This window comes from Dama dama, chromosome 24, assembly GCF_033118175.1.
Source record: "Dama dama isolate Ldn47 chromosome 24, ASM3311817v1, whole genome shotgun sequence".
In the NCBI taxonomy this organism is placed as follows: domain Eukaryota; kingdom Metazoa; phylum Chordata; class Mammalia; order Artiodactyla; family Cervidae; genus Dama; species Dama dama.
Window position 1 is genome coordinate 43,443,134 of NC_083704.1, and position 1,153,433 is coordinate 44,596,566.

At 41.2% G+C, this 1,153,433-nt stretch overlaps 4 protein-coding genes and 1 non-coding gene across 27 annotated transcripts in view; 3 read left to right on the plus strand and 2 right to left on the minus strand.

Moving 5' to 3' along the window:
- Nucleotides 1–1,252, plus strand: part of FEZF2 (FEZ family zinc finger 2) — a 2,830-nt gene extending 1,578 nt beyond the window's left edge. The window contains exons 3-4 of the mRNA XM_061129199.1: nt 1–101; nt 993–1,252. The exon at nt 1–101 is cut by the window's left edge and continues 32 nt beyond it. Coding sequence (XP_060985182.1) covers nt 1–101; nt 993–1,252 — 361 coding nt within the window. The remainder of the gene's footprint in view (nt 102–992) is intronic.
- Nucleotides 1,253–44,346: 43,094 nt separating this feature from the next.
- On the minus strand, nt 44,347–61,265 carry CEP15 (centrosomal protein 15). 7 transcript variants are annotated; one of them, XM_061128167.1, is made up of 6 exons: nt 61,170–61,252; nt 60,421–60,530; nt 59,715–59,795; nt 58,244–58,367; nt 49,042–49,116; nt 44,347–46,989 (listed from the first exon to the last, which is right to left on the minus strand). In XM_061128167.1, the coding sequence occupies exons 3-6, from the start codon at nt 59,765–59,767 to the stop codon at nt 46,855–46,857; spliced, it is 387 nt and encodes a 128-aa protein (XP_060984150.1). In that variant the 5' UTR covers nt 59,768–59,795; nt 60,421–60,530; nt 61,170–61,252; the 3' UTR covers nt 44,347–46,854. The 7 variants fall into 7 exon arrangements, with proteins under 7 accessions (XP_060984150.1, XP_060984149.1, XP_060984148.1 ...); XM_061128166.1 differs by having other exon boundaries at nt 59,715–59,798; nt 61,170–61,251; XM_061128165.1 differs by having other exon boundaries at nt 59,715–59,798; nt 60,889–61,251.
- Nucleotides 61,266–102,497: 41,232 nt separating this feature from the next.
- PTPRG (protein tyrosine phosphatase receptor type G) lies at nt 102,498–862,287 on the minus strand. Of its 5 annotated transcripts, none has more exons than XM_061128173.1 (31): nt 861,488–862,287; nt 819,309–819,402; nt 662,126–662,236; nt 437,864–438,043; nt 423,230–423,378; nt 338,152–338,247; nt 277,662–277,728; nt 256,023–256,180; nt 243,106–243,298; nt 216,243–216,427; nt 213,143–213,251; nt 208,188–208,237; nt 205,601–206,363; nt 192,192–192,321; nt 181,289–181,375; nt 165,487–165,578; nt 149,555–149,646; nt 140,649–140,745; nt 134,714–134,796; nt 134,389–134,523; nt 133,050–133,184; nt 130,706–130,878; nt 128,420–128,555; nt 127,801–127,947; nt 125,854–125,947; nt 124,876–124,952; nt 124,256–124,384; nt 120,199–120,345; nt 119,092–119,234; nt 107,713–107,848; nt 102,498–107,131 (listed from the first exon to the last, which is right to left on the minus strand). In XM_061128173.1, exons 1-31 carry the CDS (start codon nt 861,503–861,505, stop codon nt 106,985–106,987), a joined length of 4,353 nt encoding a protein of 1,450 aa, XP_060984156.1. In that variant the 5' UTR covers nt 861,506–862,287; the 3' UTR covers nt 102,498–106,984. The 5 variants fall into 5 exon arrangements, with proteins under 5 accessions (XP_060984156.1, XP_060984155.1, XP_060984157.1 ...); XM_061128172.1 differs by having other exon boundaries at nt 192,192–192,324; XM_061128174.1 differs by lacking the exon at nt 819,309–819,402 and having other exon boundaries at nt 192,192–192,324.
- TRNAE-UUC (transfer RNA glutamic acid (anticodon UUC)) lies at nt 560,373–560,445 on the plus strand. The gene has a single exon. It is a non-coding gene; the product is annotated as a tRNA-Glu (tRNA).
- Nucleotides 862,288–1,136,239: 273,952 nt separating the features above from the next.
- The window catches only part of FHIT (fragile histidine triad diadenosine triphosphatase), a 1,512,191-nt gene continuing 1,494,997 nt past the window's right edge, over nt 1,136,240–1,153,433 (plus strand). For 6 of the 13 annotated variants that reach the window (XM_061128183.1, XM_061128180.1, XM_061128177.1 and 3 more), the window contains exon 1: nt 1,136,256–1,137,170. The gene's annotated coding sequence lies outside the window, so the exon portion shown is untranslated. Of the gene's footprint in view, nt 1,137,171–1,138,418; nt 1,138,445–1,153,433 lie in introns of those variants that run through there. The other 7 variants (XM_061128190.1, XM_061128195.1, XM_061128193.1 and 4 more) reach the window with 5 other exon arrangements.

Genomic DNA, 1,153,433 nt, shown 5'->3' on the forward strand with positions numbered 1-1,153,433 from the left:
AGCCTTCAACCGCAGCTCCACGCTCAACACACACATTCGCATCCACGCGGGCTACAAGCCCTTCGTCTGTGAATTTTGCGGCAAAGGCTTTCACCAAAAAGGTAACGTGCGGGCGAGGCCCTCTCCTCACCTCCCCTTGGGACTCGGCAGGTCATCGCTAGCGGGAAGGCAAAGAAGGATCTGGAGAGAGAGCGCGCGAGGGCCGCGGGCTCGGGCGCAGCATTTCTTTGGAATCGGGTTGTACGGGGTTTCGGTGGAAGCTCTCCGGGTTGGATTAGTAGAGCTCGCTGGACTCAAGCTGATTGCATGGGGAGACTGTGAATTTGGGAGATGGGAAGAAGGAAAGGGGTAGAGGGAAAGGAAGTTGGAGAAAGACAAGGTATCGCCCTATGGAGGAAGCGTCCCTTTGTACCCGGGATTCTTTTGAAAATGGGAAAAAAAAAAAAAAAAAAATTCGAGGCGTAACCCACCTCCTGGGAACAGTTTAGACTGGGGGAAACCGCTACTGTCTCCAGCACTCTGCTTGGATTTTTCCAGGCACGTTTGGATCTCCAAGTGGTAGTTAGGGGACCACAGGGAGTAACTTTAAAAATAAGAAGAAGAAAATAATAATAATAGGGGACGAAGCCGGGGTTCATGCGAATTTCTTCGAGCGAGGCGGCGGCCCGGACAAGGGCCCCATGCGTCTCTCTGGGCAGCACAAAAGTTTCCGGGCCGGCGGAGCTCAGCGGGAGGGATGCTGTTCGGGCCTCAGGCCCCGGTGGGGCTGGGACGCGGGGCGGCTACGCGGGACTCGGCCCTCCATCCTGTAGTGAGAGCCCGGGGCTTGACGCGTACGAAGTTTGACAACTTCTTCACTCGGAGAGGTCGCGCCTGCCTAGCCAAGCGTCGCCTTCTTTACGCGGGCACCTGAGCCAACCCCGGGACACCCGGCCCCTCCCCGTCCCACTTTATTTCCCCCCCCCCCCCTTTTTGTTTTTGGTCTCCTGTAGGGAACTACAAGAATCACAAGCTGACCCACAGCGGCGAGAAGCAGTACAAATGTACCATTTGCAACAAGGCCTTCCACCAGGTCTACAACCTGACCTTCCACATGCACACCCACAACGACAAGAAGCCTTTCACGTGCGCCACTTGCGGCAAAGGGTTTTGCAGAAACTTTGACTTAAAGAAACACGTGCGCAAACTCCACGACAGCGTGGGCCCCGCCGCCCCCTCCACAAAGGACCTGACTCGGACAGTGCAGAGCTGAGAGCTCCTGCCTCACCCTCCCTTCCAGTCCTATCCAACCCCCAAACAGATCACACGTATAAACTTATTTCTAAAATTAAGAGAAAGGAGAGAGAGAGAGAGAGAGAAAAAAAAAAAAAAAAAAAGCTATAGCAGAAAGGCTAAAATCTATTTATCGAAACCAGCATATTTTTGGAAAGCTAAACGTTTCCTCGATGACTGGCAGCAAACGCCTGGCTCCCCACCTTTGTATATTCGGGAAACTTATTTAAACCCAGCGCGCCGAAACGTATTTAATTCCAGGCCTCGGCTTCTGGCTTCTCCTCCGGCGGCGGTGGGTTTTAACCCCAGCCTGTCACGTGAACGTCCCGGAAGAGCGCGGCGCCCCCAGCCATCTTTATACAGCCATGTAAATTCTCCTGTACACACGAACACGGAATATATACATATATAACTCAATAAACAGAATCCTTAGTGCGTCTTTTCTTTCCCCCCTCTCCCCTCGCCGCAAGTCAGCTCAGCAACCCTAAAGAATGAAAAAGAAATAGGCATTTTTAGCATTTCTCGGCCGCCCACATGCGACGTCTTCTGGGCGCACTGGGACCAGGGTGAGGCCAGATCGGTCCTCCTGCCACGCTAACTTGTTCAGATCCCCCCCAGGAACCAAGGATGCAACGGCCCTCACGTTGTACCAAGTTTTTATTTGCTAACTGTTCTGACCAAGGGATTCTGGGTGTTGCCATATTTGGGTGCGTTTTTAAAAAAGAAGGGATTAAAAAGTGGCTAGGTGTTGGAGAGCAGGTTTGAGGTGCGTGTCCTAGAGCAAAGAGCCGCACCACAGTGGGGTAAATGGCAGGGGCACTACCCGCGCCGGGGCGCTTCTGGGCACACCGTCTTGTCTGGGTGATGTAAGGGGAGCCACTCTCCCATTCAATCACTCCTGGTGGCGAGAACTGGGGGCCAAGTGTCCCAGCCCATCCGGAGCTTTGGGGCTCCGCGGCCCGCGCTGTGGTCTGGCGCCGGCCTCCGGGTGCTGTGCGCCCTGCCGCGGGAGGGCGCACCCGGGCTCCCGCAGCCGCCGCCGCCGCCCCGAGTTCTGATTACCGCGCAGTTAGCCCATTTCCTGAATAGCTATCTCCGCCGCCGAGCACGCTGATGAAATGATCTCACGCTTGCTTTCTAAGTAATGACCCAAATTAAGAGAGAAAACAGAGACCCTTCAAACAGCATTACATTAATCATCTAATCATTCCCAGGAGGGGGCCGGCCGCCGCCGCCCCGTTTGATCCGAATCTGGATAATCAAGAGCTCGGATTACTGGCTCGGCGCTCCGGGCCTTCTCCTCCCGCCCCTAATATTCGCGCCGCGATTCAGCCCACGTTTTCTGGAACAATGTTCCCCAGCGCCAGAAGGAAATGTGGCGCGGGGCCGGGGAGTGGGCTTCCAGGCAGCCTCGCCACTGCAAGGGCTAGGGCGGCGGCGTCTGGGCGCTGATCCCACGCGGATTCCCACTGCAGGTAGAAGGTATTTGGAGGGAAAGATGGTTGATGCAAAAGGAAACCCCCAAGTAAGTCCGAAAGTGACATGAGTGGGGATTATGCCAGAGCCCGGTATACAGTAGGCGCTTAGCGCTGCTTGCGCCAGGGGCTCCCACAATCAAAGAAGCTCACATTGCCGGAGCGCTTGCTCCACGCCACTCAAACCATATTCTTTCAAACGTTCACAACCCGCAAGCTGGGGGGTGATTACTCTCACCCTGTGGAAGGATGGAGAAATTGAGGCAGAGATCAAAACCAAATGACCTGGGACCCAGGACTAGGTAGGGTCAGGAATCGGAGTCAAGGCTTTTAGAAAATCACAACTGCCTTCAGTCCTCGTTGGTGGGGGAGGAATGTCCCAGTTGAGACTCGGGAGAAGACGTTCGGCTGCTGGGTGCAAGCTCCGTACAGGTCACAGCCAAAGGTTGGGTCCTCACCCCAACCCCCGCCGGATTCGCAGACCCATTGCGCGGGGAAGGAGAATTGTCGATTTTGTTTGCACAGAGGACAGCGACAGCTTCCTCAGGCTGTCGCAGGGGTATTTTTAGTACCTCCGATTCAGAAATAGGAACGTGTACATTAGAATTCCATTTCCTGAAAGGAGAGCGTCCTCGTTTTTTTTTTGTATTCCTCTCCCCCTCCCAAGTCTGGGAAGACGCAGCCAGGGGAGGGGGGCGAGGAAGCGAGGAGGAATTTAAATGTTAGCTCGTTCTGGCTGCATTTCGCTGAGGGGAGATTGGGACCCAGAGGGATATGCAGATTTAACTCCGAAATCTCGGTGGATGCCACAAACCCCAGGAAACCCCACATTGGGCGAGGAGGACTTGGCGGCTAAAGATACGGAAATAGCGCCTTGCTCTTCCCAGACATCTATCCCCAGGGGGCTTGCGGGCTGCTTTGAGGAGTCCGATCCTATCCCAGTTTTATTTCCCTAGGTTTTATTAGCCCCGCCTCACAGATACACACCCCTCCCCCATTTCTGGGAGCTCTTGGGTGCCCTCCGACTGTCTCAATCAAAAATCCTTTGCTTCTTGCATCTCTGGAAGGATCCTTGGCAGAGGGGCTTCTTGGAGACCAGACAGGCCCACCTTCTTCCTAAATAGTTCCAGAACTTTGGGCAAGGGGCAGACACCACAAAATTTAGTGCAGAAGCCTCCTCTTAGAGAATTCTTAGAGAATTGGGTTTAAAAAGTTGGCCTGCGTTCAGGAAAGGTGATTCGGTTCTCCTCTTTCTCCTTAAGAAGAAAAGATAAATAAAAAATAGATGGGGCACTCCCATCCAGGGAGATAACTTTCTAACCATCAAATGAGAGAATGGTTCTCTGAAGAAATTCTTCTGTAATGTTTTCATAGGAGAAGGACTAAAAGGGTTGCCCATCTCATAAACTGGAGACATTTATTTCCAGGTGACGGTTCTGAAGAAGGTTGAAGATGCCCCATGTTTGCAAAGGACTGCAAATGAGATAATACTAATGCGTGGAACAGGAGGCATTTCTCTCTTGGACCGCTCATCTCTCTCTGCCGTCGGGGAGAGGTAAGGAATCAGAGCTCTGAGTGGAACCTGAGCAGAGTTACTTGACTACTCCAACCTCCTTGAGGTTTTTCCCTCATAACCTGATTGTTACTTAACCTTCACACCAGCGCCTGTCAATCGCTCTCTCCTGAGAAGGTGTTATTTCACATCTGGTGGTAATTGTAGATAAACAGAGTTCTTCCATATCTATAGGGCTTAGCGCTGCTTTGCCTGAAGTCCCTCCTCCTCAGTTTAAGATACCTGCTTCCTTCAGTTGGGGGGGATTCAAAAAAGGATTTCTTCACCTGGAAAGTAATGTGAGGAGAAAAGGAACCTTCTCTATGTATGACTAAACACCTTTCACAGCCAGTGCAGGTTCTGACGCCAACGCTAAGCTGGTGTAAGTAACTGTCCTCACTGAGATCCTTCTAGGTTATTCCCCATGCATCGGAATTGATGGGTGAAAGGTTCTATTTTCTGGGGGTTTTGGTTTTTTTGTTTTTTTTTTTGCCTCTTAATATTAAGCTGTTTGCATGACTTGTAGTTTGCATTATTAACAAATGACTTAAACAAGGTAGTCATCAGCCACATATTAATATTCTAACCTTGATTAAATTGAAGAGGCCGCCCTTAAAAAATATTTTAAAAAAATCAAATTGCGGGGGAGGGGAATCCTGTCACAGACACAAAAAAGACTCCAATTATCTTTTCCCCTACAAGATGTTTGTTCTGTCCATGACTGCTCACACTTCAGCAATCTTGCCAGCAAGACTCAAAAAAAAAAAAAAAAAAAAAAAACCCTCCTTCTTCCAAAGCCACAGCCTTGTACATAACAGATTGTACAGTCCTATTGCCTTAGGCGGGTAAGAGGTTCCTCTCTGCAAAGAGCGACACAGAGAAGTTGCCAGCATCCAGACGCATTTTGGGGGGCACTTGTGCTCACTCTTGCCTCGGCTGCAGAAGTGTGTCTGTAAGGTCCCCATTTTGCTGTTTGGCTCACAAGAGGATAGGGAGTCGCCTGTGCCAGGCCCGAGAATCACAGCAACAAGGCATCCAGGTGTGCTGGTGGTGAATGAGCTGGGGAGTGAATAACAGTGAGGGGTGGGGTGGGGGGGTTGCTGCCAGAGAGAGGACTGGAGTCTTGAGAAAACGCTGGGAAATAAACAACCTCAAGGCAGCTGCGTTGCCCTTTTCCCTGCACTTCCCTCTCAAACGTCTGAGCAACCAGTTTGCTCCTAGAAACATGTTAATTGCCAACGGAGCTCATTAAGGCATGCACATGCAAAACACAGCAAGAAAGATTAATGGACAAAAGCGCAATAATGAACTGTCAACAATCGGGCCCATCTACGCGACCAGGATCACTCAAGAATGAGGCATTTAGAGGCAACAAAGGATTGTCTGGGACAGGAAGAAAAGACGACCTAGACTTTTGTTTAGTCAACACAATTGATTACAAATGAGAGATTAACAGGATAGCTTCAGATTTTTTTAAAAAGAGGCAGAAAAGAAAAGTCCAATTAAGTCCACCGAATGTTAACTACATTGCGTTCCATGCCTAGCCCCAAAGAAATTCTCATTAAACCATCCCTGGCGATCCCTTTTGGAAAGTAATTTGTCTCCCTGATGGAGCAGAGAAAGAGAATCGTGTAAAAGAAAGCGTTAGTTCTTGGCACAATGAGCTTAGGAGACACACTAGAAAGAGCCAAAGGGGGAGTTAATGAGCATCTGACAAACTGCTTGGATTCAGGCCTAGAGAACAGCGATGAAAAGATGAAATTGGCCAACAACTATTCTTTATATCAAACATAAAAAGGCCAATCTGAAATGGGGCTGCTCGAAACTGGTTGAAAGTACAGAGCCCAAGAAAAGGGAGCCGCCGCCAGGCCCCTTGGTGGACACTGGACAGACTGAGGCAGGACTCAACCAGCCAAGAGCGAAGAGCTAGGCAGAAAGGTGGGCTTGCCAGCACAGAGCAAACTCCACCACGAGCCGCACACCTTTGGTGGCGCTGATCTGAAGCTCTTGGTGCCCACCACCCACCCTCTGGATGTCTCTTTCATAAGTAAAAAATGTAGCAGGCTAGCCTTTGAGGACTCCCTACAAGTTCTGGTAATCTGGTTATTAGCTCCCAGCATTCTTCGAACTATACCTCTCTCTCTTCTAGAGCTATAGACCACCCCCACCCCACTCCCACCCACCGGGATACCAGATGTCACTAATTCACATTCAGTTGTTCTACCCTCCCTCCTAGTGACCATTCAAAACTGTCACCCCCCAGGTGACTGCCTTCCTAATTCTACTCAGGGCACAGAAGTGGAGAGAAAGACACTCATCACCCACGGCTTTGTGGACCAGGTGATCAAGTATTTAAATTATTTCTCCTAGCTCATCTGGCATTAAGAGGCTGCGTCACTTTAATGTTTCCACTTCTTAACAAAGTAGGTCAACATATCTGTCTATTTCAGATGCATATTACATCCCAATTAAACATAAATGTCCAGACATTCCCAACAGCGGAAGTGTTTGGGGTTCTTTTACACTCAGTGTTCAGTAAAGCCAGGTAAAGAGAACCTAATGGTGTGTGACGGGGTTTTCCACTTCCGAGTGTGTTAAATGTCCAACTCTTTGCAACCCCATAGACTGTAGCCCGCCAGGCTCCTTTGTCCATGGAATTCTCCAGGCAAGAATACTGCAGGGGGCAGCTATTTCCTTCTCCAGGGGATCGTCTCTACTCAGGAATTGAACCCAGGTCTCCCGCATTGCAGGCAGATTCTTTAGTGTCTGCGCCACCAGGGAAGCCCAACTTCCAGCTAAGGAACCCAGAACAAATTGTGCGGTTGCTTAATGCCTTATTTATTCCATATTTGACGTGGGACCCGTGCCACCTCAGATACTAGAGTGCAGCATTGAAATCTTGATTCTAGGTTTTGTATTCTTACTCTCAAATCCTTGGTAACAGCGATCACATTTCTGAGGTCTTGGCTTGCACTTCAGGCTTTGCTCACACTTCATGAAAAAAATGTATTGGTGCCTAGAAGTAAAGAATGGGGAAGAAAAAGTATACCAATTCAAAATAAAAAGAGTCATCTAGGATGAAAGACTAGTTCTGGTTTTCAAAGCACAGAGGTGTTATACAATCTAGAAAGGTAGATTTCAGGAAACAGAGGAGAAAGTGAGACTTTTCTATTGTAGATCAATCAGAATCTGATATAATTTGTTTTTTATCAGGGCATCCTGTGAAGGCCATGTGACCTGACACATGATCTTTGTGGTTTCTCTCCTTTAGTGTTTTTCAGTCCTGGGTCATTTTTGGAGTTCTTTTTTTCCTCAAGGAGTTTCACTGTCCTCATTTTGCCCCGCCCCCACAAGGTGGGTGTTGATGAATTGCCTTGGAAGAGAGAACTTCTTATTTATAAGGAGAAAATCCAGTGAGTGGTTAGGAGCCTGGGGTCTGGCATCAAAACAGCTGAGTTCAAATCCTAGCTCAGATACTCCTCAGGGAAGACTACCTTGTCTGTTTCTTCATTTGCAACATAGGAATAGTTTCTATCGTGCCTGAAACTAATATAACGTTCTGTGTCAATTGTACCTTAAAAAGAAAAAAAAATTTTTTTTCTCACAGGGCTGTTGTGAGGCTTAAATGAGTTAACACATATAATTAGAACTTAGAATAGCACCTGGCATGTACACAGGAAGAATTCCAGAAGTTATCAGTAATTATTAGAAAAACTCAAGTAGCAAAACATGAAGGCAGAGCTTTCTAAAGAAATTTTACCTGTGTTATCTTGTTGACTCCTCATTACATATTCATTACGTAAGTTTTCTCAGCCCCATTTTAAAGAGAGGCAAACCTAGTTGCTGAGAAGGTATGATTTCTGTTAGTTCACATGACTGGAAAGCAATGGACTGGGGACTCATATTAAGATGATTCTGTCTAAACATGGGTCATGGTTTTAAAAGGAAGGTATATAAGAACCAAATAACATTTTTGTTTAAAATGCATCTGATGGGAACATAAATTGATGCAGTCACTGCAGAGAACAGTACAGAGGTTCCTTAAAAACTAAACACAGGGGACTTCCTTGGTGGTCCTGTGGTTAGGAGTGTGCTTTGGGATAGTGGGGCACAAGTTCGATCCCTGGTCGGAGAACTATGATCCCACATGCTGCAGGGCAACTAAGCATGCATGCCACTATGAAAGAGCCCATGTGATGCAATGAAGAGCCCATGTGCTGCAACTAAGACCAGATGGAGCCAAAAAAAAAAAAAAGACTAAACATAGAACTACCATATGATCCAGTAATCCCACTACTGGGCACATACTCTGAAAAAGCCATAATCCAAAAGGACACATGTACCCCAGTGCTCATTTCAGCACCATTTATGATAGCCAGGACATGGGAACAACCTGAAAGTCAATTAAGAGATGAATGGATAAGGAATATGTGGTACATACACACGATGGAATATTACTCGACCACCAACAGGAATGAAATAGGGTCATTTGTGGACATGTGGATGAACCTAGAGTCCGTCATACAGAGTGAAGTAAGTCAGAAAGAGAGCAATAAATACCGTGATTAACACACATACATGAAATCTAGAAAAATGGTACAGATGAACCTATTTCCAAGGCATGAATAAAGATGCAGATGTAGAGAATGGACATGTGGACACAGAGTGGGAAAGGAGGGTAGGACGAATTGGGAGATTAGGGTTGACATATGTACACTACCATGTATTAATATAAAATAGATAGCTAGTAGGAACCTGCAATAAGGCACAGAAGCTGAGTTCATGCTCTGTGATGACCCAGATGGGTGGGATGGGGGGCACAGGTGGGAGGGAGGTCCAAGAGGGAGGATATATATGTATGCATAAGGCTGATTCACTTCATCACACAGCAGAAACTAACACAACATTGTAAAGCAATTGCATTCCAATAAAAGAAACTTTTAAAAAAGAAAAAGGCACCTGAATTCAATTTACTGAGATGCTGGGTGGACAGTTCTGTTCTATAGCCCAGGAATCTGCATTGTAACCTGAAGCAGTTGGTTCCTGACTACCCTTAAGAAACACTGATTTAGCACCTGTGTTCTTTCCACCTCACAATGATGCTGCCTTTAGAAGATAAAAGGACTGTGGCCCACTAGGCTCCTCTGTCCGTTGAATTTTCCGGTGGGTTGCCATTTCCTATTCCAGGGGATCTTCCCAACCCAGCGATCAAACCCGTGACTCCTGCATTGGCAGATGGATTCTTTACCACTGTGCCACCTGGGAAGCCCCAATAACACCATTTGCTGCTGCTGCTAAGTCGCTTCAGTCGTGTCCGACTCCGTGCGACCCCATAGACGGCAGCCGACCAGGCTCCCCCGTCCCTGGGATTCTCCAGGCAAGAACACTGGAGTGGGTTGCCATTGCCTTCTCCACTGCATGAAAATGAAAAGTGAAAGTGAAGTCGCTCAGTCATGTCCGACTCTTAGCGACCCCATGGGCTGCAGCCTACCAGGCTCCTCTGTCCATGGGATTTTCCAGGCAAGAGTACTGGAGTGGGCTGCCATTGCCTTCTCCGGAGGGCTTCATAAATTAATACACTCATTCATCCAACAAATATGATCAGAACACCTCCAATGTGTCAGACACAATGCTGGGTGCTGGAATTACAAGGAAGAGAAGAACATAGCCTCTGCCTCAGAGTTTATAATAGAAAAGTGTGAAAGTTAAGTCGCTCAGTCGTGTCCGACTCTTTGCGACCCTGTGGACTGTAGCCCATCAGGCTCCTCCGTCCATGGGATTCTCCAGGCAAGAATACTGGAGTGGGTTTCCATTTCCTTCTCCAGGGGATCTTCCCGACCCAGGGATTGAACCCTGGTCTACCTCATTGCAGGCAGACGCTTTAACCTCTGAGCCACCAGGGAAGCCCTTTATAATAGAGTAGGGGTGGAAATCACATACAACAAAAATCCCCATATGATACCTGGTCATGAAGATGAAATTCGGCATTCAGTCCTGTCTGGGGTGGGGTGTGTAGTGGACATCTGTTACTTTTGCCTGCTGAGCATCATTCTCCCCTCTGGTAACAACATTCAACATTTCCTTCTGAGACACCACCTCCCCTCCACTCTGCCTCTGTATGGTTAAGGTGGGTCCCGCCCCACAGTGGGCATGTGACCCAGGTCTGACCAATCAGAGTTCGGCGTCTCCCTGGCCACGGTGACTGGCTCAGGGCCGGTCACGTGACCCAATCAGAGCCTTGCAAGTTGCGCCCTGGTGTGGGTCAAGGCGGAAGCCTTTCTCCTGGGGTTCACGAGGGGACTCGGCCCAAGTCTGGGGACCTGTGTACACGTGTTTGTTACAGTGTTGTGGTTTATGCATGTTTGTTACGATATTCAGACCTTCCAGTACTGAAAGTATTAGAGGTGGAGTGGGAGAAGACTCGAAAGGCAGCCCGGAAAGACCCCGTTGGACTCTGGTATGATTGAAGTCCGAGGCACACAGGGACTTCATGGCTATTTGCTCTAAAATGGAGTCTCCCAGCTCTCACTTCTGCGACTCCTGATGGACATTGGGCAGAAAAAAGGGAAGTGTGAGATGCTTGGTTAGAGAAAGTCGTCCCTGCGTTGAGTCGTCGGCAGGCAGGAGGCATTACCAATGGAGAAATGGAAGAAGAGCCATCTCATGCAGCCCACGTGAAAGCCCACAGGTGAAAGGACGGTGAGTTGATGCGTCTAGATGTGGTTGGGTGTGGCTGGGTTTAATATGGAGAAGTGTGACTTTGAAATTTAGTTGTGCGTCTGAGCAACTGTAAAACTGCGCTACAGTCTTACCTTCTCTGAACCTGAGATTTCTTCTCTGCAAAATGGGTGCAATAACGTGGGCCATAAGGATTCAATGCAGTGGGGCCAATCAAACACCTGATCCGTTACAGGTGTTTAGGTAAATGACTGTGATGATTATCATCGGAATGTGATTATCACCTTAACTCGTTATTGACCAGGTGATTCTTGCTGAAACTACTGCTTGTGGCTGGCAATTTTTATTTTGACAAACCAAAAATTAATCATTATTTAATTAACACTTTGTGGAGTATTACACCCAATAAATTACACCCGACACACCTGTAAAGTCTTCTCATGTACCATGAGTTTCCTTTTCACTTCCCGTAACAGTCAATCATTAAGGTTTTTGTCTTTCTCTTGGTCTAATATTGAGGTCACCTGATTAGAACTATATTCTGAAGAACTGTCCTCTTCAGAGAGACTAGTGTATGTGTCACTTGAACAATCAGAGAAAGTATGTCATGAAATTCACCGAAAAATTCTTCACTCAAAATTTCACCATGTGCCATTTTTGAAAAATTTTCAGTAATAAACTTGAGTTTATAATATACATGAGTTGGAAACAAACCTAACGGAGCAAAATGTGATAGTGATAGTAAGTTGTATAATGAACCTTTGATGAATTTAAGCTCTAACAAACATCACAGCTCTAGTGATGTTAATTGTATCACTGTCTAAAATAAATTGATATATCCCTGGTCAATAATGTTCAGATAACAAAAGACAAACCACATATCAATGATGTGGTTTAAGAGGGAGGGACTGTTGGCGTTCTAATTTCCCACGTGGTCCAATGCAGTGTTCTGCTGGAGTTTGAGGTGTCTTAGGGCAAAGATTGGTACCTTAGCACCCTATCAGCATCTGCCTGGCTGCTGAAGCCTGCCTATTTCTGAGTAAAGCAGGGAATATAGATCAACTATCATTGACTTTGTGGAGTACCCTAGACTAAGCTGCGTGACTAAGCTCCTAACATTGAGACCCAATTGCCTCATCTTTAAATTCTTTGCCAATAGCAACGTTGTTAGAAGGACTTAAGTGAGATAATATGTGTAAAGTGGCTGGCACATAGTTGACATGCAATAAATTATAGCTTTCTACTCTGACTACTACTTGCTAATACTACAGTTGTTACCCTTCAAATTTTGAGATACGTGATGCAATGTTTTGTTTTTTTGGTAACCTGATTTATTTTGGGCTGGGCTGGGTCTTTCGTTGCTGCAGGGGCTGCTGTCTAGTTGCATTGCCCGGGCTTTTCATTGCGGCGGCTTCGCTTGTTGCGGAGCACAGGCACTAGGGCACATGGGCTTCAGCAGCTTCAGCACGTGGGCTCGGTAGTTGTGGCCCACGGGCATGTGGGGTTCTTTACCACTGAGCCCTGCAAGCCCCGGGAAGGCCCTGCAAGGTCTTTAGCAAAGTAAGCACTACAAGGGCAAGGCTGTCTGCCTTGTTCACTGCTGTGTGCCCAATGCTTGGCACATAGTAGGTACACGAAAATGAGCTGGCTAAGAACTTCCACAGAGGTTACCTGCTTCGTCTTCTGGGCAGCCACTGGCACCCTCATCTTGTAACAGTTCAGTCCTAAAACATTTACTTAAGGCTTACTATGTGCCAGCCATCGTGGTGAGGATACAGCCGTGAACATGGCAGACTCTGACCTTGTGGATCTTAACATCCTAATGGTGGGACACAGGTGATGAAGAAGCCAGGAAACAGGAGACAAATTCAGATGCTGGTAAACACCAGGAAGGAAATCAAAGAGGGTGACTTGATAGAACATGTTTGTGGGAGAAGGCTACTTGAAATAAGTCGTCAGTACCAGTCATGATACCATTCAAGACTCTGTTGTATCCAGGCACCAGCTAAGAGAAGCATCAACACAACTCAAGTTGGCCCCTGGAGTTAATCCACTTGGACTTAATCTCAACGCCTCTCCTCCCCCACAACTCCTAATTATCCACTGGTTGGTACTGCTAAAATCTGTTTGGGACCTGGTAAAAGGGTTTTCCATGGTATGATACACAAAAGAAAAAGCACCCCTGGGCAGTGAGTGCTATAGGCCATTGACCCACATATCATTTTCCCACTGAATGACACGGTAATTGATCAAAGTTAAAAAAAAAATTTATAGAAAGAGATACTGCTGCCATGTTTTTAAAGCGCGCGTTTCTCAGCCAAGTCTCCAGATGGAATCACCGAAGCAACACATCCTTGACTTAAATGTGACTGTTTAACAGTTATATTGGGTAGGCCATATTTTTCCACAAGGAGGTGGTTGCTTGTCTTAGGAACTTGAGACTCTTAACAGACTTTTGGGTGAGAGCTTTCCAGGATACCAGTCTTTTTCTCTCACTTCCTGAAGTCACAGAAGTCAGAGACCTGGCCGTCGTGTCAGGAGAGGGGAGTGACAGAGCGAATTGTCACCCAGCTCACGGAATGATGAGGTTCGTAGGGTGTCCTCATGCCCGTGACTGCCGCTAATGATGCTTCATAAGCATAAGCACGGTTGCATTGTTTGTTTTCGCCTGAGCATTGTCTGCTTTCCCTCCTGGTTATCAGCCTTCTGGTTTTGTTTTGAGGGAGCTGCTGTTCTCTGCTGAGCACAGATCCTTGGTATTGTGAAGAAATTCCCCCGGGACATGTCCACCAGCCAGGGGACAGGTGTGGAGCTTAAGTTGAATTATGCAGATGATTTATTTGGAATTCAACTCTTGAGCAGAGGGACAAGACTACAGATAACTGGACCTCATTCATTTCAAGGAGACCCGAGGGTCAGCCTGTTACATATCCTGAGTTGCCCTAATTCCTGCCCTTCCAAACCTTCTATTACAACCTTCCCTTCTGTTCTGCTAGCTCCATCATAACCTTCCAGTGAATTAATTTTCCACATAAATTGGCCAGAATTCTCTTCTGTAGTTTATAACCAAAAATATTGACTAGTACAGTAATCTCACCCATGACTCACCTTCTCCTTGTAATCCTTAGAAAACAGAACATTTGAAGTTCAAGATCGCTTTTCCATGTGCTTCATTTTTATAGTCTGCCTAAATCCCTTCTTCTGGTTGTGAGAATCTTTCAAGTAGACATGTCCTACTTTGCGACGTGAAAGAAGTTTGGAGGAAGAAAACTCTATAACCCTATCCACACATCATATTTATATACAGAATAAAAATGTCTTCAGAGGTGGGGCTGAGGCTCAGCCAAGGAACTCAGGGAAAAGTTAAAAATACAGCACCACCATGATGAGCTTTAGGAAAATTTCCCAGGGAGGGAAATGGGGAAATACTGATCAAAGGGTATAAACTTCCAGTTAGAAGTTTCATACGTTTTGGGGATCTGATAGCACTGTAAGTCTAGTTAACAATACTGCATTTTATACTTGAAAGTTGCTAAGAGAACAAATCTTCAATGTTCTCACCATAGAATATAAATGGTAATTGTGTGACGTGATGGAGGTGTTAGCTAACACTGTAGCGGTAATCGTTTCACAATATACGTGTATCAGATCAGCATGTCATGCATCTTATAATTGATATAACGTTGTGTCAGTTTATCTCAATAGAACTTTAGGAGAAACAATAAGATACCCCTCTTCCCCACCAAAACAATAAAGAAGAATGAGCTCTTAGGATATAATCTAGCTATTTTTTGCAGTACTCCCATGATGTAGGAACAACTTAAGTGTGGTTGACTGAAAAAGAGGACATCTCAACGTAGACTTTAGGAAGATACTGACTGAGGTCAAGCGGTACCATGGAAGAAGGCTGGATTCCCTTCCTGGGGTCTGAACCTAGAAGTCTGTGCCTTGTTTGTTGAAGGACATGGACCCTAAAACCTGGTGGACCTAAGAGCCAGAAACCATCATTTATCCCTTTCCAGAAGTAAATCAATCTAATTTCACTCAAAACCACTTTTTAATAAGGTAGTCAATAAAAATATTAAGTCAGGGTAACATATGGGAGGAAAATAGATGGGCTACTAGGTTACTGAGAGAAAGGGTTCCTGACAGAAAGAGTTACTGATGGTGACAGACACTAGGCTTCCTGGTAACCATAAGGAAGGACAGTGGGTTATATTCTGACATTGTCCAGGAGACTCCAGAAAACAGAACAGCTTCCTTGATCAGATTTGTCTTAATAGGTTTCAAGTTAGTGCTTCGGTCTTGAATATTGTGAAGTGTGCACCCAGAAACCCGCGTACAGGTTAACACCAGCTGGGTTGTATAGTAATAAGTAGAAGGTGCCAGCCGACTTCTGTCATGTCCAGAGCTCACAGAGGGAAAAAAATTTGGAAAGTCAAAATGCTCTGACTTGTGGCTAATTCATGAAAATGCATGACTTTTAGATAAATTGTCCTCTTGGCCTGAATTTTCTATCACATAAATTTCTCACATACTACACGTCTGTGATAACATGTGCAGGTTCTCTCTGGGGAGGAGAGCAGAGCGGAGTTGGATGTCTTGAGTGAGTCAGAGTAAACGTGGGATTTAAAACTGTAGGCCGAAGATTAATTTGAAGAAGATGCGCGGTCTCGATGGCTTTCTCTCAAATCTTTAAAATTGACATAAGACCACTGACGATCTACTGCAAAAGGAATATTGTGTTGGAAGAAGAATGCACTGCTGTTTGCAGTTGCGTCCCTCGAGGGCTGCTCCGCGGAACTCACAAGTGGAGGCTCTGTGCGTAAAGTACTCCTCACATCACTTCTGCTTAGATCATGGGAAATCAATAGCTTCAGAAGTCAGTGTTAGGTATTCCGTCCTCTGGGAAAATAGATGCCAGAGTGCCTGCAAGAGAGAAGAGATTTTCTTTTCCCCGTGAGTTTTTTTTTTTTTTTTTTTTTAAATTGTGGCTGGTTTTGTTTGATTGGAGTCTTCGCCACATCTGATAGTTTGCACCTGTGCTTCTTGTTCTCAGCTATGAAGTGGCCTCCTCCTCTCCCTCACTGTTCTTGTGGCTGGCTCCTGCTCATCCTTTGAGCATAGCCTGCATCACAAAGGTCTTTCTTGGAAAGGAAGGACGTACATAGTATAAACTTGATAGTGACATTGGGGGTGGGTCTGGTCTTTGTGAGGCTTATCCTTGAAAAGAGCCCTGGCTCCCCTCACTCCACCTCCTCAATCCTAGGTGGGCTTGTATTAAGTCATGGTTAATTTTTCCTTTCTTGTTTTCACTGGGAGGACCACAGTGTGGGGTTGTCAGCCATGTATGTCCCGTGCCCAGTTCCACGCTCATCAAATCTAGGTCTTAATGAAGCTAGGTACTTCCTCCTTAAAAAAAAAAAAAAAAAATCGAGTGTTGAAAAGGATATACAAAGTTCGGAAGATAACTGTTGCTGGTTCCCTCGTCTCTAATTAGGGGACGAGAACTTAAATCAGCAGCATTTATTTTCTATCATGCGAACTCATAGGCTTCCCTGGTGGCTCAGATGATAAAGAATCTGCCTGCCAGTGCAGGAGACTTGGGTTCAGTTCCTCGGTTGGGAAGATCCCCTGGAGAAGGGGGTGGGGGGGGGGTGTGGCTACCCACTCCAATATTCTTGCCTGGACAATCCCATGGACAGAGGAACCTGGCAGGCTATAGTTCATGGGGTAGCCAAGAGTTGGACATGGCTGAATGACTAACACATGAGAATGAGTATTTGTTTGGCATTTACTATGCTCAGGAATTTTGTGAATAGTAGTTTTTATTTCTCTCAAAGCTTCCGGGCACATGCCCTTTTATTTAGGGGAAAAGGGAGTTCCCAAAGACTGCAGTGGGGCCCAGCTGTTTTGGGGCGAGTGCTGATGACAGGGTTCACTCCTTCTGTGCCCTTCCCGTCTTCACAGGGTCCTCTCCCCTCCTCACGTGCCTCAATTCTCTGCCCCCTCAAAGCTCAGTTCAACATAACTTCCTTCCTCCAAGTGCCTCATTGAAAACTCACAGCTTTTTGTCTGTAGCTCTTGTATGATGTCTGACATTTTTCTTCCTTGGATCACCAATGTCATCTTCAGATCACATCCCCAGGGCTCAAGCACTTTCCCGTCTGCCTGCAGCCTGAGGCTACAATCCCATCCTGTGTCTGCTGTCCTTCATGCTTTGCGGACTAGCTGTCCTGGTGTCTTTCTGTCCTTGAAACAAGCCACACCTGTTCATATCTCGGGCTCTAGAATATACAGTCCCCTCTGCCTGATGTTGGGAAGATCTCCTGGAGGAGGACATGGCAACCCCCTCCAGTATTCTTGCATGGAGAATCCCATGGACAGAGGAGCCTGGCAGGCTACCGTCCATGGGGTCGCAAATAGTCGGACACGACTGAAGTGACTTAGCATGGACTGCCTGATGTACTCTGTTCCCCATCATTATATTTAGCTCCTCTGTCTGATTGAAGACTCGCCTACCTCCAGTATCACCTCCTTGAAGATGTCTTCCTCAACGCCTAGACCCATTCTCTAACCTCATCTAGCATTATGCGATGATGCAAGGACCTGGATTTTGTTTTCAGAATGATCACAGCTAGCCATTTTTGTCAGCTGGTTTTCTTGCTTGTGTTTATGTCCTTCTCCAGTCTAAGCTTCACGAGGGCAGGGACCACGTCTTCCATGATGGTGGCACATTCCCTGCACCCACATGTCTGGACTAGCACAGCACCTGGCCCACAGGAGATGCCCAGTAACTGTTTGCTGCAAGATATCAGATCACATCACTCCTCTGCTTAAAGCCCTTGAATGGGTAAATATTATTTACCACTCAGAGTAAAAGCCTAATTCTGACTTTCAAGGTCCTGCACCCATCCCCTTAAATTGGCGTCTGAGCTTGTCAGCCTGTTCCCCCTCACTCGCTCCAGGCCTGCTTGATATTGCTCACACATGCTGGGCAAGCCCCTGCCTCAGGACCTTGGCACTTGCCATGCCTTCCTCTGGAACTTTTTTTTCCCCATGGATTATCTCTCTCTTTAGGTCTTTACTCACTTCTTGCTCTCCAAGGAAGGCCTTCCCTGCCAGTCAGTTTGAAATGTAAAACTTTCCTTTCTATGTCCACAGCGTCACACTCACTCCCACTTTTTCCTTCTTCCCTTTCCTTCTTTATTAGGGCAGGGATTTTTATGTATTTTCTTCATTGCTGTATTCCTTGGATCCCAGAATAGCACATAACACATAAGAGGTGTTTAGTAAATTTGGAATGAATGATTATCTTGGCCTTTCTTATCTGCCCCATTGTTCTTCATGGCCCTCAGGATTCCAGCAAACATTCATTGAATATCACATCGAAGAATGAATTAATCGGTCCCTGGATAGTAAATGCCGTCCTTTCAAAGAGTGTGCCAGACATTTGAATAAACTACAGGCTTCCCAGGTGGCGCTAGTGGTAAAGAACCCACCTGCCAACGCAGGAGATGTAAGAGATGTGATTCTGATCCCTGGGTTGAGAAAATTCCCCTAGAGGAGAGCATAGCAACCCATTCCAGTATTCTTGTGAGGAGAATCCCATGGACAGAGGAGGTCTGGTGGGTTACAGTCCATAGGGTTGAAAGAGTCAAACATGACAGAAGTGACTTGGTGCGTGGCGTGCACACACACACACACACACACACACAGATCTTCAGCAAACACTTCATAGTCTTTGAGAGAAATAATATTGCAGTAATACTGCAAAGCCTTAACTTTCAGTTATCATTGGTGAGTCTGGCTAATCATGAATGAAACAAAATGTCTTGCTGTCTTTTCTCCTCTCCTTGACATCTCTCCTGGCTTCCCCTCTGCAGACTCACAGTTTCTTTTCATTGAAGACCATCTCTGGGCTGAGAAGTTGGCTTCTGAGGATGGAGCAGTTCTATCAATGAATTGGGGTGTATAAACTTTTGGTTTAGCTTTATTCTTCAGAGAGAACCAAAAAATCAGAAATTGTTGAAAAGGGTGAATTTATGAAGCATTTTTCAACCTTATTTCTCCAAAACTAAAAGCTGTAATTCAAGAGTGACCTTAATTAGTATGGCTTTCTAGTCCCTGCAGGTCCCAAGGTGTGGACTGGCAGGTGCTTCTGTAGCAGCTGGGCTGTGTGGGTCACATGAACCATGTGAAGGGAAGTTGTCTGAGTTTGTTTTTGTTTATTTGCAGAAGTAGACCTTCCTTTCAGGGTATAAAACATTTTCCTTTCGTAGAGCTCTTGGGACGTGTTCCTGCTCACCTCGTTTTCTCCCGGGGTTCACTTTTGTCCTTGGGTTTGCTCTTTCTTCTCCGCCAGCATCTTGAGCTGCTCTCCACCCTAACACTTGGCAACCTCTGCTGCTTTCACCGCCTTCCTCGCCCCTGCCCATCCTCATTTATAAGCTTCTTGAGCAGAGGGAGAGTAGGGGTTCCAAAAGAAAAAGAAAGCTCATGGAAAACATTAATAAAAAGAGTAGGGACTCCCTGGAGGTCCAGTGGTTAAGGCTCTGCGCTCCCACTGCAGGGGGTGCAGGTTGCATCCGTGGCTAGGGGAACTAAGTTCCCACACGCTGTGGGTATGGCCAAAAAAGGAATTGAGGAGACATAGGCGTGACAGAAGCAAGGAGCTAACCAGAAAGGATGAAAGTTGCCATGCATCAATTCTCCCGCCTGCAAAATAAATAAGGATTTTAAAAAGAATATAATTCATTCTCCTCTTTTCATTAGTCATTTGGGTTGCTAATTTACATTGCTAAATGTGAGTCAGATTCTAACTACCCTTCTCAGATGAGGAATGAAGGAAAGAAAAGTCCCATTTTAACCTTTTAAGAAATTTAGGCAAAAATATTTGCAGAATCCTTATCTCATGACCTTGATTTAAAAAACAAAACAAAATAATTACATCTTAGCACAGTTTAAATGCTTCTGAGAGAGGCCTGTTAGAAATCCCTTCTTTAGAGTATTTTTACAAAGTATGAACATTCATGAAAAAATTGTAAGGGTTAAAAAGCCATGAATTTTCATAAAAACTCATCTTCTGTTAATAAAAAAATGCCCCTTAAGCCAAATTATTTCTAAATCTTACTTCAGAATTGCTTCTGTTCTGTAGCACTTAGACTGATCAATTTTCAGAAGTTGTAGGAGAGAAAATAAATTCTGTCTCCAAACGATGTTTATAATCTCAAATCTAAATTAAAACATGTCGATTCCACAGCAATAGTCACTATGGAAATAGAAACATATAGGCCTCGATTCTAAATCAAGAGAGTGTTTAGCTGGGTGGTATATATTTTCCATCATGTTTTTGAAAAATCTGTTACAGTGTATGCATTTTCAAAGGCTTGGATTTGATAAGCTTCTAAGAAATTGTACATGTGTGGGTCAGATTAGATTTAAATGTGCTTTGTACACTTTGCAAATGTGGTTTATAAAGTCTTGTCCCTATTAATGAAAATCCCTGTTGAACCATTAGATTTATTTTATGGGATTTTAAATAATAAACATATTTGAAATCCATGATAGCTTCTGTCACAGGCAGATATAGCTATACATTATCTCCATTCAAATTCTACTAAAAATCAAATGTTGTATTAATACTAACAAGTGTAGAATGGATTTTACAGAGTTTAAATAGGATTGCCACTCACATCTCTATTTACACCTAATTATCAAGCTTTCTTTAGATTTAGAAACTGTTTAAAAATATATTTGCTAGTTTAAAAACTGTCAGCTTAAAAAAAAAAAGCCAGAAGTAATAATAGCAATAATTTATTCTAAAAGGTGTATTTTGCACACACAAAAAAAGGAAAAGATTTAAAATTTATTTAGAAGTTTTATATGTTAAGAAAGCTTTTGCCCCTATGTTTGGCTGAATAAATGTTCCACCTTTTCAACTTTTTCTAGTAAATACTCAAGAAATATTTCTTCAACCAGAATCTGCATGCCTACTATGTGTTGGGTGATGTTCTAACATTGAAAGTCACTTAAGTAACAAAAAACAAAACATATGCTGTGATCATTTTGCTTTAAATAGCATAAGCCAAGCATATAACTCCTTTACATAAAATACATAATTCCCATTTAGAAATGACATCATTCCTTTCTTTCAAGGAGCTCAAGATGTTTTTTGAATCAAAACAGTTATCTTCACATTATCCTCCTGAACTTAATGAAAACCAAGTGCTACCTACTTTTTCCTGCACCTGGCATGCCTTTCTAAAAATTATGAAGAGTCCTTGGTGAAGACAGAGTGATACAGCACTTCTGCCCATTCTTTGCCTAGCTAATCGTTTCTCATCAGTTGCGAAATGAGGGTGGCCTAGCATCCCCTTTCCCACAAAAAGATCTCTTGTCAAAATTCAGTCATTTTCCTTCTCTCTCTCTCCAGCCCTTAGATTAGATCAGCATTTCTCCCTCTGTTGATACTTAACTTCAGAAGTCACCTGCTTTGATACACCACACAGTACCATGTAGTCTGAGATCATTAGCTGAGATCTTTCTCACTTGCAGCTGACACCTCATAGTCATGCCTCCAGACATTTTGAGATCCATGATATATGAAATTCAGACGTTTGAGTTTTTGCCCCCTTGTTCTAATAGAGTTAACCTAGGCACCAATTTTTTTGTTGTTGATCTTTTCTTCTCTCTACTCAGCCTCACCCTGTTGGCTAGAGTACTCCTAAATTTCTCAGAGACTGGTACATTAGTGTTTTTCTTTGATCCCATCCCAACTTGTGTTTCGAGCTAAAATGATCAACTGTTCTGGAGTCACACAGATCCACTCAGTTTAAGCTCACAGTTTACTTAATAAGTAATAGATAGGAAGTTTAGTTTAAAATACTAAAAAAGCTTATGTATCATTTAAGAACTCTTAGCTGCAAGTAACATGCAAGAGGCTTAAAGGGTAAGGAAACTGACCATTTCACATTGTAAGAAGGTCAGAAGTAGGAGCCTCAAGTCTTTTTATGTGTGGTTGTCTTAGATTGGTTCTCCTCTATGTGATGAAGTTCTCTTTGAGGCTGGTAGAAAGATGCTGCAGGGGATGCAGCCTCATGTGCAGCTCTGACAGTGTCCAAGTGAATGATATTTTACCTCTTAGAGAAGCAGGAGAAACTTTCCCAGAACCGCGCCCCCCCCCCCCCCAAACTGGCTTATTCTCCCATTTCATTGGCCAGAATTTTATCACATGTTCATTCCTAAACCAATCAATGGCAGGGAGAAGGGGGTTGCCATAACTGGTTTAGATAAAAGGGTTTATGTAACCCAGCTTCCCTAAAGTGCTTGAGGTTTGGGAAAAGGTGATATTTGAATAAAATAAAGTTGCAGTTAAGCAGGTGGAGGAAGCAGTGTTATAAATGTTAGATAGCCAGTCACATTCACAAAGTCACAGTGGCATTTTGGAACAGATGGGTGATTTCCCCCGGGTGATCAAAAGGAAGGCCAGATGTAATATATTTATCTTTGGGATCATGAGCATTTTTTTCAATCCATATCTCAGTACAATAAAAACATTTGGTATATATGAATTTAATGTTGGAAATTCCCACATAAAAATATAAAATTCCCACATAAATAATAATTTGTCTTACATTTTAGCAGCATATACAATCACTGTGTTGTGTAAGTTAGCAATTATAACTAACAACAGAAATGATGCATTTGATAACCTATGCATCCAAAGTTCAAAATATTATCAATGGAGATAATTAATTAGCTGAAGTCATCCGAATACATTTTGTAATTTGTTTTCCTCTGAGTTGATTTGACATTTATATTAAACCCAGCTTTTGAAAAAAAAATGTTTTTGATGCTACTTGGCATATCCTTGTACTACATTATGTGTTGCTGTAGAATTTACAAGATCAACATTTAGATGTCACCAGAGAGACATGCATCCTTGTACTGTGATAGACATTATCAGGCACTCCCAAAGTAGCAGCAGCTATTTACATTGAACTTAAATAGACAACTATGGAAATGTCAGGAAGCATTACATTTTTGGAAGTTGGAAACATTGAATAGAATTAGGCTTTTTGTTTTTGATTTAGATTCAAGTGACCAAGATGTCTCTTTTGTGATAGAATGATTCCATATGTGCAGAGCAAAGACCAGGTAGCTAGAAATCTCAAACCATGTACCACAAACCTTTAGAGCATCATTAACTTAGAGGGTCACCACCACCATTCTTTTCCCCTTCTATTATTTAGTTAAAAAAAAACCCAGAAATATGAAAGAGCATTATACATAGCTAGGGTAAGAGTAGATTCGTTTCCTTTGAACTTAATTTTTTTATTATGAAAAAGTTCAAGCATATACAAAAGTAGAGAGAATAATATAATAAACTCACATATGTTCATCACCCAGATCCAACAGTTGTCAAGATTTGTGCCATACCAGTTTTATCTCTTTTTTGGCCAATTATATTTTAAAGTAAATCCCAGACATTACTTCATTTTACTCTCATATATTTCAGGATGTATATATATTTTTAAGTGTGTGCATTTTCTTACAAAACCACAATGTAATTGTTACCAAACCTAATAAAATTAACAGTTAATATGTAATAGCCAATCTCTAAAATACCCAAATATTCTAATTTCCCCAGTGAACTCTTTTTTAAAAACAATTAATTGGAGTATAATTAATTTATAATATTTATTAAAATAATGTTATTTAATACATTTGAGACATCATCCATACAAAGCTTTATTTTTAAAACTTTATTTATTTTTGACCACGTTATATGGCATGTGGGAATCTTAGTTCCCCAACCAGGGATCAAACCCCTGCTTCCTTCAGTGGAAGCACAGAATCTTAACCACTGGACCACCAGGGAAGTCCCTCATTTACAATTTGTGTTAGTTTCAGGTGTAGAGTGAATGAGTTCTACATTTGCATGTGTCTCCTCTTTTTCAGATTCTTTTCCCATGTGGGTCGTTACTGAGTATTGAACTCCCTCTGCCCAGTAGGTCCTTGTGTGCACTCGGTCATGTCTGAATCTTTGTGGCTCAGTAGACAGTAGCCTGCCACGCTCCTCTGCCCATGAAATTTTCCACGCTTCCAGGATGCCATTTCCTGCTCAGGGGAATCTTCCTGACCCAGGGATTGAACCCACGCCTCTTGCATCTCCTGTGTTGCCAGGTGGATTCTTTAGCACTTGTGCCACCTGGGCAGCCCTCAGTAGGTCCTTATTGGTTGGTTGTTTTATATAGAGGTGTGTGTGTGTATGTCCATCCCTACCTCCCAAGTTACCCGCCCCGCTTTCTCCCAGGGAACAGGAAGTTAGTTTTCTGCATCTGTGAGACTATTTCTGTTTTGTCAGTTCACTTGTACCATTTTGTTCCCCTAGATTCCACATATAAGCAATCATCATGATACTTGTCTTTCTCTGACTGACTGCACTCAGTATGATAGTGTCTAGGTCCATCCATGTTGCTGCAAAAGGCATTATTTTGTTGTTTGAATGTTCATAGCATTCCTTTGTGTATATGTACCACATCTTATTCATCTGTTCCTCTGTCAGTGGACATTTATGTTGCTTCCACGTCCTGGCTATTGTAAATAGTGCTGCAGTGAACACTGGGGTGCATGTGTCTTTTCAAGTTACGGTTTTCTCCAAACATACGCCCAAGAGTGGGATTGCTGAATCATATGGTAGCTCTGCTTTTAGCGTTTAAAGTCACCTCTGTACTGTTCTCCATAATGGCTGCACCAATTTACATTCCCACCAATAGAATAGGAGGGTTCCCTTTTCACCACACCCTCTCCAACACTTATTGTTTGTATATATTTTTTAAAAATATTCTTAACATGTACACAGGCTACCACATTTATTTTTTATTTATTTTATTTATTTTTGGCTGCTCTGGGTCTTCACTGCTGCATGCAGACTTTCTCTAGTTGTGGTGCACCGGCTTCTCATTGAGGTGGCCTCTGTTGTGTGGAGCTTGGACTCAAGGGTGCACAGACTCCAGTAGTGGTGGCACATGGCTCAGCTGCTCCAAGGCACGTGGAATCTTTCCCCATCAGGGGTGGAACCCATGTCCCCTACATTGGCAGGCAGATTCTTATGCACTGTGCTACCAGGGAACTCCTGCTTGTAGATTCTTTTTTTTTTTTTGATGATGCCCATTGTGATCAGTTTGTAGTGACTCCTCATTATAGTTTTGATTTGCATTCTCTTATAATTAGTGTTGATTAGATATTGAACATCATTTCATGTACTTTTTGGTTATCTATATGTCATCTTTGGAGAAATATCTATTTAGATCCTCCACCCATTTTTGATTGGATTGTTTGTTTTATTGATACTGAGTTGCTCTTTGTTTATTTTGGATGTTAATCCCTTGTCAGTTGCTTGGTTTGCAAATATGTTCTTGCATTCTGTAGGTTCTCTTCTGTTTGTTTTTGTCTTTCTTTTTATTACTCTCGGAGGTGGATCCAGAAAGATCTGGCTGTGATTTATGTCAGAGAGTCTTCTTCCTATATTTTCCTCTAAAATTTTATAGTATCCAGCCTTGTGTTTAGGTCTCTAATCCATTTCAAGTTTATTTTCGTGTGTGGTATTAGAGAGTATGCTAATTTCATTCTTTTACATCTGGCTGTCCAGTTTTCCCAGCACCACTTACCTTTTTAAAATTTATTTTTAATGGAAGAATAATCACGATATTGTGTAGGTTTCTGGCATGCATCAACATGGATCAGCCGTGAGCATATGTATGTCACCTCCTACCTCATCCCACCCCTCTAGGTTGTCACAGAGCCCTGGTTTGAGTTCTCTGAGTCATACAACAAATTCCCACTGGCTATCTGTTTTACATATGTTAGTGTATATATTTCCATGCTACTCTCTCCATTCATCCCACACGCTCCTTCCTACCCCTCCACGCCTGCTGTGTCCATAAGTCTGTTCCCTATCTGCATCTCCATCCAGCATCACTTATTGAAGAGATTGTCTTCACTGCACTGTATATTCCTGCCTCCTTTGTCATAGATCAGTTGACCATAGGCCCAAATGAACTCTTTTTTAAAAAATCTTTTTGCAGTTGGCTTATTTGAAACATAAAACTTTTATTTATGTGTCTATATATCTGTGGGAAGTCTCAATGAGAAATAGCTTTCTTAATATGGGTTGTAGTCAAGAACATTCTGGAAAGTTATTCTTGAGGGCATTGACTGATGCTTGTTGGGAACTCAAGAACAAACTTTTCTTCTTGTAGACAGTCAGTTTCTGTAAATGCCAGGAGGTAGCCCAGAGTTAAAATTTCAGCCATCAATTGCTTGTGTCTTTTATATGGAGCTATAGAAATGCTTTGGCTCTCCACCCACCCGCCCCCGCCATGAGGTATAAGATTTTTTCCTATATTATGAATATACAGGCTACTCATTCTAAGAGGTTATTGATTTGACTATTTGTGGAGCTTGATTAAGTAACTCAGACCAGAGAAGATGAAGCAGCCTCAGATTTGTAGTCTCATTCTGAAGCAGTGGATTTAAAGCCTTGTTTGGCACTTAAAAAAAAACAAAACAAAACATGATTCAGAGCAAGATAATAAGCTCAAGTATTTAGTTACATGATATATCAATTTTATATTCTCGTCATTTTTCTCCAGGTAAAGAAATTAGGAAACAGCAAAAATCAAACAAGCAAAACCATTTTTTTTCAGCTATTGTGTCCTCAAAGCCCTTTGAAATCTTAGCATTTTGCGTATGGGGCCACAGGATGTTTACATATGCTGTTCCGTTTATCAAGAGGAATCAACTGCCTTATCCACTGCTGCAGAACATAGTTTTTTTTTTTCTTTTCTTCTTTTAAATCGCAGTCTCTACTTCTCCAGAAAAACTTTGTGACCTTCTTAAGTCATATTCTCCCATTATGTGCTTAAAACACCACGGGTCATTCTTTTGTAGAACTTATTTATTGTTTTTGTTGTTCAGTCGCTTAATTCTGTCCAACTCTTTGGGACCCCATGAACTGCAGCACACCAGGCTTCCCTGTCCTTCATCATCTCCCAGAGTTTGCTCAAACTCATGTTCATTGAATCGGTGGTGCCATCCAACCATCTCATCCTCTGTTGTCCCCTTCTTCTCCTGCCTTCAGTCTTTCCCAGCATCAGGGTCTTTTCCAGTGAGTTGGCTCTTTGCATCAGGTGGCCAAAGTCTTGGAACTTCAGCATCTGTCCTTAAATGAATATTCAGGGTTGATTTCCTTTAGGATTGACTGGTTTGATCTCCTTGCAGTCCAGGGGACTCTCAAGAGTCTTCTGAGGCACCACAGTTCTAAAGCATCAATTCTTCGGCGCTCAGCCTTATTTATGGTCCAACTTTCACATCCGTACATGACTACTGGAAAGACCATAGCTATAACCATGCAGACCTTTGTTAGAAAGTGATGTCTCTGCTTTTTTGATATGCTGTCTAGATTTGTCATAGCTTTTCTTCCAAGGAGCAAGTGAGTTTTAATTTCACGGCTGCTGTCATGGTCCGCAGTATCTTTGGAGCACAAGAAAATAAAGTCTGTTACTGTTTCCAGTCTTTCCCCATCTATTTGCCATGAAGTGAGAGGACTAGATGCCATTATCTTCATTTTTTGAATGTTGAGTTTTAACACAGCTTTTTCACTCTCCTCTTTCACCTTTATCAAGAGGCTCTTTAGTTCCTCATGGTTTTTTGCCAGAAGAGTGGGGTCATCTGCATATCTGAAGTTATTGATATTTCTCCCAGCAGTCTTGATTCCAGCTTGTGCTTCATCCAGTCTGGCATTTCCCATGATGTATTCTGCATATATGTTAAATGAGCAGGGTGACAATATGGAACCTTGACATACTCTTTTCCCAGTTTGAAGCCAGTCCATTGTTCCATATTCAGTTCTAACTGTTGCTTTTTGACTTGCATACAAGTTTCTGAAGAGGCAGGTACAGTGGTCTGGTATTCCCATCTCTTTAAGAATTTTCTACAGTTTGTTGTGATCCACACAGTCAAAGGCTTTGGCATAGTCAATAAAGCAGAAGTAGATGTTTTTCTGGAATTCCCTTGCTTTTTCTGTGATCTAACACATGTTGGCAATTTGATCTCTGGTTCCTCTGCCTTTTCTCAGTCCAGCTTGTACATCAGGAAGTTCTCCATTCACGTTACTAAGCCCACTTGACTTCACACTCCAGGATGTCTGACTCTAGGTAGAGTGATCACACCATCATGGTTATCTGGGTCATGAAGACCTTTTTTGTATAGTTCTTCTGTATATTCTTGCCATCTCTTCTTAATATCTTCTGTTTCTGTTAGGTCCATACCATTTCCGTCCTTTATTGTGCCCATCTTTGCATGAAATATTCCCTTGGTAGCTCCAGTTTTCTTGAAGAGATCTCTAGTCTTTCCCATTCTGTTGTTTTCCTCTATTTCTTTGCATTGATCACTAAGGAAGGCTTTCTTATCTCTCCTTGCTATTCTTTGGAACTCTGTATTCAGATGGGTATATCTTTCCTTTTCTCCTTTGCCTTTTGCTCCTCTTCTTTTCTTAGCTATTTGGAAGGCCTGCTCAGACAGCCGTTTTCCCTTCTTGCATCTCTTTTTCTTGTGATGGTTTTGATCACCACCTCCTCCTGTACAGTGTTATGAACCTCCATCCGTAGTTCTTCAGGCACTCTCTCAGATCTAATCCCTTGAATCTGTTTGTCCCTTCCACTGTATAATCATAATGGATTTGATTTAGGTCATACCTGAATGGCCTAGTGGTTTGAATTTCAGCCTGAATTTTGCAATAAGGAGTTCATTATCCGAGCCACAGTCAGCTCGTGTTGCAGTTTTACATTCTTTGTTGCAGTAATATATCTAATACCTTTCCCTTCCTAGTCTGTAAATTCCATGAGAGTGGGGATTGTCCTTGCTCATCAGTGTAGTCTGAATACCTAATGCCATTGAGCTCAGCACAAGTTTGGGTGAATGACATGCTGACTAATAGACTGAATGCTGTCACTATAAAGCAGTTAATTATGCAGGCTGAAAACATCTTTATAATTAAGCATCCTCGTTTTTCTTTCAACTTCAAGTTTTTTCCTGGAATTTCAAAGAGATAGGGCAGGGTAATTTAATAGGTGCCATATTCAGCCTCTGGTTTTTTTTTTTTTTTTTTTTAAATGACGTCTAAAAGAATATAATGCTTTTAGCAGGGCAACTTTTGTACATTATAAAAGGGGCTTATAGGCGTGATGGTTGTAGAAGGCTGCAAGACAATGTAATCATTTCAAATACATTTTAAAAATGTGTAGGGTCAGTCCTAATTATCGAGAAATTTCTCTTGGTTCTCAAAGCTACAAATTAAACTGGAGAAATGGATGAATGGTGTAGAATCATTGAATGAAGTCTGCAAGACTAAGCCTGGTACACTAGCCTGTTCACTGCTTGCCCCAGGTAGCTGCCCTCGTCTCAATTACTGCTACTACTTGCCTCAATCTTCCTGCTCCAGGAATATATACCTATGTATTCTTCTGTGTTTAGCTGCTCAGTCGTGTCTGATTCTTTGTGACCCCACTGACTGTAGCCCACCAGGCTGCTCTGTCCATGGGGATTGTCCAGGCAAGAATACTGGAGTGGGTTGCCATGCCCTCCTCCAGAGGATCTTCCCAGCCCAGGGATCAAACCCAGGTCTTCCGCATTGCATGAAGATTCTTGAGCCACCAGGGAAGCCCATATGTGTTCTTAAAATAATAAAATGTATATGTGGGCTTTCCTAGTAGCTCAGTGGTAAAGAATCTGCTGCCACTGCAGGAGACATAAGAGACGCAGGTTCAATCCCTGGGTCAGGAAGATTCCCTGCAGAAGAAAATGGCAACCCACTCTATGGATAGAGAAGCCTGGGGGGGCTACAGTCCATGGGGTCGCAAAAGACTCAGACACATCTTAGCGACTAAACAACAACAACAGTTCTCTCTGTAAATTACCTGTAAGATATTAAGGTGTTACCTATAAAGATGAGCTCCCCTTGGACAATTTACTTGATTTTGTGTCCTCCAGCATACAAAAAACATTATATCCTTGTGAGATGTGTAGTAATCTTATGTGCCCACATTTTTTTTAATGTGCCTCTTAAATCCATTATTTTGTATTTCATTTCTAAAATGTTAAACAATATGGTGTGTAGATAGGATTTGAAATTCTGTTTTTATCATTTACTATTATATTACAAGCGTGTCTCATAGAGTGTATTTACAAACATTACAAATATTTTAACTTTTGATTCTTATCTGCAAGTCTTTTTTATTTGCTTATTTTTAATTGAGGGATACTAACTTTACAGTATTATGCTGGTTTCTACCAAATATCAGCATGAATCAACTGTAGGTTTAGCTGTCCCCTTGCACTTGAACATCCCTCCCACTGCCCTCCTCACCCCACCCCTCTAGGTTGTCACTGAGCTCCAGTTTGAATTCCCTGAGTCATATAGCAAATTCCCATTGGCTGTCTGTTTGACATAGGGTAATGTGCGTTTCCATGTTACTCTCTCTATACATCCCACCTCTCCTTCCTCCCCCAGAGCTGTGTCCATAGGTCTGTTCTCTACGTCTGTCTCTCCATTGCTGCTCTACAAATATGTTCATCAGTTGTATGTACACATTTTTAGTAGAAATGATATAGTGAATAATGGCTGCATATTCCCTTTTCCACTTAGAAATGTGTCTCAGAGTGGTGTCCGTGTTGTTATACGTAGATCGAGCTTGTGCCTTTTAACGACTGTATAATACCCCATTATATGAGTAGATAGCGTGCTTGTCTCCATTCTTCTACCGAGGATGTCCAAGTTGGTCCTAACCTGTTAGATACTACAAACCAAGCTCCAGGCAGATTCCTGTGTATGCCTCACTGTCGAGCTGTGTGAACAGCTCTAGCCTATAAATGAAAATATCGGATGATAGGCTGTATGAATTTGGGGATTTTATAGATACCGAAAAACTGCCCCGCAAAGTGGCTGTACTGCCCCTCTTTACATTCATACCAGCAGCGTCCGAGAGGATGTTTTCCCCATGTTGTTACCACTTACTGATACCATTCTGTGTTACTTGCTCCCCTCTGATGAGTGAGAAATGGTATCTTGGTGTAGCTTATGTGTCCAGGATTATTCTCAAGACTTGGCATCATTTCCTGCCTTGGGTGGCAGTTGCACTTTTCTCTCTGCACCTCTTTTGCCTCTGGCTCTCCGTGCTGGCTGCTGCTTGTTTGGACCCTGGTTCTCTGCTGTAGCTTCTCTGCTCTAGCTTCTCTGCTCTGTCTCTGTTTCTGGCTATTTGCCGATTTTTTTCCTCCAGAGGTATACTCTGCTCAAGTATAACTTGAAGCAGAAGGAAGGTATTAACTTCTTTCTCCTTAAAGTCATTTAAAATAATATCCCTCAAGTGCCTGCTAGGTGCCAGGCCCTACAGCAGACAGCGCGGTGACAGAACAAGGGCCTCTGCCTCCCTGGGGTTTGCATTTCAGTGGGAGAGAGAGACAGGGTATTAATGGTATGCGACGCAGTGTCACGTCCTGTGGAGACAAGGTGAACGAAGTGATGAAGGTTGTGGGCAGAAGGCAGGGAGAAGGTGGCCAACAAAGCCTTTACTAAGAGGGGAGATGTGAGCAAAGACCTGAGTGCAGTGAGGGAAAGAAGAGCCGTCCCAGGAGATGCATCAGCAAGTGTCGAAGCGCTGAGGTGAAAGTGAGGGCTCCAAGGGATGTTGGTGTGGCTGGAGCCCAGAGGCCAAGGGGCAGACTGCAGGAAATGATGTCACGGAGGTAGCCAGGATCCAAACCATGAAGGACATTGAGGTCCACGATCAGGGTGCTTTTATTTCCAGGGTACGGAGGTTTGCGGCTGGGACAGTGGTTTTTAGGTGACTCTGGTGGTGGGAAGAGGGCCGAGTGTGGCAGCATGGAGAACAGCCGAGTGCGTATTGCAGGAAGCATTGCAGACGCCCAGGCAAGCGTGTCTGGGGTCACAGCATTGGAGGTCGTGAGGAGGAGTGAGAAACAGGATGCATTTTGTAGGTGGAGCTGGCATGAGTGGCTGATGGATGATGGTGGATGATACATGTGTATGTATGGTACGAGGGGGAAAAGGCAGAGATGAGGGTGACTCCAAGAGTGATGTGAGCTACTCGAGGATACTGATGACACTTAGAATGTAGGGAAGACTTGTGAGGGGAGCAGGCTTGAGGGGACAAATCTAGAGCTCTAGGAAATATTACATTTGACATGCCTACTATTAGGTTGGTACAAATGTAATTGCAGTTTTGGACCATGAATTTTAAATCATTATAATTAGGCTCAAACACATCTTCATTAATCAAAATAGGAACCATTACAGTCAACACATACTTGCCAACAAGAAATAACTTTATTACTGTAGTGTAAAAATCTGTGCTTGGGGATTTGATGAACTCTTGGAAAGCATTTTCTGCACCCTGTTGATTTAGAACCATTTTTCCCTGCAAAAAAATTGTCCAGATGCTTAAAGAAGTGGTGGTCAGTTGGCGAGAGGTCACGTGAATATGGCAGATGAGGCAAAACTTTGTAGCCCAATTTGTTCAACTTCTGCAGTGTTGGTTGTGTGATGATGTGTGGTCAGGCCTTGTCATGGAAAAAAATTGGGCTGTTTCTGTTGACCAGTGTTGGGTGCAGGTGTTGCAGTTTTCAATGCGTCTCATCAATTTGCTGAGCATACTTTTCAGATGTAATGGCTTTCCCAGGACTCAGAAAGCTGTAGTGGATCAGACAGGCAGGAAACCACCAAACAGTGACCATGAACCTTTTTTGGTGCAAGTTCAGCTTTGGGAACTGCTTTGGAGCTGCTCCTTAGTCCAACCACTGAGCTGGTCATTGCGGGTTGCTGTATAAAATCCACTTTTCATCACATGACACAGTTTGGTAGATAAATGGTTCATTGTTGTTGCATAGAATAAGAGAGGATGACACTTCAAAGCAGTGATATTTTTTGATTTTCAGTGAGCTCATGAGGCACCCACTTACTGAGCTTTTTCACCTTTCCAGTTTGCTTTGAATGCTGAGTGAGCGTAGAATGGTCGATGTTGAATTCTTTGGCAAGTTTCATGTAGTTGTAAGAGGATCAGCTTCAATGGTGGCTCTCAGTTGGTTATTGTCAATTTCCACTACGCTCCTCATCTTCAAGGGTCTCATCTCCTTTGCAAAACTTCTTCAACTACCATTGCACTGTATGTTCGTTAGCAGTTCCTGGGCCAAATGCATTGTCTCTGCTGCTTTGCAACCCATTTTGAACTCAAGAAAATTGCTAGAATTTGCTTTTTGTCTAACATCATTTCCATAGTCGAAAATAAATATAAAATAAACAGCAAGTAATAAGTTTTCAGCCAAAAAAAAAAACCATAAAGCAAGAAATGTGCATTAAATGATGTGTAACATAACCACATTTATTTAAGAATGTATTCCAGTCTCAAAGGCAAATTTCAACAGTGCAAAAGCTGCAGTTACTTTTACAACAACCTAATAGCTGTAGGTGTTGAGTTGGTATTAAACTAAAAAAAAAAACTGGGAATATATATTTGAGAGTAGTCCCCTTAATGGGCTTTCCTGGTGGCTCAGATGGTAAAGAATCTGCCTGTGATGTAGGAGATCTGGTTTAATTCCTGGATTGGGAAGATGCCCTGGAGAAGGAATTGGCTACCCAGTCCAGTTTTCTTGCCTGGAGAATTCCATGAACAAAGGAGCCCATGGGCTATAGTCCATGGTATTGCAAAGAGGCAGACACGACTGAGTGACTAACACTGGCTCTAGCCTTAAGGGAGCATGCTTAATCCCACAGACTGGGTGTTATCACTGGAGGAATAGAGAGAATAGGGTCAGAGAAAGAGCTGAGGGCTCCTCCACTATCTGGAGGCAGAGACTAGGAAGGAGAAGACAGTAGACAGGATTGCCAGGGCTCTGGAAACCAGGAGAAGGAGTTCAGGAATGAGAGAGGAAATGTATCGTATGCTGTTAAAAGATTGAGGAAGATGCATACTTAGGACACACGTTGGACTTGGTGAGACAGAGGACAGTGATGACTTTACTTGTCTCAGTGGAGAGAGCTGGGGAAAAAAATCACGTGATGAAGTGGAGATCCCCACGGTGATAAAGGTTGGGTACAGTGAGAGAGCTGTGGCCTTTGCTTCTCTGCTCTCTGAAGGCTGGAAGGGCCTTGGCTGATTTCTGCTCTTCTGCTCAGAGCTGCTTAGAATGTAGCCCTGGCTTCCTCTCTGTCCCAGCTTCCAGCTCCCCACGCCTGTCATCCCCCCACCCCTGCCATTCCTCAGACTGCATTGGCAGTCCCACCTTGGTCTTGTTAGCACTCTCCGCTTTCTCTCTCTCCCCAGGTGACCCCCTAAAGACAAGAGGCTCCGGGGCAGCCATGTTGTCGGTCTCCATCCGTAATCCTTAGGCTATTCTGGGTCTCAGTAATAATTATTTCTTGAACTGAATTTCACTCCGAATTCCATTTTAAAAGGGGGATGAGATAAAGGAGGCTTTGTTCTGGTGAGAGGAGAGTCTGAATTGGATGAGCATTGTAGGGGCGTGGTGAGGAAAATATGTTCCATTGGATGAGCGGGCAGGTACAGTTGATACAAAAACAGCACCATACCTCCTGACGTTGGTCTTGCCATACCAGCGGAGTAAGACACTTCAAGAACCTGGTGTATCTGCTTGTTTTAAACAAAGAGAATTTCAAATAAAGGTTAACACAAAGGGCTTTGCTCAGAGCCTTTCACTAGTGAGTGACAATGATGCTAATCCCATTTTGGACTCAGACTGTTTATTAGTTTATGAAGTTGAAACATGTGTTTTGTGAAAACAGTGTTTCCTTTCCACCTAATTTTAACTGGTAATTGCTTCTCTATGGTTCCTCTGGAGAACCTGTAGGTGTGGGAATGGGAATATGGGAAAGGGAAACTAACAGTGCTGAGTACCCAGGTATAATAAGAGAACCCTTGACGTGACTTAGACTGTCACTTAATGTCACAGTCCTTCCATTTCACCATCTGCAAGGTGATGATTAATAGTAGTCAGTAATGTACTTTTCCTATAAAAGATGCTGTTATCACCAAGTATTAATATTGCTTCCAATGATTACTAAGTTGTTCTGAGGAAAAATAGAGCTTTGATTTCAGTAGCCAACTTCTTTTTACCGTGAACCATAGGAAAACCAATGCAAAATTATTTTATCTGGGTTGAGGCTTCGTGCCATTTGATCTTTAATAATAATAATCTCATCAAATGTACCTTAATTAGGAGTCTGGTCAAAATGCAAGTCCTCGTTTTAATTTGATGCAACATATTTATTGAACATCTAGTATCTCTTAGCATTGTACTTGGACTTAAGATTCTAAAAATGAATGTGTCTAAATACAACTCTGAGGATAAAATAGTATTCTCCTCTGCTGTTAAAAAACTTTCACTTGTGAAATGTTGGAAGTATGAAATGTCCACTAACTATTTTAAATCCCCCCCCAATTCAGTAATTATTGTCTTTGTTCTTAAATATTAGAGTGGACTTTAGCAAATGTTTATAAAGCTCCTGATTCAGGGAATTGCTGTGGCTCTGAGAAATTGTCTAGTTTCATACTCTTCAGTAAAATATATTGTAAGACCCATATGGAACTTTGAACTTTCTAGCAGTTACTTTAGACAAAATAAAAAGAAATAAGTGAAATTAATTTTAGTAATACATTTAACCCACTATATTGAAAGTATCTCAATATGTCATCAATACAAAATTTATTAACAAGATAAAAACAATGCTTTGTTAATACTGTCTTTGAAATCCAGTGTATATTTTACACTGATAGCACATCTGCACTTGGATATGAAATTTTCATTGGAAATACCTGATTTCTATTTAGATTTCATAAAACAGTTAAAAGTTATTACAGACATATTTAAAGATTTATTTCTACAAATTTAAACTTAAATACAAATTTAGCTTCTCAGGGGCATTAGCTCCATTTTAAATACTCAGTAGCCACGTGTGGTTAGTGGCTGTCACTTGGAACAGCACAGACACAGGACATTTGAACCATCGCGGAAAGCTCTGATTCAAACCCCGGAGGGAACGGAGTGGCAGCTAGTGGCAGGCTTGGGGCGAGAATGTTGTTTATAAGGAGTCTCATAGACACAAAACCACTGCTGGGAGCCACTCAGTTCGTCTCTGTGACTTTGGTTACTCTAGGTATCTTATGTAAGTGGAATCATACAACATGTGTCCTTTTCGGTCTGGCTTATGTCAACTAATGTCTTCAGGGTTCCTCCATGTTGTGGAATGTGTCAGAATTTCTTTCCCAAATAATATCTTATTTTATGGATAAGCCACATTTCAAAGTTAAGATATAATTGACCTGTAACATTGTATAAATTTAAGATGTACATGTTGAATTGATACATTTATTTATTGTCTTATGAGGGCCACTGTAGCTTTAACTAACAACTTTAGTTCCTGTTATGTAACTATTGCTTCTTTTTGTGTGTGATGAGAACATTTGAGATCTAGACTCTCACTAGTTTTGAAGTATTAGGTACTGTATTACAAACTGTAATCAATATGCTGCTGTGCATTAGATCTCTAGAACTCATTCATCTTCCACATCTTTCCAATTCCCCCAAGCCCCAGCCACCGTATTTTGCTGTCTGTTTCTCTCAGTTTGGCTTTTTAAAGATTCTGAATAGGAATGATATCATACAATATTTGTCTTTGTCTGTCTGACTTATCTCCCTTGGAATAACACTCTCAAGGTCCATTCATGTTGTCAAAAATGACAGGATTTCCTTCCTTCTTAAGACCAAATAATATTCCAGTGTATACCAAATTTTCTTTTTTTAAAATTTTTATTGTATATTGGAATATAGTTGGTTAACAGTGTTGTGTTAGCTTCAGATGTACAGCAAAATGAATCAGTTATACATATACATGTATTTATTCTTTTTCAGATTCTTTTCCAACTTACGTTATTACAAAGTATTGAGTAGAGTTGCTTATGCTACACAGTAGGTCCCTGTTGGTATCTATTTTTTTTATTGGTATATAGTTGATTTACAGTGTTGCACCAGTTTCAGGTATACAGAAAAGTGAATCAGTTATACATATAAATGTTTCTTATGCCATGTTTTCTTTATCTGTTCGTCTCTTGATGGGCACTTAGGCTGTTTCCTATCTAGATTACTGTAAATAATGCTTCAGTGAATAATGTAGATATCTTTTTGATATTCTGTTTTCACTTCCTTTGGTTGTGTACCTGAAGTGGGATTTCTGGATCCTGTGGTAATTGTATTTTTAATTTGAGGAACCTCCAAACTATTTTTCATAGGGGCTGAACCAATTTACATTCCTGCCATTGGTCTACAAGGGTTCCTTTTTCTCCATAGTCTCCCTAACATTTGTGGTTTTTTTGTGTGTGTGTTTTCTTGATAGTAGCCCTTTTAACAGATACCTCATTTTTGGTTTTGATTCTCTGATGACTAGTGATGTTGAGTACTTTTTCATGTACTTCTTGTCCATTTAGATACTTTCTTTGGAAAAATGTCATAAGTTCCTCTTTGTTTTTAAATAGCATTACTTATTTTTGGTGGTGTTACTATTGAGTTGTGTGAGTTCTTTATATATTTTGGATATTAACCCCTTATTCATTATATGGTCTGAAAATATTTTCTCCCGCAGTTGGCCTCATCATTTTGCCTCTTATTTGTTTTTTTTTGTGAAGAAGTATTTTTTAGTTTGATGTAGTCATGCTTGTTTATTTGTTTTGCTTTTACTGCTTCTGCTTTTGGTGTTGTATCCAAAAAATCATTGCCAAGACCAATGTCAAGGAGTTTTGTTTTATCAGGTCTTATGTTTAGGTCTTTAACCCATTTTGAGTTAATTTTTGTGAGTGGTGTTAAAGTCCAATTTCATTTTTCCTCATGTGGTTATGTAGTTTTCTTACCATATGTTGAAAAGACTATCCTTTCCCATGAGTGTTCGTGGCTCCTCTATGAAATATTAGTTGACTGTATATGTGAGGGTTTACTTCCAAACTCTTGATTCTGTTCCTTTGGTCCATGTATCTGTTATTATTTTCATTTTTTTTTTTTTTAACTATACTGTCTTAATTACTATAGAACTCCAAAATGCAGTACTTGGATGTAATCTCAAAAAAGACACAATAATCCCTGTTCGTTTCCAAGGCAAACCATTCAATATCAAGTAATCCAAGCCTATGCCCCAACCAGTAATGCTGAAGAAGCTGAAGTTGAACGGTTCTATGAAGACCTACAAGACCTTCTAGAACTAACACCCAAAAAAGATGTCCTTTCCATTATAGGGGACTCGAACACAGAAGTAGGAAGTCAGGAAATACCTGGAGTAATAGGCAAATTTGGCCTTGGAGTACAGAATGAAGCAGGGAAAAGGCTAATAGATTTTTGCCAAGAGAATGCACTGGTCATAGCAAACAGCCTCTTCCAACAACACAAGAGAAGAGTCCACACGTGGACATCACCAGATGGTCAATACTGAAATCAGATTGATTATATTCTTTGCAGCCAAAGATGGAGAAGCTCTATACAGTCAGCAGAAACAAGACTGGGAGCTGACTGTGGCTCAGATCATCAACTCCTTATTGCCAAATTCAGATTAGATCTGATAGAGTGCCTGAAGAACTATGGACGGAGGTTCATGATGACATTGTGTGGGAAACAGAGATCAAGACCATCCCCAAGAAAAAGAAATGCAAAAAGGCAAAATGGTTGTTTAAGGAGGCCTTACAAATAGCTGTGAAAGGAAGAGAAGTGAAAAGCAAAAGAGAAAAGGAAAGATATACCCATTTGAATGCAGAGTTCCAAAGAATAACAAGGAGAGATAAGAAAGCCTTCCTCAGCGATCAATGTAAAGAAATAGAGGAAAACAATAGAATGGGAAAGACTAGAGATCTCTTCAAGAAAATTAGAGATATCAAGGGAACATTTCATGCAAAGATGGGCATAATAAAGAACAGAAATGGTAGGGACCTAACAGAAGCAGAAGATATTAAGAAGAGGTGGCAAGAAGACCCAGAAGAACTGTACAAAAAAGATCTTCACAACTCAGATAATCACAATAGTTTGATCACTGACCTAGAGCCAGACATCCTGGAATGTGAAGTCAAGTGGGCCTTAGGAAGCATCACTACAAACAAAACTAGTGGAGGTGATGGAATTCCAGTTGAGCTATTTCAAATCCTAAAAGATGATGCTGTGAAAGTGCTGCACTCAATATGCCAGCAAATTTGGAAAACTCAGCAGTGGCCACAGGACTGGAAAAGGTCAGTTTACATGTCAGTCTCAAAGAAGGGCAATGCCAAAGAATGCTCAAACTACCACACAATTGCACTCATCTCACACGCTAGAAAAGTAATGCTCAAAATTCTCCAAGCCATGCTTCAACAGTCTGTGAACCATGAACTTCCAGATGTTCATGCTGGATTTAGAAAAGGCAGAGGAACCAGAGATCAAATTTCCAACATCTGTTGGATTATCAAAAAAGCAAGAGAGTTCCAAAAAAGCATCTACTTCTGCTTTATTGACTATGCCAAAGCCTTTGACTGTGTGGATCACAATAAACTGTGGAAAATTCTGGAAGAGACAGGAATACCAGACCACCTGACCTGCCTCCTGAGAAATGTGTATGCAGGTCAAGAAGCAACAGTTAGAACTGGACATGGAACCACAGACTGGTTCCAAATCGGGAAAGGAGTTCCTCAAGGCTGTATATTGTCACCCTGTTTATTTAACTTATATGCAGAGTACATCATGAAAAATGCTGGGCTGGATGAAGCACAAGCTGGAATCAAGATTGCTGTGAGAAATATCAGTAACTTCAGATATGCAGAAGTACCACCCTTATGGCAGAAAGCGAAGAACTTAAGAGCCTCTTGATGAAAGTGAAAGAGGAGAGTGAAATAGTTGGCTTAAAACTCAACATTCAGAAAACTAAGATCATGGCATCTAGTCCCATTACTTCATGGCAAATAGATGGGGACACAATGGAAACAGTGAGAGACTTTATTTTGGGGGGCTCCAAAATCACTGCAGATGGTGACTGCAGCCATGAAATTAAAAGATGCTTGCTCCTTGGGAAAAAAGTTATGACCAACCTGGACAGTATATTAAAAAGCAGAGACATTGCTTTGCCAACAAATGTCCGTCTAGTCAAGGCCATGGTTTTCCCAGTAGTCATGTATAGTTGTGAGAGTTGGACTATAAAGAGAGCTGAGTGCCAAAGAGTTGATGGTTTTGAACTGTTGTGTTGGAGAAGATTCTTGAGAGTCCCTTGGTCAGCAGGGAGATCCAACCAGTCCATCCTAAAGGAAATCAGTTCTGGGTGTTCATTGGAAGGACTGATACTGATGCTGAAACTCCAGTACTTTGGCCACCTGATACGGAGAACTGACTCGTTGGAAAAGACCGTGGTGCTGGGAAAGATTGAAGGCAGGAGGAGAAGGGGATGACAGAGGAGGAGATGGTTGGATGGCATGAGTTTGAGTAAACTCCGGGAGTTGGTGATGGACAGGGAGGCCTGGCATGCTGCAGTCCATGGGGTCGCGAAGAGTTGGACACAACTGAGCAACTGAACTGAACTGTGGGTCCATAAAAACTTTAGGGTTGTTTTCTCTATTTCTGTGAAAAATGCCATTTGAATTTTGATAGAGATTGCATCAAATTTATAGATGCCTTTGGGTGGTATGGACATTTTAAATAATTTTTCTGATGCATGAACATAGGATAACTCTCCATTTATTTCTGTTTTCTTAAGGTTCTTTCAGCAAAATCTTATAGTTTTCATTGTTCAATCTTTTATTGGTTAAATTTATTTCTGAGTATTTTATTATTTTTGATGCTGTTGCAAATTGGATAATTTTTATTTATTTTTCAGATCTTATGCTGTTCATGTGTAGAAATGCAATTAATTTCTGTATATTTGTATATCCTGCATTTACTGATTAATGAATTCATCAACTAATTCTAAGACTTTTTTAGTTGAGTCTTTAGAAATTGTGTGTGTGTGTATATATATATATAGGCCATATCATATACTTATCATGTGCTTACTGCACAGTTTTACTTAATCCTTTCTGATTTGGATGCCTTTTTTTCTTTTGTCTTGCCTCATTGCTCTAGCTAGGAGTTTCAGTACTATGTTTAAATAGAGTGGTGAGAGTGAGCTTTCTTTTCTTGTTCCTGATCTTAGATGAAAAGCATTCAATCTTTCACCATTGAGTATGATGTTAGCTGTCAGTTTATCATATATGGCCTTTATTATGTTGAGGTTTCTACCCAGTTTGTTGAGGATTTTTAATTATGAAAGGATTTTGTAAAATACTTTTGCTGCATCTATTGTGATGATCATATATATGTGTGTGTGTGTTTGTGTGTGTGTGTATATTTATCTTTCAGTCCGTTAATGTGATGTATTACATTTATTGGGGGCTTCCCAGGTGGGGCAGTGGTAAAGAATCTGCCTGCCAATGCAGGAAATGCAAGAGACGCAGGTTCAATTCCTGATTCAGGAGGATCCCCTGGAGTAGGAAATGGCAACCTACTCCAGCATTCTTGCCTGGAAAATTACATGGGCAGAGGAGTCTGATGGGCTACAGTCCACAGGGTTGCACAGAGTTGGGAAAGACTGACTGACTGAGCTTGAATACAAGATCACAGTTTTGATGTTTTTGTTGAACCATCCCTGTGTCACAGGGATAAATCCCACTTGGTCAGGGTGTATGATCCCTTTAATGTGTTGGTAAATTCAGTTTGCTAATATTTCATTGAAAATGTTTGTCTCTTGTGTTCATCAGGGATATTGGTCTAAGTTTTTTTTTTTTTTTTTTTTTCTTGTGGTGTCCTTATCTGGCTTTGATGTCAGGGTAATGCTGAGCTTGTAAAATGAGTTTTGGAATGTTTCGTCCTCTGATTTTTTTTTTTTTTTTGAAGAGTTTGAGAGGGAGTCACCTTAATTCTTATTTAAATACATGGTGGAATTCACCAGTGGAGCCATCTGGTCCTGGGCTTTTTTCTTTTTTGGGAGGTTTTGATTACTGATCAGTTTCCTTATCATTGGTTTGTTCAGGTTTTCTATTCATGATTCTGTCCTGGTAGATTGTATGTTTCAACAACTACTTCCCTATCCATTAAGATTACATCGCTTCCAAATTAGTAGCAGTGGAAATGTTGCTTCACTGGACAACCCTAACTCAAGATCTATGAATGGGAATGGGGGCAGTCTCTATTCCAGTCATATTTCCTGTGAAACTATGATATTTGCTTTCTTTTTTCCCATAGAGAAGATATTTTAGAAGTTCATACATTATTAGACATTATCATCATCTATAAGATCATGTATTCTTTTTTGTTTCACTATCTTCAACTCCTTCCACCCATTGCCCATTCCAGAATGTAAATTCCATGACAGGTTTGTTGTTTTTTGGCTGTATTGTATATTGCTATATTCCTGGTGCTTAGAACTGTGCCTACTACACAGTAGGCATTCAGTAAGGTCTAGGGAATGCATGAATGATGCTCAAGCATTGTGTTTACTGGATATCATTTTAAAAGGCTCTAGATTTGGCTTCTTTTGAATAACTCAGTATTTGTTTTCCTGGAGTAAAACATTCTAGTACAAAAATATGCTTGTAAGTATTATAGACCTTGTAATTGTAAAAAGAGACAAGGTATAAAAAATACTTATTGGGAGATGAAAGAAGCCAGAGATAGACTAGACAAAATAAGTGTAAGTTTGCTTCCTTCTAATTTAATAGGATTGTCTCCAAAGTGGTATTATGTAAAACATCAGAAATTTTTCAACATTGATAGCTTAGACTTATCAAAGAGTAATTAAAAAAAAAAAACCTTTAACTATAAAGTTGGAGGTTAAATGATTCAGTTGGATCATAGTTGTCAAGATGAGAGCAACTATCATTCCTGCTTTCTAAAATAAGAACCCTTCATTGTTTCCTCTCTGCAACTTTTTATTGATTTGCACTGTGATGAGGCTAATACTTCAACAGTCTCAGACTCTGCCTGAGACACAAATTAAGAGTTTTTAAAATAGCAAGAACTTTAAAACATTATTACAATGTTGGAAACCCAGTCCTTTCTCTTGTAAGCAAGGAAACTTGATTCTGAGAGGTAAGATGATGTCCGGAAGCATTTTTTTTAGCCTCTTTTTCGTTGGACTGGTTTTCCTTGTCTTGGATTTTACTAAGGATATAATCTCAGCTCCAGTTAGAAAGGGAGATCACAATGCCAGGTGTCAAATTCGCAAATCAGTCCTCTCCATAATGGCTGAAGTTTGACATGTCTCCATGTTTGTCCCAGGAAACTCTTAACTGTTTTCTTATTAGCAGTAGGGAATTAAATTTCCTATGTAGACAAATTGACTTCTAAATTAGAAACAAAACCACCACCAAACGGAGAGGCACAGACACACTTTCTCGTTTCAATTTGAAGCTTTCTCAAAGTAATTTCTCTCCTCTTCCCGTTCTCCATATTTTCCACAGACTTTCTTTTACTGTTTGAGTTCACCATCTAGTTACTACCTTCTCTGAAGAGGAGATTTTGGTCAGCAATTCTTAAAAATAAACTTAATATCCTAATTAAAGTGGAAGAGTCAAAATAGACTACTGAAATGAAGAATGTTTTAAGTCGTATAGGTATTATGTTTGGGCAATTCTTAAAAAGCAGGGGAAAACTCTTCAGGGAGATTTAGAACTTTTTGTTCTAAACAAGAGGATTTCTTTAAAAAAAAAATAAAAATAAAAGGATGTGAATTGGCTTAGAGTAAAAAGACAATAGACTTAGGAAGGAAAAGAATGTGTTTTGTAGATAAGACAAATTCATGGCCTTGTGCATTAAATTTTACACAATATAACCCACCGTACTGTGGGTTTAATGCTAGTATCTTCCTCCTGTCTAAAATTAATGACTGTGTACCCTGGTTTTTCACATAAATGTTCCCTCACTCTACCCTTAATCTGTCTCCAGTTGCCTCAAAAGTGATAAAATAATCTCCAAATAAATTTAATTTTGAATCAAAAAATAAATATACCCACACACCTTTTTTCTTAATAGAAAAAGGAGAATGAAGCAGAGAATACAAAATGGTAAAGACTGTTAAAGATTATTTTAATTCTCATCTAAATCTTAAGCTAGCAAGTTAAAACACCTTGTATAGAAGGCAGAGAAAAACTGTCCTTTGACATCACTTTCATTCACACTGCTCCCTACGCATGGGAAAGAGCAGCTGTCTGGTTTCCAGAGTATTAGGCTTTTCCCTGAGTACTTTAGTAAAATTAATATTTCAGAGAAAAACTACAGCTCCTTCTGATCTTTAGCATTTTGTAGCTTAATAATATCATACACTAGAAGTGTTTCAGCTTTGAATGAGCTTTGAATATTTATGCATTTGCAGTAACCCAAGAAAGGCTATGAAAAATTCTTGGAACAAGCTTTATTTAGAAAACCCTATTATTCTGAAGATAAAAAAAAAGAAACTCATAGTTTTCATAAAGGCTAGTGGATATACAATATAGTATATGTAAGGGCACTGACTAGAGAGGAAAAAGACTCAATGGATGACATTTCCTTTTCCTTGTCTTTTTCCTACTAATTATGTACAAAATCTGTATTAGATGTGGTATTTCTCCCCTCCTTACAGAAAAAATATATTTGGAAATTCCTATCTAAAGCTAATTTGACATGAAGACTATAACGCCCTTTAATGGGGGTATCCAGGTCCCTTTGGGGATTTTTTTTTTTTTTTTTTTAACATACACCATGTGGTGCAATCTGTTCCAGGCTACAAAGAGGGGCCTGGGGAAAAGCTCTATGGGGGCCAGGAATAAAGTCCTCTCTGGGAGTTGTTGAGGTACTAACTAGAAATGGGGGAAATGGAACAGTCAAAGCCCAGAAATCCCTTCCCCTCTGCCCTAAATCATAACCTGGGGAACATTAAACTTAGGTTTATTGAAAACACAATTTAGCAAGTTAATCAATTTGGGGGAGAAAAAACCTGAACCTTTTCTGAGATGGTTATATTGCTATTCATTTTGTATTTTAATCTAACCTACTGGTGATTTAATTTACAGAACTCAAAGGAAGCGTAATGCTCAAATATTTGAGGACGTTCACGTATCAACCACTGTTTAATTTTGGAATGTGCCTACTTGCTTGACACAATATTTTACCATCTCAACAAATGTTTAGCCTTTTTTTTTTCACTTGACTGAAGAGAAATAAGTTTCACATTGCTTCGTTCACCTTCTTATGTGCATATGCTGGGAAAGATTGGATGTTAAGAAAAAAAAAACTTCCTCATGTTCTCCCTACTACATCTAAATCTGTTTACCAATTCGAAGCTGCTAAAAAGCCCTGCATTCTCCTGCTAAATCAACTGGATGGCTAGAAACCAAACTGTAATGTAACAGGAAAAAAAATATATATCAATTTATTTTCGTGACAGAACATTCTTGAGAAGGTATAAAATTGTTCTGGTCTCTATGCCAGTTTTCTTTTTTCTTCCTTTCTCTGTCTTGCTTTTTAAAGGGCTTTCGGCTTTTAAGCCGATCCTTTTTATAGTTATGTAACAATTCTAATATTCTGTGACATTTTGTATTGTGACACTATAGATGAAATTGTCATCGGACTGACACTCTGTGCTGTTTATTCCTTAATTACAACTGTTAGCACTGGAGAGAAGTGTGCTCATCTGCCAGCACGTATTATGAAAACAACATTATTGTTACCCACACCAACACCCACTCAGCAGGATATTTCCAAGATGGTAGTTTAGAGGACCTATCAGCACAATGGATTTTTTTTTTTCCAGCTTGTCCTATTGTCATCTTATAAAACTACAAACCAGTTTGAAATGGAAAGTCTTTCATTGTGATGTGGACTCCCTTTACTAAGCAGGAGCTGCTTTTATAATTAGAAAAATTAGAATTTTTTTTTTTTTTTTTTTTTTGAGCTCTCCAGCAGTGGTGGATTGAACAGTCTCAGGGTTGTTCAGGGTTGTGACCCAAAGCTTTCTGACTGACAGTTGTTTGAGAAATAACAAAAATAGAAGGGAGAGGGAAGGGCAGATTTAAAGATGAAAAGATAAGAGAGGAGTTTACTTGTATTCACAGGTTGGTGCTCTTTAAATAACTCAAAATCCAGTGACCATTCTCAGCTCTACTAGTTCTTTTTCAGAACCCAGTCTGAGCCCTGCTGAAACTAGCTGCTTATTGAACACTTAACAGTTTACTTCTTTCTTCCAGAATTTTTACAGGATCAGTTATCTATGAGGGACAAAATCCTATGACTCATTTCCTAATCAGTGTTACTATACTAAAGCAGTTGTCATTGTCTTTTCACCTGTTAAAAAACTAAAATGTAAGCAAACCTCTTGGATCTTGTGCCTTACCCTCTTAATAAAACAACTGAAAAGTAAGATTCTAGAAAATGTATAATCTGGTATTCACTCTTTAGATGAGAATCATGGAAATGATTAGGAAAAAAACAAAACAGCACACAACACTCAGTTAGCAACTTACTTAATCAACAGCCCATTTTCCAATATCAGCTTTTAACACTTACATCAGTTTGGTAGAAGACAAGTTTATGACACTGAAATGGCAGTAGATCTTCCAGTGATTACCTGGAAGTTGCCGGTAGATTCTCAAACCTTCATTGTCGCAGAGGACGTAATGAGGCAATCTCTCTTACTCCTAAAGTCCCCACAGTGACCTGAATACTCTTTAATATACAGCTTTACTAGATAGGTTTCTGAAATACTATGTGGAGAAGCTATTGCTGCGCCCTCTTTTGAATGGTATCTTCTGCTTCATTTCCATTTTCACTACTAGCAGGATACGGTGCTCTTCCTAAAAGAAACTGTTCCCATTTGGGAATATATTCTTCTACTGATGCCCAGTAAAGAGTCTGGGGGAGAAAAAAAAAAACATCCAAAAGTGAAAAAGCATATCAAGCAATTGAACTTGGCTCTTCATAATAGTCTAAATGTTTATTCCCTTAAGTGTGCGTGTGTGCATGTACACACACACTCACACACACTCACACACATACGTAGAATGCACTTCCTCTGCAGAATATTTTATGTTAATTTTAGAAAAAAAAATCTGGCTACTTACTAGTGTTAATTTTCAAATTTCTCAGTAAAACCAGAGCCTGGCAGTATTACAGGTTTTACAATTTTATTGTGATTTTACACGCCCTCTTGTGGCCAATCATGTGATTATTCCCAGTAGTATCATTTATGGCCACAAAAATCATTAAAAGTTCTTGTTTAATGTTTCTAATCCTGTACCAAATGACTCTTCATACTATAATTATCACAATGAAATGATTCACCGTGAACAACTGCCTTAGAATTAACAGAAAAAGAAGTGACCTGGGATGAGATCAGGAACTGAAATATAAAGAGGATGCTAACAGGATTCGGGTGAATTAACCCCTTAACTGTATGAGGGAGAAACATTAAAAATACGTATCCACTCTATCTTTTAGAACAGCACTTGATGTGGCAAATTGTAGCTTCTTCCCACACTGTTTTGGATAATGACAAAATAATACCAACATCACCTAGCTATTTTTAATTCAAGTAACTTGGAAATTGAGGTGCTGTGTTTCTGCCTTGGTTGGAGCAGTCCTTAAGCTACAGAAGCTCCAACTGCATCACTGGATAGCTGTCCATGAGCTGGGTGGTCTCTTGGTTGACTGTCCTAAGTAAGCTGCCAAAAACTCTGTGTCATAGGAGGGCATTTTATATGAGATCATCACTATCAGTCTCATCTTGGGAAATTCAAAGAGTTAGATAGCACTGGGGACACACTCTGAGCAATAAAAAGGCATGGGGTGGGAGGAATTTCCTTGTGGTCCAGTGGTTAGGATGTGGCGCTTCCACAGTAGGGGGCTTGGGTTCGACCTGTGGTCAGAGAACTAAGATTCCATGTGCTGCATGACCAAAAAAATAAAATATTGTCATTTGAAAAAAAAAAAAGATAATGGGAGTTCTGCAAACTGAAGATGGTATGGGCCTCCATTTATCTAGGCGTCTATGCATGTGGTCTGAGAAGTAGCCTGACTTACTTAAAACAGGGGCCATCCTGCTGTGCGAGACTCGCTAAGAAAAATACCAGCCGAGGCCTGTGGTTGGGTGTTTCTCCGCCATTCACGGCTGGATTAACCCCTATTGTTTGGCCCTGTGCAGGCCAGGGTAAGGTATTGGAAAATTCAACAAAGAAAAAGACATGCCCAGGGCACAACTTTGAACAGGAGTTTTTTCTGTCCTTGATCACTGCCTTTTCTTATTGCCCTAGATGACACAGAAGATTGCGGGGCAAATTCTCAGCCTTTCATTTTTGAGTCTGTTCACCTTCTTGGTTAGGCAGCAAGCAAAACTGCACTTAGAAAAAGGTCATTAAGAATATAGTGAAACTATTTTATATGTAGCAAATTCCCTTTCGGCACACATACATGCATATACCAACTATGGTTTATTTTTGCCAGCCATCTTCTCAATCTGTTCTTGAACAGAGCAAAATCAAACAGACAAAAGCCACGCTGTGCTGCATGATAATATGCATTTAAATAGCGCTGGTTGCATTTTTCGGTGAAGAGACTGAGCTGCTACTTGTAACATCAGCCAACAGGAAAAGCATTTTGGTGAGGCTGTCATCTTAAGATTTAGTGCATATTGTCTGTTAGGATTTAACAAGAAAATAGTTTCTAAGTGACTTGGTGAAAAGACACAAGGTCTTGATAAAATTTTCACTTGACGTAAAAATTTTTTAAAACCAAAATACTTACAGACTACATCGTACAAGGTATGGCACTGTGGACAGAGAGATCAATCAGGTACATTTTGTGTATTTTATTGGATGCAGAAAGCTGGGAAATACACAGAGCCACTTAAAATGCACTACGGACAGAATAGGAGTCTCTTGTTGGACATTTGTTCCTTAAGATTCTCACCTCAAGAGCAGCCACCTCAGCTGGTAGAACTGGATGAATCCGGGTCTGTAGAGACTTTTCTGCTGCTTCTATATCCTGAAACAGATAGAAGCATTTTTCAAAACATTCACAGACACACACAGCACCTCTAATAGCAATAGCTATATATTTCTAATCTCTTGCTTCGACTCTTCTCTGCATACACAGTTTAAACTCATGGAGATGATGCTGACAGAGAACTGATCACTGCTTAATTAACCAGTGGCAAATAGAGAAGCAAGTGTTTCTTATTTTAAAATAAAAGGCAGGGGATGGGGGTGGTACATCTAAGTTCTGCTTTTTTCATTTTAAGTAGTTAGTAAATGCCAATAATTCTTGGAAAAAGAACTTCCTCTAAAACTGCTCAGAGGACTAACTTAGCTTTAAAATCCTTTAAAAACAGCCAGATGGATAAAATAGTCAAATATTCTGATACTAAAAACAATCAGATCCTCAGACCCACACTAGGCTAACCTTCAAAGTGGAGAGTTCTAGTCTGTCTAGATCATGCACATGGTATATTAATGACACACCTTTCATTTATGCAGGACTTCATATTTGAATTATATACATAGGCAAATAGTCCCTAAATTTAAAAGGTCCATGAGGTACCTGAGTACTCTGCAATAAGAACCTTTCGCTACGCTGTTTAGACTTTTAGTACCAGATTTCTAAGCTAATCTCAAAGGCAAATTTTATTGCGAGGTAGTATATCCTTCAGCTCATGGCATTCAAGCACTGTGTGTTACTAAGTACTTAAACATGTAGATACTTATGTTTTCTCTTATGGATGTAGAAACACAAGAGTATTTAAGCTTGATTCATACTTCAGGAACGATTTTATCTAGATCTGTACATAAAGTTCATGCCCAGAAATGTAAGACTTTACAAGTTGTTAGAGAGATACTCAAGCCCCGTGTAGTAAATTCTCCCCAAATCAGCACCTCTGTTGTCTCATGCTTGCTCAGGTTTGTCCAGTTCACAGGGCCACTGGTGGGAAGGCTGTGTAAATTCTGTCTCTCAGCTTAATAAGTTGATAGAAAAGAAAAAGTTCTCTGCTCTATGTAGAAGCACAGGAGCGATCTGAGTACAGGGCTGTTGGACAGAAGGAGAGCGATGGAAAAGGGCGTGGGAGTGGGGTGTGAAGAAGCCAACGCTGAACAGGAGAAAAGAGATAGCAGATGGCAGCGGCGGGAGCAAGGGATGGGTGTGAAATGGAAAAGGGAAAAACAGGAAATTCCCTAAAGGGACTCCCCAAAGTTGCACAGCCATTAGTGCACCTGCTGTCTGGAGGAAGGTGATTTGAAGGGGAAAGAAAATGATTTAGGGATAAAAAGCTCATCTATTAGCATCTCTATCCCATACCAGCAGTTCACGACCAACATGCAGGCTTAGAGGGCTTTTGATGTCAATGATACAACAGACACGGGATACCAACTCTTCTGTTTACACTGAGATTCAACAGGGTTCTGGAAAAACCGCTTTATACATCTAGGAATCAAACAAAACTCACAATCCCAATGTTACCATTATTCTAAGAACAGTTACAAAGTTACCTGAACTGGGAGATCTAGGTGCTACTAGCACCTGTCAGTTCAGTTCAGTTCAGTCGCTCAGTCGTGTCCGACTCTTTGCGACCTATAGGCAAGATTAAACATTTTTCTTAAAGATCAGAAAATAAGAATACTGAGTATCTTGTAGAGAAGAGCAGATTTGCAGTGGAAAGAGCAGACAGGAGGAGAGGGACGCATGGCCTGGAAAAGCAGGCCCAAGTCCGCCAAACCCGGCTGTCATCGCTGCAGCATTTGGACAAGGGATTATCACCCCTCGAGAGAACTTCTTCCTTAGCTCAAGTCATATTTCACTTCTTTCAATGTTTCGCTTACCTCTCGGACTCCTCCTCCCCCTCTGCTCCTTGGCTGGCTCTTTTTTTCTCTCATTAATCCTCAGTGTGGGCTTTCTTAAGATTTGAGACATCTGGCCCCAGCTTTTCACTTTTTCTGCCTCCAAGATTGTCTCTGATTCAGTATCAATTATTATTATAGAAGGATGGCTAGTTTCTCTTCCTGGCCCTTAATTCTAAACCTGATAAAACTAAACTCATCTTTTTCCACTGAATGTATTAAACGTGTACTAGTGGGAATTCTATCCACTCAGATACCTATGCTGTATCGTGTAATTCCAAATCTTATTCCTGCCATTTAAAAATTCAGCGCTCCCTATATTGTTCTTTCAGGATGTCTCCTCTGGCCTTTTCATGTGATTGTTAATGCTGTGGCCTTCTGATTACACTTATTCATTCAACAAATACTTAATGCTTACTTGTACTCATGCCTAGACCATATCGTACTTTAATACATACTTAACTTGGAATTGATTAGTTCTGCTAAAAGCTACTTTACATATGTCCTCCCCTAGATTTAAAAAAAGGTAAATTGGTACCCACAACACAGAGGATCAAGCAGGCATTCCTTAGCCTGACTCAGAATCTCAGCAATTTGACAGCATCCTTCTGTAGCAAGTTGTATCTTAATCCTTCGACATAAGAACCTTCTTTTTCACTATATGCTGCCTAAAGGAAAGGACTATGTCTTATATAACCTTTAAGCATCTGAGAATCTAATAAGTGCAGGGTATGTACTAGGTACTGAAATATTCATTAAGTAAATACAGGCTGAAGGGTCAAAGAATCCTGAGTATAAATCAGAAACTTTAAAGAAAAAGAAAAAGTACCCAAGGGGGTAGGGGAAGAAAAGGAAGAAAGAGGAAAACAGGGGCTTGCTGGCCAGCTTTACCTGACTCCCTTGTTGTCTTGTTGTATAGACTTGTCACTAGATCATTTAAAATTGTTAGAAAACAGCTGACAAAGCAGTCCCTACAGTTTGAAAATAAACAGATCTAACTGCTATCTAGTAGGTGGCATAGCTACACAGAGAATAAATATATCAAGTGACCTTAGAACACAATATTTTGAGTGAGCACCCCTAGTGAGATACACCCTAAGGACAAAAAGAATCTTAGTAAAAGCATCTTACTGAAAACGATTCTTTATAATCACATGGACAGTGACAGTGCTGTCTGGATCATAGAATATAAGGTACAGAAGTAGATGTGCTGGTGTTGGAAACTTCTTTGGGAACAGATTTTGGATTTCAGAAAAAGAAGTTAGAGGTATAAAATCTATCATTTTAAGTTAAAAGCCTTGCAAACTGGAATCCTGGAATTTCTGATAGGAGCTCTTATCTTTAAAAAAAAAAAAAAAAAGGTCAAAATAAACACCACCATTGCCCAGAGAGAGGGCTCCAAACATATTTCCTACCAAAAGGATCCAGGGCTCCTTGGAACAGTGGCTGTTCCAGGTCTCAGCAACAAATGCACATGATGAGCCTGGAATGTTTCATCAGAACAGAAAGGAAACTGTCATGCTGCTGAGATCTCAGCAGAGGCATTCAGGAGCTAATCTGAAGAGGTTCCCACTTGTTTAAAATGGGACAAGTTGACAATAAACGGGAATAAATACTGAAATGGATTGAAACATTTCCAACCCAGGACACCTCAAAAAACAACAGCAACAAAACACAAAACAATATAAAAAACCAACAACACCTAATTGGTCACTTTTGCAGGACAGTAGAGAGCCAACCTATTATTCTGAAAACTAAATAGAATCAAGCATTCGTCATGCTTATTCCTCTATGAAATATACCTCAGTGTAATCAAATAATTGATGAGGACAAGTGTCTCTTAATATAACTAATCAGCAGTTGAATGAGAAGGAATAAAAGAATTTGAATATTGCTTTTCATAACCCCTAATGAGTATACTTAGGCAGTGATCATCAATGCCTAACATTCCAAAAAAAGAGAGACAGCTGGCATTATGGAAGTGTTCTTCTCAAAAACAGAATCTGAATCTGCTCAGGCCTCTCTATAATCTGTACTGCTAATGGAGTATTTCTTAGCCTCAAGTAGCTGCTGAGCACTTGAAATATACAAGTCTGAATTAAGATGTGTTGTGATGTACAATACACACTGAATTTTGAGGGTCTAGTAAGAAAATAGAATATAAAATATTTACTAACTTTTTAGAGCAATTACATTTGAAAGATGTTTGAAGTCTTAACATTTTACTTAGTCTGTTCAGGTTGACATTATTAAAATTAGTTCCTTGGAAATTTAAAATTACATATGTGGCTTGCACCACATTTCTGTTACACAACACAATTTAGATCTGTCAATTATATTAAAAGGAATGAGGGGAAACAGAGCAACATGTTAAATGAGTACCTCAGTGATGGAAGTAGTGATACCCAGAAACTCAACGGGACAAATGACCCAATTCCTTTAACAAATATATTAAAAGCGGGGATAAAAGAGCAGGGAGAACTGTGAGAAATTTAGGAAACCTCTATCAATTACAAGTTGAATTTTATTTGGAACCTGATTAGCTATTTGAGGGTTTATTGTTAATTTCTTAGGTTGATACTGACATTTTGATTTTGGTTAAAACAGTCCTTATCTTTTAGTGACAGATACTGAAATAAAGGGATGTACAGAAATATTTACAGGTGAAACAATGCAGTGTCTGAAGGTTAGCTTCAAAGTGATGTGAGGGGGTAGAGGTGAAGAGTATAGACAAAACAAGCTGGCTGTGTTCTGACAATGATTGAATGTGGGTGATAAGTGCATGGAAATATTCTTCTATCCCTTCTTTTGCATAGTTGTGAGATTTTTCATAGCAATTAAAAAACAAGCTTCCAGTGGGTGACAGTATAACTGTTACTCTGTGGCATGACTCGGGAGCCTGTATAAACAAATTGACTCCTGAAAAGGAAAAGGAAGGAGCACAAAGCATCATGTACCAAGATCTGTCTTTGCTCCTCCCTGCCTACATCCCTCCCTCCCCATCGAGCTGCGGCTGGGCTGGGTTTAATCTTTTAAGCTGCTGGAGTGGCAATTTCTGGGATACAAAAAATAAGATATTAAAGACATGAAGTGTAAGGGTCATTGGTACAAAGAACGCAGAGACATGTGTTAAACATACGCATTAGGGAAAGTGAGAAATGTGAGAGGAAAGAGCAGAGACCTGGGCCGCCAAGTACTGGCCATCCTGGGTGGCAGTTGTGACTGCCAGCTGCCCCGTGGAGGCTTCCAGGATGTCCCTGAAGGAGAGCACCGGCTGTGTGTCTGACCTGCTGGAGGACACACTCGTTCTTCCTCACTCTGTCCTATTGGTCCATCTCACAAGACATGGACCTGTTGCCAAAAAAGCATCTTTTGGGGTTTAAACTAAATTTTGTGGAGGGAAAGGTGGGAGAGAGGGCAGTTTTTATCATGGAAATATTTGTAGAATAAAATATTTTCAGGCTTCTAAGTCCATTTATGTTTGATTTTAAAAGGCAGATTTCATTGTATTAACGGTAACAGAAAAAAAAAAACCACTGAGCCAGTTTTCAAAATCCACTGTCTTCCATGACATTTACTGACTAAACCCTCACTATGAATTTTCTTCACTACTTACATTCATATACATTTTTTACTAAGTTTGAATCTTTGATGGGATTACTCTCATTCCCCTTTTAAAATCAGTCTTTGATATTTGTGCTAATTTATTTATCCAAATGCAATTAAAGACACTTTTTGTTGGGATTTTACTAAATCTAAAAATAATTTTGTGACAGATGACTTAGAAAAAATAGTAGTTTCCCCAGTCAGGATTAAGGCTTATGTCTTCATTTAAGTTTTTCCTTAAAACTGCCACTGAAGTGTAATAATTATCTTCATAGCAGTCATACAGATCCTTTGTTAAGAGCATTCCCAAGTATGTATTTTATAATTTTATTGCTAACGTGAATGTGATCTCTATTTTCCACCTGTATACATAGGATTGCTATTGATTTTTATATGTTTATGTTTTACCCATTAATTTTACTCAACTCATACTAGTTTTGAAACAACCTTGGCTTCTCTTAAGTATAAAGACATGTCATTGAAAGATGCTAGTGTTACATCTTTCTTTCTTAAAGTTAAAGCTCATGCCCTTTTAGTGTTCATGATACTGTTCAGAACATGGGAATAAGGTCAGATAATGGACAGTATACAGTCATCCTTACTTTGTTTACTATATTATAGGAGTGGTACCAGGTTTTAAGGGCACCATTTTCAATTGCACTTGGTACTTAAGTACCTATCCTGCTCTAACTTAATCTGTGTGTGTGTGTGCGTGTGTGTGTGTGTGTGTGTGTGTGTGTTCAGGAGAATCTTATTCCTTGATTGTGGATCAAATCTGTGCCCCCTGCACTGGGAGCACAGAGTCTTAACCACTGAACTGCCCAGGAAATCCTATTTAATCTGTTCTTGCAAAGGGATGTTAGGAGTGATACATTATTGTTTTCTCATCTCTATAAATTAAGGGATTCGCCCAGATCAGTGGTTTTCTCAGTTCTCTAGAGACCCAGCAGTACAGTCAAGGAGGGGACTGTAGGACTTTGGGCCAAAGCAGGACCACTTTTCTCTACTGTGTGTGCTCAGTCACGTCTGAATCTTTGTGAGCCTATGGACTGTTGCCCGCCAGGCTCCTCTGTCCATAGCATTTCCCAGGCAAGAACACCGGAGTAGATGGCCACTCCCTCCTTCAGGGGATCTTCCCGACCCAGGGGTTGGACTCGCATCTCCTGTGTTGGCAAGTGGGTTGTTTACCACTAAGCATTGGGGAGGACCTTTATTTTACATCTGTGGGAAAAGTTTTTATGCTAAAAAACAAAACAAAGCAAAACAAAAAAGACTTTAGATAAGAATCTAAAGCTATATGCTTTTTACAGTCTTTCCCAGCTCAAATTCTGTAATCAAGTCCTATTTATCTTAACAGTAACTTCTGTGGGAGAGTCACTAAAATTATATCCCTCGTATATAAAAATTATATATGAGGGAAAGAAGGACAAAAAAAGGTTGCATATCCAATTATTCAAAGTGACTAAGCACACATGTAAAAAACTAGGGGGAAACTGCATCTGTAACTTTACCTGGGATGTAAGAGAGTTAAAAAAATGTTTATAAAAAGCTGAAAGGAAATATAGAAAAATATACTAATTTCTGGACAGGCAGATGATACAGAAGGTTTTCGATCTTGGCTCTTTCAAGTTTTTTTATAATAAGAGTATATTATTTTGATAATTAAGGGAAAAAACACCATACCAAACTGGTTTCTCAAGACTATGAAACTAGGTTCGTTACCTTCCTTTTAGATATGACAGTGATTTCTTAGCTACCTCCTCAAATCTCTCCATTTTTGAAATTACTTTGCTAAATAGCAAATGAATCTTTCTTAAAAACTCTTTCATATGTTTAAGTCTTGCTTTTTTTTTTCCTTTTTTTTTTTTTTTTTTGCTCACAACACTGTATTATCTCTACATACCAAGTCTCAACTTCATTTCATCTCACAATATACATTCATCCTGTTTCCTGGGGCCTTCCAAGCCAGTTAGCTTAGGATCCCGTGAACATTAATAGGCCATTCATTCTTCTTCTGATCTTGGCTCGTCCTTGAGAACTCAATGGAATGTCTTCCCGCTTAGCTTAGCTTCTTCTCTGAGACCTCATAGAATATTCTAGCTCTCCAAGAGTTTTTAACACTTTTAAAGTGCTAAGTACTTTAACACTCCTAAAGTGCTGAGTACTCTGGAGGAGGGCGTGGCAACCCACTCCAGTATTCTTGCCTGGAAAATCTCCATGGACAGAGGGCCTGGCGGGCTACAGTCCACGGGGTCACAAAGAGTAGGACACTACTGAGCGACTGAGCACACAGCAAAGTGCTGAGTATTCCACAGCGTGTAATTAATGTTTGATGATACAGGGTCTCTGTTTTGCATATATTTTAGGTCATGAACAGAGCCTGTAAGCTACTTGATGTAAAGGACCTAACTTGTAGTTACTTTGTTACCCTCACTTTCTGCTCAAAACTAGCTCAAGAGTAAAGAGCTGGGCATTCGTCAAATACTTGGGCATTAAAAGGAAGACAGTATCACCTGCACTCGCCGATATTACCTGCACTCACCGTAACAAGTAGCAAGCAAGCCGTGAAGACTTCCAATTTGGATTTTCTGACTTTTCAGAGCAACTTCTAGATTACCCTATATATTTCCATTTAAAAATAAATATTGCAAATACCATTGGGCAAGTAAGACATATGGCAATATAGAATGCTTTGGTAGCACTATGGCTGTGACTTAAATTACTGTGGATCAAACTGCCAGAAGCTGAGAAGATAACTGAATTTTCCTCTTCCTTTATCCTCTAGTGAGGACAGAAGAGAACTACATCATGCCTATCGATGAAAATATTTAACAATAAAAAACTGAAAACACTGCTTTATAACTTAAATAATATAGCCTTACTACCAAATGTTTTAGTCATAGGATCTCTTGGAAGCTCGAATGGAAGCAAACTTTAGGGTTTTAATTATGGATGAAGCCATACAATTCTGGAAGCAAAGTACAGCAAGCAGCCAAAAATGTTACACATATGATTTTACTCCAAATGGGCACACTGGCCAAATGGTGAGGCCCTGCGCAGTCACATACTTTGACCACCTCCTCCATCACCATCAAAGAAGATCCTGGGAAATCTGTTACCTCAGATACGAAATCTGTATATTGACTGTGGCCCCAGGAGGGCAAAATCAAATTGTTTCGAGCATATGATAGGTACTTTATCGTGTTTCAGAATCTCCCTACAAATAAAAGAAGATGGAAGATAGAAGCTATGTCTTTTTTTTTTCTTTTTTTGGTTGCATTAGGTCTTAGTTGCGATATGGGCATGAGGAATCTTAGTTCCCTGACCAGGGATCCAACTCATGTCCCCTGCATCAGAAGACGGATTGTTAACCACTGGGCTGCCAGGGAAGTCCCCAGAAGCTATGTCTTGTATTCGTTACTTCTTGTACAAAGATAGCTTTAAAGTTCTTTTTATAGTTATTGATTTTTCATTAGCCTGAGCAAACGTCAAGGCTCTCATTTTAATAAGTGAAAATCCATGCTTCTTGTCCAGTTAACATGAATTTAAATAGTAGTGTATCATTAATTCTATTTGTTACTCAAAGGAATTACATAAATCAAAGTAATGAAATTGAATTAAAACCTTTTTGCAAAAGTGGGGAAAATAGGTTTCATTCATTCAGAGAATCTTACCTTTAAAAGACTAACATTCCTTTGTAAAGCGGCGTTAGCTGCTTGTGTCTGTGAGGCCTTTCCCTTGTTTTGATCTTCAGGTTTATTCTCCATTCTTTGAAGTAACATTAATCTTTGTGATACTCTACAAAAAAATGAAGATTATGTAACAATTTTAAAAAGAAACATTTTATTGCTTGGCCAATATAAATCATTTCTTAATTGCACCTCACTTCCAGTTCAACCTACTTTTAAATCCAGTTACTATATGCCAGTTAATAAGACAGTGAAAAACTTAGGTAGTTCAGGAAGTCTTCAGTCTCAGTGAAATTATTTGTATTTTCATATTTACACTGTAAGTACACACTTGTGTTTTTTTAACCTCTCTAGTCTTGAAAGTATTTTAAAGTGTTGGAAAATATTTAGTGCAAATGCAAACTGTAATCCATACCCCTTTGTACACACACTTAAATATACCTCCCCACACAGACATTGGTATGACTTGCTATACAAAACCTTCTGCTTAACACTTCAGTACCCCTGAATCTTATGTTACACATTTAGAATTGTGCTAAACTTCCATATGTTTGAAGCAGCAATAAAAATATTTTTTTCCTCTTTTTCCAAGAGAAAGATGATAGTTCCATATATGAGTGAGAGGCTGTGTGTACACATGCATACTCACAACATGGTAAAACTAATTGAAGATGTAGAAAGTTATAAATAAATTATCAAACCACTTGGTTATATATAACGGACTTCAAAAGTTTCTCCATGGTTAAATGCTCCTTTTGTAAGTGTTGAGTCTTATTAAGTGATCAAATGAGAAAACATACACAAATGGTACAGTAGCAGTCTAACTGTTTCTCAAAGAGTTGAGGAGATTCTCAGGAAACAGTATGTTGCACAGGGTTGTTCTTGAGAGTAGAAATAAAAAGCCAGGTCTTTGAAAAGTCATTTTCATAAGAAAAATACCTTAGAAGGCCAAGGCAGAGAGGCTGGTAATTATTTAAAGAAAAGCAAAACATGAGTGCCCACAAACAGCGGTTAGAGAAGGGTTAATACTAAATAACAGTGCCGGACTGGCCATAGAATTTGCAGAGCCCAGTGCAAAATGAAAATGTTGCTCCTAGGCTAAATCTAGTGCAGGGCCTGTGACTATACAGGTCACATACTCATGAAAGCTGGTCTTGGTAAAAGGCTTAGAGAAGTTCACTGAACTGCAGTGTAGAGCATAGAGCGGCTAAGAGGGAGAGTGAATTTATCTAGATACTAGTAACAAGAAATTAAAGACATAAAACATAATCAGACCTTTTAATCTTTGTTGTTCTTGAGGGATAATGACACTCCTTAAAACCAAAATCTCTCAAGTGTCACAAAAATTGACAAACTTACAGATTTTTAAGTTTTCCTGTGCACACAGTGTCACTAATAAAGCCAGTACAGTGCATACATTGAGATTAGCCTTTTTAAAACAACAACAACAACTTACATTTCTTCATGTCTTTTAGAAAGGCGAATTTCTTGAGTGAGCAGAGACGTCATCTTTAATCAAAGCTGCCTTGATAGCTTTCTGCTAAATAGTAAGGACATTTAAAGTTATTTCTACCCCATGGCCTTAGCTTTGCAACATTTTGATCATTCAGCATCTCAATCTATTGGTTCTGTCTCAGAAGGGAAAAATACAGCTTGGGCTGTGACGATGTTTTTAAATGCATTCTTTCATTTTACATATGTTTACTCACAATGCATAGTTTTCCAGATGCCATATGCATCCCAGAACACTGACACAGGTAAACACAGCATACTTCCCCTGTCCCCCACCCCCAACCACACACACACTTTAACCTTAATCAGAATTCAAAACAAGCAGCTGGTACCAAGACTAGTAAACATTTTACTGAATAAACAAAACAGAAAAAAAAAAATCCACTGTGTATAATTCAGAGAAATACCATCCCTCAGACACACAGACAAACAAGTATGAAAACCAACTGGAAACTCATGGTTTTTCCTTTATTGGAAGACTGCCCAGTTCTACTATCTCTCTTCCAGATGGGGAAGTATTTTTCATGCCTAACTGTGGAGAAAAGTATCTTAAAGTGGTTTCACCTTACCCTGGCTGCTCTGGACTCTTCATTAGTGGAGTTTGGGAAAACCCATTTTCACAAAACACTGTATACCATTAGCAAGCTCACCTTGGTAGAAGTGCCTGGGCCAATACAGACAGAGGTCTAGTGAACTACTTGGATGGCTGTGAGTCTGAAGGCAAATCATCTGGTTGGGTGCAAGGACCGAAGTTTCCTGACTGCACAAAGGGAGAATGCAGCTAAGCCAAAATAATATAATTAAAAAAAAAAAAAAAAGAATGAAAATTCAGTCTTAGAATGAAGCACTGGCTTTCCTAAATTTTATGAAACTAATACTGGTTGTCTGCTCGTTGCCTGCGTTTCCAGCACTGATTTAAAAAAAAAAAAAAATGAGCTCTTCCTTTAGCACACACACAGAGCGTAGGTCTGTGAGCAAAGTCGAGGAAAATGGAAATACACTGCCCTGCCCTCAACGGGTTTCTTCCTGAAGATACCGCTGTTTTCAGCACCGCGGACAGCAATTGCGCGCAGACTAGCCAGGAAGGGGTCGAATTACAGATACTCCGACGAAATCACCTCAGGCCTTTCTCCCAGTTTTGAATGCAGTGTCAAGGAAATCGCTGGAAGTGAGTCCATGGTAACTTCTTTTCTGTGGCGACCAGCAGCAGCACTTCAGAAAAAGTCTGCCTTCTGAGCCGAAGATCCGCAGCTTTTCGGAGTCATCAGCTCACCAACCACTGCAACTCTCGCTTACTCTGGAAGGGCTCGGGAACTTTCCTCGTCACCCTACCTCTTCCCCTTTAACAGCATCCTAGCCACCAGCGCACAGCTGTCCTTCGGACACTCGGGGAACTCACCCGCCGGCCGTCCTACTGTTGGACCTCACTCACCGAGCCCCGTACTGACTTCTTCCGGGAAGGCGCGCCACAGACTGTGCCGACGTTAGGTCTCCGCGCAGGCGTGGGCGTGGCCACGCCACCAAGCTGCGCAAGCGCGACGTGAAGTGATGTCATCACGTACTTATAAAAGGAGCGCGTCTAGCACCAAACGCTAGTGAAGTAAGGCGGCTCCGAAGAAGGGCTGTGAAGACGTCACAAACGGTGGAAAATCACTTTGGTGGTAGCTAATTTCAAGCCTCATTTAAGCGTACCTGCATGTGTTGAAAAGACTTTAGAGAATGAAAGTGGTTTCTTACAAGCCAGAACATCACAGTAGAATGTGGAGGAGAGAAACACAGTGAGTCCTGCAAAGTGTTTAAACAGACTTTACAATCAGGGCTTCCCAGGTGGCGCTAGTGGTAAGAACTCGCCTGCCAAAGCAGGAGACTAGGGGAGGCGCTTTGATCCGTGGGTTGGGAAGATCCCCTGGAGGTGGAAATGGTGGCCCACTCCAGTATTCTTGCCTGGAGAATCCCATGGACAGAGGAGCCTGGTGGGCTACAGTCCATGGGATCGCAGAGTGTCAGACACGACTGAAGTGACTAACCACGTAAGCCCAATCAGGTCCACACTTGCCCAAGGAATAGCTTCAGAACGCTTCACCCTGGGCGTCTGATGCTGAGCCGGACAGCAGAGCTCTTCCTGCTTGTAGGGCAGCCCCCATAGAGATAATAATGCTGATCTTTGACTTGTTGAGAAATATGAGTCTCAGTTCCTGTATTTCTGTGGATGATCTCATTAACTCAGTCCCCACAAGGCCTGGTGAGATAGATGCCATTCTCTGCATTTGACAAACAAGGAAGCAAACTTGATCATTGATTTAAGTTGTAGCTGGAAGCTATCAGAGCCTCCATTAGATTTCCCACAGCCCTCGGGACAAAAACATTTGGTAATAATCCTTTGGTGTTGTAAAGTACATTCTTAAATATTCCCATTGAAAGAACTTTGTATGTTACATGGTAGTATCCTTAATTACAGAGTAAAATATTGAGATTTAGGAGGGGTAATGTTTTCTTTCTGAAGGTTACTGAGTTGGTAAAGGGCAAAGAGCTAGGACTCCATTCTAGGTGTTTAAATTTTGTTTTTTCTTCCAGAATACCTACGTTAAATTTATCTCCTGCTTGAGGACTACAGTACTTGTGTGTTTTCTTTGTTTGGAAAGCCCTTTCCCCAGATACTGACATAGACTCACTTCTCATCTTTCAGTGCTGCTTCCTCAGTGAAGAAGTCCCTGAACCTCCAGTGGAGGATCACAAGTCTGTCTCTTCACCCTTCATGCTCCTTCTCCTGCTTTACTTCTCTCCAGAACATAGTATCATTCCACGTATTTTCTAATCACTTGTTCGTTTGTTTACTAGGCACCTCCAACTAGAATTTGAACTTCCTTTTAATTGTCTCTTTTTATTTACTGAGCTGTTGAAACTACCTGACTATAGGTGCTCAGTAAATATTTTTGAATGAATGGATTAAATAACTCCCCCTGTTGAAATTTCATCATAATGTAAGATAGCTGTATCTTCAGTTGCTAGGACTTTAGCTTTACTTCAGTTCAGTTGCTCAGTCATGTCTGACTCTTTGGGACTCCATGGACTGCAGCATGCCAGGCTTTCCTGTCCATCACCAACTCCCAGAGCTTGCTCAAATTCATGTCCATCAAGTCAGTGATGCCATCCAACCATCTCATCTTCTGTCGTCCCCTTCTCTTCCTGCCTTCCATCTTTCCCAGCATCAGGGTCTTTTCCAATGAGTCAGCTCTTCACATCAGGTGGCCAAAGTATTGGAGCTTCAGCATCAGTCCTTCCAATGAATATTCAGGATTGATTTCCTTTAGGATTGACTGGTTTGATCTCCTTGCAGTCCAAGGGACTCTCGAGAGTCTTCTCCAACACCACAGTTTGTAAGTATCAATTCTTTGGTGCTCACCTTCTTTATGGTCCAACTCTCACATTCATACATGACTACTGGAAAAACCATAGCTTTGACTAGATGGACCTTTGTTGGTAAGGTAATGCCTCTGCTTTTTAATATGCTGTCTAGATTGGTCATAGCTTTTTTTCCAAGGAGGAAGCTTCTTTTAATTTCATGGCTGCAGTTGCCATCTGCAGTGATTTTGGAGCCCAAGAAAATAGTCTGTCTCTGCTTCCATTATTTCCCCATCTATTCGCCTTGAAGTGATGGGACCAGATACCATGATCTTAGTTTTCTGAATGTTGAGTTTTAAGCTAGCTTTTTCACTCTTCTCTTTAACTTTCATCAAGAGGCTCTTTAGTTCTTCACTTTCTACCATAAGGGTGGTGTTATCTGCATATCTGAGGTTATTGATTTTTCTCCCAGAAGTCTTGATTCCAGCTTGTGCTTCATCCAGCCTGGCATTTCACATGATGCACTCTGCATATAACTTAAATAAGCAGGATGACAGTATATACCTTTAGCTTTACTTAGTAAAGATTAAAAAATAGACCTCTAAATGGTCTTGTGTTGTAGAAATAGAATGGAGTTATTGCATGGTTACAAGGCATTCTTGTTTATCTTTTATTGAAGTTAAAAAAATAAGGATTTTTCTTAAATTGGTAATACGTTGCGTGAAGTAGGGAGCTGAGAGACAGCACATTAAAGCTTTGGTATATTGCTGAAAACAAACTTCTCACCTCTCTCCTTTATGTAAACTTGCATAGTGCTTGCGTAGTGTTACAACTGGGTCAAATCCAGGTCTTTGACCTTTGAATCCAGTTTCTTTCAGTCATATCCTGCCTTGTCATTGAACTATGGAATGCTTTAGAAATTTTCTTGCAATTTTTAGGAGAATATAAGTAGGGCTACCTCACAGACACTTAGAGAGAATTTATTTTCCAGTATTTACTCTCTGCCTAAAGATCTGCTATGATAGGTCCCCTCCTCCTGATATAATCCATGGTTGATCCTGTGAGATGCCTGGCTGGGGAGAAGAATCTCTGGCAATTCACAGGCTAGCTGTTAACATACAGCTTCTGTGTTTGCTGTGTAAGTTTAGGTACTTTCTGGAGTGAGGTATTCATGGCATGCCATGAAAATTATCATAACCTACTAAGTATAACTTGGTCCATAATGAGGCCTTCTCTAAATATGTGGTGGTTATTGCTTCCTAGCCGTAGACTAGTTCTGTGCATTAGTATGCCATGATTATCCCCTTAGCCTTTCATGTCCATGGGGAATTCCATGGAGCAAGCAGCCAGGCGGGTTTACAGTCAATGGGGTCGGAAAGAGTTGCACGCAGCTGAGTGACTAACACATGTGATTTAGTTATAAAGATGCATTTGTTAAGCAAGTGTAAAATGCAGTCTCTGCCCTCAAGGGCCTAGAGTCTGGCTGGACTGTTAAGGCATATGCGAAGCTAGAGGATGATGATTGACAGCATAAAAATGGCTAATACCTATTGACTGCATGTTCTGTAGTAGGCTCTTTGCATGAATTACTCTTCCAATCCTCATAACTACACCATCAGCAACAGTGCCAAACTCTTACTATCCCCAAGTTCATAGTTGAGAAAACCGAGACTTAGTTTTGACTAACTTAAATGACTTTAGAGCCCACTGCTAGTAAATGGATTCCAGCTTGTTTGATGTTAGTATTCGAAGTAGTTATGTATATTGTCTTGAGAATGTGTAATTAAAATATATCATTCAGATATTGAGAGAGCTAGAAAAGGCAGGAGAGATGAGTTTGACTTGGGATAGTCTCGATGGCATTTTGGGAGACTGTGGTGGAGTTTGAAAAGTGGGTGGGATTTGGAGACTTTGCAAATGGACGGAGTTTGGAGGTCTGTCTTTGTGATTGGGTGTATGGAGTGTGAAGTGTTCTGTATGAAGGATTCAGTGGGCACAGGAGTGTGTGCTTGAGAACACACCTGGAATGAGGGCCAATAGAAAGAAAGCATTGAGAAGAGTGTTTTCCCCTCTCTCCCCCCTATTTTAAAGGTTTCATTTCTGGTACCAGAGAATATGAAAATAGAGGATTGACAGTAATAAAGAGAGGGAGTGTTTTTGTAGATGAGACTGATGAGTGGAGAACAGAAATGACGACAAAAGAGGAAGGCTTGATGATGAAAAGGGCAGGACATGCTGTTTAGTAAGAAATAATTGGAAGAATTTCAGAATCCTTGACAACTTGAAAGACTCCAAGTTACTAACAGTAAATCCTGTTACGCGTTGTACAAAGGCCGTCATTTTAGACTTCATTTGGGCCTATTCTGTGCGTCAGTGTTAGTCGCTCAGCCGTGTCCAACTCTTTTCACCCCAGGGACTGCAGCCTGCCAGGCTCCTCTGTCCATGGGATTCTCTAGTCAAGAATACTGGAGTGGGTGGCCATTCCCTTCTCCAGGGTGTGTTTCTCACCTGGGGATTGAATCCGAGTCTCCCACATCGCAGGCAGGTTCTTTACCTTTTGAGCCATGAGGGAAGCCAAATATTAAAAAAAAAATAGAGACCTCATGCCTGAATTGGAGTCGGTTTTTCTTCCTATTTCATGAAGTCCCAGGTGAAATTTGAAAAGTGGGTCTGCTTACCTGTATTTCTGCTTTTGTTCACTTTGAATGAGAATCATAAGAATCTTTTTCCATAAATGCAGACTGTCCATTTTACTATGGAAAAATTTTATACAGTCCAAGTACATCTGAAATGCTTCAAATTGTTTCCTGGTGGGTTTTGTCCAGAGAGAATTTACAACTAGATATCTCTTTGGGATCTTTGGTCAATGAGTAAGCTGTCAGTCTTTGTCCAATCAGATAAAACTATCAGTTAGCTATCAGATAGGTCCAGTCTGTCCATCGCAGGAAAAGAGTTTTGCAGTGAGAAACCATTATCGCAGTTGGTGCCAACATTGTAGATGGGAGGACAAGGCCATGCTGACAGAGCTCTGCTCAGTCCTAGAGAGTTCCACTGAATATTTGCATATGCCTTTTCCTTGGGTTCATTTCAGTTCAGTTCAGTTCAGTTGCTCAGTTGTGTCCGACTCTTTGCGACCCCATGATTCGCAGCACGCCAGGCCTCCCTGTCCATCACCAACTCCCTGAGTCTACTCAGACTCATGTCCATCAAGTCGGTGATGCCATCCAGCCATCTTACCCTCTGTCATCCCCTTCCCCTCCTGCCCCCAATCCCTCCCAGCATCAGGGTCTTTTCCAGTGAGTCAACTCTTCGCATCAGATGGCCAAAGTATTGGAGTTTCAGCTTCAGCATCAGTCCTTCCAATGAACACCCAGGACTGATCTCCTTTAGGATGGACTGGTTGAATCTCCTTGCAGTCCAAGGGACTCTCAAGAGTCTTCTCCAACACCACAGTTCAAAAGCATCAATTCTTCAGCACTCAGCTTTCTTCACAGTCCAACTCTCACATCCATACATGACCACTGGAAAAACCATAGCCTTGATTAAACGGACTTTTGTTGGCAAAGTAATGTCTCTGCTTTTTAATATGCTGTCTCGGTTGGTCATAACTTTCCTTCCAAGGAGTAAGTGTCTTTTAATTTCATGGCTGCAGTCACCATCTGCAGTGATTTTGGAGCCCCAAAAAATAAAGTCTGACACTGTTTCCACCATTTCCCCATCTATTTGCCATGAAGTGATGGGACCAGATGCCATGATCTTAGTTTTCTGAATGTTGAGCTTTAAGCCAACTTTTTCACTCTCCTCTTTCACTTTCATCAAGAGGCTTTTTAGTTCCTCTTCACTTTCTGTCATAAGGGTGGTGTCACCTGCATATCTGAGGTTATTGATATTTCTCCTGGCAATCTTGATTCCAGCTTGTGCTTCTTCCAGCCCAGTGTTTCTCATGATGTACTCTGCATATAAAAGGGAACATTTCATGCAAAGATGAGTTCGGTAAAGGACAGAAATGGTATGGACCTAACAGAAGCCAAAGATATTAAGAAGAGGTGGCAAGAGCACACAGAAGAACTGTATAAAAAAGATCTTCACGACCCAGATAATCACAATGGTGTGATCATTCACCTAGAGCTAGACACCCTGGAATGTGAAGTCAAGTGGGCCTTAGAAAGCATCACTATGAACAAAGCTAGTGGAGGTGATGGAATTCCAGTTGAGCTATTTCAAATCCTGAAAGATGATGCTGTGAAAGTGCTGCACTCAATATGCCAGCAAATTTGGAAAACTCAGCAGTGGTCACAGGACTGGAAAAGGTCGTTTTCATTCCAATCCCAAAGAAAGGCAATGCCAAAGAATGCTCAAACTACTGCACAGTTGGACTCATCTCACACGCTAGTAAAGTAATGCTCAAAATTCTCCAAGCCAGGCTTAAGCAATACGTGAACCAAGAACTTCCAGATGTTCAAGCTGGTTTTAGAAAAGGCAGAAGAACCAGAGATCAAATTGCCAACATCTGCTGGATCATCAAAAAAGCAAGAGAGTTCCAGAAAAATATCTATTTCTGCTTTATTGACTATGCCAAAGCCTTTGACTGTGTAGATCACAATAAACTGTGGGAAATTCTGAAAGAGGTGGGCTTACCAGACCACCTGACCTGCCTCTTGAGAAACCTGCATGCAGGTCAGGAAGCAACAGTTAGAACTGGACATGGAACAACAGACTGGTTCCAAATAGGAAAAGGAGTATGTCAAGGCTGTATATTATCACCCTGCTTATTCCTTGGGTTGGGGGGTATCAAATAAAAAAACCTCACTAGTTCAAAAATTCACTTGAAGCAGTATTAGAATTTTAAAGTTGACAGCATACATGATAATTTGCAGCAAATTATTTGTATATTGTATACCTAGAAATGTATACTTGTTACTTCCCAAGTTTTAGTGATTCAAAGCTCATGTGATTCTTCTGCCTCAAAGCAACGTGCTCATAGCTGTGAATAATTTGTAAAGGCCTTTTTAATCCCCTCGCTTCAGTCCTGTCTCCTTGATTTCACAGTGGCTTTTAATTCATTCACAAGTTTCACTATAACTGTTTAACTCGGATTTTTGTTGAAGTAAGAATTTTCTCTTTCAGAGCCTTCCTGCCTGTTATTTTCTCCATCTCCACCTCCCCCCACCCCCACCATTTTGCCCTTTTAAGTTCTGTAACAGCTTTATAAATAGTCCAGTATTGATTAAGCAGTTGAAAACTTTCTTAAATGCGTGCTTGACTACTTGGTGAGGTAGTCCACCTTTTTGTAATGCAGTGCCATTGTGTTAATCCAGACCTTTCAAGGTTATTTGCTCCAGCCAGTTTTTCATCATTATTGTTTGGTATATGTATCTGTTTGAAAACTTTATGTACTTTCCTTTTGAAAGAACAAAGCTGGCATTTTTACTTCATTGGAACTTCTTAGTTTCAGGACCTAATGATTTGTAAAAATATTGTCAAAGAAGTTATTGTGGTTTAATGTGTTTGGTACAGATTGAAAAAAAGAAAACACCCATATCACATTGATTTGCATATTTGAAGAATCCTTACATCCCTGGGATAAATCCCACTTGATCATGGTGTTTGATCCTTTTAATATATTGTTGTGTTTGGTTTGCTAGTGTTTTGTTGAGGATTTTGCATCTATATTCATCAGTGATATTGGCCTGTAATTTTCTTGTTTTGTGTGTGGTATCTTTGTGTGGTTTTGGTATCAGGGTGATGGTGTCCTCATAGAATGAGCTTGGGAGTGTTCCTTCCTCTGGAAAGTTTTAGAAGACTTTCAGAAGGATAGGTGTTAACTCTTCCTTAAATGTTCAGTAGGATTCTTCTGTGATACCCTCTGGCCCTAGACTTCTGTTGGTTGGAAGTTTTTAAACTAGTTTCAACTTGAGTACTTGTGATTGATCTGTTCACAGTTTCTATTTCTTCCTAGTTCAGTTTTGGAAGATTGTACCTTTCTAAGAATCTGTTCATTTCTTCCATGTTGTCCATTTTATTGGCATATGGTTGCTTGAAGTGGTCTCTTATGATCCTTTGTATTTCTGTGGCATCACTTGCAACTTCTTTTTCATTTCTAATTTTATTGATTTGAGCCCCTCTCCTGGTTTTTTTTTCCTGCTGAGTTCGGCTAAAGGTTTATCAATTCTTATCTTTTCAGAGAACCAGCTTTTAGTTTTATTGGTCTTTTCCATTTTTTCCTTCATTCCTCTTTCATTGATTTCTACTCTGATTTTTATGGTCTCTTTCATTCTACTAACTTTGGGTTTTGTTTGTTCTTCTTTATCTACTTGCTTAGCTGTCAGGTTAGGTGGTACTGCTTTTCAATCATGTTTTTCTTAAGCTGAAAGCTGAGCAATTTACTGACAATTTATTCTTGCAAACCTTCTCCTCAGATTTAAATACAAACCCCACTTTTAATTTTTTTTTTTTCTGTGTTATGCAGCCTGTGAGATCTTAGTTCCCTGACCAGGGGTCAAATCTGCACCCCTGCCTTGGAAGCGAGAAGTCTTAACCACTGGACCACCAGGGAAGTCCCTGGATGCCACTTTTAACATAAGAATATAAAAAATGTTAATTAGATAAACATACACTTGGAATTTGGCTGATTTTCATAATCAAAATTTTCAGATATAAAAATGGAATAATTCTATAATATCTTTATATATGAGTGCTTTTTTCAGACTGAAAAAAATGCAAATCAGCTATGTATATAGAAATAGAAAGTTAAAGTTTTTATTGTATTTCCCCAAGTCTAAATGTGTATTAGTTGCTCATTGATGTGTTTATACATTCAGAAATAATGTTTTAATTAGATTAAATATGAGCCTCACTTTTTACTTAAAATATTTACAGCCAGTAGAAATTTAATAGTGCTTCGAAAAGTTGAATAGTTATCCTTTTACAGTTTTGTTGTTTGAAGAATATTTGTTAGGATTAAGGGGTTAAACATGTTGGCTCATATGCCTAAAATTTTGAAGAGTAGTAGAGGGGAAAGGAAATGGATTCATTTTAACTCTAGATGGCAGTTAAACACAACTAACATAGACCAACTTGTTTGAAATACAGAAATACAAAAACAGTAAAACACACACACTTTCTGTTCTACCGTCCAGTTAATTATATTTCTCAAAATGATGTCTTGGATCGATATTACTAAACAAACATGTATAAAATGTAATTGCACACAAATAAAATAAATAGTGGAAGCCTGTAATTGCAAGATTTTTTCAGCTGGTAATATGGCATACACCTGTGCAGTAGTATAGAGCCTGTATTTTATTTTGCCATTTTTGCTAACATTTAATTCAGTGTAGTTTTATTTTATGTACAGTTATTTACCAATATCAATTCAAGCCATCTGCCACTGGGAAAACTGTTACATATTTAACGTCTTGGAAATTTTTAATACAAGCAAAGCTTATTTTCATAAACAAGGTATTCCATAAAAGTCCACTCCAAAACCTGGCACAGATATCCCAGCGTATTCATTTGGGATCATTTTTGCTTTGCTTTGTCTTTGAAAATAGGCTTTTTTACATAACAGAGCAGGCCAGCCAGCCAGGAGATCCGTGCCCATGGCAGGTTGATCCCAGGCAGGGGCGGCCCCTTCCCAAGTTCCCAGCAGCTGCCAGAGTTCATTTTGCTCCAGGGAACCAGGAAGGACTCTCCCTGACAGGCGCCGGGCCACCCCAAGGCAGGAGGCTGTTTGGAGCTGAGAAAGGTCCAGAGCTGTGGTCCACGTTTGGTGTCAATCAGGCTTGTGAGGGCTAGGAATTTCGTCAACTCCATTTGGGCTGCTTCCCTTGCAGGAAGTGAGTCCCTTCTGTTCTGAGAGCTGGGCCTCTCTGCTTGGAGGCCTCTGTCGAGGAGGGAAGTGGGGTTTAGACTCCTCCTCCTGTGATTTCCTGTCTCTGTGACTGTAGGTTATGTGGTGTTGGTGTTTGTGTGTGGGTCGCTTTGGGGTGAGCCCTCCAGTTTGTCCTTCTGTGTGTGGGACCATGTGTGTTGTTTGTCTGTTGTATGTGTGTGAATCAGTATTTGTGCTGGCTGACTGAGATGTCTTTGAATGATGGAGCTTGCATGTGACAACACCACGTATCCTTCCCTCCTGCTTTGGGTTTTGCCTATGGTGGATCATTGATTGGCATTTTCCCTTGACAGTGTGTGGGTATCTCCCTTTCTGGTTCTAGGGAACTCTGATCCTGAGAGACTGTTTTGGTGAAAGTTGCTCAGTCATGTCTGACTCTTTGCAAGCCCATGGACTACACAGTCCATGGAATTCTCTAGGCCAGAATACTGGCATGGGTAGCCTGTCCCTTCTCCAGCGGATCTTCCCAACCCAGGAATCAAACCCGGGTCTCCTGCATTGCAGGTGGATTCTTTATCAACGGAGCTATCAAGGAGACCATTTTGCCTTGCATTTGTTGTTGTTGTTGTTATTTGATAACACCTGCTGTGATAATCAGGGCTCTATTTCATCTTATAGTTCCCTTAGGGTATAAGAAAAAAGATTTCTTTACACTGTGTGGCCACTCTTTAGACTCTGGAGGAGGGGAGATGGACTTTGGTTAAGATGAAACTTCTGAAATTCCAAAACTGGTTCTTTTTGCATATGCAGTTTGAGAAAGCTGGCTTGATGAAATACTTTTTTCAGAATTCTGATACTGAGAAAATAAAAATATTTCTAGAAGAAAGCATGAAGTCAACTCAGTAAATTTAACTTATTCCAGCTGTTATTTCTGGTTTTGTTTTTGTCAGGTGAATTGCCAAGACACATGTGGTCATGATTTCCTGTCTTTCCATTTGCACGTTGTTTATTATTACTAAGAGGAATCTTTGAAAAAATTGAGGAAGTTGTTGATCTTCACCCTTTTGTTTTTGTCCTGCAGGAATTAGATTTTGTTCTTTGTGTGTTTGTATTTGTTTTGTGTGTTAGTGTGCATGCTATGGAAACTCAAATTTGTTTCCTGGATGCAGTCCATTGAGGTACATTCTCCAGAAATGGATCATTTTTGGTTATAATACTTCTGAGTTAATTTGCAAATGAGCTCTATTAACTGACTCAAAAGTAAGCACTTGCAAATTAAATACTTGATAATATTTAGAAAATAGGCCAAAATGAATTTCCAGTCCTCATGATGTGAGGAATATTGAGTATTGAATTGATATCTCATATTGAAGCTAGCTTGAGTTTGTTGTTTTGCTAAATGTAGTGATACTGTTGTACCTAGGTTTGTTAGAGATCAAGTAAGACCTTATATCTGTTGCAAACTTGTCAGCAAGAAAATATCAGTAACTTGATATAATGAAACATTAAGTCTGTCAAAAAGAGCCTCTCCAGATTTTGGTAAATTGAAACTGAATTAAGTTAAATGGCAAGAATTCATTGACTATCTGGGTCATTTCAAATAGGATAAAATATTCGAACATTGGTTACTGGGCAAATCTAAGTGTACTAACTTTTGCCTTCTTAGGAGAGGAAATCTAAAGCATAAGTTTACAATCAGAAAATACTGGTATGACAGACAATTCGCAATCACTTGCTTCTTGGTTTTCACTAAAAATTAAGATGTTTTAGAGTTGAGGATTCTAAGGTAAATATGTAGTTAAAGCTACTGAAAAGAAAGGGGAAAGTTTTCAGTATATAGTAGGATTGTAGGATATACGTTTTGAGTAAAAAGGAGTTTTATGTAGATCAGGCAGAGTTTAGATTAAAATTAGATAAATTGATTTTGTTAATATATGTGGACGATCTGCAGAAAATATGAAGAAATGCTCTATCATCATGTTAAATTGGAAAATATCAGAATGTAAAATCTTCCAGGTAATACACAAACATATTTATGCTAAAATACACATAGAAAAATGACAGGTGAGAAATACTCCAGATTTTAATGCTGACTTTCTTTGAATGGTGAGTGATTTTGTTTTCTTCTTTCAAGTTTTCTGCATTTATAAAGTTTATAATAGAAAAAAAAAGGCAAACATTGGATTAGGAATCAATCTTGTAGTGACTCATAGCATGGGATGCTGGGATTGCAAACTATGTCAGATGTTGGTCTTTTTACTTCACTTTTTACTTTTTGCTTTTGATCTTTTTACTTTTTTACTAAAAGGGCAGTCGTTCCTAAGGCTGAGACCAGTTTCCTAAGGAGATCACCATCAGCTTTAGCGTTGCAGTTCAGTAATATCCTCCTGACATACAGGTTTGAAATGTTCCTCCTTGTCAGAAAATAGTTGTCTGTGTTCTATCAATTAAGGATTTCTCCTTTGTTGCTAGCATAAGAACTGCTTCAGAAACTTTAACTTCTGGGAAGTTTCCATGCAGTCAGCACTGCATTAAAATGCTGTAACTTGAAGGAGGTTTTGTTTCCCAAGAGGAGATAATATCAATATGTATTTTCAGAGGAGGTTCCTTTGAACCTACAGTTATGAGCATTTCAGGTTTCCTCCAAAATCTTCAACCACTAAACAAAGATCCACATTGGGAGGAGCAAGTTGGCGAAATTTGGGCTCCATTATTTTTACAAGAGTCCCTTGGACAGCACGGAGATCAAACCAGTCAATCCTAAAGGAAATCAGTGCTGAAAATTCATTGAAAGGATTGGTGCTGAAGCTGAAGCTCCAATACTTGGACCACCTGATGCAAAGAGCTGACTCTGATGCTGGGAAAGATTGAGGGCAAGAGGAGAAGGGGGCAACAGAGGATGAGATGGTTGGATGGCATCACTGACTCAATGGATATGAGTTTGAGCAAACTTTGCGAGATAGTGAAGGACAGGGAAGCTTGGTGTGCTGCTGTCCATGGGGTTGCAAAGAGTCAGACCTGACTTAGTGACAGAACAGCAGCATCAAATTTTACAAAATTGCTAATGAAGACATAGGCGATAGCAGTATTAACCAATCTCACCACATTTATTTACCCTTTAGTCATCCATTTATTAAGTATTAATTGAGTACTAGATCTTGTGCCATAGTGTACATTAACTTTAGACTATATTGTCTTACAGACACCAGTGATCTTATTTGACCAAGTATTTTGAAACTTTTGACAAACTTCCCAAATATCAAATTTTAATTAAATTTCTTTTGACTTCCAGCTAACTTGGAGGTTCATTAGGGAGCCCTTAAGGCATCTCAAGGAGGAATATATAATTAATTTTATTCAGTATGTTGAGTTACATGGGAAGTGTTTTCTAAGGAATGATAAGCCTTCTAAGATTATACTCTATGGGTAAATGTTACTATATGTCCTGGTATAATCTGTCAGCCATAATTCTGGTTGTATCACAGCAACTTGATTGAACTTCTTTGTTAACATGTGATGAGATCATTAATTTTGTGTTTTAAGTCTTTAATAGGCAGTTAAGCTGATGGTTTGCAAAAGTGCTTAATCTTCAAAAAGATTCATAGAAAGGACTTCTAAACAAACATAGGTCAGGTATATCGCTGAATTTGGTATGAAATTTCTATCAAACTGGTGGAAAGCGAATCTTCCCTTTTGCTGGCAGCCCCAGTGGGCCCTAAGGCTCTCTGCAGCAGAGTGAGTTAGCAGTGACAAGACAGTCTTACAGTGACACTCACCCTTGAAGGGAAAGGGGTTTTGACTGTGCTGTATGCTAGTATTCAGCAATAAACACCGAAAGAGGAATTGTCAGCTGCTTAATTAAGAGAGTTATGACATACTAGCTTTGAAAAAAATCCAGTTTTCTTAAAACATAAGGAAAGTGTAAGCTGAGGATTGCTTCCTTTGCCCCCTGAAACAGCACAGCTCTATTGAGACAACCCTTAGCAGCACAAAGATCAAGGGAGAAAAAGCAACTAACTCAGGGCGAACCGTGACTCCTTTAGAGCAAAACAGGAGCAGCCCTCTGCGTGTCTCTTATGTCTCCTGCGTTGGCAGGAGGAAACTTCACTACCAGCACCACCTGAAAAGCCCCGAACACGAAGATTCAGAGGTTCAAAGTAGCCTCGAACAGCTCAGGTCCCGGAATTAGCACTTTGCCTAGAGAATCCCATGGACAGAGGATCCTGCAGGGCTACAGTCCACAGGGTCACAAAGAGTCAGACACGACTGAGGCGCCTGAGCGTGAACGTGAGCACCTGAGTTGGTAGGATACACGTGAAGCCGACTTTGCAATAAGAGCTGTGATTCCACTGTAGAGTCCCCAGTGCTGTTGGAGTTATTTCCCCAGACTGCACACTCCTAATAACAGGTGTTGGTTTATAATAGTTTCTTGATGAATGCTTGTTGAATATAACTTGGCAGCATGATAAATGCTTTGTTTCTTTTCCTCTTTTTAAGCAACATAAAAACAGTCTTATGTTACCCCCAAAACTTTATCCATTTATTATACAGAAGTTTCTGTTAGAATTTTATAATGATTGATGCAGTTGCTGCTCATGTTTCCTTGCTTGAATATAAATTAGTGGAGCTTCTAATTTTTTTTTTAAGTGAAGACAGAAATTTGAATTTTAATGTGAAATTTTCCAATATTTCAGCGTTAGCAACAAATTCGAATAAAAAACAAAACACACACACACATGCACCCACATACCAGTGGTCTGATGGCTCAGTATGTACCACTCTCACTTTGTAAGCCCATTTTTCAAATAACATGTTGGATCTTTTAGTTATGGTTGTCATCTAACCATACTTTCTTGAGATTGCTCTTCAGTTCTCTTAAAATTAGGTTTGGGGAGCTTTCTAAAAGTCTTCAATTTCATCTTCACTATCATTCTCTTGAGTAATAGCTACAGATATCTGCCCCATCATTTGCAGTTTGATTCTTCCTAACTTCACTTTCAGAGAACAACCTTAAATTAGGTTTTGGAAGTAATTTGTTGCGGGTAGCACATGCTACCTACATTGGGTCCAAATACGCAAGTACTAAAGCCTAGTGCATGAAAACCTCCTCGTTAGTTTTTCTTTCTACTTTTTTTCCTTTCTTCAATCTTCTCTCCAGTCACGGTGGGATTTTTTTTTTTTTTTTTCTTTTTCAAAACATGAATCAGAACTTGTATCTCTCATCCTCAAACCCTGAGGTGATCTTTCGTTGCCCTTCAGGGACGATCCATGCTCCTTCCCCCGGCCCTGCTCGGTCAGGCCTGGTTACCTGTGTTCTGATCTTTGACCAGATCGCCCCTCATTTACTGTGATCTTGCTGATGCCGGCCAACCCAGTCCTACCTCAAGAACCTTTGCACTCAGAGTTCTCACTGCCAGGAACATCTTCCACAGTTTTTCACGGTCTTCATGTGTCACTCCCTGAGAGGGTCCCTTCTTGCCCACCTTGTTAAAAATAATCCCTTCACCATCATCTTCTATTCTATTGTTTTTATAGCACTTACCTCTCCCTGATGTATATTTGCGGACATGTGTGTGTGAACATATAGACATAAACACACAAAGCTGCTATATTGACTGACTTGTTTGTTGTCTGTCTTGTCCACTAGAATATAAATTTGATGAGAGCAGGAAGTTTGTCTTGCTGACTGCTGATTCCTCAGTACCTAGAACAGCCGCTAGCCCTACGCCACATAACAGTATTGTCAAATAAATGAATAAAGAAGATCTAGGCAGCCACTTTGATATTGAGTGCTAGAAGAGACGCCTCAAGTTTGGAAAAGGGTGCAGAAGCGAAGTTCTGACTCAAGTGCCTAAGTGCTGTGCATTCGATGTAGTTGCCCATCATTGTAGCCACTGACCCCAGTGGTTTCTTTTTTTTTTAATTTGTATTATATGCTAGTATTTAAAAATGATATGTTAAACATGCTTTGCACAACTACACTCACCTAAGTGACTTACTAAATTCATGGTGTGATTTTATATGTGGAATAGTTATGATATAAAATCTATTAGAAAGTCATCTTTCTGAAATTACACTCTCGTGTTAATATTTGATGTTCATGATAAAATCCTGGAGATGTTTCATAGTAATACTTTGCATTGATGTCAAATAATTAAGGATTTAGAGAAATAAGAGTAAATAATTACTTATATAATTTTTTTGTTTCACATATCAGTATCTAAGTTCTTGGTAGAGAAATAATTCTCAGTAGACATACCACAGAAGATATGTTAAATTGTTAAAGTATTTCAGCATTGTTGAAATCAAGATATTCCCTTGTAGTTTTTGTTGTAATCTAGTTTTGCATTTGAACTTTTTATCGGTTTGTGTAAGACAAGTTTTTTCCTGACATCTGGGAATGTTTTTCAGTTTTTTTAAGCCCATTTTCTTCTCATTGATGGTTTAAACATAATCTATTGATAGCACTTATGAGATTTTACAGAAAATCCTGTGAAGAAAAAAATGTAATTTATATTAATTTATGTCAGTGCCAACTTTGCTATACATAACTATATCCTTATAAAATTTCTACCTTGACTCACAGTAGGTCAACCTTAAACATGACACATATAGAAGAAGTTTAAAAATAGCTCATTTTCCTACCACAGACCTTATACAAATGTTAACCCAGTTTATGTTGTGAATAAAACTAAAGAGTTTGACCTTTACAACAGAAATATTGAGGAACGGGGCACTGATATTTCCCAGAGAGGCAGTGTGGTAAAACAGCCAGGTCGCCAAATCAGAAAACATGGCTTCTAGCTCCAGATTTCCTGCTTCAGAACTGTTTCTTCATTGACCAGACAGAGAAAACATTACCATCTCTCTCAACTTCAGCGGATACTTGTGAGGGCCCAAGTATGGAAAAAAGGCATATGAACGCGCTTTCAGAATTGAGAGACACTGCGGCATGCAAGATTTTCTTTTTTGAGTGGGTGTCATGGTAAAGCAGATCTATTTTATTACACTGTCTCCCACATAGTCTTGTTCCATGTGGTAAAAAAAATAAACAGAAATTGTGTAATTTAGAACACAGTTGGATCTCATGGACTAAAGTTTCCTTCACAGCAAGGCTGTGGTATATTTTAATTACCACATATAAGGCTCAGGTATATTTTAGTTCTGATTTATTCTTTGAATTTCTGATTCATGTCTTTTCAAAGATAGTATTTTCTCTCATCTCTGAATAACGACCTGAAAGGATGGATAAACTAGTATGTGGGGGAAAAATATATATATATATTTATTAAGCATGCAAATAAAGATACAGTTTTGACAATAAATCTTTAAATAGTATCCTGAGCTTTTTATTAGGCTTTGTGAACTAATTTTCTCATGCTTTATAGACTCAAAAGAACTGAGTATCCACTTTTCATTTTGAAATTTACAAAATTTAATTCTCAAAAGTGACTGATAAAGTGAATAATCTAAACTTAATTTTGAAAAGTTTTTTAATGCACATTGTAAGGATTTCCAAGAGAGTAAACAAGTCTGGTGGAGTTTGAGGTATCGCTTGGAAGCACAAAAGTGTAACACTTTTTAATCCCTAGATGGGTGAAAAGAAATTCACTTATTTCTGGCGTAATTGTTTAAAAGAGGGAGATAGTGAAGGACAGGAAAGCCTGGCATGTTGCAGTCCACGGGGTTGCAAAGAGTCAGACATGACCTAGTGACCAAACAACAAGTATTTGTATTTAGATTTTGAAGTCATTCCTAGGGACAGTTTTAAGTAGAGTGAGCCTTATCCAAAGATGTTCAGGAAAATCCTGTCTTTCAAAGGGGAATGTTTTCATGAAAAAAAAAAAAAAAATGGAGAAAACTGACTTGACTGAGAAAAATACTCTCTTTCAGGACTTCCCTGGTGGCCCAGCGCTTCAGACTTGGTGCTTCCATTACAGGGGTGATCCGTTCCACCCCACCCTGAGACCTCTCACACCCCCTGGCACTGCAAAAAAACAAACAAACAGGAAAACGGTGGTTTCATGGTCTTTCTTGGCATCATTTTTGTTTTCTTTTTATTACTTAAGAAAATACTGAAGTATAGTTGATTTACGACGTTGTGTTTCTTCCAAGTGAACAGTGCAGTGATTCAGTTATACACATATAGATCCCCATCTTTCTGATAACCCTATGCTTATAGGTTATTGAAGAATATTGAGTAGATCTCCTGCTGCTGCAGAAGTAGGTCCTTGGTGATTATCTAGCCCATATTGACTAGTGAGAGGATCTTGATTCCAAGCTCTTAATTTATCCCCACACCCACCCACACTGTGCCTCTAAAACCATTTCCCCTTTGGAACCAGAAGTTTGTTTTCCATATGTGTGAACCCGTCTGTTTTGTACATTAGTTCATTTGTATCATTTTTAAACTTAGAAATCACATATGACTGATGTCATAAGATATTTGCCATTCTCTGACTTACATCAGTTAGTGCGATAATCTCCGGGTCCAGCTATGTTACTGGGAGAGGCATTCTGTCATTTTTTTCATGACTGAGTCACATCTCAAGCTATATGTGTGTGTGCATATAAATATATATTTATATATAGAAAGGTATACGCATACACACAGAGATGATAGTTTACTGTGAACAATGTCGGATTCTTGATCTCCAAAGAAGATTTAGCTTTGGTACCAGGGTCCAGGAAGTACAGAGACAAAAAGTTGGGGTGTGTTAAAGTTTACTCCTTGAGACGGCCTCTTAGAGCTAGCCCTGTTTTCAGTTGCTTTTTTGTTACAAGCCTGGGACTTTGCCTGAGGGCAGGTGTCCTTTCCAGCCCCCCAGGCCTTATGAATTTGAATTGCCCAGAGGGTGAGATGGTTGGATGGCATCATCGACTCAGTGGACATGAGTGTGGGCAAACTCTGGGAGACAGTGAAGGACAGGGAAGCCTGGCATGCTGCAGTCCGTGGGGTTGCAGAGAGTCAGACATGACTTAAGTGACTGAACAACAACCTGGTATTTAAGTTGTAGTTATGGAAACTGCCCATAAGCCTGCAGCACTTCTTCATGCCCCGCCTTGGGTTCCTCAGGCAACGGGAGCCCTAGAGAGAAACTCCCCTACAGGGCTGTAGATTAGATGGAATGTCACAGGCCTCATGTCTCATGACTTCTTCCCCTTCCCCTGCAACCCCTAGAGAAATCCCAAGGTCTGTCTACACTGCTCCCGAGGGTGCTGTGAGCTTAGGTGGGGTGACTCAGTGGAAGGAAGCTGCTGGTGGGAACCCCACCACTGGGAGATTTGGAGACCAGGTACCTTTTCACAGCTCTTCATGCCCAGAAGGTCCACCATTTTTTAGGTGCTCGTAGGCCTACCTGGATCTGGAGATTGGGGTCCCATCCACAGAGGACCAGTCACTCCAGGCCCAAGGGGCACTCCATGGTTGGCACATCCTGCCCAGCTCCCTCAGGCCAGCACACTCCCGCCTTGGGACCCGAGGCTGCTCAGGCTCCAGGGATGGGACTGGATCCCAGGTCACCCAGAATGAGGGAAATAACTGTTGACACTTTTAACATTTTGCATGTTAGTTTTTATTGTATAGGGGAATCCAGTGGATTCACAGTGTCTTTTAAAACCCCTGATTCAGTCATAAATATGTATATATATATTCTTCCCTGGTTTCCTTTTCATGTAGGTGATTACAAAGTGTGAGTTCCGTGTGCTGTACAGGAGACCTCAGTGATTATGTTCTAACGTACGCCACTGTGCGTACGGCCATCTTCACCCCCTAAGCTGTGCCTCCCTCCACCACATCATTCCTTTTAGGTAACCAGAGGTTTGTTTTCTATGACTCTGAGGCTGTTTCTGGTCCATAAAAAGGTTGTTGGTGCCGATTTTTAGATTCTACCCAGAAGTGATATCATAGGCTACCCGGCCTCTGCTCTCTATCTTCCTTCACCTAGTATGGTCATCACCTGGTGTATCCCTGTTGCTGCAAAAGGCATTATTTCATTCTTTTCTGTGGATTACATGTTATATATATTATATCTGTGTGCCACATCTTCTGTATCCATCAGTCTGTCGGTGGACATTCTGGTTGCTTATCTATCTCATCTAGTGTAAATACTTCTACTTGAACCTTGTGGAGCATGTGTGGATTCATATCATGTTTATGTTTACTATCCAAGTGGAGGCCGAGGAGTGAGAATGCCAGGTCCTGTGGTAGCCCAATTTAAAGTATTTTAAGGAACCTCCATCATATCCTTTATCTGGGCTGTTACCAGTTTACATTCCTCCAAAACAGGGTAGGAGCCTTCCCTCTTCTTCAAGCCCTCTCCCCGTGATTGTCCTGGTTGTTTTGAGGGTGACTATTTGCAGATGACACCACCCTTATGGAAGAAAGTGAAGAGGAACTAAAAAGCCTCTTGATGAAAGTGAAAGAGGAGAGTGAAAAAGTTGGCTTAAAGCTCAACATTCGGAAAACTAAGATCATGGCATCTGGTCCCATCACTTCATGGCAAATAGATGGGGAAACAGTGGAAACAGTGTCAGACTTTATTTTTTTGGGCTCCAAAATCACTGCAGATGGTGATTGCAGCCATGAAATTAATAGACACTTACTCCTTGGAAGGAAAGTTATGACCAACCTAGACAGCATATCACAAAGCAGAGATATTACTTTGCCAACAAAGGTCCGTCTGGTCAAGGCTATGGTTTTTCCAGTGGTCATGTATGGATGTGAGAGTTGGACTGTGAAGAAAGCTGAGCACCGAAGAATTGATGCTTTTGAACTGTGGTGTTGGATAAGACTCTTGAGAGTCCCTTGAACTGCAAGGAGATCCAACCAGTCCATCCTAAAGGAGATGAGTCCTGGTGTTCATTTGAAGGACTGATGCTGAAGCTGAAACTCCAGTACTTTGGCCACCTCATGCGAAGAACTGACTCATTGGAAAAGACCCTGATGCTGGGAGGGATTGGGGGCAGGAGGAGAAGGGGATGACAGAGGATGAGATGGCTCGATGGCATTACCGACTCGATGGACATGGGTTTGGGTAAACTCCGGGAGTTGGTGATGGACAGGGAGGCCTGGCGTGCTGCGATTCATGGGGTCACAAAGAGTTGGACACGACTGAGCAACTGAACTGATTCTGACCAGTGAGAGATGGTACTTCGTGATAGTTTTGATTTGCCATTCTCTAATAATGAGGAATTTAGAGCATCCTTTGCTTCGTTGATTTGGTTTTTTTCTTCTTTTAAAAGAGAGAGAAAGAGGGCAGTGGGGACAGAGGCAAAGATCAATGTGTGTTAAAGTTGACCCCTTGAGATTGATCTCTTAAGGTTACCCTGATTTGAATTGCCTTTTTTTTTTTTTTTTTTTTAAGCAAACCCAGGACATTGCCTGAGAGCAGTGACCTTTCCAGCCCCAAAGGCCTTGTGAGTTTGTATTTCTCACAGGCACCTATGTTCAAGTTGTAGTTACAGGACATGTCCAAAAGGCGGCAGCACTTCTTGATACCCCACTTGAATTCCTCCTGCAACTGGAGCCCAAGAGAAAGTCCCCTTGCTAAATTGTAGATTAGAGTGGAAAGGGCCAGGGCTGAGGAGACTTGGAGACCAGGTGACATTTCAGAGCTCTTCCTTCCCAGTGGATGCATCTTTTTTCAGTGCCCTCCACATGACTGTGCTGCTGGAAGTCCCACCTGAATCTGAAGATTGGGGTCCCATCCACAGGGGACCAGTCACTCCAGGTCCAAGAGGAGTCTCTTTGCTGGCACATCCTCCTCAGCTCCCTCAGGCCAACCTGGTCTTGGGGTCCTTGGGACTCAAGGCCGCTCAGGTTCCAGGGATGTGAAAAAGTCCAGGTCACCAAGGCCTGAGAGGAATGCTGGTGGCATTTTTAAAAAATGTGCATGTTAGTTTTTTATTGAATAGTGAATTCAAGCCCCTGGTTCAGGTATACAAGTGCATATATGTATTCCTCTTCCGTTTCTTTTTGCATATAGGTCATCACAGAGTGTTGAGGAGAGTTCTCTGTGCTCCACAGTGGGTCCTGTTGATTGTGTCCTGTATGTATGTTACTGTGTCTGTGTCCATCTGCACCCCGTAAGGTATGCCTCCCTCTGCCCCGCCTTTCCCCTTTGGTGACCAGAGGTTTGTTTTCTAAGACTGTGAGGCTGTTTCTGGTCCATAAGTGACTTTTAGATCCTACTTGTTAGTGATGTCATAGGCTACCCGGACTTTTTTTCTGTCTTCCTTCATTCAGTATGATCATCACCCGGTGTATTCATGTTACTGCAGAAGACATTCTTGCATTCTGTTCTATGGCATATTCCATGTTACATAGATTATTTGTATGTGCCACATTTTCTGTTTCCCTCAGTCTCTTGGTGAACAGTTTGATTGTTCCATGTCTCATGCAGGGTAAATAGTGCTACAGTGAACCACAGGGAACATGTGTGGATTCATATGATGGTATCTCATCACGTGGGGGCCCACCAGTGAGAATGCCAGGTCGTGAGGTAGCCCAGTATAAAGTACTTTAAGGAATGTCCATAGTGTCCTTTTTCCTGGCTCTTACCAATTTATATTCTTAGAAGCAGGGTAGGAGGGTTCTCCTTGGAAAAGACCCTGATGCTGGGCAATTGAAGGTGGAAGGAGAAGGGGATGACAGAGGATGTGATAGTTGGATGGCATCATGGACTCAATGGACATGAGCTTGAGTAAACTCCGGGAGTTGGTGATGGACAGGGAAGCCTAGCGTGCTGCAGTCTGTGGGGTCGCGAAGAGTCGGACACGACCGAGCGACTGAACTGAACTGAGGAGGGTTCTCTTTTCCGTGCCTTCTCCCACCTTGGCTGCCTGCAGGCATTTTGAGGATGCCCATTCTGAGCAGTGGCAAGTGATAACTCATGGTAGTTTTGATTTGCCGTTCTCTAATAATGATCTGGAGCATCCTTTCCTGTGTCAATTTATTTAACCTATTTTTATTTTTTAGAGAAAAAGAGAGGGCAAGGGAAATGGAGGCAAAAGACAGTGTGCATTAAAGTTTTCTCCTGGAGATTGGTCTCTTAAGGCTCTCCCTGTTTTGAGTTGCCTTTTTGTTAGTGTCTGCCTGCAATTTGGGAGACCTGGGTTCGATCCCTGGGTTGAGAAGATCCCCTGGAGAAGGAAATGGCAACCCACTCCAGTATTCTTGCCTGGAGAATCCCATGGATGGAGGAGCCTGGTAGGCTGCAGTCCATGGGGTCGCAAAGAGTTGGACATGACTGAGTGACCTCACTTTGTTAGCACACCCAGGGCTCTGCCTGAGGGCCCACCGTGTGAATTTGAATTGCCTGCAGCCTCTGTTATTTAAGTTGTACTTACAGGAAACGACCACACGGCGGCAGCACCTTTTCCTGTCCGACTAGGGTAACCAGCTGACCCTAGAGAATGTCCCCGTTGCAGGGTTGTACGTGGGAGTGGGATGTGCTGAGGCTTGGGCTTCCCTGGTAGCTTAACTGGTAAAGAATCTGTGCCACGGCTGGTGACTCATGACTTCTTCCCCCTCCTGCTACCCCCAGAGAAATCGCAAGGTCTCCCTGAACTGCACTCAGAGGGTGCTGTGATACTTAGATGGGGCAACTCCAAGGAAGGAAGCTGCTGGTGGGAACCCACTGCTGGGAGGCTTGGAGACCAGGTGCCATTTGAAAGTTCTTTCTGCCCAGTGGATCCACCATTTTGGGGGTGCCCTAGGCATGGATGAACTCTAGGAGGGACCGCCTAGATCTGGAGATTGGGGTCTCATCCACAGGCCACAAGGGGCTCCTCCTCCAAAGGGCAGTCCTTTGCTGATCTGTCCTCCCTAACACCCTCTGATTCAGTGCCGTCCAGCCTAGGGACCCGCCGCTGCTCGGGGTCCAGGGATGTGGAAGGGGTCAGGTCATCGAGGCTTCAGGGGTATACCATTGGCAGTTTGCAGTAATTCATCATTTTTTAGGTTTTCCAGGTGTGGATGAGCTCTAGGAGGGCCCGACTGGATCGGGAGATTGGGGTCCCATCCACAGGGACCAGTCAGTCAAGGTCCGAGGAGGGGCTCCTTTCCTGGTGATCCTCCTGAGCTACCTCAGGCCAACCCACTCCCATCTGGAGACCTGAGGCTGCTCAGGCTCCAGGGATGTGCAAGCAGCCCAGGTCACTCAGGCCTGAGAGGGATACCATTGCCAATTCTTTAAATTTTGCATGTTAATTTGTATTTTATAATGGAGTCCGGTGGATTTAGAGTATCTTGTGAAAGCCCTGGTCAGTTACGTGTGTTCATATACGTATTATTCTTCGGTCTCGTGTCCCATACAGGTGGTCACAGCGTGTAGAGTTCCCTGTGCCCTAGAGTAAGTCTTGTCGATTGTGTTCTTTATGTATATTAATGTGTATATGCCTACCTCTGGCCCACCTTTCCACCTTTGGTAATCAGAGGATTGTTTTTTAGGACTATGAGCCTGTTTCTGGTCCATAAGTGAGTTGTTGGCATTGATTTTTTAGATTCTCCCCAGAAGTGATATCATCGGCTACCCAGCCTTTTCTCTCTGGCTTCCTTCACACTTTGTGGTCATCACCCGGTGAATCCATGTTGCTGCAAAAGGCATTCTTTCGTTCTTTTCAACAGCCGAGTCATAGTCCATGGTATATACAGTGTATGTATGTGCCATATCTTCTGTATCCATCAGTCTGTCAGTGGATGTTTTGGTTGCTCGCCTGTCTCATTCATTGGAAATCCCCCTACTTGAACCTTGTGGCGCGTGTGTCAGTTCATGTGTTTACTGTCCAAGGGGTGGCCGCGGGGTGAGGGTGCCAGGTCCTGTGGTAGGCCAGTGTAAAGTGTTCTCAGGAACCTCCAGTTAGAGACCCCAGGGGAACATTTCATGCAGAGATGGGTACACTAAAGGACAGAAACAGTGTGAACCTAAAATAAACAGAAGATATTAAGAAGAGGTGGCAAGAATACACAGAAGAACTATACAAAAAAGATCTTCATGACCCAGATAACCACGATGGTGTGATCACTCACCTAGAGCCAGACATCCTGGAATGCAAAGTCAAGTGGGCCTTAGGAAGCATCACTATGAACAAAGCTAGTGGAGGTGATAGAATTCCAGTTGAGCTACTTCTGATCCCAGAAGATAATGCTGTGAAAGTGCTGCACTCAATATGCCAGCAAACTTGGAAAACTCAGCAGTGGCCACAGGCCTGGAAAAGGTCAGTTTTCATTCCAGTCCCAACAAAGGGCAGTGCAAAGAGTGTTCAAACTACTGCACTGTTGCACTCATTTCACACACTAGCAAAGTAATGCTTAAAGTTCTCCAAGCCAGGCTTCAACAGTACATGAACCGAGAACTTCCAGATTTTCAGGCTGGATTCAGAAAAAACAGAGAATCCAGAGATCAACTTGCCAACATGTGTTGGATCACAGAAAAAGCAAGGGAATTCTAGAAAAACATATCTAATGCTTCATTGACTATGCTAAAGCCCTTGACTGTGTGGATCACAACAAACTGGAAAATTCTGAAAGAGATGAGAATACCAGACCACTTTACCTGCCTCCTGTGAAACCTTTATGCAAGTCAAGAAGCTACAGTTAGAATCGGACATGGAACAACCTACTAGGTCAGAATTGGAAAATGAGTACATCAAGGCTGTATATTGCCACCCTGCTTATTTAGCTTGTATGCAGAGTACATCATGTGAGATGCCAGGCTGAATGAAGCACAAGCTGAAATCTGTTGCAGGGAGAATTATCAATAACCTCAGATATGCAGTGATACCACCCTTATGGCAGAAAGCAAATTGGAACTAAACAGCCTCTTGATGAAGGTGCAAGAGGAGAGTGAAAAAGCTGTCTTAAAACTCAACATTCAGAAAACTAAGATCATGACATCTGGTCCCATCACTTCATGGCAAGTAGATGGGGAAACAAGTGAAATAGTGAGAGACTATTTTTTTGGGCTCCAAAATCATTGCAGATGGTGACTGAAGCCAAGAATTTGAAAGATGCTCGCTCCTTGGGGGAAAAGCTATGACCAACCTAGACAGCATATTAAAAAGCAGAGACATTACTTTGCCAACAAAGGTCCATCTAGTCAAAGCTATGGTTTTCCCAGTAGTTACATACGAATGTGAAAGTTGGATCATAAAGAAGGCTGAGTGCCGAAGAACTGATGCTTTTGAACTGTGGTGTTGGAGAAGACTCTTGAGAGTCCCTTGAACTGCAAGGAGATCCAACCAGTCCATCCTGAAGGAGATCAGTCCTGGGTGTTCATTGGAAGGACTGATGTTGAAGCTGAAGCTCCAGTACTTTGGCCACCTGATGTGAAGAGCTGACTCATTGGAGAAGTCCCTATACTTGGAGAGACTGAAGGCAGGAGGAGAAGGGGACGACAGAGGATGAGATGGTTGGATGGCATCACCGACTCAATGGACATGAGTTTGAGCCAGCTCTGGGAGATGGTGAAGGACAGGGAAGCCTGGTATGCTGCAGTCCACGGGGTCTCAAAGAGTCAGACACGACTGAGGGACTGAACAGCAACAAGTGTTCTTTATCCTGGCTTTTAACAATTTACAATCCCCAAAACAGTGTAGGAGCCTTCCATCTTCCTCAAGCCTTCTCCACTCTTCCTGTCCAAAGTCATTTTGAGAATGGCCATCTGAACAGTGAGAGGTAACACCTCGTGATAATTTTGATTTGCCATTCTCTAATAGTGAGTGATGTAGAACATTCTTATGCTGATTTCTTTTTTTTTTTTTTTTAAGAGAGGGCAGTAAGAACTGAGACAAAAGTCAGTGTATGTTAAAGTTGACCACTTCTGATCAGTCTCTTAAGGTTGCCCTGGTTTGATGTGGTTTTTTATTAGTAATGCCAGGACATTGCCTGAGGGAAAGTGTCCTTTCCAGTCCCTCACGCCTTGTGAATTTGAACTGCCTGTTGTTCAGTCCCTCAGTCGTGTCTGACTGTTTGCAACCCCGTGGACTGCAGCACTCCAGGCTTCCCTGTCCTTCACCATCTCCCAGAGCTGGCTCAAGCTCATGTCCATTGAGTCAGTGATGCCATCCAACCATCTTGTCCTCTGTCGTCCCCTTCCCCTCCTGCCCTCAAGTTTTCCCAGAGTCAGGGTCTTTTCTAGTGAGTCCGCTCTTTGTATCAGGTGCCAAAGTACTGGAGCCTCAGCATCAGTCCTTCCTATGACTATTCAGGGTTATTTCCTTTAGGATGGACTGGTTGGATCTCCTTGCAGTCTAAGGGACTCTCAAGAGTCTGCTCCAACACCACAGTTCAAAAGCGTCAATTCTTCGGCACTCAGCTTTCTTTATGATCCAACTCTCACATCTGTACATGACTACTGGGAAAACCATAGCTTTGACTAGATGGACCTTTGTTGGCAAAGTAACACCTCTGCTTTTTAATACACTCTCTAGGTTTGTCATAGCTTTTCTTGCAAGGGGCAACGTCTTTTAGTTTCACGGCTGCACCATTAAATTTAATTTCAGTGGCTGCACTGTCCACAGTTATTTTGGAGTCCACTAAAATAGTCTGTCACTGTTTCCCCATGTATTTGCCCTGAAGTGATGGGACTGGATGCCATGATCATAGCTTTTTGAATGTTGAGTTTTAAGCCAGTTTTTTCACTCTCCTTTTTCACTGTCATCAAGAGCCTCTTCAGTTCCTCTTGCTTTCTGCTATAAGGGTGATGTCATCTGTGTATCTGAGGTTATTGATATTTCTCCCAGCAGTCTTGATTCCAGCTTGAGCTTCATCCGCCCAGCATTTCACATGATATACTATGCTTATAAGTTAAATAAGCAGGTGACAATATACAGCCTTGACATACTCCTTTCCCAATTTGAAACCACTCCATTGTTCCATGTCTGAGTCTAACTGTTGCTTCTTGAGCTGCATACAGATTTCTCAGAAGGCAGTTAAGGTGGTCTGGTATTGCCATCTCTTTAAGAATTTTCCAGTTTGTTTTCATCCACACAGTTAAAGATTTAGCATAGTCAATGAAGCAGAAGTAGCTGTTTTTCTGGAATTTGTTTACTTTTTCCGTGATCCAATGGATGTTGGCAATTTGATCTCTGGTTCCTCTGCCTTTTCTATATCCAGCTTCAACCTCTGGAAGTTCTTAGTTCATGTACTGTTGAAGACTGGCGTGGAGGATTTTGAGCATTACCTTGCTAGTGTGTGAAATGAGTAAAATTGTGTGGTAGTTTGAACATTCTTTGGCACTGCCCTTTTTTGGGATTGGAATGAAAGCTTACGTTTTCCAGTTCTGTGGCCTCTGCTGAGTTTTCAAAATTCACTGGCATATTGAATTGCCCTTCAGTTCAGTTCAGTCGCTCAGTCGTGTCCAACTCCTTGGGACCCCATGAATCGCAGCACGCCAGGCCTCCCTGTCCGTCACCAACTCCTGGAGTCCACCCAAACCCATGTTCATCGAGTCAGTGATGCCATCCAGCCATCTCATCCTCTCTCGTCCCCTTCTCCTCCTGCCCCCAATCCCTCCCAGCATCAGGGTCTTTTCCAATGATTCAATTCTTCGCATGAGGTGGCCAAAGTATTGGAGTTTCAACTTCAGCATGAGTCCTTCCAATGAACACCCAGGACTGATCTCCTTAGGCTCTGTATTCAAGTTGCAGTTACAGGACATTTCCACAAGGAGATAGCACTTCTTGCCCCACTTGCATTCCTCCTTCAATGAGAGCCCTAGAGAAAGTCCCATGGCAAGGTTGTAGATGAGTGTGCAGTTTGCCAGGGCTCCCATCTCATGACTTCATCCCTTTTCCCTGCGCTGCTCAGAGAAATCCCAAGCAGTCCCCACACTGCCCTGCTGAAGGTGCTGTGGTACTTTTGTGGGGTGACTCTGGGGAAGGAGGCTACTGGTGGGAGCCCTACCACCAGGGGGCTTGGAGACCAGATGGCATTTCAAAGCTGTTCCTGCCCAGCGGGACCACCGTTTGTTGGCCTGGGAGTGGTTGGGGCTCCGCTGGTGGATCAGACAGTAAAGAATTTGCCTGCAACGCGGGAGACCCGGGTTTAACCCCTGGTCAGGAAGATCCCCTGAGGAACGGAATGGCAGTGTATTCCATTATTCTTGTCTGGAGAATCCCATGGACAGAGGAGCCTGGCAGGCTACAGTCCATGGAGTCGCAAGCCATAGATGAGCTCTTGGAGGGCCTGCCTGGATCTGGAGATTGGGGGTCCCATCCACAAGGGATCAATCACTCCAGGTCCAAGCGTGGGCTCCTTTGCTGGCACATCCTCCCAGCTCCCCAAGTCCAACCCAGTCTTGCCTTGAGACCCAAGGCTGCTCAGGCTCCTGGGATCTCAGCACATCACCCAGGCCTGAGGGGAATACCACTGGTACTTTAAAATTCTTGCATGTTATTTTTTATTTTATAATGGAATCCAGTGGTTTTCCAGTAGCCTGGAAAACATGCTGACATAAGCATGCATGTATTCTCCTTCATTTTCCCACCCCATGTAGATTATCACAGAGTGCTGAGCAGAGTCGCCTGTGCTCTATAATCGGTCTTGCTGATTATGTTCTCTATGCATGTTACTGTGCGTATGTTCCTCTTCACCCCCAAGATGTGCCTCCCTCTCACCTCACTTTTCTCCTTTGGTGGCCAGAGGTGTGTGTGTCTTCGATGACTGTGAGGCTGTGTCTGTTTTGTAAATGAGTTTTTGTCATCGGTTTTTAGATTGTACCAAAAGTGATATCATAGGCTACCCGGACTTTTCTCTCTGGCTTCCTTCTTTAGGATGATCGTCACCAGCTGTATCCCTGTTGCTGCAAAAGGCGTTCTTTCATACGTCCCTGTGGCTGAGGCATGCGCTTGGCTGAGTCATTCGTTTGCCTCTGACTCTGTGACCTTACGGACTGTAGCCCGCCAGGCTCCTCTGTCCGTGGGATTCTCCGCGCGAGAATACTGGAGAGGGTTGCCATGCCTTCCTCCAGGGGATCTTCCCAACCCAGGGTTCAAGCTCTTATGTTTTCTGCACCAGCAGGTGGGTTCTTTCCCACCAGCGGCACCTGGGAAGTCCCGGTGTGTGTGTACCATGTCTGCTGTGGCCAGCGGTCTGTCAGTGGACATTTGGGTTGCTTACCGTCTTGCACAGTGTACACAGTTCTGCTTGAACCTCGGGGAGCATGTGTCGATTCATATTATTGTGTTCACTGTCTGAGTGGCGGCCCAGGAGGGAGAATGCAAGATCCTGGGCTGCAGTCCATGGCATCAGAGAGTCAGACATGACCGAGCGCCTAAACGATAAGTATGGCCCAATTTAAAGTAGTATAAGGAACCTCCATAGTGTCCTTTATCCGGGACATGTAAATTACCAATTTACATTCCCCCAAACAGGGTAGGAGCCTTCTGTCTCCTTCAAGCCCTCTCCCACGGTTACTGTCTATAGTCTTTCGAGGATGACCATTCTGACCAGTGAGAGGGGATACCTCGTGATAGTTTTGATTTCCCATTCTCTAATAATGAGCAGTGTAGAGCTCCTTTCTTCTGTTGATTTGGTATTTTTTCTTCTTTTAAAGAGAAAGAGAGGACAGGAGGGAAGGAGGCAAAAATCAGTGTGTGTTAAAGTTGATCCCTTGAGATTGATCTCTTAAGGTTGTCCAGGTTTCTCGTTTGAATTGCTTTATTTATTTATTTTTTCCTTCTTTTTTTGTGCAATAAAGTTTTATTAAAGTATAAAGGAGATAGAGAAAGCTTCTGACATAGACATCAGAAGGGGCTAGAAAGAGTACCCCCTTGCTAGTGTTAGCAATGGAGTTATATACTCCCCAATGAATCCAAAGAATATCTGGAGGTAGTAAAGACCTCACCAGACCTACTCCCATAATTTACATTTTAAGATAACAGAGTTGGCCAGAAAGTTTAATCCAAAGACTGTCCTCAGGCAGGATACATCCTTGTAAAGACCAGACCTACTTCCATAATTTATGTTTTAAGATAACAGAATTAGCCAGAGGGTTTAATCCAAAGACTGTCCTCAGGCAGGATACATTATTGTTATATAATCCTAAGGAATGTAGAGGAAAAATAAGTAAAAAATTTGTCCTTTCTTCCTCCTTGAATGTTCCAGACCTCTGTCTCCTTGGGGACCCCTTGACTTCTTATCAACCTGCCTAGGAAATGACTCTCTCATTCCCCTCTTTTCTTTTAGGAGAATTATGTTGCCAAGGGAAAGGGGCGTTGTTTTCATCCCATAACTACTTCCTGCTCTTTAGGGGCGTAGTCTCTAAATTGCTGGGGCAACACATTCTCCTAGGACATTGCCTGAAGGCTGCTGTCCTTTCCAGCCCCACAGGCCTTCTGAGTTTGTTACCCACGGGCACCTGTATTCAACTTGTAGTTACAGGACATGTCCACAAGGCGGCAGCACTTCTTCATGCCCCGCTTGAATTCCTCCCGCAACTGGAGCCCTACAGAAAGTACCCTTGCAAGGTCGTGGATTAGAGTGGAAAGTGCCAGGGCTGGGGAGACTTAGAGACCAGGTGACATTTCAGAGCTCTTCTTTTCCAGTGGATACATCTTTTTTTCAGTGCCCTATGCATGAATGTGCTCCTGGAAGGCCCACCTGAATCTGAAGATTGGGATCGCATCCACCGGGGACCAATCACTCCAGGTCCAAGAGGACCTGGCACATCCTCCCCAGCTGGCCTCCTTTGCTGGCGCATCCTCCCCAGCTCGCTCAGGCTAACCCAGACCCACCTCGGGATCGGAGGCTGCTTAGGCTTCCAGGGATGTGTGTGCAGCCCACGTCACCCAGGCGCGAGAATACTGCTGGCAATTTAAAAATTTTGCATGTTAATTTTTGTTGTATAATGGAACCATTGGATTTACAGTATCCTGGAAAACCCCTGATTCAGTCATGCACATGCATATATGTCTTCTTCTTTGGTTTCCATATCAGTGCAGGTGATCACAGAGTCTTGAGTAGAGCTCCCCGTGCTCTATAGTAGGTCTTGTTGATTGTGTTCTATATGTATATTTCTGTGCATATGGTCATCTTCACCCCATAAGATGTCTCCCTCTACACCAGCTTTCACCTTTGGAAACCAGAGGTTTGTTTTCTGACTCTGAGACTGTTTCTGGTCTGTAAATGCATTGTTTGGTATCAATTTTTAGATTCTACCTAGAAGTGACATCATAGGCTACCTGGCATTTTCTTTCTGGCTTTTTTCGCTAAGTGTGATCATCCCATGGTATATCTGTGTTGCTGCAAAAGGCATTCTTTCATTCTTTTCTGTGGCTGCGGCATATTCCATGGTGTACACATCCATGTGCCACATCTTCTGTATCTATCAGTCTGTTGGTGAACAGTTTGATTCTTCCGTGTCTCATGCAGGATAAATAGTGCTACAATGAACCGTGGGCAGCATGTGTCCATACATATTACAGTTTCTTATCATGTGGAGGCCCAAGAGTGAGAATGCCAGGTCCTGAGATAGCCCAATTTAAAGTATTTTAAGGAACCTCCATAGTGTTGTTTTTCCTGGCTTTTACCAATTTACATTCCTAAAAATAGGTTAGGAGGGTTCAGTTTTCTCCATTCCTTCTCCCACTTTTACTGCCTGTAGACATTCCAAGGATGCCCATTCAGAGCAGTGGGAGGTGATAACCTCATGTTAGTTCTGATTTGCCCTTCTTTAATAAGTAGCGATTAGGGCATCCTCTCCTATGGGTTTTTTGTTTGTTTCTTTTTTAGAGAGAGGGACACAGGGGTAATGGAGGCAAAGACAGGGTGTGTTACAGTTGACCGCTTGAGATTGGTCTCTTAAGTCTCGCCCTGTTTTGAGTTGCTTTTTGGGTAGCAAACCCAGGCCATTGCCTGAGGGAGGTGTCCTTTCCAGTCAGCCCCACAGGCCTTGTGCGTTTGGACTGCCCACAGGCTGCTGTATTCAAGTTGTAGTTACAGGAAATGTCCACAAGGCGGCAGCACTTCATGCCCCACTTGGGTTCCTCGTGCACCTGGAGCCCTTGAGAAAGTCCCCTTGCGGGGCTGTGGATGCGAGTGCAATGTGCCAGGCCCGGGGAGGCTTGGAGACCAGGTGACATTTCAGAGCTCTTCCTGCCTGTGGGGTCCATCATTTTTTAAAGTGCCCTAGGCATGGATTTGCTCCCGGAGGGCTTACCTGAATCTAAAGATGGGGGTCCCATCACAGGAACCCATCACTCCAGATCCAAGGGGGCTCCTTTGCTGGCACGTCCTCTGCAGCCCCCTCGGGCCAACCCAGTACCACCTTGAGGCCCGAGGCTGCTCAGGTTCCTGGGATGTGCAGGCAGTCCAGGTCACCCAGGCCTGAGGAGAATACTGCTGGCCTTTTAAATTTTTACATGTTACTTTTTCATTGTATGATGGAATCCAGTGGATTGGCAGTGTCCTCTAAAACCCCTGGTTCAGTCATACCTATGCATATATGTATTCTTCTTTAGTTTCCTTTTCAAGGTAGGTTATCACAGTGTTAAGTAGAGTTCCCTGTGCTTTACCGTAGGTCTTGTTCCACATGTATATTATTGTGCATATATATGGTCATCTTCACCCCCTAAGGTATGCCTCCATCCACCCCACCTTTCCCCTTTCTTTTCTGCGACTCTGAAGCTGTTTCAGGATGTAAATGAGTTGTTTGGTGTCAGTATTTAGATTCTACCTGGCAGTTATATCATAGGCTACCCAGCCTTTTCTCTCTGGCTTCCTTCAGTTAGTACAGTCCTCACCTGGTGTATCTGTGTTGCTGCAAAAGGCATTCTTTCATTCTTTCTGTGGCAGGCTTGTACTCCATGGTGTGTGTGTGTGTGTGTGTGTGTGTGTACGCCACATCTTCTGTACCCTTCAGTCTGTTGATGGACATTTTGGTTTTGATTGGTTATCTATGTCGTCCAGTTTAAATAGGTTTACTGGAAACTTGGGGAGCCTGTATGGATTCATGCTATGTTTGCTATTCAAGTGTAGGCTGAGGAGTGAGAAGGCCAGGTCCCGTGGTAGCCCAATGTAAAGTATTTAATGCACCTGTATAGTGTCATTTATCCTGGGTGTTACCAATTACATTCCCCAAAACAGGGTAGGAGCCTTCCATCTTCTTCAGGCTGTCTCCCTCTTTCACTGTCTGTAGTCCTTTGAGGATGACCATTCTGACCAGGGAGAGATGATGCCTCATGGTAATTTTGATTTGCTGTTTTCTAATAATTAGCAATGTAGAGCATCCTTCCATTTTTTTTTCTTTTTTTGGGGGGCAGGGTAGGGATGGAGACAAAAATCACAGGGGGTTAATGTTGATCCCCGTGATTGGTCTCTTAAGGCTGGCCTTATTTTGAGTTGCTTTTTTGTTTGCAACCCCAGGGAAGGTGTCCTTTCCAGCCCTGCAGGCCTTGTGAATTTGAATCGCTGCAGGCACCAGTATTCAGGTTGTAATGACTGAAAATATCCACAAGGCGGCAGCACTTCTCCCTGCCCCACTCGGGTTCCTCTGGTGATGGGAGTGTTGGAGAAAGTCAGGATGCAGGGTTAGTTGAGAGTGGAACGTGCCAGGGCTCCTGTCTCATGACTTGTTTCCCTTCCCCTGCAGCATTCAGAGAAATCCCAAGCCCTCCCCAAACTGTGCCGTTGAGGGTGCTATGGTACTTAGGTATGGAGACTTCGTGGATGGAGGCTATTGGTCAGAACACCACCACCAGACTTGGAGACCAAGTGACGTTGCAGAGCTCTTCCTGCCCACTGGGTCCATCGGTTTTTGGCAAAAGTGAGCTCTAGGTCAGCCTGGATCTGGAGACTGAGGTCCCATCCACAGGGGATCAATCACTCCAGGTCCAAGGGGGCCTCCTCTGCTGGCACATCCTCCCCAGCTCCCTCAGGACAACCCAGTCCCACCTGGGACTCAAGGCTGCTCAGGCTTCAGGGATGAGCAAGAGGCAGGTCCACCTTCTTCTGGGTGCCCTCGGCCTGGGTGAGCTCTAGGAGGGCCCGCCTGGATCTGGAGATTGGGGTCCCAACCACAGGGGAGCAGGTATGCCAGGTCCGAGGGGAGCTCCTTTCCTGGCACCTCCTCCCCAGCTCCCTCAGGCCAACCCGGTCCCACCTGGGACTCAAGGCTGCTCATACTCCAGGGATGAGCAGGAGGCAGGTCACTCAGGCCTGAGGGGTATCCTGCTGGCATTTGTAAAAATTTTGCATGTTAATTTTTTATTTTATAATGGAGTCCAGTGGATTTATTCGGGTGTCTTTTAAATCCCCTGATGGAGTTATCCATACGCATCTATGTAATTTTCAGTTTCATGTCGCATGTAGGTGATCACAGAGCAGTGAGTAGCGTTCACTGCGCTCTACAGTTGCTGGTGATGAGGTCATTCAGTTGGTAGGTCATGTCCGACTCTTTGCAACACTGTGGACTGCAGTGTGCCAGACTCTGCTGTCCTTCAGTATCTCCAGGAATTTGCTGGCATTTATGTCCATTGAGTCGGTGATGCCATCCAACCATCTCATCCTCCGCCACCCCCTTCTCCTCCTATCCTCAATCTTTCCCAGCATCAGAGTCTTTCCAATGAATCAGGTCTTAGCATCACGTGGCCAAAGTGTTGGAGCTTCAGCTTCAGTCCTTCCAGTGAACATTCAGGGTTGATGTTCTTTAAGATTGACTAGTTTGATCCCCTTCCTTTCCAAGGGACACTGAAGAGTCTTCTCGAGCAGACAGTAGGTCTTGTTGATGGTGTTCTGTATACATGTTACTGTGCGTATATTCATCTTTACCTCCTAATGTATGCCTCCCTCCGTCCCACCTTTCCCTTTGGTAACCAGAGGTTTGTTTTCTAGGACTGTGAGACTGTTTCTGGATTGTAAATGAGTTGTTGATACCGATTTTTAGATTCTACCCGGAAGTGATAGCATAGGCTACCCGGCCTTTTCTCTCTGGCTTCCTTCACTTAGCGTGATCATCTCTGTGTATCCGTGTGGCCTTCCTTTTGTGTGAACAAAAGAAAGGCGTTCTTCCGTTCTTCTCTATGGCTGAGGCGTATTCCATGGTATGTGTATTATATGCATGTGCCACGTCTTCTGTACCCATCAGTCTGTTGATGGACGTTTCGGCTCTTCTGTGTCTTGTCCAGTGTAAATAGTGCTCCAGTGACCACGGGGAGGCTGTGTCGATTCATGTTATGGTTTCTCATCAAGTGGAGGCTGAGGAGTGAGAATTCCAGGTCCTGTGGTAGCCCAACTTAACGTATTTAACGAACCTCCATACTGTCCTTTATCCTGGCTGTTACCAATTTCTGTTCCCCAAATCAGGGCAGGATGGTTCTCTTTTCCCCATGCCATCTCCCACTTTTACTGTCTGTAATTTTCTTGAGGATTGCCGTTCTGACCAGTGCAAGGTGATACCTCTGGTAGTTTTGATTTGCAGTTTCGTAATAGATAATGATGTCGGTCAAAATTTCTTGTGTGTTTTTTCTTTCTCATCTTTAGAGTGACACGGAGGGAGGGAGGGAAAAGACAGTTTTCATTCATGTTCACCCCTTGAGGTTGGTCTCTTGAAGGTTTGCCCTGTACTGAGTGATTTTGGGTTACCTACCACAGGACATTTCTTGATTTATATCTGCGGCATGTTCTGCTGTATATATGTACCACCTCTTTATGCATTCTTTTGTTGGTGCTTTGTTTTGCTTCAACATCCTGGCTATTGTGAACAGTGCTGCAAGGAAAATTGGTGGTGTGTGTATGTTTTTTGTGGGTTTCCCAAGTGGTGCTAGTGGTAAAGAACCTGCCTGCCAATGCAGGAGACATAAGAGATGTGGGTGCAGTTCCTGGGTTTGGAAGATCCCCTGGAGGAGGGCATGGCAGTCCACTCCAGTACCTTGCCTGGAGGACCCCATGGACAGAGGATCCTGGCGGGCTACAGTCCATGGGGTCACAACGAGTCTGACATGACCGCAGAGACTAGTAGGCAGCATGTATTTTTTGTGTTTTCTTTGAATATCTGCCCCCAGGTGGTATGATAGAGTCAAGTGATAGGTCAGTTTTCAATTTTTTAAGGAATATCCATAGTGTTCTGTGTTTTGGCTGTTCCCAGTTTATGTTCCCAGAACTTTGTAGGGTCTGTTTCTTTCTCCAGACGTTCTATAGCATTTATTGTTCATAGAATTTCTGATGATGGCCATTCTGATCCTTGTTAGGCGAATACATCAGTGCAGTTTCATGTGTGTTTTTGTAGTAATTAGTGATACTAGCATTTTTTCATATGCTTCTTGGCCATTATGTCTTCTTTGGACGAATATGTTTGAGTCTTCTGCCTATATTTTTTTAGGATTTTTTTTTTTTGGTGTTGAGCTGTATGATCACTTCGTGAATTTTCAAGATTAACCCCACTTTCATTGCTCATTTGCAAATATTTTCTCTTATTCTGAGGCTTGTCTTTTTGTCCTGACGATGGTTTCCTTTGCTGTGCCGCAGGTTTTAAGTCTCATTAGGTCCCATTTGTTTATGTTTGTTTTTATTTTCTTTACTGTGGGAGGTGTTAAAAAAAAAAATCTTTTGTCAATTAAAATTCCTGGGATAATTCTTGAAAGTCAGGGGATGGTTTTGGAAAAACATGGCATGGGTGATCTCATGTCTGCACCCACAGAAAGTATTGAAAAAGTGAAACCGCTAATAGCACATGCTTTTTCTAGTAGGGAACAGTTGATTATTGGTTTGGTTAAAACTTAGAAGTAAAGAATCCTATGCAACTTGTTGCAATAGCCCAACAAAAAATACAGTTCAAATATTCCCTTTAAAAAAAAAACAGTTCAAATATTCTTAGGCAATGTTGAGAGTTATGTCCCACCAAAAGGTGTCTTGAGAAATAATCAATCCTACTACTAAGTTCATTTAATTTTACATCGTTATTATGCATCTTTCTATGAAAAATGGTGTTTCATACCTAATATCCTATTGTAACAGCTCATCTCATATTATTTTTAGAAGATAAATTTTGAGACATTTATAGGATTCGTGAGTCATGAAAATATTAAGTATTAGGATATGTGTTTTTAATTCTATTTTTCATGGAATTAAAGTGTATTTAATACTGAAATAAGATTTTAAATGTTATGAATAAAATTATAAACTCTCAAGACTTTTAAAATTAAAGCATGAGGCATCAATATTTTTTTAATTTCTTAGAATTATTTCCCAGGCTGTCTTCCCTCCAGGAGGTTATATTCATATAAGAGAACTTAGGTTGAACAGTATGAGATGTTCTGTTCAGTGAGATAGGAAGTAATATTTTTTTCCCTGGTAACCTTTTCGTGAAGTTCTAAAGTTGCAGAAAAATACAGAGATTAAAATACCTTCTCTGAATTATCAGATAGTAATAATTCCAGTTTCTATTCATATATGTGTGTTTGTGCATATATATATATATATATAAACATGTGAACAGAAAGAGGTAAAGGTGTACATTTAAAACAATTACAGTGAAATATAGTAAGAGTTCAAATATAAACACTCATTATGTATTCTAATTATTTATTCCTATTTATTCAATAAAGCCTTGGCAGAGGGACAGATTATCTTGCATATATAATCAGATACTCTGAAATAATGTGATTTATAGGCTTTAAGAATCTGGTAAAGAAAAAGGCAAGGTCTCTAATTTATGGTCACTTCTTCACAGTAGGATCTTCAGAGGCTGCATAGGTCTGGGGTGAGGAAACACGATGGTTGATGATGACAGTGATAAATTGAAAGCAGTGGGAAGTATAGAAGATAAAAGTCAATGAGAAAAAAGGAATTATCACTAGTATACTAGTGTGTAGGCCTTGAGGGTTGAGGTAGGGTACTGTCACCAGAGAGGGAAACAGCATTCATTTTTTAAATAGGGCCACACAACATTCTGCCCTTGGTGTTGGATGTTAACAAATATGAAGCTTTTGGCTTCACTCTTCTGAAATTATGAAGCTTGTTCTTAAGAAAACAATAAACTTCCTTGGAATGGAGATTTCAGCCATCAGAAGCTTAGACACTCAGGCTCGGGCACCGTGACCATCTGTTCTGCCACTCCCGTTTCTGGACAGGAAGCTGCCTGGGTCACACTCACCATCCAGTTCTGTCCCCATCATCCCTTGATCCGGTTTGAAGTGCTCAGCTTCCTTACCAGTGAAGGAAATTCCTCACCACTGCTGTTAGTTGAGTAAGCGAAGGTAGTTGACTTTGTATTTCGTGGTTGAAGAAAGGTCTGCTAAGCAATTTTTTAAAACTAAAGCAAACTATAGATTAGGTATGTAAGTTAGTATTCACTGACTTTCTCAAGAACTTCTCATTCACTCCTTGCAGCAGTCCTGCAAGGAAAACATCCGTTTCTCTTTTTCAGTTCAGTTCAGTGGCTCAGTCGTGTCTGACTCTTTGCAACCCCATGGACTGCAGCACGCCAGGCCTCCCTGTCCATCATCAGCTCCCGGAGTTTACTCAAACTCATGTCCATTGAATCAGTGATGCCATCCAACCATCTCATCCTCTGTCGTCCCCTTTTCCTCCTGCCTTAATCTTTCCCAGCATCAGGGTCTTTTCAAATAAGTCAGTTCTTCGCATCAGATGGCCAAAGTATTGGAGTTTCAGCTTCAGCATCAGTCCTTCCAATGAATATTCAGGACTGATCTCCTTTAGGATGGACTCGTTGGCTCTCCTTGCAGTCCAAGGGACTCTCAAGAGTCTTCTCCAACACCACAGTTCAAATACAGTTGTTAGATCCTAATAAACTGTGGGCCTGTCCTTGTGGCCAAACTTCATGATCACAGAAGTCAGTTTTACCTTGTTGGTCCTTGATTTCTAGTTCCTGTCATTTTCTAGTACCTTTGTGTTATTTCATCAAAACAGGCAGAAATATAAAAACAGTGCTTTCAGTTCTGTCTCTGAATCCAGGCTTGGTTAGTAGTGACTTGTTTCTAAATATTCATGTGCTCAACAGTCTAATGTAACTGTTTGAAAATGGGGTTTTGGACCAATGGCTTTTGGCCCTCGTTTCTTTGCCCCATTCTTTGTAACAAAAATGAAGTTTTCTTGTCTTGGTTTATTTCCTTTAAAAGCCGTGGAGTAGAGAATAGATTTGTTAATTATTTTGAGCAGTCATACCTCCTGCCTCTTAAAACACCTCTTTGCCCCTTGCTGGCTTCCTATTATTTTAATGATGGAAGACCAGTATAAATCCTTCGCTGCAAAAAAAAAAAAATCCTTCGCTGCTCCTTTTGGTTGACGATTTACCAGCCTGAGGCAGATGATGGTCTGAAAATTCATGTGCAGCTGCTCGGAGGATCCAGGCAAGGTAGACTGGTGGTGGGCAGATTGATGTAGTGGGACAGGCATAGACGCTGGTGAGCTGGAGAGAACACGCATCACCCAAAAGGGGCCACAGCGCCGCCTCTACGGCTCATGACGCCCCAGTGAGAACAGGGGCCTGGGGCTGTAACACCACGCGCGTTTTCGAAAAGAGCTTGAAATCTGAATCTTACTGTAAAAAGTCTTCACTTTTTAGATGTTGGACACTAATAACTGTGATAAAGATGATGGCCTCAATATATCTGTAGAGTGAATATGAGCTACAGGTCAACAATGTGTGACCACTGGTATCCTCTGTGACAGAGAGGATTGAGTCCCTGTGGGTGTTTGAGGAAGACCCGGCTTCCCAGGTGGCGCTAGTGGTAAAGAATCCACCTGCCAGTGTGGCGATGCAGGAGATGGGGGTTCGATCCCTTGGCCGGGAAGAGCCCCTGGGGAAGGAAGTGGCGACCCACTTTGGTATTCTTGCCTGGAGAATCCCACGGACTGGCAGGCTACGGTCCATAGGGTCACGAAGAGTCAGACACAGTGGGGCAACTGAGCGCGCACACAAAGGGTTACATCAGTAGAGAGTGTCATTCTTCTGTGCAGATTGTTGTAGGTACCACAAGAGGGATTAATATGCTGCTTGTTAAATTCCCAGTTACTTTTGGAGAGTGAACCATCAGTTCTTTATCTTGCTGGAAAGGAAAATTGGAGCCACAGTGAGGAGCTGAATTCCTGATGTAGTGCTGCTCAAAGTTCAGACAGTGGTGGACCCAAGCTGCCCAGCTGGGGACTCGTGTTTGGAGATGGCAAAATTTCTGCTCAGTAGGAGTTACAGGATCTTATGTATGTATTTCATAGATCCTCCTGCAGTCTTGCCGACAAATGTCTCTCATTCTACCAAGTAAATGTTTAGAGGGAGGAGTTGCTTCAAATCTAGTTGATACCTTGGATAAGACAATAATTCTACTTATAATTTAGCAGCAGGTTCATAAAGTGAGCAAAGTTTCATTTGACATGCAGGTAAAATATTACTGTTTACTCTTTAAAGGAGGAAGAACTCAGAAAAGACATTTCTGTGGTTTTCTGTCTGTGTGAAGATGACTTCTAATAATGATTTACTACCATGAAAACTAAGACCAAGGGTCTGTGGGTATAAATGTGACCTATTAAAAGAAACGAGTAATCTGATATTATTGGATGTAGGTATTTTCTTAGAAATGCTCAGCACTAATGAATACATCAAAAACCATACTTTATTTTATGTATAGCAATACAATTTACATATTAAATAACACTATAATAGAATGATTTGATATACTTTTAAACAGAAGAAAAAAGGGAAAAATTTCAGGTTACAAAACCCCTCCCCCCGAACAAATTAAAAAAAAAAAAAACAAAAACAGCACTTTATCCGAATGGGTCAATGCAACAAATGTATTCAGTGTGACTAATTATGTCTAATTCCTATTGCACAAATGGTCAATGAAATTAAAAAAGAAAACCCAACTGTCACAATCACTGCCTCAAAGAAATAACACATGTTGGATTCTTTTGGAATGCAAAGATGGTTCTTGCTACTTCAATACACAGAAAGTTGAATTCACATATCCACCACAAAGGAAAAAAAAAAACTATGACAGAATTGAAACTAGAAAAAAATTAGCTTTATATGAAAATATAAAATTCTATGATTATATACCATAGATACAAAGTTCCCAGAAGATGCTTATCCAAGCAACAAAATATTTACAGTTTTAATGATTTTCGCTATTTCAAAATGAAGTGAAAGAAACATGAATCCACACAAAGGCTGAATTTTTTTTTTTCTTTTTTTAAGAAACAATGGCTACTTGCTAGTTTCAAATGTCCTAACAAAAAAGGAGTCACCACCCCAAATGTTGGAGAGTTGCGACATTTTATAAAATCGTTTGTCTCCTTTTCTGGAGATGTTTTATTTCTTAAAACTCAAGATTATTTTTCTTGAAATTAATTATCCTCTGTAGAAAATGCTTCCCTTTGCAAATATTTAACAAAAATACTAAAAACAGTTTAACAGCTAAGACAAAGTAGAGGCCAAATACCATTCTTACAACTCCTTCTGGTTTGTTGCATGCCTTCTTTCTAGAGATAAGTGAAGCCAGTATTGTATGTTAGATGGCAGCTATGGGCAAGCGCAAAGGGGTAAGTGAGATTACAGCTGTTTTTTTAAAAAAAAAAAAAGCAGGCATTTTCCCTTCATATAAAAATTCACTGGCACCATTTGAACATAAACTTTAGGACTTAGGAGTTGGAAATGCATTTTCCAATATAACTTGGTAGATTCTTAAGACAAACTACGTTTTGATTATTATTTCCTAAATTATGATGAGTTTGGGCTTCTTTCTTAAAATTTTTTGCTTACAATTAGTATGTGTCTTTGGTAAATTGGTTATCTATATTTTAAGTTTTAAATACAGTATATATGTGTTTAAGAAAATTCATAACAAGGCAGTTGTGCTGTGTCATTATAAAATAATTAAGGTTATCTGTTGATTTCAGTACGTCACTCCGGGCTAAAACCACTAGCCACCAGACCCTAAATGCCATAAACATCTCTGACCTTGCTGGACTTTCCAGCTTGAAATTGACTCTGAAAGCTCCAAGGCATAAAAATTAGGAAAAGCAATTCACCTCACCTTAATCATCCTGAATTTCAGAAGGAAACCTTTTTTTAAATATGAAAGACGGAGGTGTAACTTTTAGATGCAGGTAAGGTTCTTGGTGGTGATAAGGTGTGTTTTCTCTGATGTCCAGCATGGCCGCTTGTCTTGATCTTTAATTCATTTTGAATGTGTGCCTTCTGCTTACCTAGAACTCATACACTCTAAAGGCTTATTTTTCTAACATGGCACACAGTAATTTGCGATAGCTATTTCCTTGCCTCCTGAGTGCATGGGCTAATAACCTTGTTATTTAGTTAAGCCATGTGCTTCTGTCTCAAAGAAAACACCATCTCTGAAACTCTTTGCCTCTGGAAAGATACAAGCATATATTTGCCAATGCCATATGAAGAATAACAGGATACACTCTATAGTCAAAAGTGAGGAACTGTTGACTATAATCATCCTCCGCAAAGTGTGTTTGGGCCATTTTGGCAAGATGGGCAAACAGCAGTTGCTTGTGGTTCAGTGGGTTAGGGTTTGTAGACTTTGATTCAGGCCCACTACAGACGCTTGAATGCTCACAGAGAAATTCTCAGCCATCCTTGTGATGTTTCTGCTTTATCTCCGACCTCTCTCTTTTACCATGATCCTGATACCCATGGAAGAGATGGTCACAGAATTGGAGGGTGGGAATTTCCATGAATTGGACCCTCTGTAATAGCACAGATGGTGAAGGACAGGGAAGCCTGGCGGGCTGCAGTCCGTGGGGTTGCGAAGGGGCAGACACAAGTGAGTGACTGAAAACAAAAATAGCCCAGAAGGGAATACTTGCCATGTGTCTGAAAAAATTACAGAGGGACCACAAACCCCAACTTGAATGTTACTTCTGAAAGTCAGGTCCCCCCCCGTGCCATCTACTGAGAAGAGTCTGCTCACGTCAGCGCTCCGTACAGCGGAAGCGACCTCCGTAATGGACGGCGGTGGCCTAGCTCTTGCGGTGCTGAGGTGAAACCAGGCTGAAACCTTCCCCTTCCTCATCTCCCTCAGCCAGCCGGTCGTGGTGGCATTCAGGAGGTCAGGGTTTTTCCGTCAAGTGTTAGGCAGAGGTTCGGCACTTCACCTCTAACGGGAGCGGAGGGACGTGAGTGTGTCTGTGTCCTCCGCCACATAACAGCTGAGGAGACTGGGCTCACCTGTTCACACTCTCTCAAGCAAGCCCTCACAGTTCGTGAATGGTGAACTACCCCGTGTGGCTGAGTCTGCGCGATGGGAAGATGAGAGGAATCCTGGCAAGTTATGTCGTTTAGGAAAACGTGGTTGACCTGGCCCGTGTGTTAGAAATCCCGGGCCAGGAGGTCTCAGCAGCTTTGGTCCTTTCAGCTCCGCTCTGACAAACTTCATAGAAAACCAACTCAGGATAAACAGAGTCTCAGTGCTGCTTATCACAGATGTTTTAATGCCTAGCCAGACAGTATGGTCATAGCCAGTGTGACCTGTTGGTTGATATTTGACATAAAAAAATGAAAATAACCAAAACCCTTTTCCTCTTCACAGGCTCAGTCCTGGTGATGGCTTAACTTCTGACAGAAGTCACCCCTCAAAAGCAAATATGCAGCAGAAGAAAATGGATCTCAGTAAGTAGCTTATCTTTCTAACTTGCTGAACTGAAATTTCTTGTGCGTGCTCCTGATTTTCCCATGATAGACAGCAGGGTGAATGTGGCTCTGGGAGATTACCACCTTGGGCTCTGTGTCCCTATGAGCAGTCTCTTTTACTTAAGTGAACCTGTTTTTGAGGCTAGAATACATAAAAGCATACAAGGCTGTCTCCTACTGCCAAGAACTCTTTGAAAATGTCACTGTTACCTTTCACCTAAAATTCTAATTGTCTCTCTTCAAGTCAGATTTCTCCATGTGGAGGAACCTAGATAGTCCCAAGACTTTTTGCTAATTAATACAAAATTTTCAGTTTAAATAGAAGAATGCATGTAATTAATGAACTTTATCATGAAATATTTGGCAAAAAAAAAAGGAAAGAAAAGAATGTAAGAATATTAACTCTATAGGTAGTTTTTTTATTAGATTGCTATATGAGTAATAGGAATATTTTCTATGACTACTTTCAAAATTACACACCTGCCAAGATTTGCATTATTCCACCTGCCAAGAGGTATGAAATTATAAACCATGAGGCATTAATGAAGACTCACTGAAGGGCTTCATACCTGGAGTTACGTAAAATATTGCCATCTCTTGTAAAAGATGGCCCTGATTTGGGGGGCAGTGATGTAACTATTTGAGAGAATCAAAATGGAAATAACACACACTGTCCACATAGCTACTGTGAAAACTGTAATACAGAGATATCCTTTATTTTGACACAGTTGGGCATTTTTTAAAGCTAGGAATATAACTTTGAAACTAGGAAGTGATGTTCACATCAGATGACTCTTAAGCCTTCTTATTTCTTAATGGACACCTTCACCATCACAGATGGGACTCTCTCAAGGCCATGACATTGACAGACCTTCAGAGTAGCCCCCCAACCCCACTCTTCTTTAAAAGAAAACAGTGCTCATCCACTCCATTAAAACACAGAAGGCATACAGAAGTATTGAACAGTGCCTTAAAAAAATAGGAGAGGACTGAGGAAAAGGACAGCATTGCCTGCTAGGAGGATGCAGCTGCTTTAGCAAGAGTAATAATAATTAAAAAAAAAAAAAAGAGTCACTGTCCTAACAAAGACCTTCACTATACTGAATTAAAAAGTAGCATGTATGGTGTCGTGGAATGTCACGTCAGGGTTTGCTTTAGTATCAGATTATAGGCAGTAACACTGATCAGATAGTGCAAACTAGGTAAAACCGCGTTTCACTGTGGGAAATGAACAGAGGTGCATATGCTCAGTAGGATACCATTAAGACATAAAATGGCAAAAAATAAATATCAAAACTTTTATCAGTGTAAAAAAGTAACTGGGTTATCATATAACCTAGACCTAGAGTCTGGCAAAAAAAAGGCCTCAAAAAAGTTCTGAGTCTTCAGAAGGTTTACAAATGAAGCACTCTTTCAGGATCCCAGTCACACCAGCGACTCCATGCTCTCGGCAGGGTCCGGCTCGTCCGCGGTGAGGGCGGCGCCGTTCCTGTCCACCGTCACGGGGCCGTTCCCATTCTCTTTCGTGCTGACCAAGCTGAGCATCGCTTTGTAGACAAACTGGTACTGTTCCTGGAAAACGAGAGGAAGATGGTTTTGGAGCCGAAGAACAGCTTCGTCTCATTTCGCTGCAGGTAAAAATACTGATTAAAAATGTAACTGTGAAAAATACACTAGAGACACGGGAATATGTCTACGCTCTTTAAGAAACTTACCGAATCATCTGTGGAATCCTTTACGATCAAAACCTACAGCTGCTTCGTGTCCTTTTCATCTCTCTTACCTTGGAATGAGTTCTCAGTGTTGATGGTCCACTAAGATAATATGAAATCTGTACTTTATCGTCAGAAAACACTATATACTCTAGAAAGCAGAGTTTGTCAAGCTCAGCACTTTTGACATGTGGGCCAGAGAATCCTTTACTGTAGAGGGCCATCTAAGGTGTTGTGGTATGTTTAGCAGTGTCCCTGGGCTCCACTCACTTAACTCCATCCCCAGTGGTGACCATTAAAAAAGGGTCTCCAACATTGCCCAACATCCCCTGGGGGCAAAATTACTCCACCCCCACCCCCACTGAGAACTACTGTTTGTACAGGGTGAGGCTGAGTTTCAACTGATGTTGTACAGGTTTTGCAAATAAACACAGTACTTACAATGTCTGTAAATACTCCAGGCCTCATCAGATTGATCATTTTTGCAACCTGGAAAACATCCACGGCATTTTCATTCTCCAGTTGCTGGGACAAGGTGGTAAGAGCACACAGCATTCCTGCTGAAACTGCGCCATACCTTGGGGAGGCAAAAAAAAAGAAAAAGCTGTTTCAGAATCGCTAAAAGACTAAATATATTGGAATGAAGTCACCAGCACGTATTTCTATAGAAGCTAGGGAGACTGCATTGATACCTATTCAGAAATGAATGAAATGCTGACAAGAGGAGAGATTTTAAGGTTAGCATAAAGGTGACACTTGTTTATAAATGTGGCCTCTTTTGAGACTGGTTTATCAGATATTTAACTTGATGTCTAATTTAAAAAGTTCAAAATTATACTTACGAGGGCAGTAAGAAGATTTGAAGTGAGGGAGGAGTTGAGTGATGGGATAGGAAAAATAATATGAGGATTTCAACTGAAGGCTATAAGATAAGTAGAAAGAGGCAAAAAGCTCTGGAAAAAAAATTTTTTTAAATTCCAAATGGCTAAACTGAACTTCCAGAATCTGAATAAAAATGGAAACCTATGGCTCAAAAGGCAATCAGAAAATTTTCAGTGAGTTTCATATTTAGTAATTATTTCTGGCATGGAAGTGGAACATTCCAAGTATGACCACCTTCTATAAAATTCTTGGAAAAATATGTTTCTGTTTGCCTCACACACAGGCACAAAAAAGGCTTAGAGAGGGTAGCAGGTATTTTCATGAGGCCATTTCAAAATGCTTTCTTGACCCCAGTATTTAAAAAATACTCTCCTACAATTTTCTACTTCATTACATTTAATTGTTTAATCCATTGGAATCTTATTCTTGTTTTGATGTAAGGTAGGGGTCTGATTTTAGTGATTTTTCCAATAGATAACCACTTGTGCCAGCATATTACAGTGAATAGTCTCCTCTTGCCTCGTGGATTTAAGCTGCCTTTTTAATAATTTGCCAAATTCTCATATACACAGGCCTATTTCTGAACTCTCTAGTTTGGCCCTTTAATCTGCTTCTCTGTTTTTTGATCCTGTATTTCCCCACAGTTGTTTAAATTACCATAGGGTTTTAGTTAGTCTTGATAGTTGATGAAGCAGGTTTATAGAATAGTCTTGGCTGCTAGAGGTACAGTTACTGTTTCACTTTTAGGGCTTCGGACATGAGTGTACCTTGTACACTCATTTCCATACACCTCTACCCTCCTACCTCATCCCATTCTACCTTATATTAACTGATATTGGACTGTCAAGGAATATAAAAAGTTGTTGGGATTTTGGTTAGGCTGCATTGAATATCTGAAGTAGATCTGTGGAAATCTCTTTTTGAGTTTTTCTGTTCATGAACGTATCTTTCTTTCCATTTACTCAGGTCTTTTGTAGTTTTCAATTAGATTTTATAGTTTTCTGCGTGTTGTTGTTCAGTTGGTGAGTCGTGTCTGACTCTTTTGGGACCCCGTGGATTATAGCCCACCACGCTGTTCCGTCCATGGGATTCTCCCGACCAGAATACTGCCATTTCCTTCTCCAGGGGATCTTCCTGACCCAGCGATCAACCCTCCTACATTGGCAGGCAGGTTCGTTACCACTGAGCCACCAGGAAAGCCCAGTTTTCTGTATAGTTTTTGCCAATGTCATTTTAGGGTGATTCCTAGATAGGTTCTGTTACTCCAAAGAATGGCCTCTCTTTAGGACATCAGTGTTTGGTTTCAGTGGATATATAGGGAAGTTACTGATTTCACATGGTGCAGTTGTATTCAGCCATGTAGAACTTTTTTTAAGTTCTAATAATCTGTGGCTTCTCTAGCTTAGTTGGCTGCACCATCATCTGCCAATAATGCCAATTATGTCTTTCTTTTATACCTCTTACATCTTTTGCTTTTACTGCATTGGATAGGATATCAATATCTTCCATTCTGACACTGTAAAGAGGTACCATGTTGTGTTAATGGTAAAACTTCTACTTTCTTAATATTAAGTAAAAGTATTTCTATAGGCATCTGAGAAGTGACATTTAACAAGTTAAAGAGAATGCTTTTGACTTTCAGTTTGCTAAGAGCGTTTTCTTTTGGGGATGGGGATTATGAATGGGTGTCATTTTATTGTATGTTTTCAAACATCTATAAGTTTAAAAAAGTTCCTAAAATCCTGAATTCACTGAGAGCAGTTTTTGGTACCAAATTTAACTAGCTCTGTATTTCTGGGAGGAATCTTTTTAAATGATGTATGTAATTCTTTCAATATAACACACTGGGTTTTATTTGACAGCATTTTCTTCAGATCTTTGTACCCATATTCAAGTAAGTAACAATGGCTTATACTGTTCCATTCCGGTGTTAGCTTTGTCTGTTTTCTTAATCAAGGTTACATTAACATGTTTTCTCCGTATGCTCCTGTTCAGGCGTAGCCTGGTCAAAACGTAGCGGGCCTTGACAGGTTGAAAACTCTGTGTACCAGGCTTTTAAGTACTTTATATGTGCCAATGATTTTAATCCTCAGAAAAATCCAGGTACTATTAATAGCCCCATTTTGAGGTTGAATAAACAATGCACATCCAGGTAAAGTAATTGGGGTCATAGCTTGGGAGACGAGGGTTTTTTTTTTTAACTGGAGCTGATACACATCAGGGGCTCAGAACAGAGACTGGTAAGTGCCATATGTTCACTAAGTATCGTTTATTATGATTAGGTAGGCTTAACAATTTATTGGTATAGTATTATAAATAGTTTAAAATGTTAAAAAATGTTTATTTCATTTCCTTTAAAACATTTGTATTTTACTAATAGGTTAAAAATCATATAAAGTACAGTAACCCTCATGGCTCTGTCACTAAACTAAAACAATCACCAGCTTGCAGCTGGTCTTGTTTCATGTCTATTTCTGCCATATGTGTTTTGAAGCAAACCCCAGATTTCTTATTCGTTAATAAAATCAGTATAAAATTTCAAAAGATAAGGACTTTAAAAATAAACATCATCTTTATCACACTTAAATAACAATTTTTAAAACATTTGAGGACTACAGTTACGTGGTAGATTTTTTTTTCTTCCCCAATGATAAATTATGCCTTTTCTGCTTTTTTCACCATTTTCCAAAGTTGTATCTCTTGTTAACAAAATTCAAGCAATGAAGCTGATCTCATCCTTACTTCCATTTCATTACTATTTGCTTTTCTTAGTACATTTTGTGGATATATTTGGTTCTTTTTCTGGCTTCTCCAATTGAAAGCTTAGTTTTTTTGTTTTTTCTAAAATATTTTCTCCAATATATGCAACCTAGGCTATACATTTTTTTCCCCCTCTGAGCATGTGTCCTGTTAGGTTTTTAAATGTAGTGCCTTCAGCATCATTTAGTTCTAGGAATCCGTAATTTCTATTTTCACTACCTCTTTAACCTATGAGTTATCTCTAATAGCAGATGTAAGGACTTCAGGGTCTGGGTGTAACAATTCGGGGTCTCATTTCTTTGTTGGTTTCTAAATAATGCATTATAATCAATGAATGTTGCCTTGTGTAATTTACCAGTTTTTTTTAAACAATATAGTCAAGTTCCATTTATGGTGAGTAATTATAAATAAACCATCTGTGTCTGAAGAAACTCTTGTAATGATCAAAGCCTTCATATTAAAAATTGGTCACCAGTTTGACTCCATGATCAAAGTGAGGCAGTACTGATTCTGAGTAATGGACTGTAGCCTGGATCCTTATTCCAGCTTAAATTAACAACTATTCTAAGTTCAAAATCCAGTAACATTTAAATATGAATCATCATCTTAAGAGAATCTCAGTGATGGTCAAGGTGTTGAAGCAGTCTTTACTGCCCCCATTTGAACTACTAGTAGTTCCTTCACTATACACTGTGTTTCTTCCACTGTCCCTGCTTTTGTCTTTCTCGCCCCTGTACTTGGAATGTCCTTCCTTCTCTTGGGTACAGACTTTAACATTTATGTATTTAATTTAGAAATGTTTAAATTAAAAAGGAGAACTTTAGAAACAAAGTATAGTTGACTTATAATGTTGTGCCAACCTCTGCGGCATAGCAGAGTGACTCAGTTAAACACATGTATACATTCTTTTTTTTTTTTTTTAACGCTTTTCCATGAGAGTTTATGCCAGAAAGTTCCCTGTGGTATATACGATCTGACCTTGTTGTTTATCTGTCCTCTGTAAACAGGTTGCCTCTACAGACCCCAAACTCCCCACCTACCCCTCCCACTCCCCTTCTCCTGCTTTGCAAGCACAAGTCTGACCTCTGTATGTGTGAGTCTTTTTCTGGTTTGCAGGTAGGTGCATCTCTGCCATATTTTAAATTGCACAAATAAGCGAAACCACATGGCATTTGTCTCTCTCTCTCTGACTTACTTCCCTTACTATGATACTCTCTAGGTCCATCCATGCTGCTGCAGATGGCATTGTTTCATTCTCTTTAATGCAAGTGTAGTGTTCCAGTGTGTGTGTGTGTGTGTACCCCTTCTTTATCCATTCCTCTGCTGATGGGGTACATGCTGTTGCAGGTCACTACTGGATCAGCCTTGTTAATTATGGTTTTCAGATCTTTCCTCTGAATGTTACTATTCATTGTATCCTGATAATGCATTTTAATATCTCATCCCTTTATTCAGTTGTTAGAGAATCTTCAGCCATGATTTTTTATCAGTGTTTTCCCTTCCTCTTTCATCTGTCTCTCCATAGATCATCCCTTAGCCTGATGTCAGAACTTCTGTATCTAACTTCCACATCTGAGTCTAATTGCAGCTTTGTCCATTCTACTATAGCCCATCTCTTAACCTTTCCATTTATTAGCCTCTAATTTGTTCCAATTTCATAATAAGTGTTTTTGATTCATTTCATTAACTCTTTAGATCTCTGTGTATATTATTTTAAAACAATTACGACTGCTCTTTTAACTCGGATTCAGTGTATTTTTTCTTCTTGTTCATCATGTTGTCTTTCTTCAGATTCTAAAATGAACTGGGTTTACCTTCTCATCGTAGCATAGCTGGGATTCCCCACCTCCTCCACCCCAATCATTTGTATTAATTTTTTTCAATATTTAACCTTTTAATCTCTGCTTCATCTATTCTAGTGAACTGTAAGGATCTTTCTTCCTTCTCCCCTTCAAGCTAACCACAGCCATTAGTTAGGAAAGTCAGGTATTATGTGTTTTATTATGCAGTGCGCACTCCATGTGGGATTATTCTGCCCTTTGCCTGGGTTGTCTTTCCTTAATACTTAGCCACTCTTAAATAAGTACCTAAATAAAAGGAAATTCCTACAAAATGAGACTTTAAACATGACTAGAAACTAGGTCAAATCAATCAAATGCACAGATACTTTAAAGTTTCAGTCTTGAAAGACTGAAAAAGGCCATCCTTTTTCAGAAGTTAGGGAATTCAGTAGGATTAAAGGGTGTTTGTCAAGTCTCACGCATTTGCACTTCACTTTACAAAGACTTGGTGAGAAAGTGACACAGGTGATTTATAACTTAGCTAATATAAGAATAGTATATAAATTCACTGGTTTGGTAGTTTACCACTTTCTTAAAGGGCCCCTTGAGAGCAACAGTTCTTTAACTCTTAGCTGTTAAAATGTATTCTCATCTTCCTCTGTCAATGCCTTAAAGAAATGAAAGCAAGGTCCCAATGTAGAGGAATGTTTTCAAGTGGCTCTGTCTATGTTCATTTGAAGAGACACTGGGGTTCCTTGTATCATCAGGGTGTATAATACCTATGGCCTCTTGCCATTTAATCACACTGTTTACTACTTCATATAATTATTGTTGAAAGCAACTACTTCGTATAATTACAATTATTGTTGTTTTGCTTATACGATGTTTTTAAAAATCATAACCAAGATGGCAATACAGGGGTAAAAACCCTGTCACTATGAAGGAAGTGAGGCTTCCTTTCAAAATCATTACGGCAGGAAGGAAAACAGAGTTAAAGCTTGAATATAAATTAATCTTGGAATAATGGCAATGCAAGCTTGTAAGACTTTTGGAAGTAGATAAGAAAATAAAGGCAAGTTACTCTGACTGGTGTGAGACCTACCTAACTGTAACTTTGATTTGCGTTTCTCTAATAATGAGCAGTGCTGAGCATCTTCTCATGTGCCTGTTGGTCATCCGTATGTCTCCTTTGAGAAATGTCTACCTAGGTCCTCTGCCCACTTTTTGTTTGTTTGGTTTAGGATATTGAGCTGCATGAGCTGTTTGTATATTTTGGAGACTAATCCGTAGTTGGTTACAGAGTTTGCAAGTATTTTCTCCCATTCTGGGGGCTGTCTTTTTGTTGTCTGTGGTTTCCTTTATTCGTGCAAAAGCTTTTGAGTTTAATTAGGTCTCATGTTGTTTCTTATTTCCATTATACAGGACATGGATCAAAACAGATACTGCTGTGACTTACGTCAAAGAATGTTCTATGTTTTCTTCTAAGAACTTTATAGTGTCTGGTCTTGCCTGTAGGTTTTTAATTCGTTTAGAATTATTTTTTGTATGGTGTTAGCTGTTGTGTTTCAGTTGCTCAGTCGTGTCCGCCACTTTGTGACCCCATGGACTGGAGCAGCCAGGCTGCCCTGTCCCATCACCATCTCCCAGAGTGTGTTCAGACTCATATCCATTGAGTCAGTGATGCCGTCCAATGATCTCGTCCTCTTCTTCTCCTGCCTTCAATCTTTCCCAGCATCAGAATCTTTTCCAATGAGTTGGCTCTTCACATCAGGTGGCCAAAGTATGGGAGCTTCAGCATCAGTCCTTATAAAGAATATTCAGGGTTGATTTCCTCTAGGACGGACTGGTTGGATCTGCTTGCAGTCCAAGGGACTCTCAAGAGTCTTCTCCAACACCACAGTTCAAAAGCATCAATTCTTTGGTGCTCAGCCTTCTTTATGGTCCAGCTGTCACATTCATACGTGATTACTGGAAAAACCATAGTTTTGACTAGACGGACCATTGTCGGCAAAGTAATGTTTCTGCCGTTTAATGTGCTGTGCAGGTTTGTCACAGCTTTTCTTTCAAGGAGCAAGCATCTTTTAATTTCATGGCTGCAGTCACCATCTGCAGTGATTTTGGAGCCCCCAAAAATAAAGTCTGTCACTGTTTCCATTGTTTCCCCATCTATTTGCCATGAAGTGATGGGACCAGATGCCATGATACTAGTTTTTTGAATGTTGTGTATTAAGCTAGCTCTTTCACTCTCCTCTTCCACTTTATCAAGAGGCTCTTTAGTTCTTCACTTTCTGCCATAGAAGAGTGGTGTCATCTGCATATCTGAGGTTACTGACAATCTTGATTCTAGCTTGTGCTTCTTCAAGCCCAGCGTTTCTCGTGATGTACTCTGCATGTAAGTTAAATGAGCAGGGTGACAATATACAGCTTTGACATACTCCTTTCCCAATTTGGAACCAGTCTGTTGTTCCATGTCTGGTTCTAACTGTTGCTTCTTGACCTGCATACAGATTTCTCAGGAGGCAGGTACCATGGTCTGGTAGTCCCATCTCTTTAAGAATTTTCCACAGTGTGTTGTGATCCACACAGTCAGTCTTTTGCATAGTCATTGAAGCAGAAGTAGATGTTTTTCTGGAATTCTCTTGCTTTTTCCGTGATCCAGTGCATGTTGGCAATTTAATCTCAGGTTCCTCTGCCTTTTCTAAATCCAGCTTGTACATCTGGAAGTTCTCGGTTCATGTACTATTGAAACCTAGCTTGGAGCATTTTGAGCATTATATACCTTACTATCATGTGAAATGAGTGCAATTGTGCAGTACTTTATTCCTAGGTATTTTATTCTTGTTGATGTGATGGTAAATAGAATTGTTTCTTTAACTGGAAATTCTTTACTGGTAATAATTTTTGAGCAAGGGTGTCCTATGTTTTCACTTTACTCTGGACCTTACACATTAGTAGCTGGTGCTGGCTCTGACCCTTACTAACCAGATACCTTTGCAGCCTTCATTTCCTCACACAGGAAGAGTGGATCCTAAAATTACTCTCCTCGTGGGGTGATTTTGAGGATTAAAAGAAGGACTCAATTAGTTCTAACTTGAGAGGGGGTGTCTTTACAGCAGCTGGTACAGAAAGTAGTCCATATATTTCAGCATTTGCTACAGACCGTCTCGGGTCAAAATTAACAATTATTGAAAACCCCCTAAAAGAGCTTTTGCTTATTTGGGCTTTAGCTGTCAGCCTTTGTTGTATCAGACATCAGAGCTGAGAAAACATTGAAACACACAACCATGCAAGCACACATTCCCTTCGCTGTCAGAGTGGGGATGTCATCTGGGTCAGGTTGCTCTGAAAAACTCCACTGTACACTCAAGACAGAATAAGAGTGAAGAAGGCAACCAGTACCCTTGTATTGTTCTGAAAACTGTTGTGTCTGCTTAGATCACCTGGAAGGGTCTTAAGAGACCACCCCACCACCCTTCCCAATCAGGGACCCTCAGATCCCACTCTGAGAACTGCTGAATGAAATCAGCCCACTCTAGCATCCAACAGGGTGGGTAGTATTCACACAAGAAACTAGCTTTTCGTTATGTAAGTGAAGGTCTAATCTACCACTGTCTCATAAAACAGTGTTTCTTACACCATGACTGTGTTCCACACTCTTCTTAGGAAAATAGGCTCCATGTTTAACATTTGACAGTAATGATACAGATCAGTCTCTGGATAGAACTGTCTTGAGCAGATGAACATAGGAAGCTGAGAACAAAGGAGTTTGCCTTTAACCTGTGCTCAAACAGAATGAGCTTACTTTTCGTTGAGGAAGTTTTACCCTTAGAGATAGTTTTATCTAGAAACTCCATTCACCTGGCACACAGCTGTGAGGACCAGGCAGATATCACAGAGTTTGTGTGCTAAAAATTTAACTCTGTCAGTGGAAGCACCCAGGCCTTCTTTCCAAGCCTGCCCCCATCTGTTTTTTGACAGAGGTTTAAAAACTTTGTAAATTAGCTTTATAGTCCACAGATGAATGTAGGCAGGTAAAATAACAATAACCAAAACAAAAACAAGGCTCTCCGGGGAAAGTTCATATATAAGCACATATCCTGAATAATGGGTAAGTCATCCTAACTTCAAGCACAGTACCAACTCATACCAGTATTTATCTACTACCTACTGTGCGTCAGGCATGGGACTTCACTCTGTGCAGAATGGGACAAACGAGTTAGCACTGCTGGCCTCTGCAGTGTGAGGCTGACAGTCATGTAAACAAGCAGTGAGAAGCGCATATGATGAACAGGAATGGCACTGGTAAAGATGTGTTGTCTGTGAAGGATCACCTCTGGGATGAATGAGAGACAGTTTCAAAGAGAGTGCCTTTTGAGGTGTATGTTGAATGAGAGGACAGGAGGACTGGGATGATAGCTGGGAATAAACTTCAACCAGATTGCAGAAGGATGTGGAAAGTGTCCTGGGGGCTAATGGTATGTGGAGGTGAGGGGCACAAGGAAGAACTTTGATCTGTTTCTGGTTTGTACAACCAAGTGGATGGGAGCAGGCTGGGAGGGTGAGTTTGGACTTACAGATACTAGACTTGAGGTGTCTGTAGGCTAGCAGGAAGGGATATTTAGGGGTGCAAAAGGCAAGTAAGATGGAAACTGAAAGGTAACTGGCATTCAGAGTGGTGTACTAGAGCTAGCAACTACTTAAAAACTTCAAATTTGCTCAAGTCATGTAGAAAAATATTTTTAGTGGACTCACTTCTGTCTTAAAGATGGTGGATAAATGAATGAACACTTGATCTTCAGGGGCTTTTCATCCAGTTCACCTATATAACATGTGAAGATGCACTAGTACAGGATTAACTTGCTGTTTTCTTATTTAGACCTAAGAGCAAGCTATATCTGATTTAAGTCCAGAGGGAACATATGCAGCATGTAGTGTAAAATGAAAATCACTGCATAAGACAATCCACCCCAAAGCTGTATATAGATAAATGAATCAAACAGTTTTGTTAAAGTTGTACTTTTTTCCCCCTTTCTCCGTTCTCTAATATAAGATCAGCTGCATTCCTGACTTAAGGGCAGATCCTTGGAGTACTATTAGTACCACAAAATCCATCACAAAACTGGGCAGCAACATTAGAATTCGGTCTGAATTGCTAAAAGCTGGTAAAATCCAGAAGGTATTTGAAAAGCTAACCCAGATTGGGGGGGTGGGGGGCACTCTAGAAGCAGTCCTCACGTTCTGCTATATCCTACAGCTGCATAGACTAGGAGCAAGTACCTAGTTATTTTGAGGCTGTCTGTGTCATTTAAACAGTACTGCTGGTTGTCACATTTCCAGGGATCTTTCTTACTGGTGGTGGTTTAGTTGCTAACTTGTGTCCAACTCTTGGGACACCATAGACTGTAGCCTCTTAATTCTTCTTAATCTAATTAAGAGGCAGGCTAACATTTTGAAATAGTCACTATTTTAAAAAGACCATCAGACTCCTTGGAAGGAGCCAATCATGTGGCTTGCTTCAAACTGGTGACAGTACTGACCTCAGCCAGAAGTCTCTGTTCACTTCCTGTGACAGCATCAGGTCAAGGCAAAGGCTTATTTTATAAGCTTTACTGTGAAATATATTAATATCGACACTAGCAGAGAGGGTGGTAATTTAATTTACATAGTAAATGCTTAACAACTTGCTGACTAAGGAAGCTACCTACCTTGGAACTTGGGCTAGAGGCTTGTGAGATTTGAAACCATCTGCCACTGTCTTGCAAGTCAAGTCCCATCTATGAAGTTTGACTGCAGATATTCATACACCATTAGGTATATCTAGGACCCTGTCCCTCTCATTAAAGTGAGAGTGCGCTGGGTTTGAACTCCATTCAGACACTTAGCAGCTTTGAGCTAGAAGCAAATCATGCTTTGCCTTTAAACCTCCAGAGACAGTAAACTTCAAAACACATTGTAAGCTATAAATATTATTATTAATAAGAGTTAACTTTTTGATTGCTAAACATATTTTAAAAGGTTTTCTACCTAGTGTTTGTTGAAAATCAGTGTAAGGATTTAAAGATAATATAAACTATGACATGTAAATTAATATAAATGTAAGCATGTAAATTATTGTCTAGTTTGCATTTCTGAAACAGAAAACCTAGGAAAGCATGCAGATGTATTGTGGTAGGCTAATAAACAGTCCTATCTAGAAAGATGAACCCATACTCTAGGAGAACCTGAAGCCTTTGACAAACTAAAATGAATAACATTTTCCACAGGTGCACTAGAAACCACAACGTGCACGTTAGAAATACCCTGGAATTGTCACACACAGAGAGAGGGTTTGTAAAGTCTCTCTTTCCTCCCTCCTCCTATCACAGTGCAACAGGAAAATGAAAAAACTGGTACATACTCATCATGCACAATGGTGGGGCCATCCCTTGTCAAGGCCTCTTCCTTGATGACGTTGATAAGCTCAAAAGTACTGCTGATGGGGGCATCCGGGTTGGGCCATTTGGGACACTGGAAATGTCGAACTTCGAGGACATAGTCATCCTGCAACCAGTATGACACGAGTCACAGGTCATCCTTCACCTCATCCTATCTATAGTCTTTTAACAGAAACTTGCTCCTGGGAAGTACATGGTCTAGATAACTGAAGAATGCCATCATTGCCAGGAGACCCAAACTGCTCTGAGGAGGAAAGACTAGGGAGGTCTGCCTGACAGTTAGCGAATGAGGCTGGTGGTGTGGAAGTTTAGTTGCTACAGTTGTGTCCGAATCCTTTCTGATGCCATGAACTCTGGTCGTGCTCCCTGTCCATGAGATTTCCCAGGCAAGAATACTGGAGAGGGTTGCCATTTCCTTCTCCAGGGGAGCTTCCTGTCCCAGTGACGGAACCTGTGTCTCCTGGACTGCAGGCAGATTCTTTACTGCTGGGCCACCAGGGAAGCAACAAATGAGGTTATCATAGTGAAATAGAATCCTGTTCGGGCAAACATTTTAAGGGACAACAAACTATAAAAGACTTTATATCCTATTCTATCTTATCTATAAAAATAAAAACAAGGAAGGGGTAAGGACATCAGTATTTAATTTACTGAATAAGATAGCTCCCCTCTTAACCACTCCATAGGAAGGTAGTTAATTACTCATCAAAATGTTGTGTATTTTCTTTTTTTAATGTATAGTCTTAATACTGTCCCCTCTGCAACATATTGTAAGGCTTACATTTCTGATGGCAAAGTAACTACAGAGCTCTAGTATCTTGTTTTTATAATTAGGTCAACAAGCCCATTTGTATGCACGCTCAATCAGAGGAACTGCTACATTTCATCCTTCCACCTGGAAAAAGAAAATACTTGAAGGAAGCAAAAAAGGAAGTGTGCACATTTAAAATTGGGTCATACTCAAGACGCCTGCCTGGGCCTGTAATCAGGGTCATAGATTACTTCATTGTGACTTAGAATCACCCAGGATCCAGGTACAGCTGTTACCAAGGACCTGAGGTTGAGGTTACCTGTGTAGCTTCAAGGATAAAGTCATGGATGATAATTTGCTCTTCATTGGAGAGGCATAGTCTGTCTTTGCTGATAAGGGTGACGGTAAAGGCCTCACAGTTCATGGATTCTTCTCGACTGGGCCAGTACACAAACTCATCTTCAGCCTACAGGCACCGAAGAAAAAAATTAATTGCAGGGCTGTCAACAATTTGTTCTTGAATCTTCTTACCAATTTCTTAATGTTTGCAATTTTCCATAATTCCCAGATCATCTTGTAAGTTGGGTTCATAGAATTATTGATATACCCATATTGCTTCATGCTGCAGTCAGCGGTTATTGTATTTTATTGTAAAACACAATCACTATTTTTTGACACCTCTCATCTATGTTACTCTAACAACCAAAAAGGCTCCTTCTGTAGGGGATGTCTAACCCCTAGCTAAGAAATGCTGTGTAATGCTAAGTGTGAAAATAAAAAAGGAGATATGATCTCCTATCCTATCAATTTTATTATTTCACAGTGGCTTAATGCAACTAAGATACACTAATTGTTGTTCTATGGATTATGTTACTAAGAGTTGTACAGTTGACTAGCATTTTCCAAAAGACTTTTTGTAAACATTATCTTATGTACTTTTCTTAATATACTAGTGAGGGAAGGCAGTTTTTATCTTCTGTCTTTATAGATGAAAACACCAAGGCTTGGGTCCATAAATAAGCATGCTGGCTCTAAGTATAAGGTGCTTTGTAAAAGGGAAGTTAAGCTGTCAGTGTTAAGACTTCAAGTCTTTCAGTCTTGAATCAGGCAACCTTTAAATGTTTATCTATTTTAAGAGCAAACATAAATATTCAGTAACAGAAACTATAGTACATAAAATAGATAAGCAATAATAATTTACAGCTCAGAGAGCAATATTCAAGTATCTTGTAATAACCTGTAATGGAAAAGAATCAGAAAAAAATAACTGAATCACTTAGCTATACATCTGAAACTAATACAATATTCAGGCTTGATACTTGAATTCTCTCCCTGAAAACTATGAATGCCTAAGAAAAAGATAACCGTTGCCTAGGTTGGAGACTGAGAAATACAATCATTATGATGAGGCTTGTCTCCTTTTTCTCATCAGTTCAAATGGCAAATTACAGTTTGCTTGTAATATATAGATTTATTTCTATGGGCATTTTCCTGAAAAAGCCTAGACACTATACTAGTGAAGTCAGAAATAATTCTGAATAATGTTCAAAGCAAGGTTTTGTTTAATCTTACATTGTTGCATTAGAAATGAGCCAACAGTCCAATAAGACTTATCACCCTTTCAAGTTTCAATATAGCTTATTGCCAAGTACATTTTTATTTTTAAAGCTCAGCATAAGGGGAAACAGATTAGCAATCGGGTTTAGTCTATACAAAAGAAGTCTGTAACTGTCTTGGATTTTAATACACTGTGCCCTAGGATGTGGAATTAGGACCCTTTTACCAGATATTCTGGTGGATCAGCAGTAAAGAATACACTTGCAATGCAGGAGACGTGGGTTTGATCCCTGAGTCGGGAAGGTCCCCTGGAGGAGGGCATAGGAACCCACTCCGGTATTCTTGCCTGGGAAATCCCATGGACAGAGGAGCCTGGCTGGCTACATAGGGTTACAAAGTCAAATACCACTTAGCAACTAAAACAACAACAAAGACATAATGATGAACAAGGCCTCTAAATTTGACCAAATACACAGATTAAGCATAGGACTGGATATGATCCTGAATAATCTAACTAAGCCTTAATTTCCATATTGGAAAAGTGGGAATAATAAAACTATATACCTCAAATAACTATTATGATGATATATGAATTAGAAATTCTCTAATTGGCTTAACAACTGCCAAAAGGAGTTAGTAATGGTGGAGGAAATGGCAACCCAGTCGAGTCTTCTTGCCTGAAGAACCCCTTGGACAGAGGAGCCTGGTGGGCTACAGTCATGAGGTCACAAACCCCACAACCAAGCAACTGACAAAAAGGTGAAAGAAAGGCAGAAAAACAGTTTTGAACACCTGGCGGTAAACTGTGGAATAATGGCTCCACTTGACAGACTATTGCAAAGAAACAATGCCACTGACTTCAGCATTTTGCTTATGGATAAGGCAAAGATGCCTTGGCCACAGTGACTTTTGGACCATCCACAGAATCATGGTCTTGTAAAGTTACAGTAGTGATAAATAACAAAGCACACAAAAAATGCAGAGCCATCATCATGTCTGACTCTTTGCGACCCCATGGGCTATAGTCCGCCAGGCTCCTCTGTCCATGGGATTCTCCAGGCAAGAATACTGGAGTGGGTTGCCATTTCCTCCTCCAGGGGATCTTCCTGACCGAGTGATCAAACCCAGGTCTTATACGCTGCAGGCAGATTCTTTATCGACTCAGCCAGCAGGAAAGCCCTTAGAAAACGCTACGCGGTACTGAATCTGACTCTCCACCTCTGAGCTATGAGCGCGGACGTGCCGGACTCCAGCATCGCCTCCCTGGGCCAGAGAGAGACCCGGCAGTGACAGGCCGGGCCCTGCAGCCTCCTGCCCGCACAGCAGACTCACCGGACCCAGGCTCCCACTCGCCTGCCCATGCAAATGAGCCTGTGGGTAGCGATGCTCTCAGTGACTGTCCTCTGTTCCGTGAGGATAACAAAAAACACTGACTCATCCAACAAATGCACGTTTTAACAACCCTAAATGCCTCCAATTTCCATATGCCAAACAGAATAGACCCCTATTGCCAGCTAATTTGAAAATTTACACTCCAGTTTTTAGCTTAAGATTCTCAACTCTGTTGCCATTCTATCACACAGAAGCAGTCTTGGTATTCTGAAGCTGGAGCAGAAAGCGACGAAGTGAAGTTCCTACTGACTGGGCACATAGTCAAACGCATGTCATCAAGACTAGGGGTTCAGTCACATGCTGTTCTTTCTGATTAAAAAACTCACTACTCCTGACACTCAAGGAAGCAGATCATTTTTGTTTTTGTTTTTACTCTGTGTGCTTCCATGTCCTCGTAGTAACTTCTGAAGACCCAACTGATTGAAAACTTGAGGCAATGAGAGTGCAGTGGTATCACTTAAAACTTATTTTCATAAACGTGCTCACCCTTCTCCTCTAGGGTCTTAGAGACCTCAATTGTTGTTTAGTTGCTAAGTCGTGACTCTTTGTGACTCTCTGGACTGTAGCCTGCCAGGCTCCTCTGTGCATGGGATTTCCCAGGCAAGACTGCTGGAGTGGGTTGCCATTGCCTTCTCCAGGGGATCTTCCCAACCCAGGGATCGAACCCAGGTCTCCTGCATTGGCAGGTGGATTCTTTACCTCTGATCCACCTGGAAAGTCTGGAGACCTTGATAGGGATGGACTAAATGGAGGAGAAAGAATTAGTAGCTTAGTTGAGGTCTTTAAAAAGCACTGTTAATTTCCAACAAAAAAAAGTCTCTCCTTTTCTCCTTCCCTGTAACAGATCTGGCTTGCCTGTGGAGTGGGGGGAAATGATGATACATTATTAGTACTTTTGATACTGATTTTTTTTGGTGGGGGGCGCTGGGAAACATTTCTATGATGTGGGGTTGGACATATACAATAACAAAATAAGACAAGTGACTCAAATCATGGCTGTAATTATTTGTATATGCCCCTGGGCAAACTAGTTCCCTCAGTTTTCTGAGCTCCTAAAGGAGGTGAAGACAGTACCGATGTCATCAAGTTGTAGAAATGATTCAGTGAGTTAATACATGTAAAAACAAGGTCATATATAATCAATACATGTTGACTACTATTACTCGTTCGTTGAAACGAAGAGATCAGTGTCAGTTCATACACTAGTGAGGTTGGAAAAAGAACTTTTTTTCAAAGCCTTCTGTCACCTACTGTTTACAGTAGAGTTGAGGGGTTCTACCACTAGGAATCAGGAATCAAGGATTGGAGCAGACCTATGAAATGAGCAGTCTACATTCCCTCCCCAGCTCATGCAGACACTACCGCCCTATAGTAAGGTCATGAATGCTCGCGGCCTCACAAATGCAGAGCAGGTGTGCCTCACTTACCAAGCTCTGGTTGTCTGGCAGCATGACGATGATCTGCGCGTTGTGATCCCAAATCATCCTCCAGAAATCCTTGGTGGTGTGCGGCAGAGGGTGCTGGGTTATAATAAACTCATTGCTCCTGTAATAGCCCTTTAGTTAGGAAGATGAAAAACCAGTGATTATGAGTGTCTTATTCTAACTCCCCGGTAGTAAAACACATTCATGAAATAAGACCAGCATGGTGCTAACCTCACTGAAACAATCCAAAGAGGCTTTCAGTGCACTTGGCTAATTTTTAGACATACTTCTGCTAACACGTAGAGACAGTTTTCTCTCTGTGTCCTATTCACTTCTCATTCCCCCTGCTGTTTTTACTTAACAGTAATTTCAACATTTACTCCAAGACTAGATGGGTGAAATCAGTAAGACGATCACTTCCTAACAAGCTTGTTTCGTAAGCATTTTTGTGTCCTCATGGATTAGGTATCCTTTGTTAAAGGTTTCCAGATGCAGAAATCTCTCCAATTTTGATATTACACACCAAGAAAGTATTTGAAAAATCAAAGCTGCATAGGTGGTGTCTGCTCTTTAGCACCATTCAATGTAAGCAGCTTTACTTATAACCAACTGTTGACTCTCACCATGATATAAGAAGCATTAATGTAGTCAGTTCCTTTCATTCCAGGCAACGGTGCAAGACCGACTCGAGCACGTTCAGCTATGACAGAAAAAACAAAAACACATTTGCCTTGGTTACCCACACACCATCCACAGCACCTTCTCAGTTACCTGATGAGCCATAGAGTCCGTTGGCTCCTATTTCTTTTTGGGTCCTGTTTCTTTTTAAGACTAAACCTATGTTGTTAACCAAGCTAAGGCATTATCAGCTAAGACTGAATGTAAAAGAAAAGTTTACACATCCATCTGCATGTGCCCAGAAGGATGCAGGCATTATGGGAATAACATGCAACTGTGGGAGACGCTTTCTCAGCAGGTCAAAAAGAAGCTAGAGACGAAAGAGGAGTTGAGGTCACTGCTGACCCTGGTTTGATGTTCCTACAATTAGACCAACATATTGCACTCTGCCCTTCTGCATCCCCTTACCTTTATCTTTCTGTTCAGGAAGTACTTAGAAAATCTTGGCCTTTTTCAATCAAGAGAATCTCTCCACCGATTCCCTATGTCTGTTTCCATAGCATACGTACAGTATCCTCTGCTGAGTCCCAAGTTACTTACACAGTGGTCACCACCTATCAAGTGTCTTGGTCTCAGCTGACAGGATAATTTAATAATTGTAGTTCCAGTTGGACAGATTAAAACAGGACTCTATTTTAAGAGAGCATTCATGCCACGGTGATAATGACTTTACCTTTCTTTTTAGGGTTTTAAGCTAAGACATGGTAGAAATAGCCTAACTCTTCAGTCTCAAGGTGAACTTGAAGCTAGATTTCTTGTCCCATAGACACAGCAACTTCCTGGTGCTGACAGCTACCCCTCCCATCTGTTCAATTTGTCCTAAGCATAACTTTTCCCCATGGTGGTGGTTGCCTCTTTACCTAACACATAAAATCTCAAGAAAACACAAACACAGTCAAGTTGAACCGATGTTAAGATCTTACATGGCACGACTGAAGAGTTCCGGTTCTTTTCTTTGTTGCACTCTTTCTGAGCACTGAAGCATTCCACATATTTTGCATTGCATTGTGTGACCAGCTGAAAGAAAAGCAACATTTTCGTCCTCATTCAAAGGACTATATTTGTGCATGTGTTAACTTACTGTGGCAAACATTTTTCAGTATGTACATAAACGTCAAATCATACCTGTGTCCCCTAAACTTAGAATTCTATCTCAGTAAAGCTGGGAAAGACAACAGAACAAAAACAAAGCTATAGTTGATAGCATCTGCTTGATGATCTGGCAGAAACGCCAATAATCAGATAACTAATGACTTTTAAACATTTTTGCACTCTAAGAACACTTCGTGTCTCACTAGTAGTACTTCCCTCAGCTGGCTTGGTGGATTGCATCTTGTTTTTACTCACTTTTAGGCCTTAGGCTTCTTGATGGCAGGCTCTATGTAAGGAGTATTTATTGAATTAATGTGGATTTACTGAATTCATGTGGACTTTCCCCATACGCTCTCTACTAGAGTGTATGGGAATGGTCTCCTGCTCTACACTGTCCAGGGCCCTGGAGGCAGCCTGAGTTTCTGTTTCTTGTGTTTTCTTTCTAGGTAAGTTCTATACCTGTAAAAGAATAAACAACCCCGTCTCCTTTGATGAATTTTTTAAAACAAGGTATAAACAAATGTTTCAGAAACAAAAGGCAGAATTTAAAAAATATTGGTACTCAGCACTGCTATATTTAAAATGGACAACCAACAAGGAGCTACCGTACAGCCCAGGGAACGCTGCTCAATGTTATGTGGCAGCCCCGATGGGAGGGGGCTTGGGGGAGCGTGGATAGGCGTCTGGAGACGGCTGAGTCCCTTTGCTGTCCCCCTTAAACTATCACAACATTGTTAACTGGCTCTGCCCCAATAAAAAATGATTTTTTTAAAGAAAGAAATATTAATTTTTTAAGAATGCATTTTCAACATTCGAAATAAGACACTATGTCCTCACTATTAATTAACTTAATGGTTTTTAGAGTGGGTAGGACATTATAAAAGGAGACCTGGAAATGTAAAGTTGTTATGACTGAACCTGGTGAAATTAATCTATTTTTCATTTCATGTCACTTGTTATCATTTGCTTGACAGTCTCATTTCTTCAGAGCTGAGATTCAAAGGAAGGTTTCAGTGTCTATGGAAAGTTTTACCATGAAAATGAAAACTGCAGCGATTCATCTCCTTCTTTTTATCTTGACACAAAATGAGAAATAGAACAATGTACAAAAAAGACAGTAGTCTCTCATTAGACTTTAAAAATCTAAGTAGGAGGCATTCAGTACTTTTGAGATGGCTGAGCTGCTCTGAACTTAATTACTTTAATAGTTCTTACAGTCTCTCTCTTCACCTTATTTCACTCAATTCCGTATAACCCTAACTGCCTCCCCTCCTTGTGCCCCTATCAAAGATATAAAACCCCATTTAGGAAAAATTAACCTTTTTTCTAGTATTGCTTAGTAAGTCTTTTTTAGTTTCTAAATCACCTACTGGGATAGTCTTTCAAAGAGCTCAGCTTTTAAGATAATGTCAACAAATAGCCGTTCTTCATAAGGGTGAGATAAATTAGGTCAGAAAAAATACAGGGGATTTTTTTTTTTTTTTTTTTAATTGGAACAACTAACAACATATTATGTCACTGTGGCCAGGGGCAAGTGTTTATGTTCAAGTAAGTTGTAAACTTCACAGAAGAAAATGCAGCGCAGCACACTGTACTCAGACAGCTACAAACAAGCCGCAGCTTGATTTTCCCTGATTTTCCCGTGTATTACATCTCAGGAGGACACCAAATCATCCATCTCAGTCTAAACATTCATGCCGAAAAGACACGACCCCTCAACTCAAGGCATTTCTTTGCCTCCTTGCTTTTTGCCCAGAGAAATGCCTTCAAAGCACTACCTTGAACTGTTTCTCCAGCCGTGTCTTGCCCCCGACTCCTGGGATGAGGATGCTGTTAACGTAACTATGCAGCTGACTGGAAGACACTTCAGTCTCCTTCCCGAGAATGGCTTCCAACAAGGCATCGTGGATGAAGATGTACTGCTCCTGAGAGGCAGAGGGCGAGACGGTCACCGAGGTGAGCTATACCACCTGTTTCCTGCAGGAACTCTGCCTTCGAGGAGCTCTTCCCGGGCAGGGACCTCTCCGTGAATTCCCTCAGTGCTCACTTCCTAATCCGCCAGAGGCGACTTGAGGGCAGGGACCGCAGTGGCTTCGGTTCTGTACTCCACACCATGCCCCAAACACGCAGCAGGGAAACGTGTGTTCACTGGAGGGCTTTAGAACCATCCTCTGGGGCCAGAGAGTTTAACTCCCAGAGCAGCGAACACACAGCACTAGGTACTGTGTCGCGGCTTCATTTCACATCCGCACAGAAGTGGGGAACGACCAGATATCCTCGTCAGGACAGCTTCCCATCCCAACCCCTGTGGGTTCCTCCCGGCCCTGTCTGCTGATGCTCCCTCACCCTTCCGCTCCAGCTCACGGGAAGCCCGCGGGGGCAGCCGCCTCTCCTCACCTCAGTCTGGACGAGGTAGTTGCGCTGAGTCCTGATATGCTTCAGGAATCCCAGGACGTTGACTGTGCTTTTGTCTTTTATCTGTTGCAGCATGCTGTCAATGACGATGTAGGTACCTGTCCTGCCCACACCAGCGCTGGAAGAGAGGCAGATGCTCAGCTAGCTCCCCTGCTGCTCGGGCCCGGCACACACCGCGGACTGCAGAGACAGCCTCCGGGCCTCTGAGGCCCTGAGAAGTAACCCCATTGTTTGGGGGACCTGGCGCAGGTTACGATGTATGGAGGGTATCCACAAACCACAAGAGGGTCCTTCCTGCCTCTTGAGTCTTGATGTGGAGGGAAGACTACCTTCATACCTTGTATGAAAATAGAGACTATGTATACTTAAAAAAAATATATATATATATATATATATAAGCTACATATGAGCTTTCTTGGCCTTCCTTGTAGCTCAAGCAAAAGGATCTAAGTCCATGATGCCAGGGAGCCCAAGGCATCCCTCCTGGCAGCTGCATGCCCACACCAGAACCACTCCCACGGAGGCATCACTTGGGTCTCCCGCTCCCCCAGCGATCCTGGGGGAACCCATCGTCCTTTCAACACACCCGCTTTCTGCTCTCCAGACTCCCCAGTGGGCTCAGTATTGGAAAGTTCCTGCTGAAAAGGATACTTTCCTTTCATAATCCAGAGGTGGACTAGGAGAGACCCCCCCCCAGGGAGACCCAAGTCCTGCCATATTGAACAACAAACTTCTTTTTGGCAGAATCTCTGCCCCTATCCCCCTAGCAGGTTCCCCGTCTGACACAACTCTGCTGATACACAAGCTCTCTGGTAGACTCTCTTCTATTTTAGCGATTGTAAATGGATTAGCAAAAATGGAGCGTTCTCGTGGCACTCTAAACAGAAGACAGGTTCCAACCCCTGCTGCTCTGTGGGCACCTGTTAGGGGAGCCGCCTCAAAGACGTGCCAGGGAAGCTGTGCGGCCTTGTAACATACATCACAGAAGCAGCAACATCTGTCTGAACGCCAGAGCCAAGCCAGCCAGCACGGCTCAGGAAACTGAAACAGGGGCTCTGTATGAACCTAGAGGGGTGGGATGGGGAGGGAGACGGGAGGGAGGCTCAGAAGGGAGGGGATGTATGTCTACCTGTGGCTGATTCATGTTGAGGTTTGACAGAAAACAACAAGATTCTGTAAAGCAATTATCCTTCAATAAAAAAAATTTTAAAAATACAATAAAAGCATTTTAAACAACCAGCTGAGGTTGATTTCCAGATGGCTCAGCGTAAAGAATCCACCTGCCAATGCAGGAGACACAAGAGACATGGGTTCAATCCCTGGGTCGGGGAGATTCCCCTGGAGAAGGAAATGGCAACCCACTCCAGTATTCTTGCTTGAGAAACACCACGGGCAGAGGAGCCTGGAGGGTATGGGGTCGCAGAGTCGGACACAACAGAGCATTAATGTTACTATTTACTAAGGTTGTTTAAGGTAGTTTAGAAGGGAAAACAGGCTTTATATGTGCTTTACAAAGGTATTTTATATAGTACCTATAAGCTCAAAGCCTTTTACCCAGAAAATAAATACTATTCTTTGAAGGAACCCTACAGAAAAGCCACATTCAAAAACTCAAAAGCTCTTCAATGCTCTGTGGTGACCTAAATGGAAAGGAAATGCAAAAAGCAGGGGATATATGTATACATACAGCTGATTCACTTTGCTGTTACAGCAGAAACTAACAAACACTCTAAAGCAACTATACTTCAATAAAAATTAAAAACCAAACAACAACAACAAAAAGCCTCAAAGTTTCTAGTGTGGGGAGTTCTAATCTTGTGTTTATGGTTTTTATATATTAGTAAGTTAGTTAAGTCGCTCAGTCGTGTCCAACTCTTGGCGACCCCGTGGACTGTAGCCCACCAGGCTCCTCCGTCCATGGGATTCTCCAGGCAAGAGTACTGGAGTGGGTTGCCATTTCCTTATATATTGGGAGCTACCAACAACTGCCTTATAAAATAACACTGGATTTTACCAATAATGAGATGGTGTTATAAAAACTGGAGACTTACCCTCTACGAGTTCATTCTGTTTTACCCTCACAAACAGCAGCTGCTTTCTTACTGTGAGAGGACTAGAGTGACCTCCTTTAACCCTGACAAGTCTCGCCGGTCCCAGTTTTGGGTGGAAGACTCTATTTCTGTGTCAAACAAAGCAGCAGCAGGCCCACAGTGGCTCCGGTTCCCAAGGCCCACAGCCCCTGCTCTTCCCAGTCCGCTGGCTCCTCACCTGCAATGCACCAGCGCAGGGCCCATCTCCGGCGTGCGGGCGGCCGAGGACCTCCGCACGAAGGTCAGGACCGGGAGGGCGTACTCCGGAACCCCCATGTCCGGCCACTGCGTGTAGTGGTACTGGATCACTGTGCGTTCATTCTGCCGCCCCTTGGGATTTCCCTTCTGACCCTGAGAGAAAGGCAAGAAAGGATGTCTTTAAGCCGAGAGCGGGCATTCTAGATGAAGATGCTGTAAGGACGGCAGGAATCGCCACCTCTGTTCCCATTCGCCCTAATGGTGACATCCTCTCTGTGGTCCTCTCAGGCCGCAGATGAGGACACGACCCAGCGGGATGAGAAGGCTCAGATACCTCATAGAAGAGAATATGGTTTCAGTCTGCACCAAGAATGAATGCTTTGTATTTCGTTTTTCTGGATCTGCACCTATCCAAAGAGTTCAGTAATTTGCCTACAAGATTTCTATTTGCTAGGTGCTTCCCTGATGGCTCAGCGGTACCACCTGCCAGTGCAGGAGACACGGGGTTCTGTCTCTGGGTCAGGAAGATCCCCTGGAGAAGGGAATGGCAACCCACTCCAGTCTTCTTGCCTAGAAAATTCCATGGACAGAGGAGGCTGGCGGGCTGCAGTCCATGGGGTCGCAGAGAGTCTGACACGACTCAGCAACTAAACAACTTCCATCTCCTGACTTCCTGCCCCAGCTCCTCTGACAGTGTGCCAGGACTACCATTCCTTCTCGGCTGTCTAGGCTGATCCTTTAGGAGCCTCAGGGCGGGTGCTGTGCAACCTCCGGGAAGTGTGGGGAAGATCCTTCTTAACCTCGAGTCCAAGGCAACAGTCAATTTATCTGTCCCTTTCAAGATGAATTTTTTAGAGTTGTTTTCCTTTAAGTGGCTAAACGTTTTACATTTCAACCACTTTGTTGACCATCTTCCTCAAACTGATCAGTTGCTGTGATGTGTTTTATTATTATTATCAATACCTGTAAAATTTAAAAATGTTTTTGATGATTCAGGGACATTAACCCATCGACATTGAACATTGTAGAGTGCTTGGCCCCGTGCTACAGGGCTTGAATGTCCTTGATTATTAAGTCGCCTTATTATGTCCTTGATTATTAAGTTGGCCACCCTCCAGTCGCCTCTCCTTTTTCTTTTTCTTCCTCATTTTCAGTTACTACTGTCAGTGTGCAAAACACCTGACATTCCTATTTGATATCCTCCTCTGACCTAAGCTATTTCTAAAATAAGAGCAAGTGGGCCATATTTAAATACCTGAGGTGTTTGCATGAGTAATGGATGTTATACTTCATGAGTATAAACTGGTTATTGGTTAGCTTGAACCAACTCACAACTCTGGTAGAGAGAACACAGATAAAGACAGTGCTACTGATCTTTATAATACTTCTGCCATTCTTGGGAAGAAAACTATACATGCAAAGGACTGTTAACCTTGGACCATGAATGGGCTTCAGAGCCACTGAAATTGTATATAAAAACCTGAGTAAATGTGAATTCTTCTGGGGCAGACAGTTTTATCACATTCCCAAAGATGCCCAAGCCTAGAAAAATAAATGAGCCATTGCTACCAACAGCTGCCTACCGAAGCCTCCACAGAGTGTGTGACACTCCACATTGTCCTAATGAGCATCTGTCCTGAGTTCCTAGTACTGCTACAGTGATCTATGAGTCTCAATGGGACAGTGGATTTTCAACAAGAGAAACTGAGAAAACTTGAAAGTGGCATTTCCATAAGTGTGATTCTCAGGATGGTAATGGTACTGTTATTGTTAAATCACATTAGGAAACACGACAAAGTTACATCGATTTCCTTACTCTGGCACTCTGGGTACTTGTTTTCCTTGTAAATTTTTAAGGGAGAATTCAGGCTCATGTAGTACTCATTTTCCACACTTACTGAATCACAGAATTTGAGTTTTGCAAGCATATTGCAGGGCCAGTATTCCTTGGGATACACTTTGGGAAACAATGATTTAAAGCTGTCAGAAAATTATATTTAAAAAGCTAAATTACCAAACAGATGCTGTCATATTTGCTGGTTACCAAAACCTCAGAGGACCTTTGGTCCCTCCCCCACCCCAAATGAAGCCTCCTTCATGAAGAGATTAAAGAACTCAATCAGGCCAGTTAAATTCTATTATGTGCTTTGCCAATATCTTTCACACCATACACTGATGTCAATCAAGAGAGTTGTGAGAAAACGTTTCAAAAATACTTTTTTAAAAAAACCAAGTTGGTTATGAGAGTTGGCCTTGGTCGCACCGTGATTTTCATACTAGTTTAAAAAGAGACGCCCTGGCAGCCCACCCAACCCCTTCAGTACCTTTTTCACTTTTGTGTTTCTGACTGAGAAACGACGAATAGTATAGCAGGCGTGTACTTTTGTGCTCTTCAGGGTGACAATAATGTTTCCATACTCCTCACTGTTCTCTGTGGGCCAATACTGATCACATTTTCGCTGCAAAAAAAGATTAATAAAGTTGTAAATTATAACTGCAATCGATACCACAATTCCACTGTTGGTAATGTGATTTCAAATGGCAGTGTTGAAACACAGGTACTATCACTATGTGGCTGACTAAATCAGGAATGAATGGGCTTAAGTCCTGGGAGGCAGCTGCGACCCCTGCAGAGGTTAATCTTGGGACACATGTGGGCTAGATCATTTGAGGAATGCAGGAATACCATCCTGCATCTCATGATGTACCTTAAAGAGGGTCTAAGAAAAGTCCTATATATTCGACCCATACAAAATGTAGGTATGATATGTTGCCAAGGAAGTTTAAGTGTCATTTGGGAGGTTGGCCTGCATTTACAGGTAAAAGAAAGTCTCTTGTGGGACTTCTGGTGGCCCAGTGGTTAACATTCTGCACTTGCAATGCAGGGGGTGCAGGCAGGATCCCTCATTGGGGAACTAAGATCCGATATGCCATACCATATGTGGCTAAATACACTAAGGGGGGAATAAAGGAAATCTCTTATAACTGTGACAGCCTTTGTGTTAAAAACTGGTCACCAATTTTGACTCCACGAAGTGAGGCAGTAGTTATTCTGAGTAAGGGACTAGAGCCTGGAACCTTATTCTATTCCATTCCATTAATTAATTAATATCTAATGTAAGTTCAAAATCCGATAAGTTAAAATATGACTCATCATCTTAAAAAAAGATTCTCTTAGTGATGGTCGAGGTGTTGAAGCAGTCTTTACTCCCCTGGATTTGAACTACTAGTAGTTCCTTGACTATATACTGTTTCTTCCACCGTCCCTACTTTTTCCTTTCTATCCGCTGTACTTAGAATGTCCTGCCTTCTTTTTCATTGCTTAAATCTCACCTCAAACATTAGCTCTTTAGAAAAATATCTGTACTATAGAATACATCCATGCATTTTGCAGCATCCTCCTAATTAATACCTTATTCATCTTTTTTTTTAAAGCCTTTTATAAATGTATTGTTAATCTATTTCAGAAAGACAGATTAACACCTAAAGATACCCTTTTCACCTTGATCATCATGTTTAATCCACTCTGGTAAGTGCCCACTTTCCTGGCATGGAGGACACTTCTCATTTCTCTAACTCTTTTGGCCTTATCAAGTTTCTGCCCCACAGCAGACGCTCCACAAGTAATTTTTTGAATGAAGGTACATGAGTAAAAGTTCTTACTCTTCCTTTCTCCACAAGGTTTGTAATCATGACAATGATTCCAGTGTTTTGTTCCCAAATCATCCTCCAGAAATCTTCAAACGTGGACTTTAACGGTCCCTGGGTGGCGATGTAGGCTTTCGCTTTGTTGTAACCCTTCAAAGAAGACACAGCGCACAGTAAGATGAAAGCAGCACGACAGACCGGGTAAACAATTCAAGTGCCTTCCACACTGAATAGGCTGCGTTTTTCATGAACGCTCTGTGCAGTACGAAAACACATTCAACCGTCTCAGCAGCACTCTTCATTTATCAGAAACAGGTTTAGGAAAACATTTCTGACTTACATCGACATAGTTTGCATTAATGTAGTCGCTGTGCTTAGAGTCTTTTCCTGGTAAAGGTCTTAACTTCACCCTACTGTGATCATCTATAGAGGGTAAGAAAGAAAAAAAAAGCGAAAACAAAATGTATGATTCAGAAACTAGCAGCATTCTAAAGCACACAACAAAGCAAAGAGGCAACGTGGCATCTCCCAGGGCGCCCCGAGAAACCTTTGGGCAGAAGAACAACTAAAACGTCAAAGCTACAGCATTCGAACCCATCTCCATATCATGGGGACACTCCCACCGCATGCTCTGACCTGTGAGGGCTGATATGCAAGAAATGAAATGTTGGTCCTTATTAATTCATGTAAAATGATTTAAGATGCAACCCTGTGAAACTCCCATATCCTACATTTTAAAAGAAATTTCCAAGATTTTTGAATACCTATGTTCCATCCCCTCTGTCCATTGATACAGATATAAAAAGGTGCTTCTTATATCAAATCCAGAACATCAATTTTTGGGTGATGCCACTCAGCTGGACTCCCCAGCACCCTGAGTAACTGAGGGAACTGGAGCTTGCTTCTCAGAGTAATCTCATCACGGGCATCTGAAGTCCATGATCAGATTCAAGACCCACTTAACCTTTGCCTGTGAACAAAAGGTGAGTGCTGATACGTGCCTCTGGTTGTCCAACAGAAGGAGCTTGTATTTATAAGGTAACAAACAGAAGAAAGCTGAGGTCATACTTTTTTTTTCCCCCCTAGCTAGAAAGAGAATGGGCAAAAGCTGATTTACATTCCTGTTTATAATCATGATCATAAAAGGCTAGTTTGAAAAGAAGTCCAATGAGTGGATTAGCGTGGACATTACTGACCTCAGACTACATCATGCACTTCTGGGAAGCCCTCCACATTCTTGAACTGTGAACTGCTTTTGTGCTGAGAAATGCACAGACTGCAGTGAATCTAAACAGGGGCCCCACATGAAGATATTCTCCTAAGGCATCTGGATTCAAACTCTTTGTAGCCTTATATTGTTGTTTCACAGAAAGACAAATAAGAACACATACTCAAGGTGCATCCTTCATAGTCAATCAAAAAGGTAAAAGACTGGCTAAAAACGATAAAGACTGGAGGTGGCATACACGTCTGCTTTGAAAGGTGTGATGGTTCCATGAGAAAAGGCTCTTCCTATATTGTGTATCCAGCACATTCATGGCCTAATTCTACTTGTTCCATGACATTTCCATGCTATTCTCTGCTATATGAAAGCATTAGTATAGGGGAAGACCAAAGTGATGGGTGATGTGCCCAGAATCTGACCAAGTAGCCAAGATAGTACCAAAATCTAACTCTCTGAACTTGTGAAAATAAAACATCTAATTTGAATTTGTGAAAATTATACCTCAAGTAAACTTGTAAAGAACAAACACATCTAACCAGAAATGGTGGTTTTCTGGCAAAATATGATGACCCTTGAGCACATCACGCAGAGTTGCTCTGACTTCCTCCCTCTTTGCCACATACTTTTAGCTAAGGCAGTGAGGTCACTAGAAGTAGAGGTTGCCATGGTAGAGAGAGTGATGTGGACATATGTGAGGCATATATATGTGTATATCTCTGCCTGACTTCTATGGTCAGATATGAGGTCTGTAGATGCACAATTCCTCACAATCTCAGGGAGGTGAGCCTTGACTGAGTTGGTCAACAAACGCTTCCCGAGTCAATCCATCCAAAGACTGATGAGAAAAGTAGTTTGACTCTTCTTCCTTGTTCTCTTTTTCTCCTCCTCATTCTCTCAGATAACTGAAACAAATACTCTTATTAAAAGATGACTTTCAGTTCTCTTAAACCTTTTTCTAGAAGTAGAACTACACTCACAGATGACATAAGGTTATACATAGAAACCCTAAGGTCATATAAGACAAGTCCACAGATAACATCATACTCAACGATGAAAAGCTGAAAGTTTTCCCTCTAAGAATGGGAACAAGACAAGGATGTCCATTCTTGCCATTTTTATTTGTCATGGTGTTGGAAGTTCTAGCCAGAGCATTTAGGCAAGAAAAAGAAATGAAAAACATCCAAACTGAAAGGAAGGAGTAAAACTGTCACCATTTGCGGATGACATGACATTATATATAGAAGACTATGAAAGACTCCATGAAAAAAACTGTTAGAACTAATAAAGGAATTTGGTAAAGTTGCAACATACAAAATCAACACACAGAAATCTACTGAATTTCTATACACTAAGAATGAATTATCAGAAAGATAAATTGAGAAAAAAATCCCATTCATTATTGTCTCAAAAAGAAGAAAATACTTAGGAATAAACTTATCTAATGAGGTGAAAGACCTGTATGTTGAAAACTCTAAAACACTAAAAGGAAACTGAAGACACAAATAAATGGAAAGATATGCTGTGCTCATGGATGGACTAGAAGAACTAGTATTGTTAACATGTCCATATTACCCAAATCAATCTACAGATTTAGAGCGAAATTCCTATCAAAATTCCAATGCCACTTTCCACAGAAACAGAACAAACAATCCTAAAATGTGTATGGAACCATAAAAGAACTCAAACAGCCAAAGCAATCTTGAGAAAGAAGGCTGGAGGCATCACACCCCTGGTTTCAAATTATATTACAAAGCTATAATAATTTGAAAAGTACTTGCATAAAGACAGACACATATATCAATGAAATAGATTAGAGAGTCCAGAAATAAACCCACATATACACAATCAATCTATTTGTGACAAAGAAGCCAAGAACACACAATGGGGAAAGGACAGTCTCTTCAATAAGTGGGGCTGGGAAAAATGGGCAGTCATATGCAAAAGAATCAAACTGGATTACTATATTACAACATACATAAAAACTAAGTCAAAATGGATTGAAACTGAATTTAAGGCCTGAAGTCATAAAACTCCTAGGGGACAACAGAAGAGAAAGCTCCTTGACACAGGTCTTGGCAGTGATTTTTTTTAGTCTGACACCAAAAGCAACAAAAGCAAAAATAAGCAGGTGGCACCACATCAAACTAAAAGCTTCTGTACAGCAAAAGGAAGCATCAACAAAAGAAAAAGCAGCCTTACTAAATGGGGGGGAGTATTTGTAAATCACATGTCTGACAAGGGGTTGATAACCAAAATATAAAAAGAACTCATACAAATCAATAGCTGGCAAAACCAGCAATCGATGAAAACATAGACAGAGAACCTAAATATATACGTTCCCAAAGAAGATATATAGATGGCAAATGGGCACATGAAAAGAAGCTCAACCATCACCAATCTTCAGGGAAATGCGCATCTCACACCTGTTAGAATGGCTATGACCAAAAAGATAAGAAATAAGTGTTAAACAACTTTTAGAACTAATAAATAAGCTCAGTCAAGTTGGTAAGATACAAAGGTCAACATACAGAAATCACATTTCTATCCACAGTCTGAAAACACCAAGGAAACAACTCCATGCAAAAAAAAATAATATACTTAGAAATAGATTCAATGAAAGCTTAATACTTGTAACATACAGATTATAAGGCATTGCTGAAAGAAATAAAAGATGACTTACATAAATGGAGAGATGCCCTATCTTCATAAATTGGCAGAGCTAATTCTATTAATATGGCAGTGTTCCCCATATCAGTCTACAGAATGAACATAATCTGTATTAAAATCCCAGCTACACTTTCTGCAGTAACAGGGAGATCCTGAAATTCATATGAAAAACAAAGGATCCAAAATAGCCAAAAGAATCTTGACAAAGAAGACTAAAGTTGAAGGATTCAGTTTCCAATTTCAAAACTTATTACAAAGCCATGGTCAGTAAGTAATCAAGACAGTGTGACACTGACATAAAGATCAGTGGAAAAGAAATGTAAGTATGGTAATAAACCCTCACACTTATGGTCAATTGATTTTCTGTGGAGTGCTTAAGACAATTCAATGGGGAGAAAGAAGAAACTTTTTAAAAAATGGTGCTCAGACAAATGGATATTAACATACAGAAGAATGAAGCTGGACCCCTACCTCACACTGTATACAAAAATTAACTCAAACGGGTCAAAGACCTAAATGTAAGAGCTAAGACCAGAAGATGCTGACGAAAAAAACCCAGGTATATATTTACGATCTTGGATTAGGCACTGGTTCATTACATATGACAACAAGAGCATAGGAAACAAAAGAAAAAAACAAAACAAAACTGGGTTTCACCAAGGTTTTAAAAGTTGGTACTTTAAAGGACATTTATCAAGGGAAGTGAAAAGAGGACACACAGAATGTAAGAAAATATTTCCAAATTATATATATAAGATAGTTGTATCTAGAATTTATCAAGAATTCAACAATAGAAAGATGAGTAAACATATATAAAAATGAGCAAAGGATCTAAATAGACATTTCTCTGAAAAAAGACAGAAAGGTGGCCAATAGACACATGAAAAAATGTTCAACATCACTAATCATTGGGAAATGCCAAGCAAAACTAAAACTACAGTGAGATACCACTTCACGCTCATTAGGATGGCTATTATCGGGGAAAAAAACAAAGTAACAAGTGTGGGCAAGGATGTGGAAACACTAGAACCTGCATATACTGCTGCTGAGAATGTAAAATGGTGCAGCCACTTTGGTAAACAGCTGGGCAGTTCCTCAAAATATTAAACATAAAGTTACCACATGACCTAGGTATTCTAATCCTAAGTATATACCCCAGAGAACTGAAAACAGATGTCTATATAAAACCTTATACACAAATGTTCATCACAGCATTATTAATGACAGAAAGCAGCAACAACTCGAATGTTGAATGAGAAATGAGAAATGAATAAACACAACATGGTGTATCTACACTATGAAGCATTATTCAGGCATAAAAGCAACTCCATGTGTATATTTTAACAACATCATGCTGAGGAGAAGCAGCCAGACACAGGGGCACGTATAGTACGATTCCATTCATATGAAATACTCAGAATAGGCAAATACACCGAGAGAGAAAGTAGGTGTGGGTTCCAGGGACTTGGGAGCAGGAGGAGTTAGGAGTGACTGCTCACGGATAAGGGGTTTCACGTTGGGGCGATTAAAATATTCTAAAATTAGAAAGTGGTAATGACTGTACAACTCTTCATACTAAAAACCACTGAAATTGAATTTAAAATCAAATTATCTTTAAAATGGATGAATTTTGTATGTTATATAAATTATATCTCACTAAGTAGTATTAAAAATCCATCTACAGTAATCTGTAACTATAAATGCACTAGTACATGAAATTGTATGTACTGTGTTCCTTATCATAGTATACGTTAACCATAAACATCTGTGCTCCTGCCCTTAATATCGAAGTGTGTATTTTCGACCAGTGAGTCAAGCTTTGGTGTCTGTGAAAAGTGGCCTTCCAGTCAGAGAAGTGGCCTGTCCTCCTAGCATCCTTGAGGCTCTGTAAGAACAACTCTTATTTATTTGCTCCTGAACTTCCAGGGTACTCATGGCCCTGGAAATGTTTTAGACAGGACTAAACACATAGGCCACAAGGACTGGAATAAACCAGTTACCTAATCTTCTGAAAGACTGCTCTGAAATTCAACTTCCTCGATTCAGCTGTCAGTATTTCCATTTGCATTAAAAGGCTTGGCTCTCACTGGTTAAAAACAATGCTAGGATAACTACATGACATTAAAGTTTGGTTCCCAACCCTGGATATGAAATCACTTCATGTAAAAACAGTAAAGCTCAGAACATTTTCTTCGATCGCCTGATTATGGCAGCAGAGATCGGACAGCTTCATGAAACACTAAGGGGGCAGAGGATGTCCCCACTTCTTCTTATACATTGTTGAAGAAGACAGGCCAATGAGGGGTAAACTTGCAAGTGTAGTGTGCCAGCAGGAAGATTTCATTTCCTTGCAGTTGAAGATAGTTTAAAGTTTATTACTCACATGCTAAAATATTGATGTATCTGTTTTTGTGCTTGTTATCTGGATGGTTGGAATGTTCTGCAGTGATATTCATATCAGCCGTGCAGCGCTGGACTTCCTAGAGAAGGAAATAAACAGGGAGATTACCAAGATTTTTAGACATGCTTTTAGATGCTGAACAACAGCTGAAAGAAAGAATCTATAGACACCCAAAGGCCCAGAGCCTTTACTCACTCCCCAGTCACTGGCCACCATCACCTCCCCAAATTCAACTTCAGAAATGAATACTAACATATTCATAACAGATGTATGAAGGATGAAAACAAAATAAGAGGATTTCATTCTTTACTAATTCATCAACCATTCATTTTGCTCCAGATCTGACATAGGCATGGGGATTACAGAAATAGTGTCTCTTTTTGAATATGTTGCAGTCAAATGGGTGAGAAAAACATAAAAATATGATGATAGTCAAATGTGATTAGAAGAAGAGAGGCCTGAAGAAATGGATAGGAACACAGAAGGTTTAGGTGGGACATAATTCACCTGGGTCTTAAAAAGATGAACAGGAATATTCCAGACAGAAGAATAATCTCTACCATGATTTGCAATATGCTTATATTATGGTCAGCACAGCCCTGTTTTATAACAAAGTGACTATCCTCAGCCCTGAAAAGACAGTGTGTGTGTGCGCGCGCTAAGTTGCCTCAGTCGTATCTGACTCTTTGTGACCCCGTGGATTGTAGCCTACCAGGCTCCTCTGTCTGTGGGATTCTCCACGCCAAGAATACTGGAAAGCGTTGCCATGCTCTCCTCCAGGGAATCTTTCTGACCCATGGATTGAACCCGCGTCTCTTATGTCTCCTGCACTGGCAAGCAGGTTCTTTATCACCAGTGATACCCGGGAAGCCCTAAAATGACACTAATAGAACCTAAAAACTGTCATATCTGACTTAACCACATATGGCTCTGATGCACTAATTTTATTTTCATTTAGTTTTATTAGTTGGAGGCTAATTACTTTACAATATTGTAGTGGTTTTTGCCATACACTGACATGAATCAGCCATGGATTTACATGTGTTCCCCATCCCGATCCCCCCCTCCCACCTCCCTCTCCATCCCATCCCTCTGGGTCTTCCCAGTGCACCAGCCCCGAGCACTTGTCTCAAGCATCCAACCTGGGCTGGTGATCTGTTTCACCCTTGATAGTATACTTGTTTCAATGCTATTCTCTCAGAACATCCCACCCTCGCCTTCTCCCACAGAGTCCAAAAGTCTGTTCTGTACATCTGTGTCTCTTTCTGTTTTCTGATGCACTGATTTTTAACTCTAATTTTATTTACATGATCCTTCTTTAGAAAAACAGTCATGGGAGAAGCAACTCTCTTCTTCTATTACCTTTGCCATGGATAGAAACATTATCCATTAGCCTAATAAAAGGTTGCTAAAAAAGCCAAATTTTTCTACACCATATGCTTCAAATCCCAAGAAGCCACTGGCACTAACTAATAAAGGAAGTCATCTGCAGCGCACAGCTGCGACAAAGAGCAGGGCAGAGCGACACGAGGGGACCGGGGAAACCTTTGACATGTGACAGATGCAACGGAGTTCACGAGTGTGCAGACTTCTCTTCACAAAGGAGCTGCACGGCAGGTAGGGATGATGCCCAGAGCACGTTCACCACGCAAGGGAAACCGATAAGGGACCGGCTGTCTTTTATATTCACAAAGTACGTACGAGGGGCTCACCATGATCAAAGAACGGAGGCAGAAAACAACAGGTCACTACGTATTCAACACCATATTCACAGACACCTGATTCCTGGAGGATGTACACTCAGTTTTTCAGAATCGGAGGCACTCCCAGTGGAAGGAAGAATGAGAAAGAACGAAAGGAAGAAAAAGAGGGGGCTTCCCAGGTGGCTCTGCGGTAAAGAATCTGCCTGCAAATGCAGGAGATGTGGCTTTGATCCCTGGTCTGGGAGGACCCCACATGCCACGGAGCAACTAAGCCCGTGCACACAGTTCCCAGGCTCTAGAGCCCAGGAACCACACCAGGAAAGCCAGAGCACTGCAACGAAGGGCAGCCCTGGCTCCCCCCAACCACAGAAAAGGCCGTGCAGCAGCGAAGACCCAGCACAGCCAAAAATAAATACACAAAATTATGTATTAAAAAAAAAAAAAAAGGAAGAGAAGGAAGGAAGGAAAGAGAGAGAGAGAAAGAAAGAAAAGCCACATCCATTAATTCAATACATCTCTCTGGAGAAAGTGTATATTTCATGACAGTGCGTTATCTTTTTTTACTTTGACTAAATGTGATAAACTCTGATACCTGCTATTCTATCTAAAATGGTTTATAACCTACAGTTTGGCGAATGCTGGTTTAAAAGGCCTGCAGGCTGCCTTTGGCTGTTTTCTCTAAAATAGACATAAAATGTGAGCGTAATTTAATGAGTCTGCTGTTTTAACATCTCCAGGAACAGGAGCAATGCTAGCCGCACTCAGAATATCTGCCATTCAGGATTGCCTTGAAAGCCCCAGGCGTACTCTTCTGAATAGTTTCGGGGGCAGAAAACCTTTGAAAATGGATTTGTATTCCGGAAGACATTAATTCAGCCTGTACACAAATCTCTGAAATAAGCTGACATGCTTTGGTTCCTGGGTTCTGAAGGTCATACCTTTGGCATGTACCTCTTCTGGGCTGAGCTGTTCAGATATCTTGTGCTGAGATTTCAGCTTTGAGTACTTTAGTTGGAGATTCGCCTTATTGATATATATATTTTTTCCCATTGTGTGACTCTGACCACACTCACTGGACTGAGGTGGGGCCTCTGTTACTGTCTAATGCAATTGGCCGAGCCTGTGTGTGAGCAGCTGTCTGCACTGTTTAAAGCGGCCATTCAATATGGCCAATCGAAGTCTGTGCTATCTAAAACCCTTGGTCTGATCTGTCGCCTCTATTTCACTTTTCCAATTATGTGAATGACAGAAAACAAAGAATGGTCATAAATAATGCTAAATCTGATTTTACGAGAACCCAAGGGGTTGGCCTACGGCCTTCTGATTTTGTCTTGTGGATAATAATGTCATCTGTAATTCCTTCCAGTACCGCCTGGTTCATTTAGACGCTGATAATATCATCCGATCCTGGAGTGCTTTTTCTCCAGCTGAACTGGCATTTCCAAGTTAATGTGATTTTAATAGGTGTTAAGACCCTTTGAAGAGACACTGGCCAATAGAATGTGTATAGTACAGTTACTTAGTCAGTACCCAGATAAAAAGTTTAAGATTTAAGTTTGTTTGCACTTTACTGTCTCTATAACAGAGCTGGAATTCTCAAAATGAAGACTCTGCGAAATCACCAGGACACACCACCACCAAGAACAGCCAACTGAAAAGATGTGCAACAAAGCATAACTTAAAAAAATGAACCAAAAGGGAAAAAAGGAAACTCCAAGTTGACAGATACAGAGTTCTTCGGAGGTGATACGGGCTACATCACCTCCTGCTTGGAGTTGTAGACGCAGGAGGCTGTCCAAAGGCACGTGCTGACCTCCTGTCCTCCCATTCAGAAGCTTAATTTAAACAACAACAACAAAAATAGCCGAAACAGATCTAGACATCTTTCAGGTTACTCAGCTTCACAGTGAAGCAAGCTGAGAAGGAAATATTTTGGACCTGGTGACCAAGTGTTGGGCCGAGTGTGTATACCAACCGTAGTGTCTGAGCTCAGGCAGGCTCGGCTATGTTCAGGGGCCTGTCCTGCCCGAGCATAAGTCAGGCCCGCAGCGAGGTGTGTGCCGAGTGTCGGACGTGGAGCTGGCCCTCACCAGGTACTGGTCACACCATCTTCCGGCCTCTCCTCCCCTCTGCTCAGGGGACCACTACTGCCATACTGATTTTCTTCAAAGGCTGCTTACCTGTGTTTTTCTCTTGCTCAGACACCCCTTAGAGAGATTCCAAACCCCCGAGTCAGGGTTTCAGGGCCCCCAGCTATGTAGCTCCTCGTTCCCAACGCTGGACAGTTTTAACTCGGTGCCCTTTGAACAGCCTGTACGACCTCCTGCTCTCTGCTTCATTGCAATTTTCCTTACTCAGGAAAGCCTGTGCTCCTCTTCATCCCCCTCTAAATCCATATGTCTTTATCTCAAGTGTCTGCCTTACCCTCCAGAATATCAACCCATCTCTGAAGCAACTAGCCCAGGGTCTATTATCCTACAGCTGGTCTATAAAACAGAATTATTTTTCCCTGTACAACTTGACTAACACGCGTTTTTCCTCACTCTTCGTAAGAGCCTCAACTTAAAAACCTCAACTTCATCACCTATGATTTCTCTCATGGTAAGGGTTTACAAAGTGTTCCTTTGGGTCATATAAGACCCACACTGGCATTTTGTCACTGAAGCTCAGGAAACTGCCAGCCTGCAGGCAGCCTTCTTTCTGCAGTTTTCCACCTCTGTCAGGAACTCCCTAGTATGTGTCATCAGCATCAAGGGAACTCTGCATCTTACATAAGGCGATTGTGGCCACTGGCCCCTTGGTGCCTGGGCTCGGGTGGACAAAGCTTTGTTCTCTTGATTTAAGAGGAGCAACTGGCCCAAATTCAGCTGAGCTGGAGTTAATTTTAACAGACTCGATTCCCCAAAGGGTCTTGTCAAGGAGGTATTGGACCTCTGGCCTCATCTCTGCACTCCACCTTTAAGCCTGTGATACTCTTGACCCCTGCCTATTAACTCTGCTGACCCACAGGGCCTTACAGCTCCCCTGATTGTGAAAGATTATATGCTAGCACCGAGCCTCTGGAAGCCTCCTTGATTATGACCTGGGAGGCGGGGGAAGAGTGAGGCTGAAGTCAGCTGAGGTAGCCAAGGGAATAGTCATTGAACACTATCCTGACACCAGGATTGATGCTATTTCCAGGGACTGCAAAATCTGCTAGACCTATAATGTCCCCAGCTTTTTAACAGCCTCCAAAATTTATCTGACAAGGACAAAGAGCTTGCATTCAGCATCACCTCTAGACAAAGACTCAAAATTAACAGCGAATCATTTCTCATTCTCCTGTAAGCAGCAAAATTCTGAACATATGACAGGTATTCACCAATTTTTTTTTTTTTTTTTCATTTCCCTCCACGATCTGAAAACAAGATGGGGCAAATAATAGAACTTTTGCCGAAAAACCCAATCAAAATTCCTAGTAGCTTTTCTCCTCTGCTTTCCTGGCAGAACTTCATTCCTGGATTGGCACTTCTTTTGCTTTGCCCTTGTTCTGCATTAGCTGTGTTCACTTTGGTTTCCCCCAACCAGAATGAACTCTCTGAGGGCAAGTTCTCAGTCCAGTCCATCTTTGTGCCTTATACCATATCCAAAGAATAGCAGGGACTCAGTAACTCTAGAATGACTGCCTTCAACGCCTTTTCATGGGCAAACTGGAAAAGACCCTGATGCTGGGAAAGATTGTGGACAAGAGGAGAAGGGGACGACAGAGAATGAGATGGTTGGCTGGCATCATGGACTCAACAGACATGAGTCTGAGCAATCTCTGGGAGATAATGAAGGACAGGGAAGCCTGGCATGCTGCAGTTCATGGGGGCACAGAGTCGGACATGACTGAGCAACTGAATAAAAACCTGGGCAGATATTAACTGTTAAGTGGTTTTTTTCTATAATCTTAAGATTCATTCTTGGACTAATTTCAGGCCTCTATTCAGAAGTTATGTAAGATTTTTGTAAGTCAGATTCTCAGCCCTTTGGGAAGGCTCTAGACAATAAAGATCATGTACTGGGCTCCCAGTCCTCTTAGCTGTGGGATGGGGTGGGGGGTGGGGTAGCTCCTTTATTCTAACCTCCCTCTTCTACTTTTCTTGCCAAGGAATTTACTGGTCCGTCAGCTGCATGATCAGTTTTAGACAGCCACTGATCATCTTGGTTAATTCTGCCCACTACAGGATACTACTTACTTAAATGAAGAGTCTGGACGGCCTTAGGCTTAAACATGTGGGTTTGAATCAGAAAGCTTTGGTCTTACTGATCAGAAAATGGTCCTGCTGCTGCCACTTCATTACTGAACTAACAAATGCCTCAGTCTTCCTCATCTGAAAAATGGGGACAAAACAGCTCACAGCTCACGGGGGTTATTTCTGAGGAATGAGTGAAATAATCTGAGCAATGGTGCCAAGCAGACACCGGCTGTAATTACTCCACATAAAAGGACCTGGAAATCTGGAGTTGAGGTTTCTACTCTCTTAACACGATGAGGGTTTTGTTTTATTCTTGTTGAATTACGCAACATCTCTTGTCCTGACCTTATTATTAGTTTTTTACAGTCTATGACTATCTCTTGTCTATAAAATAGCCTTGGTAGGGGAATCTCCTCGTGGTCCAGTGTTGACTGCTGAGCACTTGGGTTCAGTCCCTGGGCAGGGAACAGAGATCAAGCTGCATGGTGCAGCCAAAAAAAAAAAAAAAAACAGCCCTGATAGTTTGTTAAAGATGCTATTACCGTTTTCCTTTTTAGCAGAGCTATGCAAAAGGAGCACTACTATGGTTTTAAAATACTTCAAATTTCTCCTAAATCAGGAGACCGACAGTATAGTAGTAGGCTTTTCTACTGTCTCATTTCCTTCTCTGCATGACTGTCTTACTATTTTTTTTGGAAGAAAGGATGTTCTTGCTAGGGTGAAGAGCCCCGATTCGAAACCTTTCAAACCAGCACAGCCTGTGAAATAACAATGCTAGAACAAAGCCACCCTTCTCCCTGCCCTCCCGTTCCAGTCCCAAACATACCAGGTGATAAGCTACAGACTTCAATATAGGTGACAAAAGCTACAGCTGCAGTAAATTTTTTTTTAGGGTAGAAATAGGGTGCAGATGCCCAGGATTTGTTAAGACGCGTGATTTTGATGCAGTGAAGCCCATTTTAAGTCAGAGCCAGTTTACAGAGGTGTAGCTGATTATTTTGAATAATTAAATGGTGTCAAAACCAGCTGTGATGAATAGCACTGGGGTCTCAAATCATAAATAATTGAGAAACTGGAGCTGCATTTGATCATCCTGATCAAATTCTCATCTCGAGAGGATGAATGTTTGTCCGGAATACCATCAACATTGTTAAATGCCTCAATATTCTTGCTCAGTCATCCAGCCAACAGTCAATTGAACTAAATCACTCGAACACCCCACACATGTGCTGTCCTCATGAATGCAAAATGTCTGACTTCACACCATGTGCTCCGTACTTGGACAGGCACCTTTTTTTGGGTCAGCATCTAATAGCCGCATTAAGCACTTGACATGTTTTTTTTTTTTTGCTTTTTCCAGGAAACATATGACTCTGCAGAATACATCAGAGGGGTCCTTCTCTCTACCACCTTTGCTCTGCTTCTGCTCCAGAAATAAACAAAGAACCAAAAAGCTAGGAGAGGGATTTCATTTAAAACAAGTTGTCAATATAATTGCCTTTAGGATGGCCTTCAGGGACTCCCAAATTTGCATAGAAACAGGGCTTCTGGTCTTCTTTTTTCTCGCTCCTTCTCTGTGCGAAAATAATTGAGCCTCCCAGCCGTATGGCTCCTAGGTGATCTCCAAGGGCTTCCCTTCCATTATTGCAAGTGAGCCCCTGGACCAATTTTGTGAAAAGAGGTGGGCAGGTTAGCACCCTCGGCGTCATTTCCATTTTAAAGGAGAAATGAGACAGAAAGGAACTGACTTACCCACAAAGCTAGAAGACAGCTGAGCTGCCACGAAAACTTGGCCCCCTCAGCACCACTCATGCTGCCAGAGATGTGGCTCAGTGAAGCGCCTCAGTGAAGAAAAGGGCAGTCTGTTTAATAGCTCCCCATTGACACCCTGTCACTGCCGAGCTGGCACGGGACCCAGAGCTGGCAGGGGGGTGCGTGCTGCTCTCTACCTTGCTTCCTACACACCAGCTCTCAAAATCAGGAGGCTGTGTTCCCGTGTCTCCTCTCCACGGCTTAACAATCGCAAAAACAAGAACAATCCACTTTTGCACGGGCTTAACTGTTAACCTAGCACTCTCCGGGATGTTCATCATTCGTTTCTGCCAACAGGTTGGGTAAGAGGTGATTGCCATTTTCAGGTCACTGCCATTTTCAAAAATGAAGGCCGGGGGGTTGGGGGGGCTTCTGTGGTGGCTCGGTGGCGAAGAACCCGCCTGCCGGTGCAGGAGACACGGGTTCGATGCCTGGTCCGGGAAGATCCCATGTGCCGTGAAATAGCTAAAGCCCGTGTGCCCCAACTACTGAGCCTGTGCTTTAGAGGCTGGGAGACGCGACTACTGAAGCCTGCACGCCCTAGAGCCCGTGCTCTGCAATGAGAGAAGTTGTCACAATGAGCAGCTGGTGTATCTCAACTAGAAAGTGACCCCTGCTCTCCATAGCTAGGGAAAGCCTGTGACGCTACAAAGACCCAGCACAGCCAAATAAATAAAAAAAATCATAAAGAAATGAGGAAACAGGGTCAGAGGTGAAATGACTGACTCCAGAACGATAAAGATGACTACTGGTGGAGCCGGCCTCTGACTCCTCAGACTGACAACCTGCGCTCTCCCCTACACCGCGTGCCCCCAGAACGGATGTGGAGTTAGGAGCCTGTCCTCTGCACGACGACGACCGCTGTCCCAGTGAGAATGCAGAGGACAGAATCCGAGTCTGCCTCTTTCCTGCCACTGAGCCCGTTTTCTCACAGAAGTGCACGTTCAGGAAGTGTGCAACCAGCTCTCCTTCACCTCACTTGCACTGGGAAAGGAAGGCCCATGAGAACGCTCAGTGTAAGGGAAAGAGAGCCAGTTCCCACTTTCCTCGGTGACTGCTTTTGTGACACTCGAGATACATTCATTTTAAGTTTACACACAAATCCCCGTAAAAGAAGAGTTTGCTTTCTGGAAAGTCCCGTTTTGAAGCATACCTCAAAATCCTCGGAGAAGCCGTGCTGGTTATTAGAATAGAGCTCACCGATGTGTTTAACAAACTGTTTGACAGGAATGGCTTCCATGTCATCTGTGGGAATAAAATAATATTCAGAGTCACACAGAGTCCTTTCAGAAACAAATGACACTGATAAGGGAATTCCTGAAGACAGGTATTTGATTTCTGCAAAGAGTGATATAATTGTATCACCTGAAATAGACGTCTTCCAGAAAAATGCCTTCTCTGGATTTACTTGCATTGGGGTCTCATTATGATTTTTGAATGCCTAAAAGCTAAGTATGGTTTTAAAAATGGTCTGTAAAGAATTACCTTTAGTTTTCATATTCAAGGCAATTTACGTACTTAAATCACCACATCATACTTTTAACTAAAACTGAATTTACCAAGGGTACTTGTTTGTTAAGAAATGTTATCACGACCTAGGTTTTTGAAGAATTTGCTATTCAGTGGGGTCCAGACTGAAGTTGGAACAACTCAGTTCTGTTTCTGATCTTTGAAGTCTATGCAATCTTTATACACAATCACAGTCACAGACAGGTGCCATTGTACCAGCTGGCTTTGGGTACACTGCCATCTACGTTTACGTGTTCACAATTTTCGTGCGAGACAGCTGTGTCCACACAATGCCAAACAACCAGTTTGATGGAATTAACTGGATTTTCTTTTGGTGTTGACAGAACTAGGTACAAATTCGGGAAGACTCAACATTCTAATTTATTTGTAATGCTGTCACTTCAAAAAGATGTTTTCAGTTTGTGAGCCTCATGAGTGTTTTACACCGATTTACCCAGCTCCACTCTGCACCTTGAGGACGGCCGGAAAACAACCACACCCCACTCATTGGAGCTGCCTGACAATCCCCCTCCTCTCCTTCCCTTGCCCCTCCCCCGCAAATATTTCCTTTTAAAAATACTCTGCTGAATTTGAGATAAACAACAGACATGACATTTACTTTATTCAGAGTGAAAGATCTTTGGCAAACGCACAAACATCTAAACTGCCACAGATGCTTTTCTTAGCAAAGGGTATGAAGATCTGTATGTGTAAATGAGGTCCTACTTTGGCAAGAATGTTATAGATCCAGGCTTGACAATCTGATTTCTCTTCATCTGGTGACAGTTAACATTGACTATGTCATTCCTTCTCGACTTTCTTTCGAGAGAGCAAAGCTCTAAGGGTGGCTTTTTGCATCTATTGACATTTTCAAACTTGAATCATTCCTAAGAGGAAAAGAAGCGTCTCTCATATACTTTGTTTAAGGAAGGTGACTTATAAACGTTCATAATCCAAACTGCTTAGTGCAGAAATGTGACATCAAAATAGGGGGTGCCTTGTAAGTACCAATTCTTTCTGCATGAACCATTAAAGACCTAATCATTTTAACAGGCCTCCTTATGAAAAAAAAATTGCCAAGTTATTTACAAATATTTCAGGATTGAAGATGTTCATGAATATGCAATCATTTTGCACGCCCAAGAAATCTATAGCGCCCATAATGATGTAACCGGCATTAACAAAGTGAGCTGAGCCAAAATGCTTCCCCGGAATATTTAGCAGAATGCACAGTTCAAGAAAAATTTCCCAAATTATCTGATCACTTCACTTAAAATGTTTAGAAGTAAGCAAATTCTATAATAAAGATCAAGTGGCAAAGAAAAGATCTTAAGTTGAGAAAAGGACTAATGTGTACAAAACTGGAGTGTGTCTAAGAGGTTAACCCAAGAATAAACTCATCTTTGAACAAGAGGCGACATAAATAAGATGGGACACAACCTGGCCCCACAAACACTCCAGCCTACAGACTACAAGCAACACTTTTCTCCTATTTATTTTGAAATGAAAGACATTGCATGAAAGACACTTTTTCCTAAACTGGAGTGACATGGTAAATAGTTTAATAGGTTGCATGCCTGAGTCCCTTTGGGCCGACCTGAAACTATCACAAAACTGTTAATCGGCTATGTGCACTTGTGCTCAAGTCACTTCAGTCGGGTCTGACTCTTTGGGACCCCATGGACTGTAACCCAGCAGGCTCCTCCATCCACGGGATTTTCCAGGCAAGAATACTGGAGTGGGTTGCCATTTCCTCCTCCAGGGCATCTTCCCATCCAGGGATGGAACTTGCGTCTCCTGCACTGCAGGTGAATTCTTTACCTATACCCCAGTACAAAATAAGTTTTAAAAAAAAAAACAGTGTAATATGTTGAAGGCTACATTTATTCTGTAATGATAGTTTAGAACTGGAAATCCCCAATAAACTTCAGGTGCCATGATTAAGTACATGGACTTCCAGGTAGCGTTAATGGTAAAGAACCCTCCTGCCAATGAAGATATCGAGAGATGTGGGTTCCAAATCTGGGTCAGAAAGATTCCCTGGAGGAGGGCATGGCAGTCCACTCCAGTATTCTTGCCTGGAGAATCCCATGGACAGATAAGCCTGGCAGGCTACAGTCCACGGGGTCACAAAGAATCAGACACAATTGAAGCGACTTAGCAGGCATGCATGCCATGATTAAGTACACGGACTCTAGTTCAAAATAAGACTCTAGTTCAGCTTCAGAGTTATTTTACTCCAAGGTACATACCACAGTGTTTTAAAGGGCAGAGTCCTGCTCAAGTCACTAAAAAAAAAAATCACTTTAAGGTTAACAATTTATTATTTTTTCCTAAAAATGCTCAACTATACTATCTAAGCTAACACTATACATGCCTATAAATCAGTCGGTCCACTCCTCCCATGGTTAGAGGCAGCAAAACCTAGCAGAGCTCAGTTCGAGAACTGCATATGGAAATACACGACTCATTAGTCTCTCACATTTGGTTCTTTATCCAAAGAAGTCTCATCACAATCCTCTAGGTTTCCAAGCACCACCAGTAACATCACAAAACTACCAAACAACCAAACAGAAAGATACATACACACACACAAACACGTGTGGTACAGTGACCACCCAGATAACACATTTTTGTCTTTCAATCAAGATAAATGAAACTGAAGGGTTGTAAATCTTTTTTCCTTCGATATTAAGATAAATATAAGGCTGAAGCTAATTAGAAGTCCTAATAGTTTTCCTCTTACACTGGTCTTCTATTAAATTTCTCTCAACATGAGCCAGATAATTATAAAATTACTCTAACTAGCCAGAAGGCCAAGCAATTAGGACAGCATCGTAGACCTGATCTGCTCAGTTTAGATCTGCAGAGAGCCTGTTACAAGAAGGTACCCATCTGTGAGATGTTATTTCCACCTATACAGCCGAGTTCCATTAACAAATGTCCCAACTATCAGCAGCACTAACTCTGGACCAGGCACCTTCTGTGCCCTTTATGTGCATAACATGTACTCATTCCTCCCAGCAGCCCTAAGAGATAGACACTGTTTTCATACTCATCTTAAGAGTTGAAAACACAAGCTTGGAAAGATGAACTGAAGCCTGGCGTGTGGCGGTGGCAGCTGGGTGCGGAGCCAAGGCAAAGAGTGCTTCTGGTGGGAGAGAGCGGCTGTCGTCTAGGTCACAATGAAGGGGAAGCCACTGGAAGAGGTGTTTACTGGGCCCTAGGACTCAGCCAGATATTAGCGAGATGGTGTCTGCTCAAGGGCAACATGTGTTCTAGTGAACAGAAGAAAGTGAGAGCAAGAACCATGGGAAATGACAAGGTGAAGACTGCCAGTGTCTGAAAACGGGTGGGTTTGATAACTTGGTGACTGGGGAGAAACATAAAGAACAGGAAAAGAGCTGGAATCAAAATGAAGATGTCTTGGGACTTCCTTGGTGGTCCAGCGGCTAAGACTCGGTGTCCCCCAATGCAGGGGGTCCAGGTTCCATCCCTGGGCTACTCAGGGAACTAGATCCCATATGCCACAGCTAAGAGTTTTTGCATGCCACGATTGAAGATCTTATGTGCTGTAATTAAGACCTGGCACAGACAAATAAATAAAATGATTTAAACAAAAACAAAGATGGTTTCACTGACTACAGGTTAGACGTTGGGTTACTATGATACAGTGAAATGTCTAATGACAGAGTTGAAAGAAATGTGAAGGAAGCCCTTACTGATTGCCAGGGATTATGCTCAGCCTTTTGCATACACGTATCTTCTTCACCAGGACCAGGCACAGAGGATGCCATCATCTTCAACTTACACATAAGGAACCTGAGGCAACTTGTCCAAAGCGACACCACTGCTAAGCGGCAGAGCTGACATTCGAATCCTGGTATATTAAGCCCAAAGCCTGTGCTCCCATGTGATGGGACACATCGCCTTCATTCTCAGACCACGGGTGCAAGGAAAAGCAAGAAATTAGGCAGAGTGTCAGTTAATCTGATAAAATGTTACCACACAGTATAATTTTGTGCCAATATTTTTAAGTATAGACCTTTCAGAAACCAAAGGTTTAAATAAGGCAAAAATGGGATAACTACTATCACCACTACATTACCCTGTTACAAAATACTTGATATAGTCAGTTGAGGATAAGGAAAAGTGGGCTTGCTGGTCTTAAATAATATTATTTATACTTTTTCCCAAGATTTTAGCCTTTTGTGGTTGGAATTAAATCGAGCACATTAGAGGTCCTTCATTTTGGTCAGTCCACAACAAAACATCCTTATGTACCACTTCTGATGAAGCCTAAAAATAGTTTCTGGTTTGTACACATCAAAAGCAGAGCATTGTAAGAGCCTGAACCTCTACTGAAAACAAAGTATGAAGGTGAGAGATTCCAAGAGGGATAAGAGAGCTGGTTAATGTTTACCTCAAATGCAAATCTGCAAAAAAGAGAGAGAAATGCATAAAGAAAAGCTGCTTTTACAAACTAAATGTCCATTGACAGATGAATGAAGAAGATAACGGTATATACACACACACACATATACACACAAGGGAATACTGCTTAGCCATAACAAAGAATAAAATTTTGTCATTTGCAGCAACATAGATGGACACAGAGATTGTCACACTGAGTGAAGTCAGAAAGAAAAAGACAAATACCATATATTACTTACACATAGAATCTAAAATGTGATACAAATGAATTTATTTGTAAAATGGACACAAAGTCACAAGACATAGAAAACAAACATGCAGTTACCTAAGGGGTAAGAGAATGGAGGAGGGGGATAAATTAGAAGTTTGGGACTGACATATACACTACTATATATAGAAGGGATAAACAATAAGGTCCTACTATATAGCACAGGGAACTATATGCAATATCTTGTAATAAACTATAATGGAAAAGAACATGAAAATGAATACATATACATGGGTGTGTATATATAACTGCATCACTTTGTGAATCAACTATACTTCAATAAGCAAGAAAAAAAAAAGTTGCTTCTAAAATCTGTGGTTATATCTCTCTTGTGCTTGTGTGCTCAGACCCATTCCATTAGAGAGAACTCACCCATGCTAAATTTGCAGGCTGTTAGTATTAAGGAACAACAGATAAACCAAAAGGAAAAACTCAGCAATTTTTCCTTTGAAATTCCAAAGAAAAAAAGTCAGCACTGAGGTGGTCCCTGGACGCCCACCACAGGGGGGCGCTGCAGAGGGCCTTGCCTAGCACCCTGCAGGGCGGGAGGGTCTTTAGCCTGCAACTCCCTGTAACTCTGTGGCTCTTGTTCTCACCACCGCCGGAATGCCTCCTGAGCATCAGGTACGGCCGGAATGCTTCCTGTGCATCAGGTACCCAGAGCTAGTGTGTAAGTGGAAAAAGCCAGAATCAGCAGGCCTGGTAATACAGGACCTTACCTCTCTGTGACTGCTGTTCCTCATCTAATTGGAAATCAGAACCAGCTAATTCAGAGTGCTACGCAGAACAAACTGGAAAACATAAGTACTTAGCAGAGAGCTTGGCATTTAGTAAGTGCATAAAGCTATGATTTACTATGAGGTGAGAATCGCTATGCATACGAGATCCTATGATCTAGGGGATAGGAGAAACAAAGAACCTGGCCAAGGTCCACTGTCATCAACTGGCTGGGCCAGGCTGAGCCCAAAGCTGGCTTCTTGGGCCTTAATGTGACCTCTCTAGGTCTTAAATTGAACATATACAGTGAGAGGGCAAAAAACCTTACAATACGTGTTAAAGAAGTTCTCCAACAAAAATGGGCTGAAATGAATCACTTTGGCTTCAAAGGTAAACTCTGGTTTACCTGTAAAATTCACACTGATATTCTGGTCACCCTGAAGATACCAGGTAAATAAAATACCATGGTATTTACCTTCCTGCCTTCCAAGATGCTTAGCTGTGGGGCTGACTGGCCTCTGGTCTGTTTCAGAAAATTATCGCTGCATGTTTACTCTGGCAGGCTGTGGGCATACATATAAATTTACCATGAACATTCCAGAAGGCCTTCAGTCACTTACTGAGGCCAACCTATGCGAACTTCATTCAACCGTATTCCAACCAAATCTACATGAGGGCAGGAGAGCTCAGTACTTGGGTCCAGTTCAATCACACGCAGGCATCCCCCTGACCCCAAGCCCCATGACTGGGCTGTTTTCAGGGACTGCTAAGCACCCCTGTAAGTGGACAGACCTTACTATTGAGAACTCAGTCTCCATCCTGGCTGAGGAGGGATCAGCCTCTCATCCCAGAAGCCAAGTTCAGGCCTCTCTCTCTGCTTGGTAATACCTGTGTCAACTTAAGCAGATAAAGCAAACAGTAAATACGATTATCGAGATTTCTAGCTCCTGATTTAGGACACAATAGATTTTTGTCTAAATCAGACTCTTAGGATGCAAGGAGTGCTGTGGAGATGAGGACATTTTATTTCCTGCCATAAAAAAGAAATCTCTTTTCATTTATGACACAATGAAGTCAATAAAGAAAGGGCTTCATTATAGTCAAAAGACCAATGAATCTCCTTTGGAGATAATCTCTGTATAAATAAAATATGCCAACAAGGTTGGTTTAATCCCAAGGGTTTAAATTGCATGTTTAAAACCCCTTTATGTGTTGGCACCCTGCTGAAGCCAGTGACCTTCAAATTATTAAGATGTGTTTTAACTGCGGGAAAGGCACGAATCATTTCTGGATTTCTAAACTAATGGTTAGCAGCAACATTTTGTTTTGTAATGTTCTTGTTAGAAAGTTAGATTTTCTATTTTCCAGAGAAAAACATGTATAAGGACATTTGTGTTTGACAATAGGCACATTTGTAAAAGCCCTTTCAACATGCTCTATAAATGGGCTAATTCAACAAGCTGAGTTCTGATTTTAAAAAGCTACATATGATGAAAGTCTAAAAGAATAAGTAGCATAATACACTGAATATAATTTGTAGATGACATATTATATATAATGCTTCACTGATAACTAGAGTGAAAATGTAATTCCTTAATTAATAACTGCAGTGAAAATATAATGCAAGCTTGCTGTTTCAAAAGATTACCCCAAAGGTGGAAACAGATTTTTAAAAATACTTGCAGATATTAATAATAATATCAGTTTAATAATAATATGGATCCAACTGCCATGGCCTGGGTTCAATCCCTGGTTGGGGAACTGAAATCCTGCAAACTGCACAGCGTGATCAAAATAAAAAAGATGATGATGATTATCTTCCCAGAGCAAAAATGGGAGATCAGTAAGCATGGAACAACTGATTTTGAAAAGCCATTAGTGGGATGTAAGAAGAGTCAAAGCCCCTTTAATTCTCCTGAAGAAGTCACAATTTAACTTATCTGGAAGAAGACTGCATACTTTTCTCAAGCGTTATACACAGAGCAGATTTCGCAATTTAAAAAATTTCATGACAGGGACTATCCTGGTGGTCCAGTGGCTAAGACTCTTTGCTCCCAATGCAGGGGACCTGGGTTCAGTCCTTGGTTAGGGAACTAGAGTCTGCATGCCACAACTAAAGATCCTGCATTTTGTAACTCAAGATCCCACATGCTGCAACTAAGACCCAGCACAGCCAAAGAAATGAATGAATTTTTTAAAAAAATTTCCTAATAAAAGAATTGATGTCACTTCTCTAGTGATTGGAACTGTCTGGTAAAATGTTTGCATAAGGAGTTCTCTCTCATATGCTTGGCCAACCAACCTTTGCTGCCACATTGGGTTTATAATTTCCACACTGTACAGGATTTAGGTGAAAAAAAGTCTTCATTCTTACAGCACTATCTTTGCCAATTAAATCAGGACACTATGAAGAGACTAAATTCCTAAATTCCAGTTAGAGCTAGTAAACCTGATAACTCAAATTTCCTCAAAGGTTCCTATAAACATCTGTCTCCAAGAGATGAGTATCAAAAGGTTATTTAGCAAAGCTTTCCTTAACCTTTCGTCTATTTTATAATATTTTTTTAAGAGCCAGCATAACTTGCTGGTTCTACTTATGCGTTGGGATTTCAGGATCAGAGCTGTTTATCCGTGAATTTGCACCACAGCAGAATCATCCAAAAGTCGGTGATTTAGAGTCTAAATTTATTCAATATTCAACATGTTTCTGAGCTGTTCTCCAAGTCATTTTAATCACACAGCCCTGGGACTTCCCTGGCAGCGTAGTGTTTAAGACTCTGCGTTCCCAATGCAGGGGGCCCAGGTTCAATCCCTGGTCAGGGAGCTAGACTCTTAGACTCCACATGCTGAAACTAAGAGCTTGCATGCCACAATCAGAAGAGTCAGTATGTCCCAACAAAGAGCGAAGACCCCATGTGTAGCAACTAAGACCTGGAGCATAAAAAGTAAATAAATAAATAAATCACAAATTCCTACTTGGCACAGGGAATGGAGATATTGGGGGGCGGGAGTCATTTTCTTAGGAAAGAAAAGAATAAAGATGACTAGGAAACAGGAAATTTTTTTTTTTTTTAATTTTGGATATGGAGGAAACTTTAGCAGAAGAATGATGAAATGCTCTCATGGAGGATGAAGGAGAATTTAGTGGAAAAGCAAGTGGTCAGTGCTACTGAAAGAAGAAAATCCAGAAAAAATTTTAAGAGAACAGTCACATGTATTTGAAGATGCCTTGATTTAAGGAAGCAAAATCCAAATGAGGCTGAAGTCCTCAGGTATCAGAACTGTCAGAGGAACATGCCAAGAGGTGACAGAGCCATTTCTAAGCATCTGTGCTTTGAAGTCACACAGAGAATTCCAATGCTAGCCCACCATTTATCCATGCAACCTCGGGCAAATTAAAGGATATCTCTGAGCCTTGGTTTCTTCATCTGAGAAATGGGGGTATGGATTGCACCACTTTCCCTAAAATTGATGTTAAAAATAATAAACCACATAGTTTTGATCAATAAATAGTCAATAAATATTAGATGATGATGATATTTTCTGAGGAAGGCTAAATGCAAAGTAAGTTCTAGGATCAGAGTATGTTACACATTTTATAATGATGACTTAGGGACTCTACAACAGTTCGGTAGCTGAATTTTCAGTCTCTGTTGCCCACACTTCAAAACTGTGTAATGGTTCAGTTTACTAGTCATTGTCTGGAAATATCTTTTTTGAAAAATCAGTGATAGAAAGGGAGGGGTTCAAATGATGAAATAACTTAAGTTGATACATCTAGGACCTAGAAGTCTTCCTGTTAGGTTTTGAATATGGACAAATAAGTGAGATCCAGTGGGCAGGGTAAGTATTCCATATTAGTTCTATAAATATCCTACTATTTTTAGACATAAAAACAATTAGAGGAACTTCCCTGGCAGTCCAGTGGTTAAGATTTCGTCTTCCCACGTGCACCCCAATGTTCATCGCAGCACTGTTTATAATAGCCAGGACATGGAAGCAACCTAGATGTCCATCAGCAGATGAATGGATAAGGAAGCTGTGGTACATATACACCATGGAATATTACTCAGCCATTAAAAAGAATTCATTTGAACCAGTCCTAATGAGATGGATGAAGCTGGAGCCCCTCATACAGAGTGAAGTAAGCCAGAAAGATAAAGAACATTACAGCATACTAACACATATATATGGAATCTAGAAAGATGGTAACGATAACCCTATATGCAAAACAGAAAAAGAGACACAGAAGTACAGAACAGACTTTTGAACTCTGTGGGAGAATGTGAGGGTGGGATGTTTCAAAAGAACAGCATGTATACTATCTGTGGTGAAACAGATCACCAGCCCAGGTGGGATGCATGAGACAAGTGCTCCAGCCTGGTGCACTGGGAAGACCCAGAGGAATTGGATGGAGAGGGAGGTGGGAGGGGGGATTGGGATGGGGAAGACGTGTAAATCCATGGCTGATTCATATCAATGTATGACAAAACCCACTGAAATGTTGTGAAGTGATTGGCCTCCAACTAATTAAAAAAAAAAAAAAGATTTTGTCTTCCGATCCATGTTCATGGATCAGAAGGCGAAATCTTAACCAAGTATACTACCTAAAATAATCTATAGATTCAAGGCAATCCCTATCAAACTACCAATGGTATTTTTCAGAGAACTACAACAAATAATTTCACAATTTGTATGGAAATAAAAAAACCTCGAATAGCCAAAGCAATCTTGAGAAAGAAGAATGGAACTGGAGGAATCAACCTGCCTGACTTCAGTCTCTACTACAAAGCCACAGTCATCAAGACAGTATGGTACTGGCACAAAGACAAAAATATAGATCAATGGAACAAAATAGAAAAATCCACACACCTATGGACACTTTATCTTTGACAAAGGAGGCAAGAATATACAATTGAGAAAAGACAATCTCTTTAACAAGTCGTGCTGGGAAAACTGGTCAACCACTCCTAAAAGAATGAAACTAGAACACTTTCTAACACCATACACAAAAATAAACTCAAAATGGATTAAAGATCTAAATGTAAGACCAGAAACTATAAAACTCCTAGAGGAGAACATAGGCAAAACACTCTCCGACATAAACCACAGCAGGATCCTCTATGACCCACCTCCCAGAATATTGGAAATAAAAGCAAAACTAAACAAATGGGACCTAATTAAAATTAAAAGCTTCTGCACAACAAAGGAAACTATAAGCAAAGTGAAAAGACAGCCTTCAGAATGGGAGAAAATAATAGCAAACAAAGCAACAGACAAAGAATTAATCTCAAAAATATACAAGCAACTCCTGCAGCTCAATTCCAGAAAAATAAATGACCCAGTCAAAAAGTGGGCCAAAGAACTAAACAGACATTTCTCCAAAGAAGACATACAGATGGCTAACAAACACATGAAAAGATGCTCAACATCACTCATTATCAGAGAAATGCAAATCAAAACCACAATGAGGTACCATTTCACGCCAGTCAGAACAACTGCTATCCAAAAGTCTACAAGCAATAAATGCTGGAGAGGGTGTGGAGAAAAGGGAACCCTCTTACACTGTTGGTGGGAATGTAAACTAGCATAGCCACTGTGGAGAACAGTATGGAGATTCCTTAAAAAACTGGGAATAGAACTGCCATATGACCCAGCAGTCCCACTTCTGGGCATACACACTGAGGAAACCAGAGTTGAAAGAGACACGTGTACCCAAATGTTCATCGCAGCACTGTTTACAATAACCAGGACATGGAAGCAACCTAGATGTCCATCAGCAGATGAATGGATAAGGAAGCTGTGGTACATATACACCATGGAATATTACTCAGCCATTAAAAAGAATACATTTGAATCAGTTCTAATGAGGTGGATGAAACTGGAGCCTACTATACAGAGTGAAGTAAGCCAGAAAGAAAAACACCAATACAGTATACAAATGCATATATATGGAATTTAGAAAGATGGTAACGATAACCCCATATGCGAGACAGCAAAAGAGACACAGATGTACAGAACAGTCTTTTAGACTCTGTGGGAGAGCGCGAGGGCAGGATGATTTGGGAGAATAGCATTGAAACATGTGTATTATCATATGTGAAACGGATCACCAGTCCAGGTTCGATGCATGAGACAGGGTGCTCAGGGCTGGTGCACTGGGATGACCCGAAGGGATGGGATGGGGAGGGAGGTGGGAGGGGCGTTCAGGATGGGGAACACATGTACACCCACGGAGGATTCAAGTCAATGTATGGCAAAAACCGCCACAATATTGTAAAGTAAAATAAATAAAAAAATAAAAATAAGGGGTTAAAATCCAAAAAAAAAAAAGAAGATTTCGCCTTCCAATGCAGGAGGTACAGGTTTGATCCCTGTTTGGGGAACTAAGATTCCATATGCCTCATGGCCAAAAAAACCAAGACACAAAACAGAAGCAGTGCTGTAACAAATTCAATAAAGACTGTAAAACTGGTCCACATAAAAAAAATTATAAAAATCAGATAATTCCTAAGGTAAATCATTTAAAAGGATACTAAGGAGGTCTCAATTAAAGAAAAACTGTGCTGAAACTTAATGAAATTACAAACTATGTTACAAATTTACTAAATAGGACTGTGTAGTTTTAAGAAAAATAAGGGATTGTGATCTGGTTGAAAAATTTTTAAAGAAAGGTCATATAAGGTAACTTCTTCTTGGTGAAGGGTGAAATAAGTTCTCGGTCTAGGCACATCCCCACGGAAGGCTACTGCTATCTATAAAAACCTGAGGAAACCCTAGAAGAGCCATCTCACGTTTGGTTTCTCCAGGTTAAGTCCTCTAACACTACAGCATTTAAAGTCATCCATTCTCACAAATGTGTCACAGCTCATCAAGGGGATGTGTCTACTAGGATTTCCCTAGCAGTCCAATGGTTAGGACACTTCACTTGCAACGCACAGGGCAAGGGTTTGATCCCTGGTTGGGGAACTAAGACCCCACATGCCTTGTGGCGTGGCCGAAACATTAATAAACTAGGTAAGCAACAAGGATTTACTATATAGCACAGGGACCTATATTAAATATCTTATTTCAAAAAAAGGATGCATCTACTACGCCAAGGGAGGTTCAACTGGATTCCGTGGATTTCTCAGCTAGTGGAGAATCTTACGCCGTGGAATTGTTCCTTTCACGTATTTCTACCATCAGTGAGTGAGACTCTCACATTTAAATAGATATGCTGTTGGATTGTAAGGTTTTTTTTTACTTGCTGCTGGGAAATGAAGCAGAGAACATTCAAAGAGCATTTCTGGTCTAAGACACCTACTCAGAGGTGTGGCAAAGTGGCCATGACTGATGACATTTTCTGAGGATTCCAGGGAACTAAAAGTCCTAAAGTTCAAGCCCAAGAACACAGTGAAGCCGGCTGTACCCAGTGGATGTGGATCAGTGTTTGGGACAGTCTTAACCTGGGGACTGTGCAAATGCTTGCTGTCCACAAGTGCTGGGAGGAATGATACCACGATTTGGGAAGGAGAGCATCCACAGCTGACAACTCCGGCTTCCATGAATGTTTCCAAACTGCCCTGACGTGTACCACCTCATGCGATCTTCAATATCCTGCTCACTTTGCAGATTCTGGAAACTAGGCTCAGAGAGGTCAAGTCATTGACCTAGGTTTCATGGTGGAGGGAGGGTGAGATCCTTGGTGTTCTGATTCCCTATCCAGGGGGAAAGAAACTGAAAATGCAAAGACAGTGCAAAGAAGTATCTCACCACTTAACCTTTTAAAATGGATTTCAATCGCTTAGCTATGAAACAGCTGTGTTTGTTGGCTGAATCAATTCAGAGGGGAGAGGCCTCGGGCATTTTCCAGAGGTCAACACATATTCTAGGTGATGCGAGAGGAAAATGATTATACACGCACTGCTGCACAAATGCGGTAGAGTCAACAAAACTTATTCCATGGGGATGGGGGGCTGGTTCCTGTCTGCCTCCTCTCAAACGCAAAGAATGTAATAAAGGGTGAGGGTTAGTGGAGAAGAACAAACCTAACACAAAACCTACCCATCTGTATGGGAATTGTTTAGCAGCCACAGAACGATCCAGTGGGGGACTTACCCAGAGACTTTTCTGCTACCCTCTCACTGCTCTGTGACAAGCTTTAGTGAGAGAAGCTCACAGAATGGTGAGAACACAGCCAATTCCAGCAATATCTAATGTCTTAACCTACAGAGACATACAGGGCCAAACTGGTCCCCAACCATAGCTAGAGAAGACGTGCAAACAACAGCAGCGTTCCTTCTGGGGACTCAGAAAAGTACTGCATCTCCGAGCCTCATGGCAAAGGTCTTGAAAGAACTGTAAGGAAGCTTTGCTCATATTCATCATTCATCCAGAAAGTTCGAGAATGCCTACCACGTGCCAGGTATTTATTCTTGCACTAAGAAGACATCCATTTGCCTTCGGGAAGCTCTCATTGTAGTTGGGGGAGACCACAAACCAAGTAAAAAGTATGGTGTACTAGATGATGAAAAAAACCATTCTAGAGAATGAGGCAGACAGCTGGGATCCAGGGTCTGCAGGGGAGTGGGAGACGGCACCTCTGCTTACAAAAGAATGATGTCAAGAGGATCCGTGTACACACCGCTATATGTAAAATGGATAACTGGGACTTCCCTGGTGGTCCAGTGGTTAAGACTGTGCCCCCAATGCAGGGGGCCCGGGTTCAACTCCTGGTCAGGGAACTAGATCCCAGGTGTCAACTAAAGATCCGACAACTGAAACCCGGTGCAGACAAATGAGTAAAATAAATATTTAAATAAAATGGATAACTGACAAGGACCTACCGTACAGCACAGGAAACTCGGCTCAGTGTTACCTGGCAGCCTAGATGGGAGGGGAGTTTAGGGGAGCATGGATACGGGTATTATGTATGGCTGAGTGGCTTTATTGTATACCTGAAACCGTGACAACATTGTTAATAGGCTGTACTACTCCATTGTAAAACGCAAAAGGATGAATGTATACAATTAAAATACGTGTTTCCAAGTACAGAATGCAACCCAGAGGAAGAACGCTCGATTCTGGCACAACAGGAAGAGGACTGCAAATAAAAACGATGGAGAAGTGAAGAAGTGAGTGTTAGCTGCTCAGTCGTGTCTGACCCTTTGTGACCCCATGGACTGTAGCCCACCAGGTTCCTCTGTCCTGGTGGAATGGAATTCTCCAGGCAAGAATACTGGAGTGGGTAGCCATTCCCTTCTCCAGGGATCTTCCTGACCCAGGGATCGAACTTGGGTCTCCTGCGTTGCAGGCAGATTCTTTACCATCTGAGCCCCCAGAGAAACCCAAAAAACACTGGGGGCCACCTTCAAATCACTCACACCATCTGTCAGAGTTAAGCCACTGACGAACTTCTCCCCTCTGTGGCATCAGCTAAGATTCACTAGTGTCCTGCCTGCAATGCAGGAGACCTGGGTTTGATCCCTGGGTCGGGAAGATCCCTGGAGAAGCGAATGGCTACCCACTCCAGTATTCTTGCCTGGAGAATTCCAAGGACAGAGGAGCCTGGTGGGCTGTGGGCCATGAGGTCATAAAGAGTCGGACATGACTGAGTGACTAACACTTTTCACCAATCCCTACCTCAACAGCACCTGAGCATTCCCTATTTGTACCAAGGACAAATGAAACAGATACCAGACCAAGAACATCTCTCTAGACCCCCATACAGAGGCCTAAGTACGAAAACTTTCAACCATCATGTAATTATTTTCAGAGTAAGGAAGCTTAGGATAAAACTTTAAAATATATATGTAACAGTATTTCAATTTTTTTTAAAGCAAGCACACATTGCCTGTCATAACAAAACTGAGTCCAAGTAGACTGCAAATACATAAGTATATTTTCCCCTTTTTTCTACTCTTTCTTCCCTTTCTTCATGAGACTCTACATCATGTGAACTCATAGTCATCTGTTCTCTGAAAGATGATTTCATTACATGGAAGATATGTAAAGGAGCAAAGATTTCATTAAATTACCCTTAGTTAAGGCTCTCTTAGACTGGGCGAGCTTGAAAAGACTATAAAAATAATATTTTGTCATGGCTGTCACAAAACACTGAGAACAAAAAAGATAAACAATTAGCCCACTGGAAACAGGAGTTGTGTCTTACTTACCCGGAATAGGAATGATTGGAATACTTTCATTGGGGACCACCCGAGGTGAACTGCTATCTTCCACATAGAAATGAGCTGTCTGAAAACATTTTCTGTGCAGGAAAGAGAGAAACAAACAGTGAGAGAAGAGAAATTCACTTTGTCTGAGTTCACCATCTTTCAATTCTTTCAGACTCTCCCGGCTTTCTGCTTCACCCAGCACTGAGTACACACCCATGGGAAAGGAACAAGATACAGGAGGACGATGTCCAGCAGATTGGAAGGACCCCGCACCCCCCCGCCCCACCCACAGCTGAAGAATATCCACTTTTTATTACACTGTACCCATCCTGAGAGTTAAAACGGACAGAAGTTAGTCATGAGCCACTCAGACACATGAAAAGTTGGCATGAACTGAGGAAACTTGCTGTGTGAACTGCAAGGATTAGCTCACAATTTTCCCCAATTCACCCTGTTCCAGAGGAAGAATTATTCGCTATTCTAACCTCTCAGCACCCAAGTTCACACCATACCTCGAACCCTCCCAAATGCAGTCATCGAATGGCCCAAGCACACAATAGCACCTCATTGTTAGCGTTCAGTGGAGGCCCCCACCCCGAGCCCCAGACAGCTCTCCACGGGGGTCAGAGGGCTTCCAGAGGCAAGCACCCTGGCCAGACGACATCAGAGACCCGCACCCAACGCTGTCGAGTGTCGTCTGCATGTCAGGGGTTCTGTCTGATTTTTACCTGGACTTGAGACAGAGCAGGGAGCAGACACTGGTCATCACTGGACAGGCAGGGAGCAGAAAAGCCATCGGCGGCTCGCTCAGCCTCTGCCTGCTGCCGCCGGCCGGCCCTCGGTGTTCCCGCGGCCACGTCACCGCTCACTGCGGCCCTAATGAGCTGCCGGAAGCACCGGCTGAATATTTAATGAGGCTGCTCAGCGTGAATGGCTATTGTGACCAGAGACGGGTCCCTGTTCATCTGGCAGAGGGGCTTCACAATAGCTGGCCCCACTGCTGGGTCTTTGAGACAAGCAGGCGGCAGCCTTCTGGTGCTTGGGGTCCCGGGGACCCAGGCCACTCCTCTGGCGTCTCCCAAGGGCCCCGTGTACATCCAACTAGAGCTTCACTTTTTCGGGGGTAGGCGATGGGTATCCCTACCACTGGAGTAAGTCAACTTTTCTTTGGAGTTGTCTTGGCTCACCTGATCGCAAGTACTCTTGCGATGATTCTCTTGGGTGTCTCATGTTTCTACGAAGCCAAAGCAGAGGGGTTTGGGGGGAAGAGGAAATACCAGGGAACCTCAGAGAGTACAGGAGATCTGGTGGGAGTGAGGAAGGCTCTGAGTTCTGCAGATTATTGGAACTGTAGGTTTGCATGGAGCTGTTACAGCTACGCACAATTAAGAAGGATCACAAGTCTCAGTGGGAAATGTTTTCCTTTAAGCAGCGCCTATGTTCAGACAGGAAGTAGTTCTAACCAACTGCACGCCCAGGCACAGCTATGGAAGCAGTCTGGAGGGCTGCTCCCTGCCATGAGAGGCTCCGGAACATAAATCACTCCCTCTCCTGGCACACATCTCATGGGACTGCTCTCACAGAGCACTGAACAATGGTTTTTTCCTATGAACTGCTTGGCATTTGTAGTATAAATAATAGAACACATTTTCACCGCTCACCGTCTAGCTGTCTACCCCTAAATTTGGAAGGAACAGTCAGTCTGACTTAAGCTATAAGGACATGAAACGTACAAAGTATTTTAGGGCTACGGTAGTGACGGGATCTTCTATTGAATGTGAAATGAAGCAGATTCATGTGAAAAAAAAAAAAACCCATGATTTTGTGATTTTACGTAATAGTTTCTTTCTGTTTAAGCTCTTCATCAAACTTTCTATTTCTCCATCCCTGCCACCTCCATGTCCCTGTCCCCAATTAACACAGATTTCCAGAATGTAACCTTAGAGTTAAAACACAGAGGATGGAGGCTTTGCCAACCAGCTACAACCATAACCATCCAGCGTCATAGCTGAGGAGTATCTATTTTTCTTAAGATATTGGACCACTGAAGTATTTAGTAGTCCAAAAAAGTACTGTATGATAGTGAAATGAATGGCCCAGGTTACCAGCTCAGATTTGAACTATGCACAAAAAGGGGGGAAAAAAAAGTGCAAAAAAGATACCACACAACAAAGAATTAACTATTCTAAGACCATAATTACGCTACCTGATAGATTTCTAAAATACAAAGCATTAGTCAAAACAATCCGCATTGGCCAAGTGACTGTTAACATCAAACAACTTGGAAAGCATGAATTGACATGGCAGGTTCTTTTCCTGGAAGAAAACAGGCAGACGGTTCACTCAGACCCTCAGTTACACGTGAGGCCAGAGGCTCCAGGTCCTCTTTGAAAAAAGCAGCATGGACTGAAGCACATCACATGCTCCAAGTGTGGCTGTTCATAAAGGATTTTCCCTGGGGCAAAGGACTCTGGGATTGCCAGAGAAGAGCACACTCTGCGGATGAAGGTCAGAAGCTCCGGGACCGAGGCCCCTAAACCCGCACCCCGAGGCAGGTCACCGTGCTCTCCTCCCTCACACGGACTCAGGTGGGCACCCAGCTACAGAACTCGGTGGCAAACGTCTTCCCTTGGAAAAGAGGTTTCTGTGGACCCAGTGAACATTTATTCGGCACCCACTGCTTAGCATGGTACATTCAGAGAACACATTCTCTTTCTGGGAGCTTTAAAAACACCTCCTTTGAGCCTGGCTAAGCATTTGAGTAATTTAGCGAATTATGTTGTGCACACAACTTTTCTGCAGAAAAATTAGGAACTATTGATACAAATGAAAAAAGGAGAAAAAAAATCCAAGTTACTTTCGTCCTTCTCTTAGTAATCTTTACTACTGCTATTTGTGGGGTGTATCATTCCACACTTTTCCTCATCTAGTGACTGTTCTTTGATCATTGACAATGACAAACTGGGAGCAGAACGATAAACAAAAGATAGACAAGGTCTCGCCCCCGTGGTGCTTATGTTCTTTCGGGGAAATCAACCACAAATAAGTAAACAGACAGTTTCAAAGCATCAAGAGCTATGAACAAAATACAACAGGATGAGGTGGTGATAACTGACGGGGGAGGTGAGGGAGGGGTCCTCCCTAACGAGGTGGCCTCAGAGCTGAGATGCGATTAAGGAGGAAGGGTCATGGGAAGGTGCAGGGAAGACCATGCCAGGCAAATCAGGAGTTGGTTAAAGAGCCTGAGCGAGCTTATCCACTGCAGGAACTGAAAGGAAGGCAGACTTAAGAGCAGGGACAGAAGTAGACCCAGAGAGGTGGGCAAGAGGCAGGTCATGCCAGATCCAAGGCCATAAACTTTGTTAGCATCTGTGAGCGATGGAAAGCCAACAGAGGGCTTTAATGCACAGACTGGAACGTTCTCACTCACCCCCTTCAAAGCGCACGCTCTGGCTGCTACATGATGAACGCAGTACAGAGCAGAAAGAGCGGAGCGAGGAGAGCCAGCAAGGGCCACTGCTGGAATCTCATCCACATGCCGCCAGGCAGACAGGTCTTCTAGCAAAATGAGATCATGTTATACAATCTCCTTGCTAACAAATATGAACTGACTTCCTCAGCCTGCTTACATCTCCACTTTATGGACACACTACGCTGTTAGATGTTTAACTTCCTATTTCTTGAATAAGTGTTGGTGGGGGGGTCTACTGTGGTCAAGAGACTGATAATTTTGCTGGGTTCTGGCCCCCTTACTACCACTGACCACGTGGAGATGAATCTTCTGTGGGTACAAATTCTACACTGTGGGTTTAACACCTAAGAAAAGTGGCTGGTTCAGAGTCACTACCACACAACATTTTATTTGACCTGCTCATCTCAGAGAAGTCTCAGGAGATGTTTTTGGGGGGTTTTTGCCTCTTCTTTTTTTTTTTTTTAAACCGTCAGTAGTAACCAGGAATTAAAAAAGTGAAGGGAAGTGATTTTGGAGAAAGATGAAAAGAAAGTGTGAGTTTTAATGCCTCTAAATATCTAAATTGTGATGGGTTCCAAGAAGCTGTATTGTCTCTAATTCTGAGTTCAGGGAAATGGAGATAAAATTTCTGAAAATGCCTCAGTATGTCACCAAGCATGCAATTTCAAAGTTCTATTTAGGTTCAGTTCTCCTTCAAGTTACTGACTCTAACATCTCTCCTTGAAGGAAACAGATTCTTCGGATCAAGAGCCATCCTATAACATTATTTCTTCACACTGAGCATTTGTTTTATGCCAGTACCTCGAACAGGGAAATAAACTCAATCGTGTTTGGAATAGAAAAAACAAAAAACATTTTTAACTACAAATTATAGTCCCCTGGATACTCACCATAAATTTTGTATTCGCCTCTTCTCCCTTTTCTTTCTTTCCTTTTTCTCTGCCCCTACCACCATGACTGCTTTAAGAACCTGAAAACAGATATTTTCTTTTTTTTTTCCCACTGACCCTGACTCGCTCAGTAATGATCTAAATTAGTTATCTTTTACTTCCCCTCATCTACCTTTCAGCAAGTATTTCTCTGATACTCTGTGCTTCCTAATTTGGGAATCTGTTTTTTCCCTAATAATCTCTTTATTTCCTTTAAGATTACAAATATAGTATTTACTCCCATGCTGAACTAGCTAAGTCATTTTCAGATGTGGAAACCAGCTAAGCAAAAGAGGAGAAAAGGCTTACTTCACAACTCATATTACTAAGAGCGAAAACAAACAAAAAAGGCAAATAAAATTACTTGGTTTAACCTTACTTTCTACTATTTTTTTTCTTTTGTATTTTTTTTTTGTAATTTATTTTTTTATTGAAGGATAATTGCTTTATAGAATTTTGCTGTTTTCTGTCAAACCTCAACCTGAATCAGCCATAGGAATACATATATCCCCTCCGATTTGAACTTCCCTCCCATTTCCCGCCCATCCCACCTATCTAGGTTGATACAGAGCCCCTGTTTGAGTGTCCTGAGCCATACAACAAATTCCCGTTGGCTATCTATTTTACATTCAATTTAGGAATTTTTAAAGTTCACCTTAGTTTTGGAGGGTCCTGAAGTCAGTCAGCCCCTCTCTCTCTCTCACACACACAAGAACACTCCCCACTGAAGTTTCAATCAAGTAGTGGTTATCACTCAACAGCACGGAGCTCTTTGCCTTGGGCAGCTTTTAAAATCCCATGTTGGGGAGCCCCATTCCTGGTGATTCTAGCTGGGCAGGCCCAGGGTGGGGACACGGATCTGTGTCTTCTGCAAAAATTGTCCCCGAATTCGGGAGTGATTGTCTCTCGCGAAGGACCACCGCGAGAGAAAAAACGGTTCCCGAGAGTCTCCAGGACTAAGAAAGCCCTAAAGAAATAAAACAATCCTGGGTGGCGGGCACCTTTAAAATGCCCAGTGAAGACTCTAGAATTTAAAGGGTCCTATATGAGAAAATGAAATAGGATTAAGAATTCAAGGATGTTAACACAAGCTCATCTCAAACACAGAAAGAAAAACTGTATTGCACATAACTTGAACAAAACCACGGAAAGTCTTCCTGCTTTGCTTCTGTGAGAACCTAAGTTCTCAGACATAGCATGGAATTCTCTAAGAGAGACCAAGTGTGCTGCCACTGTATGGAAAACAAGTCTCAGAGCACAGAAAAAAGTTAGATTTCTTAAATGAAAGCTGTTCCTCCTACAGCTACCTTTTAAGCCACCTTTGTGGCTTTATGGCTCTGCTTGTCTGCCAGCAAAATAAATTTTAGTTTCCAGGAAGGAATTCCAGTTATAGATAGGAACTTGACAGTCAAGTAGTTCATGATGTTGTGATGTCCTCAACTGCAAGCGTCCTGCCACTTGAACAATGAAAACCAATCGAGTTAGAGGGCTTTCTAAAACCCACCCCTAGGAAGCAAGTACCACAATAAAGAGTTCCACCACACGTTCACTGAATGCTCCCAGATGGATGTAAGGAAGAGGCATTCCAAGTTGGCAGGAGAGACTTTTCCTCAGTTCAACTCAAGTGGGAGCTGGATCAGAATGAAAATGAAACGGGAGATGTGAGTCTGTGGGTCCCACTTTCCTTGAGCCTCTCACAGAGTAAGCATTTCTCACCTTGGAGAGTCTGACACTCAAACGTATGCACATCTCATACAACATAGCACCTGAATACAAGCCAACTGCCTCTATTTTTTGACCAAAGGTGGTCCATCTTACAGGAAGCTCTAAGTAGCTAAGTGGAAACAGGCTTTCTATACTACTCTCCATTCATTCATCCTTTCTGAGAAAACCAACATGGGCTCATGGGTTTTAAGATGTATAAGCAAGCTTTGACTAGAAGTCAAGAGGATGGTGCCCTACATTTCTCTCCATGTGATCAGATGCACATGGATCCTGGCTAGAAACTCCTTGGTTTCAAGACCACACCCCACTACCTGGGGCCCAGAACCCATCCAGGGTCTGAAGGCCTCGTGGTAGGACTGGGTATGTATTTATGGATCAGCCGGGCTTTTAAAAACCCATAGATGTTTTCAGTTTACAGTCACAAACAATGGGTGTCAGATTGAAATTTCTAAAAACAATTTTCCAGCCTTTCAAGTCAGGCAGATACTTTGCAGAGAGAGTTTTTCAGAAATCAAAAATCCTACTCTTGAGACAGCACAGCCTACGTACCAAGGACATCTTCCAGTCAAGATGCAGCAGATATGGACTGAGATGCGAAAGCCATCAACGCCAGTCCCCAGAGCTCCCCAAGGGAACACGCATGCTGCTAGCACAGGACAGACTGGGGTGTTTAATTGGCCCTCTTGACAAATGAACCTCCCCCCACAACCCCACACACACACCCAGCTGCTCTGGTGGTGCCCACTGTTAATAAACAGACTCAAGTTACAGAGGCTTCCTATTCAAACAAAACTACGGAGATAAGCAGGAACCCTCCAGGTTCTCCCTCCTGGCCTCGCATTTCTTTGCAAAAATCACCCAGAAGGACCAGTCTTCTGCAGAAAGGCTTTCCTTTCTGCTCCTCCTGGTTTCCTGGGTACCTGCCCCGATAAGCCTCTGACACGTCCTCACAATTTCCTTACTCAGATCTCTTTCTGCCCCTCTAACAGGAAGCTCGGGATACTTTAGACACAAGATACTTTTCAAAAGCTAAGTGCTGACCTCCAGTCCAGGAAGACTATCTCGTAGCTGTCTGGAACTCCACTGCTGCTGATGGCAGACATCTGGATCTGCTTATACGAGACTTTCTGAAGCCTCTAGACACCTGGGCCAAACTGGACATCTCTTTGGTGAGCTTGAGACCCTGTTCTCATTCAGGGTCCTCAGCTTATGGTAACACTTCCCTCAGCGTCACTATAACTGATGGGGCATGGGTGACCACAGGACAATATGCAGACTCCTATGAAAACCTGGGATTATGGAAGTGAAAGTGAAAGACACTCAGTCGTGTCTGACTCTTTGCAATCCCATGGACTATATAGTCCATGGAATTCTCTAGGCCAGAATACTGGAGTGGGTAGCTATCCCTTCTCCAGGGGATCTTCCCCACCCAGAAATTGAACCAGGGTCTCCTGCATTGCAGGCAGATTCTTTACCAATTGAACTATCAGGGAAGCCCGGGATTATGAAACTACCAAACACTGATACACAGGGATTAGGAACCAAGTCACTGTCTTCAAATTCACTTCAATGGCTCTGTAATCACATCGGACTGACAAGGAGTTTGTCCATGGTGTGCAGCTCAAAATGCTAATTGGAGGCTAGAACAGGCGGGTGGCTGAGCTGCTGCTGAATATTAATTAAGTAATCTTAACTGATCTGTATACTGCCCTCACCTAACGTCACGGTGGCATGCTTGCTAATAATCTCATTCATTCTCATGCCGTCAAGCACAGAAATCATGTTAATATTTACTTTTGTAAATGGAGCTACTGGAGTAAACCGTGTGTGAATAAGAGCCACTTATAAATAGAAAGTGGGAGCACATTCATGTGCCTTCGAGGAAGATGATTGAGGGCTATGTGAAAAAGACACGGATTGATTTATTATGGCAAAACATCTCAAGAAATCAAACTGACAAAGACAACAATAGAAGGGAAAGGCTGTGGGAGTTGATGGGCTTTTTCCTCAAAGAGGAGGGTCTGCTAGAAATAATGCAGGGGTCCCGCCTTGGAAAGCAGGCCCGTGTCAGTTCTCAGCTGAGACGCTTTCATGTGCAACCACTCACTCGCGTTAAGTTCCCTTTATTGCATCTGAAATCACTCTGTTAAACTCAGTTTATACTCAGAGTATCTCTTCAGGAAGGCATCTTCTAGAAAAAAGGAATTCAGACCTGGGCTTCTTATTTGCATATTCTTTAAACCTTCAAAGGGACGTTGAGATCTGACAAATACTAATATCCTTGTGGGCAGAATCTAATGGCATAATTCACATGAGGGCGCTCCCAGGCATCCTAGGACAGATGACTGTCATACCCTGGATCAGTGGGGCTTGCCTGGTGTGAGGAGGAGATGATGGGAGAAAGGAAGAGAAAAGCGAACAAAATTGTTTTGGAAATGGTGGGGGGGTGGGGGGGTGTGTGACAAAGCAAACACATTAAATAAGGAGAAAATGTTTGGAAATAGTTTGGATGTCACGTGGATAGGAGAGATGTCCCATCCAACTCTGGTTACGGCTGGAAGGGACAAGACTCTGACTTCTGCAATGAGAATTTTATTGGAGGATACAAACTGCCTGCAATTAACATCTTAGGAAGGTGGGAGAAAATTAACAAATAATACGCAGAGAAGCAGCAGCAAACTTCCAGGCTAGACATTAAGTTTGCCTGGAGACCCTTGCAGACACCCTCAAGTACTAGTAATGCTTTCCGGGAGATACGAGAGGAAAAGGCAATTTCATGAATCATATTTTGACAAGACCAGAACTTGAACAGGGCAATGTATACATTCCAGCTGGTTTTAAGAAAGTGAGCACTCGACAGTCCTCACCATACTCCCGGCTGATACCCAGAAAGAGCGCCTCAAGTCCACTCCTGTTCGGTTAGTGCGCTGACCTGGATGTTCTCCATTTCTGAACTGAGGCTTCAGGAATTCTTCACCTTATCTTTCCCACTGTTGCAAGAGACTGACAGAACACCCGCTGACTGGCAGGGTTAACAGGGACAGGACAGTCCAGCTTATTTCAGGCAGGAGCCAGTAAATGCAAATTCACATTTCATTTATTGCACGTATGACTGAGTATCTGTATCATAAAGTGGCCTGGTAAAAACCTTTGCCAAGTACTTATTTCATGAACATAGTGACTGAACTAAGTCCGTCAGGTTTTTGCTGTGAGAGCTATTTTAAGGATCGACTGAGGTGTTATGTGCGTCTCCACTAAACAGCCCCAGATTGTAGTACTTTTAAAATATTTGGGACCATCTGGGGGAAAAAAATGATTCAGACATCACACTATCAGTCAGGTTTCATTCCAAGTGATTTAAGAATTTCACATTAACATTTGAAGCCATAAAAGTACCTTAAAAAAAAAAAAAAGTAACCTCGGTTGGGGGAAAGACTTTCTAATGAGAATTCAAAACTCAGAAAGCAAAAGAAGACTTTATGGATAAATCTGATTATATCAACATCAAAGAAGCAGCATGAACACAGTTAAAAGGCAATGTACAGTTTAGGAAAATACATTTGCAACCTGTACTGCTGACAAGAGATCTCTCTCTTAATTAGAAAAAGACCAGCAATGCAAAGAAAGAATGAGCAAAAGATCGACAATTTACAGTAAAAGAAATACAAGTGGCAGAACCATAGGAAAGATATATAACCTCACTGATAAAATACATTAAGACACATTTTTCCTTTTCACCTGTGAAGTTAGCAAAAATACCAAAATTTGACAACATGCTGTGCTGGAGAAGCTGTGGGTAAACAGGCAGGCTCACACGTTGCTGGCAGAAGCCCGCCTTGCCCTGGGCAGGGCAAACGGGCACTATCAAAGTCATGAAAGCATGTGGCTCAGAATACAAACAGTATCTTGAATTTACACTAGAAATAGACCTATCAACTTGCAAAAGAACATATCAAGTTATTCACCACACTACTGTCAGTCATAATAAGATTTGGAAGCAACCAAAATGACCGCCACAGGGGAATGGTGCAATAAATCACAACACAACTATACAAAAAAAAATTGTGCTTCTGTGAAAAAATAATGAGAACTACATGTGCATAGAGAAAAAAAATCATGTGATGTGAAACAAAGGTTTCTGATAGCATATGTAGTATTCTGCTCTGTAAAAGGAGATAAGGGAATATACTGAGTAAATTCATATATATCCACACACACACACACACACACACACCCATCTCTGAGAGCAGACAATTAACTAGTACTAATGGTAACCATGAACAGTGTGAAAAGGTGAAAAGATAGGACACTGAAAGATGAACTCACCAGGTCAGTAGGTGTCCAATATGATACTGGAGAAGAATGGAGAAATAACTCCAGAAAGAATGAAGAGACGGAGCCAAAACAAAACCAACACCCAGTCGTGGATGTGACAGGTGATGGAAGCAAAGTCCAATGCTGTAAAGAACAATGTGCATGGGAACCTGGAATGTCAGGTCCATGAATCAAGGTAAATTGGAAGTGGTCAAACAGAAGAGGGCAAGAGTGAACACTGACATTATAAGAATCAACGAACTAAAATGGACTGGAATGGGAGAGTTTAATTCAGATGACCTAGTTTAATTCTTGACCACAGATACTACTGCGGGCAAGAATCCCTTAGAAGAAACAGAGTCGCCCTCAAAGTCAGCAAGAGTCCGAAATGCAGTACTTGGATGCAATCTCAAAAACGACAGAATGATTTCTGTTCGTTTCCAAGGCCAACCATTCAATATCGCAGTAATCAAGTCTATGCCCCAATTAATAATGCCGAAGAAGCTGAACGGTTACATGATGACCTACAAGACCTTCTAGAACTAACACCCAAAAAAGATGTCCTTTTCATCATAGGGGACTGGAATGCAAAAGTAGGAAGTCAAGAGGTACCTGGGATAATAGTCAAGTTTGGCCTTGGAGTACAAAATGAAGCAGGGCAAAGGCTAACAGAGTTTTGCCAAGAAAATGCACTAGTCACAGCAAACACACTCTTCCAAAAACACAAGAGAAGACTCTATACGTGGTTATCACCAGATGGTCAATACCCAAATCAGATTGATTATATTCTTTGTAGCCGAAGACAGAGAAGCTCTATACAGGCAGCAAGAACAAGCTGACTGTGGCTCAGATCATGAACTCCCTATTGACAAATTCAGACTTAAATTGAAGAAAGTAGGCAAAACCAGTACACCATTCAGGTATGACCTAAATCAAATTCCTTACGATTATACAGTGGAAGTGACAAATAGATTCAAGGGATTAGATCTGATAGACAGAGTACCTGAAGAACTATGGATGGAGCTTCGTGACATTATACAGGAGGCATTGATCAAGACCACCCCCAGGAAAAAGAAATGCAAAAAGGCAAAGTGATTGTCTGAGGTGGCCTTACAAATAGCTGAGAAAAGAGAAGCTAAAGGCAAAGGAGAAAATGAAAGATATACCCATATGAAAGCAGTGTTCCAAAGAATAGCAAGGAGAGATAAGAAAGCCTTCTTCAGTGATCAACGCAAAGAACAGAGGAAAGCAACAGAATGGGAAAGACTAGAGCTCTCTTCAAGAAAATTAGAGATACCAAGGGAACATTTCATGCAAAGATGGGCACAATAAAGGACACAAATGGTATGACCTAACAGAAGCAGACAATGTTAAAAAGAGGTGGCAAGAATACACAGAAGAACTATACAAAAAAGATCTTAATGACTCAGATAACCACGATGGTGTGATCACTCACCTAGAGCCAGACATCCTGGAATGCGAAGTCAAGTGTGCCTTAGGAAGCACCATAACGAACAAAGCTAGTAGAGGTGACAGAATTCCAGTTGAGATATTTCAAACCCTAAGAGATGATGCTGTTAAAGTGCTACACTCAATATGCCAGCAAATTTGGAAAACTCAGTTGTGGCCACAGGACTGGAAAAGGTCAGTTTTCACTCCAATCCCAAAGAAAGGCAATGCCAAACTACTGCACAAACTACACAAACTAATGTTCAAACTACTGCACAACTGCACTCATCTCACATGCTAGCAAAGCAATGCTCAAAATTCCCCAAACCAGGCTTCAACACCGAGAACTTCCAGATGTTCAATCTGGATTTAGAAAAGGCAGAGGAACCAGAGGTCAAATTGCCAACATCCATTGGATCATAGAAGAAGCAAGAGTTCCAAAATAAACATCTACTTCTGCTTTATTGAGTACGCCAAAGCCTTTGACTGTGTGGATCACAACAAACTGTGGGAAATTCTTCAAGAGAGGTGGGAATACCGGACCACCTCACCTGCCTCCTGAGAAATCTGTATTCAGGTCAAGAAGCAACAGTTAGAACCAGACATACTACAATGGACTCATTCTAAACTGGGAAAGGAATATGTCAAAGCTGTACATTGTCACCCTGCTTATTTAACTTATACGCAGGGTACATCATGCGAAACGCTGGGCTGGATGAAGCACAAGCTGGAATCAAGATTGCCAGGAGAAATATCAATAACCTCAGATATGCAGATGACACCACCCTTATAGCAGGAAGTGAAGAGGATCTAAAGAGCCTCTTGATGAAAGTGAAAAAGGAGATGAAAAAGCTGAAACTAAGGTCATGGCATCCAGTCCCATCACTTCATGGCAAATAGAAGGGGAAACAATGGAAACAGCAAGAGACTATTTTCTTGGGTTCAAAAATGTCTGCAGATGGTGACTACAGCCATGAAATCAAAAGACACTTATTCCTTGGAAGAAAATCTATGACCAATCCAGACAGCACATTAGAAAGCAGAGATGTTACTTTGCCGACAAAGGTTTGTGTAGTCAAAGCTATGGCTTTCCCAGTAGTCATGTATGGATGTGAGAGTTGGACCATAAAGAAAGCTGAGTGTCGAAGAATTGATGCTTTTGAACTGTGGTGTTGGAGAAGACTCTTGAGAGTCCCTTGTACTGCAAGGAGATCCAGCCAGTCAATCCTAAAGGAAATCAGTCTTGAATACTCATTGGAAGGACTGATGTTGAAGTTGAAGCACCAATACTTTGACCACCTGATGTGAAGAACTGACTCATTGGAAAAGACCCTGATGCTGGCAAAGATTGAAAGCAGGAGGAGAGGACGACAGAGGATGGCATCACTGACTCGATGGACATGAGTTCAAGCAAGCTCCGGGAGTTGGTGATGGACAGGGAAGCCTGGCGTGCTGCAGTCCACTGGGTCGCAAAGATTCGGACACGACTGAGTGATTAAACTGAATTGAACTGAATGGTTACTTGTCTACAATGGGGCAGGAAGCAGGTGGGTGTTTGGGTGAAGAGATAGTGATCTCAGGGTAAAGATAATTTCATACGTTTCGCTTTCTGAACCATGTCAATTATTACCTATTCCAAATTTAAACGTACAACTTGTTTGAGAAAGTAAATATTTGGATCTGATTTTTACTGCTTTTTCTTCTCCTTTCTGGAGGGTATCATCAACAACGACTTCTTACAGCCTTGGTCCTGCATTGGCGATCGTGTCCACTCCGGGACTGCCCAGGGCCCTCTCACCCACAAAGGAGGAGGAGGAGTGTTAAGGCCAGTGAGGTTAGACAAAGGAGACAAGGTGGGAGCCAGAGGGGCCGATGGAAGGGCAGCTTCTTGCAGCAGCCTGGGAGAGAGAGAGTATGGTGGGGTAGCCAGGAGGAGGTAGAGCAGGGACTTGCAGATCAGGTCAGCATGGGGCCCAGGTCTTCACCAGGGAGTGGTTAGCACAGCACGTGGGTGTGTGAGAAGGGTCATCGCTCAGGACTCAGACCACAGAGGGGGCTGTCCCCACTGGGTCGCCTGAGCAGCGTGGCCCTAACAAATAACTTCTCAGAGCCTCGATCTCCTTGTCTTCTGATGGTGTAATAGATCTCACACAGTCAGCATTTTATATATATTACACTTACTCCTCACAACAACTCCACGACAAGGAACCATCACAGACCCACTTTCTGGAGGAGTCCATTGAGGCTCAGAGAGCTTAGGTAAATAACTCAAGGTCATAGAGTCACAAAAGAGGCAGAGCTGCAGTTGGAAACTACTACTCCCTGAACCAAGGTCTGTCTTAGCTGCTACACTATTAAAAAAAAAAAAGTAAAGTCAAAACTATGATTCACAAGTAGGTGAATTCTATAAATACTTGCAGTTTCCCAAGATAGTCCTCGGGAAACTTCTAGACCTACATAAAACTGTTCTTCCCCCAAGCTTCTGGCACTCAGAGGTAGAGAAGATACCAGAGGGACTGAGTGCTTTATAACAAAACATAGCCTCTCTAACGAGCCCACTCGCTCATTCGGGGCCAAGTACAAAAACTAGAGCTAGTAACAGTCCACCTCGCTGTGGCATGGTGTCTGGAAAGGACTTAGAAACTGGATGGGCATTTATCTTTGTGCCATTCACAAGGTGATGACGGCTTTTTAAAGTGTTAAGAGTCAAAACTACATTATATTTATAATGAGCTGGGCATGAAAGTTGGTCACTTAAGTGAGGTCCAAGGTCTTTCTCTTAAGACTAGATCTTTGAATCTAAAACTTATACAGAGGGGTTTCTATTTCAATTTTTACTCCTGAAGTGTTGAAAATGGGATTCAAAATTAAAGACTTCAATAAGGAAAAAGAGATGATAGAAAGAATAATTGCATTACCAGTTAGCAGTTACTCCCTTTCTCTAAACGCCCAAAATTGCACCATTCAGGTTAAAAGAAGATAGATCATAGAATTTCTTATTAATCTTCCACAATTATTATACTATACCTTCTTAGATCTCACAGCTATCCCCGATTATAGTGGGTACATAGCTACAATTTAATCTTATCATCTGTTTTACCCACACCAATGGAGACAAATAAGTTCATGCAAAAAGTCAAATATAAATTCAATAAACTGGTTCACTGAAAAGGAACAAGGGTCTACTCACAACAAAACATTGATTAGTGAATTATTCTAAGTGGCCATTTAATATTAAAGTATTAATTATCATCTTAAGTAGAGTTTGCCTAGATAAGCCTTACAGAAAGTATCAAGGGCTTACGTGTGGTGATTAAGATTACATAACCCTGACTTCTAAAGGTTTATTATAAATCTCTCCAGGACAATAATTTTTTCAAGTACTCAAGTCATCAAAAACTGTTCTATTTATTTGAATTTTAGCCTTCTTATGGAAAAAAACATGCTGTAACCCCATTTATTTCTCTTTTTCTTCCGGCCCTTCTTCTTTAACTCTTTGACAAATTTAGGTTTCTACAAGATACCTTTCACTCATAAGGCTAAATGCATGCATAAAGTGGTTTTAAAGCTCTCAAACATGCAAACATCTGAAATTTCAGAAAGAAAAGGGATGCAACAGACATACAAACACATAAACATAGAATATCCCCATCCTAGAAATAAAAAACATCCCCCTCCAATGGCAAAATCAGGCAAAGCAAGCACACACGGGACATACTGGCATCGCTACCCGCTGCCCACCAGCCGCACTGGTGTTTGCAAGCCATCCTTTTGGGAGCTGGGGTAGAACAGGTGAGTTTCAGCGCTGCGCTGTCTGGAAGGCTTGACTCCCCATGGCAACAGAACAAAAATCCGGCAAGCCAGTCCCGGCCAAAGAGACCCCCTCCCCACCTTCAGCTTGACTGCCCCTCACCTGCTCCCCTTCTCTCCTCTCTCCCCAGAAGAAGGCACTTCACGGAAACGTCTGGGAAAGCCCTTGGACTTTATTTTGTTACACCCTCTAAATGGACAAAAAACAGAAGAGAACAGGTGTAGAAGACAGTACTTTCAATCGGCCACCCCTCCCTCCCATTTCACAGACCAACCCCACCACTGGACCTCTCTGGGGGCATGCTCCAAAGAGAAGGGTTTACCCACAAAGATAACTGGGCTTCTTAAGGTTTTTCACAACTGAGGTAAGAAATGCAAACAGGGAAATTCTGCTCTTAAAAAGCTGTCTTTAAGATACTAGCAATCTGTTATCACCCCCACTGTGATCAGAAGGTAAGGATACCACCGACCCAATAATGGCTTCTGATGAGCCTCCCACCTTTGACAAGCTCCTCTGGCATATAGGATGGCTTAAAACACCACTGGGATAAACACAACTTGGCAGGAACAGGTTGGGCACCGTTTGAATGAACCTCAGTTCTGCCACAAATTTCTCTGAAACTGGTGTTGTGAGACTGGTCTTGGGCTTGGTCTTTCCCCCCATGCATCTCTCTCATCTCTGGAAGGACACTTTGATTCACAATACAGGGGGTGGAATCACACGAGGGCACCTCAGATACAGGGGTGGGGTAGCAGTGGGCAAGTGACTGCAGTACACTAGGTCTGACATTTAATTTCCTCTTATTACTTAAATAAGCAGAGCACTGGAGGCTTGGCTCTAGTATTTGAAAAGATGCACTGTGGTCACCCTGAGAAATGTCGCTTTAATTATATGTAACCCCCAAACCACCTGGGCTGCAGGATTTCACATCAAAAGGATTTTCTATTCTTTCTCAACTCCATTACTAGAACAGTAAAGACTAACAAGGATATGGAAACATTCTCCTTTTTGGAAGTTCTTCTTAATCTCATGCAGAACTCTGCATTCAGGACGTGATTTCAAAGAACATTTGTGAACTTCTGATTGTCTTGGTGGCTTCCAGCTTCTCGGAATGGACTTTCGCTAATGCATAACTGTTAGTTTTTTCCTCCCCATCAATACAAGGTTTCCTTTATGTTGATAATTAATAGCCTCGATGGTGGGTAAAAGAGCTTGGTGCCGAAACCAAATGAGGGATAAGTCAAAACTTGGGAAAATGATTAAAAAGCAGTGGAGGGGGGAGGGTGCTATACTTCAGAACTCCTTGTCTCCCTCTATTGAGCACACTGTGGAACTGCAACAACTGTCCTCAAAACCTCTCACACACACAGCGCGGCTACCAACATTAATCCCGGGGAATCACGAGTGTGTTGGGAGTGTTTTTGCAAATTTTCATAAGAACTTGAAATTTGCAGCTTCCTAAAATATTTAGACTTCTTCTCAACCCTTAGCCCTACTCTGAATTCTGCCAGACTCACTCTTTCAGGAATTTTGGAGCTGAGCCGGCTATCTCCGCAGTTTCTCCTCACACACAATCGCAGGCGCTTCAAACTCCCACCCTGTAAACTGACAACACTCCGCTGAGAAGCAAATGCTACAAAACTAATATCCCGAATAATCGAGGGGGCTACCTGAGAAACCCAACAAGACAGACCTCATCAACCCTGGGAGGGAGGACTCTTCATTCTGAGAAATCCAAAGAAAGGCACCGGTGATGTACCCGACACTGAATATGTCTAGGAGCTTCCCTTTCCTGCAAAGCCAGTGTGGTTGAAAAATGTATCCATTCACTTCTTCACAGACTCAGTCCTGTCTCTTAAGTATCACAGTGCATAAATGGCAGTCTTTAGTGGTGAGTTTCTCCCTGCTTTTGTCTAAGTGACTACGTGTTCCCTGGTTCCAAGAGCTTTGGCTGGCATCTCAGGGCCGACTCGACAGCAGGGGGGCTGGTTACTATAACAACGGATGGGTCTCCTGAATTCTGAAAGGGCCCTGAGTAGCCACTTGGGAAACAGTTATTGAGCAAAAAGTTGCCTGGGATCTGCCACGTGACCCAGATTCCCCTGCACACAGCTGTCCAGAGAAAAGAAAAAAAAAAAAGCAGGTGACCATCTTCAGGAACAGCTGGGGTCTCTAAAGGCTCCCCACCCCCATGGCCTTTTAGCATCTCAGAGCAAGACACAACCGAATCTTTAGGAAATAATCCTCAGAGGCAAGCCACGTTTCAGCATCAGGAAATGCACTTTTCCCCACTGGCTCCACACACTGTCAGGCTTTGAAGAACTGGATTGCAACAATTATTCCTAATGATTACATTAAGACCTTCTTGAACTATGGCTACAGGTACATGTTTTGGACAGAGGTAAGTGACATGAGCAGTTATCAGATTATAAAAGAAAAAAAATGATGCTTGGAATACAGGTGGCCCTGAGGGCAGTTTGTTTCCAAAATGATAAAGGTGATCACACAAAGCCACCAAAAATTATGACTTGGAAACTTGGCTTTTTCCAGACTTGAGAAAAGTTGCACACAAACCTATCTTTTGATCCTCATTCCCTCCCTCACATGAGATGCAGAAGAGCAGCTCAGACGGACCCAGTGCCTTTGTACATGCCCCAGATTCCCTTATAAAGAATCTGAGGCTGCCCATGATAGTGGACTTTATTTTGCAGAGAGGAAGGGCAGTCCCAGTGTTTTTCCCCAAGGAGTACCAATCACAAGAACACATGCCACTCTATCAGCTCACACAGTTTCCTCCACTCTGAACACTTGTCCTTCTTCTCAGTTCTATGACCATCAGAGCCAAACATCTCCTCCAAGAAGCCGTCCCTGACTCCGTTCTGTCCAGCTCTGGTGATGGTCAAGTACTTCCCAGAGCACAGTTTCCCTTCATCACCACTGACCTTGGGAATGCACATACGAGGGCAGGGCAGAGATGGGCAGACCCGTGAGCAGGGGACCACGGTCAGGTCTGTGCAGCCCACTAGTGCCATGAGAGAGCGTGAGAACAGTGACCTCACACCTCAGTGTTTCTCATGAGAATCCAGAGAGTGGGAGTTTTCAACAAAATCTCCCCATTTTCAAAGTAATTCTCATTTCTAAAAAGAAGAGGTCAGCTACACCAAACCAGTAAAACAGGCCACCAGTTTGTAACCTCTACTTGGGACAACCTTTTTCTACCTGTTCATCTATCCTGTTAATCTACACACTTTTTAAAAATGTAACTTCATTTATTTATTTATTTTTGGCTGTGCTGGGTCTTTGTTGCTACGTGGGCTTTTTCTTTAGTTGCAGCAAGCTGGAGCTATGTGCTGGCTGTGGCGTGCAGGCTTCTTATTGCAGTGGCTTCTCTTGCTTCAGAGCAAGGGCCCTAGGGCATGTGGGCCTCAGTAGCTGCAAGACATGGGGTTGGGGTTCCCACCCCCAACCCACTCAATAGTTGGGGTTCCTGGGCTCTAGAGCACAGGCTCAATAACTGGCGCATGGGCTTAGCTGCTCCAAGGCATGTGGGATCTTCTTCGACTAGGGATCAAACCTGTGTCTCCTGTATTGGCAGGCGGATTCCTTACCACAGAGCCACCAGGAAGACCGCCTACACACTCCTTGAGACAGGACCTCTGTCTTCTCGCCATATCTCCAGTGCCTGACACAAACTAGCTGCTTAAGATATGTGTTCAAATAAACGAAGGAAGGAAGGAATATATGAGCCACCTGTAAAGGGTCTTTTCGGTCAATAAAACAAAACAAAGGCCTAGGTTTGAGTACAGCCGACCCTTAAACATGGAGATAAGGGTGCCAGCATTTTGCACAGTCAAAAATCTGCATACAATGTACTTGGCCCTCTGTATCCACAGTTCCTCGACATTTGTGATTCCATGGATTCAACCCAACAGCAGACTGCATAGTCCTGAAGTGTTGACTACTAGAAAAAACTCAAAGTATAAGTCGATCCTTGCAGTTCAAACCTGCATTGTTCAAAGTCAACTGTAGGGGTTTCCCTCGTGGTCCAATAGTTAAGACTCCATCCACACTTCCCCTGCAGGGAGCATGGGTTCAATCCCTGGTCAGGGAACTAAGAATTCACATGCTGCATGGCACAGCCAAAAAAAACAAGGTCAATTGCACTTCTCAAAGGTACTAGCTTGTGATCCTGGGCAAGTCCATTCCCCTTCTGGACACCGTTGCCTCCAATGGGAAGGAAGGAACAGTCCCTAACACCGTGGCCAACACCCGTGGCTGCTGTGAGGATTAAGTCATGTCACGTTTGCTTTACGCTAATTCACCACTATTGGCTGCTGTGACTTAACATTATTGTGATTATTATTTAATAATAATATTATTATTATTGTGACTTATTATTATCATGCTTCCTCCTTGCTAGCTTGTTCATAGTCACGCACAGGAGGAATCATTGCTACTGCACCAGCTCCTTTGTGACCTTCCTGGGATGGGGGTGGGAGACAAATGTTTAAACCAAATCCAGTGATTGGAGAGCAGGCTTGGAAGCACCCGCCGCTAGAGCAGATGGGCAGAGAGCTTGCACCCGGCTCACAGTGCTGAGTGTTGCTGCTGCTACTGTGGACCCCAGGAGGGACCCGAGCTCTGCTGGGCACACGTGGTCAACCATTCCTCCAGCAAGAAGGATGTCGGCACATGCCCACACTTGACCTCACGTGCATTTGTCTGTTTGCCGGAGCCTCTGTCATGCCAACTCAAACCCTGCGCACATTTGCAGTGTATGTTCCTTCCTATTTATTACACTGTCTCCCCCAGAAATCTAGGAGAGAGAAAAATTGCCGTGTCAACAAAACACACTTGCTTTCACGAACAGCATTCTAAATGAGGAGGCATTGACAGAGGGCAAAATTTCTGGGAGTCTAAAGATGAGAGTAAAAAGAGAGACCTTTTTCCACCTGTCTATGAAGCTAAACTTGGTATGGACTGATGTACCATGGGATTTACAGATGCCTCAGTCGTGTGCTCAAGAAGGATGCGGATTTCTCAGACCAGAAAGTGAAATCCTTTTACTACCAAACTTCAACCAACGGAGGTTACTTTTTATAGTTCGCACTTAAGACTTTCCAGTTTGCTCTTCTGGAGTCTCTGTACTTAGCTCAGCTCGCTCTGAACCTGAGAAGTAAAGCTGTTTTACACTTCTGGAAAGTTCTCTCCCAAGCTACAATTGGTCAATGAGATGGTCAATGGTCTATGGTCAATGAGATGCTCAATGTGTCATCAAGGTAAGATAGCACTGATGAGCTGGGACGAAGAATAGGACAGGTAGGTGGTACTACTCAGCATCAAAATCTATTCTGCTTCTTAAACACCTGAAAATAGAGCTGGTCCTCAAGTTTTCTCCTTTGCGACTTTGGCAAGTCCAAACCTAAGATCTTTTCAACAAGCAAATGAGCTATAAAAACAGACAGTGGAAGGAAGTGAATGCCTCCAGACAAGCTATTCCTCATCTAGGCCAAATAATGCAACGAAGTCACCCCGTGCTGTGCGCCCAGTCACTCAGTTGTGTCTGACTCTGCGACCCCATGGACTGGAGCCCTCCAGGCGCCTCTGTCTGTGGGGTTCTCCAGGCAAGAATACTGGAGTGGGTTGCCATTTCCTACTCCAGGGATCTTCCAGACTAGGGATTGAACCTGTATCTCTTGCATCTCCTGCACTGGCAGGCAGATTCTTTACCCCTGTGCCACCTGAAGTCACATTGGCTGGGTTCAAATCCAGTAGCCACTAGAGATGAATGCTCTCGCTTGTGATTTTACCAAACTTTAGTTTTCTGATCTGCAAAATGGATGTAATAATTCCTAGGATTTGAATGTTTAATTACACGGCAATGAAATCCCCATAGCACATGTGTGATATGCTGAATACTCAGTAAAAGACTCTTGGCTGTTTAGACCTTAAGATATATGAAGCCATTTCAGGGGTAAGACTTTTCTTTGCTCATCAGAGAGAGAAGAGCTACCTTCAAAGCAATTTTCTTCAAGGTTACAGGAAAAAAAAAATTAAAAAATATCCTCCCAATCCTGAAAATTCTAAGTGGACACTAATGCCTTACTTACACGGTGTCAAGCTATCCCAAGATAATAAACAAACAAGGTGCGTGCCCTAGCATATAGCCTGGACTTCCTATATACAGCTCTTTCCCCAGCATCAGCCTTAAGTGATGCAAATCACAAAGAAACCTTCTCCAAAATTTCCTCTTGTTTCTGAGTGGCAGCAGCTGGGCTGCTCCCAATCTTTTCAGGAATGCCAGCACATTAGTGCCATATAAACAGCTTGTCTTGGGGAGACGGGGGCTGGGGCTCTCAGAATGTACTTTGTGACTGTAGTCATTCAAAAGGTGCATTTTGTTACTGTCTGGAGGAACAGGGCCAAAATGGCACACTTTAGAAAGTACGGAATTGATTTCTCCTCCCTCATTTCAACAGCAATGAGTACAGCTCTGCACTGTCGCATGCTGACATGGGCTGCACTATTTAAAAGGTACACACACGGCACCCCTTGTAAAAGGAGGCAAGATTTTCCTGGAGTTAATCCTTATTAACCGCCCCACCACTCTGTCCCTTGTCCCCAAATGCTCTGCATGTTGATTTCTAGCTTTGCAGCAACTTTTGCATTGTTAGGGATTTGACTACATCTCTTCAAGGCAGACCCTGGCAAGGAGAATTTGAGAGGGAACTACTAGTAACATCTCAGCCAACCATGTTTCAAAACAAATTTCTCCCATAAACCCGTTGATACCTGTGAAAATACTGCTCAGATAGTCCCCAGTGGACCTCTGTACATCTTCCAGTGGAACAAAAATATCTGAGGTCTCCACCTGTACTTTTTGCGGGTTGAGTCACTAAGTTGTGGTCCGACTCTTTGAGACCCCATGGCCACCAGGCTCCCCTGTCCACGGGATTTCCCAGGCAAGAATACTAGAGTGGGGAGCCATTTCCTTCTCCAGGGGATCTTCCCAACCCCAGGGATGGAACTGCCGTCTCCCGTGTCTCCTGCATTGCACGCGGGTTCTTTGCCGCGGAGCCACCTGGGCCTCCAAAGGTGTCCTTTTCAAGAAACCCAATAATACCCAACCCAATAATGCCAACATTTGAGGACACTTCTGGTGGTGCTCCAAGAATACCAGCGAACTCTCCCACTTCCCCGGTGTTCTTGGGGCTGTGCAACCATGTCTGGCCAATGGGAGTGAAGGGTTACACTTCTGGGCCGTGGAGTCCAGCCTCAGTGAACATGCAGAAACCACAACAATAGCTGCGAAGACTCAGTCCTCGTTTATGGAAACTGCCACCATGGCGAGTTGGTTTGAAACCTCAGCGTCAGGCCTGCCACCTGAGGAAACACTCCAGGAGGTCCTCATCTGCCTCTGTGTTCTACTTATGTCAAGTCTGCTTGCCAGCCATCTGCTCTCACGGTGCCTCAAAGGCAGGAGAGGAGCCCTGTTGTTTCAGCCTCAAAACCGCATCGCTAGAGGGGAACACCCATCCCTTTAGCATGTATGCATTTTCTCTGTGTACTCTCCCAACACATCTCTCTTTCACGTTAATAATAAAGAAAAAAAAATATTTGAAAAAGAAAAAAAAAAGATCCTTGTTCCCTCTAGGCTGTTCTCATGTTTGGCCAGCTCATCTGTCCTGATGCTAATTCAGTTTCACTTTGCTTGTCCTGAAAGAAGTTTCTCCTTTGCACTCATTCCTGTGTACTGGCATGTGAGGAGTCTGGTAAAAACTCACAGGCAGGGCTTCCCTGGTGGCTCAGTGGTAAAGAATCCGCCTGTCAACGCAGGACAATGGGTCTGATTCCTGATCTGGGAAGACCCCACGTGCTGCAGAGCAACCACGCCCGTGCACCACAGCGATTGAGCCTGTTCTCTAGAGCCTGGGAACCACAACTACTGGGTCCATGCGCTGCAGCTACTGAAGCCTGTGCACCCTAGAGTTTGTGCTCCACAGTAGGAGAAACCACAGCAAGGAGAAGCCTCCAAACTGCAGCTAGAAAGTAACCCCAGTTGCTGCAACAAAAGAAATGCCCGCATAGCAACAAAGACCCAGCACAGCCAAAAGTAAATAAATAAAATTGTTAAAAAAAAGAAAATCACACATTCAAAAAGAACTCCCCCTTCCAAAACAACAACAACAGCAAAACACCTCAACTCATAGGCAGTATCTACTGAAGGAGGTTTAAACCTCTTGTTACTTTCAACCAAGCTTTGAATATACACATGTAATATGAATATCAGCTTCTCTAGTGGCTCAGATGATAAAGAATCTGCCTGCAATGCAGGAGACCTGGGTTTGATCCCTGGGTCAGGAAGATCCCCTGAAGAAGGGAATGACAACCTACTTCAGTATTCTTGCCTGGAGAATCCCATGGATAGAGGACACTGGCAGGCTATAGTCCATGGGGTCGCAAAGAGTTGGACGTGACTGAGCAACTAATAGTAACTAACTAACCTGTAAATAACATGTACAAAACATTATAAACATTTTAACCATGAAATAATCTATTATTCAACACATATGTGCAATTCAGACTCACTGAGTTTTTCAAAAGTATACACAGTATGAATTTCTCATGGGGAAATACATCTTGAAGGGAAGGGCCTTAAAAGCTCTCTTTACGACATTGCACAGCCCCTTCCGGTAAGCAGCTTGCCATCAACACGTCTGTCTGGTCAGCCTGGTATCCACATCTGCTTGGCCAAACAGCCATGGTCCTCAGTGGCCAGCATGATCCTTATCAGGTAGGCAGAGAACCAAGGTGGGCCAAGCAGAAATAACACTGAGGTTTGTGCTAGAACTACTGGGAACAGCAACTTTTTCACACTGGAGCTGCTAGGGTTACCCAGCCTGGGGCAGCAGTGGGCCCTCTCTGCTCCTTCTTGGGGAGAATCTGCGACTAAAACCACACAGCGCTAAGCAGAGACAAGGGGAGGGCGTGCAGACCTTTCGTTACCTCTAGGCGCTCAGTTTAACCCTAGGCAGATCATGTTAGGCAGCCTCCGATGTACCAATCAGCAGGCTCCAGACAATATCTGCTTGTAAGCCATCATGTCCCGGAGAAAGGGTGACAGGGATGTGAGTCTAGTGTTCCTAGGCTCACCCTGAAACACAGCGTCAGCTATCACCTAGCTGGTCTATAGCGCGAACAGCATCACGGTTACCCTTAGACGCCAGGGGAAGGCCTCAGATGAACCCTTCCTTGTTCTCTTGACCTTTCCGACTGAGAACAGACCCAGGGACACCATCTGTTCACAGATTCTGTTGACCCCACCTTCAGGATATATCTACAGTCCATCAGTTCACAACCTGCATGGCTGCCCTCATCCAAGCCACCGTCACTCCTTCTTGGACAAGTCCATGGTCTCCTAGCTGGTCTCTCTGCCTCTGCCCCTGCTCCTTTTCAGGCGTCTTTGCAACACAGCCAAGGAATCCTGAATCACAACACTTCTCTACCAAACAGTTCTTCTGTCATGGTAAAAGGCAATGTGTTCCAGCGATCTGAAGTGTTCACAAAGCTGTACATGACCCAACTCCCCTTTATCCCGCTTTTTCCTGATACTCTTTCCTACACTCTCTTCCCACACTCATCTGCTCCAGCCACAGCTCTTGGCTCTTCCTGGAACATAGTAGGCACATTCCTGCCTCAGGGCCTTTACACATGCTGTTTCCTCTGCGTGGAACCTGTCCCAGATGGAGCCCATTTGACTCCTTTGGACAAATACCCCTTACCAGGGATAAGGCCTTCTTTAACCACTCTGAGGGCTTCCCAGGTGGCTCAGTGGTAAAGAACCTGCCTGCCAAGAGGAGACGAAGGTTTGATCCCTGGGTTGGGAAGATCTCCTGGAGAAGGAAATGGCAACCCACTCCAGTATTCTTGACTGGCAAATCCCACGGACAGAGGAGCCTGGAGGGTTCCAGTCATGGGGTTGCAAAGAGTCGGAGATGACCTAGCAACCAAGCAACAACCACCACCACTCTGACCATTCACCCTAAAGCCTCAGTATCCCCATCCACCTTCCAGACTGACTTTTCTCATTGTACACTTAACATCATCTTGTTTGCTTTACTTATTCCCTGTCTCCTCTACTAAAATGTGAGTTCCATGAGAGAAGAGTGTCTGGCACACAACAGGGGCTCAAAATTCATTGAATGAATGGACAGAAGTGGGGGGAACATGACCCCTGTTCATTACTGATGAAGCTTGTTAAAGGGCAGAAGCTTCCCACATCAGTCTGAGAGGTGAAGCCTGCCTGGGCAGCCAAGTGGGCCAGCCTATCTCACTCAGTTAAACTGGCTGACAGTGTGGAGCTGAAAAAACACACAACTTTTAAATAGAAGCTTCAAATAGGTTTCCCTCGGGAAGCAGTGAGAACCAGTTCAAGGATGATGCTAGTATAAGGATGACTTACCATCAGCCATCTTTATGTGTATTACACATCTTTATGTGTATTAAATGCCACAGAATATGATAAATGTTCTATCACTGAATTTTCAATAAAAGGCTATGAAAAAAATTTTAAGGTCAAGAGGCACTATTATGTGGTTATGACAAAGTGGAGCACGGTCTCAGAGAAACTGGGAAAGCTCAAAAACTTATTAACTCATTTTGCGGGTTCAGAAACTAAAGCTCAAAGTGGGAAATGGGATTTGTAGCCAGCAAGTAGCAGGGCTGGTATCTGAACTCGCATCTCCCTGATTTTTGAGCAAAAGCCTCTTTGGCACTAAATTCTAGGAGCTCATCATGGGTGCCTTAATCTCAACAGTGGCTCTGTATCGCCAGCTTCTTGCAGATAAAGCGGGTCTCCCAGGTGGTAACACAAGAAGCACCGCAGCCGCCTTACCTTTCTGAGTGAAGAGGCCATGGGCGTCCCCTCCCCTTGGTTAAGCCCCCCTCACTGGGCACGTGCTGACAGTGGAACCCGAGCCCACGCCAGGGCGGCCTGGCGACTCACCTCCAGTAAACAAGCACAGCAATGAGAAGGATGAGGCACACGAAGGTCAAGGCTGATACCACAATCAGAGGGATGATCCACTCCATCCTCCCCGGGGAAGGCCGGCTTATCATCCCAGAGGTGTTCTTCTCTGCTGCAAAGAGAAACCGTGCCAGTTAGAGGGCAGAGGCGAGCCGAGCGTGGGAGCCAGGGGAGCCTGAGTGTGCTGGAGAACTCTGCTCCACTTTTGGGTGGTTCCTGGAACGGGGCTGCCCGGTGATGAAGGGCAAACCACTGTCCTCGCCGTCTCCTGGGGAGTCCCAAGCAGGCGGGGCCTGTTCTGCAGGCTGCACCCCGCAGTCGCCAGTGGGATGGGTTTGAAGATAAGAGGTCCAGATGTTTGTGAAAAGACTTGAGCCGATGCCAGAGACCCAGCCTCGCTCTGAGAACGCTACTGACCCTGAGTGGCCTCTGGATATACTGAAGAAATGTGCTCGGGTCTGAACGAAGCACTGAACCCGCTTCTGGAAAATGGACAGGGGAGCCGGGCAGGTTTGCCAGGGCAGGAGGGAGGGAGGGAAAGATGGGCTTTGCTGAGATAACCGTCTGTGACTGATCGGGTGTGTATTTCTTTGCTTAGCATCCACTACCCCCTCCTCTAGTCCTGCTGTGGGAAACCACCCTCCCTAACAGTCCTGGTGGGACAACTGTCCAAGAGTGGATCCCCCAGTCTCCCGGCCAAGGGGAAGGAGCAGGACTCAAGTTGGAGCAATGGTGCTCTCACCCTAGAATCTCAACCAGCCTCTCAAAGTCTGAACAATAGCACACCCAAGCAAGAGCACCCAGATTGCTCCGCCCATCAGCTCCCACCACCCAGATCCCCAGAGACCCCGTTTTTCCCTCAAATCTGGTTCAAAAGCTTTTCCTTTGATCCCATTTCCCACCTGCCCCCTCACCCCATCCTTCTAAAGGCTCTCAGACAGGCAGCCCCGTCTCTCTCTGCTCCCAGCACACATCAGCCCCTCAAACAGTAGCCAGTCTGGGGGTTAAGAGGGGAAGCTTGCGGAATAGTCGAAGATTCTCTCGGGTCGGCTAGCACCTCTTACCCCAGCAGCTCCTCCTCCTCTCTCTCAGGTCCCAAGGATCTTCACAAGTTCCCAGCAGACTCAGGTGAGAACCTAATCTGTGAACAGTGGGGTCGATGCCTGGAAATCTCCAGGTGGTCCGCAGGAAGCTCAGAGGGCAGCGTGGGGTTGGGAAGAGCCCAGGGGCACAGAGACGGTCAGAAGCATGTGGGGAGAAAGCAAAGGTTCCCTGTGATCGCGGGGAGAAGCCCGCAGACACCTCCACTGCTGGCTGCAGGGCTCAGCGAGGATTCCTCCTGCTCTGCAAAAATGAGGCCAGCATTCAGCCAGCCCCAAGCACCCCTGTGCTAGATGGACTACGTGAAGGGCTAATCAGGCTAAATTTCCAGGAGAGAGGGGGTGGGCTGAGCAGGAAAGAGATAATTGGCCCCAGGAGCAGATGATTAAAGAGGCAAGACCTGGAGTGAGGAAGAAATGGGTTACAGACTTTTTTCCTGGGTTTCCTCAAAAGTAGTTGACCTTGATCCCCTCCTTTGTTTCATGCAAAGGCGGGGCCAGACGTATGCCCAGCTCACAGGTGACAAGACAGAGGCAGGCACACTCTGATGAAAAACCTCAGCAGGGCAATCGGAGATTTATAAAGAGCCTTCCTAACTGTGCTAGCCCATTTCTCACAATAGCATGCCACAGAAGTTTCCATTAGGCATCTATCTGACAAGTCTCGACTGCATGCCCGGCATGGTGAGACGGGCTGTGGAGGCAAGAAAACATCAGACGGGAACAACTCTGCGTCTGTGGGGTGGGAATTTAAAGGAAGAGGAGCAGACGCATGAACAAGCAACTGGAATAAATGAAAGTGATGCCAGGGGCAGCACATGGGGTCCAGGGGAACAGTGGTCTCAGCCCAGGGATTCTGGTGGGGCTTCCTGATGTTCAGATGGCAGTTGAAGGATGAAGGTGAGTTAGCCAGGTCAAGGGCAAGCACGGATGTGTTCTGGAGAGACAGCGCTGAAGTAGAGGGGGTATGAGAATGAAGAGGGGGGATCCAAAATGGAGAGTTGGAGGCCCCATCAGCCAGGGTTTTTAGGCTGGATGAAGGGAACTGATTTTAGGCCAGAGGACATGTCCTGCAAGATTGTAAGCTGAGGCGGACAAGTGTCAGATGTACAATCTCTCTCTATGTATCATGCTTTCATTGCGAACCTCTGGTCACCGGCCACAGAATCAGAGTTGCAAATAAGAATTTTGCAGGGCTCCAGCAGGAGGCAGCCCAGCCAGGTAATCATGTGGCTGGTGGTGGGGAATCTCAAAGCGGGGATGGTGCCGTTCATGGAAAATATGGCAGGAGGGCTGACGGAAACGCCTTACGACCAGGGAACTCACTTCCCACCACAAGAAGCCCTGGTATACCCAGTGTCTTATTTCTCTCCGCTCCTTCTCACAGAAGAGGCTTCCTGTCTGGGCTACTGCATGGTTAGGCAGGGGTGGGGAGGAGGCAGAAGGCAAAGTCCCTGTCCTGCTCATCCTCAAGTCACTGAAAATGACCCTCGCCCAAAACTCCCTCAGATTTCAGAACGGAGCTGTTTCTAACATTTCATCATGCCTGTGTGAGCACTTTTTTTTTTTTTTTTTGAGAGGTTGAAGGAGTAAACATATCTGAAGTCCCTCTCAAGAGAGCCCCTTGAATGGTGGCATTTGTGGAGGAGAACTCAGACCAGGAGCAGCTGGCAGTGAGAGAGAAAAAGCTAAGGATTATTTTGACAGCAGTTTGTTCTCCACCTTGCCTAACGACGGGCAGCGGGATCTGCCGAGGTTGTTTACCTAAAAGCCAGGCAAAAATAGGAGTGCCTCTGGATTTCCACCTGGGCACAACAAAGCTGACTGCACGTTAACACTCAGAGTCCTGCTTCGTCTTCACGGTACCAGGAGCCTGGAGCTTCACTCCATGACCACAGAGTCAAGTGCATCTTCTCCTGAGGAATCCCGCACTGCCCCTGGGGACAGCAAGGTCCTCCATGAGTGAGCGGCCCCCACCCCATCATCTCCTGCTACCCCACCTCCGCTGCAATGGGTTCCAGCCACATCCACCCATCCAGTGCCCAGCTGGGCCATGATCCCTCCTGTCGACCTCTGACCCTGCTGAGCTCACCGCCCGGGAACACTGCTCCATCCTGTCCCCAGAAGCTCCTGCGGATCCCTCCGTCCTGGCTCAGGTGTAGGGATCAGCTCCTCTGTGAAGTCTCCCCAAACCCTTGGTCTGTGCTCTCTGGAAGGCGCAGTTAAGATTACAGGCTTGAACCCTGGCTCTGCCACTTTCTACATGACCTCTAACTGATAACTTGCATTACCCGGGGCCTGGAGTTCTTCATCTATAAAAGGGGGAGAAAAGAACCTATTTTCCTGATGTGGTGGGAAAACTCAAGACACAAGCAGAATGCTTAGACGTGTGCCCGGCACTGAGCAAATACTAAGTAAATCCTCTAATCCTCGCCATGGTGGTTGTCATCATGCACTTTTCTTATGGCACATGTAATGCCAAGCGCTCTCTTATTACTTACTCTAAGGTCCCCCAGAGCAGCCATCAAACAGTCAACTACTAGAAATTAACTAGGAACACATAACCTGCCACCTGAACTGGGTCTACACTCTTCCCCCCAAGCCCTCGGTCTCCCAACAATCTTCCCCACACCAAGGCCCCAAACACTAGAACATACTCCTGACTTTTCAGAGAAACCAAGATCCTGCCCTCCAGGATTGCAAATTCCGACTACAAATCCTGCCTCAGGCCTTTTCCACTCTGTGACTTTGGGTAAGTGACTGTCTCTGAGCCTCTGGTCACTCCTCTATCAAAGGGAAACAGAGGACAATGCTCACCTCTCGAGGGACTTAGGGGAATTAAATAAGATAACCTATGCAAAGCAGACTATGCGAGATGCAAAAGGAAATCATGGGGCCACTTTTTCAAAAATTATTGAAGAGTTTCAACAGGTGACAGCAGAACATAAATGTAAACACAGGGCCTTCTGGGCACGGGGCTGTGACCACATGGGCTGCATCCTCAGAAAGCCGGCCCTGAGCAGTCAAGCATTCAGCCCAGTACCCGCGTCCAGAGAACATTCGTTCTTTTCTTCCTTTCAACCAGGTAACACTGCTGACTGTGATAAAATGAGATGTTCCAAACTGTTAGGAGTAGAAAATACCCCAATGCTGGGGAAGATCAAAGGCGGGAGGAGAAGGGGACAACAGAAGATGAGATGGTTGGATGGCATCACCAACTCAATGGACATGAATTTGAGCAAACTCTGGGAGACAGTGAAGGACAGGGAGGTCTGGCATGCTGTAGTCTATGAAGTTGCAGAGTCAGACATGACTGAGCGACTGAACAACAGAACAGTTAGGAGCAGCTCACTCATACTCAGAGCTTCACTTACAAGCCAGTTACCTCCTGAATGGTACAGCAGAGCTGGGGTGTCCAGCTCCAGGAGAGTCTGCCTCTCTTTGTGATGCCCAAACTCTGACACCAGGACAAGTGCAGGACCGCTGGGTTAACACAGCACCTTCTTGCCTCCGTCTCTGATCTGTCCAGTTGGTCTGGTTTTACCAGCAGAACCAGCCCAGCCATTCCTGCCAGCCATGGGCAGTGTGAACTGGCAGCCCACAGATGTGTGGGTTGGCACCTTCCCCTGGGAATTATTAAATTGTGAGGTACGTGCCAAGATTTCACAAACAAGAGAGTTCAGCAAAAAATCAGAATAAAAAAAAATTAAAAAAAAAAACAAACAACTACCCCAAATCTTCTCCCATATCACAGATCTGAATTCCCAGATGGCAAACATCAGCTGGAAGCAAGGAGCATACTCTCTAAGACAAGCTATGGCTCACTGGTTTGCCACAGTCCTCACTGCTCCCTAATGCGACAGAAGACCTGCTTTCTTTGCCCCTGACTCCCGCGGCCAGCTCCCTCTGGCCAGTCGAATTTCAGTCTGCAGTATGGCACTCTGACCCAAGGAAGCAGCAGGAAGACACACGCACGCGCATACACCTGGGGCTTTTACAAAAGCCTTATCATCAAAAGCAAAAATCACGGTTTAATCCAACTCCTGACCAGGATTCTGAAGACACGAACTTGGCTCACGAGAGAGGCTGTACCAGGCAGCTTTCCCAACCCAGCTTTTATCCTGAAAATGATTTGAGTTTTCAACCAATGAGAAGTGAGTCAGATTGCTGCTCCATCTTTACAGTGTGGGCCATTCCTCTTTGTGAACCTAGAACCTTTTCATACTCTTTCCAGGCTGCATCTTGCTGTTCTGTCTAAGAGGATAAAAATGGGAAGGGGATATCAACTTATGCCCCCTTCTCCTCCCATGGATGTGATGTGCAGATGAAGGGCTGCTAGGAGGGTCAAAAGATGTCAGGCCAGGCAGGCCTAGGACTCAGAGAATGATCCAGTTTCAGAAATATCTTCCAGTGGAAATGTAGAGCAAAATGCTAATATATAATCTTCTTTGAGCATTTGTGTGTAGAGCGGGGGGAGGGTGAATGACCTCCCCACAGATCATCTTCCTCTTTTATTTAAGCATCCACAAGAATCTGAGTAAACTGCCTCCATTCTGCTTTCTCAAAAAAAAAAAAAAAGAAAAGAAAAACAGTTTTCAGTGGCATATGTCATCACTGAATTAATGCTGTTTGCCTTTTACTGGCTTGGCTCTCATCCCAGTAGAAGCAAATAAAAACGGAGTACAATGTACTATAAATGCTACAGGCAGGGAAATATCAGATGGACCCATAGGAGATGCTTCCTACCCTGCAGGAAGGGCTCAACTTCTGCTTCGGTACAAGAACCTCTACGTGGTCAAGACTGAAAGGGGCTTGGATCCTGACAGGCCGCTCTCAGGGGCTGGGGAAAGGTGGATTCAGTCACCAAGGGAGTCAAGTCATTCAAGTTATTCAAGGGAGATTGAGAGCAGGACAACCTGCCCACTCAAAATCTGTAGCTGGGTTTAAGTCACGAAAAACTAGATGGTGTTTGGATAATGCCGCTCCTTCAAAACCAGCTGCAGCTATGAATTAAGGTGCTACTTAAAAAAAAAATAGTGGTAAAACACACATAAAAGTTAGCATCTTTACCATCTCCAGGAGTACAGTTCAGTAGGGTTAAGCATATCACAGTGCTGCTCAACTGATTTCAAAGAAATCTGTTTTTCATCTGCAAAACTGCAACTCCGTACCGATGAAACGACAATTCCCATCAGCCCCAGCCCCTGGCAACCACCATTCAACTTTCTGTATGACCTGACTACTCTACTGTAGGTAACTCATGTAAGTGGATTCGTGTGTGTGTGTGTGTGTGTTGTGACTGGCCCAAGGTCCATCTATGTTGTAGCTCTGTGACAGGGTTCCCTTCCTTCTTAAAGCTGAACGGCATTCCACTCTATGTATATACCACATTTTGTTTATCAGTCATCGGACACGTGGGTTGTCTCCATTCCTTGGAAACTTGGCCACTATAAATAACACTGCTATGAACATGATAGTTCAAATATCTCCTCAAGACCCAACTTTCAATCCTTTTGGGTAAATACCCAGGAAGAGGATTCCTGGATCATACGGCAATTCTATTTTTAGTTTTATTAAGAACTTCCATACCGTTTCCCAAGTGGCTGCACCATTTGACATTCCCCTCAACAGGGCACGACAATCTTCATTTTGCCACATCCTCAACAACACTTGTTGTTTTCTGTTTTGTTTTTTGAGTTTTGTGCCAGCACCCCTGACAGTTGTGAAGTGAAAGGAAAGCTGCTTTTTTTATAGGGCCACAAAACTTGTCTTTATTTTCTGAGGCGCTGGCATTAGATAAACCGCTGTTGCAGAGACATGACTGTGAGGACAAATACATATATTCTCCTGCAACGGGACATGGGTTTCATGTTCCCATGACCATGTCTGAGCTCAACTTAGAGCATCCATGTCTTTCCATTTACATCACCACTAGGAGTTGTCATTAATAAGCCCCCTTACCACTTCTCCCAGAGCTCGGACTCAAAACAAGGTAAGTGTCACCTGTGTTTCAATAAGGCATTGGAACACTGAAGGAACTTGATAAATCCCAATTTAATTCAAGTTCCATAAACACGGCAGGTCCTGGGTCCCGACCTACCGGAAATCACCACCATAGACACTTCATCGAAACATCATGTGTCTCTGCCATTAATCAGGACTCCTGTCAGACACACAGCCCCTTAGAACCGGAATCCTTTGCTCCAGCCTCTCTGGAAACTTGCTTGTTCTTGGTGAGGTCTGCTTTCCAACATCAAGAGATATACAATCTGTCCTAGTTCCGAGATCACTCAGTGAGGAACAGAAACTTTCAAGGACCCAGACACTTTCTAGGAGGAAACTAAACCACACTGGAGCCTTCAGGGCACCCAAGCTAGTTCTTTCCAACACTTGCAGGAAAATCACAGTCAGGAGCTGGGGCAAGCCATATGATGTAGGAAAGTTCTCCTCACAAAAGAAGCCTGAGCAACAGAACCAGCCAGGCTGAAAACTGCGAAGACAGTCCATGCAAGTGCTGGGTCTAATTTACTTTAAGTAAAGCATGCAGGGACTTCCCTGCTGGGCCAGGGCTAGGACTCTGTGAGACCAGTGCAGGGGGCCCAGGCTCGATCCCTGGTCAGGGAACTAGGCCCCACGTGCCACAACTAAGAGTTTGCATGCCATAACTAAACATTCTGCACGCCACAATGAAGGCTGAAGATCCCACGGACGACAACTAAGACCCAGCAGAGCCAAAAAACCAACCAATCAAACCAAGCATGAAGCATCTCCCCCCTCCACAAAGCCCAGCTAAATTTCACAGTCGTGACGTCTGCTCTGTCTTCACGAGCCTGTATTGCTTCTTACTTCTGACATTAAATTACCTCCTATTTTTTCCCTCCCAAGTAAACCTCTTTGAAAAGGAATTTTATGTCAACCTATAAATCTGAGTTTCTCCACCATGGCACGACGGACATTTTGGACCAAGAAATTCTTTGTTGTGGGGCTGGTCTGCGCCCTGCAGAATGTCCAGTAGCATCCATGTAATGCTAGGAGCAGGCCCAGCCTCAGTCGTGATAACTGAAAATGTTTCCAGATATCGCCAAATATCCCTGTGAGGAAAGGGAACAAGCTCATCTCTAGGTGATCTTGAGAGTCTGTGCCAAAAGGGAAAAAAGGATTTCTTTTTACAAGGACACATTCAAATACTCACTTAATACCTAATAATTCATCTGAAACCATCCCAGTTTGCCCACTTGGCGAATAAGCCCCAAGTGCAGGAGGTCAGCAGCACCAGGTGGGCTCAGGGCCTGTGTCTGACCCCCTGTCTCGCCACGTCTTGCTCAGGCAAATTCCTTAAGCCCTGAGCCTTGGTCTCCTGAGGCTTCCCAGGTGGCGCCAATGCAGGAGACATAAGAGGCTCTAGTTCAATCCCTGGGTGGGGAAGATCCCCTAGGGGAGGGAATGGCAACCCACTCCAGTCTTCTTGCCTGGAGAATGGACAGAGGAGCCTAGTGGGCTACAATCCCTAGGGCTTCAAAGAGCTGGATATGACTGAAGAGACTTAGCATGCACGCCTTGGTTTCCTCACTGGTCTAAGGGCCACAAGGACAGCAGAGGCCGCCTGGGGTTGTGCAGGATAAGTGACATCACATTTTGGCTTTTAGCACCCACATCACCAGCATGGAACAAATATTAAGCAGTGATGCAACTGTTTCTAGAAGTAAAGGTTTTCAAGCTGGCCTTCTTTAGAGCCTAAGTGTTCCCAAGAGGTACTCAATGTTTTCCCAAAGGAGAGAGGAGGCTGGAGGTTAGCACCCTCGACTCTGAGTCAGAGCAGAAGAGCAGCTCCAAGTCTCTGACCAACTCAGTCTTTTTCTGACTTATGCGCATGCTCAGCTGCTTCAGTTGTATCCTTTTGACTCTTTGTGACCCCGTGGACTGGAGCCTCCCAGGTCCCTGTCCACGGAATTCTCCAAGCAAGAATACTGGAGTCAGTTGCCATGTCCTCCTCCAGGGAATCTTCCCAATCCACGGATCGAACCTCAGTCTCCTGCATTAAAGGGGGATTCTTTATCACTGGGCCACCAGGGAAGCCCATTCCTAGCTCAGGGTTAGGACCAAAGTCAGTCAAGGGCCAGATCTGGTCTGGAGACTGTACTCTCCCAACCCCTGAACTAGAGGAGGCACTCAGCCAGCTTTTGGTGAATGAGCGTTTACATAATGGGGTTCTGAGCAAGACGCAGTCTGAAAAAGGAGTTTCCCAGATATAAGGAAAGAAAAAGGGAAAACCCCAGCATTAAATGATGAGTTTGTAGACTGTGCCCACTCTGAGGTGCTACCGCCAGGGCATGTTGCGTTCCACCCTGAGAACACTGTATTGCCTTTGGGGTTGTCTTCACCACATCTGGGCTGTGGCTGCTGAGGGAGGGACCCTGGCTGTTGTTACCTGCCTGATTTCTGCATGTGCCTGAACTGGCCCCTTTCTTCTAGAGAATCGTTCTCTCTTCTTCCCTGCAAGTTAATATTGAAGATACTATTCATAGGATTTTTTGAAAAGATGTTATCAAACATCAAGGGGATTTAAATAAGCCTTTTGGAGAGGCTGGTAAAAAAAATAACACAATTTGTTTAACGTTAACGCTTTTTTTTGAAGAGACTAAATATCGACTGGGAGAATTGTTTTTAACATGAAGAAAAAATAAATGTGGAACAGATTTACGCAAATGTACATCCAGAGTCTTTAAAAGAAGTCGCCACTAACATTAAAATGATGGGGATTTCGTTTAAAAAAATAAACACCAAGCTGGAGGAGGCAGATGGAGAAAAGGGCAAGATGGATCGAGGCAAAGTGAGACCTTGGGGGTCATGCACAATGTGGGGTTTTACCCTCAAGTTACTTATATCTTTTATTAACCAACAGGCCACATATGGTTAACATATATATTAACCAACCAACATATATATTTGCCTTCAATCTTGCCTAGCATCAGGCTCTTTTCCAATGAGTCAGCTGGCCATCAGGTGGCCAAAGTATCTGAAGGCACAAGGAGAAGAGAGTGGAAGAGGATGAGATGACTGGATAGCATCACCAATTCAACGGACGTGATGGGCAAATGGGCAATGGGCTAATGCTGGGAGACAGTGAGAGACAGGGAGGCCTGGTGTGCTGCAGTCCATGGGGTCCCAAAGAGTCAGACATGACTGAGCAACACACACACTTCTGTGTAAAGCCACAGGGGTCAGCAAATGATAGCATGCTGATCAAATCAGGCCCACTGCCTGTTTTGGAAAGCTGAGTTTTACCAGAACTCAAACCACATCCGCCCATTTGTGGGGTGTTTCAGTCTGCTTACATGACACCTTGCAAAGAGGTATAGTTGCAACAAAGACTTACAATCCACAAATCTGGAAATGTCCACTCTCTGGCTGTTTGCAGAAAAAGTTTGCTCATGTCTGGCTTAACCAAGCCCCAGCCCCACCACCACTCTCAAATTGAAACTGCCTGAAATTCTAAAGGAAGACCCTTCTGACTTTGGGAAGAAGTGGACTTCCCCATCGAGATAAAGGTCGAAAGGTAGATGCTCTGCTTTACCAGCGCTGGGGACAGACTGGAGTTTCTGGAGATTGTTTCTAGCGCCAGCTCACTGGGGACCACAATCTCCACCTGCTCTTTAAAGTCCCAGGAAGACTGCAGGAGACCTGCAAAGGGCTGCCTCATAGTCGCCACTGCCGTCGTGTGAACCTTGGGCTGCATAAAGCTCCTCTTCTCGTGTCACTGACAAGACGGGTGACTCCGTTTATCTGCACCGCCTTCAGCACTAAGGGCTCTAGTTACGTCCACCTACAGATGAGGATGCTGAGCCCAAGACTGGCCTGCAGACCCTGTGAGAATAAAGGGCAGAGCCTCCTGGGAGGATCTGACTCCACAAGGTACTCTGCCAAGACCGTGGACACTCAGATGTGTGCAGGGCTGAAGCTGGAGACGCACAGTTCCTGTACCTGAAGGCAGAAACCTCCGCAGGATTTACCAATTGTTTCTGCTCCCCTCTCCCTGGCATCAGGAACTTGACTGCCACTCCAAGGACTCATTTCCGCGCACCTGGACTGAATCCCAGGCCCCCACCCTCACCACTCTCTCAAACTGCCAAAGCTTCAAGCTCATCACTTGGAGAGCTTTTCAGGAGTGTGGACAAAGGAACGTTTTAGAGGAGCCAGCTGAGAAGGCTACTTTGCCAGAGCCCCTAGTCTGCAGGCGAAACTGTTCAAGCCTGAAAATCAACTCCAGGTCCACTACTGTCTGTGGAGAAACCACACTGGTCCAAACTGCCTCAGTCATCACCTCCTAACTCAGCTTCCTGTGTCCATTCCTGCCTCCCTAAATGTCCACAGAGAGGCTGAAATGACCTTCTGAAAAAGTTCATCAGATGAGTAACTCTGCTGGGGAAATCCACCACTGGTTTTCCACATTGCTTAGAACCCAAGCCTCAGCATGGCTGACAAACCCCTTCCTGAACTAAGCTCTGCTCGAACTCATCCTGCATCCCTGATCTCAGGGGTCCCGACACACTGGCCCTCTGATGGCTCCCTGACTGATCCAAATTAGCCCCCACTTTAGGGTCTCTGCACCTGCTGCTCCTATAGCCCAGAATGTTCTTCCATGAGTCACTGCCTAGCTAGCTCCTTCTCACCACCAGGGTCTCCACTCAGATGCCCTTCCTCGACCACTGGATGAAAACTGTCCCTGACCCCAACTCCAGCACTTGATGTTAACGTGTTTATTTACTGGAACACTCTCAAGCTTTTCCATTAGAAAATAAACCTCAGGAGGACACAAGCCTGACTAGATCTAGAGTCTATTCCCAATGCCTAGTCCAGCGCCTGGGATTCAGTAGGTACTCCACAAATATCTCTTTAAGTATCTCCAAACGCAAGAAATCCAACTTTTCCACATCAGTTCCTGGAGGGAATGTCACTGCTCCTGCAGGAAGAGCTGCAAACAGCTCCCCAAGTGGCTTGATATTTCCTTTACTTGATCCTTAGAGGACTACTCTGCACCTTCCCCTAAAACTGGGACAAAGTGAGCAGCACCCACAGCAGACCCACACTTCAAAACATGAGTCCATACCAGCTTTAAGGAGGAACGTAATTCAAAACATGAAAATTTATTCTAAGTTGTATCTTAACATACGAGGTCTCAGCTTTAGATGAATTTTAATGTTTACAAGTGCAAAAGCAAATAAATATTTACCAGTTGCTTTTTTTTTGCACTCTTATAACTCCACAACAGCTTAGATGCAAAAAAAAAAAAAAAAAAGAAAAAGAAAAAAAAATTGTTGCTAAACATCTTGTAGTCTGGCAAAAGAGAGACTTTCTTATTAAGAAAACCCTCACAACAATAACAACCCCTCATGTTCAGGACTCCCTTGTAAAAACTCAGGGGATGTTTCAATAACATGTGAGCCTAGGACAGAGCCACAAAATCACCCCTGGCCAGGAAGATGGGGATCATGTCCTTCCCGCGGAGGGCAGGCCAGCCGTGCCCTGGGGTCACCATCCATAAAATGTACAATTCACAGAGCAAATAGGGTACTATTTCTTAGGCTGGGATGAACTAATCTCAGTTCTCCCCACGCTGGAGCTTCTCACCCTTTTAGGTTCAACATAAAGTCACTTCCCCCGAGTGGCCCTTGGTGGTTAAAATAGCTCCCTGCCCTCTTCCTGATTATTTTCTTTGACATCACCCCGTTTCTTGGCTTTACTGTGACCGTTCACAGTTTCCAACAACAGTTAGCTAGGCTTCTGGCTTGCCCATGGATTTGCTTGCTTGCTTCCCAACCTTTCTGTCTCCTAACTTCCCTGCGTTGGGGCTCCTCTTTTACCCTCTGAGCGTCAAGCTGCAGGTATCATGCTCACCTAGGTCAGGACCCCGGCCAGCGACTGGCACCGCTCAGACAGCCCAGAAACACAGGGGCTGGATAAAAGCCTAAGGAAAGAAATCTGAAAGAATACATTTCTTAAGATGGATGTTTTTTTCCATCATTCACCTCATGGTGTGGCTGAAGTGCCTGGAGTTACTCTGAGGCAAGTCGACTTTACCAGCAAGCAAGTATAGGGCAAGACTTAGTCCAGCCACTTTAATAGAAGAGGTAATTTTTACCAGAAGAAAATAAAAAGACACACACACAGGCACACAATTCCAGGAATACTAAGCACTCTCTGGATCTTCACTCTCTACCTTCACTTATTTCTCCAAGGGTAAGACTGTGCACACCAGCGTGAAGGCTCAGGGGAGGGGCGGCCGCTTACCTGGGTTAACAGTGATGAACCTGCTATCCTCGGGAAACCGGTCCCCGGGGGGCACAGGCTTCCTGGATGGCACCTCGGGCCTCGCGGGGTCACTGTCTTCGTCCTGCTCCTCTGTGACTGTGGGGGGCACTTGGGTGGGGGTGGCCGAGCGGGGGTCCAGGGCGTCCTGGGGCTGGGCGGTGGGGCTGGCAGTGCGGGCCCGCTCGCGCCCGGGTGTAGTCTGATGCGCGCCCTCCTGGGCAGCGGTGCCGGGGGCCGAGGGCGCGGCGGTGGGCTGGGTGTGGCTGCGCGCCCGCGGGGCGTGGGTCACCCCGCTCCGCTCCTTCTTCTCGGAGTCCTTCTCGCCTTCCTCCTCGTGCTCTCGCTCGCCGTCCTCGCTCTCGCTCTTCTCGTCCTTTTCGCCCTCCTCCGCGCCCTCGCCGTCCTTGCTGGGCGCCGAATCGCTGTCGGCGCCGGGGCTGGCCAAGGCCTCGGTCGTGGCCAGGACGGGTCTGCCGGCCTGCTTGCTGGCCGAGGCGGCTGTGGGCAGGCGCGTGGGCCACACGGTGCTGGGGAAGGAGGAGATGCCGCCGCCGCTGAAGCCCAGGCCGGCCAGGAGCGTGCTGGTGACCACCGAGGCCACGGTCGCCTGGCTGCCGCTGGACGATGGGCCCATCCCGGTCGCCATGGAGACAAAGGAGAAGGGGATGCCGGAGGATGTCCAGGTGGAGGAGCCTGAGCTGATGGGGGCCATGTCGGCTGAAGAGGCCGGCGACGCTGTGGGCTTGAAGGGGTTGCCCAGGGAGGTGGGGGGAAGGGAGGGAGGAAGAGAAAGCTGTGTCAGTCACTGGGATTGGGAACAAGGCCCTGGACACGACCCTCCAAGGGCTTCCACTCATCTTCACCTTTATTCTCAGGGTCTCCCAAAGCCTGGCGCCAAAGCTGACAACAGGCCATCCGTGGCCGACCACCATCACTCTTTATGTTTTTATAATTACTTAAAATTTGTAATCTACATATCAAACCCAACTTCAACTTTTCACTGATATTGCTCAGGAGGAGGAGGCTAAGTGGCAAAAGAGTAAGCTGCGTTCATGCTGCTGGGAAACCCTGTCTGAAAGACAAACATCAAATAAGCAATACGCAGGCAACACCGGACAGTCATGTGTTGCTGGGGTGACCCTGGAGGAGGCAGGAGCTTCTGCATACATTGTGGCACTTGCGGACAACTCGCAGCCCTGAGGTCTACAGAAGCTCTCCAGGACCCGGCTGCACATCTTAAAGTGAAGAAGTGGGTGGACAGAGGACAGTGTCTGCAGGTACGTGTCTGCAGAGGACAGGTACGTGTCTGCAGTAGCCAGGTCAGAAGTCAGGCCACGCTCTACACTGCAGGCCTCGGGAGCCGGTTTACACCCGCATCCCTGTGTCGGGCACTGTATCTGATTTCAGACTCTCCATATTTAATCATAGCGAAATACATGCTTGTATAGATGACAGTAAGAGTTCCATTTAAAAAGCTCCAACTATGTGCCTGGGCATCCCAGGCTCTCCCGGGGACACACGTGAACATCACCCCACTTTACAGGTGAGGAAAATGGGGCACAGAGAGATTAAGGGATTAAGGGGCAGAGGTGCAGCTGACTAGGTACAAGTCTCAGCTCTTTCTTCCCATCCTACTGAATCAGGCTTCATGGAGGGACTGTATTTGAACACGGTATCTTACAAATATAAGTGCTGCTCTGACTTACTCGTTTAATTTTAGTTTTTGAAACCTCATATGCGGAATCCAGAATTCCATCCCATCACTTTTGTAGTTCAAAGTAATACAGCTAGAACCACTTATCTTTCACCACTGTCTCAAGTTTCAGTTTGAAAAGTTTGCAGTTTAAGGATGATCAAGCTAGCAAATGATGAGTTTTGAAGTTGGTCAATGAAACGCCAGGTGCCACCCATGATAAGGCACTGGAGACAGAGCAGTCAGACAGTCTGGCTTGAGCATGATACCTTACTTGCTCTCTGGGAGATGCTGGGCACATTAACTCACTGAGCCTCAGCTTTCTCATCCATAAAATGGGAGTCATAGTAATACCAAACTTGTGGGACGCCGTGAGGGGTAAATAAACTAATACTCTGTGCCTGAAACCCAGGAAAAACTTAATATATTGTAGGATTTGTTATTACCAACATTGCAATTATTATTACAATTATTAGTCGTACTAGAAAGGAGAAAATTTAGATACTGAGGCTCCAGACATGTGCAAATTCATATAACTTTGGTCAAATAACAACCTTTGAATCTGAGCCTGTCCTTACTCCTTTGCATTCTTACATCCTATGATCTCACAAATTATAAACCATTAAAAAATTTTATCTTGACAAAAACAATACAGTATAACACTGCTGGCTTAACTCTGTTGCACAGCTTTTTAAAATAACGTATTGCACTGAATTATACAGAGTGTATAGTTAATTTATTCAGTATTTTAACCACTTCTCATTGAGCAGTTTGACAACATCATACTGCCACCTTGTGGTGACAGTTATTTAGAACATTTAGGCATGAAAATTACCAACCACCCATGACAAAGCAATTACATTCTCTACTTACCACTCCTGTTTTGACAATTCTGGTCCCTTGGAATATTCGAGTGGTATTAGCTGAGAAGCAAAGAAATTATACTGTAAACAGCAGAACTTTCTTGTTGTTGTTCCAACAAAACTGTACTTACCTACACAAATCTGAAAAACATAATTTTTACATGTTATAAATACTCCTCTTTATTTTTTTTGCCCAACTATCAAAAAATGTGAAACTCTTCTCAGTTTGTGAGTCATCAGAAAACATGCAGATGGCCGTATCTGGCCATATCTGTGGGCCACAGTTTCTGATTCTTGTCTTAAGCTCTTAGTTTAAAACTTTACAAAATTGTAATCATTTTTTAAATTGAGATAAAACTTATATACAGCAAAATGCACAAATCTTCAGTGTAGAGTCAAATTAATTTTTACTGCTGTATAACTCGCCCTCATATTAAAATATAGACATTCTCCATGCCTCCATGGAGGTATTCTCACCACCGCTCTGACCTTTGTCAACATTTTGTCTGTTTTTAAACTTCGTATTACTCCATTGTTACTCTCTATTGTCTTTTTTTGGTGATAATGTCTTATAGTATCCTTTCAGGGGCTATAATATGCATCCTAAACTTATTACAATTTACCTGAAACTGGTACTTTTTATGTCTTCCTTAAAAAATGTAAGAACTGTAATCTAACTATTTGTCAGACTCCCTTTTTGTGCTGATCTCAAAAACAATAGTCCTATACAAAATAAACATTTGCTTCCCACACATACATGGCATTGAAAAAGGTGCAAAAACCCACTAAATTCCCAAATAAATAACATTTGTATCTGCTGGAGTTTTTACCTAAATTAGAAGTGGGGCAAGTACTTGAACTATTTTTTATCTGCCCTGAAAGCTTTTTGAAAAAGAAAAAAAACAACAACAACAATGAATTCACTGTCAACATTTTAAACAGCAGCTTTAACCTGAAAATCCCAATTTTTTGCTCATCCTAAAAAAAAAAAATCACAATTTTTGGCAAAACCGAGTTCACCTCCCTGGAGGACAACATTTGGTAGGGGCTAAGCATCCATCACCCCCTTTCAAAGGGCACCTCTCCAGTTTTCCATGATGGTCCCCCCTCATTTGTATGTGGTTCCCTGCTGGGCCACAGGGCGTCTACATTTCCAACCCCCAACTTAACAATATAGTCACTTTGCTCAGCTGGAAAGTGAAACGTGTAAAGAGACAACTGTGGGGAATAGACTGATCTACACGTCAATACAACCAGGTCAGATGAGGCAGCCCAGGAAGCAAACAGTCCTTGCCTGGCACTAAATATAACCTCCCACCATCAGTGAGCTGCTTCGGGATCAATACTGTGCTGCCTCAGACAGGTATACACACCTCCCTTTGTTAACATAGGAAGAAAGCTTCCTAAGAGATCTGCTTTTCCTGCCCTTTACAAAGGCCTTAATTTAAGGCCAACAAACTCAGTGGCCACTCCATCACTGTGCCTGCTTTTCATTGATCTTGAACAATTCCCATTGGGGTCAGTTCTAGTCGTGATGACTAGGAAGCTTCTACAGGGCCTTTCAGATCACCAGTCCATCGACCTGGTGGAATTCAGGGATGGGGGGAAAAGGAGACACGTGTCTCCACTGAGCTGTCAGGGAGACGTCGCTTCTTCTTGCAAGAGGAACGGAAGCTAGGAATCTCGGCTCTATTTAGCAGGATGCTCTGTCTGTGATTGAAATGGGATATTTTCCCGCTGCCTTACAGTTGCTGGAGCTATTTTGAAGTATCATTTATGTTCATTGCTACTCAGAAATCACCATCGCTAACAGACCCACCACTTGTCATTTAATACTTTCATAAAAGAAGTGCAGCAATGACTGTGTTGCCGATTTGCGTGTTTAAAATATTTTGACAACTGTATCTAAGTGCAATTGGTTTCCTTTCCTATATATTTTAATTATTTATTTTAAACCATTCTGAGAGAGCATCTGATGGCTTGGCCAGGATGCCTGATGGGTCTGTGGCTCAAAGAGCAGGCTTACAAGCCCTTATTTTCCACGACAGTTGAGACCTGCAAAAAACCTTTTGAACACTTGGCAATCAATCTTTTGAGCCATTTGTTGAGGACAATGGCTTAATATTTATGCTTTAACAGCATAATATTTATGCTTTAGGGGTTGTCTGTCGTGTATAAATGACTGGGCTTTGGAATAAGAAATTGGACTCTGCTTAGTAGTCAAATGATTTATTTTTTGGGGGGGGGGGCAAGTTACTCGATTGCTCAGAACATCATTTCCCCCTCTAGAAAATAAAATCTGCATTACAAGCTGCCATGAGGTCAGATGAGATGACTTAGGGCCAAACGCTCTGTAACTGGGAGCCACTCCACAGACAATGATCACCATTATTATTATCATACTTACTACAGTAAAGTAAGCATAACTTATTTATTATGCTATATAGGACATAAATATTGTGTTATTTACTATGTGCTGTGCTGTGTCACTTTAGTTGTGTCCGACTCTTTGTGACCCCATGGACCACAGCCCGCCAAGCTTCTGTGTCCATGGGATGTTCCAGGCAAGAATACTGGAGTGGGTTGCCATTTCCTCTTTCAGGGGATATTCCCAACCCAGGGATGAAACCTACGTATCCTACATCTCCTGCACTGCAGGCAGATTCTTTACCACTGAGCCACCGGGGAAACCCGTGCTATTTACTATAATAATGAAAATATTCCACATGGCTTTCTCATGCCGCCAAATCAGAGGCAAACTTTATCAAGGGGAAACCTAATTATTCTTAACAAAGTGTCCATGAAATTCCCTAAGTTTATTTCTTCCCCTTTTAACACTGAACTCTTATAAGTTGATCTGTTTTGAACTCTGGCCTCTACTGCTTACAAGCTCCTAGCTGGCTCACCAGAAAAGGTGTGCTAGCTAACCGGCAGATTTCGTTTTTCCACTGCCCACTGGAAGGTGCAGGGAAGATCCCAAAGCCACTGTGTGTCCCTTTGTCAACATGCAGGGACAAACGCTGATACGGAAAATGAGTGAATGTATGTCTACCCCTGCGCAAGGGAAGTCTTCAGGCAAAGGAGGCACTGCCATCTTTAAGGAGTCACCGTGATCAGACATTTTAACTATTCCGTGCTCGGAATTTACAGCTGACGAGGCTTTTGGGAACTGCATTGTATTACAAACATTTCATTTTTCAAAGTCTGTGCAGAAGCCAGTGAGCTCAGGGGCCTATTAATCAGGAAAGGCGGTTTTGCAGATTCCGGGCTCCTAGTTAGAGCGCATGAGCGGCCTAATCATGATTTATGTGCCCAAAGTTGCCAGGCCCCGGCCTCAGCGAGCTCACACTCTGGCTTCACCTGCTGGCTCCCGTGGGCTGGCCCAGACAGACCTGGCCTTGGCCTGTGGCCTCTGCTCAACACAAGCAGATGGGCCCGTACATTCAGGTAGACAAACGCTGAGTGCGATTTACTCGTGAAAAAAATACATCCGTGCTAATTTCAAGTCATTTAAATGGAAGAACGAGCTGATGTGAATGTCAGCAAAGGCTCTTTCAATACTAGATGCAAACCTGCAAAGCTAGAAGGGATCCGTGGAGGGAATCTCAGCTGAGGGGGTTCCTACTCTGGGTTCATCACATATTATTTTTTATATAATTAAGCCTCACACTAAGGTGATATTGAGCATTGGTTCTAGGCCTGTGCTAATTACGTAACATGCATCACCCTGTCACTGACAAGGACCCCATGGGGGCAGTACTCCCCTAACTACCACTTTCAGACTATGAAATTGCAGCTTAGAGACATTAGTCAACATTTTCAGAGTCACAAAAAGACTAAGTGGCAGCCAGGACTCAACTTGGGGCCCTCAAGTCAGGGCCCTGGCTCTGAGTCAGCAACTTCTCCATCTCTCATGTGCATGCTTGGTACCTGAGCCATCTGCTTCAAATTCAGATTCCTGGGCCTCATCCTCTGAGATTCCGAGATGATTAGTCTGGGAGGGGCCCGTGAATGTGTATTGCTCACAGGATTCCAGACAGTGAAGCCGGATCTACGATCTACAGGGTTTCTGAGACCCCGGAAGCTGTGACATGCAAACTTCTGGCATTTTCTAGGAAAAATGTCCAAAGCCTTCATCCCAGATACATAACTCACAAATGTTAAGAAGCACTGGCCTGGTTTGTGTCTCTGAAACCAAGGATCTAGGAAGTAAGTAACCTTCCCAAGGGGGACATCAGACAGGCAGAGCAAAGGCTGATGCCCTGGTAGCTCCCTCCACCCTGGTCTTTCTGCCCTGCACAAAACCAGATCTGCCAACTACAGCCCACAGGCCAGCTGCCAATTTTTGTTAATCAAGTTTTATTGGAACCAGGACTAAGATGATTGTGGGGCAAGTAAGATAGAGAATATCCTGTCTTCATGCAAAGTTTTGATTTTTCGTTGCTGTTCATGGGTATTTTATATTTATTTTGGCTTAAAAAATATTCCATTTAAAGATGACATCTGTAACGACATCTTGATGACAAAGTTTTTAAGAGTTCCTTTAAGTTCTTCACCAAAGTGAATTCTCCTCTTGCCATGCCCCAAAGCTGACCTGAAACATTCCACTAGACCCTAAATCAGCTAACTGAATTATGCTGGAAATCCAAAGACAGTACTCCTCCACGTGACTAGAAGATGATTCTATGATCTGACACAGTAGTAGATACATGCTTGGATCTCCACGATTGGAAAATCACAGTAATTTTTAAAAATAATCACTTCACCCTTCTTCCCCTCCTCTGGCCTGTGAAACCCCCTACCTAAAACACAGGTCTAAATGACCCAGGCTTTTCTGGTGTGACCGCAAAGCCCACGCTGATGTTTAGGCCAGGTTCGTAGTCTCACGTGCAAGTACCCGAACAGGAAGAAAGACAAAGCCCAAAGGAGAAGGGCCCAGGGCAGACGAGAAGGCCATCTCCTCACCTTGGAAGAGCATGGTCTGGCTGAAGTCACTCCTCATGTCGTTGCGACACACAGCCTGGACCCGGAACAGATAAAGGCTGTCAGGTGAGACGTGGCTGATGGTGGCTTTCTGCAGGGTGAGGAAAGGACAGGCGTGAGCTGTGCTAAAGGCCAGAGCACACCGTACATCCAAAAGCCGAACATCAAAGATTGTTAAGCATCACGTGTAGGTTTCTGGGTACCATGGCAAAGCCCAACGAACATCATGCTTCCTCACTGACCAAAGGCTCGCTCTGAAAGGAACAAGCATTCAGAAGTAACCTCACCTGGGAATATGTTTTCAACACAAAAATACGTAGAGTAAGAGAAGGGAACACCAGTCTCGACACAGATGCTTGACCCTGTCTTGGAGCGTGCCTTCAGCCTTGTTTGTACCCATGAGGCTGGGACTTCTATCAAAACTGCTCTACCTTGTAAACGATAATGATTTACCATCTAGAATCATCAAGTGTCCTGAATTTCCAGGGCCACGCAGAGTTGAGAGCAGCCACAACCAAGTCTCCGCGTTACTGTTTCTTTGCAGTTTAAAGGCACTGTTGTACCTTGACCTTGGATAACACAAGGCACGAAGCTGGAAGAATACTTGACGGGAAGTCAGAGGACAAGGGATGTACCTGTGCCATGCCACTCACCAGCTGTGAGATTCTGAGTCAGCTGCTCAGGGTCTTTTGGTCTCTGCTCCCTCCAGCTGTTAAGTGGAGAGAGTAAGATTTCCCTCGCAGGGTTCTCGGGACTTCTGTACAACAGAGGTCAAGCGAGCCTTGTACATTGGTAGTCCTCACCGCACAATAGAAACTACAGCCCTGGTCTAACACAGGGGTTCACAAGTGACAGCCTACAGCCCCAATCCGGCCCGCTGTTTGTTTCTCCTAAATAAAGTTTTATTGGCACACGGCCACACCCATTCATTTCCCTGTTGCTGTGGCAGCTTTCACCCTTCAGTGGCAGAGTTGAGTAGTTGCCCACAGAGGCCTTTAAAACCTAAAATCTTAACTCTATGACTCTTTCAAGAGAAAAGCTTCCCAATCCCTGGTCCCAAGTCAGGAGCCAAATCCAGATCCCCATCCCGCAAAGCTTTACTCCAAGAGACTTTTAAAAATCAGAAAATGGAAAATGCCTAAAAAGTTGGCAGGGCTTGCTTGCCGAAAGAAACAAATAAGCAAAAGCAACTGATTTTTAAAGACTCCCTGATGATGAAATGTCTCGTCACCGAATTCTGGGCCAGATCCAGAAATCAGCTCTGGGAGCTTAACCACTGAGTGAGTTTTCCCCAAGGTAGCTATTGAAAACCTCTGAAGAGGCATTAACAAGTTACTGTGGCTGTGCCTGCTGCCTGTTGCCTAGCAAATGTATTCCTGGGGAGAGCGGGAGGTTGGGGTCCAGTTATTTCACTTTCAGCCTACTTTTCGGAAAAGGCAGGCAATAACACCTGTTCCCCCAGGTTGGCAGTGAGGGTGTGTGTGTCGGGAGGATGCTGGCAAAAGCCAGGAAAATGTTTGGGAAATGTTTCTGGCCACAAGAATTCTAAATTGGAGAAAAACTTGGCTGCCACTAAGTCAGCACTCTCGACTTCTTGAGGAATCAAGAAAATTAATTTTGTGTGTCCCAAAAGAAAAGAACCACCCCTAGAAATCCTTATAAAAAAAGAACTTGCTGTCAAAGCATGTTTTTCTCTACATCTCTCTCTTTCTCTGAAACTCATTTATGCCTCAGTCTCTAAACCTGTGACCTCGTCTTCTGTGCAGAGCAAAAATCTTCGCTTCCTCTAAGCAGGGATTTATTAGAATTCACTCTGAGCCGGTATCTATTCATCTTTGCATGTTTAATTATCTCCCACTTAGTATAAGAAACCAAATAAGCGCCTAGCTAGTTTCTGCTGATTAATGCAAGCCCCTCTTAGCTCAGAAAGAGAAACCTCCCTCCCGGACTTCTGGTCCTGACAAGAGAAAAGGTTAAAACACATCACAACCTTGGGTGCCTTTCAACAGATTCCTCTCCGATTTCACGAAGCTCATCATTCCCTAATGTGACCCAGATAACAACGTCTAGTGGGGAAATTGAAAATATAAATGGAAATGAAGTAAAAGAATCGTCATCTGAAGCAATACGAAAAGTATTATTCTGTAAGTGATTGAACGGGCCCTGGGGACTCTGTATTGGAAGGAAAAAAAGCAGTAACAGTCATTAAGAATCCCACTCGGTGCTATTACATTTTTCATGTACATATACAATGATGGGCTTCATTATCCCAAAGACTTCTTTTGATTAACGATAAACGCCAGACTTTCACACCCAAACGTGTCGCTTTGAGTTTCTGGGCAAAGATGTGAAGACCAGCGCTTGTTGGAGTGATTGCTTTTCTAGGGGAAGAAGACTTGGCTTCTGCAAACATCTGTTCTCAAGGGCCTTGTTGGGGGCTGGCCACTAAATATTTATGCACATCTAAGATGAGACACGGAACTGGGCATGTGTTGCTCAAAAGTGAAGTCAGGTATTACAGGGTCTAAGAGCCTGAGAACAGTGGTTAAAAATGGCGTGGTCGCTGGGGTCTTGCAGGTAGAAAGGTGTGAGGCAGATGAAATGTGACAGGAGGGAGCACTGGGGACTGCAGAGGGTTGCCTGGTGGGGCTGACAAGAGTAGGAGTGGGGAGGACGGAGGCAGAGGGGGAATAACTGCAGTGAGGATAACAGCTAGTACTGACAGCGCTCACGCCGTGCCCAGCCCCACTGTACAATTGTGTAACCCACGTAACATTTACGATAATGCTATCAGATGGTGAGGGCTTCGTGGAGGCGTTCTGCCTTCTTTATTTTTTAGTAACAAAAGAAAAAGTAGTCAGTTTTGAAGGGCCTAACTGCAAACAGATTAACTCTTTTTTCTGGTGGTGTGGCCGGCAAGTTTAAGGGCGGGGGAGCCGTGGCATCACAGTGCTGCCCGCGGTGGTACCCGCCTTCACCAGGACGGCGGCAGGGGGCTGGAACGTCACAGAGGAAGCACCCCAGGAGACACACGGGGCCCCCCTCGCCGCGGACGCCCTGACTCAGAACACGGAGGTCTCACCAAGTCCTTGTCGCTGTCCTTGGTGAACGTCTTCTCCTTCTCGTCCTCGTTCTTGGTCCAGCTGTAGGACACCATGTAGTTCATGATGGGCGGGTGGTAGACGGTCTCCGGCTGGCTCCAGGACACCTGCAGCGTGGTCTGGTTCAGCGGCTGCACCTTCATGTGGACGGGCGGGGAGCTGCAGACTGGACACACGCGGCCGGGCTCAGCGCGGGCTCCGCGCCCCGCGCCACCCCGCGCCCCGAGCTCCCGACGGCCACTTAGAGCCCCCGCTGCTAACACTGCCCCACACCTGTCTTCCCTCTCCCCTCCTCTCTCTGTACACACACAACACACAGACACACACACAACACAGACACACAACAGACACACAACAGACACACAACACACACATACACACAACACAGACACACACACAACACACACACAAACAACACAAAGAGACACACACAGACATACACAACACAGACACACACATACAGACACACAACACAGACACACAACAGACACACACACAGACACACAACACACACACAACACACACATACACACAACACACACACACAACACACACACAAACACACAGACACACACAACACAGACACACACATACAGACACACAACACACACACAGACACACACACACAACAGACACACAACAGACACACAACAGACACACACACAGACACACAACACACACACACAACACACACATACACACAACACACACACAAACACACAGACACACACATACACAGACACACACAACACAGACACACACATACAGACACACAACACACACACACAACACACACACAAACACACAGACATACACATACACAGACACACACAACACAGACACACACATACAGACACACAACACACACACACAGACACACACACACAACAGACACACAACAGACACACACACAGACACACAACACACGCATACACACAACACAGACACACACACAAACAACACACAGAGACACACACACAGACACACAACAGACACACACAGACACACAACACAGACACACAACACACACATACACACAACACAGACACACACACAACACAGAGACACACACACACAGACATACACAACACAGACACACACAACACAGACACACAACACAGACACACAACAGACACACACACAGACACACAACACACATACACACAACACAGACACACACAACACACAGACACACACATACAGACACACAACACACAGACACACACATACACAACACACAGACACACACAACACACAGACACACACACAACACACACAAACAACACACAGAGACACACATACAGACACACAGGCACAGACACACAACACATACATACAGACACACACAACACACACATACACACAACACACACATACAGACATACAACACACAGACACACACAACACAGACACACACACACAACACACAGACACACACAACACACGGACACACAGACACACACACACACAACACACAGACACACATACAGACACACAGGCACAGACACACAACACATACATACATACACACACACACAACACACACACAACACACACATACACACACACAACACACACATACAGACATACAACACACAGACACACACAACACACAGACACACACACACAACACACACAGACACACACACACACAACACAGACATGCACAGACACACACACAGACACACAACACACAGACATGCACAGACACACACACACACACGGACACACAACACACAGACACACAACACAGACACACACAACACAGACACACAATAGACACAACACAGACACACACAACACAGACACACAATAGACACAACACAGACACACACAACACAGACACACAATAGACACACAAGACACACACACAGACACACAACACACAGACACACACAACACACAGACACACACACAAACAACACACAGACACGCACACACAGACACACACACAACACAGACACACACACACACAACAGACACACACAGACACACAACACACAGACACACACACAACACACAGACACACACACAACACACACACAAACAACACACAGACACACACAGACACACATGCACACACAACACATACACACAGACACACACAGACACACACAACACACACACAACACACAGACACACACAACACACACATACAGACATACAACACACAGACACACACAACACACAGACATGCACACAACACACAGACACACACACAACACACAGACACACACAGACACACACACAACACACAGACACACACAACACAGACACGCACACAGACACACAACACACAGACACGCACACAGACACACAATAAACACACAGAGACACAGACACACAGCACACAGACACACACACAACACACACGTTTTCCTGCTCTATCCCTGAGAACAAGGTATATACATTCTGAACTTCACTCCTTAATACTTGGGTCTGTATCTCCCAAGAATAAGGACATTCTCTTCTGTAATGACGAGGATCTGAGTATCTGTGTGCCCCTAAATCCATGTGCTGAAACCTAATGTCCAACGAGATGGTAATAGGAAGTCGAGCGTGGGGAGGCAAGTAGGTCGTGATGGGGGAGCCTCCGAGAGTGGGATCAATATCCCGATAAGACCCCAGGGAGCTCCCTCACCCCTTCCCCACATGACGACACAGCGAGAAATCCGCCACCTGTGCATCAGGAAGCAAGTCCTCACCGGAGAGCGAGTCCGGCACCTTGATGTCAGACCCCCTGGCCCTCAGAATTGTGAGAAATAACCTTCTGTTGTTTTCAGACACCCAGTCTATGGTGTGTGATATAGCAGCCCACGCTGACCACTCTCGTACCTAAGAAAACAAACACTAACTTGGTATTATCTGATACACCGTGCACATTCCAATTTCCCCACTTGTCTCCAAAAGGTTGTCTACAACCCTTTCCCCCCACATCACAGGTTAGATTCAGCTGTTCTAATGCGTTAACCTCTTTTAATCTTGCCTAGTCATCTGGCCTTTGCTTCCACAACAAAATTTTTGTTAGAAACCAAGGCAGTTTGACTTGTGGAAGGTCTCGACTAAAACTAGTAGATCAAATTTTACTGTAAATAGACCAGAGTGTAAACAAAATTAAAAACGGGACTTCAAATCATTTTTAAAGCAAAGGCACAAAAGGTCAGGATGACTCTCTTGGGAGCAGCAGGACTCTGAAGGTAACGCACAAGGAAAAGTCAGGCTAATCCTCCCACTTATTCCTTGTGGCCGGCAGTTCTGAAGGGATGCGGTGGTTCTGTACTTGTCTATGGATAAGCCCATTTAAGGGCAAAGAGTGCTGAGTCAGCCTTTCAATGGCATTTTGGCTCTCCAGACATCCTCCTTCACAGTGGCCATGGTTCCTGCCTCCAGGGGGCTTCCACTCAGAGACAGGGTTTTTCTTTTTCTCAAAAGACATTTTTGAATTTATTACTTTTTAATTGGAAGAAAGTTACAATGTTGTGATGGCTTTTACCATACATCGGTTTGAACAGGCCTTAGGCACACATGCGTCCCCTCCATCCCGAGGCCCTCTCCCGCTCCCTCCCCACCCCACTCCCCCAGGTTGTCACGGAGCACTGGCCCTGGGTGCCCTGCGTCACACGTCACACTCGCACTGGTAATCTGGTTTACACACGGCAACGTGCGGGCGCTGTGGTGTTTAGTTGCTCACTTGTGTCCGACTCTTTTGATCCCATGGGCTGTAGCCCACCAGGCTCCTCTGTCCATGGGATTCTCCAGGCAAGAATACTGGAGGGGGTTTCCATGCCCTCCTCCAGGGGATCTTTCCAACCCAGGGATCAAATCCAGGTCTCTGGCATTGCAGTCAGATTCTTTATCATCTCAGCCACCAAGGAAGCACATGTTTTTAATGCTATTCTCTCAAATCATCCCACCCTCTCCTTCTCCCACTGAGTCCCAAAGTCCGTCTTTTACATCTGTGTCTGCTTTGCTCTCCTACACACAGGATCGTCGTTCCATCTTTCTAGATTCCATATGTATGTGTTAATAATCAATATATTTCTTTCTGACCTACTTCACTCTGTATAATAGGCCCTAGGTTCATCCACCTCATTAGAACTGACTCAAATGCCTTCCTTTTTATAGCTGAGCAATCCAGTGGCCTCTCAGGCCAGACGAAAGAGTCTCTGCTCCTGGGGGCTGCCGTGTGCCCTGTATGATGATTAGCAGCATCCCAGCGCCTACCTACTTGATGCCTGTGCTCTCCTCCCAAGTTAAAGCAACCACAAAGGTCCCCAGGGGGCCAACCTCCCCTGGCTGAGAACTGCTGGTCTAAAGGGGGGAAGACAGCGATTCAGCAGAGAATGACACGTGTGGAGTTACTGTTACACCAGGATAGCGCGGGCAAGGGGAGGAGAGCCGATCTGCATGTTCCAAGCACTTTTTTAGGAGATTTGACTCATGCAACGCGGTCTGGGGAAGGGGCCTTTGAAGAAGACACACCCACTGAGGGCTGAGTGGACACTCACTATGTGGGAGTCGGGGGAGGTAGGGAGGGCGGGCCAAGGGACCTCAGGAGGCAGAAGTCCTGGGGGAGCCAAAGACAGGCAGTGGGGCTGAATCGGGGCGCAGGGAGCAAGGTGGGAGGCCTCGCACGCCCAGAGGGAAATTCCAGCCTTTACCCTACAGCACTCAGAAGCCACGGGCAAGATCTGAACCACAGAACCACACAGGCAAGGTGGGCACTTCACAAAGTTCCCTGGAGCTTCAGCTGAGCAAAGAAGAACCCCGAGGGGCTAAGAGAGGAGGAGAGAGGCCTGGGAGGAGGTGCTGCAGACAGTGGGGGTGCTCATCGAGCTGGGAGAGAAAAGGCATACAGGACCGGGTTCTAGAGCAAACAGGCAAAGCCGATGATGCGCAGGACAAGGAAGGGCATGGGGGCGAGGGAATCAGGCAGGACGACATCACGCAGTGGCAAGCAGGAGGGAGGCAGCCCTGGAGGACTGGAGCTTGGTGTTGGCTTCTCCCAGGAGCCCAACTACAAGCCAAGCAGCCCACACGAGCCAGAGTCCCCTATTTGCTACACGAGAGCCCCAAGCCCAAGGCAGCCCTGGGGAGGATGGCTTTCCTGCCAGAAAAGCAGGGACAGGCTTTAAGGAGCTAGCTGCTGGAGAAAAGCGGAGACTGGTTTTGACAGGGAGGCATCCCTTTTTTTCCTCTTCAACTGCCAAACCCCGCTTCAGTCGGACAGATTCGCTTTGTGCAACTGAGACAGGAAGGAAGGGATAAATTAATGAGGCATCCCCACTGCCCTGCAGAACCCCGGGAGGCATTTCGCTGCCTGCTGCGCAAATGCCACCAGAGCAGGGACATCAAACAAAGAATGTGATGGTCGGCTCCTCCGGAGACAGGGGTGAGATGACAGGGTGCTGACACTAGGTGGCGCCAACACATCATTAAAAAAAAAAAAAAACCCAACGTGGCTTAGTTTCTCTAGAATGTAAAGGTTGGGGGGCAGGCGGGGGCGAACCAGGAAAAGATCTACATTCCCATCTATCTAAATACCAATAATGAACCAAGGAGATACATATTGGAAAGACTGTGTCCCCTCCAATAATGACCATGTCTGATTTTCTGACTTCTAGATCTTTTCCCACTTTCTCCCATGTTCTTACTTATCTCCTTTATTCTGAAGATCCAATTAGGGATGAGCCGTATGGGAATGCATGTGTCTCTACCAGTTACATCACAACCACATAAATAATTCTATCACCCACAGGCGGATGCAACCATTCTTCTTATTTGTTCTTTGAAATTAAAATAGCTGGCTTTTTCTTTACTGATTAAGATGATTCATGTTAATGTTTTAAAAAGCAACCAAAGTCATCCAAAAAAGTAAGAAGAAAGTTTTAAAAATATCACCCATAATCTCAGTATCCAGAGATAACTACTGTTAACCTTCTGGGGATCCAACATCTTTGTACATTTGCAAAAACATATACATACAATTTGACATAAATGGGATATAAAGCATTGTGGCTCTATGAGTGAGTTTCTTGTCATTTTATTTTACTCAGTAAGTCATAGAAATATTGTCTTATCAAGAAGAATGTGGGGGACTTCCCTGGTGACCCAGTGGCTAAGATGGCCTGGGTTTGATACCTGCTCAGGGAACTAGATCCCACGTGCCACAACTAAGAATTTGAATGTTGTAACTAAGATTCAGCATAGGCAAATAAACAAATAAATATATATATTAAAAAAAGAATTTGGTATTGCTGTTTTGATGACAGTATAGAATTCCACTGTCTTAAAGGGCTAGAAAATATTGGTTTAAGTTCACAAAACAGGCAGGTCTGGCCTCACTCTAATGGGACCACCTGCCATGGAGAGAATTCAGTAACTGAAAAAAATGTTAGGTGCTCACTCGTGTCTGACTCTCTGTGATCCCATGGACTACAGCTCTCTAGGCTCCTCTATTGAGTTTTCCAGCCAAGAATACTGGAGTGGGTTGCCATTCCCTTCTACAGGGGATCTCCCTGACCCCTGGATTGGTTTCCTGCTTTGCAGATGGATTCTTTACCATCTGAGCCATAACTGAAGGGGCCTCTAAAGACGCAAGCTTGTCAAAGGATATACATGGAAGCAGAGGTCAGGGGCCTGCAGGCTGAGGACCCCCAGCTAAGCCTATGGGAAGAGCAGGTGGGGCAGAAATTGCCCTTCTGCTCTCCTCCTCCCTGAGACGGTGGATGTTCTGGGCCAGACTGGGAGGAAGCACTTGCAGATCACGAGGAGGACTTAGGACAGGGGTGAGCACGCTTGCCCTGTGAAGGGCAGGACAGCAGTAGGCCTGACCTTTCCAGCCAGGTAGCGTCTGTCACCACTACGTGGCTCTGCCTTCGAAGCACAGAAGCAGCCCAGCTCATCTGTACGTGACGAGTGTGTATGTGCTCCAATGAAACTGGTTATGGATCCTGCATTTCCATTTCGTACCATTTTCACGTGCCATGATATCTTCCTCTTTCTTGATTTTCTTCAACTGTTTAACCTATGAACAGCACTCTCAACTCCTGGGTGCACAAAAGGTGCTGGTGGGGAGAGTTTTGGCCTGTGGATCAATGGTTTGTTGATGCCATACACAGAAACTAAAGGGAGGCTAAATCTTTGTTTGAAACACATTTTGTGATTCCGTGGCTAAGTCGTGTCCGACTCTTTGCAACCCCATGGGACTGCAGCACGCGAGGCTTCCACGTCCTTCACTATCTCCTGGAGTGTGCTCATGTCCATTGAGTTGGTGATGCCATCCAACCATACTGACCGCATGTGTGTTCTCTGCACTGTATTCTGCCCCCTTCCCAGCCTGAGGCGCCCTTCCCACAGAGTGCTTCCTACCACGGACCTCAGGGACTGCCTGCAGTGAGTAATGACACTTCACTGCTAGAATGTGAACTCCATGAGGAGGTTGCACATTTCTGTTTACTGCACTCTCCCTGGCACCCAATCAGAGCCTGGCAACCAGTGGGCTCCCTGTAAATGTGGGCTGAATGAATGGCGTGGATGGAACTGACTCCTTGGTCTCGCCCCGGCCCACAGGTCCCCTGTGACGTGGCCGCTCCGATGTCTCCAGCCTCACGGCCTTCCCCATCCTCCTCACGGACTCCTCTCGGGCCAGCTCCACCCGGTCTCCCTGACGCTCTGGCTGTGTGCCTCCACACTTCGCCGGCCTTTTCAGGGACGCACATCCTTCCTTCCTACAAAACCTCCATCAAAATTCCAACTATCTGTCAGATACAAGTGGCACTGAGGTACATCACAGAAGGGACAGCTTAGAAGAGCTGGGATAGTGAATAAAGAGTGGACTTTGGAGCCAGACTTATAAAGACCCCTGTGTTCTCATCTGTGAAATGGGTGGCTGGTACCTGGCAATACCCTCCTCACAGGGTTGGGGTAAAGATCACAGGGGCCACTGTGGCTCCGCCAGAAGCTGAGGGCCCAAGGCCCAGCGGAACATGCAAGGACAAACCGCCGGGCCCACATGGGGATTACTGACCAGGGGATTTTTGCAGAAACTAACACCTGTGGCTGGTGATTTGTTATGTAAGCAAATATCGAAACACTTCGGCCAATAACATTTGGGAAACAAGAGACGTACTAATACATCTCTGGTCCGTAAGTTGTTAAAAACCTGTATATTTTACATGTAGAACCAGCTTTTCAATTGGGCCTGCATCCACACGCAGCAGTGGTTTCCCAGAGCCCCACCTTCAGATGGGGCTGTGCCCTCGTACTTGCTGCAGTTCCCACCGCCCTCCTTTGCCTTCACTCACAGCTGCCTGGCCCTAGGCAGGAAGCAGATGCCCAATGCCCTTGGCGATGACCATCACGACTGCACCTACCACAGGGCGTCGGCCAATCCTGATTCATCCTTTTGCGCAAAATCAAAGCCTTTTAACCAGGCAGGATGCACCACACCCGGCTCTCTGAACAACCATCCCCTGTGAGGTGCTCCCGACATCAGCCTCCCCTTCTGGGGGCCTGATTACCTTCCCACTGGAGTCTGATTGCATTTCACAGGCATCTTGGCTGATGCTGGGCGCCAGCTCCGAGAATCTCTACCTTCCTTCTAAACCACCTTTAATTATGATCCCAGCCCTCGTTACATAATGAAGAGGCTTCTAGCCGAGCACCCAAGGTCCTCTGATTCTCAATCAACGTCAGGGATATTTTCTCGGCGGTTTCACAAATATATGAGAGATTCTCCCTTCCACCCCCAATCCTCTTCATTTGGGGCCTTAGAGATAAACTAATGGGAGACTTTCTCTGTGAAAGCCAGTGTAAGTTCCAAGTGCCTTACATGATTTGGATTTGAAATCCTCCCTGGAGGTCTCCTCCCGCCACCAGACCCTTCGAGTTTTGCACCTGAGGCAACGGGGAATTATTGATCAGGCGTCAAATGAACAGCACAGCTCTAACACAGGGATTTGGGCCATCCGCTCTCTCACAGAGCTTGTCAATGGACAAGACACTGCTGCCTCCTGTGAAGTGGGGACTGGGTGGGGACCGGATGGGGGTGACATCACACAGATCCAGCGGAGGACCACAGGGGAGGCAGGGGAGGGAGAGCAGGAGTACCATATCCTCATGAGCAGGTGGGAACTTCTCAGCCACCAGCCTAGCCTCAGACCACCTAATGCCTGTCACTGCTTTCTCGCCTGGCCTAACTCAAGAACCCTTGAATATGGAGCGCTTTAGGGAAAATTTCCAAAGAAATGGCCTCGGGGAAGGATTTCTGTTTCTGAAGGGCTGTATCAAAAAGGTCTGGGTAAACACAAAGTCCCCCAAAGCTGATCGTGTAGGACTTCAAACCTGGCATCGTGGTACTCTGCGGGGGAGGTCACCTCCCCCAAAACTGCCCAAGAGCTCCTGAAAGTGAGGAAACCACATGGGCGAAGTGCCAGAACCAGGTCAAAGCAGGGTCCCAGCCCTGGCACTGACAACACCGGGACTCTTACCTAGATGGAGGTGCCACGCGCCCGCCAGGGGTCAAGCTCCGTGCCTTCCTCCCAGATGGTCCACAGGGCCACCCTCTCCCCGAAAGATGAATGAAGACACTGGCATTCAGAGAGATCAAGCCACTGGGCTGGGCTGTGCACCCCGAGTGGGAGGGGGGTCTCAGAACTGGCCCCAGCCTGCCGTATTCCATACCAAGGAGATAGGGGCAGTGATCACACATACTCTCTCCATCAACACCTCCCAGGTCTGTTCTCCCATCTGCAAGACAGTGCTGAAGAGGTCAGAAGGGCACTGAAGAGGTCAGGAGGGTTATTCAAAGGGCTTGAAAGGTGGAAAATGTCCCATACAGACACAGTACATCCCCGCCCCAGCCTCCTCCCTGGTTAATGTTGTTGTTTAGTCGCTAAGTCGTGTCTGACTCCATGGACTGGAGCCTGCCAGGCTCCTCTGTCCCTGGGATTTCCCAGGCAGAAATACTGGAGTGGACTGCCATTTCCTTCTCCAGAGGATCTTCCCGACCTAGGGACTGAACTTGTGTCTCCTGCATTGGCAGATTCTTTACCACACAGCCAAGTGGAAAGCCCCCTGGTTAACAATACTCTGCAAAAAAGCTTTCTTCCCACCCCTTCTTTCTGGTTTTCTTTGTTCTCAATGACAGATAAGAGTGTGCATATCTTGACAATTTTCAGTGTAGCCTCCAACTCCTTTGGAGAAGGAAATGGCAACCCACTCCAGTATTCTTGCCTGGAAAATCCCATGGGCGGAGAAGCCTGGTGGGCTACAGTCCGTGGGGTCGCAAAGAGTCGGACACGACTGAGTGACTTCACTTTCACTCTCAAGACTGGGCGCAGCCCAAGTACAGCTCCCCTCCATCAGAAATACAAACTAAGCTTGTGGTCCCCTCAAGCCATCACATGGAGGCTGGACACAGGAGCGGTAGTGCAGGGTGCCCGCCCCAGGGCCTCTGACTGTGTTGTTCTCCGACAACATTGCAACAGTCACGAGTCCTCTCTGAGGAGCCTGGTTCTGGGCCGAGTTTGTGCGTTTCACAAATTACATCATCACATCCTCAGGTCATTCTGCGGGGCTGCTGGTTCCATCATTACCTCTGCTTTAGAGTCTGAGATTCAGGAGGGTCATTCACTCACTCTGTCACTCTGGAGTCAGACTCTTTCGGCTCTGGACACAGCAAGTGCAGTGGTTTGGGATAAAGCTTGGGTGGAAGCATCAGGAATAAATCTACGAGACGTGCAAGCACACACTGGCTGCTATGTTGCCAGGATGCTATAAGAAGTAGCAACTGTTAAATATTTATTAAGCACCTACTATACGGCAGGAACTAGGAATAAATGTGAACACAAGATGACACAGCCTCTGATCGTCTGGAGATTACAGCCCAGAGGGGAGACAGACATTAACTGCTTTACCCCAGCTAAAACTGGCTTCTGAATTCGGGGCTCCTCAGGGGCTCTGGATAGAATCCACAGGAATGTGTTAATTTGGATGGGAAAAAAATACATTTTTATTTTTGCTAATCTCTAACTACAATTTAGCGTTTCCTTATATTTCAAATGTTGGAAACTGCTGTAGTGTCAGCAGAAACTGTGTGACATCACCAAGAGAAATCAGATACATTCCTATTTGATTGCAGTTATTGCTAATACTTCAAATTTTCCTTCATGTTCATTATTATTTTGAAATTATAATGGTTATTAGATCTGCTGCAAGGTTTTATAATTGAATGTCTTCATCAAGAAACAGATCAATTATTATGTTACAATTAAAAATTACTTTCATATTATCTGAGGATAATTGGCTTCTTCAGTAATCGATAGAAAACCATCAGTATGAGAAGTCTAGAAGTCTATGGGATTCACCCGATGGCTAAAAGAGTCCATGGCATCAAAAAGGTTAAATACTCCCAGCAGTAAGGAGTATGTGATTACATGCTTTTAAGGAAAATGTCATAGTCACTCTGTAAAACGGTTTAATAAAGAACTATGACCTAGATTTGAGAGACTGGTTAGGAAAAGCTGACCAAGCACAGTGATACTTGAACTGAAATCTGAACAATGATTAGGTGTTTATAATATGAGCAGGAAGGAAGGAAATTTACATATGGAAGACAGAAAAAGAGCTTGTGCAAAGTCTCTGAGGTGGGAAAATTGGGAAGAATACTACCATGACTTGGCAAGCAGAGAATGAGGAGGAGGATGGTGGAGACCCAGGTCTCAAAGGAAGTAAGTGTGTGGAGCTGAGTCCATCCCTGCCAGCTCTGACTCGAGGACCACTTTCTCAAGATGTGGCAGACCCCAAGTTCCCCCAAGCATGAGGACAACTGTTTTCAAGTTTTAAATCTATGCTGTCTTAAATCATGCAAACTCTAACCTGTTACAATGGAAAATATATATATATTGGTCTTTGCCACGGATTCCTGGCACACAGCTCCTAAAACCCTGTAATTTCCCAAGTGATACTAGAAACATCTCTTACTCTTTTCAAAAATTTCCTTTCAAAATCGTTCAATTTATTTAAACCAAAAAACAAAACAAACAAAAACTAGCTCACTTCTTTTTCCCACCCCCAAACCTCACCCCTGTCAGTTCCCTGTATCTCTGTCCTTGGTTTTTGTTTTCACATATAAATGAGATCATATGGTATTTATCTTTCTCTGTCTGACTTATTTCTCTTAGCATAATGCCTTCCAAGTCCACCCCCGTGTGCGTGCTTAAGTCGCTTTAGTCGTGTCGGACTCTTTGTGACCCTATGGACCAAAGCCTGCTATGCTCCTCTGTCCATGGGATTCTCCAGGCAAGAATACTGGAGTGGGTTGCCATGCCCTCCTCCAGGGGAACTTCCAGACCCAGGGATCGAACCCAGCTAACTTATGTCTCCTGCATTGGCAGGTGGGTTGTTTTTTTTTTTTTAAGGTGTAATTAACATCTGCATAAAAATGATTTATTTATTTATTTTGTTTTCCATTTATTTTTATTAGTTGGAGGCTAATTACTTTACAATATTGTAGTGGTTTTTGCCATACATTGACATGAATCAGCCATGGATTTACATGTGTTCCCCATCCTGATCCCCCCTCCCTGCAGGTGGGTTTTTTTTAACCACTAGCGCCATCTGGGAAGCCCTTGAACGTTCACCCATGCTGTTTCAACTGGCAAGATTTCATTCTTCTCTACAGCAGAATACTATTCCATTACAAATAAATAAATATATATTAAATATATATATGTGTATACACACACACACATACACATTTTCTTTATCCATTCATCTTGAATTCGGGTGCTAGAGAAGACTCTTCCAAGTCCCTTGGACAGCAAGGAGATCAAACCAGTCCATCCTAAAGGAAATCAACCCTGAATATTCACGGAAAGGACTGATGCTGAAGCTGAAGCTACAATACTTTTGCTACCTGATGTGAAGAGCCAACTCATTGGAAAAAACCCTGATGCTGGGAAAAAGTGAAGATGGAGGAGAAGGGGAGAAAAGAGGACAAGATGGTTGGATGGCATCACCGACTCAAGGGATATGAGTTTGAGCAAGCTCTGGGAGATGGTGGAGGAAAGCAGAGTCTAGCATGCTGCAATCCATAAAGTCGCAAAGAGATGGACATGACATTTTGTTGCTGAACAACAACAATCAATAGTCACTTAGGTTGTTTCCATATCTTGGGTATTTGTAAATAATCCAATGAACACGAGGGTGGACTTACCTTTTTCAAGTTAGTGGTTTTCTTTTCTTCAAACAGAGAGGAAAACACACCCATACCCTGGGAGGGTGAACGCACCCAAAAGCAGTGACAGAAGGTCCTGTGCTGGGACCTGCTCAGACCTCACCCCATGTCTCCCGTCACCTCTGTTCATCTGCCACCTTGGTCACACCTGTCAAAAAACTGGCAAACATGTCTCCCTCGGTTCTGTAAGCCTCTCTAGCAAATTAATCAAAGCAGAGGAGAAAACAATGTGAATCCCCAGTTTGTAACCAAATCAGACAGTAGTTACGGGTAATCTGGGAATCCGCTCCTTGGTGGCTGGGCGTCTGAAGTGGGGTGGGAGCAGTCTTGTGGGCCAGAGGCCAGGCAGTGTGAGAGCTGGGTTACATGGTGGGACACTCAGCTGGTGCTGCAGAGAATTACTTGTTGTGGGGAAACCCCTGCCCCTACATTCGGTGACCAGGAATGAAGGATTCTGCCTAAAGGGAAAGGAGAAACACCCAGGAGGTGGAGAACCTACCCAGGAGGGAGAACGCAGTTTTCCTAACACACCCTTAGGGTTCTTTCCTTCGTCACCCAATGGCATCCTCCCTATTCCCTCGAACAAGCTTTGATGCATTAACACAATTCAGTTTTTCAGTCAACAATTGAGTACCAGAAGCTGTGTGGCAACTACCATGGGAGACAGCAAGCCAGAAAACTTCCTCATCCCATCGGTTGTCTGCACGGTACATATGATGGAGTCACAGGCTCAAAACACGTCAGGGGACTTCCCTGTGGTCCAGTGGCTAAGACTCCACACGACCAATGGAGGGGGCCCAGGTTTGATTCCTTGTCAGGGAACGAGATTCCGCATGCCTCAACTAAAACTTCCACATGCCACAAATAAAAAAAGATCCTGCATGCCACAATCAAGATTGAAGATTCCGTGCACTGCAGCTAAGACCTGGCACAGCGAAGTAAATGAGTAAACAAATATGAAAACAACAACAAAAAAAAACCCAGCAGCAGCAGCCAGAGTCCTCCAAACACGCAGGTTTGACTTTCCCACATTCTGCTCGTCCGGACCTCTCCCTCTTCCTTGGAGTCTTTGTGTCTGCATGATATCCGTCTTCCTCTGAGAGCTAAAGGCCAGGGGAGGTACCTCTGTCCTGTGCAGGAAATAGCATTGTTCAGCTTGGTGCTGAGGGAGGTGGCCAAGTTCAGAGTGATGCATCATCCCAGTCCTGCCTAAGAAAAGCTGCCTCTCAGACCCTGGGTGCAAGGCTGGATTCCATGTGCCCGAGAGCCCTTCCTTCCGTCCCAACAATAATGTGCTGTGCTTGCCGGCCAAAAGGGCACAGCGGACCTTTAACTGAACACGGCATCCTTTCTCCGTGGTATCTCTTAACTTCACCTGCAGTCTTGCTCTAGTCATGGGCTGCAACGGAGGCTCAGTACCAGAAAGCAGGCTGCAGGCCTGAGGTGGGCAAATGCCCAGTGCCCTGAGACTGAAGCTGGGCCTTCTCTTGACTAGCCTCCTAGTTTCCACGGCTGACATGATGTTACGGTCTCATTTATCATGAAGAAACATCCGACTCATTGGAAAAGATGTGGATGCTGGGAAAAACTGAGGGCAAGAGGAGAAGAGGGCAACAGAGGATGAGATGGTTGGATGGCATCACCATCTCAATGAACAGGAGTTTGCGCAATCTCTGGGAGATGGTGAAGAACAGGAAAGCCTGGAGTGCTGCAGTTCGTGGGGTCACAAAGAGGCAGACAGAACTTAGCGACTGAACAGCAAACGCTGTCCTCAGTACTGGGAGACTTTTCTAAACACCACCCAAGATCTAAGACCCCATGAGCTATCTTTTTAAGTGATCCCAGTGGCCATGTCAACAGAACAACTAGTGAACCACACTGACGTGTTTAGCCAGGCTTTTATTTACATCTTTGATTCTAGATGACTATGACTCTATAAGTCACAGTGCTTTACTCCTTTGCTTGAATTTGGTCCTTAAAGTAGCTTTCCTCTTAGAATTAGGTATCACTCAGGTACCGACTCTATCTAAAAGGAGTGTTCTGGCTCTCACCTTACCAGCTCTGAATCTGATTCCTGGCACCTGCGTTTCTTACTTGTTTTGGCTCAAGGAAGCCACTGGATGTGCTCCACTGGTTGAATTCCAACCTAGTTTCAATCCCTAGATGTGGCACCTGTACCAACAGGTCATTTGGTAAGGATGGCCCTCTCTGGTCTGGTCCAGGGTCTTCCACACCTGATGACTGGCCTCAAGCAACCCCACCTGGCCTTGGGTAAGAGGACCCAAGAGATCAGAAATGCCACTTACATTGGAGAGACCAGGATGCAATCAAGCAGTACTCCTAGTGGGCCCCAGGGGGGAAATCACCTGCGCAGCATTTGGGAGCAACAGGCCCACTTCTGCCTCCTAGCTACCTCATCCCCACCCCTGGGCACACAGATCCATATGCTCCGAGGAGCTGGGCTTCTAGCTGAAAGGTGAAAACCAACAGTTTGAGATGCTCAGTACACTCCTCATGGAGAAGGCTCCTCTCTTCTCGGAAGCCAGTTTTGCATGGAAACCACGGGGCTCCGTCCACTTCATAGACAATACCTGTTAGCACTGTGTCGATGGGCAGACAGCACCTTCTCTCCCACAGACGTACATGTGACATGGGCCACGACGCTCATGGGGGTCCAAGCCAGTGCTTTGGGATCACAAAACCAGTCCCGAGAGGACCCAGGAGTGAAGCCAGGAACTGCGACGACCCCTGGCTGTGCTTAGAAAGAAAGAGGAAAAGATGGGGACTTCCCTGGCGGCCTGGTGACTAAGACTCCATATTCCCAATGCAGGGGGCCCAGGCTGGGTCCCTGGTCAGGGGACTAGATGCCACATGCTAAAACTAAAGACTTCACATGCCACAACTAAAACCCCCACGGGCTGCACCTAAGACCTAGTGCAGCCAAATAAATAGATAAGTCTTTTTTCTTTTTAAGCGAGAGAAAACAATGATTCCAGAGGCCTCACCGTGGGCTCCCGCCCAGTGTCTTTACACACAGTCTCAGGCGCTGGGGAGTGACTGCACTGCTTACGCCCTAAAAAAGCCAAGGGTTCAGGCCATGTTCCTTATACCTAGAGAAAAATCAGCTTCAAGGAGCCTGTGTTTGCTCATGGAAGAATGAACGGAAGAACAGAGCAGACAAATCATCTGTCTCCCAGCTACCTTCCTCGCATGACTCCGTGGGGACGCACGCAAGCATCTCGGCGCCTCCTGCTTCTCGGGCTGTGAGCCGCTAGTTAGTGACAGAAAAGGGAAGTGTGTTGCTCTGGGAGGAAGGATGCTGGTGGCCTTTATTAACTTCCAGGTTGCGGTACACAAGCACCACAGCACCCACACAAACAAACCCAATGTCAGAGAAGGTTTTTTTCTAGAGGGCAGAGAAAAGCTGAAGCTGTGGGAGGGTGGTTATGTCGGCCCTGAAGGTGAAACTCTGCCTACCTGCCTGGAGACAGAAGATTCAGTAATTAGGGGATATCTATAACGTGTGAAAATGATAGACGGCCACTAGCATCTGGTACCAGTACCAGCTCAACAGCTTCCAAACCATAAGACGGATCTGCCTGGGCACATCCTGACACCAGCGTCTGATTCATTCGGTGCCTCCTTCCTCTGCTTTTGGCAGCGGTGGAGGAGCTGGGTAGCGTGGTTGTTCCTTGGGACTGAGAGGAAAGCCTTCTTTGCATGGTGGAGTCATGCCTTTCCAAATCCTAGAGGCTTTTCTGAGTTCAGGTCCTGGGAAAGGTGAAGTGCTCAGTGGCTAAGTTGTGTCCGACTCTACGCCACCCAGTGGACCGTAGCCCGCCAGGTTCCTCTGTCCGTGGGATTCTCCAGGCAAGAATACTGGAGTGGGTTATCATTTCCTCCTCCAGGGGATCTTCCTGACCCAGGGATCTGCACATGCGTCTTCTGAATCTCCTGCACTGCAGGCGGATTCTTTATAGTGGAACTACTGGGGAAGCCTGGGAGAGGTGTGGAACCCTACTCCAAGTGCCTGGCCATGCTCCCCCCATTACAGCACCTGGTCTGGGCTAAATTATAAATGCCTCAACTGTGCCACCTCTTGTAGCAAGAATTCTTTTACTCCTGGCCACTTGGCATGTATAGATTAGCTCCACCCATCCATCCATTCCAACATTTCCTGTGGAGCTAACAGTGAGCACTGCACCCTCTCTGTAACAAAGAAAAACCAACACAAAACAAAAGAACAATTTTACCACTTATGGAGCTTATAAGGTAGTGGGAGAGGTAGGTATTAGGGGGAAAAAAATACAAAGTGAATGTAAAATTTCGATGTTGAGAAGTGCTACAAAAGAAACATACCAATGCCTTGACAGTGTCTGGGCTGAGGTACACTGTCTCACTTAAAAGTCAGGGAAGGAAATGTGATTATTAGCTCCATGCTACAGAAAGGAAATGGAGGCTTAGATATTTACTAGAGCAAAGACATGTAGGAGTAAACGACTGGCCTGGAATTTGAGTCCAGATGTGCTTGACTTCAAAATCTACATTTGGACCCACCGGCCTTATATCATCTCCCCATTCATTCATTCAACGAACAGTAACTGTTTGCTCATGGCTTAGGAACTGTGTCAGGTCCTGTTGATTCAAGGATGCACAAAATCCTCAGTCTAGAAGGCTCTACCATCCCCATCAGGTGCGTTCCCTGACCCTCCCTGGGAGCAACCCAGTGATCAAGGCCTCAGTAGCCCCTGCCTTGAAGACTCAAGATAACCTGTCAAAAGTAAGCCAAGCGGATAAAGAGAGTCCAGTTATTCCTTTCAGGAGGATAAGCCTGATCCTTAGGAAGGGTATCTGATTGCCGCAAGGACGTTTAGTTTTAAAGCTCCTTCATTCAGAGAAAGAGTAATAAACTGTGCTGCTCAAGCCACCTGGTGACATTTAAAACCAGAGGCCACTGCTTGTGGATCCATATGGGAGCTGGCAGTCCCTCGCGAAATAGAAAGAACAGTATATCTGAACACAAAGGGATCTGGGTTCACGTCTCAGCTCTACGTCCTTGCTGGGAGGCTCTGGATGACCACCTGTTCTTTCGGAATCTTAGATACCTCATCTGTTAAACAGTAACACTGCATTTCTCTCTTCGCTTGCCCCCAGCAGCCCTCCATCCAAAGTGTTAGTAAATATTAAAGACTCTATGACAAAATGCAACCCTAACAGATGACTTTTACCTTCACTCGGATCGCCCTCATCCAACCAATATCATTCTGCCAGGAGTATTTCTATCAGCCTCCTGCTGTCCTGCCAATTTCTCCCGACGTCCACTGCAAACATTCCTCACCTAACAGTCAGCAGTGGGTTTAAAAACCTGGTCAGATGGTCCCGCAGCCCTGCTTAGCACCCTTCAAAGGCATCGCACTGTTATAAGAACATCGTCTTAAGTCTTCCCTTACCAAGGAAGGTCTTTCGAGATTTCACCCTCACTGGTTCCTATGCCTCAGGCAGGGCCTTTGCAAAGGACTTTTCCCTCTCAGAACTTCGTAGACTAGCCCACCAGCTGGACCACAGAGAAGGCTGAGTGCTGAAAAATTGATGCTTTCAAACTGTGGTGCTAGAGAAGACTCTTGAGAGTCCCTTGGACTGCAAGGAGATCAAATCAGTCAATTCTAAAGAAAATCGACCCTGAATATTCATTGCAAGGACGCTGAAGGTGAAGCTCCAATACTTTGGCCACCTGATGTGAAGAGCCAACTCGTTGGAAAAGACCCTGATGCTGGGGAAGGTTGAAGGGCAGGAGGAGAAGGGGATGACAGAGGATGAGATGGTTGGATGCCATCACCGACTCAATGGACGTGCAAATTCCGGGAGACAGTGAAGGACCGGAAAGCCTGGAGTGCTGCAGTCCATGGGATCACAGAGTTAGACAAAACTGAGCAATAGAATAGTCACTCTATCCAGGGAAGCTTGCTTCCCCATGGCCTCACTACACTCTGCCACTCCCAGCAAACCACCGGATCTGATCTGCAGAATACTGGAGCTTTATCATTGGCTGACCTGTTTGTTTCTTTCTTCGCCTTAAAACTTAAGCTCCATGAGAGACTCTTCTCCCTTGTTCAGCCTTATGTCTACTGCCTAATACCTGTTCATAGTAGATGCTCAACAAATATTTGATAAATGAATGTGAATCCTAACAGAGGCTGTTTTGAGGATTAAATAAAACATGTATGAATGGAAAAGGCCAGTATAGCATCTGGTCCTTGAAAACCCCTATGTAGCCTTTTAAATCATAGGTGCAGCAGGCATAGCTCCTAGAGAAAGCTCTGCATTGTAGATGAAGTTGCCTGAGACATGAAAAGAAATTCACTGCCTACAAACATGAGCCTAAAGTAGTTAAAGCTATGTTAGATGTCAACTATCAACTTCATGCCAACCAATCAAAGGAAACTTATACCAACTTTCTACCTATTCACATAAAATTAATCATCATGGGATATCTGAGCATGTAAAAGTGTTTGATAGAACATGGCATGACCTTCAACAGTATGAGAACCCAGAATTTGAGAGAACAGCATTGAAACATATATATTACCATATGTAAAGTAGATATCCAGTGGGGGTTTGATCTATGACACAGGGAACCAAAGCCAGTGCTCCGTGACAACCTAGAGGGATGGCGTGGGCAGGGTGGTGGGAGGGGAGATCAAGAGGGAGGGGACACGTGTATATCTATGGCTGATGCATGTTGATGTATGGCAAAAACCATAATATTGTAAAGTAATTACCCTCCAATTAAAAAAAAAAAAGTATGAGAAGCCAGGATGTTGGAGATTCTTAAAAAACCAGCCGCCTTTTTTTTTTTTTTACGTCTTTCTTAATCACTTTCAAGATGGGCATGGCAACCCACTCTAGCATTCTTGCCTGGAGAATCCCCATGGACAGAAAAGCCTGGTGGGCTACAGTCCATGGGGTCACAAAGAGTCAGATACAACTGAGCCACTAAGAACAAGAGAACAGCAATTACCCTCCAATTAAAAAAAAAGAAAAAAAAAAAAAAGTATGAGAACCCAGGATGCTGGAGAGTCTTAACAAACCAGCCTTATTTTTTTTCTTTTTACTTCTTTCTTAATCACTTCCAAGAATAAAAAGTAATAGCCAGTAATACTTTTTAAAAAAAAGTAAAAGTGAAAGTCACTCAGTCATGTCCAATTCTTTGTGACACCATGGACTATATACATCCATGGAATTCTCCACGGCAGAATACTGAAGTGTGTAGCTGTTCCCTTCTCCAGGGGATCTTCCCAACCCAGGGGTTGAACCCCGGTTTCCCACACTGTGGGCAGATTCTTTACCCGCTGAGCCACCAAGGAAGCTCAAGAATGCTGGAGTGGATAGCCTGTCCCTTCTCCAGGGGATCTTCCTGACCCAGGAATCGAACTGGGGTCTCCTGCATTACCAGGAGAGGCATTACCACCTGAGTTACCAGGGAAGCCACTTTTAAAAGAAGACAGGTAACAATCCTCTAAGGGGCTGCATTTAAAATGTTATTTTCCTTATACTTCTCTATGCTGAAACTTTCTAGAAGTACCAAGGTAACTTTTGGGGAAAGTTTCTGGGAGGGCAGCTGCCTACAAAGGAATCAAGTGCTCATATCAGAATTTCTTTTATGAAGATAAAGTGACTCAAGCTCATTAATCTGGTGAGTGAAAATGATTAAACTGAAAATAGAACAACATTAATATTTTCTCCCAAAATAGCAGAAAGCCATGATTTCAATGTCAAATTCTTTTGAAAAGCAACCATGGATTTACTTCGTTGTTTGCTAATTTGGGTGGAAAACGGGATGCTCTTTCTCAATGTGTTCTGATTTAAAATAGGCTAGTTACTTAGGCATTCTCACACTGGTACATGTCCTTAAAAACTGCCTTTTAACCAAGATAGGAAGCAATCTTTAGCACTAAAAATACAGCTAACAAAGACATTCCTCATTCAGCAAAAAAAAAAAAAAAAAGCAAAAATCATTCTCCTAAAACGATGGTAGTGGCTTTAGGAGCCTGGGCGGGACCCTGGCAGCTCACTGTCCTCTTCCTTTGCTTTTCACATTATACAGTGTCACTTTAATTAAGCCATCAAATCACATTATCAGATCAAGTGCTTTTGATTCCACTGTGGTTTGAACCGGTTTCGTTACATTAATAAACCATATGTTTCATGTTGTTGGAAGGAAAGTTATTTTTCTCTGTTCACTGTTCCAAAAGTCTTCACAATAGACAGTATTTAGCACTTAATCACTGACGTGCCTTTCCATGTGCTCGGGATGTGTTAAGAGCAACTAAAATGACAGCCCATTAAATCTCAAAGTCTATCCAAGTTATTTACCGACAAAGGGCAGAGTGGTGACTTGGATGTCCCGTGAACAATCCACTGAGTCTAAATGTTGTTTCCATTTCCTGGAAACTAAAGCTTTATATCTTTTTACAGATGATATCCATTATAAGTCTGTCTCAGGCATCAATACAATATTAGGATGAGTTCTCCCCCTCTTTGGGTGTCGTGTGCAACCATGCATCTCCTGCTTGGGTCTGAAAGCTTGATTCTGCTTTTTCGGTTCCAGTATGTCGGATCATCCTGACAGAAGGGCAGGATGGGGGCACCTTAACTCAGGCAGCTTCCACAGTGCTGCTCAATGAACACCAGTTGATGATCACAGCCAGGGAATGAGGGAGGTGGGGCTCAGTCTACTGAGGCTCTGCTTATACATCTGGAGTGGAAGATGAGCAGATCTTAGGGTGGACTGGTCAGTGAATGGTTACCAAGCTAATAAACCTCTTGCAGTGTCTTGGAAAGGCAGAACCAAGCCATGGACACTTGCACAGTCATGGCCACCATGAAAATACCTTCAAACACACCTAAGATTGGATTTCTCCATCTAAGTCTGAGCCATCCCCGAGAGCAGGGGTAGGTAAACTATTGTTCCGTGGCTAAATCTGGACTGCCACCTATTGTCACAAATAAAGTTTTTTTAGAAGACAGTTTCTACACTACTCATGTATGTGCTGCCTACAGCTGCCTTGATGCTACAGAGGCAGAGCTGAGAAGTTGCAACAAGAGATCACGTGGCCCAATACCTGGTCCTTAATCAAAAAAGCTTACTGGGTTTCCCTGGTGACTCAATGGTAAAGAATCCACCTGCCAGTGTAGGAGACATGGGTTCGATCTCTAATCCAAGATTCTACATTCCACAGAGCAACTAAGTCCAAGTGTCACAACTATTGAGTGTACACTCTATACCCCTGGAGCTGCAACTATGAAAGCCCACATGGCCTAGAGACTTTGCTCTCACTAGAGAAGCCACTGCAATGAGAAGCCCATACATTGCAACTAGAGAGTAGCCCCCACTCGCCACAACTAGAGAAAAGTCCACACAGCAATGAAGATGTAGCACAGCTAAAAATAAATAAATAAAGGGGCTCCTCCTTTGTATTGGCTTTTCTCTACTCAGATCACTAAGCTCAATAATTGAAGCCCTCCAGGATTCCTGAAAATTGCCAGCATTGGTGACTGGCTTTCAGCCTTTGGTGCCATGGAAATACCTGAGTTTTCTTGGTGGAATACCAGGAGGAGCATTTGGTCATGTGGACCATAGTTCTATGACATTTAAAACAAATAGAAAGATCATTTAAATGCAAGGGATGGAAGGAAGTTCCCTGGTGGTCCAGTGGCTAAGACTCTGCGCTCCCACTATAAGGGGCCTGGGTTTGATCCCTGGTTCGGGAACTAGGTCCCACATGCTGCAATTAGAGTCTACACACTGCAACTAAAAGACCTTGCATGCAACAACTAAAGATTCCACATGATGCAACTAACCACAACCAAGACCCGGCACAGCCAAGTAAATAAACACATAAATAAATATTTAAAAACCAAACAGGGACATCAGTAGTCATCAGGAAAGTGCAAATCAAAACTAGAAAGATACTATTTCATATCCATTAGGATGACTACAACAAAAAAGATATACAACAAGTGTTGGTGAAGATGTGGAGAAATCAGAAGCTTCACATGATGCTGACGGGAATGTAGACTGGTACAGCCGCTTTGGGAAAACTGTTCGGCAGTTCTTAAAAAAAAAAGCAAACATAGTTGCCCTGTGACTCAGCAATGCTACTCCTAGGTTTATATTCAAGAGAAATGATAGCATACATCCAGACAAAAATACGAACATGCATGTGCAAAGCAATGATATTCATAATGAGCCAAAAGTGGGATCTATCAATTGACAAATGGATAAGCAAAATGTGGTATATCTATACAATGATGTATAGTTTGTTCATGAAATGAAATGAAATTCCGACACACGTGCAAATTTGGATAAATCTTGAAAATATGATTCTAAGTGAAAGAAGCCAGAGACAAAAAAGTCAAGAATTGGAGGATTCCATTTATGTGCAATCTCCATAACAGGCAACTCCATACAGACAAAAGGCACATTATTGGTCTCCTGGGCCTGGGCAGGAAGCAGGCATAGGAGAAAAAGGAGTGACTGCTAAGAGGGATGGAATTTCTTTTGAGGGTGACAAAAAGTTCTGAAGTAGATACTCGTGATGATCACATAGCTTTGTGAATACAGAATACCACTGAAGGGTACAATGTAAAAGAATAAACTATATGGTATGTGAATTAAATCTCAGTAAAGCTGTTATTTTAAAAAACAAATAGGGATACTATTCAGCAGCAAAAAGAAATGAGCTGCTGATTTACAACACGGATAAATCCTAAAATCCTAAAGTCAAAGGCAGAGTTGAGGTTAGGAGAAAGAACTGACCGCAAACGGACATGAAGGAACTTGCTGGGGTGAAGAGAATGTTCTAAGAGTAGATGTGGTGATGGCTGCATAGCTATATGTTTGATAAAAATTACTGAATTGCACATTCAGTACCCCAGAACTTTGATATGTAAATTAGGCCTTGAAAAAAGTGTAAAAAAAAATAGAAAACTTTCTTACATCACTGACAGAATTATAAAGTGGTACATAGAGTCATTCTGGGAAACTGTTCAGTATCTAATCAGATCCAAACACACATGTTTCCTTTAGGCTGCAGTCATTTTACTACAGGGTGCATACCCAACAGAGATGCGTCCACATGCTGATTAAAAGGCATGTTCAAGAACTTCCCTGATGGCTAAGACTCCATGCTCCCAATGCAGGAGACCCGGGTTTGATCCCTGGTCAGGGAACTAGGTCCCAACATGCTTCAGTTAAGGGTTCGCAGGCCACAACTAAAAAGATTCCGTGTTTAGCAGCCAAGACCCGGCACAGCCAAAAAAGTAATTAAAAAAAAAATTCATAATTACCAACATATGAAAATAATCTACAAATTCATGTATATTGAAATGGATAAATTCAGGTACAGTCACACACTGAAATTCAGCAACACAAGAACAAACTACAACTATTCAAAGCAGTAAAAAGCAACAGAAGCAAGACATACAAAAGAACTTGGTGAACTGATTCTATTTATATGTAATTGATCAGAAGGCAAGACTATGATCATGGTTATCCTTGGGAATGGGCAGTGACTAGGAATGGGGAGAAGAATGTGCTTTGGGAAGCTGATGTGATGATAGTTTCTGGATCTGGGTATGTGTCACTCAAATATATTGAGTTTTTGAAAAGTCACCAAGTTGTATGCATACTGTGTGTGCACTTTTCTGTAGGTTACACTCCAACACTATGTTAAAAAGATTAAAAAGAAGACTGTGTCTACATCTCTGTCTCTAGAAAGATCACAAAACATTTTAACATTCAGACATCTTAGGAGTCAGCAATGGATGCATACCACGATCACAGTAACCTTATAAGATGAAGAACTAATTCCCTCTACCTAAGGATGGGTCCTTGGTTCTGCTCAAAATCAGAGAAAGCCCATTCAGTGGAGGATCCTGCCCACTCTGACAATTTAACACAATGGAAACCAGTGTCCTCTCTAATCTCCTTGGGTGAGAAGGACTATGCACCCTCTCTGCACAGCTGGTATATCAGATGCTCAAGCCCATTTATTAGGAAAGAACTTTGTAACTGTCATAACATCAGCATTTCCAAGCTACCAGATCCTATACTCACTTGTGATAAAAATTCCCCATCCTCCGAATGCCCCACCTCTTGCAACATAGTCAGCCCTAAGAGTCGTCCTTTCCCCAAGCATGTTCTCTTGGGAGAAAGCTTTACAGTTTGGCCATTTGCTTTATTTTTAACTTGGATTAAAAAAAAAAAAAAAAGCCAAATAAGGTTCTTCATGCCAGTCCAATCCAAGATATTTTACAGGTTTGCGTGCTTCTCAACCTTCCTGCTGTCCCCAGTTGATAAATGATGCCCTTGACAAAGTGTCAGCCCCAAATTTGTTGACTCTCAAGTATGTCTTGACGGAACCTGGCCAGACTAGCTTCTTTGCACAGTTGTCTGACAAAACTACACCGACAGGAAGGAGATGATCACATTGTTAAAACTCCCTTTCCTCTTCTTTCAGCTCTTTTGCAGATACACGAGGCTAGAAAATGGGCTCATTCTTATCATCAAAAGGCACGTCAATGCAGTTATTTCTGGAACATCAACTCACTCCCCTTGTTCCTATAAAGGTCATATGCCAGTTAACTGGTCCCTTTTATTGGGGGTAGGGGTATGTACTCCTGAAATAAAGCCCTTGCATACAACTTATGACGCTAAAAATACCACAGTCTACTGTCAATGTCAATAAATGACACATGCGCTTCCCACATCACCCAAGCTCACTATTTCAAAGGAGAGAACTGACTTGGGCAAGACCCACCTCTTCAAACCCAAAGGAAATACCTTCTTTTTCCTTCCTCCCTTCCAAATACCGGGACTTTGACAAGCCTTATTCCTCCAAGGGTTTCCTGAGCTCCGTGATCTTACGACAAATCACAGAGCTTGAAGGTTGGGCTGTGAGGGTAGAACCAGACTTTCCAATTTCCTGGGAGAGAAATTCATGACCGTTTCCCATGAGAAAGGAGAAACGGAAAAAGATTAGGACACAAGCAAGTTATGAAACTTACGTTTTTCAGATCTGGGAATTGAACTGTTTAACAATAGATTTAAAAGGTTACGTGATGTCTGGTGGAGGTGGACAGCTGGAGGGGGACTTCTTGCCTACTATGGAAGTTAGTAAGAAAGCTGAAGACCGGGGTGTTGAAAGCAAGTCTGAGGGCCTCTTTTGATGTTTGAGTTTGAGTTTGAGTTTTGATGTTTGAGCTCAGAGACCAACACCTGATTGCAGCAGGGAAACAGTTAAAAAGTAAGACACCAAAAAGCTTTAAGACATGAACGAGTTTAGTGCTGACGCTACAAGGTCAAATTACAGAGAGAAGGACTGATACGTCGCTAGTCAAAAGGGCAATTCTGAACATATCTATTTAACTGAAGTTATTCCCACAAATGCTTCTATTTATCACCCAGACAAGTCTCTTTTAGCAGAGAAACATGCTTTTAATGCCAAGTTCCAATTCTTGGCTGGTTCTGAACTCCTTTTCACTTAAAATAATTTATGATAAGGAAATCTTCCTCTGGGCAAGGGCACTGAATCCAAATGTACCTTTAGAGGCTTCCGTCCCCAGTGGGTTTTCTAAGAAGTCGGTCATGTCGTGGTTCCAGGCGTCGCGGACGGCAGACTTGTACACCACCCTGTTATTGAGGTCCTGCTGTGGCCGGAAGTTATTTCTCAGATACTCCACTGACTTGACGTGGTCTTGCTGCTCCGTGGTGAAGATGGAATAAAAAGCCTCGAGCTGAACACAGAATCAGAGAAAAGGAGGAAAAAGAAATTTGGTTAGAAGGCTACGTGGTCCAAAGCCAGGAGGGGTGATGAGACCACAAGGTGGGGGGAGGTACCCAAAGTCGAATGGGACAAACTCAGCCAGACACAGGTTGCCTGCTGGAATCACTGCCAATGGGCTTATCTGGCTGTGGATTCCTTTCTGTCAACTGAAAAGGAAAACACTTCATTGGAAGGTGCTTAGAACTCTTGTAGCTCGTGTCTCAGACAAGAGGCTGGGTCTTTCTGCAGCAACCCCCCAGCCAACCCCACCCCAACCCCTGGCAAGAACTTCACTATTATAGGAAGCAGCACAGAGTTATATAGTGAAACTGCTAAGTTTGAGACTCAGACTTCCTGGGTGGGAATTCTAGCTCCATGGCTCAACCACTCTGTGACCCTGAGAAAGTTGTTTTAACTTCTCTTGAGCCTCAAATCTTCCTTGGTAAAATGGTGAGAATTACTGCAACATCGACTGGATAGGGTTTGGGTCAGCAGTAAATGAGATTATCCATGCGTGGTCATTAAAACAGTTCCAGGAACAGAAGAGCTTTAGAAATATTCACAATTTAGCAATAATTCTTACTAAGTACCTCCTTATATACTAGGGATAGAGTTCAGCAGTTACTAAGTCACAAAGTTGACAAGCCCACGATGTGCAGGTTAAACTATTGAAGTTCAACATTTATCGGATGGGTAATCATAAGCAAATTATTCAAGCTTTCTGTAACACAGGTTTCCTCATCTATAAAATGGATATGATACTAGTACTGCCTTTCTTAAGGTTGCTAAAAAGATTAAAATCTATGAAGCAGCCAGTAAGCCCATGGTAAAGATTAGGTGTCATTATTATTAATATTACTAGGAAACATTTTCTTTAAGACTGCTATCTAAACTTTTAGGGGAAATCAAAGAAAAATTCAGGGCTCCAGGATCCTATTTATATTATCAAAAAGGATTCTTTGTGGCCCTCAACATTCTGCATAGCATAAAAAAGGTCATAGGGAATCTATAAAAATAGTATAGATGAACCTATTTGCGAAGCAGAAACAGACACAGAGGTACAGAATACATGTATGTACAGTAAGGGGTAAAGGGTGGCAGTGGGATGAATTGGGAAACTGGGAGACATATATATACTACTATGTATAAAACAGGTAACTAATGAGCATCTACACAGGGAACTGGACTCAATGCTCTGTGGTGACCTAAAAGGGAAAGAAATCTTAAAAAGAGGGGATGTATGTATAAGTAGAGCTGATTCACTTTGCTGTACAGAGAAGCTAACACAACATTGTAAAGCAACTATACTCCAATAATTTTTTTTTTTAAGAAAAGATCATTCTATTATATAAGAGGAATAGAACAGGGGCTAAGTGACAGAGATTTGTTCTCAACGGACCACAAAGATACTCTTGTAACCAGAGAAATGGAGCGTAACGTAAAATGTCCAGCCACCAAAATACCAACTCCTTGAGCTGGGGTTAAAAATGAAATAAATAGACAAACTGAACGAACGCTTTCTGGCCCAACCGACTCCTTGAATGCCAAATCAGAATGCTTTCTGCAGGAGAGAATTACAAGGGGAAATGGTATTAGAAAACCACTTCCCAAGCTGAGATGGAGTGGCTGCCCTAAACTTAACAGGACCAGGAGGTGGTTAAGCCAATGGATAATAAGAGAATTGGGACCAGGATTTCTGGATGGGTATCTTGAAGCCTGGACCGAACCCCAGTGTTTCTCTAACAGCCTCACAGAATGACAGAAAATGACTGGCTTACAGTCTGAAACTCCTCTCTTTGCATGAGAAGGCACTGAATTTACACCATCAAGAAAAATTATGTAAGTATACCGATTCACTTATCATTCCACCTCCTCTCCCAATTCTCCTGCACGTGGAAAGTGATAATAAACAATGAAACTTTTTCTGCTTTTCTTTCAAGGGAATAGAAGCAGGGTGGTCTTTCATGCAAAAGTAGCCTGTTATTCCCCTTTTATTCTAGGTCTCTACAATTCATAGAACTTCTAACAACTCACGTGGTTGCTATTTAGAATTTGTCTTTCTTCCACTCTTCCTTCTGATGGCCCCTGTTTATGTATCATGAAGGGAGAAAGGCAATAAAAGCAGAATAATTAAGAAAACTGGACTGTTTACTCTGTCTAAAGATGACCTATTCAGATGAAAATAATTGGAGGTGCTAAAAGGAAAAATCAGCTCAACCTAGCAAGGTGCACACACTTGGTAGAGACTACCAAAATCAGAACTGAAAGCGTCTCAAAGTGAGAGGAGCTTCAGGATTTTCTCAGAGAAAATAAGTCCTAAAAATTACATGAAAGGAATTAACAAAGAGTTTCTGGAGGCAGTCAAGGGAAAGACCAACCAACAAGATGAAAGGGAAGGAGCACAATCTCCTGTGGAAAGGTTAAAGGAAGAGGAATTGTTTCGCCTGAAGAAAAGGTGAGTAAGGAGTAATTTGATTAAAGGCCTTGTATGTGAAAGATGATGACCAGCTCTTATCCACATCCAGATATGGCCAAATAAGAGAAAATTGGTTTGCATTAAAGCCTTAAGAGACGTGAGTTGAATAGAGGGAGGAATTCCTTAACTTTAGGGTGATTTTTTTTTTTTTTTAAAGAAGAGTGGGCTGTCATACAGAGCAAGTCAGACCAGAAATTTTTTAGAAGGGACAGCCATCTGTCATCAAATTCTTTCATCTCTGGGATGCCAGGAAAGGATGGCCTGGGAGACCCTCAGCAATGTGACTCCAAGGTTTGTTTATTCTCTTGAATACTTGTTTCTTTCGCAGCTCTCATTTAGTACTCCTGAAAAGTTTATTTCTGATGCCTCAGGAAAGAATTAGTCATATAACTGTAAAAAGAGGCAGGTTCTGAATTCAACACAGAAGCGATTTCGCTCAAATTGCTCTTACAGTTTAATGACATGCAATGGCTTAAAAGCTCAGCCACATCCTTGTCATTAACTCAACTTGCCCGAAGATTTCAAAGGAAGGACGTGATGGTTCTGAGAGTGAACTGACGACCTGGGCGATATTATATTGTCACCTGGATCATAGCTTCTCTTGACAGTCGCATAAAAGAAGAAAAAAGGAGGACAAGCTTAGCAGGCTCATCAAATGCCCTTCGGTATTGGCTGCATTTATGGAAACTGTGTCACTCCTCTCAGTTGGATAAAAATTGCCAGTGGCCTCTTCTGCTGGTGATGGGCATGCTTGGTCATGGAGTGGAAGCTTCCATGGTCCCCAGACTGGCAAGGGGAACCTATATTTTTCACTTGGGCAGGAGGTCAGCGGTCATCTGGACCAGACAGCTTCTGCAGCTCCTCACATAGCTGCTGCATGTTGTCCCTCAGTCCTTAACCTTGCCTTGAAACCCACAGTTGCTAAAGGTAAACCTGACCACCACCAGGACCCTGACGTTGTTGGATTCCATGGACCGCCATTCACAGGGCAGGCGACAATAGGAAGGTGCCTCGAAGAGTTGGGCAACGAGGCAGCCCCATGTAAAGCACGAGACATAGAACAAACTAAAAAGCTGTGTCTCTCCGGCCTCTGATTGGTCCACCTCTGATTTGGTGTGTAATCTGTCCAGTTCTTCTAGATCTAGTTAACTACATTCTTCTAGATCTAGCTAACACAGTGATCTTCTCAAATGCACCTTGGTCCAACACCTTTAGACAGGTATTATCAGTAAACATTTTCCTGCCTGAAATAATTCCTGACACAGAAAAAGTACTCAGTAAATATTATTGTCATTAGTGCATGCATCAGTGCACAAGTCATGTCTGGCTCTTCTGTGATCCCATGGGCTGTGTAGCTCACTAGGATCCTCTGTCCATAGGATCCTCCAGGCAGGAATACTGGAGTGGGTTGCCATTTCCTCCTTCAGAGGATCTTCACAACCCAGGGATCAAACCCAAGTCCTCTGCGTCTCCTGCACTGGCAAGCAGATTCTTTACTGCTGTGCCACCTGTCATTACTATTATTATTTTGTGAAGAACGTAGTAACTATGATTGTGTGCTAAGCTTGCAACAACCAGAGAAGTTCTCTGCAGCTTCTTTTTCCTTTTCTTTCTTATAGTACATATATTCATATATATTAGCAATGTACATTATATACATATATATATAGTAAACAATACATATGTAGTTACATGTATAATGTCATTATATATACACTGTATATATAATGTGTCTATGTATATGTATCATGAATATTTGCATCTTATCAAACTCATGTGCCAGGTACCTTTGTCAAGCACTTCATAAACATTGCTTTGGTTTCTAACTTAGTCTTGGCTCAAAATAACAACATTACAGTGACATTTTTCATAATATTATTAGGATATCACTAACACTAGAAACTAATATTTCCTGAGCGTTGATTAGGCACAATTTTTGTGCTAAGAATGTTATCTGCTTTCTCCTACTTAATCCTCATATAAATCCAGTACTGTTGGTGGCATTATCATCGTTTTTTACTGTTTTGTATTATATTGTTTTGACTGGGTAGGAACTTGGGCTTAGAGACATTAAGTCACTTGCTCAGAATCACACAGAAACTGAGGGGTGAAGTGAGGATGAGGAGCCCGGGTCTATGTGGCTCTGTTTTTTTTCATACTTTCAGTCACTTTATGCCACACGCACAACAGGTCTTCAGTATTATTCACTGAAAGAGCAACACTGTAGTGGACAAATGGAATTTGATGTTAGTACTGAAGTCCCTAACCCATTCCTTTTAGCTGCCCTCCAAAGACCCTACCAGGCTGGGCACCCACCACTGCCCTTTCACTGCGGGCAATATACATCTATTCACATTTTTCTGCACTCTGGAAAGAAACAGGCTACAACCCAACACAGGAAGAATCAGGAACTATGAACAAGATAGGGGGTGCAAACAGAAAACAGAATTCACCTCACAAAGCCTGTACTTTTCTTTCCCTTATTCTTTTCCAGAGGCACGTAATAAACACACTTGGATTTACCTTGAATATAATGAACAAACTCTTTATCATTTAGGGAAAATAAATGAAAGTTTTCATTTCTATAATATTAAATTGACTTTTTAACTTTTGAAGTGAACATGTAAAACATTTCCTTCTTTTATCCCTGCTTGGGGAGTTGTAATTGCATTTTAACTGGTGCTGTTTCAAGAACAATTTTAACCTTGAATTGCAAATGTGCTGGCTGGAAGTGTATATAAATCAATTCAACTTAAGTTTTTATTGTAAAAATATTACAGAGAATAATTAGTTTTTAATCTGTCAGTTTGAGTCAAAGGAAATTTGAAAACTATTCATACTGTTTGTAAGATCTGGTCCATAAGATGTGAGAGAGGACTATCATGGTTGAAGGGGGCAAATGAAGAGAAAATCAAAAGTAATGTAATTACCAACCGCTGAAAGGCTGATGTGCAAAATACTTTATAGGCTGGATATAGAAGGGCAATTAAACAAAGCCAGAGTCCATTATAAGAATAATAATAAACTCCAGGGTAAACATTAGGATCTCTAATGTCACACCTAAGGTCATGGGGACGTGAGTTTTGTCATACATTTAAGAGGTATGGGAATTAAAAAAAAAAAAAAAAGAGGTATGTATGGTTTGGTTGCCGCATGAGTAAACAAGATAATAACGAGGGAATATGAAATTCCCAGTAGCCTGGAGCATTCACAGTTTTACTTATTGAACCATGGCTATAAAAATAAAATCTGAGAATGCTCCATGTCTGCGGCTGTGCTCTCTCCCCGCAGCTACAGACAGTTTTGGGTGAAGGTGATTATAGAAAGGCCTTCTACAGAAAGAAGAGGATTTAACCATAATCAAGCATGAAACCTACCTGTTATGGGCTAATAATAGCATCTTCACTCACTATTAAAAGAAAGTCTTTATTCAAATCACTGCACGTTGAGTAGTGTTGGAACAGAAACTTTTTGAATTACATGATTCATCAGTTGTTATGGCCTTGGGATAGATAAATATGAGAGGCCCAACCATCAGCAGTCACACACGGCCATTCCACTGGAAATGTGGCTAGTCCTACACATTGAAATAATGGTATTTTGGATACATGAGGTTAAATAAAACACATTATTAAAATTAATTTCACCTGCTTATCTTTAAATATTTTAGTGTGGCTATCAGAAAATTTAAAGTGATATATGTGGCTTGTTTGTTGATACTGGACAGTGCTGTCTGAGTGGCTTCAGCAATTAAAAAAAAAAAGCAACAAAGAAACCCACCTAATATCTCTGAGTACTTCCTGTGGTGTCCACTAGTCTTGAGCATATCCTACATGCACTCCATCAATGAATCTCTATAATGGCTCCATAAAGTAGGTATTATTATTATTTCCATTTTACAGACGGAAGTTTAGGCACAGAGTTAGTAGATTAATTGATTAACTTGGATGAAGACTATAGCCAAAAACGGAATAGTTTGGCTCCATATGGAACATGGTCTTAATTCAGAAGAGTTGCTCTACTCTTTGTGACAGGGACAATATTGGTTGAAATAAAAAAAAAGTCATGTCACTTAAAGACCCCACATAAACACTATTAAAACTAATACATGAATTCAGCAAAGTACAAGGATACAAGATTAATATTCAGAAATCTGTTGTATTTGTTTACACTAACAATGAAATGCCAGAAAGTAAAACAACAACAACAACAACAAAAAAAAAAACACCCATTTTAAAATTGCATCAGAAAACAAAATATCTAGGAATAAAGCTAATCATTAGGTGAAAGACCTATCTGCTGAGAACTATAAGACACAGATAAGGGAAACTGAAGATGACCCAAAGAAATGGAAAAATATCTCATGCTTGTGGACTGGTAAGAAGTAATGTTTAAATGGCCAGATTACCCAGAGCAATCTATAGATTTAACATGATCCCTATCAAATAACCCATGACATTTTCCACAGAACTAGAACAAATATTCCTAAACTTTATATGAAACTACACAAGACCCTGTATTGCTAAAATAATCCTGGAGGGGTGTGGGGCAGAAATCAAAGCTGGAAGCATTACCCTCCCAGACGTAAGACAATATTACAAAACTACAATAATCAAAACAGCATGTTATTGGCATACAAACAGATGTATGGATCAACAGAACAGATGAGAGAGCCCAGAAATAAACCCATATGCCAATGGTCAATTAATCTACAACAAAGGAAGCAGAAATATATAAAGGGGAAAAGAAAATCTCTTCAGCAACTAGTGTTGGGAAAGCTGGATAGCTGCATGTAAATCAATGAAGTTAGGACACACCCTCACATAAAACTGCAAATGGCTTAAAGGCTTAAATATAAGATATAACACCATAAAATTCCTGGGAGAGAAAAGAGGCAAAGCATTTTCAGACATTAATTGTAGCAATGTTTTCTTAGGTCACTTTTGCAAGGCAAAAGCAAAAATAAACAAATGAAACCCTAATCAAACTTAAAAGCTTTTGCATAGCAAAGGAAACCATCAATGAAGCAAAAACACAACCTTTGATCTGGGAGAAAATATTTGGAGACAATGTGCCTGACAAAGGGTTAATTTCCAAAATACACAACTCAACATCAAAAAAAAGCAAACGACCCAATCAAAAAATGAGTGGAAGACATAAATAGACATTTCTCTAATGAAGACATGAAAGACGCTCAATATTGTTACTTGTTATAGACATGCAAATTTAAACTACAATGAGTATCACCTCACACTGGTAAGAATAGCTATTATCAAAATGTGAGAAAAGGGAACCTTCTTATACTATTGGTGGGAGTGTAAATTGGCACAACCGCTATGGAAAATAGCATGGAGGTTCCTTAAAATACTAAAAATAGAGCTACTATGTGATCTAGCAGTCCCACTCTTGGGCATGTATCTGGAAAAGACAAAAACTAATTTGAAAAGACACATGCATCCCAATGTTCATAGTAACATTATTTACAATAGCCAAGTCATGGAAGCAACCCAAATGCCCATTAATAGAGGACCAGTTTAAGATGTGCTCTGCTTCACAAACGCACAATGGAATATTACTCAGTCATATAAAAGAATGAAATATTGCCATTTGCAACAACATAGATGGACCTAGAGAATATCATACTAAATGAAGTCACAGAGAAAAAGACAAACATGATATGATATGACTTATATGTGGAATATAAAAAATACAAATGAATATATATACAAAGCAGAAGTAGACTTATAGACATAGAAGACAAACTTAGGGTTACCAAAGAGGAAAGTGGGGTAGGAGAAGGATAAATTTGAGTATGGGATTAACAAATTACTGTACATAAAACAGGCAAGTAACAGGATTTACTATGTAACACAGAGAACAATACTGGACCTCTTGTAATAACCTATAATGGAAAATAATCTGACAAATATATATATACCTGAAGCACTTTACTGTGCATCTGAAACTAGCACAATATTGTAAATCAACTATGAACTCCAATAAAAAATCAACTAACTTCAATTTTTTAGAAGTCATGCAAATAAAACAGTCTTTTTGATAGAACCTCCAAGAAGCACTTCAACAAAACTGATGCTAGGGGAGATTATATGCAGTGTCATATTTCAAACTATAGAAGCCAACAGTCTTGGAAAATGAAGGCTGGGGTAGTCTCCAATGGCCAAAGTATCACCAGCTGACAGCCATTGTTATAGAATAAAACACAACCTAGATAGTAGACTAAAAATTATCACGTTCCCTGACTGATCATGAATACAAGGCAGGGACCCATCTTAATGTGCTGGTCCCTGTCCCTTTGGCCTCCTAGGCCAGGACTGAGGGTGTCGCTGTATTGTTTGGGTGACAAATCATGGTTGGGTTTTTGCCTGATATTTACAGTTGACCTTGAGGGGAGCCAGACAAGCCATGCTGACTGCTGACCAACCAAGCCAACCAACATGCTTCTATTACCTACACCACATTCAAATCACAGAAGCCAGTGTCAGAGCTCACTGGCTGCAGGGCTGGTTTGAATGCCCAAGGAAACCCACAAAAGAGGCTCATATTTACTCAGGAAGACATCCACATCATGGAAATCCACATCATACAAGTCAACAGTAAGTGCTCAGCACTCTATTTTAGGGTGAACCTGCTCTGCTTTTCACGGCTGGCAGGTCCCCACCCTGTACAAGAGAAGAGTCTTTGGAGAAAAGGAAGGATGAATGACTAGGAAGGCTATTTTTTTCCTGACAGAAGCAGACATGGAGTTCTGCCTACTTGTCTTCTCTGAATTGGCCATTTGCCTGTCTGAAATGAACATTCTGTGCTAACTTCAGAAAGAATGTTGGCAGGCTCAAAGTGGGAAGGGCTGAAACGGTCATACTTGGGTGGCTAACACTTTCCTGTCTGAGGACTGACACAGCAGTGACCTCCACTCAGCTCACCAGCGAGGAACCAGGGTGGCCACAAGAAAATGAGGTGCTTCCTCCCTTGGGAAACAGGAAAGGATATATGAAGCTGTGCTTGATGCAAGTGAAGCATTATCTAAAGACGGCTTAGAGGCAAGAAACGGGGGAGCCAGTATGACTAAATTATTTCTTCACTATTATCTTGAAACAATAGTATCTACAGAGAGGTCATATACTGAAAATCGCAGGAAAAAAAACAAACTCTTCCATTATTTCTCTTTGAGAATATGAGTAGCAGAGTAGAAGCATAAAAAGATGTTAACAAAGCACGTTTTAAGATACCCAGTTCCCAAATGTCAAAATGCTTCTCATTGACAAATACTTGACAGGACATCCAAGCCTAAAACTCTGTCTTTTGTTTAAGCTTCACCAAACTGCAATAAAACCCAGTATGTGTTAAAGGTCTATTTCACCTCAGCCAAACAATTACCTCTCTCTGTCTTCCCCTCACATGGTACCCTCCAAAGAAAACAAAACAAAAAAAAGCCAAACTTGAATTTTCTAACCTCATTATCCCAAGCCTTTGTATCTTTGAAGACAAAAGCATTTATCTTGATCGACAAAAAGGGTCCCATTTCAAAGCTCTGTCCCCCGCCCCAAACCTTGAGGATATAAATATTTGGACTGCAGTTTTCTTACATTTTAATAAAACAATGTTGGCCTCACCATGAGGAAGAAAATTTGTTTTATATTTCATTATCTCCTTAAAGCCAGCAGATCCTGTTCAGCAACCAAATTGCTAGTCCTTCTTTTTTCATCACAATGGAATTAAAAGGAAAAAAAGAAAACTCTGAAAGTAAAATGTCTGCCAACTGTAGTAAGGCCAAATTAATCTGTTTCCTCTGGTCCCACAGCACCTACTTTTTCTAGTGGGCTCTCTCTCCTTCACATAGGTCCTTCTAGATAAACTGTTCCATTCCCACTTCCCTCCCCACCCAGAATGGCAACAAACACTGATGTCTCCGGGCACAACCAGCCCCTCTGCTGATTTATTAAGAAATGGACACAAGAGCAAGGCCATCCAACTTGCTGTTGGCTAACTTCTACTCAGATCTATCTTCCTGAATACTTGATACAAGATCCAGACCACTAACAGCTGGCAGCTGGGTGGTGCTGCGGAAGACTCCTCAGAGTTGCTTGGACAGCAGGAAATCAAACCAGTCAATCCTAAAGGAAATCAACCCTGAATGTTCATTGAAAGGGCTGAAGCTGAAGCTCCAATACTTTGGCAGTTGATGTGAACAGTCAACTCGTTGGAAAAGACCCTGATGCTGACAAAGACTGAGGGTAAGAGGAGGAGGGGGCGACAGGATGAAATGGTTGGATGGCATCACCGACTCAATGGACATGAGGTTAAGCAAACTCTGGAAGATTGTGAAGGACAGGGAAGCCTGGTGTGTTGTTGTTCATGGGGTTGCAAAGAGTTGGGCACAACTTAGTAAAAGAACAACAAACCTTATTAGGCTTCAATCCCCTCCAAAGAAGACCACACTCAAACAGAGAGAGAGATGGTACCAGAGTTTTGCAAAAGGACAGAATCACAAAGCTGTGGCAGAAACTCTTAAGATCTAAGAGCTGGCCCCTTAAAGACAGAGAGTAAAACTTGTGCCTCACTTGCTAGTAACAGTCCTGGTCATGATGTCTTCATCTCAGGATGTCCCTACCTCTGGTTTTGTTCAAGTACTCCCTCTTCTGAAGCTATTTTAAGTGAGTTTCTGTTTCTGACACCCCAAACAGCCCTGACCAGGGCACAATCCAATCCTATTTCTCCCACTCCGTTTACTGTATTCTCTGCCCTTGTTATGAAAATCTTTGGACTATTTCCCATGTCAGCCAGGTTCTTAATCTTGTTGCCTGTGTCTTCTTCCATTATATTAATTTATCACGTAATTTCAAAACGTCCCCCTTCCTCTACATTAGCTTTACTCTTTTTTTTATGTTTTATTTTATTTTTATTTTTTATTTTTTTCCATTTATTTTTATTAGTTGGAGGCTAATTACTTTACAATATTGTAGTGGTTTTTGTCATACATTGACATGAATCAGCCATGGATTAGCTGTATTCTTAGCTGACCAACTTTAAGGATGCATTTTGTATGGATGTCTCTGATAAGAATGTTCCATTTTTCAAACAGCCCTGGGTCAACAGCTCAAACCCACCGTCGTACAAATTCGACCAATTGTTCTTGGTTCTATTTTATGAAATTATGGAGGAGAAATCTACTCTTCTTTTACTGCAATACACATTTCATTTTTCATCAAAAATCGTATTTCCCCCTTCCATCTATTAATCCTCATGGGGTGAGGTGATATCAAGTCCTCTCACCCCCTGGTGGATCCTCTTTATCTGATATTTCCCCCCAATCTCATCCCCATTTCACCAAATTCCTACCCACGGTTAAGAGCTCAGCCTAAGCCACCTTCCTATTGACATCTGCCAGGCCACACTCAGAGAGACACAGTTCAGTGTAGGGGTTGGCAACACAGGTTTGCAATTAGACAAACTCAGGCCTGGTTTTCTGGCTTCAACCTTCACTGACTATAATGAGTCCTTGGGCATGTTACCCAACCTCTCCACATCATGATGTTTTCCTTATTTGTACAACCTGTGTGCAATATACCTAACTCTCAATATTGTTTTGCAACTAAGTTGATTGCACGTAAAATGCCTATCACACAGAAAGAGCTCCATCGGTGGCATTTTATTTTCTTTCATTTCTTCATGTATACCAACTTCTCTTTTCTGAACTTTGGGGAGGTTTAGTAGCTCAGAGCATGAGCTTGGGGGTCAGACATCCTGGCCTCGCAGCTGGCTGTGTGACCTTGGCAGATCAGATCACTTCTGTTGTGTCTCTTCTGTAAAATGAAGGTACGAACAGCATGTACCTCATAAGACTGTTCATGAAGGCTAAATGAGTTCACGCATATAAAGAGCTCAACAGTTGCTGGCATAAGGTCTCATCTTCACAAGAGGGTGGCTTTTATCTGCTCAAGACTGAATACTTACAAGGTATCAGATTTCATGCCTGCAATTCTCTTCAACTAAGTTCATTTGTGGCTGAGCAAGCATGTCTTAAATTTTACAACTCTTGGGTGCAAAAATATGTTTCTTGGAAAGAATGTAAAGAACCAGTGAGAAGCAAAGGATACCAAAAAACAAAATCGTTATCCTGGTTCTATTCTAGCAATGTCATTAGGTTAAGTCAACATAAAACAAGTTAAGTATGGAAGCCCTCTGGGGGCTAAATAGCTACCTGATGGTAAGAGATGGGGACGGGCCTCCGGAACACTATCCACTCCACAATTTCGCTACACGGTGGGGTCGTCAGAGAACCTGTGTACCGGTAATAGCTGCCCAGGGATGCAGGCAGGAGGTCCCGGAGGATGAAAGGATCCAGAAAGGTCTCTTTCTCTGTTTGGGAGAAAAGGGAAAAGAAAAGCACAGTGGTTAAGTCCTTCTAGGCGGCAGACACACAGTCAAAACCCTCGGCACGCGGGTGCCCCGTCACAAGTCGTGTGCGTGTTTACATCCCACGAAGCAGGAGCCTTTGGTGGTGGGAGCCGCGGAAAACACAGCAGCGTCTCCCAGGGTGTGTTCCGAGACTTCGCACGGCGCTGCATTTCATGAAAAACAGGTTCCATGGTGAACAACAGTGGGCAACACTGCAACCCCTCTCTCTTTCCCCAGGAAACAGACAAAACATTAGCACAGTTGAGTCATTGAGTCCTGCAGGAAACAAACAGACGTGGTTTTGTTTACCTCATTCCTTTCCAATTTTTTTTCAGCTTTCATAAATTTTAATTGATCCACTGTATTTTAAATATTATTTCAATATTTAATCACAGTTAAAATGATTAATGAGATATTTTATATTTTTTTAACTAAGGCTTTCTATTTAACTTTTTATTTTATATTGTGGGGTGCAGCTGGTTAACAGTGTTTATGACAGTTTCAGGTGAATAGCAAAGGGGCTCAGCCATACATACACATGTATCCTTTCTCCCCCAAACGCCCCTCCCATCCAGATTGCCACGTAACATTGAGCAGAGTTCCCTGTGCTATACAGTAGGTCCTTGTTGGTTACCCATTTTAAATATAGCAGAGTTGTGCTAAGTCCATTTTTCATGTTGGTTCTAATGTTTAAAAATTATTTATTGAAATATAGTTGACTTAACAATGTTGTGTTAGTTTTAGGTGTACAGCAAAGTGATTCAGCTATACCCACCCTTGTTGCATCATAGACCCCTTTTCCATCTAATACTTATGAACTAGCAATCAGGTGAACAAACTCTGGGACAACCCATGTGATGAAGTAGGAGAAGGAAACTAAGGCAACAGTAAACTGCATTTCCAAAGTTGGTAATGGTTTCATTATGGCTTCATCCAAGGCTTACTCAAATCAAAGTGAAACCAAACCAAGGCATGGGCCCTGAATTTATAAAATGATGGCCCAGAAAATAGGCTTCTTCTTTTTATAAAAGTGGAGGGTTCTTCTCTTAGAAAGTGGAAATGCCATTTAAGCTGAGACCCAAGACTGATATTGCACAATAACTCTGTGAGGAAAACAGGGAGAGAAGAGCTCAGTTCCTATGTAGCAGAGCTGGGCTATGAGCCCAGGCACCTTGACACCAGAGCTTGCACAATTCTGACTCAGCTAAAGAAGCTAAAGTTAACTAGGTGAATACTGAACAGGAAAAGAAGAGCATTTTAAGCTCCATGAACAGCATGTGCAAAGGTCCTGAGGCAGGAAGGAACAGCACAAGAGATTAGGGGACTATATTATAACTCTCCCCATTAGACATGGTAGATCACCTAGCTTCTCTCATAAGTCAGAGAGGGTTGTGACCTCTACCTGGCTATTCAAATGTCCAGTCTGGAATTCTTCCATCAATCCTTTTAGGGCTATAATAAGGTTACTGTTGTTTAATCACTAAGTCATATCCGACTATTCTGTGATCCTATGAACCGTGGCCCACCAGGATCCTTTGTCCATGGGATCTTCCAGGCAAGAATACTGGAGTGGGTTGCCACTTCTTCTCCAGGTGACCTTCCCACCCCAGGGATTGAACCCTCGTCTCCTGTGTCTCCTGCATTGGCAGGCGGATCTTTACCACTGAGCCACCTGGGAAGCCCAGACCTGCTAACAGTTTGCCTTAGCTCCCTGATGGCCTCCTCCACAAGTGCCCCTGGACACTTCTTGGGGACTTCAAGGCTCCAGGTAACTGCATGGACACAACCTGTGACTTACAGGAGTATTCTTTGCAGCCTCACACCTCCTCCCTCCTTTTCCTTTAGAACAACCAGTACAGGTATTTGGGCAAATGTGTTATCCTTAGACGCAAGAGGTCTACGTAATTGAGGGTTAAGGCAAAAAACCAACAGAAATCAACTATATTAGAATAATGAAAATGAAAATTTCCTTTTGGTAGAGATTTGTTGAACAAAACCTAGTGTTTATTTCACTTTTACTACATACCAAGCACTCTTCTGAGTATATACATGTTGCAGACATTTAAACTGGTTTCCCAGGTAGCGCTAGTGGTAAAGAACCCGCTTTTCAACACAGGAGACGTAAGAGATGGAGGGTTCGATTCCTGGATTGGGAAGATTCACTGGAGGAGAGCAGGGCAACCCACTTCAGTATTCTTGCCTGGAGAATCACATGGACAAAGGAGCCTTGCAGGTCCATGGAGCTGCACAGAGTTGGACACGATTGAAGTGACTTACCACAGCACACCGCAGACATTTAAGCATCACTTACTATATGTGCCAGGCCCTGTTCTAAGAGCTTTGCAAAGACTGATTTATTTAATACTTCAGAAAGTCCTATGAAGCATGACATCATGGGATTACTATTACCATCTCCAATGCACAGTCCTGTCATGTACAACCATCTAGCAGAGTTTGGAATCCAGGCTTTCATTAGCCTGAGGCCATCATCACACCCTTTCCCTTTACAAACCTTTAGAGTATGTACTTTGAATATTCCAATTTTCCAGATGTAGAATTTAAGGCACGGAGGGGTTAAATCACTAAGCCCTGGGTCACTAGTGAAGAGTAAAGCACCAGCAGTTATTCATGAGACTCAGAAACTTCAGCAGATTCTGCAAAGGTTTTCAGTTCGTTTTTTTAAAGGGGAAAATTAAATGTTAGCTAATAAATGCATCATAGGGTGCTGTAATCAAAACGACAAAAGCAATTTCTGTGGGATAGAAGGCCAGAAATAACAGAGTCACCCCTCTACCCGCTGGCAAATCTAGGCTTTAATTTAACCTGGTTACCAGCCACCTAATGATAGGGGAAATCTCTGTTAGGCGTGCTTGGCTGGGACTGGCTTGGCTGGGAAGAAGAACCCTTTTGGCCTCTGCTTGCTGCTTCTGGACTTCCTGGGCTGTGCAAATAGTCAACACAAAGCCTCAGGCAATACAGGGGGCGCAGGGTCTGGCATCAAAAACTGCCACCTTCATTTCTCTAAGCGTTGTACATAAACCTGGCATCACACCACAGCACACCAACCTGCCCGAGGATCAAGGGCTCTAGATTGAAGGACAGGAAAATCTTCCGAGTTTTCCCCGAGGGGCCTGACCTAATATTAGGGTCGCAGTTGAGCACGCCGTATGCAGACAGGTAGTGACAGGACAATCCCTGTAAGCCCGGGGCAGCAGAGCCTCCACTGAAGGCACCCACCTCTGGGAAGAGGCTGCGGCTTTAAAGAATACAGACAGATAAGCCAGAAAAACCGGCCCCGCCAATCAGAGGTGGGTGAATTTCAAAAGGTGAATTTCACTGTTTTAAGGGAATCGGGACTCTCATATACATTCCTATACGGGCTCTTGAATTCGGCAAGGACTGATGGGAACTGTAGGCAGGACCACTGCCACAAATACAGCAGTGTTTCTCTATCCTAAATCAACCAAAAGGCTTCAGACACAGGTTCCAATCTAATTCATTAGAAGAGAACCTACCCTATGGTTCAGGGAACTCAGTGCTCTGCGGTGACCTAAACGGGAGGGAAATCCAAAAAAGAGGGGATGTAGGCATACACACAGCCGAATCACCTTGCTGTAGAACAAAAACTAACAACGCTGCAAAGCACCTAAAAATTAATTAAAAAAAAAAAGGTGCAGTAAGATGACTGGCGGGGCAGGTAGACCTAGTGATAGACAAAAAAGGGAGGGGCTTCCGTACTTATAGTTACCACCACTGTCGCTACTGTTAGACCCCCCGGGGCACTGGCTTCGGGAACCCAAGAACCCTTTCTTCAAACCCCATCTTACACAGGAGCCAGGCAAGTCAGACAGCCAGAGTGCAGCCACCAAGGCTGATGCTGAGCTGGAAACCCCAGGGACACTTGGAAGACCACCCGTTTAGTCCAATTCTTTCATTTTACAGCTGGACAAATAGGAGACCAAAGGGGAATAATGAACCCAAGGTCAAAAACTTAAGGAGAATATAGAGGTTGGGACTGGATTCTTTCTTCAAAGATACCACTGAGAATCAGAAACAGTTAAGTCAGTGAGCAGGAAATATCACGGAACACTGAAAACTTCATCGGCATCTTCACTTCTCCATTCCTACAGAAACTGGTGAAACGAGCAGATTCTCATTCTACTGGGTTCAGATCCCAACTCTTCCATCTGTGAACTGTGTGATCTTGGTTACTAAACCTTCCCAGGCTGTTGTGAAGATTAAATAAATCAGTATGAGAATGGAGTTCAGAAAGAGCTGGAAACAGAGTAAACATCTCACAAATGACAGATAGGATTCTCACTCTAATTCTTACTACTTGTATTATTACTATTATTATTCCTCTAAACTACTAAGCCTATACTTAGCCATGTACTTCCTTGAATGTTTCTGCATGTGTTTTCCTTTTTTTTTTAAAAAACAGAATTACTAGTGCCTTAAAGGCACAGCATGTCTGATATAGTCTCCATCGGTCTGAGCACTGTAAGTTACAGTTTTCTTTGCCAAAGCTCTAGCATGAGCTTCAGAATCAACTGATATTCAATAGCTGTGTGGCCTTAGGAAAACTTCTTAACCTCTCTGAGCTACTTCCCTTATCTGTAAAATGGGAAAACTGAGGCCATTTACCCCTCAGGAGTGACAATTAATCAGACTAACAAACATGACGTTCTTATTAGCACAGTGGCTTGCAGCCGAGATTAGTTTGTGTTTTAAGCCAGGGACTAGCAAATGTTTCCGAGACGGTGCCAGACAGTAATATTTTAGGTTTTGCAGGCCAAGAGGCAAAACCAAAGATGGTACATAGGTAGCTATATAACAAACACACTTCCACGACTTTATTAACGATGTTCAAAATGCTAGTAACAACTGAGGACAGTTAAAAAAATATACATCTGCTAAGGGGAAGAATGGAATTCTTTAGGATTGGGGAGAAGGCAGGAATAAGGTTTTGCTTAATTAGGGTTCACATGTGAGAACCATTCTTAGCTCAGGAGCCATACAAAAACAGTGACACCGATTTGGTCATTGGGTTGCATTGTGCGCACTCCCTATTTTAAGCGAAGTATTGGAGGGTAGAGCGGAGGTAATGCTAGAAAGCCATATTAGAGCCACAGCAAGAAGTGGGGGTGGGCCACGCTACATGTTCAGGGGCCTCCATCATTAATGAGAGTTTCTTCTATGAACATACATTACAGAATTAACTCCCAAGTTGTTTTCTTTTTCCCTTGAGTTTTCTAAGTTCAACTCAAACATTAATTATTACTGCTATTTCTGAAAATTCCTTTTTTTGCTCAGTCCCATAGGAGCACTCCATTGGCAAGATGGGGCACTCATAATGCTTAATTGTTAGAAATAACTTTAGAAATGGTACCCAGTATTTCTAGCACTGCCCACAAAGCCCTCTAAAGCTACAAGGCACTTAACTGGCTGGACCCAAGACCGAGAGTTCCTGAGTATAGCCATTGGAAATAAAGAATGCACTTTTCATCTAAAAATTTACAGTCCCTAAGAAAATCTTTATAAATGTACATCTTGTAAATGGAGGACCTGCTAGAGCCAGGCCTCTGGAATTGAAACCTTATTAGTCTACCTACAGGCCTGACCTAAGACAAGTTACTTTAATCTTTCTGCAACTGTTTCCTCATCTGTAAAATGGGATTATAATAGTGACTCATCTGAAGGCTTATCTTATCAGGAGAGTATTACATGAATCAGCATTAGTTAAGAGCTTAGGAAAGCACAGAATAAGCACAGATAAGTACTTGTTAAAATGAATCCTATTATAAAAGGGCAGTGTGACCCTAAAGCCATCCAGATCAGGACACTCTGCCTCCAACTTTTATCCTAATTAGTAATTTGAATTTGAAACATTGCTGTCCCAGACACTTAACTAGTTGAGAAAAATATTTGAAACACTCTGCTTATCCCACCATTCATTCCATTATACCATAATAAGCAGGTACTGTGCATTACTAGATAAAAGAATTGAAAAGGAATGAATCTCATATTCCACTTTCAAGGATCCCAGTGCTGTATGCAGACAATATTATATTTTAATAATTAATTGTTCATCAAAGAAAAAGATGAGGAACAGGGATGCTAAATTCAAAGTTATTCAAATTGCAAAAATGAATAATGTATGACTTTTTTATTAAATACACACTGTATTAAGTAGTCTACATTTCACCCAACTCTGTCTTTCATTTTTAAGCATTTTGAACGACAATATGAATAATCAGTTAGGGGAGGTTTATTTAGAAAAAGAAATACCTTATTTGAATGCAAACGGAGTATATCCGGAGATGATTAAATTTTTCTTATCAATTAGAAAATTTTGTATGAGGGCTTTAAAGTCATGGTCAACCCTTAAATGCAGAGAGGCCCAGTTATCCTTGCAGTTTCCTTTCAACATTAAATTATATCTGGCTCAATTCTGTTCAATTTCTTATTTCTGATAGCAGTGCCAGGAGGCAATCTTTAATTAAAGAAAATCTGAAAGATTCAAACATGCATAATTGGATTAAAAATGTGATCATTAAAACATTAGATGATAATCATCTGATTGATTGTGTTTTTCAGTGTGTTAATAACCTAATATTTTCAATGCTTTGGTTATATAGGAAAAAAGAAAGCCTTTATAAAATATGATGAACAATCAACACAGGGAGCAGACCTATGCACTAATCAAGACCTACGGAATTATACTGAAAACATACGCACACACAGCAATGAACAGAGCGTCGCATTGTAAAAAAGAGTATGGACAGAATGTGATGGTGTCAAAGGGAGGAAAACCCTCAAAACAAGAACTCAACCTATTTTAGGGACGTATATGAATAAACTAAGAAGAGAAAGCTCAAACTTCGATATTTAGCCTAAGGACTGGTTTCTTCAGTGTTTCCCAAAACTTTTTATAAGGAAAAGCTATTTATTTTTCCCTAAAAGCTCAAAATCACTGGTGTAGGACTGGCCTTCTGCTTCATACAAGCAAAGGCACAGAGAGAATGACATTGGACAAAAACTGGGGATTGGGTGATACAAAAACTGGGGATTGGGTGATGCTAAATGGGAGAGGACTGATGATATTGCTGCTCAAAATCAATGTGTATGCAAATCACCTGGGACGCCTGTTATATTGTAGAAGCCTGTAGATTCTGAGCCAGTAGGCTTGGGAATGGGGACTGAGATTCTGCATATTTAATAATGCTGATCACACCTGAGAAGTCAGTTTTCATGAGGGCTGTGTCAGTGGGCTCCTCTGCCTTCTGCAGCCTCATCCTCTGCTACTTTCTGACGCTTAGGCTGAGCCACATGGACCTCTGGTTACTCCATGATCACACCACCCCAGGGCCTTTGCACTGCCTCTCCATGCAGCCTAAAACATTTTTTTTTTCCACTGCTCTATTCATGGCTGGGTTTGAGACCAAATTCAGCTGCCAACAACTTACTTATATTTGAATGACACATTTCTCAATCAGGTGACTCTCTCTGACTATTGTCCTGAAAATGGGGTTTTAAGCACAGACCCCTTGAGATGGAAGCCTCTGATTGAAAAACCTGAAGATGGAAACGAACCACGTGGCTCCCTGGGGAGGACATTCTGGGCAGAGAGAAAGGCCACTGCAAAGGGGTTCTGCATGGTGTGTGGTGAAGTGAAGCAGAGGAAAAGGAAAACTGGAAGAAAAGTTCAAGAGCCCGAATCGGACAACTCAAGGAGGGGGTAAAAAAAAAAAATCAGCTGCTGGTTAAGGATAATCTGGAATTTGGCTAAAAATTGTGAAGAGGCCAAAACACTCAACTGAAGTCAGCAGCTCTGGGTAAAGCCTGGACTAGGCACGTGTGGACTGTGTGATCTGGGAGCGGCGATGGGTCAGACAAGCTGGTGACAGAAGGGCCTGCCGAACAGGAACAAGAAATGGGAACTCATAATGGGGAGAAAGAGCCTGAGGGCCAGAACTCCAGGATTTCAGGAGCTTGGCACCTAGAAGCCCCCACGGAGGTTAGAGAGCATTACATTATAATTATGATGGTGGCAGAGGGACTCAAGGAACTCATTTCATGATCTAAGAAATGAAGCTTGCTCCATCTGACTGGATGGTGACTATCAGACATGTCATCTCTCATCTCTAAGGAGGATGGAAAAAAAAAATTAGGATAAAATGGCAAAGATGGGGCAACCAAGTGAAGCTGGACCATTTTCAAGGTGTAGCTTCAGCAAGGCTTCATGACATGATTTTAAGGAACAAGTACTACGTTGAGGTTACAACAAGGGGATCCCTGAGGGGTCACCAGGAACCACAGAGAACTGCGGGGTTCTCCAGAGTTTCAAAGGATGCTGGTTCTATTTCATGTACAAATAAAGAAAATGAGGTCTGGAGAGAGAAGGTGAGTGACCCAAGATCACACAGGGAAGTGTGAGGGAGTCTGGGTATCCCTTTCTACTACCTGACTCCATGTCTCTGGGCACTTTGCCTGCAGCAGATACAAACATGATCAGGTGAAGAAATCTCTCTGAAGACTGAAGAACTCATTTAACCTCGTAGACACAAATCTACTCCTGGCACTGCCTAACTCAGAATCCTCCAGTGGCTTCTCATTTCATTTACAGTAAAATCCAAGCTTCTCACCACGCCATGAGGCCCTCTAGGACCTAACTCTGCAGCCCAACATCTCTCCACCCTCTCCCTTGTTGACCATCACCTTCCTCCTCACCTTTCCGTTATGTTTTCCTTCCTGTGTTTATTTACTGTTGGTCTCTTCTCAAGAGTGGGATAGTTCCACAAGAGAAAAATACCTCATCTTTTTTGGGTACCCTGTACATCCAGCAACTAAAACACTGCCCAGAACAGAGCAGATGCCCAATCACGGTGAAAAGAGAATGAAGGACCAAACACAGCCGCTGGTGTATTTTAAATAATCAATAAATCCTAGATTTCTTCATATTCATGTCATCATCAATCGTAAGATGAATCATAACCTCAAAAGTCATTAATAAAGGCAACAAGTTGCTAATTAAACAACGGTCATAGCTATACAATCTGTGTAATTGGTTAACAGTAGCTTTTTTTTTTTTTTAAAGCAAACTGGAAGCTCTATTACACCAAGACTGTGACTCCTTATTGTATCCCCAGGGCCCAGGACAGTACCTGAGAGAAAAGGTCCATTACCCATGGCTGAAAACATTGATCAAACCAAGTCACTAAGGAGCTCCAATTCAGAAGCGGGGAAACTGTGCCCCGAAGCTGAATCCTGTCTAGTACCTGCTTTTGTAAATAAAGTTTTACTGGAACACAGCCATGCCATTGTCTCTGGCTGCTCTCAGGCCAAAACTGGGCAACCGAGTTGTTGCAGCACACAATGGATGGCCGGCAGAGCCTAAACAATTTTGCCATCAGTCCTTTTACTGAGAAAGTTTGCTTGACACTTGCCCCTGTGTGAAGGGCAGAGTCTTTAGAAGGGACGGGGACAAGTGATCCTGTTCAAGCATAAATGGAGCAAACTACATGTTGACACAGGCTTGTGGAGCCTCTGAAACAGCCTCCGCCAGTGGGCGGAGACTTTAACACACGCCCCTCGGCCTTCACCAAAGGCATGGCCTGAGAAAATCTGAGACGCTCCCATGATGGCATCTCACTGCAGGGTCTGAGCAAGGGTGGCTTGCACAGGAGGGTGTTCACCTGATAATCAGACTCCTGAATTCAAGGACCTAGGGTGGCCCTCCAAGGTTAACAGCCACTTTACCCAGGTTCAAAGACATCTAACCTCCTTGAGTTTATTGGCAGCTTCAGATGGCCAAATGTGATATTTGGATTTAAGGATTGGTGTTTGAGTGAAGCACATGCTGACGTTAACATTTCCAAAGGGAAACTACACAAAGAGCACAGAGTCCCATCAACAATTAAAATGAACATGACATTGAGATCATATAGTTATATAGTAACAAAGACCCAGTGTTACCAGTTAACAGTTTCACTGGCTGCCTCTCTCCCTGACATGGTTCTGGTGGCCATAACTGACATGGTGTGTATATTCTTTTAGACACTCAGTCAATGACCTAATTCACAGAGGAGAAACCTAGGCAGAAACCCAGAGTTAAGTGATTTTGACAATAATTAGGAAGACAGTCGAGGATGGAAATGAAAATTGGTCCAGCAGAATGAATCTGAGTCTAATACAAATGGGTTCAAATCACTGTTCCACTGCCATGAGCTGGGACAAATGAGACAGCTCTATGAGGTTCAGTTTACCCATCTGTACCATGGATTCAGAATTCATATCTCCCTGGGTTACTGTCGAGATTAAATGACACTCTGTGTTTAAAACATCAAGGCAGAGCTCAGCACACAGCAAGAGGTTAACAGATAAAAGGTTCCAGTTTCTTTCAGCCTCTTTCTGGCTCCTGGTCCACTCCCCTATGCCCTGACCTCAAAGGGACCGGCTATCCCAAATCAACTTTGTGACCATATTCTCCATCACTTAATTTTATTTTTGCAAGACCCAACTAAGTCAAGCAACACACATTCTATTTCAATAGCCAGGTGGTGATGGGGCAGAACTCAGAGATCCACAATCATTTCCTGTCACCTCATGGCCTCCACCATACCAAAATCAACAAGGAACAACAGGGACTTCCCTGCTCCCAATGCACAGGGCCCAGGTTCCATCCCTGGTCAGGGTACTAGGTCCCACATGCCACAACTAAGAGTTCAATATCCTGCATGCTGCGATGAAGATCAAAGATCCCAAGTGCTGCAGCTAGGACCCAGTGCAGACAAATTAAAAATTAATTAATTAATTAAAAAAAAAAACCCAAGTAACAACAGTAACTTGTCACTCGGGGTAGGGGAGGGCAGTGATAACCGCTGAAGCTGGGTGCTGACCGTGTACCAGGATCAAGTATGTACAGTAAGTCATTGGCTCCGTGAGATAAACCAGTAAGTGGTGTTACTATTACCATTTTACACGGTTAAGAAAATTTAAACACAAAGAGATGAAGTGATTTGTGCAGGTTGTACAACTAGTCAAAAGCAGAATGGAAACTCAAACCCAGAGCGTCTGCCCTTGGCCATGACATGACCCTGCTTCTACTATACCAAGGTGACGTGCACAGACTAAGGTACAAAGTCACCCAGGGAGCCCCAGGCACTTTACCAAGTGCTTCTGCGGGACACAATGGAGACATTTTAAAACTGTCTCTCTGCTCTCCACACCCCAGTGAAACAACCAGGAAAAGGGCATTTCCCTGGGCTCCCACAATCCTGTTCTCGTGACGACATATTGATAAACAAGCCTGGTTAAATGAGTAGGAGCCTCCAAATTCAAATCTAACCTAAAAGCAATCACTTCTGAAGGCCTTTTCTGTCCCAGTGATTGTTAACAGCGTTACTAGTGATCAAAGCCCACAGCATCCCATTTCCTGGCTTTGGCTAAGACAAGACATGGAAGTAGCCCACATCTATGATGGTGGTTCTGACACACCTAAATCCAGGAAACTGTGGAAATGGCTTAAGTGGGCCTGTTTCTAGAAGATTTTGAGATCAAAGGGGGTTCAGATAAGCATCTGCCCTTCCCGGATCCACAACAGACATAAGCCAATTAGTCCAGAGCAGGGTGCTGCGTATTTATAGCACACTTCAGGAAAGTTCCATGTAATTAGATGCTGGAAACATAAACTTCAAAGGGGAAATTTTGTCGCGTGTTAAGATGTTCAAAACTATCAGTGGCCTGTAAATAATAGAGTACTGGTTTTTCCGTTCAAGCGGGAGAAAATTTGAATTTCTTTCTTTCTTGAAGGTTAACATTAAAACAGAACCCTCTTTAATTCCACTGAAATATATTTGGATGATGTAGCAATTTGGGCAAAATCTAAACTGAAGCCCATCTCTGTAGTGTATCAAATGGTAAGTAATGCACATACCACTGCATGAAGCAACACTATTAGTAGACCTAGAATAGCTACCATTTAGACAAGGCAGGGTTGACAATGTTCTTCTGTCAAGAACCAGCGAGTAAGTAAATATTTAACGCTTTGCAGGCCAAAGAGTCTCTCTGTTATAAAACTCTGCCATTATAGTGTAAAAGCAGTCATGAAAGTGTTAGTTCTCAGTTGTGTCAGACTCTTTGTGACCTCATGAACTGTAGGTAGCTCGCCAGGCTCCTCTGTCTATGGGATTCTCCAGGCAAGGATACTGGAGTGAGTTTCTACTCCCTTCTCCAGGGGATCTTCCAGACCCAGGGATTGAACCTGGGTCTCCTGCATTGCAGGTAGACTCTTTTATTGTCTGAGCCACCAGGGAAGCCTGAGTCATAGACGGTAAGTAAATGAATGGGTGTGGCTGTGTTCCAATAAAACTTTACTTACAAAAACAAGGCAGTGGGCCAAATCTGGCCCACAGATTGTATTTCCTGACCTCTGATTTCAAGGACAGTGGACACATGCCAGGCACCCTTCTCAGTACTTTCCCTGTCTTAAAGCATTTATCATTAATATGAGGCAGATACTTTCATAATCACCATGCCCCCAGGTGACACCTCAGGGACAAAGAGAACCAACTTCAAAGTGCCAACTATAGTCATGCAAACACATGAGATGACTCTGCAGTCAAATAATAATCTCTTTGACCTTCAACAACAAGAATGGCAAGAACCAAAAAAAAAAAAAAAAATCCTCACAAGATTAAAATTTTTCCCAAGGCAGAGGACATCTAGTTGATCATTTCGCCCTCAACACCCAAACTAGCACTTATTAAGCATTTGATGGATGGACACTATGATCAAAGGGGTTTAAAGTTCACTTACACAAAACAGGCAAGAACCCCTCAAATCACATCAATTCATCTCTCCTCCATCTCCTTGTTGCTGGATTATAATAACACAGACAGCCATTTCCAACTAGTATACTTTGCTACCAATGTTCCTTGTGCTAGGATGTCTTCTTCCAAAGTCCATGCAAGATATTTTCAGGAGATTCAGCCATTAAGTCTTGAACAGAAAGTTCAGGCTAAGCTCTTTGTTTCAAGGATAATCAAAATGGTGTTGGAGTGATGATGAAAATATGGTCCTCAAGTATCTCTTCACTTGCCCCTTCAACAAGTCTATATGATAGGCTTCAATCAACTAAAAGATGCAAATGGTAACCCTGGCCAAGAACAGAGCAGGAGCTGGCCTGGGCATAACAAGAGGCAGTCTGAAGTCACGAAGACCTTGGTTCAAGTCACCCAGGTACTGCCTGCTTTCCTTGCCTTTCTAGGTAATGGGGAACGTGAGAGTTGAATCTCAGAAGGCTTCCAGAGGATTTAGTGATGGCTGCAGGGCAAATCACACCCTGACCTGGTGCAGAGCCAGCATGTACCAGCACATTAGCGGTGAGGAGTCTCTGCTTTCAAATCTGTCACCTGCCACCCCATCCCCTTGGTTTCTGATTTCTTTTTTCTGAATTCCACAAGGAACTATTGGCTTCCAAAGTCATCACTCAATGATACAACCCCGAGATAGCCACAGTTCTTTCCTGGGTCTTGCAATCAATTTGTAGACAGAACAAACTACGTGTCAGGGGTATTTATGATAAAAAGTTTGTAAAAACAAAAACGCTGTTTGCTTGCTGTGAGGCCACTTGGTACTTGATATATCCCAGAAGAAAGCACTGTCTGCATCTCTGACTTTCTAATGCTCATCAGTGTCTTCTCTGATGGTGAAATTTAACACAAATGCAGACAGGAGCACAGACATAAACGTCCTGCTGACCAATAATCCTAAAGTGAACCCTGGACTGACCACCACTCTGAACATGAAGAGACCTGCCACCCCTCCCAGGGTCAGGTCCTCACCATTCTCCTTCCCCACCCCAAAAAGTAACCACCACCCTTTGCTTTTAGATAATCACTATTTGCTTTTCTTATACTTTTACCACCTATATGTGCACTCTTAAACAACAGAATAGGTCTTCCCTTTCTTTTTAAAAAAGTTTTATTTTTTTAATTGGTAGAAGATTGCTTTACAATGTTGTGAATGTTATGTTGGTTTCTGGTTCCCCACCCCTGCCTTTTTTTTTTTTTTGACATTTGGAGAACATCCTGTGCATTCTTCAGGCTCCTGCATCACTTTACGGTTTTCAGATGTGCCCATGCTGGCGAGAGACGCAAGACTCCATGCGTTTTTCACTGGGGTGAATTGTTTTGTTGTGTGACCACACTTCATTGTATTTATCCAGCTTGCTAACAACAGGCATCAGAGGCACTTCTGGGTTTTGGCAGTCAGGAAAAACAATGAATGCCACATTCTCATACACAGCTCATGGTGTGCTTTTATCTGAGATTTTCTAGGGGACATATACAGCAGTGCAACTACTGAATCAGTTTGACTAGACACTGCCAAACCATTTCCAGGAGACCTGAGAATTCCTGGCATTCATATCCTTGCCAACACTTGGTACGGTCAGGATTTTTAATATTTGACTACCTGGAGCATAGTGCCAGATTATTTTTGATCTTTGTGAATGTAATATCTTTGAGAAATTAACATAATACACATGTGCTATTCTTTAGTTTGCAAATGGTCAAATGCACGAATCTAAGGGGACAGTATGGTAAATGTTTATATTATACTTATGACATCTAATCATTTCCCAGATCTAGAATACTGTTATTGCCCAGGAGATTTCTTTGGGTCCTTTCTCATTTAATGTATGTACGCCTTTACCCCACTATTCTGCCTCTTATTACCAAGATTAGTTTTGTCTACGTTTGAACTCTGCATAAATAGAACCATGTAGCACATGCTCTTTCATTTTTGTGTGAATCAAGTTCATCATTTTACATTGCTGTAGACTATTCCCTCATTATGAATAGACCAAACCTTGTATATCTAGGCTCCTCTTAGAGGACATCTGGGCTGTTTCCACTTGGGGGCCATTATAAACAAAGCTCCTGTGTACAAATGCTTCTGTGGCCATTTCTCTTGGGTACATACCTACATGCGGAATTGCTGGCTCAGAGGGGAAGGCTACACAGCCTTTAGAAAGGCTGCACCATCTGCAGTCCCTACAGTACCTGTCCTGGAGTGTCAACAGTGCTGTGCTCAGGGCTAGATTTTTTTAAACAGTCTATCTGTAGCAGTGGCAGCTGACAAGACAGCCTACCCACCACTTTAGAAGGAATTCAGATTGTTTCAGGACTGGAGTGTCTTACAGGTTAGTGTCGATCATGGACGCCTCAATCCTTGCAGGTAGGATGTGGAGAACAGAACAGATATGGAGAACACACCAGATCTCACCACTGAATGAAAACCCTCGGCTGGCAGTCACATAGATTTGCAGAATTTATGTCATCACTTCCCTTTCTGCGAGGTGCCTAGATTGAGTCTAGCTATTCTTGGACTTCATCCATAGACCTGGTGAGTGGATAATGAGTATCCCAGAGCAGGAGAGAAGACGAGTAAAAAATACCCTCTAAGTGAGCCCAGTGAATAAACTAGTCAGTTAGGGGAGGCGTTCTGCAAAGAAAGTTTTGATCTTTCATAGACTCAACTTCCGCTGTGCTGAGTTTTAACCAGAAAAGCCTGTAGGAGCCTCATCGTGTGACACCACTAGATGATAATGTATGTGCGCTTTCACTGATAACTTTCTCAGAAGTGTGCGGGAAGGGAAGACATAGAGGAGAGCCGTCTCGTTGTGCCTGATGGCTGAGGCAATTTCTAACTGTCTTCCTTACGTTTCCTGTGAATGAGGTCGATACCTTCCTGCTCATTAAAGTAGTACATTCAGTGGAAGAAGAAATCACAAAGAGCAAGGGGATGACAAAAGAGAAATAGACCGTCAAAGCTCAGGACTTCCCTGCTGGTTCAGTGGCTAAGACTCTGCACTCCCAATGCAACGTTCAGTTCCTGGTCAGGGAACTAGATCCCACATCCCACAACTAAGGTCCTGCATGTCACAACTAAAGATCCCGCATGCCTCAACTAAGACACGGCACAGCCAAATACATAAGTAAATAAAAATGAATGTCAAAAAACACCAAATTAAAAAAAAAAAAAAAGACAGTCAAAGGTTAACAATCAAACTATCACTACTATCAAAGTTCCTTCCAAAACAAACCAAAAAACCCAAATCTTTCTTAGATGATTGACAGGAGGGATGGCTTGTCTTCTGATGCCCAACAGCATTCTAGACTAGGTGTATGTCGAGTCTGCTAGATTTTCTTTGGGTAGATATTATGAAAAAGAATAGAAAGCAGACAATCTGAAAATTGAAAAATAAAACATCCCTTTTCACTGAAAGATTATACAGTGTCTATTTCTTAGCACTGGTCAATTGGGTACAAAGTACTTATAAGAGAATTGGTATGTTTTTATACTAAATCAGGCTTTTATACCAATTCACATACAAGTTTATTTTTTTAATGGGTTTTGAAAAAATTAGAATTAAGACTAAATTCTTTGAAACCAATTATTTCTATCAGATGTGGCTGCTCACAAGTCCTGGTTCTTACATATAAAAAGTATTGTGAATGACTGAGTCAGTGCAGTGAATATGATTCACAATTTCTTTCCTTTCCAGCAGATGCTAGTGGTAGTGTAAATAAATTCTCTGATTAGATACAGTTTAGTGCTTCAATCTGTGGCTCAAGGGATAGACAGGACCAGAATCAATGGCAAATCACCTCTCTTCATTCTATTTCTTCACGCCTTTCAAGTTTGTAAAAATCACAATTTACATAGAAAAATGAACCCTTAAGAGAGCGCACTTTCCGCTGCCAAGAGGTTTCCAGGTCTCTCTCCCCAGCATGAGAGAAGCCAGGTCTCAGAGCTCAGAGTCTCAAACACACCACCTCTATGCTGGTGCTGCTTGAAACCTTAGGCTCCCTCTCCTGCCTGGACAATGTTTATGAACTCTTTAGGTCTCGGGGTCATTTTGTCTAAGATGCCTGCTCTGTAATCCCAAGTCTGAGCAAAGTCTGTAATTACATATTTAACCTTATGTCTCTCCTGACTGCCTATAAACTCAACTGTGCTCTCTATGCATGGCTTCATGGTGTACTTGTAGGTGCTTAATAAGTGCGCACAAAAGGAGCAAACAGCGCCTGTAAGAAGCTCTGCACATTTGAAAAGTGAGAGGCACAAGTCATCAACTTTTTGGCAAGGTGATCAGGAAAACGTCTTTGGAAGGAAAATGTGAACGGCTGGACCAGTCACGGGAGAACCCCTAAGATCTTCCTTCTAGAGACAAGCTGCTGTGCCTCCAGGGAGACCGGTCATGTTAGGATGTTCTAGTCAGTGACCACATCAGGTAAGGTGGGGTCACTCCTGCACATAGAGGACTCTTCTTACGGGCAGCCTTATCTTTGGGGTTCTCCGAGGGCCCGGCCAAAACTTCCTCAGAGATGCTTTCAGCCAGTCCTCCTAGCTTCCCTCTCTTTGGAGGTGTCAGACCTATGTTGGGGTTCTAATGCTCTCCCCCACCCACTCCCGCTCCGTCTCCTCTTTATCCTTTCCAGGCAGTCCCTTTCTACCAAAACATGGCCTGCCCTTGAAATCAATCTTGGCATCTGCTTCACGGGTGACACTAGTGGCCACAGGCCAGTGGTTGGCTAATGGAACCAGATTCCTCACTGCTATTTCAGCTGGAGGAATAGGTAAGATTTTTTCCTATTAAAAAAAAAAATTCACTTAACGAGAACTTAACATTCTAAGATTAAGACTCCCAGAGCTGAGGAAATAAAAGACAATGGTGAACTGGAACAGAAATCCGTATTGATTTCTTCTTTGTGCATGTCTCTATCATCGTTCCCAAGCCAGACACTCTGTGAAGGGCACGATTATTTATGTCTCATCACATTAACAGAGCATTCAAATCCCTCATAGGACCTTCAACTCAAAACACTTCTAGTTCCAAGAGAAGCTTTTTTACTTTTTTAAAAAAAGCAATTTCAGATGTTTCTTCTCTTTTGGAAGAATGACAGAAGTGATGGGAGTTATCAAAGCATGAGTCAGCCACACCCAGGAACAGAGGGCAAAATCCAAGTTTCCAAGATATTATCCTACTTCTTTTTCTTCCCAATGAAAGCAAAGCCTATGCAGCCTTTAGTTCCTCCTCTTCTTTTTCCAATTTTATATTTTGATGTTTTTCACCTATTTGCATCTTTACTTGATTCACTCTTTTGGCTAATGTTCCTGAGGATGTTAAATACACATGGGATCTGCTCCCATGAAGCTTACACTTTAGGAGATAATACAGGGTAAATGGGCTTCCCTGGGGCTCAGTGCCACCTCCTGCCAATGCAGGAGGTACAGGAGATGATGGTTCGACCTCTGAGTGAAGAAGATGCCCTGGAGGAGGGCATGGCAACCCACTCCAGTATTCTTGCCTGGGAAATCCCACGGACAGAGGAGCCTGGGGGCCTACAGTCTTCAGGGTTGCCAAGAGTCGGACACAACTGAGCGACTGAGCACACTCACACAGGAGTAAATAAACAACGTTAATTCAGATACCTTTAAGAGCTTCAAAGAAAGATACCTAAGATGAGATGACAGGGAATGATGGGAGTAGGGAGCCAGTGGGGAGTCGGGTAGGATACAGAGAGAATTGTCTGAAGAAGCAAGATCTGAACCAAGACCTAAAATAATTACAGGAAGACACCTGGGTTCTGATTTGAACTTATCTGGCAGAGGAAACAGAAACAGCAGATGCAAAGACTGGAAGGGGTGACAGTCTGGGCAGGCTAGGGGGAGGGGGTGGCATTCACCTCCTCCTGGGTCCCTGAGGGCTGGCCTGTGTCTGTCTTCACCAGTGCATCAGTCCAGCGATCAGACTGAGTGGGCATGCAACACTTCTGTGGAATAAACAAGTGAACTTGCTCAGAGGGGCTCAAGAGGCAGCTGTTGATCCAGCTAGGAAGTGGCAAAGCCGAGATCCCCACCAAGGCCAGTCTGGCTCCAAAGCCCACACTCTACCCCCACCACAAGGCCCTGATGAGACCTGTGCTGGAACATGAAAGGCATCCTCTCCCAGAATGGCTGGGACTCCCTCCCGGGGTAGGTCCCTCCATTCGCAGAAGTGACTTTGCAGTTCCTCACCTCAGCTTGGCACACGTCTGGGTGCCCTTTGTGGTATATGTTACTTAACATAATCAGGATAAAAGCCAGACATTAGAAACCTTGATCCGAGTTCCACAACTGGGCATGATGAATAATTCAAGGAAGCCCTAGAGCTACGCCAGCTACGTGTGCCCAAACCAAGAGCAGACTTTGACCAGAAGACTAAAGCTGAACCAAACATACTCACAAATAGGAATGCTCAAGCCTTCCTGTCAAATATCAATGATTAATAAACAGATTTGGGGAAGAATAGATATATGTATATGTACGGCTGAGTCCTTTATCTGTTCACTTGAAACTATCACAGCATTGTTAATCGGCTGTACCCCAATACAAAAAGTTAAAAAAAAAAAAACAGCATTTCCAGATTTTAAGAGACAAAAGAAACACATTCCCTTGTGTGTCAAAGAAGAAATCTGTCCACTCCTCCAGGGGATAATGACTTCTGAGTTACACTGACATGAATGCTGAGTTCTAAAACTTAAAAAAAAAAAGGAAGAAGAAGAAGTGAACTTCCTTTGCAGCTATTTTTCGCAGGTCTCCTCTGACTTTTCAATTAGGAGGCAGAGTTGAAACCACATCGTGGGCATCCCTGCCAGAACAAGTACCACATCCCTACACATAACAGCCTCTTAGAGGGTAATTGTGGAGAATGACAAAGGATAACACGATCATGCCAGCCTGCAGCTCTTGAACCAAAGGATCACAATGCAGTGCGTTTGCTGAGATCTGGGGACTTGGGGGCTAAAGGAAGCCTACTGCTTCTTTCCAACATATGGAATCTCCTTCACTGATCATGGTGGAACCAGTGACAGGTGACACAGACCCATTCAAGAGCCACAGCTGATGGAGCACTTCCTCTTAGGCTGAAGAAGAGGTCCCTGTTTCAAACATTCTAGAGTTCTTTGTGGGGTGACCGCATTATAACAACAACAAGAGCTAGGGGGAAGGAAGGCCTGTCCATCATTCAGTATATTGGAACCCCCTCCCCCAAACTCATCATCTACACAATGGGCTGGAATTTCAAGAAGCTGTTTCATCAATGGAGATTTCTAGGGTATCCTCTGAGAAATAGATCAGAGAACACAGCATGTTGCCCATGACACCAACACCCTGTGAATTTTTGAAACTGTTCAGAGTACAATGCAAATCTCCTCCTATACTGCTATCAACGTCAAGTCTCAAGGGGCAGACAGCCTAAGAGTTGGCAAAAGTGTTTTGCTCCCTAAGGGAACTGTCCATACCACCTACTTCCCAATTTTATGTGAGGAGATTTCTTCAGAAATGGAGAAGCAATGGAAATTTTCTACAGTGAAGACCTCAATGGGGTGTTTTCAACTCATCCTACTTTTCTACATTTACTAGGTTTATTCTTGTTATCTGCTGTACGATTGAACAGTTCTAAGAGCAGAAGAATTAATTCCAAATCCTACTTGCTTCCACTGAACACTGAAAACTGGTTTTGTTTCCCTGAGAGAAAGCGGGTCAGATGTTTGTTAAGCTCGGCAGAGTTGGCTAATGTGGAGAGACACCCTCCCAGAAAGGTGTGAAGATGTTTTATCACAGCCATGGAGGTGAAGGGGAGATTTATTATGGTTACTAATGCTACTTCTGTCAATGTCTTTGGAATTCTAATTAGATTATTAAAACTTTGCAAATCATTACATTAGTTCTCGACTCCACACCTCCCCGTGACAGGATACTTTTGAAATTAGATGATCCTGATGTCATAGGTAATGATGCATCACCAATAATAAAGTTGCAGGGAAATTCCTCCAATAAAAAAAGGTTGGGTAAGACAGAACCCATCTATCTTACTTTCTCTCCCAGTTTTATGTTTGAGGATAAGACATGTCTACTGCACAGAACACAGCCCAGCATTTTCCATTCCAGTAGCTGATGGTACTTGTTCACACGCAGCAAAGTTTAATGACTTGTCAGGGTTGCTTAAACTTATTCCCCAAAATCTCAGAGGCAAATCAAGAAATTCATAAATGAAAAGTTACTTGAAAAGGGAATCAATTTAGGATAGCTATGAGGCAGGTGGCAGGTTCAGTGTGTATGAATGGTACCTCTTAAGAGGTTCTGATTTATAACATATGCATTCTGAGTGGTACCTGAAGAGAAACAAATGGCTTACTGTTAACCCAGATCCATTTGCAGGTAATAAATGGGTGTGCTCTTTACCCATCAAATAATGGCTCTCATGCCCTTCACCATCAGGGCATGAGGAATGGGTGTCACGCTCCGTCCTCTGCAAGATAACCCACTCCTTCAGGTGGAGACCTTAGCCCTCCCCACCCCAGCCAAAGGGAAGTGTACGCAGCTGCCTTACCGTGATGGACGACGCCCTTCAACCCATGGATAATAGGATCCAGTGCGGAATTGTCCCGTGGACTGACCTATATGTAAAGGAAACACGATTGGTTAAATCTGTTCTGGCATCAGACACAAGGGTCTCAATTTAATCTTCTAAAGAGAAGGGGGGGGGGGATGCTATCGAGCAAGCTGCCTGGGTCTCACATACACCATGCCTCTCACCAAACACAGGAGATTTATGACATCATAAAATCAAGTGAGGAGGGCTAAATCAAAAGAGAGAAACTTCTCAGAATACATCAGAACAGGAGAGAAACACTTGTCCAAGCAAGATCTTAAAAAGCAAGCTGACTTTCCCCTTGCTTTGTTTTATTAAAAGTAGACCCCAACTGGCTAAAAATTCATTGAAAGTCATCAGAGAGCAATCCATCATTGACCGAATATTTCAATACCTTTTTGTGATTTTTTTTTCTCTTCTTTTTTGAAAATGGATTTGTTTCCTGCCAGCCTTCTCTCCTTTTTAAGGATCCCAGTCCCATGTGCCTTAACTTATGCTCAAAGAGGCATTTCTGAGTCACTCAGGCAGCGGAAACAGTGAGGAAAGGAGCTCAAAGAGACAATGTCTCCAACCTTGATTCCCCCCTAGAGCTTACTTTTTTTTTCTTTCTTTCTTTTTAAAATTTTGGCCGTGTTGCACAGTTTGCCGGATATTTCAGTTCCCAGACCAGGGACTAAATGCAGGCCACAGCACTGGAAGCGCCAATCCTAACCATTAAACCACCAGGGAACACCCCTTCTCCTCCTCCTGGAGTTTTTAATCCCCTCAAATGTCAAGCTTCTTTGATCCTGACTCACATACTTTCCCCTTCACTTCTGATACTGCTCAGTATAACTCTCAATCTTCTCTTTTCCAGAAGATTAAAATTTAACCAGCACGTTATAATTTTGGTTTTTAAGTTCTTTTTTTGAGACACATATTGAAATAGCAACAAATGAAATGATTTTTGCTTCCAAAGAATTCAGCAATGGGTAGCAGGGGAAGCGAGCAGGGCACACACGAATTAGGACTGGCCATTAATCACATTTAGGATCTTAGGGCATGAGAATCAGAAGGGCCATGATATGATTTTCTCTGCTTTTGTGTATACTGAACTTCTTCCAACTGAGTTTCTCCAAATCACTGGTTATCTATGACCAGTGTATCTCCTGAAACTTCTTTTTGTTTCAGGGATGTTATTTACATTTAAGCCACTTCTAACATAATGAAGTTGAGATATTGATGAACCTTTCAGCATGTAGCAAGATCCAACTTGATGTTTCCTGGTTAGTCCAGGGGAATCCGGGGCCACCGTAGGTTAAATTTTAAGGTAACTGGAAAAATGAGTGCACCTCTCCTCCCTTGCAAGTCTGGTTGCCAATCCTAGTTTGCTCTCTAATAAGAAGTCATACTTCGCAATGCCTTTCTCTCTTCCACCTCAGCAGTGGTTCAACTGGAGGCATTTTTACCTATCCCCCACTCACCATCCCCACCCAGGGGACATGTAGCCATGTCTGCAGACACTTGGTTGTTAATGAGTAAGGGTAGCGGGGGTGGGGCTCTGAGCATCAAGGGGGCAGAGGCAGGGCTGCTGCTGAACATCCAATAACACTCAGAAAAATGCAAGGAATTAACTAGCCCATGATTCCAACCACGCATTAAGTTGAGACAGAAACACAGAATGGATGCTCTGAGTTAACAGTGATTACATATTAATGTCTGGAGCCCTGAGTTATGACTAAATTCAAACACAGTTGTCACTGTGTATGGGGTTATGTTTATAGACTAATAAAATGAGGTGGAATTTGGCACTACATCAAAAAGACTACAAGTATAAAAAAAAAAAAAAGGGATCACGGTATCAGAGCACAAAGGTAGAAATCCGGAAGCTGTCATGAGTGTACCTCCAAAACAGCCTGAGGGGAAGCTCAAACCAGGGGTTTAATACACTGGTTGTAGAACAAAACATTTCTGAAAGGCAAACATCCACAGAACACCACACAATGGGGAAAAAAAAATCATATTTGCACCACAGCATAGACTAATCAAAAATCTTAAAACTTAACCAGAATGGAAATACAATTCAAGAATGCAAGATAAGAGAGTCTATCAGTGAATGGCCGAACTTTAAGAGTGATAGGATAAAGCAAGACTCCAGACAAACACCCCGTATCAAATTGAAGTTAGAGACAAAAACATGGTCCCCCTTCTCCCTTGTCCAGATTCAGGCTGCTGGACATGTTAATGCCAGTTCAACTACTTAAAGTTATTCTAACGTATGTGGGAAATGGCAAATGGCCACCAACTCCTGACTTCCCTGTCACACACACTTTGGAAAGGTAATTTTCTACTCCTCTCATGAAGAGTGCAGATCAATTTCTCTACTCTTTGAAACTGGGCATGACCACATTTGCTTTGGCCAAAAAGACATTACCAGACACAATGCAGAGAGAGGCTTATACCGGCTGTCAGGTGCAAGGGTTTATACTGTCTTGTTAATCTTTGAAATCTGGAAACCACCAGGTGAGGAATGCCAGGCTAGCCACAGAGAGGACAAGAGGCCACAGGAGTGGACACACGCAGTCTCAGCTGAAGCCATCCTAGACCGAGGCCAATGATCAGACAGGAGAGTAAGTCTATTTGAGACCATCCAGCCTTAGAAGGACCAACTGCAGTCTGCAAAGACCAGCCAAGTTGGCCTTGACCAGAAGCACCAATGAGCTAATTGGGATCATTTACTGAAGAGCAGCATTTACCTCAGTTTCATGACTGTGTACAGAGGTGGAAGATGGGGGACAGGCTGTAATATCAACCATTTTCTTTTTTTTTTTAACCATTTTCTTAATTAATACACTGTGTTTATTTATGGGTTGTCTGGATGGTTTCTCAATGAGATCTCACATCACAAGACACAACATTTACAATCAACTTAATCAACTCATGTGCTTCTACAAAATGGTGTTACCCCTCTTCCACTGTGGCAACATTTAACAGATACTCTGATTTTTCTTTCCTATTTTTTTTGCCACACCCTGCAGAATGTGGGATCTTGGTGCCCTAACCATAGATGGACCCTGTGCCCTCTGCACTGGAAGCATGGGGTCTTAACCACTGGACCACCAAAAAGTCCCCTGGATACTCTTATTTTTGATCCCAATAATAGGGGTATGTTTTGTAATGAGGGGAACTCTTTAATGTATTTAGGCTTATCAGATGATGTGAAAGTTCAAAGAAAGTGTTCTAATTCCTTGTGACTTAAATCCACCAAGAATGTTGTAGCCCATGAAAAAAGAAAATTACCTGGCACCCTAATCCGCCTTCAATTTCTGGTTGCTTCTGACTCTACTATCTCTGTCTTTGATTACTCAAGACTGGTCTCATTTAGGCTCAAGAGCCAGAACCTAGGTTCTAAGCAATCCCAAAAATGAAAAGTCTTCTACAATGTCCATTTACCTACACAGCCTCTATTGTTGGTTTATATGGTTGAGGTTTAGAAGACAGACAGAAAGACGGAGAAAAAGGAAGATTACTGGCTGGTCAAAATAACTTACTGATAATACAGAACCTACTTTCCAGTTCATGTCTTGGATTTAAAAATCGGGATTAGAATCCTAAGAGCATATTAATAAGTGGGTTTGTTCCAGGAAGGCATAAGACTAACTGAAATAATCTCTTCCACTCACTGCTTCAAGCAATGTGCCACTTAAAAAAACCTCAGAGACATTAGCTAAGCAATTTGGGCATCTCTGAAATATGCCTACAGAAAAAGTGTACAAGGTGACTTCTGATCTCTGCCCAGGATAGAGGAGGCCAAGGGATGGGGGAAGATGGAAATCTTAGAGCTTCAGTGCCTTCATCTGTGACATGGTGACACAATCTCATGGTTTTTCTTTTTATGATAAATTTAATTTTTTTTTAAATTTTATCTATGTATTTGGTTGCACCAGGTCTTAGCTGTGGCAGGCAGGATCTTTCACTTGTGACCTGTGGGATCTACTTTCTTGATCAGGAATCGAACCAGGCCTCCTGATTAGGAGCTCAGAGTCTTAGCCACCAGATCACCAGGGAAATCCCCAGTCTCATCAAGTTATGAGAAAGCAATGTATGAAGCTTGGGGTATAATGCTGAGTCCAAATGCAACATTCCATATGGGCTGCATAGGACTGGGTAACAACCTGACCCAAACACTCAAATGTAAATGAAGGTCAAACACTAGCCATCTTATCCCTGAGACTTCTTAATGCACTTGGATCTAAAAGCAATAATACCTCCTTGAGTTCAATTTTCAAAAGATGCAAATTTATTTGACATCCACTCCATTTTGCAATATGCCGCTCCCACTAAAACCACACGAGGAGTTTTCCTGGCTTTTGAAATTTGCTTCCTTCCACTTTAGAGTCAAAGAAGTTATGTGGTAATATGGAGAAGGCAGCAATTGCCCAAATGAGCCTAGAATGGACGAGGAGAAATGGACACTGCTTTCCCTGAGAGCAGTCCTTTGCTGCTCTCGTTGCAAAACGCAGCTTCGGGCACTCCCAATTCGGAGCAGCTTTCATGGCTGCTTTTAGTCATCTTCAAAAGGACAGCATGCGGACGCAACAGAGGGCTCTGAATTAAAGCTTTTAAGTTATATCTTTGGATATAACCAGAAGACAAAGGGATATCAGCAATCCAGGAAACCATGACATGTAGGTTTGGGCAAAAGGGCAAATTTACATTAACATGGACGACGCCTAAACTTCATAAAATTTTCTTTCTAAATTACAGCTGTAAGGATTCAGTCAGCTGTCAATTAAGTAACCAAGTTACTGATAATCTCCAGAGATGTCTCTCTATAATCTAGGCTCTACAGGCAGACATGCATTTATTCCTGCTGGAAGCAAAACGACATGGAAGTAGAGAGGCCCTGCCAGAAAGCATGTGTCTGCATTCGGAGATGAGCTGCCATTTACTTTTCCCATCCACTGTGCCCTTGACTTGGATCCTAATAATCTTCAATCTATCAAGTCCTGGCCATCTGCTGAATAGGATGGCCAAGACAACCTAGCTGCCTTGAATCCGACATCACCAGCTGCTCCGTTAGTCCTATAAACGTCATATCCAGCCAATACCCTCATGTGGGAAAAAGGATTTATGCCTGCTGAGGGCGAATGGCTACACCATTAACCACGGCTATGGGGGAAAGTGACAAACAGCAGGCCCAGAGGCTCTGCATGTCCTTCCTGAATTGCAGCAATGATGATCCATCCACAATGATGGTTAGCAGGTAACTGTGAATTCAGAAGCTAAAATGTTTATCAAGAAAAGGGCGGGCATTTCTTAGGAGATCAGGTTTCAGATCTGATTCTTCTCTTCACCCACAGCTTTCACTTAAAGAGCCACATAGCAAGGATGCTGCAGCTTCTTCCATTTTGACTCCAGCACCTTGGGTACCATGCACCAGAGTTCAAGTTGTTCTCAAGACATTCCTGACAAAAAACATTTATAACTTGGCTATTTTTACAAAACTGCATTCCAAGTTAAGCCTTATCCAGAGACAGAGCACCGACCACATTCTTTTATTAATAAAGAGTTGTATCCAACTCTTTTGCAACCCCATGAACTGCAGCCCACCCGGCTCCTCTGTCCATGGGATAATCCAGGCAAGAATACTAGAGTGGGTTGCCATTCCCTTTTCCAGGGAACCTGACTGACCCAGGGATCGAACCCGGATCTCTGACATTGCAGGCAGGTTCTTGACCATCTGAGCCAATAGGGAAGCCATTAATAAATTAAATGCTTGTCAATAATTTCAGAATATATCCACGTTCAAGAAGATAAGAGCATAAAACTACTAACACTGTTGAAACAATGCTGATCTATATTGAACTATACTGATCTATGTAACACTGATCTATATTGAAAACATCACTGTTGGCTTGACTCTCCTTTTTAATACTCACAAATATGACTTTTCTTCTTGTACACCCTATACTCTCAATTTCTAAGGTAGAAATTTCTTTTTCCCTTTTGACATCACAATAACATTTTCTACTCTCTCTGATTCTCTCTGGACTGTCACTGATGCAGTGGGATTGCAAAAAGTGGAATCAGAGGTATTCAAGTGCCTTTGGCACCCCACACTGCCATAGAATAAAGTCAAGGAGAAAACAGAGACACAACCCAGAAGGAGTCATGGCTGATGAAGAAGAACTCTGAAAGGCTGCAGGACTTCTGAAATGAATGATTTTAGTCTCCTGATCAAGCAGTGGCAAGTAACCAAGTAAGAATTCCTGAGCAGGAGGCTTGGATTAACTTCAAATCAAAAATTTCCAGAATCATAGTTAAGCCTAATCTAATAGATATGCAAAACATCACAGAGGTGTCGCACCAGAGAAGGAAGACTTCCTGTCAGAGGGAAAGGTCACGGCCCCATATCATCATCTATTTTCCAGCACTTGACAGGACACACTCCTGGGACTGGTTTCCATCAGCAGATGAGAAAATTCCTAACTCCTCAGCCACGGGAAGGGATTAATATGAAAAAGCAACACAATTATAAACGCTAATAAAATTCACCCTCCTCACTTCCAGTGGCCCTTGAGCATGGACACGGGCTTACTTCCTGTTAATTCATAATATTCATGGAGACTAGTCAATTCACAACTTCTTCATCTCCAGAGAATTGAGGTGCATGGCCAGAGAAGGCTACAGATGAAATAAATTTAAAGCTCTTGGTCTGCTTAAACTGACCACTCTCTATCCCTCTGTTCCCACCTCCCCAGCTCAGCAGAGGGTTGACCACTTAATTGTCAGACTTGGCTTGGAGGAGTCTATTACCGGAAAAGCCAACCCGGGAGGGTGACAGGGAGGCCCAGGAGCGAATCTGCATGACTGCAGATCTTGCCAGCAGCAAGCATGCCTACTGTCAATATAGGCGATTTCTCATTTTCATGAGAATCAAACTGCCCTGGGCTCGCTCTGCAGCCATTTCCTCTAGCTGTGGACTCACTCAACACTCGGTTTCAAAGCCAAAGCAGAAGAAAGGGAAGGAGTGGGCAGACAGGGGCACCTGGCAAATGGGACTTCCACAGGGGCCCACATGGTGATTTTTGTCCTTCTTTGTCTTTTTAATGCATTGTGTTTCAGAGCCAAGAAGATAGTGGGGTTGGGGGGCGGTGGGGGGCGTCCCTGAGCCTGCCTGTCCTACCCCTGCCAGTCTTGTCAATGTAAAGGCTGCTGTTGTACTGGGAAGAAGCAAAAGAGAAATTCCAAGCCAGCAAAGTATGACCCAGAGTCTTAAGCTACTGTTTCACACAGATGTTCTCATGACCTTTGAAATTAAACAACAACAACAACAAAAAAATTGAGAAGCCTGGGGCAAGAGCAGCTTATTTCAGGTTCAGTGCCTTGCCTGCAAGTTTCTCTTGATTTGGTATCGCAATGTTGGACAATGTTGACTTTCTCTTGCTCATAATCCTGCCATGCACTGAAGAGCTCCAACAATATGAGAGGCCTGGGGAGAAAGCAGAGCCGACTGTTTCCACATGTAGCAAGTGACTTCAGCTAAAACACATTAAATGTGAACTCTCACCCTTGGTTTTCCATTCACTTGAAGCAAAAAGCTGCTCAGGGCAGTCCATTTACAAAAGACTCAGAACCCAGGAAGCAGGATGTGGGGACTGTTTTAAATCCCCACCATGTATGCAGCAAGAAAAACATGAGGAGGCAAAGCATATGACCCTTTCCTTGAAGAGATTCCTCCTTAGGAATAGGTCAGGTCATCATTTTGGATAAACTTTAAGTCTAGTAACCAAAGATCCGAATGGCATTATGAAGGATGGGGGAAGACTATATAAATACCACATTAGTATCATATACAAATTATTAAAACAAACCTTGCTCATCTTATAGTTACATATGTGATGGCAGGGCAGGGGAGAGGGGAAATGACAGGATCTCTTTAGCTCAAATCATCAGAACCCACCTCTTATGATCATTTACTCAACACACACGCATTGAGTGCCTGTTGTATGCTGTGACAGGCTGACTCTTAACGAATCTCCCAATGATCCCCACTCTAGGTACTCAGACCCTAGAAGTCTCCACTCTCTGAGGCCAGGCTGATCTAGTGGCCTACAGGAAGTCCCCTATATATACAAGCTAGTTTTGTTCCGAGAGTGTGTTTTCAAATCCAATTTGTTCGTAAGTCCAACAAAGTTAGCCTAGGTACCCAACTAACACCATCAGCTATATAGTACTGAACTGTAATAGTTTTATAATACTTTACGAACAATACATAACAAACACAAAAGTAAAGAAAATATCTTTAATCTTACAGTTGTAGTTGCTGTGTAGTGGGCTAAGTCGTGTTTGACTCTTTGTGACCCCATGGATGGTCTCCTATCAGGCTCCTCTATCCATGAGATCCTTCAGGTAAGAATAGAAGAGTAGGTTGCCATTTCCTTCTCCAGAGCGTCTTCCCAACCCCAGGATCGAACCTGCATCTCCTACGTTAGCAGGCAGATTCTCTGCCACTGAACCACCAGGGAAGCCTCAATCTTACAATACCTTGAAAATTACAACACTACAGTATGTCAGCTGGCATACAGTGGGATGTTTGCATCTTTGAACATTGTAGGGGTCTTACTGTATTTTACAACAGTAGAATGAGGCAAAAGCAAAGGGAAGTCACTTCTATGATTAGGCAACAGGGATTCTAACCTCCATCTTGCTAGCAGACTGTCACCAGTCCCTACTCTGCTGTGAAGAACACAACCATGCTAGAGGGGCAGGTGTGGCAAGCAACGGCAGGAAACCGCGGTCCTCAGGAAAACAGCCCTGGAAGAACCGAATTCTGCCAACAACCCGAGTGAGGATGGAATGGATCCTTCCCCAGCTGAACTTTCAGATGAGACACCTGCCCGGCTGACACCCTGACTGCAGGCTTCTGAGAAACCATGAAAGCAGAAGGCTCACAGAAACTGTGAGATGGCAAATGTGTGTTGGTTTAGCCTCTAAACTTCTAGTAATTTGTGATACAGCAGTAGATATGCACATGTCAAGAACAGGGCACTGGGATATGATACTGGACAAATCATGATGCTTATCCTTTCAGAGCTGAGAGTCTAGGTCAAACCCACATAGATGGGATGAGCGCCCAGGATTCCTTAAAGAATCCACACTTCGTCACTGTCCTCACTCTGCACCAACAATTAAAACGCAGCTCCCACCCTTCTGAGTAAACCCTTATCCCTTTCAGACCTAAGCTGCTATGTTACATCACAGCTCTAGAGTTTAAGGGGAAGCAATATGTTTAGAATCTAAGTTCTAACCAGGAAAATGTGGTAAAAAAAAAAAAAACAAAAAAAACAATCAGCAATTCTTAAACAGTGTCAATAGTCATTGATAACCCATTGTGAGTGAACAGTTTTCAGTAGCTTTTTTTTGTTTAAACAAACACAGAAAACCAGTAAGTGGCAGCACAAAACCTAATGCCTTCTTGATGAAATCTGTTCCTGGGCAAGGTGCACAGCGAAATGCATGGGTGTGAGCAGCTGCTGTTTCTGAGTCATGGCAAGCAAGCCAAGTGCAAACTAATTACACAGCCCGATGCCTTTTTTTTTTTTTTTTTCTTTTTCCTTTGGAGGGGGTATTTCTACTTTGTGCTTTGTTTGGAGCACTGAATGATTGCTCCTACAGTGTAGTCTCTGAAGACTGATTAAGTATCAATCCACTCTCCCAAGCAATACCTCAAAGGGCATTTCTTCTGAACCACATGCCCACGGGAGGGCTTCGGTGCCTGTGACTCTAAGGTGCCTGTTCCTTGTCATGGTCCTCTAAAACCAACCCCTGAACTGTTCTAAACATCCTGCTTCATCCACCAATAAACCGATGAAAACTGCTTTCAGCAGACATTGTTAAAGCTGTCAGAGTGTCTGATTAAAGAGCCTTTGCTAAACAACATTTTGGTGAGGAATACAAAAAGATTATATAAGTGGACAAATGTCTTCAAGTCCATAAATTAAAGAAATTCCCTCTAAGTAAGTGATATCTCTCAACAAAAGCCAGCCCCATCTGAAGGACACAGATGGATAGTAACTGAACAGTTCCGGCTTTGTATTTAAAATGCACCTGAGTTCAGCAGAGGATAAAATTAAACTGCAAAAAGGAAAGACAAAAATCTTTCCCAGCAGGCCTTGATTGATAGAACGTGCCATTTGTAGCAGAACAAAAGGGAAAAACAGAAAGTTTGTTTCCAGCAATCATTGCCTCACTGGGCCAACTTTCTCTCCTTTGAGAAAATAATATGACTTCCTCACAGAGCATGTAGTCTACTTATTTAAGCAACAGTACTTCAGGATTTTTGAATTCCTCCAGCATCTCAGTTGGAAAAAATGGCCCCAGTGGGGTAAGTACAGGTAACATTTAACCAGGATGAAGCTTATTTTATACAAACAGCTGTTGACAATAGCCTGAGAATAAGTCACTCCTTAAAAACAATGCAAATAAGTCTCCTGGAGTTGAATGTCATGAACTTATCCGAAACAGCAACTTGGGTTTCTAACACTAGTGCTGTGACTAGGCAGAGTTTTGGAAACTAGGTTGGTAGACCCAGGATTGAAACTTAACTCTTCCACGTAATAGCCTTATGCTCGTGGCGCTGGTGGTGGTGGTTTAGTCGCTAAGTCGTCCGACTCTTGTGACCCCATGGACTATAGCCTGGCAGGCTCCTTTGTTCATGGGGTTCTCCAGGCAAGAATACTGGAGCAGACTGCCATTTCCTTCTCCAGGGGACCTTTCCGACCCAGGAATTGAGCCCGGGTCTCCTGCATTGTAAGCAGACTTTTTACCAACTGAACTAAGTGCTTAGTCACTCAGTGGGACTCATGCTCGTGGGAAAGTTAATTATCATCTCACTGTGCCTCAGTTTCCTCATGAGTAAAATAAGACTATTCCCCCATAACCTCAGAGTGTGGTTAAATTAATGTTTAGCACAATGACTAGTATGTCCAAGATTCTTTACAAAAGTAGATATAGCCTTACTTGCCCCCAAAGAGGTACCATGACCAGGCACACACAAACATACACAAAGATACAAATAAGACTCTACTTTGGGTTGCGGACACACCAACAGTTAGGGCAATTCCAAGCTAAATTCCCTTCTCCAGGGTATCTTCCCAACCCAGGGATCGAACCCATGTCTCCTGCATTGCAGGCGGATTCTTCAGCATCTGAGCAATCAGGGAAGCCTAAGAATACTGGAGTGGGTAGCTATCCCTTCTCCAGTGGATCTTCCCAACACAGGAATCGAACCGGAGTCTCCTGCATTGCCGGCAGATTCTTTACCAGCTGAGCTACCAGGGAAGCTGCAGCCATGAAATTAAAAGGCACTTGTTCCTTGGAAGAAAAGCTATGACCAACCTAGACAGCATATTAAAAAGCAGAGACATTACTTTGCCGACAACAGTCTGTGTTGTCAAAGCTATGGTTTTTCCAGTAGTCATGTATGGATGTGAGAGTTGGACTGTAAAGAAAGCTGAGCGTCAAAGAATTCATGCTTTTTAACTGTGGTGTTGAAGAAGACCCCCGAGAGTCCCTTGGACTGCAAGCAGATCCAACCAGTCCATCCTAAAGGAAATTAGTCCTGAATATTTACTGGAAGGACTGATGATGAAGCTCCAATACTTCAGCAACCTGATGTGAAGAACAGACTACCCGGAAAAGACCCTGATGCTGGGAAAGTTTGAAGGTAGGAGAAGGGGATGGCAGAGGATGAGATGGTTGGATGGCATTACCTACTCAATAGACATGAATTTGAGTAAGCTCTGGGAGTTGGTGGTGGACAGGGTAGCCTGGCATGCTGCAGTCCACGGTGTTGCAAAGAGCTGGACATGACTGAGCGACTGAACTGAAGCTAAATTCAGTCGATCATGACCCTTCCACCTTCATGTCAAAATTCCAATGCAATAAAATGGTATCTTTCAACCCAGTAGATTAATTGCCAAAACTGGGAATTATTTTGACTCCTCCCTTTCTTTGCATACCTATGATGATGCATCAGAAAGTCCAGAAGACTCTGTCTCCTAAACACGACTTCAGCTGGTTCACCTTTCTCCAGCTCCTCCAATCTCACTCAAGCCCAGGCCACCACCACCCTGAACCTAAGCAAACACTGACTGCCTTACCTAACTGGTTTCCCTGATTTCTTTACTGCACCCTCCAGGCAGTCCTTCTCTGTACAGCAGTTACGCCAGTGGTTCTCCCCTGGCAGCCCACTGCTATCACTTCTAATCAGTTTTCAGAGAAGAACAGAAACAGACAACCACAGCTGTTCCGACTGACCTGAGCTGTGGTCTGGGCTTCTGGGTATTTAAAAGCTCTCTAGGTGATTCTGAGAGTCACTGAGTTAGAATTATCTATTACTTATGATTATTTTTAGTTTGTCTTGTACGATCTGAGTTCTCCCAGCAGAGACTGACCCTGTGCCCTCTGCAGTGGAAGCATGGAGTCCTAACCACAGGACTGCCAGGAAATTTCCCAGAATTATCTTTTAAAAAGTAAATCCAATGACAACACAGCCCTGCTTAGAAGTTCACCAGGACCTGGGCCAAGGTCACCTATAGATTCTTATTGCAAAGTCTTAATTCTCATTCCCATGGTTCACTACAGTCCAGCCTCATTGGCATCCCTCCTCTTCTTGAAATACCCTGAATATTTCACTGCCTTCAGGACTTTGCCCCACTGATCCTTGGTTGAGAATGTTCCTCATTCAGCTCTATGCAGGACAGTTTTCACTTTTCAGACCTTGGTTAAGTCTGATTCTATCAAGAAACCTTCCCTGAGCGCCCATCCAAACTGGCCCATCCTATATATATGTTAACCACCACTCTGCTTAGCTCCCTGCAAGCACCAATCTCTCTGCCCGTCAATACCTGAATGAAGGTCAAGGTGTAGCCCAGGTGGTCAGTGCATCAGAGCCAACCTAGGATGAAGGGTCCAAGAAATTCAAGCAGCTCAGAGGTCCTCACCCCCTCCATATGTCACCGAGGTTTCACCTGTAACACCTGCTCTCTCATAGCACCTACTCTACTTTAATGACCTATTGAAACACCTATTTTCTAACTGTTCTCCTGACTGTCTCCCTGAGGGCAGGGCTCATACTTTCAATGACAAATTGAGATTATAATGGAATAACCACAGTTCAGGCATGCAAAAGTGTAATGGGGCTGTCATTGAGAATCTGGTCTGACACATCACTGTACCACTGAGAACTTAAACTTTCTCTGAACTGTACCAGACCAATGGACACCACCAGGCCTATTCAGAACACCAGTCAGCTGCAACCTGCTGGTCTCAAGGTTTCTCCTTTAAACTATGAACCATTTCGGACCCCAGTCAACCCTTGCTTAACAAGCACCCTTACTTCTTGCCAGCTCCAGTTATAATTCTTGATTAACAACTCATGTAACTAACTATAACCTTATGATGTTTTTCTGCCTTTAAAAGCCTCATTTTCTAGCCCAATGGAACACAAGTCAAGTGTTCCATAAATCTGTGTCTCTCAGGCTACAGTCCCAGCAAACCCCAAACAAATCTCTTTCTATTTCAATCTGGTCCCCGTTTCTGAAAATTTGGTTAATGCATTCTTTAATTTGATTTTCTATTAGCAGCTTCATTTTAGTGCATAGAGTAGGCACTAACAATGTCTGTTTTACAAAAAGCAAAACATGTAGTCATTGAAGAGGTGAAGAAGGGGAAAGAAAAAAGGGAGAAAGAGTTTAAAGAAAACTTTAGCCAGGGTATCTAGAGAGCTGAGAGAACTCTTGGATTTCTGATTCAAGTCCTGGTTGTATGTTGGCTGTGTGACCTGAGGTTAAGTGACTTAATCAGACGTTTCACTGAGATGGGCTTTCATTTTATTTTCTTTGAAGGAGGTTTTGAAAGCTAAAATCAAAAAACAAAGTTCAATAGCAATGATAATAGGAGGAAGAGGAGAATTAGTAAAGGACACCTAAAGCAAGGTCCCCGCTTTCTTTTTTAACAGATTGCAATTTACTCCTAATTAAACACGGTCTTCAGAGTCATGTTGCTTTGGTTCAAATCAAAGTGCCATCAATGATGAGATGTGACAGGGGTCAGCAAACTCCAACTGATCAGCAAACTATAGCCATTGGGACAATCCCACCATCTATGTTTGTAAATAAAGTTTTATTGTAACACAACCCTGCCCATCAGTTTACATACTGCCCATGGCTGCTTTTGCAGTATAAGACAGCATGGAGCAGTTGGCACAGAAACTTCATGACCTGAAAAGCCAAAAACACTGACTACCTAGCGCTTTATAGAAAGTTAAAGTAGTCCAGCTTTACACAAATAAATTACTTAACTTCCCTTAAGCATCAGTTTCCTGGATCTATGAAATGGAGATACTAACAGTATTTTCTTAACAGAGCTGTGGAGACAGTCAAATGAGATAACCCACGTAAAATACTTCACACAGTGCCAAGCATATATGAACTAAATAAATTCTGAATAATAAATAAGCAATAAACTTCATCCCTTCAACCATCTAACTATACTCATTCATTAATTCACTCAGTAACTCATACATTCAACAAATACTAAGCATCTGACAAGTGCCAATGATTGAACTAGAATATATTTGACTGTGGATATATCTATCACATGAACAAAAGCAAAAAGAAAAGAATGAAAAATATCTTTCTGCAATGTCCTCACAGCCTGGGAGGTATAAGATGAGAGTATTAGCAGTTACAGTACTAGCACTATGTCGACAAGACTTTGACTTTTGTTTTATTTGAAGAGGCACTGTATCGGGAAGCCTTTAAAAAATCTTTGGGGGAATGACTGACTGATGGATGGTTGTTACAAAAGGTTTAACTTCCAAGTAGGGAGGCTTCCAATGATGGTGTGAAACTGCCCCAGTTTTCTGATGTCGTAGATGAACTGTGTCTATCTGTAAACACCACATGAAAATCGCCCCAAATCTAGAGAGAGATTTTCACAGGTGGTGTGTTACTCAGATCTTGGTATCACTGCTAAAGTCATTCCAAAGGCTAAGAGTGCACTGAGAAATGCGAGGGTTGTTTTTGAACATTAAGTCTGCAGAGTTCCACACTGTGATGTGAGGTGCAGTGCGATAATTCTGTTTGCAGAACAGCGTGGAGAATGAGCCACGGAAAGCGGTCTGTCAGTGAGCTTGCAGAGGTCCCCTTTAGGCACTCCAGCTTTCTTACAACTTCAGATAAAATCTTCGGAAAAGCTACTGCCTTCTCCAAAACAATCTAAGCCTTAGTAAATGTGTTTTTTTTTTTTTTAATTTTTTATTTTGTGTTGGTGTACAGCTGAATAACAATGCTGTGATAGTTTCTGGTGAACACTGAAGGGACTCAGCCATACATACACGTGTATCCGATCTCCCCCAAACCCCACTCCTACCCATGGTGCCGCAGAACACGGAGCAGTTTCCCATGCTACACAGTAGGTCCCCGCTGGTAATCCATTTTAAATATAGCACTGTGTACATGGCCATCCCAACCGCCTTAATTATTGCTGCCCTCCTACCTCTGCTGGCAATCACAAGTTTGTTCTCTATGAGTCTGCTTTGTTTTGTAAGTAAGTTCATTTGTTTCATTTCTTTTTAAGATTCCGCACGTTGGAAATGTCATGGTATTTCTCCTTCTCTGTCCGACTTACTTCACTCAGTATGACAATCTCTAGTCCTTCATGTTGCTTCAAATGTAACTCTTATGATTAAAGCTGGTCCTTTTGAATTATAATTGGGTGACAAAGGTTCTCACAAAGCCAGAGTCTCAGGGTGTATGTATCCTTGCCAGGTGTCACCAGAAGGGAGAGCCTGCTTGGAGAGTTCCCTCGTGAATGCAGTATATGCGCTTCAGGATATGGGTGGAGCGATGCATAAACTGGTTCCTCTGGAACTTCAGTATTTTAAAGTTACCTCCTGTGTATAAGCTTCTCAAGGTTGTCAGATAACTGATCTGCACATTAGTTGGATGCCAGTAAGAGGTCTCATTAGGCATCTACTCTGAGATGCAGAGGTCCATAGATTAAATCACCCTTCACAGACACTGGGGCCCTGGATGAAATGTGTGCTGTGATTTACTTTTTAGGTTGATTTTTAACTGAGAGGTAACACAAAATAGTAAAGTACACAAATCTTAAGTGCACAGCTGTATGGATTTTCATAGACATAGAGACACATCTCAATCCAAATGAACACAGATATTTCCAGTACCCCAGAGGGCTCTTTTATGACCCCCTCTCAGCAGGCAGCCCCATATTACACATGTACAATAATGGAATTATACACCAGTCTCTTGAGGGACTGATGTTGAAGTTGAAACTCCAATACTTTGGCCACCTGATGCAGAGAGCTGACTCATTTGAAAAGACCCTGATGCTGGGAAAGATTGAGGGCAGGAGGAGAAGGCGACGACAGAGGATGAGATGGTTGGATGGTATTACCGACACAATGGACATGGGTTGGGTGAACTCTGGGAGTTGGTGATGGACAGGGAGGCCTGGCGTGCTGTGGTTCATGGGATCACAAAGAGTCAGACACGACTGAGCGACTGAACTGAACTGAACTTGTTTCACCCACTTTCACTCATCATTGTGAGATTCACCCAAGTTCCAGGGAAGAGTAGTTTGCTCTTATTCCCTACTACAGAGAATTTAATCATATTAACGTACAATTCCTTACGTATCCAATACTCTGTTGTTTCAGTGGGCAATTATTTCTCTGTCATATAAACCATCACCAATTTCAGGCAGTTTATGGAAAGAAGGTTTTCAGTCAAGAAAGCACATCAGGGTGGGATATAATATTTCAGGAAAGCAAGGAGCACAGAAACGACACTGAATTTGACTTTTGTTCAAATGGTGTCTAGGTCACGATTCTCAATCAGCGCCTTGACCACGGCAGTCAGGAGAGCATCACTGTCAAGCTCAGGGACTGTAACAAGAGTTGGGCAGAACTTTAGCATTTAGGCTACCTGACTGACGTGGGCAAGTCCCTTAACCTTGAGACTCAATGCCGTCAAATTCGAAGTGAATCATCAGTAACCTCTTACTTCTGTCATTAAAACAGATGCAATTATTCATGCTTTAAGTAAGCAACTCCAACACTGGTTATTTCTGTATAACAATAGTACAATATATACAATATACCTGGAAAAGTTGTTTTCAGTAAAACTGATTGACAATTAAAAACATCACAGTAAGCTTATTTTTTTAAAACATTTTATCATTCTTACTCTATTAATTAAAAAAATTTTTTTTGGCCATGCTATATGGCATGTGGGACCTTAGTTTCCCAACCAGGGATCGAACCCCTTCCCCCTGCATTGGAAGCAGAGAGTCTTAACCACTGGCCCTGCAGGGAAATCCCACAGTAAGCTTATTTCTGAACATCTCTCTCACTTACACTGTCTCCCACTACAGGAATGTGCCTTGGAACCACCAGTACTGTGCCTGGCACAATTACACTCCATAATCTAAGTTGAAATTCTTACAGAATAAAGAGAGTAATAATAAAATAATAATTTCTCTTGCTTGGGTTCAGTGAAGAGCAAACATGAGTTTCACAGTCTTTGCTCCATCATCAATCACTTTTCACAAAGCAGTTACCGACCTGCTTATGATTCCCAGCCCTTTGAAACTCTGTTGATATTCAAAACTACAGAACAAAATCTTAGTTGAGAGTCTGTGCCAAAGATAAACATTCTTTATAATCTCCTGAGGGAAAGGAAGTTTTTTCTTTGTGATCTTTGGTCAACTGCATTAGTATTGAGATGATAAACCAAGAGGACGTTTATCTATGAATTTTAGATATTATATATACTACCTCCTAGGAAGACAGAGAGAGATAAAAAAATTCTGTCTGGCTGGAAGTTAGACCACTGGGGTAAGGAATAATTGGGAGGTAGGGCGATAAAGAGAGGAGACAGACAAGATGGCTGAAAAATCTGTATTTTCTTGATAACCTAAAAATCCACAAGCTTTGTGCCTCTGTACAATGGGAGCATTCAGTTCAATCCCATTTTAGCAAAGCTATGATCACTAATACTAGCCCAACTGAGTAAACTGCCATATTTATTTTGGCTTAAAAGAGTTACTTTTTATATTAACTTAGTATGTTTATAGGTCAATATTTCTTTCATTTCTAATCAGAAGTTTCCTACTGACTTTCTTATATAACGTAAATAGTTGAGGCATATGAAGCACATAGATACACAAATACCAAGGGGGAAGAAAGAGGTTCAATAACAGCACAACCATCTTGTGAATTAAGTTACCTCTCACTGCTGTCATGAAAACAGATGCAATCATTCTTACTTTAAGTAACTCACTCCAACACTGGCTATTTCTGTATAACAATAGTACAATATATACAATATACTTGGAAAATCAAATCAAAAATGCCTCATGTTGATAACAAGTCAAAAATGCCTCATGTTGATAAGAAACGCATCAAAGGAGCACGGCATGCTTATTTGAGTGTTAAATCTGGTCACACCTTTTCAAAATGAATCCTGGGCACATTCACTGACCCAGGTTATCTCCTAAGAAAAAAAAAAACAAACTTGAATACATGGAGAAAAGGCAAAAAGATATGAATACAACACTTTGTTGAAACTTGAATATATGGACAAAAGGCAAAAAGATATGAATACAACACTTTGATGTTGTTCATTATATTGGAAACAACTAAAAAAATCCATTAAAAGCAAATGGATTATTAAAAGCAAAGTTAAATGGATTATGGTATTGCATTCAGTGTAACACTATGAAGCTTAAAAAGGATAAGGAAAACATGTGTCTTCCAGCATCAAGACATGGCTATGATATATTATTAGGGTAAAAAACACTTTGCAGTAGAATTTCATCCTCTTTGGGAGATGCTTGTTTACAAATGTTCTTAAAACTTTAGATGGAAGGTAGAGCAAACATCAGCAATTCTCTCTGGAGGTTGGGATCAAGGGCATACCATTTTCCCCTTCTCCTTAATGGAACCTCATGCTGCTTGAAATTTGTACAACATGATTCTAAAAAGAACTAGAAAAAAATCTGTTCACATTCTGGAAAAACACTGTATCTGAATGTTGATACATATGTAGATACCAACTTTGATAGATTTGTATATTCATCAAACTTGATATGTGCATTTTGTGATCCTGATTTGCATAATTTCAAATTTGGTGTGTTTATATCAAGTATATAAATGATAAATGAAAAACATATATGCCTATATTATGGCAAGCAAGTGTTTTGGCAAAGACAGCCCAGGGTAAGTGGTGGCAGCAGTACTGTTTTTGTTTCCAATAGAACCAAAGTTCCATTTTGGTTCTTTCTGACCAAATGGAGTCATTCTGACACATGGTCAGGGGTTGTAAAACCAGAGCATGGCTTTTGGGTGGCTGACAGCAGGTCACATGCCTGCACCACTCATCTATAATCCCCCTTTCCTCCCACGTGGACCTGGCTGGGGCAGAAAATGCCATTACTGAATACATCAGTGGACTAAAGCGAGCCCAGCCTCCCCCTGACCTGGGCAAGGAAAACCAAGACAATGATTTGCAGAGCATCAGATGCTGTTTGCCCAAACAGGCCAAGAGTGAAATCAGCTCTCGGAGAGGAATCGTTACTTTTCACCTATGAATTGTGATGTATGTGATTCTCTGTACTGGGATAGGGCTGGAGGTGACATGGTTTACGGTGAAAAGCAGATAAGACCTAAACAAATGCACCCTAAACTGACCGCTGGAAGAGCCTTCAGAGCACATGGGACCAGGGTAGACATGCGATGCCAATCTGGGGGAGCAATTGCAGTGGGAGCTGCTGTTTTCTTGCCTGTTCCTCAGGGATCCCTCTTCACAGACAACAGCACCGCCCCCCACCCCCACACACAGATACACCCATCTCAGCGACACGGTAATGTATCTGGCTTAACCTGGTGACACCTACAGTCTCTTCCATTTTACCAGCAGAACCTCTGCCAACCTAGTTCAAAATGATTTTGGTCACTGCCTCTCTCACATCCAGGAAGGATCTGCAGAGAACCACCCCCAAATACCGGCCACAATCTGTTCTTTTTCAACATAAAAACAGTATCTACTGAAGTTACAATGTATCTCACAGTACACCTAGTGCTCTGTGGGCATTATTTCACTTTGCTCACAACAACCTTCTATGAAGAACAAATCAACACTCTCCTGTAACAGATTCAAAAACTAAGGCCTGGAGAGAAAAAGTGGTTTTGGCCAAATGTCACAGTCCACGGGGTCAACAGGAGTCGGACACAACTTAGCCACTACATCAGAACCACCAACACACACCTACTAATAGGTGGTAGAGGGGTCTTGCCGGCATATCCTAAGACATTGCCTACATTGTCGTAATTCCTCTTTCCCATATGCATGGTTTCCCTTCTAGCCCCAAGGCCATTTACCCAATCCTTCAAAGTCTTAAGGGTGGAAGGGACCATGAAAAATCTTTTTAAAAAGCCATATGAGGGGACTTCCCTGGTGGCCATTGGCTGGGATTTTGTGCTCTCAATGCAGAGGGCCTGGATTCAATCCCTGCTCAGGTAACTAGATTCCATATCCCACAACTAAGAGTTCATATGCCGCAACTAAAGATTCTGTGTGCGACGATGAAGACTGAAGACCCTGCATGCTGCTCCTAAGTCCCCGTGCAGCCAAAGAAATCAAGCAAAACCAATCAATCAATCAGCAAATGTTTTCTTAAAAAGCCATATGGTACACACACACACACAAAGGTAGGTGGAAGCTTCTTTAAAGAAAGATATGCAAAAGTGGCCAAGTTCCCAAATTCACATAGGGAAAAGAAAACCTTGGTGGGACAACAGATATTTAAGAGAAAAAAAAAGGGTGAGCAATATTTAAGGCATACCATGTTGGAAAATGACAGGTTCCTTTCATTTCTGGACTTACCAGAGAGTGCTTCTGATGTGAAAACTAAACTGTCTCTGAGAAGAAGAGGATAGTCTAGACTAGAAAACATTGCCTAGGTTTCATTGAAGGCCAAGCATCTTCCAAGACTACTGCTCTTTCAGGTATATGCCAGTAAGGGCTGGTTGAGTCAATTTCAGAGCACCGCCTTTCAGCAATGGTTCAGAGCTGCAGCCTGCGAAGGCACTGCCTGTGTGATTTAACTTCTCTGCAAGAACTGCACAGAGAAGAGCACACCATTCCACTCAAGGGACTCACTAGGACAACTCTGGGAAGGGAACATCTTAAATATTACTCTGCAGACTGTGCATCTCTGACGGGATACCAGACTCCCAATCTGGCTTCATGTATCTTGTCTGCATAAAGGCTTCAAAAGTAGAATCACCTCACACAGAGCCCCACACTCCCCAAACCAATGAGATCCTACCCAGCACTCCTGCCTCATCCTGCGAAGCTGGCTTCCAGTAATTTATACAGTAAAAGAAATGTTTCCTGAAGTCCCAAAGTGTGCATATTCAGACACCGTTTCAAACATCTAGTGTCATAAACTATTTTCATTGACTACAGAGGACCTACCAATTTGCAGCCCCTAAAACTCCTCCCAGCAACTACTGTGGGTGTAGAGAAAACAGGAAACAATTGAAAAGACAAATGAATGCTCACACGCTTAGCAATGTGAATGGATTGTACAGAATAGAAAACTGCTGTTCTGTAACATTACTTAGTCTAGAAATATGAAGCAATACAAATGCTAATGCAAACCCTATTGCTTTGTTGGTTAACTTTTCACACACCCAGGTCCTGTCTCCCTGACAAACTTGCAAGGCAGGACCTGAGTATCATGCCTTTTTTAAGCACCTACACCAATGCCAAGTACGCCAGCGCTGCTAAATAAATCTCTGCTGAGTGGATAAATGCCTTCATACTATAAACGCATAAAAGGGTATTTACCTGTTTCGTACTCAGAGGAGTGATACTGGTGGGAATATTCTGCACCTGATTCTGGAATGTCTGATGTAAGCCACACTAGAATAAAATTAGGTATTAAGCAGAAATATCAAAGAAGGTCAAAGAAACTACAGTACTGGTCACGGGCTGGCAGTTTAATAGCAAGTAATTCTTTTTGCAGGAGGCTTTTTGCTTGTTCCTTTCCTTTCATTCAAGGTCCACTCAGGAGACAGAGACCATGTTGGTAATCTGAACATGGAAAATTTAATATAAAGAATCGCTATCAACTAAAAGATGGTTAACTCCCAAAAAGGGGGAGGGTAGAGGCAGGGTGGGGGGAAGAGAAAGGACTCTAATAAAGGGAATAGGGGAAGCAAATGCAGAAAGTAGCCACTAACTTTAGACCAGATAGAGAGTGGGCAAGGAGGAAACGAAGAACTCAGAAGGCTGGCACGGAGACCTTCTTGGGGAGGGTGTGGATGTCACAGGAACATGATCTGGAACCCACAGCATTCAGCCTGCTAGTGTGTGCCAGCGACAGCCCAGGACACTGGCTCTCTGGTTAGCAGAGAAGCGAGAGCTGGCTGGACAGCCTCCAGATGGACGGTTTGTTAGATGGCGGGGAAAGCACACAGAACCAAGGAGCACAGCCTAGGACAGACAAACTGCTGAGGAATCACGTGGGCTGGGGTTGCCCTAAAGGAGCAGCCCACCTAGAGGTGAAGAAAGTTGCTGGAAGGTGTGGGCTGGAGCTGCTGTGACAGCTGCTATGAAGAGAGCCACAGGGCCGCCCTCTTGCTACCCAGCTGCCCACCACTCCACCACGGAGCAGGAGGGGAAACTCTCACCGTGTGGTGTGCCCTGGCTCCCTCTAGCGACAAAACCCACCACTGCACTAGCTGAAGGAGAAATGTTCGCAGGGCTTAGCTCAAGTATTACAATAGGCAAAGAACGGTGGATTTGTAACTGAGAGCCGGAAAACGGCTCACTATTAGAAGAGTTTGACCGAGAAGCTAGAAACTTCCATGGATTCATCAGCAGATGCCAAAAATTTTATAAAATGCTGATGAAAAACTCTCTCTCTGTAAAAGAATTGGGAAAGAGTAATGTGGCACAAGTGGTTAAGAATCCGACTGCCAATGCAGAAGACTTAAGAGATTGGGGTTCTATCCCTGGGTTGGGAAGATCCCCTGGAGAAGGGCATGGCAACCCACTCCTGTATTCTTGCCCGGAGCATCTGATGGACAGAGGAGCCCGGTGGGTCACAGAGAAGTCCATGGGGTCACAAAGCGTCGGACACAAAGGAAGAGACTTAGCACACACAAGCTCTTGGCACAATGCCTGAACCTGCTCAGTGGATTTGTAATCAATGAATGAACAAATAAACACATACATGTTTGCAGTGTTTTATCTTTGACCAGGACACTGGTTTGTTTACCAGCTGCTAGAGGAAATATCTGTGTTCAGACCAGAGAAAATATATTTTGCACTTTCTCTTCATTACAGGGTAAGCTAGGAAAACTTACTATATGTATCATATATTACTGAAAACTCAATTCACATGGAAAATTATCTCCAGAGAAGTCTTAATCCATTTTATATAATGTTATTTAAAGCTGAAACAAACATTTCTTCAAGTTATTAGGTTATTGCCTGGAAGTTAGAAACATTTTGGTTGAATTATAAAAAGCTGCCTTTATCATCACAGTATACATTGTATTTCATATACATTTTTTATGCTGTAGGCATATCAGTATACATTTTCTGGCCCAGAAGTTTCCTTTTTATGAAAACATGGGGACATAAAATTGCAACTGAAATTTGGAGGTGATTAATCATTTTACGGGAGTATGCTACATGGTATAAATAATTTACCATAAAAACGGTTGGAACAGCAAGCTCCCATGATGCACCTAATAATCTAATTCTATTGACAAAATTTTTATTGAGACATAATCCATCACAGACATGTCCATTGTGCACAGTGAGATATAAGCAACCATAAGCCTATAATTTCCATTTCTACAACTGGCTGTTTCACATTTCTCCTGCTCTCAATATTAATTGGAACATCTTGAACACTTCTGATTTACAGGTGAGAGAGATCATGGTTCGATACAGGAAATCAAGTTCTTAATGCTGAGAGTAGCCTGACATTGATATTTCTAGTGAAGATAATCAAGGAACCAGACAGCTACCATTCTTCTTTTCAATAAAGTTCTTACATGACTATCAATTTTTATACTCTTCTCATAAAACCATATGAACCCTTAGAAAGGAGAGTGGGTATAAGCTGTATACCCCAAAATATTCAGTGCTACGAAATAAATCAAATTAACATGATCTTCAACATGAAACGGTTACATTGCAAAGAGTTACGTTCCAGGAAACAGATCAGGTATCTGCTTTTAGGGAAAACACAGCTTTACTAAAGGCATTTTTGACGTCTCTCAAAGTCACAGGGGACCAAATGAAACCAGGACCAGGACCGGAAGAGAATCATGACACCCCAAGAAAGAGAACAATCAGTCAGTGCATCCCTAATGGAGCTCTATCCACACTGATCTGACTTTCCTCTCTGAGGCAGGCTTCTCAGCACTTCCCTCCTTGGTGTGTGGTATCTGCTGAGACAGTCCACCAACAGGCTAACTCACCCTGATGCTCAAGCACAGCTAACGTTAAACAAGAAAAAAATTACCCACCGTGAGTCAGGAATACCCTCCCTTCCCATCTCTATCCAACTGTGTTCTTGATGGCAAAACCATGGATGTGGTAGAAAAGCTGCCTGCATCACCTCCTTTTCAGTTTTCAAATAAAGGATGTAACTTTACCTGGGCAAAATATATTTTCACAATATTATGTAATACTCAGATTCAGTTGGGTGACCATGAAAGACAAATTTGGGGATTGTATTTTAAATATATTATAATAAAGATCAGTTTTTGTGATATAACTCTGACATTGATAAGAAAGGTAGCAATAATCCTGACATTTGTGACTATTACTACAGAAAATAATTGTACCAGAAATTCTCACACGAAAGCCAGAATTGCATCTACCATGCTCACTGCTGTATCCTAATTAATCACATAGTACAGGATTCACTTAACAGATGAAGAAAATTGAAGGGACTTCCCTAGTAGTCCAGTGGTAAAGAATCCGCCTGCCAATGCACAGAACATGGGTTTGATTCCAGGTCCGGGAGGATCTCACATGCTACAAGGCAACTAAGTCAGTATACCATAAATACTGAAGCCCAAGCACCTAGAACCTGTGCTCTGCAATAAAAGCCAGAGCACCACAAGGAAAAGTAACCCCGCTCACCGCAACAGAAAAAAGCCTGTGTACAACAACAAAGAGTGAGTGCAGCCAACAGGAAATAACGTTTCAAAAACAGAAAATGGTGAAGAGCCCAAGATCCAAGTTGTAGTGTGAACAACAGACCACTTGTTACTAGGTAAGTCAATAGTTCCTGATGGTCCAAAACACATGTCAAGGGTTCCACCTCATCTTCAAAGGTTGTAGGATCAGCTGAACAAATTCGAAATACTGAATCCACCCAGATAGAGGCTCTACTCTATGCCCCTTTAAGATATTTTCTTTAAAGAACTTTTTTTTTTATTATAGTACAATGTTGCGTTAGTTCGAGGTGTACAGTCAAGTGATTCAGATTTTTTATATATATGTACCGTTCAGATTCTTTTCCATTATAGGTTATATAAGGCTTTGAGTCTAGTTCTTTTCTTACCCACTCAGAGGTAACTTCACCATACCTCTCTCCAGAACGTATTACACATATTCAAGTGTTAGTCTCCCAGTCATGTCCAACTCTTTGTGACCCCATGGTCCATAACCCGCCAGGTTCCTCTGTCCATGGGATTCTCCAGGCAAGAACACTGCATGGAGTGGGTTGCCATTCCCTTCTCCAGGGGATCATCTCGACCCCTAAATGATCTCCTGCATGGCAGGCAGATTCTTTACCGTCTGCGCCATCAGGGAAGCCCAACACATATTCAAGGGGAAGGGAAAATCAAAAAGAGGCTTTCAACATTAAATGAGGAAATCTTCACCTTCTTATGGACAGTGTGGTTTTACAGCTGTTGATTTCAGTTGTCTATATTAGAAATTCATTTGCAGCAAGACAGTTAACACCAATCTTGAATTTCCTTGTGTTTTATTTGCTGGGGAAAAAAAGTCATGTCAAAGCCTAATAAAACTATGACAGTAATTAACCCAAATCACACACCAGAACATTTAATATAGCTATTCGGCCACTGCTGCTAATACACATGCCCTAGAAATACAATGAATTTTCCCACTGACGACAACTAAATCATGTTCTTTTGTCTTAGTGAAACTCCAGCCATAAATATCTGTGGGAAATTGTTGGATCCTCCCAGTTCTACTAACAATAAAGTTTCTACATCTTTTGGTATAAAATGTAGGTACTCATAAGCCCCAAATGACCACACTTCTTTAATTAGGGTGTTTTCCCTTAAAACTCTAGTTACATAATTATTTCTTAACATGTATTAAATGCCAAGTACTGTGCTACAGGGCTTTCCAGGTGACTCAGTGGGTAAAGCATCTGCCTGCAATGCAGGAGACATGAGTTCGATAACTGGGTTGGGAAGATCACCTGGAGGAGGGTTTGACAACGTATTCCAGTATTCTTGCCTGGGGAATCCTCATGGACTGAGGAGCCTGGTGAGCTACAATCCACAGAATCAAAAAGAGTGTGACACAACTAAATCAAGGGAATACAGCATGGCACCATGCTAAAAGCACTTTAGGTAAATTCTCTCATTAATTTTCACAATGATACTACTTAACTGATTAAGTATTACTATTTTAAGGATAAGGAAAAATTCAGGCTTATACTAGATATTAAGTCACTTTCCAATAGTCACCATACCATCAACAGTGGAGCTGAATTCTCAGGTGCCCCCTTTATGTTTCCCAAGTGTATGAAAAGTATATGCAAGGAAAAAAAAGTTTCACTATTCTTCAACAGCACTTTTAGTGGCTGCACAGATGGACTATAATGCATGTAACCCATCCCACTACTGGACACAGGGGTTATTTTAAACTTTCACTACTATGTTTTTTTTTTAAAGTCTGAATGAACATCTTTATGGCTAGGTACATATCCATGTTAATTTCCTCAGGATAAACTCCTAGCAGTAGATTTTTCTGGTTAAAAACAAAAATACATAAAGCTCTACAATTCTGGATCCATGGTCACAAGTGGCATGGCAGACAGTTCTAGATTTCACTCTCACAAGCACTGTTTGGGAGGACTTTTCCCAATGGAGTGTTTAAGTGAACTCTGTTCCCCATCAAAAGCAAGTCTAAAAAAGCAGCAGAGAACTGGGCTCAAGCACACCATTATAAGTGACTGTAGGACTTCCCTGGTGGTCCAGTGGTTTAAGAATCCACCTGCCAATGAAGGAAGCTGGGTTCGATCCCTAGTCCAAAGAGATCCCACATGCCACTGGGCAACTAAGCTTGTGTGTGACAACTACTGAGCCCACACGGTCTAGACCCTGTGTTCTGTAACAAGACAAGCCGCCACAAGGAGAAGCCGGAGCAGCTCCATGAAGACTAGCCACCGCCTGCTGCAACTGGAGAAAGCCCAAGCACAACAACAAAGATCCAGCACAGCCAACCATCATAAATAAATAAAAAATTTTTTTAAATGGTTCTTGATGTCATAAACACAACCAGCACTCTTCCGTTCTCCACTAAACACTACTGACATCGTCATGAAAAAACTTTAACACTGCCTGCTGCATACTAGCCATCTCATGTAATTTACTATGTGAATGAGTGAATCAGCAATTGGATAAAGCCAAGATAATTAACCCAGGGGAAGCCGATTTCCAGAAAATGAGGCAAAGGACCAAAAGCCCTTTAGGTCGGACTTCTCAGTAGCATGTAGAGCTGCAACTTAACTCTGGCTATTAGAGTATGATTCTGGAACTTCCAACGCTATAGGACTTCATGCCTGAATTTGGTTCACAAAACAAAGCAAACGAAGACAGTAAGTGCACATCACGGTAGTCCAGGATGAAAGGAAAGCCATGCTCTCTCTCATACTGTCGTTTCACCACGAGTCCATGAGTTGGGTGACAGAGCACCACAGCCATGTCCTTCTGCCATTTATAATAATGAAAAAAAAAAAAAAAAACATTTTGGAATACAAAGAGTCCCAAGTAGTGTTGCCATAAAGGTGCGTTTTGTAATTCAATAGGAAGTAAAGCACATAGGGCTCCCTTCTATGTAGCAGAAACCGTAGTCCTAGGCTTCCCTGGTGGCCCACCAGTTAAGAATCCAGCTTACAAAGCAGCAAACATGGGTTTGAGCCGTGGTCCAGAAAGATTATACTTTCAGTGGAACAACCAAGCCTGCACACCACAAGCCCTGAAGCCCAGTCCACAATGAGAAGTCAGAGCACTGCAACTGGAGAGTAGCCCCCACGAGCTGCAACTAGAAAAAGCCTGCACACAGCCAGAAAGACTCAGTGCAGCCAAGAACGTTTTCAAAAAATATTTTTTAAAGAAAGCGTAGGCTCCAGTGTGATGTGTGCTTTGAAGCAGAGGAAACCATACAAATAACTCTTGTGAGACAAATAAGTCACATCACTTCCTTCAGATTCAAAATCAGGCACAGCTTACTCTTTCCCCTACGGTCAGAGTACAGAGACATGCTGAATCCGTTTTACCAGGTCAAGTTGGAAAAGCTTTGATATAATTTGAGAGTCTTAGAACGCACTGTTGGTGACATTTAGGAGAGTGTAAGTAGCTAAAATTATACACACATAAAAATGATTTGAGATAGAGAGACAGAGGAACAGGGAATAAGAGTACTTGGAGGTCGATAAAAAGACATAGCTGATTACAGAGAAAACTTAAGCATCCTCTTCCTTTCCTCCCTTATGTTAGAAAAGGGTATAATGGCAAGAGTTCAAAGTCGGCAGCTCTTCTGTTTCCATGCTACCTTCCAGGATATTAGCTTGGCAAGAAGTTAGGGACAGAACTTTGCAAGAGGAGCCTTTTAGGTTGGACAGTCCAGCTGACTTGAAAATGACATGCTGACTTGATAACAGATATGTCTAGGGGCGAAATTCCAACTTACTCTCTGCCAAAGCATAGTTCTGAACAGCTGGGCTGGAGAATCAAAGATATACCCAACATTGTAGAACCTGAGCTAGTAACAATGTCAGTCCATTAGAAGCAATGGCACAAAGCTGACTGCACTTCTCTTTCATTGATGATTTTATTCCAACAGGATACTGCACCTGATTATAAGAAAATTACATAAGAGAAAACATGATTCAAATTATGAGCAACTCTTGCATTATGCAGGCTGTTTACAAATTTGGATCTGACTACAAAATCACATCAAAATTACCTAAGCTGTTGGGACCCCAATACAGCTCCTCAGCTGGTGGGCTTCCCAGGCTGCCTACTTTCTCTGCCTTTGTCCCCAGACAGGATTAATGTCTATGTTCCTGGATTCTCCACTGACAGGTGTCATCGAAATGCAGACACAGACCCTCTGCCACCTGGCCTGGGCTCACTGCTTTTATTCACCATCTGTCACAAAATGATATCAAAAAGAAGAAAACATTATAGGCTTGAATTTCTTCATGGGAACTGAGGAGAGGGAAAAAACTAGGGGGTAATTAAATAGTCCTTTCTAGGGCTGGCCTTACTAGGAACATCTCAGACCATGGGAACATGAAAGGTTTTTTTAAAAATGAGATTGGAATTTCAGGTGTTTGAAGTGTATCACTCTTATTTTATTCCTCTAGAAGAATTCAGTGTAGACATGTGTGGGATGAGATGGGTAAAACCCTGCTTAACACTGTAGTTGGTGGGGAGCTGGCGAGAGTTGAGGGCTACAAAGTCTCATTAAGACTTTGAGTTAATGGACATCTATTCAGCACAGCCAGCATGCAGAAGGCTGGCTTCCCCGTGTCATAAAAGAGTCCAAGCATGCTGTAGAAAGACCAGAGTCTTTAGGCTGACTGTTCAAAAGTTAGAATTACAAAATAAATGTGATGAGAAACAGAATTTATGAGAAAATGCCTATTAAAAATTTTTTATAGGACTAAAAATGACAGAGGACAGAAGGGAAGTAGAATACTAGCAAATATGGGATCAAAAGACACAACAAAAAAGATGATGATGTGACTTCTAATTTTTAGTACCAACATCGAGAAATGGGTTTTAAAAAGTCACTAAAATAATCTAGAGCTTTCAGCTAAAGAAGTCTTATCAAAACTTGTCAGTCATACTAAGTCTCCAATTTAGGTGATGGCATGAGCGTGAGAGATGTTACTGGTAAGTGTCATGTAAAAGAACCAACGTTCAAGTTGCAGCATAGTACACTCCCATTGCCTACACGAGGTTCCTGGTATGGGAAGCAAAGCTCAGAATCTCAAGGGGAGTTCTTCCTGAGTTACAGCCACTGCCCTCTCAGAACCCCTCCACTGGCCACCTCTCAGGAGTAGTGATAAAAAATACTTCCTCCCGAGGAGTATTAAAGAATTTCCGACTCCTAATAAACCCCATTCTATTCCTCTCACTTCCAAAAGAAAGATGTTAACAAGTGAATAGTGACAGTGGAAGTGTTAGTCACTCAGTCATATCTGACTCTTGGCGACCTCATAGACCACCAGGCTCCTCTGTCCAAGGGATTCTCCAAGCAAGAATAACGGAGTGGATAACCACGACTTTTTCTCCAGGGGATCTTCCCAACCCAGGGATCAAATTCTGGTCTCCTGCATTGACAAGTGGATTCATTACTGTCAGAGCCACCAGGAAAACAGATATTTAACTACCCACCCGGCAGTGAGCTCAAGACCAGGTACAGAGGGTGAGAAATGGGTCGCACACAAGGACCTCTCAAAAAATCTACATTTGAGAACAAATAATGAACCTTTATTCAGCTGTAAAATATTACTATAGAATATAGTAATAATACAGTAGGGAAAGACATAAATACACATTAAATTGAAAAAAATAAATCTCAATGAAAATCTGAAAAAGGCCCATCTTCAGAGACAATTTTAAGAAAAAGGATTTATTTTACAGGAAGGTATTTTGGAAGATAATAATACCTACTATTTATGTGTGTATGGTGACATAAGCACTGCTATGTACTCGGTGGGAGTACAATTTCACACAAATATTTTAGAAATTGTTCAGAAACAAATTTCAGGGGTTTTAAAATAGCCTATTCTCTTGTGCCTGTGTGGTTCGATCTGTAAGAAATGGCTGGTAGGAGGAAAAAAGCCCATTTGCAGGGGTAAGTTTGGGCCAGACTAGAACATCTGGATTTTATTCACAGGTAATTAGAGATCCACTGCTAAGGTCTAGATAAGAATGGTAAGGGGAAAGTGCTGCTACTTTTGAAGAAGCACACAGTGGCGTGGAGGCGGAGAGTCTGAAATCTAAGTGAACACAGATATACGTATATGTACATGCAACTGAATCACTCTGTTGTACACCTGAAACTAACAACACTGTTAACCACCTACACGCCAATATGAAAAAGAATTTTTTTAATATCTTTTAAAAAAAGGTGAACATTTCAGATACTTTTATAAAGTCCGCAGGTCAGATAGGAGTAAGAGGTTCTAAAAGGCTTATAGTTCAAAAGCACAACTTGAACATATATCAAAATTCATTAAAACTATTCTCATAAGATTAGTTGAACTGGAAAAAAAAAAAAAACAGTCAATTATTCTTTGGCATGGTTGAGCCTTGTATGCAAACAGTGTGATAGACTGTCAGAATTTATCACATTTCAATGGTTTGTTTTGGCATCTTACAGATTAAAGTTCTATGTGACTTCCCTGAACGTTTGCCTTTCAAACTGAATGTGTTGTTTTCCATGATGCAGTAGAATTGCTAAGATGGCAGTGAAGCCTCTGCTTCACTTTTTTAGGATGGTAATTTTTCAACATAAACAAAAATAGAAAGAGTCCTCTAATGAGCCCCTGTGTCCTCGTCACTATGCTTCATGACCAATCCTTTCATTTACATCCTTACCCTCTTCCAAATATGTTGAAGGAAATCCTCAATCACAATTTCTTGGTAAATATTTTCACATGTATTCTTAAATGCCTTTTAATAGATTCCTTTAGCATTTGGGGTGCTACTTTATCATTGCAAATTAATTTACAGAGGAAAACATTTAAATATGGCTTAGCAGAGAGATAGAGTTAAAAAAAAAAAGAAGAAACAAAAGAACTCTGGTTCTACTTTTCACCAGCAAAACAAAAACAAAAAACAGGCTGTATTTGAAAGAGCATAAACAACCCATCTGCCCATCGTTCAATGGAAACAGTGCACCACTGAAAAATGCCTCCCATTATTCATTCCACGAGGTCTTCACTAGTGTTTATCCCATGGCTAAAATGCCAGTGCATTTAGCAAAAAAACTAAAAAATTATGAGATGGGAACCGAGAGATCCAGAATTCTGATCAGACATTCCCAAGTGCCCCTTGAATTTTTGCTTATTATTGAAAAGCACAGAAATGTCTAGGCAGACTTGCTTGGTATATGGCCAGAGGCACTCTCTGAATGCAATGCACGTCATGGTAGAGGAAACCTAATTACTGTGGTTTGACTGCTCAGAAACGAAGACATGGATATGCCAGCATAGGGATGGCTTTTCACTCAGTGGCAAGGAGATTCTGGGAAACATAAAGAAGGCTTCTATGTACTCACTTATATAACACTGCATTATATACTTCCTTGGTGGTCCAGGGGTTAAGAATCCACCTGCCATAAAAAATTAACACACAGAAATCCCTTGCATTCCTATACACTAACAATGAGAAAACAGAAAGAGAAATTAAGGAAACAATACCATTCACCATTGCAACAAAAAGAATAAAATACTTCGGAGTATATCTACCTAAAGAAACAAAAGACCTATACATAGAAAACCATAAAACACTGATGAAAGAAATCAAAAAGGACACAAACAGATGGAGAAACATACCATGTTCATGGATTGGAAGAATCAATATTGTCAAAATGACTATACTACCCAAAGCAATCTATAGATTCAATGCAATCCCTATCAAGCTACCAGCAGTATTTTTCACAGAACTAGAACAAATAATTTCACAATTTGTATGGAAATACAAAAAACCTCGAATAGCCAAAGTAATCTTGAGAAAGAAGAATGGAACTGGAGGAATCAACCTGCCTGACTTCAGGCTCTACTACAAAGCCACAGTCATCAAGACAGTATGGTACTGGCACAAAGACAGAAATATAGATCAATGGAACAGAATAGAAAGCCCAGAGATAAATCCATGAACCTATGGACACCTCATCTTCGACAAAGGAGGCAAGAATATACAACAGAAAAAAGACAACCTCTTTAACAAGTGGTGCTGGGAAAACTGGTCAACCACTTGTAAAAGAATGAAACTAGAACACTTTCTAACACCATACACAAAAATAAACTCAAAATGGATTAAAGATCTAAATGTAAGACCAGAAACTATAAAACTCCTAGAGGAAAACATAGGCAAAACACTCTCCGACATAAATCACAGCAGGATCCTCTATGACCCACCTCCAAGAATATTGAAAATAAAAGCAAAAATAAACAAATGGGACCTAATGAAACTTAAAAGCTTTTGCACAACAAAGGAAACTATAAGCAAGGTGAAAAGACAGCCCTCAGAATGAGAGAAAATAATAGCAAATGAAGCAACAGACAAAGGATTAATCTCAAAAATATACAAGCAACTCCTGCAGCTCAATTCCAGAAAAATAAATGACCTAATCAAAAAATGGGCCAAAGATCGAAACAGACATTTCTCCAAAGAAGACATACAGATGGCTAACAAACACATGAAAAGATGCTCAACATCACTCATTATTAGAGAAATGCAAATCAAAACCACAATGAGGTACCATTACACGCCAGTCAGGATGGCTGCTATCCAAAAGTCTACAAGCAATAAATGCTGGAGAGGGTGTGGAGAAAAGGGAACCCTCTTACACTGTTGGTGGGAATGCAAACTAGTACAGCTGCTATGGAGAACAGTGTGGAGAGTCCTTAAAAACCTGGAAATAGAACTGCCATATGAACCAGCAATCCCACTTCTGGGCATACACACAGAGGAAACCAGATCTGAAAGAGACACGTGCACCCTAATGTTCATTGCATCACTGTTTATAATAGCCAGGACATGGAAGCAACCTAGATGTCCATCAGCAGATGAATGGATAAGGAAGCTGTGGTACATATACACCATGGAATATTACTCAGCCATTAAAAAGCATTCATTTGAATCAGTTCTAATGAGATGGGTGAAACTGGAGCCCATTATACAGAGGGAAGTAAGCCAGAAAGATAAAGACCAATACAGTATACTAATGCATATATATGGAATTTAGAAAGATGGTAATGATAACCCTATATGCAAAACAGAAAAAGAGACACAGATGTACAGAACAGACTTTTGGACTCTGTAGGAGAAGGTGAGGGTGGGATGTTTCGAGAGAACAGCATCGAAACATGTATATTATCAAGGGTGAAACAGATCACCAGCCCACGTTGGATGCATGAGACAAGCACTCGGGGCTGGTATACTGGGAAGACCCAGAGGGATGGGATGGAGAGAGAGGTGGGAGGGGGGATTGGGATGGGGAATACATGTAAATCCATGGCTGATTCATGTCAATGTATGGCAAAAACCACTACAATATTGTAAAGTAATTAGCTTCCAACTAATAAAAATAAATGGGAAAAAAAAGAATTCGCCTACCAATGCAGGGGACAAGGGTTCGAGTCCTGGTCCGGAAAGAGTCCACATGTCAAGTGGAGCAACTAAGCCCACGTACCTCAGTTACTGAGCCCACATGTCCCAGAGCCTGTGCATCACAGCTAGAGAGTAGCCTCACTCACTGCAACTAGAAAAAGCTCAAGTACAAGAAAAAGCAATGAAGATCCAGTACAGCTATAAATAAGTAAAAATTTTAAAAAGTGCATTATGTTCTAAGAACAGAAATATCGCATGTTCCTTATAAGATACAGAAAAGACTAGACCAGGATTAAACCTCACAAACTCCCACCACACAGGTCATCAGTGCCGGAAACTGGGTCACTCGTCCTTCCAAATTTTCCACGCACATGTGAACACATTTTACAGCACCTGACATCATGTGTTAGGAATATTACATGGGGCAGAGCAGTAGTAATAGCTGAGTTGAGGGGTTGAACCCCACTCCTCCACTTACTAGATGTGTGACCTAACAGCTGGTGTCTAGCTTTTTATTATCTAAAAACAAAGTTACCGAAAGTATTTCCTTCACAAGTACTATGAGTGTTTACCTCAAAGTGATGATACATATAAAGTGCTTAGATGTACTCCTAGTAACAGGTACCATATATATGTTTGCTATTCTTTATTGTTTTGTTCACTTACAGTACTGCCATTTTATCAAAATAGTATTAAGCAATAATGTGACTGATGTCATTAAAACTCCCCATACAGCATAACTTTTAATGGCTATATAATATTCCAACTCCAGGATGAGCTCATTTAATCATTTCCAAAATGTTGGGCATATGGGCTTGTTCCACCAATTTTACCTATCAAAAACAATAGTGTAATCAACACCTTTGTATCCAAAACTTTCCTGACATTTGAGTTATTTTCTTAGGATTAAATTTCAGGTCTAACATACCATTTTGAAAGACTAGTATATATAGTGATAGGTGGTAAGGAATTAAAGAACCAGACTCCATACTGAGGGTTTGTTTCTATCAGAATTTGTGGTAAAAGCAGAAAGATGGTTATAAAAATCCTAAATTAACCCTACTTTGAACTATAGCAGTTAGCAGTCAGACTCACAAGTACAAGCAAATTCTCCTTATACAGTCAAATCCTAGACAAGGGCACCAATTCTAGCACTAATGGTGAGAATTCCCAATTGTGTTTTATAAGTAAATCAGGAAACACAGCTGTATTTGTAGGCTGGTGGCAATCAGAACTACCTCCTGTCTCAAACAAGTCCAAATTCTACATTTGCATAAAAACTCATCATTTTGGGATTTGTTTGTCCAGTGACATTTAGATATGCACTTTTGTTTCCAAGACATCTTATATCTTAATGCAGCTATCCCTAAAGTCTGAACACATTTTGTGGCTGCAACGCTCTCAGTTGAAGCATCCAATTCAGTTCTACCATTTGTTAGGGATGAGATATAAGCATGGAAGGTTAGGAACTATAAAAGACTGCTATTTTCCTGAGATTATATACAAAGACACTTGGCATGGCCTCCAGAATATTCTTTTAACCCATCCATCCATGGAACCTAAGAAAAGGCCAACAGTTATAGAAACATCAGCTTTCCTGGAAGGCAGTAAAGGATACAGGCATAAAAGCCGAATGTCTGGGTGCTAGTTTTAACTCTGTGACCTTGGGCAAGTCACATGACCTCCTATATTTCTTTCCCAAAAGCTGCTAAGAAAATGACCAGAAAAAAAGCTGGGGCCAGGATGAAGGGTGTGAGGGGATCAACCATGCCTTATTTACCAACTTAAGAACCAAACAATATAAGTAAACACTTGTGATAAATTGTCATGCTCTGTAGAAAGGTGAATTGATATTAAAATATTTGTTGTAGTTTTTTTTTTTTACCAATTAGCCTGTAATCTCTCAAAAGCTTATTATCCTTTATGAAGATCATCTCTAATTAGGATTAGTAAATCTCCAAATAGTGACCACTTGAACCTGGAAAGGTATAATGACAGTAATTATTGTTCTGAGATATTTACTGCTTATTTTCATGACTGAAGTTAATTTCCTAGCATTATATTGTACACTGAAAAAACTTTTTTTAACCAAAAGTGCTTTTGAGAATCACAAATGCCTCCTCTTCTAGAGAGTTCTTCATGAGATTGTTTGGCTATGCCTGTTATCCATTTAAATATTTATAAAAACATAAATAATATACTTTCTGTACCTAACAAAATAATAGAAAAATTAAAGGAAGACTGAAGAGGAAAATCAACACCACCTCTCTGTATTAAAAATGAGTAAATGTAGTTTAGCTTAGTTTAGAATAGTGCATAGTAGAATAGAAATTGCATAGAAAAGATCCTCTACCAAAATGAATTTCTAGTTTTTAGATATTTTCTGACCATATTAGTCCATATTTATTATTTATTGAAGATATAATATGATGTTCATTATTATTTAATACCCAAAATATAGTGAAGTTAATTACTGGACTGTTAGGTTTCTTGAAAATTCTTTTTGCCGAGCACTCTAGATAGCAACAGTACCAAAAACGGAGTGCAGTTTATTTCATACAAGTGATATCATCTAGAAAACTTGCTTTTAAGGGAAGAACTGGGGCTCTGAACTTAGCAGATATAAACTATTGTATACAGAATGGATAAACAACAACATCCTACTGCATAGTACGGGGAACTATATTCAATACCCTGTGATAAAGTGAAACAGAAAAGAATATTTAAAAAAGCATGTCTATATGTATATAACTGAGTCACTCTGCTGTATAGGAGAGGCTGGCAAAACATTATAAATTAATTATACTTCAATAAAAAATAAAAAAGACAGATCCTACTCTGCTATGGTACTTTTAATTTGGGAAAGGAATGTGGAGGGGGTTCGCTTTTGTCGCTAGGGGAACATGACCTTCTAATTTGTACTTATAGAGCAATAACAAGAGCATGTCAAAAATGCAACATTACTCACCCAGTGTTCATTTATTTATGTGGAAACACTCAGGCCAGGAGTCCTTCAAAGAACACTGGGTGCTCTTGTGGAGTTTATTTAGGTTTTCATTTGCTGGACCAGCCCCAGGTTTGAAGCAATATCGCTTTGGCAGAACATCCTGAACAGCATTTAATAGGAAGCATATTCTCACTTCTCAGCTGGAAGACGACATGAGCAAGATCTTTATAAAGGAACCAGGAAGGCCATCCTTTAGTAACTCAATTCTGTACCATTATGTTTTACAACCAGTATATCCTTCACAGGACTAAGTGGAACAAGGCAACCAGGTTCAAAGAGAACCTGAGTTCACCCTCTGCTTCTTGTTGTTGTTCAGTCACTAAGTCATGTCCAACTCTTTGCAATCCCATGGACTGCAGCATGTCAGGCTCCTCTGTCCTTCACTATCTCCTGGAGTTTGCTCAAATTCATGTCCACTGAGTCAGTGATGCTATCTAACCATCTTATCCTCTGCTGCCCCCTTCTCCTCCTGCCCTCAATCTTTCCCAGCATCTTTCCTATCAGGGAACCACAGTATCGGAGCTTCAGCATCAGTCCTCCCAATGAATATTCTGCTGCCCCCTTCTCCTCCTGCTCTCAATCTTTCCCAGCATCTTTCCCATTAGGGAGCCACAGTATCGGAGCTTCAGTATCAGTCCTCCCAATGAATATTCAGGGTTGATTTCCTTAGGGGGCTTCCTGCTGTTTCTGACAGTGGGTTCCTAATGGTGTCGTCTTCAGCCAGCTCAGCTCTATCATTTCACTTTTAAGATGGAGAGCTCTTTGCTTTGTTTTTAAAATGAGCTAGTAAACTGTGTTTGTTTAAAAATCCTTCTGTGCTATTGACAAAACCAAAATGGAAGGTTTTGGAACTGTAAACTGTAAGAGAGTATAAAATCTGATTGGGATTAAAAGGCCACTGTAGCTTGGGACCGCTCACTTAATTTGTTCTTTTATTCTGATAATTATAATGAAGCTTCAGTCTGGTCATCCATCTGTCGTTTAACAGAGGGTGAAGAGCTAACATGACATTCTGAATGACATCCCTAATTTTTATATATTAGACATCCGAAGACTATTTGTAGAAACACACTAATGAAATTCCCATGAAGTTCGGTCTATAGGCTTACGGGTTTAACAATATGGCTGCGAAATTCACTTTTCACAATAGAAAGCAGTCAGCTTGTATTTGCAGAGACAGGGCATGGCGAAACACACACATGAACTGATCATTATAATCAGACCCTTGTCCAGCTCTCCAAAATTAAAATGGAACCCGATGAAGACAGAAGGCCCATTCAATACCCTTGCGCAATGCACATAAAACAAGAAATACACACAACAGGAAAAAAACATCCAACGCAACGATCAGTGAAAAGTGAATGCAGATAAATTGCTGGCCTCCAAACAACAACGAGGATGTTACTACCAACTTGATTGTGAGCAGCATTCATAAAACCCCTCTGACCTGCTTTCCTACCCCAGAAGTATTCTTTTCATTTCGTCACCAAGTTGCTTCAAATGCACTCTCCCAGAGCCTGAAACTAATTTTCTTCCTCCTACATAAGAACATAAAATTCCTACAGTCTTGGTAATAGAAAGAGATCATTTTTCCCCAGATCCCAGCCATTGCCATCTCTTTTCTTTATGACAAATGGATGACAGTGCATCGTGCTTGGGTTTCTCTCCAGCTTGTCCCCCAGCCACAGCTTTCCTAGTCAGCGCCACAAGGCTAACAAGTCAGGCTCCCCAGCCAGTTTCTCAATGGCTCCCCTGGATAAAACCCCAGAGGAGATGGCCTCTGGGCTCTGTGGGGTCCAGCTCCCCGCCCTGTGGTTTCCTCTCAGGTCCACTGGCATTCTGTTCTCCTGCCTTGGGGCCATGGCACACACTACTACTCCCTTGAAGCTTCTTGACCGAGTGAAATTCCGGGCAATCACACCTTCTTCAGGAAGCCTCTTCTGACCCCCAAATGGGGCCTGGACCCTGAGACATGCTCTCAAAGCACTGAACGTCTCTTTCCTTCACTGAGTTCAACACAACTTTAATCCTGCATCCAAATCATATTTATATGATTATGTGCTCGCTTCGGCAGCACATATACAAAGCACATTTATGTGATTAATATCTATTTTCCGAACAGACTGGGATGTCCACAAGGACCAGGGCTGCATGGGTGTGTCCTCACCAAGGCAGCCCTGGTGCTCAGCAGAGCACCTGGCCCACGCTGGGCTACAAGATATTTGGTGAACATTGAAAGAGATCAGCTAATTCTATACACACGCGCTGGAAAGGTCTAGACAGTTAACACGCTTCTTCCAATGAGAACTCAAGATACTACATGATCCACTGTACTGGTGTAACATTCCAATATTGCCTTAAAAAACATTTTTCTGGCCTTGCTGGGTCTTTGTGGCAGCACACAGGCTCTTGCAGCATGCTGGCTTTTCTAGTTGCGGCTCATGGGCTTAGCTGTCCCAAGGTATGGGGGATCTTAGTTCCCCGACCAGGGGTCAAACCCACGTCCCCTGCATTGGAAGGCAGATTCTTAACCACTCAACCAACAGGGATGTCTCCCAATACTGTTTTTTACAGCCGGAAAAGCCTTGGAAGTTGACAGTGAGGTGACATCCAGGGCAAGCTGCAGGAATCTCTTTGTAGAGCATCCTGCCTTTGCCTCACTGGAGGCCACACAGTGGGTGTGGCTTGGAAATGCTCAAGAACTGATACCATCGCTGCCTACCAGAGTGCCCTCTGACACCAAGATCGTCTACTTAACAACTTGCGATGGTAAACACTGCTCTCTTGCTTTGCTTTATGGCTCAAGAACTTTTAAATGAAGCTTTTATAACAAGGAGGTAATTGAAGGCACAGTACTTTGCCGGGAATCTGGGCCGATTTTACACGTTCACCCGATAGAAGAAGGCTGGGCAGCACTTCATCATGTGTAAAGCTGGAGAGGAGAAGATGATTACGGCGGGGCTATTCTGGCAGATAAACGCACCGAAGGTGGATTTCGTTCCTCTAGGCTAAGGCAGCCTGTGGATGGAAGTGCTCCTCTGCAGCAGGTCACAGCCTTTCTCATCCAGAAATGTCGAAAAAGAAAAGCCTGTTGGCAGACCACAGCCCAGATGTAAGCAGGACTGCTTCTGGGCTTCCAGAAAGTTTCAGCCACGCTGAGGGGTCCCCCAGCCAACTGAGAACTCCCAGGGCCTCCCCAAGTCTCCCAACCCAAACACCTTTCTTGGCCCAGGGTCTGAGCTGACTTCTCAGCATCAGCCCTGCACGTGGCCTCAGTGGGGACATTGGGCTGGGGGGAGGTCTGGCTCAGCTCCCGAGATCTGGAGCAGACACTGCCAGTGCCTGGAATAGCCGAGCAGAGAACATCCATAATCTTCCACTGAAGCAACCACACTCGGGGAGCTGCATGGCAACAAACATAAAAACCCAATGTCGATGGGCTTGCAGTAGAGTTCCATGGGTAGCCAATTAAAATCATGTGCTTTGGAGGCAGGCAGTGGAAAACACTTAGCTCTCCAGCCTTAGCATCTTCCAAATGTTAAGAGAGCTGCTAGCAGAAGTGACTCCAAAATATGTTTCCCCAATAAAGTCTTTTCCTGAAAGTTCTCATCATCTGATGTCCTGAGTGCTATCACCACAGAGCCCACCTCGAGGGCTGAGCAGAAATGCTTTGAGGAACTGGTCCCACCCCAGGTCCACACTCCTGGGAAGAAAAAGCAGGGAGGTGGAGCAGATGGAAGGAGCAGATCCAAATGAGGTTGCCAAGACAGGAAAAGCCTCCAGAGCAGGAAGAATAGGTTCTGATCCCACCGTTTTCCATTAGTATTTGTGTGACTGAGGGCAAGTTACAAACTGTCTGTTCCTTAGTATCATTTGTCAGTCAGGAGTGCAAGTTCTTACTTCACAGGTCTGAGCATCAAAGAAGATAACAGGTATGGACTGGCCAGACAAACAGACGACTTTCCTCCCTAATGTGATCAGTAACAGGCAGTAAGCTGGAGGATGAAGAGACAAAATGCACCCTAGCCCTATTCTCTTCTCCATTTCCTCCGGGCTTGCCAGAAGCGGGGATCTGTCCCAACAAGGATTTATCCAGAAGGGCCTGGGGAACTGCTCTCTCTCTTCCTTGGAACTCTGCTTCTAGCTCCCCTCTACAAGCCCCTAAGTTAGGGAAAGAAGTGAAAGTCTTAGTCGCTCAGTCATGTCCAACTCTGCGATCTTTTAAGACTGTTGCCCGCCAGGCTCCTCTGTCCATGGAATACTCCAGGCAAGAATACTGGAGTGGGTTTCCATTTCCTTCTCCGTGGGATCGTTCTGACCCAGGGATCGAATCTGGATCTCCCACATTGCAGGTGGATTCCTTGCCCTCTGAGTTACCAGGGAAGTCAGCCCAAGTCAGGGAAGCCCCTCTAAATACAACTATTTGAAGAAAAGCAAGCTCAGTTCTTCTCCCTACATTGTCTTCCCAGTTCCCACAGCCACACCCCAGCCGGAAGGGAAGGCTGGGCTTCTGGTCTCCAGCACTGAGCAGCCAGCCCAAGACAACAGTCCCAAGGCCTTGCACCTGGGTTAATGCATCAGCTTGGCCTTGCTCTGCCTACTCATCCTCTCCAGGTGGGGGGAAGCTTGTAGACTCACCTGATCCTCTGTTGCAGTCTCCTTCCATCTGCCTCATCACTAACAACTCTACACCCGCATTTCTTCTGGCACAAACTAGGAGGTAGGAAAGATGACAAGGCTCCTCTACACCTAGGAGATCATCGCCATCCTGGGTGATAGGATGAGGTGGAGTCACCCACAGACAACGACACTTCCTGAAACTGTTCACTGCAAACTGAGAACACAATGCAAGTGGGACCGGTGCTGCCCTGGGATGTGAGAGAGGGAGGGTCCTGGGGGTGTCATAGCAGAGAACACGCTCTGTTAAGGAGACTGTCGAGTAAGGCCCCAGTGAATCATTAGCTGCCTCAGCGGGAATGCAGGGGGTGGGGGGAGGTGGGAGGGGGTGAGGGCAATTCAGGGGACCCAAGGGAGTCCCGGGGACTTCCCCACTGGCTCAGCCGTAAAGAATTCTCCGGCACTGCAGAACCTGCTGGAGATGAGGGTTCGATCCCTGAGTCAGGAAGATCCCCTGGAGGAGGGCATGGCAACCCACTCCAGTATTTTTGCCTAAAGAATCCCATGGAAAGAGGAGCCTGGCAGGCTACAGTCTATAGGGTTGCAAAGAGTCAGACATGACTTAAGAGACTGAGCATGCACGCAAGGGAGTCCCGGGAGCCAGTCCCTGGCTGCGCACTGCATCTAAGAATTACACAAGAGCAAGGGCAGGGGCGAGGGTGAGGAGAAAGACTACTGCTCAGACCACCGCCCAGACCAACGACATCTAAACCCTGGGAGGGGGCCCCAAATACCAGGAGAGTCACAGCTCTTTCAGTGATCCCACTGTGCAGTCACTGGGGAGGACAGGCTTCTTTGCTCTTGCCAGTCCCTGAGCTTGGAGAGGAAGAGGAAGAACAAACCACAGATAAGGAGTCATGACCCCAGTGCAGGGGACAACGCCTTTCCTCTCTCACACAATGTGGGTTCTTGGTGCTTCCTTCCACATGATCGCAGCTCTCGGTGACCGGTTTTTGTTACTGCATACACAATGATACCTGCTACTGCCTAGATTACAACAGGAACTCACATTTACTGAGAACCTACTCTGCACCACGCACAAGTTCATTCCATGTATTTTCATGGACACAGTCCTCACGGCAATCCTGAAAGGTAGGTCTCTTTCGATCTGTTCCATTGTCCAGATGAGAAAACTGAGAGGTAGAAAGCAGACTCTTGCAAGTAGTGACTTCTGCTTGTGTTCAGTACCTCTGAGGGCTTCCCAGGCGGCACTGGTGGTAAAAACCCGCCTGGCAAGGCAGGAGACCCAAGAGATGTGGGTTTGATCCCTGGGTGGGGCAGATACCCTGGAGAAGGGCATGGCAACCCACTCCAGTATTCTTGCCTGAGAACCCCATGAACAGAGGAGCCTGGCGGGCTAGTCCATGGTATCAGAAAGACTCAGACACAACTGAGTGACTGAGCACACAGCACACCTCTGTGGTACGCGGTGAGACTGTAACAGCAAACAGAGAAAGGTTTGTGTCTTAAAGAGCATACAGGGGTGTGTGTGTGTGTGTGTGTGCACGCACGTGCATGCACACATCCATGTGAGTGTGCATAGAGTCACGTCCTTGATAACATGTGACAGGGTCCATAGTCTATTCAATTCTCTGGACACCATGCTGCCCACAGTACATGGGACACCATGTGGACTCTGCACCTTTGTAAAGGTAATGAACAAAGAAGGCAGTGGAAACAGCCACAGGAGAGGAGAGACGGACATGTGTATGGGCCGATCATATCCCCTTGGACAAGGAGGAACAGAGAGTTAGAGCCGCAAAACGCAGAAGCACCTCCCACTCACAACCCAATGAATGGTGCAGTGACCATGGGGACGGATGAAGTGGATTGCCATGGTATCATTCTCATGCCGTAGGATTAAGAAGCCTCTGGCAATCACATCATTATTGCTGGCAGTGTCTCTAACCAAGCAGACAATAATGAACGATCTCCAAAGAGAGGATACATATCCAGAACAAATAAGGCCACATAAAGGATACCTTGTTTACAACTTTGACACTGGAGTGAAATTCATGACTAGGAATTCAGCAGTCACTTGGGGTCCCTCTGACTTCCAAAGAGCACCCCCCATTCACCATGTGCAGGCATCTGGGCCCATGTCAATGTGTTCCTTGTTTCTCCCCCAGCTGACTGCCTGCTCCAATTAAATAACTATTTATTTCACCATCCAAGGTGTTAGGAGTAATTACTTTAGCTCCTCTTTAAAGGAATGAGAGAGATGTGTAGATGCTCCTTGAGGAAATTTGAATCTGGTTACCTCCTCCTGAATTATAGCACCAATAACAACACTTAGACTTCAGAACCTTGTCTCACAGTCAAGGTAATCAGAGAGCTGAAGCACTCTCCACCAAACACAAGGAGCCTGGGAAGATGCATATACTTGATGTGCCCAAAGCAGTATGATTATTTTAATGTATCTATTCTGGGCCAGGCTTCAGGGTACAGGGAAGCAATCATTCAGAGTATTCCCTTTTAGAAATGATACAAATGAACTCACTTTATAAAAGAGAAACAGACTCACAGACTAGAGAATGAACAGATTTATGGCTGCCGGGGAGCAGGGAGGGAAGGATGAGGGGAAGGGACAGTTAGGGAGTTTGGGACCGACGTGTACACCCTGCTATATTTAAAATGGTTAACCAAAAAGGACCTTCTGTATAGCACAGGGCACTCTGCTAAATGTTATTTGGCAGCCTGGATTGGAGGGGGGCATGCATATGTATGGCTGAACCCCTTCAGGGTTCACCTGAAACTACCACAACATTGTTAATTGGCTATACTTCAATACAAAATAGAAAGTTCGTTTTTAAAAAAAAGAACAAAGTATTATCTTTTATTTTAGCATCTGGACTCTAGTTGTTACTCATTTATCAATATCATGTAAATGATTACTTACTTACAGTCATTGAAATACTACAAATTTTATAGAGCGGTTCAAATTCTGCTCCATAGCACTTTCCTAGACACGATTTTACTTGAAGCTCATGACAAATCAACAGGATAGCAGCATCTCCATTTTACAGACAAAGAAATTGAGGCGGCGAGAGAAGGAACAGCTTTGTCCAAATGAACAGGCCAGTGAGGGGCAAATCTAAATTTTAGGATTGAACTGTCATTCCAAAATGCCAACCCTTACCAAAAATTTCTTCCTAAACATTGATTTCACAATCAAAGGAAATCTAAGCAGCAGAGAAAAGTTCTGGAATGAGAAGCTCCCTCTCAGAGGACTGGCAGGAGCATTACAAGAGACAATGCATGTACAATGCTGGGCAGAACAGTCTTGACCAAGATCCACAACTACCACCTGCTGGGTTTATTTTTCGTTTGTTTGTTTATATTCATAGAGAATTGGAAATCGTAATTCTTTTTTAGAAGTCTTGGAATTTTACCCGTCTGAAGCACTTTAGTGGGATGAGGACATCTTTCACCTGTACAACATAAAACAGAGAGGAACCAAAGCTTTAGGTTGATTGCCATTTAAAAAAAAAAAAAAAAAGGAGGGTAGCCAGGTCGCCAAGATCAGATGTGGCCCAAGACATTCGTTTCCTTTCCTCAACGATCTAGTAATTGACGGTGTGTTAGTTAGATGCTTGCATTCCTGAGACATCTGGCACTAAACCTGATAATCAGTAGTCAAAAAAACAAAAAAAAAGAACTAGTGCCTGGCAGCCACCATTGGAGAGGTGCCTAAAAATAGAAATAATTCACTGAAACCTTATCAGAATGGTGCTCTAGGACGCCAAGCTGCTTGGGAAAACCCTGCAGAAAGTCAAGTAAGACCTCACAAATACAGATAAAAAAGACTCAGGAATAAGAGTCTGAACTGGGTTTCACTTTAGAAATTGTTGCTGTTCAGTCACTAAGTTGTGTCTGACTCTTTGCCAGCCCATGAACTGCAACACACTAGGTCCCTTTGTCCTCCAGTATCTCCCAGAGTTTGCTCAAATATATGTCCATTGAGTCGATAATGCTATCTAACCATCTTATCCTCTGCTGCCCCCTTCTTCTTTTGCCTTCAATCTTTCCCACCATCAAGGTCTTTTCCAATGACTTGGCTCTCCGCATAAGGTGGCCAAAGCACTGGAGCTTCAGCTTTACCATCAGTCCTTCCAATGAATATTCAGGGTGGATTTCTTTTAGGATTGACTGCTTTGATCTCCTTGCAGCCCAAGGGACTCTCAAGAGCCTTCTCCAGCACCACAATTTGAAAGCCTCAATTCTTTGGTGCTCAGCTTCTGTATCAGCCTTCTTTATGGTTCAAGCCCCTTCACCACCACAAGGGTGGGGTCCATGAAGAGGTCTCTAGAGATAGAGGTTTTTATTTCATTATATGTGGCTCACACTGATGTGATTTTAGGAGTGCTCCTCACCAAACCCATTTATATGATATGTAAGAGTTCTCTGTTAGAACCAAAAGATTGGTATCAAATGAATACTACATAAAATTGGTCGATAATATTCAGTTGATACACACAGATTAAGCAGTTCCTCTCACTGCAAAGCAATCTATAATACTTATGTGTCTAATTAATGCTTTAAGTAAGTTCCAGCTTACCTCAACTTTGGACAAACCCAGATGCCAAATAAGCGAGATCTAAATTAATTAACTCTATGATTTTATATGCAGCAACCTAGGAATTTGCATGAACATAAAAATCACATAACTTAATACATTTTCAGAGAACTCAAAGGACTGAGAAAAATAGAATCTGCTATATAAATGTGTTCAGGCAAGTCAATGTATAGGTATGTTTAGAACTCCCACAAAACCCAAAGTAAGGGAATTCAATGCTAATATCTTTCTCAAAAGACAGCTAGGCAGTCCTAATAAAGAAACAATGGGAATGTTACTCAGCCATTAAAAAAAAATAGAATGAAATAATGCCATTTGCAGCAACAAGGATGGACCTGGAGACAGTCATACTAAGGGAGAAAGTCAGACAAAGACAAATCTCATGTGATAGTGCTTATATGTGGAATCTAAAAAAAAAAAAGAAAACAAAGTGATCTCCAAAATAGAAATAAGTTACAAATGTATAAACAAAATCACGGTTACCGGTGAGTAAGGGGGTCACTGGGATTGACACATACGCGCTACTGTATATAAAACAGATAACTAATAAGAACCTACTATACAGTGGAAGGAACTGTACTCAGTGCTCTGGAATGGCCTATGTGGGAAAAGAGTCTAAAAAAGAGTGGATATACATGTGTATGGAAAACTGATTCACTTTGCTGTATGGCAGAAATTAACACAACATTGTAAATCAACTATACTTCAATAAAAAAATAATAGACACCCCAAATACTGTGTGTTTTACTGTATCACATTTGGGTGCTTACTTGTTGCAAGTGAAAGATAGGAGGGTTAAAGTTTTATGGAAGTTCTCCAAATAGTCTTTTGTTTCTCTCACAAACCACAGGACTGCATTCCTGAAAAATATCACAGCTGGCCAGACAGTGTTACCAAGATCAAGATGACAGACGAAGAAGTGGATACTAGGGAAATGAGGAAAAGTCTCATATAAATAGGAGAAGGAAATGGCACCCTACTCCAGTACTCTTGCCTGGAAAATCCCATGGACGGAGGAGCCTGGTGGGCTGCAGTCCATGGGGTCGCAAAGAGTCGGACACGACTGAGTGACTTCACTTTCACTTTTCACTTTCATGCATTGGAGAAGGAAATGGCAACCCACTCCAGTGTTCTTGCCTGGAGAATCCCAGGGACGGGGGAGCCTGGTGGGCTGCCGTCTATGGGGTCACACAGAGTCAGACACAACTGAAGTGACTTAGCAGCGGCAGCAGCAGCAGCTCATATAAATAAAACTAAGTTTCTTCTTTGTTACCACATCATGGAAAAATAGTTGAATGGATTTCTACCAACTAAAAAGAGCTGTGCAAAACAGTTTGTCTTTACATTGAATCCCTGTGGTATACCAGACAAGTGCTTTGGGAGTACGGGTCAAACGTATGCTCAAGTAAGGCAGGTATTGGAATTTCCCGAGTGGTCCAGTGGCTAAGACTCCACTTTCCTGATTCAGGGAGGCCCGGTTTCAATCCCTAGTCAAGGAACTAGATCCCACATGCTATAACTAAAGATCCCATATACTGCAAATAAGACCCAGTGCAGCCAAATAAATACTAAAAAAAAAAAGAAAAAAAAAAAAAAAAAGATAGGGCTCCTCTGGTGCTCCAGTGATTAAGAATCTGCCTTGCAATGCAGAGGACACCAGTTTGATCCCCGGTCCTGGAAGATCCCATGTGCTGGGAGCAACTAAGCCCATGCGTAACAAGTAATGAGCCCAAGTACAGCACTACCGAGCCCACACGCTACAACTACTGAAGTCCTCACACCTAAAGCCCAAGCTTCACAACAAGACAAGCCACCACGATGAGAAGCCAGCACACCTCAACTAGAGAGTAGCCCCTGCTCTCCGCAACTAGAGAAAGCCTGGGCAGCAATGAAGATTTAGCACATTCCGTAACAAAAAATATTAACAGAAGACAGGTAAGCATCATCCAGAACACACAGAGAAACAAAAGCTCTGGGCTTCAGATAAGTGCACTTGTATCATATACATTAAGACGCTACAGACAAAGAAAACAAACAGGAGTTTTCATGTAAACCCCGAACTCAGAATTGCAAGCTTCTCATTTGGACAACTCAATTTAGCAGCACCACAGGTGAGTAACAATAGGATTCATCCAGCTCAAGACGGTTCCTCACTCCTCTGGGACAATGCCGAGATGGCCAAAGAGTCAAAACCTTTTGAGAAGCCGTAACAGATCTCTGAAATAAAACCAACGTTGAAGGCTTTAACATCCTGCCCTAGGAAAGCGCGGGGACCGTGGGAACAAGAGCATCCTGTGATTCACGGAGACACAGTCTCCTACAGCCTCCACCAGGGGAGCTTCCTTGATCTCTCAGATTTTCAAACCAGCTCCCACTGAAGTCTAGTTCAAAGGCATCTGCCCATGCTCTTAACCTTTGTTTACTTTTCTAGGTCTAAGTGAATGTACTATTAAATCAGTGCTTGTTTCACAAATCACTGCAGTGCCTGGGAACACATTTCCCCTGGGTTCTTTAATTTCTAGGGGCTGAGGTGAGGTTGGAGTACATAGAAGCAGGGTGGATTTAAATTGCTCTACAGTGCTGGGCTGGTTTTTGCCCCACCAACAACACAGATCAGTCATAATTATACATACATCCCCTCTCTTGGGAGCCTCCCTCCCTTCTCCACGTCCCACCCCTCGAGGTCATCACAGAGCACCAGGCGGGGCTCCCTATGTTATACAGTGACTTTTCACTATACATTTGACACAAGGCAGTGCATATACAGTGATGCTATTTTCTCTGTTCAGCCCACTATTTCCTTCCCCCACTGTGTCCGCAAGTCCATTATCTATATCTGCATTTTCATTCCTTCCCTGCAAACAGGCATCTAAGTCTTTAAGTCTTATCTTAGAATCCAGTCAACTAAACCCTCGTTGACCAGAATCCTAGGGGACTTCTCAGGCATGAGATGATTTAGTTATTCTTACAGCCATCAGCTGGCAGAATAACCCCAGATAGCCCACATCGATTGAGATCGAAACCCTCTGGTGTCCTCACACAAAGCTGGGTCTCTCAGTGTGAGCGCTGACATTTGGGCCAGATCAAACCGAGCTGTGAAGGGCTCTCTTGTGCACTGCAGTATTCTGAGCAGCATCCCTGGCTTTTATCCACTAGATTTCAGTAGCATCACTACCCCAATGGGACAAACTGAAGTGTGGCCAGGCATGGCTTCAGGTCCTCTGGGGGGAAATCCCTTGCACCCTTCCCTCAAAGAACCACTGCCATGAAAAAAAGTTAACAAAGGATTGTTCAAATCTTAACTCTGTTCACTCACAGTATCCTTATCTAACCATACCATTCATTGGATTCCCTTTATAGCCTTTTCATAAAAGGGAAAAGGCAGAAGAAAAAAAGCAGTCATCCAATCTATAAAATAATTATAGGCACAGAGTCTAAGGGAATTTAGAATGAGATCAAAGGTTTTAATTATGGGCAAAAAGCATAAGGACAAAATTTAAAGTTATGAGAAAATAACTTTTGGGTACCAGAAAAATTAAGAGAGGTTCTGAAGCACATATACATATATAATAACTGGTACCAATGATATACACTTCTTTCTCTACTCTCTCCAACAGAAAGGCAAAATTTTCTGATTCAGTTTTACATAAAGAGTACAGACCCTGGAGATACCCTACTGCTGTTGAAATCCTGGCTCCAACATTTATTGGCTGATATGATGTTGAGTAATTTATACTGAAAGAAGTTCCATGCCTCACCTTGTACATCAGTAAAATGGATACAATAATACCTTGAGGGGGGTCCCAGTGAAGATTACACGAATTAAGTCTGTGATAAACACTAACTTTTATTAGTTGTGCTTGCATTCTATTTATGAAGCATCTTTTCAACTAGTTTACCTAGAGGAAAAAGAAGGAAAAGAAGAGAGTTGTCACTCACTTCTAACCTTGGGATGCAAGATGCTTTGTGTGTAAAGTTGTCCCAAGAGATCTAATTATTAATAGTTAAGGTATATACACCTACTTCAGGGAAATCAGAGCTTAAGAAAAATCAGACAACTGGATTCAGAGTAACAAAACTAGAATTCTTAGCTTAGTAGATTTCAAAGATCTATGGGACCGTGGCCAACCACTTAGCTCTCAGACAGCCAATCTCTCTTCTGTCCTTTTAATGGGATCACTATAGAGTTCCTAGTGTTTCATCTGAGACTATGACAATCAGATTCGATGACTGGCCAAAACATCTAAGTTCTAAAGTAAATGGCAGAATCTAAACTATCATTTAGTGATGTACAAAGGCAAAGAACTTGGTGACTGTCCTTGAAGTGCAATGATTTAATTAAAGAAGATTTTCACATTTTTTTTTTCAAAGTTTCTTAATTATGTAATGCTTCACCAATTATAGTCCTCCATAATGTCCACTAAGAGGAAATCTGAATTCTAGGCCATTTGCAGACAGGAGATGTAGTGAAAACATCTCATAGGGCATTAAATGCAATGTTGTACATCCACACATCTATTCCACAATTGCACCTGAACATTAATGATGACTCTGGCCTTCACTTAATGGTAGGTCTTGTGAAATCAATTAGCTGTTACAATAGTTTAATTGGAACATATGTATTTTAATTCTTGCATTTGTATTTTTAAAAAAAGTCTCTTAATTAGCCAAAAACATTCCAAAATTACACTTCTAGGTAATGTAGTGAAAGAACTGAACTTATAACTGGATAAAACCAAGGATGTGGAAAATGTGAGAAGGATGATATTCAAACAGCAGCGACTGGAAAGGGATAAATTAAGAATCATATTAGTTTACTTCAATTATCCCCAAAAGCAGTCTAGGGAAGAAGTTGTAAAAATCCATCACGAGTCCCTGACACAAATTCACTCAGTCTCTGACTCAAAAATAGTTCTTGGATTTTTTTTTTTTTTCTTTTGCTGGGTGTTTGGTAGTGGGTTTAATATTTTTTTCCTTCCTTCCCTTCTCACTCCTTACTTTTCTCCTTCTCCTTCTTTTTGTCTCTCTGCACCCTTCCTTCTCCCTTCATTCTACGGGGTAGAGACGTTCATTTCACCTTGGCCATAGGTCCAGTCTTTAAGGGAAAAAAAAAAAAAGAAAATTATCTATAGCCATGATAGAAAATGTGCTGTTCATCAAACAAAGAAAAACTATTTCTCAGGATGGTTAAAAAAACAAACTGAAAAGGTGACTTTGCTGGTCACCATAAATAAAAAAGGGTGGTTTTATACTGGTGTTGTGCTTTGTAGAAAAATGGGAGGAAAATGAAAGATGGAGGAAACTCCAGTTCTAAAACTCAAAAATAGGAAATTCATACTCTTATAATTAACTATTTATCATTCTGAAATTATACAGATATATAAAGACACAATTCTTGTACTCTTTTCTCAATACTTTATCTACCTATTTTGATCTGTCTTCCCCTACCTCCCAATGAAAAAATGATGCTACCAGTAAAGCAAGAATTCAAAGGCCATCTCTTTTCAAAGCTTATGGTTACCTAACTACTTTGAGGGCAAGCTACAGTTCTGAGGATACATTCGCCATGCTAATGAAGAATGGCAAGAAGAAGGTGCTTAACATAACGCAGAATGAGCAAAATGAGTCAACACAAGCAGAGATACAGCAGAAGCAAGAAAAAAGTCATACATACAGATGCACTGAAATACAAAGAAACTAACCCTAGGAAGGAAATGCACAAGAAAAAGAGTCATGGTAGAATGAAAAAGAGCTAAACAATGCAAAAAAGCCTCTCTCTCCACCCATCATCTACTGAGATAAAATCATTTTGGTGGGAAACTTAATTTTTTTTTTTTAATTGGCCATGCTGCTGCCTGTGGGGTCTTAGTTCCCCGACCAGGGATAGAACACCCACCCACCCACACCCCATGGAAGTAGAGTCCTAACCACTGGACTGCCAGGGAATTCCCAGTGGGAAACTTTATAATAACAATTTCAGATATAGATAGACCCTGATATTCTTGGCACTAACACATTCCTTTAAGGCCTCTGAATGCACTGTACCTTTTAAGAAGTTTCAAGCCCTGATGCTTTTCCTAACTACAGGCATAAACAGAGATACAGTTGAGAGTAATGCTAGACGCAGTGGAGTCCCAGGTTAGAACTGCCTCCTCAATGGATCAGCAGTCTGAGAATCTTCATGGTCAGTGTCCTTCACCATTTCAAAAGCCTTACACTTCTGTAAATCCATCACCTTTTCCAGCTGAAGCTTACGCAGTTACCTAGGCATGCGCTTTTCCAAAGCCCAAATCATCAGTCTTGTGGTGGGATCCTAAAAGGCTTCCTGTAACTTAGTCCTATCCACTACAAATATCCTGAGCAACAAGTGAGGTCAAGACACTGAAGTGAGGGCTAGAGAAAGGTGGATGGTGGGACAGGGAGCAAAAGAACAAGACATGGACCTCCACCTACAAGACTGTAGTCCAGTATTCTCAGGTCTTACACTCCTTCATGGGCTTCTCAGGTGACTCAGTAGTAAAGAATCCACTTGCCAAGGAGACTCGGGTTTGATTCCTGGGTCGGGAGGATTCCCTTGAGAAGGAATTGGCAACCCACTCCAATATCCTTGCCCGGAAAATTCCATGGACAGAGGAGCCTGATGGGCTACAGTCCAAGGGGTCGCAAAAAGAGTCGGACACGACTTAGTGACTAAACAACAATACTCCCTAATGCCGGTTTCTAATCACTTCTTCACTACCAGGTTATCAGCGTGCGCCTTTCCAGTCAAGACTCGAGACAGCCTGAATATGTTTTCACTGAATTCACCTAAGTACTTGCACAGCCAACCCACAATGGGAGTCACCCGCAAGAGATGCACCTGATGAGTAAGCAGAGGCTCCCAGTCCTCAGTGAATTCACAGTACAAAGTCAGAAGAAACCGACTGAAACCACAGCATGACTGAGAGATGGAGTGATAAAAGTAGTGGGTTAGAGGAAGGACAAATCACAGCTCCTTTGGTGGGGGGAGACCCAGGGAAGTGGAGAAAAAGCCTTCCTTGCCAGCCCTGGATGAGTCATCAAGAACTCCTCCTGCCTTCTCCACATCTATAAATAATCCCAGGTGCTGCCATTTCATTTAATTACTAAGCCTCTCCAGATGGAGAAAAATAATTAAGCAGTCTGCACCACTGAGTGATATAAAGAATGGGTTAGTAACTCGGGAAACATTTGAGTTTTGAAGTTTGCTTTCAACTATGAAGGAAGGACAGAGTGCTGCTGCTAAGTCACTTCAGTCGTGTCCGACTCTGTGCGACCCCATAGACGGCAGCCCATCAGGCTCCGCCATCCCTGGGATTCTCCAGGCAAGAACACTGGAGTGGGTTGCCATGTCCTTCTCCAATGCATGAAAGTGAAAAGTGAAAGTGAAGTCGCTCAGTTGTGTCTGACTTTTTATGACCCCATGGACTGCAGCCTACCAGGCTCCTCCATCCATGGGATTTTCCAGGCAAGAGTACTGGAGTGGGGTGCCATTGTCTTCTCCTAGGACAGAGTGAGGAAGGTCCAAATGCATGAGCAACTGACCTTAGCAAAAATCCAACGACAGCAGTCAGTCTGTGGATAGAAATTTGAATAGGAAAAAAAAAAAATACTTGTGCAAAGGGGCTCAATGCTCTCGGAAGAAGTAGAAGCTAATATTAAATGAAAAAAGCTTCAACGGAGTTGCTGAAGACAGGTTGTCAAAAAGAAATACTATAAGACAACCTATAAATACCTCAACTTATTTCTTAAATGTATAAGAAACATGCTATTGATTGAGCCCCTGGATGCAGACATGATAAAAATTTTCTTTGTGTCTGATGCAAAGATTCAGAAGTGATTATACCCAACAAGGTCTAACAAAGAAGCTGAAAAGAAAACCACCTGAGAAAAGTTTCTAAATGTAGATGCTTTTAAAGAATCATGCATTTATAATTCTGAAGTTCAATAGAATCAGGAAATATAAATAAAATTTCTGGCATTTAAATAACAATAGTAACTGGGTTAGCAATACAAACGAGATTCCTTCGCCATCACATATTCAAAGATAATCATGTCCTTCCTCAAAAGAAAAAAAAAAAAAACCCACAAAAATCAAACCTATAAAATCAAAATTTTACAAGCTTGGGAATCCCAAACTTCTGTAAGTAACAGATTGAAAGTCATTAAGATGGTTGCATGGTTCAAGGCATTTTGATGCTCATAGGGATAATGGAGGAAACAGTTCATAGAGAAATGATGAAGAAACAGATTGCAAGACAGAAAAATCAAACCAGAACCCAATTTCAAGGGCAATGATAGAAGATTCTTGATCTAAAAAAAATACAGGTCAAGTTAAACATAAGGTCACTCTGAGAATTGAGTAGTCTCTGCTCTATACAGAGAGTCCCTAACTTATAATTTTGACTTGATGATGCTGTGAAAGTGATACACATTATTTCAAATTTTGGTCTTTTCCCAAGCTAGGAAGATGGTAAGATAAACTGTCTTCTGATGAATGGCAAGGCGGTGAGCCACAGCTTCCTGTCAGTCACGTAGTCACAGGGTAAATAACCAATACATATACAACCTTTCTCTATCAGATGATCCTTCCTTTTTTCCCTTTCAGTATTCAGTAAAGTCCATGAGACAATGAAAACTTCAGGCTGTGCTATACTTTTTGTTAACAATAACAGGCTTTGTGTTAGATAAACGGGTTCAACCACTGGCTAATGTAAATATTCTAAGCACATTTAAGGTAGGCTGGGCCAAGATATGATGGTTTGACATTCAGTAAGTTAGGTGTATTAAATGCACTTTCAACTTGCTACGTTTTAAATTTACAATGTTTACCAGGAGGAAACCTCAACTTGTCAAGGAAGATTTGTAACTTTACATCAAAATTAATTAAACCTTTTTGAGTTATTTTCAAAACAAAGTATCATCAACAAATTGCCTAATCAGTCCACTGTCATTCTAACTGTCCTATAAACACAGGCTTTCATCCTTCTTCTTTAAAGAGCGTGTTATCCAAATGCGAGAATACATTAAAAGCGCATTTTGATGACTTTTGGCTTTTTACATTTCTACACGACTCCAAAACAGGCTAACAGAGAAGATTCTATTTTAACAAACAAAAAATACTCATTTTTTGTACTAATAAATTAGCTAAACAAGCATCTATTTATTCTCTTAGTGATTTAACAAGTATCTTCATCCCTCGCCTATTTCTTATTTTACCCTATTTTATTTAGAAAATCCTTTTAAATCAAACTTGACCCTTCCTTTCTCCTTTATCTTCCAGAGGGCCATTAGCCCAAAGGTGTGTGAACTGGAAAAGGGTGTTCTTTCTCCAGAGGCATTTAGTGACATGTGTTGGAAAACTGTAACATTCCACTCAGCAGTAGTTATCTATGAAATGAATGTGCCTTTTAGCACTGTGTGGGCCCCAAAGCGTAAACCCTGGTGGGGCTGCCATGATTTGCTCTGCTCTGTACCTGGAGGCGATCCTGCCTTTACTGGTGTTCACACAAAGCATTCAGGGGAAACCTGGATCACTACATTTCAACAGTGAGACTGACCTTCAATTCTGTCCGCAACCAAAGGATGTCAGGCACTATTCAAGGTTACTGGGGCCCAGGTTGGGGTCATGAAATCAAGGTCATGCTGACAGTGAAGTCATGGAAAGTGCTTAGAGAATGGGTTATTACCATGGAAATTCACACCCCCTCCAAAGGAGACAGTCACTACTCAGATCTCCATTGTTACAGCATCATCAGGAAATCTTATATGAAATATTCCATTTTTAACTGAAGAAAATAATTGTAAGCACGATGGAGCATCCATCGTTATGTCCATGAGCTACAACAGGACCACCGGCACTCAGCCAATATGTTCCCTGGTCGACCACATGTCTGTTAGGTGTGTGTGTGCTTTGGCGTTTTGGAAATTTAAGAACCTCGTCATACCTAACTATAGCAAAGGCAGTAAGAGAGCCAAAACTCCTTGGAGTAACAGGCAGATGATCAGGGGAAAAAAAGAAACACAGATAATGAAAAACTCAAATTGTTGGGAAAATTATTCTAGTGTGTAGAGCAAGCTGGCATCAAAGCCACAGCATCTACACAGAACTTAGCCTTGCCTAGACATGCACTTGTAGGTCACTCATATCCTGTGATTCTCAACAATGAATCTGTGCATTTACGGGCACCAGCGCAGCGTACAGCCAATTCATGAGTAGGAGACCTCCTCTCACCTCTTTCGAGCCATTATCACATAGGACTATGACCCACTTCTAGTGGGCAGGAGGTGACTGCACTTACCACATCTATTTAATGTAGTAAGTGATACCATACATGTCATCAAATCATTCCCCAGAGAATGATAAATACTTCTTTAAGACCAAAATGGAAGGTACTAGGTTTGAATTTGGAAATGTACATCAAGATTTCTTTACCTGGGGGAGAAATACCAAAGTCCCAAATCAAGCATTCTTATTAGAAAGATTCAAAACACAAAGATCTCAAAATACAGGTTCTAAAAAGACTGCCAAATTAAAATAGCAATGATATCATCTTCTTTCCACTGCAATGACATAGTGTGAACTCAGATGTATAAATGTGCATGTGAACTTACAAGAAAAACAAAGAAAGTAGCTTCATGCAGCTGCTATCTAAAAAAAAAAAAAAAAACTATTCTATTTTTTATTATCTGTCCTCTATTTTGTGTCCACAGGATAGCAAGCCAAAACTGAGAGGACTAACCAGATGAAATACACATTATATTTCTATGTATGTGAACAAGCACTTGTGTCCTGGAAATACTTTAAAAATCCAAAGCATAGATTTCACACTGAGGTCTTTTGCTGGTTTCTACACCAATGTGCCTCTCCTGCCCATACTCTAATTGGTCTTATATTTAAGAAGACTTTCTAGAGCTGGAAAAATAGAAGCCTTTTGGGTAGAGCATGCTGTGAAATAGACTTTCCAGTACTCATAAATAACATTTAAAAATTTTATTTTCCTATAAAAAAAGGTGACCTATAAAGTATTAATAGAACCAGGTTGGATGAGGCATGGGTGGACATGACAGAAAAGGAGGAAAGGGTAGGTATGAAGGCGGGGCTGCTGGAGTAGAGATCCAGCAATATGAAAAACAGTGTGCTAAGAGGAGCGTGATAAAAAGTAAGGAAAACTATGTAAGTGCTTCCCAGGTGGCCCCCGTGATAAAGAATCTGCCTGCCAATGCAAGAGATGCAAGAGACACAGGTTTGATCCCTGGGTTAGGAAGATCCCCGAGGAGGAAATGGCAACCCACTCCCGTTTTCTAGCCTGGAGAATTCCACGGACAGAGAAGTCTGATGGGCTACAATTCAAGGGGCTGCAAAGAGTTGAACATGACTGAGAGCACGCTCACACATACACAAGTACAAACAGTCTGAGAAGTTCAAGCAACCCCAGTAATGCCAACCACAAATCTATCACACTTTAGATACACAAGGGGTTATGACAGAACCAGCTGAATTGCTAGCAGGGCTGTGCCCAGAACAGACTTCTGTTTATGCAGAGAAGACACATACACCATGGGGTCTCCACCTCATAGAAACAGAAGTGGCTGGATATGGGTACATATTTTGTTTGGCATTTACCAAATGTCCACTCAATGCCAAAACCCACACTAGGGACTTCATTTAACGACTACAGTCTTGATGATGCAGAAGTTGCCATCCTCATTTCACAGATAACAATGCTGTGGTTGAAAAGTTTAGAAATTCCCTAGCAGTCCAGGGGTAGGCCTCAGTGCTTTCAATGCCTATTGTATAGATTTGATCCCTGGTCAGAGAATTAAGATGCTGTGAGCCACATGGTGTGGTCAAAAAATAAAATAAAACAAAAAGTTTAAACAACTACATCACCATTATGCAGTTAAGTGGAAAAGATGAGATTCAAATGCACGTATTTTTGACTCTACTGAGTAAGCTTTTAGAACACTACGCTCTACTGTGGTTCATGAAAATAATCAAGGGAAGAAATGCCTGGGCAAACAGTAGGAACAATGAGGAGATTATCATAATACGCAATGTAAACAAAATATTTCAAAATATTTCAGTATCACCCACAATGAGAAACACATTTAGTATAATGACCCAATTGCTTGCATGTCTGTGTATGAGCAATGAAAAAACAAGTTCAAAGAAATTATTTACCCTTACTATGTGTGGTACACTTGAATACTTTCTGTTCTGTATTATTCTATTTATTTTAAAAATGCTGGTCAAGACTCACTGAAATGATTTCATGGCGCAGTACTAGGTCAGAAACCTTAGTATGAAAATTAGTGTCATAACCAATGCTGTAGAACGCCACTCTTATTGTTTCTGAAGTTTGGATAGGATATTAGGCTTTTCAATTTTTCAAAAATCACATCCCCTTTGAGCCTTTATCCAAGAAAAGAAAGGGAGAGGGGTATTAAGAGAGAGAGAGACAAACAGTAAAGAGAATTGTGCATTCTGTGTCACTCACTAAAAAGGGCAGTGAAATTAACACGCTCCACACAAGAGTGGCTCCATCTCAACGACAAAGAAGCTTGCCTCAAAAGACGGAGGTTAAAGACACATATTGAAGAAGGTTCTGATGTCTTTAATGTTCTTTGAGTTGTCAGAAAGACATAATTTCCCCATGATGACTCATTGGTAAAAGGAAGACTTGTAAGTGGTCTTTAGGCAAATTGCAAGACTGAAAGACAAGCCATACACCTCCTACTCAGATTACCTTCCCACACAAAAAAAGCACCAGGTCTCCTCCAGGCTACTTGGTTAAGACACCCACTGATCAACACTAAGAAGCCTGGACAGTATTATCTATGGCAGGATGCAACGTTTCACTTCTAGATATGGAACCAACACATGAGCCAGGAAAACTCCTTAATACAAATACAACAAAAAAGAGAAAGAGAGTCTGGGAGATCATAAACATACTAACGTGGAAACAGTCTCAATAAAAATTTTAGTTACCATGGGGATTTCTGGAGGGGAACGAGGGGGTAGAAATGAAGTCTCTTTAGAGAAATGACTGATGCGATTTATTAATCTACTTGCAAGTAATGTCAAATTTTAAAGTTGCTCCAAAGAAAACCACTTTTTTTTAAAACATCAGCCTCTTAATATGCTGAAGGAACCTGTTCAAAACGCTTCAGGAGTGAAGTAACTTAGATGATAAATGTGTTCTTCAATCTGTGCACCAGTCAAGTAGCAATAAAATCAGAATAATTCATGCAAAATTTTTCATTATGTTTCTAAACATACTTATTTACATTTTAAATCACACATTAGACAATATGAAATATCTTTCATTTAGACAGGTGTGAACTAGAAAACAGATGTATTCATTAAACATGGAACAATTCGGTGAATTAAAAAAAAAATACTCAAAGAACTCTGGTTGAAGTATTTGAGCCATTGTTAACTTACTTGAAAAAATATAGCCATAGCTCCGATTATTCTGTTTTCAGAAATGGCAGTTTGAAAGCTGTCAAAATCATCTGGATTGTAAAAGAAAATCTGCATCTGTAAAAAGAACAATAAAAAACATATTAGGAGAATATACCAGGAAAACCTATGCAGAAGTAGAAAGAATAGTACAGTGTACTCAGATTCCCCAACATAATAAGATTTTGACCAATGTATTCATCTATCCATATTTCTCTTTGCTAAAGTATTTGACAGCAAACCCTAGACATTTTATCATTCTATCCCAACATACTTCAGTAGATATCAATAAAATACATGTCTTTTCACATAACTACGATGACTTTAGGTCACACACAAAAATAACACCCAACATCTTATTACCTAATACTCATGTCATGGTGAACGGTCTCTACTAGGAAGCCAGATTTTAATGGAGTTAAAACACGCTAAGGTAGAAAACCAAGGCTGTGAGATTCAGTTCACATGCTAAAATTTTAAAGGCTTAAATGGACATGTCTTTAGAGACAAGTATCATTTTGATGATAAGAATTTGATGGGGGCTCTCAGCTTTAAGAAATAGCCAATATGGGCTATTTTAGTCAATTCACAAAAATTTAATGGCAATGATGATAATAATACTCTTGATTTTACAGTTCGCAAAAAGCCATCCCATTCCTGATCTCACTTAATCCATCTAACAATCCCTGTGAAGGCTGGGCAGAAATGACTACACTCAAGTTACACGTGAAGAAAGTGCTTCATAAACTTGATGCTCACTTGGTTAAGACAAAAACATCAGTGAAGAGTGCAAAATCCTGGTGCTCTCAACCGCACCTTGAATACCTTCTCTGACCTTTGACAAGGGCCTCTCATCCTTTAAGGTAAATCAACTTAAAATCATTATACAATTTGAATGCCTGGACATTCCTTGATATCTAATACAATTCAGAGAACAAAAACAGATCACAGAGTATTCTTGAGAGATTATGTATGAGATAAGAATAAAAGATTTGGGGCCCTAATTCCAGCTTCCTCATTTACTTGCATGTGAGATCCCAGGCAAGTAAACTAATTTCTAAGTATTATTCCTTATGTATAGATGAGTGTGGGGATTAAACATGTCAGTATAGGACACAGAGTGTGCACTATGCCTGGACCTGAGAGGTCCACAAAGCACCATCACCATCACATTAACACCTGGCAGGCATCTTAAGATTTCTAACAGAAGTATAATTCCACTGAATCTTCTTGAATCACTCCTACTCCTTACAGAAAATCAAAACTCCTGCTATCATTGGTTCTCGTCTATGACCTTTATTTTTCCACTTTCGCAAATGACATGATGCTATTTTCTGAACAACCACACCCCAGATGGAATATGGAGACTTGATGTTAAATGATAACTACCCAGTGGGAAAAGGGAAGTCAGACAGGCTAGCTGAAATACAGGTCAAACGCGAAGAGTCCTGCTGACTGAATTCACCCACACGTTATGAACAAGCCGACATGTTTTTCCCCTGAAGGGTGTGATCAGGGAGCCCAAATCAGGACACTTCCTAGGAAAAGTCAGACACCCAAGTGGACTGGAGGATGGTAGATTCTTTTGGAGATTATACTTTCTTATGCAGAACTGTTCTCCTTAGATTGTGAATTTTCATTGATGCTAGCCCCACCCACTTACAAATGTGTTACCTTTATGTCTGGACAGCTACAGACATCATGAATTTACTCTGAGAAAAATGAATTCAATGAGATGCAGATTAAAATAGTTTAATACTGGGTGAATTGCTCTGGGGACAATGAGACTAACCCAGGAAAGAAACTCTGCATAGGTATATTCAGAAAATTACACTTCACTTCCCTTTTAAAACCCAGACCCTCAGATGAAGTTCACACAAGGTTTTCTTATTCTTCAGTCCAGGAGCAGGGGCGGCATTGTTTAATGCATCACCTAAATAGTGTGTGATACAAAATACTTTCAAACCTCTTCAAGGGCATTTTCATTTACAACTGGGTGAGAAAATTCATTTTTAGAAAACGTCTTTGAATCATAGCTCCACCCATCAGGATAATAAAATGTCTCATAAAGAGAACAGCAGCCATAGGTCTGAAATATCAATTTTCCTTGCCATCAGTATCTCTCTCAAGTTGCAGTCTACTGAATTTTGTTAACTTTTAAAGATATCTTAAATGTGAAAGTAAGTAGATGGAGTTTTGCTGAGGGATTGGACTTCAAATTATTTTGTTGTTACCGCTGATGAGACAAATCTAGGCATAGTCTGGAAACTTATTTTACAAAAACATTTTGGGAACAGTCCTGGTAGCTACTGAGCATTTTGGGTAGCCCATCCATTTTCTACATCTGCTTGCAAGTGCCATGTTCGGAGCATTCCTTCAGCTTTCCCCAAAGTGTGTTCTTTCTAATCATATGAACTAAAGTGATGCTGACTGCATAGAAATCCTCCTTCTGAAGAAACATGGTGAACAGAAGCTGAAGAAAAGACCTGAGAAACTGGGCAATAAAGAAATCTATTAAGTGTTCCCTATATCCTTTACCCGGACCACCAATTATTTATATTTTACCTTATTTGCATGTTTCCTCTCTCCCCACAAACATTACCCCTGAATCATTTAATAATAAGTGAGAGAAAATATGCCTCTTTACCAATACATACTTAAGTGTACTGTTTCTAAGAATAAGAATATTCTTTTATATATCCACAGTAAAATTATTAAAATTAGCAAGTTTTACTTTGATTTAATACTATTAATCATTTTCACAGTCCATTTTCAACTTTTGGCAAGTGCCCAAATAAAGTCCATTATAGATCATTATTTGTATCTTGGTCCAGGAATCTAATAGAGGATCAAACTTTGCATTCAGTTGCCACGTCTCTTTATAATGACCCCTCCGACCCCCAACTTTCATTTGGGACAGTTACTCAGCCTTTTTCTTTTTTTTTTTTGGTAGTTTGAAGGGTGCAGGCCAGTTATTAAGTAGATATAGGGTCAGTTTCGTGGTTTCGCATGATTAGATTCAGGTTGAGTCATATGTAAATGTACCACAATAAAGCATAAGGTAGTAAGTGGTTCAGGGTCATGTGAGGCACACATTAAATGAATATAGAATAACACAGGGCATGGGCCAGGTAAGGGGGCATTTTGCTGAAGTTGGACTTCCTATTTTCTAATGCTGTAACGGTTTGTTTAAATCAGCTCTCATATGCCTGTTGTAATGGCAGCAAGAGGAAATGATTCCAATTCAAGAGTGGGAAACCCAACAGAACTTTCAGAAAGCTCTACATTTTAATTTCCTCTCAGAACACCTATTTCTCCAATGTGCTCTCCTCCCATATACATGCACCAAGAAAAATTAATGATGAATTAAGGAAATGGCATGCAGACAGCCCAGAAGTTAGGCAATACACTGGTAGATTCATCAGACACTTCCAGGATACTGTTGTTCATCCTTAATAGAACAGAAGAACACATAGGAAAAGCTACAGGAAAAGAACAAATGAGACGTAAACACGATGAGATAAAGATGGTGACGGAAAGGGCAACAGCAGAATTAAAAGTCACCGAGGAGGCAGTACATAATAGGACTGAAGAGGTGAAATGTATTTTTCTGATCGTGTTTGGGGCTACCATGTAGCCAGCCAGCTGAGAACACAGTAGTGGACAAAAAAGTCACCCAAGGATAAAAATGTGCAGTAAAGACAAAGAAAAAAATCCAAACACAGTTAATGATCTGCTGGTTCTACTTGTTGGATGATTTGCAAATGATTATGTCACAAAGTTTAGGATAACAAGTTCTTACTCTATTTTTAGATTATGCTGTACCTTAATGACTGAAGAGCCAGATCACACACATTCAACAATTCCTTCATTCTGTCACTACCATCAGACAGCAAGACTGATGAGGGCAGGAAGGCTACCTGCTTAGTTAAAGACTTTGTCTTGAACAGTGCTGTTCTTGTAAATTCCATTAACTCATTTGTGGAATGAATAAAATGAGTGGGGACTCTAGATGACTGGAAGCAAGGACAGTCGAATGATAAAGTCACAATCATTACATTGAGGGTCTTGTTATTTCCAGGAAAAAATTATACAGTGAGATGAACAGCAAAGAGAGATAAGGATATTAAGAGAATGAATGGACTTAAAACTGCTGGAGAAAATGTTCAAGAAGGTGCAACATAACCCACAATCATTATGAAATGACTAAGTGGAACCAGGTATGGTTCTGCTAAACACCGGCAACATTCCTTTCTCTTTAATCTGCAAGGAATTTCAAACTGTTTTCTACCCAAGCAACTCTAGCCTGAAATTTTAATGATCCAACAAAAGAAAATCTAGTCCCCTAAATCGTGAGAAAAATTATAAACACCCACTATGTACACTATATATAAGGAATACTTGGAATTCAGAACTATGATATAGGTATTTTCTTTTGTATCAATCAACAGTCTTTACTCCCAGTAACTTTTTTTTAAAGCGTCATGATTATATTTTTATCCCCTGTGAGGGTTAATTTTAATGTGTTGACTTTGCCCTAGCTATGCTGCCTACTTGTTTGGTCCAACAGTATTCCACGTGTTGCTGTGAAGGTCTTGTTTTAAATGTGATTACTGTTTACATCACTAGACTCTCCATACGGTGGGAGCCACATCCAATCACTTGAAACCTGGAGGAAGAGGTAGGAATTCTGCCTCTAGATTGCAACAGAGAAATTCTGCCCGAGTTTCCAGCCTTCAGCCTTCAGCCTGCAACGACAACTCTTCAACACAACTCTTCAGCAAGGCTGAAATTTCCAGCCTGCTCCGCATATTTCATACTTGCCCAATCCCAAAACTGAGGTACAACCACTTCCTTAAAAACCTCAGTCTCAAAAAAAAAAAAAAAAAAAAAAATACAGCAAAACCTCAGTCTCTCTGTCTCTCTCACATTGATCTCATTTCTCTGGTGAACTCTCACTAATACAACCCTAAATGTCACTACTGATCTTAAGCAAAATGTATCCCAATATATCTATATGTCTCTGTGCTTCACCTTAGAAAACTGTTCTGTAACTTCATTCTTTTTTGAGTTTCTTTGAGCTCTGAGCTTTATCCTCTTCATTTGTCTCTTTCTAACAAGGTTCTCCCCTGGAGAATGGAGGCCCTATTACAACCCAGTTCACACTCCTGCGACCTACAGAAAAACATCCATGAAACTGACAGACAACACAACTGGGTGATATAAAATGAAGACCAAACGACATGGGCCACAGAATCAGACCTGATTTGTATACGGAAGACGCCTGAGGTCTCCAAGGCTCACTGTCCCCTTCTGTCAAACAGAGGTAATGCATACCTCATGGGATGGTTGTAATAAAGAAACACTACTGCATGCTTGGGAAAAGTAAGAAGAAACTCCAGAGCCCTCAGTTTTTATTACTATGTATCTTTATTACTTTCTTCAGACCAGGAGAGAGATGCAAATTCAGGTGAAAATAAATTGTTTCCAGGGACAAGCCAACAATCCCAATGAGTGATGCCACAAGGCGTAGCAAAGAAACCTGTGTGTGGGCATCACACAGCCTTCATTCCAAGAATATTTTTAGAAGAAACTTGACCCAAAGAATAGATGGCATTCAACATCTTTACAGGCAAGGCAGCATTTAAATAAACATTCTGAAGCATTTGCTTTATAAAATATCATTAACCATGGAGTGCGCCAATCCTTAATTATTTCCCCTTTTTCCCCTGCCCTGTAATATGGAATTATCTTCAACTGTAAACAGCAGGAATCCAGATTTTTGGAGAAGAAGAACCCCACGTGCACCGTAGCGCCATGACTCCTATACAATTGGGTATCAAGGTATTTGAGGGAATCCCTTTCAAAAGTCTCTTGTGTGTAACTTGTTTATGCTATTTATTAGTTGTTGTTTTTTTTAATTTCTGCATCTGATTAGTCAAATACACATTTAACTTTTTCAGCTGTTTCCTGGTAGGGAAAAGTTCAGGCTCTTGCTTCCATCAGTGAAGGATTTCCTATGTGTGACTTGTGAGCTATTTCTTAAAAGTTCAGCATTAAGTTTGGACACAAATGAGGTAGGTTAAGCATCTGGCTACAGTTGGTCCCTTATCATGGACTCCAGAAAGAGGGAGTAAGTTGTAGCTCTCCCATTTTATAGCTGTGTGACCCAGATGAAGTTAGTCACCCTCTCTGAGTCTTGGCAGCTTAGCAGGAAACTGAGGATCGGAAACAGGTCATTGGGCTACATTGAGGATTAAATAAAATAAGTAAAGTGCTTCCTACAATAGCTGACATATGATAGGCCCCCTAATGAATTATTTTTAAAGACATCATTTAATGTCTTTAAAAAGTAGTTAATGGACGGGCAAAGGAAAGGAAAAAACCCCAATACATTAGTGCACGGGTTGTTTTCAATAACCCCAAATTGGGCATTACCCGGATGCCAGTCAATAATGGACGACCTAACAGAACACACAACAATGGCACATAGAGTATGAAAGCACCTCACAAACACAAACCATGCTGAGACAAAGAAACCTGATTTTTTTTTCTTTTAACAGAAAGGATATACTCTGTGATCCTGCTGCAATGAAGTACAAAATCAGGAAAAACTCTTGCAGTTACAAGCCAACACCTGGCGGGTGGTAACTGGAAGAGGGGTCCTGGGGAGAAGCCAGTGAGAAAGTGTTTTTTGTTGATCTGCGGCCTGGTTCAAAGAGCGTGAAAATTCATTCAGCTGCACACTGATCATCTGTGAATTTCTCTCTCTATATATATATTTTCCTAATAAAGAAATAAAATTAGGGACCTCCCCAGGCGGAGCGGGTCCAGTGGTTAAGACTTCACCTTCCAATGCAGGGGGTGCAGGATCGATCCCTGGTTGGGAAGCTAAGATCCCACAAACCTTGTGGCCAAAAAACCAAAACATAAAACTGAAGTAATATTGTAATGAATTCAATAAAGATTTCAAAAAAAGTGGTCCACATTAAAGAAAGAAAAAGAAATAAAATTAGTGAAATAGCTGTAATTTTGAAACTGGGATAAACAAAGTATAATCTTCTCCTATAATAAAGGAGTAGGGTGACATTGTTTCCCTGTTCTGTACCCATTCCATACAACAGAGGCTGCTCCCAACAGGGGGGTATGGCTACAGAGAACTGATTTGCTTCAAAGAGCAAATTAGGGTGGATGACCGGAGGTGTGTGCAGAATCACGCCTGCCTAGGACCAAATAACAGTGACATGGGCCCAACTCTGCTTCTTTCCACCCAACCCCTTGAGGCAGATGCTGCAGAACGAAGCTAAGAGGCAGCAGCAGAAGGCTGCCAAAACGTATCGTATCCAACTCTTTACAATACTTTACATGAATTCATCCCTTCAATCCTTGGCATATATGGAGGGTGAGTGAGTGAGTGAAAGTTGCTCAGTCATGTCCAACTCTTTGTGACTCCATGGACTATACATACAGACCATGGAATTCTCCGGGCCAGAATACTGGAGTGGGTAGCCTTTCCTTTCTCCAGGGGAACTTCCCAACCCGGGGATCGGACTCAGGTCTCCAACACTGCAGGTGGATTCTTTACCAGCTGAGCCACCAGTGAAAGTATTATTATTCTCCCCATTTTTAACAAAAGGAAATTCAGGCTGAGATATTATGTCTTCTCTGTTAAGAAATAAAGCTGGGATTCAAACCCAGAGCCCACACTTTAGAAGTCCTCTTGGTAGATCATCCTGACCAGAATCCCCATAAGCCATGAGCATGACCTATTAGCAATTGCTAGGATCTTGGTACAAAGCTTCGAGGGTAGTGTTCTCAAACAGGCTGATTTTTGGACCCTGGGGACATCTGTCGATGTCTGAAGACATCTGCGGTTGGTGTCACTTGGGGTCAGATGCTACTGCTGGCGTCTACTGGGGAGAGGCCAGCGAGGTTGCTAAACACCCTACAATGCATAGGATACTCCTCGCCAAAGCAACTAATTATCCAGCCTAAAATGTCAACAGTGCTGAGGTGCACAAACCATGCCTACACCCACTGCCACAGGAAGGCTAGTCAATGGCTATGGGAAAGCTCTGTGATAGTCTTTCTCTTTCCTACTACTGACCTTACAGGGAGGAGGACCGAGTCTGCTATAATGGGGCTCAAAGACTGCAGGGTCTTGCCCTTACCCATAAACCAGTAACTTAAGACCTCTTTCACCTACTGGAGTGACTGTAATAACCTTCTTTTCTATTAAAACAACCTATCCTTGCTTGCTATTTTGTACCTAAGCCTGGTTCTGAAATGCAGTGGAGCTTAATGCCCTGGACACAGCGGAGGGGGTGGGGAGCCCTAGGTGCATCTGGAACTCATTTGTATTTCAAAAACAGGAAAATAACCACCTCAGTGTTTGTGCTCTTTGTAATGTGAAACTTTTTAGAAATTGCTTTGTACTTGGGAGTAACAGCCACATGATTCACCATGAAATGAAGTCTGGAAAATCATTTTGGATAAATGGACCTATAAATTCAATAGAATTTCCATGACAACATAGACTGTGACACTCAACCACAAATAAAAGGTTATAAATCATTCAAAACCAACGAGGAATCAGCAATATGTCTCCCACTTTGAAATACAAGAAACCTGAAATACAGTTTGTTACTGACTCACCCAAAATTCCCATTATGGTTCTGTCCTCACTTCTGATATTGTACTTTCTACCCCCCGATAGGTTCTGGGGAAATGATGATGCTGTGAATCTGCAGTCAAGCTAAATAAAATTAGCATAGGTATAGAATTAGTTGTATTCCTCCCTTTCTCCCAGCCAAAAGTCTGCCAGAAAGCTTCACACAAAGAGAAGCTGTGCACTTTTACCCAGAAAACTGCATTATGCCCTTTGCAGCTAAATGTTGCCAAATTAAGCTCTCCCAAAGAAACAGGTTTATGCAAAACATGTCTGAGAACGGACATGTGAGACAATATGGATGGTTTCCAAAGCTTTTCAGACTTCTATAAATCAAAACCTCACCCTCTTATGCTCTAAGGGTAATCTCCACAGGAGGCATTTTTTTAGATTAGCTGGGTCAATTGAACTAGAACATCTGCTCCTTAAAGCAGCTCTCTGCTACTCAGATTTTCTGTTTAATTTTACTGAAGGGTGGCACTAGGGGTAAAGAATCCACCTGCCAATGCAGGAGACTTAGGAATCCCGAGTTTGATCGCTGGGTTGGGAAGATCCCCTGGACGAGGGGATGGTAACCCACTCCAGTATTCTTGCCTAGAGAATCCCATGGACAAGAGGAGCCTGGCGGGCTGCAGTCCACGGGGTCACAAAGAGTCGGACATGACTGAGCGCCTGAGCACAGCTCATGAGGTGCCCTTACAATGGACTCTTCCAGGTCCGATGTGCTGGGACCTCTCCCACTGGGCAGTACCGGCCCCAGGACCAAGAATACAGTAGTTACTCATTAAATGACTGTGGAATACATTAAAGGAAAGAGCTTATTTCTTGCACAGGAGGAAATGCACTGCCCTGCTCTATTCAAACTCTTTCTGATTTTTAAGTTTCCCTTATAGACAACAGCTTTGGGTAGATAACTGGTAGGAGGGGGGAAACCAATTTATGGAGCTATAAACTGGGGTTCTGCACACCCCTTGAGATACTGCCAAGGGTTGTCCGTGTGTGCACTGGACACTGTCTACCTTTTTCATCAGATAAACTCTTGTGGTTATACCTATTACCACATTTTCAGTCCTGATGCCACGTGGTCAATGGCTTTCATCAAAATCTTCACAGGTCCTACAAGCCAGAAACGGTAAGAATCACTGATACAAAAAATAAGTGAATATGCTTCTATGAGCACAAAATCTTTTTGCTAAGACAGATCCCTAGAAGTCGTTCAAATTTTCCCCTGAAAAGGGTACACACCTTTTATATTCTAGCAGTAATGGAAAAGAATACCATCTCCCCACACCACTGCTAAGACTGGATTGGCGGATCCTTATTTTTTACACATTGGGTGAACATTTCTGTTTTCATTTTTTAATTTTCCTGATAATCAGTAAGAATGAGAATCTTAATTCATTTTTTTTCTAATGATTTTCCTTTCTACGATTTAAGGAGGCCCTCGACTAAGAAAATTTAAGATTTGCCAGAAGTGTAGCAAATACAAAGACAGACAAGTACATATATTTGCCCCATATACATCAGGAAAAAAAATTCACATGCATCATAAATAGGAGAACTATAAGATAAATAATGGGGTGGAGAAAAGAAATTCACAAGTAGGCACTGACATTTAAACTTCTTGAAGATTTATTAGTAATGAAGACAGTCAAGATGCAGGATATATTCACATTTGATTTTTAAAAAGCCCCACAACAAAATATTTGTTGTGTATCTGTCTGCATCAGCGAATCCTAAAGGCAATCAACCCTGAATATTCGCTGGAAGGACTGATGCCGAAGTCCCAATACTTTGGCTACCTGATGCAAGGAGCTGACTCACAGGAAAAGACCCTGATGCTGGGAAAGACCAAAGGCAGGAGGAGAAGGGGGCAACAGAGGACGAGATGGTTGGATGGCCTCACCGACTCAATGGACATGAGTCTGAGCAAGCTCTGGGAGATGGTGAAGGAGGGGGAACCCTGGCGTGCTACAGCCCATGGGGTCACAAAGAGTCTGACACAACTTAGCAACTGAACAACAACAAATGCATCTGCACAGATATACAATAGTAAGGAAAGAAAAGGCTCTGGAAAATAACACCAACTAGTAACAGTGGTTTTCTCTAGAGAGGGGACTTGGATTGGTTTGGGGCCAAGGAAGGTAGTTTGTTCTATTCCAATGGTTTAAAATACTTGCTGGCTCTAAATAATAGTTTCTCTGTGTTGGGGCAGGGGGGCGTTCCTCAAAATGAGGGAAAGGAAAGCGAAGAATTGAAAAATAAAAGAACAGAATCAAAATCCCCATCACTACTGCAGAGGGGGAAGGTGAAGCTAATGGATTCATTTGGGGGACCAAACTCAGAAAATCTGTGTTATCAGCAAAGTGCTCCAAAGGAATGAATCCATCAGCCCCTAGCGACAGACAGCACAGCGTCACACAGGCTATGATCCTGCTCTATTCCTGACTTCACTCTGACACTATCCACTCTTCATTTATTTCTGCCTGCAGTGAAACACGACTATTCAAGTTCAGTAACACTCCAAAGGAGGAAGGGAAAAAAAAGAAAAAGACAGAGCTACTGTTTCTGACCTACACAGACTATTCAATTCACTTAACATAGCTGCTCTGTTGAAAAGTATATTTATTTAGACTAATAGTTTCCCACCTACCTGGCCATAAAATTACAGTGTGCACACCTAGTAAACACAAAGTACTAATGCTCACAGACTGTATATTTGGTCAGGAAAACACCAGCAAATTAAGGAGGAAAGCAAGGCTGCCCAAAGCTGGGCAAAGCATGGCTCTGCTGATGGCCTGAGTATAACCTGAAAGCAGTGATTTAGGAAGAAGCTCTTAGGAAATGGCTGCAGGCCTCAGTGGTAATGAGGACAGAGTTCTGCCACCAACAGTGCTTTGATCGTCGTTCATAATATTCTTGCTGAATGATCCTCCTTTCCATGAATTCCCCAGAGTATGATTTTGAATTTCGGGATCTTATAATCAGGGCAAACACATGATGGAGTAACACAGATATGATTAGAACATCTAAGTTCCAGTTCAAGCTCCTCCTCATCTTGTGTTACAATCGGAGGCAAATCACTTAATATTTTCTAGATCCCTGTTTCTAAATATGAAAAACTGACATGATGTTATTAGGTTAATTTCAATGATGATGACTTAAAAAGAGGTTTGATGACTGACTCTAAGTGTACAGGTTTGATGTTAGGATTAAATACCACAAAACCTATGGATGACATTAATAACTTCTCCCTCATTATTACTCTGGCTATGATAATTATTACATGAAAATCCTTTTAAAAGATACATGTCTCTGTTCAGCTCGCTATGTAGTACTAAATTCACTGACTGTATGATTTTAGAGCCAAGTCCTCTATTGATTACATTTTCTCATTTCCCATTCTGTTCCATATTCCTTCCCCCTCACAAAATATTTTTATGAAGAAGTTTCAAACATAAGAGCAAAGTTGAAGAATATTACTGTGAACACCTATATACTGCCAACTAGATTCTAACATTAATATTCTAAGAAACTTGCTTTATCAAATAACAACTGGTTCCTCTATCCAGGCATTTTATCAGGTACTGCATTTTAAAGGGAAAAAAAAATTAGCACTTTCAGGCAGTCAACTAGTTACCTCAATATTAAGAGAAAGCCAGGCAATGTTTTTCAGGCTTTGGGTCCAAGCCAGGGAATGTCTTGCTGGTTTGCAAGGGGGTTAATAACTCCATTAATGAGAACATCTTGAGATTCTGATAGCTGTATCTCTGCAGGGAACTGTTCATAATTTGGAATAAAGACAGAGTTTAAAGGATGGGACAAAAACAACAAAATATCAAAGCTAGGTCTTGAAGAAACCAAGAGTCTATGGGAGACAGTGTTAGTCAATAATCATGTTGTTGATTGGCTCCATTCATGCCCCACTCTGATGAGCTAATACCAGAACACATCCAGAGAGACTATACATTAAGTGTAACTATGCCTCAATGCTTGTTTCACTTGTCTTGAATTTATAATACATAATGTAACAGTGAACACACCCAGCAGTCTATCCAGGAAGCTTGATTCATTATCTTCCCATTTGAGATTCAGCCACTGAAGAGGGTCTTCCCCACAGAACTCCAGCCCAAAATCTTAACGAAGAAGGTACTTTTAAATCAAAAGGAGCTTAAAATTGGCTGTTTTAGTTGGGATTCAAGCAGAGTTGTGTATGTTACTAGGAAGATTCATGGAGTTCAAGAAGTCTGATTTATAACAGCAAAATACTTGGTGCTGGGAAAACTAGACAGCTACATGTAAAAGAAAGAAATTAGAACACTACCTAACACCATACACAAAAATAAACTCAAAGTGGATCAAAGACCTAAAGCTAAGATGGGACAGTATAAAACTCTTACAGCGAACATAAGAAAAACATTCTTTGCCAGAACACACAGGAAGGTCTTTTTTGACCCACCTCCTACAGTACTGAAAATACAAACAAAAATAATCAAATGGGACACAATTAAACTGAAAAGCTTTTGCACAGCAAAGGAAACCATAAACAAGAAGAAAAGACAACATTCAAAATGGGAAAAAAGAGTCTGCAAACAAAGCAATTGACAGAGATGGACAAAAATATATATCTCCAAAATATACAAACAGCTCACTCAGCTCAATGTCAAAAAAAACAAACAAGGTAATCAAAAAAGTGGGTGGCAAATAAGACATAAGACATTTCTCCAAAGAAGACGTAAAGATGGCCAACAAACACATGAAAAGATGCTCAACACCATTCATTATTAGAGAAATGCAAACCAAAACTACAATGAGGTAACACCTCACACCAGTAAGAATGACTATCACCAAAAAAATCTACAAACAGTAAATGCTGGACAGGATGTCGTGAAAAGGGAAGCCCTATGCACTGTTGGTGGGATATAAACTGGTACAACCGCTAGGGAAAACAGTATAGGGGTTTTGTAAAAAATTTAAAATGGAACTGTCATATGGCCCAGCAATCCCACTACTGGGCGTATACCCTGAGAAAACCATAATTCAAACAGACACATGCACCCCAGTGTTCACTGCAGTACTATTCATAATAGCCAGGACATGGAAGTAACCTAAATGCCCATCAACAAATGAATAGATAAAGAAGATATGGTGTGTATATATATACAGTAGAATATTACTCAATGTGAACAAAATGAAATTGGGTCATTCATAGAGATGTGGATGGACTGAGAGTCTGTCATACAGAGTAAAGAAAGTAAGAGAGGGAAAAACAAATACTGTATATTAATGCCTATGTATGGAATTTAGAAAGATGGGACAGATGAGCATGTCTGCAGGGCAGGAATAGAGAACAGACAGGTGGACACAGCGGGAGAAGGGAAGGGGAAGACGAGTTGTGAGAGCAGCACTGACGTATCATCAGCATCGTGTGTAAAACAGGCAGTGGGAAGCTACTCTATAGCAGAGGCAGCTCAGCTCGGTGATGCCCTAGAGGGGTGGGATGGGAGGAAGGCCCAAAAGGGAGGGGATGTATGTGTACAAACAGCTGATTCAGTTCATTGAATAACAGAATCACAGCACTGTAAAGCAACTATACTTCTATTAAAAAATGTAGATAAATTCATTGTCAATCAATGAGAAAATGACTCGATAAACTGGGAGCAAACTGTGGAATATTATGCAGCTCTTAAAAAGAATGATGTTTATTCTATATCTGACATGCAAAGATGCCCATGGATATACCATTAAGTCAAAAACTGAAGTTATGGAACACTATGTACGTACTCATCTGATTGTTCAAGAAAAGGGAAAAAACAGAGAAACACCAATAGTGAGGAAGAAGAAAACATTGGAACAATCTATAAGAAGCACGACTATGGTTACCTTTGAGAACTAAAAATGCAGAGATGACACAATGGATTCCATTTTTACTTCATATGTTCAGTACTGCTTAAAGATTGTTTCAATGAGAAAACTTTCTTTTGTAAGTATTTAAGATAATAAACAAAAAACAGCAACAACAGAGAAAGACTTAAACAGGAATCAAACAACATACAGAGGACAAGATGCATCATCAAATTTTACGAAGTATTGACATTCATACACAACAGTGCCCAGAGTAAATGCACTTGTAAGTTACCTTGGTGAAGTTTCAGAGTGAGCACTCATGCAACATTTCTGGACCCCAGAAGCCCCATGTGTTTCCATCTGGTCGCTACCCTCAAACAAGAGTAACCATCTCCTGACATCCACTAGCAGAGATTCATCCTTCTAACCAGATGGCTTTTCAGCTCATTTTAAACAAGAGATTCTACGATGCTTTAAAGCAAGTCCTCTGTTTGCCACCAGACTTCAGTCCACATTCTTACAAGGGTGACAGCTGGAAGATCAGTGAGTTCTTGTTCCCTGGCTTTTTTTTACGGATGATGGGGGTTTGTTAGAGTGTTTCGGAGCCTTTAGAGGCACGCTTTTGAGCTATTTTCAAGACGATTGCTAGGAGGTAGATAGGAGGAGGTCCTAAGAAACAGGGATGTGAGACACTCCACGTCTCAGAGTCATCACCCATACTTTTGTGTGCTCCACTTACGAAACAGCCACCGGGCCATGTGCTTTACAAAAATTAGGGCACTTTTTCTGTCATAACAACTCTTAAAGGGAGGCGCTACTGCTTCTGTCCTCATTTTAGAGACAGGAAAGGGGAGATGCAGAAAAGTGTAGAAACTGCTTCTAGGAACAGCTGGTAAGCAGTCGGGAACCCAGCCTTGCTGCTCCCCAACAGATCAGACACCTGGGATGTGCCCCATGGGACCCGTCAGATGCTGGAGGACTATTCACTTCAGCCCATCAAAGGCGGTTCTACTGCGCAGCCCCTGACTCTTGCTGGTGTGATAACCACTCATGGCCACAGCACAGAGCACACCCAACTGTGAAAAGCCTCACTGAAGGATCTCAGCTTGAGTCAGCTCTGATCACTAGGGCTCTATTTTCTTTCTTCAGGGAGCATGGACGGACTTTGTCTCACCAACTGCTTTGCTTCCAATTAAAGTTCTGTCCTATCTGTGAGATGCTGTGAGCACCCTGAACTCACCCTGGTCCTAACTGCCTAGTACAGTCATGCTAACCATCAGCGGCTAGGCATGCACTGCAGCTCAGCAGAAGCGCAGTCTTCACCTACTCGGTACAGAAACAACCCAGGGCCACAAACGTAAGCCAAGAACAAGAACCAGCAGAGGTCACAGGACTCTGGACACTAGCAAAATCGGGGAGAGGGGAAGGATTTAGAATTCAAGAACAGACCCAATGAAACTGAACATCCAGCCAAATGTCATCGGTCATCAAGGTCTCTCTTCACTGTAAGGTAACTTAGCTTGCTTCCATAGTTACTGAGCAGAGGTTAGGGATGGAGTTGTACCAGACACATGGCTAGGTAAACAGATTCTTCCATCCTGTTTCTAAAGGCTGGGTCCATAGGGATTTGCATGCCCAGGGAAATACGTTCACACATGCATTGCTGTATTTAAAGGGGTCACTGGTAGAGGGGTATATTTTTATTCACAGCACTGTTGTTTAGTCGGTAAGTCGTGTCCGACACTTTTGCGACCCCCATGGATTACAGCCCACCAGGCTCCTCTGTCCAAAGGATTCTCCAGGCAAGAATACTTGAGTGGGTTCCCATTTCCTTCTCCAGGGGATCTTCCGAGCCCGTGGATGGAACCTGCAACAGCAGGGGGATTCTTGACCCCTGAGCCACTTGGGAAGCCCACTGTATTCTACCTTAAGACAGCACATGTCCTGGTCTAAAGGTTGGAATATCGGGCTCTGTTATTTCTTCAAACACCTACACCTCAAGTATTTTTAACATGCTGGCTCAATGATTCCTACCCACGGATTCCTCCCCATGATTGTCTATTTGTGCTGCACGGAAATACCGTTTTTTGTTCTCAGTCTGCGAGCACAGGATGGTGTAGAACATACAGCTCTCTCAATTTTCTGAGTCTTAAACAGCATGTTAACACCCATCTGGAGCTCTTGGGCATTACCTTTTTGGAACATTAACTGCACAGCAGATGGATTTCTGCCTTCTGCAGAGCCATTCTACTGGGCTTCCAGGCCATCAGCACCGGGGCTCTCGGAGCTGTGAACCTCTTCGGATCCTGCTCTGGCAGCGTTATCTTTGTGAATTGGCTTTCCTGGCAGTGAAGCTCTGAGCTCATTTTCCAGTTTTATGAACTGTTACCAGTGTACACAACCGTGTTCACAGTTGGGGGACAAGAGAAAACACACCGACTGATGTGGGGGCCTGGCAACCCTGGGGTGTAGATACCCCAACACATCTTGGGAAACAGGGTTCTCTGGGTACCCTGGCAAAGCAACCCACAAAGAAGCATTTCTCCTAAAAGAAGAGTTATAGTTCTCCATTTTCTCTTCTTTTTTAAAAAATAATTTTATTTATTTATTGGCTATGCTGGGTCTTTGCTGCTGTGCAGGATTCTCTCTAGTTGCAGTGAGCAGGGGCTACTCTCTCATTCCGGTCTGCGGGCTTCACTGCAGTGGCTTCTCTTGTTGAGGAACACGTGTTCTAGGGCACGTGGGCTTCAGTAGTTGTGGCTTCTGGGCTCTAGAGCACAGGCTCAATAGCTGTGGCTATTTGCTTACTTGCTCCATGGCATGCGGGATCTTCCCACATTAGGGAATGAATCCATGTCTCCTGTACTGGCAGGCCGACTCCTTACCGCTGAGCCACCTGAGAAGCCTCTCCATCTTCTTGAACAGGAGAAAAGAGTGGCAATGGGAGGATGAAGGATAAGATGAACCTTAAGTCAGAATTTCCCAAGAACACTCCTGTGTTCAGCTGAGAATGGCTGTGGCTTCTCACCATAAATACCCAGAAAAAAACTCACAAACTCTCCTGTAGATATGGCCAGGGTTTACCATCCCTTCCTCTAAGACAGAGGGCCCATCAAAACCCTGATCTTAATTGCAAATATCTCCCAAAAGAGTAAGGAAAAAACATTAACTTCAGGTCTGCCATCAGAATCATTTGCGTTTTTCTAAAAATGTGGATAACCCTTGTGTTCAGATGAAAGACCCTTACTTTTTAATCTTAAATTTATTCCAAAACAACCTGCTTGCTTGAAAAATCATCATATTGTTCAGAGAGCATGTTTAATGTGCACTGGGTCTTCAACTCTCCATCCTGCCTGTTGTCTTCCTTCTCATGTCCATGGACAGCACAAAATAGCTGTAAATGCAACAAAAATAGCTGTCTTCCCTATGCTCTCCACCAGCAACCCCTTTAAATAAAGACGAAGTCTAGGCACAACACAGCAAGTGCCAGGACAGCACCATTTATCCACAATGCCATTCCTCTCTTTGTAAACCACTGATTCTCAAACAGGGGTGATGCTGCTCTCCAGAGGACACCTGGCAAGGTCTGCAGATATTTCAGACTGACACACGGTGGCTTGGGTGCTACTGACCTGTCGTAGGTACAGGCTTGTGTTGTTGCTGAGTGACTAAGTTGTGTTCGACTCTTTGCAATCCCTTGGACAATGTCCCCCCAGCCTCCTCTGTCCACCGGATTTCCTAGGCAAGAATACTGGAGTGATTTGCCATTTCCTTCCTCCAAAGATCTTCCCAACCTAGGGACTGAACCTGAGTCTCGTGCATTGCAGGTGGATTCTTCACCACTGCATGACCTGGGAAGCCCAGGTAGAGGCTTAGAATGCTAGTAAACACCTTACAATGTACATGACATAGTTGAGAATTATCCAGCCCAAAATGTCATAAGTTTCTCTGATAAGGTTGACTTTATCTGTTCTATTCAGACTCAGTGAACCATGGCTCAGAAGCTCCTCATACACAGAAGGTTGGTCAAAAATTTCCAATTTCAAGATGACTGGACTAACATTTCTTCCCCTGCCTATTCCCAAATCAATCCTGTCTGGACAAGATGTTCACATCATGATGTTTGCCTACTGACTGCCAAGTTAAGAAGCATATGATGCACCTGGGTACAAACAATGGGGCTAACGCATGATGACAAGGCAGTCAGAGCCTTGGGCTGCAGAGCCAATGTGAACTTGAGTTGGATTACTGTCTCTACTGCATTCTACCTGGGTGAACTCATGTAAAGCTATGGGCTGAAAAGATGTTGTGGGGACTTCCCTGGTGGCCCAGCGGTTAAGAATCTGCCTTCCAATGCAGGGGACATGGGTTTGATCCCTGGTCGGGGAACTAAGATTGTTGCAAGGAAGAGCCAATTCTGACTCCATGTTGGAACTGTTTCAGGATCCCACATGCCGCAGAGCAACTAAGCCCATGCGCCACAACTACGGACACACCGTCCTCAACAAGAGACACCGCTGCAATGAGAAGCCTGCAAAACACAGCTAGACAGGAGCATCTGCTTGCCACAACAGGAGAAAGCCCGTGCGCCGCAACGACCCAGCGCAGCCACTGAATAAGTAAATAAAAGTCTTTTAAAAAATGATGCTGTAATTCTAAATCCTACCTGTGACTGTTACCTTATTTGGAAAAGGGGTCCTTGCCCACAAACAAGTGAAGATGGGGTCACGAGAATGGGTTCCAAACCAGTATGACTGTGCCCTTATAAAAAAGAAAAAATCTAGACATGAAGACACACACAGGGAGAATGCTGTGTGAAGGGGAAGGGGGGTAACGCATTTGTAAGTCACAGAATGCTACAGATGGCCAGCAAGCCCGCAGAAGCCAATAGGGAAGCACGGATCAGATTCTCTTTCAAAGTGCTCAGAAGGAACCAACCCTGCTGACACCTTGATCTCAAACTTGTAGCTTCCAGAAGTGAGAAACAGTAAATCTCTATTGTTTAAAGCACACCCGCTTACGATACTTTGTTAAAGCAGCCCTAGAAAGCCAATACAGCGACCTTTACATGTGTCTCGGTTTTCAGTATCTGTTAAGTGGCATTAAACGTAACAGTATCCAGTTCTTGAGGCTGCTGTGAAAAGCACATGAGACAAACGAAGCCAAGTGACTAGCCCATGTTAGATGCTCAACAGGCAGGAACTCTTCTCACATCAGAACACCCACCATCAGTGACTAGAACTGGTGAAGCTCCACTTCTAGGACACATTCGTCTTTTTTCCCCAACACATTTTGCAATTCTAATCCAAAATGTAAAGAAGTATGATGTCATCTTTAAAACAAGTGTAATGCTATAACAATAGTCTTATATTAATTACCACTTTAAATTTTGCAATGCAGTGAAAGCGTGGACTCAATTCTGCTAATACTTGAAACATAATTGGGCCTTAATTACAATATTAACGACAACAACAATTTATGATGTGAGGGTATCAATCCAGAACAACCAGAATCAGGAAAGCTCAAGATGTAATTTTACCTGGAAAACTCCTACTCATCATCTTTCAAGATTCAAATTAAGTGTTACCTGCTATGTAAAGTATTTCTTAAGAAATATGCCAGCCTCCCCTCAGAACTCCAGAGGCAGGGATGACTTTCTGTGTCCAATTCAGACTGGAAAAGTCATCTATAGACTGATTTGGCAAAACACAAGCCTCTCCCGTCTAAGAACCAAACAGTAAGAAACCGCATCTTTTTCATCTTTGAATCCCCTATCGTGTGTCGTCACATGATTAACAATTTAGAAAAATAACACGGTTCTGTTAAGACTGTGAATTAATGGGTGCATGCGTGTTTGTGTTCAGTCTTGTCCAACTCTTTGCGACCCCTTGGGCCGTAACACACCAGGCTCCTCTGTCCATGGGATTTCTCAGGCTCTTGAATACAGCAGTGGGCTGCCATTTCCTCCTCACAGGGATCTTCCTGACTCAGGGATTGAACAGGCATCTCCTGCGTTGCAGGAGGGTGCTTTACCAGTGAGCCACCTGTGACGGACATAATAGGGATTCCCATTTTGTTTCCATTTCCATAAACCTCAAGGAATTCAAATGTCCCAAAGAGAAGTGTGGTTAGGCAGCTGTCTCAATCTCTGCTTTTAACCTTGCCCCTTCCTCCTTAATCTTCCTGGGTAACCAGGTGAAGTCAAGAGACACCCAGAAGAATGGCAGACTTTCCAGATTCTTTCCTCTTCATCAAATTATCTGGCCCACATTTCTCTGCCTGGAGGCCCCCACTACCATCACCAAGTTCATGACATTGACTGATTGTTACAAATGAATCTGCAGACACTAATATCTTAACAAGCTACTCTGAGCTGGTGGCATGTACACTGAGGACCAACTGGAGACAGAAGATAAAGTTACAATTTAAATTACTAGCCAACTAATAATGGACGCCATCCATACTAGTGAAAGCCCACGAGAAGATTCTGAAGGCAGACAGGGCTTTTCCCTGGTTCAGCACTATAGAAACTAGAAGTTTAGTGTACCAATAATAAATACTATTCTAACCCAACAAGCACTAGGGTATCAGCAGCAATTAACTTTGGTCATGAGCAGGCAAAAGGGGGCAGAAAGGCCCAAAGTCAGCAGAAAGTGAAACTGTTAGTCACTCAGTCATATCTGATTCTTTGTGACTCCACAGATTGCAGCTCACCAGGCTCCTCTGTCCATGGAATTTTCCAGGTAAAAACACTGGAGCAGGTAGCCATTCCCTTTCTCCAGAGAATCTTTCTGGCCCAGGGATCGAGCCCGGGTCTCCTGCATTGCAGGCAGATTTTTTACCATCTGAACCATCAGGGAACCCCCTGAAGGAGCCCTTATGGGTAAGGACCAGGTTACTGACCAGGAAGAGACGCTCGGCAGATGTTAAGAGTGATGGAAAAGTTTAATATCTTGTTGTGGATGGTAGTTACTTGGTTGTTGTCGTTGTTTAGTCACTAAGCTGTATCTGACTCTTTCACAACCCCCCCCTCAGGGTATAGCCTGCCAGGATCCTCTGTCCGTGGGATTTCCGTGGGTTGCTATTTCCTCCTCCAGGGGATCTTCCCTACCCAGGCATTGAACCCTTGTCTCCTGCATTGGAAGGCAGGTTCTTTACCGCTGAGCCACCAGAGAAACCGTACATACATGTAAAATCCATCAAGCTGAACACTTATTACATGACAACTTGACTTAAGGTATGTTATATCACAATAGAAAAATTTAAAAATTTTAAAATTCAGCACTGTATAAACAGTTTTCTTGGCAGAGCTGGGAAGCCAAATTATCTAACAGCCAGGTTGAACCTCCAGACCCTTTAAAAGTGTACAGTTGAGGGAGAGTATCAGGGATGTTGAGATTTCTGTTTACATTTAAATGAGAAGAAATCTCAGAATGGACACCGTTCTCTGGAGAGCCAGTGAAGAACCCTGAATATAGCTCATTGCATGCTTTTGAGCAACACCACAGGTGTGAAAAAGAAGTCACGCTTATCTTTCTGACAGGAAACAAATTGTGCCTTCGGAATATTAAGCACCAGTTACAGAAGTTTCACATGTAGTAAAAGCAAGGCAGTGAAGTTTGAAATATGGATAATCGCCTACAAATTACTGATTTCCTTTGCAGAGCAATTGCATTTATAAATATGAATACCGTCTATATTAAACCGAGAAAAATGACGAGACTCAAGTATCTGTCAAGAGTTTGATGTACCCTTAGAAAAAAAATTTCAAAGCCAGAGGGAACGCAAATGAACACAGCATTTGTCAAATGGTACTGCAACTGGAAAAACCAATGAATTTAAGAGACTCTGATCTAAAGAACACTTTAAAAACTAATGTGTTATATGAGCTGATCTGGCTACTCTGGGCATCTCCCTCTGTTCTACCAACAGAGCAAAGAAATATGCAAATAAATCTGACGGAGTGAAGGCAATTTATGAACATGTGAAGACAGAGGAGTTATTTTCCTTATGGTTTAAATCTAACACTAAATGGCAGTTTTATTTTAAAGCCAAGCAATAAGGAAATGAAAGGCTGATCAAATGTACCATACTAGGGGAGGCAGAGCTCTAAAGACTAGCTATTTCTTTTCTACAAAGCAGTGGTTTCTATTCTTTAGGTCATACGCCCAGCCCACTGATAGAAATTTTGTGTGTGCAAGCTTTCCCAATACTTCTGTTTACTGATAATTTATAGGCTTGCATTACTGCACTAAACACGATGCTCTCATTCTAAAGCACAGAGGTAGAAATTAAAAAAAAAAAAAATGGATGCAGTAAGGGTGAAACAAATATTATTTCAAAATATTACACAACCACACCATTTAATAATACTTCAGAAAATATATTTCACATGAGGTTGATGGCTAATGATAAGGGACAAAAAAAGCATATATCAAATTGTCTTGATAATTTATAGCTCTCATGTCAGATCTGATTAGATCTTAATTTTTACCTGTGAGAAGGCTGACAGCATGCTGATTAGGCCATTTGCCTATTTTGGGAGTGAGGATTCAGTTACAAACATACTATTAACACATAGATTCAGTTATACAGGCATATATAAAATGCAACGGACTGCAATATGCTGAAGGCAATTGAATGCTCATGTATTCTGGCACTCCTCTTCTTTCCGTTGGATACCTGCCACATGAGGCATGTGACCGCCTGGCGCACAGACCACGTGTGAGTGCCAGCTGCCATGGATACATCAGATATTAGTAAAGCTTCCTTTGAACTGACAAAAATAAAAAGAACACACACTCTGTCTCAGCCTCAACGGGTCAGCGTCGCACAGCCCATTTGGGGGAACAGTTTTATCATGTATTCAAACTCCCCAGGGAAGCTTAGAGAAAATACAGATCCCTGAACTCAAGAGTAGAAATTCCAATCGGTGTAGAGGAGGAGTCCTTGAAGGGCCTTACCAGGTGCCTCAGGGACAAAGAATCCACCTGCCAACGCAGGAGATGCAGGTTAGATCCCTGGGTTGGGAAGAACCCCTGGACAAGGAAATGGCAACCTCATCTCGTATTCCTGCCTGGGAAATCCCATGGACAGAGGAGCCTGGCAGGCTACAGTCGATGGGGTTGCGGTCAGACATGACTGAGTGGCTGAGCACGCATGCAGGGGCCCTTGAAAACGGAAGAGTCTAATGTGGTAAATCAGGAACTCCGCACTCCTCGCTTTGAGAAACTCCAACACAGTTTGCAGGTATGACAGAAATAATCCACAAATGACCCTTAGAGATATGTATTCATATTTAGAGCACTTCTTCCTAGCACAATAGTTCTCCAAACTGGCTGCTTATCAGTGTCATCAGGATGCTCACTGAAATAGCACATTTCTGGGCTCCCGTGCCAGAGATTCTGGTTTACTAGGTCCAGAGTAGCCGTGCCAGACAAGCCCCACGGCAAACAACTTTGGACATCAGTGCCCTAGTGACACTCCGATCCACACTAGAATCAATTTGGCAATGAGACTCTTGCTACTTTCTACATCTTGCTTCTGGATGACACTCAAATATGTTTTAGATTAATGGTCCCAGGAAAGAATGGCAGTCTGACACAGTCAGGAGCCAGAGGTGAGCCTCAGTTCTGCCTCAAGGTAGCTCGAAGTGCTACCTTCAGGACACTAGGAGGTGTGACCGTTGCCTCTGTTAACCAAGTTCCAACTTTCTTTGGATACCCGTTTCTTCCCTGTCTTTAGAAGAAACACACCCAGGCTAGAGGAATGGAAATGTGATCCACTCAGACACAGGAAAAATTAGTAATGGTGGGGAGAGGTACTTTCCAGGAAATACTCAGACAGGATTTCCCATTCAGTGTGAACCTAGGAGGGTATGCTGGAGCTGAAGGAGGCAACCTCAAGGAGACAGCCTGCCCAAGAGGAGGAGCTAGGTCACAGAACACTTTTGTGGTGGTCATTTGTCTTCGCTGCGATACATCAATTTCACCTCTGGACTTTTCAGATAAGTGAGCCATTAAATCCCCATAATTTTCTTAAGCAAAATGGGAATGGATCCTGTGGTTCCTAACCAAAGCAATACTAACAGAATGGTGAAAACCACTTAGTAGTCATGTCCCTCAATTTTCGTAAAAAAAATAAGGTCAGCAGGCTGTCTTTCAAGTCCCTGTATGTCTGTGTTTCTATTATTTTCTACACGTCTCTATTGTGCTTTACCTGTTGAACTTTTTTTTTCTATTGAGGATACATGTTTACTTTAGTACACAAAGCCTCAGAGTGGCTAGAAGCTGAACAGTTTAATCCATTTTTTGGTTTCTTTGTTTTGCCATTTTTACATTAAAACATTATTGAAATATAGTTGATTTACAGCATTGTGTTCAGTGTACAGCAAAGTGATTCAGTTATACATACACATATATCTATTCATTTTTCAAATTCTTTTCCCATTCTCTAATAACCTAGTTATTACAGAATACTGAGCAGAGTTCCCTGTGCTATACAATAGGTATTTGTGGGTTATTTTATATATATAGCAGTGTGCATATTTTAATCCCAAACTCCTAATTTTTTATAGTCTTTTATTTTATTTCTAATTGGAAGATAACTACTTCACAATATAATGATGCTTTCTGCCACACATCAACATGAATCGGCCACAGGCATACATGTCGCCTCCCTCACACCTCCCTCCCCATCCCATCCTCTAGGTTGTCACAGAGCACCAGCTTTGGGTTCCCTGCATCTGCATCATACAGCAAATTCCCACTGGCTACCTACTTTACATATGGCAATGTCTATGTTTCAGGGCTACTTTCTCAAATCATCCCATCTTCTCTCTCCCCGCACTATGCCCAGAAGTCTGTTCTCTCTGTCTGTATCTCTACTGCTGCCCTAAAGATAAGTTCATCAGTATCATCTTTATAGATTCCATATATATACGTGTATATGTGTGTGTGTGTGTGTGTGTCCATATATATGTGTTAATATACGGTATTTCTATTCTGACATACTTCACTTTGTATAACAGGCTCCAGGTTCCTTAAAAAACTAGCAACAGAAGTACCATATGACTCTGCAATCACAACACTGGGCAGATACCCTCAGGAAACTGTAACTGAAAAGACACACGTATCCCAGTGTCCGCTGCAGCACTGCTTACAATACCTAGGATACGGAAGCAACCTAGATGTCCATCAACAGATGAATGATTAAAGCAGCTGTGGTACAGATAAACAATGGAATATTACTCAGCCATACAAAGGATCGCATTTGAGTCGGTTCTAACGAGGTGGATGGACCTAGAGCCAACTCCTAAGTTACCCCTCCCCGCCGGCCCCTTTGGTAACCATAACTTTGTCTTCTATGTCTGTGAGTCAATTCCTGTTTTATGAATGAAGTGATCTGTCATTTTTTTAGCTTCCACATATAAGCAAAATCATATATTTGTTTTCCCCTGTCTCACTTCACTTAGTATGATAATCTCTAGGAATCCCTTTTTTTCTTTACCAATTTCCATATTTAGTTATTATCCTTTTTTGAGACTACTGATGTCCACTAAAACACTCAACAAGCTTAACTCTTCAATCCACTGGCATCTTTAACAACCTTCTTGCCGTCAATTTAGTCACGTCTTCAATTATTTCTAATATTCCCCAATTAAACACCATTTTTGGATGTTTTTCGAGGCTTGGGAGGAACAAGTGAGAGAGATTCTATAGAAAGTGAGTGACTTAAGGGAGTTCCATGGTGGTAGAACGGTTAGGACTCCATGCTTCTCCTGCAGGGGACATGCATTTGATTCCTGGTCAGGGAACCAAAGCTGCACTAGTGTGGTGTTTGCACTCTCTCTCTCTCTCTCTCTATATATATATATATAGATAGATAGATAGATAGATAGATAGATAGATAGATAGATAGATAGATAGATGGCTCAAATGGTAAAGAATCCACCTGCCAAGGAAGGAGCTGCGGGTTGGATCCCTGGGTCAGGAATATCCCCTGGAGGAGGGCACGGCAACCCACTCCAGTATTCTTGCCTGTAAAATCCATGGGAAGAGGAACCTGGCGAGTTACAGTCCATGGAGTCTCAGAGCCAGACACACTCCGTATATGCTCAGTCAGACACAACTAGGCACACAAGCACATGAGTGTGTGTGTGTGTGTGTGTGTGTGCGCGTGTATAAGAGCCACATGAAAATTAGTTTGCAGCACCACTTTACTTCAACCAACAACTTTTAATTTTCCTCCAAATTTATCTCTACAGCTCAGATATATTTTTCTTCCTGCTTGGAATTCCCTTTGACTTATCACATAGGCTGAGTTCTGCAGAACTCAGAATGTTTTACATGTACATTTCCCTTGGAAGCTTTCACATCAACATGTTATGGTATTCCAAACTTAGCCAAGTTCAAAAACAAATTACCTCTCAGCGTCTTTTGCAACTTATCGAGCTGTTCCATTCCAGCTGATGATTTTAATGGGCACAGAACAATGAAAATCCTACACATCACTTGAAAAGTGACCAAGTAAAGATGCATTTGATTACAGGAAACAGTAAGCACCTTTCAGAGTAAACTTCCATTATATGTGTACTGCCATGCAAATACATCCAATGGAAAATAACCAAACTGGGACTTTCAAAATTATTTCTGAACAAATTTTCTCTACTCAGTATGTCAAAAGGCTACATACCTATTAATTTATCTGGAAATTGAAAAACGATACACCACAACTCATTTTCAAAAGCAAGAGAGGTTTGTGTAATCTGGGTTAAAACCTTAAAAGAGCATACACGTAGCTTGCATTACCTAGATCTCAAATGGGCAGGAAATAGTTTGAGTCACGCATTAGTTGAAGGATACAAAAGGAGAACAATGAGAACACTTTATTTTCCCAGATTCTGGTTTAAAGAAAATACTTTTCAGAATCTTTATCTACTCACTCTTTCTCAAGGTTATCATCTTCAAATTTGTGTCAAAATCATTTCTCCTTTTTTAATATTTCCTCATTCAGTTCACGAAATCTTCAGTTATACATCGTGTCCCTTTTGAAAGGGCCAGAGAGAGAAACAGGCAGCTGGCCACTTGTTCAACCTTATCTCAAACTTTCTTTATTCAGAGTCCTTAATTAAATGAAAATTATGTGCCTTCACTGGATCAATTTTTGAATTATACATATTCTCTGACTTTGCTCCTTGCGGGAGGGGGAAAAACATGCTCGACTTTACAGAACAAATAAAAATGTGATGACACAGCAGTTATGCAGTGCAGGTATCTTGCTTGATTCCAGATGAAGAATAAAGGACCACAAACATCTTCTAAAGACAGTCACAGTGTTTTAATACATTGTCTCATTCATTCTCAGTCTACATGTGATCAAGGGATTTCCTGGCATTAAAATAAACTGGGTAGTAAATTAAAAAGGTGGTAAGAAGATGTAAATGTATATAAAAGGTTGTTCTTCCTAATAATAACATCACAGTGTTTTCCTTCATCTCAACTTTACAAGAAGTGATTAACAGTTTCTGCGGTTTTCCACTGACAGACAGAGGATTTCCTTTTTACCTATCTCATCTATGCTGAGAGGTCACAAAGTCTGTATCTCAGGAGAAATAAGGATGTGCTCTAGACTGTTTTGTTACCGGCCACCCTCACCCCATTAGAGTCAAAGCCAAGTAGAAGAAAAGCCACAAATTGCCAAAGAGGCAGGTTACAACAACCTACCTGAACCAGACTAGTTTTCTTCTGACTTGTGTAGATGCTGCCTCCTGGGAGAGAGCAACATTCATTTCCACTTTCTCTTCTTTTTAAATTTATTTTTTAAAGCAGGGTTTTTATTATCAGTATATAATTCACCCATCTTTTTTCTTGGAGCAGATTTTGTTAACATGCTATATTAAATATGAAACACTCTTAGATGGCTTGCAGAGGTAATTGTCTTACTTTCAGCAGGCTTCTATGAAAAGCAAGTTTAGCTTTCCAACGTGAAATATAGTAATTAATGGAGTGTCAGGTTACTAATGCACACTAAAAAAAATGAGTGAAGTTAGCTATGCATCCCACTGTTTTAACTGCAGGCTGGAGCTAAACCACCATGCTGGTTTTTTGTATTTCTGTAAATCTAAACCTGAAATCTGTTTTAAGAAGGCAGGGGAGGGAGCAGGAAGGGTAGGAAAAAAGAAAAAGCTTACTGCATTTATGAACTCAAAGGCCTCTGCTGGATGATTTACATCTGGGATGAAGGGGTCCTACCATCCTGAGGAATGTACTATCTCGGAAGAACTCAGCACTGACACCAGCATTAAAGACAAGGGCAAATGCATGTTACATAAGGTGACAGCTGAATGGAGTACAAAAGTCTTACAAAAACTTCAACTTCATGCAAGTCTGGAACTGTGAGCAAGACATCCGGGGATACTGTGTAAACAACAGGAAGTTGTGAACCAAGAAATGACAGTCATTCTTGCACTCTAGAAGCTACTTTCAAATTCAGAATAGGGCAATTACATAGAAGTAAAGGGGATTGGGTCACACCGAATATATTAAACAGAAAGACCGATTTAACTTTGAGATGAAACTTGCAAATCCAGCAGATATGGGTTCCTCCCTAAAGAAAGAGAAGATGGGTAGTCGCATGAAAGGGAGGTAAACTGAAGAATCCTGTAGAATTCATCCCCATGTGTTCCTTGAAGGACAGGGCAGGGTGGATGGGCGTGCACCACTAGATAATCTTTGTGGGAGACAGCCTGATATTAATTACCAACAGCATCCAACGTGAGCTTTACTCTATTTCCATTCTTCCCTAAAATAACTGGCTTTCTGCAGAACGTTGAGTGCAAAGAGGGTAGCGTGGAGAGCTAACTGGAGCATCCCACGGCTGACATTAGGGCCTTCAGTGGCAACATGACAGTCAGATGCTGCTTCATGTAACTATTGCATGAGCGGAGGGCAAGGGAGCAGAGCATGTCATGGGAATCAACTGCCTCCTGATGAAAAATCTGAGCCTTTCGTGGGCCAGCTAGAGCAGTGTCCTGGAGATGACCTCGCCAAATGGTCACTACAGTTTTGGGCCTTACTGCTGTGCTCCTCTTGGCCCTTCCAAAGTGTAACTCAGTCTCATTTCAGATATGGTGTCCACAAATGAATGCAAAATCTGAATTATAAATGTTAAAGCTTCAATATGGCTTTTCATGGAATACTGCTAGAACTCGGGAGAGGGAGGAGCTCAGAATCACGAGTTACACAGATCATGACCTACGAAGAGAAGACCAAACACATTTTACTCAAGGTGATGACTGGACAATGATAACTGCTGAGAGACTGATACCATTCTCCATGTATTAAACTATCATAACTCATATTAAGAGCACTTGACATGGTACAGAAAACAGCAGTTTTCAGGGTGAATGCAATATACTTACATGTATTTATACATGTAAGCCATTTATATGCTTTCTGATTTGTAGAGATTTTAATCTAAAAACTAGACAAAATGAGATTGGATTTATGTAATTCAAGTCTTAAAGAATTAAGGAAGAAAAAAGCCAGTCCAGTGAGGAGAAAAACGCATGCTTCCTTTTTTTGTTTCTTGGCTAAAGGCTGTATGGCTAACTTGACACCAGCTTTGAAGCTTCCAACTGGGTAAATTTAAATTTCAGATAAAATGTTTCCCCAAATGAGAAAATGCTATTTTTAATGAAACCAAATAGCCTTAATTGGTTGTGATGGGAAGTAAACTCAGAGATAAACACTGCATCAATAATTCAAGGCTTTCCATCTGGGGGAAACTTCTTCCTGAACTGCATAACGAATATTCAACCTAGGACAGAGTTTGCATCATTTGAAAAGCAACAGCTGAAATCTAAGCAAATATCCAAACACACAGCTCAGTGAAAGTAGCTAGCCTCCAGAGCAACTCTCCTGAGTTTCAGGAAATAGCTGCCTTCACCTCACAATACTACCACCTCCCTAGTCTGGCATTGAAAGCCATCTAAAACACTCATGCAGGTCACGATCTTTTATCCTTCCCGCTACCACAATGCTGCTTAATTTAAAATAATTACTGTGGTCAGGCTTGATTAAAAGGATGCATAAGAAGTGGTCCCAAGTTTCTAGGACATTCCTAACAAAATCCATCAAGTACTAAGGACCACAATAAACATACATAAAAAGTATAAAATACAGAAGGGTAATTAATTCCAGTGGGTGAAGAGGGAAAGCTTAATGGACGAGCTGGCATTTGGGCTGAGCAATGACATATATGGGATTAGAGAGATATTAACAACAATGACAATATGGCTGCATAATATATGTCACTGATTATTTTTATTTTTTATTAATAGCCATGGCTAAGATTTTGGGGGTATTTACCGTGTGGCCAATGCTGAACTAGTTGATTTAAATGTGACAGTTCATTTGATCCTACAGTGATCTCTAGCGTCACTATTGCCTTGATGTTAAAAATGGGGAAAGTGAGCACAGAGAAGCTATATGACTTGCTCAGGAGTGCACAGCTAGTAAGGAGCAGAGCTGAGGATGTGCATTCATAATCAGATTCTGGGAAAAAGAAAGCTTTCAGAGAGAGAAGAGAAGGAAATGGGAGGGGCTCGTGCCAGATTAGAGGGTGCTGGCTCCATGATCATTTTTAATTAACTGATTATCTATTTATTTATTTGTTTGGACTGCACTATGCAGGATCTTAGTTCCCCAACCAGCGATGGAACCCATGCCCCCTGCGGTGGAAGTGTGGAGTCCTAACCGCAGGACCACCAGGGGATTCCCTGGCTCCATTCTTACTGGGAGCAAATGAGCCTCCAAGTGCCTTTATCCAAGAAAACTGACACTGTCCATCGTAATCATTCTGGTTGCTTCTAGTTCTTTTTGTGTGTTACCCAGCTGCACTGGCCCAGTAAGATTTTTGAAAAGCTGTCTTGTTTTCTAATAGCTTCTGATGAAGATTTCAAAACTTCTTTCCCAAGACTATTTTTTCTCCTTCATGTAGTTTCTTCTAATGAAATTATACTACCCCTTGGACAAGGGTTGGGTCTTTTACTTTTTTTGAAACCCACAGGAGGCTATCACGGTCCCAATAGTAAAGCTGGCAGAACGTAAGAACTTGAGCCGTGACTAAAGCTTGTTTTTGGATACCTACATCAAGATGCCTTAAATCTTAAGTGCATGATATAATCCACTGATAGGCTGTTTTAAACAGAGGGCCAAAAAAAGACTTTTAAAAACAGAGGACATCTTAACTGCCCTTTTAAAATAAACCAAAACCATTTTCCTTCTCTACTGTCTTTATTCTCTCATGCAAAGGGTTCTGTAGAAATTGCGTAAAAGGAAAAATTTTAATTGCATTATCCCAAGGCAGATATAAAAACTCTTTAATAAAATAAACATTGCCACATTAAAATCATTCCAAAACAGGCAGAAAAGTCATTTGCTGATAATTGAATGTTGATTTAAAAAGTCTTGATGTGCTGCTGGAGAGAGAAAATAGGATATGAAAATAAACAATATTGCATGCTAGATGACAAAACACTGGAGGTACATCCATAGAGTTGATTCTACAAAATAAACAGAGAAGCCTAATGGAAAAACATATTGGGCTTCCTTGTATTTGTTGAGATAATTTTTATGTGATGAAATTAAATAGAAGAGGAAAATGAGTTTTGCCTTTCCTTATGCCTTGTCTTTTAAAAATGAACATTTCAAACTGATGAACTTATCATCTACATCTAGTCCAATAACTTCCTTGACACATTACTTAGAAACAAAGTGTACCCTTGAAGAGCATCTTTCAACAGGAAATGTATTTTTACTACACTGTGATGGCTTGTATGTAACAGGAGACTTTGACCCTTTTAAGATGTAGGTCAAAAGATAAAAAGTCATAATGCCAGTTCCTTAATTCCATGCTCCTTGAAGTGGTTCTGAGGTGCCAATGTGACATGAATTCATTCATACAGGCAACTGATACTGACTAAGCCAAGGCAGGTGCTAAATGCTGAGCACACAGCGATGAACAGATGCCACAAGACTTAACATCACCAGGAAGCTCATGATCTCTGAGAAAGACAAGGAGGAAATGAGCACTTCCCGCAAAATGTGAAGGAGGCTATGAGAGGAGAACAGCACCGGGGAAGAGAGGTACCAGATAGGAAGCTGAAGATAAAAGGTGTAAGGATAAGGCAAGTAAGGCCAGACCCAGAGGAAAAGCAATAGTGAAGGCTGGCTCCGTGAGGTGGGGGAGAAGGAGGAAGGAAGTTTTGGGCAGGGGCAAAGGAACAACATGTTTACAGATCATTTATATAGAAAGGGAGCTCAAGACCCGGAATCATTGTTAAATGATCTGAAAGGCTAAACACAGCGTGGTTTTCAGCATAAGGACACACTGTAGAAATCACAGTTCTTTAATGAATGGTAAGCCACCTTGGACTTGTTCTGAAGGCAAATGGTCTCTGGAATCCCACCTCCAAAGCCCAGATTTATTCCATGCCGGCCCCTGGACACGGCTTTAGGAGAGGCCACAGTAGTGCTGGAAACCTTGTTCATGACTCCACCTCCATAGCTGGAGGGGAAGTTCCAGGTCAACTTTGCCTAAATCGGAGCTTACCCCTAATCCTAGGAGCTCCAGAAGGATTTTCAGTGACCGCCAGCCCCCCACTCCTCCACAGGAGCTGAAGTAGGGTCTGGGTTCTAATACGAGCTCACCACTTCCTGGGTTAAAGTCCTGGGTAAACTAAAGCCTGCCCATTCAGGAGGGATGGTGATGATACAGAATGAAAAAGAGCCTACGAGCTCAGGAACTTAGCATCATACCAATCACAGGATGACTGTCAACACAAGGGAGGTACCATCTCCATATTCACCACCACATCACATCTGAGCACAAAGGTCCAGTGAAAGATTTTGGAGGCAGAAATGAGATCTTTTTAGCTCACCACATTAATCCAGAAGAACATCCTAGAGTGTCAGATACTGGGGAAAATGACAAAAAGGCAAATTTTAAGCAAAGTGGGAGAAATATGAACATGAAGAAAAAGGGGTCACATGTTTTATCGGAGGGAAGAGATTTTGGAGAATTTCCTTGTGTTACAAAGGGGAAGGCTTCCCTTGTGGCTCAGCTGGTAAAGAATCTGCCCTTAATACGGGAAACCTGGGTTTGATCCTGGGTTGGGAAGATCCCCTGGAGAAGAAAAAGGCTACGCACTCTAGTATTCTGGCCTGGAAAGCTCCATGGATTGTACAGTCCATGGGGTCACAAAGAGTCAGACACGACTGAGCAACTTTCACAATGGGGAAGATCTCCACAGACATCCTCAGACCTTTGTTAATTTCAGGTTGAGCGTCCTATATATCCCTAGAATTCACGCATGGTATCATCCCAAACTTCTGACACCAATCTGCTCACATGTGGGAAAATATACTGATGTTCGTCAAGTCCTATAAGAGAAGTGACAAAGTTGTGTGTACTGGAGCGATCAAATTTGGCACTGAAGAGGCTCCTAAGTCTGCAAGTCAGTCTTTCTGTGAAGCATGGATGCAAAGAATGAACTCTGCAATTCAATGGCAAAAACACAATATAAAACAGTAAATAACAAACACAATATACTGTGGGTACTGAATAGAAAATCTCAGTATGCATCAGCTAATTTAATAGTCACAAAACCCACAAGAATCAGATATCATTACTCACATATTACAGAGCAATAGGCTGACATACTGAGGGGTTAAGTGCCTTGACTCAGACACACTCAGCAAAGTGGACAGTCAGGTCTCAAAGCTCGCTCTTTCCATCACCATCCCCTATGTCTACTCTCTACACTTGCCTCCTGCAACAGAACAACGCCAGGGTTTAGCCGAAGTCAGCTAACCCATCAAAGCTGCCAAAGTTATTGACAGCTACTATAAACATGGGGCTTCCCAGGTGGCTCGGTGGTAAAGAATCTGCCTGACAATGCAGGAGACACGGGTTGGATCATTAATCCAAGAAGATCCCCTGGAGAAGGAAATGGCAACCCACTCCAGTATTCCTGCCTGAGAACCCCACGGACAGAAGAGCCTGGCAGGCTACAACCCATGGGGTCACAGAGTCGGACATGGCTTAGCGACTTAACAACGGTCTGTAGAGAGTTCATCCTAACTTTGAGCTGAACACCATAAAGACCTAGCATGAAGCTCTCAAAACAGAATCCAAGGGGTGGGCCCAGCTTTCTCTGCGATCATTGACTGAGCTCTGAATTCCGGTACTTGACTGCCCTGTGTTCTACCTTAAATATCTACTCACGAGAAGCATGTGCAAGTTGGAAGAAACTCTGTGAAGGCAGATTAACTTATCTGCGATGTCTCAGAGCTTCCATGGGAAACAGAATTATATGCCTTAATCATCACCCACAGCACACTCCCCATAGGTACTCAACGCTAGATAAATACATTTCTTCAAGTGCGCCGCTGTGTGTGGCAACTTACAAGATATGAAAACTGATATTTGGGGGGAAATTGTCTCCAATGTGTGCAACTTGGAATCTACTTTGGTGTATGAAATATAAACATGCTTAGAAAATGAAAATGCTTTCTTCTTATGTTCATTAAGAGGAGTCTTTCAAAATTTAGAGGCAATGCTCATCTTACGTTTTCTACACAGATGCACCAAAGCAGCTATAAAAGCAACTTTTTAAATATTGAAGACTTGGAGCTGGCTGTCAGCTGGAAAAGTAACTACCTATAAAAAATACTTAACACTGAAAACCATCAGAAACCAACAATTTCTTATTAAATCTATTTAATGTCAAGAGTGTCTCACTGAGTGCAGTAACTTTTTAAAATATTTAACACATAGAGTCACTTGGAGGCTAGGAAGATATTTTTTATTAAACATACTTAATGATTAGCCCTGTTCTAAATCTGGGTAAAAAAAAGGCAAGTGTTGTAACTATTACAGAGCAAAGGAGCCAAGTGTTTACAGCTGTGCTGGCAGCAGACAGAGATTGTTATAAAGCACATTTAAAGGCTCAACAGCTCTAGGAGTCCCTGCATAGCGGATCGCCCCAAATGTATTCTGAGACCGACATACAGCCACATTTGTTCAGCCATTGTCTATGAAGTTAATTCCTCAGGATGGCAAATAACAGTTCTGTACACAGACTCTCTTCATGTCTACAAAAAATGGATCTGAAGTTCAAATTTGTGTACAAGGCCATGATCTGCCTGAAGTGAAAGAAAATGTGGGACAAACACCAGAGTATTTGGAAAACACCCTATGTTGTCACGTTGCTATTACTCATCTTATTTCCACAGCTTCATTAGAAGAAAATGGATTTTTCCTCTATTGCATGAAAACTCTGTTTCTTACAGATATGGTAAGAAACTTTCCAGAAGCTTCTTTTTCGCATATATGTGTGTGTGTGTGTGTGTGTGTGTGTGTGTGTATGTATATATTTTTTTTGCTCAAGTAGTACATTTAAGCACTCCTCCTCTTTCTCCATCACTTTCTTTCTGCCCCATTTATTTGTGTAACAGTTATGGTGACCAAAAAATGAAGCATAATTATTCATTGTATAAATTATAATACATTTAACAAAATGCTATGCAAAGACTACACCAAATACTACAAACTCCAAAAAAAATGCTGATATGTTTTTCGAACTTTGAAGGTAGGCCTGCATCACCAACCTAGGGTATATATGAGGAGACTTTAAGAGAGAACAGACCAAATATCCCTTTCCTAGTAGAAATGAGACTGTTTAGACTGTTCCATTTAATCTCGAAAACAAACCCATGAAGCAAATCGTTTTATCCCCACTTATTAATAGCAGGTCAGGAAACAAGCTAAGAAAGGTTAGATAACATGTCTAAATAAGCTGGAACATGAGTGACCTTCTATCTATTTGACTTCATGCTCCTTCTTTATCCTTTCAACATATTGAGGCCCAGTGTTGTGGACTGATCGTCTGTCTCCCTCACATGTTGATGCCCTAACTCCTAATATGATGGCATTTGGAGACAGGCCTTGGGGAGGTGATCAGTGTCAAATGCTGACATGACGGTGGGGCTCTTGTAGTAAGATTGGGGCCCTTGGAAGATGACACCACACAGCTTGTTCTCTCTCCCTGAGTGCATGAAGAAGAGGCCCTGGGAGCACTGACTGAAATGGATTCTGTCTAGAAACCAAGAGAAGAGGTCAGAGAATAAACCCTACCTTGCCCTTGGACGTCCCAGCCTTCTGAACTGTGAAAAATGAATGTCTGTTGTCTACGCCACCCAGTCTCTGGTATTTGTTTATGACAGCCCAAACCGACTCTCACTCACTGACACTCAGTCACAACTGTTCCACCTGGAACAGTTTCTAGATAAATGAGAAGTTGGACTGGAGATGAAAAGTTTAATTTTGGCACATGAGAGCAGGTCTGTGTAAACTGAGCATCCAGACCGCAGGTCCCTCAACGAGGGAGTGATTCTGCCCTCATGGCAAAGCTGGGGGACACTTAATTGTCAACATTTGCAAGAGGTGCTACTGGTACCTACTGAGTTAAGGCCAGGGATATCACCTAACATCTTTCAGATCACAGGATGGCCCCTCACAGCAGAGAACCACCATGCCCAACGTCAGTGGTGTTGCATTGAGCGCCCTTGCTCCCAAGTACTACCTGACACATAAGAGACCCTGGACAAACACTTCTGAAGGAGGATCTGGGTAAATTCAACAAGTACATATTGAGTTCTGCCAGGCACTGCCAGTAGCTACAAGAAAAGAAAAACAACAACAACATGCATGTACTGGTCTTTCTTCATGTACATTTGTAGTCAGCAAAAGCAATTAAGATTTTCCAGAAACATTATGAGAAAATTACAGTGGGCTAAGGTGACCAACTTTTTATAAAGAGTTATATGGGAATTCTTTGGTTGCCCAGTGGTTAGGATTCAGTGCTTTCACTGCCAGGGGCTTGAGTTCATTCCCTGGCTGCGGAAATAAGATCCTATAAGCTGCATGGCAGCCTTCCCCCACACCTCAGTAAAAGAGCTCTAAACTCATCAGGCTTTTAGCGGAAGGGAAGGGACATCTGTGTAAAGAGGACACATCAGCAAGGAGACGTAGATGAAAGGTAAGAGAAGAGGAGGGCTTGAGAAGTTAAACCAGTCAATCAAGAAGCAGAACATCAAGAGATGTCTAGCATCATGTCAACAAAAAAGATTTAACTGGATATAACTGAATGTATTCTTGCCTGACCTATGGTGCCAGGTTGTCCGAGTTTCCACACCAACCCCATCTGTAAACTCAGGATTAAAAAAAGCATTCCTCTGTAGATTTGCCTATTCTGAACAATTTATGTGAATAGAATCTCAAAATACACGGTATTTTGCAATTAACTTCTTTCTCTTAGTATCTGGTTCATCGATGTTAGAGCATGTGTCCATACGTCATACCTATTTTTGCCTGAATAGTTAACTGGTTGCACAACTCTTTGAAGATACTGAATATCATTCAGTTTATACACTCTAAATTTGTGAATTGTATGGTATGTGAATTATATTTCAATAAAGCTGTGACAAAAATAAAAACTATTAAAAAAAGGGGGAAAAATAAAGCACTTCTTTTACTTTGCTGGAGCAGCCGTGAAGAGATAACCCACGTCCAAGGTAAAAGAAACCCAAGTAAGACGATAGGTGTTGTGAGAGGGCATCAGAGGGCAGACACACTAAAACCATAATCACAGAAAACTAGCCAATCTGATCACAGGACCACAGTCTTTTCTAACTCAATGAAACTAAGCCATGCCGTGTGGGGCCACCCAAGACGGTCGGGTCATGGTGGAGAGGTCTGGCAGAATGTGGTCCACCAGAGAAGGGAATGGCAAACCACTTCAGTATTCTTGCCTTGAGAACCCCATGAACAGTATGAGAAGGCAAAATGATAGGATACTGAAAGAGGAACTCCCCAGGTCCGTAGGTGCCCAATATGCTACTGGAGATCAGTGGAGAAATAACTCCAGAAAGAATGAAGGGATGGAACCAAAGCAAAAACAATACCCAGTTGTGGATGGGACTGGTGATAGAAGCAAGGTCCGATGCTGTAAAGAGCAATATTGCACAGGAACCTGGAATGCTAGGTCCATGAATCAAGGCAAATTGGAAGTGGTCAAACAGGAGATGGCAAGAGTGAATGTCGACATTCTAGGAATCAGCAAACTCAAATGGACTGGAATGGGTGAATTTAACTCAGATGACCATTATATCTACTACTGTGGGAAGGAATCCCTTAGAAGAAGTGGAGTAGCCATCATAGTCAACAAAAGAGTCCGAACTGCAGTACTTGGATGCAATCTCAAAAACGACAGAATGATCTCTGTTTGTTTCCAAGGCAAACCATTCAATATCATGGTAATCCAAGCCTATGCCCCAAACAGTAACGCTGAAGAAGCTGAACGGTTCTATGAAGACCTACAAGACCTTTTAGAACTAACACCCCAAAAAGATGTCCTTTACATTATAGGGGACTGGAATGCAAAAGTAGGAAGTCAAGAAACACCTGGAGTAACAGGCAAATTTGGCCTTGGAGTACGGAATGAAGCAGGGCAAAGGCTAATAGTTTTGCCAAGAGAACACACTGGTGATAGCAAACACCCCCTTTCAACAACACAAGAGAAGACTCTACACATGGACATCACGAGATGGTCAACACTGAGATCAGACTGATCATATTCTTTGCAGCCAAAGATGGAGAAGCTCATACAGTCAGCAAAAACAAGACCGGGAGCTGACTGTGGTTCAGATCATGAACTCCTTATTGCCAAATTCAGACTTAAACTGACAAAGTAGGGAAAACCACTAGACCATTCAGGTATGACCTAAATCAAATCCCTTATGACTATACAGTGGAAGTGAGAAATAGATCTAAGGGACTAAATCTGATAGACACAGAGCCTGATGAATTATGGACGGAGGTTCGTGACATTGTACAGGAGACAGGGATCAAGACCATCCCCATGGAAAAGAAACGCAAAAAGGCAAAATGGTTGTCTGAGGAGGCCTTACAAATAGCTGGGAAACGAAGAGAAGTGAAAAGCAAAGGAGAAAAGGAAAGATATTCCCATTTGAATGAAGAGTTCCAAAGAATAGCCAGGAGACATAAGAAAGCCTTCCTCAGCAATCAATGCAAAGAAATAGAGGAAAACAACAGAATGGGAAAGACTAGCGATCTCTTCAAGAAAATTAGAGATACCAAGGGAACATTTCATACAAAAATGGGCTCAATAAAGGACAGAAATGGTATGGACCTAACAGAAGCAGAAGATATTAAGAAGAGGTGGCAAGAAAACACAGAAAAACTGTACAAAAAAGATCTTAACAACCCAGATAATCACAATGGTATGATTACTCACCTAGAGCCAGACATCCTGGAATGTGAAGTCAAGTGGGCATTAGAAAGCATCACTACGAACTAAGCTAGTGGATGTGATGGAATTCCAGTTGAGCTATTTCAAATCCTGAAAGATGATGCTGTGAAAGTGCTGCACTCAATATGCCAGCAAATTTGGAAAACTCAGCAGTGGCCGCAGGACAGGAAAGGTCAGTTTTCATTTTAATTCCTAAGAAAGGCAATCCCAAAGAATGCTCAAACTATCGCACAATTGCACTCATCTCACACACTAGTAAGCTAATGCTCAAAATTCTCCAAGCCAGGCTTCAGCAATAAGTGAGCCGAGAACTTCCAGATGTTCAAGCTGGTTTTAGAAAAGGCAGAGGAACCAGAGATCAAATTGTCAATATCCGCTGGATCATTGAAAAAGCCAGAGAGTTCTAGAAAAACATCTATTTCTGCTTTATTGACTATGCCAAAGCCTTCGACTGTGTGGATCACAATAAACTGTGGAAAAATCTGAAGGAGATGGGAATACCAGACCACCTGACCTGCCTCTTCCTGTATGCAGGTCAGGAAGCAACAGTTAGAACTGGACATGGAACAACAGACTGGTTCCAAATAGGAAAAGGAGTATGTCAAGGCTGCATGTTGTCACCCTGTTTATTTAACTTCTATGTAGATCATGAGAAAACGCTGGGCTGAAAGAAGTACAAACTGGAATCAAGATTGCCGAGAGAAATATCAATAACCTCAGATATGCAGATGACACCACCCTTATGGCAGAGAGTGAAGAAAAACTACAGAGCCTCTTAATGAAAGTGAAAGAGGAGAGTGAAAAAGTTCGCTTAAAGCTCAACATTCAGAAAACTAAGATCATGGCATCCGGTCCCATCACTTCATGGCAAATTGATGGGGAAACAATGGAAACAGTGGCTGACTATTTTTCTGGGCTCCAAAATCACTGCAGATGGTGACTGCAGCAATGAAATAAAAGACGCCTACTCCTTGGAAGGAAAGTTATGACCAACCTAGACAGCATATTAAAAAGCAGAGACATTACTTTGTCAACAAAGGTCCGTCTAGTCAAGGCTATGGTTTTTCCAGTGGTCATGTATGGATGTGAGAGTTGGACTGTGAAGAAAGCTGAGCACTGAAGAACTGATGCTTTTGAACTATGGTGTTGGAGAAGACTCTTGAGAGTCCCTTGGACTGCAAGGAGATCCAACAAGTCCATTCTAAAGGAGATCAGTCCTGGGTGTTCATTGGAAGGACTGATGCTGAAGCTGAGACTCCAATACTTTGGCCACCTGATGTGAAGAGCTGACTTATTGGAAAAGACCCTGATGCTGGGAAAGATTGAAGGCAGGAGGAGAAGGGGACGACAGAGGATGAGGATGAGATGGTTGGATGGCATTATTGACTCGATGGACATGGGTTTGGGTGGACTCCGGGAGTTGGTCACGGACAGGGAGGCCTGGCGTGCTGCAGTTCATGGGGTTGCAAAGAGGCAGACATGACTGAGCGACTGAACTGAACTGAAGCACAGTAACTGGCTTGGGTACATCAGGGAACACTATGTGTGTGGTACTCAGGGTGCTGGGGAGTAGTAGCAACTGGGCCAGAGTTATCTCAGTGCAGAGCTGTGCCCACGTATGCTCAGTCTCTCAGCCATTTCTGACTCTGGGATCCCATGGACTGTGGCCTGCTAGGCTCCCCTGTCCACGGACTTTTCCAGGCAAGAATTCTGGAGCAGGTTGCCACTTCTTCCTCCAGGGGATCTTCTCAAGCCAGAGATCTTGCATCTCCTGAGTCTCCTGCATTGGCAGGCAGATTCTTTACCATGACCACCACCTGGGAAGCCCTTTCATTGCCCAGCCAAGAGGAAAGGAGATGCCCTGGAGGCTCCAGGATTTGCTCATGGCCATTTAATCAGAGGATGGTACAAATTACCCTGCATTTGTCTCTCTGCTTGTTCCGGAGCACAAGGCTTTTCTTGCTGTTTATTTACACTGTTTCTTTTTTTGGACCAAAATCGCAGTAAAACTGCTCTGGGGACATTTTTATCGTTTTCCTTCCCAATAAGCTGCATGTATAAGTGAACCATTAGAACTGAATCAGGTCAGTGAATCACAGTGAACGCCAATAAAAGTGAAGCAAAAGCATGCCTGAAGCCAACACCCCTTCCCATCTGTTTAACTCTTGAGTGGATTTCCTGACAATCTGTGAATGTCACACACCAAGGTCACATTCTGAATTCTCAGGATTTCATCATCCCATTCCTGTCAGTGGGGTGGGGGACAGAGGGTGGGCCACTGTCCCCAAATAATGCCAGGGATTGGACAGAAGGAAAAAGAACTCAAGATGAAAAGGAAAAAAGAGAAAGCATTTTCAGGTTCCAGTGACCCAGGATTTATTACTTTCCAATGTGGATTTTTTTTTTTTTCCCCCACGTAATCTGGAATTCCTTGTGAGAGTTCTGAGATACTCCAGATCAGATTCACTTCCCTCAGGGCCTCTGCCTAAATGTCAATTTTGCAATGAGGCCTCTTAAGCTGTAACCCACAAGCAGGAACAAATCCCTGGCTTGCATTACTTACTCTATTGTCTGCCCAAATCTAACAGTTAACACCTTCTAACATATGATAATTCGTGTTTTTTTTGTTTGTTTGTTTTTGGTTTCCCTACCTTTTGCTAGAATGTAGGGCAAAAGAATTTTTGTCAATTTATTGACATATCCCAAGTGTATATAATGGTGTCTGACACACAGAAAGCACTTATGTTAAATACATCACTGAACTAACAACCTATTGACCAGACACATATTAATATGTCTTTTGTTCCCTGAACATTACTGACCAGAGTGTTTCAATATTCACTTACATAACAAATCCCTGGCCATAGGCGTTGGTTTCTGCACAAATACCCCAGTCAATAATGTGTTAACATGGCATCAATTCTTCACCCATAAAATCGATAGTTAAAAATTATTAACAGCGCTCCCACCAATTTGTCAGACATGCACCTACAACTGTGTGAGGCTTAAGAATACTCCAGTTAGAGAGAACAGCTACTCTCAGTAAGGAATGCATTTAAAAGGAGGAATTTTGCATTGAACACACTCCCCAGCTTTCCACCTGGAAGCTACCACTTCTCCATTAGAGAATGACAAATGTCACTGTCATCATCAGAAATTTTCTGTGGTTTTCAATGTGCTGGCTTCTATGCTAAAAGCCAAGACATTAATAAAGCAATTGAAGGAGCGGGATTATAAGTCTATGAATGTCAGCGGCAAGGTTTCACATATGTCACTTTGCAATAATAAAAGACATCAGAGAGAATGCTGGGGACTGGGCAAAGCAGGACAATTTGGATTATTTTTTTTTAAATAGAGGACAGTGAAGACAGGACCAAAAGCAAACAGATGAGAAAAATGAAGGCAAATTCAATTAGTCAGCTCCCCTCCTGACACTTGAATGTTTTATTGTTACAATTACTCTGCAATGTCTTGGAAGAATCTCTACACCATCTCACCCAGCCCACCCTGGTCATTTCTCTGGGTGTGAAAGCCGAACTGTCTTGGTTGGCTTTTATGTTTGGAAGAGCTACCTTCTTGTTTTCAGGTGCTGGGAAGATTGTGAAATATCAGTCTTGCCTGATGACCAGGAATTCACGTCATTTTGTTCTAGCTTCGACTTGTACTTAAAGAGAAAACAGTCCCCAAATGCAGAGTCTAAAAATTGTCATTTTCAATGTGCAAGCAAAGCGTTGATGTTAAGCTTTTAACTTTAAATCTACCCCCCGGTTGTTCTGTTATCATCCAGCAGCACTGAATTACTCAGAAGCGAGGGGTCTGCACACGGTGGAGGCCACGATGCCGGGCCCTCATACTGCCTGTGAACGCTTAATATTCTCATCCATCAGCTGAATCAATATGGTACCGTCCCGCTCCCCAAGAGTGAGCCGCGGACGAGGACAACCACACGGACTAAGTTAATTTAAAAGTAATAGAGTGAGATTGCTCCCATTACATTTATCGAACCGGCATCTCCAGTGACCGGCCAAGTCCACCGCAGACAATCATCTGGAAAACCCAGCAAAGTCATGGCGTTGATCTTATTTATTTTAAAATCATTCATAGTTTTCTTCTGTTGGGATGGATATTTTTAAACTTTCTTTCAGGGGAGGGGGCGCTGACTGCTGGAATTTCTTTGTCTCAATCACTTGACTGGATTAGTCACCATCACAACAGAGCAATCTAATGGACAGAGAATTATAATGGACATCAACTGCTAAGCAAGTATAACTTTGAAGAGAGAGGGGCTTAAAACACCTCCTACCGAGTGATTCAACACATGGCTGAGTGTAGTCGCCTTTAAAAAAAAAAAACAAAACTCCACCATCAGACCTCATCGAGGAAGCCACACAAGGTCTGAAATGGCACTCAGTGCATTTACTAGCTGGGAGACGTACCCTCTTTGTGCCTCAGTTTCCCCATATAGCACACAGGAGGAGAGTACCAACACTGAAGGGTTCCTGTGAGAATTCAGATAATCCCTATGCTCAGCACGCAGTGAGCACCCAATAAACATCGACTCCTAACGTCATCTTCTCTATGGGAATCATTAGTTAACAAGAAGGGTCATGAAAACCCAAGCGAAGTCAGGGTTGGCTGCTACCAAATTCTCTCCCTTCTTCCCTCCCTCCCTAATGTGCCATCACTCACGAAAGCTCAGGGGACAATGAGAGTAAATAACAGGGACCTGGATCTCCCCGGTGGCCCAGTGGTTAAGGTTCTATGATACTAATGTGTGGCGAGCAGGTTCAATCCCTGGGTGGGGAACTAAGATTCCACACGCCATGTGGAATGGTTAAAAACAACAATAATAAAAATTAATAAATAATAGGGACCTTAGAACTCAGGAAGAAAGGGAGAGAAAAGGGTTCCACCAAGAATGACAAGGTGAATGGAGACGTTTAAAGGGGGAGGCAGGCGAGAAGGTCCAAAGGTCCTGAGGCAGGAAGAAGCAAACCCCTTGGAAGGAAAAAGGCCATTGAAACTGGAGCGGAAATAATAAGAGAAAAAGTATTTCCAGATGCAGCTGGGCTGGGAGGCAGGAACGGGGGTCACACACACGTAATACTTTTTTATAGTATATCTGCACCAGCATGTCATGGGCAAATTGAACATCCAATGTGAGATTAAAACAAGATGAACTCATCGTGTCTCTATCTTAGAACTAGGTCGGTCATTCAACCATTTCAATATTATCTTGCAGGAGCGAATTTATAGATAAGCCTGTGCAAATTCTGCCATCTGACTCCCCTTAGCATTAATAGTTCTGCCTGACAAAACCATCTGCACCGGCCTAATGCTCCACTCTTTTAAGTCTCTTACACATGAAGAGGCGTCATGATTTTTCACTGATCTGAAATTAAGATTTCCAGCCATAAAAAATATATTTAGATCCAAGGCTACATGTCACTTCTGAAATCTTGTCATTTAAATCACGTTAGGCGTTGAATGAGATATAGGTGAAATTTAACTTTCACTGCATTTTAGTCTCTATCATGGCAAATTTATAACCCAGGAGTAAATCTTGCTGTCAAGGAAAATGTCTTCACTAAATCAGATTTGTTGCTTCCCTCCTTCCTTCAATACTTTTGTGAAATTGGAACACTCTCCAATAAAACCCTGTTGCTTCATTCCTTCCTTGGCCACAAAGGGTCTATCGGTGTTGCCATTGTGGCCACTGGGATCTTTAGACTTTCCTGTAATTGTGTATTCACTATTCAGGTTGGTTCAGCCAGTGGTACATTGAATATTTCTGTTTAAATCCATATTGATTAAGTCTAAAGCAACTGTTTGGGGGCGGGGTGGGGGTCACCACTAAGTTTTCCTGTAATTGAATTCTGTCCCACTTCTTACTCCCGCCTGACACCATGGACTGCTCCTGTGTTTCGCAGAACAAATGTGTCTGTCCCTAGCCATATGTGTATGCTCAGGTTTTCTGTTGACTTCTTGGGCCAAGACATGTCTGTCTCCCCTGAAGGCACCTCTTCCCTTAGGTGTGTCCTGAAGGCTGGTGGCTTGGGAAGACTGGTTCTCATTCAACATAATGGCCTCTTTGTCACGCTCATCAGCATCAAGCCATTCACTTCCACATGGGTGCAAATGCCTCTCAAATCTTTATTTCTGGTTCAGACTTGTATCCTGAGTGGCAGATCCGTCTAACCAATCGGTTTCTTAGACACATCCAGTCGAATACACCTTGTACCTCTAGACCAGAACACATCCCGCCCCTTCCATAGGGCCCACTGTCTTTGACTCACATGTGCAAACCTAAACACTGACATCATCTATTTTCTCTCCACATCCAACACCAAGACTTGTCAACCTCATTTCCCAAATAGTGCTCAAATCAACCCACTTCTTTCCAGGCCTCTGCCTCCAGTCAGATCCACCATCATGTACCTCTACCACTCAGGAGCCTCCCCAGAGGACCTCACTCTGCAGGGCACCGTTCACACCACAGTCCTAGCCGCTACCTAAGAGATAACGCTGATCACATCACTCCCTTCTTCAGAGCGCTTGAAAGGATTTTCATTTTCCTTAGGATATAATCCAAATTCATTAATGTCAAATCCCTCTGTCGACATGTCTAGGCTTCTTTCTTAACACGTTGTCACTCCGTCCACTCAACTAGCTGTCCTGGACTTTTCCCCTCATCTATGTCATTCTCTCCCTAAACTCTGAGCCTTCACTTGTTCTTCCCTTTGCCTACAACATCCCATTCTCCAGGCTCCCCTCACCCATTCTTCTACATTCTTCAGGTTTCAGGAAATATGGAAGTCCTCTCAGGAAAGAGTCCCTGAGCTTCTCGGCTAGATGATGACTCGTGTCATTTTCCTCCACTATAGGTCACCTGTTGCTTTGTAAGTACAATTATTAATGAGTACTACATCTGCCAGGGCCTCCCTGATAGCTCAGCTGGTAAAGAATCCACCTGCAATGCAGGAGACCCCAGTTCGATTTCTGGGCTGGGACGATCTACTGGAGAAGGGATAGGCTACCCACTCCAGTATTCTTGGGCCTCCCTTTTGACTCAGCTGGTAAAGAATCCACCCTCAATGCAGGAGACCTGGGTTCGATCCCTGGGTTGGGAAGCTCCCCTGGAGAAGGGAAAGGTTACCCACTCCAGTATTCTGGCCTAGAGAATTCTAAGAACTGTATAGTCCATGGGATCGCAAAGAGTTGGACATGAAATGAGCAGTTTTCACTCACTCCCCTTCTGCCGGGGTGTCCCCGGTGGTTCAGTGGTAAAGAACTGGCTGCCAATGCAGGAGACACAGGTTTGGTCACTGGGTTGGAAGATCTCCTGGAGAAGGAAATGGGAATCCACTCCACTATTCTTGCCTGGGAAATCCCATGGACAGAGGAGCATGGCAGACTACAGTCCATGGGGGTCACAAAAGATTTGGACATGACTGAGCAACTAAACAACAACTAGTTCTGCCTTGTTCACCCAGCACAGACTGCTGTTTAGCCAATCTCCGTGTCCCTTGGCTGACTATCACAAAGGCAGTGGGATTCAGTCTAAATTATTGCCTCATTCCAGAGGTCAAGTAGCCTTCATCTGAAAAGAAGTCAATGACAGTTCCTTGTCTTGTTCAGATTTTTCCCCAATTACTCCCCCTATAGACACTCACATCATCTCCTTGGGTTTGTCTACAATGCAACATTCTTTATTTCACCCCGTTTGCTATGCATTAACTGTTCACGACGGTGTCTGGTATCCCGAACTAGATTTTATGATGTTTGACTCCCCACTACCACTCAAAGACCTGTGCCTCCTCAAGACTTGTTTGAAAGTCAACTGATTGATCAATGATGGCATTTACAGTAAAAACCCAATTCCTTCTACTCATCATTATGAAACATACTCAAGCTGACTAATCCCTATTTAACCACAATCCCACAATAAATCCCTAGGCTGAAAGTTCTGATTTATAGAAACGTACCATCTATTGGAAAATGTTAATTAGTTTTATGTATATTATGTCCTCTTACCTACCTCTAACATTTCCCTAAAGAAATATTTCAATTAGACTGTTCTTACAGTTAATTAATCGATGAGAATTTTGACACTGAGGGTGAAATTAAGTTCTCATACAAATATCAGTAACAACAAAAACATTTTTTAATAAACTAAATTATTGGGGGGGGCGTAATATGTCTAAATGGACTTTAATAAAAGAAATGAAAGTGACTTAAAGTTTAAAAAACAGAGGGAAAATTCTTCCATCACTTCATTTTATTCTTATTTTTTAACGTGGGCCATTCTTAAAGTCTTTAATGAATTTGTTGCAATATTGCTTTTGCTTTGTGTTTCGATTTTTTGGCCATGAGACATGTGGGTTCTTAGCTTCCCCAGCAGGGAATGAACCCTCATCCCCTGCTTTGGAAGGCAAACTCTTAACCACTGGACTGACAGTAAGCCCCCTTTCATCATTTAAGAACTGTTTCTCTATGTAGCACACATAGCTGCAAAAAGTTAAACTTGTGTTTGGATACACATGATTTCCCCAAAAACCTCATGCAATTTAAAAGAGAGCAGCTCAGAATACACAAATGATAGAAGCATTGTAAACAATGTATTTACTCATCAAACTTGTATCCTTTCACAGACCTTAAGGATAATCATAAAAGCAATTTATGCAGTCATTCAAGCAGAGCCTGAAATGCAGGTTGGAAAATCAGATTGGACAATGCCTTGTGAAGGGGGAAGGGGGGCCAGGCAAGAGAAAAGGCATTGTGTTGTTGCCAGAGTGTTACCTTAGCGTGGTATTCATACTTCACATTTTCTCATTATCTATAATACAAAGTTTAAAGTAAATGCAAGGTCTTAACAAGGAAGATCTGATCCCACCAAATAAATAGGAGCAGACAACTATGTGTATCTGTATTTCTTCTCTTTTCTCCTGCCTTTCAGTGCAATCACCACAGGAAGTGGCTGGCTGGCATGAGAGGGGTTTCAAGGTCACCCATGTTGTAGTCAATTTGCCTTAGATTTTAATTTATGTGTTTCTTCAATGTGGACAACACCCAGATGGTAAGTTTTCTGACAGAGACAGGTAAATTAATAAATAAATAACCTAGGCATCCCTTCAGAGGACATGCTGCTATTCTGACTCGTCCATAAATAATACCTAATATTTTAGCAGTTCTTAAGGGCGTGCTAGGAATGTGAATTGCAGCTAGGACATCCCTGGTAACCTTTCGATAATGAGTCCATCTTTAAATAATAGATATCTTTCTCTTCTGTTCTAAGGAGGCTAGTTTGAAGCTTCTGAAGATGGGAGATGGATTTGTGAGAATTAAATAATAAGCAGTGTATCCTGGTTGACTCGAATGCAGACCCAGGTCAGTCACGCTTGCTAGACCGAGTTCAGATGAGGCACAGAGAGTTACTGCAAGACCACCATCCTTGAGATTTAGAAAAGGTATGGACCTCCTGACCCAACTGGACCAATCACGTTGTCATTTCTGGGTCTCTGGTGTTAGGCCCAAAGGATTATGGGTGAGTATCAACCCATCATCCACAAACTCAGCAAGTATCAAGAACCAGAATGCATCAGAGAGACTCAGAGAACCTGCTCAGAGCAGAAGATACAAAAGAAGAAACCATGGAGACACAAAGCAGAAATTTCAGCTGCTTTCTAGTCACATCTGTGCCCTTGAATTCCATGAGACACTCCTATGTTTTTATAATAAACTATCCTTTTATGTTTAAGTTGACTTCAGTAGGTTTCTGTTCTATGCAACCCATGAGTACTAACAGAACTACCATCTATGACAATGTTTTCCTTTCAAATTGTGACAGGTCTTCCTTTTTTTGAAGCTCCCAAAGCAGTATATTAGATTATCATGACAAAATTTGACAATGAATAGTAAGGTATATGCATATTTGGAAATGCAATCATAATACCTTGGTACTCCTGTTCCTCTGATCAACTAAAGAATTTTCTTCTCACTGAATTAACAACAGGATTTAATGAAACCACATATCGTGTAATGTGTTTGGTCATGCATTTCACCTGTTTGGAGTCGGAGTCACTTCCCTCTTAGAATATGACAGATTAAAAATGTATAGGCAGTAATTAGCGTATCATTGCCAGAAACACAGGAATATTTTCCAGTATAATGTGGATGTCACTACAGAAAGATCATTTTGAAAAAATTCTTTATAACTAAAAATTACGTCTCTTTCAACAGGATATTAAAAGGATAACTTTAAAAGTGGTTTTCCTTTCTCTGGAAGACTCCGTTTCTCCCTGTCAGAACAAAAAGCCACGCAGATTCAGGCTTCCCGTAAACCACTAGCTTATCCTTTCAGTAATTAATGGATGCTTTGATACCAAGGAATCCTAAAGAACATTTTTCAAACCTTAAATGCAGGCTGGGCTGATTCACACATAGCACATCTAAACAGATCCGGGGAATAAATAATCACGAGTTGAAAACACTTGCCTGGAGCATTTGGGCAACGACCAGATTTCCAACAAGGGATGTGATTTTTTATTATAACAAGGAAAATTACTTACTGAAACACAAAAACGTGCCTCTCTTCTAACCACTGGCCTTGTCCTATAAACGCACACACACATTTCCTGAGTTACCATTTAGCAAATCCCTTTAAAAAAATAAATTCACACAGGACCTGGGGCACATGTTTTGACAGATTTGAAAAATCTCTCCTTGTAAAAGAAGTTTCTTTCTTTGGCTGGGCCTCAGACTAGGTTACAGTCTGATGAAGCTAGCCTACAGGCAAATTTTTGTCAGCTGCTTGGCTTAAAATAGGAGTCGGCACTCGAAAATATTTGGAGAAATTAAGTTTACCATGGGATAGAGGCTTTCCAGGTAAGGGACAGATTATTTTCAAGCACACTTGCTTTCAGCCAGGATCCCAAACATCTTCAACATTCAGTCTGACTGCTAACTGGGGGTCTGAGGAGACAATGTCCTCAGATACAAGCTCGCTGGGTAGGAATTCCATTTTCCAGCAGAAGGGGCAGGGGTGTCAGGAGGCACACTGGGGCCAGCAAACAGAAGTGAAGCTTCCAGTCAGTCACCTTCCATGACCAAAATAAAGTGTAGACTGTGGAGGCCAGTTTAGGCAGGACTGCTCTGGGAGCAGTGGACGAAACTCAGCTTCCCTCGCCCTCACAATGTTCTCCAGACCTAGATCTGCACAGAAGGGAGGCCTTTACTGCTTTATTCACTGGTGATTTTGTTTTTTTAATCTTTTGCAGAGAAACAATTTTGGATGAACACAATGAGAGTTATCCCCAATTTACCCTATTAAATAGCCACACATGGTAAAAAATACTGCAACCGCAGGAAAATGGAATAAAATAGAATTACTTTTTTTTTCCCTTTTTCTCATGAGAATAAAACACATATGCGGCCTCTAGATGATTACTGTGAATAAGTCTTGTTTTGACTCAGTAGTAGAAATAATAAGAGCAGATAATAATAATAGTAGTAGAAGCAATAACAATATTAATAATTTTTACCACTTATTTGTTCCTATGTTCTGGGGCTTCCCTGGTAGCTCAGCTGGTAAAGAATACGCCTACAATGTGGGAGACCTGGGTTAGATCCCTGGTTTGGGAAGATTCCCTGGAGAAGGGAATGACTACCCACTCCAGTATCCTGGCCTGGAGAATTCCATGGACTGTATAGTTCATGGGGTCAAAAAGAGTCGGACACAACTGAGCGACTTTCACTTTTCACTTTGCCCCTATGTTAGGCACTCTGCCAAGTATGATCAACACATATTTGCATTGTTTTGTACAAGAATCTTATAAGTAGGATTTTCATATCTTTTTTTTTTAATTGACAGCACAGCATGGTGTGCAAGATCAGAGTTCCCCAACTTATCACTGAACCCAGTTCCATGAGTGAAAGCGCTGAGACCTAACCGCTGGACCACCAGGGAAATTCCCCTATCCATTTTTAAAATGAGAAACCGGAGGCCTGCAGAAATCAAGTCACTTGCTCAGGTCATACAAGTAGGAGTGAAGGCACTCCTGAAACCCAGGCACACACGTCTGAGTTCAAATATTATACACTTACTCACCACTCCATTCTTTGTGCCTCTGAAGTGAACACAATGGAGATGGCCATGGTAGGGTAACCACAGCACTTCACGGAGTTACAGAAAAGTCGAGAGACATGCAACATAAGGACATGTCTAGGAAGTAGTATTAAAGACTAGTAATTAATGTAAAAAATGTGCATTTTCAATCTATAACCATGAAGTTCTGGAACCTCTGTATCCAAGAAAGACTAAGAATAATCAAAGTGTTAGTCGTCAAGTCATGTCTGATTCTTTGCGAACCCATGGACTGTAGCCTGCCAGGCTCCTCTGTCCATGGGATTTCCCAGGCAAGAACACTGGAGTGTGTAGCCATAACCTTCTCCTGGGGATCTTCCAAACCCAGGGACTGAGCCCAGGTGTCCCACACTGCAGACAGATTCTTTACCATCTGAGCCACCAGGGAAGCCTAATAATCAAAGGCCAATGTTTAATACAGTTATCATCAAACCCTAGTATGTGATAAAAGCTGCTTCGCCCTAAGAGATCAATTCCATTATGGCTATTTATGCAGTGACACCAGTAAATCTATGAAAAATAAACTAGCCTCACTTACATCATTGATTACCAAGCCTTAAGACAGATGGCACTGCATCTCTTAATGCATGGGTTACAAAATCATTTTTCTCTTTAATAACATATGCTTTATTGAAAAAGAAATCATTTAAGCAGCATGGCAATAAAGCACTGCAATTTTTATTAACTTTTTGCAAAACTTGTGATTAGAAATGTATCAGTAAAATATAAAAAAGAATATAAAAATGATTTTGCCTTTTACAAGCCAATACTTGATGAGGACACTGCTTAAGGTTTTCTCTTACAATTCTGATCAAATTTAGTCAGGTTATCATTGAAGTCTACACATAGCCTATCCAACAATTTTTTCAAATCAGATTAGTTTTATTGTGTCTTTATGCTAAAACATTTATACTTTTTACATTAGTTCAAAAGAGAGCTGTTTTGAAACTGGATGATCTTTAAGGATAGGTAGATCCTGAAGAGAAAACCCAGTAGAATAACTGACGTCAATTGGAAAGAATTCAAAGGGAAAAAATTGCTTGAGAACAGTTACATTTCATGTTTGTCAACAGAACAAAACCTTGGATCCCTTTTGAAGTCTTAAAATCAGGTCATATCAACTCAAAAATACAGATGAAAATTTGGTTACTAAAACAAAGGAAAAACAGTCATGAAAAGAACTAAAAAATGACTTTCCACTGTACTGAATTGAGAATTCCTAAAAAATAATTATAGGTAGAAAAACATAAACAACAAACATTCCCGAGTCCCAGTCTTTCTGCCAAGGTTGCAAAGCTGAATTTTCAAATGCCAAAGCGAAACGTAAAGCAAGATTCCCCATAATAACAGTACATCTGCATCAACAATATGTTTATTGCTATATATACACATTCAAACCTATAATTTTTTTATAATAAGTTCTTCTCTTAAGCAGAGATGGAGAGTGACAGCTAAGACACCACATATTAAAAATTTCTAGTGCTTCATCCTGCTCCCTTTTATAGTGTTTAACTTCACTACCCACATACGAAAGCCTTCTGGTCTACCTCCCAACCTATTACATAAATGTCTCCCTTCTAACTGGGGTCACAAGCATGGCTTTTATACTTCACAACGATAGCTCTCATACAGTAAGGACCTAGCAAAGCAGAAGAGAATAAGAAGAGGTGGCAAGACTACACAGAAGAACTATAGAAAAAACAAAAAAGATCTTTATGACTTGGATAATCATGATGGAATGGTCACTCACCTAGATCCAGACAATCTGGAGTGTGAAGTCAGGTGGGCCTTAGAGGAAGCATTACTATGAAAAAATAGTGGAGGTGATGGAATTTCAGCAGGGCCATTTAAAATCCTAAAAGATGATGCTGTGAAAGTGCCGCACTTAATGTCAGCAAATTTGGAAAACTCAGCAAAGGTCACAGGACTGGAAAAGGTCAGTTTTCATTCCAATGCCAAAGAAGGGCAATGCCAAAGAATGTTCAAACTACTGTACAATTGTGCTCATTTCACATGCTAGCAAAGTTATACTCAAAATTCTTCAAGCTAGGCTTCAGCACTAAGTGAACCCAGAACTTCCAGAGCTGGGTTTAGAAAAGGCAGAGGAATCAGAGATCACATTGCCAACATCCGCTGGATCATAGAGAAACCAACGGAATTTCAGAATAACATTTACTTCTGCTTCATTGACTACACTAAAGTCTTTGAGTGTGTGGATCACAACAAACTGTGGAAAATTCTTAAAGAGATGGGACTACTAGACCAGCTCACCTGTCTCCAGAGAAACCTGAATGCAGGTCAAGAAGCAACAGTTAGAACCAGACATGTGACAACGGACTGGTTCAAAATTGGGAAAGGAGTACGTCAAGGCTGTATACTGTCACCTTGCTATTTTAACTTATATGCAAGAGTACACCGTGTGAAATGCTGGGCTTAAGGGCTCACAAGCTGGAATCAAGATTGTTGGAAGAAATATCAACCTCACATATACAGATGATAACACCCTAATGGCAGAAAAAGAAGAGGAACTAAAGAGCCTCTTGGTGAGCGTGAAAAGAAGAGTGTAAGAGCTGACTTGAAATGCAACATTCAAAAAACTAAGATCATGGCATCCAGTCCCATCACTTCATGGCAAATAGAAGCGGAAACAATGGAAGCAGTAATAGATTTTCTTTTCTTCAGCTCCAAAATCACTGCAGATGGTGACTGTAGCCATGAAATCAAGACACTTGCTCCTTAGGAAAAAAAAAAAAAAAAAAGCTATGACTAACTCACCATATTAAAAAGCAGAGATATCACTTTGCTGACAAATGTCTGTATAGTCAAAGCTATGGTTTTTCTGGCAGTCATGTATAGATGTGAGAGCTGGACCACAAAGAAGGCTGAGCACTGAAGAATAGATGGTTTTGAACTGTAGTGCCAGGGAATAGTCCTGAGAGTCCTTTGGACTGTAAGATCAAACCAGTCAATTCTAAAGAAAATCAACCTTGAATTGAATATTCATTGGAAGGACTGATGCTGAAACTGAAGCTCCAATACTTTGGTCACCTGATGCAAACAGCTGACTTACTAGAAAAGACTGTGATGCTGCAAAAGACTGTGGGAAGCAGAAGAAGGGGGCGACAGAGGATCTGATAATTAAATAGCATCACCAACACAATGGACACGAGTTTGAGCAAACTCTAGGAGATAATGAAGGATAGGGAAGCCTGGCATGCTGCAGTCCATGGGTCGCAATGAGTTGGACAGTACTTGGTGACTGAACAACAATAATCCACAGCAGGATATTGCTCTAGTGAGGTCTAAATGACAAAGGTAGCAACCTGTTTTTAGATTATTACTGAAAATATGGAAAATAATTTCCCATTATCTGACACTGAGAAATAAGAAAATCTTACATTGAATTACACAAAATAAAGCCCTGTTTCTGATGCTAAACCCAATAACATGAATTCAAATCTAAAGCATTTATCAGATCTATGAGGTTTAAATCCATTCATTAACTAATCAACCTTTACGTATCAGAGAACATGTTTGGGGTTAGAAAGCAAAGACTTGAAGCCAAAACTATTCACTTTTTTCAAATACTCACTTGATATAAAGGGTAACAAGCAATGAAATGATCAAAAGATTCCACAACGAAGTAAACAGCTAGAAAATCCACAAGCAGCTGATGAAGCTCTGATCAACTCTAATTTGAGTCTACGTTTCATTCCATTTCTACTTCAAAGTACACTGAGGTGTCTTTTTCTCTTTTTGTAAATCTAGTGCTTCATTCAGACTTTAGTATTAGTATTTAGTATTCAGACTTTAATGACAGTAACAGAGTCAAATGTTTTTTAGATGTTAGCTGGTGTTTTTCTAGTACTAAAACACCCAAAAGATAATAAAGTGAACTCTTATTATAACTATTACCAAATTTACCAAAATTAATCACATTATGGAAAAGTGAAGAGATGGGAATCAGTAGCAGTGACTTGATATTTAAAAAAGCTCAATTCATTACCACCACCACGTTGAGTTAAACCGAGTATACTAAATTAAGACCAAAAAGACTTGGAAAAAGATAACAGTAAGAGTCTATAAAGAGCTGGTAACACTACACAGACACTCTCTAAGTAACCTCATTTCATTCATCTTTCCAGTAATGACCAAAGCTGGACTTCCTTGAACTTCTTTGTATCTGTGAAGGCAATTATGATATGACCTCAGGTAAATCTGCTTTTCAATGAAGATTTAAATATTTCCCATTAGGAATATGATTCTTAACACAATTATTGAAGGATTATTACACAATACTTGTAATCTTGTTTGTATTTTATAAAACAATTATTTATTCAGCATTTACTATATTCTAAAACAGTATGGAAACTAGCACCTTCTTTAAATCTACCATAAACCAGGACTATATGTTTTAACCTTTTCATATTAAAGTCTTGGCACTGCCAAAGTTGTTCCCGGGATCTCAAAACACTCTGCCTCTCTGGGTTTCCATATTAGTAAAAGAAAAAAAAGAAAGAAACAAAAAGAAAAAAGGGCAGATTTTGGATACTTCTATAATTCAGAAAATTAAGTTATATTAGGTAACCTACGCTGGAAATGATTTTCTTTAAAAGATATTTATATATAGAAGTACACAAGGATGATGAAGAGGGAAAAGTAATACCTATTTAAAAATAATACTTGGATAAACGCATAGCAATAAGAAATATTCTGAACCACATGGACCATGTACTAATAACCTTAAAATAAAAATGCTTATTGAAATCCTATCAAGAAGATGCAAAGAGAACTGGAAAAGACAGAGGTCTTTGGGTAAATTTCTAAAAAGCTACACACTGAGGAAATATATATTTGTATTACTAGTGCTAACAGACAGCTGACGTAAATGTCACCATACATCTATTTTTGATCAATCCCATCTCTAGCCAAGGAAAATTCTGATTTCCTGATATTGTCAACAAGACCATAAAGATGAAAACCTCAGTATCTGCTTACTAATACATTTATTACTGAGGTTGATTCAGGGTTACATGTAAATATAACAGAAAGGTTTAGTTCACTGAATAGATAATAAGTACTACCGCTTTTTCCTATTTTATTAAACTATTTAGAACAGGTAATTTAACCAAAACATATGTATCAGTAAAATTAAACTGTAGCCTTTGGAGGTTAAATTTAATTAATTAGTGAAGTATTTTTCTAAGTAACGAGTTCCTTTTAATTTGAATTTATCATATTATTTTAATAAATATGCAATGAGAAGGTTAAAGAACACATTTTCAAAAAAGAACAGTCAGGAAAAATAAAATGCTTCAGATAAGCAATATGTCACCAAGAAATCAATTACCCACTTTTATTAAGGAAAATACTACCTTTTATTTCTGTAGAAATAGTAGTTCTACAGAAAATCCACTTAGCTTATGTACAAAATGCCTTTGAAGTACTAGAGCCACTAGGTTTCTTATCTTAAGCTGTTGCCAGGTGAATTTCAGACCAAAAAGGTGCATCATTCTAGTTCTTAGCAAATCAACTTACTAATCCAGCCAAGACTATCAATTCTATAGCCAATCTTTCTACTTAGCACCAAAAACCAAGGTTCCATTCCCATTCATAAGAACGTTAGACATGTCAAAACCTCCTATTCAAATTCCAGCTCTTTGCCTGTCCTCTTCTCCTCCATCGTTCACTCTATAATCTACTTAAATTGAACAAAGCCAGTTGAGTAGGACCTGCTCAACTTTCCATACTCTGCTGAGTCAATGGAGGGGACAAGCATTGTGCCTGCCACTCACTATGTCAAAACACAATCCCAATCAGCACTGATGCTGGTGCACCAAGAACTAGCTTTGACTAAAAGACAGGTTTTGTGAGCTAGTTCTTGTGAACCTAAGCTGGAAGACTCCTTGTATGTATTAACTAAGATAAAGAGCAATGGATCCATTCTTTAACTTTATAAAAAATTTACATAGGTCACCAATGGTGTCCAGTGTTCTGTGCTTGGAGCTGAGAGTATAGAAATTAATGAGAAAATGATGGTCCTTGTCCATTGGATGGTGGCAGAATAGCCACTCATGTCTGCCTTCACTGTGAATTTTCAAAACTGTAGAAAATCCATGAGACTACTAATGAGGTTATGAATAAAACTATGCAAGTTTTATATATCCAAAACAAAAGAAAGCAAAAAACAAATGTCCTATAAAAAATCTTGCTTGCTTTCCAAATTCTTCACTCTTTCAGGAATGAGGGTCAGAAAGAGAATCAGAAGACAATACTAGAGTCTGAAGGAAGCAGTCCATTAGAAAAAGACAAGAAAATGTACAAAATTTCACATGGAATTTCAAGAAGTTTATTAGCCACATATTAGGAACTCATATACTGCATTCTGGTGAGAGAAACTAATTATTATTATTATAGACAGTTTTAGAAACTATATATAAAGCCACATGATATAATAACAAACAAATCAACTTTTCCTATAGCATCCTGAATATTCTTATTTCATGAAAGTAAAGGCAGAGTGAACTATAACACAAGGAACTTGATCTTTGAGATTAAACATCCTGCATAGGAAATTCAACCGATCAATTCTAGCCCACCAGTAAGTTGTGAAGACCAAGAGAGTACATTTTACCTAAAGACCGTAGTATCCACATAAATGCAGAGACTGGGGCCTTTTCAACCAGAGATTTTCAGCTTCTTTTGAAAAAGCCAAAATTTCTGACTCATGTTGCTTTATTCTCAAATGTCAACAAGCCAAATAGCATTTAGGACAATTCCAGTCTTTCACATTCATGTCACATAGCTGGTCCCTAGAGAACCTGAGTTAATCTCAAATACATGCTTTTATATAGCTATGATGGTTCTAACAGGGAAAACTGGAAGCAGCCAAAAGTTCCATCAACAAAGCATTGCTAAACTAAACAATGTCACATTGACACCATGAAGAGGCAAACATTTACCTATCATCCTACTGTGTGACACTAAACCAAGCATTTTGCAAACATAGTACTTTTAATTCCTCCAAAAAATCTTTGTCAGATAGATATTAGTACTAAATGTTGGTTTACAGACACAGGAGCGGGTTAAGTAGATTCCCAAAAGTCACAAAGCTATAAAGTGGCAGTGATGAGATCTGAACTCCAATACTCTCCCTCAGAACCCAAGCTATGCAGCGTTTAAATAGCATGATGTGGACAGCTACTTGCTGTCAATGGGAGACTTCTCTTATCTAGAAGGGGAAATGAGCCTATAAAACTATGTACAAAAAGAAAAAAAAAAAAAAAACTATGCACATCATATTGGCATTTCTAAAGAGTGCTGCGTGTTTGTCAGAAAAACACGTTCTTTCTTAACTAATCTGTTGCTTCAATTACTTTATAATGAACATATATTACCTTGAAAATAAAAAAAAACTACAAAACTATTTGCATAGTCAGAAAAGAAATATTTTTTATGCTTTCAATATGCCGCCGTTGTACTTGTTTCCACTTAGGAAAAAAAGGTCTCAGAAATGACATTAAATTAGGTTCATTGTTCTGCTTATTTTTTCCCCCAGATCTTAAAGTAAAATGTATCAATTATGAAAAATTGGTAGACTGTAGCAATGACAAGTAAGAAAATAAAAATTTTTGAAGGAGTGAAAAATATTTCAAAACTTGGAAAATGTTCACAATATGTGAAGTAATAAAGCAGGTGATGATTGTATTCACTTTCATACTGACCATAGTTATATCTTTTCTCACCCTCCTGCCAAATACTGGAAGGAAATACATCAACATGTTAACAGGGATCATTCTATGATCAGTAGAAAATGGCATTTAAACAGACTATTAGCCTTCGTAGATGATTTCTACCAAGACAACTTCAGGATCTACTAGGATGTGTCTCGGGATCCCTCTAACCTCATTTTTCTTACCAGAAAAATAGAGATACTTGTTATTAACTGCTGCCTTCATGGAAGGATATTTTTAGTAAGTGATGACTGAATGACATAATGTGTGAAGAATGCTCTAAGTATACACAGGAAGGACTTTTTTGCAAAGTTAACCATCTTTATCATCCCAGGTGCAGCTTTTGATGGCAGAAGTTGGGAGAATAGCCTTTGCCTCTCACCATCTGACTCTGAAGTTCCCAGAAGGGACTGAGAAAATTAGATGTTGAAGCACCCCCCCCCGCCCCCCGAATTATTTGATAAAGAGGGAGCCATGGTAGGTACCTGCTTCTGGCTTGCGTGCTATGCCTGAGTTGTAACCAGTTTCTTTAGTAGGGTCAGCTGCTATTGGTCTTGGTTCCATTCTGGGCTCCCAAGTACTAAGGTAATTTTTTATTTCAATTTGAGACTCCCTTCACAAATATTGAGACTCACTCTCACACTCTGCACACCCCCCTGTTCATTCAGATCATCTGCTCTCCAGGTGTGGCTGGCTCACTGACAGACAGGTCTAATCACTACTGGATTGAAGGCCTCCTCTCTCCAATCATTCCCTGGTAGCTCAGTTGGTAAAGAATCCACCGGCAATGCAGGAGACCCTGGTTCAATTCCTGGGTCAGGAAGATCCCCTGGAGAAGGGATAGGCTACCCACTCCAGTATTCTTGGGCTTCCGTGGTGGCTCAGCTGGTAAGGAATCTGTCTGCAGTGCCAGAGACCTGGGTTTGATCTCTGGGTTGGGAACATCCCCTGGAGAAGGAAAAGGCTACCCATTCCAGTATTCTGGCCTGGAGAAGTCCACGGGGTCGCAAACAGTCGGACACGATTGAGCAACTTTCACTTTCTCTCCAATTCACAGCCCCATTCATGTATCCGGACTTTCCCTCTCCCACAGAAAGCATGGTATCCAGCCCTGTCCACCTTTGTTTTCCTTTTTTTGGGGTAGCACAGTGCATCATGTGGGTTCTTAGTCCCCTGATCAGTAATCAAACCCGCGTCCCCTGCATTGGAAGCAAAGAGCCCTCTTTTGCATCTTATTCTTTTTGCGTTACCTCTGAAGCAGGATCTGTTTAGTTTTATTCATGTGTTCAAGAGATATAACTCTCATATTTTGTTCTTACCCTTATATTAGCATTTGAAGAGGCAGGAATACTTGAACACAAATAGAAGAATTTTAGACACCAAACCTGAAGATAAACTTGGAGAAGCACAATCATTCAGAGACTGGCCTTCTTAAAAGAGGCAGCATTACCCCCAGGATCTACAAATCGTTTTCTTTTTTTTAAAAACTGCAAATCTAGTGCTGGCTTTCATTACAGGATTCTAGTAAACTCTACAAAGGAGACAGAGCATCTGAGCATCTGAGCACAGGGAAGAGGCATGATGCCCATAGGAGGAATACACGACATTTTATTGGAATGTAGAAATACCGACCATCAATGAAGCATTTTTGTTTAATCTTTTTTTTCCTTCACTTACCATTAATTAGGAATGAGTGGAAACCACTTGAACTTGGTTTAGGAAAATTAAAAAATGCCGACTTGATTTTAATGTAAATTCCAGTTGAGATTCTCTCTGCTGGTCTCTCAGGTGCCCTGAAGTCAAGGGGCTTGTTTATCTTGTTCACTACAAAATCTCCTAATGCTCAACACAGTGTCTGGTTGTAGACAATTACAGAGGAAGGCACTGGTCCGGGATGCGGGCGAGAGTGAGGCAGAGGAGGGGAACTGGCAACCCCATAATCCTTGTGTGTGGATACTGGAGAACCTTCTAGCGCCTAAGTTGGTGGAGAAATGGTACACTTAATTCTCAGGGCTCCTGCCTTAGCTCATGCATGAAACTGATAATCTCAATCCAAAATTCCCAAAGGCACGCCTTTTTAACTCTGCTACAGTAATTGCTCATGTCCATATTAACAGCTCTCAAAAACCTGGACCTCACTGACTAATTGGAACAATCTGTCTTGATATGCAGATAAGAGCTCCACTCTGGAAGAACAGACCTTAAAAAACTCAGTTTTCCAAGATGTATGACTAGCCCTCAGCCTAGCAGCATGAGGCAACAGAATGAATGTGTTTACTGCGGAGTGTAACTAATTCATTTGGGTCTTTCACATCCTTAATACAAGAGGTAGTCTGACAGGGGAGGGCAGGATTTGTTTCTTTAAATGTCCTTTATAGGAATGAATTGTAACTTTTTATTCTCAGGGATTAGAGTTCCTCACCCTGAAGTCACTGAGAGGACAAGATGAAGATTCAATATGAGGATGTTGGTTTCCTAATATGTATTCTGCTCAACCTTTTCTGGGGTCGTATCCATGGGCGTGAAGATGAAGCAGTGAACAAGACAGACAGACTCCTCTCCCCTCCAGAAGCTCACACGCAGCATACAGGGGTGGGGGGCGGTGGTAAGTTAATAAACAAGGAAATAAAACAATAACCAATTTCAAAAAGGGACTGGCGTTATGAAGAAAATGAAACTGAGTAAATAGGAAACAAAGTGGCTGAGTTGGGAGGGGAATGAGCATGCAATGTTAGCTGCAGTGGGTAGGATTAGGGAAGGAATGAGCAAGGAAAAGGGATAATCAGGGAGTGAATATCCTCCACTGAGGAGGCAGCCAGTGAAAGCAGAGGGGTCAGCAGGGTAGGAGCCAGATGAAGGAGTCTGTAAGGCGAGGCAGGATTTTGGGATTTGTTCAACATGGGATCAGAAACCACTGGAAGATCTTAAAGAAAAAATGTAATGCAATTCAAGGGTTTAAAACCGTTGATACTGAATAAGGAGTGGATTGTTATGGAGAGGGGTGGGTGTGCAAGACGGACCTTAGAAGAAATTACAGCAACAGTCAAAGTCAGAGATGGGGATGGCTGAAACCTGGGTGACAACAGTGGCAAACACAATAAACAGATGGATTAAGGATCTCCTGCCTCATAGAAGGAGCAGATTTGTACATAATAAGGGGAATGGGGAATATCGAACACACTCTTAGAATGTTCCAGTTCTGCTGCAGCACTCCACAGCTACTAACTCAAATGAAGCCTTCCAGGATGGGGTTTGTCTCATCATTGTCATGTTTAATCATTTCTCTATGCTACGCTCTTCCTTGGTGTATACCTAATAATATATACCTAGGAATACACTTATGAAGCATCACTGTGAACAAAGCTAGTGGAGGTAACAGAATTTGAAATAGTTGAGCAGCTATATCAAATCTTAAAAGATGATGCTGTGAAAGTGCTGCACTCAATAGGCCAGCAAATTTGGAAAACTCAGCAGTGGCAACAGGACTGGAAAAGGTCAGTTTTCATTCCAATCCCAAAGAAAGGCAATGCCAAAGAAAGCTCAAACTACCTCACAATTGCACTCATCTCACACACTAGTAAAATAATGCTCAAAATTTGCCAAGTCAGGCTTCAACAGCACATGAACTGTGAAGTTCCAGATGTTCAAGCTGGATTTAGAAAAGGCAGAGGAACCAGATATCAAATTGCCAACATCCGCTGAATTATCGAAAAAGCAAGAGAGTTCCAGAAAAACATCTATTTCTGATTTATTAACTAAGTCAAAGCCTTTGACTATGTGAAACACAACAAACTCTGGAAAATTCTTTGAGATGGGAATACCAGACCACCTGACCTGCCTCTTGAGAAATCTGTCAAGATTTCTTGACCTGTTAAGGTCAAGAAGCAACAGTTAGAACTGGACATGGAACAACAGACTGGTTCCAAATTGGGAAAGGAGTATGTCAACGCTGTATATTGTCACCCTGCTTATTTAACTTAAATGCAGAGTACATCATGAGAAATGCTGGGCTGGAGCAAGCACAAGCTGGAATCAAGATTGCCAGGAGAGGGGTACTCTTTTGCCCTCTTCTGATGCCTATGTGTCAGAAGCTTTCTCTATCTCCTTTATACTTTAATAAAACTTTATTACACAAAAGCTCTGAGTGATCCAGCCTCATCTCTGGCCCCAGATTGAATTCGTCTCCTCCGGAGGCCAAGAATCCCGCGTCTTATCTTATCGTTCAGCAACAACCTTTCATCTTGGGGGCTCGTCCGGGATCCTTCAGGACAAGGTAAGGATGCTTGGAGCTCTAGTTCTTTGTTCTCCTAGCGAACATGTTTTCCGCTGTACTTTACTAACTCCACGGTATGCTTGTGTGAATGAATGAAACGCCCTGCGAGAAGCAAGTGAAGAGCCCTGCTCTGGGTTCCCGCGGTGATCTCATAAGGCTTATGGCAGAAACCTGTCGGGGGTTTATACCGATCTGCCAATGCCAAGAGGCAACCAATGTCTCCTTCGGGAACCGACCAGACACGGGCAAAGCGTGTGGACCGAACCCTCCTTTCTTGGTCAAACTTTTCGGTCTCTTTGACCATTTCATAACTCCTTGGGAATTAGAAGTACTAACCTTATCTATCGGATCATAAACGTTCCAGGGACTTATAATCTATGTTGCTACTCTACTGTGGTCTAGGTCTCAAACTTGGATTGGTAGTCAGGAAGCTCCTAGCCTCGCTAGGCATGGAAAGTTTGGAAGCTAGATGGAGCTCTAACTCCCAGAGCATCTCTGAGGTTAAAGGTTATTCGGATTGGAACCGCAATGGTTTTTTCCTTTGGTAACACTGGCTCTTAGTGGACCAGAGGAGGCTCTTATACCGGTGTGGTGATGCTTAGAAGGAACATCTCGGTTTCATGTTTGTATTGGTCTTACTGTGGTCAGGAATATACTCTGGGTCGTGCACAGGCACTCAGGTGATGAATGTGTCCCCCAGAGGTCTTGGCTTGGGGGGCATTCCGGAAGGTTACTCTGATTGCACCCCGGGTGGCATGAGAGGCAAGCGAGGTGAAGAGCTGGACGTCAGTCAGGGATGCCATCAGGTCTACCCCTGGTGCATCCCCACTCCATCTCGGTGGTAGAACCGGGAGGGACGAGTGTGACATCTGCTTCGGTAAGGGACAGACTAAGTCCGACCAGGAAGGAAAAGCTTTTGGTGTAAAGTCTGTCTACACCCCCATCTAGAGCAGGGAGGGACGCCTCCGGTAGAAAAAATGGCGCTGGTCGCTTTTTTCTCTCTTACAGATGGGAGCTAACAATTCCAGCCTCACTCCTTTGAACTGTATCCTGAAAAACTGGGATAGAGTTGATTCCCAGGGCTTAAAGAAGACACACCTGGTCTTCCTATGTGATACTGCATGGCCGCGGTACCCACTGGAGGATGGCAAACGGTGGCCAGTTGGAGGGTCTCTTAAGTATAATACCTGTTTTACAATTAGACCGGTTCTGTAAAAAGCAAGGGAAATGGGTAGAAGTAGCGTATGTGTTGCCCTTTTTCTCTCTGCGAAATATGCCAGACTTATGTCCAAAGGGTGTAGATTTGGGTGTGAAACCTTCCGCTCCCCCCTGTCCTCCTACTTTGCCCCCGTATCCGGGGCTCCAAGCTGAGGTTCAAACTACTCTGGTTTCAGTAGAAACTCAGACCATCGAAGTAAGAGATGAGAGGGAGGACAGGAGGCAAAGAGATAAAGAAAAGTAGGTTTCTCCAATCTATCCCTGGGATATGCGCGGAGCAGACAGAGAGACTGAGGGACAGCCACTCATGCTGTTGCCTCTTCATGAAGTACCCACCGGGAGAAATTATCAGTCTATGAGAGTTAATAAGCCTTTTTCTTATCAAGAGATACAAGGAATTAAGGAGGATCTGGGAGACTATTTAGAGGACCCAGAAAAAAATATATTAGCGCTTTTAAAGGTGTTACTCTGCATTATGACCTTACTTGGAAGGATGTGATGTATATCTTGGGACAAACGTTGACTCCGGACTCAAAAGCTCGAGTTTTGGGAAAAGCAGTTGCTTACGGAGATGAGTGGCTTGGTAATGAATCAGTGGGAAAGAGGGAGGACGAAACAGCTGCCCTCCCCACTGGGAGTCAGGCGGTCCCAGCTACAGAACCAGACTGGGACTATAACACTGCTAAAGGAAGATGGGATCAGAGTCATTTTGTCAGATGTATTCTTGAAGGACTCAGACAGGCGCGTTCTAAGCCTTTAAACTATGGCAAACTGGCAGACATAGAACAAGAAGAGAAGGAAGCTCCTGGTAAATTCCTAGACAGACTGAGAGAAGCCCTTCGCAGATTCACTGAGATTGATCCCGAAAGTGAAGAGGGAAAAGTGATCTTAAAAGATAGATTTCTCACTCAGTCGGCTCCGGATATTCGCCGTAAGTTATCAAAACGGGCGTATGGACCAAATCAGTCTTTAGATACTCTGTTACAACTGGCTCAGACAGTCTATTATGGAAGGGAATATGAGGAAAAGAAAGAAAGGCAGAGAAAGACGAAGGAAAAGGCGGAAGCCCTCGCAATGGCTATGAAAACCGTTCTTAAACAGCCTGAGAAAATTGCCCAGAGGGACCCAGGTGAAAAGGGATGGGCTTGCTATTGCTGTGGAAAGGAGGGGCATCTCAAGCAGGGATTGCCCTCAGGCATCTAAGCCGCCCCGGCTCCATGTCCGGTCTGCAAGGGGCCACACTGGAGGAGAGACTGCCCCCAGAGGCGTAGGTCTCAGGGGTCTGACTCTCAAGACCATCAGGACTGAAGGTGCCCGGGGGTCCCCACACAAGCTCCCGTCCTAATTACACCTGAGGAGCCCCGGGTATTGATAACGGTGGGAGGCCAATCCGTCAATTTCCTTTTAGATACTGGAGCAACTTACTCCGTGCTTACTGAAGCCCCTGGCCCACTTTCTTCCCGATCCGCTTCCGTAATGGGACTGTTTGGATGAGCCAAAAGGTATTACTTCAGTTATTCTCTATCGTGCAACTGGGATTCTGTGCTATTTTCACACAAGTTTCTTATCGTGCCAGAATCACCCTCACCCCTTTTGGGGAGGGATATACTGAGCAATGTCCATGCCTCTGTTTTCATGAATATGGAGCCCTCCCTTTCTCTCCCTTTAGTTGAACAAAATGTGAATCCTACAGTATGGGCTGATGGAAAATCTGTGGGTCGAGCACAAAATGCTATTCCTGTAGTTGTCAAGCTCAGAGACCCGCACTTATTCCCACATAAGAAGCAGTATCCACTGAAACCTGAGGTTAAGGAAGGGTTAAAACCCATCATTGAGAATTTAAAAGAGCATGGACTGTTAGTTCCCTGTAACAGTCCATGCAACACTCCTATTTTGGGTATAAAGAAATCAAATGATAAATGGAGACTAGTTCAAGATTTACGAATAATAAATGAGGCTGTGGTTCCTTTACATCCCCTGGCGCCTAATCCTTATACTCTATTGTCTGAAATTCCTGAACGAGCCAAATATTTCTCAGTAATTGATTTGAAAGATGCCTTCTATTCAGTGCCTTTGGTGGAGGAAAGTCAATTTCTATTTGCCTTTGAAGACCCTACTCAGCCAGCTTCTCAGTTAACCTGGACAGTTTTGCCCCAGGGATTTCGTGACAGTTCTCACTTATTTGGGCAAAGTTTGTCACGAGATCTACAAAACTTTAATAGCCCTGAAGCAGTAGTGTTACAGTATGTAGATGATATTTTGCTCTGTGCTGAGACAGAGGAAGCTTGTTCACGAGCCTCAGAAGATTTCTTAAACTTTCTGGCAGGCTGTGGTTACAAGGCATCAAGAGAGAAGGTTCAGCTTTGTCAACAATCTGTTAGATATCTGGGCCTAATCATATCAGAAGGGACTAGGGCCACAGGCCCTGAGAGAATTAAACCTATACTAAACCATCCCCTACCTATGACTTTAAGGCAATTGAGAGGATTTTTGGGAATCACAGGCTACTGTCGTATTTGGATTCCGGGCTATGGGGAACTTGCCCGGCCTTTATATAAACTTATAGCTGAAACTCAGCAGGCCCAAACCGACAAACTGGTTTGGTCTCCAGATACTCAAAAGGCTTTTAAGGTTCTTCAGACTGCTCTCCTGCAAGCTCCGGCTTTGAGTTTGCCCACAGGGTCAGAATTTAACTTGTTTGTCACTGAAAGAAAAGGTATGGCCTTGGGAGTTTTGACACAACCCCGAGGGCCTCACCAGCAACCTATTGCTTATCTAAGCAAAGAATTAGATGTAATTGCACGTGGGTGGCCCCACTGCCTAAGGGTAATTGGAGCAACAGCTTTATTAGCACCTGAAGCTTTAAAAATAATTAATGGACGAAACCTTACTGTACTGACTTCTCATGATGTGAGTGGAATCTTGAATTCTAAGGTTAATATTTGGATGACAGACAGTAGGCTTCTTAAATATCAGTCACTGTTGTTAGAAGGACCAGTAACTAAGCTTAAAGTTTGTGGAAGTTTAAATCCTGCTACTTTCCTTCCTGAGAAGGAAAATGAAACACCTGATCACGATTGTTCCCAATTCCTAACTTTAAACTATGCAGCTCGGGAGGATCTAATGGATACCCCATTAGACAATCCTGACATGGAAATATTTACAGACGGCAGTTCTTTTGTTCGGGACGGAAAGCGTAAAGCAGGTTATGCTGTGGTGACTGCTGAACAGGTTTTAGAAGCAAAATCTCTCCCCCAGGGAACCAGTGCCCAGTTAGCGGAGCTTGTGGCTCTGACCCGAGCTCTAGAGTTAAGCAAAGGGCAGCGAGTGAATATCTACACTGATTCTAAGTATGCTTACTTGACTTTACAGGCTCACGCTGCAATATGGAAAGAAAGACAGTTTAACACAGCAACAGGAGAACCTATTAAGCATTTCAGAGAGATTGAGAGACTTTTAACTGCTATCTATTGTCCTAAAGAAGTAGCGGTTATGCATTGCAAAGGGCACAGCAGGGATGGGAGTAAAGTAGCTGCTGGTAACCTGTTAGCTGACTCTCAAGCCAAAAAAGCGGCACTTTACGAAACCCCCTCCATACAGACGCCTTTGATATGGACAGGTCCTGTAGAACAGGAAAAACCACAATATACTGAGGAAGAATTAGAAAGAGCAAAGATTACTGATAAAGGATGGTTACAGTCCGAGGATGGACGATTAATAATTCCTGAAAATGCTCAGTGAAAAATTCTTAAGGGTTTACATCAGAGTTTTCATTTGGGTGTAGAAAGTACTTACCAGATGGCTTCTCGTTTGTTTGAAGGTACAAATGTAATGAAAACTTTAAATATTATCAAACGGTGTGAGGTATGTCAGAAAAATAACCCAAAGACTGAAAAGCTAGCAAAATCTGGATTACAACGAAAGGGAAAGTATCCTGGAGAGGACTGGGAAATTGATTGTACTCATATGCCAAAAGCTAATGGATATTCTTGCTTACAAGTTTGGGTGGATACTTTTACTGGATGGATTGAGGCTTTCCCCTGTCGTAGTGAACAAGCTAAGGAGGTTATAAAGATTTTAATCCATGAAATTATCCTCAGGTTTGGGCTGCCACGGAGCCTTCAGAGTGACAATGACTCCGCCTTTAAAGCTGCTGTAACTCAGGGGCTATCTAAAGCTCTAGGAAGAGAGTATCACTTACACTGTTCCTGGAGACCCCAATCCTCGGGAAAGGCTGAAAAAGCTAATGACATTATCAAAAGACATCTGCGCAAATTAACTCAAGAAACGCAGGACAACTGGATTAAAGTCCTACCCATAGCTTTAACGAGGGCTCGAACTGCCCCAAAAAAGGAGGGACTGTCCCCCTTTGAATGTATTTATGGAAGGCCTTTCTTATGCACAGACATTGTTATAGATCCTGAAGCCTTGGAGTTAACTAATTACGTAACTCAGCTCTCAGCTTTTCAACAGGCATTAAAAGAACTCCAGGAGACGACTCCTGACCCATCCTCTGAATCCAGCAAGCCTCTATTTGAGCCAGGAACCGAGGTCCTCATAAAAACATTGGGGTCTGGGGGCCCATCCCTCGAGCCCCTCTGGGAAGGCCCTCACCAGGTTATTCTTTCTTCTCCCACAGCTGTCAAAGTGCCAGGGATTCATTAGTGGGTACATCACACTCGAGTCAAGAGGTGGCACCCTGACCAGAACTAAGTGATGTCATTTTATGTTTTCACTTTCTATGCTCTGACTTTGTATGTTTCAGATGGGCCTGATAATCTATGTGAGCCTACTTCTGCTAACTCCAAAAATTCTGAGTCTGCCGTTTGATCCTCAAGACAATGCCTTCCTGTCCTGGGCTCACTCCTATGCTGCGTTCCACAATCGGTCTAACTGCTGGGTCTGCGGAGCACTCCCCACTTCATCGGTGGAAGGCTTCCCGTGGTGGACATCTCCACTTCAAGGAAAAGACTTTCTCCAAGTCTGCGAATACCTTCGACAACAATCACATGTGATGCCTCTTCTTAAACTGATGACATCTAACAACCTTAAGATGGACTGATGTAACTATGGACATAATGTGACTTTTCATTTTGATTTTAACTTGGTTTAATGACTATTTTGCCTTACATCTGTAACTATATAATGGGGTTTTCTAACCGTCTAAAAGCTTTTAATTTACAAATAGTTGTCCGAGCTCCTATGAGTGCCACAGCCTCCTCCAACTATTACTTGGAGCCCCTGGATCAGACATCCTCACTATGAGGATTAGGAGAATATGTTGCCTCGCCAATTTAGGGACAACGCCCCTTGTCAGCTCGGAAGCAGTTATGGAATGAGAACGACGCCCCTTTTCCCTAGGCAACATAATTCTCCTAAAAGAAAAGGGGGGAATGAGAGAGTCATTTCCTAGGCAGGTTGATAAGAAGTCTAGGGGTCCCCAAGGAGAGAGAGAGGTCTGGGATATTCAAGGAGGAAGAAAGGACAAACTTTTTTACTTTTTTTCCTCTACAGTCTTTGGATTAAACCCTCTGGCTAATTCTGTTATCTTAAAACATAAATTATGGGAGTAGGTCTGGTCTTTACAAGGATGTATCCTGCCTGAGGACAATCTTTGGATTAAACCTTCTGGCCAACTCTGTTATCTTAAAATGTAAATTATGGGAGTGGGTCTGGTGAGGTCTTTACAACCTCCAGATATTCTTTGGATTCATTGGAGAGTATATAACTCCATTGCTAACACTAGCAAAGGGGGTACTCTTTTGCCCCCTTCTGATGCCTATGTCAGAAGCTTTCTCTATCTCCTTTATACTTTAATAAAACTTTATTACACACACACACAAAAAAAAAAGATTGCCAGGAGAAATATCAATAACCTCAGATATATAGATGACACCACCCTTATGGCAGAAAGTGAAGAAGAACTAAAGAGCCTCTTGATGAAAGTGAAAGGGCGAGAGTGAAAATGTTGGCTTAAAACTCAACATTCAGAAAACTTAGATCACGGCATCTAGTTCCATCACTTCATGGCAAATAGATGGGATAACAGTGGAAACAGTGACAGACTTTATTTTGGGGGTCTCCAAAATCACTGCAGATGCTGACTGCAGCCATGAAGTTGAAAGATGCTTAGTCCTTAGAAGGAAAGTTATGACCAACCTAGACATTATATTAAAAAGCAGAGACATTACTTTGCCAACAAAGGTCCATCTAATCAAAGCTATGGTCTTTCCAGTAGTCATGTATGGATGTGAGAGTTGGACTATAAAGAAAGCTGAGCACCGAAGAACTGATGCTTTTGAACTGTGGTGTTGGAGAAGACTCTTGAGAGTCCCTTGGAGTGCAAGGAGATCCAACAAGTCCATCCTAAAGGAGATCAGTCCTGGGTGTTCATTGGAAGGACTGATGTTGAAGCTGAAACTCCAATACTTTTGGCCACCTGATGTGAAGAACTGACTCATTGGGAAAGACCCTTATGCTGAGAAAAAATGAAGGCAGGAGGAGAAGGGGACAACAGAGGATGAGATGGTTGGATGGCATCACCGACTCAATGGACATGAGTTTGAGTAAACTCTGGGAGTTGGCAATGGACAGGGAGGCCTGGCGTGCTGCAGTCCATGGGGTCGCAAAGAGTCGGACACGACTGAGCAACTGAACTGAACTTAATAGTATATACTCAAAACTGGTATATAACACCTATTATACAAACACCATTTGAATACCATAAAACATTCAAGAAAGATATAAAAGAATATTTAAAAGCTAAATGAAATACAAGAAAATTCTACAGACCAGTGACTGATCCAGTTTTCTCTCCTCAAATTGTATTTTTTTCCCTAATCAAGACATACAAACTTTTTCTCCTGAGATAACATCAATATTATATCTCCCTTGATTAATACACTCTTTCATCAAATAACCAGAATTCAGCCTCTTCCCACTGGTGCCATCTATGGCACACACACGCCAGGATCCTCTCTCTTGGAATACTACAATCATCTTCTGACTTCTGTTCCCTACACTCAAGTGCAGCCAGGAAGATCCTTCTCGAGTATAAGCCAGATAACGTCGCTCCTCTGGTTACTCACCTAGAGAAAAAGTCACGGAGCTTCACACGGTCCACGAGAGCTCATATCATCAGGACCTTGACTGTTTTGCTGACTTTGTTCCTATCACTCTGCCCCTTGCTTGCTCAAGCAGGAGAGGCAAGCTTCTGTCTCAGGGCCATAGCACCTGCTAAAATAAAGGTTCCTTGAGACCAGGGCATTTTCTGGTCCATGTAGAGAAGACTCTGTCCACTAACTTAACAAGCAAACACTCATGATAATTCAGACACATAAAGGAAGTTATTTAAACATTACATAGCTAGCAGCTAGACATCAAAAGGAGCTGTCCTTGGAACTATGTGACACTGCATGTCCCCGAGAATTTATTGTCATTAGTTTCTCAGAAGGCACCAGTAAGAAGAGTTCCATGGTCACCTGAGCTTGGGAAATTCCAAGTCAGATGAAAATTAAGCAGGCTACTCTACTGAAATATTCATCAAGTATTACCATATTAGCTGACTCTCAAGCTATTAATATAAGAGGAGGATATAACAAGCAGGATTTCCTACATCTATCTGACCACAGATCACTTTTTATACATTTAGACCCACTAACAAGAAGGAAGAGGGTGACAGAGGATGAGGTGGTTGGAGGCATCACCAGCTCAATGCACATGAGTCTGAGAAAACTCCAGGAGATGGGGAAGGACAGGGAAGCCTGATGTGCTGCAGTCCATGGGGCCGCAGAGAGTCAGACACGACTTAGCGACTAAACAACAACAATCTAGAAAACAGACCAAGTGTGTATTTTTCTAAGGGCACTGCCTATGTATAGTTATGATATTTCAGCCCATGTTGGCCAGAAAAATAAACATAAATAAGGTGACGAAAAACAAGAAAACAAAAAATAAAGAGACAGGGAGATAGAGACAGGCAAAATTAAAGTCAGAGGCAGCATGAGCAATGTCAGAAAATCACAGGATGAGTTCTTTTTTTTTTCTCACCCTGAGCTTTTCTTGATCAGAGAATGGCCAACACCGAGGCATAAATTAAGAAGATTCCATGAATGTTTAACTTTATTAACTGAAGCAGTAAAGGTCTTAATAGGGAAATTAAAAAACTGAAGCTCAGTCTGAATAGAAAGGGCTGGGATTTAGAAGGTATTTTACTATTAACCCAGGTATCTTTCATGTATTAACCTGAGTTTTACAGCCCAGTCTTCTCAGACATCCTCAAACATTCAGGAGATAAAATTTTGCATTTTTAACTAAAATGGGGTTTTGGTGACTTTGCCCAGCTGGCCTCAGTACATCACAGGAAATGCACCCAGACTGGTATCTCTGCTGCACAGACAGGGTGCCAGGCCATGCAATTGGAGCCGGAAGCTGTAGGGATCTGCTCCCATCTCGTTAACGGGGGATGCAATGAAATTCTGTGCCAGGGATTTAAAGGGGAGGGAGGAAACAGACTTTCTTTCAATCCTGACTTCTTTCTATTCCTTATAAATGTTTCCAACTGTCTTTTGTGAGTGATGCTGACACTAAAGAACTAGCTAAAGGCTTTAGATTTAAGATGACTTGAAACCTTCCTGCTCAAACTTTGACAGGATCAAAAAAAAGAAAAGAAAAGAAAAAATGATAGTGATGTCTGTCTGAGATGGTAGGTGTTTCTCAGTCCAATGTCCACAAATCCGCTTGACCTGAACTTACAATGCATCTGATCTGGCTGCCTGAAGTCCATCCCTGCCCCCAGGGCACAAAGGTCTCCCCAGCAAGCTTTATTGGACTTCCTCAGTCTGGAAATAGATTCGGAGAAGAATAGTGCTCACAGACCCAGGAATGAATGTTGTAAAATTAAACAATGGGAAACAACCTGAAAGTCTATAAAGGAACAAAAGAAATTCTGTATCACATCCAGGGGAAGGCTTCTCAACAACCAACTCAGATTCCAACACAAAAGTGAACTACTGAGTCTGTTTTATTGTTGGGAGAGTAGAAGTGAAAAAATTACCAGAAATTCAGCACAAAGATTTCTCTTAAAGAATTCCTGCCACTCTGTTGGCTAGTTTATTAACTGTGTGTGCTGTTTTAAGTTGCTTCATTCCTGTCCGACTCTCCGACCCTGTGGATTGTAGCCCACCAGGCTCCTCTGTCCGTGGGATTCTCCAGGCAACAATAATGGAGTGGGTAGCTGTTCCCTTCTCCAGAGTATCTTCCTGACCCAGGGATCAAACCCAGGTATTCCGCATTGCAAGCAGATTCTTTACTGTCTGAGCCACCAGGAAAGCCCAGGAATGCTGGAGTGGGTAGCCGATCTCTTCTCCAGTGGATCTTCCCAACCCAGGGATCGAACTGGTGTCTCCAGCATTGTAGGAGGATAGATTCTTTACACCAGCTTAGCTACCAAGGAAGCCCCAGTTTATTATCTAAATTTTGCTATTGAGGTCTGGTGCCCTCATGTCTTGCACATTGTGGGTAAAGTAACCACAAGCTGTACATGGATCTTGAACCTCTGAAATGCAACCCGTCTGACTTGAGAGGATCTCTTAAGTCTAAAATATACATCGATTAAAGAAAAAAAAAGAACGTGAAATATCTCAGGTTTTAATCTTGATTACATGCTGAAATCCTCCAAGCCAGGCTTCAACAGTATGTGAACAGAGAACTTCCAGATACACAAATTGGATTTAGAAAAGGCAGAGGAACCAGAGATCAAATTGCCACCAATCACTGGCTCATAGAAAAATCCAGAGAATTCCAGAAAAGCATCTACTTCTGCTCCATTGACTACGCCAAAGCCTTTGACTGTGTGGATCACAACAAACTGTGCAAAATTCTTCAAGAGATGGGAATACCAGTCTACCTTACTTGCCTCCTGAGAAATCTGTATACAGGTCAAAAAGCAACAGTTAGAACCAGATATGGAACAGACTAGCTCCAAATTGAAAAAAGAGTACATCAAGGCTGTATATTGTCACCTTGCTTATTTAACTTATACGCAGAGTATATCATGGGAAATGCCAGGCTGGATGAAGCACGAACTGGAATCAAGATTGCCGGCAGAAGCATCAATAACCTCAGATATGCAGATGACACCACCATTATGGCAGAAAGCGAAGAAGAATTAAAGAGCCTCTAGATGAAAGTGAAAGAGGAGAATTAAAAGGGATGGGGAATATGTGTAAATCTATGGCTGATTCATATCAATGTATGACAAAACCCACTGAAAAAATAAATAAATAAATAAAGGAAGGAAAAAAAAAAAAAGATAAAATCATTAAAAAAAAAAAAAAAAAGTTGGCTTAAAACTTAACAGTCAAAAATGAAGATCACAGCATCCGGTCCCATCACTTTATGGCAAAGAGATGGGGAAACAATGGAAACAGTGACAGACTTTATTTCCTTGGGCTCCAAAATCACTGCAGATGATGACTGCAGTGATGAAATTAAAAAGACGCTTGCTCCTTGGAAGAAAAAGCTGTGACAAACCTAGACAACATATGAAAAAGCAGAGACATCATTTGGCCAACAAACGTCTGTATAGTCAAAACTACGGCTTTTCCAGTAGTCGTGTACTGATGTGAGAGTTGGCTCATAAAGAAGGCGCCAGAGAACTGATGCTTTCTAACTGTGGTGTTGGAGGAGACTCTTGAGAGTCCCTTGGACTGAAAAGAGATCAAACCAGTCAATCTTAAAGGAGATCAACCCTGAATATTCATTCAAAGAACTGATGCTAAAGCTCCAATACTTTGGCCACCTGATGAAAAGAGCCAGCTTATTGGAAAAGACCCTGATGCTGGGAAAGACTGAAGGCAGGAGGAGAAGGGGACGACAGAGGATGAGATGGTTGGATGGTATCACCAACTCAATGGACATGAGTTTGAGTAAGCTCCGGGAGATGGTGAAGAAGCATCCATATAGTCCATGGGGTTGCAAAGAGTCAGACACTACTGAGCAACTGAAAAACAACAACGACATGTTGAAATAGTAAAATTTTACGCGTTGCAGCCCCATGGACTGTAGCCCACCAGGCTCCTTGGTCCATGGAATTCTCCAGGCAAGAATACTGGAGCGGGTAGCCCTATCCCTTTTCCAGGGGATCTCCCTGAATCAGGGATTGAACCTGTGTCTCCTTCATTGGCAGGTGGATTCTTTACCACTAGTATTGTTCAGGAAGCCCAAAATTTTAATGTATTTGGTAAAAATAATAGATGATTAAAATTGTATCAGTGATGATTATTATAAGTTATAGAAAGTAAAATGAATTATTAAAATCAAATAAAAACGCTTCTTTTTACCTCTTTTAAAGTGACTCCCCCAAATTTTAAATTACAATGTATAGGTCATATTATATTTTCTATCAGACAGTGTCTCTCTCTACATGATAAAGAATACACTAAAGTGGTCAAGCCAGATAAAACATGTAGTACTTGCTACAGATATCTCTTGGCAAGGAGCTGATGGCATTTTCGGTTCACTTCTCTTTTTTTTTTTTTTTTTTTACTGTATGTTTTGCTGCTGGTTCAATCATCTTTGGACATTTTAAGTTCTTTGATTTTTTTTTTTCTCCTTATACAATAAGTTCTTTGATTTTTTTTTTCTCCTGTGGTTATGATGTCAACAAAACTATTTCTACTGGTGATACTAAAAACAACCTAAAGTGATGATAAGAAAAACAGTGAAATAACTTATCGAACAAAATGAATGATCTTAATCATTAAGATTCTGGAGTACTACAGTAAACCTCAGCTAAGCCATTTAGCATCCCAGAGGGTCAGTTGTGCCATAGGTAAGATGGCTATCATGAGAGCACCGCCTTCATAAGGCACATGAGAAAATTAAATATCTGAAACATTCTAGACACAAGTAACGCTCATTTTATGGTGTCTGCAGTATCACTGTTACACAGTCATAAGTACCAGTGAGACAGTTGGAACCTGGGACCCTTAGCTGCAGTGCTTGCACCTGGACAACTGTCTCCTCAAGTAACAAAATACAAAGACACTATAAGGGTCTAAAACTAACCAGGGACTTCCAGTGGTTAAGAATCTACCCGTCAATGCAGGAGACAGGGATTTGACCCCTGGTCTGGGACAACCCCACATGCTACAAAGCAACTAACCCTGTGGGCAGTGAGTACTGAGCCAACACGGTCTAGAGCCCGAGCTCTGCAATAAGTGAAGTCACAGCCATGAGAAGCCCGGGCACCACAACAGAGTGGACCCTGCTCACCGCGATGAGGGAAAGCCCACATGCAGCAATGAAGATGCAGTGCAGCCATAAATTTAAAAATTTTAAAATATAAATTAAAAAAAAAAAAAAATAGCCACATGAATGCAGCAGTCCCAGTCAGAACAATTATTACCAATAAGATACCAAAGGGCCAAAAACCAAACTGCCATTTCTGAGATGCAAGAGCAAAAGCAAGGTGCACACAGCAGCCCAGGGGGAGGCAGACCACCTAACCAACCCTCCAGCCTGACCCACCAATCTGCCCTTACCCTCACCCCTTTTAAGGAACCAGCCCAACCTCCTCGGGTTCCCTCAGCACTATTGCCAGTGAAGGGTTGTGTGAATTCCACCCATGGCCTTATCACTTTCTACTGAACCACGAGTCCAAGGACCGGAGTCAGTAACAGCAGCACCACCTCTGACACCATCATGGCCTCCCTAAGTCTTCTTTTTGGTTGTCCAAGCCACCCTCCCCACCCCCATCACGAAGTCTTCACGTTTCTATATTGAGAATGTTTCCAATTTAACCAAGTTGCTTTTCTGAGCATATCCTCTGCTTGTCTGAGCTTTTCAGTACAATGCAATCAGTTACCAGACCCCACGCGACAGAGACACAGCACCAAGCAGTCCAGAGTCAAGTTCAGATCTCAGGACGACAGCACGTGATGAGGACTGCTGGACACCCCAGACATCTTCACGTAGGGGACCGACGCTGCTTCCATCTCACAAAATCTCCTCTCCGGCTCTGTACAGCCAGGCCGGAGCTTCTCCACTGAGCACACTTTAGGTACTGTGTGTGCTTATGCGCTCAGTCGTGTCCGACTCTGTGCAACCCCATGGACTATAGCCAGCCAGGCTCCTCTGTCCTTGGAGATAAGGATTAAGTACTGGGGCCTCCTCAAATGTTCTTCTTTATTAACACAGGCGTGCATGTGTGCTCATTCAGTCATGTCTGACTCTTCTGCAACACCGTGGACTAGCCCACCAGGCTCCTCTGTCCGTGGGATTTCCCAGACAAGAATACTGGGGTGAGTTGCCATTTCTTTCTCCAGGAGATCTTCCCAACCAAGGGATCGAAATTGTATCTCCTGCATTGGCAGGCAGATTCTTTACTGCAGCCACCAGGGAAAGAAATCCAATTAACATGGGACATACGCATTAAAAAAAAGCAGCCAGATGGAAATTAAATATTTCATGGAATCCTTATCTCAATAAAGTCATTATTTAAAGTCCAACCAATTCTCTTGCCATGTGATGGAAGCCACTAAAGAAAAACAGGGCTGGACACATCTCCGAAGAGCCAACACTAGATAACTGGGTAACAATTTCTTTAACACTTTCTATGTTCCAGGATGGGGCAAGACAAGGAAACCAGGCCTTGTCCTGCGCTCCACCAACTGAGGAATCTCTGCATACAAAGCAGCTTTTCCAAGAACCTGTAACAACTGCAGGAATGTATGTGAAAAACAAGGCAAGGCCAAAGAAAAGGCGTGGTACTGCAAAAATTATTTTTAGTAGAAAATGTCTCAATCTCCCTTTAATGACAGTTTTCTGTAATGACAAAGCAAGACAGCATTGAGTTTATAAAGACACGAAACAACTGTTTTGTGAACAAGCCTTGCTGGTTTTATAGTTTTCAACATGACAGAAATCCAAATCATCCTGTCTGTCCTCTAAAAACATTTATTCGAAGAGGACTCAACTTCTTACAAGGAGAATGGACTGAGGGAGGAGAGGAGAAAGTTATGAATCTCACTTCTGAAAGAGTGATATGTCTAACTTACACTGACAAAGGAAGGAGAGAGTAGTTATATGAGTTCAGAAAAAGACCAATTTACACAAAGGTAAACATTTCCACTTCCCTAGTGGCTCAGGCAGTGAAGTGTCTGCCTGCAATGTGGGAGACCTGTGTTCGATTCCTGGGTTGGGAAGATCCCCTGGAGAAGGAAATGGCAACCGACTCCAGTACTCTTACCTGGAAAATTCTATGGACAGAGGAGCCTGGTAGGCTATAGTCCATGGGGTTGCAAAGAGTTGGACATGACTAAGCAACTTCACTTTCACTTGTCAAACACATTTCAATGGAGGAATTCTAATAGCCTTTGCAATGCCACTGTATACAGTAAGTCTTCAAGAAAGCATTTCATATGTCAACCTTTATTTCCAGCAGAAAAAAAGAAATTCACACATGAGTAATGGGCAAACTGCCTTCAGCCCACTTAGTCCTGTTCTAGAAGGTCACGCTACTGAAGCTAGGACTCCACATGGCACTTGGAACCCTGGCCGGACTGGCCCACATCTGAGTTATACAGTAGCTGCCATGCTTGTATGAGTGGAGAGACGGTGACAGAGTGTGAAGCCCCGGTGTGTGTCCCAAGAGCATGAGTGTATTCTTATCACACCCATCTTACAGGTGGCACAGCTGAGCTTCCTGGATGCTAAATGCCCCGGCTGAAGTGTAGTGTTAGAACTCGAGAATCTGGGTTCCAATGTCTCCAAAATCTTAACTAGGATTCATTTTACTTGTACATTATGTCACTGTTTTTCTTGTCATCCCTTTAGGTTGTTTTTAGCATCTTACCTGGGAGAAGGCAGGCAGATGTGAGTTACCTGGACATAACCTAGGGGTTTAAGGCAAGTCAACTATCCAACCAGAATAGGACAGAAGCACTGGAAGAACAAAATTCATTTCACAAAATGAAAGGAAAATCATCAGTCTGACTCTAAGCACAAAGGTAGGTGTTGGGCAGACAAGAATGAATACAGAGTAGGTCCAGGTAACATATCCACAGATGTGGATACTGGAGGAGAATGCAGGCTCAAACAGAACGTTAAAACGGGACTGAATCACACATTGAGGTCAGGCTAACACTAGCACCTTCTTGTCCCCTGGACAAAACCTAACTTTGACTAAGAATGTTGTATGGTATCATGGCAGAGCAGAGCAGGGAGCAGAATGAGAGGAGGACCCAGACACACACAGCCCATCAGGGAGACAAAGAATTTAGTGTGTGCTTGTGTCATGGGGGGAAATAACATATACTCTTTGGAACATAAACCAGTGCTACACTGTGGACCAATTTTTAAAATGTAGGTCCATAAATCCTTTATCAGTGACTATGAAACTTCAAAAGCTTCCGAGATCAAAGGTGTTGTTATTATTGATATATATAATTGTGGTGCAAAACTAATTCAGTAGTAAAATCAGAGGTGGAGAGACGGGAAGCCATTTAGAATAGTGATATTTCCTACTTGTGTGAATATTCATCTGCATGCTGCAAAAATATAAATGCATTCAAGGGGTACAATCCCAGACCCCACTATGTGTCTTCTGTAAATATATATGGCATATGCACCATCATGCCTTTCTAAAAAAGATACTGAATTCTAAAACATCTGGTCCCAAGGGTTTCGGCTAAGGCATTGCAGACCTGCACCATATGGTACTGTGTGCACGGTATGTATTAGGAAAAATGTCTTTGCTTCTACTCACTTGCTAAGATGGTCTGAACTGAACTGAAGTGAACCAGCTGTGAGTTCCACTGGAAAGGGCACACATAATCAATTTGGATCATTTAAGCTTATTGAAGACTTCAACTCATAAAGCACCGATAAGTCTGAATCAACAACTCCCATGATCTCTTATTGTAATAAACAAGATTTTAATTACCTCAGAAAATAAGCATGCAATGAACCTCCACCTTAATGGAGCTCTCAGAGGGTTTCATCTGGAGGTTTCTCTTTGCATTAACTCCAACTTCAGTTATTAGCGAAAACACGGCATGATTCAATTCCTATTAGTGCTACATGAACTTTTATTTAAAACAGGGAATGAGTATGGAGTAGGGAGAGTATTCAGGACAGAGCCATCACAGATAGCTGATTAGACAGGTAAAACAAAGTGGAGTACCATGGAAAAACTCAAACAGAACCCCTGTCCTAATCATAGGAATATTCTAAACCTTCTGACTTTAAGGATGCTTAATCGCATCTGCAAAGTCCCTTTTGCTGGATAAAGTAACAAATAAGTTCACAGGTTTCAGAAATTAGTGAGTGAACATTGTTTGGGGGAGGGTCTTATCCTCCCAACTGATCTCTCTTAATTGCTTAAAGGTACCTGTAAGCAATTAGGTATCACCTGTCTCAGGGCCTTTGCACACCTCTGTTCTTTGGGCAGGCTCCAATTAATCTCTTCCCTCTTAATAAATACCTGTCTCCACTGATGTCTTCCATCTCATGACAAAATGCCCTTCTCCTTCAGAGACTGTTTCACAACCAATATTACAAACCTGTATATGTGAGTGTTTGGCCAATATCTGTGTCGTGACTCGAGTATAATTATCTCGATGAAAAGGCTCTCTGCCTCATCATTATAACCCAGCATCCACATGACAGAAGGCACCCAGACAAATTTGCTTCTAGACAAGAGATAAAGCTGAATACTAGGAGGTGAGTGCATCTGAGGACCCAAAGTGGGTCTAGTCTCCTAGCCTCGTCATCTGATTTCGACTTTCTTTTCTAATTTTAACTGAGCTGTAAAAAATGCCACTATTGAAAGGCTTTTGTTTTGTTTTAACAAGGACATTTATTTTTTCTGTTAGGCTGGATGTTTTTAAGTGCAGGAACGACAAGGCTGAGTCCAGGATTTCAGCCAGGAAAACACGGAGAGGTTTAATTTCTAAATGTGTACAAAGTTGTTGCAGATGACCTCAAAGAATTCCTGGGAAGCAGCAAAACATACAAGGTTGGGTTTGTAGAAGTTTACCCTCAGGGAGCAGATCCAGAATCTCATGGGGCATAAACTTAAAATCCAACCTGCAGTGCTGGGGCCGAGGCAACTGAGGAAATAGGAAATACTCAAGGTCATGACTTTATTCCAAATGGAATCTAAAGGAACCAGGACCAGCAAGACTGACCCAGGAGGCAAGAGAGGCAATTTCCTCTCTAAAAACCGCAGGAGGATGGAACAACTCTGCCATGAGGCTTCTTTACGCAAATCTACTTAAAATGATGCCACACAAGTAAAGGACGGCTGGATTCCACTACACACACAGCTTTCTCTTCCCGAGAGCCTCCCAATAGTGACAGTGGGGATCCTATAAACTGGGATGTTTAGCATCATCCCTGGCCTCTGTCCACCAGATGCTGACAGCACACCACTGCCCACAACGGTGACAAACACAAGTGTCCCCAGAAAACGCCTAATGTCCTCTGGAGGGGAGGATGCTATCTCCAGTGGAGAATCAATGCTGTATTTGACCAATCCCAGCCCAGTCGTCCACAATAGCTCTTCCTTCTCTGGCTCTCTGTAAAAGACCAATAATGTCCCCAATGCTGATAAATTACCATGGTACATTATGATTTTCTCCCTTTCATTTAAACCTCTTGAAAAGCAGTGTAGTTATGTGGAAAGATATAAACCAAGTCTGAGATGTTCAAACAGTGTAAAAATCTCAGGAAGACCTGGTGTTAATCAGGAACTCAAAGCAATTTAATTCTTGTGCAAAAATGAGCAACATTTCTGTGCGTATTTTACAATTAAATTTGATCCTGTTACCTTTGATCTCTGAAATTCAAGTTCCTCCAACTACAACCACTAAGTAATTTAACATATTTATCACATTAAAAAGAAAAACAAGCTAGGAACCAGATGGGTTTCAATGAAGCACCCAATTAATATAGGCAGCTTACCATCTGACATTACTGAGAAGGAAATAAATTCAAAGAGCTTGGTCAAACAGTAAGTCTGGGCATTGTAGCTGCCATTTCTAATTAGTTTCTAAATTTCATGGCCCTTTTTGAGTTAAAAAAATTCATTTAAAGCAATAAATTTTCAAAAGAATATGTATCTAGTCTATTCCTCTTTCCAGAATCAAACAGGAGGAGGAAATAGGCAGTAGGAAATGTGATTTCAGCATGAGGCAGGAGTTTCCAGTTCCTTTTTCTCCAGAGTTTTTCTTTTCCAAGACAGCTGCCAAATTAAGTTCCCCCAAATTTCAAGCACAGGTCTTTTGTCCAGATCAACATTAACTAGACAAATAGCAACCCGATTCTAAGATAAAGAAGCTTTAAAGCAAACCTAGCTGGACAGAAACTTTCCCTTCGGCTACACTGCCAATGCGAACCGGCCAACAGGAACAAAAGAGAAACCCCAAACTTCAAAACCTGATGCAACTTGGCTTCTAGGAATCAAGTTTTCCAAGTACAAATCAAGCTAAGATTTCTAAGAAATGATTCATTCAACATAAAAAGGAGAAAAAAGAGCCCATTAAGTAGAAACTCTACTCATAAGGCATAACATTAATGCGACTAGGACAGGAAGTCCCATGATAGAGGAATAGTAATGCAGAAAGAATTTTTAATACTGTGAATTCATCAGCTCAACAACACCCAAAAAAAAAAAAAATATGCAGCACTTTCTCAGAATGGTGATCTCTGGTTTTTCCAGCAATCATGGATAAGAGACCATCTCCACCTTTTGTAGGGATTTTTCACTTAAGCTTCAAGGTTACCTAAAAGGCCCATGAATGTGCTGGAGGAGTGAGGGTGAGTGACAAAACCCTACAGATTACATGCAAATACCCATTTATATTTTTTCTCTATGGAGAAGGATTGAAAATATTCATCAGATGACCCAAGTAGATCATGACTTACTGAAGTCATAAAACACTAACAGAGTTGCCAGTCCATGTTTTGAGTTCAGTCACAGGCCTGGGTACAAGCCTACCTACTACTTCCACAAATTTGTAAAGCTTACCATGTGGGCATCCAAATAATCAACAAATATGCTTGTCCCCAGGAAAGAATATTTACATCCTGACTGTGATTAAAGATATAAAAAAAATGAGGCTAGCAATGAAGCAGATGCGTTGTCCCCACCAAAGATTAAAACAAGAGCTTGGAGAACTGCTCCTTCCCTCTCTCACCGAAAGGATACACATGACCTAAGGCACCCACCCTTTCTTCTTCATGGATCTCTGAGAAAACTGACACAGAGGAGGCAAAATGACACCATCAATCCCAAAAAGGTAACAGTGAGTCATATGACCAGTGGCCACAGCATCTTCCTCAGCAGTACACAAACCTTTCAAGCAGCTTCCCCGTTGAGAGATGGTTCTGAGACTCCCCTTCACATATCAACTACCTTTTCGCTTTTCTAAAAGGTCAAAACGAAGACAGAATTTCACTTTTAGAGAGCACGGTTTCAGAAATAGACAGGGAGAAGAAATCGTGTCAAATGAAACCAAGGGTTTGAAATCATCCACCAAGGGTTAAAGTCGACTCAGACCACAATGTTTGTGACTTCTATATGCTGTGCCCATTAAACAAAGATGAGAAATTTGAGAACAGTTATCCCTCTGTCATGCTGTATATGTGGGATCTCCAGACACAAAGGAAAGGACGGTACAAGTTTCACTCGCAAAATGTCTGGGGGGTAAAGACAAAGCTCTCCGTTAATGCCAAGGCCCAAGACACAGCTGCCCCTGAAATCTCAGGTTGCACTCACCTCCACGGGAAACCGCCTGCTGTTGACACTGTGTTCAGAGCCGGCTGAACCATTGCTGTGGCCCCAGTGAAACTCCACCTTCTCAGCTTTGAATCTGCCAGGCAGGCCAGCGCCGCTGACAAAATAGTCATCTTTCAGCAGGATGGCAACTGTGAAAAATAGGGTGCGGGGGTGAAACAATGAGTTTCCAAACCAAACTTAAAAGATATCTTCTGTTGCATTAAATAAAGCTCATGGTTATATGATGTGAATTATATCCTCATGCACCTGTTAAAACGCAAGTCAAAAACATCACTTTGCACTCATGCACCTGTTAAAACGCAAGTCAAAAACATCACTTTGCACATTCTAGGTAAAGAATGCTCTCAACATTCTAACGTCTGAAAATTCCCAGGGAATGGTCTCAGAATTTATCCATTTCATAGTTGGAAAAGAAAAAACAAACACAAACCACAGACAATGACAGAGTAAGTTGCTTTGAATCAGGTCTCCTAAACAGACAATGACAGAGTAAGTTGCTTTGAATCAGGTCTCCTAAATCTGCTTGATGATCAAAATTATTTCTCTTTCTTAAACACTGATTCCTAGGGCTTCCCTAATGGCTCAGATGGCAAAGAATCTGCCTGCAGTACAGGAGACCTGGGTTCTATCCCTGGGTTAGAAAGATCCCCTGGAGAAGGAAATGGCAAACCACTCCAGTATTCTTGCCAGAAGCCGCCCATAGACAGTGGAGCCTGACGAGCTACAGACCATGGGATTGCAGAGTCAGACACAACTGAGTGACTAACACTTTCACTTCTTTCACCTGAATCTTGCCACTCCAAGATTCACTCTGGAATGAGATGGGAAATACACATAAGCCGGATGCTAAAGACATGTTTCTTTAATCAGAAAACTTAGGCAACGTATCAGGTAATAAAACTTGCAGGGTTTACAAATACTAAGGTGGGCTTTTCAGTAGTAAAAAAATCCATCTGCCAATGCAGGAGATCCAGGTTCAGTCTCTGGGTCAGGAAGATCCCCTGGATGAGGAAATGGCAATGCACTCCAGCATCCTTGCCTGGGAAGTTCCATGGAGAGAGAAGCCTGGCGGCCTACAGTCCAGTGCGTCATAAAGAGTCAGACACGACTTAGTGACTACAACAAGAAACCAGTATTAAGGCAACAATAAAGGGAAGACAGCCAGGGTTGGAGACTGTGTTCATATTTGATATGGTGTTCAGGAAAGTGCAGTTAAAATCCTCATTAAGTCACCCAAATTAACTGCAGTTTAGTAGATTCACTTTACTATTTCTTTTAATTCTAAGAAACTTTTGCTTAGGCCATCTGAAAAAACGTCAGTCAATTCAAATCTTAAATTTCAAAACCACATCTCTCTCCCTTAAAGCTTGGAAAAGAGAAATCAAGAACAAAAAACATGGACTTAGACTAGCAGAAAAATTATTTTTCCAGAAGGAATTGAATACCCAAGTGGATAAAAAAATTTTATTTTGTAAGTCATATATTTCCCCCTCCATTTTGTTTGAAATGAATTCATTCATTCAAACACTTATTGGCTGCTAAATACACATTAAGTTCCAACCAATATATTAAATGGTTTGTGATCAAAAGCTAAGCTTTCTTAAGGCAAGGAAAACCTTTCATACTCTCATCATCTGCTCTTCCTAAAGAGATCCCAGTTCGAGTCTTAGAGAGAAATCCAGCATGAAAATTAGGTCTCCATAAAAGATAGGGACTAAACTAATGACCCATTTCTAAAACAAGTATAATTAGTTTCAGCACTTCTCTATATAAAGGGAGCACTAAAAGCAAGTGAAGGAAACCTGTTTGTGTAAATCCCTTTTTACTTCATTCAAAAGGCAGTTTTCCTCCAACTTCTGAAAAATATTCAATTAGTAGAATAGAGATTAAAGGATAAGATGAAATAAAAGTGTTTCTTAGGCTGATTGAATATGCTACAGCATTTTTCCACCTTTATTTCTGCTAGCATGGTTTAGAACAAGGGTTGGCGAACTTTTTCTGTAGAAGGTTAAGATAAGACATGCTTAAGGATTGGTGGGTCCTATGGCTCCTGTTTCAAGTACTTAACTGTGTTCATAAACACAGAAGCAGCGAAACACAGTAAGTAAATGCTCAGGTGAGGCTTTGTTCCAATAAAAATTTATCCATACTACAATTTGGATATAATTTTCACAGATTATGGAATATTCTTCTCCTTTTTTAGTTTTTTCTTTTCCCAGCCATTAAAAAAAGGTAAGAACAAGCAGGAGGGGGTTGTCTTTTGGTGATCACTAGGATACAGTATATTTTAGAAGATAAACTATTACACTGAACCTGTGTGCCAAAGCCAAAATATCTATGAATTAGCTCAGTAGTGTCCTAAACACTGCTGATGACTATCAGCCGGTTACAGATTCTATACATAACCATTTTGCATCCAAAGGACGGAGGCAAAGCATTTGGAGTGCATCTGTTACAATACATCCAGGGACTCAGCAGCATCTTATAAATATTTGATTTTACCTAAATCATTTATGTCTCTGTCAGGGGTCATTTTACTTGTTTTACATGAATAATTAAAAGCATAATTAGGCAACCGTACAACCTGAAAGACTAATCTCATTTTTCATTTTACAGTATCTCTCACTAGAGAACACAGCATGCTACAAGCACATACTGCCCCCACCTTCCGAAAGCAGCTTACGGCTTACATTTTAGTTTACATGGAACTTGCCCAGCCACGGTGCAACAAGTTTCTGCTGACCACAGATAACACAGCTCTGTTTCACAACAAAATGTACCAAAGAGAGTTGCTGCAGCACACAGAATGTGGCAAGAGCCTCGAGCTCAGAGGACGGACACACCTGGGTGAGAATGTTCTCCTGCCACTTAAAAGCTGGGTGACCTTGGGCAAGCTACCTGACTTCTCTGTGTCTCGGTTTCCCTCATTGCTCAAATGGCATCAACAGTGCCTACACCTGGGGAGGCTGTTTTGATGTTTGAAGGAAATCATACAACAAAAGCGCTGAACACAACGCCAGCAATTCAGCAACTGCACGGTCAATGTGGGTTCTTGTCAAACTATGCACCGTGCAGATGGGTGAGCACACCTGTACTTTCACTTTCAGACAGAGTTCCACTCTAAAGCAATATTGTTTTTCCCACAAAACAAAACTGTCCTTGAGGAGAAACAACAAACAGCAAAGGTAGATGTGGCCCAAATACTTGAGATGTTAAGTATTGAGTAGCTACTTCGAATTTACTATAACATCGAGTAAAAAACGTATTTCCGTTATTTGTATCCTTTTGGGCTTATCAATGGAAAAGAAATCTCAATTTGATGTTTAATGTGCACTCCACACTTCAAATGATACTCATTCATTTCCTCCTTTTACCAGAAGTATTTAAGCTGGAAAGTAATAACACTGGTACCTTTGATTTATTTTCACATCTTATAGGCATAATTTTTTACATACGTCTATCACATGTCAACCTGGAGAAGGAAATGGCAACCCACTCCAGTATTCTTGCCTGGAGAATCCCATGGATGGAGGAGGGTGGTGGGCTACGGTCCACGGGGTGGCAAAGAGTCGGACACGACTGAGCGACTTAACTATCACATGTCAAATAGCATGGGTTTTTGCAATAAGGTGTTGATAAAATGCTTTGTTTTAAAATCAATTCATTTTAATTAAGATGAAGGGAGTCAACTGCAAAACAGTAATATAGTATGATAGGTAAATGATACTATGATAATAATAAATAAATACATTTTAATTTAAATTTTGAAACAATAGCACAAAAAAGTGAAACTGGGTAAGGTGACATTTAAGAAGGTAGCAAGCAACAAAGAAGGTAGCAAGCAACAGCTAAAGACTGGAAAAAGATGGGCTAGGAGGAGGATGAGGAGGCAGGTAAGTTACCTAGGAGGGACTTTACAGAACGAGGCCCTCTGGCTGTTCAGCTGCTAACATGGATTTTGATGAAGTCGAAACAGAATGGTGGAGGAAGTGGAAGAAGCCTCAGGTTGCAAATTCAGGATCCCTAACCTGGAGTCCAAAGTCCACAGCAACAGCTGCTCACAGATTTGGGGGCCCATGCCCTCCTGAAATAGGAGGTAAAATTCTGAGCACGGGGACATAAATGGAGCTGGACTCTTGAGTTGCTTTGGTCTGGATTTCAGTCCTAGATCTGCCACTATCCAGTTTTGACAAAGTTACTGCAATTCTGGGTGTTTCAGTTCCTACTCTGTAAAACTGGAACAGTCCAACAGCAACTTCACAAGTTTGTTGTGGGATCACAATAGTTGACATAGGGTGAATGCCCAGAAGAGTAATTCATTCATCACATTACTGCATGAAGATGGTATTGTAAAAGCTCAGAAATAAATCCATACATATATGGGCAATTAATTTACAAGGAGCAAAGAACATATGATGGAGAGAGGATAGACTTTTCAACAAATGGTGTTGGGAAAACTGGGCAGTCACATACAAAAGAATGAACACTACCATTTCATATCATATGCAAAAATTAATTCAAAATGAATTAAAGACCTGAATATAAGACCGAAACCATAAACTTCCTAGAAGAAAACATAGGTGGTAAACTCTTTGACATGGGTCTTACTCCTTCTTTTCTGGATCTGACTACAAAGACAAGAAAAACAAAAGCAAAATTAAACAAAAGGGGATATATGAAAGTGAAAAGCTTCTGCACAGAGAAAGAAACCATCATCAAAATGAAAAAGCAGGGGCTTCCCTGGCTGGCTCAATGTTTAGGAATCCGCCTGCTAATGCAGGGGGCACGGGTTCAATCCCCATTCTGGGAAGATCCCACATGCCGCAGAGCAACTAATTCTATATGTCACAACTACTGAAACTATGCCCTAGGGCCCAGGAGTCACAACTACTGAAGCCTGTGCGCCTAGAGCCTGTACTCCGCAACAAGAGAAGCCACTGCCAGGAGAAGCCCGCACACCGCAAGCAGAGAGCAGCTCCCACTCGCCCCAACTAGAGAAAAGTGCTCGCGAAGCAATGAAGACACAGTGCAGCCGTAAAATAAATAAATACACATCTTTAAAAAAAGGAAACACAATCCAAAAGAAAAGAACAGGCAACCTATTAAATAGGAGACGGTGCTTGCAATGTGTATACCCAGTAAGGGGTTAAATACAAAGAACTCACAGAATTCAAAGACAACAAGACAAACAATCTGATTGAAAATTAGGTAGAGGATCGAAGTAGACATTTTTCCAGAAAAGACATACACATGGCCAACAGGCACATGAAAAGATGTTCAACATGACTAATTAATAGGAAAATGCAAAACAGAATCACGGTGCAGATCACCTCACACCTGTTACAACGGCGATCGCCAAAAAGACAAGAAATAAGTATTGGCAATGGCATGGAGAAAAGGGGAACTCTGTGCACTGTTGGTGGGAATTTTTCCACTATAGAAAAACAGTAAGAATAAGTAAGAACAGAACGGTCATTTGACCTACCTATTCCATTTGAGCATTTATCCTAAGCACATGAAAACTAATTTGATAAGGTATGTGAACCTCTATGTTTAAAATAGCCATGATATAGAAACAACCTAAGTGCTCACAGATAGATGAATAGATAAAGAAGATGTGGGATATGCATACACAATGGAATATTACTCAGCCATGAAAAAGAAAGAAGTCTTGCCATTTGCAACAATATGAATGAACTTTGAAGATATCACTCTAAGTAAAATAAGTCAGAAGGAGAAAGACAGATGTGCATTATTTCAGTTATGTGTGGAAACTCAAAAAAAAAAAAAAAAAGAGCAAACTAAAATGGAAATAAACTCACAGATACAGAGATCAGAGGTGCAGTTACCAGGGGTGGGTGAAATGTGTGGAGGGAATCTACTGTATGGTGACTGATGATAAATGAGACTTGGAGTGCTGATCACCTTGTAGTATACATAGACGTCAGGTTATAATACTGTATACCTCAAGATTATATTTAAAAAATAGATGGCATTGTATAACTACTGTTTATAATAGTTCTTCCAGGAAGAGGATCCACAGCTTTCATAGATTCCCCCTGTGTCCAGGGCTTCCCATAATGCAACAATGCTCTGCATAGGGGCAGGGGAGACATACAAGTCACACCATGGATAAGGAATTACTTTCCGAATTTGACGAGGTGACTGAGGACCAGGCATTCACTGCATTCTTTGCAGGACATCCATTAACGGTTAATAAATTATACTCAATGCATCTAAATAATGCTGGCCTAAAGCAAGTATTCCCACTAAAATCTGACTAAATAGCAACAGATGCCAAAAGTTTTTAAAAAATCCACGTGAGAAGGAAAATAAGCTCCTCAGTATCTTACCTCCACCACTTGTCAAACAGCTTTCAACACTACAAGATGGGAAAAGACTACCATTATTGGATCATTAATGCTGAGACCCCCAACCACCCACAGTTCCAGTGTGCATCAGGGAATGCTTTCGGGCTCCTGGTCAAAAGAGAAACGCCCTGGTCTGATGGTCAAGACACACTAGCTCAAGTGCTAATCTTCTACTGACTTCCCTATAGGCATCAGCATTTACTTTATCTAATATTTACCAATAACTACTGGGGAAGCAAAGGGAAGATTTTAAATGAGGTATTATCTCCTGCCCTCACAGAGTGTATAGCTGGTGGGGAACACAGGCCACAGCACCTGATGCAAAGAAGTGACTCACTGGAAAAGACCCTGATGCTGGGAAAGACTGAAGGCGGGAGGAGAAGGGGACGACAGAGGATGAGATGGTTGGATGGCATCACCGACTCAATGGACATGAGTCTGAGTAAACTCCGGGAGTTGGTGATGGACAGGGAGGCCTGGCGTGCTGCAGTCCATGAGGTCGCAGAGTTGGACACAACTGAGCGACTGAACTGAACTGAAACTAAGCAAGATGGACAAGGCAGAATAGCTGACCTTTCAATCATAAAATATGTTGGATGACAACCCAGTAGAAGGTTCTGTGCCCTAAAACACAGAACAGTGGACTTTAAAAATTATCCTCCAAGTTCAAAACCTACATGAGTCAAGTTATGCAACAAAGCGCTGGTTTGCCCATTCTGTGACTGGTAAATTAAGCTTCAGTTTACTCAGAAGATAGCTGCTATTACCTGAGCACAGGGCTAGGGCTGAGGGAATAACAGGAAGGATCTGGAGCTTGGCAGGCAGGAACAGAGCTTACAGTGTGACTTGCAAGGAGAGACCTAGGGAAATGGCTCCAACTTGAATTGCAGGGTTCAGGCAAGATTGAACACTAACAGGCTGACAAGAATCCAAGAATCTGGACATCTGAATTTTTAAAAACTTTTCCTGTTGTATTGGGGTATAGCCTATTAACAATGTTGTGACAATTTCAGATGAACAGCGAAGGCACTCAGCCATACGTACACAAGTATCTGTTCTCCCCCAGATTCCCCTCCCATCCAGGCTGCTGTTTAACACTGAGCAGATTTCTGTGTGTTATACAGTAGGTCCTTGCTGGTTATCCATTTAAAATACAGTAATGTGTACGTGTTCATCCCAAACACCCTAACTATCCCTCTCCCCTGCAACCCTAAGTTCGTTCTCCAAGTCTGTGAGTCTGCTTCTGTTTTGTAAGTTCATTTGTGTAATTTCTTTTTAAATTCCACATATAAAGGATGTCATATGATATTTCTCCTTCTCTCTTTGACTTCACTCAGTATGATAATCTTTAGGTCCATCCACATTGCTGCAAATGGCATTATTTCACTCTTTTTAATGGCTAAATAATAAGGGATCTGGATATTTGAAACAGGAAACTTTAAAAAGTGAAGAGCCAAAGCACATTTAGCATCCCCCAAAGAAGAACGGAATTTTTTCTTAATTACACTTAAATTTTCTTTTTTGGGCAACCTTGAGCTAACCAGAGGTGCTGCAGGGTATTACAAAGACAGGGTTGGGCAGGCCCAGTGTCAATGCTGCTGAACACCCAGATGCTTTCAAACATCTGTCTACTTGGCTGAGGCTCGGCTTCTAACCTTGGCAGCCGCTTTGTGAGCAAAATGACCAACTCATTAATGGCATAAATAAAACTCACAGCTTAAAGAAAATGTGACCCAGGGAAAAAGATCCAATGCTGGTCCCTCTTCAGTACCTATCAAGGATCACTAAGATAACTGCAATAGGGTGGTGGGTGATAGAATAAAAACGAGTAACAAAAAAAATAAAAATAAAAATAAGTAACAGTTTCTTATCAAGCCAAATTGGAAACCCTAAGAACATGGACTTGGGAGATCACTGTGTATTTTCACTTGTACCAAAAACCTGTCCTACATCAACATGCCAGGAATAGAGGTTTTATTGGAATGAGGACATACTTAGATTTTCACCATCAATGCTGGACTCTCTACTCTGTACACAGAGTAAACAAAACCCCTTTTCAAACCGTGGTTCTCATCTGCGACTAGCTATAAGGACAACAGGAAGAAGGAAGAGAAAGGGGACAAAGTTAGGAGCTGGGAGTAAAGACAGACCAACAGGCAAGAGCCAGTCTTGTTACAGGAGAGGGGAAATTCAGGGAGATGTGAGAGAAAAGATGGGAGAGAGCAAAACCACAAAAAAAAAAAAAAAAAGTGGAGATATACTAATGAACAGACAAAAATAGGCTACAAAGTAAAAGAAGAGGAAGCGCAAATATTGAGAGTCAAGAAGACAAGCACACAGAGAATTCCTAGAATATTCCTTACGAATCTCAGAGTTGTTAAAGGCTTTTCTATGCATGTGACACCCGGACAGTTATGCTGAAACTATGGAACTCCCTCCTGAGTGAGGGCTGAGCACAGAAGTCCGTGAGTTTGGACAGAAATCAAGCATCATGAAAATCACCACTGGAAACCCTGTAAGGAGCCCATGATGGCTCTCAGCAAGGCTCGCGTCAGTTTCTCCACCAACCTTGGTCAAAACACTGACTTTCAGGGCACCATGGAGGCAGCAGTTGGTCAAGCAGCAACCACAAAGAATGCAGAGTGTCCTTCCTGGTCAGACACTCGTTTGGCTGGGGGTGGAGTGGGGCTTACCATGTGAGCAAAAAGAGAAGCAGCGTCAGATGCTCCTCTTGCACTGAGCTAGGGTGACATGCTCAGTCATGGAGCTAGCATGTGGACATGACTGAGGTTGTTTTTAAGGCTGGATTTTTCTCTTTACACCAGCCTGCAGTGAGACGGTTCGTTGAGACTCAGTTTAAGTCTGTGGGTTCTTATGGAACTGCTGTATCATAAAAGCTCCAAGGACTAGGTGAAATAAAGTAGATGCAACAGTCTCCTACTCTTTGTCTGAATTATATGGGCTCAGCAACAGATTAGGACATGGTTCCTCCACAATTTACCTATGCAGATTTTCTCAACTGTTGACCTACTTTTATTAATTTAATAACTACTTTTTGAATCCATCTATGTCAGGTATATGTAGACAAATAAGAAAGAATGTAGGCAAAGAAAAAATAGAGCAAACCAATATGAAGTATGGAAAGAGTAGTAACATGCATTTTGGCAACTGTATTTACCATCTGTCCTTAGTGTAAGGTAAAAGAAAAAGAGGTGGAAAAATAAAAAATAAAAAACACCCTCCAAATACTTAAAACTCACAGGAGACCATGGCTTATTAACATAGGCCAGAACCACTATCTACATCTTAAATTCCAATCATTTAGTTAGAAGCTAATGCTAGGAACAGCAAGATTATCTCAAAATGTTCTTGTTGAATGCATTATCTTTTCATTCTACAAAGATGAAAGAAAGGGAAATAACTTTAGATGAAATCAAATGAGAACTGGCACAATAGAGAGTTATGGCTGTTCGGAAAGAAAGAGAGATGCTATCTGTCTTCTAAAGATATTTTAGACAAATTTCGAGAAGTGGACTACGGACAACCACATTGCTCTATTGATTATGCCGGATTGGATATATGGTCCTCTCCACAGGTTAAGACAGATATGAACATTAAAACTGCTTTATGGGAAAGTTACTGTCTGTATGTAACAGGCCACCTTAAATATTAACTTTCTGTATTCATATTTTAATATCCAAAAGACAGTCTATTTTACAGATAAGTGACCTATAAATTTCCAACAGAAAAAATGAGTATCTCTTCCTGAATTTATTTTGTAGAAGTGCAAGTTTCAAGGAAAGACTTTTGGGGCTCAAAAATTAATGACTGAAGAAAAATAAGGTTTTTTTGCATCTAGGCAGGAAAGTTAGATCCAAAATGAATGATGATAACAAAGACAATGTGGCTCATGATATACTTTTTTTTAAAAATTAAACTTTTAATCTTCCTGATAACTGTAGATCCACATGTAGTTTTAAGAAATAATATAGAGGTCCTGTGTCCCCTTTATTCAGTTTCCCCAAATGGTCAAATCTTATAAAACTAAAGTACAATGATATGTACTTTTTTTAACAAATATTATCCAGCTTGCCTATCAATACTATTCACTGTTGGTATTATCAACTCCCACATTTAATTCAGATACACAGCATTCTGCCCTGTATTTGTACTGTGTTCAACTCAATTTATATGATCCAGGCATAATAGACAAAGCAAATGGATATTCATTTCTCTAAAAATGCTGGAATATTTATGAACTCATCTGACATTTTAAGAACAGAATAAAGCTGTTCCTAGGTTCATGCATATTCAAAAAAAAAAAATAAGGAACAAGACAGGTTTTTCAGCACCCAAGTTTCTAGAGAAACATACACTAAAAGTCTTTTAAGAGAACAGAAAATACAATTCGATGTTTACATTTAACACTGCATACGCCAATGTTCATCATAGCACTGTTTACAATAGCTAGGAAGTGGAAGCAACCTAGATGTCCATCAGCAGACAAATGGATAGGAAAGTTCTGATACATATACACAATGGAATATTACTCAGCTATTAAAAAGAACACATTTGAATCAATTCAAATGAGGTGGATGAAACTGGAGGCTATTATACAGAGTGAAGTAAGTCAGAGAGAAAAACACCAATACAGTATATTAACGCATATATATGGAATTTAGAAAGATGGTGATGACGACCCTATACACGAGAGCGAATGAGATACATAAAAAGAGCAGACTTTTGGACTCTGTGAGAGAAGGCAAGGGTGGGGTGATTTGAGAGGATAGCATTGAAACATGTATATTACCATATGTGAAATAGATCACCAGTTCAAGTTTGATGTATGAAACAGGGCACTCACAGCTGGTGAACCGGGACAACCCAGATGGGAGGTGGGTTCAGGAATGGGGGACACATGTACACCCGTGGCTGATTCATGTAAATCTACTGCAAAAGTCACCACAATATTGTAAAGTAATTAGCCTGCAATTAAAATAAATAAATACTTTTTTTTAAATGGTTGGTACTTTAAAAAAAAAATCACTCCTATGGAATCATGTTAGGTTGATTATTTATGGGCTATTAGCCTGTCTAGGATGATGTCATAAATTTTGAAGTCATAAGCACAGTTTGAGAAGTAACAAAGATTTATTTCTGCTTCTCAGAAAGCCATACTTCTGAATTTCAGAGACAGATGCATTCATATTTGGATGGCTGTGCTCTCAAGTCAGGCGCATGTGCCCACAGATAGGCAACAACTTGTGGATCACTCTGGAGGCTAGCAGAGTGACAGAGATTGATAATAAGCTTCTGGAAGACCAAGGTCATGAATCAACTTGCACTGAGTGAACCCCACACTTGTCTAAAACCTGTCATTGGAGATACCAAGCTGAAAGCTGTCACTGAAACATGTTATCCTTGCAGAAGGCTGTCAAGCGTTTCAAGTCAAGTAGAAAACCGTATCAGAGAGCCCAGCAAATTGCCTTTGGCAGGCTTCCGGAATGTGGCACATAGGTGGGACTCATCCCCCAGATCTGATTACCCCAGCATAGCAAGGCTCTGGTCCACCACATTCAGACTGACTGTGGAGTGATATTCCCGTCACGGATCTCCAAAGGACACTCACATTTGAAACACACAGCAAAGCTAGTGTTAGAGAAAATCTGAGTTGTAGCTATAAACACACCATCTAAACTCAGGGAGTAGAAAGGTGCAGGTGAAAAGGGGTGTATAAATAATATCACTGGTATACAAGCTTGTCCCGAGCAGCTGCTCAAACAGATGAATCAAGGTACAGGAGAAAGTAGCCTGCTATAATGCTCGAAGACCTGTTTATGGGGACATTATGAAAAAGAGCTCGAAGCCAGGAACCACTGTGTTGAGTGGGAAATAATTCTAAGATCAAGTCAGACCAACCCAAAGCAATCAGCCACAAAAATTCTCTGACAGATGCTGGTTCAGAGAAAGAAAATGGAGCCCTAAAGTTGTACATGCAGCCACTTAGGTGATGGTGGTGTTGTTTTTTAAAGGCAACTCGGTGACCCACAACATGAATGGGACCAAAAGACAGATAATGAAGTCATTTTAGCTTCACATGAGGGCTTCACAGCCAAGGCTCCTGGAGGGATTGCTTGGAGTGTTCTGTACTGATATCCTTGGTTACAAAGGGATTGTTTCAAAGAGAGAGAGAGAGTGAGTCAGCTTTAATGGGTTGGGTTATAAGAGTAGAAAAATAAGAGAAGAAAAAATACCTTTAGCACCACAGAATCCCAGTTAACACTAGGCACAAATGTAATATAACACTCAGGCAGTTATTTTCAAATCAAACAGTGGGGCACAGCAAGGCAATCTCTGCTACTTCCACCAACAATCTGTAACTGTTATTTGCATGGTAGTGATTGAGAGGGAAGCACTTTGCATTAGCAATTCTGAAAATGTGGTATTTCATATTCATGGACCCTAAGTGAAAGGTGAGATAGGTAAAAGGAAGCCAGAGGATCAAACTGCTGGTCTGATACACAAAGGGATAAGACAGTGTTCATCTGTATTGTAATACAAAACAAATATTAACAAATCAAATTCTCAAGGGAGATAAGAAATGCATTTCCATCTGTGCATTTGGCACGGTGATGTCTCGTAGAAATTTCTGCAGAGATAGAATGTTCTCTGACTGTGCGGCCTGTTATAGTAGCCACTAGCTAAATGTGGCTACTGAACATATGAAACGTGGCTAGTACAATACTGCCCAAAGAGATCTACAGGTTCTTTGAAATTCCTATCAAAATCCCAATGGTGTTTTTCACAGAAAAAGTTAAAACCATCCTAAAATTCCTATGAAACTTCCAAAGACCCTGAATAAGAAAAAGGAATCCTTAGAAAGAAGAACAAAGCTGGAGGCATTATACTTCTTGATTTCAAATGATACTCCAAAGCTATGATAATCAAAACAGTATGGAACCGGCATACAAATAAACACATCAACCAATGAAATACAATCTAGAGTCTAAGAAATAAACCCACACATACGACTATTTGCTCATAATTGACAAAAAGAGCCAAGAATACTCAATGGGAAAAGGATAGTCTTGTCAATAAATGGTGTTGGAAAAATGAGACATTCACATACAAGAATGAAGCTGGACCACTACCTTACATCCCTCATGAAAAGTAACTTGAAATGGATTAAAGACTTAAATTTAAGACCTGAAACTATAAAACTCCTAGAAGAAAACATAGGGAGAAAGCTCCTTGACATTAGTCATGTCAATGATAATTTGGATATGACACTAAGACAACAAAGGACAAAAGCAAAAACAAACAAATGGGACTCACCAAAATAAAAAGCTCTGCACTGCAAAAGAAATGACCAATAAAAATGAAATGGTAAAATGTTATATGCCAGTTATATCTTAATGTGTGCTCAGGTACTCAGTCATGTCTGACTCGTTGCAGCCCCAGGGATTGTAGCCCGCCAGGCTCCCCTGCCCAAGGAATTTTCCAGGCAAGAATACTGTAGTGGGTTGCTATTTCTGACTCCAGGGACCTTCTCGACCCAGTGATCTAATACATGTCTCTTGCATTTCCTGCAGTGGCAGGCGGATTCTTTACCACCAGCGCCACTTGGGAAGTCCTGTATATTAACAAAGCTGAAAAAAATAAAGGTGACCCCTACAACTCTAACCCCAAAATACAAAGATCTTAATGTGTGTCTCCTCTGCTTTCCAACATTGCAAACAGACACCCTAAGAAGACAGGAAACAAAAACAAAACTATATGCAGCTACTAAAACTAAGGGAATAAATTTTAATCTTGCTTAGCTTTAATTAAATTTAAATATAGCTACATATGGCTAGTGGTCACCATATTAGAACAGAGGTCTCAAAGTTCATTCTATATACTTTACATGGACTGACCCACTCAAATCTTAACAATTCTATGAGATTGATACATATATGTTATTATCCATATACATTTTTATCTTTATATTTTTACCCTGTCACATTGGGGAAAAAAAAATATTTAAGCACAAAGTGGTTAGGCAGTTTGCCCAAAATCACACAGCTAGTATAGCAAGCAGCCAGTTCTTAAACCGAGGGTCAGTTCCAGAGCTCTCACTCAGCTTTATGTTGTCTACAGTAACGTGCACAACTAAAGGAACAAGTCCTGGTTAAGGTACAGACCAGAGACACCAGAAACATTTCATGTTGTCCTACAGACAGGTAAAGAAGATGCAGTTTACCTGTTTTCCCTGTGTTTTTCATCCAGGTTTTGTTAGAAGACTCATTGTCGAAGCCATCAAGTTGCAGGTCCTGGTACTCTTCACTGACACGTGCATGCTGGTCCGAAATGTCTATAGGCGACTGCTGACGGCCCCCACAGCTGACACTGGACGCGACCCAGTGCTCAGGACCATAGGCACCTGTTCAGAGAAGACAAGATTTCAATTCCTGTGGCTCAAAGGGCACGGATGGAATGAATACGACACACAAAAGTCAAGCACTTCATCTGCCAAGATACATTTTCCTATGTATCCCCACCCTAACGATGTTACTGCACTGGAAAGCGCAGCCCAAGCCACTTGCTGGATAGGGCAAGAAAATGTAAGTAAAAAATCTCACTTGAGATAGTTTGGCTTCTTGATTTGTAATCAAATATTTGCTCATTTTTTCTATTACCCAATTAAGAAAATTAAGCAGAAGGGTTGTCGGAGTTATTCACATTTAAAAAAAAATGTTTTAAAAATAATTTTCCTAAAATAAACAGAACATTTATTCACAAGAAAACACCTTCATCAATTTAGCATGTTCTGCTATTGTGAACATTATATGAAACATGTTTCTAGGAATTTCTGAACTGGAAAAAAAATTAAAAGCAACACAGCACTAGATGAGAGTCACTGCAAACAATGTACTCAATAGGATATGGTTTTCCTTTGGCTAATTGTGAGATTTTTCACTATAGCCAGTTTGAACACTTAGATATTAAGGCACTCATTTCTCTTTCTCAGCCCCTCTCTGTCATAGGAGAGGGGGATACAAAGCTACCTTAAGACTAGACTCAGTCATATAAATAAAGATTTTGGAGGGACATATTCCATGGAAATAGACAAAGAGAATGCAGCTATCATGCATAACCCTAATGAGTGTCAAGCAGGCATAGGGAGAGAAAATTTTACAACCTTCATGACACGACAAAGCAGAAGGAGTCAACTAGAAAAAAAATCACTTACTAGAGAGATTAAGATACATTTTTTGTTTGAAAACCAGATATATAATAGGTCTAAACAGTATAATTTTTCAATTTTTTATTTTATATTGGAGTACAGTTGATTTACAATGTTGTGTTAGTTTCAGGTTGTACTGCAAATTGATTCAATTATACATATACGTATGTATTCTTTTTCAGATTCTTTTTGCATAGAGGTCATTACAGAATACTGAGTAGTTCCCAGTGCTATACTATAGGTCCTTCTTAATTATCTATTTTATATATAGCAGCATGTAACAACTGTAAAATGATTAGAAGATAAACCTGAGGCTTCTCAATCAATACAGTTTAGTGTATAAATACATATACACATACTTGTATTCCTAGCGGGGTTTTTTAAGCTTTAAATTTCTTCACATATCAAATAAAAGAGGATGAATGGCCAAAGAGACTTTAGGTGATCAATTCATCCACGAAACCATTCCTTTCTGTCTCATTCCATACTTAGCCTTGCACGATGGAAGACAGGAGGACATCTTAGGTCTCCCTCTTACCAAGGAAGAGTCCACACCTGTGCCCGACACCCACCACACACTCACTGGCCATGGATTTCCCCATTCCCCTAAGTCTGATACAGCTCACAACAGATACAAATAGGGGTACCATGAACAAAGGGGTGACCACAAAAAACCTTTTCAGTCACAGTAATGGAAGCTTCATGGCTGCAAAAGTAACTGACAAAGCTGCCCCCAAAACGATTCAAATGCTTGCTGTCTGGCAAAGAGCTCAGCCTCACTCTATGCCTGGGTCCTTTTCCCTAATCCTCATCCCAAAGACTAAGATAAAAGAGACGATCAGAAAGAACACATTCACTGACGGGCAAAGATTTAGCGACCTCAGGGCATGTTTCACAATTACTTCTAAGTGCCAGAAGACTTTCTGCAAAAAGTTAGCATCACCACTTCCTTTACTGTAGGATTCCAACTACATTAGGAATTGTCAAGGGCTGTTTCCTCATGTCATGTCACTTCTTGGTCAAATTCCCTAAGACTGTGTGAGATGAGTCACGAAGGAACAGGGTGTGCATTTGTGTATGTTTCACCTTGCATAAATATAGTTGAAGAAAAAAAGGAGAGGAAAGCGGATGGAAATGGCTCCAATTATCCTATTTGCTCTAGATTTTCTTCCACATACCAAAAAGATTCCTTAAAAAATTGAATAAAGTGCCGTTGATGTCTTTGATAGCTGAGCACCGTGTTAATTCTGGCTAAGCTACAACTGGGCCTGTATGTTGGAAATACGGAAACTGAAGTGCTAGCATATTGCGTGTGTTTATGTATGCATATAATGTCTTTCAGAAACTCACTACTACAATAAAATTACACTCGATGGGAAAAAAATACATGTTAAAAAATAAATTCTAACACATGTGACTCCAAAGAACTAAGAACACAAGCCATCATTTGTAAAAACACCTAGACACCTGGTAGTTATCCTACTGAAAAAAAAAGAAAAGAAAACAAACAAACAAAAAAACTCTGTAGCCTCTGATAGATACTTGCCATTCACAGTATTTCTCATAACCTGCCAGGCATAGGTGAAATATAAGTTAGCACTCTATAAAAATATAATCAGGGTTCATATCAGTGAGATTCATTTATTCACTGGTAAAAATCTGAAGATTTAAGCCAACTACCATGCTTGCTTTCACACTTCTACCCAATAAATGCTCAAGTGCAATTTTAATTGAAACTGATCTTTCACTTCAGATTTTAAATTAATTCTTCTTTGGAGTGCTTCATGCTCCAGACACCCTTGCTTTGCAAAAACCCCTTATGTCATTAGTGGAGGAAATAGAACACTTTTTTCAAGCTTGCAGGTATCGATTACCTATTTTCACGCTGAAGCACCATGGCCGTTCCACACTGTATAAATCTCTTCAGTGTTCAGACACTTTATAAAGGACTGAGAATTATATCATTAATCATTTCCAGATGCACAAGTCTCATAGCATTGAATGCTTTGTTTTTCAAAACTTTGAATAATGCCTTTAAGCAAAAAACATGACTCAAAACAAAACCAAACCACTGTGGTTGACTGAAACCTAGGTTTGAAGGAGGGAAAGCAATCAGCAAGAAGCCTTCCTCTCTCAGATCTGGGATTACCCACCTAAAACAAGAAGAAAAAGTCATGTGCATTTTGGTTTCCTCTTATTGACTCTTTCTTAGAATATCTGCATTTTAATAGCTGGACCTATTTAGAGCAGTTCACCAACTCTGACATGACAATCTAATATGCAAGGCTATCTTCTCAAAATGGGGAGGCATGGGGCTCAGAGGTAGAAACCGCAGGGTAGCTTGGCTGCCAAGAGTAACTCCCTGTTTACCTGTTAAGAGTCTGGTATGAATTAGATCTGATTGAGACATACTGCCAACAGATTAGTACCAAGGCAATTTAACAGTGACTTCTCCTCAATCTAGAATGAAAAATATTTTCTTTTTTTTTGGTTGGACACAAGGGAGATCTTAATTCCCTGACCAGGGCTCGAACCCATGCCCCATGCAGTAGACGTGCGGAGTCTTAGTCATTGTACTGCCAGGGAATTCCCAGTATTTTCCTTTTAATAAATTCAACGAATACATCTGAAACTCCTGGTTGAAGGTTTCGATCTCAGTGTAAATATCCCTTTGCCAAGGAGGCTTTCGTGAGAAATGCACAGGGTTCTGTATTCTCCTGGCAATGGGTTCTTGTTTGCCTAAGGACATCTTATCATGAATGTAATTATTTACTCTTTAGTGTCTGGCTTCCTCACAGCTCATTACTCTATGAGAACAGGTTCCTTCTCTACATTGTTTGACTTGATTCTACTCTCTAGCATAGAACTTGATAGACAATGAGCTCCTAGTATACATATTTTTACCACAAATACATGAATTGGAAGATGACATTAAGAAATCTTCCACAGGTCTGTCTCTCATGACATGTTCTCTGTCATTACTTTGGTTTTAATTTTACACTTCTATCTGCTGATTTCTTCCTAAGTCTTTATTTCCTGGACTCAAAATGTCAGCTTTCAAAGTAAACACTCATTTATTCATTAAGACATTAATCTGAACAGTGATACAGTAACGCTGTATCAGCAAAGACATGATGTGCAGGATAGAATCTATGTGCAAACTTAACAAGTCCACCAACAGCAATGAAAGTTTTTTAAAAGAAAGGAATGTGATAAAACTTTGCTTTCAAAACCTTTTGGGAAATGATCATTTTTAAGACGTTCATTTTCCCTACGCTTTAGCAGAGCTCTCTAATCAAAGAAGGTGAATCCAGGAGGAAACTCAGTCTTGTTCTAATGAACATCATCACCAAAGTCACTTCAACACTGACTCAACAAAATGCTCAGTACCAGGCTCAGTTCTAAGAAATGGTGGTTGGGGGTGGAGATGTGACAGATGCCTCTGTCAGCTCATCTGTACAGGGAACGGGGAACATCAGTGATTTGACCTCAAAGGCTGGTTATGAGGATCAGATGAGATAATCCACAGAAGATACTCAGCATAAGAAAAAAACAATAGAAACTCAATACGTGGTGGCTGGTATTATTACTGTCACTGTTACTGTGTTATAAAATACATAGCAATCCCTCAAGAACCCGACCACATATAATGAAGGAAATAACCCAAGCAAGGACTAAGGTAGGTGGAGGCAGGCATTATGCGCTCCACAGGGAGAGAGGAGAGACACTTGAAGGAGAGAAATTCACACCAGAAGTGGACAGAAATTTACTAGGTCCAAGTGCCTCCCGCATGGACAGAGGCCAAGAGTCAAAAGTACTGCTGACCCCTTCAGGAGATGAAGTTTAACCCTAGCACCTGCTGCATTTAGGGACTCGCTTCCCAAGAATAAGGCAGAAAAGGGGGGGAAAGGCAACCTCTCAATGGAGAAGCCCAGTAAATAGCACCTCAGCCAAGTGATGGAGGTCAACCCCACCTTCAGTATCACGGATTATCACGCACATCTTGATAGGGTGTGGTAAGTAAGGGTACAGAACCACTCTCGGATTCTTTTTTAAAAATCCGTAACTCCCATGATGAGGAAAACATCAGACAAACCCAAATTGAGGAACGGAACATTCTACAGAACACTTGACCAATATTCCTTTAAAAACCTTGAGGTAATGACAAGCAAGGAAAGACAATAAAAAACTGTCACAGACCAAAGAAGATTTAGGAGCTGAGACCAAAACTGCAATGTGGTATTTGAGACTGAATAATGGAACCAAACACGGAAATTAGTCAGAAAACCCATGAGCTCTGAATAAAGGTTGGAAGAAAGAAGACGACATATTTATCAAACTCACAGAAAGCAAATAAAACTTAACTGTTCTTAAGTGGGCTACATTTTAATATCTGTATTTTACTGACTTTACTGTTATATATTTGGGGGTAGCTCTACGGCCTAGTGGATGAAGGAGATGGATATTGATTTACAGATAATGCTGTGCTTATTGTCATACTCTCTTTGTAAGAAAGAAATTTGCACAGAGCAATGCCAAAGGAAAAGAGAGGGGGCCTAAAGAAGGATATTTCATTATTTAAGGCTACATAAAAACCTTCAAAAGTTGGACAAATTATAGCTAGGGAAAAACATTATTAGCTTAATTTATGGCTCATTTGTGCATGAAAAGCACCCACCTCTACCTCCAGGGTGGACCATTAACAAGTCACTGTATTTTCTCATTTTGAGATGCTTACAATGCAGTAGGACTAGCACCAAGAAGACATATTTCTATAGGAGGCTGAATAAATCAAACAACTGGAGATTAATTCCAACTGGCCTGTTTAAGGTAGACAATTCCCCATGTGAAAATAATGGCAAATACTGTAAATCTGGGTTCATGTCTGAGATCCTGCTTAATGTGCACTGCTTCTTTAAGGCATATTTAACTCAAAGAACTTGGTTGATACACATACGTTCTGAACCCAAACTAAGCTAATGCATTCACAGAAAAATAAAAATCTGAGAGACACATCTCAACCCCCTCCACATCTCCAACAATATTACTTGAAAAACTAAGAGGAGCAAATATAACTGGTTAGCAATAAGACCTTTGTATACTGTAAGTAAAACATCTCACTTCAGTATAGTTCACTATTAATACCTGAGCTGAGAAAGAGAGATAAAAGTACTATCTGTGGAGCATATAAATCATACTTTTGTCTAAAAGCAAAGAGTTTCAAATGTCCATGATTTGTATTCCAAACAATGGTTTCTTTAAATACATAAGAGATTTTTTGCAGAAAATAAGCATACACCTTGAATTTATTTTACCAATAACATATCCAAATAATGGTTTCTATTCACTAATGAAAAGCCATTAAAAATAATGAATTCTGTCTAAATCTAATTAAAAACAAAACTAATATACATGTTATATGCTGTTTCTAGTCAAATATGCTTATTAATGCCTCCCTCAAGGAATTTACATTAAAAGCATTACCTTGATCCAGGCATCTTGGTATCTACTTTTAACCAACAACAACAATCCAAAAATAATATATATTCATTTTTTAACCTAACAGTATAATTAATGTTTTTTCTCCCAAATCTAAAGCACGTATTTAAACTATTCTACTTTTTAATTAAAAAACTTTATGGGACTTAACTTATGATTCTTCTGGTGCATTCTTATGGTGCATTTTCCACCCCTGGTAGCTAATTACGTGTTGTTAAGTTAAAACACTGTATACATGAAAAATGGAAGGACTAAAAAGCATTCATGTTGCTGATCCCCAGATCATCTCTAAAACTCCAAAGAGTTCTAAATATTACAAGAATACTTCCTGTAACATCTAGAAGAATGAAACAGACATATTAAATTCTGTTGACGTTTTAGCTAACATTCACTCTCACTGTGTACAGTCCTGAAAGTAACCACAAGGATCTGGTGAGGATGACACAGACAATCACACACAGAGTGCATCCATCAGTACATGACACACGCTAACAGTGCTCGGTAAGCATGATTATCTATACTTCCATCTGGAAACCACAACCAAAACTAAATTCTGGATGATGTGACCCTGTTCCAGGGCTCCAAAAATAGCACCTGATTGCTTCTCTGGCCATTAGTTTAATTCCATTGTCCTTGACAAGAGATTGACTCAGGAAGGAGCCTTAATCCAGGACTAAAGCACTGAGGAGAGGGGATTTCCTGGGTCCGAGGAAATGTTTTAGGCGGGAGGTTTAGAGAAGACTCTTGAGAGTCCCTTGGACTGCAAGGAGATCATACCAGTCAATCCTGAAGAAAAGCTGAAACTTTTCTGCTGAAGCTGAAACTCTAATACTTTGGCCACCTGATGCAAAGGACTGGCTCACTGGAAAAGTCCCTGATGTTGGGAAAGATTAAAGGCAGAAGGAGAAGAGGATGACAGAGGATGAGATGGCTGGGTGGCATCACTGACTCAAAGGATATGAGCTTGAGCAAGCTCTGGGAGTTGGTGATGGACAGGGAAGCCTGGCGTACTACAGTCCACGGAGTTGCAAAGAGTTGGACATGACTAAATTGAACTGAATTGATAGGATTCAACCTAACCTTTGCCGACAAAGGTCTGTATACTCAAATCTATGGCTTTTCCAGTAGACATATACAGATGTGAGAGGTGACTCATAAAGAAGGGTGAGCATGAATAATTGATGCTTTTGAAGTATGGTGCTGGAGAAGACTCTTGAGAGTCCCTTGGACTGCAAGGAGACCAAACCAGTCAATCCTAAAGGAAATAAACTCTGAATATTCATTGGAAAGACTAATGCTGAAGCTGAAGCTCCAATTCTCTGGCCACTTGATGCAAAGAGCTGACTCACTGGAAAAGACCCTGGTGCTGGGAGAGACTGAAAGAAAAAGGAGAAGGGGACAGCAGAGGATGAGATGGTTAGATGGCATCACTGACTCAATGGACATGACTTTGAGCAAATTCCAGGAGATAGTGAAGGGCAGGGAAACCTGGCATGCTGCAGTCCATCGGGTCACAAAAAGTCAGACACAACTTAGCAACCGAACTACAACATTCAAAACCAGGCTCCAGATTTTTGTTCTGAGTCTGAGGGAACAACCTACCTACTCCCTGAATGGGAACAGAGAAGAGGCAAGGAATGGACTCACTTTGAACCAAGACTGAATGAGGTGGAGGCCAAAGCTGAGAAGGAAAAAGGCAGGCAGTGAGGAGAAGGGAGAGGACCTGACCAAACAAATGCTGAAATTCAAATTTTATCTCTAGACTTCTTAATTTTAAGTGTCTTTGTAGTCAAAACTTCTTGATTAGGCTTTCTGCTATTTGTGACTGAAGAAATATAGGAGATAATCAGAATGTTAGTTTAAAAATACCAACAGTTAAATCACTCAGTGCTTTCCACATTCATCACTAGGAAGAAAATGTCAAATTATAAAGATAAAAATCAGGAACGCATGCTGGATGGAATGTATAAGGATAGTATCTCCTGATTCCCCTTCCTTTTCTCTCTCCCTAGAGGAGAGGATAAACTTGGTAAGGCTTTTAAGATCTCATTTAGACAAAAGAAGAGGGAACAGGTCCTGAAGTCCCTGGCTATAAATCCACAGTGGGTAACACAGAGGTCACGCGACAGGAATCCCTGACTTAATGGGACCAGATGCCTCTCTCAGAAGTCTTCGGCCTAAGAGACAAGCCACAACCAAGTCACTACCTAGGGAAGGCCTGCCGAGGTGACCATGCATGATTCCCAAAGGTCACAATTTCATCTCAGGGTGGGGCAAACAAGACAGACAATTAGGGTCTAGTTCAGTCTGGCTCAGACAATGCTGGGACTTCCTGTCTTTGAGTGCAAGGCCTTTTTCACACCATTTCACTCTATAGTAAGTACCTAGCCTCACACTGTGTTGTGGAACAGAAGCTACTTTAGCTTATGAGAAATCCCCATCATTAGAAGGAACAGGGAAACAGTCCCAGACACAGTTTAGGAGTTCGGCGTTTGCAAGGGCTAAGAATGTACAGACCAACCCCATGATATAAGGGCTGAGAGGAAAAGAACAAGGAATTAAAAATCATTTTATGAGGTGTTCACTCAACAGCTGAGCTGGGGTGAATGGGGTGTGTGGGTCTGGGAAGCACTTCAGAGGGTAGAGACAGGATGATTCACACCCTTCCTGCAACAACTATAAAAGGAGGAATGTATGCTCCAAAATGTATTAACTATTGAGTGCCATCTGGGGAAATGTCTAGACATAAAGTGCCACATTTATGAGCTGAAGCCAAAACAACATGATGGATTCTGTGCCTCTGTGACACATTGTGAACAGTTCACTTCAACTTACACTCTCCTCTATTTCAATCAATTTAGAGTGTGGGTAACATCCAATAAAGGGGATCTATAAGGAAAACCTGGAGAAATCAGCAGAAGCGACAGTGAAAAAAAGGAACATAAACTCCTTTCAGTTCATCAAATCACAGGACACTCTGCTAACTTAGCTTTTTAAGACAGCCCCCTCATCCAAGCTGTATTTCCTTGACCTCTTGCATTTCTCTTTCGAGTATACAATTCATGAGAAAATAACCTCCATGATGTTAGATAATTGACTACTTGGTTCACTCAGTACCCAGAAAGCACTCAATAAATAAGCATCCAAAGGGCCAGCATTAAGGTGAAGCACTCGCTAAAACTCAGTTATCAAAATAGATAATATTCCAATGAAGTATTTTAAAGTTTGAAGTGAATGCAAAAAAAAAAAAAAACCTATGATGAGCAAAATATAAAAAAAAAAATTAAAGATATTGTCAGTAACAAAGTCCTGTACAGAGTCCTACTGGAGTCTGCAGCAAAAGTAAAAACCAGCAATGGAAAATATTGCATTAAAATGTAATTTCTCTTGATTACGGAGTTTTTTTTGACACTCTAGTCCCAGCCCTACTAAAACTGACTGACTGACATTTAATAGTATACAGCCATCAAACGACATGAATAAGGAGATTCCATTTGGAGAATAGTCACTACACGCCAGGCATTGTGATGAAACTTGTTATATTTTATCTTCTTTGAGCCTTTCAAAAACTTGTGTCAAGTATATATGTTTCTTTCTCTCTCAGGTTAAGAAATTGAAGCTCAGCAGCTAGGAAACTTGCCCTCACATAGTGACAGACCATGGAGTCAATTTCGGATATATGGGAATAACCCACGCTATAAAACAAGAGTTCGCAAACTATGGTACACGGGTCACATATAGCCAACCATGTGTTTTTTTAAATAAAGATTTATTGGACTACAGTCACAGCCATTCACATGTGTATTATCCATGGTTTTTTCCAGATTGTAACTCCAGAGTTAAATAGTCTTAAGAGAGACCAAAAAAAAAAGAAAACAAACAAAAAAAAACCCTCTAAAATATTTACCATCTAGCCTTTTGTTTACAAAATGAAAAAAACTGGCAATAATGTAAATATCTAACAGTAGGGGCTTGCTAAGCAAACTACTTCCATACTTAACAGTTCAAAAGTAGACAAATCCTATTCTCAGATAAACTCCCAACGGCTGTAAGTTTTAAATATTTAAAATAAGTAAAGGTACAAGAAGCAGTCGTGAGGAAGTTTGAAGTAGGAAACGTATTTCTACATATGTAAAATCCTAAGCATCAGAAAGACTAATAAAATCAAATATATTAAAGAAATATTTAATTTTCTGATAGCAGAATGCACCAAAAGAAACAACTAAAAACAAATGATCTACAAAAACATTTGCAATTCAAACCACAAAAAGGAAAATGTCTTTATTATACTAAGGGGTTCTAGAAACTGATAAATCCAAAACTGGACATAAAAATGGGCAATAGGTATGAATCAACACTTGAAATAAAAAAGGAATACACAAATGGCCCCTTAACACAGGAAGCGCTGCTCGGGCACACCAATAATAAGAAACACAAATTAAAATGGTATAGATGCTTTCTTTTACTCACTCGATCTGGAAACACCAAGATGTTTAAATATACACTGATGTGTTCGAGTAAGTATATTCATTTATGCCACAGAAAGACTGAAACAATCTTCATAAAAGAAAATTGGATAACAAGTATTTAAAGGATATGGCTTCCCAGGTGGCACCAGTGGTAAAGAACTCCCCTGCCAATGCAGGAGATGCAAGATATGTGAGTTCAATCCCTGGGTTGGGAAGATCCCTGAGAGAAGAAATGGCAACCCACTCCAGTATTCTTGCCTGGAGAATCCCATGGACAGAGGAGTCTGGCAGGCTGCAGTTCATAAGGTCACACAGAGTCAGAAATGACTGAGCAACTTAGTACACACATGTACACTGAAAGGAAAAATGTGCACTCCTTTGAGCCTGGTGTTAATTCTTCAGGTATACTTGTATTCATACAAGTTAAGGTTAAGGTTAGTTAGGGGCTTCCCAGGTGGCGCGAGTGGTAAAAAACTTGCTTGATAATGCAGGAGACCTAAGAGACACAGCTTCAGTCCCTGGGTCAGGAAGATCCCTGGAGGAGGGCATGGCAATCCACTCCAGTATTCTTACTGGAGAATTTCATAGACAGAGGGTCCAGGTGGGCTTATGTTTTAAAAAATGAGAAAATAAATGATCATGTATATAACTATATACGTATACACATATATTCTTACTGTAGGTATATAAAATACCCCTGGAAGCATATTTCAGAAAGCATAATACTAGTAAATGAAGAGGAAATAAGAACAGGATATTTTTCACTACTTATTTTTTTATGCCCTTTGTGATATACTAACCTATTTAACAGGAAAACTTAAGTACACATAGAAACTTAACATGCATGGAGGAGTACCTGATACCATTCAGTGGTACTACTACAGAGCAAATACTGCAGAAGTATATCAGATCATGTACAGAAAAAAATTAAATAAAATTAAAACCAGTGACAAAAAACAAAGATTACAAAGAAGCTTTCTAAACTGTAAATGGTGGTTAGCTCCAGGATGCGAGTCAAAAGATGCACATACATGAATGTGTGTGGAAGGTTGAAATGAACACCTAAGCAGCAAACATGAAATAAATTACTTACACATGAATAAAAGATGCTAATATGATCTAGAAAGATATCTATTTTGAGGATACATGTATGTAGTGCTTTATTTAACAACAACAATTTTTTTTTTTTTTTTTAATTCTGGATACACACTTCTGAGATTTTGACCTAAGAATATTCTTAAGGGACTCTGGAAGTCCTGAAGGTCTTAATACATGATGGCATCATTCTAACAGGGGCCCCAGGAGGGTAAAAGTTTGTTCTTTGCGGGAAAATATATTACAATTTTCATCTTTAAAGCACAGGCATGTATGTATGTGTGCAATCAGATGGGGGTGATTAAGAGGATGTCATCTATAAAGTTAAAATTTCACATGCTAAGGGGTGATTAGGGGGAAAATATTTAAAACCTCATTAAAAAAAAAAATCCATTTTCCTGAGCTCCCATTGCAGCACCTTCAAGAGTGGGATCCAGGAAACTGTTCTGAGAACAGTGAAGTAAGTCACAAACAGTACCAAGAGCTGACAACAGTACTAACTACTACAAAAGAGAGTGTGTTTTACAAAAACTATCGTGTAAAAATATCTAATCAGGCAGTGGGCAGTAACAGAAAATAAGGTTGAGAAGAAAAAGACTGAAGAATTCTGTAGGCAAAACAGATCCTCAAGTCTTTTTCCTTTTTTATTAATTCATTTATTTTAATTGGAGGATAATTACTTTGTGGCGGTTTTCTGCCATACATCAACATGAATCAGCCATGGGTCCACATGTGTCCCCCCATCCTAAACCCCTCTCCCACCTCCCTCCCCATCCCATCCCTCTGGGTTGTCCTAGAGCAGTGGCTTTGAGTGTTCCACAGGTCTTTTTCATGTGACTATTGAGTCAGACCCATGTGAAAGTAGAACTTTGATTTCAACTTTAAACTGAGACAACTATTGAAAAAGCCAATACTACTGAGAAGTTACATGTTCCTCACTGTAATTTTATGTCATAAACCCTATGATATATTAGGATTATCCATTGTAAATATAGCAGTGCGTACGTATAGGAATATGGGTTTCATTTTTCATGAAGTTTTCTACTCACCAAGTCCAGCACTGGTCTTCATTCACCATTTTGGAATAATTGTTTTCATCATTCTATCATTCCATTTTATCTTCCATTATTCCATCATATTACTAATATACTAAGAATACCACTAATATACCCATTATTACAAGAGGAAAACTGAGATTCGCTTACTTGGAGTGCAAGTACTTGAGGCCATGATTTGAACCCAAGTCTGCACAACTGTAACTCTTTGTTTTGGCTGAAGTGCCTGTTGCTTCTCTCCTACATCCTATTGAATTTTTACCCATCATTCCTGCCTCACAGGAGCTGGAGAGATCCTGATTTTGTCATCTAATTTCAGCCATAGGCCTCCCGGTAACATGCCAGTTGCAAATTTAATAAATCCATCTCCTTTGTCAAGTCGATGATAAAAATGCTCAAAAGGCCAGGGCCCAAGATAGAACTCTCCATCATTACAGTGGAGCATTATCCAGAATTCCCTGGGAAGAGTTTTTCAATCTACCGAGAATCCTCATTTCTCCGTCTTAACTCTAAGAATATCAAGAGATAGCATGTCAAGGCTTCTCTCTGAAATACAGAAGCCTGTGTTGGTTGTGCTTGAAAATTCAGCAATGTTTTCGCCATGTGGCAGAGCTTTAAATAGGGAGAGGTGCGAACAAAGACCTTCTTGCAAGTATCAGCACACAGGGCTTTGAGGGCAGGACATACTTTAATTTCCTCACCCTTGTTACCCGTCCTAGGAAGAGCAGGCAGTGGATAACTAAAGGTTGCATGACAGAAACAGGGCACAGAACAGGAATATACAAAAGCAGCAAATCAGTGAGATGACAACATGGCCAGCTCTGTTTCCCATTCTGCCAGAAATCTGTGATCAAAATAAGATTTCTGATGAAAATCTCATCAACTTTAGGAATCACTATTATACTTAGAGGGCCTGAACTGATCAGTGATGAGGAAGAAACAAATGCAACTGTAGGAGGGACAGATGGGATCTATTTATATTGACAGCAAAGAAAGTGATCACCGTGAAAAACAAAAGTGTACAGGAAAAATAGCAAGGAATTTATCTTCAGGTAAAACAGACTTTCATTTCAGGATTGAAGTGGCAGGAAGTGGTAGCCCACTTTTGACCAAGAATGATAGAAACAATGATTACAAAATGTTGACCCAAAGCCCAGAGAAGGACGTAATGACCAGAAAACTTCACTGAAAACAATACATACACATCACATGAATACCTTTGGCTGATTCATGTTGATGTATGGCAGAAACCAGCACAATATTGTAAAGCAACTATCTTACAATAAAAAATTTTAAGAAATGAATATAACCCATATTCCTATGGGTACACACTGCTTTACTTAAAATGGATAACCAAGAAGGACCTACTATATAACACGTGGAACTCTGCTCAGTGTTACATGGCAGCCTGTATGGGACGTGGGTTTGGGGAGAAAGATGGCTGAGTCCCTTTGCCGTCCACCTGAAACTATCGCAATATGCTCAACAGGCTATACTCCAACACAAAATGAAAAGTTGAAAAAATAAAACAAAACCAATATTTCTGAGCTCTCATATCAGCACCTTCCAGAGCGGGATCAAGGAAACTGAAAGTAAGAAACAGAAAATAGCCAGGAACAGTATGAAGAACTGATACTGTCACTAAAGACATTGTGTTTTTCAAGAATCATCTCCTGAAATCAAATGTAAGCAATAAACTTCACTATTATCCTTATTATCCTCATTATATACTGGGTTGGCCAAAGAGTTCGTTCAGGTTTTTCTGTAGGGTGTCATAAAATAGTCGAAACAAACTTTTGGCAAATCCAATATTATGAGGAAGATCAGAGCGTATTCTAATCTGCTCAAGATGATTCCCCTAGTAAGCAGCTTTTAACCTTCACTTCAAATGCATTCTTTATATACTAACATTTATGGGACACTGACAAGCAATCATGAATCCATGGATCATCTTATTTGCTCCTGACAATACTATCTTCATTTTATGGATGAAGATACTACACCTAGAAAGGTTTATTTATCTGGTATTTAGGTCAATCCATTAAGTAAGTAGTGGGAGCCAGAAGTCAAACTTAGATGGCTCCACAGACAACTCTTTAAATATTCTGATATAGTAATACTTGAATAGGCGGATACTTCTAGACAGTTCTGGCGTTAGCCAAATCTGGAGGTCAATTTCAACTGAGATGATGTGTCCAGGTCCAAAAATCTGTTCCACATATTCTGAATAGCCTACTAGCAGCTTTGACCTTGGTTCTTCATAGTCAGCAAAGAAAATGCTATTATCAAAGTACTAACATTCTTCAATAAAACCATGTGTCTGTAGGTGGGGTCCAAAGCCAGGCAGGCTGATTAGGGAAACTAAGTAAGCAACCATGGTCACAGAAAGGTCTAACATCCCAGAATTACCCTACTAAACCCGAGAAGACTAATGCCATGAACACTGAGAGATTACCACTGAAGGAATGGGATGGGCAAATTATATGAGTATCTTAAAAAAAAAAAAAAAAATCACTTATCTTTACATATTAAAGAGGGACTACCCAATTTCAGGTAATAAAAGATTTTTAAAACAGTATCAACTCACTTTAAAGGATACTTTTAAAGGTATCAAAGCAAATAACTGCGTTAAACATGTGCATGAAATGAACAAACTTTGGCTTAAGGTGTGGCTGTGCAGTGCTGGTCTTGTAATTCTTCAACTAGGTGATTTAGTACCAGTAATACCATGAGAAAAAAAATTTCCTTCTGACTACATTTGAGGTCCATTATTAAGAAGACAGAGTACAATTTCACAGTTATATCGGGAACTTTCTATACATATGAAATGCTTAACGAGAAAAAGAGGAGAAACTATTTTTCCAGACAACTGAATGAAGAATTGTATTTGACAAGATGCATAAGAAATATGACTAATAAGAAACTGAATTTAGGATCCTCAGCATAGGATTAAGCAGGAGACAGAACATACATTTTTCCTTTTGCATTTTTAGAACTCCAACCATGAACAATACAAGCTTAAGTCAAGTTCTGGCCATCATCATAATGGACTTAGCAGGAATTTTTACTTGGGGACCTTACATCGCAGAGAGAATGTTTTAGTGATTTCCAAAACAATAGGCTCTTGGGGGTGAAAAATAAGCTCTTTAATTAGCATTTTAGAAGTCCCTTCCTTGCAGATAAAGTTGCTAATGCAGGCAAAGACTTAATATAAAATTGTCATTTTCAGAAGAGGCTGGACAAAGAGGAGGAATGTGCTGTAATCAGCTTTCATTCTTTTTGCAAGCTTTATAGTCAACTGTGGGACCACCTTCTAAGGAAGGAATGTAGACCTTTTGAATATCTAGGTAAAAGAGTTTGTTTTTATTTATTAGCACTCAATTTTCTCTCCAAATCCCTCCAAAAACACCTAAATCAGAAAAATAAGGAATAAAACTTTCCAAAAGAACAGACTAGTTCTTTAAGCAGCAATCTCTTAACCATATTTACTGGATCACAGAACCAAACCCCTAAACTATTGTGGTTCGAAGGATCCCTTAAAGTATTGTACTTAATATTCCATTCTGAATTTGCTTTGCAATATGTGTTATTAGGGCTGTTTCCACCCTTGGGTGAGATCCCAAAGAGAAATAATCCCAGGATAGCAAGTGAAATCAAATAAACTACTGCACTGGCTGTTCATACACAATCAAAGCCAATAACCAGTAAAACGTAATACCTGCAACTGCTCTTGGCCTGAAGTTCTTGATAATGAAAAAGGTCCTGAACCCCAGTGGGCATGTGTAAATCTGAGACTAGGGCTGGATAAAGGAATCTCTGTTAACCTCAGCCTAACAGTTCCCTGCAAGCTGGGATGGCTACTGTTCCGAACCCTCATGAGATGCTCAGCAGAAGCTGCAGGCCCTTGGGGACAACTGATCACAAAACCCATGTCTTGAACCCATTTCATGTATTACAAGCATAAACCTAAAAGTTTCTAAAGCTTTCCTCTACCCTAAACTTGGCACAATGTGGCCTGTACTATCTTACAAGCATCTTCAATGCTCATGGCAAAACCCTTGATGTCCTTCCTCATTCCTTCTTGATAGTATTCAACAGATTCAGCAGCAAATGCTAGCCTCTACCTTCACAGAGATCCAGAAGGTGACTACTTCTCATTTCCACCTGCTATCAGTCTGGTCCAAGTCACCGTCACCTCTCCTAGGGACTGCTGTGGCTATCTTCCACCTTGTCTCATTGCTCTAATATCAACCCAGCAGCCAGTGATCTTACTAAAACATAAGTCCAGTCATGTCACTCAGTTGCTTAAAATCCTTCAACAGCATCCTTTGACATTCAGAGGGAAAAGCCTGAGACCTAGAAAATAGTCTGCAAGACCACACACATCTGCTCCCTGCCCCCAATTACCTTCCTGATCACAGCTCCCATTTCTCTCCGCATTGACTCTATGAAAGCCAGACCGGCCACCTGGCTGTCCCTTGAACATGTCAAGCCTTTTACTGCTGTCCTATCTAAGGTAACAAGTAACCCCTCACCTTCTTGAGATCATAACTCACGTCATTTTTTTCAATGTCCTGCCACTCAAATTGCATCCTTCATGCCTATGTGCTCTCTCTTTATCTTTTCCTCTGTAGCACTCATTTGCTCATATTGTACCGTACTTATTTCATTTATTTACTGTCTGTTGTCTATTCATCATTTCCTCTGAAATATGAACTCTACAAGGACAGGGAAATACCTGTTAGGTGCCTTGCTATATATACACAGGTCAAGAATTAGCCTGACAAATATAAACAACAATATAGCCTTAGTTTACAATAGACAGTTTTTAAACAACTTTATTGAGGTATATAACATACACGCTGAAATTCAACCATTTCAAGTATACAGTTCAATGACTATTTTAGTAAATTTACAGCGTTATGCAACCAACAAACACCACAAATCAGTTTCACATCACTTCCATTATATCAAATGATTTGGAGTGGAAGTTTTAATGGGGTAGCTACCTACGTGACATCTCCCTTGTTGTATTACACAACACAATCAAACTTCTAGGAACACTGAATATGAAGTAACTTGTTCATGAACTGGCACTCATCAATCTACAATTTCCTTTTGTTTCAAAATGCAGATTTCTTTTTCGTTCATATATAGTACCAGATCACTGAAATTCATGGAAGTAAGATGACTAGAATTTGAATCCTGTTCTTTAACCAGAAACGTGGGTAATACATACAGGAAATTACTGTACAAACACTGAATTCCTAACATTACCTCTATCAAATGGGGAAAAGATCTTCTTCAATGAATGGTTGGATATATTCCCAATGGGACCCAGTTCCTCAACTGTCCTTTGCTCAGATAGACCCAGCTATGACTTTCCATGATCAGGAGTCTACAGTTAGCAACCTAAACTTTGGAAACCAAGTGCTCCTTGAAACTACTATTCACTAACATTCAAGCCACCTTGACATTTTAATGAACTAATGAAGGGACAGAAAATAAAAAGTTAATCAACATGGGACTTTGAACCTTAGAGTTTTTGAATACTTCAAGAAATTTAGCCTAAGTGGAAGGTAAAAGTTCTTATATAGTCTAAGTGGCAGGTAGAGTCCTTATATTTGAACTTGGATCAAATTCCTTTACTTTGTGTTTTCTTCCAAGCCTGCCAACTCAGCCCTACCAAGCTCAAAGCCAAGAAATAAATATGCCTTTAAGATGCAGATACAGAAACTAGAATTTTCAGGGAGAGTTTAAAATAAATACTGAACATCCACCTTAAAAAATTACAATTAAGAAACCAGTACTAATCTACCTTGGGCTTTCCCAGTAGCTCAGCTGCTAAAGAATCTGCCTGCAATGCAGGAGACCTTGGTTCAATTCCAGAACTGGGGAAACAGACGCTTGGAGGAACAAAAAGAATCTTGTGCACCAAGATCCAGGAGAAAGGACTGGTAACCCCACAAGAGACAGACCCAGACTTGCCCATGACTGTCCAGAAGTCTCCAGTGAAGGTGTGGGTTGACTGTGGCCTGCCGCAGGGTGGGACAGTGCGTGCATGGGACCTTTTGAAGGAGGTCGCCACAATCTTCATTACCTCGATAGTTTGGCCTCAGGTCAAACAAGAGGGAGGGAACACAGCCCCGCCCATCAAAAGAAAATTGGATTAAACATTTACTGAGCAAGGACCAGTTCCCCCTCAGTTACTCTCTCCCACGAGGAAGCTTCCATAAGCCTCTTATCCTTATCCATCAGACAGCAGACAGAATGAAAACCACAATCACAAAAACTAACTGAAGTGATCACACGGACAACAGCCTTGTTTAACTCAATGAAACTATGAGCCATGCCTTATAGGGCCACCAGAGATGGACTAGTCATGGGGGAGAGTTCTGACAAAAGGAGGTCCACTGGAGAAGGTAATGGCAAACCACTTCAGTATTCTTGCGTTGAACAGTATGAAAAGGCAAAAAGGTAGGACACTGAAAGATGAACTCCCCACGTTGGTAGGTGCCTGATATGCTAATGGAGATCAGTGGAGAAATAACTCCAGAAGGAATGAAAAGACGGAGCCAAAGCAAAAACAATACCCAGTTGTGGATGTGACTGGTGATGGAAGTAAAGTCTGATGCTGTAAAGAGCAATATTGCATAGAAACCTGGAATGTTAGGTCCAAGAATCAAGGCAAATTGGAAGTGGTCAAACAGGAGATGACAAGAATGAACACCAAATTTTAGGAATCAGTGAAGTAAAATGGAACTGGAATGGGTGAAGTTAACTCAGATGACCATTATATCTACTACTGTGGGCAAGAATCCCTCAGAAGAAATGGAGCAGCCATCATAATAAACAAAAGAGTATGAAATGCAATACTTGGATGCAATCTCAAAAATGACAGAATGATCTCTGTTCGTTTCCAAGGCAAACCATTCAATATCACAGTAATCCAGGTCTATGCTCTTCTATGGAGACCCACAAGACCTTCTAGAACTAACACCCAAAGATTTCCTTTTCATTATAAGGACTGGAATGCAAAAGTAAGAAGTCAAGAGATACCTGGAGTAACAGGCAAATTTGGCCTTGGAGTATGAAACGAAGCAGGTAGAAGGCTAAACAGAGTTTTGCCAAGAGAACGCACTAGTCATAGCAAACACAATCTTCCAATAACACAAGAGAAGACTCTACACATGGACATCACCAGATGGTCAACACCAAAATCAGACTGATAATATTCTTTGCAGCCAAAGATGGAGAAGCTCTATACAGTCACCAAAAACAAGACCAGGAGCTGACTATGGCTCAGATCATAAACACCTCATTGCCAAATTCAGACTTAAGTTGAAGAAAGTAGGGAAAACCATTAGACCATTCAGGTATAACCTAAATCAAATTCCTTACAATTATACAGTGGAAGTGACATAGATTCAAGGGATTAGACCTGATAGAGTGCCTGAAGAACTATGGACAGAGGTTCGTGACATTGTACAGGAGGCAGTGATCAAGACCATCCCCAAGAAAAAGAAATGCAGAAAGGAAAAATGGTTGTCTGAGGAGGCCTTACAAATAGCTGAGAAAAGAAGAGAAGCTAAAGGCAAAAGAGAAAAGGAAAGATATGCCCATTTGAACACAGAGTTCCAAAGAATACCAAGGAGAGATATGAAAGCCTTCCTTGCTTATCAATGCAAAGAAAAGAGGAAAACAATAGAATAGGAAAGACTAGAGATCTCTTCAAGAAAATTAAAGATACCAAGAGAAAATTTCATGCAAAGATGGGCACAGTAAAGGAAAGAAATGGTATGGACCTAGAAGCAGAAGATATTAAGAAGAGATGGCAAGAAAACACAGAAGAACTATACAAAAAAAGATCTTCATGACCCAGATAATCATGATGGTGTGATCACTTACCTAGAGCCAGAAATCCTGGAATCCAAAGTCAGGTGGGCCTTAAGAAGCATCACTACGAACAAAGCTAGTGGAGGTCATGGAATTCCAGTGGAGCTATTTCAAATCCTAAAGGATGATGCTGTGAAAGTGCTGCACTCAATATGCCAGCAAATTTGGAAAACTCAGCAGTGGCCACAGGACTGGAAAAGGCCAGTTTTCATTGCAATCACAAAGGCAATGCCAAAGAATGTTCAAACTACTGCACAATTGCACTCATCTCACACACTAGCAAAGTCATACTCAAAATTCTCAAAGCCACGCTTCAACAGTACATGAACCATGAACTTCCAGGTATTCAAGCTGGTTTGAGAAAAGGCAGAGGAAGCAGAGACCAAATTGTCACAATCCACTGGATCACTGAAAAAGCAAGAGAGTTCCAGAAAAACAAATACTTCTGCTTTACTGACTATGCCAAAGACTTTCACTGTGTGGAACACAACAAACTGTGGAAAATTCTTCAAGAGATGGGAATACCAGACCACCTTACCTGCCTCCTGAGAAATCTGTAAGCAGTTCAAGAAGCAACAGTTAGAACTGAACATGGAAAATCAGACTCGTTCCAAATTGGGAAAGGAGTATGTCAAGGCTGTACACTGTCACCCTGCTTATTTAACTTATATGCAGAGTACATCATGTGAAATGCCTGGCTGGATGAAGCACAAGCTGGAATCAAGATTGCCAGGAGAAATATCAATAACCTCAGATATGCAGATGACACCACCTTTACGGCAGAAAGTGAAGAAGAACTAAAGAGCCTCTTGATGAAAGTGAAAGAGGAGAGTGAAAAAGTTGGCTTAAAAATCAACATTCAGAAAACTAAGATCACACACACAGCAACCGGTCCCACCATTTCATGGCAAATAGATGGGGAAACAATGGAAACAGTGAGAAACTTTATTTTTGGGGACTCCACAATCACTGCAGATGGTGACTGAAGCCATGACATTAAAAGAAGAAAAGTTATGACCAATCTAGACAGCATATTAAAAATTAGAGACATTACTTTGCCAACAAAGGTCCATCTAGTCAAAGCTATGGTTTTTCCAGTGGTCATGTATGGATGTGAGAGCTGGACTATAAAGAAAGCACCTAAGCACCTAAGAATTGATGCTTTTGAACTGCAGTGTTGGAGAAGACTCTTGAGGGTCCCTTGGACTGCAAGGATATCCATCAAATCATATTAAAGGAAACCAGTCCTGAATATTCATTGGAAGGACTGATGCTGAAGCTGAAACTCCATTACTTTGTCCACCTGATGGGAAGAACTGACTCCTTGGAAAAGACCCTGATGCTGGGAAAGATTGAAGGCAGGAGGAGAACGGGACAACAGAGGATGAGATGGTTGGATGGCATCACTGATGCAATGGACATGAGTTTGAGTAAACTCCGGGAATTGGTGATGGGCAGGGAGGCCTGGCATGTTGCAGTCCATGGAGTCGCAAAGAGTCAGACATGACTGAGCAACTGAACTGATCGACCATTACTAGTTATGTCAAACAACTCTTTCTAATCCCAAAGGTGATTTTTCCCGTCCATATTCATGTATAATTTGTTGCACATTAACAACTAAAATTTCCAAGCAAAACACACTGGGTGTCTTTCAAGTATTACTATTCACAGCAGATGAAGCTATTAAATTGGCTTCCAAAAAGTAGCAAATATTAAAACCAATTTGATGATAAGACAACTGTGTTTTCTTCAGGCCTCTTTAAAAAGAGATATTCCTCTCTGTCTGCTGCATTTCTTTATTTTTTAAGACAAGGGAGAAAGGAAAATTCCTTGAGAATGGTCTTTTCCCTAACTCTGAAACACAGACAGAAGGCAGGATGTTACAAAGGAATTAAAATCATTCTTTCCTTTTCCTCATGGGAGATGTAGTTTCTCAACACCATCCCAGAAGTCACCCAGATATCCTATTCCAGTCAATCAAGGTAACCTGAGTTGACATTATAAACATCAGCAACTGGGAGATATACCTCAGACAATTCCCAAAAAAGTGGCATTTCAGCGCTTCATTAACTTGCTCAAGAAATTTATGGCTAAAGAGAAATGAACGATTATCCATGCTCAAAGGAAACAACAGGAATCTGTGTATGGCTTGAGACAGAAGAGCTTCCCAATTATCCCATGCTTACTTTGAAATATCTCAAAAACAACCTCCCTGATTTCATATTAATTTGCACACTCATGTAAATAAATCGATGTTACACATATAACAGAGAAGGCACATGGGTGAGTTCCATATCCCCACTGCAGCTTTTCAAGGGGAAAGGCATCATCCAGGTATCTCTCTTCCCCATCAGAGTCACGAGGCATGCCGGGCCAGGTGCTCAGCTCCACAGGCTGGCCGTTGCAGGGAGACAGTGCCACACGTCTCAGTCCTGAATGGCCAGATGTGCTCACCAGGGTCCCCGAAGCACACGCAAGACGGAGGAAACGAAGGACACTGAGTCTGCAGCGTGTTTATGGGAAGATCATCCTACGTGCTGTCCTTTGTGAAGCACAGACTCATCTCACCTTCTCACTGTATTTTCTGAACACCCTCCACTAACCAATCTGCCCATATCCTGCTCCTCTCAATAAAGCCTTTCCCATCTTCCTTGATGCTTTTTCTGAGAAAGGTAACTTGAATCACACAATTCAGTACTGGACTCCTGTGTGCCCAACTGTTGTTGTGTGGAAATAATTAAAATTCCCCAAGAAGAGTAATTAACTTGCTCATAACACACTGATAATCATTTACTGTCCCCATTATGCATTCATTGCTGCAAATATCACATTCAAGGTTTTTTTCCTTCAGGGATCATTTTTACTGAGCTCTGCATCCAGGTATACTGGAACTCTGTGGAGGAATAAAGTTTTCTGCCTGAATAGAAAACACATTCTCGTGCCTACAACTACTGCCGCAATAGATACATTAATACTACGTGGCTGCTGCTGGCAGTGAACCATTCACTCAGCCAGACAATCGGCCTGCAACATTTCATTTTACTCCTCATCCCATCCTGTGTCAAATATAGTTGCATTTCCATTATACAGATGTGGAAACTGATGCATGAAGAAGTCACATTGGGTAGGAATACAAATTCCACTGAATCTATGATTCATTTGTACTCAATCACACATGACATCTACTTTTCAATAATGTGTGGCACAGACACCATGTCTCAGAAGAAATTAAGGGTTTAAATGAGGTTATGAAACTAACTACCCTGCACATGTTCTTTAGTTGTTCTTATTCAGTTGCTAAGTCGTGTCCAACTCTTTGGAACTTCAGGGACTGCATGCTAGCTCGCCAGGCTCTTCTGTCCTGGAGTTTGATCAAATTCCTGTCCATTGAGTTAATCATGCTATCTAGACATCTCATCCCCTGCTGCCCTCTTATCACATGTTCTTGAAGGTGGATTGTTACCACACATTCACTTTTGTATAATCCCCTGAAACAGCACCACTGATGCTAGGAAGTACCATTACATCATAATCCTCCACCATGGCCTTCCTTATTTCCCATTCAACAGGGAACAGGGCTTCAGTGAACAGCCCAAAGGCAACTCAAAAATGGTAGCACCTTGGTTTTACCATGTTCAGAACCTTTATCAAACAGATCTTCTTACATAAGAAAACTACCACTAATCAAGAGTACAAGGCTAGACGTACCCTCAGACAATTCCAGAGGCACTACATATATTTTGGAAAGAATTCTTACAATATGTACTTAATGCCTTCACAATTTTCGCATTTAAATCTAGTGGGTCTTTATGTGGGAATCTAAGAACCTAAGAAAACCCAATTTAATAAAAGAAGAGGGTTATATGCACAGATAGACTTCATATCCTGATTCGTAATGCTAAAAGGAAGAACAGACTTCCTGGCTCAAAAACAAGAGGCTATAATCATTTGGTGGAACTTAACATAGCTCTGAAACATAGCTGGGAAGGCCATTCAGCAAGAGAAGAGATACTGAAAGGCAGATAAAACAATATAAAATTAAATATCCACCATGACTCTACAAACAACCACAAAGCTTTGATAAAATAACACACTTTACGTTTAAGGGTCCGGGCCATTTTATTAGCTAAATGTAGTACTTTCACAGGATCAAAATGGCATCAACCACTTAGCTTTATGGTAGAAACAGTTATTTCATGAAAGAAAAAGGTATCTTCGTGGCACAATTTCTCCTCATTCAAATTCAACTTCCAGTAAGGCATGCCTGAAACATTAACATAAACATTCCCCAAGAAGACCACGATATTATACTGAATGTTAGTCATATAGCATTTTTATTGCTATTTGAAATACTTCTTTGACATGCTCACTAGAGAAAATCTAAAAGCCATTTATATACATGTAAATACCTATGTATTCACAAAATACATGCACCCTTTTACATCACCATCTTTAAAAACATCCAATGACTTTGATCCATGAACTCCACTCCTTAGAACATTTTTCTATAACATTAGTCAGAGATAAACATGGCTCCCTTAATTAACATGGAAAGCATTTGTCTCAAGTAGTGAAATTTAAATTTAGTCAGTGTTTGGCAGCACTCACGTGCACTAAATCCAGGAGAATGGCACTCGTGTCTGATCAGAAGGTCATGATTATCAATTATCATTAGTCTGTTTTTGTGTTTAAACGATCTACCTTCTCTTCCCAATGAGGGAATGAATTTAGACATCTAAAATGCAGCTTGGGGGGTTGATGCATTACTAACATTTGAAACGAGGCTTGAGACCATTCCTATGGTGAGTTAATATTTCTTACCACTTCTGACAAGTAGAGCAAAGATTAGGGAGCTGAAAAGGCTGAGATGAATTGAAGGTCTTAGTGACAAAATGAGTAATAATAAAATTTTTCTCACAGAGATTTTTAACACTCCATTCTGCCTAGTTTATTAAGAAGGTTTTACAGTTCAACGTGAGAAATCAAATCACAGGCAATCAGAAGTCGCCACGACAGGCCCATTTCCCCACCAGCAATGTGGATACAGGTTAGCCAAGGACATTCGTGGTAGAACTGGTATCTGGTGTCCCAGTGGCCCAGTTCAGCCTAGCCTCTGGGTCACATGTAAAAATTACAGCTGAAGAGACTTTAATCAAGGAATTCTTCCTTGGTCCCCATTTCTAGGTCAGTTTACTTGGTCATAAACTGCAGAAAATCATGTTGCTTTCCTCTGGGACTACTCTTAAATGTCATTCATTCTCATAAAAGAATTTAAACCTATATTGTTCATAACAACTCCAGCCTCCCACCAACCCAACTGTAACTGTCATGGCAGACTTCACTTCACTAATAGCTACAAGAGACCTCTGCCTGTGGACCTCGCCGAGGTCACCTAATAAACATACAAGTTGGGACTTCCCTGCTGGTCCAGTGGCTAAGACTCTGTGTTCCCAGTAAAGGGAACCCAACTGTGATCCCTGGTCAGAGAACTAGATCCCACACGGCACAACAGAAAGAGTCTGTATGCCACAACTAAAGATTCCTCATGCCCATGTGCAACTAAGATCCAGCACAGTGAAACAAATAACAAATATTTGTTTGTTTAAAAACCAAACATACAAGCTAAATAAAAGCAGAGTGCTTGCCACACCAATATTACTGCAAGACAAACTCCAATAACTCCAACTTCCACCCAGGCTGTAGTGGCTGAACCTTATATAAAAATTCTAGAGCCACCTGCCCATTTTGCTTCTCATTATTCCCAAGAGGGTAGTAAAAGCATCTGGCACATAACAGGCACCTAGTAAATCCTTCTTGACTGAATAAAGTGAGAAGCAAACTAATAGATGAGTGGGAACTAAATCGGAAGCTCTATTGCTTGGAACACATTTCTTCATATGGAATTGATGTGGCATTATAAGTGGCATTATAAATACCAGTCGTACAAGTGCCACCAGAAGTCAGCCTCACATCGTCACACCTACGTAAAACACTGGTTCACAGGCTCAACACTGCATCAGAACAAGGCGTACCTAGCCCTCTTGACATGCCCCATTCTCTGCTCATCAAGATGACTCAGTAACAGCCCAGTCTCAGGTATCTCAAGTAAAGTCTCTCATCTTCCTATCACTGGGGGCTGCCCATCTGCAGCACTGCCCACTGTGCATACAGGTAATTAACTCGTAATGCTCCACTGGTTCTGACATATCCCATGACACTGGAAAATTCAGCCACAGGTAGGTAAGCATGCAAGCTGCTTCCTAATTTAAGCCCGATAACCAAATATCACATGTAAGTGTCACTCAATATGAAAGACCTTGCTGACACGGAAGTCATATGTCAGCTGGGGCAGCATGGTAACTATGGTTAAATCCCATTCCTCTGAACTCTGTTAATTTGAAACCTATGGCAATGCAGAGCTGGAATAACAACTTGTTTTTGTTATGGAAGAAAGGTATGCTTCGAGTCCTGGAAATAAAACTGTATGGGATAGGTTCAACTAGATGACAAGTTCAATAAAAAAAAAAAAAAAAAAAGAACCGTCCTGTTGGCTCAGAGAAAAGAATCTACCTGCAATGCAGGAGGCTCTGGTTCAATCCCTGGGTCAGGAAGATCCCCTGGAGAAGGAAATGGCCACCCACTCCAGTGTTCTTGCCTGGGGAATTCCATGGACAGAAGAGCCTGGAGGGCTACAGTCCATGAGGTCACCAAGAGTCAGACAGGACCCAGCAACTAACATTAACACTTCAACACTTCAATAAGAAAAGACGCCATGCATAGCTTAAGGGTAAAGATCATGAATTCTAGAGCTAGACCACCAAACCTCAACTTTGCCATTTGATAGGTAATGACCCTGAGCAAGTGACTTGACTTCTCTGCACTTCAGTTCTTACTTGTAAAATGGGAATGGTAACAATACCTAACCCACAGTGCTATAATGAAGCAAAATTCTTAAAATGATGCCTTGCAAACACTGAGCATATGACATGTGAAGAATTAACTATTAGTACCCTGACCATCTGCCACTATGTTCAGTTGCTCAGTCGTGTCCTACTCTTTGTGACCCCATGGACTGTAGCATGCCAGGCTTCCTGCACATTCAGCATCTCCCGAACCTGCTCAAACTCAGGTCCACTGAGTCCGTGATGCCATCCAACCATCTTGTCCTCTGTCGAACCCATCTCCTCTTGCCTTCAATCTTACCCGGCATCAAGGTCTTTTCCCTAAACATTATTAATATCCGATACAGAACACACAGCAGGCCCCCAAAATGACTGAGCAAACATAAAACTCTCTCTACAGATACTTGAGAAAGAACCCACATGCAAACAACTCATACATTCTCGACTCATCGATGCAAGTCCCTTCCAAGAGTGTCAAATGAACATTGTGCATGGTCTAGATTCCTTACTAACTACACAACTATCTCGTTTGAGTTGAATTTTTTTTTTTTCTTTTAAAGGCCAAATTAAATAAATAAATAAATAAATAAAAATAAAGGCCAAATAATTCTGTGGGACACTAATCTAGACTGCATTTTCCTCTAAAATTCTAGGGCAATGAAAGGATAGGCGATCAAACGACAATAATGAGGGTTGGAACTACCCAGCAAATCATCAAAAAGTTTTTTTAAAAAGGCAGAGAGAACAAAGCCTCAAGCTCAGGCTGAGCCACTTGTGTAAAGCCATGACACAACAAGGACAGACAAAGAAACCACAATAAAGAGTGGAGAAAGGAGGCTGAGGCAATAGAGACAAGAGGAGACACACATGAATGGAGAATTACTGGCTTCAGAGGCACCTGGAGCAATGCGGAGGAGGTCATTATCACTTTCTCCTACAGTGAAGGGCAGCTCAGATGTTTGGAATTCAGCAACATTGGACATGGGGTTTTGATCTCCAACTAACATTTTGCTATGCAAAAATGCAGATGCAGTGACCATTAACTCATAACCCCACAATAAATACACATGACAACGCTGCCCAGGAGTGGACACTATAGGGAGGCTCATTCAAGAAATTCTTCCTCTGGGTGTTTCCCACCTCATTCACCACTTTACACCTCAGTGATGACTACTGATTAATCTTACCCTCTCTAAGTCACACTTTATGTTTATGAAGCCATCTTGGCGATATTGTTGGGAAAGTCTCTGAACCACTTTATGATGACAGAATGAAACTGTCTGCTCCATTTCACGGACTTAGTTTTACATTCCTGAGAAGATCACACAGTAACTGTTGTGGTCGGCTCCTTCCGAAGCAGATGCCACATGGCTGATTCCTGGCAAGTGATCCTTTCCTGGATACTTTGAACAAGCTACTGTTGCTAAAGCACTGTAAACAATGCTATTTGAGAGTATAAGTAAAATCACAACATTCATTTATTCTTATGCTTGTTTATTGTCTTTTCCCTCACTCTCCAAGTTGGAAGCACCATAAATGCATGGATCTTGTCTCAATAGTTACTTCTCTGTGTTATGCTAGCTTCTAGAATAGTGCCCAGTACCAAGTAAGCATTCAAAACACATCAACAAAAATGAGTCATGTAGGATTTATGAAATATATTGCTTATTGATTAATCGAGAAATAAGTTCACCAATTTTGACTATAAAGAGCCTGATGGTGAACATAAAAAAAATGAACCTTGAAGTAAAGATATTTCCTGTATGCATACTAGTGAATTCTCACCATTTGATATTGGTTGTATTATACCCATTTCACAGATGAGCAAAGCTGTGCTCAGAGAGGTTAAAAGAGTTCATTTAAGCTTTGCAGTTTAAGGAGCAAAGTTGAGGTTTCCCAGCCAACTGTGCCTCATCCAAACCCCAGCTCTCCAGGGTACTTGGGAAGATCTGATTCTCTTCTATCTGAAAGAATAAAATTAATATACTGTCTTTAGGCAGTCTATTATCCAGAGCTTGTCTTGAGAATGAACACAGCTGTCAACAGTCTTCCACAACGTTAAACAGACCCTTAGAGATAAATCTGTCTCACCATGAAATTCGTTCTCAGGCTTAGAGAAGCTCAGGGGACTGAAAAGCTTAAGGTGTTGGATCTGTTTGAAGTTTAACGTAAATCAGCACACAAGGCAACCCAGCTCTAAAACCCAAACCAGTCCCCGGACAAAAACACCTCCAGGTACAAGGGAGATCATTTAACGCAGGGAGTAAAGCTGGGTGTACACCAGAGAAGACTGAGGACTGTGGAAAATATCAGGTCACAAGCAATGGCCCAAATAATGCTGCTCAAACTCCAGCTCTATGGACATTACCAGAACAGAAGAGAGACTGAGAAGTTCAAACTTAGAAGCCTTGGGCAAGAATCTGGAAATGCGCTTTGCTTTTTTTTTTCTTTTTCTTTTTCCTAAACAAGTTCCCAGGTGATGCTGGCCCAAGGACCACACTTTGAGAACAACCAATCTCAACAGATCACCTTCCTTTCATCTCCAGCCCATTGTTGAAACTAAATGAGGGAGACCCAGAAAAACTTTAATACCTTTCAAGCAAGACTGGCTTTTCCCATTAAATGTTTATTTTTACAACAGTGTACAGAACAAGACTTCAACCAAGAGTGTCTAACCCTTGAGAAATGATGTGCCTAAAAGTGATTAGTAACATTTAGGGGACAAAACAAAGCATCAAGTCACACTTGCCCCAAGGAAAAAGAACCCAGTCTGACGTGGGTAATCAAGTGACATAAAATGGTCTCCTTTTGCTCTACACAGTCAAGGGAATTGTTGGATTTTAAGATGACCACGTGTATATCTCAGCCATAAGAGATCCCTGCAGCTGAGGGACAACAGGGCAGAGGTCTGTCCCCACAATCAACCCCTAAAGGCATCATTCAGAAACAATAGGTGAAGATAAATTCAAAGCAGTGAGTGATAAATGAATTCATATTTATAAATATTTATCTTGCCCAAGATAATGTATACACCCATTTCAGTATCACCCTGTACCTCCTGGCCTCCTTCCAGGTATTAGCTGTGCTTCCTTTCAGGGATCTCTCTGAGAGATGATGCTGGTGGTGATGTCAAAGCTTACACAACACTCAACTGCTGGCCTTGTGTTGATGGTACCAGTCATCTGAATCTGTAACTAGATCCCTGCACAGACAGGCTTATAAATGAAGAAAGGAGGCTGATAAATTATTTGCTGCAGATAATGAAGCTGATCAGTGGAGGGGCTGGGATTTGAACCCAGTCTGTAGTGGGCAAACCACACCACTAGCTGCCCTTACTTGTAAGAGTTCAGAAGCTGGGATACTTGGCAACCTGAATCATAAACATAGAGACTCATAACCCCCCCCCAAGTCCTAATACCAAGTGGTTATTCCTCACCAGCAAGAGCAGTAGGCCCAACCCATCTCATCCTCTGACCCAGAAGCAAGGAAGATGAAACTGCTTACCTTGCTCAGCAGAAATACAAACCACCCTTGTCATATCTGGACGATTAGCCCTGCATTTGGGAAGCAAAAACAATGACTCTAGTTGGCTGTCAAGTGGAGTGTATTAAATTTCTGGCTCCTGAGACAGATCCCATTGATCTGTTTTACTTAGACTTAGTCTCTAGAGTTGACTTCATAACTTAAGTTTATGACTTTATCAAATGATGCAGAAAAACAACCCCAAAAGCTCAATGATTCTATTATGCACATTACAGAGTGCTGGATTCGTGGCAGGGCAGCCGACTACACAAACAGGGAATCCATCACCCTGATACCAGTGGCCTGATGCACAGTTCAGGCTCAGCTGTTCTAGAAGAGGCTGTGTCACACCTCGGAGAGACGGACGGCCGCTGGCCAAGCACACGTTAAAGCCACATCGATGGGGCTCCCAGTGCATGCCAAACACTGGGACCCACGGTGAACAGGGCAGAGATGGCCTGGGCCTTCAAGAGCTTGCTTTCCAGCAGGGGAGAAGGGCACAGGACAAGTAACCAAGTACACTCATGTGTAAATGCACCTTATGAGAAAGAATCTGAAATTACTGAATGTGAAGTAAAACTCTTGGCGGTGGGGGGAACTTAACATACTACAGGGCCTCTTCAGGAGGTGACATTTAGGCTGAGCCTGGATGGACAAGTAAAGACAAGGAAGTGGGGCTTCCCTGGTGGCTCAGTGATGAAGGGTCTGCCTGCCAATGCAAGGGACACAATTTGGGTTCGATCTCTGACCCAGGAAGATCCTACATGCCATGGGATGAACAGAGCCCGTGTACCACAACGATTGAGCCTGTGCTCTAGAGCCCAGAAGTCACAACTACTGAGCCCACAGGCTGCAAGACCCATGCTCCACAGTACGACAAGCCACTGCAATGAGATGCCCACACCCCACAATTCGAGCATGGCCCCTGCTCATCACAACTAGAGAGAAAGCTGGTGTGCCGTGGCGAGGACCCAGTGCAGCCAGAAATGGATAAATAAACAAATCTTCTATATGAAAGATGACGGAGCAGTGTTCTGGACATGTGGAAGAGTATGAACAGAAGCTGTGATGCAAAAGACAAACCTAAGAGCAGCATGAAGAGCTGGGGAGCAGGGTAGGGATCGGCAGAAAACAGACGTGAAATGAATGACCCATCAGTTCAGTTCAGTTGCTCGGTCGTGACCAACTCTTTGCGACCCCACGGACTGCAGCACGCCAGGCCTCCCTGTCCATCACCAACTCCTGGAGTTTACTCAGACTCATGTCCCTTGAGTCGGTGATGCCATCCAGCCATCTCATCCTCTGTCGTCCCCTTCTCCTCCCGTCTTCAATCTTTCCCAGCATCAGGGTCTTTTCCAATGAGTCAGCTCTTCGCATCAGGTGGCCAGAGTATTGGAGTTTCAGCTTCAGCATCAGTCCTTCCAATGAGTATTCAGGACTGACTTCCTTTAGGATGGACTGGTTGGATCTCCTTGCAGTTCAAGGGACTCTCAAGAGTCTTCTCCAACACCACAGTTCAAAAGCATCAATTCTTCGGTGCTTAGCTTTCTTTATAGAACAACTCTCACATCCATACATGACTACCGGAAAAACCATAGCTCTGACTAGATGGACCTTTGTTGGCAAAGTAACACCTCTGTGTATTTCTCTAAAAGTTGAAAGAAGAGCAAGATTATTCTGGGCTCCACTGGTCCAGGAAGGAAACAAGAACTATAGAGACAGACTCCACAGAAGCTGAGATCACAACACAGCAACCAGTTCAAGAGATACGCACAGAGAGAGAATGAAGTTGGCCGGGCTTTCCCATAAACGGTCTCTGTTCCATCCTGGGGTGGCGGTGGTGGTGTAGTCGCCAAGTCACATCCAACTCTTGTGACTCCACTGACTGTAGCCCTCCCAGCTCCTCTTATCCATGGGATTCCATCCTGAGTCCTGGCCAAATCTACTGTCCAGTCCTGTGTCTGAGGGAAACCCCTGAATCCTCCAAATAAATCCCTGCCTTTGCCCAAAGACAGTGGATGTAGGTTTTCATTCATCCCACCCAGTGATCCTAGGATTCTGGGGGCATTCAGTCTAGAAAATTTGACCATCTCCAATTTAACACACAATTATCAAGCATGTATTCTGTGTTCTGCAGAGTGAAGCAAAGATGAATGAGAGTCAGTTCTTGTCTCAGAAAACTCTGACATGCAGTAGGGAGATGGTCATAAAGGCAACTTTCGCAGGTCAGGCTCATGGAAGAAGGTGACAGGGGGAAAAAAAAATCCACAACAATCCAAAAGAGGGCTAGTTATTTAAACTAAGAGAATCAATGATGGCTTCACAGGAAAGGAAGCATAAAAAATCGTTGACCCTCATCTGTCTGCAAACATCATTGTGTTGTTATCATTTTACCAGATTCAAGAAAATTCCTTAAAAATTAGTAGCCAGCCCAATGGCAGGCAGAAATAAAAATAATAATAATAAAGCCGACAATGGTTTGTTTGGGGGAATGGAAAGTGTATCCAACAACCCAGCAAAACACATAAACCTCATTAAGGCAAATCCTCTAAGCCAGATAAAGAAAGGAAAGAACAAGAGTCACAGGCTATTAACTGGCTACAGACATCTGCTTTCAGATTAAGAAAGAGGTGGCCAAACCACCTAAGTGCCATTGTTCCAGCCCAAAGACCCTATCTGAGGCTTTCAGGTGGGGGTGATTTTCAAGAGTGCAAAACTGGCTGCTGAAAATCAATGAAAATGGAATTGCATGAAAATGGGGCCTCTTTACAAATAGATGCAACAGAAAAAAAAATACCAAAATTTCCTGCAACACACAGGATACATACAATTCTTTTGGACCATGCATGTGCATTCTAGGAAAATGAGGAGTGAATTTCTTCCACCTTCCTAATGGAGAAGCTACTGACTGCCACCTGCACTAAGAGAGGAGACAGGCATTTCATGGCAAATGTAATGATTACCTAATTGTTCCCAGGGATGGGGAAGAATTGGCAATTACCTACCCCAGAAGACTTATGTTCAGCAATTACATGTTTGCATGCTCTCTGTAAAAATGCAGCATCCAAGTCAATAAATTGGTGGAGTGCATTATACAGCACAGTGCATCATTCACCTAGAACTGCACAGCCAAAGAAGCAGAGCAGATGGCAAGTGAGAAAGAAATATTGATCACCATGAATAATTTTTACTAAAAAAGCATATAAAAACTGGATTTTAAAATATTTCAAAATAATTTATTCACTGTGGTCTCACTGTTTTACATTTCTGTTTATAAATATTTACAATGCACTACCTTCATAAAATAATTATTATTCAGTGTTCACAGTAAAGGGAACGGCATCAGAGACTGACTGTGAGGATGCCTCTACTAATCTGTGTGACAATATTTTAATTTTGCATTAATTTTCAACTCTTCCCAGTTAAACATACACGGCTTTATTTGCTCTCTGTTTCAGGTGATATTTATAGACAAACAACATACATCACGTTACCAGTTTTTATTTGTAGTAATTCATTGATATGAGGGACAGACTTGAAGTTAATATTAATGTGGAATACTAACAGATTTTCAACCCAACTTCCTATTTACCTTAAACAAGTTAACAGAATAAAGGAAGCAAATCATAGAAATGGCAATGACACAAAGCAATTTCATTAATCAATGTTAGAAGGAGTGACAGATGCATTGAGGTACTATTCTAGGGGGCCTTCCCAGGTGGTACTGGTGGTAAAGAACCCACCTGCCAACGTAGGAGGTGCAAGAGACAACAGTTTGATTCCTGGGTTGGGAAGATCCTCTGGAGGATGACATGGCAACCCACTTCAGTGTTCTTGCCTAGAGAATCCCATGTACAAAGCCTGATGGGCTACGGTCCATGAAGTTGCAGAGCCGTACACAACCGAAGTGACTTAGAACTCACTCGCTCACTATTCCAGGACAAAGAAAGACAGCTAAAGAGCCAATAACTAAAACCCCCTCCTGGGTGTCACATAATTAGTCTGGTCAGAATTGTCTCCATGTCCTGAGATGCCTCTGAAGATAAAGGCAGGCCTTCCTCCTCTTCCAATGGTGACAAAAAGCTCAACATATGGATGTGGAAGTCTTTCTTAGAATATTCTTTCATTTTAACAGACCAGTAACAGTCCTTTGTGCCACACTACATCATCCTTAGGTTATTTCATTCTCCTACATTTCATCTCTAGATTTAGGGCCTGATGCATCCATTGAGTTGAATATTCAACTCATTTTTAGAATAGAAACTGGTAAATGACCAGCCTTTTTAGATCACTTGAATTAACTAGACTATGATCTACTGGATCCTCATTAACTATTTCTTCAATAAGTAGCAACACTGAAAGACACAGATGGTAAGTCGAATCAAACGTTTCAGCAAGAAGGTCCTGAGTTCATTCTGCATATAGCTGCACTATCAGTATCAAACCTTGTCTCTTCTCTTTCTTTCCCTTTGGAACAAATGTCTGAGCACATGGTGAGCACGTATGTTGATGTGTACTTGTATGAGAGCTGGGTGCCATGAGGATAGAAGCAATGTAAATAATTAATTGAACAAAAATTAAACATAATTCCTCATGGCACTGTTGGGCGGATGGTGATCACATGTCTGTTAGAAATAAAGACATACAAGATAACTGTAAGGCAAAAAATTCAATTTTTTAATAAATACATTTCATTCAATTCATATACTCTTTCATTTCACAGGTTAAACTAAGAGAGGGTATTTATTCCTTTCCAAAGAAATAATGAACTTGGCAACTCTGTCTCAGAAACTGAAATTCTGCTCTTTAATGAGCATAACATATTATGTTGTGTTACCTATTTTAGGAGTGAAGAAAAAAACAAGAATTCTGGGATATTCCACAGTGACACGAAGCAAAACATATTCATCTTCAGACAATACTAACATCAGCTATTATTAAAGGAGAACTTTCTCAAGCACATTTGTATATACACACAGATGTGTGTGTGCCTGAAAATGCTATTATTTCAGTAGAACTGAAACATAATACATATCTTGAATTCCCCAGAGTAACACAGTATGATAACAGGTACATTTCCCCACCAAAGTAAATTTAAGACAAGGATATTTTTAATAATGGGTAACTGTAGGGGAATCAGACATTTAGTCATAATTGAGCAGGCAGGCTTCTAGCCAGATACATTTATTGTTCAAGTGCAAAACATACATATAAATAGATTTAAACTATAGTTATACTTTTCAGCCATCTTCTTCCTGGTGCCTAATTCACATGCATATACGTAGATGTTCATAAATTTTTCCTAAATCCAAAATGAGACAGCATAGTATTACAGGTTATAAATATTATTTTAACATTAAAAACAATCTGAACATTACCATCATCATTAGCTAATGGTTTTCATCTTCCTCTGGGACAATGAGAACATTAAAATTCAATTTATACAACATTTACTTCTCATAAAAAAATGGTCATTAACACTTTCTAGTTAAAAACATCTAACAGCCTACTGAGTCACAAACAATAAAGACTGGCTCTCAGTGATAAAGATTTGAAAAAGATGGAACTAGAAAAAAAATAACAATAATAAACTTCAATGATATGACACATATACATAGGTCCAGAACAGTCAGTAATTCTTATCCATCATGTTTTCAGCCTAAACTACAGCTTATATCTAAGATCTAGGATGGGGGTTAATGTTAGATTAACTGCTGGGAGATGTCATTACGCATGGTCATTAAATTGAAGTAATACTCTATGATTATAACAGTGTATCACAAGTTGATTCGATCAGACCATTATGAGGGCAGTTTCCCAGGATATGTTGGTGTTGTTCAATCAAACTCTGACACATGCATCCCTTTTTACTGGAATTGATTTCTCTTCACCATCTCCTTCCCCATCTGATTTGTTAAGCTCTTGGCCCCACACCTCATTGAGATGTCCTTCCCTGTACATCCCCTGATCCTTCTACTTTATGCAGCAGAATTCCCATCATTTCACACCACAAAATATTTCCAGTGGACCTCTGCTATATCTGAGCTCAAGAAAGAATAATGGGTATAGTTTGGGATTTCATAAGGGATAAAGGGAAGTATCTTATGAGTGTCAGCCTCTGACAAATCTTCCATCTTAAAATTCTCCCCCTTGCCTCTCTTGAGTCTGGGCTCCCCCCTCCAATCTTGCCTGCCAAACAGTGCCATTTTTCAGGGTTGCAAGAAATGTCTCTCGCATGAATCTCTCGCAGGTCCCTATTGCTTACTTCATTAAATAGAAAAGCTCTACGAGCCAACCCTGCTTTTATCTATCATTTTACCTTACACAGTACATCTCTGTGATGGGAGCAGATGGTATTCAGAGCTTTTCCCAGTCCTGAGAGTCAGGGACTCTAGGATCGATTCAACACCCTGCCTGCTCGGACTACTCCGTCCACACTACCATCACCTGTAAATAAACGTGCCCAAATCTGACACTGGACAAATGTATAACAACACGCATCCATCATTACAGCAGTATACAGAATGTGTTCACTGCCCTAAAAATCCTCTCTGCCCTGGGACCTCCGTGGTGGTCCACCAGGCTAATACCCCGTGCTCCCAATAAAGGGAAGTCAGGTTTTATCCCTGGTGATGGAACTAGATCCCACATGTTGCAGCTAAGAGTTCACATGCCACCACTAAATGGCAAAGATTCCGCCTACCACCACTAAGACCCGGCATAGCCAAATAAACACATTTAAAAAGATTCTCTGTGGTCCGACGATTCATCTATACCCCAACCACTAAGCCCTGGTAACCACTAGTCTATCATTTTACTGTTTGTATAGTTGTGTCTTTTCCAGAATGTTATATAGCTGGAATCATGTAGTATGTAGCCTTTTCAAGTGAAGCCCAGGTTTTTAATTGCCAAAGAACAAAGTCAACAAGAACAAGCCTCTCCATCCCTTTGGCCTGAATCCCTACACCAGTATCTCTTTTCCTTCTGTTTTTGCTCCTCTCAAGCAAACCTTGACCATCAGCAGCGGAACAACAATGTACAGTGTTAGGAGAACGAGCAAAATGCTCTGGCTTGATGCGAAGTGAGAGAAGTCATCTAAGCTGAGCCTTGACGTTGAGTTAGACTCTAACCAGGTGACAGTGGAGACGCAAGGCTGGAAGGAGGGAAAAGACCTTCACCAGACTTAGAGGGCGATGAAAGGCTCCCAGGGGAAACTGTGTACCCGAGGTAGGGCAAGGGAGGCGGCAGGGTGATGTCGCAGAGAAAACCCACTGCTGGAATGGATCCTCGGAAGGAAGGAAAAATCACTTGAAAGGTTGTCGACACAGGAGTCGTGTGGTCATAGTTTCACTTTTAACAGTTGCTCCAGATTCCTGTGCATTCCCAGGACACAAAACTGCCAAAAGTCCTCCTGTATTGCTCAAAGCAAAACTGCCACAAAAACTTTAAAATCCTGACTGATAGGTCAAGTGCCAAGGTGGGCCCATGAGGTCAGTAGTGGTCTCCTCGGCTCCTGGGGTTACCATTCTCCCTAATGCTGCCAAGCATGACCTGTGTCCACTTCGGAGATCCAAGGCATGGCAGCATTCTAACTCCGGCATTTTTGGTTTGGGCTTGAGCTATATGTTAATACCAGTCATGGAACAGATCAGCAACCCCATCAGCAACAGAGTAACGACCTTCGGCATTTCCTACAAAACCATTAGTAACTCTACTGTTGCCAAGAAGAAATCCTTGCACCTTCCCCTGTGAACACTGTGTGAAGACTGCCTTACAGCCAGACACTGCATATACACAGGAATATTCGGGGTCCTCTCTGGAAGACCAAAGAGGATAGACGGGAATACATCCTGCTGCCAATGGTCCAGATCTACCCATGTGAAGAACTCCTACCACCACACAAAGATGAAGAGTGTTTCTGAAAAGGCTGCCTGAAGAAAAATACAGCCGTGATGTGAAGTCTACAGCACCAGTGAAAGAACTGATTTCCAAAAGAGCACAAAGATACAGTTGATAGAGGCTAAAGAAATGGGAATACAAAGCCAATTTTGAAGAGCTAGGATTATTACAAAACCAAGACCATGAGAAGCTTCAGCTTGAAGGGCTTCCCTAGTCTACTAGGAAACAACAATGCCCTTCCTCAACAGTGACAGAAAAGGGCTCATAGAAAACACTGGACAGATTGGATTAGAAGTGATTGGCACTTTTAATTCTAGTGTCTAGGAGAAAGAGTTCAACTGGGAGGAAAGAAAATTTTTTTCTAATAGAAAAGTTAAGATGAGAACTAGCTGAAAAAGAAACAGTCCTAAATTCTGCATGGGTGTGCATGAAAACCTAGCAATGATTACTGGGACAATCCATGACCTCTTCTACTACTGAAGAAAATTAGTTTTTATCCGGATCTAAGTTCCTGCAAGTTTCACAAAACTAGTGCATTGGAAGGGAAAAATGATATGGTTTGGAGACTCCTGGGTTCACCTACACCAGAACTCCTTGTCTATACCACAAGACAAAGAATTATTGCAAAGTCCCCATTGTTTATCTCAGGACATGGTATTTATTAACATGAAAATGTTTATGAATATAGCATGTCATGTATCACCTGAGCTCTCTTTCCAATTTTGATTCCTAATATTAACAATAAAGAATAGCATTGAAACATGTATATTATCAGGTGTAAAACAGATCACCAGCCCAGGTTGGATGCATGAGACAAGTGCTCAGGGCTGGTGCACTGGGAAGACCCAGAGGGATGGGATGGGGAGGGAAGCGGGACGTGGGATTGGGATGGGGAACACATGTAAATCCATGGCTGATTCATGTCAATGTATGGCAAAAACCACTACAATACTGTAAAGTAACTAGCCTTCAACTAATAAAAATAAATGGAAAAAAAAAAAAAAACCTAAAGACCTAAAAATACCCAATCTCACATTTACACTGGCAAGCATAAATGTGGTGAAATAACTGCAAGGATTGAATCAGCCAGTTCAGGTACACATCAAGATTTCCCAAGTGAATGAAGATTTTTTCATCCAATTAGTAGGAGCACAGGAAAGCAAATGTAATCAGTTCCAGATACAAACATACAAAAAATAATGCAGAGTTGATGATTTTTTTGAAAATATTACTAAAAAACCATTTAAAGCAAGATTGCTGCTCCTAAACTTCTTCTTGGGGCTTTAGTCTGAAAAGAAATACCAACGATTACAAACCCTCTCGAACCTACCATTGATATATTTTCTTTCCATATTCACTTCAACAAGTATCTACTATCTGGAAAAAAATAACAAGATACAACTTCTGCAAGACTGGAATACCCCTAAAACTCCCACAGTGAGGAATAGGAAAAAATACAATTGGAGGCATCCTCCTCATAACAGAGCTGAAAGCACAAGGGCAGGGCATAGCAGGAAACAAGATTACAGTAATCTGGAAATAGAAGAGAGGTGGGAGCAAAACGAAGGTCAGGAAGGAGAGAACGATTTCGTGCCAAGGTGGGGACCACATAACGGAGCAGGTTCAGACAAAACTCTGTAATCCAGGTGAAGCAATTTGAGACTTTATCCTACTGACCATGCAAAGTCATTCAGGGAATCCTTAGAGGCCGGGACCTGATCACCTTTGCAAACTTTACCAGATGGTTTCAGAAATTCAGGGCAGTGGCTAAAACCCAAAGGCTTAGGAAGAAGAAATGTCCTGACCTTCTCTGTCTGAACTGCCATTTGTCACCAGTGGAAACTTAGCTCCATAACCTCTCTCCATTGCAAATTCCTCGTTTTCGACTCTTTGTGACCCCATGGACTATACAGTCCTTGGAATTCTCCAGGCCAGAACACTGGAGTGGGTAGCCGTTCCCTTCTCCAGGGGATCTTCCCAACCCAGGGATCGAACCCAGGCAGATTCTTTGCATCACATTGCAGGCAACTTCTTTACCAGCTGAGGCACCAGGGAAGCTCATATGTACCATTAGGAAAAACTGATTTCCAGGCAGGGTGAGCTGAGCATAAAATAAGATACTCCAGGCTCTTGGGAAGCAAGAGGCACCAGGTTCAAGTTACTCAAAGCCTCACCTGAACTATGGTTTCTCCCCCTCAAAGATATCCATCCCTAATTCCCCTCCACAGACTTGATTTCTGATGCTCCTATCCTTATCAGCCTGTATCAGACCCTTCATATTTGTACATTCCTCAAAAAATAAACAGCTACAGAAGTCTCATTCTTTTACCATCAACAAAAAAAAACTGTCTTCTTTTTATTCTTCCACAGGCTCATTTAAATCTGATTCTTTTCTCAGTTATAAAAAGCCCCCTATCACACTCATTCTGTTGCTGCTGTTAAGTCCTTGCATCAGACTCTTAAACAGAAAAGATCATTTGGGGGGAAAATCGGGTCATTGGTGACACCCTTTGGACATTCCCATTAAAAACCACCACATGTTAATGCCCCAAGGCATGATTTTGCTTATATATTTCAGGAACTACCTTTGCATCTTCTTTGGAGTGTTAGCAAGTTGAGCTCCCTTACTGAAAGTGAAGAAGAAATGCCTTTCTCTTTCCCTGACAGCTATATTCCCACTGTGACAAAGATAATCATAGACATTAACTGTGGTAACAAGCTATTAGATCATCAACTTGGTTCTTCTTCCAAGGCAGGCAAAGTATCTAAAATAACACAGTATCATGACTGCCTCCTCAAAGGTAAATACATTAACTCTCACTCCCAATTAACAAAGGGGCTCTTTACACACTTAGGCTAAATCCCTCTGTGCTGTATAAAATACTTGAGGTATCCGATGTCAGCCTCCTCTTTGGCAGCGTTCAACCCTCCCTCCATCCTTTCTTTCCTTGTCTCTAATACACCCCATCTCCTGTTTCCTTGATTACTTTGGCCACTTGAGAAGCAGTCAATCCCTCTGCCCTTTACTGTATCTATAGCAACCACCACTCCATATCTGGAGAACATACTCCATTCCTGCCTCTTCCAACAACAGCATGAAAATGTAATAAGCTCTACAAAGAAAAGGATTTAGGGGAGTTTTGTGCAACACTAGACTCCGGGCACCTAGAATGATGCCTGGCCATGATAGGTACCCAATAAGTGTGTGTTGAAAGGATGAGGGAATGAATGAATGATCAGACTGCAGTTTCTTTTTTGATTCCCTACAAAATGGCTGGTGTTCATATGCAGCCTGCATCAATTCCTGTCCTTCTGATGACACACTCAGATTTCCTTTTGGGCAACTATCTCCTTAATCCATGCTCAGTTTTTCTCAAAAAAGGCAACCAAAGTCTTGATGTCCTCTGAAAAAGCAGGCAGACAGATATCCAAAGCTAATAACTAGACACATCCCTCTAGATGTAGGAGTCCACAGATGAGACCTTCGCAGGAAACACCAGAGAAACAAGTTCCTGTGACACTGCTATTGCAAGCCGTTAGGATGATTTAAGTCTATGGAGGCCAGGGGCCACCACAAGGAAAGCCACTCCAGGAGAGGCAAAAAGACCCATTCAAGCTGAATGAGTCTCAACCCACTCAGACCCAGTCCCGAACGTTCCAGTTACTTTAGTCAATACATGCCATTTTTGCTCCAGTGAAGTATGTCCTGGATTTTCTGTTACACACTCCTGCACAAGTCCAAAAGGATACATGTACCTCCTCTCACCTTCATCTGGGCCATCCCAAATCTGCAGATTCTCTAAATATCACCCAAATTCCTTCACTAAGAACCTCTTTGCACTTGATCTCAATCTCTCATCCTCCACTGCCCCGGCATTGTTGATGAGAACCCTCCCACTCAAATCAATCCATCCCCGGTATCCTGTATATTTTATCTGTAATTCCTCACAAACAAATCAAGAACTGTCCACTCTGTGCTGTGAGGCAGTTTTGGAAATGGTTGTGAATTTTTAAACAATCATTCTATATGCTTTGAAGAGATGTTCATTACACAGGCCAGCTGCAAAACTGATCTTTAGTTTGCAATAGTTTATCTCCTTCTACAGGCCCACAAATTAGCAGGGGATCAAAACCCCGATTGCTGACATAATTAAGCTGGACTAATTATCACCACTAATAAAAGCACTATCATCCCAGTCAGCCCACTTTGCTGATTTTTTAAAAAAGAAACCTAGGCCTTGTCTTTAAAGGACTAAATCTCTGCTGGAAACCTCTGAAACCCTGCCTGACTTCACCAGAGCACACCTCCCCCCAAAAGAGATTTTTAGATGAATACTCTTTCCTTTATTAGAAGCTGTCATTTCTCATCATACCATGTCTAAATTTGCTCAAATGTTTTCACTCATTTTCAATAATTTGGTAGAAATGTTCTAGAAGAGATGAGGTACCGAAAGGCACTCAACCTCAGAAAGCTTGTGTCCTACATATTTCGTGCGCTTGGAAAGGTCTTCCAGAGTTGAAAGTAAACAGATGTCTGCACGTCTCTGCAACAGGAGACAGCAGTGCCAAAACAGCACGCGGATGCAGAAAGCGATACTAATTACTAAGCAAGGTATTTTTGGCCTCTCACTTATAAAATCGAGACAGAGCTAAATGCATGGCAATGGAATATACCTGTACTTGTCTTAGTTGCAGATAAATATCCCATCTGGATAAAAATGCACAGATATCCCTGCAATAGGGAGATGTCTGGAGATAGAAGTAGACTCCTTGTAAAACAGATCCCCAAAAAGTGTGGGCTTGGGGCCTGACACTCTCCCTTCATTCTTTTTAATTATAACCAAGATCCGTATGAAATCATTTCTAAATTAAATCTTGCTCGCTCCCTATGTGAAATCCTTTTCTATTCCCTACTCCAAACCTCTGAGGCAGAGCCGGAATTAACATTTTTATTTATCACATGAAAAACTGTATTTTGTGTCTCAGCTCCAGCCAGTTGGGAACTGACTCAGAGCACAGCCTTGATGATACACCTGACAGACTGACAATCTCAAACGTGTTATCTCCTATGATTCCGTTTACTGATACTGAGGGTGCAGCTGACTTTGGAACTGGAGGAAGCAGACACAAAATACTAACCCTCCGCTGTGTCTTAAAAACCTTCCAGTAAAATGAGTTCCTAATTTGGTACTGTCTGAATATTCAGTAACCGAATCACAAGTCCAATGTTCTAAGTAATACTTTATTGGTTGGGTACCTGGGGTGAGAGAAGAGTACAAATAGTTATGAATGACTCCATCAAAAAACCTGGCAAGACAGATGAAAGACCATTTCAACGGTGATGTTTATTAAGTGCAGAGCTTGGGCAAGCCACATCATGCTTCTGTGTTTCATTTCCTTCATCTCTGAGACAGAATCGGGGATCATGTCTACCTACTGATGAGACTAGCCTTATGGGTGCTGTCAGTGTTAATTCTACATTCAGAGTTCTCAGGACAGCGCCTGGGTAAACATTAGGGGCTTCACAAACAAAAACTCTTGCAAACTTTATTAATTTAGCAACTCTACTTGAATAGAGAAAATAAATGGAACTTCCCTGGTGGTCCAGTGACTAAGACTCTGCGTTCCCAACACAGGCAGCAGAAGTTTGATCCCTGGTCAGGGACCTAGATCCCACAGGCTGCAAGTAAGAGTTCACATACCACGAGGAAGACTGAGTGTCCTGACTGTTACAACTAATATAAAGATTCCGCATGGTGCAACTAAGACCCAGCACAGTCAAATAAATAAATACATATAAATAAATAAATATTTTTACAAGTAAGTAAATGTATGCTTATCATATATCATCATAGTTTCCCAGAGAAACATGTAGATGAACCCTTTGTGGTTCAGGTCAGTTTCCACAATTGCCCCGATGTGCCTCAATTTAAAGTTTTCTTCCAAGGGCCTTCCCCATCAGCGGGATCAGGTAAGTCATCAGATGTTTGTGAAAGAATACAGGAGTTCCTACTAAACCAGAATGTTTCCAGTACTTTGCTTACAGCTTGTCAGCCAAGACTGTACGCCTTGAAACATGTACTGACAGTCCGTTTAATGGTCACAAAGTCAGCTCTGCCCTTTGCCGTCCACTGCCGGGATGTTTCACAGACAAGGAAGGTGAATTAAAGAAGAAAGGGAAACACACCCCTAAATGTAATGACTTTTTTTCCTCAGTCTACTCACTTCTGTAGGATAGAACTCAGGGAGCACTTTACAAAACAGCTTTAACACCATAAGGATTCCAGCAGGGGGTGGAGGAATTGGGGTGTGGAGGGGGGACAACAGTTGGCCATCTTATCTGGGTCCCCAAAAGTTTTCATTCAGTAGCTAAATTCACACAGATAAATGCAACATCATGCAAGTAAAAACTATTTAAACCAGATCCAACCTGTTACTGGATTTAAACCAGATCCAGTCTATGACATTTCACATGAACACACTGAAAAACAATTTTTTCAGGATTATACTTGGGCAATATAGAGCCTGACAACTATCCCAGTCATTTCCCCTGATGAATTCAAAGGCTGGACAGACAACTGACCACTGTGTGTCTGACCCTTTGGAAAAGGGAGAGTCAGTCTGTGAAAAAGTCACAGAGTTCTTCAAACTGAGAGGAACTTCAATTCACCTAATCTAGTCTCCAGACTTCGCCTGCAGCCAGGCGACCATGAGCTCTGAGACCAGGGTGAAAGGAAAAGATGCTGCTGCTGAAGCACTGTGTTCATCCAGCACAGAATTCCATTTACGCACCATGAGGAATCACTTCTGCCAATCCTACTTACAGGGGGTCGGTCATCATTTGTTCAAGATGCACCCCCATGACAGGATCACTAGTACATGAAAAGTGTGAATCATGAAACTCAGCAGCTGTCAAGCAGGGGTGTTTCTATTCTCCAGGGGACATTTGGACAATGTCTGGAGAGATGTGACTGTCACAACTGGGAGGTGATACTACTGGCAAGTGGGTAGAGGCCAAGGGTGTTGTGAAACGTCCTACAAAGCACAGGACAGAAGCCACAAAATGTCAGTAATGCTCAGGTGAAACTCAGCTATTACCAATGAAATATGATGTTTTGTTTGCTGCTGTATTCCAGACATACAGCCATTGATCAATGTATTAAATGTGAACAAGGGGGAAATATACTGCATAATCGCACCTTTGAGACCGCCCCCCAAAACTCTTACTTCTTGGTTTTCTCTATTTTCCACTTTTGGTGACTGGTGATCATTTCCACCCAATGAGCTAAATATCAGCTACCCAATCCTCTGAGAGTCTATGTCTTCTCATTTCATTCCGGCTTTGTTTAAGACGACCCACAAAGTGAGTGGTATGAAAAATTTCCAAGTATCCCATCAAGACAATGAAATATTTTAGGGCATGACGATGGTGGTGGCAAAGCAATGACACGATGAAAATATGCTTTATTAAGAATTTATTGGGGTTTCCCTGGTGGCTCAGTGGTAAAGAATCTGTCTGCCAATGAAGGAGACATCCTTTGCATCCCTGATCTGGGAGGATCCCACATGCTGCAGAGCAAATAGGGTCATGTGCCACAGCTATTGAGCCTGTCTGTGCTCTAGAGCCTGACAGCCACAACTACTGAGCCCGCATACTGCAGCTTCTGAAGTCTGCGCACCCTAGAGTCCACGCTCCGCAGCAAGGGCAGCCGCCACAATGAGAAGCTCATGTACTGCAACTAGAAAGTAACCCAGTTCATGCAACTAGCAAAAAGCCCACACAGCAAAGACCCAGCACGGCCATAAATAAACACAATTACAGTTTAAAAAATTATTAATTGCTTTGTGTTCCTTAGTATTGCCTTGTAACCCTACAAGGGAAGGACTGTAATATTGGGTTGGCCAAAAAGTTCGTTCAGGTCTTGTAAGATGGTTAGGAAAAATCTAAAAGAACTTTTTGGCCAACCCAATAGCACATATTTTTGTTAGCATTTTCAGGAAGCAGGCTTAGTACAATAAAATGATATGACCAAATGCCAAGTAGGATGTGGTTATTAGGCCAAAACCTGCCAAACCCCATCCCCAAATTCAGTTCTCTACATACCACAAATAATCATTTTTTAAAGATATCTACTTTTTTATATGGGGATTTTTCTGCAAATCTGGAATGTTAACATCAGAGGCAGGGGTGAAAACTTGAAACAAAAACACAATGACCTATACACATATGACCCACTGGGTTGCAAGGCAAAGACAACATTCTGCATCTGGTGAGCAGATCCACTCTCAGCCACATGACAAAAATCTGTGAGCACCAGTTTCCTCCTTCCAGTGATGAAGACTGCCCCTCTCCCGACTAGCAAACAATAGCCTTGAAACCTGAAATGTCTACTCCAAAGAGATTTCACTGTTTATTTCCCATCCTCATTTAGCTTTGGAAAGAAAGCTCGTCCTAACTTTTATGGAAAAAGTCACATTTCCATACCAAGGATTGTTGTTTTAAAAAACATAGTTAAAAAAAAGAGCCATAGTTAATAAAAAAGCAATGTTTTCTGGTTTATTTTTAACATTAAAATGAAAACTGACCATTTAAAAAAAAACTTATTTTTAATTGGAGGATAATTGTTTTCCATGACCATTTCTTTGGTTCAAGATGTGGGGGCAGAGTTTCTCTGGTGCAACAGAGACAAAAAATAACCTGTCTGACTCTTCTACTTTAGAGCTGTGTACATTCAGGCTCATTCACAATCTTCTCTGAGCCTTAATTCGTGTTCACCTCTTAAAAAACGTGAAATAATTATGTATTTCAAAGACTGGGTGGTTGAATGAGATAGTAGCATAAAGCAGACAATAACTATTAGTTGAACCTGATTTTTATCTACTAATAACATCTGCAAACTCAAAATGACCAAACTACTAACAACATCTGCAAAATCACAATGACCAAAATAACCATAAAGTGAACTTAAGAGGAGTGAAGACGGTCATGGCAAATACTAAACAGGATATGAAAAACACAGGTATTTCACTTCTTAGTCCTGCTACCTGGAAAACAACACTAAATGTGTGGTTACAAATAACCATTAGCTTTGTGGCCTCTTACTCAGAGCTCAGCAGGTAAAGATGGGGACCACAGCTAACATGGTAGCACATGTCCAGGGCAAGAGAAGAGTACCACCCTGGCTCTGACTCATTTTTCTCATGATGCAAAGTACTATGATTATTTCAGAAAATAAAGTAAAATCTGTTTTTACCTGTGGGATAACACATCAAACATTTATTTGAAAACAAAGTATTAACTAAAGTATGAGTCAAACTAAGAACCATATATGTCCAAGATGGACAATTTAGAAACTATTCTAAGAAAGAAAAAGAAAGGTGGGGGTGGGGGGAGTGGGGAATGATTGCTGGCTAAATTTAAGCAATCATTTCAGTACAAAGTGTCATTTTATGGCACCCCTAAATCACTAGCCTCTTTTTCTTCTATTTTTAAAATTATAAAGTTTTATTTTTCAGAATGAGGCTAAGCCCTTTATATAAACGACACATTAGGGAATTACCGGAAAATGGTTCCTACAGTCATAGTGGGTTGTCATCTTTGACCCACTCAACAGGTTTGAAGACTTTTCTTTTCCCATGTCATACACGATGAATGTACAGAACTGTCAATTAATTCGCTCACGTAGCACCAACGGCTGCTGTTGGGATTAGGATGCCAATCTGCACAACCTCAAGTGCAAAATTGCTTCCACTGGACCACATCTGTTTCACCACCATATACAGCAAATAGCATCTGCTGAATCCAGAGAACGCAGTTAAAAAAAAAAAAAGAATAAAATTTGGTCTCGTCTGGAGAAAAATGTATAATTATATCAATATAATAAAACTGGAAAGACTCACAAGATGTATATGAGGAAATGCCAAATCAGGTACAGTAACAATTAGGGCAAAAACCACCAATTGATCAGAATGACATCTCAGAACTGCTTTCAAAGTATTCTCAAAGGTTTGCAACCAGAAGTTTTGAAGTCCAGTGTCACTCAAATTTCACTCATTCATGTATGACCTTTCAGCTGGTGCCCTAACAAACTGCCACCTAACTTATTTACTTCCTCAGTGCACTGTATTTGCTCAGTTCTGTCCAGCTCTTTATGACCCCACAGACTGCAGCCCAGGCTCCTCTGTCCATGGGATTCTTCAGGCAAGAATACTGGAGTGGGTTGCCATGTCCTTCTCCAGGGGATCTTCCCGACCCAGTGATCGAACCTGCATCTCTTGCATCTTCTACACTGGCAGACGGATTCTTTACCACCATGCCACTTAGGGAAGCAGTATTTTCCTATAAAATGACTTGCATTATTTTAAAGCTACAGGGAGTACAGAGGAATTAAGCAACAAAACCACTTTAAAAACAAGTTGGTGATGAAGACAAGATGTGGACCCAGTCCAGATTTCATTCAATTCAAAAGGTCTCCAGCATTTTCCTTTGTTCTATCTCCACATCTATCATGTAGACACCAACCATAGGCACTGAGGTCAGCGGGAAGCACATGGAGCAGAAACTACAATTCTTCATTAAGCAGCAGGCTAGAGGTTGCTATTTAACATTTCAAAACGAACAATTATTATTCCTTAATAAAAGTCAGTATGACTTGGACCCTCGTCTTAAAGCAGAAGAAAGTTAAACAAACCTTTCAAAACATTTCATTATTAATAAAAACCTGTTTAATATTTATTATTAATATTAATAATAAAAACTGGAAGACCATGATTTCAGAAACAGAGTATAGATTACTTTCTCTAAAATGAAGTGCCTTATTTCTTTTACATGCCGAGAACTCAAAAAAATCATATAAAGTCTTAAGCAATTTCTGTGTATTTTGCCTGGCATTTTGCTCTGAGGCTAGATTAAGCAGTATACCTTCACACTGCAATTTCATTAAGCATTGGCTTTTTCTTTAGGTTCAATCACATTTGACTTTTTATGAGCTCTGCACATATTTGCTCAATTGTGCTATGTAAGCGTCCCCTTGTAAGACTCACTGGAGGAAAGGAGCTTGTCTAAGGTTTGCTTGGAGTCATCTCATGTCTCCTTACTGCACTGAGCTTTGCAATTCCAGTGTAACTACAAGGTGTCTGCACCAGAAAACAAGGTTTCATTTTTAAAACTTCCTTAATTTGTGCAAAAAGAATCCATCCAAATCCCACTGCCAGTGTGACACCCAGTGTGGTCTAGTCTTCACAGTATTCAAACCACTGCCAAAATGGTGAGCATGGACATGCAGCAGTACCAATTATTGGTTTGCAACCAGCCTCGGTCATTTCCACGTGTAATCACTGAAATGACACATTTACACTGAACTGGAGCGGGCCACTTCAAGTAATTATTGTTGATGTCTGAATTTACTTTCCATTCACAGAAACACAACGGGAATACAAAGCCACATATGAAGCTTTTTGTGCCCAAAGCATAAATCTGGACACCAGCAACACCCAGACACTGAATGATGAAAACGTTAAGCTGTGCTAACATCTCTTCCCATCCCAGAAGATCAACCTGTTTGTTTCTTCTAGAAAAATAGACCATGATAATAAAAACTATCATTTTCCATTTTAAACTCTGACCACACCCTAAACGAAGAACTGGCAACAGCTTTCATTAGCCAGCACTTCTGAAAGGTTATTAGGAAAATATAACCAATGTAAGGAGAGCACTTACACATTTCAAACACTATGATATTCATCACATCCCGAATGTTAAATCAATTTCCCTTCTCTACTGGCATTTATAGATTCCTTAAGAATACCTAAAATAGAACTTGATTCATAATAAATTTCAATTTACATAAAACTCCAGCGAAATAGATGAGACATACCCTAAGTTCTTTTCCAGATCAGAAAGTCTCTAATTCGCAGGGTAAGACTATGTAAATACTTTGTTAAAACCCATTTTCAAGGTTCATGGATACACACACAAGTTTATATACCCAGATCGCCCGGTTATCTCAGCAAATCTGGAGAAAATTTTGGAAGCTAAAAAAAAAGGAGACCTAGAAAGAGGGAAAATACATCCAAGAAAACAAACATATTAAAAAAAATCTTTGTTAGCACAAGCCACTCAGACTTGGCTAACTACAGAGAGAAGAAATTTCGATTAAAATGAAGAATACTTTTAAAACCTTTATCAACGCAAGATAGAGAACTTCAAATGCAGCCTTAGAACAGTGGGGAATCTTAAGTCCACACAGAAGTAAAAGATAGTATTATACTCTTAAATTTCAATAAAAGCACCCACAGCAAAAGACTATTCAAAGATAATTCAAAGAAGAGGAAGAAAAAAAAATCAAGATCAAATGCAGGATTGTCTTTTCTTTTCATTTACAGCTTAAAAGCTTCTTGGCAGCACCAGTAATCTGTCAGAATGGGTGAAAAATTGTGCCTAATAGATAATTTTAAGACGTTGCTCAAAAGATGTTAATAAATATCCTGGGGTTGGGCCTTGGAAGTGGCACCAGCAGTTCTGTTTGCTGTCACCTGTTATGAATCTAAAAATGTGATCACTCTGACTGCATGTTTCTTGCCTCTAAAATAAGCAAAAAGCTGTGAAAATTTCTCCAAGTTTCTAAGTTACAAAGATGGGAACAGAGAACTCATAAAGGGGGGTTGTTTCAGTTGCATTCATCAAAGGTAAGTTGAGTTTATGTTTCTAAGCATTTGTTTTAAAGAATGGAACTACAATCAGCTTTAAATTCTCAGTGAGGAGAAGGATATTTCAAATTGTTTAGAAGACTCTGGATCTGACAACCAGTATCTAAGGGTGGTTTGGGTCAGACTCTGGGCTTAGTTGATATAAGGACTGCAGTTCAAAATGTCTGTGATGGGAGAAAGTAGCGAGTCCTGTCGGAGCACCCTTGGTATTCAGAAAGATGGTTTGCAACAGTGGTGAAACCAGAGTCAAAGTGAAATGGATGGTAATTCCTCCTCAAAGCCAACTGGCAGGGAAGTCAAATCTGCAGCCATATTCAATCCCTCCACTTGCTGACTTTCAAAAAGGCAGTCACTTTCATAGACAAATATATGAGGAACAATGGAAACAGTGACAGACTTTATTTTGGGGGGCTCCAAAATCACTGCACATGCTGACTGCAGCCATAAAATTCAAAGATGCTTGCTCCTTGGAAGAAAAGTTATGACCAACCTAGGCAGCATATTAAAAAGAAGAGACATTACTTTGCCAACAAAGGTCCATCGAGTCAAAGCTATATCCAGTAGTCATGCACGGATGTGAGAGCTGGACTATAAAGAAAGCTGAGTGCCGAAGAACTGACACTTTTGAAATGTGGTCTTGGAGAAGACTCTTGAAAGTCCCTTGGACTGCAAGGAGATCCAACCAGTCCACCCTAAAGGAAATCAGTCCTGAATACTCATTGAAAGACTAATATTCATCGGAAAGACTGAAACTCCAATACTTTGGCCACCTGATGTGAAGAACTGACTCACTGGAAAAGACCCTGATGCTGGGAAAGACTGAAGGCAGGAGAAGAAGGGAATGACAGAGGATGGGATGGTTGGATGGCATCACCGATGCAATGGACATGAGTTTGACTAGGCTCCAGGGGTTGGTGATGGACAGGGAGGCCTGGCATGCTGCAGTCCATGGGGTTGTAAAGAGTCAGACACGACTGAGCTGAATTTCATAGACTAGAAGTCCTCCAATTTCTGTATCTTTCAAGGAAACACATTTGCAGCTGAAATACTGAGCGCTTTCTTATGATTGGGTATCTCATCGAAGTGACAGGGGGCAACAATGCCCTGTCTTTAGAGAATACGGTTCGAAAAACCACAGACGGTATTCCTTCCCCATTATCGCTTTTGGTAATTCTCTTCACGTGTTGGCTATAAACTACATGACTTCCACTTCCAGAATTTAGAGCTCCGAGAGATAACTCAGAGCCATCACAGTGTTAAAAAGGGTCAAATGTGATTACCCTCGTTTCAAAAAGACATGTTAAGGAAGAGCAGAGAGATGTGATTGTAGCAATGTAGCTGCCATGGAAATCAGGCCTTTTCAACACACAGCTCTCCAGTCCGGTCCTCCTTCGTATCGCCAGTGAACCAGGCTCAGTTCTGTTTTGACTGGTGGGTACATACATGTGTGTATAGGTATGCTCACCGGGGAAGAGCAAGGGTTGCTGTGACTGTTGTCTGGCTTTCATTTATCATTTCTTTAATACGCATGAACTAGCATGACAGCCATGGGGTGCCCTGGTAAAAGCTAAGCTCCAAAGCTGCGAGTGAATACAGTGGAGCTTAATGATCATCAAAAGCATGAGGCCTAGAATCAGACCTCTTGGTACTGAATCTCATCTCTGGAAAAAAAAAAGAAGAAACTGGGCTGGTATTTGCCTTGCTTAGGCTCAGTTTTCGGAGACGGCAATGGCACCCCACTCGAGTACTCTTGCCTGGAAAACCCACGGGCAGAGGAGCCTGGTGGGTTGCAGTCCATGGGGTCGCGAAGAATCGGACACAACTGAGCGACTTAGCAGCAGCAGGCTCAGTCTTCTTTGAGAGAATGGAAATGCTATCCCTTCCACTAGGAGGTTACTAAACATTCTAAATGAAATGCCTAGACCAAAGTCCAGGTCTTACTCAGGGTTAGGTGAGGGTGGCAAATAGTAGTATAATCTTAAGATATACATAAAGAGCAACTCTTCTCAATTGAGACATTCTGCAAACATGTAAGAAATCAAAACATTAAGAAGATGAGAATGTGAGAGCATCTAAGAATGAGGGCAGGAAAAAGGAAACAAAATCAGCAACAAAACCCTACACTGGTGCCATTACACGAAGAGTGATATGGAACGCACCACTGACCGAGCAGCTTTCATGCCCAGACTCTCTGCGCTGCTTAAATGGTACTTCTTCCAGCTTCTAGAGAAGGGTCCAGCGAGTTCATTGCCTCCAAGAGCTAGGGAGGTTATGTAATGTGTATTTCTGGCAGGGTCGCGTGTGTGGGTGGGCATGCACATGCGTATCTTTGCCACCCTGAGCCACATGGAAAGAAGCGGCAGTCAAGAGTTTGGAGCAGACAAGGTGTCCATCAAAAGCACATGAAACAGACCGCTTTCTGTCCATCTGTTCCTTGCAAAGCTGAGAAGCTGTGCTCCGCTCTGTAGATCACACTTTTAAATGAGAAATGAGCAAAACTGGAATGTACTCGGAGGTGAGAGACAAGGATGGCGGAAGGACCTCAGGAAATGCTTACGAAAATGTGTAACAGCTAAAAGAAATGTGGGTGCTGGGCCTGGAGGAGGGGGGGAGTTGCACTTGGCAGTTGTCTTTAAACCAAGTAAAGACACATACGTGGGATGGGGGATGGAGGCATTCTATAAAACCCTGGAATAGAAAGAGCGATAAAAAAGGAGATGGAAGAGATTTGTGTGGAAATCCACACAGGAAGTTCCAAACCTGAGATGGGCTCTGGGCTCCATGTTATTCATTCATTCAAGCAATACATGCATGGATGACGAGCCAGCAATCATGTCACTCAACAGGCTCCTCACAGTGAGAAGATTAGAGAAGTCAACTTAATTGAAAGAAATGAGTAATAGATCTCCTAAGTTTTACCCACCCAAGCTCGTGACTACTTTTCCCAGTATCCCATGCAGCTAGGAATGTGTTTGCAAGTATGATCAAAGGACAAGAGTGAAAGCAGCATGTACACCTCAGGCCTTCTTTTTCCCCTACACACCTTCCAGCTGGCTGGAGGACACACATAATGGCAGGGCAGGAGCTGGGGCAACCACCGGAGATCCTGAGACTTACTATAGATGCAGCCTGGGTCTCTGACACTTTCACTATACCAACATTCCATTGCCTGGGTGTAGACTATTCCATCCTGGAGGAGGGCATGGCAACTCACTTCAGTATTTTTGCCTGGAGAATCCCAAGGACAGAGGAGCCTGGTGGTCTACAGGCCATAGGGTTGCAAAGAGTCGGACACGACTGAAGTGACTTAGCACACACACAGACTATTCCGTGAGAATGAAATCCACTAGACTGTTTAAATCACTGCTACTAGGGCCACTGTTATAACAGATGAACAAAAATCCAAATACAGATGCCTAGAAAAGACACTGTGATTTTGTGAATGACAGACCAGTACTAGAAAATCCAAGTTTCAGAGCAAATGCCAGAACATAATTCAGTCTGTACATTACTTAAGCATCCTTCTCAAGGGGCATTCAGAATATTCAGCAGAATATGTAATGTCAGAGATTCTAATTTATATAAATACATATACATGCACACATATATATATACATATATAGAACTTAATGTGATGAAAGCTGTGTTTAAGATTGATACCTTTTTTTTTAAAGCTCTAACGAGGATATGTAACTTGCATACATTTCCCCCATCACTGAGACTCAAAACACCCAGTAGAACAAGCTAAATGTTCTCACAAGCGAGGTAATTATAACTGCATGTTTGAGTCCATAAAATATTCAGGCACGAAAACACAGGTGCAGGAGTGAGAGATGGGACCCCAGGCTGACCCACATGTGGTTAACTTGCTGAGAGGAAATTTGCTTTTCCCTGGGCTTGATGGCACAGATATCTAATGGGGTGATTTTCTACAGTGGAGACTATTTTCAAACTAGCTGATCTACTGATTACATGTTTGATATAAATGCCAAAGAAAGAAAACACAGGCATCATTGAGGAGACAAGAGGGAAATCTCTTAGATTATCTTACTACTATGGGTGAGATACAGAGTCTGAAAAACACCCTCCAAAATGGAGAGAAACAATGGGACTAAAAGAGCAGCAGGAGATAGGTGGGAGTGACCACTGTCAAGGGGAATCATACCTGGCTGGACTCGGATGACTTCTTCCAAAAGTTTATTGCTAGCAAGTAAAGCAAAGAGTGATGTGGTAGGAAGCAATAATCAATGAGTGGAAACTATTATTAAAAGCCAATATTTGAGCTATCATTTACATTCACAGGACATTATAAGCAAAGTGTACTCCACACAGCTTATCGTCTCAACAATCCTGCTCTGTAAACTATTAGTTTGGATGGGCATTTGACAGCTGAGGAAACTAAAGCTTACAATTAATTAACAATGTAGTTAATGAGCATCTACACAGTACCGTGTACAATTACTAACTGTGAGCAAAAAAGGATAAAAAAAGACAAAGTCTCTGACTTCACAGGCCAACATTATTTCTTCAGAAAGCATGAACTTGGATCTTAGCAACATTCAGATCTGCTAGGGTATTTTTAAAAATTTGTCTTTGTTACTTTATTAACTTAAAAAGAGCACTCACCCTACCATATAGGCTAGGGCTCCATCAATCTCCTGTCTTCTACCTCCCCTGTGTGACACATTTATCATTCCTAACTGGCCTTCCTGCAGATATTTATTTGCTTCTGGAACCCCAATCATAGCACTGCAGCAGAGACTCTGCACAAACACTTCTGTTTGTCTGACCACAAATCCTTAGCCATATGGGTTTCCTAATTGGCAGTCCGCTCTCCAGACAGACGGCATAGCCATCGTGTACATTAGCTTCTATAAACATAAAGAAAGACAGCAAGTGAGGGGGTTGCTTTCAACTCTGATCTGGTCAAGATAAGATTTCCCCCTCGGTCTAAGGGCCCGTCTGCCCCTCAGAAGATACTGAGAGGAGGAAAAGAACAGGGCATGATACCCCCTGGAAATCTCCAAGAGAAAGCCAATAAAGATCAAAGAAATGGTGAGGAAAGTCAACTAGTTCTGACCTTGTGACCAAGACTACCGCATTACATTCGTGGCTGTAAATTCTGGAGTCAAAGAACACGGATGAAAATCCTACCTCTTTCTCTTTCCATACAATTTTTGCAAGTCTCTTGACCTCTCTGGGCCGCCATCCCCTCAGTTATAAAGTAAGAATCTAACACAGTAGGTGAGGACCAGCTGTGATAAGGCAAATGAACCATGAAAACAGTGCCTTGCACGGTCAGAACTCAGCAAAAGATGGGGATTAGATGTTTTTCTACTTGACCCTTTTAAAGGCTAGTGCCAAAGGCACTTGGTCAGCTCATGCTGGGAAGCTCATAATACATTTAAGTATTCATATTTTCCTACATCTTCCTCCTAGCTAAGACGCCTGAGGCTGCCAGAAATAATCACACTATTTGTGATCCCATGTTTATGCAACAGAAACGAAATGGAATTTTATGGTCGGCTGTGTTCAACACCAATGCCCACATTGGGATAATTCCATGCAGTGCTGTGTAACAAGAATTTATGCAATATCCAATCCAGAGATGCAGTTCTCAGGCCAACAAAGCTTTACCAAACTATCTGATTTAAAAAGAAAAAAAAAAAAAGGAGCAAGCCAGCACCACATCCGTAGACCCCATCATACAGCCACTTAGCAATAGCTCTTTAATTGACCTGAAGAGTAATTCTGATCTTACTCGTTTAAAAGGAGGAAGCAGCTTTTGGCAGAGGAAATGCTTTCCACAAAAAATGTGTTCCAAATAGCAAAAACAAAAAGTGAAAAATCAAAAACACAAATGAAGAACAATTGCCATATTTAAGATAAAATAAATGTTGCAAATTGATAAGAAAGGACAGCAACACAGATGAGCCATGATTCAAGAATGTTAAAATGTTAGGCTGAAAGCTTTCCCTTTGGCGATAAGAACAGAACACCATGAGGCTGTTATGGTATTCACCCAACAACCTACAGGGAGGGAAACACTGAGTAGAATTTACATGATCATCACTCATTTTTCTTTGGATGCTTCACACAGCAAGCTAGTTCTTAGTTTCCTGACCAGGGATGGAACCTGCGCCCCCTACAGTGCAAGTGCTGATTCCTAAGCACCAGAACACCAGGGAAGTCCCACCATAGTCATCACTCTGTAATCTCCTGCCATGGTCTTTGGTTTGGGTTTGGGTTTTTGGTCGGGGTGAGTGGGGATTTTACTACAAAGTACATAGCACAGACTTTACTGCTGCTTTGGTGCTCCCAAAAAATGCAATCAAGGTGGAACATAAATACTGTCCTTCCTGGGCGGAGAAAAATGAGGACACAGCCTGGTCATGAGGTGGCTGGGAAGGCAGCTCTAAGAAGAGGCAGGACCTGTGCCTGGAGCCACAACCCAGCTGGAGCCAGGCACACCACAGCCTTTCCAAAAGATCCAGTGAGCTGAACTTTACTCCAGAGGACTATATGGAGGACACAGTGGGCAGAACTAAGTAGGGCAGAAACCTAGTGTCTGTGGACATGCGATCACCTCCCAGCATTAAATGGGATGAAACTGCAGTTTGTGCTTTTGTAATTTAGTTGCTCGGTTGTGACCAACTCTTTGGGACCCCATGGACTTGGAGCCCGCCAGGCTCCTCCATCCATGGACTTCTCCAGGCAAGCATATTGGAATGAGTAGCCATTCCCTTCTCCAGGGGAGCTTCCCAATCAAGGAATCAAACCTGTGTCTCCTGCTTGGCAGGCTGATTCTATACCACTGAGCCACCTGGGAAACCCAAATTGTGCTTAACAATAGTCTATTTATTAAATACTGTCAAGCAAAACTCCAGAAAAATGGTTGTCTACTCTTTTATTTTTGGTTTGTTTGTTTGTTTTGGCTGCACCAGATGGCTTACAGGTTCTTACTTCCCCAACCAAGACTGAATTAAGGACCTCAACAATCAAAGCACAGAGCACCTACCCACTGGTTCACCAGGGAATTTCCAGATTTCTACTCCTTTAGATGCTAAAATCATTATGACAGAAATGATTTGGGGTAAAAGTGTATCTATCTACTCACTAGATTTTTAAGGAGTGCTCACTCCATGAGGTAGGAGGAATAGAAGATGGAACCAGGCAAGCACAACAATTTCCTTCACAGAATTAACACTCCTGATACAAAACTGTAAAAAAATAATAATAATTCTGGAGCGACTAAAAAGTCAACAAGATAACTTAGAGACAGCTACAACAAGGAGCAAGCCTTTAAGAGGAGATGCTGAGGGTGAGAAGAAATTCAACTGGCAAGAGCCAGGAGCAGCAACTTTGAGAGACGCAGAGCAGAGACCAGGTAATGGGAGACTAAGTCGGCGGGGAGCGGGTACGTACGGCAGGAGCCAGATAGCAAGATTCACTGGGTACCCAGAGGCCTCAGATCCTTTCCCAGCAACGCATGAAGACAGCACGCCTTCTCTTATACGTCCCATTTGCACTGGTTCAACAGCACTACGACCCCTGTACCTTAACTTAAATTTTGCAACATCCAGAGATGACATCCAGCCCCACACAGAAAGAATCACAGGCCACGGTCCGTTCAGAGTTGTGAGGTATTTTGATTTTCAAATACCCTTCAACATTCTTCCTCCAGTCTTGCTTAAAATTTATATCTCTAGCCATCTGACAAGGAAAATAGTTGTTAGGAATAAGTCAAAAGTAAAAGGTAACTGGTAACATCCAGTCCTACACCCCAAAGTGAACTGAGGGGATCATCCTTGGGCTATTAATTCTTCACGACACTCTTGAGAAGAGAGAGGAAGATAAAAACAGACACACACACACACACACACACACACAGCCAGAACTTTGATCATCCAAAAATCACCAACATTCTTCCAGATGAAATTTGTTGGAACTAGTTTTCTGGTGTCACTGGTCAAATTTTCTTCCAAAGTCACCTTTAAAAGGAAAACCTCATACAAAACACAAAAACTAATTTATATAAATACAGATCTTCTACACTGAAATCTTAGAAACACGCACATCTGATACAGCCAAGATGGCTGTCACCATCACTTTTTCTATGTTCAGCTGTATTTATAGATACAGTGTAGGTAGCTCCATCTTTATCTTTCTCTATAAATACTTACACTGGCAATTGTCAACCAGATCGTGGAGAATTAAAAGCAATTTGTAGGCGTTTAAAAAAAAAAAAAAAAAAAACACTGTCTGTTATACTATCATCACGTGTCAATATCTATGCACCCAGAGCAAGAAAGGGCATAATTTTAATTAAAAGTTGATATTCTATTACTGATAACTCAATGCCCTTTTATTAAATAGAAACTGGGATACATGAATCTGTTCCCATAGGATACATACCAAAAGAAAATAAAAATCAGGCAGTTCAAATTGTACGTATGAAAATGTCAATGCTGTTCAAGGTCAAAAGGACGTCACTTTGCAAAGAACCCACCGATCTTTCTCCTCAGACATTGCAGCCGAAGGGCCAGAGGAGCCGTGATACCTGCACGGAGTCTGAAGACATAGAGTTCGTGTAGTGCCTGAACGACAACCTGTGCCTCATTTTCCAAATGCACGTCTGTTCATCTCAGGTCACAACTGTAATGGGCAGAACAATTTAATTCATCACCTTTTGGGCAGGGATCCACACTGAAAAACCCACATCCAGAGGACAATTTGGCTCAATTAATGGGCTTTTCTCAGAGGACGTTCACGATGTAAAGCATGTGGAACCAGAATGGTGTGTTCCTTTTACAATGAAATGTTGATTTCCAGTCTGGGAAAAGGAACCCTAGAACTAAATATGGGTTCACTGGAAAATCACTGAAGTAACAGAATATGTGGGTTTGTTGGGAAAATCACTGAATTAATAGACTATGGCCAAAGAAATCTTGCAAAGTCCACCTGGTAAACCAATGTTATTCTAAAAAACATAAACATAAGGCCTCACAATATACCAGGAATGCAGAACGTAAAAGGCAAATCTCAGTCTTCCTTCCCTAAAGAGAGAACAAGTTCTAGGAAACAATGAGGCTCAGAAGTCTCATGCTTATTATGTTAGAAAACAATGCTTTTTCCCTGTGATATGTGGCATTCCGGACATGCTTTTGGTAATGTCATAAATGTCACGTGAAAGAACGAAAGCTCAGAGACAGAGCATTTGGTTTTGGCTGTGACACCGCAAGGTTTCTCAATAGCATCAGCATTAGTATTTCTGGCCACATTAACTCACTGGTGTGTGTGGGGGGGGGTGGTCCTGTCCTGCGCACCGTAGGACTTTCAGCAGCATCCCCAGCCTCTACCCGCTAAGTGCCAGGAGCAACATCCCTCCCTATTGTGATAACCACAAATGTCGCCACTGCCAAACTTCTTCAGCAGGGCAAGAAAGAAAGAAGAAAATCACCTTTAATCGAGAAGACTGTGCTACTGCAATCACACTGTTTTATTCTTAAATGTCACTTGATTACATCTGAAGATTGTCACAATACAGTTGATACCTTTATAAAAACATATCAAGTTTGAAAAGAGATAAGGCATTTTCAGCCTCCTTATCTCCAATGTCTTTGTAATTTGTAAAACACATCTAAAACTTTTTAAATAGAAGGAAAAACTAAAATGAAGGGAAAAAAAAGAAAGCACCAGTGTCGTGGTCTTCTCCTACTCTTATTATCACAGGGGTGATTTTTAAAAAAAAAGCTTTCGTTTTATGGAGACCACCAAACAACATCTATCGTGTACATCTATCAGTAACCGGGTCTAGGAAACACTGGTCCCATTCCTGAAAGATAAATAAATTCCCTCCTCTTGCAGTCTGACACCTGCTATGATTTTTTCTTTCAATAAATTCATGTAATTTAATCTGCCCAATAGAAAGTCGGGGATTTAAAAAAAGGGGGGGACAAGGAGGCAAAATGACAAGTTTAATTTGGGAAATATGATTGGGTTTCAGTCTATGCTCACTTGAGATGGAAAATGGTCGCATCCGGTGTGGTTCACACATACATGCCAGTTGCCACCTCTGGGTTTCCTTAGAGTAGGGGAGACCAGGCAGGCTACGTCAGCATGCCTCCGAGGTTTCTGGGGTATGCTCTCAGGGAAAAGAAGGGGGAAAGAGAGTCAAGAGGCAACAACATAAGCAGCAGGGTGCAGGCACTAGAGTGAGCTATGCCCCTCTGTTTTGTCCTCCATTGAGAAATGAACTGTGTCACTTAACCTCTCGCCTCACACTCCTTACATCAGAAGAAGGATGGCTAGCAATCTATCACCTGGTTAATTTATCTTCCTCTACAACTACATGGAAAACTCTCCATCAGAATCAGATGGGTGGCCGACAGAGAAAGAACACCCAAGGTACAGAGGGCTTCTGAAAGGGCCCTCACCCACCACCTCCCAGGCCTCTTTGAGTACAAGTACACTGCACTTTGAGAAGTGAAAACACCCAACTTTACCATAATTATGACATCTTTATAGATGAATCTTATCTCCTGTTTCTATTAAATGTAAACGACCGCCAGTACAAGAGGAAGATAATCCGATTTATAAACCATAGAAATGACACAACTTTAAAGGAGGCCTCAATTTTATAAAGCAAGGAAATCCTATAGTGAGCTTTTAAACCTAATCGACAAACCACACCAAATACAGCCCCAGGGTTATTTTGTCCCGGTCATGCTCAAAAGGCATCATTTTGCAGACTCAGATGGTTAGCAGCAAACCACAGTCAGCTCCCAAATGAAATCATGTACTTCTCAGATCCCAGCCAGCACCGCCGCATAAATGGGATAGAGGGCTTCTGGCTGACACTCATGGCCAAGTTCATCCTGCTTCAACAGTACAGGATATAACCCTTCTCCAAACAGCCAAGTGGGAGACTTGCCCGCTTGGCAAAGAGTCTTCAATAGGCCTCTCCCCACACTGAGCTCCCAAAGCACACTGGGCTAATGGAATTCCAAGGGTCAGTTGAGAGTTCTAGAAAGTGGGGCGAGTCTTAGAAAGACGACAACAGGCACAGACTGTTGTCCGGATCCAACAGATGTACCAGGCAGCCAACCATATTTCCAGTTAGACAGGCTTCAATTTCCTGGGGAAGCCCTCAGCATGTTGAATAGAAGAAAGCTAGAAAAAAAAAAAACATTTTTTTTTTCTTCTTCATGCCTAGGAAGGTAACGTGCCTATCGATGGAAAAGATCAAACGAACAGAACAAAAAATAGAAACAGAATCCTGAAATGCAATTCAGCTGCTTAACTGTGGAGTTTCCTGTAGTCAAAAATAGAATCCAGACACTTGATGGTCACATGAATTCACGCAGTGACCGGTCATGAAAGATGGCAAATTATTTTCAAGATAAAAGCTAGACACAGCATGTCACCAATATGCACTATAACGTGGGTCAAAACAGAAGCAATGACAATGTCTACAAATCTTGTTTTATTCTCTCCACTTTGATTTTATTTTCAATCCCATACCACCATGAACAATGCTAGGAATTCCTGGGGAGAAGGAATGAGATAGGTCCTCTGAATAATTGTGGTCCACTTTGAACATTGAACGCCATAAAAAGCACTGAGTTTAAATGCATAATAACATTACAAACTGGAATTATAAGGGCACATTCAGGTGCTTAAACAGGAGCCAAGGTGAGATTCACCAACCACCAACACTCATTCCACTCCATCGCCCATTCTTGGTTTAACCATCCTCAAAATGGCCTTTTTTGACCCTGTAGACCTGTACTTCTCCAACTTGAAAGTGTCTGCAAACCACCTGAGACTCTTGTTTTAAAGCAGTTTCTATTCTGATTCTGGGTGGGGTGCCAAGTTCTTGCAGTTCCAACAAGCTTCCAGGAAATGCCTATGCCCTTGGTCCAAAGATCAAGCTGTGCATAGGCGGGAGCTCAGTAACTATGGAAACACTGTGGGCTCCCAACTGGCAGCTTTATCTGTCTTATCAAAGAGCAGCAACCTAATCAACCTGAGGGCTGAGTCAGGCTGGAGCCAACCCAGTCCCAGGAACTGGAGTCCTCTCTGCTAGAAATGGGTGTAGGGTAGGCACAGGGTCCAGCTTGAGCCAATGATTTTTATGGGGAAGTCGGCTGGACGTCCCTCCCAGCTTTGCTCCTGTGGCAGCCTCTGCCATGCGAGTCTGGGCTACAGGGGGCCGAGGGAACCATCTGAAAGCCAAGGACAGAGGTGAAAGGTCACGTACAGAAGACCACAGAGTGAACTCCACATGAGAGCCTAAGATAAAAAGGTCACAAAGCTACGAGCCATAGGCCAAGTCCGTTTTTGTAAATAAAGTTTTATTAGAGCAGAACCATGTCCATCCATCTACTGTTTATGGTTAGGTTTATGCCTCAGTGACAAAGATGACAAGTTGCAGCTGAGGCCATATGGCTCTCCAAGCCTCCAGTGTTTATAACCAGGCCCTCTTCGGAAGAATTTTGCTGACCCCTGGCCTAGATCGTTAAATCACCGCCCCATATGCTTCATCCCGTCCTGCATTTCACCAGCGTGACTGTTTCAATGGCTTCCTCCCCTGTTGGACAATAAACTCCTTAGCTATCTTGTTTACTACTATCTGCTGGTTCGGAGCACAGTACCAGGCCCATAGGCGCTGCGCAATGAGTTGTACAATTTGTAATGAAGCTCCAATGTTTTAATCAAGATATCTGCAAGTCTCTGCTCCTTTCTCTGGCTCTTCAATATTCAGTCTTTAGAATATGCTAAAAATGACAGTGCTTAATATAACATCCTATTAATAGCAATAACCTGCTTTTCATCCTCCACAAATACCACTTCCTTCCTCTCCGATCAGTTACAGGCAGGACAGAATGGAACTGCCAAATCCGGACGTACTGTATCCAGAAGCAATACAGCCTGGGGCCTGGAAGTCCAGGTCAGAATTTGCATGATCGCAAGTCCCTCAGCCAACAGCGGGATGGACGGCCTGCTCTCCAGCCAACTTGAGTCCACAGCAGAGAGAACAGACAATAGTAGGCAGCCTTCTGTGAGCCCAAGAGGAAACATAAATTTTGAATAAAGGAAGAAAAGGAAAAAGAAGTAGGAGCTCCCAGGGTGATAAAAGGCCCAACTTCCTACAGCAAAAGAGCCACCAGAGGATGCCTTAAAGAGCACTCTGAACATTATTATGAAAGTATCTTGTCGGAGAAGGCAATGGCAACCCACTCCAGTATTCTTGCCTGGAAAATCCATGGACAGAAGAGCCTGACGGGCTATAGACCAGGGGGTGGCAAAAAAAAAAAAAAAGTATCTTGTTGCAAAATGCTATGATGGAAATGGATGCTTACTAGTTATATTCAAAGATAACGAGATCTCTTGACAGAATTAGCAGTTGATACATTCCTTTTACTGTATTTTTGTAGCCTAATAGCACAATGATGAAGAAAGAAAAAAAAAAAAACAAACCAAAACAAAAACCATGCACTATAGAGCTGGAACTTGGCTGGAGTTCCTGCTTAGGGATGGGGGTAAATAATTTGGCCTCAGTTTTCTAATCCATAAAATAGACATAATACTAACACTTCTCTTACACATTTGTTGACGTGAATACTCAATAGATGGTAGCGATATATCATTGTTGCTATTTTTAAAGTAAAGAACACATAGAAATCATTGAAATGCATTACCTATCAACCTTTAACTTTTAAAAATTTTACTTTTATCTTTCCCTACACACTGCTGACATTATCAAAAAGGAATCTCCCCCACACTGTATTATATACCTGTGCCTGAAAAGTTATTACAAGTAACATATAGTTTTTTTTTAATTGGAGTATAGATGTTTTAAAGTCTTGAGTAGCTACTCACCAGCTATCTATTTTATACATGATGGTATATATACGTCAACGCTACTCTCCCAATCTGTCCCACCCGTCTCAGTAATATATAGCGGATCATTAATCTATGGCAGGCTATGTCTCAATATTCTTCCTCAAAGAAACATGAATAAGAAATAGACAGTTTCGATATGAGGCCTTTCCTTTTGGGAGGTTAACAGCTTCACTCAGGAAGTAAAGAAATACCCAGGAGCAGTAAATATCATGTATATTTGAGCCCACAGCGAGCACTACTCTAAAGCCATTATTTCTCATTACACGGCTCAGAGTCACAACTTAAGCACCTTCAAGACACAAGCTTGGTTTTGTGGTGTTTAGGGGAAAGAAAGAAAGACTTTTAAAGGGCTCAAGTTCATGAAATGGACTGAGCTGATGTGTCAGCACTAAGTAACAAATAAATGTAATCAGTTCCCACTGAACTCGAGGCACTAAGAAAATGTGTTTCAAAGGGTTAAGTTCTAAGAGTGGAACGTGGTAATAATGGCTGGTGGGGTAATCTCCCTGAAGACAATTAAAGGAAGTGCAGAAAAGGACAGAGAGCAGACAGGAGTACCGTCCTACAGGGGCTTACGTGAGGCCTTCCTGGGAAGGTGAGGTTTGAACAGAGACAAGAATTGAGTGAAAGAATAAGTTCCGTGCCCTGTGGTGAAGGTCAGGGTACAGGGTGAAGAGGGAAACATGATCCAGACAGGAACTAGTAAGTGCAGGCTAGTGAGTCTGTTCCAAAGAAGGGTTCTCCTTGAGTCCCAGGACAAGAACACGCAAACTTACTCACTCAATACTCACTCACTCACTCACTCCAGCTGCAGCACGTGGGATCTAGTTCCCTGACCAGGGATCAAACCTGAGGTCCCCACGTTGGGAGTGCTGAGTTTCAGCCACTAGACCACCAGGGAAGTCCCAAGGGTAACCACTTTTTATTCAAAAAAGTTGCTTTCCTGGATTTCCCTGGTGGCCCAGTAGTTAAGATCCAGCTCTGCCAATGCAGGGGGTGCGGGTTAGATCCCTGGTTAGGAAACTAAGATCCCACGTGCTGCATGGCGAAAAGTTCTTCTTTAAATGTTGCTTCTTACACTAGGTGAGTGGGTAGTATTCAAAGATAAATTGAAGCATAAAAAAAAAATTTTAAGAGTTTATTTAATCAAAAGTCAACTCATATAGGACAATATTCACTGGCAGGAGCTGAGGAGAGACTTTCATAGAGAAAAAGTAGAAACAAAATAAGGAAATTACTGATTGGCTGAAGCCCAGCTAGTAGTTTGCGATTGGTTGGTGTTAGGTGTCAATTTCATAACCCTGAGGCATGTGCAGGTTTGGCTTTGGGTTTGTTACACGGGCCACTAGGGCCTCAGCGCCACCTCAGTCTCATGGCCTCCCTGTTTAATTAATATGACAGTCGAGTAGTGGCTAAGTAGGTCCACGAATAAATGAAACTTGGGTATGATCTGGTTCTTTATTGGCTTCCTAGATGCTGTGGCATACACTAAAACTAACCATTTCACCATCCTCTAGGTGTCCTGCTATTTCCATTACATCCCTTCCTTTGGAAAAGCCTACAGCACTCTCCCAAGTGACCACACGCCGCCCGTCACATCTGCATTTCTTTCCAACGACTCCCACACAGCACCTGGAATGCAGCAAGAGAAGTGATTATCTGTCAACCAGACTTCCTATAAAAACAGTCTCTTTGCAGCTCCAAAGCCTTGATTACCAAGGACAGCACCCTTCTGGTTCAGGTCTCTAACTTCAAAAGCAGGGGATCACAAGAATTACAAGCACCAATGCCCTGACCTTTCAGGAGCACTTCCGCCACTGGGACCAAGTGAAAAAGCAACTCACCTATTATAGTGTGGGAGCAGACTGCAAAATTTCCCAGTCCCATTCTCACAGCCATAGAGTTTTCCTCAAGAAGTCATTAACAGCATTTACAGAAGGATAAAAGGATATTTAGAGAACTGGGCTTTCCCCAGGAAATGAGGTAGCTTTTTGACTCACAGTGTAAAAGGAATCAATGAGAATCAGTTGGCCAGCGATATAAAGTATATGTTAGACAAAAAGGAAGGAGAGGTAGAGAGAGATGGTTTAAATCACTGCCATATTCAGGGGATGGCAGGGCATTTCCCGCTCCTGCCCTCCAATCCATTCATGGTGACTAATTCAAGTACAGCCTTTTCAAAACCTTAAAGGGGCAGAGGACTCTATTCCAGGCATCTTCCTTGTCCATGTGATTTCTGAGCTCATGGCTGAAACAGATAGACATTTGCGGATTTTACTAAAGGCATATGGCATTTACATGCTATTTCCTGTCTTCTCTATTCTATGTACAGAGGGATGTTATACTCCTTATTAGATGAAGCTGGGAAAGATTCATTACTATCTCTCTAGCTGGTACGTCACACAACTAAAAAATGATGGAGCTGAATGTCAAATCCAAGTTTTTTAGCATGCATCTGAGGGTAATTAAAAATAAATACATTAATAAAAAATATTTATCTTCAGTCAAAAATTGACTTCTTCCTCATTTGTAACCTGATGAGTAGAAATACATCTGTGTCCTCACATCATCATTTAGGAACAACTCCTCTCTCCATGTGAGTCTCCCAACAATGCAACACCCTTTGCTGCTGACATCAAAATTTCTGCCCACAAACCGACCACCACACCTAGAAACCATCTTTCTCTCTGCACCCAATGCAAGGACTTTCTGTCAAGCTTCTTTCTTGAATCATGTCTCCACCACACTGACTCTACTCATTACTTCCCTGCTTCTCATTCATCACTGGCCAATGTATAGGAGGGGAAATACAGGAGTTCTATAAAGCAGGGGTCCCCAATCACCTGTATCCAATGCCTGATGACCTGAGGTGGAGCTGATATAATACTAATAGAAACAACATGCACAATTAAGTGTAATGTGCTTGAATCATCCCAAAACCACCCGCAGTCCCATCTGTGGAAAAACTGTCTTCCACAAAACCGGTCCCTGGTGCCAAAAGTTTGGGAACTGCTGCTTGTAAACTGCTTATTACTCAAATTTTTCCTGCCTCAATTTTACTGATCATTAAAGCTTTTATGTCTTTTTTCAGGGTGTGATCACCTCCTGGATTAATGTCTGTTTGGGTTGTGGACTTCAATCCAAAAAGCAACCTTAATTAAACACTCCTTGTGAGCAAGACACACATAACTGCTATTTGAAGAGGTGTTTGTGGAGCTCTCGGGATCCTCCCGATATTAACACATCCAGAGAAAGTTTGTATGAGGAAGGTGTGTTACCAGACATCATACATGGCTCACACCAAGGCAAGGTGTCATTTTAGCAAGACGCAGAGAACCTGCAAGACAAAGAAGATGAGTTGGGCACAGAGCGACTGCCAGGCAACGTGGCATGTTCATCCCTTAAACACTCCACTTCATTCCAAGGTACCTAAACGATAATAGACTTTATTCTAATTGGATTGTCTGCAATGAGCCAATTTAAGTGCTAAATGCTGCGAATTATTCAGCCTGACATAGCAATGCACTGATGTGAGCCGCTGCAGGGCAGGAGGTTTGTGGAAAGTGTGAGTTCCTGAAGCATAAGGAGGAGTCTCGCGCATCTAACTTGGCAGACCTCCACCGCACAGATTCAGACTGTCTGCACAGCTGCAGGGGACCCAGAAAGCATCGGCTGCCACCTTGACCCCAAACACATCTGCCATCAGCCCGGACGGCTGATTCCATAGCGTCACTGGGGCAAAGACAGGTCAAAGGCTTAAAAGGAGAACGAACGGCTCAGAACACAAGGAAAGATTTCCACAGGAAAGGGCATCCTTCACCATCACTCTGGCTTCTGTTATTTTCACATCACATTTTCAGAATTTAAAAACATTTTTAGACTTAAATTTTAAAATTTCAGAATGTTTAAACTTATCAGGGTATTGGCTAGAGGTTTAAAATTAGTGTTTAAAAGCTTGAGATCTGGAATGGAGATGGATCCATCACATGCCAATGCAAGTCACTTAATACTTCTATACTTCAGTTTCTTCATTTGAAAAAACAGGCATGATAAAAGTGCCTATACTAAAAAAAAAAAAAAAGTGCCTATACTGCCCCAGACCAGGAGGTAGAGTTAAATATATATAGGGATTCTGAACATGTATGGAGTCTAACATAAGCTAGTGATTAAAATGTATATATTATATACAGATGTATAATGTATATATTACGTACCGAAACATATAATAGCAATTACATGGGAGTTTTCGCCCAAAACAGATTTAAAGAGAAATAACTAGACAACATCTACAGAACTCCATCCAGAACCTAGATGATCACTATTTCATGTTACAGGGCACAAAAGAAGGTGCCTAATTTGAACAGGAGATTTTCTTCTCAGCACAGTTCTGTCATGGCTTCTCCTATAGAATTCATTTATAAAAAACACTAGAGGGGGAGGTCAAAATAGATGGTCTCTAGGGTGCCACTTAGCACTAAAATTAGGATTTTCAAAATTAACTTACACCTATAATAATCTTCTAACTAAAATGATTTCCAACACTGTCCTAGTTCTGAATCAACCTATATTTTCATGAAATACTATGGCGCTCTACACAGAGTCCAAAGGAAGTCTAGGTCATGGTAAAAACTCAATTTACAGATGCCAACAACAACAACAAAAAAAAAACACAGAGCCAGCTTTTAATAGCTCAAGAGAAGAATGTTCCTTCAGTTTCCTGACTAAAGGGTTAATTAAAATTTCTTCCATGTCAAATGCAACTGATTCAACTCGGGCTGAGGGACTAAAATGCCATAATATTCTCATCTGACTTAACAGTGCTTTCTGTACATATTCTATTCATAAGAATCAACAGGTGAATAGTTTACTTGACAATTTTCCCCTTATATGTGCTAAGTCACACAGACCTAGACACTAGAACACTGCAGTTCATTCAAGAATGGGCTGCAATTATTTGTGCTGTTCTCTTAGGAGCTGTGAAAGCAACCTAAGCTACCTTAAATTCACAGTCGCTATATGGGATTTCCTATATTATTCAGATTCGTGTGTGTGTCTGTGTGTACTCGCCTAGTCATGTCTGACTGCAATCCCATGGGCGGTAGCCTACCAGGCTCCTGTCCATGGAATTTTCCAGGCAAGAATATTGGAGTGGGTTTCCATTTCCCACTCCAGGGGATCTTCCCGACCAAGCAATCGAACCCCTGTCTCTTTTGTCTCCAGCGCTGGCAGGCAGATTCTTTGCCACTGTGCTACATTCAGTTTCAGGTATTTGGCTTTAAATCAAATGATAATATAAATGAAGCTTGGTAAACTCGAATAACATCTCCTAAGATGTAGTGCTCTCATTGAAAAATTAATTTCAATTTCCATACTATCTGAAAAATAACACTCCCTGAACTTGTGGGGCTGGGGTTGGGGAGTTCTTATTGAGCCTCACTCAGCAAAGGCCAAAACTATAGCTTCTGAAGAAGGATTCAGAAACTTTACTGTGCTAATCTCTAGAAACAGGCCAAGGAATAAGATGATGACAAATAAGATATATTCCGCAGCTCTATTTACAGAACAACAACGCCTTCCTGCAATCGAAGCCGTCTCTTGCTAAAAATGGTAAAGAAACACAAATACATTAATCAGGATTTCAGTTCAACTCCCCCACCACCGCTATGCTCCAGCCAACAAAAGAAAAATGAGAGATATTCTGAAATACTCTGTAAACACAGAACAAACCGAAGTGGTTGAGAAAGACTGCCTTCCTTCAGAACATTCTGCAAGGGCAGGGAAGGCACGATTAATCTATAGAGCTCTTTATCTTAAAATGCATTTTAAAATTCTGTCCATATAAAAATTATTTTGTAAGAAACAGATTTTCATTTTAAAAGAGTGAATCTAGTCATGTTTGGTGAAACCAAGATGAATCCCTTATAAAGCCTGCATCTTTCTCCCCACCCTTCCCCTTCTCCTCTTCAGGGCAGAGGTAGCAATTTTTTATGTGCATGTGTGTGTGTGTATGTGTGTGTGTGTGTGTGTGTGTGTGTGTGTGTATACACACTTCCTTATCTCTCTACAGTATCAGTCACTCAGTCATGTCTAAATGTTTGCAATCCCATGGGCTGCAGCTCTCCAGGCTCCTCTGTTCGTGGAATTCTCCAGGCAACAATATTGGAGTAGGGAGCCATTCCCTTCTCCAGGGGATCTTCCCAACCAAGAGATCGAACCCAAGCCTCCCAGATTGCGGGCAGATTCGTTACCGTATGAGCGACCAGGGAAGCCCTATCTTTGTATAACTTATTTAAATATTAAGGTAACACATGTTTTCTTGAGGATCCATCTTTTACTTGGTATTAAGCTAGGAAGAATACTGAGCTAATAAAATCAGGCAGGTAGTTCACTCCGAAAAAGAAAGACACTCATGTCATTTCAGAACAACATCTTTGTTCATGATGATAAAGCTGATTCTGACTTAGGAAGAATACTATCAGATGCTTAAGCAGGAAAACAAGGGGATGGGCAGATACCTCCCTCCTACACGGCTGTCTTTACAGCAGGAAAGGAGACCTCGACAGTGATGACAACCAGATGGCAACGAACTCCCGAACAGAGCTGAGAGTCCCCAACACGCGTCTATAAAATGAGCAAGGAGCAGAAATCTTCAGTCCCTGGAGGGCACTGATTTGAACTGGGTCTTAGAGTAAAAGACTCATCTCCAAGAACATCAATGAACCTTATATATGATTCCAATGCAAAATCACAAAGAAATGATATGTCAAGTAAAATGAACTCCTTCCAACACAAGAAAAGTGGGTCAGAGGACGTTAAAAGTCAGCCGTCAGTGGCATCTTTATCTTGACCTTCATCTGATTTCTGATCCTGACGTCTGTAACAGAACCATCTGCCTGAGTCCTGGTCCACTGAAGATGGGGACTGAAATGCCTCCGATGAGAAACAAGGCAGCTCCACCACCCCTGTTTGGACTCAGAGAAGGAATAAACCGGAGCCTTTGTGCTCCCACTGTGAAATACACCCAAATAGCCTGGAAAAAGAGGAAGTTTTCTTTTTGTTATAGCACAGACACAAAAGGAAACTCTCTAGCAGACTTGGGCTAATCTCTGAGAGCCAAACTTTTCTTGTAAGACCATACCTCTCATTTTACATGTCTTTGAAAAAACCAGACATTCTCACTGGTGACAAGAAAGCACTGAAAAGAACTGAAAGCTGAGAGAATTCCCTCAGAGGTTAGTAACATAATGAAGGACACTCCTTTGAACTTAGATGAACAGGACGAGAATCTAGTCAAAGTGTTGACTTATTGAGGAATATGCTATAGACAAACAAATAAACAAACAAACAAAAATAAGGTCCAGACCACTGGGTATCTCTTCCTGGAAGATCATGAAAGCAAGACTGCAAAAAGACAAAGGAAAAGAAACCCTGATAGAAATACCCAGAAAACTCCTAGCAGCTGCTGCAGTCACATATCTGTAGGGTGGCTATACCTTCACACAGTGTCTTTGTATGAGGTGGGGAAAAGTGCCCCGTGCTCTGAAATGCACCCCTCATCTGCCCTTGGACACTGCTTCTGCACGGTGAACATCCTGCCCAGCTGTCAACGACAGCCCTTCTATCACATGCAAAAGTCCATGTTATTTTCAGCCTGAGAGAAATCAGTAAAGAGAAAAGAAACTAGAAGAAAAAGAAATATTTTTAAATGGTGGGGAAAAAAAAAAAAATTTCAAACCTAACCGTCAAGCTATGACTTGTTTCAAATCCACGTAGTCCGTTTCCTCCCGGTAACCCAAAATACCCTTAGCAAACCACTCTTGGAATAACTCTAGGCTCTGCATAATTTAAATGCTTTAGAAGAAACCCCTAACTGCATGGAGAATAAAGAAATGCCAACCTCCCAAACCTAGCTCCCAACTGACAAGAATAAGGGGAATTAAATATCAAAACTATGCAGATTATTCAAGTATATCAAACAAAAAGGCAAAGATCAAAAAAACAACCATGAAAGTTTTGGAAAAGACTGCCAGTCTTCTGTGCACCAGAATCAATCATAATGACAAATTTCGATGGATTTTTCCTTTTCCTTTTTTTTTCTTGATACATTAAAGGGTAATTGAGTCATGCTTAAGTGAAGCTGTGCAGTTTGAGTTCAGTAAGCAAAGCCTAATTCTAAATGATGGTGAGATACTATGGAATGCGAATCCATAAATAATTTTTACATTTAAAAGGGAACCAAGAAAACACACTCTCTGATACATGAATTTCTATCTTTTCAGGGGAAAATTTCTCACCCAAATGAACAGAAGCCCTACTGTTTGGGTTTAGTTTTAGCAGTGCTAAGGGGCCATGACTATATTTAAATGGAAATTATTCATAAAGAAGGAGCATATACCAGAGCTGACTGTATATTGTTACATATTTTTAAAAAGTATCAGAGAATATTCTTATAAATATATCCTGCGAGGTTCCAAAAACACTCTAAAACACAGTAATCAGAATGGGGTCCTGACTACCTGTACCTTACACCACTCACAGAAAGAAGAGATTTGATTACTTTGGGAGGACATCAAAGGATGCATACCAACAATCTGAATAGAGGAAAGAGAGGGCGTAAATCATCCTGGTGAAAAAATGCACAGATTTAACAGCAGAGAAAGAAACGTAAATTGAAACAGCTTTAGAGTTACACTTCAGAGCTATTAAAATACAATGAAATTATAAAACTCAATTTTGGTGGAGCTCTAGATAAACAGGTACACACTGCCTGGCAATGAAACCAACTTCAATCTTTCTTAATGATCTAGCAGCCTTTAATAAGAGCTGTTCAAAAGCAGTAATTCCAAAGAAATAACTCGGGGAAAAAAGAAATTAATTTATACCAAGAAATATTATATTTCATTATAGAGTAATGAAATTGAAAACAACCTAATGCTTCAAAATAGGGGAACAATTATACAAACTGTAACACAGCAGCACCGTACATAACGATATTTAAGCTAATATTCTGCACACACAATCCTATTAAACATTAAACCTGTAGACAGTGTTAATAACACAGAGAAATGTATTTAAGTAAACATATTCGATCAACAAGGAAAATGCAATTAAAGGTATTTTATATCGTAAATGTAAAAAGCAGCATTGAAAGAAGGCTCAAACGGATAAATCTATCCAAATGTTTAGTGAAAATGAGTCACGAAGCCAGAGTCAGGGAATTTGCATCTAATGTGCATCCATTTTTATTCCTGTATCAACAAAGATTAATTGCGCTTCCGTGTCTCAAGTGCTAAGTTAGATGCTTGGGAAACAACAGAAAAGAACAAAGACACGGGTACTGATCTCATGAAATTCCCAAATGCCTCTGTCCTCACCCTTTTGTCTTTAAGCAGAAAAAGGATTAGATATCATAGGTAGAGAAGGAGTTTCAAAGAAGGAAGCAGAGGCTGCCATGGGGGAACTTGGAGAGACTTCACCTAGTATGAGGATACAGGAGGGCTTTCCTGGAGATGCTGTGAGAAATCGGGAGGAGAGCTTATCAAGGAGGAACAGCTGAGCAGTGGGAGCACAGGGCCTAGCAGGCGGGGCTGGAGAAGACTCTGGAAGGGTAAGGAAGGAGCCTCTTGGGGCTGCAACACCGGCCTGGGGATGACCAGACTCAAGCATTAAACAAGGGGGGATGCTGAGACCCAGCCAAGATGCAGACCTTTCCCCTAAAAGCCAAGGGGAGCCACTGGAGCTTTTCAGCCAAGCAGGGACCTGACAGGGTTTGCTCACTTCTGCTGGGCTGCACTGCAGGGAGGCAGGAGCTTATGGAAGGAGCTGCTATGCAGGAGGAGCAAGACGTGAGGTTGTTCAAGGCAAAGAGGAGGGCTCGGGTTAATCTCCAGGGTATCGTGCGGCCACAGAGTCAGCCACAAAGTCAGCCCCAAGGGCTGCAGGGATGACTGCATGCTCAGCTTCTTCAACACAGTTAATACAGTAACTACTACAAAAAAAGGAAGGGAAACACAAAATTTAAAACAGAAATAGATTTAAGGAAGCAATGTCCAAGAGGGGCAAATGTAATGGTTAAAGATGTAAAATGATGTTCAACCTCAAGATCAACAAAAGGAAGCGAGAAGTGAAAGAATGAGTTACCATTTTATACCCACTGGGTTGGTAACCATTAGAAAATCAGGCAGATTACTGGTATACTCATTGAATTCCAGATACAAAGGATGAAAGTATAATAGGGTGATATGGTGGCTCAGACAGTAAGGAATCCCACTGTAATAAAGGAGACCTGGGTTCAGTCACTGTGTCAGGAAGATCCCCTGGAGGAGGGCATGGCAGCCCACTCCAGTACTCATGCCTAGACAATCCCATGGACAGAGAAGCCTGGTGGGCTGCAGTCCATGGGGTCACACTAAGTCGGGCACAGCTGAAGTGATTAAGCAGCAGCTGCAGCAGCAGGGTCATTCTAGCCAGGGACCAAGTAGATTGTGGTGAAATTTGGTAATAACCCAGTTCAATAGGAAAACTCAAGAAGCCCATTTTGGATGGATGAATACACAAATGTACAAACATGCACACATACACATATAGCTATTTTCCTCCTCCAGGGGATCTGTCCGACCCAGGGATCAAACCCATGTCTCCGCATGTCTCCTGCTGAACCATCACACACACATACACACACACAAGTTCAGTTCAGTTGCTCAGTCATGTCTGACTCTTTGCGAACCCATGGACTGTAGCACACCAGGCTTCCCTGTCGTTCATCAACTCCTGCAGTTTGCTCAAACTATGTCCATTGAGTTGGTGTTGCCATGTACCTCTATACATACACATCTTTATACATAAAAGGTCCATAAGGCAACAGGTATAAAGATCCTCATGGCAGCACTGTGAATGAAAAACACAAGTTATAGACAATCAAGGGGACTTTTCCTGTGGGAATGGGTAAGCAGAATGGGATGGCTGGCTGCATGGAACACTGTACGGCAATCAAAAACAATGAACAAATAAGATGTACATAAAACAGTGGAGATAAATTTTCAAAGCTGACATTGAAACTGCACAATAACAAATTGAGTTCTAAACACAAAACATTCAGGTGAATTAAAACCATTACTAGTGAGTTTCTTTGAAAAAGAAAAAATGCAATCGAAATGAAGGGAAAAAAATAATGAATATAACATGTAGGAACTTTTCACAAACTGAGGATGATAACACAATATAAAGTATTTGACGCCTTCTGAATCATAGGCCCAAATTTTACAAACTAAATTTCTAAATTATTTTGAAATTAACTTTAATCTTTTCCAGTGATAAATATCATGGTAATAATATTAGCAACTGTACTTTTCTAATAAATCTTACCAATTTGAGGTTTTTTTAAATGACTGTACTACCTTTCACATCTAAACTGCACAGTACTAAAAATGTAAAAAGCTGAGTTGACAGAGATTCATATTAGCTTGCTAGAAAGGGTACATTTAGCCTAAGAGAACAGTTCCTTTATGGTCTCAGAAAACATTTACGTTACTTGTATCATTTCCTTGACCTCCTAACAGGAAATCTGAAATATCTGGTAACTGATCTCTGATTTTTCGCAGAGTATGTGAGCTCCAACATGCTCAAAAAGTTATCACAAAATCGGCCAAGGACTGATGCCAAGAATAGCCTTGCTATTAAAAGTACCTGGTTATTCAAAAGGGGTGGGAAAATCCATTTCAATATTACTCTTTGAAAACACCAAAGCCTTTTCAGAGTTTCTGAGACAAGATGGTATTAAGCATGAAGCAGAGTCAAGGAGAGGAACAGCCCAGGTCACGTGTCATGGGGTGTCACACTGCAGGGCAACGTTTCAGGGCCCATGCCTTGTCAGATTCCACACGGTGTCCGGCATTCAGGGACTTGGGGCCCTAGTGTGTAAGCATGAGCCCCTGAAATGATTTAAGTTGGCAACCACAGCAACATAATTAATGCTCTGTCTTTTAATGTCAGTATTATTCATTTTTATGTAGATTGGTGGTAACTTCTGCCACACCAACAGATTCTCATTATGTCTGCTTAAGCACATAAAAATCAAATTAATTCATGTTTGCTTTCTTCCTATCTGCCCTTAATTCCTGCAGAGAAGAAACACAGAAGCAGAAGGTTCCAGGGTTTATTACTGTGCTGAGTCACTAAATAATACAGGATTGAAATGCTGATCCTAAATTACTCACGATTCTAACCATGCCCTCCAAAGTTTATACCCAGAATTGGGGTCAAATGTAGCCTGTGACCCTCCCCAACATATGTATCATAACAGATTTCCATTTCTAGGATACTGATTTTAAATATGGATTCAAACCTGTCCCTGCTGAACACTTAGAAAGGAAACAAGTTCTTTAGCTTTTACTACAATTGAGAAAGAACTTCCAGAGACAAGTCTGATTTCAAATAAAATCAGAGCAGCTCAGAATTTTCCAGGGTGGAGAGTGATCACCTGTGTTCTAATTACAGGAGCTTTGATCTGTACTTGGCTTATGGTTCTACCTGGTGTTGGAGTAGCCATCAAAACTGGAAATATGAATTCACAGAATAAAGTAATTTTTTGCACTTCCCTTCAGGAGAGTTTTGCCTAATAAAATGACCTACAGTAAAGATAAACGCATTCAAAGATGACATGCAGATTTCATCTCAGCAGGGACTCAGTGTGCCGAGCAATGCTGAGAAGAATCAGAAGGGTAAATCGGGCCCTGCCAGAAAGACAGATCCACTGGTAAAGAATCCGCCTGCAATGCAGGACACCTGGGTTCGATCCCTGGGTTGGGAAGATCTGCTGGAGAAAGGAAAGGCTACCCACTCCAGTATTCAGGCCTGGAGAATTCCATGAATTGTACAGTCTATGGGTCGCAAAGAGTCAGACAGGACTGAGCGACTTTCACTTCCTTGAGCACAGAGAAAGAGGAAATACTTGTAGCATTAATCTAGGATTAAGGCTTTCCAATTGCTGGGTTTAAAATGAGTCTTTGAGACTCACTCTTAAAGTTTTTCTTGGCAACAATACAAACCAGGTGCATTCTATAATGAGTATTTATTGTGGAAGACCATTAATATGAAAGGAGAAGAGAAGGAAACTGAGAAGGCGGGAGCACACTGCAACAGACAAGGCTACCCCAGAAACAACTGCTCAAGAAAATGCTATATCATTTCAAACTTCGTGTGTTTTCAATTGTCCAACTCAAACATGCAACCACATCACTTAGTGGATCAGTCAATTCTGTTTCCTATTAAGGGAGAAAAACAGAGCTCTTTCCAAAGAGAAAGCTGAACACTTTTCTTAAAATGTTTAAGCCAGAAGTAACAGTAGTCAGACCATTAAAAACCTCACTCAAATAGGTTGACCACTATGAATACAATCTCATGATATAAAAATTTCAGGTACTAAAATGTGTTCTTCAAATATGATTTCGTTTCTCTAAAACTTTACTTTCTCCATGATGAAGAAAAATCCTTTCCAACTCTAATGATAACACATGCAACCTTGAAGCTAAATGAAAACTTAAGAAATAAAACTAAGTACATTTACAGCTCTCTAATATTAAACACATTAATGAGAAAATTAATATTCACATGGTTCTTTCTGAAGAGCATATTTCCTCCAAAACACAGAGGATTTGCTTCCTGAAAACACAATGAATATATATATGAAGTGAGTATTCAAATATTAAATATGTCTCACTTCTTCTAGGCAAGTATTTGGACAGTCCAATGGACATAGAAGAGAGTAAAGAATCATTGGTTCTTCCTTTAACTTCTACTGACAGCACTGAAAGTTCCCTGACAGTACCTCTGTTTATCCCACAATAGCAAGACTGAAAATCAACTACAAGTGGGCAAATATCTGAATTCTGTAGGCTTCATCTCAGTATGTATAGATCTTTCATTCAGATAAATGCCAAAGCTTGGAAAAGATTCTCCAAGATTCACTTAAGACACTTGCGTTCTGGGGATTAACGTGCAGTGTATGACAAAGAAATGGATGAACTAGTAAACTATGGCAAGCAAATGTTATTTAAAGAACCACCTACATCCTGAGAAGATGAAAGTTCAATCTGGGAAATTAAGTGTGGAAGGCAGACAAAGAATCCTGAGGACTGAACAAACAGAATCAAAAGACAGAAGGGGAAGCAATCCTAAAAGAACTAATCAGTCACCAGACAAGTGCTTGGACAGAAGATTCTAATCTGGCTCCTGGAAAGTACACGGAAAGACTATTTAAAGGAGCAGAAATTAATCTTTGAGTCCTGGATTCACAGGGGTAATGGCCATATGATCAGAGGCAAGCCCCTATACTTCTCTAACCTCAGTTGACCCTAATGAAGTAGACATGCCCAGCTTAGCTCTCCTTGAGTAACATATACATGACTGTAACATATACTATACGGGTCATTGCAGTCAGATTGCCAAAATCCTCTTCAAATGATTACATCTGATTTTCAATTATGTATAGAGAAGGCAAGGGCAACCCACCCCAGTACTCTTGCCTGGAGAGTCCCATGGACGGAGGAGCCTGGTAGGCTGCAGTCCATGGGGTGCAAAGAGTCGGACAGACTGAGTGACTTCACTTTCACTTTCCAATTTCATGCACTGGAGAAGGAAAAGGCAACCCACTCCAGTGTTCTTGCCTGGAGAATCCCAGGGATGGGAGCCTGGTGGGTTGCCGTCTATGGGGTCGCACAGAGTCGGACCTGACTGATGTGACTTAGCAGTAGCAGCATAGTACAGCTACCTTTTGAGCAGGGAGGAGTCTTTTCCTTTAAGGAAAAAAAAAAAAAAAAGCAGCTTCTTTGAGGTCTTCCTAGTGCTGATAAAAGCCCTTCCTTCATCAAAGTGCAGGGAAAGGTAGACGGCGGGAACCAAATGTACAATTTTCCACCCATTTACAACTTTGCTCTTGAGCATCAAAAAGAAAGTCTTTCGGATTAAAATCAAAGATCACTTTATACTTTGGTAATATTTAACAATCTACTTGCTTGAGATGAAAACCAAGTATAAAATTAGGAGGTTGATTTTTGTCAACTACAAATACATACATATGTGAAATGCCTATATATATATATATATATATACATACACACACATATACATATATTTAAATGCCAACTATACGCATATATATGCCTTTCCTGGCTTTTACAGACTGGATTTACACCTTTGTAAACCACCTAGGGGCTGGCTTTTTTAAAAGACTACAGTAAATTCTGAGTAACAATTTAAAGGCAGTGGAAACCCCAGCTGTATGCTTGGGGATTATGTAGGAGTTAGAAAGCTGACCACCAAACTAGGTAGATATGAGCCGCAGGCCTGTGGGCATCTGACAGGAAGGTCTTAAATCCTCTAAAAGAGGCAATCTATAGTCATGCTGCAAACAGCAAAATACTGTATCACAGTAGGTCTCAAAGGATCCTGGGAGGCTGCATCAGCACTGCCCACATTTGCTTGGGCCTGCAGGGAGATGGTTAGTCAAACGACATTTAAAAAAAACACACAGCGGAAACCACAGGCCCTGCTTTCAGAGGCAGAAAACAGAGGGTGTTTGCACTTCTTTCTCTTGGCACAATATTTTTTCTTTTCATGAGACTTTCACAAGTCTCTTGAATCCTGCGGTGGTGGGGGGGGGGGGGTAAGGGGGAAAAAAAAACAAAAAACAACTACTCAGCTCCTTCTGAATGGAGACTTAAAATCACAGCAGGGCCCACTTTCAAGTGGCAGGGACTGGCAGGTCTGAGGCTGAGGAAGAGTCCCACTGCTGCACTTGGGTGTTGAAGACGAGGAAGAACAGAATGAGGTTCTGCCGGGGCGGAGGCAGAGAGCAGCCCAGGCTGGATCTGTCCTGGGTATGGGGGACAAAAATATCCAAAGCTCATCAGATTCTCTCAGCACCAGCAGGGGAAACTGAACACCCAGATGTGAAAAAGACTATTTACAGAAGCTGCTCTTCCTGCCAGTACCTGAATGACAGCCATCTTTCCAGATGACAAGTTTAAGTCAGTCCAGAAATGTGAGAAGACAGAACACATACACATAAAAAGGAAACAGGGTGGCAGAGGGCCTTCAGATTTTAATGACATGCTTCCTGTTAATAAAATATAAAAATAATTGAGCCAGTGCAGGGCTGCCATATGACCCAACCGGAAGGCCATGGACTTCATTGCTGAAACCAGAGAATATTCATTGCTGTAATTCGGTGTGACTTGCTGATGGTGCGTTAACAAAAACACCTACCTCATTCAACCTAAGGATATGACCAAGAAAAGTAGCTCTTTCCGGTGGAAAAGGAGAGCTGAGCTCGGGGTCAACCATGCTGCTTGCTAAGGAGGTGGAGGGTCCTTTTTGTCCACAAGGAAGAGTGCAAGTGGCACCATTAAAAGATTTATGTCTACTTTGTTCACTGATAGGTGCAAAATACAAAAAACACACCAGGCATGTATTACACACTCAAAAAAGATTTCCCGATAAGGAAGAAAACCCCACTGGGACAGAGCAGTAAGTTAATGATGACTTAGCACTCGCTATGTGTTAATACTCATAACATATGAGCAATGTCTTAACTACTATGGTCCTTACAAATTTGTGATATGATTCCTTACACATTCTACAACTCACATCCTTATCTCCCTGAAATCAGGACCGATTCTAGAACTGACGGAATCCTTAGCAACATGTGCTTAGTGGCTCAGTCGTGTCCGACTCTTAGCGACCCATGGACTGTAGCCTGCCAGGCTCCTCTGTACATGGAATTTTTCAGACAAGAACACTGGAGTGGGTTGCCATTTTCTTCTCCAGGGGATCTTCCCAACCCAGGGATTGAACTTGGGTCTCCTACGCTGAAGGTGGATTCTTCACCATCTGAGTTACCAGGGAAAGCCATCCACTGCAATGTCATAGGTAAATTAGTAGTGAGATTTCTTTCTTAGTGGTACATAAAAGAGTGGTTACGTTTTAAAAACAGTGAATAAATGTAAGTATAGTTAATGACTAATTTGATGAAACAGTAAAAGGATTAGTAAATCCCAAGGTACAGGTTATAGAAACTAAGGCTCCATGAATTTAAGTTTGCTCCCTTAGATCTAGACATGTCCAGGCATGTACTCCTCTGCACTATGCTTCTCAGCGCTGCAGTATTAACACATTATTGACCAGAGATACATTAATACCTCTTCTGTTTTCCAAATGTTATTGACCAGAGTGTTTCAATATCCACTTACACCCATTGCAGGCCACAGGTATTAGATCAATGGAAATAAGCATAGTGCAAAACTCACCAGTCAATAATGAGTCAACAGCCACACTATGGAAAGCTGTTCTTTGTCTATTCTCTGACCACATGCTTCCTTCCAAGCAGGCACAAAGATTCTCCAAAGCTACCCTGACAGCCATGCCATCTTTCTCAGTTCTAATCAGCCCACGAGAAAACACAGGGAGGCTCTCTCTAGACCTCCAGAGCAAGCTCACAGGTCTACATGTGGTGGGCCTCATGGTGGGAGAGATAAGGACAACTCCTACTGGGTGATAACCAACCAACCAGTGTCAACCTGTTCAGTCTTTCCAAGCCAAGCTGATAGAAGAATACAGTACCTTGTTATCTACTTTGCTCTACATTTTTCACTTTTTATTTTGCATTGGGATATAGCTGATTAACAATGTTGTGACAGGTTCAGGTGAACAATGAAGGGACTCAGCCACACATACACATGTATCCACTCTCCCCCATCTCCCTTCCCATCCAGGCTGCCACATGACATTTGGGCAGAGCTCTCTGGGCCCTACAGTAGCTCCTTATTAGCTGTCCTTTTTAAATATAGTAGTGTGTACATGACCATCCAAACTACGTCACTATCCCTGCAATTTGCTCTTTATTGCCATGTTTCATCACAAGAGAAAAGTCTCCAATGAGAAAAAAAAAGGCATTAAAATTGGGTGATCACAACTATGACAAAATATTATTTTTAAATGTCATTTTTTATTAAGTAGATTCTTTTTGCTCTTTTAATGAAGCAAATATCTGGCAATGATATCCATGTTAAAACATAAAAGAAAGAGAAGGTATTCTAGCAAAGTGGACCCTGAATTTGTCTAAAACAGGATGGTTCAGACCCTAGTAGCAGGTGGTCACCGTGGGAGAACAGGTGGCAAACTGGTCTATCTGCAAGACAGTGTGAAAAGTCTCTAAGCTTCCTGGACTGAAGATTCTGGGCTGCTATTCACACTTACTGCAGTCTCAATGGACAGTGCAACAGGAGACCATTTCTCTGCAGGCTGAGAGGTCTCCAGTAGAAACTGGGGAGCACATAGACTGTACACCTACCCTGCAGATTTACCTTCTGCAAGGGCGCTCAAGCACTACTTTCTAATGTTTTCTTCCTTCTAATTCTACCTGATCAAAATACATACCACATCCAGAGGGAGCAACTGATAACACTTTCCTAACCTCAGCTATCAATAGAGACATCCATTGATTGGACAGCCATGTGATAACATTTTTGACAAGAAAAGTCAGAAATAGAGGCAGCTCTTCACTTACCAATCCAACCTTCATGCTCACTGGCCTATAAACACAATGTGAAAACAATCCATACAATAGCATCACTCTCTGTGGTTTCCATCTGTACTGACAACTGCAAACACACATCCCCCATATTCAAAATATAATTCAAGAGAAAGTATTATAAAAATGTAAAATATACACATAGATACATTTGTTGGTTCCTGGGTTTAACAATATTTCAAGGCAGACCAATCCAACCCCTGAGATCCACATGCTCTTACTTTGTACTTCTATAAAGGATCATTGCATTTATCAGCAGATATGCCTTCTTGGCAATGTGGAACACTTAATATGCACCAAGCCTCCAAAGAAGAAATTTCTATGCTTATTTCCATTGATCTTCAAAACACTTCTGTGAGATAATTACTGGTAGCCTTCCCAGATTAAAGAGGAGGTAAAGGATGCTTGGTGAGGTGAAATCTCTTGGGACTAGCCAGTCCAATCTCAAAGCAAGTATTCTATACTGCCACCTACATTTCTTTTTAAAACTACAGGACATGAATATAGAGACAAATGTCTAAAACAATGTGTTCTGAATTCCTACGGATACTCCTGTCTAACCTGTCTGACATCTGGTGTAACCTCAACAACTCTGCCAGCAATTTTGGGGGTGGAAAATGAGTTTACAATCTGTAAATCCCAGATGTAACTTCTGCTCCTCTGCACTGATGGGCTTCCACTGCCTTACTATGAGAGAAAGGGGTGGTGTGGGGAAAGTGCTGGGGCATATGTACAGGGGAGCACTTTCAAGCTCTCATGCCAGGATGAATGAATGATAGGAGAACACAGCTTGCATCAGGGGACGGGACCAAGAGTGTCTCTGCCAACACTGCAGAGACGCTGCACCCGTTTATAGACTTCTAGCAGATCCACAGTTGTGTCTGTGACAGGGGGAGCAAGCCTTTAACTGAGAGACTGGGGGAGGGAGGATGAACATCACAGCAACAACGGAAGAAGTCATTTATTTTTCCAATTAAATTCTCAAATTGGTGGGAGTGGCCTATTAAAAATACACAACAAACCAAAAGGGAAAATGCGGATTTTAGAGGTTGGCATCAGCATTATTTTTTAATGACAAAACAAATAAAGGAAGACATTACCACCCTAGCCTGTTTCCTTGATGTCTCCAAACTTTGGGTTCTGGCCACCATGATACCATGTCATTGGATACTTGTAATTTGAGCTGATGCACTTGACAAGACTATTTGTGTTTAAAACTGTGTTAGAAAAATCACATTTCTTTTAAAATGCATGTATAGAACAATTTCTATTTGCAAAGCGCTTCCAGTTTGTGTGTGTCTTTGTTTATTTTTTTTTTTTAAGTAATTCTTTACAACAACCATGTAAAGTAGGTGGAAATTTTTATCCCTCATGCCTCCTCTTTCAAAAAGCTAGTTACAAAAGGGACTTCCCTAGTGGTCCAGTGGCTGAGACTTCATGCTCCCAAAGGAGGGGGCATGAGTTCAACCCCTGGTCAGGGAATGTGATCTCACGTGCTGAAACTAAGAACCAGTGAAGCCAAATAAATAATTTAGAAAAAGAAAGGTACAAAAAGGTTAAGCAGTTTTCCTAGGATTGCACACAAAATTGGTAATGGAACTTATGAAGCTATGACAGCTGCTAAATGTCTAATGATGATGTCATCCCAGTGGTTCTCATTCTCCTTCTTTTAATTTTCTTTCATAATTTTTTGGGATCTTTGTCTCAAGTAGTATATGTAGCATCCTGGGCCCTCCTCCAAACCTTCCTCCTAAAGAATCCAGCAAGCAGATTCTGAAAATCTGTTCATGGAACAGGTGTTCCCCAGATGAGTCTGCAGGGCAACCTAGTGGGGGAACCACTGTTGGGGGTTCTTTCGGAAGGCTCACCCCTTCATCCTGCAAAGCAGCTGAGAACAATCAGCACCATTATAATCAAGTTGTGTGTGCATGCGAGGTCATTTCAGTCGTGTCTGACTCTTCACCACCCTGTGGGCTGTAGCCCACCAGGCTTCTCTGTCCCTAGGACTTTCCAGGCAAGAATACTGGAGTGGGTTACCAGGCCCTCCTCCAGGGGCTCTTCCCAGCCCAGATTTTGAACCTGCGTCTCTTATGGCTCCTGCATTGGCAGGCGGGTTCTTTACCACTAGCACCACACCTCCACTTTGAGACCTTGCCAAAGCAGAAACGGGCAGCTCCCTCTCAAGAAGCAAAGGCATTCGAAATCGCTTTCAAGTCACATGCGTTCAACACGCTCCCTCTCAAAACAGCTGTTTCAAGTATTTTGGCTTTTATCCGGAAATAATGTCCCTTAGGAGCCTCTGACCTGATAAAAGGAGCAATTACATTTCAGCCTTCATTCTGTGACCACCTCTCCTATTCATTCTTCCTCCCTGCTAGAATTATTCAGATTCCACACATAGCAAGCACAGTGTGACCAGAACTCAGCACCGTTTCAAGTGAGCATACAAGGCTCCTTAACCAGGCAGCACAAGCGACTTCCATTATTTCATTAAACCTACCCTCTGAGAGATGCCCCACTTCACAGATTTTTAAAAATAGTAGGAGGCTAAACAAGTTGCCCCAGGACATACCAATACTAATTCCCAGGTTTCAGGTTCAAACCGAAACCCAGAAACAACACAAACACTTTTTCTTTATTGTTGCTTGTTAAACTTCTCTTTTGAGTCTTTCTTCCTCTGTATTTAATTATTTCAGCAGCAAGGGAACATTAAAAAAAAAAAAAAGTGTCCTTTCCACTTAAAAGTTTTTCCCCATAAGCTTCAGCCGCTGAGAAAAAGAGAAACCATGGAAAAATCACATAGTGAAGAGGTGCAATGACTGGAAGAAACAACGCCGTGAAACCTGTCACACCCATTTTCACGGTCAAATCAGAAAGGCTCGCTTCAAGTATGAACTCAGATGATTCAGATGTCTCAAGCTAACTGTAACCCCTTCAACTTTTCTGGCTTGGACTATCTGAAGCGTAACTTGAATAAATATGACAAGAGAAACAAAGATAAAGTCAGAAAAAGATGAAGACAGAATTAGAAGAGGCACAAAGGCGAACAACGAAGCAAGTGTACCTCTGTGCAACGCTGATGAAGATGCAGGCTTCGTGACTTTCCTTTCTGAAGCCTGATGTCATGAAAATAAGTGTGAAACTAAATATCAAAAAAAAAAAAAAAAATATATATATATATATATATATATATAGGCCATGGAATCAACTTAAACCAAAAAAAAAAAAAAAAATCGTGTGATCATATTCATTGCCATAGAAAAGGCATGACAAAATTGAATGTGCATTTATGATAAAAACTCAGGAACTGAGAAATGGAGGGAAATTACCCCAATGTAATACAGAGCATATACCAAAAAATAAGGGAGTTCGGCTAACATATACTTAAGGATGAAGAACTGAACATATTTATTCTAAGACTGAGACCAAGGCAATGCAAGGTAATGCAAGTTCCAGCTGCTAAAATATCATGGTACCAAGTTCTAGCTGCCAAAATAAGGCAGAAAAAAAAGAAGGAAAGACAGAAAGAACGTGAAGAAAGAAAACTATCTCCATCTGAAGATGAGATGACTGTCCATATAGAAAAGCCCCAAGATTGTACAAAAGAAGACATCCTAGAAATAAATGAATTCAGTAAGGTTTCGGGGGGGGGGGGGGGGCGGAAATTAGCATAGAAAAATACAACATAGTTCTATATACTAACACTGAGCAAACAGAAATGCACATAATACCATTTACAATTATCCCAAAGTAAATAAAATACTTAGGTACACTCTGGACAAAATATGTACAGGGTCTGTGTGCTAACAATACCAATGGCCCTGAAAGAAATCACAGAAAACCTAACCAAATGGAGACACACTGTGTTCACAGACTGTATGACACGACATTGTAAAAATGTCAATTCTCCGCACACTGATCTATAGTGCTAATGAAATCCCTATAAAACTCCCAGCAAAGTTTTTGCAGACATAAACAAGCTTATTGTAACATTTATATGGAAAGGCACAAGCCCTAGAAGAGCTAAAAAAAAGTCTTGACAAAGAAGAATAAAAAGTGAAGAATCACTCCGCCTGATATTAAGACTTACGATAGAGTCACAGTGATCAAGACTGTGTGGCACTGGGGAAAGACAGATGCATGCATCAATGGAACAGAAGAGAGGACCCAGAAACAGACCCACAGAAATACATTCGACTCCTTTTAACAAAGACGTAGGATTAAGGAAGTATATGGTGTTTTCAGATGCATTATGTGCTGTAGCTAGACACCTACTGGCAAAAAAAAAAAAGCACACTGACCTAAACCCCTCATCTTACACAAAATTTCATTTAAAATGGATCACAAGCCTAAAGGTAAAATGCTAAAACTTTTAAGAAAACCTTTGGGATCGAGGACTAAACAAAGAGTTAGTGGACTTGAAATGAAAAGTATGATCCATAAAAGAAAAAGCTGACATACTAGAGCTAATCAAGATTAATAAAAACGTATGTTCTATGAAGGAAAACCCATACAAAGGGGATAAAAAGCCAAGATACAGACTGGGGAAAATATTTACAAATCACACATCCAACAAAGGACTAATATTTAGAATACACAAAGAACTCTCAAAATTCAAAGTAAAAAGAAAAAAAAAAAGGCCAATTAGAAAAGAAATTGGGAAGAAGATATGAAAAGATATTGCAGTGAAGACACCACTCAGATTGGAAGACAAGCACAGCAAATGATGACCCACATCATCTGCCATCAGGGAAATACGAATAAAAACCACACTGATCACTACACACCTATGAGAATGATAAGATAAAACACAGGGACAATGCAAAACTTGCAAGGATGCAGGAAAAACTGGACCACTCATACGGTGCTATAAAGAATGTAAAATGATGCAGTCCCTCTAGAAAACCATTCACCAGTTCCTTGTGAAACTACACATGTGATGACCATACAAGCCAGCAATTGCAGACGTGGAACATTTGTCCCAGAAAAATGAAAACTGAGGCTCACACGGAAACATCTACAAGAATATGCACAGCAGTTTTATTTATAAAAGATACTGTAATAAGCCCAGATGTGCTTTACCAAGTAACAGGTTGAACTCTAACACCCATATTGACACTACTCTTAGACTGTTACACTGCTCAGTAGTAAAAAGAGAGAAACTCCCGATGCACACAATTTGTATATCCCACCAAATCACTGAGGGAAAAAAGCTGATCCATAGCTTACACACTGTCTGATTCCAACTATGTAACTTTTGAAGTGAAACATTTTTTTAAAAATGGAGGACAGATCAGTGGTTTCCAGCAACTGGGGCAGGAGCTAAGAGGGAGTTGGGTGTGGTTGATAAAAGGGGAACAGGAGAGATCTCAGTGGTGTTGAAACTCTTCAGCATCTTGATATGGTGGTGGATACATAAACCTGAACAGATGATAAAACTGTACAGAACACACACACACACACACACATATGATATAATGTCAATATTCTGTGATACACCACAGTTTTGCAAAATGTTACCTTTTGGAGAAGCAACTGAAACATGGACGAGGTCTCCCTGTATTATTCTGTACAACTGCATGTGAATCTTCAATCTCAAAAGATATGTAAATTAAAAAAAAAAAAAAGATACAGGCTTAAATTTTTTAAAAAGATATAGACTTAGAAACATGAAGAGTATCACTTTAAAATTCATCAAAGCCAAGCCCAAAGTGTGTTTTGAAAAGCCAAGGACTCCCTTTAAAGGCGAAGGATCACTTCCAATACAACACCCTTCCCACTGAGATTTTGCTAGCAGAATACTGAATACTAGAAACTAGCCGAAGTCACCCAGAGAAGCAACTCTTGCTTATCTGCAGCCACAGGAGGTGAGTCACCGCACATCACTGAATCCCAGGTCTCATTTTTAATCCATGGTCTCAACCTCCATTCATACTAAAATTTTGCCCTAACCTGCTACCAAGAAAGCCCCACACAGATATTTAGGAACACCAAAGTTGACTTCCTAACATAAAACGTCCTTGTGGTGGTATTTTCAAAGTAAAACGGTGGCCTCCTCTGTCTTAAGATATGCCGATAACTGCTACTCGGTTTGTAAGGTCAAAATCCTACACATTTATATGCACGGCATGCGATTTTACAAGCTGGGGAATTCGGAGCAAATCATTAGCTGAACTGTAAACTTAATCAGAGGCAAGACAGGCTGGCAGATCTAAGGAAGATTAAAAGGACAGGGAGAAAAGCATTTAAATACCCACAAAGGTACTGCACTCTGGAAGCACAAACGCCTTGTAGGAAAAGATGTGAGAGTCAACTCTTTGGGGGCATTTCTTCCAAACACAGGATCAAGAACTAACCCACATAAATCACTTTGCAGTTTCCTTAGTTCCTGCCTAGACCAACTAAATCAGAGTAGTGCTCAAAAAGAACCACAGTGAAGAAGCTATCAAGCGACTTTATACACACGAAGTCACAGGACCCTGTTTAAACACTTGCTTACAATTTCTTGGTCTCTCCTTCAGACAGTGGTCCGAAGACATTTCTGTTGTCACAGCTGGGGACCAGGGCGGGGCTGGTTGTGCTACTGGCCTCTGGGGAGTGGCAGCCACGGATGCCTGCACGCTCTGCAAGGTTAAGAGCAGCCCCCACAAACCAAGAATAATGGGGGCCAAATGTCACTGGTGCTGAGTTTAAACTCCTTGCCACAGAGGGATACCTGAGTTAGGTCTAACCACAGGAATACTCACATACAATGTAAAATATGGGGACAAATATTTAGAGCTATTTATAGCCAATAACTTAGAGCTAACAAGTGGAGGTGACCTCCAGGACAAAGGTGGCTCTTAGTCCTCCATCTTCTGATTCAACTCCAAGAAGATGATGCTCTTTTTGACCATTATTTAAACAACATCACTTCTCAAGCCACAAAGCCCAAGTCGAAATTCCAGCTTTGCTCTGTAGTATCTGAGTGACATTGGGAAAATATGTTTGGTAAGTCTCAGTTATTACATGTAAAGGAACATAGCTGTTCTTCTTTCTAAGAGCTCTTAGGAAAATAAATAAGATATGGGGTGTCAAAGAACCTGTATTTGTTACTGCGGATGAGTTCTCTGCCTTTCTCCCCCCACTATCTTTTTATTTCTTAGCTACCAACAAAGTCAGACACTTCTTATTCTTCATGTTTTTCAAGATAAATCTGATAACTCTTTTAGCTTAGTTTCCTCTCTTCCAGCACTCAGTAAGAGCTGCCCATTTCTCATGACATAAACAGTGTCATTTGCTTTCTCTGTGAAAAACCCCACTAAGCATCTTTATCAGCCACGTAACTCACTTCACTAATATTCTTATATTAGGGATAACCTTAATTATGAGACAAACACCTTTTCTATGATCAAAGCAGTTCAGAACACTTGAGACTAACAGTTTTGCAGTTACATTCCTAAAGAGTTGTCCATATAAATAAAATGCTTATTTTGGACCCTAAAGATGCAAACTAAATGCCTCAGCTCAGAATTCAAAGTCTGGCAAACAAATATTTATCACACGCCACTGACGGGCTGGCAGCGCTGGATACTAAGAATAAAACGGTGAACACACAGGCACGGCTGCTTCAAGGTTTAAAAGGAAATGTTTCTATCTTAAGACTCAAAAATGCACCAGGATAACTAATTGGATGAAAGAAAACCTTCCTGTTACAGGAAATACCACCCAGTCTTCAAGTGACTCTTAGCAAAAACATCAAACCACCAAGGCAGCTGAATCCAGAAACTTGGTTAAGAACTCAAGCACCAAAGCCAGGTTATGGTTCTCCCAGGTACAGTTGGTATAATCTAACCATTCTGGGTGTTATTTACTCAGACTGTTGAAAAGAGGTAACAAAAGTACCTACCTTGTGGGGTTCTTATGAGGATCAAATTAGTTATTACCTATGCAGTTGACTACCAGCTGGTAATCAACGATGCTATTATTATGCTTATTAGCAAAGGAATTTGAATTTTACAATCTTGGCCTTTTGTAGCTCTTGATTCTTTCAAGCATGTACTAGAACGTCTTTCAGCGTCTTGTAGACACATATCCTTTCCCAAAACATACTACACCTCCTAAAACTTCAGTAAGTTCTTAAACTTTCCACACTCTGAGCATTCCAATTAGAACTCCCTTCCCCATGCCCCCTGCAGCATACAGCTCCCAGCAGCACGCATCTGCACTTCATCAGCAGGTGGCGATAGCAACGTGCCACCCATCCAAGTAACAGTCCAAATGCAACTCCATCTGCTCCCTTGCTACTTAGAAACTGAGACTGGATGCCTTGAACACATCAGGTCTGATTCTTATTCTGTATTATATCCTCTCCTAGTTACCTGCCAGCCTAAATCCTTAAGACCGTCTTACTAAAAACTGAACAGAGCTTAATGTTTCATCCCATTAACTGATGGATGTAGATACTGATAACCAACAACAGGGTTAAACTCTGTCAGCGCTACAACCACACAGGGTGAGACGGACATCTAATTTCCTCTACTTTAACTAATTAGACGGATTGGAAAATGTTCCTTGAGCTCTCTGAGGCTTATTTTCTCCCCTGTAAAATGGAAATAACAATACTACTTCATAAAGCTATTGAAAAGATCCAGTAAATTTTTTTCTTAAAAATAGAACAGCGCTGAGCACATTATTCATTCACACACAGTAAAACAAAGTTGTTATTATTTTCACAGCGACTGCTATGAAATTATTTGAAAACTCAGCTAAATTCATTTATGCCAAAAAAATAAAATAAAATAACAATGATTTTAGAGAAGTCACACAACGGTTCTTTAAAAAGTGCTAGCTTGCAGAAGGATTGACACTTACGTGGGTGAACATCTTATATCAACAATCTTCATTAAAGTGAAAAAGTGAATGTTTTGCATAGTAAGGTAAAAAAGTTTCACTAAGTACCAGATGTATAAATTGTAGGCTTACAAATCATATTGGCCTGTACTAGAATCATCTCCCTAAGATTCTAGATGAATATGCCTTTTCCACTTTAAAACCAACTTCTGGTTCTCTCTCCATTGCTCTCAGTCACCCCATGCTCTTTCCAGAATATAGGCATCTACATAAGAACATTTCTTGACCTAGATCTTCATTCTCTAAATCATGTGTCTGTTCACCACCATTAGGGCACTGCCAAGTTGACTTACCAAAAAATGACTAAGACTTTAGCCTGCATACCTGTCTTTTCTACTGTAAGACAAAAAGTAAACTGTTTGCACATAAAAAAACCCATGTAGACTCCTATCATTCAGAACATAAGAAAAAGATTGCTTAGCGGGTAGACCTGAGCCAGCTGAGATCAAAGGCGCAGTGGAATGAAGGATGAGAAAAGCCACAGGGAGATTAGCCTTTATGTTTTTTAAAACAGATAAAACAGAAATTGGAAGTCAACAGCTTCTATCCATAAAAACATTGAATTTTCAATAACAAATGTAATGATATTAAACTGGTCAAAGTCTGCAAAGGAACACAACTAATTATAAAACAAAGAGGGATCATTTTACACTGATGTACTGGTAGTGCAAACACAATTTGCAAAAACACCCTCCTGTTTCCCCATGCTGATGTAAGCTATGTCTTCTGTCAGAAACTCAATGGCTAAAACAGGCTTTGAGTCCAAGTCAGCTGTAAAAAGCCCATTTTTATACCAAATACCCTTTCTCAAATGCAAGAGTTTGTGAAGACTGGATTTCAACCTTCTGCACATTTGGAACAAAAAGGGATGAAGCAGAGTAACACAGCTATCTTAAGGAATGCCTATAATTTCACTGTTGTTAAAGCTTCCAGATGTCTTAGCTCAAAGACGACAGAGCTACTGAGTTAGGGCTTAAAAACTGACAAAACCTTACAATGAAAAGGCCACAAACCCCCACAAATGCCGCCATCACCCATCACCTTGGGTGGAAAAATGCTGAATGACTGGCTTATCCAATGCACTAAGACAGGTATCCACTGAAAAGGCAGACAAGATTAATCAAAGAACAAAAATGACTGCATCCTTTGCTACATTGTCTCTATAGTTAAATTGGGCAATCTGGTTAACCTTAAATATCAAGCTATAGATTATTTCCCATCCAATAAATACCTCAAGGAGAGCAATTGAGTTTCAAGTCTGACCTTCAGATGGCAAAATAAATCATACTCTGCTACTAAAAAGAATGCAACAGCTGGCCCCATACACCCTGCAGAAAAGCTGAAGCGGGAGAAACTGAAAAGATCTTTCTTCAGAAAGCATGAGAATAGTTATGTGCAAAATCTCAGGCTGTACTGGCACCTCAGCAGCGTGCTGGCTGAAATGATGCCACGTGCTTCACAGAGAATCCTCCCCACGCGCTCTCAGACTTCAGTTCTGTAACTTGTCTGCAGGTATGCGTCTGTATCAGAAGTCTTTTTTTTTTTTTTTTAATTAAATCTAGATTATGAATCTGGGTCTGTTGCAGAAGTGACGAGGGAAATAAGCTAAATATTAAAATAACAAGAAGGAAATACAAAGTCACATCTGCGGTTCATTATGGAAATACTTGAGCAGAGCATGACTGACTTCTGGGCCAGAGCATGTTGCCATCCTCATAAGAATCATCCACTTACTGGAAAAATCCACTTTAAGACAACATTAATTAACTCTAAGTAGATGCTAATGTCTAAATCAGCTAACGACTCCAACAAACACACCAAAAATAATAACAGCCTTTTGAACTAGCTAAGTAAAATACTGGTGGAACAGAACAACATGATAAAGCTTAAGTCTTTACATCGTATAGAAATACGCCTCTACTGTGTGAAATTTTAACTTTCCTAATCAAATCAGACACAATATGGACACACACAAACAACAAAGGAATCAGCTTAAAGCGATCGCACTGGTCAAATCTGGAACAATCAATTTCAACACCAAAATAATCACAGTAATAGATTATATCCCACTCAATAAAGAAATAATGTATGAGTCCTAATGATAAACGTCAGTGAGTGGAGAATAAATGGGGAACAAAGTACTTCCTTTTAGTAGAATGCCAACTAACACAGAGAAATAAATACGAAGGAATCACAGACTTAGAAACCACCACCACTTGGCCACCTTCATAGCAGTATCAGCAATTTTCAATGGATATTAAAACTAGTGGGAAACATTTAATGAAAAATAGCATATTAATACAGCTGCAAAATATCATTTGACAAATAACTCAGGAAAGGAGTAGTTTTAAAGTTCAGAGATCTGGTGGTCACAAGATTTCACATCTTAAATTTTGAAAATCCACGTCACTGTGCGCTGTGATGAGACGCACTGATAAAAACACAGCATCACCTATGATAATTCCTGCCTAAGGTGCACGACCTAAATATAATCAAAGGAAGCACTGGGGAAAATCTAATTTGCGTGATACTCTGAGAAATAGCTAGTCTATACTCTTCAAGATGTCAGCCTCATCTGCTCCAGATTAAAGGAGACTAAAGGGACAAGACAAGAAAGGGCAATGTATGATTCTGTCCTGGAGAGCAAACAGTCAAAGGATACAATGGGGATAAACAGCACAATCTGAACACGGACAGTGAATTTATGTAATAGTGTCATGGTTGTTGTTCAGTTGCTAAGTTGTGTCCGACTCTTTTGTGACCCCATGGGCTGTAGCCCGCCAGGCTCCTCTGTCCGTGGGATTTCCCAGGCAAGAATACTGGGAGTGGGTTGTCATTTCCTCCTTCAGGGGATCTTTCTGATCCAGAGGTGAAACGCGGGTTGCATTGGCAGGCAGATTCTTTACCACTGAGCCACCAGGGAACCTAATGGTGTCATAGCAACACCAAATTTTCCTGATTTAGATAATTTACTATTGGTGCACAAAAAAATTCTTATTCCTAGGATATAAATAACGAATTATTTGTAACTATTCAGGCATATTGTTAGCTATATAAAATACATACATACACACAGTGTCATACAGAGGGAAAAAATGATTTTTAAAAAACCGGTTAATCTGGATCAGAGATGCAAAAATGGTTTTCCACAACTGTTGCAACTTCTTTGAAGTCTGAAATGACTCTTTTTTTTTTTTTAAACAAAAGGTCTCCAAAACTCTCAAGGACACAGAAAAAGACACGAATAATTACTCAGTTACAAAACATGTACCTTCTATATCTCTGATTGCTTCTATTTTTTTAACACATGTCCCTGATTTGATTTTACATCAATTCATTTTGATAATCTACAGAACTTTTGAATTCAATCTATAGCATTGTTCTTGTGAAAAATTAAACTGAGTAATGTTCCTTTAACATCTTTGCATTTCCAGGAATGTGACCTCAGCAATATTTAGATAAGTAGTATATTAATTTTTGTTTAAGAGTGAAAAATATATGCAAAAATACTCTGAGGTCCTGTTTTTCTGGCCTAAATAAACATGGATGATTTAACTCTTCACTCTTTTTCCCCTTTTCTCTCTCTTTGGCTTACCGAAAGCAATCATCCATAATTAAAGCTTGGTAACACTTGGCTTACAATTTGCAAAACAGCAGTAGTTCAACCATGTAATGTTATTATTGCTCAAAGCCACCCCTAAATACAACAAAAGGTTAAACAGCAGCTCACATCCACAGTCCTCACAATTTCATTAATTGGTAAGTAAATGTCCCTTCTGATGAGTGTGTTTTTAGTCCATCTTTGCCTTAAGAAATCTGAATACACTTCAAGACTGGGACATGTTTGTAAACCGTGCATTGGAAAATCGCTCAGTGAGAAAATCCTCTACAGTTTTGCTGGACTCTTGATTCTTAGCGTTTCGCTGTGTCTAGAGGTCTTGTTAAAATTGGTTTAATGACTCCTGGTTAGGGCAAAGAAAAGACTGCCAGCAGTTTAGAAATCACAGCAGAGGTTCATCCTGCAGATCTGTTTTCACTTTCTTTACCTTCCCTCAGAAAGGGCTGAATTTGTCTTAGCAGGCTGAAATGGGTATTAAAGATGGCACTGAAAAATAAGATGCTATGGTTATTTATACTTTAAAAATAGTACTTCCAGATAATGTTTAAGTGGAAGGCAATCAGAAAAGTAGAGTTGGAGAGGTTTTTTTTTTCCTTATTATTATTAGCAGAGCACGAAAGATGCTTCATCGGTTTGCTTGATCATCCATGAACACTGAGCACTGCTGGACTTCATCCCTAATCAAAACTTCACTTAAAAAAAAAGAGAGAGAGAAGTCCAGTCCTCTTCCTTATCAATTCTCTAATGGCAGAAAAATACCACAACACTCAGAGTCTATGAAGCAAACATGTAATCAATTGCTTACACTCAATTAAGCAGAAAATAAAACCCTTCTATTTGGAAGAAGATGATAAAACACAAATCTGAAAAGAGAAAATAGAAAGGGTAGCTAATAAAGCTCAAGATGATTGTGGTTCTTGACTAACCAGGAAATATTCCCCCAACCACATGTCTTACTGTCAAATAATCTACAAGCTTTCTGTTTCTGTGGTTCAAGTTGTCAACCTTTCCCTCTTTCATTCCTGTGGATCGAAACACCTACAGGTGAGCTCTAGCAGGCACCGAAGATGTAGAACAACCATCAGATGTTAAGTGTCTCTGATCACTCTTCTATTTACTCTAGGCCATCTATTTTTGCAATGGTTTCCTTTGGATCTCAAAAATACATATATATATATATATATATATATATATATATTCAATAAAACAAAACTACCTTAAAAAGATATGGTCAAAATGCCGGTAAGCAAATGAACTATTAGACAATCATTAAATATCACATTAAAACTGGAAAATTCCAAGAGAAAATGCTTACTCTTTTTTTTTGCCACACTGCATAGCAAGTTGAACTTCCCCAACCAAGGACTGAACCCGTGCCCCCTGCACCGGACACTTAAAGAGTCTGAATCACCAGGACAGTCAGGAAATGTTTACTTTTATCAGTTCAGTTCAGTCGCTCAGTCGTGCCCAACTCTGTGACCCCATGGACTGCAGCTCGCTAGGTCTCCCTGTCAATCACCAACTCCCGGAGTTTAACCAAACTCCTGTCCACTGAGTTGGTGATGCCATCGAACCATCTCATCCTCTGTCGTCCCCTTTTCCTCCCACCTTCAATCTTTCCCAGCATCAGGGTCTTTTCAAATGAGTCAGCTCTTCCCATCAGGTGGCCAAAGTATTGGAGTTTCAGCTTCAACATTAGTCCTTCCAATGAACATCCATGACTGATCTCTTTTAGGATGTACTGGTTGAATCTCCTTGCAGTCCAAGGGACTCTCAACAGTCTTCTCCAACACCACAGTTCAAAAGCATCAATTCCTCAGGGCTCGGCTTTCTTTATAGTCCAACTCTCACATCTATATATGACTACTGGAAAAACCATAGCCTTGACTAGACGGACCTTTATGTATATCTTTAAATAGACTGAAGGCAGGAGGAGAAGGGGACAACAGAGGATAAGATGGTTGGATGGCATCACGAACACAATGGACGTGTTTGAGTAAACTCCGGGACTTGCTGATGGACAGGGAGGGCTGGTGTGCTGCAGTTCACGGGGTCGCAAAGAGTCGGACGCGACTAAGCAACTGAACTCAACTGAACTTAAATAGTTTTACACTCCATCCCTATAAGAGAGTAGCAACTTCTCCATCAAATCCCCTCACCTACGATTCTCCTGTAAAAGGAGAGGTAACTTGTATACCAACAAGGAAGTAGAGTCAAGTATTTTACAGGGTCTCTAACTTTGAGGATAGCTTATTCATTTTAGTTCCCTTTCTCTAAGTGGTATGAGATATGTGACATGTTCCTGCAGTGTTGTCTAGCTCTTCCTTGCATGCCCCATCTCCTCATGGTCCTAAGATTTGCACTTAATATGAAGTTTAAAGATGCTCCACTAACTATGACTGTAGATACAAATGGTGACATCCAATCAGCATTGCTTTTGATTAAACAGTTTTGATCTGATACCTGATCTTTATCTCAAAGCTGGGTGAAAGGATAACAAGAAAGGATAATAAGACTGCAGATGCATGAGTTCTTACATAAATTAATGTAAATATGCATGTACAGAAAAAGAAACTAAGAAAAAACACACGAATGATGGCTAGCCCTTGGCGGCAGGAGAACAGGTAATCATTTTTCCTTCTTGAACTGTTGGAGTATGTTCCAAATATTCTACAATATTGAAAAGAAACCCATGCAAGTGTTTTCGGAAACAGTACAGTAGAATAGAGATTTTACAGACAAAACTTCAAATAAATTTTTGCTGGTTTTAAGCAAAACTGTCACAGTTTATGGTGTTATGTGATCTATGAAATTTACAAATGGGTTGAAAAGATAGCAAAAACCGCAACTGTACACCTCACCTGCTTGCATTTTCATAAAAGAGCATGGTTTTTCAATTGGCAGATGGAAATAAATGACATTTTGCTCTAGCCGACAATGAAAGCAAGCACCCCTTGTCAAGATTATTTACCAACTACAAATGCAGGACAGATCTTATAAGCGGCTCTGGGCAGAAGAGCAGGTCCTCCGATTAAACTTCAGCTTCCCTCTTTCCCAAACCTTAACCATGCTTTTCCCCTGGGGTTTTCTTTTGCTAGGGGCATTTAAAATCTGTCAGGAATCAAATTTGAAGATCAGTGCCTTAGAGTTTACTAGAAGTGGCATGTGGAAATTTTGAAGCACCGTGTAGCCTTGTATAAACAAACATCTGCTTTTTCAAACCAAAAAGAGATGAGGGCCTTCAGACACAAAAAGTGCATGACTTTAAAGACAATGTTGAATTTTCCAAAAGCATTTAAATTACTACTCCAATTACACAGACATTCCTCAGTTCTTCAAACTTATCAAGCTACTGCCAGGCTGGATCGAGGCCTTTGTGTAAACTGTTCTCTCTCCTTCTGCCAAAGACAACATGCCCACCTCATGGCTCAGCTTATATGCACCATGAAAAGACCTTCTACAACCTCTATTCAAGACAGACCATTTGTCTCAGAACTGTCTTACTCCAAAGGTCTCACGACAATCTCTAACCATTTAATGCAAAGAACCCCAAACTTTTTGGCATCAGGGACCAATTTCAAGGAAGACAAGTTTTCCACAAAGAGGTAAGGGATGATGGTTTGGGGATGATTTAAACGCATTATATTTACCGTGCACTTTATTTCTATTATTATTGCATCAGGTCCACTTCAGACCATCGGGTATTAGACTCCAGAAGTTGGGGACCCCTGGTTTAATTAATTCATTTCTTACCTTTTGCAGTCTGCCCCCTAGACTCAATTCTAGGGCAGATCCAGCATTTTATAACCGTAAAGCTGATTTACATGCAGCTGACACATCATATGCTTTCGTGGCAAGTGAAAAACACCAATTTTAACTCAGTTACTAAATCAATATTCTGTCTCCTACAGCATTTGACTGCAGTAACATAGATAGCAATTTATCAATCATATAGGTCAGTTTGAAGAGGGGGATGAAAAGAGGAAGGCAGGAGAAAAAACATGCAACTCCCAAAACAATGTAGGGAAGAGGAGAGAGAGAGCTGCAAGTGTCCAGAAGATGTAAGGCACTGTCATCGCCTTCTGCCACCTGAATCACCAAAAGCAAATCACAAAAAACTGAAGGCAGTAAGAATATTACTAAGAATATAACAAGCTAAGTCCTGTAACCAGTAACAGGTATCTATGCATGCATATGTACCTATAACAGGTATCTCAAACTTTATAACATGTATTTTTATATTGACATAATCTCTGGCTATATTTTATATTCTAACCCTCAAAGATATTGGTTTCTGTTCCTACGAAATGTTTATTGACACTTACCCTGTAAACCACCTTAATTCCTTTCTTGGAAACAAGGTGACTGCTGAATTTCTAAATGAAGAACAACTGGGAACACAAGAAGCCCTGCCAGTAGACAAGTGGCAAACAGTCTGACACGTTAATGAGAACAGAGAGAAGTTCAGGGATGACTTGATTAGAAGACAGGAAACAGGAAATATAATTCAGCATGTAAGTTTCATATCATTTTTCTTTTTTTTTTGTTTTACCCCAAAAGGTTCTATTACATTTATACTAGTAAATTTTTTAAAAAACTTTTTTTTCTTTTTTTTTAATCCTCAAGAAGGATACAACTGTTGGTCCAGCCTCAAAACCTCTGTCCAAATGAACTTCCAAGGATGAGCTGGTGACCTCCTGTGGATATGAGCAGCTTTGATGACAAGTTCAGAAAGCTGAAGGTTATAAAGTGAGCTCTATCTGCTCAGAGGAAGCCTGGCCTTACAGTGACCATCAAGCATCTCCTGAAGCTGCCCAGCCAGAAAGGCAGAGGCCTGAGGTGGCAGCAGATGAAATGGAAGACAGAGGCCAAGCACTGGAACAGAGTCAGGAGGTAGAGCCAGAGGAGCCTGGGTCACTCCTGTAATCGGCAAACATGCACGACACAGAAACAGGCAAAAACAACCATTCCCAACAACAGTGGGAAAGACAAGCAAGTGAACTGGCCATTACAGCACTAATGGGGATTAGAACAGAGGGAAACCCAGAGCACCGTGAATCCAGAGAGGAAACACTCTGAAAACCAACATGTCAACCAGTGTGAGCTGCAAGGTACTTAGACACACAATTTTTGCTACTATTGCGTAGTTGCTAAGTCACGTATGACTCTTTTGCAACGCCAAGGGCTGTCCATGGGACTTCCCAGGCAAGAATACCAGAGCAGGCTGCCATTTCATTCCCCATATCTCCTGGCACGTCTCCTGAATTGCAGGTGGGTTCCTTTACCGCTGAACCACCAGGGAAGCACATGAATTCACAATTTATGAATATTGACATCCATGGGAATGTGCGGGGCTTCTAAACTCTTTTGAAAAAAATAAAGATGAGACAAGTAGCACACAGCTTGAAAGCCCTTATACTTCATGCTGTGTCACCAAGATTGGATCAAGTCAAACCTACATCTATATACAAGATCCATGACTCATCTACCTAATTCAATTAGGAGTAATGCCACAGTAAATGCATTAGTGTAGTTTCAAAGTATGTCATATCAGGACAGTACAGTTTCCAGGACATTTCGGCCTCCTAAAGGGTATAAAGCGATTTTAACAAACCTAGCCTTGCAGAAAGCAAATCCATCTAAGCAAGCCATTAAGTTCAGGGGAAATAGCTTTCCAGCCAGTCAGTCACTGGCATTGTGGAAACAATACATGCAGTTGACTGACCCACAATTTATGAGTTACCCAGATGCTCTTTAATTATGTTTCAAAATGCCAAACAAATTTTCCATTCGGAAAATTGCTCCCAGCTTATGTTCTCAGGAAATGAAAGATTTGGCATGTACTTTATTGAGAAGGAGGGACATTATCGGTACCAGTGCCGTGCACCTGGGAGTTAACCAAATGTGGAATTCCCACCACACAGAGTCCTTACTCCCAGCAGGGGGGAAGCAGTAGTTCTTTTATATGTGGCTGTTGTTACCTGCACGTTGACTGGGGTTGGGGGTAGGAGATTGTAAGAATGTATTTCATAGGAGTGGGTAACAAAAATGAGGACTAAAACCCTGAAATAAACATTTCTTTCAAAGGAGTTACAAGAATGTTTAGAAATCGCTTATAAACACACACACACAGAAATTAGAAATAAACACACTAACAAAACCATCTATTATAGTGTTTGTTCTCCATTTCCAAGTTCTATACCATCTGCTCTGTTTGTATTTACTTTCATGAGTCCTATGAGAAAAATATTACTAAAATCCATTTTAAAGATAAATCATGGAGAAATCAAACCCATCATCAGTCTTTTACTAAAGTTGATGCTTCATCACTAAAAACTGGTAAATATCCTCAACTGGGTGAGGATTACAGACTGAAAAGATGTAACTAAACTAATATAGACCCACTGGTTCTCCACCAGGACCAATTTTTACATCTCACCCACCTCTGGCCCCTGGGAACAATAGCAATGTCTGGAACCATTTGGATTATCATGACTTGAGGAGGCAAGAAATACTGGCATCTAGTGGGTCGACGGCCACCAATGATGCTAAACATCCTACACCACAGAGGACAGCCTCCACTCCAATCAGCGAACTGTGTCTATGCATGCTTAGTCACTTGGTTGTGTATAATTCTTTGCAACGTTGTGGTCTGTAGCCTGCCAGGCTCCTCGGACCATAGAATTCTCCAGGCAAGAATACTGGAGTGGTTTGCCACGCCCTTCTCCAGGGGATCTTCTTGACCCAGGAATCAAACCCACATCTCCTGCACTGGGAGGTGGATGCTCTACCACTGAGCCACGAGGGAAGCCCAATCAGTGAATTAAATGGACCCGAACTGCACATGGAACAACAGACTGGTTTCAAATAGGAAAAGGAGTACGTCAAGGCTGTATATTGTGACCGTGTTTATTTAACTTATATGCACAGTACATCATGAGAAATGCTGGGCTGAAGAAGCACAAGCTGGAATCAAGATTGCAGGGAGAAATATCAATAACCTCATATATGCAGATGACACCACCCTTATGGCAGAAAGTGAAGAGGAACTAAAGAGCCTCTCGATGAAAGTGAAAGAGGAAAGTGAAAAAGGTTGCTTAAAGCTCAACATTCAGAAAACTAAGGTCATGGCATCTGGTTCCATCACTTCATGGCAAATAGATGGGAAAACAGTGGAAACAGTGTCTGACTTTATTTTTGGGGGCTCCAAAATCACTGCAGATGGTGATTGTAGCCATGAAATTAAAAGACGCTTACTCCTTGGAAGCAAAGTTATGACCAACCTAGACAGCATATTAAAAAGCAGAGACATTACTTTGCCAACAAATGTCTGTCTGGTCAAGGCTATGGTTTTTCCAATGGTCATGTATGGATGTGAGAGTTGGTGTGTGAAAAAAGCTGAGTGCTGAAAAATTGATGCTTTTGAACTGTGGTGTTGGAGAAGACTCTTGAGAGCCCCTCGGACTGCAAGAAGATCCAACCAGTCCATCCTAACGGAGATCAGTCCTGGGTGTTCATTGGAAGGACTGATGCTGAAGCTGAAACTCCAATACTTTGGCCACCTCATGCAAAGAGTTGACTCATTGGAAAAGACTCTGGTGCTGGGAGGGATTGGGGGCAGGAAGAGAAGGGGACGACAGAGGATGAGATGGCTGGATGGCATCACCGACTTGATGGACATGAGTTTGAGTAAACTCCAGGAGTTGGTGATGGACAGGGAGGCCTGGCGTGCTGTGATTCATGGGGTCACAAAGAGTCAAGACACAACTGAGCAACTGAACTGAACTGAACTGAAATGTCAATATGAAGAATTGATGCCTTTGAAGTGTGGTGTTGGAGAAGACCCTTGAGAGTCCCTTGGACTGCAAGGAGATCAAACCAGTCCATCCTAAAGGAAATCAACCCTGAATATTCACTGGAAGGACTAATGCTGAAGCTGAAACTCCAATACTTTGGCGGGCCACCTGATGCAAACAGCTGACTCATTAGAAAAGACCCTGATGCTGGGAAAGATTGAAGGCAGGAGAAGAAGGGGACGACAGAAGACGAAATGGTTTAAAAAAAAAAAGACGAGATGGTTGGAAGGTATCACTGACTCAGTAGACATGAGTTTGAGCAAGCTCCAGGAGATGATGAAGGACAGGGAAGCCTGGTGTGCTGCAGTCCACAGGGTCACAAAGAGTCCAACACGACTGAGCGACTGAACAACACCAGCAACATTCAATAATGGTGAAACTGAGGAAGACTACTGTAGAGGAATGCAGATCTCCAGGGATTATCAGAACCAGTGACTTTCTGTGTCCATGGTCCTTAAGAGGCCCATTGGGAGCTATCTAAGCAAACGAAAAGAAAGTCAAGAGGATACAGATCTGGATTAAAATTCTCTCTTCACTTGTGTATACTGGGGAGCAAGGGTGTTGTATATAAGTATTTGAGTGAAGAACTCCATACCTAAAGTAATCAATCTAGTTAACTCTGTATTTCCAGGAAAAATGGTAACTAAAATATTCTTTTGAAAAAGAGGCTATTACTCTTACTGCCACTAAACTCCTCCCTATTCTGCCCACGGGCCATTTGAACAGCTAGAAAAATCCCCCTATAAAACAACATGACAAGGATGTCAAGAAGGTAACGAATGAGTGAGACATGTCAAAAGGAGACAATAAGGAATGGAAGGAACTGTAGGGGGAGAAAAAGCATGCTTTATCTAAAGCAGTCAGTGGCTACCCATCTAACTGGTTGCAGCCAAAGAGACACTGACCCAGTGGATATCTCCTTATTTAAAGATACTAAAATCTCTCTCACTCTAACATCCACCCATTAGCCACCACTCTGAAAGCTGATCAGTATGTTCCTGCATCCAGAGGACAAATACTTGTAACCACTATTAGGTAACTTCATTCTCTCCTCACCCACATCCCAAGATTCTTGGCTAAACAACAGGCAATCCCTTTCTGATGCTGTTGGCTCTTCCTCACAATACATTATTTTATACCTTCTCACCATGCCATATGGCCTTTCCTGTATGCACCTGAAAATAAAAATTCTAGAAAAGGTGGTGGGTGAGGAGGAGACAAACAGACAAAGCACATTTTATATCTATCAATTTGTTAATCAGCCTGCCTCCAGCAAATAGCCTCTAAGTTTCTTACGAACTGCTATTTCTCCAGAATATCAATCATGCCTGAGATTTGGTAAGTATGCAATAAACATTTGCTGACTAAATGAATATTTAAATCCTGATTAGTATGCTTGATGTGACCATTCTATTAATAAAGCAGAGAGTGTTATGCTCTTTTTTACAGTACAATACAATGAAGACATACAGAAAAATAGACTGTCACCAGAATCACCACCAGGTCAACTTTTACATGAACACAGAACAGGTCAAATCCAGAAAAAGGGGGTATGCTACAGTGAAAACAACCTCCAGTTCAGTCTTCTACATCCTCAACTATAAATTATTTTGAGTTTGTTTCCTTCTAACAAGAATAATTATAAAAATACCACATAAGATTATATAAACAATCTGGGAAGCAAAAAAAATGTACCTTAAAATACCTAAGGAAGCCAATGATAGCCAATCTTACCACTGTTATTCAATGCTGTCCCGGAAGTTCTAGCCAAGGCAATCATACAAGAGAAGAAATAAAAGTCATCTAGATCATAAAGGAAGAAGTAAAACTGCCTCCAGTCAGAGAAGATACAATTTTACATACAGATGATCTCAAAGAAAACCACCAAGAAATGATCAGAGCCAATAAATGAGTGAAGCATTCCAGATAAATATATAAAACTATACCCTGGAAATGAACAGTCCGAAAATGAAATTGAAAACAGGAAAAAGAATAAAATCTCTCAGAATAAATTTTACTGAAGTATAACACTAGTGCATTGAAAATTACAATGAAATCATAAAAACCAATTAAAGACCTAAGTAAAATGACAGACATCCCCTGTTCACACATTAGACTTTAAATTATTCCAGTGTTTTAATTGGAACTGATTCTGAGGACACAGAGTTAGATAGCCTAGAAGCCTATGAAGAAAGCTGTCCTTTAAGGTTTTAATTGTCTTATTAATCAAGGTTCAAATGGTTTGATCACCATGTAAATAACACATTTTCCAATGGTTTTCATAAGGAATTTTCACATGTTTGCTTTCTTTCCTATCAAAATAGTAAATGAGGTAAATTCCACAGGTTTTATTCGTGGTGAACCTACATTGGCTACTTTGCAGTTTTTATAACCCTAATTAGACTTTTTTCTATTACTATATGGTAGTAGTTGAAAAGACCAAGGAATTCTGATACACAGGTTGGTGATCTTATAGAATAAAAGATCTGGTGAAACCATGTCACTTGATACATCTACAAACTGACAAGGCAACTAAATTTCCTGCATTCCAACTTCAAAATGTGCGATAATTCTGTTGTGCTTTACAAGTCCAGGGAAAATGTCAAGTAAGAACAAAAAGAGAAATGCAAATCAAAGAAAACTGGTGTTCACATATTGTATTTCCTATAAGATGACTAACTCTACAGTGAACCACTAAAGAGAACTGAAAGCAGAAAAAAAGAATGAAATTCTACTGGCTCATCATCACTACCCAAGTCACGGAATGAAGAAGGCTCTCCAGGGCAAAGGGATCTATCACTCAGGCTTGTCAGGACTCCCAAAATTAATTTCTTTCCACAAGATGCAGCAAATTCGCCAATATTCATAAAAGGCTCCATCAATAAAACTGAAAATGTTAAGTGTTTCAGTGAGTTTTGGTGATAAATGCCAGAATATGTGCAACAATTCTGATACCCTGACACTTCGGGTGCAAATTATGTCCTATAGAAAGTCCCAAATTTAACAACAGAGATCTCAGGAAGTACTTCTCTCACTTAATAAGCCTTGGCAGCGTTTCAAATTAAATACTCTATTGTGCAAGGAGCTAATTATGTTACGATTAAACCGAAAGAATGAGCGGGACATTTACTGTACTTTCAGTAATTATGCCAGCGTTCTATATTCAAAATAAGGTCCTCCTCATGTTGAAAGTTGTCACTGCTAATCCAATAAATTCTACAAACACACAGCTTGCTCAATGTTTAAATATTTTGGAAACGAAGAGGTATCTTATTTCACCCACTAGCATTCATTTTACATTCTCTCCTAACTGCCAATATTTTCATTGTTTCCACCCCATTGCATCAGAAGTTTCCATATGTAAACATATTAACATCCCCTGAGTGTGTTTCTGACATGCAATTGAACAATTAATGCTTTTACAACCAAGGCCTACACACAACTACTGAACATTATTCTATTTAGTATATTTTTATCAAACACTCAAAGATGATAAATTTCTGCAAGCTGTTTGGTCAGCTGTTTCCTCCCCATTTCTGGCTTAATGATAAACTACAAAACAACCAAAATTAGGCACCTGTGTGGTTTCTCTGCAGTTTACATATTAACCCCCTACTGGGGACCTAAGCATTTGTACCAAAGTTCAAAAACACAAAAATTAACTTCTGAGGGCCAGGTTAGCATTGTCAAATACCTCTCCACTGATGCAGAACATTCACGACCTCAATACTTAAGGAATAGCAATAAAGATACAAACACAAAGTCATGTGTCTGTGCTTCTGGTGGGTCCACACTGGACTAAAATTACATAAAAGCGAAGAATCACATCATTTAAATATGCCTTTTCTTCTTGGTAGACTGAATGGAAAATGTTCTTACATTTGGACCCTGGCATTTGATATCTAGGAATTTACACTTTAGATACACTTCAGATACAAAAGAAGCTTTAAAAAGGAATACAAAGACTGCACAAGGCAAAGCCCAGACTTTCTTTCTGATTTAAAAATGTAGGCCTGAATTAAAAGTTACCTTTCTCAATATTAAAAAAATAAGAATACACAGAGGGGAAAAGATGTTAATACTTCACAAATATAACTGGAAGACAGCTGAAATTCCAATAAATAAGTAGTCAGACACATTATTATCTGACCCAGTGAACATGAGTTTGAATGAACTCCAGGAGATGGTGAAGGATAGGGAAGCCTGGCATGCTACAGTCCATGGGGTCTCAAAGAGTTGGACATGACTTACTGGCTGAACAAAACACATTATTATAAAAGATGCAAAAGAAGTAATACTTCACAGCAAATAAATGACATAAGGTAGAAATATGGGTATTGAAGAAAGCCATGAATTAATGTTAGGTGGGAGAAGAGGAAGGTAAGTTATAGAACGGCTTTGACAATGTGATCACATTCTAATCCATATTACCTAGACAGACACTGGTGAACTTGAAATCCTGAATTTGTACCTTATTTTTAACAAAGGGCGGTGTGAGCTGTAAGTAAGGCAGAGTGGAAAAGGAATTGAGTAAGAACACTTGTTTCTACTTTTCATTATTTAATTTTTCACATTAAGCCTGCTACTTCTATAATTTTTTCACATTCCAAGTACTAAACACAAAAAGTTTCCTAATGTACTCCACAGGGGAAAAAAAATTGCCATTTAATATTTGGAATTAATATTTCCATGGTTTTATAATTCATAAAACTAACACATTTGTGAACTATTTATATGAAATGGTATTTAAACTATATCTGGATGAGCAAACAACAGAAACTATTTAACTCGTTTCACTCTAGACAATAATTACTGCTTTTGAAAGCAACCAATTTACACTGAACAGATTTTAGAACTATAGAAAAGTTGCAAAAATAGTATCATTTCCTTCACTCAGCTTCCCCAAATGTCATCTTATATAACCACATTTCAATGATCAAAACCAGAAAATTAACATTGGCAAGACACAATGAACTGAAAGACAGACCTTACATGAAATATTCCAGGTTTTCATTCATATCTTTTCTAGCTCTGGAATCCCATATTGCATTCAGTAATTCCTCCTTAGTCTCCTTCCGTCTCTAACGGTTTCTCCATTTTTCCTGATCTCTCACCATCTCAACGGAAGAATCCTGATCCACAGCATGACCCTCAGTTTGGGGTATCTGACAGAATCCCAGGACTGGAGTGACATTATGCTGTTTTGGCAAGAATACCATAGAAGTAATACTATATCCTTCCTGATTACTGTTTCTAATTCTAAGAGAATCTTTCATTGACATTGGGTTATTGAATGCTCACATTTATTACTATTATTTGTAATGCCCTTTTTTTTTTTTTTGAGAGAAACTGCTTCTAATGAATCATGGTTAAGACTTCAAAAAAGTAGGAAATGGATTTCAGTTGTAAGGTTTCCCCATCGCCACTCATGTCCCTCACATTGGGTTGGTTCTTTGTATCAAGGGGGCATCAGGCCACTACTTCACACTGATTTTAGGTACATGGAGGGAGTAGAAAAAAAGTCAACCATCTGCAAGATTTGTTCTCTAGTTACATCCCTAGAAAGGAATGATGGCACTCGTAAGAATGGAAAGACCCTTGGCAAAGGCTTGAAGCCAGTCTGTGAAATGTGTGCGTGTGTATCACTAAGGCACACCTCCAAGCAGGGACCCCTCCATCTGATAGATGTCTGAATCACTAACTACCCAAACACCAAAACACAAATACAGAGCAAACACTTCTTTCGAAACAGAGGTAACTTCCCTTTGAAACACTTGCCAGTTTCTCTCCTTTACAAAGATAGACATTTACCGATTAATCAAGTAGCTGGTGTAGTTATCATTAGAAACATTATGATTCTTTTAAATGAGGATCCTCTCTCTCTCAAAATCTTTTGCCTCGCAGATGGCACTCAAGTACTCCTGACACCATCCCCAGGCAATCCCAGGGCCCTTCTGAAACGCTTCCCTGCACGGTTTCAATAGGAACCACTTTTTCAAGTGTCAGTTGCTGAAACAGGATGCCGAGAAAGAGGGCTGCAGCCTCTGCAAACACTCCATATTCTAAGCGGGTCTTGTGCTTTGGTGTGTGATTTCTACACACGGAAAAGAGAGGAAGTAAAGGGGAAGAGGGATCAAAACCCAGAGCAAGAGATTTCATGAGATCTTTATCCACCTTGAATCTCCCGTCTTTATATAAGGGCATGTGGCAGAAGGAAGAGAGGAAGGAGAATTTCTAAAGGCAACAATTTTTTATTCCTACTGATCCGGTATACCTCTTAAAGTCTCGGCATAGTCAAAGAAAAAGGGAAAAAAGGGAAAGGGACAAAAAGAAAAAAGTATTGTAGATATTTAAGTGAAAAGGAAGACAATTTACCTCTCTGATCCAAAAACCACCCCCATCCCAGAAGTCCCTATAAATGTGAAATTAGCCTGGAGCTAGTAAATACAGACCCCAATAGCAACACTGAAAACCAATCTGCATAAGGTAGATAAAATCCTGGGAAGAAAAACTTGTGATGAGACCCAGTCAAACTTGAGGAGATAAGCTTCCCAAAGGTGGTGGAGAGAATCCAGCACAGGCTGCCAGGCCAAGCCCACATCTCAAGGCCTGAAATAGACAGAAAATGGGGAACGGCCCTTGTTGATGACACTGGCCAGGAAACGCCTGAGCTGCCAAGATGAGCAGATGATGCAGCAAAGCGTCCTGCTCAGGGTTCTGCATTCCTGTGGCTGGGACAGTCTGATCCAAAGCTCTCATTGCTAGGCTCTACAACTGGTTTCAGAGTGCCTTTTGCCACCAAAAACCATAGTAACAGAAACAGCTGACATTTCTGCTGTGTCAAACGCTGTCTAGGATTTGAATCACCAGAAATAATCCCATTCATGACCACTGTTCTCCTGGACACTGTTAGACAGAGAGGCAGCAGAGCAGACAGAAGATGACCGAGGCTCGCTCCTCTCACTGCGCCGTCAGGAGGGGTGGGAACTGACGTGAACCCAGAAAAGCTGACTCGGCGGCCTGATCACGTCGCTGCTCATCTACACTGCCTTCGGAAACGTCACTCATTCTTAGTCAGGTTAGAGAGCAAATCGGTAAAAACGTCTGCCTGATAAGTAAGAGAAATGAGGTGGAAAAATCTACCTTCCTTCGGTGCTCCCAGAAACATACACCCACATTCATCACTATACCACACATTCCCAATTTACTTTCCTGAAGGAAATAATATTTTATAACATAAAATAAATGCCAAATGCAACCCATAAGCCATTCTACAGTACTTTTCTTTTCCTACCAGATACCTAAAGTTGAAAAATGCTTCTCATGTCCAAAAAAAAATACAACTGACTACCACTATTTAACAGGATTCAATGTTTCAGTATATTTACTTTTGATGTTTTGTTGTTTAGTTGTTAAGTCGTGTCCAACTCTTTTGCGGCCCCCATGGACTATAACTCACCAGGCTCCTGTGTCCGTGGGACTTCCCAGGCAAGAATACTGGAGTGGGTTGCTACTTCCTTCTCCATAGTATTTGCTTTAGATTTGTTTTAACATTAAAGAAATGAAATATTACAGGTAAAGCTAAAAGTTTATTCAAGTTGACTGATGTGTCTTATTTACTCGTTTCAGCAGCTGCCTGGTCCCCCAAGGCATGAATGTAACACATGGATTTACCAATTGCGTGGTGAGAGTCATTGAGGTTGTAGCCAGTTTTCTGCATCACAAATTGTGCTGTGATGAGTATCTGACATCACCCAGGCTACTTGTATCAAGAGTTTTTCTCAGCTACAAATGGAATTTTTTGATCAAAAAGCAGAGAAATCTTCAATTTTAGTGAAGAGCTTCCCCAAATGGTGGAATCCATTTGCTCCCATCCAATGCCTCTTCTGAAAGAGGAAGAAAACATAAGACACATTTGGCAACTCAATTACTTCACTTTTTAACTCTTCGTCAGTCCAGAGATGGATGGTTCTGATTCAAAACAAACGCCTCAGATTTTCTGAAGATCGAACTGCAAATGAGAAACATAATTTCAAGGAAAAGCTCTTTCTTTCCAAACATAGCTGTTTCACCAAGCTGGGTATTCTGTTTGTGCCACGACCTCTGGATTCTTCTGGGAACACACAGTCTAGATGTGCAGAAGGCTCACACACACCCTGGCCCAGCTCACTGAGGAGAAACTGTTGTGACCCTTCACACACACACGGGGGCTTCCCTGGAGAAGGGAATGTTACCCAGTCCATCATTCTTGCCTCAGAAATCCCACGGACAGAGGAGCTTGGCGGGCTACGGCCCAAGAAGTCGCAAAGAGTTAGACAAAATCTAATGACTAGATTACCACCACCACACGTATACAATGATACACCTCAGGGATGATTGTGCCATATGCCAAGTGAGCACGAAGGAAGGGCCAGACAAGCCAAGCACTGACACAATCACCAAACCAGCCTCAAAACTAAGTGTGATGCCATTTTACAGATGCAGAAATTGGGGCTCAAAATGCATAAGTAATTTGTCTAAGATCATAAGGCCAGCAAGTCATGGAGCCAAACACGACGAAAGCAATTCATCCTAACTCCCAAATCAACAATACTGCATTTCAAACACTCACTGCAGGACAGAGGCTGCATTTAGTACAAGTGCATGTTACTTCCACAGGAAATATATTTATTTGGCCCAGTCTACTCCATAGCAAGACCTTTTGACCACTGTTTCTCTTACTGAGGTTCCAACAGTAAATGAAGTTTATGGAGAAAGCTCTGTGATCCAAGAATTTGCTGTCTGCTTATCACTTACACAGAGTGAGGAGGTATTTTCAGCTGTCGAGAGCTTTGAGCTGGGCATCAGAAATGCTGAGCGAAAACACTCAGGTATAAAATACAGATCCCTGAAATCTGACTGCCTGTGGCCTTTAAAGTTAAACAGCTGTGCTGAGACACAGAAAGGAAAGCGAGACAGAGAGAGCCATTTATCTCCTGCAAAATGCACTGCAAGCCGGCGGTGTTGCCTGGGAGCCACGATTCTAAAAGGCCTCGGCGATTCCCAGAACTGGCTGCCCTGATGACCACGACTCCTACCCCACAATCGATCGGTTAGCGGGACACAAGATGAATTCTAAAACGTAAGATGAGCGAGAAACCGGTCTCTTCCCTTTTCCCCCGTGCAAACCTGTCACTTTTAAGGTAACTTAGCTGGAACCCAACAGATTCGAACATGACAGCTCAGTCCTGGCAAGAGAGACAGAGCAAATATTTTTTAAACACATCAAACTTTCTTCATTTCATGGAAGTCACTACAGATTCTGTCAAATGATCCATCCCGTCATCCGACTGGGCCTAGAGGATGATATTTTCCCTACTAGGATCAAGCACCCAGTGGAGAGTCAGCACTTTTATGCTTTTTTAACAACAAAAGAAAGCAAGAAGAAACTGGAGCCCTGAAGGGACCTTCAAGATACTCTACTTAATGACCCTCCATTCTAGAAGCCAGGAAACTGAAGTACAGAGAGACTGGTAATCTGAACCAATGATTCCCTTCTTTTCCTAAAACCTCTGCTTTGAACTTCATCTGTAATTCTGTTTCACTGCTGATTTCAAAACAGCAATGTTTTAAAACAGATTTCATAGTCATTAAGGGATCTTTTTGTAAATGACTTAATTGATTTCACAATGTAAGGCACAGACAACCTGGCTATTGTTAATTGTTACAATTCTATTTTAACTAACATTTCAAAAGAACTTTACAGTTTGTATAGCACTGTCACAGAACTGGGAAGTAAGAATCATGTTTCCCACTTAACAATGGAAAACTCAGAGTCAGTGAAGTATATTGTGTATTAAAACTATTAACATGTATTTCCAGCAAAAGGCAGGAAAACAATGTTATTTATATAGTAGCATAAACAGACACAATAACATTGTTTTCTTGCCTTTTGCTAGAAATATATGTTAACAGTTTTAATACACAATATACTTCACTGACTCTGAGTTTTCCATTGTTAAGTAGCATATATAGATACTTTTTTCCTAAAATGATGTAAAAGACAATGCCGAGAATTTTATATTTCACATGTACAATTGCTTGGATGATGTTAAATTATAACACTTTTTCAATTAAATAAGACAATATACAACATCTAGTCTACTCCCTCATTTAAAGTTACTTGTATTTCACTTTTAGAACTACATATTTAAGTGTTTTAAACTGTAAAAGCTGTAATATGCACACACCTGGATAAAGCTATATCAGCTGTTTTTTACCAGCTGAGCCACAAGGGAAGCCCAATAATACTGGAGTGGGTAGCCCATCCCTTCTCCAGTGGATCTTCGTGACCCAGGAATTGAACCAGGATGTCCTGCACTGCAGGCAGATTCTTTACCAACTGAGCTATCAGGGAAGACTGATACTAATTTATATATCAAGAAAAATAAAAATACAGACGTTCACCAAAGCAAACTTAAGTTCACAACAGATCTATTAATTGCAGTCATAAACTGGAAAGAGTCCAGATGACCATCAACAAGATGCACAGAAAAGTAAACTGTGGTAGAAACATGCAATAAAACAGGACATAGGAAAAGAGACAACAGACTACGTAAGTAACATCATAGACAAATCTCACAGACACGAAGAAAGAAAATCCAGAAACATAAAGTACATATGGTATGATTCCATTTGTAGAAAGATCAAGAACAGGCAAAACTCATCAATGGCCACTAAAATGAGAAGAGTTCTTCCCTCGGGGAGAGGGGAGTTTACAGATAAGGAAGGGGTGCAAGGGAATCCTTATGAGGGACCAGGAACAGTCTCAGCATCCATCCGTGTGGTTGTGACATGCATCTCAGCACACATGTCATTGCTGAACAATGGAAGTGAGTTCACTTTATACGCAAGCATGTTCTTGTTGTTGTTCAGTTGCTCAGTCGCGTCTGACTCTTTGTAAGCCCATGGACTGCGGCACACCAGGCTTCCCTACCCTTCACCATCTCCCAGAGTTGGCTCAAACTCAAGTCCACTGAGTTGGTGATAGCATCCAACCGTCTTGTCCTCTGTCATCCCCTTCTCCTCCTGCCTTAAATCTTTCCCAGCATCAGGGTCCTTTCCAATGAGTCAGTTCTTTGCATCAGGTAGCCAAAGTATTGGAGCTTCAGTTTCAGCATCAGTCCTTCCAATGAATATTCAGGGTTATTTCCTTTAGGATGGACTGGTTGGATCTCCTTGCAGTCCAAGGGACTCTCAAGAGTCTTCTCCAACATCACAGTTCAAAAGCATCAATTCTCTGGCGCTCAGCTTTCTTTATGGTCCAACTCTCACCTGCATGCATCATACATGACTACTGGAAAAATCATAGCTTTGACTAGACGAACCTTTCTTGGCAAAGTAATGTCTCTGCTTTTGTATATGCTGTCTAGGTTGGTCATAGCTTTTCTTCCAAGGACCATTTTAATTTTATGGCTGCAATCACTATCCACAGTGATTTTAGAGCTGAGGAGTTACTGGAGCCCAATAACAGGTACATCAGAGCAAAAATAAAACCCACAGCAGAAAAAGCCATAGTGACGACCAAACCCCATCCTCCTCAGGTTAAGCAAAACAGGGAAGCCACAGAGAGAATAGGCTTAAAATACCAGTTTCTAGAGGTAACCAACTTCAAAGCCAGCGATCCTACAATGCTCCTAAAATCTCTAAAAAATTCTAAGCAAGTCATCAAATAAGACCTTGTTATAAATGTGCCTGCTGAATTAAAAATGAGGTACAAAGCCCAAAGGAATTCGAAATAACATGAGTTCCAGAAAGCCTGGCCCCAGAAACTTCGAAAACTGTAAGAAACAGCATTTGACCTTGACCCTGAATTGTTGCATTACTTGTGCTTACTTCAACAACCAAAAAAGCCCCATATCTTTACTAACAATTTTCTGTTACAAATTAGCCTCAGGGTAATTCTACAGGTCAAATGTGTTCACTCTGCCCAGCAAAACCTTCAGACTCAAACTCACACAGGAAAAATATAACAGGGAGAGGTGAGAGCCCAGAAGGTGGGGAGAGGAACAGGAGAGGGAACCAGGAAGGCAAGAGGGGGCACTGGAATCCAAAGCCCTGGGTGGGGAGGCCGGCCACCCAAGAAGACAGCAGGGAGGCCGGGTGCAGGGGGCTGGGATGGGGGGGGGGGGGGGGAGGTTGACCAGAAAGAAGCAAAATCAGCAAGCCCACCAGGGGTACGGCCACAGAAGACCTTTTCTTCTAAAACTTAGGGACTGCGGAATCAATTCTGAGAAAGGAAAGGAATCCCACGAGGACTGTGGGCGAAGAAGTGACATAAAAAGATACCTGACAATCTCTGATCTTGGAGCTCTTCCATCATCAGGTAGGACAGAACATGACTCACTGCACAGAGTTTGTAATGGATCATATGAGATAACTAACAATTTGCATGTCCAATCCAGAGCCTGGCACAAACCTGGGTCTCAAGACATGTACCCTCTCTTCTCCTTGGTGAAGGGACTATATGGGGGTAGGGCAGAAGGAGGAAGCTTAAGTAGAACAGGAGATCTTAAAAACCGGGGTGTACTAGCCAAGTCTACTTGTTAAACCACAACCACAGGACAGTCACGGAAGAAGGCAACCATTCCTGTGTCTCATGCTCTAGGCTGCTGGGAGAAAGGTGCTCAGTCCAACAAGGACACAAGGGCTCAGACTCTCAGTGGAAGACAGACCACTAGCCTCAAACTTTACAACCCACCTCTAGGCCCCAGGCTCAGGCAGGAACTCATCAACGAGCCCCACACAGCCCTGGGCTGTCTCTCATCTTCCATGGGTCAGAAGCACATGTCTGTCCTATGACAGGTTAACTGTGAGTGTTTTTTAAAAGAAGGGCTTCCCAGGTGGTGCAGTGGTAAAGAATCCACCTGCCAATGCAGGAGATGAAAGAGAGGAGGGTTTGATCCCTGGATTGAGAAGATCCCCTGGAGTAGGAAATGGCAATCTGCTCCAATATTCTTGCCTAGAAAATTCCATGGACACAGGAGACTGGTGGTCTATAGTCCATGAGGTCACAAACAGTCACATACAACACACCCATGCACTAAGAGAAGGGCTATTTCCCCTATCTCTATGAACTCCACCAGCAGCCTGATACAGGATGAATGCTCTAGGGAGATCCCTGAGGAAGGGAGGGGGAGAGGAATCACAGCGAGATGGGGAAGAGCTGCAGGGTAAAGGCTTGAATTGTCAGGGAGTTAGACCCACCCAAGGCCCACTTCTGCCACTCCCCAAAATGACCTGATTCCCTAGTTTTCCTAGGAAGATCAGAGTCATCAAAAGATCAAATGAGTAATGGATGAAAAGAGCTATCGTGTATGGTTCATAAAAAGCACTGAGGAATCAAAGTTATTATTATTATAAAACAAAAGGGAGGGAAAGAAGAGAAGGGGACAGGCTCATGTTCAACAAAGGTCACCCACTTCTGCTCCATACACACATCCCCTCACAGTGAACCAGCTACCCAGCAGGGACCTGCCTCCCCTGGCTTTCCTTCCATCAGTTACCCATTTAACCATTCTCACTTCAGGCAACCAAGTCAGCTCAACGGGGGCCGCTGGTATGTCTCCACGTGTAGCCACTCCTTGGCCATGGAGGAGGGCTGCAGGCAGCAGGGGCGAGAAGCCATGCCAGGCCCCCGGCGGGGGCGCCATCAAGCCTGCTGCTGCTGAATCACAGTGACAAGAACACCCTGATGGGTTCCAGAAGGAACTGCTGGGGCCAGGAGGCCATCTGGTAGGGCTGCTGTCCCAATCCTGGGCAATCCGATGAAGCATGATGCCTGGCTGGGAGGCTGATGTTCCACCCAGCCAACAAGACTTGAATCCCACATCCAAGCCTCCTATGACCTGGGGCCCAGTGCTGCTGTGGTCTTTCTTCCCACATACACATGTCTCCAGTAGGATAAAACAGCATCCAGTTCCGAAGAGGGGAAAACCCTGTGAAGTGTCATTTTTACAGGAAGGAGCGATGCTGACCTCTCTGTGCTAACTTCCAGCCAGGTGTTCTAAGATGGGGATGTGCTTGCCCTTCTTCCTTGTGGTCCTCAGCCCCTGTCTCAACCTCACCTGTCTGGACAGGATGGGTCAGAAGCCTTCCAATTCCTAAACCAACACCACCTTCTGCCCCTCTATGACGTGAGAGTTAAGGAATGCAATCAGGGTCGAGTGCAAATAAAAGTGTGTATGACCAGGGGCAAAATGTAGAATGCATCTTCACACGTATCAGGAGTGGGGAAAGGGAAGTACAGATGTTTAATAGGCAGGGTGAAGTAATAAACTAATAGCCGGCGACAGCAACAGGAGGCAGAGTTCCTAAAGAGTGGACAGAGCAAATTCAGCCTGTTCCTGGATGGAGTGGGAATGGCGCTGCATGAATTACCCATTGCACATGGAAGCAGGGATAGGTGAACTCCCTGGTTCCTTTATAAAGCAGCCCCATCAGAGGTCACCATATTCTTATGCTGGCCATTTAAGATTGAAGATTATATCTATGGACAAACCAGAGTCCCTCTGTCTGGCAAAGGAAGCCTGGATCACCACTGACTTAACTCCACAGACACTAACCCCAGTACAACACCCCAGGCCTTCCGTGGCTGTCCTGGCTACATGGCCATCGGAGGAGATATCCTTTATCCTTGGGGTAATGGGCTCAGCTCAGAGATCCAGCCCCAGTGGTACAACGTGCAGACATAGCAAAGCAGGAGAACTTAGTCAATGAGAAGGCAAACACGCTCTGCCTCGCTCATGGAGAAGCAGCTTGTTGCCACCTGCCTGCCAGCATGGGGGGGTACCCTAGTCCGACACAGGATGATTTTATGATGATCAGGTCAGAGGCCATCTGGAGCAAGAGGAAGCCTTGCCCCACTTACTCCACTGCAGAGACTAATGGGATGGTGCACAGTCAGCACCCACTTGACGCTAGGCAGAGGTGGTCTCAGTTTGCATCTTGGCTTCACCACTCACTAGGTATGTGCTTCAGACTGAGACCTCTAGCACTCAGCTTTCTCAGCTAGAAAAGGAGAAAAATAAGAGTACTCTCCTGAAGTGACTTTTACAGAAGATGAGAACAATGTAGCTATCTAACTGGTAGCTGCCTTATGACTGTTCCTATCACTGTCGTGGTGATAGTTGATGTAACAGGGTTACATCAAGTTACATTCTAAGCTGCACTGCTTTTGACCCCACAGATTCACTGGTCACATACATGATGCAGTCCCCCAGCTTGCTTCTGGACAAAAAGCATCATCATCCCCAGTGATCAACAAAAATGATCCCTGGTCTCTGGATACCTGGAAACCGCTATGAACCTGTAGACTGGAGGGGACAGGGCTGGGGTGGCAGACGGGGTGGGCGAGGAAATGACAATTTGACACTGGCAAGCTGACACAAACGGCCCTTCCAAGACACCGAAACCTCACAAGACACCTCCCGCAGAACCATTGGAATAGTATGGAGAGGAACACCGGGGAGTAGTCTAGGAAGAAAAGGAAACCGACGCTGCATGTTACAAGGAGCTGGATCCTGGAGTCTCCTTCAGAGTGTATTTCGAATCTGTCGTTTCCTCTCAATTTGCAGAGCACAGATGTTGAAGAGAAAACCTTAAAACGTTTGGGTTATTGAACACTCCGGGTGACTGGTGAACCAGATTTTAAGAGGGCAATGGCAACCAGAAAATTATAGCTACAAGGTGAAAAATCAAGAGCTGAAACAGACTCAGTTCACTACACAAAGCAGAACTTGATCGTTTTTTAGAGCAAAATCAAGTGACAAGCAAATGACTCTGGTTCCCTAATCCCCCTGGGATTTGCCTTAATTCCCCCTGAATCCCCGAGATGCTCAGTATAACTGATTTGCTTACAATTAAGCAGCATTCGAAGACTGAGGGTCTCCAGGCCCGGCAGTCAGATGTCAGGGGGAGCATGATCCACTGATCAATAGAATGATCGACAGACAAAGATGGACATCTTTAGAGATCAGTATCACAAGCCAACGTCCCAACAGTGCTGTGAGACACTGGAACACTTTTGTCTTCTGGGCTACTGAATTGAAGTCCTGGGTGAATAAATGAAGGAGTAAGATGAAAGAATAGGCCATAATTATGTGGCAGGAAGAATTCTACCACCCTAACAAACATTCACTGATCCTTATCAATGACAAGTGCCACAGGAAGGGCTGTTTGGTTTTGTTCTCATAAACATCCAATGTGGTAAGTGATTTTATTCTCCCCTCTTTACAACAGAGAAGAATGAGGGATGCAAAGGAGTTAACTGATCTGTCTAAAGTTCCATTAACTTAGGGGAGAGCACGACCTAGGGTTGGGACCTTGAGCTACCTCGATCTTACTGCCCTTCTTCTTAACCAGCATGCAAATAACCTCGGACAACCTCTTCAGAGTTGATATAGATGAATGAGTTCTGCTAAATATGTAAGGCACCTCTGACGTTCATTCCAGGTAATACTGCTGAACTCTCTTCTAGTGAAAGTGGAAAACAGCTGAATTGAAGGTTCACTATACATACAAATCTGACCTTTCTTTTAAATGTTTAAATGACGTGTTCAGAATTTAATGATGACCCCCCCCCCCCATCCCAGGGCAGGGAGACTCACCCCAAGGCTTGAAAAGAGCAAGCAGAAGCAGAGCCCTATCTTGGGACCCCAGAGTCGTGTTGCTCAAGGTAACACAGGGGTTCTGGAGCCCCACAATGGATAGCTGGGATGTGCTGCCTTACACAGCAGATTGGCAGGGAAGACACAGGGAACGTGGAGGCATCCTTCACCCACTACAAATCCCTGCCCTGGAGACACCTGTCTCTCCAGAGGTGAGCCCTGATGAGCACGCAACAGCCAGGAACTGAGTCTATGCTATTAGGACCTGGGCCTAAATACACACTCTGCTTTGGTTCCAAAGTTACAGCAATAAAATTCCCACTACATTTTCCCCCCCTTCCTATTATTTTGAGAATGTTCAAACATATAAAATTGGAAGAAGTTTCATAGTGAACACCTACATGCCCACCACCTCAAAGCTCTCCTTGACCTCACCAAGGCAGATGCACAGGTCATGCAAGACAGAGGTGAAGAAAGGGGAAGCCACAGCATCAGGTCATTGCCAACTTGTCATCAGACATGCCCACCCCACGTCTGAAGCTGAGCACCAGCAATCTGACGGGACTGGCTCCATTGCTCAGGGGCACTTCCTGGATCTCCACAGAGAATTTCAGCCAACCATATCATCTCATCACCTTCAATGCAGAGAAAGCCCAGTAGGTCTTCTACTTTATACCCACAGATTTACTTTCACTGCTAGAACTGAAGAGGAGTTTAGGGGTCACCTAGTGAAACCTAATCTTTTACTGTACACTTGAGGCAAATAAGATTTCAAGAGGTTAAATGCCATATGGATTCCATAACCGGGGGGAATTAAAACTCTCCGATAAGATACCCGGAGTATTTCCTAAAATACAAATTGGCCTGATGGCAGATAAAAACTAACCCAACAGGAGGGGAATGCTTTGCAACAGATTTTAATGAGCAAAATGCAACTGTATTCCGTCACTCTTTCAAAAGTCTGGGAGGGAATTCCTTGGTGGTACAGTGGGGAGGACTTGGCACTTTCACTGCCATGGGCCCAGGTTCAATTCCTGGTCAGAGAACTACAATTCTGCAAGCAGCGCAGTGGCCAAAAGTCAATGAATGAATGAATAAACCAACAAACAAATCAGAGTCTGGGAAACACTCACATTGTTAGCAATGATCTTTTAATACTAATTAGGGTTCCTCAGTCAAAGTTCAAAAAAGACCGTTCTTCTAGGTGACAATGTAAAAAAGTTTTCACAACATTTATTACATGATAATACGAAGTATAAAAACCCCGTCAGCCTCTGCTTACGTCTTATCTTAATTCTGCCCCTAGAAGATTCTTTCAGTCTCATCTGACAACACATAATGGATCTCTGGGCCTCCCAGGTGGCTCAGTGGTAAAGAATCCAACCTGTCAAGGCAGGAGATGCAAGAGATGTGGGTTCAATCCATGGATAGGGAAGATACCCTGCAGGACGAAACTGCGACCCACTCCAGTATTCTTGCCTGGGAAATTCCATGGACAGGGGAACCTGGCAGGTTATAGTCCATGTCACAAAGAGTCACACATGACTGTACATGCAGATAATGAATGTCAAAACCATTAGTGCATTCCAATCATGAGGATACACGTCAGAAACCTAAATAGTGTGATAAAACCCACCGGCATCGGCATGTGCTAACTGCCAGGACTGCCGAGGAGTGAACCCAGTCTCCAGAAGGAACACCAAACGGATGGCGTTTCCAGCCACATGTTCTCCTCTCCTCTTCCATCTCTAAATAACACCAGTCTACGCCTTCTTTTAAGGCTTATGAAAATCACTGCAACTGATCTGGGCTCACCTAGAGATGAAAATTACTTTGCCAATAGCAGAAAACAATCCTTTCCACATAGACGACGACAAAGGCAAGCCTCTTCATTGACCCCTGCATCGTTTTCTTTCATCTGGAGGATTTCTCCAAAGCTTTGAAGACAAAGGACAAGACTCCAGGAAAGGCACCATGGCGAGAAAGTCAAAGGCAGACCGCATCTTCTGCCCTCAAGGACTGACTCCGACACTGGTATCTTTGATCAGCGTCTTCGAAGGGTTTTGTTTGTGGGCCCCCAGTTAGACAAAAGCTTTGAAGAGTGATGTCTGTGCCAATTTGGGGGGCTCAATAAAAGCTGCTCATCAGAAACCCCGGAGAATGACAATTACAGCAAAAATCTGTCTTTGACGCCTTAGGTCACTGAAACTATCATAATAAAAGTTGGTTTTCTAAAGGACCATTTTAAAATAGCAGTCCATATTTTCTTCAGTTGGCGATAAGAAGAAACCACTTATTAATATACAGCAATTGGGGTGATTCACTACAAAATCAGACTGAAGTAGAAAAAGCCAATACCAAACAAAAAGTGATTTATTGTATGAGTCTATTCATATAACATTTTGAAAATGTTCAAAACTTTCGAAATGGAGCTGTATTAGAGGTGGATAGGGACTGGAAGCTAGGAAGAATGTAGGTGTGGGGATAAAAGGGCAATACCGGGGATCCTTGTGGGGTTGCAACTGTTGACTGTGGTGGTGGATACATAAACCTACAAAGGTGATAAAATCATGTAGGATGTTAATATGCACACACACTAATGCACATTGTGCACACACATGCACGCACACACACACAAATGAATACAAGAAAATCTCATCACTAAATGTGACACGGGGATTGTTATCAATGTCAATGTCCTGGGTGTACAATTACACATTAATTCTGCAAAATGTCACCAATGGAAGAAACTACAAATGCATGAAGTATCACTTACCTCAAAATTTTTTATTTAAAAACACCAGCTGTACCTCTAAGTCCTAGAAGGGGGAAAAAAAAGCCTTTTTGCCCCCTTTGCTAAAGGCAAAGAAGGAATCATCTAAGAGTCTATGGCAGCAAAAAAGGACAAGAGCAACTGTCAGCAAAATAAAATATGATGACTGGAGGACATGATAAAATTTAAGAAAAGGATTTCCTTCTCAGTCTAGCACTCATATCAACTCATTATGAGTTGACATCACTCATATCAACGATTTCAATTTCGCATCCTTACCTTGAGGCACAACTTTCATTCAGAAACAAGCATAGAATGTTTCCTCCTCTATTATCTCACCATCTTTAGTAACATGACAAAGCGATCATGCATGATTTTATGGATTGATGTACAAATCAGAAAACCTCAGTGTCATTCCAAAGTTTATGAAATTTTAAAAGGAAATGTGGGACTTCCCTGGCGATCCAGTGATTGAGACTTTGCCTTTCAATGCAAGCGGTGCTGGTTTGATCCCTGATTGGGATGCTAGGATCCCAAATATCTTGCAGCCAAAAAAAAACAAAATATAGAAACAAAATAATATTCAAAAAAATTCAATAAAGACTTTAAAAATGGTTCACATTTTTAAAAAAATGATATGCTAGTTAACAAATGATGTGCTCTATTGATCAAAACTAAGGACATAAGACAAGCTGTTGTTGGGTTCAGGTCATTAGTTCTTATAACTATTTCAATGTGCCTGCCATTCACCAGCTTCCCATTCTTAACTTATTTCCCTTATTTAAAAAAACAAACAAAACAAGAGTCTTGACCAGCGACCACTTCATTGGTTGACAAGCAAACTCCTAGCAACCAAAACTATGGATTCCTTACCAGGGCTTCAAGCAAGAAGCTCTCCTTTCATCAGATGTATACACAGCAGAGCTATGGGAAGAAGTATAATTTTATTTCATGATGACTCTGATCTTTCCTTATTGTGATATTCCATGATTTAAGATAAAAGGTAATTTTAAATCAAACCTGGTTTGAATCTCAGGTCTGTGATTCAGATTACACTGTAACATGAGCTATTTAATAATTTTCCCTGTGTCTCAATTTCCACATTCCTACAAAATTATTATATGGATTACAGTGAGACAATGCCCTGAAGGCCTTAATGCCTGGCACACAGTGGGTGCATCATAAATGATCAATTCTGATGATCAACAATTCCCAAGCATCTTTAAACATTCAAAACGTTAATACTGGAAATTCCCTGCCCATCCAGTGGTTGGGGCTCAACACTTTCACTGCTTAGGGCCCAGAGAACTAAGATCCCAGGAGCTATGAGGCTCATGTTAAAATATTCTTAATTATTTTGCAAAAGAAAACTATTGCTCTTTCTGAGAGTCTACATTAGACTAACCTGTTCCACTTCAAGTTTTTAAAAACCAACCCTTAAGTCATAAGACACCACCACAAAAATTTCAGTATTAATTCAGAAAATTTTTTGTCTCTACTTTCTTATTTTCTCATTATGACCTGCATATACAAAACAATGAAAGTCATGTTTGCTAAACCAGGAAAAGGAAAGAATAGTCTTTATTCTTAAGTTTATTAGTGAGCAGTTTATTAAAAGGAAGTGTATAATGAGCTAGTCTATCATGCAAAATATACGTACCACGGTTATTATCTTTAAAATTGAATTTATAGTCAGATCCAATTACACACAACAGCATCATAATTAAAATTAAGGCTATTTTACTAGCATAAAAGGGGCATTAGGGTGCCGCAACTCAGCTAACCTCAACTGGCATCTCATGACATGTTTTCAACAGAAGCCACGTATTGTATTAGAGAGCTTCTTAACTCAAAATGCTAAAAGTGAGTAAAACTTCATTTATCTGTTTCAAAAATGAGACAGAATGCCTCATCTCATAGGGAAGACAAAAAATGTCTTTTTCTATACCACACTGAGAAAACACCTGACATATCAAAGCTAATTTGCTTTACTACCCATGATGATACAATCTTTTTATTATAAATACTATATTATTATAGGTTGGATTTTTCCCACTCAGTGGCCAATTTGTATTCATTTCCAGGAATAAACTTGGCTGTAGAAGCACTGCTAAAGTTGCATATCCTTTGAAAAGAAATAAAAGGAGTTGGTGATATTGCTAATAAAAATGGACTGAAATACATTTACTCATTCAACTATCTTCTCCATGAACTTTCTGAAGTAGCTTTTGGTAGTAGTGTGCCACCTATTGTTAAAAAACGAGCTTCTGTATTTGAAGATTTCCTATTTCTTTCTATAGGGAAGCAAAGCATCCCACTGTCTTTTTCAAGATAATGAGTGTTTATTTTCCTTCGTTCTTTCCTGTCACTTCCAACACCCGAAATACAAATGGTCTACAGAGAAACTAACCTTTTAAAAAATGTATTACAACCGATTTCAAGCATGAATCAGTTTAACTCCGTGGCTATCATACAGGGGTGATCTTTTTCCCGGAGGAATCTGTCAATGTCTGGAGAGACTCACAGGATCCCTGAGGTGCAGGGATACTGGCTTCTAGTAGGTAGAAGCTGGGGATGCTGGTAAAGCATTCTACAGTGCGCAGGACACCCCCTCACAAGGGAGAATTACCCAGCCCCAATACCCATAGCACTGATGTTGAGACACCCGGATTTAATTAAAACCAGTATATCCTTTCTTCCAAAGGCAAAAGAAAGCCATATATGATGGCAAAACAAAAAATAAAAAAGCCAATTTCACAAATCCAACATTCAACAGCAATATAGTAATTAATAGTGGTTAAAATACTAAGAATTACATTATTCTTGTCAAGACTAGTATGAAGATATGATAACAACCCCAGGAGCAATTTATAATTCAAATGCTCATTAAAAAAAAACAAACAAACACTAAAGCACATGGTGGCCTACTGGTCCAAAATCCATGTAAGGAATAAGACCTCAACTTGACTTTGTGACTGGTCTCCCAAGCTGACTCTTGCAACCCTTGACTTGTAATAAGGGTTCTCAACTTTCAAGCCATACTTAAGAACCATCCTTGTCAGTGTGGCATGCTGGGGCACGGTGTATGGCATGTCTACCACAGTTGGTCAGCTCCATTCCCATTCATGGCAGGCATCATTAATTGATCAAAGTCTCAATTTTTCTTATGTGGTGCTCCAGTCCATGGAACTGGCGTGGGAGATGCATATCTGACATCCATGATGAGATATGATTTCAGGAGGACTGAGTTCAAGTCTTGCCTTGGTCACTGAAGAGCTGCATGAACTGAAAGTCACATAAGCTCTCTGGGTCTATTTCCTTTAATTATATAACATTCCTTAAGGAATCTTTAAAGAATCTTTTATTTGAATTTTAAATAAGATGTTACAATATAGCATTTCTGGAGTAATTAAGGTATTTTGCACTTCAACTGCAGAACTGCTAAATACTAAATGACTAAGGCTATGCAGATAGAGTAAAGAAGAAAGATTAGACACACAGAATAGGAGAGTAGCATGGGAATTGACCAGAAAATAAATGTACAATGGAAAAAGGGCATTATTTTCTAAAAAAAATAAAGGAACAGCATTCAGTAATGGAGAAAACTCACTGGAATTAGATTCTTAAGACCTTACTTTGAATAATCACGTCATAGAGCAGTAATATGTCTGTGACTCTATAAGATAAATAATTTAATCTCTCTGAGGTTTAGTGTCCACATAGACAAAAAGGGCTAATTGCAATTGCCCAGCCCTTCTCACAAGACTTTCTTTAAATTAATTACTGAACCTTCAAAAGGCCACGAAGAGCAGCATGAGTGAGTAATTTATGGACGATCCAAACTACAAAATATTACAGAGCTGCAAAGTGAATGAGTTCAAGTTGCTTGCAACAGACTGGAGAGATGTTCATAATATATATATGCTGCTGTGCTTAGCCACTCAATTGTGTCTGACTCTTTGCGACCCCATAGACTGCGGCCTGCCAGGCTCCTCTGCCCATGGGCATGCTCCAGGCAAGAATACTGAGTGGATTGCCATGCCTTCTTCCAGGGGATCTTCCAAGCCCAGGGATCGAAGCCAGGTCTCCCACATTGCCGGCTGATTCTTTACTGTCTCAACTACCAGGGAAGCCCATATATATATATATACATAAAGCTAGTTGCAGAGAGATGTGTATACAACAATCCCATATTCATAAGCAATAAGGAAATGAATCAAAGATATGTGAATACATGTGTGTGCAGGCTATTAAAAAAAAAAAAAAAAAAAAGAAGTGTGAGAGACACATTCCAAAACATTTAGCACTGAGATTGGGGGAAGAAGGGTGGTAAAAAGAAAACTGAAATTGTGGGTTACACGGTGGGATTCACTTCAGATTTGTTCTTTGGGCTAGTTCTTATGCTGTAGCTTAAAAAGATAAATGTTTTTAATTTTCAATTACCTTCAACAATTCTTGAAAAGTCAGTCAGTGGCTGGCAGGAGCTGGGGGGAGTAGGAAATGGAGAATGAATGCTTAATGGGTATGGAGTTTCCATCCGTGGTGATGAAAAAGTTCTGGAACTAGCTAATGGTGCTGGCTGCACCATACCATGAATGAACTAAGCCCCTGAACTGCACAATTTTAAATTGTTTAAATGATAAATTTTATCTTAAATATATTTTTCGATTTAAAAACTCTTCTAGGTATTTTGGGGTGGGGGGGCGGTGCACAATGTACCTTGCAGGATCTTAGTTCCCTGACCAGGGATTGAACCTACACCCTCAGTGAAAGCATGGAGTCCCAACTGTTAAGACTGTCCAGGAATGGAATTTCCACAATTAAAAAATTCTTGATCTTCACATTCTGTGGAAGTAGAGAGACTGTGGTCACTAGAACCTCCACCATCTGATACTGAAGCAACCAAGGAAACAGTTACGGGAGGAAAGGAACTTTGTAAGTTCTTCTAGGAACAGAAAGAGGTGGAAACCCCGGTGAGACCAGAGGAATATTTAGATATTTGCTTACCTATAACTCACAGTAAGCCCAATCCCAGGCTCTACAACACCCAAAGATCCAGCAAGAGTCTCCCCTTAAGCTTCCTTGGTTTAATACTTGTCAATTCTGCCCCAGGTTCTCTGCTAACCCCCTGCCAGACACTGTTCAAACAACCCAAGGCATTTAACCTCAGCAAGATCCCTTTGTGAGGCTTGAAGCATTATTCAAACCAAGAACATGAGAAGTAAAAGAAATTATTATAATTACGTATGTTCTTTACTTTTAAAAGGTCTCACCTGTCATATTACTGTAGCTCCCTGAGTAAAACATTACAGAACTCTCAGGTCTCCTTTAACATGAACTTCTTAAAGCTCTTTCAAACTGAGCTTTGAAGCTGTAAATAGAAAACCAAAATAAAGGAAGTAAAATTCTGTAAGACTCCAAAGAGTCAGAGCATTCTAGGATACACTCTGAAAACCACCAGGCCTGGGCAAGAATCCTGTTGTTTTTAGAAAGATGAGAGCATCTCCATCTATACCATGAAAACAAGGAAGAGGTTAACTTCAAAAGGCTGATGTGTAAGTTGCAACGAGATGATCATAAAATCCGTGAATCTCAGAAAAGCCTGGGGGTGGGGGGCGGTGCAGAACAAAAACCCAGCAGAGAAGAACAATAAAAACAGTTCAGTTGTCCACTGAAAGCTTTTCATCTTACTACTCTCTTTCCCTAGGTGCTCATGTCAGCACGGACCAGAGAGTTTAGCGGTGTTTTAAGGGCCCTAAACATGGGTCTGGGCACAAGACAGGCAAGGAAAGCCTTGTTACCAAAACTGAGACCCGTACAGTGACTGTGCTCTCCTTCCAATGAGATGAAAACAAGAAAAAGCCAAATCATAGCCATCTTTAAAAAAAGAAATCCATACCTCTATACACCAGCAGCTCTCCAGCTTCAGGAGAAAAATTAATGCAAATATTTGATTCGGTCAGCAAAGGGGGAAAAAGACTCGAACAAATGGAGTATCTAATCTGAAAAGTGTTAGATATGCATAAGGTAGATATGGGCTTCCCTGGTGGCTCAGACGCTAAATAATCTGCCTAGAATGCAGGAGACCTGGGTTTGGTCATTGGGTTGGGAAGATCCCCTGGAGAAGGGAATGGAAACCCTTCTCCAGTATCCCTGCCTGGAGAATTCCATGGACAGAAGAGCCTGGTGGCCTACAGTCCACGGGGTCACAAAGAGTCGGACGTGACCAAGCAACTAACCACTAAAGCCGATATACCTACAGCTAGTTTGGAAACCAGAAATACAGCAAGTCCCTCTCCACTGCTCTGACACTATTCCCCTTCTCTACACATCCCTCATCCTAGATTGTTAGGCTATGTGGTTCTCCACAGAGTAATACTCTGACCTGGCAGCTGGTTTAAACCTCAGGTAAGTACTGACCACTGGGAATGATTATATATAGGACAAGACCGGTTTATGTCTTACCAATGTCTGTCCACTAAGAATAGCTCTTGATAAGTCTACACATTTTTAATGCCATAAATGTATGTGTGTATACATATATAAATACACACACACACACATATATAACATATAGTACACTAATACAGTCCCCCTAGTAGGGCAAGCTAAAACACACACACACACACACACACAGCAATTTAGTCTTTCAACTGTTATCCAAGGTTATGGCCCCATCTTATACTCTCTGTACAGCACGCTTGGAAGACAATCCACCATGACTGACCCTCAAGCAACGTCAAAATAATCCTCATGACAGTCCTTTGGAACTGACCAGAACAAGAGAAAGTCAGACCTCTTGGAAAAGCACAGTGGGCAACATGTAAAATGCTCCTTTTCAAAGGGTATTTTTAGGAAATGGTGGCGGCAGAGAGAGAAAACAGAATATTTAGTATTTTCTTTTAAACATCTTAGAAAGAAGGCTGTTAACACAGATGGTTTTGTTAAACTCTCTAAAATCAAGTCCCAAAATCATCAGAAATGTTCCCATCAACCAAAACTATAGCCTCAAATGTATCATTACTACATTTACTACCAAGTGTTGTGCAACAAACCACCTGAAAACTTGGTAACTTCAAAGCACTAACATTTATTACATCACAATTTCTGAGGGTCATCCTACCTACATAATCACACTCATAAAATAGGAGACAATTAAGTGGCTCCAATTTACAATTATTATTTCTTAACCACACTTTCTAATTTTTTACTTTCAAAATTATGCCATCAAAGGACAAAAGGAAAGAACAAACTGAGCATGCTAGCTCTGCCAGAATCCCAATCAGAACATTTGTTTTCTATCATTTTAAATAAAGAATCACAGACCCAGCAAAAAGAGTCTAATAATTCCAGGCCACTTAATGCCAGTTCTCAGTCATTTAAAAATTCAAATGTATTACATGCACTTCATCTTAGTATAATTCTTTGAAAATGTTTATTTCAAACAAGCAGTTCCCCAGCTATGCAAGTAAACAAGTATTAGATGTGAAAATCGAATGTGAAATGGTAGGTATTGATAACATAAGCTATAAAATATATTTGTCAAAACTAAATTGTTCTGTGTGCGTGTGGTATTCAATGGCAGCAGATAGTGTGTCTTCTGGCCACCTAGAATCTGTGTTCTGCCTTTTGCTCAAAGTAGCTGGATTTTCCTTCTGTGTACCTTTTTTTCTCCCAGCTAGGTCTTCTCTTGATGGGCCGTGCAAGCAGGATATACACCTTCTCCTACACTAGGCCCATCATGCAACCAATGTCTTTTAGACACAGACATTTCAAGTAAGTCTAGAGCAGATTCATCCCAGAAATTACTACTTTTTGAGGGACTTTTTCAACTTTGCCAGAATTTTCACCAGGTCCCTTATCTTTCTGCAATAAAGTCCATCTTTCTTGAAGTTTAGCCAGAGTAGACTTCTGTTGCTTGCAATAGTGACTCGATGCAGCACAAGTTATTTTCCTGTTACTTGTGGACACAGTGGTGACGGCACGGAGCAGATGTGTACCAGCCAGGGCACTGCGCTCAGTGAGCAGGCAGAAAGAGCGACAGGAACTGTCTGCGTTGTGAAAAGCCCACCTTACATGGACCTGAGCTCACAGATGCTGTCAGCTCTTGAGAAACCTAGCGGCAGGCACCCACGGGAGCGTCCTTTATCAGGCATCTTACAGGGAAGCAGAGCTGAGATCCACTTTTAAATGCATCCTATTTCACACAAAGGCACGTTTCACTTTGCAAACAGTCCCCCCCAAACTGCTGAAAGATGGTGGTCTCATTTTTGCAGTGTTTACCAAAATTTTAAATGTGCCTCCCCAAAACAATAGCACATGTGTACAAGGGGGCAGGGTAGACAGATGTTCAGTCAATTTTCTTTCTTAATGTCAATAAAATAGAAACAATGTAAACATCAAGTAATGGATAAGCAAATAAACCACCAGGAAACAGCCACAGTAAGAAAATATCTATGGAGCAGTTTAAAACATGAAGCAAACAAATATGAACCAATGTGGACAACATATGCAAGGCACAAACAGGGGGAAAAGATTTTAAAAACATAATATTTACACAAACATACACAGAATCATACAGATTACACCTTCCACAGCTAAAAAAAAAGATATTAAATATTTTCCAAAGAGATATGAGGACATGCACATAACACATTAAGAGCAAAACAGCAGTATTTACAAAACTGATAGCTTTTCAGAGGAAGGACAAAAAGGGGGGCCTGGAATTAGGGAACGAATCAAGGAATGAGGTTTGTGCAAATCATTTCCATTTTTGTCACCAGTATATAACCATGTGTTGCTTACAATAATTAAAAACTAATCATAAAAGTATAGTAATCTGAAAAAGCTCAATTAAGCTATTAGAACTTTGCAGAAACAGACTCCAAATGTAAAAGGAATTTCAACCACTATGGAAAGATGACTCTAGGCATGAAGACTTGAGGTCAGATAGTTAAGTAACCCCAATACTTCTGGAGTTGTCATGGGAATACCTTGCTGTTGTTGTTGAGCCTCTAAGTCGTGTCTGGCTCTTTGTGACCCCCATGGACTATAGGTCACCAGGCTCTTCTGTCCATGGGATTTCCTAGGCAAGAACACTGGAGCGGATTGCCATGTCCTCCCCTTCAGGGGATCTTCCCGAACCAGGGATGGAACCATGTCTCCTGCATTATAGGTGGATTCTTTACTGCTGGGCCACCAGGGAAGCCTATGAGTATACCTACCATATGTCTTACGCAGAGTTTTGGCTACTGTATCTTCATAAAAAAAAAAAAAAAAAAAAAAATTCAGTGTCTAAGGACAGTCATTTTTTGCTTAATGTGTAAATGTCCTTCACATATCATGGCCTCCTATTTCACTGAGTTCATTCATTCTTTTCAATAACAATAAGCAGCTTCTGGGCATTAGGAAAGTCACAGCAAATTGTGTTCTCATCACTTATGCTACAGCATCCTGTTCTATTTCAAATCCATTTTCCAGGGAATGCTTTCAAATAGTTTAAATCATACCACACTCCTTTCCCTCAACTACCCCTATCTTTTTCTCTGCTTTTCCAGTTTATAAAATAAAGCTCCGGAAAAATATTCATGAATTTCTCATGCAGCAGGTTCCAATACTTTATTCAGGTAAGAAATGTATAAATTGAACCATCCACCATTATGTTGATTTGAAAGCACTAATTGTGGCAGTGGTTTTCTAAAGAATGTTATCTATTTCCATCCTGTACAAATTTAGGAGAAACTGTGGTTTCCTGTTCCAGGGTGTTGTCCAAAAACCACTCTACAGAAGTCTGCAAAAATAATCCTTGGCGTTTTTTGTTTCAAGAGGAATACTTGGAGTGTTTCCCACTGAGAAAGGAAATGGGCTTGTTCCGACTGCAAAAAGGCCCCCATGTACTCCAAAGACTCCAAGAACAAACATAATTTTTAATTCAACAATACTTAATGGAGTTGCTTGTTCACAAGCTCTCCGGGAGTGGGGGGCTGTCCTGTGATGTCGGATAAGCTTTCTGCTGATCGCGAGCCAGTGGATCTGTTCCGTGTATGTGCGTGCTCAGTCGCTTCCAGTCATGTCCGACTCTTTGCAACCCTATGAACTGTAGCTCGCCAGGTTCCTCTGTCTGTGGGTTCTCCAGGCAAGAATACTGGAGAGGGCTACCATGTCCTCCTCCAGGGGAATCTTTCAGATCCAGGGATGGAACCCACATCTCCTGCACTGCAGGAGGCTTCTTCACCACTGAGCCACTGGGGAAGCCCTGTTATCTGTCGTGAGACTTCCCTAAATGCCAGTTTCCTCATCTTGGTTTTAAGATAATTATTATAGCTGCCTCTTTAGAAGATTTATTGTTAAAGGTTAAAATGAATGCCTTGAGCTGAGCAGAATGCCTGGCACACAATATGGCATGATGATGGTTTTATATAACATGCACACACATATTTTTTTCCCATAAATAGAGTATTAGATTGAGTATAGAACAACTCAAGAAAGAGAATACTGAGCTATTTAGGAAAGGGTATTACTTTACGTTCCATATTCATTATAGCAATGACTTCAACTTAACAAAAGCTATGAGAAAAGTGGCCTGAAATAACAAATGTAATGTGAAAAGACAAAATAATTTTTCAAGACATTAGTTGTTATAAAAGGGATATTAAAAATACACTGAAGCATCACCCCACTTTCAAAAGAACATCCTTAACTTGAAAAGGTAAAAAATGCAAACATTTCTCAGCATCTTCCTTTAATTCTGACTCACTGAAGGCCAAGTTTTCCCAACAGAGGCATTTTGGGGTCGAAAGGAGCAGGTGGGAGATCAGGTACACAAACTGATTTCCCTGGATTAAGGACCTTCAGAGCTCTCCCAGCATCCAAGGCATAACCTCCTGAAAAGAGGGCACAGACTGCAGGAAGGATGGTGACTCTGCCCCACCAGAGGTCACAACCACTGCCAGTCAATTCAAATCCTCTCCAGGATGAAGGGCAGAGCCCACAGGGAAGTTTTCACCTCTGCTCCAAGGAGTCTTTTCACTTCCAGCCCTATCCCCAGACAGGTTCTCAGGCACTCACTCGCCAGCCAAAGTAAAGGGGCCATGAGAATTTCACAGTATGTCCTCAGCCATGGCTGGGAACTAGGAAGGACTCCGTGACCCTTCCACATGGTGAAGCACTTATAAAACTGGAGCAGCAAACCCTCATCTGTCCAGTCTATTTACAGCTCATGGGAGGATTGGGGGGCGGGGAGGACAGGGAGACGCAAAGCATCTTGCAAACACTTATACAGTTGCAGAAGAAAACAAGGGGGAAAGTAGAGCTGGATACAAAGGAAAGCTCTATATATAGAATGCAATTATGTAAGAGTTTAACCAGGGAAGCAGAATCAGAAATTCATCCTGCACAGAAGACAAGGCTGCCTTGGCCGGTTTCTCCATCTCCCCCAGAACAGGAAGTCCCCATGAATACTTGGCTGTCTGACCAGCACAGATTTAAGAAGAGGTTTTTTTTTTTTCTTTTTTAAATTTTACATCACTTACATGCTTTGCCCTGAATTTTAGGACAAGGAACATACTTCATATAACTCATTCAACCTTTCATACCTTGTTTTTTTTTTTTTTTTTGCTTAAACTATGAACAGCATGGAATCCCCTGAAGAGTACTACCCAAGAGCGCTTTCAGTAAGGACAGCAACGCTCAGTGTCTTCACCATCCAATGCAGCAGCCACATGTGGCGACTCAGTGCAAGTGCCACTTGGAAGTGGCAAGTGAGATGAGTGTAACAAAGTATCGCAAAGTGGGTGGTCTTCTTGCATATTAAGCATATATACAGACTCTAGAAAAATGACACAAATGAATCTGTTTGCAGAGCTGGAACAGAGATGCAGAGGTAGAAGTCTGTGGACATGTGAACACAGAGGGGGAAGGGGAGCATGGGAAAACTTGAGAAGTAGCAATGACATGTATACATGAGCACGGGTAAAACAGACACCGAGTGGGAGGCTGTCATATAGCACGGGGAGCTCACCTACACCTCTGTGATGACCTAGAGGGGTGGGAGGGAAGCTCGGGAGGGAAGGGATAGATGTATACATACAGCTGATTCACTTTGTTGTACAACAGAAACAAACGGCAACATTGTGAATTATGATCCAACAACAACAACAACAAAGTAGTTGGCTTAAAAAACTAAAATTCACTGTCTCATGATTCTGGAAGCTAGAAGTCTGAAATCAAGGAGCAAATGGGGTTGATTCCTCTTGAGGTCTGTGAGGACAACCTGTCCCAGCACCTCTACTAGTTCCCAGTGGTGTTGTAGGCCATCTTCAGTGCTGCTTAGCTTGTAGAAGCAGCACGCTAATTTCTGCCTTCAAGTTCACATGCATTCTCCTTGTGTATACATTTGCGTCCAAATTCCCCTTTTTATAGGGAAACTAGTCACACTGTATTAAGGGCTATCCTATTCCATTATAATCTCATTTTAACTAATTACACCTGCAATGACTATTGTCAAATAAGTACATTTGAGGTGCTAAGTAGGACCCCAACACATAAATCTGGGGAGAATGCAATTCAAACCAAAAGTCTGAGGATCTTTTTTTAATTTTTTAAAATTTTGTTGGCGTATAGTTGATTTACAATGTTGTTACAAAGTTAGTTTCTGCTGTACAGCAAAGTGAATCAGGTATACACACACATACACACACACACACACACTCGTTTTTTTATTCTTTTGCCACATAGGTCATTTCAGAGTACTGCGTAGAGTTTCCTGTGCTTCACGGCAGTCTCCTACTATCCATAACAGCTACCTATTTTATATATAGTAGTGCTTCGTATGCCAGTGCCAATGTCCCAATTAATCTCTCCCCCTTGCTTACCTCCTGGTAACCCTAAGTTTGCTTTCTACATCTGTAACTCTATTTCTGTTTTGTAAATGTGTACTCTTTATGTTAGATTCCACATATGAGGGATATCATATGATATCTGTCTCTCCATGTCTGATTTACTTCCCTCAGTATGATCATCTCTAGGTCCATCCATGTTGCTACAACTGGCACTATTTTCTTCTTTTTATGGCTGGGTAATATTTCATTGTATATAGGCACAACATCTTCTTTATCCACTCCTCTGCTGATAGACATTTAGGTTGCTTCCATGTACTGGCTACTGTAAATAGTGCTGCAATGAACACTAGGATACATGTGTCTTTTCAAACTATGGTTTTCTGAGGATCTTATTTTTATTTCATTCTAATTCGTTACTATTTAAAAGGTCCCCTGTGACTAGGTGCTACTGTATTGGACAGCACAGGCCTGGAATATTTCCTCTTTCACTGTACTGACCTCAGGCACGGCTTACCGTATCCCAGGCACTATGTGAAGCTCAATGCACAGGCGGCACCGTCACCACCAGTTACCCAAGCCCAACTTTAGAGTCGGGCTTCCCTTGTGGCTCAGCTGGTAAAGAATCCGCCTGCAACGCAGGAGACCTGGATTCGATCCCCGGGTTGGGAAGATGCCCTGGAGAAGGGAAAGGCTACCCACTCCAGTATTCTGGCCTGGAGAGTTCCATGGACTGTACAGTCCATGGGGTTGCAGAGACTCAGACACAACTGAGCGACTTTCACTTTCAACTTTAGACAGGGTAAATACGTGTCCTCTGTCCAAGAACACAGAGCCTGTAAGTCAGGACTTGATTTAGGCACATGGCGCTTTCTTACTTCACACAAGCCCATGCCTTGAGCTGATACAGCAGCTGCTTCCATTTACACTTTAACTTCTGAAACTGTCCAGGAACACACAACAGCCACATGGATGATTGTATTTCTAGCTGCTTCTTAGGGGAAGATAATGCATCACTCAGATATTAATTGCTATTATCAGGATTAATCACTTGCTTTTGGAGCTTTGGGTCTTAAACAATGTAACAATAATTACCCTTGAACAGTATGTGTATAAATAAAACAGAGCAATTGAAAATTTTACAGCATTTCTCAGACCTTTGACAGTGAAGTGAGTACTGCATTATACAGACATACTTCAATTTCATTAACTTCTATTATTGTCCCTACTTTAGTAGATGAGCAAACAGGCTTTCAAAGGTTAAGCGGTTTGCTTCAGGTGACAAAACGAAAGAACAGTTCTCAACTCACATCTGCTAGGATTCCCAAACCCTCTCACTGAACCACGCTGCTGTATGATTTCATAAAACCTATTAACACACACTAATTTACCAGTAAAAAGAATGGAAAAGACTATATTATACGAAGATTTTCATAGGTTCCAAAGGCATTCACCTTGCCAAGAGCCCCTGCCATTTAACACAGAGAACAAAAACACTTTTTTTTCTAACCTTCTATAATACACATCCTGATGTCAAGTGTGTTCCTTGAAGATATTTCTAGCAAGAAAGGTTTAGCCCAAGTAATGGTTTTTGCATGAGAGTTTAAGGATGAAGCATGTGATTTAAAAAAAAAGAAAAGAAAACAAACAACATCATGGCTTTTCAAGAGGAAAATTGAAACCCTATTTCAAGTCCCCAGATAATAAGATCAATAGACAGCTTCCCAGTTGGAGGCACTGCCTCCAACTGACTAAAGCAACAGTCTCCACAGTTTGCCTTGTGAGGCCACCCCACAGTTTAATCGTCCTCACTGTTAGGTTTTCTGTTCACATCTATAGTCTAACATTCTTCGTGTTAAATTTCCACATGGTAATCACAAGCTGCTCTCCAAAAAAAAAAATCCCCTCTCAGTGGTTATGCATCCACTAAAAACCGTTGACTGGCAACTCTTCTTTCACAGAACTGTGCATTATGTACAAAGGTGCCTTTCAAGTCACTCATACATTGAAAACAAACAAAAATAATATGAAACAACCTCCACCCACAAGGTGATTAAAATGGGCTGGCTACCAGGGAAGGTGCTACAAACCTAAAAGAAACCGGATGACAAAACGAATGAAGGACTGTTTCCTTTAATCAGTCATGTTGATGTATCACAAAAACCATCACAATATTGTAATCATCCTCCAATTAAAATAAATTTATAAAAAAATAAATGGATACTGAGCACCTACTATATGATAGGAATTGTAGTAAGATTAGGAATGAAGAAACAAATGAGATAGAGGCTTATCCAAGTTTATACAGTCTTAACATTTCAGTATTACAATATTTAATTCAGTTATCCCCACAGTATCAAAGCATTTAAAATCTTTTTTTAAATCATATGATGAAACTAGTTTGCCAGGTTTAGTAAATAAAATACACATGACCAGTTAAATTTGAACTTCTGATAAATGACAAATGATTTTTTATTCTTCTAAGAAGTATATCCTGGGGTTTACAGGTGACTCAGTGGTAAAGAATCCACCTGCCAACACAAGAGACACAGGTTCGATCCCTGGGTCAGGAAGGAAGTAGCAACCCACTCCAGTATTCTTGCCTGGGAAGTCCCATGGGAAGAGGAGTCTGGCGGGCTACAGTCCACAGGGTCACAAAACTTAGACATGACTTAGTGACTAAACAACAATAAGTATGTCCTATACTGGATCTGGCAAACCTAACACATCATTTAACCAATAATAGGATGTAAAACAAACATGAAATATAGGTTTTTGTACCAGAGCTCTAAGAGTTAAGAATTGTAGGCAAAATACTACGTAACAATCGTCAGTATAAATGGTGAAAACCCACAACAAGAGAACCTGGTCACCATCCAATCCCATGACACTTGTGAATGGAATTCCCTGGGTGAACCAAAAGTGAAAGGTTTAAATGATTTGTTTACGGGATTGTGGTTTCTAAATTTTCAGGACAAACGTGTTATAGAAAACAATGCACCGTTGAACAGGACGAAAGATAAAGAAGCCTGCCTCTCAGTATGCTATCACACCCTACATCACATTCAATTCAAGTAAGTCAAGGTTAGCAATCTGCTCCTCCAAACAGTCATCAATTCTGTGTGCATCCATCACTTGGCAGTAGTAAAATTTCTTACTGTTTCTACAGAGAGTCCCACACGTTTCAAGGAGCTAGATTCTCTGCCACACATACATGCAAATATACACACAGATACACTTGTACCTTCTCTCACCAGCCTGTTGTTATCGGTCAGTTGCTAAGTCCTATCCGACTCTTTGTGACCCCCATGGACTACAGCATGCCAGGCTTCCCTGACCTGCATCATCTCCCAGTGTTTGCTCAAATTCATGTCCACTGAGCCACTGATGCCATCCAACTATCTCATCCTCCATCGCCCCCTTCTCCTCCTGCCCTCAATCTCTCCTAGCACCAGCCTGGTGAGCAGCATTCCTCGGCTCAATCTTCACACTTGACTATAGTCAGTACTAGAAATGTACTCAAGGGAAAACGGTCCAAATGTACCTCGCTCTGTATCACTTTTATTCCAGAGCCAGAGAGGCAATATTCTCAGGGTCCTCATCAAAGCAACCCAATTTATGTTAGTGTGTGCTGGGCACTGACTTAAATGCTGTAGAGACATCCACTGCTACAATAAACCTGGTTTCCTTTTCCTCTTGCAGATCCAAATCGAGTGCATTTCTCAAACTCTTTCGTTATTACTGACCTATGTGCATTATAGAAAGCTAATGTGATGTGCACAGCTTCTTGAACTGGCATTTACAATGCTCCAAGCTAGAGGGGGAAGCTGAGCTACAAGACAGGAGGAGCCTGGGTGTGTTCATGAGAACCAAGACTTGAAAGACTAACTTTGCATGCATTAAAAACAAATTTTAGTCTGTGAAACTAATGATAGAAGAACCTGTTAGAGCCACTACTGCATTAAGATATACTCAAGCTTTTGCAAGGCAAGTGGAAATCCAAGTTATATTTCATGAAATGAAATTTAAAGAAATCTTTCTTATGACTCTGTCCTTCCAGCATGATTTAGAAAACTTCTCCATTTTAGAGAAAAAGTCTCTTTTATACCAGTTTCATGTTGAATTATTCTGCAAAGAAAACCCAGTTTGGCGCCATGTGTCCATTTAAATTTCTATAAGCCTCCAATTCCTTCATTATCACCAACGTTTGGAAATGGCTAGGTTAAATGTACAGTTCATGCACCATAAGGAAAGTTGAAAGAAAGAAAATAAATATGAAGCAATCACATTATAAAAAGTATAGCCTATATTTAGTACTGACAAAGCAAAAGCTACTAGGTAAATAAAACATACCCGCAGGGCCTAGAACAGCCTCATGTACAAACGGGAACTGAGAGAACTATAAATGAATATGAGAGAGTATTTAACTTTGGGGGGTATTTTGAGACAACTTACAGTAGGGAAAAGTAACTGAAATGTTTTGGTGAAGAAGCTGAACTGCTGATTGTGCTTGTATGTAAGATATTTTAAGAACTTTGGCAGTTCCCAAATTGTCCAGTCCTCCCCAAATCCATGAGATCTATCCCCAAGGCAATTTTCCTCTCTTTTTAATTACCAAACCAAAACTATTTCTTTTATCAGCAGGATTCCATTGACTAGAAAAGATTTTTCCTTTACTACTCTAATATCTTCTCTAACAGAGCTCCAGTGAAATACATTATTAGTTGACGCGAACACCTGATACTCCAGGTACTCAAGCAGAAAATCACCAAAAAGTTAAATGTTTCTTAAAAAAAAAAAAAAAAAAAAAAGTTCCCAAAGTTATCAATTCCAGGCACTGAAAGGCCATAAAAGGCAGGAAAAGAACAGTAACAGTGCAGTTTATGTTCATACCATGGATAGCTTAGAAAATTCATAATTTACAGCTATTCAAAGAAACATTTTTCCAAACCCTCCGTTCAAGGATACATTCAAAGAGGAAAGTTTGGAAGTCTGTCTACCTATCTCTCGTTTTCATTTGATATCAACTTAAGGTATAATTTACATAAAATAAGATTCACCCCTGTAAGTGTACAATTTGATTATTTAATAAAAAAAGGCAATTGTATAAGCAGCACCACAATCAAGTTATACAACATTTCCATAACCCAATATGTTCTAATGTCTTTGTGGTCAATTTTCTCCCTAACACCTGCACACTACCCAGACGATTTCCATTATAGTTTTATTTTCTCTAGAATGCTATAGAAGGGGAACCATGAAGTATGCTGTCTTTTACGTCTGGCTTCTTTCACACAACACGATGTTTCTGAGGTTCATTCATGCCGCTGTGTGTGTTTGCAGTGTGGTCCTTTCTACCGCTGAGCTGGATCTCTCTGTGTGGATACACCACGAAGTCTGTACTCACCAGCTGATGCACAATTGAGTTCTTTCCAGTTTTTACCAATTGCGTAACAGTCTCAATAAGGTTTTTGTGGGCTTCACTGCTTTAGTCACTGAATCTTTACACAGAGTTTCGAAATCAAGTAGTTTGAGTCTGCTGACTCTTCTTCCTTTTCAAATTTGTTTTGGCTCTTCTGATTCTGTATGTTTCCAATGAATTTTAGAATCAGTTGTCAATTTTGATTAAAAGTCATGGTGGTACTTTCCCTGGATTTCCAAAGAATTCACACATTAATTTCTAGCTTTAAGAAATCCAATATCTGGGTTCCCAATCTACCCTGTCTTCCATCTCATGCCTCTCTCCACCCTGACTCTGGACACTTAGGCCAGGCTCCTAAGCCACCAGCCTCGCAGGCAGTCAGCCTATTTCTGAGCATCCCAAAAGTCTCACTGTTGGTGCTACCCTTCCTGCGGACTCTGGCACCCCTCCCCCTCCACCCAGCTAAACAGTCTTTGACTCTAACTCTTAGCAGTCCACACTTGCCTTCCTTGCTTCTACAAAAAATACTTGACCCACCCCAACAATGCCTCTAGAATTTCCCCTGGGCTCTGGCTGCGGCTGTCCCCAGGACCTCAGAGTAGCTTTTCAAGTAGATCATAGCTCCTAAGTCAATCTCACACTGAAGCAGCAAGAAAAGTGAGCGTTCCACCCACAGTGAGTTCCCTTCCCCATGTCACACATCCACTTCTAGTTCTTTGGTTAAGGGGTTACTGGTACCCAAGAAACGTCACCATTCCATGGCAGTCTCTTACTCTTAGTTAATCACATTTAGCAAACTGCCAGTAGATGGAAACACATAACTGTTCTTTTTTTGGTGCCACTTCCTAAGCACGAAAACACTTCTTGGGGGCAACAGGGTGGTGGTGAAGAGGGCTAAGTTTAATCACATCTCCTTTAACTTGACAGTCGAAAGAAATCAATAAAATATATATATATATATATATATATATATATAAATCAATAAAAAGGTTTAAAACAGAGTCTACCCTGTAGTTCAATGCCTCATTAGTCTCAGTAATGGCTTTATACCTACAACAGAGATTTTATTTTTCTCTTTTCTTTTGAAACAAAGAAACTCCATTAAACTAAAATTACTGTAGAGTAAGCAACTATGTCTTAATTTCTCCTCCCAGAGCATGCACTGGAAGTCTTCATTTTAACTCATGTCCATTCAACCAGCAGCTGACTTGGAAAACCAAAGAAAAGTTTTTGTTGTCAGTGTTCAGTTGCAAGGTCGTGTCCAACTCTTTACAATCCCAAGGACTGCAGGCCAGGTCTCCTTGTCTGCCACTCTCTCTCAGAGTTTGCTCAAGTTCACATCCATTGAGTTGGGTGATGCTACCTAACCATTTCATCCTCTGCCACCCTCTTCTCCTTTTGTCTCCTTAATATAATGGCATTATCTTAGATACACATAAAATACCTCTTTAAGATTTTTTGTTTTCGCTTCTCAACAGTCACAATGTATGAGTGGATTTTTTTTTTTTAATATTTTCCTATTTGTTCTACTCAGCGAAATGCTCAATAAAAGGTATCCTTAAAAAAAAAAAAAACAGAAACGTCTATCTGAAATTATCTGTATCGTCTATATTTGTTTACTAACATATTCTCTACCTCAACACCATTCCTCCCTCCTCCAATGGCAACTTCAAAAAAAAAATAATTCTCTCTCATTCATTCACACCTACAAAATATCTGGGACAGCATTATGCAATCAATAATTCTGTACTCAATAAAAGATTCTTTATCCCATGCTCAAATCAGCATGACCAAAGCAAAAAATAGTTACACAATTCACATTCTGACTTTATAATAAAAAGCAATCATCCTCATTACATATTAAATCACTTAGCTTAAGAGATGAAAGCCTAATTTTTTGTTGCCCTAAAATATGATAAACTTGCCCAAATCATAATTCAACGTTCACCTTTTAGGTAACACGAGTTTACAACCTCCAGTATTTTAAACTTGAAAGATTCAGTAACTGGAAGAATGCCAATGCAACAGGTCACAGATATTCAGACAGAGAATTCACGAAGAACATCCTTAACGAAATTAATTACATTTAAAAGCCTAACCTTATAAAAGCAACCTAAATGACTAAACCTGAATCTTATCACTGTAGGCACAATCATGCAAAGTAATAAGGCTGAGCTGTTAAAAGTGCTGGTAAGACCTTAATACTACTAGGGAATGCACATGCACAATATCAAGGGGAAAATGCAGGTACACATTGAAATATATACGTGCATATAAATTTTAAGTGTGGCTATAAATATATGTGTGCTCTGTTCCCTAAATTCTAAGACTCCATGAATTCTGAAATTCAGTCGTTTTAATAGCAGCTTTTTGGGGGAGGAAAAAGAAATAGCACCACATAAAATACACACAACTCTAAGACGCATTAGGACTACAAAACAATCCAAATGTGTGAGAAGGGTGATTTTATAATGAAGAAAATCTAAGAGTTGGAGGATGACAGCTGAAAGAGTACCTGGTAGGAAAAAGCGACTGCAAAAAAATCCACAAGTTGGCAAAAGCAATTCTTTTTCCTCAATAAAATTTATTGGCATTTTTTATTTCTCTATATTTCTTTCTTTTCCACTTTTCTGTATTGAGCACTCATTACCTCTAACCTTAAACGTCATCAAAAGTATTTTTAAGGCATTGTTTCAAACAAGAAAAGTAATGTTGCTTCTATAAACCTGTATTAAGCAAATTCCTATCTTTTCAGTTCAAGCCCCAATTCTATCAAGCTCAGTTTACATTTTGGGCCAAAGTTCTTGGAGCTGGTCCACCCTAGAAATTCCACTCTTTTGGCAGCTGGAGAATATTTACTGTTTTACTTAAGTTTGTTTTTGCATTTATCTTCCATGCTGATCTGAGGCTTCCAGGAACAGCTGGATGTTTTTAAAGAAACTGAACAATATCCTCATGCCCAATGCATCTGAAATAAGAGGCTGACTTTCATTTTAGAGAGGCCAAACTTAGATCAATTGAACAGCAAATATTTTTCAGCTATAATCAACTCAAGAGCTATGTAATATAGTTAACACATCAGGTAAGCTTCTCCTACCACTAATAAAAATGACAGTTTCCTGTGAAACAAAAAAATCCTTTTTCTCTTTACAATGATGTTTTGTATCACAATTCAGCTTTTTAAAACCTGTAAATGAAAGCTATTATCTTATACAAGAGATAGACCTTCTTGGTTTTAGATCTGCTTACATTAAAAATTATCTGATAGTAACACATAAATCAGAAACCTGCATCCTTCTCTCCGTCTTTATTGAATTCATAAAGCACTAGTCTTCCAGACATTTTAATTAATATGTGCTAACTTCACACTACTGTTCACTTTTTAAAGACCAACCCAGTAAGCGTTAAGCATGAAAAGCTTAAGATTTTATATAGCTCCCTTTTAAATGCAATCTCTCAGATTTCTGGAAACAAAGACACTAATAACACGCTATCAATTTTATTTACAGAAACACAAGACAAGAACTAATTCCAAATGACAGTTTTAGCAGAAGAAAGCAAATGAAAAAGAAAAACCTTGGGGAGAATGGTAAGAATACTCAATTTCTCATTTTTTTGACCAGTCACATGATATAAAATATTATGATGCTATTGAAATAAAACTTGGTCAGCTATTTTTAAAAAGTTTTTCTAACTTGGTTTGCCTCAAAAGGTTTAGTCCACATCAGCATATTTAAGTATATTACTTACTTAAAGGATCATCTTTACTTAAGGGATTTGCAGTCATAAACTCCTATGTAGAGTTTTAAAGGAAAAGCCTGGTTTTAATCACCACACAGGCCAGAATATGACAGTTGAGGCACTCCAATCGTTTTAGGCAAGTTTGCAGAAGCAGTTTAACTGATTCAAGAACATGGAAAACTCAATGGCATGCTAAAACTTACTAGGTTAAATCTGACAATGTTATTTTGTAATTAAACCAAAAAGGGAACATTCAGACCAAATACAGACACACATATACACCTGTGCAGTTTTGGTGCCCTTATTTACCGTCAGATCTAACCTCTAGAATTAATCATTTAATATAAAGAACAATTCTTCAATGGATTGGAGGTAGGCCACCCAACGGTATAACCTTCCCACAGTAATTACTTCACACTAAGTTGAAGACAATGCTTCTGGTACATTTCCCAGAAGGTTTCTGGTAAATTTCTGACTTCTTGGTCCAGTTCCCTCTCATTCACGGTATCTAGAATTTCAGGCCCATCATTTAACCTCCCCTGGTGTTATGGACTGAATTCTGCCACCCCTCCACCATTCGTAAGTTGAAGCCCTAAACCAGTGTATCATAGTGTTTGGAGACAGAGCATTTACAGAAGTAATTAAGGATGCAGTCAACAGGATGGAGCCCCAAGCCAACAGGACTCGTGTCTCTGTAAGGAGAAGCAGGCACACAGACAAAAGAAGTATGAGGACAAAGTGAGCCAAGAGCAGCCAGCGAGGCAAGGAGAAAGGCCTCAGGAGAAACCAAACCTGCCCACACCTTGACCGTGGACCTCCAGTCTCCCACACTGTGAGAAAACCAAATTGGCTGTTTAAGGCACCTCATCTGCGGTGTTTTGGAGTGGCCGTCCAAGCAGATGCATGCACCTGACTGCAGTTTCCTCACCTATTTTTGTGGATTCCCCAAAACTGAAGAATTCATCGTTGGAAACTAAAAATGTGCCTAGAAGACAATATAACTGTCATAAATAGTAGCTGCTATACTTAATAACAGGCTTCCCAGGTGGCACATCTGCTGCCAACCCAAGAGATGCAGAAGATACAGGTTTAATCCCTGGATAAGGAAGATCCCCTGGAGGACAGCATGGCAACCCACTCCAGTATTCTTGCCTGGAAAATCCCATGGACAGAGGAGCATGGCAGGCGACATTCCATGGAGGTCACAAAGAGCCAGACATGATTGAGTGAGCACACACACGCATACTTAGTCTCACTAACCTTAAATGAAGTTGGCTGGCAGGCAGGAGAGATGAAAACCTAGTGGCTTGTTCTGGAATTAAGTCTACCACCCCTGATCACCAACCCTACAACTCAGAATATTACAATCTCAAACCGCATTCCCTCCAGACATTTACTTCCAAGTGTGCTACAGGGGCAAAAACAAGGGGGTAAGTCAGGGGTGCCTAAACTAGAAAGGTCAGTAGCTAGTGGATGAGACAGACAAGATTAATAGTCATAGACAGAGAACGAGGTTTGAAAAGAGGAGACAAGCCTGGGCAGGTAAGGACCCAGTCACAGATCTAAGAACAATGCTTGAAAACATCCAAAGAGCTTGCTGTGGGGCCAGAGTACCTGCACTTTTCACACACGCTCAAAATTATCCTGACGGTAAGTCACTTTGAGAACCACTGAGGTAGAGTTCAAGCTCCACCAAGGCCTGACCTTCAAGGAGTTGGATGGTGGCAATGACATGACCTGCCTCACTGAGAAAACTGACTCTACCATAGAACATCAGATGCAGGAAGGGCTGACCAGAAGCTGATGCAATAATCTCACTCCTGTTCTTCCAAGAAAACTTTGAGGTGGAATCACAGCAACAGGGCTACCCAACGCCAGACAGCCTCTCACCCAATGCGATAGAGATCAGGAAACTGCCAAACTTCTCAAGATAATTCTGAACACAAAGGCAAATAATCTTTCAGTAGACCTGATATTTATGATGCTGGACTATAGTATTTAGTTGAATTAATGATGGAAAACACAGGCAAAAGTTATACTAGTAGGAAAGAAAGCCCAAAATATGAATAAGTAAGCCTACAAATTAAGGCTTGGAAATACACTCTGGCTGAAATAAAACCACCCAAACCATGAGCCTTGGATTCCTGATATGTCCACTGTTTAAAATCTCAGGATGAGCAACCAAACTCAGCAACATGTATCAGAACCAGATTTCTAAATAAATTAAGCTCAACAGTAAAGAAAGTTCTTTAAATTGCCCGCCTACCAGGGAGAATATTTCTGAGAGAGAAATAATCTTAAGACCAAAAAAGAAATCTTCAGGAACAAACTTGACAATAAAAATACTCCAGGTGACACTAAGACCAATTTTTATTTTTTATCAAAATTCATCCAAACAATTTTAACTGCAGGAGATGTTTTTTGTCAACAAGGAGATGCTGTCGGAGAGGCAGCATGTCAAAAGAAGATGCTATAACAAATAATTTCCTTTCAAGGCAAATGTAGTTTTTTGACCAAGAAGCTAAAAGAAAGGATATAATAAGCTATCTATAATGTTTACTTACTTTCTGAAGTCCTAAAACTGACCTTCATACTTCACTAATCTAAGTAGTTATAAGCAGTTACTAACTGAACCGGTAATGGAGGTAAGAACTTAGGAAAACCCATAACCTTGTGAATAATAATACCTAACATTTAAGCAGAGCAATCTTTTAATAGATGAGGTTGCACGGAAAACACTGCCATGCTAAAGACAAGAGATACAAAGGGATGCAAGAGAAGGGATGGGGATAAAAGTCACACCGGCAGATGCATACGTGGGTTGCAAACAACCTTGCAGGGTCTCTGCATTAGTGTAGAACCATCACCAACACTACCTGAGCATAAAACCTAAATTTCTGAAACAAACTAGATTAAATCAGTAAAAAGCTAGTAAGTGCCCTTGCAATTTTTTCCACAGTATTTTAACTCGATGTGCTACACCAAAAGGATGTGCCTAGTTTTGAGAGATGCAGCAAACTGCCCTGCAAAACTATGGGCACTAAGGTATATGCCCTATAGAATATTCAGTCTCTCGTGCAGAATTCACTTTAAAACTTTCAATCAAGGCACTTCACCTACACCTCATCCAACTCTACTCCATCTATCCCCCAAGAAGAAACAGGAAAATAGAGAAGATAAGAATACCACGAACTCCCTAGACTCAGTGGATTTACTCTGCGTCCCAGTTTTCTAGCTGTAGAATGAAGATAACACCTAACCTATATGGACACTGGGGGAAACAGGAGGGATGATGCGAGATAAGGGCCTGAATCCTGAAGGCAGCAGATTACAGGGCGACCTCTAAAGCCAGAAAAGCCTAGATTCAAACTCAGACCCGTCTCTTACCAGCTTTATGAGCACCAGACCAAATGTTTATCCTCTCTAAGCCTGAAGACTCACAAAAAAGGAGATTGTAACAGTATCTGCCTGTGTTGCTAGCAGATTTATCTGAGCTAGGACAGGTGTGGGGTTTTCAGCAATACCTGGCACATAAACACTTTTTTTTTTTAAATAGACATTATTTTAGGCAGGAAATTCAAATTACAAACCCTATTTCAAAATCCAATAATTTTCAAAGTGGAGCTTCTATCACCATGTCAAAACTAAAAGCACAGCTGTGGAGAGAATATGCCCAGAACAGTGAGATGGAAATGTGAATTCATTTGCATGGAATTGTGCATGCAAAGAACCTCCTAATTCTTGTTAGGCTGAACACCATGATTACACTTATTTTGGCAGATATAATTTCTTGATTGACTTTTTCTGGGATATTTTATAAGAAATCAATGTATAAATTAAATTCTTCATCTGGAAATATCTTTTAAAATATTTCGTTGTTTTTTTTTTAACTCTACCTGGAACAGTTATAAACAATTAAAAGTGAATTTATCCTCTTTTCTCCCTCAATAAATATTTTTTTTTTTTAGTTTTCCTACCCTAAACCATTAGAAAAATCCTACCACCATAAATATCCATCATATCAGTGTTGATGTATGTCTCTATATGTATAACTATATGTACACACACATTGTTAGAATCAACAATTCCTATTAAAAATCTATCCTTTTTTCAATGATGAAAAAGTTTCAAAACTGTCATCTCCCATAAAAGAGAGGTCAAAAAAACACCCTAAATTTGGTAGTGCTTTGTCTGTGTTTCAATGGTCACTGGCATTATCCCAATTCACCCATTCCTGATATTTCCAAGTGGCAAACATTTATAAATGTAGCAACTGGATTAACAACACAAAAGGATAACAGATGAATGAGACTCATGAAAGAAGAATGAATGATGTGACTTCACTCTCAACTGGGTTGAGCATGAAGCAAGAGAAGTGATATGGAGTAAAAAGCAGGTGTCACCTGAAATAAAAAGTGCAACAAAAGGCCCATTCTGTTTGTGATAGGCTTATAGTATTAATAGGTAAAAATTCCCTGTTTTTTATGCAAGTTTTATGACTTAAAAATTGTTCATTTAACTACTAGATGTCTTAATCATCTTATTCTTTCTCTTCATCATAAATGGGTATTGTATTGTCTCATAAAGTTTGTAAAGCAAATGTTTTACACATATCATTAATATATTGCAGTGGAAAAGTCTATAACATCAGCTAGGAGTACTATGAATTTGATATCTCCATTAAAATATGATAGATATATAAACGGTATTACATCAGTTTTAAGTATACAGATCATTAAAAAAATATACTTTACCACTAAATGTCCACCCCTCTCCTGACAGGCTTCAAAAACTTGAGGATACCAGACTGAGAAAGGTAAGGCTTCAAAGGCTGAACTAGAAGTATTTTTGTTAAATGCTCTCACTGAATCTTAAAACAGAAAAGAAGCCACCAAGCAAAATCAAAGCACAAATTTCACTTTGGCTCTACAAACCATGATGTAGCTTATCTCTTAGCTTCTGATGAGGAGAGCCATACCAGTTTTAAACGATGCAGTCAAAAAAAGAGAGCAAAATTGTCAACAAATCTGTCAAGGATCAGCAATACTAGAGAAGACTCTCCACTTTCCATTTTTAAAAAATGTACAGACACATGTATTTAATATGTATGTTTTCTTTCCTGTTTTACACTTGAAATGTAGCCACACAACTAAATTAAACATTATTAACCTAAAAGACGATAGCATCCTTCACTACAAGAGAGTAAACACAGCTCACAGCATACAACTCCAAAGCCTAGCCATTTTAAAATTCACATAGCGAGGCTTCCAAAACTATGACACTTCTGATTTGCTACTCAAGTTCTCAGGAATGGCAGTGTTCCAGGGTTATGCCAGGTGACATCACAGCATTTCTCAGAAGCAGCTTTTAAATACATTTTTAAGTGAGTAAATGTGACGAGGCTTTGAGGCAAATCTAACTTTTGGGGACAATTACTGTTGTATAAGAAAGATGCTATCTTCACACTGCACTGTATGATCATCCCATGCAAAGATTTTTGTCTTCTCTGAACCATACCGTCATGAACTTATCAAACTATAATGAAAGGAATGGTCTTCCTTAGTTGTATGCATAACCAACAGAGTCAAATAAGTCACAAGCAAAACTGCCTTTTTCTCCAAGTTCAGGGTCATGACAAACCAGCCAATTAAATTTACTAAGCAAATTTCTGGACTTCAGCCCTATTCTCTGAAGGTGGATAAAAATTTTCAATGGAAAAAAAAAAAATCTTTACAGGCAACTGTGCCCTACAAAACAAAACAGCAAACTCTGCAAGGGTCATTCATGGTAGACATGGACTTTTGGGGTGAGCTAAGACTCGCCTCTTGACAACACTATCCAGTGACTTTATTCAAACTCTAGTCAAATCTGTCTCTGTTTATAAGACAGAGACAAAGGCAGTAGGGAGGGTCAGGCAGTTTTGGCCTTTGAAGTGATTAACCCACAAAGACTTTCTTTTGGAATGATACTTCAAGCCTGAGGAATATTTTCCCTGGTGGTGTGGCTCAAGGCAGCGGTAAGCTAAGTGAGGTGTGATGAATGGCCCCCAGCCTGCACCAGAGGCAACACAGGCCCGTTTGGCCCTGACCATGGAGACAGAAAGGTCATTCATTACCCAATGTGAACAAACGGAGTGTAATAAATAGTGTGATAAATAGTGGTCATTATTGAACTACAATGCTCTCTGGGAATTCCTCGACACTTCCTTGACATTAATGTACTTTTCGTGGCGGGCTCAGAAAGGCTCTCTTGATATTATTTAGTGCTTCAGGTTTTATGCAGGATACCACGGATCTTCTCCTTTGTTGGGATGAATGGGTCTGAACAAACACCAAATGTCTTCTTTACCGCATACCAAGTCTGTTTTTCCTCAATCAAATGTGCATGCATGCATGCTCGCGCGTGCGCGCACACACACACACAAACACGTGCGTGTGTGCTAAGGTTGTATATCTGTATCAATGCAAGCAGATACTAACAAAACATAATCCTCATAGTATTGGAGAAATGGTCCATTCTGAGCCTTGACCTCTTCTGAGTTGAGGCTCCATCACATAAGTAACTATATCACACCCATGACCAAGTGAAACAAAAGCAATACAAAAGATGTTGGCCCAAATAAAGAGATTCCTCAGGGAAGTGACAACCACAGTTCATCTTTTTTTCACAAAATCTTTGCCACTGGGCCTTCAAAGAAGCTGCTGTCACTGCAGGCAAGACTTGCCACTCTCTCTCCCATAAGCCCTCACCAAGCCAATTCCCACTGGCTCAACTCCAGTATCATCCTACTTGAAGCCTTTCTAATACATCCCACCCCAACAGTGCACACACACTGTACACACAGTCACTCCCTCCTCTGTGTTCACACAGTGGCTCCTTGAGAGGCTAAATAAAACACCTGCCGGGGGGTGGCAACTGTCTGTTGCGAGCTGAAATTCTCTTGGTCATTATTTGGTGCGAAGCATCTGCCAGGCACTGTGCAAACCTTCTCTAGCTCATTTCACTCTAGTCTGAATTCTCCCCGTGGAACAGACAGGACTTACATCTTCTTCATCTATATATTCCCAGATGCAACCGACTATGCCTGGTACCTACAGTTATACAACACATGTGGCTATGGGCAAGGAGGGACAGGTAGATATATATTAAATATGTTTCCTACCATGTCACCCAGGTTGGATCACTGCAGATGGAAAAGTGACTTACCTGTTTGAAATCCTAGGCTTTTAAACCTTTAAAATATGAAGGACAGTTATTTTATTTCACAGAAATGCTTGCAGTGTAAAATCCATGTAATGTATCTCGATACACAGAGAAAAGGCACATAGAAGAGTAAATTCACATACTCTCGGAAAAAATGTAGCAGTGACTCAGTATTCACGGCAAAACAAAACTAATTACCATACGTGGAACATAAGGCAATTGAGCATAATTGACTTGATCCAAGGATCATGAGTTGATTTAAGGAAACAACTGAAGGAAAAACGTAGTTCAGTGCTAAGAACAATACCTAACACTTTCAAATAAAGTAAGACTAAACATCTCTCTTCAAGTAGTACATGAGATAATACACCACTTATTATCTCTTAATAAAGATGTTTTTAAGATACTGTAAAATGAGCACAGCATGAACTCTGTTCCTGAAATAATTCTACAAAATAGACAGCATCTCCTTGGGTCCCTAAACTAGCTCTACAATGACAGAACTTCCAGTGACAAGGTATTATTTCAGAAGACAAAATATTTGCACTTTATCAACTTGATATTAATATTTATATTATTTTTATAGCTGCATAATCTAATACCAAGAAACAGACAGGTGAGGTAGAGCCTTCTAGACAGATAGATATGAGGCAGATATATGAGATAGATATGAGGGCAGACCACACCCACCTCGGAAGAGACCAGGGACATGTAGTGCTACCATCTGCCCAGGGCGGTAGAGCTCAAAATATTTCTTGAAGCACAGTAATTACTACTTCAGTCACCAAATAATTTCAGGACAAGTTAGGTTTTGCAATCATATGATGGCATCACTGACCAAATGGACGCAAGTTTGAGTAAACTCCAGGAGTTGGTGATGGACAGAGAGGCCTGGCATGCTGCAGTCCATGGGGTCGCAAACAGTTGGACACGGCTGAGCAACTGAACTGAACTGACCGATTTCTTAACATTTCCATGTCCAGAAACTTTCATATTTGAGTATGTGTCTCAGGAACTTCAAACCTAGCGTACCTAAATAGATGGTATGTGGAGTCACTCATCTTTGCTTACAGAAAAGGTTATACAGGGTGGGAGAACAAACAAGTGATAGGATAACAAGTATTTTTATCACCATAAAAAAATCTTACTTAAGTTCAGGCTGACATTAACATAAACACGAAACATTTAGCCACAGTGGAAAGGGGAAAAACAGTAAAGACATCAGATTCTTAAGTTCTAGAAGATGTGCAGAAACACACAGTTTTGGGTGATCCCAAAACTACTGTCAAAACCATCTGCAGGGGTGGGAGGGTCGGGTGAGAGGACAAATGCATTTCCCTGTGATCCCTTGTGACCTACATTAATCATCAATGACCTCCGTGTCACGATCATGTCAGATCCACTTAGCATCACTGCAGGTTAATATCCTGGTGCCTCCAAGATTTGAATGTATTCAAATCTTGAATATCAATACATTGATATTCACCATATGCAACTCATCATTGGGGAGACAGGTCCCTTTGACAGAAAAGGGACCAATATTTTAAGCATATACAAACTGAATCTTCAGGAGAGAAACAAATGAAGAAGCTTCTCCAGGCCCCGTCATCCAAAAACTACATTCATCAATAACTGAGATTTTTCTAAAAATTTCAGAAACCTATTTATCCTCTGAAAACTATACAGACGCTTGCTAATGACAATGATGGCCAAGAAATTTTAAGCACTCTATGTGCCATGCACACTAAGCAATTTACACAGAGTATTTCTATGAATCTTACAAAATCCTTAGTTTTATCTTCATTTCATTAATAATATTATAGAATCAGGAATAGAATAAATGAGATCAAACCTTGGTCTTACTCAAATTTTGTGAAATTTAGCTACCACATAATACTGTCTCCTATGTAAGAAACAATTTTAACTCTTAATACATATTGTAAAACCAAACAATTATATATGAAATACTTAAACGTCCATGCCTCCCTGTATGTTCGAGTCTTTACTATTTCTATGGATCATGACCAGAAGAAAACTCACCTCTTAGATGATCAAAGGATCTATTTGCATTTTTCTGGAGTTGTCCCATTTATTCCATATTCCATTGGACTAGCCTTCTACTTGAAGCATTTAACTTTCTGGGCTATAAAATAATATCTGAGGAAATATTAACCTCATTGGGTTTTTCTTTGATAATTTCTAAAAGTGCTGAGACACTTAGAAGGGTAAACACCCCAGAATCTCTCCAGACCTTGGAAACAAAGGAAGTAAGCTTCCTGGTCCATCTTCAGGGTTCTGAATGATCTCACACATAATTCTTAGAGCAGACAACTTTGGAAGCCAGGGCTGGAGGACAATGTCCCCTTATCACTACTCTGTAAGGTTTACATCTGTCTGCCATTCTGTCACTGTCCATACCTCAGCACAAGACTCTGGGCCATACTTCATGAAATCAAACGTCCAAGAGCATATCTCCTCTACTGTTCTGGCTCTGTCTTAAGTAGGTCATGAAATTTACAGAAGCCAGCTGGACACTGTATAGCTTATGAGAATGAGCATGTTAAGGAGTTTTAGCTTATCTCCTATGCAACTGATTGTGGAGAAATTACAATTTTACTTAAGCATCCCATTGACACTGAAAACTCTCACAGTGGAACAAACTTGCAACTAGGTTTTTCCTACTGCATGGGGAGCCATCTTAAATGTAAATTTTGGTTTGCTTTGACTTAACTGTCCTACTTGAGCAGCCTGGTGGTAGAAGGCTCTACATGGTTTGTGGGTGAAAGCTGCTTACTGTCTTATGAAGTACAATCTTGCCAGCCAAGGAAACTAAAATATGAAAGTTCAACCTCACTTCCCATTCCCAGACAGAATGAACATGTTCATTTAAGAAGTAAGTATTTTCTATAAAAAAAAAAAAAAGCCCGGGAATATTTTCAAATTATTCAACAGGAATACTTGGTCTGGTTTGCAAAACGATTCATGGTCTTCTGTCCCAAATCTCACAAGTGTCAATTTTTTAGACTCATTAAAAAGCTGATATATTATAGATATATCAAATTGCCATAGCATATACTTGGTATCTTACAGTTTTGTCAATTATACCACAGTTAAACTTAAATTTAAAATATAAGACTAAATAAAAAATATTTTTTAAACCCACGGATACATATCATCACTAAATTGGCTGCACAGACAAATCTAAGTGCTAAAGATATTTCTACATGTCCTGCTTTATCAATTTCTACTTCCACTGTAAATCCATGTAAATTTTATCTTCATGATAAGCAGGGTTTTTTTTTTTTGGGGGGGGGGATGTTCTAATTTGTGTTGTTTTATCTTTATTTGTTTTGCTGTCTACAATATAAAAATAAACAACCACAACTTTTTAGTTTCCCATCACTTTTCTTAAGCTCAAATTTACCCCATTTTAATTTCACATACTTCTCACACCAGAAATGCATAGCCCATTAAGCTCTACTTGCCTTTGCATTGAGTAATAAGATTCCATTAATTAATAACCCTTGTACAACTCGTCATTAACTCTAATGCCATCCATCTCCTAATGTAGCCAAACTTTCAGGAGCAAAGTGCACAAAATGGGATGAAGTACAAGGCATTTTACAAAATACTCTACCCAGGATAATAATATGCCTTGAAAAGTCCTGACTAGGAAACGTAGCACAAAAAATACTGTACAGAGGCTTGCCCCCTGCAACTTTGTTCTCTTTCCCTGAAGAGACACACCCTCAGCCATGGAAAGGATCTGTCTAAAACCAATACTCCCTTTTTCCTTGTCTCCTTTTTGGGGGGAAGGTCTGAGGACACAGTTATAGAGGAAATTCTCCTGCTGTGTACAGCTAGAAGAGTAAAGACTGCTGCACCAATGAGCTGCACCAAAAATACCCGATTAATGGCCATATGAAAAATAACTTCACCCAATTGCTCAGTGCTTCAATTGGAAAGAAAATCTCTAGGCTACTAGCACTTTCACAAATACAACTTTCTCAAGAATGAAGCTCCTTTCCTTCGAGTGCCTCATTTATTTTTTCTGTCCCTCTGGTTTTTCCAAACAGGAAAGATCGCTGTGAGAACAGAAAAGATTTCCTTCTTTCCTTTTCTACAGAAGGTCGCTGTGAACATTCATCACCAGTGCTGGCTGTGAGCGCGCCCACTGGTGAGTTATCACAAATAAAGTTCAGGGACACCAGGAACACGTTATTCCTCATTAAAGGGAAAGTTAAGCCTCGAGTCAGGGACAAGAAAGAAAACTTTTTCAACGTCAAGCTGGCCTTCCCAACAGGCCAGATTACTTTCAGATTACCTTTTATCTTTTGCAATTATTGTGTGAAACCCAACTGTTATTGACTTCCTACTTGGGAACTCGGATGGAAAGTGAAGACGTGAACAGTAACAAACTGGCAAGGAAGTCAAAGAAACTGTACTGAGAAGACAAGAATGTGGCCTTAAAGGAGCTATTACACAAACAAACTCTTTGAGAAAAGTCAAAATAACGCTTCCCTGTCAGAAAACAAGGAAGCTTTTCTTGGCTCTGCCATTGATGGAAACGTAAGTGCTCAGGGAAGTTGCTTAACCTGTCTAGGGCACTTAATCCCTGGGAGAAGGATTTGGACGCCTCACTAGGATGTGTAAGAGGAAGTAACATTACTGAGTCATGGCCCCAGACCTCTTGGCTAAGCCTACCCAGGGCAAGTTACATAAATCCCAGTGCCTCCATTTGCTCATCTGTACAATGGAGAAAATAACGGTGGGAATCTGATAGAGATACATGAAATCCAGGAGGTCTGAGCATCCTTCCGAGGAAAGCGTTATCTATCGTTATGGTCATTAGCACTGTCATCACTTATAGTTTTCCTTATTCACATGAGGGTGCATGTTAAGTCGCTTCCATTGTGTCCAACCCTTGGCAATCTTATGGACTGTAGCCCTCCAGGCTCCTCTGTCCATGGGATTCTCCATGCAAGAATACTGGAGTGGGTTGCCATGCCCTCCTCCAGCTGATCTTCCCCACCCACGGATCGAACCCATTTACCATGAGCACCATCTGAGAAGCCCCTCATTCACCAACTTGCTCACAACTCACTACTCCTAATGTTTACACTTTTTAACATTTCTGTCTCTCCCTCATCACCTGCCTCTTTAAAGTCCCCCTAGATTCAATCTAACTCTTTCTCTTTAGATTTTATTTCATAACAAGTCGCTTATCACTTAATCTCCAGTTTTCTGGCATTCCAAAAGGAAAGAAATATGACGTTCCAGAATTTTAAATAATATCAAAAATGTAAAACTTATCAGGCTGCCTGTCAATCTGAGAAGAGTAGACAATTTAGAAATTATGGAGAACACATGAAAATGAAACAAGTATGATTTTGTTATTAGTGTTACTTTTTCTGAACAACTTAAGATTCTTAAGGCGAAGAAGTAGCCCTCAATAGCTACAGTAAACCAACATTGAGATGAATAGTACAAAATATAAAGTCTATTAAAAATGGCGTTAAAAAAAAATGGCATTTAAAAGTTCTGACTAAGAAAGACACAGAAGACAAATACTGCATGTTATCACTTATATATGGAATCTAAAAAAATAAAACCAATGAACGAATGTAACAAAAAAGAAGCAGACTCACAAATACAGAATACAGACAGAAGTGGAGAGGAAGAAAACAGAGCAGGGGATTAAGAAGTACAAACTATTACATATAAACAAGCTACATGGCTATGTTGTACAACACAGGGAATAGAGTCAGTATTTCATAAAAACTTTGAAATGTAGTATAACTAAAATACTGAGTCACTGTTACACACCTGAAACTAATGTAACAACGTAAATCAACTACACATCAATAAAGAAATAAACATAAAAAATAAACTCAAAAAAACTAAGGAAAGTAATATTTGACATCCTTGGCGTACAAAAGGGAGTAAGCCCATATATGTCCACAGTGAGTCAAAATAAAACATGTCTTATAAAGTAGCAAGAGGTAGCAAGTAATCAAGTTCACCAAAACGTGCACAAAAGTTAGGAAATTTCACTCATATTCAATTTCCCACTACCTTAACAGAGGAAGTGCAAAAAATGGACCCCTGAAGGTGAACACTGGAGCTCTTACTGGAGACCCAGGCACCAGGAGCCTCAATTTACTGAATAGCAAAACCTGCTTTTTCTTTTCTGAGGACCACAGTGATTCAACACCAATGAATTATTGTGTGATCACCTACAGCCAGGAGGACAAAATGAACAATGGGGATGAGAAATAAAAATGCTTTAGTTTTATGTCAACTTGATTACCCAGATATTTGCGAAACACTTTTTCTGGGTGTGTCCATAAGGGTGATTCTAGATGAAATTAGCATTTAAATCCACAGACTGAGTAAAGCAGATGGCCCTCCTCAATGTGGGTGAGCAACATCCAAGCTGTTGAGGATCTGAATAGAATAAAAAGGCCGAGGAACAAGAAATCAAGCTCTTCCTGACTGCTGAGATGGGATTTTGCTCTTCTGAAGGCTTCAGACTCAGATGGATCTTACACCAGAGGCTCTGCTGGGTATCATGGGACATTTCAGCTTCCATAATCAGGTGAGCCAATCCTATATTAAAAAATCTTTCTACTTTCATTTGTCCGGTTTAACTTTGATTTATACACATCCTACTGATTCTGCTCACTCTAATACATCTACCAAAAGTCTATAATCTCTAAGTGGTTGCCCAGACTTTTTCCCCTAAATTTACTCTTTTCACTACTACTAACAAAAGCCAAAATATAATAAAATATTTAAAAATACGAATGACCAATTCAAAACAAAATCCAATATTCACATTTTCCCAATTATAATAAATCTTTTTCTCTGTTTTACAGTTTGCTGGATTGATCCAGGATCCAAAAAAGGTCCATACATAAATTGAGGCCGTCCTAAATCTCTTTTAAGCTATAAGTTTCCCTTTTATCTCCTTTATCCACTGTGCTTTAAGACCTAAGTCTTTTGTAAAGTTTCCATGTTCTGAATTTTGCCAGTTTTACTGATTACATCCCCATGGTGTCATTTAACTTGTTACCACTATTTATTTTCTGTAAATGACAGACCTAGAGGCTTGATCACACTAAAGTTTCATTTTTGGCAAGACTACTTCATTGATAGAGTTGTATCTATCTATCAAGAAGTACATCATGTTTAGGTGTTCCCATATTTACAATGATAGAGGCCCTCAATGATCATTGCCTACATCTGCAAATTTATCAGGGGTGGTAAAACTATATCACTACTGGCACAATTCTCTCTGAATCCACTGGAAATTACAATTCTAGTAATCTTAAAGACAGAGCTGAGATTTATTATTTGAAGTACTTCTAAAAGAGAAGGATTCTTTACTGACCATTAGATACCTGTGTGGGTGTGTTCAGCCTCTCAGTCACGTTGGACTTTTTGAGACCCCTATGAACTATGGCCCACCAGGCTCCTCTGTCCATGGGATTCTCTACACAAGAACACTGGAGTGGATTGCCATGCCCTCCTCCAGGGGATCTTCCTGACCCAGGGATCAAACTTATACCTCTTGCATCTCCTGCACTGGCAGACAGATTCTCTACCACTGCACCACCTAGGAAGTCCATTTAGTTGCCTGGGTATACTTATTTCATCAGCGTTTCTTCAGACTTTAAGGTTGTCTGAACCAAGGAGCACAAAGAAGCTAAGACTTCACTAAACTCTCCAGGAAGAGCTCAGAGGAATAATATTCCCTCATTTCTATCACATTCACAATAATATGTCTGCTGGTTTATACTTGAAGATCTGCTTGGTTAGTTATAACTTCCATGACTCACACTTCTTTCCATGATTATCTTATTTATGATGCTCTATTGCTTATCTGGCATAAAGCACGGATGTCAAAAAAAGTCTCATGAGAACCTAATTTTCTTCCTTATAGTGATGAAGTCTTTTTGCTTGGAAGCTCAAAGGTATGTATTCCTTGCATTAAAGACCATACTTTAACTATATTATATCTCAGTGATGATTTGAGATGATTTCATGAGGAACAAAGTGGCCCTTTCAATAAACAGCTTCAAGGATTCTTTCTTCAATAAAGTTTTCTAATGGTTTTTTATATTAGTTTTTTCTTGCTTAATTTCAATCTCATCTTATAGGTCTCCTGTTATACATACTTGGTACTTCTTTAGATAGTTTCTATACAATATTTCCTTAAATTCTTTTCATTACTATATTTTTGTTTAACTGTTAAAACATTTCATCTCATCTTCCTTTACTTTTCTCAAAGTATAAACTGTTCTGTTTACCTGGTCCTGCCTATTTTTCTAGTTCACTCTTAATTTCTAAAAATCAGTTTTATCTGTACTTTTTTCATAAACTCTCCCATCTTTCTTTTCAAGCCATTTCTGTTTCTCCAATACTGATATATAATGACCTTTCACACTTCCACCATGCTAATACTTTGTCCCATTTTAAAAGATCAGGTATACAGTTTTCAACTCTTCTGAGTACTGCTCCTTATTTTCTTTTTAATTATAACTTTGTATGGAGTTACTATCCTATTCCCTTTTTTTTTTCTGTAAAATAAATACTCCCAAATATGGGGAGGGTCTGTAGCTGTGTTCTCGTTCAAATGACTAGAAGTGCTGTCACAAAGAGTGTCAAAAGCTGTGACCTTCTGCTTTCACAGATCTGTCTTTTCAATGCCCACACATTTACCAAAACCCTCTTTCTCCTGACCCTCATTGCCCCATTTTATTCACTCTGGGCTCTACTCCCAGCACTTCTCCCTTGATGCTGACTCTTACCTTGGAAGGGACATTCAGGATGTTAGTTTATAAAATAATAGAGCTGAGAGATTACCAGACCTTACTGTTGCCCAGTCTCCTTGCCCTCACCCTAGAACTAGAGAGCCTGTTACAACTCTCAGCTTTTCTATATAATTCTTATGGGCTCATCACACTTTTCTTTGGGATCTGCAGCTGACTTGGGGGGTTTCGGATCATTCACTCCCTTCCAGGGCCAATTCCCACACAGGTCTTACAGCCGTCACTGGTTTGTCTCATCCACACATACTCTGAGACTAACGAAGATACCGTAGATCCTAGTCTTATAGCAAATGTTGTTTGTGGGTTTCTATGTCAGCTCTCCTAGTTGTGCATTTTTTTCATGGAGAAGTTTGAGGTTTAAAAACTATTACCACTGGTGTCACTTACCAGAATTCACTGGAAACTCAATTTATAATGAGTTTTTTTAAGAAACTCATTTATAAACTCATTTGTTAAGAAAGTATTTTTAAGAAATACTAAAAGTACATTAAAATATTCCAACTCTCGCTAAACCAAAGACCCCCACCCTCCTCATGTTTTCCATGATTCTGTTTGCTTTTCAACATGAAATTATTTTAGAGATTAAACCTAAAAGATTTAGCAATGAGTTTCTCTAAGATTATCATTAGCCCTTTGTAAATTTATCATGAAATACACAAACACACAAGAGAATCAACTAATGAAACCCTTATGTACCTACCAAAAACCTTCAGGGCATTAAATTTAATGGTGTGAAAAAAATTCCCCCCAAAAAACAATTCCATTTCCATACACATTTTCAAGTAAAACTGTTCTAATCAGCACACTGAGACATCAGCCTTCAAACCTGCTTACCCTTTATCCTATTACCATTCTCAACCAAAGTTTCATCATCTCTCAAAGTCACTACAAAACCAGCCATCTATATCCCTCTTCAATCCATTTTCAAATAATATAGAAATAAATTGAATATACAACCAAACTAGCAAGGAGCACACAGAATCTGAGTCTAAAGCAGCCTTGCAAGAGGTAAAAGGTACTGGATTTGGAACTAGGCAAATATGAGTCTCAATTCTATCTCCATTATTGGCCTAAGTCTTAGCATCTTTATAAAACTGGGATGATAACTGTTGCTCCCTGATAGAGTTGCTGCCTGGGGTAATGAGATCTGGCACACAACGGTATTTTTCTGGGGAGATGTCCAAGGAATACTTGGCCTCCTAAACCTTAAACACCAGTAGAGCTAATATTGTACCTTTCATGGGATACAGCTTAACAGTCTGCCATTTTTCTGATACTATGAATTCTTTTCAGGAATACCAAGACACAAAACAGCAACAAGTCAAAATTTCTCCTCTGAACTAAAGTAAAGCTACCTTGCTATCTGAACTCCATATCCTTGGGTCTCAATTTCCTCACCAGATAACTGTAAAAACTTCCATAGACAATCTTGAAGTCATCTTTATAGATTTCATAACAAACTTTAAAAAGTTATTTGACTGCAGGCAAGGAACACCAGCAAACTAAAGGCATTAGTTCTGCTACTGAATGATCCTCGTTTGCATTAATATTTTCAGGGGTTAAGGAGTTTATGAAACAGGTGTGAAAGTGAAAGTGTTAGCCACTCAGTCCTGTCTGACTCTTTGCGACCCCATGGACTATAGCCTGCCAGGGTCCTCTATCTGTGGAAATCTCCAGGCAAGAATACTGGAGTGGGTTGCCATTCCCTTTCCCAGGGATCTTCCCAACCCTGGGATCAAACCCGGGTCTCCCACATTGTGGGCAGACTCTTTATCCTTATCAAATAAACTGCAATTACATAAATGAGAAAATAATTAGATGTACATTCTAGAATTTCTAAGCACTAGTCATGTTTCGAAGCAAATTAAAAAAGTGATCTGCTTTGTTCACGGCTGTATCCACAGTGCCTATAACACTGCCCAGCATGTAACAGGAGCTTTATAAATATTTGTTGGATGGATGAATTGGCCTCTCCAAACCTAATAAAAGCCACAGTATCTTTCATCGTGTCTGGTAATGACCAAGATCACAAGAGCAATATGGTTTCTCAACAAGCTCTGGCAATACAGAATGGATAAACTCCTTTTTGCTCAGTGAAACAATGAGGCCCCATCATCTGAATTCCTAAACCTTAACAAAACATAAGCTCATATTGTCCTGTTAGCTCAAATCAGAGATGGCACTGGGAAATGGTTATCTGCACTGCAATGTAATGCCCATCTCCACCCTGCAGTGGAAATGGGATTACAACCAGTAAAAAGAAGCAACGGGATTTCTTTTAATAATAAAACTAAATTTGAGAAACCAAAAGCCATTAACAACCAAGCTAGGAGGCAGGTCACAGAACTCGAGTCTGAAATAGCCTTTCAAGAGGGGAATATATACTAGATCTGGAGCTGGGCAAATGTAAGTTTGAATCCTGTCTCCCCTACTGGCCTAAGTCTGAGCATCTAGAAAAAACTGGGATGAAAACTGTAGCTCCCTCACAGAGTTGCTGCCTGGGGTGATGAGATCAGGCACACAAAGCAGTCATGCAATGAAATTTTTCTTCCAGAGTCCCTTCCAATCATCCTAGATAAATAAACGACAGTGTAAAAAAAGAGAAAAAAAGACAGAAGTAGAAAAGAAGAGAGATACTCCACAAGGGTGTGTTAAGTTTTTACACATGTACATCTTTCCCCTTTTGCTTATACATAAGACTACACACCCTAGGTAGCTAAACCGAACTTAACAATTTTAAGCAGGCTTCCGCATAACTCACAGTTCCCTAAGGTCTGAGTAGACTTTAAGAGCAGATCTTAAAAGATAAACAAAAACCAAGTAAAAAAAACATATGGGGCGACTAAAGTGAGGCTGAACCACAGCAGATCAAATCTCAATGAAGTAAAGTTACCACTAGACATAGTTCTCTTGGTGAATTTCAGATTTGCTTTCTGTTAAAAACAAGCAAAGTCCGTCCTTGAATCTGTTCTATTATACAAGAGTTGGAATAATGTAATGGCTACAGAATACAAATGTCTTTCCAGGCTATGGAATCTACCCACAATGCAGGAGACACCAGTTCAATCCCAGGGTCAGGAATATCCTCTGGAGAAGGAAATGGCAACCCACTCCAGAATTCTTGCTTGGAAAAGCGCATGTATGGAGGAGTCTGGCGGGCTACAGTCCATGGGGTCGCAGAGTCAAACACGACTTAGCAACTAAACAACCACTGAATACAAGCTCCTGTGCAAGATGGTCCAGGAACACATCTGGGGCAATGTCCATGCAGGGCTAGTTAACGATGGACACAGTTGAGGAGCCCACTCCACAGCCAGAAGGCCCAAGCTCAAATCCTCCTCCATCATTTATTAACTGTGACTTTGGACAGGTCCCTTAACTTTTCTCCACTTCAATTTCATTGTCTTTAAAAATAATATCTCATAAGATTTCTGTAAGGATTAATGTAATAGCTTAAAGGCACTTAGGAGAAAGCTTGGCACATACTAAAACATTATGTAAATGTTTGGGACATAAAGAAACACTTCGTTTGTCATGTGAGAATATTAACTGCCCCTTCATCATAAGATTGGTGGGATAACTCAAACAAAATAGTTCACGTAAAGCGTATAGCACTGGGCCAGGACCACAGTATTAGTTCAATAAATGACTATTAACACTTCAAATAGAACTACTGTTATTTTAAAGGCATCCAGATCTCTTCAAAACAAAGATGGCTGAAAAATAAATCAGTAGAAGTAAACATGTACACACAGACACACACAGATTTTAGTTCTTCTATTCCTCACTCTTTCTAAAACCTTGTTCCCCATCCTCTGTCATTAAGTTGAGCCCCATGCAATAACTCATTCTAGAAGGTTTATTATATCCCACACCATACTAACCTGTCCTAGTGTCTCAAGACCCAGGTGTTTGCTAAATAATGGATGAAAAGTTGCTTAAGGTAATCTAAGCAATTATTCAGTTAGTGTAACAATACTGATCTTTGATTTAAAATTTAAATTTCTCCATAAGGCATGGGGCATTTAAGACCAAAAGACAGGTATGCACATTTAAATGAATCCAGCATCTGAACCAGTAGGTGCACATTAAATATTCATCAAACCAACAAAACAGTTGTTCACAGCATTTTTATCAGCTTCAATGACCTCAAACACTTCCACACTTTTATCTGTATCACCCAATTTAACTTCAGGCTCTGACCAACTTGGGAAGGACTACAGAAGGTGGATTATCAGAGGAGCCCTGAGGGCACAGAACTTCTTTGAAGACCCAGACCATTTAGGTGACGAGGCTGCCCCTCAGGGACTTCCCAGGAGGCACTAGAGGCAAAGAGTCCACCTGCCAAGAAGGAGAAGTAAGAGAGGTGGGTTCGATCCCTGGTTTAGGAAGAATCCCTGAAGGAAGAAATGACAAGCCACTCCAGTATTCTTGCCTGGAGAATCCCATGAACAGAGATGCCAAGGGGTCGCAAAGGATTCAGACACCACTGAAGTGACTTCGCACGTACGATGCCTCTTGAGAATCTGTACTCTGGTCACTGTTGCTCAGTCAGCCGTGTCCAACTCTTTGCAACCCCATGGACTGCAGCTCTCCAGGCTTCCCTGTCCTGTGGAAAGCAGCTAATTGAGCTCCCTGAAAACTTAAGAAATTTAATGTTGAATCTCAGTTCAAGTTGGTGAGCAAAGACACATATTTGCAGAACAACCCTCAACCTCTACTGAACAAAGCAGCTCTTCAAGGCATTATATGCAAGCTTAGGAAATCTAATAACAAATCTGAGTTAAAACTAGCTGAGTTTTCATTGTACTGTAAAATGTCCATATCCATTTTGAATAATCTTCAACCTTGTATGACAGATGATTATGTACAAAAGGAAAATTGATCGTGCCCTGGAATGAAGGTGGAGAATAAATATTTGTTATTTGTTGAATGGCTAACAGATGGACTGACAGCGAATGAATGAGTGAATGGCAGGAGCCCTTGCTCAATTACCTCGAGGACAATAAATCTAATGTCATTGCTATGACACTAAAAACAAAACAAAACAAAAAAAAAACTAAAACCAGCAAAAAGAAGCTGCCAAGAAATCTGTTCTTTGCAGCAACAATGTGCTCCATCAGGGTACAAACATCTCTTCATCCTGCAAAACCACAAGCATTTCAAAATCTGTTCTGTGCTAGCACTTATACCTCCCGAGACACTGAGGAAAGACTCATGGTTCTCGCCACTATGTCCTCACACACTGTGAAATAAAAGCTTCTTTTGAAGAAGGCCTAATAATAAATTAAATTACTTCTGTTACGCCACAACTAATGGAGAGAAAGCATACAGCTCAAGATGAACAATAATCTAACCCGTTAGATCTGATTTGTAACCTAATGATATTCTGGTTCTGGAAGAGGAACAAAACAAATCCAAGCCGTAATAACAGGCAAAGGTGTGTTGTCAGCACTCTGGAGGGAGTTTTTATATCTGAAGCCTGCGGGAATTTGGAAAAGGTCCATGGTACTATTTTTTTCCTTATCTGACTGGCACAGCCGATTATACCTTTAAATTAAGTCTAATAATGCATACCAGCCTTTGTTAATCAGAAAACGAAAGCCAAAGTTGTGTTTTGTGGAAAAGCAGATCATCTCGCAGTACTGAAAACAGGCGTGATTGATGCCGGGGCTTCGCTGGAATTCAGCGTCGGTCAAACAGAGAGAGGGTTACGTGACCTTGAAAGAGATGGATTCATTTTTCCACATGGCTGACCACACCCGCTCCTCAGTTTTCTGAACAAAGAACAGATACTTTATTAGTCAACTTGGCTGTTGAACTGGTCACATTTCTGTTCCAATAATATTGTGTGACTCCCCCAAAAAGAAAAGAAGTATGGCAGTGGACAGCAGGAAGGCTGCTTTCTTGCTCACTGGGGTTCAGGCACACTGGGTGACATCATGATGCACAAAGCTAAAGGTCGGGGCCAGGATGCCCCCTATATCTCTCATCGTGGAACCAGCAGCAACCTGGGTCATGGTCCACTTAGGCAGGCGGCAGGACAGAGAGACCAAGAAACATCACACAAGGACATGGAAGCCCTCTACCCACATGCTTCCAGTATATCCCACAGGACAAAGTCCAGTCCAAAGTCTAGGGGACAGAAAAGTGTCCACCTACCTGGAAGCCTAGCAGAGTCACTCAGCCAAGGGGCTGCAAGGGCAATTATAGGAAGAGAGCATCCCGTCTGCACCAACAATCAGTTCTGCCCACACACAATAATCAGATCTGCACAATTCACCTGAGCTTGCCCTCCTGCTGACAGCCTCTCATTTTCCACCACAGGTGCATGGAAATACGCTAAGAGGACGTGGGACGCAGGAATAATCCATTCATTGGCTGACAGGTGCCATTCAGATCCTCATTCTCTCTCTCTCTGCTGTTCACTTGAACCCTAAAGTAATATAGTCCACAAAAGCAACTTCAATTGATCTATTTATAGTCCTTCTTGGTGACTAGATTTCTTTGTCCTTGAATTCCCTATAATACATCATAATAAATGCCCACTCATTCCAATTAGTTTCAGTGGCTCTGTCACTTGCCAGTATGGTCTGTAAAGAAGCCACAGTGGCAACAACAGAATTTCTATCTAGACAGTGATGACAGGAGAAATCTGCCCAAAGAGCTGAGTCTAGGAATGGGCCCCCAGACCCAGAAACTTGTCTTCTAGCACAGATTGTAAAATTCGCACATCCCTGTTCTTACTGAGGGTATGTCTCTCAAAGGAGATTGGGACTAATGAATTTTTTTTTTTTCTTTACAAATATTAAATGAAGATTCCTTTTAGCAATGTCACTGCCTTTGAGAAGCACCCCCTAAAAAGAAATCACTCCCTTAGGCTTATTATTTGTTTTTCATCCATCCCTCTCTCATCTCTTCTTCTTTGGGAATCTTGCTATTTCTTTGTAACCTTTCAAGTGAATGATTTCCAGATCAATACTTGCAGCTGTGCACTCAAATCCAAAATTTCTACTGCCTGTGGACCACTTCTTCCTGGATAGCCTACTTTCCCCCTGAACTCACTCTGGGTCTGGAACTGAATTTACCAGGCATCTACACAACCCTCTACCACCGCCCATATGCTCTTTATCAATGGTATTTTCTTCTTTTCTCTTGCATCTCCTACCGAGCACACTTTTGGGCTACAACATACCATTAGGGGTAGATACCACCAACTGCTTCACCACATTCCAGGAACCTCTTTTGTAGCTATGAGATGGGCAGGAGATAAAATCCCAAGGAGAAGGGACCCAAGGTGGAATGTTCAATGGGGCTTCTGGAGAAGGTCTGACTTCCCGACAGGAAGATATCTGTGGAAAGAAACTGTTCTTTTTCTGATATTCTCCCAGGCATTGTATTGAAATCATGAGAGCACAGAGCATCAAGGTCTCTGCATGTGATCAAAATGCTTCCCTAGTTCCCACCTGTCAAGTGAACAAAACCTAAACTCCTGAGGTCAGTATTAAAATGCCTTCATTATCCAGGGCACATCTATCTTGCCAGCTGATGTCTTTCTATTTCCCTTCACATCAACTGGGAATAATTATATGACTAACCACTGGTACTGAGAGCTTACGATGCACCAAATGGCCTGCTACACACGCTACATACAGTATTCACTTACTTACTCCATACAATCCAAGGTGGTCAGTGTGAACACACCCATAACACAAATCATAGGACGAGAACTCAATGCAAGTTTCTCTCCTCAAGCCCACACTTTTCAACCATTGTTTCGTGGGTACCTTCTATGTACCAGACACTAATACATGATATCATTTCCACTACCAGTTTATCTTCCTAATGATCCTACTCCTTTAGACCACTCCCTCCGGGCTTAACTCAAAAAGCCACATCACAAAGATCAGAGTCACTACCTCTCACAAGATGCTGCAAAAACCATAAGCAATTGCATTCTCCTTTGATAAAAAGTGCAATCAGTTTTTTCTTTTCCCTTCATAGTCTTCAGTCCTTCTTACTTGTACTACGGTAATTTAACTATACTTTACACGAAATCTGAGGCTGCAGGCTCCTGACTACAGTATGATCAGCTACACATTCATTCTATAATCTCCACACCCCCCAGGACAGTAAGAAGAGATGACATTGAGTCATTTCTATGCAGAAGATAATGCTTTACACATTCTTTTATTTATTCCTGTGATATCTTTACAAATTCTATTACCCTCATCTCTATAGTGTAGAAAACAAGGTGTGGTAAGGTAGAGTTACCTGCCTAAGGTTATACATCTAATGGAATAAAAAGATTAAAACCCAAGAGGTTCCATAAGAAATAACTTTTTTTAAGTCAATGTTATATTAACACCCCAGTTTTCATTAACTAAGATAACAAAAGATCTAACTCAAACCACTTGGATCAAAATGCTCCATTAGGAGAGGAACCAAGTTTAAAAGCCCTTTTCATGGCCAGATATGAATAACAGGCTTGGGCTTGAGGATAACCTTCACTGGGATACCTTACCCAATTTCTGAGTGGGAGGGCAAGAAAGGGCAGAGTTTAATTCAATGTTATCTAGGCCAACAAATCTGTGCTCAATGTTCCATATGTTCCAAAGACTGCAGGCCTCACTTTGCGTATTTTGTGAAAAACAGCGGTCTGTGTTACATAATTAAATCTGCTCTAAGATCCAATATTGCATTATGGAATTTAAATGACTTACATTCAAAGAAATCAATTCCTGCCAGAGAACGTTATGATGAGGTTGATAACCTGTATTAGGGATTCCCAAATCAAACCAAGGGACCACCTGCATACAAATTTCCTGGGATGCTCGGGGAAAAAAACATCAGATTTCATAGTTATGGAATAGGGGAGGGGTATCACTTACAAAGGTCCCCAGGGGTGCAAGACTTGAGAACTCCTGGATTCTAGCATACTCTACACCTTAACCACTAACACTTTTGTACCTACTTGCTTGAAAATAACTGTGCAGGAAAAAAAAAAAAATATATCAGTGGATTCTCTTATCGTTTTTGGCTCTTGTCTCCAGCAACTACAGTTTTGAAAAGGTCAGGACAAGGGTTATCATGTCTCCTGCATATTTGGTTACTTCCACACAAAAGCCCTGACCCTGAAGAATCCACTCTGAGTTCCGGTAACACGTGCTAAGAGTTAATTATATTCAGATATCAGGAAGCTGTCTGGATAGGATTACATAAACTCAGGGAGCACATTCTGAGGAAAGCAGCTTGCCTTTCAATAATCTGATAAACAGGCGCTAAGAGAAGCACCGCAAGTGCTGACCACCTAAGCCTGTGCACCTTTGCTGAACCATATGTCAAAGTGCTCCTGGCTCCACACAAGATCTAAACTGCATCCTCACAGATAAAGTCATTCTCTAAGCCGCTTGCAGGGAAAGACAGAAAGAGCTTTGCTTGTAAGAATGGTATAAACAGTCTGAATATTCAGTTCAGAGTTTGAAAGAGTAAATCTCATACCAATAACATTCAAATACACACATATAAACATATATGTACACACACACATATTTACACATACATCTGGTCTGTTATAAATATAGCAGAAACTAACAGCCCTATAAAGTGACTATACTCTAATAAAAATTAAAATTTTTAAATAAAACAAAATAATAAAAACATATGTTAATAAAGCTAAAACCGCTAGGACTTATACTGATTAACACCTGTGACAGAGAAGTGACCAAGATTAAGAGATAGTCACCAGCTCCTAAATCATCACAAGAAGCATGCAAAGAGGATAAAAAGAAAAACCCACACCTCTAGAGGTCAAACCTAAGTTCTGAAAAAGACACTGGCACAGTTAACACACGTCTGTCCCAGGGCCTGAGGAGAAGCAAACGTGAGTAATGACAAGTAACTTTAATTAAACTCTCCATCTGCTTATGAGCTTGATGAACTTCAAAACGAACTTGCTCACTAAGTCAGGATCTTTGCAAGCAGTAATCCTTTCTTATTAATCTTTGACAAACTATTAAATTTCCCATTCTCCCGCTGACCAATGGTAGAATGCCCTTTCTCTCTCTGTGATTTATAAGGAGTCTCAGAAATGAGAAAGTGATGTACAGCTAATGCCATTCATTTTAACAGGAATTTGAATGGCTTCTCTTTTTCTTTTTCAAAACACAATATCCTGAATTGTCCTCTCCAAGCAGGCGATAAATAACTTGGGTGCAGAAAAAATAGAATTTTTAAAAGCAAGATAAAGGGGATGATCCTGTATTCTCTCTTTATGAAGTGATAAAAGCTGTGGTCCTGCTGTGTCTCCACCTGCAAAACTCCTGTTAAACCTAATAGAACTCGGGGTACACAAGCCACTGAGGATGAAACCTAATTTCCATCTCGGTTCATTCAATTTCCTAAAATTACATCAACAGCAAAAATCAGAGAGATGGTGGATGCTGGTTTTATGCTTCTAATAAGTAAAACTCTATTTTAGTATTTAAAGAATAATTACCACTCTCTGATTCAGCCAGGGCTCATGGAAAACTATTTTCTCACCTCCTCTTCCTTCATTAGGCCATGAACATAACCAGCATAACCCACTAACTATTCAATCATATTTTTAAGATCATTTAAGGAGAAAAAAAAAAAAAAGAGAGAGATACTCATTAAGATGCACTGAAAATCCAGAAGCACAAAAATCACAAGAATTTCCACGACTCAGAAATCAAAGGGACTTAATCATTAAATTCAATTTTCCACTCGTTGCATCTTAAATGAGTCCCAGAACAGACAGGGCATATGTATTTAGAACTTGGAAGAGGAGGATGGCGAAACAAAGTCTTAAACCTACCTTCTGCAAATAGGCTTTGATTTATTCTGGAAGGAGATTGCCCACATGCACTTGTTCTGACAGATGGACACATTCACTAACTTTAGAAGCCCAACTTTGTTTCTACCCAACACCACTATTGCCCACAAAGTCCACTCCAAGATTATTCAATCAAGTGTTCTTGCTATAATTGGATTCTCTCTCTCTCCCTGCCTCCCTCCCTCCTGAAAGAACAAAATGGTAATACTGAAGCATCATTGAAGTTGTCCCTGTCCTATGAACACAGGCTAAAGATTGAATGCAAGCCCTACTAGACACCCAGGCACATAATACCATACTTAGCACATTTGATACTTGTCCATTCAAAAAAAAAAAATAGGTCCAAAAGTCTATCCTAGAACTTTAGCAATCATCCCACCAAATCTTCTTACTATGCATCAAAATCTGCAAAATGGTCTGTGGTCTCGTCTGAAATGGCAAAGAGAAAATGAGATTGACAGCTTAATAGAAAGCACAGTTGCACAAGGTAAAAACAAAAGGCCATGTCAGACTTCGCAAAGTGTAACATTTGTAAATTCATTTCCCCCCTTTTCGCTATCAAACACCTACCATTCACAAGAAAGCACACATTAAAATGAAAAAAGTATGAGTTTTCCTCTAGTATAAATGACTAGAGAACACTGCTTCTGGAAAACAGAAAATACATACATCATGAGGTATAATGGCAGCTTGTACCGTTACACTAGCCAGCCTAGTGGGCTGGTTCATCTGGGGACCAAATCTGTGACACCCTTTGGAAGAGACTTCATGACTTTCTGGGCTCTGTTAACTACCCCAACCAAGAAAATAGTCCTTAGAGGGAAAGATTTAATATCATCCGTGGGTAACTCGTACCATGGGGCCACTTCTGTGTGTGTGTGTTTTCTTCCCCTCTCCTTTTTGCAGGAAAAGTAGACTTGGGATTTTCTTTAAGATGAAATTTATTATGGATATAGTTGGTGGCTTTTCACTTTTTAGCATATTTAAGAAACAGAAAAACAGAGAAGAAACACACATACAGGCCACAGCTCGACCCTAGAAAGCATCCTTATAGCCAGGCTTCTCAACCTCCTCACTAGGGACAGTTCAAGCCAGATGCTTCTTTGCTGCGGGAGGCTGTTCTGTACCATGCGGATGTATAGGATCTCAGGCCTCAATCCATTACATGCTGGTAGCCCCAGCCCTGATGGAACAACCAGAAATGTCTCTAGACATTGTCAAACGTCATCCTGGAGAGAAAATGGCCCCAGCTGACAACCAAGACTTTAGAGCTAACGAGATAGTCCCTTTTAACATTACTTAGGCCACTCCGAGCATTGCTGAGGAGTATTTGCAGGTCCACCCAGTCTCTGGGGATCTCCAATGCCTCCGGCGCCATCACCAAGTATGTTTGGTCCCAAAAACAGCAACAGACCTATCTTTACCCACATGATCTGCCAAACTCTTCACAATGTGTGCCAACATAAAATGGAGACCCCCCAAAAGGCAAATGCCAAGAGATATGTAGCCTTTATACACCAGGAAAGAGGGAAATTCTAGGCTTCAAAACTGCTGCTTTGGTAAATGCCTGATGCTATGAGACCTATTTTGAAAAGTTGGGGAAAGGGAAGCCACAAAGAAACGAAAAAGTCAAAGTACATTTATAACATCTTTTCATCTTTTTGATGAATCAATAAAGATTTTTTTGAGAGACAGGAAAAAAAAAAAAAAAAAGTCAGTAACTCCTGCAGTAAAAATAAAGAACGAGCATACGAGAAAGTAAAGCTAACCATCAGCACTTCTAAACTACCCTTAAACAAAAAGGCACTGATGACCAGGTTCATTTTAACCCCTTGGCAGAAGAGGTTGCTGAATACAGTCTAGCACATGGTACCCCTGGGATAAAGATGGATGCAAAGCCTGTTGGGAGATATTAAAGCAAACCACATCCGACTAGGACATGAGATGACCCTCTTTGCCCAACATACTGAGTTATTCAGGTGATAGAACTCAGAGCCCAGTGAAGAGAATGCTAAATCTAGTTCTAATCATTAACCCAAGACTGCATCACAAAGTCAGAATCCTCCTAATAAGAAATGTAGTCTGGGAAGTAAGTCTTAATGTATCAAACCTCCAATGACAATGGTGGGACTTCCCTGGTGGTCCAGTGGGTAAGACTCAGTCCTCTCAATGCAGCGGGACCAGGTTCAATTCCTGGTCAGGGAACTAGATTCCACGTGTTGCAACTAAGAGTTCAGATGGCACAACTAAAGATCCCATGTGCCTCAACGAACATCATGCCACAACTAAGACCTGGTGCAGCCAAGTAAATAAATTTAAAGAAATTTCTTTAATGGCAAAGGTAACCTGGGATAAATCCAAAGGTACCTTTTATAGTGAGTTGGCCAGGAATAATTAACACTACTCCCCTTCTCTTGTAAGATGCTAGAAAACTAATACACAGGACAAGGTTCAAGGTTCTTACAAAGTTCATGGGAAATTAAGTGAGAGAACACTTTTTTCTAAGGGCCCTGGACACTGTCCTTATTCATCAAATGTGTATTCTAAATTCTCCATGAATGAATGTGGTCTTGGCTGCACAATGCATTTTCCAGAACTTCCCACTGAACTATAAATCAACTCCAAGGGAAAGGTAGTGATTAGTACAGTAAATGGATCCAGCCATGGCAGATTTTTCATACCTGATGGTTACATCCTAGAGGAAGTAAAAAAGACCCTAGCGTTGCTACTGTTAACTTCCCAAATGAGTGGTAATTATTCTAACAGATCAAGAAGATCTAAGACAAATAGATATTTTGAATCCTCTTGAGGAAGAAATGACTTACCAGCACCAGGAAGCCACTCCAAGACATCATATCACCAGTGAAGAGAGCCTAGCCAACCCAATGGATGTTCACATTGCCACACTGTTCTTGTACAAAACCAATATTCAGGAAGCAATAAGAAAAATCCTTTCAGGAAAAACACCTCGTCAACTGTTCAATAAAACATGAACATAAATTGACAAGGTACTGCTGAGTTGCAGCAGGCTCAGAGAAAGGCTTCCAACATACTTTCTAGAACCACATTATCCAATACGGTGGCCACAAGCGACCTATGGCCGATCAGGCACTTGAAATGTGGCTTAGTCCAAACTGAGGTGTCATTACAGTGCTAGATACACACTGGATTTCCAAGACTCAGCAAGAAAAAGAATGTAAAACATCTCACTGATAATTTTTTGATCAATGATATGTTGAAAAGATAATACTTTGGAAATACTGGGTTGAATAAAATATACTATTATACTTAATTTCACTTTTTTTTTCTTTTTTACTTTTCTAATGAAGTCCCTTGGACTGCAAGGAGATCCAACCAGTCTATCCTAAAGGAGATCAGTCCTGAGTGTTCATTGGAAGGACTGATGTTGAAGCTGAAACTCCAATACTTTGGCCACCTGATGAGAAGAACTGACTCATGTGAAAAGACCCTGACGCTGGGAAACAGCAAGCAGGAGGAGGAGGGGACAAGAGAGGATGAGATGATTGGGACTCAATGGACAAGAGTTTGGGTGAACTCCGGGAGTTGGTGATGGACAGGGAAGCCTGGCGTGCTGCGGTCCATGGGGTCGCAAAGAGTCAGACACAACTGAGCCACTGAGCTGAACTGAATGAAGTCACTAGAAAGTTTAAATTACAAGTGTGACTCACATTTATGGTTCCTATGAGATTCCTAATGGAAGAACTGTTCTACAATGGGAATCGGCAAACTTTCTGTATGGGCCTGACGGTAAATATTTCAGACTCTCTCTCTGTGTACGGTGCCAAAGCAGCATGGACAATATATAAACAAGTGGGTACAGCTGTGTTTCAGTGACATTTTATTTGCAAACCAGGCAGATGAATTTGGCCTGTGAGCCCAGCTGGCCTCCTTCTCAGGGACCAGATCGTTAACAGCTTCCTATAAAGAGGAAGATAAATACATCAAGGGCATGTGATATGAATTCAGTCTCATATACGTTTTTATATCCAGCATGAGTTTTGAGCACACCTAAACGTGAGTATCTTTAGACTGGGCCTGGCTGTTTCCGATCCCATGGTCCCCCATCGCTCACCAAGTCTACCTGACCTGCCTCATACCATGGCCATGTGCACATATCCCTCTGTGAAAGCGATGTCCTAGGAAGTGGCACGCCAAAGAGCCACATGGTCATGGAATCAGATACTGGGAGTTTCTATCAAAGGCTACCATCAGTTGACTCATATCATTATTCACCCAAACCATATCATTTCTGAGGGAGAAAAGGAGTTTTAATTAATAATTAAGGTTGGATTAATAGACTTCCATCAGAAAATATATACTGATTCCTACTGATAAAGAAACATAGGCCTACAGTAAAAATATGGTCAACTTTCTCGAGCATGCAGACATGAACAAGAAAGAGAAAGCAGGGGCCATTTTCTCTGCAGCACCGTGTATTACTATTAAACAAACCCAGCCTGACACATCTAATGGGGCTGGCCTTACCCAGTGCCTGTGGAAGGAACACAGTGGTGGGCTTCAACCCCCTCCGATCATCTTCCTGATACCAATTTCAACATGTCTGGGTGACAATCCTAGAGTTTATCTAGGTTGGCCACACTTTCCCTATCCAAATCATGGCCTCATGATTAAAACCATCTCCACCCAAGCTGCATAATGAGTTTGAGGACTGGGACACTGCTCTCTTGACTTCTGTGTGTTACTGATCATTTTCATAGTTTAAAAATTAATTTTCGAGGTTACACCCCGCCGTCCAGGTTGCAGATGCACTTCAGTTAGCCTAAGATAACCAGCTGCTGTGGGCAGCAACACTGCCATTACAATGGGGAGCCTGCATGAGGATGAGGCAGACACCGTGGGTGGCAGAGCTCAGAGACAGAAATAGACAGCATCTCTCGCCATGGTCCTGAGCAGCTGGAACCAATGAAAATTGAGGACAACAAAGTTTATCTTTTTCCTGTACTGTTGAAATTGACTTGGGTTGAGTTTCTGCTTTACCTTGTCAATGGGGGATTCCTAGAACCAATGCCTTTCTCCTCTCCTCCCCTTCTTTCCCACTGATCTGTATCTGGAAGGTCTATGAGTGGTTATGGGCTTCCCAGGTGGGTCAGAGCTAAAGAATCCACCTGCCAAAGCAGCAGACACAAATATGCTGGTTCCATCTTTGGGAGAAGATCCCGGGAGGAAAAAATGACAACCCACTAAATTATCCTTGCCTGGAAAATCCAGACTGTAGCAAACTACAGTCCATGCGGTCACAAACAACTGAACAAGACTGAGAGATTGAGCACACACATACACATCTATACCCTCCAGGTACAGACCACTGGGAAGTATCATGAAAATATACATGCTCTTGAAGCTATGTTAAGCAGTCAGGAACCATTTCCCAACTCACAAGTACCTCCCTGGGCTGCCAGTGCATCTGTTTATAGGAACAGCTGGTCACACACTCTGTACCTCATCAGAAAGTCACTTCCCAGATGGACACTGAAACCCGCAGGGCAGGGTCAGGGGCTCCCGCCTAGCAACACCTCAAATAGAACTTTGAACACATTGTGGTTTCCTTCTGATCCTTCTCCTTCCATAAAGGGACTGTTACAGAGTTCTGTCCACAGCACAGGTCAGTCCTCTCTGCATCCTAACACCACTGGGAAATGTTACTTCCTTCCTCCAGCTTGAAACACCCATCCTGAGAGACCGGAAGGAGAGCTGGGACAACCTCACAGAGAACTCGCAGGCTCTGGAGGCTCGTTCATCAAGACCAACCAACCTCTAAAGCAGCAAAGGCGCTGAGATGCGTCTCTCAGAGTCTATGTAGTCTCCACACCTACTTCCCTTCTCATGAACACTCTATTTTCCACCAGGGCTCAGGATATTTTTAAACCACGGTTTCTTATTTGATTGTTCTCAATTTTGAAACTGGGACTGCAGCAGCCTGTCACCTGTCTTCAGCTCACCTAGAAATCCTACCACCTTCTACAAAATTGCCTTTATGAAAAAACACACTGAAATCAATTTAAGACCAGACATGTAGAAACTAGTTTGTTTATATAATCACAATGGTATTTATTAAGCAATACATATTAAGAATTTGCCAAGTCCTGGGCTAAGCACTGCACCATAGGGTATTTCATTTCGTGGCCGCTATGCTTCTGTTAGGACCCCTATTACACAGGCAGGAAACAGCAGAGACGAAATTCACATCCCACTGGTCTGGCTTCATCATCTTCACTCTTAACTATAATAGAATACCACCTCTGAAATGAAGATGTATTCTTCATTTTAGGTATTCTTCAAATTAAGAATCAAATTAACTCCTTATTAATCAATACACATTTTTTTTCAGGAGAGGGAGAAGACACTCTCAAGAAGGTAGAGCAAAACACCCAGCTCCTTAAAGTCATGACTGAATTCTCTCCAAAGAGCATAGTGTGTGTGTGTGTAGTGGGGTGGAAGATAAATTTACAGTGAAGAAACCTAACAAACACCGCCAGTGACCAGCACCAACATCAACAGACATAGTGTTAATAGAATCCACTTTTGATATGAAGTAATGAAAACGGTACTTTACGTCTGTGACCTACCACCCAAAAATCTGCAACCCCAATCCAATCATGAGGAAAACACCAGACAAACCCAAACTGAAGGACACTCTACAAAGTACTTGACAAGTACTCTTCAAAACTGTCAAGATCATCAGAAACAAGGAAGTCTGAGAAACTGTCACAGCCCAGCGGAAGCTCAGGAGACATGACAACTAAATGTAATGCGATATCCTGGATGGGACCCTAGAACAGGAAAGGACACTAGGTAAAAAGTGAGAAAATCTGAGTAAGTAGGGAGTTTAGCAACAATGGATCAACTTTGGCTCAACAGTGATGGTAAAATAAATAGGTCAATATTATCAGCAAAAACTGGATGTGGAGTATTTGAGAACCCTGTGAAAGATTTTCTCCATGTTTCCATAAACCTAAAAGTATTCTAAAATAAAATGTTTATATTAATAATTGTTTATGTCTCTAATAGGCTTCCCTGGTGGCTCAGTGGTAAAGAACCAGCCTGCCAGTGAAGGAGACATGGGTTCAATCCCTGGGTCAGGAAGATCCCCTGGAGAAGGAAATGGCAACCCACTCCAGCAGTCTTGCCTGGAAAATCCCATGGAAAGAGGAGCCTAGTAGGCTACAGTCCGTGGGGCTGCAAAGATTTGGACATGACTTAGTGACTGAATAACACTGTCCCTAAAACTTGGAAGAAAGTACACACGTCAAGAAATCCTCCAAAATTCCAGTCCTAGGACTGGGGAACTAAGTTCAGGCACAGAGGCTGGCCTGACTACACAGTGCCTTATCAACAGGCACTTTAAGACCCATCCTGCGTCCACGCTCTTCTACTGACAGCTTTATTCTCTAGTCACTCATTCATAAAAGCTGGTAATTTAAGTCACTTTTCTTTTTTGAGCCAACTATCAACTGAACACATTTAAAAATGAAAACAAACAACCTTCCTTATGGGACCTTTCCAATACAAAGGTAAAACTGAAAGATTAAAAAATTTTTAAACCAACAACACTTTGAATGTCTTAGGAGTATGGCCAAACAATGGGCTTTTTAAAAAGTAAGGGGACTGAAACTTTTTAATTCCCACTTGGGCCGGCTTTTGTACACAAGCCGCAGAGGAAGGGTGATAAGTTGCAAATGATTTCAACCAGCACTACCCTGATAATTTCATGTGGTTGTTGTTGTTGTTTAGTTGCTCAGTTGTATCCAACTCTTTGTGACTCCATGCACGACAGCATGTCAGGCCTCCCTGTCCTTCACCATCTCCTGGAGTTTGCTTAAACTCACGGCCATTGAGTCGGTGATACCATCGAACCATCTCACCCTCTGTCACCCCTTCTCCTCATGACCTCAATCTTTCTCATCATCAGAATCTTTTCCAACGATCAGCTCTCTGCATCTGGTGGCCAAAGTATCAGAGCTTCAGCTTCAGCATCAGCCCTTCCAATGGATATTCTGGATTGATTTCCTTTAGGATGGACTGGTTTGATCTCCTTGCAGTCCCAGGGACTCTAATGAGTCTTCTCCAACACCACAGTTCAAAAGCTTCGATTCTTCAGCGCTCAGCCTTCTTTATGGTCCAACTCCCACATCCATACACGACTACTGGAAAAACTATAGCTTTGACTTCTATGCACCTCTGTTGGCACAGTAACTTTATGACTGACACTAATTCAATGCCTAATGAACCTTTAACTACCCCCAAAAAATTAACTGTCATTTACTGTCACATACAGTATTTTGGTGGGAATTTATGGGAGAGAAGGGGGTCTAGAATGTTGAGTTAGAATGTACATTTCCAGTTGTGTTCATTACTTCTAACAATCATCTGAAACATTTCTTTCCCACATCACAGTCAGCTTTAGAAGCCCCAAACTAGACTGGGCAGGGTAAGATTTTAGAAAAAGAAGACAATAAAAGTTTATTCCTATAAGAAATAGTTCATGCAATCATCTCTGTATTAAAATGCAGAGAAATAAGAAAGAAAAAAGTAAGTAAACAAGTGTCCCAACCAAACTACTACATGCTTAGATTCAGCAGACAGTCTCAAAATTCCTGACTTCTTGTACTTTATGCTGGAAAAATTCCATACACCCTGCTTTTCTTTTCTTTCTTTGCTCTCCTTCCTTTCTTCCTTCATTTTCTCCTTCTTCAAGCCCCAGGGCCCCACTCATCTCTCTGTCTTTGTGACATTACAGATTAGAGCTAAAGACCAGGGAACCCAGGAGTGGAAATGCTGGCTGCTCTTAAGCGCTCTTCTGCACATCAGGCTCACGGCAGTCAGCACTGAACAATTCTGACATCTGCCTACAGTCCTGGGGCTTGGCTTCACAACTCCGAACAAACAGCTCCAATGAGCCAGTGGCAATCAGTGGCACTAGGGAGGGAACCTCTTTGCAAAGCCAGATCCTTGACTGACAAAACCAGGCAGAGGGACGGGTAAGGACTACCATCTACAGCTAATGCTGATACCGCGAAGGAACCAGCCTCCCAGTTCCAAGGCCTGTGCTTCTCCTTCCACAGGAAGGTGCCTTTCTTTCTCAGTGATGTCTGTACCCATGTTCTCTTCTCCTTTGTTACTGAGGACAAAGATAAGGAAACAAACATTCATAAATCTAACCGCGATACACCTCCAGTAACTACTTTATTTCATGAAGTTGAAGACACCATCCCAATTCCACTGATGTTCAGATGTTTAAAAAAAAAAAAAAGTCCCAGACAATAGTTTTCAAACACTACTAGATGGAAATTACAAACTGACTTCAGAGATATTAAAAGGTGAAGAAGAAGGGAGGAAAACTTCAGCATCAATGAAATCCATGACATCATTTAGTCCTCAAGGGAAGACTGCAACATGGTAAACATCATCTCTGCCATTCAGGGATAAAATGGAAATCAGGCTCCAAGAGTTGATGATGGACATCTTAGTCACAGAGAGTAACAAGAACATGTGTGTGATCCTCGGTCTCTAATAACCTGAGAGAAGAGGGATGTGCTTTCTGCCTTTTCCTGTGGCCCTTCAACCTGATTATCTTCCACACTTACGAAGGCGGGGCCAAAAACTAACCCTTCAACTGGGAGAAAACAGTGGTATCATGAAGTAAACCAATCACTGATGCTAGCATTCAAATCTTTTCGAGAACAAAGTGTCAGCAGGCCCTGTAGTGATTCCGAGTAGACAGTGGAGAGACAAAGTCCTTACCCTGGTGTCTAGTAAGAGACGGAAACAATAAACAAGGTGATAGCAATGACACCAAGTGACGTACGGTAGGTAAGAGTGCTCTGGAGAGGCCACACTTCAGAATTCACATCGAACCTGGGCTGCACTGGTAGCTCAGGCGGTAACGGATCCGCCTGCAGCGCAGGAGATGCAGGTTCGATCCCTGGGCTGGGAAGATCCCCTGGAGGAGGGCATGGCAGCCCACTCCAGTCTTCTAGCCTGGAGAATCCCCATGGACAGAGGAGCCTGGCGGGCTACAAAGGAGTCCATGGGGTCTCAAAGAGTCCGATTAGACCAACTAACACGTTTGCCTGCACTGGAAAGAGGATTCAGCCACCTCGCCAAACATTCACTTCTCACCCAGAGGCCACACAGGCCTTCACCCTCTCTGAGCAATTACATGGTTTCATCTGCCCCAAGGAACCAGGTTCTACCCATTCAGGCTCTCGAATGGACAGCTATCAGCTCTCCAAACTGCTGGATTTAATGATTCCTCTTCAATAACCCCAAGAACCAGAGTCATTATTTATCACAGCCCTCTTTTGTTTTGAGTCATGTAAGAGGAAAAAGTATCAATAATCTTTGCTCCAAGACAGGTTTCTACAACCTTGTTTTCTATTTCTGCAGTGAAGATTAAAGGGCCACAGATGCTCAGGAAACCCAAAGCCGGTTACCTGACTGTGGACCACTGGATTAATAACACCAGCCATCGGGCGCCCCAGTCTCTGGTCTCTTTAATCTTGCTCAGTGGTGAACATTTGGGAAACGCTCCCTCGTCTCCCAGAGACATTATTTTCAGTTATAAGCTATAAGGATGTCCCCTCTGGTCATCAAATTTAATGTGATGATTATTAAAGGGAATTTGCTAATATTAATGCTCACTTTCAACTTGAGGGACCAAGCTACAAATTTCTCCTCATTTTGGCTGGTGGCGAACAGACCAAGGACAAAATCTTAATAAAGTTAAGGAGAAATCTACTGCTGTTCAATATTTTAATATATCATGTATGACAGAGGTAGTGATGCATTATCTACCTGAAGATATGATTACACTCAAAGCTATAATGAACTTTTACTATCCTGGGGCCTCTACATCATGGTGGGGTGGGGTTAGGGCAGGAGGACGCACAATATATATCTAGTTCTATAGACAATACTAATCAATAGCCTTAATTACAATGATAATAGTTAGTATTTACTGAGCACTTACCAGTCAGGCATCTGTATTTTGTCATTTAACCTCATTCTGAAGGCAGCTACTGTTTCCATCTACAGATGAAAAACCTAACATTGAGAGGCTCCAACTCCTCCTCACCTTAGCAGCCCGTACTCTTCAAGTCTACACCACACAGAAGTGCAATGCAAAGACTGGACTCAGACCTCCCAGGCTGAAGCCCCAGTTCCACCATTTTTCAGTTGTATGACCTAGAAAAGCTAGCTAACCATTCTCACCTCAGCTCTCTCATCTCTAAAACGGGGCCATCAAAGGGATCAACACAAGTGAGCTTTCTGGAGGATTTAATGGGACCCTGCGCACAATGTCAGGCAGACCATGAAGCTAGTCACTGGCCATTACCACTACACCAAGGGCAATATCGCATCCCCAGTTGATTATATGTCAGTAACTTACTACTCATTTATTTTAGCCATTCGTGTGATGACCAAATACCATCACTAATACATAAACCAGAGTATAAACCACACCCAAATTCCTTTCTCATTCCCATGGGGAAGTCTGAATTCATCACCAGGAAAGGCCAATTGTTGTAAACCAATTCAGAGAATAAACAAACCACTTTTTAGATATCCTCTGGATGCAACAAAATCTCCATTACAACCGGATGGATTTAACTCATTTTTCAGAGTATACAACCTGTAGATTATGGTTAAAATGCATAAGGGGAGCTCTCCATGTTTTAAATACGTGTGCATGTTTAATTTGAAGGCAGCAATCTGCTCGGGTATAAGCAAAGCATGCTATCACTGACGTCTTACATTTCAATTTTCTTTACACCCAAACAACAAAATATTTAAACAGTTAACATCTGCTCAAAGACCTAAGAGATGGAAGACTTCAGAAGGCATAGGCAGTGTGTTGACTATGGAGAAAGTCAAGTTACACAGGGGCCAGATTTTTGAAAACCTGACCTATTATGTCAGGAAAGGAGAGCCAAATGCCAGAGAATGTATGGAGGGAAAACTGGAACTGTAAACAGTCTGAGAAAATTTAAACCAACAGATGGCAAACAGAAAAATAAAGACAAGGAAAATTTTTAAATTAACAATAAATCTCACATGTCCTTTAAAAAAAGATACCCCGAAGACATGTTCATAATAATTAATCATCATAAATTTTACTGATTCTTTAAAATAGTAAAATGGGGGTGAGTATAAAAAAACAGTAGAAAGTCGTAAAAAAAAGAAAAAAGAAAAAAAGATAGGATTTAGATAAAAGCATTTAACTAAAATCATCTTCTGTGCTCACAGAGCCATGAGGCCCTTGAGCAAACGGAACACAAAAGTGAGCCTCCAGCACTAAGCAGATACACAGAAACTGGGTCATTACCCATGTGGAGGATGCCACCCCTTCTGTGACCACCAGTTCACTCCACAAACATTATCTGGTGGGAACAACTTCAACATGCCATGGGAAAATATCCGTTTTGCTACAATTTAATAATCAAAATGGTATTTATTTCTGTACAGCAGGGAGAAAGAGAGCACATGACTCACAGTTTCTTTTTTATAACCTAGCCAAACTTGGAATTAATTTTGATCCTTTCAGCTAAAAGGAAACTGGCAAAGAAGGGTGGGGTGGCGGTGATGGCGGCAGCCACAGCAGAGACAAGTAGACCACATCCAGAGAGCTGTATCTGGACCCCTGTCAATTTGCAGGTTAAAGTCCTGTGCTGGGAATACTAGCTTGTTGTTATTTTTCAAAATCAGTGACTTTGTGTGCCCTTCTCCCTAGTATAATACTTCGGTAGCTTCTGATTGAAAGGGACATGAATATAAGTGGATAAAGAGGAGATAAAGGGAATTAACTGACTTAAATTGGAACCTGAAGATACGAGCCTTCAGGTACAGCTGGTTCAAGAAGCTGCAGATTTTCTTTGTGATTTTCTTTGTAATTTTCGGACTAAGAAGCTGACCTCAGAAAGCCAAAACCAAAACACACTCTCCTCTGGATAATAAACACATGCAAAAGAAGATAAACTCTCTAAGGAGTCCATCCAGCCAACTAAAGTGAGACACTTATCAGTCTCACCTAGGACATACAACCAGAACAAAATATTTTTAATATGAATAAAGTAGTCCCAAGTGAAAGGTCGCGGCAGGCCGGGGAAAGTGCCGCAAGGCAAATTCCGGAGGCTGGCAAAACTTCTGGGGACCGACCCCCTGCAGCCCGGTCCAATCAGCCCTCGGACACTGACCGCCGCTGTAGCCCGCGCTTTCTTCCTTATATGAAAAGACCTGGCTTGGACGCCGGCCCTGGCTATAAAACCCCTCCCCACCCCCTCATACCTCGCAGACTCCCTTTGTCTCCTCACTCACCCGCCCCCGGGAGTTCTGCCAGAGAGCGACCGCTCAAAAAGGCCTTTACCACTGGTCCTTAGAGGCGGCTTTTTTCCTCCCGCGGCGTTTTTCTAACACCAAGAACCCCAAACTGTTACAAATACAAATGCCTAATCTCTGTCTCAAGCAGATTATCTATGCAATAGAATCATTTTAGCTCGCTGAGTTATTTGATAATATGGTAGCAAAGGTGGGAACAACATGTGTCAACTACCACTGGGCTAGTTAAGTGGCCCACACTTGTTCAGAACCCTGTGATGGACAGCCAGACAAGACCTGCGTAGAGGGTGGGATGGAGAGGGGACCTAGGGCATGGATGGACTGGACCAAGAGAGACGTTATCTTGAGATAACTCCAACAATGATGCGCACTCAATCCCAGAGACTGGTCCTCCACTAGTTTCTTGTGCCACTCTCAACTCAACACCTTTCTTTCAATATGCTATTTAATGAATGAATGGTAAGCTGTGGGCTGGGAGAAGAAAACAGAAAAGTGTTTCATGGAAAAAAGAGTTAAAGAGAATGTTTAAAACACATCTAAGATCTGAACACAAATTCCTGAATTCATTGGTGGCAAGGGCCAAGATCTGAGAGAAACAAGGCATGTGCCCACAGGAGGTCACCAAGGGGAGGCTCAAGGCTGAATGAAGCCAGAAAGTCTCAAGAGCTGAGGACGGGGTTAGGGCTCAGCCTACCTGTCCTTACCAGGGCCCCTTTTGGAGGCACTGCACCAACTGTAAGGCTACAGATCCTATCATTCTGGCCCCCCAAAGCTCTGTCCTCTGAGGCCACAGCAACCCAAGCAGAAGATGAGCTCTAATGACTGAGACACTCCAGCCTCTAGAACTCAGGATCTCGCTTATTATTCATGAAGATGCATTTAAATATGTACTTTCCTGCTTCCTTCTTCTCTTAAAGCTCTGCAAATCATTAACTAAATCCAAAAAATGGGATAAGATTAAAATAAATTCAGTAATAAATACCTCTGAATACAAAAGAACGCCTTAACATCACAGCTAGCACACAGACCTGCAGTTTGTAGAATGATCATTGACTACAGATACATTTATTCTGAATTAAGCTGTCCTGAGAACCTGAAACTGTTACCAATACCTGTCCAATCTCTGCCTCAAGCAGATTATCTATGCAATAGGATTGTTTTAGTTACTCCAATTACTTTATGATGTTGAATCAAAGGTTGGAACATGTCTCAAAGAACTCATCTTTATAATAGGAAATCATCTCCAATCTCTGTGGGAGCAAACCTGAATTACAAATCTAAGAAACAAGACATTCTAAGCATCCCACATAAATGCTGACTTTGTTCATCCAACCCACTAAAAAAATGTTGGTTTCCGGCTCCTCAGAGCCACCCCCAAATCTAGAGATCTAAGAGTTTAGGATGAATTGCATAAATACATGCACATAAGTAAAATCAAATAACAAAAATCCCATCACATCATACTCCTTTCCCCTGTTTCAAGGTTAATTTACAACAACTGATTGGACTTGACTGAACTGTTATTTTAAACTGATGATCCATGACTTATCTTAACACAGCAAGAGGAAAAAAGAGGTGGTGATTTATAATTCATCTCAACCAAGAATTCCTTTGGTAATATACCACAGATCAAAAGATCAGATTTTACCTTATCTTCATCTTATTGATATACAGAGACTTAACAGATCAATCATTGTACCTATTTATGGAAGAGATGAAAGACTTATTTGGACATACTTTCCTACATAAAATAATTAAATCACAACATGAGTAAATGAATTCCAGGAAAAAAACTACCAAAAAAAAAAAAGAGAAAAGCCAAAGTACTTTAGAGATGGAAGGCATTCAGAGGCCGAGAAGTTGTCTCGGTGAAGGAAACTGTGAAATCAATGGCAAAGTAAGTAGCTGTAATGACCCAGTACTCCATTCAGTCACTTGTACATGTAAACATATAGGGCCTCCCAGGGGGTGCTACTGGTAAGGAACCCGCCTGCCAATGCAGGAGACATAACAGACATGGATTCAACTCCTGGATTGGGAAGACCCCCTGAGGAGGGCATGGCAACCCACTCCAGTATTCTTGCCTGGAGAATCCCACGGGCAGAGGAGCCCGGCAGGCTACAGTCCACAGGGTCACCAAGAGTTGGACATGACTGAAGTGACTTAGCATGCAGGCACATGTATAGAAACTATATATTCATCACTTTAGAAGAAATATTTGATCCAGAGTTTAACTAGGAAGGTCAGTAACATATCAGCAGCAATTCTGTTCTCCACAATAGTTCTTATTCTAACTCTTGAAGCTGAAACAAACTCAATGTTGATGTTTTCAGAAAAATAGCTTCTGGCCTGCGTTTTGCCATCAAGTGTGATTTTAAACCACACCACGGGACAAAAGCACCTTTCATTCAACTGCAAGTTCATGATAAATAGGGTCTTAGGATAGCTGGGACGACAAGATAGATCTCACATGGACCCTGGGCTTGTGACAAAAAGAATGCAAGGAAGAAACCGCAACTTGTTGGGCTGCACACCATGGGTCCACAAGCTTTGTGCCTGCGCCGTTTAAAGGCCAAAGAAAGAGCTCAGAGACAACAACAGAGACATCAATAGTTAAACGGATGTGGGAGCTTACAGGTCTGAAGCAAGGTCCTGGAGCGACACCCCACCTCGAGCAGTACCCGGAGGGCAGGACACGGTGGCCAAAGGCATCTTCACTCCCTGAGGAGTGTGGAAGGGGAGGCTGGATGACCAGTAAGGGAACTGACATTGACCTCAGGTGGGCTCGTTAGTTACCACGGAAACCAGAGGAGGAGAACGCAGCGCCCCACCCCTTTGATAAGAACAGTCCACAGCTGGGGCCTGGGGTAAGTACCCAGGAAGGCCAGTCACATTTCTCAGCACAGGTGAAGCAAGCACTAGTCAGGCAGGGGATGGACAGAGGGCAAGAGAACAGCCATCATTTGAGTGGCCTTACCATACAAAGTCTACTAGCCCACCACGCAGATGTACATCCCCAAACCTCAGTGGATAAAGATTTATTCAATCAATGGAAAAACACTCAGTCCTCAGGCTTCCTGCATTTTAGGTGTGAGCTAGGGCAAGGGCAGCCATCCTCCACCCCCGCCGCCCAGGACAGAACCTGCCAAGTGATTGCACATCTACCCCACGGAGCCCAGGTGTAGCCTGTGAACTCTTCACACTCAGGTGAGCACCATCCACTGGGGTAAACCCAGCAGATAAACACCCAGTGGCCACAGAGACCCTGATAGTAACAGGAAAGAGCTGCTCAAAGCGAAGTCCTGAATAACCTGATGAACAGGATCCTAAGCAAGGTAGTATACACAGAGGACTGTGTTTTACATGTGATCTTTACCTCTCCTCATTTGAAAGAGAAACCTAAAATTAACACCTACTCTTCTGAAACAAAGTATATCCAAAGTAATCTGTTATCACTATCTGTGAATAATCCTCCATGACCATAATCTAGACACCTATGATTTCTAAACTCTCTGCTCTTTTCAAATAAAACATTTATTTAGATATAGATTGATTTTCCGATACACTGGGCCATAAAAAGATAAAACTCTTTCCTATAAAAAGGACTAAGTGCAAAGGACTGCAAAGTCACCTGAAGAAGAAATATGGTATTAATTTTTGTCCTTTCATGGACCCAGTAACATTTTATGCACAGCTACTGTAGCAATAATGACACTAAAGTTACCCATTTATGTGTTGATCTCCCCAACTAGTATAAGGTTCTGTAAGGGCAGAGAGTATGTCTTAGTCATCTTTTTGTATTTTAAGAAACCGGAGACAGCAGGGCTTGAGGCATATGTTCATTAAATTGAATGTAGTGCAAAAGAAATGTAAGATGGACACAGGACCCAAACAGGAACGATAAGAAAGTCATGTGCATAACAAACAGCAGTATCAGTGATTAAGTCCCAAAGTGAGGATTTGTCACCAAAGGTGATAAGTGAGTCTTGGCAAGAAGAAATTTCCTCCAGAAAAGAAGCAGCAAACAATGGCCATGGGGAAAGGTCAGATCTCTGTCTATCTAAATCAAGTTTTATTGGAACACAGCCATGATCATTGGTTGAGGCGTTGTCTCTGGCTGCTGTCACGAGGCAGAGCTGAGTGGCTGTAGCAGGGGCTATATACCCAACAAAGTCGAAAGTATTTATTATGTTGCTGTCTACAGGAAAAGTTTGTGACCTTGGTCTAGAACAACCTGTAGTAAGAGAACTCGGAAAGAAAAAAAAAAAATTATTTTTATTCTCAACAACATCACATGGACTACTGAATTAAGCATTTCTTTCAATTTACGAACCTAAGCAAAACCACAGTACTTTTAGCAGTACATACTTGAGAATGTATCATCAGAAACCATTCACATGACAGCTGCTACAGGAATCTCAAAATGTCATGTGCATTCATGACAAGTTCTACATTAACATAGTTGTTAGACCTGCTATGAGATCTGGAAAGTACCAGGCAGGTTGAAATGACCTGGAGTCTTGACCCCTTCCCTTGTGACTCAGTTGGTAAAGAATCCGCCTGCAATGTGGGAGACCTGAGTTCGATCCCTGGGTTGGGAAGATCCTCTGGAGAAGGGAAAAGCTACCCACTCCAGTATTCTGGCCTGGAGAATTCCATGGACTGTATAGTCCATGAAGTTGCCGAGAGTCGGACACGACTGAGTAACTTTCACTTCACATGAGATCTTACTAGAGAATATATTTCTTAAAACAGTTCATGTATTACCAAATCACAAACTGTAATACTCTGATTGTCTCAGTACAAGCAGTGCCCTCTGAAACACTACATACTCCCATTTCTGTAGTTAAAAATATTGATTATGAATGTAAGTGGCATGAAATGTGAATCCCAGCCTTGATACTAAGATTGCACCCTCTGAAGCTGAAAAATAAAGAGTTGCAACCATGGAGATAAATAGCTATTAAACTGGGAAAGGGAAGAAGTTGGCCAACAAGCCAATTCTTAAGACACAAGAAGTAAGGAGCAGGAGTCTCTGAAACTGGGAGCTATTGTCTACAGTTGCTTTCATTATTGCTACAGATTTTTAGGGCTTCCCTTGTAGCTCAGTTGGTAAAGAATCTACCTGCAATGCAGGAGACCTGGGTTCGATTCATGGATCAGGAAGATCCTCTGGAGAAGGAAATGGCAACCCACTCCAATGTTCTTGCCTGGAGAATCCCAGGGACAGAGGAGCCTGGCAGGCTACAGTCCATAGGGCTGCAAGAGTCGGACACGCTGAGCAACTAAACCACTACAGATCTTTATTTTTCTCAGACAGAGCCACTTGTTGGTACTCTTCCGCACTTCAGGCACCATCTTCAAGAAACAAGTACAACAGTGGAGACAATGTCCTTGGGGGAATAAACAGCCTACTTTCAAGACTTTAACAGGCCTCCACTGGGTAACGAGGTACAGCCATCGTGGGCATGAATGCCTGCCTAAAACGGTAATTCTTGTCATAGATGGAAGTAGCTTTACAGCCCATTGAGTCAATAAATCGGCCTTTTTAAGAAGTTTCGAAGAACAAATCGACTTTAACAACTCCATAGGAACCATTGTGATATCGTTGGGTCCATCACATCAAAATGAAAGGCTTCTAATAAAGAATGATCATTAAGGTCCATAACAGGCAAAGGCAGACATTTACAGTCCATGGGGTCAGTGAGGAAGCATTTATGTGCCCCCCAGAAGCAGCTAATAAAGCAGATCCCAGTAACCTGGTTACTGTCTGCACAGTTTCGTGATCACAGGGACATTTTACTCCACAGATCACTGCAGATACAAACAGTAATGATACCACTAGGAACCTCCACCATTTCAAACACCTATGAGGTAACCGATCCACTGAACCTAAACACAGAGGAGTTTTGTCAAACTGAGAAAATGTTTTGAGCAGACCAAATCAGGTCTGCTCAGAAAAAAGGCAGAAAAGGGAGTAACAGCATGAATTCAATATTCCTTGTACAGAGTTTTTCTCATTGCTAGATTCTTTCCGAAGTCATTTTCTATAACTTTAATCATAAAGAGGAAATATGAGGAATATAAATAGAGAACAACCTAGTGGTTACTATGGGGAGAGAAAAAGAGGGAGAGGCAAGACAGGGGTAGGGAGCACATCAGATTACCTACTATTTACCCCTTAGGGAAATATGTTAAAAGCTGAAACTGTACTTTGCTTAGAAAAGCCAGCAGTGAGACCTGGAACATCACCACGGTGGTAAAGCAGGAAGAACTCGGCACATCTTTCTTCCCTGTTATTTAAGCACAGGTACAGTGTGAACAACTTCTATTCCCAGTGGGACATTTCAAAGACAACATGCTAATTTTCCTCAGATTTAGCATATTCTAAATTGACATAATAAGACAGAGAATAATTACTTTAAAATATATTATAATTCAAAAACTTGATAGGCAGATGTCATTCCTTACATTTAAATAAAAATCATTAGATACAAATATAAAAAGAGAAGGACCATGCAAGGAAAAGCAGCCCTTTCCTCCAAAAATCATACTCCTGCCTGTTCCAAACACTCACTCCATGGGGTGCGTTTCTTTCCTCTTTTCCAGATCTCCCCTGCCTTGACTCTCCAACCACCCTTGAATTCCTACAACAATTACGACACACCCAAGTGGTCACTTTACAGTTTTTCTTAAAGCTCTCCAAAGAGAAAGGACCATAACTAGAGAAAGTGACTAACTGATAACAAAATACTTTGTATGGCTTAGCCATCACATCAACCCATAGTCCAACACTGCACAAAACTACGTGTGGTTGTATTATGTGCCTTCCTGGTCACAAAGTGAGCTCAAGCTACAAGCTGTGTTCTCTTCTCATGTTAGAAGCTGGGAACAAGACAGAAGAAAAAGAACAAAATGAAATTTCCAGAAGCTAAAATAAAGTAACAACTGCCCGAGGCAAATTTTCCTCTTTTAATTTCTGAGCAACCAAGATGATGAGAACATCTGACACCACCTACTCCACCTCCCTCAGATAACCGGGGAAAAGTATGTTTTCTGAAATTCCACAGTGGATGGGAAGAAAAGGCTAGAGGCACATATGATTTGGGAACCTATATAGGACATCCATTTAAGGTGGCATTTATTTATAAATCTAACTACTGGCTGTCGCTGTCAGTTTAGAGAGGGGGCTACAGGAAAAAAGGGTAATGGGTAGCCACAATGGGGGGGAAAGGGGAGGCTCCCACCAGGCCAAGGGAAGTACAGAAATCAAAATAAGAGAAGGGGTTTGATGAGATTGAGTTCATTTCCAATAAATGCTCGTGTGTGTGTGTGTGTGTGTGTGTGTGTGTGTGTGTGTGTGTGTGTAAAACAGTCTGTTCACTAGGATATTATCACAACCCTGTATATGTGTTCACTCCTGTTTGTATGACTTCTAATGAATTCTTTATTGCTGTCTGTGTATATGTTGATATAAAGATGCTGCTGTATTCTAAGGTTTATCAATATGAGGGTGAGCAGGCTTCTGATGTGATGGGTAATGTTTTATATTTCCCACTGTATCTTGTCCCTGAAGAACATCTGTTGTTCAAAAGGGCACTATCAATTGAAGCCAGGTCTACAACAAAATACAGCAAGACTGGCACAAATTATAAAGCTAATTTAACACCCAAAAATCTGCTTTTACCAGAAATATGCAGCTAATGAAAATCTAAGGATTTGGGAAAGACTTTAATTAGCTTGAATTATCTGGATAATTACATTGATTTTTGCTAAACTAAATTCATTCCTAATTGGTAAAGCTAATTATATAAATATATGTCTTCTACAATTTTCTAGATTATTCAACCCAAAGGGTTTCTCGTTTAAATTTCTGAGGTAAGTGGTAAATTCTGCACTTCATTTTACGATTGTATAAACAAACCCCTGGTGTGGATATGACCTAAAAAAGCATGTGTATCTCCTGAATTGTCCTCTGTCTAATTACATCATTCGGCAAACCAAATACAGCAGAGGTTAATGTGCAGAACCTATACTTAATTCATAAACGTGGCCTGGAAAAATGGTTTGCAGTTGCCTGTTAGAAGCACAGCCCTGAAAATTTCCATCACAGTTTTGCATGTAATTAGCCTCTTTTTTTTCCCGTCTGCTATTTATAAATGCATAAATATACCTGCACTCTACGTAACAATGACAGACACTGACAACATATTGATATACGGCGCCACTTCCTAGTTGGAAATGAATATTTCATTAGCTGAGTTATCACTGCTGGGTTACGACCTTCAACTCTCTAATTTTAAATTCATCCGTTTTCAGACTATTAAGCTGTTCTTGAGCACACCACAGAAATTACAGATGGAGAGGTAAATTTTCAAGATAATTTTTAATTCCAAAAAAAGGTCAAGGATATGCATACTAAATTCTTGAAAAGAATTGTATCTCATAATGAGAGCAAATGGGTCATTTTGGCTGTTAATGGTATTTGCTTCTACATGTAAAAAAGGTGGGTGGGGGGGGGTGCGTAGAAGAAACAGATCATGATCACCGGATGATACTATCAAGCTTCTAATTTCTCAGTACCAAGCACAAGAAACTTAAAAATGATTAACTATGAAGATCAACAAACTTACACCTAGTTTTGTGCCTCATAAAAGCTAACGGTAAAACACAGATGGCAGCTTGTAAGTCTGCCTCAATTTCTCTATTTACGGTACCCTTTCCAGGAATAACCTATGATACCTTTTACACACAGACACACACACACACACAGAGAGACATACTTCTGAGGTTAAAAACATGCCTTTGCAGAATCAAAAACATTTATCTATGATGATACACATTTAGAAAACTATTAGTTAGAGAATAGCTACTTCTTGCCTGGAAAATCCCATGGATGGAGGAGCCTGGTAGGCTGCAGTCCATGGGGTTGCTGAGCGACTTCACTTTTCACTTTCATGCATTGGAGAAGGAAATGGCAACCCACTCCAGTGTTCTTGCCTGGAGAATCCCAGGGAAGCGGGAGCCTGGTGGGCTGCTGTCTATGGGGTCGCACAGAGTCGGACACGACTGGAGTGACTTAGCAGCAGCAGCAGCTACTTCTTGACCAATAAAAACCACCGCCACCACCCCCCCCAATATCATGTAGCTTTGCCGTGCAGGTTAAGCGCTCAGAAAAGGAGGCAGACTCCTATGAGTCAGGCTCCAGTGGCATCAATTAAGGCTCCTCCTTAAAATTTCTGAAACAGTTTGTGCCTCATCCAACACCCCAATCTCACTCTTCTCTAGCCTTCTCTTTTGAGGTCTCTCATCCATTAACGGCTCCTTAAAAATCAGTATTTCTCAAAGGGAATGTTGCTCTGTAAATTACCCTTCAATGACTTCGACTAATCCCAAATCTTCATCCCACCCCAAACCTCAGGCTCAAAGAGCCAATGGCCCGCTGGACTTTTCCAATAGGACACCCTGCTAGCACCCCAAATTAACCCAGTCAGTCTCCTGCACAGATTCAGTTCTTGGTTCTCCATTTCAAATTTCAAGACAGGGCACAAAGACTCCCAACAAGAAGGCTCCTGGTTGGAAATCCAAGCTCATGGACCTCCACTGCCTGCCCTCAAATTTATTCCAGGGCTTGGGGCATGTCTGTGTCTCCCCAGTGTGAACCTGGCCAGCTCTGATCTCCACATCATTCTCACACTTTGTCCGCTGCAACAAATATGCTGCAAACAGCTCCTATCCCACTGAAAATAATCTCATTCCCAACCGCCAACACACTTCATCCAATCTTTCTCAGCCAAGTGACCTCCAGTTATTCCCTGTGATTCAGGACAAGAATCACCCTCTTACCCACAAATTTTCTTTGTCCACCATCTAACACCTTAGGACAATTTCTAGCTCAGTCCCAAACGCCATATACACTTTCATAGTACTGCACTTATCACATAACAGCATGTGAACTGTCCCCTGTGTCTCTCCCACCCCAACTACAGTGAACACCCATTAAGTCCTTGAGGATCCAGGACAGTGGTTAGCATAAAGTGGATTGTATATACATACTTTAAAAAGTGAATTACAAAATGATACAAACAACCACACTCATGTAACAGTTACCCTGGAAGAAAGGGCACATCCTGGATATAACCTTGAGCTAAAATATCACACTGGCAAGCAAGAGCTCTGTGATGATCCAGGTCAACTAGGTTACATCTTCTTAAGTACTCTCTTTGATCCTTGTCCCTCTAGACTACGCTGCCTCAATTACCACCACTGATTTCTCTATTCCTTAACACTTCACAGTTTCTGGTTCACACTACACTCTTGTTTAACTACACACCAAACTCTTCCTCTAAATCAATGTGTGGTGACATTATTTGTCTCATGTCTGTCTTTCATCCCCCCTGAGTGGGAAGGCCGGGTTCACCAGCCTAGCTGATGGTTCACACTCAATTTATTGACTGATTTAACACATGATTCAGCTGATGCATAAAGCACTGTAATCATCTATTATTGAATTAGCACTGATGGTTTTGTCAAATTAGCCTAGTGATGGTTTGCAAAATAAACATCTGACGTAGCAAATGCAAAACAAGTTTTAGGGACTTCCCTGGAGGCCCAGTGGCTAAGACTCTGTGCTCTCAATGCAGGGGGCCTAGGTTTGATCCTTGGTCAGGGAACTAGACCCCATGTGCCACAACTAAAGCTCCCACATACCACAGACATACTGGCACAGCCAAGTAAATAACAATATTTATAACAATATTTTTAAAATTTTTTTCATGAAAGTGAAAGAAAGACGGAAGCACGGAGGACCTGGCCCCTTGCTGTATAAGTCCTAAAAAGTGATGCTGGAATGAATGTTTCCCTTTTAACACAGCACTTCTACAAATTACCTACAAAGATGTGAGCATCTTTGCTCACAACTGGAATTATATTCACTTAGAGGTACCACTGGTCAACTATTGATAAGCAAAGCCCTGACAGATTTAAATCACATTTATTAAGAAAAATGGGAAGAATAGTTATTAACTAATTCAGTTAATTGAAGTAATCAACACTCCTCACAATTCAGTTGAAAATCAACTCTTTGCGTATATTTATAACTAAGTCTTGTTATCATGCCGGTAAAAAGCTTACCATCATGATAGACAAAATTTTCTTCAATGAAGGAACCACAACAGGAGAAGAAATGATATGTGTCCCAAATCTGTTATTCCACAGAGAATATTCCTCATCGGTCTCCAGAAAATACAACAGACTTGAAACAATGATCTTTCAAAGGACAGTCCTCAAACTGAAGTTACAGGTTTTTGTTTTTTTTTTTTTCCTATCATTTATTCCTAGAAAACACAAGACTTTGAATGCTCATAAACCCAGTCATCCTTCAATGGTTTAACTGAAAGGCACACACAAGTAAACCGATTTTACAGGAATCACTATGCAAGTTCCATTTCACTGGCTCTTCCACTCCTAAAGGTTTATGAACTTTTTAAATGTAGGTAGAAGGAAATCAAAGATGAATTTCCCAGTATATAACAGCAACAGCATCCTTCTCCCTACAGAGGTCATCACAGAACCTTTTCTATCCAAATCTTTTTAATATCTACACATTCCCTCAGCTTTTTGGCAGACACTCTTAAGTCAACTGAAATTAACTAACTAGAGACCCAAGTTAGACACTCTAGGAGCTATATAATAACAAAAATCCCTCTCCATTCCTTCCGGAGGCACGTTCTGGGAGAGCTCTGAGCTAACCAACGTTTTCATTAACAGAACCCTATTAACTTATAGTATCACACCATTAAGTAGATCGCTCTCTAAAACAAAGAGGATGGACAGAGATGCATTTTAATTTCACAGCTCTTTTATCTTCATATTGAAAGCTAATTGGCAGGAGTGCCTTAAGAATTAAGTTTTTCAAATAGTGAATGAACTGAAAACAGATTCTTAGATCATGGATGCAAATTCAACTATCTCCCTAGGCCAGACAGATAATGGAAAAGGCACAGTGAAAGAAATGACTGAGCAGCAGGGTGGGACTAGAAAGGAGCATTACAGTCGTGCAGGAATGAGGGTTCCATGTGGCCACAACGTCTCACTTTAACAGTTCCATTTAGAATGTGTGCACTGTGATTTTCATTGGAGGAAAATATTAAGAGTGGCCTTTTAAATGAAAATCCCCAATTTTTAAAAGTTGGAAAACCAGGAATACCCTGGCAGTCCAGTGGTTAGGACTCTGTGCTTCCACAGCAGGGGCCACAGACAATTCCCACTTGGGGAACTAAGATTCCATATGCCACACTGTGGGGAAAAATTTTTTTTCTTTTTTAAATTTTAAATAAAACGTAGAAACTAGTTTAAAGACAGACACACAATCTGTAGACCAAATGAAGTAGAATCTAGTTTGCCTCTGACTTGTCTCACACAGGACACCCACGACAGCTTCCATGGAATGGAGCACTCCCAAAGTTTTCACAAAGCACCTAAATGTCTGCCTATCCCCCACTCAATATTCTATCTTCCAGCTTCACTTTACAAAAAGGTCCTTCCTGCAAAATGACAAAGCAAAGTCTGATTGTCATCACCCAGAGCTACTGATTAAATGACTAATTTCAAGCAAATTCTCATGACCTGATTCTACTTTATATAATAATCCTGACTTTGTCTTTTTCAGACAAATTCAACCTTGGTTTCATATGTGACTTCCTTATGTGTTAATGAAGTCTTGTGGCCATGAAGTTGTGTCAACTCTTCTTACTATCTTCTTAGTCTAGGATTCCTCAGAAAGAGACCCTGAAGCCAAGGCTCAAGTAGTAGTACTTCATTTGAAAGGTGACCCAGGAAACAACCAGAACCAGGAGACAGGGAGTTATTATTCAAATCTGATCAATCATTGGTGGAAAGCTATTGGCTCCAGGGCACAATTTCCCCAGCCCTTCCCAACTATCATGCGCAGGTTCCTGTGGCCCTGGAGAACCCTCAAGCAAAGACCGGCAAGTGCCAGCAGGTGAAATGCACGCCAGCATGCCAAAAAAAGGAAAGCAAGCAAAACAAAAAACAGGGGGTTGGAAAAGAGAAGAGGGAATATGAACAGAACGCAACAGCATCTATGCTACTTCAACTTCTTGGCATACTCTACTGATTATGGCAAAGGCTTAAATAAGAAAAGTTCAGAAATCAATCTTCCTAAAGCTAGAAGGTTTGATGGGATGGGTACTCTCTGAGTTGGCTCATGTCTCCCTACCTGTAAAGTCCTTCTACATAATGTACATCACTCAACTCCCCCTGTCAGCATCCCCACTGCCTGGAGGACTTAAAAAAGGCTCATCCCTGGGACATAGTTTAGTCTCCTCTCTCTAGGGACGACTCACCCATGACATACAGTGCCAAGCACCAGGTCTTCAGCTTCCAACGCAGGGATGTGTAATTAGGGAGGCAATTAGGGACAATCACTCTTTTGAGCAACTATTGCCTCTCACAGGGGGCTAACACTTAAAATTAGACCAGGAGTCAAAACCTACTTGTGCAGTATTATGCCCTTCATTTTTGTTTCTCCAAGGATTCATCAGATGTTCCCCCAGTCTGCTTAGCTTCAAGCATTCCCATGAGAATGTAGAACTCTGTGCAGTTTCTTAACAGATCTTCATCTAAGGCCAAGAGGAGGCTACCTCAAAATAGCAACACAAGGGACCACAAGTGTACAGGAAATCTTAAGATCAATTAAGACTCTGCACATTTCTATCCTTTTCAGTGTGTGTGTAAGTAAATCTTCTTGAAGCAAATATAAATATTGCCCACTCTTAATGATTTCTCAGATTCCTTAGGATTTCATTCTCTGTAATACATTCTAGAAGATTTTGTAGAATCTGGCTCCTGCCTGTCTCCTTCCCTCCCTCTGGGGCCTCAACTCAGAGTATGCCAATCTCCTTTACTTTAGAGTGTCACAGTCTTCAGCAAGATGCTGTAGCAACCCATGCACTTTCTCCTACCACATGATCTTTGTTGGACTGGCTCTTTTAGCCTGGAATTGTTTCTCCCTAAAGCATCACATGATTGGGAGATTTTCATTCACTGTCTACATAAAATAGATTACCTATAGCTTCTGTCTATCACAAGCCCATTCATTTCCTTCATGACTACAGGAGATCAGTTTTATCTATTGATATTCAGGAATTTCTTGACCAAATAACCCACTAAAGTGGGTCTCACAGGACCTGGGACCAAAATGGTCAATGTTCTCCAAGACAGCCACAGCACCTGGACTGGAGCAGGTATTTGACATGTAGATCAATGAGTGAATTAGCGAAGAAATGAGTTTCCTGTGCCCCTTCCACATGACAGGTACTGTATTAGATTCAATTACAGTTGACCCTTATAGAACAGGTGGTTTGAACCGTTCCAGGTCTACTGACAGGTGAGCATTTTTCAATAGGAAACACTACAGAACTACATGGTCCCATGGCTGGTTGAACCCTTGCATGCAAAGGAACCACTGACACAGAGGACCAACTATAAATTATACTCAGATAAACCTTTGGTTGTCCAAGGGTCAACTATATACGCTAAGTACACCTGGTACCTGAAGCCTTGGAAGTTTAAGTGCTACAACTTAGAGACAAAGAAATGGACAAAGTAATAGGACTTTTATGGGAGTCTTCTTTGGATACAGTTAATCGGTTGCTTGAGGAACATCTACGATGTTTCAATCATCTAGAAACAGATCACTAATTCACTCTTGCTGTGTCCTAGTAGACAGGCTCACTTCCAGGGACCCTCCTCTGTGGTGCCCACCTTGACCTCTCCAGTACTGCCCAGTTTCATGATTTTAGCTACAAATGATCCATACATTTATAGAACCCTCTTCTGTATGTTCCAATTCTATCTTGACAGCTTCACACTTTGTGTCCTGTATTAATGACCGCAGGGATCTTGTCAGCTTCTCTGCAGTATTTCAAGGGCTTCCTGAGTCCTGGAATTAATAAACGTACCTGGTATCTTCACAGTCTAGAAAAAGTATCATTTACCTAATAGGTGTTTAATAAAGATGGCTGAAATGAAAGAGGAAATGACCCAAATTAAAATATTTCTCTGCCTGTGCTGTACAAGACAGTAGCCACCAGCCAATAGCCACTATTTAAAGTTAATTAAATTAAGTTTAAAATCCTGTTTCTGAGTCACACTAGCCAAATTTCTGGTGCTCAATGGCCACGTCTGGTTACTGGCTACTGTGTTAGGACAGGACAGAGTATTTCCATCATCAAAAGGAATTCTACTATACAGCACTGATATGGATCTTTACAAAATAAAGCTGCCAAGTAAATATTTTATTATTTATTGATTAGAAGAAATGTTATTTCTGTGTTCCACAGAGACACCTAATTCAATAAAGTCCTTGAAATATTTATTTAGGAACTTCTCTATGTGTGGTACCAAGCCAGGCCCAGCAAATTTTCAAAGAGGAAGGAAACTTGAAGCTTGCCTCTCAAGAACTTCACAAATAAGTATGCAAAGCAAAGCAGTCCAGTCAATAACTAGCTAAAAAGTCAGTGCAAAAATAATACGCATGTAGTCATTAGGTCAAATTGGATTAAAACTTTAAAATCTGGCAACATTTAGGCAAAGAAGTGGTTTTTGAAATACATAAGACAGGGAAGATTTTAAGACACAATAAAAAAAAAAGTGATTTCAGATTCAAAAATCTGTGTAAATTAAGATTCAGCTGCAGAGAAAAATCAGAGAATGTTCAGGAATGACAAATGCTCTTGGGGCTGAAGTATGAAGTATAGAGAAAGAGTGGCAAAATATAAGGCTACGGATCATCACAACCACAGAACATCAAAAAACTGCAGCATCCAGTTAAAGGGACAGGATTTGCTGCATAGCAAAAATGTGGAGAGGCCCTTCGTAAGGCTCCAGGGCAGAAGGTAGCTTCCTGGCTCCCTCTCCATGGTAGCTGCTGAGTTTTAAGTCTGAGGGACTAGTCTGATCAAGAGAAAGGAACAGACACAACTGGTCCTTCCCATAACCACCAAGTGATACCTAGAATTTCTACTCCTCTGGCAACAGGGGAAGGACCTATGTCAGTATCAACCTTTTCAAGAAAACTAAATTTAAAATTCCACTCATAAAAAAATAAATAAAATTTGGATTAGGAAAAAAAATAAAATAACATAAAATTCCACTCATAATGGGAACTTGGGGTTAACAGAAATCATCTAACCGCTTAAGGAGGCAAGTTAATTTCATGACCAATTCATCGAAAGGGAAAAAACTGATAAAAGTAAGTTTGGACGCAACAGAAGTACCATCTAATACTGTTTTCCAGTAGTATAAAAATATTAGAAAATACTCTATCTGATTTTCTAATACTAATACAGTACTTACTGTCCAATACTACTTTCCCTTAGCAAGCAGTATCTCTTGGCCTCCACATCATTCCCTACTGGAGATGCATAGGGATCCAGACCAAACTAATACACTGCAATCAGAACCTTCAACTCAGCCAAGATCTTATAGTGTTTGTTTTACACAGAAATGAGCTAGATATGTGAAGCTATTTTTAAGACTGGTGAGCCTTTGGTAAGACTGAGCTTATCTTTTTATATCAGCTAAGGTATCAAAAAGAAGATTTCCCAAACATTTCTCCAGCAACACTATTTTAGTATTATTAAAAAGTTGTTGTTGAGTCGCTCAGTCATCTCTTTCCAAACTCCATTGACTATAGCCCGCAAGGTGCCTCTGTCCATGGGATTTCCCAGGCAAGAATACTGGAGTGGGTTGACATTTCGTTGTCCAGGGGATCTTCCCGACCCAGGAATCGAACCAACGTCTCCTGCATTGGCAGGTAGATTTTTTACCACTGAGCCACCAGGGAAGCCCTTCCTTTTAAGAAGACATATCCACATTCTGGAAATGAGGCAGCCATATCCATACTGTTTCACAGGTTTTCCTACAGCCTTGCAAGCTAAAAAGTTGAAAGCATTTTCTTTAAGGAATAAAAGCATCAGACATAATGACAAGCTGATCGAAATGATTAATTGGGGATGAGGGGAGAGGAGACTTGCTGGGAACTGAGAACTACAGAAGGCACAGAAAAGGAGCCCAACTTGGAACAAGGTGGACAATTAAATTATGAAAAAATAAATTCTTCACTAGAAGACAAGATCAGATACAATGCCATCCCTGGGTCACTTAGGTCCTTATTTCAATCTTGTTTTAACAACCTTTACAGGACTGTGATTTCACAATCACCTGAGGAGTGGCTCAACAGTCACCTGTGGACAGGAGCAGACACGGGCAGGCAAGCTCACTTCACTCCCTGCTGGCTGCCTGCACAAACCCATGTCACATTCCGGGTGTCAAGTATATTGACGCTGATTATGAAACAACGATTTTAACACTGAAACCTCCCAAGAGAGTGGTCAAGACATCCCCAGTGTAAAGAATAGGAAACCGATGAGCCCCAGGTGTGGTCTGGTGCTGCTCTGGTGAAACTCACACAAGAGCTCCAGCACCGACTCTCACATTACTTACAGAAAGAGCCACATTTCCAAGTGCCAGCAACAGACTCCAGGTGAGACATTTATATATACCCGAACTGTCTTCTGCAAAAAGGATTAGTTGAAGCATATAAATGAATAATGATGCTGTCTGGTCCTGTCCCAGTGTCCTGGCCAGACTAGCATGAATGTCTCACACTGTGGAGACCTCTTGGTCAAAGTCATTCACACTCTGCATTGGAAAATTAACTAGGTTTTGAGGGGAAAAAACCTTCAGTGTCATTTTTTGCTGTGTTCTGTGTGGTCGACTTTAGGGAAGGACTGTAATCTCTTAGACACTCTCGAAGCCTGGCATGGATGGACAAGTAGAAGCTTTGAAGTTTTCTTAACTCATGGACCAAATTTTTACTATGTGCTAATAAGTCCTTTTCTAGGATCTGAGGATAAAGCCATGTGCAAAAGGCAAGTTACTTAACTCTATATTCCTTGATTTTCAAACCTGAAAGTCACGATAGTAACCATGCCCTCCCCTCAGGACTTATGGAAGAAATTAAGAGACATCATTCACCTGAAACACCTATATATAAAAGTAATATTCAATAAATTAATATTTTTCCAATAAACACCTTCAATCCAAAGGCTCTCATTTTGGCTACATGTATCAAACTTCCAACTCAACAGCAACCCTGGAACTTTCCACCATTTCTTTCTACCAAACTGGAGTTCTTTAGTACTTTGCTATCACTGATCAATAGGTAGGTAAACTAATCAAAAGATCAATAGGTTAATCTTTCCTTTTTCTCCCTCCTTTACTTCAGCTCAAGTAAAAAATAGTTTCAAACCTATGAACAGCATACAATAAAACAAGCAAACTATTGGATCGCTTCAATTTCTCAAATATCATATCTGATAAAATTCCATCTCCTAAGTCTCTAATTCAGAAGTAATTGTTATTGTAAAGACTTTGTCACTTTTTTCTGAATAGTTTCCATCTGACTACATTTGTCTGGAAACCCTTTCAAAGAGTTTATAGCATAGATTCAGTTTCCCCAAAAAAAACATACCTGCCACACTAGCCCTCAAGACATACGCTTGATAAGATAAGCAAGGGCCTGTTCTGCAAACCAACATCTGACGTTTGCCAATAAAAGCAATTTTTTCATGGTTGATAAATTCACTTATTTTCAGCCTCTGTATTATGGAGCTGTTCCACTCATTTCTCCCATTCTTTGTGATAAAGAATCAAACCTTAAAAGCCAAGTACCAAAGGGCACAGGAAAAAAATAATACCATATTCCCTGATCCAGCAGCCCTATTTTTGACACCCTCTTTTACAAAACTAAAAGCATCAGCATATCAGGATTAATACTGGGGGCTCTGTGGTGGTGTCAGAGAGCTGGATGCAATGCAAATGCTCATCAGTGAGGAAATGTTCAGACAACTTATGGTGTGTCTACATCTATATGAGAGAATGACATGATTTTTTTTTAAATAAATTTATTTATTTATTTTTGACTGTGCTGGATCTTCATTGCCGTGCATGGGCTTTCTCTATTTGTAGCAAGTGGGGGTCACGTCTCCATTGCAGTGCATTGGTTTCTAACTGCCGGTGGCTTTTCTTGGTGCAGAGCACAGCCTCTAGAACACAAGCTTGGTAGCTGTGGCGCACAGGTTTAGTTGCCCAATGGCATGTGGGATCTTCTCAGACCAGGGATGGAACCCATGTCTCCTGCTTGGGCAAGTGAATTCTTAACCACTGGACCACTAGGGAAGTTCATCAGGTTATTTTTTAAAACATGAATTTTTATGTATTGATCCAGATAAGTTATCTATTCGAGATTAACAGAATGTTACCAAAAATCAAATGTTTAAAAAAGAAAACCATGTGTGTGTGTGAACAAAAGTTAAAGCAGTTATCACAGCTTTTCTATCTGCTAAAGCTACCCCAATCCTTTAGGAAAGAAAATGGAGAAAGAGAGAAAACAGGAATATGGTGTCATTTTAACATTGTTCCAAAAACAGTTCACTGAAGTAGCAAAGAACGCACTAAGCCAAGGTGGCAAATGTGAGTTGTGTAGGTACAATAATTATTTTTGGTATTAGATTTATATCTCATCTCCATGGTAACTAAACTGCAAAACAAAGTAAGTTATGAGGGAAACCGAAGGATTCAAGTACTAACTAACCCCTAGCACCTTAAGGATCTTTAAATGTGCATTAACACACAGACAGAAGTCACATATGATCAGCTTGCATGGTTTAAACAAAACTCAAAGAACTACCAGAATATGAAATTAATATGCCATTCAAAGCATACAAAGCTTTTTATTTTTTCTTTTATAAAAAAGGACAAGATAAAATCAGCCAGTTTCTGCAACCCTTTTTTTCTTCCTTCTGAGGTGCCAGAGCAAACTTAAGCTGAACACAGAATAAGAGGTTTGGCAGATTTTCCAGCCTCCACTCAACATTATGGGAACTAAAAGCTTAATTATGGTCAAAAGTCAAAAGTTTCATCATAATGCATCTTATTTTCGCTTTGTTCTGCTTTTTAAAAAGGCATTGTACAGTGTAAAAGAGAGAAAAGAATTCACTTTCTTTTCACTGAACTCGAGTCTCCCCACCTTGCATCAACCTCCCCAAATATGAGGCACAAGTAGAAGTAAAGCAGACCACGGCCAATACTGAGGTGCAGCTGTCTTAGGAAAGGAACAAGGGTCAGAGAAAGCGATAACCTCAGGGTCCAGGGGAAAGGAAATGGGGAAGGGAGAAAATTCTGCCAACAGAGTTTAAAGGCCCAGGACCCAAGGGCAGAAGGTTTAGAAAAAAAAAAGGTGTGACAGAGGGCACTCCTATCCATGCCAAGAAAAAAGATGGCCTGGCAGGCAAAAAGAAAAGTTTAAAAAGCTCCCTTTACACTCCCAAAATTAAAAAGCCAACTTTTAATTGCATTCAAATATGAATTAGAAAATATTAAGAGTTATTAAGCTATAATTCTAGATAAAATTCTAACCTGGATAAATCTAATTTCCGTTTTTTTTTTTAGAAGAAAATCTCAAATCACAGCTCGTTTTAAATTCTTTATGAAGCCATTTCCACCGAAATTAGAGATGTTCTGAATGGAATGAGATTATATGCAGGGGGGAAAAACTGTATGCAAAATTAAGAAAATCATCCAAAAAATCAGGTCCACTATCAGACCCACCAAAAAGTGTATGTATACGTGGTTGTATATGATGCAGGCCAACATACTCAGATAAGTAATGGTATGGGCTTGTCTACTGTTGTGATTTAATTCAGGCAACATATTTTAACTACACAGATCAGGGGTGAACATATAAGTGTGTGTGCATGATCAGTCATGTCTTTGCAACCCCATGAACTGCAGTCCAGCCAGGCTCCTCCATCCATGAGATTATCAAGCAAGAAAACTGGACAGAACAGGTTGCCACTTTGTCCTCCAAGGGATCTTTCAACCCAGGGATTAATTCAGCAACTAATCATTGTTCTTCATCTCCAGTGTGAGTTACAATCAATTTCATCCATGCTTTCCAAGGCTGACATGGCAGAAATCAAAGGGAAATGAAATCCATGCCACATTTGTTACCCCTCCCCCCAAAAAAGGTAAGAAATACTTAAAGTCACCCACTTGCAATAAGGAACTTTTCACAATTATCTTAAAAAGCTTGTCAGGTAGTCAATTTTACCACCTAAAAATTCCATGATATGCTATCCTGTTATGACCTATTATTATTATGTTTTGGGCTTCCCTGGTGGTTCAGGCAGTAAAGAATCCACCAGCAACGTGGCAGACCTGGGTTTGATCTTCGGGTTGGAAAGATCCCTTGGAGAGGGACATGGCAATCCACTCCGGTATTCTTGCCTGGAGAATCCCCATGGACAGAGGAGCCTGGCAGGCTACACTTGATGGGGCTGAAAGGAGTCGGACACGACTGAGTGACACAGCACAGAGTGATTCTCAATCAAGACTGAATCTGCACCGCCTCTTCCCGGGGCCCCTTGGGGCAAGGTATGGAAATGTGTTCTACGGTTCCAGTCTGAGAACCTGCTATTCCTTTTCTCTCCCAATCTAATCTGGCTCATGAGAGCCAATCTCCAACCCACATATCCCCCACCCCAGGCCCCTTTGCCTCTTTTGAATTCCCCTCCCTTCTTAATGGAGCATATGAGTGCACAATGAAGGAGATGTGTCCAATTCTTTAGTAAGAGTGGATTATTCAAGGTTCTGACAAATCCTTCAGTAAAAATACCTGCACTACTATGTTCACCTCAGCAATTCCCGACCTTTCTTGCCACCGGGACTTTCCTGCCATAAAAAGCATTTTAACTACCTACTGAACACAGGTGGCACAGACTGGGGAAAACTCTCTGAACAATCACCTTTACTTGGCCCTCTGCCAAAGACTGCTTACAAGGAGACTCAGTTCAGAGGGAAACACAGAGATACTCAAATGATTCCATACTGATGACACTCTTTTTGTTCACAGAAACTCTACTTGAAAAGGCTAACACCAAGAAATCAGTAAAATTACTTAAATCTTTAAGTAACTAACAGTTGAAATGGTCATAAAAGTCTCCCAATGTCTAAAATTAATTCCTGCAGTAAATGTCCCGACCAAAAAGAGACATACATCACACCTGTAAGTTCCAGAAATATAAATTCACAATCCATTGTGATAAATGGTGGGACTGCTGGCTTTTCAGATGAATAACTCTCTCTCTATCAAATTCAAGACCATAAACATGGGTTGTAATAACTGTATTTATGACCAAGATTTTACAGACAGAAATCTGAAATCAATTAATATATTTTTCATTATTATTTTTCCTGTCCTCCCACTGCATAAATCTATTTTGTTCTGTAATGAGAGCTCAAAATCAAATACCAAATATTCATCTGAACTTGCCTTTTAAGCATTCTACAACCCACTGAAGTGTCTTTGAACCCCGAAAGTGTATATTTTCTACCTTTTATATTACAGCTGCACTTGATTCATGAAAATCACTTAAAATACGTAAATGTCAAGCAATTTCTATGAAAAAAGATACCTTAAATGCTTTTAAGATCCAGTAAAACATATTCTGCAAAGGGCAGCACTCAGTTGCAGCTACCTTTAGACAAATTACTTAATTGAGAATCTATGCATTTTGTCATCGTCTGCATGATGAAATTAGGAAAAATAATTTACTACAGTGAAACCATGATGCTATTTGAATAAGCCAAGAAAAGACAGTGTAAAAGAGCATGGTGTTCCTTTCTTACTACAAAAAATTACTTATTTTAAAAAATGGAGTGTGGTTATCTTCTTATTTTAAGTAAAATTTTAATAATAAACAGCTGTTTTGTACTAAGCATTTTTAAATGGGAAAAACATGTAATACATTTGTCATAGGAGCATACTGTCCTTTTATAACTTAGTCTGCATTTCCATCAGATGGATGGGAAATCCCAAATCTACCCCTTTTATATATAGTTGGAGACCTGGAAAAGATGGCATCAATCAGAGCTGTTAGATTCAAAAATCTAGGAGAAAAAACTTAAAAGTCAAAGAATATTCCAAAAACAAAGTCTCCTGTTAACAGTAATGACAAAGTCCTTTGGAGTTAGTCTTGGATATGAGAGAGAATCCAGGATAGGAAAAAGACACAATGATAATTCCAACTTTTCTTTGGGAATAAATGTGCTTCTCACATGACCTTCACCATAAATAGGCATCTGGATTTGAATCCTAAATCAGAGATGGAGGGAGCTGCAATAATACAAGTCTGAACACAATTGAAACGGAGATGTAAATACTTGGGTAAGATGTTATCATTCCAATTTAAAAAAAGAGTATTTCTGGGTCACCCTGGTGTATGCATGACCTTACACCTTTTCAAGCTCTCAGTAGAGAGTAATACTTCTATAGCAATATACAAGTAACAGGATAAATAGATTCAACGTTGGTATATTCAACCTTCTAAGTAACTGACTATCACTGATAATGGATTTCATTTTCAAAACAGAGAAGAAAAGAGGCTCTGACCTCCTGGAGGCAGTGACCACACGAATCTGTCTTTATATCTAAACATGAACAAGAGGGTTTGTGACACAGCAAGTAGATAATAACCATGTGCTCTGTAGAAAGTTAAGGGCACCGTGACATGTACAGACACATTACACACTCTTATACCCCCCCAACACACAGCATACTTTTTGTTTAGGCCCTACACACAAGGTAAGGAATCCTTTCTAGGAGGAACCTGTGGTCATTATTAAAACATGTACATAAGTAAAATATTTAGCTGCTGACATTTGACAAAATGCTGGTTTACGATTACCTGTCTGTCATCATTCACAGCTCTATTTTCCTTTCCACTCCCTTTGTTAAAAGTGATCACCCAAGAAAATGTACTATGCCCTGCTCAACTCTGAAGTGACTTACCACGACTCACACCAGGTAACTAAATTTTCTCATGATGCTACAGCAGCTTGATCAGCTACTCTGGAGGGTCCTTCAAGGTTAGCAATACTGAGACAGGTATTGTTTCCTAACAGCCTCTTAGGTCAAAGGATTGACACATGGAATAGTCACCAGGGACCTCAAAACTACAACAGTAATAATGAAAGCAATTTCATCACCTCTTTATTGCAGCCTGGCTATCATTCATTGCCTCCACACAATATGAGATGTGGGCTTTTCACCACAACCAGAGTTGTGATGCATTCCTTTATGATTTCATGCAAAGATTTCCAGAATGGTCAACTTGTCAAGCTTTCTATTTCTCCTCTCCAGTCTTCAGAGAGGGCTGAACAACATGCCACTCACCTGGTCCTGTAATACCTTAGGCAATCTGCACAACACAGCCTGCCACAAGCTCATCATAGAATACTTGCTCTGTTCAGGAAATGGATCTGTAGCTGGCTAGAAAGGGGCAACTCTTTCTTACAGCATCATAGGGGACAGAATTTTAAGAAAGCAAGGAACTCTGGCGAGCCTCCAACATGCAGTTTCTCAACCTTGACACTATGACATTTGGGGCCAGATAACTCTTTCTTGTGGGGACTCTCTGCATGGTGAGACACTAAGGAGCACCCTGGGAGACTTGAAGTTCTAGAGTAAGTCCCAACTAAAGGCAACAGGGTCAGCTTTCGAGTTCCACGCTCTCTCCACTTTGCTTCTGCCTTCATTGCCTGGCCTGAGTATCTACTTGCCTTGGTCATTACATGCAAGGTTGCTCCTCTCATACCACCTCATCAAAGAGACCTTCTCCAGCTTCCCCTTCTGAAATAGCACCTCTCTCCAGGTCGTGAATCTTGCTGGCCTTATCTTACTTCCTGGGGAGCAAGCTAGAGGCCGCTCCCAAGCAATGACCTGTCTGCCGGCCACCCTCCTAGTCATTGGAGCCAAGTCTGGAAGTGGGACAACCTGATACTGGCATCCATTCTCCTAAGTGGAAAGCATTAAGTACAGATGTTGATTTAAGATCTTCCTGAAAAAAGGTGCATATGATCCAAGACATTTGCATGCTTTTCAAACATACATAAGAGTCTCAATTCAGGAATGCCCCACGTAGGCCTCGCTTCCCTTTGCTGGAGTTGAGAGTATTTTTTTATAGTATTATTTGATGAGATTACATATTATTTTGTGCATTTAACACTGGCAGTCTCCACCAAGTAAAAATGGAATTTTGGGTATTTTATTCTCTGTTGTGACCCTAGAACCTGGACTTAAGCATGCCTTGTAGCCAGTTTTTTGACCAACACCCTTTCAGTGAAAAATTCAATATGCTGAACTCCAGAGAGAACACACACACATACACAAATCAATCACTGTCGGTTCTTATTTTAGGCAAAGATACAGAGCCTTGGCAAAATTCATGCTTAAGAGCTATAAATCCCCAAGACCAACAAAGCTAAGCGAGGTCTATGGGGTCATTCCTGAATTTGAGAATCTTAAACACCTGAAGCACATGCAAGTTTTTCAGGAAGATCTTAAATGAACATCTGCACCTAATGCTTTCCACTTAGGGGAACGGATGCAAGTATCAGATTGTCCCACTTCCAAACTGAGCTCCAGTGACTAGGAGCGTGGGACAGGCAGACAGGGGTCACTACTCAGGAGAGGCCTCTAACTTGCTCCTTGGGAAGCCACGTCCCCACAGAGACTTCCCTTTCTGTAAAATGGGGGGAACTCAGAGGGCTGGTGTGAACAGCAGTCAATAGAGACAAACCAATTCCCCCAAGTGCCTGAGATAGACTCAGTAAATGTCAACTGTTGCCTTGCCTGTAATGTGTAACTCCTCTGAATAGCACTGTCCAGAAGTTTTTTGTGCAAAGATGAAAAAGTTCTATATCTTGGGCAGTATAAAAAGGTAGCCATTAGCCATTTGTGGATATAAAGAATTCGAATTTCAACTAGTGCGATTTTTCATTAGATTCTAATTAAAAGGAAATAGCCAGGTATAACCAGTGGTAACAGGATTAACTAGACAGTACAACCCTGAATGTTATAAAGACTCCCTAATTCATGGAAGTTTACTACTTTATTTACAACCACTTCAAACTTCTGAAATCAAGAACTCAGCTCAAAAGGAAAGAAATGTCTTCCCTGTAACTCCTTCCCTTTAAGTTCCGTGAGATCACTTAGCTTTCAAGACCTGAAAAGACAACAAGGGCTTGCTCAGCCAACTGCCATGCATGCCCCCTGCTTCCTCTAGGTACACCTTGACTGGTCTGAGCCAATCAAGCTAACTCCATTTCTCTTGCCAATGACTAGATGAATCTTGAACACGTGATTCAGTTCTGACCAATGAGGTGAAGGGTTGATAGTCCAAGGGAGGGGTGCTCTGAGGCAGATTTTACTTGCTGTTAAACAGAGACATCAGAAAGGGATACTTTCTCCTTCTCTGGACTTTATACGTCAGCATTTGACCGCCAGAACTGCGGAAGTCATATTACAGTCATGAGGAAAGGGACTCAAAGTACCAACTCTCCCAGCTAAGGTTGGTGTAACAGAAACAACATGGAGTGTACCTTACCAAGGGCAGAGTACAAAGTGCTCTGCCCTCTAGAGACATAAATTTAGAGATACATTGTTCTTACTATTAAGACAGGAAAGTCCGCGCAGGTCCGCGCAGGTCTTTTCCAGAAGCTAAACTGTGGTAACCGATACAAAGGAAAATCCTTATACACAAACATGCCCCTGGAAATGACTGCAGTATTAACTAGGGAGAAAAATCCTGGTAATACTGCCAGCCAGGAATCCTCAGGACAATAGAAGTTAATCTTGACTTGTTCTTGCTGGCACAGCAGGTCCATGGTCCAACCGGCCATAAGTGTTGAAACGTCCTTTTCACACCCTAGTGAATGGTGAGAGAAAGAGCAAACTTTACACAAAAAGGATGTTATAAAGATAGCTCATTAGGAGGTGGTGTAAGAATATAAAAGCCACAGGACATTCCCTAAGTGTCAAAATTACTTCCCGAGCCGAGAGTGTGGACTGTGCACTTTGCAACAGTGAGGAAAAAATAACTCCCATTATCACAGAGAGCCCCAGAAGCAGAAACACACCACAAATGGCTTCTCTCTCATCTTTGCAGATTCTCCTCATAGAGTCTAGTTACTAGAGACTCATATTTCATTTTCCTGCTAAAGCTTCTCAACAACCAATCAATACGAAATGTACTAATGGCAAGTACACCCTGCTCAAAGGAGGAGTGCTGTCCTAACACTTGGAACTAGGGGGAAGGGTGGGACAGACACACAGTGGTTCCAAGAACGAAAGAGGCCAACAATAACTGGGACAGAGCAACCAAATAATACCTTTGGGAGCAGCAAATTTTCATGCAGTTTCAAGAAGAAGCTCATTTTCCTCCCAGGGAATGGCCATCAGACTGGGAGAATGTGGATTAACACAAACAGGAAATTTGGATGCAGTGGCTTCCCAAATTCAGTGAAGATCTCAAGGTAAACAAAATTCATTAAGTGGGTCACAATGGATAACACATAACTTAAAACAGCCCACAGTCCACACATTCACTGTCTGAAATTCACTCCATCGTGGTTGCAGGGATGATAATGCAAAATGTTTAACAAATCAGAGGCAATGAACACTAACAATGGATGGTAGAGGGCAGGTATTCAATTGTAAGGTCCCAGGACAGGAGGAGTGGCCGAGGCAGAGATGAAGGGGAAATTCAGAGGGACTCGGCCAGTGGGTTTTTAGGATTTTTAATCATCTACATGGCTGTACCAGAGCGAGGACACACACAGAGTTATACTTCTTAAAATCAGAACATTAAATAATCTCCTAAATTTTTAAGCCAATTTAAGGATCTCTATATAGTTTTTCCAGTGGTCATGTATGGATGTGAGTTGGACTGTGAAGAAAGCTGAGCGCTGAAAAATTGATGCTTATCAACTGTGGTGCTGGAGAAGACTCTTGAGAGTCCCTGGGACTGCAAGGAGATCCAACCAGTCCATCCTAAAGGAGCTCAGTCCTGGGTGTTCACTGGAAGGACTGATGCTGAAGCTCAAACTGCAATACTTTGGCCACCTCGTGCGAAGAGTTGACTCATTGGAAAAGACCCTGATGCTGGGAGGGATTGGGGGCAGGAGGAGAAGATGACGACAGAGGATGAGATGGCTGGATGGCATCACCGACTCGATGGACATGAGTTTGAGTAAACTCCGGGAGTTGGTGATGGATAGGGAGGCCTGGCGTGCTACGATTCATGGGGTCGCAAAGAGTCGGACACGACTGAGCGACTGAACTGAACTGACCTGACTGATACCCTTCATGATTTTTTTCTCAGCAGAGATTCAGGTTGATTGTATGGCATTTAAGAGGCTTTTCAATCCTTCCAAAATGGTGATAACATTCTCCTAGAGAAGACTTATTTTGCGATCTTGGAACACCCAGCTGTACAATTGCTGACTTTTAACTTTTATTTTTAAACTGGCTAACTTTTTATAAACTCTTAAATATGTAATTAATAGGAAACTTAATGCATCAAAACAGAAAACTAGCACAGCCTTTCATAAATTAGGGATACCAGGATATAATGAAGGTCACAGGATCAAATTCTAAAATACTCTTCCAGGTGAAGGCCCTGGGCAAGACCTGTTTCTTTTAAAAAGTGATATTGGCAAGTGACAGACAATTATTATAGACCTATTAGCACTAAATTGTGAGTTTCTCCTTGATAGAGAACTTAAGAAGAAATGACTTTATTATGCTAAAGTCAAGTACTTATACCACAGTAGAGTCATTTTTCACATGACATAAAAATCACATTTAATACTACACTCAGGGAAAATAGTATTTATTACACACTGTAGTATTATTAATGAAAAGCAAGGATTCCTAAAGTTACCAGAAAGCATTTGTCAAGAAGGCAAGGTTCCACATGATATACCTACTACTGATTTGTTTTATTTTCACCTAAACAAAGTTAATTACATGATAAAATACCGAGTTTAATATAACTTAAATGGAGGGAAAGTTAACTTTTAATAGCAAGAAAGACAACCAAGAAGATGTACTATGTTTAATGCTATTGATCTCAAATAGGGTCATGGGAAATTAGCAGCTGAGAGATGGAAGTGAGATTAATTTTAGGATCACTTAACAAACTGTTGAAGACCAACGACAGCATTTTGCATGGGTATCAGACAGGAACAATATTCACAGTGGACTCACCACAACGCGACTATATATCCCTTTAACACTTTTGTTCAAATACAAGATTAAACTTGACCCCATAAACTAAGTTCCTGTCTATATGTAAACAAATAGAATAGCCCTTTTTAGGCACACAGTAGATACTTATTCCAGCCACATAATGGCAATACTATTGATAAAAGTTCAAAAGCTAATGAAATTCAGTAAGCTTTCCCTTACTTTTGTGAAGCTCACCTGAGCAAGAGAAGAGACAAGATAAGGAATAAGGGTGTAGTTCATCTTAATGATTGCAAGGGAAACCCAATAAAATGTTACTCAGCAAGATATATATGAATAACATCTTATTTGCCAAAAAATTCCACATAACAAAACTTAACAATATCCAAAGGGAATGACAGAAACGTTCCTCTCTTTTATACAGTCAGCAAGTGGGTTTTACGAGCCAAATTATATATAATAAATGAGTACGTTTTGTTAGGTTACAAAGGAAAACGAGTAGCCTTTAAGTAAATCACACAGCACATTGCAAATCACTGGCTCTCCAATTATTATGCATGTGTAAGACTAGGTATGCTATTCCTTTGAACCTTTAAATTAATCATGTTTCTCTACTAACCCATACTCACCAGGCCCCTACCCCAAAGATACCAGTTTTAAAGGAGAGAGTATCATCCTTTCAAATTTATGACCAGGAAAAAAGATGTCTGACTTTGATCCATCACAGGTATGAAAAATACATACTTGTAGATAATTCTCTGTATGCCTTCTGTAGACCCAATAAATGTAAAGATTACTAAATATTAAGATTTATGTTATATCAAAGCAAATATTGACCTTACCTCTGCCTGCATCAATATTTACTGCTTTGTACAATAAATCTTGATGTTCAAACTGCATCAATATCAGTGCATTAATTTCTGCATGGCTCATATCAGCATCTTATAAAATTTGAAATGTCAGTGAAAATGTTTCACTTGAAAAATGTAGATATAGCCAATTAAAGAGACAAAAAAAGGCTTTTCCTTTCCTTCTGGCTTTCTTTGCAGTTTTTTCTTCTTCTTCCTCTCCCCTCGAAATATTAATAGTTACAAAGAAAACTGGCTAAATTTGATGAAACTCAGCCATCTACCATACAAGAATTATTTTAGGAAATATTATGAATGTATTGGCATAATAAAATAAAATATTCCAGATATAATTCTATAAGATAATATAATATTGTATACATATAAATGTAAAAAGGCAGTATCCATCATTTCTCACTAATAATCACAATTAACCTTTGCGTACAGTTTCTCAACTTCTTAGTTCTATTTAGTGATGAGACCTTATTACCCAAATTATTTTATACATCTTGTAGAGCTCAGCCTCATTCATGTTGGTACCTCTTTACTAAGCATTTCATGACAAGGATGTACTAAAATTACCCAAGTCCCTACTAATGGTTATTTAGGCTGTTCTGCTCACAATGGCACACTGGGGATACATACAAGTGTTTCTGAAAGACAAATTCCTAGAAGCAGAGGCACTAGATCAAAGACTATCAACATTCAATATTTTCATAGATTATGCCAGAGTCCTTAAAAAAAAAAAAAAAAAGGCTCCATCAACCTGCTACCTTCAAGGCTGATTTAAAACCTAAACTTTCAGCCTTCCATTTACCCATGTTTTAAACATGTCATCATAGCAACAGTTGAAACTTTTATCACTGTTACACAGCACTTGATACCAATCCAGCATTGAATAAAACTTCATCTTCTAATACGCCTTTGCCAAGGGTCACAAGGACCCTAAGGAGTTTATTGATGTACTCTTACAACATACAATAGTATCTGTTAGCTTTACAAGCACTTGTGAAACCACCTCCAGAGAGAAGATGCTAAGAAATGTTTGAACTCAAGTAGCACAGATTAGAACAAAGTTAAAAAGAAGATAAAGAACACATCTCTAAGTTACTAGAATAATTTCGTTCAAACGATGGAAGAGAAAAAAGCCAAAGTCTGCATTGAAAAATGTTGAAGGTACCTTAAGCATATGGCACCACATTTCTCTCTTTTATACATAAAGTCCTGATTAGTGTGTGACCACATGTGTTTTTTCTCACTCTGTCTATCCTTGTAATCACAGATCAAGTGCAAAAAGGAAAAAAAAAAAAAAAACAAGTACCTACAGGAAAAAATAGCTTGTACTTTGTCCTACAAACTATTTCTATTTCAAAACATTAAGGTAGAAATAGGGAGATACAAAGATTAATTACAGACAAAGGTTCTGCTCAAGGAACATAAAGTTTAAAGGGTGTAAGACATATGAACAAAATACTATACCATGTCTTAATAGGTTCAAGTCCAAATTTATCTTTACAACCAGCCCACCATTCCTCATTCACTCATTTAAATTAAATGCAATGCCCTCTTCAATCATTCTGGGGAACATCCCAGACAATTCATTTTGCTTTCTCTTTCATATACAAAATGTAATCAATTCCCACGGGCTCTTTCATCTCTCAAATTCCTGACGATACAACCTCAACATTTCTCATAGTTTCTGCTCTCTTCCCCTGCTGACCGAGCCTTAATCCTACAACCTGAGGTCTCACTCAAACGTAAAACCAACTTAGACCATTTTCACCATAAAATCCTTAAATGACTCCCTCAGAAAGATGCTCTAGGTCTCCAGTAGAATTCTGCTAGAGCCCTCCTGGTCGACTTCCCATACTTTGCACCATTCCCTTAACTTGTTTCACTTGACCACGTCCCCAGACCCACTGAGGTACTTCCAGCTCCCCAGTCAAGGCTAGGTCATTTTATGCCTCCAGGCTTCTGCTCGTTCTGGAAAACACCTGTCCATCTCTAATGGAACCTGGCAAGAGCCATTCTGAGGAATTTCTCTGGCCCCTCCCACTACACCACACCACCTGGCACACAATAAATTCTACTTTAAAACTGCAAATAGATTCCTAGAGAATTGTAAAGAAGATACAAATTCGCTGTCAAAAATAAATAGGAAACTGATGAGTTAAGAGAGTGGGGTCAGGTAGACATACCCTTGAGCCAGGACTTAGGAGTATCAATCTCAACAGTGTGGTCCCATCAGATGAGAAGGACTCTACTGCAAAGGGAATGTCTCCGGGGAAATGATTCCCTTAAGAGACTTTGTAGGAGGTTATCAGGAGAGGGGCAAACAATATGACAGTATTAACATTAAACTGTAAGGTTCCAGAGTGCCTTCCACTCTTCTAATGACAAAAACAGACTTAGGCAGGCATTTGTGTATTTTGGTTTAGCCTGTATAGATGTTATTAAAAGTAGGCATGGAAATGTTATTTTAGGAATTTAATTATGTCTTAAGTTCACCAGGGGAGCTCCTTACTTAAAAGGATCCAACGGTGAAACCTTTTGTAAATCACCCACTAACTTACCTGGATTTCACGACAAGATCCCCTTAGTGAGTTCCCGAGCACAGACTCTGGTATGAATTCATGTATCCATCCATGCATTCACCTACTTGAAAAATATGTCCCAAATATATACAAGAGGAGATATTCTGGCACACAGCAGGAAAAACAAGAAATAATAAGCTATAATCTTTGTCCTTAAAAACTCTACATTTAGTCCGGGAAATCTCTCTCTCTCTGCCTCTTCCCCTTCCCTTTTTCCTTCTCTCTTTCACACACAAGCATACACACACATGCATGTTACAAAGCAAGATCTTCATATGCATAGTACAGTGGGGTGGCCATGTGATTAACAGCCATACCAGCTGATTACATATATTATTGCTAGCTCTCAAAGCCATACAAGGTATGTCCTTTTATCTCCATTTCACAGCTGAGCAAGTCATCAAACCCCAGGACAATCAGAAAGGCCCTTGGAAATCTCGTCCCTCAATGCCTCTTAGAGCAATCCTGCTTGACCTCCACCTAGTGCAGCACCAGACACTTCTTTTAAGGAATTTTGGTCAAGGCATGTCTCAATTTTGTAGTCCTCTAAAAGTGAGAAATGCCCCCCTTGTATTGATTCACAGAATCTACCTACACAAAAGGAACGTGAGATGAAGATTATTAAAAATGAAGAAAACCACCGAAGAGGATAAGATAAAACAGCGTGGGAGGAGAAACCCACCACCTGTTTTTCCCTAAGTCTTTGAGGGGGTGGAGAGAAAACAGAAAGCTTTATAAAAATGCTTCAAATTTCTACTTGAACTTGCTCCAAATTTGTTTCTCAGTTCCCTTTCCAGCAACAATGACCTACCTAGCATGTGTTACTTTTTGTGTCATAATTACAGAAGTTCTGGGCAAACTCCAAAATTCATGAGCTGTCATCACCTCAAATAACACAGAAAAAATATCTGTATTTTAGTCAAGAAAACCAACAGAAGAGAAGTAAAAAAAGTGAGAGTAGCTCAGTCGTGTCAGACTGCTTGTGACCCCAGGTACTATACAGTCTATGGATTTCTCCAGGCCAGAATACTGGAGTGGGTAGCCATTCCCTTCTCCAGGGGATCTTCCCAATCCAGGAATCGAGCCCAGGTCTCCTGCACTGCAGGCGTTTCAATATTTTCAATAGACACCTAAATTATTGTTAACTGTTTTTCTCAGTGTAATTCTGTATGAAATATATCAAAGGGTGTTCCCCTCCTTTTTCCTGTTCTTGGTATAAGGAAAATACATCCAAAGATATAAAGCAATCTTGAAATTACATTATTATTAACAGTCAATGATAATAATCTTACATTTATGTTCTGTTTCATTTCTCCTATGCATGATGTTTTCACCCTTAACTAGACATTATGACCACTCCTTTTTAGAGTAGAAATAACTAAGAACCAGAGAGACAGTTTATCCTCAGATGGGTGCAATAGGACCGAAACACCAGTCTCCAGGCTCCTCAATAAACAGTCCTTGATCCAAAAGCTGCTGGTGTTCACAGTGGCATCATACGATAAGACTAAGAAGTAAGGTTGTTGATCATTTCCAAATATAAATAGGACGCAGACATTATCCAAGATGATGCAGTGACACTGAAATCACTCAGCTAGTCCTAACGTGGCACGATCATGACAGTATCCTTAAAACAAGTTCTCCACAGCTCAACTTCTTACGTGCCTCTCCTCAAGTGACCAGTGGGCTGACCGGGTGGGCTGCTACCAGAATCAACCAGACCAGCATCATTCACCAAACGCCACCATGTACCCAAAGGCAACCTAATGATGAGGAAGGACACCACAACCCAGGGGGGGCCCAGGACCACCAACACCAACTCCTCTCCCTGTTCCACCTCCTAAAACACATCACTTCCTCATCTGTATTCTTCCCGGAACTTTTCAAAAGCAGGAACACAAGAATCACTGTGAATGCTAACTAGAACATTTGCTGGGGACATTTCAGCTCAAGGGAAATACAAGGCCAGAAGAAAAAGAGAGACATGTTCCAAATCTCCACACAGTTTTGTTTCTGAGTCAGGCTAACAGCTGCTCAAAACCCCAGGCTGTACCAGTGTGATCAGGAGCTGGCAAACCTTTTCTGCAAAGGGCTAGATGAAAATAGTCTAGGCTTCTTCGTCAAATTTCTGTGTAGTAACTACTCAACTCTGCAGTCTTAACATGAAAGCAGCCATCAACAATAGCCAACAAAATGCATACGGTTGTGTTCCAATAAAACTTTACACACAAATACAGGTGGACGTTGGTAGTCTGCCAAGCCCTGAACTTGAGGACAGTTTGTTTGCTGAACCCTCATTCCCAAACCTCAAATGGGCAATTCTTATGAAGTATGGCTGATAGAATTTAGCTTGCTGAGCTCCAAGTATTACCTAAGGATCTCCCAGTAACAATCATAGTACCTAAAACAGAATTCCAATAACAACAGTATACCAGTAGCAAAAGTACTAATAGTGTGAAAAACAGCAAAAAGTAACATTAGGCACTTTATGCCTGGAATTTAAATTTTTCACACACACCTCATTCCATTCCCATTAACAGCTTTATGAGGGAAGTGCTACTAATTATTCCTTTTTCAAAGATGGGAAGACTGAGGCTCCAAGCAGTTAAATGCCTTCCCAACCTCATAAAGATATTAAGAGGTATTAATGGTAGATTTGAACCACAGTCTACATACGTGACTTGAAAATTCACACTGTCACACACAACACTGCCCCCTCTCCAAAGTATACCAGTGCCTTATCTTAGGAAGAACTAATACAGATTTGTGAATTAAAGTCATGAGGTTAACATTTGGACCATTAAACCCCTCTCTCATGAAGTCGACTACTTCACTATTGCTCAATTTAAAACCATTTCCCTCTACAAATAATGACCTTTTGTTTGGCAGTTCAAGTGCCAAAGAACACCGTAAGAGTTCTTGATGTGAAAACTAATATTTCATCACTTCGCTGAAAATAACAATTGATATCACGGAATGTTCAAGAAGATGACTATAAACCTCAACTGGTTACTCTCTTATGCTTTTCTTCTCCTTTTACTTTTGTTTTTCCCATTATGCCTAGCAAGCTACTTCGGTGATTCTTCCAAGCCAGTCTATACCCTTCTAAGGGATTCTTCAAATAACTGCCTTATCTTGGCTCCAGAAAAAAACACAGCTAAAACAAGGGTTGACAAACTATAGTCTGTGGACCCTGTCCCACCAGCCACCAATTTTAGTACAGTCTGCAAAGTAAGAATGGTTTCTCTTATTTTTAAAAGGTTGAGGGGAAAAAGTCTAAAATATAAGATTTCCTGACACATGAAAATTATAATAAATTCAAATTTCACTGTCATAAATAAATTTCCATGAGGACACAGCTAGTTTGTCCATCTACCTATGGCTGCCTCTCCACTGACAACAGAGTTGAAGAGCAGCAACAGAGACCACATGTCCTGCAAAGCCCAAGACTACCAGATTCTTTATGAAGAGCATGCCAACCCACTGAAGATAAACTATTAGCTTTTCCACCGATAGAAGTTTTCAAATCCAGACACAATGCATTCCAGAAATACAAAATGGAGACTCATCAAGTCCAGAGTTAAGAAGATCAACCATGTCTCCACCCCAAAGATCATACTACTAATTATGCCCAGTCTTAACTAAATAATGGGAAAAGTCACTGCCATCTGCAACTGTACATGCTGATGTCATAGAATTTCCAATCCCCCAACAGCATTATTTTCAAAATTGATGAACTGTAAACAGCAGGCCACTTTATGCCTCTTCTTAACTTCTATCAGAACCACAGAGAACAAAATGATAAATTTTCTTTGGGTTTCTTGCCAGGAAGCCATATATATGTAACTTTCGGCTTTCATCTCCCCATTTCCTTCATTTATCAGAAATGGTGACAAAAAGGTTCTAATTAGATACTTCTAATCACAAGGAATGGGGTGTGATGGAAGACTTCAGAATCACTATCTGTTCCTTGCAAAACAAAACAGATAGGCTATTCTCCCTAGAGGGGCAGAAGATTTATCAATAGACAAAAGGATGCAAAAAGCCAATAGATAAGGTATAATTAAAGATCAGGCCTATAAATTTTACACTGACATAAATGTAACAAGATTTGCAGGTAGAAATTCAGGGTTTAAGACCAGGGTATAATAATGACAATAATACCTTTCAGTTCTACAAGCAACAACATAGAAAATGCATACATTTATTATTGAGACTAATACTCTGTGCCTCCAAGCACTTTCATAAAAAAATTTGAATTATTCAGTGCTACAGGGATTTCCAAAGTGGTCTGTCTTGCTCAAGAATTCCTCCTTAATTAGCTAAAAATATATTTCCCATATATTTCTGAGCATCAAAATCTCTTTTAGAAATAACAATCCACCTATCTTCTTTTTGACAGTTGTTAGATGCATAAACCAGAAAGGCCTGTATATTCTTGCAGATATTTTTTCTCTTGCCCCTTAAAGTGTAAGAAAATTATTTCCAAATTAGTATTCAGAGTTGTAACAATGTGTACTCTCTCTTCACTGACTCGAAGGCGAAAAGTGAAAATAAAAATTGAAAAGAGCTACAGAAATATCACAGTGGGCTGAAATATATAAAACTAGAAAGATCTTATTAGAAAATAAAGTTGAATTTCTTAGATTAAAGCATAATAGGTCATTTTGATATGTGAGGCTGTGTAATATTTAGCAGATATTTAGTAGCTCAAGACAAGGCTTATATTTTCTGCTCTCTGAAATCACAGCCTCTGGGAAGAGACAAGATAAAGGCCACGTCTTTCAGAAAATTACAAGTTTGGTACAATAACTCATTAACAAGTAAAGTTCAGAAATAAATGCAAATTGAGGGGAAAAGGCAGGTTGGAGAAACAGGTGGGAGATATAAATTAAGGTACTTATCATATTGAGGAAAAACAGGCTTGAATATTTCAACTTTCAGAGAACTACAAAAGGTTGGAACAAACAGAAATCAGGCGTGAAACTGATTAAAAGCGTGCCTTTGAGCGAGTGTAATGGGACGTGAACTGACCCGCATGATCGCGATGGGAGCAAGTCAACTTACCCGAGTAGGCCCAGTACGGGTCGCCGGAAGCCTTGCGCCTGCGGATCTGCGCCTGCACCGAGCTGCCCTGTCTGTTCTGGTGCAGGGTCCCCACGTAGCCCTCCGTCAACGCTGCAAGACAGGAGAGCTGCAGTGAGTCAAAACCGTCAGCCCGCTGCACCAGGGCGGGTGTCAAATGCACACAGCCCTGGGACCGCCTAGAAGCACAGACCCTGGGGTAGCTGAATAGAACTTGCTGACGTTATAGAAGAACAACTGCAGCAGAACCTCGACAGATCACCAGGATTATCATTAATACAAACAATAGCTTGTGTATGTGTTAGGTCGCTCAGTCATGTCCAACTCTTCGCGACCCCATAGATTGTAGCCTGCCAGGCTCCTCTGTTCAGGGGCATGTCCAGGTAAGAATACTGGAGTGGGTTGCCATTCCCTTCTCCAAGATCTTCTTGACCCAGGGTTCGAATCCTGGTCTCCTACACTGGTAGGCAGATTCGTCACTGTCTGACTTAACTACCGTGAAACTTTTCTCCCTACCATGAACCCGAGGTGCACTAAACCCTTTACATGCTTTATCTTATATAATTTACAACACACCACCAGGCAACAGATGCAGTGTTTCAGTAACTGGCCCATTCTATTGATAAGCAAACTAAAGCTTAGAGTAGTTGAGTAACTTTAACAACTAGTAGACCTGGAACTCGCAGTTTCGGTTCCAACTGTGTGTATAAGCCTATATCCTAGGTGCAGAGTGCTTCCAGCCTTATTGAATGTTCACTGAGCAAGGAGTCATTCCATCTCTTTTACAGATGGAGGAATGAACGCTCAGTGACACGGAGTATACAGCAGATCAAGGAATCCAACATAAGCATGCATGCCACAAAGCTCGGGCCTCTACCATCCAAACACAGCACAGTCTCAGGCCTGGGGGCCACCCCGTGGTAAGAACCAGTCCTCCACAAAGTCTGGATCCCAGAGAGTCACCTATTATATCTGAAGATGTGAAACTTGAAACCCTCCAAGGCCAGCAATGCTCAGAAAAGAGGCACTGTTTAATGATGCATTTCTTTGAAAACTCAAAATGAATCCAATTTTCTACCCCATTATCAAGAGCTTGCATCTGCCTGCTACAGTTCAAAAGCCCTCCCCTCCTAGCCACTTCATGGATGCAAATTTCTTCTGTGGTGAGCCCACACCTGACTGCACTGATGTGTCAGAAGACAAGCATCACAGGTGCCCAGAATCCAAAATGAATTGCAACTACACTTCAAACAATACATCCCAGCTGTCTGTGTTAATATTTAAATACACCCAAACAAAATCAAGTGTGCCTCTGAAAAGCAAGGAAAATGCTTAGAGGAACTATATATTCAGTTTAAGACTCTGAAGGCACCAGGAAAGCACAATACATTCTCTATTCAAATTAGCCAGAGTAGTGATAATAATCATCATCTCACCATGATGGCATTAATTTTGTTCACAATGTGATGGTCATGAAGGAAAATCATAAGATATGTAAGCATTACACTTTATGCTTCCATGTCAATTGCCAAGACTGGCTTTAAAAGAAATAAAGCTTGAACAAGAGCTACTCCACAGATATAAGCCCTTTAGAGGGAAATGAGAATCTTGTAAAATCCAAACATAACATCAGCAAAGTAAACCGGGTGTCATGTATGCCCGCTGTTTGGTCCTGAATGACAGAGTCAAAACCTAAGTTACTAACCATTTTATAAGAATGATGAAGGTTTAGGTACATATGATCCCAGATCCATCCTACGCTCTTGCAGGCGAGCCATTCAGAATCTCAGGAAGTTGGTCATTCTAAGCTTCCAGGGATCAAAAACAAAATTTCCCATATCTTCGTCTATTTTTTCCCTCCACTAAAGCAAACCAGTTGGTTGACTTCATGGTCTGTTCATAGTAACTTGTGTTATCTTCATAATGACCCTAGAGGTTGGTATTTTTAGCTCTATTTAACAGATAGGGAAACTGAGGTTCACCCACATAGCCAAATATCCATTAAAAAGTTTCCTAATTGTTCAGCTTATTTCTGTGTATATGGGAGACATTTTATGTGTCTGTTTACTACACTTCTTAGAGTTAATTCACTCTAAATAGTTACTCCCGGTCTATGGCCGTACCACCCTGAACGCGCCCGATCTCGTCTAAATAGTTACGCCCAAATAATCCTTCCTCTTTGTCCCAGGAAAATGACTAAAAACCGTGCCCCCACTCCCATATATACCATGGGGTCAGGGGCATGGTTTGCAGTGATTCAGCAGCGTAAGTCAAACAAAGCCCACCTTTGGAGATGCCAGGGCAACAGGACTGGCTATCCCATCCATGACTTGTGACCTAGCCGGTGGAGTAGGGTATGTAGATTACCAAAACACAGACACTGCAACAAATTTCCACTATGTTATCAGGTATTTAAAAAGTACCACATGCCCAGAGCTGAAAAAGGTGCTTTGCTCAGAGCACCTGGTGTCATTCTTTATGCCAATCCTGTGAGGTTGGTATGTTTAGCTCAGGGATATAAATGTTTGGGAATGGGGACACCAGGCAGTCAGAGAGAGTCTTCTCTCTCTTACTGAAGGTATTATGACAAAAGTTGAAGCCTCATGGGGGTGGCTGAGGGTCAAGCACAGGATCAGCAAAGGTGCTCAAAATGGAACCAAGCCAGAAAATGTAAAATCTACGGATCAATTCTGCTGAATATTGAAGCTCAGGACAAAGCCAATTTGAAATCAACCCCTGGAAGGCTTATAGTTACATGACCAATTACCTACCAATGCTCCCTTTCCCCCCAGTGTCATTAATGTGACCTTGGTGGCCTTCAAACAGGATACAACACCCAAGAATCAATTTTTCCATGCAGAAAATGCTATTGTTGGACTAGAGCTCTCTCAACCCCAGCTGCTTTAAAAACAGAACAAAAAATAAAGACCCTATGTGCTGGACCCTGCCTCCAGAGATTCATCTTTAGTCTAAGGTGTGGAATCAAAATAGCAGTATTTTTTGTTGTTGTTGCTAAAAGTTTTCCAGGCTATTCTGTTTTTCAGCCAGCAATAAGAACCACAAACTTCCCTGTGGAGCTGGACGTTAGGCCCTGTACATCGTGACACTGTCCACTCATGCTCACAGCCTGTAACTTGCCAGGTTAAATAAGCCTATTTTAATTTTAGTAAAGAACTGGCCAAAGAAATGAATGGCCTACTGCAAGAATCACACCAGTGTGGCATCAACCTGAGCACTTAAGACAAATATGAACTGAATCAGAGTTCCAGCCAGATTCTGCTCACAAACAAATGAACCAGGTAAAAAAAAAAAAAAAAAGAAGAAGGAATAAGGTTATCCTAAAGGATATTAATTTATACACTTTATACCAGACCCACTAGAATCACAGTTTCCACTCCCAGTACCCGAATTTTTTTTTTTTTTTTTTGCTAGAAAGTAAGTGTTTTATTTCTCAGTCAGTCATACATTAATTAAGCATGTGTGCATGCTAAGTCAACTCAGTCATGTCTGACTCTATGTGATCCTATGAACTGTAGCCCACCACGCTCTTCTGTCCATGATAGGATTCTCCAGGCAAGAATACTGGAAAGTAAAAAGTAGAAGTTGCTCAGTCGTGTCTGACTCTTTGTGACCCCCTGGACTGTATAGTCCATGGAATTCTCCAGGCCAGAATACTGGAGTGGGTAGCCTTTACCTTCTCCAGGGAATCTTCCCAACCTAGGGATCGAACCCAAGTCTCACACATTGCAGGCACATTCTTTACCAGTTGAGCCTCAAGGGAAGCCCAAGAATACTGGAGTGGGTAGCCTGTCTCTTCTCCAGCGGATCTTCCTGACCCAAGAATCGAACCAGGGTCTCCTGCATTGCAGGTGGATTCTTTACCAACTGAGATATCAGGGAAACCCTAAGAATACAGGAGTGGGTTGCCATTTCCTCCTCCAGGGGATCTTCCTGACTCAGGGATCAACCCACATCTCCTGCATTTCCTGCATTGGTAGGCAGGTTCTTTACCTGGGGAGCCCCTTTATTTCTCAGAACCTTTGAGAATATCAGGGAGCAGCAAAGAAGAACAAAGCCCACCAGCGGTTGCATTACCCATCTTGCCGGCAGTGTGGCGCTACGGAGGCCAAAGCTTCATCAGGTAAGTACTTTAGCCAAGTACTTAGAAGAAGATGGTAGTCCCAACACTCTTTACCTGACTGCATACAAGCCAGAGGCTTTAGGGTCTCACATCCGGCAGCTGTCCAAGCCCACTAAACTATTAGTGACAAAGCACGTCTACAAAGACATGGCCAACTCAAGACACAAGGGAGGTACACATCAGAAGATGCTTCCCCTGACTGTGTGAAGGAACAGAACCCATACCCCGAAGTGCAGTTGTTTTCCCAGACATCCAAACACATCACAAGGGAGTGCAAGGCATCTGCTCTGGGCAGTGGGACTGCCTGTCTAAAGGGGGTTTCACTTGGGCCAAAAATAAGGGGCATGGCTTTGCTGTATAAAGACCAACAGATCACAAGTGACAGAGGCTGGGGCCATCCCACAGAGAGTGGGTTAACTTGGTCATCATATCCCCCAAAGTACTTAGGAATGACATAGGTTGAACCCAGCAAGGTGAGAAAGGGCAGGAAGACCTGCTTTGGAAGGACATGCTGTATAACCTATGAAACGTGTCAAGGTCCCTGAGACAAAGAGCTCTCAGCCTACCTCACATGACAGAGCTTAATATATGGGATGCGTTCAGTAATGAGTGAGTGAGTGAGTGAGTGAGTCAATGAATACATAAACACCAGAAAAACTGATGATGCCTATGTTAGAGTCTAGAGTCTGTGTGTGTGTGTGTTAATGTGTGCTTTCATGAGCCGTAAGCAAAAACACTGTCTTCTTCCCTACTGTCTCGCTTTTCAATCACTGCTCAACTATCAGAAAGAACAAACATCTAAAACATGAAGCTAGAAGGAACTAGCTGGAGTATCTAAAAGGCAATTTTTAGGAAGCATCTCAGAATGAACCAGGTGGCAAAGATCTTTACCACCCCAGCACCAGATTTCTTTTAACACATCAACTATTCATTAAAGGTAACTATATTTAGTTTTTCCTTTTATCCCATCTATGTCAGTAGTGTGTGATTTCTCCCCCTCATGAGATCATAATCATGTATTACTTGTACCGCATTATTGAAAACACAATTTCAAGTCCCTTTTTCAAATGTATTTTGATCATATGACAAAGTGCTCCCTAAAAGCAACTTTTAAAAATTATTCGAACAGCAGTCAAAAACTGTATACAGAGTATATTAAGCAACCTAACATCTCATTGGCAAGGAGCAAAGATTTACAAAAAGAAAGAATCTGTGGTTCCCAAGTAAAGATACAGACTCAGCATGCCAAATTCAATCAATTTTAATACTCTCTGCACTCTTCTAAACTCCAACAGCCAACCAACGGCAGCATGGCAATGATACGGTGAGGTTATGAATCATGCTATTGATTTTCAATATCTTCTGTGCAGAAAATTAAATTATGTAAATGCATGCCTTTACGGATCCTTACCTTAATGTGAAACTGCTTACTTGCTTATGTCAGCAACTTAATTACACAATTAAAAATGGTGCATGCTTATGAAAATATCCAGTTTTACTTCTCAGAACAGACAGGAAGTGTAAATCTACCTATGGTTATCAGGTGACTATCAAGAGGGAGGGGTTGGTGTTATGCAAACATATACTCCATATTCTTCCAAGTTCTGCAGCACCAAGCCTACTGTGGCTTATGGAGGTGAAGTCATCTGAGAGCAAGAAGCTCAGGAGAACTTGCAGTGATTTATAATACTTCAAGAAATAGGGTTCACAATGATATAACAGGTGGAGAAGAAAGAAAGAATGCCCAACACTATACCCTGCTATGCACTCCTCTTGAAAGAGGTTGTGTCTGATGACACTTGAACCGACACACACAGATAGCAAACCTGGACATGAGGACTATCAAACTTGGGTAGCTTTCAAGAGTCTGGATAGTATAATAATAATATGAGAATACGATTTTACCAAGGGAAAGTCCAGCTACTCCCATCACCCAGGAGAATGTGTCTCTCAATGCTGACAGGATAAACGTAGAGATTTCAAAACCAATAGCGTTAACTAGCCAATGATTCCCATGTCTCACTCAGCAGGGGGAAATCTTAAGCTGGTTGTTATGCAGAAAGCTGACTGAGTGACAGGTCTTTTCATCAGGGAGTGTTCATAAACTCTATCACCTCTCACAACTTCTACAGAGCCTACCGCATTTCCAGCCTAAAGCGAAAAAGATAAAAATGTTTCCAGACCCAAGGGCCCAATCCTTTCCTACAAAAATATCCTAAGAGCTTACCTACCACAGAAGATATCAACAAAATGATTTCCTATGTGCATGATTTAATTTCCCACAGCCACTGGACAAAGTTTGTAACAATAAATGTTTTTATTCTGGGAATATAAAGGCAGCTGTGTATCCCATCTGCCTTAACAATACCTTCAGAAGGATTTGGTGTCATTCTTTACTTTCAGTGTTTTACAGAAATGTTGACTTGAGAGGGGAAAAAAGTTTCAAGCCATGTTAACTTACTGGCTGAATATTTCTCACACAAAGAGACTGGCTCATTTAACAACACATTAAATAAGGTTCCTGACATAGATGTCTTTCCATAGGTTTCCCTGTGAGAGAAAGATCACTGAAGCTACACAAAAAATAGTTACGGATTGATAAATAATGTTCTCTTTCAAAATTACAAATATGTGAACAGAAATTACAGAGTACAGCTAATGTCTGTTTTTGATCTCCTATAGCGGAATAGGGGTGTGATGGTAGTTATGTCAAGGTGAAAGCAGAGTCTGTTTATGAAGAGAACAGCCCTGAACTCCATCTACAACACAGTCACATATCTTGTATCCAAAACAAAATAGTGTATTTCCACCTAACTATATGTCCAGTTCTAGGTAATTCTAAAGGGACTTAGAAGCCTGGGAGAATTGGTCAGCTTCTGTCCAAAAATGAAAACGTCAAAGAAATTCTGGTTCCCCAGTGCCAGGATGGAAATTACTTAGGACAATGGATGGATGGCTCTCATATTAAGAGTCCGAGTTCTCTGCCAGAGTTACTGCCAAAAAGAAGCCCACTACAATATAAGTAATATGCACTCACATTTTCAAATGCAGAATGTCTATTTCCAGAATGGCAGACAAGCAGTTAAGCAGGCTGTTCATATCTATTATAACTGCTCATACAACAAACAAATTAAAGATCCCTCAAGGATGGTGAAATCTCTGTCAGGTATAATCGTCTCTAAATTTTGAGAGCATTTAACAACATTAAATCCCACACAATAGTCTAAAATGAATAAATCTTTATCTTTCTTGTGACTACAATGGGCAAAAGTATCAAATTATAGTTAAAGTAATTAAATATTCCATCAGGCTCTCATCTCCTTTTGTGCCTGTATTTCAATTAATTGCAGAAAAGTACTTAGCTTCCCAAAAAGTAGAATCAAAAAGTGCATTCCTTTGTAACTGCTGCATTACAAATGTTCCCTCCAGTTGTTTGTGATACTGAGCTAACCTCAAATACAATAGATTCTGTTACAGTAGATTACCTATTTTATCACATTCAAATGTACCTACTGTCCCAACTACAACAAAAACAGTATTTTTCATCATCTAAAGTGATAAAGATACCTAATAAAGAGCCTAGTAAAGAGCCATGACTTTTTTAAGTAAAACAGATTACTAAAACTCAAAGGCAGCTCAAAGAAAGAAGAAATCACACAGCAATATAGTATCCTAGAGGGAAATAGAAAACATTTTTACAGGCTTGTAAAAATGGCTTCAGACAGGTAGAGAGGCAAAATAATAAACTTCTCTTCCGCATTTTATGCTAAAATAACACTGATTTTAAAAAGGAAGATATTTTTTCCTTTTAAATCTGACAGAGCTAAAAGAAACCCAAACAACTAGAGTGATTCATCTGCTATCAACTATGTCACAGTTTTAAAAAGTTCAGAAATAAAAGAACACACTTCACAGTAGATCCGAGAAAAGGAACACTTAAATAACTGATTTAAATGGGGGCTCATTACACGTATGATGAAAATCTGAAAAATATCACGGTTCACTCTTGCTCAGAGGCACCCTCCTAAAAAAGAACTGGACTCCTGACTTCAAACATCATACAGAAATAACCAACCCTCCCAGTCCATTTTACTACTGCTTAGTTCTCCAAGAATCAAGTCTCTAGTTTCTACAAGATTCCTGGGAAGATCATGCATAGATAATATTGTAATCATGTCAACTGCCACAAATCTGTACTTCTCATTTTACAACTGTGCCACCTGTTTGAATCCTTAGTGATCAACAGAACTGGCAGATTCAGCCTAGCCATCCCAACTGGTGTCCACCACGGTGAATACAGCCATGGACTCAGATGTTTTTTCACCCACTGTAGGTGTATGCATGTATTTGTGTTTAACTACTTGTCAACATGAGAAAATCTGAAAAAGAACTCTAGTATCTGTATTTATTGATGAGAAATATGAACTTTGTTCTGAAACAGAAAAAAATGTGCTATATAAGCAGTGAGTATATCTTCAGAGAAGAATCATGACCCCATTCAGTCCCATTGATGATGTATATTTCTTATCTAGTTTCTATAGGCATCTGGGTTTTCTACCCATGGCCTAACTCAGTAATAAGTTAGTTACTAACTTCAGTCTTTGTCTATGAAAAAGGCACTACTAAAACTACCATCAACACAGTGATTCACATACTTCTTCCAATAATCCTGTGGCTTAGGTACAATTATTCAGAAAAGGCATGTAACTTTTGTTAAAAACAGATAGCCTTGAACCAGACATTCCTCTCAAGCCTGCATAACTGACCCTATGCTACAACAGTTCTTCGCAAAACTTGACTTTTAGGATTCATAACAACATCTGTGAATTAATAGTTACTCCACCTGCTCAAAACTAAATAAGCATCACAAGTGATAAAGTTTCTCCATGGGCCTCTGGAAACTAAAACCCTAACAATTTCAAAAGAAAGAATTTGTCAAAGCCACTTCATCCCACCACTATTGCCAATTGTGTGAGACACAATCATGTTCTGATAGTTCCACCAGAAAAAAAGTACAGTGATTTTCCTAACATGATGTGGAAAATATCCAATTACAATTATACAAACATTGGTAATTTGTGTATAAAAAGAAAGACTCTTACATTAAAGCAGAAAGAAATACGAAGTTAAATTTCAGTTACGGAAACAAACTGAGACATTAATTAATAAGCTTCCTTTATTCATATTTTCTTTTGTTTAAAATTTATAGCTGGGACTGCCTGACAACGTTTTATCCCCGAGAAACAAAGAATAAACTTTAGAATTTGGGCCTTTTATATAGCTGAGGCATATATATACTTATCTTCTTCATCTTCAGTTGCTCAGTCGTGTCCGACTCTTTGCGACCCCATGGACTGTAGCCCATCAGGCTCCTCTGTCCATGGGATTTCCCAGGCAAGAATGCTGGAGTGGGTTGCCATGACCTTCTCCAGATAGTCCCTATGAAATATTGAATGAAAAATATTCAATGAGATGGGCATTTTTCATAGAACAAAAAGAAACCAGCGAAGAAAAAAACTCTACTTAAGTATTGTTGGGTGTCCATTTTAAAACTATGGCGCATCTTATCAAGCTTAGCCAAATGTGCCATAATGCACATTTCCAGAATTTGGAGGGAGTAAGCTCCACAGTGACAAAAATACCCACCAAGATAACTCCTGACCACGGTAGATGGTAGAAAACATGCTGTAGGCACAAGCCCTAAGCCCCTGGGCTCCGGGAACACACACCGAGGGCATTCCAAGCACAACACAGCTTCTCCCTAGACACCAGCCAGTCACGGTGTGGTCAGACCTAACTAGCCTAGTGAACCCAGAACCCTGTGCCTCTGCAGCCACGTCACAGGCACTATATAAACCCTGTGGCCTCCAGCTGTCTATGTCTAAGAGTTCTGCGCTGCTAGGCAACAAAATACCCACTGGACCTCCACACTATCTGTCTCAGTAGTTCCTATCCCTTTCTTGCCAGAAGGAAGATTTCTAGCAAACATGGTAAGGCAGGTATCCCTGGTCAAAATTTCCAAGGCAGAATACGACAACACCAAGGAACTCAACAACACATACCATACAGGGAAGCCTGGTATGCTGCAGGCCATGGGGTCGCAAAGAGTGAGACATGACGGAGCGACTGAACTGAACTGAACATTACCCCCACCATCTTGAAGCTTTCTTTCCACTAGCAGGTTCAATCAATCCATACATAAATTATCATTTGTGTACATGGTAAAACAAATACAAAAATTAAGTGAAAGAAGCATGATGCAATAGGGAAAAATACTAGTAGGGAAGGAAAGTAAAAGGATCAATCAATAAAGGAGATATCACTTTAGCTGAGGTCAAGATTGGTGGCGGCGGGGTGGGAGGAACATGGATGAGGATACTGAGCCAGGAAGGAGGGTGGCGTACGGAGGCCAGCCTGGCTGAAGCTCGGTGAGCCGGTGTGGAGAGGAGGAGGAGGAGGGGGGGAGGAGGGGGGGGGGAGGAGGAGGAGGAGGGGGAGGAGGAGGAGGAGGGGGAGGAGGAGGAGGAGGGGGAGGAGGTGGGGGAGGAGGAGGAGGAGGAGGAACACATGCAAGACCCTGCAGGATGAGCTTTGAGTCAGTCTGGGAAAGCAATGAAGGACTCCAAGTGAGCAATCAATGTCTCACACGTGGCTTTCCTTTAAAACAGCTTTCTTGATACATAATGGGCCTTAGTATAGTTACAGAGCTGTGCAACCATTACCATAATCTAACTGTGTAACATTTTCCTCAGTGTATGCTTTGAAAACGTGACTCTGCCCTGGCGGGGATACTGGCAAGAGCAGAAAACAGTGGCTCATCACCTAGGCCCCCAGGGTGAGCGAAGACAAATCATTCATAAAATCTACATTTGCAGCTGTGTCAGGGGTGGGGGGAGTGGGAAAAGGTTGCTCACAGAGGGAAAATTTAAAACAAATAGTAGCCTAATATTCACATACACCTGACCAAAAGCCTATTTGGCTTATTTTCAGTTTTATTTTACTATTACTTTCTACAAATTTCCCCTTTGCCCCCTTTTCACCTGAATTAGGATTTGCACTAGTTTGATCAAGCAATTAATTGCTTTTACATGTCCAATTAGCAAAAAGTAATTAATTAGAGGCAAATCAGAAATACCTATTTACAAACACAGTGGAGGAAAAGAAGGTAAAAATACTTATTATCACTATATTTTCTTTTAGAGCTAAATAGCGCATAACTATATTCTCAGTATTGTATAAGAAAAAAATTGCCTGCCTATATTATGCTTACAGAGGTATACAATACCCTACTAGGGACACTGAAGGTGGTTGAATGTTTTTTTAAGCAATTTTATCATTGTTTAAACATGGACAAGCATGTGGCTTTAAGCCCAATTGGCTTCTCTATGCCTCCCCAAATGATTCTCTTAAAAAAAAAAAAGAAGAAACCCTCTATATTGGCATAAAGGCAGACACACAGATCAATGGAACCCTAAAGAGCCCAGAAAAAACCCACACAGATATGGACAATTAACTTTACAACAAAAGAGCCAAGAATATACAATGGGGAAAGAAGTCTCTTCAAAAAAGTGGTGCTGAAAAAACCGGACAGACATATGCAAAAGAATTAAAACAGGCCACTATATTACACCATACACCGCAATCAACTCAAATTGGATTGCAGACTTGAACGTGAGACCTGAAACCATACAATTCCTACAAGCAAACAGAGGCGGTAATCTCCTTCATGTTGGTCTTAAAGATTCTTTTTTTTTTTTTAAAGGGAGGAGATATGACTCCAAAGTCAAGAGAAACAAAAGCAAAAATAAACAGATGGGACTACATCAAATTACACAACTTATGCACAGTGAAGGACGCATCCGTGAAACAAAGAGGTAACCAGCTGAATGAGAGAAGATACTTGTGAATGATATATTCAATAAAGGTTAATATCAGAAATAAAGAACTCATGTAACTCAACAACAACAAAAGAACCCAATTTAAAAAATGGGCAGAGGCCAAACAGACTTTTTTCCAAAGAAGACATACAGATAGTCAAGAGGCAGATAAAAGGTGGAAAGATGTTCAACATCACTACCTATCAGGGAAATGCAAATCAAAACAACAGTGACGTATCATCTCACACCTGTCAGAATGGCCGTTGTCAAAAAGACAGCAAATTACAAGTGGTAGCAAGGATGTAGAGAAAAGGCAACTCTTATATATTATGTGTGGAATTGTAAACTGCAGCCACTATAGAAACTAATACAGAGATTGCTCTAAAAATTAAAAATAGAACTACCGTATGATCCAGTTATTCTACTTCTGGGTATTTATCCAAAGAATAAGAAGACACTAATTTGAAAGGATATATGTACCGCTATGTCCACCATAGTATTATTTACAACAGCCAAAGTATGGAAACAGGCTAAGCATTCATTGATAGATAAATGGATAAGATGTAGCAGATACACAGTGGAAGACTGTGTGCTAAGTCGCTCAGTCATGTCCAACTTTTTGTGGCCCCATAGACTGTAGCATTCATGGAGTCATAAAGAGTCGGACACGACTGAGCGACTGAACTGAGCTGAGACTGTAGCCCACCAGGCACCTCTGTCCATGGGATTTCCCAGGCAAGAATACTGGAGCAGGCTGCCACTTCCTACACCAGAGGGATCTTCCTAATCCAAAGATCTAAGCTGCATCTCTTGCATCTCCTCAATTTCCAGGCAGGTTCTGTACCACTATCACCACCTGGGAAGCTGATGGAATACAACGTAGCCAAAAAAAAAAAAAAGGAGAAATCTTGCCATCTGCAACAAAATGGATGGACTTTGAGGGAATTATCCTAAGTGAAATAAGGTAGAAAAAGATAAAACACTATGATTTCACTCATATAAAATCTAACAAGCAAAACAAATGAACAAACAATCTAAAACAACAACAAGAATCACAGATACAAAAGCAGGCTGGGAGGGAACACGGGGGCAGGGGATAGGGGTGTGGGGGTGAACTTCACGGTGATGGATGGCAACTAATGGTGGGGATCACTCTGAAGTATATACAAACACAGGATGGTAATGTTCTATAGCTGAAACTCACGTTATATACCAATTTTACCTCAAGTTAATGAATAAATTATGTTATTGGCCTTAAAATAAAATCAAAAGCCACACTCCACTGTCACAACAATGACCAAAAGAGCCCTGTCTCTTCCACAAGTGTGAACAATAGGACAGTGAGGAGCCCGAGTGAAGAATAATTAATAAATTAAACTACAGGAGTTCACCTTTGCACAAGTACAGAAATTTTGTCTTTAAGAACTGTACAGGAATGTCTATAGTTATAAAAAAGTTTTCAGGGACAAATATACTTGGTGACTGGTAGGGCAATAAATTGCCAAAATACTCCTCTCTTCGGTATTCTAAGTCCATCTACAGGACCATTTCTACTTCCTGAAATTTAAGAGAAAAAAAATTACCCAAGCAATAGGGTAGTATTGCCCAGGCGACCACTTTAATGTTGTGAGAGTATCCCAGGGCTGCAAGCACTTTCTGTTATCTCCATTTGTATTAGGCATTAGCTTCACTTCCTTCCCAGCAATAATGTGGTTTGCTTTTTTCTCTACTGCAGAAGGAAATCATCAGAAGAAATATCGTGCATTCTGCTTTCCTTCAAGAGGACTTATTAACTTCAAATAACACAAAGCAAGTCTCAAGGAAAATAATTTAAAAGGGCTATTATAATCTTAAATAAAATGATTTAATTAAAAACTCTAACCACATGGAAATTTTCATCAGATCACATCAAGATGGCTAAAGCATTTATCTCTAAATCAGCTTTAACTAGCTCTATAAGTAATGGCTTCAAACTAATGCTATGAAAAAGACTCATTTTGCTTTTTTAGGAAAAAGAAGTATTTAGCCAAAAGTCTGCTTCTGATGAACAACTGGCAGCTACTAAATAAGCAATTTTATTCTTGTTTTCATTTCTGGTTGCGCCTTTTCTAAAACGTCTGACTCTGACCAATTATACTGCAAGATCCATTTGAAGAGTCAAATGGAAAAGCAGTTTTATGACTTTAGAACAGTTAAGTTCAAAATTGAAAGTTCAGTTCTGTTCTCCTCTCCTAACTATTTGTATACAAGAAGCTGAATAAAATCAATTTCAAGGAGACAATTTCAACTCTCAATGTAAATCCTTTTATGACTCTGCAATATAGTCAAAGTGGGGTTAGGAGGGGGAATAAGAAGACAGTTTCTTTTTTTTTTTTAATATAATGATGCCGAAAGGCAACTTTGTATCTTTGGAGGCTCCCCTATCAGGCAAATTGAATGGAACAAACAGTTCCTTTCATTTTTAGACAGCAGATGAGAAAGATATGCAATAAAACACCCTGAAACAAATTGGTACAAACCATGTACCAGAACTACAGGCCTGAAGATTATAGAAATCCTGAGTGAATTTTGAAAAATAAACACTCCTTTAAATATTGCTTGCAGAGGTTTATTAAACACAGTCACTCTTAAATATCACTTCTGCAAAATCAGTGAGTGAGTAGTAAGTGAAAATGTGAGAAAAATGGGTGGGGTTAGAAGCTGGCAGAAACTTCAGATTTTCCTTTTCTACCACCCCACAGTCAGGCAAACCATTTTTCTGTTATTTCCCACAATGGAACCAAAGAGGCTGCATATTTTAGGCAATGTAGAAATCATATATGACCTCTCAGGTTTTATTCAGGAACCAATGTTTCTGAGAAAGGACTTTGTGAGATGCATTGAGGACTTTTCCCTTCACTCAGTATGGGAGAAGGGCCTTTAATAGAGATGCTATAACCAGAGAGTTCATATTAAAATAATTTTACCCAGAGTAGAACCATGCTAAACCCAGGACAAAACAGTAATGGAATGGGGGAGTGGAGCTAAAGATACTGTGGAAGTGGAAAAAAAAAAAAAAAGGTTGTTAATATGTTTCAGAAAGAAGTTTTTTTTTTAACCTATATCCCAACATCAAAAAAAAAAATCATTCCTATAATTCCTCCTGCAGTGCTTTAAGTCTCTAAAATTAACAAAAATAATTAATAAAGATGCTGAGATAGCTAATATTTCTTTAGCACTTAACTATGTATTGGGAGACACTGCATTCTTCAGCTGGATGATCTCATTTAATCTTCAGCAGAACTTTGAGGGGTAAATCCTCCCAGCGTTCTAGTTCCCAAGGCACAAAATTGTTAAGAACCTTGTCAAAGTCACATTACACTGCACAGAACAGAGAAAGGAATTCAAACCCAGACATTTTAAAGAGACAGAATAGCAAAAATGAAGCTCCACTGAGACCTCCCTATAAAGTCTGAGGGCCTGTAAAAGGGAAATAGATGGTGCATATTTAGTTCTTTTTTAAAAAAAATTTTAGAGACCTAAACATTGACACAGAACATGTTTGGACTACTACAGTGACCTTTGAACCAGGTCCATTGTCATATTACACATTCTGTTCCAAGGACCCCTCAAGATACTGCAGTTGCCCCAACCTATGTCCCAGACGAAACAGTGTATTTTCTATTGTCCTTTAAGAGATTTCACACTGAAAGAATCTCCTATAAAACTCTCTAGTTGCAACTAAAAATACTATGATAAAAGTGATAATTTCCTGAAAATTATTACAAGAGCTTGCAAAGAGAATTCTAACACTACAGCCTACACAGGAAGGCATTACCCTAACACCAACTAAATGCTGAGAAAACAACTCATTCTCGCTACAACAGAAATATAGGATGTTCCACAAAGGCATATGTTCACATCTGAACTGAGAACTGGGGATTAGAAGAAACCCTTCCAACTATACTGTCAAATACAGGAGTTACCGGGGGCAACCCTGAACTCTGATGTGCTATAAAACCCACAAAAGGATTTCAAATGCTTAGTAAGAAAAAAATTATTATAAAGTATCTTATTAATATTTTGTTTGGGATACATATCACAATGATATTTTGAATATACTGTATAAAATGAATCTCCACCTAAACTGTTGGAAACATGTTGCTTACTTTCTCTTAACACTCCTGCCCCCAAGACAAAAGGTGACCTAGAATCATTCAGTGAAACCCTCCCTTTTCCTTCTTTCTACTGACCCCAGTCCCACAAATTAGAGGAAATCAATTGCTTCTTTTTTCCCTCTTCTATTGGGTAAGAAGTTAACCCAATGGGGCGTTGAGGGGGATGTATTTTTATAGAGGGATCTGGTCCCCTGGTTTCTCCACTGCTCTAGCTTTGCAAATGTAGGGCTCATGAATATGCCTGGAGGTCTGATGTCTTGGCACTGAAGAATAGAGAAAAAAAAAAAAAACATAGAATATGGCATTTGGACCACTCTTTTTCAGAAGGAACTAAGTTGAGAGGACACGGAGTATATACAGAGAAGAGAACAATTTCAATTTAGACATTACTATTTCTGGAAAACGTAACTAATGAATCACTATGTTCACCCTGGGAATATACTTGTTCTTTCTACAAGGACCGTCAGCCTAGTAGCTCAGTTGGTAAAGAATTTGCCTGCAATGCGGGAGACCTGGGTTCGATCCCTGATTTGGGAAGATCCCCTGGAGGGCATGGCAACCCACTCCAGTATTCTTGCCTGGAGAATCCCCAAGGACAGAGGAGTCTGGCGGGCTACAGTCCATGGGGTCACAAAGAGTTGGACATGACTGATCATCTAAGCACAGCACAGCACATGCCTTTAGGATCATTCCCAAAATCTTACATCCAAAAGCAAACTTTCTAAGAAGTCTTGGTATTTCCGAGGGTGCCCAGTTGCCTATATCTCAGTATTGGCTTTCTAACTTCATGCCTACCTCGACACAATAGGAGGTGCCTTGGGTCACACAATCCTAAAAGCCCAAAGTGAAAATGTCAGTCTCTCAGTTGTGTCTTACTCTTTGTGACCCTATGGATTGTAGCCCACCAGCCTCCTCTTATCCATGGAATTCTCCAGGCAAGAATATTGGAGTGGGTAGCCATTCCCTTCTACAGGAGATCTTCTCAACCCAGGGATCAAATCTGGGTCTCCAGCATTACAGGCAGATTCTTTACCGTCTGAGCCACCAGGGAAGCCAGAAGTCCAAATCTCTGGCTTAAAGTTTTGGTGCAGGAATACACCCCTAAGATCACAATTCTCTTGGTCCACAGTGAGGCTCCAGAATAAATTTTTTTACCAACTCCTTGTGGGATCGAATGTAGGAGATCAACAGACCACACTCTAAGGAGCACTAATTTGCTCAAATCATCATTAATTTAAAAACCCACTGCTAAAGGTGGGCAAAGAAAATGAAAATCTTTTACAAAATAAGTTTAGAAAAATATTTTTAACTAAGCCCTGTTAACTGACATGTCTGCAGAAAGCCTTCAGATAAAAAGTGTGTTCTGCATTTCTTTCCGCTTTGGATTTTGAAGGTCATGGGACTGACAACAGATGTGGCCTGGTTTGAACCATAAAGGTCTGCATGGCTAATAACAGTGTGTAAAAAAGCACAACAGCTGAGGCACTGTGGCTGCAACAGTTGGTGGGCTACAGCCCAGTAGGACAGCCCTCGGCTCTGCCAAAACAGACGGTCTCCTCTGAAGGCCAGCTGCCTAGGAGCAGGTCCAGCAACTTACATGCCCCACGGTAACCACAAACCCATTCCATCAACAAAATCACTGCAGGCCTAGGAAGACCCATCTAAGCATACCTAAATAGCACAATAAGATGTGCCATCATTTTCCAGGAGCAAATGAAATAATGAACCATTACTTTGCTAGCAACAATCTTGGGGCCGTGAAACTGATCAATAATCATATTATCACACGTCAAGGCATTCCCGTGATATATTCTTTTTTTAATAGCATTTATTGCTATTTCTGATTATAAAAGCAGTAAATATTTGTCGTAGAAGCACATTAGGCAAAGTACATTAATGAGCAAAGTACATTAAACAGACAAGAGGGTACATTAAAAACCATAAACAAGAAAATAAAAATAACCATAACCACTGTTACAATGTTGGTTTATTTCCCACTCCTGTTTCAATAATCAATGCCTTTTTTTTTTAATGTGTGGCAAATTTTTCAAAAATGAATATGTGTTAAACCTTATAACCTCCAAAGTGGAAGAATATGGACAAATATAGTCTATTTTCATAAAAATTACAAGTACCACCACTAATGGGCCACATGACTCCATCCAAATGCAACTGTCTCGTTAAAAAAAAAAAGCAGGAAGACTAGGAAAATGCCGTGATCACTTTAAATTCTGACATGGTCTACTGTGAACAATTTTACCTTTCTCGTGGAATAATCTAAAGTAACCAAAGGCAAACACAGCAAACTGGTGGCCCACTACATACAGTCCAGAACACAGTGTTCAATGTTTCATGTATGTCAATCAGCTCCAACATCTACAAAACGAAAAGGACACGTGACAATCCAAGCTTTACTTCTCCCTTTCAAAATGTTAAAATCAAGTCATACAGAACCATATGACGACAGTTGGCCCAAGACACAGTTTCAGGACTCTCCACCAGCATCCCCACCAATCACTAATCTTTCGTCAGCTGGGAGGCCAATTGTTCCTGCTCCTGTGTCTCATTTTCAGAAAGTTACTGCGTGCCCCCCTGATGCTTTTAAGTGAGTGAGTTTGCAAACCCTTTAGGGAACATCTAGTGTATAAAACAACAAGATACCCCCCAAAATATATATATGTATGTCTGTATACAGCTAACTTAGAGATCATCTTAATCAAACACATACTACAGTGCTAAGCACCATTTTTATCCTTTCGTCTTTCAATTCTCACAATATCCCTACAAAGTAAGCACCACTGTTCAACCCATTTTAGATGACCAAAACAGAGGTTGAGAGGTTAACTGACGTGCTCAAGGTAACACAGGTGAAAAGGACATGGCAAAGTCATACCCAAGTCCAGGACAGCGTAGGAAGTAAATTGTTCAGGACTCTATACTTCAATCTTCTCCAATAACCCATTCTTCTAAGAGTAACAATAAGCTAAGTCAATATGAAAGACATGAATGCTTTCTAACAGAGTGAAGAAGGAAGTGAGGATAGGGATAAGACCGAAAGTACCATAAGTCAATAGAGAAGGGGGAAAGTAATGAAAATATCACAAATAGTTCAACTACAACCTTGTAAATGGCTTCACCTTTAGGACAGGTGGACTAGCCATCCACACTAGTGGAAAGTGAATAAAACTCAGGCATTGTCCGTCTCCACGGTGTGACAATACCTCACAAACAGCTGATGAGAAAAAATTACCCCAAACGTGGAAATAAGGTAAAGAGAACACAGCATGTCCTCTCAATGTCACTGGAGTTGTATTTAACAAACTCATCTCAACATTATTTAATTTCTACAGGAAGGTATAATTGTTTGACTTGCTATTCACTACAATTAAAGACCAGGCTCAATGAAGTTACAGATTAACTTGTAGATTGGGAACCAGTTTCAAGAAAGAGAGACAGGTTACGGTTTTATAACTCTGTAGGAAATAGACTACTATTGAATCAAATGTAGCAATCACATTTTCACTGTGAGCTACAAATACTGCTTCCAAATGCCCTTCCAACCAGCTTGGCCATATTACTGTCTCATTAATTATTTGAATTTTATATGGGTTAATTCCATTTGAATAAGAGTCATGGTTTTAACTTTTTTAATTAATATCATAATTCGATATTGCAATGCCTTAAACCACTTTTCTGAGTAACTAGGACTCCAAGGGCCTCTTTCCTCTCTTCCATTTCCAAACTACTGTAAATAGAAACATGCCACAGAAAATTAAAATTAAATTCTACACCTCAATCTTAGTATGTGGAATACCTTAACACATCAGAATCTCCAGGAAAATAAGACAGACCAATAGAGAAGATTTCTAGCCATACAAATAAATATGAACAATCCTAATTTAAAGACAACAGAATTCAACCACTAGCCTATAACAGATTATAAAATGGTTTTACAAACATCTTATTCATCCCAAGTACAAAACTGTCTACTTACAGTCATGCTTAGCAATATGATGGTACTTCCTATTTAATGGTTGTATAGTTTCAATACAAAAACCCTTAAGACAAGTGAGATAAGATAGTACATTCCCTTAAAATTATTCATCCAACTTTTCTTGCTATACTCTAACAATGAATGGTTTTTAACCATTAATCCATGTACATCTCTACCCATGGTGGGGGAGTGGTAAAAAAATCAAGTCATAAATCAAGAGATCCTTTCACTTGAAAGGGATTTTAAACAGCAGACAGAAGGATAACCAGATGCCCAGAAGACAAAGCCACTACACATAAGCCACAGTAATGAAACTTCACTGCAGTCTGAAGATAAGAACTATAACCCCTCTGAGATTTATGTTACAAGGTCATAAAGGATGATGATTCACTGGAAATATTTAAGTTAGATTAAATGTGTGGGCAAGGCCTGCCCTCCACCACCCACCTCAGCCATGGTCATAAACTTCTGGCTCTTCTCCAGCTAAGATTCAACAGCGCCTTATCTGATACCAAGAAGACAAACACCCAGCGTTGCCTCGACCATGCGCCCATCCTAAATGCAAGGCAGACAGCACTCACATTTCACAGCACAACTGGATTCCAGAAAGAGAACAAAACATACCAGACTGTAAGCAGACATCACCAATCCATTGGAAGTAACCCTCAGGATAAAATACGCCATGTTAAAGTCAGGACTTCCCGGGAGGGTAGGGGGACAGACACACTAAAGTCATCTGCACTGATCACAGTGATCAATCCAGGCAACAACAACAAAAGGGGGAGGACAGAGAATCAAGTCTTCTAAAGAGAATATAATCATCAGAGAGGAGAAGAGTGTGAGAAATCTGTCCACTCAAGTTTAAGACTGGTTATACAGCCATAGTAATCAATACTGTGGTATTAACAGATAGAGAGACACATATGTCAATAGAACAGAAAAGAGAACCCATAGAGAGACCAGCACCGTACAGTCAATGATTTTTGACAAAGGAGCAAAAGTCATTCAATATATGGGGCATAGTCTTTTTCAAAAAATAACATTAAATAAACTAGACGTGCATATGATAAAGGAAAATAGGAGGTGGAAGAATTGAGAAGGAGGAAGAAAAGGAAGAAGGGGGGCGGGGAAGGAAGAAAAGGGAGGAGAAAATAGAACAAAAAAAAGCATCACACTGACCTGAATCTCATACTTTGTACAAATATTAACTCAAAACAGATCATAAATTTTAACATCAGATATAAAAATATAAAACTTTTTAAGGGGGTAGAATAAGAGATGATCTTCTGGACCTGGGGCTTAGTGAAGAGTTCTTAGATATGATACCAAAAGTAGGGATCAAAGAAACGAGTAAGTTAAACTTCCTCAATATTAAGAGCATCTGCTCTACTAAGGGGTTTGTGGAAAGGATGAGGGGACAGGTTACAGACAGAGAAAAAATATTTGCAAACCACATACAACAAGTGACATCAGGGGTATGTATACAGACATTCAAGACCCAATAGGAAAAAAAAAAAATCCAATTAGAAAGTAAGCAAGCGACACGAAGAGATATTTCACCAGAGGATAGCAAATGAGCGCATGAAGGGATATTCCATGCCATTAGCCATAAGGGAAATGCAAATTACAGCCATGATGAGATACCACTGCACACCTATTGGAAAAGCGAGATGAAAAACAGTGACAACTCTGAGAGCTGGTGGGGATGCAGGAACCACAGATCTCTCACACACGGCAGGTGGGGATACGGAATGGTCCAGGTATTGTTGGAAAACAGTTTCCCAGTTTTGTTAAAATATAAATAAATACATTCCCCATTTGTACTTGTATATTTAGGCCAGAAAAGTGAAAACTAATGTCTACACCAACATCCGTACACAACTATTAATAATTTAACTCTGTGCAGAAGCCACCAGGAATTTGGGGGGGAAAAAAAATCTTCTGTAAAGGGTGCATGTTTATACAAACTTGGGTACATCCACATGAAGGAATACTGCTCAAAAATCAGTGCACAGAACAACGTGGATGGTGACGGGGGACATTATGCTGAGTGACAACGGCCAATTTCAAAAGGTCCCTTCTATATGATTCCAGGCGTATAACATTCTCAAAATGACAAAACCATACAGAAGTACAAACACAGACACTGGCGGTATAGCGGTGAGCATAGCTGCCTTTCAAATATAAAACAGATTAGAGGATTGGGGATGGTGGGGGAGGACGACTGCGAGATTGTAAAGGGACAGAATGAAGAAGATCTTTGTAATGATGAAATCATTCTGTATCTTATTCCAGTAGTGGTTACAGCAATCTGCACTGATAAAATAGCAGAGAACTATACACACCTTGTACCAATGTCAAATTCCTCTTTTTGATACTGTCACTATAATTATGTAAGATTGAACCAATGGAACAAACTTGGAGAGGAATACATATAACCTCTCTGTACTGTTTTCACACTGTTCTGTAAATCTGCAGTTATTTCAAAACTGAACGCTTTTGTGTTTAGCGTGTGAACACTTTTGACAGATCGTCTAACGATGGCCACACTTTTTGCTTTTTAACCAACCCATTTTGATAACTCCACATGGAAGTAAGGAAATCATATCAGGCAAAATGTATGTTTGGGACCAGTGAGTCCATGAGAGTTTTCATTTTTCTTATTCTCCCTAAAATGTACACATATACTATTTACAATAGTGATATGAAGGAGTCAGGACAGGTAAGAGCATAGACATTTAGCAACTTCTTGGAAATACATTCTCACAGATAATCCAACCATGAAAACTAATGATGTTGTAATAGGAAGAAAGTAAAGAAGCCACCATTACTTTAAATTTTCTGTTGATCATCTGACAAAATACTGGAAATAAAATATGAGGGTGACACATTAACAGGCCTTTAAACAATGTAACAATTAGAGGATGCATTATATAAATTTCTACAACAGAGACATTTCTTGAAAAGAATGAAGAAAGGAAAACAAGCAAAGACCTAAATATCTGGCCTAGATTGAATACTGGATAGTTTTAATACAGGGACATGTTACAAAACCAACTCCTATCCAAATTCGCCCAACCCCATGAACCCTCTCCCCAAATCCTTAAATTCCCATTTCTATCCTCTAAATCATTTAAAGTAAAACAATGCTACTATCTACAGGCTAGCACCTTTACACAGTTAACATACTATGAATCTGTGTGCCACATAGTAAACTAAATCCTTTTTTAAGACATCTAAATTTTAAAATTTAACCAAAATAGATATTAAAGAATTTACTATTATTAATTCCCCAATCACAATATCACACTAACAGGTTCACTCTGAAGTTGTTCACTCTTCACTTTTTCAGTTCACTCAAAAACAATGCTCCAAATGCCCAATTCTCATCCCAGCAGGTGGGATAAGGCCCATGTGTTCCCCCAACTTCCTCACCCCTCTTCCTCCTCCAGGTCAGAACCCATGATCACTAGCCTGAGTCCATCCTCCACCACTCAGCTGTGAGCTTCAAAGAGGCTGCCTTAAATCTCAACTCTGGGTAAGGTGGCCCAAACAGGCCTATCACAGCTCCATTTTCCACCTCGAAAAGAATATCTCTGGGGAAAAAACAGGTGGCAGAGCATAAAGATGGAAACCACTTGCATTCACAATGAACAGTGGCTGGCCATTGATTACCTGGAAATCTACCACCTCTGGATATCTAGTATGAATGGTAACACTTTTCTATATTTTCTCACTGCTCAGGGTTGAGTCTCCCCTGACTTGCAGCTGAGAGCATTCTAAGTGATACTTGGGTCTTGCTTACAGGACAGCCCTACCAGGGGGTATGCTGTGAGTATTAAGAGAATCAAGTACTCCGGGCATTTCATGGCTTAGGGAAGTACACAAGACATGGCTTTAGAAAAAGAGAACACAAAATTGGTCCTAAAATATATTGCTTTTCTTTCTGATCTTTAATGACTGCATAATATCCCATCCAGTGGACAGTCAAGCCCCCGAGCCAGCTGATACGTTGCTTTGTATGAGTAACTCTGGACACTTCTCTGCTATTTGCTGGGATAAAGGCCCAATAACTTCACTCATTAATGACATACTGTTTCTTGAGTTTGCAGGCACATACACATTTAGAGGAAGCACTAACCAAAATTCTTAGAAGCCATTGCATCCTTAAACTCAATATCACATCTCAAATGGTTACCAGTATAATCAAATCTGATGACACTACTTACGGTACAGGTTGCAATCCTAACGCAGGCAACCAACTGGAAGAGAAACCCACACTCCCAGGGTCCCGGATAGTGGCCAGTAACCAGGAACAGAAATGTGCAATAATTTCAGCTAGGAAAGAATCAAGACCAGAGGGCAAGTTTTGGTACAAATTTATTACACTTGGCTGAATTTACAATGTAGTTGAAAGGCCAGAAGAAGTTAAATAATCCTCTAAGACAATCACCAGAGAGATGTCTGATTAAGTGCCTAGCAAACAGAATAGACAGTAAATTAAAATTACGAGCAGGAAGAGTGAACTTACAGAGATCACAGGTAAAATACTTAAATAATCAAGGCCAACACAGCAGAAACAAGTGACACATCTAACAGGCTAACTTATAGTAGCCAGTGTCTGGCAAATAGATACTTCAAAAGCCTCTAATTGCATTTTCCAATGACTGAGATTAATCTACAATTAGAGATCAGCATTAGAAATCTAGATGTACAGGTTTCTCTCCCAGTGTTTTCAATAACCTCAACTAGTGTTGACTCTGTGCCCACCATGTGCTATGGATACAGCAGTGAAAACTCCCTTCCAGGGATTCAGGGTGGTGGTAGCCCTGAAAATGGAAAGGAGTGACTAGAAAGAGGAATGAATGGGGTTTTCTGTGCTGCTGTTGCTGAGTCGCTAAGTCGTGTCCAGCTCTTTCAGAAATCCATAGACTGTAGCCCGCCAGGCTCCTCTGTCCATGGGATTTTCCCAGACAAGAATACTGGAGTGGGCTGCCATTTCCTTCTCCAGGGCATCTTCTCAACCAAGAAATCGAACCCGTGTCTCCCGTATTGGCAGGCAGGTTCTTGATCACCGAGTCACTGGTGGCTAGTTACATGGGTATATTCAAATTGTGATCATGTGTTGAGTTCACTGTGATACGTAAACTTTTACATTTGCCTGCTGGCATTCAATAAAAATGAATGGAATCATGGCACTTGTAGTCTAAGGAGGTTAGAGGTGGAGGGGACAGAGGAAGAGAAAGAAATAAGTTAAATAGATAGAACGCCAAAAGAAGCTCAGGAGGATAAAAGCACATCAGAGAGAGGAAATAAGATGACTGGGGAGTGGCTGTAATTTGAGATGGAGTGTCCAGAGAACGCCTTCCAAACATGGGTTGCTGCTGTTTACTGGCTAAGTCGTGTCTCACTCTTTGTGACTGACCCCACGGACTGCAGCACGCCAGGCCTCCCTGTCCCTCACCATCTCCCAGAGTTCACCCAAATTCATGTCCCTTGAATCAGTGATGCTATCCAACCATCTCATCCTCTGCCACCTGCTACCTTCTTCTCCTTTTGCCTTCAATCCCAACATGGGACACCCAAACAAAGACCCACAGGTAGTCCAGAAGGAGCCATGAAGGTCTTGCTGGCAAAGATCATTCCAGGCAAAAGGAAAAGCAACTACAAATCACTGAGGTAGGAGGGTGCTTGGCACATGTGATGATCAGTGAGTGAGGCCAGTGTGGCCGGAGCAGAATGAGGTGGAGAAGTAAGGGCAGGAGGGGGGAGGCAAAGAGGGGCTGGGGACCGGACGGCATAGAGGCTTGATGCTCATGGTAGGAACTGTCGCTTGGAAGAGGCGTGTCGTTCAGAGGAGTGGCAAGATCTGAGTTGATGTTTAAACAATACACTGTTTGCTGTGATTCCAGATACACAGACAGCCTTTTGCTTTCTAATGATGCAGATCAACTTTCATTGTGACAGCACTGTACACAAGACAGTGCTCATGAGAAACACAAAGGCTCCCCATTTAGAATCCTTTCATTCAACCCACTTATTTATCCACTTGTCTGACAAGTGAGAATCAGAGAACCAACACCAAAGCACATGTTTTCTGGCTCTGAGTTTTTACTTTTTTTCCTACTACACTTCTTTTTGTAACCAAGCAAACTGCTAGCTTTCAGTTTTCCTCCGTTCAGTCATCCCACAAGTATTTACAGAGGCCCTTCTATGTGTCTGGCAGGAGTGAATTAGGTAGCAGGGGCTGGCCCTCAAAGTCAACAGCCGGCCATCACGATCCAAGGAGTCAAGAGTCATGTCACCAAAAGGGAAGGTGCATGGGAGGAGCCATGACTCTAAACTTCAGGAAGGAAAGAAAGCTTTCTGGAGGAAGTTAGGAGCCAAGGTAAGGCCAATGGAACAAATGGTGTGGTGCAAGGGAGACCAGAAATGTAACAAAGTCCACGGCTTGGCACATAAGTGATGAACCCGAGTGATGACACCTTCTAGCTGGACTACCATTAGAAATGCAAAATCTCTCCTCTTACTCACCAACCCATAATATGCTGGAGAAGTTCACTGTGGATTGTTGAAGCATCTCTGTCTAGATGATTCATAATTGGCATGACTCGAACAGAGTAAGACCTCTAATTCTGAATACACTAATTTAGAAATTGTGATTCTTTGGGGACAATGATTAGTTTGGCCTTGTTTAAAGGATTGGCAATCCAAATTAAAACAAACATGATAAACTGGTTTAGGAAACCAGTTTGATGTATTTTGATATACTTCAGACAGATAAACCAGCAAGTGAAACACAGGCCAGGCAAGACAGGCCCATATGTTAGCCAGAGAGACGCTTCAGTAGAGCAGGGTTTCTCGATTGGGCACTTATGACATTTGAGGCAGGCTATTATTTCATTGGGGACTGTCCCGGGCGTTGTGGGATGTTAAGCAGCATTGATAGCCTTTAAGCACTAGATTTAGCAAGCCCCTCCCCCCAAGATGAGCTTCCCTGGCGGCTCAGATGGTAAAGCGTCTGCCTGCAGTGCGGGACACCCGGGTTCAATCCCCGGGTTGGGAAGATCTCCTGGAGAAGGAAATGGCAACCCACTCCAGTATTCTTGCCTGGAGAATCCCATGGACGGAGGAGCCTGGTGGGCTACAGTCCATGGGGTCACAAAGAGTTGGACACGACTGAGTGACTTCACTTCCCCCGCAAGATGTAACAACCCAGAATGTCTCCACATCACCAAACGTATCCTGAGTAACAAAATTGGCCCCCAGCTGAGACACACTGCAATAATGAGGAAGCGACAGACATTTTGGAGTTTTTGAAGGAATACAAGAGAGAAGAGAAGCAAAAAAGGAAAGAAGTTGCTGCTCTCCCTGACTCTGTAACACTTTTCTGTCACTCAATAAAGATCCATTACAGTGATGATCAGAGAGGGGACTTCCCTGGTGGTCCACTGGCTAAGACTCCGTGCTCCCAGTGCAGGAGGTCTGGTTCCATCTCTGGTTAGGGCACTAGATCCCATACACCACAACACAACAAAGATCAGGCACAATCATAAATAAAATTGTTTTTTCCTAAAAAAGTGATAACAGAGAAACTCAACTGTTAGCTCCAACTTCCCCAAGCCTCACACACAGACTCAGTTCAGAGACAAGACTTCAGATCTGAAGTGATGAACACACAACTGCTCTGAAGAGAAAATGGCATGAAAAGATGATAAAAAGGGTAAGGAAAGAAAACGAAGTCAGCCACCACAGAGATTTATTCCACCTCCTTCTGGTTCCCTTTCTTGGCCACTACCAAGCCTGCCACCAAAGCCCTGATCTCATGGTGCACCGAGGCGGGCAGCAGGGTCACGGAGACCTAGAAGAGCCTATAGCAACCACAAAGCACAAAGGACAGGAGCTCTGGAAGACACCACTCCCCAGCAGCTTCCGTAGGAAAAGGCCTCCACACCTCAGTCACTCCCACAACTCCAAGGTCAAGGCCCCTTGATGAATGCTTGAGAACTTGGGGACTCTTTTCCTTTCAATTTAAGAGTCGTGCCCCGATTACACTTTCATATACAACACGAGTGTCATATACAACACCAGTGAACAGAGAAATTCTTTTCCCAAAGTGTGTATGAGTCATACTCAACTGCCCTTTGTCTCTCTCCATGGTAAGATTTTATGGTTCAGCAGCAGGCAGAGCAACGTAACAGTACATACAAGGAATTCGTGCTGTTTGTGAAAGCTTTTACAAGAGTTAAGAAAGAGATCCTTGCCTAAAATGAGGCTTAAGGATTTCTAGAATTTTCCATAAAGCCAGGTGGATGGCTGGTATCTGTACCATTCAAGAGGGATTGCTGGGGACAATTTATAAAACCAATAAAGCTGTAACAGGTAAGCATTCAATGTTGATTATTTATCCCCGTTCAACCTAAGACCCGGGCTTCAAATTAACTGCACACATCACAATTCAACAACTGCTCCCAGTCAATAGTATTGAATTCCATGTTTCTATTACAAATGGGCCAGGATGAGAGGGACAGAGCACCAGGCCAAAAGGACATCAAAACCTCGCTGCAAACTCCAGCTCTCAGGACTTCCCTGGGGGTCCAGTGGTTACGAATGGTCGCTTTCACTGCAGGGGGTGCACGATCAATCCCCAGTGGGGGAACTAAGATCCTACATGCTGGGCCATGCAGCCTTTCAAAAGAAAGAAACGAAAAAAGAAAATCCAGCTCGCCTGGGCGAGCTCATCAAGCTGTCCTAGAAACCTCTGAGCCACGTCATTGCCCTTTGTCTTCCGAAGGACCTGGTTTCTAGTTGCCAAAGAAAAGTTACTAAGCACGAATCTCGTCCCCAAGCTACTATTCAGGACACACCAAATTTCTCTGACTTCTTTTAGAGCAACAGAGATACTGGCAAAATTTCCATCTTCCCTGCTTTCCTTTTCAATCTCCATAAAAAACATTAAAGAGTCCAGGATTTTAAAGCTAAAGGATGGTATCAAGACATCACACCATTTCAACTCACAAAAACCAAAAATGCATTAAAGGGGATATGATATGTGGAATCCTTACTTCCCCAGCACACAGTAAGAACCTACATGACATTTTGCCATTCATTTCTATCCCCGCCGTTGCAGAGGGCTAAAGTGAAGCACAGTTAAGAATATGAAAGGAATCTTTTAATAAAATGTCATTAACAAATTCTTCCCTGAATGTAACACACAAACAGAAAATGAAGACGTTTCTAAATCTGTTATGGTTCTCTGAGTCTTACTTTTTTATGAATTGTGTTTTGATTCAAACAAGAGCTTAATATATTCTAATACCCATTAAAAAATTACAAACCACTTCTTAAAATAACAGCCATGTTTTTCCTTCAAGAGTAAAAGTAAAGTATGTAACAATTTACTGTTCATAAGGAGGAGTGATTTTGATTTACCCTAGAACTAGTTTTGAGGTAGAGATCTCTCAAGTTCTGAGTCTTCTTGCCTTTGGTCCAGGGAACTTGGGTCCTAGTTTCCTCATCTATAAAATGGAAATAACAAAAAAAAAAAAAGAAAAAAAAAATGGAAATAACAACAGACTATATCTCACTGGGTCATGGTCAGGGTTATGCATTGCTTGGGAGGCACTTAGTAAGTTGTAACCATGACTATTACTACTACTATTTGATTTTCCTTTGGGCGTTCAGAGATGAATAATAGGAGGAAGAGAAAAATAGCTACACTGGACTATTTGATTGAAGAGGCATAAAAACTTCTTATAACACGTGATTCCAAGAAACATTTATGAAAATTGGACAGGAGTATCATTTATCTCTTGCAACAAAGGCTAGAAGAGCTTGAGACAAAGAAGTCACCAAAACAGGTTATGGAGTCAACATTATTGGGAACTTTTATAACAAGATTAGACAAATATTTTTACAAATTAAGCACAAGCTGGTCTTTCAGCCCTAAAATGCTGTGAATATAAAATGCTTCATAATCCTAAATAGAGTGAACAGTGAGGACACTAATGAGATTAACAAATATACAATGTCTTTATAAGAAGGGACAATAATTTGAGGTCCTGACTTAATAATAATAAAAAACGCTTACAAAATATACTGCTTTCCCATAGGGTAGATGACCTCATATGTTTTGCTTTGCTTTGTAATAAGAAATTGATTTCTCTCTTCAGGTTGAGACATTTCCTTGATAAACACCAAAATTCACTGGCTTCCAAAGATATTAGGACTCTCCGGGTAAATTATTCATAAAGAAAAATCATAAAATTACCACAAAATAGCACTTCAGAGGCCAGAAACATACCTCCACAGGGCTCAAGATGACTTAAGACTCTTAAGAGTTGAGAATGAAGCCCCTTTTCTGGGAAAAGAGCAAACAAACCATCCCCTGAAGAGCTCTAAAGGGAAGGGGAGTGGCAGATGGCAGTGCAGCCAAGACAGCAAAGCCATTTCCTCAGTTTCCACGTGATTCTGCCTTTTAATTTTATTGCAGTATGGTAGAGTCACAGTGTTCTGTGAATTTCTTATGTACAGCAAAGTAACTCCATCATACATATATGTATTCTTTTTAAATATCCTTTTGCATTATGGTTTATCACAGGATATTGAATATACAAGGATCTTGTTGTCAATCCATCCTACATGTAATCGTTTCCCTCTACCCACATGATGCCATTACGCAGATGCATATTAGGGAACCTGGGGCTACATCACCACGGGGAAGACCCTCTCCATCTTTTACGTCATCACATCCCCCTCGTATCTGACACAGCGCCCTGAGCATAGCAGGCAGTCACACAGGATCAGCCGATGGAGCTGTGAGCAAATACAAACAGACTTAGCACTCACTTCCTGAGGGTGGGAAATTAAATACCAAAAAGCAGGCCCTTGGTGGGAAATTAGTATACATTCCATTGCTTTACAGAGCACACGGTGGTATGGTCACGTACTGTCATTATGTTCTTTTACTTCTTTCTCTTCTTTTGCCTTTTATTTCTTTTTGATACTCATCATCCATCCCCCAGCTCAGCAGCAGCTTCAGTTCTTTTGGGGGAAAGTGTGCACCCTTCACTGTAGGTATATAGTTGACCCAGATGAGTACGTGCCCAGTACAGGAGCTAGACGGAAAGAGCCAGGACACGGGATGCACACCCTGCCATGTGGACACCCTGCTCTCAGGGCAGCTCTGAATGAAGAACGAGCTCCTGACGGAGAAAAAGCAAGGCTGCACTTCATCGTCCCAGACCACAGGACTTGCACCTCTGACCAGACACCCGCCTCCAAGGGTGCCAACCTGCAGCACGCAGTTCCTAACCTCCCCTAATTTCTTCGCTCCCAGTCCACAGCCAGTGTTGATTATTCCAGTTGCCTCTCTATTCTGTGGGTTCCTGATAACCTTGCAGAACACTTCAACCAGCAACCTAAATGCCCAATGACAAATGAATGGATAAAGATGTGGTACGTGTATACAATGGAATAGTACTCAGCCACGAAAAGGAATGGAATTGGGTCATTTGTAGAATTGTGGAAGGATCTAGAGTCTGCCATTCAGAATGAAGTCAGAAAGAGAAAAACAAATATCATTTATTAACATATATGTATGGAATCTAAAGAAAAGCAACACTGAGCAACCTCTTTGAAGAGCATGAACAGAGATGCAGACATAGAAAAAGCACTTGTGGACTGTGGGGGAAGGAGAGGATGGGATGACTGGGCAGAGTAGCACCGACATACATACATTACCATGTGTAAAACAGCCCGCTGGTGGAAAGCTACTGTATAGCACAGGGAGTTAGGCTTGGTGCTCTGTGAGGACCTAGAGGTGTGGGAGGGAGGTTCAAGGGGAAGAGGATGTATGTATACATTTAGCCGATTCACATGGTTGTAGAGCAGAAACACAGCATTGTAAAGCAATTATATCTCCATTAAAAAAAAAAAAAATCAAACACTTCAATCAACATACATTGCCCAGAGGTGGTGTCTTTTGTTCACAAATCAGCAAAACATAGACCCCCAAAAATCAAAGAAATCCATGCAATGGAAAAGACAGTGATCTATTGACCAATTGAGGTTCAAGTACCACCAATGGGCCTCCCTGGTAGCTCAGCAGGTAAAGAATCCGCCTGCAGTGCAGGAGACCCCGGTTTGATTCCTGGGTCGGGAAGATCCGCTGGAGAAGGGAACAGTTCCCCACTCCAGTATTCTGGCCTGGAGAATTCCATGGACTGTATAGACCATGGGGTCGCAAAGAGTCAGACACAACTGAGCGACTTTCACTCTCACCAGTGATGAAAATGTGAAAACAACAGTGGCTGGACAAGCTGCTGCTGCTCACTTCTTCAGTCGTATCCGATTCTTTGCGAACCCATGGACTGTAGCCCGCCGGGCTCCTCTGCCCGTGCAATTTTCCAAGCAAGGCTCAACAAGCTACAGGGTTACTACTGTCTACCATGAATGGCATGCAGGGCGGTCTGGAGATGAGGCGACACTCCGTAGTAAGAGGGCTCCTGCGGCACCTCTGAATAAACTAGAAAAAAGGCACCCCTCCCGTTGAAAGCAGTCCCGTAGGTACACAGATTTTTAAGCAAATGATCTTTTTGTGGAAAGGAGAAGGTCCAACCTTTCTCCATGTACACTCCTTGAGAAGCAGAGCCTAGATTGAACTTCAGTCCCTTAATCAACTTCCCAGCCAGAGGCCCTTCTGCAATAACACTGGAACTGTGTATACAGCATTGCCTGTATTGCTTCTATCCTGTGACTCTACCTGAAATACCAACCTCAAGGTCCTAAGAAAATGCTCAAGATCCAGCCATCACGTCCACATTCAGGCCGACAACAAAGAAGAAGATATTAAGGACTTGCCTCCTTCCCTTTAAGGGAACTTTCTGGAAACTGGATGCTATTTCCACTTATATTCAAATAAAGTAAAATTAAAATCACACCTAACTACCACAGCAGAAGTCTGGTCTTTATTCCATGTAGCTCTGTGTTCACTGAGAAAAACAGAGTCGCTATATCTGAGAAAGAAGAGAATCAGCAATCTCTAGACCACTATCCCAGGTTCAAAAGGCAGGCTGTGGCCTCTCCTTGAGGTTTTCAGAAGTGTGACACCATTCATGTGGACCTCTTACTTTCAAACACCAGGAAGAACTTACTGGAAAGGATTTTAGAGAGCATTCAGTTCAAATCTCTCATTTGAATATTAATGTTTCATAACATATACCACTTTCCAGAGATTATATAATGCTGTATTTTTAAAATATGGCATTATCATTCATTTGTAACCTACCAATCCTTTGTTAATTATTACAACAACTGCTTTAATGCCTTTTTAACATTTAAATCACCCGTGCAATTAGCACAATGTCTAATAACAAAGGGAAATGGGCACATAACTTTTGCAAGGCATTTAATAAGAGCGTAGATGCCTCATTACCACATAATAGATAAGGTGACCACCTTCTATGAACCAAAAACTGGGACACTGCCTGCCACAAACAGAAATGATTGTTAAGTACTGATGAGCAGCTACACACTCCAGTATTCTGACCTGAGGAATTCTACGGACAGAGGAGCCTGGAGGGGCTACAGTCCATGGGGTGGGAAAGAGTCAGACAAAACTGAGGGACTAATACACTTTCATTACTAATTTCTAGAAAACTCATACTACAAAATAAATTGGAGGAACAGAGACGAAAATTGTAATCACTTGAATATAGGCTCGATGGGGGAGGGTTAATTATCTGTCTCACTCTCTCCAGTATCCACCCCACTCTGGCAAAATGCCTGGTACCCACAGAGAATCAAAAATATTTGTTGCTTCAAAGGATCTGTCAAAATTCTGATAAGAACTTAAAGATCCGAAACCCAAAGACATGCATTCTAGGAATTTGCAAGACACCAGAAAATCAAAACAATAAAATATTATCATGAAAGGGGAGGGTCTGTGGTGCCCGATAGGAATTCCTGAAGTTCGTATAAGACTGTAAATACACTGGCCTCAAATCCCCAGAACATCATAAACCACGACTCATCTAATTTCTCAGGGTATTTACTCAATAAATTGTCAACACACAACCAACTATAATGTCATATGCTTCAGCATACGACTTCCCTTACATTTCTTTTAGTCTTGCTACATATATAAGTATGCATGGGCTTCCCTAGAGGCTTGGATGGTACATAATCTGCCTGCAATGCAGGAGACATGGGTTCAACCCCTGAGTTGGGAAGTTCCCCTGGAAAAAGGAATGGCAACCTACTGTAGTATTCTGGCTTGTGCTACAGTCCAAGGGGTTGCAAAGAGGCAGACACGACTGACGGGCTAGTTATCTGTAAGTACGCATACACAAAACCAGGCATCATTTTGGGTAGGAAAGGAAAGAGAAAAGATGTTTAGGGATGGAACAATTCTCCAGTGTTAACTCCTGAAAAAAGAAAAATCTTTTAAACAACTGTGTTGGGCTGCACCCTGCAGACCGGAAAATCCTACGCTAGCCCAGCTTCAAGATCAAAGAAAACAGCCCAGAGTCAGCAACAGCACCACAAGGAGCTAAGTGAATGTGGGAGCTTACATGTCTCAGCAACACCTCACCTCGCGCAAGACAGCGGCGGGAACACGGCGGCAGGCTTCTCTCCCAGAGGGCTGGAGGGGAGGCTGGATTACCAGTGATAAGGGAACTGATACTGACTTCAGGTGGGCTCATTAGTTACCAGGGCAACCAGTAAGGAAGCGTGCAGCTCACCACCCCTTTGATGGGAACAATCAGCAGCTGGGGCCTGGGGCAGGTACCCAGGCAGGTCAATCAGGTGTGTAAGACACAGGTGAAGCAGACACTGGGTGGGCCACGGATGGACAGAGAGCAAGAGAACAGCCATCATGAGTGGCCTGACCATACAAACAGTGACAACATGTTCACATCTGTAAACTGAGTGTATGGTGTATTTTCTCTCAGTACAGAGTTTTCCATAATTCAAAGTTTTAAAAACAGTTGTGATGGTTAAGGTAGTCACAGAAGCTTTTTCTAAGAAAAGGATAACACTAACAACATTTTGCTAAATGGGCCCTTTTCCCCCCAGAACAACATTTTTCTAAACTGAAAGACACAGACAGGATTCTCATGTGGTAGCCATGGTGGAGGGTGAATGCAGGGGGGGAAGCTGTATCGTAAACAAGACTCTAAATTATCTGTGGCCACTTGCCACACAACTGTGACAGGAAGTTCCTTCTTACATCTTACATTTGGCCACACCCCGTGGCTTGCAAGATCACAGTTCCCTGACCAATGATCGAACTAATACATTCAGCAGTGAAAGTACGGAGTCCTAACCACTAGACCACCAGGGAAGTCCTTCCTTACTTTTCAAGTGATGATACTATCATCTAACCTCATAGGATTATTATAAAAGTTCTGTACAGAGCTTAGCAAATAGCAAATTATCAGTAAATTGATACCAATTATCACTTAAATAACAAAGATGTTTAAATATATCTTCAACAATATTTATGATTAAATGAATGAAAAAGTTGAAGTTCTGAAGCTCCATCTCCACTATCAGACAGCTGTTGCCAACACAGGTTAAATTTCTTCCTCGTCAACAGAGAAGCCTTCTTTGCTGAATGCACATTTTGTCAGTCTACAAGCCTAGGGCACTAATTTGGAGGGGCTGCAACTGCAAATAACTAGGCCCACAGTTCCACGGCGGATATCCCTAATTCCACTCCATCCCCCTTGCTTAGTGCTTCTGGTTTGGCCCCAGGCCCAGCAGAGTCCAACCCCCTGGGAAACTGTTAATCCCACTTCTGAGGTCCCACTGCAGACCTCAGGGAGAGGCCCAGAAATCTGTGTTAGAACTCACCCCATACCCACCACGTGCTTCCGACCCATGCTAATATTTGAGAACCACTGGCCTAGCCAACTTCCCCACTTGAGTGAAAGTATTTCTTTTCAGTCTTAGGTAGTTAAGGACTAATAGTCAAGAGAAGAAATTGCAAAAGTTTCATGTAAAGGGCTAAATATTAAACATCTTAGGCTCTATGGGGCAAGAGGCAAAATCAAGACAATGTAGGCATTTATTTAATCCCTGAAAATGCAACCACTGAAAAATATAAAGCCCATTCCTAGTTGGTGGGCTGTACAAAAGCAGGTGGTAGGTCACATTTGTTGATCCCTGGTCAGGAAGTGGAATTAGGCAGACTTTCATCACATGCATTTGTCTGGCTTACCCCTTACTAACTGTATCCCCAGCATGCAGGCTGCTTCCTGTCTGCCTCGGTGGACTCATCTGCAAAGCGGGGAACACAATAGCTCTGACTCCATCAGGCTGCACGAAAGAGTAAAACAATGAATGGAAACAAGAAGAGCCCAGCCATCCACTGGCTTATTGAGGAAATAACCTACCTTCTACTTTGTTTTTACTATGGTCTCACCACGGGTGTTTACTTCCTCTAACAGATTTAGAATTCAAACTGGCCAGACTTCGTGACACTTTCTAAAATTATCACAAAGTATGATTTTTATTCCTAGGGCAAGGCCCTCAAAGGCAATTTAGAAGTAACCACATGAAAAACAGTATGTTTCCAAGACATTTTAAGAAACCCAGACTGATTTCCGTTGTGAATTAAACTTAACATACTGCTCCATTTAATTAAGAGCCAGCCCATTAGGAAAGATCCAACAAAGCAAGGTTTTGGTGACTTAACCATCTACCTGTTGGGGTGTGAAAGTGTCGCTGGAGATCCACAGCAGTCCTGGAGGGGGGGATCACTGCTCAAGTGATGACCTAACCACAACACTTGCTGCATTCTTACAGATCAACAATATTCAAGTCACCACACCAGAATGACTCAATATTTTATAACAAACTTTGATGACCATTTGGCTAGAATATGGAGAAAGGAGCATGGTCTTCTCAGTCATTGCTGATGGAAATAACATAAGGTGACATAGCATTTTGGAGGAGGTATAATATACATTAGAAAATGAAAAATACCCTCTAATAACAGCTCATCTTCTGTATGTTTAATCAGAGATAAAAATACACAGGTGCACAAAGATGTATGTACTAAGTCAATCTTTCACTGCACCATTATTTTTAGCATACAACTCTGAACAGCTATGTGCTCTATAAATCATGGAATATCTGTACTGTAGAATAAAATGCGGCAGTTAAGAAAAGATGTGGACACTATTTACAGAATGACCTCTGCAATTTCCAAGATATATTAAGTGGAGGAAACACACAGATTGTCTAACAATACACATATATGATTTATGTAATATGAAAATTAGGTATTTTCTGAATGTAAAAGCACAGTGCATGCACAAAGCTCACATTTATTTTTCAGAAGTGTCTGGAATTAGGAGGGGCTGGGCAACTGTATTTGTCTACTGTTAGTATTCTTTAAACTGGAAAATAATCAGATTGCTTTTTGCTTTTTTAACTAAAAAAAAAAAAAAATCAAAATTTTAATACTCTGGTAAAAACAGAAAGATAAAAATAAAATAAAGAGGGACTTCCCTGGGGTCCAGTGGTTAAGACTCTATCCCCCACAATGCAGGGAGCCAGGATTCAATCCCTGGTTTGAAAACTAAGATCCGACATGCCATGCAAATAACTAAAAAAAAAAAACAAATCAAGGAAAGAAACTGAGTTTATGTTGTTTCTATGCTCATTATCCAAAGCAAGAAATTAAGGTCTTCCATTGCGTATAGTTTTAGAGATTCCACATCACTACATATCATCTAATTACGATTAAAAAACACAGGTCAGGGCCTTGGTTAGGATTGCAGAGGTAGTTCCTACTAGACGTTTGTTCAAGGGGTCAGCGCGCAGCTGCACCCTGGGCATTCAAGCAGGGATTTTTTTTAATGGATTTCTTTTAAATCATAGGTACCCCCAACTCTGGGCTTCCCTTGTGGCCTGGACAGTAAAGCATCTGCCTGCAATGCAGGAGACCAGGGTTCGATCCCTGGGTCAGGAAGATCCCCTGGAGAAGGAAATGGCAATCCACTGCAGTACTCTTGCCTGAAAAATTCCATGGACTGAGGAGCCTGGTAGGCTACAGTCCACGGGGTCGCAAAGAGTCAGACACGACTAAGTGAATTCATTTCCCTTCACTTCACCCCCAACTCTAAAAGTTCTCCGTTAAGCCTCAGTGCCCAAAGCATTTCAGAACGTGAACAGGCTACAGGCACTGAATCCTGACTGATTTAGGCTGTCAGATCAGCCATCCCTCTCCAGACCTGGGTGGGGAGGACACCAGGGGACTCGCTCCTTGACAACACACTGGTCCCAGAGGGTACATACAGACAATGGGAAACGAAGGCAGAGAGAGACTTGCGACATCTTGGGATGCAGAGGGATGATTGTGTATTGCTTCAATTTTGCCAGGGCAGCTCCAGAAAGGGCAAAAGACAAGGGCAGAGAGAGGAGGGCAGGGAAAATGAGAGATGAATGCCCTGACCCAGGCTGGCTCAAATACACGGGGCGCCACAAAGCCTCTGCTCAACCACCAGTCATCAACAAGACTGGCAAATAAAAAACACTATGTTTCGTTAATAAACCAGTCCCCCCTTCAGGCAGTAAAAGAAATGGAGCAGTCTATGATGACATTTTTACCTGGCCGAGGTGGAGAAAGAAAAAATTAGGACCACTGGCAACGCTCCATAATCCTGTATTTGTTCAACAGAAACAACTCTTTATTCTATAGTCATGTTCCTCCTACTTGTTTGGTGACAAGACATTTTTTTCCTTTGTGCCACGCTGATGACAATACATAGTAACTTTTTTTCCCCTTTAAACATTCTTATTGAACAATCTTAAAAACTAGTTACTGATGTAAAACATCAGTCCTCCAATTTTACCTTAAACTGGTCCACAAAATCCAAAACCAGAAACCAAATAATATCCTTGAACAAAGAAAGGGCAATTAAAGAAAGAATCTGAATCTACTCATGCACTTTGCAACATCTGACTCCCACCCCCTCAACAACCAAAACCCATCAGAACCTGCTATTTCACTCCTGAGTCTCCAAGTGCTTTCTCAGCAGTGTTATTTCCACCTCTTCTTCACACCCATCACAGGCACGCTCACCAACTCCAAGCCCCAGGTGCCCCAGACACTTTGATGCCTCTGGGGTGTGTGGTGGTTAACACTGCTTGTGTCTCAACCACCCCATCCTTGCTGTGTGTGTCAGCTAAGCTCACCCACTGCCTGTCACCGGTGCCCACAGCCCCTAACAGGTTAGTGCTCTCAGCAAAGCAGCCTGGCTCTCTCATGACTTAGGAGGTCTGTTCTGAGCCAGGACAAGGGACAAGAACGAGCCCTGTCTGCAGGATGCCGAGGAGGCTGGGCTGCAAATGAGCAGGTCGCAGAAACCATCACATTCCACACAGCAGCCAGGGGCAGGCGCCAGGTGATACCACTGTTCTCCAAGAGGCAGGTAGGTACTAATCCCACCTGAATGAATGTGGTTCATCTCATACAGTGCATCAATAATTCAGTCAGCAGGGTACAAACAGACTTTTGTTACCTGGGCTTTGTTAGCATTTTCTTTTTGTTTCCATCAAGAGGACATCAGGGAAGGATTATGACTTTTTCAAAGGAGTTTTTCCTTTAAAGGAAGTGTCACTAATAATTTCTCCAAAGCATTAAAGAAAACTGAATTTAACAGAAGACTTTGTGTTGCTGCTGTTTAATCACGAAGTCACGTCCAACCCTTTGTGACCCCGGAGTCTGTAGCCTGCCAGGCTCCTCCGTCCACAGGATTTTCCAGGCAAGAATATTGGAGTGGGTTGCCATTTCCTTCTCCAGGGGATCTTTCCGACCCAGGGATCGAACCGGCGTTTTCTATATTGCAGGGAGATTCTTTTCTGCTGAGCCACCTGGGAAGCCCATAAGGGAAGACTAGTGGTTCTCAAAGGATTGAGGAGAGGCACTCACCCCACAGGAAAGCTAATGCCTAAAGACATCTCTGACTGCTACAAATGAAGGAACCTAGTGAGCAGAGGCCAAGGATGCTGCTCATCATCCTAAAATGTGCAGGACAGTGGCTCCAAACAGCGATATGGTCCAGAGTGTCACACTACTAAGGGTGGGTCCCCCGGCATGGACTCGTGTAAAGCCTCAACCATCCTTATGGGTGGGTAGTTATCATACTCTTTAACAGGTTAACAAACGGAGGCATAGAGAGGGATAAATGACTGGCCCGTGTAGATCACAGATGCCAGTCTGGTCTGCCTGTGTCTACCTCCAGAACCTGTGCTCTTAACTATGGTGCTGCCTGACCTCCCAGCAGTCATTCACCAAGTCAGGCCCTTTCACTGCAACAGGAATCCTCAGAGAGACAGGACCGGAGTATGGCTTATTTGCTTTTCCACAACCCCAGCACAAGGCTGCCTCGGAGTAGCAGTCCTCACAGATGTTCTTAACATTGGACCAACGATTGCATCCAGTTCACATTGGTTACTGGGTGACTATGGAATATCATCTTCATTTTGGTAATGACAGTATATACTGCCATCCCCCAGACAAAACATCTGATACAAAAAAAGATTTCTCCTTCAAATGCAGAGAGGTGAACTTCCACCTGACATTAGAATTGGAAATATCCTGTATAATCAAGAAATCCTCAGCAAATATGCATGAACAAGCTCATATGAAATTTAACAGAAATTTGTATTTGTTTTTCAAAGGAGAGAGTCACCCTTCAGATTGCCAAAGGGATCTGAACCACCAAGGCAAGGCGAAGAATTCTATATATCTGGGGCTTCCCTGGTGGCTCAGTGGTAAAGAATTAACCTGCCAAAGCAGGAGACAGGGGTTCGAACCCTGATCGGAGAGATACCATGGGCCTCGGAACAACTAAGCCCGTACACCACAACTACTCAGACTGTGCCCTAGAGCCCGTGCGGCACAATAAGAGAAGCTACCGCAGAGAGAGGCCCACGTGTTATAACCAAGAGTATTCACCGTCACCTCCATAACTAGAACAAAGACTCAGCAGTGCCAAAAATAAACAAATAAAAATACTTCAAAGAAAAGACTGCCATACACCTTATTTCAAAAAGGAAGAGGAAGTGGCTGTCACAAGGCCACACAACCAACTGGCAAAAAGGGATCATACGATGGATGATGTCAAGTCCCCCAATCCATGGGATGTCTTGCTGCTGTTCCGTCGCTCAGTCATGTCCAGCTCCTTGTGACCCCATGGACTGCAGCATACCAGGCTTCCCTGTTCCTCACCATCTCCCCAAGTTTGCTCAAATTCACGACCATTGAGTCAGTGATGCCACCCAACCATCTCTTCCTCTGTCGATACCTTCCCCTCTGGCCCTCAATCTTTCTCACCATCAGAGAATGTCTTAGAAACATCCTTTCTCCTTTCTGAAAATGAATCACTCAACATTTAGTCCCAAGGCTTACTATTAAATAAAATAAAGTCATAATAGAAAAAGCATCAGTCTAGTGAAACACAGTTACGTAGTTCTAATCTTGTGGAATTGGACATTATTATAACTGAAATTTCAAAACCTTTTAAACAAGCAATACTGATAAGATGCTGTCCTCTCGTGTTCCTTATTTATTTTACAAAAAAGCATCAGGTTGAAAACAAACTGACAATGATAAGACAGTTTAATGGTCTGGTAGAAGTGGGGCAAACACAAGTTGCTAAGAAACATCTGTGATGTTATGACCTATAATAACAAATAGAGGTTTGGTCTCTGTCCCAGTTCCTGACACTAAGCTCTAAAACCCTTGGAATTTCCTAAGTGATAAAAGCTATAAAGATGAAAGCAGTGTTTTGCTATTCATAACCAGCCCCTTTCAACTACACCTGAGCTTATGTTAATAAGGTGACTTTTAGTAAGCCTCAATAAAATCCCCAGAAGAGGAGGTAGACAAGCTCTCTGGTTGGTGAGCCAGGATGGAACCAAGAACCAGGAAGCAGACAAGCCTCCAAACTCGATAGGGACAGAAGCTGATATTCTTGGGACCTTTCCACACCCTACATATCTCTTGACCTGACTCCTCATTTATAAACTGTAATACATCCTTTGTAATAAACTAGTAATCAGTAAGTAAATCTTTTCGCAAGTTGTGTGAGCCATTCTTGTTGTTGTTCAGTCGCTAAGTCGCACCAACTCTTTTCAACACCATGGACTGCAGCACGCCAGGCTTCCCTGTCCTTCGCTATCTCCCGGAGGTTGCTCCAACTCATGTTCATTGAGTCGGTGATGCCATCCAAACCATCTCACCCTCTGTCTTCCGTTTTTCCTCTTGCCTTCAACCTTTTCCAGCATCAGGGTCTTTTCCAATGAGTTGGTTCTTCCCATCAGGTGGCCAAAGTATTGGAGTTTCAGCATCAGTGAATATTCAGGGTTGATTTCCTTTAGGATTGACTGGTTTGATCTCCTTGCTGTCCCAGGGGCTCTCAAGAGTCTTATTCAAGACCACAACTTGAAAGTATCAAATAGGAAATGATTAAATCAGAGGAAGGGGTTGTGAGTAGCTTCATATTATAGTCAAGTTGGACAGAAGTTCTGGGTAACCTGGGGGCCCACCTGTCATCTGATAAGTGTGTGTCTGTGTCTGTGTGTGTGTGTGTGTGGTAGAGCAAGAGGATCTGGCTTGTGGGACTAAGCATTGATCCTGTGGCATCTGATGCCATCTCCAAGCAGACTGAATTAAATCATAGGACAGCCAGTTAGTGTCTGCAGAGAACAGGATAGATTGCCTGGCAGGGAGAAATTCCAATGTCTGGTGCAAAGTTGTGAGATTGTGGCAACAGCAGATGTGAGAGGAGGAAACAGATTTCTGTCTTCTCACATCTCAAAGGACCAGTTCACCAAGCTTTCACCAGAACAACCGGAACTCCATCACCTCAGGAGATTTTTAAACTATGGGGAGCAGCAAAGGGCAGTGGTACATTGCCATGGCTCTGAGGATAAAGGACCAAGGTTCAAATCCAAGCTCTGCACCAACCATATGATTCCCAAAGGTAGGAACTCAAGGATATTGCCTATGAATGTGCACCGATGGGCGTTTACAAGAATGTTCTTTGCAGTTGATTCCTAAAAACTGGAAAGTGACAGAAGATGAGATGGTTGGACAGCATCACCAACTCAATGGACATGAGTTTGAGCAAACTTCAGGAGAAGGTGAAGGACAGGGAAGCCTGGCGTGCTTCAGTCCATGGGGTCACAAAGAGTCAGAAATGACTGAGCAATGACAACCACAAAAGAACAAAGGACCCCACACAACATGAATGACTCACAGGCACTATACTGAGCAAAAGAAGTCAGACACCAAAGAGAACATACTGTGTGGTTCCATTTGTCTGCAGTTCTAGAAGAGTCAAATCTTACCTATGGTGAGAACAGCAGTTACTTTACTGGGGGTGAAAAGGAGTGACTGCTGTGGCTGGGGAGCTGAAAACGGTATCGGACTAACTCACCTACATGAATATCTCCAGCCACATACATCAAGTGTGCGGCACACATACATTAAATACTTTAATTAATATTTTTTATTTATTTTATGTTACGTATTTGGCTCAGATGATAAAGAATCCAGCTGCAATGCGGGAGACCTGCGTTTGATCCCTGGGCTGGGAAGATCCCCTGGAGGAAGGCATGGCAACCCACTCTAGTCTTCTTGCCTGGAGAATCCCATGGACAGAGGAGCCTGGCAGGGTTGCAAAGAGTGGGACACAACTGAGCAACTAAGCACAGTGCGTATTTATAATATATTGTCTATAATGACAATATTATGATTAGTAGTAATTCATGTTCTAAATCAATCTGCATATAAATGTATATTTGCAAAGAAACATTAATTTGCATATAAACACATAAGTTGATTTGCATGTCAACCTATGTTTTAAGTCAATTCCAAAACTAACTTTTAACTGTTTAAAGAAAAGGACAAAGGAAAAAAATCTAGCTATTACTTACTACCTAAGATACTGAAAGCAAGATACTTAACTTCCAGGGCCTCAAATTCCCAGTCTCAAAAATGGAGATAACATTTTAGAGTTCCCTTTCTTATCAAGTGGTGGTAAGACTGTGACTAGGGCAAGGACAAGTGAAATTTTACCATGATGCCTCAGCATACACAGGCTGTATGATTTCTATCATCATTATGATGATAGATAACAATTCTTAAAGATATTTCTGCACTTTTATCAGGTCATTAATATACTGCAGCAGTAAGAACTAGCCCACTGAATTTGGGCTGTGGTTTTTTAAACCCTGATCTTCTGGTTCACAAGAAAACCCAGCAAAAACAGAATAGATATACTATTGTGATAATTATATGCAACTAGAGACACACCATAAATAAGGAAATGTCACCAGGTCCACTTCCAACTCAGACCTAACAGAGATTGTGAAATGAGACCAGACTCTTCCAACTGCAGCTCTATCCCTACGATCAAAGTGCTGCTGCTGAGGAACTGCCAGATACCTTGTTAGCAGAGGGTGCAAATGTGAGAAGTCTCACGCTGCTCTTCTGCATGTTCTGACAAGACCATGAGGAAACAAGTCCCCAGAGATCAGATTGCCCAGTATGCAGACTGATTAATCACGAGAGGAAAAAGCTCATATGGTCTGATGGTGGAGGGTGCCATCAACACACAGGGAGAAACATGCAACCAGCAGTAAACAGACTGAAGGGAAAAGAGAAGGGCAGGAGTAGGAAGGGGGGTAAATAGCAACCTAAATCTTCCACTGCATACGTTTCCAGAAAACCAGGAGCCTTACCCTCCTGCACTGCTTGCACTGGGTGGCTGACTGCCGGGGTTCCCTATATGGCAAGGCCTTTGGACCCAGCTGGAGGCAAAGCTTACAGCTGTAGCTTTAACAATGAGGATGTGCATCTGTTTCTACCAGAGTTGTCAGCATGTTTTACATGTATTTCCTGTGGAGTATAAAAGCACACCATGCAGCATTTACAGAGGCAAAGGGAAATACAAGAACAGATGTAACAAACGGGGAAAGGGAGGCTACATAAAATGAAAGTGACACAGCTAAACCTGTCTGAGAAAATGAGGGTACTTTATCCCCCCACACTGAGAAGACAAAACCCAAAAGGAGAACACTCTGGAACAACAGAGGATTGCTTCATAGCCGCCCGCACCCCCCTGCCCCCAGCTTTTTATAACAGACTGGAAAAGGTCAGTTTTCATCCTAATCCCAAAGAAAGGCAATGCCAAAGAATGCTCCAACTACTACACAATTGCACTCATCTCACACGTTAGTAAAGTAATGCTCAAAATTCTCCAAGCCAGGCTTCAGCAATACGTGAACCGTGAACCTCCAAATGTTCAAGCTGGTTTTAGAAAAGGCAAAGGAACCAGAGATCAAATTGCCAACATCCGCTGGATCATAGAAAAAGCAAGAGAGTTCCAGAAAAACATGTATTTCTGTTTTATTGACTATGCCAAGGCCTTTGACTGTGTGGATCACAATAAACTGGAAAATTCTTCAAGAGATGGGAATGCCAGACCACCTGACCTGCCTCTTAAGAAACCTGCTTCCTTAAAGCAGGTCAGGAAGCAACAGTTAGAACAGGACATGGAACAACTGACTGGTTCCAAATAGGAAAAGGAGTATGTCAAGACTGTATATTGTCACCCTGCTTATTTAACTTATATGCAGAGTACATCGTGAGAAATGTTGGGCTGGAAGAAACACAAGCTGGAATCAAGATTGCAAGGAGAAATATCAATAACCTCAGATATGCAGATTACACCACCCTTATGGCAGAAAGTAAAGAGAACTAAAAAGCGTCTTGATGAAAGTGAAGGGGGAGAGTGAAAAAAATTGGCTTAAAGCTCAACATTCAGAAAACTAAGATCATGGCATCTGGCCTGATCACTTCATGGGAAATAGATGGGGTAACAGTGGAAACAGTGTCAGACTTTATTTTTGGGGGCTCCAAAATCACTGCAGATGGTGACTGCAACCGTGAAATTAAGACGCTTACTCCTTGGAAGGAAAGTTATGACCAACCTGGATAGCATATTTAAAAGCAGAGACATTACTTTGTCAACAAAGGTCCCTCTAGTCAAGGCTATGGTTTTTCCAGTAGTCATGTATGGATGTGAGAGTTGGACTGTGAAGAAAGCTGAGTGCCGAAGAATTGATGCTTTTGAACTGTGATGTTGGAGAAGTCTCTTGAGAGTCCCTCTGACCGCAAGGAGATCCAACCAGTCCATCCTAAAAGGAGATCAGTCCTGGGTGTTCACTGAAAGGACTGATGTTGAAGCTGAAACTCCAATACTTTGGCCACCTCATGCCAAGAGTTGACTCACTGGAAAAGACCCTAATCCTGGGAAGGATTGAGGGCTGGAGGAGAAGGGGACAACAGAGTATGAGATGGCTGGATGGCATCACCAACTCGATGGACATGGGTTTGGGTAGACTCTGGGAGTTGGTGATGGACAGGGAGGCCTGGCGTGCTGCGATTCATGGGGTCACAGAGTCGGACACGACTGAGAGACTGAGCTGAACTGAACTGAACTGAACTAGAGTTCAACCTCCAAAGCCAGTCAAGTTAACTATCTCCCGAATATATAGTCATATTCTTACCCAAGTATCAGTGCCTATAAGAGGTAAATTAAACAGAAATATGTTATAATGTCTAATAAAATTAGGCAACCAGGGAATTCATTGAGCCCAATTTAGTTATAAATTTCCCTTAAAGTTAAGCTAAATATAAAGAAAAGGCAATTTAGGTACAGGCTTTTAGCCCTGTGCTGAATTACTTTAATCATCTTTTCTGTCTAGTCAGTGCTACAAGCAACCTCACTGTTGAACATTCTCAGCTTATTTGCAGTTTTATTCCCAATCTATTGACTCACAAACATCTAAGAACAGCAACAACAAAAAAATACCCTGCACAAGGTAATTCTACCTTTACAAGGAAAACCTCACATTTAAGGGATTGTATTAACATTTCACAGAATGGTTTTAGCAATGCATGAGTCAACTTATTAATTAGTTCAAAAGTCAAGGCTTACAAGCAAATGGAAACCCTTGAGTGATAGTGGCTGCACAGAGAAATACAGACAAAACAGATATGAATACTCTCAAGGTTTTCCAAGTTACTTAAATAAGGATTCATTCCAAGACCAGGAAAACACACTCTCTTCCCCAAAGAATCCACAGTTAGTTACAGGTGTCTTTGCCCTAGAGTTCAAGGGCCCTCAATACTGATGTACAAAACATTTGCTCTTGAAAATCCTGAAAAGTAATTTCAAAAGCAGCCATTCTAGGGTTGAATCTCTTTTTGTATTTAACCTTAATTTCTTGGAGTTTTTCAAGTGTTTCACTTTTATGCAAATCATTCCTGGAGGTTTCTTTGTCATCAGAGGCATTTTTCCTGTTCTGAAGCTCCTCTCTTTTGTTCCTCTTTACTCCAATGAATTCAGACTATCTGCAGGCTTTTGTTTCTCTACAGTAGTAAAATTCTATTGTGATGCAGCAGCAGACAATTTAAGCTAAGGTGACAATCATTTCAGAAAATAAAGCAAGCCCGCTTTCATAAACTCCTACCACATGACTTAAATATGCTTTCTGTGACAGGAGGAAGGGGAAAACACTGCAGCCTTCACTTCCAGCTCAGAATAAGATGACAAAGGAACTTGGAAATAACCGGTAAAAACAGCTGGGCTTATAAGGTAATACCTAATTTAATTCCTCTTAACAATGTCAATAGAACAATGATTCTCAAAGTATCCTTTAAGAAACAAAGGGGGTCTCAAAATGGCCCCCTGAGGTTCCCAAGATCCTTTCAGGCAAATAGACTGGGAGTTTCTCAGAAACTATATGGCTTGGAACATCACAACAGATTGAGTGCAAAAGCAGTTACGGAAATCCAGCTGTCTTCTATTGAGTCAGACATTAAAGAGATTTGTAAAAATGTAAAGCAGTGAAACTCTTCCCAGTAACATTTCCTGCTTTGGAAAATAGTTGCTTTTCATGAAAATTATGTCAACATGCAATGGTGTTATTTTCATGACTTAATAACTTTTAAATAGCTCAATTTAAAATGTTAATACAGTAAATATCAACAGAAACAGCCCACATCAACAAAAACTCTTAGGGGTCCTCCTTAATTTTAAAGTCTACAAAGGACTCCTGAGTTTAAAAGGTTTGAGAACTACTACTACAAAGGATCAGCAGACCACATCCCATGGGCCAAATTTAATCTGCCTGCTTTTGTAAGGAAGGTGTTACTGACAAACACCTTCGTCTCTTTACACAGTATATATGAGCCAAATCCAGTCTATTTTTATAAATGTTTCATATGAATTGCAAATGTTCTTAATGAATAAAATTTTTCTAGGACATCAGTTCAGTTCAGTCGCTCGGTCATGTCTGACTCTTTGCAACCCCATGGACTGCATGCACTACGCCAGGTTTCCCTGTCCATCACCAACTCCCGGAGCTTGCTCAAACTCATGTCCATCGAGTCGGTGATGCCATCCAACCATCTCATCCTCTGTCATCCCCTTCTCCTCCCACCTTCAATCTTTCCCAGCATCAGGGTATTTTCCAATGAGTCAGCTTATTCCATCAGGTGGCCAAAGGATTGGAGCTTCAGCTTCAGCATTAGTCCTTCCAATGAATATTCAGGACTGATTTCCTTTAGGACCGACTGGTTTGACCTCCATGCAATCCAAGGGACTCTCAAGAGTCTTCTCCAACATCACAGTTTAAAAGCATCAATTCTTTGGTGCTCAGCTTTCTTTATAGTCCAACTCTCATATCCATACATGACTACTGGAAAAACCACAGCTCTGACTAGATGGACCTTTGTCGGCAAAGTAATGTCTCTGCTTTTTAATATACTAGGACATAGTCACACCCGTTCACTGAGGTATCATCCATGGCTGTTCAGCAGTTGTGCTAAGACAGTATGGCAGAGAAAGCCTAAAATACTCATTACCTGGCCCTTTCCAGAAAAAGATGATGATGATGACTCTGCAGCACCATCCCAAGGTCACAGGTGTGGAGTCCTGAACCACGGTCACGGGACAAAATCTCTGAAACTGACCGAGCCCCATAACAACTGTTGCTGTGAGCCTCTGGATCTATACCATCCTGTTTCCTGACCCCCCATTAGGCAAAATATACACCCTATGACCCACCCTGGAGCATCCTAACCAATCACCTAAGGCCACCCTTCCTGTCTTGAGGCTATAAAAATTGGTGACTTGTTCACGAAAGGGATTGGCTTTCCCTTGAGCTGGCTCGCTGTTCTAACAGCATCTCCCACTCTAATAAACTGTATTCCTCTCTCATTCTTCCTCATGTCCGGAAATGCTTTTCCAGCCCATGCACAGACCACAATGACGGTGGCAACGGCAGATCAATCATAACTGCCCATATCCCACGTGCCAGACACTGTGTCACCCACTTTCCACGGGTCCCATCAACCCTTCCAGCAAATGCATGAAGGCAGCTTGCCACCTTCCCACTAGAGAGATGAAACACTGAAAGCTCAGAGGTGAGGGCACTTTCAGATCACAGGACTGTATCACTGGAGCAGGCAGTATTCACAACCAGGTGTGACTCCAAGATCAACCATGAACAAGGCAAGCATGAAAACACTAAACAGGCTAGCTTTCCAAAACACTCTCTGGGGGAAAAAAAGATAACTCTTTTTTGTACACCGCCCTACACTAGCAAAAGCCAGGAAAAGGTATTTTTCCATTGATGAGAGTATAGGATGTCAGTCATGCTTCCTACCTAGTCTACACATACAGGTAGGGGCTCCATGCAACTGTGAAAGGAAAATCAAAATGAGAATCAGTACTACTGAGAGAGCTCCCTAACAGACAACCAGCAGGTCACTGACAAAGCATGATTTACGCACATCTCAGCCTAAATGGAAACGCAAACTTTGAACACTTCTGTGTAACGCAGGCATCCAGAATATTTGCTCAATGTTCTAGAAACTCCAGATAATTATTGGAACCTCTACCCTAAAATAACTCCTGACAGCCTATGCCTGAAGGACAAAGATTCCCTTTTTTGCATCAAAGTCCATCATAATCATGGCCAGACAACTCGAACAACATTGTGGTAATACCTTTATAACTCTTCAACTTTATGACAAAACAGTCTTTGTGACTCTCTTCGCCAGAATACTCTTTTTTATGTTACCCAAATCTGTATCTCTGCAATTTCTAAGCCCTGAAATAAAACTCTTCTCTTGCTTTCAACCATCTACATCTCTTGGTCGATACAACCCATCAGTGAGAAAGCCTTATGAAATGAAGGACACTATCACATTAGAAATGACCATGTGGTTTTTGTTTTTGTTTTTTTTTATACCAATTACACCACAACAAAGTTAGGAGAAGGAGGAAGTCATAGGGGTGGTGATAATAGGAATCCTTTACCATTCTTGATCTCTGAGGAAAAGTTTTAATATTGGCCTTGAATTAGATGTTGTTTGTACACATTTGGCAAGTACTACTTACAAGATTTGGCTTCTCAGGTGACGCTAGTGGTAAAGAACCCACCTGCCAAGGCAGGAGACAGAGGTAGCCTTGATCCTCGGATCTAGAAGATCACCTGGAGGAGGGCATGGCAACCAACTCTAGTATTCTTGCCTGGGAAACCCTATGGATGGAGGAGTCTGGTGCCCTACAGGTCATAGAGTGGCAAAGAGTCAGACACAACTCAAGCAACTTAGCACACAGTTAACAAGGTTAATAAATTGTCCTTCTACTGCTAAAGACAAAAGAAAAGGGCACGTGGTTTGAATTTTTTAAATGGCTATGCACTTAAGATGTCCATGTGTAGCCCTCTACAGTAACAAAAAATGTTTATCAAAACCAGAGAAGCACTAGGCGAGTTATAAGTTCTACAACATCAGTAGAACCACATGATGAGGCTTCTCCTCAAAAGACCCGAGAAGTATTATTTTAAAAGCTCTGTGTCTGAGCTTCCCTTGTGGTTCAGTGGTTAGAATCCACCTTGCAAAGCAGGGGCCATCCGTTCGATCCGCGGTCCTGGAAGATCCCACAGGCAGCAGAGCGACTAAGCTTGTGGGCCACAACTACTTAGCCGGTGCTCTAGAGTCTGAGAGCTGCAACTACTGAGCCCATGAGCCACAACTCCTGAAGCTCACATGTCCTGGAGCCCGTGCTCTAGGAGAAGCCACCGCAATGAGCCAGAGCGCCACAACCAGAGAATAGCCACAACACGAGAAAGTCTGCACACAGCAACCAAAAACCCAGCACAGTCAAAATGATTAAATGTTTTCCATTAAAAAGAATCTGTGTTTATATTCCAACCAACTCAACCCCACAGACTCAACCCCACAACTCAACAGAACGTTCACAAAATGTTTCCTTAAATCCCTATATCCAACTCTCTTGCCAAAATAATATTCAATCACTCATTCTCTCTACTGTTTTTGAACCAGAAATATATTAATGGGTACTTAAATTCAGTGTGTATTTACTATAATAGTGTATTATTAATCTGAAATATGAAAGCAATGTTTCAAATGCAGGGGGTAAATGGGGTCCGACAGGCACAGGATTTCAGAGATGACAAAGGAACAGAGAAATCCTTCAGTCAGAGGAACTCCTTTGCACAGGAAGAAAATTGAGACCTAGAAACTAAATTAAGCAGCGGAGCATGGGATATAACTGGACCACAAAGTACAACACTTTTAAGACATCAGGAAGCCTCATGCCAATTGCAGGAATTTTTTTTGAGGGGGGAGGGTATTGAAGGATATTTGCTTTACAGAATTTTGTTTTCTGTCAAACCTCAACATGCGTCAGCCATAGGTATACATATGTCCATTCTCTTTTGAACCTCTATCCCATCTCCTGCCCCATCCCACCCCTCGAGATTGAGACAACCCAGTTTGAGTTCCCTAAGCCATACAGCAAATTCCCATTGGCTATCAATTCTACATATGGTAATGTAAGTTTTCATATTACTCTTTCCATACATCTCACCGTCTCCTCCCCTCTCCCCAAGTCGATAAGTCTATTCTTTATAAGTCTGTTTCTCCACTGCTGCCCTGTAAATAAAATCTTCAGTACCATTTTTCTATATTCCACATATATGCATTAGAATATGATATTTATCTTTCTCTGACACACTTCACTCTGTATAATAGGTTCTGAGCTCATCCATTCCATCACTGACTCAAATTCATTCATTTTTATCACTGAGTAATATTCCATTGTGTATATGTACTACTACTTTTTTATCCATTCATCAGTCTATGGACATCTAGGAATTTTGTCAAAGGCTCTATGGAGATGATAATATGGTTCTAATTGTTCAATTTGTTAATAAGTTTAATCACATTGATTTGCATATACTGAAGAATCCTTGCATTCCTGGAATAAACCCAACTTGATCATGGTGTATGAGCTTTTTGATGTCTTGCTGAAATCTGTTTGCTAATTTTGTTGAGGATTTTTGCATTTATGTTCATCAGTGATATTGGCTTGTAGTTTTCTTTTTTTGTGTTGTCTTTGTCAGATTACGGTATTAGGGTGATGGTAGCCTCATAGAATGAGTTTGGAAGTGTTTCTTCCTCTGCAGTTTTTTGAAAGAGTTTTAGAAGGATGGGCATTCGCTCGTCTCTAAATGTTTGACAGAATTCTCCTGTGAAGCCATCTGGTCCTGGGCTTTTGTTTTTTTGGAGATTTTTGATCACAGGTTCAATTTCAGTGCTTGTAATTAGGTTGTTCATAATTTCTATTTCTTCCTAGTTCAGTCTTGGAAGATTGAACTTCTCTAAAAATCTGTCCATTTCTTCCAGGTTATCCATTTTATTGCCATATAGTTGCTCATAATAGTCTCTTATAATCCTTTGTTATTTCTGCATTGTCTTTTTAATTTTTATTTTTCATTCTTTTTCATTTCTAATTTTGTTGATTTCTTTTTTTTACCTTGATGAGTCTGGCTAAAGGCTTATCAATTTTATCTTCTCAAAGAACCAGCTTTTACTTTTATTAATCTTTACTGTTGTTTCTTTCATTTCTTTTTTCATTTATTTCTGCTCAAATCTTTATGATTTCTTTCCATCTACTAACTTTGGGGTTTTTCTGTTCTTTTTCCAGTTGTTGTAGGTGTAAAGTTCGGTTGTTGATTCAATGTTTTTCTTGTTTCTTGAGGTAGGATTGTATTGCTATAAACTTCCCTCTTAGAACTGCTTTTCCTGCATCCTACAGGTTTTGAGCTGTCGTGTTTTCATTGTCATTTGTTTCTAGAAATTTTCTGATTTCCCTTTTGATTTCTTCAGTAACCTGTTGATTATTTAGACATGTGTTGTTTAATCTCCATGTGTTTGTATTGTTTTGTTTTTTCCCCTGTAATTGCTATCTAGTCTCATAGTATTGTGGTTGGAGAAGAGATACAATTTCAATTTTCTTAAATTTACTGAGGTTTGATTTGTGACCCAAGATGTGGTCTATCCTGGAGAATGTTCTATGTGCACTTGAAAAGAAGGTGTATTCTTCTGCATTTGGATAGAATGTCCTGAAGATATCAATGGGATCCATCTCATCTAATGTATCATTTACGACTTGTGTTTCCTTATTAATTTTCTATTTTCATTATCTGTCCATTGGTGTGAGTGGGGTATTAAAGTCTCCTACTATTATTGTATTACTGTCAATTTCTCCTTTTATATCTGTTATTGTTTGTCTTATGTATTGAGGTGCTCCTGTGTTGGGTGCATAGATATTTACAATTGTTATGTCTTCTTCTTGATTGATCCCTTGATCATTATGTAGTGTCCTTCCTTATCACTTGTAATCTTTATTTTAACGTCTATTTTGTCTAATAAGAGGATCGCTACTCCAGCTGTCGTTTGCTTCCCGTTTGCATGGAATATATTTTTCCATCCTCTCATTCTCAGTCTATATGTGTCTTTAGGTCTGAAATGGGTTTCTTGTGAACAGCATATATATGGGTCTTATTTTTGTATCCACTCAGCCAGTGTGTGTCTTTTGGTTGGAGCATTTAATCCATTTACATTTAAAGTAGTTATTGATATATATGTTCCTATTGCCATTTTCTTAATTGTTTGGGGTTGATTTTGTAGATCTTTTTTCTTGTCTTCTATTTCTTGACTATATAAGTCCCTTAACATTTGTTGTAAAGCTGATTTGGTGGTACTGAATTCTCTTAACTTTTGCTTGTCTGTAAAGCTTTTTATTTTTCCATCAATTCTGAATGAGATCCTTGCCAGCTACAGTAATCTTGGTTGTAGATTTTTCCTTTTCAGTACTTTAAATATATCCTGCCATTCCCTTCTGGCCTGCAGGGTTTCTGCTGAAAGATCAGCTGTTAAGTGTATGGGGTTTCCTTGTATGTTACTTGTTACTTCTCCCTTTCTGCTTTTAAAATTCTGTGTGTTTTAGTCTTTGTTAGTTTGATTAGTATGTGTCTTGGTATCTCCTTGGGTGTATCCTGTATGGGACGGTTTGTAACTCTTGGACTTGATTGACTATTTCCTTTTCCATGTTGGGGAAATTTTTCAACTATAATCTCTTCAAAAATTTTCTCATACCCTTTCCTTTACTCTTCTTCCTCTGGGACCCCTATAATTCGAATGTTGGTTTGTTTGATATTATCCCAGAGGTCTCTGAGACTATCCTCAGGTCTCTTCATTCTTTTAACTTTTATTTTGCTCATCAAAAGTTATTTCCACCATTTTAACTTCCAGCTTCCTGATTTGTAATTCTGCTTCAGATATTCTGCTACTGATTCCTTCTAGAGTATTTTTAATTTCAGTAGTTGTGTTGTTCATCTCTGTATGTTTATTCTGTAATTCTTCTAAGTCTTTGTTAATTGATTCTTGCATTTTCTCCCTTTTGTTTTCAAGGTTTTTGATCATCTTTACTATCATTATTCTGAATTCTTTTTCAGGTAGTTTGCCTGTTTCCTCATCACTTATTTGGACTTTTGTGTTTCTACTTTTTTGCTTCATTTGTGCAGTATTTCTCTGCCTTTTCATTATTTAATTTTTTTGTGTCTGAGGTCTCCTTTTCCCAAGATTCAAGGTTGAATTCTTTCTTCTTTTTGGTTTCTGCCCTCCTAATGTTGGTCCTGTGGTTTGTGTAAGCTTCCTATAGGGTGAGATTTGTGCTGAGTTTTTGTTTGTTTGTTTTTCCTCTGATGGGCAAGGCTGAGTGAGGTGGTAATTCTGTCTGCTGATGATTAAGTTTGTATTTTTGTTTTCTTTGTTGTTTAGATGAGGCATCCTGCACAGGTGCTACTGGTGGTTAGGTGATGCCACGTCTTGTATTCAAGTGGTTTCCTTTGTGTGAGTTCTCACTATTTCATACTCCCTAGGGTTAGTTCGGAGAAGGCAATGGCAGCCCACTCCAGTACTCTTGCCTGGAAAATCCCATGGACAGAGGAGCCTGGTAGGCTGCAGTCCATAGGGTCACTAGGAGTTGGACATGACTGAGCGACTTCACTTTCACTTTTCACTTTCATGCATTGGAGAAGAAAATGGCAACCCACTCCAGTGTTCTTGCCTGGAGAATCCCAGGGACGGGGGAGCCTGGTGGGCTGCCATCTGTGGGGTTGCACAGAGTCGGACACGACTGAAGCGACTTAGCAGCAGCAGCAGCAGGGTTAGTTTTCTGGTAGTCAAGGGTCTTGGAGTCAATGCTCCCACTCCAAAGGCTCAGGGCTTCACCTCATCATGAATGAAGATTCCACAAGTGGTTTGTTATGGCATTAAGTGAGATTAAAACAAATATCCAAAAACAAGAACCAAAGATGAACCCCAGGAAAATGGCAGTTACAAAATCAGCCAAATAATAATTAAAATAATGGAATGTACATGTATACATAGGCACCCATAAGCAAAGTCAAAACAGTGCAACAAAAATAAAGTACAGTAGATTGACCTGGTGAGCAAAGGAAATCGAAAATTATTATTTACCAGTTATGAACAAAAGTAACTAAAGTGCAAACTGGAAAACAAAACTAAAGCAAAGTGCCAAGTGGGCAATAAAGCAGTGAAAATAAAATTAACGAATATGTCGAGAGAAAAGAAAAGAAAGAAAGAATAGATATGCAAAGTTAGATAGAGGTAGATGAAGAAGATTTACATAAAGATTAACTGAAAGGGGAAAAGAACAGTAATAAAGGCAAAGAAAGGAATAAATGTAGAAAAATATAATAAGTATAAAGAATTAAAATTTTCAAAAGAGAAAAGAAAAAAAAAAACAGAAGAAAGAAAAAAGGAAAAAAGGAAAAACAGGAAAACTCCACAGAACTGCAAAAGCCCAACACACAGGCAGAGGTTTATAACAACAATAAAAAGTGTGACTGAATATACACATATACATATACATACATAAATAAAATCAGAACAGTCCAACAAAAATAAAGTACAATAGACTGATCTGGCAAACACAGGAAACCAAAAATTATATCTACCCAACCAAAACTAACTAAAGCAAAAACTGGAAAACAAATAAAGCAATGAAAATGTAACAAATATGTTGAGAGGAAAAGAAAGAAAGAATAGATATGCAAATTTAAATAAAGGTAGATGAAGAAGATTTATATACATTAAAGATTAACTGCAAGGGGAAAGGAACAGAAGGAAATGCAAACAAAAAAATAAATGCAGAAAAAATAATAATAGGTTTAAAAAATTAAAAACTAAAATTAAAAAAAAGAAGAAGAAGAAAAGGAACAGTACCCAGAACTGCAAAAGCCCAACATAGAGGCAAAGGTTTATAAAAACAATAAAAAATGTGACTGCGGAAAAAACAAAAGCTCAAAAGCTTAATTAGATTTCATAGTGCCAATAAAATCAACAACTACCACAGAGGCGGGGAAGGGGGAAAAACAGAGAAAAATACAAAGGAATCAACAGAACAAGTCAAAACATAAGAATAATAAATGTTTATCTTGAATCACTGCTGTCAGAGTCCTTTCCTTCACTGGGGGTCACCGTCCACCTAACCTCCCTAGGATGCCCTCCAACACCGTGCTGATCTCTGGACCTGCTGTGGGGGCAGCTCAGATTCTAATCTGGTCCTGCTCCTGTGTGTTCTTGCCTCCAATGTCCACAGCTATCAGAACTAGTGAGTTTTTTTGTGTGGGAGCTCTCAGTGACCTTGTATTTATTCCACAGACAGTCTGCCTAGTTGATCGTGTGGATTTAATCTGTAGCTTGTACAGACGGTGGGAACGTTTGGGATCTTCCTCCTTAGCCACACTGCCCCGAGGTTTCAATTGTGGTTTTATTTCCACCTCTGCATGTGAGTCGTCCACTGGGGTTTGCTCCTGAGGCTGCCCTGGAGGACTTGGGTTTGCTCTCGTGAGGGCCAGGTGTGGAGATGGTGCAGCCATTTGGGTCGCAGGGGTTCTGACAGCACCAGGCACTCAGAAATCCTTCTAAACCAATACCTACATAGTCACCTCTATTCTTCAAGATGGCTACACATGGCATACCATATACAAGTAGGTCAGAAGCAAGAATCCCAAATACGTATATTCAGGTTGTTTCAAGGTTCATGCTAGCCCCAAAAGGGCTGCATTTACCATCAATGAATGTAAATCTTGGTACAGATATGCAGGTTTATTTATCACAGGATAAATTCCCATAAGTGGGAACATGTATTTCCTACCATTCCCATAAGTGGGAAATACAATAACATATGTGTATTTTTCACTTTCTGTGGAAGCTGACAGGCTGTCTTTCAAAGATTACAGAACCAAATATCTATTTCCACTGACACTGTTCTAGGCCAGTAGTAGGTACATAATAAGAACACAGCTGACCCCTGAATAACATGGGTTTGAACCGCATGGGTCCACTTATGCGCAGATTTTGTTCAATAGTAAATATTACAGTGCTACATGATCTACAGTTGGCCCACAAATGAGGAGCTGTGGATACAAAGAACTGTGTATACATAGGGCCAACCGTAAAGTTATATGCTGATATTCAATGGAGGTGAGGTAGTCAGTACCCCTATCTCCTGCATTGTTCAAGGGTAAACTGTACTTTTAATACACACTCTTAACTAATTTGATGTTTTATCAAACATGTTGTTCTTTGTCACTCAGTAATATGTAATCTCACTAGAGCTTCAATATGTAAGGGAATTTTAGAAAATTCATTCCTATATCATCCCTTACCAGCTTTAATTTTATTCCTAAATATTAAACACCAAGGTAGTAAAAAACAAACTCTGGTCAATTCTGGATCAGAAGATGAAAGAAAAAGTGAAATCAGAAAAAGTGGACTTGGAATGTATGAGTATAATTAGTCATCAGAAAGATGTAGGTAGAAGTGTGTATGTAGGCAGAAGTCTGTGTGTCTCTGTGTGTGAATAAAATGGATTGATGTTAACTTAAACTATAAATATCCTACCTTCTTCTGTTTCTTTTTTTCTCCTCTCCACCTTTTAACACATTCTAAAAAGTATTTATATTAACTATTGAAAGTGATATTTATGTGATTGTACTGAATTAAAAAGTATAATATATGGTTAAACAGTATGGTAGAATTCAACTTTAGTAGGAAGGAAGAAAAATCACTCTCCCTCATTTCAAATATCTAGTTTGGAGAGGAAGAGACTGGAAAACACGGGCTACCAGATCAGGAAAGGCTGGAGTAAGGATCATGAAAAATTATATTTACCTAGCAGTTCTTTCATTTCAGCTTCACTGAGCTATTACTGACAAGTAAAATTATATTTAATGTGTACATCATGGTGATTTTATACACATATACATTGTGAAAGGACTCCCCCTTCTAGCTGATTAACACATCCATCAACTCACATATGCATTTGTGTGTGTGTGTGTGTGTGTGTGTGTCTGTGTGTGTGTGTGTTTATAAGGGAGAAAAAACATGCAATTCCACTCTCTTAGCAAATTTCTATTATACAACAGTATTATCCGATATAATAACCATATTTCACATAGGTCTTCACAGTTTATTAATCTTATAGCAGAAAGAATTTTCAAGCACAACTGGGTCATTTCCTACACAATTCAAACTTCACTTACTTTTGAACAGCTTGCCTCCTTTACCTCATATCCATAGAGGAGCCCAAGCAGAGTTAGATTTCACTGTTGTCTTCCCCCTCTCCCTCACCAACTCCAACACAGACGGTTTTTAATATCTTTGTTCTGCAGAAGATCACACATCTGTCTCTTTTCTTGGGATATTTTAGCCCATCTTTCAAGGATCAACCTTCTTTTGGGGTTCATTAGCACTCTAATCCAGCCGCTTAATGGAAAGAAAATGCCTGCTTAATCTACTGGATCCTGGCTAACAGACAATAGAGATAATGCATGTATATTCAATTCAAACACGTTACCTAGGCATTTCACCATAAGAGTGTAGAATATATTAGCAGATAAGGAATACACTGCCAACTTTTAGGACATCTCATGGGTAATAAGCAGGAGTATTTGAATATTCTCTAACATAAAATATATTATTTCCCATCACAAAACCTAATGGTAACATAAAAATCATTTATTCTAACAAGTTTTGGACAGGTACTAAATTCAGAATTTCTCATATATTAATCATTTCTACATCTTGCTAAATACTTGGACATTAATACAATGCCTACCTCTCCATAAAACTGAATCATCTAATGTAACAAATGAGCAAATTGCATTTTTAATATTCTTTCACTGTTAATCTTTTCTTCATTTTGATTCCAAGGAATAGCAACCAATTAATAAAAATTCTTAGTCTCACATCATATCCTATTGCTATAAAAACAATGATTAACGAAAGGACTATGAAGATACTGAAAAAAATGTATACCATACTCAAAGTTTTACATGTGCTTACACAGAAGTAGCTAAAATTTGCCAAGAATTTTTCACTTCTGATCATTTCCACAGTAATAGCAGGTTAACAGCTATCAACAACACTGCCATAAACTGTACTTAAGTTGGACACTACTTCACTTAATACTCACATCAACTGTATACAGTTAAGTGATTTTTTTTAAATCACACTTCATAGCTGAAAACCTCCAGCTGACACCTTATTACAAGAATGTATCACAAATTGTATAAGGGAAACTTGACCAATGATTTGTCCAAATCCATAAGGCATGATCTTGAGCACCACCTAAATTTCAACTCTTTGTGTCTTACAAACTGCCAGTTCTCTATGTTTTCTAATTTTAAAAATGTTATTTTGTGACTCATGTACAACATAAAACTCTGTATCAAACCATTGACTGGCACCATATATACTGAAGGGCAGCTGAATCCTTAAAGAGAGGACACTATATATGAGTAGAAGAAAATTTGTTATTAATCATATATTATGTGCAGTTTGGCACTGGAATGTACAAAAGGAAAAATAACTGTTAATACAGCATGTAATGCTCATTCTTTTCCTTCTTATGTAGTCTTCATAACCTAAAAAGTATTTCAATCTGTACCTGAAGTAATATGCCACTTCTGTTCCCCCAAGTAAATTCTTTATGAGTCAGACTTCAAAGATTATTCCTCTTTATTAATATTATTTCACTATGCCTACCAGCTCTTTGCAAAGCCCCACCTGCCCTTCAAGGTATTAAAATTGCTCCACAACACTTGGTAATCTATCTGTTCCTCGTGGGAACCCAAATGGTAACCAAAGACAAACTACTGACAACATTTGTCTTGTTGGGATACTTTCCAGAATTTATATGCCAAAAAAGGTCTGTCTAGTTTAAAGCTATAGTTTTTCCAGGAGTCATGTATGGATGTGAGAGTTGGACTATAAAGACAGATAAGAGCTGAAGAACTGATGCTTTTGAACTGTGGTGTTGGAGAAGACTCTTGAGAATCCCTTGGACTGCAAGGAGATCCAACGAGTTCATCCTAAAGGAAATCACTCCTGAATATTTATTGGAAGAACTGCTGCTGAAGCTGAAACTCCAATCCTTTGGCCACCTGATGCAAAGAACTGACTCACAGGAAAAGACCCTGATGCTGTGAAAGATTGGAGGCAGGAGGAGAAGGGGATGACAGAGGACGAGATGGTTGGATGGCATCACTGATGTGATGAACATGAGTTTCAGTAAACTCTGGGAGTTCGTGATGGACAGAGAAGCCTGCGTGCTGCAGTCCATGGGGTCGCAAAGAGTCAGACACGACTGAGCAACTGAACTGAACTGAGTATATACATATATTGTTGTTCAGTTGCATCTGACTCTTTGCAACCCTATGGATTGTGGCCTACAGGACTCCTCTGTCCATGGGATTTCCCAGGCAAGAATACTGGAGTGGTCTGCCATTTCCTTCTCCAGGGGATCTTCTGGATCCTGGGATTGAATTTACTTCTGCTTGACAGAGGATTCTTTACCACTGAGCCTTCAGGGAAGCCTTTGAACTGTGGTGTTAGAAAAGACTCTTGAGAATCCCTTGGACTGCAAGGAGATCAAAGTAGTCAATCCTAAAGGAAATCAACCCTGAATATTCATTAGAAGGACTGATGGTGAAGCTTTAATACTTTGGCCATCAGATGTGAAGAAGGGACACGTTGGAAAACATTCTTATGCTGGGAAAAAAACTGAAGGCAAAAGGAGAAGGTGGCAGAGGATGAGATGGTTGGATGGCATCACCAACTGAATGGACATGAATCTGAGCATACTCCAGGAGATAGTGGAGGTCAAAGGAGTCTGGCATGCTATAATCCATGGGGTCCCAAAGAGCCAGATACAACTTATCGACTGAACAACAACAATGATGAATAAATATATCCTCACTGCACAACATTAGGACAGTACATAGGTTCAGACAAAGCATGTTGGCCACACTTTGCCCCTTCTACTCAATGCTCTTTCATGTTTCTGACAGAACACAGATTAGTTTATAGCTAAGTGTTTACAAATACACACACAAATATATACACAGAAATTTGTCTGTGATTACAGTACATATACAGATACACAGAAATACATGTACGTATATAGGCTGGTCTTTACAACCCTTTTAAAACACAAATAGGATCATACTCTATATTGTACAAGTTTCTTTTATCATCCAACAATACAGTAATTTTTCCTAGTCAGTATACACAGATTAATATCATTTGAAAGTGCCTAATATTGCACGTTTTTGTAGTGTCATATTTTATTTAATCATTCCTATATTGACAGATAGAGTGATTTTTCTTTTGTCAATGTAAAAACACAGCAATATTCTACAAAAATCAATCATTCTCTAAGCAGTTTCATCTAAGGTTAAAAAAAAAAAAAATACTAATGCGGCTTTTGAGGAAGATGGTGCTGAAATCTAAAACAGCCAGGCATTGAGTATCATCTATTAATTTCCTTTAAAAAACATATTTCCTAGCAAAAACCTGACACAAGCTAAAAAGCCAACAGAGGGTTGTTCTAACTCAAAGAGCTTTGTTTCTGGTCAAATACTTTGAAGGGCATTTCAAAGAGAACTGGAGTCAACGACCAGAAACTGTGAGTGCACGGTTTTCTCTCAAGATGTATAGCCTGCAAATAGCACAATGCTGGCCTTGCTGAGTGGTGATTAGGAGAAGGAAGCATCAATTCAACATTTCATGGACCTGAAGAGTGAAAACACTGAGTGGTTTTAGGGTCCCAGGCTCTGCCTGGTTTTGTTCATGTTTGCTCAACCCACCTTCCACTCTTTCGCACATTTCCTCCACTTTGCATGCATCAGATGTCCAAGAGATGGAAAACAAGAAAGACAAGGTCCTGAAACAGCTGTTGTACGTACCACGTGTCCCCATCAAGCACGGCACAGTGAAGCAATTGCCTCCTGTCCTGGAGAGAATGGGTTGATGGGCTACCCTGAAAAACACTAAAAAAGGCATGTGACTCTGCCCCTTCATGGGTTTCTGCCATCTCACTCTCCCTTCTTGGCTTTAGTCTCCTGGAAGAACCAAGGAATCTTGGCACTTAAAAAAAGTCATAGCAACCACCCAAACCACCACATATGCATTCAAAGCCATCTGCTACAAACAATAAGAAGTTGATCAAGATGTCACAACAAGCGAAGTCCACTGCCTGATTGGGACTAATGCCAGAAGAAAGCCTGGTGAAGTTCTCCCTTACCACCTAACCCAGGGGAGGGTTTGGACAGTGCCGAGGGAGGCAGGAAACAGGCAAGCAGAAGGCGTGCCCCTTCCCTGACTGATGATCCTTCTGCTGATGTGCTTTCCATCCAAAGCATTTGAGAGGAATACTATTTCTAACTCTACTAACCCCACTTCATAGCTGAATCCAAAGCATTTGAGAGGAATCCTATGTCTAACTCTACTAACCCCACTTCATAGCTGAAGAATTTTTTCAGAACACAAACTGATTTTCCCAAAATCCTTCCAGAAAAAATTATTAAAAGCTGGTTAAATCCTCAAGTTCTCTGATCAAATAATTCAGTGATGGAATAAGTACACTCTACAAGGAGACAGACATCTATTCTCTCATCATTGTGATTATTGTACTAGCTTGTTCTCCCACATTTCTTGAGAAAATTATTCACTGTCAATAAATCGAAAGTCTAGAATTTCTGATGCAACACAGAAATGCCCCGACAGAAGTAGATACAATGTAAATCAATGCCTATAATTCACATTTGCCCTTGACACTTCAGCTTTGGTGCCTAAATTTCCAAGGATGCTATGGTGTCAGCATCACATCACAGAGATCTACTCTTCCTAGCTGGGCAGTCACCATCAGCCTCACACTGAGTCTAATTCCATTCCAGCTGCCCTAGATGAACCTGATTTTCTATTAATTTGGAGGTGCTTTCCCAATGCCCCCTCCAAAGTGAATTTCATGTATGCCACAAACTATCATAAATATGCATGCAGTCTTACTGAAAATCCTTCTAGAGTTTTTCTAGGATTCAGTAAACAAACTGTCATGATATGTGTGTGTGTGTGTGTACACACATGTGTGTGAATGTATACAGAGTTTCAACACTTTATTACAGATTATGATAGAGTTATATTATATTATCATTGATAGACAGATAATGATGATAGAGTTATATTAATCATTCCCCCAAATAGGTAATGCCAATCATCAAATCAATTCTGGCTGGCATTAGGGATCTTTGTTACAGGAGCTCAAAATGTGAACTGCAAAACACATTCCCAAGGCTAATGGTAAATATAATTTTCATTCCTAGAACATAAAGCCAAAAGTGATGGATTATTATGATAATAGGAGTCCTCAAACAGGACCCAGGACCCGAGGGCTAAGAAAGGTCTAATGCACCAACATGGTCTCCTTAACCCATGGCAGGGTCCATTGCCAAACCCCCTCAACCTTCGTTCTCTCAGTAAAGTGAAAGGTTACACCAAACACGTTAGGATATTTTCCCTGATGCACTGAGAATCAAGGTAGGACAGTCCATGAATTCTGCAGGCAAAAGTCAAGGTCAACCCATCCTACAATTTCTGCTATGGACAAGTCTCACACAAAACAACCTAGAAAAAGAAAGCTGGAGTATGGCAATGTTGCCATTTACTAGGCGATGACCCAGAAAAGGGGAAAGGACACAGAATTTAAAGTAGCAGCTGACAAGGCGACTCACAATTGAATTCTGCAAATGTAAGAGTTACCTCATTTTGTATGGAAAACACTAGGGAGGGAGGACTGGACCTGGAGTTGCCCACATCCCTTTCGGTGAGTAGCCAGATTAGCTGGCACCAATGAAGCTGAGCCTGAAGCTCTAATATTTTGGCCACCTGATGCAGAGAGCCAATCCACTGGAAAAGACCCTGACACTGGGAAAGACTGAGGTAGAAGGAGAACAGGACAACAGAGGATAAGATGGTTGGATGGCATGACTGACTCAATGGACATGAGTTTGAGCAAGCTCTGGGAGATGGTGAAGGACAGGGAAGTCTGGCATGCTGCAGTCCATAGAGTCTCAAAGAGTCAGACACGACTGAGCGACTGACCGACAAAAAATCCATCAAAGAGCCCTGGGCCAGAGAAAAACACGAAGGGCCTTCCCCACTGCATGGCTAATCACTGACAAAGTTCAAGACCACTTTCACGGCTGGCAGCCTCTGTCACTGGAGAGTCACTGGAAAGATGGAGGCGGCCAAGGAATCAGGGCCTCGGATGAGCTCATGCTTTACCTGCTCTGATTCCTCAAAGATCCCCAGCTGGGATGACAAACTCCTGGATACAGAGTCGAGGTTGCCACTTGGAGACCTGCTTCCTAGGTTGGCCAGGACACAGCCCTTTTGTGACCTGAGGTCAGATAACTATTTTCCAAGGCAGTCAGTCAGTCAGTCAGTCAGTTTAGTCGCTTAGTCCTGTCTGACTCTTTGAGACCCCATGAATCACAGCACACCAGGCCTCCCTGTCCATCACCAACTCCCACAGTTTACTCAAACTCATGCCCATCGAGTTGGTGATGCCATCCAGCCATCTCATCCTCTGTCGTCCCCTTCTCCTCCTGCCCCCAATCCCTCCAAGCATCAGGGTCTTTTCCAATCAGTCAACTCTTCGCATGAGGTGGCCCAAGTATTGGAGTTTCAGCTTCAGCATCAGTCCTTCCAATGAACACCCAGGACTTGTCTCCTTCAGGATGGACTGGTTGGATCTCCTTGCAGTCCAAGGGACTCTCAAGGGCAAGACCAGTCTAAATCCTGGTCTTTGCCTAACCCCCAGTAAATAATATAAATCTTGCTGAAAACATGGATTACTCTGGGGGTGTGGGGAGGGTTTTCTCTGGTGACAACATCCCCAACTGGCAATGATACCATGCAGGGCACTGCAGGGCTCCTGGGAACAAGGACTTTCTGTGTCCCCCATTTCTCTGATTACAGGAAACAGCCTTCTTTCACCTTCCATGACCTTCCCTCGGTTCCAGTGGACAGATTCAAGCAGTTGTTAACTAGGGAAGGAAGGGGATGCAAGACCTGGGGTAAACAGTCAAGACCAGCCTTGGAATAAGGTCCTGTTTCCCCATGAACAGATACACACAACAATATCTTTGAGCTGTTCTGCAGATACTGAAACCCCTTCTCGAAAGGAAAAGGTAATGATTAATGATGGTATGCTGCCCACAAGAATGCAGACCCCAAACCAGTAGGACCTGAAGGTTGATGATGTTGACTCCTGCCTACCTCATCACCAACCCATCAGAAGAATGCCCATGAGCTGGTCACGCCCTCTTTGCACAGTTACTATAACACTTCTCACTATCTTCCCCAAGTTAGGACACAACAGTTTTGAGGACATTAATCCACTGTGGCACCCTCTATCTGGCAAAGTAATAAAGCTACCTGCTTCTACTTGACCCAAAATTCTGTTTCAGAGATTTGATTCGGCACCACTGTACAGAGGAGCTGTGGGCATTCCTAGTGGCTAGATGGTAAAGAATCCACCTGCAACGTGGGAGACAGAGGTTTGCTACCTTGTTCGGGAAGATGCCCTGGAGAAGGGAATGACTACCCACTCCAGTATCCTTGCCTGGAAAATCCCATCGACAGAGGAGCCTGGCAGGCTACAGTCCAGTTCAGTTCAGTTCAGTTGCTCACTCGTGTCCGACTCTTCACGACCCTAGGGACTGCAGAACACCGGGCCCCCCTGTCCATCATCAACTCCCAGAGCTTACTCAAACACATCTCTATGGAGTCAGTGATGCCATCCAACTATCTCATCTTCTGTCGTCCCCTTCTCCTGCTGCCCTCAATCTTTCTCAGCATCAGGGTCTTTTCAAATGAGTCAGCTCTTTGCATCAGGTGGCCAAAGAATTGGAGTTTCGGCTTCAACATCAGTCTCTCCAATGAACACCAAGGACTGATCTCCTTTAGGATGGACTGACTGGATCTCCTTGCAGTCCAAGGGACTCTCAAGAGTCTTCTCCAACACCACAGTTCAAAAGCATCAATTCTTCGGTGCTCAGCTTTCTTTATAGTCCAACTCTCACAGCCAAACATCACTACTGGGAAAACCATAGCCTTGACGAGATGGATCTTTGTTGGCAAAGTAACGTCTCTGCTTTTTAACATGCTGTCTAGGTTGGTCATGATTTTCTTTCCAAGGAGAAAGCGTCTTTTAATTTCATGGCTGCACTCACTATCTGCAGTGATTTTGGAGCCCAAAAGATAAAAGTCAGCTGCTGTTTCCACTGTTTCTCCATCTATTTGCCAGGAAGTCATGAGACGGGATGTCATGATCTTAGTTTTCTGAATGTTGAGTTTTAAGCCAACTTTTTCCACTCTCCTCTTCCACTTTCAACAAGAGGCTCTTTAGTTCTTCTTCACTTTCTGCCATAAATGTGGTGTCATCTGCATATCTGAGGTTATTGACATTTCTCTGGGCAATCTTGATTCCAGCTTGTGCTTCTTCCAGCCCAGCGTTTCTCATGATGTACTCTGCATATGAGTTAAGTAAGTGGGGTGACAATATTCAGCCTTGACGTACTCCTTTTCCTATTTGGAACCAGTCTGTTGTCCCATGTCCAGTTCTAACTGTTGCTTCCTGACCTGCATACAGGTTTCTCAAGAGGGAGGTCAGGTGGTCTGGTATTCCCATCTCTTTCAGAATTTCCCACAGTTTATTGTGATCCACACAATCAAAGGCTTTGGCATAGTCAATAAAGCAGAAAGAGATGTTTTTCTGAAACTCTCTTGCTTTTTCGACGATCCAGTGGATGTTGGCAATTTGATCTCTGGTTCCTCTGCCTTTTCTAAAACTAGCTTGAATATCTGAAGTTCACAGTTCATGTACTGCTGAAGCCTGGCTTGGAGTCCATGGGGTTACAAAAGAGTTGGACATGACTGAGAGACTAAGCACATCCACAGATACACAGAAGCTAAGGTTCTGGCATCAGCAACACACGATCCCTGACACCCACCTCCATGGGCCCCAGGTAGAGAAGCTGATGTCAGCCACAGCTCAGAAAGGTCAGACCCCCTTAGAAGAAAGGCCTCAGTGGGTACATCCCCAAACCATGTAATTATCGAGGAGCTGTACTTCAACCACTCCTGCTAAGATTCTAGCCGATTGTAATAGCCAGGTACCAAATTCCACTTCTGGAGGCTCATCTGAGCTTCCCACACCCCTATAAACATAATGGCATGTGATTAAACTGTCTTATTCTGTTAGCCCTTGAGGAGACATGGAAACAAAAAAAGTCATAATCCTACCATAAAGCTGTCATAGTTTGAGAGCTATTTAACAAATTGATTTCCCGAAAAGCAGCAGGTATGGCTGCATAGCATACACCACCCCCGCAAATGTTTCTCTAAGTGAATGCAAATTGGCCTCTAAAGAATTTGTCTAATGTGTTAATAAAAAGATTTCTATGACCAATGAAGCTCTGAAGTCCTACTTAAGAAATAATTCACGCTTTCCTAACTTCTCATTCTTTTTCATACTTTTGTATAAATAGGAAAGTTCAGGATTTCATTTATGTTGCATCGCAGTCACTTTGTTTGGGAGAAGAAAGTAACATCAACCAGTAACTTTCAAAACGGTCCCACACAGAGTACAGACTGGCCAATGCCAATGGGGAGGTGATTGGAAGAGGGATAGCATGGGAGATTGGGATTAACAGATGTAGTTTTTACATATAGAATGGAACACAGCAAGGTCCTACTGTATAGCACATAGGATATATTCAATATCCTATGATAAACCATAATGGAAAAGAGTATAAAAAGAAAGTGTGTGTGTATACACACACACACATATATAAAGGTTTTGTTGTTCAGTTGCTAACTCATGTCTGATTCTTTCTGACTCCATGGACTGCAGCATGCCAGGCTTACCTGTATGTATATATGTATGCTTCGCTGTGCTATGCTTATTCGCTTAGTAGCATCTGACTCTTTTCAACCCCATGGACTGTAGCCCACCAGGCTCCTCTGTCCATAGAGATTCTCCAGGTAAGAATACCGGAGTGGGTTGTGATGCCCTGCTCCAGGGGATCTTCCCAACCTAGGAACTGAACCAATGTCTCCTGCATTGCAGGAGGATTCTTTACCAGCTGAGCTCCAAGGGAAGCCCCATCAGTTCAGTTCAGTTCAGTCGCTCAGTCATGTCTGACTCTTTGTGACCCCATGAACCGCAGCACGCCAGGCCTCCCTGTCCATCACCAACTCCCAAAGTCCACCCAAACCTATGTCCATTGTGTCGGTAATACCATCCAACCATCTCATCCTCTGTCGTCCCCTTCTCCTCCTGCCCTCAATCTTTCCCAGCATCAGGGTCTTTTCAAATGAGTCAGCTCTCCGCATTAGGTGGCCAAAGTATTAGAGTTTCAGCTTCAACGTCAGTCCCTCCAATGAGCAACTCCCCCCACATATACGTATAAATCAACTATACTTTAATAAGAAATTTAAAAATTAAAAAAAAAACAAACAAACAGAAGGGTCCCAAAGCCACACCTACTCAGGTCAGGCCAGGTTGCCTAATGTCCACCCCAAAGTTGATTTATGGTCTTGAGAGACACACCTGGATGGTAGACAGCCCCACCCAGCCCGGAAGAATTATTAACCATTGTTATCTGGAACAGAGCTAACACAAACAGAGCTAGCACATGACGCTCTACTGCAAATCTGGGTCTGTGAGCACCCTGGCAAACGGCTACATTCCAGTTTGAGGTGCCACTGAAGGCCCCCCAGAGCAAATTCCAGACAAACCAGATAAAAAGATTTTCAAGTGGAATTATTCCGAGTATTTCCTCCAAATTTGGTGAAAATCTCCATGATGCTTTTCCTGCAACAGGAAATAAAGAGAGCTTTCCTTTTATGTCAATGTCTAACTGATCAACTATATATGATTTCTTTCTAGTCCTAATGGTCAATACCTAATTCATTTTGGGTTAGTTAGTTTGGGCAGATTTCTTAACTGAATTTTTTGAATGGATCATACACACATATATTTAAAAAGTCAAAGTCAAAATCGACAGTGGATACTTTCTCCTCTTCCCTCACCTCCTTCCAATACATCCCTCATGGCAACACCGACTGCCAAGATGCTAGGGAAAAGTAACCTAACCCAAGTACTGTTATGGACCTTGCTTTCCTCCACCCCCACCCCGCTCCCTGCCCCGCACCAATTAACAAGATATGCAGGGAAATAAAGATAGGGGTATTTGGATAAATATATGTATCCATTCATATAGAGCTACTTAACTGATTTTAACAGCAACACATATGCCATTATTTAGCTTACCACAATTTAATAAAACGAGCTTCCCCAGTGGCTCAGCGGTAAAGAATCCGTCTGCCAGTATAGGAGACGTGCATTCAGTCTCTGCATCAGGAACATCTCCTGGAGAAGGAAATGGCAACCCATTCCAGTATTCTTGTCTGGAAAATCCTATGGACAGAGGAGCCTCCCGGCCTAGTCCCTGGAGTGGCAAAAGTCAGACATGACTGTCAGAGTAAGCAACGACAATTTATTAAAACAGCCCCTAGTAATGGGCTATCAGGTTGTTTACAAACCTCTTCAAGTTCAAAGACTGCTACAATGAATAACCCTGAAATTAGTCATTTTGCACTTGTGGGACATCACATGCAGGAAAAGCACCTGGGGGCAGAGTTGCTGGATAAAAGGTCACTTGTATGTATAATGGTGATGAACATAGCCTAATGCTTTCATAGAAACCATACCAATCTCAAATCTCTGCTAGTGACACCTCAGGTTACCCAAATCCCCACAGTCTCACCAACTATTCACAGCAGAGGTCAATCTGAAAAAGCTATGCATGCAAGCAGAGAGAACAACGAGAGGTTCAGGGCGCTGGTGTGGACCAAAACTTCCTTCACTTCCCTCCACTAACTCCCAATCCCATCTGCTTCAAGACAGCAGAGCAATGCAGATCACTGGACTCGCAGGCAGAAAGAGCTAAAGTCCCATCTCTGCCACTCGGAAACTGAGTGACCCTGGAGAGTCTGAATATCTAAGTTCTCTAAACTCAAGTTTCCTCCTCCATAAAGTGGTCACACATGCATGTATCCCTCTACTAAACAACTACATGCTGGTCCCTCCCCATGCTGGAATGCAGGGAGGATTAAACGAGACAACCACAAACCATGGCCCCATGAAGCTCAGCCAGAGTTCCCAATGGCTGCGTCCAACAACCGGTAAGTAATCCTTCCAAGCCCAAAGAAGAGAGAATGGCCATAGGACACCTGATCCCATTCGATGCCTGGCTGCCCAGAAATGCTCACTCTGTACCCATACGCTGTGCCGGCAACCAGTTAGACAGGCACGGGGCCACACTCTGGTAGGAGAGAGAAAGCATACAGAATTTTTATTACAGTTAATGATAAAAGGCTGTGAAGAAGATAAACAAGATGGAAACTAAGACAGAACAGAGACTCCCATATAGATGGTAGAGTAGCTACAGTTAGCGGGGAGGGTTGGGAGGGGGTGCCTGCCACTTGGAAACCCTGTCAAGGAAAAACTTGCTACTCGATTGCAAGTTGCCTTCAAGATCCAAGCAACTCTGGGGCCAAGACAAGGGTCTACAGAGGGTGGGGGTACTGGGGCTTGGTCATTTCTGCCCAACTGCTAAGTCACTTCAGTCGTGTCCAACTCTGTGTGACCCCATCCCTGGGATTCTCCAGGCTAGAAAACTGGAGTGGGTTGCCATTTCCCTCTCCAAAGCATAAAAGTGAAAAGTGAAAGTAAAGTCGCTCAGTCATGTCTGACTCTTCGCGACCTCATGGATTGCAGCCTACCAGGCTCCTCCGTCCATGGGATTTTCCAGGCAAGAGTACTGGAGTGGGGTGCCATTGCCTTCTCCGTTTCTGCCCAAAGCCATTCTCATATAATAAACAATGAGCCAGCTTTTCTCCAGAGTTTCCCATGGGGTGGGCTGGCACTGTGTCAGGTCTGCAGTGAGTTTGGAGGCTCTCCCTATTCAGTCTTGCCTTCTGTCCCTTTATCTGTCACAAACTAACTCTCCCTCTCTTGCTGTGCACTCCTTGCACCAGTAACTCAGCATCTACACCCCTGAACTGACATAAATAGGGTACCCTGTTGGGTTCATCAAGGCACCCTCTTCATCTACATCAAACCCTCCTCACCTTCCTCATCAGCTCTTCCTGTCTAACCAAGCTAACCCGCCCTCCACAATAGGGCTCTCAGTCTCAGCCTTCTTCATGAGCACTCCTGTTTATACATGCCAGCTTCCCAATCTTGCCCACTTTCTGCATCCACTGATAATGCCAAATTCTCAATTAATAAGTGCAGGCAGTCTGCCCAACTCATCACAGGCACTGGCCCAAGTGATCATCAAAATCACCTTATGGGGCAGGTAGGTACTCTTGTGTTCAAGAAAGAAAACGAGAGAGGGAGTGCAAACAGGGAGACAGAGACAAAATGAAAGAGAGGGAGAGAGAGAGAGAGAGAATCACCTCCAGAAGACTAGACTTAATTTAAATAATGTGTCTCAGGTTCAGTCAACAGCAGAGAAGGAACTCACGCCTCTGGTGACATACACCATGACCATCTTCACTATCTTCTACAAAGTCTTTAAAAACTTGGTACCCAAACCCTGGGACTTCCCCGGTGGCCTATACAGTAAAGCATCTGCCTACAATGCAGGAGACCCAGGTTTGATCCCCGGGTCAGGAACATCCTCTGAAGAAGTAAATGGCAACCCACTCTAGTACTCTTGCCTGGAAAATCCCATGGACGGAGGAACCTGGTAGGCTAAAGTCCACAGGGTCGCAAAGAGTCGGACATGACTGAGCCACTTCACTTTCACTCACCCAAACCCAGCCACTCCAGGAATCCTTCTCAAAAAAACTGAAATCCTCAAGTCCCTGGAATCTCACAGGCAATCTACATTAACCCACATTTGCTGACTCTTGGTTTTGAACCTGTTCTGAGAGGTTTCCCATGGTCTAGTTTGGGTTCCCACTCAGAGCTGTGAATACTCCCGGATGGGAGGCCACCACTTTCATGACTCGTCCATTTCCTGCGGTACTTGGTGTGAGACTTCCCACAATAGGATCCAGGTCTGGAAGCTCCTGTCACGTGCAGAAAGAGCCCCTCTGGACTTGAACACGTTTCCTATGTTTTTCCTAAAGTCACTGGAGTGGGGTAACTACTGGCTCACAGAAAACCCACACTCAAATGACTGTATTTTTGAAGAGACTTAAACGCTCCAAACAAAATCCTCCAAGGAAAAACTAAACACAGGTTCACTTGAAAGAACAGCCGGCCACTTCCCAAAGGACACACACAGACACAGCCCTGCATGCTGACCACGGTATGCTAATAGGGAAATAGCAGGTAAAACCACCACTACCCCCACACCCCACCCACACCCCCACATTAGTAACAGGAGAGATGGCCATGGCCTCATAAGACAGAAAGCGACCCTTCTGTTTGAGCCACTCGGAAAAATCCAGAAAACATCTCCAGTCACTGCAGAAGTCAGGAGAAAACAGTGGCAAGTGGAGGCCTGGCTTTCTCATGGCTGTCTGCTGGTACCACAGGGCAGTTTCATCTAAACCATGGATGAAGTTACAAGGTTTTTAAACGTCACCAATATAACAACATATTCTAATCACAGCCCCAAGATAATAATCACATAATTCCTACTTTGTGCAGCAAGGTTATTATTAAATGCCTAGACTCAAATGCGAAGTCTTTCTTATAACTAAATTTACCATGTTTTTTAAATGTGGGTTTATTGGCTCACTCAATGCCAAACCGGAGCCTCAACTCTTTTCTTAGTGTTTTTCAAGAAGTCTTCCAAAATTCAGAAGAGGGTTAAGTCCTAACTGGAGACAGGGCTCCAAGAGCACAACAGACCGTAACAGACGCGAGAAGGGAACATGATGTCCTCTGATGAGCGAGGGGAAAAAAAAATTCAAAGGGATTTCCAGTTTAGTTTGGCTACTGAAACCATGGTTTTTAAAAAGGCCACAAATTTCAAGAGTACTCCTGAGACAGCCGAACAACCCCAGGGATAAAGGAGCTGTTAACTGTCATCTGCAGCAGAATTTGGATGTTGGTTAACCAAAGAGCATGGGAACCACACATTTCCTAAAAGGGGGAAAAAAATACATCCTTGACTTGGAATTGAAAATTACAGTTCCATGGAGAATTGACTACTAATTCTAGGCCAATCCATAGCAACAGCTGTTATCTGCGCTTCATTTATATGTCACCCATTCAGAAAACTGTCCTGAGCCTGAGCGAAGGGTGTTATGCTCATTCTGCTGTGGCCATAAGCGCCCCGGCTTCCAGACTGGGGTGGCTGTCAATGCTCAGCCCAGCTGTCTGCAGCCACTATATTCCTCTTTATAGCCCGACTTTTGCGATGAAGACTGCAAAGAGCAACTCCACTTTATGGAAAATAAACACACCTCGATGGCTCCGTAATGACTCGCTTTTTCAGCCCAGGTGTGACATCCCCGTAATTAGTCAGCAAGACACCTTGAGCTTCGTTAGACCTAAAAACAAATCCGTTTATCTGCCATAGAGGAGCTATTCACACCACATGGAAAATTAAGTAAGGAGGGGAAGAGGGAAAAAAAGCTTTCCACTCAAAGACAATTTGGCTAATAGATCACATATGTTCAGCTTTGTCTTCCTCTTGCCTTTTTTCTGGTTTTCAATTTTATTACCCTAGGGTATTTGCACCAAACAGAATCTTCTTCGTTGCTTAGAAATTAATCCACCCCTGCCGTTTTTTCCTCATTTGAGTCATAATCCCCTGTTTGTGACATCACAATTAGCCACTTGTGGTGATGATTATAAAGTCAGGAACAAAAGACTATGATTTGGAGTTGGAAATGAAACAGCGGGAACATGAACCAGTGGGCAAAGAAGTTCCGTGTTTCAAATAACCGTACCCAGGAGTGAAGAATTGAAGGGTAGGAAAGGACAGAAAGCTCTCTAATAGGGAGGAACTCACTTTTTTTTTCATTATTTTTTTTTAATTGAAGTGTAGTTGATTTACAATATTGTGTTACTTTCTGGTGAACAGCAACATTTGATTCAGTTATATATACATATATATTCTTTTACAGAATCTTTTCCATTAAGGTTATTATAAGACATTTACTATAGCAGCCTGTGCTGTGGAAAAAAGATGGGGGTTGTGTGTGTATAAAAACACAGTGGGCTACTACTCAGCCATAAAAATGAAACAATGCCATCTGCTGCAACACGGATGGATCTAGAGACTATTATACTAAGTGAGGGTTTCCCTTGTAGCTCAGAAAGTAAAGAATCCACCTGCAATGTAGGAGACTCGGGTTCAATACTTGGATCGGGATGATCTGCTGGAGAAGGGCATGGCAACCCACTCCAGTGTGCTTGCCTGGGAAATCCTATGGACAGAGGAGCCTGGAGGACTACAGTTCATGGGGTCACAAAGAATCAGACACAACTGAATAAAGGGGAAAGGAGGGACATATTGGGAGTAAGGGATTAACAGATGTACACTATCACATATAAGATAAACGAGGATTTACTGTAGAAACCACTTTTTGACGGGAGGCTCTAAGAGAACTTAATTGAACCAATAGGTTTACCTGGTGAATAAGTTCCAACTATATGTTTTTTGCACTGCCTCACTGTTTTCGAAAAAAAAGTTTATGGTGCATAGGACAAATAACTCCTATACATTCTTCACCCACACCCATCATTGTCACCATTTAGCTGCACCTGCTTCATATTCTCTACATACACATTTTTTACCTCAACCATTTGAGAGCAAGCTGCAGGCATCACACCCCTTCAACCCCAAATACATCAGTGCATTTCTTGAGAATTGGCACATTCTCTTACATAACTATAGTACAACTATCAAGTTCAGGAAATTTAAATATTGCCATAATTTAATTCACAGTCTATATTTGAATTTCAATCATCCTTCAAATCTCATGTCATTTGCTTTCATTCAGTTCAGTTCAGTCTCTCAGTCATGTCCAACTCGTTGTGAACCCATGGACTGCAGCATGCCAGGCTTTCCTGTCCATCACCAACTCCCAGAGCTTGCTCAAACTCATGTCCATCAAGTCGGTGATGTCATCCAACCATCTAATCCTCTGTCGTCTCCTTCTCCTCCCACTTTCAATCTTTCCCACTATCAGGGTATTTTCCAGTGAGTCGGTTCTTTGCATCAGGTGGCCAAAGGATTGGTGTTTCAGCTTCAGCATCAGTCCTTCTAAAGAATATTCTGGACTGATTTCCTTTAGGATGGACTGGTTGGATCTCCTTGCAGTCCAAGGGACTCTCAAGAGTTTTCTCCAACACCACAGTTCAAAAGCATCAATTATTCAGTGCTCAGCTTTCTTTATAGTCCACCTCTTACATCCATCCATGACTACCAGAAAAACCATAGCTCTGACTAGATGGACCTTTGTTGGCAAAGTAATGTCTCTGCTTTTGAATATGCTGTCTATACTGGTCATAGCTTTTCTTCCAAGGAGCAAGTGTCTTTTAATTTCATGGCCGCATTCACCATCTGCAGTGATTTTAGAGCCCCAAAGCCCCCCAAAAATAAAGTCACTCAATGTTTCCACTGTTTCCCCATCTATTTGCCATGAAGTGATGAGATCGGATGCCAAGATCTTAGTTTTCTGAATGTTGAGTTTTAAGCCAACTTTTTCATTCTCTTTCACTTTCATCAAGAGACTTAGTTCCTCTTTGCTTTCTGCCATAAGGGTGGTGACATCTGCGTATCTGAGGTTATTGATATTTCTCCCGGCAATCTTGATTCCAGCTTTCGCTTCATCCAGCCTGGCATTTCACATGATGTACTCTGCATGTAAGTTAAATAAGCAGGGTAACAAACATGCAGCTTTGACGTACTCCTTTCCCAATTTAGAACCAGTCTGTTGTTCCATATCCAGTTTTAACTGTTACTTCTTGACCTGCATACAGATTTCTCAGGAGGCAGGCCAAGTGGTCTGGTATTCCCATCTCTTGAATAACTTTCCACAGTTTGTTGTGATCTACATAGTCAGAGGCTTTGGCGTATCCAGCAGATGCTGGCAATTTGATCTCTGGTTCCTCTGCCTTTTCTAAATCCAGCTTGAACATCTGGAAGTTCACAGTTCACGGACTACTGAAGGCTGGCTTGGAAAATTTTGAGCATTACTTTGCTAGAGTGTGACAAGAATGCAATTGTGCAGTAGTTTGAATATTCTTTGGCATTGCCTTTCTTTGTGATTGGAATGAAAACTGACCTTTTCCAGTCCTGTGGTCACTGCTGAGTTTTCCAAATTTGCTGGCATATTGAGTTCAACACTTTAACAGCATCATCTTTTACGAGTGGAAATAGCTCAACTGGAATTCCATCACCTCCATCTTTCTTCATGTTGATGCTTCCTAAGGCCCACTTGACTTCACATTCCAGGATGTCTAGGTGGGTGATCACACCATTATGGTTATCTGGGTCATGAAGATCTTTTTTGTACAGTTCTTCTGTGTATTCTTGCCACCTCTTCTTAATAAGTTCTGCTTATTTTCATTACTAGCTCGTATTTCAATAATCAAGAAAATGAAATCAACATCATTTTTTAACTCTCCTTGCTGGTCAACAAAAGTATTAACCCAAAACTCAAGATTTAAAAAAGAAAGAAATTTAAATCTGGGGTAAGAGAAATCAAAACGGCTACCATTTATCTGATGCTATGTTCTCATATCAAACATTTTATATGAATTAGCTCATTTATGCCCCATTAAAATAAAGAAAAAAACCTCAGACTTCCTTGGTGGCACAGGGGATAAGAATCCACCGGCCAATGCAGGGGACATGGTTCAATCCTTGGTGTGGGAAGATTCCATATGCTGCAGAGTGACTAAATCTGTGCACCACAACTCCTGACCTTGCACTCTAGAGCCCACAGGACACAATTACTGAAGTCTGAGCACTTGAGGGCCCTCGAGCTGTGAGTACCGAGCTTGTGTGCGCAACTGTTGAAGCCCACTGGCCTAGAGCCTGTGCTCTGAAACACAAGCCACCGCAAGGAGAAGCCCACGCACCGCAACTAGAGAGTGGCGCCTGCTCGCCCCAAGGAGAGAAAAACCCACGCAGCATCAAAGACTCAGCACAGCCATAAATTAATAAAAAACTGCATGGGGCGGGAGTGTTTATAATCCACATTTTATGAAAGAGGAATGAAAACCTATCCCCAGAGAACTTACCATATATGAGAAAATACATCAAGGTGAAACAAACCTAGACTTATCCCTATGACAAGGATGCCTCTAAGGAGCGGAATTAAAGCTGGTCCTAGCAGGCACTCTGACATGAATAGATTACGGAAATCCAGTCAACCTTCAGGACAAACTACTAAATGCAGATCAATACGCCACTGTAAATGAAGACTGCAATTAAGAATGCAGATTGTAGGGTCACGGCTGATTGTAATGTTTCAGCATTTGATTATCACAGAATATTCCAATACATGTCCTGCCCTCGGAGCAAGTTTTATGGTTGGCTGTACAATGGGCAGCTTCTATGGCATTATTAACTGCCTATTTAACAGATCCAGGAATGCCATTTATTCTAAACATAGAGTAAAGGTTTTAAAAGCAAGAAAAGAAGCTTTTCACAGGCTAAAAGCTTTTAGGACGGGATGGACCTTAAATCGCCTATTTCACAAAGACAGAAATGGCTCCAGGGAAGCCGGGACATTATTACATTTTTTTTTTAAAGAACATAAAGATATAAGATTAACTCAACCAGACACAAAATCAAAGCTGTTCACCTAAAACACGTTGTGGAAAGAAACAAAAACTCACGACCTACAAGCCATGGCCACATTTGAAAAATAATGATTTCTACTCCACTCTTATTTCCCATTAAACACATTCCATGATGCACCTGACATATGCCATGTACAAACTTCCATCACCCAGCAGGTTATACATCGCCACCAAAAGCCACACGGGTACCAGTATTATTCTACTGCACCCTGCATCTCTAGTCATTGCCACCCAGCACTTTTTTACCAGAAGCTAATGATCAGAAATAGGCACAGGAAAAGTCTGCTCACCAATGAATCCCATATTAGGGGCTGGTATCCACCCATGTCTTCTTTTTTCCCTCTTTATCACCTGTGTTGGTGGTTTTCTGAGTTTTGCTTTGTTTTCCTTTCGGTTTTTGAAGGAAATGGAGGACTGTCTTCAAAAGCAGCCACTGGGTCACCCCCATATTTTGCCTGCCCCACAGTTTATTACAAAGTTGAATAATTGTAATTAAAATTAATTATAAAGCTAAATAATTGCCAACAATTTAAAATCTTTAAAAGCTTTGCCTAAAAATCCAGATTTCTGACTTCTGTTGAGACTCAACTAGGCAACGCTGGGTATACAACCAGCCAGGGCGCTGCTGGTCAACAGGAGTGCCAGCCACCACCACACCCTCCCCCAGATGAGGACCCATCCAGACACCACATCCTGCCACCCGCTGGCAGCCTACTTCACTCACCCTCACCCTTTCCTATGATGACCAAATAATCATCTAAAACAGGATGCCTTTGAGTGTGAAGAGGAGGGAGTGTTAATAATTACACAAGCACAAGCTGGCATCAGCAGGACATATGGTCACCCTACTCAGGTTCCCAGTATTGACTCCGGCTTCAAATCTCTGCAGCAGGCACGTCTTTGTTCTTTTCTAGCCCGAATACTGTGGTTTGCTGTGTTCATCAGTTTTGCTTTGGGATTGAGAGGCTGGGATATTGTACTGTCTAATTAGTACATTGCTTAAGGGGACAATCGAAATTGAGAAAATGTTCCAGTAGTGGGGCAGTTGAGGAAAAGTGGGACAAGATGAAGGGGCCAAAGTGTCAAGGATTTTTACTTCTCCTGGGGATCTTCCTAAACTTTCCACTGAATTCGATTAAACCTAGTGAACCTCTGATTACAGAGGTTAGCTGGAATCTAATGAAGAAACTTTGCAACCACACTGTTAAGGTTCTTCGAGTGCCAACCACAGTCACACTCATCTGGCTGGTGGTAGGGGTGTAGAACGCATAGAATCTTTTAAAGAAAAGCAATACAAGCTCCACTGAAACTAAACAACTCCTCAAAAAACCTAGCACTCATCCTGTCGTCCTGATGAGTTATCAAGAGCTCCTTTTATAATGAACTCAACGCACAGTTGGATCCCCTACCAAATGCAGCAGCCATTAGCTTGAAAACAGTTTGAAATGCTAGAGCTTTGGAGTCATGTAATCAAAATCAATTAATGTACCCGTTTGGGACTTTTCATACACGTCCATCCCTAAGGCAGCAAGCTTTCCACGGTATCCAATTTGACTATGGCACAGTCTTGCAGTGTTTCTATCAGACTCTACAACCACATCAGCCTGGTGAATATCGGGTCCTCATGAATCTCTCTCCTTCTCCTAGTCATTTAAACTTAACTTAGCGATGACTGTCTTCATTAAAGGGGGAGAAAAGAAAGCCACTATTCCAGAAAAGTGTATGAGTAAGAAAAAAGAAAAAAAAAAAATCTAATACAGAGATTTGTATTGAAGAGTGGACATTCAGAGGCATCTGTAACTTAGGGGTGGAAAATACAGTCTCAACGAGTACAGTAGGTTCTAGGACAGGCATTTTCTTTTGGAAAACAAAAATAAAGCTTTATCCCTGGTGGTCCAGTGGTTTAAGACTCCACGCTTCCAATTCAGGGGGCCCAAGTTCAATCCCTGGTCCAGGAACTGGATCCCACATGCCGCAACTAAGAGTTCGTGTGCCAAAACTAGAAGATCCTGCCTGCTGCAACTGAGACAAGGTGCAGTCTAATAAATAAAGAAAATAAGAGTTTTTAAATACATAAAAATAATAAAGCTTCAGTCAACCTACCAACAGAAAGTGGAAGAACAAAGGGTTACTTTCAATAGTTAACAAAGTGTTACTTTCAATAGTTATCAAAGTGGCACATGGTTATAACAGGATTGCAAAATAGCTCAGGAAATTCTTTTCTGAAAATATGGGATGACAAAGTGAGAAACTTGGAAGCCCAGATAGGAGATGCACTTCAGGTTCTGAGTCAGTGAACTTTTTATTTCAGAGGTGTCCCTCTTGTTGAATGATACTTGGAGCTAGAAAGTTCAGAGACCCAAAGAGAAAGGGAAAAGATACAATGGACATAATTTCTTTCAAAATAAAGAGGAGGATGCAGGGAAATCCCATCAATCCCATTAGAATTGACAATTCTAATCCCACCTGGCTCCTCCCTGTTCTTAACTCTTCTCTCTCTGTGGCTCAGACAGCTTTATTTGTAAAGAGCTAGACTACTGAGCAGGCGGTTTTTTGTTTTGTTTTGTTTTTAATTTTTTTTTTTTTATTAGTTGGAGGCTAATTACTTCACAACATTTCAGTGGGTTTTGTCATATATTGATATGAATCAGCCATAGATTTATACATATTCCCCATCCCGATCCCCCCCTCCCACCTCCCTCTCCACCCGATTCCTCTGGGTCTTCCCAGTGCACCAGGCCGGAGCACTTGTCTCATGCATCCCACCTGGGCTGGTGATCTGTTTCACCATAGATAGTATACATGCTGTTCTTTCGAAACATCCCACCCTCACCTTCTCCCACAGAGTTCAAAAGTCTGTTCTGTACTTCTGTGTCTCTTTTTCTGTTTTGCATATAGGGTTATCGTTACCATCTTTCTAAATTCCATATATATGTGTTAGTATGCTGTAATGTTCTTTATCTTTCTGGCTTACTTCACTCTGTATAATGCGCGTTTTAAAACACACATTGATGACTTCTTCCCTGGATCAAACATGAACATTTATTTACCCCTTCATCCATTTTTAAAAACTCACCAGGCTACCCCATCAGGCATTCTGAATGGTTTTCCCAGCTACTGGTTTTCAAAAAGACAGGCATTTTACAGGCCTCATCCCTGTTCGTTCAGCGCTGGGGCGGTCAATGGCACCCATGGCTTTGGCGTAACGATGACTGGAAGCTGCCCCAGAGGACTCAGCGACTCCCAGCCACAGCCCCAGTGGACCGGTTGGCCTGCACCCTATGTCTAATGATGATTAAGCATCCCATTTGCTCTACACGAGGCTCTGCTCAGGCCCTACGCACCGCTAGCTGTGTTTCCAAACGAGGTGTCTGTACCTCTGGGTATTGAATTTCCCAAACGGCCTTCATAAATTTTAATTCGGAGGAATTGCTGAACAGAAGCTACCTTTCAAAACTCTGCCGGTCACTTCCCTTCCCCTCCCATCCCATGGCCCAGTAATCATAAACACTGTTTATAACTGATGTCTGTTCTAGGTCTTCCACATCAAAGGGGGCTGCCAGTTTTCGGAAACTGCTGACACACAAGCAAGCCACTCTAGCACTCTGGGACCCTGCACCTTAGAAATCAGATCTATTCCAAATCAAGAGGGAATGACGATGGAATGAGGCTAAGATTTAGCAACTGAGGCATGAATACGAAAGAAACTTTTAGACAGGTAATCACAGGGCAGATTTTAATCCCAGGGCTAACATCCAGGGCACTCCATTTGCATACATTATAATTAGTAAGTAAATACACATCAACCAAACCTTCACCACAGATCCAATGAGATTTTGATTCAGACTACCAAATGGGTTCACTACATGCTTCCCAGGTGGCACTAGTGATAAAGATTCTGCCTGCCCATGCAGTAGACATAAGAGATGCGGATTCGATCCCTGTATCAGAAAGATTCCCAGGAGGAGGGCATGGGAACCTACTTCAGAATTCTTGCCTGGGGAATCCCATGAACAGAGGAGACTGGCAATCTACAGTCCATAGCGTCCCCCAGAGTCGGACACGACTGAACCGACTTAGCACGCATGCATGCATAGTGTTCCAACATCTGTATTTAGCAGCGTCACCTTCACTGAGCAAGTTGCTTTTTACCACTCTAAGCTTCATTTTCTCATCTGAAAAATGGGAAGACTAGAAACTGCCTCTGAGACTGTTGTGAAGATTCAATTGGATGAAGCCAAGTACCATATACAGCACAGAGTCTGTCCCATATTTAAGCTCATGTATGAAGTAGTAATTAATATTTTTTTAATATTTATTTATTTTTGGCTGAGTCAGGTCTTAGCTGTGGCAAGTGGAATCGCCGCTGTGGCATGCAGGGTTCTTGCTAGTTCTGCCTCGTGATCTCAGTTGCCCTGGGGCACGTGGGGTCTTAGTTTCCTGACCAGGAATCAAACCCACATCCTCTGCACTGCAGGGTGAACTCTCACCCACCAGACCATCAGGCATATTTAGTTGTTCAGTCATGTCTGACTCTTTGCGACCCCATGGACAGTAGCCCATGGACAGGCTCCTCTGTCCATGGTATTTCCCAGGCAAGAATACCGGACTGGGTTGCCATTTCCTTCTCTAGGGGATCTTCCCGACCCAGGGATCAAACCAGTGTCTCCTGCATTGCAGGTGGATTCTTCACAGTTTGACCCACCAGGAAAGTTGCTACAATATATTCTTATCCAAATTAACTTTCAGGTTCATGGAATACATGATATTCCTCACTCAGAATTCTCAATCACTAACTGGGGAAACAGGTAAAAAATGGCTGACCCACGTACACACAAGTTACTTGGTCTCTATTCCTGCTCTATTACCCTCTGACTAGGGAAGGCCTAGAACAGCTCTCTGCTGAAAAGTGGGAATTAGTAGCTTGTGATGAATAAACAGTACAAAGATGAAATACCACCCATAAACTATCCAATCTCCATGGACCCAATAAACGTTTCCAGGGGAGTCAACTACAACACATTGTTAAAATACACCAAGGCTAATAAGACCAATGGAAATAAAAATTATTTGGTGGGCATGCATGCATGCACACATGTGTGTATATGTGTGCATATGTGAGAGAAACTGTAACATTCAATTGATTTACAGCTAAGCATTCAGAGAATGTACTAATTTCATAAACTTTAATAACTTTTCTAAATAAAGATTGCTGGTGCTCATCTTTATAGTTGTCAGAACTTAAGATTCCTTGGTGATTAATGAAAAAAATAAAATTTTAACCAATAAATTCTTAAGAGAATGACCAAACAAGTTTGAATCCATTTGCAAGAATGACCCTAAGACTGTGATCTAACAACTCAATGATGGTTACATTATAACTATGCTACAAATTAGGGTCTATGCTGTTAACAGCATCACATGTGGTTAAAATGAATGAATGACAGCACTTTTCATCTGTAGACCTGGGAAGATGTTTATGACTGACATACACACACAAATTATTATATTAAAGAAAACTCAAAATTTGTGCAAAATAAGAGTATAATAAATCTTTATGTACCCATTACCCAGCTGAAGAAAGTTTTTGAAAAATCAAGCCTAAATCTTGTTTCAGCAGAAACACTAGACATACCCTCATGGCACCCCTCAATTATTTGAAAGGCAATACCAGATACCATATCAACTGTGAAACTCTATTAAATGGAGGGGAAAGGTAATATAAGGCTGCCTATAAATATTAGAAAAAAAAAAAAAAAGTCACCCAAATGGTAACACTGATAGCTATGGGTAAGGAGAATATAGGGCTATGGGTAAGGAGAATATAGGGCTATGGGTAAGAAGAATATAGGGCTAAGTTTCCAGCTGGTGTGTTTTTAATCAACTACTCCTATAATGAACCAATCATACAGTACTTACATTATAAAGTCAAACTCAAACTCATCTTGTCCTTAAGAATATTTTAATACTAAAAAGGAAACAATCTCAGCAGTCATCTCCACTAGTAATAATCCAAATGTACTGATATATCTTATTTATGTATTTGCAAAGTCTTCTAAACCTTACCATTCTAGGTTAGTCTCCCCCTCCCCCACCCAAAAAGGATCCAGCAATGTAAATGTATTATAAGTGGAAAAAATAGTATGTACACAGGCAAGAACGCAAATGCAGAAATAAAGTTTGTATAAATAACCTTTCTTGCTATACATCACGTGCCAGTTTTTACTAGCAAAGAAATCATTATTCAAAAAATGTTAAGAGTTGATGCAAATTTATAGGGCAACAGTGCTGAGTGACAGACATCTGTGGTCGGGTAATGCTAGGCTGTTTCTTGCTTTGTTGATTCAACAATCAGCACTGAATGTCTTCTGTTCTAATTTATTTTAACTTCTGCTTAATTAAATGCATAAAAGAACTAATGTGTTGGATTTGGGGATTTAAAACGACTTTCACCCAGCTGTTTTTAAATGCACCAGAAAATTTCTTGAATATAATTGTTCTTTTAGAGGGGGAGGAAAAAAAAGCATACTGTAACCATAGCACGCACACAGAGAAGAATTATCACCTAGTGACACTCGCTGGCAACTTCTAAACAGTCATTCCCACTCAGAGTTTGAAAGGCATTCCAGGACTTCTCCAACTACTTCATAAGGTGATAGAGAAACTGCAAAAAGGAAATTAAAGGTCAAGATAAAATTATTTTAAAGTCATTTGCAACCAATTCAACAATCAGGTGTGCAACAAAGAGGTGCTAAATAAACCGACACCAGCACCACATCAATTTAACTTTTTGGAAGAATGAGGACTCTTCTCTTTCAACCTCAACACCATAAAAATAGTGTATGTCATTTACACAACAGAAATAGAGCCACAGATGTAGAAAATGAATTTATAGTTACAGAGGGGAAAGGATGGGGGATAATTAGGGGATTGGGACTGATATATACACACTAGTATATATAAATTGGTAACTAATAAGAACCTACTGTATAGCACAGGGAACCGTACTTAATACTATATGGACCTATATGGAGAAAGAATCTAAAAAACAGTGGGTGCATGTATATGTGTAACTGATTCACTCTGCTGTACCTCAGAAACTAACACAACATCATAAAGCAACTATAGTCTAATAAAAATTAATTTTAAAAAAAAGAAAAATAGAGTATGCATTTATGCTTCCTGGTAGATCAGCAGTAAAGAATCTATCTGCCAATGCAGGAGACTCAGGTTCAATCCCAGGGTCAGGAAGATCCTCTGGAGAAGAAAATGACAACCTACTCCAATATTTTTGCCTGGGAAATTCCATACATGGAAAAGCCTGGTGGGCTACAGTCCATGGAGTTGAAAAGCGCTGCACATGACTTAGCGACTTAGCAATGAAACAACAACAAATAATTCTGGTTTTAGCTATGTTAGGTAATAGTAAAACCCAACACTGAAAGAGGAGGCAAGACTCAGTATCCAGATTGTTCTACTCAAGTCAACATTTCCCATCCAATCAAGTGTTATTTCAGAGTTCCATATTTAAGAAGATGATCACATAAGGTTTTCTTTTTTTTTTTTAAGGTTTTATTTTCTACTCAGTCTGATACCTAAAGCCAAGTTTGCACTCAATGCTGAATTATAGCAACTAGGATTTCCCAGATGGCTCAGTGGTAAAGAATGCACCTGACAATGTAGAAGACACAGGAGACAATGGTTCAGCCCCTGGGTTTGAAAAATCCCTTACAGCAGGAAATGGCAACCTGCTCCAGTATTCTTTCCTGGAAAACCCCATGCACAGAGAAGCAAGGCGGGCTACAGTCCACGGGGTTGCAAAGAGTCTGACATGACTGAGCATGCCCACACAGTAACATCTATCATGTACTGCCCTCATTTAGCAGGCTGAAATATCACAATGGGATCCCATCTTTGAAAAGACTCAAATCTAGTATTTTGGAATCATTCAAGTTCTTGGTTATTTACCAAAAAATTCAGAGTTTTAGAAAGAACCTTGACTAAGCCATGATTCCACAGAAATTTTAGTTCCTTTGAGAAAGTAGGAAGAACTGGCTTTAGAAGCAGGGACAACTTTTGCTTTACATACAGAGTCGGACACAACTAAGCAACTTACACAGAGACAACTGACAACTTTTGTTCTTCAAACTATGAGGTGCTCTAAGAAATAAGTGTTCTCTGCAAAGCTTTCACCCCATGTCAAGGAAAATTCTAAGACCTCAAACAATAATCAAATCACTAAGAAAAAAATGGCTTCCCATGAACATCTAAGTCTCTCCAGGATCCCACTTCAGCCTGGAGACCATCAAGTTTCTCAACTGGAGTCAACTGAACCTTGCCTTTCCTGCCCAATTCTTCCACTTTTCCAGTGTTTTTCCTTCCTATCTCCCCGAGGTAAGGGCAAGTCCAGAGAAGGGTGAGATTTCAACCACCACAATGAGAACAAAAAACATCACGGAGAGGGTCTTCTCTGCTGTTCTACTTAATTATGTCTCAAAGCAACCATTTTTAAATGGCAGCATAGACTCGCCCATCCCAAATTTGTGCCTGTTGTATGAGAATTTGCACTAAGGCTAATGCCTCTGACTGGGACTCAGGAACACGCAGTAGGCCTGAAAGAGATTTTAAATCCTGTGTCTCCCACAGCCAGTCCTCTTCAGGAAGGTTTATTTTTCATGTCAGAGAGGTTAATGAATTAGTAGGTCTCCTCAAGGTCTAGCTTTGGAGTTTGACCATATGGCAAGCAGAGATAAGCAAGTAAAATATGTAATGCTGATCAATATGGGGGCAGATAATGCTGTTTTGAACACAGATTACAAGTCCACAAAGCTCTGTAGCATAATTTAAACAAATGTTACAAAACGCACTCCTCCCAAGCAAGGTGTTCTTAAGAATAACTTTGGTGTATATGAAAGCCATGGTGACATTTTGAGACCGCTGAGAATGAGTTAATTCTCTGGCATCCTTAGATGATGCCTTGCTGGCCTGAAAGAATTTCAAGAAGAACTTGATTTTAGGGTAAGTCAACCCCTTTGTGGGTTTTCCCAAGTATTTGAAGATTAGCCACAAACCTACAGATTAAGTCCCAATCCTTCAAATTCAAATTTAAAAAGCTAACATTTAGAGAGCATTTACTGCAAAGCAGACCCCGTATAGTTTTTCATTACTAACACTTTCCCAAGATGCTATATGAGGCAGGTGTTTAACCCCAACAAAGAGACAAGGAGACTATGCTCTCAGTGTTTGTGTCCCCCCAAAGTCTTATATTGAAATCCTAACCCCCCAGAGTGATGGTAGTACGACTACCGGGAGGAGGATTTAGCCAGGAGAGCAAAGCCCTCATGATTTAAATTAGTGCCCTTAAAAAAAATAAATAAATAGGTTAGTGCCCTTAAAACTGAGGCCCCAAGGCTTTCCTGGTAATCCAGTCATTAAGAATCTGCCTTGCAATTGCAGGGGATGCTGGTTTGATCCCTGGTCTAGGAAGATTCCGTATTCCACAGGTCAACTTGACCCTGGACTTCCTAGCCTCCAGAACTGTGAGAAATAAACTTGTTCATAAACTTGTTCATAAACTTGTTCATAAACTTGTTCATAAGCCACTCGGTTGATGGTATCTTTGTTACAGCAGCCCAAATGGCCTGAAATAGAAACTAATGCTGAAAGGGACTGAATAAAGTTGTCCAAGGTCAAACAAGCCAGTGAGGCAGGTTTGGGACAGAAGTCTAGGTCGGCTGGACTCCCGGACTGAGGCTTTAAGCACCTTATCAAGCTGCCCCTTCGCCAGCAGGAGCGGCCGCACACCCCTGCACTCATTCCCAGACAAAACACCTTCTGACCCGCGGGACCTCCCAGCCCCACCTGCCACCTCTTCATTGCCAACCAGTCACCTGTGATGTCAGGACACGACACGTGTCTTCTCAATCTGGGCCAGTCTGTCTAAATTTTGCAGCAATGAAGGGCACATACATCAAAAAAGTTACATGTTCTATAAAATGTTGTGATAAACCTATACGATGTAATTGATTATAAGCAGGAATTCCTTGATTCAAAGAAGAAACAGCCAAAACACTCATACATTCAACAGTGTATTGTAAGTATCGGGGCCTCCTAGTAAACTTTTAAATAGACTGACTATCTGAAATAGACACAGAAATGCAATTAACTGTGGTGGTCAGGCTGTGACAGGCGTGAGAACAGGCCTGGAGTCCCTGCAGATCCTGACAGCCATGGGCAGGCAGCAGGTGTCACTGTGCGGTCATTACTATGAGGATGCTCAGTGTTCCTTCCAGCCTCTCAATTACAAGACCAGCACCCAAGCACGCCACACTGTTTGGAATTGGTCCTTCTGACTCAATTCTGGGCCTCAGCGAGTGACCCATAACATCTCAAGCTCTAAACTACAAACACCATCCATCAATCCCAGAGGAAGGAAGGCAAAGGAAAAAAATCTCCGCTGAAACAAACGTTTCTGCACTTTTATTTCTGTTTTAATCTACACAAGAGCAGTTTTGATAAGTCCCCCCTTCAACCAAAAATAAAAATTGCAAATAACCAATTCAAAAGAGTGGCTAGAATCCTTTGCTCACAATGACTGAGGAGTTGTCAATAATAAGAATGCAACGCACAGTGTTAGTTTTACCAGGGGACAGAATTATAATTATAAAGCATTTCTACATTAAGTAAAATTCAGCGTAATAAAGGAGCCAAAAAAATCAGGCCACCGTTGATTTAATATATACTAAATAAGTATTCTGTGAATTAGGTGTGAGCAGAAAGCCTTATTGCTGCAGCTCATAGTAATTTCAGATAAAGAGGCGCTTGTGTGGTGGAGTGAATCCTCCTGGTAAATGAAGCCTCCCGTAACATACTTTTAACCCAAAATAATATCGTCTCTTGAAAATACTGAAGAGTCACATTTGTTGTGCTTTTACTAAAAGATCTCATTAAACTTCAGGAAGTGTCTACAATGTTCGGCAGAGGGTAATGCTCACAAAGTAACCTTTTAAAGAAAGCGATAAAACCATAAAACCAATTAAAGCTTTACACATTTCCTCTAATACTTTTTGTAAAATTTGCATAATTTCTGATTTGATAAAGGAAACTCATTTCTTGTCTCTCCCTCCCCCAACCTTGAGCCATGGTGTTATAAAGATCCACCCTTCAGGCTGCCATTTACTTTCCAAAAAAAACTCCACAGGCGATCAGGTTCTATTCTGAAGCTCTTGCAGAAAAGCCCGAAGAAGAATGGAAAACTGAAGAGGGCGATTTTCAAATTTTGCAAGGAGTTGAAGCCCATTTTGTAAAGCAATTCTTCTGTCCACACCCATTCCCATTTCTGCAGTGCCTTAATTACACACTCACTGACAAGTGTCTCTCTATACATTTTGCCAAGCTCTCTCCCATTTTTCACATATTTAACTCTATGTATTCCTTTCCCCTCTCCCAGAAAGAACTGGTGGGAATGCCCTGAAGAAGAGATGCAGCCTATAAACACTTTGACATCTACCATAACACTAACAATGACACCAAATATTTGGACCTTCAATGTATAAGATGAATGTTAGTTAAGTCCTATTTAAAAGTTAATAGAAGTATGATTTCTTTCATTTTCCTACCCTTATGGACCACATCAGTGGATGAGAACAGTCTTGATCTTGTGCAGGAATGGGCACACTTTCTCTGTAAAGAACCCAGATGATGGCCACAAGGCCTCTATCGTACCCACTCAACTTCGCCACTGTAGCAAGACAACAGCCACAGACAGGAAGTCAACAAACAGTATGGCTGTGTTAATAAAATGTTATTAACAAAAATAAGCAGGGGGCCAGATATTTGCCCACTGGCTGTGATCTGCCAACCCCAGGTCTTGAGAATCAAGTCTTAGAATTCATAGAAATGAGGTTAAAGATATAAGCTCCCACTTAATAGTGAAGTAAGTGTGGGCAAGTTACTTTTTTCTTTGCTTTGGTTTCCTTGTCTATAAAATGCAGAGAGAGATGCCACCAAGACAGAACCTACCTCATAGAATTATTCTGAGAAGTAAGAGAATCAATACAGAAACAGAAGCTGGCACATTTTTAAGTACCATAAAGTTCACTAAAAGCATTATTTTTAATGTTACTAATATCTTTATCCTGGAATCAGTACCAAATACATGTATTTTTATTTCTACTATGCCTATGTTAAAGATGCCAGACTTTCTAGGAGAAGCTGGAAATTTTCTTTTCATCCTTATGTCAACACCTGAGAAACAAGTTTTTAAAAGAGATTTATGGAGGTTAAAATGTCAAACAGAACTAACTTTTTTTCAGTTTGTTGGGAATGAGGTTACCTTTTGAACTTATTCTTAAGATGTTTATGATTCGCTTTGGATTTGAGTTGTTCTATTTGGAGGCACAGGAGAGCATTACTCCTATTATTTTCAAAGTCCACCCCAAAGCAATTAATGCTAGTTTAACTCAAGCAAGAGGAAGTAGCAGATGGCTTGGCTTAAGTATTAATAAAATCACCTTTTAAATCACCAATTCAATGAATGAGTACATATTACCATTACAGAATTTCTTTACTAAATACAGGAGGTAATAGTAAATGAAAGCCATCCATTCATTCCAACTTCTACACCATTTTGGATCAAAGGGAAAAATCTGACATCAGACTTTCCAAAGTACCTTTTCATTGGTGATCATAACCAAATCTGTCTGGAACTATCTTTGGTATCACAAGTAGGGGGAAGGAGGTTCCAACCAGAATCTAGCGGAAAGAGATCAGTGAGGTTGCTCAGCATCCTATGGTACATATGGTGCTCCCCTACAAAGAATTATCCAGCCCAAGATAGCAATTGTGCTAAGGTTGAGAAACCCTGCTTTAGTCTTTGAGAAAACCAATAATGGTATAAATCACTTATCAAGTACAATGTGCTTATCACTTCATTTCACCTACATAACAACTCTACAAAGTTGGTTTCCCTTTGGTCCACTGGCAGACGTCAGAAAAGATGGCACAGAGAGAGGTGAGGGTGGTCTGCCTGCTCCAGACACCAAGGACCCAAAGCAACTAACAGCAGAGAACTGAAAACATCCTTGGCAGGTTTACTACACACTCTTCGCAGAGGTGGAAATTATTTGGCAAATGAAGACTGGTAGGTCTAACTTCAGAGAAATAAGATATCCAGAGTCTCTGAACTGCTATCAACAGAGAGTCCCCATCTCCATCAGGTCCAGAAGTAATTCAGACAGATAGCGGGAGGGGAGAAAACTCATCACCTTCAAACAAGGAAGGAGCCTTCCATAGCTCAGCAGTGGTGCCCTGATCTTGACCAGCCAGCGTAAGAGGAACAGGGGTTTTATCGAGCTCCTGGGAGTTTATTACACTCTGCAGCTCCTTCTCCTTTATAGGATTTTCTGCCCAAACTCAATAGCCACCAGCATTCTGGAGAGAGGTTAACCTCGTTCTTTATTTACCAAGTAAGATACACAGCCACCTGCCTCTGGTTCCCAGTGTAATTAGCCACTAATGCGAAGAAAAGTGAGACTTCAAGAACCAGACTTCTATCCTTTCCAATATAATGTTATTTGATGTGATTTTGGGGACTTCTCAAATTCACACATAAAATTCCCAGTAAAAGAGCTTCATCTGTACATTTGATTTTTAGAAAAATAAAACCTTTAAACATGTTTTTGTGTGTTTTAACTCAGTGTCTTTGCTTTATACTTTTAAAGTCAGAATTCGGACCAAACTTGCAACTGAGCTTCCATAAAAGGTACACACATCTTTATAAAAGAACCACCGACTAAAACAAACCTATTTCTCTGGCTTTTTGCAGTAGATTGAAAATCACATTTCCAGGAAGAGGACTGTGAAAACACGGAGACAGACAAGTACTGCAGGTCAGACGATGTCTTTCTTGGATCCACATTTCTTACCTCTTCCAAGGTTCTCCAGTTCTAAACAGTATAAAGGTAAGAGCTCACAAATCAAGATGACCCCCACCTACTACACAAGATTTTCTTTCCTTAGAATTTCACCCCTAACCTCACTGCAATACAAAAAAAAAAAAACCACACAAAACGAAATCTGACATTCCCAAGCCTTTATCGAGAACAGTAGAAAAGCTTTTGTATACATACGTATAAATAATATGTATGTGTTTGTATGCTTAGTTGCTAGTCGTGTCTGAGTCTTTGCAACCCTATGGACTGTAGCCCACCAGGCTCCTCTGTCCATGGGCTTCTCCAGGCAAGAATCCTGGAGTGGGCTGCCTTACCCTTCCCAGGGGATTCTCCCCATCCATGGATAGAAGCTGGGTCTCCTACAGTGCAGGTGGATTCTTTACCAACTGGGCCCCCAGGGAATAGTATGTACTATATATATTTTAGAAAACTTACCAATTTTGTTCTAACTAAAAATTTTGACATTTTGTTTCCACTTGTTTGATTTATTTAGTATGAATAGGGTGCCAGATTTCTAATTTGTAAAAAAAATAGATATGCAACAAGCAACAAAGGTTTCCTGTATAGCACAGGGAACTACAGTCAATATCTTGCAAGGACCTATAATGGAAAATAATTTCAAACATAGTATATAATGTGTATACGTATGATGAATTGCCTTGCTGTGCACCCAAAACATTGTAAGTCAATGATAGTTTAATAAAATATATAGATACTAAGAAATAAACCTGACATTAAATACAAATCCCCCTATGACAATCCCCATTCAAACGGGTAATACTAATAGTAGTGCTAAGAATTATCAGAAAATTATTCACCAGAAGTACCAAAACAAACATACCTAACACAAAAATAGTGTTTGTCCAATTGGTTAACCTTCTTGTAACCATTTAGACAGAAAATTCCTACTATTTTTCCATGTTTCCTTTTTTTAACCTTGAAACTGAAACTATCATTTGTTAAGTATTATTTACAGCAAAAAAGTAGAACTGTTTTTACTGAATATCCAAGATTTCTACGAGGTCACTTGATTGAAACAATATTAGTGAAAGGAAAATTATCTGGGAAGCCTCTTGGACTGAAGATTATAAGAACAGGAGATGGTCCATCAGTATTGACAGCTCTGATCCCAGTCATCCCATAAATGAGGCCCAGGAATGTCCCTTTCTTTGGATAACTATGACTCAGAGCTGGAAATGAGATGGGTGTGTGACACCAGCTCAACTGAAAGGAACCTGGGGAGTGGAAGCTTGGTAATAATCCACTTAATATGATACATATATGAAATCAAATCCATCCATTCACTTTCTGAGCTCATCACTGACAATTTAAGGAACTAAAATACCCAGACGCATTCTGCCAAAGCAGAAAGTGCAACATGACCAGTTTCACATTCATTCTCAGACCAACACAACCAGAATTAATTCTGAGGACTTTGAGAAATACATGCCCACCTCCTGTCGGCCATTCATTCCAGGACCTGCTTTAAACACATGGTCTCCAGACCTTGTAGTAACCTTGTGAGATAGGAATTAGTTATCCCCATTACACACAGCAGAAGATGGAGGCTAAAAGAGATTATATCATCAGCTCAAAATCACATGATGATGTCCATTCCATATTCCATGACACCAGACATTCAGAAGTTAATGACACAGACACATCATGCTCTTGGTGGCAAGTACAATTCAAGTGGCAACACATGATTTCATACTCAAGTCTGAGTGGAATGTCAATATTCTTGTTATTTCCAATGAGATTGAAAACTCTATAATTGCGTCACCTCAGAAGGTACTGGAGACTTCAAGCTAAACCAGAAGCCAATGTTTGTATTCTGCATCTAGAGCACCTGCTCTGCCTGCCCTTGCTTACCTACAGACTGACAGCCAGACATGTCAAGTCACCATCATCTCTTAGATGGAGGATCTTTAAAAACTGCAATTGGAAGAGATCTTCATTCTGCATGCAAAGTACCAAATCAGACCCCAAAACTATCTCCACTCTGGCTCTAGAAAGGACTTTCCCAGGGTCCCCACCATTGCTGGCTTCCATTTAAAGAGTATGCCAAGGAAAGGAATCAGCTTATGGATTCAGTAATGAACAATTGTTCTTATCTATGTGGCCCAACCACTAACATATTAGGTATCTATTGCTGTGTAACAAATTATCCCAGGACAGAATGGCTTCTAATGACAAACATCACATTTCTGTGGGTCATGGATTCCAGGGCAGTTTAGTTGAGGCAGGGGTGGGGGTGGCTCTGGCTCAGGAGTTCTCATGGGGTTGCAGTCAGGGTGTCAACCAGGCTGTAGTCTAAGTGGCTGACTTTGAATGGAGGATGCACTCCACACTCACATGGCTATCAGCAGAAGGCCTGCTTCTCACCACATGAGTGTCTCTAAGGGCTGCTCGAGTATCCTTGATCAGGTGGCTTTCCCCAGAGTGAGTGACCAAGGAAAGCAAGTCTCTTTAGAGACCGAATCTATAAAGGTACTATCACCTATATTCTCTTCCTTAGAATTGTGTCGCTAAGTCCAGTCCATACTCAATAAGAAGAGAATTAACTTCAGCTCCTGAAACAAAGAATATCAAAGAATTTGTGGACATATTGCAAGATGACTGTAAACTTATAACCTTAAGATGAGAAGATATTAGAGCTTCAGGAAAACTCAAGTCTATTAACCAGAAATTGAGACCCAGAAGTTTAGAACTGGTTTCTTTGGTTGGTCTGCTAAGTAGATCTCATTAAAAGTTAGCTGCAGCAAGGTGTGTATGATTACAAGGAAAGAAGATCACCCTTAATGAGGTTTTAGGCCTATACTTATTAAAATTTAAATTATTGATGTTTTGAAAAGAAACTGGAAGAGATTGGTTTTTATGACAGACCATTGTTCCTAAACCATCATTCTCTTTTCCACAGTCATGTTTCAGAACTATTTCATAGGTGCTGAGTTTTTATGCATCTGAGACTGAATTCTTTACATAAGAATATTGATATCTATGCACAAATGGATATCTACCTTTTACTCACTCTATCGAAAGGACAACAAAAGCTAAGTGATTTGCAAACAAAATATTTTATTTCCTGCAAAATAAAAGGGGGTAGGATTTACAAACAAAAATGAAATAAACTTATTTTTTAATTTCTAGTGTTTGATATTTATAGCATAATAAAATGTCTCAGCCTAGAGTTATTCACCAAAGATGCCATAATTCTCAGAAATATTCAGCTGCATAAATGCTTACATATTCTGAACTGCCTCAGGCAGCCAGATAAATAAGACATACACAAGCACAAGAAAGAGCATATAGAAACTAGGAGAGAAATAACATATTCACCAAAGTCAAGACCTGCAACTACTCCATCCAGAAGCAATTCCTTTCAACAAAAAAGGCCAACTTTCAAAAAAAAAATAAATAAATAAAACGTTAGACTTCAGAATAGCATCAGCAATCAGTAAGGCCAGCTTTTTTAAAGTGGGGGGAGGGGGGGGATGTTCAAACTTGCTTAATGAATCCTTTACAGTTTCCTATGTCCAATAATCCTCATTACTGTCAACATATGGTCGAATGTGGGCTTTCCTGGTGGCGCAGACAGTAAAGAATCTGCCTGGAATGCGGGAGACCTGGGTTCAATCCCTGGGTTGGGAAGATCCCCTGGAGAAGAGAATGGCAACCCACTCCAGTATTCTTGCTTAGAGAATTCCACAGACAGAGGAGACTAGCGAGCTAACTGAACTGGGTTGTAACTGAACACTAGGTAGGCATGCCTATTTTGTCCATATTTATTAAGCAGAAACTGAGGCACAGAGCAGTTAAATAATTTGATCACTCATTAGGTACATGAGCATTCATTAGGCAGTCCAGCTTCAGAGCACATGCTTTTGACCACTCTTCCTCACTGCTGTTCAAACTCCGTATGTAAGGCCTCTTAGAGTGTGCTTAAGTAGGCTTTGAGTTCAGATCTAACCTCAGTCGAAAAAGAAACTGAACATAACTCGATGCCTCTGCATCGTCTTTAGAAAAGGCTCAGTGGTAAAGAATCTGCCTGACAGTGCAGGAAATGTGGCTTCAATCCCTGGGTGGGAAGATCCCCTGGAGTAGGAAATGGCAACTCACTCCAGTATTCTTGCCTGGGAAATCCCATGGACAGAGGAGTCTGGCGGGTAAGAGTCCATGGGGTCACAAAAAGTCAGACACGACTGAGAACGCAAACGTGCATTTAGAAATCACAAACTCCCACCTGTCCTAAAAACCCCAAAACAATCCTGTCAGGAAAGTTAACACTCATCTACTCAATGTTTCCAGAATTTCATTCTCTCTCAGGCTATGTTCATGGTTTCCACCATATTGACATGCTCCCTTATAACTCACACCTATCCTTATTTTAAAAATCAACTCAGTTCTTCCAATTAAATGAACTTGGTTTTTGTCTTTTTTTTTTTTTTTTTTTTTTAAGAAATTTTACATGACATCCAGGTATGAAAAACTAGCATCATTTGATTCAGGTAAAAAGTGACCAGAAATAAGTCAATCATGACACTTTCCCACCAGGTTCAGATAATGACTTCAGAATCCTTCTCAGCATAATGTTCCAGGCAGTCTGTACCTGCTAACCACCAGGAATATGCAAAATGAAATCTACTGCCAAACTATATAGAATCTAGTCCACTCTCCAGACAGAGGAAGAATTTGACACTTAGAAGTTTGTTTGTTTGTTTGTTTTTAATGTTTATCTGCCTGAGGGTTTTTTTTAGGAAGGGTGGGGAGTTGGAGGCTGTGACTGCTCAAAACCAGGACCCAGGTTCTTATTTTCTAACTCTCCACTCTTCTATGCTCCACTGCCTGGAGAAACTATCTGCGAAGCCTTTTTCACTTTAAGGAACGTACTCAGCACCATCAAACCATCTTCCTCTCCAACAGAACAGAATGCAGTCGCTCAAGAGCTATCGAAAATTGAACTAGAAAGTACTCAAGTGAGAGGCACTGTTTGGACTTGCACACTCATTGCCTTTGTTGATGAAAGAAAACACACATTTTCGATGCCTATATGAAGCCCTGAGAACATCTAATCAAACTGACAGCTGTGGAGTTAAAAAAAAAAAAAAAAACAACAACCCACCAGCATTCTGTCTTTGATGTTTATCAGGTCACAGCTCAGGACCCTTAAAAATAAGGGATCAGCAGGTCTCTGAAGCTGCAGGAGTCCCAGGGTGCCCCTGCCAGGCCGTGGGGCAATGTCAGAAAAACAGGAACAAGAAATGAGGCAGTGGCAGGAGAAAAGACAGCAGAACTCAAACAGAGAAGTGTCAGCGACTACTCCCAAAGACATCCTCCAGAGCAGGCCAAGAGAATGAGTGTTACATTCTTGGTCTGAAGACAGGCTCAGAAGTTAAATACCAAGGACATGGTGGGCAGAATCCATGTCTAAAACACAGATATAGGCTGAGTTCTTACTTAAAGACGATCCTTTCTTGGAAGCAGCAAAGAAACATGGGCCAGGGAGCACAGCAAAATGACCACAAGCCTCTAGCAAACATTTCTTTCCTTTACAAATATTTTATCTATTATGTGCTGGGTGCTGGGATAGAGCAGTGAAAAAAAGGTGAATAAAGTCCCGGCCTCTCAAAGAATTCAAATCCAAGTTGGAGAAATAAACAACAACAACAACAACAAAAAACACCTATCTTGGCTATAAATGATAAATAAAACTTGAAATCACAACAGTGACTGATCAGGGTGGGTTAGGGGACCACAGAAACCAGGGTGGCTAAGTTAGACATTTAGACCCCTATTGAGGGATGGAGAAATAGAAGATGAGCTCTAAGTGTCCTCCAGCTTTGCCAAGGTCACAGAAAATAGTTAATGGCAGAACTGGAAGTTGAATCCACAGCTACCTGACTGAAGGGCCAGTCCAAGCTCCTGATCAGGATAGCACAATGCCTCCTATAACCCTGTACTTGTTGCTGAGACTCCCCTGGACACCTTCCTGTGGGGGACATCTGGACTCACAAGGTCCAACTGCAAGACCAGCTCTGAAGATGGAGGAATTGGTAACCCACTTGGTCCAGGCTAGAACATTCCTGTCCTGGCGGCTTTCACAGCCCCTGCAAGTTAGGTCCTCTTTCCATCCCATTACAGAGCCCGGAGTTTTTGTTATTTCCCAAACATCTTCTTCATGGAGATGTCCACAGGGTGGGTATTCACTGTATGTGCCCAGGACAGCACAGCAACCCCTGTGGAAGTTCACACTCACATACCAACAGCAGAAAGGCCAAGCCAAGTAGAGCCCCACCGCTCAGCGGCCCACTTTTCAGAAAGCAGAGCACAGGCATCTCCACTGCCGACTGCTGTCTATCAGCCTGAGGACAAGGAGGCCCGCACAACACTCTCAGCACCCACGTGAACCACACTCGCTAAGAAGAGAAAATCCAAGTGTGCCGTTGTGAATAACTGCTTCAGGGTCTCCTGTATTCATTTCATTTTTAATCAACCGATTTCATTTTAAACTAAAAAAGCTGGAGGAAAGGGAGAAAGCACATCTAAGGGAGAAGAGGGCACAAGGAATTCTCTGAAAACAAATCCAAGATACAGACAATGATCTAGCTGTGAGCTTGTACTATTAAATAGAATATAAGCACCATGAGGGCGGGATCTGTTCGGTTCACTGTTCTACCCTGGGTGCCTGGTATAAAATAGGTTGTAAATAGTATCTGGAGAATAAGTAAAAATAGTGTTTCAAAAAGCAAATAAATAATGAAAAAAATTAAAGTCTGTGAGGCCAGAAAGGAAAGAAAAAAAAATATCCTCAATACACAGGAATATTGAACACCATCCAGGCAATTCATCTAAAATAAAAAATTAATGTTTCAAAATCACATAGAATTTGAATTCTAATAGATTCATCAAACAAAATCAGGGTGAACTATTAGGAGGTTGAACCTGGAGAAGAAACTCCTAAAAGTTAATTTTTTAAAATAATGTCAACGAAGGGGAACGGCCAGCATTAATGTCAAGTAATTGGCACTAGTACCTCCTCTTTGCTCTGGAAACCCATTCACCACAGGCTTTGTTCCTTAAAATGCATTCTTGCTAGTTTCCAATTTTGTGGAACAATCAGCTCTTAAATCATTCATACATAAACTGGAGGTTATACAAGCAACTCAGTTCTACATTTTCTAATCCCTAAGACTTGGATCACTTCTGTGTCACCTCACCTTTTGCATCAGGAGTGGGATGCAGGTGGAAACCCTTTGATGAAATAAATGGCATCCACCAGTAAGAGTGAAACAACCAAACTGTGCACCCAGGCATTAGCATATATCAACTTGAATACATCATCAAGAGAAGCAGCTGAGTAGAAATGACATTCCTTCTTCACTGAGATGTTTCAATAACAATACTCACTCAGTCATATCTTTAAGCACCTACTTGGTGTCAGGCACTGTTATAGGAACATACAGTATAGAAATGAACAAAACGGATAGTGTCAATCTTATATTAATCTACAGGATAAAGGAAGATCCATGAACAGGTCAACAAATACGTGAAAAAAATGTAACTTACAAATGTGGTGAAATGCTGGTAAGAGGAGCATCAGAGATGAAATGAGAAATAGTGGAGGGAAAGAGAACAGTCTTTAAGGCAGTGCTATGCCAAACATTGAAGAATTGATGCTTTTGAACTGTGGGGCTGGAGAAGACTCTTTAAAGTCCCGTGGACGGCAAGGAGATCAAACCAGTCAATCCTAAAGGAAATCAGTTCTGAATATTCTTTGGAAGGACTGATGCTGAAGCACTAATACTTTGGCCACCTGATTCGAAGACTGACTGATTAGAAAAGACCCTGATGCTGGGAAAGATTGAAGTCAGGAGGAGAAAGGGACAACAGAGGATGAGATGGTTGGATGGCATCACTGACTCAATAGACATGAGGTTGAGCAAGCTCTGGGAGATGGTGAAAGATAGGGAAGCCTGGCCTGCTGCAGTCCATGGGGTCACAAAGAGTCAGACACAACTGAGTGACTGAACAACAACATGCCATGTGAAACTCAGGACCAACCGGGCCTCAGAGACTCAACCATCCCACCTGCAGGATTACTAGGCATTCAGGGTCCCTTCTGCCTCACATCTAGACAAGCTGATAACAAAGCATGGAGGAAGCCTTATTTGTCAGAGGCTGGAAGTTAAAGCCAATCAGGCCCTAGGTCACGTGGACAAGAATGGTCAACAGACCAGAAAGATGTTACAAATGTATATTCATTAACAACTGAGCCTCAAATTAGATGAAGCAAAAATGGACAGAATTCCGCCTATGTTGATCTGCTATGAGAATGCATGTCAAGGGACTTTCCTGGTGGTCCAGTGGTTAAGACTTCACCTTCCAATGCAGGGGGTGTGGGTTCAATCTCTGTTTGGTGAGGGAAGATCCTACATGCCCCAAGGCCAAAAAAAAAAACCCAAAACATAAAACTGAAACAACGTTGTAAAAAACTGAATAAAGACTTGAAAAATGGTCCACTTTAAAAAAAAAAAAAAGGAGGGAAAGAATGGCAAATACCTTCTCTACAGCATGTCCATAGCAGGTACTCACAGGGTGATGCAAAATGCTCTCCAAAGGTGGAATGGGAACAAGACCAGTCTCCATTTTCTCGAGTGATCACCACTTCTCAGACCCCATTCCAAATGCAACTCCCACATCTGATCCACATCTAGCAACAACTCTTAGAGGCACAAGAGTAAACCAAGGCCCAAAGAGACTAAGTTATTTGCCAAGGTCAAAGACTCAGGAAAGGCATGCAACCTCACACCCTCTTCATGCCTCTCCTGTGCTGCACGGGGCCTCCCATGAGGCCAGCCAAGAAAAGCAGGTCAAGAAAGACACCATTCAGTCACTCTCTGTGTAATAATAACTGACTGAATTCCTTAATTAGCCTTACATGTTTCCTGACAGCTCCCCCAGTCAACCAAGCATACACATGCTGTTTCCCGTAGATTCTGACTCATGTGGATTTCACTAGAAAACCGGGAGCAGTCTGAGCCAAGGCTAATTCTAACCTCACAAGCAAGCAGATTCTACAGCTTCCCTTTCACAGAGGCTGAGCCCTTACACTACAAAGCTGCTGTCCAGAAGAGCAAAGGAAATCGGAGTGGGAGACAACATATAGGTCTAGCAGGAAGCACAGTGAACCCCAACAAAACAAAGGAAGATACATACAATGCCGAGCTACAAACATTAGCTGGACTGTAAGAACCTTCAGCGCAGAGGTTGTTTTTGTTCACTTGTTCTCTCTTGGGTACCTAAAATAGGCAATGCTTGGTACCTAGAACATTATAAATGAACACTTGGGGAATAAATGAAAGCATTATTAGGAGCAAGGAAAAAAAAAACCCTGAAAAAAATTAAATGTCCAGCAGAAAGATAGACATTGTCCCATTAACTGAGGATTACTATTGCAGCTGTTAAAAAATGACAAGCAATAGCTGAGAAGGTGTACTATCCATTATAAACCCTGCTGGAGAAGCAGACTTAAAAGAAATGAGAAGTGTTCACAACATAAAGTGAAAGAGTACACAGCAAAACACCATGGACAATATATCCCTCCTATGCCTGTCTGGAAACCGTGTCTTTCTTAGACATAATACATACAGATAGAACACTAGCAAGATGAAGAGCAAAATGCCAAGCCACTGCTATCTCTAGATAGTGAGATGATTTCTTAAATGTTCCTCTGTGTTTTACTTACAGATACTTTTTAAAAATTGCCTTTCCCCTATCTCATATTTATAAAATGTTCTAGTATAAATACGAATTTGTTGGCTGACATAATTCCTACCTCCATGACATGTGGAGGTTGTGCCGTAAATCTCCCCTCCTTTGACAGGGAGATTCTGCAGCTGCCAAAACAGGCTTCTGACCCTTCACCCAGTGACAAATAGCTGGCAGTTCCTTTAGAAGAGTGGTTCCCCGATGGGGGGCATTTGTCCCCAGGAGGCATCTGGCAGTGACTGGAGATCCTTTTGGTTGTCCATCTGAGAGGCAGGGGAAGTGTTAGAGGCATCAGCTGAGTAGAGGCCAGAGATACTCCTAAAATTCCCACAAGGCACAGGGCTGCTCTCCACAATACAGAATTATTGGACCCCAATGGTGCTGATGTGAAGAGCCGACTCATCGGAAAAGACCCTGATGCTGGGAAAGATTGAGGGCAGGAGAAGAGGATGCCAGAGGTTGACATGGTTGGATGGCATCACTTACTCAATGGACATGAGTTTTAGCAAACCCCGGGAGATGGTGAAGGACAGGACAGCCTGGCGGACTATAGTCCATCGGGTTGCAAAGAATCAGACATGACTTAAGTGACTCAACAATAGCAACAACAACAATGGTGCCGAGGTTAAGCAACTCCATCTGAGACTTTTAGGATGAAAATCTTTCTGTGAGGAGTCTAAAGGCCTATCCTAAAAAGAAAGAGGAAAAGAAAAATTATTATTAACTGTCCTTAAAATGCTTCATTACCAGCAGACCAAGTTTTACAGAGGACAGAAATGGGAAACATTTGTTCTTTTATGGCCCCTTAACCACTGTCCACAGCACAGAGCTGGGGCTCAGCACGTGTCCCATCCAAGAGAACACGGAGCTGCACTGGAGAGAAAATTCCAACTGCAAAGCCAGGCACATGGAGACCTGAAGATCGGCTCTAACAACAGTTAACACACTCTGTATCTGTAAAATGAGGATGAGAGCACTATTCATTTAATTCTTATATGACTTCCAGGGGATAATGTTTATGAAGCTTTTAACACCGTCCAAGATACACAAGAGCCACGACATTAAGAGGGGACCCACGAAGTTCAACATACAAACCTCCAAACTTCCAACAGGTGGGTGAATGGAAACTGCTTAGCTTCAAGCTCAATGTCAATGAATCCAGGGAAAGTCGATTCCCATACAGACCAGGTGCCATCTCCTCAAGAAAGTTATGTCCCCTGAGCTTAATCTTCCAGCCTCATTGGGCCTTTTCAGACATCTGATCACCAGTCAACTGGGAAATGCACCAACATGTAAACAAGGCTGGTGCCCTCTACCACCAAAACTGTTTATGCAAGTTCTAAAAAAAGATTAACAATAGGAAAAAATACAAAAAACTTTTCTCAAGTAGAAATCCAAAGGGAGGTAAGATTACCTCTGCTAAGAATAGAAATCAGTACTCAAGGACCTAATCAACAAACTCAACACCAAGACACCAGATGGTCTGCTAAGTATTTTGGGATTTTTATCTTATAGCCAATACACACATCTGGAAGCAATAGAAATTGTGTTTTTCCTTTAAAAATAAAAAGAGAGAAAGAGATTGTCCACCTACACCTGTGTAATTGAGGTCGATGAATAGGGTCCTAAAACTATAAAGCAATGAGGAAGGAAATATAAACAGACACACAGATAAATGTATAACTCATCTAAGTCATTAGAGTGAGCTGAATCATATAAACTTTTTACTAGACAACTCCACAGCAAAAAATGTATGTTCAAGTTGCTGAATCATTGTTCAGATGTAAATAGGATTCCTAAAACTTTTATTGGTAGTTAAAATTAAGTTTGCAGCACAGAGTAAATAAAAAAAGCAAGCTATAAAGCCAAACAGTGGTGAAAGGCCCTTGCAAAGGGACACATCTGACAAAGAAGCACATTTGCAAGTCAAGAGTCAGCACAAAGCAGCAGAAAATGATGGCATTAATAAATTTTAAAATAAAACTTGACTGCACATTTGATGATGAGATGTTTAGTTAATTTGATTATATGTTCACACCAGTGCTCGGAAACTATTCGGCAGAAAAGAACACTGCCGGTTAGAAACACATGGGCTCAAACACGAAACTTCTTGCTGGCACAGTCATCACCCTGAGGTCCCATGGTGTTCCTCATGAAAACTGCAGATGCATCCAGCAGTTGGAGACCTATCACATCCTGTTAAATTAGGTGCCAAATTCCCCTTTTCCTGGCCAGGGCTCAATCATTCATGAGCTCCTTTTTTTTTTGGGGGGGCGGGGGGGAGCGGGGAGGCTGCTTCTCAGCAGTTTTGCACAGAACTCTCCACCACACTTTTCAAACATTAGTCTCATTCGACAAAAATCTTGTGTTACACATTCCAGCTGATGTTCCCGGGGACGTGGCAGTGGCCAATACCATAATCCTTCGCTGGCATTCAACGTTTTTAGGATTATGGTATGTGCAGCCTCCACTCTTAACTATCTTGATTCAGTTTTATGACTCAGATGCATCAAAAGATCATTTCTCAAGAGCAGCATGCAGCTCTGCCCCTCATACTTTCACTCTGCATCCCTGCATTTCTACTGGGAAACTGCTCAACATTGTAACCCTTGGTGCTTAAAAGCTTTAATTTTTTCTTTTGGGAAGAAAAGAGAGAATTAAGAACAAGGAGACATCATGAGAAACCAAAGATGCCACTTACTAAGTTTAGGAGTAAAACCCAGTGTCGTGTTTATTAGGATTTGGGGGCTATTTTTTGTAAAGGGTGATCTTTATTTATAATCTGCTTTTCATGAGCCAGAACATCAACTGCTGGTTGAAATAACAGGCTTAAGGACATTACAAAGCAAGGTCCAAACTCCAAGCCAGGGCTCCTCCAGTTAGTCATACAAGCCCTGTCACCAGCTATATGATCCTGAGCAGAAAAATTAAAATGCTAAGTCACTTTGCTAATCTATAAAACAGGACAAACTACTTGAGAGGAGTCAAGATACAACCAAAGAACCTGGTGCTACATTTTAGCACAATGAAGCCCTAGTTTTTGTTCCAATGGAACCCAAAGTTGCCACTAGGTTATTTTTTTTTTTTAACTTTGGTAGTAAACTCACATCTGACTAGTCCTTAGCATCACTATACATACTATATTAAACCTGCATGCATTTCTTAGCTTGTGGGCTTGCTGTGGAACTTCAAGGAAAGGATAGGGCTACTGCTTCAACAACGATCAGAATCTAAAGTGGAGAGGCACTACCCAAGCCCTCACTCAACATGGCCACCACAACGCTTCCTATTTGGAGTTTGAAATACACGAGGAGCCCATGAAGATAGTCTCTGGAGAAAGAGTCAAACAATACGCCATTCTTCTTCCAATACCAAGTAATAGAACCTAAGAGAACATTTTCCACCCCCTCTCTTTGGAAGCAGTGTACTCCAGATCGCAGCCAAATGGGTGATCAGTAGTGTGGGCTGAGCAGCAGAACTTGGAGGAGATGCAGGCATACTCTTGGTTTGTTAGCCTGGGGTCATCCCAATTAAAAAAAAAAACAAAAAAACTGCATTTAGCTGCTGGCACAAAATAAAAAGACTTTTTTCTCAGGATAAAGGAATTTAGGTATTTTAACATGTGCATTCCAGAAGAAAATGTCTCCTATCCCATAAGCAGTTGGGAACATTTCCTTCTTTCCCTGGATATTCTCTTTTACTGTTCAGTTTCCATGGCTCTTTCTTGGGGTGAATGTATGCACCCTGAGAGGGGCAGGCTAACTGTCTTCTAGCTGGATCCTTGGAGCCTAGAACTGTGCGTGAAACACATGAAGGCATTCAAGGAAAAGATGGGTTCCTTGGGTAAGCCAGGGACTCTTCTGTACTTAGGTACTGATAGCTAGATATGAGGGCTTGGGCACGGAACAGGATCACATGGGTAACAAACCTACGAGCTGCAGGAGTGTGTTGGGATTATTTTAATCTCTTAAAATCTTCATTCTCAGTGTAGCTCGCGACACCATCCAACAGTAATTCTTCATGACTTCCACCGTGAAGACCTTCTCAAGTGATCAAGTAGCAGGATTTGTTAGCCTCCACTTCCGAACTAATGGAATGCCTTGGGCTTCATTTATGTCAAAAGCAAATGGGCAAATACAATCCAAAATGGCGAAGGATTCATGTATAGGCGCAAGGGAGTGTCAGTAGGTGGCCAGGCTATAATGGGCCCCCAAAAAGGCTTCCTCAGTGGCTCAGTGTAAGCCATCCAAGACTTAACTCGGAATCCGCCAGCAACGCAGGAGACAATACAAGAGATGCAGATTCAGTCCCTGGAGCAGGAAGATTCCCTGCAGGAGGGTACGGCAACCCACTCCAGTATTCTTCCCTGGAGAATCATATGGCCAGAGGAGCCTGGTGGGCTACAGTCCACATGGTCACAAAGAGTCAGAAACAACTGAAGCAACTTAGCACCAAAAAGGCCATGAAAAGAATCAGGACACTTTCTGGGAAACATCTCAATGCATCAAGTACATTGAACATTCGGTGCCTTTAGAAAGGCATTCTAGCAAGGCGGTTAACAACACTGACTCCAAGACAGAATGTGAGCTGCTGAATCTGCCTCTTGATGACCTGGATGAACTTGAACAAGTTAATTACACACTGATTCAGTTTCCCTCTCTAGAGAAGTAATGGTATCTACCCTCCTTTGGAGAGTTATTATGAGGATTAAATAAGATAGTATAGTTATGGTGCTTAGTATAGTATCTGTGATGTAGGAGAACTGCAATCACTATTTGGGAAAATTAATTGAGATAATAGCTTGAAACAGAGGAAAATGAAAGACAGAACATTTTGAAAACTGCCAATTCAAGTTATCACGTGCCTCTAAGAGTTTGGTGGTTTTGTATAAAACTGAACATGCATTTACCACCTGACCTAGCAATTACACTCTCAGGCATTTATCTCAAACAGACAAACATCTAGGTTGAGCTCAAAAAAACTGTAAACTTAAGTCTATAGGAGCTTTATTTGCAATAGTCCAATTCTAGAAAAACCCAGATGTCCTTCAACAGATGAATGATTGAACAAACTGAGTTACATCCATCTGTACCACAGAATATCACTGAGGTGGGAAAAAAAAAGGACCATCAACCTGGCGGTCAGGTGAATTACTGTGGAGTGAACAGCCAACCCCAAAAGGCGACATACTGGACAACTGTATTCATCCAATATGCTTGAAGTGACAAAAGGTAACTGAGAGCCAGGGGTCAAGGGTGGGCTCCATGTGGCTGTAAAGGGCAACAAAAGGAATCTTTGTGATGGTGGAAAAGTCTTATATCTTACTTGTAGTGATGATTACATGAATCTATGCATATGATAAAAAGGCAAAGAACTGGGCTTCCCTGGTGGTCCAGCAGTTAAGAATCTGCTTGCCAACACAGGGGATACACGTTCAATCCCTGGTCCAGGAAGATGCCACACACCATGGAGCAACAAAGCCCATGCCCCACAACTACTTAGCCTGAGTGGTACAACTACTTAAGCCCAAGCCCCTATAGCCCATGCTCCACACCAAGAGAAGCGACCGTGATGAAAAGCCCAAACACAGCAATGAAGACCAACCCTGGCTCACCACAACTAGGGAAAGCACGTGAGCAGCAAAAAAGACGCAGGGCAGCCATTTAAAAAAAAAAAAGCAGAGAACTACACATACACACGCACCCCACAGACATAACTAGGTACATGTAAACTGCTGAAATCTGAATAAAGTTTGTGGATGTGACAGTGTCAATTTCTTGGTTTTGATATACTACAGTTATAAAGAATGTACCATTGACGGAGACTGGGTACTGTGTATCCAGGACCCTTGCAGGGGAAAAAGCTTGAATGGAAGTACTTCTGGATGTGTAATTCCAGAGCTTTGAGCAAACAGAATACTTCCAATTAAGATTTAAATTATGTACTGCAGAGAATCAGGAGTGAACCATATTTTACTCTCAAAGAGCTGCCATCTCTTTGGAGATAGGACAGTCCTATTTGTGTCTGTGTAAAGCAGGTAGGATTTTACAGCCCCTACACACAGTAAATTAGAACTAAGGAATCTGGAAGTAAAAATGCATATCCTAGAGGCAAGCAAAATAAATCTACTCCAATCTAAGAAAAAGAATTTATGGAAAGCATTAGGTAGCTCATCTCCCAGGATCATTGGGCAGGCATGATTCGGGATTGGCAAACTACAGCCAAACACACACATGGTCTATAGCCCCTTTCATACTCTAAAGGCAAGATTGATTAGCTCTAACAAAGACTGTATGTCCCACAGAGCCTGAAATATTTACTAGGAGGCATTTTATAGAAAAAAAAAAAAAAAACAAGCCAACCCCTGGGCTCAATAGCCAAGCTCAGGAGACTTCCCTGGCAATCCAGTGGTTACAATGCCACGCTTCCAGTGCAAGGGGTGCAGGTTCGATCCCTGGAGGAGAACTAAGACCCCACATGCTGCACCAAGACAATTTTTCAAAAGTGAGAGAGAGGTAACCAAGCTCCGGAACCAACACAGTGAAGTCAATTAGGCCCCTCCACTGCCACCACCGTTGTAGTCACTGACAAAACCGATGACTCCTCCCCTGCTCTTCGTCTTTGCAAAACTAGCGACAGATCCAAAGTCCAGAACAGCTGTATGTCATTGTCATTGGTTGAGTCCAGGTTACATGTCCCACCCTAGCTGCAAGGGAGGCTGGAAACTTGAGCATCACACAGACGATGCCTGTACCAGGACTCATAGAATGGGGAAAGCCCCATCAAGAAAGTGATCTCAGAGAGCAAGCAGCCAAAAACACAACAGAGAACAGGGATGTGGAGTGTGGACAAAACCATCAACCACAACCCAGCTGGGTAGTTATTATTTTCTGCGGTTCAACCCAAACACTGGGTTTACTGCCAACTTGACCAATAAGAGGTGTTAATTGTTGTCAATATTTGCTAAGCCTGGGCTTCTATTTGTGTGCTTTCATTTTCAGTTTTTCCTTATATCTTTTACATTTTTTATCCTTAGCCTAGAAATGCTTCGATTATTTTAAATGCTCTTACTTGGGTAGACAGGAAAGGCAATATCCAAGCTCAGGAGTCTCTTCAATCGTGTGTGCTTATGAAGCTAATTTTAAAAGACAGAGCAAACCAGGCTGACTTAATGTTCTAACGACTTCCCAGCAGCAAACAGGTTCTGTCAACCAGAACGCAACACCTTCTTCACTCATTAGATTGACTTTAAGACAAATGACTATCTTGTCTGTAGAAAGCAGGAGGCAAAAAGGTCCAGCAATGTAAAGCTTGCAAGTAAAGAGAGACAAAGTGGGGAGAAGGTGGTATTTTCAAAGATTATCTCACTCACAGCATCCTTTCATTTTATATGGTTCCATAAATCTTAAGATAGCAAGGATCATATTCTGCATCTAGGATTCCTAACTGAAAGATGTCATTAACTTCCAGTTAATGAAAGCCAAACTATTACCAACTGGGATGGAAGTGGAATTACTGACGGGGTGAGGTTGGTGTGGGGCATATATGAGATGGGTATCCTCAGTGCTGAAGCCAGATCTTACAAGATCTAAGATCAAGGCCCTTCAAAAATAGTCATTTCCCCAAAATATACCAACACCCACTGGGTTTTAGAATCACCCTTGAATTCCCTTCAGTAGCTTTTCGTTCTTCCTCGGGATGACTCATAGTTCATGGGGGTCCCTCTTTCCTTGAGATGAAAAACTATGGTCACAAATCAGCGACCCTCCTCTTCAGAAACGGGGCACGGAATCTCTGCTCATGGGAAGCCACATCAATTTCAAAGGAAGATGTCACAACCCAAAAAAAAAAAGATAAAACCAAGAGTTGTGGGAGACAACATTTGAAACTTAAAGCCCAAAGGTAACTTCAGCACATCTGCCAAAAATTATTTTCCAGAGCTGAACAGAGGCCTGACGGAGTAGGTGACACCTCTTTATCAGCTCCAAGAACTCCAGGGCACATAATTAGCACCCAATTAGTTATTAATAACTAAATATTCACACATCTGCTGAATCTCTGTAGGTGCGCAACATAATTTACATGTGATTGTGATTATCTGTTAGGGTAGGTGCTGTATACATAATAGATTTGATTTCACAGAGCCTGAAGGGCAAGGATGGTGGCAGGGTTGGGGGGGATTGGGAGCCTAATTTTTTTTCTTCAGGGTGTAAATGGTCAACTCAGGCAGAAACGGTGTCCCAGCTGATCTGGAAGAGATAAACTAAAGTATCATAAAATACAATCAAACTGACCATGTAACATGCATATGCTCACTACAGTCCCCAGTGCTAGATTAGATGCCTTAAATGCTTCTCAGAAAGCCACCATATCGATAATTATTATTTATAAAGCCATTATTACATACCAGGCATCCCTCTAATCACTTTAAACACACGCAGTACTTCATTTATTATTTCATTTCCTCCTCACAAGCACCGGGTGAGGTGGGCCCAATTCTTATCCACCATTTTACATATGGGGAAACTGAGGCACGGGTTCATGTGTCTTGTCAAAATCACGAAACTGCATGTGGCACGCCGGTTTCCAAACTCAGTTCTATGTACATGATGGCCTTTGCTTTTTACCACTATGCTAGAGTTGACCACTGTCCTCTGAGGCTTTTGACAGAATCCACAACAAGGGGTTTATAAGGCTAAGGAGGGGTCCTGAGGACCCCCCATTTCCTGGGCTCCCTTCACAGAAGGCTTGGTTGGGGGTCATGCTTTCACCATCAATACTGTGACTTTAGATAAGTGACTTCATCTCTGGATGGTACTGCCTTTCATTTTTTAAAATGGGACTCATGGGACTTCCTTGGTGGTCCAGTGACTAAGACCCCATGATCTCAATGCAGAGGGCCTGGATTCGATCCCTGGTCAGGGATCTGGATCGCACATGCTGCACCTAAGAGTTCAAATGTCTTAACTAAAAGATCCTGCCAGCCGCAACAAAGATCACTATCCCATTGCCACAACTAAGACCGGAACAGTCAAAAAAATTTTGTTAATATTTGTTAAATAAAAATTAAAAAATAAAATGAGCCTCCTATAATGTTTCTGTTGTTTACAGGCACAAAAAAAACCTCTCTCAACACCCTCCCACCTGCAAACCAAACATCTCACGCTACAGTTTCTCAAGTTCCCTTCTGCAGAGATGAGAAATGGACAGGATCTTGGGGGGAATTTGGAAACACAAACCAATGTCATATCCATCCTTCCCAGGATGACCAAGGCCCACATTCAGACCAGCATGAGAAAAGGAGAAAACAGGACAGAGATATGCAAGGGGCAGAACTCTGATCACAAACTAAAAGTTTCAACAAAGTCTCTAAACAACCCTAGCAGCTGGCTGCACCCAAGCCACCCAACGGCAAAGCGATTTGAAACACTAAGTGAGTCTTTTTCCAAACCTGCACAAAATATGAGCACCATAGAGTCATCTTGCAGTTTCATTCTCAATGCTCCTTTCTTACAAAGGGAATTTTACCTCCAGATGAACACATATGAGAGCACAGGCTGGGGCTCATTGCTTTTAGCTGGATGAAAATATTGAATATTCAGTACATTTTATAGGTGCTACACGGCCACTTGTAACTAACAGAAATGGCAGCTTCCTTGCCAGGCTCCAATAAGAATACTGCTTCTTTTGAAAATCCAGGGAAAAAGTAGTTGTGTGAATATCCGCGGACACCTAGACAAGTTTATCATATACAAGGATACTGAAAATATGGGGCCTGAATTCAAGAAGCTTACTATTCTGGAAGAAAAAAGAAATTTATCCAGAAGAAAATTAAGAACACTTCACATGCAAAACATGTAAGCAAAAGCTATCAGAAACACTGGGGATGGATAGATATTGCCTTAGCACTTCCAAGGAATTTGTTTAAGGAAAGAAAGATATGTGCTCAGATTTAGTTAGAAGAATTTTAATTACAGCACTCATTATAATACAAAAATCATAAGCACCATTTAACAATAAAAAAATTGCTCAATAAAATCATCATACAAGCATTAAAAACTTATTGACAGTCAATTTTCAAAGTTTTAGAACAGTAGTTAATGAACTAGGACAACATGGAAAATAAACAATTGACTGATAATAGCAGGTTATAATGGAGGATAACAGTATTCACTTTCATCCAAAAAAGAAAAACCTAGACACGTATACAGATACAAATAAACCAAAATATTCAAAGCAACTAACTCAAAGGTTATTTATCTGCATTTATTAAAATGAACACATATGGCTTTCATACTAGGGAAAGCTTTTCTGGAGAGATCTTATCATATCTGTCTTTTTATTTCCAATTATGAAAAATTTCCAACACTGAGATAAACAGAAGCCCCATATACTCAAGGCCCAGCCTCACAGATCATGAACCCATAGCCAATCATGTTCCACAATGCCTACATATATTCCCTCCTGAGTATTACCTGCAACCTATCTGAATTATGGGCTTCCCAGGTGGCACTAGTAAAGAATCCACCTGTCAATGCAGGAGACACAGGAGTTGTGGGTTTGATCCCTGGGTCAGAATTGGCAATCCACTCCAGCATTCTTGCCTGGAAAATTCCATGGATAGAGGTGCCTGGTGGGCTACAGTTCATGGGGCCGCAAAGAGTTGGGCATGAGTGAACACACACAGCAAAGATTCTCTAAAAAAAATCTGCACTATACAATTTCATCCAAAAATATTTAAAAGACAGGGCTTTTTAAAAACGCACACACCAGAACTATTATCACCCCCTAATAATTTAAAGATAGTTCCCTAATACTGTCCCATTTCTAATGCCTAGTTTTTACTAGTTAATTCATTTGAATTAGAATTCAAGAAAGGTCTATCCAGAGTCATTGATATGTCTTTTTAAATCTTTACAGGTTTTCCTCTTCATTTGTCCCTGCAATTTTTTCATTAAAAAATCCAGCTCCTTAGCTAGTCTAGAATTTGCCTATTGTATTCCTGCAGTGTCATTTACCATGTTTTTCAGTCCTCTCTAATTCCTGGAAATTGGTAGTTGGACACTTGAACAGGTCCAGGTGTTTTGTTTTTATTTATGGCAGAAGGAGAAGGGTATTGCAAGAGTACTTCTGAAGAGGTTAATGTGTTCCACCATTAAAGGCTCATATTCTGTTCCCTCTGTGATATTACACACTGATGCCTCATGCCTAGATCAGTTCCTAAGTGGAATGCAAAACAGCCATCCCCAATTTTTGTTACTGAATCATTCATCATTTTTAGCTACACTAATTTCATAGAGGAAAACATCCCCTCAACCACAACTCGGTTACTCAATATTAGGAGCTATTCTTAAGTTTTAAAATACATACATACATGCACATCTAAGCTTCCACTACACCGAGAACGATCAGAAGCTCCAATCAAAAGCCTCATTACTGTGAAGTGAAATCTGGAATTCAAGGGGTTCCACAAAAGGTCAAGATGGAAACACCTGAATTTAAGTCACTTCGGTCTGCTCACCTGAGCACTGGAAAGCCAGCCTACTGACCCCGGGTAGTGGAGAAGCATCTCCAGGAGATCCCCTGGAGAAGGGATAGGCTACCCACTCCAGTATTCTTGGGCTTACTTTGTGGCTCAGCTGGTATAGAATCCACCTGCAATGTGGGAGACCTGGGTTCGATCCCTGGGTTGGGAAGATCTCCTGGAGAAGGGAAAGGCTACCCACTCCAGTATTCTGGCCTGAAGAATTCCTTGGACTGTATAGTCCATGGGGTCACAAACAACTGGACATGACTGAGCAACTTTGACTTTCACCAGGACAAGGAATCTGACAGCTAATACTCAAAAATCCTAAACCCTTCCCTGAGTTTCAGGAAAGCATATTTAAAGGAAAAGTGAAGGAAGAGGGGCCCAGGAGTTGTGATCAACCGGTGCACAATTCTCTGACTGGCTGATGGTGTCACAGGGGGTTAGTAACGTGATCAACGCTTCGTCTCCATTAGGTCTGGGGGCTCAAGGTCATCAAACAGTTTATTTCTTGCATTTGGTGGGGGAGGTTTAGCATCTGTAAAACAACTCAGGAAATGTGTGCCTGATACTATGATCTAAGAACTTCAGAGAGGAGCTAAAGCAGAGGGGACGAGGGAAGGGCCTGTCCCAGGGTGGCCTCGGGGGGTCCTGCTGGGTTACACGCACCACAAAGGGCAGCCTAGGGCACACACATGGAATCCACATGGGACTCTCTCTCTGCGGCGCCCGGCAGCACAGTGCAGACATAGGGGGGCCACCTCCCCCCGACACGGGCCCGGCTGAGTCCAGCTCTGGGAAGCAGCCCACTCCTCCATGGCTCTGCCGGAACCCTCAGAGGACCCTGGGCTACACCCCAAACCGGAGACAAGCATCACGAACCCCACAGAAAACCCCAGAGGCCAGCAGAGAAAAGTCCTCGCAGGAGGGCAGCAGAGCAGAGCGCAGTGACAAACTGCACATGAGAAAAATGGAATCCACAGCCACCACGCAATTTAACGAGGGCTTTACAAATCGAGAGGCTGGCGGGCCCGAGGCGAGAACGACGCACAGCCCACCACAGGGTCAGGTTCTGCGGCTGCACGGCAGCTCCGAGGCTGTGAAAGATGGCCAGAGGAGCGGACTTAATAACTCAGGGTCAGCACATGGGCTTCTGCCTTGCTCCTTTGAGTTCTATAAACTAACAATACAGGCGAGTGGGGAGCATGAAAACACCACCACAGTAAGGCCTTCCTTGGCTTCCGCGGCCAGCCCACAGGATCCCTCTCTGGGGCTTCCACGGGGAGGCTGGCCATGACCTCCTTACTGTCCACCAGGTCTCCTCAGAAAGCATTCATTAGCTAAATGTACACCAGCCCACAGGAAGGGGCCCGAGCCATTAAATACAAATGCAAAACAACATTAGACCCATCCATCCTAAATCTCAGCTCTGTGCAGCAGGCAGAATTTACTTCCTGCTTTTAATGTTTCTAAGAGGCATAAGCAACGAAATTCTAACAGCCCAGGAGTATGCCTCTAGATTTGGGCTCCACTCTTCCCAAACCAAACAAAGAAATTGTTTTTTTTTTTTTCTTAATCACTGTCAGATTTCAGGGGGCATCTATCTGCTGACACTCCTAAACCGGATTAAGTTTCTATATAAATACTAAAGGACCATCTTTTTAAACAAGAACCACTGGCCTATCTGGAGCAGGTCAAAACAGAAACGATTGTAAGTCTTAAATGAACTGGAAACATTTACCTAAATGAGAGTCAGAACAAACTGAGTGCGTTCCCTTCAAAATTAATAAAAACTGATGGCACAGAAGAAAGCAAAGAGGAATAAACATTTGCAAGATCTCTCTTCGTCAAATTAATATATGGAATTATTAGCTAACCGACCACTCACAATGCACCTGTCCTCCACAGGAGAGCCATGTGTTGTGGCTTCCCACTCTCCTGAGTTTTTCATTTCGTCCCATGCACATAAAGGCAGCTCACAGGTGGCACAGTGGTAAAGAATCGGCCTGCCAATGCGTGAGACACAAGAGACACAGGTTTGATCCCTGGGTCAGGAAGATCCCCTGGAGTAGGACAAGGCAACCCACTCCAGTATTCTTGCCTGGAAAATCCCATGGACAGAGAAGCCTGGCGGGCTACAGTCCAGAGGGTCTCAAAGAGTTGGACACGACTGAGCATACACACACATTCATACAAGCACGCAAAGGGGCAAAGGTTTCCATCTGTCTCTGTTGATCGCCATACCTCAGTTCCAGGAATAATGCTTTATGGTGGGTGTTCTCTACATAGTTGAGAAAAGATGGGGAAATGAAGAGGGTAGGCAGGAATTTTATTCATTTCACTAGAATCAGGGGTGTTTCGGAGCTAACAGGATACTCCAAGGAGATGGCCAAAGAGCTAAGTTTCAGATTCCTCTCTGCAAACAAGTCTTCCATTTCAGGAAATCAGAAAACCTGCCTAGACCTTCTCCAGATGAAACTGGCAGAGCTTTCCCCCGATCTCCTGCCAATCTCCACACTATCTTCTTCGGAGCCCCCCGCCACAAACAGTGAAGGGGCACCACGCAATCCATCAACTTCTCTGATCTGCAAACACCTTCCCACTTAAAGCACTGGAGGAGGAAAGGAACTCCAAAGACGGAGGCCCTATTTCTGTGTTAAGATTCATTTCCTAAAAACCTGAAATCCAAAATGAACAAAGAGGGAGGATTACTTAATGATAAAACTCAGGCTGTGAACCAAACAATGCAGACACATGCATCACAAGCATCTGTCAACAGGTGGCTTCTTTCCTCTAATCCTTGTCCACCTCCTCAGTCAAACGGGATCACAGTAGCCCCTTTGCAGGGTCATATGAGGATTAAATACGATACTGTACAAAAAAAACAGAGTCTGACCCCAAAATATGCTTAACAAGTTGTGTTCAGCAGGAGGAAGAGAAAAATGAACATGATGGAGATGACAATGAAGATGAAGATGATGAACGCATGTTTCTCACACACTAGAGAGAAGGCCTATTTTTAGTGTTGGAAACACCCAGGTTATAAACCCCGTGTCCAACTCTTGATTTCTCCAGAGGGTAGCTTTCATTCTGGCGAGAGACAAGACAGTGATGGCTGTCCCTTGCCCACCAACCGCTTCAGCTTCATTTCCTCCCTTAAGGCTGCTATGAATTTTTATGTTCACATGAAGCGCTCAACCGGGAAACGAGCCTGTCAATCGTGGACTGTGGGCAGGACACTCTGAGAGGGGAAGACAGGGTGAGAGAAATGTCTAGAAGGCTGGCAAGTGGTAGGAGGCAACACACTGAGCGTCTCCAGAGGAATACAGACCCAATTAAAGACAGGCAGAGCATCTCGACTGCTCTGAAGGGCATCCCCCCATGCCTACCCCCGAGCCTGGTACATGCTAAGTTTTTACTGAACAAAAAACAGAAAATGATGCAACAGGAGACCAATGCATCACCTTGATCCCTGGAAGGAAAAGTGGCAGCTCTCAAGAGTGAGTGATATTCTTCCACTGAGCATCCAGTAATGTACACTGATCCTTTTCTTTTTTGTTTGTATTTTTTTTAATTGCAATATAGTTTATGTACAAAATTATGTAAGCTACGGGTGTACAGCATAGTGATTCACAATTTTTTAAGGTTATACTCTATTTATAGTTATTATAAAATACTGGCTCTATTGCCTGTGTTGCATAAAATATCCTTTCAGCTTACTCGTTACATACACAAGTGGTGGTTTTTGTCAGCTAAAACAACCCAGTGCTTTGGGTCTACAGAAGTGGACTGAATAGTACTATCCCACCACCAAGAAGATAAATCCACAGAGTAACGCCCAGAACCTGGAAACGTCACCTTACATGGTCAAAGAGTAAATATCACTTTACTTAGCAAACAATGTGATTAAGTTAAGGATTTTGAGAAGAGGCATTTATCCCAGATTATCCAAGTGGGCCCTAAACGCCCTGACAAGTAACCTTGTAAGAGTGAAGCCAAGGGAGATGTGAAGAATGAAGCCAAGGCAGGAGAGGAGGCGGCAGTGAGACCACAGAGACAGAGATGGAGCCACAAGTCAAGGGATGCGACAACCACAGGCAGCTGAAAGAGGCGAACGACAGACTGTCCTTGAGACCCTTCAGCGAGAGCAGGACCTTCCCACCACCTTGACTTTTGACTTCACGTTTCCAGATTTCTGTAGTTTGAAGTTTTGCTGTGTGCCCTAAGAAACTAAAACAGTTACCTCATTCACAGGTCACAGAGCTGAGTCACCATTTCTTCCCTCTCAATTAGCCTCAGAGTCACATGTTCAACCAGGCAAGTATGAAGGAAAGAATTGTGTCAGAAAGCAACGGAGCAACAGTGAAGCTCAAAGGGCTAGGAAAGAATACAAAGAGAGTACAACAGGACTGTCAGGAATGTAAAGAAAAGACCCTGATGCGGAGAAAGACTGAAGGCAGGAGAACAGGACAAGAGAGGATGAGACGGTTGGATGGCATCACCGACTCGACGGACATGAGTTTGAGCAAGCTCCAGGAGTTGGTGATGGACAGGGAAGCCTGGAGTGCTGCAGTCCACGGGGTCGAAAAAAGTCAGACACGACTGAACGACTGAACTCAAAGAAAATGTGAATGTTGGCTGTGGATAAGACTGATAATTGAGATTGATAAATACCTATTTATATTATACACACACATATATGCATTTAATTATGTTTTAATTACCTGCAAACTTGAAAACCTCTGGTTTACAAAATCACAGAAAAGGACACATCTGATAACCAGAGTTTCATGGATGTACAGCCTGCAACCTCCCGGAAACAATCAGATCCCTCACTTTCTATCAAAAGGCTGATCTCTGGGGCAGTGTTTCTCAAAATAGGGTCGAAAGACCACTGGGGTATTTTCAAAACAAGTTCAAGAACTTTTATTTCTACAACAATTGAAAAAAAACAAAAAAGCATCCCCATTTATGAACACCAAACCAAGCAAGAACTCTGACAAATGGCAGTCAAAAGACATTTCAACGCCATAAAACAAGTATCTTCTGTCTGTGGGGATTGGATAAATTCACAGGGTTCTTGCCAAGTATTTCCCCCTTTGATAAGGGGTCTGTATGTAAACTACTCTCTGTACAGTTCTGACATTTCACTAAACAGAAAGAAAACATCTACATACAGATATTAATTTAAATATTCTTAATCTTGGATACCAAAAAAAAAAAAAAAACTCAGAATCATTTCCATGATAATATCTAAAGAGAATCAGGAAAAAGATGCCTCTCTTCCCTCAGGCTTTTTGATTTTTCTAAGCCCTCAAAGGACCAGGCTATATGAATATCTGCAAATGGTAATTTAGGACCACAAAACTATGGCTGAAGGTTTGACAAATCTAAGGACAAGAAACCGTGTTTTAAAAGGATAGAACAGACTTTTGGACTCTGTGGGAGAAGGCGAGGGTGGGATGATCTGAGAGAATAGCATCAAAACGTGTATATTATCAAGTGTGAAACAGATCGCCAGCCCAGGTTGGATGCATGAGACAAGTGCTCTGGGCTGGTGCACTGGGAAGACCCAGAGGAATGGGATGGGGAGGGAGGTGGCAGGGGGGATCGGGATGGGGAACACATGTAAATCCACGGCTGATTCATGTCAGTGTATGGCAAAAAAACACTACAATATTGTAAAGTAATTAGCCTCCAACTAATAAAAATAAATGAAAAACAAAATCTGAAAAAAGAAGAATGTTCTGCACGGTAAAAAATAAATAAATAAATAAAAGGCAACCAAGAATGTCTTCTTTAAATTATGTCCTTAAAACTCCACAAGACTGAGTCAGAGTTCCAAGTGATAACTGAAATCCAATTACAATGCAGAGATTATATACAGTTTTCCTAACGAGATTATTCTAGTGTGACTAAGTAACAATTTCAGATTTGAATGATAAGGTGGCTATCCTGGTTTATCACCATCACAAGCAGATAAGATCCTTGGTCAAGCCTGGACTGTGTTCTAGTGCAGGACTTTTCTGAACACAGTGACCAGCTGAGTTTCAGATGTGACTGACATCTTTGCAGCACAAAGGCAACGATGATAAACACACACACGAAAATGCCGGACGGCACCGCTGAGGAGGGGCTCGTGTGGAAACTGGGATTGCGTGCATGCGTGTCCAACTCTTTGTGACCTCCTCTGTCCATGGGGATTCTCCAGGCAAGATACTGGACAGGGGTGCCATGCCCTCCTCCAGGGGAATCTCCCCAACCCACAGATCGAACCCATGTCTCCTACATTGGCAGACTGATTCTTTTCCGCTAAGTCACCTGGAAAGCCTCGGAATCTGGGCAACTCCCAGGAAATCAGAAGGTCCACAGGTGTGTGCTCCACGATCACCAACAGCTTCATTTCCTTCAGAAACCTAAGTCCTAAGGGAAAGAGGCTCCCAAGCTGCCTAATCTGTGTGGCTCCGGCTCTGGCACTGGGACAGCCACAGAAAGTTCTCTACCTTCCACCTTCTGCCCTGAAACACAGCCCCTACCAACGTGCCCCCCGCACACTGAACACCTGGTTAGGATCCTTCCACGCAGTTCGCTCAGTGACCTTGTAAAATAAGCGCTCCTACTGGCCTCACTTTCCAGATGAGAAAACATACCAAAGTAAACTGCAGGTAACCTGCCCAAGGTCATTCTGATACTAAATGGTGCGAGTGTCAGAGCTCAGATTCTCATCTGAGCTGGAATATGAAACAACTCAATAGAAGAAATTGGCACAGATAACCCGTCATATCAGAACAACTTGGTGCTGGAAAAAAAAAAAAAGGACATTTTTACAGCCTTAAATACTTCATCTTAGCATAAAAGAATACCAGTTCCATAACTTCCATAGTGGTCCACTGGTCAGGACGCCATGCTTCCCAAGCAGGAGGTCCAGGTTCAATACCTGATCAGGAAAGTAAGAGCCCACATATTGTGCAACGCTGCCAAAAAATAAATAAATACTCTTCTAGGTAAATTTTTTTATTTCCCTATTTGCATACAGACCAGTGGCTGGAGAAGATGTTACGTCCTCCACAGTAACAAGTCATGTGGCTGAGAAGCCACCCGACACTGAACACTATTTTGATCTATGATTTGGATGAGGCCAGAAGCTGGAAATTTAAAGAACAGACAGTATACAAGGTTGAAATGAACAGATCACACAGTCAATCAAAGAACCAAAATGTCAAAGAATCCAGCAAAGTGGAACCTGACTAAAAACCAACAATAGGAGATTTTAACCATATAAAATACTGTATTCAGATTGATCAATAAGAAATGCAGTCCAGAAACATTAAAAGACCAGACTGTTCAGTCAAAAAAGCATTTGGAACAAATGTTAATACCATGATTCTTTATAGCCAAATAGTGAAAACTACTCAAATGCCCATCAAGTGATGAATGGATAAACATAACATGGTATATTCATGAGTGGACTATTATTTGTCCGTAAAAAGGAATAAAGTTCTGATACATGCAACAAGACAGATGAACCTTGAAAAGCATTCTACTATGTGTAAAAAGTCAGGGACAAAAGGCCACATATTTATGATTTCATTTTTAGGAAATGTCTGGAATAGGCAAATTTATAAAAATACAATAGATGAGTAGCTGCCTAGAGCTAGGTGGGATTAAGGGAAAATGAGGATGGGATGACTGAGAAAAAGTAAAGAGTTTCTTTTGAGGGTGAAGAAAATGTTCTTAAATTGAACCTTGTAGTGGTGGCTTCCCTGGGGGGACAGATGGTTAAGAATCTACCAGCAGTGTGGGAGACCCAGGTTCGATCCCTGGGTCAGGAAGATCCCCTGGAGAATGGAATAGCTACAGTAGTATTTTATACAGTACTATATATAAAATAGATAAGTAACAAGGACCTACTATATGACAGAGGGAACTATATTCATTACCTCGTAACAAACTATAAGAGAATGTTAAAAATACATATATATTTATATATGTATAACTGAATCATTTTGCTGTACATTTGCCTGGAGAATTCCATGGACAGAGGAGTCTGGCAGACTACAGTCCACGGGGTCACAAAGAGTCAGACACGACTGAGCAACTAAAATAGAAAAGCAACAGTGGTGACACAACTGTGTAAATTTAAGAAAAATAGTTTAGATGGGTGAATTACATGGCATATAAATTCTATGTCAATATAGCTGAACTACACCCCTCTTCAAAAAAAAAAATCTGGAGTATTCAGTTGCCTATAAATTTAAACAGAGACAGCAATATATTATAATTGTTAAGAAACCTAACTTGACCCTCAGATTGGCTCAGAGTAAGAAAGAACTTACACAACAGTAAAAAAGATCACCAACGTGCTGTAGTGAGTTCTTCAGCACTGAAAGAATTTAAGCAGAGACTACTGGACATTTCAGTCAGACTACAACCAAAGGTATTTATTTCAATTATGGGCTGAAAGCCGGAAGAAACTGTCTCTAAAATACTAAAATTCTAGTATTTGTCATGGATGACACCTAAGTGATTGCAGAATTAGACACTGAATTAAGAATGTTTAAGTGCAAAACATGTAGGAGTTTTACAGTGTCCAGTTTTACGTTTGAATCTTTAATCCATTTTCAGTTTAGTTTTGCACGTGGATGAAAGGATAAAGATGGGGCGCACACACACAGAGGGATATCATATACAGCTATAAAAAAGAATGAAGTAACACCATTTGCAGCAACAAGGATGGACCTCGAGATTATCATATTGAGTAAAATAAGTTAGGCAGAGAAAGACAAATAGTCTGATTTTGCTTTTATGTGGAATTGTAAAAACTGATAAAATGATACAAATGAACTTATTTACAAAAAAGAAATAAGAGTCACACATATAGAAAACAAACTTATGGTTACCAAAGAGGAAGGGGAGGAGGATAAATTAGGAGTCTGAGATTAAAATACAGACACTATTGTATGTAAAATAGGTAACTAACAAGAACCAACTGTATGACACAGGGAACCATATTCATTATCTTGTGACAAGCTATAACAAAAGAGAATGTTAAAAATATATTTATATATGTATAACAATAATTTTGCTGTACATCTGTAACTAACATAACATTGTAAATCAACTATAGTTCAATAAAAAAATTTTTTAAGTACTAAATGTGGAGGTAAGCTCTGTGTGTATTTGCGCGTGTGCACGGACTCAGTCATGTCTGACTCTTTGATGCCCCCTGGACTGTATGGAGCCCTCCAGGCTCCTCTGTCCGTGGATTTTTTCAGGCAAGAACACTGGAGTGGGTTGCCATTTCCTTCTCCAGGAATCTTCCTGACCCAGGAGTCAGACCCAAGTCTCTTGCATCTCCTGCAGTGGCAAGTGGATTCTTTATCACTGGGCCATGAAGGAGCTGCCTGGGCTCACACCCATACTCCAACCATATAACAGTATGACCTTACTGAAGCAATCAGCTCAAAACTCAGTTTTTTGTTTTATAAAATGGATTTCCTCCAATTAAAATATAAATTTTTTTTAAAGTTGATTTTAAAAAAAATTGGATCCAAGCTGAAAATATATCTTCCATGGGGGGAAAAAAAATGGAGTCAATAAAAACATAAAGCAAGACTGGACAGTTGATAAAAACCAACAACATGATGATGAGGCTTTTCCCAGAGCATCTCACTTAATTTTAACCTTATGAGCCATCACCATAACCTCTCAGTACTTTTAATACCACGACATCAACTATATAACAATTTCTAACTAAAATTAACATACCACCCAATAGCATTCACTAATTATAAGGGACAGAACTGTCTCCTCAACAGAGATCCCAACATATACATATTTTTCCAATAAATATCCAAAAGTTCTAAAAAATATTAGTGCTCTTTTAATACCACAATGAAGACATAGTATCATATTGGACAGTGGAATGTTCCCAACAAAAATATTAAGGTGGCTCAAACTTTTGATCTTACTAAATTATCAGGACACACTTATATGTATATCTTCCTTTTTCCTTCTTGCTCAGGCTTGACAGCTTGTTTTTTCACCATCTCACTTTCCTGGATGTTATTTTACCATCAAGAATTTAAGTCTCATGCAACCCAATCACGCCTGTAATATGGCTGTTTGACAGGATCTATCAAGTAGAAGTTAAGTCTTTATTACTCGTTCAGGAAGTCCATCTGCATGTTTTACAAGGTCTCCACTCTCCGTCGAACCTTGTCTATTATAAATACAGGCTTTAGATATATTCTCTCTCTGAGATCACTTACACCGTTGACTATTTGCAGGGCAAAGGAATGCAATCAAACACTAAAGCTTCAAGGAGATTAGAGAACTGCCAAGGTCTGAACTATATCAACAGCTTGGAATCCGCTCACTCAACAGTGCTTTGACAGTGTGATAACACCCGCAAAACAAACATGGCAGCGCATGCACATCGGATATGGCATCACCGTCCAGCCGTTTGTTTCCAAGACATATAGGGAAACATCTCATCACTAGCACTGCTCCCAGAGGGCAACACAGGCCATCATTTTTGGACAGTGCAGCCCGTGACAAATGATGTTCCAGACAGGGCGCTCACGGGAGGAAAGGTATAAACTCCTAAACCTCTGCTGAGCGGGGGCCAAGCAAGTATCTTACAAGTGGTGCTTTAAAAAGAAGAGTGCTAGTCTAAAAGTTTAAGTTTCTGCAGAAAAATCATTGGACAAAATCCAACACCCTTCCATAATAAAAGCACTTGGCAAAAGAGGAATAAAAGGGAACTTCCTCAAACTGATACAGGAGGTCTATGGAAAACCCACAGAGAACATCATACTCAAAAAACTGTATGCTTTTCCACCAACGCTAACAAGGTAAGAGTGTCTGCTCCCACCCCGCTTCTATTCCAGGGGCCACGCTGATTCACTTCTACAACAGAGGTGCTAGGCAGGGCGACTAGGCAAGAGAAAGAAAAAAAAGGCTCCCAGACTTGAAAGGAAGAAGCAAAACTATCTATTTGCAGGTGTCATGATCCTGCATACAGAAAATTCTAAGGAATCCACCAAAAAAAAAAAAAACCTATCAGAGCTAACTGTTCCACACAGTTGCAGGATACAAGATGAATATGCAAAAATCAATCAGAGTTCTATACATTAGCAATGAACAATTCAAAAATTAAAAGTTTGTGTTTCACATCAAACTTATCCTAGTTAAACTCCAGATTTCCAATCTATAAACAGAAAATTATAAAGTCACTTCAGTGATGTTCATTTCTGGCTCGTGGAAAACTATTCCAATCGTACCTTAAGCAATGAAAGACTCTTGTTTATTCAATAAACACTTACCAAGTATTTCCTATATCCCAGCCACAAGGGAAACATCAGTGAACAAAACAAACAAAAAAAAAATTTCTGCCAACCCACTTTATGAAATTCACATTCTAGTTGGGAATACAAGACATTCAACAGATGAACAGAAAACTAAAACTTTTGATAGTGCTAAGTGTCACAAAAGTAGCACAGAAAACAAAGATGGAGGCTGATGAGAAGCTGGGGGGAGCTTTAGAATGCAGAGGTCAAGGAAGTCTCCGTGAGGTTTTTAACAACGAACCAAAGCAAGAAGGCAGGTGGAGTTGGTTTTCAATGCAACTAGAAAATCACACGGAGACGGCAATGGCACCCCACTCCAGTACTCTTGCCTGGAAAATCCCATGGATGGAGGAGGCTGGTGGGCTGCAGTCCATGGGGTCGCGAAGAGTAGGACACGACTGAGCGACTTCACTTTCACTTTTCACTTTCATGCATTGGAGAAGGAAATGGCAGCCCACTCCAGTGTTCTTGCCCAGGGACAGGGGAGCCTGGTGGGCTGCTGTCTATGGGGTCGCACAGTCGGACATGACTGAAGCGACTTAGCAGCAGCAGCAGCAGCAAATCACGTGTAAGAATGAAGAAGCTGTGGCGGGGCTCCCCTCGAGGCTCAGCGGTAAAGAATCTGCCTTACGATGCAGGAGACATCGGTTCCCTCCCTGGTCCTGGAAGATTCCACACGCTGCAGAGCAACTAAGCCCGTGCATCCACAGCTGCTTAGAGCCCTGGCGTCGAAACTACTGAGTCCACGTAACACAAGAACTGAAGCCCCCACCCTAGAGTCCGTGCTCCGCAACGAGAAGCCACCACCACGAGAAGCCCACCCATTCCAATTAGAAAGTTGCCCCTGCTTGTCCCAGGTAGAAAAAAGCCCTAGCGGCAATGAAGACCCAGCACAACCAAAAATAAATAAATAAGAATGCGGTGGTGGAAACAAGCCTGGTATGTTCCTGAAACAGCCAGAACACAGGGTCGGCGGGGAGGAGCCACGGGAGCTTGTCCAAGGCTGGTCCTAGTAGAAAATGGGAGCCACATCATATAGAGCCTTACAGGCCAAGATCCAGAGTGAAAGCTTCATCCACTGAAGCTCTGGGCAAGGAGGGGAGAGGAGAACAATGGAAGTCATAATGTGATAACTCTGGTTCTTTGTGGAATAAAGGTCAGAAATGCTGAACTCAAAACACAGGCTTGTGTAATCACCTGCTGTGTGACCCTCGGTATGTCACCCTACCTCTCTGGGCCAATATCTAATATGTCTCAACTGCCTCCCAGATTTTCTGTGGAACTAGCAGATGATATATTGGATTGGCCAAACAGTTCATTTGGGTTTTTCCATACAATGGTACAGAGAAATCTGAATGAACATTTCGTCCAATGCAATACTTTGAAAGTTCAATGCCACCTGAAATTTGCTGCTGAATTTACAGCAAAATTATCATTAATCATACTGAGGCATCCTTAATCTAAAACAAAAGTAATTTCTTTCTCGAGAAACACAGAGCACTTTAACTGTCTACCTCTTTTAACACATCACTTTTTATTCAATACTGTAAGTGCTATCTATGTATCTTATCACCTCTTCTAGATGTTAAGACTGTTAACCCAAATCTCACTTTGGCAGAATTGATAACTCCCTATTACTGATTTCTACTGCCTCTACTCTAGACTACAAGCAGAGCATCTGTATCATTTTATTGCAATTGATTATTTACCTGTCCTTCTTTGTCACCACACTATGAATTGTTTAAAGGATGGATTCATATCTTGTTCAAAGCTATATCACCACTAACTACATCACTGAAAAACCAAGGGTATGCTTTCCATGTGTCTACAATATTCCTTTTCTCTACTGAATAAGAATCTCCATAACATGTAAGTAGAATAAAGACTCTGATAGTAACCTAACTGTTTATAAAAACAAAGGGTTTCCTTGGTGGTCCAGTGGTCAAGACCCTGAACTCCCAATGCAGGAGAGGTCTGGGTTGTAGCCCTGCTCAGGGAACTAGATCTCACACACTGAAACTAAAACCCAGCACAACCAAACAAATAAAAATTTTTAAAAGGGAGCACTTTGAAAACTTTGGCAACGTCTGTCTGTAGATAGCAAACATAATTTTTAGAAAACAATATACTCACTTAACAAATCTGAGAATCAAAAGCTGCTAGCGACTTATTCATTTACCCTTTTTGAATAACTAATCAATTTCAAGTGAGTAAAACCAGAACCATTAGCTCTGATTCCTCAGCGACAATAACAGGTCCTACCCTACAGTCTGAAGATTTGGATTTCAGTTAAAGACATAATCTTTTTTAATGGCAACATACTTGATATATAACATTGTGAATTTAAGGTGTAGAACACATAAATTTGTTACACATATGTTGTAATATGACTATCATTGCAGTGCTAATTAACACCTCTATCACATTACATAATTATCTCTTCTTTAGTGGTTGGAATAATTAAGTTTTAGTATCTTAGGAATAATTAAGTTCTAGTATCTTGGCAAGTTTGTTGATTATAGTAAAATAGTGTCTGTAGTCACTATGCTGTACGTTAGCTCTCTAGGGCTTATTTATTACTTGTTGTAACCTCGTATCCTTAAACGTCTGTCTTATCCCCCCACCATCATACCCTGGTAATCAGAACATTTTTCTGTTTTTATGCATTTGGCTTTTATACTCATTTTTTTAAAATACAAAATGTAAAAAAAAAAAAAAAATGTAAGTTATTTTATTGAAAAACACCAAATAATTAACTTGATTTCATGTAGGCACAATTATTTTAAATCTAATGGTTTCCAAAAAATGTTTAAAATCCAATTCCTACTGAGTGATATCCACCCCACCAAAATTATGCAAACAGACAGATGCATCGAAGTACTTACAGACACAAAGCAGAAGACACAGAAGTCTGAAACTCCTCTTTTCTAAGTTAGAAGTCTATCTTTCTAGTTTCTTGGGCTTTCCAGGTGGAGCTAGTGGTAAAGAATCTGCCTGCTGATGCAGAAGACACAAGAGACACAGGTTCAACCTCTGGGTCAGGAAGATTCCCTGGAGAAGAAAATGGCAACCCATTCCAGTGTTTTTGCCTGGGAAATCCCATGGACAGAGGAGTCTGATGGGCTACAGTCCATAGGGTTGCAAGGAGGAGGACAAAGCTGAGCATGCACTCGTTTCCACGTTCTATTCAGTTGGAAATAACGGGGCAGGAAGACTAGACACAAAGATGAAACTCAGTGTGCGTCCACAGTCTCTCCTGAGGCCCCTTCTCGCTGGGCAGGAATCAGTTGCATGCCTGATCAATACTATTAATAGCACATCCTTTTCATACGGAAAACTCATTAGCAACATGTTATGAGGAATAAATATCCATCTACAGCCGGGTGTTCCTCTCACAAGGTTTTATGTATCCGCTGGTAGGTGAGCAATTCTCAGATTTCAGCCCAGCCTAGAGACAACAACAGTGATGTGAGAAACACCATCCCACCCCAGACCTACAGAGTTAGAATCTCTGGGGTGGGGGGAGGAGTGGGGAGAATGGGGGGAGTGAGCAACCTGTGTTTAAAGAGTCCCGGATAATTCTGATGTGTACTGAAGTCTGAGAACCACTGTGCTATGCAAACTAAAAAGGGCCTCTCACACTCCACAGAACTTACAAACTTAAGGAAAATAACTGTTAGAACAATTATGTTTCAGCAAAGTCATGTATAATGGGGGATAAGAACCTGTTTATCTTAGGGTATCATAAAAGGATCCAAAGAGGAGGCTATGCGTCAATTAAAACTTTTAACAATTTTCCAAAAGAAACAAGTGAAACAAGCATTCTAGATTGAGAAAACTAGAATCATTAGATTTGAATCTAGACTATAAAGAGGCAAAGAGTTTGTGGTGCCTCATGTTTTAAATCTTCTATAAAATCCCTGATCTGATGTTCATAACTTATTTCACAGTTAAGTACTTAGCCAGTCTAAAGGAAAAGCTGGGGAATGTCTAGAAAACAGACAATGCAAGGAAGCCAGAATCTATCAGACAGGAGGATAACACAGTGGTTAAAGATTTAAGCCAGAGAAAGAACTGACACAAATAGTTTGTGTCCTGGGTTCTTAACACCTGAGTATAATTAATACTTCTGTGTCCACAAGCAAGTTGCTTCCTTTCTATGATTTAGGTTTCTTACATGTAAGTTGAGATACAGGACTTATATGTATGCAGGCTTGGTCGCCAAGTTGTGTCTGACTCTTTTTCACACTGTGGCCCACCAGGCTCCTCGGTCTGTGGGATTTCCCAAGCAAGAACACTGGAGTGGGTTGCCATTTCCTTCTCCATATCACAGGACTACTGCTTTAGGGTATTACTGAGATAAAGAATTTGAGCTTTTACTGATTTTTTTTTTTTTTTTTTTTTTTTGACCACGTGGCTTTCAGGATACCAACTCCCTCACCAGGCATTAAACCTGGGTCACAGCAGTGAAAGCAGAGAACCCTGACCACTAGACCACCAAGGAACTCCCTTTAGACAGATTTATTTTTTTTTAAACTTGGGCTTTTTTAGATTCCACATACAAGTAGATATCACACAGTCTTTGTCTTTCTGCTTGACTTATCTCACTTGGCATAATGCACTTCAAGGTCCCAAGGTCCATCCACGTCATCACAAATGGCAAGATGTTCTCCTCTCACATTAAAGATACATTTCTTAAGTAGTGAACAATTACTAGAGCACTTTGGGGAAAGTACACTAATATTTCTTTCTACCCTTGGTGTCAAAGAAACTTGACAGGATACGTATTTTCAACCATGCCAAACTATAAACACACTGCAAAAAATGTCAACTGAGTTGGAAAATTTCTTCCACTGAATCAATCTTTTAAAAGACCCCCCAAAGAACTCTCCAAAAAAAAAAAAGAAAAACAAGACAGTAACTTTTTTTTGTGACTGGGGGTGGATGACAAGACAAAGAATCTTTGACTTGGGAAAAAAGTCATTATAACAGGAAAGCATGGAATACTATAGTCCTAAAGAGACATCTTGCAGATTAATACCTAAAACACTGAAGAGAGGTTAGTTTTATTTCTCTGTTGCTTTTTAAATCATATAGGAACGTCACTGCCAGTACAGTGGAATCTGTTCATATTAAGTGACTTAGCTCAAGTAAACGCTTTCAGAATAAAGAGCATGACAATCTCCTTATCTAAATGAGTACTTTCTCAAAGTCTGCTCCAGCCAACAACTCCATCGAAAAGATTTGCAGTAAGGTCCAGAAAGCAAGCCTCCAGTCCTCTCCCCATCATTTTATTTCCTACTAATAACACCATCCATTTAAAGCACACATCCAGCTGACCAATTCCTGCTGCCCCGTGGCCAAGAAACACTACTTAAGTGCCCGTCTCCGTCATCAGCCTGTGCTTGGCATCCTCGGGCACAGCATCAAAGCTGGACTAACTTCTCCAATTTGATGATTTACTGTCCATTACTTGAAATTGCTGTTCTCCATCTAACTGTTTTCAAACGTTCTGCTCCAACACCAGGCTTCATTCCTGGCACAAAGCTCCTCACCAGCCTGACAGAAGAGGTCTTGAAGGCAGAAGGAGCCCAAAGTTGAAGATGGCACAGTCACAACACTGGTTAACATGGAGAGCTTCTAGATCAAGTAGAATTTGTTCACTACACTTCACAACACCCCAGGCCTTCAAAACAATCTTCAGGAAGCCTTTACTCCTTTTATCTCCTTCTTACCAGAGACCACAAAAGTTACCACCCGTTGCAAGCCTTAATAAGATACTGTTGGACTCTCCTGGTGGTCCACTGGTTAAGATTCAGTGCTTCGAATGCAGAAGACATGGATTCGATCCCTGGCTGGTGAATTAAGGCCCCACACACTGCATGGTGCAGCCAAGAAATTTAAAAATACATATTTTTTTTTTTTAATTCTTTGAAAAGAAGATATTGCTTTTCAGCAATGCCTAAGGCTCGTAAGCATCTTATATGTTCACAAAGATCTCATCATGGAGACCCTTTCAACTCTCTGGTTGAGACAAAGCAGTGCTGCAAACAAGGAGCTAGCCAATCTACTTTACAGTAACCAAGTCACCAGTGTCTGTCTGTCCTTCCTGTGCCCCTGTTCTGTCCAGAAGGTATTTCAGTTAAACATCAATTTAGGCCAACCTGAAATTCCAGCAGGTGTCCAAAGTCAAAGCACAAAAGCCTGACCCCTCTCCCTGCCATTCAAGTTCCCATACAGAATCAATACGAAGCAACATCATAGAGAAAACGGATGGCTGAGCTTTCACTGAAAAACTGCCCTCATCACCTTCGCCCTGGGAAACATATATGGTGAGTTGGTTAAAAGCACCATTTTGCACGGACAAGGGCACAGTGACCAGCAGAGATACTCAGGAGTCATGAGGACTGATCAAGTCACTCAGGCTCACTAAGCTTCCTCTCCTTCCTTATAAAACGAGCGTGATTCTTAACCTTGCAGAATTTGGGGATGGCACAAAGGAGGTATTTCTCTGGGTAGTACCTGGTACGCAGTCAGAGCGCATACATGATAGTTCTCCACCCAACTCTGAACTGCTTCAACTTAATCACACCTTTATCCCAGACCCAAATAATTGATCATCTTAGGGATTACAAAGTGAGATAAGGGATTACAAACTTAGTCATTACAAACTGCAAGGGCAATGTTGCCAGAAAAAGAGAAAAGTAACTAAGACAAGAGAATGGGGGGATAGCAATGGGGAGAGATGAGAAGGCGCAAAAGACAGTTTACAATCAACTTAAGAGAAAAGAGCAAAAAAAATTTAATGTCAGTTTGTTTTGGTCTTCAGTGCCTAGCCCAGAGCTGATTACACAGTGGGTACTTCATACACACACACACACACACACACAGAGAAGAACAACAACAAGAAACCACTTAGCATGAAAGAAAATGGAAATAGTGCCTCAACACTGAGAGAGGGAATAAATCTGTACATAAATCAAGGCTTATCTCAACCATCATAACGTAAGGTCTAAGGTATGACTCAAAAAAAACACAAAAAAACTTGGCAGAGTTCCACTGTAGCTGTTGTTCTCTTCACATAGGAATGTTGGACCAAAGGGCAGAAAAACTTTCCTTTTGGCTCAGTTTACAATGAAGCTGCAAAACATTAAGCCGCACCTCATTTGACCTTAATAAACCCAGGACGCAAGAGAACATTTATTCACTCCCTACCCCCAGCAAGTTCCCCCATTTGATTTTTCCATATTTCCAACTTCTTTTAATGACCTTCCACTGCATTCAGCAAATAAAGAATCCTCCCATTGATAATTAAACACCTGCTAATTCCTACCAAGGCATCTGAAAATTTATAAAAAGTGAAGTCTGATGAATAAAACATTCCTGTTATTCCACAGGGCTGAGTTCAAATGAAGGAAAATGGGTCATTAAGCAAAACCTGTCAATTCCTGGAGGCTGGGTTGCTGCAGTTAGTGACCATATTTATATCTGGATTACTTTGAGGTAAAAGGTTATATATTAAAATATTCATTATCCCAAGAAAACTTAAAAAGAAGTAGGTCTTGTAAAGTCATCAGCCATCATGAAGAATAGGAGACAGGTAGGTCACTCATACAATTAAATTTTTTGCTATGAAAGTTTCAAACATTCAAAAATATTAGAGTCCCCACATACCTATCTCCTACCTTCAAAAATTATCATATATTGAAAATCCTATTTCTTTTTACCTTGACCCACTCCCTGCTCCGACTGGATTAACTTGAAGCAAATTCCAGACATCATGATTTACCCCATAATTAATTCAATATCTATCACTAAATGATAAGGACTTTTAAAAAATATAATTCCAACACTCCTATCTTGTCTATCCCTAAAAAAGTAATAATGACATAAGTCAGATAATATCTAATTCAAAATTTCCCATCTCAAAAAACAAAAAAAGAAAAAGTTTAACATCAATTTGATCATGTCAGGAGCTAACTCCCAAAGTTCACAGACTGCATTTGGTTGCTACGTTCCTTTAAGCTCTTTTAATCCAAAGGTTCTCTGTCTCTCTAAACTGTTCAACATATTGAATTAGATAAAAAGGGTTGTTCAGGGTTTTTGTAACACCTTGCAGGAAAACCAGAATGAACTTTTTGGCCAAGCCAGTATTTGTTGAACAAAGGTGGGTGGTTTAAAGTATAAAATTTCCCTCATTCTGAGTTTTGCTCATGGCGTGCCAGGTTTGTCCTTTTACATCATGCTCTATCCTCAGCATCTGATGGAGAAGCTTGATCTGATTCCATTTACTCTTTTTTTCCAAAAATACATCGTAAGTGGTGAGATGGATCATATAAATTAAACTGACAATTTAATGTCTCATCAATCTGAGAGACACTCCTCCCCTCCACCAAGTATTTACTCCTGATATTGCTGGAACATTGGCACCCAGCAGCAAAACACAGCACATCAGTTAAAGAGGGGTGGTCTTCCTCCCCGGGGTGAGCTCCCTAGTCTGAGAAGCTTAGTAACTGGGGGGATGCCAAGAACTAACCCCAGTATCATCGTCTTCCTGCTCACATGCAAACCGTTCCCAGTTCCTTGCACACACAGATTTTGAACAGTAACACCCAATGAAAAACACCATATTCAAGTCACCTACCTATTCCACAACCTGCCAATATGGAAAATGTAACACTTTACATTCAATTAAAAAATGGAATTCAGGTTACAAAATCCCTTTTTAATGGCAAACCAGCAGGCAAAAATAGATTCTCAAGCAATAAGCAACGCCTACTGTAAATGGTAAGGAAGGGGATAAGAGCAGTCCTTCTTTTTGACTGCTGTCAGGATGGACAATTAAGAGTATTGAAAAATGCACTTTTCATTTTTAAAAAAAGGCTTTATTGAGGACTTTGCTGCTGCTGTTTAGTTGCTAAGATGTGTCCAACTCTTTGCGGCCCCATGGACTGCAGTCCACCGGGCTCCTCTGTTGATGGCATTTCCCAGGCAAGAATACTAGAGTGGGTTGCCATTTCCTTCTCCAGGGGATCTTCCAGACCCAGGGATCAAACCTGCGTCTCCTGCATTGGCAGGTGGATCCTTTAACATTGAGCCACCTGGGAAGCCCTTACGAAGAACTAGGCCACCATAAAAGTAACTCATTTATAAAACAATAATGGATGTCATCGATTTTACCTTATATTTGAATCCCACTCTACAGATTCCTATTCAACTGTGCTTCGGTTATGCCTTTCATTTGAAGACAATCCTCTCCGAACACGTAAAGTCACCTAAAAGTGAGCTTCAAAGAAAAACCCTGTTGGGACAGGAAAATTATTTATGTAACACACAAAGTAGTCTGCTTCGCTCCAGAGGTAAATGCTTAAACTATTTGCAAAGGAAAAGAAAGGAGCTGTAAGAACACTAGCTTAACTGAGTTCCAGGTTTAAAGAGAGTTGAGGCAATTCTCCAATGACGGAAACGTCAGCATTTTTAAATAATTATGCTCAGAATAGGATTTAAACAGGTCCTCTGTTACCACGTAAACAGAGTTGTTCACGGGTATTGTTATAGATGCCGTAGCCTGGGGCATCGAGACTTTGAAACACAGTAGGGGACACCCTGGGACATCTCAGTCACACGAATTCACCCACCAGCCCACGGGTATGACTGTAGCCACATCAATACTCTGTTCTAGGACTCACCTGGTGGTCCAGTGGTTGAGAATCCAGTGCAGGGAGACATGGGTTCAATTCCCAGTTGGGGAAGATCCAACATGCTACAGGGCAGCTAAGCCCATGCACCACAGCTACTGAAGCCCAAGCACCCTGAAGCCCACACTCAGCAACAGGAGAAGCCACCACAATGAGAAGCCCACACACAGCAACTCAAGAGTAGCCCCTACCGGCTTCAACTAGAGAAAGCCTGCACACAGCAACAAAGACACAGTGTAGCCACATAAAGAAAGAATACATGTTTAAAAATTAAATATTCTAAGGCATTCCAAAGACTCTGGACTGATGCACAGTAGACTACTGTATTTCTCAGTAATGAGCTTGAAACCTACCCAAGAGAACACCCAAATCCAAGAGAGTTGTAAGAACAAACGACTGCCCAAAGCCGACAATGAATTTGGAAGCCCTTGCTGATTTCAGGATCTAGAAACAAGTAAGCTAAAAGTCATCAGCAAAAAAAGGACACTTGGGGGGTAATTTTTCATAAATAATATCTGATTTTTTTTTGCTCAAGAGTTTTTGTTATCAGAAACAGGGTGAGAGACTGAAACCTCACTGATAACACGTCACACATGTACTGTTAAAAGCTGAATCATGTCCACCCCGCAAAGGATATACTGGATATATCCTCCGTCCCTAACAAAATGACCTTGTTTGGAGACAGCATCTTTATAGAGGTGATCAAATTACAATGAGTTCTTTAGAGTGCCCTAATCCATTATGACCATTATAATCCATTATAAAAAAAGGGGTATCTGTACACAGACATGCATACAGAGAGAAGACAGCCATCTCCTAGTCAAGGAGAAAGACCTGGCACAGATCCTTCTGTCACAGCCCTCCGACTGTGGGAAGACACCTTGATGTAGGTCTTTTGGCAGTTACATTTCTGCTCTTTGAGCCACCCAGTTTGTGGTTCTGTTACAGCAACCTTAGCGAACAAACTCACATACCTATATGTAACAGATATGTCATATGGGATAATACTAGCAGTGTAATTTCAAAACAAAAAGAGCATGGTATCATGATGGTAACAATCAACTCTTTGCACCTGCTATCATTACATTCTTAGAATGATCCCATAGTATAAGTTCTACTATCTCATTTTGCAGACAGGGAACCTGAGGTTTAATATCAGGAACCTATATTCCTTTTTTAAAATTTTATTGAATTATAGTTGATTTACAATGTGGTATTAATTTCTGGTGCACAACAAAGTGATACAGTTATATATACATTCTTTTTCATATTCTTTTCCATTAAGGATTACCACAGGATACTGAATATAGTTCCCTGTAACATACAGTAGGACCTTACTGGTATCCATTCTATATATAATAGTTTGTATCTGCTTAGCCTGAACTCCCAATCCTTCCCTTACTCATGTCCCCTCCTTCCTGGGAACAAGCCTGTTCTCTGTATCTGTGAGTCTGTTTCTATTTCATAGATAAGCTCATTTTTATTGTATTTTAGATTCCACATATAAGTGATATCATATGGTATTTGCCTTTCTCTCTCTGACTTAGTATGGTAATCTCTAGGTCCATAGATACTGCTGCAAATGGCATTATTTCCTTCTTTTTTATGGCTGAATAGTATTCCTTTGTATACACATACCATACTGTTATGTCAACGGACATTTAGGTTGTTTACATGTCTCGGCTATGTAAATACTGCTGCAGTGAACACTGGGGTGCACGTATCTTTTCAAAATACAGCTTTCCCTGGATATATGCCCAGAAAGGACTGCAGGATCACACAGCTCCTCTTATTTGTCGTTTTGGAGGAAACTCCACACAGTTTTCCATAGTGTCTGCACCAATTTACATTCTCACAAACAGTGCAGAAGGCAGGAACTATATTCTGACGCTACTACCAGAGACCCACTAGAGACTTAAAAGACCTAGGAGTTATTTCATATAACAAGTCTGGAGGTAGGGCCCTGCAGGGAAAGACATCTCGGTCTCTGCAATTCCCTCGGCCTTTCCCTCATGGTCTTAAAATGGATGCTGCAGCTCTAAGCTATCACATCTGGATTTCACATTAGGAATGCAAAATATGAAATATCAAAAAGCACACACTTCCCAAATGAATGAATCCTTTCAGAACAACTTTCCTGGAAATCCCAAATAACAACTTCCACTTGTAACTCATCAATCATCCTTACTGGCAGGGGAAGGTAAGAAATGAAGGGGTTCTTATTAGGTTTACTGCAATCCCCAATAGTACAAAGATAAATTAGAAGGAAGGAGAGAATGACTCTTGATTAAGCAAATCTATCAGAGGCCCAGAGAGGTGAAACTTGCCCAAGTTCACAACCATTAAGTGGGGCCATACCTGGAACCACCATGCTATGCTGCAACCCTCAAAAACCCAAAACCTTATGAAAGAGTAGTCCTAACTGAAAAAGAGTTAAGAGTGAGTTGAGGATCCCAGAAGTGGCTCCTGAATTCAGTGGCCTCTCCTTTTGAGTTTCTGGGTAACGTGAGCACTCTTGAGTATCCAAGAAAGCCGCAGGACCAAAAGCTCCTCATATGTGCCCTCAAACATCAGTGTTTTCTGCATAAATACCAGGTTGGCAAAAAAGTTCACTCAGGCATTACAGAAAAACCCAAGTGAACTTTCTGGCCTACCCAATACTACAGGCTTCATTCAGTGCTTGGCAGTAAAATTTAGGAATACACCTATCCTGCCGGCTACTAATCCCTTGGATGTTTGTTTAGTCAAGTAATATTTATAATCCTCAAACAGGTGAAGCCTTTCACAGGTAGTCCTTTACTTGGCTTATTGGTTTCTACAAACAGCAATTGGAAGTTTTCTTCACCTCTTCTTTAACTGCACCTTTCCAATTGTAGAAGGCTTGCATTTATAGGCAATCCATCCACTTACCTTGTCAATCTCTGCTAATTCAAAGAGGTTTTCTTCACCAATGTCAGATAACATTACCCGAGAGGGATGGGATGGAGAGGGAGGCGGGAAGGGGAATAGGGATGGAGAACACACGTAAATCCGTGGCTGATTCATATCAATCTATGGCAAAAACCACTACAATATTATAAAGTAATTAGCCTCCAACTAATAAAAATAAATGGAAAAAAATTAAAAATTAAGAAAAAAAAGAAACTACATTCTTTAGCCTGACGCTAGATGCAAAGGTAACAAAAACCAAGCTGAGCCATCACTCACAGCTGTAGCGCCCCCCCCTGAAAAAGTCACCCACTCATTCCCCTGAGGGGCTTGGAGCCCTTCCTGCTCCAACATTTGGCAATCCACTCTATGACTGGAGCCACGGTGAGGATAACCTTATGAGAAAGACATCTCCGGTGTAGTTAACCTCATGGTCCTTTCCACTCACTTGTCCAGGTTGTTGTTCATTCATTCAGCGTGTCCAACTCTTTGCAACCCCATGGAGTTCAGCACACCAGGCTCCCCTGTCCTTCACTATCTCCTGGAGTTTGCTCAGATTGATGTCCATTGAGTCAGTGATGCTATCTAACTTTCTCATCCTCTGTTGCCCCCTTCTCCTCCTGCCCTCAAGCTTTCCCAGCATCAGGGTCTTTCCCAATGAGTCAGCTCTTCGCCTCAGATGACCAAAATACTGGAGTTTCAACTTCAGCATCAGGACTAATTTCCTTTAGGATAGACTGGTTTGATTTCTGTGCAGCCCAAGGAACTCTCAGGAGTCTTTTCCAGCACCACAATTCAAAAGCATCAATTCTTCAACACTCAGCCCTGTTTATGATCCAATTCTCACACCCATACATGATCACTGGATAAACCATAGCCTGATCTATATGGACCTTTGCCAGCAAAGTGATGTCTCTGCTTTTTAATATGCTTGTCTAGGTTTGTCATAGCTTTCCTTCCAAGGAGCAAGGAACCAAGGAGAGACCAAGGAGTCTTCTATTAATTTTCCTAATAATTTCATGGCTGCAGGCACCATCCACAGTGATTTTGTAGCCCAAGAAAATAAAATCCATCATTGCTTCTACTTTTTCCCCTTCTATTTGCCTTGATCCCCCAATTTTCCTCTGCAATATCCATACAGGCATCCTGTCCTGCCCAGCCAAGCAAACCAGAACCTCTCCTAGAAATGGATCTTAATCTTGAGCAGAGCATCTTCCCTAAAAACAAGACACAAGAGGGGCCGATTCTTTCTAAGACCCACTGGTCATCAGCTCCCTGTCCTGGTTCCAGCCGTTCCCAAGTCGGAGATCTCATTTTTCATTCATCCTTAGAATAAACCTGCAGTGCCCTTCCAAAGCCAGATTTTGACTAAGTCCCTCAGAAGCCGTCCCATTACTAGCAATCAGGAAAACCTCCTTCTATCAATATGATATGTGAATGAGATAATTCCCTGATATTAAGACACATTGTGGAAACTTAGCCTCTCCCTCAGCTTCAGGGGGGTGATGCCTGAAATTCTTTAATAGGGAAACAAGAATATTACCACTTTTTGTAAAAGTAGCAAAATACTAATTTGGTTTTATTGTACTTAAGGTACAAAAGTGCCTTCCTAAAGACAACCTGAAAAAGAGGAAGTGACTGAGGCACTTAATCTGATTCATAAAGAGGCTGGTTGCTAACTGGAAATAACCAAAATATACTGTCCTTTATCTTTGCTCACTAGTCCACCCAATTTATACTTCTTGCCTATGAAGGTAAGACCATCACAGAATGAGCAAAACCAGAAAACAGACTCTAAAAGACATGAAAAGTTTTTACTTTGCTCAGTTCTAGGGTTTGCCATAATTTGCATAATAAATCAGAGAAAAACACTTTCCGTGGCAAGAGGAAAGCAATTTACAAGATTCTCAAGTCTCTGTTATTTAGTAAAATTAGGTCTTTACCTGCACTGTCTAAAATTCTAACAACATAATCTTTCATATCAAAGTGGGTGGCAGGTCCTAAAATATGTACTGCAATCTGTCACTTAAAAATAATAGCAAAAAAAAAAAATTATCATCCAAAGTGATTGACAACAGGAAACTACAGAACTGTACCAACTTCTGCTGAGCACTAATTGCAATCAGCAGAATCTCTTTTCTGAAATCCTTCTTTCAGCTCCCCGCAACTCATTCACCTTCTCTCATTCCAAAGCAGGTCTTCTGATAAAAACAAAAGCTAGGTCTTCTGACTCCACACATGCCTTCTCCCCTCACAATTAACAGTTTTGAGTTCCTAGATCACTCACTCAGCCTGGTGCTGGGGAGGGAGGCAAGAAAAGGGGTGAAGTGAAGACATGGTTTCCACCCTCCAGAAACTGAATTTACCTGGGAAGAAGGAAAGGGAAAGAACACTTAGGTGAATTATGTGATAACTGTGCCCGGCTACACTGCACCACTCAGACAGCTCAGACAGAGGTCGGGGAAATCAGTGTTAGTCAGAGTGAGTGAAGACATGCAAGAAATACTTCCAAGAATTCCAAAAAGAACAGGAACTGCTGAGAATAATTACACCATAAATAAATGGGCATTTACCTAACGCCAGGCCCTGTGCTGGCTATTTCACACACACCTCGCTTAACATTACAGAAAACTACAGGGGTTGGCCATGATCCCCACTTCACAGATAAAGAAACAAGAGAATCAGAGGAATTTACCAGCCTGCCCACCAAAATCATCTGAACAACATAGTTTTCACTAAGGGGTAAATCCATTAATTCTTACATCCACTTATTCATTGGCTGTAATTATTTTAACTTGAAACCTCCTATTTCTCTTATTTCTTTTCTGTCTGCACTCACAGCATGCAGGATCTTAGTTCCCTGACCAGGGGCTGAACCCATGTCCTGTGTAGTCGAAGTGCACAGTGTTAACCACTGAATCACCAGTGAAGCCCCAAACCCTCTACTCTTAACCACAAAATCTAATTAATTCTCAGAGAAGAAATATATTTGGAATTACCGTGTCCCAGTTTCCCCTGGCACCAAAAAAAAGAAAGAAAGGAAAGAAGTTAGGGAGGTAGGAACTAAAAGGGAAAAAAAAGGAAAATAACTGAGATAAATCAGGAGGTAAACTTCTAAGGCATAGAATTCAGATAAAACATGAGGTCAGCTTTAGCTGACTTACTCTATTTCTGTTCCACACCTCACAACTGGGGAGGAGAACCACTTCTGAATCTTTAATATTAATCCAATTCCATTTGCAGTACACACCACACAATCACAATAAAGTTTCAAGATTAAGTTACTTATTTTAACGAGACGCCTGCAAAATGGAAGGGAGGCAGCTCAATCTTCAGCACCTGACAATGTCACCTAAGGCGATACCAGTGCTTGTCGTTTTCAGCGCCAGCCACCCAGGGGGATCTAAGTTGATTCCCTGGGGATAAGAAAAAGTCAACCTTTTCCCCATAAATGTTTTTACTTCATGTGTTACAGTGTCTCACATTTTATAATTTATATAATGTTTTAGTGTAACAACACATATACATAAATGATAAAAATAAATATACATATAATGAGGGCAAGGGTCCAATTTTTTTCTTACAAGACAATGAATGAGGTCAGTGAAGACCACTGGTCCACATGTCTATTAAAAGGGTAATTTGTTAACTTCCTGTGCCCTCAAGAGCCAAACTAAGTGACATCACTTTGGAACCACTCCATTAGCTAGTTTAAAAAAAAAAAGAGAGAGAGAGAGAGAGAACTCAAGTTTTATTTCAGTCTTCCTTTGAAAGGTATTTGATTCCTAGCTGACAAACAATGGCTGACCATTACAAATCTGTGGGGCCACCTCATTACGAGTTCATACTGCAACCAAATCCCATTTTCCCTCTGCAAATTCAATTCACATCAATAGCTCCATATATCACTGGCTACTGCTGTTGGCTGCCTAATTTTGAAACATAAAATTTTTTTGGAAAGATTACTGCCAACACATAATAGGCAAACTGCAATTTCAATTCCCTACACATGTGCTTGAAGGAGCAGGGGGGCTATGCAAGCTACAAAATGTAAATGAAGCCTGTTGTTATCAGCTGTTTATAAGTCCCATGACATCTTCCTCTCTTATTCCTCCAGTCACGTATGTCGGGGTAAAAAGAAAAAAAAACCACACATCAAACGTGCTGCCATTCAAGAAAGTCCTTTTATTATTCTGCTCAAGACTAGTTCTCTGGTCTCTTAATTTTCTGAGCTGTGTACACAAAATGCAACAAAATTAAGCAGTGGTGGCTGTACACAGCCAATCTTCATTAGACAGAATTCATTGTGAAGGAGGAACATAGTTGTGTGATGTCGTTCATTAAGATGTTTTCATCATCAACTTTTGATGAATCCACCACCTCTAAGTTAATATTTAAGGGTGACATCTACTTTAATAAAGGGAGACTTCCAAGAGGAGACAAAGCAATCCACTGTCCCCAAGGCTGGTTACACAAACTCTGGCTCTCTTCAAGCCACACATACCTGGTTCATCACTCCCTGCAACTTCCTTAATGAATTCTTCCAGGAAATACTATTTCTTAAGAATTCATGTTTATTTTAATGCACTACCCACTGGTACTGCAATGGGAGGTTAAGATGGAGTATGTGTGTTATTGTCTCAGTCCTATCCAACTCTTTGTGACCCCATGGACTGTAGCCCGCCAGGCTCCTCTGTCCATGGGATTCTCCAGGCAAGAATACTGGAGTGGATTGACATTCCCTTCTCCAGGGGGGTCCTGCCAACCCAGGGACTGAACCCGGGTCACCTGCATTGATTGAAGCCAGATTCTTTAGCATCTGAGCCACCAGGAAAGCTGGTCCGTGGAAAACCCATACCCATTCTGACAGTGGGGAACAAAGGCAGGGTAAGTTTTCTGCTTAATGCTGGGCTTCTCTACAGCCTCATTACTGACATTTTATACCAGATCATTCTTCCCTGTGGGAGGCTGGCCTGTACACTGCAGGACCCTTAGCAGCCCCTTAACCTCAACCAAGCAAAGGACAGTATCACTACCTGCCAGTTCTCTTTCCACGCATTACCAAATGTCCCCTTGAAAAAGGTGGAGGTGGGGGAAGGACAAAACTGTGAACGCCTGGTTACAAAGGGAACAAGAAATGAAAATCCACTGCATACTCAAGCAATGTCTATCACAACTATAGACCTTTCTGGGACACTGAACAATGTCAAGTTTGCCTACCAAATAGAAGATGGCTAGGCTAATTTTTATCAGTAAAGGTCAACGAATAGTGAAAGATACTCTTTATCTTTAAAAAAAAAAAAAAATCTACCACATTATTGCACTGGATCAATAACTACCCAGAGAAGAACACTTGGAAAATATCTGTCACAGTTTTTCATATTCAACAACAGAAAATCCCCAGAAAGTACAGTTTTATGGGCCAAAAATTTTTATTTAATCAATTGTCAAGAAAAGCCCTCAGAAAAATGTTTTCAGAGTCAAACCCACTTAACAGAAGATGGATTTACTGTGAGATTCACTTTAACGGAAATGAAGAGTTTTGTAAAAGTCTTGCTTTTTTCTCCCCAAACCACAACTGCTGAACTTCTACAAACCAATACTAAAAAAGACAATTTTTATTTAACTGTTAAAGAAACCAGCTTCCAAAAGCTCAATTGCCATCTGCAATTATAATCAGGCCTCATTTAGAATACCCCATCATGTTTTAGTCTTAATTAAAAATGGCAAATCCTTACAAGGGAATGCAATGTGAATTCACAATACCTATGTGAGCAACACACATACACACACCCCCCACAGTAGATTCTAGGCTTGGGAGACTTAACTGTTTTACCAGTTTCTTAATGGATGTAACTTCAGTATTAACTTTAACTTTCATATTTTAAATTAGAAAGGCATAAAGATTATGTTAAGACAATTTGCCAGAAATACAAATAGTTTTTCTAAGCCTGCCATCTTTCACACAGCACATGGCTGATCCTGCATTCCAGCCACTACACTCTTTACTCTGCATAAAAGGCACGATGTTTCAGTATAATATTTCCACTGATGGAAAACAGTTTTTCCACCACGCTAAATAATAAGATTTACCAAGTACCACTTGGTCTCTTTGTAAGCTTAGCAATTAGTTATAATAATATGCCCCTGCATGTTTATAATTTGGTGTAATTTTTATATTACAAGTCCTTAATATGGTCTCCAGTACAATCAACCCTCTGCCTACAGAACATTAATGCAGGCACTATCTGAAAACCACCTCACAAACTCCAGCCATCAGTCGAAGCCACTTAAAATGAGACAAATGAAAGAAGACATAGAATGGACAACCTCAGAAGAACATGTGCCAGCTTTTAACCCACAGAATTAAAGAGAAGTGCTCTCATATTTCGGAGAAGGCAATGGCAACCCACTCCAGTACTCTTGTCTGGAAAATCCCATGGATGGAGGAGCCTGGTGGGCTGCAATCCACAGGGTCGCGAAGAGTCGAACACAACTGAGCGACTTCACTTTCACTTTTTACATTCATGCATTGGAGAAGGAAATGGCAACCCACACCAGTGTTCTTGCCTGGAAAATCCCAGGGCCAGGGGAGTCTGATGGGCTGCCGTCTATGGGGTCGCACAGAGTCGGACATGACTGAAGAGACTTAGTAGCAGCAGCAGCAGCAGCAGCTCTCATATCTATCCAGTATGTGATGACTCTTTCTAAAAATCCAACTTCCAAAATTCATTAACACTAAGTTCAGGTCTCCCTGCTGGAGCAGAGCCTCTGGCAAGGAAGTCAAGAGGGGGTGAAAAGCTGTAAACGATAAGCACGCCTCCCATGTAAGCCTGTAAAATTAAGCCTCTCTCAGTTGGACAATTAGCTTTATATAGCTAATCAGGAAGAAAGAAATGAAGGCCATCTGGTTCTTGGAAGAAGTTCTGTATCTGACTAACGCTATCTTCTTGAAAGTAAACTTCCTCCAAACAAGAGAGCAGGAGAGAGCAAAGAGAGGAATCCCCTTTTAAACTGCCTGCACACCCTGATAAACCCACATGCAAATCAAGTCCCTGACTATTATATCCAGAAGCGATACAAGAGTGATTAAATGCAAATGTCCTAACTGGACAGACCTCATTTGATTCCTAGCTCTGTCACTTATTAACAGGTTAGCCTTTGGCGAACAATTTGACCTCTTCATGGTGTACTGGATAATTTACCCCTGCATCCAGGTTCTTTGCCAGTCTGCAGTTCCACAGAGAACATCTCTGACCCTTGACTTGGGGCTTGGACATAAGACTTGCATTGAGGTAATTTAACTTCAAGAGTGAATTTAGTGTAAGAACATGGGGCTATCGCTCAATACCAAAACAGGGATGCAGCTAGCCTCAGACACAAACTAGGATCAGGCACTCAATTCCTCTACCAAGTCTCCAAAAGTCCTCCATCTCCATGTTCTCTCTTTGCATCAACTTTCTTTTTTGTCTGTCCAACCAATTTCTTGTCTTTCAGGGCCAAAGGCAAGAAGTCAGCTACCAGTAAAATCCTTTCTCAAATTGCCAACGTCCTCCAGTAATCAAATCTCCTTGGTTCAGCAGAGCAGCAAATCTCCGAGAATAGCAGCAGTGGGTTAGGAGCCCACCATCCATCAATCCAGTGGAGCCCAGGAGGAGACTCAAGAGCCATATAAACTTGGATACTCGATGGACAAGACAAAGGTCAACCTAGAGTAGTGAAATGCAGTCCACATCCTCCATTTGCCAAGCTGAGTACCTTGGCATAGGGCTGCTCTCTGTCAAGAGATAGCACTGCCATTTTCTTTCCATGAAAGCACAATCTGTTCACAAGCGGAGCCCAAGTATAGTGAAGGAGACTTCTGGGTCTGGGGGACAGAGGGAAGTGAGGGAAAGGGGTAGGGTGAAGGACTTGGATGGACTATTGGTATCTGAGTTAAAAGGACGGATTATTGGTATCTGACAGTTAAAAAGGGTGTCTATATGGAAGAGTGGCCCAACATAGGGAGCAAGTCATTGAATAACTAACTATATTCAAGATAGTTTGAGTTTCTCACTGCTAGAGAAAGGGAGTTACAGAAAAGAGAAAACTAAATTGAGCCAGGTGGTGTCAAAATGGAATCGGAGGTAGTGAACTTGTGGTTCCTAATACATAAAAACCCAGTAATACATAGATGTAAATGTGTGTGCATGGATAAGACTACTGTGCATACATGCTAAATGGCTTCAGTTGTATCTGACTCTTTGTGACCCTATGGACTGTAGCCCACAAGGCTCCTCTGTCCATGGGATTCTCCAGGCAAGAATACTGGAGTGGGTTGCCATGCCCTTCTCCAGGGGATCTTCCAGAGTCAAGGATCAAACCCTATCTCTTATGTCTGATGTGCTGGCAGGCAGATTCTTTACCACTACTGCCAAGTGGGAAGCCCCACATACATAGACATATACAATGCCTATTTATGTCCACTAAGAGGGTCTGGGAACTGTAACATCTCAGGAGCAATGAACTTCCATATAATGCCCAGTTCTTGGTTTGTCAATTTCATTGTCCTCTAAAAGGAATCAGAGCTCCATGGCTCCTCAACACCTTAACCAAACAAAATAAACCTAGAACTTCTTGTTCCAGAAAGTAAGGAAGCACTGAAATAATGATAGCAACACATGTCAAAAGGACACAGGAACCAGCTGGAAGGAACACCCACTACCTAAATGTGGGGGGGGCTGTGAGCATCAAAATAAGAATAGTAACAGATAGTAACCCATTAAGTGAAACAGAAATTCATGACTTCCAACTGATGTATAAATAAACAGTACGAAAGTTTAAAGAGAAGGGCCTTCAAGTGGAGGAAAGACACTTTCTTCTTGGTCCAGTGGTTGGGGCTTTGCCTTCCAATGCAGGAGGTATGGGTTCCCTCTCTGGTCAGGAAACTCAGATCCCACATGCCTCGAAGTAAAAGAACCAAAATGTAAAGCAGAAGCACTATTGTAATAACTTTAATAAAGACTTTAAAGGCAGGCCGGGCAGCAGGGGTGGGGGGGTGGGGGGGGGGCGGGGGTAACTACAATAGAGAAGCCTGGAAGATGTTATCAACATCACCAGCAAAGGGACATAAGGAAATCACATGCCACCTGATTAAGATTCGATGAAAGGAACAGAGCATTATTTCAGTGATATTTCTGCCCTGACACATTAACCAAATCTACTGGTGAAGTGTCCTCAGATAAACCCAAATTGATGGACGGTCTACAAAACTATTGGGTTTGTTAACTTCAAAACAGTGGTCATGAAAGTCCAAGAAAGCCTGAGGAATTCTTCCAGAAATAAAGGAGACTGGCACAGGATCTCAAATGGCTCCTTTATTAATTGGGAGATTCTGGGCACATTTGAATGAGGTCCGATATTTAAATGATAATGTTGTATCAAAGTTACTTTCTCAGTTGTGACGGGCATAGTATGGCCCTACAGGGGAGTATCCTTGTATTAGGAAATACATACAAGTATTCAGAGACGACAGTGCACAAGGTTGGCAATAAATTCAAACTGGTTTGCAGGCGGGAAAAGTGTTATTTGTTGCAACTTATTTTTAAAAATTGTATTTATTTATTTTTGGCTATGCTGGGTCTTCACTGCTGTGAGGCCTTTTCTCTAGTTGTGGCGAGTGGGGGCTACTCTCTAGCTGTGGTGTGCGGGCTTCTCACTGCGGAGGCTAGGCACTCAGGCTTCAGTAGTTGCAGCTTCTGAGCTCTGCAAAGCACAGGCTCAATAGTTGTAACTCACAGGCTTAGTGGCTGCCCAGCAGGTGGGATCTTCCTGGATCACAGATTGAACTCATGTCTCTTTACCACTGAACCACCAGGGAAGCAGTTTTTTTTTTTTTTAATTACAGTATAATTAATTTACATTATGTTGCTTTCAAGGGTACAGCAAACTTATTTACTTCTTCAGATTATTTTCCAACTGAAGTTATTATAACATATTGAATATAGTTCCCAGTGCTATACAGTAAATCCTCATTGTTTATCTATTTTATACATAGTGTGTATCTGTTAATCCCATATGTCCCCCATGGCCCCCTTTTCCCTTTGGTAACTTTGTTTTCTATGTCTATGAGGGTATTCATCTTGTAAGTAAATTCATTTGTATTATTTTACAATTCTACATTTAAGCGCTATCATACAGTATTTGTCTTTGTCTGACCTATTTCACTCAGTATAATACTCTCTAGGTGCATCCATGCTGCTACAAACGGCAATGTTTGATTCTTTTAATGGCCGAGTAATATCCCACTGTCTAGATGTACCATGTCTTCTTTATCCATTCTTCTGTTGATGGACATTTAGGTTGCTTCCAAGTCTTAGTCATTCGTATGGCTATTAACACTGGGGTGTATGTGTCTTTTTGGATGAGAATTCTTGTCTTTACAGATACATGCCCAGGAATGGGACTGCTGGATCACATGGTAGCTCTCTTTTTAGTTTTTAAAAGACCCTTTACATTGTTTTCCATAGTGCTTGCACCAATTTCCTTTCCCACCAACAGTGTAGGAGAGCTCCTTTTTGTCCACACTCTCTCCAGCATTTACTGTTTGTAGACAGTAAATTCTATAGACAAATGTTTGTAGACATTCTAACCAGTGCTATGCATTTCTCTAATAATTAGTGATGTTGAGCATCTTTTCATCTGCCTCTTGACCACCTGTAATCCTTCTTTGGAGAAATGTCTATTCAGGTCTTCTGTCCATTTTTTAACTAGAATTCTGTTTTTTATTTAATTGTTTACCTATTTATTTTTGGCTATGCTGGGTCTTCATTGCTGCTCCCGCTTTCTCTGGTTACATGGAGCAAGGAGTGGAGGGCTACTCTTCATTGTGGTATGCAAGCTTCTCATTGCAGTGATTTCTCTTATTGCAGAGCAGACTCTGGAGCATGTGGGCTTTAGTAGATGTGGCTCGGGAGCTCCAGAGTGTGGACTCAGAAATCATGACACATTGGCTTAGTTGCTCTGTGGCACATGGAGTCATTCAGAACCAAGGAGTGAACCCATGTCCCCTGCGTTGGCAGGCAGATTCTTACTCACTGCACCACCAGGCAAGTCCCTGTTTGTGTTTCCATATTGAGTTACGTAAGCTGATTCTATATTTTGCAAATTAACCCCTTGTCAGTTGCACTGTTTACAAATATTTTCTCCCATCCTGTAGGCTGTCTTTTCTTCTATGGTTGAAAAAAAAAAATTTTTTTTTTTTAAACTGTAATGGGTAGAGTGCAAGGTGGCTATGGAAGGCATGAGCACTTTCAGAAAGTGAACAGGGAAGGTGACTCAGAAAGGACACTTGTGCTAAGATATACATGAGAAGGACCAAACACACAAAAATCCTAGGGGTGGAGAAGACAATTATGATGCTGACTGTACAACAAAATGCTATCATCCTCTAACTCTTATGCAGTCTCACTGAGTGCAAAGCAATGGTCTAAGTGCTCTCCATATTTTAACTCATTTATTCCTCACAACGACCTTTTGCAGAATTTTTATTAAGTATTTCAAGCAGAATTAGTGTTACACCCAACTTAAAGATGAGGAAGCTGAGACAAAGGTTTCAGTAACTCATACAGGTTAGTTAGTAGCACAACCAGGATCTGAACCTACCAGTGTGGCTCCAGGGTCTAAGTATTACATGAAGGCAACCCCAGGAAACTTTAATTGTCAGGAGGCAGAGACAGGATGGAGCCAGAACTTTAGGACCATCCTGGCCACAAAACTGGAAGGAGGGAGGGTGGGAGGGAATGGGGATGAGTACAACATAATGCAAGGGAAAACAGGAACATAGATGAGAATCTGGGTTTATCATGTTTCATGGAAGATGCTTCTGAAGCAGGGAGACCACTTAGAAAGCTGTCTCCTAGGCAGGATGGTGGCCGAGACCAAGTCAATATCACAGCGAGATAGAGAGCTCTGATCAGATTTATTTTTGAGGTAAAGCCAGTAGGACTTAGATAATTGTTTCAGAAAGCCAGGTTTTGAGTCCACCTTCTAAACGAAACTGTATATAACATCCTGGTTCCTTGGGTCAGAGTGCATACAGGTCACAGTATACTGCTGATGGTTTTCTGATGATGATTATCTCCTGATTCTTAAAAGAAAAACAACGAAAAAACAGGACAAAGAACCCACCCATCCTTTTGTATTATGAGGCCTCCACTGACCCAATGATGGCTCAAGGTTTACTGAGACTACACCACGTTCAATCTATGTAACTGTTTTCCCCGATCATAAACAATGTCCACTTCATTATGATTTCACAGCTTTCTTCCTTACAAAGAGAATCTCTCTCCCACAGATTAAGTCATCTGTTCTGCCTGAATCTCATCAAAGATTATACCTGGCACTGTAATTGGGAGGGTTTTAAATAGATAATTTAACCTTGAAAGAATGTTCATTTGACTCAACACATCCTTCCAATCTAAGAAACACACAAATTCCCTTTCACCTCAGCATGTCTTCCTTAATTGTGACAGGACTGCCGAGAAATTCATTTTCAAAGAGCTGACTGAGCCACAAGGGAAAATTAATACCTAAATATTGAAGCAATCCTGATGCTCTGCTTTAAAGAGGGAAGTTGGATTTGCGAGATGAAAAGACTCCAAAATGTCTCTGGTTTAGGTCTTAAAAAAAAAAAAAAATGTCTTTAGCATTTTTTTATCTCTCTGCATTAAGTCAGAAAGTAAAAGGTACAGTCTACTTCTCTTAAAAATGGGGAGAAAAAAAAGTCCTTTGCTTTCTATTGCTGGTTAACTGCATTTGCTAGAATGCTGCTAGATTTTTGAGTGTTCTAGTGTGAAGGGTGTGATTTTCTTCACTTTTGAATATGGAGGAAAAAATGTTCTTTCAACTCTGACAGCCTAAGTCTATTCCACTCTGCAGTGCCGACCATGGCTACAGTAATAGCATTTCACATTCTAGATCTGAAATTTTACCAGGGTGAGCACAGAGAGAGAGGAAAGGAGAGCGTGTGCAGGACAGCTGACCTGTTCTTTGTCATCCTCTGGTTCACAGCAAAGGCTGTTCCATCAAATGATTACAAAGAAAAAAAGAAAAAAAATTAATTCCAGGAACCAGAGAATTCAGAACAAGTAATAAGATCTCATTCTCCCCGAAGCTGATATCATCAAATTCTCTCACATGATTTACAATCTGGCAATCTATCTCTTTCCATTGATTATCCTGCTGTTATGGGATATAACTGCTCACTGCCCATTCCAAAAACTCTAAAGTGTTGCTCTGAGAATACACTAATGCACCTTTAATGTGGAGAAGACAGGAGTGGGAAAAAAAAAACAACAAGGAACAAAACAGGCTGGAGAATGAATAAAGCTGAAGTTCCTTTCAAAAGCAGTGGGGAAGTTAACAACTTTTCAGGGAGGCAATCAGGCAATTCATGCCCAGCAGCTACCCGGGCTCATAGCACCAACTTTCCTAACTGGAAAGAGGTCACGTGTACCCTGAATCAGAAATAGGCGGGCACCTCACTATGGACCAAGGCCATCGGAGAAAATAGTGATCAAACTGCAGAATCGCCATGAATATTACTGAAAGGTGCTTCTGATTCCAAGACACTGGCCAGACAAGCTCTAGAGCCCTCATCACTGCACACATTATAGTATGACTTATCAAAGGTTTAATACTAGAGTCAACAAACACTGGTCCACTGTCTCCTTTCTCACACTCTTCAAGCTAAGGAAAATATGAAAGAAAAATTGCTCTCTGCCCTCTAACCAGGCTCCCTTCTCAGAAAACTCAGCAAAAAATGGCAAAATGTACATAAAATTCCAAGCAAAGCTTTTAAGTTTGCTGATTTGGTAGCAAGACAATGGTTTGAAATAAAGCGGCAAAAAAGATGAAATTAATGATAAGAAAACTTTCTGCCCCTTTCTGGCATTCAAGATGTCAAAGCAAGGACGTGGTGAGTCTTCTGGTGCAAAATTCCCAATTTCCTTGGGGCTTTCCTGGTAGCTCAGATGGCAGGCATTTGCAAACTCTTGTCAAGAGCCACGTACAGACTTTTGACTTTCTAGGCCTCGCCTTGCAACTGTACCTACTCATTCCTTTGTAGCTTGAAAGTAACCAGGAAAGATACATCAGTGATCGGGCATGACAGGGTTCCGATGAGATGTTATTTACAGACACTGAAATTTTAATTTCGTAAACCTTTCCTGTGTTACAAGATATTAGTCTTTTGACTTTTTCATAACCATTAAAAAAATATAAGAACTGTTCTTAGCTTGAAGACTGTGAGAAAGGAGACAGTGGACCAGTGTTTGTCATTGCAGGTAAAGAATTTCCTGCAATGTAGGAGACCCGGTTTGATGTCTGGGTCAGGAAGATCTCCTGGAGAAGGGAATGGTTACCCACTCCAGTATTCTTGCCTGAAAATCTCATGGACAGAGGAGCCTGGTGGGCTATAGTCCATGGGGTTACAAAGAGTCGGACACAAATGAGCAACTAACACTTTTCTGTTTCCGGCTGGGACCATGATCAATTGTGCTGACAACACAAGAGCCAAAAATCTGTATATCATCTCTGTGAAGGGGATCAAGGGACACTAAACAGACTTCCTGCTGCTGGTGTGGGTGACATGGTGATGGTCACATTCAAGAAAAGCACATCAGAGCTCAGAAAGAAGGTACATCCAGCAGCGGTAATGTGACAACAGAGGTCACACAAGAGAAAAGACGGTGTGGTCCTTTATTCTGAAGATAACGCAGAGATCATAGTAAACAATAGAGGTGAGATGACAGGTTCCACCATCACAGGACCAGTTGAAAAGGAATGGGTAGACTTGTAGCCCAGGATTGAATCAAATGCCGGCAGCATTGAATGATTCTTCAGTGTATTTGGGGGGAAAAAATTAAATAAAAAGTATTTGCTCAAAAAAATATTTGACAAGGAAGGCACTGGGTGAGTCTCTTTACATACAGGATTCCATTTGATGAGCACATCAAGGTTCTAAGGACACGTTATCCCCATTTTACAGATGAGAGACTGAGCTCCCAAGAGGCTCAACCAAGAGGTTGTCTAATGTCCTCATAAGGTCATGGCAGAACATATGTCTTCAGACCTCGAACCCAGGTTCTGTCGGCTCTCAACCCCATACTTTTCAGCTATTACAAGGAGACTAGGATTTCTGTTCAAAAACTCATACTGGTTTTGCCATCCAGAGAAAAAGAATGAGAAGGTAAGAGAATAAGTAACATTTAAGTGAATAAAATGAGAAAATGACCTACCTTTGAAAGGAACAGCCATTTAACAGACAAATGTTTGTTTTATTAAATGCTGCATGCTTCAGTGTTGAGCTCTTAAGTAACAATCAGTTCCTGTACTTACCATCACCCCGAGTACAGCCAAATCCATCTAGGCAAACACACTACATAATCTCTTTATCCATCTGCTATGAGGACTGCTGGCTGTGGACCAGCTTCCCTGCCCTATGGGCACTCCTTCTCCCATGCTTGCTTCCCAGGGCAATTTTTTATATCCAGAGATAAATCACTCGTAATCTAAGGGAGAGCGACACTACATCTACCAAGCGATTCAGGTCTTTCAAAATCTCTTAACAAAACCTGATGATATAGCCAGTAGCAGCAGTCTTGCAGATTTTATTATCATTACTGTGATGATGGCTAGTACCAAATACACGGAGCACTGACGTGTCCCAGGCACTGGTCCAAGCACTTTAAATGGGCTCATGTATTAAACTGTTAATCTGCACACCCCTACAAGGTCAGCTCTATAATTGCTTTTATTTTACGGATCAGGAAACTGAGGCAAAAAGAAATTAAGCAATTTGCGAAGCTCCCACAGCCAGCAGGTGGCAGAGCCGGGATTCAAAACCAGGTGGTACAGATGGGAGTTGACACCTCACTGCATTTCCACATGAGGTCAAATCAAAGCATTTAAATGTGAAAATCCATTGCGCATAACCAGGCTTACCTATATTATTATGAGTAGAAGGACTATCTTTAATTTTTAAATAATTGGAAACAGAGTGTGAAGAATAACCGACAGAAACAGATAAAAATAAGAAAACATTTTCTCTAAAATGCAGTGTTAGGGACTTTCCTGGTAATCCAGTGGCTAAGACTCTGAACTCCCAATGCAGGGAGTCCAGGTTTTGCATGCTACAACAAAGACCTGGTGCAGCCAAATAAATGAACAAGTATTTTTTAAAATAAATAAATAAAATGCAATGTTTTTGCTTATTTGAAAAAGGAACAAGAAACATCTGAACTGTTTCGAGATGGTGGGGACGCTTCCAGCCGATTTACCTTCACAGTAAAGGTCAGACAGGGACCTCTTTCTGTTTTGTACTGTTCCAAGAGCCTGAAACTTTTTGGATTACGTTAAACACAACTCAGTCATTCCTTGGGTATAGAGTAAAGTAAAGACAGTAAAGAATCTGCCTGCAACGCAGGAGACCCGGGTTTGATCCTTGGGTCAGGAAGATCCCCTGGAGAAGGAAATGGCAACCCACTCCAGTATTCTTGCCTGAAGAATTCCATGGACAGAGGAGCCTGGAAGACTACAGTCCATGGACTCGTAAAGGGTGAGGCTCTTTCCACAATGAAGGCTTATAAACCTGAAGAATAATTTTCATGAACGGAAAAGTTTTATTATAGTTTTTATATTTTATTATAGTTTTATATTAACCTGTATCAAACCCTCTACAGAGGCCAAAGACCTCAGTAACGTGTTCAGGCTGAATCTGACCACGTGGCAAACATAAGGTGTTGCTCCCCACTTCTCACTCTGAACCTCCTTCCCGCTTGGTGGATGTGATTGACAAAGCTCCCCTTCCCCCCAGAGTTCATCCTTCTCAACAAAAGGATGCAGTATTATTTAGGTAACACTAGACAGAGCCAGGCAACCAACAACAAGGGGTCAGAGTAAAGGGATGAGACATTCTTTTAGCACCTAACCTCACATCAGTGACAGCACAGCCCAGCATCATGGAAGATGGTGGCGGGGCTTAGAGCCCTACCTTTATCACCATCAGTTCACCGAGTCTAGAAATGGACTAAGGCCCTCTCCCTGGTCAACTTCTCAGCCTGACCAGCACTGATTTAACAATCAAGAATTTATTCACTTCAGTGCAGTCGCTCAGTTGTGTCCAACTCTTTGCGACCCCATGAATCGCAGCACACCAGGCCTCCCATCCAACACCAACTCCCTGAGTTTACTCAAACTCATGTCCATCAGGTCGGTGATGCCATCCAGCCATCTCATCCTCTGTCGTCCCCTTCTCCTCCTGCCCCCAATCCCTCCCAGCATCAGGGTCTTTTCCAATGAGTCAGCTCTTTGCATCAGGTGGCCAAAGTATTGGAGTTTCAGCTTCACCATCAGTCTTTCCAATAAACACCCAGGACTGATCTCCTTTTAGGATGGACTGGTTGGATTTCCTTGCAGTCCAAAGGACTCTCAAGAGTCTTCTCCAACACTGCAGTTCAAAAGCATCAATTCTTTGGCACTCAGATTTCTTCATAGTCCAACTCTCACATCCATACATGACCACTGGAAAAACCATAGTTTTGACTAAACGGATCTTTGTTGGCAAAGTAATGTCTTTGCTTTTTAATATGCTACCTAGGTTGGTCATAACTTTCCTTCCAAGGAGTAAGTGTCTTTTAATTTCATGGCTGCAATCACCATCTGCAGTGATTTTGGAGCCCAAAAGAAGAATTTATTATGTCACATAAAGTCCACTGGAAGGGTAGGCCTCAGGTAGATTCAGCAGTTCAAAGACATCAACAAGAATCCAGCTTCTTCCCTTCCTTTCCAGGTTGGCCCTCCTCAAATGTGACTTCATCAAGGGGAATAATGTCCGCCTCTAGGCTGGTATGTATGGATATGAGAGCTGGACATCCTGCGGTTCATGGAGTCGCAAAGAGTCGGACATGACTGAGCGACTGAACTGACTGACTGACTGAGAGCTGGACCATAACGAAAGCTGAGCACCAAAGAATTGATGCTTTGGAACTGTGGTGTTCGAGAAGACTCTTGAGAGTCCTTGGATTGCAAGGAGATCCAACCAGTCCATCCTGAAGGAAATCAGTCCTGAATATTCACTGGAAGGACTGATGCTGAAACTGACATTCCAACACTTTGGCCACCTGATGCAAAGAACTGATTCACTGGAAAAGACCCTGAGGCTGGCAAAGACTGAAGGTAGGAGGATAAGGGGACGACAGAGGATGAGATGGTTAGATGGCATCACCGACTCGATGGACGTAAGTTTGAGCAAGCTCCAGGAGTTGGTGATGGACAGGGAGGCCTGTGTGCTGCAGTCCATGAGGTTGCAAAGAGTTGGACACAGCTGAGCGACTGAACTGACAGGCTGACTCACAGGGAATTTATTTCTAAGGAGAAGCATGAGAGAGAGGTTCCTAATCAAAAATGTCCAGCTACATTCTCAGACCCCCTGAAAACAAAGTCATGTAAGATTTAAAGGGTTCGTGGAGCTGCCCTTTCATGGCAAAGAAAAATCCTATAAAATGAGCATGTCGCTGTGCTCCCACTCTGTGAAGCCTCAGATTTGGTGCAACGTTTGATCCCTCTGGCCAGGATTTGGCCCCAGGCATTTCAGCTTTAATGAATCCCAAAGAACATAGCTTGATCCGACTTCTGAATCCATGTGGCATTTCCTCAGGACAGTGTTTATAAGTCTTTAAAGGAGACCCATGTCAAGAAGATGGAGGATTTACACAAAAATAAAAACCTACCAGGGACTGTCCGTTACTCAAAGCTTGTATTTGACAGGCGCTGTCCAAACCATTTCTGTTTCACTGGCAATGGTGCTAAGGAAGGAGGGCTAAGGAATTCCAAGTCCAGACCCCCAAAATTTTATCAGGGTCATTCACTTCAGGATGTGTCTGTCACTCCAGGGTCCAAAGCAGAACTTTCACTTGTCCAATGCTCCTTCTCTCTCCCTTTGGCAAAGACCCGTCTTTTCTAAGAGAAACCCATTCCAACAGGGTAAGGTAGGGGAGTTACCTTTTACCTCAGTCAACAGTGCTGAGGACATTACCTGAGCCTGTCCAGTTGTTGCTCCAGCCAAATGTGACCCAAGTCTTGATAATTAAGAGTAAGGCATGATATCTAGGCTCAGGAAGATTTCTTCTCTGTAAAAATATGGAGGAGAAAATTCAAAAAGACACATGTATCCACTGTTCACTGCAGCACTATTGACAATAGCTAAAACATGGAAGCAACCTAGATGTCCATCAATAGATGAATGGATAAAGAAGTTGTGGTATATATACACAATGGATTATTACTCAGCCATTAAAAGGAACGCCTTTGAGTCAGTTCTAATGAGGTGGATGAACCCAGAACCTATTACACAGAGAGAAGTAAGTCAGAAAAAGAAAGATAAATATCGTATTCTAACGCATATATACAGAATCTAGAAAAATGGTACTGAAGAATTTACTTACAGGGCAGCGGTGGAGAAACAGACATAGAGAATAGATTTGTGGACATGGGGAGGGGGTGGAAAGGGTGAGATGTTTGGAAAGAGTAACATGGAAACTTACATTACCATATGTAAAATAGAGAGCCAACGGGAATTTCCTGCATGGGTCAGGAAACTCAAACAGCGGCTCTGTATCAACCTAGGAGGGTGGGATGGGGAAGGTGATGGGAGGGAAGTTCAAAAGGGAGAGGATATATGTATACCTATGGCTGATTCAGGTTGAGTTTGACAGAAAACAAAATTCTAGAAAGGAATTATTCTTCAATAAAAAAAAATTAATTAACCTAAAAAATATATAAAGAGAGATCTCCCTGGTGGTCCAGTAGTTAAAGTCTCTGTGCTTCCAATGCATGGGGCACTGGTTGGGGAACTAGGATCTCACATGACATGCAGCATGGACAAAATGTTGTTGTTGTTGAAAAAAAAATGAAATATGGAGCACTATGTCAACGAAGTCTGCACATGTTGGGGGATTGAAGGTGGCCATTTATCAACATCACAAGAACTGCCCAAACAGGGTAGTTAGTTAAAAAGGAAAAGAGAGACCTGATCCATGGATGGAGGACCTGAATCCAGCCATGCCTGAACCTGGTATACCCTTACGGTATGGCATCAATAAGGTCTTCTATCCACTTGAGCTACTTTGTGTCGATCTCTTTCCTTTCCAGCTGAAACTTCAATACAGTGCTCCCCTGTAGCATTTGCTGATGACCGTCGTGTAAACATTCCCACCACAGCTCATTTCACCCTGCTCACGCGACAGCGCTAAGTGTGAACAGGAAAGAGGTCTACAGCAGCACATCGTCAGACAGCATCTCTACCGCAGATACGCCAGACAGAAGCTCAAGAGCACAGACAATAATAAAACGCACTCAGGTACTTAGGGGGCTTCACTCGTGGTTCAGTGGTAAAGAATTCACCTGCCAATGCAGGAGGCACAGGTTCAATTCCGGATCGGGGCAGATCCCGCGTGCCACAGGAAAGCTAAGCCCGCACACCACAACTGAGCCTGTACTCTGAGCTTCAACCACTGAAGCGCTCGTGTCCCGCAGCCTGTGCACCACAACAAGAGGAGACGCGGCAATGAGAAGCCCACGCGCCGCAACTGGAGGAAAAACCCTCACAGCAACCCCAACATGGCCACAAATAAATAAAATTTTAAACTGAAATAATGAAGTGAGGAGTATTTTTTACTTTGTAAGTATGACTTGGTTGTAATTTTTATGTAATAATGTGCTTTATAAGACTGTATTTAACAACCAGCTCACAAAGTTCCCAAGAACTTCACCACCAGCTCTCCCCAGGTTGCACAAGCAGCTCCCTGACCCCAGGCCAAGAATGCAGAGAGCAGAAGGGAAGCACACAAAGCATAAATCCTCCACCCTCACAGGTCTCAACCACTCCTGGCCCTCGGGAGTTTGATCTTCAAACTCAAGCCCGTCCGCAGAAGAGTGGTCACACTTGCTGTCGGGTGGTAATACACAGTGTTCGGTTAATTAAGCAGGTTTTAGTGCAGCTAAAACCCAGGGCCTATCTTCTCCCTGATCCCATGAAGCATTCATGGCAGTTTGGGTTTTAACCAATAGAGGAGTTAATTCGAAATCAATTTCCCCTCCCCTCAATAAACAATGGACTATTCAGTGGGACACACAGAGAAAATCAGAAGCCCGTGTATGTGAGGCGGCTGCCGCGAGCCCCAGCCCAGCATGCTGCAGGATTCTACCACAAAGCTGCATGCCTGACTGAATCCACCATGAGGAAGCCGGTCTTCCCCTGCTCTGAACACCGTGATCCATCACCACGGCAGCTACGAGCTGCGCACTCTGATGAGTGAGCAAGATGGATACAGCTTCAGTCCCTCTGGCACGCACAGGCTGGCGAAAGGCGAAGGGAGCCTGAAACAGAGGCCTAAGAACGTCCCATTAACACAGTCACAGAGGGACACGGGTTCAATGAGCCTGGTGCATCGTGCACCCCTGGCTGGAATCCCACCATTGTTGCCAAGGCCCTTGATCTTGGACAGCTTGCATGCATACTTAGGTGCTCAGTCGTATCCAACTTTCTTTGACCCCACAGACAGTAGCCTGCCAAGTGCCTCTGTCCATGGGATTCTCCAGGCAAGAATACTGGAGTGGGTTACCATTTCCTTTTCCAGGGAATCTTCCTGACCCAGGGATCGAACCTGAGTCTCCTGCGCTGCAAGCAGATTCTTTACCACTGAGCCACCAGGAAAACTCCTGGACAACGTGAGCCTCAGCTTCATCATTACAGTATCTGCTCTCACAGGGCTACCGTGGGGTCCAAACAGGATTACAGGATTACACAGGCAAGTGAGCTGTCTGTCCTATTTGCAAAATAAGTTCCACTGCTAATGGCAGACTTGAAAACACTCGATCTTAAGACATTGTTTGCCCTCCCCCCCCATCAAAAAAACACCCATCATGATCAAACTTTCACTTAATTAGCATGGATTACCAGCTAGGGTAATGAGGTTACATTCAAGAGTCAGTGTACAAGGTTTCAACAGTCAGAATTATCCTTGTCAATTCCCTGGAAATCACCCAAAAAGTGTGGTGCGTGTTTTCATGTTATAATATTGTACACATATTGCATAATACCAACATTTGCCCCCCCTACTGAACATGAATAAAGTAAACCAAAGTCTTCATGCAAGCAACTACAGATTAGAACTATTATGCTTTTTGATACCCAGGAAAAAAACAGAGGAGAAGATTCTAGAGTGCTCCTGTTCATCTACAGGGTTTACTAAATTCTATTCCATTATGAAGTCTGTATTAGCTTCATACACATGAATATATTTGTTTGCTATAGTAAGGAACACAGGTTATGTGAAACCTGTGTGTTTTTTCCCTAGAAAAAAAATGTAAAATACAGTGTATGCTTACTCATTTTCAATCTGTAGATGGCTTGACTGAAACCACTCTGACTTGAATTTTAAAGACATAAAACCAGCCATGTTACCACATGAACTGCATTCCCCAAATTCATCCATTCCAACCCCAGGACTGAATTCCCCAGTACCTCAGAATATGGGCTCAGTGAGAAAGAGTCATCACAGAAGTAATTAAAGATGAAGTCATGGCGCTACCCTGGTGATCTGGTGGTTAAGAAACCCACCTGGCAATGTAGGGAACACCAGGTCAATCCCTGGTCCGGAAGGATCCCACATGCCATGGAGCAACCAAGTCCACGACACAAAGTCCCAGTACAACCAAAAATAACTAAAGATAAAAGAAATTAATTTTTTTTAAAGATGAAGTCATTAGGTAGACCCTAATCCAATACAACTAACACCCTTACAAAAAAGGGGAAATGTGCACACAGGGAGACCAGTATGCGAACACGAAGGTAGAGATCAGGGCGATGCTTCTACAAGCCAAGGAATGCCAGACGGCCAGCAAACCACCAGAAGCTAGCAGAGAGGCAGGGAACACATCCTTCTCACAGCCCTCAAAATGAACCAATGCCACCCACCCTTTGAGCTTGGACTTCCAGCCAATGAGACAACACATTTCTACTGTGTAAGCCATCCAAACTGTGGTACCCTTTCACTACAGCCCAAGCAAATGAATACGATGACCCAACTGACATTTCCTCCTGTGGTCCCACGACAGGCCATTGCACCCAAGCTCTTGGGCACTGGTCCTGTGACTCTAAGCGGAGTTACCAATTTAATTGATTCATGAGTTAATGAGCGTGTCTGACGTAACTCCAGTCTATCATCACTAATAAACCTTAAAGTAAGAGACAGGAAGGGGGCAGCACACGATCAGCAACCCCATGTCCTGGTTCACAGGTAAGAAGAGAAAGGCGTCTCCGAGGGAACAAGACAGAGATGGGAGCTGCACTGCCTCCCTCAAGCAAGAAAAGCCGTTCTTCTCAATTTCTCTACTTTGTTCGCCCACTCCGTTTCTTCCTGTGGTGAATAAAAACACCCAAGGGGAAATGAAAACCCATTCATCAACATTCCTGGCCAGACAGTGAGCCGCTTAATGGCTTTATCGATTCCTTGTTTTGCTCTACATTATGTGTTACATTGGCTCAAGCAGTCCATACAAGAAGAATCAAGATGGTGTTGGTAAAAAGGCATTATTTCATTTTAAGCTTGTTACCACTGAGACCAGTCAACCTTGAACAGAAGCAGCCTAGTTTCAAAACAAGCATGTGCAAAATTTCTATTCACTGCATGCCAGTGGTCCTTCCCATAGCCAATGTCCCTTGGTTCCGAAGGAATATCTTAGTTGGTAAAGAAAAACAAACTATGTCAATAACTGTGCCCGTTAAGTGGATTTCCCATGCTAGAATAATGTTTTGTTATGTTTTATATTCCAAGATAATGGTTCCAAAGGCTTTAAGGGGTAAGTTTCATATTAGGGAAATGACTCTAATTACTAACACAAAGCACTCTGTCTATGCATTTTGACATAAATATCACTATAAGGCTAAAATAAAACAATTAAATGGCTCACAAATTTATCAAAGACATACAGGATCTTCAATGCCGTTGCAAATTTGTCCATTTTAATTGATTTAAATAAACATGCTATAAGCAAACAACACATAGGCTGTTAAAACAAGTTTTCTAAATTCAGGACAATGACATACCAGATTTGACATGGTAAAAAGATTAAATCAAACCTTTTAACAAATGAACTTGGCTGCCTTAGACAAGGTGGACAGTTAGCATAAACTACCGCTAACAGACCAGGGGAAAAGTGAAAACTGACATTAAATGTTCTATACCATTTACATCAATCACTTACATAGTTACTAAAAGTTGAGTTAAATGGCATAAAACCCTTAAGAAAATTATTCAATTCTGAAAAACAGCTGAGATTCTGAAATTGTATGTGTCCAATTATCATTTTTGTTCATCATCCTTTCTATCTGTCAAAGAGGAAATAATCAGGAATAGCAACTAAGAGTTGTGAGGTTCAAACCCACCTTACCACTCACTCACTAATCTGATGAGTATCAGACATCTTAGACCTCACTAACCTCCATCAAAAAAAAAGAGAAGGGCTGGCCTATATCAAAAATAAATACTGGGACTTGCCTGGTGGTGGATGAGAATCCACTTGCCAATGCAGGGGGCACAAGTTCAATCCCTGGTCTGGGAAGATTTCACATACCATGGAGGAACTAAGCCTGCATATCAGAACAAAAGAGTAGCCCCCGCTCACCATAACTAGAGAAAGGAAAGCCCGTGCAGTCAAAAAGAAATAAATAAAAATTCTTAAAAAAAAAAAAAAAAAACCCCGATAGCTATTGTAAACTCTAAGACGGCAAGGGTCTCAAGAGCAGCCTCCCAATTATTTGCCAAATACATAAGGCATTTTATGTGTTTCATAGTCTGTGCTTCAACAAGAATGAAATTTGAAGGAAGCATTCTATGTTTTAAAAAAAACTTTGAAATCCACTGGTAAGTTTGGTCTTTTGCTTTTTTCAAAAGTAATCCCATAACTTGTAGAAATGAATGTGTATATTGTTTCACAATCACACAAGTAATGTGAACTTCAAGATTCCACTTATTTTTAAGCTAAATGTGGTATCTAGTGTCTTCACATACAGAGAGAAAACAAAGCTGAAACTAATTATAGGGGAATTCAAGAAAGAGGAGACCAGAGATGAATTTTTGCCTTAACCCAAGCATTTCAAACTAAGCAACTTTTGAAGAAAACTTTGTCTTATTTCTTGGCCAGAGTTACTGAAAATTGTTGTAAAAATCATACCTTTTGCCATACCTGCTGACATTCAATTTGGATGGAGAGTGTTCAAATTTGTTTTCAAAACTAATTATCCACCTGCCTAAATAGGTTTTGCCTTGAAGGTGTATAAATTAAAACAAAAGATGCTTTCTTTTAAAAAATATTTTAATTTTCAGATAGTACTAAAGAATACAATGGTACTAAATAAATTTTCTAACCTTTATCTTGAGGAGAATATTAACTAGACTTCTTACTCATAGTAACCAGCTACCCAAACCTATGAAACTGATACAAGACTAAAACTCAAATCTAACCCTACATGGAAATCTTTAAACATAGTTCCACCAAGAGCTACACAGCTGGTGTGTGTATATAAATGGTACTCTGCCTTCTACTGAATAGCTTATGAATATGATATTACTTCATTTAGTAGAAGGGCCAAACTACCAAGTTATAAATGAAATTCTCTTACACTTTCCCTCAAGTAGCAATACGAAATATCCATTTACCAAAGGTTCTGGTCCCCTTCCTGGACCTGCAACATTGTTGACACAGCGTGGAGAACACCCAAACTTTGAGGGCACACGCCCAATTGTAAGGAAAGACACATGATAGTGTTTCCATGGTTTTACTGTTAATTTCTTTGAGCAGTAACACTATATAATCAGATTGTCCTCCCTATAGGCAAAAAGTAAGAAAACAATGAATAAAAGTCTTCACATGTTAATGACTGCGCTGATTCCAACGTCCACCGTAACACAGATGGCAAAGCTACATTCAGGCTACAAAAGAAATACCCCACGCCTCGCTCAGTTCTGTCCAGGGAGGTGGGAAATTATCACTGTGCTCTGTACTCAGGCACACGGAGCGTGTCCAGATGGAAACCAAAATATGCAGACTATCATCTGTGTGTTTGAACTAAATGACAAACATCTGCAAACAGACAGACGTTCTCACTGTTCATCTGGATTAAGAAAAACTTCCATTTTCCCACAACAGATTAAAAATGATTTAACCAAAAAAAAAAATTTTTTTTTTTTTTAATTAATTGTAACCATTCCCTGTCCCTGTCAGACCTTAGCTATGCTTGGATCAGGCCAACTTTGTTGTAACATCGTGTTTCTTCCTGTAAGCTATTTCCCCAAACACACTGTGCAGATTTCTCTGTCATGCTTTATTGATAAGAGTCGGGCTTGAAAGCAGGGCTGCCAGATTATTACCATAGTATAAATTACGGACATGCAAAGCACGGATGGATGTTGGCGGTGCTCTCGTGACAAACCAAATGGTGGATCTGAGGCTTAAACTGCTACACCAAGGACCTGGCACAAAGTAGATACTTAACAAGTATTTGCCAAACTGAGTAACACTCTACTTGACAAACACGAAACATCATCCAGTCCTGGGTGTGCTTCAACAGAAATAATTGATTTGGATGAGGGAGGTGGTGAGTGAAGACGGGGTGCTCAGGCAGCCCTCGGAAGCAGCTCTGGCCCTTGAAATAAGCATTTGCAATCGCTGCCCCTCTCTTCTGCCTGGACTCCCCACGTCTGATCGCTACAATTAGGGCCTGAGCTGCTTTACTGGAGCCAGCAGCACATCAGCTCACTCAGTCAATTCATACGTGGTCTGCTCAGAATGGAGGAGATGCCCTCGCCACTAACAGCCCACAGCTGCACCCCACACTGGTAGAGATGTAGCGCCGGGCACTGTAATCCCCCGGCCGGGCCCCCCTCCTCCCGGATGAGCATTTTCACACTCTCTTTGTGTTTAAATCCATTTTAGTCCACAGCATTCTGATTAGTCGGCGCTGGGCAGAGAACAGGCTCCCAAAGACTTGTTGATCCAAATATATTCAGGGAGAAGTTGGAGACTCAGTCGAGAATCAGGGCTGCCTGGTACACAGTTTAGACTCCGATTTCAAAACTGTATTTTTTTTTTTAAGTAATTCTATCAATACCCATTTTATTACATGCCACAGTGAACACCCTGAGATGCATTCTATTTTTTAAACCCAGCTGTCTATCTGCTGCCGACATTGCCGATAAAGCTCTAAGTCATTAAGGGAAAAAGAGAGACTTCATTTGCTGTGATAATACACAGATCTGTGTATCTTTCCAACTGCCTTCCAGGTCGAAAGAAATGAGGTCTTGATGAGTACCAGCTAGCTATTAATTAGATTTAGTAGCAACAAAATATTACTTTTCGAGCACTTTAAGAACTGAGAACAGCTACCAAGCTCAGCAGAATTTTTCTCTTTTCGTTTCCCTGACCCCCTTTTTCCAACTTATCTCATTAAAAATGCTTCTATCTGAAAGGAAATGAAGAGAGCAAGAACAAGAACTGAAGAGTAAATGCAAGTGATTATTATAAAGACCTCATTCATCTATCCCCAGTTTTCAAAATCCCATTTCATTTTGTTTAGCTAAGAAAAAGACAACTGTATGAACACACAGCTTACCTTTAAGGAGCAGACCTTTAAGTCTGAAGCAGTGACTGCAACCTATGCCACTACAGCTCTTTTTTGACACTTAGGGCCACCTTTTGTCCTTTTTTGGTAATTTAATTATTTTTATCTAGTCGACAAAGGAAATGCTGATTTCTGAGCCGAAGGAAAGTATTGCTGTTGTTTGGTCGCTAAGTTGTGTCTGACTCATTTGTGACCCCACGGACTGTAGCCACAGACTGTCAGGCTTCTCTGTCCATGAAATTTCCCAGGCAAGATTATTGGTGTCGGGTGCCATTCCCTCCTCTAGGGAACATTCTCGACCCAGGGATTGAACCTACATCTCCTGTATTGGTAGATGAGTTCTTTACCACTGAGCCACCTGGGAAAGTGAAGCAAAGTGCAGGGCTTCATAAAAGTAATTCACCCCAGTTGGGCCTTTCCTGACACACACAGTTTTAGGATTTCAAAGGTGTCTGTCCTGATGGGGGACAGAGGTGCCTATGGTTACGTGGGGAAATGCGACAGAGAAGGAATATATAGATGGGGGCCAAGTGGCCCTGTCTGCTCAAAACCTTCCATGTGCTAAGGAATCACTTGGGCAGTTTTGCTAAGAACAGATCCAGAGTGGAGGCTGAGATGGTTAAGAACCACGTTTCTAACAAGTTTCTGGGTGATGTTGATGCTGCTGGTCAAACAATGACACTTTGGCTCTGAAGACCTGGAACTATCTAGAATAACTATCCTATATTGGTTTTGCCTGCCCAGCATCTACTGCGGGGCTACAGAAAACCAATCAGGCTTCAGGGAGGTATAAGAGGGTGGTTTCTTTTCCTCCACCATCCCCCACAGCTTTACTGGGGTGTACTGACAAAGAGAAGGTGATTCTCAAAGACAACCTGTGTATCAAGTTCACAAGAGGGGACAGATCCATCTCCTTTCCCCCAAGATGGGTGTTTCTTACAATGACTAAGAAAATACTTTAAAATCCTTTTGGTTATGTATAAATTTCACATAAAAACAAAACTGGTATGCTGCAGAATCTACTTGCTTTACCACAGTTTAAGCTGCAGAGAAAGAGAAGATTCAGACATGTTTTGTTTTGTTTTTTTTCTCCAGTGCCTCTAACAGAGGAAACGCCAAGCGGTTTCCCTGTCTCTTTTGAGCTCATCGTGGTGGCTCAGACGGTCAAGAATCCACCTGCAATGAAGGAGACCCGGGTTCAATCCGAGTCAGGAAGATTCCCTAGAGAAGGGACTGGCTACCCACTGCAGTATTCTTGCCTGGAGAATCCCATGGACAGAGGAGTCTGGCGGGCTACAGTGCATGGGGTCGCAAACAGTCAGACAGAACTGAGGGACTAACACTTTCATTACTTTTTTCAACACTTCACTCATTTAGTTATGTGTCTAAATTACCCTTTCTAACCTCAGCACCAAGCTCAGTAACTGGGACGGAACGTAGAATCAACAGTTGCTGCTACTGCTGCTGCTGCTAAGTCACTTCAGTCCTGTCCGACTCCATGTGACCCCATAGACGGCAGCTCACCAGGCTCCGCTGTCCCTGGGACTCTCCAGGCAAGAACACTGGAGTGGGTTGCCATTTCCTTCTCCAATGCATGAAAGTGAAAAGTGAAAGTGAAGTCACTCAGTCGTGTTCGACTCTTCGCGACCCCATGGACTGCAGCCCACCAGGCTCCCCCGCCCATGGGACTGTCCAGGCAAGAGTACTGGAGTGGGGTGCCATTGCCTTCTCCAGAATCAACAGTTAGCACTTAGTAAATGTTAGGCAACTGTGGGTAGCCCTTCACATCCATTATCTTCTAGAATCTCACCCTTGAGGAATAATTCTCAAGGATCCTCATGGAAACTCGGGTTCAGAGCAGGATGACTACCTTAACTGGTTAAACATAGGAACAGGATTCAAACAAAATCTGATATCCAGTTCCAAAGCCTATATACCACTCCCACCCCGCAAATGCGTCACAGTGCTTTAGTGAGCACGGCATTTCTAAAGGGGAACAGATCATGCGTTCACTGCCAAGTTCAAAACCTGTCACCTGCAGCTCTTTTCTAGTTGCTCTACACCCCTCATTGCCCTCCCCCTCTTTCTACTGCCACTTCAACTAGTTTTCACACCACTGAACCGGAGGTGGGCAGCTCTGGGCCCCTCTTGCTAAAACAGGTCAGCATGAAGGCAAGGATGCCCAGGCAAATGTGACACACCTCTGTAACAGAACAAACCGAGGGAAGAAAACCCATCCAGAGGCCAATGACATAGTACAGGGGACAGCCCTGGACTCCTGCACACTTGGCCTGCAAATACCACAGCAAGCTTATCTTCCTGCCCTCTCAACCTCCAAAAAGAAAAAGAAACAGAATCATACCCTATGGTATCCAAGAAGAGGGGGAGGGACAAACTTATCAAGACCCACATTTCTATGAACCTATGACCCCGCAGTTCTAATTCTCTGTGTTGACCCTAAGCCAATACTGACACATGTGCACAAAGAGATATCCATAAAGACTATTCTGTGTCAACTGACTTCAGGGACCACCAGTAAGAATAGGCTCTGCAGCCTATTCTTAACAATGGAATCCCATGCTGCAAGTAACAGGACTGTGTTAAAATTATCAGGTATCATCCATGAAAAAAATTTTTTTAAATCATTGCTGAATCCCTCCAAAAAGCAGCAGCATGATACATACAATATATTATTTATGTAAAAATAATCTATACATTTGTAAGTGTGTGTGAAAGGGTTAGTTGCTCAGTCATGTCTGACTCTTTGTGACCCCATGGACTATAGCCTGCCAGGCTTCTCTGTCCATGGAATTCTCCAGGCAAGAGAACTGGAGTGGGCTGCCATTCCCTTCTCCAGGGGATCTTCCCAATCCAGGGACTGAACTTGGTTCTCCTGGATCATAGGCGGATTCTTGCATGCGTGACTGCATGCTAAGTCATTTCAGTCGTGTCCAACTATGTGTGACCCTATGGACTGTTGCCCACCAGGCTCCTCTGTCCATGGGATTCTCCAGGCAAGAATACTGGAGTGGTAGCCATGCCTTCCTCCAAAGGATCTTCCCAACCCACGGATCAAACCCAAGTCTCTCATGTCTCCTGCATTGGTTGGCGGGTTCTTTACCACTAGCACCACCTGGGAAGCCCATATATTTTTTATAACTGTATGTAAGTCTATTAAAATAGCTTCACACTCTGGGAAGGCAGGATAAGAAGTAGTTGACAGATTAAAGATTTGGCTGAAATGTTCTAAGAAAAAACATATTCATATATTATATGCAATTTTTTAAAGAAAAAAATAAAGGACAGGGGTGTCAAGAGCCAACAGTAGATGCCCCGTGCTCCTGGCCTATTATTTCTATCAGAAACATAAGATGTACCAACCCTTGAAACAGACACTACACCCAGGCATTAGCAAAGGACTGTGCTGTCCTCAGTCACCACTCACTTGAATATGCAGGAAACCTTAGGTTTGACACCCTCGGTGCTTCCAGCCTCATCTCTCACTACCTCCTCAACTTCCTGCCTCAGATGTCCTAAGTCTATGAGACACTTATCTAGACCACCTTGAAGAGGCTGTTCTTGACAAATCTAATGACTGACTCTGACCATAGCCCCGTATTCCACTTCCGCTTTCCAGGCTGGGTTTGGGCATCATCTCTCCAGCCATTCATCCATCCTTTCACACCGAGCAGTTGCCCCATGCCCAGCATGCCAAAGACACAGCAATGGGGAAGATTATCCCAACCACACAGACCAGTCTAGTGGCCCAAGCTACCTGCATCCACACCCAACCCATCCCAGTAATCACCCAAATTCTCCAAGTCCAGAGTGAGCCTGAACCACCAAGACCTAAGGTACAGAGCAGCTGCTTTCAAACCCCAGCCCCTTCATCTCACTATGTAACTGGGGCAAATTTTGCTCTCTTCAAAGCTCCAAGGTTCTCATTTTTCGATGGACATAATATCCCGGAAGGAGGTATCTTAGGAGACCTCTTCCTCATGGGGTTGTGGTGAGGGTTAAATTAATACCTGCATTGCTCTAAGTTCATGACCTGGAACATATCATTCAGCAAGTGGTATTTTCATTAATAACGTGGCATTATGGGAGGAGTTTGCAAACTTTTGCTTTAATGGGTCAGAGTTTATATATCATACACATTAAATAGTTAAAGCCTGCAGGTGAGACAGTACGCTCCTGCTTGCAAGCCCACAAGTGTGGTTATGCTGCAATAAAACGTGATTTACCGACCTTTAATGTGAATGACATATTTTCATGTCTCAAATTATTTTTTTAATTTTTTCAACAGTTCAAAAATGTAAAATAACATTCTTAGCACACTGGCTTGGGCAAAAACAAAGAGCAGGTCTGATTTGGGCCTAGTCTACAGTTTGCTGACTCCTGTATTAGAAGAAATCCTACGAACTAGAGAGACTCCTATCACGTAACAAGTTTTTCCTGTCTGTAGAGCTATAACTAGCTTCCCTGGCAACTCAGCAGTAAAGAACTGGCCTGACACGGCAGGAGACGCGGGTTGGATCCCTTGGTCGGGAAGATCCCCCAGAGAAGGAAATGGCAACCCACTCCAGTATTCTTGCCTGGCGAATTCCATGGACAGAGGAGCCCGGTGAGCTACAGTCAGTGGGGTTACAAAAGTGTTGGACACAACTTTGCAACTAAACAAGAACTGTTAACTGCTAGTTGTTGCAGAAGTCTCCAGCACCGGGCTACTTGAAGGAAAAAAAAAAACAGAACTAAGCATTCATAGACATGTATGTATGTATATACATGTATGTGTATATATACATATATATAAATTAACAGGTATCTGCCATTTCCTCTCAAATTGTCCAAAAGAAACTAAAGAGAAAGTAAATGTGCTAAGCTTAATATTTGGATACTCTGGGCAGAAAGAGATACAGAAATTCCTTGTACTATTTTTGTACCTTCTTGGGAAATCTGAAATCATTTCAAACTTTAAAAATCTAAGGACCAAGAATAAATGATTTCAACAAGTTCTCTGCCTAAAGACCGTATATAAAGAGCATGCCTATTTGATTTCTGTTGTTTCTATTTTACAAAATGGAAGGCAAAAATTTGCCTATGGAAGGTGACATGTGCCATTAATACTGTAAATATTTTTTATTTATTAAATACTGTAAAAAATACTTTGGCCACTTGATGCAAAGAGCTGACTCATTGGAAAAGGCTCTGATGCTGGGAAAGACTGAAGGCAAAAGAAGAAAAAGATGGCAAAGAATGAGATGGTTAGATAGCATGACCGACTCAAAGGACATGAATTTGAGCAAACTCCAGGAGACAGTGAACGGCAGGGAAGCATGGCATGCTGCAGTCCATGGAGTCACAGAGTTGGACATGACTTAGTGACTAAACAACAAAAAATGACTATTAGTTCAGTTCAGTCACTCAGTCATGTCTGCCTCTTTGCAACCCCATGGACTGCAGTACGCCAGGCTTCCCTGTCCATCACCAACTCGTATAAATCAGCTAACAACTATAAATCAGCTAATATCAAGACGGTGTCTCATGTCTTCACAAGACTAAAGTGAAGTTAAGTGAAAGATGCTCAGTCATGACCGACTCTTTGCAACTCCATGGACTATACAGTCCATGGAATTCTCCAGGCCAGAATACTGGAGTGGGTAGCCTTTCCCTTCTCCAGGGGATGGTCCCAACCCAGGTCTCCCACATTGCAGGTGGATTCTTTACCAGCTGAACCACCAGGGAAGCCCAAGAATACTGGAGTGGGTAACCTACCCTTTTCCAGCGGATCTTCCCAATCCGGGAATTGAATCAGGATCTCCTGCATTGCAGGCGGATTCTCTACCAACAAAGCTATCAGGGAAGCCCTTCACAAGACTATAAACAAGTCAAGATACCCTCAAGCCCTAACAGTGAGGCCATCACAGGCAACCGCTCTGCCTGGGGCACCCACCAGGTCAGTCACATTCCTTCTACACTCCTCCTGTTGGCCGAGGGGTGGAAGCAAGCAGACCTACCTGGGGGATACCTGGCCCCATAAATGATAAAGGAATAAACAAGGAGAGAAAATTGTTACCCAGTCTGGTCTCTTTATGTCCTGCCATTTGCATAATAACACTAGTCAAAGAATCCAGGTAGATTCCTTCCAGGGAAGGGAGTCTCCTTCCCTTACCACAGTCTTGTCTCTTGATGTCCTTCCATTTTCATAATAACACCAGTCAAAGAATCCAGGTAGATTCCTTCCAGGGAAGGGAGTCTCCTTCCTTTACCACCCCCCTACCCAAGACAAATGGGAACCCAGACCCAAAGGACTGTGCCCCAGCAGGTCCTGTTCCTTTAATTCCAGTCTGTTGATTCTCACGACTCTCCTGGCCTCCTCTCATCACATGGCCAGTTCCTTTTCGGGAAGGCGGCCTCTCTTAAGAGTAGCAACTTTGGCGCACTGGCGGGCCTGCAGACAACACAACTTTAGAAGCTGTTGGTTCAGAGGGACAGAAGGAACAGCAGAGCTTCTCTCTCCTATCAGTGACCTGTGGCAATCCCAGGCAACAGGATCTAAACCCATCCCCAATTCCCCTGCACTGAGAAGGTGCTCGCTGGTTGCCATACCATCTTCCACACCAGAGTTCAATTCCAAAACCCTCACATGAGAATGACCTGCTAATTGGGTCTCCAGTGCCTCCATCAGAAATAGATACTACAACTGGCAGCGTAATTAGCAAGCTTCCGCTGCCAAGACAACCACTGTTTTCCTCCTCCCCTGTTGGAGAAGTTATCTTTCCTGACCTGAAGTTTCAAATCCTAGCTATTTTCGGATGGAAAGGTCTGCTCAATCAGAGGAACCTATCACCTAATGAAAGCAATTAAACTGGCAAGTAATTCAAAATCCACAGCAGCAAAACAAGACCAAAAAATAAATAAATAACAAGGACGATAGTGAAGCAAAATGCAAGCCTTATTAATAATTCCCTTGGTCTCAACTGTCCAGAAAATGCATGTTAGGGTTCAAAAGTCCAGTCAGTGTCTAAATTGTCATCTTACTCTCTGATTACCAAAATGTGGGTCCCATAGGCAGGTAGCAGTACTTGGCACATAGCTGGTCCCTAACAAATGATACAGGTTAGGGAGTAGAGAAGCTCTTTCTCACTAAGAATCTCCTGTCCTTGACCAAAGGAGAACTTGGACCTTCATCTTTCATTTCCTAAGAATTAAGCTTTATGCTGAATTTATGACGTTTTAACATCTTTCACAAAATGATACCAACAACCCACCAAAAGGCTGTAGACCAACAAGTAAATAAATGTGTTGAAGTTACAGATGATTTTCTTTTTTCTCTATGTGCCTTTATGAATTCTATTTTCTACGATGAACATTTATTACATTTCTATTAAAGAAAAAAAAAAATGAAAGCCAAGTAGATGAAAATAACATTCTCATTCAGAGAGCAGTCTTTAAATTCCAAGGTGCTCCCAAGTCACCTGAAGCTTTTGCTGAAAGACAAATTCCAGTTCCATTAGTCTAGGGTGCAGCTGAAGACTAACATTTCTAACAAGCTCCCGCGCAATAGCTGGACAAACCCAGCGGTGCTTTGATTGCCAAGACTCTATAAAACACAGAAGTAATTCACATGCCAACAATCCCAGTTTTAAAGAGATGATGATGGTAACAAGGCCTTAAATCAAAGAAGGGCAACACTAGCAAAGCCCACACTGAAAAATGAATGCCTTTTGGGCTCCAGCCAGAAAGAAGCGAAAAAAACCAAACCAAAACACAACTGAACTTTACTTGGAAGTACAGTACTCTGCTGGAAGCACTTGTCTCCATAGTTAAAAACAAATGAAATTGCTTCCTATTGATTTTAATTTAGGCTGGAACACTTGCTGTCCAATAACGCCAGCAAAGGAAACTGTGAGTGAGGACAAGATATGATAAAAGAGACAAACTCTAGAGGCCATCAGATACTAGGCCAACCTCCGGTCTCAGCTGTAGTTAAAATGTGATAGACAGGATTAGGTGCGGGCAGAACAGACACCCAGATGCACCATTTTCCATTCATTTCATCCTCCAGGGCCTCTTACCATTATGGACTCTTTTTATTATTTTTTTAAATTTCAGCTCTAAATGTTGTTCAATTAAGTTTTACTCATTTCCTTACAGATCCTTAGGATTCTCATTTACAAATAAAATCAAGAGATGCAGTTAAAGCTAAGTGTTATCAGCATGTCTCCTCAAGAGAGGCTGTCCTCTGCACCAAAATAAAAGTCCTCCTATTCCTAGAGATAAAAAGCTCAAAATGAATGAACTCAAAAAATCAAAGGGAGAAATGAAGCCATTATGAAAGGACTATTTTTGGCAGGCAAGGGAGATGGTTCCTGTCCTTCTCAATGCACCTAGTTACCTTCCCTTTGATGTAGTTTCTAGCTGATCCTGGTGTCCTTTGATTGAAAATGACCCAAATCAATCTTTGGTTAACATAAGCAGAAATACAATGTATTGAAAGATTCTTGGACATCTTCTTACAAATAGCTGAGAAAGAAAAGATGCAAAAGTCAAAGAAGAAAAGGAAAGATATACCTATTTGAATGTAGAGTTCCAAAGAATACCAAGGAGAGGTAAAAAAGCCTTCCTCAGTGATCAATGCAAAGAAATAAGAGGAAAACAATAGAATGGGAAAGACTAGAGACCTCTTCAAGAAAATTAGATATACCAGGGAACATTTCATGCAAAGATGGGCACAATAAAGGACAGAAATGGTATGGGCCTAACAGAAGCAGAAGATATTATGAAGAGATGGCAAGAATAAACAGAAGGACTATACAAAAAAGATCTTCATGACCCAGATAACCACAATGGTGTGATCACTCACCTAGAGCCAGACATTGTGCAATGAGAAGTCTGGGGGGCCTTAGGAAGCATTATTACGAATAAAGCTAGTGGAGGTGATGGAATTCGAGTTGAGCTATTTCAAATCCTAAAAGTTGATGCTGTGAAAGTGCTGCACTCAATCTGCCAGCAAATTTGGAAAACTCAGCAGTGGCCACAGGACTGGAAAAGGGCAGTTTTCATTCCAATCCCAAACAAAGGCAATGCCAAAGAATGTTCAAACTATCACACAATTGTACTCATCTCACGAACTACCAGAGTAATGCTCAAAATTCTCCAAGCCAAGCTTCAACAGTATGTGAACCATGAACTTCCAGATGTTCAAGCTGGATTTAGAAAAGGCAGAGGAACAAGATATTGAATTGCCAATATCTGCTGGATCATAGAAAAAGCAAGAGAGTTCCAGAAAACACCTACTTCTGCTTTATTGACTATGCCAAAGCCTTTGACTGTGTGGATCACAGAAACTGTGGAAAATTCTTCAAGAGATGGGAATACCAGACCACCTGACCTGCCTCCTGAGAAATCTATATACAGATCAAGAAGCAACAGTTAGAACTAGACATGAACAGACTGGCTCCAAATCGAGAAAGGAGTGTGTCAAGGCTGTACATTGTCACCCTGTTTATTTAACTTATATATAGAGTACATCATGAGAAATGCCGGGCTGGATGAAGCACAAGCTGGAATCTAGATTGCCAGGAGAATATTATAATCTCACATCTGTAGATGACGCCAGCTTTATGGCAGAAAGTGAAGAAGAACTAAAGAGCCTCTTGATGAAAGGAAAAGAGGAGAATGAAAAAGTTGGCTTGAAACTCAACATTTAGAAAACTAAGATCATGGCATCCAGTCCCATCACTCTATGGCAAATAGATGGGGAAACAATGGAAACAGACTTTATTTTTTTGGGCTCCAAAATCACTGCACATGCTGACTACAGGCATACAATTAAAAGACACCTGCTCTTTGGAAGAAAAGCTATGACCAACCTAGACAGCATATTAGAAAGCAGAGACATTACTTTGCCAAGAAAGGTCCGTCTAGTCAAAGCTATGGTTTTTCCAGTAGTCATATACGGATGTGAGAGTTGGACTATAAGAAAGCTGAGCACCAAACAATTGATACTTTTGAACTGTGGTGATGGAGAAGACTCTTGAGAGTCCCTTGGACTGCAAGGAGATCAAATCAGCCAGTCCTAAAGGAAATCAGTCCTGAATATTCATTGGAAGGACTGATGCTAAGGCTGAAACTCCAATACTTTGGCCAACTGAAGTGAAGAACTGACTCATTGGTAAAGACCCTGATGCTGGGAAAGATTGAAGGCAGGTGGAGAAGGGGATGACAGAGGATGAGATGGTTGGATGGCATCACCGACTCAATGGACATGAGTTTGAATAAGCTCTGGGAGTTGGTGATGAACAGGGAAGCCTGGTGTGTTGCAGTCCATGGGGTTGCAAAGAGTCGGACATGACTAAGCAATTGAACTGAACTGAAGTGGACATCTCCAAGAATACAATCAACCATCGAATAATTCAGCTTCTGAAAGGCAAGGAACAGAGTAGCTCAGGGTTCCAGGTAGGAGGAAGTGAGAGAGAGACCTTCGGTGTCATTTGCCTCAAGTGTCCAGTTCCAGGGAAAGAAGATATGACTGGCCTAGCCTGGCTTTTGGACCTCAAATAGGGGTAGACAGAGCCCTTGATGTGCAGAAGTGAAGTCACTCAGTTATATCTGACTCTTTGTGACCCCGTGGACTGTAGCCTACCAGGCTCCTCCCTCCATGGGATTTTCCAGGCAAGAGTACTGGAGTGGGTTGCCATTTCTTTCTCCAGAGGATCTTCCCGACGCAGGGATCAAACCTGGGTCTCCCGCATTGTAGGCAGACACTTAACCATCTGAGCCACCAGGGAAATACAGGATTTTCCTGATGTGCAAAGGGTCCCCTCAAGACCATGGAGGAGGGATCAATACCCAAAGAGGAGGGAAAGAAATGGTAATGGGATGCTGGGCAGGCAAAAACAAGGGCACAATTAATAATAAGGCAACTCTCTCTCTTTGAGCCAGCCCATGTGTCTACCCACATGTACTGTTTCCTCCTAATGAACACTTTACTTGTTTTGCTACAAAAACAAATAAATAAATGACAACTAATGACAGTTATGTGCTTGCTAGGGTCAGAGCCAATTTTCACATCAACTCTATGAGACAGCAATCATTAGTCTATCTCGTAGATGAGGAAATAGGGGCTTAAGGACACAAAGACGATCCATGACAAAGCAAGATGACATTGCAGTCTCAGTACACAGGATCACCATAAGAAAGTCATCCAGCTGTTCCATGTGCTAACTTACAGTCTCTAGACAACAATGGGTGTTTGTTCAGTCACTCAGTCATGTCCAACTCTTTGTGACCCTAAGGACTGTAGCCCACCAGGCTCCTCTGTCCATGGAATCTTCCCAGCAAGAATACTGGAGCAGGTTGCCATTTCCTAATCCAGGAGATCTTCCCAACTCAAGCACGTGGATTCTTTACCACTAGCGCCACCAAATTCAAGCCCAAATGCCTAAGCCTGGCATTCAAAATCCAGTCAATGCATCCAACATTGAGAGCCTCTCAAATCGCAACAGTGTCCACATTGAAGATGACAGTCACTATTGGTTTTATGCCATAAGGAAGTAGCTAAGATACAAGGTAGACCCAATCCGAGTGCCAGAACTGCATTACTTTGCCCACTAGTCAACCACCTTCACCAGCTCATTACTGCCTCTGCTCACCAGTTCCCTGGGTGTGTATATATATATATATATATATATATATATATATATATATATATATATATATATATATATATATATAAAATAGTATCCAGGCTTTAAAGTACCTACTCCCAGGAAGGTATCATTCTCATTACTCTTTTGCTCCTGTACACTAAGGGACTGAACCAGTATTCCGGAGCTCTATTATATGGATTTAGGGGCTTTCACTTTATTTTCCCAATTTGCACACGTTTTTAGAACCCCGGTAATACCAAGCAAAGTGCTATCTATACATGTGAAGTTTCCATTTACATTTGACTTGAACCTGTAACTTTCCTTGCAATACCATGCAAGAGGATGTCCACCTTTTGAAGTTAAAGAACATACCGCCCCACTGAACAGCTCAGGCCTTCATTTTTTTATTTATGGACTCAAAACAGTAAAGTCCAGAAGTCACTGATTTCACCCAAGAGTGAGTCTATTGATCCTTTGTTTCCCAGCATCTCAGTGACACAAGAGTACATGGTTTAATTCGACACTGATCCCATTCTTGTCAAACATAGGCAAAGGCTTGCTGAGTTCAAATTATGCTACTTCCTTCCTAGCTCCATTTTGCCTTCGTGGCCAAATGGATCCATCTCTTACTGTCTCTCTGCCCTCCAAGACAAGGAGTATCCATCTCAGAGTCATTCTAATGTGATGAGAAATAATGTATTGAAAAAAAATTTATCACTCTGCCCAAATCTACTGATACCCTTGTGATTTTTAACACTGATATACTACAATATGGGCTTCCCTGGTCTGGTGGCTCAACGTAAAAGCATCTGCCTACAATCCAGGAGATGCAGGTTTCACCACTGGATTGGGAAGATCCCTTGGAGGAGGAAATGGCAACCTACTCCAGTATGTTTGCCTGGAGAATTCCATGGACAGTGAAGCCTGGCGGACTGTAGTCCATGGAATCGCAGAGTTGGACATGACTGAGCACATATACTTACATACATATACTGCAATATACCTGAAATTTTATATATTCAGCATTCCCAGTTAAAAAGATAAGGACATAGCAACCACCAAGATAAAAGACACAATTCTGGGTGCTCTCATTTACCCTTTGCATTCTTTGCCACTGCTCTCTCCTGCTCACATTCTTGTGGTCACATGCTCCCAAACTGCGAAGCACAAATCTTACATCACAGCGGAAAAAGCCCCACAGCTGTCTATAGCCCTGCACTCAGAAATGACTCAAACACCGAGGCAGGAGCAGAGGAAAAAGGAGACTGCAAAACCTTTCTGTTAAAACAAGGGCTTTGGTGGTAAGGAGACAAAGCTGATCTGACCTTCCTTCTCACCCCTGAGCTTTCACGCTTGCCGGCTGATTAGCTAGTGTCTGGAACTAATTAACAGGTGTGGCAAGAAAGCAAGCAGGAAAAAAACAAACCTTGGCAACTTTCTCTCAGGGAATTGATGACTCTAGATTTACAACAGCTCCTTTAGGACAGAACTGGCAGAGAACTCGGTGAGGCGACTTCATTATTCACAGAGTCCACCTATTCAGACTTTCAAAGGACCCACCACCAAGAAGCAAAAGTTAAAGACTTCATCCCCAACTAAATGATGGCTCCCTTGACTACAGATGGTGCCCCAAACATCATAGACAAAAACATTCAAGCAGAAGTGTGAAGCCCAGGAGCAATCAGAAGATGAGAACGTGTGTTTGCCAGGCTCTGGGCTAAGACAACAATGAAGGAGGCATAAATACTTTACCTCCATCAAAGACAATACTTTTCTAACTACTCAGAAACCTCCAGAAACTAAGTACAAATCACACACTAACTTGCAAACATGCCCTCCGCAGACAAAAAGTATAATTATATCCTGTTACCCAAGGTAACTTACCAAGAACTCCTGAAAGGTTTCTGCGGCCAAAAGAAAATAAAAGTCTTTATAAGTCCTTTTATTTTCTTATTCTTAGCCATAGGAATAAAATACACTTACCCAGTAAAGCTTTTTTTCCTTACTTCTATTAACACACATAATCATTTATTGAGTTTAAAATGCAATCTAGCATTTCATCCACCTTCCGTCAGGATACACACAGAGTGAATCCCGTACAGTGGCCAAGAATAAAAGAATGAAGACATCTGTCCAACTTGACCTTCAGTCCTCACTCACCTGGCCTTTCTCCTTTTCAGAACTCAGATATGAGTCTCAAACTACACCGAGTTCAATCCAGTAAGTGCTATTCATACGTGCAGAGGTAGTCATCTATGTATGAATAAGTATCAATAACAGTGAAAATGAAAGTGTTAGTCACTCAGTCATGTCCGACTCTTTGCAACTCCATGCACTGTGGCCCACCAGGCTCCTCTGTCCATGGAATCCTCCAGGCAGGAATACTGGAGTGGGTTGCCCTTCCCTTCTCCAAGGGATCTTCCTGACCCACAGATCGAACCTGGGTCTCCTACACTACAGGCAGATTCTTTACCATCTGAGTATCAATAACAAGTTGTTAGGAAAAACATCGCTAGCTTTGGAGGCAGAAGTCTGATTCCACTACGTTCAAAGGTATCCGATGCTGGGTAAGTTTCTTAATTAAGCAAAACTTCCATGTGTTCACCTGGAAGCACAAGGATGAATTTCAAACTAGATGGGTCCAGCCCCTAGCATGATGCTAACCATGCTAGTAGTAGGTGCTCAATAAATGGCCATACCATTCTTAGCATCACTGACTCAATGGGCGTGAGGCTGAGCAAGCTCCAGGAGATGGCGAAGGACAGGGAAGCCCAGTGTCCTCCAGGCCATGGGGTTGCAAAGATTCGGACTTTACTTAGCGACTCAACAACAACACTGTAAACACATCTGCAGGAGTAATAGCAGAATTTCAAGATCCCCTCCCTCTTCCCTGGAAAACTGGCTGGGCACAAGGGTGTTCATGCTAGAAATCAGGGCTTGGGACTTTCTGGGGCATCCATGGTAAAGAATCCACCTGCCAATGCAAGAGACATGATGGGTTCAATCCCTGATCCAGGAAGATCACACATGCTGCAGAGCCAACCAGGCCCATGCACAACTATTAAGTCTGTGCCCTAGAGCTGGGGAGCCACAGCTACTGAAGCCCACACACCCTAGAGCCCATCTCTGCAACAAGAGAAGCCCCCAGTCTCCTCAACTAGAGAAAAGCCCACACAGCAACAAAGACCCAGCACAGCCAAAAAATAAAGAAAGAAAATAAATCAGGGCTTGAAGCAGGAAATACTACCCAGGAATAAAACTCCCAGACCCAGAGAAAGGACAAGGAAGTGGGCAGCTGTTAGCACCAGCACACACAGGCGATCACACCATCCCTCAAAAGGGACGGACCTGCCTCAACTCAGCCAGGGAAACAGGAAAGCTCTGTGTGGACAGAAAGGTCTGGAGGGCTATTTGCCTTTAAGAGTCACTCTGAAATCTGGCTCTGCTGAAGAGAGTGAAAAGGTCCGTAGGGAGCTCCTTGTCTTTCCCTTCCCATGTGGGTACATACAGCTGCTCTCATCATCTCACCCCTGGGTTTCCAAGGCAGGCTGAGGGGCGGGAGGGAGGCGGGGATAGGGACTGAAGCGCCACTGACACCCCTTCAACACCCTAGCTTGAAGACTTCAACATCCTTGGTTGTCCTCTGTAAATGAACTTACTACTGAAGCCCAGGTTCTCATCAGCTGCACCAAATGTGTCCACCCTGCCCATCGTCCCCTGGGAAGGAAGTGGCCCCATCCACAACCCAAAGGAACAAATAAACAGGGATGGATTTTCCCAGCCAGCTCACTGCTTACTCTGCTCCCCAGCAGCAGCATCTCCTGCCCAAATTCTTGGCCTGGAGATATGCAGGGACATGCAGGACCCTGGCTAGAAACCCTTGTAGGCAGACCTGAGCTTTCTGATACAAGTATGTTCGTTTCTTGCAGCCACCCTATTTTCCACATCCAAATTAAGGAGCAGGTGGGCAAATTTGTTGTTCTTCAGTAGCTCAGTCGTGTCCTACTCTTTATGACCCCATGGACTGCAGCATGCCAGGCCTCTATCCTTCACTATCTCCCAAAGTTTGCAAGAACTCATGTCCACTGAGTTGATTATGCCATCCAACCATCTCATCCTTTGTCTTCCCCTTCTCCTCCCGCCCTCAGTCTTTGCCAGCATCAGGGTCTTTTCCAATGAGTCGGCTCTTGGCATCAGGTGGCCAAAATATTGGAGCTTCAGCTTCGGCCATCAGTCCTTCCAATGAATATTAAGGGTTGTTTTCCTTTAGGATTGACTTGTTTGATCTCCTTGCAGTCCAAGGGACTCTCAGGAGTCTTCTCCAGCACCACAGCTTGAAAGCATCAATTATTTGGTGCTCAGCCTTCTTTATGGTCCAACTCTCATATCCGTACATGAGCCTCTCATTTTAACAGTCTGTTGGAAGGAGGAATCAAACATCCTCTAGAGACATTTAGGACGTCTCTACACTGTACCAATGCAGAGACGACCACCCAATCCATCTCAACAATTCCACAGCTGTGTTAAAGCTTGGACCACTCCCTGGTAATATGTAGAGTTCAGTGTTTGGATCTGCTATGAGACTGGCTAAAAATGGGAACTTGGACCACAGTAAATCCAAACATCCAGGAGAGTAGATGCAAGAGCCTGGGAGGCTGTGTGAGGAAGGATTCGATGGCTTCTCCCACCAGCAGGAGACAATGGGCACTGTGACCCATTAGCAATCTTGTCAGGGAGTTTCTGCAGACCTCTGTGGACCCCTGCAATCTCCAGAGATCTCTAAGGTCCCCTCTGCTTTTTGAACTGCTTAGCAAGCATGCAGAATGCTCAACTCTATGCAGTCCTAGATTTCCTCTGCAGCAGATGCTGGCATCTTAAAAGCATTCAGGCCTGTTTGTAACCCTCCAGAGGTCCCTCAAGGCATCACCAGCTAGAAACCAGAAAGGGGAGACACAGAAGTCTGGAGCTCTGCTAAATGCCCACTCAGGAGATAAAACAATAATGGCCATTATTTTCAAGTGCTTCGTGTTTGCCAGGCCTGTGTCAAATGCATTCCATGACTTACCTCAATTACTCCTTCAACAAGCTCTCGGAGCAGGGACTATTACCCCCTTTCACAGTCAGCCAGCCCTCTATCCTGATACCACCCAGACTCGACTGCTTCCCAGTGACAGTCCTTCTCAGAAGGAAATGCTCTGTCAATGACAAGGGTCTCTCTTGGTCCTGTGGATTCAAGGGGCAGGAATGGAAGATGTGATTGCTGTCACACAGGGACGACAGCTATGAAATGCTCTTGTGAAAGGTCAGGAAAAGTCTGAAGGAACGCCCTAGACCAGCACTATCCAATGAAGACACAGTGCAAGCCACGAAAGGGAGCCACATATATTCTTTTAAATTTTACGATACTCATGTGAAACAATAAAAAGGCAGTGATACTCATCTTAAATGTTGTATTTAACCCTATATATCTAAAATATCATCACTTCAATAGACAATATAAAATTTTACTATTATACATACTTGTTTCAGGGATTCCCTGGTGGTTCAGATGGTAAAAAATCCATGTGCAATGCTGGAGACCCAGGTTCAATTCCTAGGTCAGGAAGATCCCCTGGAGAAGGGTAACAACCCACTCCAGTATTCTTGCCTGGAGAATCCCATGGACAGACAAGCCTGGCAGGCTACAGTCCATAGGGTCACATAAACTACAGCTTGCCAGGCTCCTCCATCCATGGGGATTCTCCAGGCAAGAATATCAGAGTGGGTTGTTGTTCCTTTCTCCAGATTTTCCTGACCTACAAATACTGAGCAATTAAGTACACACCTACTTGTTTCATGTATCTTTGAACTACAAGGTGAATTTCATACTTAAAGCACATCTCAATTCGGACAAGTCACATTTCAAGTGCTCAACGGCCACATGTGGCTGGTGCGGGGTGTGGGGGGGGGGGGTGTCCCATACTGGATAGCACAGCTTCACAGACATTTCACAGTAAATTAGCAAAGGCTCAACAGTACATACTGTTAAATCAGCTAAGGCTCAACAGTACAATGCACAACTGCACTCCTCTCACACGCTAGCAAAGAAATGCTCAAAATCCTCCAAGTCAGGCTTCAACAGTATGTGAACCATGAACTTCCAGATGTTCAAGCTGGATTTAGAAAAGGCAGAGAAACCAGAGATCAAATTGCCAACATCCACTGGATCATCAAAAAAGCAAGAGACTTCCAGAAAAACATCTACTTTTGCTTTATTGACTACTCCAAAGCCTATGATTTGTTGTGGATCACAACAAACTGTGGAAAATTCTTCAAGAGATGGAAATACCAGACCACCTGACCTCCCTCCTGCGAAATGTGTATGCAGGTCAAGAAGCAACAGTTAGAATTGGACATGGAACAACAGACTGGTTCTAAATCAGGAAAGGAGTATGTCAAGGCTGTATATTGTCACCCTGCTTATTTAACTTATATGCAGAGTACATCATGAGAAATGCCGGGCTGGATGAAGTGCAGGCTGGAATTAAGATTGCCGGGAGCTCTATCAATAACCTCAGATATGCAGATGATACCACCCTTATGGCAGAAAGCAAAGAACTAAAGAGCCTCTTGATGAAAGTGAAAGAGGAAGAGGGAAAAAGTTGGGCTTAAAAACTCAACATTCAGAAAACTAAGATCATGGTATCCGGTCCCATCACTTCATGGCAAATAGATGGGGAAACAATGGATACAGTGACAGACTTTATTTTCCTGGGCTCCAAAATCACTGCAAATGGTGACTGAAGCTATGAAATTAAAAGAAGCTTGCTCCTCGGAAGAAAAGCTATGACCAACCTAGATAGCATATAAAAAAGCAGAGACTTTACTTTGCCAACAAAGGTCCATCTAGTCAAGGCTATGGTTTTTCCAGTAGTCATATATGGATGTGAGAGTTGGACTATAAAGAAAGCTGAGCCCCAAAGAACTGATGCTTTTGAACTATGGTGTTGGAGAAGACTCTTAAGAGTCCCTTGGACTGCAAGGAGATCCAACCAGTCCATCCTAAAGGAGATCAGTCCTGAATAGTCATTGGAAGGACTAATGCTAAAGCTGAAGCTCCAATACTTTGGCCACCTGATGTGAAGAACTGACTCACTGGAAAGACCCCGATGCTGGGAAAGATTGAAGGCAGGAGAAGTAGGGGACTACAGAGGATGAGATGGTTGGATGGCATCATCTACTCGATGGACATGAGTCTGAGTGAGTTCCGGGAGTTGGTGATGGACAGGGAGGCCTAGCGTGCTGCAGTCCATGGGCTCACAAAGAGTCGGACACGACTTGACTGAACTGTACAACAGTAGAAGGCTTCCCAAGTGGTTTAGTGGTAAAGAATCCATCTGCCAATGCAGGAGACGCGGGTTTGATCCCTACGTCTGGAAGATCTCCTGGAGAAGGAAATGGTAATCCCATAGACAGACGAGCCTGGAGGGCTACAGTCCAAGGGGGTGGCAAAAGACTTGGACATGACTGTGCAACTAAACAACAACACTGGAAGGGATCTCTGGGGGGGAATCCACACCCAGGAAACAAATATGGGCTCACCTGGTGTCACCCAAGTATTAATACTTGGTGCATTAAAACACCACAAATTTATCTGATGTCAACTTCACAAAAGAATTCCTTTTGCCTTTTATCCTAACTCTCCAATTTCCTTATCAGAAACAATACTGGTCAGAGGACCACTCAAATTTTGAGAAACAAGCTAGCCTAAAGGGAACAATGAATGTATTCACAGTAAACACAAGATACTTTAGCAGGTATAAACAACGGAGGGAAAGGATCCATTTATTCAGTCACAGTTTTAAAAACTGCTGTCACCAAGCCTATACTTAACACTTACTTAAATAGCTAAGAATTCAGAAAGGTGTTGCTTTGGAATATAAACAGTCCTACAAAAGCCATAATGTGATGCAAAACCTCTGGGCTTTGAAGAAAGGAAAAATAAGCAACTAATTTTAGATCCCCAAATCTCCATTAGTAAGGCTTACCCATCAGAATATGATGTAACCACCGCCGAGAGATTGGACTTCCTTTCTGCTAAATAAATGAATGTAAGTCAAATACAAACCCAAATCAATTTCATGGATCAGGAAACCTTTGCACAAGGTACTTGCTATCAATACCTGCTCTTTTTGGTCAATTTCAAAATAGCTATATAGCTTTAAAATTGCTTATATAGCAGCAAACATATTTGCAAGGATATAAAAAAGCTGCCTAGATCTGCCTCTCCTTATACTACTTTCACAGGTTGGCTAATATGTCTCGGTACAGGCACTAAAGTCCTCTCCCAGTTCAACCCTTGCAAAGGACTCTAAGACCCAGTTCAGGCCTTAGCAAGAAAGAGTTCTGTGATCAATGAGCAATATCTGCCATGGCTACGGGTAACGATGAAGGGCCTCACATATCAATTTGCAATCCCTGGGTAGAAAAAACTACAAAATAACACAGGGGCAGGAAAGAGAAAAACACACATAGCACAGTACAGACTGTCACTGAATGTTCCCATCTGTACACACACAGGGGATGTGAATAGCCTCATACTAACAGATACACAAGGCACATGCATCCTACCCACGGATGTGAACAGCCTCATGCTAACAGAGATGCTAGCTAACAGAGATTGTCAACAGACAATGCTCCTGAGTGGCCACGTGTACCTTAATTCATCCACCTCTACTCTGCTAGCAGAGAAGGAATATGATATCATCCAGAAAGCAAAGTTCAATTCTGTTGCAATACTTCATTAACTGGGGATCTCTGTTCTCCCCAAGCTCCGGCCCTCCTATCTTTTGTCAGGGTTGGATGGGGTTAACTGACGGTATAGTTATGCAAGTGCTTCTTTCACAAATCTTAACCAACAGCTACTAAGAGAAGGTACCACTTATACTGTCCTATGTGCTTAATGCTTTCCTGGTGCTTTGCATACAGAATTTTATTCCATTTTCACAAGGACTCTGGGAGACTGAAACTCTCATTATCTCCATTCTACAGATGAGAAAACCAATCAAGCAGGTGATTCAGGGCCAAGTTAGTACAGGCCAAAACTAAGATTCACTAACTTGAGCCAGTTAACCTGACTGACAGATCTGTGCAATTCTACATGCATTTGCCACTGGCTTCTTTCATCTGAATCCACCCATCTCAAGTCTCATTTCCTCAAAATCCTGTTAAATGTCCCCGGGCATCTGAGAGTTATTTCCACAAACTGCTTTGTTTAATCTGGTCAGAGTGCTTACAGTTCCCCCAGATTCTCCAAAAATCGATTTTCCCTCCACTCAGCATCTCGAGTGAAGGCAGAAACCTCAGGAACCAGCAGCTCCCTCACGTCAGTTAATTCACTGCAGTAACTGAGGTGTTTTTCTTTTAAAGAGCACATCCTAAAAAGTGTTTAGGAAGAACTCTCATGCCGGAGTTAGCCACCCTCTATCACATAAAACAATTTCAGCAGCTTCTGCACAAATTGACCAATTGAGAAAATGAGGGGCTGATGCCTAAAACTGTCAAGTGATTTTCCGCACCCTCCACATACGGCCCTTGCACATATGTAAGCTGAGAAAATGACTAGTTTTAGAAGAGAAAAAAACTATAGTTGGGAGAGGAATGAAAGAAGGCAGGCATCGACTAGCAATGTGTTCTAGAAAACTTAACTTCTGCCTAAGCATATTTGGACGGAGAAGGCAATGGCACCCCACTCCAGTACTCTTGCCTGGAAAATCCCATGGACGGAGGAGCCTGGTAGGTTGCAGTCCATGGGGTCGCTAAGAGTGGGACGGAACTGAGCGACTTCACTTTCACTTTTCACTTTCATGCATTGGAGAAGGAAACGGCAACCCACTCCAGTGTTCTTGCCTGGAGAATCCCAGGGATGGTGGAGTCTGGTGGGCTGCCATCTATGGGGTCGCACAGAGTCGGACACGACTGAAGCGACTTAGCAGCAGCAGCAGCAGTAGCAGCAAGCATATTTGGAATGACATGATGCACAGTCAACATCTGATTAATCAAGGGTAACTGACAGGATAGTCAACCAGTACCTGGCAAGTAAGCCTAAGTGGTCATTTTTGGTCCTCCTCCTAGACCAATCTGCCCAAAGCCATTACCAAGCAACAGATCTACACTCAGCTCTAGGAAGCTCTGCTGTCCTCTACATATCTAGTGTCACTGACACCAGGATAACCAAAGCAGAAATGAGACTGCCTAATTCTTCTGGGCCAACCCTACAGCCAAGGGCATTTCTGATGCAAATGAACACCAAATTCACAAAATTTAGCCTAAATTATTCCACAAGAGAAGAAAATAGAAGATTGGTGACCATCAAAACCTAGTCCTGCTGCCACATAAGACATCTCAACTTTAATTAGAATATGTCATTTTCAGCAATAAATACCTTGGTGATGAGTAACAGCATGCATTTAGCTTCCGTTTTCAAAGATGGACTTCAAACATCATGACAACATATATACATTCTGAATTCTCTTAATAAAGATGCTGAGTTTGAGTAACATGTCTCTTAAGAGGATACAATGTGACATTTCTAGAAAACACATACAAGGGTATCACTGTCTCATACAATGTCCTGTAATTTTTCTAATTTTGCAATTTTTCTAACTTTTTAATTTTGCTCAGAGAAACTGAGCTCAAATGGTAAAGAATCCACCCGCAACATGGGAGACCCAGGTTCAATCCCTGGGTTGGGAAGATGCACTGGAGTGCTACCCATTCCTGGATTCTTGCCTTGAAAATTCCATGGTCAGACAACCCATACAGTCCATGGCGTCACAAAGAGTTGAACACGACTGAATGATTAACACTTTCACTTTTTATCAGTGGTCAAATATAACTACCACCACCTAAACACTGAGGATTCAGTAGGCAAGAGGAAGGATGGAATTCCTACCCTCAGAGGGCAAACAGTAGAATCTAATTTGGCTGTAAATCATAAGAGAACAATTCACATAGATGGCATATTATAATGACAAAAGGAGCTGGAATTAGGGTGAAGAAATCACCTCCTCAACCTTCCAACTGCTCACATCAAAAGCCATACACACTACTCCATCCACAGTCCAGGTTTTCCTATGTAGCTGTTGGAAAACTTAAGATTCCTGATAGTTCTGTCAAGTATCAGAAATCCATACATAGGTGTCACGTGTGAAAAAATTACTGGGTCAGGGATTTTATGTGAAAAAATTAAGCTCCTCGGGAAGGTGACATCTCCAATATTACTTTACTCACATTCCACTGTAGCGGTCACTGGCCTTCCCGTATCATCCCCGTCTTGGGTGGTTTGGTAACAACAAAGTGACCAAGGGCCCTAGTTCTTCAAAGTGAAACTTTTGTAAAAAAAGAAATGTAACTTTTTTTAACTGAACAAGCCAACTGCGATTTAGATCAGCAGGGAATCTGCCCCATTACGATGAAGCACCCAAGCAGCAGCCTATGCGCAGAGCCAAAAAACGACAGACCCGGGACGGCTGGACCTCAGACAGACGGGAATGACGTCACGGCTTCAGCCAATGATGGGCTCCGTCGCGCTAGCGCATGCGCACACATACATAATTACACACAGCCCATCTGGGCAATACAAAACCCCCAACAAGCAACAGCAAAAAGATTTTTTTTTTTTTAAAAAAAGAGTGTCCCTCGGGTAGAAATCTAGAAATCAGGCATGCTGGTGGCAAACACCTCCAGGGATCAGCTGAGTAGTGTAAATAACCACTGCGGGCCAGGTGAGTGCCCCTCTCTCAAGGGGCAGCCACCATTTAATTCCAGCTTACTATTGTCTCGAAGGAAGACACGTTCCCTAGGCTGCTGTACCTGCCGATTTTCCAGGAGTTACCTAGATTTTTTACGAGAAGCCCCCGTGAAGACAGGACTCTCCATCTGTTTTGGTCTCCCCAGTGCCTGGTGTAGGTATTCAGGACACACTTGTTGATGACATGAATGAGAAATGCTCCAATTTTTAATTCAGCCTTTTTCTCAACACAGTACAGCCAAAAATGCCAGATGCCTCCTGCAGAGTTCCAGACAACCCGAATGATTGGGTCCCTTCTCCGTTCCTCTTTTCCAGAGCATGCTCTGAAACTAGCTTGGGTGTTTCATTTTAAATAAAGACCCCTGCCACCACTCTCCCGATCCTAAATCACATTCAGTAAGTTTTAAAAGCCAGGCATAACTTCATCAGCATGAGCAAACTTCCAATCTTTAAAAAAAAAAAAGAAAAAAAACAAGGACTCCAGGAGAAATGAGGCTTCCTGTTTAAAAAAAAAAAAACAGCTTACAGGCATTTCATTAACCAGGATCCACTCACTATCCCATTTGCTAATTCCCTCAGGATATTCTGCAGCAGGGTTTGAGAAATAATGAAAGGGTTCTTAGTGCCTTAAAAAGCAACGGTCAGAGTAAAACTAAACAGAAGGACCCCTGACAAATCACATTATAATATGGACTGGTCATTGGACTCAAGCGTAGCACTGAAGTCACAACCTCTGAAACCATCCAGTGTGAAATCAATAATCCCTAAAATTCCAGAAGAATGTTAGAAGCCAGTTCATTATGGGTGAGGAAGACAACCCCAAAGAAACCTAGGGTCTTGCCCAGATTCCACAGCTGGCTTGGCGGGCTTCCATGGCGAGTTCTAACTCCAGAGGAAAAATCCAGAACCCAGACTTTCTCCAGCCAAGTACAACTTCCCTTAGACATTTTCCTGAAGTCATTACTCGAGCCTGCAGCCCACATTTAAATGATAGATGGGATGATAATAATACCCCATTATTATGACATAACCATCTTTAGCGCCCCAAACAAAAGTTCTCGAATTATAAACTAAACCAATTTAGATCCTTTTGAAGAGGAGTCAGAAAAACCACCAACAAACTCACTCTATCCACAGTTATTATCAGCTTATTCAGAAGCTAAAGTAATTTGCAGAAAGGTCATCTCTTCAATGTAACCAAATGAAATCCTATAGTAATTGCATTACTTCCTTATTTAATTGTAGCAAATACAGGAAGACACCTTTATTTCACCCAGTGTTTATGGTACTTGGCTTCTATGGGAAAAGCAAAAGCATGAAATACGAAAGGCTGGGTCTTTTAATCTGCCTTCCTGTGGAATTAGGAAAAACATCTTCCAAATGAACAGAAATCATTCTGATTCAAAATAATTCTGAGAGACAAAGAGACATTTTGGCTACCCTCACTAAGAACAAAGGTGACCTTGAACAAGCAACAACTTCCTTTTGGTTTCAGTTTCCTCATCGTTAAGTGAGGATATTCATGGTTTCTTTCCAGAAGGGATTAAAGGAATATAAAAAACTCACACACAGCAGCAAGATTATGGCAAGTGCTTGGTGAGTGTGGGCTGTTATAACCAATGTCCCCACTTTAGAGATTAAAAAAATGAGGCCATTTTCTCAACATAGCAACATAACCTAGAATTAACATAGAATTTCAACCTGGACCTCTGAGGTCCTGGTATAGCTCCTGAATAAGAGGTGTGTATAACTGGGACTCACAGATCCCCACTACCACCCAACCCCACTTCAACAGGATGTTGAGGCATTTGCCCAGTGGCATAGTGACATGCCAGCTAACCGGTGACATGGCCAAGGCCATGGCCAGCTCTTAACCTCCACATTCATTTAATCTAAACACTTCAGGAAAAGTGATACTTAAAAAAAGAAAAAGAACAGAACTCATTTGTTATAAATAACTATTGCTTTGAAAATAAATCCTTTTGATGACTCGGGACTAACTTGACTCTTGAAAAGTCAATGACATTTCCTCATTAATCTGGATTATGCTTTTATATTTGGTAAATGGCTAACAGCTATGTCTCCTGTCCAAATTATTCTACACTGATGAGTTTATCTGATTTAAGTACACTGTGAAATTCATGTGGCTGCAATGGTGTCAGAAATCAAATACCTCTTAGATTCATCTAATAACTCATATGAATTCCTCAAAACTATACCCACTGCAGTATCAGTTGGCAACCTGTTTCCTCCTCCTCCTTAAGAAAACAGTATCTATTTTCTATATTTCTAAACAGTATTCTATTTTCTCATATGGAAGTGTTACATATTCCATGAACTATGCTTTCATTGCTTCTTTCTTAGTTGCTAAATTTCAGCAGCCAACTGTGTCACTTTGCTGCAGCCCCGAAATAGCTAAGTTGAGTAGTTTAAATTGTATTCTGTTGTTTGGTCAGAAAACCATCATGCTGATTTGTCTGAAAAAACCTCATTAGAGGGCAGGAGTTTTGCACACACAGTGCATGCTTCTCTCTTGTATACGCTGCAGGTCTGAAGATATGGAGACAAGGGCATGATGTGTTCAAGTTGTCAAGTACAAAATAAAAGCAACACCCTAAGACTACTGCTTGCTTCCCAGTAGTAGCACACAAATAAAATCCAGAAATGAGAGTCACAGGTAGATCATCCTCCTTAATTACCACACAGTACAGAGGCCTTAAAGGCGGGATGGGCATTCCTGGGTGCAAGACCAAGCAACACTTTCTACAATGGGTAACACCACACAAGGACCTGGAAGATTCGCATGGTATATTTTAAGCCTGCGGATACCATTTCTCATCTTTAAGCAGGGAAAGAACAGACCTCCTTTGAGATGGGAGTAAGGAGGTATCTCACACTTCACAGAGGCTGTCTCATTTCTTTAAATCTCAAAATCTAACCATTTTACTAAGTATACATTAAATGTCCCCGTGCCAGCCTAGCTTGCCCTCAAGAGCAAATCCAGGCACAAAACCTATCAAGCAAGTTCATATAAATTTTTTGAAAATGTTTTTGTTTTTACATACAGTTGTCTTTTTTTAGTTCAATTTTCTCCTTTATGCATACTCCTACTCAACTCTCTCCAATACACAAAAAGTAAACATGGTTACTTTATTGAGCACTTACTGTTCACCATGAACAGAGCTAAGTCCTTTGGCAGGCATGCTCATTCCAAGCTTCATGAAGACCTTGGAAGTCAAGGTCCTTTCACGATGCCATTTTGCAGAGAAGGGGGGGGGGGGGAAGCAAGGTACAGAGAGATTAAGTAACTCGTCTAAAGCAGTACAGGCAGTAATGGCAGAGCCCAACTGGCTTGAGATGATATTCCGATATATTTTAAACAACTTTCCACAGCTACCTGATTTAGAAAGGAAAGAAATGTTATTAACAACATTCAAAGCTAAGATCATGGCACCTGGTCCCATCACTTCATGGCAAATAGATGGGGAAACAATGGAAACAGTGAGAGACTTTATTTTGGGGGGGGCTCCAAAATCATGCAGATGGTGACTGAAGTCATGAAATTAAAAGATGCTTGCTCCTTGGAAGAAAAGTTATGACCAACCTAGACAGCATATTAAAAAGCAGAGACATTACTTTGCCAACAAAGGTCCGTCTGGTCAAGGCTATGGTTTCCCAGGAGTCACGTATGGATGTGAGAATCGAACCATAAAGAAAGCTGAGCACCAAACAATTGATACTTTGGAACTGTGGTGTTGGAGAAGACTCTTGAGAGTCCCTTGGACTGCAAGGAGATCCAACCAGTCCATTCTAAAGGAAATCAGTCCTGAATAGTCATCGGAAGGACTGATGCTGAAGCTCCAATACTTTAACCACCTGATATGACGAGTCAACTCATTGGAAAAGATCCTGATGCTTGGAAAAATTGAAGGTAGGAGGAGAAAAGGATGACAGGGGATGAGATGGTTGGATGGCATCACCAACTCGATGGACATGAGTTTGAGCAAGATCCGGGAGTCGGGTGATGGACAGGGAAGCCTGGCATGCTGCAGTCCATGGGTTCGCAAAGAGTCGGACACAACTAAGCAAATGAACTGAGATTTCTCCTTTCCATAGCAGATAAAACAGCACAGCGATTCTCTTTCAATGTGGAAGTTGCCTCCCATCGACCACCCCAAGTACAGCAGGCAAATGAAAGGGAAAGTGAAAGTTGCTCAGTTGGGTCTAACTCTTTGCAATCCCATGGACTGTACAGTCTGTGTATGGAATTCTCCAGGCCAGAATACTGGAGTGGGTAGCCTTTCCCTTCTCCAGGGGACCTTCCCAACCCAGGGATAGAACCCAGGTCTCCCACATTGCAGGCAGATTCTTTACCAGCTGAGCCATATGGGAAGCCCAAGAATACTGGAGTGGGTAGTACAGCAGGAACACTACCCAATTCAGTTAAGAGGACTTCGAAAAGAGATATCAGGCACATCTAAAACCTGGTGAGCTGACTGGCACTCCCCTAACCAGCCCTAAAAACACTTTTCACAATGTTTTTTAAAGTAGTCATATCAAGTGCTGTACGTAGTCCTAAAAAATTCCGAGCCTGCCATAGGCCCGACAAGCCAACTCCCATAGATTTTTTTTTCTGTCAAAATACCAAACATTTTGCTATGAATGATACCAAGGAAATGGCCTTTCCGATTAGAGGTGTCCCTACAGGAGGAGACTTGCACACGGAGCCCTCTAGCTACCTCAAGCAATCTTGCACATCCATCATTGATAAACCTCATCACCCTTTTCATCAGAGGAGAAAAACCACAAATTTACCTGTTATATATTTCGGTCATCACATTTCATTTTGAAAATGAAATCCACCTACATTACCTTCAGACCTTTTTTTTAAGACATAAACAAATCCTTGGTCTTGAAAATTTTAAAGAAAAAGGAATTATAGGAAGAAAGCAGGGAGAAGTAAACAGGGTATTTAAAATATATATGATTTTTCAAGTGATTTTTAGGTTACAACTGCACATAAATAAGAATGGTTCAAGATGATAGAGTAGAAGGATGTGTGCTCACCTCCATGGAAACTGAAAAATACAAGAGTCAAAGCAGTCTGTAACAGGTAACTTTTTTTCACATGTGCATATGATCTTCTGAGGGCACAGAACACTGCCATAGTTCTGGGCCTGGGTCTTATACCAAGCGAAAGAGTCACTTCCATTTCTCAGGCAAACAAAGCTATCAGATCATTTAATCATTTGGGATTACTTACTGAGGGCCTAATGTGTGCCCAGGCAACCTCATTCTGGTTCCAGTGCCTCATTCTGGTTCTGCAACAGCCACAGAATTCCACAAGCAGCGCTCTCTGCCTGTTGGGGGCAGGCTCCTCTCAGAAGAACAGTCTCATTTTCCCGAGGCCCTCCCTGCATAGTTACCAGCTTTGCCTAAATCAAGCTTAGAGGGGAGAACTGAAAGTGGAGGCAGGCACATTTTCTTGGCTTCCTTTATATTGTGGGATACACAGTCCTTTTATTCTCTACACAGACAATCAAAAGTGAAGTTCCAGGTCATTACCACGCATCACCTAATAATGTTCAATCTATAACCGAAGCATAGCAAGGCCTATACTGGGGGGAGAGTGGGGGATCAAGCCCTTCTGAGATAACTTCAGATGCTGTGAATTTCTACCATAAACTGATTTTTGAAATGTGACTCTATGAAAGATATGCCCTAGGATTAAAGTGTTAATCACTGTTTTTTTTCAGTTTTGCAACTCAGAAAACACACCCCTATTACAACTTTATCCTGCTTAAAAATGACACTGCATTGTCCTGCATGCTGTAACTAAAATGTTGAATGTATTCAGGTTTTCTTTTTTAATTTCACCATAAAAGGAAATAGGAAAACAACAAAGCACCAGCAACGTTTAATTTCTTTCCTCACCCTAGGTCTGGCTGACGTGTCCAGATTGTCCTTTTGGTCAAGAAGTTTCTAGGAAAATGAGGAGGAAGGGTAAGGAAGTAGGAGATCCCTAACAGCAATTGCTCTGGGGCATCTTAAATGCTCTTTCATGAAAGGCGAGAAGCTTCATTTCAATTAGTGCACTGATATGTAACTGATTATACCACATAAACTTGGGAGTTTTTCAGAATAGAAATAGAAAGATGAAATCAGAAAGAGTTCTTGTTTTATTTTGCTATGTTAAATCATCAGCATTCCCTGTACTGCCTCATGTAAACATTATCTTTTACTCTGTGAAAATGGGCCCATAATTAAGGGGAGTTACCCAGAGCTTCACAATTGGTTAGTTCTTTTTCTCATTTCAGCCAGCCTTCCCAATAACCATTCTGCCTCCAAGAGCAACTTCCCTACTTCTTTCTGTCATGTCTATTTGTACTAATATTTTAACTTAATCAACTCTGTGACATGAACACTGTTTACAAGGAAACAGCAAACATTTTATTCCATTCCATCACTGCATCAAAGGGACCCAGTTTCAAGGCTGGACAAAGATCTTTCATTTTCAAACCACACACTTTGGGAAAGGAGTTGGAGCTGCGTGACTTTTCACTCCATCCCTCAAGAGTAAGACTGCTGACTTATAAACATTACTTCTGCATGTTTCTAATAATGCCATGAAGGATGGCCACCAGGACCAAAACATGTACATGCGAATATACCAAGAGCCAGCTCAGAGGGAGACTCTTGGGACATCAATCACAGATCCTCTGAGTCTGACACATCAAGGTACACAGCAGAGCTTATCCATCTAAAACATTTCCAGTATCAACCTCCTAGATGTAAATATCCTACAAAACATGCCAGAATCATAGAGAAGCATTTCTGAGGATGGAAAGAGAAATTAACTTAAAAGAAATTGTAAGTTTCTTTTGAAAACTTAAGAATATAAAATACACAATTAATGTTAACCCTTTGAAGTAACAATGTAGATGCTGTAAGATGCACTTAAATTCCCAGTGATTAGAGATATATACCAAATGCCTAAATGAACTATGGATAAGATTTGCTTTAAAATAATGGGGTATTGGGGAGGTGGGTAATGGAAGAGCAAAAACTGAGTTGTAATTGTTACAGTTGGACAGAGGATTCTCAGGGGCCCATTAAGTTTCTCCATTTTCATAAAATTTTCCATATGAGTATTTTTTTAAGATGTCAGAAAACAAGATCCTATGCACTACACCATGTAGATAACCCTTATGCTCTGCAAAGTGGGAAACATCACTGGAAACACTAAGGGTGATGCGGGTGATGCCACACCGTTATTGAGAAACTAAAAGCCACTGTTTCCCATCCTCTGGAGAAAAACTCACTCCAGGGCGATGTTTCCAAAACCCTTCCAAATTACAGCTACCCTGTATCCTGAACAGGAGCTGAGAACAAAACGTTATCAGAAAAGTTGGCGCGATTCTGAGAGGGAAGCCAAAATAACAAGGGATTTTGGTTAAGATGTCACAAGGACCCTAACCCTAAGCAGAAGCATCTTTATCCCTGGTACCAACCAGACTAAACGCTTTCCAGGTTTGAGGGGGGCGTCCCAAGCGAACTCAGGTCCCCACCGCTCCTGGGCGGTTTAGAGCCCCAGGGAGCAGCCGGGAGGAGCTGAGACCGCGTCTCCGCTCCCGGGCGCATCTACAGCTGCGGAGCCTCTGGACCCAGCCGAGCGCCCCATCCCCATTCCCACCGCGGCCCCCACCGCACCGAGGCGGCCGAGTCCGACGGGCGGAGGTGGCGGGAGCCTGACAAGTGGCTCGGGGGCGCCCCCTGAGGTCCAGCGGCGTCGCGACACTTTCGGAAAACCGAAAGCCGACGTCTCCGGCTCTGACATTTTAACTTTGGTTGCAAAGCCTGCCGCTGCACCCTCTCCGGAGGCACTCTTCCAAACCACAACCCTCCTTCCCCGGGCACCGCTGCCCTTTCCCTTTTAGACACTCTTTGGCTCCCGGACTACAGAATGGGCTCTTTGTTTACCTCGCAGCGAGGGCATGCGTAGGAAACGTGGAAGATGAAAACTATCCCAGCCCGAAGCAGGAGGCATCACTGGCGGTCCCATTTTGGATTTTAGGCTTCCTCAGACATCAGGAAAAAGAAAAATCCCGGCTGACCCACTGACTGTACACCCGAGTGTAAGGCGAATGCCAGAAGTGGAATCAGAAATTCCTTGTATTTCGCAAGGCTGCTCTCTGGCTGCTTCCCGCTGCCCCCATTAAAGCGTGACCCTTACAAAGCTAAACCCCAGTGTGTGTGCGTCTGAGCCCACTCTGCCGGCAAGTCCACGGCAAAGAAGAGTCTAGAAGGGGCACATGGTTAACACAAATACTGAGGAGTGGTGGAGGGAATGTTTAGGAGTAAATGTCAAAACCGCCGCCAGCCCCCTGTGGAGGCAGGAGCCTGGTGGACAAACCCAGGCCTCGGGTCGAGTGTGGACACTCGTCCTGGCTCCGCATCCGAGCTGGGATTCAGGACTGTGGCAGTTGTTCTGTGCGGTTCCAGGGACAGGAGGATGCGCAGAGGGAAAAGCGGGGTGCCGAAGAAAAGACCGCGCTCTGCCTCTCTGCCCCTCGAGGCACCCACTTGCCTGCAAAGGGGACCCTCGCTGCCAATCCCCAAGAGCAAGCAAGAGCGCCCGCACCCTGCTCCAGGGCGCAGGACGCAGCTGGGGGACCCGTTGCACCAAAATCTGCGCTCGGGCCACCAGAGGACAGGCGGCTGTGACCAGGGGGGGCACAAACATGGGGGGGGGGGGGCCACGTTCCTTTTTTCTGGATAACCCCCACCTCCGAATATCCAGGAGCTGGTGGATGAGAAGGCAAAAAAAAAACAAAACGGGGGCTTCCCTGTCCTTAGGAGAGCAAAGGATTAAATATGAATGGTCCCCTTCTTCCCACCCCTTCCCCGACTAGGAGAGGGGACGTGGCCTCCACCGGGGAGAGGGGGTCGGACAGATTCAAGGGAGCTCAGGGCTGCAGCCTGGTGTAAAGGGGGCTGCAAGAGGGAAGAGGGAGGCAGCTGGCCTCTGCCCTCCCCTAGCAGAAAGAAGAAGGCGGGTCGGCCGATGGAGGGCTGGAAGTGGAGGATCGCCGAGCCGCACACCCTGCGTGTGGTGATTTATTATCTTCATCAATGGTCAACAGTGTTCCTGTCTTAACCCCACCAGAAAGGTGCGGGTGTGGGCCCGCCAGCTGCAAACAGCCTGCAAAAAGGCAAAGACGCAGGTAGGCAGGGCGCGAGGCAGGGCTCGAGACAGAAAAAAATCCGCCCGGGCGCGAACAGCAACCCAGCCGCCGACCCGCCCCCCACCCCCACGCCCCAACCCGAGCAGCCCAGCCAAGCAAAGGGGGCCGCGGGCCCGGGATGAGGAGTCACGGATCTCCCTAAACCTCCTGCTCCCTGCTCTCCCACCGCGCCCAGGTCCCCGCGCCAGAAAGGTTCCCTCGCGCCAGCACCGAAGCGCAGCCCGCGCCCCAGCCCCGAGCTGAGGTCGTCCCTGACCCCCGAGACACGAACGCAGGCTGCTCCCGACATCCCCAATCCTCCACGGCCAGCCTCCAGCTTCCACTCCCCGAACATCAGCCCCTCCAAAGAGTCGCGGAGCAACAAATCCAATCCCGCCTTCTGAGCTCCTTCAATCCTCTCCTGAGCGGAGAACGCACCCAGGGCCCCCCCAAACCCAGAGAAGCATCCCCCCAAACCCACAGAGGCATCCTCCCCATGGCCCCACTCTCCCCTACAGCCTCAGAGCTCTAGCTCTCCTGCACAGCGGCGGAGCAGCGAACGAGTCTTTTCTCCCGACTCCGGCTCCCCCAGGCTCCCAAAGCCGAGCGAGAGATAGACCCCTGCGGCCCCCGTTCCTCTCCCCGGCCAGCTCTTTGCTTCCACCCTTCCCAATCACGAGCCTCCCTAAATTACGCCGCCAGAGTCAGCGGAGCGGATCCCTCTTTCCTCCCCGGGTGCTCGACCCCCACTTAACCCTCTCCGGGGTCCCCGGGACGGGCGCCTGAGCTCGATGCCCCGGCGGCAACTCCGCTTCCCCCTTGCGCGCTGGCCAGGGCCGCGTCCCCTCGGCGGTCAGCACTCACCGGGGAAGCACACGACATAATGGAGCACGGAACTGGTGATTTTCAGGAACAAAATCCACCAACACGGTTCCAGTAACCTCCGCATGTCCGAAAACGCACATCGAAAAGAGGAAGGCAGGGGGGGTAAACTTGTTGAATAAGTTCTTGCCTCGGTGTGAGCCTCCGCTAAGCCCCGGCTCTTCGCCTGCTCGCCTGCTCTACGGGGCCCCCGCGCTCGGCGGCCCGAGTCCCCCCTGGAATCCGGGAAGCCGCCGAGCGCCCCCCGGAAAATCTCAAAAAGTGGCCGAGAACGCGGAGCCACGCTGGGGACGATCCTCGGCGGAGAAAGGCTGCTTTATGTTCAAAAAGGAGCGAGTCGAGCGGGCAGGGCGAAGAGTCGGCGGGCGGCGGCGATGCCCGGAGCCCCGGGCAGGCAGAGACCAACGGCGACGGCGGCGAGTAGCCGAAGATCCCCAACTTGAGTCAGCAGCGGAGCCCGAGAGCCGGCGGGCGGCGGCGGGGCTGAGCGCGGCGCGGCGTCTCCGGGCTTCAGGCAGGCAGCTCCTTCCAGGGCCCCGGGAAGGAAGGAGGCATGTTTGCAAGCGGGGAAGGGGAGGGTAGAGGCGGGGGGAGAGCGAAGAGCCCCCAAAATAGAACAGCCGGAGGAAACCGAGGAAAACACAAAGGATCTCAGAGGGGCGCAGGGGCGAGGGCGCCTTCAGTCCATGCTCCTGAAAGTTGTGGCTCTGGCGCGAGCTGGGGAGGATAGGGGAGCGCGGGGCTGCAAACTAGCCATGCCTCCATACAGGAAGTAACATGTGAGCATGGATCCTGGCAGAGACTTTAAAGCCGGCGAGCGAGCGAGCAGGGGACGCGCGGCGGCGCGCGAGCAGTGGGCGCGCGGCGGCGGCGGGGACGCGCAGCCGGGCTGCCGGTCGCGGGCGCGCGCGCCCCGAGCTCTTAAAGCTGCAGCGCGGGGCTCCCGCCTCTTCGGCTTCCCACAACTGGGTTCTCCCCGCGCGCTGCTGAGCCGGCAGGGGCAGTTTCGGGACTGGGGACCCGCTCTGGTCGGGTCTCGGAGAGAGAGAGGAGGGCGGCTGCCTTCGCGGGCCGGCGTCTTCGCCTGTTTCCCGTCCTTCGAGCTCTTAAAGACGCCACTCTTTGAGCGGGCTTGACTCGGTCTCCCCCCGCCCTCGTCTGCGTTGCTCGCGGATGGTGAGACTCGGGAGGACCCCGGCTCGGGTTTGAGGAGAGGAAGGGGCGGCCGGCTGCTTTTATAGGGCGGCAAGGTTTCATGCTGGGTTTCTTCGCCCTGGCGGCGCCACGGCGGGGCGCGCCCTGCTTGCCCCCTGCTCGCGCCCCCAGCCCGACGAATTCCCCCGCCAGGAAACAAAGCCGAGCGGCCTTTGCACTCCGGCTCCACTTTGCAATTTAATTTTTTTTTTTTTTTTTTTTTCCCCTTTTCGGGCTTCCATTGGCCTTGTTCCCGGCTGGGGAGGGGTGGGGGAGGGGAGGAATACCGATCCTAGGCTTGCAAGATCCAGCCTTTTCGAGCCCCACGCCCCCTTTCCCCACGCCACGGCTGATCAGTGGCCGAGTTTTCCCAACTCGCCGCCCCACGGGAGGAGGGAAGGTTCCCGCACTCCAGCCTGGTGGCGGGGAGGACGCAGGAAGTGCGCCTCTTACCCCCGGCTGGGTGAAAGCTGCGCCGCGGGGCTGGACCGATTTCCTGGCAGCTACGCGGGGAGCGGCAACCTCTTTAGCAATCGTGGAGAGGCATGCGAGGGAAATGGGAGTACAGGGCTTATCTGTAATGAGTTTCGTCCCTTAGTTCGTGAAGAGAAAGATCTTTATCGCTTAGACTTCTAAGCGCCCTATTTTCCCCTCTTAACGCCGGTGCTAAAAGTGGGGGAGGCAGGCTTTTGATTAAACGTGTAACTGAGCCAAAGTAATTAGCCATTTGTAATTTTTGCCTAATTTTTCTGCCTCTGTTTAAACGCCATCTAGACTTGTTAACTTGCCCCTGCTGCTTCATGCCACCCCGCAGGGTCCCCCACCCACCCAAACAGCCCAACCGGATGCTAGGTTTTCAAAAGTACAGATGTTCGAGAGCCTCCCGCAAGATGTTATTAGGGAAGCACTTTCACACCCACACTTCCAAAAGAAAAACCTTTGAAAAGTTACATTTGGGATTACCAACTAATAAAAGCCAGGAAGTTCCCGGGGAGGGCCCGCGCTCTATCTTTAGCAAAACGGGGGTGAACACTCTCCCCCAGGGTGGAGAATGAGTCGTTTGTTTGCTTTGGCATTTGGCCCTTCCTGCTTTTGTTCGAATCCCGACTCCCCCATAAATGCTCAGAGAGGTTCAGTTTTCTTGGGGGTGTTGTATTTAAGGGCTGTACATTGGTCAGTAGGAGCTTTCAGAGAGGTGCATAGGACCCCTGCGTGTCTTGAGTAGCTCGTTAAAAACTGAGTGATAGAACGGGGAAATCTCTGGAATTTGAATCAGGACAGAACACCTGGATAGACATACCCAAGTGAGTTTCCTCTGCAAAATAACATAATAAAAACTGCCGATTGTGGAATGCGTACCATCTACTAGGTACTGTGCTAAATTATTTCTCTAAATTGTTCATTCTAAAAATTCATTGAGCAATTATTGAGGAAGGGAAGGGGCCACTGGGGACACAGCCATGAACAAAAAGAGGAGGCCCATGACGTGTGTGGACCTTCCAAAGTAAGGATTCACTCCCTCAAAACCCTACAACAGTTCTTAGAGCTGTAAGAATTATTCTCCCCATTGTAGACAAGGAACCATGCACAGAGGCGTAAAATAACAGATCCCCAGCCAGTGAGAAGCAAAGCTAAGATATTCAGGTCTGTCTGCCTCCATAGACGTGAAAGGCAAAGAAATGATGGTTTGAGAAGACACTGAAATGTGGGATGAGGAGAAATGACTTCAGAGTAGGGAAAACTTCCCATGGGTTTGGAGAGTGAATTAGCACTACCCTTAAAATATAGAAGGCCCACAATCAAAATTAACATTTAATTAGGTCTGGGCTGATGACTATGGTGGCCCTAGGCTGAAGTATACCAGAAACTGCTCTTGGAAGCACCCGCCCACAACCCAGGCCCCATCAGTCTCCATAATAAAATACAATGTTACAGGCATACCACATGAGAAGCCTTTTCATTCATTCTACAGCCAATTACAGAACAGTTCCTACACACCAGACATTCTGTCAAGTGTTAGCAGCACAAAATGACAGGCAGTGGACCCGACAATGCTCTCACCTGCTGGTTACGACCCCCTCCCCCCAGGTGATGTCAGAGGCTGCATCATACAGAGCACTCCAGGGTGGCTGGTGTGAAGGAGCCTGTGAGTGCCAACAAAGGTGTGAACAGCCCTGAGAGTGCTTATCTACCCCATGTGAAAATAAGGCTGCAGACAGAAGGTGCTGGTTTTGGTAATAAATTATTCCCCAACTTAGTGGCTTCAAACAATCTAGTATCCGTTTATTATCTCACAGCTCTGTAGATCAGAAGGTGGGCCACAGCCTAACTGGGTGCCTCTGTTCCAGGTCTCCCTAGGCTGAAATCAAGATGTTGGCCAGGGGTTCTCTACTGGAGTTCAGGATCCTCTTCGAAACTCATTCACATTATTGACAGATTTCAGTTTCTTGCTTTCATTTTATGACTTGAGTTGTTTAGAGGTCCCTATTTTCTTGCTCTAATAGCTGTTGGCTAGAAGTATGTCTCAGCTAGAAGCTGCATTCCGGTCCCAGCCACATGGCCCCCTAACAATTTAACATCTTACCTCTTTAAAACCAACAGGACAATAAAGAGAAGACAGAATCTTCAATAAGTGGTGCTGGGAAAACTAGACTGCTGCATGTAAAAGCATGAAATTAGAACACTCCCTAACACCAAACACAAAAATAAACTCAAAATGGATCAAAGACCTGAATGTAAAACACTATATATAAACCTACAGGAAAACATAGGCAGGAATACCCTTTGACATAAATCACAGCAAGATATTTTTTGACCCACCTCCTAGAGAAATGAAAATAAAAATAATCAAATGGGGCCTACTTAAACTTTTAAGTTTTTGTACAGTAAAGGAAACCATTAAAAAAAAAAATGAGAAGACAACCCTCATAATGGGAGAAAATATTTGCAAATGAAGCAACTGATAGAGGATTAATCTCCAAAATGTACAAACAGCTCATGCAGCTCAATATCAAAAAAGCAAACAACCCAATCAAAAAATGGATGAAAGACCTAAGTAGACATTTCTTCGAAGATGTTCAGATGACCAACAAACACATGAAAAGATGGTCAATTAAATACATCAAAAGATGCTCAACTAATCAATTTGCACTAGAAATGGAAATCAAAACTACAATGAAGTATCACCTCACACCTGTCAGAACTATTTAAAAAATCTACAAACAATAAATGCTGGAGAGGGTGTGGAGAAAAAGGAACCCTCTTGCACTGTTGGTGAAAATGTAAGTTGATACAGCCATTTCTGATAACCATATGGAGGTTCCTTTAAAAAATTTAAAATAGAATTAGTATTTGTTGCTGTGTTGTTCAGTCATGTCAGACTCTTTGCGACTTCATGGACTGCAGCACATCAGGCTCCTATGTCCTTCACTATTTCCCAGTTTGCTCAGATTCATGTCCATTGAGTAGGTGATGCCATCTAACCATCTCATCCTCTGCTGCCCCTTTCTCCTTTTGGCTTCAATCTTTCCCAGTATGAGGGTCTTTTCCAAGGAGTCATCGCTTCCTATCCGGTGGCCAAAGTATTAAAGAACTACCATATGACGCAGCAATCCCACCACAGGGCATATACCCAGAGAAAACTGTAATTCCAAAAGACACATGAACCCAATGTTCACTGTAGCACTATTCACAATAGCCAGGACATGGAAGCAACCTAAATGTCCATCAAGAAAGGAATAGATAAAGAAGCTGTGATACATATATACAGTGGAATGTCACTGAGACATGAAACAGAATGAAACTGGGTCATCTGTATTGGCAGGCGGATTCTTTACCACTGATCAACCAGGGAAGCCACACTATTGATACTATGTATAAAATAGATAACTGATGAGAACCCACTGTATAGCTCAGGGAATCCTACTCTATGCTCAGTGGTAACTTGAAAGCAAATCCAAAAAAGAGGGGATATATGTATATGTATAGCTGATGCATTTTGTTGTATGGTAGAAACTAACACTACATTGCAAAGCAACTGTATTCCAGTAAAAATTAATTTAAAAAAATAAATAAATAAAATAAGAGAATCTCCCTCCAGTTTGCTGTGAAGGAATTTTGGGAATGACAATTCCAACACATTTGCCATATGATGTAACCTAATTAAGGAGTGACTATCCTTTCACATTCACAGGTCTCACCCATATAAGAAGAGGATTATATACCAGGGGTAAGAATCTTGGGGATCATCTTAGAATTCTTCCTATCATAGTGCTGTTGATCTCTTTTGAGTATTGCATCTTCAGTCACTAAGTTGTGTCCAACTCTTTGCGACCTCACAGACTGTAACCTTCCAAGCTCCTCTGTCCATGGGATTTTCCAGGCAAGGGTACTGGAGTGGGTTGCCATTTCCTCTTCCAAGGGATCCTCCCGACCCAGGGATCGAATCCTCATCTCTTGTGTCTTCTGCATTGGCAGGTGGATTCTTTACCACCGGAGCACTCAGAAAGCCCCTGTTTTGGGTACAGACTGATAGTTGGCAACAGCTCCCAAGCCAATCTGTTTGGGTTCTGATACTTATATCCGCTTGACTGTGGACAACTTAACCACTTAACTTTTCTCACTTGAGTGCCTCAGTTTCCTCATGTGTCAACAGGGAATAATAACTACACCTACACTTAAGTCGAGAAGATTAGAAGGAGTTAAACAGAACAAAATAATTTGAGCAGTGTCAGGTTCCTAATAAGCAATTAATAAACATAAACTATTACTGTTATCTTCTTAATAAGCTTTAGAAATAAGGAGTGAACATCTGTTATTTTTTTACCTTCTCAGCTCCCATTTCTTTTCTTCTAAGAAATGCATTCCACCTTCCTTTGTGCTAATCTCCCAGATGGTCTTGGAAAGCCTAACTCCTTCTTCCCCCCATCTCTACCCTCTGCCTCTCCACCTCACTGGCTCACCCCGCCTGTCCCAGCTTGACTGTTTGGACCATCTCAACCTTCTGGCCTGACTGACTTAGATATGGCCACCTGTTTCTACCTGGTCCAGTGAAAGTCAAATTTCCTCCTGGGTTTATCCAAGCTGGATGAACTTCAGCCTCGAGAAGCAGGAAGGCTTGGGAAGAACCTGATTGGGGTGAAGCTGACACAGAGGAAAGTAGGGTGGGGTGTGGGAGTGCTAGGGGCCAACAAGCTTCTGATATCATCACTTGTGTCTTTGGGTTAATCTTACTTAAACCCAGGTCAGATGCTGGACTTTTCAGTTTCTTAAGCTGCTAAATTCCTTTTATTCTTTTTACCTCTTTACTTTGGGTTTTTATTCAATTGGAACTAAAAACTTGAAACCTGGGACATATGGCAAAAAATTAGTGAAATATCCATGTTTTATATTTTTTTATAGAGAAAGAAGCAGGAGCTCTTAAAATTAAGTAATTTACCTGAGGTGATTGACATAGCAAACAACAGAAGACTCCAGCTTCTGACACCCAACCTACAGTAGCAATCATGTTTTTCTTGTGTAAAAAAAATCAATCCAAAATTTAGTCACTTGAAACAATAGCCATTCTGTTTGTTCTTGATTCTGTAGGCCAGTAATCTGGGCTGAGCTCAGCTCGGCAGCTCTGCTAGTTGTCTCTGAGGTCACACATGCAGCTATGGCACCAGCTTCCAGAGGCTCAGCTAGGTCTGCACAGGACAAGATAGCCTCAGTCACATGCCTGCCAACTGTGTTGGCTGTTGGCTGAGGCCCCTCAGATCTCAGCCAATGACTTCTCCAGTAACCTCTCTCAGACTTGTTCACACAGAACTCTCTGGCCAGCAGGACAGAAGGTGGAAGCTGCAAGGCATCTTGAGATCGAGACTTAACAGTGGCATTACATCACTTGCACAGCATTTTAAAAAATATTTATTTATTTGGCTGTACTGGGTCTTACTTGCGGTGTATGGAATCTAATTCCCTGGCCAGGGATCGAACCTAGGCGCGGAGTCTTAGCCACTGGACCACCAGGGAAGTCCCTTCCAGAGCATTCTGTTGGTCAAAGCAAGTCTAAAAGCCCAGATGCAGGGGAAGGTGGAAATAGGCCGTAGTCCTTGCGGGGAGTAGGCTTCCTGGGTGGCACAGTGGTCAAGAATCTGCCTGCCAATGCAGGAGACAAAGGAGATGGGGGTTTGATCTCTGAGTCAGGAAGATCCCCTGGAGAAGGGAATGACTACCCACTCCAGTGTTCTTGCCTGGGAAATCCCATGGACAGAGGAGCCTGGCGGGCTACAGTCCACGGGGTCACAACGAGTTGCACATGACTGAGCAACAACAACAACAGATAGGCACAGAGAGAAAACGATGTGCAAACACATGGGCAGAAGTGGCCGTGTGACTGCAGGGACGCATCTACAAGCTGAGGCGCACCAAGGATTGATGACAAATACCAGAAACTAGGAAGAGGTAAGAAAGATTTCCCCTCCATGTTTCAGAGGGAACATGGCCCTGTTGACACTTTGATTTTGGACTCCGAGCCTCCCGAACTTTGAGACAATACATTTGTTTTGTTTTAAGCAACCCAATTTGTGGTGCTTTGTTACAGCAACTCTAGGAAACCTAAACGGAGCCCTTAAATGGTTTTTGTGTGTAGACAAATCACAGTTGTGACCATATTTTCCACCTCACAAATGAATGTTTGCAAAACTGTACAGAAAACCTATTCTAGTCACTCTGACTTTGCATTTTGAGGCGATGTTTCATTTTAGGAGAAAAGAAATTTAGACTTAGCATAACTGCTTATTCTGAAAAAACTGACAAAGAAAAACTTCAAAGTCCTCTAATAATAAATGATATCCATTCTTACATAAAACTCTATATCCAGCTGCCTAAACAGAATAAACAAGTAGTGGGGTTAGTTTAATATACTATTTGAGAAGTCAAATTCAATACTAACAGCAAACATGACTGATGAGGCTCTTTTTTTTAATGAGTAGGAAGCCTAAAACAAGTCAACTGGAGCCAAGAAAGGAAGTTATCGATTTGACACTGCTTGCAAACTCATGACTTTGGGTTAGACTGGATGCATGGGCTCCAGTGATGCCTCCATGCTCCTGCTTAAGATCTCATGGTTCTGCTTTCCCTTACTTTGATTTCCTTGACTGGCTCCTGTGACTCCTGTTCTCAAAAAAGGATCTTCCCCAGTGTCCATGTTGATTCCTGTGGATATATCTTGATATCCCTCTCTTGGGTCCCATAACTGCGGGGACCAAAGTACCGGACTTGACCAACCTGGTGATGGAGGCAGGACTCCCTTTTGATTTCCATCACATTAGGAGAACAAAGAAGGATAGTCAGGAAAGAAACTTCTTGACAACAGTCTTTTCAGATTGGAAAGATTATTATCCCTATTTTAAGGGAACAATGGGAATAGGTGAAAAGTAAAGGATTGAGAGGTTAGGTACTTTGATGGGAGGCTAACAAGGATTTGAGGATTAAAACAGTTCGGTCACTGGAGTAACTTAAGCTCAGACCTAAGTCCTGAAACCTAGTTACCAGATCAAATGCTAAAGGAGTCAGAGCCAAAAATCATAACATGACTCACAAACATCATAGATCCAGAGTAATCGCAGATGGTGATAACAATTCATGAACAAGAAGCCTCATCACAGTATTTCCAGGTAAAGAGTAGAAAAAAATTAATGTTCAACTGTGTGTGTGGGGGGGGGGGTCAATTAAATAATTATTTACCTGTTTAGTGGAATATTATGCTGCTATTCACAATAATGCTTTGACATTGAATGTGTTAAACCCTAAAATATTTTTCATACAGCTGTAGTAATCTTTTCCACAATTTCAGAAAAAAATATGAAATAATGTGAAAGCCGTGGGTTTAGTTCTTTCTGTTTAATATTTTTCTATTAGTGAAGAAGAATCCCAATTTTTTCTGAAATGGCTGATTTTTCAGACCTATAAAATATCTCGGCAACCCAACCTCTTAAAAAAGCAAACAAGGAAGAAAATTTACATGTAAAGTATTCCTAGGACTTCCCTAGTGGTCCAGTAGTGTAAGACTCCTGGTTCCCAATGCAAAGGACCTGGATTCAATTCTGATTAGGGAACTAGATCCCTCATACTGCAACAAGATCCCTCTTGCTCCAATTGGTGCAGCCAAATAAATAAACAAATATTTGTTTAAAAAAAGGTGTGTGTGTGCATGTTCAGTCTATTTAGTCATATACAACTCTTTGAGACCCCATGGACTGTAGCCTGCCAGGCTCTTCTGTTCATGGGATTCTCCAGGCAAGAATACTGGAGTGGGTTGCCATGCCCTCCTCCAGCAGATCTTTCTGACCCAGGGATTGAATCTGCATCTCCTGCATTGCAGACAGATTCTTTACTGCTGAGCCACCAGGGGAGCTCTTAAATAAAGTATTCCTTAATAATACTAAATTTTGGTAACATGCAGTGAAAAGGGTACTCCTATATATCAGTGGAAGACAAATTGTAGATGTTCTGAAAGACAAATGGTCAGTGTGTATCAAAAACATTCATATCATTTGACCCCAAATTAAACTTAGTACACTTAAAACAAAGATAATCGGAGACAGGGTTTCCCAGGTGGCTCAGTGGTAAAGAACATGCTAGCCAATGCAAGAGACACAAGAGATTCTGGTTAGATCCTTGGGTCGGGAAGATCCCCTACAGTCGGAAATGGCAACTGGTTCCAGTATTTTTGCCTGAAGAATACCATGGACAGAGGAACCTGGCAGGCTACAGTTCATGGGGTTGCAAAGAGTTGGACACGTCTGAGTGACAAAGTGCGCACACTCACATACACACACACACACACACACACACGATCAGAGATAACCACAAATGCCTCAAAAATATTTACAAAGATAATCTTTGCAAAAATATTTATAATCCAAGTTGTATATAACAGTATGTTGAAACACCTACTATAGATTACTGCACAGCCATTTAAATGATGTATATGAAGACACGTTATATATATTAAATGATTGGGAGAAGACACACTGCAACATTTTAAATGTTTATCTTAGGCTGGTAAAATTACCACTGATTTTTATTTTCTTCTTTACATTTCTAACACATTTGCACTTTTCTGTGAGGAACTTATTTTTTAAAAACAGAAACATTTGTAGTGGCAACAAGATATTCCTCATTTTTGTCCCCCCAAACAACAAAAATTTGGCATTCATCCACAAAAGGGTTGTGGGATCCAGCACTATACACCAAGACACCTGGAAGGTGCCATGCATTGGGCAGTGTATAGTCCGACCTCAGTCCTGACTGTGACTGAAGTAGCCTGTGAACACACTCCAGCCCCTCTCAGTGACATTTGGGAACTCCTGGAAAACACTTGGAAAATCTCCATGAATGACAAAGCCTATATGGGAGTTCATGTTTCCAGAGGAGAAATTACAGCATACCACTGGAGAAAAAAAAAAAAAAAAAAAAAAAATATATATATATATATATATATATATATGTATGTATATGAGTGTGGACACACTGGAATGGGTAATTAGTAAAGACTGGAGAAGGTGTCTCCTACTAGAAATGCAAAAGTGAAGTCACTCAGTCGTGTCCGACTCTTTGCCACCCCATGGATTGTAGCCTACCAGGCTTCTCCATCCATGGGATTTTCCAGGCAAGAGTATTGGAGTGGGTTGCCATTTCCACTAGAAATGCAAAGACAGCAACAAAAACATTAAGGAACTTGGAAAGATCAAGGAAACAAGAAATCTTCAAAGAATCATAATAATCTTTTTATAACCAAAGCCACAGACATGGAGATCAGAAATGTACTGGATAAAGAATTCAAATAGGTATTTTAAAGAAACTCAGTGAGCTACAAGAAAATACAGAAAGATAATTCACTGAAGTCAGGAAAACAATAACAAAGTGAGAAATTTAAGAAAGAGATAGGAATCGTGAAAAAAAAAAAAAGAATCAAACAGAAATTCCAGGGCTGAAGAATACAATGAATAAAACTTCAAACTGTGACAGAGTGCATCAATATCAGAATAGATCAAGCCAGAATAAAGAATCTGAGGCAGAAGACAGGAACTTTGACATTATCCAATCATTGGGAAGCAAAGGGGAAAACATGAAAAAGAATGAAGAATGCCTATATGATATATGGAATAATAGCAAAAGAAGCAAACTGCAAATTATTAAAGTTCCAGATGGAAAGGAGGAAAGAAAACTTACCTAAAGAAATAATGGCTGAGTCTTCCAAATCTGGGCAGAGATTTGGATATCTGACTTCATGAACTTCATAGGTCACCAAACAAACCAAACAAAATCAATTTGAAGAGAACTTGTCCAAGACAAATTATAATAAAATTGTAAAATTTATATTAAAAAAAGAATCTTTAAAGCAGTAAGAGAAAAAAATCTTGTAATTTAAAGTGATCCCCCACAAGGTTACCAGCAGATTTCTCAACATAAATCTTATACATCGAAAGAGAATGAGTTGATATATTCAAAGTTTTGAAAGAAAAAAACAAAAAAACTGCTAGCCAGGAGTACTTTGCTGGGCAAAGCTGTCCTTCAGAAATAAAGACAGAAAGATTTTCTTAGGCAAACTAAAGCTAAGAGAATTCACCACCACTAGATCTGCCTTAAGAGAAATGCTGCAGGAAATTCTTTAAGCTGAAACAGAAAGATGACAATTAGTTACATGAAAATATACAACATACTGATAAAGGTAAGTATACAGTCAAATTCAGAATACTATCATACTGTAATCTGCTGAAGTGTTAGCCAATTAATCCTAGTATAAAGGTTAAAGGAAGAGAGTATTGAATATAATCGTAGCTACAATAATTTGTTAATGAATACACAGTACAGAAAGAAGTAAATTTTGACATTCAAAAAAAATGAAATAAACAAACTAAACCCCCAAACCCAAAAAAAAAAAAGAAACCATAAAGGGCAAGGGAATAAAACGGTAGAGTCTTTGTATGTGTTTGAAATTAAGTACTTACCAGTGTGTGATAGACTATTACAGCTATGGGGTGTTTCATGAAAGCTTCACAGTAACTACACAAAGCAAAAACCTACAGTACATTCACAAACAGTAAAGAGAAGAGAATCCTAATACTAGAATTAGGATACTACTACCCCAAAATCATCAAATCACAGAGAAAGGCGGCAACAGAGGTAGAAAGCAATAACTACAGAAAAGAGTAATATGGCTCTAGTAAGTCCTTGGGTGCGTTCTCAGCTGCTTCAGTCGTTTCTAACTCTGTGACCCCATGAACCGTAGCCCGCCAGGCTTCTCTGTCCAAGGGATTTCCCAGGCAAGAATACCGGAGTGGGTTGCCAAGCCCTGCTCCAAAGGATCCTCCCAACCCAGGGATCAATCCTGCATCTCCTGTCTCCTGTGTTGCAGGCCAATTCTTTACCTGCTGATCTCTCCAGGAAGCAGTAACTCCTTGGTGATGGTGGTTTAGTCACTAAGTCGTGTCCGACTTTTGCAACTCCATGGACTGTAGCCTGCCAGGCTCCTCTGTCCATGGGATTCTCCAGGCAAGAATACTGGAGTGGGTTGCCATTTCCTTCTCCAGGGGATCTTCCTGACCCAGGAATCGAACCTGGGTTTCCTGCATTTCAGGCAAATTCTTCACCAACTGAGCTATGAGGGAAACCCTTACTTATCAGTAATTGCTGTAAATGTAAATGAACTGAATTCTCCAATCTAAAGACTGGATAATGGATTTTTAAAAAAAAAAGCAGACCTGTCTATGTACTACCTACAAAAGACTCACTGCAGCTTTAAGGAAACACATAGGCTCAAAGTAAGTGGATGGAAAAAGATATTTTATGCAAATGGAAATCAAAAAAAGGCAGAGGTAGCTATACTGAGACAACATAGACTTTAAGCCAAAAAATGGTAATTAGACACAAAGAGGATCATTATATAGTTACAAAGGGGTCAACTTATTAAGAGAGATAACCACCATAAATATATACATATCCAATATTGGCACACCTAAATACGCTGAGCAAATAAATATTAACAGATTTCAAGGAAGAAACACACAATACAATAATAGTAGGAAACTTATATTCGCCACTGTCACCAATGGATAGACCATCCACACAGAAAGTCAACAATGAAATATTAGACTTGAACCATTCTTTCAACCAAATTGACTTAGCAGACATACATAGAACATACTGTATGGTAGAGTGCAGGTGTAGAACAGTTCCAGCATTGCAGAAAGTGCTACTGGATTAGACCAGGATATATTTAACAAATGTGCAGAAGTAATTCAATGGAGGAAGGACAGTCTTTTCAACAAAAGGCTGGAACAGTTGTATATCCACAGTTTAATTATATATACATATATATATATAATATTGTATTAAATTTAAAGTCAATAAATTTAATTTAATTATATATATATAAATTATAAATATGTAACTAAAGTATGACACAAATGAACTTATCTAATAACAAAGAAACAGACTTACAGACACAGAGAATGGACTTGTGTTTACCAAGGGCAGGTAGGGAGGGATGGAGTGGGAGCTTGGGGTTAGTAGATGAAAACTAGTATATATAAAATGGGTAAACAGCAGCATCCTACTGTATAACATAGGGAACTACATTCAATGTCCTGTGATAAACATAATGAAAAAGAATATTGAAAAAGAATGCAGTTATTGTATACGTATAACTGAATCACTTTGCCAAATAGCAGAAATTAACACAACATTGCAAATCAACTGTACCTCCATTAAAAAATTATATATATCTAGAAAAAGAATAAACCTATGCTTAAACTTTATAATTTGCATAAACATTAATTAAAATGGATCATAGCTTTAAGTGTGAAATATAAAAGTATAAAATTTTAGAGGAAAAATGAGAAAACCTTCAGAGTTCAGGGCTAAGGAAAGAGTTGTTAGAAACAACACCAACAGCCAAATCCAAAAAAAAAACAGAGAGAAATTGATTAAATTTGACCTCATCAAAAATTTAAAACTTTTACTCTCTGAAAACTCATAAGACGAGATTCAGAAGATAAGGTCCAGAGTGAGAGAAGATATTTACACACCATATAGCCAACAGAGGTCTAGTATCTAAAATATTTAAAGACATCTCAAAACTCCAGAGTAAAAGCAAATAAACCGATTAGAAAATGAACAAAAGCAATGAAGAGACATTTCACCCAAGAGAATATACAGATAGCAAACAGAATTTTTCTGTATCTTGACTGTAGCACCATCAGTATCCTGGTTCACAGTTTTAGTAGATGTTACCACTGGGAGAAACTGGGTAAAGGGTATCTGAGACCTCACAGTATTATTTTTCTGTTCTACCTTTTAACAACAGCTTTATTGAGATATAATTCACATATCATAAATTTTTAAATTCAAAAATGTGCAAGTCACCTTCACTGGCTTTTAGTATACTCACAAAGTTGTTCAACCATCACTCCTATCTAATTCTAGAAGATTTTCATCAACCTCAGAAGAAACCCTATACCTATAAAGCACTTACTCCCTATCCCCCATCACCTTATCTTCTCTAGCTTCTTGCAAGCTCCAACGGGCTTTCTGTCTTATGGATTTGTCTGCTGTGGTTATTTCATATAAACGGAACCATACCCTATGTGACCTTTTGTGTGTGGCCTCTTTCACTTAGCATAATATTTTTAAGGGTCATCTGCCTTGTAGCATGTATCAGTACTTCATTTCTCTGTATGGCTGAATATTATTTCATTGTCTTGATACACCGTATTTTATCCATTCATCAGTTGATTATCCATTCAAGAGTTGATGACTCTTTGGGTCATTTCCACGTTTCAGCTATTATGAATAACACTGTCATGAGCATTTGTACACAGATTTTTGTGTGGACATATATTTCATTCCCTTGGGTATATATTAATGAATGGAATTGTTGGCTCATATTGTAAAACTATGTTTTATACTTTGAGGAATTCTGTTATTTGTTATAACTATGTATCAGAATACAATTATCTGACAATAATGTTTAATTTTTAAAAAATAAGTTGCAAACATTAAAGAATATCTGATTCAATTTTTGTACGGTAACAAACACATGCATATGTTACTGGGTACACATAAGAACTAAGTTCTAAAGCAGTGTTTGCCAAACTTGGCTGCATATTAGAATCACTGAAAGAGTTTTCAAAAGTCTTGAGTCAGAGGTCACAACCCTGATCTTTACAGGTAGATCACAGATGTCAATATCTTCAAAACTTCCTAGGTAATTCTAATTTGCAGCAATGTTTGATAAATACCATTATAGACAGTACATATAAAATTGTATTAATGTGGTTATGTGATAATATAATAAACTAATAATACTGCAGGTAATTTATATATACTATTTTTTACATTTTGTTGTTTAAATTTCTTATAACTTGTATATACTACATGTACAATCTCAAAAATAAAACTATTTCTAAACTTTAGAAACAATTTAGTATTGTGATGTAAGTCTAGGAATATTTACTAAAACAATTATAGAAACTTACACAGTGATTTAATTTTACTATATAATTTCTATCTTCACTGCTTGTGAAATAGGAGAGAACTTTACTCTTTTGTGTAAGCTTTCCTATTCACAACTTTCAGAAATTATTGTACTTTCTTAGGAATTGTCACAGTACTTGTTTGAACCTATAAATACTAGTCAGGACTCATAAGTTACAGAAACCCAACTCAAATTGGCTTAAACAAAAAAATGGGACTTTACTCAAAATATTGGCAAATTAAGTCCAGCAATGTATAATAAGAATAATATACCATTTTCAAGTATAATTTATCCCAGGAATATAAGACTGATTCACTATTTGAAAAATCAGTCATTATATTTCATCATATTAACAGACTAAAGAAGACTACATGGTGATATTAATTAAAGCAGAAATAGGGTTTGACAAAATTCAACAGCCATTCATGATTAAAAAAAGAAAACTGTTAGAAAACTAGGAAAAAGGGAAATTCCATAACCTGATAAAGAGCATCTACAAAAAAAATCAGCAACTAAGTCATACTTTGTATGAGTAAATTGTAAGAGACTAAATTCTTTGCCCTCAAGACACACAACAAGGCAAGGATGTCCACTCTCATCACTCTTATTCACCATTATTCTAGACATCTTAGACACTGCAAAAAAGGCATACATATTAGAAAGCAAGAAATAAAACTGTCCCTACTTTGACGATGACATGTTTCTCTATATAGGGGTCCCCTGTGCATGCTAATTTGCTTCAGTCGTATCTGACTCTTTGAGAACCTAAGGACTAAGCCTGCCAGGTTCTTCTATCCATGGGATTCTTCAGGCAAGAGTATTGGGGTGGGTTTCCACGCCCTCCTCCAGGGAATCTTCCCAACCCAGGGACCGAACCTGAGTCTTTTATGTCTCCTGCATTGGCAAGTGGGTTCTTTACCACCAGCACCACCTGGGAAGCCCAAGGAATCTACAAAAGAAGTTTCTTGTGCTAATAAATCAATTTATAAAGGTTCTAGGATTCAAGGTCAACCTACAAAATTAACTTTTATGTTTTCACATAAACAGTGAATAACTGAAAACTGATATTCAAAAACTTATCGATGATACATCTAAGAAAATGAAATACCTTGGTATAAAGCTAACAAAATGTGCAAAATTAGTATGCCGAAAACTACAAAATGCCAATGGAAGATATCAAAGTAGAGCTGAATAAATGAGAGACATATCATGTTCATGGATTTGAACAGTCATTACAGTTAAGATGTAAATTTTCAACAAATCTATACATTTAATGCATTTCTTTAACATTTTTCATTTTTAAAAACATTTGATTGAATTATAGTTGATTTATAATACTGTGATAGTTTCAAGTGTACAGAAAAATGATTCAGTTATACATATATGTAAAAAATATAAGTTCTCTTATATACATTCTCTTCCATTATAGGTTCCTACAGGCACTGAGCATAGCCCCCTGTGCTATACAATAGGTCCTTGTTGCTTAGTTGTTTTACATATAGTAGTGTGTATATTTGAATCCCAAACTACCAATTTAATGCATCTCCAATCAAAATCCAAGCAGGACTTTTTGTAAATACAGACAAGGGGGCTCTAAATTTACGGGGGAAAAATGAAACAGAACAGGCAACTAATGATGAAAAAGAAGAAAAGAGTTGGAAATTCACACATTGCTTGATTGTAAGATGTACTATAAAACTATACTAATCAAGGCAATATGATATTGGTGGAGGTATATACCCATAGAAGAGTAAAATATATAGAACAGAGATCCCAGAAATAGACTCACATCAGCATGGCAAATTGATTTTCACGGAACTGCAAAGACGATTTAATATAATGTCAGTAGTAAAGACAATTTTTTCAACAAATGGAATGAAACTATTGGACATCCATATGCAAAAAAAATATCCTCAGTCTAAACCTCACACCTTAACCAAAAATTAACTCAAAATGGTTTATAAATATAGAATGGTGGTTGTTGGAGGAGGAGATCAGGGGCGGGATGGAGTGGAAGATTGGAGTTAGTGGATGTATGCTTTTAATATAGGATAGATAAACAACAAGATCCTACTGCATAGCACAGAGAACTATATTTAATATTCTATGAAAAACTGTAGTGGAAAAGCATATAAAAAAGAAAAGAAAGTGTATCCATGCATAACTGAATCACTTTGCTGATTACAGAAGTGATTAACACAACATTATAAATCAACTAGACTTGAATTAAAAAATAAAATAACAAAATGGGTTATAAATCTATAGGTAAAACATAAAATAATAAAAAATTTAGAGGTCAGAATCTTTTCCATCTTGAGTTAGACAAAGAATTCTTCAATAAGACACCAAAAGACAGTCCATAAAAAGGAAAAAACGGTTAATAAGACTTTATCAAAATAAAAAACTTGTCATCAAGATAAAAAAATATACTGTTAAGAGAATGAAAAGTCAAGCTAAAGATTCTGAGAAAATATTTGCAAATTACATAATCTAACAAAACACTTGTATCTAGGATTTTTAAAGAATTCTCAAAACTCAACAAGGAAACAAGCAGAAATGAGCAAACAAATGAATAGACATTTCACCAAAGAGGATATATAGATGACAAGTAAACATGTGAAAAGTTGTTCAACATTATAATCCATTATGAAAATGAAAATTAAGTTATAAGGTATCACTGTACACCTATTAAAATGACTTAAAAAAAAAAGATTGACAATACCAAGTGGTGGCTAGGATGCCTGGCATACGAAACTCTCATCTGCTGCTGGTAGGGATTGGAATGCAAAAGTACAAAATCAAGTGATACCTGCAGTCACAGACAAATTTGGCCTTGGAGTACAAAATGAATCAGGGCAAAAGTTAACAGAGTTTGTCAACAGAACACACTGGTCATAACAAATCGCTCTTCCAACAATACAAGAGACGACTCTACACATAGACATCACCAAATGGTCGATACCGAAATCAGATTGATTATATTCTTTGCAGCTGAAGATGGAGAAGCTCTATACAGTCAGCAAAAACAAGACCTGGAGCTGACTATGACTCAGATCATTAGCTCCTAATTGCAAAGTTCAGACTTAAATTGAAGAAACTTGGGAAAACCACTAGGCCGTTCAGGTATGATCTAAATCAAATTCCTTATGATTATACAGTGGAGGTGATGAACAGGTTCAAAGGATTAGATCTGGTAGAAAAGTGCCTGAAGAACAATGGACAGAGGTTTGTAACATCGTACAGGACGTGGTGACCAAAACCATCTGCAAGAAAAAGAAATGCAGGAGGGCAAAGTGTTGTCTGAGGGGGCTTTACAAATATATGAGAAAAGAAGAGAAGGGAAAAGCAAGGGAGAAAGGGAAAGATATACCTAACTGAATGAAGAGTTTCAGAGAATAGCAAGGAGAGATAAGATCTTTTTAAATGAACAATGCAAAGAAGTAGATGAACAGAAAATTATCATGAGATATCAAGGGAAAATTTCATGCAAAGACAGGCCAAATAAAGGACAGAAATGGTAAGGATCTAACAGAAGCAGAAGATATTAAGAGGAAGTGTTAGAACACACAGAAGAACTATACAAAAAAGGTCTTAATGACCAGGATAACCATAATGGTGTGGTCACTCACCTAGAGCCTGACATCCTGGAATATGAAGTCAAGTGGGCCTTGGGAAGTATTACTATGAAAAAGCTAGTGGAGGTGACGGAATTCCAGGTGAGCTATTTAAAATCCTAAAGGGCTGCACTCAATATGTCAGCAAATTTGGAAAACAGCAGTGGCCAGAGGACTGGAAAAGGGTAGTTTTCAATTCCAGTCCCAAAGAAGGGAAATATCAAAGAATATTCAAACTACCATACATTTGTGCTCATTTCCCATGCAAGCAATGAAAAGAAAGTGAAAGTCGCTCAGTTGTATCTGACTCCTTTGCAACCCCATGGACTGGAATGGGTAGCCTTTCCCTTCTCCAGGGGATCTTCCCAACCTGGGGATCAAACCCAGGTCTCCCACATTGCAGGCAGATTCTTTGCCAGCTGAGCCACAAGGGAAGCCCAAGAATACTAGAGTGGGTAGCCTATCCCTTCTCCAGGGGATCTTCCCAACCCAGGAATTGAACCTGGGTCTCCTAGCATTGCAGGCGGGCTCTTTACCAACTGAGCTGTCAGGCAAGACTTATGCAAGGAAAGTTATGGTCAAAATCCTTCAAGCCAGGCTTCAGCGGTGTGTGAACTGAGAAATTCCAGATGTACAAGCTGGGTTTAGAAAAGGCAGAGGAACCAGAGACCAAATTGCCAACATCTGTTGGATCAGAGAGAAAGCAAGGGAATTGCGGTAAAACATCTACTTCTGCTTCATCAACTATGCTAAAGCCTTTGACTGTGTGGATCACAACAAACTGTGGAAAATTCTTAAAGAGATGGGAATACCAGATCACCTTACCTATCTCCTGAGAAACCTGTATGCAGGTCAAGAAGCAACAATTAAAATCTAACTTGGAACAATGGACTGGTTCAAAATTGGGAAAGGAGTACGTCAAGGCTATATATTGTCACCCTGCTTATTTACTGGAAGACTACTCAGCAATATAAAGGTATGAACTATTATTAATATACACTACAACTTGAATGAATTTCAAAAGCATTATCCTGAATATAAGAAGCTAGTCTCATAAAGTTGTATTTGTATGGTTATGTAACATTCTGGAATGATTAAGACTGTAGGAGTAGAGAACAAATCAATATTTGCCAGGGGTGAGGGTTATACAGAGGGTTTCAGCATAAGGAAGTGAGTTTTTCAGGTGAGGAAGTTGTTTCGTATCCTAATTGTGCTGGCATTTATGTGAATATATGCCTGTGTTTAAACTTATAGAACCATGTACCAAAAATTAAGTAAAATTTACTGTATATAAATGTAATAAAAATAATATTTTTTAAAGTGGTTCAGGAAATACTGACTTCAGAAAAAAATGAATGTAAGGGCTTACCCAATGTCAGAAAGAATTAGCCTCTTTCCAACTTTTGTCTCTCTTATTCTAGGCTGGATTTATTCTAAACTTGGCCTTCCCTTTGATGGAAGTGACTAGCATTTGACCAATGTGAGTCTGTTGTCTTCCTGGAATTTTGGACCAAGCCACCCTTCAACCAAAGGATGGAATATGCCGACTGGCTCAGCCTGGTCATGTGCCTACTGCTATCAGAGTGAGGGACATCGATAACAAGGGGCATGAGCGTAAGTGAGAGCCAAATTGATCCAGTCCACAAGGACAGACGATGTGGGGGCTCCCTGAAGAAAAATCAACTTGCTATTACTAAATAAAGAGAATATATGCTAGACAGGCAGAAATTATAGATACCTGTCTTCCATCCAGCATTTCTTTAATTTGGGATTATATTATACACTGTTGTCCATGTCAGGGTTCCACAGCCTCCGAGAAGTAATGCCTGATGATCTGAGGTGGAACTGATCTAACAATAATAAAAATAAAGTATACAATAAATGCAATACATTTGAGCCATCCAGAAGCCACTTCCCCAACATGAGTGCCCACACATACACACACACACACACACACACACACACACACACACACTGCCCACTGGTCCATGGAAAACTTGTCTTCCATGAAGCTGGACACTGGTACCAAAAAGGTTGGGGACTGCTGGTTGTATGCCATACCTCAGTTATAAGCCATGCATTCTGTGAAACCAAGTTCTCACTGTCTTGTTTTTCTTTTTATATTCCGACATCATACACATCTTTTTTTCAACTTAGTAGGTGCTCAGTAGTATTTGTAGCATACATGAGTGATAGAATGACTGATAACTAAGTATTTATGAGTATGTTTATAAAAGTATACATTTGTGTATGCATTAAAAGCTTCTAAAGGCACATTATTTCATGTTTCTTTGAACCACATTAATAGCCACATTCTTGTTTAATCTTGCTTCTCTCCAGTGAGGTTTTAACATGTACAGCTCAGTTTTCCAGCAATGGCAAATCAATCATTACATCATCATCCATCATGTCTGAGTTCTCAGTAATGAAGGTGTCTTTCTTCCCACATTAGCAATTTGGGTGGGCAAAAGAGCCTTAAAGATACATGACAGAAGACTGAAGAACTGGATTAAACAAGGTTAAACAAGATTCCATTTTCTGGATTCCTCTTCACTACAGGAATTTTGTTGATCCACAGAATGAACGGGCCAATTGTTTGGACATTTTTTTCTTCAAGCTCTCAGAAGAGATCATTTTTTGCTCTGTTATTGGAATAGCAGAGAGCTGGGAAAAGCAACCAAAAACAATGACTTGGGGTTTTTTTTGAAGTTATTAGAAGAAATACTTAATCCACCCAAAATCATAATTTGCAACAGCTGTGGAGTCCAGGTTAATCACTGCTAAAGTGTCATTCCCTGACCACCGTATCAAACTGGTCACTTTCTGTCACTGCACACTATCTCTTTCACAGTAAATTAGCGCATGATATATGTGTCTGGTTTTGTTGGTTTATTTACTTCAGTGGAGCATGAGTCCTATGCAGACAGGAAACTCACAAATCTGAATCCATCACCACTGAGCCCTCAGAACATGGACAACAACATGCATATAATTAGGGCTCAATAGGTACAATTAAACAGGTTGGGTTAATGAATGAAAGAGGGATAGCCAACAGGCTTTTTACCAGCTCAGTCACTGGCATTTCTGTTACTGAGGGTTTCTACTTCTTAATCCCCCTCTTAACATTTCTTAATGTCTCTATCTTGGGTTTAATGGGAGCAGCAAATTTAGGAATTATTCCTCAGATGAGCCCTGACTTTCCTGCCTCCATTCTTCTCCTCATATCGTTTCTTAAGCCTGAGTGTCTTTTCCCTCATTTTTAGCCAATTTTATTCTTCCCAGACTTGAAAATCTGACTTAAATTTTACCTCCCTCTTCAGAGAAGCTTTGAATGTCTGGAGCACAGGAACAACTTCTTACCCTTAAGGTCCCCGCTCCGCCACTAGTGCGCGCTCTCTCCTCCCCGTCCCTCCTCCCCCGCCCCATTCTTTCATCCAGCACCTTAGAATCTGCTTAAACCAGAGAGGTAGTGAAATAAGCCTTGTGACCTCAGAGTCCTTACAGCCCTCCCAAGGAGACATAGGTGAGGCAAGTACTCAAAACACGATGGTTTACCATTCACCTGTCAGTGGACATTTAGGTTATTTCCAAGTCTTGGCCATTGTGAACAGTGCTCCTATGAAGATAGAGAGGCATGTATCTTTTTGAATTATAGTTTTGTCCAAGTACATGCCCAGGAGTGGGATTGCTGGATCGTATGGTAGTTCTATTTTTAGTTTTCTGAGGAACTTGCATACTGTTTTCTATAGTGGTTACACCGACTTACATTCCCACCCACAGTGTAGGAGGGCTCCCTTCAAAACAACAAACAAAACTAACACAAGGGTTAACATTTACATTGTAAACAGAGTGTACAAGGAAAATCTCAGAGGACTTCGGAAGGCTTTGAGAAACATCTTTCACTTTGTGTTCATATTATAGGTGCTCATATATGTAGATTTCTCTCCCTTCCTAGATTTTCAGGTCCTTCGAGACAAACTTTATTTGCATTACTTTCATCTCTGTAGGTGCCCTCCCTAGCACTCAGCACAACATTCTTAACACAGCAAACATCCAATAATTGCTTATTGAATCAGTGAATAGTTTGCTTTGAAAATACTGACAGGGAGAGTGTTTTTTTCTCCCCTCTAATTTGAAAAGAAAATGCATTTTGAGTCACTTTACTTAGCATAGGACATCTCTACTGGGAAACAAATTAAAAAATCTTTTAATTTATTTGATTCCTCAAAAGACACAACAAAAACTTGAAATTGAGAGGAAGTCAGGTACCTGAGTGGGGAGCACATGGAAAGAAACAAATATTAAAAGTCATTCAGACAGGAGAGGGCTGTTGAGCTGGAAAACTATTAATGGTGTTAATCAGTTTCCATTGTGAACTGTTAACACTCAGAACAATGTTGAAAGCCTCTGGAAGACACATTTGTAAAGTCAGAAAGCCACAGCAAACTTTTTTTTTGGTCTGTCAACTTTAGAAAACAGAAAAAAACATATAAACTTTTTTGTAAGTGTGAGAAAGAGGTGATTTTACTTTAGTTTACATGGTCATGTGGTTTATCGGGTTCCAAACTGTTCCATGGGGCTAAAAATAGAGGATTTGAACTCGTAGTTCATAAGATGCTAACAGGAGGCTTTCTCCCTCAAACTCAGGATAGATGCCTTCCTTTTGGCATGTGTTCTGAGCCCTGAAAGTCATGGCATGAAGAACCCGCTGAGATTCAGATGTGGGGGCAAGTCAGGCAGATGATGAGAAAAGGGTTTTTATTTCAGCATAGTCATAGAAACACGTGGTGCCGGCTGTGATTTACAGCGACATAAAGACAATTCATCCAGAGTGTTGGGGAAAGCAGAGTGGGAGGGAAACGAATCCGAGGTAAGGACTAGAAGTGAAGAGACAGGTCATGGATAACCTGAAATTCCACTTTGCCAAGCAGAAACCCTGGCAACAAGGAGAGGAATACAGATTCCAGCCTCTGTTGTGTCAGATTCTTGTGTGGCTCCATGGACTATAGCCTGCCAGGCTCCTCTGTCCATAGAACGTCCTTGGTGGCTCAGATGGTAAAGAATTTCTGCGTGCAATTCAGGAGACCCGGGTTCAGTCTCTGGGTTGGGAAGATCTCCTGGAGAAGGGAATGGCAACCCACTCCAGTACTCCTGCCTGGAGAATCCCATGGACAGAGGAGCCTGGCAGGGTACAAGCCATGTGGTTGCAAAGAGGTGGACATGACTGAGCATGAATCAGGACTAAATTAGATCATGTATAAGCACTTTGTACATTGTCTGGCACCTACTAAGCACTCCATAAGAACACTGCAGAGGGGTGTTCTTCTCCCCTGGAGATCCTCCTCCAGGGGATCTTCCCCACCCAGGGATAGAACCTGTGTCTCCTACATTGCAGGGGGATTCTTTACCATCTGAGTCACCAGGGAAAGGGTATTCTAGGCACAGTGAATGAACGGCATGTGCAAAGGTCTAAAGGTAAGAGTCCTTGGTGAAATCCAGTGTGGATTTCAAACAAAGAATCAACTGAAAGGCAAACAAACTTCCCCAAATTTCTGATCTAGCATCAGTGGGTAAGAGCTTGGAAAAAGACTCAACATCCAACTAGGTTCCTATGCTATTGATGTCAGCCAGTATAAGAGGGTCCCGTTTCCTGAACATCTGGCATGGGATGAGTATCATTACAGAACCCTATTTCATAGATGAGGAAAAAGGCTCAAAGAGGTGAAGTACTAAAAGCCACACAAAATAGTAAGCTGCAAAAGCAGAATTCAAAGCCAGTTCTTTCTGGTTCTATAGTAGACATTTTCCGTCTACACCCTAGCTCCTCAAACTGGTCCCAGCAGTGTCAACACAACCTGGGGGTTCAATAGTAATGAAGAACCTAGGCATCCATCCAGACTTGCAAAATCAGAAGCTGTATTTTAACACAATCCTCAGTTGATTGATATGCTCATTACAATTGGAGCACTGTCTCAGATCTCAAACCTTGCTATATATTAGAAAAACCATTAAATCCTGGGAGATATTTAAATTAAATGCTTGCTATGCATTAAATCACCATTAAAGCAGGGGATACCTGAAAGATACCAGAGCCCATCCTAGAACAATTATATCAGGTTCTCTGGTCATGGAATCTGGACTTCGAGAGTAGTTTCAGTTCCCCAGGTGACTCTAATTCTTAGCATGGAGCAGTCTCTGAAGCTAACCTTGCAAGGCTGTTGCAATCAGAGTGAAAAGGGAGAGAAGGCCTGTTTCCAGATCTTTACAGAGCCCTCGACTCTTTTTCAAGTCACTTAGTCTCATCCAGTGGTTCTCCACCCTTGCTCTACTAGAACCATCAGAAGCTTTTTAAAAAGCCTTATGTGCAGACCATACCCCATACCAATGACATCAGAAGCTCTAGGTGAGGGTCCCTGGCATATGACATTTTTAAAGCTTTGTGTTGTTTCCCATGTGGAGCCAGGAGTGAGAACCTCTGCCCCAGTTAGAATCTCTGGGACCTGCATCTCATGAATTCTTCAGCAATGAAAGCCCACTTTCAGGAAATGCGGGAAATAGAAGGACGGGCGAAATAATGCCAAAGGGAAGCAACCCGCCAAGTCAAGGAGGGGTGGCAACCCAGTTTCTCTAATAGACACATCAGTGGCATTACAAAGGCAGAAGACATGTGATACTCCAGTGTCTCTATTTCAGGACACAGATATTCACAGTTAAGAAAAAAAAATTGGCCATACCCTGTGGCATGGGAGATCTCAGTTTCCCAACCAGGGATCCAACCCATATCCCCTGCAATGGAAGCGCAGAGTCTTAATCACTGGGTTGCCAGGGAAGTCCCCTGTTAACATTTTTATAATAAAAAGATTAAAAAAAAAATAATTGGGGGTGAAGCCAAGGAATCTGCATTTTAACCCTGTCCTCAGGAGATCCTGTTGAATAATCATATTTTGAGGACTTTTGTTCCATAGCAGGGAATTCATTAAGGCTCTGGAAATTCTTGGATCCTACTTAAGTGGGTTCTGGTGGTGAAAGCACAGTTTTTCTCAGCCTTTGGACTGGCTAAGTTTCTGCTAAGTTTGGCTAGACCTGCACTGCTCCAAACAGAAGCCATCAGCTACATGTGGGCTGCTCCAAATTGAGATGTTCTGTCAGTGTGAAATATATATCAGGTTCCAAAGACTTACTAGAGGAAAAAAAATCTTATCATAATTTTATATTGAGTTCATGTTAAAATATATTTTATATAAATTAGGTGAAATAAAATATATTAAAATTAATTTGTTTTATTTCTGTAAGATAGCTACTGCTGCTGCTAAATCGCTTCAGTCGTGTCCGACTCTGTGCGACCCCATAGACGGCTACTAGAATACCATAAATTACATATGCAGTTCACATTATATTTCCATATAACAGTGTAGCTCTGGGGCTTTGCTATTCAAAATGTGATCCACTGACCAGTAGCAACAGCGTCTTCTGGAAGCTTGTTAGAAATGTGGGCTTGGGGACTTCCCTGGTGGTCCAGTGGTTAAGGCTTTGCTCTCCCAAGGTAGGGGGTCTGGCTTCAATCTCTGGTTTGGGAACTGGATCCCACACGCCAAAACTAAGAGTTCAGATGCTGCCACTAAGGATCCCACAAGCTACAACGAAGACTGAAGATCCTGCCGTGCCACAACTAAGACCCGGCACAGCCAAATAAATAAATAATAAAAAGTCAAAAGAAAAAGAAATGTACGCTTGAGCCCCATTCAGGGGTGCTAAACCAGACTCTGCATTTGACCAAGATCCTTGTGCCTCTGTTGGTCTCTCATCTTTCAACTTTTTGCACTGCCTGAAACCCTGTGGCTTAACCAGACTCACTTAGTCTGCCCCCTTGCCCCAGGCAGCATTGCATTCAAATTCTTTAAGTCCTGATGGCATTATCATCATGAAGTTATCCACCTTTCTTCGCGGAGCCAGGAAACCCAACATTTCCTACTCTTTTAACCTCTTTCCTGCAGTTTAAATCTTTTGATTTCCAGCTCTGTTCCCAATCACTAGAGAACACCAGTTACTATGTTTCTTTTTCCTTAATACTTCCTCTTCCAGGCTTTCTTTGGATTTTATTTTCCTTCCCTCCGCTAATTTCATTCTCTCATAAAACCCATTCCCCACCCCTTGTCATCATGGACTGTCCCTTTTTGAAGGCACACTGTCTCTCTGAAACAAACTCACTAAGTTCTGGCGGGCCGCCAGCCTGTTCTTTATGGTAAATCTGAAAGTGGTTAATGCCAACCAGATCATTTGCAGAGAAGATTTTGATGAATATTCCTGTCTTCGGAAGGTCAGACAAAAGGAGAAAGAATAGGGAGGGGCTGAATTCCTCCAAAACCAAACAGGAAACAGTAAAGTGAAGTGCTTTTGCGGGGAGTGGTGGGGGTTCAGTAGAGCCAGCGTCAGCCGAGAGTATGCAGGAACTTAATGATTCTAATTTTGGCTCTTTCATTAGCTTCCATCACAAACTCAGGAAAAGTCGCCAAGCCCAAAAGCCCCTATTTCCTCCAGGCAATGGGGACAACATTGCTCTTTTATTCTACAGGGGATTTTTAAAGGCTGGTATAATAAAATCAGCACGCTTAAAAAATAAAAACAGATCAGTTTCCTTGCTCATAAGCAACAGTTGTTTTCCGTGTGTGTGCCATGGCAATGATTCCCTCACTCGGGATTTCTTTGTGCACTTTATTGGTCAAATGGATAATGCCTCCATTTTGAAAGGCTAAATAGTTCTTTAAGCAAGTCATTATTCTGGAACACCTCACCAATCTAAACCAGCTCGTAAAATCTATTACATTGACTTGGTGACTCAGGGACCCTCACTTCCACAAGTAAAATGAGCAATTTAATACTCAACAGAGAGCCTCTTTGTGACAAAGAAGAAATTTGAGTGCAATTATGCCCATATTAAAAGCTAGAGGTATTCAGTACTGGGAATCTTTGGAAACTGAAAAAAAAAAAAAATTCACTTTTACAAAAGGGATCTCATGGATAAAGCAATTATGTAAAATTCCTAGTGCTTTTTTTTTCCCCTCCAATTTTTAAAAACTTGCCTCATGAGACTTCTCTGGTGGTCCAGTGGTTAAGAATCCACCTTGCAATACGGGGGATAAAAGTTCAATCCCTGGTCTGGGAGCTAAGATCTCACATGCCTTGGAGCAACTAAGCCCATTTGCCACAGCTACTAAGCTTGAGGGCCACAGCAAGAGAGTCCACGTGCCACAAGGAAATATCTCGGATGACGCAATGAAGATCCCATATGCGTGCAGTAACTTAAGACCCAACGCAGCCAAAGAAATTAATAAATTAAAAAAATCTTGCCTCATCTTCCAAGGCTCTTCTTGGCTCTGCTCAAAATGAATCCTGACTCCCAAAAGCAAAGCATTATCACTGCCATCCATGTTTTGCTGAAAAAAAAAAAAAAAAAGTGTCAAAACAGTTACATTCCCTCCACAATATGATAAAATTCCTTTGCACTTAACATTTATGTTTTACCCTTTGAAAATTAACCATATTCTGCATTTTCAAAACACTTTACTTCTACTAATTAATATCACAGTTGGGGAAGTGACTTTTTATTCTTTTCTCCAGGCAAACAAGCTGAGAATTTAAGTGATTTACCCTTTCTGAGAGAAGAGGTCACAGACAGAATTCCAAGGATTTGAACCTGTACAAGGACCATTAAGGTAATTTTTCAGGGACTTAACAAACACCCACCTGGTGATGTTAAACTGCCTTTGAAGAAAGCAGCTGTTGGCTCAAATTGAGGCCTACAATGAATCCTGTGGATTTTGAGGGTAAGAAAGAGCTATACAAGGCAGGTTGATTTCCTTCCCAGGAGGCGGCCATATGGAAGACAAACGGCCCAGCAATAGCCATAGCTAACATATCTTGAGCATTGATAGTATGTGCAGAACTTTACTTGCTTGACCTCATTATCTCTCCAATGGGATGAATTGTGCACCTTGTTATCTCCATTTTGCAAATTAAAAAATAAAAACCTTACAGAGATATAACAATCTGCCTAAAGGTTTAAATTGAACCAAGAAATTGAAGTTAAAACCTAAAATTCTAACTGATACCCTCATGATTTTAATCCTGTGATTATATCTGTAGATGTCATTCACCTTCTAAACCAAATATCCACACCCACTCTGCTTCATTTACAGACTGTCAATCATAATGATTTCTTATTTAAATTTGAAATCCTGGTAGATTAAATCTTACTGGCTCCATGGTTCACATTGTTGAATCAAGACATGCTACATCATTATTTCTATTTCTTAATTGTAAGCTGCATTTTAGAACAGAATAAATAATTTCGGAGATGAAAAGAATGACAAGGACATTGATCATGCAAGAGTATTAATGGCTCTTATTTTTATTTATTTTCATTTTTTTCAGCCATGTCTTGTGGCTTCTGGGATCTTAGGGATTGAACCAGCCCCCAGCTAAGTCCTAACCACTGGACGACCAGAGAATTTCCAATAGCTCTGATATTTAAATCACCAAAATCAAGAATCTGAGCTTAGGACGTATCTGTATCTCTATATCTTTATCTACTTCTAATTCCATCTGTTTTTAAAGAGTAGTTTTCACTTGTTCATTCATTATTTGTTGAAATACTACATGTTATGCTCAGAACTAGTTCCAGAGAAATGTATAATATGGTCCTTGCTTCTAGCTGACATACATGGGGTATATTATATTATTGTTGTTGTTGACTTTTGGTCATGCTGCAAGTCACATGGGATCATAGTTCCCAAATAAGGGATCTTAGTTCCCAAACAAGGAACCCCAGCATTGGAAGCAGTTAACCACTGGACCACCAGGGAAGTCCCTATTTCCATCTATTTCTAAAAAATACCATAATTTCTTTATTTTCAGTGAAAGGAAAGGGCAAAAATTATCCAGAATATTGTATACTTGATTGTAAATTCATGTTATTGAAATGCAGAAGGTTTCAATTTCTTCCAGATACCGTTTGTTTCTACTCTATTTCTCAAGGATCTTTGTGGCAAGCCTTAAAAACATTATAACATCAAAAAATATAGGCATCTATCAGTGTACAAGCTCATTAGTAACACTAAGATGACAGCAGAGCTTTCTGTGAATACTTTTGTCTATCTGAGATTTATATATGAACATCTCATCTTTCTCCACCTTAGCTAAAGTGTTACTTTATCATTTAGACCTTGCTTATCCTGTCCTTTTTTACTTGATCTTCATGTTTGCAAGTCTAATGGTACTTGTTCTATACATATTCATACAATAAAAATCTATCAAGCAATTACTATATCCCAGGTTCAGGAAGATCCCCTGGAGAGGAATAACAACGCACTCCACTATTCTTGCCTGGGAAATCCCATGGACAGAGGAGCCTGGTGAGCTGCAGTTCATGGAGTCGCAGAGCAGTTGGACATGACTTAGTGATTAAACAGCAACAGTATCATATCCCTACTTTTGCTCATGTCATCCAGAAATTTTGTTTTCTAGTAAACATTTAGACATTGTATAATGGCAAACTGTGGTTGAATTAGGTCCATTGACTTTTTTCCCTCAGAGTGTTTTGATAACATTTGAACTATTTACTAACATTAAAATTCTGGAAATTTCATACACAGGTCTTTATTTTTCACTGTCTCTTGAAAAATCAGAAGATCTGGGTAGACTGAGCCCGTGTTGTCCCATATGACTTGGTAGAGAATGCCTTCTGTTAATAGGTTACATATTCTCCATTTCACCCATCCCTATTATTACATTACATGTAGGGCCACCCATGTATTGGGTGGGTCATGGTGGAGAGTTCTGACAAAATGTTATTCACTGGAGAAGGGAATGGCAAGTCACTTCAGCATTTTTGCCTTGAGAACCCCATGAATAGTATGAAAAGGATATGACACTGAAAGATGAACTCCTCAGGTCAGTATGTGCCCAATATGCTACTGGAGAAGAGTGGAGAAATAGCTATGGAAGGAATGAAGAAGCTGAGTCAAAGGGAAAACAATGCCCAGTCGTGGATGTGTCTGGTGGAGAAAGTAAAGTCCAACACTGTAAAAAACAATATTGAATAGGAACCTAGAATATTAGGTTCATGAATCAAGGTAAATTGGAAATGGTCAAACAGGAGATGGCAAGAATGAACATCGACATTTTAGGAATCAGTGAACTGAAATGGATGAGAATGGGCAAATTTAATTCAGATGAGCATTATATCTACTACTGTGGGCAAGAATCCCTTAGAAGAAATGGAGTAGCCCTCGTAGTCAGCAAAAGAGTCCAAAATGCAGTACTTGGGTGCTCAAAAACAGCAGGATGATTTTGGTTTGTTTCCAAGGCAAACCATTCAATATTACAGTAATCCAAGTCTATGACCCAACCACTAATGCTGCAGAAGGTGAAGTTGAATGGTTCTTTGAAGACCTACAAGACCTTCTAGAACTAACACCAAAAAAAGCATGCCCTTTTCATTATAGGGGAATGGAATGCAGAAGTAGGAAGTCAAAAGATACCTGGAGTTACAGGCAGGTTTGGCCATGGAGTACAAAATGAAGTAGGGCAAAAGCTAATAGAGTTTTGTCAAGAGAACGCACTAGTCATAGTGAATACTCTTCCAACAATACAAAAGATGACTCTTCGCATGGACATCACCAGATGGTCAACACCAAAGTCAGATTGATTATATTCTTTGCAGCCGAAGATGGAGAAGCTCTAAACGGTCAAAATATAAGACCAGGAGCTGACTGTGGCTCAGATCATGAACTCCTTATTGCAAAATTCAGACTTATGTCAAAGAAAGGGAAAAACCACTAGGGCATTCAGATACGACCTAAATCAAATCCCTTATGATATACAGTGGAAGTGACAAATAGAGTCAAAGGATTATATCTGATACAGTGCCTAAAGAACTATGGATGGAGGTTTATAACATTGTACAGGAGACGGTGATCAAAACCATCCCCAAGAAAAAGAAATGCAAGAAGGCAAAATGGTTGTCTGAGGAGGCCTTACAAATAGCTGAGAAAAGAAGAGAAGTGAAAGGCAAAGAAGAAAAGGAAGGATATACCCATCTGAATGCAAAGTTCCAAAGAATAGCAAGGAGAGATAAGAAAGCCTTCCTAAGTAAACAATGGAAAGAAATAGAGGAGAACAATAGAAAGGGAAAGCCTAGAGATCGCTTCAAGAAAATTAGAGATACCAAGGGAACATTTCATGCAAAGATGGGCACAATAAAGGACAGAAATGGTATGGACCTAACAGAAGCAGAAGATATTAAGAAGAGGTGGCAAGAATACACAGAAGAACTATACAAAAATTATTTTCATGACTCGGATAACCTCGATGGTGTGATCACTCAACTAAAACCAGACATTCTGGAATGTGAAGTCAAGTGGTCATTAGGAAGCATCATTACGAATAAAGCTAGTGGAGGTGATGAAATTCCAGCTGAGCTATTTCAAGTCCTTAAAAATGATGCTGTGAAAGTGCTGCACTCAATATGCCAGCAAATTTGGAAAACTCAGCAGTGGCCACAGGACTGGTAAAGGTCAGTTTTCATTCCAATCCCAAACAAAGGCAATGCCAAAGAATGCTCAAACCACCACACAATTGCACTCATTTCACATGCTAGCAAAGTAATACTCAAAATCCTTCAAGCTAGGCTTCAACAGTATGTAAACCGAGAACTTCCAGATGTTCAAACTGGATTTAGAAAAGGCAGAGGAACCAGAGATCAAATTGCCAACATCCACAGGATCATAGAGAAAGCAGAATCAGATCAAAGAGAATACCATAAAAACATCTACTTTTGCTTCACTGACTACACTAAAGCCTTTGACTGTGTGGATCACAACAAACTGTGGAAAATTCTTAAAGAGATGGGAATACCAGACCACCTTACCTGCCTCCTGAGAAATCTGTATGCAGGTAAAGAAGCAATCGTTAGAACCAGACATGGAACAATCACCTGGTTCAAAATTGGGAAAGGAGTATATCAAGGGTATATATTGTCACCCTGATTACTTATTTAACTTAGATGCAAAGTACGTCATGTGAAATGCCAGGCTGGATGAAGCACAAGCTGGAATCAAGATTGTCGGGAGAAACATCAATAACCTCAGATATGCAGATGACACCACCCTTATGGCAGAAAATCAAGAGGAACTGAAGAACCTCTTGATGGAGGTGAAGGAGGAGAGTGAAAAAGCTGGCTTAAAACTCAACATTTAAAAAACTAAGATCATGGCATCCAGTCTATCACTTCATGGCAAATAGATGGGGAAATAATGGAAACAGTGAGAGACATTATTTTCTTGGGCACAAAATCACTGCAGATGGTGACTACAGGCATAAAATTAAAAGACACTTGCTCCTTAGAAGAAAAGCCGTGACTAACCTAGACATCATATTAAAAAGCAGAGACATTACTTTGTTGGCCAAGGTCTATATAGTCAAAGCTATGGTTTTTCCAGTAGTCATGTATGCATGTGAGAGTTGGACTATAAAGAAAGCTGGGCACCAAAGAATTGATGGTTTTGAACTGTGGTGTTGGAGAAGACTCTTGAGAGTCCCTTGGATTGCAAGGAGATCAAGCCAGTCAATCCTAAAGGAAATCAATCCTGAATATTCACTGGAAAGATGGATGCTGAAGCTGCAACTCCAATAATTTAACCACCTGATTTGAAGAGCTGACTCATTTGAAAAGACCCTGATGCTGGGAAAGATTGAAGGCCGGAGGAGAAGAGGATGACAGAGGATCAGATGGTTGGATGGCATCACTGACTCGAGGGACATGAGTCTGAGCAAGCTCTGGGAGATGATGAAGGTCACAGAAGCCTGGCATTCTGCATTCCATGGGGTCACAAAATTCAGACATGACTGAGTGACTGAACAACAACTATTACATATTCTTATACTTGTCACCTCCCTTTCCTTAAACATGGGTTTGTGGTCTCCTCCACCCTGCTTCACCTCCTACCTCATCTGTTTTGTTTAGAGATGTATTCCTAATTTCTAAGGCAAAACCTGGCACACAGTAAGTGCTTGATAAATATTTATTGTGTGAACATGGATAGAACAAATACTATTAGACTTGCAAAGATGAAGATCAAGTAAGTGCCTTGTGGAGGTTTTCAAATATGTCTACAATTTAATTCACACTTTTCCCTATAAAAGGTAGAAACTAATTCTCCTCCCCTTGAGTGTGGGACAGACTTACTCACTTTTTGTTTTAATTGGAAAATAGTTGCTTTACACTGTGTCCGTTTCTACTCTACAGGAAAGTGAATCAGCTATCTGTATACACACATCCCCTGTCTACTGGATTTCCTTCCCATTTAGGTACTACAGAGCACTGAGGCGAGCTCCTTGTACTGTACAGTTAATCACTTACTTCTAATGAATAGGATGTGGTGGTGGCCGTATGTGTGATTCCTACGCCTGTATTGTACAAGATATTGTCATTGTCACCTTACTGTCTTTTGGCTCATTCACTCTGGGAGAGTCATCCTCAATATCCTGGGGACACTCAGGATTCCTATGGAGAGAGGTCTCCTGTCACCATCTAGATCCATCCTTCCAGGCATGTGAGTGAGCCACGTTGGAAGTGGACCTGCCAGATTCAGCCAGGTGACTGCAGTCTTGATTGACATCTTGACAACAACCTCCGTAAGAGACTCTGAGCCAAGACTGCCCAGCTAAGCCACTCTTGAATTCCTGACCCGTGGAAATGGAAAGATATAAAATGCTTATTTTCTTAAGCCACTGAGTTTTGAGGTAATTTGTTACGTAGCACTAGATAACTAATTTGTTGTTGTTCAACTGTTCAAGACATGTCCGACTCTCTGTGAGCCCATGGACTATGGCGAGCAAGACTCCTCTGTCCTCCACTCTCTCTCAGAGTTTGCTCAAATTTGTGTCCATCGAGTTGGTGATGGTACCTAACCATCTCATCCTCTGCCACCCTAATACATGTCTTGAATTAACCTGAGTCAATTTGGTTGTTCACAATTCATGTGTTCTTTTTGATGGATATTGGTAACCTCCAATAATTAGAGTAGGTGAGGGCTCTAGTTCTTCCTGACAATATGACTGAACAAAAAGACAATGGCAAACCTCAGATCTAATTCTGTGGCTGGAGACAAGTAGAAACAAAATAATCACACATTGAGCCTTCTGAACTCAGTCAAGTCCCCGTCCTTTGTCATTTTAGGCCCATTGATATTAATAGTATTTCACATGAAAGGTTTATTCCGAGATAAATGTGACTTTGTTGCAATGGCAGGATCGACTAACCTTCCAGCTGAATTGGATGAAAGAATCCTCCAGAAAGTCAGTCTGGGTGACACAAAACTGAACTGAGTTATAAACTTCAGGTGTCACTCAGGGGGCGGTAGGCTTCTGGGCTCACCAGATAATTATACCTCATCCACGCCAGAATGAATTGCCTGTGCAAAATTTCCTGCCAACTTCACATCATTTCACACACAAGAACTTATTTTTAACATCTCTTATGTTAATTAATGAAACTTCTGGTGTGGATTCAGTTAGGGATATTTGAAGCTCTGGGTGAAGGGGCTTTTCCAGTGTGTTGCTTCCTGATTAAAATCCTTCATTGCCAACTGAGTGTGGATTCTTGTTTACTGTACTTTGTATGGTAATTCACCACACCTTGGGCAGTGCACATAGATAACACATATACTTTTTTGTCTTTTTTAAGTCTTTATTGAACTTGTTACAGTATTGTGTCTGCTTTACGTTTTGGTTTTTTGGCCCTGAGGCATATGGGGTCTTAGCTCCTCGACCAGGGATTGAACCCATGCCTCCGGCATTGGAAGGTGAAGTCTTAACCAATGGACTGACAGGGAAGTCCCCTTTGTCTTTATGTCTCTTAATGTCTCTACTGACATGTTTGGAAACAAGTTACAGACAATATAGAAACAACAGATGTTTATAGGAAATTACCTGGATGCAATGATAGTCTCCAAACAAACTGCCAGGCAAGCTAACTCACAGAGTACTTAACTAAAAGCCTCATATACCAAGCAAGATGTTCAAATCATGTGGCTTATTGAAGCAATTTAAAACACACATTGCAGGGTCTCCCCCTGTGGTCCAGTGGCCAAGATTCCGAGCTCCCAGTGTAGGGGGCCTGGGTTTGATCCCTTGTCAGGGAACTAGATCCCACATGCCACAACTGAGAGTTTGCATACCGCACACAACTAATGAGTTTGCATACCACAACTGAAAGATCCCACCTGCTGCAGTGAAGATCGAAGATCCCATGTGCCTCAACTAAGACCCAGTGCAGCCAAATAAATAAAGAAGTAAAAATAAATATTAAAAAAAAAAAACACAGTGCAAAGCAAGGAGGACAAGATGGGACAGATTAACATGATAATATAGGGTACCCAAGAGCTGAAAGGCTCAAACCTCGTTTGCATGTTCTTTCTCTCTTACTCTCGCTCTCCTTCTCCCTCTGTCTCTGCCACAGCAGTCTTCCTGGCGATGGTGTGTTTACGAGCCCCAGAAGTGAGGTTTGAGTAAAACACCCTAAAATGAAAGGTACCAGGGACAAGACACACACTTGCTCTGAGATGCCTGCAAGTACCCCTGGTCAACACCTATACTCCAGAAAGTCAGATGAGCAGAAAACCTATTTGGGGCAGAAACCCTGGAACCAGAATGAGTGTCATTAATAGGAAGCAATTAAGACCTCACAGATTGAGTAGTGCATGATTCATGTATCTGGAGGCAACTGCATCAGTGTAATTTCCTACACAATACCCTTAAAAAATCTTGTCCTTATGTGTATAGCAGGAATATCTGGTGCCTCTAGATTTTTCCTCTCGCTTCCTGTCTATGTTTAGCATGTATATTCCTCTAGTTCGTTTATCTATGTCTAATGTAGCTCATAAGATACTTGCTTCTATGTTTAGTTTCATCTCTTCTCCCTATTTGCTTCTCTTACTTTCCATTGCAGAATTGAATAATCTTAAATAATACAGCAAACCCACATTACAAGAGATTATCATAGAATTAAGTGATTTTGGAAAAAAAAAAATACTGGTTTGAGAAATGATGACGGAACCTATTGTATGAAATTCTTTTAGCTTATCTATCTTGGGAAATAGCCAAGGGGAAAAGCTTTTTGTTAGTAGTTTGTTTATCTAGGGATTTTACCTCTAAAAAGAGAGGCTTCTGAGGAAAGCAGACATTGCAGAATTAACTTCAAAGTGAGTTTGTGCAAATGAAAACTGGAGACTGGCTAATTCAGTTAATTTCTATTCTTGTCATCAGTGAAACAAGAACTCTAAGCATCAAATCAGATGCAAGCAGTCCAGTGTCCTGTTCCAGCAGGACATTGGAAACCAAATGGTTTTCCCATAATTCTAGGTCCGACAACCATAAGAATATTCGTGGTTGAGTTGTGTGAATCAACTCAGAACCAGAACCGATGGTTCCTTTATGAGGCCTGAACCTGCCGTAGAACACATTCCACAAGGGGGAGCTGATTTGCCTAAATGAGGGAGTTATTTCTCTTCATAAATCACTCTGCTGTAATTCACCTGTTCTTCAAACTCATGCCACCTCTGACATGTTGTGAGTTGAATGTAAAAACAGGCTTCCTTGGAGTGAGAGGAAACAGTAAGCGTCAAAAGCAGTTACAAACAAGTTTTACTAACACAGACTCTCATAAATGGGTCCTCATTAAGGGATTCCCTGGTGGCTCAGATGGTAAAGAATCTGCCCACAAGGTGGGAAACCCAGGTTTGATTTCTGGGTCAGGTAGATCCCCTGGAGAAGGGAATGGCAACCCACTCCCAGTATTCTTGCCCGGAGAATTCCATGGACAGAGGAGCCTGGTGAGCTATAGTTATGGGGTTGCAAACAGCTGGTTGCCACTGAGTAACTAACACTCACTTTTCACTTCACTGTGAGATTCAACTGGGCAGTTTATTATTACATTTCTGGGCTTCACTGGAGACCTAAGCTATTGAATTAAAATTGCAGGATCTGGGGCCCAGGAATGTGCATTTTAAACAAACTGCACAAGGATTCTTCTGCACACTGAATTTCAATCAACAGAACTAAGGAATTATTTTAACAACACTCAGAAGGATGGAGTAGCCTTGTCTGGATAGAAGCTAAAGTTCTTTGTGTAGAAGTTGATGTTCTTTCTTGTAAGTTTGCAATTAGAACCACAAATGGGTATAGATGAAGTGCAAAGAATATCTTCTCCATTCTTATTAATAAGGATGATAAGGCAGTGGGCCAATTAAAATAATTCATCAGGTGACACCTGAAGAAAATTTAGAATATTTGGTCATGTTGGGCCTTTGGTCACTTTTTTTCAAGTGAATTAAAATGGCAGAACATGTTGGAAGCTAATTTACTTTAGAGTAGGGTTTATGCCTCTTAACTCAAAGCCCGGTGATTTTTAAGAAGCCTGAGATAAGATTTCCAAATGGAAACTGGATTTACTTGAATGACAGTTCCAAGCTTAGACTCCTTCCTATCTCTTCAGCTTCCATTTGCTTCTTTCGTACTTGACTCCTCACCAGGAGGCTCTTTGGGCTTTGGAATTCTCATCTGTAAAATTGGAAGAATAACAGAACATACCAACTACCAACTGTTTTCATGAAGAGTAATGGTAGCCAGTAAAACAGTCCCTGATTCACAATCTTCAATATTCTTTTTGTGCTGTAGCCACTAAGGGTACAACTCATCCTCACCCATGTCCAGGTAATTGGCTGGAAGACTTTTTTTAAAGAGAAAATAATGGTAAAGAATCAACAACCTGGATTTTTCCCTGGTGGTCTAGTGATAAAGAATTCACCTGCCAATGCAGGGGACACAGGTTCAATCCCTGGTCCAGGAAGATCCCATATGGTGCAGGGCACCTAAGCCTGTGTGCCACAACGACTGAGCCCACGCTCCAGAGCCCCAGAGCTGCAACTACTGAAGCGCATGTGCCTAGAACGTATGCTCCACAACAACGGAAGCCACAGCACTGAGAAGCCCATGCACTGCAACTAGAGAGGAGACCTTGCTCACTGCAACTAGAGAAAGCCACGTCCAGCAAAAAAGACCCAGCACAGCCAAAAATAAAACAATAAATAAAGCTGAAAAAAAAAGAGAACCAACAACCTTCAATTTTCCATTTGTCCAGAGGACTAGTATGCAGTCCATCAATTTGCCCACCCTGGGTAACGCTACTCCAATGACCCTCCAACTATTGAAACAAGAACTGCCCTCGGGACAAAGTTTTCCAAACTATCCAGCTCAGAAGAATCACCAAGGGCACTTTTTAAAAAAAATACAAATTTTAGATCTATTCTTAGATAATTTGATGTAGTGTACATGGGAGGAGAGGGTGCAAGCACCAGCAATTTAAATGAGATTCCCCAGGGGATCCCTAAGATTAGGTCTGCTGGGAGAGTTGCCTGAGGGCTTCCTGCCCCTTATTAATCAGGGAACTGATTTCCCTTGTAAAAATATCCAGCCTTTTTTTTTTTTTTTTCCTCAAGAGACCAACTGGCTTGAATGGTTCTGGGCAGCCAGGGGGACTGACTTTTAGTTCCCTGTGACCCCTATTTGGATGACTTTGTTCTCGTCCATTTCCTCAGCTGTAACAGTGAGGATGAGTTGCTCCATGCAAGGATGTGGAGAGGGTGAGCTCAGAGTGCTGTTGTTGTTCAATTGGTAAGTCATGTCTCACTGCAACCCCATGGACTGCAGCACACCAGGCTTCCCTGTCCTCCCCTATCTCCCAGAGTTTGCTCAAACTCATGTCCATTGAGTCAGTGATGCCATCCATCCATCTCATCCTCTGTTGCCCCTTTCTCCTCCTGCCCACAATCTCTCCCAGCGTCAGGGTCTTTTTCGATGAGTCAGTTCTTCGCATCAGGTGGCCAAACTATTGGAGCTTCAGCTTCAGCATCAGTCCTTCCAATGAATATTCAGGGTTGTTTTAGGATGGACTGGTTGGATCTCCTTGCAGTCCAAGTGACTCTTAAGAGTCTTTTCCAGCACAATTCAAAAGTATCAGTTTGTAGGAGATTTAATAATAGAAGCAAATATGATTATAGCCAACTGTTTTTAGGGCATTCATTCGAAGTGTCTCAGAGAACATGTTCAAAAGGAGCGTGCTTCCTTCTGTTTCCTATCTGACCAGCCCTACTTGTCTGTGGATGCTCCTAGCCTTCCAGAATTCAGCTTCATTAAATGAAGTTAGGAAGGGCTGAGTCCCTTCCACCCACCATGCTCGCTGTCACCCTCACTGTCAGCTCACTGCTTGAGATTCATCACGGCCTGTTAGTAAACTACATTCCAGGACTCATCTTGAACTTTTCTCGTGTTCTTCCATTTTAGATGACCTTGGGGAAACTTCAGGAAGCCACATGTGTCATCTGCCATACGTCCCAGGCTCATTTGGCAGGTGGCAGCTCTGGGCACTGTTCCCATCACCACTCATTCTCCAACTTGGTCTCAGAGATGCCACATTGTCTGCTGGGCATTGCAAAGGACACACTGACCTTTTCCAAACCAACAGAGGGTGGTGACAGAAAGAGCACTTGGGTGTGGACTGGTCTGGGTTCCGCCGTGTCTGTGTTCTAGTGTGTGTGAAGTGGGTGTTTCCAAGCCTCACAGGGTGTCCTCACCTGTGAAAGAGAGAGTGTAAGGCCTCCCTCACTAGCTTCTGAAGATGCAATAACATAAGTTATCCAAAGCACCTGCCAGACTGCCCAGCCAGAATGCCCGCTAACATTTTAGCTGTTCTTACTATTACCAGTTTTGTCAATTCTTAGATGTACATTGTCTTTACCCCATTTTTAACCTTTTCAGAAATGTGGCTGTGTCTCACAATCGGTGGCACACAGCAAGTTAAGTAGTAGTGCTTTTTCTTGGTTGTTGAGTTGTGGCATGCATGCTCAGTTGTATCCAACTCTTTGAGACCCTGAGGACTGCAGCCCACCAGACTCCTCTGTCCATGGGATCCTCCAGGTAAGAATACTGGACTAGGTTGCCATTTCCTTTTCCAGGGGATCTTCCTGACCCAAGGATCGAACTCACTTCTCCTGTGTCTCCTGCATTGGTAGGTGGAGTCTTTACCACTGAGCCTCCTGGGAAGCCCTTTTTCTCGGTGGCGCATTAACAAGTATCACGTTGTACAATTCATGCTGTTTTAGGTTGAATGAGAAATGGCTACAGCCATCAGTATCATAATCGCACTTGGATTATTGTGCCACAGGACTTGTGTATCCTTGATAGAACCGTATAGCAACGTCTAAGTAGTTTTTTCATTGTTTGGAGTGGTGGCTGGCCAATGAATTTTGTCTCTCTTTGACCTAGCAGATGAATCTGCAGAATGACCCAGAGTCCCTAGTTCTGAGTGCCTGCTTCAAGAGAATACTATCCACACAAAAAGTGCTTAAGTTTCTCCCCCAAAAATGCAGCCTGCTCTCTCTGCCTGCAGGCACCTAATTCAAAAGTCTTTCTTGGGACTCGGGACTGTGGTGTGACATCTGATCCCTTTGTTGTTCCCTCCAGTGAGAGGCCAATACATGAGTGGACAAGACAGATTCATCACGGACTCCTATGGCAGAGAAGGAAACAGGTAATGGCTGTGGTCCAAGCTGATCATCATGCAGTGCTGCTGTTACGCTCATTTGGAATGTCAGAGTTCCCCTCCAACCATCCCAGGCCTGTATACCAGCTCTGCCAATCTTGTCTGGAATCTGCTCCTCCTTGAATTGACCATGTTGACATTCTTGCTATTAAGAGTCTACCTTCATTAGCACCTACTGGAAAAGGTCAGTTTTCATTCCAATCCCAAAGAAGGGCAGTGCCAAACAATGTTCAAACTACCATACAGTTGTGCTCATCTTGCACGCTAGTAAGGTTATGCTCAAATCCTTCAAGCTAGGCTTCAGCAGTACGTGAATCGAGAACTTCCAGATGTACAAGCTGGGTTTAGAAAAGGCAGAGGAACCAGAGATCAAATTGCCAACATTTGTTGGATTATAGGGAAAGCAAGAGGATAGCAGAAAAACATCTACTTCTGCTTCATTGATTATGCTAAAGCAGACAGAGAAGCCTGGCGTGCTGTAGGCCATGGGGTCACAAAGAGTCGGACATGACTGAGCGACTGAATAACGACAAAGCCTTTGACTGTGTGGATCACAACAAACTGTGGAAAATTCTTCAAGAGATGGGGATACCAGACCACCTGACCTGCCTCTTGAGAAATCTGTATGCAGGTCAAGAAGCAACAGTTAGAACTGGACATGGAACAACGGACTGTTTCAAAATTGGGACAGGAGTATGACAAGGCCGTATATTGCTACTCTGATATTGAACTTGTATGCAGAGTACATCATGTGAAATGCCAGGCTGGATGAATCACAAGCTGGAATCAAGATTACCAGGAGAAATATCAACAACCTCAGATAGGCAGATAATAATACCACTCTAATGGCAGAAAGTGAAGAGGAACTAAAAAGCCTCTTGATGAGGGTGAAAGAGAAGAGTGAAAAAGCTGGATTAAAACTCAACATTCAACAAACTAAGATAATGGTATCCGGTCCCATCATTTCACGGCAAATATTAATAGAAGGGGGAAAAGTGGAAGCAGTGACAGATTTTATTTTCTTGGGCTCTAAAACCACTGCCAATGGTGACTGCAGCCACAAAATTAAAAGATGCTTGCTCCTTGGAAGAAAAGCAATGACAAACCTGGATGGCATATTAAAAGGCAGAGACATCACATTGTCAACGAAGGTTCATATAATTACGATTTTTCCAGTTGTCAGGTACAGATGTGAGAGCTGGACCATCAAGAGGCTGAGTGTCAAAAAACTGATGTTTTCAAATTGTGGTGTTGAAGAAGACTTTTGAGAGTCCCTTAGGCTGCAAGGAGATCAAACAACACTAAAAGAAATCAACACTGAATATTCATAGGAAGGACTGATGCTGAAGCTGAAGTTTCAATATTTTGGCCACCTGATACGAAGAGCCAACTCACTGCAAAGACCCTTATGCTGGGAAGGATTGAAGGCAAAAGGAGAAGAAGGCAGCAGAAGATGTGATGGTTTGGTAGCATCACCAACTCAAAGGACATGAGTTTGAGCAAACTCCAGGAGATAGTGAAAGACTGGGCAGCCTGGTGTGCTGCAGTCCATGGGGTGCAGTCCATGGGGTCACAAAGAGTTGGACCTGACTTGGTGACTGAACAACAACAACATCTCATTCCCATCTACATCATCTCACTAAACATCTACATGATCTCACCCGCCCATAGCCACATAAGACAGGATGCAGGGTAATGGCCGTTATATGGAACAGCCATAGAGATTTGCATTTAAATACTTACTCCTCTTACTAGCTGTGTAGCTTCAGATAAGTTGCTTAACCTCTCTGGATCTCAGACGCCTAATTTTAAAACAGAGGAAAGGAGACCTCCTTGGTGGTGCAGTAAATCTGCCTGCCAGTGCAGGGGACACGTGTTCAATCCCTGATCTGGGAAAGTCTCACATGGCAATGGGTCGTTAAGTCCGTGCACCACAACTACTGGAGCACGGACTTTAGAGTCCAGACGGCTGCAACTACTGAGCACACACTCCCTAGAGTTTGCACTACAACGAGAAGCCCATGCACTGCGACTAGAGCAGCCAGTACTCCTCACAACGAGAGAAAGGCCTCGCAGCAAGAAAGATCCTGCACAGCCAAAAATAAATAAATAAATAAAATCGTTAAAAATTAAAAAAAGAAGAAACAAGGTAAAATAATACTTGACTCTGAGACTTAATATAAGGACTAAGCATTGTTATCCCTATGGGCTTCTAAGAACCCCACTGGCACATTGTCAATACTTACCGAACGTTTCCCATAAGTGGTTAGTGCTGTTTCCCCAGCACCCTGCATGTTGCATGGCACACAGTAGGCGCTTAATATAAGTCAGTGTGTCAGAGGGAGGGGGAGAACAGGAGAGGAATCTAGGGGAGTGCCTCAGGAGACCAACTTCTCTTAACAGCTAAACCTATGAAGGAAAACGCAGGGGCACAGGCAAACAGTAATGACAATTTTTATTTATGTAGTTTTTGTATGGCTTATGAGGCACATTCATATGTTTTTGTTTAAACCTCTGAACAAACCCAAGACAGAAAGGGTGTTAGCAGTATCTCTTGAGGAATTTGAAGTCCAGAGAGGTTAAGGAGCAGAGGAGTACCCATGTGCCACTACAAATGAAGGAGAATGATTATTGAGTAGAGTTTGTGGGTTTAGCAATAAGGAAGCCCTTGGTGATGTTCCAGAGAGCACGTTCAATAGAGTGGTGGGGAGAGACACCAGATCTTAGGGACTGAGGAAGGTACTGATGGAGAGGAGATAAGAACCAGCCTCTTGGCAGCAAAGCAAAGGAGAGAAATGGGATGTGAATAGGATCAAATAATGGCTTTTTCAAAATAAGAGTGACCTGTGTGCAGTTATCCATAGGAACTGACTTATTCAGGCTGATTTGTGATGACTGAAACTTAAAAAGGAATAAATCATGGTGCTTGAAGGATCACTTTGAAAAATGAGTCTTTGCAAAAGAATTCTCAATAGACTGGGGCCGGGGTAGGGGGGAGATCTAAGTGGCCAGTAAAAATAGGAAGAAACACTCATCTTCCCTCATACTAAAATAAATACTAGTAAAGTAAGAATGAGATGCTATTTTTCACCAATGAAATGACCTAGATGAAACTATTTGATAAAATGGAGAGGAAGTGGGAGCATAGGGACCCATATACTGCTGATGGCAGTGGAAGTGGGTATACTCTTTTGAAGAATATATTTTGAGAACATTTACTAAATGTAAAATGTACATGCTCTTTCACTCAGCCATTTCACTTGGTAATTATCCTAGAGGCGTACTTGCATATATGGGCAAGGATATTTATTGGAGCATTGCTCTGTGTGTGTGTGAGAGAGAGAGAGAGAGAAAGACAGAGAAAGACAAAGAGGAGAAAGAGGGAAAATCACCCAAATTTCCCTAGGTAGAGCAATACTAACATAGATTGTACATGGTACATCCATTCAGCAGTTGAAAGAATGAGAGGGTTCTCTATGTCCTAACATGGAGTGGAGTTTATCACATATGGGTGAATTTTAAAATGGCAAATATTCTATAAAATCATACTGAAATATGCAGCAGAAGTGGCTAGAAAACAAGAAAGTATTAAAATTGACTATTTGGGAAGAGTAAGAAGAGAAAGAAGTGATATTATTTTTCATATTATTTTCCTGTCTCCTATAAGTGGGATTTTAAAAAAAAAACCATGAGTGTGTATTACATTTAAAATAAAATACTGACTTGAAAAATGCCCCCACGTGATCCCCTTAAATCTTTAGGTCTTGTAGTACACTTGAAAAAAATTCCGCTTATAGAAATTTGACTCATACACTCTTTTTTCTGGAACACATCTACTGTATTAAGGTACACCAATACAGTTCAATGACCCATCACCAATGGGTTTCTATAAGTATTTTTTTCTCCACTGGCCATTTCCTCTGCTGTGGAGACTACCAAATTGCCAAGAAGTTATAGAGTCTCACAACCTAAGTGATTAGATACCTTTCAACACCCTCAGTGCAATCAGGATCATTTGGAATGAGTCCATGATTACAAAAGAGTGTTTGAGGATTGTTCCATTTTGAATTACTAGATGGAGTCTCCCAAATCTGACTGATCATTATAATCTCTGGGGTGCTCTTTTATTTTATTTTATTTTTTTAAGGGGTGCTCTTTTAAAAAGATACACTTATTGCTCATCCTCCATTCTGAGCTAATACCTCAAAGTTGGTGCCCTGAATAATGGGTTTGTGTGCGTTGTGTGTTTTTAATGTTCTGAATTACGGGTTTGTGTGTGGTGTGCTTTTAGTTTTCAAGAGCCAGGTTAAGGAATTCCTGTGTTGCATTGTGGCAATTCTTTCTTTTTTCTTAGAAATTACTATGCGATGGTGCAAGTCATTCTCTCTAGAACAGGAGTCCCCATTTATTGGCTCAGTAACTGGGAACATGTTCACAGTTGCCAGAAGTCTATTGACATGCAGAGGGAATGCACAAGAGAGGATAGTGTCCCCTAAGTTTCTCAAATGGAGACTTTCAGTCACAGAGAACACCTTCTAAAAGATCATAGCTATGACATCTGTTGAGCTACGATTGTAGGAGGCAGGGCTCATGGGAGCTGTGTAAAGCAGCATTTTTCAACACTCTCAAGATAAACAGTGTTTGTCAAGGCACTCTGCATGTAAGTAGGGGCCCTTGCTGAAATGATTCCCTCTGATGTCTACCGTTGCCAAAGCTTTGCTGGTGGTTCGCTTAACAGAGATGGATATCAGCCTTGGAAGAAACTCAGTTTGGTCTTGAATGTAGATATCCTTCCCCTCCCAACTATCTAAAACATCATCCAGAGGTTTGTACAAAATGGACTTGGAGAACTGCCTCTCAAGACCCTCACCCCGACCGCCTAGAAGACTTAAGCTGCTTTTCTTTGGTTCTTAGTCATTTAAAACGAAAATTATACTTTCATCATGAAAAAATTGTGTTAGCTTTGCAGGCTCTCCAGATTAATCTCTCAGTGTTGCCCCTGTTTTTGTACCTTAGCTCTGACCTGACGGCTTGCAGCTCCCTAAGTGCACCAAGATACTTCATACCCTGTCCCTTCATGCATGCTGTTCTTTTGCTCTTCCTTGCCTTTTTCAGCTTAGCTAACTCCTATCCTTCAACTCCAAACTCAGCATCTCTGCACTGCTCTGATCTCATCTTCAGTAATTATTTTACCCTCTAAAAATTCTATTTCTTTGTTTATATTTGCACAAAATATCTCTGGACAATTATTAGAAATTAATAACAATTGTTTAGGCAGTGGAATGGCTGGGAAACAAGGGTGGGAGGAAAGATGTTTCATTGCTCATTTTCTGTTTGTTCCTTTGAACTTTTGTACTGCGTAAATTTACACCTACTCCAATCAGTACAATTCAAATTTTGAATCAATAACACATCTCAGCTTCAGAAGAAATTCTATTTTATACTTCTTACAGATTAACAACTTTTAGGCATATTTCCAAATCTGTCTCTTAAAACAATCTTTATTTTTAATTTCACAAGTAATATGTAAATTTTCTCCATTATAAATGCCAATGCAAATTAGTCTTTCCGCTACCAGGCTTCTCTGACATGATACTCATGTGATTTCCATTCTTGTCTTAAATATGTCTTGAGTATTGAAAAAAGAAATCTCTGGGGTGTATTACAAACCTGAAGAGGGTCAACTGTATACAAAATGTGGGCTTGAGATGCTTTTAAATTAATAATGTTGGGTTTTGCTGAAATGGTTCATTAGGGTGACAGTTGTCCCAGTTTCCCCAGAACTAAAAGGGTTTCCAGGATGTTGGATTTTCAGTGTTGAAACTGGAGATGCCTGATCAATTAGAATGGACACCTGCCCAAAGAGAAGGGACATGTGCCTACTCAGTCTTCGCAAACCCATGGACTGTAGCCCGCCAGGTTCCTCTGTCCATGGAATTTCCAAGGCAAGAATACTGGAGTGGGTTGCCATTTCCTTTTCCAGGGGATCTTCCCGACCCAGGGATCAAACCTTTGTCTCCTGTGCTGGCAGGCGGATTTGTTACCACTCAGCCACCTGGGAAGCCGGAAGAGAAGAGATACCTTATGTGAAACCCCACACTGGGTACTGATGCATGGCAGCTGATGACTAGCCCTGGTTTTGTAGCTTTCCTCATCTTTCCAGAAGCTATGTTCATCAACTCCATGACCATTGTAAAAAGATCTTAACTGCTACTTTAAATTTCAAAATGAAATAAGTGGCGTAAAGAAAGAATTTCTATGACATTTGACGCTGCTATGTTCTTAACTGAAGCTGGAAGATTTATCACCTTTAATGGTGCATGCAAAGTAAATCTTACTTTTAACTTTAGACTCAAAAAGAAAATACATTCTGACATTTTTTTTTCCTGAAATAGTCCAACGTTTACCAAGTCAAGAACCATTCAATCTAATTGTATAGTTTGGTAAAAATAAGTTGTTCCATGTCCAGTTCTAACTGTTGCTTCTTGACCTGCATACAGATTTCTCAGGAGGCAGGTCAGGTGATCTTGTATTCCCATCTCTTAAAGAATTTTCCACAGTTTGTTGTGATCCACATAGTCAAAGGCTCTGGCATAGTCAATAAAGCAGAAGTAGATGTTTTCCTCAAACTCTCTTGCTTTTTCGATGATCCAACGGATATTGGCAATTTGATCTCTGGTTCCTCTGCCTTTTCTAAATCCAGCTTGAACATCTGGAATTTCATGGTTCACATACTGCTGAAGCTTGGCTTGGAGAATTTTGAGCATTACTTTGCTAGCATGTGAGATGAGTGCAACTGTATGGTAGTTTGAGCATTCTTTGGCATTGCCTTTCTTTGGAATTGGAATAAAAACTGACCTTTCCCAGTCCTGTGGCCACTGCTGAGTTTTCCAGATTTGCTGGCACATTGAGTACAGCACTTTCACAGCATCATCTTTTAGGATTTGAAATAGCTCAACTGGAATTCCATCACCTCCACTAGCTTTATTCGTAATGATGCTTCCTAAGGCCCACTTGACTTCGCATTCCAGAATGTCTGGCTCTAGGTGAGTGATCACACCATCGAGGTTATCTGGGTCATGAAAATCATTTTCGTATAGTTCTTCTGTGTATTCTTGTCACCTCTTCTTAATATCTTCTGCTTATGTTAGGTCCATACCATTTCTGTCCTTTATTGTGCCCATCTTTGCATGAAATGTTCCCTGGTATCTCTAATTTTCTTGAAGAGATCTCTAGTCTTTCCCATTCTATTGTTTTCCTCTATTTCTTTGCACTGATGGCTGAGGAAGGTTTTCTTCTCTCCTTGCTATTCTTTGGAACTTTGTATTCAGATGGGTATATCTTTCCTTTTCTCCTTTGCCTTTCACTTCTCTTCTTTTCTCAGCTATTTGTAAGGCCACCTCAGACAACTGTTTTGCCTTTCGCATTTCTTTTTCTTGGGTATGGTCTTGGTCACTGCCTCCTGTACAATGTCATGAACCTCCATCCACAGTTCTTCAGACACTCTGTCTATTAGATTTAATCCCTTAAATCTATTTGTCACTTCCACTGTATAATTGTGAGGGATTTTATTTAGGTCATAACTGAATGGCCTTGTGGTTTTTCCCTACTTTCTTCAATTTAAGTTTGAATTTGGCAATAAGGACTTCATGATCTGAGCCTCCGTCAGCTCCTGGTCTTGTTTTTGCTGACTGTTTAGAGCTTCTCCAACTTTGGATGAACTCCCCAGGTTGATAGGTGCCCAGTATACTACTGGAGATCAGTGGAGAAATAACTCCAGAGAGAATGAAGAGATGGAGCCAAACAACAACAAAGCAAAAACAACACCCAGTTGTGGATGTGACTGGTGATTGAAGTAAAGTACAATGCTGTAAAGAGCCATATTGTATAGGAACCTGGAATATTAGGTCCACGAATCAAGACAAATTGGAAGTGGTCAAATGGGAGATGGCAAGAGTGAACATTGACATTTTAGGAATCAGTTAACTAAAATGGATTGGAATGGGTGAATTTAACTCAGATGACCATTATATCTATTACTCTGGGCAAAAATCCCTTAGAAGAAATGGGGTAGCCCTCATAGTCAAGAAAAGAGTTTGAAATGCAGTACTAGGATGCAGTCTCAAAAATGACAGAATGATCTCTGTTTCCAAGGCAAACCATTCAATATTACAGTAATTCAAGTCTATGCCCCAATTAGTAAAGCTGAAAAAGCTGAAGGTGAACAGGTCTAGGAAGACCTACAAGACCTTCTAGAACTAACACCCAAAAAAGATGTCCTTTTCGTTATAGGGGACTGGCATGCAAAAGTAGGAGGTCAAGAGATACCTGGAGTAACAGGCAAATTTGGCCTTGGAGTACAAAATGAAGCAGGTCAAGGGCTAACAGAGTTTTGCCAAGAGAAATGCACTGGTCATAGCAAACACCCTCTTCCAACAACACAAGAGAAGACTTTACACGTGAACATTACCACATGGTCAATATTGAATCAGATTGATAATATTCTTTGCAGCCAAAGATGGTGAAGAAATCCTTAGGGAAGAAAAATATCTGGATACTAATACTTTCCCTTCCCAGTTTCAGCATGTTCAACATTTCTAATTGATTGGGGAGGCCCTGAATGAGGCCAGTTGAGTTAAAAAAAAAAAAAAAAAAAGTCACCCCTCTCCAAAGGTGAAAGTTACTCTCATTAGGGTGAAGTCTGAACTGATAATGCAGACTCTATATGTAAGTCTGCAAAAAAAATATCTAAAATTTAGAAATAGGAAAGATGTTCCTGAATGTTATTTAGTTCAGTGTTAGATTGACTTTACACTGTCAGTGACATTTCATCACTCATAGGAGGAAGAGATTTTGTATATTTTTATCTGATAGGATTTAGCCAGATGAAATTAAATTATATCTGGTAGAACCGAGGACCATAAAGGGTACACTTTATGATTTTGTTGGACATTAATCAATTCTGCAAAAAAAAAATTGAGGTAAAATTCATACAACAGAAAATTAACCATTAACTATTTTAGAGTGTGCAATTTAGTCAAATTTAGTACATTCAGAATCTTGTGCAACAGTCTCCTCTATCTAGTTCTAGAACATTTTCATCACCCCAGAAGGAAACTCTGTACCCGTTAAACAGTTCATCCCCATTCCACCATATTCCCATCTCCTGTCAACCACTGATCTGCTCTCTGTCTCTGTGGAGTTGCCTACTCTGCATATTTCTTTTGTGTCTAGTTCCTTTCATTTAGTATGTTTTTGAGATTATCTATGCTGTAGCATGTATCAGTACTTCATGCCTGTTTATGACCGGGTAACCTTCCACTGTACATTTAGCTCACATTTTGTTTATCCATTCCTCTGTTGATGGACATTGGGTTCTTTCCACCTTTTGGCTACCATGAACGGTGGTACTGTGATCATTCTCATATAAGTATTAGTTTGAATATCTGTGTTTAATTCCTTTGGGTATATACCTTGGATTGGAAATGCTAGATCGTGTAGCAATTTTATGTTTAAGTTTCTGAGGAAGCACCAAACTGGTTTCCATAGTGGCTATCGCATTTTACATTCCCAATGACAATAACAGGTGTTCTAATTTCCTCATATTCCTGTCAACATTTATTTTCCTTTTCTAAGGCTTGTGACCAATCTAGAGGATGTGATCTCATCGTAGTGTTAATTTGTATTACTCTAATGACTAATGACATTGAGCATTTTTTTATGTGCTTGTTGGCCATTTGTATGTCTTCTTTGGAGACATCTTTTCAAGTCGCTAGTTATTTTTAAATTGTGTTGTTTGTCTTTCTGTTGTTGAGTTTATAAGTATTCTTTATATATTCTGGACATTAAATAAACTCCTATCACATATATGATCTTCAAATATTTTCTCCCATTTTGTGCATTGTCTTCTCATTCTCTTGATAAAGTTCAGTTTATTTTTGGTTATGTTTGTTGCTTGTGCTTTTGGTGTCATATCTAAGAAAACATTGTCAAATCCAAAGTCATGAAGATTTACTCCTTTGTTTTCTTCTAGGTTTTATAGTTTTAGCTCTTCAGGTCTTTGATCCATTTTGAGTTCATTTTTGTATATGGTATGAGTCAAAAGTCCAACTTAATTCTTTTGCATGTGGGTCATCAGTTTTACCAGGATCAATTTTTGAAGAGACTCTTCTTTCTTCATTGAATGGTCCTAGCACCTTTGTCAAAAATCAGTTGACTAGAGATGTACAGGCTTGGTCAATTCTATCCTTATTTACCTCTGGACTCTGTTGATTTTGGTCTTCCTCCAAAGATTCTGATGTGATTGACCTGGGACTGGCATCCACTCTGTTCTTTTTTTTTAAGCTCCCCAGGTGATCCTAACAGTACTTGGTGTTGACAATCACTGTCTTAGGGGAAGTTCTACTGAAACCACTTCTGATCTAGTCTCTTTGTTGCTTCAGGATTCTCACTAGGAAAAGTGGATGTGATTGGGTGTTGTTGGAGAGAGATAATGTTTGGGGACTAGTCTTATGTTGACTGTGAGCTTAGGTGAGACAAACACTAGGAAAAAGGGACATTTCTTATATATCTTCTCACTGTTGTGGCTCCTTTGTGTTTAAGAAAACTAAAACCAAGTCCTTGTCACGTGCCACAAAAGGGTAACACAGTCTAGTGTCTCCAAAACAATAAGTAAAACAGCACCCTCCACCTGAAGTCTATCAGATGATAAATACATCATTAAACAAAGAGTAATGAAGGGATGGACAGCATAAAAGTAGGAGTTTCGGGAGAAGACGTTGGTGACCTTGGCAAGCTGGTGAGGGAGATATTTTGACTACAGTGGTGCCTTCTCTGCTTTTTCAGAAAAAAGTGGAAATACGGAGGATTGCGCTTAGAATGATTTGGTGACACAGGGAAAGTCTCTCACATTGTTAGTCATTTTTTCCCATGTTACTTCTTACATTTGGAGCCTCTCTGACTTCCTACACATCTGTTCTTTGGACTAATTCCTCATTTCCGCCTCTTCCTTCTGAAATAGGCTTATTTCTATGAGGCAGTTTTGTGTAGGGGCGGGATATACAGGCATTGGAGCCAAACTGCCAGGGATTGTAGCTCAGCTCTGCTCCCTCTAAATGTGAGCTGGGCAGGTTACTCAGCATCTTTATTTCCTCACATATATAGAATCCTCTCTATTGATTATTGTGAGCTGGTAAATAATCCGCCTGCCAGTGCAGGAGACACAAGAGATGCAGGTTCAGTCCCTGCATTGGGAAGATCCCCTGGAGAAGGAAATGGCAACCTGCTCCAGTAATCTCACCTGGAAAATCCAGGGACAGAGAAGCCTGGTGGGCTATCGTCCATAGGGTCGCAAAGAGTCGGACATGACTGAGAGACTGAACGTACACACACAGACACACACATTAAAGCACTTAAAATATCAGTTGGCATGGAATGAGTGCTCCATAAACCCTAGCTATTTCATTATTGTATTATTATTGCCCAGGAGTTAGAGCCATCAGCTGGAGTAACAGTGAGGTACAGAGATCTTCAGGACCATAGAAGAAGGCTGTGAGGATTCTTAGTGAAACCATGGAGGATGTGTGGTCTTGAAGACAACAGTGAGAAATTCTGCACAAAGAATGACTTGCACAGAGGTATATTGGATGGATCTGGCATCTGCTTTAAACAACCAGGTAAGTAGGTTATATCTCATTCCTGATTGGCCTGACAGATGTAATTCCCCCTTGTAAATGCAACTCTGTTTTGGGATGGGAAGCAGGCTGACCCGTGGGGGTTTCATTTGCCATTTCCACATTGTCTCCAGTACCTTCCTAGACTACAATGGGTGACTCAGGAGCTTTCCTTGTTCACATATCTGATACCTCTGCTGCAATAATGCAGCCATTTTCTAAGCTGTGTCAAAGAGGTGGATAACACCTGACCTTTCCTATTTGCCCCCAGTTTCTGCTCAACACCTGATCTGACCACAGACTACTTTATCTCCCAAAGCAAAATAGAAGTATGTAAGTACGTGATTTCAAGGTGGAGTTTTCTAGCTGATTTATGGACCTAAGTTCTTTCCAGCTTTCTCCTCTGCCCTTTCCAGTGTATCAGTGACAGTGTTCATTCAAAGGTATGAGAAAGCTGCTACAATAGCAAAAAGCAACAGTATCAAAAGCAGGAAGAAAGATTTCTTTCAATCATTTCTTTCCTCATCCCAGAAAATATCCCCCTTTCAGTCCTACTGGACAGGGCTGAGTTACAATATACGTTAACTTCAAAGAGGCTCAGATATTAAACATCTGGATTTTCAGCTTCCCTTGGAAAACAGGAAGGCTCTGCCGGCAGGAAAGAAGGGTATGAAAATGGCTATTAGGTTGGCAGCTGAAACTGTCTGCTTTTTGACACAGTGGTAATTGCACTTTTTGTTACCTAATCACTTTACATTTTAATCGACCACACTTGAGCAGGCTGGCATAGCTTATTGGGATAAAATGAATTTGCTTAAAGATGTTTCAGTCTGCAAGCAAATCCTGTGTCTTTCACTGACCACTCCAACCAAGTCCTGATTCAATGTTGCTCTGACTAGGGAGCCCTATGTGTGTTCCTCCTTTATGCTTCTGTAGAATTTGTGACCTCCTGAGCCAATTTAATTTAATTAATCTAACAAATGACAGCACAGGAGAAGTTTGCTTTTCTGCCACAATGCTCAGGAGGTAACTCTGTATTTGCTTATTTTTTTTAAGTTTGATTAAAAATTCAATAAAACAAACAGGTTACAATGTATAATTATCATTAATTTCAGAGCAGATTATTTTCATGTACTTATGAAAAAAATACTCCAGTAATCTTATGTAGCCTTGGAATTTAGAGGTAAATTCACTGGAGAATTCCTCTTTGTTTTTATTCAAGATTCTGCTCTGTCCTAATATTAGAAAATTTAACTTATGTTTGCATATTTTCCACCTTTTTGATCAATTGTTATTTGTGCAAATAAAAAATATTGTTTAAATTATATTATATTTTCTGGGGATATTTTCTGGGATGAAGAAAAAAATGATTGAAAGATATCTTTCTTCCTGCTTTTTGACACTGTTGCTATTTTCTCCTGTAGCAGCTTTCTTATACCTTTGAACGAACACTGTCACTGATACACTGGAAATGGCAGAGCAGAAAGATGGAAAGAACCTAGGTCCGTTTAAATGAAATTGTTAAAGCAACCTTCTCCTGTGCTGTCATTTATTAGATTAATTAAATTAAATTGGCTCAGGGGATCACAAATTCTACAGAAGCATGAAGGAGGAAGACACATAGGGCTCCCTAGTCAGAGCAACACTGACTCGGGACTTAGTTGGATGGAGTGGTCAGTGAGAGTCACAGGATAAAGATCTGTTTAAATCTTTAAATAGAAAATATTGTTTAACAACGCATGTTCACTGCAAGAAAGAACACAAATAATCTAAAACTACAGAAAGTTAAAAGGAAAAGTGCCCTTCTGTCATCTGCACCCCTTGCACCCCAGCCAGTTCTCCATCCTGAAAGGCCCCTTCACAGAGCTGCCCACAGCTAATAATTGAATTTTTGATCTGTGCAAGTCGCTCAGTCATGTCCAACTTTGTGCGACCCCATGGACTATACAGTCCACGGAATTCCCCAGGCCGCAATGCTGGAGTGGGCAGACTTTCCCTTCTCCAGGGGATCTTCCCAACCCAGGGATTGAACCCAGGTCTCCCACATTGCAGGTAGACTCTTTACCAGTTTACCTACCAGGAAACACTAATTCTTGATCTAGGCCTATACAAATATACATATGCATTTACAGACATGAATTTTTTTAAAAACAACATTATGTATTGTTCTACAACTGTTTTTATTAATTTATCAATATATCCTACTCAGCTTTCCATATGCTTATGTATAAATTTATTTAATTTATTATCAAATATTATATTCATATAATGTACCTTTTGCAATTTTCAGAATATTTTTATCTTCCACTCCCCCTTTTTTTCACAGAAAAGAACTCCTCTTGACTAACACTATAATGACTCTTTAAAGAGTTTTAAAAATGGCTCTAATAAACTTTAAGAATACTAAATTCTTGATAGAACATAACCTTTTTTAGGATGGAATTGGATAGAAGAGGACTATGATTTTATAATGATGATGGTGATGATTGTAACTCCTACTTGTGTTTATACATTTTAAGATAATCTTCTATAAAGAATCTCATTTAAACTCCATCTAATGTTATTTTTTTCTAGAAGTGCCTGCAGATTCTCCTGATAACACTATTTTTATTGTAATAAAGTTTTACAGGCTGAGCTGGGAACAGCATGATAATGTTGTTATTGCTACCCATGCAATCATTATTTAATAAAGATGAAAATTAATAGCTCCAACATTGCTCCATGCCCAGTCTTACCCAGCTTTGAATGAAGGTTTCCTAACTATGTCCTGCTGTTTCTTATTTCTATGCTTCAAAATACATGAGGGAACAAGGACAGAATTAAAGGGAGAAAGATAATCTTACAGCTATAGGTCTAATTTTTAATATTCCATCACAATAATTGACACAAAAACTAGACCAAAATATTTAGTAAAGATGTAGAATAACAACACTACCAACCACATTGGTCTGATTAATAATAGGATACTATACAAGGAAATGCAGAATGCACATTCTTTTCAAGGTCTCACTGTACATTTTTAAAAATAGACTATAAGCTAGGTCATAAAACAAGTCTCAATAAATATATAGGAAATTAAATCATGCAAAGATGATTTCTGATTGCAGAGGAGTTAAATTTAAAATTAATAACAATACAATATCTAGGAAAATATTAAATATTCAAAAATTAAACAGCATACTCCTAAATAATTCATGAGTCAAGGAAGAAATTACAAAGAAAGGTAGAAAATATTTTGAACTATATGATAAAGATTATGTAACAGGTATTTGTTACTGACTGGATGAAGCTGGAATCAAGATTGCCAGGAGAAATATCAATAACTTCAGATATGCAGATGACACCACACTTATGGCAGAAAGTGAAGAAAAACTAAAGAGCCTCTTGATGAAAGTGAAAGAGAGAGTGAAAAAGTTGGCTCAAAACTCAACATTCAGAAAACTAAGATCATGGCATCTGGTCCCATCACTTCATGGCAAATAGATGGGGAAACAATGGAAACAGTGACAGACTTTATTTTCTTGGGCACAAAATCACAGTGACTGGTGACTGCACCCTGAAATTAAAAGATGCTTGCTCCTTGGAAGAAAAGTTATGACCAACCTAGACAGCATATTAAAAAGCAGAGACATTACTTTGCCGACCAAGGTCTGTATAGTCAAAGCTATGGTTTTTCCAGTAGTCATGTATGCATGTGAGAGTTGGACTATAAAGAAAGCTGAGCACTGAAGAATTGATGCTTTTGAACTGCGGTATTGGAGAAGACTTTTGAGAGTCCCTTGGACAGCAAGGAGATCCAACCAGTCCATCCTAAAGGAAATCAATCTGAATATTCATTGAAGGACTGATGCTGAAGTTGAAACTCCAATACTTTGGCCCCCTATGCAAAGAACTGACTCATTTGAAAAGACCCTGATGTGGGAAAGAGTGAAGGCAGGAGAAGGGGCCGACAGAGGATGAGATGGTTGGATGGCATCACCAACTCAATGGACATGAATTTGATTAAGCTCTAGGAGTTGGTGATGGACAGGGCAGCCTGGCATGCTGCAGTCCACGGGGTCACAAAGGGTCGGACATTACTGAGTGACTGAACAGAACTGAACAGGTATTTGTAGGATGAAGCCAAAACAGCATTTAGAAGAAAAGATAAAAGTTTAAATGTTTATATCAGTGACCAAAGGGCTTCCCTCATAGCTTAGTTGGTAAAGAATCTGCCTGCAATTTAGGAGACCATGGTTTGATTCCTGGGTTGGGAAGCTCCACTGGAGAAGGGATAGGCTACCCATTCCAGTAGTCTTAGATTTCCCTTGTGGCTCAGCTGGTAAAGAATCTACCTGCAGTGTGGGAGACCTAGGTTCAATCCCTGGGTTGGGAAGATCCCCTGGAGAAGGGAAAAGCTACCCACTACAGTATTCTGGCCTGGAGAATTCTATGGACTGTGTAGTTCATGGGGTTGCAGAGTGAGACATGACTTTCAGTTTCACTTTTCAAAAGTGACCAAAAATTATATATTTACAAGTAGCTAGACTAAAGAAAAAAGAGGGATCTTCCTTTATATCTCAGTCAGTAAAGAGTCTTCTTCCAGTACAGGAGATCTGGGTTCAATCCCTGGGTCAGGAAGATCCCCTGGAGAAGGGAATGGCAACCCACTCCAGTATTCTTGCCTGGAGAATTCCATGGACAGACAATGAGGTCACAAAGAGTTGGACATGTCTGAGTGACTAACACACACACTAAAAAAGGGGGAAAATAAAAGATAAGGGATCAGTAAATTAAAAACAGATAAAGAATAAGGAGAATTAACCAATCAAGAAGTTGAGTCTTTTTATATTGTTTTTATATTTTATATATATAAATATTTATATATTTATAAATAAATTATATATATAATTTATATATATAAATAAATATTTGTATATATAATATTTATATTTTATATTGTTTATATATTTTATATATATCAATTTTATATAAAATCGATCAACAAAATTGATGACACGCAAGTTAGAATGATCAATGGAAAAACAACACACAAATCATCAACATCAGGATTTAAATAGATGTGTTTGTTACAGATCCCACAGGCAGTAAAAGGATAATATAATATTATAAATAACTTTATGCCAACAAATTCAACAGGCTGGATGAAACTGACAATTTTATGAAAAATACAATTTACCTAAACTAATACAAGACAAAGCAGAAAATCTCAATAGTTTTATTTCTCTTACAGAAATGAAATACATTATCAAAGTTCTTCCCACAAATAAAACACTCCCTAAGCCCAGATGATTTCACTGGTGAATGGTATCAAACACTTAGGGAAGATATAAAACCACTATTATACAATCTCTCTCGGGAAAGAGGAGAGAATACATCCTTACTCCTTTTATGAGGTCAGCATAACCTTAATACTCAAACCTGAGAGAGACATTACTAAAAAAAAGTTACAGATCAATATCCCTCAGAAGCGTTGATGCAAAAATTCTTATCAAAAAATAAGCAAATTGAAAGTGACAATATAAAAAGGATCAGATATCATGACCAAATAGGGCATTTATATGCTAAAGTGAAAAAGTGAAAGTGTTAGTTGCTCAGTTGTATCTGACTGTTTGTGATCCAATAGACTGCCAGGCTCCTCTGTCCATGGGGATTCTCCAGGCAAGAATGCTTGAGAGGGTAGCCAATCCCTTCTTCAGGGGATCTTCCCAACTCAGGAATCAAACCTGGGTCTGCTGCATTGCAGGCAGATTCTTTACCATCTGAGCCACCAGGGTTGCCAATAAAAAATAAAATTTAAATTCCATGTACAGTAGTGCTCCCAAACATAAACTTCTTGAAAATCTACTAATGCTATCTAAGACTTTTACAATGAAAATATTGCTGATATTTTAAAGACCTAAATAAATGGATATACAAATACCATGTTCATGGGTTGTAACATTAAATATTGTTACGATGTCAATTCATACCAATCCATCTATAAATTCAACATGATCCCAGTTTAAATTTGTCTTCTTTTTGATAGGAATTGACAAACAGTTTTTTAAATTAAATGTAGATGCATTGGAGAAATCTCTTTTAATCTCTGCCCATTTTAAATTTTATGTATTTATTTATTTTTGGCCGTGCTGGGTCTTCGGTGCTGTGTTCAGGCTTTCTCTAATTGTGGCAAGTGGGGGCTACTCTCTACTTGTGGTGGGCAGGCTTCTCATTGCAGTGGCTTCTGTTGTTGTGAAGCAGAGGCTGTAGAGTGCACAGGCTTCAGTAGCTGCAGCAAGCAGGCTTAGTAGCCGGGGCTCACAGGCTCAGTAGTTGCATGGGCTTAGTTGCCCCACAGCATTTGGAATCATCCTGGACTAGGGACCAAACCCGTGTCCTCTGCATTGGCAGGTGGGTTCTTAACCACTAGACCACCAGGGAAGCCCAGTTATCTGTTTTGTTGTTGTTGTTGTTGTGTTTTATGAACTGTTCAAGTACGAATGTCTTTAATAGAATACGCTGAACTGGTTAAAGTACAATGATCATTTCATACTTACACAATTTTAACTGGAGAAAAAAAGAAATATTGGGCATCTAACCCACTGAGCATGTGGGCAGGACTCTATGGTGATAACATCAGAAATGTAGCCAGCTTGTTTTCTTTCCAAGAGCCGTGTCCAGAATCCTGGGACTCTGATTTCCATCTAACACATGGGGAAGTTCCCTGGAGGTTATTCAGTGAATTTGGTTTTACATTAAGGAATTACTTGGAATCTGCCTTCAGCCAATTCTAGATTTAATTATTCAAGACGAATATTGCTTGCCAATTGACATCTTTGTTTATATTGAATCTGATGACTCCCATCTTTGATTGCGTGTGACTTTCTTCCTTTCGTATTATGTATCACTCAGTCCTTCAAGGTAAAGTAGAGAGACAACTTTCAACACTTAAGGTGAGCTCCTCAGTTCTGGGTAGCACCAGCCAATGGATTTTTATATCTTGCCAGTTCTCTAATTCTTTATGCTTAATTCATTGCCTCATGGATTTTTATAAACATGTTTGGTAAATCTAAAAGGCCATCCACTTTCTCTTCACAGAAGTTGCAAATTGGTATTGGTCCATGTTTGAGTATCTCCAACCAGTCTTCCTATCCAAACTTGTTTATTTGCAAATGACATCTGGCCCAGTTCAGTGTCCACTGAGATTATTCATAATGACTTCTGAAATCATCTGTTTTTTGATTATTTATCTTCAGGAAACTTCACAGCATACTATTGAAGTCATCCAGTCGATGTCTGTTTTTCCATTCTTTAACTCATTAAGAATAGCACTGAAACAAGTGTGAGAAGATTTTCCCACCCGGGGAAACAAAGATGCTCCTGATTTTCTGCGTTTCTCATTTTCACATTTTTCTGACCAAGGAGATTTAAACAGTGTGAAAATAATCCAAAACAAATAATCTGGTCAAAATAAATCAATCTAACAGTGACTCGGAGGGTGATTGTGGGGTACATAAATGGGATAAATGCAATAAATTCCCTGATTCAATTTTACAGGTACACCTAGCTGCAGATGGTCTATAGATAGTATCAACCAGTCAATGTTTGTTGAGCATCTGTAACATGTGGAGTTAAGCACTATAAGGATTCTGGAGATGAAAAAGGCAAGTTTCCTAGACCTTTGCAAATCAAGCAAGGAAGTATATGATAAAGATCAATAGAGATGCAAGAATTAATGCTATTGGAGCTGAACAGAGAAAGAACCCTACAAATTGCTAGGCTTTAGAAGATTTCATGGAGGAGCATGGTGTTGGACCTGGGCCTTGAAAGATGGATAGTAGTTCCACAGCAAGGAAGGATATGCCTGATGGATGAAATGGCACATGAAAAGGCCTAGGATTCGGGAAGTCAGAGGGTGTTAAATCCATCTGTTGCAGGCTTTGTGCATGCTCTTCTGGTGAGCAAAACTTCAAAATGCCAGTTCTTTCATTCATACTGGTGAAGAGATAGGAAGCAATTGATACACTTGATCAAGGGTCATCTCTGTACAGAGGCCGTCTAGGAATTTCTTCAAAAAAAAATTAAATAATTTATTTGGCTGTGCCAGGTCTTAGATGTGGCAAGTTGGATCTAGTTACCTGACCAGAGATCGAACCCAGTCCCCCTGCTTTGGGAGCATGGCGTCTTAGACACTGGACCACCAGGGAAGTGTCTAGGTATTTCTTACTGGAGGGAGTGGAAATTATTTTTCAAAGAGTAGCTTACTAACTCAGCAGAATCCAATCCATATGAAAAGCTTTTATCTTGCACATGTATCCAAACGGTTGGTTCAGACAGTAAGGAATCTGCTTCGATGTGGGAGATCTGGGTTTGATCCCTGGGTCCAATTCCTGGGTCAGGAAGATCTTCTAGAGAAGGGAATGGCTACCCACTCTAGTATTCGTGCCTAAAGAATTACATGCACAGAGGAGCCTGGCAGTCTACAGTCCATGGGATCGCAAAGAGTTGGACATGACTTAGCGACTAACACTGCACACATATACTGGTCGTGTTTCCTTTCTGTTGAATAGGGTTGAGGGAATTAGGGCATGATATTGTTTGATGGAAGTAGGGTCTTATTAGGTTAGATCCAAAGGTATAGGGCTTACCAAAAAAAAGAATTTCATACAACTTTGATGACTGATGCTTGACATAAATATCAACCTTGAGAATCCCAACATTTCTTAATTATGTTTGGATTAAGCTAATATTAAGAGTAGGTTGCAAATATTGTATTCACTCTATGAAGAGTAGATGCAAATATTAACATGTGATATATTTTGAGTACTAAATACATGCAAGGTGCTGAGATAAGAGTTCACATGCATTGTTTCAGTCCTTATAACAGAATATTAAAGTAGATAATATCATTTCTATCTTACCTTTGAGGAAGTTAGTGCACAATTAATTACCTTGATCAGGGTTTTATAGCTGGTAGGTAAAGGAGCTATGATTTAGACCTAGGCAGTATGACTCTACTGGTCTCAACTGCTAGGCTTAGTACAATGGGGATAATAATGCTGTATTTCTCATAGCACTGTTATGATCATTTCAAGAGTTAATGCACATCAGTGTCTACTTCAACATCTGCTGTTTCTGTTCAGTTCAGTCGCTCAGTCATGTCTGACTCTTTGTGACCCCATGGACTGCAGCATACCAGGCCTCCCTGTCCATTGCCAGCTCCTGGAGTTTACTCAGACTCATGTCCAGTGAGTTGGTGATGCCATCCAACCATCTCATCCTCCGTCGTTCCCTTCTCCTCCTGCCTTCAATCTTTCCCAGCATCATGGTCTTTTCAGATTAGTCAGTTCTTCACATCAGGTGGTCAAAGTATTGGAGTTTCAACTTCAGCATCAGTCCTTCCAATGAATATTCAGGATTGATTTCCTTTAGGATGGACTGGTTGGATCTCCTTGCACTCCAAGGGACTCTCAAGAGTCCTCTCCAACACCACAGTTCAAAAGCATCAGTTCTTCGGCGCTCAACTTTCGTTATAGTCCAACTCTCACATGCATACATGACTACTGGAAAAACCATAGCTTTCACTAGACAGACCTTTGTTGGCAAAGTAATGTCTCTGCTTTTTAATATGCCATTTAGGTTGGTCGTAACTTTTCTTCCAAGGAGCAAGCATCTTTTAATTTCAGGGCTGCAGTCACCATCTGCAGTGATTTTGGAGCCCAAGAAAATAAAGTCTGTCACTGTTTCTATTGTCTCCCCATCTATTTGCCATGAAGTGATGGGACCAGATGCCATGATCTTCGTTTTCTGAATGTTGAGTTTTAAGCCTACTATGTATGGAGGTTCATGACATTGTATAGGAGGAAGGGATCAAGGGATCGCCAAGAAAAAGAAATGCAAAAAGGCAAAATGGTTGTCTGAGGAGGCTTACAAATAGCTGTGAATAGAAGAGAAGTGAAAGGCAAAGGAGAAAAGGAAAGATATACCTATTTGAATGCACAGTTCCAAAAAATAGCAAGGAGAGATAAGAAAGCTCTTCTCAGCAATCAGTGCAAAGAAATAGAGGAAAACAATAGAATGAGAAAATCTAGAGATCTCTTCAAGAAAATTAGAGATACCAAGGGAACATTTCATGCAAAGATGGGTACAATAAAGAACAGAAATGGCATGGACCTAACAGAAGCAGAAGATATTAAAAAGAGGTGGCAAGAATACACAGAAAAACTATACAGAAAAGATCTTCACAATCCAGATAATCACGATAGTGTGATCACCAACCTAGAGCCAGAAATTCTGGAATGCAAAGGGGGCCTTAGGAAGCATCACTACCAACAAAGATAGTGGACGTGTGATGGAATTCCAGTTGAGCTATAAAAGTTGATGCTGTGAAAGTGCTGCACTCCATATGCCAGCAAATTTGGAAAATTCATCAGTGGCCACAGGACTGGAAAAGGGCAGTTTTCATTCCAATTCCAAAGGAAGGCAATGCCAAAGAATGCTCAAACTACCATACAATTGTACTCATCTCACATGCTAGTAAAGTAATGTTCAAAATTCTCCAAGTCAGGCTTCAACAGTACATGAAACATGAACTTCCAGATGTTCAAGCTAGATTTAGAAAAGGCAGAGGAAAGAGAGGTCAAATTGCCAACATCCGTTGGATCATTGAAAAAGCAAGAGAGTTCTAGAAAAATATCTACTTCTGCTTTATTGGCTATACCAAAGACTTTGATTGTGTGGACCACAACAAACTCTGGAAAAAATCTGCTACTTAGTAACTACTCAATAAAAAATAAAAACTATTATTGGAAGGTGAAGTTACTCACCCAGAGTTGCATGTGGCCAGACTCACTAAAGAACACCATCCTTTTAACCCTTAAAATACTATACAGATATTCTCGAATTTACTGTAATGATGTCATCTCTAGTTGATGCTGTTTTGTTTAATTTTGTTTCAGAAAACTTAACTTGTTGCAATATTACCAGCCAGTAAAAGTAAAACTTGAATTTCATACTTTCAATTTTAGTTCAGTCGCTCAGTCGTGTCTGACTTTTTGCAACCCCATGAACTGCAGCACGCCAGGCTTCCCTGTCCATCGCCAACTCCTGGAGTCCACCCAAACTCATGTCCATTGAGTTGGTGATGCCATCCAACCATCTCATCCTCTATCATCCCCTCCTACTCCTGCCCTCAATCTTTCCCAGCATCAGGGTCTTTTCAAATGAGTCAGCTCTTTGCATCAGGTGGCCAAAGTATTGGAGTTTCAGCTTCAGCATCAGTCCCTCCAATGAACACACAGGACTGATCTCCTTTAGGAGGGACTGGTTGGATCTCCTTGCAGTCCAAGGGACTCTCAAGAGTCTTCTCCAAAACCACAGTTCAAAAGCATCAATTCTTCAGTGCTCAGCTTTCTTTATAGTCCAACTCTCACATGCATACATGACCACTGGAAAAACCATAGCCTTGACTAGATGGACCTTTGTTCACAAAGTAATGTCTCTGCTTTTTAATATGCTATCTAGGTTGGTCATAGCTTTCCTTAAACATGTACAAATATAAACACAATCATTGTGACGTGCATTAAAAAAAATGCCATATTCCTAGCAGTATAATTCACAATAGACAATAGGTGGAAGCAACCCAAGTGTCCACTGATGAATGAATAGATAAACAAAATGTAGTATATACATATAATCCTGACACGTGCTACAACAGAGATAAAACTTGAGGACATTAAGTGAAATTAAACTAGTCATAAAAGGACAAATACTGTATAATTCAATTTATAGGAGGTACCTAGAACAATGAAATTCATAGAGACAGAAAATGGGATGGTAACTGCCAGGACTGGGGGAGGGGAAGTGGGGATTTATTGTTTTAGTTTTATAAGATGAAAAAAGTTCTGAGGATAGATGATGTTGATGTTTACCCAATGATGTGATTGCATTCAATGCCACTACACTCACTGTACACTGGAAAATGGTTACAATGGTAAAGTTTATGATATGTATATATGATTTCAATGTAAAAAAAATCTATACAGAGAAACTGAAATTCCATATATTAAGACAAATTTTAAGAGCTTCATGGTCATCACAATAAAAATGAGACATTTTTGAAGACAGGTATAAGTCATTTCCCTTTTTATGCATTGTGACTGCAACTTGATAAAATTTTTGTTTATTTTAAATATTGAAACATATTAACTGAAGCCTTCAGTATTCAGCAGCCGAACACCGGATTTCAGTAATCCTCTTCTCTGCTGTTTTTCTGATATTCTTGTTTCTAAAACATAATTCTCCTGGGGAATGTATTACTCCCTTTTAGCAGATGAACAGTGTCTATAATTTAAATATTCAAAAATCTGAGGTGACTTTGGAGTGGGAGGACACAGTAGGGCGATGCTTTTATCTTGGGGACACCATATTAAGAATAAATTGGATTCTTCATTCCCTTCTGGAAAAGGGTTGGGAACTAATAATTTTTGAGCACCCATTAGCATCCATGGTTTGAGTGACCATGCTGGGAACTTTATACTTGCTCCTGCATTTATCCTTATAGGATAGGGATAAAGAAAATATATTGAATTATAAGAGATCGCAGGTGATTTCCTCCCTCCATTTCTAAAAGAGGAAGGCTGCTGCATTGGTTAAGGAGCTACCTCTGTAGTGCAGGGTCCAGGTGTTCCACAATGAAAAGAAAATCAAGAGGTGGAGAGACTCATCTACATCCGTGACACCTTGATGTCTTGTGCCAAATAGTTCTTTGTTCTGGAGGCTGTCAGATGCATCATAGGGTGTTTTATTGGCACCCCTGGTCCCTACTTGATAATCACAGATATACATGTTTAAGGATTGAGACCTGGAGGGTAGCGGGAGCATCACCAGGTGATGGAGTGGTGATGAGGACAATTTTAGGGAGTAGAAAGATAAAAAGGACAATTTTTGGAGCCACTGCTACAGATTTTTGAGAAAATTTTAAAGAAGTTATTAACAAATTTTCTCCTTTATAATCTTCTTGAAAGTTTGCATCATGATTTTAGTTGCTCTGAATTGTGATTTTTATCTGGTTGTGTTTCTTTGAATATGAGTTTGTGTTGAAACTGGACCACATAGTAGCGGTTTGTGTAGATTTTGTATGAGTTACACTCATAGCAGTCTTTTAAATTCATGGAATCCCCATTTTTATAGACAATGTCCTGAGCTCGCTGAAAGGTAAGACTTCACCTCGTGCCATTCTGCCTTCCTCTTCTCTTTGCCTTCACAAAAGGAATATTTCATTTTCTCAAGATTTAAAAAGACTAGTATGAAAAGACACCTTTTTTTTTTCTTTTTTAAAATGATGACTGTACATTCAGAGGTAATTTAACATCTAACCACCCCTACATATATACAGTGGAATATATAAAAAAGAATGAAACTGTGCCATTTGCAGAGACATGGATGGACCTATAGACTGTCATACAAAGTGAAGTAAGTCAGAAAGAGAAAAACAAATATGATATATTAATGCATATATATGGAATCTAGAAAAATGGTACAGAAGAACCTATTTGCAAAGTAAAAATAGAGAACTTATGGACGTTGAAGGGAGAAAAAGGTGGGTTGGGATGAATTGGGAGATTGGGATTTTCATACATACATACTAGTATGTCTAAAATAGATAACTAATGAGTACCTACTGTATAGCACAGGGAACTCTACTCAATGCTCTGTAGCGACCTAGATGGGAAGGAAATCCAAAAAAGAGTGGATACATGTGTTTGTACAGCTGATTTACTTACTGTACAATAGAAATGAACACAACATGGTAAAGAAACTATACTCCGATCAGAAAAAAAGCTAACCATCATATGATGCAGAAAGGTATGTCTGCAAGATTTTAGTGGTGCTGTAACAAACTACTACAAATTAAGCGAGTTAAAACAGTACAAATATTTTCTTACAGCTCTGGAGATCCACAATCAGTCTCAGTGTACTAAAATCAAGGTGTTGGCAGGGCTACCTTCCTTCTGGAGAATATAGGGGAGAATCCATTTCCTTGTCTTTTCCAGTTTCTAGAGGCTGTGTGCTTCCCTGAATTATGACCCTGTATCACTTCGACCTCTCTTTTTTTCATCTTATGTACTAATCTCTTTGACTTGCCTGTCTCCTTCTTAATGAAGACATCTGTGATTACTTTGGGCCCACCTGAATAATTCAGGACAATCTTTTCATTTCAAGACCCTTAATCGCATCTGCAAAGTCCTTTCTGCCATGCAAAATGGCATATTTGCAGGTTCCACAGACTAGCATGTGGACATCTTTGGGAGCTGTTATTCTGCCTTCCACAACAAGGGTGTAAGAACATGTACGTGTAGTCTCATTCTGATAACATGCTTGAATTGTTCCATACTGACTTGATATTTTTTTAATGTGAAATTCTTAGGCATAGCTGACATTTAATTTTTGCATTAGAAAAGGGATAAGGATTAATCAAATTACAATAATATTGATGGAGATACTGAGAAGAGTTTTAAATACTAACTCAAATTCCTCTTTAATTTCATTCCTAGTATCTCAAAAAGAAAGCTGTGACTATAGCACATTCAGTGGTCCTCATAAAACTTACAACTGGTCTTCCTGAAACTTACAGCATATCTAATAGTTAAATATGTGGGATAAATCATCTTTCAACAGATTTAAAAGTGTCACCTGCCCAGCACAGTGCCTGGCACAGAGTAGTGGTCCATGAATGTGGCTTAAATGATTAAAAGATAGCATGATTACATCTGTTTTTATTTATGTTGAAATATGTTGGAAAGAGATGAGATTGAACGTTGTTATGTCATGTATTATGTATTTGGAGACAATACAATTTGACCTGCACCATCTAACTTCTGGTGAAGCTCATGGGTTGGGCGTATCAGGGTTAACATTTCATGTCACTTCTTCCTTGTCAATATACTCAAATTAGTTTCTCAGAGGCGTCTTCTCCTGAACTTATTTTTGTATTGTGCTTGAAAACTTGCTTTTTTTGGGAAGTTCAGCTATGGGCCGATAGTGTATGAGTTAAGAGCATGGGTTTGGCATCAGACTGAGGATGTATTTAAACGTTACTTAGGCCACCTGCTGAGAAGCAGCAAGCCCATTCTGAGCCTGTTTTCTAACCTGAAAGGGATGATCATACTGCCTATTGAACTGTAGGGTTATGGTGAGGATTCAAGAACTGTGTGAAATGCAGAGTCAGTGCCTGGCTCACAACGACCACTTAGTAAATGAGTTAATATTTGTCAGATTGAATTATTAATATTACCTATTAACCAGCAATATTGAGGAAAGGGGCTTCTGTACTTTCCTGTGTCCATCACTATTTTGAGGAGATATTTTGGGGAGAGCCTATCCTTCCTCCTAGAGGGAGGTGGGTGGGGAATGGATGTTTAATGGCTGTGGGATTTTCTTTTTGAGGTGATAAAAATATTTTATAACTAGAAAGAGGTGGTGGTTGTACAACATTGCGAATGTTTTAAATGCCACTGTATAAAGTGGTTTAAGTGGTAAGTTTAATGGTATGTACAATTTGCCATAATTAAAAAAAATATACCATGGGATAATGTGAAAGTCTTATTTCTTCTGAAATTTGGGAAACATAAATGTGAGGGAGTATAGAGATATTTACATAAGTATCACCTGGAATTTGAGGCTTTTAAGCTAAGAAAACTAAAAGTTAAAAATTACTTATAATAATTTCTCTAATGCTCCCTTAGTTTATTTTTTCTATTGAAGTCAAATAAAATCAAATATTTTATTTAAAAGCTACTGAAACTATCTGATTTTAATAAAGTATTTTTCAAATGATTTATCCATATAGCCAACCTTTCAGTGTACATACATAGAAAAATGTCCATAATATTGCTCACCTGATGTAAACAATAATAATCTCTAGATGGTGAAATTTAGTGTGATTAAAATAAGTTTCCTTCTTTTTTTCCTGCATTGTTTATATTCTTTATATCAAACACATATCATTCTTTGTGAACATCATTTTGTGATTTTTCTTGAGTCAACCAACTAACCTAGAAAGCAAACATGGAAAATGGGGGCAAATAAGCCAAGATGTGTGTGTGTGTTTGTGTATGTGCTGAGTTATGTCCGAATCTCTGCGACGCTATGGACTGTAGGCCACAGGCTCCTCTGGCCATGGAATTTTCCAGGCCAGAATACTGGAGTTGGTTGCCATTTCCTACCCCAGGGGATCTTTTTGACCCAGGAATCAAACCCCCATCTCTTGCATCTCCTGTATTAGAAGGCAGGTTCTTTACCATAAGCACCACCCCGGAAGCCCCAAGCCAAGATGTAGTGGCAATTAGTTCTGGAGTAAGTATTGCTCATTATTATTTCTTTCTTTGTTCTTTTTTGGCGTACTCTTTAAATTCCCAAAGCAATACTTTAAAAATGCATAACAGTTAGAGAAACATTAGGAAAGTTATCTAATGTCAGAAAGCTGCGAGGGGTGGAGATGGTGGGAGTTCAGAATCAGAATTGCTTGCCTCCAAAGCTCAATTCTCAGCCTTGAGTTAACCTTGCCATAAGTAAGATGGTTTTATTTTTCAAAAACTTAACCTGTCTTTTTCCTCCTGGATTCTATCTACTGACTGAGTCCTGCATCTGTCCTTCAAAATGCCAAGACTGCAGAGGAGGGTATCGTCTCCGCCACCTCTTAAGAACATGAAGAATTTGATTAATTTCCAGGAAATTATCCACCTACTACTGAAATGCCCGGGGATGGAGCATCTGCTCTATACAGGGCATAAATAAGAAGCACTGCTCAGAGAATCTGAGTCTGAAGTTGTTGTGAATTACAGTGTCCAGTAGCCCGCAGCAAAGGGGGATTTCTGGTAATAAGACATTAATTTGTTCATTTATCTGTTTACTCACTGTTTATCAACTTCTTAGGAACTATAAATGTTTGATGTCTGATTGTCACTAATGTGCTCCTTAAGACATTTTTGGCTGCATGAAACAGAAGCCACGTTAAACTAAAGAAAATGGGAGAGTTTATGACAGAAGTACTGAGTGACTTTTATAGCATGCAAAGAGAGAGACACATCTGAAACAGGCACAAAATGGAACGAGAAAAGGGATGTGGTGGTTTAAAGCAAATGCTCTGAAGACAGATTGAGTTTGAATCTTTGCTCTGACACAACTCTGATCTTGAACAGTTTACTTAACTCTGTGAGCTCACCTGAAAAAAATGGATATAATAGCAGCTTCCTCAAAGGTGATTCTTAGCAATAAGCAGTGATGCACACAAAGGACTTATCAAAGAGCCTGCTACTTACTAAGCACTCAGCAACTATTTGTTCTTTGAATTCTTCTTATTGTAGTATGTGACTGTAAGCTTGATTTCTTAACTTTCCAGTTTGTATGGTAAAGAATGACCACTCAGTCCTACTGATTTTATAGGTTTCTGCACTAGTCACACGGAAGAAATTAACTTGACATTCTCTTAGTTCCAAAGTCAGATTTCTAAAGATGACCCTTGACTTGTTGGAATGGACATGCATTTCAGGACTAACAAACTAAATCTAAAGGTTTGTATAGTGAAAGCTACGGTTTCTGCAGTAGTCACATACGGATGTGGGAGCTGGACCATAAAGAAGGCTGAGCGCTGAAGAATTGATGTTTTTGAACTGAAGTGTTGGAGAAGACTCTTGAGAGTCCCTTGGACTGCAAGGAGATCCAACCAGTCCCTCCTAAAGGAGATCAGTCCTGGGTGTTCACTGGAAGGACTGATGCTGAAGCTGAAGCTCCAATACTTTGGCCACCTGATGCGAAGAGCTGACTCACTGGAAAAGACCCTGATGCTGGGAAAGATTGAGGGCAGGAGGAGAAGATTGAAGATCAGCAGAGGACAAGATGGTTGGATGGCATCACTGACTCGATGGACATGAGTTTGAGCAAACTCCAGGAGATGGGGAAGGACAGGGAAGCCTGGCGTGCTGTAGTCCATGGAGTTGCAAAGAGCCTGGACATGACAGAGTGACTGAACAACAGGAGTGGGCAGGGCTAACCACAGTTGCCAGGAATCCGGCGTGGTAACCAGCTGGATAGAGAAAAGGGGTCAGGTGGTGGACACTGGCCAGACAGCCTGGTATACGATATGTCAAAGAAATTCCCTTTAAATGTGTTACTTTTTGGTGGTATTTAGTAGGAAAAGGGAAAAGCGAAGCAGACAAAAAAACCAAAAAATAAAAACAGTCTTTGTTTTATCTTGGTTGTTCAAAGAATATCTCTGTGAATTCTTATCTTTCTTCATAAAAACAAAACAAAATAGTGTTCTTGGATTAAACATTTCATGAAGGAGACTGCAAATTTCCATGGAGATGATAGAGGAAATTATACACTTGTTCTTTTTCTTCTTCACAGCCCGTGCATTGTGAATGGACTTAGGTATTAGCCTCAGCTCTTTTTTCCACAGTGAACTAAAATGTTTTAACAAAATGTGCCATTTTATAAGCAGTAATAGACTTTTCTACATGCTAGTGTTAAAATCTTTTCATTGTAATAAAGTAAACTTTTCTAAAAATCAGGCTACATTTGTTTGTCAAGTAAAATGCCTTATACTGTCTAAGCTTTGAATCTGGATAATTTTATTCAACTCTGTGGGTTGTTTTTAAGGTTCTTCTAGTCTGGTTTCAGCTTATGTTAATAATTAACTAGATTACAAGTATCTGTTACTTGCAATTATTTGGTTACAAGTAACAGCAAGTCCAATTTGAACTAGCTTAAACAATAAAGGGAATTTACCAGCTTGTTTAACTGAAAAGTAGTAATGCAAACTTCAGGTATAGATTGATCTGGTGGTTCACTCATAGCACTAGGGGCCTAGTTTCTTTTTGTTTCTCCATATTGTCCTTCCCATCTTCACTTTCTTTTGTCCCCCCTCTTTTTCTTTCATATTTCCCTGGCTATGACACATGGCATGTGGGATCTTAGTTCCCAGACCAGGGATTGAACCCATGACCCTTTGCATTGAAAAACAGAGTCTTAATCACTGGCCCGACAGGGAAGGCTTTTCATTTAAAGATGTCCACAAAAGGCTGGAAGCAGGGATACGGCCCACACTTTTCTGTTTTAGCAGAGAGGAGAAAGAATTATTTTAGTAGCTTCTCCAGAAAAGAGAGGACACTTTCTTCTCAGAATTCCTCCAAAAAACCAGTCACTCCGGCTGGGAGAAGGAAGCACAGGTTGAACAGCCTGTCTTTAGATTCTTAGGAGAGTTCAATTTCAGCCAAACCTCATGACTGAGAAGTTTGTGGGTTTGTTTTTGTTTTTAAAGAGAGAAGGCTAGAAGGTATGTGGAGAAGGCAACCAAAATATGTTCTCTCCAAACTGCCTCTATTTCAAGGCATATTCCTTTCATGGTCTTCCCCAGATTGCAGTGCAATACACCTTTTGGCAAGTTTTGGTGAGTGTGGTCAGATGTCTGGCTTTAGTTAGAAAGCAGTCATCCACCAACCTATTTTCTAAATAGAGACAAAGTGCTTCCCAGGTGGTGCTTGTAGTAAGGAGTCCGCCTGCCAATGCAGGATATGCAGGAGACGTGGGTTCGATCCCTGGGTGGGCAAGATCCCCTGGAGGAGGAAATGGCAACACACTCCAGTAGTCTTCCCTGGAGAATCTCATAAACAGAGGAGCCTGGTGGGCTACATGGGGTCGCAACTAGTTCTACACGAATGAGCACACGCACAAAGAGCCCGATTAAGAGGGTGGGCTCTAGCTTTTCCTATTGAAGACATCCATCAGAAAGATAAGATTAATCTTAATTCATTAAAGAACTATCTTTGTGTTTAATGAAATACTACACAGACCTGTTTTTATAGTTTGAATGGAATCATGCTGAGACTCTTGATTTTGGATTTAAAACAGTTCCATCCAGACTTTCAAGCTATGTCCTCAGAATAGAGCTACAAATTGTTTAGGCATTGGTGAACATTAGCCTCATTTCATTGTCCATCAATAGATAAATTTATGGTGATGCCTGAATTACTTGAAATTATATATATTAGGAATGTCTGTAAAAAAAATGTTGAAGGGTGGGCAAAACATGTAATAGAAAAAAATCCATTTGGATGAAATTCAGAGCCTGATTATTTAAACGATGTGCTTTATGGCCTTCACTGGTTCTCTTTGAACAAATAAAGTAAATTTGAATATCTGAAAGTGTGCAATTATCAGAGGAAAACACGGATATGTCAAGGTAATTATTCCCTTTATACTAATTATCCCTGGTGACCTGAATACATGTAGGGATCTAACTTCTTTTCCTTCATTTGTCTTATACAAGCTTTTGAGATATTCCTGGTGTTAAATGCTTCCCCAGTGCCCAGATAAGTCTATTATTATTTCTGGTGAGCCTGAATATTGATATAATTAAAGAAAACTATGAACTCTTATTAATTTAGCAAATTAACAAGAAGCATCATTTCACTTTGCTCCAAAATATCCCCAAAAGTTTTATCTCATTTTTCTCACATGAAAGGGCAAAAAAAAAAAAAAAAAAGTAAAAAAGACAGTTAGGAAAATAGTTCAGTTATTTTTTATGTGAAGCTACTTTTCAACATTTTGCTGTCATAGCTACCTTTGGCTGCCGTCTTTAAAACTCTCTATGATTTCTTATTCATTCAGATGAATGCATAGCTTTTCCTGAAAACTGTTCACATATTTTTTTTTCTTTTTGTATTTTCTGTTTTTTAAAAATACGATAGTTAAAAAAATATGATAGTTAAGTATACCTGTGTAACAAAAACTGAATGTTTTTTAAAAAATTATTGTAGTTTTAAGGATGAAAAGACACAGTTTTTTAAATTATCCTGTCCTATTTTGTGTTTAATTTTATTCTGGAAGTGTTGCTGGATCACACAGGTGTAATGCAGACTGCAAACCCAGGTGAAGGCTGGCTTGTAGTTAAAGACTCTCAGGGGAACTTTTTCCCTGCTCACCCAGAGCTGTTTTCTTCTGATTCATCTCAGTACACAGGTTTATTTCTCCTTGCTCCTTGCACCGAAAGTACAGGTTGTTTGGGTCTCTACTTTATACACCTTCACCTGGTACACCAAATCAGCACCCCTCTACACCTCCGGCCCCATCCCCTCAGGAACTCACTCTGAACTGCTTTTATTGCCAAAAATCAGTGTCTATAGTCTCAGAAGAATGTTTCCCAGGAACCCTGCTTTTCTGTTCTTGGCCTCTGGAGAATCTGTCTTTCCATTCCAGTCCAGCAAAGCACTTAAACAGATGGTTTTTATATTTTTAATCCAGCTTTTTACTTGTTTCATTCAGCAGTGTTGTTTATTTAGTGTCTGCCCTGCTGAAATCAAAGTCCTGAATTGCTTTCTAAAATGGATTCTCAAAGACTTGTTTATAAATAATATAACTCTTGGATTTGTGAAGTTATACGTTTAGGAATACTTTCTAAATCTGTCTTAAATTTCCCTGTCTTTTAATTTGTTTTAAAAAACATTCTCAGGTGACCTCCATAATCAACCCAAACCAACATTGTTGAAGTTGGTTCTGTTTTAATAATTTGTTCTTTAAATTAAAATATTTGAGCACATGTCCTATATTGAGAGACTTGATAAGGACTCAAATACATGTCAACTCTCTTCATTTTGGTGGATAACCATTTGAGAAAATGAAAACTTACCTTATATTCATGCATATGTGATGCTCTTACACAAACACCCATTAGAAATCTACAGTGTAAGTCTATATAGGTCTCAGTGTCTAAGAGCCTTGAGTTTCTTGAGGCCAAGAGCTGTCTTATTTATTTCTGTGTCTCTTACACCCAGCATCATAGCTGGCCTTTGCATCCAGCATGCTTATGAAATGATAGAATGAAATAATTGGTTGCCTTTGAAGTGTTTTTTTTTTTTTTTCTTCTTCCCACTGTATTTCTATATTCTTGCCTATTTCCATGTTATTCTTCATCAGTTTGGCCATAGTTGAAACCAGAATTTCCATCTGCGTGGGGAATTATGTGCTTCCTCTATGCATAAACTTGAGAGAAAACCAAGGGAGGTAGTAAAAGATGTATCTATCTTGGCTGACTATAACTTTTCTCTTTGTGTCAACAGAGGTAGAATAATTTACTGTTATCACATTCTGTGGAGCCCCTGCTTCCTTTCCATTCCTCATTGGGGTCCATGTTTCAGGGATAAACAACATTTACAAGATCACTTACTGAGGGCAGTAAGTCCCACACTCACCTTAGTGTCTAGTTGAGGCCAATTAAAATGCCTTGCTAGGCTGGTTGTATTATTCTCATTTCTGGCATAGCTCAGAGGGTGGCGCATAGTAGTCAGTCATGGTTTAGAATAAATAAATGAAACCACATGCACTCTGAGAAAGAGAGAGAGTGAAGATGAATTAGGTTCAAAATTCCTGTCAACACCACTGAAAAAATTTAATCTCAGTACCGATGTAGAAAATCATATTGAGTACAAGCAAGCAGTTTTATTCTCACCTTCATTAGGGCCAATAATAACAATAATGATAACAATAATAATAATAATAATCTTTTTGAATTTTTATGATCCATGTGCTAGGAAATGGCCCAAGCATCTGGAATGTTACCAGTTGGGTTCTCCAGAAGCAGATGCAAAAATAGAACTTTGCATACAAGATGTTTGCTAGGGATCAAAACTGTGAAAAAAAAAGGAGGAGAAAGCAGGACAGCTAAGAGGAAGAAGATTCCCATGCAATTTTCATCCAGCCTGGTGGGGAATTCTAAGGTGAGTATTGACCATCATGCATACTGCATTAGGCTCAAACAGCCTGGCCATTATACATAGGGTTGAATATTTGCTAGATTCTTAAAACCTCATGTTGGAGCAGACCATGCATCTTCTTACTTAAGTCAAATGCTAAGGCTTAGACTTTTCAGTGAGCACAATTACCCTACTACCCTACAAGAACTGTCTTGTATCATTTTTATACATGGAGACACAGATGATGATTAAAGTTGGCATTTGAGGGGGAAAAAATGCTAAAAATAAATAAGTCAAAAGAAGAATTTAAAGGGGGGGGAATAGTGTCCACAATTTCAATCAGAATGACACAATTTCTAAATGATTTACTTCTGCTTATTCTTCCTTATTCCCCAAATAAGCATTGAGTACCAGTTCTATCCATTTCTTACTCTGAGTGTTGAGAATGTCATGGAGAATAAAAGGAACAAAGCTCTGTCCTCAGGGATCTTATTTTCTGGTGTGGAGGGTAGATGTTGAACAGTTATAAGATGGATAAATTTGACTAAAATCTCAAGTTCTTACTGTGGCCTATGAGGCCTCATGGGGTCTGGTCCTTGTCTATCTTTTTACCTTATCTTCAGCCTTCCTCCTTGCTCTTACCAAGGGCTTCCTTGGTGGCTCAGACGGTAAAGAATCTGCCTGCAATGCAGGAGACCTGGGTTCAATCCCTGGGTCGGGAAGATTCTCTGGAGAAGGGAATGGCAACCCACTCCAGTATTCTTGCCTGGAGAATCCCATGGACAGAGGAGCCTGGTGGGCTACAGTCCATGGGGTTGCAAAGATTTGCACTTGACCAAGCGACTCACATCCTCCTACTGGCACAGCCACGGTCAGTCTCACTTAGTCTTTGTATCTGCTGCTTCCTCTGCTCTTGTTCCACATCATCACTGGATGGATCTTTCTTATTATTTGGGCCTCAGCTCAACCATCAATGCCTGGAGAAGACTTCCTTGACCACACTGTCTCTTTGCCCATTTTTAGGTATTTATTGCTTTTTTTTTTTTTTAATATGGCTGCACTGGGTCTTAGTTGTGGCATCAAGATCTTTCAGTGTGGTGCAGAGGCTTCTCCCTAGTTATGGCACACAGGCTCTAGAGCATGCACGTCCAGTGGTTGCAGTGCAAGGGCTCTCTAGTTGTGGAGCTTGGGTTTAGGGGCCCCGTGGCATGTGGGATCTTAGTTCCCAGACCAGGGATTGAACCTGTGTCCCATGCATTGGAAGGTGGATTCTAAATCACTGGACCATCAGGGTAGTCCCTGGGTATTCATTGTTATACAAAGCTAGTTTCTTTGTTTATAAAACTTCTTGAGAATAGAGGCTCTGCCCATTTGATTCATGCTTGTATCCCCAATACCTAAAAAAACGCCTGACACATGTAGGCACACACTACATTCTTTTTTTTTTTTTACACAATACATTCTTAATGAATGAAGGAAAGAATGAATGACTGCGTGACAGGTAAGTGCTATAAACTGCAAGAATTCTTAAAAGTGTCAACTATCTAATTAGAGATCGGGTACATACAGGACATATGTATGTATGATCTTTTTCTTCAAGTCAACTATAAATTCCTCCAAGGCAGAGAATCTTACATTCTCTTAATCTTATTAGCACAGTGTTTTAAATTCTGAAGGTACTTACTGAAGCTATTCAACTTCAGATTCTGGACAGAATCGGAACTTTTGAACCCTTCCATGGTTGTGCTTATCATTTTGTTGTTGAGTTGCTAAGTAATGTCCGAATCTGCGACCCCAGGATTGCAGTACGTGAGGCTTTCCTGTCCTTCACTATCTCCCGGACTTTGCCGAAAGTCATGTCCATTGATTTGGTGATGCCATCATACTTTATGCCAAATTTTCAGTTGTATATCTGTGTCCTTTGTCAATGAACCTTTTGAATCTTACTCCACTGTGTATCACACAGTAGAGTGAATGAATAAATGAATGCCTTCTAAGACTTCCTTTTTCTAGTAATGGGCAAATGCCTTCCAAGACTTCCTTTTCCTAGCTTCTCTGCCGAGGAAGTCAGCCATCATTATACCATGTAAATAGAATGCAGTAGCTAGGAGATGCTTAGTAAAGTTATTGAGAGAATAAATTCTGCAACCTGGTGCGGCGTAGAGAATAAGTACAATGCATCTACAGTGAATGGCTCATGATGCTATATTTCAGTGACAGGGGAGGAACTCTGGGCTCTAGTTTGGCTCGATAGCAGAGCTGTCACGTGACTCCAAACATTCTTATGCCTCTCTGCTTCTCAGTTTTCCCATCTGTGAAATTATGTGGCTGAGAGCTGACATGTGTAGATCATGTGGGTTCCAATCTTGGTTCCACCATTACTGGCACCTATAAGCCTTGGGCAATTGTAACTAGTCTGATTTCCAGGGTTCTCATTTCTAAAGGGAGAAATAATAGTCCTCACCTTCTAAGGTTGTTGCCAGGAATAGAGTGCAAAATGTAAGGGGATGCCAAACACTCAGCAGTCAAGATAAATAATGGTTTAATACCGTATTTTAAAAACCAAAAGTAATGCAAAAATTTATCATGAACATTTTCAATAAGGATATTATCAGTAATAGTGCTGTTTTGGAGTCTGAGGCAAAAAGAAAAAGGATTAAATGAGACCCTGCTTGTAAGGTATTTAGCACAAAGCCTTCTACTATAGTCAGTACACAATAGATGTAAACCAGTATTACTAAATAATCTCCAAGGTTTCCTCTAGTTATAAAATTGCTTAGCTACCAATTCTCCTCACAGTTTGGAGTCTTTTTAAAAAATGGCAACTACACTGAATTAATTTTATGCAAAAATAATGTAGGATTGGCATAATGCTTACCATACTTCTATAAAAATGTAGAATTAGTATTGGAGAAAAATAAAATAAACCACACTTCTTAACTTCTATGTGCACTTAGGATACAGTTAAACATGTTGAACTGTGAAAATAATTTCAGAACAAAGGTAAGTCTATATGCAGAATCACAGTCCAACTAAGCAAAAACAGCCCCCAATTGCTCATGATCACATAAGTATCCATCCACCTACTCAAGAAATTAATATTTTTATAATTTTATGTATTTTTATTTATTTATTTATTTATTTTCATGATCAATGGGGCTGATTTATTTCATTTACTATCATGCTTCATAGTCTGTAACTTTTTTTTCATTTATTTTTATTAGTTGGAGGCTAATTACTTTACAATATTGTAGTGGTTTTTGTCATACATTGACATGAATAAGCCATGGATTTACATGTATTCCCCAACTCGATCCCCCCTCCCGCCTCCCTCTCCACCCGATTCCTCTGGGTCTTCCCAGTGCACCAGGCCCGAGCACTTGTCTCATGCATCCAGCCTGGGCTGGTGATCTGTTTCACCCTAGATAATATACATGTTTCAATGCTGTTCTCTTGAAATATCCCACCCTCGCCTTCTCCCACAGAGTCCAAAAGTCTGTTCTGTACATCTGTGTCTCTTTTTCTGTTTTGCATATAGGGTTATCATTACCATCTTTCTAAATTCCATATATATGTGTTAGTATACTGTATTGGTCTTTATCTTTCTGGCTTACTTCACTCTGTATAATGGGCTCCAGTTTCATCCATCTCATTAGAACTGATTCAAATGAATTCTTTTTAATGGCTGAGTAATATTCCATGGTGTATATGTACCACAGCTTCCTTATCCATTCGTCTGTTGATGGGCATCTAGGTTGCTTCCATGTCCTGGCTATTACAAATAGTGTTGCGATGAACATTGGGGTGCACATGTCTCTTTCAGATCTAGTTTCCTCAGTGTGTATGCCCAGGAGTGGGCTTGCTGGGTCACATGGCAGTTCTAATTCCAGTTTTTTAAGGAATCTCCACACTGTTCTCCATAGCGGCTGTACTAGTTTGCATTCCCACCAACAGTGTTCCCTTTTCTCCACACCCTCTCCGGCATTTATTCCTTGTAGACTTTTGGGTAGCAGCCATCCTGACTGGCGTGTATGTATTTTTATTTATTTGTTTTTGGCTGTACTGGGTCTTCATTGCTGCATGGGCTTCTCTCTACTTGTGGAGAGCAGGGACTGGGGCTCCTCTTGTTGCAGAGTGTGGGCTCTAGGCACCCAGGCTTCTTTAGTTGCAGCTCCTGGGCTCTAGAGCCCAAGGTTGTGGTGCACGGGCTTAGTTGCCCTGCAGCATGTGGGATCTTCCCGGATCAGGGTTCGAATCTGAGTCTCTTCCATTGGCAGGTGGATTCTTTACCACTGAGCCACCAGGGAAGCCCAGAAATTCATATTGAAGGCCTGCTGTGTTAAATTACACTGATCTAGACGCTGGACACACGAAGCTAGAAAGAGGTGTAGATCTTGCTCTTGTTACACTCTGATGGGGAGAGACGACTTGCCTGAGAAGACAGGGAATTTGTATCACATGTCAAATGCAACTTAACAGTGCAAAGATTTATAATGGGAAATTGTTTCCATAAGAACTATTGTAAAAAAAATCTAGATACATGCTCAGAGCCTTACCACTCAACACTTTTTTATCCATTAACACTGACCTAAAACACATTTTAAAAACACTTAAAAGCCATTATGTAAATACTGAAGGAATAATAAAAAGCCATGTGCAATCATTTGCACCTTAAAATGTTGAGCTTTGGCTTGGTGGAGGAATTTTAGGGGTACAGTTAGATGTTGCACAAAACACCATGGACATAAGAAGTATATCCTTCTTTGTTAGGAGTGATGAGGGGAGAGGAGCATGAGAGTAAGGGTTGCCCAGAGCCACTTCTTCTACCTCGACATCAACTTCGCATCTGTGCTGGGGAGGGGAGATGCACATGGGGTGAGAAGGAGCAAGTTTAGTGAAGGGCCAACAGAAGGTCTGTTCTCTGTTACATCCTTCTTACAGAACATGAAGAAGGAATAAAGCATCTACTGCCTTGTATCCCCAGTTTTAGAGCCGTGTGTTAGAAATCTTCCAGAGTTTGTGATGAGATGGGGTGGTGGGGGTGGGAAGAAACATATGGGATAAAGTCTGAGAAATCTGGAGAGCTGAGGCTCACTCTTAGCTGTTTCCATTATATACAGTCAATTTATCAGGAGAACTGTCTTCCTGGTGTATCAAATTCTCCTTTTTATTTCACAGTCACAAAAGCTAATATGACCAGAGGCAAACAGAGAGGTGCCTACTGAGCCTATTGTTCATCTCCTCCTGGTTTCGGAAGCTGAGTTTAAACACTCTAATTTCTGTGCTTGAGAATCTGACATGAGTGACCCCTTGTGTTCTGGTGCCTGTAATTGATTTTACATTATGCTAGCCGAAATAGTATGATCTAAGCATGTGGTTGATTAGTTTAAGCTACACCCTAGGGGCAGTCAGCCTCTGATTGGGAATGTGTTCCAGAGATGGCCAGTTTGCATTTCTTCATAAGACCACACTCCAGATGAATTTAATCACAAGTGCTTTAACTATATTTATCCTTGACCAATACTAAAGGTCTCATTAATTAGTATAACAATGTTAGAAGTGGGTCTTCACTAGTAAAATGACTGGTGCTCAAGATTTGTAGATTGGCTAAAATATTTTAGAGACATTTCTCAATCTTACATGAAGAAGACTTACAACTCTAGTGAGTCTTTTATCCTTCAACTTTCAAAATGATGCCTGTGGTTTGACTCTAATATGGTCCTGTCTCCATTCACTGAGTGAGATGATTCTGTTTGCCTGATGATTCTAGGAAGCTTACTGAATCTTTCCTCAAGAACGTTGTGTTTATCTCAAGAGAATTTGTCATGCAAAGAATGATTGGAACACATTAAAGAACAGACAGCAGGGATGTTATCAAGCATAGAGATTATTTGACTGTTTTGTGCCTCTTTGCTGATAAATACTTATCTAATAAATGTCTGTGGCATTGAACTTAGTACTGGATATACCTTTATTGCAGCAAGGTTTGGGGGAGGCAGTTTATGGTTACCTACCTCTAACTATTAAAAGACATACTGAAGCAACCTAAATGTCCACCGACAGATAAACAGATAAAGAAGATGTGGTATATATACAATATAATATTACTCAGCCATAAAAAGGAAGGAAATTGGGTCACTTGTAGTGATATGGATGGACCTAGAATCTATCATACAGAGTGAAGTCAGAAAGAGAAAAACAGATACTGTATATTAATGCATATGTAAGGAATATAGAAAGATGGTATAGATGAGCCTGTTTGTGGGGCAGCAGTCGAGGTATAGATGTAGAGAATGGACACGTGGACAGTGGGGGCAGGAGAGGGTAAACTGGGGGAGTAGGGTTGACATATATACATTACTATGTGTAAAACAGATATCTAGTGGGAACCTGTTATATAGCAAAGGGAGCTCAGCTCGAAGCTCCGTGAAGACCTAGAAGAGTGTGATAGCAGAGGTAGGGAGGTACAAGAAAGAGGAAATACGTACATCCACATAGCTGATTCACTTCGCTGTACAGCAGAAACAAACACAGCAGTGTAGAGCAATTATACTCCAATTAAAAAATTACTTACTGAACAACTATTGTGTCCCTTCCTGGAACTTACATTCTGTTAAATAAACCTAGTAGTTTGTACTTAAGCAAATTGGCCTGAGTAAGTTCACATTGGTACTATATCCTCCCAAGCCAGATGTAGACACATCCCGGTGGAGACTTCGTTTAGACACCAATGGTTATAAAATCCACCCTCTGTTTCTTCTCTTCCTGGATTTTATCAGTAGAATAATTTCCATGAGACAAATACAAGAATGTCCTGGGAGTTTGAGAGAGCATTCATATTTTAAAGCTTTGAGGCTTTTCCCAAATACCTCTCTGGAAGACCCTGCCTTCGCACTTGTGTTCTGATCACTTGCCTTCCCTCTCTCCCAGTGAGAGCTGCTACTCAATAAAGCAACTTTGTAATGCAGTGATAGCAAAATACCTTACTTACATGTAAGTGAATAATGTGCTTCAAAAGGTACACAGGAAGGGTCAGTTCACAGAGCAGACTTTTCTAATTGCAGTTCAACAAAGTGAGTGACCTGAAAGAGATATAGAAAAATCACGGGTATTTCGAGGAGGGAGTTCTTGCCTTGAGCTGGGGATGATAGAGGATAGGCTTAAAGAAGTAGGTGGCATTTGAGCTGGTTCTTAAAGAGTTGCCAGGGTCTGGATACACACTTAAATTTGTTCCATCTTATGAAGAATAATGGTAAGAGGTATGGAGTTAGAGTGAATTTTTCAAAAGGACCATTCAAGACAGTCACATATAAAATAGAGTGACTCCTCATTTCTCTATGGGGGGAAAATATGTTGTGAAAATCAAGGTAGTGGGGAGAGATATGGATGGGATACACACTTATTAAGGCTAGCAAATTTAAGATGAGGCTGACAAAGGAAATTAGGCAATGTGGAGGGAAAAGGCAATTAAAGTGTATGAAAAGGACTTTTAGTTGCATATTAGCATGTAGGGTATTTTTGAAAAAAATGGGATTTGCTAACAAGTAAGGAGGGGGTGAAATTAATAAAGCTTTGGTAAGTGTCTAAGGCATTAAACCCCGTTTTTTTCTGTTCATATCTAATAAGACTAATCAAAAAGAAAAATTGGTAAAATTAAGAAAAATTGCACAAGGAGTACACAATAATGAGACTCTTTTACTTACTTTATGTACAAGTGTAAATTGGAAAAAAAAACTTTTACATAGAGAAATTTGGCAATGTGTCAATCAGATTATGACACAGTAACCAACAGTCGAAATGACGGTGGTTTGAAACAACACATTTACCTCTCAATGATTCTGGGTGTTTTTGGTGAGTCAGCTGAGGCTCTGTACCACACTATCCTCACTACAGGACTCAGGCTGGTGAAGCAGCCGCTATCAGGAACATTGCTGGTCACTGTGGCAGAAGGATGCCTGCAAGGCTTCAAACTGGCAATAGAATGGTGATGACACGTGTCCCTTGCACTCACAGTTTACTGATCAAGTCACATAGCCTTTCTACTGGCTGAGGGACCAGGAGGTGCAGCCCCATGAGGCCTTGGAAGGCAGAAAGCTGTAAATACTCTGGGAGCGAAACAGATGACTGCCTTGGGTCATAGCTATTAAAATTAAAAATGGACACAACAGTTCCATTTTTGAGATTCCACTGAGAAAACACTCCCACTGAAACTCAAACCTTTGTGTTCAAGAATGTTCCTTTCAGCACTGAGAGCCTAATTTGAAAGCCTAAATAACTGTCAATAGTGAAATGATTAAGCCAGTAATGGATGCACTGGTATTCTATAATGTATTAAAAAGTTGAAGATAGATGTCCCAGGGAACTTCCCTAGTGGTCCCAGTGGTTAAGAATCTACCTTGCAATACAGGGGACGCTGGGGTGATCCCTGGTCGGGAAACTAAGATCCCACGTGCTGCAGAGCAACTAAGCCCAAGTACCGAAAATACCGAGGCTGCCTGCTGCAACTAGAGAGTTCAGGCATTGCAAAGAATGGTCCCGCAAGCCCCGACTAAGACCCGATGGGGCCAAAATAGAGATAGATGTCCCAGATAAATTAACTGACAATTTTTTAAACACACACACAGAATGATGCCATCTGCATTAAAAATCCGATGCTATGTTGAAAAATTATGACCACATTTGCAGAGGAATGATAATGTAAGGCTGTAACTATCAAGAATACTAACGTAGCTACTGTTTCCTGAGCATACCCTGCAGTCAGGCACTGTACTATGGGTTAAACTGCACAAGTATGATTCAGATCTGTGGTAATAGGAATCATCACTCCTATTTTACAAATGGAGACCTTAAGATTCAGAGAAGTTAAGTGACTTGTCTGAGTTCACAAAGATAAGGAGTTATGCTGCTAAAGCCCCAGTTTGTCTGAGAATAATGGCTGCCTCTGGGGTTGGGAGTTACTGGTGGGACAGAGAAGGGAAAAATTTTACATTCTATTTTATGAAGGTGAGCGCTTCCCTGGTGCCTCTGATGGTAAAGAATCTGCCTGCAGTGCAGGAGACCCAGATTTAATCCCTATGTCCGGAAGATCCCCTGGAGAAGGGAATAGCAACCTATGCCACTATTCTTGCCTAGAGAATTCCATGGACCTGGTGGGCTACAGGCCATGGGGTCACAAAGAGTTGGTCATGACTGAGCAACTAATACTTTCATGAAGTTTAATGAGCTTGCATTTGTTTTTCTTACAACAAGCTGGTATTCCTTTTGCAAAAATAATTTTAAAATATACCTTTTTGGAAAGAAAAACACAAAGTGATTTAAACAAAGGGAAAAAAAATTGAAAACTGTGTAGACACGATGGTGATTGCCGTATATATGTAAGTAGAAGTTGAGGATTGTTGGGGGAAAAAAATCTACAAATGTACCAAACACCTATCCAAGCATTTGAGTCACAGTGCAAGTGGGAGGGTAATCGCATGTCAAGCTGACTGAATGTTTAAAATGAAGGCAGGGTGAGGAGCCTGGTGAGAGACGCTGTGGGTAGGGGTCTCTCTGAGGCAGGGAGGACTGGAGAGTGGACTTGAAGTTTCTGACAGCCTCCTGGAGAAAACTGTGAAGGCCATCTTGACAATTCTGCAAACACAGAGGACGATGGATTTCTGAAAACGAGCAGCAGGTTTCACTGGAAATAACTCATGTTGGGCAGTTTGACAGCCCTTTAAAAATGGAATTATTAGGTTAGTGAATAAAAGAGCCATTATGATCCTTAGCATTTGGAGCTCAGCAGGACTGTCTTAAGAACCCCTCCCATATAATTTTTTCAAATGGGCTCCTGCTGGGGACACAGGCATGGATTCAGAGACAGAAGATAGTTATTTACACACTCAAGGATGCAAAAGGTATATGTATAAGGATGCTCATCACAGCACTGCATGTAATAGGGAAAAAAGGAAATGATCTAGATGTCACCAGCTGGGGATCTGGTCAAAGTATTTTGGAGTACCCATGGAATGGGCTATTGTTTAAATCAGCAGATGACAATCTATGGCCCATAGACCAAATCTGCCTCAGGAATTAAGAAAGATTTTTTTGTAGTTTTAAATGGTTAAAAAATTCAAAGAAATATATCTCATGACACGTGAAAATCATATGAAATTCAAATCACTATGTTCATTCATAAAGATTTTTTGGAACATAGCCAAGCCAATCCATCAGTGTATTGTTGCTGACTGGTTTCAACCCTTCCATGACAGAGTTGAGTACAATATTAACAGTTCAGCAGGAACTGGGTAGCCCGGAAAGCTTAAAATATTTACGATCAAGCCCTTTAAAGAAAATGTTTACTGACTGCTGGTCTAGAATAGATCACTAAACAAGATTCTTAGGAACAGCAGATTCATTTTTAATCCCCTGTCCTTCCTAAACTGCCTGCTTTCTTTTCAATTGTGGGGTTTTCCTAGTATTCTTTGACCTGGATTATCTATTTATTTAAATTTAGTTATTTTTATTTATTTTCAGTTGGAGGATAATTATTTTACAGTATTGTGTTGGTTTCTGCCATATGTCAACATGAATCAGCCATAGGTATATATATGTCCCCTCCTTCTTGAACCCCTCTCTCACCCCCATGATCTGGTTTATTTCTTGCTTTGTTTTGTGTTTTCATTTGTTTCTTCTATCTCTGTCTTAATAGCTGCTGCAGACTATTCATATTCCAAAAGCAAAAAAAAAAAAAAAAAAATGTTTGTATTAGCCCAGTAATACCTAATTGTTACATAAGAAAAAAATCAAGTGGTCTTAAGTATATAAGATATTGATGTCAGTTTCAGCCACTGGAATGGAAACTCCCCTACAACAATGACCATATTCTGCAGGAAGTACAGGGCCTGGCACATAACAAGGCCTCAGTAAAGACTTTTGAATGAATTATTGTATGAATGAATGAATGATAGTTTCACATGTATATACGTGAGATCACATGCAGCATATTGTCTTCAGCCTGCTTTCTTTCTATGTGATGGTACGTGGGAGATTACACTGGATGTGCAACGAGAGGGCATATTTTCCTTTCTTCTTGTCAGCAGAGTACACACTCCTCTTCATGGGAGCCAAAGCCCTTGTAGTAACTTGCCTCTGCACGGCTCAGAGGAAGCCTCAGGCAGGCAGAGTGGATCACAGTCATGAAGCATTTAGCTCATCTGCTTTGGGGGTGCCACACAGGCAGGGACCCAGGAGAACTGTCATGGGGCGTTTCCTGGGCCCCCTAACTTAGTAGAGTAAGTGAATTTTTGTGCCGTGAGAAGAAACCTTGTTGCTCTCCTCCCTGCCCATCTTCCCTTTCTTGTTTTTATTTTCTGACTTGCTACTCTGCCCTTCCTTTCGGTCCCTTACTTTCTCCTAAGATGCTGGGCATGTAGGTGAGTTGTGTACGTGTGTGTGCTCAGTCACTCAGTCGTGTCCAATTCTTTGGCACTCCATGGACTGTAGACCACCAGGCTCCTCTGTCCATAGATTTTCCAGGCAAGAATACTGAAGTGGGTTGCTACTTCCTACTCCAGGGACTCCTCCTGATCCAGGGAAGAATCCATGTCTCCTACATTGACAGGCAGATTCTTTACCACTGCATCATCTGTGAAGCCCCTGTATGTGAATTAGTAACATGCATTTCAATCAAGTGGGACTGTGCACTGTGTCTTTCTAGACTTAGACTGGGGCTTCTCTCATAGCTCAGTTGGTGAAGAATCCACCTTCAATGCAGGAGACCTCAGTTCGATTCCTGGGTTGGGAAGATTCGCTGGAGAAGGGATAGGCTACCCACTCCAGTATTCTTGGACTTCTCTTGTGGCTCAACTGGTAAAGAATTCGCCTGCAATGTGGGAGACCTGGGTTTGATCCCTGGGTTAGGAAAATCCCCTGGAGAAGGGAAAGGCTACTCACTCCAGTATTCTGGCCAGGAGAATTCCATGGACTATACCGTTGTATAGTTGTACAACTGTTGTAAAGAGTCCAATACGACAAAGCAACTCTCACTTTCACTTTCAGACTTAGATTTATGGGTTATACTGGACAAGTTTGATTTGTTGTCCCTATATTTCATAGATAAGCAAACTGAGACCCAGAGAAGTGGAATAACTTGCCCGAGTGGGAAGCCTGGCTGCCACAGCGGTGCTCTAATCACTTTGCTATGCGGCCTCTCCAGCACCCACATCTGCCTCGCACTCCAGTGCTGTTCCCTGCTAAACTGACAGACCTTTATTGACTTCGGTATCTCCAGCGCTGGGTATAGAACCTGTGCCCAGAAACAGACACTCTGTAGGCCAGGTAAAAAGACGGTATAGAAACAAAATTTATGATGCTTACCCAGTATTCCATGTGCAGCTATCTCATAAGCTCTTTCAGACAATGCTCAGGTGAGATGGGGTATACTGAGTCCGAACGTTTTTTGGTGGCCACTTAACAATATGGAGCAAAATGTTCTTACTATTGGGCAAAAGCAATTTTACTTCTAGGAATTTGTCTTAAGGAAATAATCACACGTGTGTGCGTGCTAAGTCACTTCAGTCATGTTCGACTCTTTGTGACACTATGGACTGAACAGCCTACCAGGCTCCTCTGTCCATGGGGTTCTCCAGGTAAGAACACTGGAGTGGGTCGCCATGCCCTCTTCCAGGGGATCCTCCCAACCTGGGGATTGAACTCGTATCTCTTATGTGTCCTACATTGGCAGACGGGTTCTTTACCACTAGTGCCACCTGAGAAGCCTGAAATAATGACACATGTGTACGTAAAAAATGTATATTTAATGATATTCTTGCACTAATATACATAATTGTGAAAAACAGCAATAAAAAACTGGTTAATTCCAAACTCGCTAACTGTCCCTTACCCCCATTCTTTCCCTAGCAACGGCAACCATAAATTCCTTCTCTAAGACTGTTAATTAGCTTTTGTTTTGTAAGTTCATTTGTATCATTTCTTTCTAGAGTCTGCATATAAGGGTTGTCATACATTATTTCTCCTTTTCTGTATGCCTTGAAGTGAAAGTGAAGTCGCTCAGTCGTGTCCGACTCTTTGCGACCCCGTGGACTGTAGCCCACCAGGCTCCTCCGTCCATGGGATTCTCCAGGCAAGAATACTGGAGTGGGTTGCATTTCCTTCTCCGGGGGATCTTCCCGACCCAGGGATTGAACCCAGGTCTCCCACACTGCGGCAGACGCTTTAACCTCTGAGCCACCAGGGAATGTATCTGTATGCCTTACTTCACTCAATATGACAATCTCTAGGTTCATCCACGGAATGGACATTACACATTGCTATATTTAAAATGGATAATCAACAAGGACCTACTGTACAGTACATTACAATCTGCTCAAGGTTATGTGGCTGCCTGGATTGCAAGGGAGTTTGGGGGAGGATGGCTATATATGTATGCATGGCTGAGTCCTTTCACTGTTCACGTAAATCTATCACAGCAGTCTTTATCGGCTATACCCAAATACAAAATAAAAAGTTAAAAAATTTAAAAGAAAAATAATGGTTAATTATGATACACTGATTATGTAGAGGTTATGATACATTTCTATGAGGGAACATTATGCACCCAGAAAAACTCCATACTTAGTGGAGAGAAGATAGGAATGTTACTCCAGAAGTTTATACAGAAAGCTTCAACTGAGTTTGTAATAATTAATTTCTTAAGCTGGGGAGAGGGTATAGGGTGCTCATGGCATTGTTCCTTATGCCTCTTCAAATATCTGAGATGTTGAATAATTAACTGAAAAAATAAAATTTAAAAGTAGCATTTAGAATTTTTAATGATGTGGAATAATGATCATAAAATGTTATGTTTAAACAAACAGGTTATAATAAATAATGCTAACATAATCATAGCTTTCTAAACCAGTGTGTAAGTCTGGTTATAAAAGAAATGCACTACCCAGTGTATAAAACAGACAGCTAGTGGGAAGCTGCTCTATAGCAGAGAGAGCTCATCTCCCCGCTCCATGGTGACCTACAGGGGAAGGATGGAGGGAGGCAAAGGAGGAGGGGATATATGTACACATACGGGTGATTCACACGGTTGTATAGCTGAAACTAATACAACATCATAAAGTAATTATACCCCAATTAAAAAAAAAAGAAATGCACTAAAGTTTTAATTGTGTTTATCTTTGGGCAGTGTGATTATAGGGAATTTCTGTTTCTACAATTAAACAGCATTCTTTTTGTAAAAGAAATGAAAGCAATACTTTTAAATTTGTGAGCTCTAATTTATGGCTATTTTCTACTTTATGTCTAGCTTCCTAAGCAACAAACTCCAGCATGATTTCTAATTTGTCTTTTTCTTTGTATTCCCAGTCCAGCTTTTGCCAGATTTTACTATTTTTTCTTTCACATTTCCCCAATATTTTCTTCGTCTGTAGTCATTCTCCACAAGGTTTTAGATTTTATTTTTGTTATGTATGTAAAGCAGATGCTCTTTGGGCCAAGTAAACTATTGTCCAGAGGTATGGAAATCCCCTGTGTTTTCTTTTTCTTTTTAATATTTATCTATTTATTTGACTGAGCTGGGTCTTAGTTGCAGGTGTGGGACCTTTGATCTTTGTTTTGTGGCATGCAGGCTCTCTTAGTTGCGGCAGGTGGGATCTAGTTCCCTGATCAGGGATTGAACCCGGGTCCCCCTGCATTGGGACTGAGGAGTCTTAGCCATTGGACCATGAGGAAAGTCTGCTTGTGTTTTCATTAAAGCATTCTGAGCTTCACTGTTAAGTTTCTTGACAGAAATCACACGGTATGGCAATAAATTACTTGTGAGTGGTCAAGAATGGTGATTAGCTGCAAACTGACTTTATAACTTCGTACTAGTGAGGCATGTTGGACTACTCACTAGTTTATCTCATCACATCAGAAAAGCTATTAAATATCAAAGATGTAGTGTCCCTCACTGGGGTGTGAATGCATTAAGAAGTGGAATGTGCACATTAGGATAGATACAAGGAGGTGACCCTGACCTGTGTTCTCTGAGTCTTCTCTCTGTGACTCACTCTGATGGAGACTTTGCCTGAAGTATTGGGTGGCCATGATGGGTTTAATGACCTTGGCCTCATAGGAAGCTGTTCTAGCTTCTTACAGGAAAACACAACCAGAAGAAAGGCATCAGGTGATGAGGAGGCCAGTCATTCACACAAAATGAAATGCTTTCGTTAAGAGAGAGAAACAGCAGAAGTCAAGTTCATTTGGAATGTTTCAGCATATGTTCTGAATTTGAAAACATTGTGCAGAAGGAAGGCAAGGAAACAAGATTTTGCTGAAGAGCTTAGGAAATGTGTGGGAAAGTGTTTGTAGCAGGAGAATTCAATTATAAGAGCTTCCTGTCCTTCCCTTATGCCTATACTACTTTTCCCCCCTAGACCAGAAAGAGTAGTTCAGAAAGTTCCAGATGGATAGAAGAACAATTTCATCAAATAGTCTTTATTGGGGGGGGGGGTCAATATATTGCTTCTCACATGAATTACTCAAGATTTTTGTAGCTGCAAATGACACAGACCCAATTAAAAAATAACTTAAGCAAAATTAAACAGGAATTTGGTGGCTGGTGTAGTTGAAAACGCCAGGTGGTAGAGCTACCTCAGTCATGGCTGGATTCAATGATTCGTACAATGACATCAGGAATATGTCTTTCTCAGTCTCCTGGTTCTGCTTTTCTCTGAGTTGATTTGATTCTGAACTTGGCTCTCCCTTCCTGATGGCAAAAATGGCCTGGGTCTAACTAGCTTAATGAACTCAGCTGAAAGCACCATCTTCCCAAAGGCTCTAGCCCAAGAGGGTCACTGGTCTGTCTTGTGCAATACTGTCTATCTTGAATCAGTCACTTTGGCCAGGGAAGTTGAATGCCTTGACTAGCCAGGCCTAAGTTCTATTCCCATTCTTGGAAATAATAAGGTGGTGTTACCTTCACTGAACAAACACAGACTATGATGGGCAAATGGTGGTCTCCCAGAAGCATATGTGGATGTCACTGTCAGAGAAGGGGAAAAATAAAGATGGTGGCCAGTCAAAAACCTCAGAGGGGACTTTCTTGGTGGTCCAGTGGCTAAGATTCTGTGCTCCCAAAGCAGGGGGCTGGGGTTTGATCCCTGAACAGAAAACTAGATCCCGCATGCCAGAACTATGGGGTTTTCAAGCCACAACTAAAGATCCCACATGCCACAATGAAGATTGAAGATCTCCAGTGCTGCAACTAAGGCCTGGCACTACCAAATAAATAATTACATCCCACCCCGCCCCTTGCTCAAACCTCAGAGGTCCACAACCCACCAGAAGCTCATTCTTCTGAAGAGCAAGATAACTGCGGTCTCCGGAACTAGTTTGTTAACAACAGTACATAACACAAAAGTAAAGAAGATCGCCTTAGCTGGGGGAAATGAGGGTCACAGTCCTTATTCTTTTCTGCTACAATTTGTTCTGCAACGACTAACTCTTTAGCCAAAAATCTGTGACCATGTGCTCATTACCATAGAAACTTCCTTTGAGGGAACAATTAGCATCTATTGTTATCATTGGAATGTCATCATTTCATGAGGAGTTGCTAATAACATGACTCTTTTGGTTTTCCATGCTTTCCTATGGATCTTCACATTGCAGTCAGTTCCTAGAGGTCATGGCCTACATCAACACACCACCAGCTAGCTAATTAGTGGGTTGTCAGATGTCCACTTGGTTTCTGTACTTTTAGCATAATAGCAGCTCCTGATGTGCACAAACAGAGAAAAGCTAGTAAGAGTAATTGTGAGTTTGTCAGCCTAAGAACAGCATGTTGGAGTTCTTATTTAAGAGTGAACACGGCAAAAGAAAAAAAAAAGGATCCTTACTATATACAAAGACAACAACAACAAAAAAGATTAAAATATTGTGAACATTGGGTATCCTTTTATTTTTGAAAAGATTTGACAAGTTTACTCATGTGGGAATGATGGCTAGAGATAGCCAGAACTGATTACACACCCTTTTCCAAAATGACCAAGTAGAGAAGTACTAAAAATGAAAGGCCATATTTCTCAAAGGCTGGCCTTTGGATCTCTTTCCAGAGTTATCATGGCATATGCAGACCCCTGGGCTTCCCGGTGGCTCAAATGGAAAAGAAACTGCATCCAGTGCAGGAGACCTGGGTTCGATCCCTGGGTTGGAAAAATCCTCTGGAGAAAGAAACAGCAATCTACTCCAGTATTCTTGCCTGGAAAATCCCATAGACAGAGGGGCCTGGAGGGCTGCAGTCCATGGGGTTGCAAAGAGTTGGACAAGACTGAGTGACTAACATACCCATGTCAACGCATCTAACATTGTTCAAAATAGAACAGCGCAAGAGTCACCATCAAGCCTCTTTCAGACATTCATGGACTAGAAAATTACTGAAGACTGCAAGTCAATTCTCCAAAAAATGACTTGCTATAGGGACACAGCAAGCTGAGTACTACTGTGGACCAAAATAGAGATGAACCTACCCCCTTTTCCTGCATTTTGCCCTTTGAAGCTCAATACAAGACTCAAACCCCCCTTTCAGTGCAAATGCCACTCTATGAGTCTCGTCCCTTTCTTCTCCTGGAAAGTGAATAAAAACTCTCTTTTCTCCTCTTGCTAATATTTCTATGAATTCTTTCACAACCTGCATTGTGAAAGTTGTGATACTAACAGAGTATCACTTTAGTTGCAAGAATCAGAAACTGATTGGGTAACTTGAGCAGGAAATATTTGTTGAAAAGATATTTGGGCAAGTAGGATGTGGGACAAGTTAGGTTCAAGGAAACTCTTGGATGGAATAGGACATCTTTGTTGAGCTGCAACATTTCCATTTTTTTTCTTCCCTGAAAATTCAAAGTCTTGCGAGAGGCCACATGATTGGCTAACCTTAGTTTACCTGAAAATTCCTTAGCAAAACCAACCGAGGGGAAAAGGGGTTTGGCTTCTATGAGAATGAGTGCCTGGATTTACCCTCCCACTGGGATCAAGCCCAGCATAGAAGTAATTCTCTCAAATAAAATTGGGTTGATTTTAGGTTAGGAAATGGATAATGGCAGCTACAAAGTAACAATTGCCTCTCTATTTAGGTAGGATGCTTGTTGAAAATACTGATGCTGGGTTCAAAACCTGTCTTCTGGAATGAGAATCTCAGAATGTGAAGCCCTGGCATTTTTGTTTTTTAACAAGCTCCCCAGGTGAGACACGTATATCAAAAGTGAAGAATCAATGAACATTGTGGGCAGGGGTACACAGAGCGGAAAAAAACTACAGCAATTTCTGAAATACAAGCTTGAATGAGTAGGCAGAAAAGATCGATGCAGCTAGTAACTGAAGTTCTAAATATGGATTTTCCCTTCCCTCCAGAATTTTTTAGAAAGCATGAAGGACCTATTCTTGGCAAACATTTAAGGATTGCAGAAATTCCTTGAATATTTGGCATGCAATGCCTGCAATCAATCCATGACACTACAGAATAAACTCATTGAGGGTTAGACTTGGAAGTGGGGGGTCATACTCATTTACTATTCACATGTTCACAACATCCATATTCAGTCATTGAAAAAGGTGGTTGAGTGGTTAGGCACTTGGGTTCTGAAATCAGTTAGAACTAGGTTCAAATTCTATTCAGTTACTAGGTTGATGATCATGAACAAGTCACTTAACATTTCTGTTTCACTCTCCTCATACGTCAAATAAGATTTGGAGTACCAACCTCGCATGGTTGTTCTGAGAAAGAAAATGAGATACTGAATGTGGAATTCTTAGCACAGTTCCTGCATGAGGTCTCTGCTAATTTAGTAGTAATTGTTATGATTCAATAACTAATGCTAGGTATTTATGGATTTCTTACAGGGATAACCAAGAGAAGACATCCAGAAGGAAAAAGGTGGTTACCTTTTGGTCTGTAAAGATCCTACCAGAATGGAATATGGAGAGACTTCTCATTAGTCTCCCTGCTTCTTTTTTCTCGTCATTGGACCCTTTAGACTCCTAGCCTCAGGTCAGTGAGCTTTTCCTAGCTCCAGTCCGGTGGTTAATGCAAAACTCTTCCTGTATGCTGAGGGAGCAAGCTTTCATATTCACCAAAGGGGAGCACCTCTAAGAAAGTCAGAGCTTTCTCTTTTTCACATTGACCTTTCCTCTAAAAAAAGCTACTCTTTTTACTCAACTTGAGCAAAGGCTATCCTCCCAAAACCAATGAGGAAAGAAAAGAAAAGGGCGCAGGGTAAGAAAATCATGTCAGAACTCAGGCACTGAAAGGTATTCCTCTACTTGTGCATTAAAGACTTTACTAGTCAGTTGTGATGGGAATAATTATCAGCTAATAAAAATAATACTGAAGAGAAAATTGGTGCTACATGTTGGAGGGGACGGGGAGCATGTAGAAGTCACATGCAGTGTTGGTGGGGATGTAAAATGGTACAACTTTGGAAAGCAGTTTGGTAGTTTCTGAAAAAGGTAAACACAGTTATTGTACGATTCAACCACCGTACTCCTAGGTATTTGTCCAAGAGAAATGAACGCATATGTCCGTACAAACACTTACAGGAACGTAAGTACAGGAATGTTTACCATGGATTTATTTACAACAGCTCATAATAAAAAACAACCCAGGTGTACATTAACAGATGAATGGCTGAACAATTGCACTATAGTCACATAATGAAATATTATTCAGCACTGAAAAGGAATGAGCTATTGACACACAGACAGCGTGGAAGGATTTCAGAGTAACTATGTGTGTAAAAGAAGCCAGCCAAAAAAAAAAAGCACATAGTGTATGGTTCCATTTGTATAAAATTCCCAAAAAAGAAAACTTACAGTGATAGAGAGTAGATCAGTGGTTGCCTGGGAATGGAGGTATAGGGAGGGGTAAAGAGGCATAAGAAAAATTCTGAAAACAATGAAAATATTTATGTCTGTTCTAGTGATGCTTTCAGAGGTGATACACATGTCAAAATGGATCAAGTTGTACACTTTAAAATATATGATTTTATGTCTTTCAATTATACTTCAGTAAATTAAGTTACTGTTTTTTAATAAAAAAGAATGTTGGATTAAAAATCAGAAGGCAAGGGTGCCAGTCCTGGCTCTTATATAAAGTCTGAGTGTATCCTTGGACAAGTCTCTTTTACTTCTATGTGTCTTCATTCTTTCATTTTGAAATTGGAAGTGATGGATTGGTTTACGTCCAGAGTCTCACCGGATGGAAAGATCCTTATTGTTGAATGGCCTTGTGGCCAATAGATAAATCCATCCAGGTATCAGTTTTTCAATTGATCTTCTAACTTTGTGTTAATTTTTTAATCAATTTACTGAATTCTCAGATTTCAAACACAGCAGAACAATAGAATGAACTTTTTCAAGTTTTGAAAAAAAGATCAATATAAGTCTAAAGCCTTCATGTTAAGTCTGTTGTCAGTACCAGCAGATTTAAAAGAAATTTTCAGATGAAGAATGTAGGTTAACAATGATTCTTGAGGGTAGGAATCACAATAGAAATATGATCATGTTTCCTTAACACCAGCTTAATAGATGATAGAGTTTCAGGACCACTTCACACTGTCTTCACTACAAAATCTTCCTGTTACTCTTCTATGTGACTAACATCTCTGCCCCGGAATCCAGAAGTACTTTGCCCCCATTCTTATTGTACTAGTATGATCTTGGGGAAATTACACATTTTCTCCATACTTCTCATCTATAAAATGGTATAATAGCATAACTACTGTGAAGGTTAAAATAAATATTGCATGCAAAATATTTTAGAGTAGTTCTTGGCACAATTAAATGTTAATTGCAGTTTTTCTAATTAATAATATCACTGTGTAATATAGTTATTTAAGTACATGTGTCATCTCCTTGAGGGAGCAGGAACTGCTTCAGATCCATCTTTGTTTTCCCTAGGCTGAGCACACAGTAGGTGTTCAATGAGTGTGTTTTGGATGGAGGTACAAATGATGACTAACAGCCAATATGGGACTCAGGATGTTGATTTCTTCGTTGGACACACAGCCTCTGTATGAATCTTGCTGACTGACTGCAAAGGAAATGTCACCAACTGTCAGAGACACAGCAACACATTGCTCAAGCATATGTGCCAGGGAAGCCAGAAACTTGTTATTGTATGCATGAGAAATCCACAGCCAACACAGCCAAAGAAGTGCTCTTGGATTCTTCACTGGACTCCAACAATGTGTTTATGTATGTTTCTTCCTCTCATGAGTTGACAAGGTCCTTAAGGTCATGGGGCAGGATTATAACCCTGGCTTGGTAGTTATTCCTCCCCCTGTGCCTCCTTGCTATTCTCCAAGGCTTTTTTTCTTCCCACAGGCTTGACTCACTCACTTTGGAAGCTGCAGCAAAGACTTTAATACTCAGAGAAAGAGACTTATGGCTCAAAGATTTTAGGTGCATGTTTTTGGAGTGAGTTTCTCTACTCCCTAGAACTTGATAAACCTCTGGCTAGGGAACAGGGGAAAGGAGAGGGAGGCTCCGTTCAGCTAGAATCAGCTAGACCTGTAGCTGATTCTGTTCCAAGGTCACTTTGGGTGCTATGCAGAGGAAACTACCGACTACCAGTGGCCAGCTCATCTGCTGCTGTGTCCAGTTTGAAGTGACAGGAGTCGGTGTCTTAGAGACTCTGGCTAGTCCTGTTCACAAATGTCCACCAGTCTATTGCATAGAGGAAACCTCCATGTTCTACTCTAGAAGTCCCTTCAAACACCCAAACAAGGGTGTGAGGCAGAGACTCCACTAAGAGCTGATGGTGGTACAGTCATAAAACCTTGATCAAGACAGGACAGCATAGAAACTGCTGGAACCTACTCTATGAGCCATGGCACCTATGGACAGCATCTTAATTTCCAGTAAGAATAAGAATTCTAGAATCAGACTGCATGAATTCTAGTTCTATTTCTGTCCTAACCCCACCATTTTGCAGCTGTATGAACTTGGATACATTTCTCAACCCATCTTGTCAACTTTTCAGTGATAACTAATATTCTAGAGTTATAAGCAACAGAAACTGGCTCTAACTTATGTAAGAAGAGTTAATTATGATGATATCATGGATTTGAAGGCAGCATGCATAGAACATTAAGAAGAAGGAAGCCCAAATTATGTCTCAATCAAAGAAGTCTGGTTTGAATGCAGCCCCTTTCCATCTCACTCTCTCCCTGCCCAATATTCAGATTCCAGGGAGGGAGCACTTGCTTGGTTTAGAAGCCTGGGTTACATTTTGACACTTGGCTGGGGAGGATGGCGCCTTTGTCTAATGGTCCCAACTAGAGAATGTCTCTGGGAAGAATAATTTCTCAAGAGAAACAGTTGCTGTTAAGAACTGTGGATTCTAGGCAGTCTTCAAACAAACAAAAAAATGCCCACTTATTAACTTAATGCCCATATATTAACTTACATGATTTGCAGAAACATTAAGATGAGGTAATGCATATAAAGCTCTTAGCACAGTGCTTGGAATGAGAGCATTCACTCAATAAATGTTAGCTGTTATCATCCACTGGAGTGTAGGCACCATGAGACCAGACATAGTGTCCCTGTGTGTCCACCACGGCTGGGCAATATTAATGAGTCATTGAATAGTTGATGAATGAGTGAATGAGTGACTGTCAGTATGTAATCAATGTGTTTTACTGTATGTTTACAAAATTCATAGTATATCCAAAACCAGATGCAAAATGTGAAAAGTGGGATTTGCCATTTCTCTTGTTTTGTTCTAATGATCAGGAAACACTTAAGCTAAAAGGTCCATATCCTTGACACCTGAAGTAAATTCCATAATGAAAATTTGTGGATATTTTAACATCAGTGCTTCTAATTATCCCTGGAAGCATCTGTCTGGTCACTGCAGATGGTGATGTGGTGTGTTGATTTAGTGACCTCTAGGTGAGAGCTTTCCAGGTGTTACTAGTGGTAAAGAACCTGTCTGCCAATGAAGGAGACATAAGAGAAGTGGATTCAATCCCTGGGTGGGGAAGCTCCCCTGGAGTAGGAAATGGCAACCTACTCCAGTATTCTTACCTGGAAAATTCCATGGACAGAGGAGCTTGGTGGACTATAGTTCATGGGGTCACAAAGTCGGACACAAATGAAGCGACTTAGCATGCACACACAGGTGAGTCACTTCCTCGAATAAGATAGAATCTGTTAAGTGATCTTGGAACCTTATCCTTTGCCTGAGAGTCATTACTGTCTTTTACTAGAAAAAAGTCAGGCCACGATTGGTATGTTTTTTTTTTTCTTTATCAGGGACCTAACCTTTGTGATCTTTAGGCACTTGAGTCGTGATCTTTAACAATATTTAGTTGTTGGGTTTATGCTCTTAAGGGAGACTCTTTTTTTGTATCAATCATTCATTAATTCATCAAACAGACATTTACTGGGTGTCCACTTTGTGCCAGGCAGCGTTAGGAGCAAAAGTAAACATACTCATGTCTCCGTGGATCTAAGCATTTGGGGGTAGAGACTGACTTGTATCAAATACTCACAAATACAATGTAAAACCATCAGTGATGAGTGTTTTTAATATGGAGAGGTAAGTGTGATTTATAATAAGTCTTGTCCAGGCATCAAGAAATGTGATGTCTGAGCTGACAATAACTAGGCAAAAAAGAGAGTGAGGAGAATTCTAGGGAGCGTGAATTGAAACAGCATATGCTCTGAGGCCAGAAGAACTCGGCAAAGACAGACTAAAAAAGGCTAGAGTGGTAGAGAGCTGAGTTGGGTGTCAGATCACACAGGGTCTTGCAACTCATGTTAAGGAGTTTGGGCAGCAGTGGATTTTAATCACGAACATGACCCAATACCACTTGCATTTAAAAGACCACTGAAGCGATGTCGAAAAAAGGATTAGAGGGGGCTGGAGTGATGGCAACACTCCAGTATATTAACTGTGACTCAGAAGTCTGCAGAGAAATGTCTTGGGTTTGTGTGTGTAGCAGATAACAACCGTGGTGAGAACAGTTCAACCAGGCATGTTGTCTCCCATCTATTACCAACATTTGCTAAGTGACAACTCAAATGCTGTTTAATGCTGGCCTCCACAGAGCTCTTATTGGCAATTAGAATTCTACATCATCTCTCAAATAGATCACAGTGACTCCCATGAAAAGAAATGTGGAAGAAAAAAAAGACATAAAACAGATGATGCTTTAATTATCTCTGCCCCAGCTAGATTTTATCCTTCCTGTGTTCATTCAAAAAAAAAATCATAACCTTTCTACCTATCTTGCCTTTAGTTATTTTTCATTCATTTACTCATCAGAGAGTTTCATGTTTCCTATGTCCACACTTGCTCTAGGTATTGGTGAATCCAAGAGGAATAAAAGAGCCTCTCCTCTCTTTCTGAGACACTCTAATAGTAGTTGTTTAGTCGCTAAGGCTTCTCTGACTCTTTTGCAACCACATGGACTGTAGCCTGCCAGGCTCCTCTATCGAGGCTCTTCTGTCCATTTCCCAGGCAAGAATACTGGAGAGGGTTGGCATTTCCTTCTCTAAGGGATCTTCCTGACCCAGGGATCGAACCCATTGTCTCCTGCATTAGCAATTGGATTCTTTACCACTGAGCCACCAGGGAAGCCCTGTAACAGGAGGGGTGGGACAGCATATTAGATCATGGCTTACATTCTGTTAGAGATGGGGGGAATCAAAATGTAAACACTGATCTAATACACTGTGAGGAGTTCTGTGACAGATACATACATATAAAATGATGTTTGAGTCTTAGAGTGATGACTGCATCCATAGTGGTGACAAGGAAGCTTTGCTTAGGGGATAAGTTTTGGTTACTTATAATAGCCATGAAATTAAAAGATGCTTACTCCTTGGAAGGAAAGTTATGACCAACCTAGACAGCATATTAAAAAACAGAGACATTACTTTGCTAACAAAGGTCCATCTAGTCAAGGCTATTGTTTTTCCAGTAGTCATGTGTGGATGTGAGAGTTGGACCATAAAGAAAGCTGAGTGCCGAAAAACTGATGCTTTTGAACTGTGGTGCTGGAGAAGACTCTTAAGAGTCCCTTGGACTGCAAGGAGATCCAACCAGTTCATCCTAAAGGAGATCAGTCCCGAGTGTTCATTGGAAGGACTGGTGTTGAAGCTGAAACTCCAATACTGTGGCCACCTGATGTGAAGAACTGACTCATTTGAAAAGACCCTGATGGTGGGAAAGATTGAAGGCAGGAGGAGAAGGGGCCGACAGAGGATGAGATGGTTGGATGGCATCACCGACTCAATGGACATGAGTTTGAGTAAACTCCAGTTAGTTTGGACAGGGAGGCCTAGTGTGCTGCAGTCCATGGGTCTCAAAGAGTTGGACACGACTGAGTGACTGAACTGAACTGAATAGCTGATAGCTATCGTTGAAGAAAAGGAAAATTTACTGTATTGGAGGAAGGAAAATATTTTAGGTTAAGTATTAAGTATATAAGATATATTTGGCTAGTGCCTATATAAATATATCATGAGTGCTTTGAATATACGCTAGGAAATATTTTTTATGTTACATTGGTCAAAGAGGTTCCAATCTTGTGTTTGTTCAGTCTTGTAGTCACCAGCTGCAGATGGCTATTTATATTTATAGTTAATTAAAATGTAAAAAAATCAGTTTCCTGATAACAGTCGCCACATTTCAAAGGTTCAGTGGCCACATATGGCTAGTGGGTCCCATACTGGATGGTGCAGACACAAAATTTTCCATCACCATAGCAAGTTCTTTTGGAAAGTGTTGTACTAACCTAATTGGCTTTAGGAGAACAAGAGTTGATCAAAGTAGTTGTAGGAAGACCTCATGAAGGTCAGTAGGAGAAGAGGTTGCGGGGTGTTTAGATTCTTGTGACCATGAGAGTGAGATGAGCCAGATGGAAATAAACCAAGTGAAGCAGAGGATTTGACTGACACATTTCTGATTGTCCTGGTTGGAGGGGTTTTCATGTCATATTACTGACACTGTAAGGAGAAAGGCCATGTGGAAACAGATAAACAGGAATTGTTGGTGGGCTGGCTAGTTTCATGGTGAAGGAAAGCTGGGGAGAAATTGAGGAGGCATGTGATCCAGAAGAAGCAGGATGACTATCAAGGGAATGGTGGAGCTTTAAACAGGATGACTGATCCACCTCTCTGAGTTTGAGAACTCACCAGATCTGCAGACTCTGCTGATATGGTAGAAGCTATTGAAAACAAGGTAGGTGGTCTTGTCTGCTGACATGGCAGCCTCTGCCCAGAGGAAACCGAACTGGGTGAGACAGCAGTCCTCTCTGGGAATGACTTGGGGAACTAAGTTTTGTCAGCTTTTTTCTCAATCAGTTCAGTTCAGTCACTCAGTCATGTCTAACTCTTTGAGAGCCCATGGACTGCAGCACACCAGGCTTCCCTGTCCATCACCAACTCCTGGAGCTTGCTCAAACTCACATCCATCGAGTCGGTGATGCCATCCAACCATCTCATCGTCTGTCATCCCCTTCTCCTCCTGCCTTCGATCTTTCCCAGCATCAGGGTCTTTTCCAGTGAGTCAGTTCTTCAAATCAGGTGGCCAAAGTTTTGGAGCTTCACAGCTTCAGCATCAGTCCTGCCAATGAATATTCAGGATTGATTTCCTTTATGATTTATTGACTGGTTTGATCTCCTTGTTGTCCAAGGGACTCTCAAGAGTCTTCTCCAACATCACAGTTCAAAAGCATCAGCTCTTCAGTGCTTGTCTTTCTTTATGGTCCAACTCTCACATCCACACATGACTACTGGAAAAACCATAGCTTTGACTAGACGGACCTTTGTCGGCAAAGTGATGTCTCTGATGTTCAGTATGCTATCTAGGTTTCTCAATACTTTCCACCTTTAGCCAACAAAGAGGGTTCAAGGCTACTCAAAGGTATCAAGTTGTATGGAAGAGAAAATCAACAGGGGGAAGAAAAAAAGGTAGCTTGGAAGTCCATTAAAGCAGCAGGAAAAACTTGTTTAAAAGCATGAAGGAGGAAAAATGCATGTCATGTTTCAGAAATAATCCCGTGACTGAAACAAAGGGACTATGAAGATTGTAGAGATAAATAAGGCCAGACTGCCAAGGGTCTGCTGAGATGCTATGTTAAAGGTGGGCACAGTGGAAATATCCTTTGTCTTTGGAGTTAGAGCTCCTCCACATACTGGTTCTTTGAACTTGGGCAAGTTAGGTTATTTTTTTGTGCTCCAGTTTCCTCATAATTCTATCTGTAGAGCTTTCTACTGAAATGAGTATCAACGTTTTAACAGCTATAATTTAGATATACCAAGAAAATAGCTTCTTTATTTCCCATAATTTATCTAAAATTCTTGAGTGCCCATTTGCTTAACTTTGCTTAGACATGTGGACAGATTTTCAGTTCTGGTTCTCTCAAAACATTACCTTTCTTCCTCTTTCTCCTAAGCTGGTGCCTGTGTATATGTATTACATGCACTGTCATGGACTGACTCCTGGATTGCAAATCCACAAGGCTGGTCCTTCCAGGACTTTGTTGGGTTCGTGAAGATTTCCTTGGTCCCACTTGGTAACTGTCATTGAAGCTGAGAGATGGTAAAACTTTTGTTTTATTTTTTTGGTTAGTTTTCTTTGGTGTGTTTTCCTCCCTTCCTATGCTGATGTGCGCTTTCTTGATGCAGGTCCGCTGAATCTCAGCAACATCCTGCATCTGAGTGCCTGGTCTGGTTGTCTGCTCCTAGCCTCTTCTATAAAGTCAACTCTTGTTGAACTGCTGAGTCTCAACCTTGGAGGATAATCTAGTTATCCTTTTGTATTCCTCACCAGGTACATGTGGACACATCTGGACTCCTCCCATGCCATCTCTGCCACCACCTTGCCACGCTTTTCTTTTCTTCCACTGTTGTACATTTGTCAGAAGAATGCTGAAAATGATCTCTTTCCAGAATGACAAGAAGGAACTGGGTTTCAAATCCCTGAAACTTTCAGCTCCCACCTAATGCTCTCTGGCATTTTCACTGCCTTTCACCCAAACCATCCAAGCTCTTGATCCTGAAGGGAAGTCACCCTTGTGCCTGACCACTGACCTCCTTTCCTCTTTCTCCACATTAGTTCCAGATTCCCCTGTTATGAAAATCCCCTCATTGCCTGTCTGGGTTGCTGGGAAATTTCCTTATGTCATATCATAATTTCCAGGTTCCTATGGCTTCTGTTAAAAATGTGTAGTCCGATGTTAATGCTTAATCTTTGATACATTAAAGGGAGATTTTAGAACTGCCTTTTCTTTCTCAACTCAGCCTAGCTTCCAAAAATCATTGTTTCACTGGTGCGTCATGTCCTAAAGAGACGGTGATTAATGGAAACACCAACGGATGAAGTTGGAGGATGTAAGAATCTTAAATGGCAAAGAATGTAGAAACAGACCATTAGCTAGAGCAGAATTTGTCACTGCATGCTCTCAGAGGGATGGCTTCTCAGTTCCCCCAAGTTCTTCATAAGAGCCTACAGCAATTAATGCTCCTAACTGTGTTAAGTGAGGAGTCCCCCCCACCCATATGAGATGTTCCTTTGTCATGCTAATTTTTTTCTAACTCTTCTGACCTCTTTCCCTGGAGGAGGAAACAGCAACCCACTCCAGTATTCTTGCCTGAAAAATTCCATGGATGGAGGAACCTGGTGGGCTACAAACTATGGGGTCGCAAAAAGTCAGACACAGCTCAGGGACTGAACATGCAGGCACACTGCCCTCTTTTCCTGCCTGACTTATCTGGAGATTCTGACCCACCATATATATTGGTGCCATATATATTGGAGCAACATAGTCCCAACTCCTTCCTTAGTGTTCACCGTAACCCTGAATGAAGCAAAGGGAAATTCCCAGAGGGACCCACCTGTCAGCCTCTGAGGTCCACCCTTGTAGCATGAAACTCCAAACCCAAATTTCATGGTCATAGCTGAGCAATATATTTTATTGTTTTAGCTCAGGGTTTCTCAGCCTCAACACTAACCACATTTTGTACTGGGCAATAATTTGTTGGGGTCGGGGTGGGGGCTGTCCTATGCACTGTAGCATGTTGAGCAGCATCCTTAGTCTCCACTCACTAGAGACGAGTCATCCCTTCCCAGTAGTGGAGATCAAAAATGTCTGAACATTACATGTTCTCTGGGGGATGAATTATCCCCAGTTGAAATCCACTGCTCTACTCTGTATCTGCTCCACTCAAGAAAAACTGAAGCCATTTACTCATTAGATGAAAAGCCACAGGGCACATCATTTAAGAGAAATTTTAAAAATCATTGCTTAGTAGTTTATAAAAATACTGTAATTGTTATGCTATTAAATGAAATATTTATAAAATGCCCAGAATATAGGTTTTTACAAATGGTTATTATAAGGATTTTGGACTTAATTCAGTAAGAAAGTGGTTTGCCGCTAAAGATTTTTAAAATAGAGTTCTGACAATGTCAGATTTATATTTTAGAAAGGTATCTCTGAAGGCACTGTGGAGGATTGATCCAAAGAGGCAAGGTTGGTAACAGCAAGATTAGCCAGAGTTTAAAAAGAGAATTCTTATTTTCTCCCCAACACTGATAGAAGAGTCTGGGCTGGAAACGTGTATATGTACTGGCTGAAGCTGAGCTAATTAGCTGCAATCAAGCAGTCATTCAGACAGTCTGGAAAGACTGGGAAGTCAATGGATGAATCTCCAGTCAAACAGGTTTGGTCGTAGGACATTTTGGTATACAAGACTGTCACATAAAAAGCCTTCCATTTTTAACCCCCTAGGTTTATGACCAACCTAGACAGCATATTAAAAAGCAGAGACATTACTTTGGCAACAAAGGTCCATCTAGTCAAGGCTATGGTTTTTCCAGTGGTCATGTATGGATGTGAGAGTTGGACTGGGAAGAAAGCTGAGTGCTAAAAAATTGATGCTTTTGAACTGTGGTGTTGGAGAAGACTCTTGAGAGTCCCTTGGACTGCAAGGAGATCCAACCAGTCCATCCTAAAGGAGATCAGGCCTGAATATTCACTGGAAGGACTGATGCTGAAGCTGAAACTCCAATACTTTGGCCACCTCATGTGAAGAGTTGACTCATTGGAAAAGACCCTGATGCTGGGAGGGATTGGGGGCAGGATGAGAAGGGGACGACAAAGATGAGATGGATGGATGACATCACCAACTCGATGGGCATGAGAGTTTGAGTAAACTCTGGGAGTTGGTGATGGACAGGGAGGCCTGGCGTGCTGCAATTCATGGGGTCGCAAAGAGTCGGACACGACTGAGTGACTGAACTAACCAGCTAAGGTGGACTAGACTCCAATCATAACATTTCAAATGTGCTAATATTATAAAAGTCTGTTTCTTGAAGATGGCTTCCTACAGGTATAACAACATCATTTACAAGGCCCAGAACTCTCCTCTTTGTTAGAATAGAGTAACTCATTGCCAAAAACCATTTTGAAAATTTCTAGGGAGAAATGGTGGATTGTTCGTGTTCAGTTTTAGTACTAATAACCTCCTCTATTTCGTAATTTACCTGACTAAACAAGGAACACTTGGCTTCTAAGAATACCAAGACATAACTCTATTTCGCCTCCCTACTGTATATTTGGTATATGTTTCATTCTTGTGGATAAGAAATGGCCATGGTTGTTGCAAATATGACTTTAGAACTTGAATGGCAAGTGGATCAGTAGACTGTCTTGAGGAGAGGGAGCAGTGAGCTAAATTTTGGAAGCTACCCAAATAATGGCTAAAACTTGTGCATGCTTTTGTTTCCATTTTGAACTAGGTGTTATCAAATATCAATAGTTCACAGACATAACAATGCCATGTTCTCATTAATTTTCACAGGTGTGGCTTTCAATGAAGGACAATTCTGCACTTCCTTTCTCCTTTTGTGTTAGGAAACTGGAGAGATTTTTTTTTAAACTGGCCTCTGCCATGTCTCTCTCCAACATGTAATCTTTTTTACTCTCCCCTCAATAATTAGAAAAATGAGCTTTTATGATAAATTTCCTCCTAAATTAACTTGACGAACATCCCCCTACAGATTGTAATGTTAAATGTCTCCCTAAAAATCAATTAAGTCCTTGAAAAGTTTCAGTGTGCTGAAAGAAATGATTTAAATAAAAATCTCCAGCATTTTCCTCCAGAGTTGGATGTTTATAGAACTCTCTTACTTTACACTGTACATAACAAATCTCTTAGGTTTTGCTTACGCTGTACTGACTTGCCACTTTCGATTTTTTAAAAATTTAAGCCCAAACTAGCTACTGATATCCTGCTGCTCAAACCATATAGTTCTTCCGATTCAATGCCAGACAATCCCTCTCAATATAAAAGTCATGTCTATAATCCATTCGCAGTCCACCCAAAGTGATGTTTTGATATTTCAGAGTTGTTTTATTGCACACTTCTAGCCTGTAGCTCTATAAAACAGAAAGTTTCATAACAGCTGTAATTACTAAGTTCATTTTCCCCATACACTAGGCCAAGGTTTTCTGGAACTTGTTGCTTTTCCCAAGATAATGGGCTCCCTTTTTCCTCCAGCTCTTACATTCTGACTCTCTTCCACATCATGCCCTTAGGTGGGGAAGGTATTGGAAACTCCACTGTAGTCGAATAACCTTCTTCTCAGAGAGAAAATAAGACTCAAGCCTGCTTGAAAAGAGCGCAGGACAGATGGCATTTGCATTCCAGAATGATGATGATGATGCTGTTAATGATAATGATGATGACTGTCCTACTGTTAATGTAACACAGCTAATATTTGTGGAGGGCTTATCAAGTACCAAGCTTGCTGCAGGTGCTTCACAGGTACTGCATTACTGAATATCCACAACAATTATGCAAAGCAGTATTACTATTCCCATTTTACAGATGAGAGAACCAAGGGAAGTTATGAATCAATGGTGATGATAAATAAAGAGAAGGAATAAAAACTTTCCTGGATGTTAGTGGTCAAGGGCATTACCTGGTGACATAGACTCACTCATTTATTCATTAATAAAAAATTTAACTGTTATCTACATACCAGGCCCTAAGCTGAGCACTACTGGGCTTCCCAGCTAGCTCTAGTGGTAAAAACAAAAAACCTGCCTGCCAATGCAGGAGATATAACGGATGTGGGTTTGATCTCTGGGTCAGGAAGATCCCCTGGAGGAGGGCATGGCAACCCACTCCAGTATTCTTGCCTCAATAATTCCATGGACAGAGGAGCCTGGTGAGCTACAGTCCATAGGGTCTCAAAGAGTTGAACACGATGGAAGCGACTTAGCATGCACACACACAAGCTGATTACTAGGCTGTAGTACTCTCCAAACTAGCTCTTAATGTGCCTAAAGTGATGATTACTTTAGACATTCATCAGAAACCTGTGATTATAGAAAGTCTTTGCTAACATCTACATGAAGATTTGCCAGGTTGAAAGCTTGGTTACTTGGAAGTCTAAAAGACACAAGTCCTTTGTAGGATATTGAACCACATAGGGAAGACATTTAGCCCTCTTACTAACAATACTTAATCCAATTCAAAAATTAAAATCATCTGTCAGTTATAATAAAATATTTTAGATACATTTAACATTAAAAGTGAAAATCCTAAGCCTCATTTATTAATTTCTATTGATGTGACTGGATTTTTCTTTCTAAAAGTATCACAATCCATTAAAAAAAGAGCAATAGTGAACTCTCTTTTGCATATAAATGTCCCCATAAGTTTGTAAGTTTTGTATGTACTTTGAGTTAAGAATAGATTCATCTTAATCTTGAAATATTAGGAGGAGGATGATACTGAAATATAGGTGGAGCGAAGGAAATCTTTTTTTCACATAAGTACTAAATTAATGGAACCTGTTTCCTGAAGAATGGTTTAACACAATCATTTAAATTGCTTTTTAAAAATGCTATGTCAAAGTTTATATGGCAGCTGAGAAAAGTGGCTCTTTGAGTTTGATGTCAGAAAGGTTACTCATTTTTGGAGCTTTTTTTTTGATGCACCATACTGCATACAGGATCTCAGTTCCTAGACCAGGGAACAAACCCTCGGCCCCTGCAGTGGAAGAGTGGAGTCCTAAACCACTGAATCATCAGGAAATTTCACCTTGGCATTCTTAACAGCCACCATTCGTTGAGCAAGTACTATAGGTAGGCACTATGTTATGCAACTGTTTAGTATTATATTAATATATACTTTCATCCAAGCTACCTTGTCAATAGTGTTGCCAAAATAAAACTTGTTTGATTACATAGATTAAGGGTCATTTCTTTCGGCCTTTGGTGTGAAACAAAGGGGCTTCCCAGGTCGTGCTAGTGGTAAAGAATCCGCCTGCCAATACAGGAGATGTAAGAGACGCAGATTCGCTCTCTAGGTTGGGAAGGTCTCCTGGAGGAGGGCATGTCAACACACTGCAGTATTCTTGCCTGGAGAATCCCATGGACAGAGAAGCCCGGTGAGCTACAGTATATAGGGTCGCAAAGAATCAGAGATGACTGAATCGACTTAGCACAGCACAGTGCATGAAATGAGAAAAAGAAACACAGGTATAGTTATCGACATAGCTATTAGTACTATACTGAACACTGCAGTACTGTTTCGAATGGCTGAAAATTGGAAACAACCCAAATGTCCATCAATTGGGAATCTGTTAAATAAGTGATTGTATTAGGATTCTCCAGAGAAACAGAACCAATAGGGTATATATAGATATGTAAGAGGCAGTTTACTGTCGGATTTGCCTCACAGGATTATGGAGGCTGAGAAGCCCCATGATATGTTATCTCAAGCTGCATAATCAGGAAAGCTGGTGGTATAATTTAGTCTGAAGGAGAACGTTTGAGAACCAGGGGAGCAGACGGTGTAACTCCCAATCCAAGGCTGAAAGCCCTAGATACAGGAGCTCTGATGTCTGAGGGCAGGGGAAGATGGATGAGTCAGCTTAAGAAGAGAAAGAGAAAATCTGCCCTTCCTCCATCTTTTTGTTCTATTCGGGCCCTCGACAGATTGCATGATTGCCCACCCACACTGGAGAGCACAGATCTTCTTTACTCAGCCTATTGACTCAAATGCTAATCTCTTCCAGAAGCACTCTCGCAGACTGGCCCAGAAATAATGTTTTGCCAGCTCTCTGGGCATCCCTTTAGCCCAGACAGGCTAACACATAAAATTAACTATCACAGTGATATACATTGTAGTCATTAAAACGGCAATGAAGAAGAAGAATGAAGACATCGGGAAATGCTCACAAGTCCATTCCTAATGGTGTATACAGTGAGATTTCATTTTCTAAAGTTTTGTGTATAGAAAGTTGATTAGAAAGGACATCTTCTAAACACTGGCAATGGAAAAGTTGATGTTAGCCATGGCTATTTTGGGTAGTAAAACCATGGGTGGTTTTATGTTCTTATTTTTCCTTACCTTTACTTAAAAAATATCCTACATTACTTTGGTAATTTACAATAATGGTAAAAGTTGCAAAAGTGATAAGGAAAGAAAGAAAGGAGAGAGAGAGAGAAAGAGAAACATAAAAACCTAACATGGCCTGAATAGGCCAATGTTTGAAAAAATGGAGGACTATATTGTACTATGTAATTTAACTTGTTCTTTCTCTTACATTTCTTGGGTTCTTTTTTGTGTGTGTTTGGCCCCAATTGTTTTGGACGAGAGATTTATGTTTGACTAGGCAAATAAGCCTTGTGATTTGCCCTGGCTGTAAATTTCTTGACCCACACGTTGCCCTGCTACAGAGATATCTAAGCACTTTATAAATGTTTTCCTTTTAAGTATCACTGCAGACAGATGCTTCTGTAACAGGCACAATTTTTGAAACTGTATTTACAATTTATGAACTTGTAGAATCACTGAATCCATTTCTTGGGCCATACCACTCTCAGTGTATAAGTGAAATACAAAAATAAATACAAAACAATGATGGTGATGAGAATGACTAAACCACATGAAAAATCAAAGTTTAGCTATTTTACTTGAATCCTGGAGAAACATAATTTTGTATATAAAGGTAGGAAAATGTGTTTTTTCAACTATATATAAATTATGTTGGCATTAAAACGTAGAGGCATTACACTGTGACTTCTTCTAATTTGAATGTGCTCAGGTGATTGAAAATTGTACTGTGGACATAGAATAGGATTAGCAAACAGTAAGGTTTGTAGGGTTTGGAAGGCCATGTGGGTGTGGCATTATGACATGATCTGCGGGGCCCAGTATAAAATGAAATGCAAGACTCCTCATTTGAAATGTATTAAGAACCTCAAGATTAAGACAACAGCAAAGGGACGTCCTGCAGTCCAGTGGTTAAGAATCCGCCTTCCAGTGCAGGGAACGTGGGTTTGAGCCCTGGTTGGGGAAATAAGATCCCACATGCTGAGTGGCAATTAAACCCATGCTTTGCAACTAAGACCACACATGCAACAACTAAGATCTGACCCAGCCAAATTAATTAATTAATTAAAAAGATAACAGCACATGAATCCAAGTGCAGAACTGTCTCAGTGAGAGGAGGGAGGACCCTGGGCAACTGTACGGGTGTACACCCATGAAGCCAGCCTAGACAGCAGCGGGCTAAGAGGATACAGGTTCAGTTCTATCACCAACTACATGACCAAGCAAGTCACTTGGTCCTTCTAACTTTCATGTGTCTCATCCTTCAAATCAAGAGGATATTTTTGGGGAAACACTTTGTTGAAAGCGATAGAGATCGAACTCCCATTAGTTTAAATTTGGGGGGCTCACACAACAGTACAAGGCTGGCGGTGACCTTACTTTACAGCAGGAATCAGTGAACTTTTCTGTAAATACTAGAGAGTGAATATCTTCTGCTTTGCGTGTGTGGTGGTCTCTCTCACAGCTATTCAGTTCTGCAGCTGAAGCATCAAAGAAGCCACAGACAAGATGTAAATGAGAGAGTGTGGCTGCTTCCCAACAAAATTTTATTTATGGACACTATATACAAATTTCATATAATTTTCATGTGTCGTGAAATATTCTTCCCTTGATTTTTCTACAACCATATAAAAATGCAAAAGCCATACTTAGCTTATAGGCCATACAAAAACAGGGGGAGGGCTGGATTTGGCCTTCAAATGTTAAGTTTGATGATTCATGTTCTAGACACATAAGGCATCAGTTATGTATATTTTACCACAACAAAAAAAAGGTAAAAGGAATGCAATTGAACCAAATTACGTTCCAGAGGATATCTTTAATGTTTTGTGCAGTCTTTCATAGGAGCTGTATAATATGGTGAATAAGTATCCTCATTTTAGAGACAGCCAGCCATAAGATTGAACCTCAACCCCATCACTTATGAATTGTGTGACCTTAGATAAGTTACTGACTTCACTGAGCCTCATCCTCCCTAGCTCTGGAATCTGCATGATTAACAGCAGCAACAAACCCTTGGACAGTCATGAGGATGGGATAAGGAATGCAGGATGCTTAGCAAAGTGCTTGACTACAACAAGCTTCAGTGAGTTGAAACTACTAGTATGATTACACATATTTTACATATGCTAAATAATAAGGACAATTTATGGAGTTTTTCAATGAGTTCTTTGCCTTCCAGGCTATCACTTGGGATGAAATCTCCATGCAATCATCCATTTTCATGGATGTATGGAGCCTTAATATCTTCAGTTTGCTTTAGTCTCACTCCCCCATCATCTGCCTAATGGACTTAGACCTGCAAAGGATGAGTGAACCAGATAGGTAAGGCTTCTCAGCCATCCTTGGCAGAGATCCATGACATGGATATAATTTAGCAGCCATTCTCACACTGCACATTCTTTCCTCATGTCACAGCGCTGGTCCTCACATATCTGTCTTTATGTTGGGGCAAGTGATATTTGTGTTGCATTTGGTGATATGATTAAACCAGAGGCTACATGGGGTATTATTTAATTAGGACAGACCTGTCTACATGTCCATCTAAGAGGTTGTTTCTTATCTTGCTACACAATTCCACAGAGCATATCCGAGGGATGAGTTCCCTTTCAACTCTGTGAGAGATCTGCTTTCAGATAAGCATCACAGCCTTTGGAACATGAGCAAAAAGTAGCTTCTTTCAGGATCATTAACTAGTGTGAGTTTAAAAAAAAAGCTATGTCATAATACAGTAACAGAGTGGAAAGCTTATCTTAAATATGGAGAAGAATATGTTGATTTTACTTGTTAGAAATTTGGGCAAATTTAGCCATTCTGTTTTTTTGTATTATCTATGAAGTATGGGTTATAAAGTAAACGAATCTTATAAATAAGCTAGCTTGGGTAAATGGTGAACCCACTTTTGAGACTCAATTGTTTTTTAAGGATTTAACTGGGCCAGTTTCCAGGAATTCTCCAAAACTTTTTGCTGTAGTCAAACTGTCTTATTACATTCCTCACTCCTTTAAATCTTCCACTCTCCAATTTACCTTCTTTCATGCTATTTTATTATATGTCTTTGTCCATTAGGCAGGAAAGTCTGTTCCTCTCTCCTCTAATGCCAACTAGTTCATAAAACATTGACAAAACATTGAGTATATGTCAGAAGTTGTGTTAAATGCTAAAGAGACAGAGAAATGAAGCATGAAGGCAGATGGCTGCAGGGGTTAAGAACATGGACACTGGTGTTAGATAGACATGGATTTGAGCCTATCTAATGACTCATGGATTTGAATCTGTCTAACGACTATATCCGGAGAAGGACATGGCAACCCACTCCAGTACTCTTGCCTGGAAGATCCCATGGGCAGAGGAGCCTGGTAGGCTGCAGTCCATGGGGTCACAAAGAGTCGGACATGACTGAGCAACTTCACTTTCACTTTTCACTTTCATGCATTGGAGAAGGAAATGGCAGCCCACTCCAATGTTCTTGCCTGGAGAATCCCAGGGACGGGGGAGCCTGGTGGGCTGCCGTCTATGGGGTCGGACAGAGTCAGACACAACTGAAGCGACTTAGCAGCAGCAGCAATGACTATATCACATAATGGCTGGGTCACTGGGCAAAATTCCTAATCTCTGTGAGACTCAGATTTCTGATACCTAAAATATAGAGAATTATTGATACAACATCTTCTCCTGACAATGAGAGAACAAATGAAATAGAGAATGTCTATTAAGCAGGTATTTATAATTGCAAGGGTCAGAAATAGAACCCAAAATGGCATAAGCCCAAAGGAGGTTATAATGGCTCATATAACTGAAAACTCTAGGAGTGCATTTCAGGTACAGCTGAATCCAGGGGACTTAATGTTGTCATGATTCAGCCTCTTTTTCCATATCTAGCTTTTACTTTCTTCTGTGTTGGCTTCATTTTCATGAGACTTTCCAAGTTTTCATTATTATTTTTATAGCTAGTCATCATGGTAGAAGGAGATCATCTCCCTCCAGAAAGTTTCATCAAGACAGGGAGCAAATCTCTTGGATCAATCTGGCTCAGCCGTGACTAATGACCATAACTGGGGAGATGGGATATCTTGAGAAGGCCAACCTGTATCACAAGTCCACTCACCTAAATCAAGCAAAATGAAATCTAAATGCTATTTTCAAAAGAAAAGGAAATGGATGCCTGTAGACAAAAGTCAGATGTTCATCAGAGAAGGTTAACATAGAGGCTGGCATCATATAGGAATATCTGTTGTTATCATTATAATTATTACTTTGAAAATAAATAAATAAAAATAAACTTATCAGTAAATAATTAAATCATGATTTGATTAAAGTAATGAAAATGATTAAGATGAAAATAAAATGGGAAACTATGCAGTTTTCCATTATAATGGAGAGTGTAAGCAGTAAATTAGAATGGAGCAGGGTTGTTCCTAAAGGCATACAAGCAGTAGTTGAAGAAGACACCAAGACACCAAGTGACTGAATATATTTCAAGGACTGTTTGCTCCTTAACAGTTCTCGTAAGTCCCACTGAAGGGTAGTACACGTGCAACAAATGCCAATGATTATCAATGCTTATGAAATAGCTTCTTTTATAATATTGGGGGGTCTCTGACTGTTTTATAAATATTTGACCCTCTGATTGGGTGGGCTACTCAATAAATCATCCCTAAGAAAGCCAGATTTACCAAGTTCTCTTACGTTTCACTGATGTCTTGCCCAGCATTTTGTGGGCATGGAGTAAGGACCTTAGTAAAAACTTGTTGGTTAATACAGATGAACAGAAGCAATTAATGCACATTTACGAATGTGTCTCATATACCAATTAAACTAGCGCTAATATCAGGCCCAGTACTTTGTTAGCCATTTTTTCATTTCAAGGGCATGTACTAGAAAAACGTTTTCTTTTCACATATTTTTATGTTCACATTTTACTAATTTAGACCAGCCTTATACTCATTAACCCAAATTAGTGCCATTTTACAGTATACAAACTCTCAAATACTTATTCCTCCATTCCCATACTATTTAAAAGTGGTTTCTGTTTTCAAAAAATGTGATTATTTCCAACTCTTTCATTTTAAACTCAGGTATCTTTTAAACACAATAAGATAAAGATAAATATCTTGAGTACTAACCCTTAAAGACAGACACCTCAATTACAGACTTATTTCTAATTCCATTATGTCCCTAAGACATTAAGTCATGTAATGTTTTGGCTTGATTGATATATTTCCTTTCTTCATTTTCCATTAATGTAGGAAGATAAGTATCTAGGCTTTTGAAAAATGTGTTTCAAGATCTATTTCATTTGGGAAGATCATATGATAAACAGGAAGTATAATCAGTTTACCATTGAAATACTTTTGTTTTTGTAATGACCTTTTAAATAAGTTCATTCCATTGTTTTCCATGCATCATGCCTTAAGGAATATGTTCTGTTTGATTCATGATGTATAAGTTCATTATTTTACTAAGTTATAATCAATATATTCAAGGTGCTCTGGTTAATTAAGAAACATTTTATTATTTGTCTTTGCATTTAAGAATTCTCAACTCTTGTTTTTTTCTTTTGTTTTTTGGGGTAATTTTTGTTGTGCATTTCTAGCAACTGAGACCAGTACTTTTGGGTTTTCACTCTCTTTTGATGCTAATCCTTTTCTGTTCTATTTGACTCTAGGTTCTACTCTAAGCCTTAAAAAATCTCCTTAACTATCTGTTCCCTCCTTAACTATCCTTTCTATCTGTGACTGCCCTTTACGGGGCTCATCATAGGAATTAATCAAACATTTACTGGCTCAATTTGGTCATCAGAGAAAGAAATCTTAGAGGGACCCATATCATACCATCTGGAGCAATTGAGTAAAGAACATACAAACATACACATTGAACGCATCTTTATGTATGCATACTTCAGTTCAGTTCAACTCAGTCACTCAGTCATGTCCGACCCTTTGCGACCCCATGAATCGCAGCACGCCAGGCCTCCCTGTCCATCACCAACTCCCGGAGCTCACTCAAACTCATGTCCATTAAGTCGGTGATGCCATCCAGGCACCTCATCCTCTGTTGTCCCCTCCTCCTCCTGCCTCCAATCCCTCCCAGCATCAGGGTCTTTTCCAATGAGTCAACTCTTTGCATGAGGTGGCCAAAGTATTGGAGTTTCAGCTTCAGCATCAGTCCTTCCAATGAACACCCAGGCCTGATCTCCTTTAGGATGGACTGGTTGGATCTCCTTGCAGTCCAAGGGACTCTCAAGAGTCTTCTCCAACACCACAGTTCAAAAGCATCAATTTTTTAGCACTCAGCTTTCTTCCCAGTCCAACTCTCACATCCATACATGACCACTGGAAAAACCATAGCCTTGACTAGATGGACCTTTGTTGGCAAAGTAATGTCTCTGCTTTTTAATACACTATCTAGGTTGGTCATAACTTTCCTTCCAAGGAGTAAGCATCTCTTAATTTCATGGCTGCAATCACCATCTGCAGTGATCTTGGAGCCCCCCAAAATAAAGTCTGACACTGTTCTGTTTCCCCATCTATTTCCCATGAAGTGATGGGACCAGATGCCATAATCTTAGTTTTCTGAATCTTGAGCTTTAAGCCAACTTTTTCACTCTCCTTTTTTACTTTCATCAAGAGGCTTTTTAGTTCCTCTTCACTTTCTGCCATAAGGGTGGTGTCATCTGCATATCTGAGGTTATTGATATTTCTCCCGGCAATCTTGATTCTAGCTTGTGCTTCTTCTAGCCCAGCATTTCTCATGATGTTCTCTGCATATAAGTTAAACAAGCAGGGTGACAATATACAGCCTTGACGTACTCCTTTTCCTATTTGGAACCAGTCTGTTGTTCCATGTCCAGTTCTAACTGTCGCTTCCTGACCTGCATATAGGTTTCTCAAGAGGCAGGTCAGGTGCTCTGGTATTCCCATCTCTTTCAGAATTACATATGCATTAAAAATGTTAAAACCCAACTAATCAACTTGTTTAGGGCATTCACAACATGTTTTATTTTTAAAGTCAGTTTTAGGGAAGTTTCTGATGGTTCAGTGGTTAGGAATTGATGTTTTCACTGCCATGGTCCAAGTTCAATTCCTGGTCAGGGGAACTAAGATTCAGCAAGCTGTGTGTTGCGACCAAAAAAAAAAAATCAATATTCTTTATATCATACCTGGCATAATTTATGATTCATCCATGAAATTAGGAAAAACTATAAAAAAAATTTAGAGCACAACACTCTGTGGCAAAGGGTACAAAGAACAGAACAATTGAGTAATTCTTTACTTTCAAATCATGTATTCAAGCACTGTTTGAGTTGCAAGATTGGAGTTACAGCCAATTGAATGTATAAGAGTAATTTTAAAAATTGAATTATAAAAGTATCTATAAAATATCTAGATGTGATATTGCTATTTTTAAAATCAGTATTTACTCAACATCATCCTCCTTTACCACTCAGGGAATGAATGGTGACTGATTAATATTTTGATTATTTCTACATCTATATGTCCCTAGTGGCTCAGCTGGTAAAGAATCCACCTGCAATGGGGGAGACCTGGGTTCAGTCCCTGGTTTGGGAAGATCCCCTGGAGAAGGGAACGGCTACCTAGTCCAGTATTCTGTCCTGGAGAATTACATGGATTGTATAGTTCATGGAGTCACAGAGAGTTGGACACAACTGAGCAACTTTTACTTTCACATCTTTATGTCATCTTCAGGCTTACACTCTTCTACATGGAAAGATTATTTATGTTAAAGATATTATAGAAGCATCATGATATATATTGGTGAAGAATGTAATGTGCATTCTGTATACAGTAATGTGGCATTCCGTATTAGGCAATTATATTATAGTCTCTATGGATGCTGGAAATGACCAGCTGCTTCTACTTTCTGGAGCAAGGAAATGGTCCGTATAATAACAGTGTGTAAAATACCTCCCCAGATGAATAAATTATTTATATTGTAGGGAAAGGTTTTACTAGTCATCTGGGCCATGAAGATGAAGAAGAAGCTACCACAGTCAATGGAGGTGGGGTGGAAGAAGGTGCAAGAGGGAGTGGATATATTTATGCATATTGCTGATTCACTTTGTTGTAAAACCAGAAACTAACACAACATTGTAAAGCAAGCAATTATATTCCAATAAAAAATACTGTCTTAGCTTTAGTTAGTGATGTTATCTCAACACAATTTCATTATTCTTTATAGCCCCAAATGAATGGTTTGTCCACTCTGATTCTGCTATGATCATTTCTGTACAAGCCAGACTATAGGCAGATGTGAAACCAGCAGAAGACTGGGCGCAAGATTATTCAGAAAACAGAGAAAAATATAATTAAGGATCAGCCAAAGGGCTTTATCTTACAGAACCTATATGGCCAATTTTTCTTCCATGGATTTTAAAAAAAGCTTACTGTGGTATAATTTACAAATCCTAATATTTGCTCATTTTAAGTGTATGATTCAATCATTTTCAGAAAATTTATAGCTGTGTGATGATCACAACAATCTAATTTTTGAACATTTTTATCACTCTCCAAAAAATGCCTATTTGTGGTTGCTCCTTATTTCCGTCCCCACCTTTCGGCAACTGTTAATCTATTTTGTCTCTACAGATTTGTCTTTTCTGAATATTTCACATAAATTGAATCATATAATATGTGGTTTTCTGTAATTGTCTTTTTTTACTCAGCATGATATTTTTTGGTTCACCTCCATTGTAACACTTAATAATATGCACTTCATTTTTATAGTATTCCATTGTATGAATATGGCATATTTAATTTATCCACTCACTGGTTGTTTTTATTTCTTGGCTATTATGAGTACTTGTGTGCAAGCCATTATATGGATGTATTTTTTCAGTTTTCTTGGTTAAATACTGGAAATGACTATGCTGTGTCATATGTTAAATTATATTTAATATTTTAAGAAAGTTATAAACTGCTTTACAAAGAAGTTGCATCATTTTATCTTCTCACCAGTAACGTATGAAGGTTTGCTTCTCTACATCCTTGTCAACCCTTGTTATTGTCTTTTTTCTTTGTGTTTTTTTGATTATCAATACTCTTGTGTGTCTCATGGTATCTCAAAGAATTTAATGGACAGTCAGTCTCATCCATGCATCATTCAGTCATTCATCAGATAGTTGCTGAATATTTACTATGTACCAGCCAAGCACACGAAGAATAGAACACCACCTCTAAAACTGAGGAATTCATAGACTACTAGAAATATAAAACTACTAGATATGTTTCATAGTCTAATCTACTCATAAAGCTTTCTAGGTAATATATATTCCTCCTTCCTTGCCCTCCTTGCCTGCAGGTTGGACTAGAGGTGAACATCTGACCTGAAGATGGCCACTCCATTGGCTGGCCACCTATCTATGACTTCTAAGGCAACACTAAAAAAGTCAGATGATTTGGGCTGCTCACATACCCTCTCAGAGAGGTTGTCATAGAAGATGAGCACTAGAGTTGCCAAATAATCTGGAATCTGAGGATATCACTGCTGGATATTGCCTAAGATGACTAGACAGAGGAAGCTAAGTGTGAGAAAGGTGAAGGCGCTGACTCTGAGATGAAGAAATGAGAAAACTCTTGTCGAGAAATCTTGGTTTTTCTGTTCTCCCTGTTCTGATCTGCATACAGTTTAACTAAGCTTTGTTTCCTCTTCTTGGATTCTGTGAGATTTCTGCAGCATTACAGTAAACCTCCACCTCCCATTTTCACTTGAGCTATTTACTCAAAGTTTTCTGCTGCTTATAAATGAAGAACCAGAAGGCAACAGCTGAATTGCTAACTCATGATCCCTCTGTGAACATTCTCACTCTTAGAGACTTGTAATCAGGCCTTTCCAATTACCATGACTTATCACTTTTTTTCTTTCCATGGACACACAGTGTTTAATTATGCATATTAGTAAATGTAAACAGTAAAATGTACAAAGCAAATCACTAGACCACCTCCTCCCCTTCCCCCTCTCAAATTTCATAGCTCACTTTGTGGAGACTAAAAAAATAGATATTCATATCCTTTGAATATCTCACAATTACTCATTTTTACAAATAGCTGTAGACTGCCTACCTACTCCAGACACTGTCCATGGCATTTGCAAAGATGAAATGAACAGGAGGGTCCTGACCTTGGTGAACTTTCCCAGGGGGTATAGCCTCGAGTGACACTGTAAAAATTAGCAAAAATAATTTACCTAAAGCAACAGAACAAAGGAGGTTAAATTAAAGTAATAAAATCCAGAGTGGAGGCTCTGGAGAAAACTCCCAAAGCAGAAAAAAATAGCTCCTCCAAGATTTTAGAGTGATTGGAAAGATGGTGGGTGGCAGGGCTGTAGTCCTAGTCCCTAAATCTATCTGACTCCCCAGAAATTGACAGGAGTCCGCAAAAGCTGAGGCCTCTCATAGACTCAGTTACCTAGACATGCAGATATACCAGCGAGTTTCCTTGCTTTTCCTGCACTCCTGACCCAAGCACTTTGAAAAGGACGCTGGGAAAGCAGGTGAACGCGACGTGATTAGCTACGTTATCTCCTGCGGAAGTGAAAGTCCCATGACCGGAAGTGAGGAAACAGCTGCCGTTTCTGGGCGGTGCTTCTCTGATGAACACCTTGATGTGAACTGCGCAATTTAGACACATTCAAGAGGAAACGAAAACTCAGGGATTGTAGGGTAGCTCTACGCCACCTCCAAGAGCGTCCAGCAGGAGAATGGGGAGGTCTGGACAGTCCCCACCTGGTACCCTCTGGACAGAGCTTTGAAGGAAAGGCTTAAAGCTACAAGGTATGTGTGGGGGAGGGTGGGGAAGGGCTAAAACCATTTCTGAGGCTCTGAAATTGGCACGGTTTTCATCAAGAGAAACTTTAATGCCAAGTGAGAACTGTGTCAATTTAAGCAGAAGCCTACCTGCCAAGTCAGACTATGCCCATCCCTCCGCCCACCACGACATTGTTCCGGGTCTGCCATGTCTCTGTTGGGGAGAAAATAGGAAGACGAGTAAGTTAACCGCAGAACTAACATCCACTTCCAGCTGGGTGACCTACTTTGTGAAATAGGGCACGTGAACACAATCATGATCTTTAAGATTTCTTAAGCTCTGAAAAAATTATACAGTGCCTTGATTCTGCCTGCAGCCCCGTTGAAGATCACATGTGCTTGCTAGTAAATTTCTGCTGCTAGAAAGGAGGTTCTGAAGTCACTTTAGCACTAACTTCAGAACCTGTTCCCTCGCAACTTAAGGACTGAAACCTTGAACTTCTGAATTTGCTGACCTGTTTGAAATGAGGTGGGAGGAAAAGTATTTTAGTAAAAGATACTGCTTAATCTTTGGTGTGTTCCTCAACCACAAATGAATGGAATTGCAGTCGTTGGGCAGTTTAGCGAGCTTCCTCATAGCAAACTTGGCTCCTACCGGCGGACTATCACTCTAAAAACACTCTGGGAGCAATTACACACTCAGTAACACCTTATTAAGTAGCAATTTTATCTAACCTTACCTGTTTCTTTCTGAGTGGGAGAATGAAGGGAGAAATGAAGTAAAATATATTGCGAGGCTCCATATGCTCTCCCCTTGGACGGTATGGAGAGCGTTAGGGTGGCGTAATAATGCGTGAGTGCCATGCAGAAGTTGAGGGAGGGGTAATTTTGGTTAATACTTACCACTCTCCACCACCCACACTTCAAGTCGGTCCCAGTTCCCAATGCTGACAGAGAAATGGGGAGGTGTGAGAGGGAAATAGCGACTGGCTGGCGCCATCCCCATTTCAAGCGGCAAATGTGCATGTAGCACTAATCCTGTTTTCGAGTTGGGGGTCTTAACCTGAGTCTAGAAACAACTGAGAAACAGCATGAGATAGTCTCTTGAGGGGACGGTGATCAGCTGTTTCTTTATTCTCATTTCATCTTAATTCTTGGTGGTAAGATTTTTAAAATTTCCTGAACAGACCTAATTAATTTATGACAAACTACGCCAGTGTAATCGGTGCTGAAACAAATGCATACAGATAAGTAGGGAGATAAGATGAATCTGCAAGTAGAAGACCCCAAGATAATGCATTTAAAATGTTTTTACTGATATCTTTCCTGTGTAATGATTCCAAAGTACCTAGTAACAGATTTGCTTTCCTTTTTATCCTCCTTCCTTCTGCTTTCTCTATTTCCCCAGGCCAGCGAAGAAAATGAAAAAAATGTAAATAATGAATATACTTGGATCCTTCCACCTTCTCCTTCTTCATTCTGGAATCTTGGTTACCATTCCCTCTGCTCTTAGTTCTGAAAGATTTGTTGCCAATAATCATGCGACCTAGTGAATATTACTACTACCTTTTTTTCTTGATGATTGAGGGTAAATAAAGTCTTGATGGGGACAAAACTAAATTTTAGTTTTTCAAAGATTACTTATTTTAGGAGTTGTCTAGCTTAAGAGACAATACTGTGTTGTGGATCCAGACTGTGTGTCCCTAGCTGCCCCAGTGTTACCATTTTATTGGGCATATTTCTTAATCTTCTGCCACTATTTTCACCCATTCGAAACAGGGATGGTAATAGTATCTACTTCCTAGGATTATGTGGAGGTGAAAGAGATTATGTGGAGGGAACATAAAACCATGCCTGGCATGTAATAGGTCCTCACTGGAAATTAACTATAGAATTCATTTAGGGAACCAACATTTCTTGAGTACCAACTGGTATGAGGAATTCTTACAGGTATCTTTAAAGGAACAGGCCCAGAATGTGCTATTAAGGAAAAATTTTACACTAAACAGTATTTTGGTAGTGTTTTCTCATGTTGTGTAATGTAATTTTCAAAACAGGCTGCATACTATTCTGTAATTTTGCTAATCTGTTGGACAATTAGATTGTTGAATGTTCCCCTTTTAAGGTGTGAATGTAGCTGTTGTAAACATTTGATCAAATTGATCATTCTTCAGTTACTTAAATGTTTGCATTCTATTCTTTTAAAAATGTTTTTGGCCATGTTGCCTGAAATGTTTTGATGCATGTTGCCAAATTAATATAGGTTCCCTAATTTGATTTTTTGGAGAATGTGTACTATACCAGAATGCCATCCATAATATCTTCCCTTTTTGCATAGTACCTTCTTTTTTTCTTAGACTTACTTTCTTACTTGGTCTTCTGGCCTCTTTTTTTTTCCTTTTGCTGGAGGATAGGTAGAGTAGTGCTTAGTCACACAGTCATGTCCAACTCTTTGTGACCCCATAGACTGTAACCCTCCAGACACCTCTGTCCATGGAGATTCTCCAGGCAAGAATACTAGAGTGGGTTGCCATTTCCTTCTCCAAGTAGAGAAGTAGGGTAGAGTGGGATAGGCAGTTAATCTGGGCTGACTGGAAACAAAATAAACTGATTGGCACCTCCCCTCATCTGACTCCCATCTAATCCACACAGGTGGTGTCAAAGGTCCCATCTTGCTCCAGGCTCTGAGATCCTTCTGTATCCCTTGCTGGGAGAAACACTGTAACTAGATCTTCATAACTCAGTGTCAGGTCACACTTCCTCAAGCTTCACTTGCTTATTTTCGTGTAATCTTGTCATGGGTTTGGGTAGTGGATTCTCTGCCTTTGCCTCCTGTGTGTGAGGCCAGCCTGCTTCAGTGGTGGTTCTGTCTTGTCCCCAAAGCTTTGTAAAGCCTCTTCCTTTACCATCTTCTTGACCAATTATCTAGATACTACTTCTACTGTTGGGTGTATTCTAACTACCTCTTTTGCACTGTGGAATCAGACTTGTCATCAAATCCCAGTCAGCCCATATCTGACATGAAAGGACAAAAAATAAAAGCAGCCACGTCTCTTCTTACTTCATTGTTCTGATCATCTATTACTGAGTGTAACCAATCACCCTGAAAGTTAGTGGCTTAAAACAACAACAGCTGTTTCTTTATTTGTCATGGTTTCTCTGGGTCAGTAATTTGGGAAAGGCCCAGCTAGGCAGTTTGGCTGTGAGTGTTTTATGCAGTTGCAGTCAGAGGTGGCTGGGACCAGAGCATCTGAGGGCCAGCTAGACATTTCTTTGTCAGGGTTTCTCGATGCAGTCTGTGGATCAAGTAGACTGGGCCTCCTCGTAGCATGGCACCTTCAGGGCTCTGGGAGTTCTCCCACAGTAGCTCAGGGCTCTAGCAAGAGTGTTCTGGTGAAAAGGGCAGACATGGAATTTTATGACTGAATCTTCCAAGTAGTATTGTGTCTGCCATTTGCTACTGGTTGAAACAGTCACAAAACCCCACTCACATTCAAGGAGAGAATTAGATTCTGTGTCCTGATGAGGAGTGTGGCCATCTTTGAAAATGTGATTGATCACATCCCTCTACCACATCCTCCTCTCAGTGTTCCTCCAGCACAGTACACTGAGCTCTTTGGAGAACTGGTAGACATTGTCCTCTCACCCAGTTAAGGAACTCCTCTGCATCTGCTGAACCAGGTCATGTCTCCCTCCATTCTCCAGAAGGCCTTTCTCAACTCTCTACAGTGCTATCTTTGCTTCTGAGCTGTGAAATAACAGACATTGGAATACTGCCTTATATTTTACAAATCATGGTGCCAAATATTCCACTTTGTATCTTTATTCATGTTGTACTGGTCTGTGTGTTTCCCTACCTAGGAACAGGAATCCTGCATTATGAATCTTGGTGTTACCTCCCACCCCTACCACCACCGTAGTATTGAGATCCACATTAGCTTTACATGGACAACTGCTGAATGAAGAAATGAATGAATGCATGAGAATTAAAAAAAAAAAGGCATAAGCATGTGCTGAAAAACATAATTCACTAAGAAAACTCGGCTTAAAAATGCCTTCCTTTAAAATTGTATTTGACTCAAGATATCCTTTTTTGGTGGGCAGTCGTATGGTCACAGAGTTCTAAGTCTTGCCATTTACCCTGGGCATCCCTTGGACTTTGCTGCCTTCTAAGCTTAGCAGACCAGTTAAAGCAGAGTTTATTGTAAAAGAGAGTGTAAATTAAGGGGCTGGGATACATCATTAGACATATGGTCTCCTAGGAATTTAGATCTTCCTGTAGTAGGTGGAATTTGTAACATTCTGGCCTCTAGGACCATATGGTTGTATTTAGAGATGCCAACAGAAATAAATACTTGACTTCCAATGCAAGATTCTTTTTTTGCTGGCCCTCCCAAACAGCCATATAAGTTTCCTGTGCAAAATTTAAAAGGACAGAATTAACATTTAGTTCTCATCATTTTACTGATTTGTTTGTGATCATTTAACACAGGGTATGAAATGGGTTCACCAAGGGCCAATCCTGATGAGGGTCAGTGACCCTGGACCATCCCTGAGGTGAGCAAAGATATGTACCTGATCTGTACCATATGACTCTTCACTCTTAGCTGTAGCTGACTAGACTGGGTTCATTCCACATCTCAGACAACAACTTGGGCCAGTGCCTTAAGAAATGGCTTGGTTTTATAAGATCTGCTCTAAATAGAAATGAAACAAAAAGAAACTCTTCTAGCAACAAACAACTGGAAATTAAAACTACAAAAACAATGCTATTTACACTGCATTGGACAAATGAAATACTTAGGGGGTAAATTTGACAAAAGATGTTACAGATCTGTATACTGAAAACTATAAAACATTGCTGAGAGAAACTACAGATGGTACACAAAATGAAGAGAGAATCCATAACATGAATTGAAAGATTCATTATTAAAGTGCTGATTCTCCCCAAATTAAACTATAGTCTTTGTAATCCCATTTGAAATTCCAGCAGATTGTTTTAAGAGCCAAAAGAAATAAAAAAAAAAAAATAGAATTAAACTAACATACCTGATTGTAAGATTTACTGTAAAGCTATAATAATCAAGACAGTGTGGTATTGAAGCCAAGGTAGATAAGTAGATTAATGAAGTAGATACAGACTCCAGAAATTGACCCAAGCATATCTGATTAATAGATTTTCTGACAAAGGCCCCTCAAAAGGCAGTTCAATGGAGAAAGAACAGTTTTTTTCAACAAATTGTTGCAGAGCAATTGTATATCCATGTGTCACAAAATAAACCTCAAACCATACCTCATACTGTATACAATAATTGACTGAAAATGATCCATAGACCTAAATGTAAAACCAAAAAGTGTAAAATTTCTTTGAGAAAAAAAGAGTACCTTGTGACCTTGAGTTCAGTGTATGTTTTAGATACAACATCAAAAGCATGAACCATAGTAAAAGTTATAAATTGGACTTCATCAAATTATGATTTTCTTCTACTGTAAAGGAATGAGAAAGTAAACCACAGAGTGGGAGAGAATATTAACAAATCACATACATGGGAAATAATTTATATCCAAAATATCTAAAGAATTCTCAAAGCACAATAAGAAAACAAATAACCTAATAAAGTGGGCAAAAGATTTGAATGTGTACTTCAGCAATGAAGATGTACAGATGGCACTTAAGCACATGAAAAGATACTCAACATTATTATACACTAGAGAATGCAAATTAAAACCACAAGTAAGTAGCATCACACTGATTAGAATGGCTAAAGTTAAAAAACGATTGAAATAACAAATGTTGGTGGGGGTGTGGAACAACTAGAACTCCCATACTTCCCAACTTCCCAAAATGGTACAACCATTTTGGAAAAGAGTTCAGCAGCAGTTTCTTAACAGTTTAAACAAGCACTTCCTATGAGACCCAGCTGTTCCAATCCCAGGTATTTACTGAATCACAACAAAAATGTGTGTTTATACAGAGATTGTACACAAATATTCGTAGAAATCTTATTCATTGCTAGTCAAATAACTAAAAACAATCCAAATAGCCATCAATAGGTAAATGGATGAACGAACTGTGGTATGTCCCTGTAGTGGAATACTGTCAGGCCACAGGGAAGAAGGAATGGAATATTGCTATAGGCAATGTCATGGATGAATCTCAAAATAAGTATGCTGAGTAAAAGAAACCAAATGAGTACATACTGCATGATTCTTTTTATAAGAAAGTTCAGAAACCACAACCTGTACTGTCTGTGAGCAATTGCATGGGCGTGGCTAGAGGAAGTAGAGAGAGGCAAAGAGGATTAAGAAAAGATTTACGAAATTTGGGGAATGACAGATATGTTTACTTTTTAATTGTGATGATAAACTGACAGATGTGTGTATATGTAAAAATTCAGCAAGCTGAATTTTAAAATATGTCAGTTATAACTCAAACAAGTGAAGGAAGGAAGGAAGAGTAGGAGTGAGAGGGAGGAGGAAGGGAAGAAAGGAAGGAAATGAGGAAAGAAAAGGAGGGGAAAGAAGAGGGGAAAGAGGGCGTGAATGTGAGAGCAAGCAAACCAAGAGAAACAGAGATTGACCAAGAAAGGCTGAGTTTTGCCAACAGCAGAACTCTAGGGGACGCTGAGGAAACCACAGGATAACCAGAGGGCTAAGGTGTCTTAGGTCCCAGAGGAGTCTGGTTCAGTCCTCATGAGGAGAGACAGTCAGTTCCACTGTTCTTGATGAGATTCTATTATTATTATTTCTCCTCTTCTCTCCTTAATTAAGCTGTATCTTTTCCTTTTTCACTTGTCTCACAGTTTCCAGACTGGGATATCTGTGAATCTTCACTTCAAGTTTGTAGATCACCCTATAAACATGGGAGAGGGAGAAAGAGAGGGCCAGAGACTACCTTGCCTTCCTCTGGAAGGATGTTCATACTTGAAAGCTGGTGCTTCTCCAACTGGCTATTGTGCAAGACAGTAGCATCACTTTGGAAGCTACTGGAGGGTGGGGACTGTATTTATCTTTGTGTTTAGCACAGTGATGAGCTAGATAAGTGCTCCATACATGCTTATTAAATATATATTTGAAATTAGAAGAGAAATTGCCTCTTGTTTGGTCACAGGGGAAGCTTCCATCCTGACTTGATAATGCTCAAAGAGAATTTCCATATAAACCATTTAGAACTATCTGATTTCCAGGTTCTCTCACTCACTCATTTCACAAACATTGATATTTATTGAGTACCTGCTATATTCTGGGGTCGTTCCTTTCAAGGTAAGCTATGAACAAGTAGGCCTAAGCTCTGCCTTTATGGAGTTTAGTTGGGGAGACAGAAAATAAATGAGGCAAATAAGTAAAGCTTGTAGTGTATTAGATAAGTGCTTAGGAAAAAAAGATAAGTGTAGGAAGGGGCTTAGGGAGCACCACGGTATGGTGAAGGTTATAATTTTATAAAGGATGAGCAGGAGAGGCTTATAGAGAATTCAAAGGTCATACTTCCAATTGGAATGGGTTATACTACAAAGGGAATTTATTAGTTCACATAAATATAATGAGTCCATCCCTAAGCACAGCTGGATGTGGTGTCTGAAGTGAAGATTTCTGAAATCTGTTTCATATCTTGACTTTGCTTTCTTCTCTTTGGTTTCAACATTGAGCTGGTAGTCTCCCGGTAACAAGATGGCTACTAGATTTATAATCTCTTAACTCAGAGGTCCTAGGGAAAAGACATGTCTTTTCCAGTGGTTCCAACACGTCTTGATATTGAGTCTTATTGGTCTGGCTAGGATCACATGGAACTGTTACTATGCTATTTATCTGGGCTCAGCAAAGTATGTGCTCTGGGGTGGAACTTGGAAAGTGAGGTCTGATGATGCAAATGCCAAATACTGAAGTGTTAAGGTAGGGGGTTTCCACCGAAAGGAAACACAGGAGGGCATTTACAACAAATGAACACCATCCCAGCCCTTACCTGAGGAGGAGAGTCTGAATACTGAGGCTCACTGAGCATCTGCCCTGTGTAAAAGCATAAAACAGCGATAGGTCAGAACTACATGGGGTGCTTGGGTTCCTTGCAACCCATTTCCCTGCTGGGCATTAGCCTAAGAGTATCTATAGATGACCCTTCCTTATGTATGGACCGACCATTCCAAGAATGCTTAATCCTTAGGACCTCAGATTCCAAGGTGATATTGTTAAATTGAGAATTGAAATATGTCTGAAGAAAGGGAGACGGATTATATTGTAGAGGCTTGATGTCAGGAGTAGAGTGTTTACAATGGATTCCCTAGTGAATCCACTCCGGGATGATTCCAGGTTGTAAAGTGACTATTGTATAGGTGAGGATGCTAGATGAGTAGGCTGGAGTCCCATAATCCTTTGAGATTTCTGTTCCTGAGAGGCAGGAGAATACAGCAGTTAAGGGCATAGTTCAGAGTCAGAGGGATACGGATTATAAATCCAGTTCTACCACTTCTACTGAATAAGTTGGTTTATCTATGTTAGGCCTTTGTTTTCTCATTTATAACATGGGATATGCCTAAGATCTGTATCATAGGATTCTTCAGTTAATACATATAAAGTCTTAGTTCTTATTGTCATGATCATTACCACTTGTGGCCCAACAGGTAAGTCAGGGATTGTCCACGTGGTATAATTTGGAGACAATAGAAAGCATGTACTCAAAACATCTTCCCTATACCCCTGCCTTGGTTTCTGAGGTGCCCATGCTCTTTCATACCTTTGGTTTAAGGAAGAGTTTGATTTAAGGAAGAGTTTATATTCTGGAGGTTTTAAATGTTCCAACAGTTGTGCTTTAAGGACCACTAGGGAAGGGAAGGGGTGAGGAGATCAGATAACCCTAGGTCTTCTCACCTACTGCCTCTAGCAGAGAAGTTTTATCTGTTTTACATACTGACTTCTACATGAGGGGCTTGCCTAGAGAATTCCATGGACAGGAGCCTGGTAGGCTACAGTCCATGGGGTTGCAAGGAGTTGGACATGACTGAGCAACTTTCACTTCTACCTGAGAATTTCTTTGATGAGGAGTTCTGTGGCTGAGAAGAAAGTTTAGAAATGACTGCATCAAAGCATCAGTGGCCCCTGTTAAAACATCATTATATCATCTGGAGAGGGATTGGGGGTGTTTTGTTTGAAGAAGAAAAACCACAGGTTGGAATGATGCTGACTATTTTCTTGAATCGGAAGGGTCACCATGTGGGGTCCAGAGAGTCAACATGAGGCTAATTTCACGTTGGTGGGTAAAAGGAGGATGATCTTTCCAACAATTCAAGCTGTTCTTCCAGTAATTCATTTTTAGGATAGAGGTACACTGCTGTCCTTGGAGACATTTTAGCAAAGGCTTTAGGCTGTCAGGGATAATACTGAGGGGGTTCCCTCAAGAGTAGAGTAATGGACTGGGACTGCCAAGATTTAGTTTAAACTGTAAAATTCTGTCATTCTGAGTAACACAGAAAGCTGTTAAGGTGTTACACCCCCATGTACTTCTTGGTGAAATTTTATCACCTATTTAGATTCTTAGAGTATGACTTTAAAAGAATGTACCATAGACAGTTGAATTTTGAACTTATTTTAGACTTAGAGAAAAGTTTTACGAATAGTTCAAAAAAAGTTTTGGACTTCCCTGGTGGTCCAGTAGTGGTTAAAAATCTGCCTGCCAATGCAGGGGACATAGTTCAGTCCCTGGTCTGGGAAGATTCCACCTGCCCCAGGGCCATGAAGCCCATGGGCCACAACTACTGAGCCCACACTCTAGGGCTGCTGAGCTGCAGCTACTGAAATCCATGCCTTAAAGCTTGTGCTCTGCAGCAAGAGAAGCCTCACAATGAGAAGCTTGAGCACCCCAACTAGAGAGTGGCCCCTGCTTTCCAGAACTAGAGAAAGCCTACGTGCAGCAACAAAGACCTAGTGCAGTCAAAAGTAAATTTAAAAATTTTTTAGAAAATTTAAAAAAAGTTTTCATTATCCCTCACCCAGCTTCTCCTGATGTTAATATCTTGTATAACTGTAATGTAGTGATCAGAACCAGGAAATTAACATTGGTGTTATACTGTTAACTACATTAAAGATCTTATTAAAATTCCATCAGATTTTTCATTATAGTCTTTTTCTTCAACAGTGAAAAACTAGGTTTTATTATTTACAGTTATCTTTTGTTATTTGATCAGTGTTAGCAAAAATGACATGAGGTGGTTTTAAAATTATTAACTGTTACCCCTTGAAAGAAACATAGTTCCTGTAATTTGTGGAGCTCTATTATCCAGAATCATGTAATTTTAGAGTTTAGATGTCATCTCAGCAGTCACAGTTTCTCTTCTTCCTCTTGAGGGAATCCCTTCAATCTTGTCCCTGACAGCCCATCTTGGGAAACTCCTTGTCATGGGTTTTGTTCAGAAGTATATTGTCACTCATTTAACAGATACCTATTTAGCACCTAGCTAAGGGTATATATCAGACATTAGGGATACAGAAATAATAGATATGACTCTTGCCTTCTAGAAATTTGTATTCTAGAAAGGGAGAAACACATGGGCAATTACAGTGGGGCAGAATGTGGGATAAAAGAAGGAAAGCAAATAATAGTTATATAACATGGGATAAATGCTGGGGTAGGATAAATACTGTGGGAGCCTAGAGTGGGTACCTCGCCCTTCCAGGGGTATCAGAAAGACTTCCAAGAGAAGATGATGGGTGAGCTGAGTACAGAAGGATTGGATCCCTAGAATCAGTTCCTCCAAAGTCTCCTCCACATCCTCCATCTTCAAGGAGTCTGATTCTGAAAGTGGTCGGAGGATTGATCTCTCACTCACACACACACACTCGTACACACATATATACACACACATACATATATATTCAGTGAGCTAACTTATTAAATCTGTAAGGCACTTTACTGTTATTGCTTGTTATTTCATTGACATGTGGTAACAACCTTGGCAGATTTATTGGGTGGTGTTTGGCTACTGTGAGGAGAAAGACTATAAGAAGGCAAGAGTGGAAGTCATGATCCAGGCCACAGATGATGTATCTTGGACATGCAGAATGAGAAATTAGACTAGTGTCTGTTGGGTCCCTTAGTAGCTTTGGGATCTTGGTCAAGGTACTTAACCTCTCTGAGCCTCTGTTCCGTTTTAGATCAAATAGGATTAAGAATGCCTATTTCACTGAACAAATGTGAGAATTCAGAATAATATGTAAATTGAGGTCATGCATTAAGGAATATGGCTGCAATGTTTATTACTTATCTGTCAGGGTCCCAGCAGGAAACAGATGGTGCACTCAAATGTGCTAATTCAAAGAGGGTTTAATTATGGGACAATTTTCAAAGCTTTGGGCATGGTTTAGGAAAACTCATAAAGAATAATGTAGTATTCTAGAAGTCCTGGTCATGTCTAGGCCTAAAAGGACAACCTGGGGAGTGGTTACCAGAGCTAGGAAGAAAAGTTTGTGTATAGAGGGCAGTCATAAAAGGGGATGAAATGTACAGCATGGTGGCAGTTGTTAATAATACCATATTGTATACTTGAAAGTAGATCTTAAATGTTCTCACTACCACTACCAGAACAACAAAGGTAATTATGTGAGGTGGGGAATATGTTAACTAACCTTATTGTGGTAATTATTTTGAAATATAGATGTGTGTGTCATATCATCATGTCCATCTTAAACTTACACAGTGTCACATTTCAGTTATATCTCCATGAAGATAGGGATCGGGAGGAGCTATGATGGTTGGTTGAGGGATGAATAAGACTGAAAGGATCCCTTCCTCCTTCCCTTAAATCTTTTGCAGGTGTTCCCCACTTAACAACCCCAACCAAAAAGTCAGAGAGAGGGTCCAGAAACTGTTTCTGTCATCCTTTCAGTTCAGGCTTCTGAAATAGAAAGCAGGGCTTGAAGGATGCAGAGTGGCTGTGGAGGGGCAAATAGAAGGAATCTGGTTCAAACCATGAGGCAAATGGAAAAATTCTCAGAGAGGGAAACCAGTGTGAAGATACCCTCAGAAGGGTCCACTGTACTTCCCAACTCATTGTCAGTTTGCCTCCCCATGCCCTATCTGTTGGCCCATCTTTAACTGGAAATGGCCCCATCTTTGAAGGGGACATTTGTTATTTTCCCTTCCAGTCTCCATTATCCTTCTTTCTAGTAAGCAATACTTGCTGTTTCCCACCCCCAAACCCCTACCCGGAGGATTCATTCTTCCCCTGTTGTCAGTCTGTACGGCTGGAATGGGATTCTGTCCTGCAGCGCTGTGTGTGTGACCTGGGATTCATTCTCCCCCTGTTGTCAGTCTGTACGGCTGGAATGGGATTCTGTCCTGCAGGGCTGTGTGTGTGACCTGGGATTCATTCTTCCCCTGTTGTCAGTCTGTACGGCTGGAATGGGGTTCTGTCCTGCAGCGCTGTGTGTGTGACCTAGGATTCATTCTCCCCCTGTTGTCAGTCTGTACGGCTGGAATGGGATTCTGTCCTGCAGGGCTGTGTGTGTGACCTGGGATTCATTCTCCCCCTGTTGTCAGTCTGTACGGCTGGAATGGGATTCTGTCCTGCAGGGCTGTGTGTGTGACCTGGGCCTGAGTCAGTCAACATGCTGTGTGTGGTGGTTGGTCCAAGACTGAGCGCAGGGTTCAGTTAGAACCTGGCAGCCACAGTGAGTCTTTCCTTAAGAATGCGGGAGAGCATCGGGGGGAGCTGCTGCTCCCATCCTGCCATCAGGAGGGACAACCTTTGGGTCTGAAAATGAAACCCAGTCTGTCAGGAAACCAGCCTGGGAGCCCTGAATCCAGCTGTGCCTGATGGAAGCATCACCACTGAACTTTGCAGTTAAGAAAGTCATTGTGTTGTATTTCCACTGTGTTGTTTTGAGTTGGATTTTCACATATACCAAAAAGGGTCCTGATGTAGAAAATGCCCCACATGTTACTTTTTCTTAGATAATAATTTTAATGTAAATGTGAATTTAAAACTGTTAGCCAGTGTCATCGTTGTTAGAGGCTGTTGCATACACCTTTACTTCATACTGTACTCCTTGAAAGAACAGTATTAGTGATATTCTAGCATAGCATAAAAGCAATTCACATGGTAATCAGCTGTAAATGTAATAATAGGGTAGTTGAGATTTGTGTTTTAAAACACATTCTTGCACAATTATTTCCCCCATTAAATTCATACAGAAAGCTGAAGTTGGAAATCAGGATTGATATCACATATCTGCTAAGTGGCTGTCTGGGTAGAAAATTAAAATCGTGCTGAAAGTTAAAATCCATTATTTGACTGAATTGACAAAATAGTAAAATTCCAATTGATCTAATTCCTAGTGGCTGGTGCTTTTAGATTAAAAAAACAAACAAAAAAAACTATTATTTGGGAATTATAAGGCTCTTTCTCTAAATCATTGATCAGCTGTTCGTGTTTAAATGCCTTTTTCAATATAATTGTTAAATTTTGGCTCATTGAATTTTAGAATGCAAGAAGCATTTTAAAAAACATGACTTTAAAATTAAAGACTTTTAAAAGTCAGCTCTTTACCTTATTTTTGCTTAGAGATTTTGAAGTTGTTTTCTCCCATGGCATAATAGGAGGTTTTTGTTTTCTTTTTTTGGTAACAGCTTTGAGATATAATTCACATGCCATAAAATTCACCCTTATGAAATGTTCGGTTCATTGGTTTTCGGTATATTAGCAAAGTTGTGCAGCCATTGTTACTATCTATTTCTAAAACATTTTTTATCTTCCCATAAAGAAACTCGGTACCCACTAGCATTCTCCTCTGTCCCTTCTCACCCCAGCCCCTGACAACCACTGATCTTTCTGTCTCTATGGATTTACCTATTCCAGACATTTCATGTAGATGGAGTTATTCAACTTGTGGCCTCTTGTGACCGGCTTTTCCCACTTAGCATTGTGTTTTCTTTATTTTTGTTGGCACTGGGTCTTTGTTGCTGTGTGCAGGCTTTCTCTCGTGGCAAGCAGGGGCCACTCTTGCCTGCAGCGCATCAGCTTCTCCTTGCGGTGGCTTTTCCTGCTGCAGAGCCCAGACTCTCGGAGCATGGGCTTTAGTTGCTCTGCGGCATGTGGAATCCTCCCGGACCAGGAACTGAACCCGTGTCCCCTGCATCAGCAGGTGCATTCCTATCCACTGTACCACCAAGGAAGTCCAGCATCGTGTTTTCAAGGCTCATCCCTGCTGTAAAACTGGAACTCTTTTGCCTGAGCTTTCAAGATTTGGTTAACATGCTGGTGCTAGTCTCCATGCATCCTCTCCGCTCTGCTTTACCAATACATTCTCTACACCACATCAGAATGATTTGTTTCATCTATGTCAGTTGATGGCCTTTGTATCTTATCTACCCTTGACATGGCCCAGTAGGTCCTACCTGGCTGCCCTGGCCAAGCTCCCCAGCTCCATCAGACTCCTCTGTTCTGTCTGCATTCTGACGTGCTCCCTGCTGCCAAGGGCACCTACTTATGCTATCCCCTCCACCTGCAGCTGGCTGTCTTCTGTCACTTTTAGTTAATTCCTTCGATTCCTTCTTTAGATCTTGTGTCACTTCCCTAAGTTCAGGTCATGTTCCTCAATTATTTTCCTTCATAGCACTTATTCAGTTTCTAATTATACCCCCATCATTGTGACTGTTTCATTAACTTTTATATCCACCTACTAGACCATAAACTTTCAGAGACAAGAGCTCATATCTGTGGCTCATTAAAAAAAAAATCTATAGTTCCTGGCCATAGGAGGTGCTCCCCTTGCCTCAGAATTTCTAAACTATTTTCGTACAGTTTTCATGTTCAGGGTGTTTATGAATAGTAGAATACCCTGAATATTGGAAACTCTGTCAATTGGAATATTGGATTGACCTTTGCCTCACTAGGCTGTGTAATCGAGTTCACTGTTCTTTGTTTAATGTTGACCACCCTGGTCAATAACAGTGGGTTAGAATCATGCAGAGAGCAAAGGAAATTGGGAGTTAACATTAAAAAAAAAACACCTGAATTTTGAATTAAAACAAGCCTCTCCCTCACCACCTCCCTTATACCTTTTCTCTCTCTCTCCTTCCTTCTCTCACAGCCAGAGGATAGCATCTTTTCTTTCCAAATGAGAATTAGCACATATATTTTTTTTTTTTTTAAAAGCAAACCTATATTTTTATAGAACAACAAATGACATGATCTCATCTTTTTACAAGGTAATTATATTGGAAAAATGCTTTAAAGTTTTACATACAGTTGATTTAAATGCCTTTAAAAACATATAATAAACAGTGGCAGATTTCCTGTTACAAAGAATAATTGATATCCCTTGGGATCAAATAAAATGTTATGGGAAATCCTGCCTTCACAGATGTTATAAAATTTAAGATCTATACTAAATATCAATCTACACTAGTTCCTCTTAGCTGGGTTAATTCTGTCCCTCCTTTCCCACCTGGGGATACTAGGGGATAGTTTTGGAATTGGGGAGCTACAGATATCTAGTGTGTAGAGGCCAGTGATTCTGCTAAACGTTCTGTGATGCTTAGTGTTAGTATTAGTATTATCCAGCCCAAATGTCACTAGTACCAAGGTCAAGAGACCCTGTTCTGTATAAAATAAGTGTTTTGAGATAGTACCAAGGTCAAGAGACCCTGTTCTGTATAAAATAAGTGTTAATAAGTTTTATTAACATAAAACTAAATGGTAATTTATTCCTTTGTTAATTAAGTTTGTGGAAATTCCCGAATAGTAAAACGCCTTCCTTTGTTCACTAAACCAGCACTTCTTTAGCCTCTCCTTCATTCCAGGCACTGGACTAGACACTGTAGACACTTGGTTAAAATAATTGGCGTTCACTGTTCTGCTTACAGTCAGAGAGACAGACATAAAATTTGGCGTTTGATATATATGGGAAAGATTAAAAGAGCAATGTCACAGGGTGCTCTGGTCATACATACTAAGAACACTCCTTGACCTGGGTTTCAAAGAGGCTTCTCGGAAGACATGGTACACCGGGAATGCATCCTAAAGAGAGAATGGACTTTGTTGGCCGAGGGGCTAGCACAGCAGAGGAGGAGTGGGAAGCAGAGCTAGCAAGCCGTATGGTGTTAGTAGTGAGTGTTGAAAGTGAGGAGAGGCAGGAGACAAGGCTGCAGGCATCGGGAGGACAGTGATGGAGAGTCTTGTGTGCAGACTCAGGAGCTAGAGGACACAGGTTTTAAGCAGCAAAGCAATATAGTCTAATTTGCATTTCATATATCTGACTCTGGCACTTCCTGGGTAGCTCAAATGGTACGGAATCTGCCTGCAGTGCAGGAGACCCAGGTTCAGTCCCTGAGTCAGGAAGGTTCCCTGGAGAAGGGCATGGCTACCCATTCCAGTATTGTTGCCTGGAGAATCCCATGGACAGAGGAGCCTGACGGGCTACAGTCCAAGAGGTTGCAAAGAGTCAGACAGACTGAGCAACTAACACACACGTGTACAACTAACTCTGCCTAACCTGAAAGTGATGGATTTAAAGGGTTAAAATTGGATGCAGGGGAAGCAGTTAGTAAGCGATTTCATAGTCCAGGTAAGAGATCATGAGTGCCTGGACTTAGACAATGGCAGTTGGATGGAGACGATCACTTGGATTGAGAGATGTCAGTGAGAAAGAACCAGCGGAGTGGTGCTTGATTGGATGTGAGAGCTGAGGGACAAGGAGCCCTCGGAGGACTCCCTGGTGTCTGGTTTGGACAGAAGGAGGACAGGAAAGGAAAAGCTAGTGATAATTTTGTTGTGGACATATTAAATGATACATATTTGAAACCCTTCAAAGGGCTAGAGACATTGATTTTGGAGTCTTCAGTGCACAGGCCAGAGCTAAATTCATGAGAATGGATGAAACTGCTGAGTGAGTAGAAAGGAAGTGGATCCAAGAATGGAGACCCAGGTGACCCAAGGATAGAAAGTTACAAGGTACTAATTATTTTATGTCAGTATATATGCATGCATATGTAGGTATCAATATTTGCATGTATATGTGTAATATTTGTTAGATTAAGAAAAATATACAAGACACAGAGAAGACAAATTGAAAATGAGTTGTAGAAACCCACTGCTTGGATTACCTCTGTTAACATTTTAAACCAGTTAAAAGTTAAGCATAGTGTTGTGGGTTGAACTGTTTTCTTCAGAAAGATATGTTGAAATCCTAACCCCCAGGACCTGTGAATGTGACTTTAATTGGAAATAGGTTCTCTGCAGGTGTCATCAAGTTAAGATGTAGTCATACGGGATCAGAGGGGGGAGATCCTAATACAGTCACAGGTGTCTTTGTAAGATAAAAAAAAATTTGGACACAGATACACGCAGAGGTGAATGCCATATTACAACAGAGGCAGAAATTGGGGTGTTGAATCTACAAGCCAGAGAATGCTAAGAATTGCCAGCAAGGGCTGGAAGCTAGGAAGATGGCAAGCAAGAGATTCTCCCCCAGAGCCTCCCCAAAGGAGCCAACCCTGTTGACACATTAATCTCAGACTTCCAGCCTACAGAACTATGAGAAAATAAATTTGTGTATTGCTAATACACCCAATTTATGGTTCTTTGTCATAACAGCCCCACAAAACTAATATACATGGTTGGGTTATATAAAATAAGCATAGAAAGCCAATGATAAGTGAAAGCATCTCTTTTTAAAAGTTCATGAGATACTTTAGAAATTTGTCTACATCAGCACAGACAGAACTGCCTCTTCCTTTTAAGCTGCTGCCCAGTGGGAATACTGATACTTGGTGGTTGGGCAGAGAAGGCGAAGAAAAAATAGGGAGGGAGGGAGGAGGAGCATTAGGTAAAAGTAGCTTCTTGAAGGTTTCAAGAAAACCTAAGTAGTCAGTTGGGTACAATGGAGAAATAGATCGAGGAAAATCAGGACTGAAAAATATTTTGGTTATGGGCACCATGGAAATCTTAGGCAATCAGTGTAAGAACTTCTGTGGAGCTAGAGTAGCAAAAACTAACATTAAGTAAAAGATCTCCATTCTTCGCGTGCCCATTCTCTGAGATAGGACAAAATAATGAACAGGACAATTGTGTAGAATGACATGTAGCTGAACGTGAGGTACAACGGAAGACTGAGATAGGAAAGAATTGATTACATAAGGTATAAAAAAGCAGTGTTATATTTTAGCATGGTTTCAGAAGTCAACACTATAGATACATACTGACCTTGGGCCCTGTCTGAAAAGGTGTCAGAAAATAAGTCCCTGATGCTGGGAAAGGTTGAGGGCAGAAGGAGAAGAGGGTGGTAGAGGATGAGATGGCTGGACGGCATCACCAATGCAATGAACATGAACTTGGGCAAACTGTGGGAGATGATGAGGGACAGTGCGATATGGCATGCTACAGTTCATGGGGTCGTAAAGAGTTGGACACGACTAGGCAACTGAACAACAACAACAAATTTCACCTCTCCTAAGGTTGCCTGCTGTCAGGATCGAGAAAGACCACATTTTTAGCTATCCAAATGTACCCTTCTAACATTGAGCACTTACAGCATTCTGGGCACTCTGCCCTAAGGATGACCTCATTTTATTCTCACAACCCCCTGTGAGGCAGGGCCTTTCAGAATCCTCATTTACAAATCAGGAAACTAATGCCCACATAAATTATTTTCCAAAGTCAGAAAGGAGAGGTGCTGGAACACAAATCCCAGGCCTTAATCACTAGATTCTGAAGCATAGCAGGGGTGAGGAAGGGAGAGAAGATAGCATTCCCCTCTCATTGTTTAGGGGTGAATTGCTGCCAACAAGAACAAAGTTCTAGCTGCACTGTGTCCAAACAGCATTGTCTAACCAGACTGAGCTGATGGGGAGGAGCAGGAAAACCTTTTGGCTAGATGTTTTCAACTACAGGTAAAAACAACAGTTCATGAAGGCTTCCTGGAATATTGTCAAATTTAACTTTGTGTCTTACTATATAATATGATCACATAACATTCTCATTGCCTCCAAAAAATATAAGCCATCAGCAGAAAAACTGAGTTTGGTTCTAAGACCCAGTATAGACAGTTTCTTAGTCATGTTCTTCTCAGATATGAATTTGGTGAGAGGGAATTGTGGGGGTCAGAGCTTAGGGGGTCTAGAGCAGAGACCTCTGAATGCAGTGGCCCCTCTACTTTACACACAGAGGTGAAATGCTTTGAAGATAAGCAAGTGAACGGGCTATACTGATAAGCGCAGCTGACCAAAACCTCTTTCTATCCCAACTCCTAAAGAAATGCTTTTCTTTTTTCTTTTTTAATATGAATTTATTAATTTTAATTGGAAGCTAATTACTTTACAGTATTGTAGTGGTTTTGCCATACATTGACATGAATCCGCCATGGGTGTACAGGTGTTCCCCATCCTCACTGTGATAGAAGAACAAACTTTGAGGTGGTATTTTTATAAGCAAATTTCTTTAGTCTGCCTGCTATATTATTAGAATTAAATAAGTGCTGTTCATTTGTATTTCTAATAAGGCATGGAATAAATAATATGTATAGTAGTTTTACATTAAATAGAATCATGGACTCTGTCTACACAGCGGCAATTTTTATTCATTGCATTGTCTTACCTAAAATGCTCCTCTACTCTTCTCTTAGATTTTGATCTTTTAAAGGCCAGAAAGAGGGTTAAGTAAGAAAAAAGAGAAAGAGGATAAGAAATTAAGAGTCATTGCTTTTGTTGCACATAGTCATGGGGGGTCACTTTTTATATAGTTATCCCCCTGTGCTGTGCTGGCAATTCAACTGTGGTTTGTCTGAAAATCCCCACTGCAATACACCAGGACAAATGTATTTATTGCTAATTTTTTACTGGTAGAATATTTATAAGGGAAAGTCAACTCCCAAGTTAAGAAAGAGCATCCCTGTCCCTCGTAATGCATATTTGTTAATTCATTTCTCTAATTCTTCTGAGTCATTTACTATGACTGTAATGCAAGGAATTCTTCTCTCTGGATGCATGAACCATGTCATAAAGTAGTAGTGGCAAGAGTTAGATAAATCTAGGAGATAATGAAACTTGACTTACCTACCTCACAGGTTTCTTGGGAGGATAAAATGAAATAATGAATGTGAGCATGTTTTTAAAAAGCAAAAAGTGCTGTAAAATTCAAGGTGGTATTTTTTTGTGCCTTGGCTGCAAAATTGTTTTCTATCACAGTCATAGTTTATTAGCTCTTCTGCACACATATGCACATGGAAAAAGCATTCCTGCTGCTCTTTCCTATCCTCAAGAAATTAGAAAAAAAAATTTTCTGTTCCTTTATGAAGGTAACATCATTTAGATTGTCATGAAATTCTCAATTCCTCATTTAGTGTTTCTGTATCATACAGGGTGAGTTTAAGATAAGTACATGCTCATTCTCTGAGGCCTAGTCATCTTTGCAGAAATCTAAACAGCACAAATGAAAGGATCTTTCTGGGAGTAACATCTTTGGGTCAGTGTCATTAAATTAATACCGTGATATATCAACATGTCACCTATGTGAATAATAATATACCCACACTTAATTTATAGATTTCTCCCCCCCATTTTTTCCTGAAATGGAGGCCATAATGATTTCGGATTCCCCATTCAAATGTATCTTCTGATTTCTAAGTCATAATTATTATTTTTTTATCTTAGCAAGTAATTTCTTTAACTCCAATAGCTGTCCATCTGTAAAAGGAGATTGAAGAAATAATGTAATAATACAGTGGAATGATTTTCATTTTCTAGCAATGTGTAGCTTTTTATAAATAAAACCAAAGACATGAAACTAGAAATAAAATAAAAATGTAGGCTGTATATATTTTTCTCTGAATGCTACTTGGGTAAGGAATGAGTCCCCAGATGAAAGCAGTATGAGTCATTTCAAATCTAACAACCTCATATTATCATAAAATCGTGTTGATGTATTTGTAAAAATCCATGAAGAATTCTATAAGGGGCTTTTGATCTTGACAGGATCCAGGGGTAGGGATGCAGACTGAAAAGGGAATATTTGTGTTTCTTATCTAGTGGATTTTGCAACATTGTCACATTTAATTTACTAATAAAAGAGGTATCAGATTTTTAGACTAAATTAATAAGGATGAGATTTGAAGGCAAAAATAATTGCTTTTCCTGCATGGAATGTTAGAACTGAGAGGGGATTTAGCATCTAGTGTAAGTATGAATTTTTCCACATCTCAGTAACATTGCTAATTAGTCTCTGCCTTCCTTCCTGCTAAGCCTGTAGATGACCCCAGGATCCTTTTCAACACAGACCTGCAGGCAGCCATTACTAGGCAATTAGAGATGACATATGAGTGAAATCTTTACCCATCCTCTTCTATAGAACATTTCAAATAATCATCTTTAATTTCCTTCAAAAATATGTCACAAATACTTCTTGTGCATTATTACGTTCCAGACATTGGGTATACACACAAATAGAAAAGACCTGAATCTCAGCCTTAAAGAGTATACAGTTTAGAGAGGGGAGAGTTGAGCTAACAGGTGATTAAAATATAGCATACCAAGAGCCAAGATGAAGGTATGCATAAGCTACACATAGGAGGGCCTCATAACACAGCAGATGATACCTGTCTTTATGTTGAATATACAAGCAGAAATTATGCAGGCAAAGCTGGAATGTTCTAGGAGAGCAGTTCTCAACTTTTAAAAAATCTCAGATCCCTTTATATTCTTGAAAGTTATTGTAGACTTCTCAAAAAGTTAAACAAAGAATTACTGTGTAATCTAGCAATTCCACTTCCAGGTAAACACCCCAGAGAATTAAGAATATAGTCTCAAACAGATACTTGTATACCAGTGTTCATAGCAACATTATTCATGAGTTAGTCTACTGTATGAATGAATGTATTACAATTTTCTTATCCATTTACCTGTTAAGGGACATTTGGATTATTTCTGTTTTTTTTTTTTTTTCGTTATTAAGAAAAAACATGATACGGATTTTTATGCACAAGTCTCTTTTTGGAAATATGTTTTCTTTTCAATAAGTAACTAGCTGTTCAGTGGCTTGGCCATAGAATAGCTAAGTGGTTTTCAGCTGGGGACAGTTTTGCACTCTAGAGGACATTTGACAGTGTTTGGGGACATTTTTGTCATGAAGGTGGAGGTGCTAGTAGCATCAGACAAGTAGAGGCCAGGAACACTTCAAGACAGTTTGGAAAGCACAGGACAGCTCCCATAGCAAAGAACCATCTGACCAAAAATCTCAGTAGTGTTGAGTCTGAGAAAACTTGGTTTAGATACATATTTAAAATTTAAGGAAACATCTAAACGCTTTTATAATGAAATTGTGCAATTTTGCATTCACGGCAACAAGGTATGAAAGTAGCAGTTGTTCTGCATCCTTGCCAGCTCTTGGTATTGTCATTCTTTTTAATTTTAACCATCCTATGGGGAGTACAGTAGCATTTTTCGTGATTTTAATGTACATCTTCTTGGTCACTAATAAAGTTGAGCATCTTTTATTATTGAGATTTAAGAGTGCTGTATATATTCTCCTTGTTTTGCCTTTATTGTTAAAATATTCATAACATACAGTTTATCGTTTTAGTAAAGTATGCAGTTCATTGATACCTTTATTCTTTATTTGAGATTTTTGTTAAATATTTTCACTCAATCTGAGGTTTGCCTTTTCAGTTTCTCTCCATGATCTTTTGAAAAGCTATGTTTTAAATTTTTTTATAGCCTAGTTCACTAATTTTTTTCTTAATGATTAATGCTTTTCCATTGTCTTATCTAAGAAATATTTGCCTACTTCAAAAGGTGAGGTATTTGTGAAGGTATTCTACATTTTTTTTCTAGAAGTATCATCATTTAGTTTTATGTTTAGGTCTGTCTTTCATTTCAACTAAATTCAAGTAAATTTTGTGTATAGTGTGAGGCAGATGTTGAATTTCATTTTTTCCCTTACAGTATACTTTTGATGCAGCACAGTTGGTTGAAATAACTCTTTTATCCCCCCATTGAATTATCTTGCTATTTATGTCTTAATTACAGTAGGTTTACAGTAAGTCTTGAAATCAGATGAGAGTCTTTCAATTTAGTGTTTTTAAAGATGTATTCTAAGCTCTGAAATTCCAAATAAATGTTAAAATTACTTTGTCTATTTCTACAAGAGAAATCCTGATAAGATTTTGATCAGGATTGTTGAATCTAGATTCATTTAAAGAGAACTGACATTTTAGTAATACTGAATCTTCTAATCCATGAAAATGGTATGCCTCTTCATTTATTTATGCCTTCTTTAATTTCTCTCAGCAATATTGTATTGTTTTCAGCGTATAGGTTGTACTTTTTCCCCCTTAAACTCCTAAGTGTTTACGTTTGTTATGTTATTACAAATGGTGTTTTAAATTTTAATTGTCACTAATATAGAGAAATAAATTAATTTTTATATATTGACCTTATGTTCTATAATCTTGCTAAATTCACATTTTAAAAAAACTATGGGGAAATCTGGTAGTTTATGGCTCAGTTTCTCCATCTCTCTGTTGTAAACTATATGAGATAAGGAGGCAGACTTTAAGATCTTACTAGCTGTTGGAAGTGGGTACAAGCCCAAACAAAACATGTTTTAAATGTAGTTAATTTATTAAATTTTTGCTACTGATTTAAACAAGGTGAAATACAGTGAAATCTTTCTTTTCACACATGGATCCAGTTTTCTCTCACCTTGCTTACTAGAAACCACAATTTTCGGGGTGTCTTTTTAGAATTTGTGCACATGCAAACAAACACTAATTTATATTTATTTTCTCTTTTTATACAGTAGTAGTATATTATGCATAATGTTCTATACCTTGCTTTATTACTTAAAAATATATCCTGTAATTTTTTCCATTTGCATATTGTACCCTTGTATTGATGTACCATGTACCATAATTCATGTAAGCAATCTTTTGTTGATAGACATTCAGACTTTAAAAAATATTTTGCTGTTTAAATTAATCCTTCAGTGAATAGCCTTGCCATAAATCATTTATGTGTAGGATAGAGTCCTACAGGTAGAATTGTTAGATCAAATAGTATTTGCCTTTATAAGTTGTTAGATATTGCTAAATTTTCCTCCACTGGCAAGCCCATGTATTTCAGAAGTATTTATTTATTAGGTCCTTACACTATTCAGATTGCTGCAAGAACTTTTCTTCTTTGAACCAGAGGAAGGAAGAAGAGAAAAAACATTTTTTGAGACTATTTTCTTAAGCAGCTTAAACATATTTATGAAATGAAGAAAGGATAGAAAAGGAAAACCATTTAAGTTTTACTATGTATCATATGTTATTGTTGGTTGAATTTACCACCGTCACCACTCTGTGAAGTTAGTTTCATTTTTCTCCTTCAAAGGTGAAAAACTAAGGCCCCAAAAGGTTAAATATCTTACCCAAGGTTGTACTGATGATTGTTCAGCAGAATCCAAAAGCATATTTCTTCTTTCTTCCGTGAGACATGCCTGTATAACTAAGAAGATTCTATTTTTGGTCATGATCAAGGTCTATATGCCCTTTGATGATAAGTCCATCTTGTCCCTGGTTCTTGTGTTAGGATGAACTACTGGGACCATAAATCCTGACCGTTGAGTTCTAATTTACCCAAAACTTGGTTGAACTATGAAACTCACTGCCAGAAGATGGCACACAATTAAATTCTCTAGGACAGATTTTTTTCCATAGTTCTGTAGAGTATCTTATCTAATAATAGCATTTTTAGTTACACAATCTAAGATAAGGCAATCAGATCTTTTGCTTAGGGATATAAATTAATTGCTGACAGAAGTCAGTCAAGAGAAAGAATATGTGTTTTGACTAGAGTCTAATGACCAAAGAATCTTAGTTCAGGCAGGTCACTGATGTCCAGGTGGCCTAGAGCAGTATTTAACCATGACTGTTTCATCACTCTGTTTGTAAAGTGGGGGGCTGTTATTGATAACAATCGCTCACAATGTACTTGGCATAAAATTGGTCATCATTTCTGATGCAGCGTGAAATGTGAACTGGATAAAAGAACAGATCTTGTAGCCAGGCAAGACTAGGTTTGAATCTCCTTCTGCTCTTTACTGCGTGTGTGACCTTGAGAACTTCACCAATTTTGCTGAACCTATTTTTCTTTATCTAAAAAATGAAGGTATCAGTAGTACCTACCTTATAGGGCTGTTGTAAAAATTAAATGAGCCCACATGGATTAAATGTTTAGCATAGGGACTGGAACATAGTAAGTACTCCTTAAATGGTAGCTGTTGTTGTTATTGTTATTGTTGTAATTATTATTTAGCGTTACTTCTGATTTCTGTCCTGAGATCTCTTAAGCACTGTCTGTTGGGGCAGATTTCTGTGCTGTGTGAACCAACTTTGTATGTTTAATATGGCTTTGTGCTCAGCTAAATCAAAACACAGAGGTAAACCTCTACCTGACCTTGTTGGCGATTAGCTTTTGCCTTTTCATGCATGAGATTTCATTATCTTTATCAGTGTTTTAGCTTGTGTTACCTACATATCATAAAATTATCCCAACCTTTTAATACCCTGTCACAAACATTTATCTTTTTGACCTTCAGTGGAACTGTAAGATTGCCTGCTCTTTAATACATCTATCTTTCTTGTATAATATGAAATTACCAGTTTAAGTTTAGTATTTACAGGATGGTCACTTAGATGCCATGAGTTTTGATTCATCCTTGCCACTAGATGGCACTGTAATAGAACACATTCATTAATAGTTATCCTTTACTGTCTAGGAAGACCCGGCATAGAAATAGAAGCTAGGGAGTAGTCTTCACATGCGAGTCTAAAGTTGAGAGGGTTTTGAAATAGGGACATTTTATAAGTGGAAGAATTTATAGGTTGTGAACATTATGTAGTTTCAGTTCAGTTTCAGTTCAGTCGCTCAGTTGTTGTCCGACTCGTTGTGACCCCATGAACCGCAGCACACCAGGCCTCCCTGTCCATCACCAACTCCTGGAGTCCACCCAAACCCATGTCCGTTGAGTCAGTGATGCCATCCAACCATCTCATCTTCTGTCGTCCCCTTCTCCTCCTGCCCTCAATCTTTCCTAGTATCAGGGTCTTTTCAAATGAGTCAGCTCTTTGAATCAGGTGGCCAAAGTATTGGAGTTTCAGCTTCAACATCAGTCCTTCCAATGAACACCCAGGACTGATCTCCTTTAGGATGGACTGGTTGGATCTCCTTGCAATCCAAGGGACTCTCAAGAGTCTTCTCCAACGGGTTCGTCCAAAAGCATACTTTGACACAAAGACGTGTGTGTGAATGTATTTGAAAGGTGATGTTGAGGGAGGGGGCAAGAATGAGGGAGCAGGAAGAATGAGATTGGAGAGAAGAAAAAGGAGAAACATAAGGGTGATGTTTGGGCAACAGGGCTTAGTTCCACGGAAACATCCTGGGAAGCACATGAACATCCTAAGAAGAATGAGTCTCAGAATTGTCTACAATAGTTTGCAGGCAGGAGTGTTTATTTACTAAGTCTTCACTAACTCCTGTTCGTTGGTCAAGATTGCCCCTGCTCTTTCCACGCATGTACAAACACTCCCACCAACATGCAAGAGAGTCATAGGACAGAAAGTAAGAATACTCAGAGTTGGCTGTAGGTGAGATGCTATCAGGGAAACAGATCTAAGCTTGCATTGAATTATCTACTTCAACCTGGCTAAAATCAGGCATAAGTGTAAGTGGATGTGACTCAGGGCACCAGATGTGTCTGCTGCAGCTACCTAATAAATCATGTACTCTGTGAATTCTTCTATTTGAAATAAATGAAGAATCTTAATGAACCATCTGCAACTCCAAATCCTTGGGGGCTACTCAATAGGTAATCTGGCAAACACTAAGTGAATAAAATGTAAATGGTTACTTTATGAAATTCACAGGAAGAGCTTTTGCCCTTTATATCCTAGTATGAAAGGTCCAAATCTTGCCCTTTATATCCCAACATGGAAAGATTCCCCAGTCCTTTTATCCTTGTATACTAGTATATAGGAACGGGAGGTATTGGTTGTTATAGGAGCAGGAAGATTCTGCTGATACACAAACACTGGGTTAAGTAGTGTAACTACTTTGAACTAGAAGCCAAGACAGTTCAGAATATACCTGTGATGCTGGACAAATCATTTAGGTCATCCTAAACTAACTTTTGGGACCCCAGTGTCTTTTTCTGTAAAAGGAATGTATGGCAGAGTTCAGTCATCTTGCTGTTTCTTCTAGTCCTAAAAGACCATGAAAATGATACATATAGAAAAAAAGTTGATTTTTGCAAATGAACACATTGTATTTATATGTATGTCTATGTTTACATGCATGATGTTTTGGTTTTAGACATAGGGACTGATTATTCAATCTATGGAAATCTCCTTGATCTTTAAAAATAAAAATTCCTTTTTTTTTGTTTGTTTGGCTTCAGAATGATGTGTCAGACATACAAGTAAGTAGAAGAAATGCTAATTCTCAGTTCAATTCAGTTGCTCAGTCATGTCCGACTCTTTGCGACCCCATGAATCGCAGCATGCCAGGACTCCCTGTCCATCACCAACTCCTGGAGTCCATCCAAACCCATGTCCATTGAGTCGGTGATGCCATCCAACCATCTCATCTTCTGTCATCCCCTTCTCCTCCTGCTGTCAATCTTTCCCAGCATCAGGGTCTTTTCCAGTGAGTCAACTCTTCGCATGAGGTGGCCAAAGTATTGGAGTTTCAGCTTCAGCGTCAGTCCTTCCAATGAACACCCAGGACTGATTTCCTTTAGGATGGACTGGTTGGATCTCCTTGCAGTCCAAGGGACTCTCAAGAGTCTTCTCCAACATCACAGTTCAAAAGCATCAATTTTTGGCACTCAGCTTTCTTCACAGTCATACAAACAATACATATGAAATATCTGTTTTTTAGTTGTTTAATCATATGGCATTCTTTTATAAGTAATTAATAGTTATTTTAGTGGAGGCAGGAAAAAGGATAAAAATCACCTTTGAAAGTAAAGTGATCATATAATTTACTGCACATATTGGACACTTTTGAACATGAAAGGGGGCACTAGTAATCACTGTTACAGAATAAAAGCCATGAATCAGAACCATCCCACACAAACTGGGATATGATATCACCCTATTCAGAGGTTGGCTTCAGTTGTGTTAGTGGTTTAGTTAGTTGTAAGGTGAACTAAAACCAAATTCTCTAGCATTAGTTTGACCTTCCCACTGAAAACTGTGATAAAAATCTCAGTATAATTCAAAATAACAGCTGTTTGAAGCCATCAGACAATAAAGGTGCCTAAAACTTGAAGGGTGATCATCTCAAAGAGAAGGGAAAAGCATAAAGTGAGTCCTGCATTTATTGATGCTTTTACCTTTAGAACCTTTGTTTATTTGCCTTGCAAGACTTGGAAACTGAAATAGGGAAAGCAGAGACAGCAATATTACTGGAATGGGAACCTCAAACTTAACTTCAGGGCTATTTAGATAGCCAAGACTTAAGGAGCCAAAAATCTGAAGAAATGGGAACTTGAGAGAAGTGATCCAGAATTCTCTATGCAATTTCCCTTCAAGGAATTAGCTAATTCCTAAGCTGGGCATGAGTGGAGTGAGAGGCTAAGAAACACCAAAAAGTAGTTGCTAAGGGACTAAAAAAATAATCACAGCTTTTGGTCATCTTAGCTTTTGATTCTAAGGAGAGACAAACATTACAATGTAGAAACTGCCAAGGAGAATATATCCCAGTAAATTCCTCAGCCTTTTAAAACAGCCCTCTGAAGTATTACAGCTGATGATAGAGGTAAATTAGTAATAGATGAGGCCTCACAAAGTCTTAAACACCACCTCTAATTATTTCAGTTTCTGATTGGATTAAGGTTTCCTGCCTGTCAGGCAAAAGAAAATAAAATATTCTCTGAAGAAATATAACATCATCCACAGTCTCTGAAATCACTCATGCTTAATGTCAGCATTCAACCCAAAATTACCAGCTATGCCAGGAAATAAGACCAAATGACAAAAGCTAAGAGAAAAAAATTGACAGTAGAAACAGGCTTTTATGGAATTCCCTGGTGGTCCAGTGGTTAGTACTCTGTGCTTTTATTGCCAAGGGCACGGCCAAGAAAAACAATAAAGAAATAACAAGAAAAATAGGCCTGTATGTAACACAGATATTGTGGTTAATAAAAATAAAATTTTGAAATAAAATTATTAAGTTAAAGAAAGTAGATAAAGAATAGAGACTGTCACCATAAAATTAGCATCTGTGAAGTATTACCAAATAGAAGTTGTAGAGCAGAAATAATTAAAAGTCAAAAGATATGTTTAACTGCAGATTAAACACAGCAGAATAGAGAATTAGTGAGCTGAAAATAGATAAGTAGAAAATACCAAGTAAGAAGTGCAGAGAGTAAAATGAATGAGAAATAAGAGTGGAAAATACTGAGTAAGAAGTGCAGAGAATAAAATGAATGAGAAATAAAAGAGTAGAAAATAGTAAGAAGTGCAGCGAATAAAATGAATGGAAATAAAGGAGAGGGGCAGTAGAGCTGAAGAAATGTTTGAAGATAAACTGGCCACAATCTTTCAAAACTAAAGAAAGATAACACTGCAGATTCATGGAGCCCTGTAAACCTCAAACAAAATAAATACAAAGTATCATAGCGAAATGTGATGACACCTATAAAGAGAAAATCTAAGATAAATTCCCTTTAAAAGAACAACAGTAAACTGACAATTGACCTTTCAAAAGAAATGATGAGAGCTCCTGGATAAAGAGTGATGTGTACATACACAATTGAAAAAAAATAACTGCCAAAGAAAAATTCTATGCCCAGTGAAAATATCCTTCAAAAACGAAGGTAAAATAAAGACATTTTCATTCAAATAAAAATGGAGAGAAATTGTTACTAGAAAACCCACACTAAAATAATCACTACAAGGTGTTTTTGAGCAGAAAGTTAATGATCTTAGGTGGAAATGCAAGAAGGAATGAAGAGCAACAGCAAAGATAAATGTATCTAAATAAGTAAATACATATTTAAAAGTCTAAATAAATGTTGACTTTATAAAACAATAAGGTTCAGTGGGTTTAAACTATGTGCAGAATTAAAATGCATGACAACAGTAGCACAAAAGGCAGGAGAGGCGTATTGGTCATTGAAGTGTTGTAAGATTCTTGCATTATCTAGGACGTGGTATGGTTACTAATTTAAGGTAGATTAATAAGTCCTGGATATATGTTGCAGTATCTACAGTAAATACTAAATAAACAAAAAAGAATGTATAATCAACAATCTGATTTAAAAAATAAAATGGAATGATAAAAATTACTCGCATAGTCAGAAAGTTTGCAAGAAAGCAGAAAAAAAAGAACACAAAAGAGACGGGACAAATGGAAAGCAAATAGTAAGGCGGTAGGTCTAAATGCAAATATTAAAAAACAAAACAAAACAAAAATGCAAATATTGAGTTGGCCAAAAAGTTCATTTGGGTTTTTCTGTACCACCTTACAGAAGAACCTAGATGAACGTTTTGGTCAACCCAATGTTAGTAATTATGTTAACTGTAAATGAGTGAGATATTTTTAAAAGCAAAGATTGTCAGATTGGATGTAAAAAATAACACTATATACTGCTTACAAGAGACATGCCTTAAATGTAAGAACTATACTGTTGTTTTTCTCTTGCATCATCCAAACCAGGCTAACAAACTGTATTTAATCATTATGTCTCGTTGGTTTCCCCTGGTCCATATAATTTTTCAGTCCTCTTTGTTTTTATAACTTTCACAGTTTTGAGAAGTATCTGTTGGTATTTTGTAGAAGGTCCCTGAATTTCAGTTTGGTAGTTTCAGTAAGGTAGTTTCCTTATGATTGGATAGAGATTGTGGGTTTTGGAAGGAATAATCTGACATTTGTTAATACTTGCTTTATGACTCAGTGGATGGTTTATTTTAATAAATGTTCCATGTACACCTGAAAAAGAATGTGTATATTTTGTATTTGTTTGGTGCATGGTATACAACACAAACATATGTACACAGGCAAGTTTGTTAATTGTATTGCTCAAATATTTTATATCTCAACTAAATTCTTTGAGAAAAATGTATTAAAATCTCTATGATGATTATGGATTTGTCTATTTTTCCTTTTACTTATATCTGTTTTCATTTTTGTGTATTTGAGTCTATGACATGAGGCGTAACAAATTTGACATTGTTATATCCTTTTGAATTATCTCTTAATCATTATGAAATGATGCTTTTTGTCTCTAGTAATAGTTCTTGGATCAAACTTTGTCTACCACTGTTAGAGGTAAACACCTTTCTTTTAGTGTTTGCATATCCTATCACTTTCCATCTTTCTCATATCAGCTTTTCTGTAAATCTGAAGCTGTCCTTAACTGCCCCAGAACTTACTAAAAATAAAAAGAGGTGGACAACTCAGTACAAACATAAGCAAAAACTTGGAACTTAAAGCTAATATTGAGATGTCCAGTACAGACAAGAAAAGATGATCAATGTAATCACTTATGAGAAAAATGCAAATTAAAACCTCAATGCAGTACCACTGCACATCCTCCAATGTAACTAAAATGGAAAGGACAGACAATAGCAAAATTGGCTGAGTGAATGGAACTCTCATACTCTGTCAGTGGGAGCATAAATTGTTAAGATCATCATTGTAAACTTTTTTTTGACAGTGTAAGCTAGTACTGCACGTAAGCCAACTTATCACCCAGCAGTTTAAGTACACATATGTGCTAAATAAACATGGACAGGAATGTTCAGAGTCACTTTACTCAAAATAGCCCCAAACAGAAATGTCCATAGATAACTTGTGACACAGCTATACAATGAAACACTAGATATTGATGATAAAAATAGGAACTACTGTTATAAACAAAAATATGAATGAATCTCACAGACTTAATGTTGTAGAGGAAATGCACACTCTCTGGTTCCATTTATTTGAAGTTCCAAAGCAAATGGAATTGATCATTGGTGATGGAGGTCAGAGTAGTGGTAACCTGTGGGGAAGGTACGTGATGGACATGAGTTTGAGCAAGCTCTGGGAGTTGGTGATGGACAGAGAAGCCTGGCATGTTGCAGTCCATGGGGTCGCAAAGAGCTGGACACGACTGAGCAACTGAACTGAACTGTGGGGAAGGTAGTGATTTCGAGGAGTAAGAGGGAGCTTTCTGAGGTGTTGGTTTTCTAAATCTCAGCCTCACTAGTGGTTACAGGAATGTGTTAACTTGGTTAGAATCCACTGAGCAGTGCCCTTAAGATTTGTGCATTTAATTGCATGAATATTATCAATAAAAAGGTCAAAAACACAAATTCCCCTGGAAACTTGAATTTCAATAAAAATTAAAACATTTTTACCCTCTCTGCTGAATAATACAAATTATAACAAAATTTTTTAGGCAAAAATTCTATAAGATTTAGAATTTGTATTATTCTATTGTATGCAGCTATTGTATTATTCAAAGATAATAGAAAGAAACAGTTGAGTGTCTATTCTTGTGTGCATATGTGTGTCCTTTACAAATCAAACAATATATAGAATAATCTTGGTAGAAAATATCTGCACAGTACTTTGATCACTAGTTAATCTGTTTTTTGTGCTCTGGGATTTATTTTACTCATAGCATAATTGGATCCAGGGAGACCAGTTGCAATTATTGTACCAAGTAAGGCTAAATTGAGCCATAGATTGTCCTGATTTTCTAATATTTTGAAATATGGAAAGAACTGTTTGAATGCCTAATGGTGCTTTTACAAAATGCTGGCACCTCACAATCAAAGCGAGTTAGAATTAATACTCACGGAAGATTTAACTAAGAGAAAATATGAAGGTGACTCAGTATCCCTGAGAGGAGATTGAGAAATGCAGAGAGCATGACAACAGAGGTTTTAGAGCTTTGGGGCTTCCTCTTTTAAAACAGTAATTTAATATCAGCAAGATACAGTTCTTGAACATTTACTTTTTGTTGCGCAGTATGGGAAATTTCTTCCCTTCTCTGCCTTTCCGTGTGTGTGTGTGTGTGTGTGTGTGTGTATCTCAAGATAGATAAGATATTGTACAATCCTTTTAAAAATTCTCACAAGTATGGAAGATACTCTTTCTGTCTTCACATTTCACAGATGAAGAAACTGAGGTTTAGAGAGATTAAGCTGCCTAACTAAGGACACTCTGTGCCTGAGTGGGGAGCCATGGTTCAGACTGGTACAGTTGCCTCTGGAGCCCATGCTCTTATTTGCTGTTATTCATAGCAGTATTTCTGGAAGTATGAATCATGTGCCACCTGCATCCCCATCCCAGGGGACACCTGTCAAGTATAGATTCTCAGATGCCAGAGCAGGCAGACTCCCTGAAATGTGAGGTAATGAGTTTCTGTTTTTCTTTAGGGCCCTGAGGTTGTGAACTACTGCTCTTTGCTCTAACATTTTATCCAAAACTGACCTAGCACATTTGTACAAATATCGGGTAATAGAAAAACTCATGCTCCTGCAGTGTATAAATGCTGCTCTTGTCATATAGTTCTTCTCCCATTCACTAGTATTTCATCTGAGATTTTTAAGAGTATAGTTCCTTTTCTAGTCAATTTCAAATTGTTTATGTGTTGAATATACACAAAAGGAACATTGAGTTTGTTTAAATAAATGTTTATGGCTCCCAAGAAGAGTATATGCCTATTGATTCTTTCCACTACATTCTAAATGTTAAGTTGAAGCAGTAAATTCATCAGAAGGAGTATTTTTCTGCCTACACAGTTCTCTATATCAGATGCCTTGAGAATGGTGGAAATACCAAGGCATGTATTTTTTTCATTATAAAATATAAGACAAAAAATGATGTGGAAATGATCATGTATCATTTTGCAGCTAACTTTTTCAGATTAAGAAGAATAATTTTAGCATGTTTCCGTCCCTCAAAGCATCACTTTCTTGAAAAAAAATGAAGAAAACATGGATAAAGGGATAAACAGGCTTCCCTGGTGGCTCAGAGGTTAAAGCGTCTGCCTGCAATGTGGGAGACCTGGGTTCGATCCCTGGGTCGGGAAGATCCCCTGGAGAAGGAACTGGCAACCCACTCCAGTATTCTTGCCTGGAGAATCCCATGGATGGAGAAGCCTAGTGGGCTACAGTCCACGGGGTCGCAAAGAGTTGGACACGACTGAGCGACTTCGAGGTTGCTAAATGCTTAAACCTTCTGTTTTTTCTCCTCAGTTTTTGGAAAGAAATGTCTAATACCATGTTCTGAACATTTTTTGTGGTACAAGAAGAGAAAAATAATAGTAAATAACTAAGACTCTTAATCATTAGGAATATGAGATGCAGTTAGACCTGGGTTTGAAGACTCCTCTTCCATGCAGCATTGTGATCTGGGGTGAGTTCCTTATTCTGTGTTTCCTTATCTCCAGATGTGATGGATAATAGTACCTATTTCATGGCACTGAGGATTAAATGAAATAATACATGCGTGGTGTGCACAATAGATGGCATGGTGCCTGGAACATAGCAGGCATGCAGAAACATTAACTATTCTTGTAATTGTTAGCATCTGTTTATTCCATGATACCTACCATTTATGTTTTAAAGAAAATTTCTTTTTATAGAAACTGAATATGAAATATACTATTATGAGTTTCATGAGTTAGGGAACAGATGAAATAAAACTAACAAGAGATCATTTGACAATGTTTCCAACCCTGTGTGATTGTTAAGAGCTCCCTTGTGTCAGGTATATGCTGGCTTAAACAAGTTCCTCATTGTTTCCTGGATTCTGTGCTATGGAGCTTTTTTCTTCTCTGGTTTCTTCTTGGAGGTAGAGTTGCAAGTTCCTTTTCTGTGAATTAGGAACTTCCTCACCACGCAGAGAAAAAATTTGAGGGGAAAAAAAAAAGTTGTCTTGTGGTGTTAAGCACATTGTTGATAGGCAAAGTGGTCAATCCAGTATGTTTCTGAAGGTCTTAGTTCCATTGCTAAGTAAAGAGTTATTATAGAAATATTTTTCTTTTTAAAATAGTTTTCCCTTCTTATTCAAAGAATGTATGCTTAATATAGAAAAAAGATGTAAAAGTAAAAATAAAAAAATATTGTCTAATCCTAAAGGAAATTACAGTTAATATTTTGGATTGTTGCATTAGAGATTTTTCCTACTTATGGAGTGAGATATATATATGTGTGTGTGTATTTAAATAAAATTGTATATGGAGTTTGTATCTCCCTAAGATAGTGTTATGATACTTCTTAGAAATGAATATTTTCTCAGCTTTTAAAAGAAATTTTAAAAGGATTAGAAAACTCTAATGCTTAAGTGTGATTTTATTATCTTTTGAATTAAAATTTTAAAACATTTTGTTGATTCATTTAATCATCAAAGATTTATGATGTGCCCACTATGTGTGAAGTACTATATTGGGACTTTTTGTAGCAGGGACTTTGGAAGTTTTTCACACACTTATTTATTCTTTGAACTGCAATGTATTTGCATTTGGTCTGCTGAGATCCCTTAAATGACTTCCATAACCCCCTCTCAGTTCTCCCATCAGCCTTCCCAGTACCACCTCATAGCAGAGTATGTACTTCATATGTAAACTCAAAGTGGAGCTAGGCAGAAACTACAGTTTCCAATCTAAAAAGGTAATTTCCTCTCTCAGGTTTAAGATTAAAAAATAATTGGGGCTCAGGAAAATGGTCTGTCCTACAAGAAAAATGACTTTTTCCTTTGTGATATTTTCTTGTTGGGAGTAGGCAGGCAAAGGGGAACCCAGTCCCAAACTTGTTTAGGTCAATTCATAAGACATAGTACCTAGGAAGTCCCACTGCAAGAGATGAAGGGTAATATGGACTCTTTCAATTATCTTTTCGATTTTCTTGGCCTCATCTCTTCCTGTAAAACATGCCTATTATACTGTGACTTTTATGTTTGTGTAACAGGAATGGACATAACTTGTAATGTTTATTTGTTAGCTCAATATTATGTTTTCAGGGCTAAATTCAGAACAAAGAATGCCAGCTCTCCTGATATTATACAAAAGTTAGGGAAATTGCCTCTTAGCCACTGCCTTACTGTTTACTAATATTTTTAAATGGTTTTGTATTTTTTAATATATAATTACCCCTACCATAGTTTGGGCTAGGGCCAAACTACAGGGAGGGAACACAGCCCCACCAATCAGCAGAAAATTCTATTAAAGATTTACTGAACATGGTTTTGCCCACCAGAGCAAGACCCGGTTTTCCCCACAACCAGTCCTTCCCATCAGGAAGTTTCTACAGGCTTCTAATGCTCATCCATCAGAGGGCAGACAGAATAAAAACCACAATCACAGAAAACTAACCAAACTGATCACATGGATCACAGTCTTGTCTAACTCTGAAACTGTGAACCGTGCCCTGGAGGGCCAGCCAAGACAGATGGGTCATGGTGGGGAGTTCTGACAAAATGTGGGCCACTGGAGAAGGGAATGGCAAACCACTTCATCATTCTTGCCTTGAGAACCCCATGGACAGTATGAAAAGGTAAAGAGATATGACACTGAAAGATGAACTCCCAGGTTGGTAGGTGCCCAATATGCTGTTGGAGAAGAGCAAAGATATAGCTCCAGAAGGAATGAAGAGGCTGAGCCAAAGTGGAAACAACACCCAGTTGTGGATGTGTCTGGTGGTGAAAGTAAAGTCTGATGCTGTAAAGAACATAATTGCATAGGAACCTGGAATGTTAGGTCCATGAATCAAGGTAAATTGGAAGTGGTCAAACAGGAGATGGCAAGAGTGAACAGTGACATTTTAGCAATCAGTGAACTAAAATGGACGGGAATGGGTGAATTTAATTCAGATGACCATTATATCTACTACTGTGGGCAAAAATCCCTTAGAAGAAATGGAGTAGCCCTCATAGTCAACATTTGAGTCCAAAATGCAATACTTGGGTGCAACCTCAAAATTGACAGAATGATTTTGGTTCATTTCCGAGGCAAACCGTTCAGTATCAGAGTAATCCAAGAGTATGCCCCAACCCCTAATGCTGAAGTGTGGAAATTGAACGGTTCTTTGAAGACCTACAAGACCTTCTAGAACTAACACCAAAAAAAGGATGTTCTTTTCATCATCAGTTCAGTTCAGTCAGTCGTGTCCGACTCTTTGCAACCCTATGAACCGCAGCACTCCAGGCCTCCTTGTCCATGGCCAACTCCTGGAGTCTACCTAAATCCATGTACATTGAGTCGGCCATCCAACCATCTCATCCTCTCTTGTCCCTTTCTTCTCCCGCCCTCAATCCTTCCCAGCATCAGGGTCTTTTCAAATGAGTCAGCTCTTCGCATCAGGTGGCCAAAGTATTAGAGTTTCACCTTCAACATCAGTCTCTCCAATGAACACCCAGGACTGATCTCCTTTAGGATGGACTGGTTGGATCTCCTTGCAGTCCAAGGGAGTCTTAAGAGTCTTCTGCAACACCACAGTTCAAAAACATCAATTCTTCAGCGCTCAGCTTTCTTTATAGTCCAACTCTTATATCCATACATGACCACTGGAAAAACCATAGCCTTGACTACACGACCTTTGTTGACAAAATAATGTCTTTTCATCATAGGGGACTGGAATGCAAAAGTAGAAAGTCAGGAGATAACCGGAGTTACAGGCAAGTTTGGCCTTGGAGTACAAAATGAAGCAGGACAAAGACTAAAAGAATTTTGCCAAGAGAACACACAGGTCATAGCAAACACCCTCTTTCAATAACATGAGAGGTAACTACACATGGACATCACTAGATGGTCAATACTGAAATCAGATTGATTATATTCTTTGCAGCCAGAGATGGAGAAGATGTATAGTCAGGAAAAATAAGACCGGGAGTTGGTTGTGGCTCAGATCATGAACTCATTGCAAAATTCAGACTTAAATTGAAGAAAGTAGGGAAAACCACTAGACCATTTAGGTATGATCTAAATCAAATCCCTTAGGATTATACAGTGGAAGTGATAAATAGATTCAAAGATTAGATCTGATATACAGAGTGCCTGAAGAACTATGGGTAGAGGTTTGTAACATTTTACAGGAGGCAGTGATCAAAACCATCCCCAAGAAATAGAAATGCAAAGAGGCAAAATGGTTGTGTGAGGAGGCTTTACAAATAGCTGAGAAAAGAAGAGAAGCAAAAGGCAAAGGAGAAGGGGAAAGATATACCCATCTGAATGCAGAGTTCCAAAGAATAGCAAGGAGAGATAAGAAAGCCTTCCTAAGTGAACAATGCAAAGAATAGAGGAAAACGAAAGAATGGGAAAGACTAGAGATCTCTTCAAGAAAATTAGAGATACCAAGGGAATTTTCATGGAAAGATGGACACAATAAAGGACAGAAGTGGTATGGGCCTAACAGAAGCAGATAATATTAAGAAGAGGTGGGAAGAATACACAGAGAAACTATACATAAAGTATAGTATTAATGATGCAGATAACCATGATGGTGTGATCACTCACCTAGAGCCAGACATCCTGGGGTGTGAAGTCAAGTGAGCCTTAAGGAAGCATCACTACAAATAAAGCTAGTGAAGGTGATGGAATTCCAGCTGAGGTATTTCAGATCCTAAAAGATGATACTGTGAAAATGTTTCATTCAATATGCCAGCAAATTTGGAAAACTCAGCAGTGGCCACAAGACTGGAAAAGGTCAGTTTTCATTCCAATCTCAAAGAAGGGCAATGTCAAAGAAAGTTCAAACTGCTGCACAATTGCACTCATTCACATGCTGGCACTAGCAAGCTAATGCTCAGAATCCTTCAAGCTAGGCTTCAACAGTACGTGAACCGAGAAATTCCACATATACAAGTTGGATTTAGAAAAGGCAGAAGAATGAGAGATCAAGTTGCCAACATCCGTTGGATCATAGAAAAAGCAAGAGAATTCCAGAAAAACATCTACTTTTGCTTCACTGACTACGCTAAAACCTTTGACTGTGTGGATCACAACAAACTGTGGAAAATTCTTAAACAGATGGGAATACCAGACCACCTTACCTGCCTCCTGTGAAATCTGTATGCAGCAACGGTAACTGAAGCAACGGTTAGACCCAGACATGGAACAACGGACTGTTTCAGTATGGGGAAAGGAGTGCGTCAAGGCTGTATATTGTCACCCTGCTTATTTAACTTATATGCAGAGTACATCGTGCAAAATGCTAGGCTGTATGAAGCTCAAGGTGTAATCAAGATTGCTGGGAGAAATATCAATAACCTCAGATATGCAGATGACACCACCCTTATGACAGAAAGCGAAGAGGAACTAAAGAGCCTCTTGTTCTAGGTGAAAGAGGAGAGTGAAAAAGCTGACTTAAAACTTAACATTCAAAAAACGAAGATCATGGCATCTGGTCCAGAATAGAATGGGGAAACAATGGAAACAGTGACAGACTTTATTTTCTTATGCTCCAAAATCACTGTGGACAGTGACAGCAGCCATGAAATTAAAAGACATTTGCTCCTTGGAAGAAAAGCTGTGACCAACCTAGATAGCATATTATTAAAAAGAGATATTACTTTGCCTCCTAAGGTCCATATAATCAAAGCTATGGTTTTTCCAGTAGTCATGTATGGATGTGAGAGTTGGACTGTAAAGACGGCCGAGCACTGAGGAATTGATGCTTTTGAACTGTGGTGTTGGAGAAGACTCTCGAGAGTCCCTTGGACTGCAGAGAGATCAAACCAGTCAATCCTAAAGGAAATCAGTCCTGAATATTCATTGGAAGGATTGATGCTGAAGCTCCAAAACTTTGGCTATCTGATGTGAAGAGCCAACTCAAAAAGACCCTGTTGCTGGGAAATATTGAAGGCAGGAGGAGAAGGGGATGACAGAGGATGAGATGTTTGGATGATATCACCTACTCAAGAGACATGAGTTTGAGCAAGCTCCGGGAGATGGTGAAGGATAGGGAAGCCTGGTGTGCTGCAGTCCATGGAGTTGTAAAGAGTTGGACACGACTGAGTGACTGAACAACAATCAAGAGTAATATGCACGCATTTTGAAACAAATTCATATGTCAAAGACTGAACATCCTCTGCTCTTCCTCACTAATCTTTCAGCCATTTTTGTTTTTAGGTGATTACTTTAATATATCTAAATATGAGAGTGAAGTGAAAGTCTCTCAGTTGTGTCTGATTCTTTGGGACCCCATGTCCTATACAGTCCATGGAATTCTCCAAGCCAGAATACTGGAGTGGGTAGCCTTTCCCTTCTCCAGGGGATCTTCCCAACCCAGGGATTGAACCCAGGTCTCCCGCATTGCAAGCAGATTCTTTACCAGCTGAGCCCCAAGGGAGGCCCAAGAATACTGGAGTGTGTAGTCTATCCCTTTTGCAGCGGATCTTCCCTACCTAGGAATGGAGCTGGTGTCTCTTGCATTGCAGGTGGATTCTTTTCCAACTGAGCTATCAGGGAAGCCATATCTAAATGTAACAACACTCATTTCATACAACTGTTTAATTTATCCATTTTGGATTGTTGACTGAAGATTCAGCAGACCACCAGAAACATCTGTTGATCAAGCAAAATTAACTTATTAGAATTACTGTAGTAGGGAGGACACTGTCACAGAATCTTACAAGTTTCTTAGAAAGGTAAGATCAGAGAAGACTATTTTATAGAGCTCTGGATGATTTTAAGGCAAGACTTGCAAGGTGGAAACTGATTGGAATTGGGCTGAGTTGTGTGGGATACTTATTTTGTGTTGGTGGGTACAAGATGAAATTTTAAAGCAAATGTTGATGAGCACGATGTTTGACTTTGTAAGTTACTTGAGTCTTATCTTCCAGGAGCAGGTATTCCTTGGAGCAAATGACTTAAGTTATTTATAGTTTGGTTCTAATATTGTCTAGCACAGAAGCAGAAATCAAGTTTGGTCTGAGTGCTAAGGACTGTGTTGAATAACTTCTTGGTATGATTCATGAAGATTGAAATAGGTTATTCACATCATCTCCTTACCTCATCAAAGCTAATTCCTCCAGTGACTTACTTGACTCTTTCATGTAAGAAACTTTAACCTTCTACCTTTTGTTCAGTCACCAGATAACATCTCTTTATCATTCCTCTTCATGACCCCCAGACTTTGTAGTGTGCATTTGTTCTGTGATCCTTCATTATAAGGAAACATATTTCTGTAGTTTGCCCAACTAAACTGGATCTAACTCAGACCTCAGCAATCTAGTTGGCATGATGTCTAATCAGCATTGTTATCAGCCCTCTTCTCAGGGCTGGAAAATGGTCCCAGGCACTTCAGTGTCCAGAAAAACCAGTTAGTAGTGACTGTTATACTTCTCCCTAACCTGGGTTCATTTGAGGGAGGGAAACTCTGAAGATACCCCTCATCCCCTTTTGCCATGCCAGACTTAGATACTGGAGCTTCATACCATCTTTCAATACCATTAAGCTTGATGCTCAGTCCTGTATACTCACCCCATCAAAGCTTTTGCTTACCCATGGGTTTGTGTGGATATGGGGCATCTTCATCTTTAGTGAGCCCTTCCATTTCCCTGATTTTAGGAGGATCCAGCTGTCTAAGGGATCAGATTACTTTCCTTCCCTTCAGTTTTTGAAAATCTATGCTTGGGCCACAATGAGGTTCTCGCATTCCAGTATGTGTAGTAGTTAAAATCATAGACTCTGCCCAGGCTGAAATTGTTAACTTTTTCCACAGCTATTTTGCCTTGGACCTTCCTAAGCCTCAGTTTTCTAGCTATTGGAAATGATAATAAATCCTACTGCAGAAGGTTGTGGTGAGGATGAGATAATTTGTCTTAAAGATTACTTTCCATTGTGCCTGGCACTTAGTAAATATCAGCTATTTTATAAACATCATTATGTTGCTGTGTGATATGAAGGTTTTTAAAAACAAAGATTTCAGCTCTGAGTTCTCCAAAATACACAGCCTTGCCTCCACTCCAGGGAGGATAGGAGAAAAATACCAAGGTGGTTTACAGATTTACAAGGTGGTGTACCTGTGTACCTTGTCACATTAGAAGTATTGGTTTTAAGACAGTGCAGAGCTCCCAAGACCAAGAATTGGCAAACTAGGCTTCTAGGGCCCTTGCTTGATTTTATAAATAAAATTTTATTGGAGCAACAGCCATTCCCATTTGTTTAAGTTGTGTTGTAGTAAAAAGTAGCCACAGACTAGATGTGTGTCCCTCAAGATTAAAATATGTGATGTCTGTCCCTTTATGGAAATGTTTTCTGGTTTCTACCCTAGATCAGTTAGATTGTCTTTGGATTTAAGTTAAAGAACATTGAGAACTCATGGGCCTGGTTGAGCAGTGTGGGGGTCAAGGGACCTCATCTACTTGGTGGTTCTCAGCCTTCCAACGAGAGGAGGACATTACCATCCTTCATATTCTCTGGGAAACAAAGAGAAGTTTATTGAGTGTCCAGTAACTCTGACTGCCTTGCCCGTGTGCTGTAGTGGACATCCCCAAAGTTTCTGCTGGTTCCACTGTTAGACACAAGCAAGAGAAGAACCGAGTTTTAAATGATCCCACATATGACAAATATCCAGGCACGAAGATTGTTTTTTCTTTTCACTCTTGTAAGAAAGTTGAGTAAACAGTTGAATGTATGGCAACTACGGAAGAGAATGACCTTTGAGGATGCAAGACTGAAATCTCACAAGCGTGGGAGGTGAGGGCTGGGAGAAAGTCACAGTCTCTGCGCTAGGCACAGTTCTAGACACGAGGGACAGGGGTGAGCAAGACACCGAGTTTCATGCCCACAGAAAGTCTCAGTCTCACACTTTGTACACAGTGGGCAATCGTAAACATCTGATGATCTAATGAATACATAAATAAGCAGGTGTCTAGACAGACCATGTTCCTCAGATAATTGGGTGGTATAATTTTGGGCTTTTTTAAAACAACTTTTTGAGATATATTCACGTATCATACAACTCATCCATTTAAAATGTACAATTCAGTGGTTTTTAGTGTATTCACAGTTGTGTAACCATCACAACAATCAACTTTAGAAAACTTTCATCACACCAAAACAAAACCTGTATCTATTAGCAGTCACTCCCCATTTCCTCCCAGCCACCTCAGCAGTAGACAATTTCTAATGTAGTATCTGTCCTTAGAGCTTTGCCTGTTTCGGGAATCTTACAATATATGGTATCTTGTGACTGCTTTCACTTAACGTAATGTTTTCAAGGCTCATCTATGTCATAGCACGTACAGCTATGTCACCCCTTTTTATTGTCATATATTCCATTGTCCATTCTTCAGTTAATGGACATGTGGGTTGTTTACACCTTTCGGCTATTAAGAATACTGTTGCTGTGAACGTTCATGTACAAGTTTTTGTGTGTCCATGTATTTTTACTTCTCTTGGCTTCCTTGGAGTAGAAGTTCTGCGTCACATGATAACTCCATGTTTAACTTTTTGAGGAAGTGCCAAATATTTTCCATGGTGGTTGCATTATTTTATATTCACACCAGAAATATTTGAGGGTTCCAACATTATCTTTCTTCTGTCTTTTGGTTATAGCCATTCTAGTGGGTATGAAATGGTATCTCATTGTGGCTTTGATTTGTATTTCCCTAATGAATAATGATATTGGGCATTTTCCCAAATGCTTATTAGCCATTTGTATACCTTCTTGGGAGAAATGTCTCTTCAAAATCTTTGCCCATTTCTAAATTGCATTACTTTTCAATTATTGATTTGTAAGCGTTCTTTATATATTCTGAACACAAGTCCTTTATCAGATATATGATTTGCAAGTATTTTTTTCTCAGTCCATGCTTTTTCATTTTATTCATGGTGTCCTCTGAAGCACAAATGGTCTTAATTTTTTATGAAGTCTAATTTATCTGTTTTTTTCTTCTGTTTTTTGTGCTTTTGATGTAATATCTCAGAGGGCTTTGCCTAACACAGTCATAAAGATTTACTTCTATATTTTCTTCTAAAAGTTTCATAGTATACCTCTTATGTTTAGTTCTGTAATCCATTTTGAGTCAGATTTTCTAGATTGTGGGGATTAAACCTCTTTACTTGGTGAATATCCCCAAACCATTTGTTGAGAAGACAAGTATATCCCCTATTGAATTGTCTTGGCACTCTTGTGAAAAATCAACTGACCATAAATCAATTGAGGTTACACTTGTGGATTTTTAAGTCTATTTTATTGATTTATACATCTGTCCATCTATTACCACTGTCTTGATTACTATAGCTGTATAGTTAATTTTGAAATTGAGAATTGAATCTTCCAAGTTTGCTCTTCTTTTTTCAAAGTTGGTTTAGCTATTCTGAGTTCCTTTCATTTCCATGTGAAATGTAGGACCAAGTTGTCGATTTCTGCAAAAAAGGCCAGCTGAGATTTTGATATGGATTGCATTGAATCTGTCCAAGTTAGACAGTATTACTATCTTAACAGTATTTACTTTAGTAATACTTGAATACGGAATGTCTTTTCCATTTACTTAGGTCTTCTTTAATTTCTTTCAAAAGTGTTTCCTAAAGAGTATACACTTGATACTTAGGAAGTTTATGTCTAAGTATTTTATCTTTGATGCTACTGTGAATGGAATTGCTTTCTTAATTTTGGCTTTGTATTTTTCATTGCTAGTATCTCAAAATATCATTGATTTTTACACATTGATCTTGTATCCTGTGGCCTTGCTGAACTCGATCATGAGTTCTAATGGTGTTTAAGTCCAGATACCACTCAGAAGTCCAGGGTGGGAACCGAGGTCTAGGTTCCATCCTGTCTTGCCCAGCATATCTGTGCTATTACACAGTCCAGCAGGCTTTTAACATCCAGGCTGGAGGGCGAGACCTAGATATTGGGCCTAGTACTTTGGGTGAGATGCTGCTTGATTTATAATTTCTAAATATTTCAACATGCTATGTGTTCTCCGTTTGTGCTCCTTCCCTGGGTCCCGCAAATAACAGAAGTAGGCTTACTTTCTACCTGTAACTGTACTGTCTCACTACCCTCACCACTGCATACTTGCTTGTAGTCTAATGCTTAACATTCTGTTATTTAGATATTCATTTCCTTGAGTTAAAGCATTCCTTTAAGACTCCTCTTTATCAGGGAAAGATTTTGAAAAGAGGCTGGGTGACTGACTACTTGTCAGGCCTGGTGTAAAGTAAATGTGATTAAACTAAGAACGTGTCTTTTGGGAGGGGAGAGGTTTGCAGGGAATCGTGATCACAGTAGCTATAATGCTTCTCCCTCTATAAATGGAAGAAATAAAAGATAAACTGTGTTTCTTAACATCTTAATTCAGTAGAAAACTAGGCTTTTCTCCAAAATGGTTTTTTTCCTATCCATTTTATTTTCCTCTTTTTATTATTTTTATGATATATTAAATTGAACCATTTACTTGCAGTATGCTAGTTAAGACAATTTCCTTAGCATTTGCTGAATGATTTGGCAAGCTAGACATCCTAGAGCTAAATTGTAAAATCCCATTAAAACCTAGTCATATAAAAATAAAAGATGCTGCCTGGTGCACTCCATGACACGCTATGGTGAGGTCTCATCACATTACAATAACAAATGCCAAAAAGAAGTGACTACTGTGTAATAGAATATGATGAAGAGAGAGGAGTTTATTAGTGATGCAGCCAACTGCATTTAATTAAATCCCATGTCCAAATTAGTTCTCTGATTGGCATGTTAAAAGAAAACATGTTTACTATGATAATTCAAGTAGCACAGTTGTTTTAGCAGACAGGCCTTTTACCCTCTTTTCTTTTTTTTTTTTTGGTCTTCAAGTTTCTTGTCATCCTATGGATGAAGTAGATATTACTGAAGTCTCTCATCTCTCAGGTAAAGAGACAGGTGCATATGGGGAAGTAGCTTGCCCAAGTCCCCCGCTAGAAAGGCTCAGAGGTGGAATACTAATTTAGATCACCAAGATTCCAGAGTTTGTGCTCTTTCATCTGTGCCAAGGGTTTTCCACTATGGCCTGAAGGCCAAATATGGCCAGCTGTCTGTTTTTGTATAGTCCAGGAGCAAAGAATGGTTATTATATTTTTATAATGGTTAAAAAAATTAAAGAACAATATGATGAAAAATTTCTGAAATTCAGATTTCAATGTCTGCATATAATGTTTTATTGGAATATGGCCATATTTGTTCACTTATCTGTTGTCTACAGACGCTTTCACACTAGAGTAGTAGCTTTGATTAGCTGCAACAGAAATATATGGCTGGCAAAGCCTCAAATACCTACTCTATGGCTGTTTTCTAGAAAAAATTTGCTGGGACTTCCCAGTGGTCCAGTGGCTAAGGCTCCATCCTCCCAATGCAGGGGTCCCAGGTTTGACCCCTGGTCAGAGAACTTGAGCCCACATGCTACAACAAAGATTGGAGATCCCACAATGAAGCCAAACAAATAAATAAACATTAGGGAGGAAAAATGAAAAGAAAAGTTTGCTTGCAGCTCCCTCACATATGAAATTAGAAATTCACCTGGAGGCTGGGGTCCAGGGATTTGTGTGTTTTTAATAAATTCCTAATATCATTTTGAATACTTCCCAAAGCAGTTCTTATTACTGCTTTATTCAGTACGTCATTGTTATTTGTGTATTTCCTCCCCTGTCTTGTCACTTCTTGAGAGCTAGGACCATGCTGAAATATCTTTGAATGAAGATATGAGGGTGGAGTTCATGTATTAAATCATTAGGCATATATTTCTGAGTTTCTACTGTATGTTAGATAGTCCCGGGGGGATAAAATAGAATATCCATAGTCCAGGGAGATAAGCAAAAGGCCTGTGATAAAGCTACATTATAAGAGACCCACATTAATGAAATAAAATAATATTTTCTATTCATAATGGCAACTCATAAGACCCTTCCAGCTTCAAAGGTTAAATTATTATGCTTTCATTTTAGTATCAGATGTATCTTACAGAATTTAAAGGGTTATACGTTGGCAACGCGCAAGTAAGCTGTAATGTATACATATTATTGGAATTTGGGGGCCAGACAACAGAGTGTTAACTATATTTAGAATGGAATGGTGAATTGGTGTGAATCCTTAGGACTCTTTTGTACAGCTGTTGTCTGGCTATTAGAAAGAAAACAGATGGATGTCATTATACCATAGATGGAACTAGATAGGGAGAACCCATTTTAACTTCAATAGGAAGGAGGCTGAAGATCAATTTTAACACTTAGTATCCTTGTGATATGTACAGTGTTTTAATGAATAAACTTAATGGATTTTAAAGTAGCTTCTGAACTTTGATTTAATTATAATTTTCCAGGAACTATTTAAAACTCCCTTTGTAAATATGCTAGGGTACCATATTAAAATAAGAAAACATTCAGTTGTAATACAGCCTCCATCTTTTGGTCTTGGAAGGAGCAGCTGTTACCACATTGCCAGGTCAATTTTTGAGAGACAGAAGTAATTCCATGAAGAGCAGAAAGTAGATAATGACATTGCCTTAGGGGGAAGAAAATGGAAAATGTGACAGAAGATGTTTTCCTATAGATTTATATATTAGCTGTCTATGGCTATGTAATAAATTATGCATTCTTATCAGCTCAAACAAGTGCTTTTTATCTCATAGTTTCTGTGTGTCAGGTATTAAGGGATGGATTGGGTGGGTAACTGTGGCTCAGGGTCTCAAAAGATTTCATGGCCAGTATTGCAGTCATCTCTAGACTCAACTTAGGCTGGAGAGTCTACTTCCAAGTTCTCTCATGTCATTGGTGACAGAATCCAGTTCCTCAGGGGCCTCTGGACTAATGGCCTCATTTCCTCACTGGCTGTTGGCCAGGGGCCTCCCTCAGGGCCTTGTCACATGGACCCTTCGGTTGGGTGACTCACAGCATGGCAGCTGGCTTCCATCAGAATAAGCAAGCCAAAGAGCAGTAGAGGACAAGACAGAAATCAGAGTCATTTTCTAAGCTAATCTCAGAAGTGACATTCCATTACTTTCACTGTATTCTTGTTAAAAGTGAGCCAGTCGATCCAGCCCACCCTCAAGGAGAGGGACTTACACAAAGGCATGACTATCAAGAGGTAGTAAACCACAGTTTATTTTTTCCTGATTGCAGAAGTGATAAACACATAAAAATTCAACTTTTGAAAACAAATGCCATTCATTGATAAAATATATATTGAGTTCCTACTATGTGCTGGGTGTAAGAGTGCAATAATGTTTAAGACAAGCACATTTCCCTGCCTTCCTGTAGTTTACATTCTGGAAGGATGAGTGCATTGAGAAGCTTACTGTAGTTCTTGGTATACAAGAAGGCTCTTGAAAGATATTAGTTATTTTTATTTTTTGCAGGATAGACATCCTGTCACAGAAATAGAGCCAAACTACCCAGTCTGTGGCATCTCTAATCCTATTGTGGACAAATATGATTTGCTTAACCAGAGCAGAAATGGCCTTTCTTTCACTTATGCTTGAAAGAGGCAATTCATAATGGTTTACAACACTATAGGCTTGTAACGGACTTTCTCACATTTGTGTTTTTAAAGTGGCTTTTGCCAGAAAAAAATAAACACTATCGGGTCCCACAGAAATAGCTGTCCTAGCAGTTTTCCTGGTATGCCCTGCTGACCACCATATCCTTTTGTATTACATGTGCCAGGCTGACCTAAAGTCTTCCAGTTCTGAATTATTTTAATTGCTTTCTTTTCTAGATGCATCTTTTCAGTCTCTCAAGTGCTCTTTAAAAAATGGCTTCTTGAACTACAAACAAGATTTCAAAATATGTGCCTGTTTATGCCAGTATTCTGTTGTTGCTTTTGCTAATTAATATTCCAAATCTCAAAAACTGTCTCAGGATTTTAATTGACTTTTGTCACCTCCATCTTATTCAAGTACTGTGTTGGCTATCCTTGTATATTATTATTAAACCATGCATACCATGCTTTTTTTTCCCCCTGCCTGATATTTAGTTCTGTCTTGATATTTGTTTTGAATGACAGTTGAAGGATAATTTATGTACTGGTCTTCTAACACTAGTATAGTCAGCTCTAGGTTGCTATACTAATTGGGAGAAACAGTCAAGGCAATTACTCGTTTGTGAGAATAGAGAGAGCTTATTGTCCTGTACATAAGTTCTCTTACACAACCCTTCCCCCCCTAACACACAGTTGAGAGAAGTGTAACAACAAGTCTGAGCTATAAAATAATCGTATAGGAATGTTGATTTAGTCTCCCAGGTTTAGAAATATATTCTCAAAATATAGTGAAAGGATAAGAATTTAGATGGATACAGTAGTTCATTAAAATGGGTTCTTTGAATGCATTCTTTACAACATTTGGTTTAAGTTCTTCCACTCATCATTCTTCATTGTTAACTTTATGGTTCTGCTGAATTAAACTTTCTACCAGACCCTTTCCAAGACATTTCACATGGACTGTCACCAAATTAACACTGCTGATGCAGTGGTAGTTGTCCGTCTAAAATCTGTTGGTCTTGTCTGTGGACTGATCTACTCATAGGCATGGAACATCTGTTTGTTAAACTTTTCCCTGTTCAAACAGAACATTTTCTAGTGCCCTTTTAAAGTTCATGTATCCAACTGAAAGGGAAACATAGCCAGCTTCTACTCAGATCATCTCCGTGCATGACAACTACCATGCAGGTAGTTAGTTTCACTAATGAATGGAAAAAACAAAACAAAACACATCACAAGACATCTAGCCCAATAAAGAATAATTACTGAGGTGGGCACAGCAATACCTTTGGGCTTATTTTTCCCAGTTATCAGAACACCAGAGTCTAAAGATAGCATAGTCACAAGAATAAATATTTGTGGTTATCTTTCAAGCTACGACATTATAGCCAGAGTAAAGTGGATGGATTTTAAGGAAATAATCTGGATGTTTTAGGGTATGTTAGGCTGGTTTTCCTCCTACTCCAGACACACACAGGCCACCCAATAATATATACTTATAGCTTCTGAGATATTTACTATGTTCTTGCTATTAGCACATACTTCTCTTAAGGATTGTTGACTTCAGATCCAAGGCAGCTCTAAAATAACTATATTCATCTTTGTGCCAGGCATCTATTTGCCTCCATATTTGCTCCCTGCCTCACCCTTCTCTACACAGTGTCCAAGATTTCTAACTCCTGTAAATGACATTTCCTCTGACATGGGCCTTCCAGCTGTTTTGGCTATTGAGGAAGAGATATCAGGGGAGAAGCCAATGTATTTTTTCTCCCTCTGTCTCTTCCTCGGGTTGGGGGTAGTCCATAACTGGTCTCCAGCTCCTTCAGGCTCTCTGTTGGACAGTCCTTTCCCTCTGTGGTCCAGTCTCCCATTGGGCAGCTCCAACCTTTAGGCTCTGATTACAACACCTACTCTGTGTGTACCCCTAGTCCTACGGTAGAAGCCGCTTTCTGCTGTTGCAGATCTTTGGGTGGTCTCCTTATTCACTGTTTAGCTTTTCAGCTCATCCAACCTTTTGTAACTAATTTCCTATATTAAAATTTCTGTTTCAAACTAGCTGACCTGAAGACTTCTGCTTCAGGGAAGATGGAATAGACATATTTTGTCCTATTCCTTCTGCTTAGTATAACTAAAAACCCTAGAAATAAGGTAATTTAACATTTATATAAATACTAACTACATATATTGTAAATTACATATATATATATGTATAATCATTATTATAATGTATTGTTACAAATATACAGAATATATAAGAATACTGTGAAAGGCAAACTGACTAGAGACCTCAGGGCCCAAATAATAACATGTCAGTGAGTCCCCTGGGTTTTGGGTATTTGTTTATTCTGTCTCCCACATCCCAGACAGGCTGCCAAAGAAACTGGCAACTTGAAATGACCAGTGGGTCCAGGCAAAATGAGCCCCAACAAAAGCCTGCTTTCTTTACCCAAAAGACTGGAAAAGGGCAGCCTAGCAAGACAAAAATCTTTTAGAAAACAGCTGCTGTACTGAAAAATTACTGTCCTATCCTTATTCCCACCTATGAAAATGGACTAAGGGACTGAGCCCCATCCTCACCAGGTGATTACTGAGGTGCCAAAGCAACAGAGCTGCACAATAAGCAAAAAAAAAAAAAAAAAAAGATAGAGCTAAGACATGAAATGGACAAATCGATGATTATAATTGAAAATTTATAGAGCAACTTGACAGAAAATCAGCAAGGATGAAGAACTCATCATCACCACTGACCAGTAATCTAACTGACATACGTGGAACACTCTATCCAATGAAGCAGAATACACATTGTTTTTGAGTTCTCATGGTACATATACTAAATAAACTATATGTGGGCCATGAAACAAACCTCAATAAATTTAAAAGCACTGAAACCATGTGGAATGAACTTGACCAGAAATAGAACAGAAAACTAGTATCAGAAAGATAACAGAAAAATCTCCCAACGATTTTAAACTAAACCACCACACTTTTAAATAATCTGTGGTTGAAAAAGAATGCCTCAAGGGAAATAAAACATTGAACTGAGTAAAAGAATTCGTATCAAATTTGTAGGACACAGCAAAAGCAGTGCTGAGAGGAAAATTTATAGCATTAATGCTTGTTTTAGAAAAGAAGAAAGATCTTAAATGAGTAATCGAAGGTCTTACCTGAAGAGCCTTGATTGAATAGCAGTCAGTGAAGGGACTGTTGATAAAAGGCTGGGTTAAAGGAAACTCACAAGGGATGGTGAAGCACCCCAGGACAGCAGTGGCAAGAAAGTACTGTTACCCTATAGGCCTGGAGGCACAGAAGTAGACAGTTTCTGCTGAAACCTGGTGAGAACTGCAGCTCGAGGATAAAGTGGCCTGGAAGGTGCTTGACATTTATCAAAGGAATGAAGCCACTGCCAACTTGTAGGAAGGTAGGGGAATAAATACCCTGACTTGCTTTCTGTCCTTTGATCTTCTGTGGTGCTGTCCATTGACTGAACCCACAAGAAAGCTAGAGGGCAAGAAAGGCCTCCCCTAGCATGGAATAGGGTGGAAAATGATGGAGGGTGTGTCTGAAGGGATGACTGGAGAATATTCGGCACAGTTTGTTTCAAGGTTTAATAAGTAAGAGAACTATTTATAATCATCAAACATGTAGGGATTTGAATAGTGGTGTTAGATGTTAAAGAGCTTGAGCTTCTTGAAAATAATTGTCTCTTTAATACTTCCCTTTCCTCTGTCCTATATATTATCAGTAGTCTATTAAGAAAACATTGCTGAGGAATGAATGATAGACATTAGCTTGGGCCTGAAAGTATCATAAACAGAGTAGTATTTGACTCTTGGCTGTGCCCTTCTCTACTGGGTGACCTTCGGCAAGTTACTTAGCCTCTCTGAGCTTCTATTTACTCATCTACAAAATAGGTGTGATAATGTCTACTTCCAAGAATGGTTGTATAGCTGAGAGAATTCAATAAAAGATGCTTGTGAAGGCACCTGGTAGGAACTCAATACATTCTGATTGAATTTGAATCACAAATTCTAGATGAGTGGCTTCAAAATTCATGAGGTAAGGCCACATGTTAGAATTAAGAATGCAGTTTTAAAGAGCGAAGAAAATCTGTGTTTAGACTGTTAATGTCATCTATCAATCAACAATTATGATAATATGATCAGCAAACTATTCTCTATTGATGGATTTTCACCACGTTTTGATTACAAGTGTGAAATTTTACCAGGATTCAGCTCGTATTAGGAATTCAGTGAATTTCTTAATTATCTGATAATGTGCCAAAAAAAAGAGCAAGTTCTTTGGCATAGGATACTGGTTACATCAAGAATTTGTACTTCACCCTTTTAATCAAAGATGAGCACTATTGGTGAGTATCAGCTATAGAGAAGCCTTAAGTGCATCTTTTTGCATCCCTTCTCAAACAGGTTGCCATGGTAATGTTGACAATCACAAAATCTTAATAGCGTCTTACTAAGGGTGTAAGGAAAAAATAAATCTTGCAGGTAGAGTTTTGATTGGGAAATATTTTAATTCCTGCAGTACTAGCCAGGTTTCCTTTTTCAGTTGCAAGCTCAGATTTGGTTATTATAAACATTTATCAATTTTAGCAATCTTTGTTTTTATTAATTAGCCTTTTATTGGCATACTTGTCAAGAACAAGGCAGCTGTACAGTTCTAATAGGCAGGTGTACTTTATACATGAGAATCACTCTGCTGTGTCAGAGCCATGCTCTTTGTAAGTTGCCTGTGACAGAAGGCCCTAGAATGATATCAGTTGTTTTCCCTTTCAAAGCAATTCTAAGACACCCAAGGCTCTGCTACTACTAGATTTTTTTTTTTTTTTTTAAAAACAAAGGCATAAAATGTAAGGGATCATCTGTATTTGGATGGTCAAAATTTATAGCAGCAGACTATTGCTCCCCTGTGTGTGTCCATATACAAACAAGCACATGCGCGCACACACACCCACACATACAATCTTAGAAAATCCATTATATAATTATAAGCACCATGAGAACAGGAGTCTCATTTGTTCTATGTGCATGTCATCCCTGGTGCTCGAACAGTGCCTGACAAGTAGCACATGCAGTATAGTTTGGGGCAGGGTTCAGTAAACTTTTCCTGTAAAAAGGACCAGGTAGTGAGTACTTTAGGGTTTTTGGACCATATTATCGTTGCTATGACAGTCCACCTCTGCTGGTGTAGCGAAATCAGGTTTGCTACAACAAGCTTGAACACCCTGTAAACCAGTGAGTGTGGCTGTTCCAATAAAACTTTATTTACAAGAACAGAGGACCAGATTTGGCCTCTGGGCTGTAGTTTACCACCCGTATCTTCCCACCTACCCTTTACAGCATGAACTCTACAACTGGACTACCTGGGTGTTTCTTCTGCAACGACTGCTTATAAGCAGTGCCGCCTTGTTATTTGGGCTTCACAGGTGGCTCAGTGGTAAAGAATCCGCCTGCCAATGTAGTAGCCACAGGAGACATAGGTTCCATCCCTGGGTCGGGACGATCCCCTGGAGGAGGACAAGGCAACCCGCTCCTGTATTCTTGCCTGGACATACCATGGACAGAGGAGCCTGTCAGGCTACAGTCCATGGGGTCACAAAGAGTTGGACACAATTGAGCGACTGAGCACACACATGCAACGTTGCTATTCGGTTATTAATATGAAGAGTTAAGTTCTCTGTAATTCAGTTTCTTCATCTGTGAAAAGGGGGCTATAATAGAGTCCTTCTGATATTTTCGGGTTATATGAGTGAATATATGTGCAACTTCAGGAATGGACCCGCCTTATGTGTCAGTATTATCATTTGCTGTGTCAACATTAAATAGAGAAATCATTCTTTAAGAATACAAAACAAGTATATGCCTTTAAATACATAGCATCTTACTTTTTTAAAAATAGCCAGTGATAAGCTCGGGATCACCAAATGTGAAATTGCGAACTTTGGATAAGAGATACAATTTTCTGTTGGCCCCAGCAGCATCCTATTTATTTTGTTCAGGTCGTACAGTATTAGGAAGCACTTAATAATGTTTTTAAGTAGTGATGGTGTTGTTAATTATCTCATCATGTAATCCTAGGAGACTCTTCTAATAAGCAGAGATAGCAAAGGAATTTTAAATCTCAGGTTAATATACAAATTTGAGTTAATCCAGCTTCATAAGTTAATGAATGTAAATTTGGAATATGATATATTTGTGTATATTTTGTTTTTTAACATTTTATTTAAAATTTATACTCATATGAAATGTGAATCAATTATACGTGGATTCTCCAGATGACTTATAAGTGTGCATGTGTGTGCAAGTACACACACATGCACATGAAATGTGATTCAGTTTCATGTAGATTCTCTGGAGCCCTTCCTGAAATCCTCCCATTCTGTCTAACTGGTTCTGTTGGAAGCCATGATGTGTGCTGGTGGGTTATAGTTGTGATATACTCCTGTGTTTCCTGCCCTCATCTAATCTGTTCTCCACACAATAGCCTGCGTGATCTTAAAATTGCATCACCTTGTCTCATGCCCTTGATTAATACATGCTTTGCTAACCTCACAGTGCAGGAGCTTCAAATCCTAGTTCCTAATCTTGTCCTGAAAAGCCTAATGATACGATTTCTGCCTAATCCTTCACCTCAACTTGCACGTCTCCTCTCACTATCCACACTTGAGCTCCCGTCACACCAGTGAAGTCCCTGAGGACTCTTCCTGGACCCCTGCACACGTGTCCGGCTCCTGCCTCCTTTGTTCCTTCACCCTTGTTTGCATCCCCTTGTTCTGAGCCTGGCTCTGGGTCCTGACAGGCTAGCTCCTTCTCAGTCTCGGTCTCATTAAGTGCTACCTGTTCACAGGTGATCACCCTATATGAAGTAGCACCTGCCCATCCACGTTTACTTTATCTCACCCCACTGTTTACTTTCTTTATAGCAGCCTTCACCATCTGTCATTATCTTGCTGTTGTCATCTTTCTCCCTCTGTGGAATGGCAGCTTCGTGAGACCAGGGACCTGAACATCTTGTCATCCCCCTCTTCCTGGGACAACATGTAGGTATTTATAGGATAGATGCCTCCAAGCAGAGCCTGCTACATTATTTGCAGGGCCTGGTAAATAAAATGCAGGTCAAAATAAAAATGCAGGTCCCCTTGTTCAGAAGTTATTAGGAATTTCATGATGGCTACAGTGGAGCCCTGAACCAAATGCTGGTCCCTTCTAAAGTTGCATGTCCAAGAATCCGACCCTGTCTCCAGGCGAGTTACTTAATCTCTCTGGACTCATGTTCCTGTTTTGTAAAATGATAGAGACGGTAGTACCCCTTCTTGGGGTGCTTTTGAGCCTTAAGTGGGGTCATACGCACACTCACTTGAGGTACCCTCTGCAGCCATCTCCTGTACGTATCAGCATTATAATTATCAGCCTCTCATCCATGTGATGCGTAGCCCCCAAAGTACAAATTTTCCAGCATTCCTCTTTTCTGAATAACCTCCCTATCAACTCTTTCAAATGACTAACCTAACTCTTATCACATGGGACGGGGATGTGGGTGTCGCTTGCAAATAATATTGACACATTCAAGGTATGGACCGACAGCATATTTGGCTTGCTAAAAAGAATGTGTCAAATGGAGTTGGGCTGTTTTGAAAACTCCTTTGACGATAGGTAAATCATGTCACTCTTTGAGCCTACTGGTGACACTGGAATGATAAATAATGTCTGCCACCCACCTTCCTGACAAGAGTGAAGCAAGAGCATGAATTGGATTAAGAAGAAGCCAGTCAAATGCTTTGATTTTCTTAGAGCGGGCCCGTGCAGGCGCTGCTTGCCGGCGTCTGCACACGTTGTCAGACACCCTGTCTGCCTGGTCTGTGTGCCTCTGGTTACCCTGTGCATTGTGTAACAGTTCAGTTGCACCTTGAATGGCAACTGTCCACAAACTCTCACGTTTTGATTTATTTTTGTGGTACAGCCAGTGATTCAAGTTAGTTTAGAAATGCAGAGAGGAAAGGCAGCATGTCTTTTACATTTATATTGTGGCCTCCCCGGTGCTTTGGAACTGTGTGGACTGTGAGATGTGGGCTGACTCCCTGGGAGGGAGCTTTAGTTGGTTTGCTGGGGGGAAGATCTGGACACTCTGATTTTATCAGTGGTTTCTCTTTGCCAGTGGAGGCTAAAATGAAGTGGAAAAATAACATCTGTGAAGCATGTTTTATGTATATGGCACTCTGCCTGGATTTTTATTTGCTCAGAGAGATTACATAGTATAGTGATTAAAAGAATATGCTCTTCTTTGCTAGGTATTCCTCAGTAAAGCTAGAAAAAAGAAAAGAAAAAAAAAAAAGTATATGCTCTGGACCACACAAAATAACTTAAACTTTCCAGTCTCAATTTCCTCATCTGTAAAATGGAATGGGTTAGATGTTATTTCTCTGTCCCTCCAAATCTACTCTTCACCCTTTCTGCTCTGATTTCCACCCAGGAGACTGTCTGCTGTCATCGGCAGGCTGTGGCATCCTATGCTTCTTATTTAGGTTGACCAGCACACAGCCCCCACCATGGCTGGGAGGAAAAGGAATGAGGGGAGATTATTTACTTCCTAGATTCTCTTGCTGTGAACCTGCCTTGGGTTAACGGTGTTTTTAGCCAAATGGCTTCTGTCAAGTTTCTGGGACCATCTCTTTACATCTTCCTCTCTTTCTCAGCTTCTGGTAACTCCTTCCTCCCCTTGTCCCTGTAGGGCTAAGGGTGGTGACAGCTCTGTTGCTCCTATTCTTAGGTCCCTGCGTGCTCCTTCATAGTTTTCTACACTCAACAAGCCGCTTTTGTTGTTTAGTCTCTAAGTCATGTCTGACTCTTGTGACTTCATGTATTATAGCCCGCCAGGCTCCTCTGTCCTTGGGATTTCCCAGGCAAGAATACTGGAGTGGGTTGTCATTTCCTTCTTTAACATACAGCCTCAATTCAGTTCAGTTCAGTCACTCAGTTGTGTCCAACTCTTTGTGACCTCATGGACTGCAGCATGCCAGGCTTCCCTGTCCATCACCAACTCCCAGAGCTTACTCAAACTAATGTCTGTTGAGTTGGTGATGCCATCCAACCATCTCATCCTCTGTTGTCCCCTTCTCCTCCTGCCTGCAATCTTTCCTAGCATTAGGTCTTTTCCAAGGAGTCAGTTCTTTGCATCAGGTGGTCAAAGTATTGGAGTTTCAGCTTCAATATCAGTCCTTCCAATGAATATTCAGGACTGATTTCCTTTAGGATTGACTGGTTGTATCTCCTTGCTGTCCAAGGGACTCTCAAGAGTCTTCTCCAACACCACAGTTCAAAAGCATCAGTTCTTCAGTGCTCAACTTTCTTTATAGTCCAACTCTCACATCCATACATGACTACTTGAAGCAATGTTGTGAAGTAATTAGCCTCCAACTAATAAAAAGGAATGAAAAAAAATAAAAAAAGAAAAGCCATAGCTTTGACTAGATGGACCTTTGTTGGCAAAGTAATGTCTCTGCTTTTTAATATGCTGTCTAGGTTGCTCATAACTTTCCTTCCAAGGAGTAAGCATCATTTAATTTCATGGCTGCACTCAACATCTGCAGTGATTTTGGAGCCCGGAAAAATAAAGTCTGCCACTGTTTCCACTGTTTCCCCATCTATTTGCCATGAAGTGATGGGACCAGATGCCATGATCTTAGTTTTCTGAATGTTGAGCTTGAAGCCAATTTTTTCACTGTCCTCTTTCATTTTCATCAAGAGACTCTTTAGTTCTTCGCTTTCTGCCATAAGGGTGGTGTTATCTGCATATCTGAGGTTATTGATATTTCTCCCAGCAATCTTGATTCCAGCTTGTGCTTCATCCAGTCCAGCATTTCTCATGATGTACTCTGCTTATAAGTTAAATAAGCAGGGTGACAATATACATCCTTGACCCACCCCTTTCCTGATTTGGAACCAGTCTGTTGTTCCATGTCCAGTTCTAACTGTTGCTTCTTGACCTGCATGCATATTTCTCAGGAGGCAGGTCAGGTGGTCTGGTATTCCCATCTCTTGAAGAATTTTCCACAGGTTGTTGTGATCCACACAGTCAAAGGTTTTGGCATAGTCAGTAAAGCAGAAGTAGATGTTTCTCTGGAACTCTCTTGCTTTTTCGATGATCAATGGATATTGGCAATTTGATTTCTCGTTCCTCTTACTTTTCTAAATCCAACTTGAACATCTGGAAGTTCATGGTTCATGCACTGTTGAAGCCTGGCTTAGAGAATTTTGAGCATTACTCTTCTAGCATGTGAGATGAGTGCAATTGTGCAGTAGTTTGAGCATTCTTTGGCATTGCCTTTCTTTGGAATTGGAATGAAAACTGCCCTTTTCCAGTCCTGTGGCCACTGCAGAGTTTCCTAAATTTGCTGTCATATTGAGTGCAGCACTTGAACAGCAGCATCTTTTAGGATTTGAAATAGCTCAACTGGAATTCCATCACCTCCACTAGCTTTGTTTGTAGTGATGCTTCCTTAGGCCCACTTGACTTCGCATTCCAGAATGTCTGGCTCAAGGTGAGTGGTCATGCCATCGTGATCACATACAGCCTACATCTTTGTAAATAGTCTCTTTGCAAATAAGCCCTTGTCAAAGTGTTTTAACTTAAGTGTGCTGTTTGCTTTCTGTTAGGCTTGTGATTGATATGTGGAGATAATCAGAATAGCTATCCTGGGTTAGAATGTATTGATACCTACATGTGGAACTCTTAAGATAGTATCTAGCACATATTTGAGACTCGTGACCTTTCTTAAGGTCACAAGGTGTGGTGAACATCTGATGGCTTCTTCACCAGCCTCTGTTCATCTTTCCCCATCTCACCCATTCCAGGTTTCAACTGTGAACTTTTAGGAGTTTGGGAAAGCTGATTCCATCTCTGGAATCAGCCTGTAACTTACACTAGGCCAGTCAGCACATCCATACTTTCACTGGCCACACTTGGGTTTAGGAGTAGGCAGGTGGTTTAATCTATAGTGAGTATGGCTCTCTTGACTTGTGTTGGAAATTCTGGGGCACAGTTACACTGGGGTGCCACGCATTGGGTGTGGCTGCAGTTGGCTTAGGTGGGAGGAGCACTTCATCACTCACCTTGTGTCAAAAGGCCTCTGTGTTGTAATGATAATAATAGATCTAATTTTGTTGGTTTTACTGCTGTTTTAAGATTGTCTACAGTTAATGCGTGGACCACCCCTGCTCTCTGTCCTCAGTGTACCTCTGTACAGTTGCTGTGTGCTCTGGGTGGTGAGATGCAGTCAGGTACAGCTGCAGTGGGAAACTAGTCTGAGAGTGAAACTGCTAAGGGCAGAGAAAAACTTAGCAGCAGAAACAAAACTGGAGCCCTGCTTAAACCACACTCAAAGTCTTCCCTGCCACTGGACTTACTCAATTGTGCCAACCAATAATCATCTTATCTTTGTGATTAAAAAAAAAAAAAAACCCAAAAGCATTCTTACAGATATGCCCTGATTACATTTGGGTTTGAAACCAGGTGTTTCTGGCTCTGGAGCCTGACAGTATTTTCATCTGCTCATTTTCCTCCTCATTTGACTTTTATACATCAAACCCTGCATCATTTTCCTTCAGATAAAGTTTTTCACAATTTGTTTTCTAAAGTGAGTTTCAGGGTGGAGGTCAAGCCTGTGCTGGGATCTCATTTGATCTTCTTTACTGACTTTGGCAAGTGCTTCTCCTTCAGAGTCTCTGCTTTTCCATCTGTGAGGGGAGGAGGTTGAACAGGATGTGTCCTCTCTGGTTCTAACATTCTGCGAGCATCCACACATATGATGAAAACCATCCTCTCGAGTCGGTACAGCCTGTTTGGTCAGAGGCTAATGGGCGTTTGTGTCAATTAATAATAAAAATGAAACAACCTTGCTCATTAGTATAGAATCATGGGCCATTTTTTCCACCTTACATTAATTTTCCCCAGTTCAGGCCTCCTGAAATAGCTATGCTCCACATTTGGGCATTTTAGTACACACTGTCTCGGGTGTTCCTGAATCACTTCACACGTGAAAGTCTCATCCCTCTGGAAAAGTCTTAGGCAGCTTGCAGGCAAGGTCCGCTCTGATGGCTTCAGGTGCTGCTGCATCTAATCTCCATCCCGACCTGTCGCTTAGGCGTCTCCAAAGCAACTTGTCTACAACTGAACCTTTTTTTGTGCTTCCGATTCTGTCCTTCCTCTTGTGTTTTCTCACCTCAGCAAAGGCACCACCATTTGCCTAGTTGGCCAAACCAGAAAGCAGGGAATCTTTTTCATGCCCACTCAGTCTTGTTGATTTAGTCTCCTTAACATTTGTTTAAATCTTGTATTAGCTGCTGTAACAGATTACCAGAGACTCAGTTGTACAGTCAGCAGAACTTTATTCTCTCACGTTTCAGGAATTTAGAAGTCCAAAGTGAAGGTGTCAGCAAGCTTGGTTCCTTCTGGAAGCTCTGAGGGAGAAATGCTTCATGCTTCTTGCCTAGTTTCTGGTGGTTGAGGAGATGCTGAAGGTGGAATGACCATCCTCTGACCACAAGGATTAAGTATGTCCTAAGGATGCTGTGCTGAGTGACAGAAGGGCCCTGAGTCCCTTGTGGCACCGTTAGGCTTCTATATCAGTTCTAAACTGCCTAACCTGGGAGTCATTGTACTAGGGAAAAAAAAAAATTGAAGCTTTTAAAGTTGGCCAAAGGATATGAAACTTCAGATATACACGATAGTAAGTTCCAGGGATCTTATGTACAACAGAGTGATTATAGTTGATAATAATGTATTTATTGTATGTTTGAAATTTACTAGCAGTGTGTATCTTAATTGTTCTCACCCAAAAGACCAGGGTGACTATGTAAGGTGTTGAATATGTTATTTAACTTGATTTTAGTAAACATTTCACATAATATGTTTATGTCAAAACATCACATTGTATACCTTAAATATGAATTATTTGTCAGTTCTACCTCAATAATGCTAGAGAAAGTTAAAACTTAAATAGAAAAATATAGTCTTTTGTTTAAGACACACTTTGGGTGACTGTTATTCACATCAAATACAGTTCGTTACTGATTTTATACAGCTGTCTACCTAATACACCTCCAGCTTCACCTCCTGTTGGTCCCAACCTGGAATCCTGATGTGGGGCCATGCTGCTGCTGCTGCTAAGTCGCTTCAGTCGTGTCCGAATCCGTGCGACCCCATAGACAGCAGCCCACCAGGCTCTTTCCCTGGGATTCTCCAGGCAAGAACACTGGAGTGGGTTGCCATTTCCTTCTCCAATGCATGAAAGTGAAAAATGAAAGTGGAGTCATTCAGTCGTGTCCGACTCTTGGCGACCCCATGGGCTGCAGCCCACCAGGCTCCTCCGTTCATGGGATTTTCCAGGCAAGAGTACTGGAGTGGGGTGCCATTGCCTTCTCCATGCTACTGTGCCATAAATGCCCCATGTTCTGTTGTTCACCACTGGGCCTTTGGAGGAGATGCTCCCTCAACCCTTTTCTTCTGAGTTTGGCCACTTTCTAGTTACCTTTCAGATTTAAATGCCACTTTCTTATGGGGGCTTTCTGCCCCTTATAGGCTAGGTTTCATATTGTTATCACTCCATAGGTGTCTCCAGCCTAGTTCTTTATTGCAACAGGTTGTAATAATCTGTTGATTTGTCTATTCCCTGAGTTTCTAAGGGAAAAGGATCAGGCATTTCTTCTTATGCCAAGCACCTTGCATAATGTCAGCCACATTGTTAAACATGTGAGTGTAGGATGGACGAGTCATGTGCAAAACACAGTACCAAACACACAGGAGGTATTAAGGAAATCGCATTCGGTTAGATGCACATGGGCCACATTTCATCCTTCATAATGCATATGACTATGAAAACCATATATAATCAATTCTTAGTATGAGGCTTCAAGGCAGATTAGTCATTTGTCATTTAGCAAACATTTATCAGTTGTTCTCACCAAACATTCTTTCAATGGCTGGGTCCTTACCTAATTCATATTTGCATTCCTGACAAGAGTGTCTAGTAGTTGAAAAGCACATGGTAATATTTATTTCCTCTAGTAAGTGGATAAAAGTACAAATCAGTGCTGTGAGTTTTCAGAAGAGGGAGACGATTGAGAAAAGAATCACAGGAGAAGTGACAGTGTTGCTGGATGAATATGGATGGTGGGGGCTGGGACTCCAGCAGCAGCACCAGCTGAGGCAGAGGTATGAAGATGGAAGGGCACAGAGAGTGGTGTCTAGTCTTGTTTGATAGAATTAAAGGCAAGAGAGAGAACTGAAAATGTGAAATGTGTCAGATCCTAGAAATCTTAGAATTAACAAGCCATCTGCTGCTCTGACAGTCCTGTTACCTGTAGCAAAGGTTACTTCTGGCCTCCCCTTGCTTTTAGTAACAGAACCTTGATGTTTATCTGGACACATTTCACTGCCTCCTTTACAGCTATCAGCATCCACATGAATAAGTTCTGGCCAATAAGAAATTAGCAAAAGAGTCACGTGGGACTCTAGGAGGTCTGTTGAAGTGGATGAGTATACTCTTCCTTGCGCTTTCCTCCATCCTGTCGTAAGAATGACTATGTACACACAGAAATCAAACAGTCATGTTGGACTGGGAGAGTGGGGCTGCCCTCTCGGCATCTCCTCAGGGATGAATGGGGGGAGACTGGACCTGCATGACATCCCTGAGCTGCTAGACCAGTCCTCAAATGACCTCGTCCTATGTGAGAATTCTAGGTAACCAAGAAGCAAGCTCGTTTTCCTGTGTTACTTGAGAGCTTTCTGTTTTACATAGCTGAACCTAATCCAGTTGATACATCACCCAACTTCAGGGTTAAAGAGTATTTGGAAACCAGGATGAATTTTTCCATAGAGTTAATTGTTACTCTTGGACATACTCCCTATGCCTGGCTATCTTCCCTTTCCGAAGCTGTGATGACATGCTCATTTTCTTGAGTGTCCTTTCTTCCTAGGACTGACTGTGGGATGGGACTGAAGGTCCTGAGGCCTCCTCTCCCTTTTGTTGCCTCTGAAAATAAGCACATTGTCCCTTTCTGTTGTAAGGATGTTTACAGATAATTACTCTGGGTAAATCAGCCAGGAAATAACAAACAGGTCAGTTATAAATGGTCTTATACCATTTCCATAGCTTCAGTTCCTTTTTATAGTCCTTGTTACATTGGAAAGTGAAAGTGAAGTCGCTCAGTCAAGTCTAACTCTTTACAACTCCACGACTATACACCAGGCCCCTCTGTCCATGGAATTTTCCAGGCAAGGATACTGGAGTGGGTTGCCATTTCCTTCTCCCAGGGATCTTCCTGACCCAGGGATCAAACCTGAATCTCCCACACTGCAGGCAGGCTCTTTACCATCTGAGCCACCAGGGAAGCCCATGCTTGGGGAAGCCCACCAGGTTCCTCTATCCCTGGGATTCTCCAGGCAAGAATACTGGAGTGGGTTGCCATTCCCTTCTCCAGCAGATCTTCTTGACTCAGGGATTGAACCTGGGTCTTGTCTCCTACATTGCAGGCAGATTCTTTACTGTCGAAGTTATCAGGAAAAGTGTTAGTTATTTATTGCTGCATGACAAATTAGACTGAAACCTATCTATTTGAAACAATAAATGTTTCATATTTCACAATTTCTGTGGGTCCGGAATACAGGCATTAATTGGATGCTTCTGACCCACAGAAACTGAAATATGAAACATTTATTCTTAGAAGTTGTCTACTAGAGGGAAATTCACTTGTCTTCCTGCTCCATTCTTTAATTCCTGAAGGTAGTATCTCTAGACACTCACCTCCTAGGAAGGTTTCTTTTCTGAGTTGGTGAACCCAATGGTATATTTATTCATTTAACAAATACCCATCGAACACAAATGTTCCAGGGGATAGACTGGTCAGTATAATAGATCTGCTCACTATTTGAAATCTCAGAGAGATGCCATGGGGAAAACTGTGTGTGGGAACTTGTTATATTCCCACATTATATTCCCAGAATGTTATATTGCTCATTCCTGGATATGAGCAAGTTGAGATAACCACACAGTTTGTCTCTGTACCTCCAGCCTTAGTTGTCCTTCTCCTCTAATCTGTCAGTAAGCATCCCCTGGATTCAAGTGAATGATTATGAACTTCTTCTCCAGCCAGGACATCTTCCACCAGGACTGTACTGAATAGGGCTGGTAGGGAGGAAACCTCCTGGAACAGGATTGCATTCATTCCCATCTTCACTGCTTACATTATAATAAATGCTGTTGCTCACTCTATTTCTCTAAACTTCATTTTATTATCAATGAAATGGAGTCAAAAGTAGTGTCTATTCCTGGTTTGTTGTGAGGACTGCATGAGAAAATATATGGATAGTACTTGGCAAAGAGCCTGGCACATGGTAGGCACTCAGAGGATATTAGTGATTCTGAATCATTACTTTGTTATTAATTTTAGTACTGTTATCCATTTGGAAGTAGGAATCAGTATAGGAAAAGAATGCTTCTCCAGATAACCCAGTCCATCACACCGTGTTTGAGCTAGTTCAAATCCTCTTGCCATAAGCAGGGCTGGGTATAAATAAATTAACTAATGAAGAAAAGAGGCTATGTATTTTGACTTGGTATAACTGTAATCCTTTTTGCAATTGGAAAATAATCCTTTAGTAAATAGAGAAGATAGAACATGTTCAGACTAACAGTGTTTAGTTAAAATGGTCAAATATTTAGCGTGCCTGATACCAACGATAGTCATTCAACCTTTAGAGCTCTCCGTGTATGCCCTCCCCTTATGGCATGCATTCCAGCTTCTAAACGCACACCCAGCCATTTCAGCACTTCCTGCTTTAAATTATTCTGAGTTTTTTTACACACGCGCACACGCCAGGAATAATAAACGGCAGTTTTAGGAACACATCATATAAATGCCAATTTCCAGATGGATTTGTTTTGCTACAAACTTAGTTAACACTTGATTCATGAAATAGCGGTGGAGAGAAGGTGTAGAGTGAGTACTTAGACCCAAATAAGGTGTGACCTGCCAAGGGAAGGTCGCCAAAAAGAGCTGAGAAAACTGAAGCAAGTACTCAAACTATTTTCAAAAGATAACTCATCAAAACTACAGAGAGAAAGTGGAAGGCAAAAAGCAAACAAGCTGGCGGGTAAATGTTAACCCTTTTTAACATTAAAGCTGTAACATAAAGCTGTGAATTGGTTCTGTCTGAGTCTGCCTGTTTTGTTTCTGAATGGCTGAATATGTGCAGTAAAATTAAAACCTTAAGTCTATTAGATAGCTTCCTATCTTTCCCTTTCCTTGTATCCCTTTTTTTGTCTTTTTAAAAAAGTACCAACTCTTGGAAAAGGCACCACTCAACAACTCAGGAAGCCATTAGAGGAAAGCCTTACCTAGTAGACTCTCTCTATATTGAGATAGGCTCAAATTTAAACCCTGAAGTTGTGATTGTGCAGTTGCTCTCTCCAGTTACTTGTAGGCTGATTTTCCCTGAGATATGCAGTAAGAAATGTTGAAATAATAAATGGATGATGCCTGGGAGTCAGCCTTTTGGACCTTCTGCTAATGCCAACTCTGCCTCCAACTGCACATACGATGTTGGAATCATGATAGTAGCCCTGAGCTTCATTTTCTTCATTTGTAAAACTCATGCTTCACTGGGTTTCTGTAACGACTGCAACGTTCATTCATTCATTTTGCACGTACTTATTGAGCATCTACTGTGTGCCAGCCCTGATCCCTACACTGGACTTGACAGTGTGTATGCGCTCAATCATAGCCATGTCCGACTCTGTGATCCTGTGGTCTGTAGCCTGCCAGGCTCTCCTGTCCATGGGATTTCCCAGGCAAGGATACTGGAGTGGGTTGCCATTTCCTCCTTCAGGGGATCTTCCTGACCAGGGATCGAACACTAGCCTTCTTTGTCTCCTGTACTGCAGGCAGATTCTTTACCACTTGAGCTGGATGACCTAAATAAAGTCCCTGCTCTCAATGGAGCTTATAGTCAAGTGGAGAAGACAATCAACACAAAAAGAAATGTCTGTTTTTTTAGGATAAATAGCTAGCAGCGGAATTAATTGCTCTCATGTATTTAATTTGACTAAGTCACTGTTCATAATGTATGCACTTGTCCATCCTCCCCAACCCCCAGCTAATGATGGCACCTTCTACCTGTATCCCCACCAACATTTAGCATTGTCCAACTTTGTGATTTTTCTGGGCTCATGGATTTAATTTGATTTTTTGAATTTAGTAATAATTTTGAGCATCTTTTTGTATCTTAGTAGTACTTTCTCTTTGTGAATTGCCTATTCATATCCTTTACCCATTTTCCTACAGGAATTGACATTGTGTGCATGCTCAGTCACTCATTTGTGTCCAACTCTTTGCAACCCCATGAACTGTAGCCTGTCAGGCTCCTCTGTCCATGGGATTATCCCTTCAGGAACATTGGAGTGGGTGGCCATTTCCTCCTCCAGGGGATCTTCCTAATGCAGGTATTGAACCTAATAGGAGTTATTGAATTGAAAGAATTCCTTATGTATTATAGACCTGTACTATCTAACAGGGTAACTACTAGCCACATGTAGTTGTGCAGTTATAGAGGGTGCCCTGTTCAAAAGAGCCCTATGGTTTAACTGTCTATGGCCCTGAAATCATCCTGAAAATTCTTAATAATTGTACATTTGAATTTATGTTTTGTAGGTGCAGTCCATGGGGACCGGGGCGCACACACATGAGCAGAGGGGATAGTGCAGTGTGCAGTCCTCAGTTTCTCACCACGCGTTTGCACATAGTGCCAGACGAGCCACATGAACACAGAATCCTGATGGACCAAGGATGTGTGGGAGTTCAGTGAGACTCAACGCCATTACAAGGTAAGTGGTTTACATCTATGACTAAGTAGAGGCTGAGGCCACATTTTTCATTCAAATCGAACTTGCTTCTGACAGAGAAAGAAGGCTGTGGCATTCTAAGAGACCTAAGTGACCAAGGAACCCTAACATATCCTTTCTTTTTCTTGTTACTTCTCTGTATCATCCAACCACTTACACCAAAAATTACAGAAAAAGAAAGGGAAAGATGAGCAATCCATAGTTGTTTTTCTTAGCAGTCTTTCCTTAGTCATCCATAAGTCATGGTAGAGAGTATTGGTATTAATAGAATATGTGACCATTAAGAAGTAAAATATAAAACAGTTGAGTTATTTTTGTGCACCTCTTCCATTGTTCTTATAAGAATAAAATACATATGCATGAATGAGCTACAAAATATAAATTGTATAATTTCAGTGATTTTTGCACAAATGCGGTTATATTTGCACTTAAAACTACACTGTACAATATAAGGTAAATGGTACAATTCATGTTAATAATTTAAATTTTAAATTTCTTTATATAAAGTAGCACTAAGAAGCAACTAAAGACACTATGACAAAGCAAAAGAGAAACCAAAGAAGGAAGAAAGAGTTTTATGTTTTAATATTGTTGGGAAGGAGGAAAACCTTTCCTCTTCCCTGTTAGCTTCAGTGCTTCGAGGCCTGCAAATTAAACTGACAAGAGACAGGTTAACCTAGCAAGAGGAAAGATAGATCTTTATTCACATACATATACAGAAGTGCACAGAAAACTATAATGAAGAAATGGATAGAATTTGAGGTGTATATACCATCTTTACAAGGAAAAGGATTAGGATTTCAAGGGACAGTAAATGGTAGGCACAGAGAAATATATGGAGCGGGGGGAATTAATAGAAGGTAAGCTTTGTTTTTGTAAAGCCTATTTATACAATTTCTTACCCTAGTGCCATCTTTCTCACCTGGTGACAGGAGGTGAGAAGATCAAAGAGTTCTGGTTGCTTGTACCCAGTTCTATAGGATTAAGTTATCATATTATTAACTTCATCTTATCATATTGCTGACCAACAATGCCCCTTGAGAGGAATTTAGGATGAAAAACAAGACGAGGTACTCTGTGTTTTGGAAGACCAGCCCCTTCCAAAGTTAGATGTGTATCTCAGGAAGTATTCTAATAAACCCAGATTTGTGCATCTTGCCATATGTACAAAAGCACTAAACTTATTAACTTGAGATGTCTGTTTTTTGTAACTGGCTATAATCTTTTACAGAGAAAAATGCTTGACTGCATGTTTTCACTAGCCCAGAAGCATAGGTCAGCTGGTTGCTTCCCTGCCTCTTTGGAGCAGAGTGAATGGGGGACTGTTTCCCAGGTGATAGCTGTTAGTAAGGCCCCTGCAGGAAAGTTCAACTCACAACCCTTGACGGTGTGCATTTTTCCTTAAAGTCGACAGGAGTCACTGTTTGCCCCTGATACAGGACATGTCCCTTGGAGGAGGGTTTTTGGCAGTTGAGTTCTTTTGGAAGCCTCTGTTTTAGAAAGAAAATGAGAGCACAAACAAAACTTCTTCCTGCATCTGTTGATTCTCAGATGTTTTCAGCTCAAAGTTATATTTATCCTACAGTGGTATATTCTGAGTCTTTTCAAATAACTTGCATTTTCCCTCCGCTTTTTGGAAAGGGAAGGGATTTCACATTTCATTTTGCTCGGAACGCTGCAGCCTATGTAGCTGGCTGTGGAAGTGGGGCTGGGGGAGACTAGTCCAGAATCGTACCCAGTAAGCCTGTCTCTTCCTGATGCCCATGAGGCATCTTTATTGGAATCCTAGTCTCTGCAGATCTAGACCAGTAAAGTGACTGGAATTTCCCTGGCTGGCTGGCTGGATTTCTTTTGCTTTTTGCTTGTATGTAAGAGCAATGCCGTAACTTCTAAAAGGAGCCAGTTTTTCCACTGGGCTATATAGGTTGTACAACTCGAGGAGTATGTACATGGACTCAATGTAGATGGTGCCCTCTAACACTTGTGGCACGGTGGCCCTGCCTACTTACTGCTACAGTAAGGCCACAAAACAGGAGTGGTTGGAAATTTGGTGAGAGAAATCAACTTTGGACATTTTGCCTTCAGTTCTGTCTCTCCTTCATTGAACCAGCTCCAACATGACATCCTTCAACTCCATCCCTGATTCCCAGTTCCATTTCAGCTTGTCACTGGCAAAGGTCTTTAATGATTTCCAGAAAATTAAAATAGAATCTGGGAAATCAAAATAAGTCTAACCTTTTTTTCCTTTCTTTTCCTTTGTGCTTAATCTAGTTTCACGTAACTCACAGGGTGCCAAGTGCAGGGGCCTGCACCCAGCACTTCAGACCAGAGTTCCTAATGCAAAACAGCTGCGCCTAACACTTAAACTTGGTGTCCCCTGTGCAGAAACGCTGTGCGCAACACTTGAAGATGGCAGAGATGCTGCACCTAGCATTTGGATCTGGAGCCATGAGCAGCAGCACAAGAACTCCATCCTCCTCTCCCCACTATAGGAACCCTATAAAGCAGCCCTATAAAACGGCCAATGGCCGTTTGGAAAAAACATGTACTCTTGAGCTCAAGCTTGCACTTCTCCATTTGATCATCAAAGAATAAAACTTTGCTTTGCTTCTGAATGGAACTTGGACTCGTTTTATTAGCTCGAATGACACCAGACAGGAGGACCCTGGGACCTGACCCAAAAGGATCAACTTTTGGCAACCCAGATGGCTTTTTCATCTGTACTGATCCACTTAGCTCTGGGCTCGTTGGAGCTCAGGGCTCCAGTCCGTGGATGGTGTAGGCTTTGAAGGTTCGCCTGGGAATGACCGCCTCTGGTCTTTGAGTACACTCTGATAGGTTAGAACAGCAACAGTCTTTAGCTGAATTCAGAACAACTCTGCCCAGCAACCTGATGCCCGGGTGTGGTTCTCATACAGCATAGCCCCTAGAGTCATCTGGACTGCACTCCTTTGAGATGATCATACTGTGGCATTGTTGGGGGTCAGAGACGGAAACTCAGGCATGTCTCCCTGCTGCCTCTGGCTGGCCTCCCAGTGATAAAAGATACCTGGGGATGATGGGACCTATGGGTGTGAGGAGCCATGGCAGTCTTGCTTCTGCCTCACCAGTAGTGCTGTCCTCTCTACAAGGCACTAGTTGCCACGTCAGGGCTTGTTGCCCACCTTGCAGACCTCCAGGAGCCAACAATAGCATTCTCCATAGTCAGTCTCAGTTTGGTAAAGGAAAGTGGCCAGACCTGTGAGCTAGGAGATAAGACTGGGAAAATCCCAGGTAATTAGGACCGCCTGACAAAACAAAACAAGGACGCTGGCTTTGAGTTGAAGAAAAGGCACCAGGGACACTTGAATGCAAACGGTTCCCAAGGTAGGTTCACCCATAACTTGACCTCTTCTGGTCAGGTTGGTTTCACTGAAGTGAGCTGGGGAGCCCTGTGAGCTGGTTGCAAGACCAGGAACCCCGTCATCCAGAAACATTGTGAACTGCTGGCAAGAACAGAAAACATCCACCGTCTGACCTCTTCTGCCTGTCTGGGATGATCCTTTCTTTATCAACCAAAGTTCCACAGGTACATCTCCCAGTATCAACACAGAATACCAGCTGCCCCAGTGATCTGGTGAGTGTCACATGGGAACTCCATGTACTTTTAGCTCTCACCACAGGGAAGTCCATGAATTCCTCCTTTTTGGCTAAAAGGAGGAAAGAGAAGACCCCCACTTCTCACATGTGTGCCACCCACTAACAGACCAAGTTGGTTAGGAACTAACGTGGCTAAGCTGCTCTGGCCAAGAGGCAGTCCTGTCTCACCTCCTGTGGGACATTCTGCCTATCTCAAGCACGTGCCATTATACATTCAAGAGAGACCCCAGTTACATCGGAGTTCATGACATTTGGACGCTTCCTATATTGGAAGCGTCTTTCAAGGAATCCATTAACAGTTTGGTGCCGGTTCCAAATTTCCCAAACCTGAATTCTTTTTTTTTTTTTCATTTATTTTTATTAGTTGGAGGCTAATTACTTCACAACATTGCAGTGGGTTTTGTCATACATTGACATGAATCAGCCATGGAGTTACATGTATTCCCCATCCTGATCAAACCTGAATTCTTATTTGGGCCAAATCTTATAACGTTTGCTGCCCCCGCCCTTAACCAGTAGTTGGAAACATATCAAAAACAGAACATCTAAGGTATGGGAAACCAAATGTCTTCAATACGAAAGGATAGCCCCTTGGGGTGTATCCTGCAGAACTGGATTTTTTCCAGTATTACCCTCAACCCCAAAACATTTTATCTTCCTATGTTTTACCACTTGGCCCCAGTATGGGGCTTGGAGATGGGGAAAATTGGTCCATCAATGGGTCTCTAATAAACACTGTTTTTCGGTTGGACCTGCTATGCCAAAGACAAAAAATGGGATGAAATTGTCTATGTCTGTCTTTTTTTATGGCCTCAGAACAGTGGCCTTCTCAGACTTCCCTGGTGACCCAGTGGTTAGGACTCCACACTTCCAACGCAAGGAAAGGTTGTGAGTTCAGTCCTTGCCTGGGGAACTAAAATCCCGCATGCTGTGCAGCACACCAGAAAAAAAATCCAAAGGGATGTGGGCTCTCCTCCACTGCAGTAATAGCGGTGCTTGACCCTCCCCCTGAGATCCTTCTTGATATCTTCATTAAGCCTTCTCCTGCTCTTCCCTCCCTACCCTCTTCCTTCCTGTGTCCCAACCTGGGCCCTAGGCCCCAGGGATTCCCTCCTTACAAGTCCCTTCTGCCATAGCCCAGTTAAGCAACTACACAAAGCGGTACTAATTACCAGCCAGGGTCCAACAACCCGCCAGGAAAAGTACAAAGGGCCTACCTCCTTTTGAGGCAGGTTCCCAATGGAGGAGGCGGGCTCATCTAGGTACATATCCCACTTACCACTTCTGATCTGTGTAACTGGAGAAGTACATTCATGATCCAATAAAAAACAGTACCTTCTCCATCAAGAGGCTTTGCTGGGCACTGCCCCTGTTAGGGCCTTATCAGACCATGGCAATCAGCCTGTAATACCCTTATTCTCCCTGTAAGGAAACCCAGTGGGAAATACTGGATGGTACTGAAAGCCACTGAGGATATACATCCAATCTATACCCTACAGGCTGCTCTACTGTCCACAGGGACCTGGTATTCTGTGTTACATTTAAAAAATGCCTTTGTGGGCTTCCTTGGTGGGCCAGGGGTTAAGAATCCACCTGCCAAGGCACGGGCCACGGGTTCAATTGCTCGTCCGGTAAAACCTCACACGCTGTGGAGCAACTCAGCCCATGTGCCACAACTGCTGGGCCTGTGCTCCAGAGCCTGTGTACCACAGCTACTGAACCCCAAGTGCCTACAGCTTGTGCCACACAACAAGAGAAGCCACTGCAATGAGAAGCCCACAATTTGAGAAAGCCCTGTTGCAGTAATGAAGACCCAGCACAGCCGAAAATAAGTAAAAAAAAAAAAACCTTAAAAAAAAAAGGACATCGTCTTCTGTATTCCATTAGCCCAGAGTGACAAGACATTTTGGCCTTTGAATGGCAGGAGTCAGACACACAGGGAAACAACAGTACCGCTGGAGAGTCCTGTCTCAAGTGCTCAAAAATTCCCGCACTGTCTTTGGGGAAGCTTTAGCAAAAGACCTAAGGGATCAGTAGGGGAATGACATTCTGAACTCCTGTGTGGCAGGCCCATTACCCAAGGCCAAGAGAAGGAACAGCTGTTGCAATGGAACAACTCAGGTGTATCCTCCAGGTAGAAGAAACCATGAAAGCGCTCACGGAATACGGTCACCAGGCGCTCCGGCACCCACCAGTCTGGCCCCACGTGGCTTCCAGCCTGAGACCTAAAAACCTGACAAACCATTGGCCGGCAAGACCTGCTCACTCCTGGATGGAATGGGCTCCACTTGTGATCCCATCACCCATTCTGTCCTGAAGCCACTGGGGTTCACTCCGTGGGGACATAGCACTTGAGTGAAGAGACAACCCCCCGCTGCCCTCCCCCACCAAGCACCAAACTCCAGAGAGAGAACCCTGGGCAACAACGGACACTCTTGACTAACTGCTTCTGCAAACCTCTCTGTAATCTGAAGTTTCTCTTCTGGAAAACAACAGAGATGTGACCAGGGAGATAAAGGGCCTGGCAGTGAGCATAGCGTCAGAGTGCTCCGCAGACATGCTATAGATCTAGATACCAGTGTCTTTAGGAAAAATTTGACTGCAGGAAGCAGCTACAGGAGACCACTTCGCTTCAGAGCCCCTCAAGAATTAGGAGCAGGATGAAAGCCACATGAGGGATTTGTCATTGGCAAAGCCCATTAACAATTTCCGGAAAATAAAAGTAGAATTTGGGTAATAAAATCTGACATTTCTTCCTATTTCTTTTCCTTCGTGCTTAGTCTAGTTTCACTAGCTCATAGGGGGCCACATGCAGAGGCCTTGCCCCCAGCACTTCAGACCAGAGCTCCTGGCATTTAATGGCCTGCCTGTGCCCTCCTCTGCGCCCAAGCCACAAGAAGTTTGCCCTGTCCCCAGGAACAAGAACTCTATAAAGCAGCCCTACCCAGGCCCTTCTGGATGACGTGTGCTCTAGAGCCAGAGCTCACCCCTCTTCGTTCTTTGATCTAAGATTGGAACTTACCTTTTCTTCTGAACTGAACTTGGGTCCCATTCTATTGGCTCAAGCAACTCCACCAGGGAGGACCCTTGTTGAAACACACTGACATTTTCTCCCTCTTGTAAATTCCTCTGTGTTGTATTTCTGTCCCTATAACTCTGATTTTTTTTTCTTTTTTAGTTTTCAAAAATAATGTATTTTTATTGCAGAAAATATCGATGATTTTATTAAAAAGTAAAAAGAAAGTAAACAACCACTCAGTGATACCACCAGAAGATATGCATTGTTAATATTCTCTAAATAAATACTTGTTTCTTCCTTGTACAAAGAAACCAATGTAAAAATTGTTGAGTTCTTCCCCAGGCCAAGGTGTGAGGCCTTGTACCAAGACCACAGAAATGGAGCCCAGAACCAAGTCACCTCCAAAGCTAACTCAGTCCCTTTGTAACTGTTGCTAAAAGCCCCTGATCATCCCTAATAAGCTTCCTGACTCTAATTAGGCAAAGATGCCCACTTCAGTGAACATGCTGTAGCCCCTTAACAAATCACCTAATGCCATGCTTCTGGGAGGAAAATTCTTTGTCTTGAGGCTATAAAAATTGGCTATTATCTCACGAAAACAGTCGACTCTTCCTGGTCTGTGAGGAGGTTGGCCCGCTGTGCTCGCAGTACCCACCTTATCGCTGCTCTTTGTTCTTAATAAACTCACTCCCTTCTGAAATGCTGTGTGTCTGGAAATTCTTTTCCAACCTGTGTTTGGACTGCGTCAACAAAAATATTTTTTTTCTTTCAAAAATGGAGTGTAGTGTACATAGTATTTGGTTAGCTATTTTTAAACTTAATATTTCATCAACAGTTTTCCAGTCCTTAAATATTTTTTCCTACATTAATATAGTAGCTGCAAACTATTCCATCATTAATAATAGGTACTTAAAAAAAAGAGTATCAATCTTGGTACTTCCTTGGCAGTCCAGTTATTAATAAGATTCTGTGCATCCACTATAGGAGGCAAGGGTTCAATCCCTGGTTAGGGAACAAAGATCCTGCATGCCAAGCAGTGCGGCCAAAAGAAAAGGTAATAGGGAGTGATTAAAAAAGTATGACTCTTAACTACTCTCTACTGAGTAGTTTTTCCACTACAATAATGGCTTCCGTGAAATCCCTGTAGGCAACGTTATTCACACATCTGTGACTATTTTCTGAATGTCTCCCTGTTTAATCTTGTACACATACAGATCATTTCTTTTACTAGCCAAGTTTTGAACTTCTTGAGATCAGCATTCAGGTCAGTCCATCTCTGTTTTCCTCAGAGTGCTTTAAAATGAAGAGGCCTCCCAAAATGCTTAAAAATGAAATAGTTTATTAATATGCATTCTTCCTTAAACAGAATAAAAAGATGGCAAGATGGGAAAAGAGGTCAAGTTCACCAATTTATGGCTGACTTTAAAACTGGGTATGCCTCAGTCTTCTGCCACGTGGGCTCTGTGGAATCCCACCCCCATCCCACCCCTGTCTTTTCATTTTTGGAGTAAAAAAAAAACATCTGGCTGCATTTTAAATTGATTCACACAATTTATTTCACCAGCGTCTAGGTCTCAAACTGTTTCTGGATATGCATCAGTGTCTCCGCTGGCAGTCAATGGGGGCTGTGCCTATGCATGGGGGAATGTAATCTACCCTTGAGTCATTATGTTAAAATGATTCCCCACGTTGAATTGTTTAGTGTGAAATAGGATTGTTTGCATTCCATTTACTCTTTACTGTCTTAATTAGGGTGACCTCCAGCTTGAATCCACCAACTGTTGGATTTTATTATATTTTCCCAGGAATTCCTCCTGTGATAAGGTTAACTTTAAATATTGCATTTCCTGGAGGATGACATAAAATTCATTCTCCTTTAGAAAAAGTAAGCCCAGGTCTTCACTGAAGAACTATGAACCGAACTCTAGGAACAACGGAGTTGTGTTCTTGTGGCCTCTTTCCCAATGCTGCATGTAAATATATGGCATAAAGCAGCCCTGCCTACAGTCTAGGCTTCTAGGACCTGTCTCCAGGGGAAATCAGGACTTTATTTACTTGATGAAACTTTACTTTTTAATATTCTTTCTCTTGAGTCCTGAAGTTAATGTGTGAATCTGCCTTTCTATATTCTTCCTATAAAGTAAACCAAAACACAACAGTGGGTGAAATGTTTGTGAACCATATTGCATGGCTTGATAAATGCACCTGAACTTTATATTTCTGCCTGTGGATTCAGCTTCATCTGGCCCCTCCTTAGGATTCAAGCCAACTATAGGATGAAATTGTAAGGCCTTGGGACGAAGTGGCCAAAACAATTATAAGGACTCGTCCCTGCCCCCTAGCCTTTCAACCCTCCCTAGTTTCTATGGGGTAAGATAGCTTTTACTTCTATTTTTTTTAATACTGCACCACAAGTCATGTGGGATCTTAGTCCCCCCTTAGGGGGTGTAGGGGCATTGAATTTACAACCCCTGCATTGGAAGCATGGAGTCTTAATCACTGGAGCATCAGGGAAATCCCCTACTTTCTAATTGATGTCAGTAGCTACCATCAGGTCTTTGTTGTTGAATTTACTGTTTAATGCTTAACTTGATCTCCTGATCTTGGATATCCTCTGTCAACTTCACTCTCAATTTAACTTTAAATCTCTCTTTACTTGTCTGTAAGTGTGAGTTTCTCCCACCCTCTATCCCTCACCCATCACAGAGGATCATGATTTCGGTGGTAACCCTCACAAATGCTGACCTCTACACACACAAACACTGCCATGTCCCATGTGATGTTTCCCTTCCTCCGTTTGTTCAGAATGCGCCTCCCCGCATCTCCTAATACTGTTTTTTTCTTCATGGTTTTGGACTCAGCCTAAGTATCATTCCTTGGAGAGGCTTTTCTAGACCATGATGATGTACATATTTTACCCATCCTTAGGTATAGGTACCAATTGATCAGAACAGACTCCAGTATTAACATATTGTTTTCTTGTACTGAGGCTAACTAGGTGAACCCAACTCTTAACTGACCCATTATTTGATTAGGCAATAATGACAAAATGTAAATAAATATTTGTGCATTTGCTCCTTCTGTGTATATTCCCTCATAGAATGCAGTTTCCATGAGAGCCAGAATTTTTCTGTCTTTGTCACTGTCAGGGAGGAAAAACTTCTCCTCTACCCTCTTAAATTCAGTGGTTGAGGGCCTGTGAATTAAACTGACAGAGATTAGCATTAGAAAAGACAGATTTTTATTCACTTATAGATGTGGGAGTTAACAGAAAAAATGTGACTCAACAAACAGCCGAAGATAGGGGTTTATATATTTACTGAATAATGGGAAAGGGAGGGGAGACAAAAGATTTAATGGGAAGAACAAATGAGTTTTCTTTGGGAAAGACAGATGGGCTTTTAGGAGACAAAATGGGAGATAGAAAATTTGTGATTATGTTTGTTAATGCAGGTGCAAGTACTCACCTCCCACTTCTTTCTAGTTAGTAAAAGCCACCCCAAGCGAAGATTTGTGGCAATTCCGCTCTAAGTTTTCTTCTTCAGAGTGAAGCTGCCCCAGAGGGTATTTATGACAGCCTCATTTCCAGGAGTGTCTGCCTTTAATCAGGTAAGTGAAGCTTCAAAACAGGATTCTTTCTGGGGACTTCCCTGGCGGTGTGTCTAGTGGCTAAGACATCGCCCTCAAGCTGTGGGGCTGATCCCTGGTCAGGGAACTGTATCCTACATGCTGCAACCAATAGTTTGCATACCACAACTAAAGATCCCTCATGCCACAACTAAGACCGGGCACAGCTAAATAAATAAAGGCTTCTTTCTGGATCTCTTCGATCTCAAATGTTTTTATTTCAATTGATCTTCATATCAGCTCTGAGGGTCTGAGTGGGTCTGCACTTCACCTAGCACCTAGTATTGATACTGTGCCTTAATTACCAATGGTACTCAGCAAATACTTGTTAAACCATGAATAAATGAAGCAATGAGTAGAGTGTTCACTATTTGCTTATGTGACCAGTTCCCAACTCATTGTGATTGCTTGGCCAAGGCAGATGGCGTGCGTGCGTGCGTGCGTGTGTGTGTGTGTGTGTGTGTGTGTGTGTATGTATGTGAAAAAGAGAGAAAGCTCAGAAAAAATACATTCACAGCAACATGGATTCCTTAATTTTATAGTTTAAATATGTTTTTTGTTGTTTCTGTTGACTTGATGAGTCCTGTGACATGAAGCAGATGTACCTTTTAGGTAAGATTCTTGATGTGGACCTTCTCTGCCATTTTCCTTTTTGTATTACAGGATGAAACCGTTTTCTGTACATAGTAGTTCACTAGAAGGAAATACTTTTTATTTTTCCCAACCCTTGAAATCACCTTGAGTGGGCAGCTGCTGACAATAAAGGTTCTGAGAGTTCTCTAAGGGACTCTGAGGGTGAAATCCTTACTGGTGAGCAGTTGGGTGTGTTCTCAGGAGCATCGTGGAATGGGCTGAGAGGAAAGCTTCCTTCCATGGCCCTGTCTCTATTTGAAAGTTTAATAAATATGATGACAGCTACTGTCCTGTTATCTACTGGGATGAGATTTTTCAAGGGAATTCCCTGGTTGTCTCGTGGTTAGAACTCTGTGCTTTAACTACCAAAGGCATGAATTCAGTCCGTGGTCAGGCAACTTAAGATCCTGCAAACCATGCAGTGTGTCAAATGAAATGAACTGTTTGTTTTCTTTCATGGAAAACTTCAAACATACACAAAGCAGTATACACATATCATGCACCCATATATACCATCACAGTTAACAGTGATTTTGTATTTGGACAGTCTTGTGTCAGCTCCCCATCCCTTACCCTCCATTTCCCTTACATTCCTCAACCTCTCCCCTCACCACGTGATTTTAAAGCAATATATATTATTTCATCTATTAATACCTCATATATTTAACAGATGAGCCCACATTTCAATAATTGTATCATTTTGGGTGGGTTTGTTTGTTGTTAGGTTTCTTACTGGTAAAATACGTATAACATAAAGTGTACCGTTCTTACCATCTCTAGATACATGATTCAGTAGTGTTAAATGCACTCACCGTGCTGTGCAGGCGTTACCAGCACCCATCTCCAGGACTTCATCTTCTCCAGATGAAACTCTGTGCCCATTAGACAGTGACTCCTCATTCCCCGAGTCCCTAAGCCTCTGGCAAACACCGTTCTACTTTTTGTTTATATGAATTTGAATACTTCAGTACCTTACGTGAGCAGAGTCATGCAATATTTGTCCTTTTGTGGCTGGCTATTAGTGTCATGTTTTTAAGGTTCATCCTGGTTGTAGCATATGCCAGAATGCCCTTCCTTTTTAAGGCTGAGTAATATTCCCCTGTATGTGTATACCATATTCTTCCATTCTTCAGACAGTGAGCACTTGGATTGCTTCTGCTCTTTAGCCGTTGTGAGTAAGGCTGCTGTGAGCATGGCTGTGCCGGTATCTGCCTGAGCCCTTCCTTTCAGTTCCCTCGGGTGTATGCTCAGAAGTGCAATTGCTGGATCAGTTGATAATTCTGTGTTTAATTTTTTTAAGGGAGCACACATTTTAAAAAAAAACACTGCCACAGTTCTATTGGGCCTCTCCAGTGGCTCAGCGGTAAAGAATCTGCCTGCAGTGCAGGAGGCCTGGGTTCGATCCCTGGGTCAGGAGATTCCCCTGAAGGAGGGCATGGCAACCCACTCTAGTAGTCTTGCCTGGAGAATCCTATGGGCAGGAACCTGGTGGGCTTCCACAATCCATGGGGTTGCGAAGAGTCGGACACGACTGAGTGACTAACACTTTGATCTTAGAGTGATGGTAGTGTTTAATAAGTGTTTGATGATGGTGATGACACTGATGATGACCTCAGGGATGACTACTGTCTGTGGCCTGGGTAGGTCTCTGTACTCTAACCCTTTGAATGGGCAGGCTTCCTGGAAGCTCTGAGGATAAGGACAAGGATTCCTGCTGGGCTGATTTCACTTCAGGGAGAGAATGAATTCAGCAGTGTGGGCATGGATTCCAAGCAAGGCTCCCAAATGCCAAAAGGTACTTTTGTACTGTAGGACCTGCATCTGCCTAAGCATCTCTTCCTCTCTAGGCAGTTGTTCAGCTTCTTTAGATAAGAATCTCTAGTTTTTCAGCCTGGGGGCAAAATAGTGCAGTTGGAAAGTGGCAGCAGGAGGGCCACACAGCTTTACTTGCCTGGGGACGGGAGGACTTGCCGGGGAGTGTGGGAGCCACAGTTGCCCCATCAACATAGTGCTGCTCTGTTTGCAGCAGGATTGGGAAGGGGGAAAGAGAGAGAGGGAGCCGATGGGAATAGTCCTTCCAAAAATACTTTCAGTCAACCTCTTTCTCATTCCTAGCCTCTGCTGACTCAGCCCATCCTGACTGTGGTTTCTTTAGGGCTCCCCTAAGTCATGCCTCCCTTCTCCGGAGTCTCCTCCTGCAAACTCTGTAGCGACTCCCTTGCTCCTTCTCCTTCGTCCATCAACAACCTCCTAGCCTCAACCCATTCATCAGAAGTTTCTCCAGGTCCCTTATTCACTGATGGCCTCCTTTCTGTGCTTGTCTTGGTTATGGGTTCATTCTTTCACTATCAGGTATTGGGTTTTGACAGGGAGAGATGATAAATGCTGATGGTCAACCCTCTGTTCCTAGTGGATGCACTTCTACAGGTGTCTAAAAATACCTTTCACTTGAATATTCCATTTCTAAGAAAACAATCTATTCTCTGGTGTCAGAAGTGAAGGGCAAGGCTATACAACTGGTGAAGAATTATCTAGATCAAATATGGGCAGTGACAGTTGTCTGGGACGTGTTTCTGTTATTAAATCACTTTGCTGCCTTTGTTTATGGCTTCAGCAAACCTGGACTCTTAGTCCTGGCCCAGCTCGAGCCACTAAGGATATTTCAGTTTGCTCTCTGCCCACTGATCTCTGGCATCTTAAGACCAAGTTTTCTATCTGGGAACTGAACACGGCCAATAACCATTTTTAACCTTTTAAGTAAGTTGATTACAAATGCTCATGTTATCAGAATACATAGTTACCAGTTTTGCTTCCTACCTTTATCACTCAGTTTTAGAACAGCCAGGAATCTGAAATAGACTCAAATCTTTAATAGTCACCTTAGGAACACGACTGAAGTCACACAACAGTTTCCCAGACTGCGGAACACTACAAAAAGCTAGAAACCCTGGCATCCAAAGTCACCTATTCCTCTATTTGGGAGGCAATATGAAATGTGAACAGAAACTCTGCCGGGACACAACATAGGCTGAAGGTCAGAGTTAGCTGAAAATCATTGCTTTTGTAGAATCATTTTCTTAGCCTTCTCTTAGCTCTGGTTAAATATACTTTTGGTGTATCTCTTCCTGGCTTTGGGTGTTAATTTTGCATTTGTATTTAAGAGCAGAATAAAGGGAGGGGGAAGCCTAATGAGGAATAAATAATGGAGAAGAGTTAAAAACTGTAAGTGTATTGGACCTTATAGACTTATATAACCCACGGATCATTTCTGTGGTCGACTGTTACGACTCCAAAGAGCCATTGTGCTAATGTGGCAGCTGATGGTCTTACTCGGAGACATTGCATACTAAATGCCCTTATAAAATTGGGAATGAAATATGAGAGCTGAGCATGGCCAGTAACCATTTTTAAAATTAATGAAGTACTCTACCACCTCACTATTCTACCAGCCCCCACCAAAGTCATGAAGAGATGACTCAATAGAATAAACTAATTGCTTGAAAATGTAACTTTAAAAAGAAGAAGAACTCTGTGTGTGTAGTGGGAAAAAAACCCAACACCAGAATAGGGCTTATATTTTGAAGCAAAAAACATATTTTAGCACTTGGGGAAAATGAATGAGCCGGTGCCACATTTCGTTTCAGCAGCTGCTGTTTAAGCCTCAGAAATTAAATCATAGACACCCTCGGCTCTAGAGAAAGGATGGAGGTGGGGTCCTGGCTTTGCCAAGGCACTTTGGGCCTAAAGGAGCAACACACTGCTTGGCCTTGCTGGAGAATAGACTGCCAATTGTGGCAAATTATATGATGCTTTTGAGATGTTCATAAATAGCCCATTACACTTTTCACAGCGTTCCTTCATTAAGCCCACAGAATTGTTTCTTTATGTTTTCCTCATAATAGCTTCTGAAAGGTCAAGAATGGTTTACTTGACTTTCTGGTGCCCTTCGGGGAATAATGCCGTTAACCATTTGTGACCTCTTCTCTTCCAACCTGACAGTTGCTCCAGGGTCACCCATTGGTTGTCAAGCCTGGGTCTTCTCCCTTTCCCAGTACAGACAGACAGACAGGCAGACACACACACACACTGTCCCCCTCAGGTGGGGACAGGAACTGGAACTAGAAGAAGGGTTCTGGAATCCCTGCCAGTTGAGATTATGTTGCCTTTCTGTTAGAGGTGATGTTGAGATCTGGTAGCATTTGGAAAGCGATAGAGGGTACTGGTGGGCTCCGCAGGTGGTGCTAGGGGTCAAGAACCTGCCTGTCTGAGTTCAAATCCATATCTGCTTCTGAGCTGGATGACCTGAGGCAAGCCATCTTACCTCTCAAGGCTCAGTACAATGGAAACAATAGTATAAAATACCGCGTCAGAAGGTGGTTTCCAGACATGGAGTAGGCATACACTATGTTTCAAGACAAAAACAGCCAGCCTTGGAAGCCTGCTAAGGGTAGGCCTTGCTGGGCAGCATCACATATGCACACTCTTCCGTCACCAAGCTGATAGCTCCCAAACTTCACTCAGATCCGTAAGGAGGCAGTAACATTTGTCAAATGCTATCTGTGTGCCAAGGACTTACATCTGTTTCTCATTTAATCTTTTATATGTTACTGTAAAATAGGTATTATTATTGCTGTATTTAGCATGATGAAACTCATACTCAGGGCTAATGGTAAGGGCTACCATTTATTGATTGTTTACTATGTGCCAGATGGCTATGTTAGATACTTACTTTTATCTGTTCTCTTCTCAGTGGGCAATTTAGTAATTTCCTTTCTTTCTTCTTCTTCTTCTTTTTTTTTTTTTTGCTGTTATGAAGAGTTCTTCTCTTGTGGACCTTCTCAAACACATCTTCATGGGCACACAAAGAGGATTTTCTCTCAGGAGTTCACACTCAGGAGTAGAAATGCTGGATTGGAGATAAATGAATGTTCAGCTTTACCAAATAATATGAAATTATTCTCCAAAGTGACTGTAATAATGTATACTCCCACCAGAATGTATAAGCTTTCCTGTTGAGTTACATCCTGCCCTACTCTTGGTATTCTTGTTGGTTTTTTTTAAAGCAGTGTCCTTCTCCAGGAGATCTTTCCCACCCAGAGATTGAAGCTGGGTTTCCTGCATTGCAAGCAGGTTCTCTACCACCAGGGCCACCAGGGAAGCCCCTTTCTTAAGCTATTAGGTATAAAGTGGTATTTTGATCTTGATCTGTATTTTCTGATTACTAATAAGGTTGATGGCCTCTTTTTGTATTAATTGGCCATAAATGTCTCCTTTTCTGTGAGATGTCTGTTCATGTCTCTTGCTTTTCTATTGATTTGTTTGCTTTCTCCTGTTGGTTTGTAGAAGTACTTGATATATTTGTACTTTAATCTGTTAGTGGTTATGACAGTTAATTTTATGTGTCAACTTGACTGGGCCAAAAGATTTACAGATAGCTGATAAAATATTTCTGGGTGTGTCTGTGAGGGTGTTTTTGTAAGAGATTAGCATGTGAATGCATACACTGAGTATAAGATCACCCTCTTTGGGTGGATGAACATCACATAATCCTTTGAGGGACTAGATAGAATAAAGATGTAAAGAGAAAATATGCTCTCTGTTTGTGTTGGGACATCCATCATTTCCTGCTCTCAGGCATCTAGGTTCCTGGTACTCAGGCCCTCAGGAACAGACTGAATTACATCACCAGCCTTTCTGAGTCTCCAGCTTGCAGAAGGCAGATTGTGAGACTTCTGAGCTGCCATAATCATGTGAGCCAATTCCTGTCATAAATCTCATATGTACACACATCTCCTTGTTGTTGGAGACCCTGACTAATATGGTGTTTGTATCCTTGCAGGTATTTTCTCCCTGCTTATGACTTGCCTTTTCACTTTCTTTAGGGTATTCTTAGCATAAGTTCTTAGTTTTAATGGAATTGAGCTTATCAGTCTTTTCTTTAATGATTAGCACTCTTTATATCTAATTTAAGAATTTCTCTCAATCTTTTCTGTTTCCCTTTGGCGTTTAAGTCCTTACTCTATCTGTAATTGACTTTTGAGTATGATTTGAGTTAGGGATCCAAAATCATATTTTTCTATTATGGATAACTGTTTTTTTTTTGCCAGTTCAATTTATTGAATGATCTCGCCTCCTCCCCTGATCCCACATGGCTACCATATTACCTCTCATATATCAAATTTCTGTGTGTATTTCTACACTTTGTATTGTGTTTCTTTGGTCAGTTTGTCTATTCCTGAGCCAGTATACATGATTACTATGACTTTATAATTAATCTCATTATCTTGTGTAACAATCCCCACTCTTTTTTCTTCTTATTACAAATTAGTAAATTGTCTGTTTTTAGACAAATTAACAGATACAGGAAATTCCAGAGAAATTAAAACATTTATAATTTCATTAGTCAAGTATAACAACATTTAAACCTGGTATATATATTTTCTATGCTATACAAATACACACTTGTATGAAAACACACATACATGTACATAAAAACACACACATTTATCCTTTAACAAATTTAAAGTCAATATTGATTGCTTCCTATATTTAAGGCTTTATGTCTAAGGCTTTGTTGTTGGTAAAGATGAGAAAGAATATTTAGGAAATATGATAAGGTTTAAGATACTAATAAGAATGTTAGGAGGAAATTTGTTTTCAATTTGGCAGCTAATATGATTCCTCTTTGGTACCTTGGTCAAGGAAAGCATTTATTTTGAATCCCTAAGTATTACTACTGCCTTAAACTAAGAAAATAAATCTCTCTCCATCCCTAAAGTAATACACTTATCCTCTAGTAAACTACTATTTACTTGTTTAATAAAACAAGAAGATACAGTGTATTACATTTTTAAAGAATTATATCTTGTGTTATAATTAGATTTGGGGTTGAGCCCTCAGTTTGCCCCTTATTACCACTTTGACCTTAAACAAGTCACAGAACTTCTTGTAGCCTAGGTTTCTTCATCTTTAAAATGCTGATTATATCTACCTTGCAAAGTTGCCAGGAATATTAATGTATTTTTTAAAAGCTTCATAAAATGCTTGCCAATACTCACTTTTAAATTTTTAATTAGTTTTTATTTTATTATAAAGGTAATAGGAGCTGCTTAGAAAGTTTTTGAATAGTAGAGAATGATAATAATAATGAATAATAGTACAGAATAATAATACAGTGAAAAGTAAAAGTTCCTTCCCTCCAAATGTATATTCTTCCCCCTAAGTCAATTGCACTCTCTTGAAGAAACAAGATTAAATTTTCATTACACACAATTATTCAGAACATCCTAAAACTTTCCATGACAAGCACAAATCGTGAAGATTTTATATAAACATTTTATACAGGTAAGCTAAAAATGTTCAGAACATTTCGTTTCTTTAGGATAGCTTTCATTTTAAAGTTTTTCTGTTTTTTTCTTTTGTTAGAAAAAGCTTAACAAATGGAACTATTCAAATTAAGAAGAGGAGGCCATCATCAAAAAGTCTACAAACATAAATGCTGGAGAGGGTATGGAGAAAAGGGAGCCCTCCTACACTGGTGGTGGGGATGTAAATCAGTAAAGCCACTGTGGAGAACAGTATAGAGGTTCTCCAAAAAACTAAAAACTACTGTATGATCCAGCAATCCCACTCCTGGGCATATATCTGGAGAAAACCATAATCTGAGAAGATATGTACACCCCAGTGTTCATTTTAGCACTATTTTTACAGTAGCCAAGACATGGAAGCTTAAATGTCCATCGACGGAGGAATTGATAAGGAGTTGATAAAGAAGATGTGTTATATATACACAATGGAATATTACTCAACCATAAAAATTGAAAGTCATTTGCAGCAACACAGTTGGACCTAGAGATGATCATACTAAGTGGAGTAAGTTAGAGAAAGACAAATGTCATATGATATCACTTATATGTGGAATCTAATTGAAAAAAATGACACAAATGAATTTTTACTTAAAAAACAGAAACAGACTTACAAATGAACACACACTACTATATATAAGATAGATAACCACCAAGGATATACTGTAAAGCACAGGGAATTCTACTCAATACTGTGTGATAACCCATATGAGAAAAAAAATCTGAAAAAGAATGCATACATATATGTGTATAACTGAATCACTTGGCTGTACACCTGAAATTAACACAACATTGTAAATCAACTCTAATAAAATTAAAAAAACAAGAAGATTTTGTTGTTGTTTTTTAGTCTCTAAGTCATGTCCGACAAGAAGATCAGAGGCTATTTAATAACTAACAGTAAATACTTGGTTATGGGCATTTATAAAAAAAAACCTGTTATACTGGTAATGCATTCTTATAGCAATATCAACTGTTTGGTATATAAAGTAAAAAAACGAAATTCTCTTTTTGCACTGTCCCAATCACACTTCCCAGAAATTACCTCTGGGAAGAGTTTTGATGTCTTAACTTTCATATTCTTTACCTACCAGACTTGGAAATGTCTCATTTAATTGTAAGGCTTTACTGCTTTCATGACACTGTTTTGTTTTGCTTTGCTTGGTGCTACACTTATTCATTCATTCCTTTAATTAAGCATACACTAAGGACAAGAGTGGGCTTCTCTGGTGGCTCAGATGTTAAACAATCTGCCTGCAATGTGGAAGACCCGAGTTTGATTCCTGGGTTGGAAAGATCCCCAGGAGAAGAGAATGGCGCCCCATTCCAGTATTCTTGCCTGGAGAATTCCATGGACATAGGAGCCTGGTGAGCTACAGTGCATGGGGTCACAAAGAGTCGGATACAACTGAGCAACTAACACACACACACACACACAGGGACTAAGGTGTGTACTCTGGGCCAGATGCTGAGCTGTAGATTCTTGAAGTATCAGTTCCAGTGCCCTCATCCATTACTGATAATAATATTGTTTCATAAGGGCTTCGGTACAGTTAGTGCAGGATACTGTGGGACTGACCACAAGGGAGACACATCAGACCCAAGTGATCTAGGAAGGCTTCCTGGAGGAATTGACCTCTAAGGTGAGAACTGAAAGCTGAGTAGGCATTAGGCTTGTGCAACGGCCAGATCTGTGGCATGATAGTACATTAGAGATGATGAGAAGCTGAAATGAAGAGGATGCTGGAAATGAAGCTGAGGATGTTGGAAAGAGGTGGATGAAGGCATTGCAAGATATGCTAAGACACGTGCACACGGTGGGCAGATGGGCCGCCTAAAAGGACTGCAAGTAGAGGAGTGCCATCCTCATGTTTGTATTTTAGAAACCGCCATATGGCTACAACTAGGAGGAAGAACTGGAGAAGGGCAAGCCAGGAGGCAGGAGCCATAGGAGGTGATTGTATTAATAATAATCCAAGTGAGAAACAATGGTGGACTTGATTAAGGAAGTCACATTACAGGAGGAAGAAGGAGAGAGATTCATGAGAAGAGGAGGTGTTCCTGCAAGGATAATTGATACCTGGAATAGACCACAAAAAGTAAAGCCATTTAATACAGGGGCCAATTTTTCAAGTAAATAGTAAGGGCAAAAGACTTGATTCAAACTCTAACTTGAAAAAATTAAAGTTTTTTTTTTTTTTTTTTAACTTTAATCATTTAACAATCCCTATTTTAGGACTTCCCTGGTGGTCCAGTGCTAAGACTCCATGCTCCCAGTGTAGGGGCCCAGGTTTGTTCCCTGGTCTGGAAACTAGATCCCACATGCTGCAACTTAGACCTGGCACAGCCCAATAAATAAATTATTTTTTAAAACCCCACTTTAATATAATAAATAATTTTAAAGTTTATAATCACAAGTATGAACTAATGTTTAAGGTGAATAAATCAGGAGTTTAGAGGGCATAATTTTCAACACAGATTTTATAACAGTTCAATGACATCTTTCACTTCATGTTTAAGTTTTGCAATAAGTTCATAATGGAGATCATCTGGTGTACATATTTGGGTTTGTCAGTTTCCCCAATAGTATCATTTTCTGCTGTTCAATTATTTTCTTTTTGAAGTGCTATTGTGTCATCCCCTTTATTTCCGCCCCCCCACCCCGCCCCCTGCCAGACGGTAACTGGTTTAAGTAGGCTGATTTGTCATTTGCCAAAAGCTTTGCCTGTACTTGGAGTGCTTCTCCCAGATCACTTGATTGACTTTATGAAACTGTATCCCTTAAAAGAGTTTGAGATTGTCTTCATAGTTGATTTGCTTTGAATTTATAGTGTAACATGGATATTTGTAATTGACACGGCACATTTTAGTCAGAGGTATTATTATAAATGATAAGTTTATTAGTAAATATTTTTGTGTTGCAATGACTTTTGCTTTTCTCTGCAACATGTTGCCTGTGGGAACTTGTGTAATGGTTACTTAGATAATGAGAAAATCCTATAATTATCTGTCACCTGCTCACCAGGATCATACCCAACAGGGAAACATGGAACAAAGCTCTCCTTAGCAAGAAGAAAATGGATAAAGTCTTCATCTTCCAGGACTAAATCCTTTGTGTACATCAAAGATGCAAGGAGAACATAAAACACCTTCTTCAAATTTCTCTCCCATCCTTGCTCAGCGGAAGATATTTTCTCAGCAGAGCTCACATCAAAGACAACAAGATTTGCTGGAAGGATCTCTGTCACTCTCTGGAAAGAAGCTCATGTCTCGTTACCAATAAGAGAGCATCGTCTTATCCACTGATGTTTTCTGAATGAAAAAAAAAAATCACCTTTTCTACCTTCTTCACAGGAACAGTGTTTCCTCCACCTACTCCTCAGTCCCCATAGCCATCTCCAACCGCAGGGTTCAAGGAGATTCTTAATTATGTTATTGTCTTTGTCCTCAGAAGATTTGATTTCCTGGGTTCTGTGCATTGATCTTGAGTTTCCACCAGTGTTAAAATCTTTTGATTGATGATGCATTAATTGTTTAACTACTGATTATTTCCCTTCCTCCTCTTCTTCCAGTTGTGTTTCATAAACATATGTATTGCGTACCACTGTGTGCCAGGTACCATGCTGGGTGCTGGGGCTCCGATGCAGATAGCATCTCAATATGACAGAAAGCATTGTAGGGGAATGACCAGATCCAGTTTCAGCTGATTGGGACTACTTCCCTGAGGCTAAATCTTTATTCCAGTCCTGTAAGGCATGACCTGCAAATAAGCACTAGTTTTCACAGAAAAGCCTAAGGAATGCTAGCCCTCACCAGACATTTTATTCAACCTTTGTCCTCTGATTTCTCATTCAGCATCCTTTGTTTGATAGGGATCCTTGTAAGCAACAGTTATTCCCACAAGTTCAGAGTGGAGTCACAGAAGTGACTCTGCAACCATGTCCTGTGAGCGTGGTCCCAGCAGCTTGGGAGGCACACAGTGTCCAGTCTATGCCTGGGGAAAGGTCAGGGGATTTTATACCACACCACAACACTCCTACCAAAAGCAGTCCTCAGTACCCAGATCTTTGACACCCTCTCCTCTGCTCACTGTTTCTGTCTCTCCATCCATTTCCTATCTAGGCCATGGGTGCACCAGCCCAGCCTTCTCTGCTCCTGAATCTTCTTCCTCCCACACATACGTATCTATTTCTTCAGGAGAGCAATTCACCTCTGACCTGGATGCTCCAATCTTACATCCCCACACCCAACACTTAACATGATCTTCAAGGAGGTTTACACACACACACAAACCAATGCACTGTAGACAGTGACCTTGTGGACAGCCAACAAAAGATGCTGCAGTTTGCAACCTTGGCCCTCATGTTTCCTCTGCATTCACTAACTTGTTCACATGCTCATTCACTGTTATTATGTGGTTGTATCCACTCCTCTAAAAGCAGAGCCTGAAACAAAGGCTTGGGTGCATGGAGCTTGTTTGGAAGGTGATCTTGGGGAGCAGGAGTGGAGGAATGGAGAGAGCCACGGATAGACAAAAAGCCAGAAAAGGTACATTATTGAGCTGGTTATTGCTGTGGCCTCTGAGGCTCAGTCTCCAGGGGACTCTGAAGCACTGCATAGAATGCCCCTCAGATTTGTCCTTCTGAAGGATGGGACATTTATCCACCAACTTGCAGCATCCTCTATTTGAAGGCTGCCCTTCAGGGCGGTCACATCCCTCCCTGCTAAGCGAGCTCATGCTCAGGAAGCCACCAGCAGGCTTGGAGCTGTCCACCACAGTCGCAGCTGAAGTCAGAGAAGCACCGAGAGCGTTCAGCCTGGGGCTCCAGCCAATGCAGCTACAAGCAGCATTTATCACAGCTGTACTGAAATCATTCCTTCTTGCCTGCTTTCTCTGACTTCTGAATTCTACAAGGAAAGATCCTTCATCTCCATCTCCACAGTGCTTAGCACAGTGCCAGACTCATGGGAGCCCTTCAGGTCTCATTTGCTGAATGAAGGAAGGAAGTAGTGAAAGAACAGTAGACTGAATCTAGAAGCCTGAATTCTAGTCTCTGCTGGATCACTAATTTCTGTGTGACCTTGACTATATCAAAACCTCACATACAGCCATTTGGTTCCTTATGAACTTACAAATTCATATTTTTTAAAAAATTTCAAATCCAAGTGTTATTTTAAAAGGAGAAAATTCCCCATCAGTGACTGATTTTGGAACAAAGTGTTGTCTCCAACTTGATGACTCTCTCTAATTCTAGGTTTCCATCCCTCCAAGGTGTAAAGATGAACACTGTTGAAGCAGTAAGGATGTGTTACAAAGTTAGTTACCCAAAAAGTATTTCGTTTCCTGCATGATACGGGGCTTGGAAAACCTTCACTAACACTCTTATGTGAAGAGCGATAGAATGCTAATTTCCCACAGATTCATTATCACCATGAAATGAAATTTTGGAACACATCAGAGGTAAATATAATGTGCAAATGTAGAATTCAACAATTTGAGTTTTCACTGCCTCGTGTTTTTACACCTCTGTCAACAAGACCCTCATTAAAGACTTTTCCCCATTATTCTACTTGAAAAGAAGACTGGAGAATATTATAATATTCAGGATGGAGAGATGTTCTTTCCAGTTAACTCTTTATGAAGGGAACTCCTCTGTGTATATATTTCTAGTTTTTTTTTTCTTTTATCAGATCACAGATATTATGCTTGATACTGTACTAGGTCTTGGGGATACAATCTTGAAAAAAACTCCTAGTCAGTCCCTCCTCTTGTGGGGCTTATAGTCTAGCAGGGAAGGACTATATTAATTATTTAAAATAAGTATTAAATTAACATTCCAAAAACAAACACTTTTGCAAAGGATGTATAATTTTATCAGAGCAAACTACAGTGGGAACCATATGGTCTGAGAGGTTAAAAAAGTTTCCCACTCCACCAAGTGAGATTTGAGTAGAAAGCTGAAGAATGAATAAGTAAATGAAAGAAGGGATAGACTCTGCAAAGGCCCAGAGGCAAGAATAACATGTTGCCTTGGAAGAATTGAAAGATGGCCAGGGGAACTGGCTAGCCCAGAAGGAGGAGGAGGAGGGGGAAGAGGAGTAGGGAATAAGGAAGGCTGAGAGGTAAGTACAGGCCAGCTAGGCAGACCTTTTGGGCAGGCTAAGCATTCTGGTCTAAGAGAAATGAGAAGTCAATGTTTGCTTTCAGCAGGACCTGCTGATATGATCAGATCTGCACATTTTTTTTTAACAGGGCCTTTTCTCAACGTTCTTTTATGTTTTTTATAATGATATGAGAATTCAAAGAAAAACATTTGGTTTTGCCTCAGTTATGCTGATAATTGCAGACACACACCACACCACACACACACACACACACACACACACACACACACACACACAATTCTTCCAAAAGATGTCAGTCCAGTTTGTCCCAGTATAATTTCTACCTCTCATTCTCATTTAGGTAGCATTTACTTTGTACTTTTAGGTGCAGACTGCATTTACCCAATAACTAAATTCCATGCTGGGGTATCACAGGGTGTAAATGACAGTCCTATCCCCACGTATTAAATGTGCAAGTGACACTGCCTTTCACTGCTGAGAAGTGTGAGAACAACAGCAACGGCATCAACGAGATGGGTCCAGAATGAATGGTCTGGTGGTATCTGCAGGGCCTCCCTAAAGGGCGTCTGTAACATCCATTACCTTCCCCAAATTTCTTAGCATATCCAAAAATGGATTAAGTTGCTTTGACAGGCTCTATTTTTTATGAACCTCTCTGGCTATTACTTACTATGTTATTTTCCTCAAGGTGCTCATGGACTGATTTATGGTTTCATTTAAGGTTTTGACTGGTAGTTTGGATACGTTAACTAGCCCACCTTTTCCTGGATCTGCTGTTGGTTGCTTTATCTTCAACACTAAATCAGCCTGCTTAAATTTCCCCAGTACATAAGTCTCCACGACAAACACTAGTCCTGGAAGTATGTCCTGCCTTAGCCAGTTTGTTGAATGTGTTCAAATGAATCTCATCCAGCTCTGCTGATTTATAAATATTTAAATTGTATAAGTATTCTTTTACCTGCCTCTTATTAATTCCGTTTCTTGATACTCCCAGAGACTCATTAATATTTATCTTGCCGAGCTCCTACTTGCTTCATTCTTTGTGTTAAAGGCAGAGACAAGAGAGTAGTTCCATATTCACTATTCTTTGCATCTTTCATAATATGCTCTCAACCCTGGTTTCACAAAAGTAGCCTTTTATTTTTTTCTTGGGCATAAGATCCTATTTTATATTTAGAAGGCTTTGCCATAATTCTTGCTTCTTTTGCTTCTCTAAGTCATCTCCTTTCAGCCATCTCCTGGAGTTATATCTTCTTCATATTGTGAATTCTTTTCCCCAAACTCTACACAACTGGATTTTTGCTTTTCTTTCCCCAAAAGGAAACATTTATTCTTTAAACCTTGTATAACAGAATATGCCTGTTGGTTATATAATAGCACCCACCAGCCACTTGTGTGTTCTTTTTCTAGAGGATGTACTTGAATGCCCACACCCATGTTTTTCCTTTCAATAGAACAACACAAGTAGTTATCATTTAGTTCCTGAAAGATGGTTGGATGCATTCCATTAATTTCAAAGCATGTCCAGAAAATTGATCTGAAAGCAAACAGCAAGTGAATATGAAACCAAGACAAGGGGTTTCCAATTACAAGTAAAAAAATAATAATACAAAGGGGAAGAGCCCAGGGATATACCTCATTAGAAACATGCTGGGAATTTGAATGTGTTTTCAAAAGGGTACATACTGTTTACTACAAAAAAAGGGCACGCATTGTACCATTACATTTACGTGTTTCAAGAATAGGCTAAACTGAACTGTGGAGACAGAAGTCAGAGTAGCAGTTACCCCTGAGAGTGAGTAATGATTGGAAAGGTCCTGAAGATCCTGAATGTGTTCTATAGGATGAAGATCCTGGGTGTTGGGTATATGGATGTGTATGTATGTATTCTGGAAAAGTTGATCAAGCTGTACCCTTGTGATGAGTGCACTTAAAAAACGGGCCCAAGCAAAATGAAACAATTATGGTGTTTACAAAGTCAGTTACCAAGATCTTTAATAAACACTTGCAGTGGCTATGGACTATATCTGAGACTATCTGATATATTACTATTATTAAAATTTTGTATACTTGTTATTGGATAAGCTTTTCTGCTCAGTAGGCTGGTTGAATGAGAATGATTATGGTTTCTATTTCCTGATTGCCTGCAGTAGGACAGGCATTGTATGTACAGTTTGTCATCTCAGTGTAGGGAAGGTGATATTATTCCTATTTTCCAGATGAGAAGATGGAACCAGAAAGATCTTAAGTAGTTGCCAGAGAACACATAGCGAAAGAGAAGAAATTAGAGATTCACATTCAGGTTTCTAAAACTCCAAAGCCTATGTAGTTTCTCCCACTCTATATGGCAGCCAGGTAGATAATTATGAGTTAGTATTCTTGCTAGTCTTTTTTACCACAGGCAAGGTATTCTGCTATGTGTAGAGATATTTTTTTGTTGTTTTTTCTTGTTAGGTCTTCATTGCAATGTGCAGGCTCTTTGTTGCATCTTGTAGGTATCCCTAGCTGTGGTGTGCAGGCTTAGTTGCCCTGAGGCATGTGGGATCTTAGTTCCCTGACCAGGAATCAAACTCAAGTTCCCTGCACCGGAAGGCGGATTCTTTACCACTGGACCACCAGGGTCCCTGTGTCGCCCTTAAATATTCCTGTCTTTTGGCTTAGAAAATATGTGAATGTAGATACATTGAAATGAGTTATAAACGCTAGCTGATGCTAGCACACTTCCAAAACCTATAGTCCGCACCATGTGGGCTTTGGTAGCTGTGGCTTGTAGGCTCTAGAGTGCAGGCTCAGTAGTTGTGGCACCCCGGCTTAGATCCCTGAAGCACGCAGAACCTTCCTGGACCAGGGCTGAACCCATGTCTCCTGTATTAGCAGGTGGATTCTTAACCAGTGGGCCACTAGGCAAGTCCCCAAAGCATCACTTTAAATTAGCACAGGAAGTCAGTGAGATTCCAAGTATTTCTCTTTCCCATTTTACAGATGAGGATGTGAAGATTCAGGTTGAAAGATCTGATAGCTAGTAAATTTCAACCTCTGGTAGCCTGACTTCAGAGCCTATACCTTTTACCAGTCTATTATATTGCATATTAATGATTTTTGAAAAATGTAACTGAAAGAAGAAATAGACTGATCATTTTTTTTTTTCTATCTGAAAACAATTTACAAGAACAGACATGAATAGAAGAAGCATTTGTCAGATTTACATCCATTATTAAGATGAATTTGAGAAATGATATTGATTTATTGGATCTTTTCTTCTGTTTAGAAAGCTTATGAGCTCATAAGTTTAGTGATTGCGTGGGACTAGGCATTTTTGCAAGAGGTTATGCAATTGATGTCAGTCACTTGACGTGAGTGGTTGAAGGCTTTGCCAGTCCTCTGTCTATGGACTCCTCATCTAAGGAAACAAGTCCAAGATATCTATTCCTCTCTCTTGACTTGAATGACTATATGACTATTTCTGGTGCTTCCATAAGAAGTCTTACATTATCTCACTTTAGTTCTGTTATTTTTAAGGTGTTTTCTTCTGTGTAATAAAAGCTATTTATATATTTAAGATCTAATGTAGTCTCTATGGAGACTCATCTTATGGGGATCCTTTTGGTCTCCACAAATCTTTTGTATGATTTCTTATACTTTCAGATCATCATATTCTACTGTTACCCAATTACCAGATCTTGGTTGTTGTTGTTGGTTTTTTTGGTCATTTCTCTCCCTACAGATTTGAAGCTTTTCACCATCAAGGACTTCCCACCCTTACCTTTTGTTTCTAAGAGAAAATCTGTAAGTGTAGTACAACAATCAGCTTTATACTATACATCTAGATTCATCAGTTGTTAGCACTTTGCCACACTTGCTTTCTTTGTTTTTCTGTAATACATCTTTCTGTAAATGTGTGTGCATGTGTGTATGTGTAAGGTATATATGTATATATACATAATTTTTCTGAACCATTTGAGAATTGGCTGCAGACATTGTAACAAATCCTTCAAGAGTCATATTTTGAGAACAAGGAAATTTTCGTCCATAATGGACAATATGCCATGACTATATATTTGGGACATTTAACCTTAATTTAAGACCATCTAGTATTTTGTGCATATGCAGATTTGTCCAGTTGTCCCAGTCATATCCTTTCTGGGTCATAACCCCGACCCCCCACCTTTTTTTTTTTCCAATCCAGGATTTAACTGAAGATCCCACATTATATTTAGTTATCATGTCTCTTTGGTTTCCTTTTAATCTAGAACAAACCCTTAGACTTTTTAGTGTTTGATGAATAAAGATGCTTGTTTTAAACATCTTCACCTTTATGTTCAGCATTGCTAATTTGTTTACTGAATTATTCCCCTGGAACCCTGCAAAAGTGAAATATTAAAATAATTCTTATGCACTCTGAAAAAGATGAAAATAATGTCAAAATACACCTAGAATTTCCTGCATTGGCAGGCAGATTCTTTACCACTGCACCACCTGGAAAGCCCATGCACCTAGATTTTCAGTGATTCTCCATTGTTCATCCAGTAAACATGGTGGTTAGACTGAAAGATACAAAGAAGAGAAAGCTTCTATCTCAGCTTTTAAGATGCTCAGCTTCTAATCACAGACTGGTCTAAAATCCTTTTTTAGTTAGAGATATTTTCATGTTTTTTTTTTTTTTTTTTTTTTTTTTTTTATCAGCCTGGTTTTAGAAAAGGAAGCAAAGTTCCAACCAAGCCCTTTACTGCTGAAGTCAGCTGAGCTATTGGAAGCCAACACCAACACAAATGGCATGCTGAAGAAGAAAACAAATTTAAATGCACAGTGTGACTAATAATGAAATACTATTCTTACAAAAGTTACTATTGTGACCATTTCTATCACCATCATACACAATTTCCTTTGTTACCAGGATGAGCCTTCTGAGAAAGCAACACAGGCTTCCTCACAAAGCAAGGAAATTAGCAATTGTTCAATGACTACAAGGACAAGTTGTGTGAGAAGTTGCTTAACGACATGATGAGGCTGTCCGTGTGGCTTAATTTCAGTCACACTGAATCTGACTTGACGTCATGTTTTAAAATGAGTCAATATTGCAGGGGTTTTGAAGAAAAGATGTAAATATGAATTGTATGGACTGATATCTTGTCTGAATGTGAGTTTGCCAGTAAGAGAACTTCCAATTTACTCTCCTCATTTCTCCATCAAACAAGAGCATTCTATGAAGCAGAGCTTAAATGCTGTTTCTGGAAATCTACTTTCACTACACCAAGAATTTGATAAGCTATTAGGTTTCACGTTGCCATTAAGCAAATCAATATTGAGTCTATCATCCATTAACAAATTAGTAGGAAATCTGAGCATTTCTTCTTCGAACACTGAAGGCAATGTCAGCCACAAGCATTGTTGGAGATGCGTCATTTTATTGGCTGAAGTAGAAAGGCACTTTTCTGATAAAGCATTTTTCTATTCTTTCTTATTGTTTTGATGAAAATACAATAGCTAGTATTTATTGAGAGCATTGGGTTATACTGTATGAGTGACACTTTTATGTTCATTCTTTCATTTAGTCCCCATAGCAAACCTATGAAATAGGATTTTACATTATTATCTTCAGTTACAGCCTCAGCCTGAAAAAGGTTAAATAAAAATTTGTTAAGTGCTGGAGCTGGGATGTAACCCCTGCACTGTCTGGGTTGGAACCCAGTACAGATTCTGATTCGTGGATGCAGGAGGGAGCCTTGAGTTCTACATATCTAATCATCCCCTAGAGATGCCAATGCTGATGATCCAGGGACCACAGTTTGAGAAGCAATTGTCTAAGCCACCACACAGTGGTTCCCATGCTTGAGTATTGTATGGACTCTGTTTAGAAAATATAGGTGGAAATCTTGGGATGCTGCCTACAGAAACACCACGGATAAACTGGAATCTAATTCTATTAAACTGTCTTTCATCTAGGAAACGTCATAGCAATTTAGACTATAATTTAGGTGAAAAGATAAAATACTTGTGTAACATGTGAACTGCAATGTAAAGTCTATGAACTCTTGGGGTGCCTATGAAACCCAAATTGAGAAAAATTGCACTACATGTTTCATGGCAGTTTGTCAATCAATAATCCACATTTATGAAGTAACTCTTCTCCCAGTTTCCTCGGTTGCTGCTACATTAGCACTACGAAGGTTATTATTTAGAAAATCTTCATAGATCATGATTCTTTCCAAGCAGCTATATTGGATTACTTGCAAAACCAATTTATATAATCTTCATTTTACATGTTTCCTCTCATCAGTATATAAATAGGTCCCACTACAGGTAGGACTAGAAGGCAAGCCTTTCTATTTATGGTATTGTATTTAGAATGTCTTTTTCACACTTCCAAACTAAGAAAAAAGTTCTTCTTCCTTCACTGATTTGATAGGGTAGTGACCACGGCAGACTCTAAATAAGGGATGCAGCTTTATCGCTGATAGGCAGGTAGATACACTTACTTACTTCATTGATAGTTTAAACTTAAGTGACTGATTTATTCATAGAGAGTGTTTACTTGAGGAAAAGAGCTAGGGGTGGAGGTGGGGGCGGGGGAGAGAAGAGGAGGGGCCCCTGAGCCGATGCAGTGGTATCTGCCCATCAATTTTTTCATTCATGCCCTCTGAAAGCAGTGTAGTGTTTCTCATGTCACATGGAAGTAGACTTGAATCTTGACTTTGGCACTGATAAACTGTGTGGCCTTGGGCAAGTCACACTGCCTCACTGACCAATTTGAAAAGAAGGGACCTCCCCCACCCCGAGTCTCTCTGAATCTCTTGCCACCTGCTGCTGGTGGGTTTTCTCTCCCACTACACATTCCCTCCACTCCGCCACCCAGCACAGAACTAATTATGAACAGCTGTGAGGTCTAAACACTCTTGGCTCCCTTGCCGATCCGGACAACTCTGAGGTGTCCTAGACCAACACGTTAGTGTACATCACAATCCCAGGAGGGCTTGGTAAAATCCAACATGCTGGTCCTACCTCAGGGTTTCTCATTTAGCAACCAGGGGTGCAGACCTGAGAATCTGCACTTCTAACAAATTCCTGGGCGATGTTGATGCTGTTGGTCTGGGGACCACACTTTGAGAATCACTGACATACATGATCTCCAGAGCTGCTCTGAGGGGTGAACCACCTCCTTGGGAGGAGACTTTGCTTATATGACAATCTTCTTTCCTCTTCTTCCCTTCCCTACTCTGCTTTCTCATTTCTCTCTCCATGCCTACTAGTCATGGAACACTTTAACACATGCCTACTAGTCATGGAACACTTTAACACTTTCACAGAAATTCTCAGTTTGGGAACCCAAATTAAAATAAGGGTTCCTCTTCCCTTGTCGTTTAGTTGCTCAGTTGCATCCAATTGAGTTGACTCGGTTTGTGACCCCATGGACTGTATCCTGGCAGTCTCCTTTGTCCATGGGATTTTCCAGGAAAGAATACTGGATTGGGTTGCTGTTTCCTTTACTTTCACACAAAGTCTTAGTTTGGGGACCCAAACTAAGATAAGGGCTCCTCTTATAGAGGTGTTAGCTCTTGTTGTTTTTGTTGTTGTTTAGTCGCTAACTTTGTGACCCCGTGGACTGCAGCACACCAGGCTCCTCTGTCCTTCACTATCTCCCAGAGTCCGCTCAAATGAGAGTCAGTCATGTCATCTAACCATCTTATTCTCTGCCACCCCTTACTCCTCTTGCCTTCGATCTTTCCCAGCATCAGAGTCTTTCCATAGGGTCTTTCACATAGGATATGTTATAAAGCAGTATGTGATTTGTACTTTTCAAAAAATATTTTATTTTTATAAATAATATTGCAGTTTTTATATTTTAATATAAAATGTTATAGTTTGCACTTTAAACTACCTCCTTCCTGCAGATGTGATATGTCTTCCCAGGGGAACTACCCCAAGCCCACACTCCAGCCCCTCTTGGAAATCTCTAAAGCTGAGTGGTCTGGTTCATAGGAGGAAGAACGCCCCCTTGGTTGCTGCAGTGTGTGTCTGGATAGAGAACAGTATTACTTTAGACCAAAGGGAGTTTACCTGGAGGCAGGGAGATAAGGTGGATAGTGGTTGCCTTCTCACCAGCATTTCATGGGAAACTGGGGAATCAGGGGACACGGCATGTTTGACCTGTGTCAATCTTTGTAGTTTGCAGAGTACGTTACACTGAACCTGGGGTCATCTTTGAACATCAACATTTATTTATTTGTTGATTACTGCATACTAAAGCAAAGGCATCTTCTGTAGTAACTAAAACCAGGAGCTCTGGAATCAGACTGCCTGGATCATAATCCTGTCTTTGAGTGAAGTTGCTCAGTCATGTCCGACTCTTTGCGACCCTGTGGACTGTAGCCTACCAGGCTCCTCGGTCCATGGGATTCTTCAGGCAAGGATACTGGAGTGGGTTGCCATTTCCTTCTCCAGGGATCTTCCCGACCCAGGGATCGAACCCAGGTCTACTATCTGCTTATTTGGGACTGTGGGTGAGTTTAAAGCAGCTCTAAGTCTCCATTTCCTGGTCTTCAAAGTGGAGATAAAACTAATCCTCTCCTCTGTAAAGTGGTAACATACGAGGGTTTTGTCTTTTTGTTTGTCACCTTACTGATCATGTAGAGATGAGTACGTTCCCTGGCAAGAGTATGAATTCAGCAACATTATCACTATTATTGTTTTTGTTATTTTCATCATCGTTGTTGTTGGTTGTGTTGTTATTACTAGCACTAATTGTTGTTGTTGTTGTTTAGTCGCTCAGTCGTGTCCAACTCTTTGAGACCCCATGGACTGTAGCCTGCCAGGCTCCTCTGTCCATGGGATTTTCCAGGCAAGAATATTGAAGTGGGTTCCATTTCCTTCTCCAGGGGATCTTCCCAACCCAAAAATCAAATCTGTGTCTCCTGCATTGGCAGGTGGATTCTTTACCACTGAGAGGCCTGGGAAGCCTCATTATTAGCATTAATTAGGTGCCAATCATCAGGCAGTGGAATGGCTGCAATGCTGAAGCATAAATTCCAGCACCAAAATGAAGGTCTAAATCCTTGGGAGTTGATGTACAACTTGAGTCATCAGGCAAGAAGGGGCTGAAGAAACTGCTGGATCTGGCCTCCTGTGGGGTACCCTGCCCTGAGGCTCCAAACTGGAGCCCTGTGAGACTGAAGCCAGGCCCCCGGCAGCCGTGTCCCACAGCAGAGCTGACGATGGCATCCCCATGCCCCAGGGCAGTTCTGCGTGGCTGCTCTTCCTGCTAAGTGATATTTATCAGCTTGTCAGGCTTCACCAAGTGAGAAGTGCATCAGCAGCAGAGGACTTTACACATGCTTGCAATTTGCGTACCAAGTGACTATGGCAGTCATGACCTGCCAACTATAATCTCACATGTGGAAGAATGATTGCATTTCATGATTTTCTTAAATCGTTGCTTAAGCTTTCTCATCCTGCCATAGTTGGTCCAATTTCAGCCTCAGTCATTACCAGAACAGTTTTTTCCCCCATGTTCCCTCCCACCACCCTGTACCAAGAGTGCTGTGCAAAGGTCTCCCACGGTCTTAAAGAGAGCATGGGGTACCATTCTATTATGCTGCAGCACCTTCTCAGGCTAAGGCACAAGGGTTGGGGCAGAGGTGGAACCTGGGCACCTGGCTTCCAGCCTGCTTAAGCATCCCAGAGTAGGACTCTCTGAGATCTTACTGCTCCCAGAATGCTGTCATGGTTAGGCTTTATATCCCAACCAAACAAAGGATCCCCAACATTTGTCCTCTTCCCCATCATCTCTGACAAATGCTTCCCTCTCCCCTCCAACTCCAGAAAACCCACAATAATCATTTCAGTGACTTTGGGTTTCCACACAAGATAGGAATTGCTGCTGCCTTCAGATCTCCCCTGAGACAAGAAAGCCCAAAGTCTGGTTCTCTGCTTGAAATGAGAATCATAAAGACATAGGAAGAATCTACAGAAGTGAATACTGTCCCCAAACTAGTCTTTAGTTTTCCACTGGATTGGGTAGCTTCATTCATTTGGTTGATTTATTGAGAGCCCCCTGTATGCCAGGCAATGCCTCAGGCACTGGGGGCAGAGGAGCGAGCCAGACACAGACCCTGCCTTCATGAGCCATCTAGAAGCTGCGGCAGGATGCCCTGGTCTATGTCCAAATCCCACAGGTGCTGGAGACCAGAGCCAGCACCACCACCAACCTGGCCATATTATTATTTAATGTTGATGACACTCATGGTTGCTTTTATTTCCTTGGGTGCCACTTGTGGAGGCAAATCTTGAGAAGACAACCATTTGGAGAGTCACAACAGGATGTTCTCAGTGCTTTATTGACCTGAAGTTTCTGGCAGAGATATGCCATTTTTGAAAGCAGGCACTGACTGATTTCCATCACCTCTTGGCGGGAGTCCAGGTTTACTTAGGGTTTTCTTGGAGAAACTAGAAGACTGAGGCCAATTATTAACCACATTTTCTTTCTTACCCAGAGTCCTCTGAAACACTTATTATTGGTACTGAACTATGACTGCATAATTTTTTTTTCCCCTTAACAGTTTCATCCAGGAGAGTTTTGTTTCTCCAACAAGAGTCTGAGCTTCTTGAGAGCATAAATGCATTATTTCCTTGATCCACTCTTCCATGAACACTTAAGGAGTAGAATAATTTGCATTTGTGTGCAAGTTAGACTTTGGGTGATTGCTTTTCATCTTTTTAACCCTCCCATGTACAGTATTTCATGTTATACATGTTACATTTAGCTCCCTTGATCAATATTACCTATTTGGGCTGTTTACACTTAAATTGCCTTTCTGTGCCCGAATGATGATTTCATTTTACTTTCCAGCAACCATTCAAAGAAATATATGAGGGAGTGACAACACAATCAGCATGCAGTAGATGGCCTGGCTGGGTTTCTTAAGTGGGAAAGCAGAAGAGAGAGGGAAAGGGAACAGAGCAGCAATACTTCTCAGCTTGTCATTTCCTATTTATTTGTAGTCCAAATAGCACACAGTTTATTTATAGTTCACCATCGATACCTACTTGAGAATTAATGAAGGAAAACAGAGATGCAATTGAGTACAGAATATAAGAACATGGGCTTATGCTATTCTGTGGACCTGACTGTGACTCACTCTTCTGCCCCTTCCTTGTTGGGTGAGCATATGCTGGTGTCTTTCCCTCCCTAGTTCTTAATTTTCTCATCTGTGAAACGAAAATATAGTACTATCTACTTCAGAGAGTTGTTAGAAAGATGAAATGAGGTAATGCACAGAAGGTGCTGAGTGTACTGAATTCAGTTCAGTTCAGTCGCTCAGTCGTGTCTGACTCTTTGTGACCTCATGGACTGCAGCACGCCAGGCTTCCCTGCCTATTACCCACTCCCGAAGCTTGCTCAAACTCATGTCCATTGAGACAGTGATGCTATCCAACCATCTTATCCTCTGTCATCCCCTTCTCCTCCCGCCTTCAATCTTTCCCAGCATCAGGGTCTTTTCCAATGAGTCAGTTCTTTCTATCAGGTGGCCAAAGGATTGGAGTTTCAGCTTCAGCATCAGTCCTCCCAATGAATATTCAGGACTGATTTCCTCTAGGATTGATTGGTTGGATCTCCCTGCAGTCCAAGGGACTCTCAAGAGTCTTCTCCAACACCACAGTTCAAAAGCATCAATTCTTTGGTGCTCAGCTTTCTTTATAGTCCAACTCTCACATCCATACATGACTCCTGGAAAAACCATAGCTTTGTATAGATGGACCTTTGTCAGCAAAGTAATGTCTCTGTTTTTTAATATGCTGTCTAGGTTGGTCATAGCTTTTCTTCCAAGGAGTAAGCATCATTTAATTTCATGGCTGCACTCACCATCTGCAGTGATTTTGGAGCCCCCCAAAATAAAGTCAGCCACTGTTTCCACTGTTTCCCCATCTATTTGCCATGAAGTGATGGGATCAGATGCCATGATCTTAGTTTTCTGAACATTGAGTTTTAAGCCAGCTTTTTCACTCTCCTCTTTGACTTTCATCAAGAGGTTCTTTAGTTCTTCCCTTTCTGCCATAAGGGCGGTGTCATCTGCATATCTGAGGTTATTGATATTTCTTCTGGCAATCTTGATTCCAGCTTGTGCTTCTTCCAGCCCAGCATTTCTCATGATGTACTCTGCGTATAAGTTAAATAAACAGGGTGACAATATCCAGCCTTGACGTACTCCTTTCCCAATTTGGAACCAGTCTGTTGTTCTGTGTCCAATTCTAACTGTTGCTTCCTGACCTGCATACAGATTTCTCAAGAGGCAGGTCAGGAGCCCTGGTATTCCTATCTATTTCGGAATTTTCCACAGTTTGTTGTGATCCACACAGTCAAAGGCTTTGGCATAGTCAATAAGGCAGAAGTAGATATTTTTTGGAGCTCTATTGATTTTTCTATGATCCAACAGATGCTGGCAATTTGATCTCTGGTTTCTCTGCCTTTTGTAAGTCCAGCTTGAACATCTGGAATTTCATGGTTCACGTACTGTTGAAGCCTGGCTAGGAGAATTTTGAGCATTACTTTACTAGCATGTGAGATGAGTGCAATTGTGCTAGTGTGAGCATTCTTTGGCATTGCCTTTCTTAGGGATTGGAATGAAAACTGACCTTTTCTAGTCCTGTGGCCACTGCTGGGTTTTCCAAATTTGCTGGCATATGGAGTGCAGCACTTTCACAGCATCATCTTAGTACTCAATTATTACTAATTATTACTATGCACCAGGATAGCTTTCTACCACTTCCCAGATTCTCACAAAGTTCCCAGAGAAAACTAAGGAACATTAGAACACTCACCATGCACATAATGCTTTGCTGCTTGTAAAGAGATAGTTAAACCAGCTAATTAAAAGAAAACAAAAACAAAACCCTTGGCCAATTTGCATAATATTCACAGATTCAACAACAACAACAAAATTCTGATTTTGACAGGACAAAAACTAAACAACCAATACAAGTTTTTCCAATATGATCATGTTTGTTCAATCTTCTAAAAAAATCTAGTCAATTTCTTCAGTTTCAGATTTTACTTTTATAATACTAATTTATCACTTGCTTTTTTTTTTCATTTATTTTTATTAGTTGGAGGCTAATTACTTTACAGTATTGTAGTGATTTCTGTCATACATTGACATGAATTAGCCATGGATTTACATGTATTCCCCATCCCGATTCCCCCTCCCACCTCCCTCTCTACCCTATCCCTCTGGGTCTTCCCAGTGCACCAGGCCCGAGCACTTGTCTCATGCATCCAACCTGGGCTGGTGATCTGTTTCACCCTAGATAATATACATGTTTCGATGCTGTTCTCTCGAAACATCCCACCCTCGCCTTCTCCCACAGAGTCCAAAAGTCTGTTCTGTACATATGTGTCTCTTTTTCTGCTTTGCATATAGGGTTAGAGCCCATTATCACTTGCTTTTAAGACTAATTTTCCAACTGCCCTGAGATAAAACCACGTACCTACGGACACCTTATCTTCGACAAAGGAGGCAAGAATATACAATTGAAAAAAGACAACCTCTTTAACAAGTGGTGCTGGGAAAACTGGTCAACCACTTGTAAAAGAATGAAACTAGAACACTTTCTAACACCATACACAAAAATAAACTCAAAATGGATTAGAGATCTAAATGTAAGACCAGAAACTATAAAACTCCTAGAGGAGAACATAGGCAAAACACTCTCTGACATAAACCACAGCAAGATCCTCTATGACCCACCTCCCAGGATATTGGAAATAAAAGCAAAAATAAACAAATGGGACCTAATGAAACTTAAAAGCTTTTGCACAACAAAGGAAACTATAAGCAAGGTGAAAAGACAGCCTTCAGAATGGGAGAAAATAATAGCAAACGAAGCAACAAAGGATTAATCTCAAAAATATACAAGCAACTCCTGCAGCTCAATTCCAGAAAAATAAATGACCTAATCAAAAAATGGGCCAAAGATCGAAACAGACATTTCTGCAAAGAAGACATACAGATGGCTAACAAACACATGAAAAGATGCTCAACATCACTCATTATCAGAGAAATGCAAATCAAAACCTCAATAAGGTACCATTACACACCAGTCAGAATGGCTGCTATCCAAAAGTCTACAAGCAATAAATGCTGGAGAGAGTGTGGAGAAAAGGGAACCCTCTTACACTGTTGGTGGGAATGCAAACTAGTACAGCCACTATGGAGAACAGTGTGGAGATTCCTTAAAAAACTGGAAATAGAACTGCCATATGACCCAGCAATCCCACTTCTGGGCATACACACCGAGGAAACCAGATCTGAAAGAGACACGTGTACCCCAATGTTCATCACAGCACTGTTTATAATAGCCAGGACATGGAAACAACCTAGATGCCCATCAGCAGACGAATGGATAAGGAAGCTGTGGTACATATACACTATGGAATATTACTCAGCCATTAAAAAGAATTCATTTGAACCAGTTCTAATGAGATGGATGAAACTGGAGCGCATTATACAGAGTGAAGTAAGCCAGAAAGATAAAGACAATACAGTATACTAATGCATATATATGGAATTTAAAAAGATGTTAACGATAACCCTATGTGCAAAACAGAAAAAGAGACACAGATATACAGAACAGACTTTTAGACTCTGTGGGAGAAGGCAAGGGTGGGATGTTCAGAGAGAACAGCATTGAAACAAATATACTATCAAGGGTGAAACAGATCACCAGCCCAGGTTGGATGCATGAGACAAGTGCTCAGGGCTGGTGCACCGGGAAGACCCAGAGGGATGGGATGGAGAGGGAGGCGGGAGGGGGGATAGGGTTGGGGAACACATGGAAATCCATGGCTGATTCATGTCAATGTATGGCAAATCCACTACAATACTGTAAAGTAATTAGCCTCCAACTAATAAATATAAATGGGAAAAAAAAAGTTCACCTTTCTCTAAAAAAAAAAAAAAGGATTTGTTTTTTATATCTAACTTGTATTAAAATGGGATTCATTTTATACCAAGTTAATGTAGCTTAATAGTATATGATATTTGCTGAAGAAGAAAAACCAAATCTTGCTCATCTTTTAATATCTTATTGAGTGTTTGACTAAAATACTTTGAAATTTATTTGGGAAAAAAACACCCCTTTACAACCTGCATTTATTTTCAGGAAGGTTACCAGAGGACTGCTGAATTTAGTGGGCCATCACAACTAGTCTTATTTATTATTGACTTTCATCAGTGCTTTCTGCATGGATTCTCCCGGGAATGTGTCTTCAGATTTTAGATGCAAATAGGATGAAGCTAATATCCTGAGTTGAAAGAAATGCTGGCTGGTTGTGTCATAATCATGGAGGCAGCAGCAGTGGAAAACAAGTGGAGGAGCAAGGAAGATTATGTCCCAGGTTGAATAGAAAGAGCTCAGTGAGGTGCTACGTGAATGGATGTAGGTTCTCCCAGGAAACTGCTAAGATCTAGAAGAAGTCAAAGATGCCGCACTTCTGACAGAGCAAACACATATATATGTTTTACATTCCAAGCCCTCTAGGATTATTTAAGATAACATGTTTTTTATGGAAACCTTAGAAGTAAATATAAAACAAACTACATTTCCCATGCATCTCTGTTCCAGACAGCCATTCCGATCTCCTTGGCAGCAAAAGCACTGATTTTTCCCAAGCACTTGGCTCCATGTCAGAGTGAGGTAAAACTGGCGAGAACAAGAAAAATATTAAAATCTTGTGCCACTGTGAAGGATTGTGGAGAGGAAAATCTTATGTTTAGGTTTTCGTAAGTTGTCAGGCATTGAGTATAAACAAGAAAAGAGTTAGCACTTTCAACATCCACTGAACTAGGCATACCATACGTGCTCTTGACAGGCTCTACTTGGCTTCTCTTTAAAAACTAGGTTGAATTGGAGAAACTAAGTAATTAAAACACACATGGAGACCTTTCATTTGCTTCACGTATGTGAATTTGTTTTCTTCTCTTATCAAGGAAGTAAAAAAGGATTTTTGGCTGAAGGGAAAAAATGTTTTGGGGGCTAAATGTGTTTGATTACACCTCATTGTCGGCTTTGCAAAAACACTGCAGTCATAATTTTCACATGTAATGAGTAGTTTGTTGTTAGGGAAATGTGTTATGATGTTGGGAATGGAAAATGAAGAGAATCCCTGGCATGTTGGAGCTTAGTTTTTCCCTCATTATTTCTCCTCACTTCTTTCTTATATTACTTCTGAAACTCTAAATTTCTAGCTCTACTTTCAGGATTGAGATGAAAGGATGTGGAGTGTAAGACTTGCACCAACCTCAAATCAATCTTAATTTCTGTCCTTAAATGTTATGGTTCATTACTTTTAAAATATTGCATTAAAACTCTATTCAAGGGGACTTTCCTGGTTGGCCATTGTCTAAGACTCTGCGTTCCCAATGCAGGGGGCCTGGGTTCGATCCTTGGCCAGGGAACTAGATCTAACATGTCCCAAGTAAGAGTTTGTGTGCTGCATCTAAAGATCCTGCATGTTGCAAATAAGACCTGGCACAGCCAAATATTTTTAAAACTTCTATTCAAAGAAGACACACAGGTGATGAAAATATTTTCAACATTACTAATAATCAGGGAAATGCAAGTCAAAACCACAATGAAATATCACTTTACACCTGTTAGAATGGCTATTATCAAAAAGAAAATACCAAGTGTTGGCAAGGATGTGGAGGAAAGGGAACCTTTGTGTACTATTGGTAGGATTGTGAATTGGCACAGTCACTATGGAAAATATGGAGGTTCCTCAAAAAATTAAAAATAGAACTACCATGGGACATGGCAAGTCACTTCAGTCATGTCCAACTTTTTGCAACTCCATGGACTGTAGCCCTCCAGGCTCTTCTGTCCATGGGATTCTCCAGGCAGGAATAAGGGAGTGGGTTGCCCCACCCTCCTCCAGGGGAGTTTCTCGACCCAGGGATCGAACCGGTGTCTCTTAGGTCTCCTGAATTGGTAGCTGGATTCTTTACCACTAGTGCCACCTGGGAAACAGCAATTCCATTTCTGGGTATTTGTCCAAAGAAAACAAAAATGTTAACTTGTAAAGATATATATATCTCCATGTTCATTGCCGCATAATTGACAAGTACCCAAGACATGAACACAATCTAAGTGTCCAGTAATGGGTGAACGGATAAAGAAGTTACAGTATATTCATACAATGGAACATTATTCAGTCATAAAAATAAAATCTCACCATTTGTGTTAATAGATGAAACTTGAAGACATTATGCTAAGTGAAATAAGTCAGACAGAGAAAAACAAATATGATATGATCTCACTTTTATATAGAATGTAAACAACAACCACCACCACAACCAAACAAAATCAAGCTCATAGACATAGAGAACAGATTGTTGGTTGTCAGAGATGGTGAAGGATGGGAAAAAAGAGTGAAGGGCTGTCAAAAGGTACAAACTTCCAATTATAAAATAAGACAGAGAATGTAATGCGCTGCATAGTATAGTTAATAATACTGCAAGGCATATTGAAAGTTGCTAGGAGAGTAGGTCTTAAAACTTCTCATCACAAGAATAAAAATTTTTTGTAACTATGCATGGTGAGGAATATTAATTAGACTTACGGTGATCATTTTGTGATGTGTACAAATACTTAATGATTATATATACCTGAAACTAATATGTCAATTATACCTCAATTAAAAAAAAAGAAAAACTCTATCCTGATACTGAGTTTTTGGGTACCCCCTTAAAGTTTGCTCCTGAGACAGTGCCTCACTTGTTTCACCCTAGTCCTACTTGTCAACAGCCTGTAGGAAGAAACCTCCATATAATGAAGGACCTATTTTTTGTTTTTTGGCCATGTTTTACAGCATGTGGAATCTTAGCTCCCTGGCGAGGGATCAAGTGAGCACCCCCTGTGTTGGAAATGTGGATGGAGTCTTAACCACTGAACTGGTAGGGAAGTCCCCATGGCCTATTTGTCCACCAACCAACTGTTCTCATTGGTTGAGGGTTCCCTTTGGAGGCATTAAATTTCTGGCATCTCTGAATGTCTCACTCAGGGCTATGTAAGCGCCCCTGTTGTGGGAGAGAAGCCTCAGATAGAGAAGGAGAGAGGCTGGGCACCTGAGGTGGGGAGTTGTCAGCACATCTGAACCCTGTGCACTGTAGTTGGGGTGGACCAAGAAGATCGGGAGTGAGGAGGAACAGAACAATGGGTCACAAGAGTGGCCAACAGCCAATATCTAGAGGCACTGTCTCATTCAGTCTTTCCAGTAACACCAGGGCTGGGTGCTAGTGACAACTGGGGCTACAGTCAAGTGAGTGAGTGTTGAAAAACAGTAACTGAGATAAATCATATCTTAAGACAGTATTTAAAAAACCCATAATCAATGTCTACAAATCATGCCAAACAAAATGTCAACATTTTAAATAAAGACAGAACTGAGCCTGGACTTGCATGACCCTGACTCACTTGTTTCACTCTAATGCTGGCCTTTGTTTCAATAAAACTTTATGTATAAAAACAGGTGACTGTACGCAATATTGTAAAGAGATTATCCTTCAATTAAAATAAATAAAGTAAAAAAAAGCATGTGGCTGTAGACTTTCAATTTGATTTCTTAAAATATTGGATTAAAATGTGATTTTCCTTGATGTCTGAGTTTTGGGCATCCTCCTAACTTTTGTTCCTGAAGCTAATGTGCCTGGCTTTCGCACTAATATTATTTCCATTTTACAGATAAAGAGGCTGAGGCTCAGATACATGAAGCAGATGCTTCTAAGTCACTTGGGTGACCCCAGGTATCTCCAAGGTGAGCACTGTTAACCACTAATGCAGACCTGTCTCTCAATCACTGCCCTTTTGGTGGCCATGACAAGAAGTATAGAAATGGTACACAGTTCCCCACTTCAGGACACCCCTCAAACCTTCTACTATGGATAAATTTGGGGTTAGTAATTGCATAGCTTTGCTTGAAAAAGTACAGGAAAGTTAGACCAACAAAAGTAGTTCCAGCTGACTGCTTGTCACATGGCATGTAAATGCAGCAAACTGAAAGCCTGCCAGTTCTACAATGGGTTATAGACATGTCTCAGCTGCATGTGTTTATTTCACAACCATAGAGGGAAACCTGGAAATATGTGTGTGCTATAAAAAGAGAAGTTGGACATTTTCTAATTTTTCAATATCTAATAATTGCATGTAAATGTACCTGATTTTCCATTAGCTTAATGGGATTGCCAAAAAGAGCTAATGAATATTGCATAGTTGAGTTCTGTCACTTTTTCAAGGAGGGACTGGACATGAAATCATTTCTTTTAATACAGAGACAAAGACAAGTGACTCTGGAATTTAATGAAAGGTGCCAGATTGGAAAGCTTGCTTCCTCAGCCTTGCCTCCTCTCCACATGGACTTGCAGAAGGCTCTCAATATTGGTGTGCAGATTGATTGACAGCCTAACTGATGGCCTACTGGGCACAGAACTTTAGGATACAAAGCAGGTAAATGTACAGGTTGGTACAAAGCATTCATGAAATTAAAAGACGCTGGCTTCTTGGAAAAAAAGCTATGACAAACTTAGTGTATTAAATAGCAGAGACACTACTTGGCCAACAAAGGCTGGTGTAGTCAAAGCTATGGTTTTTCCAGTAGTCATGTATAGATGTGAGAGTTGAACTATAAAGAAGGCTGAGTGCCTAAGAATTGATGCTTTTGAACTGTAGTGCTGGAGAAGACTCTTGAGAGTTCCTTGGACAGCAAGGAGATCAAACCAGTCAATATTCAGGAAGTCAACCCTGAATATTCACTGGAAGGACTGATGCTGAAGCTGAAGCTCCAATACTTGGGCCACATAAGGCGAAGAGGCGACTCATTGGAAAAGACTCTGATGCTGGGAAAGATTGAAGGTGAAAGGAGAAGGGGGCGGCAGAGGATGAGATGGTTGGGTGGCATCACAGACTCAATGGACATGAATTTGAGCAAACTCTGGGAGATAGTGAAGGACAGAGGAGCCTGGCGTGCTGCAGTCCATGGGGTCACAAAAGTGAGACACGGCTTAGGGAGCAAAAAACAACAAAGCATCAATAACAAACCCTGCGCTTTTGTGTTTGTGTCCTTACAAATGATGAAAATGTGGGGCAGTTTTCTGTTTTTTTTTTTCCTACTGAAAACTGTCAGAGATATTGCTATGGAATTTCAACAGACTTGGCAAGAACTCTTCTGGAGTTTCTGGCTTGGCTATTTTCATGGCAAGACCTGCTAGCAGTGGTCACTAACTCTTCTTCACTGCTGACCTTACCATGTCTCCTCTGTTTTCCTGATGACTGGAGTGAAAATATTTCCCTCTTAATATTCAGACAATGACATTTTTTGTTGCCCATTTGAATAGGGATTTTCCTGTTACTTTACTTAAAATGATTCTAAGGTTCCTGAGACAACTGCTTTTGTTATGTCTCCACTGGAGATGCCAAAGTGGACAGATGTTGACTGAATGACCACAGGTTGTGTTTAAGGCTCAGCTTCTTAAACGTGGGATGGCCTACAGTCATTATGCATCGAGTTTGTAAAATTAATTTGAAAAGTTGGCCATTGAAGGGACAGAGAAGAAATGAGTTCTAATGCATTTTAGGAGCATAAAATTAGAATGGTGTAGCTTGACTGACAGCAGTCTAATGTTATTAGCAATTCTTATCTAGTTAAAAAAGGGAGGGGTCATGTTTCTTGGAAGGCACAATCTTCATTTTTGTACTTTGTAAATTATTAACCATTCTATTAGAAAAATAATGAGAAGCTGCAGATTAAATGGCAAAGGCATAGTTAGTAAAAAAAATGCCTTTTGATAATTTTGATATTGGGAATGTGATGGGTATGCATGAGAGATAGACTGGTTGGTTCCTCATCTTAGTTCTTTACACTGTACCATCAGGTAGGCCTGGTACTAAACTCAGAACAAGAAGAGTAAGGCTTTTCCATAGCCTAGAATGAAGGACATTATAAATGTACAAGAGGGACTTCCCTGGTGGTCCATGGGTTAAAACCCCATGCTTCCACTGCAGGGGGCACAGTTTTCATCTCTGGTTGGGGAACTAAGATTCTGCCTGCTGTGCAGCACAGCCAAAAAAATAAAATAAAAATAAACGTATGGGATGTGTTAGAATTAATTTAATTATCTGCTGAATGACTTCTGTGGGAAGAAAATTGTGTTATAATCTTGAGAACAAAGGAAATAAAATATAAGAGCTGGTCACTGCCAATGGAGAGTTCACTGTCTGGCTGGGAAATAAACAGAAGCATGCAGTAGATGTGCAGTTCTATACAGCTGTAATGCATATGGGTAAAATGAAGTGCTAAATTGTATAGTGGAGATAATTTGAGCATAACAGTACTTTTCAAAGGTGCTAATTGTGATGATCATTAATTGAGTTTAAATGGAAAGAGCAGAAGGCAATGGCACCCCACTCCAGTAGTCTTGCCTGGAAAATCCCATGGACGGAGGAGCCTGGTGGGCTGCATTCCATGGGGTCGCTAGGAGTCGGACACGACTGAGCGACTTCACTTTCACTTTCATGCATTGGAGAAGGAAATGGCAACCCACTCCAGTGTTCTTGCCTGGAGAATCCCAGGGATGGCGGAGCCTGGTGGGCTGCCGTCTATGGGGGTGGCACAGAGCCGGACACGACTGAAGCGACTTAGCAGCAGCAGCAGCAGCAGGAAAGAGTAACCATAGTCAGTGAAGAAATACGATATACGTGTCCTGTGTAGGGCATGTGCTATCGCCTTCTGGCAGTTCCTTCTCTATCCCCCTTCAGCTGTTTTTATTTCCGGCCACTAAACATTGAGGCTCCTCCACACTCAGTCCTGAGTCACCTCCCCTACTCTCTTCGCTTTATTTGTCTGGAAAATCTTACTCATGCCCACAGCTTCAAGGGCCTGTAACAAATAGATGTTTCACAAATTTACCTCTTCAGCCCGATCACTCCCCTAACTCCAAACGCATACACCGCACTGCTTCATGGACATTATTTCCTGGATGTCTCAAAGGCTAATAAGGCACATGCATACAACAAAGTAACTAAGTTATTTTCCAAACTTGGTCTTCCAGTGTTTTCTAGCTTGGGAAATGGCCCCAGTTCTATCTGACTTATTCCAGGTAGATGCAAGCCAGAAGACTGGAAGTCATCTCTGAAGCTGCTATCCTTCTTATCGTGCTGTCCGATTCATTGAGGCCTGTCAACTTTACCTCCTGTATCTCTCGTGAATCTGACCACTTCAGTCCACAGTCCTGCAGTCTATGTCCCGTTCTGTGCTATTCTCATGACATCACGTTTCCTCCTGTCATGGCACCGAGTCGTGGCTGGTAGATAGTTGCCATCAGGCACAGATAGTTGCCTAATCACCATTCATTTAAAACTTTTTCCTTAGTAAAGAAGCCTGAATTTTGTTCAGGTATCTGCCCTTCCCTGTGTGACTCAGGTGAGTATGACCTTATTCCCATCTCACAGTGAATCTCCTTGACAAGGATTGGTTAAGGGATGGGTGCATAACCAAGTTTTGGACCATGAAACGGAAAGGGATGTGTGCCAGGTGGCTGCAGGGAGTGTTTCTTGTTGTTAAGGAGAGGACTCAGAAGGAAACAGTATCTTTCTGCCTCTGCTGACCAGAATGAGCTGCCTCCAACAGCTCCTATGCTGCTCTCCTGCCAGCTGGTGGATGGAGACCACAGAAAGAGGTAGGCAGCGCCGAGACACCTGCAAGCAGGTGGAGTCATCCTACTGTCAGATGTCCCCTGAGAGGTGGCAAATGTCCAAACTGTTTTTGCCAATTTGAGGTGAAGATTTTGTCACTTGAATCTAGAGTTATCTTCATGGATACAATAAAATTCTTTCTCAACTGTTTGGTTATTTGATTAATAAAAAGAATCAATTCCCATCTCTCTCCCCAACCAGATTATATGTATCTATATCTTTTTTTTTTTTTTGTATCTATATCTTATTTGCTCACTGTTGGATTCTCTGTATGAAGGACCATGTCTGCACAGAGTAGGAATTCAGGCAATATTTGATGAATGAATAAATGCTCTAGTCACGGAAATGATAGGTGAACGTGTAACAAGAAAGATAGCAGACTTCCCTGGTAGTTCAGTGGTTAAGATGCCGTGCTCAAATGCAGGGAGCATCAGTTCGATCCCTGGTTGGGGGAAGTAAGTTCCTACATGTCACATGATATGATCAAAGAAAAAAAGAAAAATAGTGACACAAAATGATGTTTGATCCATACCAGTGATTGGTAAGAAGAGCTCAGGGTGGTTTGATGGCTACAGTGATCTTTGTAGAGGAGATAAACTCGAAGGTGATCTTTAAAGGACTGACTGGCTTTGTACAGACAGACAGATGGAAACAGTGGCACAAGAAAAGGATCCAGGGGCAGAGAGTAGAGTAGGATTGAACACATTTTGGTCAATGCCTCAGCTCGAAGTTTGAAAGATCTTGTTAATTGACAGACATCCTTGAAAGTTACATATAAACAGTGTGAACTAGTTCTGAGGGAAATGGAGAATCCTTAAAGATTTTTAAACAAGAGTGTACCCAGATGTTACATATCTTGCTGGTACTTAACTCCTGAGTGGGGGTGACTCTCACTTTAAAATATCCAATTATTAGAGAAAGAGAAGGGCCCTGTGTCCATGATTGTACAATTATACTTACAATGGCTAATGTAATTTAAAAAACTTTTCATTTTAAGCTTTTAAAAGCATGTCTCTCTACTTGAAATTGAATGAATAATTGCATACATGGTGTCTTACCTGTAGGCAGATTTCATAGTCATTCATTTTCAAATATCTGATGTCAGTAATTTAAGTAAGACTTCCAGAACATTATTCCTCTGTGCTGCAATGTTGCATACTCAATAATTTCAAATTCATTCATTTCTATACCTAATGGAAAAAATAATTTTAAGTACTCTACCTATTTTCCCTAAGGGAAAATGCTTGGGGAGCCCACTGTTCAATAGTTCTAATATCATGCCTTGATTTTACATGTCCCTTCAATATGCTTTTAAGGCGTTTGGAGTAGAGCTTTAAGCATTTTCCAATGCTAGCTGGAAAAACCCATATCTTTGAAAGTTAAATTACTTTGTGCCTTAAAAACAGGAATTTCACAAATAATTTTTTGGAATGATGCATTTGAAATAGTTTATGAATGCTTGCTATTTTTTTTTCTGCCAGTTGTAGAACTTTGTAATGTTTGCAATTTGGTACATATTCTTTCAGAAATTATATATATGCTCTTTTAGAAACTGTACATACTCTTTTAGAAACTATATATATAGCTATATATATGTGTGTATATATATATATAACTATATATGTATAATATATATATTCCTAGCCCTACTTCTTAATAAAGAATAGTTTGAAACATAGAAACTATGCCCTGCTTATTTTTTCTTTTTTAATAATTTTATTTATTTATTTACATTTGCCTATGCTGGCTCTTCATTGCTTCATGGGCTTTTTTTCAGTTGCAGCAAGCAGGGGCTAGTCTCTAGCTGCCATGTGCAGACTTCTCAGTGCAGTGGTTTCTCTTGTGGAGCACAGGCTCTAGGCACACGTGCTTCAGCAGTTGTGGCATATGGGCCCAGAAGCTGCAGCTCCCAGGCTCCAGAGCGCAGCCTCAGTAGTTGTGGCACACAGGCTTACCAGCTCCGTGGCATGTGGAATCTTCCCAGATCAGGGATTGAACCTGTGTCTCCTGCATTGGTAGGCAAATTCTTCACCACCAAGCCACCAGGGGAGCCTCTGTGCCCTGGTTATTTTAACTATTTCTCAGACCTTTAGTAGTTTGTCTCCTTTAGTTGCAGGTAACAGAATGGGAATTTGGCTAACTGAAACCAAAAACTTAAAGAAGCAGGTCTCAGAATCCAAGGGTTTGAAAAGCTGAGGCCTATGCAGGGGCCAGCAGGGGCACAGAAAGGCAATAAGGGAGTGTGGGGGAAGTAGGAGAAAGACAACAGTTTTGTGAGGACATTGCTATAGGGGTAAAGTTTTCAGTTCATTTGTCTCTTGTCTCATGATTCAAATTCCGGGGAGAGAGAAAGGATGAGTATGGTCAGCCTAGCCTGAGTCTTCTGCCCACATCTCCTCATCAAGCCTGAAGCCACTGGGGCAGATCTTCCCCAGGAGAAATTAACACTCTTCAGTGACTCCTTAAGGACCTGATGATTCTTCAGTGTTACTTCTCACATCTCTCAGCCTAGACCTGCTGCTGCTTAGAGCACTTCCTAGCTTAGCTTTGTGCTGCTGTCCCCACCATGCAGTTTTAAAGCTCTATTCCTGTCTGTATGTCTGGCAGTAGATTCACCACATGGGATTATGATAAACAGCTTTAAGGGCACGTTTCTTGCAGAAGAACTATATCTCATTCATTTTTGATTTCTATGCACTGTACAACATCTGGCTTCATTATAATTTATATTATTTCTCAATAAAATTTGCTGACCACATAAATAAATGAAGGCAATGTATTTTTCCCTTACAGATAATGATGGCAAAACCCAATGTCTATAATAATTACATCTTTGTAGACATTAACTAGCTTCTAATAGTGCTACATTATTTTTCACCCAAATTCCTTAAACTAAAGGACAAGTTTTATTAATATCTGGGAGCCCTATTTCCACTATGAAGAGTCTTGTTTATTTCCATTTGCTCAGGCTTATTTTTTATGTTCCCTTGCTATTTCAGGAATACAGAGATGAAGACATACATTTTCATAGTGAGGGATATATTGCTAGGTACTTTTCTAAACCAGAAATTGGAAAATCATGGGGAGATTTGGAATAACTTAGATTATTGCATAGTATTATTCTGTTCTCTCAGTTTCAGTAATTTCACACTTCTCCTCTGCTATTTACCTCCCCTGCCTTTTTCTTTTGCTACTAGCAGCACATTGTAAGCTCTTGTGAATTTGTTATCAACTCTCATCTCCAAATCCTCTTAAGCCTTTTTGCTCTTTAGAAGAATTCTCAGTTTATGTCTGTGCTTCACTGTATTTTCCCCAAAGTGTATTGTTTTATGTTTTTGTAAATTGAACTCATCACACTTAAACGTGTGTGCCTCTCCAAGGTCTCTAGATTATTCTGTACCGTTGATCTATTTTTCACTGTTTATGATTTTCTGCAAATAAGAATAATGTACAATTTACTTTGTGCTTCAGATCATTAATAAAGATATTAAATAGCTTGTGCTTCAGCTTTTGCCTTCTGGCTTCTTGCTTTTCCCAATTTGACTCTGGCCTGTTAGCAGCTATTTTTTCATTCTGTCATTTTTTTTTCTTGCTAAAATAATAATATATATACATATATATGCAGAAAGTAACTTGTAACTTTCAGCACCAATAAGCAGATAACCAAGATAAACATCATGTCAAAAAACATCTTTTTATTTTCCCCTGGAATATATGTGTTTGGGGGTAATGTCAATTGGTTATTATAATATTTATTGAAAATATGCTGCTGCTGTTTAGTCACTAAGTCGTGTCTGACTCTGTGACCCCATGGACTATACTCCACCAGGCTCCTCTGTCCATGCAATTTTCCAGGCAAGAATACAGGAGTAGCTTGCCATTTACTTCTCCAGGGGATCTTCCCAACCCAGGGATCAAATATATGTCTCCTGCTTGGCAGGTGGATTCTTTACCAATGAGTCACATATTACAAGTACACTATATTAATAATAATAGATAACACTTGTAGAGTACTTGCTATGTTCCAGAACTCTTCTAAGTATTATACATGGAATAGCTCTTTCAATATGCCCAACTACTCTGTGAGGTAGCTACAGGTATCTCCTCCATTTTGTAGATGAGGAAACTGAGGCATCAAAGGCATAAGTCACACAATCAGTAATTGGCAGAGCTAGGACTCAGCACAGGCTATTTGGCTTTGGAATCTGGTCTCCTAAGCACCCCATTGTATTGGATTCAAACAAGCCCTTCCTAAATGAGAGATACTGAAAAGAACCACACATGAGTCCCACCCCAAGAGATTGACAACAAATTCGAGGTTTGTAAATAAGCAGCCTGTGTATACTTCCTCCCCTCACTCCCCTCCTTAGTCAATCACAGCCGGCTTTTACCACCTCAACATTTCTTCTCTTCCTCCCCATTATATCAGAACCTTGGTTCAGCACATAATGATCACAACTGAGACAACTACAGCTCTCTCCCCAACTGTCTCCCTGATTCTATCTTGGGCCCCTAAAAATCATTCTCCACAATGCAGACTGAGTTACTTTACAAAAACACATCTACGATCTCCTATCTTCCCTGTCGAAAGCTGTCACATGGCTCCCAGCACATATTCCAGACTCCTCAGCAGACATCCAAGGCCACCATCCCTTACCTTTCTCCACAACCCTCCCCTGAATTCCACACTCCATGGAATTCATCCTGTGTTCACCCGCATCTACCCCTCTGAAGGAACTGTTTACTTATCACTAACCACTTGTGATACCCTCACTACTCCCAATATTCTGATTGGCAAGCCCTGGCTTATATACATAGCTACATGTGGAAATGGAGGGGATGGAGCAGGGTCTACGCCATGCAAAATGTATGGCATATGAATGAAGAAAGGGTAATTTCCCCCAGTAAAAATAAGGGTTCTGTTGCCAGTGTAAGGAGAGGTGAATGCAGGTCGGGAAAACACAGTATATGTTCATCTTTCATCAGTTATCAAGGACATCCAATAGGCACTCAATAAATGAGTTATCAAGTGCAGTAAGCAGGTAATAAATATCACATCACCTGGTTTCTCAGGTGGCGCTAGTGCTAAAGAGCCTGCCTGCCAATGCGGGAGATGCAAGAAACACAGTTTCAATCCCTGGGTGACGAAGACCCTCTGGAGGAGGGCATGGCAACCCACTCCAGTGTTCTTGCCTGGAGGAACCCATGGACAGAGGAGCCTGGCGGGCTACAGTCTATAGGGTCACGAAGAGTCGGACACAACTGAAGTGACTTAGCATGTATCACACAGGGCTCTTTATCTGAAAGTTTACCAAAGAAACTACCCAAACTGATTTGTAACTTTAACCTCTTTTTTTGAATAATTTTGAATAAGCTCTTTAACCAATAACTTGAATTTCACATTATATGTAGAGAAAGTGATCTAAAAAGAGGTTATGTGATTAAAAATCATTAAAATGTCTGTAAAGAAGAAATCTGAATTTTCTTTGCAAGAGAACATCTTTGAAGCAGTACATCATTCATACAGAATATTACAACTCAGGGAAGATTCTTAAAATTGCTTTGTAGCCGAGACACAGGTTTGGCTCCTCTGCTTATCTGCTTGAAAATTTATCATTATGATGAGACAAATGTCATAAGTGAACTGGACCCAGAACTGTAAAATTCAGTCTATTTTGCCCAAGTTCATTCTAGCGCTGTATAAAGGTTATCTAAATGGATGTGGCCAAGGTGCTTTGTCATTTATCATTTAAAAATGCTCACCCATTTCTGGAAGTTCTTAGCTTCACTGGCAAATCAAATGAGAAGTGAAGCTCATTGAATCTATCTAACCATCCCACTTTTATGCAGGATAAATCTAGGTTTGGGGCTTTAAATGTCCTGCAACAATCAGTTATATGGATGAACCATGAGCCATTATCTAAATTTTGTCATAAACTCTGCCATCTCTATATGTGCCCTTTGTACTTAGAAATGGCTGCACTTTGGGGCCAATAAAAAAATCCCCCAACTTTATTCTGACCTTGAATAATATAGATAGAGAATGGAAAACGTTAAGCGATAAGAAAGACATGAGAGTAATGTCTCTGCTCAAGTGAGGTATTTCTAGCTAGTCAATATTCTTAGACCCTTGAGCATATCCTGAACGATGGCTTCCTCTGTGCTGACTTCTTGCTAAAGTAGCATTTGTTCAGCTTTCATGTATAATCAATTTTATTGGCTGGTAAATGAGACCAATAGTTGTTCTTGAAGTTATTGGCATCTCAGCCCAATCTTTTCTAACCCAGTCTAAACTCTAGATTTGAGTACCAATGGAATATTGAGAACTCAGGAGTATCAGAGCTGGAAAGATACAACTGCTTTTTAGAGAATGAAGGTTGATTACTGATCCTAGATTTTATACACACTAAAAGCCTGAACCATTATCTATTTTTTTCATAGTTTGTGTAAAGCAGTACTCTGACTGTTATGGCCTTGTAATAAATTTCCCCCAAACTGAGTAGCATAAAACAATCATTTTATTTTGCTCATTACTGGGTGAGTCAGGAAATAGGGAAGGGTTGAGTTGGGCAGCTATTATTTGGAGATCTCTCATGTGATTACCGTCAGGTGTTGGCTGGGACAAAGATATCTGGGCAGGACATCCAAGATGGTTCATTCACCCAGCTGCAGTTGATGTTGACTACTGCCTGGGAGCTCAGCAAGTTTGTCTACCTTGTGTTTGCCTACACATGGCATCTGCATGGTGATCTCAGAGGTAGTCAGATTTCTTACATGGCACTTGAGTTTCCCAGAATGAGCATCCTAAGAAAACAAAGCAGAAGTTGTGTGGCCTTTTCGACCTAACCTCAGAAGTGTGCAGCACTATATCCACAGCATTCTTGTGTGTACAACATCACTAAGAGCAGTGCAGATTCGGAGGAGGGGACCCAGACCCTCATCTCTTAAGGGAAGAGTGTCAAAAAACTTGTACACATGTTTTAAAACCATGACAAAGTGCACTGGAAGAGTCTTCCTCTTGTTGCTCAAGGTGATTTCTTGGATTATGCACTGTCCAGATACTTCAATATTCTTCATAATACTGGGAGTTATGGAAACATGATTTTGGCTCTGTTATCCTCATGGAGAAAAGTGAAAGTGAAAGTCGCTCAGTTGTGTCCAACTCTGTAACCCCATGGACTATACAGGCCACCCTTTGTGTCCCCATGGACTATACAGTCCATGGAATTCTCCAGGCCAGAATACTGGAGTGGGTAGCTGTTCCCTTCTCTAGGGAATCTTCCCAACCCAAGGATCAAACCCAGGTCTCCCACACTGCAGGCAGATTCTTTACCAGCTGAACCACCAAGGAAGCCCAATATCAAATATCAATGCATTATTTCTCATTTGAAACACAGCCAAGAATTTTATTTCAGTTGCTGTTGGGGGACAAGAAGAACTGAGAAGCATTTGGATCTGACTCAAGAAACTGGGACGTTAAATATACCTGTAATGCAAAACTAATCTTACCTAGTGCTCTGTAAATTCTCTACTGAGTTTGACAAGATTTTATTTCTAACCCAGCAAATGAAAAACCCATTTGGACTACCTCGTTTTTGAATAGCTGCATATTAAAGATAAATACGAGGCCATGAATGATATGTTGTCTGCTTTGTAAAATCAAGAGAATACACATCGTGCCGTCTTTAAAAAAAAAAAAAAGGCAGTTTCCTTCTATAGACATTTAATACTAGCAAAACTGTAAAGGTCTTTTGCTGACCTAGATTATCCTATAGAAAAATGAAATCTTTTCAAAGTCAATATTAAAATTCACATTATTCAGAGTTTTCTTTTTCACGGTTTATCTTAGAGAGTGCCTGTGGGAACTGTTTTGCTCCACGTACAATTGTATCACTGCTGGCTTTAGCACTGTGGGCCCTGTGGTGTTATCTATCATACAGAAGAGTTTGCTAGTTCATTAATGAACTGATAAGGGCTCAACTACCTGCCCTCGATTTTATTTCTTTCTTCTGAGAGACAATCAGATATGATACAGTTTGTTAATGTATTTTACATATGGTAAGACTTCTATTTCTTCACACTTGTAGTCAGTCAGTCCAGTTGCTCAGTCGAGTCTGAGTTTTCGTGACTCCATGGACTCCAGTATGCCAGTCTGTCACCAACTTCCGGAGCTTGCTCAAACTCATGTCCATCGAGTCAGTGATGCCATCCAACCAACTCATCCTCTGTCGCCCCCTTCTCCTCCTGTCTTCAGTCTTTCCCAGCACCAGGGTCTTTTCCAATTAATCAGTTCTTTGCATCAGGTGGCCAAAGTATTGGAGTTTCAGCTTCAGCATCAGTCCTTCCAATGAATATTCAGGACTGATTTCCTTTAGGATTGACTGGTTGGATCTCCTTGCAGTCCAGGGGACTCTCAAGAGTCTTCCCAATACCACAGTTCAAAAGCATCAATTCTTCGGCACTCAGCTTTCTTTGTAGTCCAACTCTCACTACTACTACACTTGTAGTATTAGATTAAAAGTAGTGCTAAAAAAAAAAAAAGTAGTGCTAAGTAGACTAAATTTCAGAGTATATGCATGTCAGCTTTATTTTAGTGGCATCCTAATGAACAATGGTTTATCTGCCTGCAATGCAGGAGACCCCAGTTTGATTCCTGGCTCGGGAAGATCCACTAGAGAAGGGATAGGCTACCCACTCCAGTATTCTTGGGCTTCTCTGGTGGCTCAGCTGGTAAAGAAACTGCCCACAATGCAAGAGACCTGGGTTTGATCCCTGGGTTGGGAAGATCCCCTAAGAAGGGAAAGGCTAGCCACTACAGTATTCTGGCCTGGAGAATTCAATGGACTGTATAGTTCATGGGGTTGTAAAGAGTCGGACACAACTGAGCAACTTTCCCTTTATGTATTTTGAGCAAATGAATTAAGCTATGTTGTTGTACTTGTATCTATTGAAAGAAAAGGTTTCTCCTTGATTTAGTACAAGTGGAATTTACAATAACCATGACAATTATTTAATATTGTTTTTGTTTTCTGTTTCTCAGGCCAAAATATGGCTGGGAGGTTTTTCCCTAAAGTACTTTTATTAGTGTACTTCCAGCTACCATATTGATTAAAAAGCAAAGCAAAACAAAACAGTCCTCTTCTTATTGTTTGTATGTTCCTATTTTAAAGTGACATAATATTTAAAAAATATAGTCATTTATATAATTGCCAGGGTAGTACTTTAAGTAAAAAGAAGACAAGAATTTTAAAAACATTTGCATCTCACTGCCTTAAGATTATATGCTTGTATTTTTCAATTAATTTCTCTAATATAGTATACACATGCACACATACACATGGATTATATCTGAATCAGTTTTGTGGATCAAAATTCAAAAGATAAAAATGTTAGAAAATTAAAAATCTTCCTCCTTCAGAACCTCAGTTCTCTAGCTCCTTTCCATGGAGGCTCCAATGTTCTCTGTTCTTTCTTCTTGCAGAGATACTTTAAACAGATTTAAATAACTTTATGTATATATTTTCCTTCTCCCCAACCCAAATAGTAGCTTAATATTCAAATTGTCCTGTGCCTTGTTTTTTTTTCATTTTATAATCTATCTTAGAGATATTTCCATATTAATACAATATGTCTTCTGTTAAAAATGATGTATAACATTAAATATATAATGCAGATATATAATTTATTTAGTCAGTTCCCTATTAATGGTTATTTAAGTTGTTTCCAATCTTCTGTTTTTGTAATTCTACAATGAGTGATCTTGTGTATTAGCTTACTAGGGCTGCTGGACCAAAGCACAGTGAACTGGGTAGCTTATCAATAGAAATCTATTATCTCAGGCTTCTGAGGCTCGAAATCTAAAATTGAAGTGCTGGCAGCATTGGTTCCTTCTGAAGGCTCTGAGAAAAGGATCTAGCTCCACGCCTCTCTCCTTGGCTTGTAGATACCCACCTTTCCCTATGTCTTTGCACATCATCTTCCTTCCATGTGTGCCTCTGTGTTCAAATTTCCTCTTTTTACACCAGCCATAATGGATTAGTGTTAGTGGCTCAATCATGTCTGACTCTGCAACCCCATGAACTGTAGTCTGCCAGGCTCTTCTATTCCATGTAGTTCTCCAGGCAAGAATACTGACAAGAAGTCATTCCCTTCTCCAGAAGATCTTTCCAACTCAGGGACTGAACCTGGATCTCCTACACTGCAGGCAGATTCTTTACCAACTGAGCCACAGGGATGCACTATAATGAGTTAGGACCCACCTTAATTATCTCATTTTAACTTCATTACCTTCTAAGGACCCTAACTCCAAATATGGTCATGTTCTGAGGTAGTGGGTTTAGGACTTTAATATGAAATTTTTGAGAGGGACACAATTCAATCTACAATACCTGTTGTATATATCACTTTCCACATAATAAAAGTGTATTTGGGGACAAACTTCTAGAATTTAGATAGTTGAATCAAAGGTTAGATATGCTTATAATTTTTACGGATATTGCCAAGTTATCCTCTATAAAAACTGCAGCAATTTATAGTTCTCATGAGCAATGGATGAACATACCGTCTCTCTTAACCTCTTATATAATGTGTTATTGACCGCTGGATCTTTGGAAATCCAGTAAGTGAAAATTGTTTTTTATCTAGTTATAATTTGCATTTTTCATAAAGGCATGAACTTGAGCATTTTTTTTTCACATTTTGAATGTATATTTTTTTAAAAATTTGGAATCAAACCATAAATAACATTTTATAGTTTTTTTCACTTAAGCAATATTAATGGGTATGTGTCTATATTATGCAACATTTTTCTGCAATAGGCTTTGTACTATACCATTCTATATCTATATCAAAATTTATTTAATTAATTCCCTATTGTACATTTATGTTGTTTCCAACATTTTCGCTTTTAAAATAATGCCGAGATAGCTATAGAGATAAATCTTTGGGCTTTGGGCACAGCAGGAATAGAAATTAACTTTTCATTTTATTGTAGATAGATTATTGAAGCTGAATTGCTATTTAGATGAAGTCATATCAATGTCCACCTTTTAACTCTATTTCCCTTACAAAATGTTTTTGTGTGTAATTTTAAGAAAGTCACTTCTCAGTAGTTGAGGTTGTACTTAGATTTTTGTTTTCTGTACTACATCTCAGTTTGCCTGTAATAAAATTCATTTGTCTCTGAAATTAGCTGCGCCATGCACTACATCATATTATGAGTATACACTTGGGCAGCACAGCCAGCAACATACTTTTGCACATTTGGGGTTTGGTGTCTCTCAATTTATCACTTATACCTAGGGCTAGACAGAATAACAGTAAACAATACATACTGAGGGCTTGAAATGTATTAACTTATTAATCTTTTCAATGAAGACAGTATAACTAATGGGAGGACACTGTAACAGATAGTTATTGCTATGACAGTGCTGTGTAACAAGCGCTCCCAAATCTCAGGGCTTATAATAGCAAGCATTTAATTTTGTTTTGCTTATGTACTGACATTTGGCTAAGGTTCTGCTGTGCTTGGTCAGCATTAGCTGACCTTGGTTCCAATCTACATATTGGGTGCAAATTTATTCCACATTTCTTTTATCCTCATTTGAAACAGAATCTACCCCTAGAATGTTCCTCACATGATGGATAGCAAGAATGTAAGAAGCAAGCCAATTTTATGGGACCACATTTATGACCCCCACTAACATTTCGCTGGCAAAAGCAAGTATGCCAATGACCCAAATGTGATATCAACACAGCAGAGAAGCATGCTTCACTCACAGTGGGAGAGAAATGTACAAAAGAGAAATGTACACTTACATGGTTAATTCTATCATAGGAGAGTGAAGAACTGGAACCAATAATTTAAGCTACCATAGAGACTTTTGAAGAATGGGTAAGTAACAAATTTCAAAAGTTTCACATAGAGACCAATTCCATTTCTTTTTTTGGTTAACATTGCATCTGAAATCCTACAGGGCTAAATGTCTAAAAAAGATCTTTTTAATTTGAGAGATATTTAATTTTACATATCAGTTAGGATCTAAAGAAAATCCAAACTTCTGAAAGAAGAGCCCTGCTTATACACTGATTATAATGTTCTGGGGAAGAAAACAGACATTTATATAAATAATCCAGAGCAAAATGTAAGATGGTATATGTCCTTAAATGACCAGTTGCAAGTAGAATGGAAGAGGGATTTACTATACAATAACTGGGTTTTCCTAGTTTGATCTTCCAGTTACTAAGTTTTTTTTTTTTTCCCCTGTACTGAGAAATGCAGAAGAAATTGCCTAATAGCTAAACTTGGAAAATTTTTTTATTTCCCAGAAATACTAATGTACTTTTTATTATGCATATTTTAGAAGGAGACTATAGGCGCTCCACAGTTTCAGAAAAACAAATTAATGTGTTTGTTAAGTCTTCTGTCTTTCAACAAATTGAACAGTCTGGAGTGTCAAACTGAAAATATGAAAGGAAAAAAATCTGCTAGTATGAAGAATTGTGTGAATAAAAATGTAAGACAATGAGATCCATTGTTGAAAAAGTTTAAAAATCCATTTAGTCTTTGATTCAATTAAAAAAATGTGAAGTTAGAAAAACAAACACAATAATATAGCTCTCTAGAAATACTTCATTTTGGGTTACTTCTTTTATAAATTATAGAAAATAATTCACCAGTGAACATAGTGAATGTAGGAAACCACTGCTAATTGTCAGTCTTGATATAAAAAAAAATAGAGTAGTTTGAGAAAAAAATATTCTAACCAGCATCTCAACTTTTATTCTTGTTTTGAGCAGAATTAACTGAAGGATCATTTTGATGGTGAAAAAAACATCCATATATTCTAGTGCATTTCCATATAGCTTATTTCAGAAATTGAGATAGATTTCTAAAGAAACATTATTTTATCATTCATGATCTGGATGTTTGAATTAATTTTCCCCAACAACTTGCTAATATTTTTATAGTCTGTATGAGAGTAATAGAGAATGAAATTGGTTAACAGTGGTACCAGTAAGCTCATTAAAGTGTAAAAGAATTTTCCTTCCTGCAAGAGGTAAATTTGGGGGCAGCTAAGAACAGTTCCCACATTCATTTGATATGTTCAAACTCATTAACAAGGATGCAAAAATAATCTAACTGGATGAAGACAATAATATAATAATTTAGGCTCTTGATTACTGTGTTATTGTAAGACTGTGAGTTACCTTGTCTGATAAGTTATGTGTTTAAATTCAAAGTCACATATTATGTATTGGGTTACTCTTTCATCAGGTGGAGAGTTTAAAGTAGGAATCTTCAGGTGGTCATAAAAAAAAGAGCATGAAGTATGGTCTTCCAAGATATGATTTTGAGTTCCAACTTTGTCATTTATTAAGCAGTTGAGCTTCTCAACTTCTCTGAGACTTAATTTTCTCCTCTATAAAATGTGGATAAAGACACCAATTGCAAAGGCTGTGATGAGTGTGAAATGAAATAATTTTATAATATAAAAATTTAATAACATAAAACATAAAATTATAATGTAGTTTCTAATGTATAATTATATAGTATTTATAAATATAACATAATTGCCTCCGACACATTGATAACCAATAGCCTGGTTTGCTGCAATCCATAGGGTTGCAAAGAGTCGGACATGACTGAGCTACTGAACAACAATAATTATTATTAGGATTTTCTATCAGAGAGATGATAACTAAAAAATATTTTAGGGGACTTTCCTAGTGGTTCATTGGCTAAGACTCTGCACTCCCAATGCAGGGGGCCTGGGTTCAATCTCTGGTTGGGGAACTAGATCCCATAAGCTGCAACTCAGAGTTTGCATGCCTCTACTAAAGATCCTGCATGCCACAAGGAAGATCAAAGATCCTGGGTGCCACAACTAAGACCTGGCAGAGCCAAATAAATATTTAAAATATATATTTTTCTAATTTAACAAATACACAGATTTGCATATACTTTTTAATCAATTAAATGTTGCACAGATATTCTGTGCCATAGTCAACTGTCATGACTAGAGGGGCTTATAGAAAGGTAACTGTAAGATGTATGGACTATAAAGAAAGCTGAGCATTGAAGAATAGATGCTTTTGAACTGTGGTGTTGGAGAAGACTCTTGAGAGTCCCTTGGACAGCAAGGAGATCCAGCCAGTCCATCCTAAAGGAAATCAATCCTGAATATTCATTGGAAGGACTGATGCTGAAGCTGAAACTCCAAAACTTTGGTCACTTGATGCAAAAAGCTAACGCATTGGAAAAGACCCTGATGCTGGGAAAGATTGAAGGCAGGAGGAGAAGGGGACGACAGAGGATGAGTTGGTTGGATGGCATCACTGACTCGATGAACATGAGTTTGAGCAAGCTCTGGGAGTTGGTGATGGACAGGGAGGCCTGGCGTACTGCAGTCCATGCAAAGAGTTGGACACGACTGAGCGACTGAACTGAACTGAACGGAATGCATGATCAAATAGGGAAGAGGTAATGTATCAGTGAAATAATCATTATATTAGTTATCTATTGCTGCATAACAAATTATCCAAAAACTTATCAGTTTAAAACAATAAATATTTATCATCTCATAGTTTCTATTAGATAGAAGTTCAGGGGCAGTTTTGCTGTGTGGCTCTGGCTCACAGTCTCTCATGACGGTGCAATGAAGGCGCTGGCCAGAGTGGCAGCCATTAGAAAGCTTGACTGGGGCTGGAAGGTTCATTTCCAAGATGGTTCATTTACATGGCTGTTCCTAAGAAGCTTCAGTTCCTTGTCATTTAGAATACTCTTCATGGCTGCTTGAGTGACTTTATGCCATGGCAACTGGGTGCTTCCCAAGGAAGTAATCCAAGGTAGAAGCGGCAATGACATTCATGACCTGATCTAGAAAGTCACACACAGACATCTGTGCATATTCTCTTTGTTGAAAGTGAGTCACAAGTCCATCCCAATCGAAACATTATGAACATATTTAAAAACTACAACAGACTGTGGAAATCATACTTTGATTCTGTTTTCTTTCTTCAGTTCAGTTCAGTTCAGTTCAGTCACTCAGTCATGTCCGACTCTTTGTGACCCCATGAATCGCAGCATGCCAGGCCTCCCTGTCCATCACCAATTCCCAGAGTTTACTCAAACTCATGTCCATCAAGTTGGTGATGCTATCCAGCCATCTCATCCTCTGTTGTCCCCTTCTCCTCCTGCCCCCAATCCCTCCCAGCATCAGGGTCTTTTCCAATGAGCTATTATTTTGACATGCGACTAATGTGTAAATTGAAACATGGTTTTTAAAGGGCAATGAGACTCTAATAGAGCAGATAAGAGTCACTTCCAGGGTAGGAGGGAAATAAGGCGAGGGTAAGGATTAGAGTCTCAATTTGTTAAAACCACTAAGCTTTCAGTCTCTAAGTTTAGAGAATCAATCAGCTATTTATTCACTGACAAATACTAATAAGCCAATTTTCATGAGATAGGTATTCCTTAATTATCGATCTAAAAAATAAACCAAAAACAGTTAAATGAGAACTAGTGAAGCTTAGACCATCCATCCCGGAGAAATAGTTGAGATTATTTGTCACACATGGGGTAGTTTTGCAGAGTTTGTTGAGAAATCTCAAAGGAAGGGAAGAAAATCTATGGTTTAAATGTCTCAAAGAAATATAAATCAAATATTGATTAGCTGTGCCAATTGAGAGTTTTTGGATTATCCCCATTTTTTTTTTCCCCCATTTGGCCCTAGATATTACATTTTAGAGAATTCACAGTTCTTTTCTTGTTTGAAATGTGTTCTGGAATTATTATTAGGAGGTTGATTTCCCTAGTTATCTGTGAATTAAAGGGTCTGGGGTAGAAATGGGTGGGTGCACTCTAGCCCAAAGGGAAGCCAGCCTTTTGGATCTGCACTTGTCTTATTCTATTTTTTTGTCAGTTATGGCTGGTCAAGAAAGGTAGTGTTGGATCTAAGCTGCAATATGTTTTGACATCAAGGAATAACATTCCAGGGACTTCCCTGGTGGTCCAGTGGTTGAGAGTCTGCTGGCCAATACAGGGGACACAGGTTTGATCTCTGGTCTGGGAAGATTCTCACATGCCTTGGAGCAACTGGGCCGTGGTCCAAAACTACTGAGTTCAAGCTCTTGAGCCTGTGCTCTGCAACAAAGGGAGCCACTACAATGAGAAGCCTGAGCACCACAACTAGAGAGAGTAGCCCCTGCTGGCCACAACTAGAGAAAGCCCACGCACAGCAATGAAGATCCAGTGCAGCCAAAAAGAAAGAAACATTTCATAAGCATACCAAGGAAATAAACACTAGGAGGAAATCTGGAAAGGGAGAAATAGACATTCTAAAGAAAAAGATTCAATTTTATGACTTTAAAGAATTATATAATTTCAAACTTTTTCTCCTCAATTTGACTTGAGTGTGAAACATAAGAGAAAGACATACAGAGAGCACAAAAATAGTAAGAACTCTGCCATTCTGGATCAGTTGAGATTTGGTATTTGAAATGAAAGAAAAAAATGTGTACATATATATATATTAGGAGGTTATAATAAAATGGTGGGAAAGAAGTAGATGGACTAAGATTGCTAAAAATGAAAATGTAGATTCCATCCTACACTGGTATGGCTGACCTCAGTCTACTGACTTTTCCTACAACCATCGTCATCTGCAGGCAGGAGAACACTGCCTGGGACTTTGATAATGGGTCTGTTAGCCACAAATTTAGTGCATAAAGGTATCCAGTGGGAGGTAAGATCTATTTTTGTGGTGGTAAAGCATTTGTGTTGGGGTGCCCTAATTGTGTTTGCAGTAAAATTGAAGACTATTACCAGAGTGGGAAATCAGCTGAACGATCATAAATAATTGGTCAAATGAGTGGCAGTGCTGCCCAGTCAACAACATCACTTTTGTGGTCAATGGTGTTTACGGAGTGCCCCCTGGGTGCCTGGCATAAATGGAGCAAAGGCCACATGATTCTGAGAGAATTCCCAGGGCTGATTTCTGCGGGGCTCCATTGTGCTTTGCTCTGGGAGTGGCCTGACTCCTTTGTGCCACTGCTACTGCAAAAATAGTCTCTCATACTCCTAGCCCACTCATTTGCTTCCTTCTTCTCTCCTCATCTAAGAGGCGTAGTTCCTCCCTCTGCTAGCTAAACTTCAGTGTGTGGGGCTGGTTTTGACCTTGCTTGGTGGGAATGGAAGGAACTCAAGGTCACCGCGGGGCTGTCTCAATCTTTATGTTTTGACCTTGAGCCTCTGTATCAAGGCATAGGATACTGCCACTGTATGATACCGCCTCTAGCTTTGATGTGCTATGGAGACTTCCATTGCACACCAGAGCCTCAAACCTAATAGTCATCCTCTATGTTCCTCTATCTTTCATACCACACACCTGATCCATCAATAAGTCCTGTTGCCCCTACCTTTCAAACAGATTCCAAATCTGCTACTTCTTCTCATCTCCAGGGTGACCCTCCCACCTTTTGCTTGGACTACTAGAATAACCTCTACTTTCACGCTTAGTCTCTCACATAGTGGCCAGAATGAGCTTTTAAAAAAAAAAAATCAAAAAAAACAACTTCTTGTTGGTAGGCTCTGATTCTCATCTACAGAATCTTTATATTACACTCCTATGTGTACTATGAGAAGTACATGTGTCTATGTACATGAGAAGTACATGTGTATATGTGTACATTGCTGGGCCACGAGAAGCCAAACGTATTCCACCTCATATCTTTACTTGGGAAGTGACCTCTGCCTAGAGTTTTCTTCTCCCAGCTCTTGCATGGCTGGTCCATCTAACCACTGAGGTCGCTGTTCACCTGTCACTTCCTTAGAAAGTCTTTTCTTACCATACTATCTACATAACATTACATGCTGTCATTTTCCATACCTTCACTCTGTTTTAATTTCTTTGTAGCATTCATTGCTACTCAATAGTTTATTATATATTTGTTCATTGTCTGTCTCTCCCACTAGAATGTATTTACCCATGAGGGTAGGGACTTGGTTTTGTTCACCCTGTATCCCTAGAACCTGGAACAGTGCCTCACAATTGCGGGCACTCAAAAAATATAAGTTAAGGGACTTAACTTAAGGTCCAGTGGTTACGACTCCACTTTGCAAGGCAGGAGATGTAGGTTTGATCCCTGGTTGGGGAACTAAAATCCCACATGCTGGCAAAGCTACTAAGCCTATGCATTGCAACTACTAAACCTGTGTACCTCAACTAGAGTCCATGTGTTGGAGTAAAAGATCTGGCATGATGCAAGGAAGATCCCACAAGCCACAGCTAAGACCTGACACAGCTAAATAAATAAATAAAAGTATCAGTTAAAAGAATGAATGAACAAATAGTAACTACCATAAAGTTGCTGTGTCATTCACAGGCTGATTGTCTGGGACTGTATTCCCAAAAATGTTCACTACAATCTCCTATCTCTATGATCTCATTTCACTGTGACTTTGACACTCTGCCCTTTGATAGGTGGGGTTTATGTTCCCCCTCTTGAATTTGGGCAGGTTTGTGACTGCAGTGGAAGTGTGGCTATTTATTTATGCCTGAGGCTAGATCATAAAAAAGGTGAAGCTTCCATCTGGTTCTCTTTGAATTGCTCTCTTTAGAACCCAGCAACTATACACTTAGGAAGCCCAAGAAGACACAAAGAGAAGCCACATGGAGGTGTCCTGGCTAATAACCTCAGCTGAGGTCCCAGCTGGTAGCCAGCATCCACTGTCAGAGACGTGAATTCGGAAACCCTAGAGATGACTAAAACCCTTACCCACTGACTCACCCCCAACACTTGATTCTTCCCAGACGAGGTTCTGGACATTGTGGAACAAAGAGACAAGCCATCCTGGCTGTGCCCTTCATGATGGCTTGTCATGCAGGTGCAGAATCCATGACAGATGATTGATTGTTATTCTATGTCACTTTTTTGTTTGTTTATTACATAAAAATATATAGTTAGAAAAATAGATGAACACAAACCTTTTTTCACCTTCCCTTTGTGAAATGTGGACAAGATGGCAGAAACTGGAGTAGCCATTTTGAACTCAGAGAAGGAAGCTACCACTTCATTATGCAAAAAGACAAGATAAAAGGAGCCACAGACCACCACAATATTGTAATTAGCCTCCAATTAAAATAAAATTAATTTAAAAAAAGAGAGACAAAGGAGGGGTATACAGGCTGAAATTTATAAAATCCAAATAAGATTTTATAAATTTACAAAACAGCAATTAAGAACCTAGGTTGAATAAAAGTGTATTTCCACCTTAAAAAAAAAAAAAAAAGGGAGCCACAGAGCTTTCATGTCAGTTTTGTGTGAGGAGAAATACAATTCTGTCTTGTTTAATTAAATCTTTGTTATATTTGGGTCTTTGTTATTCATTGTAACAGCTGGAGCCTAAATCCTGTCTCATGCAACAACCACCACCACCTTTCATTAAGGGCTTACTGTGTGCTCGGCCCTGTGTTTCACATATGTTATTGCATTGAATACTCAATATAATTGTATGGAGGTGAGTTGTCTCTTTATTTCCATTTTGCAAAAGGGTAAACTGAGTTCAGATAAAGTCAGCAACTTAGCCACAGTTTTATAGCTAGTAAGTATCAGTGTTTGTTTTTGAGGACAAATCAAAGGGGCTTCAGAGCCTGAGCTCTCCTAGTTCACTCTTCTGCCCCTCATGAATGTAGCTCAAGCTTTCTTTCAGGGAAATGAGAAATAAGACTGTAAAGAGAAGAGGCAAAGGAATAAACTGTCTGCAATAGATGCTTTGGCAGCAGAAAGGGCAGCTCACAGAGGAACCATTTTTGTTCTTAGTTATGACTGTATACGGGCTTCCCCAGTGGCTCAGTGGTAAAGAATTCACCTGCAATGCAGGAGACACAGCAGGAGCCTCGGGTTCAATCCTTGGGTCAGGAAGATCCCCTGGAAAAGGAAATGGCAACCCATTCCAGTATTCTTGCCTGGAGAATCCCATAGACAGAGAAGCTTGGTGAGCTATAGTCCATGGGGTCACATAAAGAGTTAAACACAACCTAGCAACTAAACAACAACAATGGCTGTATACAGGAATAACCATGTCTTCCCCAAACCAGAACAACCAAATAGACAAATATACAAGTAATCTAACTATGCCAAAGCCTTTGACTGTATGGATCACAACAAACTGTGAAAAATTCTGAAAGAGATGGGAATACCAGACCACCTGACCTGCCTCTTGAGAAACCTGTATGCAGGTCAGGAAGAAACAGTTAGAACTGGACATGGAACAACAGACTGGTTCTAAATAGGAAAAGGAGTACGTCAAGTCTGTATATTGTCACCCTGTTTATTTAACTTATATGCAGAGTACATCATGAGAAACGCTGGGCTGGATGAATTACAAGCTGGAATCAAGATTGCTGGGAGAAATATCAATAACCTCAGATATGCAGATGCCACTACCCTTACGGCAGAAAGTGAAAAAGAACTAAAGAGCCTCTTGATGAAAGTGAAAGAGGAGAGTGAAAAAGTTGGCTTAAGGCTCAAGATTCAGAAAACTAAGATCATGGCATCTGGTCCCATCACTTCATGGCAAATAGATGGGGAAACAGTGGAAACAGTGTCAGACTTTATTTTTTTGGGCTCCAAAATCACTGCAGATGGTGACTACAGCCATGAAATTAAAAGATGCTTACTCCTTGGAAGGAAAGTTATGAGCAACCTAGACAGCATATTAAAAAGCAGAGACATTACTTTGCCAACAAAGGTCCATCTAGTCAAGGCTATGGTTTTTCCAGTAGTCATGTATTCATGTGAGAGTTGGACTATAAAGAAAGCTGAGCACTGAAGAATTGATGCTTTTGAACTGTGGTGTTGGAGAAGACTCTTGAGAGTCCCTTGGACTGCAAGGAGATCCAACCAGTCTATTCTGAAGGAAATCAACCCTGAGTAGTCATTGGAAGGACTGATGCTGAAGCTGAAACGCCAATACTTTTGCCACCTGATATGAAGAACTGACTCACTGGAAAAGACCTTGATGCTGGGAAAGATTGAAGGCAAGAGGAGAAGGGGACAACAGAAGATGAGATGGTTGGATGGCATCACCGACTTAATGGACATGAGTTTGGGTAAACTCTGGGAGTTGGTGATGGACAGGGAGGTCTGGAGTACTGCAGTCCATGGGGTCACAAAGAGTTGGACAAGACTGAACGACTGAACTGAATCTGCTTCAGTATAAATCTGTCTTTCTTCACCACACTCCATTGTTGGTGTTTTCGCATATATGCAAATATATGTATATGTATATAGAGTCATGCACATGTGCATACATGTATATTTCTGGACACCTCCTATCATGGTGCTGCCCACTGCATCTTGGGAAGCTGCAACTCGGTAGCTGCTCATAATTCAAAATCTAAAAAGAATTCAACAGACAAAAGCTTTTCATAAGGGTTTTAGGTGATGAGGCACTAATGAAATATTAACTCTTTTTGAAAAAGGAAATCCAAGTAATTTTATTCATACCTGAGACATATTACAGATAATACTACTTGTATTGTAGAAAGAGAGTCATATAATCTCAACTGGTCCTCAAACAATCTTAAAAATAGGAACTATTGCCCTATCACAGATTAGAAAGCCAAAGCATAGGAAGGTTAAATGTTTTTCTAAAGGTCACACAGCCAGGAGTCCTTCTGTTTGACTGCAAAAGAATGATGAAAAATACAGTTATTTACTTTTCAGTATGAATGAATTTGTTGTATAAATTCATATTTTATTTATTGATTTGCTAGAGGGAAACACTGGAGATGATATCTTAATTACAGTTAAGATAGAAGGTCAAAGATAACCTATTTCTTTTTAAAAGAGATTAAAGCTGCCCGACTATGATTTAGTTAAATGGAATGTACATGACAATGCTAACTACCTTCCATTATTTGAAAGCTGCAAATTTTATGGAAGTAGTACAAGGAATATCAAAGTGAATTATGAAATGATATAAAATAAAGAAAAACCAGTCACACTCTGGAACGGAAATTCTTATTTGTTGTACCTAATTAGGTAGTCTTTGAACCAAATGCTATGAGAGCTGGGTGGCTGAAGAGAGGTCAAATGAAACTAGACTTTAGTAAATGAGAGTTGCAAGATCCAATCCCTCCTTAGATGGGCAGTGGATTAACTTGATGGCCTTCCTGCCTCTTTTTTCTCAGCTTTTGTGGCTTTATCCAGAGACAGAAAGGTTTCTTGTGAACCTTTGCTTACATTTGGCTAGAATTTTTTAATTTTTAATAAAGTTATCTCTGAAGAGCACCCCAGACTTTTCTGACTTCATTCTCATCAGGCCTACTGTGTATTCCAGAAATTCACAAATTCCTTCTATCTTTCATTGAGCCCTGGGATGAAAAGAATATGAGTTAGTTTTGTAAAATCTGGGATGTGTGTGTTTGTGTGTGTATGTATTTATAGGATTATTTTAGTACCATACTAGAGACCAGACATCATGGTCTATATACTCAGGCTTAAATGGACTGATTCTCTTTATTACATTTTCTGTGTCTTAGTTCAGGCTGCTGTAACAACGTGTCATAAACTGGGTCGCTTATAAATAACAGAAATTCATTTCACACAGTTCTGGAGGCTGTAAGTCCAAGATTACAAGCCTGTATGGTTGGGTCCTGTAAGGTTTTCTTCCAGTCTGCACACTACCAACTTTCTGTAACCTTACATGATGGAAAGAGAGGGCTAGAGAGGTCTCTGGAATTCCTTTTATAAGGGCACTAATCCCAATCAGGAGGGTTCTACCCTTATGCCCTAATTTCCTCCCAAAGGACCCACTTTCTGAGACTTAGGATTTCAATATATGAATTTTGGAGAGACAAAAACATTCAATCCATTGCATTCTATTTCTCCTTTCTTCTGTCATGTGTCCAAGCATTAATGTGATTAATCAGTTTTTACATGTTTAGAACTCTATTGTTAAACGAGTTATTTTGGATTTATGGACTTATTGTGGGGCATTTTAGAGGGGAGTTCTGAAACAGGTTTTTCTGAATACTCCTTGTCTTGAATACCATTGCCGTCACCCAGTTTCTTAGTGTAAAACTTTGGATTCATTTTCTAGATGTTCTTATTCACTAACACTACTCCATCATGAAATTACAGATTCTATTATCTTAATATCCTTTGCATTTTCATCTTTATTGTTACTGCTTTAGTTCTGATCCTTAGCATCCATTTCAAGGGCATTTTCAATGACTATCTCTTGTTTGATTTCTCTCTTAAGTAGGTTGAGTCATATATGGCATTGCCATTTTCTGGAGTCAGTTTTAACAGCGTATTCATCAACTTGAGTGGCCATAACCAAAATACCATAGACTAACCGGCTTAAACAATAGTGGTTCATTTTCTCAAAGTTCTGGATGCTAGAAGTCCAATATTAAGGTGTTAGAATGGTTGGGTTCCAGTGAGGATCTCTTCCTGACTTGTAGGTGGCCATAATCTCACTGTGCTCATGTGACTTCTTCTCTGAGTGCATGCAGAGAGAAAGTATTGTGGTGTCTCTTCCTTTTCCCCTTTTTTTCCTTTTTTCCCCCCAAAATCTTAATTTGGTTTGTTATGATACTGTTTCATTTTTTTAATGTTTTGGTTTTTTGGCTGAGAGGTATGTGGGATCTCCTACCAGGAATCAAATCCATACCCCCTGCACTGAAAGATGAAGTCTTAACCACAGGACCACCAGGAAGTCCCCTCCTCTGCTTATTCAGCTTATATGCAGAGTACATCATGTGAAATGCTGGGCTGGATGAACCACAAGCTGGAATCAAGATTGCCGGAAGAAACATCAATAACCTCAGATATGCAGATTACACAACCCTTATGGCAGAAAGTGAAGAAAAACTAAAGAGCCTCTTGATGAAAGTGAAAGAGGAGAGTGAAAAAGCTGGCTTAAAACTCAACATTCAGAAAACTAAGATCATGGCAGCCAGTCCCATCACTTCATGGCAAATAGATGGGGAAACAATGGAAACAGTGACAGACTTTATTTTGGGGGGCTCCAAAAGCACTGCAGATGGTGAGTGCAGCCGTGAAATTAAAAGAAACTTGTTCCTTGGAAGAAAAGCTATGACCAACCTAGACAGCATATTAAAAGGCAGAGACATTACTCTGCTGACAAAGGTCCATCTAGTCAAAGTTATGGTTTTTCCAGTAGTCATGTATGGATGTGAGAGTTGGACTATAAAGAAAGCTGAGCACCAAAGAATTGATGCTTTTGAACTGTGGTGTTGGAGAAGACTCTTGACAGGCTCTTGGACTGCAAGGAGATCAAACCAGTTAATCCTAAAGGAAATCAGTCCTGAAAATTCTTTGGAAGGACTGATGCTGAAGCTAAAACTCCAATACTCTGGCCACCTGATGCAAAGAACTGACTCATTTGAAAAGACCCTGATCCTGGGAAAGATTGAAGGCAGGAGTAGAAGGGGATGACAGAGGATGAGATGGTTGGATGGCATCACTGCTTCGATGGACAGGAGTTTGAGCAAGCTTTGGGAGTTGGTGATGGACAGGGAAGCCTGGCGTGCTGCAGTCCATGGGGTTGCAGAGTTGGACACGACTGAGTGACTGAACTGAACTGAACTGAATCTCATCATGCAGGCCTCAACTTTACGATCTTATTTAAATCTAATTATCTCTCAAAAACCTGATTTCCAGTATCATCACATCAAGGTGTAGGATCTCAACATATGAATGGCCTAGGGGGTACACTTCAGTCCACAGAAGGTGATTTCAAACGATTCAACCTTACACTTGTTTGCAAGAGTAATACATGTTCATGAGAGTAAATCAAAGATACAGAATGATAGAAAGTTCAAAATGAAAATCATCAATAATTTCACCACCTGAGGATAAGCAGCAATTACAGTTTTATGTGTTTCCCAGTTTTCAAATGTATATAATTTTCTGAAGACTGAGCTTATACCATATATTTAATCTTGTTCTCTGAACTTTCATTTAATAGTATTCCTTGGGCAATTATCCATGTCATTGAACATTTTTAGAAACATTTTAAATGACAGTAGCTTATTTCATGTATTTAACCATTGCTGTTTTGTTGAACATTTTAAATGACAGTAGCTTATTTCATTTATTTAACCATTGCTGTTTTGTTGAATATTAAAATAATTTCTAATTTTTCAGAAAGAAAACTGTGAGAAGAAACATCACTGAGCATATAATTTTGTCTGCACCTCTATTCTCTTAACTGTCAATTCCCAGAAATAGCATGATTGGGTCAGAGGGTATGATCTTTTGGTTAATCACAAGAAAAAAGTTTTTAGTTGACTTGCGTATTTCAAATAGCTCTTGGGAAGTTTACCCATTTATTATGCTAACTGAGGTGAGTATTATTATTATCATTATTATTAGTCATTTGTCAGGTCAAAAAATTGTCTAACTGTTAACATTGACTTCCTCACCGATCTTCCTGGAGCCATATCCCAATTCTAATTAAGACTTCACAGTGCTTCTAGAAAGACTTTTCCCTAAAATTCAAACTTCATCGAATCACTTGCATACTAATGCCAATCACTGGTCCCCCATCTTTTAGCAGGTCAAGTCCTTGGTCTAGGGAATTTTATCAGCCCTTCCATAATAATCTTTTGCTTACATTTCCAGTCTCATTTTCACCCTCTTTCCCATATCCTCCTCTTGAGTAAAATTAAGTTATTTACAGTTCTCTAAAATGCCAGCTTCACATTTCTATTCTTGTCCACATGCTATTCTTTCTTGAATGCCTTTCCCCTCTTCGTTTGCGGCACTCACAAAGCCTGTTTAGAGAGAAGGCAGGAGATGGATGGAGTGTTCCATTTCTGTAAATGAAAGTGTGCTACTGTGATCAGCACTGTACTAGACCTTCTTATCATGGTCCCCATGGAGACCTGTTCCAGCCCCTCACATGGCAGCTACACTTCTGCTCTCTGTTAAACTCCTGAATCTCAATGTGCCTTCCGACAACAATTTCTTCTAAGTAACTTTCATAAAATTTTTGTTGAAGCTCCTTGGCTACAGCTGAGTTTACACTTCCCTTCATAGTGCGAAAAAGATATCTGTAAGTCCCAATTTGCCTGATTCTGTCTTCTCAAACACTTCTTGAAGGCACCCTGAACTTCAGTCCTTGCATTTTAGCATGGTGCTGTCAGTTACATATGGTTAAGCACTGCATGTCAAAGATGCTTTTAAGGATATAAAATAAATTTCTAGTACTCAAAACACTGGTACTCTACTCGAAGTTGAATGGTAAAGTGCAATAGTGGAGGCTCACATTCATTGGCTGAGAGGGTTTAGAAATAATTGCTTTGTTAATGCTTATTTATAGGCAGCTATATGCCTCAATGGAGAAGGAAATGGCAGCCCACTCCAGTGTTCTTGCCTGGAGAATCCCAGGGACAGGGGAGCCTGGTGGGCTGCCGTCTATGGGGTCGCACAGAGTCGGACACGACTGAAGCGACTTAGCAGCAGCAGCAGCAGCAGCAGCATATGCCTCAAAACATACTCAAAAGACACAGGAGGGTTTCCTTGGTGGCTCAGTGGTGGATTCTGCCAGTCCACCTGCCAATGCAAGAAACATGGTTTCGATTGCTGGTCCGGGAAGATCCTCACATGCTGTGTAGAAACTAAGCCCCTGCGTCACACTATGGGAGTCACAACCATTGAGAAGCCCAAGCACCACAACTAGACAATAGCCCTGCTAGCTGCAATTAGAGGAAAAAAGCCCAGGCAGCAATGAAGACCTAGCACAGACAAAAATAAATAAACAAGTAAGTAAAATTTAAGAAAAGACATGGAAAATTATTTATTTACAATAGTATTCTTTAATATATTTTCATTATATATATATATATTTAATATTTTCAAGTGAACTATTACAGGGGCAAATAGTTTCATGGTTTGTGTGATATAAACCAAGTCCCATTTGTATTTAAAACTGCAAGTATCATCCCCTCAAGGAAATCTTCTCTGACACTTTCCTTCCTCTATGCCTCCTTTTGTAGAATTGACTCATTGATTTTTGATTTGCTGAAAGGTTGAGGTGATTTATGACAAATTACAAATATAATCATCATGACCAAACCTTGACTGAATCAGGGAATCAGAGTTAGACAAGATTCTAGATGTCACTTTGTCCGACCACTCATTTAGCAAAAGAAGTGTTGTTGCTAGTAGAGGGTCTCATTATGTTTTCCATGATAACTTTTGTTGTTAGAAATTTATCCCTCATGTTGAATAGAAAATTCCTCTCAGTGACAAGCACTTGTGGGTCTGAGTTTTAACTCTACAGAGTGAATTCAACTCCCTTTCCACAAAATAGATCTTCTCATGGTTGAGCACAGCAAGAACATCTTGAGTCTTCTCTTTTTAATTTTTATTTTAATTTTTTTTATTTTTTAAATTTATTTTTGAGTCTTCTTTTTTAGGCTAAACATCTCCAGTTCTTCAGATGACTACACTGTGTTTCTTGCACAGTTTTGGTGCTGGTAGAGCAGAGGTTGATGTTTGGATTTCTTGACTTTCTAAAGCAATCTGCTTCTCTTTCATTTCACTTTCCTTTTCTGGTTAGTTTAAGAGTTTATCTATAAGCTGAACTTTATGAATTAGTTATGGCTGCAAGTAACAAAAATGTAACACAAACCAACTTAAATAAGACAAGTCTCATTTAACTTTCAAATCCAAGGGGTAGCTTTAGGTAAAGATGGAGTCTGGGATGCAATACCACCTGGGCTCTTTTCATCTCCATCTCTGTGTGTCCCTGTTTGACTTAATTCCTAGGTGGGCAAGATAGCCAGCAGCCCCACATAGCAAATATGACACGTATATGTCATATATGTCATATTTGAGAAGCCCAAGCACCACAGCTAGACAATAGCCCTGCTAGCTGTGGTGCTTGGGCTTCTCAAATATGACAAGTATAACTTGTGACCAAAAAGGAGGGACCATCTTTCATGGTCTCTGATGAAATGGTCTCTGAAGAAATTGGCTCCGCTTGGGCCATAAGCAGATCTCTTAACCAATCGTGTGGCCAAGTAGTTTGTTTGGCCAAGTTTGTTTCCTCTGAATACCCCCTTCACCTGCTCCTTTGGGAAGGAACACATGTGATTAGTCCCACTAGACACACTTTGGATTAAGAAGGATTACTGTGTTACAGGCCAGGGTTGGTTACCCAAGGGAGGTAATCTTGGGAAGATAAGCATGCATCTACCAAGTTACTCAACATGTAGAAAAGCCACTGCTCAAACATTTGAGGTCCAAGACACAGAAATGATATGGCTGGGGAAAAACAGATGCAACGATCAGATGGAACACCTTTTAATAATATGCAGGCCATTTTCAACTCAAAGTTCCCCAAAGGTACTTTATACATCATCAAGACTCAAACTGTATTTATCATAATATGGAGAACTGCCTACAGTGTTCTTAGATTAATATTTTAAAAAAATCACTTTTCATCAAGAGCATAGTATATTGGTTTACAGTCATAATGCTCACTTGCTTACATGTCTGAATTGTACTTCATTGTTTGAAGCAAGGTCGTACATCCAGTTCCATTTTTTAATCTATTCTGGTTTGAAAGATTCCCTTTTGTGAGACTCTTCTTTATGATATTTTAAAAACTACATGGAGAGATGGAGGCTGAGCTAGATTAAAGTTGTACAAATCTGATTAACATCATCTGCTCTGTTTCAAAGGTCAGGTACATTCAACGAATTTACTTTGAAATTATTTTGTTTATTTTGTGGGCATATACATCATGAGCTTTGTAAAGGTCAAAAGTAGAGTTTGTTCTTGGATTCTAAAGCAATCTGATTTCCATTTACAGTATGCTTTGGTGACCCTAAATGCAGAAGCAGGCCCAGTTAAGTCATACTTCCAGTTTGTGTTTGGTTTAATTTTCTCAATAAGAAAATCCCTCCTAGATTAATGCAGTGATGAAATATCATTTTCCCTAAATTACTTTTATTTTCAACTAGGTTCATGAGAGAAGGCTACTCATAAATGACATCTGAACTCTGAATGTTGGTTTCATGAACATTTTGTTGACAAAGATGTAGAGGCATTTTAGTCGGCTAGAGTCTCATCTGAAAACTAAAGTGAAGGGTCACTAAAGTTAGGACTCCTGGGTTTTATTAACATTTACATGGTAGGGGTCCTGAAGTTTTTTTAATTAATGTATGTAAAGTCATTGTACATAGAGAAGAGGCTTCAATAAATTATGCAGTCTTATTTACTATTCAAAAAAATAAAGGATCTAGTTATACACACCAAATATTTTTTCATTAATTATTTTAAATAATTTCCCCCCCTTACCATATGTACTTTACAAAGATAAAAAGAAAATCAGAGTATTTTGTATTCATATTCATTAACATTCCGGTGGAATAAAAAACCTCAAAACGATTCATGTATGAATCAGTGAGGCATGGCTAATTACAGTTTTCAGTCACACAGCCAATAACATTCACCATGAAACATGGCTTCTGTTAAATACATCTCTCTGAATTTTTGGGGGAGAGTGGAAGGAAATAGGGAGGTTGCAAATTGCAATTTTAAAATGTCTAAATATTTTAGGGGCTTGTACATTATAAATCTCTTTCAGGCAAGTATTTATCATAAGCATGACATCCTGTTATCAAAACAGACAAAACCCCCACAGATTTGCTTTAAAAACAAAACAGAAACAACCACAAGTCGTGAGAATGGACCATGTTCTATATGGAAACAGAAGAAACTTCTTGAAACATGAGGAAATATGATTTACCATAAATTAAAAAAATACGTTTAAAACAGATTTTTCCTATCCCTTACAAAATTATCTTGATACTATGACTCTCTCCATAAATATATTTAAAAATGAAAATATAAGAGCATACAGAGGACACAGTAAAAGCTGAATGTCATGACTAAAATACTCAAATTTAAAAGCACTTTTGTAATGTATATTTGAAATCTTTTCTACATTTTTGTTTAAAGTATTTTCCCTTCATGCCATCCATATTGTTGACTACCCAAAAACTACATGAACAAAAACATTAACATCCACATTTTATTTTTAATTTAAACAAGTATTACTTCAATGACATAACTAATGTACGGTTAAAAAAGAAAGTTCAGAAGTCAAAAAACAAACATTATAAAGTAAATAAGATACTTATGCCACCAATCCCATCTTATTGCTCCAATCATTGTTCAAAGACATTTGGGATGCTCTCAGTTTTCCGGAGAAGGAAATGACAACCCACTTCAGTATTATTGCCTAGAGAATCCCATGGACAGAGGAGCCTGTCCATAGGGACAGAGGCTGCTGTCCATAGGGTCACACAGAGTCAGACACGACTGAAGCGACTTAGCAGGCATGCATGCTTTGGAGAAGGAGATGGCAACCCACTCCGGTATTCATGCCTGGAGAATCCCAGGGACAGACGAGCCTGGTGGGCTGCCGTCTATGGGGTCACACAGAGTCAGACGTGACTGAAGCGACTTAGCAGCAGCAGCAGCAGCAGCAGCAGCAGTTTTCCATACATATGTAAGCACAAATCCACAATGTCGTATATCTGTAATTCTGAATTCCAAAAGGGTCTGAAAACCAGAAGGCTGACCTAAATGGGGGTATTTATAGTGTTTGTTTATCCTGTATGTGTTTCATTGCAGAAGTATTAATCTTTGATGACAGGGTGCTATCCCAAGACTGTTCCAGGAATGTTAAACACTAGGTACTATGAGCATATATTACCTTTCAAATAACCAAAAAAAAAAAAATCATTAATTTTCAAAAGTGACCTGTCCACAGAATTTTGGATGAGTGATTATGGATTGTGACAATTTTGTAACACATAGTCCTTTTGTTTATATTAATAGATCATTCCATATATACCGCCTGGCAAATATATTTATGAAATAGTTCAACATTTTCCCTGAAGACCTTACCATGGTCTACACAGTCTGGCTTCTTGTGACCTTTGACCTAATCTCTCATGACTTTTCCTCTCATTTATTTTCCTCCAGCCACATGGGCCTCCCTGCTCTTCTTTCACCCTGTCAAGCTTCTTCCTATTTAAGGCCTTTACACTGATTCCTCTGCCTGGAACATTCTTCCATAGATTCTCTCCTGGTTGGCTTCCTCACTTTACTGAGATGTTTGTTCAAGTGACTCCTCTTCAAAGGGGCCTTCCTGACCACCCTATCCAAGAGAAGGCCATCCATCATTTAGTCCCTCACACTGCTTATTTTTCATAGCATTTTAAAAAATCAAAATTTATGACATATTGTGAATTGTTTTTACTAGTGTATGGTCTATCTTTTCCACTAGAAGTTCCATACAAGTAGGAAATGTTTTTCTTTATGACTTATTTACTGCTGTATCCCTAGCACTTAGAACAATGCCTGATATGCAGTAGGTGCTCAATAAGTATTTATCAAATTCAATTTTTCTTTTGCCTCCAAGTCTAGCAATTTATTTAATAGTTACAAGGCTCTCAGTTGCTCTTATGGCAAATTAAAAAGGATGCCTATCTAACTCCCATAAGCTGACCCTTGGGACACTTCTAGCCTCTTTCTCCATGGCCCTAACTCCATTCTAGATTTGGGCCTGGTGAATCTACTGTCTGAGCTCTGGCACTTGCCATATGCTATCTTTGCTTCTGCCTAGAACCCCCTTTCTCCTCCACTGTATGTAGCAGGATTGATTCATTCTAGTATTGACTTCTATTGTATCATATTGATATGCTCACCTATTTATGTGTTTATGGCCTCCAATGAAATATAACACCAGGGACTGCGTCTGATTATCTGGTGACTCCTGTCCCCTTGCACAGTGACTGACCCAGAGGAACCCTCAATCCATGAAAAAGTAAGCTGAACTGTAGTTGTATCCCATTCTGAAGTAAATTCTCTACTAAGGAAATATACTTTTTAATTTTTAAGAAATGCTTAGAGTGGATTTTATCCTCTAGAATGAAGAAATGCCTTTAAAGCTGCAGTGAAACCAGGGGAATATGTTTAGAGGTATAATTTCTTGAAGGAGAGTGATGAAAAATCATAGCTTATCTTTGAGCCACCCTAGTGAGATCACAGCTTGGACACTGAGCTTAGTTTTATGCACCTTATGTGCTAGGTAACTGGAAGATGATTGCAAAGGATAGCACTAAGAAGGATTAAATGTGATTATTTATGAGGCATAGTTAAAAGGAGACAGCATGCATATGTTCACTAACTATAGGGAATAGACTACTCTCTAAATATCTGATGAACAAATCTATCCAAAGAATATATCTAATACAGAACAACAAATGGGTAAATATGATGAGAGAATTAAAGAAAAAGATAGGGGAAAATTTTAGAATTTTCAGGTGGCTCTTATTAACAATCAGAATTCTCCAATAGCAGTCAAAAAACTGAGTGATTATGAGGTGAGAAATTTGTGAAGGAGGCAGGAACATCTGAGTACAGCTGAGTTTCCCAACCTTTTTATACTCTTGTTACAAAAACAATGCATCATTTTTCTTTATTCCAATACTATATTTTCCTATTAGATACGATTTTTTCCAGTTAAAAAAATACCCCTAAGATTCTTGTCCAAAAGTCTGCATTATAACTGCAATATATGGCTGAGATGAATTATGTAGAGGGTTCAACACTCAGACCTCTAGGCCTTTCCAGTTTTGAAATTGTTTTCACGGTAAAGATTTCTTTGTAGGTCCTGTGAGCTGTTGGGAGTGTTTGACTAAAGCAGCAGAGTGTGTGATGACCAGGGTTTTTACACATCAGGATGGTCCTAAGCTTTGTGATAATCAGTGGTTATGCTGGGTTACTTTTGCTGCTTCACTTTATGGCTTCAGTTCAGTTCAGTTCAGTTGCTCAGTTGTGTCCATCTTTTTGCAACCCCATGAATCGCAGCACGCCAGGTCTCCCTGTCCATCACCAACTCCTGGAGTTTACTCAAACTCATGTCCATCGAGTCGGTGAGGCCATCTAGCCATCTCATCTTCTGTCGTCCCCTTCTCCTCTGCCCCCAATCCCTCCCAGCATCAGGGTCTTTTCCAGTGAGTCAACTCTTCGCATGAGGTGGCCAAAGTATTGGAGTTTCAGCTTCAGCATCAGTCCTTCCAATGTACACCCAGGACTGATCTCCTTTAGGATGAACTGGTTGGATCTCCTTGCAGTCCAAGGGACTCTCAAGAGTCTTCTCCAACACCACACCACAGTTCAAAAGAATCAATTCTTTGGTGCTCAGCTTTCTTTATAGTCCAACTCTTACATCCATATATGACTACTGGAAAAAACCATAGCCTTACTTCTGTGTCTCTTTTTCTGTTTTGCATATAGGGTTATCATTACCATCTTTCTAAATTCCATATATATGTGTTAGTATGCTGTAATGTTCTTTATCTTTCTGGCTTACTTCACTCTGTATAATGGGCTCCAGTTTCATCCATCTCATTAGAACTGATTCAAATGAATTTTTTTAATGGCTGAGTAATATTCCATGGTGTATATGTACCACAGCTTCCTTATCCATTCATCTGCTGATGGGCATCTAGGTTGTTTCCATGTCCTGGCTGTTAGAACAGACTTTTGAACTCTGTGGGAGAAGGTGAGGGTGGGATGTTTCAAAAGAACAGCATGTATATTATCTATGGTGAAACAGATCACCAGCCCAGGTGGGATGCATGAGACAAGTGCTCGGGCCTGGTGCACTGGGAAGACCCAGAGGAATCGGGTGGAGAGGGAGGTGGGAGGGGGGATCGGGATGGGGAATACGTGTAAATCTATGGCTGATTCATATCAATGTATGACAAAAACCACTGGAAAAATAAATAAATAAATAAAGGAGAAATTAAAAAAAAAAAAAAAAACATAGCCTTGACTAGACGACCTTTGTTGGCAAAGTAATGTCTCTGCTTTTTAATATGCTATCTAGGTTGGTCATAACTTTGTTTACAAGGAGTGTCTTTTAATTTCATGGCTGCAGTCACCATCTGCAGTGATTTTGGAGTCCCCCCAAAAAAGTCATCCAGTGCTTCCACTGTTTCCCCATCTATTTGCCATGAAGTGATGGGACCAGATGCCATGATCTTAGTTTTCTGAATGTTGAGCTTTAAGCCAACTTTTTCACTCTCCTCTTTGACTTTCATCAACAGGCTTTTTAGTTCCTCTTCCCTCTCTGCCATAAGGGTGATGTCATCTGCATATCTGAGGTTATTATTTCTTCCGGCAATCTTGATTCCAGCTTGTGCTTCTTCCAGCCCAGCATTTCTCATGATGTACTCTGCATGTAAGTTAAATAAGCAGGGTGACAATATACAGCCTTGACGTACTCCTTTTCCTATTTGGAACCAGTCTGTTGTTCCATGTCCAGTTCTAACTGTTGCTTCCTGACCTGCATACAGGTTTCTCAAGAGGCAGGTCAGGTGGTCTGGTATTCCCATCTCTTGAAGAATTTTCCACAGTTTATTGTGATCCACACAGTCAAAGGCTTTGGCATAGTCAATACAGCAGAAAATAGATGTTTTTCTGGAACTCTCTTTTTGATCTTTTCAATGATCCAGCGGATGCTGGCAATTTGATCTGTGGTTCTTCTGCCTTTTCTAAAACCAGCTTGAACATCTGGAAGTTCACGGTTCACATATTGCTGAAGCCTGGCTTGGAGAATTTTGAGCATTACTTTATGGCTTAGCTGAATGCAATGAGTGGTGTTGAGTTGGCCAAAAAGTTTGCTGGCCAAATGAACTTTTTGGCCAACCCAATACAAATGTTGGGCTCTTCTAGTACTTACTCTGTTTGCTTTGGTAGCAATAATATAGTCATTCTTTTATGCATATTTATTGATTGCTTACCACTGAATAAGACAAAAACAAAGTTCTTGCCTTCAGAGGCTCACATTTTATTTGGAGGAGACAGATGATAAACAGAAAGGCAAGTAAATAGGGACTGTAATTTGAAGTAAAGATACTTGCTATGAAGAAGTGCTATTATGCCACAACCCACAGAAAGTTTTCATAAAATTGTCCTCTACATGTCTCCGAAGAACACATACAAAAGGCCAACAGATACATGAATAGGTGCTCAACATCATTAGTCATTAGGGAAATGCAAATCACAACTGCAGTGAGGTATCACCTCATACCTTTTAGAATGGCCATCAACGAAAAGACAACAGGTAACAAATGCTGGCAAGGATGTGATGAGAGAACCCTTGTGCACTGTTGGTGGGATCGTAAACTGGTATAGCCATATGGAAAACAGTATGGAGGATCCTCAAAAAATTAAAAATTGAACTACCATATGATCCAGCAATTCTACTTCTGGGAATGTATCCAAAGGAAATGAAAACACTAACTCAAAAAGATACATGCATTCCCACGTTCATAGCAGCATTATTTACAATAGGAAGACATGGAAACAATCTATGTGTTCATCAGTGGAGAAATGGATAAAGAAGTTTTTATATACATACATATACATATGTATATATAGATATATATACAATGGAATATTATTCAATCATTAAAAACACAAGAAAACACTATTTGTGACAACATGGATGGACCTTGAGGACAGTATGCTAAGTGAAATAAGTCAGACAGAGGCAAAATTCTATCTCAGTTATATGTGGAATCTAAAAAAAAACCCAAACAATAAAAACCCCACACCAAATTCATACAAAAAGATCAAATTTGTAGCTACTACAGGTAGGGGTTTGGGAGAGGGGGAACTGGAGGAAGGTGTTCAAAAGGTACAAACTTTCAGTCACAAGATAAATTAGTACTAGAGTTGTAATGGAGAACATGACTACTGCTAATGCTATTGTATGATATATAGCAAAGTTGTTAGAAAGTAAAACAAAGAGTTCTCATCACAAGGATAATTTTTTTCCTCTTTTCTTTATTTTTATTATATCTATGTGAGGAGATGAATGTTAGCTGAACATATTGTGGTGATCATTTCACAATAAATGTAAGTCAAACCATTATGCTGTAAACCTTAAATTTATATGGTGATGTCTGTCAATGATACTTCAATAAAACTGAGGAAAAAACTATCTTTTAGGTCTAACAACACAGCCTATGCACTTAATGCTAATTTCTCAAAAACCTTGTCTTTTTCAATATCATGAAGTAAACAATGCACTGTCTCCAGCAATATTTTTTTCACTTTCCTTGATCTCCTTCCTCCCCTCTCTACTAAACCCTAGTCCCTCTAAAGCCTCTCCTTAATTCCGCAAAAGTTTTCCTAGTGTAAAAGAGGTTTTTGCTGTAGTTTTTGTCTGTCTCAGGGTTTAGAAAGTATTATCTATTTTAATTGCTCACATGATGAGGTATACAAGGTAATAGGCTGTTTTTTTTTTGTTTGTTTTCGGTCCATTTGTTTGGTTCTTTTTATATGTACTTATTTAATTTTGAATTACTCTTATTCTGCTAGTCTCGGTGACAAAAGCTTGTGGTGAACCAAAGCCACCTGTAGCAGAAACTACTGGTGCCCCATCAGTATGTAGCAGCACCTGCATCTCTGGCTTCCTCAGGCCACTGAGCAAATTTGCCCTTTTTGTACAGTATAACTAAGGGACCACAGACTTCACAGCTCTTGAAAACAGCTCCTAATTTTGACTGGTGGGAGATGGCATTTAAACAACCCAGTAACTCAGTTCTTTTGTCCCTTTGGTGGGACAGCTCAGTCTAAGGCATGGGTTCTACATTATTTCCCAGGGTTCCCCTGGAAGATCAAGTTCTGATCACCTTGAGCAGTAGCATGCTTGATAGCGCACCTTATTGTCTGTCTTCCCTTCCTCATTTCACTTTTCTATTCTCTCACTGGTGTTTCCTACAATTACTTCCTAAATAAACTACTTGCACTTGAATACCTCTCTCAGGACATATTTCTTGGAGAACACAAACTAAGATGCGATCTCTAGGTGACTATTAATGAAGCTACAGATCAAATCTTCATCGCCTCACTGACTGTCTTGGCACTTGGATGTCCTGGTTCCAAGGCAAGTGCCATACCTAAAGCTTTTTGTAAATGTACTGCTGAAGGTCATGATCCACAGCTGAACATGTATATGTTCATACTAGGTTGCTTGACAATGGTTTAATAATCATTAGATATCATTGTTTAGATCCAAAGTCTGTTCATGATATTTGCATTTGATTGGTAAGTAGAAGATGCAATGATTAAAGGCTGATACTTCCTCAGGAGAAGAGTCTAGCTGTTGAACTTTCCAGTTTCATATGGTTCAGTGATTTCTTCCAGGTTTAGCTTGGCTGCTGACATTTGTGTTGATATGTCTCATGCCAATCAGCCTCAGAAAAGCTGGGACTGCTGAGCTGAGCCTGTGCTCATAAAAGCTACAAAGAACTGTCATATTACAGGAAACAATTCAAATTAACATAAGATTAGGTTAGGAAGCCTGCACAGGGGTTTTAATTCCTATGCACGAAATTAGTCTGTACACATATTGATCACATTCCTGCTGTTTATCTGTAATTGTTTTCAATCTCACATAGTTTTCCCACAATTCTCTATTATTTTATGTGGCCATGGTGTCTGTGTGATACTCTGTAAACTGACCATAATCCACTGTGACAGTCTCTGAGTCAAGCTTCCTAAGACATCAGTATTTCACACCAGGACATTTTGTAGGACACCTTGCTACTCTCTGTGGGGTTCAAACATCAGAAAGGATGAGAGATCTAAGACCTGGTGTAATCACCTGCATGTAATGAAGCAGGCCACAGAAAAAAGTGAGGAAAAAAAAAGTAGAAAAGAAAATGGTGTCAGAGAAAGTGGGGACATATCTAAGTGTTTGTCCAAGTGTAACTCTTTGTTTCTCCCTTTTAAATGTAAAAGATGACTGGCAAAAATCTCTTTTTCCTAGGTAGTAGGACTGGGAGGAAAGGGAAGGAGGCAATATTAAAGAAGAGGTCTCTACAAAAAGCAGAATGGTATAGAGTCTGAAGGCCAGGATCCTAGCCCCTGTTTATAAGCTGAATGACTGTGTGAAAACTATTTAGCTGTTCTGCAAGTTTCAATTGCATTTATTATAAAGTCAAGTTTGTTTCTCATCCTCCACTGGACCAGGAGCATCTAAAGTTTAGGAACTAAGAATGATTCATTTTTCTCCAGTGTCTACATGGCACTGGACACAGAATACACAGAGAAGATTGATTCTGAATTTAAACAGAGCAAGCACAAGGGCCCCACGATGGTCACAGACAAATTTAATTTATCTGTACCAAAGCAAGTGAGAATAGAGAATAATTCAATTCCTCAAAATATATTTACTGAGTGTGGATTATATATATATATACTGTGTGTAATATATATATTATGGGTGTTTATATATAATATATAAAATGATTATAACAAATTTTATAGTATATAAACATATAATTATATAAATTTATATTGTAATTTTATATAAATTTAATACATATAAAATGTTAACACTATATGTATTACTGATACTGTATTTATACTTCCAATAGAAACAGTGCAATGATCAGAAATAAAAGCACCAAATCTAAAGCAGATCTTTCATTCTAGGGGCTTGAGTGAGTGAAAATCGCTTAGTCCTGTCCAACTCTTTGAGACCCCATGGATTATACATTCCATGGAATTCTCTAGGCCAGAATACTGGAGTGGGTAGCCTTTCCCTTCTCTAGGGGATCTTCCCAACCCAGGGATCGAACCCAGGTTACAGGCGGGTGCTTTACCAACTGGGCCACAAGGGAAGCCCAAGAAAACTGGAGTGGGTAGCCTATTCCTTCTCCAGCGATCTTCCCGACACAGGAATAGAACCGAAATCTCCTGCATTGCAGGCGGATTCTTTACCAACCGAGCTATCAGGGAAGCCCTCATTCTAGGGGACAAGATGATAAAAAAGATAAATTATATACAATGCTTGGTTAAGGGTAAGAACTAAGGAGAAAAATAACATACAAAAAAGAGGAAAGGAATGGCCTTGTCCATTCCTGGTACAATTTTAGTTAAGATACCAGGGAAGGCGGAGTTCACTCATAAACTGGATCAATGTAAGGCCTGCGGGCCACGTTCTGACAGAAACAAAAGAAAAGGCTTTAGGAATCAAAAAGATCCGGAATGAGGCGAAGAAGTGACAGGAAATTCAGTGAGGAATAGTGAGGGGAGTAAGTTGAACGCATTTGGGAGGAAAGAAGGAAACAAAAATATAGCATAGCCTAAACAATGATGTTACTTTTTAACATTTGGTTAAAAAAAAAACAACTGTGTGAACTATGACGAAACTCTTAATGAGGAGATTCTCACCTCAGCTTCTCTTCAGAGAGGGACAGTGTTCCCGGCCGCTAAACAGTGATTTTGTTACTGTAGCTTCTGATTGGCCCGGTGTAGGCGCGTGCTCTGCGCCTATTGGCCCGCGGCCCTGTCCACGGACGGGTAGCCATCTTGGGTCCCTTCCATACTGCACAGGCATCTGGGAGTTGTAGTCCCTGCTCTGTTCTGTCCAGTCGCGGGAATTTTTGCCCTCTGCTCCCGGGAACCTCAGGCAGCCACCCCCGTGGGCACAAGCCCAGGCGCTGTTCCTGCCCAGCGCTCCCTCCCTCTGCCTTTACTTCTCAACTGCCAAGATCTTGGAAGGTAGGGGCTGTGGGCAAGCTCAAGTCGAACAGCGTTTGTCTGGCGCAGGTCCGGGTTTCCACACGCGTCCGGTCATTACTCCGGCGGCCCAGTGGGGCGGAGTCTAACTGGGTCCTCGCAGCTACTTGGGACGTGGTGGGGGTCTGTCCGGAGGACCTTCCCACGTCACCGAGCCTTTACATGGCTTGTTCCTGAGCATAGCCCTAATCTTAACTTGCCCCTCTTCTGCTGTATTTTATAAGTGGGTAAACTGAGGCATGGGGTCACGCCAGCGGTTCCAGGGAGGCCCCAGCTCCCGGTCCTGGTGGTGTAGTTGGCACTGGTCACTTTAGATGGTTTTCAGTTTCACTGTTAAGTAGCAGGACCTTCTGCTGCAACAGATAACGATCAGTGTTAAAAACACCCAGCTCTTGGTTCCCGCGGTGGAGGGGGGCGGTTTGAACACGTGTCCAGGAGAAGAGCCGAGCAGGGTACAGGGAAGGCAGTATTTTGGGAGACAGTTTTACACTTGGTATTTAAGAAACACAAAAAAATAATTCATTATAGGAGGAGAAAAATCAGTACTTTGTTGGACTTCTTTACATCTTTTTATGGCTTAATGTTTTTATATGAAAACGTGGGGGTTTTAAAGGTATGGTAGGGAAAAAAGGTCGGTCAGTGAAACTGGAGCTGGATTTGCAGCCTCCTCTCTAGGATCAAATTCTGCCTTTGCTGTATGACCAGCTACTCACGTGCATACCTTGGAAAAAAGAGCTCAACGCTCCCTGCCCAAGTGGCCTAAGGAGCTGCCAGGAGTTGAAATGTAAATGAGGTCTTGCCTGTGAAAGTTTGCCCCTTGCAAACTTACAGCTTTATTACTGTGGGCCTCTGAAAAACGTGCTGGGAACCAGCACAAAATACGGCCAGAGGTTGTTTTAGAAAGGCTCTGAAACTTGCCGGGTCTCGGACTACCGAGGGCGGCCCCAACTCGCGCCTGTTAAGGTGGTGTACCTGAACTCTCCACTTTCTGGCTCCATTTTCTCGCCGGCGGCCCGGACCGCTGAGGCTTCTGGGAGTTGCAGTCCCTTTTCTTGCTTCCCGGAGGGCTGGTACACCACCTCCCAGTCCGCCGTTTGGCGTGGTGAGGTGTCTCCTGGTAGATGAAGTTTCCCTTCAGCCGTTGCGTGGAGCAGCTCCTTGACTCGGAACTACAACTTCCACTTGGCGTTGCGTCTTTGGCTGCCAATCTTGCGTCCACCTGCTAGAGCCACTAGAGCCGAGTCTATTGAGATAGGGTTAGTAAAAATGTGTTTTTGTTGATTGTTTACGTTCTTCCAAGTACTAAGTATAGGAGATTATAGTATACGCTCTTCTAAGTATATTAGGCAGGGATTATGCATGTTTGCAAACAGTGAATACTATATCTCACATTTGTAGATGAGTAAAAAAAACTTGCGAAGATGAATTGTCTGCGGTCACACATCTAGTAATAAAATGTAATATCTGTCTTATAAATAGACATTACTTTTAGTTATTATAGTTTAATCTTCTCAAGAGCTATATGAGAGGAACAGCCATTTTCATGTGCATTTTCCATGTTAGAAATCTAAGACTAGGAAAGTTAAGCAACGTGGCGAAGTTAACTCATCTAGTGAATCAGTTCAGTTCAGTCGCTCTGTCGTGTCCGACTCTGCGACCCCATGGGACCCATGGACTGCAGCGTACCAGGCTTCCCAGTCCATCACCAACTTCCTGAACTTGCTCAAACTCATGTGCATTGAGCCGGTAATGCCATCCAACCATCTTATCCTCTGTCGTCCCCTTCTCCTCTTGTTAGTGAATAGAAGTACCGACATTGTAACCCTGTCTTCTTGATGGTATCTGCTTAGAGAAACGTACAGGGAGCCCATCCTTTCAGAGTATGGAATTTGGAATCTTTGCATTATACCATGTTGTCTCTGTAGTTAGACACTAAATGGTATCGCTTCATTTAAATCTGAGGCAAAAATCTTAGAACAGTTCCTGTCATATAGTACACATTTCACAAATGTTAGCTATAAATAGTTTTATAATACCCTTATTTTAGAGAACAGGTAACTGGCCCAGATGGTAAAGCAGTTTGCCAAAGGTCACACAGTCAGTTGGTTTCAGACATGAGACTCGACCCAAACGTCTTCTTTCCAAGTCCTGGGTTATTTTCATTCTACCAACAGTCAACTAGCAGGAACATCAGATGTGAAGCTGTTTAGATAATGGTTTCTCTCCTAATTTGTTCTTTCAGGCCACAGACCAGTACTGATTGTTGTAAAGTCTTGTTTCTTATTATTGGTAAGGTGGTGATATTTCATTAATTCAATAAATGTTTTTTGAGTATTTTTATATGCTCATCTCTCTTTAGATATAGGGCCTCATGAATGAAAAGTAGCTAAGGGGTTAGGGCTAGAATGACCTTATAAACTAATTAGCTTTTTCATTTTAAAAATTAGGGAAGTAAAAAAAAAAGGGGGAGTGAGGTACATCATGTGTCACAGTCCTCATCTCATGCCTTTGTTGGAAATATTCTGTTTCTGCCTGGAGACAGGGCTCTGGAGGCCCGATAGTCCTGTAGTAGCAGTAGTAGAAGTAGTGGTGCTGGTGGTGGTGGTGGTCTTTCAGTCATGTTCGACTCTTTTCGATCCCATGGACTGTAGCCCGCCAGGCTCCTCTGTCCATGGGATTCTCCAGGAAGAATACTGGAGTAGATTGCCATTTCCTTCACCAGGGGAATCTTCCCAATCCAGGGATCGAACCTGGGTCTCCTGCATTGCAGGCAGATTCTTTACTGTCTGAGCCATGAGGGAAGCCCCCGTAGTACTGTATGATGTAACCTTTTAGGCTCATGCTTTCTTCGACTTAGTACCCTTGCCCTTGCCTTATCCCTATAATTTTTGGTGGAATGCTTTAGGAAGTGTTTCTGTGTCCCTGTCTTTTTATGTACATGCAGCTTCAGGATGTTCCTTTTGTATTTTGGGAATTTAGTCTTGTTTTGGCTATTATTCTTTTCTCTTTTGTCCTTTGAGACATGATAACAAAATCTGACATTGTGTTTGCAATCACATACATTTGAAATCTAATCCTTTAATATAGGTTATCATAAATGAACACATGAGTTGTTTGAATTATACAAAACTTTTGTTTTAGAAGATACATTGGTTCTTTCAGTTATGTATTCACAGATAATAAAGTAGGTGACTCTCACCTCTCATGTGTGAAAGATGGTTTCTGCCTGATTAGATAATAAAGTAGCAGTTTCAGAGACTTCCCTGGTGGTCCAGTGGCTGAAACTCTGTGCTCCCAAAGCAGGGGGCCTGGGTTCATCCCCTGGTCAGGGAACTAGATCCTGCATGCCACAACTGAGATCGAAGAATCCCACATGCCACAACTAAGACCATGCATAGCCAAATATTAATAAATACATATAAAAATTAAAGCAGCAGTTTTTAAAATTACTGGCTAAACATTCCTGAGACAGTCATTATGGGACATGTTCTGCTCATCACCCCTGTCCCACCAACTCTTTTCTAAATGACAGTCTGATCAATCATCTTCCAGCATATTGCTTGACCACTGGTAGACACTGAAAAAGTATCTGTGGAATTGCATTCATAAGCACCTTTGAGCTCTGTTCCCACATTTCCCCCTTGAATCTCAGTTTTCTCTTTTAATGTTGAAATGCAGCTTTGAAATACAGGCTGTAGCAGGTTGCTTTCAATGTCTACATTGCAGAGAAAAATTTCAGCCTTTGAGGTCATCCTCTGAGGGACTGTTTCTTTGCGAATGTCCAGGTTCGTGACTTCTAAGATGAGAAAGTGATTCAAATAGCAAAACACAGAGATGCAATAGAGAGTGGTAGTATGAAGGCCTGTGATTCAAATCCCAGCCCTGCCTCTTCAGCATGTTACTAAACCTTTGCTTTCCTCTCCTGTAAAATAGGGATAATAAGCACTTGTACCTTATAAAATGATGATAAAGATTAAATAAGATAGTGTGTTTAAAGCTTTTAGCATATTTTCAGGCACTCAATAGTTTGCATTTAATAGACGAATAGATCTTATTTTTGTTATTATTAATGTAAAGTTGATGAATGGATCTTATTTTTGTTATTATTAATGTAAAGTTGTTTATGAAAATATATTTACTCAAGATTTAAACTAGAGGTAGATCCCTATTTTATAAAAGTGTCTGTCATTTGTTTTCTTAGAGTTGCAAGCTTGGCCAACACATATAAAATATGAAGTTAGGGCTTCCCTGGTGGTCTAGTGGTTGAGAATCTGCCTGCCAGTGCAGGGCTCACAGGTTTGATTCCTGGTTGTTGAGGTTCCCACATGTTGCAGAGCAACTAAGCCCCGTGTGCCACGACTACTGAGCCAGTGCTCTGGAGCCCAGGAGCCACAGTTACTGAGGCCCTGTGCTGCAACCACGGAAGCCCATGCCCCTCCAGCCTGTGTGCTACAAGAGAAGTCACTGCAGTGAGAAGCCCATGCATTGCAACAAAGAGTAGATCCCCCAGCCACAACTAGAGAAAGCCTGCACGCAGCGACAAAGACCCGGTAGAACCAAAACTAAATAAATCTTTAGAAAAAAAGTGTAGTTAACTGCAACATTTGATAACCCATCTTGTCAGCCCAGTGAAACGCTCTTGTGTAGGCAGATAGTGAAGCTTTTGGCTCTGCGTTGCCTGCTGAGAGGTGCCTGATCTCTGGTTTCATCTATATATGAAATCTTGGGTTGAAAAGCGGCTGACTGTCAGTGGGGCCTTGTGTCCACTTCTAGAAAGGACTGGGCCTATCTCAGGAGCCTCAGGGTTAAAGTGAAGCAGTTGTCATCTAGCTGATGAGTAATCCCGGGGCAATGGCCATGTAGACATGGCAGTGCTTCTTTCTAAAGCTGACAACTTCAATAGTCATGAGGTTACTGATAGAAAAGGGGTTTGCTCTTTTTCTTTTTGGCCAGGCAGCATGTGAGATCTTAGTTCCCCCACTAGGCATTGAACTGACACCCCCTGCAGTGGAAACGCAGAGATTTAACCACTGGACCACCAGGGAAGTCCCAGAAAAGCAGTGATATAGGGGACAGGAAAGGAGAAACAGAATGAGGATCATAAGGGACTTCCCTGGGGGTTCAGTGACTAAGATTCCACACTGTCAGTGCAAAGGGCCTGGGTTTAATCCCTGGTTTTCAGGGAATTAGATCCCGCATACCACAACTAAGAGTCCTGTATGCCACAACTAAAGATCCTACGTGCTGCAACTAAGACGCAGCGCAGCCAATTAAATAAATATTAAAGCACCACCAACAAAATGAAGATCATAGCAAGAGCAAAGAGAAGATGAATGAAGGAAACAGTCAGGCCCTCTGTCGAGTTATCGTAATGTAATTACTGAGCACATTTATCCTGCTTCTAGCTCTGTGCCAGGCACTGCGCTGCTATGCATTGGAGATACAGCCTTGAATGCTGCTGATACAGAGGTGATCCTGGTTGTATATCCTAAGCAGTGAAGAACTTGAAGGAGAGAAGGAAGGAGGATAGAGTGTGTTGGGATTTGATAAGCAGAAAGGTCTCTGTCCTTGGGAAATACAAATCACTGAAAGGGAGAGATGAGGCTGCAGAGGCAGGCATGGGTGATAGTTTGCAGAGTCCAGTCCTGTATTGTAAACGAATTTCAGGCTTTATTCAAAGGTATTTGTGAGACCATTTAAATATATATATATATATATTTTTTTTAAGTCATTCAGTTGTGTCCGACTCTTTGTGACCCCATGGTCTATACAGTCCACATTCAGGCCAGAATACTGGAGTGGGTAGCAGTTCCCTTCTCCAGGGGATCTTCCCAACCCAGGGATCGAACTCAGGTCTCCCTCATTGCAGGAGGATTCTTTGCTAGCTGAGCTGCCAGGGTAGCCCAAGAATACCTGAGTGGGTAGCCTATCCCTTCTCCAGGAGATCTTCCCAACCCAGGAATGGAACCGGGGTCTTCTGCATTGCAGGTGGATTCTTTACCAGCTGAGCTACCAGGGAAATCTTAAGGGGACAAATAAAATTGTTGGATTTATTTTTTAAAGAGTTTGGATGCAGTATGGATGATGAATTTGTGAGAGGGCATGGTTGATGTGAGAAAAGCAGGTAGGCCTGTGTTTCTTTAACGTACATACGAATCTCCTGCTAATTCTAAAATGTAGAGACTGATTCAGCAGATCTGGAATGGGCCAGAAATTCAGTGTTTCTAACAGGCTGATGCTGCTGGTCCATGGACTATACTTTGAGTAGCATGCAGGTACTTAGGAGACTCTTCAGTGTTCTAGGTGAGAGATCATGGTGATTAAGAGAATGGACTCTATAGAGCAGAAGACCTGGATTCTAAACTTGGTTTTATCACTTACTTGCTGTGTGACATTGGGGAAAGTGACCTAATCTCTTTGAGCCTCAATTTCCTTATTCTCTCTGAAATACGGGGTAATAATTTTCTGTTTCTTTAATCGTGTTTAAATTTTGAACGAGGTCACCCCTGGAAAGGGTTATTGTGCTTGATGCAGTAATTGGCATTTAGTACATGGCAGCTTTGGTTTTATTCTTAGTGTTACTAGTAAAAAACCACATTTTGCACCCTGCTCCATGTTTCCTTATCATGTTTTGAATACTAGGTGAAATAGACTTCCTTTAATTCCACTGTTTTTCGCTTATGTCTCACATGTGAAGTGCTGAACTTATTCTAATCATTTGTAAAAATTCGAGCTTTATGGGCAAAGAAATATATTTCTTGCAGCAATTGACTCTGAATTTTATGGCAAAAAATCTAAGCTCTTTCTAAATTTGAGGGAAAAATAAGGGAAAAGTGATTTGCTGGAGGGCTTAATACAATTTAAATATTACATATTTTGGGTTAATTTACATGTATCCTAAGGTTTTCTTATAATGATAAATAAGAAGGAAAAGAAAAGAGAATTGAGAAACTTGTTAAGAGGTTCACAAAAGGCACTCATTGACCATATTCTGGAACTTAAAAGACTTGGAATCATTTTGTTTTTACTAGTGTTCCTCATTATGGATTTACTTCTTTTTATTAACAATCAGAGTTCCATTAAAATTCAGTATATTTTTCGGTTTCTCAGGCTCACAGCTCTTGGAACTAAAACCCATCATAGATAATGTTGAAGTATCAGTGCTTCCTTGTGAGGTTAATGCATGCATATTTTAGTTGGGCACAGGCTGGAGGAGAGTATGGTCTGCAGTCATTTAATTGCTAAAGTTTGTTTTATGTGATAAGAATAAAATTTTTATTTTCTGCAAGATGTGAAGTCTCCTTTGTGTGTCTTCAGTTACAAAAAACAAAAACAAAAAACAAAAACTCACTTCTATTTCCCTCCATGTCCACTGCAGGACAGAACCTGTTTGGTCATGTCAGTAGATGCTTGAGTGATGCCTCGAGGCTGGATTTTGTGTGTGTGCTTGGAGCCCTGAGGACGGGCAGAGGAAGGGGCTAGAATCTGCTAGAATAAGATTGTTTCTCTAAACCCTGAGGCACCGTCAGTCTCTGTCCAACCTCTTCCAGGAACAAGCTTAGTGAAGAAAGAGGTAGTAATCTGCAGGAGATCAGGGAAAAGCGGGAGAGAGAGACAGAGACACAGAGCGGGAAAGAGAGAAACAAATGCGGAGGGTATGGAAGGGGTAAAGCAACTAGAGGATGGTTGGGTGGAGGGGAAGGGAAGGTTGTTTTTCAGTTTTTCATTCCACAACTATGTATGTAGATGGTGCCTGTGAGGTTGTGCTGGGCATAGCTTACATGGCTCTACACACAGAAAGGCCTGATTAATGTGAAGTGTTGATTCCTTCATCAACAGGGACGTGATGCTGGGGCTACAAAAACAACAGGTGGCTCCCAGTTGCTGGGTTCTGCCAGCTGAGGGGTTAAAAGCAAGGCCAGCAGACAGCGGCCACAGATAAATCTGCAGCTGAGGCCCTCTCTTGGCTTCTGTCTGCAGGACAGAACGCTTCCTCTAAGCTACCGCTTCCTCTCATCTCTTGAACTTCCAACAAGGCAACAGACCAAGGTCTCTCTGGCCCAGAGGAATTAGCTGTTTTTGGCTTCCTAGTGCAGATGAAGCAGCTGAGTTCAACCCTTGTGGGTCAGGGCCTTCCTGGAATTATATGCAAGCATGGTTTGGCCAGAAGCTTCTGCACTTTTAGCTAGCTCCCAGGTGCTGCAGATGTGGAACCAGGGGTCACACTTGGAATAGCAGTGTTCTCGATCCTTATAGCTTCCACTGTGTTGCCATACTATTTTTTTTAAATTAAAATAGAGTTGATTTACAATGTTATGTTAATTTCTGCTCTACAGTAAAGTAATTCAGATATATATATATATAGTTGTGTCCGACTGTTTGTGACTCTATGGACTGTAGCCTGCCAGACTCCTCTGTCCATGGGATTCTCCAGGCAAGAATACTGGAGTGAGTTGCCATTCCTTTCTTCAGGGGATCTTCCCAACCCAGGGATCGAACTCGTGTCTCTTAGGTCTCCTGTATTGGCAATCAGGTTCTTTACCACTAGCACCACCTGGGAAGTAGGTGAAATGTAACAATGTTTATATATGTTAATATTACATTCTTTAGTTCAGTTCAGTCTCTCAGTCCTGTCCGACTCTTTGCGACCCCATGGACTGCAGCATGCCAGGCTTCCCTGTCCATCACCAGCTCCCGGAACTTACTCAAACTCATGTCCATTGAGTCGGTGATGCCATCCAACCATCTTATTGTCTGTCATCCCCTTCTCCTCCCACCTTCAATCTTTCCCAGCATCAGGGTCTTTTCCAGTGAGTCAGTTCTTCGCATCAGGTGGCCAAAGTATTGCAGTTTGAGCTTCAGCATCAGTCCTTCCAACAAATATTCAGGACTGATTTCCTTTAGGATGGACTGGGTGGATCTCCTTGCAGTCCAAGGGACTCTCAAGAGTCTTCTCCAACACCACAGTTCAAAAGCATCAATTCTTTGGTGCTCAGCTTTCTTTATAGTCCAACTCTCACATCCATACATGACTACTGGAAAAACCATAGCTTTGATCGGATGGATCTTTGTCAGCAAAGTAATGTCCCTGCCTTTTAATATGCTGTCTAGGTTCATAGCTTTTCTTCCAAGGAGCAAGCGTCTTTTAATTTCATGGCTGCAATCACCATCTGCAGTGCTTTTGGAGCCCCCCAAAGTAGAGTCTGTTTCCATTGTTTCCCCATCTATTTGCCATGAAGTGATGGGACTGGCTGCCATGATCTTCATTTTTTGAATGTTGAGTTTTAAGCTAGCTTTTTTACTCTTCTCTTTCACTTTCATCAAGAGGCTCTTTAGTTCCTCTTTGCTTTCTGCCATAGGGATGCATATCTAAGGTTATTGATATTTCTCCCGGCAATCTTGATTCCAGCTGTGCTTTGTTCAGCCACGCCTTTCGCATGAAGTGCTCTGCATATAAGTTAAATAAGCAGGGTGACAGTATACAGCCTTGACATACTCTTTTCCCAATTTGAAACCAGTGTGTTGTTCCATGTCTGACTCTTAACTGTTGCTTTTTGACCTGCATACAGATTTCTCAGGAGGCAGGTCAGGGTCTGGTATTGCCATCTCTTTAAGAATTTTCCACAGTTTGTTGTGATCCACACAGTCAAAGGCTTTGAAGTAGTCAATAAGGCATAAGTAGATGTTTTTCTGGAACTCTCTTGCTTTTTCTGTGATCCAATGGATGTTCGCAATTTGATCTCTGGTTTCTCTGCCTTTTGTAAATCCAGCGTGAACATCTGGAAGTTCTTGGTTCATGTACTGTTGGAGCCTGGCTTGGAGAATTTTGAGCATTACTTTGCTAGCATAATTGCAGTTGTGTGGTAGTTTGAACATTCTTTGGCCTTGCCTTTGTTTGGGATTGGAATGAAAACTAACCTTTTCCAGCCCTGTGGCCACTGCTGAGTTTTCCAAATTTGCTAGCATATTGAGTGCAGCACTTGAACAGCATGATCTTTTATGATTTGAAATAGCTCAACTGGAATTTCATCATCTCCACTAGCTTTGTTCGTAGTGATGCTTCCTAAGGCCTACTTGACTTCCCATTCCAGGATGTCTGGCTCTAGGTGAGTGATCACACCATCGTGATTATCTGGGTCATGAAGATCTTTTTTGTATAGTTCTTCTGGGTATTCTTGCCACCTCTTCTTAATATCTTCTGCTTCTGTTAGGTCCATACCATTTCTGTCCTTTATTGTGCTCATCTTTGCATGAAATGTTCCCTTGGTACCTCTAATTTTCTTGAAGAGATTGCTATAGTCTTTCCTGTTCTATTGTTTTCCTCTATTTCTTTGCATTGATCACTGAGGAAGGCTTTCTTATCTCTTCTTGCTATTGTTTGGAACTCTGCATTCAGATGGGTATATCTTTGCTTTTCTCCTTTGCCTTTCGCTTCTTTTCTCAACTATATGTAAGCCCTCATCAGACAACCATTTTGCCTTTTTGCATTTCTTTTTCTTGGGGATGGTCTTGATCACTGCCTCATGAACAGTGTCACAAACCTTTGTCCATAGTTCTTCAGGCACTCTGTCTTATCAGATCTAATCCCTTGAATCTATTTGTCACTTCCACTGTATAATTGTAAGGGATTTGATTTAGGTCATACCAGAATGGCTAGTATAGTAAGCAAAGTCTACAGAAGTCTCAGACCTTAGTTCCTCTTATCATTTCTCTGAAGGTGTACAGAAACTCATTTCCTCTCCTTATTGGAGATTACACCTTGTATATTGTGTTAATATTGTCTCTTTTCCCTCTTGAGAAAGTTTGCTCCCTGAGGGCAGGGACCTCATTGGTCCTATCTCCTGGCCCATGGTAGACGGAATGAGTTTTGGCTCCTCATTACCATCAAGATCTGAAAGTCTGGGTCATCCTTGTGGCTGTAGCTACAAACAAATGGGTCATTGATGTTGTGCAGGTAATAGGAATTATCAAATGCTGGGGAGTCAAGGAGGAACTCACAGGGAGGGGGTATGGAGAGGAGCCTGCTGTCTGCTTCTGAGCGCTGCCTGCTGGATTTTCTTCTCATTAGCTGTGTCACCTTGAATAAGATACTCAGCCTCTCTGTGTCTTGTTTTTCTGAAAACAAAGATGATAATACTACTTAACTCTTAGAGTTGTTGTGAGGATTCAGTGAGATATGTTGATATAACAACTGCCTTGCACAGTGCCTGGTGGGTAGTCAGCACTCAATACATTACCTGTGGGCAGTGTCATTAAATCTGGAATGTTGCTCTGTCTACTTCCTGGCAAGTAGTTATACTAGTTTTCACTTTGAAGATCATAGCTAGATGTTTCTCATTTTATTGTGTTTTGGGGGAAAGTCTTATATTTGGCCATGAAATAAAAATGGAGAGGCTAGCAGTTCTGGCCATATAAAGTTTACCGAAAATGTTGGTGAACAACAACCCAGGATTCAGCACACAAAAAAATAAATGCTGGTTGATGTTCAATACAAAGAACTGTAAGTTAGAAAACAGCACATCTACCATGCTGTAATATTTAAATGCCTTCTCACTTAAGAAGTGAGACACTTAAGATTCTCATTAGCCCCAACATCAGAAAAATGATAAATATTAATATTTGTCATCAAAGGAAAGCTTAGAAATCAAAGCAGAGCAAACAACTGTTGTATTTCAAGGATTACATAATCCTGAATGAATTTTAATTCAACACCTCCAAAACTCTCTTTTTAAGATTTCTGTATAAGGCAGTTTAATTGTTTTTATCCAGTATACAACCTAGGAAAGATGTGCATTTAGTCAGAAAAAATTCAGGGGATTTGCTGATTCAAAGACCTGGGCTTTGTTGTGTTTTATGTCTGTAAGGGGAACCCAGATACGCCTGACCCAATCCTTCTCCACTGATCTTTATCTATTTTGGGGGAATCATATTGGGAAGCTGGCTCTGGTAGATTATGAAAGAGCACCAGGGTGCCTCCGGGCTTTGCTGTGGATTCTTTGCCCAAGCTTCTCTACTTATCTAGTTCTGAATGTGCCAGGACCATGCCCATCCTCCCGCATGGTCAGAGGGAGAGATGACAGACTGGAGCCATCCCCCTTCCTGGTTTCCGTGTCTGCGACGGCCAACTCAGCGTGAGAGGGCCTCACCACGTCACCACAGGAACACAGTCCTGGTGGAGGTCGGGAGACCTGGGTTTTAGTTCTGGCTCTTTCACTGCCTTATGCAAGTCCTGTCCTCTCTGTCTCTGGGCCTCCCTTTCCACACCTTTCAAGTGAGGGACTTGGATCTGATAATTCTGAAGTCCTGGGCTCTCCAATATCCTATGACCAGGTGGAGAGCTTCAGGGATCTGATAAGCCTTCCCCCTACCCTCTGCCAAGGGACATTTGCCTGGCGAGGCAGTCTTTGGGGCCAGACAGACCTGAATCTTGCCTTAGCTAATTTATTTAAGTACTCAGTTTTCTCATCCACTAAACGGAAATAGTAGAAGGTTGTTGTAAGTAGATGACTGTGAAAGCATTCTTTGCTGTTTGACACATCACAGGAATTTAATGATGCTGCTGTTTTGATGTTATTATTATGTTGTTACTGTAATTATTATGTTTATATCTTGGCTCAGTACTTTCCCGTCTCTTTATGATTCAGTTTTTTCTTTCCAAAAAATAGAGATAATAAAAGAATCTATCTTATTGGTTAATTGTGAGGGTTAAATGAGATAATATATGAAAACACATGGGATGCTTCCTGGTATAAAATACCAGATACACAATATCTGTTATTTTAGCTATCATTTTCTAAAAAATTAGTTGCAATATCTTAAAAAAAAGAACTAGATAAGAAAAGGTGATTGGGGGTAGTTACCTTCTCTAATACACGTGCTAAAGCAGATTTCCCAGTTGTCTAAAAGATTCCACGTTTTCCCTAAGCATCTCATTTATCATAGGGAACAGTAAATAAAAAATGTCAAAACTGTACTTAGAAGGAAGCTGTATATATCCAACATGAGCTCTTAAACCTGGATGCTGTAGTCTCTTTAGCATCAAATGTTTCATATACATACACAGGAAACAAAAACACTAACTGGGAAAGATATCTACATTCCTATGTTCATAGCAGCATTATGTATAATAGCCAAGATATGGAAACAACCAAAGTGGCCACTGATGGATGAATAGATAAAGAAATTTTGGTATTATAATACAATGGAATATTATTCAGCCATAAAAAATGAAGAAATTCTACCATTTCTGATACACGAATGGATCTTGAAGGCATTATACTAAGTGAAATAAAGTCAGACAAATACAAATCCTGTATGATCTCATTTACATGTGGAATGTTAAAAAAAGAAAAAAAAGGAAAGCTGCACCCCTCTCCCACTGCAAGCCTCTGCCAAACTCACAGGAAAAGATCAGATTTGTCATTATCAAAGGTACAAACTTCAATTGTACAATAAATAAGTATTAGGGTTATAATGTAGAACATGATGATTACAGTTGGCAGAGCTATATGGTATATGGGAAGGTTTTTAATAGAATAGACACTAAGTTCTCATCACAAGGAGAAATTTGTTTTTTCTTTTCTTTTTATTGTATTTTTATGAACTGATGGATGCTAACTAAATCTACTTACGGTTATCATTCCACAGTAGATGTAAATCAAACCACCTTGCTATACACCTTAAATTCATACAGTGGTATATGTCAATTATTTCTCAATAAAACTGGGAACAAAGGTGATATATACACAGTGGAGAAATGGAAAAATAGAAGACAGCTAAAATAGTGGAACATGATACTTCTGGGATGACAGCTGGAAAGTCGGAAGAAATGAAGCAAGAGATTTTTCCCCCCTAAAGTCTATGTATTTCCATTTGAGCTAAACTATTTAAAGTATTAATTAATAAGAATTATTTTGCTAAAAGTGAAAAACAGAAAAACTAATGTTCCAGGTCCATGATGTATTTCCACATATGGATAACATATATTAGGTAGAAGAGACCTTACTTTTTATCAGGTTACTATGGACCAGGTCCTAAACTAAGCCCTTGTGGGGATTCTCTCATTTCATCCTCACAGCAACTCTAGGGAATAGATACTCTTATCTGTTTTTTACAGATGAGAAAACCGAGACAGAGAGGTTAAATACATGCTTCAGGACACCCAGCTGGCAAGTGGTAGTGCTGAGACTTGGACCCATGTCATTTGACATGGGAGAGAGCTTGAGCTCTACTAGTCCTCAGCTAGACAAGAGGTCAAACCTGCTGGGTGGCTGCTCTTTCTGTATTAATGAAGTCTGATGGACCAAGACAAGGATATAAATGGACTTGCTTTTTACCAATGACATAGCAAATTAACATTCATTCTTATTGTTTCCAGGATCATTCCATTTCATGTAAGGGGATGAATTTCAATATGGAATAGACTTATTTAAGGAAACATCAATATTTTTCTCAACTTGGCAGCATCAAAACTATATTTATGGAATTAAAACATATTGCATTTATATAATGCAGATTCACTTGGAAACAAGATTTCTTTATCTCTCTCTGTAGCTTAGCTTGCAGCTGTTAGCATCAGTCTATTTTTAAAACACAAAAATAAATTGTTTCTTTTTAACTCCTTTGGATCTGCAGACAAATGCTAGACAGAGTACTGTCGATGAGGCCAGCATCTTGGTCAGATGGCCCAGATTACTCTATAAGAAGATGCTATTTGAAAAAAAAATTTTTTTTCTTACCAGCTGCATATGAAAGTTAATTCATTTTCAAAAATAAAAAAAGATAAAAATGCTCAAAAAATAAAGTAATATTGGCATTTTGTCCCCTTATGATAGCACTATCAGTGTTTTAATGAATACCTTTCCATCTTTTTTTATTGCATATGTGTATTTTTTCTGTTAGTGTTCTAAATTGGGATCACAGGGTATATACTGTTGTGTTATCTGTTTATTCATCAGTGTATTGTGATGTGCATTTTCCTATGTCAGTAATGATTGTGAAGTACTCTGTGTTAGAACCTGCAGCTTACCCTAATTGTTTAACAGTAGATTTCCCCACCTCTGCTTCCAATATATGTTTGTTGTTGTTGTTTAGTCACTAAGTTGTGTCTGCCTCTTTGCAACTCCATGGACTGTAGCCCACGAGGCTCCCTCTGTCCTTGGGATTCTCCAGGCAAGAATACTGGAGTGGCTTGCCATTTCCTCCTACAGGGGATCATCCTGATCCAGGGATTGAACCCACATCTGAATTGGCAGGCATGATTTTTTAATCACTGGGCCACCTGGGAAGCTCTCTGTTGTATGTTAGTGAAGAATATTTATGTGTATTTATAATGACATCTATAATTCTTTTCTTAGGATATATTCTCAGAATTGGAAATGCTGAGTTATATGGTAAGCTGTAGGAGTAACTATCTGGTTTTCCTTCACCGCAGGCAGTGCGCCCCTGTGCACCTAGAATCCCCGCTCACAGCATCTCCTGGCCTCCGTTTCCCAGGAACTTCAGAGAAAAAACTATGGAGCAGGAAGCTGGTGGGAAGTTAACAACAGCAGTCTTCAGATTCTACTCATGGATCAAAATAAACATGTTGGGTTTCTGGTGCCAGCCTTAACATATCCTGTATTTGATATTTAACTCTGTCAGCTTCGAATTCTTTCAGCTGCAAGTAACAGAAAACTTGACTTATGGTGGCTATAAAAAGTAGGGAATTATTTCTTCCATGTAATAAGAAATTTGGGGGGCTTCCATGATGGTTCAGTGGCTAAGACTATTTGCAATGCAGGAGGCATGGGTTCAATCCCTGATTAGGGAGCTAGATCCCACATGGTGTAACCAAGTGTTCTCACATGCCACAACTAAAGATCCCGCCTGCCACAACTAAGGCCCAGTGCAGTCAAATGGGGGGGGGGGGGGAATATATATATATATATATATATATGAAATTTAGAAATGTGTGGTGGCTGTGGCTTTACTTCAGCAGCTCAGAGATGTCAAGGAAAGTCTGTCAAAAGTGTTCTTGGTCTTTTCTAAATGGTCACAAGATGGCTGTGTGTGAGGCAGGCATCATGTTTGTGTTCTGGGAGTCAGGGAGGGGTGTGAGACAGATGAATGAGACACATTTTTGATTCTGGGAGTTGTTAGCCTGATTTTAGAAAGTGGTGCTTTTTTCTCTTTTTGCAGAAGTAATATATGTTCACTATAGAAAATATATTTCACCTATAATCTTACCATCCAGAGGTAATCACT

Bases quoted from the DNA above. Each gene is read 5' to 3' on its own strand.
- CEP15 (XM_061128170.1), bottom strand. From the start codon at position 59,767: ATGACGTCTCTGCTCACTCAAGAAATTCGCCTTTCTAAAAGACATGAA. The intron at 58,368-59,714 runs GTAAGTTGTTGT...ATTTTTTTGTAG, and splicing joins TCTAAAAGACATGAAGAAAT to AGTATCACAAAGATTAATGT. The intron at 49,117-58,243 runs GTAAGATTCTCT...TATCTGTTTCAG, and splicing joins GGAATGTTAGTCTTTTAAAG to GATATAGAAGCAGCAGAAAA.
- PTPRG (XM_061128172.1), bottom strand. The intron at 133,185-134,388 runs GTAAGAACTTTT...CTTTTTTTGCAG, and splicing joins ACCTTGTGGAGAAAGGAAGA to CGAAAATGTGATCAGTATTG. The intron at 124,385-124,875 runs GTGAGAGTCAAC...TCCTAACTAAAG, and splicing joins TTAATGCTTCTTATATCATG to GGCTATTACAGGAGCAATGA.